Source organism: Macaca thibetana, chromosome 18, assembly GCF_024542745.1.
Source record: "Macaca thibetana thibetana isolate TM-01 chromosome 18, ASM2454274v1, whole genome shotgun sequence".
In the NCBI taxonomy this organism is placed as follows: Eukaryota; Metazoa; Chordata; class Mammalia; order Primates; family Cercopithecidae; genus Macaca; species Macaca thibetana.
In genome coordinates this window covers 8,090-1,156,274 of record NC_065595.1, presented here as the reverse complement: position 1 = coordinate 1,156,274, position 1,148,185 = coordinate 8,090, and the positions used below count along the sequence as shown (strand labels likewise).

The following is a 1,148,185-nucleotide window of genomic DNA, read 5'->3' as shown; positions in this document are numbered from 1 at the left end:
GCAAGATAAAAATGGCCAAGCATGGGCCACGTAGCTGCTAAGCCTGTTCTGCTTTCTGACCTCCTAAGAGAGTCCCTCCAGGCTTTGCCTTCCCGGCTTCCGGGCTGACCACAAAGTCATGTGTTCCTGGCGTTTGCCCCATCTGTTAACTCCAGCTACGGGAGAGACTTGGCACTCTTGGAGCAAAAACATCCAGAAGTAGCCCAAATCCATTGGAAGGTTTTGCAGGAGAATGGGAGGTGCTGGTGACACAGAGCACCCAAACTCCCAAGGAGAAGATGAGGACTTGGGGAGTCCCTGGAGGCGATGTGCGTGCACGGCGGTGGGGCCGTCTCTGCTGCGGTGAGGTTCCCGCCTGTATCTAACAGCGGGAGGTCATCGGCAGGTGAGTTGCTGCGCTGGTGAAGAGAACGCTGGAAGAAGTGGGAATCGTGCCATGCTGAGAGGTGCCATCTTTGTAAGAGGTCAGGACCAAAGTGGGTCAGAACTCCGTTCCTGCAGTGTACATTGCATCTCTTTCTGGCAGGACTTGCTGTCTTAGTTTTTGTTTGTGGTTTTGTTTTGTTTTTCGGCCTAGAAGTTGGTGAGTGATGCTATTTGACTCCAGCAGGAAGTCCCAGATGCTGTCACCATAGTGGGCACCCAGCGGCCCCAGGCTGGGCTGACTGCAAGAGTCACTGCTACTGCTGCTGTTTGTGGCACCCTGCCATGTGACCATGATCTTCTGTGTCACATGACACAGGTTTTTTGTCTTTTCTCACATTTCATGCCTCTTTTTCATTGACAGTGGATGGTTGGTTTTCAGAGATGAATTTCTCAGGTAACAAATTTTCTGAAGATTTTGAGATTAGGTTCATAACATTGCTGAAAGTAATGTTTGAAATCACTTTCTGCCCTTCCAGTTGACGTGGAAAGCAAATCACCACCCGTGGCCCTTCTCTGCTGCCGGCTCCCCGACCACAGGCTGCAGAGCAGGCCAGAGGCGCATCTGTGCCCAGGTGTGTACAATCAAGCATACACTTCAAGGTGTTCCTTGAAACAGTCAGGAGAAGTCCTTTATGCCTCCCGGGTTTTCTTGACTGTTTCAAGGTACACCTTAGAGGGGGATGTACTGCCCAGGTTGGCCAAGATGCAATGGCCAGCCTTGATGGTTTCGGCTGTGGGTTTTTGAACTGAGCCACACTAAATCCCAGCCGGTGCTGGAAGACACTCGGGCATCCCCACAGACTTTCATCAGGCCCCCCAGAGCAGCCCCCAGCCCTTCCACATCCATCGGTCAGCCGTGGTCTACAAGTCCTCCGGAGGGCAGGCAGCAGTCACGGCTGCAGTTGTGCTCCTTGGGACATCACGCTGGCCTTGGGCAGAGCCTCCGGGAGAAAGGGCTCACCAGGGCGCAGTCTTCAGTTCCGTTGCATTTCCTCAGAGCCCAGGGCAAGGCAGCTCCAGATGCAGCCCTGCTCAGCACGGCTCCCGAGTCTCTGACACTGGCGCTAGAAAGGAAGACACGTCAGCCACGAGGACCTGGCTCTGGGAAGACACGTCAGCCACGAGGACCTGGCTCTGGGAAGACACGTCAGCCACGAGGACCTAGCTCTGTCCAGCTCCAGGTAGTTTCATTGCCAGGAGCAAAAGCCCTCACTTGAGATTTTGGCCGATGGTCCCTCGCCCTCTTCAGAGCTCAGACGTGGGTTGGATGAGGGTGGGCTGTGGGCGTGTCACAGACCCACCGGGCCAGACTCTGAGCAGCCGCCCTCCGAGAACCAAGCCCCCCTTTCTGGGCTAAGTGCATGGTGATGATTTCATTAGCTTCTTGTCCTGGGAGCCCCTCAGGCCTATGTTTTTGTAACAGCTTTTTTGAAATGTAACTCAAATGCCATACCGTTCACTCATTTAATGTGTACAATTCGGTAGCGTTTTTAAGATTATTATTAATTTTTGGAGACAGAGTCTGTCTCTGTTGCCAAGGCTGGAGTGCAGTGGCATGATCAGAGCTCACTGCAGCGCCAACCTCCGAGGCTCAAGTGATCCTCCTGCCTCGGCCTCCCAAGTAGCCAGGACTAGTGGCACGTGTCACCACATCCAGCTAATTTACTTTTGTTTTTTTGTAGAGACATGGTCTTGCTATGTTGTCCAGGCTGGCCTCAAACTCCTGGCTTCAAGTGAGCCTTCTGCCTTAGCCTCCAAAAGTGCTGGGATTCCAGGCATGAGCTACCGTGCTGGGCCACAGTTCTGCAGTATAGCACATTTTAGTATTTTCATCACCACACCTAACTTGAGAACATTGCATCACCCCAGAAGGAAACCCATGCCCTTAAGCTGTCACCTTCACACATCCCCGGCCCCACACAGCCATTGATCTGCCTCTCTCTCTGTCTGTGGACTTTCCTATTCCGGATCACATAAGACCTGGCCTTCTGTGACTGTCTTCCTTCACTAAGCGTGTTCTCAAGGCTCATCCACAATGCAGCCTGTGTCAGCACGTCATGTTACCATGGAGTATTTCATTTTATCACAGTTTATTGTTTCATGAGTTATGTAGGAATCTGGGTTATTTCCACCTCTTAACTATCACGAATAGTGTGGCTATGAACGTTTGTACACAAGCTTTTGGCAAGTTTTCATTTCTTAGAAGTTACATGGAATGCATGGAGCTGCTGGGTGAGATGGCTGCTCCCTGCTTCATCTCTTGAGGAATTGCTGCCCGGTTTTCCACAGAAGCTGCACCATTTCCCTCTGTTCTCTTGTAAACTAGCTTCTTGTGGTCTCTTCTACCAGTATTGTAGAAATGTCCAGGCATGTTGAAGTCCCACTAAAGCTGAAACCGTAGATGTTGCGTTAATTATACTCCCACAAGCTGGGTGTGGGAGCTGGCACTATGCCAGCTACTCAGGAGGCTCAGGCAGAAGGATCACTTGAGCCCAGGAGGTAGAGGCCGCAGTGAGCCGTGATTGTACCACTGCACTCCAGCCTGGGCAACACAGCAAGACCCTGTCTCAAAAAATAATAAATAAATAAATAAATAAAACAGAGCACCTAAGTGAGAGAATCAAAGAGTCTGCCTTAAAAAAAAATTTATACTAGGCTGGACGTGGTGGCTCATGCCTGTAATCCCAGCACTTTGGAAGGCCGAGGCAGGCGGATCCCAAGGTCAGGAGATCGAAACCATCATGGCTAACACGGTGAAATGCCATCTCTACTAAAAATATAAAAAATTAGCCGGGTGTGGTGGCGGGCGCCTGTAGTCCCAGGAGAATGGCGTGAACCCAGGAGGTGGAGCTTGCAATGAGCTGAGATCGCGCCACTGCACTCCAGCCTGGGCGACAGAGCAAGACTCCATCTCAAAAAAAAAAAAAAAAACACATTTATACTAGGGGCCAGGCATGGTCGCTCACGCCTGTAATCCCAGAACTTTGGGAGGCCAAGGCGGGCAGATCACAAGGTCAGGAGTTCAAGACCAGCCTGGCCAACCTGGTGAAACCCCGTCTCTACTAAAAATACAAAAATTAGCCAGGTGTGGTGGTGCATGCCTGTAATCCCAGCTACTCAGGAAGCTGAGGCGGAAGAATCACTTGAACCCAGGAGGTGGAGGTTGCAGTGAGCTGAGATTGTGCCACTGCACTCCAGCCTGGGCAACAGAGTGAGACTCTATCTAAAAAATATATATATATATGTGTGTGTGTGTGTGTGTGTGTGTGTGTGTGTGTATACTAACACATGGTATTTTTATACTTTTTTTCTATAATTCCTTTCTGTCTAGTCATTTATTTTCTTCACAAAATATCTGTGTGCTTGGATATCATTATCTGTATATGAAATAATGATACAGAAAGTTTTAGAGTTTTGAGCAAGTCACATAACAAATATCTAAACTGAAGAGGTGTACCAGGTTTCCAACCCAAATTTCCGTGTGCAATTTAAAGTAGTAACAGAGACTGGGTGTGCTGGCTCACACCTGTAATCCCGGCACTTTGGGAGGCAAAGGTGGGCAGATCACTTGAGGTCAGGAGTTTGAGACCAGCCTGGCCAATATGGCAAAACCCCATATCTACTACAAATACAAAAAATAAAAATAAAAAATTAGCCAGGCGTGTTGGTGCGCACCTGTAATCCCAGTTAGTCAGAAGGCTGAGGTAGGAGAATTGCTTGAACTGGGAAGTGGAGGTTGCAGTGAACCAAAATCACACCACTGCACTCTAGCCTGAGCCAACAGAGCACGACTCCATCTCAAAAATAAATGAGTAAATAGAATAAAGTAATGACAGAGTAGGGGAAAGGGAAATTTAAAAAAAAGAATATGAACATATTTATTACCACTGAATAGGACACTTAAAAATGGTAAAGACGGTAAATGTTACACGTATATTTTACCTCAATTTTTTTTACGTGTAAAAAAGTTTTAAATTGTGGCTGGGCTTGGTGGCCCATGCCCGTAATCCCAGCACTTTGGGAGGTCGAGGAGGATAGATTGCCTGAGCTCGCGAGTTTGAGACCAGCCTGGGCAACATGGCGAACCCCCCATCTCTACAAAAAATACAAAAATGAGCCAGATGTGGTGGTGCACGCGTGTAGTACCAGCTACTCAGGAGGTTGAGGTGGGAGAATGATTTGAGCTCAGGAGGCGGAGACCAGCCTGACTAACATGGTCAAACTCCATCTCTACTAAAAATACAGAAAATTGGCCAGGCGAGGCCTGGTGGCACATACCTGTAATCCCAGCTACTTGGGAGGCCGAGGCAGAAGAATTGCTTGAAACCAGGAGGCGGAGGTTGCAGTGAGCTGAGATTGGACTGTGTCTCCAAAAAAAAAAAAAAAAAAAAAAAAAAAAAGCCAGGTACAGTGGCATACACTTGTTGTCCCAGCTATTCGGGATGGGAAGATTGCTAATTGTGCCTGGCTTGGGTGAGAGAGTGAGACCCTGTCTCAAAATAAATAAATAATGAAAATTACAAAAAGAAAATTATGATGAAATTTCAGGATAAAGAAAAGTCCACAAAAGCTTCCAGAGAGAGAGCAGTTTTCATGCAAGGCTCAGGATTTCATGTAAGGGACTTCATTGCATAGAAAGGCTCAACTGCAAAGTGAGGCTCTAGAAAAACATGGAGCAAGGTCTTCAAAATCCTGAAGACAAGTATTTCCAACCTGGAATTTCGTACCAGTTAAGGTGAAGGTGTAGAGACGCTTTCAGAGGTGTGAGGTCTGGAAACCTTTTCCTGTCATGAGCCCTTCTCAGGAAACCACTAGGGGAGAAAACAAGGGAGTCGACTGCAAGAGGGAAAAGGTTTCAGGACCAGGAGGAAGGTCAGCAGGACAGCGGCCACTGCATCGCCATATGGCGGTTGGACCAGGGTCCCCAGGACCACCTCAGGCTTGACGGTTCACAAGAAGGACTCCCAGGACTCAGCGCATGATCTGACTCCTGCCCACCTACTAGAGCAACCGAGCACCCAGCACAGCCGGTCAAGGGAAAAGGTGTGTGAGGTGAGGTCAGAGGAAGGCAGGCACCGGTCCAGCCCCCTCTCCCACTGGACCCAGTGGACCCACTGGACGTGCGAATTCTCTCAGCAAAGAGCGGCGACACGTGTGAAGTGTTGTCCACCAGGGCAGCTTAGACCCCCCAGGGCTTCTGCTGGGGGCCCTCACGCAGGCATCCTCTTCTTGGCGTGTACCGAGATTCCAGAATTCTAGAAGGAATGCAGGTGTTCAGGAAAAACGCTTCGGGCTTGGAGAGGCACTGTCAGGTTGCTGGGAGCCCTCCTGAAATCCGAGTCGCCAGAGGCCAGCCCAGGGTCAGCCTGGTAAGCAGACCCTGTATAGGATGGCACTCAGGCCTGCTTGTTAGCTTTTTTCTGCACCATCCTGAAGGAAGAAGCCGAAAAGAGCGGCCGATCAAGAGTCAGCCCCACAGACCTCGGGTGCCGAGGGCAGCAGCTGCAGCCGTCCCTGCATGCAGATGAGAGACAGCCAGGGGTAAACTGCTGGGTAGGTGGACTCTTTGGCCTCTTTTACTTCAACAGTGAGAGGCAGCCATCTCCTCCTCCAAATCGCAGCAGTGGAAGAACCCGGCAACACCGAAGACGGCTCCTCTGCTGCAGGCTGGATCTCGGCCCATCAGCCTTTCCCTTTTGCTTTCATGTGGAAGATCTGGAAGGCACATACGCTTTTTTTTTCTTTCCTTTCCAACTTTTATGTAGGTTCAGGGGGTACACGGGCAAGTCTGTTATGTGGGTAAATTGTGTGTTGCAGGGGCTTGGTGGACGGACTGTTTCGTCACCCAGGTAAGCAGCACAGTACGGAATCCTCATCCTCGTCCCATCCCCACCCTCAGGTAGGCCCCGGGGTCTACTGTCCCCTCCCTGTGTCCATGCGTACTCGATGTTTGCCTTCCAGTTATAAGTGAGAACATGTGGTGTTTCGTTTTCTCTTCTTGCATTATTTCACTTAGAATAATGACCTCCAGCTTCACCCACATGTCTACAAAAGACATGGCTTCATTCTTTTTTATGGCTGTGTAGTATTCCATGGCGGATACGGACCACATTTTCCTTATCCAATTTACCACTGATAGGCATTTAGGTTCCTTTCATATGTTTGCTATTGCCACATATGCTTTAATATTGACTCTCTCTTTATATATTCATATAATGCGTATACAAAAATATAGTAAAATCCCAATTTATGTAACTCTCTTCATGGAAATGCAATTTTTACAAAATAAATTCTTATTTCCATTTTTCCAAAATAAAATATTTTACATCTCTCAACATAAAATTATAATATGGTAGTACTTGGTATTACACCTTCTCTTTGGAATTTTCAAGAGAATTTTTGCATGACTATTAAAAACATCCTGCATGATATCTTCTGGGCTTCCACTAAGAATTTGGAAGTAATTAGCTTCATCTATCTGAAGTGGTAGAGACATAAATGAACTTTAACAAAAGAACATACTTCCTTTAGGAGGTATATGAAGAGATTTTCCATTTCTGTCATTGTTGAGACTGTGGTTGTGCCAAGAAAGAAATCCTTAAGCATTAAGTTTAAGGAGGTGAGACCTTGTCAGCCACACAGTGGGCAATACAGAAAAGTCACATCAACCCCAATCCCAACCAACCATAGCCAGACCCAAAGAGTGAGATTTGAGTCCAGTTTATTTATTCTTTACCAACCTTTGAAATTCCCATGACAAGCTATTAATTACATTTTTTTTTCTGTTTTGTGACAGTTATTGAAACATCCATGGGTCATTACAAAGCAGTAATTGAGTGAATGTTTGAAGGAAACTGTGAGCCACTAAATACATTGATCTAAATGCACTTCACCTGATGCCAAACAGCAGCAAGCCCCTCTCAAGCTCCCGGGCTTTGTGGGATGTGACCAAAGCTCCTCGTGCAATCCACATGCCATGTGTGCACGCACACACACGAGTATTTGCAGCTGACTTAAGTTTTCTTTCTGGAAATCAGAAGCTAGAATATATTCCTAGACAAAAATATTTTGGTTTTTAATTATTAACTTGCTATAATTAATACGAAAGCATTGCATGGTAAATTGAATAAAATGTCAGTATTGTGGCTGCATTTTTCTCCTTTTATTACTGATCAAGGCATCATCAGTCTTGAGGGGGCACTTGATCATCCTCTTTTGAAGACACATCTATTCAGTGGGTGAAAGATGATGCTGGACATCCTGTATTTTGGTCTATGCTGGAGTGTTCTGAATTCAGATATATGGTAGACAGGAGTAGGAGTAAAGTTGATTTTTGTTCACTAACTCCACATCTTCCATCCCCTGACTACTGTGAGAGAGAATGCATTTCTCGCCAGGGAGAATCCCATAAGAGCAAAGTAAGGAAAGCATCAGTAGGAAATAACAAATGTTGAAATCGGCCTTTTACAAATGCCTTTAAAGGCAGCTCTTACAAGGTTCCTCTTTCATGGCAGTGTTTGATTTTTAAGTGTGCATTACGAGAGCAGTCTCTCAACTTTTTTGCACATTGACCCCTAAAATAATTTCTGGAAAGTGTGTGTCCCTTCACATATTGTGTGTGGACAACTAAACATTTTTTGTTATAGGTATAAATAGTTATCAATTATGTATTTTTGGCATATCATAAAGTATTGACATTTAAAAATAAAGCATCATTTTTTCAAATGTGTTAAATGGCATCGAAATTCCATAATAATGTGATACTCACTGTTATCCATAAAAAATACTTAACAAGCTCCTCTTTAACTTGTGAAAAGTTATGTCTTTTTGCTAAAATATAATTTTCTTTTTTTTTTCTTTTTCGAGACAGGATCTCCCCTGTCACCCAGGCTGGAGTGTGATCTTGCCTCAGTGTAGCCTCAACCTCCTGGGCCCAGGAGATCCTCCCACCTCAGCCTCCCGAGCAACTGGGACCACAGGCATGTGCCACCACACCTGGCTAATCTTTTGTATGTTTACAGAGACAAGGTTTCACTATGTTGCCCAGGCTGGTCTCAGATTCCTGAGCCCAAGCAACCTGCTTGTCTCGGTCTCCCAAAGTGCTGGGATTACAGGTATGAGCCACCGTGCCTGGCCTGAAGTATAATTTTCAAAGAGGTAAAATTATAATGCTCATGCAAGATTTTATTCAACTTATTAATCAATGAAGGAAGATATAATGAGTAAGATGTAGAACTGGTTCAAAGTGTATTTTAGGACATAGAGATACTGAGGCAATTTTCTAAAGGAATATTACGATAAGACTGTTTAGTTAGATACAAAACTGGTTGATCTCCTAAAGGATAATAAGTTTTATTTATACCTCCTTTGAGGTATATTTTCCTACTTGTTTTAAAATGTAGGTTTTATTATTGTTTAGCTATAGTGAGGCCAACAGATCAGGAGATGATGGCCACAGAAAACACAGTTTGTTAGAGCTCCCACAGGAAGGGGCCATGCCACGCCACACCACGCCACGCCACGCCACGCAGGGTTGGGACACAGAGGGAGAGAGGCAAGCCAAGAGCCTTTGTTGTGGCTTCCACAGGAAGGCCGGGCAAGGCGGGGAGAACAGGCTGGGCAGGTTTGGCCTTGGCTGATGTGATCAGCAGGCTTTGGCATGAAGGACCATCCTCCCTGTCTCTGGCCTGGCCCCATGGTAAGTAGGGCAGGGGCACAGTGGCCTGGAAAGCAAGAGCTTATCCCACCAATCGAGGTGGCTGGCAGGATTGGCGGCTTGCATGTGAAAGATGTGCTTGCAGGTGAGTCATCTGCTATCTCTAAGAACGGATGAGCTGTAAGCAGGACAGGCTCTCCCCTGTTAGCCAGAGCATCAAGAATGTAGAAAATAGGGCCGGGCGCGGTGGCTCACGCCTGTAATCCCAGCACTTTGGGAGGCCGAGGCGGGCGGATCACAAGGTCAGGAGATCGAGACCACGGTGAAACCCCGTCTCTACTAAAAATACAAAAAATTAGCCGGGCGCGGTTGTGGGCGCCTGTAGTCCCAGCTACTCGGGAGGCTGAGTCAGGAGAATGGCGTGAACCCGGGAGGCGGAGCTTGCAGTGAGCCGAGATCGCGCCACTGCACTCCAGCCTGGGCGACAGAGCGAGACTCCATCTCAAAAAAAAAAAAAAAAAAAAAGAATGTAGAAAATAAAATGTAGTTAATACACAACAAAACAGAAACTATTTGTACCTCTATTGGCAAACATCTTTTTTTTTTTTTTTTTTTTTTTTTTTGAGACGGAGTCTCGTTCTGTCGCCCAGGCTGGAGTGCAGTGGCCGGATCTCAGCTCACTGCAAGCTCCGCCTCCTGGGTTCACACCATTCTCCTGCCTCAGCCTCCCAAGTAGCTGGGACTACAGGCGCTCGCCACCTCGCCCAGCTAATTTTTTTGTATTTTTAGTAGAGACGGGGTTTCACCGTGTTAGCCAGCATGGTCTCGATCTCCTGACCTCGTGATCCGCCCATCTCGGCCTCCCAAAGTGCTGGGATTACAGGCTTGAGCCACCGCGCCCGGCCGGCAAACATCTTTAAGTTAACATGCGATTTCACTAAGTCAAAGACTTTCATCAACTAGTGAGCAGTGAGTTGAACAAAGTACGTTCCACTCATCTTTGGGTCAGACTGTCCCTTTGTATGACATGAAATGACATTCATTTCTCCTTTTTGCCTTACTTTCAAATTCTAGCCATCAGTATCATCTTCCTGAAACTCAGGGGGCAACTTGAGGTTAGAGGTTAAGGGTATGGCTTTTGGCACCTGGGTTGAAACCTGGCTCTGCAGCTGTGACTTCGGGCAGATTGCCTAAGCCCTCTGTGCTCCAGGCTCCTTATCTGGGGAAAGGTGAAGGAGACTCACAGAGCTTACCTCATGGGGAGGCTACGGTAATCAGTGGTCGCGCGGCGTATATTTTTCTATGCTTTTACTTTCAACTTTTCTGGGTCTTTCTATTTAAGGTGAGATCTGAGACCTCAAGCATATAGTTTTCTTTCTTTTCTTTTTTTTTTTTCTTTTCTCTTTTTGTTTTTGTTTCAATTAGAGACGGAGTTTCGCCATGTTGCCCAGGCTGGTCTCAAATTCCCAGCCTCTAGTCATCTGCCTGCCTCAGCCTCCCAAAGTGCTGGGATTACAGGCATAAGCCACCACGCCCGGTTGGGTTTTATTTTTAATGCAATCTGACAATCTGACTTTTTACTGAGGTATTTAGTCTGTTTACATTTAATATACATAAACTGACCTTCAGGTTTGTCTCTACCATCTTCTTTGTTTCCCGCTTATTCCATCAATTCTTTTTTCTTTAAACTCCTTTCACGGCTTCCTTGAAGCAATAAAGTATTTTTATTATCCCTCTTCCTCCCTCCATTAACTTGTTAGCTAAACATTCTGTTGTTATTGTTTTCATGGTTGCGCTAGGGTGGCATTGACCAACGCAGCCTTCTGCCGTGAGAGAGCCATTCTGTGCCTGTCTCTGCCTCTTACGCCACCCGCTCTTTCCTGTAGAACAGGGATGCACAAACATTCTCTCTAAAGGGCCAGATGGTAAATATTTCAGGCTTTGCAGGTGATATGGTCTCTGTAGCATCTTCTTAACTCTACCATCATAGCTTGAGAGCAGCCATAAGTAATAAGTCAACAGATCAGTGTGGTTGTGTTTCAAAAGCACTTAATTTACAAAGTGGGTGGCAGGTGGCTTTTGCCCACCAGCTGGCCTGCATCTACTCCGTAGCCTCATGCTCTGTGAGGTAGCTTTGCTCCCAGGGCTCCAACTCAGGAGGGATTCTATTCAGGGTCAACACTTTTCCTTATCTAATCTCTTTGGTCTAAGGGTGAAACCAGTTTTCCACTAATGCTTCTCCCAGTTAATTCGTCAAAAATATTTGGCTTTCTTATTTCCATCTATACCTCTGCAAACAGCTCCTTAAACTCTCTTCAGTTTAACGCTTTAAGTATGTCATCTTTTTCCTGTCAAGATACCCACTGGGGGATGGGTGCGGTGGCTCACATCTGTAATCCCAAGACTATGGGAGGCCGAGGCAGGTGGATCACTTGAGGTCAGGAGTTCAAGACCAGGCTGGCCATCATGGTGAAATTACGTCTCTACTAAAAATACAAAAATTAGCCAGGCGTGGTGGTGGGTGCCTGTAATCCCAGCTACTTGGGAGGCTGAGGCAGGAGAATAGCTTGAACCTGGGAGGCAGAGGTTGCAGTGAGCCGAGACTGCACCACCGCACTCCAGCCTGGGCGACAGAGCGAGACTCTGTCTCAAAAAAAAAAGATACCCACTGGTATAACTTCATACTTGTGGACTTATGGCAAGTATTTCATTGTGTCCTAAGTAAAAACAAGCTGTTTCCCTATGTGTCTCCCTCTCCTACTAAGCTTCCTAGAGGACAGACAGTATGCCTTAGTCATACTGATATTCCCCATAAACCCCATCGTTAACTTTTGCATGCAATTGAAACTGAATAAGCAATTCAGAAATGGAGCCAGGAGAGGTTAGAATTAGGAAAAAAGAAATGAGTATTATTTACCTAAGTGGGTAGGTGATGAAGGAGGAGTTTTCAAGAGAGATGGAATAGGTAAAGGAAGAGAGCTAGTTAATTTAGTCTGCGCATTAAGGGAGGAAAAAATTTACAAGGAGTTGGTGTGAAAACTGCCTGTGGTTGCGTGTTACGGTTTGGCTGTGTCCCCACCCAAATCTCATCTTGAATTGTAGCTCCCATAATTCCCAAGTGTTGTAGGAGGGACCCAGTGGGAGATAATTGAATCAAGGGGGCAGTTTCCCCCATACTGTTCTCGTGGTAGTGAATAAGTCTCACGAGATCTCATGGTTTTATAAGGAGAAACGCCTTTTGCTTGGTTCTCATTCTCTCTCTTGCCTTCTGCCGTGATTATGAGAGCTCCCCAGCCATGTGGAACCGTGAGTCCATTCAATTGAGTGAGGGTGAGGAGATGGTGTTATCAGTGTGAGTTATTAACTGTGGGTGAGGAGAGGATATGAACAGTGTCAGTGATTAGTGGGGGTGAGGAGATGCTGTTATCACTGTCAGTTGTTGAGTGTGAGGAGATGGTGTTGTCACTGTCAGTTGCTGAGTGAGTGTTAGGAGATGGTGTTGTCACTGTCAGTAGTTGAGGGTGAGGAGATGCTGTTGTCACTGTCAGGTGTTGAGGGTGAGGAGATGGTGTCATTGTCAGGTGATGAGTGATGGTGAGGAGATGGTGTTGTCACTGTCAGTTGCTGAGTGAGGCTGAGGAGATGGTGGTGTCACTGTCAGGTGTTGAGTGAGGGGGAGGAGATGGTGTCACTGTCAGTTGTTAAGTGAGGGTGTAGATGATGATGTCACTGTCAGTTGCTGAGTGAGGCTGAGGAGATGGTGGTGTCACTGTCAGTTGTTGAGTGAGGGTAAGGAGATGCTATTCACTGTCAGGTGTTGAGTGAGGGGGAGGAGATGGTGTCACTGTCAGTTGCTGAGGGTGAGGAGATGCTGTTGTCACTGTCAGGTGTTGAGGGTGAGGAGATGGTGTTACAGTGCCAGTGCGGTGAGAATGAGATGGTGTTATCAACATCAGTTGTTGAATGTAGGTGAGAGATGGTGTGAACAGTGTCAGTGGCTGAGGGTGAGGTAGAGAAATAATGCGTGAAGTCCCTTGTCAATTGGGAGGCCACTGGTGTCTTTTGAAAGTAGTTAGTGTCTGTGGAGTGGCGTGTATTCAAGCTACATGAAAAGCAGCTGAGAAGCAAACTGGCAATCAGAAAGTGGCAGCAACAAATTAAGAATATTCATATTCACAGGCGGGGCGCGGTGGCTCAAGCCTGTAATCCCATCACTTTGGGAGGCCAAGGCGGGTGGATCACGAGGCCAGGAGATGGAGACCATCCTGACTAACACGGTGAAACCCCGTCTCTACTAAAAATACATAAGCTAGCCAGGCGTGGCGCCTGTAGTCCAAGCTACTCGGGAGGCTGAGGCAGGAGAATGGCGTCAACCCGGAGCTTGCAGTGAGCTGAGATCGCGCCACTGCACTCCAGCCTGGGCGACAGCGAGACTGTCCCCCCCCAAAAATTAATATTCATAATGACCTTTTTTTTTTTTTGAGACGGAGTCTGGCTCTGTCGCCCAGGCTGGAGTGCAGAAAAAGTAATACACGCAGATGGGGGAGGATCACCTGAACCTTGAGAGGTGGAAGCTGTAGTGAGCCGTGATCAAAACATTGCACTCCTGCCTGGGTGACGGAGACCCCATCTCCAAAAAACAGAAAAGCACTTATAAGTTCATGTTGAACAGTGTTTCAAACACACAGACAAAATGTGTATGTCATAATGGAATATCAGAAAAACATTGGTTAAAAAAACACAAAGTGAATAAACCAGAATAGGCGAGGTGAGCGGTGTTCAGCTTGCGGGCTTCCAGGGGCAGTGGGTGATGGAGGTGGAAGGGGGCTGTCCTCGGGACAGGAAATGAAACAAACCCAACCAAAGGTGTATATTCGTTCATTCAATATCGTTTTTCTTTCTTGTGTAGATTGAGAGTGTAAACCTCGTTTCTGACAGTCGCCTACAGGACTTTTCAGCAGGCCGCGGGCCTAGAGGTTGCGGATGTGGACCCAAGCTAAAGACCAAGAGCCAGAGGAAAGGAGGAAAGCGGCAGTGACGAAGCAGGACAAGAACATCTCGGAAATTCAGCCCAGCGCGGTGGGCGCGCCTGGGGTCGCGCCGCTTTAGGGACCAGGGCCACGGAGCACGACCCTGCCTGTGAACGCACAGACACCAGCGGTTCCAAGGGCACGGGCATGAAGCGGGCACCGAAGGCAGGCTGGAGAAGCGCGGGGCGGCAGCAAGAAGCGTACTACTCCCAGCAGCGCAGGCTCGGGACCGCTCAGGAGGCCGCGCGCGCCCACGCATGTGCCCGGCAGAACTTTCAGGAGACGGCTGCGAGGTCCTTCCCCCCGCGGACCAGAGCGCGCCCGGCCGAACCTTGATCCATGTGCGGGGCCTCCCGCGCTACCAGAAGACCAGCCGGCGGCGTACGCAAGCCCCGCCCCGCCGATTGGTGACGTCATCGGGCCCTCACGCGGCGGGGGCGGGGCCTCAGAACGCGGCGACACCGCCCCAGTCTTCGCCGCTCGTGACGTCATCGTCCGGACTCCACTGACTCCCGCGCCGCCTTTTTGCCACCTGGCGCACGTCATCGTGCGCCGACGCCCAAAGGAGGGCGGGCCTAGCGAGCCACGCCTTCCGCGTCGCGTCGCCGCCGCTCTTGACGTCATCGGACCTCGCCGCTTGGCGGAGGCGGGGAAGGTCCGCGGGCGGTGCCTCAGCCGGGGTTGGCGCTGAGGGGAGAGGGCGGGGAAAAGGTGGCGAATTGAGGGGAAAGCGGGAGGGGCGGGAAAGGGCGGCGGGAACATGGCGGACCAAATCCCGCTCTACCCGGTGCGTAGCGGCGCGGCGGCCGCAGCCAACCGCAAACGCGCGGTCTACTACAGCGCCGCGGGGCCCGGGCCGGGAGCCGACCGGCACAGCAGGTAACCGAGGCGGGACCGGCGCGCGTCCCCCGCAGACGCGCCCCGGGGGCTCCAGTCCACCGCAGGAACCCGGAGCCGGGCGGGTCTGGGGTCCTACCGGCGCGCCCCATCTGTGCGCCGGGAGTCGGGAGTCTTGGGCGTTCTGGGCGCGCCGCAGCTGTGGTGAGGGCCGCGGGCAACTGCCGGAGCGAGCGTCTGCATCCCGGGACGCCCGAGCCGAGCGCAGGAGCCAGAACGGGAGCGGAGAACCGCGGTCCGGTGTTGAGGGGTGGCTGCTCTCCTAAAGTAAACGGGGATCAAAAGTCCTAATTTATGGGATAATTCAGAGTCTCCGAAACTTGTTTGTGTAGCCGTATGAATTGTGAAGGTGACAGATGCAATTTTAATTATATTGTTAAAAACACACTCCTTATTGAAATGACTTCTGTTCGACATTTCGGTATCTTTGCTAGGCACACTTTTTACTTAAACACATATATACAAAGTGCTTTTTGTCGACATGTTTTGCCTTTAGGAAAGGGAAATGGAGTATTGAGAACGGTTGACTTGTTTAGTGGGGCCACAGGTTAGCGGTAGAATTAGTGTACAGACCTTTCATACCCGAGATTGGATTTAACTCATATTTAACTTATTTCTCCTTCAAAGAAAAGAAGAAAATTTTAAAAAATAAGTATTGCTTCTTACAGTTTTTGAAGTTTTATTCCAGAGGAATTGTAGAAAACATAATTTCACTCAATATGTAGTTGCTTCAGAATTTGAGTTTTTGAACAATTTTTGGTTTCGGCCATTTGAGAGACTGTAACATACAGCTCAGAGTACGTATCGGAATGTTATAACGCTGATTTGTGTGTTGATTTTCCCACTAGCTGTTTGCTCTTGGGTAACTTAAACTCAAAGCCATGGTTTCTTCATCTGTAAAGTGCTGGATAATATTTTTTCTTACGGGATTATTGGAGATTACAGTAGAACCTGTGTAAGGTGCCCTTTTTTCAGTGCTTGGTTGAAAGTGGGTTCTCTGGAACTACCATTTCTCCTTTCCTCCTTGGTGTTACCTATAGCAGTAACTGTATTAGTAAATCTGTTTAATTTTAGGAGTTCATTATTTGGAAATGTGCCACCTGTTTCAAAATAGGTTTCCGTCACAGATTGAATCCATTTTTGCCTCATGTACTTTGAAGCACTGTCATGTGGTGCACACACATTCAAGAATTTTGTCTTCTCGGTGGATTGTTCCTTTCATGGTTAATGTTCCTCTGTCTCTGGTAATTTTCTTTGCTCTAAAATCTTCTTTGTTAGATATTGATGTCGCCATTTATGCTTTTTTTGGATTAATGTTTGCATGGTATTAGCTTTCAACTTACCTATGTTGAATTTGGAGTGAGTTTCTTGTTGGATCTTATGATCCTATTTTTTATTGACTATGCCATTCTCTTTTGATTGGCATATTTACCCCATTTACAGTTACAATAATTATTGATATGTTAGAATATAAGTGTGCTATGTATTATCTGTGTTCTGTTTCTTCTGATTCTCATTACTGTTTCTTTTTTTTGTTTTTGCCACTTTTTGGGTTACTTGGACACTTTTGGTGTCCGTATAGTGTGTTTGAGATTAGGTGTTTGTATAGTTTTCACAGTGCTTGATCTGGGTATTACAGTATACATATGTGACTTATCACCATGGTGTATTGCTGTATTTCACCACTTCCAGTCAAGTGTGGAAACCCTTCTTTCAGTTAGGTCCTCACTTTAAATATCATGTCCTGGGTATCAGATGGTGTTACAGGTGGTTGACACAGTTTTTGTGTCAGTCATCAAATATGGTTTGTAAAACTCATGATGATAAGGATAGTGTATTGCACATACCACGTGCCCATATTTCCCCTTTTTCTATTGTTCTTCCTTTTTTTTTTTTTTTTTTTGACAGAATCTTGCTCTTTTGTCCTGGCTAGAGTTAGTGATGCGATCATAGCTCATTACAGCCTTGACCTGTTGGGCCCAGGCAATCCACCCATGTAGCTGGGACTACAGGCACATACCACCATGCCTGGCTAATTAAAAAAAAAAATTTTTTTAAGAGACAGGATCGGCCGGGCGCGGTGGCTCAAGCCTGTAATCCCAGCACTTTGGGAGGCCGAGACGGGTGGATCACGAGGTCAGGAGATCGAGACCATCCTGGCTAACACGGTGAAACCCCATCTCTACTAAAAAATACAAAAAACTAGCTGGGCGAGGTGGCGGGCGCCTATAGTCCCAGCTACTCGGGAGGCTGAGGCAGGAGAATGGCGTGAACCCGGGAGGCGGAGCTTGCAGTGAGCTGAGATCCGGCCACTGCACTCCAGCCTGGGCGACAGAGCGAGACTCCGTCTCAAAAAAAAAAAAAAAAAAAAAAAAAAAAAGAGACAGGATCTTGCTATATTGCCCAGCTGGTTTCAAGTGATCCTCCTGTGTCGTCCTCCCAGAGTGTGACGATTAAGGCGTGAGCCATGGCTGCTAGCCTGCCATTCTTTTCTTAGCATTTGAAAAATCTTGTGCCTCTTCCTTCTTGCGTCCGTAGTTTCTGATTAGGATGCTGCTGTCACTCAGATTGATGTTCCCTTGTAGATAATGTGTCATTTCTCTCTGGCTGCTTTCAAGTTTTTACTTTGTCTAGTTTTCAGAAGTTTAATTATGATGTGTCTTGTCATGGATTTTATGTTTGGTTTTTTGTTTGTTTGTTTGCTTTTGGTCTTCGACTGAATTTAGGAAGTTTTTAGCCATTATTTCTTCAACTACTCTTTGTTGTTGTTGAAATAATGGAGAGTTGCTCCCACTCTCTTCTCTCCATTTGGATTTCCAGTGTTAAGAAAGTTGGATCTTATGTTGGTGTTTCATAATTCCCTTAGGCTTTTTCCCTGTTTCTTTTCTCTGTGTTGTTCAGATTGTGTACGTTCTATTAATCTGTTCTCAAGTTCCCTAATTCTTTACTCTGTTATCTCCACTCCATTCTGTGAATGTTTTGGCTCTTGGTTTGACAGATGGTTTTCGATTGTCTCTTGGGTATTTTGTATATTAGGAGAATTTGGGTTCTATTTATATCTTTTATTTTAGCGTGCAGCCACCCTGTTTAGATTCAGCACATAGGTCCTGGACTACATTTGTGGCCTGTGGTTCTAAATGACATTTTAATTCTCAGAGCCTTTGTGCTGTGATCTTTGGTCTGCTTGGTTTATGTGGTATCACTGGGGCTCTTCCTGGTCTCTGTTGGTGCTGCGTGAGAGCGAAAGGTGGATTTTCCTAGGCCTGGTTTCTCTTGTTAAAAGATGAAAGTGTCAGACCCATGGGGATGAAGAGGCTTCTGTGGTTGGGCCCTGGCTGTGGCTGTATCCCATCCATATGGACCCAGTGACTGCCCTGGTGTCTCTGGGTTGGAGAAGAGGAGTCTTAGCACCGCTGTGGCAAAAGGGTTCCTGTGGCAGAATCCCTCTTGCTGGTGACACCTTGATGCTCTGATGTCTTGGAGCAAGATCTTAGGTTATGGATAAAAAGGTTTTTCTGGACCGGGCTCCTTATGTGGTGGGGTTGCACCTGTTGGTGCTGCCTGGCTCTCCCTAATGAGAGAGAGGAGTCTCAGGCATGAGAGGCACAGAGCCTTCTTGGGCCAGCAGCTTGTAGTGACAAGTTCCCCTTACTGCTTCTGCCCAAATGCCCCAGTATCCTTTGATGGGAGAGGGGAGTCTCAGGCCCCAATATCCCTTGGTGGGAGAGGGGAGTCTCAGTAAGTCACTGCTGCCTTCTTACCTTCTTTCAGAACTCTCCTTTGATTGGCTTTTGCTTAATTACCAGGGTTTATAGTTGGACTTACTGGGGAGAAGCAGAGAAATGGGTCTATGGCATTTTGTCTGGACCAGAAGTTGTGCTTCTACATTATTTTCTGAAGTTGGGTTTTATTTTATCGTGGTAACATACACATAGTTTAAAAAGTTAAGTGGTGCTTTTACAAGGCATACAGTAAGATATTGTGACTCTACCTGTATGTTGGTAAGTATTCTTTGGCTCTTGAAAAGAACATTTATTTTGCTATTGTTAGGTGGAGTGTTCTGAAATGTTATTTATTTCCTTTGTCCTGTTGAGTTCGTCTTTCCTTGTAGCTTTGTTTATTCTCTTTTGTTCTTTTTTCTTTTTTTTGACATGGTCTCAGTCTGTTACCCAGGCTAGAGTGCAGTGGCATGATCATGGCTCAATTCAGCCTCGACCTTTTGGGCTCAAGCCATCCTCCTGCTTCAGCCTCCAGAGTAGCTGGGATTATAGGCACACGCCAACATGCCCAACTGATTTAAAAAATTTTTTTTTGGCCGGGCACGGTGGCTCAAGCCTGTAATCCCAGCACTTTAGGAGGCCGAGACGGGCGGATCACGAGGTCAGGAGATCGAGACCATCCTGGCTAACACGGTGAAACCCCGTCTCTACTAAAAGATACAAAAAATTAGCCGGGCGAGGTGGCGGGCGCCTGTAGTCCCAGCTACTCTGGAGGCTGAGGCAGGAGAATGGCCCGAACCCGGGAGGCGGAGCCTGCAGTGAGCCGAGATGGCACCACTGCACTCCAGACTGGGCTACAGAGCAAGACTCCGTCTCAAAAAAAAAAAAAAAAAAAAAAAAAAATTTTTTTTTGTAGAGATGGGGTTCCACTGGACTTGAACTCCTGGGCTCAGTGATCGCCTTCTATTGGCCTTCCAAAGCGCTGGGATTACAAGCATGAGCCAGTGCACCCTGCCTCTTTTTAGCGTTTTATCAATTTTTGTTTCACATATTTTGTAGGGTCTATTGTTTGGTGCATACACGTTTGAGATTCCTGTGTGTTCTTGATGGATTGACACTTTTATCATTATGTAGTTCACCTGTGTGTCTCTGGTAATTTTTCTGCTCTGAAATCTACTTTATCTGACACTAATATAGCCACCTCTGCTTTCCTTCAATTAATGTTTGCATGGTATATAATTTTCCATCCTTTCACTCTCAGGTAACTTATATTTGAAGTGAGTTTCTGGTAATTGTCATATGGTTGGTTGTTTTTTTACCCACTGCCATTGTCTGTCTTTTGATTGATGTATTTAGAGGGTTTATGTTCAGCGTAATGTTTGATAATGCCATTTTATTTTTTGCTTTCTGTTTTTGTTTCTCTGTTTTCTTTTTCCTGCCTTATGGGTTATGCTTCAACATTTTTTAGAATTCTAGTTTATCTATAGTGTTCTTCAGCGTATTTCTTTGTATAGATATTACTTAGTGGTAGCTCTAGGAATTACATTATGTATACATAACTCATTGCAGTGTACTGTTGGTATTTTAACAGTTGTTGGGTGAAGTGTAAGAGCTTCGCCTCTTTAAATCCCTTTATCCTCCCGTTGGTAATACTCATGTAAAAGTATATGTAGATTTTACATACATAAAGGTATATAAATATTTCCTTTATATACAATTAGAACTCTATATCAGACAGTGTTATAATTTTTGCTTTATCTCTCTAAGAATCTAGAATATTCAAGAGGCAAAGGAAAGCCTATGGTATTGACCTACCCTTTTTGCCCTTTCTGTTTTCTTATTTCCTGATAGTTCACAATTTCTCATTTTTGTTCTGTTTCAGTAATTCTCTATTCTTTTAGGGTAGGTCTACTGGAAGCAAATTCTGTTCGTTTTCCTTCATCTGAAGATGCTTGTATTTCTCCTTCATTCCTGAAGGATAATTTCATCAGATACAGAATTTGGAGTTGACAGTTCTTTTCTTTTAGCACTTGAAAAATGTTATTATGCCACTTCTTTCTGGTCTCTGTGCTTTCTGATGAGAAATCTGATATCATTTGAGTTGTTTTTCCTTTTGAGATAGGTGTCATTTTTCTCTTACTACTTTCAACATTTTTTTTAGTCTTTAGTTTTTAGTCGTTTGACTATTCTGGGTCTTGGTATGAATTTCTTCAGGATTACCCTGTTTGGGGTTTGCTTAGCATCCTGATTCTTTAAGTTTGTATCTTTTGTCAGATCTGAGAAGTTTGCAGCCATTCTTGTCAGATCTTTTGTCAGATCTGAGAAGTTTGCAGTGCTTTTTGTGCTCTACTCTCCATCTCTTCTTTTACCCTGGTGTGACACCTTGTGAAATCTTTTCTTGTTGTACCGTAGGGTCCTGAGTTTCTGCTCATTTTTTCTAAGTCCATTTCCTGTTCATCTTGGGCAGTTTCTATTGTTTTGTCTTAAAGTTCACTGATTTTTTCCCCCTTTTTAAAATTTTACTGTTGAGCCCATCCATTAAGATTTTTAGTTTCAGAATTTCCAGTTGTTTCTTCTTCATACTAGCAGTGTCTCTTCTGAGACTTTATATTTTTTTCATTTGTTTCAAGTCTCTTCATAATTGTCCATTGAGACATTTTTGTGATGTGTGTTTAAAAATGCTTGTTAGATAATTTCAGTGTCTGTGTTGTTTTGATGTTGACATCTGTTGATTCTCTTTTCTCATTTGAGTTGAAATTTTTCTGGTTTTGGGGATAATGAGTGATTTTCCAGTATAGCCTAGACATTTTGTTATGAGATTTGGGATCTTATTTTAATCTTCTGGTTATCGGGCCTGGTGGTAGTGGTAGTGGAATGTGGGGGTTACTGCCAGAAGGGGGTGAAGAGCCAGGTTCCCTTCACAGCCCATTTTGACATCCGGAAAGGGAAGGTGCCATGTGACTACTGGCTCCCCAGTGGTCTCTGCTAGCACCACCTTGGCTGGGAAGGGGAGGAGTGCCTGGTTACTGCATGCCTGTGGCCTCCACTGACATTGCATGGGTGGTGTTACCTTTTAGAAGGTGGTTAGATTTTCCACTTTTCACTAGGCCTCCTCTGACACTGATCGAGATGGGTAGGAGTGCTTTATTACTGCCAGTTGGGGGTATTAAATAAAATGTACCAGAGGCCATTATTTCAGACTAAGCTCCTGCACCAGGCCAAGCAGACTAGAACAAACTAGAATGGAGTCACTTGTGCTAGGTGCCACAATCAAACTAAATTAAAAACAGGCCAGTTTCCCCCAAAACAAGAGATTCACAGCAACCAGTCATAAGGGGGCCAAACTGAGCCAGCATAAGAGAGTCCTCTCTACCCTGTAAGGAAAGTAACTTTGAAATGCCCAATCTGTATTTTGTTCCTTGAATCTGCTTTCTGCAGCCTTTTCTGGCTGCAGAGTTTACTTCTGCTGCTCAGCTGATCTGAGTATCTTTCTATTTCATAGATGAAATACTGCCTGATTTGCTAATAAAAGCCAGTTCGATCTTTAAACTAATTTTTTGAAACTTTAACAGGGATGAGCGTCCGGCACCCTTGTGCATGTACCCTACAATGACTGCCAGGCTTGGATGGATGTCTCCACTCCCCACTTGGTCTGCCCTGACACCATCTGGGCAGTGGGGAGAGTATCTTCCTACAGCTGGGCAGTGTGGGAGTCCAGGCTTCGCTTACTCTTTGCTGTTCAGTGTGGGTGAGGCTGTGCTTTTTCTGTCATCTTTGGATGGGATATTCCTATCAAATTTTTTTTGTTCCGCTAGGCTGCCCTTTTCCTAGTCCTTTGGCTAGAAAGACCAGACTTTTCTTGGGGATTTTTTTGGTCTGTGTCTATTACTTTTCTGGTTGCCAACTCTCTAGTACACAACATGGGCATGAGACCAAAAGGGAATACTGGAAACTCACTGATGTCTTGTTCTCTGAGTCCAGGGACCTTACTGGTCTGCCCTCTTCTCCCCACCTTTTGATGTTTAATGTCCAGGGTTTTTATCTGTGTTTAGTGGGAAGAATAAGGAGTAGCACATATACTCCATCTTGGTCTAGAACTGGAAGGAAGGAGCAGTTTACATTTTTCCTTTTTTCTTCTTTTTATTTACTCTTTTTTATTTTAAAATTGCTTCATTTACTCATTTTTAACAGCTTTTTTGATATAGTTTATATACATACAAGTTACCCTACTTAAAGTGTATAGTTCAGTGTTTTTTTTTTTTAATGTTTTAAGTTCTGGGATACATGTGCAGAATGTGCAGGTTTGTTACATAGGTATACACATGTCATGGTGGTTTGCTGCACCTGTCAACCCATCATCTACATTAGGTATTTCTCCTAATGCTATCCCTCACCTAGCCCCTAACCACCTGTCAGGCCCTGGTGTGTGTTGTTCCCCTCCCTGTGTCCATGTGTTCTTATTGTTCAGCTCCCATTTATGAGTGAGAACATGCGGTGTTTGGTTTTCTGTTCCTGTGTTAGTTTGCTGAGAGTAATAGTTTCCAGCTTCATCCCTGTCCCCGCAAAGGACATGAACTCATCCTTTTTTTGTGGCTGCATAGTATTCCATGGTGTGTTTGTGCCACGTTTTCTTTATCCAGTGTATCATTGATGGGCATTTGGGTTGGTTCCAAGTCTTTGCTATTGTGAATAGTGCTGCAATAAACATACATGTGCATGTGTCTTTATAGTAGAATGGTTTATAATCCTTTGGGTATATACCCAGTAATGGGATGGCTGGGTCAAATGGTATTTCTAGTTCTAGATCCTTGAAAAATTGCCACACTGTCTTCTACAATGGTTGAACTAATTTAGACTCCCACCAACAGTATAAAAGCATTCCCATTTCTCCACATTCTCTCTAGCATCTGTTGTTTCCTGACTTTTTAGCGATTGCCATTCTAACTGGCATGAGATGGTATCTCCTTGTGGTTTTGATTTGCATGTCTTTGATGAGCTTTTTTCATATATTTGTTGGCTGCATAAATGTCTTCATTTGAAAAGTGTCTGTTCCTATCCTTTGTCTGCTTTTTGATGGGATTGGTTTGTTTTTTTTAAATTGTAAATTTAAGTTCCTCATAGATTCTGGATATTAGCCCTTTGTCAGATGGATAGATGACAAAAATTTTCTCCCATTCTGTAGGTTGCCTATTCACTCTGATGATCGTTTCTTTGCAGAAGCTCTTTGGTTTGATTAGATCCCATTTGGCAATTTTGGCTTTCGTTGCCGTTGCTTTTGGTGTTTTAATCATGAAGTCTGTGCCCATGGCTATGTCCTGAATGGTATTGCCTAGGTTTTCTTCTAGGGTTTTTATAGTTTTAGGTCTTACATTTAAGTCTTTAATCCACCTTGAGTTAATTTTCGTATAAGGTATAAGGAAGGGGTCCAGTTTGTTTTCTGCATATGGCTAGCCAGTTTTCCCAACACCATTTGTTAAATAGGGAATCCTTTCCCCATTGCTTGCTTTTGTCAGGTTTGTCAAAGATCAGATGGTTGTAGATGCGTGGCATTATTTCTGAGGCCTCTGTTCTGTTCCATTGGTCTATATATCTGTTTTGGTACCAGTGTCATGCTGTTTTGGTTACTGTAGCCTTGTAGTATAGTTTGAAGTCAGGTAGCATGATGCCTCTAGCTTTGTTCTTTTCGCTTAGGATTGTCTTGGCTATGTGGGCTCTTTTTTGGTTCCATATGAAATTTAAAGTAGTTTTTTTCTAATTCTGTGAAGAAAGTCAGTGGTAGCTTGATGGGGATAGCACTGAATCTACAAATTACTTTGGGCAGTATGGCCATTTTCACAATATTGATTCTTCCTATCCATGAGCATGGAATGTTTTCCATTTGTTTGTGACCTCTCTTATTTCCTTGAGCAGTGGTTTGTAGTTCTCCTTGAAGAAGTCCTTCACATCCCATATAAGTTGTATTCCTAGTTATTTTATTCTCTTTGTAGCAGTTGTGAATGGGAATTCACTCATGATTTGGCTCTCTCTTTGTCTATTATTGGTGTATAGGAATGCCTGTGATTTTTGCACATTGGTTTTGTATCCTGAGATTTTGCTGAAGTTGCTTATCAGCTTAAGCAGATTTTGGGTTTTCTAAGTATACAATCATATCATCTGCAAACAGGCAGTTTGACTTCCTCTTTCCCTATTTGAATACCCTTTATTTATTTCTCTTGCCTGATTGCCCTGGCCAGGACTTCCAATACTATGTTGAATAGGAGTGGTGAGAGAGGGCATCCTTGTCTTGTGCCGGTTTTCAGAGGGAATGCTTCCAGCTTTTGCCCATTCAGTATGATATTGGCTGTGGGTTTGTCATAAATAGCTCTTATTATTTTGAGATACATTCCATTAATACCTACTTTATTGAGAGTTTTTAGCATGAAGGGGTGTTGAATTTTATCGAAGGCCTTTTCTGCATCTATTGAGATAATCATGTGGTTTTTGTCATTGGTTCTGTTTATGTGATGGATTACGTTTATTGATTTGTGGATGTTGAACCAGCCTTGCATCCCAGTGATGAAGCTGACTTGGTCGTGGTGGATAAGCTTTTTGATGTGCTGCTGGATTTGGTTTGCCAGTATTTTATTGAGGATTTTCACATCGATGTTTATCAGGGATATTGGCCTGAAATTTTCTTTTTTTGTTGTGTCTCTGCCAGGTTTTGGTATCAGGATGATGATGGACTCATAAAATGAGTTAGGGAGGAGTCCCTCTTTTTCTGTTGTTTGGAATAGTTTCAGAAGGAATGGTACCAGCTCCTCTTTGTACTTCTGATAGAATTCGACTGTGAATCTGTCTGGTCGTGGGCTTTTTTTGGTTAGTAGGCCATTACTGCCTCAATTTCAGAACTTGTTATCAGTCTGTTCAGGGATTTGACTTCTTCCTGGTTTAGTCTTGGGAGGGTGTATGTGTCCAGGAATTTATCCATTTCTTCTAGATTTTCTAGTTTATTTGCGTAGAGGTGTTTATAGTATTCCCTCATTGCAGTTTGTATTTCTGTGGGGTCAGTGGTGATATCCTCTTTATCATTTTTTATTGTGTCTGATTCTTCTCTCTTTATTTCTTATTATTCTGGCTAGTGGTCTGTTTTGTTAATCTTTTAAAAAAAAAAACCGGCTCCTGGATATTCATTATATCCAGCCAAACTAAAGTGAAGGAGATACAGACACGAAAAACCCTTCAAATAAAAGGGTTTGAAGGGTTTTTTGTGTCTGTCTCCTTCAGTTTAGTTGGGCCGGATATACAATTCTGGGTTGAAAATTATTTTATTTAAGAATGTTGAATATTGGACCTCATTCTCTTCTGGCTTGTAGGATTTCTGCAGAGAGATCTGCTGTTAGTCTGATGGGCTTCCCTTTGTGGGTAACCCGACCTTTCTTTCTGGCTGCCCTTAACATTTTTTCCTTCATTTCAGCCTTGGTGAATCTGACGATTCTGTGTCTTGGGGTTGCTCTTCTCAAGGAGTATCTTTGTGGTGGTCTCTGTATTTCCTGAATTTGAATTTTGGCCTGTCTTGCTAGGTTGGGGAAGTTCTCCTGGATAATATACTGAAGAGTGTTTTCCAGCTTGGTTCCATTCTCCCCATTACTTTCAGGTATACCAGTCAAACGTAGGTCTGGTCTTTTCACATAGTCCCATGTTTCTTGGAGGCTTTCTTTTCATTCTTTTCATTCATTTTTCTCTAATCTTGTCTTCACGCTTTATTTCATTAAATTGATCATCAATCTCTGATATCCTTTCTTCCACTTGATTTGGCTATTGATACTTGCGTATGCTTCATGAAGTTCTCGTGCTGTGTTTTTCAGCTCCGTCAGGTCATTTATGTTCTTCTCTATACTGGTTATTCTAGTTAGCAATTCCTCTAACCTTTTTTCAAGGTTCCTAGCTTCCTTGCATTGGGTTAGAACATGCTCCTTTAGCTCGGAGGAGTTTGTTATTACCCACCGTCTGAAGCCTACTTTCGTCAGTTGGTCAAACTCATTCTCCGTCCAGTTTTGTCCCCTTGCTGGTGAGGAGTTGTGATGCTTTGGAGGAGAAGAGGCATTCTGGTTTTAGGAATTACCAGCATTTTTGTGCTGGTTTTTCCTCATCTTCATGGATTTATCTACCTTTGGTCTTTGATGCTGGTGTCCTTCGGATTGAGTGTTTGTGTAGATGTTGATGCTTTTTGTTGATGTTGATGCAATTTCTTTGTTTGTTAGTTTTACTTCTAACAGTCAGGCTCCTCTGCTGCAGGTCTGCTGGAGTTTGCTGGAGATCCATTCCAGATCCTGTTAACCTGGGTTTCACCAGCGGAGGTTGCAGAACAGCAAAGATTGCTGCCTGTTCCTTCCCTTGGAAGCCTTGTCCCAGAGGGGCACCTGCCAGATGCCACCTGGAGCTCTTCTGTATGAGGTGTCTGTTGACCCCTGCTAGGAGGTGTCTCCCAGTCAGGATACACGGCCGTCAGGGACCCACTTGAGGAGGCAGTCTGTCCCTTAGCAGAGCTCAAGCGCTGTGCTGGGAGATACGCTGCTCTCTTCAGAGTTGGCAGACAGGAACATTTAAGTCTGCTGAGGCTGTGCTCACAGCCTGCCCTTCCCCTTAGTGCTCTGTCCCAGGAAGATGGGAGTTTTATTTATAAGCCCCTGACTGGGGCAGCTGCCTTTCTTTCAGAGATTGTCTGCCCAGAGAGGAAGAATCTAGAGAGGCAGTCTGGCTGCAGTGGCTTTGCTAAGCTCTGGTGGCGGCTTTGTTTACATCACCTACTCAAGCCTCAGTAATGGCAGGCGCCCCTTGCCCCACCAAGCTCGGGCATCCCAGGTTGACTTCAGACTGCTGTGCTGGCAGTGAGCATTTCAAGCCAGTGAATCTTAGCTTGCTGGGCTCCGTGGGGGTGGGATCCACTGAGGTAGACCCCTTGGCTCCCTGGCTTCAGCCTTTCCAGGAGAGTGAACGGTTCTGTCTTGTTGGGATTCCAGGTGCCGTGGGGTATGAAAAAAGACTCCTGCAGCTAGCTCAGTGTCTGCCAAAATGGCTGTCCAGCTTTGTGCTTGAAACTCAGGGCCCTGGTGGTGTAGGCACCCAAAGGAATCTCCTGGTCTGAGGGTTACAAAGACCGTGGGAAGAGCGTAGTATTTGGACCAAAATGCACCGTTTCTCGCAGCACAGTCCTTCAGGGCTTCCCTTGGCTAGGGGTGGGAGTTTGCCTGACCCCTCGCGCTTCCCGGGTGAAGCAACACCCCTCTTTGCTTCAGCTTGCCCTCCGTGGGCTGCACCCACTGTCTCCCCAGTCCCAGTGAGATGAGCTGGGTACCTGAGTTGGAAATGCAGAAATCACTCGCCTTCTGCCTTGATCTCACTGGGAGCTGCAGACCAGAGCTATTCCTATTCAAGCATTTTTGTTTTTTTTGAGAGGGAGTCTTGCTTTGTTGCTAGGCTGGAGTGCAGTGGCGCGATCTTGGCTCACTGCAACCTTTGCCTCCCAGGTTCAAGCGATTCCCCTACCTTAGCCTCCTGAGTAAGCTGGGACTACAGGCTCGTGCCACCATGCCTGGCTAGTTTTTTTTTTGTTTTAGTAGAGGCAGGGTTTCACCGTGTTGGCCAGGATGATCTCGATCTCTGGACTTCATGATCCACCCACCTCGGCCTCCCAAAGTGCTGGGATTACAGGCATGAGCACTGCACCCAGCCCAGTGTTTTTTAGAATATTCATAGATAAACGTAACCATCACCAAAGTCAACGTTTGAACATGTTCATCATGTCCAAAAAAAAACCTCGTGCCCTGGAGCTACCACCCTCATCCTGTCATTTTCCATTCCACTGATCCCCCAGCCTCCTGTCTGTAGAGTGTTTTCATTGTGGTAAAATATAGGTAACTTAAAATTTACCATTTTAACTATTTGTAACAAGTCACTAATTTCACAATGGTACACATTTCCCAAAATAGAAATATTAGAACATAACAATTTTGCTATAAACTTTATTCACTTCCCAATTTAAATTTTGGGAAGTGTGTGCTATAGAATAGAATAAAAGTAAAAAAAAAAAAAAAAAAAAAAAAAAAAAAAAAAGAAATGTAAGTTAGTGTATTGTCTTAATTTACCAGAAGCAGAATTTTACATTATGTAGCCTAGATATCCACATTGGCAGTTGAAAACGAAATAGTTATTAGAAAAACAGCTTTCATATGAGCTTTACTTCGCTTTGTAAGCTTTGAAAGTTTCCTTCCTTGACCATATGAAAATGACATTTTGCTCTTATGTATAAAGAACTGTAGTTATTGTATTTTAGAAGTTCTCAGGTTTTCCTTGAAGTGGAATTATTTTTATTATAATCATACTACTTTAGAACACAGTATATTTAAAAGATAATGTTGGTTAGTTGTTAAAACGTATAAAAAATTTCATGATTGGGCTTATATTTTATAAAAATTTCTAAGGGAAGAATTAGATGTGATTTGAGTATGATGTTAGTCCGTTTTTGCATTGCTATAAAGAAATATAATACTTGAGGCCGGGTAATTTACAAAAAAAAAAAAAAGAGATTTAATTGGCTCATGCTTCAGTAAGCTTTTCAGGAAGCATGGTGCTGGCATCTGCTTCTGGGGAGGCCTCAGGAAGTATACAATCATGGTGGAAGGTATTGGGAAGCCAGAATGTCACATGACAAAAGGGAGCAAGAGAGAATGGGAGGTCCCAGACTCTTATAAACGACCAGATCTCACGTGAACTGAGTGAGAACTCACTTATCAATCACCATGGGGATTCATGAGGGGACCACCCCTACCCCATGATTCAGTATCTCCCACTAGGCCCCACCTCTGACATTGGGGATCACATTTCAACATGAAATTTGCAGGGGACACACATCCAAACCATATCATATGGTTAAGGAAGATTAAAACATTCAATAGCACATTGCCTTTATTATCATCAAGGATGAGGATGTTACTGTTTTCATATGTCATTAAGTAAACAAAATGATGTGTATCACACATAGTAACTCATAGTTCACTGGGAATGCAATTACTTGTTAAGTCTGTTTTCTACAAAGTCATGTGAGACATTGATTTCTCCTTCACATTGTTAACATCTGGGTGAAAATAAGGTATTTGTTAAATTGGTGTTTCCCATTTTTGTGTTTTAAGTGATGGTGGTGTCATTCAAATTATCTTTGCAGTTAAATGAAGAATGAATGACATTAAGCATTGTTTTGTTTATCCACGTCCGTTATTAGTTTTTCTTTGCTTTTGCCAGCAGTGTGACTGTTGGCCCTGCCCAGAGGCATTTGCAATCTTCTAATAGTTAAGTTTTAGCATTGAAAGATACTAGTGTTAAGAACAGATGTCTATTGTCTGATTATTGGTAAAATATTAGTGTTTCTTGATAGAAGCAACACAATTTTTTTAAATGTTAGATTTCTAATTCTGAGAGTCTATACACAATTTTCTATGAATCATAAAACTTTGATAATTATGATAGTCTAATATTTTACTAGTTGTAAAAATGAAACTTCTTTTGCTGTGATGGTTCACAATTGAAATGCCTTTTTTTTTTTTTTTTTTTAAAGACATAGTACTAATTCTTAAGACAGTATTTATCTGGTTGTCCAGTCCCAGGATTCGTTGAAATCAGAGACATTTTCTTGGCGGTTCTATAAGAGTTTCCTTTAAAAGGCATATGTAGGCCGGGTGCGGTGGCTAACACCTGTAATCTCAGCACTTTGGGAGTCCGAGGTGGGCAGATCACCTGAGGTCAGGAGTTTGAGACCAGCCTGGCCAAGGTGGTGAAACCCTGTCTCTACTAAAAATGTAAAAATTAGCTGGATGTGATGGCGAGCACCTGTAATCCCAGCTACTTGGGAAGCCAAGGCAGAAGAATCTCTTGAACCTAGGAGTCTGAGGTTACAGTGTGCTGAGATTGCACCTCTGCACTCCAGCCTGGGAGACAGAGCAAGGCTCTATTTCCAAAAAAAAAAAAAAAAAAAAAAAAAGTATAAAATAAAATAATTTCAAGTTTAAAAAATTATTTACACTTGCCAGAATAGAAATGTTTTACTTATTTATTTATTTATTTTTTACTCCTAATAGTATTAGCATGAAGACAGAGTTGATAATAGGGAACATCACAATTTTAGGTAACTGAAGTATTTATCCTGAGCTAATTGGCTATATAGCTTCAAATTTCTGGGTTTGTATTTACATAACATTGGATATTGTACCATTAACTCTAATTCAGAAGTTTTTCTCAATTTATGTATAACAGTATTATTTCTTTTTTTTTTTTTTTTTTTTTTTTTTTTTTTGTTGAGACGGAGTCTCGCTCTGTCGCCCGGGCTGGAGTGCAGTGGCCGGATCTCAGCTCACTGCAAGCTCCGCCTCCCGGGTTTACGCCATTCTCCTGCCTCAGCCTCCCGTGTAGCTGGGACTACAGGTGCCCGCCACCTCGCCCGGCTAATTTTTTTTTTGTATTTTTAGTAGAGACGGGGTTTCACTGTGTTAGCCAGGATGGTCTTGATCTCCTGACCTCGTGATCCGCCCGTCTCGGCCTCCCAAAGTGCTAGGATTACAGGCTTGAGCCACCGCGCCCGGCCGGTATTATTTCTTATTTCAAGAAATTGGTGTTCAGTTTTCTTGTAGAACATTTTAGAAATCATTAACTCCAAGGTTACTGTATATATAATTCCCATGGGGGAAATGATTTCCATGTTCCTTTTGCTGCGTTTTGCTACTAAAGTCAAGGCGTATTTTTCAGGCAGCCATCCCTTTAATTTTATTCATTTATCTGCTGGCTTATTTATTTATTTTAACATCTTACCCTGTGTCTTAGTCTATTTTGTGGTGCTGTAACAGAATATCTGAGACTAGATAATTTATAAAGAACAGAAATTTATTTCTCACACTTCTCGAGGCTGGAAGTCCAAGATCAAGGTATTGACATCTGGTGAGACCTTCTTGCTGTGTCCTCACATGGGAGAGGATGGGAGGGCAAGAGAGGAAGAACGTGGTTTCCTCACATGGCAGAAGAGCAGGATAGAGCGAACCCATGCAATATGCCCTCTTTATGATGGCATTAATGCGTCATGAGGGTGGAAATATTGTGGCCTAAATGCTTCCCATTAGGCACTATCTCCTAAGACTGTTGCTTTGAGGATTAAGCTTCCAACACATGAATTTGGAGGGGACAAAAACATTTCAACCATAGCACCATTTGTCTCCTTTGCTGCTATAGAAGGGAGAGTCCCAATTTCTCATTAGTTTATGCAGCTTGCTGCTTACTAATGACTTATCAATGACGGTTCAACCTTGTAGTTGTATTTGATGAAGGAAATATGCACATTTCTTTATAACACTTAGTTTTTTGCTTTGTTTTTCTACTTTACTAACATGCAGGCAAAGGGAGAGTGTTTATTTTTAAAGAAGCTTTGAGCATTAGACATGTTTTAAATATATTTCTTTAATATCGATTGGCTTCTAAGAAGTGTTTCTCATCGAAATGGAAACAATAAGGCTATTAGATATTTAAGAAAAAATGTAAGTTTTAAAGCTAGTTATTGTGTTGATTTACTTTTACTTAGATACATGTAAATTATGTGCCTTCCAGTACTTGCGAGTTGAGAGTTCCTAATTTTTTTTTTTTTGAAACCTTTGGCTGCAGTTCAGATAGCTGTCCTTGTTTCTTACCATGGCAGTGCTCTTGGGTTTGGTATCATCCATTCTGTCGTCTTTGTTCATAATTGTTTTTACTCATTTTAAAAGTATGTTCCCAGAATTATACTTAATTGCTGGAAACGTTGATTTTTCTTGAGTGACAAACCAATTAAGTGTGTATGACACCAGGCAACAAAGACACTTAAGATTCTGCACTTTTCCTGTCTCTGAAAAAATCCATTATTCATCATCTTACTGTTTTTAAATACTGTGGTAAAATTTTCAATACAATAGGAAAATTGTCTTGGAAATGGAATAAATTGCTTGCCAGTTCAAAGGCTCCATTTCTGGAGTTGAGGTTACAAAACATGATGTTGCTTGTGTTCCTTATCTTTCAGAACTCCTTGTGCTGAGTTTCCTGCATTAAACTTGATAAGATTGTGACTTTTACCAAAATAAGACATAACTGTTGAAATAATGAAAAAGACCAAAAGTCTCATTTTGTGTATTATATTACAGTATATTTATGTGGTGTTTTGAATTTTATTCGCATTTTGTATAAATATTCATTTTCTAGTTGACTGTTTTAAAAGAAGCAGTCTCATACAGAGAAGAAAAAAATGACGTTTTAAGGGAAAAATATTAATGTTTTAGGTCTGTTACTTCACAGATTGTGTAATTTTTTTTGCCTAAATTATAATGAAACTTGTATGTTGTAAGGATGTTCTGTGATGCTGTCAATAGTGGTTGGAGTTGTGTATAAAGATTATCTGGAGACACTACAGCAAGTAGCATTTGGATTGGTAGAGTAGGGTGTTTAAAAGAGGGGTGAAAAGAAGTGACTACCATTTCTCCTAACACATTTACTTTCAACAAAGTTCTTCTCCGTGATTATTTTTAGTGACAATATTCTATTCCGTCGTATATTTCACCAATTATTTATTCATGGATACTGTGCTTTTTGCTGTGTTTCCTTGGGTCTTTTTCAACATCACGGTACAGTGATGGTTACCTTTGTAGAGAAATACTGAACACATTTTAAATTTCCATGGGATAATGAGAAACCCTGGTTAAAGTTTATTTACATTACAGAAATAAAAAGCTTTCAATGCATCTTCAAAAATTGTTCTCCACTTTTACCAGCGATTAAGAGTACCTGTTTATCCAAGACTTTTGGCCATATTGAATGTTAAGAATTCTTTTTTACATTTGATAAGCAAGACATGGTCTCTTCTTGTTTGATTTTGCATATTTAAAAGTCCTCTGTGAAGGCATAAGAATGATGCAATGGACTTTGGGGATGCAGGGGGAAAGGTTGGGAAGGGGGTGAGGGATAAAAGACTACAAATTGAGTTCTTTTTCACAGTGTTTACTGTTGGCATATAGAAATGCTACTGATTTTTGTATGTTGATTTTGTATCCTGCAACTAGTGAATTGATCAGTTCTAATAGTTTTCTTGTGGAGTCTTTAGGTTTTTGCAAATATAAGTTCGTATCATCAGCAAAGATAATTTGATTATTTCCTTTCCAATTTGGATTCCCCCATATATGTTTCTCTTGTCTGATAGCTCTAGCTAGGACTTCCAGTACTATGTCGAGTAACAGTGGTAACAGTGGGCTGAGAGTTTTGAAGTCTTCAGTTACTATTGTGGATTTGTCTATTTTTCCTTCTGCTTGTATCAGTTTTGCTTTATGTGTTTTGAAACTCTGGTGGTAGGTGCATACATATTTAGGACTTTTAGATCTTAGTGGTGATTTGATCCTTTTATTATTTCATTATGTTCCTCTTTATGCTAGGCAGTTCTTTTTTTTGATGTGTTTGTCTTATATTAATATAGCTACTTAGCTTTCTTTTGACTAGTGTTTCCATTATATACAGTCATGTGTTGTTGAAGGATGGGGATGTGATGTTCTGAGAAATGTTAAATACCATTAATACTTAAAATACTTCCCCTAGATACTGAGTTTTGTACTCCAGAAATATGTTTGGCAATTTCATTGTTGTGCAGCCATTCTAGAGTGTACTCACACAGACCAAGATGATAGAGCCTACTGCACATCTAGCCTGTAATGGTAGAGCCTGTTGCTCCTAGGCTACAAACCTGTGCAGCATGTTACTGTCCTGAATACGGCAGGCAGATGTGACACAATCGTGTATCTGTGTATCTAAGCATACTGAACATAGTAAAATGCAGTATAAAACATAAACAATCATACACCTGTACAGGACACTTAGCATGCAAATTAATCTTTAGCTTACTTCAACTTTTTTACTTTATACTTTTTTTAATTTTTAAAAACTTATTGACTTTTTTGTAATAACACTTAGTTTAAAACATGAAGAGATTGTATTGTTGCACAAAAATATTTTCTTTTTTAATATTCTTGTTCTATATGCTTTTTTTAAAATTTATTTTTACTTAAACTTTTTTTTTAATGTTAAAAACTAAGACAAAAACACACATATTAGCGTAGGCCTACATAGGGTCAGGATCATCTAATCACTATCTTCCACCTCCACATTTTGTCACACTGGAAGGCAATAACACACGGAGCTGTCATCTCCTGTGATAACAATGTCTTCTGCTGGAATACCTCCTGAAGGACCTGCCTGAGGCTGTTTTACAGTTAGCTTTTAAAGAAAATAAATAGAAAAGGTACGATCTAAAATAATAATAGTATAGTATAGTAAATACATAAACCAATAGTATAGTCATTAGTTATGATTGTCAGGTATTAGATACTGTACTAGGTGTATATGCTAGACTTTTATATGAATGACTGGTAACCCAATAGATTTGGTTTACACCAGCATCACCACAAAGATGTGAGTAATGCATTGTACTATGAACGTTATTATGGCTGTGATGTCACTAGGTGTTAGGAATTTTTAGCTTCCTTAGTGAGACCACTGTTTTATATGCAATCCATTGTTGACTGGTATGTCATTATGCAGTGATTAACCTTATTTTTCCATTTTTTTTACTTTTAATCTTTTAATATTAAATACCATTATATTTAAAGTACTTCCTTTAGATAGTGATTTTTGTACTCCAGGGGATGTTTGGCAATGTCTGGAAACATCTTTGATTGCCACAACAAGGGGTGAGTGTGGGGCTGCTACTAGCATCTAGTACATAGAGGCTGGGGATACTGTGGAATAAATATGTGCATAGGACAGCTTCACCCCAATAGAGTTCTGTGGCCCAAAATATTAATGTGCCTCTGCTGGGAAATCCGACTCTAGGGCTTATGATAATACGGCTAACTTTTCACTTCTACTTAAGGTTAGTATTTTACCACCTCGTATAAACTATAGAGTCACCTACTCTTCCCTGTTAGGCTTCTTATATATATTTGCATCTGTTTATGTTAAAAACTTAACCTGACAATTTAATACGTTTTATTTTTAATAGTCATACATATTTTCAAGAACTTTCTGTTGCTCTTCCTTCATTCTAGAAGTTCCGTGTTTCCTTCTGGTATCATTTTCTCCATCGTGAGTCTTTCTTTAGCATTCTTTCAGGGCAGATCTGTTGACAGCAAATTTTCTTAGTTTTCTTTCATCTGAGAATATCTTTGTTTTCCCTTCGTTCCTGAAGGACATTGTTGCTGGATATAGATTTCTGGGTTCACAGTTCTTTTCTTTTAGCACTTCAAACATCAAGTTCCACTGTGCTTTGGCCTCCATTTTTCTCCATGAGAAATTTACAGGCATTTGAATTGATGTTCCTCTATATGTAATGAGTTGTGTTTCTCTGGCTGCTTTCAAGATTTTTTCCTTCATCTTTGCTTCTAGTAGTTTGATTATGATGTATCTTTATGTAGGTATCTTTGACTGCACGCTGTTTTTAGTTTGCTGTCTTTTTTATTTAGTAGATTTCTTTCAACAGATTTGGGAAGTGTTTATCCATTTTTTCTTCACATATTTTTCTGCCTCAGTTTTTCTGGTATTCTAATGACGTGCATACATGTTAGACCTTTTCATATATAAAGAAATATAGATAAATAGTGTGTATACGTGGGTGCGTGTGCACACACCACCTCCCCCATCTGCTTAGAATTTCTGTCTACCCTAGGATACTTGTAGAGTATTAAAAAAAAAAAAAAAGAACTTCTGTTTTTCTATTCACTTCGAGACTGTTCAGCTTTATCTCATGGAACATGGATATAATGGCTGCTTTAAAACTCCAATATGTTTTTCATACTGCAAGTAGCGTTTGTTGGTTGTTCTTTTTCTTGACTATTGGCCATGTTTCCCTATTACTTTGTATGTTGAGTAAGTTTGGCTTGTATCCTGGACATTTTGAATATTGTGTTGAGGGACTCTGGGTCTCATAATCCTTTGAAGAATGTTTTGTTTTAGCAGTGCATTGACCTGGGTAGGTTTCGACCCCTAGTTCTGTTTCACCACCAGTGGGTGGTGGTTGCCATGTCAGTTCAGTTGCAAAGCCTTGACCAGGCCATCAGCTGCCCACTAGTGCTTGTCAGGGCCTGTTGTGTAGGACTTGAGTAGTTCCCAGAGCCTGTCCTGTGCTTATTTGGGTTTGGGCACATTTTTGCAGCTTGGGGGTGAGCCTGGGACTTCTGTTGATTCATATACAGAATTAGGGCATCCCTTGTCCAGCTTTCTCCGCTCTCTGGTTTATCCCACGTCTGCAGTTTCCAGGGTTGTTTTTTCTCAGCTTTATACTTTCTGAAAGTCAGGGTTTTCTCTCAGAGTTTTAACCCTTCGTGTTGTTGTGAAAGTCTACCTGACTGGGGTAGTTCTCAGGGAGAAGTTGTGTGAGAAAAGAGAGAACTACCAGGGACGTCCACATCCTGTTTGGACTCCAGGAGCCCGTCTTCCTGTTTCCCTTGCTCTCATAGAGGTGACTACAGGGTAGCCCTGGGAGGGCTAGGAGAGACAAAACGGAAAACAGAAAAAACATTCTGCTTTGCAAGAGCCCCCTTTGCTGGGGCTGTGGCTAGAAAGGGTGGGTTTCTTCTGGAGTCTGCACTCTGCATATTGCGTGCAGTGCAAATAGAGTCTTCACTTTGGCAGGAACTCTGCACTGGACTTCAGAGCCTATTTTAGGTGCCTGGAGCTAAGCTGCCCTTGTCTGGAAACTGTGCACGTCAGGCCCATCAGTTGGAGGTCTGAAAAGAGGAAGAATTACTAGGAATGAAATACGCCAGGTCGTGGTCAGAAATACGATTCCATCGTACATGACATGTATACTCGGCCACTGCATGCGCTTACCTTCACATCATCCGTGCCTTTTGGCCTCTGGGTACTTACAATGTGCTGTTTCTCTTTGAGTTTTCTAGGCAGTGAGGACTGCATGACTGGGTTCCTGAGACTCACTGTATTCTCTTGAAAAAAGAAAAGTCTTCCACAATAGTGACCTATCTCTAAATTGCACTTTACCAGAATGTACTAGAATTGCCTGCTTATGTGTTTGATTCCTATTTTTCGTTTCTGAAGAACTCTTAATTTCCACTTATTGCTCCTTTTCTTCCCCTCACCAACAAGCCTTCCAAGAGGTGCATCCTTCTTCCCATGTGGACTTCTGCCCCCGACATTGATGCCTTACTAACCAAGCTCTGTGCACCCTCCTGTAGGTCCCCCAGTAACCAGTGCTGTGATCACAGACCTGTTGCTTTCAGGGTAGATTCTGTCTGGGTATAATTTTTATCCATGGTCTGCCATTGCTAGGGCCCCCAGTCCTGTTTTGCCCCTGAGCTGCCTGGCTGTGATCCAGACTGGACTCTGGACCTGGCTTTGTTGGTTTGGAATACTTACTTTTCTCCTTATGTGTCAATTAAGGATGGTACTATCTCTGTCCCTTATTTATGTTTTAGTGGTGGGTTTTGGTTAGTTTTAGCTGTCTTCTATGTGGAATTTAGAGAATGTGAAAAAAGATTTCAATATAAGTGACTGCCTTTATCCCAGAGAGGAACCCACAAGTCTGCTCTCGTATTTTTCACATTGTGACAATGCCTCCACAAATACTTGATGCAGAATTCAGTAAGATAGCACTTGTTGAATCACCATTATCGTTTCTGACAAATTGTTCTCAAAAAGGTAAGTTTTTATTTTTTAAAGATAAATTATGTTTGTGATTGAGGAGGGATAAAAGGAACAGTTTTGATGATAGGCCGCCTGTTTCTTGGAATCAAGAAGATTGTTGAGCTTTAAAAGGTATGCTGGTTGTTGAGAGTTTTTCATTGAATAGCACGTTTTAGTGAAGAGAATAACAGAATAAATGGGACATAGCATCATTCCCCAAAGATTATCAAGTCTGTCAGCAAACCAAAGGATGATGTTGATACTTTTCAGATACAGATAGCTACATATTGTTGAAAGTCACTTCTAGAATGTTGGCTGATGATGTAAAGTTGTGTAACATAGAGTGTTTAGATGTTGCTTGGAGTGAACATTCTTTGCTATAGTCATGTTTCAGAAGAGTGGTGTTTTCTGACTGGATCAAGTGCAGTGAGGAGCTGTTGAGCAGCATCAGTTGTGCTGTCAGCCTGGCCATCCTCACCACAGATGCCTCCAGGAGTACGCTCACAGCACAGTTAACAGCTAGCACAGGCCTCGCTGGGCAGCTTTTTTACCTTAGCCAACATTCCTTTGCAAAAGAAAGCAGCCTCTGCAGTCTTATTTATAATGCGTTACCTCAGCTGAAGACAGCCTAATTTGAGGAAATACTGTCCCTATATGAAACACACTGTAAAGAAGCCTGCTTGGCCTGTCTCAGCAATCTGTTTTTACTCTAACTAGGTACCAGCTGGAGGATGAGTCTGCACATTTGGATGAAATGCCACTAATGATGTCTGAAGAAGGCTTTGAGAATGAGGAAAGTGATTACCATACCTTACCACGGGCCAGGATAATGCAAAGGAAAAGAGGACTGGAGTGGTTTGTCTGTGATGGCTGGAAGTTCCTCTGTACCAGGTTTGTTATCCGTTGCTACCTAATTTCCTTATACGCTAAGCTTACTTATAAGCTTAGCTTCTAATATTAGCTATATTAATATAAAAACTTAAGGAGATATTTCTTAAATGATATCATGCAGATTATTAGTACATTAAAGCCAAACAGTACTAATATGAAAAGAAAGGAGAGCCAAATTAATTATCTTATGAGAAGTTTTAATGATTAAAACCTGGAGGCCGGGTGTGGTGGCTCATGCCTGTAATCCCAGCACTAAGGGAGGCTAAGTCGGGCGGATCACTTTGAGCTCAGGAGTTCGAGACCAGCCTGGACAACATGGCGAAACCCCATTTCTACTAAAAATACAAAAATTAGCCGGGTGAGATGGTGAGTGCCTGTAATCCCATCTGCTAGGGAGGCTGAGGCAGGAGAATCACTTGAACCTGGGAGGTGGAGGTTACAGTGAGCTGAGATCGAGCCCCAGTACTCCATCCTGGGCAATGGAGTGAGACTCTGTCTCAAAAAAAAAAAAAGCTGGAGAAAATTTGTGACTTTATAGCTAATGCATGATAGAATTAATCCTGGTTGCTCTATCAACATTTATAAATGGTATTTCTTTTTCTTCCCAAAAGTTAGGTATGGCCCTATATTCCTCCTGTGTATCTTTTACTCACATTCACCTGTGTTTTTCCCATATTTTGCTACATTTATTATTCTTTTTACATCTTCTTATTTTTCTGAGTCATTTCAGACTAGGTTGATTACTTCATTCCTCTTCTTAATTCTTCAGTGTGTATTTTCTAAGAAATAGGTATTTTCTTATGTAACCTTAGTGCAGTTATCAAATTCAGGAAATTTAATACAATGCTTTGTATCTACTTTAAATTTATATTTCTTTTTTTTTTTTTTTTTTTTTTTGAGACGGAGTCTCGCGCTGTCACCCAGGCTGGAGTGCAGTGGCCGGATCTCAGCTCACTGCAAGCTCCGCCTCCCGGGTTCACGCCATTCTCCTGCCTCCACCTCCCGAGTAGCTGGGACTACAGGCGTCCGCCACCTCGGCCGGCTAGTTTTTTGTATTTTTTAGTAGAGACGGGGTTTCACCGTGTTAACCAGGATGGTCTCGATCTTCTGACCTCATGATCCGCCCGTCTCGGCCTCCCAAAGTGCTGGGATTACAGGCTTGAGCCACCGCGCCCGGCCAAATTTATATTTCAATGTTGTCTATCATCCCAGTAATGTCCTTTGTAGCCTTATTTTCTCTAGTACTGGGTATGATCACATGTCACATTTAGGTGGCATGCTTTTTTAGTGTCTTTTAATCTGGAGTAGTAGTTTAGTGTTTATCTTTCATTCCATTGACATTTTGAAGAATGAAGATCAGTTATTATACAGAATGTTTCACATTCTGTTTTGTGTTTCCTCGCAGTTAAACTCAGATTAAGCACCCTCTGTGGAATCCTGTCTAAGTGATGCTGTGGCCTTCTCAGGGTGTTTATTAATATAAAAACTCAAGGAGATATTCCTTAAATGATATCATGCAGATTATTAGTACATTAATCAAAGCCAAACAGTGCTAATATGAAAAGAAAGGAGAGCCAAATTAATTATCTTATGAGAAGTTTTAATGGTTAAAACCTGGAGGCCGGGTGTGGTGGCTCATGCCTGTAATCCCAGCACTAAGGGAGGCTAAGTCGGGCGGATCACTTTGAGCTCAGGAGTTCGAGACCAGCCTGGACAACATGGCAAAACCCCATTTCTACTGAAAATACAAAAGTTAGCTGGGTGAGATGGTGAGTGCCTGTAATTCCATCTACTAGATCTGGCTCGGTCTCCCTTAGTGTTGGGATTATAGGTGTGAGCCACCGTACCCAGGCCCAAATATTTTCTAATTTCCATTGTCATTTCTACTCTAAATCCATGTTTAATTTAGAACTATGTTGCTTAATTTCCAAAGTTAGAGATTTTTTCTAGTTAACTTATTATAATTATTATCATTTTAAATAGAGACCAGGTCTTGCTGTGTTACCCGGGCTGGTCTTGAACTCCTGAGCTCAAGTGGTCCACCTCAGCCTCCCAAAGTGCCAGGGTTACAGGCATGAGTCACCATGCCTGACCTGTTTTTTGCAGTTATCTTTTTGTAATTGATTTGTATCTGAATATCATGAGGCCATTTACTTATAATTTAAAAAAACGGGCCAGGTGCGGTGGCTCACGCCTGTAATCCCAGCACTTTGGGAGACTGAGGCAGGCAGATCACGAGGTCAAGAGATTGAGACCATTCTGACCAACATAGTGAAACCCTGTCTCTACTAAAAGTACAAAAATTAGCTGGGCATGGTGGCGTGCACCTGTAATCCCAGCTACTCGGGAGGCTGAGGCACAGGAGAATCACTTGAACCCAGAAGGCGGAGGTTGCAGTGAGCGGAGATCATGCCACTGCACTCCAGCCTGGCAACAGAGCGAGACTTTGTCTCAAAAAATAAAATAAAATAAAATAAAAATTACAGTCTTTGTAATGTGTTGAGACTTGCTTTATGGTTCATCATTAGACAACTTGTAGCAAATTTTCTTTGTGTATTTAAAAATAATTTGTATTTTTCAGTTGTTAAGTGCACTGCTCTGTATGTCAGTGAAGTCATAGTTGTTGGTTGTCTAGTTCAAATCTGTTGCTGTTCATGGTTTGCTTGTTTGTCAGTTACTGAGAGACTTCATGAGTTTCTAAACATCATTGTGGATGTGTCTATTTCTTTTGGTTAATTTTGGAGTGTGTTATTAGATGATGCACATTTAGGATTATTAACCTATTCACTTGACCTTTTATTGTCTTTAAATGCCCTCTTTTATCTTTAAAAATGCTTTGTGAAGACTTGTCTAATTTCAATAAAACTATATCAGCTTTCTTTGATTAATGTTTGCATGGCATATATTGTCATTATTTTACTTTAAAAATAATTTTTTTTTTAAATTTTGAATTTGGAAATAATTAGAGAGTTACAGGAATTGCAAAAATGGTATAGACGGGTCTTGTATTAGTTCATTTTCACACTGCTAATAAAGACATACTGGAGACTGGGCAATTTACAAAAGAAAGAGGTTCCATTGGACTCAAAGTTCCACATGGCTGGGGAGGCCTCACAATCATGGTGGAAGACAAGGAGGAACAAGTCACATCTTATGTGGATGGCAGCAGGCAAAGAGAGCTTGTGTAGAAAAACCCGTTTTTAAAATCATCAGATCTCGTGAGACTCATTCACTATTACGAGAACAGTCCAGGAAAGACCCTTCCCCATAACTCAATCACCTCCCACCGGGTTCCTCCCACAACACATGGGAATTGTGGGATTTAAAGTCAAGATGAGATTTGGGTGGGGACACAGCCAAACCATATCAAGTTTCTTGTATTTTTCACCCAGTTTACCCCAGTGGTTACATCTTATATAACTATAATATGAAACCAGGACACTTACCTTGGCACAGTGTGTGTGTGTGCGTGTGTGTGTGTGTGTGTGCGCGGTTCTCTGTGATTTCATCAGGTGTTGATCTGTGTAATCACCACCGCAGCCAAGATGCAGAACCATTCCAGCCCCACAGGGAGCTTCCTGTGCCACAGCCACTCCCGTCCCTCTGACCCCTGGCCTTGGAAACCTCTTATCGATTCTCCATCTCGTTTTAATATCAAGAATGTTACATAACTGAAATTACTCAATATGTGATACTTAAAAATTTTTCTATTTTTTTCCTTATTGTAGTGATACCTGTATTATGTGATTTGTTTTTTGAGGTTGGCCTATTTCATTCAACATAATGCTGTGAGAGCCATCCAAGCTGTTGTATAGGTTGTTTCAATTTTTTGGATGTTAGAAATAAGGCTGCCATGAACAATTGTGTACGTTTGTGTGTGTGTGGGCATAAGTTTTCATTTCTCTGGAATAAATGTCCAGAAACTTCACTGCTGGGTTGTATGGTAGGTGTATACTTAGCTTTTTTTTTTTTTGAGACAGAGCCTCGCTCTGTCGCCCAGGCTGGAGTGCAGTGGCGCAGTCTTGGCTCACTGCAAGCTCTGCCTCCTGGGTTCACGCCATTCTCCTGCCTCAGCCTCCTGAGTGCCTGAGACTACAGGCGCCCGCCACCACACCCGGCTAATTTTTTGTATTTTTGGTAGAGACGGGGTTTCACCGTGTTAACCAGGATGGTCTCGATCTCCTGACCTCGTGATCCTCCCATCTTGGCCTCCCAAAGTGTTGCGAATGCAGGTGTGAGCCATTGGGCCCGGCTGTATATTTAGCTTTTTAAGAAACTGCCAAACTATTTCCCATAGTGGCTATACCATTTTACATTTGCACTAGCAGTATTTGAGAGATCCAGTTTATTTTCGTCTGTGCCAACATTGGGTGTTGTCACTGCTTTTGATTGTAGCTGTTCTAGTAGATGTGGAGTGATGGTTGATTGTGTTTTTCATTTCCATTTTCCTAATGCTAGTGAGGTTGGACATCTTTTTGCCATTTGTGTACTCTATTAAGTAAATGTTTTTCCATTTTTAATTTCTAGTTGTGGTGTTTGATTATTTTTTTTTCTTGTTGAATTTGGAGAGTTCTTTACATATTCTAACTATGGGTCCTCTGTCAGATATGTAGTTGGACATATTTTCTTTTTTTTTTAAGACAGAGTCTCGCTCTGTTGCCCAGGTTGGAGTGAAGTGGCTGTATCTTGCTCACTGCAACTTCCGCCTCTTGGGTCCATTCTCCTGCCTCAGCCTCTCGAGTAGCTGGGACTACAGGTGCCCACCACCATGCCTGGATAAGTTTTTTTGTGTGGGTATTTTAGTAGAGACAGGGTTTCACCATGTTGCCAGTCTGTATCTTGTCTTTCCATCCGTTGAGATTCAGAGAGATTTCGGTGGATCCAGTGTTTTTAATTTTGGTGAGGTCTGATTTATTGCTTTTGTTACTTTTGTGAATTGTGCTTTTGGTATCATAGTAAGAATTTCACAAAACTCTCTGTTGAAGATTTTCTTGTATGTGTATTATAGCTTTATGTCTGAATATTTAAAAAAAATTTTTTTGGTAAGGTGAGAGATTTAGATTGAAGTTCATTTTTTAGCCAGTGTGTATCAAGATGTTCTAATACCACTTGATTGTACATGAGCGGGGCTCTCTATGACCTTGGTTCTGTTCTCTTCTCCATCTCATCAGTGTGTCAGTTCTGCCAGTACCACACAGTGTGCTGTACTGTGGCTTTATGGAAAGTCTTAACGTGGGTAGGCTGATTCTTCTTCTTCTTCTTTTTCAGAAATCTTTAAGTTATTCTAGTTCCTTTGCCTTCCCCTATAAATTTTAGAATAATCTTGTTCGTATCTACAAAATCCTTACTAGGATTTTGTTAGGACTTGTGTTGAGCCTATGTATTATATTAGTTTGGGGGGGGAATTGACATGTTTCCTATGTCGAGTCTTCTAGATCATGAACATGGTTCCTTTTGCTCCATTTTATTTGGAGATAATTTGATCTCTTTCACCAGCGTTTTGTAGTTTTCAGCATGCAAATATTAGATTTACTCCTAAGTATTTTTTTGTAGTGATTGTAAATGGTTTGGTATTTAAAATTTTTGATTCCACATTTTCATTGCTAGTGTATAGAAATACAGTTGATTTTGTATGTTTGATCCTTTATCCTATAACCTTGCTGAACTCACTGGTGGTAAGAGTGGTTTTGTAGATTTCTTGTAATCTATAAAGACAGTCGTGCCATCTGCAAATAGCAGTGGTATTACTTCTTCCTTTATGGTCTGTGTGCCTTGCCTCGTGGAGCTGGCTAGAACGTACAGCATTGTGCAGTGGCGATGAGAAGCGGCTCCGTCACCTTGTTCTTTCCCAGGCAGGAGCTGGCAGTATTGCAGCATTAAGCAGATGTGGACTGTGGGTTTTTTAAAGATCCTACTTAACTAAACCAGATAACTTTTTTTTTTTTAAAGAAATCTATCTTGTATTAAGAAACAAACCAAAGCATTGGCAGGAGAAGTGGTCCAATGCGTAGTTTTGTCAGACCCAGAAGCAGGCTTTGGAGATGTAAGCTGCAGAGTCCTTATCATCGTGGTGATAGTGGAAGCCACACAGAAGGATGATGTTCTTGAAAAGGTTGGGAGACATGTGGTGTAGCTCTGTGAAGAATAAGGAGGTGACACCTTTGGAAAGAGGATGTATTGGAAAGGAAGAATAATGTCCATCCTTTTTGGCAGGAGGAAAACTAGGGGAGGAAGAATGAAATAGTGGTGGTGACTGTGACTTGTATTCTTAATTGGTAACGTCAGGTCAATTGAGTAAGGATATGATTAGGATTCAGACGAGGGCTGAAAAAAATGGGAAAATTTGGTCATGCTTTGGTAGAGATCATCAATAATCAGCAAAAGAAAATCAATAATAATTTGTATTGAACTAGGCATAAATTTACGGTGATGTATCCATCGGGGAAGAGCCTGGGTGATGACAGAGCTGAGGAAGTGTGGTGTGGGGAGTTGTGGTGAGGTAGGTCCCCACGACGATGGGAATTGATGAGTTTGTAGGCGCAGAGGGTTGACTGCTCCCAATTTACTGGCTGTGGGAGTGGCTGAGAAGCAAGTGTTCTGAATTTGTGTGGGGAAAGGCTAAGTGCTTTTCTTCTGTGGTCCATATGTTCCCTTCTTAAAGAAGGTGGGTGTTCTCACCACTGTTTACAGCCAAGAACTGAAAGAGTCCCTTTTGTGACAGGTAAGGGCCAGCCCAGAAATGAACCAGGTCCCAACCTGGTGACCTAAAGCCCTTCCTTTTTGCTTTCTGAACTGGAAAAATTGCTAGGACATGGAGGTGTGGCCTGAATAAGATCCTGATTTGCCGTCTTTGAAGTGGAATAGCTCTGTGGTAAATGCCTGGTCTCCCCATCCTAGAGGGACATCACCTTGGAGATCATTGGGTTGAGAAGGTTGAGAATCTGTGTCCAGGCTGTTAGGTGGTTTTTAGTGTGTGTGGAAAATCACTGGGTACTGGGGGAGACTGCGGGACGTTCATAGAGGAAATGGGAACTGGGCACTGATGGGTGCAGTGCTGGGGACATGGACAGTGTGGTGGTCATGGTGGGGACTCTTAACAGACCCTGTGTGTTTTGGAAGTGGTACTTATTTGGCCGTATTAGTAACAGTACCATACCAGTACTGTACTAGTCAGGTAGTTAACAAGAATTGTGAACTTCAGAATGTTCTCAGTCTCATCATAGTGTTAAATACATTATTGAATTTTTCTGGTTTTTCACATGATTTTGTTTTTACCAGATGGAACATAACAGCCAAATTTTAGGTTTTACTTGTAATATACTCCTTTTCTTAAGGAAAATATTAAGAATATATTTGAAAATGTAGATGGTAGCAGCAAAAACATCCGTGTTTGGGGGAGTTAAAACAGCTTAGTAAAATATCTTAGATTTGTCTATAAAGTCTTTATCTTTTATTTTTTATTTTTTTCTTTTTGAGACAGGATCTCGCTCTGTCACCCAGGCTGGAGTGCAGTGGTGCCATTATGGCTCACAGCAGTCTTGACCTCCAGGGCTCAAGCAGTTCTTTCAGCACAGCCTCCCAAGTAGCTGGGACTGTAATCATGTGCCACCACACCTGGATACTTTATTTTTATAGAGGCAGGATCTTTCTGTGTTACCCAGGCTGAAAGTCTTTATCTTAATAAATTGGGATCATGTGGAAAAAGCTAGCTGAGCCATCTTGGCAGCCTGTAATCAGTCTGTGTGGTGCTAAGGAATGTCCTACTGCCATATGGGATGAGAGGCAACCTGAGGTATTGTCGTGCTCTTCTTGTTCAAAAGATATCTACTACACTGAGAAATGGTTATGGAAATTAAACCCTGCACCATAGAGAATCAAACTATACATTTAGCAAGTAGATTAGTCTTGTTTATTTATTTATTTCTTATCAATTTTCAGTTGTCAATGTTTGCTACTTTTTAATTTCCCAAATAACCAGGCATTATAAAATTCATTGTTACTAACATTATTATTTGGTGGCTCAAAGAATAGAAGATTTATTCTAATTTGTATTCTAATTTACACAATTAGTTTAACTGCAGGAGGAAAATGTTTGGAATATTGCAATACAGGTAGATTGTAACTCATATTAATGAGTTGTAAATATTTCAGTGTGTTTCTATTTGTAGATCCTGTAAGTAGTAAGGATCATTTTAAAATGATTATTAAAAGACTGAGCGAGTAGGCTTTAATTTCTTCATGGCTTGAGACCTGCTTTCTCATTTTTATTTGACAAAAACCCCAACTTGGACACTTGGAAAAATTGTTCTGATTTCTGTCTTTCACAACTCGGAATCTTTTTCCTGTGGGTGAATACACCTTTCTGTAAGCTGCTGTGAGGCACATTGATAGTTCTCTGGTCTGGGTTAATGTCTTTCTCACGAGATTTACATTTCACCTGTTATCAAAAATCACTTTGTCCTTAGGAAAGTGGAGCCAGTGAATGGCATTTCCATAAGAAGGGAGGGGAGGTATCAAATGCTGGGATCATTCCTAGTTCTAACGTCCTCAGCTAATTGGCAGACGTTGGGGGCACAGAAGCATGTCATCTTTTAAGAAGATATTAGCATTGTGTTGCTTTTAAATTGGATATAATAATTGTCTAATTTTTGGGGGGTGGAGAGAAAGGAGGCAAAAACTATGGGAATTATTTAATTGTGACTAGTTAAAATTTTAGAAGATAGGCTCTTGATGTGTTAAAATGCTTTGTTTAATGTTGTGATTTGGTTATAGAGGCATTTTATGAAAAGCTGCTAATCCTAAAACATTTTAAGAAAAAAAGTATAACTTGTACACCACTGGATTTAGTTTCAGCTGGACTTGATGGTGTAAGGCAATTTAAATACAGAGGGGAAAATGTTTCTGAATAATCAATAATTTAGAAATTATTTCGCATACATAGAAATGCTATTGAGGAAAGCTCCCAGTTGCTGTCTCCGAAGGACTTCTGCTTGCTGCTCTCTCTTGTTTTGCAATATTTACCAGTATGCCTTCCTCACATTTTTGTCCTCAAAAAATTCCCCATATTTCATTTTCCCTTTTTAGCTCTACTACTCAGTGAGGCTTAAACTTACCGTTTTCGTTACAGTGTTTCTGTATCCTTGGGACTCATGCCCTTTACTCCTAGCGTGGAAGTCGCCTGACTCCCCCACGTAGTGGTTTCTGGCTGCGTGATCCAAGGGCAGTTCTGGCACACCTGCAGGCCTTTCACACCTCACGCCTGTTGCGAGTGTATTCGTTCAGTTTTGTGTAGTCACACATGATTTGATAGTGGCGTCTTAACCACTACTTTATTCTGTCTGTACACAATAAAATTATTAGTAATAACATTTTTACATGTTAACAGGTGTTAGTAGCACAGTGATATGAATAATGTAATTGTATCATCAAAGTCTAGGCATCTTAGATTTACTGGTACAGGATTATAGAGGAAAAACCGAGTAAAATGTTGAATATATATGTTTTTAGCAGCGGGCATGTAATTTAGAGTTTCTAAAGAAGAGTGATGTCAGTGAGGCATTAGTTCATGTAGTTGCTGACAGTGATGTTGGCGTTGAGGTTTCTGTTGCTGCTGTTGTTTACAATGCTCATGTTTTGCAGACAGTGGTCTTGCATTTATAGTATCTTTTGTCTGGAAGAACATGTTAATATCAGATAATGCTATAAAGTTTATATTTTCTAAATTTTATATGTATCTTTTCAAATACTTAGATGTAAATATTTGATTTTTCATTTTGAATTTGTCTGACTTGTATACTAGAACGTCAGAGTAGATAATTATGTGTCGTAGAGCAAAAATTCATATCTGATTCCATTCTTGAAGAATTTTGCTCTATTTGAAATGCTGAAGAGAATGTGTTCATTTGAAGCCTGTCTTGCACCTGTGACCCAGCTTGCAGTGTGCTCTGTTGATGCCAGTGCTGTCTAGTAGAACTCACTGCAGTAATGGAATATTCTCCATCTGTGATGTCCACTATGGTAGCCACTAGCCCGGGTGCCCACTGAGCTCTTGAGATGTGGCTAATGTGACTGAGGGAACTGGATTATAAGTTTTATTTAATTTTAATTAATTGAAATGCAGGTTGCCACATGGAGCCAATGGATGCTCATTTGGACAGTCCAGGCCTGGCTACTCTCTGTGCCCAAGTTACTATTGTGAGGAGGGTGACCTTTTGAGTGGGATGTTAGGAAGCAGGAGAGTGAAGACTGAGGCCTTGGGGGCTTCCTCTGTGGGCGGCATTGTGCTGCGCTTTCATAATGTATTAAGTCCACTTTCGTCAGTGCTTTGCAGATGAGCGAACAAAGACTCAGACCAAGGAGCTTCCGTAGGGTCACTTGCTGGTGATTGTTTCCAAAAACATGACTTTAAAGTGCATGTTTTTCCATTGTGTTTTGTTGCCTGCTCACAAGTGATTCATTTTTTTTTTCATCATCTCTTGAATGGCTGTGGTGCCATGCCTGGGCTGAGGAAAGGTGGTGCATGAACTTGAATGAGAGCTGGCCTCTGCCTGTTGTCAGCTCAGTGAATGGACATGGTACTGATGTGGTAGGGGGTTGAGATCCAGGCTCTCGTTTCAACTCTGCCGTTAACTAGTGGTTTAGTCTTAGAGAAGTCACTTGCCTGTGGGACTTCCAGTTTTCTCAACTATGTAGTGTGGGAGTCCGGCATCAGTCTAGTGTAGTTGCAGGTGTCTGAGATGGTAATTCTTAGGTAACATAACTAGGATTTTCCTGGCACTGGGAGTGTGTGCTGTCACCAGGTAAAAGAGTGATGATTTATAGCTGCTGTTGGTGGGAGGAATTGGGGAAGGAGGGCCCATGAGCCCCTCCTTCCCCTATGAGGGGAAGGCGACTCAGAGTGGAGGAGAGCACAGAGCAGTCGCAGTCTGCATGGCACCACAGTGGGGGTGCTGGAGGGAAGGAGGCATGTGAGAGCGTTCGAACTGGACAGTACAAGCAACAGGTAAGGTGAGAGAAATAGTCATTGAAAGCTTACTCTTTTTTTTTTTTTTTTTTTTTTTGAGACGGAGTCTCGCTCTGTCGCCCAGGCTGGAGTGCAGTGGCGCTATCTCGGCTCACTGCAAGCTCCGCCTCCCGGGTTTACGCCATTCTCCTGCCTCAGCCTCCCGAGTAGCTGGGACTACAGGCGCCCGCCACCTCGCCCGGCTAATTTTTTTGTATTTTTAGTAGAGACGGGGTTTCATTGTGTTAGCCAGGATGGTCTCGATCTCCTGACCTCGTGATCCGCCCGTCTCGGCCTCCCAAAGTGCTGGGATTACAGGCTTGAACCACCGCGCCCGGCCGAAAGCTTACTCTTTTTTATTTGAAGCCTTATTTAATTTTTCTTTCATTCAAGCATAAACAGATCAAATATCATCATCATTTTACTGAAATCTACTTGACCATTTCCTTTCCTACCTTACCAAGAAATAGTAATGGTGAACATACTTGTTTTGATAATCTTAAATCACTTTAATACCACCCTGATTTATAACTGTTGTGGACTTGAAAGTATGCTTTCAGTTTGGAGGTGTTTGGGTTTATTGTTTCAAAAGTGATGATGGCAGTGCTAAGATATTCCATTCTTGCACAGCTCAGTCTTTGTGTGCTGCGGTGGAAGTTCTAGAATAAGGGTGGGGGGAGCTGGCTTCCTTGGCTATCCCCATGGCAGAGCATCAGCCCCGTGAGAGAGTGCTGCTTAAGGGAGCAGTGCTTGGCAGTCCTTCTCATGCTGGAACAGTCCCTGTTAGGGATGGGCAGCCTCCGAAAAACCAACCTCTGACCTTTCAATGTGAAGGTCTTCCCAGCATAGCTGAGAATTAGATGAATATTCATAGGGATAGTACCAACTTCAGTTGAGACACACACACATGCAGCCTCATAAGGTATGCTACTATGGGAGATTTATGAAGTTTACTTCATATATTCAAATTGATAAATTCAAATACTGAAACCTGTAAGTTTTCAGTATTTGTAAAGTGATTTCTAAAGCATGAGAGCATTACGATTGTAGTAAGGATGTGGCACTCCAGCGTGGGAGACAGCAGTTCTGCGATGGAGCTCTGATGTGTCAGCCTCATTTTATAATCAGCCATATGCTGTCATTTTTATGCAAAATTTTTTGTTAACTTTTAAGCTTCCTTTGTCACAGAAATGAAGAATATTTGACTTATACAGCAGGCTTTCTATTCTAGCCTTGAATATAATTAGAAGGTGAGATTTAACAACTTCCTTTAATAAGCCATTCTTAGTCTTTCTCTACATTTTGAAAATCTGAATTAAACCAAGATGTTAATACTGAAGTTTAAGTTCATGATTGTTTTGTGCTTAAAAGAGATGAATTTGATACCTTTTCGTCATTTTCTGAAGTATTTTAAGAAAAGTTACTTTACTAGAAACTCTATACTCTCCACCCCCAAACAATGGCTTAGATGACCAAGAAGGGGAAGAGTGCTCCTGAAACCCAGACACTATTGGAACAGGGTAAATTTAAAGTTAAAATATTTACTGCATAGATGAAGAGAGCTGTGTGGAAATACAGTCAAGCTTTTATCATTAGAATATCACAGGAAACATTTGTATTCTCTTTAAATATTGGATTGAGCTGTAAATTTTTTTTTTTTTTAAGATGGAGGCTTGCCTAGGCTGAAGTGCAGTGGCATTGTCTTGGCTCACTGCAACCTCTGCCTCCCAGATTCAAGCTATTCTCCTTTCTCAGCCTCCTGAGTAGCTGGGATTACAGGTGCCTGCCACCACAGCTGGCTAATTTTTTTATTTTTAGTAGAGACAGAGTTTTACCATGTTGGCCAGGCTGGTCTCGAACTCCTGACCTCAGGTGATCTGCCTGCTTTGGCCTCCCAAAGTGCTGGGATTACAGATGTGAGCCACCATGCCTGGCCTGAGCTGTAAGTCTTAATATTGCATTAGTTAATACTACTGGAAAAGTCATTTTTTAAGAGTGGAAAAAGTGGTTATTACTTCAGAGAATGAGTCACATCCTGGATTAATTGAAATCTAAGGACTTTTATCATTGAATGGTATGTTGGGAATTACCAGTGGGTAACCTATAGCTATGCCTTTTCTCAACATACAGAGCATTGACCGCTTCAGAATATTAATGGTTTTATTTTGCCAGTAAGAGTGTCTAAACAGAAAGATAATTCCCCTGGGGTTCTAGAAGCCATTGTATATTTATCTAAGACTTTGTATTTTTATGTCAAATTTAAATTTGTGTAACCAACCTGTTATAAGAAGAACCCCACAGATTAGCATTAGGTGTGCTATTAGTGTCTGATAAATACAGAAATAATCAGTATTGGCTCTAAATGTGTACAATTAGTTTGAACTTTTTTAAAAAGCAAAAAAAAAAAGTACACAATATGTATCTTTTGTTTCATACAGTTGCTGTGATTGGCTGGTAAATATTTGTCAAAGAAAGAAAGAACTGAAAGCTCGCACAGTATGGCTTGGATGTCCTGAAAAGTGTGAAGAAAAACATCCCAGGAATTCTATAAAAAATCAAAAATACAATGTGTTTACCTTTATACCTGGGGTAAGACTATTGCATTCTTGGAGATGGGTTGTGTGTCAGACATTGCTGGCTTCCTTTGCTGTAGGACGGAGCCTGTTGAGACTCTGACTTAGGTATTGAGTTGTGTCACATCCAAATCAGTGTCCTTTTGCTTTTGAACCATCTGTGTTCCCAATAATTGTTAAATAATTCATGTGTATTTTTAATGGCTACATCATAGAGTACAGCTCAGGAAAATGTACAGTTTGATTATTGCCTTCAGTTCTTGATAAACAATATTTATATTATTTTAGAAATATAGTATAGACATAATGAAGTAAAGGTAAATAAAATGATCAGAAAACAAGTTATACATTTTGTTTGGCTGGGAACTAGTTTGGAGAAAAAAGTAAATGTAATGTTTAAGCCCTGCCAAGAGATTTCACAAAGAAAATGAAACATTTTTTATATTGAAATGATACAGTAACAAAGTATCTGTAATGTGCGTATTTATATATAGATGTATTTGCTACTTCACATTATAAATCTCAGACCTTGTTATATTGTTATATCATTAGTTATGTTTAATTGGGTATTATGTTAATTTTAAATACTGTAGTTTAAATATTTTATTACTTTTTTGTTGCTAGTGATATTACTGGCTTAAATTATAAAACAGTTCACATACTATTGGAATAGTTGAATACTTTTTGTTTTTTGTATGTCATTCCTTATTTTAATAGATTTATCTATCTTTCTAAAGGAAAAGGAAGCTGGTATTGATTATATTTCTATACCAAAGTTTTTGGCATGTTTTAGGTCTTTTATTTGCAAGAAAAGCTCTTGATTACATGGAATGTGGGCGGCTTTGTCTTGTATATTTAATTTAAATAATCACGCTGACATTGTATTGGGCATTGATTTTACCCCCACCCCCACCTCATCCCCATCCACCTAGTGATTGGCAAATACTTGGTATCTAATGTACTTCTTTATTAAAACCCACAAAACTAATGGCTTCATAATTAAAAGACTGATCTTTTGTCAGGATAATAAAATGTAAACTGTCTTATAGGCAGATAAATATTCACATCTTTATTGAATGAAGCCACTGTTTTCTGCTTAGGTTTAAATTATTAAATACTCACAGATCTCAGAGATTGGCTAAGCAGTGTACGTTTTCCTAAAGGTCAGCAGGTTCAGTCAGTAGACAGTAGAGGATTGATTACAGTCGTTTAAAGCCAGCAGTGCAGCTTAACTTTGATCAGTGTAAGTCCACACAGCCTGCCCAGATTGGCTGCATGCTGAAAATACCTGTGGATGTGACTGTATGATGATTACCATGTATATGAGTTTTTTATCTTAGATTGTCTCTGAAATTAGTCTTTTCATCTAAAATGTAGTATTTTAGAAACATTTGGTAATTACACAGTAGGAATTCTATGTCATTTTTACCACGAATGGCAATTTCAAAATTGCTAATAGATATAATTTATGCTAACTGAGATTTTAAAGAAATCACTAAGGAAAAAGCACTTTATTTCCTGCTGAGATTAATTTATGAAATAATTCAAAACATTCTTAGACAGCAGGTTGAACGTGATTATGAACATAAATGCATTGTCAGTGTAACTGATTTTGAGTCCCACACATCGCTGTATGATGATGCAGATAACCTCATTTTCTGAAAACAAGTTGCAGACTCTGTAGGTCAGCAATGAGCACTTAACCCATTGCCCTGCTTGGTGAAATTTTCATACCTTCCAAGTGGCATAGAAATGGCATCCAAAGAGATTGCGATTTGTAAATTGCAGGTTTGCAAGTTTGATTTGAATTGTGGTGTGCTGTTTGAATTATTCTCATCTGTAAACATAAGTTTTGTTCCATTTTGATTTTCAGTGTAAATCTAATAATTAGAGGCATTTGTAAATTGAGATCTATTCATATATTAGATCTTGGGTTTTCGTCCCTAAAGATAATGATTTGAAGTAAAAACCAAAACCAAAACCTTGCAGTATTGACATTCCTAATATTTTACTGAATGGTGAAATTTCTTTTATATTTGAAAATATTAAGAATTAACAACCCAAAGACCATAAGAGTAGGTGAGTAGTTGTCTTCTTGAAAATTGGTCTGCAGTTACAACTTCTTATATTTTGTCTTTTTTAATGTTTTGAGGGAAGTAAATACCCACAGGAGATTAAGGCAGTCTATCTCGTGAAGTCAGCCTGTTCACATTTGGCTTGTTCACTCAGTCTTTGTAAAGCCACCTGGATGTCCGTGTTAAAAAAAAAAAAGTGGCTATTTATTTGTTTTTTACCACTTCATAAATATAAGATTAATATGTCTTTTCCATTGTAAGATTTTCTGAGTCATTATCAAGATACACCTGTATATTTACTGGCTTACTAACATTGGGAAGGTTTTGCTATCTTTTTTTGATGTTCATGTAAAAACTTACTAAATGAGTATGGAAAACTGGAAAATCTCATATAAGAAAAATAAAAAAACTTTTAGGTGACATTTTTAAACATAATTGAACGTCCTAATTGTCTTATTTTCAGTTTATTTAAAATATATTTTGGGAGTAACCTTACCTTTCTTTGTAATATAGCTATTAGAAAGCCAATGTGAAAATTAATACATTTACTTTGAATCAGAACATATTCTCACTGATGGAAATGTGGTTATATGTTGTGCTGATTTTAACTGTTTAATTTAGGTATTAAATTTTTTCCTTGTAGGAATTTTGTTAATTTTCTCTTTTCCTTTTTAGGTTTTGTATGAACAATTCAAGTTTTTCTTGAATCTCTATTTTCTGGTAATATCCTGCTCACAGTTTGTGCCAGCATTGAAAATAGGCTATCTCTACACCTACTGGGCTCCTCTGGTAAAAGAAAAGACTTTAAAAATTAAGTTAAATTATGAAATATTTAGAATATAGTTTTAAGAGTTGAGATGGTTAAAAGTTAAGTTGACCAGATTTTACAAACATGATGTTGTTGCAGTGCATCACTGAAATTCTTGTAAACGATTTTGCTGAGTGACTTCAGTCCCTCTGAGAACCATGGGAAGCGTGGTGGTAGCACGCTGCCTGTAGAGTGGTGGCAGAGGGGTAAAAGATTTTGCTGAGTGACTGCAGTCCCTCTGAGAACCATGGGAAGCGTGGTGGTAGCACGCTGCCTGTAGAGTGGTGGCAGAGGGGTAAACGATTTTGCTGAGTGACTCAGTCCCTCTGAGAACCATGGGAAGCGTGGTGGTAGCACGCTGCCTGTAGAGTGGTGGCAGAGGGGTTGACCTCAGTCCCTCTGAGAACCATGGGAAGCGTGGTGGTAGCGCGCTGCCTGTAGAGTGGCGGCAGAGGGGTTTTCCTTGGTCATTCTGCACCTGTGTTAAGGGTGCAGGTCATCAGCAGCTCCCTCCTGTGTGATGCAGCTGTTGGGAATGGGGCTGTGGGTCTGTTCTGTTACTCTCTTCACACCCTGACCATGGTGAGCATTCTGAAATATCCAAGTGCAGTACATACGATGTCTGGTTGACATCTCAGTGCATAAAGTTTTTCAAAAGGCCAATGATGCAATGATGCTTGTCAGTGAATGTTTCCATTTCAAACATATGCTGTCTTGATAGTCTTAAGCTATTGGCTGATAGTTTTCATTGACTTTTAGCTTGTACAGACAAGATGTACATCATCTTTCCTCCTTTCATGGAAAAATGTACTACTTCCTTTATTTTTATTCTTTTGGAGCTAGAGTCTCACCCTGTTGCCCAGGCTGGAGTGTAGTGGCATAATCTCAGCTCACTGCAACCTCTGCCTCCTGGACTCACACAGTTCTCCTACCTCAGCCTCCTGAGTAGCTAGGATTATAGGCGTGTACCACTACACCTGGCTATTCTTGTGTTCTTAGTAGAGATGGCATTTCACCATGTTGGCTAGGCTGGTCTCAAACTCCTCACCTCAAATGATCCACCTACCTCAGCCTCCCAAAGTGCTGGAATTACAGGCATGAGCCACCGCGCCTGGCCTCTACTTCCTTTCTTGGATTTGCTCCCTTTTGGGCAGATGACCCGAGGAATCTAGGTAGGAAACGCAGAGAGTGAAAGGGTTCCTTCAGTGAAAGAAGAGTGCAGTCCTCGGGGTCCACGTGAGTTGTGGCCTTCCACATGGAGAGCCGAGCTGTCTGCTCCTGAGGGATCTGTCCTGGCTTGGGTAGGCTCCATCTCCCTAACCAGAGGGCTCCAGATGAAGCAGGAGAACTGGAAGACAGATTCAATTCTTGTTTCCTGGACAGGCACAGTCAGGCTTTCCTGTTTGCCTGTAGTAAAACCATGCTGAGGGACATTTTTTGAATTCTCTTTCACATAGACTTCATAGTAGGGTGGATTTGAGGAATGAGTAACTTTATATGTAATATAAACACAAAATTACTAGATAAATGAATACTTTTTAGCTTATTAAATTAGTAAGATTGAAAGAGACGTTGGAGCTGAGCATGGGTAAAACTGTAACACTGTGGTGCTCATCTCATTAGTATAGATGCAGCAAGCTCCCCCGTTGGTGTGCATAGTGTGCATGCACACCTGTGTTGCCTTTATGGAGGGTCATTGATAATATATATTAAAGACCTGTTACTTGAGGAATTTATCCTAAAGAAATGATGATTGATCAAAGTCTAAAGAATGTCCATTATAAATATTTTAAAAAATCAAATGTCTAACAATAGATTATTTAAACTCTGCTATATCCTGTGTACTTGTTGGAATACTGTGTAGCTTTAAAAATGGTGATTAGGAAGTGTTTAGTAACATAAAAGTTACATATTAGAATAAGTTTTAAAAGGTGGCTCAAAATATGTATAGAATGAAATCCACAGTTCTTTTGATCAGTCAGTATTGAGCTCCTTCATGTCCAGCCCTAGTCTAGGAAATGTTGATACAACAGTGAACAAGACAAACCAGAGCCTGTTCTAATAGAATTAAAATTCTGGGAGAGAAGGCAGTATACTCCTAATGCCACGTAGCCAACCATCAGGCTATGAAGAAGAAAATGGGAAGCAGGAAAAACGAGTAGAGGATGAAGGGGGTGTTCTATATGGGATGGTCAAGGAAGGCCTCTCTTGTGAGGTGACATTGGAATGACATCTTACTGGTAAAACAGTCAGACAGGTATGAAACAGGGAAGAGGGTTGCAGGCAGAGGAGCAGCTGCAGAGGTCTTGGACTGTTTTAGCATGCTCCAGGGTGTGAGGAGATCATCCAGAAGAAGGGTGTGGGTGGGAAGAAGCAGTTGGAAAGGAGGTCACAGGGCCTGGCGTCAACTTTTCCAATCCTCTCAGATTTCGTCCTGGGTGGAAAAGGAAGCCGTGTGTTTGTGTATGTATTACATATATTCACACACAGAAGAAACACTGAAGTGTATACAACAGAATTTTGAAAGTTGTTGTTGAAGCTAGGTAACCGTGGAAGGGGGTATAGATAACTATTTTTCCTTTCTTTTCTCCACCTTCCACCACATTAGCAGTAACCAATTCTGAATGTGAGATTATAATTCCTGTGTATCTGTTAATAGTTTTACTACGTTTATATCTATAATTAAAACAATAAGCAGTACTATTTTGTATGCTTTAAAATTTTTTATAAAGGTTATTTTTTTTTTTTTTTTTTTGAGACGGAGTCTTGCTCTGTCACCCAGGCTGGAGTTCAGTGGCCGGATCTCGGCTCACTGCAAGCTCCGCCTCCCGGGTTCACGCCATTCTCCTGCCTCAGCCTCCCGAGTAGCTGGGACTACAGGCGCCTGCCACCTCACCCGGCTAGATTTTTGTATTTTTTTAGTAGAGATGGGGTTTCACCACGTTAGCCAGGATGGTCTTGATCTCCTGACCTCGTGATCCGCCCGTCTCGGCCTCCCAAAGTGCTGGGATTACAGGCTTGAGCCACCGCGCCTGGCCTATAAAGGTTATCTTAATCTGTGTGGCCTATTGCAACATACTCTTTTTTTTTTTTTTTTTGGACGGAGTCTTGCTCTGTCACCCAGGCTGGAGTGCGCTGGCGCCATCTGTGCCCACTGCAAGCTCTCCCACTGCAAGCTCTGCCTCCTGGGTTCACGCCATTCTCCTGCCTCAGCCTCTCGAGTAGCTGGGACAACAGGCGCCCGCCACCATGCCCAACTAATTTTTTGTATTTTTAGTAGAGACGGTGTTTCACTGTGTTAGCCAGGATGGTCTCGATCTCCTGACCTCGTGATCCACCTGCCTTGGCCTCCCAAAGTGCTGGGATTACAGGCGTAAGGCGTAAGCGACCACGCCCGGCCGATTATATTTACGATTTTAATGTATTTATTTCTAGCCCCTTTTTTTCTATTCATAGCTTTCACAGTTGTATTTACTGCTTAAATATCATTTCCCAGCTGGGTGCTCATGCCTGTAATCCCAGCACTGTGGGAGGCCAAGGCGGGAGGATATCTTGAGCTCAGGAGTTCAAGACCAACCTGGGTAAGATGGTAAAATTCCATCTCTGCCAAAAAATAGAAAAATTAGTTGTGTGTGGTGGTGCATATCTTTAGTCCCAGCTACTCAGGAGGCTGAGGTTGGAGAATTGCTTGAGCCTGGGAGGCAGAGGTTGTAGTGAGCCAAAATTGCGCCACTGCACGGCGGCCTGGGTGACAGAGTGAGACCCTGTCTTCAAAAAACAAAAAATTGCCTCGTGGGTTAAAACTGTTTTAACTTAAACAATGATGGTCTGAGAACACAAATTCTTCTTTAAAAAGTAAAGGAAAATGTATTTATGTATATTTTGCTTCGGCCTTTTGAACTTACCGTGATTTAACTAGCTTTCAACCAGAGAAAATGTCCTTTAGATGGTTCTTTATGAAGAACTTTATTTGATTTGTTCACAAAATTGATGATCTTGGCCATACTTGAGTGAAGTGCACGCAAGCACACACACATCTGTTTATCAAGACAAGAAAACATTTCTTTGTTTTTTCTTTTCATATGCTCGTTCATTTCCAGTTCTAGCTGCAATTTTTAGTCCTTTAACTTGAATTTTCATCCTGTTATTTTGAAGTACTTTATCATTTTTTGACATATATTAGCTTTAATTATTTTTGGATAAGTACTTCAATAAGCAACTACTTCAATATTCATGTAAAAGATGTTGTTATTCCACTACATTTGCGTTTTAAGTTTTTAGAGAAGTGAAAAGCCACTTTTTCCATTTGAATGATGCTTGACGTTGCCTTCTGATATACCTAGATGAATTCTCTCGTGTCCTGAATATCATATTGTTAGATCTGAGAATTGATCTACTTTTTAAATCATTTTCTTTTGTTCTTTGGTTTGGCAGCAACCACAATTGATGCTACCTTTCAGATAACAAATGATGAATAGTATGCTTTCACTGTTTATATGCATCTTAACCTTTGATTGAGCAAATATCTTAAAAAGTTGATGTGCACCTTAGGCTTACCTTCAAATCTGAGAAGCAAGCTTACTAGGGCATATTGATTCTTTTAAAAAGCTTTTAAAAATGTTGAAAATCAAGACAGTTTGAAAAATTAGACAAAGTTAAGGAATAATTAAACATACACTAAATCTAAAGAAATCTCTTTAAAGGAAACTATTTAAAATAATGCAAATTTGAAAATACATATAGATGTCTCTTTTTAACTGAAGAAAATGTTCTTCCACAAGAATTCCTCATAAGCCCTTGAGTTCTTGCATTTTCTGTACCAGTTTATATTAACCCCGTTGTGTCCAGTGCCTGTAACACTATGTGATCTTTTTATATACATTGACTTCTTTTCAATTTTTTCTCGTTCTCTAAGGTTCTATAACTTTCTCAAGGAAAAGATACTAGTTAACATTTCCAGATTTCTTCTAGCCAAAATCCTACCACTGAGGCATAAAACCATTTTACAGTTGTCGGTTGTAAAATTCTATTTCTGTTGTTCACTAATTTTAAATAAAACAAGTTACTTCAAACTTACTCCCTCTGTTCTCTAACTAAAATTGAGATGTTTTTGAAAACAGTGATAGCTTAATTAATATTTCTTTTTAAGTTACTTTTGGTAATATTATTTATTAGCTCTAGGTCTGAACTAATTTATGTTATATTTTCCCATATAGTAGAAGTGTAAATTGAAAATAAGTTGATTTCATTACATTATCATGTCTGGATGAAGATTACCTTTCATATTCAGCTTTCAGAACAATTCTTTAAAGCAAAGCTTGTGTAATCAGAGTAACAAAACAGAATGTCATGCTTCTATCAAAATGAATGAGGTAGAATAGATCTGTCTATGCAGAAGATCTTTAGATAAAGACAGCTCTGGCTCTAACAATTTTTAACATTGTATCTTCTATATAAAATGTCTTCTGCTACTTTGTTAATAGATAATTGGCAACCAGATAGGCTGTAGGCGAGAAATCAATCTATGAGGACTTTGATTTTTCAGTCTTATTTAAAAATCCTTCCTTCCATCCACTCTTTTTTCATGTGCATGTCTCTGCATTAGAGGTGTGGGCAAAGTAAGAAAAGGAAAACAAAATGCAATTGCTTGGAATCATGCAGAGACAACCATTGTTAGTGATCTGTGTGGCCTTGGTAAGGTTACTTACCCCCTTTGTTGTCTCAATTCGCTTATCTGTAAATTAGAGGTAAAGATACATACTTTGTAAGACCTTTGCGCCATTTAAAAGGGGTAACTCATTTAGGATACTTGGAAAAGTGTATGGCACATGATAAGCCGTCAAAGGCAAACCTGTAATGTACCCATCTAACTTTTTCTCCTTTTACAAAAATGTGTATTGTTTTGGACTCACTCCACGTGGTTCTTGGGTTATCTGGAGAAACAGGAGAAAGGCTGTGGACAAGCCATGTGAGAAGAAGTCCATGTTGTCCAGTCTGTCTGACACACTCGTGCACAAATACTGCTGTTTCCAGGATGTCAGTAGTTTATATGGCCCTTCTGCTTCCAGTTTTGATTTTTCTAGGGAGCAGTGTTATAGCATAAACCTCTGACCTGGTTGGTACCGAGGTAGTGGGAAGACCTAAGTGCTCCTACAGTAAGACTTGCTTACTCCAGTCCTCCATAAACCACCAATCTGTAATGATCCATTTAAGAACTCAGATCTAAACTCTTACGGTAGAGGCTCATTTTATTGTAGACTCCAGTGGCAGAAGGAAATGGTGGCCTTAACTTCCCTTTCCTTTAGTCTCTTTTATGTTCCTAGGCTGGCCATTGGGCATTTCCTCAGGATAGATATGCTGGAGATGGACGTGGTGGTGGTGACATCTTTTGGATGTTGAGAATCCTACACTTGTGTTACTTATTCAGAGAAACAGATTTGGAAATGTGTCGTAAGGCAGCTTGGACACTCTCATAGTCCTTGCCCGTGACCAGGATCCTGTTTCCTCTTAACAGTGTTTAACTCCTGTTTTCAGGACTTGGGACCTAACCCTCTTTGTTCTGTCTTCTTTAATACTACTTCATTTGAAGTAGGAGCTTAATTTCACTGACTTCCTCGAGTTCTTAGGAACTAGCACATTTTTGTGGTTTATGATTACTTAATGAATTTGGTTAACTTTTGCTGTCTTTAAGCCATAAGTTTAAAGGGGTGAAAATTAGAGTCACCTGGAGAGTTTAACATATGTGTCTGAGATCTCTTCCCTGGAAATTAGAGGTAAAAGTACACGTTTCAGATAGGGTTGGAGCAAATTTGTGTTCCAAAAGTCTTTCAGGTGATTATGATATGCTTACCTGATTAAAAAACACTCCTTTAAAATATTGTCTATACTATATAAATAAAATGTGCTTGCTAATCACTTTCATTCTCTGTCTCAGTGAGTCACAAACAGAACTTTAAGAAGTTACCTCTGCATCATGAACATGAGTCTGTAGCAGTAAATCTTCTCTTAGTGGGAATAGCCGCAGACAAGTATATTTCCTGGATTCAAAGATGCATGTTTTTTATGTTATTAAAATTGAGCTGTGGCTTATAAAATGTGTATATTTACAATGCTGTTGTCTTCCTACCCAAGACTACTACGAAAATAATACTGATGTATCTTAAAACCAGTGACATCGTTGAATCAAGGAAATAGAGCATTTCCTCATATGACTCTGTGCTATGAATTTCTTACTTGTGGACATTCAGGTTATTTCTAATTTTTCATATTCATGCTGTGATCCTAGAATTTTTCCTTTAGGATAAGTTTCTAGAAGTAAAACCACTTGGTTAAATATGTGCAAATTTTAAGGCTTTTGATAATACCAACTTTCTTCGAACTTTTTTGGGGATGTCTGCTGCTTTTGCTTTTCATATTCATTTTCTTTGTTTTTCTGTTGCTAACTCTAGTTCAATAAAACGATGAATTTATATTCAAGTTCTTCTTTGTCTCTAACTAATAGGCTTTTTGATGACTACTTTTATTTCATTGCTGCTTTGTCATGACTTGTTATCAGCTTTGAAGAAACTAGCCATCATTCCCTATTGTATATTCTTCACTCTATTATGGAGACATTTATTATAATACAAAAATTTCTTCTATTCTTAAAATTTTGTACTTTACACAGCTGGCATCACTCTTAGTCATAAAAGACTGAATGTGTTCCCCTTAAGCTTAGGAACAAGGGTGTTTGCTCCCACCAGTTCTATTCAACGTTGTATTGAAGGTAAATAGGGCAGTTAGAAGAAAATGAAGTAAAAGGCGTCTAGATGGAAAGAAAGAAGAAAGTCTCTCTCTAGTCACAGATGGCTTGATCTTGTTTATAGGAAAACCTAGGGAATCTACACACGGAAATATTGTAACTAAACAAAATGAATTAGCAGGGTTGCAGGATACAAGATGAACATACAAAAGTCACTTGTATTTCTAGCAATGACCATCCCAAAATGAAATTAGGATAACAATTCCATTTATAATTTCATCAAAAAGAAAATAATAGGAATAAACTTAAAGCATGAAATTACATACTGAAAACTATGAAAGAATTTTGAAAAAAATGAAAGGTCTGAATAAGTGGAAAGTCGTTCATTAGTTGAAGGACTTAATATTGTTAAGATGGCAGCACTCTTCAAATTGACCTACAAATTTAATCCAATGCTTAACAGAATCCTAGCTGGCTTTTTTTTTATTTAAAAAAATTTTTTTTGGATAAATTGGCAGATTGAGCCTAAAATCCATATGAAAATACAAGGGACTCAGAGTAGTTAATACATCATAGAAAACAATAGATCAAAGTTGGAGGACTCACACTTTCCCATTCCCAAACTTACTACAAACTGCGTGATCAAGACAGTATGGTACTGACATAAAGATAGGTGCATAGATCAATGTAATTGAGAATCCAGAAATCAACCTTGACATTTATGACACATTGATTTTCAACTAGGGCACCAAAATAGTAACTCCTATAATTCAACAATTAAACCTTGGAAAGAAGTAGGTAAAGGGTCTGAATAGACATTTACCCAAAGAAGATATACAAATGGCCAATAAGCATGTGAAAAGTTGTTCACCATCATTAGTCAGTAGAGGAATGCCAGTTAAAACCAGAGATACTACTTCACACCTAGTAGGATAGCTACAATACAAAGGGCAGACAGTAACAAGTGTTGGTGAGGATGTGGAGATGTTGGTACCCTCATTAGTTGCTGGCGGGAATATAAAGTGGTGGAGCCACTTTGAGGAACAGTTTGGCAGTTCCTCAAAATACTACACGCAGAATTACCATGTTGTCACCCAGAATAGGAAAACCCATAGAGACAGAAAGGAGATGAGTCATTGCCAGGGCCTAGGAGTGGGAGGGAGTGGGAGGTGACTTCCAATGGGTATGTTGCTTCTTTTTGGGGTGATGGAAATTTTCTAAAATTAGATGACAGTGATGGTTGTACAACTCTGTGAAGGTACTAAAAAACGAATTGTATACTTTTATAGTGTTAATTTTATGGCATGTGAATTATATGTCGATAAAACTATTATCTAAAAAAAGAATACAGCGTGTGCTAAAGGACCTAAGTGAGGTCTTACTCTGCTTATCAGCCGTTGTCTTCAGTGGAGACCAGGGCAAATACATGGCACATGCCGTACCATGCCTGCCTTTTTTGCAAGTGGGGCACATCACAATTTGTTCATGGCTGCTTTTTCCTTGAGTCCAAGAGTGGCTTTAGGATACTTCTCAAAACAATGCTTCCAATAACCCCTGGGAATACACTGGCAAAGATCAGAAAGACATGGTGTTTCAGGAGACTACTCATAGTTCCCTAGTGTTGAAGGATACGGCAGTATTGAGTGGGGGACAAGGCTAGAGATCTGTCTATTCGTACGGTTGGGGACTTGGGGAGAGCACTGTATTTCAGTGGGATAGCTGGGGAGAGCCTGGGTCTGGCTGGGGTGCCACACAGAATGCAGTCAGGCTGGAGAGAGGTGTAGAAGGAAGCACAGTTAGCAGTTGGAGGAAGGAGCCATAGTATTGCTTATGGACGATGGCAGTGGGATGGGTAGAGAATTGGGCCATCAGTGGACTGAGGCCAGCTTTGGGGTGACTGGATAAAGAGGGGTACATGGCACCAGGAGAATGTGCTGTCCAGGAAGCCAAGGGATGGGGAATTAGAAAGAGGGCCTGGTGAACGATTGTAATGCACAGAGGAATGGGAAGTTTCTTGAGATGGTCCACCTTACTTGAGAGTAGTTTTAGTCAAGTGGTGGTAGAAGGAAATTGTGGCAAGTGGAGAAGTAAACTGGATGTGAAAAGGTTTCCGATGGTGCAGAGTGCAGGCTAAGGGCTCGATGTGCTCAGGGAGAGAGATGGTTGTAGGGCCAAGGGAGGCTCATGATTAGGGGGAGAGCACACAGTGTGGCTGAAGAGAGATGGCAGAGGGGCTGAAAAGGAGTGAGAGAGACAGGCTGTCAGGTTGATTTTGAATGGGAAAGAGACTGGAAGAATCCATGTTTAAGTCATGACTGTTGAAGGGGTTTTCAAATAGGACACATGAGAAAAATACCATTTCAGTAAATATAAGAAACATTCTCCAGCAGCACACTTAATTTGGCCTATTGGTTATACAGAAAACAAAAAACTGAAATAAAATAGATTATTTTGCTTTCAGTGGACATACATCCAGTGTTCCGTTATTTACCGTTTTGACTGAAGCAAGGTCATCATTAATAATAGAGATTGACTTGAAGAATATTTCTGTAACATGTCAGAAAATATATATGCAGCCTTTAAAAATGATGGGCATTAGCTTTCTATTAGTCGTATAATGGGCTTCACAATAAATTATGAGGATATAAAATTTTTTTTCTAGATAGCATCATATTAGTAATAGTCAGATTTTTGCTTAAAAGTGAGATGAAAGCACTATAATTGTTCATTAATTGTTCACTATAATTGTTCATCTACTGGAGTTATATAATAATGCACTATGTAAGAAAATTGATGTGTGATTATCTATCTGGGAATTGTTTTGTGTTCCTAAATACTTTTATTCTGTAAGAAAAATTTAAGTGCAGAAATTAAGTATAAGATTTTTATGTCAGTGATTGTAAATTTTGTATTTGAATGCCCAGGTATTCTAAATGTAATTTGTGGGTTTATCGAAGATTGTTAATTTCTTTTTCTTTGGGTTACTAGGTATTTTCTGACATTTAGCTTGAAGTATATATTAGGAGGTGAATTAAAAATTTTGGGAGTATACTAAGAGTTGTAAGCCTTTTACAGTGAATCCTTTTGTAATATTTCATTGTTACTTTTTGACATTTTTGATTTTCATTTATTTTATGTTTTAGAGAGTAATATAAATGGAAGGAAAAAAGTTAAACCAAGTAACAAATAATTTTCTCTTTTTTGTTAAAGTTCAGTTTTCTAAAAATACCTTATTTTGTTTTATAGGGATTTGTCTTGGCTGTGACTATGACACGGGAAGCAATCGATGAATTTCGGCGTTTTCAGCGTGACAAGGAGGTGAATTCACAGCTATATAGCAAGCTTACAGTAAGAGGTCAGCAAGATGCTTTAATCGTGCTTAGCGTTTGCTTACTGTAATTATCATTTTAGAGTTAACATAACAAATGTATGAAAACATTTTAATTCTATTACTGGAAATAGTATTATGTGATTGTGTATGATATCTAATTAATTTCCTTATAATGTATAGTGCATGCAATTTTAGGGTAGACTTTTGTTCATTCTCTAGATGTTTGGATGTATGTCGTGCACACATATATACAAACGCACACACAACCACACAGGCATGTACATATATTATTAATAATCATATAATGTGCCCTATTGGTATATACATATTTTCTGAGAGGCATAATGTCACTTTATCTAAAATCTATCTTGGTATTATATTTTAAACACACTCATAAAGGTCAAACGTCTATACCATGGCATTAACCTATTCTTAAGTACAGAGGCCTTTGAACAACAGAAATAAATATCGTGATCCGAGATGGTAACTGATGCATACACGTTTCTCCTTCACCTTCATTCAGGGCCTTAACTCTTGCTTCACTTACATCTTTCAAGCGCTTGTTTATGATTTTTCAGTCCATAGTAGTAAAAGAAGCAATGTATTAAGAAGAGAGGGAGGAAAATGATTACAGGTAGGCATGAGACAGTAAAAAAGTGACTGAAAACCTTGGGAATAAGGGAGACGCTCAAAAACAGAATGGGTATTCATAATAACCCCAAAGTCTGTTTAAAAAGTTTACAGTGGATTTTTATCTTCTGTTTGTAAGAGGACATTTACAATGAATTATTTAACTTGAGATAGTACCTTCAAAAATGACTTACTTTTAACACCTTATTGGGCTGTATTTCACGTAACATAAAATTTATCCATGTAAAGTATACAATTCAGTGTTTTTTGGTATATTCATAAAGTTGTGCAGCCATCACCATCACCGTCATTTAAGTTTAGCACACTTTTGACATTCTCAGAAGGAGCCCTGAATACATTAGAAGGCAGTAGTCATTCTCTGTTTCCTTCACCACCCTACCCCAGCTCCAGGCAGCCACTGTTCTCCTTTTTTGTCTCTGTGGTTTTGCCCACTCTGCACATTTCATATCAATGGAATTATGCAACATGTGGCCCTTTGTCACCAACTACTTTCACTGGGCATGTTTTCAAGGTTCATCTGGTAGTAACTTTCATCAGTACTTTATTTCCTTTTGCTGCTCAGTAATATTCCAATGTATGATAGAGCACGTTTTGTGTATCCATTCATTAGCGGATAGACATTTGGGGTTGTTTCTACTTTGTGACTGTTGTGAATAATGCAGCTATGGACATTTGTGTACAAGCTTTTGTGTGAAAATTGTTTTCATTTATTTTGGATATATACCTAGGAGTGAAATTGCTGGATTATTTGGTAACTCTATGGTTAGCGTTTTAAAGAATTGTCAACCTGCTTTCCTAATTGGCCACACCATTTTACATCCCTACCAGCAATGGATGAGGGTTCCAGTTTTCCCACATCCTCACCTGTACATTACTCTCTGCCTATTTTATTGTAGCCACTGCTTTTTGATTAGAGTGGGTGTGAAGTAGTATCTCGTCGTGGTTTGGGTTTGTATGTTCCTAATGATTAATGATGTTGAGCATCTTTGCATTTGCTTATTAGCTGATTAGCTGTTTGTATATCTTTTCTGGGTAAATAACTGCTCAGATCCTTTGCCGAGTTTTTTTTTTTTTTTTTTCTTTTTTTGAGACGGAGTCTTGCTCTGTCGCCCAGGCTGGAGGGTAGTGGCACGATCTCCGTTCACTGCAGCCTCCGCCTCCCAGGTTCAAGCAATCCTCCTGCCTCAGCCTCCCGAGTAACTGGGTTTACAGGTGCCTGCCACTGCGCCTGGCTGACGTTTTGTATTTTTAGTAGATACGGGTTTCACTATGTTGGCCAGACTGGTCTTGAACTCCTGACCTCGTGATCCACCCGCCTCGGGCTGGGATTACAGGTGTGAGCCACGCCCATCCCTTTTGCCAACTTTTTAACTGGGTTGTTTAATTCATTTTGTGTATGGGGTAAGGTGTGGGTCCATATTCTTTTGTATCAGGTTGTCCTAGTATGATCTGTTGGAAACAATGTTTTTTTTCCATGGAGTTGAAAAATTATTAAAACTCTTTGATGCTTGAATGGTGGCATGGTGGAGGAAGGATGAAGAAGGTAGGCCTTAGTATTGGAGGAAAAAACCCCCAAATGGCCTGGTAAATTATGTATAACTTTGCATTGTCTTTGTAAGAATATAATATAGATCTATCTTATTTTTAAAATTGTTGTAACGGAGGGGCTAGGCAGAGATGTTTTTCTGGTGTATTAATTGTATCATTCAGAAATAACTAGAGTGGTGATGGCAGTGAAATGGCAGAGTTGGCGGCTCCATTTGTCTGCCCTTCCACAGAAACATTGAAAATCAGGCAGAAACTGTTAGAACTAACTACTTCAGAGCTCTAGAAAAGTCAAAGGTTTACAGCACCCAGGAAATTGCTGCTTCCAGAAAAAGTCAACCTAGAAACAGTTGGAAAGATTTTTCCCCACAATTGCCTTGATCTCAACACCTTCTCCCAGTCCTGTAACAGGGCACTAGTCTTGAAGATGATGGCCCATGTTCGCTGTTTGCAGCTTATTCCAAAAGAATTGTTTCTGCGTCTAACCAGTTGGGGGACTGCTTGGAGGGTTGACGCTAGGTGCTTGTCTTTTTTCACCTAACTTGAACTCAGGACAGAAAAGCAGAAATGTAGCGGGATTTCTCAAACATATGCAAGGCTAATGAACAGCCTGTAGTAGCCTAGGGCAAAAGATGACAGTCAAGCCAGACAGTAGAGTGTCAATTGCCAGGCAGAAGAAGCTGGGGAGGGAGTCTCTTTGGGAAATTTGAGCATTCAGAAATTCCCCTGTGCTGCTGGGAAGTTTGAAAGTGACATGCAAGCCAAGAACTGGAGGCACGCTCAGATCTAAAGTCTTTCCCTCTGGCTGGTTTCTAGGCTCAGTGCAAGTAGGAGGGGAAGGATGCAGCAGAGTTGTTAATGGCCTGGCTAAATCCTGCGTGAGGCTGCAGCACAGAGCCAGGCTGCAAAGCCCAGGACAGGTTTTGTTTGGGTTTGTTTCCTCCTCCCCTGCCCCTCCTTTTTCTCTCTTCATATTGAAGGGAATCTTTGTCAGAACACTGTCTGAATATAAGAATGGAAGAGAGACTTTAGAGACCATCCATGATAAAGAATACACACTTTACAAAAATAGTGTAGAAAAATCAGTAGACGAACACAGCTACAGCATGTAACAATAAAATCAACCAAGAAGAGGGAGAAATAGCTAATTTCAAGAATTACCCGGTTATAATATATGTCCAGTTTTCTTTTTTCTTTTTTTAGACAGAGTCTTGCTCTGTCTCCCAGGCTGGAGTGCAATGGTACGATCTCAGCTCAGTGCAATCTCTGCCCCCCCGGCTTCAAGTGATTCTCCTGCCTCAGCCTCCCGAGTAGCTGGAATTACAGGCATGTGCCACGATGCCTGGCTATTTTTTGTATTTTGTAGAGATGGGGTTTCACCATGTTGGCCAGGCTGGTCTCGAACTCCTGACCTCAGGTGATCCACTTGCCTTGGCCTCCCAAAGTGCTGTGATTATAGGTGTGAGCCACTGTGCCCGGTGTGTGTTCAGTTTTCTACAAAAAACATTACAAAGTATGCAACAAAACAAAATGTGGCCCACTCCCAGAAGAAGGTAATAGTAGCTGCCCCTGAGGAAAGCCAGACATCAGACTTAGGAGACAAAAAGTTTAAATCAGCTGACTTAAGTGTGCCAAGGTGCTCAAGGAAATCATGGGGATATTGCTTAAAAGATATCAGGAGAATGATGTAAGAACAAGTAGAGGATTATCTAAAGGAAGCAAACAAATTCTGGCACTGACAAGTATAGTAGGTGGAAAGAAATACTAGAGGGTTTCAGTAACGGAATTGAGCACACCAGAGAATCAGTGAACTTAAGCCTAGGTCAATTGTACTTACCCAGTTTGAGGAGCAGAAAGAATGGAAAAAAAAAAAAAAGAGCAGCTCTTAAGAGACCTATGGGACAGCATCAAGCATACCAGATACACATGATGGAGATGCAAGAAGGCGAGGAGAAAGAGGACAGAGAAAATATATGAAGGGATAATGGCCAAAAACTTTCTAAATTTGATAAAAGACATTAATCTGTACATTGAGGAAGTGCAGCAAAGCCCATGAAGGATAACAGGAGAAAAATCCATAATGAGATACATAACCAAGCAGCTGACACCCACAGACTAAGAGGACACCCTGAAAGCAGAGAGAGAAGTAACTGGTCACACACAAGGGACCCTCAGTAGGATTTATCAGAAGCCATGGGGGTCTGAAGGCATTGGGGTGACATTTTAAAAATGGTGAGAGAGGAGCAAAAAAAACCTGTCAACTAAGAATTCTGTATCTGGTAAAACTGTCATTCAGAAATGAAGAAGTTTTCTGGGCCTGGTGGCTCATGCCTGTAATCTCAGCACTTTGGGAGGCCGAGGCAGGTGGATCACCTGAGTTCGAGACCAGCCTGGCCAATGTGGTGAAACTCTGTCTGTACTAAAAATACAAAAATTAGCTGGGCATGGTGGTATGCACCTGTAATCCCAGTTAGTCAGGAGGCTGAGGCAGGAGAATCGCTTGAACCTGGGAGGCAGAGGTTGCAATGAGCTGAGATCATGCCACTGCACTCTAGCCTGGGTGAAAGAGCAAGACTCCGTCTCAAAAAAAAAGCCAAAAAGAAGTTGTTAAGACATTCACAGATAAACAAAAGCTAATACACTTTCGTGCATCTAAGGGCATTATCAAAAATGTAAAAAGAAAGAATGAGAGAAAATTGTGTATCTGATAAGGATCCAGTATCCAGGATACATGAAGAACTCTTACAATTTCAACATCAGAAAGATAATCCAATTAGAAAATAGACAAACGACCTGAACGGACAGTTCTCCGAAGAAGATATACAGATGGCCAACATGCATGTGAAATGATAAGTCAGTCAACAGCCTTAGACCATAGGGAAGTACAAATCTGTATGAGGCATCACCATACACCACTGGGTTGGCTATAATTTTGAAAATAAAGAATATCGCGTGCGAAAGAGGATCTGGAGAAATTGGAATGTTTGCACATTGCTTGTGGGAACAAAGTGGTTCAGCAGCTGCGGAAAACACACTTTCAGTTTCTCAAATGGTTTAAAAGAATTTAAAGCAGGGACCCAGTGTTTATTTAGTGTTTATTCACTATTTACAATAACCAAAACGTGATAATACCCCGGATGTTCACTAAAAGATGAGCGGATAAACGAATGGATAGCAAATTGAGAAATCATGAAGGGTTGCTACATGCTACAACCTGGATGAACCTCAAAAACATTATGCTATGTGGAAGAAGCCAGATGCAAAAGGTCCCATACTTTGTGACTTCATCTATATGAAATATCCACAATTGGTAAATTAGTAGAGATAGACTGCAGATTGGAGGTGGCCATGGACGAGCGGAAGAAGGGAGCACGAAGCATCTGCCTAACGGGCATTGGGTTTCGTGTTTTGGTGATGGAAATATTTTGGGACTTGATAGAGTTGGTCGCACAACATCGTGAATACAGTCAATGCCACCGAATGATGCACTGTAAAACGGCTTTTTATGTTAGTTTCACCCCAAAATGGCATAAAATGTTCAAGAAGACATTCTGCTGTTACGTCTTTTGTACGTCTGTGATACTTGAACTTCAAGTACTTTAAAAATAATTTTCAGTATGTTTATTTCAAATGTACATGAAAATTTACCATTTGAAAAAGCCATCATTGCTGGTCATCTAAGAAGTGGAAGTTTCACATGTCAATAATAATAACGACAGCTGCTTTTTGACTTCCTTGTGTGTGTCAGATAACATTTAGAGTCCTAGTTCTCATATCCAGCACCGTCCAAAGGGGAGTTGATGTGCTTTCCAAGTTCTAGATGAGAAACCTGCGGTTTGTGAACTGTTTGCCCTGAGTCACAGTAGTTTTAGGTAGAGCTGGTGCTTGAACCTAGATCATCTGACTCCAATCCACTGTTCTTTCAGCTGTGGCACACTGCTTCATGGCTGGTGGTTCTGATACAGATGTTTGATGAGTAAAACCGGTAGTGTTAAAAAATGCATCAGTTTAGCCTTATTATTGAGCACAGTTTAGAATTTATTTTTTCGTTAAGAATGTTTGCTGTTTACCTCCTCCTCAGTTTCCAGTATTTCACAGTTACCTCTTTGAATGGCATTGATGGCAGCCTCCTTGTGTGCCTTTCTGTGGTTTGCTGAACCATATTTACAGCATTTGGAGTGTGTTATTTTGGAGTTCTCAAGCATACACTTATAGAAGTAAACTGGAGGAATGTTCTCTGTTACTTTTTTCTTTTGAAAAGGAAAGCCACTTATAAATTGCTTTGTTTGGAAACAGAAAATATTTTAACCAATATATTATCACAGTCACACTAGAATTATTTTGAGTTATCTTGTGTTTTATTTTCTGATACTTTTTTGGGTGTAGGAATTTTCTATGTATGTTGCTGTTACTTTACTTTCTTCTTGTTTATGGCTGCTTGTTTTTGTTTTGTTTTGTTTTGTTTTTAGTAGAGACAGGGTTTCACCATGTTGGCCAGGTTGGTCTCAAACTCCTGGCCTCAAGTAATCCACCCTCCTCAGCCTCTCAGAGTGCTGGGATTACAGGTGTGAGCTACTATGCCTGGCCTTTCTTGAAGTATACTTAAATCATTTTTGTTTCCGTGGTCTAACATCTGAGCAGCGTTTGAAAAGAATCCATCCCAGTATTTCATTTAGGAACATTCGGTATACATCATGGTATTAGATTGGTGCAAAAATAGTTGCACCAAGTAATTTTGTCATTGGAAGTAATAGCAAAAACTGCAATGACTTTTGCACCAACCTGTATGTCTGCTATGTAATGATATTTCACGAGCACTTTCCATTTATTATCTCATATTTTTAGTTCTCTGTGGCTGGACCAAGGTAGATACACTCAGACATGGCCATATAGACTCAGGAGTGGTTATAAACACACACGCACAAACACTCACACACACTCAAGTGGGTAGATATACTCAGGCATGGCCACGTAGACTGAGGAGTGGTTGTAAATATACATATACACACACTCAAGTAGATATATAAACTCATTACCACTGTTTTTTCTCAGGTCACCCTTAGAGGGTCTGCATGAATTCATTTCTTAATGATATGTCAACTACAAGTCTTTCCATCCTTCCTTTTCACTTGATATGTGTGTGCCACCTCCAGGTCTAACCAGTGCTTCTAACCAGGGAGATACTTCTTGGTCACTAAAGCCGACTGAGGTCTGCCCCCCACGCAGCCCTTGAACAGTCCTTAGCTGGGCCTGGCTGATGGGACTTGTCCGGTGGGCCTACAGCTCCTGGCCTGGCTCCAGCTCTGGCTCCAGCTGTCTCTTCTGCCTGAAGTGGAAAATGGACTCCTCACTGCTGATACTGTTCTATCTTTCCTTGGCAGTAGCCCTTTCTTTTCAAAGTAAAAAGTATTTTCAAAAAGTGAATCTGATGCCATTTTATGGCTTAGAACCCTTGAGTCTCATGTGACTCTCCAACTCCCTGTGGCCTGGCCCTGGCTGCCTGCTCCAGCTCCTTCTGTGATTTCTGAAGGGTGGTTGCACTGGTTTTTCCTTTAGTTCCTTGAATAGGCCTCTCCTTCTCCCTCTTAGAGACTGGCGTTTAAAGTAATAGCCACTCTGTCTGGGGGTTCTTGTTCTGTCCTGTACTGTTTGGCCACTTCCTACTCAAAACTTCAGGTTTTATTAAAAGATTATCTTAGAGAGGTCTGCCTCGATTTCTTCAAATGTTACTCCCCACCCCAACCCACACATACATCCCATGGCGCCTGTACCTCCCTGTGGGAAGTGGCATTACTCTGAAGACTACTTCAATTCCTGGACTCTCAGTTTCATGAGCATGGGGTTCTGGTTTCCCCCAGAGTAAGTAGAGTCATTGGCACGTGGTGAGCACTCAGTAAACGGAGGGAGTCAAGGAAGAAGAAAGTTCCAGATCCAGATGAAAGTGCTGAGTCTGGTCTAAGGCCAGGGGGCTGCCCTGTGAGGTGGCACCAGTTTGCGTTTCCGTTGTGCCCACAAATGTCCTTCTGACACCCTTACCCACTCACTCCAGTTAAAAAAAAGTCATTGTTCATTTGTGATCTTTTATAAATTACTTATTTAATACCTTTTGTTTCTGTTTTTACCTTATTAGAAAAAATTTCATTGTTCATTTGTGATCTTTTATAAATTACTTAATACCTTTTGTTTCTATTTTTACCTTATTACATTTTTACCTTATTACAATTTTTCTACTAAAAGGAATTTGCCTTTGTCACATGTAGCAAATATTTTTACCTTGACTTATTTTTTAAAAATCATTTTTCTTGGATGTAATATATAATTTTTATAATTTAAATCTCCTGATCTTTTGTGATTTTTACTTTAATCTTAGAAAGTCTATTCGTTCCCAATATAAGTGAGCATTGTGTTTTCATAAAGTGTTTCTGGATTTTCATATTTTGTAGTTAAGTTTTACTGCATTCATAATTTTACACTTAAGATGTATACTATGTGGAGAAAGGACCTTTCTTTTCTTTTTTTCCCCCACAAATGCTCAGCAGTTGTTTCTAAACCATGTTTAAAGTTAGCAGAGTTCTTCTCCAAACCTTTGAGACTTAACCAGGTTTCTTGTCCAAGGACTCAGAATATGAGCTGCCTCCCCTGAACCTGTGCCTCTCTGCCTGAGCACAGTGTGGGCCTTGTGTGCACCAGGACTGATCTCAAGATGAATTTTATGTTTTATGTTAGTTAACACGAAAAGCCCCAGACTCCAAGTCATCCTTCAGATTCTCCATTTTAATCACCATGGGATAGTGTGTATCTTTATTGTTACCCTTGGTCTTTTTTCACTGGGTTTCCAGAATTCACGTTCTTTTTTTCCTTCATAACCTGAAGCTTTTGTATCTATGGATTCCTCTCTGAAGGTACCTTCCCGCTCTCAGACTGTGGCTCTATTCTGAGGGCCCACGTCCTAAACAGACCCTTTGGTGGCCCTAGTTTTGGCTCCTGTAGCCTTAGTGCCACTCCACCTGCAGTTAGGCCGCTCTCTCTAGCTCATTCTCTTTCGTGCCTGGACTCCAGTTATTTTTCAACCTCCAGTTTATTGACTTTGCATCCTTTCTACCGTTCCTAGCCCCTTCAGTCTTCTATTTGAAGAAGTCCAGTTGGTCAATTTTATTTATGATTGTGCTTTTGTTTTTCTAAGAACTCTTTACCTAACCCACGTTTACAAATGTTTCCACTGTTGCTCCTGTTTTCTTCTAGAAGTTTTTTAGTTTTAGGAATTATACTTACGAATATCCATTTTGAGTCTATTTTTGTCTACTGTGCAGAATATAGGTGGTTTTTTTTTGCATGTGGACATTCAGTTGTTGTCAGTAGTTTTTTGAAAAAGTGATCCTTTTTCTACTGCATTGCCTTTGAACTCTTCATGTGAGTTTCTCTCTGGACGCTCTTTCTGCTCCACTGATCTGTTTGTCTGTCTGTAAACATCATGCTCTTTTGGTTACTGTTGCTTTATCATAATTTTTGAAATCAAGCCCTCAACCTTTGTTCTTCATTTTTGGAGTTGTTTTTGTTAGTTGCAGGCCTATGACTTTTATAATCGGCTTGCCAATTTCTACAAAAAAGCTCTCTCCAGTTTTGAATGGGATTTCTTTGGATCTGTAAATCCATTTGGCAGAGAACTGACATTTAAATAATATTTAATCTTTTGACCCATGTGTGAAATGCATCTTTCCTTTTAAAATTTTTTTCTCAGCAGTGTTTTGTTGTTTTTTGCGGGTTAGTTGTCTTTTATCTCTGCTTTGAAGATTTTGTTAATAGTTTTGAGCGATTTGTTTATGATGTGCCTACGTGTAATTTTCTTTATGTTTTTATGCTTGGGATTCATTTAACTTTTTGAATCTGTGGGATGTAAGCTTCATTAAATATGGAAAGTGTTTAGCCTTTATTTCTTCAAATATTTTTTTCTTCACTCTCCAGTGTCAAGGTTTCCAGTTATACCTGTGTTAGACTGTTCGAGGTAGTGACACTCATTGATGTTTTTAAATTTTTCTTTTAAATTCTTTTTTCTGTTTTATTTTGCACAGTTCTATTGCTGTTATTCAGATTCACTATTCTTTCCTTCCAGAATGTCTGTTCTATTGTGTGTTAGTCTGTTCTCATGCTGCTAATAAAGACATACCCAAGACCAAGTAATTTATAAGGAAAGAGGTTTAATTGACTCACAGCTCAGCATGGCTGGGGGAGGCCTTAGGAAACTTAGAACCATAGAGGAAGGAGAAGCAAACACGTCCTTCTTCACATGGTGGCAGCAAGGAGAAGTGCCGTGCAAAGAGGGGAAAAGCCACTTACAAAACCATCAGAACACACTCACTATCATGAGAACAGCATGAGGGTAACCGCCCCATGATTCATTTACCGCCCCCCAGCTCCCTCTGACAACTACAATTCAAGATGAGAGTTGGGTGGAGACACAGCCAAACCATATCATACTGTTAATTTCATTTGTTGTGTTTTTTTATCTCAAGCGTTGTTGTTTTTGTGTCTGGAAGTTTGATTTGGGTCTTTTTTGTATCTTTCATGTCTCTTAACTTTCTGATCATTGGAATACAGTTTTCATAGCTGTTTTCATGTCCGTGTCTGCTAATTTTAACATTTGTGTCCGTTGTGGGTCAGTTTTGATTGAATGGTTTTTCTCCTCCTGTGGGTCATCTCTTCTTGCTTCTTTGCATGCCTATTAATTTTTTATTGGATGTCAGACATTGTGAATTTTACCTTTTTGGGTGGTGGATATCTTTATATTCCTGCACATACTGTTGAGTATTGTTGTGGGATGCTGTTCAGCTACTTGGATAGGCCTTGCTTTGTTACATCATTGGACAGATCTGGGGCATGCTCCATGGGCTTGGTTATTCCCCAGCGTGAGGCCAGACGTGGTCTGTGAGTCATGGGCTTCTCCAGTCTGGCTGGAAGGGCACTTTGTGAACATGGGCATTCTCTGTTCCTTTTGGATATCCCCCTGTCACTGCCTTCCTTTCTGGACACTCACTTTTTCTCAGCATCCAGGCATGTTATCTTTCAGGAGCTCTGCTCTGGCCCTTCCTTCAGCCTGCATGCTCTGTCTTAGACACCTGTTCGTGGCCTCCCCACTGTTTCCTGACTCCTGGCTCCAGTGCCTCCTTTTCTAGGAGTCCTCTCCTAACCCTGCCACAGTCACAAATGCCCACCTTTGCCCTCCGCCAGCATCCTGTGCCGTGTGCTCTGCCCTCATCTTTCCATAGCACCTGCTACATTTCAGCATGCCATACACCCTTTAAACGTGTGCCGTTGTCACTAGTGTAGTACATGCGCCTGCAGTAGGAACTGGAATGTAGTAGGTGTTGAGGAAATGGGTTAAGTACTGTCTTCAGATTTTGTGGGGGTTTCCTGTACTTCTTTCTTGAAGTATGTTCTGAGTGCTTTAATACATTTTAGGATTTCATCCATTTGAATTTGCTTTTGTGGAGTGTTTTACAGCCTAGAGTAGTAATGCCATCTACATCATAAGATAAATTGTAACTTTTTGTTAAACTAGAATTTTTACCAGTATTTACTTTTATTAGGTAAGAAATTTTAGAATTAGCTAGAAGATAACAGTAATTTTGTTCAACTCGGTTTCATGGAATTATTATTGGGAACATTTATATGAAATATGTGGATGTTGTGGCCTGCAAAGAAACTAATACACTCAAGTGACACAGTTTTACATGAGCAGGCTCAGGCCTGGACCTCAGTGTTTTTGACTTACATTTCAGATCACCTTTGCAAGCGGAATGGAGAGGAATCCTAGTTTGTTCACTCAGCCACTTCATCACAAAATGTTTGTTGTGTACCTGCTTAGGGCTTTGGCACATCCCGTTTACGTCCTTAAACAATATGCCTCAAACTCTACGGAGACACGTGGATGTGAGTAATTTGGCAATGAGACTACCTGCTGTTGCAGTTGAAGGTCTTAGAGATCTAAGTTTTGTTTACTTTGATCAGCTTATTTATTTAGTTTAAATGTGAGGTGGTAAACTATCATCTCAACTAAATTTGTTTATAGAGAAAAGTAAGTTATACTATATTTCACTTTAATGGATGGATATTAAGATTTAATGATTAATTACTAGAAGTATTAGAACCTTCTGTTCATTATTGTTGTTCTTGCATTAAAAAAAAAATCAGTATTGCCTGGGTGTGGTGGCTCATGCCCATATTCATAGCTCTTTGGAAGGCTGATGTGGGTGGATTGCTTGAGCTCAGAAGTTTGAGACCAGTCTGAGAACATGGTGAAGTCTCATCTCTACAAAAAATACAAAAATTAGCCGAGTGTGGTGGTGCGTACCTGTAGTCCCATCTGCTCCAGAGGCTGAGGTGGGAGGATGCACCTGAGCCAGGGAGGTTGAGGCTGCAGTGAGCCGTGACTGTGCCACTACAAACTGGGTGACAGAAAATAGTAAAAAAAAGTTACTTATCTACCAATCTTATACCTTGTGTGTGTTTGTTTGAATATAAATACATTTTTATCCTTAGTTGCTAGTATTTGTGTTTAGTAGGTCTTACTTTGCTTCGTGCTTTAATCCATTATGACATGGACTCATTTTAACTACTTAGGACTAGAATGGTTGTAAATTCCTTTGATTTTAAAATGGGTTAATCTTTTTATAGTAAATCCACAAACCAGTAATGTGGTCATTTATTATCATTATCAATCTGTTCTGTACATAATCATGTGTGCTAGGCTTTGACACAACTGCAGTGTGTTGGATGGTTTACAGCAGCGTCACTGCAAACACGTGACTCCCTCCTCGTGCTGTGGTGGCATGTCGGCTACTACATCACTGGGACAGTAAGAATTTTTCAGCTCCATTATCATCTTATTTTCCCCACAGTGGCTCTATTTTATTTTTATTTTTTAAATTTTTGTGAGTACATAGTAGGTATATATATTTGTGGGTTACATGAGATATTTTGATGCAGGCATTCAATGGGGAATAATCAATAATCACATCAGGGTAAATGGGGTATCCATCCCCTCAAGCATGTATCCTTTGTGTTACAAACAATCTATTTACACTCTTTCAGTTATTTTAAAATGTGCAAGTATTTTTGACTGTAGTCACCTTGTTGCTCTAGCAAATACTGTCTTACTCATTCTTTCTATTTTTCGGTACCTATTAACCACCCCTGCTTCCCTCAGTAGCTCCCACTAACCTTCCCTGCCTATGGTAATCTCTGTCTCCATGAGTTTAATTTAATATGGATAAATTTTGGATATGCATTTGGAAAGAAGAAACTACATGTCGTAAAAGTATATTTCAGTTACACTTTAAACCTATCATAGGATCTGAAATTTAGTGGATATTCAGATACTTAAATATTGATAGCATTTAAAGCATATTATTTACAGGTGTATATAAAGTATTACTGGTGTTTATGTGGGTTATTAAAAGCTTCACAGAGGTTAGATTTGCTGTGTAATTAATTCTGGGAAGGGAGGGATTTTAATCCAAGGGAGCAAGTGCTGGGAGCTTCTGCGAGTCAATAGAGGGCACCTTACAGTGGAGGGACGAGATTCCCGGTGAGGTACAGCAGGGGTCAACAGAGATGGAGGAGCCAGTTGGTAAAGCCTGGCAGTTAACTTAGGGTCTGTTTTGAGGAACTTACAGTTTTTGATACAAATATGATTATCTTTTAAATAATTATCATAGAATGGAATTTTTTTGGGGGATAAACACAGTCCTTAGTTTTTTCAACTCATTCATTTGGAATTAGGGAAATTATGATGTTATATTTTCTTTACACAGGCAGAAATTAATGACTGGTAGTGGGGTTAGTGGGCAGGTTATATGTTTAAGAAGCATTGGCTTAAGAATAGGTAGTTATGGCTGGGCGTGGTGGCTTACACCTGTAATCACAGGACTTTGGGAAGCCAAGGCGGGTGGATCACCTGAGGTTAGGAGTTCAAGACAAGCCTGGCCAACATAGCGAAACCCTGTCTCTACTGAAAATGCAAAACAAATTAGCCAACCGTAGTGGGGGGCGCTTGTAATCCCAGCTACTCGGGAGACTGAGGCAGGAGAATCACCTAAACCCAGGAGGCGCAGGTTGCAGTGAGCCGAAATCGCGCCACTGCACTCCAGCCTGGGCAACAAGAGTGAAACTCCGCCTCAAACAGCAACCAAAAAAAAAAAAAAAAGAATATGTAGTTATTTGATATACATTTGCATCTTTCTCAGAGGAGCCTATAGAACTTGTTCATGGGAGCAAGTGAGATGAATACTTTTCCTCTATGAGGAAAAACCCACTTAATGCTATTATGTTTCTGAAGAATGATGGAAGGGAACATTTATCACTAGAAAGATTTACTGGAAATATTTGATTGAAATAGTTTAGAGAGCGGAAAGTACTGTTGTTACCTTACTTGGTGATACTATTTGGCTGTGTCCCCACCCAAATCTCATCTTCACTTAGAGTTCCCATAATCCCCATGTGTCATGGGAGGGACCCAGTGGGAAGTAATTGAATCATAGGGGCGGTTACCGCCATGCTGTTCTTGTGATGGTGGGTGAGTTCTCATGAGATCTGATGGTTTTATAAGGGGCTTTTCTCCCTTTGCTCGGCACTTCTCCTTGCTGTCACCATGTGAAAAAGGACGTGTTTGCTTTCCCTTCGCCATTATTGATTGTAAGTTTTCTGAGACCTCCCCAGTTATGCTGACCTGTGAGGCAATTAAACCTCTTTCCTTTATAAATTACCCAGTTTAGGGTCTGTCTTTATTAGCAGTGTGAGAACGGACTAATATACTTGGTAATAGTCACAATTAACTAGTTCATTAAAGAACAAAAAGCTGATAATACATGACTTACTGAATGTGCACTTGATAGTATATTGAATAGGTAATTTTAAGAAAAAAATATGTCATTAGATTTAAATACTAGCATTTACATCGAAATATCTTTGCTGCTGTATTTAGAGCTTCCTTCTCTATCAAGTGCAGCTCTGAGATTATTAAATGTTGAGTGTCCATTTCATAAACACTTTGTGTCGTTGATTGCTCTGTAGGATTATTGAGGCCAGGTGACAGTTGTGTGTTTTGTATGTGCACAGTGACTCTTAAAATTGAGAGATTTTTTTCTGTTGTTACCAGACTCTCTCAAATATGATATTACTATATTACTAGGATCAGTTGTCAGCTCAGTTAACAAAGTGTTGGCCAGAAATCAAATACTTAATGTAAGTGTGGGTTGTTAGAATGTGGCAGCAAAGATAATTCGTGCTGGACCTTCACTGGTGGACAGGTCTGTGAAAGTGGGTCGTTTTCCTCCTGTATCTTCTCTGTCCAGTGCCTTACATGTTCTTTGGCAAAGAGGACAGCAAATCAGTTATTCAGGATGCTAGGACTTGATAACAGTGTGATCATTTGTTCAAAATTTAGATACATGTACTTTGAGCAGATACATAAAGCAGATGGTCATACTATTTTGTTACTGTACTCTGTTTAGCTTTCTGATACTTTGTTCATAGTGTAATATTAACATTTGGAGAACTTTTTATGCTGTATTTTATCATAAACTTTTTTCCTTAAACAGGTAATTGAAGATAATTTCCATAGAAATGAGTCATAATCACTATATGCCTGAAAATTAAAGGCTCTTAAATATATTCTCTCTCTTTACCATGTTATAGAATAATAAATCTTTCAGAAATGTTAGATCTTAATTACAGTCAAAAAGGATATGTTTTATCTTCAAAATGTTTTAAAATTGTTTACTGTATTATGTGTTATGACTATAGTGTTTCTTTTTCTCTCCTTTTAAAATGTGTTGATTTCAGAGAATGTGAGAAAAATACAAGGAAAGAGGGGTGGATTGGATAGGTAGGGGAGAGTGAAATTAGATGATGAAGTCGGAGCTCTGGGTCCGTGGGGCGTCTCTACTGCCAGATGCTTTGCTATGAAAAGCATAGCAGCGGGGGTGGAGGCCTGAAGCCTGAGTGACCGTGCTTACAGGAATTAAAGTGGACAGTGTTTTGTGAATCTGTTTTCTGGTTGTGTGTAGGCATACACTTAGTGGTTTTAAAGCTATGTTAAGATTTGTTTCACACATAATTCTAAAGAGCACTGCTATTTTATAATATAAATAAAAATAGCTTCAGCCCTTATTGGCTTATATAATTGAGGCATGTAGAAAAAAATACAACATAATGCATATAAAAGTTTTGATATCTCCAAAGCAGATCTTTAGGAACAGTGTGAAACTACTGAAATACAGCTGCTTTAAGAGGTGTTTGGGAAATAACATCTTTTAATAAGATCTTATTGAAGATCTTTAAATCTTTAAAGTCAGTGTAACGAGTGTGATGTTAGTTTTTGATAGCTGTCAACATAAACCGAATGTAAAAGGAAGGAACATTTTCCCTTGTTAGGACAGTAATTTCAAAAATGTAAAAATTAACACACAAGGCCATTGCTAGTCTTATGAGAGTGAGATGGAGAGAGTGAGGAAGTGAGGGAAGGAGGTTGGAAGACACCCAGGGGGAGAAAGAGAGGCAGATACAGAGAGAAGGGGAGGAAGGGAGAGAATGAATTTGCCTATTTTGTTACCTAAGTATGTCTCAAATTATGTATGCAACATTCATCTACTCTACATCGTATTATACATGATATTTTATAGATATTTAAGTATATAGGAAACTTTATCAATGACTATTCTACATTAGATATTTTGTACATAATAATTTATTCACATAGATAAATCACTTTTAGTAATAAAGCTTTAGATATAACTTTTTCAGTCCTCTCCTGTGTTGGTAAAGCTATTAATAGAGGCTGATTTTATATATAATTTGCTTTATTTCTTTTTTGGTCAGTTATGTGCTAATTAATGCCATTTATGATATTAACTTAAGGATTTTTACATCTCTGTGTTAAGTTTTAATTATGCTCAAATCATTTAGTAATATTTCTGATCATTGTTGACTTGACTTGGAACTGAAACAACGGCAAAACATGGTAATAGCCTTCTGAGTGTTGTCCCCTTTTAAATTACTATGAAGAAATTCTCCCTCTGTGTTTTTATTGGGAGATAAAAGTTGTGTTTGGAAGTTTACTAAGAGAAGTTAATTATTAGTGACTGTCTGAAAGTATAAGTACAGGGAAATTTCTGAAGTATATTTTTCTGCATCTTATTTCTAAAGTAATTATTTTTTAATTGAAAGTTGAACTTGAGTGTGCTATTGTTTCCTTGAGTTGACTGTACTTCTTCTTTTTTTAAGGTAAAGTGCAAGTTAAGAGTTCAGACATACAAGTTGGAGACCTCATCATAGTGGAAAAGGTTGATGAATTTTTAATATATTTTAGACCTATATATACTGGTTATTAATGTTTAGCCTGATTGCAAGTAACTTCTGAATTTGAAAGAAATTGTTTGAGACATGTATTTTGAATCATAATATCCTTGTGTAAGATTTGTTGTATGTGAAGAAAAATCTAGATTTTTGTATATTCTGTTTTGCTAAAGTATATTTCAGTGTGTGCAAGCAGTCATATTTTTTTCTGAAATAAGATGGTTAACTGCTTAATGTTGCATTATCAAGATTATTTTATGTCGTCATAGAATTGTATTTGAACCTATTTATAGTACTATGCTTCAGTTTTCAGAACTTCCTCCTACAGAGATAATCATCCCTCAATATCCATGAGAGAGTAGTTCCAGGACCCTGCCAAGGATACCAAAATCCACTGATGCTCAAATTTCTTGTATAAAATTGCATAGTCTATGCATTAACAAATCCTCCGTATACTTTAAATCAGTGGTCCCCAACCTTTTCAGCACCAGGAACCAGTTTTATGGAAGACAATTTTTCCATGGACCAAGGTTCAGTGGGCTTGTTTTTGGGATGAAACTGTTCCACCTCAGATCATCAGGCGTTAGATTCTCATAAGAAGTGTGCAGCCTAGGTCCCTTTCGTGCGCAGTTCACTATAGGGTTCGTGCTTCTGTGAGAATCTAATGCTGCTTCTGATCTCACAGGAGGTGGAGCTCAGGAGGTAATGCTCCTTTGCCCTCCACTCCCCTCCTGCTGTGCAGTGCCATTCTTAAAAGGCCCGGGGTTAGGGACCTCTGCTTTAAATCATCTCTAGATGATTTATAGTACTTAATACGATGGAAATGCTATCTAAATAGTTACACAGTATTTTTTTATTTTTGTTTTCTTATTTTTTATTTTTATTTTTTTCCTGAATATTTTCTCTCAATGCTTGGTTGAATCCCCATCTGTGGAACCCGTGGATACAGAGGGCCAGCTGTAGTTATATTACACATAATTATTGGATATAATTCATATGGTTAAAAAATTTAAGAGGGAAAAGTGAATAGAAGTAAAAGCATTACAAAAGAAAGTTTTGATCAATGTAGGAAGAAGCTGTAAGAAAAACATTAGGTCCGATGTGGAGATCGTCAGGGCTGCTGGTGGTGTGGAGAGTGACTGAAGGTGCAGGCTTCACGTGGGGGAGCTGGTGGTGGTGAGAGTGACTGAAGGTGCAGGCTGCATGTGGGGGGAGTGCATTCAGAGTGCTCTCATCTGCCTTGTCCCCGACCACATGAGTGCTGTGCGCAGGACACCTGGGTCTGTGTTAAGGGAGTTCATTCTCAAGTGCTCTCATCTGCCTACTTCCATGACTATGTGAGTAAAAAGAGCTCAGGTCACACACAGGAAGGGAGAAATTGGAAACCCAGGAACAAATATCAGAGGAAACCAACTGAAAATAAATAATAAAATGCAGACGTACATTCTAATGGTCTAAGTACAGCAATCAAGACACAGAATAGATAAAAAACATACCAAAAACCCAAGATGCATCTCTATGTCGTTTACACAAAAGTCTCTTCAAATACGGTGACATAGATAGGATGAAAGTAAAAGGATAGAAAAATATATACAATGTAAAATTAAACAAAAGTAGTAGGAGCTATATTAATGTCCAAGAAAATGTACTTCAGAGTGAAGAAAATTACTACATACAAAAAGAGATATTATATAACAATAATAGGATTAATCCATCAGGAAGATACAATGATCCTAAAGTGGTACTCACCAAACACCATATCCATAAAATTCGTGAATCAACAACTGTCAGAGCTGAAAAAAGTAGACAAGTCCAGTTACAAGTGGATACTTCAGCACCACCCTTCAGGCGTTGGATAGAAGTAGTGGACAGACGCTCTGCAGGGATGTGGAAGATTTGCATAGGACCAACCAGCAGGAGTTGTCTAGCATGCGTAGACCACTGTACCTGTCAGTAGGAGAGAACACATTTATTTCAAGTGTCTGTAGAACATTCACCAAGATAAGACATATTCTGTACCATAAACCTCAACAAAATGAAAAGAATTGAAATCACACAGAGTGTGTTCTCTCACTATAATAGAATTCTTAAAAATCAGTAACAAAGGCAACAGGAAAACTCTAAAACGTGGAAAGTAAACAGCACCCTTTGAATTAATTTATAGGATAGATAGTAAGTCTCAAGGAAACAATACATATAGCTGAATAAAAATGAAAATTCTGCATTCTGGAATAAGTGGAATGCATGTAAGGGCAGTGCTGGGATTAACTGTAGCATGAAACTCCTATGTGGAAACAAGCAGAGGTCTTGGGTCAGTAGTCTAAATCCCTACTGCAAGAAACTAGGAGAAGACAGCAAAGTTAAACCAAGGCAAGCAGAAGGAAGGCAATAATAAAGATACAAGTAGAAGTCAGTAAAATGGAAACTAGGAAGACAAGATAGAAAATCAATGAATACAAAAGCTGGTTCTTCTAAATAAGTTAATAAAATTGATAAACCTCTAGCAAGCAAGACTGATCAAAATAAAAAGAGTAATGTCACAAATCACCAGTATCAGTAATGAAATAGAGGCTTTCACTATAGATCCCGCAGCCATTAAAAAGACAGTTACCAAATACTACAAACACCTTGATGCTCATAAATAGAAGAAATGGACAAATTCTTCTGAAACCATAAAGTATAAGAATTCAGTCAAAATGAAATAGACAGTATGAATAGTCCTGTAACCGCTAAAGAAGCTGAATTAGTAATTTAAAGCTCTAGGAAGGAAATAACCTAGGTCCAGGAGAATTCCTTAAAACCATTAAAGAAGACTTAGCATCAACTTCACACAGTTGTTTTCAGAAAATAATTGAGAATGCTACACTACCCAACTCATTTTGTGAGGTCAGGAATGTCTTTATCTCAACACCAGAAAAAAAAAGTACAATAAAAGAAAACTACAGCCCAAATGATATCAGCAATATGTAAAGAAGAGTAATACATCACATCCCAGTACAGGTTGTTCCAGGTATGTAAATGTGGTTCAGCATTCTAAAATCAAGCAACGTAATTTACCCTATCAACAGAATAAGGAAAAATCATGCAATCAGTTGTTGCAGGAACATCATTTGACTTAACCCAACACTCATTCATGATAAAAACTTTGAGCAGGTTGGATTAGAGGGGGAATAACCATATCTTGTTTAAAAAGAATCTACAAAAAAAACCTGTAGTCAACATCATACTTGCTGGTGTAGGACTGAATGCCACCTCTCTGAGACTGGGGACAAGACAAGGATGTTTGCCGTTACTACTCTTATTCAATGGCACTTCTAGTCTGTAAGGCAAGAAAATAAAAGAGAGATTAGACAAGAAATAAAAATGTCTCAATTTGCAGATGATGTAACTATGTATACATGTACATAGATACATATACATATATGTTGAAAATCCCAACGGATCTGTAGAAAATCTGGAACTAGTGAGTTCAACACGGTGTCAGGTTATAAGATCGATGCACAAATATGAACCTCATTTTTATATAATAGCAATGAACATGTGGGCACAGAAATTTAAAATGCAGTACTGTTACAGTCATTCTATGAAGATGAAATCTATGCTGAAATTTACAATGTGTTGATAAAAGTAATTTAAGGAAACATAAGTAAATAGACCCGTCTGTTTTCGATTGTAACATTCTGCATTTCAGTTTTCCCAAAATTGTTCTGTATGCTTAATACCATTCCTATAAAAATCTCAGCAGGGTTTTTTTTTTTCTTCTTATTTTTAAAGACATAGATAATCTTATTCTAAAACTAATTTGGAAAGGCACAGGTTGTAGAATAGCTAAACCAACTTTGACAAGGCAAATAAAGTGGGAGGAATCATCCTTCTTGATGTTAAGGCGTATTACATGGTTACATTAGTCAACATAGTGTGGAAGAAGGATAGAAACAAAAGTTAACAAAACATTATAGGGAAACCAGAATTAGACAAAGGTGTGAAAATGATTAAGTGGAGAAAAGATAGCCTTCTCAAATGGGACTGGGCATCCAGAGGCTAAAAAAAAAGGTCATGGACTCAATGTAAAATGTGAAACTGCAAAACTTTTAGAAAAAAAAAATATTTAGAATCTGGGGATTGGAAAATATTTCTTAGAATTGACACCACAAGGACAATGTGTAAAAGGAAAACTTGATAAATTGCATATCATTAAAATTAAAACTGTGTGCCTTGTGAAAAACCATGTGAATACAATGAAAATCTACAGATGGAGAAAATATTTGTAAACCATATATTTGACAAAGATTCTATCTAGAATATATAAAAACTCCTAAAACTTAACAGTAAAAAAAAAAAAAAAATTGAAATTAGAAAATGAGCAAAAGATTTCAAGAGACATTTTGACAAAGATTTACAGATAGAAAATAAACACATGGGCCAGGCACGGTGGCTCACGCCTGTAATCCCAGCACTTCGGGGAGGCCGAAGGGGGTGGATCACGAGGTCAAGAGATTGAGACCATCTTCGCCAACATGGTGAAACCCTATCTCTACTGAAAGTACAAAAAAATAGTTGGATATGGTGGTGGGCACTTATGGTCCCAGCTGCTTGGGAGGCTGAGGCAGGAGAATCGCTAGAACCCGAGAGGTGGAGGTTGCAGTGAACTGAGATAGCGCCACTGCACTCCAGCCTGGTGACAGAGTGAGACTCTATGTCAAAAAAAAAATAAAAATAAAAATAAACACATGAACAGGAATTCAACATCATTAGTCATCAGGAAATGCAAATTAAAACACAATGAAGTATCAGTATGCATCTATAAGAACAGCTAAAAGGAAAAAATGGTGACAGTACCAAATGTTGGAAACAATGGGAAGAATCGGATCACTTATATATTGCTTGTGAAAATACAAACAATACAGTTATTCTGGAAAATCACTGGATAGTTTCTTTAAAAAAACTGTGTAGCCATCATACTACCCAACAGTTGCACTCCTGGATCTTTATCAGAGAAATGTTAAATTATGTTGATACAAAAAACCTGTGCAGGAATGTCTATATCTACATTATTCACAGTAGCTCAATTCCGGAAAGTCCATATATCCCAGGTGGGTGACTAGTCAGAGAAGCAGCTGTGCGTTCACGCTGTGGCATGCAGTGTTAGGAGAACACAGGGCTCCTTGCTCTTGTGGTGCCCCTAGTCTTGAGGGGAAGGAAAAAGAAACAAAAGTGTCCAATAATTGTTTGAAATTATCTGGTTTGTTTATGAGTGCTCCATAGAAGATAAGACAGAATAAGGACATAAAGAGTCTGAATATGAAATTTAAAAAAAAATACTTTTAAGGGCTGGGCATGATGACTCATAACTGTAATCCCAGCACTTCGGGAGGCCAAGGTGAGAGGATCACATAAAGCTAGGAATTTGAGACCAGCCTGGACAACATAGACCAAAGTTTAAAGAATTAGCCAGGCACACTGGCACATATCTGCTGTCCTAGCTACTTGGGAGACTTAGTTGGGCCTGGGAATTCAAGGCTGCAATGAGCCATGATCATTGTTGAAACATATTAGAGAGACCAAAGTAAATGTAAAGACATTTCATGCCCATGGTTAGAAGTATATGTTGTTCAAAAGGTGGTGTTCCCTAAATTGATCTATAGATTCAGTGTTAATCCCTCTCAAAATCCCAGTTGATGTCTTTGCAGAAATTGACAAGGTGATTCTGAAATTCATATGGACATTGAAGGGACCCAGAATGGCCAAAACGATTTTGAAAAAGATGGACAAACTTTGAATATTTGTACTTCACTGTTTCAAAACTTAATACAGATTTACAGTAATCAGCATTTACAGGAGCTAGCATTACATTGAGAATCCAGAAATAAACTCTGAAATTTATGGTTAATTGATTTTTGGCAAGAGTGCCTAGAAAATTTACCAAGGTGGGAGTGTGTTTGGACAGGGGCTTTTTTGGCCCCATGTTCTTTAGGAGATACATCCATGTTGTTGTGTGTAGCTGTTACTCACCCATTTTGGGGTTGTATAGTATGGTTCTTATCTGTTTTCCTGTTGATGGGTTTTCAGGTTACATGTAAGTTTTGCCTATCATGAAGGATACTTTTGTGTCATATTTGACTGTATTTCTTGGTGCACACATCCACACATTGCTGTTGCAGGTGTGCCTAGGAGTGGAGCTGCTGTGTTTTGGGTTATGCAGTTCTGCTGTGGTAGACCCTGCACATGGTTTTGCAAAGTGGTGTACCAAGTTTTGCTTCAATCAGCTGTGCCTTGGCATGTTTGCCAGCATGTGCATTTTCAGCCTTTTAAAGTTAGCGTTTCTGATATGTATGTAGAAGTGTTTTTGTTTTTGTTTTTTTAAATTAAGTTCTGGGGTACATGTGCAGAACGTGCAGGTTTGTTACATAGGTATAAACGTGTCATGGTGGTTTGCCGCACCCATCAACCCGTCGTCTACATTAGGTATTTCTCCTGATGCTATCCCTCTCCTAGACCCAGAGTGAGCAGGCAACCTACAGAATAGGAGAAAATTTTTGCAATCTATGCATCCTACAGAGGGCCAATATCCAAAATCTACGAAGAATTTAAACAAATTTACAAGAAAAAAAAAACCCATCAAAAAGTGGGCAAAGGATATGAACAGACACTTCTCAAAAGAAGACATTTATGCAGCCAACAAACATGAAAAAAAAATCATCATCACTGGTCATTAGAGAAAAGCAAATCAAAATCACAACTGAGATACCATCTCATGCCAGTTAGAATAGCAATCATTAAAAAGTCAGGAAACAACAGATGTTGGAGAGGATGTGGAGAAATAGGAACACTTTTACACTGTTGGTGTGGGAGTGTAAATCAGTAGAAGTGGTTTTAATGCATATTTCTATGAAGTCTAATAAGATTCAGTACTTTTTCATATGATTTTGTGTGTGTCTGTCATGTGACAAGCCTGCTAAAATCCCTCGGAATTTCTCTTCTGAGTTATTCTTTCTTTTCTTATCAGTTTGTGGACTTTTGTGTGTTCTGGTTTGGAGTCTTTCGTTAGTTATATATGCGTTGCAGATATCTTCCTCTTCTTTCCTGGCAGGCTGTATTGAACAGAAATTCTTAAATTTAATGAAGTCTGCTATTAATCTTTTCATTTAAGGTTAGTTTTTTAGACAATTTTTGTTGATGGTCTTTATAAGCATCCTTACCTCTCAAAAAGTCATGAAAATATTCTTGTCATGTTTGGTGAATGACGACAATTCAGTGGGGAAAGAACTATTTTTTTTTCTTTTAGGCATTTTATTGTTTTGGCTTTCAGATTTAGAACTGTAATTCTAGGTAGATTTTTGTGTTTACATTGAAGTCGAGGTCAGGTATCATCTCTCATCATCCCCTGATGATACTGGGTTTTCTCAGCGCTATTGATTGAAAACACAATTATTTCCTCACTGATGGGCAGTTTCATCTTTCTCATAGTGTCCCTATATGTGTGGACCTATTTTTGGACATACGGTTTTGTATTGGTATAATCGTCTATCTTGGTGTAATCCCATCTTTTCTTAACTACTCTAGTTTAGTTTAATTAGGTTGTACAGTTAATCCTCACATTTAATTTCTCTCAGTAATATTTTATAGTTTTTTGTGTAGAGGTCTTACATATCTTTTATTGGTTTCATTCTAATATTAGTTTTTTTCCTAGTGTTAGAAAGAAATAGCTGTATCCAATAACATAGCTTTGTTCAGCTTTAACATGTTACGTGTTGACTGACAATCCATTTATTTACCAATTATTATCCATTTATTTACCATGGGTAGGTAAGTCTTTACTTAGGTCTCAAAAATCATACATAATTCATGAGATTATGTGAAGTATTCTTAGTACAATTATATATTTTTTCTTTAGACCGATATAGCTTTCCCAGTTGATAGAACTATTAGTGATAATGATTAAATGTATGAATAGTGACTTGTAAAAGTTTGTATATGCCATAAAATATCTTTGAGTTTTTCTGTGTCATGAAAGAATATCTCAAATCTGTGGGGTTTTGCTTGTTGGCTTGTTCAGTCATCGATTCATTCTTTCACATCTATGAAGTGTTTTGTGTATGATGTGCTCTGTTTTGCGGGCATTGGAGGACCACAGTCCTCACTTTCCAGGGCCATTTAATCTAATGGGGAGGACATAATTTTTTATAAGGCGATACCTGCTGTGTTACATGTACAGACTAACAGAGGCCACAGAAATGGCAATATTTAACGTTTTTTTCAGACGTATTTTGAGACGGGGTCTTGCTCTGCTGCCCAGGCTGAAGTGCAGTGGCATGAACATGCCTCACTGCAGCCTTGACCTTCCTGGTGCTCAAGCCATCCTCAACCCTCAGCCTCCCTAGTAGCTGAGACCACAGGCATGCCACCACACCGGCTACTTTTTCAACTTTTTGTAGAGGTGGAGTTTTGCCATGTTGCCCTAGCTGGTCTCAAACTCCTGGGCTCAAGTGATCCTCCCATGTTGGCCTTCCGAAGTGCTGGGATTACAGGCGTGAGCCACCATGCCTGGCTGATATGAAGCCTTTTTTTTTTTAGACGGAGTCTCGCTCTGTCGCCCAGGCTGTAGTGTAGTGGCATGATCTTGGCTCACTGCAAGCTCCGTCTCCCGGGTTCACGCCATTCTCCTGTCTCAGCCTCCCAAGTAGCTGGGACTACAGGCGCCTGCCACCACACCCGGCTAATTTTTTGCATTCTTTTTTTGGTGGAGGCAGGGTTTCACCGTGTTAGCCAGAATGGTCTCGATCTCCTGACTTTCATGATCTGCCTGCCTCGGCCTCCCAAAGTGCTGGGATTACAGGCATGAGCCACTGGACATGAAGCATTTTTAAAGTCACTACTACATACCAGTATATGACTCACTCATGGGAAAAAAATCTTAGCATTTCAACTAAAATGTGAATTAAAGTATCAATTTTTTATATATACAAATTGTGTTAGTTATTTCAGCAGAATTTTAATTATATTAGTTGTTTTCATAGCTGTTTCTTCTTTGGAATGGAATTGTGTTAATTTATAAACCTGCATATAGATAATTCATCTTTTATAATGCTCTTTGCAGAATCAAAGAATTCCATCAGACATGGTGTTTCTTAGGACTTCCGAAAAAGCAGGTATTTTTACGTTTAAAAAAACTTATCTAACTGTATATTATTATTGCAAAAACAAATTTACAAATATCTATACAAGCGAAAACTGTTTTCCTTACATTTTTAGTATGCTGCAGCAATGAGGAATATTCTGTAGAAATGGTATTTTACTTTGAATATAAACACATGAAACCTCTGAAAAAAGAGTCTACATTTCATATGAAGCTACTTTACAAAGAAAATACATGTACTCCAGTTACATTGCTGATGATTTAGTATTTTCATAGTTTAATTTTCATTTTAAAAGGTAAAAGTAAAAATTATCCTGTAAAAATTTTCTTTGAATAATATATTGAATTCATTAACACCTAAATTATATTTAATAGTCAATATTTAAAAGGGTGTTTGCTGTGAAATATATTTGTTTAAAAATAATCCTGTCAGGACCTATGTATCCGATGAGTGTTTTCATTCAAATTCATACTGACATCTAATTAAATGATGATGTTACTTAAAATTTGATGGATGTTTTGCATTTGCAGTTTTATTCAGCAGTTCAGCAAATACTTGTTTACCACTTACTGTTAATACGTACCAGGCACTAACTGTTGCTTAAGATACAAATGGGAGCAACTTTTACAGAGTGGGTGGTCTCAGTGGAAGTGTATCCATGGACAGTGATAATCCTGATTGTGTAGGTGCTGGACTCAGAAATGTTTGGGGCTATGTGGGAACAGATAATTTTGCCTATTGAGTTGACGCAGACTTTGCAGAAAAAAATGCTATTTGTATGACTTGAACTTTCAAAAATATAAAGATGGAAAAGAGGTAATTGGATAGAAGCCTAGTGTGGCCAAATAGAAAAATTGTTGGAAATCGGGAAACCTGAGTTTGAATCACTTTGGCCCGTTTCTAGTTATGTGACCTTGCCAGGTGGGCACACGTTTTCGTCGTCTCTGAAATGAGGGAGGTATATCGAGTAATATCCAGAGTTTCTTTCTGCCCTACATTCCTGACATTTTTTATAAATGAACAGTGGTTTTTATAGGAAGCGAGACGTGTTATTATTTTTATTAGAAACACAGCATATATCTTATTTCTAGTGTGAAAACTGTAGAAAGGACTGTTAGATTTCAGAGTTGTTGATTTAATTTTTCTCTATCAACAACTACTTTCAGAAGTGACGTTTTTGTCATGAGAAAGAAGAAAAGTGTTTTCTCTTTCTACCAGTTGTTGTTATGATTATTTACATTGTGAGATGAATTCTGCCATTAACAGGAGATCAGCTCTACCCAATAATCAAGTGACTTCTGTACACTTGATATGTTTATTTTATTATGTGTTGTTTCATGTGAGCTTTTATTTTCCCAACTGTGGCAGGGACTGGCTGGCTACTTTTCCAACCCATTTCTCTTTCCTGTTGGAAACACGGCTAGACTGCCGTTCCTGCCCAGTTAGCTGGTCCCATGTCACTGAACTCTGGCCAAAGCGGGAGAGCCAAAAGTCTGTATGCCACATCTAGCCTTGCACCTAACCTCTCCTGCGGTCTCCTGCTGTCTCTTGCCCCTTGCTGGTTAGATGGCCATGACTAGGGCAGTCTTGGAAACTGCTTGTTAAAGATGCCAAAGCTTCCATCAGCCTGGTGTCCTGAACGAATGTGTGGAACAGAGCCCCTCCCCTTCCATTACCAAATGAACTGTATATGAAAGAGGAGTAAATTCCTATCGTTAAGCAGTTCCATTTGCAAGGTTAATCTTTTATGCTGGCTGGTGTTTCCTTAGCTGATTTCTCATCCTAATTGCTCTTCATTCTGGAAGCCTTCTTACTAATTCTCTTTGCAAGTGGCATTATTTGCTTTTGAAATGTTAATGTTTATATTTTGAAGCCATCATTTGCCAGTATTGAAGTAGAATATGCTCTTTTTTCAAGTATTTCTGCTCTTCTTGACAATAGTGTAATAAGACCATTTAGGTGCTTTTACAGTCCAGTGGGTAGGCTGCCGTCATAGTTTGTCACATGTGAATAACTCACCTCATAGTGTATTGTTTCACAGCACAGACGACTGAGTGGGAGAACTCTGCAGGGCCTCCAGTCCCCAGAAAGGCTGATCTCCTCAACCACAGACGGAGGCCAGAATACATAACCCTTGATCATGGGTCCTTTTGTGTGTTGCTGGATTTGATTTGCAACTGTTTTGTTAAGGCTTTTTTTGCATCTATTTTTAAAGGATGTATTGGACTGGGCACGTTGGCTCACACCTGTAGTCCCAGCACTTTGGGAGGCCGAGGTGGGTGGATCACTTGAGGTCAGGAGTTCAAGACTAGCCTGGCCAACATGGCATATATATATATATATATGCAGAAATTAGCCAGTCGTGGTGGCACAGGCCTGTAATTCTAGCTACTCAGGACGCTGAGGCAGGAGAATAACTGGAACCTGGGAGGCAGAAGTTGCAGTGAGCCAAGTTTGCACTATTGCACTCCAGCCTGGGTGACGAGAGTGCAACTCTGTCTTAAAAAACAAAAAAAACAAAACACAAACAAAAAACATGTATTGATGTACAGGTTTTTGGGCTTTTTTTTTTGCTTTTTCTTGTGTTATTTTTGTTTTGGTGTCAGAGTAATACTGGCCTCAGTGGAATGAGTTAAGAAGTGATCTTTCTTCTATTTTTTGGAAGAGTTTGTGAAGAATTATTAATTCTTTGTTAAGTGTTAGATAGAATTCACCCATGAAACCCTCTGGAACTGGACTTTACTCTGATTTTTAAAAAATTACTAATTCAGTTCCTTTACAGGATTATTCAGATTATCTATAGACCCAGTCAGTTTTGGTAGTTTGTGTCTTTTTCATAATTTGTCCACTTTATCTAGGTTATCTAATTTGTTGCCATGCAGTTGTTTTTAGGATTTCCTTACAGTCCTTTTTGTTTCTGTCATGTTGATAGTCATGTACCCTCCTTTGTTCCTGATTTTAGTAACTCTTTTGAACTCCTCTCTTTTTTTCTTGGTCACTCTAGCTTAAAGGTTTGTCAATCTTGTTGATCTTTTAAAATATCCAGCTTTTGGTTTTAATGATTTTTCATACTTCTTTTTCTGTTCTTTATTTCATTTATTGGTTTCTGTTTTTATTGTTTTCTTCTTTCTGCTTGTTTTCTGTTCAGTTTAGTCTTCTTTTTGTAGTTTAAGGTGGAAAGTTAGATTATTTACTTGAGGGTCTTTTTTAGTACAGGTGTTTATAACTACAAATTTCCATCTAAGTCCTGCTTTTGCTGTATTTCATGAGATTTGGCCATACATCTCAAAATTAATTTCTAATTTCCCTTGTGATTTTTTTCCTTGATTCATTGCTTATTTATTTTTAGTTTTTATTTTTATTTTTTTGTAGAGACAGGGTCTTGTTTTGTTACTCAGGCTGGAGTGCAGTGACATGATTATAGTTCACTATGATGATTACTGTAACCTTGAACCCCTGGACTCAAGCAATTCTCCTGCCTCAGCCTCCCAGATAGCTAGCAGTTCAGGCACATAACACCACATCTGGGTAATTTTTAAATTTTGCTGTAGCGACAGGCTGTCTGTTGCTCTGTTGCCCAGGCTGGTCTCGACTTCCTGGCCTCACGTGATCCTCCCACCTTAGCTTCCCAAAGCACTGGGATTACAGGTGTGGAGTCACCTTATCTGGCCTGATTCATTGTTTATTAATGAATATGAATTTCTACATATGTATACATTTTCTAAATTTCCTTCTGTTATTGATTTCTAATTTCATTCCATTATAGTTGGAGAATGTACTTTATATGATTTCTATTCTTTGAAGTTTATTCACATTTGTGAAAAATGTCGTAACATATTGGGTATCCTTGAGAATATTCTGTATGCACTTGAGGAAAATCTACATTCTGCTCCTGTTGAGTGGAATGTTCCATAGATTTTTGTTCTAGTTGGTCTGCATCTTTGTTCAAATCTCCTTTTTTCGTTCATCTTCTGTCTGGTTGTCCTATCCATTATTGAAAGTGGAGTACTGAAGTTTATCACTCTTTCTCTGTTTTTCCTTCTATTCTGTCAGATTTTGATTCATGTATTTGAAGTTGTGCTGTTAGATGTAAATATATTAATGTTTGCTTGGCAGATTGACCCTTTTATCTTTATAAAATGTCTTCAGCCATGCCACCTCTCTTTTGGTTACCGTTTGCACCTTTTTTCTGTTGTCATACTTTCTACCTATTTGTGTCTTTGAACGCGGAGTATGTGTCTTGTAGACAGCATGTAATTGCATCATGATTTTTCATTCATTCTGTCAATCCATAATCAGCTTCATTTAGGAAAATTCACATCCAGTAAAATGTATCCATTTAAAATCTTAGCAGGTGTGTATACTTGCTAATTATTATTCTCGAGCTCCGTTTGCCTTGTTGTCCTGCCTGATCAGCCCTACAGCCCTACCTCAGTCCCTCCAGTGTCTCTTCTTTCATACCTGGCTGTAGAGCTCCAGCTGAGAAGGCCACGCAAGCATCTAACTGGAGCTCTGTGAATCAGTAGAGTTCACTGTGGACCCCGCAGTGTTCCTGTTGACTAGGCCCGTTCTTGAAGGTGGCTTATTCCAGCTTTCTCAGTGTTTCTCCTGCCTGCCTTTACCACCTGTTCATTCACTCTCAGCCATCAACCCTCCTCTCAGCTCCACCGCTTTCAACTACATCTCCATTGCCTTCTTCCTGTAGGCATGAAAAATGTCTCTACCCAGTCACCAAAGACCACCCCCAACCCCCAGTGACACGACGCAGCTATCTAGCTACCATCCTGTCTCTGTCCTTTGCTTTGCAGCCAAACCTTTTGAATAAGATGTTTTTCGTCATGACCTCACCCTACATCCCCTTTCTCTGTGAAATTTAAATGGTGTTTCTCAGGATTCTGTCCTAAGCACATCTACGTTTGTGATGTACATGTTCTTCCTGGGAAACTGTAACTTCATTCATGGCTTTATATCATCTGGTTATACACCAGAGCCTGATAGGTTGTAGGTGGCACACTCAAAAGTTTCCATCGTCTCTGCATGTTGATTGGAGCCTTTAATCCATTTCTATTTAATGTAATTACTGATAAGGCAGAACTTACATCTGCAATTTTGCTGTTTGTTTTCTGTGTGTCTTGTGACATTTTTGTGTGTCTTTGTAGCTCCATTACTGCCTTCTTTTGTTTTAAATATTTTCTAACGTGATGTTTTAATTCCTCATCATTTCTTTTATAATGTACTTAAAAAACTATTTTGTTAGTGATTGCACCAGGGATTTTAACTAACACAGCTCACTCTTAGCTAGTTTTAGTGTTTTTGTTGAGTAAATGCTCCTGGAATTCTTTCAAGTCTAGTTATTTTCCAGAGTTCTGAAACAGTTGCTTTTGATAATTTTCACTAGTCTTCTCATTGCAGTTATACAGAAGTATATTTTCAGAGGTTTTTATACTGCCATCCCTGCTTACTTCACCTACTTATTTATTTATTTGTCCTGTTTTACAAATGTGTATCCAGTGTAATGAATAAGAAAATGCTTTGATTTGGGAGATGGTATTGTATTAATTGCCCTTTTAACAATTATGATAGAAATATATGGAAGATACTATTCCAAATATGAAAACAGTTTTGAGTAATTAAGAGGAAAAGATTATGTAGATTGTGTTAGAAGATAAATTATGAACAAAGTCAAGCACTTTAAAGCTGAAAGGTGTTTGGAAATGTTCACTTTTCAGAATAGGAATCTGAGGGCTGGAGAATGTAAATACCTTGCTTAACATTATATGACTAATAGTAATTTTATGGGGTTTTTTTGTTGTTGTTTTTTGTTTTTTTGTTTTTGTTTGTTTTTTCTCTTTTTGGAGGAGGTCTTGCTTTGTCACCCAGGCTCCAGGCTGGAGTGCAGTGGTGCGATCTTGGCTCACTGCAACCTCCGCCTCCCGGGTTCCAGCGATTCTCATGCCTCAGCCTCTTGAGTAGGTAGGACTCCAGGCATGCCACCATGCCTGGCTGATTTTTGTATTTTTAGTAGAGATGGGGTTTTACCACATTGACCAGGCTGGTCTTGTACTCCTGACCTCAAGCGATCCACCTGCCTCGGCTTCCCAAAGTGCTGGGATTATAGGTGTAAACCACTGAGCCCAACCACTAATAGCAATTTTGGAAATTCTTCCTCAGCCTCTTAAAAATCTTTTCACTGCATCATTTTTAAGCCATAGTAAGACAGAAAAACATAAATGGAGTATTAGAACATTACTCAAATGAGATACTCTGTTGTGTTAACCTTGGATAAATAACACTTTCAAATTGATGATGTTTTAAAACATTTCTCTCTAATTTTGTCTTACATTCCACGTTGTAGGGAGAATCACTCTTTGTAGTGGAGTGATATTTAATATTTTGAATGTCGTGGATCCCTTTGAGAATCTTAAGAATTATCACCTCTTTCCTCAGAAAAATGTATACAGTGCACACGTACACTAGATTTTTTATTGTTTACATGTCCCTGGAAGATTATTGATGGGTTCAAGTTAAGACCCTGCCGTAGTTTGTTTTAACCTATGCTTCTATTTTCATCCTCAGTTTTATTTTTTCTGTCAAATTAAAATTGTTAAAATAGTAGCTACTCAAATGCAGATATTAAGAAGTTAGGGCCGGGCGCGGTGGCTCACACCTGTAATTCCAACACTTTGGGAGGCCGAGACAGGCGGATAACGAGGTCAGAAGATCGAGACCATCCTGGCGAACAGAGTGAAACCCCGTCTCTACTAAAAATACAAAAAATTAGCCGGATGCAGTGGCAGGCGCCTGTAGTCCCAGCTACTTGGGAGGCTGAGGCTGGAGAATGGCGTGAACCCAGGAGGCAGAGCTTGCAGTGAGCCTAGATCGCGCCACTGCACTCCAGCCTGGGTGACAGAGCGAGACTCCATCTCAGAAAAAAATTAAAAAAAAAAAAATAATAATAAATAAATAAAATAAAATAAAATAAAAATAAAAAATTTGTGTTATAATATTGCTTTCAAGAATTCTTAGCTTTAGAAATTCTGTTTGTGTGATTTTTAAGTAATTAAAGTTTTCTTATTGCCTACTTGTTTTCAGTAGACTACAAATGTACTGAAGTTTTGTATCTATCTGCTAACACTTTTAATACTATTTTATTGCTTTTTAGTTTTGGTTTGAAAAAAATCTGATAATACATTGTTTATTATAATAAGAACATTTTAAATCTTAGATATGATAGAAGTCCTAAGTGTTAATATATGCAGTGTATCCCAGCTTGAACACTGGCAGCTGGGTGCTTGTCAGTACAGCATGGCAGGTTGCTTATGGCATCATATTGACTGTGTATTAACACAGAGTAATCTGTTGGACTGTGAGCTGATTGTTTAGAATGTAAATGAAGCTGTTGATGGATCTGGTGACTGATGGCTTAAATTCCAATTAATCAATTGCTTCATCACTTTCTTAATTCAGATCAAATATCTCCAGAGTGCACACAGTTCTTTTAGTGGTATTAAGAGAAATTAATGCTTTAGAACTAATTTCATCAATCTCTTATAAATGCCAATATCTTTTTCACTTGTCTCCTAAGTGATGACATTATACTTTAAGTGTTTGGGACATATTATAGTACCTCAGCTGTCACTTGTTAGTGGGACGGGGGGTGGTTAAATGACACTGTACTCATCCACATGATCTCTGCAGTGCTATTCATCTTGCTACCAGCTTGAAAATTTCAGGCTGAGTCATTAAATCATATAAATGATTTAAAAATTAAGTTTAATGGCAGACGATCTGGTGTTATAAATGCAAAGTCAATGCCTATCTTTCTTTTGTTGGCCCATCTCTTTCAGAGCTATTGGATTTGTGAGCTGTTGTAGGAAGTCTGCTAATATTACAGGGTGACTTGTGCGATATGACAGACTCGTGCTCCGATGATGTCCCATCAGTTTCTTCAGCACACTTGATGCATCCTCCTGTGTGACACATACACAAGTTGATCTTAATTTAATTGTCATTAAGCCTGTCCTTTCCTGTCGACTCTTGTCAATTGTATAAAATAAAATCAAGTATTCATAAGCAGTCTGTAATAGGATATAAGCAGACCAATTTAATAACATGTTTTTTGCTGAGCCTTAACTGGCATCAGTTGTAGCGAGTGCTTTCTGTTAAAAAAATTATTAGATGCAGTTCTTGTGGAACAAGTCAAGCTGGCCATACTTCTGATTTGCTAGAGTTCATTCTTTCTCTCTTTAAATCACATCAGTTACTGCAAGGTTAGTATTTTTAACTGTACTTAACTTGAGTAAAAGTAATAACATGTCATTTTTCTTCTAAGTTTAAAAAATAGCATATGATTTAATATGAGGCATGTCTTTTTTCTTTAAACAAAGGCAGCTATTTTTTCAGTGTTTAATAAGTTTACAGAAATTTAGACATTTATTTCACTTTTAGAAACACAGAATGCGGGAAATTTATGAGACTCCGGAGATTCTCACTTATCTTTTCTTTATGTGTCAGATAGAGTCTAGAATCCAGTCCATTTCATGTTACTTTTATATTTTATATCAGAATATTCACACATACATAAAGGGGAAAATTCAATCTAGAAAAAAATACCGTAACTTTGAAGTAATATGCGCTGCAAACTTTGATGTACTGCTTCTTAGCTGAAAACAGCGAGCTTGTGCAATATTTTTTTTATAATTCTTTTGACAGATCCATAACACGGTTTATTTAAATATATCCGTGTGTGTGTGTGTGTGTATACACGTGTATAAGTATATGTCTCTAAAATCTTTAAAATTAACCTTAATTGTTCAGTTATTTACCTTTAGGAATACTCGTTTTAATATTTTATTTTATACACACACACAGAGAGAGAGAGAGAGAGAGAGAGAGAAAGTCTCACTCTGTCACCCAGGCTGGAGTGCTGTGGCTTAATCATAGCTCACTGCAGTCTCGAACTCCTGGGCTCAAGTGATCCTTCCACCTCAGTTTCCCGAGTAGCTGGGACTACAGGTGCTCGCCACCATGCACCATGCCCCACTAATTTTTTGTTTTTTGTAGAGATGGGGTTTTGCCACGTTGCCCAAGCTGGTCTTGCACTTCTGGGCCCAAGCCATTCTCATGTCTTGGCCTCCTAAAGTGTTGGGGTTACAGGCGTGAGCCACTGTGCCCTGTAATCAGATGACATTGTCTCAGATGTAACTTTAATTGATAACGCCGATAACTGGAGAATCTTTTCATGGCTCTTGATCTTTTTGTGCCTCAGACAAGTGGGTTAATGTCTCTGTATTTCTCAGATTCCATTTTAACAATGATAATTCCCATAGTACAGGGTAGTTAAAAGGATTAAAAATAAAATTGGTGGGGTGATTACATAGATAGGGCACTTTTAGGCACTGAGTTGCTGGAGGCTACAATTAGTTGAAAATGTATCAGCTGGGAGAGAAAAAATATTTAATACTTGTGTAGAGTAAGAGACCTCAAGAATACTCAGTAGCAGGCGGAAATACTCTAGGAGGTTCGGCGGTCGGGGGGAAAGGAGGGTGTTGTGGATGTGGATTTGCATGGACATTTCAGTTGTAGAATGTTCTGTGGAAAGGGTAGGCTGGACTAAGCTATGTGAAGATCTGTTCTTACATAATCTAATGATTTCTCCAAATTTGAGAAACAAGCAGCTACCATGATACGAGTTCCCAGTATACGACACTCATGACAGGCTTTCACGTATTTTCCATGAAATTTTACAACATAACTTCAGGGTAAGTCTTATACAGATAAAAAAAAAAAAAAACAACAACTGAGGTCTAACAAGTCAAGTTACTTGAAATTCAAGGGCATTGAGTAGTCAGTTACAGGGCTGGTGATCAGCTTCTGACTGTCTGACTCTGCCTTCTCAGCTATGCCAGCTTTGGGATGGAAGCCTCCAGAGCAGGCATTCTCAGCTCTATCTAGCACTATTGGTGCTTTGGGCCCAATATGTCTTTGCTGTGGTGGGCGGGTCTGTCTTCTGCACTGTTGAGTGTTGAGAATATTCTTGTCCTCATTCTACCAGAAGCCAGTAGCATTCCCCTAACTTCCTTTCCAGTTGTGAAAAACAACAGTGTCTCTATAAGTTGCCAAATGTAAATTGTCCCTAGTTGAAAAACTATGGAGGGCTTTTCATCCATTGAAGAGAATCTCTAAAATTAACCATGATTGTTCAGTTATTTACCTTTAGGAATACTTGTTTTAATATTTTTCAGAGACCTTCTTTCTCAGTGAGAACAGATTGAGTCTGCAGAAATTGAGCCATGGCCTGTTATCTTCGTCTCTACCCAGCTGTGTGTGCAGGAAGCTCTACTCTAAGCCTGTGCAGCCAAAAAGTCAGGGGCTCTGTCTTCTGCGTTTCCCAGGCTACGGCTGTAGCCCCACCCAGGAAGGCCTGGCCGTGGCTCTTATTTTCCCCAGACTCATTTGGCAGAAGCCCAATTCCTGACAGGCTTGGCCTAGGGCACTAACATAAAGTAACCTAAAGTGGACTAGATTCTAGACTCTACCTGGGCTCCTGAGCATTCTACCCCAGTGAGTCCTCGCCCCAGCAGCTTGTAAGGCAGAGCTGACAGTGCTGGAGGGGCTACACCACAGCCCCATCCCCAGTGTCCACTTGATGACCTGAGTGTCACTCCTGGTAGAGCTGGCTGCTGTCCTGTCCCCAAGTCCAATGCCGTGCTCCAGAGTGAGAGACAGGTCCTAAGGACTCTGAGTGCTCAGGGTGAGAGACAGGTCCTAAGGACTGAGATGTCTGCAGCTTTACCTACAGAGTTTGTCTGAAAAATAGCCTGGCAGAGTTCATTTCTGAGGATGTCGTTGAGAACACTGGAGAGCTTGGTGGTCACCATTTCAGAGGGCAGAAACAGCAACCCAGCTTCTTGGAGAGTACTGGATCCAACCTATCCTGGGGCCGGGAGGCTGTGTACATGTGCTAGGTGCTCTCAGAAGCAGCTGCAGTGGGACTCGGGGCAAATGTGGAAGGACTCCCTGGGTGATGAACAGCCCTCCATGATGTGAGAGCTCACCAATCCAAGGGGCTTACCCACAACCTCTGAGCTGGCCAAATGATACATGGTCCTCTGTCCCCAAGGTGAGTCCTACAATGCTGAGCTTACACGTGACATCACAGGCATCCGTGTCAGTCTGGAAGATGGTTTGCACACCCAAGGTGATGGTCTCAGGAGTCAATGGAGAACACCTTCAAGCCACCCATCCACCCATCCCTGACTGAACACGGGCAAAGTCACGAACTCCCTGAATTGTGAGAGGTCTCCAAGCCACATACAGCCAGTGATGAAGCGTGGAAGTCCAACTAGCTAAGCCAGCCTGAGCACCACCTCTTGTCACAGGATCTTTGGGGTGTCACTTTTCCAGCCAGAAACCTCTATGTCCCGTGGCGCCTTTGTCTGAGTTTTGCTCAGGCCTGCTGGGCTCATTCTGCCTACTTGGCCCAGCAGACTTCGTTCAGTTTGTGCTGCCGGCCCGGATCCCACGCCTGCTGAGGGCAAGCCAGGAACAGAGCGGCAAGAGGTGTGTGAGCGAGCGTGGGGTCTGGCCACTGCTCACAGCCAGGCATACCGACTGTGGTAGGGCAGGCAGCTCCAGGTGCTGGCTGTGTGTGAGGCTATTGCTGAACCAGGCGCTCTGTAAGCGGCTTCCACTGCGGGCACCAGGAAACGTGGCCCCAGGAGGCTTGGAGACACTAAGAACCACAGAGCCCCAAAGAGGATGTCACAGCCCTGGCTCAGTGAGCTGTTAGGTCTGGGTTCTCTGAAGGGCCACAGCTCTTCTGTCCTTCTCATTGCTTGCAATATGGCGAGTGGCAGGGCGTGTTTCAGCCCTGTTTGTGTTACAGCTCTTTCATTCCCACCATTCAGCTGGTCCTAAGTTCTTGTCCCGCATCCAGGAAGAACAAGGTATATGGACAACAGGAGGGTAAGCAAAGCAAATAGGTGCTTTATTGAGCCACAGTGCAGCTCTCAGGAGACCCTAAGTGGGTAGCTCCACTCCACAGGCAGGTCGTCCGGATGATTGCAGCTCTTAGTGGAGAGGACACCCGGAGTAGGTAGCTCCTATCAGCAGGCAGGTTGTCCCGTTGAGTGTGCATCCCCCAGCGGAGAGGGGACCTGGAGTGGGTAGTTTCTCTCTGCAGGCAGGTTGGCTCGTGGAGTGTGCAGCCCCCAGCGTAGAGCGGACCTGGAGTGGGTAGCTCCTTCCCACAGCTGGTAGTCCCAGTTTCTGAGTGAGTCTGGCTGAAACTGGCCTTTTTTATGGATTCAGAAAGGAGGAGATGCGTGCTGATTGGTCCATGGACAGCCATGGCGGGCCTGGGAACAGCACTATCTGATTGGCTGTATGGTCATCAATGAAGTCTGCACTCCTGGCAGTGGACTTCACTGGGAACTGGCAGCCCGGACCCCAGGCTTCAGATTGTTCCTGGCTTGAAGGTGGGGTTTCATAGGGGACCTGCCTGTTTTTGCCCAGGAACTTGTCTGACTCCCACCATCAACATGCCATGTATGGCTCCCAGGCTGTTTGTCCCAAGGGGTGCCTGCAGGCCTGCCCGGAGCCACTCTCCCACGCTTGTTGGTGACCAAAGTCTGGAGGGGGCCGAGCCAGCAGAGTGCCGGGCATGTCAGCACTGCCCCGAGCACATGCATACCTGCCAACTCGGAAGGGGATGGAGATCCTGCCAGCTCCGGGGAGCGTGCAGCCCTGGGCACGCCTCCCTCACTACAGCTGGCGTCTTCGCAGCCGCCACTCCAGAGGGGCCGCTGCTGCCATCACATTGATCAGAAAGTGGTTTACATGGAGCCAGGAGCAACCTCCGGAAAGCCAAGAAAAAGAGAAGGAGACTTTGCCATGGTAGTTCAGCCCGGCGACTGCAGAGTCTGAGCAGGGGGCCCATGGCTGCATCCTGCAGGGGGATGGATTTCCTAGTAGTAGTTCAGCCCAGTGAATATAAAAATAAACAGATGACTGAAACAACAAACAACCCAAGTGTAGTTTTATTTTTTGTTTTTTTGTTTTTTGTTTTGACATTTGTATATTGCAGTTGCAGCTGTTCAGTAAGTCAACTCTTGGTTGAAGTGCTGAGGTGGGGGACTGAGCTATGTGTTCTTGTATAACGGGTTTGGAGTTAGATGGACCTAATCGTGGCACTCTTCACTCACTTGGGAGACCTTGGGGTACTTTACCTCTGAGGCTAAAATAGGGACAGTTTTTCCTTCTGTCTCACAGGACATCAGATACTGTATATAGGCCATGCCTGGCATCTCATGAGTAGACGCTTAGTGAATTTTAGTAACCTTCCCCTTTTTGGGGGAGAAAGAAGTGACTTTCCAGTAGACATGTATAACTCCACACATTTTTCGAAGAAGGGGTAGCTGTGGGCAAGTTTGGAGTACAGTATGGAATAAACTCCATGACTCCTTCCTTAATTTGGAGTGCTATGTCTGTTTCTCCCCTGACAGTCTTTGGGAGGTATTTTCTAAATGAGCCAAGCCCCCAGTGTGTGTGCTTGAATTAAATCTCTCCCATGCCTCATTCTTCTCCTTGCCACATTTTCCCTGTCCTTCTCTCTCCTCCTCTCCGCCCCGCTGTTCTCTCTGATCTTGATTGGCCTTTGAGGTTCCTGACAGAAAAGAGCATTATGCTTGCAGAGGCAACATATTTGCGGAGGCAGCGTCCTGCCGCGTTGAGACTTTGAGAAGACCTGATACAGGCTGTTGGTCACCTACTTCCTGTGCGGTGGAGGCGTTTTCCCATGACAGGTCCCTCAGGGGCTTCCACCTGTCTCTGGAATGGGACTTTCCCTGTCTTCCAAATGGTGAACAGTGAGTTCTCTTGGTGATTTTTGAGGCTGGGCTATTTGTATGATCAACCCCATACTATTAATAGGTCCTTCTAGAACCTCTTATTTTCTCTTTCACATTTGTTTGCCTGTCTTTACTTGTTAGACTGTCACCTAACACTGTTAAGGTCAGTAGGAAACTTGGTAGCCAGAGTAATGCTTTCAGTATAGTAGGTGTTCAGTAAATACTGGTGAAATATGTGAGAGCATATGCTGTGTGTCACCTGTGCTGGACTGTGTGAAAGTCACGCGTCTTCACCCAGAGTTTCTGGACTCGGCGTTCCCACGGAGTGTTTCTGGACATTTCCTGTAAAATCTTCATCGAGTCTTCGTTTACTTTCTTCAAGATAAAAGTAAACCTTTCCTTAACATACCTTTTCTTAACCATTATTTAGTTATATATTTGTTGTTATGAGTACTTAATAGTATTAGTTTAGCCATTTTGAATTATTTTGACCACTGTATCATAGTATTTCAGCTGCTTTATGCATTAGGTGATCTTCATCGGACTTTATTAGATCTGTAAAAGCTTAGTCATTTCTGTGGGAAAAATGTTTCCTGAATGCTGAATGACTTAGAAATGACCACAATCAGAAGTTTTAGGCTGTTTGCTACATGGCTGCGACCTCTAAGCAGTGAGGAACTTTGAAAGGCCGTTCACCTATTTTTTCCTTCTAACAGTAAATTACAAAGTTATCTTATGACTTCCAGCAAAGTTACAAAATTGCCTTACGACTCCCCAGTACTTAAAGTCATACTGTCATTACTGTTACTGTGTAAAGAACCTTTTATTTAATGCTTCCGTTTTGCTCTGGTAATCACTTGCAAGCTGACTGAGCTCAGACTCTCTTGCTCTGGACAGAGAGAAAGGCCAGGAGCTCTGTTATGGCTGACCTTGGCTGCCAAGGTAGGGAGGAGCTACAACCGGCCAGTAACTTTCATGCACTGGCTCTGTCGGATGAGCACAAGCTCATGTCAGAAACTCCCCAGAGCCACCCTGGGCCTGGGTGGCATCGATTCCTCGTGTGATTCTGAATGAAATTGATGAATGGGAGCAAACACTGATATTCTCCTAGAATGGCAGTGGGAGCCAAGAACAACTGAGATGAGTCTCCTCCTCTGTAGGTGTTGAAATAGGTGTTACAGTGTGCTTCCTGTAGTGCAATACTTCGAGGTTAAGTCCAGTTACTTGCTTTATTTATCTCTTTATTGCAAACACCAGATGTTTGAGTCATACTTTTAGGTTGATATTTATTTAATCTAAATGTGTTTTTAAAACAGATTTTTAATCTCTGGGTTTATAACATGATTTTTATGCCATTCTGTAGAATTTGTTTGGGAAAGCATCTTAACATATTTTTTAGGTTTCTGGAATCAAATTTTAGATTGTGTTGGAATTGTCGTTTTTGAGTTTAAACATTTCTATCAGTTGCTGGAAAGGCTGGTGTGTGAAGACCCCCTTCTGGTCCAGTGTAGTGTCAGAGGTCTCTCTCCTGCATGTCAGATTAGTTGGTCTGCTGAGCTGCTTGATTATAAGCATTAGCCAGTATAATACTGAGTTCTGAAAACTAGACCTTACCTGATTGTGACCCCGAATTTATTCAGTCTGTTAAGTTGTAGTCACTAGAACACATAGTACTTATTGCCTGAATCTTGGCTTTCAAAACTTGGAGGAAAAACCATTTTCTTCCCTGGTTTCTTGTTTTTGCCGTGGCTGTGCTGTGCAGCTATACATGGTATGCTTCAGAATCTTTCTAGATTTTCTCAAGTTGTACATGAAAGATTCTTTGCCAATAAGCATATTTCGTTTAGTCTAACTGATGCAACCTTCTCCCTATAATGTTAAGTAACTTTGTTACTTAAAAACAGAATTAAAATTCAAGATTTGAAAGTATATTTGAAATATTTGAAACTTCATAGGGCTTTTTTATTAAAAATCTATTTTAAAAAATCTACATATTATTTAAATCTGATTGTTGCTTCAGTACCATTGTAGTATATTAGCACTGTTGAAATTTTGTTCATTTCCAAAATTTAAGACTGTTCATGTTTGAGAAAGGGTGTTATGAAGCAATTCACTTGTCAAATGTGAATATTTTTATGCCAGTATAATTGAGTTATATAGCTACATATTAATAGGAAAGATAGATTGCAGTTGTATTAGCAACCTAAATTGAGAGCTTTAATTTGCCATTTAAAACTTACTCCTAGAGTGAACAACACCTTTTTAAAAAATATGTTTTACATTGAAATAATTAATGACTCCTGGGAAGTTGCAGAGATAGTACAGGGAGACCCTGTGTGTCCCCTTCACCCAGATTCCTCCAGTGGTTGACAACTTACCTGTAGTAGAATATCAGACCAGGATGTTGACACTGGTACAGTGTGTGCACGTAAGGCTGTGTTATTTCATCTTGGGTGTGGGTTCCTGTCACCACCAATGCAGTCAAGGTGCAGAACTGTTGCACCACCCTGAGGATCTCCCTCACACTAGCCCTGTGGGCTCAGCCATCCCTCTGCTTCCAGCAACCTTCACCCTGGGTAACCATGAATTTGTTCTCCATTTCTATACATTTGTCATTTCTGGAATGTTATATAAATGAAATAAACCATTCATGACCTTCAGAGACTCTTTTTTTTTTTTGAGACAGAGTCTCACTCTGTCACCCAGGCTGGAGGGCTATGGCGCGATCTCAGCTTACTGCAACTTCTGCCTCCTGGGTTCAAGCGATTCTCCTGCCTCAGCCTCCTGAGTAGCTGGGATTACAGGTGCATGCCCCCACACCCGGCTAATTTTTATATTTTTAGTAGAGACGGGGTTTCACCAGGCTGGTTCAGGCTGGTCTCGAGCTCCTGACCTCGTGATCTGCCTTGGCATCCCAAAGTGCTGTGATTACAGGCATGAGCCACTGCACCTGGCCTAGAGATTCTTTTTCTACTTAGCACAACACCCTTGAGATCCATCCAAGTTGTTGTATAAGTCAACAGTTTGTTCCTTTTTTGCTGCTAACTAGGATTTCATGGATGGATGTACCACAGCATGTTTTAAACCATTCATCATTGTTGGTTGGAGTTTTTTGTTGTTTACAGGTTTTTGTTATAAATAAAACTGCTTTGAACAATTATGTACAGCTTTTTTGTGGACATAAGTTTTTATTTCTCCAGATTGATGTCCAGGAGTGGGGTTGCTGGTTTTTATGGTAATTATATGCTTATTTTAAGACTGACTAACCCTTTTCCAGAGTTACGTTTTTGTTTTACATTCCCACCAGCAATGCCTGGGACATCTAGTTTTGCCATATCTGGCCGATGTTTGGTGGTATGTGTAGCGGTGCTTCCTCGTGGTTTGCACGTGCCGCTCCGTTGTGGCTGTGACGTCAAGCACGTTCTTGCTGCGTGTTTGCCATCCTCAGGACTCTAGGAAAGCGTCTCTTCATGTCTTTGGCCCATTTTCTAATTGGATTTTTTTTTTAACTATTGATATTGAGAGTTCCTTATATATTCTACGTAGGCGTCCTTTGGTCAGATACGCAGCTTACAAATATTTTCTACTAGTTTGTAGTTTGTCTTTTCATCTTCTGCAAAGATCTTTACATATTCAAAGTATTTAATTTTATCAAAGTCCAATTGATTTTTTTTAATGGGTTATGCGTTTGATGTCCTGTTTAGGAACTCATCTTCCAGCCATATGCCCTGCGGATTTCTTCTTGTGGTGGCTTTTTTTTTGTCCGAAAAGTTTTACGTTGAGATCTGTGATCTATTTTGAGTTAATTACTGTATAAGATGTAAGGTTTAGGTCAAGGCTTTGGGGTTGTTGGGCTATGTATATCCAAATGCTCTAGCGTCATTTATAGTGAAGATTCTATTCTCCATAAATTACTTTGGTGAATGCATCAAAATTAGTTGCCATACTTGGATGTTGGGGGGACTCTCTCTGGGTTCTTTATTTTGTTCCATTGATCTGTGTTTCTGTTCCTTCTCCAGTATCAAACAATCTTGGTTACTGCAGCTGTCTGAAAAGTCTTATAATCTGGTGGGCTGATTTCTCCCAGTTTTTCTTCCTTTACCCCCCGCCCACTTTTTTTAGCTCTTCTAAACAACTTTTAGCTCTTTTAAACAATTTTGCCTTTCTATACACATTTTAGAATAATCTTGCCTGTATCTTTAAAGCAAATCTTCATGGGACTATGATAGTCATGAAGTAAAGACCTGTTGGCATTTATGGGTGACCAGGTTCTTCAGTTGCTAGTCTGAGATAAAAAGGGCAAGATGAAAACAGGAAATCACCACTGTCCTTTCTTGATACCCGAGGACTTGAGCTGGACTGCACTTTTCCTGCTTTTCTAGAATCATCATCATGTTAAAAAATTTAATGTTCAGCATTTTTTTGCTTTATTTAGGAAGAATAGGAAAGAGTACATCTGCTCTATCCTTCTGGAAATAAAATTCCCTTAAAGTTTTTATTCATTTTCTATTTTTTAAATTGGATCTTAAACTTTATTATAGGAATTTTCACTGCATGAAGCCATAGTGTAATGGACTGCTGCATCACCATTGTCCCCTGGAAAACTTCTCTTTAAATAACCAGACTTGTTTCATCCGTATTTCTCATTTGGATAAAGTCCTGTGTATAATTTGATTGCATTAACAAATTCAGCATTTACAAATTACAACCACAATTCCATTATCATACCATAAACTATTGAACAAGAATTTCTTAGATCAACACTTGGTGAGTCTCCCGGTTTCTGATTGTCTCACACACCTCTTCTTACAGTTGATCTGTTCTAGTCAGGATGCGAAGGCCCTTCTCTTGCATTTGTTACAGGTATCTCTCAAATCTGTTTTTATCTACAACAATTCCTTATCTTTGTTTTTTTATTTGTTGAAAAAACAGGGTTATTGGACATAGAGAATATCTGATATTCTAGATTTGTGTGAGTGCATACACAAAACAACTATATTATTAATACATTTCTTTATTTCTTGTATTTTTGTTAACTGGTAGGTGGATCTAAAGGGTTGGCCATACTCATTTTCAGTTTTCTTTTAGCTTTTCATTTTTTTGGTGAAAGAATACTACAGCAGTGCTTCTGTGTAGTCCTGTTTGTAACTGTAGGCAGATGTCTGCATGTCTGTCTTTTAGTGATGAATAGATACAGGTGCTATCAACCGATCTTCCCAGTATAACGTTCTCCACCAGGCCGGGCGCGGTGACTCACACCTGTAATCCCAGCACTTTGGGAGGCTGTGGCGGGTGGATCACGAGGTCAAGAGATCGAGACCATCCTGGCCAACATGGTGAAAACCCGTCTCTACTAAAAATACAAAAACTTAGCTGGGCGTGGTGGCACGCACCTGTAGTCCCAGCTACTTGGAAGGCTGAGGCAGGAGAATCGCTTGAATCCGGGAAGTGGAGGTTGCAGTGAGCCGAGATCGCGCCACTGCACTCCAGCCTGGCGACAGAGCTAGACTCTGTCCCAAAAAAAAAAAAAAAAAAAAAAAAAAAATTCTGAAACCTCAGAAGTCACCTGGATGAATTCTCACTGTGATTAAACTGTGAATTATGTTTTATACGCTTTTTATTTTTTAGGAGTTTTTTAAAAGTTTGCTGTAATTTGGCTTTTTAATTATATAAAATGTATCTGATTTTAAAGTGAACAGTATAAGATACATTCAGAAGTCTTAGCATCTATTCCTGTTCCCTTCCTCCCTCTATAGGTATTATACACACATACATGCACACACAGATATATGTGCACACACACAGAAGCATTTGCATGCATACAAATACACTCACAGATAGAGGAGCACACATAGAAACACAGATTTGCATGCCCTCACATCCCTCACACAGATATGCTTGCATGCATACATAGGTACACGTGTGCACAGATATGTTCACACACCAGTATGCACACACAGAGAAACACACAGATCCTCAGGTGCTTGTTCACAGTTATACATGCATATTATACACAGATACGCATGTACACAAACATACACGCAAGCACACACAAATACATATATACACATGCATGTGTGCACACAGATATGCTTGCACACACACAAGTTAGCCATGCATGCACACTCACATATACATGCACACACACAGATACACACATAGATACATATCCACACAAAGATGAACATGTATGTATATAGTTATACATGCATAGAGATATGTATGGACATACACAAATTCTCTCTCCTCCCTCCCTTGTTCTTAACTATAATGTATTTTTCTATATATAATGTCCAGCACCTTGCTTTCTTCATTTCACAGTCTATATCCTAGAGATCTTTCCATGTCAGTGTATCGAGGTCATCTTGTTTGCTTTACTTTCTTCTCTCTCTCTATTGCCGTATGTGCCCTGTTTTATTCAGCTAGTCCTGTTTGTTCCCCTTTGTTTCACAACAGTCTTCTGTTACTATAAATAATGCTGCAGGGAGCGGCTTTGTGTGTATGTCATTTTGTGCTTTTGCTATTCCATCGTTAGAATAGTCTCTGAGAAGTGGGATGATAGCATGGCCAGAGTAATGGATTTTCTTTATAGAATATCTTAGCACGTTTGAAACTGGATAGGCCTGTGGGCATATGGTAACAATTACCTTGGTCTTAGCATTGTAGTTGTGCTTTTATGATTGAACATTTTTTATGATGGTAAATCTGATATTTTATTAGCAAGATAATACCATACACTCTTGGATATTTTTGTGTGTTTGTTATTTTGTTATTATCAGAACATACATTGAAAGTAGAAATGATCAGTGCAGTTTTTCTAAAATAGAAGACTGATTAATATTAAACCTAATAGGCAAGAGCAGCAAATAGGAAATGAGTGATTTAAAAGAATGTAATGGCCTACATCTTTTCATGAAACTTGTTTTGTGAATCAAGGAACATTGTGTAAAATAAAGGTTTTTAAGGATTTTTGTTCCTGGGAATATCTAGGTTGTTATTTATTTGTCCTACTGTGCCCTGGAATTACTCTTTGATGGCACTTGTAGCTGAGGAAAAACCTTCTGTAACACAATTCAAGAGTGGTAAATTTTTATTTTCTACTTCCAAGGTTCGTGTTTTATTCGAACTGATCAACTAGATGGTGAAACTGACTGGAAGCTGAAGGTGGCAGTGAGCTGCACGCAACGGCTGCCGGCTCTGGGGGTGAGCAGCATCAAGACTACTCCATCCTTTTATCTTTAGTGGTAGTTTCTAGGTTTCACACATATTTCTGTTTATACCAGCTAATTTATTAAATGCATTGAGAATTTGTTTTATAATTTCTTTATTCCTCATGAAGGTTCATTGAAGAATTATGCCAAAATAATTTCTGTGATGTCTTAGCACATAATCAGTTTTAGGTAATTGTAAATTTTCCTCGACACTTAGGTTTTCTTTCTCCTTCTGCTCACCTTCCTCCCCCTCCTTCCTCTCCTTGCCCCCCTCCCCTTCTTCTGCCTCCTCCTCTTAATGTCTTTTTTCTTTTTCAATTTATTTTATTTTTTATGTGACAGGTTGTCACTCTTTTGCCCAGACTGAAATACAATAACGTGATCATAGCTCACTGCAGCCACAAACTCCTGGGCTCAAGTGATGCTCTCTCCACAGCCTCCTGAGTAGATGGGAGTACAGGTGCACACCACCACACCCAGTCAGTTCTTAGTTTTTTTTTTGTAGAGATGGGGGTCTTGCTATGTTGCCCAGGCTGGTCTTTTCCTGGCCTCAAGCAATCCTCTCACCTTGGTCTTTCAAAGTGCTGGGATTACAGGTTTGAGCCATCACACCCAGCCAGAAATTTTTATTTCTTATTTGGCTGTTTGCTCCTCTCCTTTGTGATTTTGTATTGGTGTTTGCCAATTAAAAAGTACATACATGCTCGTGTGTGTAGAATCTTTCAAATCAGTGAAACCAGATACTCACAAATGAATATCCTGTTTTAAATTTTCACCTACTTAGGCACATAAAAGTGTTTTTCTTTCTTCTATTTTCTCTCTGTACATCACATGGGCTTCATTAGCCTTCAGGTCAGGAGCTCTGTTTGAAAATCGTCCAAGCTGCTTCTCTGGGTCAGGCTTCTCAGTCAAAGCCAGGCAGCGAGGTGCTACTCAGATGATTTGTTCTCATGGGTTTTTAATATTCAGTGTTCTGTGATTGTTTACTTAAATTCTCTAGGATACTATGCATAATTTATATGTTTAGAGTTATTACAACTTACATTTTTTCATGGTTAGTGAATGAGGGAAGGTAGGTTCTACTGGACCAACAGATGAGCAGATTGGAGAGGCTGGGCTGTTGACAGCTACCTTTTACCTGCTTGGTGGTGGGTAGAGTCAACCAGGCAGCTATTACGTCGTGAAGTCATATGTCAGGGAGCAGCACCTCCTCACCTGAGGATGGGGCTGGGTTGTGTGTGCATGCGGCAGTTCCTGGATCACACAGTGTGGCTTTCAAAGGAGCTGCCAAACAGTTTTCCAGAGTGGCCGTGCCATTGCCTGTCGTCACCAGCACCGGATGAGTGACCTGGTTTCTCTGTGTCCTTGCCGCCTTCAGTGTTGTCACCAGTTTTTATTGTAGTCATTCTGACGGATGTGTGCAGTGATACCCTATTGTGGTGTCAGTTTGCGTTTCTGTGATGGCTGGTTGTGTTGAACGTTGTTTCGTGTGCTTGTTTGCCATCTGCTTGTCCTCTTTGGTGTTGTGTCCTGTTGACAGTCTCGGAGCAAAAGCATTCTGCCTTGGTGGATAATGCTAGCTGCAGCTTGTTCAGGGAGTGCCTGTCAGGGTGAGGAAGTTCTTTCTAGTCTTAGTTTGCTGAGAGGTTTTATCATGAATGGGTGTTAGATTTTTCCAAAGCTTTTCTGCATCTGTAGGGATGATCATACGGATTTTCTCCTTTATCTATTAATATGATGGTATGTGGACTGATTTCATATGTGTTACACCAGTCTTGTGTTACTGGCATAAACCTCACCTAGTAGTCATACTGCATGTCTTTTTATTATGTCACAGTATTTGATATGCTGACATTTTGTTAAGGATGTTTTGTGCTGATGTTCATGAAAGATATGGATCTGTATTGCCTTTGTTTAATGTCTTTAGTTTGATATCTAGGGGTAAGCTGGCCTTATAATAAGTTGGGAGTCTCTTTGCCTCCTGTAATTTTTCAAATAGTTGGCATAAAATTGGTATTACTTATTTTTTAAATGTTGAACAAACTCGCTTTTGGAACTGTGATCCTAGAGATTACTTTTTGGGAAAGCACTTGATTGTGAATTGAATTTCTTTGGTACAGAGTTAATCAGGTTTTCTCTTCATTGGAAATTTGTGTTTTTCAGAGAATTGGTTCATTTCATGTAGTTGACAACATTAATGGCATAAAGTTCATAATATTCCATTATTTTTAGCCATTTTAGGATTCCTTCTTTCACTCCCAATATTGGTAGTTTGTCTCTGTTTTATCGATCATTTTAAAGAACTTGTTTTTTGTTTCATTGATTATCTTTATTGTTTGTTCATTTTCTGTGGTATTAATTTCTGCTCTTTATTTCCTTCATTCTACATAGTTTATGTATAATTTTTTTTGTTTCTTCCTCTGTAAGGTGGAAGTTAGACCTTTGATTTTATAACTTATTGTTTTCTATTTATAAACTTTCAGAGCTATAAACCTGTTTCCAAGCATTGTTTACCTATGTCACACAAATTGTGATTTATTTAGTTAACAATAGTTAATAATTTAGTTAAAAAATCATTTTCATTTAGTTAAAAAAATTTTCTAATTCCTTCATGATTTCTTCTTTTCATCCCTTGATTATTTGGAAATACATTGTTATTTGCTAAATAGTTGGGGATTTTCCCAATGTCTGGTAATTTATTGTTATTTAATTATCTTATGGTCATGGAACATATTCTGTTCTATTTCAGTCCTTTTATATGTATTGAAACTTGTGATATGGCCCAGCGTATGAACTCTCTGGGTCAGTATTCCATGTGAGCTTAAAAATAATGTTTGTTCTGCTATTGTCTGGATGTTCTGTAAATGTTCATTAGGTCAAGCTAATGGAAACTTGTTTAAAAAGTTTTATAGTTGTTTTCTACCATTCGTTCTCTGAATTACTGAAGAAAACTTTTAAGATCCCATACCTTCTGTAGATTGAACGAGTTCTCCTTTTGGCTCTGTTACTTGTTTCCTTATCTCTGTTGAAGCACTGTTACTGGGTTCATACACATTCACAATTATTATGTTTTCTTGAATATGCCCTTTTTCATTATTCCCGGTAATATTCTTTGTTGAGACATCTATTTTGTTCTTTACTATTATAGTAATTCCAGCTTTTTTAAAATTAGCATTTACATGGTATATCTTCCATTAGTTTTTGTTTTATGTATCTTTTTCTTTGATTTTAAAGTGTGTTTCTTAATGTAATAAAAGTAGGTACTGCTTTTTTTATTCTGAGAATTGCTGCATTTTTATTGTGTACATTTACTGTAATCATTAATGTGGTTGGGCTGAAGTCAGTCCTTTGACTCCTTAGGTTCGATTTATCCCATTTCTTTCTTTTCTTCATCTTTTGATGGTGTGTTATGTTTCCATTTAGTTACCATTGTTAGCTAATTAGCTATGTGCGTTAGTTCTGTTTTGTGTCATTATCATGTTTCCAGTGTGTTTTTAGCTTATCACAGTCTTTCTCCATGTCACTTACAGTGTAAGAGTCATGCACAGTAGATGTCCATGACTTCCTTCCCATCCTTTGTATTTGTGTCGTCTGTCTTACTTCTGCATATTATTAGCCACACAGTGCGTTACTGTTTTTGTTTTGTTTAAAGTTGTCAAGCACATTTTAAAGATAGTAAGAAATGAAAACAGTATTTTCTGTTCACCCATGTGTTTACCTGTTCTGGAACTTCTCTTTCCTGTGTGTGGATCCAAGTTTCCATTTACTGCCAATTTCCTTTAGCTCTAAGAACTTCTTTCAATGAGTACTTGTAGTGAAGTCTGCTAGAGACTTCTAGCAGAAGTCTGTCAATTTTTGTTTGTTTGAAAATTGTCTTTATTTTGCCTTTTTCTTTCTTTCTTTCTTTTTTTTTTTTTGAGACAGACTGAGACTCTGTCACAGAGGCTTAAGTGCAGTGGCGCAATCTCGACTCACTGCAGCCTCCGCCTTCCGGGTTTAAGCAGTTCTCCTGCCTCAGCCTCCCGAGTAGCTGGGATTATAGGCACGTGCCACCACCACGCCTGGCTAAATTTTGTATTTTTTTTAAAGTAGAGACAGCGTTTCACCATATTGGCCAGGCTGGTCTTGAACTCCTGACCTCAGATGATCCGCCCACCTCGGCCTCCCAAAATCAGGGGTTACAGGTGTGAGCCATCATATGGGGCCTATTTTGCCTTCACTTTTGAAGGATGTCTTGAAGTTTTCATTTGACAGTCTTTTCTTTTTTATCTTTGCCTTTCAGAGCTTTTATTTCATCTTATGGCATCCATAGTCCTGAAAAGACGCTTACAGGCATTCTTAGCCTGACTTCTTTATCCTCTGTGCCTTTTTCTGTGGGTATTTTGAAAGACTTTCCTGTTCTGACTGGCTTTCAGGAATTTAAGTATGATGTGTTTTGATTTGTCTTACTTGGGTTTGTTGGGCTTCTTGTATCTGGAGTTTCATGGTTTTTATCCAGTTTCAAGATTTTCAGCCTTTATTTTTCTTATCTTTCTGCCCAAACCCCTCTGAGACATGACCAACAAAATTAGTCTAACTACTAATATCAAGTAAGTTAGTCTAACTACTCATATCAAAAAAGAGTAAGAACTTCAATGACGTGGGAATATCGAGTACTCAGATTCCCACATGCCACTGATGCTCTCTTACTCTTTTTCTCAGCCTTTTTTTTCCTTCTGTAACTCAATTTCGATAGTATCTGTTACTCTGTCATTAAATTCACTAACATTTATCTTTTTTAGTATCTAGTCTTCTGTTAAGCCCACCCAGTGAATTTTGTTATTCCGAGTGTTGTAATCTCTGGATGTTCCATATGTTTCTCTCATTTTTGTTTAAATACCTTTTCTGTTCTTTCCTTCTATGTATATAGCTTCATTGGACTATTTCCATGGTTTATAATGCTGAATTCCATGTGTGTTAACTCCTTTATCTCTGTCACTTTTGGGCATGTTTCTATTTAAATTTTTTGGCCCTCGTTATAGACCCATACTTTCCTGCTTCTTTCCGTGTCTGGTAATTTTTTATTGTATGCTGAGTATGTAAGTGTTATATTTAATGTCTGAGATTTTCATTTCTATCTTTAAAGCGTCTTGATCTTTATTAAATTAGTTCAGCAACTTGTGGGTCAACTTGATGTCTTCAAGGCTTGTTCTTAGACTTTGTTAGAGGCCTAGAGGCTCCTTTATTGGAATGCTAATTAATCCGATTGCTACAGCATGATCCTGCTGGGATCCTTCTGATATCTGCTGAAATCCTTGCTGGTTCACAGGTGCCTCTGAACTCTGACTAGTCAAAACTCAACTCTCTCCAACTCTGTAGTCTCTGTGGGTGGTTGGGGCTGGAAGTCTGTGGTTCTCCTTTGGCCAGACACACTCTTACCCTGTATGCTGTGTGTGCGCACATTCAGTAACACTTAGGTAGAACACTCTGCATATTTCTGCAAGTCTTTTTCTTCCTTGCCCCTTTTTGAGTATTTTGCAAATGCTAGCTGTCAGTTTCCCTGAATTCTGGTCTCAGTCTCCTAAATTCGGAATAGCTGCCTCCCTCTGCCTGGCTTCTGCCCTGTGAAGTGGTCAGTCTCTTTACCTGGGCTTATGTGGGGCACATGGCTTTGTTTCTCTTCTCCCTGGGGCACTGTCTCTAGTGTCTGAAAATAGATATTTTATAAATATTGTCCATTTTCCAGTTGTTTTCATGGGAGGGCAAGTCTCATATTAGTTACCACAACATTGCTTGTAGAAGCCCTTGATTAATTTTTAATGAAAAATATTAAGTTACTTGTGGATGAAACAAACTACGTGACATTTCGAATTATGGTTAAACTAAAACAAACAAACAAACCTGTATTTGTTTATTGAGAAATTGCTGTTGGTGGGGATCTCCCTGCTGGGAGGCTTGTGACCGCCCTGCCGAGAGCCTGAATGCCGGCCCTTCTGCCATCTCTAGATGTTCCTGCCCTCTCTGGGGGCTTCCCTTTAAAAAAGAGGTGGATGTCAGTTTTGAGTCCTGATTCTGATAGTAACGTGTGCATTGAAAATAATACATAAATCACAAAATAGAAAACCCCTGCCAGTCTGCAGTGGCTCTCATGAGCATTTTGGTATAAATCCTTTCTGACAGTACCTTCCCCAAGCCACGTTCTTGCATGGTTGGATAATGCTGTATAGTACTGTTTTTTCCAGTAGAATCTTTATTCAACAATATGCTATGGGTCATCCTTTCATGTTAGAAATTGTGTGTCCTTGCAAGTGTTTTATTAGCTGCATAGTTTCTGATAAATTATAGCTTCTGTAACTGGCCTGATATTGGTGAATTTAAAAGTTATTTTGAAATTCTAGATTAAAAAAATAAGCATATTTCAAGAATTTTGGTTATTTGGCCAAAATGCTCTTCAGAAGACTATGCAACTTATCTACTGTGTATTAATTAATCAATTAATCTTTCACTGTTTTCCAATCTGATAACTGTAACAATGGTATCCCATTTAAATTTACATTTGGTTAGATTTTAATGTGTGAGGTTGAAGATAATTCTTACCTAAGGAAGTATATTTCTCATATTTTTATTTTCTAAGTCTGTTCATGTTATCTGCTTAGTTTTCTACTGTGTGTTTTTAAAGTTCTTTGTATGTAAAGTTTGTTAATAACTTTTTATTTTCCAATTTTTCTAAATACTTTCGTTTATAGTTTCTGTTGCCCGTATAAAAGTTCAGTGTGTTTATATAATGTGACCTACCAATATTTTTTAAATGGTTTCTGCTTTTTGGTTTTATGCTTAGACTATTTCTACTCATGATTATATTTTAAATAATTAGTTTTAAAATAATTCCTGCTTTACATATAAAATCTGATTACCATTTTTGGGGGGAGTTTTTTTTTTTTTTAGTTAAAGTTAAAAAGAAAAAAAAGCTGTTAGGTGCATCAGTACCATTCACTGAAGAACTGTTTTGTTAGTTTTTTTATTTTTTCACAAATTTAATATTGTCCCCAAATGGTTATACAATTCTAACTTTTCAACATCAGGGTATGAGCGTGTCTGTTTCTCCATAACTTTACCCAGTACACGTTGCAAATATGTTCTCCAATCTGTTTCTTAACTTCTGGCCTTATAATATCTTTGCCATGTAAATATTTCAAATTTTATTTAGGTAAATATTTATATGTTTTCTTTTACTGTTTATATGTTTTTATTTATGCATTTATAGGCTTTGTCTTGTGCCAGGAGGCTGTTTGCCCACCAATATTCATTTATCATTTTAACCACTTTTAAATGTTTGTCAGTAGCTGGAATTGAAAGGTGAGAGCCAAGTAATTTGCATTTACAGTATTATAATTATTGAAATAGTTCCTACAGTTCTGTCTGATGCACAGAGACCTAGGAGAGGGAAGTTGAATCATGTCACTTAGTATGTGTGGCTAAGGAATTGTTTTAGAGTTAAGTAGGTTCTTTATTTTATTTTATTTTTTTATTTCATGTTATGAGCTGAGCAGAGTCATGCCTCACTCCAGCCTGCATCTTCTGTGTCATCATTTCCCTCCTCAGCCCTTTCCCATCCTTGCTGTGCTTCCCAGGGTTTTCAACTTGCTTTTCTTTTTTTTTATGTTGTGAAATAAATCTGTTCTGTTATCTTATTACTTGACATCTAGCTTATTATTCTCATACTATTTGTTAAGGTAAGTTTTATCATAGAGACATTCTTGCAATCTATTGACTTTCTAATGTAATTGGAACTGATTGCTGGGTTAGTGCTACTGTTTCATGGTTACATATTTCCTCCTTGTGTCCTTCTTTTTCTTGTATACATCCTCAAGTAATCTCTGCAGAACTAAAGTGCGGATAATATGAGTCCTTAAACGACTGGAGGGGATTTTGGTTGACTGTAACACTTGGACGAAAGCCCCACCCTCTGGGTCCTCCTCCTGAAGAGCCTTCCAAGGATTCTAGGGTCACTGGCAGTAGCCAGCTTGGGAGCAAGTCACACTAAATGATATTTTTCTAGCAGATTTAATTTTGCTAAGGGTAGTAGAAAAGAAAGTACAGAATCAAAACACTATGTTAGAAAATATTTGTCTGAAAAAACAGAAAGCCAAAAAATCCAGCCAAGCAAGAATATTGGTGTATGATTCCATTAACATACAATTCCATACAAACAATCAGCAGGTGATAGAGGTTAGCAGTGCAGGGATAGGTGGGCTGCAAGGGGGAATGGGGGCACTTTTGTGAATAATGGAAATATTCAGTATCATGAGGTGGTGATGATCACAGGTATACACATATATCAAAACAAAACGGTACACTTTAAACATGCAGTTTATTGCAGTAAATCACACCTTAATGAAGTAGTTACAGTTTTTCATACTGTTATCTATAACTTTGAGTAGTGCTCTTTGCCATGATTACAGGAAGTGACATTTTATTTTCTTCAATATTATAGGATGTTTTCTTTATTTTTATTAGTGACAGATATACACATATATAAATTCAAAAATATTTACAGAATTAAACAATTCATACAATGCAACTTTAAAATTTTTGTGGCCAGTACACTTTGATACAGAGTCTGATTAAGAATTTTAGTGACATAACTATATGGCAAAATGAAAACATTTTAATTTTTGCTGTGACCACACCACCAAAAAGCAGTATATCCTAGGAAAAAAGGAAGTTCAACTGAATATCTGATTCATTAATCAATTTTAAATTTTAGCTTCACATAACTTGGCATGTTAGGTATAGATCTTTTTTCCTTAGAGAAGAAAGCTCTGATTTCATTATGGATGCAGGCAAGGCAATTGAGTTTTTCATGTAATAGCTTATGCCCATAATCGTCCTCATTCTGACGTTGGTGTCTCTCGTGGTGTAGATCTGAGGGTCTTCTGTGTTGTGAGCTGTTCGTTGTATCCGAGTTGTGTCACATCAGACTGTGTCCATGGTGACAGCCAGGCTAAGTGAACTTAGAGACCTAAGAACTCATCTGGAGGAATAACCTTCATCGATTCTGTTACATTTTCAGGAACTTAATATGATCAGAGGATTAAAATTTCGAAGAGTCATGTAATAATAGCTGTGCTTCAGAGCCTGTAATGGCAGGTGCGGTTTCTTGTGGCTTCATAGCTGTCTAGAGGCACAGTTTTCAGGCGTTGTAGACATTTGGGAAATATGTTTCTGGCTTTTGTGATCAAACAAATTTATTAACAACCACAAGACCACAGTAATTTTCAATAAATCATGACATGCTGATTTATTTCAAAAGATCCATATAGCAGTAAACAATACCATTTACATTTAATTAGTTTTATTGAACGAAAGGCAATTTTATTTGTAATGAACCACATGTTATGATTAAGGATGTATTTTAATGACCTTTAAGTAATGCGAACAAATGTTGCCCTTGACCTCACAGCAGAGGCTTTCTTCCATTATTGAAAACTTCAGAATGATTTTTAAATTATCGTGAAAAGCTTCAAATGACATTCTCATTATTGTGCCATTTATTCAGTCATTTGATGTCTACTATACTAGATGAAATGCATTACTCTAAATGCTGATGTGTGTGTAGAAATGAGCTTGCCAGCCTGTTTTTTATTTTCATGTATCAAAAGGTAGTTTGAGGTATGAAAGTTTCATGTTTTGGAAATTACTGTGACAGTGTCATATTCAAATGATGAGTGATTCTCAGACTTGCCTTATTGCTGGAATCATTTGACTGCTTATTAAACATTCTAGTAGAAGTTTCATAATTCTCAAGTTACTAGAGAATATTTCTTTTTGTGTAAACCAGATTAATTGAAAATAAATTTTTGCTATTAACAGTTAATACATAGTCTAAGTTACTGTAACAGTTGCACTGTGGTAAACTAGTATGTTCAACCTTTAGTCCACCCTTCCTGCAGCCTCTGTTCTTTAGAAATCTGGAAACTAGCCTGCACGTATTTTTCACAGTTTCTTGAAAGGTGTGTGAATTCGCTTTCACGTTGAATGTACTTTCGCAGAGCTTGTAAGGCAGGAGTGAGGAGGAGGAATCTTTCTGCCTGTGTGTTCTCTGCTGACAGGTGTTCTCAGGGGTCTGAGCTCCTGCTCCTGCTCTCCAGCTTTAGGGCTTGGGTGGGAGTGCACTGTGTGCATCGTGGTCTCCAAGCCATGTGTCTCAGATGTGTTCCTTGCCGTGGTGCTTTCCTTGGATGGATATTTTGGTAGCATTCTGAGAGTAGCTTTGGAGCTTCAGTCCTGAGCTTCATCCTTTCATTGATTTGAGAAGCATCTTGTTCTGTGTATGAAATCACTGTCTGCTACACGGTCTAGGATGGCTTCTGTTTCCTGTACTGAAACGTGACTGACACACCTTGAATCAAAACAGATTTTCACCCTCACAACAGCCCAGGTGGGTGGTCAAAGGCTGATCTCTGCTGATACGTGATATGTGGTTTTGCAGGGTGGGTTCCAGTGGCTGCCCCACCTCCACACTGCCCCACAGGGGAGGGGAAGGAAGGGCCTGGTGAGTACTTGGACTCAGAGGGGCACATGTCCTTTCACATGCTCTGCTGGCCAGAATCAGTTATATGGTCCTAACCAGCTGCAAAGAAGGCTGAGAAATGCATCCTTTAAGTGAGAAGCCGCCTACCCATCTACAGCTCTGAAGTTCTATTTTTCTTTTTTTTTTTTTTTTTTTTTTTTGAGACGGAGTCTCGCTCTGTCGCCCAGGCTGGAGTGCAGTGGCCGGATCTCAGCTCACTGCAAGCTCTGCCTCCCGGGTTCGGGCCATTCTCCTGTCTCAGCCTCCTGAGTAGCTGGGACTACAGGCGCCCGCCACCTCGCCCGGCTAGTTTTTTGTATTTTTTAGTAGAGACGGGGTTTCACCGTGTTAGCCAGGATGGTCTCGATCTCCTGACCTAGTGATCCACCCGTCTCGGCCTCCCAAAGTGCTGGGATTACAGGCTTGAGCCACCGCGCCCGGCCGAAGTTCTATTTTTCAAAGGAAATGGGAAGAAAGATGGAAGGTGGTCTCTGCCGAGCCATTTCTTCATTTTGTCTTCTGTTGAGTGTCTGATTCCCCCTGTGCTGCTGCTGCATGGAGTGCACAAAACCATTCCAGCAGCTCTCAGAGGACTGTGCTACCCTGAGAACAGGATGCTCCCTTTAGAATTGTTGTCATAATTACCTGTTTTATTAGCATCAGTTATCTCACGTGCATTCTTCAAGGAACTCAAAGCAATTTACAAATTTGTATGTTAATGACTCACATAGATTAAAATATAAAAATGAATGAAATGTCAACAGAAAAACAGTAAATATTCTTCTAGAAATGAAAAAGACCGTATCAATTTTAGATGATCGAATCTTCTCTGTTAAAGATTTTTTTTTTAGGTGATTGAGCGTGACATACAACTCTCCAGTCCCTTTAAGAAGAGATCTGGCAGGAGGAGTCCTGTGTAGAAAACATGAGGACGCCCTTTAGCCATGCTACCCCTTGTTTGAAAGGATTATTGGAATGCGTGTGTAGAATCCACAGGGAAGAGAAAGCCCGATACAAATGTAAAAGCCGAGCCCAGAGGAAGTAGATGTTCAGGAACAGAAGAGAATAAATTCAAATGTCTAATATACTTTAAGAAATCTGAGAGGATGTTACTAGCAACCTAAATAAAACAAGCTATGAGAAAGGATCATGCGGAAAATAAAAACTCTTAGAAATATATATAGTTGATGAAATTTTACAAAAGCAAGTAAGAGTGGAAAATGAATTGTTCTGCATCCCTCAGAATACAGGGCAAGACTGGGAAATACAAATTGATGGTAACCAGTTTTAGCTCGGCCCTCAGTGCTCCCTGTAATCCTTGTTAGGAGTTATAATCAACTGTGGGTCCTCTTTTTTTTTTTTTTTTTTTTGAGACGGAGTCTCGCTCTGTGGCCCAGGCTGGAGTGCAGTAGCGCGATCTCTGCTCACTGCAAGCTCCGCCTCCCTGGGTTCCCGCCATTCTCCTGCCTCAGCCTCCCGAGTAGCTGGGACCACAGGCGCCCGCCACCGCGCCCGGCTAGTTTTCTTGTATTTTTAGTAGAGACGGGGTTTCACCGTGTTAGCCAGGATGGTCTCGATCTCCTGACCTCGTGATCCGCCCGTCTCGGCCTCCCAAAGTGCTGGGATTACAGGCGTGAGCCACCGCGCCCGGCCGACTGTGGTTCCTCTTATTGATGACAGTGCTTTCAGACTTTTCCACTCTCCTTTAATTTCTGATCCAACTGTCTTTTCCTTCACCGGTAAGACCAGTTTGTCTTAACTTACATGGAAAAAGCAGTCTATCAATTGGAAATTCCTTCATTATCCCATAAATAAAGAACATTACCTCTATTCCCCTGTTTTGCCTATAATTACACTAAATAATCCTTCTAAGAATAATTATTTTATAACTTTCGACTGATCTTATCCAATTGTGCTTTTTAGAGACCTTGGTAGATGAGTACTTTCTTCTCTCTTTTTCTAATCTTTCTCTGTTAGTTTCTTTCTGTTATCCCTTAAGGCCTTCAAGTGTACCTCGGCTTCTCGTCTTCCTTTAGATCTTTCTTCAGTATTACCGTAATTGAATATTTTTGGAATACTATTTTATCTCTTGACTTTTTAGCACTTTTTTTTTTTAGTTTGCAGTATGCTCTTAACTAAAATATGCCTTTAACTAGAGTTTTTAACTAGTTACAGTATGCCTTTAGAGTTTGCAATATGCCTTTAACTAAAAGTGTATTGTGAAAATTATACCGCTTCACATAAAATACAATAATTTCGTCCTTGAGACCAGGCACGGTGGCTCATGCCTGTAATCCCAGCACTTTGGGAGGCTGAGGTGGGCGGATCACAAGGTCAGGAGTTCGAGACCAGCCTGACCAACATGGTGAAACCCCGTCTCTAATAAAAATATAAAAATTAGCTGGGCATGGTGGCATGCACCTGTCATCCCAGCTACTCAGGAGGCTGAGATCAGAGAATCACTTGAACCCGGGAGGCAGAGATTGCAGTGAGCCCAGATCTTGCTGCTGTACTCCAGCCTAGGTGACAAAGCAAGACTCCATTTAAAAAAAAAAAAAGAATTTTGTCCTTGAATAGACCTATTTCCCCCACTCACGCTTTGTACTATACAGTCCCCTTGAACAATACAGGGGTCAAGGGTGCCAATCCCCCATGAAGTCAAAAATCTGTGTGTAAACTTTTAACTGCCCCCAAATTTAACTGTTAATAGCCTACTGTTCACTGGAAACCTTGCTGATAACCTAAACAGTTGATTAACACATATTTTGGATGTCATATGTATTATATACTGTATCCTTACAATAAAGTAAGCTAGAAAAAAGAAAATATTATTAAGAAAATCATACTGAACAGAAAATACACTTATAATACAGTACTGAATTTATTGATGGCACAAGTTGACATCACCTGTTTACAAGGTGCACTGTCTGTCTGAAATGGTGGGCAGCCATAGCTGCAGACTTTAATCCATCACACATGCTGAGCAACTCAGCTTTTTCTTGTAATGTCATGACTTTTGTCTACTTTTTGAGAACATTTCCATCCAGCATCACTAGAGGCACTTCTTATGGGTCCTGTGGTGTTATTCAAGGTTCACACCATGGTATTATGCTAAACACGATGGAAAATATGTGAGCGCCATGAGCGAGCACTCGGTACTGTGATGCATAGGGTCCTGGAGCAGAGACGGCTCACGCAGATGCACGGGGTCCTGGAGGCGGAGATGGCTCACACAGAGGTCAATGGTGCCGCACCACATTTCCAGCGGACCCTCGCACTCACTCCCCGCAGCAACAGCAGGAGGGGCTGCGACACGTTTCCGGGAGCACAGTGTGTACTACACTTAGTTCTGTGCAGTTAGGGTTTGATACTGCATCTTCAGGATCAATTTGCAAGTCACTCAGCTGCAGATGTTGTCATGACCTGTGTGTTTAGGTTTTATTTTACTTTTAACTTTTTGTAATAGATTTGTGTATATTTTATAGTAGAAAGTGATACAATAGACTACGTCTACATACATTTTATGTTCTCATGTTATACCTAACTTTAAACATTTAAAAAATATTTCTAGGCTATGTGATGTATCTTCAAGGTTTTTCAGATTATCAACAAATCTCCAAAAGTTTTCTAATAGATTTATTGAAAACATTTCTTGTATAAGTGGACCTGCACAGTTCCAACCCATGTTGTTCAAGAGTTCACTGTACTTTTTAATATGTACTATATCTACAAATATTATAAACTGTTCCAGCCCATTTTATTTATATACATACACACACCCCCACACCCATATAGTTTTTTGGCACAGAGTCTTGCTCTGTCACCCAGGCTGGAGTACAGGTGGTACGATCTCGGCTCACTGCAACCTCTGCCTCCCGGGTTCAACCAGTTCTCCTGCTTTAGCCTGGTGAGTAGCTGGGACTACAGACATGCAGCAGCATGTGTGTTAATTTTTGTAGTTTTAGTAGAGACGGGGTTTCTCCATGAGGGCCAGGCTAGTCTCAAACTCCTGGCCTCATGTGATCTGCCTGCCTCGGCCTCCCAAAGTCGTGGGATTACAGGCGTGAGCCACCGGGCCTGGCCCATTTTATTTATAGTTTAAGGGAATTAAGATTAAAAATTGGATTTGGGTTTTTTTTGTTTTGTTTTGTTAAATATTTACTTAGATATTTACCACTTTTGTTCCTTACCATTCCTTCTTGACGATATGAGTTTCTGCCTGATATTGTTTCTTTTCAGCCTAAAGGACCTCTGCTGATATTCCTCTAGTGGATGTCTGCTGGAATGGAGTTCTCATTTTATTTATCTGACAGTGTCTTTATTTCACCTGTATTCTTAAAGAATATTCTTGCTGGATATTGAATTCTTGCTTGACAAGTCTGCCCTCCACACCCTCCACCCCTCACTTTAAATATTTTGTTCCATTGTCTTCTGACTCCATTATTTATGAGAAATCAGTGGTATTTTGATAGTACTTCTCTTGTGTGTAATGTTATTTTTCTCTAGGTATTTTTGAGATTTTTTTTTTTTTTTTTTTTTTAGCAATTTGACTTTTATTTCTAAATTTTATTTGTCTTTTTAGGGGTTTTCTGGGCTTCCTGAATCTGTACATTTCTGGCTGACAATAAATTTGGCATATTTTTAGTCATTGTTTCTTCAAGTAGTTTTTGTTTTTTCATTCTCTGTCTGTCCACTCATTCTGAACCCCAGTTACATGCATGTTAGACTCCGTGATATTCCCTTCATGGTTCTATGACTGTATTCATGTTCAAAATAATTTTTTCCTATGTCCTTTGGAATCATTATCTCTTGACCCACGTTCAGATTCACCATCGTCTGTAATCTGTTAATCCCATCTGAAGAATTTATTGCAGACATTGCATTTTTTCAGTTTTGGAATTTCTGTGTGCTTCTTCGTTCTTAAATACACTTTCTCTTTCTTTGTTGTGATTTCCTCCTTGTTTACTCGTTAGGAGCATGCTTTTCTTTCAGATGTGCTAAAGCTGCTTTGAAATTCTCCCTTCTTAATTCTGATGTTTGGTCATCTCAGGGCTAGTCTTCACTGATTATGTGCTTTCTTGGGTATGGACCTTGCGTTTTTGTTTCTTCATATGTTTAGAAATTTGGATCATCTCTTCATTTTTTAAAATGATTCATTGTAGAGAGGCAGGATTCAGGGTTCTGTTATGTTCTCCTGAAAGTACTGGTTTTTTGTTTGGTTCTGTTTTAACTGGTAGCTAACTTGACTGAAGTCAAACTCTAGACTCTACCTTTCTGGCATTAGGGAGCTGCTGTGGTGGTCTCGGTTCCATTCTTTTAGTGGATATAGGTTAGGGCATGACAGGTTAGATGTCAGAATGAGATCATACACACATTCGGCCCCTTCTGAGGCACTCTCCTTTCTGAGCTTCCATTTCTTTCTCACTTTGCAGCTGCTGTGGTCACCCTAATCTCTCACCTCTGCTTCTTCATGTCTGGGAGTCTGGGAGTTTTCTGTTTGAGTTTTAGCAGCCATGACAGAACTTTATACACTCACATGTACAGAATGGAAATCAGAATTGTAGAAATGGCAAACTCTGTGTATTAAAGGGTCATGGCGGGGCGGGTTACAAGACCACCCAAAATTAGATGGTTTGTTAGGAGGACTCCCCAGGACTCAGCATATGATCCTCCTCCTGGCTGTGATTTATGACAGCAAAAGCATAGAGCACAGTCAGCAGCAAGAAGAGGCACTGGGGTGGCTTCCAGTGGAGACCAGGCTCAGCCTCGCCTCTGGAGACTCTCTGATTTAACCTTTATGTGTAGTCAATGAATGAAACAACCTAAAGCCTATGTCTTTTCTGCTCCAAAATTAATCGTATGAAAGTAGCTATGATGTGTGTTTTGTGAAAGCTTTCCCATGTGATTTTATAAGTATGCATCATGAGCACATGGTTCAGACACATGGAATAAGCACGTCCTCATGGCTGTAAGGAAGGCCACGCTTAGCTTATAGTGACCAGTGCCTGCTTGTGGCTGTAAGGAAGGCCACACTTAGCTTATAGTGATCAGTCCCTGCTTGAATGAAAACATGTAAACAGATCTAGGAATTTATTAAACTGTTTTATAAAACTTATGAGGAATTGTGATAGTTCCTTAATTCCCCCTGAACACTTTGAGGTGACTTCAAGATATTCCTAAACAGGCTCCACCTCTACCATTGGAGCCCCCCGGCAGGCCCTGGGGCTGCCTGTTGTGATGTCTCCTGCATGATTTTGATTCACACCTGCTGTTCAAGGGCACACCCTGTCAAGCTTAAAAATGGTTTCTGTCTTTATCTGACATTGTAATTTATAGTGTTGACACACAAAAATCTAAGAAAATCAATGATCGCTTTTTGTAAATAATATATGAAAAATATTAATTAGCAAATAAGAAATTTCCAAGTAATTTTACTAAATTATAACATTATAATCAATTCAAATGTTCTGTATTCCAGGACCTTTTTTCTATCAGTGCTTATGTTTATGCTCAGAAACCACAAATGGACATTCACAGTTTTGAAGGCACATTTACCAGGGTAAGTTAAACCTGTTGTTCAGTACAAATAGAGTTATTGTGTAAGTTAAAAGTAGCAAACCTTTATTTTGAGACAGTTCAGTCAAGAATAAATTCAAATAGAAGTTTCAAACTAGGAAGGGAAAACCTATATAATGTTTGAAGTTCTTAAGTGTACCCATATTTAATATGTCTTTGGGATACATTTAGTACAGTTTTTGGAATTTTTTTAGCATAGTTACTAATAAGATCTTTATCTCCTAAAATATTGTGAATCAGTTAAATGAAGTAATTTATTTTCATTTTGACCCATAGTTGGTATACCATAATATCCACATCATGTCTAGCTTTTTACTGTCTGAGTTGGGTGGGTGTTTGTATGTATGTCTATGAGTCTGTATGTGCATGTTATGTTTCTTTATACACATATGTATATTTCATGCCACACACTTTATATTATTATAGAGTTTTGTTAAAGCTGGAAGAACTTTGCCCCTGACTAATAGGGCTTGAGAGACTCAGTAACTCTTTATTTTAACAGCTTATAGCTGATATTATAAATGCTTTATAGTAAGGGATTTTAGTACATGACTATAGGTTATTTGTAATTGCTGCAGTTATTTTAAAAATACTTTTGTTGGTGAATTCATCTTTTATTTCACTCTTGGTCACATGCAGTTATTGGCAAGCAGTTGTCATCACTTGAAAAAGCATTTTCAGAGCTTATATAATGCGACAGTTAGTGTGCAAACTCTGGGAATGTGAAGTGCGGGCACTGTGAGGTCATTACAGTCCTGTGGTGCTCTGGGCCTTTTGCAGTTGCCTATTTCCATAGGTGCTGCACACAAGCATGCATAAGATGTTCATGGAGGGACAGAGGAGGAAGCATGTCCTGGTGATAAGTATCATGCAATGAATTCTGAAATAAACTCATAGCTTTTTTTTTTAAACAAAAGTAGTTGTTATGAAAACAGTGTGTTCTTATTAAAGACAACATATGAGAATAAATGTTACAAAAAGGTACCCTTAGTATGATAAATGAAAAGTTATTTATGTAACCACTATTAAGAATTTGAAATATTATTTGCTTTCTTCCTTTCCTTTTCTTACTCTTTTCTCTAATTTATATTGCTCATGACTTTGAAAAGTTGGAAATGTTTGCTAGACAATGTGTGGAAGTACAAGGAAGTCAGAGAGCAAGTGCGGGTTGGCTGAAAAACCTGGTTCAAAGGGAAGCATATGGCTCAGTATGCAGGTGTGACAAGGGCTGGGCCATGTAGGACTAGAAAGATATCCAGGCTTGACCGGAAGAAGCCATTGAAGGATCTTCAGCTTAGAAGAGAAATGATAAATATATTTTTAAAAGATTCATTCATAAGTTCTGATTCCCTTAGGATAATGGTGGCCACTTAATTTTGTTATATACCACATAGCCTTCCAAAATCATACAGGCTAACTATGAGAGTAGAGAGTGTAATCTGTAGCTCATGTTTAGCAGAAATGTGAGACAGAAAATACTGTGAACTTCAATTTACTGTAAGTGGGGAAAATATCCAGAATAACACAGTTAGCTCCAGAGCCAGAATGGTGCAGCAGAAGGAGATTGTCTTGGGATGCTGATATCATGTAGGTTTTGCATTCAGAAGAAAAAGGATTCCTAAGTAGGATAATGCATCCTGTGAATGAATTGGGTAAGCAAAGCGATGGGACATTGAAGGGACTTGTGGAGAAGTACAGATTGGAAGTGACCTTGGGGGAATGTACAGGGGCAAGGGGCACTGGCAAAGAGTTGGTGGCTCTCGGAGGCTTAATTAGGAAGAAAAAGACAAAGTTGACCTTTCTGAAACATGATAATAGCAATCAGAAGAGTCAGTCCACACCACCCCAAAAGGATGCTTTTCACTGAAGACATTGACCTTCATTGTGCCTGTAGAAGAAGACACTCTTGGATTAAGAAACAAATTCCACCTCCCATCCTTGGAATAGGATTTCCTATTTGTACAGATTCAAGAAAAACAGCTCTTATTATTATGAATAGAGGAAGGAACCCATTTTGCTGTCTCACCCAGGCTAGAGTGCAGTGGTGTGATCATAACTCATTGCAGCCTCAAACTCCTAGGCTCACGCAGTCCTCCTGCCTCAGCCTCCTGAAGTGTTGGGATTATAGACACGAGAGCCATCGTACCTGGGCAAATGTAGTTATCAACAGAAGAAAACAGATAAGTGAGAAGCACATTTTCAATTGATAAAAAATTTCTAAAAACAGGGAAAGGAAAAACCTCAATGTAAAGTAATTCTATAACAATGCAACAAGCCTGATTTAAATACAACTAACCAAACGATGGTACTTAGGAAAGAACACCGTAAATCAGACATTTAAAAACACAAGAATCAAAGTGGAATAAATTTCTCAAGAATGTAAGAATAAAAGCTTAAGAATAAAACAGGACAGTGTGAATGAGAAGGCTAACTGAACTCCGGAGAACACTGAACATGAGCATCTGAGAAGGGAGGACTGAATCACAGCATGCCTGTGGGGGATGCACAGTAAGAGATAGGGAGGTTGTAAAGAAAAGAGTCGGGGAAACGAGATGATTAAAGAGGTGAAAAGGACTAGAGGTTGATAGATGTGGAAGAACGGCAAGAAAGACCCGACATGAGAGTCTTGAAACAAAATCATGAAGCGGTTTGAAACATTGACAGCTCAAGTATGTGTTACTAAATACAAGGTTGTCTGAAGGTACACACTGAAAGGGCCCAGCATGCACGTGAGAGAACTTCAAGACATGTAGCTGCTTGTCATATTTTACATATACAGGGAAAAATCCTTTGGTCTCCCTGGGAAAATGACTAGCTCCCCACAGTTGGAAAGGGCCAGGTTGGTGTCAGTGTTTGCAGCATGCAGAGCCATACAAGAGCAGGGCAGCCTTTCCAGGAGGCACAGGGGAAGAATGTGTGAGTGGAGCGTTTTGCTCCTTCGAGACTGTCCTGCAAGTGCCAATTCTGTGGAGAGCAGTCTCAAGCTCTCAGAATTCAGAGAGAATTCTGTACAATACAGAATTCAGGTGTGTTGTACACATGAGCCTTTTGTGAATAATCTCACAGAGGATTAGCTCTGCCCAGCCTATAGATGACCTGGATGAACTTTAAGTTTTATGGTGAGCACTGAAGCTCTAACAGATCTAAGAATAAAACAGTGGAGGGAGGATGGGTGGAAGATGGTACAGTGTATATGAATTTTATATGCTTCCTCAAATAATCAGCTGAAAAGCAGGAAGAGGAGGAGAGGAGAAAATAGAAGGAGCTCATTGGTTGCTACATGGGTGGAAAGGCTGTCAGAGACTTTATTGAAAGCTGACGAGCTCAATAGTAGCTGTCTAAGCAAGGAGAGTAGGATGAAGGCAGGCTCCTGGGACACTGGGAAAATGGTAGTGACCAGAAAATACACACCTCACCAAAAAATAAATTTGGTTTTAAAAATTAGACAACAGTTTATCAATTAATATGGCTAAAGATGCATAGTACGCAGGCTTTTTCACACAGAAAATTGGATCAGAAAGGCTAAAGGGTTAAGGAAAGATACATCAAGCAAATACAAATAAAAAGGAAGCAGGAGTTGCAGCCTTGGTATTTAACAAGAATACCAGTATAGAATCGAGAAAGCATTTTAGAATGAGGAAGAGAAAGATGCTATAAGATAATAAAGTCCGTCATAGGAAACTTTAACATCCACCTGCAGTGCCTAGTGGGTCAGGTGGACAGAAAGGTAGGAGAGGTATAGAAGAGAGAGCTCAGAACATGAGCAGTGAAATATATCATTTTAAATTTTTATTGAACTTTGTTCCCCAGTAATTTTTATTTCAGCATATATAGGGTGTCACCAAAAGTTGAACATACATTTGTTTGTAAAGAAATTTTTAGTTCTGTAACATAGAACTCATACAGACAATATTCTCTGATCACAGTGCAATAAAATTAGTAAGCAGTAACAAAATCAGTGAATGAAACGACTTTCTGCCTACAAATGTAAATACTATATATTAATTAATTTTTGTATCCAAGGAGAAATATGAACTGAAATTGGAGAATTTCTAAAAAATATTGGTAATGGAGACACTGCATATCAAAATCTGAATCTGGTGGATATGTGTAGAAATAGGAAAATTTATAATCTTTATATATAGAGAGAGCAATAAAAATAAAAGAATGAAAATTGATGAATTAAGTATATGAAAAGGTGAACAAAAAGTGTGCAGAGGGAAGAACATATAAAGGTTTATGTTAAGGTCACATAACTACAAAACCATTCTGTTAGGGTGGGGATTTCAGAGGCCAGGTAATAAATGGAGGTAAGTTTTTAAAAAAATATTATGTGTTAAGTGATATAATATTGATTCAGAGTAACCTGTGATAAGTAAAGGTTGCATACAATAATTCTCAGAGCAACCACTAAAGAAAGAAAGAGGTCAATAGAGGTGATGAAGTTAGATGCTAAAGTGGGATCAACTGGTTTCTTTCCCCTGAAAAAAGATAGGTGCAGGAAACGAAATACCAGGTGTGACAAGTAGAAAACAAAGAGCAAGATGGTTGACTCAGTAATTAAACATCTCTGCAGTTAAAAGGCACAGACTGTCAGACTGGAGAAAAACATAGTACCCCCAGACTGATAGAACTAATAGGCAACATAAAATCTACAAGAATGGATTTTTTCCTTCTAATCTATAGAATACGGACATGTAGTTTATTAAAACTATAGAATATTAAAATAACATTAGGAAGGCACTTTAGCATATTGACAGATATTATTAAATGCAACAGCTACATAATACACGTTTTTCAAAATCTCGTGGAACAATCCCAACTATAGTTGAATAGAATACAAGTCTTAGTATATTTTTTTAAAATTGTAATTATATATATACACACACACTAATTACAATATGGAATTAGAAATAAAAGTCTTCAGAGCCAGACTCCGTCTCAAAAAAAAAAAAAAAAAAAAAAAGTCTTAAAAATCCTCAGGTATTTGGAAATTAAACTCATAAACCTAAGTTTAAAATTAGATGGTTTAAATCCCCAATTAAACGGCCAGGATTGTCAAGTTGTGTAAAAAAGCAAGATTCAAATATATGGTACCTATAAGAAAACACATTAAAAACACAGGTAAAAAGTAAAAGGAAAAATAGATACCGTACCAACACTAATCAAAGCTGCAGTTACTTATAGTAATATCACACAAAGTACATCTCAGAGCATCATGAGAAAAGGGTTTATTATGGAGACAAGCCCTAAACATTTATGCACTAATAGCAGAGCTGCAAAATACGGTCATGAATTGCTTAATAGCAGAGTTACATTCTGAGAAGTTAGACCATTTCGTCATTGTGCAAATGTTACGGAGTGCACTTACACAAACCTAGATGGTGTAGCCTGCTACGCACCCAGGCTGTATGGTGTAGTAGCTCCTGTACTTCAAACTTGTACAGCGTGTTACTGTGTTTAATAATGTGGGCAGTTGTAACACAGTGGTAAGCATCTGTGTATCTAACCACAGAAAAGGCACAGTAAAAATGCTGTATAAAAGATGAAGAATTGGTACACCTGTATGGAGTACTGACCACAAGTGCAGTTTCCAGTACTGGAAGCTGGTCTGGGTGAGTCAGTGAGTGAGCAGTGAGTGAATGTGATGGCCTGGACATGACTGCACACTACTGGAGACTTTAAACACTACATGTAGGCTACACTCAACCTATTTTAAAATGTTTTTCTTAAATAGTAAATTAATCTCAGCTTCCTATAACTTTATCGGTTTTTTTTTTTTTTTTTTTTTTTTTTTTTGGAGACAGTCTCGCTCTGTTGCCCAGGATGGAGTGCAGTGGCACAATCTCAGCTCACTGCAACCTCCGCCTCCCAGGTTCAAGTGGTTCTCCTGCCTCAGCCTCCTGAGTAGCTGGGGTTACAGGCACACACTGCCACGCCTGGCTATTTTTTTCTAATTTTAGTAGAGATGGGGTTTCACCATGTTGGTCAGGCTGGTCTCGAACTCCTGAGCTCATGATCCGCCCGCCTCGGCCTCCCAAAGTGCTGGGATTGCAGGCGTGAGCCACCGTGCCCAGCCCTATAACTTTAATTTTTAAAAATACTTTTTACTCTATTAATAACACTTAGCTTAAAACACAAACACATTGTACACCTGTACAAAAATGTTGTCTTTATATACCTAGTCAGTAGTCTTTTTTAGTTTTTAAATTAAGTTTTAAAAATTTTGCTTTTTAAACTGTTTTTGTTAAAAAACAAAGACACGGTTGGGCGTGGTGGCCCAACTAGTTTAACACGTAAACTAGTAACACAGTTGTTTGTTATTTAATATTACGTACTGTACATAATTGTATGCCCTAGGCTTTCATGACTGGCAGCCCCTAGTTTTGTTTTCACCAGCGTCACCACAAAACGTGAGTCATGTCTAATGCTATGACATTCTGATGCTGCAGCATGACCATGCAGTAGGAATGCTTCGTCTCTGTTATACCCTGATGGGACTACTATGGTTTGTGCCATCCATTGTCTACTGAAATGTTGTTATGTTGTACACGGTTGTACCTGAAGCAGAAACTGTTAGAACTTCAAGGAGAAATTGACAAACCCATTATGATAGTTGGAGATTTTAATACCCACTTCTCAATAATTGAACAAATGAGTAGAGAGAAAATCAGTAAGGATATAGTGGAACACTATAGTGTTGAAGAACACTGTCCATGAAGTTGACCCCATTGATAGATACAGAGACTTAAGGCAGCAGGATGGGTAGTTTACCCAGTGCACACAGAACATTTATTAAGATATGCTAGAAAAAAGCTTAGGAAAAAAAAGCCAACTAATAAAATATGCTGTCTGACCAAGTGGGCTTAATTAAGAAATTATAATGAAGGTTTCTCGGAAATTGCCAAATATCAGATAATAAAGATATATTTCTGAATATCTTGTGAGTAAATTTGTTTATGTCAGAGCAGAGGTGGAGGTGGGAACAGACCAAGTCAGAGCAGAGGTGGAGGTGGGAACCGCGGGGTCAGAGCAGAGGCAGAGGTGGGAACCGCGGGGGTCAGAGCAGAGGTGGTGGTGGAATTGTTTTCATCAGAACAGACTTGGGTGGGGCACTGAATTTCCAGGCCACAATGCTGAGTTGCCATCCAGATTCTAGAGCCTGAGGCTCCCACACACCCTTTTAGGAGCAGGTGCTGGCTGCTGCCCTCGTTACTTCAGGACAGTCGGTTGGCCTTTCAAGTGCAAGTGCCAAGTGTTGAGCACAAACTGAATTTAGGAATGGGAATGGCTTCACCCCATGAGGCACGAGACGTGTGCCAATGACCTGGTGATGGTGGCCACTTGTGGGAGGCTGTGCCACTCAAAAGAGAGAAACTTCCTTCTGGTTTTCAAGCTAATTGAAGACACATTTACCTTGTGCAAATTACTGCAAGTTCATTCAAACAGATAGCCTTTCATTGCCTTTATTTGATGTTTTCTAACTTTTTTTTCTCATTTTAAGATATATCCATTCTGAAATCCGAATTATTTTGATGAAAATTCTTGATTTTTGTGTGTATTTTTCGAAAAGGAAGAAAATAAAGACATGATAAATAACTTGTTTGTAACGAGAAAATTGAATTCAGTTAAATTCAAATTTATCAACTGGGCATTGTTAAGGAGTGGTATCCACTTAACTTCCTTTCTTATAGTGTAATATAAGACAAAAGATATCTTTCTTTTGTGTCAGCTTAAATACTTAAATGAGATTTAGAACAAATTGTCTGGGCATGGTGGCTCATGCTTGTAATCCTAGCACTTTGGGAGGCTGAGGTGGGAGTTGAGCCCAGGAGTTCGAGACCAGCCTGGACAACATAGGGAGACCTAATTTACTTACTTATTTATTTTTTGGGATGGAGTCTTGCTATGTTGCCCAGGCTGGAGTGCAGTGACGCGATCTCGGCTCACTGCAGCCTCTGCCTCCCGGGTTCAAGCGATTCTCCTGCCTCAGCCTCCCGAGCAGTTGGGACTACAGGCGTGTGCCACCAAGCCCAGCTAATTTTTGTATTTTTAGTAGAGACAGGGTTTCACCATATTGGTCTCGAACTCCTGACCTAGTGATCCACCCGCCTCGGCCTCCCAAAGTGCTGGGATTACAGGCGTGAGTCACTGTGCCCAGCCCCTGATTTCTAATTTAAATTTTTTTTTTTTTAATTAGCCTAGTGGGATGGCTACAGCTGGAGCACGCCTGTAGCCTCAGCTATTTGGGAGGCTGAGGTGGGAGGATTGCTAGAGCCTGTGAGATTGAGGTAGAGCCTGCCCTGAGCTGTGATTGCACCACTGCACTGCATCCTGGGTGACAGAGTGAGACCCTGTCTTAAAAAATAAATAAATACGGAATTAGAGCAAATTAATTCAAGGTCCCTGTGGCAATATACTCAATATGCATGCTGATGCCTGTGCAGAATTTAATATAGATGTGGGGCTGTGATGGTGTCTGCTTCTGCTTTTCTCAGGTAATGTGAGAACAACCTAAATTACTGATTGTATAACCTTTTTCATTATGTGAATGATTGATATCGCTAATTTTACTAATTGTTCAAAATCTATATGTATTCTCCTGGAAGTTTGGATTTGGAAATTGTAGCCAGTTTTGAAATATTAGCAGTATTTATGGTCCTTTAACGTCACATTCCAAGTTCGTCATTTTGAGAATGTATTTTCTGCTGTAATTTCTTTTGCAAACCATAGCACACTTATCATTGTTCATGTCTTCTTCAGCCAAAATACTCTCCTTCACAAAAGCAAACCTCTGCTGTTTGTTAAGTAGGGTATGCTGTTGAGAGAACAGCATGAAATGGTAACATTTTGCGTCCTCACCCAAGCACATTTTATCTATTCACACTATAGACCATTAAAGAGAAGGAAAGCAGAATGGAACATTTTAGAGATAATTTATTTATCTAAAAGACTGGGAAGATAAAGTCTTCCCAGTCGTTTATTCTGTGCTTCATGAGACTGGTAAAAAACTACCTTTTGGAATAATTTTCTCCATGTTAGAAAAATGTTTAATGTTTATAGTCAATCATTGCCATTCCAGAACTGAAAGAAAAATGCGTAGGTGTTGTGTTTTCTTCAACATAAAATTGTGTTAGAGAGAAACAGAAACATTCATATGAAAAAATGGTCATATAAAAGTAACAGGAAACCAGCTAAAATTTCTAAAACTAAATTATATAGAAACTTTTGTTTACATTTGAGAAACCCTTCTAAAATTTTTATGTTTTTTAATGCCCTTATCTCTTGGACTTTGACATTAGGAGAAAATATAGTTCTAAAATATTGACATGCATCAATAATTAAACTTTCACGTCAAGTGAATCATTAGGAAGAGTTTAAAGGGAATACAGTTGTGTGAATTTCTACTGGGGTGGTGAAGTCATGATGGGCATCTTCAGGCAGGAGAACCTAGAGGAGCAGGTACCTGGTGCATCATGGAGGCAGGAGGGCGTGGAGGAGCAGGTACCTGATGAATGATCGAGGCCGGAAGCTTAGAGTAACAGCAGGCAGGAGGGCGTGGAGGAGCAGGTACCTGATGAATGATCGAGGCAGGAAGCTTAGAGTAACAGCAGGCAGGAGGGCGTGGAGGAGCAGGTACCTGATGAATGATCGAGGCAGGAAGCTTAGAGTAACAGCAGGCAGGAGGGCGTGGAGGAGCAGGTACCTGATGAATGATCGAGGCCGGAAGCTTAGAGTAACAGCAGGCAGGAGGGCGTGGAGGAGCAGGTACCTGATGCTTCCTAAAAGAAGGAGACTCAAATTAACTACAAGCAGGTGACTCATTTCTTTAGCATCGTGCTAGTAGGCACTGGAGGTAAAGACATCTTGATTCCTGTGGATATTAGAAAAAGAATTTCATGAGTGTTCTTTTATTTATTGGACAATGTTCATTGCCTATTCTGTGCTAGGTGCTAGGAAGGTAAAACCCATAAAACATGGGATTAGAAACATGTCAGTTGCTCTGATACAATAAACTTCTGAATTTGTGGTAGACAGAAATTGTATTGCTTCATGCCTTAAAATGATAAATATAGAATTCAGTATTTGACTTCTTAATGCCAACTGTATGCTCAGCTGGCTCTGCCAACGCTGGAACCTCTAGACTCCCAGCAGGTAAAGGAGGTAAAGGATATACCATGCCAACTGTATCTGGGAAGTAGGAATGAGGATATGTATCTTTTTTTGTTTCTTCCACAGTGTGAAGCTGAGTTAGACTGTAACACCATTTTTTGAATGAGTCAGAAATTACCCATTTCGGTGCAATCCTAAATTCAGTTACAAAGTGGTCTAATCCACAGAGGCTACTTGCTTTTTCTTTAAAGTTGATATTTTTCTTGTTCTATCAAATCATAAAAGTCATAGGGGTAACTCAGTTTTTCTGGATTGTTTATCTCAGCATTGGATAAATTATATGCCTGTACTTTGAACAGCTACTTTAGTTATAAACAAAGTAAACAAAAGGCAATTTCCATCTGGCATTTTCTGTGGAAAAAAACAAGAACAGTGTTGGAAAATTAAGTACTTGAATGTTCTTCTGTGTTTTAAAGACTGTAACGGTGGTGTGTTTACTACTGTACAGAAGCTTAATTTGATTCCAGTATATATTGACATTTGTAAACATATTACCATTAGTATGAAACTATATAAAAATAAAGTAGTTAAAGGTATAAACCACTTTTACAGCCCTCCTCCCTTCCTGATACAGATACTAGTATTACTCTTTTGACTCTTCCTTTTAAGTTCTTTTCCCCTGTAAACATGCAGACTTATATTGGGATAATATAATTCTCAGGTTTTCCACTTAAAAATATATATCCTTACTATTTTGCATATCAGTACAGGTTAATTATCAGATTTTTGTAAGTGTAACTGCTAAGTTCAGCAAAGCGTGCAACGTGTTGTACTTGGTAAACTGGAATTGAAGGAAGGACTTCCTAAGGGGCTGTGGGGTTGAAGGAAGAACTTCCTAAGGGACCGTAGAATTGAAGGTGTTTGTGTAGCTGCAGGAATAGTAGTTGGTCCATGCTGGAGTCAGCACATGCTGCAGACAGATTGTTTCCATCCCAGCTGTGACTGCAGGGCACTTGCTCCTTAAAACCCTTGACGTCCCTGAGAAGACCTGTTTGTGTCTTTTGTTGTGGCTGGCATTGCACTTGTGCCTACTGAGATCATATTGTAGATGATGTAACCAAGGTACTGTTGGTACTGTTTATTTAGATGCCAGTGTCTATTTTTGAAATGATTTTTTTTTCAAAGAAACAGCACTCCAGCTGTGTTGTAAACAATTCCCAGCATCATAGCCTTCACTCCCCCAAAGGCTCAGATGCTAAGGTCGGTCTTCAGGTCAGGTGGTTGCTTCTTGTGAAGGGATGTGGTGGAAGGGTCACGATCCCCAGGGCCCGGAGAGTCTGACTCTGAGCTGCACCTGCATTGCAGGACGCTTCCCAACTCCTGGGCTTGCTATTTCAGGCATGCAAGGCAACTGGAGGCCAAACCCCTTCCTCAGATTGAATGTAATTGAAAATACCTTAGTTTCTAAATAATTGACATACTAGGGGAAATATTTTGGAAACTGTTAGGATTGGTTTAGATTCTGTGCTTCACAAATAAGTATATGAGAGAATCAAATATCTAGCAAATATCTTCCAAGTAATGAGCAAAATGACCAACCAATATCTCCCAAGTAATGAGCAAAATGGCCAAAATTACATCATTTAAAAGTGGCTTGATAAGTAAATAGAAGGGAAACACCAGTAGCATAAACGTATTTTGTACATGCAGATTATTTTGGAAAATATGTTTTCAATTTCTTTCGTTTTCAAATTTGATTTCTTTTTCTTTTCTTAAGCTATATATCCTGATAGCAAATTACCATTTCATAATAAAATACAGTTCTGTGGAGGTGGCATTATTTGACGGGAGACGGACGCCCGGCAGTCAGGACAGTGTGTGGCTTTTACCCTATCCAGATGGTGAGGTCATTACCTCCCACACAGGACGTCTTCCCTGTGTTACTTCTAGATGCAGGGCTGTGGCGCTTGCGGTCCTTTATTCTAGTAAGGCTTCCATAACCAAAATGTAGGCTGTGACTTTACATCAAGATGAAAAATTCCCAGATTTTAAATTGTAATTTTCTTCTCTGAATATGAACATTGAAAGTGTAAATGTAAAACTAGACTGTATGTATTGCTGTTGTGATACTGGTGTGTGGCCATATTTGCTTGCTATCTGTTTAGGTAGTTAGCATCATATAACTTACTTGAATTTTGTTTAAGAATATTTAGTGTAATAAGAGCGTACCTTTTTTTTTTTTTTGAGACAGTCTCGCTCTGTCACCCAGGCTAGAGTGCAGGGCACGATTTTGGCTCACTGCAAGCTCCGCCTCCCGGGTTCGTGCCATTCTCCTGCCTCAGCCTCCCGAGTAGCTGGGACTATAGGTGCCCGCCACCATGCCCGGCTAATTTATTGTATTTTTAGTAAAGATGAGGTTTCGCTGTGTTAGCCAGGATGGCCTCGATCTCCTGACCTTGTTATCCGCCCGCCTCGGCCTCCCAAAGTGCTGGGATTGCAGGCGTGAGCCACCGCGCCTGGCCAATAATAGCATACTTTTAAAGAGGAATTTAAGAGAAATACATTTTAAAAATATATGTTTATTTTACAACAATATTCACGAAGCATTTTCTCTCTCGTGAATACATGTACACTTAAAAAGCATTGCCCTTGTCCTTCACGAGAGATAGGAAGAGGACATTATGCTATGCATGCAAAAGAAATGTTGAAGAGTTGACTTGTGGCTGTTTCTGTGCTAATATTTTCTACCTTTCCAGGAGTGTTGTTAAATGACGTGTTAAAGATGTAGTTGAATAAGGTAGGCATGCTGGATGCAACTGTAAACCCACCTACTTGGGAGTCTGAGATGGGCGGATTGCTTGAGCCCAGGAGTTTGAGACCAGCCTGGGCGACATAATAACACCTCATAAATAAATAAATAAATATTAGAAGATGTAGTACTTTCATGAAAATTTAGAATTATTTTGTTTGTGTATTAATGTTAAGCACTGAAAGCAATTAATTGATTACGGGACTTCTTTGAACTTGTACTTTCAATTTTTTATAGTCCCTTTTTTCTTCTATTTTGCAGGGCCTTTGCACTGCTGTTCACTTGGATTGAGCTTGCGGACCTGTTTCTAACACTGAGGATATCTAAGGTATGAATAATGAACAGTCACTTATTTGACAGTTGTGTTTTCTTTTTGTCTCCCTGCACAGGAAGACAGTGACCCGCCCGTTCATGAAAGTCTCAGCATAGAAAATACATTGTGGGCAAGCACCGTTGTTGCATCGGGTAAGGAAAGCATTCTCCTCTGAGTGTGGTTGCTCCCGGATAGATGATGCTTTGTTTTGTCCAGGGACTCCAAACAAGTGTTTCTCACAGTGCCCTGAAATCTTTAGGGACCTTGCTAAATGCAGACTCCAGCTCAGTGGGTCTGAGACAGTCCTGGGAGCTTGTGGTGAGGCTTGTGCTGCTCCTCAGACACTGCACGTGGTTCACAAGGCCCGAGACAGGGAGAGGTGATGCAGCCTTTGTGCAAGAGTATAGGGATATTCTGTTCGTCTTTGACCTGTTTATTGACAAACTTGTCAGTGTTCCTTAATGAGAGACGCTACAGAAGCAGGAATGGGTTGATGTTGATGCTGGTGCCAGTAATGGGGCTTAGCAGCAAGGCATCCTGGAAGAGAGTGCCCGAAAGGTGATGGCAGCCCGGAATGTGAGGCTAGATTGTCGGAGCTATGTCTTCTCAGTGCTGCCCAATACTGGTAGCCCTTCTCGCCTGGATGCCACTCACTCCCCGATGAATGTGCATGGAGCACCTGTTCTACACCAGGCATGGTGATGTGGTCTGGGGCAAGGCAGTTACAGATCCTGTCCTCAGGGAGCTTATGGCTTTATGGACAGAGATTAAGAAGGTGATCTAGATAACGTTACTGTGCTAAGTAACACAAACAAGTACAGAATGCCATGGAAATTTTGTAATTAAAGAAGCTTATAGGCCAGACACGGTGGCTCAAGCCTGTAATCCTAGCACTTTGGGAGGCTGAGGCGGGCAGATCACAAGGTCAGGAGATCAAGACCATCTTTGGGAGGCCGAGGCAGGCAGATCAAGAGATCAACCATCCTGGCTAACACGGTGAAACCCCGTCTTTACTAAAAATACAAAATATTAGCCGGGCGTGGTGGCGGCCATGTGTAGTCCCAGCTACTCAGGAGGCTGAAGCAGGAGAATGGCGTGAACCCTGGAGGCAGAGCTTGCAGTGAGCTGAGATGGTGCCACTGCACTCCAGCCTGGGTGACAGAGCGAGACTCTGTCTCACAAAAGAAAATAAGCTTATATAGACCAGGTCTAAGGGCAGCTTTTCTGAAGAAGAAACATCTAAATTAGATTTAAAGAATATGCAGATGTGGCAGGATGAGGCGGGCGGCAGGAACAGTGTGAGGACCATTCCTGCTAGCAGCCTGCTACCAAGAGACAGTACCTTGAAGAAAAGGATCCAAGGGCCAGTGTGCCAGGCCCATGGAGAAGGCAGGTGTCACACAATGGGGCAGCTTTGTGTGCTTGTGTTTAACTGTTGGCCTGCACTATGCAAAACTATACAACGAACTCCAGGAGGAGTACACATGTTAGCTTTTTGGAGGATAGAATTTGAAAGAGGATTAATCTTATCCTAGTGTTCTGTGTCTTTAAAAAATGCTTGATGGGTATATGACAGTTTTAATAGGTGACAATTCTGTGGGTGTTTGCTGTTATTTATATATAAATTACATCTGTGTATCATATAAATGTTACGTGTGTGTGTGTATGTATAAAGCATACATATATAAATTTCTCAACATACAAAGAGAATAAGGACAGTTTTCCATGAAGAGACTTCAGAGGTGAGCAGGCCAGTTTCTGGGCTCTGTAGGCCTTGAGAAGGACTTCATGCCAGGAGGATTCTTCCGGGGTGGACACGTGGACCCTGGGCTCTGTAGGGGTCTTCACGCCATGGGCAGGCACATGCAGCCGGGGAAACCTGCCCTCCAGCTGTCTTCATGCTGCTGCCTTGGCATCGCTGAGAGGCATGAGTGTTGCCAGCCTCTCCGCCAGGTGGTGAGGACGGTCAGTGCCGGTCTGGCCTCACGTGAATGGCTGCACTCAGGCGGTGTGTTCCCTCTGCCAGTCACCGTAGAGCCAGGCCACACCGAGACCAGAATGGAGTCCAGCTGTGCCTTCCCCTGAAGCCAGTGTCCTTGAGTGCTCGACTTTCAGTAGTTACACGAAAGCATTTATGATACAGGACTCAGAAGCTGACACATGGGGAGAAAGCTTACATTTTCCATACGTAGTTATTGCAGCCTATTTCTTCCATCTCACGATATTTATTCTTAATTAAGGATCATTCGTGAAGATAGTAATGCTTCTCTTTTTAAAATAAATTTCATCTTTTTTTCCTGGGTGCTGTGTAAACGTGTATTAAATGTTACTGATCCCTAGTACTGTTGATTTGTGGCCCTTCTCCTGAGGGAGACTGAAGTTGCTCGAGCTAAAGGCTTTTGAGACATCCGATACAGTTCCCTGAACCAAGTTTTCTCTCCTGACCTCGGTTCTCTTGATGACCTTGGCAAGTGGACCCGACCAACTGGACGCGAATTAGGCATTGTGACATGCCGGCCCCATCCTGCCCGTTCTGTTCTCTTTGCCATCTAACATGCAGTGTTGTGTCTTCCTAGTGGGCATGAAGATGGCTTTAAAACCATCCACTCGGCCTGGCGCGGTGGCTCACACCTGTAATCCCAGCACTTTGGGAGGCTGAGGCGGGCGGATCACGAGGTCAGGAGGTTGAGACCATCCTGGCTAACGCAGTAAAACCCCGTCTGTACTAAAAAATACAAAATATTAGCCGGGCGCGGTGGCGGCACCTGTAGTCCCAGCTACTCGGGAGGCTGAGGCAGGAGAATGGCGTGAACCCGGGAGGCGGAGCTTGCAGTGAGCTGAGATCCGGCCACTGCACTCCAGCCTGGGAGACAGAGCGAGACTCCGTCTCAAAAAAAAAAAAACATCCACTCGAGAAGCTTAATTAAGGTGCCTTTAATGTTAGTTTATATTCGAACATCTTTAAATGTAAGCTTTTTCTTTAATTACAACTCTTTTAGTACATACATATCTTTATTTAAAAGCCTTATTAATGTGAACAGTTACCACATTCTATATATTTACCACACTGCTATGTCCTAAGGAATGTTTGAAAGACTAAGATTTCCAGAGTAACCTAAGCACTCTTGCATTCTTTGTAATTGATTACAAGTTGAGAATTCCTTTTACTCTTATACTTTAAAAGTCGTATCTCAGTTGAATTCAAGTTGACTCTGGAGGGAAGTGAACTTGGCCCTTCCTCCCCATCCTAGAGTTCTCAGTGCGTGGGAACCAGGACTCAGGTTAGACACAGACAGGCGACCCAAGGCAGGACACAGGGAGCCTGCTGTGCTGCCTGAGGTTTCACTTCCCATGTGGATTTAGAACACTTATTCTGTAAAATGCAGAATGGAGTCCTGGAGAACTGTTGTGTTTACTGTCATGATGAGCATAGAAAGGAGTGTTCCTGATACTCAGCTGTCACAAAACTGGAAGGAAAGCTCGGCTCCCTAAGGCAAGGTTGACAAAAGTGTGACGGGGCCGTCAAGAGGGCAATCCCTGGCCATGTGGACGCACACCTGGGCGCGGGTCTCCTTGTCACTCAGTGGGCCAGCTGCGTGATGTCTAGACCCGGGCGCGGGTCTGCTGTGTCTCTGTGTCTCGGCCGTGTGGACTCTAGACCTTGGTTGGGGGCCTCATTTGTACTCTGTGTCCCGGCTGTGTGGACGCTAGACCTTGGTTGGGGGTCTCATTTGTACTCTGTGTCCCGGCCGTGTGGACGCTAGACCTTGGTTGGGGGTCTCATTTGTACTCTGTGTCCCGGCCGTGTGGACGCTAGACCTTGGTTGGGGGTCTCATTTGTACTCTGTGTCCCGGCCGTGTGGACTCTAGACCTTGGTTGGGGGTCTCATTTGTACTCTGTGTCCCGGCCGTGTGGACGCTAGACCTTGGTTGGGGGTCTCATTTGTACTCTGTGTCCCGGCCGTGTGGACTCTAGACCTTGGTTGGGGGTCTCATTTGTACTCTGTGTCCCGGCCGTGTGGACTCTAGACCTTGGTTGGGGGTCTCATTTGTACTCTGTGTCCCGGCCGTGTGGACTCTAGACCTTGGTTGGGGGTCTCATTTGTACTCTGTGTCCCGGCCGTGTGGACTCTAGACCTTGGTTGGGGGTCTCATTTGTACTCTGTGTCCCGGCCGTGTGGACGCTAGACCTTGGTTGGGGGTCTCATTTGTACTCTGTGTCCCGGCCGTGTGGACGCTAGACCTTGGTTGGGGGTCTCATTTGTACTCTGTGTCCCGGCCGTGTGGACGCTAGACCTTGGTTGGGGGTCTCATTTGTACTCTGTGTCCCGGCCGTGTGGACGCTAGACCTTGGTTGGGGGTCTCATTTGTACTCTGTGTCCCGGCCGTGTGGACGCTAGACCTTGGTTGGGGGTCTCATTTGTACTCTGTGTCCCGGCCGTGTGGACTCTAGACCTTGGTTGGGGGTCTCATTTGTACTCTGTGTCCCGGCCGTGTGGACTCTAGACCTTGGTTGGGGGTCTCATTTGTACTCTGTGTCCCGGCTGTGTGGACTCTAGACCTTGGTTGGGGGTCTCATTTGTACTCTGTGTCACGGCCGTGTGGACGCTAGACCTTGGTTGGGGTCTCATTTGTACTCTGTGTCCCGGCCGTGTGGACTCTAGACCTTGGTTGGGGGTCTCATTTGTACTCTGTGTCCCGGCCGTGTGGACTCTAGACCTTGGTTGGGGGTCTCATTTGTACTCTGTGTCCCGGCCGTGTGGACGCTAGACCTTGGTTGGGGGTCTCATTTGTACTCTGTGTCCCGGCCGTGTGGACGCTAGACCTTGGTTGGGGGTCTCATTTGTACTACTCTGTGTCCCGGCCGTGTGGACTCTAGACCTTGGTTGGGGGTCTCATTTGTACTCTGTGTCCCGGCCGTGTGGACTCTAGACCTTGGTTGGGGGTCTCATTTGTACTCTGTGTCCCGGCCGTGTGGACGCTAGACCTTGGTTGGGGGTCTCATTTGTACTCTGTGTCCCGGCCGTGTGGACGCTAGACCTTGGTTGGGGGTCTCATTTGTACTCTGTGTCCCGGCCGTGTGGACTCTAGACCTTGGTTGGGGGTCTCATTTGTACTCTGTGTCCCGGCCGTGTGGACGCTAGACCTTGGTTGGGGGTCTCATTTGTACTCTGTGTCCCGGCCGTGTGGACGCTAGACCTTGGTTGGGGGTCTCATTTGTACTCTGTGTCCCGGCCGTGTGGACGCTAGACCTTGGTTGGGGGTCTCATTTGTACTCTGTGTCCCGGCCGTGTGGACGCTAGACCTTGGTTGGGGGTCTCATTTGTACTCTGTGTCCCGGCCGTGTGGACGCTAGACCTTGGTTGGGGGTCTCATTTGTACTCTGTGTCCCGGCCGTGTGGACGCTAGACCTTGGTTGGGGGTCTCATTTGTACTCTGTGTCCCGGCCGTGTGGACGCTAGACCTTGGTTGGGGGTCTCATTTGTACTCTGTGTCCCGGCCGTGTGGACGCTAGACCTTGGTTGGGGGTCTCATTTGTACTCTGTGTCCCGGCCGTGTGGACGCTAGACCTTGGTTGGGGGTCTCATTTGTACTCTGTGTCCCGGCCGTGTGGACGCTAGACCTTGGTTGGGGGTCTCATTTGTACTCTGTGTCCCGGCCGTGTGGACGCTAGACCTTGGTTGGGGGTCTCATTTGTACTCTGTGTCCCGGCCGTGTGGACGCTAGACCTTGGTTGGGGGTCTCATTTGTACTCTGTGTCCCGGCCGTGTGGACGCTAGACCTTGGTTGGGGGTCTCATTTGTACTCTGTGTCCCGGCCGTGTGGACGCTAGACCTTGGTTGGGGGTCTCATTTGTACTCTGTGTCCCGGCCGTGTGGACGCTAGACCTTGGTTGGGGGTCTCATTTGTACTCTGTGTCCCGGCCGTGTGGACGCTAGACCTTGGTTGGGGGTCTCATTTGTACTCTGTGTCCCGGCCGTGTGGACGCTAGACCTTGGTTGGGGGTCTCATTTGTACTCTGTGTCCCGGCCGTGTGGACGCTAGACCTTGGTTGGGGGTCTCATTTGTACTCTGTGTCCCGGCCGTGTGGACGCTAGACCTTGGTTGGGGGTCTCATTTGTACTCTGTGTCCCGGCCGTGTGGACTCTAGACCTTGGTTGGGGGTCTCATTTGTACTCTGTGTCCTGGCCGTGTGGACTCTAGACCTTGGTTGGGGGTCTCATTTGTACTCTGTGTCCCGGCCGTGTGGACTCTAGACCTTGGTTGGGGGCCTCATTTGTACTCTGTGTCCCGGCTGTGTGGACGCTAGACCTTGGTTGGGGGTCTCATTTGTACTCTGTGCATCAGTTTGGGTCTGGGTCGTTTACATGCTGGGGCTCAGTTCATGGTCTTCATCAGTTTTCTTGCACTTGGTGTGTGATTGGAGTTGTATATGTAGTGCTCAGGGTCTGCCTTGCTATCATCGGGTCCAGCCCGGGAGCACCTGCCCCAGTGAGCAGTACACACTGGGGTTCTATGGAAATTGGCTCCTGGAGGGCATCTGCGAGTTGGAGTGTGTTCCAGAGGCTGGTGTATGTGGTCCTGCCTGCTTTTGCTAATGGCATCTAGCAGGTTTTGGGTATATAATTGAGGGTCAACAAATACGTTGATTTGTTAATACCTCTGTCTCTCATTAGACACACATGAAATACGTGTTGACTTTTAGTAAGCATTTCACATCGTTTTGATGTTTTAGTTTAAGGCCATTAGTTGTTTTGTTAAAGTGGTCTAGGTTTTATATTTTGTGTTTTTATGTAGTTTTCTGTGAATCATCTTAATTTGAATTTGTGAGGATTGGTTGATTATCTGCAAATTAAACATAATATATCAGTGGTTAAAAATAGCAACTAAAAGTGTTGCAATAGGCCTGTCATTTGAAATATTGAGTGGACTGCTTGTTTTGAAGTGCTGGATTATGTTTTGTGATATAAACTAGAAACGTTTAAATAAAGGAGAGTATCTTTTTCTACAAAATTTGACCTTGTTAGCATTCTTTGTCTTGCTTTGCATCATGGAAGTTATTTGCTTAAAATACAACTGTAGTCAATTAGAAGGTGGTATCATTTTGCATGAAATTTTCTATATAGCATGTAGCAAAGAAGGCACATAATAACTAAGGGAGTAATTATCCTACTCACATGAAATTGTGATTGAACGGAAGTTGGACATAATAGAGTTGGACTGTAGAATGACTTACAGACTGTCCACATAGTAGCCTCTTGGAAGTAGGCTAAGTCTCAAGGGCCCTAGTCACGGTGTCTGTGGAGTGTAGGAGTAAATGTGGTCATATTTTATGCCTCCCTTTTTGGACCCAAAGCATCTGAATATTTTATATTAATTTTTACCTGTAGTCAGTCTGAAGTGTCCAGTTACGGATCAGGCAAATGTAATCCACTGGCTTTGAAGATTAAGTGCTCCTAAATCTTTTTAAATGTTTTCTTGGGATAAATGGAGTTAAATTTTTGATTTAATGATGAATACTGGACCACCACCATTTTTAGGGTCCTGTTAAGAACTGGTTTGTTGTTGTGGTTGTGGTTTTAATCTACCAACATGATCCTGAACTCAGATCTTTCTGATGTAGAAGTTTCTCCAGTTGGAGCCCGTTGTGAGGGAGGTGGATCTTGATTTTACACTGAAAATATGGGTTAAAGTTTTGGAATTCTCCTGTTTAAGTATTTCATTTACTGAGAAATCTTTGTGACATTTTATATTTGTCATACTCAGTCTCCCGTTCTCTTCTGAGACACAAAATGAGTTGGTCATATTTTGTTGTCCTCTTGTGTCTCATTTTCACAATCCACAGTTAACCCCTTTCCTCTATTTCTTTTTGCCGTGTGTACAGGTTTTACTCAGTCTTTTAGCCTATTCTACTTCATAAGTACATACCCTTTGTCAAAGAGAATGGAAAATGTTCCAGATATTTCTGCACTGATACTATACGTTAGATATTAAAAAGCATGACAGTCAGAAAAATTCATTTAATCTAATTCTACTAAGTAGTCATTTTTCATGAGAATCAAGTGAGAGAATACTTATGAGAGCCTTTAGCAAACTTTAACAGATTATACAAATATTGTACCAGGACCTCTGTTAAAAATGTATAACGTATGCCTTGTCCTTTATCACATTGAATTTCGGTGCTGTACATTGTATAAGGCCACTCTAGAGTCCACTTGGTTCATCAGCCTGCTTTCAGGTCAGGGGTTTCTAGCTTGATTAATTCTTGCAAAGACTTCTCTGAGCATTGCTCATTCTGTTAATGTTAAAAAATAAGTTAATTTTGCAGTTTGCCTTGTTACATCATTGTGATAATTTAACATTAGTGGGATGTTTATAGTTTGATTTAGTTAAACTAGATGTAAAGTAATTCTGTGATCTCTTTTTGAAAGCTTTTTATAGTATTGTGTTATTATGTATTTAATATTTCCCTGCAGAGTAAGTACAGTCATCTAATCTCAGAAGTTTGTGTGGATGATAATAATAAAGATGGCATTTGTGCATCGGGGAGCGTGTATTCCAGGTGTGAGCTGGCCTTGCCTTTCATGAACTTTACAAACTGAAGCCTCACACTTTCTCAGTGGCACTCAGTTAAAAGAGAAATATATATAATCCCTGCACATATCCCTGCTGGGGAATGCTTCATACCTTCCCCGTTCCTAGATTTTCTAGAGAGGAAGGTGTAAGCTATGTAATATGTACAATATGTTAAATATCAAGGTTCACAAAAAGCCGAGAGTTCGTATCAATCATCTTTACTTCAGAGAGCCTGTTGTATGACACTCTACATTTTACATGTTAAATTAACGTGACATCAAAGAGTTTTTGTGTAATTATTCTAGTTAATTCTGTAATGGTAATTGCACATTATGTGTATGTACTTTCTTACCTTAATTGTGTTTCTCACCTTCAAAATTTACAAAAAATTAGGAAGAAAATTAGGAGCATAAATAATCTATAGCTGTGGCTGCAGACAGAGGCTTCCATGATTTTATACTGACATTCTAGAGCTAAGTGCCCTTTAGCCTTTGCAATCCATCGGTCACACCAAGGGTTTTTTAAATTCTTTTCTCTTGAATTTAAAAATCATTGTTATCTTTTTGACACGTATAAAAAAGAGTAATAGCTTCTATAAATGCAAAGTCAAATACTGTTTTTTATAATATTTCTATTTTAATTGTATATATTTTGAAATATTAGCAAAGACTGTCACTGATATTTAGTAATACTTTGATCTTTACAGTGGAAATACATTAAAAGAAACTGGTTCAACTGGTACCATCTTTATTTGAAGGTCAAAGGACAAGTTTGATCAGTTAAGAATGTAGCCTCTTCATTGACCTTCAGTGATAGAACCACCGTTTCAGTAGACAGTAGTGAAAGGCCATTGTCATTGTCTCTGTTGTCAGTGAAAAGAATGTTAGTACATTTCCTAATGTTATATGTAGGTACATTTGTATTGCTTAACAAATCGTTGCACATTTTCAAAGGCCATTTTTAAAGCTGAGATTAGATTTTCTTGAAGTAGCCAAATTTAATACACTGTTGGATAAATTTATATAAAATAGTGCGATAATGGTTTCCATCAAAACAATGAATTAGAAAGTGTTATCTTTTACTCATCTGTAAAGTGTTTCTATAAGGACCACTTTCGTGTTTTTGCAGGTACGGTAATAGGTGTTGTCATTTATACTGGAAAAGAGACTCGAAGTGTAATGAACACATCCAATCCAAAAAATAAGGTAGGCTAGATTGAGGAGCAACTGCCTTAACGATCTTGTTTTTCCTTTCAGCAAGAAAGTCTGCATAGTTCTGAAAGCTCATTCTTTTGGCTTAAAGTAGACTTTCGAAAATGTTGGTGATTTACCATATGAATTCTCTGTGTTTATATAACAACATTCTCATACTGGCGAATTTCCAAAAGTATCGTTGCTTGGCTAATCAGTTTTATATGTGTCTTAAATTTTCATGGTTAGATACATAATTTGCCCGTAATTTGACAGTTAATTGTGGCTAATTTCTTATCTTCAGTCTATTTATTTTACAGTTTGCACTCTTTTATGTTGATAGTTCATTTTAAAATAAAGGAATCTATATTAATGTTTTTATAGTATTTAATTTGATGTTATAGTATTAAGCCAGTTTTATTTATTTGCACGTCAGAAGAAGCATATTGAAAGCCAAAGATTAGTTTTAAAGGCTGCTTGATTATATCCTGAATTGATTATATTTCTGAAATTGTTATTTATGCATCCAACATGTGTGTAAAATCATTAACAAAAAGTCTGACTCCTCAGTAGTTGCTGTCATCGTGATACCGTATATGAGATGAATTCACAGTATGTGCTAATGTACAGTTAATGAGAAGCTCTTCCTAAGTATTGATTTTACTCATTTTTATTTAAAATGTAATTTGTGTGCATTTAGATGAAACAAAAAATCCTCACATGGATTTATGCCTCACTCTGTGGATAATTAATAGTGAAGGTTATCTTTTGCTGGAAGTCTTATTACAACACAGTGGAAATCAAATAATTCTTTGAAAAGATAGGCCAAGTGCAGTGGCTCACGCCTCTAATCACAGCACTTTGGGAGGCTGGGACAGGTGAATCACTTGAGGCCAGAAGTTTGAGACCAGCCTGGCCAACATGGTGAAACCGTGTCTCTACCAGAAATACAAAAATTAGCCCTGCATGGTGATGGGCATCTGTAGTCCCCACTGTTCAGGAGGCTGAAGCAGGAGGATGGCTCAGACTCTGGAGGTGGCGGTTGCAGTGAGCCAAGATCGCACCATTGCACTTCAGCCTGGGCAACAGAGTGAGACTCTGTCTCAAAAAGTTTGGGCAAGATGTATTCCATTTTCTCAGGTGAATGTTATTTTAAAAATGGTTAACTCTTCGAAAATTAGTAACATACCACCAACCGTATAAAGCCCCAGGCCATCTGCGGCAGTAAGTAGAGTGAGGCCTTCTGTGTCGATTGTTTGCTTTTTCACTGGGGCTTGCCTTGAGAATGCCCTTAGCTGTGCACTCGGGAAATCCAGTGTGTATCTCCTGTACCTGACAGAACTCCAGATATCTGTGTGTAACATGTTTGCTAAAGTCAAAGAAAAATGCTGCGTTACTACTGAGTATAAATTCTAATTGTGGTAATGGGGAAAGTTCTCTCTTTAGACTTGCATTGCAGTTTAATTTGCATTTCAAATATATTCAAGTCAGTAATTCTACAATAGTATTAAAATTATTTAAAAATAAATTTTTAAAGTAATCATATATAGAGTTAGAATCACATAAGTATTTATACGTGTTTTCTGGTAAGTGCTATGTTATTTATTTCATGTGAGCAAAACCAGAACATCTTTTTTTTTTGGAGATAGAGTCTCACTCTGTCGCCCAGGCTGGAGTGCAGTGGTGTGATCTTGGCTCACTGCAGGCCTCCAACTCCTGGGTTCAAGCGATTCTCCTGCCTCAGCCTTGCGAGTAGCTGGGGTTACAGATGAGCACCAGCCCACCTGGCTAATTTTCATATTTTTAGTAGAGATAGGGTTTCACCATGGTGGCTAGGCTGATCTCAAACTCCTGACCTCAAGTGATCTGCCTGCCTCAGCCTGCCAAAGTGCTGGGATTACAGGCGTGAGCCACCGCACCTAACCACAAAACTAGAATATTCTAATGTATGTACAGTTCTAGGATTTTTTTTCCTAAATCTTTTTACTTTTGCATTTATGATATTTGAGGGTAAATTTAATTTTAAATATGAATTTAAAATCTTTAAAGCTACACTGCCTTTTACTGTGACTCCTTTTTTAGCCCACCTTTTTCTTCAGTTCAACTTATTTTCTGTCATTTTTTCCTCAATTCAGTCTCCACTTTATTATTTCTTCTCATCTTATACACCTGTTATTTTTGGCTCGTCAAGCTCTTTACTCAGGGTCTTGGTTCTGAGTTGGAGCGGCCTCTTAGTTTTGCAAGCACGGTTTGGAATGCAGCCCTGGAGCCTCGCTAGTGGGTCTGTGTCCAGGTCTTGGTGCACACTCGTGTGTCACTCAGCCTCTTCACCCTCCCCTCTCTGAAGTGGGGTTGGACTCGCGGGGTTGCTGGGAACAAGGTCATGCTCATCTACACGTTGCTCTTAGGAAGGAACTTGCCACGTTGACAGATTCTCAGTAAATGTTACCTAAATTTTTATTTTTCTATAAAATGAATGGTTTTCAGTGGCATCATTTTTCAACCCAACCCCGATTGCCAGTCAAGAAATGGTTGTTTTGTAATGAGTTTGTGCAAGCCACTAGGTTCTGTACTGTCAAGCTACCACATGGCCTAGAAATTCTTCCAGTTTCCACTGTGTGTGCATTCCTTCTCTCCCTCTTCTTTTCTTTTCCCTGTTCCTCTCTTCCTCTTCTCCTTTCTTAAAAAATAGCCTTCTAAATTTGCTTAGTGTTGGCAGAATATACATCATAATTGAAAGGACGTCTTTTGACTTTTACAGAATTGGATTTACTTCTTGCTGCTGACGATGTTAGCTTTTCAACCTGATGTAAAAGTGTTCTTTCAGTGACTGGTATCTTCCTGTTGCTTAATACATGCTCAGTTAGGGATTCATGATAGCAGTTCTAGCTCTGGCTTGGAGAGCATTGACCACCTGGTGGGCACTTTCCTAAAACTTTACCTGCTTTATGTCTTGAATCCACACGACAACTCCCGGGAAGAAGAGGGTTCCTGATTGTAGAGCCGGGGAGATCACAAGGCGTGGAACCGTGACGCGTCTCAAGACAAGCACTCTGATAGTGAAGCTCCTGAGGAGATTTTCCTTAGACTTGGTGTTTAAACATCCAATTAAGGCATAACGTAACAGGGAAATGAAATATAGACTTAAATAGTTCTGAGTGTTAAATGCTAGTTTTACAAGAATAAAATTCAGGACAAGGTTTTGAGCAAGCTACACTGAGCGAAAGGTAACATGTAATTTATCCAGGGAAAGCCTCGGTGTTGATACATGTTGAGTGGAAAAGGATTGTGACACTGGTCTCTGAACAGAGATGGGAAGGTGGAAATTATTATTTATTATTTATTGCTGGTACATTATTTTCTGAAGACGACGTTGTGGTGTTTTTCTTTTGCTTAGTAAACAAGCAAACTTTTGGGCTTCAGAGAAGGCTGGTGCAAACAAAACGGTAAACATGTACAGGGGAAATCTCATCTCCTCATTTACCTGAGCTTTGGTGGATTTCTTCAGGTAGCAAAAATGTTTCTAACACTCAGTTCTGACAGCTCTCTGAGTAGAAGCCATATTGGGACATTGATACATTGGAGTTCATTGTCAGCAGAGGAATTGAGCTGGAAATACATATTTTTGAATGAGTAGTGGGGTTATCAGTCAGGATGGGCTGAGTGCTGCTGTGGTAATAAAGTGCCTCACACTCCACAGTGGCTCCCCCAGCGTTGTGTTCCTTGTGTTCCGGGTCCGGCGCAGGCTGGCAGCTCCTGCTTCTTGTCATGTGTTCCCCATGTCCTGGGTCCGGCGCAGGCTGGCAGCTCCTGCTGGTCATGATCCCTCAGGGCCCATCTTGGAAACACATTTCCATGACCACTGGGATAAGAAAATACTGATGTGGCCAATTACATACTGACTGATTCTTAAGGCTTTGCCAGCGAGCAATATGGGTCACATTTCATTGGCCAGAACAATTAAATGGCCTTGGCCAAGTTCAAGGAGTCAGGGAATTGCACTTCTAGCTCATGTGTAGAAGGAGGGAGAATTGGAAACACTTTGTGAGCAGCAACGCCACGAACAAGATTTCCCAGGGCTTTTACTCAATGTACAAAAAAGAGGAACCTTACAGAACCCGGAAGAATACCAATATTTAAGGGATAAGCAGAGGAAGAGAAACCAGGAGAAGAATAATGAATGAGGAAAGCATTTTAGGGAGTGGGTAGTAGTCAACAGTGTGCTGGGGACAGAGAAGGTCATTTGGAGTGAAAAGTGAAAAAGAGGTTAGTAATTTTAGCAACGAGGAAATCTTGGTAAAATTAAAACGGACAGTATGTTTATTAGGGTGGAGCTCAGGTGCAGTCACACCTGGAGAGCTCTTCCAAGAGTTCAGGGGAAGGAGAGAGTGCTCTGTTGAGGGAGCCAGGTCCAGGGCGAGGGAGAGGAAATTCTGAGCATATTGAGCAGACAGCCCAAACCATGTTGGCGCCTGTGGTGATGAGAAGTGGACTGATTATACTGTAAGGGAAAAGATTGTGTTGATTTTGTTTTTTTTTTTTCCTGGTGAGAAAAATCCTTATCACAAAACTATTAACGTCTTTAGTCAAAGAATAGAGGGTCTTATAAATAAAAATATTAATTCTATGGAAGAATAAGTTTAGTGGGCATCCAGTAGTAATTTAAACATAAGAGGATAAGATTACTGAAAAGAAAATCATATAGTATTATATGGCCACCACAGGAACTATGACATTACTTCTTTCATTTGTAGAAAATATTTACAGTCAATCAATGTGTCACTCTTTCTGTCTCCCTCCCCTCTTCTCTTTCTTTCTCCTCCCTCTTCTTCCCTCCTTTTTTCTCTCTTTTCCTATCTTCATTACAGTGTGTATAGCAGGACCCTGACAATTCACAAAATTGCTTTACGTTCCTAAGGTTAAAAAATGCTTCAGTAAAGTCTGATACAAGAAAGAAGTTAATTTTAACAACACTTTAGGTAGTGAAATTGATGCAACATGGTAAGACTTTGAGACAGTTCTTGAAGGGATCAAGAAGGACAGGAGCCTAACAGTTTAGGCTCATACCTTGTTGGCAATGTGCAGGACCCACCTGTTGTTGGGAATCTGTAATTTAAAATGATGCCAGTAACCAGGGTATGGCTGTTCTGGGTCTGATGTTCAGGAGCCCCAGTGCAGAAGCAGAGATGGGCTGCTGGGCTGGTCCAGAGGTTTGCAGGTGGATGTGTCAGCAGAGAAGGCAGGGACAGCTAGTCGTGATGGTGGATGGCAGGTGAGAGGGCTCCTTATGGACAAGAAGTTTTGGAAGCAGAGTAGTTGTTGGTGGTAAGATTTGGAGTACAGTGATGAAAATGAGTTGTTGAGGTTCGGAGGCTGTTACAGACACTGGATTATCTAAAATTATAAGCTTTTGTATAATACTTTGGAGAGCTTTGTTTCCTTCTTACAGATATTTTCTACCAGGTGCAGTGGTTCACGTCTGTAGTCCTAACATTTAGGGAGGCTGAGGCAGCCAGATTGCTTGAGCCCAGGAGTTCGAGACCAGCCTGGGCAACATGGCGAAACTTGTCTCTACCAAAAAATGCAAAGATTACCTGGGTGTGGTAGCATGTGCCTGTAGTACCAGCTACTCTGGAGGCTGAGGTGGGTGGATTGCCTGAACCCAGGAGTTTGAGGCTGCACTGAGCCATGATTGTACCACTGCACTCCAGCCTGGGCAACAGAATGAGACCCTGTCTCATTAAAAAAAAAAAAAATTAATTAAAAAAAAATCTAGCCACTATTGTAGATTGTATGTCAAGGCAAATTGAGCATTATTTCACATTTTCTAGGTTTATCCAGTAATTGATCTTCTAGGGAGACAAGTCTTACACTGTTGCTTGTAGATCTTTTATATAAATTCGATTTAATGAATACCACATTTATTATTTAATCTTCTTTATTCCATGAGAGAGCAGTAAGAAAGAAGAGAGTGCCCTTTTCTTTTCTTTTCTTTTCTTTTCTTTTCTTTTCTTTTCAGCGGGAGCTCTGGGATGTCATGCCCTCTTGCTGGGCCCTGCTGCCTCTGACTCACTCTCGTCGGCCTTTGGGCCTCTTGTGGTGCTTTTGCCTCAGCACCTGCAGCGTCTTCTCCTGTTGCCTTCCACTGTAGGTGTGGCCTAGACTAGGAAGTTCCTGGGATATAATTGCCTTAAAAATCATCCACATAATCCCTGCTACATAGAATGGTTAAGCGAGTAGACATTTTCCAGTGTGTTGCTGTTCCCTGACTCTAGCAGAGGGTGTAAAGCCCATAAGACTGCGTGCCTGAGACCAGGCCTTGAGTCCTTGGTACCTGTTGTTACCATGTGCAAGTCCCAGTGCATCTGCAGAGGCAGCAACACAGAGAGCCCTGGCGCTCCCTGTTGGTCTTAAGCCTCTGATGGGCCCTCACCACCTCTACCACCGACTCCCCTCGAGTCATCCCAGCCCCAGCAGAGGCTTCATGTCCTCCTGCAGGACATGAAGGAGCATTCTCAGTTCCGTCTGGAAGAGCGCCAGCCTCCCGCAGCCATCTGCTTCCACAGATTCAGCTGATAAGGAGGACTTGCCCCATCTCAGCTGCAGATTCCTGGAGGAATAGTGTGTGTTATACTTTCAAAACTGTCAGGCTGGGCGCAGTGGCTCGTGCCTGTAATCCCAGCACTTTGGAGCCCAAGGCAGGCGGATCACTTGAGCCCAGGAGTTCGAGGCCAGCCTGGGCAACATGGCAAAACCCCCTCTCTACAAAAAATACACAGATTAGCCAGGTGTGGTGGCATGTGCCTGTAATCCCAGCTACCCGGGAGACTGAGGTTGGAGGATCACCTTAGCACAGGAGGTGGAGGTTGCAGTGAGCTGAGATAATACCACTGCACTGCAGCCTGGGTTACAGAGCCAGACCCTGTCTCAGAACAAAGAAACAAACAGAACTCCACCTATCCTCCCAGTTAAGTTGATGGATGTTAGGTATTTAACCAGTTTTATATAAAGGTGTTTTTTTTACTTTTTTTTAACTTGTCATTCCGTCATCTAACATCCCCAAATTTCTTTGGCCTTTTTTTTTTTTGGCCTTTATTTTGGTCATTCTGTTCTTTAAAAAAGCTGCTTTTTTAAAAAGAAAAGAAAAGAAAAACGTATTATGAAAAATTTTAAATGTACAGAAAGCTAAGGAGAAAAACATCACTCAAATCCCTAAACCCTGAGTTCAACAGATGTTTCCTGCTTGCCTGTCCTGTAGTTACGGGTACTGTGCTGCTTTATCCTAAATATGCACTTCTTCCAAAAAATAATTTGTATTTATCTCTTAGTCTTTATCTTTTATTTTTTTAGGCAGGCAGAGACCACCAGCCTGCCCAGCATGGTGAAACCCCATCTCTACTAAAAATACAAAGAATTAGCCGGGCGTGGTGGCAGGCGCCTGTAATCCCAGTTACTTGGCAGGCTGAGGCAGGAGAGTTGCTTGAACCCAGTAAGTGGAGGTTGCAGTGAGCTGAGACCACACCACTGCACTCTAGCCTGGGTGACAGAGTAAGACTCCATCTCAAAAAAAAAAAAAAAAAAAAAAAAAAGACACTTTGGCTGCTGCCTGAACTCCCTTTCTTATTTCTGTGACGCCTGGTTGTCACCACAGTCTGGGTGAAGTGGTGTGTAGAGGGTGGCCCCATGTAGGCAAGGTCAGCAGCACAGCTGCCTGTATTGATCCCATCCCCTGGAATGGGACCTGAGGACACAACTTCCTGGTTCCCCTCCCTGGACTTTTGAAAAATGCAGCATGTTTTATCCAGACTTGAAGGTAAGAATAAATTCCTTCTGTTTTGATAGATAGAGGAAAATTCTGAGATTAAAAGGAATTCTTAAAGGTGAGGATTAGAATATTTTCCCGCATCCTAGTGCTTATGACAGAGAGATTTAAAAGAAGATGGAGTCTACTCAAAGTTTGAAAATTTTAAGACTAAACAAAAATTTTTATTACTAAGCAATTACTATTATAGTAGTATTTGGTGAAAGTTCAAATTACAAGGACTACAACTTGAGTAATGGACTCGTTTATAAAAGCTAGCCTCAGACATATTTAATGATATGAGACTTGATTACATTTAAGGGAGAAAAATTCTTGTGGAGGTTAAGGAAAAATCAATTGTGACAGGTTGCCATTTTCATGCCATTCATAATAATCAGTTACTCAGAGCAAGAACATCAAGGATGAAATGATAATACAAATTGCTTCAAGCAGTTATTGTAATCCCTTGGGTATATTGACTTGTGTTTCTGATAAAAAGATGCTTTCAGATGTCTCACTGGCAGAGAGATAGGTGACATGAGCCATTATGTGAATTAGAGCTGGTGCTTGTTATCTGAATACTTGTCGAGACATTTTGAGATCATAGAACAAAATAGAGCTAGCTGTGGTGTACTTTGCAACTTGAAATATCAAAGCAGTTTTGGAGACTAGCTTTCTTGTTTTAAAAAGGATAATTTATTAATATTTTAAAAGTTATATTGATTTATATTAAAGGATTACAATAAAATAACTTAATTTTATCTTGTTGCATACAATCATAGAATCCCTTAATTTTTCTAACAGTTGCCTTCTTGTAATAAAATATTTTAGAGTTTAAATACTTATTTTAAAATGTGCCCATGTGCTTCACCAAAGAGCTACATGTTGTAGAATACATTAGTAGTATTGCAGTAAATCAACAGAGATAAAAAGACTCTTGGAATGCTTTTTTTTTTTTTTTTTTGATAACTGTTGTTAATATTCACGAATCATAGTGTTTCAGTTCCTCATCAGGAAAAGATTAACTAGAAAACAAACCCACCATGACCTAATTCCATAGCTTCTAGACTAGACCCAGGGTGGCTCTTCGGGGTACATTAGCACAGCCTTCACTTGCGTAGCCGGCACACTTAGATATGACAGCTGCTCACAATTAGAAGTTGTAGTTCTTCATCTGTAGTGTGAACATAAACTTATAATTTCAGGAAAGCAGTAAAGAAACAAAATGCCAAGTGTTGAAAAAACAGTCCTACTGATAGCATCTGGGGCATAAGCTCTATCAGAATGTATAGCAGATATCTAAACTAGAAAACTTAGATATTATCCCTAAATTCCCTTTAAATATGAATTTAATTAGAAAACAGGTGCTCCAAATAAAAAACACAAGCATTTTTATTATTTGAAGTAATTGATTTGTATCACAGGAAAGACTTAGCTTTACATAAAGTTCTGATTATTTGTTGCATATTAAATAAGAACTATATTTGACAGTATCTCATCATTTCTAAGCAGTACAGCTAAATTCTCTGCCTTCAGTGTCTGAGTGACCGTTCGGTCCCACAGTCTTAGGGCGGCCACTGTCTTCAGTGTCTGAGTGACTCTTTATTCCTAGGGCATCTTTCTGTCCTCCGCCTCTCCATTGTCCTCACTGCCTCCTCCTATGGCAGCATGAATTCTGCAAGGGCTTCTCAAGCCCTTCAGCTTCCCTCCTTTCTGTCAGCCTCATTCAGAGTCCATAGTGCAGAGTTCAAGCTCCTGTCATTTCTCACCCAGATAGCGACGGCGGCCGCTCTGCCGCCCTCTCCCCCTTCTCCCTCCATCGTGTTTTGCACGTCACAGCCTGAGTCATGTTTATGAAATGTAGGTTTGATATGGTTCATTCTTTGGCTAAAACTGTTCAAAAGATTTCCATTGCTCTGTGGCGAGCCCCAGCATCTTCATTGTGTTCCACGGTTGCTTTACTCTTCATGCGTTTTTCTCAGACTGCTGTCTTCTGCACTCTTGGGGCTTGGCCACAAAGACTTGTCCCCCATCCGTGGCCACCATGATGCATCCTGCCTTTCTGTCTCAGCTCTTAGGAGAGATGTAACAAAATGTGCAGGTAGATGTCGCCTCTTCCACTGAAATGTTGGCTTCTTGACTTTGAGGACTCTGTTTACCTCGGTATTCTGGTGCCCTGCACAGGGTCCATGCTTAGTGAACAATGGTGAACACGAGTCAAGCCATCATAACGGTTTGCTTACGTGCCTCCTCTTCCACGAGACTTCACCTGCCCTGGAGGCAGGAGCTGGGCCTTACCCCTTCTTCTGTCCCATGCTGCTCACCCACAGTAGATGGGGGACAGCCTACACAAGAAGCCAGAAGAGGATTTAAAGAGGACTTGCATGAAAATAATGCACAGTTTGTGTGGGGGAGGTGGACCTATCTTTAATAAAAATGGAAACTTTGCAGTGCTCTACAGGATAAATGCTCTGGTAGTGTAGAGACTGTAGAAGGCTATGAAAGGAGTGCACATTGAACACCTGCTGTGTGTTGGGCCCTGTATACCAGGCACTGACCGGACGCCCGCTCTGCGTCGGGCCCTGTATACCAGGCACTGACCGGACGCCCGCTCTGCGTCGGGCCCTGTATACCAGGCACTGACCGGACGCCCGCTCTGCGTCGGGCCCTGTATACCAGGCACTGACCGGACGCCCGCTCTGCGTCGGGCCCTGTATACCAGGCACTGACCGGACGCCCGCTCTGCGTCGGGCCCTGTATACCAGTGGGTTATAACCTGTTACTCTCCTTGATTGACCTTTACATTGTCCCCTTTCTGGCGTTTGCAAGCCCTTTAAGCTGGCTTCTCTGTCATATTATCATGAACCCATCATTTTTTAGTATTTTTTATTCCTACTTCCACAGACAGATGTTCCAGACTCATCTTGTACTTTCTTTGCTCCAGCCCTGGGCTTGGCTCTGGGTTCCTTTTAGCAAAAAGTGCTGTTTAGAAGTCAGGTTCTGGGAGCTGGGCTTGCTCATGTGTACTGCGATATGCTGTTTCCAAGTCCTTGCAGTGAACACGCCGTGTGTGTGTGTTAATGCATGGGTGAGTGGAGGGATTGATGACGGAATGGATGGGTGGGCGGGTGGGTGAATACGTATGGGTGGGTGGGTGAGTGGGTGAATCGGATGGATGGGTGGGTGGGTGAGTGGGTGAATCGGATGGATGGGTGGGTGGGTGAGTGGGTGAATCGGATGGATGGGTGGGTGAATCGGATGGATGGGTGGGTGGGTGAGTGGGTGAGTGAGTGGGTAGGTGGGTAGACAAGTATATAAGTGGATGGGTGGATGGATGATGAATCCAGGGGTTTCTTCTATTTTTTTGTTCCCACATTGTAACTCCTTCCCTGACAGTAAGAAACCGGTTTATTATTACACTGACTATATTTACTGATTTGAGCAATCCCTTGCCTTACCAGCTGGTGACCCTCTTTACATCCCTCAGCATCTCACCCCAGACTCCCTGACTGTTCTCCTTCCTCACTGCACATGGGCTCCAGCCCAGTACCTGGCTCTGTGCCTTCTCAGGAAGTTTTAACTGCTCTGCCCAGGCATGTGTGTGCACTGTGTTGAGAAAGCAAGACAGCAACACGTGGAAGCGCCTATTCTCTCGTTTTTAAAAATGGTTTCCTTTCTTGAGGGTTAAAATCTCATATTTGTTCACTTTGTATACATTAGCCAAAGCTCATAATGTGATAAGACAAAAACGTTAGGCATTTGATAAATGCTGATTAACTGAACACATGAATTCATCATTGAATCAATGCAGGACATATTAGAGCCACTTAAATCATTAGCCCAAAAAATAGCCTTTTAGATGAGTATGGAATAGTATTTGGCTTCAATTGATTTAAGAGAAATTATCATCAGAATATCTCAAATTCTCCTCTAGTGATAAATTTTGCTTGATGAGCAGAATTTTTTGCACATCTGCTGTACCAGACTCCTGTGCCCATAGAACAGACAGAATTCACTGTGAGAGAACTTTGATCTTTCCACAGAAAATACTGGATAAATACAGGGGCTGACACAACATTCTTTACATGGACTTCCATCTCCTCAACTTCCGCTGTACCAAACTCCCATTACTGTGAAGCCAAGGGAAAAAATTGCTGAAGGATGCACTACCTTCCTTTCTAAATCTGTTATTCAGTAAACAAAATAATCCCTGTTTAAGGTGATTGCCTGTTGCATCTGTCATTGGTTGGGGATTAGAAATAAACACAGTCTTTAAAGAGATTATAATCAGAAGTGGGAAGTCATAGATACATTTGTCTTCTGTCTCTTTCCCTATATTTTGCACATAGTAAATAATAAATAATGATTTACTTAAGGTGTGACTTGCTGTTCTGGTATCAGATATACTATTTTTGGCTTTTAAAAATTAATTTTCTAAATTAAGTAACCTCAAAGTTAATGAATGGATTGAAGAAGCTGGCCGGGCGTGGTTCGCCTGTAATCTCAGCACTTTGGGAAGTCGAGGCAGGCAGATCAGTTGAGGCCAGGAATTTGAGACCAGCATGGGCAACATGGTGAAACCCTGTCTCTACTAAAAAAAAAAAAAAATTAGGTGGGCGTGGTAGGGCACACCTGTGGTACAAACTACCTGGGAGGCTGAGGTGGGAGGGTCATTTGATCTTCAACCGGAGGTTGAGGTTGTAGTGAGCTGAGATCGTGCCACTACACTCCAGCCTGGGTGACGGTACAAGACCCTGTCTCCAAAAAAAAAAAAAAAAAGTAGCAGCTCGGCTACAATTCACACTTATGACTTCTAAGTTGTATAACCAGATTTCTCTTGATATTACTGTTGGTGCTGATGTGAAATATAACGTTTTTTTTCAGTACAGTACTGTCGATAACTCACACTAGCATGTTACATAGAATTATGTAATTACTAAAACTGAACCATGGGCACTCTCCTACCCCTACAAAATAAAGATGTAAAATGAGAAATAGAAAGCAAACCAAATATAACAGTACCACATAAGGTTCATTAACCTGTGGAAATGAACAGCTTGTGTATGATACAATTGAGGGAGGGATCTGTTTTGGTTGAATATTCAGTCATTCAGGCAACAGTTTTCTTAAAGTCAATAATTTGTTTGTTATTACAATTACAAAAATTGTTTCATAGCCTTAAGACACAGACGTGGTCTGAAACACACAGTATAGAGAGCAGAATTTTCATAATGGATCAATTTAATATGTTTTTAATTCCAAACAATATAAAGAAAAATGACTGCTTCTCAGGCTTCATTTCAGTCTCAGACGAGGCGTTTGTTTCCCGGTCCTTTGGAGAGAGGCAGATGGGTGTGTTACCAGCGGCACGGGCACACTGCCGTCTTCACAGACCTGTCAGGTTACTGCTGCATGTTTCTAGATGCAAGAAGAAAACCAGATTGGCAAGTTTCCTTGCATTCTTTAATCAGTAATCATTTCTCTTTCAAATTACATTCTTAAACGTTAGCTTTCTGGATAAAAAAAAATCATAATTTTAAAGATAATTTATGGATGCTAATAAGCTGAAACAAAATTAAATGAATTCTTGGACATTTGAAAGTATCTGTTACTTGTATTTGCATAATTTCATTTAATATACACTTTGAATCATTTTAAGGATGTTTGACATGCTAGGTTGTAACTACATGTCCTGTTTTTGTCTTAAAATTGAGTTTAGTGCATTAAAGGAAAAAAGGAACTCAATATCTGAATCTACTTTTTATAAAATGAAATTTATAGATATATCAGGAAAGATCTTTGTGTAAGTGCTAAGACTGAATAAAGTGTAGTTTAATTATTTTCCCACTTAAAATGATGTAAGTAGTTCAAAGAATATTTAAAAAGTTACTATTAATATCATAATATTAGTTTTCTATAATAAAGTGGAGGTTTCCTTGGCTGGAAGTCCTAACCACAGCAATCAGACAAGAGAAGGAAATAAAGCACATCCAGATTGTTAAAGAGGAAGTCAAACTGTCACTGTTTGCTGATGACATGATCTTATGACTAGAAAACCCTGAAGACTCATCCAAAAAGCTCCTAGAACTAGTAAATGAATTCAGCAAAGTTTCAGGATACAAAATTAATGTACACAAATCAGTAGCCCTGCTATACACCAAACAGTGACCAAGCTGAGAATCAAATCACAAACTCAACCCCTTTTATAAAAGCTGCAAAAAAAAAAAAAAAAGTAATACTTAGGAATATATTTAACCAAGGAGGTGAGAGACCTCTACAAGGAAAACTACAAAACACTGCTGAAAGAAATCATAGATGACACAAACAAATAGAAACACATCCCATGCTCATGGATGGGTAGAATCAATATTATGAAGATGACCATGCTGCAAAAGTAATCCACAAATTCAGTGCAATTCTCATCAAAATACCACCATTATTCTTCACAGAACTGGAAAAAACAATCCTAAAATTCATATGGAACCAAAAAAGAGCTCGCATAGCCAAAGCAAGACTAAGCAAAAAGAACAAATTGCATGGTACTGGATAAAAACAGGCATATAGACCAATGGAACAGAATAGAGAACCCAGAAATAAAGCCAAATACTTACAGTCAACTGATACCCGACAAAGCAAACAAAAACATAAATGTGGGTAGAGGACACCCTATTCAACAAATGGTGCTGGGATAATTGGCAAGCCACATGTAGAAGCCTCATCTCTCACTTTATACAAAAATCAACTTAAGATGGATCGAAGACTTAAATCTAAGACCTGAAGCCATAAAAATTCTAGAAAGTAACATTGCTTCTAGACATTGGCTTAGGCAAAGACTTCATGACCAAGAACCCAAAAGCAAATGCAACAAAGACAAAGATAAACAGATGTGACATAAACTAAAAAGCTTCTGCACAGCAAAAGAAATAATCAGCAGAGTAAACAGACAGCCCACAGAGTGGGAGAAAATCTTCACAACCTATACATCTGACAAAGGACTAATATTCAGAATCTACAAGGAACACAAGTCATCAAGAAAAAAACCAAACAATCCCATGAAAAAGTGGGCTAAGGACATGAATGGGCAGTTCTCAAAAGAAGATCCACAGATGGCCAGTGAATGTATGAAACAATGCTCAGCATCGAGAATGATCAGGGAAATGCAAATCAAAGCCACAGGGCAGCACCACCTTACTCCTGCAAGAGTGGCCATCATCAAAACCAGCAGATGCTGGTGTGGACGTGGTGAACAGGGAACACTTCTACACTGCTGGTGGGAATGGAAGCTAGTACAGCCACTATGGAAAACAGCGTGGAGATTCCTTAAAGAACTAAAAGTAGATCTACCATTTGATCCAACAATACCACTACTGGGTATCTACCCAGAGGAAAATAAGTCATTGTACAAAAAAGACACTTGCACACACATGTTTATAGCAGCACAATTCACAATTGCAGAAATATGAAACCAGCTCAAATGCCCATCAATCAATGAGTGGATAAAGCAAATATATATATATATACACACACACACACACACCATGGAATACTGCTCAGCCATAAAAAGGAGCAAAATAATGGCATTTGCAACAACCTGGATGGAATTGGAGACCATTATTCTAAGTGAAGTAACTCAAGAATAGAAAAGCAAACATCATATGTTCTCACCCATAAGCAGGAACTAAGCTATGAATATGCAAAGGCATAAGAATGATACAGTGTACTTTGGGGACTTGGGGGAAAGGGTGGGAGGGAGGTGAAGGATAAAAGACTACACATTGGATACAGTGTACACTACTCTGGTGATGGGTGCACCGAAATCTCAGACAGCACCATTAAAGAACTTACTAATGTAACCAAACACCACTTATTCCCCAGAAACCTATTGAAATATTTTTAAAGTGAGTCTTTCTTTTTTTTTTTTTTCTGAGATGGAGTCTCACTCTGTCACCTGGGCCGGAGTGCAGTGGCGTGATCTCAGTTCGCTGCAACCTCCGCCTCCCGGGTTCAAGCGATTCTCCTGCCTCAGCTTCCCTAGTAGCTGGGACTACAGGCGTGTGCCACCACACCAGGCTAAAATTTTGTATTTTTATCAGAGATGGGGTTTTTCCATGTTGGCCAGGCTGGTCTCAAACTCCTGACCTCAAGCGATCAGCCTACCTTGACCCCGCAAAGTCCTGGGATTACAGGCGTGAGCCACTGCTCCTGACCACAAGTGAGCATTTTGGTTTGAAAGTGTACTGTTTAGATTCAGGAGGCCACATCTTAAAGGAATCAAGATAGAGCTTAAAGTCTAAACAGTAGGAAAGAAAGAGCGAGCACAGTCCTAACTCCTCTTTGTAGACTTCTCATCATAGCCTGTGTTGGGAAAGAGAGGAAGAGGAATTGGAGGAGCAAGAAAGGTTGATGTGGGTGTGGGGCTCTTGCCTCTCTTCACAGGATGCCCGAGTGAGGTGTGGAAACAAGATGACTCTGGGAGATGGGCATCTGGAGAGGTGAGCCGCAGACCTAGGTTGCTGCATGGTATCTGCAGTCTTAGAGGGCTTGAGGCAGCCCCCGCACTCCCCGCTCCCCCCGCACTCCCCGCTCCCCCCGCACTCCCCGCTCCCCCCGCACTCCCCGCTCCCCCTCCCCCCGCACTCCCCGCTCCCCCCGCGCACCCCCCGCACTCCCCGCTCCCCCCGCTTCCCCCGCACTCCCCGCTCCCCCCGCACTCCCCGCTCCCCCCACGCCAGAGAGTATCAGAAGTTTATGTTTCCCTAAGAGGGGTGCAGACTGGAGCGAATCAGGCCAGTGGAATGCAAAGCAGCTTGGTGGTGAAGAGCGGATGTCGTCTAGCGTCGTAGGGAGACACTTGGGGGCTGCATTTTTGGGGCTTCGGGGGGACACTCTGGTGAACTTTACATGCAGGAATCTTACCAGTTCAAAGGGAAGCTCCCAGAAAGCTCCCGTCCTGGGTCTGGAAGAACGAGTAGTGTGTCCCCTGTAAAGAGGGTCGTTGCTCAGGGGAGAAGACCTTACCAGGTCTGTCCCACCTGGGGGAAGGAATTCTTTCACTCCAGCGCCTTCTAGTCTTCCTGTCTCAGCTAATGGTGTGGGATATCGTGGGGGGAGCCGAGAAACACTTGTGAAGGGTAGAGTGCAGGGGCACAGACCCATTAAAAAACAGATTCTGATCTTTGACAAGCCTGACAAAAACAAGAAATGGGGAAAGGATTCCCTATTTAATAAATGGTGCTGGGAAAAGTGGCTAGTCCTAAGTAGAAAGCTGAAACTGGATCCTTTCCTTACTCCTTATACGAAAATTAATTCAAGATGGATTAGAGACTTAAATGTTAGACCTAAAACCATAAAAACCCTAGAAGAAAACCTAGGTAATACCATTCAGGACATAGGCATGGGCAAGGACTTCATGTCTAAAACACCAAAAGCAATGGCAGCAAAAGCCAAAATTGACAAATGGGATTTAATTAAACTAAAGAGCTTCTGCACAGCAAAAGAAACTACCATCAGAGTGAACAGGCAACCTACAGAATGGGAGAAAATTTTTGCAACCTACTTATCTGACAAAGGGATAATATCCAGAACCTACAAAGAACTCAGTCAAATGTACAAGAAAAAAACAACCCCATCAAAAAGTGGGCAAAGGATATGAACAGACAATTCTCAAAAGAAGACATTCATACAGCCAACAGACACATGAAAAAATGCTCATCATCACTCGCCATCAGAGAAATGCAAATCAAAACCACAATGAGATACCATCTCACACCAGTTAGAATGGCAGTCATTAAAAAATCAGGAAACGACAGGTGCTGGAGAGGATGTGGAGAAATAGAAACACTTTTACACTGTTGGTGGGACTGTAAACTAGTTCAACCATTGTGGAAAACAGTGTGGCGATTCCTCAAGGATCTAGAACTAGAAGTACCATATGACCCAGCCATCCCATTACTGGGTATATACCCAAAGGATTATAAATCATGCTGCTATAAAGACACATGCACACGTATGTTTATTGCAGCACTATTCACAATAGCAAAGACTTGGAATCAACCCAAATATCCATCAGTGACAGACAGGATTAAGAAAATGTGGCACATATATACCATGGAATACTATGCAGCCATAAAAAAGGATGAGTTCGTGTCCTTTGTAGGAACATGGATGCAGCTGGAAACCATGATTCTCAGCAAACTATCACAAGAACAGAAAACCAAACACCGCATGTTCTCACTCATAGGTGGGAATTGAACAATGAGATCACTTGGACACAGGAAGGGGAACATCACACACCATGTCCTATTGTGGGGGGGGGGGCGGGGAGCATTAGGAGATAATAGCATTAGGAGACATACCTAATGTAAATGACGAGTTAATGGGTGCAGCACACCAACGTAGCACATGTATACATATGTAACAAACCTGCACGTTGTGCACATGTACCATAGAACTTAAAGTATAATAATAATAAAAGAATTAGAAATCACCAAGAGTAACCTTTATGGGTTACAGGTTTAACCCATATAAGGTTAACCCATATATAATCCATGTAGGGTTAAATATATTACTATCACTTAATGATGATGATGACATACACCTTTTTTTTTTTTTTTGAGTGTTTTTGTTCCATGTACCATGCTAAATAATTATTATCATCATTTAATTGCCGAGGAAATTTAGGCTTAGAGATTATGCAGCTAGCCCAAGATCACATCCAGTATTGGGATTCAAACCTGCATCTTTCTGATGACAAAGTATCATTATTGCCTTTTCATTAAATATTTTATAAATTTAGTTACTAGTGCGAGATTAAATGGAAATAAGTTAAGCACTAATAAAATAGTTTAAAATTGTATACTTACAAAAAAGATTTGACTAATAACCCATGTATGAAAACTATTAAGTGCCAACAACGTGCAAAAAATATAAATAAAAGAGCCACATATCAAGCCAAAGCAATGGGTGGGCTGTTTCCATTCTTTTATGTGCAAATGGAATAGGATGGAACTTAAGAGAACAAACTGATCTTTTTTCTGTTACTAGTTCTTCATATGTGCTAAAACAAAAACCCAATTGTCGGTTTTTTAGTGCACTGTTTAATTTGTTAACTTTTGGGAATAAAAGAAAAATTTCTCACTGCTAGGCACTTTTGTGTTCGCTCACTTAATCCTTAATCAACAATTTCATAAGATAGATATTATCACTCCATTTTGAAAAAAGAAAGAAATGAAACTGAGGCTTAGGAAGTTTGAACAACTTACATATGGCCAATAAGTGACAAAGCTGAGATTTGAATCTAGGTCTAAATGATCCCAAAGCTGCACTAAGCATAGGCCAATGTCAGTGTAGGAAAGCACAATTTGGATATAATGAGCTAAATTTTAAAATAATTTTTATGTGTACTGATCACTGATTACTACCCTTATGTAACCATATATCAGGGAAAGCTAGCTTTCTGGTATGAAATGCAAAACCAAAGAATAAAAGCATTTGAAAAAGTATTTAAAAAAACTGAGATTTACTCTTAACATTGTAGCATGCTCCTCCTTCCCCACACCTTGCCCGCACACCAGCAGGGCTCAGTGTGATGAACATGAGTTCTCCGTGAAAGAGTAGCAAGGTGCAGAATCTCTGAGGAAAGCCCAAGTCAAGGGCACAGGCAAAACCAAGGACCTGAGAGGAATTGGCAGCCCCTAACACCTACAGCTACAGCAGACACTGAACACAGGCTGGCTCCTGGCAAGATGAACACAAAGCCCCACACTAAAGGCTTGTTTACTTCAGCTCCTATTATCTCATACACCATGTCCAGCTTTCAACAGACATTCCAAGATATGCTAAAAGGTGGGAAATAAACAGTCTGAAGAAACAAAGCAAGCATCATAGCCAGACTCAGGTATGACGCAGATTTTGGAATTACCAGCTAGGAAATCTAAAAGAACTGTGATACACATGTTAAGGGTTGGAATAGAAGAAGTAGACAATTCGGGAAAACAGAGAGATACTGTAATCAGAGATGGAAACCCAAAGAATCAAAGGCATTGCGAGAAACCAAAATGATTGTAACAGAAATGAAGAGTGTCCTTGAAGGGCTTATTTGTAGACAGATGTGGCCAAGGAGTGAATCAGTGAGCCTGAAGACAGGCCAGTGAAAAATTCCCAAACTAAGAAGTAAGAAGAGTCAAAGTGGAAAAATAAAAAGAACAAAACATCCAGAACTGTGGGACAATTTCAGAAGATACAAATATGTGGCCGGGCATTGTGGCTCACGCCTATAATCTCACCACTTTGGGAGTTCAAGGCGGGAGGATTGCTTGAGCCCATGAGATTAAGACCAGCCTGGGCAGCATGGTGAAACCCCATCTCTACTAAAAATGCAAAAATTAGCCAGGCGAGGTAGCGCACACCTGTAATTCCAGCTACTCTGGAGGCTGAAGCAGGAGAATCACTTGAATCTAGAAGGCAGAGGTTTCAGTGAGCCGAGATCACGCCACTGCACTCCACCTGGGCAACAGAGGTGTTGTCTCAAGAAAAAAGATACGAATATGTGTAATGGGGATACCTGGAGAAGAAGAAAGAAGACAGCAGAAGAAATATTTGAAATAATAGGTCTGAGATCTTTCCAAGACACTAGACCATAAATCCACGAAGCTCAGAGGACACCAAGCTGGTTAAATGCCATAAAATGTACACCCTGGCGTACAATATTCAAACTACAACAACACTGAAGGCAAAGAGCCAGAGAAAATAAAAGCATTGGCCTGGGAAAGGCACGTGCAAGACACTTCCTGTCACAGTGAATTATCCAGACCCCGTGCATGAGGCCACCCCCAGGAGAGGGGCTTAGGTGTGTCGCTACAGCTGTCAATGAGCAGGAGGAAGAGGGTACAAGGAAATACAGTGACCTATGAGCAGCACAGGGATTAGAAGTGCTGACCCCTGTGCAGTCAGAAATCCACGCATAAGTTTTGACTCCCCAAATTTAACTACTCACCTACTGTTGACTGCAAGCCTTACCAGTAACACAGACTGTCAGTTCACCCATGTTTTGTATGTAAAATAGATACTGTATTCTTACAATAAGCTACAGAAAAGAATGCTATTACGAAAATCATAAGAGGGAAAGATATATTCACACTTCATTCAGTGGACGTGATCATCATAAAGGTCTTCATCCTCATCGTCTTCAAATTGAGTAGGCTGAGGAGGAGGAAGAGGGGTTGGTCTTGCTGCCTCCGTGCTCTTGCAGTTCAAACCCTTGTTGTTCAAGGGTCAACTACAGGTAAGTGCTGGTGAAAACAGGAGTGGATATAATCAGTCTTGGAACAGGATTAGAGGAAGAGTGGGAGGGAGGGAGTAGGGAAGGTTCCGATTAGACTGGGGGACTACAGAGGATGGTTTATTTAGACGAAGCTAGAGGCCTTCAGAATCCACAAATTAAAGGTAAACATGGGTGTTTTAACTTCATGAAAGGAATAACTTCTGAATTTAACACATTCAAATTTAGAATGTGAAAGTCTTCTCGCCCTTGACCTTTTTCCATTCTGAGTTCCTCGCGCAGTGAGGTGTGTGTCAGTGTGTGCTTCTGCACACGCATTTACACCTGTGCAGGTGCCGCCACCTTTTCTTTGTATTCATCTGTCTGCCGTGTTGAAGGTAGACTGCTGCCTCTGCTCCTCGGGACTTCTTCCTGCGTGTTCTGCAGGGATGTCCACGGCTGGCTTCGCCGCTGTGGACGTGCTTGCTGTGGGCGGCTGCTGTGGACGTGCTTGCTGTGGACGTGCTTGCTGTGGACGTGCTTGCTGTGGGCGTGCTTGCTGTGGGCGGCTGCTGTGCGCGTGCTGCTGTGGGCGTGCTTGCTGTGGGTGTGCTGCTGTGGGCGTGCTTGCTGTGCGCGTGCTGCTGTGGGTGTGCTGCTGTGGGTGTGCTGCTGTGGACGTGCTGCTGTGCGCGTGCTGCTGTGGACGTGCTGCTGTGGATGTGCTTGCTGTGGGCGGCTGCTGTGGGCGTGCTTGCTGTGGGTGTGCTGCTGTGGACGTGCTGCTGTGGACGTGCTGCTGTGGATGTGCTTGCTGTGGGCGTGCTGCTGTGAGCGGCTGCTGTGGACGTGCTGCTGTGGACGTGCTGCTGTGGGCGGCTGCTGTGGACGTGCTGCTGTGGGCGTGCTTGCTGTGGGCGTGCTGCTGTGGGCGTGCTGCTGTGGGCGTGCTTGCTGTGGGCGTGCTTGCTGTGGGCGTGCTGCTGTGGGCGGCTGCTGTGGCTGCAGTTTCAACCGTGGGTTTGTGCAGCTTAGGAATATAATCAATGGACGGTATTTGGTTTATTGTCATGTTCAGCTTTATGTATAAGATTTCTTTGGTTCAGCTTTTATTAAAATGTTTGTATTATAAGCTTATATTGTATATTATGTATTTATTTTTTGAGATGGAGTCTCGCTCTGTCACCTAGGCTGGAGTGCAGTGGTGCAGTCTCGGCTCACTGCAACCTCCACCTCCTGGGTTCAAGCAATTCTCCTGTCTCAGCCTCCCAAGTAGCTGGGACTACAGGTGCCCGCGACCATGCCTGGCTAATTTTTGTATTTTTAGTAGAGACGGGGTTTCACCATATTGGTCGGGCTAGTCTCGAACTCCTAACCTCAGATGATCCGCCCGCCTCAGCTTCCCAGAGTGCTAGGATGGATTACAGGTGTGAGCCACTGTGCCTGGCCTTATTGTATATAACTTCATCAGTCTCTCATTTTCTGAAGTTTCAGAAATGCTCTTTATTTTGCAGCTTATAAGACATTAAGTCCAGTTTTACTCCAATTTAATTCTCCTGTAAAATAACCTTCCTCCACATATCATATTACTAACACTTTTTATCTTAAGCCATAGAGCAATATAAACTAGACTCCCGTTCAGCTGTGAAGCTTTTGGTCAGTATTTGAATTTTGCATAATAACAATTATAATACTTGTTTTCTGTGACACTTTTTTTGGTTTTTGTTTTTTAAATTATTGACAACAGCGGTGAACAAAAGTGCACATGTTTTAAAACTTGCACTGCTCAGTTAAATAGCATAAAATGAGCACCCACTCATGGTGTGTCACACTTGTCAAGAAGCAGAATTCTCCCGCCTTCCCAGGAGTGTCCCTTTCTCACCAAGGTGACCACCATCCTCTTATCTAACGGGCCAGTTATTTTGGTCTGTTCTTAAAGTTTACAAAAATGGAATTAAACCATATGTATTCTTTTGTGTTGGGCTCCTTTTGTGTAGTCATAGGCATGTGTGAAGTTTCCCGTTGCTGTGTGTCACAGCACATTTTTATATCTTCTGTTGTATCAGGAAGCCATAATTGTATGCAGCCACCGATTTCTACATCCTTGATCTCTGGGTTCTTTGGGCTTTTTGCTGTTAGGAATTCCTCTGCTCTAAATAGTGTAGACAGATCTCTTGGTGCAATCTGCATGCCTTCTGTAAGGTGTGTGCCTAGGGAGTGGCATTCCTGGGTCGTATAGCGTGTCTGTATTCATTTCACATAATAATTGTACTGATTTTTACTCTTCCCAGTCAAGCAGGAGAACTCAAGTTTCCCTATAATCTTGTCCACACTTGTATTGTCTATCTTATGTTATTTTAATTTTAGCATTCTAGTGGAGATGTAATGATATCTCATTGGGTTTTTAGTTTTCATTTTTCGGATGAGTTATGAGGTTTATTCATGTATTTATTGGCATGGCTGTCGGGGTGTCTTGGTTTGGGAATTTCCTATAAAAGTCTTAGCTCATAGCTCATTTTCCCATTGAATTGTTAGTCTTTTTCTTGCTGTTTTGTAGGAGCTCTTTGTATATCCGAGTTGTTTTCTCCCACTCTGTTGCTTGCCTTCTCGCTTTCTTCATGGTGTTTTGATGAGTAGCAATTCTCAGTTGTAACATTGTTTATCAACTTTTTTTTTTTTTTTTATGGTTTAAGAACTCTTTCTCCACCGTAGGTCAGGGAGATACTCTCTCATACTGTCTTCTGAAGTTTTATTGTTTCCTTTCTGTTACATTTCTAAACATCTAGAATTCGGTTTTGTGTATAAGAAGAAGTACTGACCCAGTTTCTGTTTTTCCCCCATGTGAATTTCCAGTTGACCCAGAAGTGACTGTCGAAAATCTGCCCCTTCCCCTGTGTGGGTCAGTGTCCACCCACAGTGGGTGCACGCACATCTTGGCCCTTTCCTGTGACTGGTCTGCTGATCCCTTTCTTTGCTAATAATTTTTAATTGCTGTAGGGAGTTAGGGATTGCATTTAAATGTCTATAGATCTTCAGAGATTATTTTTATAATATTAAGTCTTTTAATCAACAAATATTGTGTATCCCTTTATTTTTCAATAATGTCTTATGATTGTTCTCTGTAGAGGTTGGTATACCTTTTGTTGGATTTATTTCTAAGTATTTGACTTTTTTTTTTTTTTTTTTTTTTTGAGACAAGTTCTTACTGTGTCACCTGGGCTGGATTTCAGTGGCATGATCACTGCTCACTGCAGCCTCGACCTCCTGGGCCAAAGTCATCCTCACACCTCAGCCTCCTGAGTAACTGGGACTACAGGCACATGCCATCATACCTGGCTAATATTTTATTTTTTGTAGAGACTGGGCCTCCTGTATTCCCTAGGCTGGTCTCAAAAGTCCTGGCCTCAAGTGATCCTCCAGCCATGGCCTCCCAAAGTATTGGAATTACAGGCGTGAGCCACTGTGCCTGACTTTGACATTTTTGGATATTATTTCAATTATTATCTTTAAAAAATTTTTATATTCTGTTTGCTACTATTTCAAAATTAAAAATTTTTTTGGTGATGTATTTTTATTTTTAAATAGTAGAAAAGCATTTTATTTCCAAATTGGTTGCCTACAGTAAAAATGTTGAGTTCATATACTCTGCGTTTTAATTACAGATCCTAATCAGATGTTGAGCACTATCATGTTGAAATTTACCCTGACTGGATAACTGATTTTTTTTTTTTTAATGAGAACATGGGCAACTAATTCCACAATAATCTTGTGGCTGCTGTTGTCTGAATGCTGCTGTCATCTCAAGGCTGTGGGGAGGTCAGTTCCGGTGATTATGCAGGGTGGTGATTGTGGTCATCATGTCTCCGGTGCAGACCAGGAACACCTCGGGGAGCATGTGCCCGGCCCCTGCCTGGGAGCAGCGTGGGCGGCTGCTGTTCTGGCCGGGCTGTAGCTGGACTCTGAGGACCAGGTTGCTCCTCCCTTTCTGTGCCCGCTCTGTGCACTCCCTGGTCTTGGGAGGGTGGTTGCTCTTAAGGTGGTCAGTGTGATTCAGACCCTGCTCCCGCCCCATTCTGATCTCTCCTCGATTTGCCCCGGTGGGCTCTGCTGTGTCGGCAGCTGTGGGCACAGCCTGTGGTGCCCCGGCCCGTCCCTGGGCCCTGGATTTCACACTTCCTGTCTCTACCCCAACTCAAGGTATGGACAGGCAGTGAGGATGATTTTCCTCCTCCTCTTGCTGTTGGGGTGGTGATCTGTGGTGATCACGGAGGAGCCGCTAATAGATTTCCAAAGCGGGAAAGATCTGCAGGGGTCACCCAGGCAATGACACGGAAGCACTGCTCAGATTTCAGATTAAGTGGGAGAATCAGAAGTAACCAAGTCAGGTCAAAGGAGAAATAGGTGTATTTTTATCATGTCAGTAAGAACGAGAAGAAGGTCACAACTGGCATTGAAATTAGCAGTTAGTGTTTCTCTGCTTCATGCCTCAGATAGGCAGGCTCAGGCCTCCAGCCGCTGAGCCCAACCCCCAGTCATCAAAACAGCGGGGTCAGCTGGGAAGGGAAGGTGGCATTTCAGGCAGAGAACAGATGTGCCCAGATCCAAGGTGGGACAGTGTGAAAGAACTGCAGAAAGCATGCAGGAAGGTGCCTGGGGCGGACTGTGGACTGTGGACCACCGTGTGTGCCCCTTCAGCCCTCTTATTTCCACCACTCCACAATTCATGACAAGTGCTGCATCTTGAAACCAAAACAGAGAGGTTGGGAATTTACAACAAACCAAATTAAATTATTGTGTTTCTTGCAGACACTGTGAGCCCACCCATGGATGTACACAAACCATCCTCATAAAACCAAGCCCCAGAGTGGGTTGTGGTATGAGCACCACCAGCCAAGTCTCCTGTGGCAGGGATAGGGACGTAGGACGATGGTGTCACGGCACTTAAAATCGTCTTCAGAGGATGATTTCCTTCAGCGTGGAGTCATTGTGCCGCTATTGTCTAGCATTGTGCCATGCTGCTTGTAAAAAGAAATGGAAGAAAAATCAGCTTCCCTGCATGCATCATTGTGCAAGAGGTAGCTGAGGACCAGGGCTTATTTCAGGCACTTGATTGCAGTTTCTTTTCTCATGTAAATTTTTTTCATGTAAGTTACATGATAATTCTTCAGGAGGAATGTGTTTTCTCACCTTGCTGTTTTCTTGAGAGCATTGTTTTGTGAGGGCAGTTGATCATCGGTTAACTATTACACTGAGGCATTAACGAAGAGGCATCTGAATGTAGCTGGGAGAATGTGGTTCCTGAGAGCGGGCTCACTCTGCCTGCATCCCCATCAACAGTGACCAGCAGAGCACCAAGCCTCAGGGGTCCCATACCCGTGGTCTCTTCCTAGAGCTTGAGACCCAAGCCTGCCTGCGCTCTCTGGAACCTTCCTGAGTGTTCTCAGCGGAGCCCATTTTGGCAGCACAGGAGGAGAGCCCTCCAGCTAGAAAGCTCCAGTAGAAGCCGGCGAAGTAAGGCGAGGGCAACTGCCCTCAGTGACTTTGCTGGGCTCAATATTCCCCTCTGTTAAGTGCCTGCTGCCTTGGTAGGTCATTTGGGTTACAACATTTAATTATTTCATGTAGTCTGTCCTCCTTTTCTCAAAGGATAGTAATTGGTACCAGTGGAGCAGGAAGTTTTACTACATCCAAATAAAAATGGTAAAAGAAAAACATTTTAATAAAGAAAATTCAGCTTGTTTTATTTTCTGAGTTTACCACATCCAAGTAAAAATAGTAAAAGAAAAACATTTTGATAAAGAAAATTCAACCTGTTTATATTTCATGAGCCTAATGGAAGTTTGAGTAGTGAATGGAAAGATCTGGCCGGGCACAGAGGCTCACGCCTGTAATGCCAGCACTTTGGGAGGCTGAGGCAGGTGGATCACCTGACGGCGGGAGCTCAAGACCAGTCTGACCAACATGGAGAAACCCCATCTCTACTAAAAATACAAAATTAGCTGGGTGTGGTGGTGCATGCCTGTAAATCCCGGCTACTGGGGAGGCTGAGGCAGGAGAATTACTTGAACCTGGGAGGTAGAGGTTGCAGTGAAGCCAAGATTGTGCCATGGCACTCCAGCCTGGGCAACAAGAGTGAAACTCCACCTCAAAAAACAAGAAAGTTCAACCAGAGACATCCAATTATGAGAAGGAAAATAATGTCACCTCTAATGCATACTAGTGGGCCCTGGGAACCTCGGCATTTGGCAGTGTCGGGCCAAGGATGCAGAGCTGAAGCTGGGGGCGGGGAGCTGCTCGGTCTCCAATCTGCCATGAGCTGTGTGCTCTTGACCAAGCACCTAACCTTAGAAGTGGAATAGACAGTAATACCTGGCAGAGTCAGGAAGGCTGAATAGCAGCAGCACTTGTTAATTGTAAAGGGCTATTGGGTTGAAAGCTGCTTGTGGTCATGAGGAGAAAAAAAATGAATCAATTATAATTTGTTAATACATTTAAACCAAAACGTAAGCTGTTTTATGTATTAGTTATTAGTGTGGAGTTAGTCTTGTCAAGGTAAATCAGTTACGCATTGATTTTTTTGTTGTCTCAAGCATTTTGACTGCATTTTTTTCTCTGTGTAGAACATGGACAGATGGGTTTGTCCTGTGTGAGAATCCACAGCCTTTCCATTCTCTTGCTGCCCCTCCTCTGTTCTGGCCTCGCTACCTAGGGTGATACTTAACATTTGAGCAGGAAGCCTTGACAAACGACTCTGAGATTTTCAGGCTTTTCTTAGATCCCCTGTAGTGGGACGACCCACAGCTTCTCTATCGTCTGTCTTGAGAGATGTCGTTCTTTCTCTGTAGTTCTTCTGGCCTTCAGTCATCAGCCAGGGTGCTGATTAGGTTCCATACAGAGTCTCACTTAGAAAGTGGCTGTTTCTAGCTTTAACTACAAGCAGCATTCATCCAAAGTCAGAACCTGTTGACTGTATTTTGCCATAAGACAATTCACTAATTACCAGAATTTTAGCTCTTTGAGTTTAGGGCAACCTTTTCATCATTATGCAGCATGCTTGTTTTTAACAGCTAATATGTGTAATTACATTTAGAATAAGTGCACTCTAAGTGCTTGAACAGTGTTCTGATATTAGCGTTGTGACCTAGCGGTTGTCTTCTGGTGGTTGAATAATTAGTTTGTTTCTAAGAGCTTTAGAGTTTGATAGTCGCCAAACACAAGGGCTTCCTTGTGGAAGGTTGATGGCTCCCAGTGACCCTTCGCTGCCATCTGGTACAGATTCAAGGGCTGCTGTCATCTGCTGCTAATTGCTGTCACCTGCACGTTGGAGTCCCTCAGCACTGCGATGCTGCTGCCTTTAGAGTGGGCCCCTCCTTGCGCCCACCTGTGTGTGCAGGAGAGTGAGCACTGCCATAGGCCTGTGGTTTCACGCAGGAGCATTTTCAGCCAGTTTTTATTTTAATGCCTGAGGTATGAAAAATGGTGACCATTTTGTGAGGGTTATTAATTCGCTAAATCCAAGCGTTTTGTCTGTTTTATGATTGTTTTAGTGGTTCTTGTTCTTAGTAGCCTATTTAGGCTGGCAAGATTGTTTCCACAGCATTTTACAGAAGACTTCTTTAATCCTCTCTCGTAAACTGATAAGCCGTAGTCAGGGCACTAGCCTATAGCACCATATTATATTAATGTATTTTACTTGTAATTTAGAGAACAAGAAGAATATCCTGATTTGAAGTCTAAACTGTCCCCCATGGCACTGCACAGCTGATAACCGCAAATGAGAAAGATGTGTATATCAAATAGTTTACAAAATGAAGCCAGCTGTGTTTCCCTACATACTGTGGCTTCCTGACATGCATCATTAAACCTTATTAGCTACTTCCTTTTACAAAGATTCTTGTAGTCTTGAACATTGCATATTAACATTTTCTGCCCCTCCAACTGGAAATTATTTGCTTTATTGTAGAGTGTCAACTTGCTCTACTTTCTGATGCGTTCTAATTGGTACTTTGGAGTATAATCATCGTGCGATACCACGCCATGCATTTCTTTATTTGGAAATTAATACAGACCTTTTCACTTTATCTGTCAATCTGAGCAACTTTTCACACAATTCCCAACTCTTGGGATTGCTTACAAACCATTAAGTATGAAATGACTCATAAAATGTCTCTGAAGACATAAAGCAACAAAAAATTTTTAGATGGTTTAAAATAATGTTGCATTTTGCCAAGATACCAGTAATAAACTTCTTAAATAGACAGTTTTAATAATAAAAGGGTGATTATGCAAGATGAAAAGTTTATTTAACCATAATACCTTTATCATTTAAAATTCTCGGCAAATCTGCTAACGTTCATTTTACTTACAAAACAAAAGAATACAAATCCTAAGAACCATGGATTTTTGAAAACGATGTAATTCAAAGTTAGCTATTAGACTGCTATAACTATCCTTCATTCTTTTTTCTCTTTCTTTGCTATTCTATGTCTGCAATTCTGCTATTCTGCCTTAAAAATTAAAACATTTACCTATTATTAACTTCTGGTTAATAGCTAGTTAAGCAGATGTGTGGGCGGAACAGAAAATGTACAGAATCTAGTGACTTTGTTTAAGATGATAGTAATTTTGAGGTGTTTTAGACACTGGTCAATATTTTATATATCCTCATTTTTAATATAATTATAAATCAGTGATATGCATTTAATTGCAAGGGGATATTAAATAGAATACTGATTGTGGTTCTGATCAGCAAATATTTTAGTCATATATCTTGTCAAGACAGCTAATGACTCTTGATTTAAAAATAGTCTTGAGTAATTTTACATAGTGGTAGGTGCCAGATACCTGGAAAATGGGATGGAAATCTTCCAGTGGCTCATAAATCCCCACGTATTTACACAATAAGCCAAGAAACACAGAAGGAGAGAGTGACATGTTACTTGACAATGACAGCCTTGTGTCCTTGACTAAGTAACATCTCTTCTGTGATGATTCTGATACAGCTGTATGTAGGTTATCAAGGTGGTGGAAACATGCTGAAGTCAGCTGGACCACAGTTGAGCAGTGTGGTCCAGCTGCTCAATGAAAAATCAGGGATTTTCCTGGTCGTTGTCATTTTGTGGTGGTTCCTAAGATACTGTTACAAGAACAATTAGCAACTTCAAATGGTATGTTTAGTGTTTCAGGTAGCCCTTAATGAAACCAGACTTTCTGGAATCTTATATAAAAATACTTTTCACTGATACTGTTTAGTAAATTCCCTCGCACAGACCATTAAATATGTTATACTTGTTGGCATGCCAAAGAAAGAATTCAGATGCCAACGTTTTGAAATTAATTACTGAAGAAATTTCTCACTTTACTGTAGCAACTAATCTGTATCATTACCTCTTATGAAGATAATCTAGGTTGGAAATTAAAGTTTTAATTATAAAGTTAGTGATCTTGTTTATTAATAATCTTTTAACCATTCTCTTTTCTAAAATTTCCTAAGAGAAATAAGCAGGTGGAAAGTGGTCTTCCCTCCACCCCACCCTCCGCTCTGCAGTTTCTTTAAAACCGTTTTCACGGCCATGTTCCAGGCAGGCTCCATGGAAGCAGGGCTAGGCTGGTGCCTCTCTCCTGGGCCACCCCCGCCCTCCTGTACACCTGCATTTGCAAGGACTCACTTTGCTTGTGAAAAGGAAGCGTCCCATCTGTTTTTCTCTTCTGAATCTCAGCATTTTTCCACCATCTGTGGCCCAACATTTCGAAGCTACTTATCAGAATAATTTCTTCAGTATCTCACATTCTGAACGCTAGAAACACATCAAGTAATTTTTTTTTTTAAGCTCCTTGAAAAGAGTTCAAAGCTCTTTGAAGGAAAGACAGACCTTGTGCTTGGGAATTTCAGAATACTGTGACATTAGAAGCCCTGACCACATACTTAGTACTTTTCTTCATGAGTTTTTAATAGAATCTGATGACATTTTAGTACTGTACAAGTTTTTTGTTCAGCAATATATTTTGTAAATTATACTTAAATGAATATTTGAAAGTATATTTTAAGAATGTTTCTACCTTACCCTGAGATATTTAAAATAAAGACTTGCTACATTCAGGGTAAAATAAAAAGACAGATACCTCCCAGAAGAAAGATGTCTGAAGAGCATAGTCTCTTCAGTGTGTACTATTAGAAATAGACTGAGAAAATGAAAAGAGATGAGTGCCCTGTATTTTAAATCATTTTAAAGAAAACCATGGTCTTCCCTTTACTATGTCTCTTAAAGTTTTATGTCTCCTAGTAAGAGACTTTCTTTTACAGTATCAGTACCACTTAGAGTTATTATTAGAATAGATTCTATTTTTTATATGCCTTGGGGCAAGAAGTATTTGAGTGTGCGCCTTGTAAAGAAGCATGAAGCAGTCAGAACTCCTGGGCTCCTGGGGACCCTGAGGTCCAGTGACCTCCCACCCCCCACTGGCGGGATCTGCTCTTCTTGGAGTTCCTGCAGAGCTTGCTGGCTTGTTTGTAAAATACAATGAGAGCTTTATGACCCCCCCTAAAGTCCTGGGTATTGTGTGTTTAGATAGTAAGGCTTAGAGAATAGGTTCATGCTCTTTGTAAAGTATTTGTTAAATATAAAATTACCCAAATAAACTGTGTGTTAGACTGAAAACCAAATGCCACTTCTATGAATGATGTTGCATTTTGAGGTTTCTGGTGTTAGTAGATAGCTTACGTTATTAATGGAATTATTTTAAATTGGTTACTGGTCTTGGCAAAACCACTTAAAATTGATGCCTTCCTATATTAAGACAAAAAAAAAGGTAAATATATTCAGGATCTTGAAATCATTAAGGAAGCTGTTGTTACAGTGTTATCAACTTACTTTCTAGCCCGGAATCTTCGAAAAGCCTTAGGAGGGCACCACCCTATTGACCGTGCACAGCATTTCCGAGGTCCTGTCTTGAAATAGGGCTTCTTATGAGATGCCAGATTTTTATTCTGGGGCCCCTTCCCACCCCCCATAATCCAGGATGTTCAAGTCTGTAGACTCTGGCCTGCATTCTGCATGACAAAACATATATTCAGGGTAACGCTTTCTTCAGAAATGAATGAATGAGTGAGTGTATGTATTGTGCTGGACTGGCTGGGTTAGAAATGGCCGGCGCCTTCGGGAGAGCGGGGTTAGAAATGGCCGGCGCTTTCCGGAGAGCGGGTCTGCGGAGATCAGGACGCGCGCCGGCCTCGCGCTCCCCCTGCTGGCCGCGCCCCGCACTCCCCGCGCTCGCTGGCGTCCCCTCCCAGCCGCCTGCGTGAGGTGTGAGACTCGGAGAAGGATGTGAGCAGTGCAGCGGGGGTCGGCAGTGTAGTGTTGGAATGAGAGTGACTCTTAACACTTCAGCCTCCTCCGCCTCCTGATTTTCAGATAAACAATGTGGTGATTGTAAAATACGATTAGGAATAATGTACATTAGAAAAGGTATCGGCTTATCTTAATATTCAGTGCTGGATTTTAATGTAATTTCTATACGTAGAGCAAAAATTAAATTTCCAAATAGTTTCTAGATCATTTTGCATGTTCTCACATGCTTATTTTTGTTTTAAATATGGTTTTGATGTATCACAAGTTGAGAACATTTGAAAGAATTTATAACAAATGAATTTATAATACTTACTAAAAATAAAAGTTTTAACTTCTTACCTTTCAGCCACTGTGTTGCTTTGCATTTGCTGACTTTTCATACATTGATTTATTTTGATGAAGGTTCTAATGTATCAGTAAAGGCTGTCACACACTAACAGATGGAATCCGGTTGTCCTATATGAAGGTAGAAAGCATGAGTTTTGTAAGGGCAAACATGAGATGTGTATATGTGTATACATGTGTTCAGAGATGATGCTACTTTCTGACATTATGGATGATTATAACAAATTCTGGTGAGTGGATACGTGTCTTAGAAAATGCTAGAACCAGTATTGAACCTTCTCAAGTGATCTAGAAGTCCAGCAGTTTAAGAAGATAACCTCATTCTGTACTCATGAAGCCCCCTTCAAACTTAGCAGGTAATATGCTTGCAAATTTTAGTAATAATTTTGTCGTTAAAACATGTTTATATAGGTCTGCTGACAGAGTGACAATATGCATTGCCTGTAACATCAAAAGTTGGGTAGCTTCAGTTTGTGTAAACTAGGTGTGAGGGTTTACTTTGAACTCCCTTGTCTCTTAATTGTGTGTCGTATGTTGGTTTCAAAAGTGGTTTTGCTTCCCTGTTTAGTAGCTGATTCTTGTGTTAATACTTTTCTTGTTTATACAAAAAATGTAGTACTCTTTTAATGTTAAATGTTCAAGGGAAAACATTCTATATAATAACTATATAGCAAGCAAGGGAAAAACCTTAAATTCTGAGTATAGAATAGGCAAAATGTTAAATTTCTTGGTAGGTAAACATGTAGGTTATGAAATATTCTTTCAGAATAGACTTTAAATTGTCTATTGTATAAATACAGGTTTTGATTTTTAAGAACTAAGGTGGTAAATTGTAACATTAAGAATTGTTGTGCTGATACTTATTTAGGGAATTCTTAAAGCACAGATTATTGACCCAACAGACTATAATGGCTAAAAGAAACCCTTCTTATTTGCAGATCACTGAGGTGATAAACAATAATGGCTCAGACACATCTATAGTGTGTGGTCAGTCTGCATGTACTACACACACTTAAGGCTTAGTAGTTCATATCCAAAAAAGAATAAATAATAAACTTCAGAAGGAAAAAGACTATGTAGCATCACTTTTTAAAAAGTAATACTTTTAATTTAAACTTCGTAATGGAAAAAGTTGTTGCTGTAAAATTTAGTACTTAGATTTAGTGCATGAGTTTCATTTATTTGAAATGTGGAAACACAAATGAAGATCTGAAAATTACTTATATTTTTCTTGTCTCTTAAGATTCTACTAGCAGTGGAAAATATAGGGCTTATTTACTTCAAAGATACTTAAAAGAATATGCTTCTTATAGGAATTTCAGTTAGGTTAAAGCATAGCCCTATATCAATTTTGTAGTCAGGGTCCAAATTCTAAATGAAGAACTGATCCACAGATAGTTCAGCTGATGAAAGACAAGCAACGTTAACAGTTGTGTTTTTCCGTACATAGTCAGCCGTGTACAAAGCTGTCCTTCTCTGCCTGTGCAGAGTAGTCATGAATGAATTAGGTGTCAGAATCGGAGCTTTTCAGATTGTCCTGTATTCACAGGGAAACTACAGGACAAGCTAAAATAATCTAGTGCTCTACCAGAGTTTAAACTGGCGCTCTGAAGTTTTGCATTTTACTATTGTAAACTACTTCTGTGAAAGGAGTAAGTCTGCGCGAGTTTTAAAAGATGGGTAAGAGTGTTTGGATGCCAACATCCCGTTTACACGGGGTGACGTCATCAGCAGTAAGTGTTGTGCAGGCACTATGTTGAATCATGGATAGGGCCTGAGATTTTACAGCATTCGACGCCTGCTCCAATTTGCCGTGTATACTGATTGATTAGGAACTTAGTAGTGTGATGTGAGTTTTAACTTTGAGATGGATTGAAGTGTTGCTGTGTCATGGAGATAAGGTCCGATTCTCACTCGTCCGAGCATTCGTTAAAAAAAAAAAAAAAAAAAAAAAAAAAAAAAGGCTGATCTTTTCTTGATTAAGCTGGAGAATACCGTATTTACCATTGTTGGTATAAACCATTATTTTACTGAGAACCGTTAGCTATTTTAAACTTGGTACATAAATTAAAGAGGAGCTAAATGGATTTGTGATCGTTGCCATTAGTAGCATTTTAGATTATACAGGCAATTATTGTGTTCATTATCCTAGAACAGCCCCTTTGTAGAATCATTGTGGTTGTCTTAGACATTATGCACAAATTTTCCCTTGGAGGTTAAAATTTCCAGTAGTGTATTTTATTTTGTTATCACAGTTGTTTCAGATAAAACAAATATTATGACAAGTAGAAGAAAATTTGCTTCATCTCCTAATATAGGAGATGACAATGAATGTTGAAAATAACTTCTGAGTGTATTTACATTACCTTTTCTTAAACAGTCATAATTACTTCCAAGTGATTAATATATTTTATGAGTGAAAAATTGACAGTCATGGCAAAAGATATCTGGTCTGTCCAGGTATTTAAGATGTTTTTTTAAAGAAGGAAGAGATCCACATCAAAACTAAAGTTACCACCTACTTTATAGAATCTGTAACTTTATAAGTTAACTGGTTTTTATTTTAAATAGCTTATAAGAGTTCAGATTGTATTTTAAATGAGTTGAAGAAAAGCATATTTCAGAGAAATTGAATATTAAAAATTATTAATTGAAGTGGGTTTTAAAAAAACCCAAGTGTTGAAATGTGTCTTTTCTTCTGTTTTGTTAGAATTGAAAAAGTTAAAATAAAATAAAAGCAACCTACAAGATTTACACTATGTACTGTAGTTTGGTTACAAGTTATATTCCAGGAACAAGAATCACAGTTCAGAAAAGGCCACCTGCAAGGCACAGCCCATTTTTGAAAAGTTGTATTTTATTCCACTAAATGTTTTATTGCTCTTCTTTAAGTTAAAAGGGGTTGGGAGAAGACAACATGTACTTGGCTTCAAAATGGTTACATTCACTAGTCAAGCATCTGACCACATCTGTCTTCATCAATGAGAAAGGTACTAATGCTTTGAGTGATCTGCATATCGGTGTGCAGTGGCTGCTTTGAATGTTTCCACCCAATACGTGGCATTTTTTGAAAGGAAACTTTGTATTCATTTCTGAGTGTTTTTGTCCTGGCTTTTACAGTTCCTCACTGCTATGTTGCAGGGGAAAGTGTGAGGTGGTGGTTATGCATTTTGCAAGACAGTGATTCTTTATTTTATTACAAAAAAAGACCAACTCTGGAAGGCCAGATTAAATCATTCCTTTCACTTTTTAATGGGATTTGGATGAATAGAGTAAAATATGCACTTTGCATTCATTGATAGCATCTTTAGGTTGAGGTAATTGAGTCTTTTTTCCCTGACTGAATGAATAATGACTTCATCTGATCCTCAGTGAGGCCTGAAACTTAGACCGCCTTTGTCACAGCAAAAAGATCTGGGCTTTGAAACATGCTCTACTTCCCTGGCTTAATTTTTCTTCATTTTAATCCAAAAACCTATTTTTCTCAATAATTCAAGCATAAACTATGTAGTAGTTGAAGTAGCGGAAATTGCATGATATTTGTCCTGGTTGTGCTGCTTTTTAAATAGAGCTGATAAATCAGCCGCTGTGGTCTTCAGCTGCCCCGTTCTCAAGGGAAGGCACAGCCCATCCCCGCAGCAGCGTTGGGAACTTCAGAACCGGTTGAGTATTGCTCCCTTTCAGACTGTTTGTGATCTGGGGGAGCGGCGCTGTTACTGGTCTTGTGGCTGACCCAGAGATGAAAAAGCCTCGTGCTGGAGCTCCGAGATGTTGCTGTGGACATTTTACTTGGCTAGAAGGGGATCTGCTGTTGTGAATTAGAGAGCAGTGTGCTTTTTTGGAGAATACAGAGCTGGGAATGTGCAGTCTTTGAAGAGTTTCTGTGGAAAATGAGCTGCTGTCTGTGTTGCTGTATTGCAACACGGAGAAGAGTTTTTGTGGCAGGCCAAGTGTCTCATTAATTGTTACATTAGAATCCAGTTGCTATTTCATATAAAACTGACACTTTGTGTTTAAAGTGTCCTCAGTTAGGAGTCTTACACAGTGAAGTGGCCAAGTGAGCCCTGTGGCAGTGTGCACAGGACAGAGTGCAGGAGGGGCTGCCCCACCCTGCCGAGTGCAGCACCCTGTCTGTGTTGGTCACGGACCCCGCACTCTGGGCACTGCCAGTCCCATGCTTTGGAGTCCTTGTCGTTGCTCCTGTTGTGCCTACACTGTTGTGAAAGGCCGTGAAGTGTTTATTAACCGGTGGTGGTGCTGACTGTCGGTCACAGGAAGTGATTTAAAACAAGCCTGGTTAGAAAAGAAAACTTACTATTTTATGATTCTGTTTTATAACATAGATCACTGGTGTTCATCTTATTTCTCCTACTAGATTAGCTGTTTCTTGGAGGTAAAATCTTATACTTAGCTCGTTTTCATAACCTTAGAGTTTAGCACAAAATGTAGTAGACATTTAAATTTATTTGTTTAATTAGTTGAGTTTTCTTCGCAACTGCACTTAATGGACTTTTGACAAAGTTTTATTTTTACTTGATAATTGCAGGTTCTAAAGATCTCATGAGAGTTTGTGGAAAGTATTAATCAAAACCAGATATAAACTAGATATATGAGTTGTGGGAAAAGGCTAGCTTTCTACTGGGTGAAGTTACAGATTTTTCAAAAGGCTCTACAGAATAAACCAAGTTATTTATTAGCTCTGTAATTCTCAAACTTTTTATTTTTTTAATCAGGTTTTTTGCAATCATGTTTTCTTCATGTACTCCTTTTCAAAAGTTATTCCAGATTCAGGAGAAATTGAGGTGGCAGATAGATAACCAACCTGATAGGATTTAGTCTTCTGTTAATGTCACATAGATCAGAAATAAGTAGGTAAGTTAAGTACATGCTGTTCCCCAACCTAGTGGTGCTGAAGGCAGTGGCCTCTCACCCTGGTACCTCTGCCCCGGGGGTACCACCACTTACAGATGAAGAAAACGAGGTTTAACAAAGAATTTAAGGTTGTTCCTCAAGTCACACATTTAGTAAACAGAGAAAGTGGATTCCAATCCAAGTGTGTAATAAGAGCAGTAGCAGCACACCTGGGGAGCGTACTGCCCAGCAGGAACTGTGGCCACTGTGCCTTGAGCTCCCTCTTTGCATCCCCTGGGGGCTGTAAGGAAAACATCCCACATTCCCTATTTTACAGATAAGAAAACCAAAGCCCAGCTTGCCCAAGGTTATGCCGCTAAGTGGCAGAGTCAGCATCTAAATTAGCCTAAATCCAGAGTCCCGAGGAATCCTAGTTACTGTGCTGTGTCACTCCCTCCCTTCCTGCAGCGTGGAGTTCCCTCTCATCCCCCAACCCCACTCACTGGACTGCCTTGTGGTCTTTCAGGACTGAAAGCAAGCAAAGAGAAACAGTTCACAGCGATTGCTAGAGCTCGAAATTGAAGCTACATGCTTCAAAAGAGCTGTATTCTCTTAACTTGTGCAGTGAGAGCTTTTTGGGTTGCTAGTTCTCACTGTTTCCAAGATCCTATACAGAATGCAGCCAAAAAAATGAACTGATTCTTATTGACATAATTTTCCCTCACATTTTGCTCAGCTGGTAAACGATCCATAGAATGGACTTGTGTGTAGTGTACCTGACTGGGAGAACATACAATATATGATTTGTGCAAATTAAAAAGGTTTTATTTTAAGCTAACTATCTATTGCTTTTTTTTTTTTTTTTTTTTGCTGTAAGACAAGTTCTTTCAAAGAGACTGTTGGTAGATCGGAAAGACATACATACGGTCCTGTTCTTGGGAACTCTCCATCTAGAGTAGAATCCTCATGGGAGATGTGCAGAGGCGCCCACACAGATAACAGAGGCATGGCCATGGCGTGGCACGTGCAAGGAAGACACGCCCGTGCCCTCAGAACTCTCTGTTCCCGGGCCGCACCCTGAGCAAGCTTCCAGTGCCCTTCTCTAGGCTTGCGTTTCACTTTGCCTGAGCCGGTGACCAATGCGCCACCCGTCCACAGGCCATGTCTGAGTTCACTGCGGCTGTGTGCTCTGGCCTCGTGTTTTGTCAGTAGACCCTTTCTGGAAATGCTCTGGGAATCATGACTCATTTCTAGAAATTCTGCCTGAATCTGTTAAAGGTTTTTCAGGAGAAAAGTTAGTAACATTTTCATATTTCATTATAATAAAGGCTAATACCAAAAAATCTTAAAGTTTTTTTTGTCATCATTACCACGCATTCTGATTGATAATATTAGGGACATTGTGGTTAGCTTGTTCATGTATTATGTGTTTTTCTTTCAGGTTGGTTTGTTGGACCTTGAACTCAATCGGCTGACGAAAGCACTATTTTTGGCTTTAGTTGCTCTTTCTGTTGTCATGGTAACCTTACAAGGATTTGTGGGTCCATGGTACCGCAATCTTTTTCGGTTTCTTCTCCTCTTTTCTTACATCATTCCCATAAGGTAAGTTTAAAAATGAAAATAAAACAAATGTCTGGTTTCATTGAGTATGATTTTATTGAAATTTAACTTTCTCAGTGTGAAAGAAATTATCCAAACAAAGCTAGAGAAGTAAGAGCCAGGAGTTCTGAGGAATCTGGAGGAATTCTTCAGTGAAAATGTTGTTGGGGAGACGTCGTCAGTGCCGGTAGAATGATCTAGAGGTGTCATACTTTCCTGATAGTGAATGTGTTGACGGTATCCTCTTCAACAATCAGAAGATATTTCCTGATGAAACATAAACCAGAATTGCACAAAATTAGTTTTGTTTTAAATTTCCAGTGCCCTTTGATCTGTGTGGAATCATTGGCATTTTAAAGTTCTATTTAATATATCTAATATCTGTCAAGTTAGATAAAATATTAAGGCTGTGTTTTTAATATGGACTATCATTTCAAAATGTTAACCTATGTTATAACTACAGATTGGGATATAAGTAGTTAATATTAGATGCCTATTTAATGTAAAGACTAATATTTTCCCATATGAACATAAATCCATTTTAAAGTATTTTCAAAAATATTTTAAGAAAGATATTCTTAATATGTATGATTTAAAGTTTTCATAGGCATGAACAACTGAAACCTAATGGTGGGTAAAGTACGAGTCTGGAACATCTGCCTTTTGTAACAGAGAATGGACTAAACCAGTTAGAATGCTGAGGCTCAAGGATGTAGCCACTTTGAAGAGAAAGATATCTCTGTTTCTAACCCAGCTTTCTCCAAAATTTGCTCTGAAAGGTGATGTCACTTCCACGTAGTTACGTCCTAAAGTCAGAGCTATAATCTCTTCTTGGGAGGTGTACACACTGCACTGCCCTCACAGACAAGCGCTGGGAATGAATCCAGCTGCTCTCACCCAGTCTGTTCGAGAGGTAGGAAATCAGCCTCCTTTCTGCCCGTCACAGCACAGATTCCTGTGGACGCTCCCTTCCACAGTGTTGCTGGTTCATGGTGGCCAGGCCGGTGCAAAGAGCGCACGCAGCAAATAGCAACTTCTTGTTGCAGCTGTGTGACTTGCTGCTGACATGGACTTTCTGCACTCCATAAAGCTGACTGCAGAGATGGCTGTTCCAACCTGACTTGTGGATTGAACCAAATAAGGCCCAGCTTCCCCACTCTCCTCTCCCACCACACTGCAGCTATCCCCACGTGCCAGCTGCTTCCCACCCTAGCTGTGTCCTCCGCTTCGGTGCTCCTCTACCTCGTCATTCCGTGGCTAGGCTTGTCTTGTCACTTGGCTTTTACCCTAAATACTCTTCCTCAGAGAGGCTGCCTTTGTCTGCTCAGTACAGACCAAGAAACAGCCAGCCACTTGCTATCACAGCAGCCTATTGAAATCTGTGTAGATCTCTATGACATTCATCTTGTTTGTTGCCCGTTTCTTTCTTCTCACTAAGCCCTGTGAGAATAGAGGCCTTGTGTGGCCCGTTTGTTGTCGTGTCCTAGTTAGGGCCTAAAACGGAGCACGCTTGGGATGTGGTAGGGCCTCCATAAGTATTTGTTGAATGGACCCATTACAAAGGCCCCGTCCTGCTCAGAGGACCCAAGCACAGATCATCACAGTTCTTGTGCCAGCACGTATTGAGTGCCACAAGTGGACTCTGTTCGTCTTTGTCCTCAAAATACCCAGCCCCCCACTGGCTAAGTGGCAATTAACAAAGTATAACCAGAAAGTAACCTGCCTTTTTTATCTGTCTGTCATGCCAGAATTTACTTATTCGGATGTGATGGTCCTTCAGGTAGTTCTCATTTGTTGTTCAGCCTAAATACTCACCTTGATCCCAGGCCATTCACACATTGCGTCTTCTCTCCACCAGCTTCCTCCGTTTGATGCCACCCACTCCCCAAGAGTCTCCTTTGTCTCCAGACACATGAACGAACCCTGGTATCCATTTTTATATTGTCACGTGAGAAGATAGGTTAGCCATCAAGTGAAGGAGGAAATAAGACATTTCTCCTGCTTTTCTTAGTTTCTGCCGGTTGGAATGCCTGTCTCAGGCAAAGCAGGCTGCAGTGACTGGCCCAGATGGAGGAGCTGCTTCTCCTAGAGCTGCAGGGAACACCTCCTGACACTGTGGCCTTGTCACTCGAAGACCTTCTGACTAATGGGAGTCGAGTCTCTGGTTCTCAGGAGCTCCACGTAAGGCACGTAGTGAGGTATATGTACATGTTTGTGCCAGCTCGAGAACCTGGCTCAAGGCTGGCATATTTTTCTCCTGTGGAGAAAATGTATTCCAACTCCCAAAATACGTTGATAGACACTTCTGCGGCATCTGCCTTTTGGGTTATATTAGGTTATGCGTTCATTTTTATCAGAGCTTCATAACACAGAACATGTTTGGGATTCTTCCCCTGCAAGTTGCTTCCAGAGCCTCATAGCATGTTGTTTTCATTACCATTTGCTTTGTGGATTGGTATGTGGTTGTTTTATAAATATTCCATGTATGCTTTAAAAATGTGTATTTTTACATGAATCATTCTATATCCATTAGATTGATCTTCTTTAATGTATGCACTTTACTGTTTTTTAAAAAAAAAAAAAAACTCCTTAACTTTTTAGTTACTGAGAGTGTGCAAATCTCTCACCATAATAATGAACTTGTCCATTTTCCCATGCCATTTTGTGAATTCTAGCTTTTATATTGTGAGGCTATGTTATTAGTTGCTTACAGGTTTAGAAGAGCTCTTATTCTGGTGAATGAAAATCTCTTATAAACAGCATTAGCTAGGTGGTAGTGATGTTGTCTTAAATCCCATGCTACTGTCTTTACACTTACTGTGATTAACACTTTATTTGCATTAATTTATGCCACCTTATTTTTGCTGTTTGTTTTACTTCTATATTTTTCTTTTCTTTCTTGCAACCTTTGGAGTTTTTTCAATTCCATTTTTTCTATTAACTTGAAATGATACCCTATATTTCTATTATTGTGCTTTCCCTAGAAGTTTTACATATTTAATATGTAATATTTAGTAAAGTTTAAAGTTAAGCTTTATCTTTACTCTCCTCTCAATCAATGCTAAGACCCTAAAATATTTTAAGTCAGCTTATCTCCCCTCTCCCATCCACTTACATGCTTTACTAGTCAACATTTGCTTTCATCTTGTCATCCTGTTTGGTTTGTACTCCGTGTTTACACTAGACCTCCAGGCCACAGCCTTGGCATTACTGCAGTAGTAAAAGGGTGTTTCTAGCGAATCATCCTACATATTCTTGATCGGTCTTTTCTCAAAGAGGATAAGGGCTTTTAGCAGGGTAAATTTCATTTACAGAAGAATAACCTTAATGATTATGTCTGAAGTAAGACTTGGAAAATACAGTGCGTATTATTCACGTTCAATCCCATCGCTTTTTATTTTGGCCAGGTGAGGTGGCTCACGCCTGTAATCCCTAGCACTTTGGGAGGCCAAAGCAGGTGGATCACCTGAGGTCAGGAGTTTGGGACCAGCCTGGCCATCATGGTGGAATCCCATCTCTACTAAAAATACAAAAATTAGTGGGGTGTGGTGGCACACACTTGTAATCCCACCTACTTCAGAGGCTGAGGCAGGAGAATCGCTTGAACCCAGGAAGTGGAGGTTGCAGTGAGCCAAGACTACGCCACTGCTCTCCAGTCTGGGCAGGCAAAAGAGCAAAACTCTGTCTCAAAGAAAGAAAGAGACAATACAAGGTAGCAAGGTAAGTGTTGTGGTCAGTAAATAGTCAAAGCTGATGCACTGGCCCCTGCTGACACAGAACAAATGGGCAGGCCATCCAGTGCCCTTGGCCTCTTCTTAATCGGAGGGGACAGGTGAAAGCATATAAATGAAACAGTTACATAGTAGTAAAACACTATGTAGTAAAGTCAACCTGGGCACTGGAACAGAGAGAACCTTGCAGGCCTTCAGAGCAATGTGGGCCTTCCCTGGCCGGGTGCTCATTAAGCAGCGGCCCGCATGGTGAGGCCACCGTGGAAGACCTGGGGAAAATGTCTTGGCAGAGAAAGCACATTGTCCCAGCACAGCAGAGACGGCCGGTGGCTGGCACACGTGCACTCCAGCTCAGCCTCCGCAGCCTCCAGCACAGGGCACCTGCTCCCGTGTCTGTCGAGCAAACACATCTTTTTCTAGGAATTCCTTGTTTTTTGCTCTCTTTAATTTGATTTTTCTTAATGTCAGTTGATTTCTTTCAGTTCTAGAATGTCACATGATGTTCCTTTCAAGACTGCTTCTCTTTCACTGCGTAAAAGGCCTAATGAGAGCTTTGCTTCCTTTTGTATCCAGGGTACCTCTGTCTTTAACTGACAGAAACTATTGAACAGTATTGGGACTTTTATTATGTTTTAGTGAAATATTTTATTTATATGGACTATCTCCAGTTATTTCTTTCTTTAGTAAAATAATATAGAAAGATTTGACCTTTTTCCTGTATCTGGTTAGCAAGAAAAATTAATTATAGTTATGAAAATTAGTTTATGTAATAAGCATTTTTTAACTAAAACTAATTTTTGTTTTCATACCTTCGTAATTATATGTATTTATAGTAAAACAAAATAGAAAATAGGGCAGGCGAATAGCTTGAGTCCAGGAGTTAGAGACCAGCATGGGCAATATGGTGAAACCTGGTCTCTCCAAAACAAACAAACAAACAAACAAAAAATTAGCCAAGCACGGTGGCATGCGCCTGTAGTCCTAGCTAGTTGGGAGGCTGAGGCAGGAGGATCGCATCAGCCCCAGAGGTGGAGGCTGCAGTGAGCTGAGATCACGCCACTGTACTCCAGCCTGGGCAGCAGAGCAAGAGCCTGTCTCGAAAGAAAGAAAAAACTAATAATAAGAGAAGACGGTAAGTATGATCTGTAATCCTGCTGTCTCTACTCAAATTCTGTCAAAACATTTCCAGTGTATTTATACAGACTTACAAATACGACTATGCATATTTATATCTACAAAAAATACCCACACCCCAGATTAAGTCTGTGTATCCTCCTCTAGTGTCTGCTTAGAAAATGAGGATGATAGCAGGCTTTCTGCAGGTCTCTCTTGCTCTGGTTTTTCAGTCAACAGTTTGATGTTTAGCATGTTCGGTCATGCTTGGAGAGGCTTTCGGGGCAGAACTGTCACTTCCCCTCTGTTTGGCTTCAGAACATGTCACACCACTTCAACACAAGGCTCTGCCGTGTTTCTCTCACTCAGGATGCAGTGACACAGGGTGCACGCGGGGTGAGATCCGCTGATGTCAAAAGCACAGGACACTGATTCGGGGCGTTAAAGTTCACATTTGATTAAAGCCAAGTTTGTTTTCCTTTTGCAAAGTTGACGTAAAATACGAATAATGACATGTTCTAGTATTTGCTAAATATGCTTTTGAATTGAATAAAAGGTAAGACTTCTAAAATATGTTTTGGTTTTGCACGGTATGCAAATCTGAAAAGTAAAGTGCTTTTTTCTTTTTTTTCTTTTTGAGATCGAGTCTCGCTCTGTTGCCCAGGCTGGAGTGCGGTGGCGCCACCTTGGCTCACTGCAATTGCCGCCTCCCGGGTTCACGCCATTCTCCTGCCTCAGCCTCCCAAGTAGCTGGGACTACAGGCGCCCGCCACCATGCCCGGCTAATTTTTTGTATTTTTAGTAGAGATGGGGTTTCACCATATTAGCCAGGATTGTCTTTATCTCCTGACCTTGTGATCTGCCCACCTCGGCTTCCCAAGTAAAGTGCTTTTTTTCTCTGTTGTCCTAACACTCTTAAAGGGCTTTTCAAATTTAAGAGAGTTAAGCTGTTTTATAAAAATTCCTCTTATATGAAGTAAAATATTTTGAGTTACTTGATATAATTTACATTGTAAATTTCAAAGGAAAATATTATAGTATTTAACTTTTACTTTTGTAATTCTAAAATTCGTACATGTTCCCTAAATCCTGTGCATCTCTCATAAGAAAAGGAAAATTGATTATCAGAATTCTGTATTCATTTAAAGTTCTCTGAGGTCAGGGACTTGCAGTTACTTCCCTCTTTAATTATTACCTCTTTCGTCCATATGCTTTGAAATGCTATATACCAGTGTAGTTGATAATGCAAAAACTGTCTACCAGTGTGGGTCAGTGTTTTTACTCCCACATGAGGCATATGTGGGTGTTACAGGCAGAATGTTGTTTGACAAAGTGATAAAGGTGTTCCTTCTGCAAACACCGAGGAACCTCTTGTCAATACAGCGGCTTTGTCCTTCCGAGAACGTCGAGGAACCTCTTGTCAATACAGCGGCTTTGTCCTTCTGAGAACACCGAGGAACCTCTTGTCAATACAGCGACTTTGTTGAAAGCACTGAAGGTGCAGGGTGTGTGTGGCTTGGGAGACACAGTTTCTTATTTACCAGGGGTCTGGCATCCGACCCAGTGAGCGTGGGGATGCTTGCCCGTGAGCTTCCAGAGCAGATGTACTGGGGACCCCCAGAGCTCTGTGCAGTCGGCACACCCCCGGAAGACCAAAAGTGTCAGGCAGCACAGGCACAGCAGTCATTGCTCCTGGATTTAGGAAAGAACTTTTCTGAAGGAAAACTTTTAGGAGCTTTATCAGGTTGCTTTTCGGTTAGGTACCCTTTCTGTGACATTTTACAGGTTTTTGCTAATTTACCAAACAGCTTTAGTAAGACCTCATTTTCCAGGTAGAATGCTTGGTGAAAAGAGTGTTTTCAACTTCTTTTGACCTAGATGTGATATTCAGGTATTGATGATTTGGAAAATTTGGAGCCTATCCAGATTGCATAAAATGCTAATATTGGGAGATTCATTGTTTGGAAAGCATTCACCAAGGGTGTGTCCAGGTGGCGTTTTGCTCTTTGAAGAGATAGATTAGAGGCAGGTATTAGTCCGTTCTCATGCTGCTGTGAAGATACTACACTAGACTGGGTAATTGATAAACAAAGGAGATTGAATTGACTCACAGTTCTGCATGGCTGGGGAGGCCTCAGGAAACTTGCAATCATGGTGGAAGGGGAAGTAGGCACCTTCGCAAGGCAGCAGGAGAAAGTGTGAGCATGTGAAGGAGGAACCATCATACACTCACCAAACCATCAGAGGAACTGTCACACGTTCATCAAACCATCAGACCTCATGAGAACTCATTATCACAACACGGCAGCAGGAGGTGTGAGCATGTGAAGGAGGAACCATCACACACTCATCAAACCATCAGAGGAACTATCCCACACTCATCAAACCATCAGATCTCAGAAGAACTCATTATCATGACAAGGCAGCAGGAGAAGGTGTGAGCATGTGAAGGAGGAACCATCCCACACTCATCAAACCATCAGACCTCACGAGAACTCATTCATTATCACGAGAACAGCATAGAGGAAACCGCCCCCATGATCCAATCACCTGTCTCCCTCTACACATGAGGATTACAATTCAAGATGAGATTTGGGTGGGGACACAGAGCCAGACCCTCTCAGGAGCTGACTAAAGGATGTACTCTGCAGAAACCAGGAATAGAGAGGGGCTATCCAAGAAGGATCTGTGTTGGAGTCTGTTTTCTAATAGTGTGGACTCTCAGGGTATACACAGGAGACCCATCATGTTTTATCAGCAGAAACTACCAGCTTGACCTAAAGGAACAGAGACAGGATGAGATGAGAGAAGTCTGTTGGACTCCCAAAATCTTATAGGCAGGGAACAGCTTGATAGAGCTACTGGCTGCCAGCACTTGCTCCCTTTCAGAAAGAGGAAGAATGACCCCAGGGTCAGAATTGACATGGGCAGTGCAGAGGTCACGGAGCTGTCAGCCTAAGGGGCACTGAGACGCAGTTATTCTGTTATTCTCAGCTCTTGAAACCTGACAGAGTTTGCCTTGCTGAATTTCAGACTTGCTTGGGATCAGTGATCTTACATTCCTTCCAGTTTCTCCCATTTGGAATGGAAATATCTATCTATCCTTGTGCCACCACTGTATTTTGGGAGCAGATAGCTTGTTTTCTAGTTTCACAGGTCCACAGGTGGAGAGGAATTTAGGTCCCAGGATGGACCATGGCCAGTGTCTCACACATACCTAATTTAGATGGTTTAAATGATGAGATTTGGGACATTTGAGCAGATGCGGTTTGGATGAGATTTTGGACTTAATGTTGATGCTATAGTAGGCTGAGACATTTGGGATATTGGGATGGGGTAAATGTATTGGGACTGATGTAAATTTGGGGAATGCTAGAGGGTGGACTCCCGTGCATGCAGTGATGGTCCCCAAAACATGTGCCCACATGAAATCTGTGAATGGAACCTTACTTGAGAAAAGAGTCTTTGCAGATATGATTAAGATAATGATCTCTAAACGAGACCATCCTGAATTAGAGTAGGCCCTAATTGCAGTGAATGTCCTTGTAATCAAAGGAGTAGGAATATATCAAGGAGAAGGTGAGGTGAAGACAGTGGCAGAAACTGGAATGATTCCGCTACAAGCCAGGGCATGCCAAGGACTGTGAGCAGACCCAGAGCTGGAGAGAGGCAGAACAGCCCACCTCCACCCTCCCCACCCCGCCCCACCCCCGACCAGTGTCCCGGAGGGAACAGCTCTGCCCACACCTTCCAGATGGTGAGAAAATAGAATTCTGTTGCTGTAAGACATCTAGTGATGGCATCTTTAAGAAACCAGCACACCACATAGAGTCATTTTTTACAAAATGCTTCATCCCCTGCTCTTGGCAAGGTAGCGTCAGGAAGGGTGAGATGCTACAGCGTCCCATGGCTACTGTTTGGCTTGTAAGAAACAGTTCAGTTTCCTGATATTCAGGAGTGTTTCCTTTCTGCCTGTTGTTCCTTGAGTGTTGTGGGAGGATGTCTCCTTGTCCTGCTAAGTGTCCTGCTAAGCTCTCACTTTTTAATAGGCAGCTCAGCCTTCTGCATGCTGAACAGTTAGTTGAATGTGTAATGGTTCTTCATTTACTCAACATCCAAGTATATGCTTTTGGGAAGGTATTGCGATGGGCCATTCAGCTTAGTACACGCCCCGTGCCGCTGTGTGTGAGCGTGCAGGGATGAATGGCGCGCACCCTCGGGGCCCTGCAGCTCAGTCCTCAGCGTCTTCATCTGGACACCCTGTTCCCCTCCCTCCCTCTCCTTTCCCTGCTCTTTCTCTCCATAGAAGTAAAAATTATCTAAAACTTTAAATTACTTCCTCCTCCTCTCCCCACAACCTAGCCCTCAACAAAAGCCAAAAACCTGTCCCTAAATGTTCAAGGTTGTTTAGAGGTTTTTTTTTTTTTTTAATAATATATTTTTCTTTAGGAAAAAAATATTTTTCTATAATTTATCTTTATGTTAAGTTTTTAGTTACTGAGCATGGCTAACTCATGAACTCTCATCACTAGTTTTATATAAAGTTGAAATAAAACAAAGTTTTATTTTATATATACAAACCTTATTGCCTCTAATTGTGGAAATAGTGCTGGGGAACAGAGAAGTCATTTGATAGAAAAAGGGCATAGTTCAGAAGTAATTTTGGCTAAAGAGCCCCTTTTTCCGGTTTGCTTATTTGAACTCAGAAAATTCAGAAAAATGAAGAGGTTTCTAAGACTGTTTGGGGAAACAATTTGAAAAATTTCTACGATGAAGCATGTATTCCAGATTTTAAGGTCAGTGGAGATGCTGTGACAGGAAAACTGGTTAATACTGCTTTACTAATACCACAGTCCATCCCCTTTACGTGGCACATATGCCAGGGGTTCCATATATGAACCCTGAGGGTCCAGCGTGGCTGCAAAAACCATCTAGCACTTAGCACCATTATCTTCACGCAGTTTCAGAGTTAAGGTGCCATACACGTTTAAGATGTTTCCTTTTATACTTTTTCTGTATAAATCTCTTATTAGTTATAGCATGAATTATGTGCCAGTTTTTATATTGGCTTAGAAGATACATTTTTGCACAATTCATTTCATTTCTTTTGAAATAATCACTGTCTTGGCTTTAAAAAATTATAGTTAACAAATTTGTTTTAATCTATCAAAAAAGTTACTACTTTTCGTTGCACGGGCTGCTTCAGCAGCCTTTGAGCATTGTTTTGTTTTGAAATGTGTGGGCTTTAAAGTTTTCATTTCATTTTTAATAGAGAATTATATCTATTTATGAGATACAATATAATGTTTTGGTGTATGTATACATTATGGAATGCTGCTTTTATTGTTAATTTCTTGCTTTTCCTAAAGGTTTGTCACTTAAAAATTGCATATATAAATATATGCAGTCATCTCTTGGTACCCATGGGGGATTGGTTCCAGCAGCCTCCATGGATACCAGAACCCATGCATACCCAAGTCCCCCGGTGAGCCCTGCAAAACCTATCCGTAGGACAGGTGGACCATCTGTATCTGCGGGGGTCGCCTCCCAGGAATACTGTGTTTTGATGCATGTTTGGTTGCAGACGCAGAGCCCTCAGATACGGAGGGTTGACTTGAGTTACTAAAAAGAGTCCGTATCTGAGTGGACTTGCACAGTTCAAGCCTGTGTTGTTTGAGAGTCAGTTGTGAGTTAGTTTTTCCTGTTTTGTTAGTTTCTATAATTGAAATCATACTGGATGTTTTCTTTTTGTCTTATTCCTTTTGTGTAACATGGCTGCATGCAGGAGGTTGTGTTGTCCTCTTCTCGTTTCTTGCAGCTTGTCATTCTCTTGCATGAGCACATTCCAGTGTATCTAGTGTATCCAGTATATCCGCTGTTTCGGGGTTTGGGTTGCTTCCAGTTTTTTTACAGTGGGCAGCAGTGCTGCTATTAACATTCCATGAATGTGTATTCCACACATTGGCACCCTGGTATAAGGTATCTAGGAGAGGCACTACTTGGCTATATCATTTGCCAAATTTACCAGATAATGTTTTAACTGTTCTTCAAAGTGGTTGTACCAGTTTGCCATTCCAACATGAATGTCAAGAGTAGTTCACATTCTCAGCAACACTTAGTATAAGTGAGTTTCTCACTGCAGTTTTAATGATCGTTTCCCAGCTTGATAGTGAGACTAAACAATTATGCCCATATATATTGGCTATTTAGATTTTCTCTTTTGTGAACTTTCTAAGTCTTTTGTCTGGTGTTCTGAGCAGCTTGCAGTTATCTATTTTAGATGCCAAGGCTTTCTCGGCTTATGTTTTGCTGATATCTTTCTCAATCTGTAGTTTGACTTTTTACCCACCCATTGGTGAAATTATGAAAAAACAGTTGTTGATTTTACATGCCAAATATATGAAGTTTTTTTTTATTATCACTTTTTATGTTGTTTAAAAAACCCTTCCCTACTCCAAGGAGATGAAGCTCTCCTTTTACATTATCTTCTAGAAGCTTAACTGTTTTTCCTTTGACCACTATAAGTGTTTTTTGTTTTTTTAAATATATATGGTGTGAAGTACAGTTTTTAAATACCATATTTTTGCAAACCAATTGTCTCAGCACCAGTTATAGAAAAGACTTTTCCCAGTGATCTAGTGCCCCGTCTGCCATGTACCAAGCATTTGTATACACATGGGCCTGTTTGGGTTACCTGTTCTGTTCCCTTGGACTGTTTTTGTATTCCCACCAAATAACAAACTGTGTGTGTTAATAGACTTTTATAATGGTTTGACATTTGATAGAACAATTCTGTCCTCATATGCAGGTTTGTTATATAGGCAAACTTGTGTCATGGGGGTTTGTTGTATAGATTATTTCATCACCCAGGTGTTAAGCCTAGTACTCATTAGTTATTTTTGCTGATCCTCTCCCTCCTCCCACCCTCCACCCTCTGATAGGCCCCAGTGTGCATTTTTCTCCTCTGTGTGTTCTCACATTTAGTGTGTTCTCACCATTTAGCTCCTAGTTATAAGTGAGCACATGTGGTATTTGGTTTTTTGTTTCTGCATTAGTTTGCTAAGGATAATGGCCTCTAGCTCCATCCATGTTCCTGCAAAGGACATGAGCTCATTCTTTTTTATGGCTGTATAGTATTCCATGATGTAGATGTACCACATTTTCTTTATCCATTCTATCATTGATGGGCATTTAGGTTATTCCATGTTGGTCAGGCTGGTCTCGAACTCTTGACCTCGTGATCCACCCGCCTCGGCCTCCCAAAGTTCTGGGATTACAAGCGTGAGCCACCGCGCCCAGCCCAATGTTGAGCTTTTTTTCATATGATTGTTGGCCACGTGTTTGTCTTCTTTTGAAAAGTGTCTGTTCGTCCTTTGCCTACTTTTTAGTGGGGTTGTTAGTTTTTTTCTTGTAAATTTGTTTAAGTCCCTTTTAGATGCTGGATATTAAACCTTTGTCAGATGTGTAGTTTGCAAAAAAAATTTTCTCCCACTCTGTAGGTTGTCTGTTTACTCTGCTGATAAGTTTCTTTTGATGTGCAGAGATTCTTTAGTTTATTGAGATCTCATTTGTCAATTTTTGCTTTCGTTGCAGTTGCTTTTGGTGTCTTTGTCACGAAATCTTCACCCGTGCCTGTGTCCTGAATGTCACTACCTAGGTTGTCATCCAGGAGTTTTATAGTTTGGGGTTTTGCATTTAAGTCTTTAATTCATCTTAAGTTCATTTTTGTATATGATGTAAAGAAAGGGTCCAGTTTCTCTCTCCTGCAAATGGCCCGCCAGTTATCTCAGCACCATTTATTGAATAGGAAGTCCTTTTCTCATATCTTGTTTTTGTCAGGTTTGTGGAAGATCAGATGGTTGTAAGTGTGCAGTCTTATTTCTGGGTTCTCTATTCTGTTCCATTCATCCTTGTGTTCTTTAAGAGTGTTTTGGCTCTTCTCGGCCATGAATATGGTGTATCTCCCAGTATTATTTAAGTCTTCTCTAAAATAAGTCTTCTCAAATTTTGTTAGAGCAGTTCTTAGATACTTGAGATTTTTTAAATGATACTGTAAATATCATTCTTAAAAGAACCATTTCCTCTCTCTTTGCTGATGTAAAGAAATAAACTTAATTTTTATAAAATTATTGACTATCAATTTTGGTAAAAATCCCTATTTTAGTTATTAATTCAGGTGTATTGATTTTTTTCTATATATAATCATATCATCAGTAAATAATGACAGCTTTTTTTTTGTTCCAGTTCTTTGCACCATTTATTTCTTTTCCTTGTTTCTGCAGCAAAGATCTTCAGTATGTTGCTAAAGAAAAGTGATTACAATAAACATTCTTCTTTTGTTCCCATCCTCAAAGGCAAAACTTTCAACAGTGTCATTTAAGTATGCTATAAGTTTGTTTATAGAAGCCTTTTAATACATTGACATTTTTCTGTTCCTATTTTGCTAAAAGTTGTTTTAAATCATGAAAATATTCTAGGAAATATTTTTCTAAATCTATTGAAGATTTTTCATCTTCAAATTTTTCTTCTTTAATGTATTAACATGGCAAATTATATTGATTGACTTTCTAGTGTCATACCAACCTTGTATTTCTAGGGGCAAAACCCCAACATGATCATGGTATATTACTATTTTGTTTATTATTAAATTCCATTTGCTTATATTTTCTGTGAGATTTTTACATTGATTTACAGGAGTGAAATTGACTTGTAATTTTTATTTTTCATACCATTCTTGTGGAGTTTGGTATCTGGATTATGCTAGTCTCATAAAAACATTTTTTTCTCATTTTCTTTCTCTAAAATAATTTATCTAAAATTGGAATTGTTTATTTCTTGAACATTTACATAAGAAGTCCATGTGGGCCTCAGCTTTTGACTGTGGAAACATTTTTGACACATTTGATTTAGTTATGGGACTATTTAGGTATGGAACTATTCAAGGTTTTAATTTCTTGAGTCAGTTTTGCAAAGTTACAGTTTTCAATTCATAATCAGGTATTTAAATTTTCAGTTTTATTTACAACAGTTTGTTCATATTTTCCTGTTATCCCTGACATATATAGGATCTGTGATATCAACCTTTTTAATTATTCATACTTGTTATTTCTGCCCTTTCCGCTTTCTTTTTTTTCCTGACTACTCTTCCAATAGGTTTGCCAACTTTCATTTCTTATGGAAATACCTACTCTTGTCTTTACGGATTCTTTGTGCTGTGTATTATTTTTCTATTTCATTAGTGTTTTCTCACTTGTCTGTTTCCTCCTTGATTAGTGTTCACCTTCTCCCCCCTTTGTGAATATATGTATTGGAGGCTATAAATTTTTCTGTAAGTACTAATTTGGTTGCGTTTCAGAAGTTTTCATATGTAGTATTTTTGTATTATAGTTTCATTTGTAGTATTTTGTTATTGTTAAGTACAGAATATTTTAATTTCGACTGTGATTTCATCTTTGACCCATGCTTATTACAAGCTTATTTCTTATCTTAATTTATAAGCATAGTTGAGAAATTTCTAATACATCTTTGTTCATAGTTTGATTGTATTTTTCTCAGAGGACATACCTTTTTAACTTCAGATCTGTGAAATGTGTTGAGACTTGTTGTAGGGTCCAAAATTTAGTTCATTTTTATAAACATTCTTTGTGTGCTTCAAAACAACTTGGATTCCAAATTGTTGGTCATATGATTTCGTCTGCGTGATAGGTCAAGATTCTTAATCTTGTTTTTTAGTTTCTGTCTACCACTAGGGTCTTTCTCTTTCATAAAAGTTGCTGAAATGTGTCAAAATCTCTCATCAGTATTGTGAATTTGTCTATTTTTCCTTGGAATTCTGTTTATTTTTAGTATTTTATGTTTTGTGGCTTTGATATTGGATGCATACAAATTTAAATTGTTATCTATTCCTAGTGAATTAAGCAGTTTCTCATTATAAAGTGACTTTCTTTATCTCTACTAAAGCTTTTTGCATTAAATTCTACTTTGTTTTGTGTTAATGTAGCAATGCCAGCTGTCTTTAATTTCTTTAGCATATCTTTTTCCATCTTTTTACTTTCAGCTTCTCTGTATGTTTATTTTTATGTGTCTCTTGTAATTAGCATACATCTTGTATTAGCATGCCATCTTGTAATTAGTTTAATTTTTATCTAACTTTGATAATTTTTGACTAGAGTATTTAGTGCATATGCAATTATTATAATACTGTTTATATTTTTAGTTTAAATCTGCTATTTTATTTTGTGCTTTTAATATTACTTACCTGTTCAATATTTTTCTCCTTTCTTGCCATTTTATTATTTTTTTTGTAATGCAACTTTTTTCTCCAGCAGTTTAGAATTTATGTAAGTGGTTTCTGTTCTTTTAGTAGTTACTCTAGAAGTTAAAAACCTTCTTAACTTATCAGAGTTAAAAGTCAGTTCCCTTGAGCATTTAACTTAATTTGCTCCCTTCTGGACTTACACCATTTTTGTCACTTATTTTAATTCTAGTTGTTCTTAAACCCCAAAGAAAATCCTAGTTATTCTTAAACCTAACAATATCACTGATGTTGTTTATACATTCTCTATCATTTTGTTTTATCCACATTTCAGTTTGTAATGTGTTCTTGCATCTTAGACCTTCTATGTAGAATAATTTTCCTTCTGTCAGAAATGTGTTCACTTTTGTGCTTTTGGTGCTGGTCTGTTGGGAACTCTCAATTCTCGCTTGGTCATCCTTCTTGGAAAATAGTTTCATTGGGTATAGAATTCTAGGTGTCACCTTTTTTGGCTTCTGTAACTGCTTTTAAGACTTTACTTCTTTGGGTCCATCCATCTCTTCCAGCTGCTTTTCCATCCTCTCCTCATTGGTGGCATTGTCTGCTCTACCGTACATAACGTGTTGAGGTACAATGTTTCTTTTTAAACAGTGCTTAGGATTTGTTGGGCTTCTTGACTCCGTAGATTCTTTTATACATTCTAGAAAGTTCGCCATCATCTCTTCAGATGCTGCCCCATCCCCACCTGTCACGTCCCACTCTGGGACGTGGGGTCAGGGCTTGGTCGATGTCCTCACTGTGTCCCCGCCTGTCGCGTCCTGCGCGGGACGTGAGGTCAGGGCTTGGTCGCTGTCCTCGCCGCGCCTTTGTTTCCGCTGCTCTTGCTGCTGCACTTGCCACTTTTTTTGCTTCCACACTTCATTTTGTATCGTCCTCACTGACCTGTCTAACAAGTTACTCATTTTTTTGACTGTGTGTAATCAGCTGTTAAACTAATGAATTTCTTAATTTTAATTATTGATATTTCTTAGTTCTAAAAATTCTGGTTGGTTTCTTTATCACATTATTTTATTTTTAAAGTTGCCTATTCCACGCAAACATTCTGAAATTTTTTTATGTATCCATTTGTTTTATAATCTGTATCAGTATTGGATACCTTTGTCAATCTTTTTATGTTGTATCTTGGTCTTCTGGCTCTTGCTTGTGGCGTCTTGTTTTGCTCTGTGTTGTATGGTAGTGTTTGTTGTTATGGTAGGTGTTTTTGGTAATCGTATTTGAAAAACTAATTATAGGACTTATTTGGGAACAGAGATGGAGGTTCATTTCTTAAGACATACACACTTGCTTCTGCCTTGGAGCATCTTCATTCAAGATTTCAAGTCACTGGAAATGTGTTCAGGAAACGGGAACCTGACTTCAGCTCCAGAAGCAGGCTCACTGACCTGCACCTGCTGGCCCTGCCTTCCCTGAGGCGCATCCTTGCCTTTGTAGTTTTACTGAGGTTAGTGTTACCGTTGGATAGAAAACTAAGCTTTTCTGACCTTGAAAAGCTCCTGCTTATCCTCCCTGCGGCCTTTAACCGGCTCCCTTTTGCCTGGTTAGCTTTGTTATTAGTACTTAACACAATCACAACCTGCTTGGTTTTGGGGGATTTGCCTTTTATCTTTGCCATTCCTTTATTCTTAGCCTTTTGGAGACATTTGGTTTTAAGGTGTAGCTCTTAAATTGCATAAATCGGTATTTATTTTATTTATTTTTAAGCTGAAAGTGCTAGCCTTTAATAGGAATATTTCTTCCTTTCACAATCCTGGCATAGGTGTTCAGCCTTGCTTCTGCATTCTTGTGTGTTCATTTATATTTATATGCACACATTCATGTATTCTATGTGGCAGCTGTGTGTGTGTGTGTGTGTGTGTGTGTGTGTACTGTGTATATATTCGTACTGCTATATAGAATATATTTTACTTTAAAATTTTTAAATTATTTGAAAATTGCAAAACTCTCTTAAAATTTGCCACTGCTTGACTTTATCAAATACATATTTAAACCTTGATTTCAAATATCAAAGTCGAGAACCAAACAATAACATGTGACCCCTCTTAAATATCGTGAGGAGTTTAATCTTCATTTACTCTTTTTTCCTCCTTTGTACTTCCTAGTATTTGATCATTTAATCTGTATCTACAAAGCCTAATTTTATAGTTATTTTCTTTTAATATGGAAATCCTATTTTCAACAAGCAACGGTGGCCTTCCTTTCAGGTTGGTACCCATGTTTGCTTAACAACATGGAGTCATTAATCTCAGTGCTCACCTTTCCCCCATTCCTGAGTTTCCGATTTTGATTCATTCTCAGCCAACCAGAATACTTTTCAAACAGTGTCCTTGGGCTTGCCTGGGGAATGAAACCCCATTTGTCCCCAGAGTTTAGGCCCAGGCCCCTCTGTGTATTTCACAGTGACTTCCCACATGAAAGTCGGAAGAGTCCTGAGTGTGAGGGAAGCCCTGAGGCACTCTGTTTCCCAGTTGCCACAAGACCTGGTCCTAGGGGCTACTGTCAGTCTGAGCAGGAGGCTGGGAGTTGGCTGTGCTGAAGACCGGCCCCTGTGAGCTGCACGTGCAGCTGGGAATGTCTTTTGCTTGCCACTTGCCTCTGGTCTTTCTTTGATTCAACTCATCTTCAAAGCTGGTACTCAGTTCACTCTTCCTAGAACACCACTTTATTGCAAATCTTCAGTCCTCCCACACCCACTCAGAAACATTACAATGGGATTTAGAATTTTGCTTACACCAATTTAAATGACTTTCTGTAATACTTTGCTGTATTTTCTGTGTCTTAGGACCCAAGACTACTTTTGTTTATCCTTACATCTTATGCAATGGATGCAGATCAAATAGCATGCTTCCATGTTTAGGGTGTATCTCTGCCTTTGTTCCAGCAACGCAACATATGTGAGCTATGTGTCTGTGCATGCCTGATGCACTGTATGCACACATGTATGATGTGCCTGATGCACCGTATGCACACATGTATGATGTGCCTGGTGCACATCTGCACTCCGAAGCCTTCCCTCAGTGCTGCACAGATACGCTCCCCTCCCTGAGCTCCCGCCACTGAACGCAGCACAGATACGCTCCCCTCCCTGAGCTCCCGCCACTGAACGCAGCACAGATACGCTCCCCTCCCTGAGCTCCCGCCACTGAACGCAGCACAGATACGCTCCCCTCCCTGAGCTCCCGCCACTGAACGCAGCACAGATACGCTCCTTGCTCCTCTCCCTGAGCTCTCCACTGTAGCTCAGGCTCTTCCTTTGCCGTAAACCCTCTAACTCTTCAGACCAGTGATCATTTCCTCTCATCGATTACCTGCTCCACTGTAACTCTCCGTCACCTCCTTTTATGTATCCTTCCTAATCCACACAATGACCATGGCACTCGACAGATGGTGTTACTGAGGCTCAGAAAGATCACGTCTGTTATTGGTCTAAGACGGTTTGAAAATTAGGAATCAATTCAGGTAAAACACAGTTGCCTGCTTCCTCCCGGTGGAGCGCTGAAGGCCAGTGGCTGTGGAACTTAGGAGGTTGGACTGGCAGGGGTTCTTGGTGACCTGGCTGCAGGCGCTGGAAGGAAAAGGGAACTGGATTACTCCTGGTGTCTGGCTGCAGCGGCAGGTGGCCGTGCCAGTCGTTACGATGGAGAAACTTTCCACGCTGAGGAAGAGTACATGTGCGTGTTTTACTTTGTTTGGCATGTAAGGGAGGAAGTGGGATTGTTAACACCCGTTGTATATCTATTCGTTTCAGGGTGTTTGTGATGAATCTAAGACACAGGAAATAGAACATGTATCAGTCGGAAGCCCAGAGAGAGGTGTAAACTAGGCCTAGACATCTTGAGTCTTGTGTCCACCATGGATCGCACTGGCTGGATTCACCCAGGGAGAATGTTTGGGTGCCAGCCCCTGCCTCCCTTATGTGTCATGAAAAAATTAAAGATTTCACAGTGACAAATGTTGGGGAAAATTCAGATCAAATGGCCTCTGTGTCCTTTCAGCTTTATGATTTATAGGAAAAGATTTTAATTTCTTTCGATAAAAATTCTGATGTAAATGACTTCTGTTTCATTTTGCTCAGATTACAATCCAAAAATAAGTCTGGCAGAGGAACGCATGTGAATTATTTCAGGTAGATTCATTCCCTGAGGGGAATCTTGGGCGATTCTCAGACAAGTTGTGGGACTGGGTTCACCTGGTGGTGATAAATGCTGCAGGTTTAATTAAAACAAATTGGAGCTTAAATATAGCAAACATCGTGGTGCCTAAATAAGATGGCATGGTATATTTTAGGAAAATGCACTTCAAATTTGTTCAGAGTCCAAGTTACCTCCTCAGACACTTTTGTAGCTGTGGAGCGGAAGGAACTGTTTGGATCACAGGGAACTGTCATTAAGAGAGCTGACATTCCGAGATTTACGAATGCTTTCTTCCTGTAGCGTGAAACAGGTTCGTTATCTTCCTACTCCTAACATTGCTGAACACAGTATTTGTTTAAGATCATTTATTTCATTTTTCATATTGCATAAAAATCATGATTGCCTTTTGTTTCAGGTAACTGTCTGAAGTGACAGATACCTTTTCCACTTACCTGGAATAGGTCTCTTGGTAACAATTTCACAGTTGCTAAATTAGCAACAAAATGAGCTTAAAATATAGCTGGTATTTATTACTTTATAATCCATTTCTATAATTCTTCTCAAAATACTAGGTTTAATATATATTGAGGGGGTGACAAATTATGTTACAGTATAGTACTTTATAGCCGAGTAGGTTTTAAAATTCTATAAAATTAGAACATTACTAAAAATTACATAGAATTCAGCAGTGATAGTTATACTCTGCCAACTTAGTGTTTGAAATCTCAGCATCGTGGAGATTTTTAACGTTAAAGAACAGATTGCTGTATTAACAATCAAAATATATGTGAATCACATGCATATAAGCTGTCTACTCTGTGTGTAGTATTAAATGCTCCCTATGTGTTATTATATACTCCTTATGTGGTATTAAATACCCCATGTGGTAGTATATGTGCCCTCTGTGGTAGTATATGCATCCTATTAGTATGACGTACTCCCTATGTGGTATTAGGTGCATCCTGTGTGGTGTTATATGCAACCTGTGTGGTATTTATATATATGTGCTCTATGTGGTATTACATATTCCCTGTGTGGTATTAGATGCGTCCTGTGTGGTGTTGTATGCAGCCTGTGTGGTATTTATATATATGTGCTGTATGTGGTATTACATATTCCCTGTGTGGTGTTGTATGCAGCCTGTGTGGTATTTATATATATGTGCTGTATGTGGTATTACATATTCCCTGTGTGGTGTTGTATGCAGCCTGTGTGGTATTTATATATATGTGCTGTATGTGGTATTACATATTCCCTGTGTGGTGTTGTATGCAGCCTGTGTGGTATTTATATATATGTGCTGTATGTGGTGTTACATATTCCCTGTGTGGTGTTGTATGCAGCCTGTGTGGTATTTATATATATGTGCTGTATGTGGTATTACATATTCCCTGTGTGGTGTTGTATGCAGCCTGTGTGGTATTATATGTGCTGTATGTGGCATTACATATTCCCTGTGTGGTATTAGATGCGTCCTGTGTGGTGTTGTATGCAGCCTGTGTGGTATTTATATATATGTGCTGTATGTGGTATTACATATTCCCTGTGTGGTGTTGTATGCAGCCTGTGTGGTATTTATATATATGTGCTGTATGTGGTATTACATATTCCCTGTGTGGTATTAGATGCGTCCTGTGTGGTGTTGTATGCAGCCTGTGTGGTATTATATGTGCTGTATGTGGTATTACATACTCTCTATGTATTGTCTCGGTTGAAGTCGGGTATAGTTTGCTCAGTGATGTTTCGCTAGTAAGCTGTCAGCTTGCGTTCTGCAGTAGTTCTACTTACTTTTTTCATCCTGAAGATGATCTCTCACCTTTTCATGAGTAGCTCCTGCTTCATATAATCTTCCAAGAGCACTTGTATTCAACTTACCATATTTCAGTGCTAATTATTATATTCCGTGAAATAATTTAACATTCCGTGATGCAACAGCTCCGCGTAAGTTTGTAACCGTGGAAATGGTTTCAGGAGCCAGAGGCCCCTCGTGACTGAGGAGCGGCGCCCAGAAGGGCCATCCTGGTCCTTTGGCTTCCACCGCATGAGCCCCGTGGCAACTGTGAGCTCTTCAGAAATCCGAGCTAACAGCAGAAACCCATTTGCATTAGAGTAGCTAAGGCAGGCTGACACTCTTCAAAACAGCGTGACACAAATCTGAAGGAACACAGCACACAGATAGAAAGCCACGTTTTCCAAAGTGCAGATATCCGAGCCAAAGAATCAGAGCCATGAAAAGCTTAGTAGGAAGTCCGATCCCCCTTTCAAGCCTTTTTCTCTTCTGTACGGGAAGGCAGTCATTTCTTGGCCACCTTGCCCCTTGCCTGCCTCCTTCCCTCCTAAGTCTTGCTAACATTTTAGCTAAGTGGCCCATGACTTCCACTTTCTTTTTCTGATTCACAGAGAATCTTTCTCCAAAGCCCAAATCAAAGAGGAGTTCATGTAAATGTGTGTTTTCTTTTCCTTCTTCAAGCCTCCCACTCACCCTAAACTCATGGGGAGCAGCCCTGCTATTTAGTAACCATTTGCAGGAATGTCCTTAGCATTTCCTCAGCCTTTTCTGCCTGTCAAACACTCCTCTCAACATTTAACAGGCAGCAGTTCACATACTCTTCAGCACAGCTGATAAAGAAAGGTTTTGTCTCTAGCCCATTTGTTAGTAGGAGGCACTGGAGGCAAACAGGTGGGTAATTTGCAGGCGTCAGCATGGCCAGCCAGCCCTCCTTGCCAGGGAGCTGCAGCCCTCCTGCAACAAGAGGCCAAGTGGGTGCTGTGTCCTGCCTTGAGTGTCATCTTGCAGGGGAGCTTTGGGTCATCTTCACTTAGTGCTTGTGTCTTTGATTAGTTTGGATTTTAGATAGCGAAAGATGGTGAGGTGCTGGTTTAAAAAGCTGTGTAATTGTCAAAGGCTTACTTTCTGACTAGTACATAGAATTTTTAAGATGTAAACTCCATGGTCAGATAAGTCAAAGTATGATTATTTAATGTTCTTTAACTTACATACAGACTTCCTTCATTGACTGTGATTCCTAAAGACTGTTTTATGAGTTTGTACTTATTAATAGTTGAACTATGTGAATTGCCATTTTGCTGGGTCAAAATTGTTTGAATTTGAATAGCAGTTTCACTCTGTGGTGTAAGTACATCCTGTCTGCTTTCTTGACAGGATTAAATTAGACTTATGTGAACATCTTTGAGTTGCTGTATGGGAAGAACTGCACTGCCACCTGCCACATGGGTAGAGTCTACCCCCTAAAGTGATGGGATTTGAACGCATGTTCTGACATGGCCGCTTTGTAGGGTTCCAGGCCTGCAGGGTTCCAGCCTTCTGCGCCACTGCAGTGCCTCCCGGCAAGGTTCTGCAGAATTGCCCCCGATCAGATGACTCGTCATATGTGCTTTAATTGCAGTCTTACTACTCAGACTTAAATTATGAAATTTTAAAAATAACTAAGAAGTCCCGTGCATAGTTAGCAGATACCATTTTATTTGTCGTATCATATCCCATTTGTTTTGTTTTCCAGTTTAGCACCTGAAACCCGGGAAGTATCTCATTGGTCATTGTAAAACAAGTGGATAAACCTTAAGGCCCATTTCCCATGTTGATTTGCAGGAGGACCCCGCCTGCTCCCTTCACTCCGTGTGTGTGCCCTGTCCTGTAAGCCTTTGGTGGTTGTCCTTTGCCGAGTGTATGTGGGCACACTCACAACAGTCTGTTTTTCTGTCCCATCTGGTATTACAAACTGTCTTGAAGGACAGAATAGGAGTTACCTGTTTTTCTGTCACCTACAAATACTATTTTGGGTGTAAACATGTTTATTGGCTTAAATGTCAGTAAATTCATTTATTTTAAAGTCTAAAATCCAATATTATATATTTCCTTATAAAATGAAAGATAATGCATATTTAAAAATACGTGTATATGGAACCATGAGCCTGAATATGTGGCCTGGGTCTGGATCACACTAACCACTGCAGTGGGTTTTATCTGGCAGTTTGGGTGTGAACTGGGACGTGGGTTTGGATCACAGTAACCGCTGCAATGGGTTTTATTTGGCAGTTTGCGTGTGAACTTGGACATGGGCAAAGCGGTGTATGGATGGATGATGATGAAAGACGAGAACATCCCTGGCACAGTCGTTCGGACCAGCACTATCCCAGAGGAACTTGGGCGCCTGGTGTATTTACTGACAGACAAAACAGGTATTGTTCATGGTCTGTGTTCACCTTTGAATGGATGAAATGACATTTAATAAAAAATAGCATAGCATATAGATATATGTTTATGTGTGTGTATATATGCGTATGTGTTGGAACAGATCATTGAATCCATATTTAGAATTTTTCAGCCTCTAGAAAACTGTCACACAGCTTAATCATCTTCTCGTGTACACAGTATCATAAGAATTATCAAAATGTTAAGTTCTTAGAGCTTTAAGTAACATATTTCTGTGTTTTTAATTTTCTACAATCTTACATTTTTTTTAAACTGCCTTATAACACCTCCCTAGTGGCTTATTAAGAGCAAAAATTCCCTGTTTGTTTATTATGGAATGATACTTGTGAGCTATTAGAAGAAAATAGCAGATATGTTAATTTGGTATTTAATACTCACATTCTCCTAAAAAGCTTTACTACAGACTATCCCACTCTAAAGCTCTAGGACCAAAATTCTGTTTGTCCTTATCTAATTTTCTCCTTTTTTTCATCAAAGAACTCTTACCAATCCATAACAGATTAAAGACAAACAATTGGAATCTGGTACTGTAAGGAAAGCCACATCTGAGGGCTAAAATTCCTCCTTGGTTTATTGATTTATAATTTAAATTCCAAGTAATTCTTAGTGAACTAAAAATAAAAGAATACTTATATAGCATAATAAAATATGTTGCAAACGAAATTCAACATAGTTTTAAATTATTAAATAATAGAAAAATCCTCACTGTAGTCAGCAAGAGGACAGAGAAATCTGCAAAAAAGTTGTTATTTAAAATTCATAATGGAAGCTCTAGGCATTGCAGCAAGACAAATAGAAATAAGACTAAAGGAAGAAACAAATATTTGCAGATATAGCAAAAGTGGCAGGTTACAGATTAAAATAACAAAATAGGTCACTGATACATAGTGGAGAATAGACTGAAGAGACTGAAGAATAAACCTCCATTCACAGCGGCTGCATGTATAGAAGACACAGAGTCAGGAACCTGAGGAATGAATGGAAAGGGCTCACAGATGGTCCCCAACTTCACAGTCGCTCAACTTGATGGTGGCGCGATAGCATTCACTCAGAACTGTACTTCCACTATCCGTGCAGCCATTCTTTTTTTCACTTTCAATACGGTGTTCAGGAAATTACATGAGCTATTCAACACTTTATTATAAAACAGGCTTTGTGTTAGCTGATTTTGCCCAACTGTCAGCTAACGTAAGGGTTCTGACACAGTTAAGGTAGATAGGGCTAGGCCATGGTATTGGGAAGGTGAGATGCATTAAATGCATTTTCTACTGAGCATGGGTCTCTTGGATGCAACCCCATCATAAGGTGAGGGGTCTGTGTTTTGAAAGTCATACTGTTGTCTCAAAAGTAGAAACTCAATATTCTTCATGTCAGCTCTCATGATGAATTTGTAAGTGTAGTGTAATTGAAAGTGCAGTTGTTAGATCTGTGTTTGAGTTCCATTAGACTGTGTCTTGTGAGGGGTTGAGGAAGTTGGCCAAGAGAGCAGTGCTTATGAATCCCAGTGACTCAGAGAGCAGTTTGAGGGGCTTTGGTTCAAAAAGGTAGACTGAGAAAGAATGTTAAGATTTTCCCTTCCCAACTTCATGAAGCCTACAGAAAAATGTTTAAAGAATAAATAAATCCATGGTAATACACAGAAAACAAGCAGGAGTAAAAATATTAGAGGATCCAGAAATGGAGTTATTTCTGGAAAACAGTTGGAATCAGTTTGCAGGTGACAGCAGAGCAAAGCAGACCGAAGTTGCCAGTGGCTGCTGAGGGGCCCCCACGTGGGTGGGAGAAATGTCCCACAGAAACGAGGGGTGGACGAGCCCCAGACCTGAGCTGACAGGTGTGTAGGGCAGCACGGGAAGCCATCAGGCTACTGTGAGTGGTGCCTGTGAGAGCAGGTGGCCACCAGCATCTGCCCACGCGCCACCTGAGGTCTGCTTTCGCAGCGTGGGGAGGCTTTCGGGGAGAAGCACTCACTGCTTCATGTGCCCTGCCCCTTACACAGAGTTCACAGGCAGCCCCTTGATTCGGAAACCCGCCCTTTGGAGGAACAGGTTTGTGGAACTGCAGAAGACACCCACCCAGCTTACTGTACAGACAACTCAGTCTTTATTGATGGATAGAATCAGAAATGAAGAATCACAGCATGAAATCAAAGCAGCAAAATATGAACAACCGCACTGTTCCCAAATAAAACAAATTCATCGAAAAAGCAAAAGAAACTTCAAGAAAAACTTTAAGAGAATTTATTCATATATATGAGCTTAATATCCAAATTCAGCAGCACTTCTGTACACCGGCAACAATTAGGACATTTAATACCAAAACACCAGTTAGAAGAACAACAAAAAGTATAAAATCATTAAAAATAAATGTAAACAAAAATGCATGAGACCTAAATGGATGTAAGTTTTTAAAATTTGAAAGCCCTTAAGACCGAAATAGGTAGGCATATTGTCTTCATGAATAGAATATCTTAGCCTAATAAAGATATCATTTCTTCTCACATTGAGAGATCCGACATGTTTGCAAGCCTAGGAGGAATCAGAAACTCCTGTTCACTATTGGTGGGAACTTAGGTAAGCGCATCACTTGGTAAAACACATTTTGGCGTTATCAGTCAAATTGAATATGCACGTGTTCTGCTATCCAGCAGTTTTGCTCCCGCTTCTGTTCCCTAAAGAAATGTTTGCACATCTACACCAGAAGACATATGTAAGAGTATTCATGGCATTATAATGGTTAACAAAAGCCAGCAACTGTCTAGATATAACACAAAAAAGTTTATCAAAGGTAGAATGGACCAATAAATTGTGGAATGTTCTTACAGTTGAACACTAAATAGCAGTGACAATGGAGTATAGATATTGACAGAAATGTGGATGGATTTCAAAATAGAATATTCAAGAGCTAACAAATACAAGAAAAAATTTAATAAGGTTTATTTATATAAAGATAAAAGCCATAAAAGATTAAACCATTTAATAGTTAGAGAAAAATAAAGGATGAAGCTGTAAATAAAAGCAAACATTATAAAAAGCGTGTAGACCAATATGAATCAGAAGGAAGCTGGTATATCTACCTTGATTAATATTAAGCAAAATAAACCTTAAAATGAAAAACATTATTTAAGAAAGAGGGTCACTACATAAAAGGTTCAATTCAAAATGTTTGTGTACTTAATAAAGTAACTTCAATACATAAAACAAGAATTAATACAGGGAGAAATTGATTATTTGCTGTCAACCACAGGAAGAAATGTTTACATCTCTTTTGTTTATTGGTTAGCCAAGCAGGCAGTTCAGAAGATTTGAATAGCATAATTGTCAATTTTAGATCTTATGGACATACACAGAATTATTTAACAACTAGAGAACATATGTGCTTATCAGACATGTATGAGAAAGTTACAAAAATTTGATACATACCAGGCCATGAGTCAAATTTCAGTAAATTTCGAAGAATGGATATTTCTGATCACAATAAAAAGAGGTAAGAGTTAGAAGTTAATAACAAAGAAATAAGTTTTTAAATCTCTCATTTTTAGAAATTGAAGTATATACTTTTAAATAGCATAGATCCAAAAATAATACAGATTAAAAATGCCTAGAACTAAATAATAATATAATCACTTTATATCAAAGCCCATAGAATGTACAAAATCAAGGTTTTATAAGAACTTTCTTTCATTTTTTTAAATAGAAAAACAAGCCTAAAAATTATCTAAATAGCCAACTTAAGAATAGTAAAATAAATTCAAGGAAAATACAAGGAAAGAAGATACCAACAGAAAGCGGTGACTTGATAAAACCATCAAGGATTAATACGGCCTGTCAGTCTTTTGAAAAGACAGCAAAATAAACACACTTTCAAAATTCTGATCTTTAAAAAGTAAGAAAAGATGGGCCGGTGCAGTGACTCACACCTGTAATCCCAGCACTTTGGGAGGCTGAGGTGGGTGGATCACCTGAGGTCAGGAGTTAGAGACCAGCCTGACCAACGTGGAGAAACCCCATCTCTACTAAAGTTAGCGGGGCGTGGTGGCGCATGCCTGTAGTCTCAGCTACTTGGGAGGCTGAGGCAGGAGAATCACTTGAACTTGGGAGGCGGAGATCCCGGTGAGGCGAGATTGCGCCATTGCATGCCAGCCTGGGCAACAAGAGTGAAACTCCATCTCCCAAAAAAAAAAAAAAGTAAGAGAAGGCATGAATACATATTACAAAAGAGAAGAGGGACATAGATACAGATATATCTGATATTTAAAAGAAATTTTAGGAGAATGACAATGTTTTATAATCAGTAAATCTAAAAAGCTGAATAATAGAAAAATTTTCAGAAAAAAATGTAAGCTGTTAAAAATGACTCAGAAGAAACAGTTTTAGCTATCCTAAAACCATTAGAGTAGTTTTTTAAAAAATCTTCTGGGGCCGGGTGGAGTGGCTCACGCCAGTAATCCCAGCACTCTGGGAGGCTGAGGCGGGTGGGTCACCTGAGTTGGGGAGTTTGAGACCAGCCTCACCAACATGGTGAAACTCTGTCTCTACTAATGGGTCTACTGATGGATCTGGCCAAATCAAATGGAAAACTTTCTGGAAAGGATTCACAATTCCAGATGCCATTAAGAACATATGTGATTCGTGGGAGGAGGTCAACATTCATACAGGTTTGGAAGAAATTGATTCCAGCCAACCCTCACGGATGACTGTTTGAAGGTTTCAAGACCTCCGCGGAGGAAAGAGCTGCAGGTGTGGTGGAAATAGCGAGAGAATTAGGAGTGGAGCCTGAAGATGACTGAATTGTGGCAACCTCAGGATGAAACTCCAACAGATGAGGAGTTGCTTCTTATGAATGAGCAAAGAAAGTAGTTTCTTGAAATGGAATCCACTCCTGGAGAAGATGCTGTGAAGGTTGTTAAAGTGACTTTAAAATCCAAGGATATAGAAGATTCCGTAAGCTAAGCTGATAAAGCAGTGGCAGGGTCTGAGAGCATCGACTTCAGTTTCAAATGAAGTTCTGTGAGTACAGTGCTATCCAACAACATTGCATGCTACGCAGAAGTCTTCCGTGAAAGGAAGAGTCCGTTCATGTGGCAAACTTCATTGTTGTCTTATTTGAGGAATTGCCACAGCCAGTCCAAACTTCAGCAACCACCACCCTGATCAGTCAGCAGCTGTCAACATTAAGACAAGACCGTCTACCAGCAAAAAAATTGAAAGTTGCTGAAGACTCAGATGATTGTTAACACGTTTTAAAAATATTTTTAAATTACGGTATGTACATTGTTTTTTAGACATACTACTAATTGCACACGTAATAGACTTAGTATGGTGTAAACATCACTTTTCTATGAACTGGGAAACGCAAAAATTCATGTGGCTCACTTTGTTGTGATATTCACTTGATTACCCGGGTCTGGAACCAAGCCCGTCCGCTGTCTCTGAGTTGTGCTTGTGATTTCCTGTCTAGTTCCTATGTACTTCATATCCTCAAGTGGAAAGAAAGGGCTTTGGAATCAGATCTGGGATTGAGTCTTGGTGCCCCCCAACTGTGTGTGATGTTAGGCAAATCCTTTAACCCTTCTGAGCAAACGAAATGTGTCGTCAGTCACTAAAATGTTGTGCTAGTTTGTTACACAGCTCTAGATAACAGGGGCACCCATACTAACAGATAAATACAAATCACTCTCAAATCCGAAAACAGCTGGTTATGCCCCCCTTGCCTTTGTGTGAGACCTTTAGTGCTCTGGTATTTACTGCTAATCGGGTTTTTTTTTCCAGGAACTTAAATAATTAAGATCTTTCTATTTTGTATTCCGTATTTTAGTCATATAAATACTTCTGCTCTTTTGCTGTGCCCTTAAGTGTGTAAATCGGAAGTCAGACAGGCTTTTGCTGTCACCTTGGGGGCCTCAGTCACAGCAGAGGTTCTGTAACTGTGGATGGTTGTTTGATATTATAAGGCGTTCTGGTTCTCAGTATCAGAGGAAGCATGTTGAGGCATAAGGCAGTTTGCAGATATCTTCCAAGTGCCTTGAGTTTCAGCTGAAGTGATGGAGAGTGAACTGTTGTCTCAGGAGCCTTATGTTACTAGCATAATTGGAAGGTGGTCCTTCGCATGATTGTAAATGGGGTCTGTGCTTCATCAATAAGCTTTTGGATAAGAAGCGTCCATCACAGTGGTTCTCTCATTTGCCAGGGCAGAATAGAAAATGAAGTATCCCAATAATTGCATTATAGTTTCCTTCTTGTGGACAAGAAAGCAATGTGGTATAATTAGGTTTGATTGGAGTGCACATTTCCGGTAAGATCTGAAATTAATGATGTTGCTATAGTGACACATCTGCGGCCACCAGTGCGTGAAACATAAAGCAGTTCATTCGACAGGCGTAGACATCTGTGAGCTGCAAGGATGCAGAGCATATTGACACTGACCAGAAATACTCGACGCCGGCTGATGAATGAACAAATGATGCTGAAACAGGAGGACAGATAATTTGTACTTAATCTGCTGGGAGAACTTTCATCTTCTCACTGGTTGCATTTGACAATGCCATTGTTTAAATAACAATGCTGCAGAGAACTCATAAATTTTAAAACTTAACTCAGGGTGCAGCCTATTAAAGCAATACATTAATTCCTTTGTTAGGGAGGTTTTATCTTCATGTAGAACAAAGCCGTTACTAAAAACACCCACTAAAACAACAGGTTTTTTAGGACTCACATTTTAATTATAGCATCCATTACCCAAAATGCCATGTTGTTCACAATTGAATCACATGAGTTTCACAAGACAGCATCATCATGACGGGGAAAGCTGTTTTCCCGGTTTGTAAGGGCGGGCAAGCACGACGTGTGTGCTGGCGAGTGCATACAAGGCACGCAGATCTCACAGGTAAGACTTGGAAATGGTTTTTAAACCAAAGGGCAACTATAGTCTGTTATGCATGATGCTAATAACCGGGTATTCAGTTACAACAAACATGAGTAGCCATACTGGTACAGTTGTTACTAATGTGTGTCCTTGGATATGAGTGCTGTAATTAACATTTTGGGGGTGTTTGGGCCAGTTGAGATGTTAACACATGCAGATACTTAACTGATGCGTACAGTACTGAGAATCATAATGTTTAGAGAAAGCCTGATTCGCAGAGATTGTATTTGACTTTAAATATAATATTGACTTCACTTTAAACAGTGTCATTGACTTCAAATACATTTGGCTTCACTTTAAAAAGTGTCAAATAATTTCAAAAGTCAAAGCATACTTTAAAGATTGGTAAATTAGTCTTATCACTTAAGTTTTGTTTCTATTTCTTGTAAGGTCTAAGTAAGTTTGTGTTTTGATACATCGTTGATTATGTGTGTGTATGACTTTAACTAGAATCTTCACAAGAAAGTTTCTTGCTCTAGGTGCGTGGCATATCCCAGTGTTACCTTTGTTTATCTATGAAAATCACTGGCTCCCTCTTGTATGATGGTGTGGTAGAGTTTAGGGGTGAGGCCAATTCACAGTTCAGGAGTGTCTGGTCTGAAACCTCTGCAGCTGTTCTCAGACACTGTCTCCTCCGCTCAGTCATGGATCACATCTGTTGCCACTCTGTGAATGATGCCTGCAGGACTTTTCCCCTAGAAATTAATTTCCTCTTTGCCTGCTCTGCTCATTATAGTCCCCAAAAAACTCTTTTTCATTAAAGAGCTGCAGCTTTTTTTTTTTTTTTTTAAGAAATCAGAAACCTTTTGTCAAAAGACATTTTCTGTCTATATAGCTGCATACCATAACGGAGTCTGCCGTGATTCTCTTCGAGGTGACGGGACTCGTGCTCTCTGGCTGCATTCGTTCCTCCCTTTTTCAGAGCTTCCAGTTTCGGGCATATTAATTTCTGTCATATTAAAATGACAAAAGTTGTAGAAATCATCAGTGTTTGAAATCATGGAGAGCATTTGAGGTAAGATTTGAGAAATAATTTGTATTACAGACTCTGCGTTATCTACTACTGCACAAGAGGGGAAGGAAAGTTCGAAATTAGCAAGTCATGAAATAAAAAAATCATCAAGATTTAAAAAATGTTTTTGGCTTCATCTTCATACGTGAAGAAAGTACATGTGCCACCCACCTGAAGGAATGTCTGCATAAGTATTGCAGGTTCTTTAACCCAACAAGGTGTGATTACATTTATTCACATGGACAGAATAACAAACCCAAAAACTTTATCGTTCATTTGGTGAGAGATGTTAGTCATTTATTTGAATATATCAGTTTTAAGCTACTGATAACATGATTGATTAGCAACAGGAACATTTTAGAAGATGCAGAGCTAGTAATACCATGTGTGTGTTTGATTTAAATGATCACCTGTCAGGATACATCATTCTCGTATTCAACTCTCACCATAATCTAACTTTAAAACATTCTCATCACCCCAGAAAGCAACCTTGGCACTCCCCATCCTTCCCCTTCCACCTCCCGTGGCCCGAGGCAGCCCCTGGTTACTTTCTGTCTCCGAGGACTTGCCTGTCCTGGGCGTTCCACGTAAATGAGTCAGACGTATGCAGTCCCTGCCGGCCTCCTTCACCGGCATTTACTCTTACAGGCTCATTCATATTGTAGCGTGTATCAGTGCCTCATTCTGTTTATTGCCAAATAATATCCCATCGTGTGGATACACCACACTTTTTTTACCCATTCATAAGGTGATAGACATGGGTTGTTTCTACTTTTTGCCTATTACAACTAATGCTGCTGCGAGCTTTCAAGGCTCTAGCCATTACAGTCAGGCAAGAGCAGGAAGGCGGCATCCACATTGTAAAGGAGAGCAGAACTCTGTGTGTGTGTGACGTGGTCATGTCTGTAGGAAATTCAGGAGTCAGCCAGCCCTCTATTAATAAAGGGGGTTTGGTAAGATCATTAAGACATGAGAGCGAGAAGGCGGCATCCACATTGTAAAGGAGAGCAGAACTCTGTGTGTGTGTGACGTGGTCATGTCCGTAGGAAGTCCTTAGGAGTCAGCCAGCCCCTCTATTAATAAAGGGGTTCGGTAAGATCATAAGACATAAGATCAACACACAAGAATGAAAGTGTATTTCTGTATGCTAACAATGAACTATCCAGAGATAGAATTAAGAAAACAATTGTATTTACAGTGCATCAAAAAATATTTCATTGTGTTCAGATGGCAACAATTCTAGTCTCTTTGATCTATAGGTTCTATGTAATACCTATTAAAATCCCAGCTACCTTTGCATAAATTGGCAAGCTGATTCTGAAATTCATATGGAGATACTAGGGATTCAGCGTGGCTACAGCAATCTTGAAAAGCAAAGTTAGAGGACTTGCAACTCCTGATTGCTTCTTAAAAAAAAAAAAAAAAAAAAAAAAGACTTATGCTTCCAAGGAATGTGGGCTGTGCAGTGGGGGGTGGGCGAAAGATGTGAGGTTGGGGGTTTGTTTTGTTTTGTTTTTGAAACAGAGTCTTGCTCTGTCACCCAGGCTGGAGTGCAGTGGCACAGTTGTGGGTCACTGAAGCCTTGACCTCCTGGGCTTAACTGATCCTCGTGCCTCAGCACCCAAAGTTCTGGGATTACAAGCATGAACCATTGCACCTGGCAGCAGATCCTGGTTTCAAACCCTAATACAAAGCTACAGTAATCAGGACAATGTGGTATGTGGTACGGGCATAAGGATAGACACATAGATTGATGGACTAGAAGTGAGAGGCCATAAATAAATCCAGACATTTATGGTAATTGGGTTTTCAACAAGGATGTCAAAATAATTATATGGAGAAAGAATAGTCTTTTCAACAGATGGTGCTGGGCAACTAGATATCCCATGCAAAAAATGAAGTTGGATAATGATCCCGCTTGTACCCAAAAGCTAACTCAAAATGGATCATAGACTTAAATACAAGCACTAAAATTATAGTATTTTTAATTACTCAGCTTTGAGAAAGTATTCTAAATTTGTTGTACAGTTTGAATGTTTGCCCCCTCCAAAACTCCTACTGAGATGTCATTCCCAGTGTGACACTGTAAAGAGGTGGGGCCTGTAAGAGGCAAGTGGGTCGTGAGGGATCTTGAGGGATCTGCTCTCATGAATGAGCGAATCTACCCATGGATTAATGGGTGAATGGATCAATGGGTTTTCATGGAGTGTTAGTTGTCACAAGAGTGGGTCTGTTATAAAAGCCAGTTTGGCCCTCATGAGCCTGCTCCCATCATGGGGTGGCCTGCAGAGCCTCGGGACTCCACAGAGAGTCCCCGTCAGCAGAAAGGCCCTGACCAGATGCAGCACCTCAGCCTTGGACTTTCCAGCCTCCAGAACTGTAAGAAATAAATTCCTTTTTAAAATTAATTACCCAGTCTCAGGTATTTGGTTATAGCAACAGAAAACGGACTAAGACAATTCTCCATTTCATTCTCCCTGGCTCCAGTTAAGTAACTGAATAGACTTTAGGGTATCTACTGAGATACAAAGCTTTATAAACATAAAAGGAGAAATAGTTCAAACCTAAGTTTCAGTTATCTTTTAAATTATTTTCAACCATTAGATGCATAAATGCACAGATATTATATTCAGTATTTTAGCATCACCTTGTATGTTTCTGTGACAGCTATCTGGTCTCCAGTACTTCAAGGCGTCTTTGCGTACATGTAGAATTCCTCTCAGTTTTCCCCAAGCAGCCGTAAGAAGCAAAGTATAATAGCATAGCTGAAGTTGGGAATCTCAGCACTTGAAATACTACCACCGAGCTGAAAAAGGATATCTAACTAAAGCACTGGATTAAAATAGTGGTTTAAAATCCCAGATTTACTGACTAGAAAGAGTCTGTGAATGGAATGATTACAAATGATTTAACTTTGTTTTTGGAAAACATCTGTTGTCCATGTGGATTTATTGCATTTAGAAATGCCAGGGTTTTCTTCTCCAGAAAAAGATGCCCCAAAGTCAATGATAAGTGCCTCAACTATATGCTGCTTTCAACCCATGATGAATTGATGGGCTAGGAATCGATTGTGGGTGGCTGTTTACATCAGAGGAGGCAGTGACCAGACACCCTGCTTCCTGATGGAAGGACACTCCCCGCACTGGAGCGGTGTCCACAGAACCTCACCTCACCAGCTTTGCCCAGCCGTGGCTCACAGGAAACACAGGGCCCACAGGCACAGGAGAAATGGCCAATGGCCAAGTGCAGATTGTGGGAACTGAAACCATCAGTCCAGGTTCTTTGACAAATCAATTTCAAGGAAGAAAGAGATGGAGGAGAAAGCTGTAGAGTAAAAGAGGCTCAAGAGACCTTTCTTGGATCCATACTTCTGACAAGCAGTATAAAAACTATGACACACGAGACACCTGGAAATTAGAACCATGACTTCTGTTTGACATGGACGAGTTGTTTTGGCTTTCTGTTGTGATAATATTTCGGTTCTGTTTAAAGTGTCTTTCACAAATGATACTGACATGCCCATGGTTGAAATGATATGGCTCAGATTAGTTTCAGCAGCACCAAGAGAAGGAGTGAGGTGGGGGCTCAGATGAAAGAGCCGCCCCAGGTCCATGTATCCAAAAAGGAGCGATGGCCACGGGGCTTTCAGGAGACTGTCTGTCTTCTTGAGGTAATTTAACATTTCCTTTTGAAAATATAGAAGGGGTGAAAAAGCATACATTCCTGGATTTAAGTTCCTTGCATTTCATATCTCTCAAATTTATATACAGAAATGACATTTTCTGTTGGTTTTGGTTTTATTCCAGCTATAGGCATGTGTGTGCATCCATGTGTGCAAGCACACACACACACAGAGACAGACACACAGCAAGGTTGATGCCCCACCTACCGTGAGGGATTTCTAGTGCGTATTCCACATGTTGAAATGGTATTATTACCAGAAAAGTGGAAATTTTGACCATTAGACACCCAAAATCAACATTTCACTGTTCAAATCAACTGCCCTACTAAAGCATCGGAAATACATTGGTCTAGCAAAGTGAAATTGGCATATAATTATGTTTATAACCATCTCACTCATTGATTTCCTCTAAGAAAACTGTGTTATTTAAAACCTATTATAAAGTTTCATATCCGGAAAACTTTAATCTTTTACTGTCTACAGTTTTTCTCATTGCTTTTTGGCCCACTGTGTAAGTGAAAGGGGGTATTATGTCACGTCTGAGGGCAGAATGTACGTGACGTTTAAAGAATAATTTTCACACACGGCAAATTCCACGTATGCCAAGCCTCTGCTCCCATTTTCTTTTTAAATTTTTATGTGTGTCGTTAGAACAGCTTTCTTCACAATGCAGTGATGTTGCCTGTTGTTTCTGACAGCAGATGCATTATACTCAGGCATCACATGGTCTGAATGTTCATCTCTCTCTAAAATCCCTGTGTTGAAACCAAGTCCCAGGTGATGGCATGGTACTAATTAAGAGAGGTGACTGGGCCATGGGGAGAACCCCCATGAATGGGATTGGTTCCCTTATAAGCAAGGTCCTAGGGAGGCAGATTCCCTCTCCCACTCCTGAGGATGCTGCAAGAAGGCTCCACCATGATGAGGGCCCTCATCAGACACCAAATCTCCTGGTGCCTCATCTTGCATTTCCCAGCTGCCAGAGCTATGAGAAGTAAACATTTGTTGTTTATAAACCACTGGATTTATGGGGTTTTTTTGTTTGTTTTTGTTTTTGTTTTTTTTTAAAGACAGGTTCTCGGTCTTGCTTTGTGACTCAGGCTGGAGTGCAGTGTCGTGATCACAGTTCACTGCAGCCTCAAACTCCTGAGCTCAGTCGATCTTCCTGCCTCAACCTCACTAGTAGCTGAGACTACAGGTGTGTGCTGCCATGCCCAGCTAATTTTTGTATTCTTGATAGAGATCGAGTCTCACTGTGTTGCTCAGGCTGGTCTTGAACTCCTGGGCTCAAGCCATCCTCCTATCTTGACCTCCCAAAGTGCTGGAATGACAGGTATGAGCCATCATGTTATAGCAGCCCAGAAGGAGTGAGACAGGTATTAATAACTTAATAGCACATAGTTTCAAAAATCAGTTACCATAAATTGTATGTTTTTTTCCTAAAGATCTTACGTGGCTTTAAATTTATCTGCATGTTCCCAAACGTGTGGTGAGCATCCTACACTAGCTGCACTTTGCAACATCAATAACAAGGTAAAAAACAGATTTTTCAAATAAATCCCAATTATTTTTAAGGACAGGAAAGAACTAAATACAGAAGGTATCTTCCGGATTTTTGTATAATATTTCCAACTTTGGATTCCACACAGAAAATATTTTCATCCAGGGCAGAAACAGTAGTGCAGGTGTTTGATTTCTGTTTACAGCAGTCTTCTATATACCTTCCAGTATCCTGGTTTTGAAAATTAGGCTCATTATCGTAATTCTTTTTTAAAAATTTAAATCAGCAACTCTTTTGGCTGCTATTTAGGAGTCAGGTTCTGGGGATAGAGTTGGGATAATACAGACACTGCCTTCCTGGAGATTCCACTGCAGTGGGGGAGATGCATGCTCAGCAGCTAGAGACCGAGAGAGAAGACAGGGATAACCCACGGAGAAGACAGACGACCCAGAGAGGAGACAGAGACGACCCAGACCCCACAGGGACCAGCCAGATGCGGCCCACCGTTCTCATTGCACGTTATGAGGCACTCAGTAAAATTAAATACACATTTTATATGTTACGGGTTTTTTTGGTAATACATCTACTTTTTAGTGAGACAAGTGGGTTGTGGAATTTCATGATGATCTATGTGGGTGTCCATTAGGACCGTAGCTTGTCCTGTAGCTTAGTTATACTATATTTAGATGTAGGAGTTTGTACTTTCCAGGTCAAAAATTCTCTTCTTAATAGAGAAATTTGTTGCACTTTAAAATACCTTATATTATGTTTAGTTTAAGGAGATAAAATAGCTACTCAGGGACTCAGGATTTCATGTTTCGCCTTGATAAGACTCTACATTGTCGTGCAGTAATTGTATCTAATGCTAGCCTGATCGGTAATTAGGAAGGAAACACCACAGTGACCTTAACGGAACAGGCCTGGGTATAAAGAGCAGGAAAGGATGCAGAAAAGCATCTGACAGATGTAGCCCTCGTACATGATTTAGGAGGAAGACTCAGAAAACAAGGACTAGAGGGGAACATCCTCAGCTTGCTGAAGAGAATCTTAAAGACCCGAGGCTGAGGCGTCACTCCGTGTGATGGAGACGCGTGCTTTCCCCAGGTCAGGAAGGAAGCACGGGTGCTTGCCCAGCACTCCAGCACTCTCCATAGTGCCGTACGGTAAGAAAGGGGAATACAAGGCATGGATATCAGAAAGGAAGAAATCAAGTTAAAAATAAAGAAGGCCAGGCGCGGTGGCTCAAGCCTGTAATCCCAGCACTTTGGAAGGCCGAGACGGGTGGATCACGAGGTCAGGAGATTGAGACCATCCTGGCTAACACGGTGAAACCCCGTCTCTACTAAAAATACAAAAAACTAGCCAGGCGCGGTGGCGGGCGCCTGTAGTCCCAGCTACTCAGGAGGCTGAGGCAGGAGAATGGCGGGAACCCAGGAGGTGGAGCTTGCAGTGAGCTGAGATCGTGCCACTGCACTCCAGCCTGGGCGACAGAGTGAGACTCTGTCTCAAAAATAAAATAAAATAAATTAAAAAATAAAAAAAATAAAGAAAGGAAACTGTCCCTCTCTGCAGATGGCATAATTATCTACCTAGAAAATCCAAGGAATGTGCAAAAAGTTCTGTGAAGCAGTGAGTTCGGCAAGGTCAGGGGTAGACTGACCACATGCAGAAACCAATTGTGTATCCACACTTGCAGTGCATATGTGCCAGCTGAAATGAAAAGTAGTGTCGTTTATAATTCCTTGACAAAAGAGCAGTAGTTTGCTGTGAATCTAATATATAATGTGTGGGACTTGTGGGCTGAAAACTACGTAACACTCATGAAAGGAACCAAAACAGACCGAAATAAACAGAGAGAGTGAGTTTGCTCATGGACCTAAAGTCTCCACACACTAAAAATGTCACTTCTCTTTTCGATATTCAGGTTTAATTCAGTTTCTATCAAGATTTGTTTTGTAGGTAAGATTATTTCTGAATTTGTTTTTAAGGCAAAGGAGCAGGATAGCTAAAGTGATTTTGACAAAGAAGAAAGTTGGAGGACTCATTACCAGATTTCAAGACTTAAATAAGCTGCAGTCCTCAAGACTGTGTGGTATTGGGGGATATTTCAATGGACACAGAACCTAGAAAATGGCATTGCACCAAAGAGGATATGGGAACAGAACATCAGTATGAGGAAAGACGTTCCTCCTTCACAAGAGGCAGAGTGGCTGTCCCATAGCCACTTCAGACTCACTACCTGTGTCTTCTACCCTTCTCCCAAAGCTGTCTACTTTCTTAATTCCTGTTTCTTGTTGAGGGCCGGCCTCGCTGAGCAAGGCAGTCAGCCTGAGCCGCTCTTCGAGGTCTCGGATCCAGAGCTCCACATTCGGTTCCCAAGCCCAGTCAATGCTCTTTTCTAGACTTCTGAAGATTTCATGCATTTGCCTCTTCCTTTCTATCTTGATGCCTGCTGCCACATCATCCTTCACTTAGGCTTTGATACCAGCTCTCTGCCCTACATTTGACCCCCGCCACTCTGTCCTTAGAATAATGCCTCAGTTAACTCTGTTACCTGGATGGGGTCCATCCAGAATGAAGCCAGGACTCCTGAGCCTGGCTCTGTATGCCCTCTTGGTGGACGGGAGACTCTGCTTTACGGTGCTCCCCTAATGGGACCTAGAGAGCTCCTCGCCCACTCCTCCCTCTCCAGCCCCTTCTCCTGAGTGTGTCTTTTCCATTCACAGGCATTTGTCTTTGCTCCCAGACCCATGTGCGAGCCAAGAACATACAGCTCCCTCTTCCTGGAGCGCTTCTCCTGTGGAAACCGCTAGTAAATTCATATCCTTCAAGTCACAGGTCAGATGCCACCACTCCTGGGAGCAGTCCCTGCCCCCCTCTGTGGTCTCCTGTGAGTGCACCTCGCAGACCCTGCATTAGTGCCTCTCAGTAGCGTGATCTCTTGCAGTCTCTCTCCCCATTATGCTGTGGGGTTCTTTAGGAAAGGCGCCCTCACCCTCTTTGTGTTTGGGGCACTTTGTGCATTGTCTTATCATTTTTTGCAGTATCCATGCAACATATGAGGTGTATTCCATATTTTACAGGTGAATAAACTGAGGCTTGGAGAGCTTAAATCAACTCTTAGGAAGTTCTGAGGCCTGCAGGTTACAGCAGGATTTGGACCCAGGGTTATCTACTCCCAAGCTCAATGGGTAGTGATGCCTTTTCATGAGAATACACAAATTCTCAGTTAAGTTGGTATTTATGGGAATGTGGGAATCACTGTCTGGAGCACTGTAGCTCCTGCTGCACACGGGCAGCTCTCCGGAGCCCTGTGCTGGGCCACGAGGAGCAGCTGTAGGCCGGGCTGTGCAGAGCCTTGTCTCCGTCTTAGGAGTGGATGCGTAGATTTGTAAGCAGTGGCAAGGCACGGGTGGTCACTAAAAGCAATGCACTAGAATGAGGAGGTGTTTGTCTTCGGAAATAGCATTGCTGGGAAGATAGGTTAAAGAATGTTGGAGCTGAGCTCAGGAAGCCACGGAAGAGGCTGCAGTCAGGACGCGTGGTGAGAGGGCAGAGCGAAGGCGCTTCAGGAGGGGCTCACTCCGTGTCTGAGGCGGGATTAAGAGGATGAGAACATTTGGGAGGTTGTTGAATCCAAAAAGTGAGGAAAGGATGGTGGTGGTGATGGTGGCTGCGGAAGAGCAGCTCCCATTTATCCAGGACTGATTGGGTCAGGCGTGTCACCTGGGTGCCCTCATGTCATCCTTGGACCACCCTGCAGTGCTTGCACAGTGAGGAGGATGAGTGGGAGGCCTTGCCCTTCTCGGGGAAGGTGCCCGTCGGGAGAGGCCAGAGGGGCCAGACAGGCCCCTTTCGGATGTCTCAGCGGGTGCTGAGGGACAGAGAGGTGTAGGCTGTTGAGGGAGAGCGAGGTTGGGCTGTGGGTTGCATGTGGTTGCGGTGAGGACACAAACCTGTTTGTGAGGACACTGAGACTTGAGCCAGGGGCTGGGGGGCCGTGGACAACAGCACCTCACATCCCAGTGGAACTTCTGCACTTGCAGCTGACTCCACACCCAGAGCCTGTCACAGCCGCCCAACAAACATGCCGAGCGAGGACTGGATGGAAAATGAAATGCTATTTTTTTCTTTAGGGTTCTTTGTGTACTTGGATAAAGTCGTTTAAAATCCTAAAGAAATAATTGTTCATTCTTGGTAAGAGCTATACAGGTGTTCATTATAATATTCTTTTAACTTTACATATGAAATGGTTCGTAATAAAAAAGTTGGATTTTTAAAAGTGGCATATAGTCCTGTTTACAAATTGCATAGGATTTATGCCTCATTACGATTCCTCACCCTAAATTATCATGCTTCACACTCAGTGTAAGAAAAAAAAGTCTAAAGGAAATACTTTTGTTATCTCAATCTGCTAAATAACATGTTTTTAATTTAGCACATTTGTTAAATAATTTTTCAGAGAGCTGCTTACTTAGGCACACATAATAGAGGTAAACTTTGTAGTTACCCTAATATGAATTAATGGAAGGTTTCGTTATCTTTTAACTGTTGGCAATGATAAAACTATCATTTTTCATCTCACATTTTTGCTATTTAAAGCACTCATAGGCCAGGTGTGGTGACTCATGCCTGTTATCCCAGCAGTTTGGGAGGCCAAGGCGGACAGATGACCTGAGGTCAGGAGTTCCAGACCAGCCTGGCCAACATGGTGAAACCCCGGCTCTACTAAAAATACAAAATTTAGCCGGGCGTGGTGGCGCACGTCTGTAATCCCAGCTACTGGGGAGACTGAGGCAGGAGAATCACTTGAACCCTGGGAGACAGAGGTTGCAGTGAGCCGAGATCATGCCACTGCATTCCAGCCTGGGCAACAGAGTGAGACTCTGTCTCAGAAAACAAACAAACAAAAATATAAAGCACTTGTAGAACTTCATTATGTTATTCGGAGACCAAATTGCTGCTAACTGCATTATTTAATATAGCCTAGTATTTTAATTATACTTATTTAACAAGGGTAGCATGACAAAATAAAAAGGTTTAAACTACCTGTCATGTAATTTTGATGATTTTGTTTCCACTTAGATTTATGAAACTTGGAGACATTTTTTCAAGGTACACAGAGCACAGCCAGTTTAAAGGTGCTTCATAAAACGTTGTGGAAGGCAAAATCTATAAAACTGACAGGTATCTCAGGTAGATAGTTAGCTGCTATTTGGAATTTCTAAAACTTTATTATATCTCTCTTAAGAGAATTTATCAAAACAATCTCTAAAATAGTAATTGTAAGCTGTATTTTCCTTCTCCTTTAAAGTAAGTGCTGTGTCCTGATGGAAGGCTCTGAGCCAGGTGACCTGTTGTGCTGTGATCCTAACTGATGTCTTGGGATTAACTCTGTGCTCTAATCCTCATGCCATTAGAGGGTACCATAGACATGAAAATGCTTTGGGTTATATTCCAGTACCACGCATGCCAAAGAACATAAAAATGAGTGAATATTTTAATGGATGTTTTGCAACCATGTGGAAAGTCCAACTTTTATTGCAGTCGATTGGCTGTGTCATTGTTCATACTCAGATTTATAACGTCATCAGTAGCCATGGATAACCCTTCTTGGATGTGCTGTGAAATAAGTACAGAACCCCCGCCCTGCTCCCAGGACAAGGGACAAGGTGAAAGCACCACATTGCAGCATGTTGTGAAATAAATGCAGAATCCACCCCTCCCCCGGACAAGGGACAAGGTGAAAGCATCACGCAGCATCACAGCACATTGTGATCTAAGTGCAGACACCACCCTGCCCACCTCTGGGGCAAGGTGGAAGCACCACGCATGGCAGCTCACTACATACATATCCAGAGGGTATTTGAGCTTCCCTGTGCTACTTTGCTTCTATAAAGCCAAATAAATAAAACATGCATATGTAATATGTGTATTTTTAGGTTAAGTGAGATCTCTTTGTCACCTAATACATGGTCCAACTTTTCTGGCAGTCCTCCTAAGTAAGCACTGTGGTCCTTCTGCCTTGGTCCACTGAGGAGCAGGCATTGGGGAGGCACATTCAGATAACCCAGTATTTGGAAAATACTAAAGAAAAGCCGTCTGTTTCACAGACCTCCTGTCTGTCATTCCAAGGGATGCACATAGATGCTAAGGATTAAACACATCTGAAATATCCGTTTCTGTTCAGCTAAAAAGACCTAATTTTTTGAAACAGATTTTTTTTAAAAATTAATGGACACCCTCATTTGGGGCACGTTGATGTCTTTTTCAGGCAGTGTTCTATATTGTAATTATAAAGGTGGTGACTCAGTTTTCTAGTTTTATGCCTGCCTCTTTCAGAACAGGCAAAAGTTGCATTTGTTCCAAATAACAGCTCTGAGCTGAAAGGTAATGACTGGACTTTCTTCGTATAACTGGAGTCCTTCCCATTATTAAACGTTGTTAGAGGCTGGCTGCGCAGTGGCCCACGTCTGTAATCACAACACTTTGGGAGGCCAAGACAGAAGGATTGTTTGAGACCAGGCTGGGCAACGTAGGGAGTCCCTGCCTCTACAAAAAACACAAACATTAGCTGGGTGTGGTGTCATGCACCTGTAGTCCCAGCTATTCGGGAGGCTGAGGCAGGAGGATCAGTTGAGCCCAGGAGGTGGAGGCTGCAGTGAGCTGTGGTAATGCCACTGCACTCCAGCCTGGACAACACAGTGAGACCCAGTCTCAAAAAAAAAAAAAAAGAAAAAAAAAACCCACAAAAATGTTATAAGAGTACCTTGACATGCTAGGGAGAAAATATCTTGTTCTTCCTGTTAAAATGAAAATAGTAGCAAGTAACAATCTTAATGCTACTTTGTATTATACTGTCTGGCATCCCAGCTGCTTCAGCACGTGGGTGTGCAGTGTGTGCAGTAGGAAAGCTGGGCCTTCCCCGAGGCCTCCTGCATTAATGTGTTTGCTGTTGTCCCCTTTATCCTAGGAACCCTCACCCAGAATGAAATGGTGTTTAAGCGGCTCCACCTGGGCACTGTGTCCTATGGAGCCGACACAATGGATGAGATCCAGAGCCATGTCAGGGACTCCTACTCACAGGTAAGTGGGTTCCTCCTGTGTGGGATCTGCTTCCACACACATCCCGTGCCATGAGTCCACCCCAGCCTCGTGTGTTCCCGTCTGTAAATTAGCACACTTCTCGGTGGTCTTAACATCCTCCTACTTCAGTCATCCGTTCGAATATACGAATCAGGAAATCGTCTTTGATGAGCATTTCTACATGAGTGAAATCGTAGAAGGCATAGTGTGCTTAAGTCATTTATTCATACTACATTTTACTAGTGAGTTATTTGTAAAAAATTATTCAATAAACATTGTATTTGAAGAATATTCAGTAGGATACTACATCAATATGTTTTCTAACAGTCCTGTTTTTCTCTATAATAAAACATTCTCATATTTTTAAAGGTAAATTCTTTTTTTGCCTTTTCAGTGGACAAAAGTAGACACTGTAGTGTTAGGAACCTCATATCTGTCACTCACCTTCCTGTCATCAGTGCCCAGGTGGTGATGTTTCATCTGTAGGTGTTCTTCATTATTATTATTATTATTACGACATGGAGCTCAAATACCACATTCTTTCACCTGTAAATATTTATTATGTGCCCCTAATAGATAAGGACTCTGCCTTTCACTGGGGCCAAAGCTCTCTGAAGTTCTGAGAACAGGAATTAGAGGTTGAGTATCCCTTATTTAAAATGCTTAGGACCAGAAGTGTTTTGGATTCTGGATTTTTTTCAGATTTGGAATATTTGCATTATCCTTACTGGTTGAACACCTCTAATCCCTTATCCGAACATCCCTTTGAGCATCAATAGCGTTCAAAAAGCTTTGAGTTTTGGAACATTTCCAATTTTAGATTTTTGGATCAGGGATACTCAGCCTATATTTGCTTTTAAAGCAGGATTTAGCCTAGAGGCTGTAGCACTTGCCGGAGATTTTATAGGCAGTGGGTTGTGTACAGAGTCTGTCCAGGGCCCCAGGTCATCCTAACAGCCGCGTTCTGGCAGTAGGCACCTCAGAGCCACCACGTGGAGCACAGCCCTGGCCCCGAGGAGTGTTTCCTTGTCATTCATTTGCATTCTTTTTTTTGTGCCTGTCATAATTAGAAGTCACTGATTCAGTGTCATCAAACCTGGAGATCTGAGAGAATCAATTTAAGAGACTAGCAGACAAGGCTGCAGTGTGCGTCAGGAATTTACACCTCCTGAGGCCCTTTTTCTGCTTGTTTGTTGATTTATTTTGAATACAGTAATACACATAATAACGAGCTAAGGCCTATCGGGTTCAAAAGTGTACACAGCTTGCCTTGGGGGGTGACAGTTCCCAGCGTTGCACGGCACTACTGCCCAGACTTGCAGAGGCCACTCAGCGATGTCAGCTGTGGAGTCTAGGAGACTTTTTGAAACAAACAGTAATTTGTTTCAAACTTGATTTTTGCAGAGACTAGACTAAATGACACTTTCCCATTGCAGCGTTTCTACTCTTGACAACTCCAGAGTAGCATACGGTGGTCAGCATTGTATTCAGGTTTTTGAAAACCTTCTCTTTCTTGTATACTTGCTACCAGTCTGGCATAAGCTTTACTGTTGGCATGCTGTCAAATGGAAGAAGTCTCATATGTGTATATATTTAGCATATGGAATGTTTATCCACACACATAAGCAAACAAACATATGTATACACAGCCAAACACATTATTATTTTGGATGTAATTCATTTAGATACAGAATATTTGTAACCTAGGATATTTATTAATAGAAGAAAAATCTTTAAAGGAGAAGAAGTACAGTTTCTCCCAGGAATCTATTTCTACATTGAAATAGTACCAGATGAGATCTGCTTTTTAAAAATTATTATCTGTGAATGTAATTTTAATAGCTTCAAATAAGTTATTAGGAAAAATTAAAAGCAGAAAAGATGAAGCATCATTATATAAACACAGTAAATACTGTGCTTCCACCTAAGAGAACTTTTAAAAATCATTTTTGCTGAAAGCTTCTGTTAGCTGAACAGACAGTACTTCTTATGTGAAATTGGTCTGATTCTCTATTGGTATTCTGTTTTATTACTAAGACGACAGGAGTCTAGTAGGTCCACTGCCGTGCAACACAAATCTTTTATAACCTGATTATATTTCCCCGCTGGAGGCATTTGGTGATAGAGGGCATAATCTTTCATGGAATTTGTGTGACATTAAATTGTGCAGGCATCAGCAAACATCACGTAGTTTGGAAGGAGGGAGCCAGCTGAGTTTGCTGTCCCGCAGCAGCGTGAGCAGGCGCAGATGGGCTGGGTCCTCACTGAAAGGCAGCACCAGCTGAGCAGAAAGTTAAACCCTTCATTCGGCACCACTGTAATTTGATGGGCAGGAGATTCACAGTTCATTGGATCTGTGCACTCCGTCCAAACGTGAGAGTCTTGGTTGCTAAGGAGGATTGTCATGAGTTACTCCGAAGTCAACTGAAGAAACGTTTGACGCCCTGTTCGGGTCAGGGGGAGTGTCCTCTGACACCCTCCACCACATAGGAGGTGAATAATAAAAAGTTATCACTTCGGTGGTGCCGTGAAACCTCTTAAACACGGCTGAGGCTGAGGAGAGCCAGGCACAGACATAAGCCCTAAATGAGGACTTGCTTTGAGAGAGCAGGATTCCGAGATAAGACACGGGGTCGTTTTTCCTCTGAAGGCAACTTAGGATTGTATTTTAAGGGAGCAGAATTCTAAGATGTGACTTGGAGTCGTTTTTCCTCTGAATGCAACTTAGGATTGTATTCGGTTGTTATTATCCACAAAACTGGACTGTCTAAACTGAGACTACTGAAAGCAGGATTAATTTATGGTATTAAGGGAAGATTCTTAAAAATATTGTCCTGCTTTTAGCTTTATACAATTTTATGTACAACACTATTTAAAGAAAGCTGAAAGCAGTTGTAAGTATACCATTTCATTTTGTTATTTAACTGACTCTGCTTTTAGAAGTCATGAATAAATAGGGGTTTAATGACATAGCAAATCATTGCCGTTGTTGAAATGAATACAGTCAAAACAAATTATCAGATTTTTAAGTAGTATAGTGAATATTTTGGTGTATTTGACAACCTGGATGTATCAAAGCGCTTCATAGTACTAGGCTTAAAAATATAACTCATTAATCAGTGCTTTCTAGGAGATAATCAGAATCAAATGAGGCTACTTATTTCTAGCTACTTCACTTATAAAAATCATATATGTTAATAATTCCATGTTAACGAGATCTCTTTGCTCTATCTTTAATTACGTGACGTTTCATATTCTAAAGATGCAGTCTCAAGCTGGTGGAAACAATACTGGTTCAACTCCACCAAGAAAAGCCCAATCTTCAGCTCCCAAAGTTAGGAAAAGTGTCAGCAGTCGAATCCATGAAGCCGTGAAAGCCATCGTGCTGTGTCACAACGTGACCCCTGTGTATGAGTCTCGGGCCGGCGTTACTGGGGAGACTGAGTTCGCAGAGGCTGACCAAGACTTCAGTGATGAGAACCGCACCTACCAGGCTTCCAGCCCCGATGAGGTCAGTCAGAGCACAAAACCGTGGGAGCTTGTGCGTTCCATTTGGACTCAAAAGTCATGAGGATTCATTCTTTCTGGGGTGGGGAATATAGAGGAGCAGTTTACCGTAGCTTTAATGTATGTTTTAGCTGTAGGTTGAAAACTGCCCAGCTCATTCCAGCATGTAGCCTCTGACGCAGCCTGGGCCTTGCAGATGCAGACGTGCGGCCGGCGCGTCTCGGCACATCCCAGAACACCCAGGGCTGGTCACAGGGAACAGCATGAGAAATGCCAGCGAGGTTTACTGATTCCATAAACTAATTTGTGTCAAAGCTGCATGTTATAAAACTGTTGAAGTTTGGGACTGGGATGGCTACATCATCCGGTTTCTTGGATTCCGTGTCCAAATTGAATCATCAGGTTTCCATATTAAATTTACACATATTTTGCCAGATTTTCGATACAGGGCATTTGTTTCAAAAGAAAATCGGAATGTAAATTTCCAAAACCTACAGAAATGGTAAGATCTTAAACATGGTAAATTAGTTATTTCTAACTTTACATCATTCTTTGATTTTTAGATCAGTAAAATCATTATCAAATTTATTTAATTAATGTCTTAGTATATTTTATATACAGTTTTATATACACCTTGTCCCTTCAAGGTTCTTGAGATAGTTCCGTAATCAAGCCAACCACAGAAGCACTGTAAACAAACTAGTATCTTCCGATACTTTGTAAAACTGTGTCATATACATAAATAATTGGTGGTGGGGGGTACCTTCAGTGAAAATAAAAAGAGAAAAATCAGATCTAATGTTTTTAAGAGAGGAGTCTGGTGGTTCTGGTTGATGAGTTTATTACAAAAGAGCGCCATCGTCCCCCCCCATAATGGAATAGAATCTCAGCCAAGAGACAAGACGCAACTTCACACCCACCAGGATAACAGGAATCAAAAAGACAGACCATAGCAGGTGCTGAGAGGACGCAGAGGAATTGGAACCTTCGTGCACTGCGGGTGGGATTGGAACAGTGCGCAGCCACTCTAGAGAACAGTCTGGGTGTTCCTGAAACAATTAAACATGGAATTACCATATGCCTCACAATTCCACTCCTTGGTGTACACCCGAAAGACATGAGAACAAAGACCCGTATGTTAATGTTCACAGCAGTGTTAGAGCCGGGAAGTGGAGGCAGCCCAAATGTCTATCAGCTATCAATCAATCAATAAAATGGGGTCTGTTCGCACACATGGAGCATCATCCAATCACAAATGGCAGGAAGGAGCCGTGTCTGTGATGGTGTTGAAGCACTTTTGAAACCTTTTGCTCAGTGAAAGAAGGCAGGTGCAGAAGGCAACCAGCAGACCTATGTGATTTCATTGCCATGACACGTCCAGAGCAGACAGACCCATGGAGACAGCAGAGCAGCAGGTGCCAGGGTCTGAGGAGTGATCCCCGGCAGGTAGAAGGTCAGGGGAGGAGGAGTGATCCCCGGCAGGTAGAAGGTCAGGGGAGGAGGAGTGATCCCCGGCAGGTAGAAGGACAGGGGAGGAGGAGTGATCCCCGGCAGGTAGAAGGACAGGGTCTGAGGAGTGATCCCCGGCAGGTAGAAGGTCAGGGGAGGAGGAGTGATCCCCGGCAGGTAGAAGGTCAGGGGAGGAGTGATCCCCGGCAGGTAGAAGGTCAGGGGAGGAGTGATCCCCGGCAGGTAGAAGGTCAGGGGTGGAGGAGTGATCCCCGGCAGGTAGAAGGTCAGGGGAGGAGGAGTGATCCCCGGCAGGTAGAAGGTCAGGGGAGGAGTGATCCCCGGCAGGTAGAAGGTCAGGGGTGGAGGAGTGATCCCCGGCAGGTAGAAGGACAGGGTCTGAGGAGTGATCCCCGGCAGGTAGAAGGTCAGGGGAGGAGGAGTGATCCCCGGCAGGTAGAAGGTCAGGGAAGGAGGAGTGATCCCCGGCAGGTAGAAGGTCAGGGAAGGAGTGATCCCCGGCAGGTAGAAGGTCAGGGGAGGAGTGATCCCCGGCAGGTAGAAGGTCAGGGGAGGAGTGATCCCCGGCAGGTAGAAGGTCAGGGGAGGAGGAGTGATCCCCGGCAGGTAGAAGGTCAGGGGAGGAGGAGTGATCCCCGGCAGGCAGAAGGTCAGGGGTGGAGGAGTGATCCCCGGCAGGTAGAAGGTCAGGGGTGGAGGAGTGATCCCCGGCAGGCAGAAGGACAGGGGAGGAGGAGTGATCCCCGGCAGGTAGAAGGTCAGGGGAGGAGTGATCCCCGGCAGGTAGAAGGTCAGGGGAGGAGTGATCCCCGGCAGGTAGAAGGTCAGGGGAGGAGTGATCCCCGGCAGGTAGAAGGTCAGGGGAGGAGGAGTGATCCCCGGCAGGTAGAAGGTCAGGGGAGGAGGAGTGATCCCCGGCAGGCAGAAGGTCAGGGGAGGAGGAGTGATCCCCGGCAGGTAGAAGGTCAGGGGAGGAGGAGTGATCCCCGGCAGGTAGAAGGTCATGAGAGGAATGATCTCCGGCAGATGGAAGGTCAGGGGAGGAGTGATCCCCAGCAGGTACAAGATCAGGGGTTGTGGAGTGATCCCCAGCAGGTAAAAGGTCAAGGGCTGAGGAGTGACCTTTAGCAAGTAGAAGGTTTCTCTTAGGGGGATGAAAATGTTTTAAAATAGATTATCATGTTGGTTACACAACTCTGTGAATATGCTAAAATCAATTAAATTGTACATTTTAAGTGGGTGAATAGTGTCTCCATAAAGCTATTTAAACAAAAGAAGATGCAGAGTGAGTGTAGGTTCCATGACTATTGAACGAGTAGAAAATTAAGATTCTAAACAAAGACAAAGCAAATTCATAGGTTAAAAAACTAAAATTTGTATCTTAGAAAGTGTTAGGATACTCGTTCAATTTCTGAATGTATAGATATGAAAGGTGCTCAATTCTAATTCCACAGACAGTGGAAATATGAGCCTAAAACCCCTCTGTTGCTGATCAGCAGGTGGGCCAGACAGACAGGGAGGCACGTGGAGAAGAGACAGGAAGAAGAGTAGAGGGGCGTGAGAGAGCCTCTTTCTCTGGTGATAATACATCTTGCAGCAGAGACTCAAGTCCTTGCCGTGGAAAGGTGAGAATAGGGACAGACTGTGGCCACCATGAGGAAGCAGAGCTGGCGTGTGCACCTGATCATGCATAGTACGGCATTTCCAGCGCTGGGAAGGGCATCGTCATTTTGCTGATTAAAATTAAGTAAGAAGTCAGAATATACACCTATGAGTTTAGAATGTTTGGAAAATTGCCTTATGAGTAATAACTAGAACCGATTTGTAGCCCAAAGAAGACAGAACAGAATAAATGTGTGTTGATAATTGAGGAGGAGCTATGCTGTCTGCAGAGCTGACCAAAGGTGGCAAGCGACTTTTACTTTAAAATTGCCTCAAAGCAGGAGTCTCTTGTCTAGGCTTCTAGAGGCAGAAGAATTCTACCACTTTATGGCTCAGGAAACAACCAGTAATGTCATTCATCTTTTTTCCATGAGCGCTCACTGTGACCGTGTCCTGACGGGGCACAGGCTTCCAGGACCATGGGACTAGATCTCGTGTCCTGAAGGCGATTCTCATGTCTGTGTGCGGATGTGGGAACCACTTTCCTGGGAAGGAAAGACACACACATAAGCAAGGGGGTTTTAAACTTGTCTGTACATCAGGTAGATGTCTAGGGGTTTCCTTCTTTTTTAAAATACTTAACTTTTTATGTATGCACACTAGCACCCCTATTACAGAAATGCTGGACCGGGGCTGGGCGTGGTGGCTCATGCCTGTCATCCCAGCACTTTGGGAGGCCGAGGCAGGTGGATCACCTGAGGTCAGAAGTTTGAGGCCAGCCTGGCCAACATGGCGAAACCCTGTCTCTACCAAAAATACAAAAAATTAGCCGGATGCGGTGGCAGGCTCCTGCAATCCCAGCTACTTGGAAGGCTGGGACAGGAGAATTGCTTGAACCCAGAAGGCTGAGGTTGCAGTGAGCCAAAATCATGCCACTACACTCAAGCCTGGGTGACAGAACAAGACTCAGTCTCAAAAAATATATATATATAAATAAAATAAAAAACAAAAAGAAATGCTGGGCTGGGGCTGGACATTTCTCCATTTTGAAAATCTAAAAGGTTGCACCCCACAATTGAGAACCATTGCATTTTATAAATCTTTCCCTTTGACTTACTTTTAGGACTTGAGGTGAATGATCCATATTCTCAACTTCCCACGTTTAAAAAAACCACTTTCATCGTTTTGGCTACTTTTTCACCATCCTTTAGGTTCTTACATGGGTAATGACATGTCATAATTACTAAATTGGTATAGTTTGGTTAGAGTAAGTTAGTATCTTGACTAAACAACAAAAAGAAAAATGCCTATGTAACTAAAGTTTGATAAACTAGGGTGAATGTGAGGATGTGAGGCCCTCCTCCACCAATGTTTTAAATTTTCTGTACACTTTTTGTGGTGGTGACTCTTAGGGGATTCAGCTGAAGCTGTCCGGGGGACAGATATAAACATCCCCTGATACAGTGACCTCAGGAAGAAGAAAGCCTAAATGCGCCCGCAGATTTATGGTATTTGACAAAGTATAAGCCACGGCTAGACTTCGGAAAACAAGCTTGCTTATTTAAAGCTTTAGTTACATAGGCATTTTTCTTTTTGTTGTTTAGTCAAGATACTAACTTACTCTAAACAAACTAGACCAATTTAGTAATTATGACACATCATTAGCCAGGTAAGAACCTAAAGGATGGTGAAAAAGTAGCGAAAACAGTGAAAGTGGTTTTTATAAACATGGGAAGTTGAGAACACGGATCACTTATCTCCTCTCAGACTCCGCGGATCGCAGGTTGGCTTTCCATCCTTCTCCACACTCCCGCCGCCTTCCTGTCTCTAGATAAGTGTCAGTGATGCCGCTGTGATGGCACGGCCCTGCGTCACAGCCAGTACACGTTCCTCTGTCACCACGCGGTCACCGTCACCAGAGCTTCTGTGTTTCATCGAGCCTTTCGTGAGAATCTCCGTGCCTGGTGTGACCGGGCACACTTACACGCAGCCGTGCAGCCTTCCCTCGTGTCAGGCTTTTGCTGTCAAACACATAATGCCTTCTGTTCCCAAGACCTCTCTGAGTAGCTCCGTGTGCCTACCGCCTTCCCTCCAGTGATCCCCATGCACAGTGTTCAGACCGGTCTGCTCACGCGCCTTCGCAAGGTGCTGGGCTTGGCTTCCCTGCTTGGATTCGACCACTGCCCCATGCAGATGCTCTTCTGGACACATCAGTAATTGGTGATGGTGGGTACATGTGGATTGAGTGGTGCCTTCTGTGGACTGGCATAAAGGGATCATTTAGTTTTTCCTGAATGCAGTTATATTACTACTTGAAATTTCTGTAGTCACTCCATTACTTTTATAATTATTCAAAACATTTTGTTCAACAAAGCTGTGCCAAGCTTGTGTGCAGCTGCGTCCCAGCACTCGCCCGTTTGCTCCTTCTGTGCTCGTCCCTAGCTTGACATCCCTTGGCTGCCCTCACCCCCGGCCGGGGGTCCCCAGCTGCCCATTGGCTCGCAGGATTCCCATGTGTCTTTTGGGTGGGTATCTCTCTCCATGTGTATTGCAGGTTTTGAGCAGCAGGCTTTATCTTCCTTGCGCCACATCCGCCTTCTTTTCAGGGGCTCACGAGCGCCGCCTGCTGAGCGAACCTTGACGGTGTGGAAAGATGGTGCGGGGAGCTACTGGTCAAGGCGGAGGAGGGGAATAAAACACATCTATAGGAATATTGGTCCTTAAAGCCATATTATTGGAAGTTTAAGTAGGAGCTGGTTTCCTATAGTTTAGCAAGGCCGTGTCCCAAAGTTTAGATGGTATTTGCCTTTTTGGTACAAATGTGAAATTATGATGAAGAACTTAAATTCCTTCCTGTGAATCACATTGTCACTTCTCTCTTTTCAGAAAATAATTGGCAAAGTCTGTGAAAATTGGGATCAGTTGAAGTATTAGATTTCTGAAAAGTTCCAGAATACAATGTCATCATCGTACAGGGTTTTTCAGCTTTGAGGAAATGTGGAAACCCGAGCTCCACTCCTCCTCCCTGCCAGCATGCCGCTGCCTGCCCCGTTCTGTCAGTGGGCTCGGTTGTTAAGCTTCCTTTAGTCATCAGCCCTATTGTAGTTCATAGACTGTGTTGACTGATAGATACGTAAAAATCTGTGTAGCTAAACTCAGAACCACTTTCGCAATTAGGATGTGTGTATGTGTCAGATCTATTTATTTAGTAATAGAAAATCTGAGCAAAGAGGCATAAGCGAATCTGGGCATCTCGACCGACAAGTTGATGAGTTGAGACTTGTAAGGTTTATCAGTTGCTGTCTTTTTAGCATTCTAGCGTGGGCTGTGAGACAAACACAGGTCACAAGCAACTGCTCTGTAGGAGGAGGCAAGCCCCCGTTATTCCTACCAAGAAAGGGTTAAATGCATTGTTTTTTCTGTTATGGCATTCTGGAAATTCTCAAAAATGTCATGTGATTATGCATTGAAAAAGAAGTGTTTTTCTATTATAAGTCTGAGAAACCTAGACTAGAGATTTTTCCCAAAGAAAATTGTATTTGAAGTTTTAAAAATACTGTGTTATATGTTTACCATATTACCTTATTCCACATTTTTTATTCAAAGTATCTGGGAGTTTTTATTTTTAAGTTTTAATATAAGTCATAATACTTTTTGAATCTTAAATTGGGAATTCACAATAGAGATTTCATTGACTCCAAGATTATTAAGAATTTAGAGAAATTGTAATATAGACATTGCTAACCTTACAGTTAAGTTTTTTTACTTGTCTAAATGTCTCTACTTGGGAAACTGGACAATGATTAAAAATAGCAGAACATTAAATAACCTTTTAAAAATCCCTAAAACGTGTTTTAAATCTGAAAATGAAAACAATAGACTTCATCATAATTTTTAAAGAGCTCTATTGATACAATGTTTGCAAGTCCCTAAAGCCTCAGGAAAATCATCTAAATGGTTCGTTATTTAGCTTATTGAACTTTGCTGCAGTTAGGTTGACGGATGATAGCAGTGTTTCCCGATCACCAAAGTACCATTTTAAAAGCATTTTTTATCGAATAAAGTGCTTAGAATATTGCACCCTGGAGCTTTATTTAGGGAAATGGTTCAATTGATGTTTTCTATTTAACCTCAGCTCTGACCTATCACAACATCTATGGTTAATAAGCAACATTATCATTTGAGAGGCTTAACTAGTTTCACCCACTGTGCACCCGCACCAGCCTCTTAAACCCTGTTTGTGGTGCTGTGTTATCTCGGTCGTTGGGAAGGATGGGAGTTTAGTAAGTAGAATGCCCTAGTTTTAGTCGCTGATACACAGTTGCTGTTCTTCACGAAATAAGCAGTCTTTGATTTTCATTTTTCCTAAAGCAGAAACAATCTTTCACCTTACCTACACATGCGCCTAGATGAATCTGTGTTATACAAATAAGTGAATTCTGAGAAATTAATTTTAAATCCTTAAAGGTCATGTGAGGCATAAGCAATTAAACACTTGAAGTGTGATGTGTCTTGTGTGGTATATTTGGTGATATGATACTTGAAGGTATAGACGTGATGGTGATGTCAAAGTGTAAATAACTGATTTTGTATTCATAATGTGGAACCTACTTATGCTCTGGTCATTGTTTCTTATAATAAGTGATCAATATTTCATTTTCTCTAAGAGTAGGAAGTTCTGCTTGCCTATCACTTGGTCTCCGCAGGCTCAGCATAGCAGGCTCCAGCTGAGCAAACGTTAAATGCCCTCTGGAAATTCCCTCACAGAATTAAAATTCAGCTCTGTTTAACTGTTCGGGCATATGTCCAGTGCAGTCACAGAACACTAGCACCGAACTGGTGGCATGAGCCCTTGGAGAAGGACAGAAGCTCGGTGGGCAGAGCCTCCGAGTGCAGAGGGTGTCAGCTCAAGTGATGAAGGCATGGGGTGGAAGGAACCTTGAAGACCGCTGGCCTCTTTTGGTCCGAACAGAGTGACTGTGATTCTCAATGACTGCTTATTCCTCTAGCCTGGCTGTTTAGTAGTCTCATTCTTTTCCCCTCTGTGGCTGCGTTTTCTCATGTTGGTAAGTTCCATATTTAAATATTATTTCAGAATGTAGCTGTCATTGTCTGACTCTAGTATTTGTGTGCAAGAATCAGCTAGAATTAATGACAGAGCACAAGTGGGTTATTAATAGTATTGCTTTTGGGTTTACAGAAGTAGGCACTAATGCATGAGGCGTGCTGTATTTTTTAATTCATTTTATCGTGTGTGCCTATTGAAGCAAGACTAATTGTGGTATTTTGTCAATATATTTGTGAGGAGCAAATCATTGTCAGTGACATAGAGCCTTCACTCTGTGACCTTCAGGACCGATAGAGAATAAATACTACATAGCCTGTCTGTGAATATTGATTAGCAGCCTTTTCAGATGATCAAATTGCATCTTATGTTAATAATTCCATTAAAATATAAAGATGATTATAATCACAATCAAAAATGATGAAATCTCAGTGATTAAATTGTGATGTATAAAGTGCATGGTAAGAAAATGTATATTTATAGTGTAGCAGGCAGCTGCCTATGTGAATGGCTAATATGATAAAGGAATTTCTCCCTAACTTTTAAGAATAGTAGCTCAGAAATTTCTGAATAATGGAATTACAGAGAATTATTAATGATAAAAATTGTCCCGTAATTTGTATTCTCTCATATGATATTACTCCTGGCTATGCTACTCTTGGGTCTGTTTCCCAGAGTGGTTATTTAGCACGGAGAAGTGCAAGTGTGTAAACAAATTGCCTGTGGTAGAGATTACTTCAGTGTGTTGCTAAGCAGCCTGTGCATGAGATTCAGCTCAGGTTCCCGCTTACATATATTTTTTTCCATTCACATCTTAATTATTTTTTGCCTTTGTATTGTCAAGAATCACGTTATTAGAAATTTCTAACAGCTCAGTATCAGAGAAATAGTCATTTGAAATGTACTAAACCTTTAAATTCTGGTCTTTCTGCATTTCAGAGATTACTTCCTATCATAATGTCAGGCAGCAGTTAATTCCATATTAATATAGAAGCACACAAGGGGTACTTGATAAACTACTCTGCCAGTTTTTTATTGAATGCGGACACAATCGCTTTGAAAGAGATCAAGTGATGGCGTCGGAAGTACGATTATTAGAGAGCTCCCGACTGAGTAAAGAAAAATCTAATTGATGAATGGCCGGTCGTGCAGGTGGAGATTGTGTTCTGTGGTTGCCTGCACCATCCCTGATAGCATCCAAGGAAAACAGGGAAAAATGTCCACTGCAACCTTCCACCCACCACCTGAATGTGAGGACTGCAGCCACATGTCAGCTGCTGCTGTGGAGACGGCTTCTGAGGCGCACACCCGAGAATTTCCATCCACCCCTCAGCAACCTTCTTCCCATGCCTGTCCTGTTGGCAGCTAACACATTTAGTATACAGTCCAACCAAAGACTGCAAATAATGGCCTCAAAGAAGCTGTGGCAAAGAGGGCAGAGATCAAAGTGGTCTCCGTGGGAAACAGGGAGTAGCTCTTGCAGGGATCCACCTCTCAAATGTGGTCAGCAGTAGCAGTGACCTCAGGACGGCAGCCCCACCGCAGCACAGCCAACATGTCAGAGAGCGCCTGGCACCCTCACCAGATGCCCTGTGCATCAAGAGAAAGAAATGAACATATGTTAACTTGGCATCAAACTAAATCAGTAAGAAGAACAGAACCAAAGGAAAGTGGGAGGAAGAAAAAGTAAAGGAAAACATAAAAATAATGATTGAGTAAGCAGTCATTCAAAAGCTGACTCTTTGAAAGGTTAAATGAAATGGGAAGATTATTGGCAAAACACAGTAAATACAAAACAGTGAATGTAAACTAAGTTCACACATATGAAATAGGTTTAAAAGTTTATAAGAAATATGAAATGCAGATCAAATGCTTATGTTTTCAAAGACAGTAAAATAACTGGTTTCTGGAGAAACAAATTTCAAAACTGACTCCATAAAATCTGAGTAGATGAGAAGAGAAATTTAGAAAAATCACCCAAAATGGCTTTTGACCAGTTTTATAGGTCAGTTATTTTGAGGCACAAATAAATCACATACTGTAAGAACTTTTCTTGAGCAAGAAAGAGTTAGACAGTTATGTCTAAGGACACAAAAAAGCAAAAGTTCTAAAAGAAAAAAAAATTATAAATTGAATTTCAAAGTAAAATTTATTTTTTTTCTAAAGATATTTGTTAAGAAAATAAGATAAATTAGAATTTCAACATAAATTTGAAAAAAAAAAAAAAATGAAGACAAGCCACAGACTTGTAGGAAATGTTTGCAGAATACTTACCTGATAAGTGACTAGTATGCTGAATATATAAAGAATTCTCATAACTCAGTAATGAGAAAACATCACCTGAATTTAAACATTGGCAAAAGATTTGAACAACTACATCACCAAAAAGAGATATGAATATTGACTGTAAAATACCTCATAAAAGTAGTGATTTGTGGGATCTAATATAGAAAAACTATAAAGATACGTGGTAATAGCCAAAAGTTAAGAGGTGATTGATGTCAATGGAATTAAATTACTCTGAGGTCCTTAGAGTACAGGTAAAGGTGCTGATTTACTTAGACTTTGGTAAGTCCAGGATTATGCTGGCAACAGTGGGGTGAGTGCCAAAGAACGGTAAAAGAGCATGCACCTCTCCAGGGTGGTGGAAACGTGGTCATCGTGTGGTAGAACACACACAGGGCTCCTTGGAGAAATGGCTGATTCTAGAACCAAGGCAGGAAATACCCAGGCTGAGCCTGGAGCGTCTGGTACTGCCAGAAAGTAAGGAATTGCTCAAAGCCAGCCAACAAACAGAGAAAGCTGCTTGCGTGGCAGGGGGTGTGTGAGAGGGACACAGAAGCCAACTGGAAAAGCTCCCTGTGGTGAATGCTGGAACAGTATGAGCCGCAAAGTCGGTCGCCCTGGATTATAGCCCACAGTATGAAACAAATATGCAGGAGTCCAAACTGATAGGAATAAATAAATGAATGGGAGAGAAAGATCTCCCATGCACAAGAATTCCTGTTAAAAAGGATCACGTGTGTAGCTACTGAACCCACAAGTTGGGGAGCATAATTCCTCCTCCTCTAGATGTGGGCTACGCACGAGGACTTCCTCCCAAAGAGCATGGTGTGAAAGGGGGAAAGGAGGAACTGGATGACCTTAGTCAGGTGAGTAAGGTCAGCATCAGCAGTGAAAAGCTGCATTGCTAGACGCAGCCCCCACAGGATGTGATCAGCAGCACCTCACCTTCATGGTCGCCCTCCCCAGACCCACAGCCCCAGTCTACTCGTGAGAAAATCACCAGACAAATCAAATTGAGCGATGTTTTACAAAATACCCGACCACTACGTCTCAAAACTGTCGAGGTCATCAAAAACTGGGCAGGGCCAAGCAACTGTAACAGCCAAGAGAAGACATGAAAACTAGATGTGACGTCCGGGTGGGACCTAGGACAAGACAAGGACTTTAGGTAGGAACGAAGGCCGTCCGAGTCACGTATGGATTTAAGCTTTTAAAAATGGAACCTGCTGCTTGCTCAGATTTTATTGACAACTTGAAGAAACACTGTATATATGCACCTTTCAGAAAATTACCGAATAAAAGTTCAGATATGTTTAAGTGCTTTGTCCTTTTTTGTGATTATTTTACAATAGTGGTTTAACCAGTTTCTTCTTTGTGATATTTGGCCTTTAGTATTTATCTTGTAATTGTATGGGAGACACAGGGTCACTGCAGACGGTAGCACAGCTTCAGATCTCACTATAGATCACCCAGTCATATTTCCTCTGCAGAACAAGGTGACAGCTCCAGGTGGTATGGTCTTCCTTTAACTTGTGTCCTTGTGAGATTGGAAAAATGTTAAAAATGTTAGGGAAGAAAAGTGCTTTTCTAGGCACAGGGTCATCATGACCATCTGTGTGGTATTCCGGTGAGTGCCAGCATTGCAGCCTCCCGTTTCACTCCCAGCTGGCTGTGCCTTCACTGGAGAGGCCTTGGGTGTTCTGGGACCTGCAGTGGAAGGAAGCAAGGACGGGCTTCTCTGCTTCACTTTCAGGAAAGTTGGAGACCCATGTCAGACACTAAAAATCAAGGTTGAGGGACAAACATTTTAGCACTGTTAAATATTGCCTCGTTAAAGACATGTAAGCTGACTTCCAGAAGTGCTTCAATAAGAAAATAAAATGTCCTCGTATATGTAGAGTGTTTGAAATGTGAGTGAATACGGAGGGAAGAGTTAACAGTTTGGGAGGGGCCTGCCTCTCCTGGCTAATGTGAGTGGATCGAGAGGGAACACTGAACGGCTCCATGGGGGTCTCTGCTTCACTGGCTTGCGCCGTCCTCCGCATTGTTCCCTTCCCTACCTCTCTCCGCTTAACAAGACAAGTCCTGCAGCTGGAATCGCTGTCCTCAGTGTCCCACAGTGATAGCACAAAAAGATTTAAGGAAACCGGCCTAAAGAATATCTGCACCACGTTTCCGTTTCCTTTATTGCCAGAATTCAGTTTCGAGTTCCTCGGGATTGAATTGATTGTAGAGGTGATGCATGTATGTGATTCTCCATGTAAATAAATCTAAAATAAAGTCCTGAAGCAAATATTGCCGTGATTTCTGCATCTACAGAACTTGGCTCACAGGAATACTCTTTGATTTAATTAATTTAGTATTAACCTATTTGCTGCTTTCAGGTGATTTGCATTTTATATGTGAATAAATGGTTGAGAGGCACACTAGTAACTTCAGGGAGAGAGCGACTCTCTTTCAACTCAGAGCCCGCTTGCCCTGCAGCCGTGAGCTCACCAGGCTGTCCAGGGCCCGGAGAGTCCTGACACGGATTGCTGAGAATGTGTCCCATTTGTGGTTTTGCCGTGTCTTCAGAATTCCACTCAGCTTTCCACTTTTAAATCATTTTAAACAGGAGATTTTCAGCTTTCATGTATTCAAGAAATGAGTCTAAATCGGTGAGCACAGCGCACCTGGACCTGTGTGGGGTACTGAGGTTCTGGGAGGGAAGGAGCCCGGACCTGGGAGTGTTGGTCCCTGGAACGCAGCGGAGGCGCAGTGCGAGTATGTCCTCTGCCGGGGAAGGGGAGGCGCACACAGTGCTCTGATCAGGTGGTCAACGGGGCCTTCTGGAGACCTGGGGTTGAGCCGAAACTAAGACCGCAGGGTGGAGAGTGATGCGGAGGGCCTGGCCGCAGGCAGCCAGCACTCCACACACACCAGGAGCATGAGAGCCCCGGGGCCGGGCCAGGGGGACAGTCAGAGAATGGGTCTCTAACAAATGTATTTGACACTGAGCTAGCTGCCGTCAGTCCCCATAACTGTCTATTGTTGGAAGCTAATCCCCAGTCTTGCTCGGACAGCTTGATTCTGAAGTTGGGAGTTGTAATGACAGGTTGTCTTTGCTGGATCTGCATGTGGGCCATCTGGTTGGCTGGCCGTGCAGAACTCCCACCGGCCTGCCCTCATTGCTTGGAAAACCCTGTCCCACTTCCTCGGGATGCTGTGGGTTTTACATTGGGAGGGAGCTTACGTACTAGGAAGCCTCAGGATGCTGTGGGTGTTACGTTGGGAGGGAGCTTGCGTACTTTAGGAAAGTGTATATTTTAATCTCTCAAACGTCTTTAGGAAGATAATAGACTCAAACTCATCAATCCTTTGCAGTTTTCTTTTAATTTCTACATCTGCTGTCCCTAGATGTAAGTTATTTCTAAGAGCCTCCAAAAAGAACGTCATGACTATATTTCAGATGTACAAAGAGAATTCGCTAGGCTGCCTTCACCTAGTCAAGTCCCCACACTCACCTGCTGCAGAGCTGCAGAGCATGAAATAAGATATGAAAGCTCCAAACCAAAACTGGAGAATCTCCCGTGTCCATGGGAACCAGCGGTTCCTCTGATGTATCTTCAGTAAGGAGGACCAGGTCTGCATGAAGTCCTGAGTACTTAGGTATGAATTCAGGAGCAAAGATTCTAAAAGTACTGCATATCCTCGCTGAAATTATTTTTCTTGTAGTTATTTCATCCGGCAAATTATATATATATATACACACACACACACACACATATATATATATACATACACACACACACACATATATATATATATATATTTTTTTTTTTTTTTGAGATGGAGTGCAGTGGTGCGATCTCAGCTCACTGCAACCTCTGCCTCCTGGGTTCAAGCTGTTCTCCTGCCTCAGCCCCCCGAGTAGCTGGGATTACAGGCATATGCCACCATGCCTGGCTATGTTTAATTTTATATTGTCAAAATTCGGTCCAACAATAGGCAAGTTACATTAGAACAGTAATTCAAGTATCTATATCTTATGAAAACTTTGGATATTCTTTTTTTCTGGTTGGCATTATATAGAGTTAATCCTCAAGGTGATTACAAATTAAAAACAATTAGATGGAATGCTAGGCTAGGTATAAGAAGTTTAACTGATTTTTGTTATAAGCTACTGTTTGCTCAAATGGATTGTGAAACCGAGCGTAAACTAAATAATAAACAGATGTGAGTCACCAAATATAGAAAGCTCAGTCCTGACTGCAGTGGGGCACCAATGAGATGACAGGGTGTTCACGGAAAGATGCAATTTACAGGTCAAAATGTAATCGTAACCTTTCACTGTGTGAATTGGAAATTAGCCTTGGGAGCATTGGCATCATTTACAGCTTGTGGGGAAGAAGTTTTATTGGAAGAAGCAATGGTAGAGCTACACCCTCACTTCCCACTGGAGACGGCGATGCCCAGGTGCCGCCTCCCTCCCTTACGATGGGTCCCTGCTGACCCCCGTGTGCCTTTTTTGGTAATGTGGAGTGTGTCGCTGATGCCCTCAATTACGGGACTGCATCATCCCCAGCACAATTTTAGACTCTCTGTGTACTTAGTAACATGCGGGAAAGTCAGAGAGGGAGTTCTAATTCAAGCCCTGTGGGTGACACGCTATTGAACATTTAACACAGGCATGGGATTCCAGAGTTGTAGCGTCCGTAGAATGGCAGCGCCGTCCGACCTCTAACCCAGCGTCAGAATTGCAACAGCGAGGGTTGACATCTGCCACCGTTACTGCACAGCACACCACCCCAAATGTGGGGCGCAGAACCATTCCAACATTCTCCCGGGTGCATCCTCGGGGCACAGTCAGGCAGCTCCCATCAGTAGGAGAGGGTTCCGACCCTGATGCCACCTCAGGCAGGGGCGATGGGGCCAAGTGGATTCAGTCCTGGCCACATCAGCACTTCCTCAGTGAGTATGCCCTTTCCTGATTTCCAACAAAGCATGAAAATTACAAGCAAAGAATTTCCAGACAGCAGTTTCTCACAGTATTTGGCACACATTAGGCATTGAATTTGCTCCTATTTGTGTAATTTATCTTCTTACTAAGACACTTAAGCAAAACAGACCAAAGTCAAAATTTGCTAATTCCATTTATTTTCAGCAAAAGGAAGATGTATCAATCATGCTTGAGAGTGGGAAGCTTCAGGTTTATAAAGGTGAAATGCTAGGTGCCTCCCAGAGCAGAACGTTCTCAGCACTCAGCAAAGTTAAATCTAGTACTTCAGCCAGGGTCGGACAGGCCTGAAGTATGGTGGAGACTTGGGGATTTTGATTTAGTCTTGCTTTATGTTTTATGTCTTCTGTTAAGTTTTTAAGTTTTAAATTATTATGGGTACATAGTAGTACATACTTATGGGGTACATGTGATATTTGGTACAAGCGTACAACATGCAATGATCAAATCAGGGTAATTGGGATGCCCGTCACCTCCAGCATTTGTCGTTGCTTTGTGTTAGTACGATTCCCGTTCCGTTCTTAGTTATTGTAAAATATGCACTAAATTCTTGTCAGTTAAGGTCACCCTGTCGTGCTACTGAGTGCTGGATCTTCTTCCTTCTATCCGACTGTATTTTTGTACCCATTCACCAGCCCCCTTTGTTACCCCTATCCGTGATATCCCCGATATCCTTCCGGACTCTGGTAACCATCATGTTACTCTGTATCTTTGGGAGTTCAACGTTTTTTTCTTAGCTCCCACGTAAGGGTGAGAAGACCCAACGTTTGTCTCTCTCTGCCCGGCTGATTCACTTAGCGTAATGGGCCCCTGTTCCATTCACACTGTTGTAGATGAAAGGGTCTCATTCTTTAGTGATGGCTGAATAATATTCCATTGTGTATACACCACGTGTTCTTCATCCGTGCATCCAGTGAGGGACACTGCGGCTGATTCCATAACGTGGCTACCGTGAACAGCGCCGCAGTACACGCGAGGGTGCCGAGAGCTCTTCAGTGTCCTGATTTCCTTTCTTTGGGGGATATTCCCAGCAGTGGGATTGTGGATTATATGGTGGCTTTGTATTTAGATTTGGGGGTAACCTCCGTGCTGCTCTCCAGAGGGCTGCACGAATTTATATTCCCAACAACAGTGCTCCCTTTTCCCCACCTCCTCCCTCGCCAGCGTTTGTGATTGCTGTCTTTTGGGTAGAAGCCGTTTTAACTGGGGTGAGGTGATATCTCATTGTAATTTTTATTTGCGTGTCTCTGATGATTAAAGGATATTGAGCATGTTTTTGTATACCTGTTGGCCATTTGTGTGTCTTCTTTTGAGAAATGTCTGTTCAGATCTTTTGCCCATATTTTAATTGAATTACTCAGTTTTTTCCGATTAAGTCGTTTGAGAATCTATAATAATCTTATAGATTCTGCTTATTAATCTCTTGTCAGTGGGTAGTTGGCAAATATTTTCTCCCATTCTGTGGGTTGTCTCTTCACTTCGTTGATTATTTTCTTTGCTGTGCAGTAGCTTTTTAGCCCGATGTGGTCCTGTTTGTCCATTTTTGCTTTGGTTGCCTGTGCTTTTGAGGTCTTACTCAAGAAGTCTTTGCCCAGACCAAAATGCCCTGGAGTATGCCAGCCTATTAGGCCCATTTCCAAATTTGATTAGTGGTTTTAGATACCAAGCAGGTGTTTCCCCTATAAGGATGTCTTTTAATTTTTCAGTCCACCCACAGATACAGTTTCAAGCAGAAAAGGGTTGAGGTCTGACTCACTCCTGGGGTGTAATTCTTCAGCCAGCGCTGTGGGCTGAGACCAGACCCTGCCCCACGTCCCACTACCTGGAGGACCAACAGGTGCTGACCAGGCACCCAGCAAATTGCACTGGCGCTTACCTGCAGGGTTAATTAATAAGAGGGAAGGCTGCTTTTCCCTTAAATACGGAAACGAGTTGCCTCACTTCAGAGTGTTGCTTATAGAAAAATAGTAGTTCTAGACCATTCAGTCTTCTTAGTTGCTAATCTAATACGTAACATTTTGCTGTCCCTGAATTTATAAATAGTTGCCTGTATGGTCTTATTTGTTTAAATGAAATTTGTATTTCTAGATGATAAATTTGGGCTGAGGAGAAACTCCAACACGGTACACAGTCATTCCTCCTTCAGAAAGCAGGTTTTGAAGTGTATTCAGCAGCTGGGGCTGTGGAGTAAACCAGTGGGGCTGGAGAGCCATGTGGGGAAAATGAAGGCCATGGCCGAGGTCAGACCCGGTCCCTGCTGGAAAAGGGAACCCACAGCCCCTGCGCCCCTGAACCCCTCTCCCAGGTTCTGGGAAGGAGGGACCCCAGATGCCAGAGGGCACAGGTTATTTGTATGACGCGTTCTCTCCTCCCCAGTCTAGAGCGGGACCAGTTGGTACTATCCTTGGAAATAGAAAATGGCGCCTCGGAGCACTTCTGCTCTCTGGGATGCAGATGAAGAACTTGAGAAAAGGTGTTTGACTCTCCCATCTCTTACGCCTTTTCTGTAGAAGTGCACATTGGATTTTGTAACTGAAATGACTACAAATTATAGGACAGTAGTTATAATCTCCCTCTCAATACTGCTTTTCCAGAATCATTCTATTCCATATATCACAAGCTCACTTTACTTTGTAAACTTCTTAAAGTATCAGAAATTTATAAAAGGTAAATGCTGATAGATTCAGTACACATCATTTAAAACTGTGTAAATATGTGTGTTGGCCTGTTTGTCTATTTATATTTCCTTAACTAGAGCCTAAAAAATGTTTGGTAAGTCACCTGAGGTCACATGATAGGGAAGGAGCGGGGGCTTTTGCGCTGCGGTCCTCTCAAAAGCTTGCCTGTGGGGCTGGATCAGTGGCAGTGGCACCTGGGCAACCCTGAAAAGGAGGGACAGGTGCCTGTCACCTCCACGCAGCATCGGTGACACCATCGCGATCCCTGGCTTTGCTACCGGCACTCCCCACTTGCACACAGTGTCTCCAGAGCCAGAAGAGACTTGGTATTAGGGTGTTTTCCATTATCTCTGCACACTCCCTCCCCCACACATGGTGTTAGGGTGTCATCTCTGCACACTCCCTCCCTCACATGGTGTTAGGGTGTTATCTCTGCACACTCCTTCCTCTCACACTTGGTGTTAGGGTGTCATCTCTGCACACTCCCTCCCTTACATGGTGTTAGGGTGTCATTGCTTCACACTTCCTTCCCCCACAGTGCCCTGCTGTGGCATGAGAAAGAAAGGAAGCAGCTCTTCACCCTCAGATATTGGAAAGTCATGCTGGAGGTATTCTGTGGTCAGACGTGTGGGGAATTGCTTAGAAAATCTGATTTTAAAAAAGGTTCCTGGTCTGCCTGTGAGTGCATGTCTGGAGGGCTCCTGTGAGAAAGTGTGAGGATGGAGCCCTGGTGTCCTCTTGGTGGCCTTGCTGTGCTGACTGTCCACCACGTGCCCTCACACCTCATTTCGCAAATCCCCGCTGCAGCTCTGAGTGGTGCCTCGGCATGGCTGTTCTGTAGACCAGGACCCTGGGGTTGCAGAGGTGCAGCCATTTGCCCAGGGTTTGGTCCTAACCTGAGCAGCTGGCCACAGAGCCAGAGCTCTGGAGAACTTTGCTGTAGTCTCTCTGAGAGCGTGAACTTATCCTCACAGGAACGTTCAGAAGGCCCTAAGATTGACTTAATGTCCTGGACACTAGACAGAATTTAAAATGTTCCTGAAGTGACTTGAGTTCTCAGAACCCAAGATTTTAAAACCGTTTGTTTGCTAAGAGTGAGGTAGAGGTTAAAACTGAAGGCAAGGACATGCTCATCAGAAGAGGGGCGTGAGAATGAGGTGATGGTTTGAGAAGAGGCCTCGCCCAGGCCGTGAGGTGCTTCAGTGCTGTTGGTGGCGGCAGGCCTGCAGAACAGAGAGGAGACCCCGAAGGAAGCGGCTGTGTTTCTGGGCTGTCCTGCAGTGGTGTGGGATGTTGGAGAGAGCGTGCTCTCCATGGTTACTGTGCTCTCCGTGGTTAGCGTGCTCTCCGTGGTTAGCGTACTCTCCATGGTTAGCATGCTGTCCTTGGTTAGTGTGCTCTTCATGGTTAGCGTGCTCTCCATGGTTAGCATACTCTCCATGGTTAGCATACTCTCCGTGGTTAGCGTGCTCTCCATGGTTAGCATGCTGTCCTTGGTTAGTGTGCTCTCCATGGTTAGTGTGCTCTCCATGGTTAGTGTGCTCTCCGTGGTTAGTGTGTTCTCCATGGTTAGCATGCTCTCCGTGGTTAGCATGCCGTCCTTGGTTAGCGTGCTCTCCATGGTTAGTGTGCTCTCCGTGGTTAGCGTGCTCTCCGTGGTTAGCGTGCTCTCCATGGTTAGCGTGCTGTCCTTGGTTGGTGTGCTCTCCATGGTTAGCATGCTGTCCTTGGTTAGCGTGCTCTCCGTGGTTAGCATGTTCTCCGTGGTTAGCATGTTCTCCGTGGTTGGCGTGTTCTCTGTGGTTGGCGTGTTCTCTGTGGTTGGCGTGTTCTCCGTGGTTGGTGTGTTCTCCGTGGTTGGTGTGCTCTCCGTGGTTAGCGTGCTCTCCGTGGTTAGCGTGCTGTCCATGGTTAGCGTGCTGTCCTTGGTTGGTGTGCTCTCCATGGTTAGCATGCTCTCCGTGGTTAGCATGCTGTCCTTGGTTAGCGTGCTCTCCGTGGTTAGCATGCTCTCCGTGGTTAGCATGCTGTCCTTGGTTAGCGTGCTCTCCGTGGTTAGCATGCTCTCCGTGGTTAGCATGCTGTCCTTGGTTAGCGTGCTCTCCATGGTTAGTGTGCTCTCTGTGGTTAGCGTGCTCTCCATGGTTAGCGTGCTGTCCTTGGTTGGTGTGCTCTCCATGGTTAGCATGCTGTCCTTGGTTAGCGTGTTCTCCGTGGTTAGCATGTTCTCCGTGGTTAGCGTGTTCTCCGTGGTTGGTGTGCTCTCCGTGGTTGGCGTGTTCTCTGTGGTTGGCGTGTTCTCCGTGGTTGGTGTGTTCTCCGTGGTTGGTGTGCTCTCCGTGGTTAGTGTGCCTTTAGCTGCATAATAGGATTGGTATACCCTATTTTTCTAATTAATATCTGGTAGGGAGGTTCCTTTTATAAAGACAGACTTTTATCAGAAAACAATACTTTTTGTCATAAAATACTGTTCACAAAATATTAACTCTAAAAATTGCTCTTCCACTTGTGATTGTTAAATGTTAATAAATCAATAAATAATTACCAATAAGAATATGTTCTGTTTATGAGTACCTGCCCTATGCCAGGGAGTCACTCATGTTATTTTGGCCTCGAAACAATTTGGAAGTCATTTTTCCACTTGGCAGAAGAGGAGCGTGTTCCCAGCAGAATGGCGGCCTGGCCTCAGAAGTGCCGACTTCCACACTTGGCTTAGAACCCAGGCCTGCTTTCTCCTTGTCTATTTGGTCTCCTTTAAACTTGCAAAGATTACATGTAGACACATTAATAGAGTTAATTACTCACCAGTTTATCTCTTATTTTAGAAAAATAAATACAGTAAACATGAGATTCAAACTATTTCCCCTTTCATGGAGTCCATGGAACTGGGGAGGGAGAAACCTTGAAGAGTCGGGTCGCTTGCTCCCTGCCCCCAGACTGATGGGGTGAGCTGCATTCTCGATTTTAACACCATCTGGCTCTAGGGAGCAGTTAACACAAATTGTAAAGGAAGTCTTTATGATCCATCATGGTCTTTATTTTAAAGAATAATACCAGGCCGGGCGCGGTGGCTCACACCTGTAATCCCAGCACTTTGGGAGGCCGAGGCGGGCAGATCATGAGGTCAGGAAATCGAGACCATCCTGGCTAACACAGTGAAACCTCATCTCTACTAAAAATACAAAACAAATTAGCCGGGCGTGGTGGCGGGCACCTGTAGTCCCAGCTACTCGGGAGGCTAAGGCAGGAGAATGGCACGAACCCGGGAGGCAGAGTTTGCAGTGAGCTGAGATCACGCCACTGCAGTCCAGCCTGGGTGACAGAGCGAGATTCCGTCTCAAAAAAAAAAAGAATAATACCAAGTGACTTTGGTCATATTGCTTAGGATTACTCTAGAACAATGTTATTCAAACGTATATACTTAGCCATGAAACCAAAACGTTCTGAACACCTAAGTTTTTCTGCAGCTGTCCCATGTTGGCGAGCTTTCTGAGCACCCCCGTGCTGGCTTGCCCGCGTGCAGCTTTCCTGAGCCAGTGGTGGCCTCAGGCGTTGCTGTCTCCCACAGGTCGCTCTGGTGCAGTGGACAGAGAGTGTGGGCCTCACGCTGGTCAGCAGGGACCTCATCTCCATGCAGCTGAAGACGCCCAGCGGCCAGGTCCTCAGCTTCTGCATCCTGCAGCTGTTCCCCTTCACCTCGGAGAGCAAGCGGATGGGCATCATCGTCAGGGTGAGGCTGCGGCGAGGGTGCCGTGCCACGGCTCCGGACATTTCGTTTTCAGGCCTTTTAGACACAGATTTTCCCAAAAGAAAGTTAAATATTTACTCAAGTGCTTTGTGCTGTTACAGTTTTTTTTTTAATGAAATCTAAGCTAATAATCTATGTCTGAGAAGCCACTGTGTCTCTAGTGAGATAAAATAACTCTCCTAAGTCAACCTAGCCAGAATCAATAATGTGGAATTTACTTATTTTTTGAAATCAACAACTAAAGCTGTTTTGATTTCAACAAAAATAAGATGCCAAAGAGTTTGACTTTTGAACATTGATTTATGACCATAAAGTTGCCAAAATGTACCTTAATTTTTTTTAGCAAACACCAAAATCATGTCTTGGAAGTTGACTAAACAATGAAGCATTCAATCCAACTGTAAAAGTTTAAGAGAATGGATGCAACCCAAATCATACTCATTAACACATTCAGACCTTCAGCCCAGCATCTCAGGATGCACAATCATGTTCTCAATCCTGACGGCACTAGCGCTGAAGAGCGGGACTAGCCCTCTGTGTAGAAACACGTGTGAGTAGCTTACCACACAGGAACACGTTCATAGGAACTGCTTTTTCCATTATGTGTTTTATTAGACTAGCAGTTATTTGCACCAAGCAATGCAGCCTAAATGTGCTTCTGTTTATTCCTGTTCTGTGATAGGATGAATCCACGGCAGAAATCACATTTTATATGAAGGGTGCTGATGTGGCCATGTCTCCTATCGTGCAGTATAACGACTGGCTGGAAGAGGAGGTATGTGAATGATTCTTCACATGGTTCACAGTGTTTTTGTGAACTTTATTGAATAGATGACAGAAAAAGGATATCCTTTCCCCAGCTTGTAGACACTGGTATCATTGGATAAATTGAGCTGTCAAAATGTCAAACCAGATGCTGATGGGAACCACATAGGTTGTCAAACACAGTATCATTTATACTAAATTATTTTAAATGCTTACAGTTCTCAATTTCATAAAGGAGAAAGGACAGGAGTCCTGTCTATTTATTTATAAATAGTTTAATTTTTTTTTTTTTTGAGACAGACACTCTCTGTCAGCCAGGCTGGAGTGCAGTGGCGTGATCTCGGCTCACTGCAACCTCCACCTTCCAGGTTCAAGCCCACCTCCTAGGTTCAAGTGATTCTCCTGCCTCAGCCTCCCAAGTAGCTGGGACTACAGGCACATGCCACCAAGCCCGGCTAATTTTTTTTTGTATTTTTTAGTAGAGACGGGGTTTCACCATGTTAGCCAGGATGGTCTCTATCTCCTGTCCTTGTGATTCACCCGCCTTGGCCTCCCAAAATGCTGGGATTACATGCATGAGCCACCATGCCCAACCAATAGTTTACTTTCTATGTGAATAACAATCATTTTGTTTTGTGGGTGAGTGCATGTCGGTCTATACAAGTAGGTCCTTTCAAAGAATATTTTGTTTATAATAGTGAGAAATAGAAGGCATTATCAATCATTCATTATTCTGAAATAATACTTTATATGTAATCAAAGTTATATTTTAATGTATTTCTTTTGTAACATAAATATTTGCAAGGACATTTTCATTAGAATTTTAACCTGATGCAAATTTGTGCATAAGATTCACCTAAAATTAGAACATAAGATACAAATAAGAAGCAATTCCATATTTCATTAAATTCTCCTGAAGTAACCAGGATTTGTGGGTCGTCTCATGAGGTGGTTTTGTTTATCGTTAAGCTTATGTATAAATCAGTGGTTGGATTTCCGAGGAAAACAGACTGTTGGCATTGCAGTCAACATGGCCCTTTTTGCCGTGTGCGTGTTGCTGTTGGAATTCAGAGCCTCTCCTCCCACCCTGGGACCTCAGAGATGGTCTGTCCGTGCAGCCTCCACACCCCGACGTTCACAGTGGTATTGGTAATATGAATCAATGTCTCCTTCAGGGTTCTTTCATTTAATCAGGGACATGAATAAATTAAACTCCCTGAAGACCTAGTAAAATGCCATAAAAATTACTTTTGGTCATAATGACGTGCAATTATTGTAAAATACTTGTTTAATTTATTTAGCTTTATGAGGTCAAATCAATAAATGTCTTGCAACAGACAGATAATGTCATATGTTTTTCACAAAGATAACTTTATTAAAAATTCTATGTACATTTATTTTCTCAGCATTGTATTTTCTTTCCTTGGAATAGATTGTTGTCCCTTCATCAGTGTCTGTTGTGGTACTACTGTAGTGTGAAAGCCTTTCCTTTTATTACAGACTAAACGAGGCAGTAGGTTCTTCGAGCGCGTCGTTCCGCTTCCTTCAGGCTCCTCTAGAGCTGAATTCTTGGCTGTCAACTTGTGTTCTCCAAATGTTTAAAAAAAAAAAAAAAATTTCCATGATCACATAACAGAACCAGTTTTTGCAAACCTGAGATGTAAGAATATGTAAGTCTGTGAACAGACTTAAAATAGTGATGTTCTGAGCCGGGCACGGTGGCTCAAGCCTGTAATCCCAGCACTTTGGGAGGCTGAGACGGGCGGATCACAAGGTCAGGAGATCGAGACCATCCTGGCTAACACGGTGAAACCCCGTCTCTACTAAAAAACACAAAAAACTAGCCGGGCGAGGTGGCGGGCGCCTGTGGTCCCAGCTACTCGGGAGGCTGAGGCAGGAGAATGGCATAAACCCAGGAGGCGGAGCTTGCAGTGAGCTGAGATCCGGCCACTGCACTCCAGCCTGGGCGACAGAGCCAGACTCAGTCTCAAAAAAAAAAAAAAAAAAAAAAAAAAAAAGTGATGTTCTGGATAGCTGGAGGTGTTGAGGTGATTGGCTTCCTTCCCTCTAAACACAAACTTGAGTTAGGCCCTGGACATTGTATCGTAAAGGAAACAAGCACAGGTGACCCTGAACAACACGAGGGTCAGGGGCTCCAACCCCTGACGCAGTTGAAAATCAGCCTATCACTTCAGACTCCCAAACACATAACTACTGACAGCCTTCTGTCAACCGAAGCCATACCGGTAACAGGGATAGATTGATTATCACAATGTGTATGTGACGTGAATTGCATTCTGCATTGTTACAAGAAAGTAAGTTAGAGCAAAGAAAGTGTTATTAAGAAAATCATAAGGAAGAGAAAATGTATCTACTCGTCAGTAAGTGGGAGTGGGCCATCGTAATGACCTTCTGACCTTCTTCCTCACGGTCTTCATGTTGAGGAGGCTGAGGAGGAGGAGGGGTTGGTCTTGCTGTCTCAGGAGGGCAGAGGCAGAACAGGTGGAGGAGGTGGAAGTGGAGGCAGGAGGCGCAGGCTCTTTCCGCATAAGCTTTACTGAAAAAAATTTGCATAAAAGTGGACCTGTGCTATTCAAACCCATGTTGTTTAAGAGCCATCTGTAGCTAAAATTGGGAATGACGAGGTATAATGGATGACAGCCTTGCCTTTGTAATTCACAGTAATTGTCACCTCCTTTGTCTCCTGTAACACATGACCCTATAGAGGTCACTATTCCGATTCCTGAACAGGAGACGGGAAGAGACACAGCTGTTGGATGCATGAAGAGGGGTGCTAGACCCACACCTCTCCTCCAGCCCTTCCTGCCATCCCTGCAGCCTCCAAACCAACGTCAAATCCAATCAACTGGATGAATTAAAAAGAAATTGCAAAAAATCTGAAGAGTTCAATAATGTTTATTTGCCTACAAATTAACCTGGATCAGCAGATAGTACACTGGCTTCATCAGAGTGGGGCCTCCCATGCGCAGGGCTGCCTGTTGCCCAGGAGAGATGATGGGTGATGACAGGGTCTCTGCACGTGACTGGGGGCTGTGATGTGCATGCGTGCACCGTGATGTGTTTCCAAGCGCACGGTGTGCCTGGAGGTTTCTCAACACTTCTCCTGGGCAGTGCTGAGAACGGTCAGATGCCCAAAGCCCCAGCTCTCCGGGCCGCAACTGCCCATCTCTGGCTTTCTGTTGCTGCCTGCGGAGCTGGCCTCTCTGCTGCACGTCCACCCTGAGGGCTGGCGGAGCCTTCCTTAGCGGCACTGTCGCGTTTCCTCTCCCGACCATGCAGACTGTCAGTGTTCAGTGCAACCTTGCACAAACCAGGTTTACTAGTGTTTGATCTTCTTTTCCGTAAACAAGTGTAGCTAATTAACTTCTTTAGGATATCTTTGCTTAAGTGTCTGCATTATCAACGTTCACATTTTTAATGTTTTAAGTGTACATTGAAAATAATGTTTGTGATTCGTTGTTCTCTAGCTATAATGTAGAGCTCTATTCTCCTTGGAGGTTACCAAGATAGCCTCTAGAAGACCTCTCCTCTCGCCGGGGATCATGGTGGCGGGCGGGTTTGCAGCTGCACCACCTCTGCGGGGCTCACGGTGGGCCGTAGCTGAGTTGGGAGCGTCCACCTGAGCTGCAGAAAGTTCCTGTGGCTTCAGGAAGATGTGATTACCACTGATTTCTTTGTATTATCAACCCTAATGCCAGAGACTGCTAAACCTGCCAGAGATAGGAGCTTTATAAACACTGTTAAAATTTGGAAGAGTTCCTCAAATTTGAAATTTAAGAGGGAGTCAACAACAACTGGATGGAGAGTCCTAAGCAGCCAATCTTTCAGGACCTTCCAGGACACAGAGAAGCCCTGTCTACAGGGAGGGTTGCCGTTAAAGCATCTTAAAGTATGTTAGCCCTAATAATTGCTAGGCCGGGCGTGGTGGCTCACGCCTGTAATCCCAACACTTTGGGAGGTCGAGGTGGGCGGATCACGAGGTCAGGAGAACGAGACCATCCTGGCCAACGTGGTGAAACCCCATCTCTACTAAAGATACAAAAAAATTAGCCAGGCGTGGTGGTGTGCACCTGTAGTCCCAGCTGCTGGGGAGGCTGAGGCAGGAGAATGGCGTGAACCGGGGAGGCAGAGCTTGCAGTGAGCCGAGATCACACCACTGCACTCCAGCCTGGGAGACAGAGCAAGACTCCATCTCAAAAAAAAAAGTAGAAACTGCTAGATTCAAAAATTGATAGTTTGGACAGTTATATAGCTTGGTGTTCATTACTTTGTTTTTTTAAATGTACTTTTCATAAAACACACCACAACTTTAAAGCTTAGGCACACCTCACCCAGCACTTAGTCATCAACTGTAAGGTCCCTGTGTGTCCCTGGAAGAGGGCCCCACTGTCCTGAGCCCTGTCCTGGTCCACACAGCAGAGGGGGGTGGGGTTGTCTCCTGGCAGCCCCAGCACCCCCTTAGCTGTCCGGGAGCCCAGCACCCTCCAATCCCTGCCTCTTGTCTGCACCCCCCAGACGTTGGCCCCTTGACCAGGACTGTGTGTGCTCACAGCTAAGTCGTGGACCCTCCATCACTGACTGCACTTACTGCATGTGATCGGCTGCCGTGCGAGGCCAGTTAAATGCATGTTTAAAATAGAGCAACAAGAACTTACACAGATTCACAGGGTTAGTCCCAGAGCAACACTCTTATGAGCCCATTTCTATTAAAGAGGAAACAAGCACAGAAAAATTAGGTCATTTGCCCAAAAACACAGAGTCTGTGGTAGAAACAGTTTTCAGGCCCAGCCATCTGGTTCTAAATCCGTGGTATTACAACATGCCAGGGGGGTGCACCTCTCCCCCAGTGCACACCAGGAGCCCTCCCTGGCACCAGGTGCTCCCCTCGCCCCATCCCCAGCACTGCCACGTGCACCCTCCGTGTGTGCTCGTTACATGCAGTCTGGTGTCCACACTCTGGAGTGGTGGTGTTTAAGGAATCAGAGTGTGTTTTCTTGAAAAGCCCGTGCTGTGGTAAAAGGAAGCTCTGCTAGGCACCAGGAGAGTCCAGGCGGAGGCGCCCCAACTCCATCCAGTGTCTTTGGCTCTCAAGTGAAGGGGTTAGTAGGATTCGAGATACCAGACAGGTCGGGAGGTTAAAAGGATGCGTTGTATATAAAGGTGTCCCTCTGCTGAGTCGTCTCTGGTCTTGGTGATGAAGGTGGGCACAGGACATGAGGGCAGGGCACCAACAGTCAGAGTGTGGTGCTACCCCGGCCCCACACACGGCTGCAGGGGCTCTGCTGGGCCCACCTGTGACTCGGCCTCTCCTTTTCCAGTGCGGAAACATGGCTCGCGAAGGACTGCGGACCCTCGTGGTTGCAAAGAAGGCGTTGACAGAGGAGCAGTACCAGGACTTTGAGGTGAGCTGACTCCCCGCCATCTCATCCTCCTACGACGTTTCCTTCCTTCTGCTGAAATTAGCTCTTTCTGTCTTTGTATGAAATTAGAGCTGGGACTGCTGTAGCCTAGGAGTGAAGGCAGCTTCACTCAGCAGGAGCATGGGGTGATCCTCTCTGCATTTCTGTTTCCACCACTTCTCCAGCCTGCTGGGAAAGGAGTGTCACAGAAGCAAAGAAGTGCCAGTTTCCTTAGAATTGTGCTTGATAACTCCTAAGTGGTCACAGTCCAGTCGAGTTGAGTACACATAGAGGATGTGCACACAGGCGCCTCCCCCACTGTCCCCAGAGCCCGTGCAGTCCAGCTCTGTGGAGTACACACGTGGAGCATGTACACACGTGGAGCATGTACACACATGGAGCACGTACACACGTGTGCACACAGCCGCCTCCCTCTCTGTCCCCAGAGCCGATACACTCAGGCCAAGCTGAGCATGCACGACAGGTCCCTCAAGGTGGCCGCGGTAGTTGAGAGCCTGGAGAGGGAGATGGAACTGCTGTGCCTCACCGGCGTGGAGGACCAGCTGCAGGCGGACGTGCGGCCCACGCTGGAGATGCTGCGCAACGCCGGGATCAAGGTACCGCGGGCTCACCTCTGCTGGTGCGTGCTGCTTGTGCTGAAGCAAACTGCTTTTCCTTGGGCACGCTGATTTGTGAAACTCCTGTGGGGTCGTGGTTGTGAGCGAGCTCTGTAAGCAAAGCTGCCCACGAGCTCCCCTCCTTCCTTAGGGACGTCTGCGCACACAAGTCCCCACGCCGTCCCTGCCCCAGACCTTCCTCTCCACACCTCTTCCCTCTTTGGATACCCTGGCCTTTTTGAAGAGGAGCCCTGGTCCGAGCCCTGGTCCCAGCCCTGGCGATGTCAAACTCTCACATGCCATTTCCCAGGGATGGTTATGTACCCCCCGACAGGACGCATGGGGCCAGTGCCCATCGCCCTGGCCACTGCCGGCCAGGCGTCTGCAGCCATTCCTGGGTTGGCTGGCACTCATGCCCTTGCCCCCAGCCTGTCACAACCCTGCACCTGGCAAGGCTGGGCCACTGTGTTCTCTGTGTAACGTGGCCTCCTCCTGCAGGGGCCTGTGTGCCTCCCCTGTGAGCACTCACAGCTCCGGGTACGTCCAGTGTGACAGCACGTGTTCTGTGAGGATGGGAGTGCTTGACAACTCAGGCCTCATGTGGGCTTTGGCTTCATTCTTGGTTAAATTGTGCCAGATTTGGAATCATCTCGTGCTTCAGGGCATATTAGAGTTGAGAATATAGAATATTCAGACATGCACTACATCCATTTTATTGATGTTTTTGAAGAAATAATGCATCCACATTGTCACAAACTCAGAAAGCACAAAAGGACACCCTATGGAAGCCGCTTCTCACTGCTGGGCTCAGCGGCAAAAGCCTGCCCCAGAGATGGCTGGACGTGCAGGGCAGGTGCAAAGCTGCTTGTCCTCCCTCTGGCTCTTCGTTCTTTCCCAGCACCTTCTCCGTAGCTGGAGGACACCCCCTCCACCTCGGCTGTGTGGCTCATGCCCCCACCCACACCATGCTCCCAGCAGCAGTGTCCCATCTCCAACAGGCAGTGCCCACCTTCCCCGTGCTCCCCAAGGCAGTGCCACATCTCATCCAGCTGTGTGGTCCTTGGCAGTTTAAATATGGTGTCTGCGAAATGTGTTTCCTTTGGATGGGAGAGGTTAGGCATCCTGGCCATGCTTCTTGGTGGCTTCCCCCAGATGCTGTGTGGCGGGGCCCATGCTCCCTGCCTGCCGACCTGCTCTCTGGCTCTTTCACTTACTGATGTGTCCTCTTCCTACACAGGGGAAATTAGCACCTGTGGTGTAAGTTTTATTTTTCAGGAGCTTTCCTCACATGTTCTCATTGAAGCCAAAAGGTCAACGCAGATTGGTTAAGATAATTTATTTTAGCATTACCTCGAGGACCTGGGGCTCAGAATGGAAAAAAGTGTAACTTAGTTTTCAGAGAAAAGCTGTATATCTAGACTAGAGGGACGGAACTGAAGGACAGTGTCAGAAGTCAAAGCTTTGCCAACTTCAGATAAAAAATACATCCCTCTAGCTTCGATGAAGATGCTGTGCCATGGACAGAAAATGGGCAACTGTTTCCTTGCTGTCTAGAGGTCTGCATGGTGAAGAGACTTGTAAGATTTAATGTCCATCTGAGATCGCAGTAGGAAGTGTGTCATGAGGCTGTATCATATCCATCTGAGATCACAGTAGGAAGTGTATCATGATCACAGTAGGAAGCATGTCATGATCGCAGTAGGAAGTATGTCATGATCACAGTAGGAAGTGTGTCATGATCGCAGTAGGAAGTGTGTCAGGAGGCTGTTCATATCCGACTGAGATCACAGTAGGAAGTGTGTCATGATCGCGGTAGGAAGTGTGTCATGATCGCGGTAGGAAGTGTGGCATGATCACAGTAGGAAGTATGGCATGATCTCAGTAGGGTGTCATGATCGCAGTAGGAAGTGTGTCATGAGTCTGTATCATAGAGATCGCAGTAGGAAGTGTATCATGATCACAGTAGGAAGCGTATCATGATCGCAGTAGGAAGTATGTCATGATCACAGTAGGAAGTGTGTCATGAGGCTGTATCATATCCATCTGAGATCGCAGTAGGAAGTGTATCATGATCGCAGTAGGAAGTATATCATGATCTCAGTAGGAAATGTGTCATGATCGCAGTAGGAACTGTGTCATCAGGCTGTATCATACCCGTCTGAGATCGCAGTAGGAAGTGTATAATGATCGCAGTAGGAAGTATGTCATGATCTCAGTAGGAAGTCTGTCATCGCAGTAGGAAGTGTGTCATGAGGCTGTATCATATCCGTCTGAGATCGCAGTAGGAAGTGTATCATGATCGCAGTAGGAAGTATGTCATGATCTCAGTAGGAAGTGTGTCATGATCACAGTAGGAAGTGTGTCATGAGGCTGTATCATATCCGTCTGAGATCGCAGTAGGAAGTGTATCATGATCACAGTAGGAAGTGTGTCATGATCTCAGTAGGAAGTGTGTCATGAAGCTGTATCATATCCATCTGAGATCGCAGTAGGAAGTGTATCATGATCGCAGTAGGAAGTGTGTCATGATCTCAGTAGGAAGTGTGTCATGATCGCAGAAGGAAGTGTGTCATGAGGCTGTATCATATCCGTCTGAGATCGCAGTAGGAAGTGTATCATGATCACAGTAGGAAGTGTGTCATGATCTCAGTAGGAAGTGTGTCATGAAGCTGTATCATATCCATCTGAGATCGCAGTAGGAAGTGTATCATGATCGCAGTAGGAAGTGTGTCATGATCTCAGTAGGAAGTGTGTCATGATCGCAGTAGGAAGTATGTCATGATCTCAGTAGGAAGTGTGTCATGATCGCAGTAGGAAGTGTGTCATGATCGCAGTAGGAAGTATGTCATCATTGCAGTAGGAAGTGTGTCATGAAGCTGTATCTGGTTTCAGAGTAATTGTTCATGTAGAAATTCAAAATGACAAGAGAACAATTCTGACTCAGAAAGTTTAGATTACTAAACTTAATTGTATTGTATAGCCAAAAAGTTGAATAAAGAAGTGTGATTAGCAGATGAGCTGGGTGTGGTACTGTGTGCCTGGGATCCCAGCTACTCGGGAAACTGAGGCGGGAGGTTCAGTCGAGCCCCAGAGTTCATGGCAAGACCCATCTGTAAATCGACACATGAATGAGTGACCAGATGACCCCTGCATTTCACTGTAACTTTTTAGTAAACTTCACCTCAGTCTACTTCTTACTTTATATGTGCTAGACTATTAGTATATTAAAGTAGTGAATATCCCTTGTATTAAAATTTGGATCTTTACATCAATTATTTGCTAAATTATATGACTTTGTCGAGTTTTGCTCTTTATTCTGTACATTATGTAAAGTCTGACTTCAGATGTTCCTCTGAAACTCGAAGGTGATTTTCAGCGGGACCTCACTGCATTTCCTGAATCCCACTCAGGTTGCCGCAGTGCTAGTTCTTCTTCAACTTTGTCACAATAATGTGTCATAATCTTAGGTCCAATAAATGAATATAAGTCTGTAAAATAAATACAAAGCACAAATCTTAGACATTGAGAGAGCCACAGGTGGAGCGTGCTTAAGCAGATAATCGGTACACTGTTGAAGCTGTTTTTCTGCTTCCTGTTTCCAAAAATGCATATTTCAATATAATACATACGAAATCTGAGAAATTCAGCTAATGAGAATATTACTGGAATTTCTTTGCTGTTATATATATCAAATATCCTGATATCTATTAAGTATCCTGATATTTTATTGTCTAGGGATACATATACACATAAGATGTGCATGGGTATGCAATTTTTAAATGTAAAAGTGCTACTATTTAACATGTTTTATATGACATATACAACTTTTGGCTTGACTATGGGCCAGTTACCCATTGAACCTCTGTTTCCAACTTAAAAACTAGCAAACTGCAGTAAAGGTCTTCCTGAGCCTCCCAGCCTGGCAAACTGTGACTGTGTGCTTGGTGTGGAATGCTGTGTGGACAGCGCCTCTGACACTCACAGCTATCCTTATTAGACTTAGCCTGCGAGTGCCGGGCCCAGGTGTTACTCGCGTGCCTCCAGATCTCAGCTGCTGTATCTACATATCACTGTGCTCTCACTTGTTCCACCTTAAGCAAGTTCACACACCGTTTAGTTGTGGTTGAATGTGTGTAGCGTGACCTTGTTGAAGTCTGCATTGCCGACACACCATTTAGTTGTGGTTGGATGTGTGTAGTGTGACCTTGTTGAAGTCTGCGTTGCCGATTCTTGTGCAGCCAACACCACCATCCCCTCCAGAACTGTTCCATCTTCCTAAACGGGAACTGCCCCTCTCCCCATTCCCCTTCCCCTAGACCCGGGCACCCACCATCTACTTCTTTCTCTATGGATTGGATGGCTCTAGGGACCTCATGGAAATGGGATCAGACATTGTTTGTCCTTTTGTGACTGGCTTCTTTCACTCAGCATAATGTCCTCAAGGTTGAACCACATCGCAGCCTGGGTCAGAATTTCCATCCTTTTTCAAGGCTGAATAACACTCCGTTGTGTGGATGGAGCACATTTTGCTCGTCCATTTATCTGTTGATGGGCACCTGGGCAGAATTTCCATCCTTTTCAAGGCTGAATGACACTCCGTTGTGTGGATGGAGCACATTTTGCTCATCCATTTCTGTTGACGGGCACGTGGCTTGCTTGCACCTTCTGGCTGTTGTGAATTATGTGAGACTCAGAGATGAGCGTGTCCTTGTCTTGTTGAAGTTCACCAGTTTAAATTGCTTCGTAGATATGGATGCTAACAGGCGATAAACTCGAGACAGCTACTTGCATTGCCAAAAGTTCACATCTGGTGTCTAGAACACAAGACATTCATATTTTCAGACAGGTAAGTATGTATCTTAATCACTTTGAATTTTTAAACATTTATCTCACACAAATAAAGCCTATTGTTTTTCTCAGAATATATGTTCAGTTATTTACTAATCACTAAATATCTTTTTAAAAAGAAATACTGTAATTTTTTTAATTTATAAAAACATGTTCAAATAGATATTTTTAACCACATACATTAATAATGATCAAAAGCTGCTTTTTGACAGATTGAACAAACTCTAAGTTCAAAAGTATTTTTTGGTTATACTATTAGTATTTTTTTTACTATTTTAAAAGAGGCATACTGCAGTTATTTTCAATTTGTAAAAATGTATATTGATAAAAAATTACATTTTTCTACAAGTTACACATACTACATGTTGTCTGAAGCTGCTGTTGTGAAACAAGCTATAAATACAAAATAGGAATGTGTTTTTAATCACTGCCATTTTCAGAGCAAGTGCTGCCTTAATTAGTTCAAAGAAAATTGATAGAAATGATCTAAGTTTATGTGTTTACTGTATGTATTAGTTATGACTAAATTTAATTCAAACAAAAAATAAAAATTTCTTGTTCTTGATTGATGGTGGGTGAACAGACATTCTGTGTCTGCGTCTGTTCTAAATGAATTGCTTGCACCTACAGAAGGAGTTATTTGAATATAATTTACATGTAAATGTAGTTTGTTTTGAAGCATCAGAATCGCAAATTAGGCCCTGAAGACTACTATTTGCAATTAAATTATTAATGCTTCTGATAAAACTTCAGATCAATTTTTGTTGACTTTTCAGTGTTATAGCACCACAAATTAAATTTTTCACAATAAAACCTACCTATTTAAAGATGAGTCTGAGATTGTTAATTTGAACCACATGAAGCTTTTAATTTATTTCGGTCCTATTAATAGGACTATTAATATATCATTTATTTTATGCTCCATAAAATCTCCACAGAAAGAATATGAAAAACCAGTTACGTTGGTTTCTGAAATGTTTTTGTTCTAAAACGAAGGATATTTCAAGATTATGACTTAATTTTACTCTTTTAGGTTTTTTAAAAATCTCTCAGACACTGAGTAAAACCTAATGGAGTAAGTTGAAACCCATGGCAGAGACAACACGAGCAATTAAGTATTTTGCATTATTTGACCTATTATGAAAAGAGATGTATTTACATAACACCTTGGTTTGAGAGCGTCCTGCCTCTTACCCGATGTGTGGCGATGAGGAGCTTGGCCTCCCTGGGCTCTGGTGCCCTGTCGGGTGGAAGCCTCGTTCTGCAGAGCCATGTCCGTGATGCTGCCAGTCAGTGACTCAGCAGTGCTGCTCCCCACACCAGCCTACCCTGGCCTGTTGCTCTGATAAATAATCACCTCGTGGAAATTACAAGAAAATTCTTAATCATTATCGTTGTATATTAAGGGAGTATATTTATAAAAGGCAATTACTTTCCCAAACTATCCAGAGGGTAATTATTAACTCACAGGCACCCTTTACGTAAATTTCATCAGCGTGGGGATTCCACTGCATTCCTCACTGTAAGTTTCCTGCTTGCAGTTGCCACAAATGTGAAAATGATTTGTGTTAACTGAGTGGTAGACACACCCAGCACTGCCGGAGGAATTGGAAAGGACCTTCTTCTGCGTCCAAATCCTAAAGCTACTTTAGTTTCAGATGATAACCCCAAAACAGTCCACCGTGACTCTGCAACTAATGCCCTGTTTCTCTGTGCCTCTAACTTAGACAACATTTTAATTTGGGATTCTTTTTTCTCCCTTAATGGAGGTAACCAATCGGGGAGAGGCACATTTGGAGCTGAATGCATTTCGAAGGAAGCATGATTGTGCACTGGTCATATCTGGGGATTCTCTGGAGGTAAGGCTGGACCCTGAGTGAGTACATGTGTGTCTGTCTGTGTCTCTGAGGCAAGGCTGGCCCCTGGCCGAGCGTGTCCGTCCATCCCAGTGCACCGAGGGCTTGTTGAGTCGAGTGCTTTTGCCTGTCTGTGCTGTTTCGGCAGTCTCCGTTCCGTAGCCGCTGCACCTGCCACTCTGGAAAGCAGCCCCAGCCTGAGGAGATGTCAGAGCTGGATCTCAGCGGTTATTACTCCTCCTTTACACATTGAGAGTCTGAAAGCAGGGCTGGGTCACGGTGATTGTTACTCCTCCGTTAGACACTGAGAGCCTGAAAGTGCTGCAGGAGACCTGGAGCAGGAGCGACAGGAGCCTGTCCAGCGCTGTGGTTCTGGCTCTCTGTCCTGTCCACGTTGCATCCGCTGGAGCAGGAGTGTCCCAAGTAGCTTCATGCCTCGTTTTCCTCGCACGCGCGGCCCCCGGCTGAGAGAGCTGTGGCACCGGGGCTGGTGGGAGCCTCCCCCTGCACAGCTGTTGCACAGGCTCATGGACTTAATCGTCCTGGACCGTCCCCAGAGCAAGCACTCCAAGAAATCTGGCAGAAGCTGCCCCAGAACGTCACTGGGTCACATGAGGTTGTTCAAGAAAGTCACTAAGGCAGCCTGGATTCCAGGGGAGGGGGATCAGACCAGAAGGTCATGTCGTAGCTCAAATCCCAGAGGATTCTCTCTGGTACTTCAAGTGGAAGAACTTCCCTGGGCAGGAGGATGGTTCCGTGTTATGTAGAATTTCTTCCCATGGTTTTTATATTTTCCCCTGTCCGTGAGTCTTGTGAAGTGATTCACAGAATACTGAAAAGACTGAGAACGGTGGCGTCTGTGGGCTTTGCTCCCGTGGTTTTGCACTTTCTGCATCACACAAATCTGGGACAGTGTTGTCGACCATAAGGCGAAATAACACAGGCTTTGTTGTCCAGGTTTGTCTAAAGTACTACGAGCATGAGTTCGTGGAGCTGGCCTGCCAGTGCCCCGCCGTGGTGTGCTGCCGCTGCTCACCCACGCAGAAGGCCCACATCGTGACACTGCTGCAGCAGCACACGGGGAGACGCACCTGCGCCATCGGTGAGAGCCGCCACCCCGCTCACGGGGAGGTCTCCAGAGAAACCCGCAGGCTGACATTGACGGGCAGAGTTTGTTCCATCTCTAAAACTAGACTGATTTCGTTTCTATTCATGGAAGTTTCTGAAATAGCTGCTGATGGTAACAAATGAAAAACGTGATGATGGATGGGGTTTTATTTTATCTCACTTGTCTTGCTTTGCAGGTGACGGAGGAAATGATGTCAGCATGATTCAGGCAGCAGACTGTGGGATTGGGATTGAGGGAAAGGTAGGTTCCCCCTTTTATCAACACATCAGCACACACTCAGCACACAGCACACATCAACACGACTCAGCACATGCTGGGCCATTGTACACTCAGCACCTACTCAGTGCACATCAGCACATGCTTAGCACACACTCGGTCAGCACGCACTCCGCACGTGCTCAGCACACAGCACACATCAGCACACGCTCAGTCAGCACACACTCAGCACGTGGTCGGTTAACACACATCAGCACGTTCTCAGCACACAGCACACGCTCGGCACACAGCACACATCAACACGACTCAGCACATGCTGGGCCATTGTACACTCAGCACCTACTCAGTGCACGTCAGCACGTGCTTAGCACACACTTGGTCAGCACACATCAGCATGTGCTTAGCACACAGCACACATCAGCACATGCTCAGCACACAGCACACATCAGCACACGCTCAGTCAGCACACACTCAGCACGTGCTCGGTCAACACACATCAGCACGTGCTCAGCACACAGCACACGCTCGGCACACAGCACACATCAACACGACTCAGCACATGCTGGGCCATTGTACACTCAGCACCTACTCAGTGCACGTCAGCACGTGCTTAGCACACTCTCGGTCAGCAAACATCAGCACATGCTCAGTGCACAGTCAGCACACACTCGGCACACACTTGATCAACACGTGCTCAGCGCACACTCAGCACACTCGTTTAGCACACCACATACGCTCGGCACACACTAGGTCAGCACACGTCAGCACGTGCTCAGCACATACCTGGTCATTTTACACCCAACACATGCTCATTGCACGCTTGGTCAGAACACATGCTTGGTGAATGCACACTTGGTCAACACGTGTGTTCAGCACACAGTCAGTCAGCACAGCCTGAAGAGCCTGGTGTGTCCCAGGCACTGAACTGTACATTTGAGTAAAGGAGGAATTGGTCAGAGTCCCCTGCTTCAACCCCACATTTCATAAAGACGATCCTGCCACATGCATTAGAGCCCAGCCCTCGGCAACTTGCTGTTGGCGGAGTGGCATGCAGGGAGGTGTCACTCTTAGTCACCTGCCCTCGGACTCAGTCTAGATGTCAGCAGATTGGCCAGCAAGCCTTTCCGTGGCCTCCCTCCTGTTCCCACATGCCATTCTCTGTGTGGTTCCTCCCTCCTGTTCCCACGCGCCATTCTCTGTGTGGTTGCCTGTGTCTCCTGGCTGAGCTGTGGTTTGAGGTTCATCTTCTGTGCCAGCCTTATCTGTGTTACGCTCTCTTTATCCACAGTCACTTAAATGTTAATACAGACACACCCAAAAAGACCTGGAAAATTCACCCAGCTCAAGCAAGTGTGGCTTTTTCCTTGGCTACTTCCTTTCGTAATGCCTTACAACAGAATTGTGAAAGAGGAGATAGATTATTTCTTTAAATATGAAAAACGGAGAACTGCCTTGAAGAAGCCCAAGATGATAGGGGCGTCCTCCCACAGGGCTGGCCCTTGCTCATATCACAGGGCCGTCTTCCGACAGGGCTGGCCCACGCTCAGATCACAAGGGAATGCTTCAACAGGGCTGGCCCGGGCTCTGCGACTCTGCTGACTCCTGTGACACCCACAGACTATCGGAGCCGAGCTCTCCTGAAGTGCTTGTGAGAGCCTGGGCTGGTGCTGGGGGCTCTTCCTGCCCCTGTGCCTAAGACCGTAGGACCTGCCCCCATTGACATAGCTGAAGCTCTAAAAGTCTTGCAGAGAACTTCAGTCTTTGTCAAATGTAGGCTGAGTTCTAAAACTCAGCTTTTGGAGTCTGATTTCCAGTGTCCGCAGTGTTTGAAAGGCCCCGTGTGCTTTTCTTTCAGGAGGGGAAGCAGGCCTCGCTGGCGGCCGACTTCTCCATCAGGCAGTTCCGGCACATTGGCAGGCTGCTCATGGTGCACGGACGGAACAGCTACAAGAGGTCAGCAGCACTCGGCCAGTTCGTCATGCACAGGGGCCTTATCATCTCCACCATGCAGGTACTGAGCCTTCTGTGCTGGCACCGAGGAGGGCAGCGTCCGGGAGAGGAGGTGCTGAGTGCTGCTGGAAGTACCTGGGCTGTGCTTAGGAGGTAGCGAGGCCCCTGAGAGGCCTGGGGCCACAGGTGCTTGTGGAACTGACGGTTGTCTTCGTCTGTGGCTCTCTCTCCAGGCTGTGTTTTCCTCAGTCTTCTACTTCGCATCCGTCCCTTTGTATCAGGGCTTCCTCATGGTGGGGTAAGTTACACTCAGCACCTGCCAGCTCATCCAGGGGAGGACATCTATTTTGGAAAAAAACAAAACAAAACATATATAGAAGATTCTTGATACAGTCATCATTTAGAATGAATAATACTGATGTAAAAACAACATTTTACTTGGGTGAACTTCAAGACAACACCTGCACACTTGTTCCTCCTGGGATTTTCTTACTAGATTTTGTTTTCAAGTGGAAGCCATAGTTTGTGTCAGGAACTGTGTTGGATCTGAGATTTTTAAAGGGTCCCGTGGCAGAAGGCGGAGGGACAGAGTGGCCACTGACAAGCCCTCCCGGCTCTCTGCAGCTGCCCTCCCCTGGCTGGGGCTTTGTCCTGCTGTGGGGCGTGGCCAGCAGCGGAGAACAGTGCGCGCGGGGATATAGCGTGGTGTGCGTCGAAGCAAACACCGTCAGTCTCTCCCGGGCAGGAATGGAATCTCATTTTCAAAGATAACAGCACCAGGGCTGTGCGTGGTGGCTCACGCCTGTAATCCCAGTGCTTTGGGAGGTTGAGGTGGGCGTGGGTGGATCACCTGAGGTCAGGAGTTCGAGACCAGCCTAACATGGCGAAACCCTGTGTCTACTAAAAATACAAAAAAATTAGCCAGGCGTGGTGGTGTGTGCCTGTAATCCCCGTTACTCGGGAGGCTGAGGCACAAGAATCACTTGAGCCTGTGAGGTGGAGGTTGCAGTGAGCTGAGATCATGCCATTGCACTCCAGCTTGGGCAACAAAGCCAGACTCCATCTCACAAAAAAAAAAAGTAAAGATAACAGCACCAGTGTCTTAGAAAAGGACACCAAAAGTGCAGCAGGCATGCGACGTGCATTGAAAGCTGAGCTGATTTTGCCGACCACGCCTACCTTATCTGCAAAACAGGAACTTCCTGTGAAGGGTGAATAGGTGGGAATTTCTCTTTTCCTCCTCCTTTGTGGTTATGCCTAGAAATGAAATCAGTGTGACTGTTCATGTTGGCAGCAAACTAAAAGCGGCCTCTCCTCTGCCGCTGACCTCCCTGACCCCTGCAAAGCTTATTCCCACCTTAACCAGGTTCTACCCCACAAGGAGTCTCAGAAAATACTTTAATAGTAACAGCTGCTGGCCTCAGTGCTGTCGGCATTGAACATGCTTTCATCCCCACCTTGTCCCCACTTCATGTGTGAGAAAAGTGAGAGACCCAGAGAGCTCAGGAACTTGCCCGTGGGAGGCCCAGCTCAGACCTGAGTCGTCAGGGGCTGCCGCCGGGTGCTCCTCCCCGTCACGCAGCCACCGAGCTTACCCCAGGTCCACAGAGAAAACAGAGTCCTTTCTCCCTGCAGAGCTGTTTCTAATCCGCAGTCTAAACACCGTTTCACTCGACAGCTCCCTGAATCCCAGGAATTCCTCACAATTTTAGCAAAATACAGGGAAATATCAGTCTGTGCGTGTATTCAGTTTTTGATAAACATGTGAGGTTCTCTTAAGTCACCTTCTTCCCAAGTCACAATCCCTGAGAGGCGCCCGCATCATCCTGAGCTGTCCAAGGAGCATTGCCACGCACAGAGACGCACTTGGGTCTCCGCCTTCCTTCCGTCTCCAGTCTTCAGGTCCTCTCTGTCCTCTGGCCTCCACACATGATGTCCCCTTGGCCTAGACCACTGCCAGATGTCCCCATTGTCCTTGCTTCCCCGGGAGGCCCCGGCCCCCCCCCATGCTGCACCTTCACACCCCCATTGTCCTTGCTTCCCCGGGAGGCCCTGGCCCCCCATGCTGCACCTTCACACCCCCATTGTCCTTGCTTCCCCTGGAGGCCCGGCCCCCCCACGCTGCACCTTCACACCCCCGGCCACACAGTTGTATTTCCAGTTAGCGTCCTATTCTGCATGCTCTGCAAAGACAAATCACAACGTATATCAGGTTCTCATACCTGCTGTGGGTTTGTCAGTGTGAACTTCAGTGTGTGTGAATTTCAGAGGAGGGCCAGACTCTGGCGGATTCTAGGCCCCACACCCCAAGCCTCAGGACAGCTGAGTTGTGGGACTCACAGCTACCAAGACTCCTGGGGCACCTGCCTCGGACTCCACGTCCTTCGCCTGCACGTGTTAGCACCGTTCCTCCCAGGGTATCAGGAGCCTGTCCTGTGGTCTTAAAAATCACTTTGAATAAAGTAGGTAAGAGCCTGGGGAAACCTTCACATGTGTCTTCAGGCTTCTCTCACCCCTAGCCCTTCATCTTGGCACAAGTGCCTAGGTTTTAGACCCCTGCCTGCTATAATCACACAGGGAGTAACCCCGTTGATCATGATCGTAAGCATTGCAGACTCCCGTTTTGTGGCCCACAAGGAAAGTGCCATCATCGGCCCTGGGCTATCCTGTCCACTGAGGCTCCCTCAGCCCCAGTATGAGGTAGCACAGGATGACACTGTGCATCCATGGTGTCACTTGAGCCTTATTTCATGTCTCTCTGTGACCAAAGAATGTCCCAGCAACCTACCAACTCATAGCCCATACAGTTGATGGAAATCGTGGTAGGATTTGTGCTAATATTCTCAGCTTCCCATGAATTTCAATAATGTTTTCTGTAGTACTTCAAACAAAGGGGAAAAATCCTAAAGGTGCAGTAAGTGCTAACTCTTTTTAAATAGGTTTTCCCATCGCCTACATCTTTACAGTGATTATTACGTTCATGACTTTTTTTTTTTTTTTTTTTTGAGACAGAGTCTTGCTCTGTCGCCCAGGCTGGAGTGCAGTGGCGTGATCTCAGCTCGCTGCAACCTCTGCCTCCTGGGTTCAAGTGATTCTCCTGCCTCAGCCTCCCTAGTAGCTGGGATTACAGGTATGTGCTACCACGCCCGGCTAATTTTTGTATATTTTTAGTAGAGACGGGGTTTCACCATGTTGGCCAGGGTAGTCTCGAACTCCTGACCTCAAATGATCCACCTGCCTCAGCCTCCCAAGGTGTTGGGATTACAGGCATGAGCCCTTTCACCCAGCCTAGTTGCTTTTAAATAGTATCGAATTTGCACAGTAATGCTGATTGCATCTTGAGTTTGAATAGTGCGCTTCTTCCTTGGAAGTCATAGAAAAGCATAGCCATTCTCACCTTCTTTCGTATTTTAAAAATCATGGATTTGAAACATTGAAAGGAAAATGTAGGGGACCATGGAGATTATTCTTTAAAGAACTACTGCTTGGGTTAGTGAGGCCTGGATGCCTGCCTCACAGCCCGAGTGCTCCACGGTGTCCCCAGCTCCTGTTCCTACAGCTCTTCTTTATAGTGGGCTTTATGTAAAGTCACTCTGAGTGTCCGTCACGCAAGAAATGTCTGTGACTCTCTTAAGCACTCATACTCTGCATTTGGTTAGGTGGGAGCTTTGGAGGGGCAATGCTTTTAGTTAATCTTTGAAAATAAATAATGAGTTTGCCTTCACCTAAGAAATAAATACCAAGAAGTGAGCAAAAAGCAACATGGTGTTTTTACAAAATAACATCTAACTAGTCCAAAATCACGGCTATGATAGAGAAACTGGCTCTAGAAGCTAGAGGACAGTTGACAGAATTTAATTCCACAAATATGGTTTTCATCTACGCTCATTTCATCAGCTCTGGAGGGAACTGGTGGCCGAGGTGACTTTCCTGAAGCAAGAGGCCCCAGGAGCAGGAAGGACTAGGCATACTCAGTGCACAGCAGGGAAACCAGGGAGGGACCAGGGACCCTGGGGGCCATGAAGGTGGTGATGGGGAACCCTAGGGGCATGGGGAATGGGGCAGCAGGAGGGGCTGGGAGAGACAGGACAGCCTGGGGAGGCTCCTGTGATCCCCAAGCCCACCCTGCCCTTGCTCCCCAAGCAGGCCTAGGGAATGCCATGCCCTCCGCCAGGAAGAGAGCTCCTAGGCCAAGTCCTCATGGGGAACCTCTGTGGGGTGCAGCATTGTGCGCTTTGGCAAGCTGGAGGCTCTGAGAGAGACTCCTGATCTCATGAGCCCACAACTCATGTTCCACGGAAATGCTTTGGGAAACGCTAGTCTGAACTGGCCGGAGGTGTCTCCCCAGTGACTCTGGCAGCTGCCCGCAAGGATCTCACACACAGTGCCACGGCATAGCAGCCATTCCTGGGTGTGGGTCTCCTTTATGCCCTTGCTAGTGACTCAGATGGAGAGCCTGTGAGCGCTCCTGTTAAAGTTAGATTGAACCTTAATTGAGCACCAAGAAGGTGTGTGACGTCCCGAGAGAGGGCTCTGGGCAGGAGGAGCACAGGCGGGTCCCTCGGAGCCGTGTCCAGACTTGCAGGAGTGGGAGGCTCTGTGGGTTTGTCAGAGAGGGTCTTCAGAGCTTCCGCTTCCAGCCATGATTGGAGTAACAGGAAACAGATTTCTCTTCCAAGCCTAATCAAGTGGAAAACATGAGAAAACACATGAAACAAATGCTTTCAGACATTGGATAGGAAGCAGTGGGGACGGTGGTGCCTCTGAGAAGAGAAACAACTCTCCCACATCTAGAACCAACAGCCAGACAGCCTCGAAACCTCTGTGTTTCAACAGCCAGACGGCCTCGAAACCTCTGTGTTTCAACAGCCAGACGGCCTCGAAACCTCTGTGTTTCAATAGTCCTTGTACCTGAGATGAAGTTTCTCAGCGTAAACTTCAGTGTGTGCACATCTCCGAGGAGGGCCAGGCTCTGGTGGGTTCTAGGGCCCCTCAACCTGTGCCCAGGTTGGCACAGACTTCCAAAGCACAAACATCATGACGCACTGAGAATAAACTGAGATGATGGACTTCATAAAAATTAAGTTTTTGCTCTTCTAAAGACAGTGCTAATCAAGTAAAAGGCAGACAAGAAGGAAATACTTTCAATACATATCTTCAACTCGATGAAACAACTCAGTTTTTTTTTAAGATGAAATATTTGAACATCCATCACAAAAGAAGACATAAGAATGGCAGTAAGCACAAGAAAATGTATTTAACATCATTAGTTACCAGGAAAGATAAATTTAAGCCACAGAGAGAGTTAAGGCTCTGCCACCGCGGAGGCAAAGCCGAAAGGCCGAGCGGCGTGTTGGCAGGCGGGCAGCAGGGCGGCACTGCTGGCGAGAGTGCAGATGGTCCAGCCACTCCAGAAAGCAGACTGGCAGTTTTTATGAAATTAAACATTCACTGTCCATGCCCCAGCAACCTCCCTCCTCAGTGTTCACCCAGGAAAAAGGAAAACACTCATTCTTCCACTCAGACTGGCACCAGGACTCTCACCACTTCAGCTGTGATCTCCACAGACTGGGAAAACTCCAACGGCCATCCGCCGGGGGGTGGAAGAGCTGCGCTGTGTCCGTCGCCCTGCAGCACAGAGAAAGCAGAGGACACACTCGGCAAGGTGGGCGAGCCCCAACACCACTGGCCTGGAGAGACCCACCCGCAGAGAGCAGAGACCACCCGGAGAGAATAGCCAGGTGTTAGAGAGCTTGCGGGAAACAGCCATTTTTGTGGGACTCGCGGCAGCAAGGGAAGCAGAGGTCTCCCACCTGGCGCATCACAGGCCTCCTCCTGGCGGGTGACGGAGATGCTCTGTGTCATGATCACACTGTGGTTCCATGACGCTTGTCAAAACTCATCGCTCACATGCTGAAAGTTACACCTCCAGAGAGTAGGCGAAAAGGAGGCAGCAGTGGGGTTTTTGTTGTTAAGGGCTGAAGAGATAGGGAGATTTCTGGCATAAGTAAAGCAAGAGTTCTCATAAATGCACATACAGAAATCGTGACTGCACGTGGTCCTTCCTGCTGGTGTGAGCGAGTCACAAGCCGCACGGCTGAGTGTCCACATGCCTGTGTGCATGCAGAACAGGACGCCCGCCCTCGCCAGGCATCGCCAGGGGATGACTTGCCATCGTAACTCCTGGTTGGGCTCTCCTTGAATTATTTGTCCCTGTTCCTAAATCCTAAGCAGAGTGGGAGTTGTTCAAAGAAAGTTAACAAAAGTGATTAAAGATTTCGAGGGAAGTACAGCAGTGTTGTACAAGTTCAACCCAATAAATTAAAGTTGAATTTCTGGATAAAGTTCTCTGAGCATGTAGATGTTTAGTGCCCAGCAGTGACCCGTCAAGAAAACAATGTGAGCTAGACTAAAAGTACCTTAGAAGAAAACGTTTCTTATAGAACCCACAACAGTTTTAAAAATAGAACAGTCTGTGACCATGGGATCTCAGTCATATTAAAACAGAATATAGCCTTTAGGTATCCGCATGTTTCCAGGCTACAAGATAACGTGGTGTCATGGGTGTTTCTGGTTCTCTGCCACTGGGTCACTTTCCCAACCTGAGATAACTATGAGAATGCTTTCTCATAGGTGACAATGTCATTTAACAACAACGACAAAAAAAAACCCAGCCAAGTGCAGTGGCTCATGCCTGTAATCCCAGCACTTTGGGAGGCCAAGTTGGGAAGATTTCTTGAGGCTAGGAGTGTGAGACCAGCCTGGGAAACATGGTGACACTCCATCTCTACAAAAGAACATTAGCTGGGCATGGTGGTGCATACCTGCAGTCCAGCTACTCAGGAGGCTGAGGTGAGAGGATCAGCTGAGCCTAGGAGGTCAAGGCTGCAGTGAGTCATGATTGTACCGTTGTACTCCAGCCTGGGCCACGGAGTGAGACCCTGTCTCAAAAAAAAAAATCCCAGCTCCACTTCCGGCCCAGCTCCACTTCCGGCCCAATTCCACTTCCAGAACGGTGGGAGGTGGAGTAGATGGGTTCCTCCCTGCTCCTTGTGCTAAGTTGAGCTTGAAACTATGGGCATCACACACAGAAGGCTCTGAGTGGGGAGCGAGGTGAACAGAGGGGCAAGGGGCGAGGCGGCAGGAGCTCCCCACATTTTCCAACAGCTGGAGCTGAGGGAGCCGGCAGCCTGGAAACGCCTATGGGTGCAGAAATTTAAAATTTGAAAGTCCCAGCGAGGGCCCAGCCTCTCCAACCGCAGGTCCACAAAAGGGGCGCCAGGACAACAGATGACTTTCAGATGATCGTCACTCTACTCCACCCAGACGCCAGGGAAGGGCTGTGCCCGCCTCCCCCTCCCCAAAAAGGCAAGTGGAGAGCTGAAAGTGCCACTTCACGAGATGTAGCGAGGCACCCAGCATCTCCAGGGTGATGGAATGGGAGGCAGGACTCCATCCCCAGTGTCGAGGATAATGAGCCCCTCAGTGTCAGTGGAGGCCGCACAGGGAGCCTGAACCCCTGCCCCTGCACAGCAACAAGAACAGTGCCCTCTTCTCCCCACCGCAGCAGGGTCAGCACCCTTCAGAAAATTCAGAGTCTCATACGCAGTACCCGGAATGTCAAGGCTTCCGTCAGTCCTTTGCCATACCGAGAACCAGGAAGATTTCAAGGTGAATGGAAGACAGGCAACAGAAGCCAGCCCTGAGATGGCAGAGATGCTAGAATTCTCTGACAAAGACTGGGAAACAGGCATTACCAACATACTTGGAGCAAATGGCAAAATAGAACAGCCCAGCAGACAAGATACAGAGCAGAACCAAATGGAAATCTTAGAGATGAGAAATAACCCAGACAAAAAATGCCACGACTGGGCTTAGCAGCAAAATAGAAGGAACAGAGGAAGGACACAGTGAACTGGAAGATAGAAAAACAGAAAGTCCTCAATATGAACAACAGAGAGAAAATTGACTGAAAAAAAAAATGGATCAGAGCCTCAGGGACAGCAAAATGGTAACTGTACCGTTTGTGCCGTGGGAGCCCTGGCCTCTGACCGTTGGTGCCATGGGAGTTCCAGGGAAGAAGGGACAGGGCAGGGCTAGGAAAGTACTTGAAGGAATAAAGACTGAAAACCTCCCAGATTTGGCAAAATACATAAATGCACAGATTCAAGAAAGTAAGCAAACCCTGAACAGGATAAAGTCAAAGATAATCGTAATCAAACTGATGAAAACTAAAGACAAAGAAACACATTGAAAGCAGCCAGTGGGGTGACAGGGCATGTTGGGGATAATTGGAAACCGTGCAGGCAGAGGGATTCAGGTGCTGGAGAAAGGCCTCATGGGCACGGGATGCTGCAGCCAGTGAGGGCCACTTCCAGAAGGGAAAGCAGGTGTTGGCAAGACTTGTGTCCAGCAGTCCCTAAAGAATCTCCAAGCTCAGCCATGAAGGAGCAGTCCCATTAAGAAAAGGACAGAAGGCGCAGAGGCAGCCACCCTGTGTGTGAGGGGATGCACAGACCGCAAGCAAGCCCGTGAAACAATGCCCGCATCGTCAGCCACAGAGAGCAGGTTAGACCACAGGGCGCTCCGCCTCACACCTGCCAGAATTGTGGGGAAGAGTCATGGAAACTGGGTAGCTCTTATATTGCTGTGGGAGCATAAATCCTACTATCTGGAAGATGTTTTAACAATTTCTTTGAAAAACTATACCGCCACCATGTGACCTAGCACCCACACTCCCGGGCGTTTATACCATCTCACTCGGCACTCCTGTCTAGACCTAGCACCCACGCTCCCGGGGTTTATACCATCTCACTCGGCACTCCTGTCTAGACCTAGCACCCACGCTCCCGGGGTTTATACCATCTCACTCGGTACTCCTGTCTAGACCTAGCACCCATGCTCCCGGAAGTTTATACCATCTCACTCGGCACTCCTTTCTAAACCTAGCACTCATACTCCCGGGCGTTTATACCATCTCACTCGGCACACCTGTCCAGACCTAGCACTCACGCTCCTGAGGTTTATACTGTCTCACTCGGCATTCCTGTCTAGACCTAGCACCCACGCTCCCGGGATTTATACCATCTCACTCGGCACTCCTGTCCAGACCTAGCACTCACGCTCCTGAGGTTTATACCATCTCACTCAGCACTCCTGTCCAAAATAAATGGAAACTTCGCCAAAAAATCTGTGCAGTGAATATTTACAGCAGTTTTATTTGTGATAATCAAAAACTAGGGCTAACCCAGATGTACTTCAGTGGTTAAGCAAACTGTAGTTCATTTGCCTGCCACTAAATAGTAGTCAGCAATAGAAAGAAATTACCTACTGATACAGCAGCAACCTAGATGAATCTCCAGAGAATTGCGCTGTGTAAAAGACACCAATCCCCAAAGTTAGCCTGCTGGACATTCTTGAAATGACCAGATTAGAGATGGGGAACAGATTCTTGGTGACCAGGGAATAGGGAGGAGGCAGCAGAGGGAAGTGGTTGCAACTACATAGCAGCCTCAGGAGGGACCCTGTGCAAGGGGTGCCCTGGGTCTGGAGGTGTCCGCGTGAGGGACCCTGTGCGAGGGGCCCTGGGTCTGGAGGTGTCCGCGTGAGGGACCCTGTGCGAGGGGTGCCCTGGGTCTGGAGGTGTCCGTGTGAGGGACCCTGTACGAGGGGTGCCCTGGGTCTGGAGGTGTCCGTGTGAGGGACCCTGTGCGAGGGGTGCCCTGGGTCTGGAGGTGTCCGCGTGAGGGACCCTGTGCGAGGGGCCCTGGGTCTGGAGGTGTCCTTATGGATCCTGGTGGTGAGGTTCACACTACACTTATCTAAGATGTTACCAATGGGAGAACTGGGTAAAGATCACAGAAAATCTCTGTGCTATTCCTGACAACTGCATATGAGTCTACAATGATCTCAACATAGAAAGGTAAACATTTTTAAAAATCATTCTTCTCCCTGTAAGCATTTGTGACTTATAAAACATGCTACTGTGCTCTGAGATAAATATTCAGTCTCCGCAATCATCTTACTTGGTTGCCAAATTACTTTGTTGGTTTTTGTGGAGTACGTTTTGGTGTTTTTGAAACTGTGACCTCTAATCCAGAGGTCTCTTTATAGCCGTGTGGTAGAAGTTTCTCAGGCCCGTTGCACTCTGCTTTTGGTCTTGCAGGTATGCCACCATATACACCATGTTCCCAGTGTTCTCCTTAGTGCTGGACCAGGACGTGAAGCCAGAGATGGCGATGCTCTACCCGGAGCTGTACAAGGACCTCACCAAGGTATGGGCCTCAGGCAGGCTGTCTGCCTCAAGACTGGCACTCACGCCTGGCATTTTACACGAGTGAGAAACAGGCCAGTCAGGAGGCATTTCCAAGCATTTTGTGAAAAACGATTCTCTGTCCTTCAAGACGTTTTTTATGTCTCCTAATTATTTTTGGCATTTTCTCTTTGAGTTAAACTTCAAAAGGGGAAAAACATCTCAGGGAAAAAAATTTCTCAAATGTTTGCAACAAAGCTCTAATATCGTACGTAAAATTAGAATTGTAAAAGATGCTCTCACCATTTGTGGAACTTTCATGAAGTGAGCTCACCAAATGTCAGAGAAGAGCTCGCTTCGTAATTTCTGTAGAAAGGCTCCCGGACAGTGTCGCTGCACCTGCTGCAGAAGTAGCATTCCAAAGCTGGGGAACCCATGGGCTTCACGTTTCCTGTGTATTTCTAAGTCTGTCGATAGTTGTGGATTTCACAATTATATCTGAAAAGTGACTGACAGCATGCGTCTGTCCCTGGGGTCCATAGACTATTTTTGCAGTGATGCCACCAAGAAAAAAATCCACCCCAGGAAACTTCAGTTACCTGAAACTCTGCAAAAGATGCATTTATTTGGCTTAAAACTGCTCTGTTAGGATTAAAGGAGGCTTTGAATTTATCATATTCTTACAACAGCATATTTTATAGCATAGAACGTGTAAGGATGCAGGGTAGAAGAGAGGCTTAGCTCTGCAGACACAAATCATGGTAACTCTGGTATTTTCCACAAAGCTAGCTTTTTTGAGCCAACATTGAGAACAAAATCCACTAACCTGCAATTAAATTTAGATTTACAATTGATAAATGACAGGTGTCTGAAATTATCAACTCAGATTTTTAAAGCAGTAGCTGTATGGTAAAGAAAGAATTAGATTAGGCATTAAAGAAAGTTAATGACTACCTAACAAACAGATTCTAGTCCAACTAACCACTAATTAACCAACTACCTTCTTACCTAGCTAACCACAAACTGAGAAACTAGACTCCCGTCTGTCTAACTAGTAACTAACAAATGATACTCTATCTAATAACAACTAACCACTAACAAACTAGACTCTTACCCAGCTAACCACTGACTGACGAACTAGACTCTAGTCCAGCTATAACCACTCATTAGCCAGAGAGGTGCTGGGGAAGCCATGTTAACTTTTTGATTTCTTGATGTTATTGTAAGGGTCTAATGAAATAAAGACTTTAAAGTTTCTTGAAAAAAAATAAAGAATTCTCATTGCTGTTTTAATCAAGACAAATAAAGCTAGCTCACCAGTATCACATGAAATATAAATATCAAGCATTATTATCATGATGGTGATATCATCATGGCGACTGGGAAACCTCATACCAGGTCACATCTACAACTCGAAGGAAGACTGGTTAAGTGTCTTAAACTGATGAGACCATTGTGATGAAGTCCAGCAGAGTAGGGAGCAAAGATCCAAAAACTTCGGGAAGCCAGTATGAATAATGATCATTTTAGTAGCATACGCATTTCCTCATTCCCAGAGACTCCAAAAATGTTTACCTAAATGCTGCCTTACAAACGTATGGAAACAAGCCTTTCATGTAAGAACGTTAAACCTTGATGCTCTACCCTCAAACCTAGGAAACCAGCACCCAAGCAGGGCAAAGGTCACTAGGGGTCTCGTAGCCCCAGCCGGTGCTCCTAGATCACTGTGCTGGGAGAAGCTTGTCATAGGACCATCATGCCACAGCCATCTTGACCGGCTGCTGGAGTGAGGCACTAACACGTTTTTACTGTTTTCAAGGATTGAGATTGTACCCACCGGTCTCTTTCTTTGTGGATATCTAAATCACTCTAGAAACAAGATGCTCATAAGGCCACAGGTGTCTGACGGAGCAGCTAATTATCCCTAACTGTGGCCATGGAATCAGTACGTTTTGTGTTACTCACTGGTGCCATTGAACCCTGTTCACTTCTGATTGAGTTGGATCTCATTAAGGGCATTAAATTTCCATTTTTGTTAAGGTGATCAACAATTTAGACTGTTTTAGTATCCTAAAGTCAGATCACCATCCCTACATTTTTTTTTTTTTGGTCAAGAATTCAGTCACTCATTTTCTCTAGGCTTCTTTTCTTCAACATCTTATCTGCATTGTAACTTTTTTTTTTTTTTTTTTGGAGACGGAGTCTCGCTCTGTTGCCCAGTAACTTTCTTTTTAATCGACTACACTTCAAATCCTTTGAAAAGAAAATAGCACTAAAGTACTGAGCCACTAAAGTTAATTTAGTTGTTTTTTCTTATTGAAGCTAAAGAATTATTTTGAAGCTTTCTGTTACTTCTGAACAGTTCACCAAGGTGGCGCAGACTGCAGCACTCTGCATTGTTGTCTGATGCAGCTGGAGACTGGATGTGCCGACGTAGTCTATCCAAGCTGGTCAGTGTCAGTGGACACCGAGTCCCCAGTCCGTCGGCTCAAGCTCCTGTGATGTAAGACAACATAGCCCTGCTCTCAGCAAGCCTGTGTTCTAGTCAGGCTAAGAAAGCAGTTAATCCGTGGCATAGAGCAACAGTGTAAAGGGCTACAGGCTGAAATGTGAGTGGCTGACCAGCGAGTGCCAGTCCTGTCAGTTCTGAGTCACATATCTCAGGTCACGGTAAATTTATAAAACACCTTCAGAGGCAAGGCGTGCATTCCCTGCACACAGGAAAAGACTCAACTGGAAAGAAAATCTCCTCTTTTTCATGTGTATTTGATAACCAGTCTTTTTAATCTAAAAGTACAAATAAGGCACGCATTATAAATCTCATTTACTGTCCTAATGAGTTAGCCAACCTCGAGTATAAATATTTGTCCCCTGCTGTGTCTCGATGGCCTGAGCCACACATGGACACAGTATCTATTCAGTAAGTATTTGATAAATGAATGAGGCAGTGAATGAATCAGTTAAACCAAGAGTCAGGATTTCCTTTGCTTTCCTAAAACTATGTAGCTTTTATTCTTTACAGAAAATGGTATATTTGCAACAATATTTTGTTGTTCTTTTGAAGCTCAAATTTTGCTTTGAATTATTAAACTTTAATCAAGATGAGTTCAGGGACTTAATTTTCTGGATGCCAATAAGACAGGAAGCTGACCTACTCATCTCTCTCCTAACTCTGCACATGTCTTCATTCATTCTGAATGGTGCGTGACCACTTAGAGAGGCTACTTAACTCCAAGATCCAGGCATCAGGACTAGTAAGGTGACCCTGGTTAACTGAGCCAGCCCACGTGGTCCCAAAATATCTCAGATTGTGGCTGTGAATTTTGTTACCAATTCATAATCTTACATTACCAGCTAACTCCAAAGACATTTGATTTGTAGTTGTGCTAATTGTAAAGATATCAAGTAGGTAATATCATACAGTTCTTCATAAAATCTTTGAAACCATTAGGTATTGAACCATTCGGACCCCTTCACTATTTTTTATTTTCTGTAGAATACTCTCAAATGGTTTTATCTTTTGAAATGTATATTCATATAGTTATATACTTTTCAAAATAATAGTGAATAAGGCAATAAAAGGAAATTTAAAACATTGAGATTAGAAAGGAAGAAATAAAAATATCTGTGTTTGTAGATACTATAATTTTCTATGTAGAATCCACACACATACAACCTCCTATACTAGTAAACTTCATAAAGTTTCAGGATACAAGGAATAATTTTTCAAAATCATTTCTGATTCTGTATATTAGCAATGAATAATTGGGGTGTGAAAAAATGTGTAAATATAATAATACATTTAAGCATTTATAATAATACAAGAACGTGAAACACTGAAGTGTACCTCTAACAAAATACACGCAAGATCTGTGCGCTGGAAACCAACAACACTGAGGAAAGAAACTGTAAAAGGCGTAAACAGATGTTCCGGGATTGAGAGGTGTAAACAGATGTTCCTGGATTGAGAGACGTAGACAGACGATCCCGGATTGAGAGGCGCGAACAGGCGATCCCGGATTGAGAGGCGCGAACAGGCGATCCCGGATTGAGAGGCGCGAACAGACGATCCCGGATTGAGAGGCGCGAACAGGCGATCCCGGATTGAGAGGCGCGAACAGGCGATCCCGGATTGAGAGGCGCGAACAGGCGATCCCGGATTGAGAGGCGCGAACAGGCGATCCCGGATTGAGAGGCGCGAACAGGCGATCCCGGATTGAGAGGCGCGAACAGGCGATCCCGGATTGAGAGGCGTGAACAGGCGATCCCGGATTGAGAGGCGTGAACAGACGATCCCGGATTGAGAGGCGTGAACAGATGTTCCTGGAGTGAGAGGCGTGAACAGATGTTCATTCATTGAGAGGCGTGAACAGATATTCCCGGAGTGAGGCGTGAACAGATGTTCATGCATTGAGAGGCGTGAACAGATGATCCTGGAGTGAAAGGCGTGAACAGATATTCCTGGATTGAGAGGCGTGAACAGATGTTCCCGGAGTGAGAGGCGTGAACAGATGTTCCCGGAGTGAGAGGCGTGAACAGATGTTCATGCATTGAGAGGCGTGAACAGATATTCCCGGAGTGAGAGGCGTGAACAGATGTTCATACATTGAGAGGCGTGAACAGATATTCCCGGAGTGAGAGGCGTGAACAGATATTCCCGGAGTGAGGCGTGAACAGATGTTCATGCATTGAGAGGCGTGAACAGATGATCCTGGAGTGAGAGGCGTGAACAGATATTCCCGGAGTGAGAGGCGCGAACAGGCGATCCCGAATTGAGAGGCGTGAACAGATGTTCATACATTGAGAGGCGTAAACAGATGTTCCCGGAGTGAGAGGCGTGAACAGATGTTCCCGGAGTGAGAGGCGTGAACAGATGTTCCTGGAGTGAGAGGCGTGAACAGATATTCCCGGAGTGAGAGGCGCGAACAGGCGATCCCGGAGTGAGAGACGTGAACAGATGTTCCCAGAGTGAGAGGTGTGAACAGATGTTCATGCATTGAGAAGCATAAACAGATATTCCTGGGTTGAGAGGCGTGAACAGATATTCCTGGAGTGAGAGGCGTAAACAGATGTTCCTAGAGTGAGAGGCGTGAACAATGATGTTCATACATTGAGAGGCGTAAACAGATGTTCCCGGAGTGAGAGGCGTGAACAGATGTTCCTGGAGTGAGAGGCGTGAACAGATATTCCTGGGTTGAGAGGCGTGAACAGATATTCCTGGAGTGAGAGGCGTAAACAGATGTTCCTGGAGTGAGAGGCGTAAACAGATGATCCTGGATTGAGAGACGTGAACAGATGTTCATGCATCAAGAGGCGTAAACAGATATTCCTGGAGTGAGAGGCGTGAACAGATGTTCCTGGAGTGAGAGCTTCAGTGTTGTTGCACATTGACAAGCTCACTCTAGAATTTATACGGAAAGGCAAGGGAACTCGAATTGCCAAAATAATTTAGAAAAAGAACAGAGTTGGAAAACACACTACCTGATTCCAAGACTTACTGTAAAACAGTAATCAATTAGACAATGTGTTTATTGGCAGAAGGACAAACAAAAAGATCAATGGAACAGAAAAGAGAGCCCAGAAATACACTCACATCTGTCAGATGATCTTTGGCAAACGTGAGAGGAAATCAGATGGAGAAGAGTTGTGTCTGCAGCTGTTGGGACAACTGGCCGCTCATGAGCAACAGACCTGCAGCCTCCACCTCACACCTCATGTGAAAATGCACCCAAAGTGGACCCTTGACCTACATGTAAAGCTATAAACCTTTCAGAAGAAAATACACACCAAATATGCATGACCTTCGGTTAGGCAAAGAGTTTTCAGACATGAGATCAAAATCATGATCCTTAAAGGGAAAAAATAATAAATTAGACTTTACCATAATTTAAAAGTTTTGGCCAGTTGCAGTGACTTATCATGCCTGTAATACCATCACTTTGGGAGGCTAAGGCGAGAGGAAAACTTGAGCCCAGAAGTTCAATACCAGTCTGGGCAATATAGTAAGACCGTGTCTCTACCAAAAATAGAAAAAATTAGCTGAGCATGGTGGTTGCTGTGTGCCTGTAGTCCCAGCTACTCGGGCTAAGGTGGGAGGATTGCTTGAGCCAAGGAGGTGGAGGCTGCAGTGATCTGTGATTGAGCCACTGCACTCCAGCCTGGGTGACAGAGTGAGACCCTGTCTCCAAAAAAAAAAAAGAAAACGTTTTTCTCTGTGAATGATACTGTTAAAGAAATGAAAAAACAAGCCACAGCCTGGAAGAAAATATTTGCACGTCACACTTTTGATAAAGGAGTTGTTTCTATAGTATATAAGACATCCCCAAAATTCAACGAGAAAACAACCCAGTTTTTAAAGCAGACAGGAGATATTACTGGACACCACCTCAGAGATGATCCTCAGATGGCAAGGAAGCCTGTGAAGATGCTCGGTGTCACTTTCATCAGGGAACTGCAAGTTGAAGCCACAGTGAGTTGCTGCGTACCCCCCAGTGCTAGAGCAGCCAAAACACCGGCAACATGAAGGGCTGGGAGGACCCAGAGCAACAGAGACTCCCCTTCACTGTGGGGGTGAAGGAAGGATGGCACAGCCTCTTTGGAAGACAGTTTGGGCATTTCTTACAAAGGTAAACATATATTTACCCCATGACCCAGTAGTCCATTCCTGGGTATTTCTCCAAGAGAGATGAAAACAGATTCATACTAAATCATATATATGAATATTCACAGCAGCACTGTCATCGTTGCCAAAAACTGGAAACAACCCTATGCCCTTCAGCCAGTGGATGGAGGACATCTCCGTGGACGGGGACAGCCCGTGTGTGATGAAGGACATCTCCGTGGACAGGGACAGCCCGTGCGTGGATGGAGGACATCACTGTGGACAGGGACAGCCCGTGCGTGGATGGAGGACATCTCCGTGGACGGGGACAGCCCGTGCGTGGATGGAGGACATCTCCGTAGACGGGGACAGCCCGTGCGTGGATGGAGGACATCTCCGTGGACGGGGACAGCCCGTGCGTGGATGGAGGACATCACTGTGGACGGGGACAGCCCGTGCGTGGATGGAGGACATCTCCGTGGACGGGGACAGCCCGTGCGTGGATGGAGGACATCTCCGTGGACAGGGACAGCCCGTGCGTGATGGAGGACATCTCCGTGGACGGGGACAGCCCGTGCGTGATGGAAGGACATCCTAGTGGACATGGACAGTCTGTGTGTGGATGAAGGACATCTCCGTGGACGGGGACAGCCCGTGCGTGATGGAAGGACATCCTAGTGGACATGGACAGTCTGTGTGTGGATGAAGGACATCTCCGTGGACGGGGACAGCCCGTGCGTGATGGAAGGACATCCTAGTGGACATGGACAGTCTGTGTGTGGATGAAGGACATCTCCGTGGACGGGGACAGCCCGTGCGTGGATGGAGGACATCACTGTGGACGGGGACAGCCCGTGCGTGGATGGAGGACATCTCCGTGGACGGGGACAGCCCGTGCGTGATGGAAGGACATCCTAGTGGACATGGACAGTCTGTGTGTGGATGAAGGACATCTCCGTGGACGGGGACAGCCCGTGCGTGATGGAAGGACATCCTAGTGGACATGGACAGTCTGTGTGTGGATGAAGGACATCTCCGTGGACGGGGACAGCCCGTGCGTGGATGGAGGACATCACTGTGGACGGGGACAGTCTGTGTGTGATGGAAGGACATCCTAGTGGACATGGACAGTCTGTGCGTGGATGGAGGACATCACTGTGGACGGGGACAGCCCGTGCGTGGATGGAGGACATCTCCGTGGACGGGGACAGCCCGTGCGTGATGGAAGGACATCCTAGTGGACATGGACAGCCTGTGCGTGGATGGAGGACATCTCCGTGGACAGGGACAGCCCGTGCGTGATGGAAGGACATCCTAGTGGACATGGACAGCCCGTGCGTGGATGGAGGACATCTCCGTGGACGGGGACAGCCCGTGCGTGATGGAAGGACATCCTAGTGGACATGGACAGTCTGTGTGTCATACCACCAGGCAGTGGGATTGCGCTGAGCAGTGAGAGGGTTACTGCTGCCTCACACGACATGTTGGATCATACATTTTGCATTTTGCTGCACAACAGAAGCCAGACTGGAAAGTTGGTTCTTTTTACTTGACACCTGGGAGGTGCAGAACTGTAGGGAAGAGACCCGCCTGTGGCCGCTAAAGGTTTGAGTGTAGAGGGTGACCGGAGAGGCAGCCCAAGGGGGTGTGGGTGCGGGAGCTGCTCTGTGTGGCGTGGTGGTGGGGGACACCTGACTGTGCCCCTGTCAGAGCCCACTGGACGGCACCAGCATGGAGCCCACGGGAGGACAGCGTGGGCTGCATGGGCCCATGAACCACAGAACCACGCCGTGGGCTGGGGAGAAAGGAGTCTTTTCAGTGGCTTAGGAAAAGCTTTTGCCTCTGGTTCGCTGTAAGGCTGAAGACAAAAAGAACTGCACCTGTAATCCCAGCACTTTGGGAGGCCGAGACGGGCGGATCACGAGGTCAGGAGATCGAGACCATCCTGGCTAACACGGTGAAACCCCGTCTCTACTAAAAATACAAAAAACTAGCCGGGCGAGGTGGCGGCGCCTGTAGTCCCAGCTACTCGGGAGGCTGAGGCAGGAGAATGGCGGGAACCCGGGAGGCGGAGCTTGCAGTGAGCTGAGATCCGGCCACTGTACTCCAGCCTGGGCGACAGAGCGAGACTCCGTCTCAAAAAAAAAAAAAGAACTGCAAACCATGGGCTACGTTTGGCATTTGCTTCTCACAGGAACCAATAAGCCCATGCCTGGTAGCTAATGAGAAGCAGATTTCTCCCTGTTAGTGACAAAGTTAGAAATATAGGGCTGGATTGAAGCCCAGATCAGTTTGGGCTTGTGATTTCTGTGAGATAAATAAATAGATGAAGAAATAAACATGGACATGTGTGAGCATGGCTTAGTAAACACACAGTCCTAGGCCGTAGGTCGAGCAGCTGGAATCGAACCCCGGCGGCAATGAGCATGCTCAGTGTGCAGATCGTGCAGACGAGGCCCTGTGCTGTCCCCCACCGTGCAGAGCCCTAGAGAAGGGGTTAATTCCAGGGCTGAGGCAAGGAAAATACAAGATGAGCCTGGAACTTCTTGTGGAACAAAAAAGTAAGGAACTGCTGAACAAGAATCAGTGCGGCTGGTGGAGGAGACGGGTCCGACGGCGTCAGAGACTGAGCCTCCCAGGGCCCAGCACCTAACGCCCTGCACAGCAGCCCAGACAGCAGCATGACTAGATGGTACCCAGAGAGCACACAGATACCTCCACCTCCACCATGTATATGCAGAGAAAGCACCTCCTCAACCGGAGGATTCCAGTTATAAATGTGAAGGAACCAGGGCAGTCAGAGGCCCCGCGGAGGCATCAGGGCAGCAGCCACTGTCACGAGGTCTTCCAAGGGACGCAGAACCCCGGGGTCACAGTTCCCATCACCAGGGATGAGAGAGGCCACACCTCCTGCTGTGGAGCCCTGCGGGGAACACGCGTCCCCTCAACAAATCCTCCCCAGTAGTGTCATCGCTAGAAGACATCGGACAAATCCATAACAAGGGCATTCCACAAAGACATGTCCAGAGCTTTGAGGAGCAGCCAGGTCATTAAAGACGGGGAGACAGAGGCACTGGCCAGATCACAGAGCCCAGGAGACATGACGGCCAGGGCAGTGCAGGAGCCCTGGGCAGGAAAATTGCGTTCGAGAAAAACCGGGACCTCCGCACCGTTTCTCTGCCAAGGGGTGTGTCTGTGTCTTCGTGGAGTGTTGCTCCAGGTGAGCTGGACGGCGCCGTGGCCCCGGGTGAGCTGGACGGCGCCGTGGCCCCGGGAGAGCTGGACGGCGCCGTGGCCCCGGGTGAGCTGGACGGCGCCGTGGCCCCGGGTGAGCTGGACGGCGCCGTGGCCCCGGGTGAGCTGGACGGCGCCGTGGCCCCGGGTGAGCTGGACGGTGCCGTGGTCCCGGGTGAGCTGGACGGCGCCGTGGTCCCGGGTGAGCTGGACGGTGCCATGGGGCTGTCTGCACTGCTTCTGCAGCTTCCCTGCAAGTCTAAAGTGATCTCAAGGCAAAATGATTAGAAAACAGAGTCAGAGCCGAGAAAGTCTTCAGTTTTCCTAGGAGAGATGAACAGAATTGGGCACGGCACCATGTGCCTGTGGTCCCAGCTGCCTGGACTGGAGAATCACTTCAGCCTGGAAGGTGGAGGCTGCTGTGAACTGTGATCGCACCACTGCACTCCATCCCTCAGCAATAGATCAGGACCCTGTCTCTACAAAATCAGAATTGTGTTTGCAAAGCTGCAGTCTTATCCTTCAAAGTATGGAGTTTATAACCAGCCCATGTCTGGCCTGGCCCTGGCCCAGCTGCGACCAGTCCGCGGCAGCAAGCCCATTTAGGTGCACACTGTCTGCTTGGCAGCTCCCGTTTAACCTGTCCAGCAACTTTCTGTCCAGTAATATTTGAAGTTCATTTTGTATTCTATGATTTGTGTTTAATGAAATTGAGCTTATCCATGTAAGAATGAAGGAATGAGACCTTGAAGAAATCAGTAACCATAATTTCAGACCATTAATAGAAGAAAGAAAAGCGACAGTGGAGTGAGCCTGGCAAGCAGAGGAGCTGCTGGGACGTTGCTTACCCGCCCCTTTGCTGCAGGACCTTCACCCCCTCAGGAGCAGGGCAGGCCGGGCACTGAGCGGCAGGAAACCCGCTCTTCCTCTCCAGCCTCCCTTCCTGCCAAGGCCAGAGACACGTGCAGAGCCCCAGTTAATTGGGGCTTCTCTCCCCCGCGCCACCATGCGCACCATCCTTCCCTCTCTGTTTGTAGAGTTTGTTCTTGATACACTTTGGCTGCATCTTTTTCTCCTCTTGTGTCTGCCTATAGGATCTTTCTACTCCACACTCCCAAACTTCCCTCAAATAATTACAATTATGGGAACAGGCGAAATTTTTTATTGTTGTTGTTCTACTAAGAATCAGATTGGGAGGCTGAGGCAGGCAGATGACGAGGTCAGGAGATGGAGACCATCCTGGCTAACACAGTGAAACCCCATCTCTACTAAAAATACAAAAAATTAGCCGGGCGTGGTGGCGGGCGCCTGTAGTCCCAGCTACTCAGGAGGCTGAGGCAGGAGAATGGCATGAACCCAGGAGGTGGGGCTTGTAGTGAGCCAAGATTGCACCACTGCACTCCAGCCTCGGAGACAAAGCGAGACTCCATCTCAAAAAAAAAAAAAAAAAGAATCAGAGGAAGTATATTGTGGAGGTAGGCTGGGAGAATAAATTGTAATAGTGAGAACAGTGGTTACAGACTCAGGACAGGAGCCCTGGCATTTTGGAGGGGCTGGTCTCATCCCACAGTGCCGATCCACGCAGAGGGACCCCGTCTCATGTCATGCACGCATGAGCGTGCTCCGTGCACCGCCGCCCTGAGCCTTCCAAACGAATAATTGTGCGCATATGACTTTAAGGTGGGTTAATCTTTCCTTAAAATTTGCTTGATTTGACTGGGCACAGTGGCTCACGCTTGTAATCCCAGCACTTTGGGAGGCCAAGGCGGACAGATCACCTGAGGTCAGGAGTTCGAGGCCATCCTGGCCAACATGACAAAACCCCGTCTCTACTAAAAGTACAACAATTAGCTGGGCGTGGTGGTACACACCTGTAATCGCAGCCACTAGGGAGGCTGAGGCAGGAGAATCGCTTGAACCTGGGAGGTGGAGGTTGCAATAAGCTGAGATTGCGCCACTGCACTCTAGCCTGGGCGACAGAGTGAGACTCCGTCTCAAAAAAAAAAAAAAAAAAAAATTAGCTTGATTTTATTTTTTACGTTTTTTGGTACAATAGAAATATACTTTCTGAATCCATAATATTTAATTGGTAAATATAACAGTAGCATTCATTGAATATTTACTATGCTGCTGGCATTGTGCATATTTTATTTCATGGCTCATTTTATTTCATGCACACGAGCCACATACCACTATTCTATTTCACAGAGGAGGGAACGGAGGCACAGAGATTAAGTCCTGATCCCGAGGATGCAGCAGGAAGGCGTGTGCTAGGCAGGACTCCACTCCAGGTATTCCACACATACGGGGGCATCAGTCAGAGTAACAGACGGCTTCCTCTTCCTAAACCAGATGAAGTGGTACCTGGTCCAGGAAGAGCGACTTTGTCCGTCACATGAAACCCTTAGTGAATGAATTGCTTCTTTGAGTAACGTGTCTGTACCATCACATATAACAGGATTTTGTTCTCAGCTACAGTCTGGGAGCCATTAATAGGAGATGTACGCATGTTTTTCTCAAACTATCTATTTTATTGATGGTTTTTGTACCCGTTCTGTTGTGTTTGCTTTTATTAATCTATAATGTCGTCTGCTTCGATACGGAACAGCCCACAGGTGCGGGTCTGCGGTGCTGGCTCCCTGCTGGCAGCTCCTAACAAGAGAGACCGCACAAACGCTGCTTTATCTTTCCACGTAGACGCCCGTCATTGTCCCACGTGAATAAAACTGAATACACTCCAGCAAATCAGGCCACAAAATAGCCTTTTCTTTCTTATGTCAAAATAAATTTCCTTTTACAGTTTTTGATTAAAATGAGCCAGGTACTTAATTACAGATGAATTTCATGAGCAAAGACCAAACACCTACCATTACCCAGGGAGAGAAATGTGCTCGGGAAATACGTACCGTGAGAACTTATTTAGAGTACATAAACGGTTTAACTTAAAAGTTTCTTGCTTTTTAAAAATCAGTGGTGCTTGGCTGGGCGCGGTGGCTCACGCCTGTAATCCCAGCACTTTGGGAGGCCGAGGCAGGCGGATCACCAGGTGAGGAGATCGAGACCATCCTGGCTAACACGGTGAAACCCCGTGTCTACTAAAAATGCAAAAAATTAGCTGGGCGTGGTGGTGGGCGCCTGTGATCCCAGCTACTCGGGAGGCTGAGGCAGGAGAATGGCGTGAACCCAGGAGGCGGAGCTTGCAATGAGCGGAGATCGCGCCACTGCACTCCAGCCTGAGCAACAGAGCCAGACTCCATCTCAAAAAACAAACAAACAAACAAAAAACAGCAGTAGTGCTTTTTAATCACAGTGAGTTTGAATCTTCCTTTTCTTTTTTTTTTTTTTTTTTTTTTTTTTTTGAGACGGAGTCTCGCTCTGTCGCCCAGGCTGGAGTGCAGTGGCCGGATCTCAGCTCACTGCAAGCTCCGCCTCCCGGGTTCGGGCCATTCTCCTGTCTCAGCCTCCTGAGTAGCTGGGACTACAGGCGCCCGCCACCTCGCCCGGCTAGTTTTTTGTATTTTTTAGTAGAGACAGGGTTTCACCGTGTTAGCCAGGATGGTCTCGATCTCCTGACCTAGTGATCCGCCCGTCTCGGCCTCCCAAAGTGCTGGGATTACAGGCTTGAGCCACCGCGCCCGGCCTGAATCTTCCTTTTCATATTCACGTGTGGTAAGGGCTCAGGCTCCGTCAGCATCTTCACACACGAACCCTTGCAACCTAGGAAAACACTTAATATGTCACCACACTTGTCTTTTATATTTAAACTACAACTAGAATGATAATTAGTAAATCTGCCACTGGTGGGCTCCTGCAGAAATACAGCCGCAGTTCCAGCGTCTGCGCCTCTGTTCTCTGATGGCTTATGCCTGTGTAAAGGTCTTCAGCAGACTCAGGCAGGTGCGGGTTCAGACGGGCCCTGAGCACAGCCTGTCACCGTCCTCCATCTTCCCTGCTGTCTTCTGTGTCCCCTGAGCTTCCGTGAGGGTTTGTCTTTCCTCTGTGGCTCTTTAAACCACTTCCTGTCCTTCGGAGAATCTCCCCCGTGGATGGGGAAGCTCTAAATCAGGGTAGGACTTTGGGCTCTGATCGGCAGACTACACTTAGCGCCCCCAGCCTCCAGCGAGAACCTAAGGAAATCAGGAAACTTCTCAAGTTTCGTTGTCTGTAAATGGAAACGACGTCTGCCCTCCGTAACTGAGAAAATAGACGCGAAGGTGTCAAGTAAACGAAGTCCTCGCATCAAGACAGGGCCTCGCGACACGCGTCACTGTTGACAGCTCCTTAGCACCAACAAGTCAGGGCGGTTGTTAGTGACTTAGCCTCTCTTCTTGGACTGTGAATTAATCTTCAGGGGTGCGGCAGGACAAGCAACCCTGTGGGCCAGAGCTCCCCTGCCTCCGGCCCCCTCATCACCTGCCTTCAGCTTCGCAGAGTGAAGAGCCTGGCACAAGGACCCATTCCATCCATGTGGGGTTATGGATGTGACACGTTCTCCAACAAGGGTTTGAGGGATAATTTTTTACTTCAGTTGGGATGTGCCATCCTTACTGAAGAGCTGTTAACCTTTTGTATCTTTTGATCTGAAAAAACTAAACAGTAAATACAGAAGTATTTGTTCACAATAAGGGTAAATGTTTTTATTGCCAAGAGCCTTTCCCCCCTGGTTCATTAAAATGTTTGCTTGTATACATCACTCCTGGCTTATTAGAACTATGGCTTAAACATCGAACAAGACGGCAGGTCAAACAGAAGAGAACTTGAACCTCTAACCTCAGGCACCAGTGGACACGTGTGGGGCCCAGGCAGCTTCTTCAGGATTCGGGTGCCAGGAAAAGGCACCCTGAAATGCTGGTAGACCAGGTGGCTGGGGTGGCATGGATGGGGCTTGTGGACCCGGGGTCTGTGAGTCAAGCAGGTGGTTCCGCGCATTAACGACACTCTTCCACTGTTTCCCTAGGGAAGATCCTTGTCCTTCAAAACCTTCCTCATCTGGGTTTTAATCAGTATTTACCAAGGTAAGACGGGATCCTTAGTTTACTGGACTAAAGAATTTTTTTATTTTGGTCTTCTTTTAGCAATACTGTTTTTACTTGCAGATTAAATTCCAACAGCTTAAGATGTCACCAGCAGTTAAATACTGCCTTCCGTTTGTCCTGTCAATCAATATTCCAGCAACATGGGCCCTTTTGTTTTTTAACTGATGCATGTCACCCAAAAACTGACTTAGTTTTTAATTAAATGTTAATCCAGAAAGATTTTAACAAGCGCTTACACATTGTGTACCCTGCACAATGGCTTTCTTTCATAGAGTGGTGAAAAGACTGAGGAATCTGAGTTCTGTAAGGAGAAGCCATTAGCTGCTCTTTGTTTAGTGTTCATCTAAATGGGAGATTGTTGAAAGCATAACTAACAGATCAGATCTATTAGTTACATGCAACACGTAACTATTTACACTAATTGAAGTAGAGGTAGTAGAGGTGTGGCTTTGCATCCAGAGATGAGAATGTTTGTCAGCCTCTATTTGCCATTTCTAACTGATCTAGCTGGGATCCCATCTTATTTTGTCCATATTCTCGTGTCCATAATCCAGAGTTTAAGTGATTTGTTCATCAGCATGAAGCATGGGCATGACAGTTATCTGCTTTTTTTTTTTTTTTTTTTTTGACAGAGTCTCACTCTGTTGCCCAGGCTGGAGTGCAGTGGCGTGGTCTCAGTTCACTGCAACCTCCGTCTGCTGGGTTCAAGCGATTCTCCTGCCTCAGCCTCTTGAGTAGCTGGGATTACAGGTGTGCGCCATCACGCCTGGCTAATTTTTTTGTATTTTTAGTAGAGATGGGGTTTCAGCATGTTGGCCAGGCTGGTCTCAAACTTCCGACCTCGTGATCCGCCCGCCTCGGCCTCCCAGAGTGCGGGGATGACAGATGTGAACCATTGCACCCAGCCTATCTGCTCGTTTAAGGGTCTTCAGTGAGGCTGCTGGTTCCAGGCTGTTTCCTCTAGCTGCTTACACCCTGCTCGTGTGCGTGGAAAAAGCTCCTGCTGTTTTTCAGGTGGCATCCTCATGTACGGGGCCCTAGTGCTCTTCGAGTCTGAGTTCGTCCATGTGGTGGCCATCTCCTTCACCGCACTGATCCTCACCGAGCTGCTGATGGTGGCACTGACCGTCCGCACATGGCACTGGCTGATGGTGGTGGCCGAGTTTCTCAGCCTGGGCTGCTACGTCTCCTCACTCGCTTTTCTCAATGAATATTTTGGTAAGTTGCCTTGGAATTGTTTTCTGAATCATTGTCTATTCATGATTTTGAAGCATTTTCTTATTGTTACTTCTGAATACGTTGTCTTAAGTTGTGGATCATGGTAAAACCCGTATCAGAAAGTGCCTGCTCTTACCGTCCCTGCACTACGGATGAAGGTGCGGTGCCCTGTTGGTCACTGGCTGGCTGGTCCCCTGACAGGAGGCGCTGAGCCCTGTTGGTCACTGGCTGGTCCCCTGACATGAGCAGCACAGCCACTCGGGAGCAGCTGGGACTCAGATCTGCAGGAAGCGAACACGGAGCCGGACTCGGACCTGCGGGAAGCGAACACGGAGCCGGACTCGGGCCTGCGGGAAGCGAACACGGAGCCCGACTCAGATCTGCGGGAAGCGAACACGGAGCCGGACTCAGATCTGCGGGAAGCGAACACGGAGCCGGACTCGGGCCTGCGGGAAGCGAACACGGAGCCGGACTCAGATCTGCGGGAAGCGAACACGGAGCCGGACTCAGATCTGCGGGAAGCGAACACGGAGCCGGACTCAGATCTGCGGGAAGCGTACACGGAGCCGGACTCGGGCCTGCCGGAAGCGAACACGGAGCCGGACTTGGGCCTGCGGGAAGCGAACACGGAGCCGCCTGTGCACCTGTCCCCATCTCAGTGCCTGAGCGTTCGTGCAGTGGTGAACCTCTATGGAGGAAAATGTGAAATATTCCTGTTCTTACATAAAAGAACTCTCAGAAAATACCCGTGGCTTCTAAGAAATGGTTATTTTCTAATTATAATGTCCTAGTTATTTTTCTTTTGAAAATCGGCTTTTAGAATATTTTCCTGTATGATCATGAATTAACATACTCAGGGACACGTGAACACGCTAAGTGCCACAGTGAGCTCACAAAATGACAAAGACACGCATCACAGGCGTGGGCAAGACTCACCACCGCTTTGAGCCTCAGCTTTTGCATCTGCAAACTGGAGATGGTATCACTTCCCGTTGGGAACGGGTGTGAAGATCAGTAGTAACGTGCTTACGTACATGTGAACGAATGTGCGGAGCTCCTTTCGCACCTGCAGAACATGGCCAGCCCTCCAGCACGTGCACCTTCTGTGGTGAGCTCCTCAGACCTGGGTAGGTCTCTGTCTCCTCGGGAATGCCAAGGTGTGTGCTTCTCAGACACAGGAAACCTAACTGTTGGGTTTCGGTGATGTTTAAACAGTTGTATGGTAACAGGCAGGGAAATGAGAGGTTAAAACCACATTGAAAACGCATCTTGCACCTGCCATTTTATTGCTTTTAATGTGTTTCTTATTCGTTTGCTAACCCCTTGAAATACCCAGTATCTCCTTTAATCTGTCCTTTATTTTCTTTATTCCTGTTTTGGAACAGGTATAGGCAGAGTGTCTTTTGGAGCTTTCTTAGGTAGGTAAAGTTATCCTTTCTTTCAAAAGTGTAGAAATTTAGCCAAACAATATTGATAAAGATATTTAACTAATCCGAAAAATAAACCGTCCTCTAATTCAGTGTTCCTCACGAACTCTCTGATGTCACGTAAGCTGGTGGCCATGTGCTTACTTGGCTCGTCGTGGGCTGAGTGCTGCTGGCTTGCCTGTTGGGGGCTTGGTGGCCCTGAGTGAAGGGAAGGGGCCAGGCACCCTGCCATCTGCTAAGGATTGCACGAGTCCCTAAAACATGTTTGCCTTTTCAGTTGTAGGAGCTGAGCTCCTGGAAAACATTTTCAGGGTCTTCAGAAAATGAGTACACACAAACGTAGGACTTCCCCTTCATACAGAGATCTGGCGCTTCCCTCTGTCATTTATTTTACAAAGGCCTCTAACTCTGCTCCATAGATCTTTTTATCCCATCCGGCAACAGTCTAAAGGGATTTCCACTATATGTAGATTCGAAGTATGTAAATATCCAGTTTCTCACCTCCTGTTCTTGTGAGGAATGTAAGTGGCCTAGTCATTAGCAGCACAGCTCGGCCATGGTGAGTACATGGTTCTTCTGTGGAGATGCTGGGAGGGTGATAGGCGAGAACATTCTCTGGGTGGGCCGGGCTCAGAGCCTCTAAGAGCAGACCGGTCTGAGCATTTGTGTTGCAGATGGAACTGCCGGCTGCCCTCTGATGCCCCCAGCCCCTCATAAAGTCAATTCTACCTTAAAAAAACAAAAACCAAAACCAAAACGGCTAGCCTAGATCGTCCAAACCACTCCCACAAGTTAGGTGAGTTGGTGTCTGTTCCAGTGCTTCAGTGCCTTTACAAATTCTGCCACAGAGCATTGTCTACCCATTTAGTGGTATTTGGTGACATTAGTCATCTGCAACCCTTTTTTTTTTTTTTTTTTTTTTTTGAGACAAAGTCTCACTCTTGTTACCCAGGCTGGAGTGCAATGGTGCGATCTTGGCTCACTGCAACTTCCACCTCCTGAGTTCAAGTGATTCTCCTGCCTCAGCCTCCTGAGTAGCTGGGATTACAGGCGCCCACCACCACACCAGGATAATTTTTGTATATTTAGTAGAGACAAGGTTTCCCCATGTTGGCCAGGCTGGTCTCAAACTCCTGACCTCCGGTGATCCACCCGCCTCAGCGTACCAAAGTTCTAGGATTACAGGCGTGAGCCACCATAGCTGGCCTGCAAACTTTTTTTTTTGAGATGGAGTCTCACTCTGTCCCCAGGCTGGAGTGCAGTGGTGTGATCTCAGCTCACTGCAACCTCCGCCTCCTGGGTTCAAGCAATTCTCCTGCCTCCACCTCCCCGGTGGCTGGGATTACAGGTGCCCACCACCATGCCCGGCTAATGTTTTGTTGTCTTTTTTGTAGACATGAGGTTTTCCCATGTTGGCCAGGCTGGTCTCGAACTCCTGACCTCAAGTGATCCGTCTGCCTTGGCCTCCCAAAAGTGCTGCGATTACAGCCACTGCGCCTGGCCTACAATCTCTTTATAATGCTTTGGTTTGTTTTTTCCATTAAAAGAAGAATGAATTATGCCCGGTATGCAGGTTAAACAATTCTGCAGTCAGGAAAACCTGAGATTTGGAGCTGGGCTCCTATAAACGTACGGTGATAGTTCCGTGGCAAGCTGAGACCACCCGGTGGCCTGGCCGGGTCTGTGGCTGTGGCCATGAGGGCCCAGGGCTTCCTGTCGGCTCTTACCTTTTTTTCTGTTTCCTGCCAACAGATGTTGCCTTTATCACCACCGTGGCCTTCCTGTGGAAAGTGTCGGCGATCACCGTGGTCAGCTGCCTCCCGCTGTATGTCCTCAAGTACCTGAGGCGCAAGCTGTCTCCGCCAAGCTACTGCAAGCTGGCCTCCTAAGGGGTTGTGCACCCCCAGCGGGCTGGTCCCAGCACCTTCTGCCCTTTCCAGTGAACACAGGGTTTGCCATTGCTACCAAGCGAGCACCACGAGAAAGGGAGGGTATGCCAGGCGAGCCCAGGGCACCGATGCCGGGACGGCCTGTCCCTCTCAGTGCAGGGACGTCAGCCCTGCCAGGCGAGCCCAGGGCACGGATGCCGGGACGGCCTCTCCCTCTCAGTGCGAGGCTTCACCCCTGCTAGGTGAGCCCAGGGCACAGATGCCAGGACGGCCTCTCCCTCTCAGTGTGGGGCTTCACCCCTGCTTTTCTTTCTTCTTTTGTGTTTGTCAAAATCCTATTTCCATATTGAAGCAGCTTGAGTTTCTACTGAAAATGAGCCTGAATTATTTTACTGTTACTGTAAAGGGTTTATCTTACTCTGGCATTCTAAGAATTAGAATGAAAGTTTAATTTCTGCAATTCCCTAACATTCCCATTCTTTCTTTGATGTTATAATACACAGTCATTCCTACTCAAATGTAATAAAATTGAGGCTCCACGGAGGCCCGTGTCCACACCAGCTGCAGCTCCTGCTCAGACAGACGCCTGCCCTTTGCTGAAGGCACCTCGCTTTATACTCGCATTTCGCTTTTCAGTAAAAACACTCGAGTTACTGAGTTCTCACTGAAGAGCTGTTCTCCTCACACGTTCTGAAGGCAAGTCGTACAAACAGTGGTGTTTCCGAACACAATTCCATTGCAGCCACCAGCGTAAATCATTGCCTGGAGACTTTGCTGCTAGCACGCGTGTCCTTCCCATCCTTTTTATATTTGCAAAATCACACTCGAACGCCATTTCTATAGGTAGAAATCAGCTGTCCTGTAAAACTCACATCCCCTAAGATAGCTCACTTGCCTGGTCATGGGAGTTTACTTGGTTGGAAACACACACCAGTTGAGATGATGAAAGCCTGTGCGGCTGCCACGCTGCATTCATGGTGTCGCCCAGCCAGACCCCTCGCTTCTGTGATGCTGGGAAGGTTCTTGGGGCCAGGAGTTCATTTCCTCAGCTGTGTCCTGTGCCTGGGGTATTCCTCGAAACCGGTGTGTTGTGCCGCCTGCAGCAATGCCCCTTCTTGGAGGCCTCAGCAGAAGTTGGTCAAACACCAGGCCTCTTGGTTCAAAGGAGAGTTTCTCTGTATTTTCCACGCAGGCGCCGCAGCCTCTGCCAGGAGTTTCACCTGTTCATTTTCCGCGTCGTTTCCCATCAAGGTGGGCCCTGTCACTTGAAATCCTGGCCGCGCTGTGTGCGTGGGGCTCCAAGGGCATTTCACCAACCAGCGGAGGGGCTGCCCAGCACCCACCTACCGTCCGCCGCAGCTTTGCGGAGGAGAAAATAGCCACAGAGAGCAATGAAGCTGCCAGTCTTCCCCATACTCAACAGGCCTTTTGAATGGAATTCCTGGGTCATCTGTCCTGAGCGTTCTGAATTTCCAGACGGGCCTGGCCCTGCGAGGGTGCGATTTCCTGCGTCCCCACAAGGTGTCGCTGCTGTCCGCTCGGTGATCTGGGCGCGTCTGGTCGCTGCCGGAGGCTGCCTGGGATTTTCCCTTCTGTGCACCAAGTCAGTGTCGCCCAGAAGTCACATCCTGGGGGGCTGACTTGGATTTTACGTGTCTTTATCGCTTCTGCCGGAGCAGTTTGCGTTGGGGGCGTTGGGACGGTAGAAATCTTAAGTCCACAGCCAGCAGCCCAGGAGATGGGGTCACACGCTCGGGCCTCGGGGGTGGAGGCCAAGTGCAAATGAAAGGCTGCTCCCCCGTGCACCTGTACAAATAAACCACCCACCTGTGACACTAATAGACTGATTACATTGTCAATAACCTCAGAAAAGCTGAACCCCTGAGCCTTTGGGAATAACACTGCAGTCCAGCTTTTAGATAAACGACCGGCCGTAGATCACTTGGATCCTGATGAGGAGACGGTTGAAGACTCGTCTCAAGAAATCGAGATGTGTCAGGGGCAGGTGGAGACGGGAGGAGGGAGGGGTCTTTTCCCCCGTAAACGAAATCACCCCACGGGGGCTGCTGCTTGTGAGGGTTAAACGAGACGGACAGGGCATTCCCGGCAGACAGGCAGCAAGGCAGTCGGAACGGGTCTGTGACATGGATTCTCTGCTGGATTAAAGAAAATAACAGCCCACTAAAGGGTCATTAGATGGGCATTAGATCCAGTTCCAGCTCCAGTTCAGGAACCAGCTCTGAGGTCAGGCGAGAGGCTGTATTTCCACCGGCTGCCGGCTTGCGGTGTAACCTCTTTGCTTTTTAGGTTCTGGACCTGTGTCAGCCCCAGAAATTCTGAGCCGGCCGTACAGCCCCAGAGCCCTTCAGGAGGGTGCCCATCCTGGGGAGAGCATTCTGCGTGTCTGGAGTCAGCGGTGCTGCAGGAGGAGGAGCCCGTTCCTCCTTTCTGCGTGTGATGGGCGGCGTCCCCGAGCATCCAGTGCTGTGCTGGCCCCACGTTTCTAGGTTTACGTGTAGAGGCGTGACCCTCACGGTCCTGTCCGCCGCCCGGAATAGCTGGTCCCAGGGAGGTAAGTGCTGCGGAAGAACCAGCAGGGCCGGCAGCCTTGGGAGACTCCTTGGAAAGGGGAGGTTGGAGCCGAGGGCGGGAAGATACAAGCAAAGCCTGTCATCAGAGCAGCTCGTGCTCAGACCCGAGACTGCGGCCTGGTGCTCTGGGGTGACGAGAGCAGAGTGCCAGCGCCCAGCAGGGGCGGCAGTTGGGCGAGGATTCGCCAGTTTTCCATAGTCTCATCCGATTCCAGGTCAGTGACGGCCATGCCTTGAGGGCCGCACTGCATTCCCGGAGCCCGTAAGTCCGTACCCCCAACAGCCACCAGTGCCTTCCTCTCCTGTGCAGGCCCAGCAGAGAAACCTGTAGCAAGACCCCGACATGGACCAAACAAGCTGGCCTTGCCTCCCTTCTGTGACGGTCATGGGCAGGCCCAGGTGCACCCTTCCTAGGGTCAGGGACTCCGCTGGGGTCACCACCTCCAAGGCCCCCCTGGCACAACTGAGCAAGCCACTCAGTCCCACTCAGGAGCAGCAGCCCCCCCCCCCCAGTCCCCAGCACGTAAGTCCTGGCCGTGGAGGGGACACCAGGCACCCCCCACACCCCGGGCTGCGTGTCCTGCTACTGCAGACGGCTGTCATTTCAGGCGGTTCCAGAAGGGGGAGCCAGAAGCCACGAAATGGCACCTGGGAGGCCACCTGGGCCGACATCCCGGCTCCAGCTCGCATTTTGGGGGTTAGAGAAGCTGATAGCTTGGGGATTCCTCTGAATATGGTGTCCTGTTGAGCACCAACAAGCAACCCCTGAAACGGGGTCCCCAGGAAAGCCAGTCTGCTCTCGCTGAAGAGTTTCCTCCCGTCCCGCGGGCGCTTCTACACAGGAGGTGTTACTTGTGTCTGGACGGGGAGAGAGTCCCCCGTGGAGGGCTGCAGGGCAGCCTCAGCTCCCACCACCCGTCCCAGGTGCTGGTCGGCCCCTCGGGTGGGCCTGGGGACCATGGCCGAGCAGAAGCCCGGGAGGAAGGGGGTCCTCGTGCCAGTTCTGCCGAGTCCTCAATGCTCAGGCTAACAACAGGATTTTCCAAAATGGATTGCCCTGCGCCTGTGGGCCTGGAAGAGAATCCAGAAATTCTCCAGCCCCACCTCTGCCTGGGTCCTGAGAGTTCTGGGCCCGGAAGGCTGCAGGCACTGAGCTCATCCGCGCTGGGGGTGGACATCGCCCTGGTTGTGACCCGAGATGCGAACAGAAGCGCTGGGGTCCAGATCTAGAAAGACGAGGCCAGCACAGACCATGTCCTGGAAGAGACACATGGCCTTTGGAATCTCCACCCCTCATTAAGGAAGAGAGGGAGGCCCTGAGATCAGGCATCACTGCAAGTCAGAAATCTGGATTTTTAGGTGAAGTGTCCGTTTTAAAATTGGGCTCCCAGCACTTGTTGCTGTCGTTGGGTTGCCTGGGAGACTCTGCAGGGCAGCCGAGGGGGCACCGTCTGCCGTGGCTGGTTCCCCCGTCACCACAAGGTCAGCCTCAGACCTTCTCCCTGTCCCGAGAGGCCCTCTCACAGCGTGCCTCAGTTTCTCCCTGGGGTCAAGCACAGCTGTGTTTGCAGGTGGGGAGCCAGCAAGGCTCTTGCCCTGGAGGAATGGGATGTCGTGATTCTCACTGATTCCCTCGAGGAGACCTTTCCTCGGAGGCTGCCCCGTGTGGAGCAACCCCTGGCCCTGTAGACCCTGTGTTCCTTCCTCAGGGCATCCTGCTGGGGTGAGGCCTGGCCGGATGAGGACTCCTCACCTCCCCCATGGGCCCCGGGGAAAGACAAGCAAAACAAGGGCCATCCCGAGTGTGCCTCGCTTCTCCCACCTGCAGCTGCCCCGGGCCAGGCTATGCAGAAGAGCTGGGGCCACGAGAAGGAGCTGCACCACCAGCTTCCATCGCAGGTGCCTGCCGCCCTCAGGGACACTTTTAATTGTCTGCATTTCAGTTTGTCTCTAACGGGTCCAGTTGTAGTCCCTCAGAAGTTGTAAACCTAACATTCCCTGCCTGTAGGTGCTGGGGAGAAAATACTGCCCATTCTCCTAGCTGAAGGTTTGTTCCTGTGCCCACACCATGCGTCCAGCACAATCACAGGAAGCACCCCGCCAGGAGAAGGAGAAGCCGCGAGAGCTCCCATGTTATCCTCACAGTAGCTCGTGCATCCATGTACAATCTCCGGGCTCTGAGACTGCCCTCTTCACTTCCATTGGCCATGGGGAGCCCCGTGCAGACAGTGGGGTTAACCGGGGTCCCGGGCCACATGTTGATGCTGACTCCCAGGCACAGATGCTCGTGCGGACCCTGCAGGGCTGGTGGTCAGGGGCTGTGGGTGCCCAGTCCAGGATGCGCCAGGCTTCCAGGCCACTTCACCCTGCTCCTCTCCTGCTGACCCGCCGGGATGCACCAGGCTCCCGGGCCAGCCTGCCCTGCTCCTGTCCACCCTGCTCCTGTCCCTGCTCCTGTCCCACTGCCGTGTGTCCTCTTGACCTGAGCCTTGGCTTGTCCAGCTGGGGCCATCCAGGTGGGAGTAACTGTCTAGATGAGAAAATGAGAGAGAGAACCAGGTCCACAGGACAGGAGCAGGGGGCCAGTATGGGGACATCACGGCCACGGTCGCCTTACCAGGGGCACTGGCTGTCTCTGGCTCTGCCTGTTTCTAGGAACTACCTGGACTGATGCCATCCACGGTCCCCTGTGAAAATTCTTGCTGCGTCCTCTGGGCTCTGTGCCTTCACCTGGGGACAGGGCCCTCCCCTTGGCCTCCTTGAGTCCCCCCTAATTTGTGGCAAAATTAGAAGAAACAAAAGGCAGTAAGAGGAGAGTGGGGTGGGCCGGGACAGAATCGGGCCCTGGGCTGCACCGTCATCGCTCAGCTCTCAGCTCTCAGTGACCTGAGGATCAGGAGCCCAGACCCAGTGTGGGGACTGTGCGGGGGGCCCAGCCAGGGGCGGGGGCTGTGCCAGGGAACCAGCAGAGACGTGGCTGACGGTACAGCCCGGCTGAGAGCTGTGGAGCTGTGCACTTAGGGAAACCCAGGCATCCCTGACGCGACTCACGGGGCGGGGTGAGCAGGGACGCACCGGCAGCAGGTGAGTCGTGGGGCCTGGGGACCAAAGCCAGCCTCCGTGGCTGTACGGGGGTGGGAGACCTTGCAGGGCTGGGGCACAGGAAACCTGAAATGCTGAAACCTAAGCACAGCCTGCGTTGGAAAGCCCGTCCTGGGCTGGTCTGGGCATCCCAGTCCTGGGTCATGCCCACCTGCACCCATGGGGCTGCAGCCTCTCCTCTGGGGCCCGGCTTGGTTGCTTCGGCCCTTCCAGGCCCTCCCCGGGTCCTGCCCCAATCCACAGGCCACCCGTGGGTTCTGAAACGCCCCTCAGTGTGGACTCATGAAGACAGACTGTCCCCTGCAGCCCTTCCCAGAGCCTGCAGTTCGGGCCCCACACAAGTTCTCAGGAGCACTGCGGGGCAGCGGTGACAAGGAGGTGTCCGCCCCACTGCAGATCGCCCAGAGCCCACGGCCACCCAGATCATGCACTGTGGGATCCGCAGGTGTGTTGGTCCCAGGTGTCCAGGCTGGCTGGTCACTCAGCTGCACACCTCTGCAGCCCCGTGACGGTCACACCGCTCAGGAGGGGACACCCCGACCTGCAGCCCCTTGGCAGGCCACCCTCCAGGCCTAGGCCAGACCCATGGCAAGGATGGGGGCACCCTGCTGGCCCCCGCCCCAGCCTCTGAGGACTATAAACCTGAGAACACAGGAGTGATGAGGGAGGTCCCTCAGCAGCGACCAGACACCACACTTGCCAGGGGCAGAGAGAGAGAGGGGCAGACACAGGAGGGGAGTGGAGAGAGACAGGGAGAGACACACCCCTTGTCCCCAAGGCACCCTGGGGACCCTAGTGGGGCCATCTGCAGGGACCCCAGGCTCCATCCACCAAAAAGGGGCAGGGCTTTTGGTGGGTCCTCCGGGAGAGCACTGGGAGGACCGCAGCCCCCAGGAAGCTGCACACACAGTCACCACGCCATCAGAGAGAACAGAAGGCAGGTCTGGAAGAGCTGCCTGCCCACCATTGGTGCTCACAGCAGCCAAAGGGGAAGGTCACTTGAGTGTCCGTGGACAGAGGAGGGACCCACAGTGGGGCCCAACCCATCCACAGGGATGTGACTCAGCCTTAACAAGGAAGAAATTCGGACACGGGCCACGCTGCGGATGTGCCTTGAGGACGTCCTGCCAAGCTGAAGACGGCAGGCACAGAAGCCCCATCCCAGTCCACTCATTGGAGGCCCCAGAGTTGTCAGATCCGCGGAGACAGGGAGCAGGTGGCGGCCAGGGCTGGGAGGGAGGAAAGTCCCTGTTTCACGGGCAGAGCTTCAGTTTGGGAGGATGAGAAACCTCTGGACATGGATGGTGGAGATGTTTGTACAACGTGAATGCACTTTAAAAAATGGCCAAGATGGTAAATTTTATGTTATGGCTATTTTACCACAATTAAACCTCAAAGGGGCTGTCTGAGTGGGGCGGAGCCAGCCAAGCCCCAGGTGCAGGTGCTGGGCTGCTCTGCTGAGCATTGACCCATGGCCCCACCCCCATCCCTGCTCCCGGCCTGCAGTGGCCACCTCGGTGTTGAGGGTTCATGTGCCCTCGCGCTTTGGCAGACGCCACTTCCTGTCTCGCAGAAGCAGCAAGGCCCCGACCGCTTTGTAAAAAGCATCTCTTCTCCGGCACCAGACGGCCCCAGCCCAGCATCTCCATGAGTGAAGTGTAATGAGCCAGAACTGCAGGGTTAGGTTTCGCTTGAAACTCACTCAGGTTCAAAAATTAATGGAAAAAGTGCCTGGCAAAACTTGTTTAGAGCTTTATTGAGCCAAAACACTTTAAAAACAGTTTGGGAAGCTCAGTGAACCCAGGCCGTGGCCCAGTCTCATGCTTCGTCTAGGGCGGGTTCCATTCCCTCAAGCAGGTAATGGGAGTCCTGGACCGGAGCCCCAGGCAGAGCAGCCAGGCCACACCACCAGGGCCTGCCTCGTCACCCTGCAGTCAGGAATGCTCTGCACATGCATCAGAAGGAGAGTGGCTGAGCATCAGGAAGGAAAATAGAAAGGGCAGGACAGAAATGACTCGCCTTGGGTTGCTACCTAATTAAACGGATTTGGGTAAACCAAGTAGTTTAAAGAAAAATGTTGGAATATTACCATTTGAAAACTATTATTATTTTGCAAGAGGAAAATAATTGTGAGTTCACAGGGACAAACCCAAACTTGCCAGAAACTAAAAACGTGATTTATTTACCTCTCGACCAGCATTAGCGAAAAGAGCAGACCTGCAGGATCAGGATGCAGCCCTGGGCCCTCCTGCCTCAGCCGTCTGGCACTGCGAGAGGGGCAGGCACACAATGACAGCCACTGCTTGTCCTGCAAAGTGCAGAACAGAGAAGAGAGGCTCCGAAGCACGGAGTGCCTCTGCCCGGGCTTTGCACACGTTCCTGACGACTTAGGACGCAGCTATGCAGAACCATTGCATCTCTCTGAAGCTGTCCTCATTGGCCTCAGGCTGACGCAGGCCCCTGGCACGTCCCTGAAGGGGTCGCATCTCCCTGGGACACACACGTGGTACCCTTTCCCCGCCCCCGTGCACACCAGTGGAGTGTCAGCTCAGCCCTCTTTGTGTTTTCTACGAGAAAGCGAGGTTTAAAGGGGACATTTTTCTTGCGTAGCGTGGCGTATGAGGCCCAGATGGCTGCAGCAGCTGTGCTGGCCTGGCCCAGCCTCCTCACCGGGAGCTTCCCTCTGGCTAGAGTTGCTGTTTCATCTGCCTCTATTCCTGTGGCCCCGCTCCCGTGGAGGAAGAAGGACCCTGTTCAGCTGTGGCCTTCCTGTGAACTAGGCCTCCTTCAGGTGTGAGTGACAGAATCCACATTAAACTCGATTGAGCAGAAAAGGGAAGTTGCTTCCTGACCAAGGTGAAGACCCCAGGGGCAGGCTCTCAGGTCCCACTAGACTCAGGGGCTTGAGCAGGGCATGGAGTCGGCCTCTGGAGTCCCTGTCTCCATGGCAGCCCCAGGGTCCACAGCTTCCCCAGGAGGGCGCTCTTCAGGCCCTGGCTTCAGAGGAAGAGAATGCAGTTCCCTGTGGCTGCGAGGCAGCAGCAGGTGGACCCCCCTGGCCTTGGGTGGGCTATGCCCCCGCATGGGTTATGGAGGGACTAGGAACATTCCCATGACCCCCCTGGAGTTTGAGCCAGGCAGTGGAGGTCCTCAAGCAAAGGTCATCCCACAGGGAGTGCTCTGTCCAGCAGGAGTGCCCTGGCCATGGGGCCCACGTCAGGGCACTGGCCTGGAAGGGAGCGTCTTAGTGGAGGCACAGGTGTGGTGTGGGTGCTGCCAGGCCACCTGAGAGGGGACACACATTCTAGGAAAGGCCACAGTGCACTGTGACAGGCATGGTATCCCGGAAGGAATGAAAAGCACTGCCCAGCCGGGTGCGGTGGCTCACGCCTGTAATCCCAACACTTTGGGAGGCCAAGGCGGGTGGATCACGAGGTCAGGAGATCGAGACCAGTCTGACCAACATGGTGAAACCCCGTCTCTACTAAAAATACAAAAATTAGCCAGGTGCAGTGGCGGGCACCTGTAATCCCAGCTACTTGGGAGGCTGAGGCAGGAGAACCGCTTGAACCAGGGAGGCAGAGTTTGCAGTGAGCCGGGATTGTGCCACTGTGCTCCAGCCTGGGCAACAGAGCGAGACTCCATCTCAAAAAAAAAAAGAAAAAAGAAAACCACTGCCCTTTGGGTTGGTTTCCTGGGGCTGCCATCACAAATGACCACAAACTGCGTGGCTTGAATGGCAGAAACATGACCTCACAGTTGTGGAGGCCAGAAGGCACAGTCGAGGGTCAGCATGGCCAAGTGCCCTCTGGAACCTGCCACGGCGGTCCCTTCCCTTCCTCTTCCGGCTCATGGTGGTCCAGGTGCTCCTTGGCACACGGCGCCATCATTCCAGTCTCTGCCTCTGTCGGCACACCACATTCCCCTTGTCTGTCTTCTCTTATGAGGGCACCAGTCATCACTGGAGTCCCCTTAATTGACACCATCTTAACTAGTTACAACTGCAGAGGTGCCAGTTACCAAATGAGGTCTCATTCCCAGAGACCAGGGACTTTAATGAGTCATTTTGGAGGACGCAGTTCAATTCACAACAGCATTGTTCTGAAATAATGATTACGCTGTATTGAGCCATTAGCAGGTGCCTCTCATTGATCTACTCTGCGAGGTGAAGGCTGTTACTATTGGCTCCCGTAGGTGCTCTGGGGACTGGAATCCAAACTCGAGCTGTGGGCGAGTGGCTTCTCACACGGGAGCTGATGTGCTCTGTGAACCCGTCCGCAGGAAACTGGTGGAGTTAAAAATCCCCAGCCATTTACAGTCTCTGGAAATGGTCCTAAGGACACACAGCAAGTGAAGACACACCTATTGAAAAAGACCTGATTTTTTAAAATCACCTTTACTAGGAAAGGTGAATGTATTTGGTATTTAAACCAAAGTCACCGCCTCCTCCCCTCCCCCTCTCACTCTGGCAGGTCGGCTGCAGCTGAGGACATGGTGGGTAGGGGAGAGTGACCCTGGGAGGGCAGCATGTCACCGTTTCTCATCCTGCCCCATCTGCCTGTTGCTGGGGCTGCTATGTCCTGGGGAGTCCGGTGGAGGGGTGGGGGCTCCCTTCTGCCCGGTCCCCACACTCATGGGCGGGAGGCTGGGCCTTGGGTGTGGCACACTGAGAAGACAGGGCGCGACTACCCTTGCCCCTACTGACAGGGCAGTGATTCCAGGCCAGGAGAGGCCAGCGGGGTCTCGGGATGCTGCCCTCTCAGCACTCAGCTCCTGGAGATGGAGGTGTCATTCACACTGAGGCTGGCCATTGTCCCCGTCCCCAGCTCCAGAGCCCTGGCTCAGAGATTTTGCCTGGAGTGAGAAGCAGTAAGGAAAAGAGCTTCTCATCTCCTCCCAAAAGAACCCACTTCATTTTCAGCAGAACATGGGAGAAGCTGAAAGCTCATATTTGGGACATTCATGGATTTAAAGAAGATTTAGCCTAGATTTAGGAAAGTAATAGCTGTGAGGGGCCTCCAGGGGTCAAAACAAACATCACATGTGGACATCAGAAACTCTTCCTTCAAAGAAGGCACCATTTAATTGGAGTAGTTTGTAGAGTAATTTATGCCCCAGATATTGTTAAAAACAAGAGAGCAATCCAATGGCTGTTGGTGGAATTGAACAGCTGGGTGTGGTCAGAAAAAGAGAGGAAGAGATCTCTATCAAAATCCTGTCATTCCAGGGTGACTCTGGGCACATGTAAGCCTCCTCTCCCTACGGAGCAAGCCAGAGGCGTAACTTTGCTGGCGGAGGGCGCAGTGTATGGAACAGGCTTCACCGCAGTAATCTCAGAAGTCGCTAGACAAGTAAATAAGCAAATAACAAGCCCCACAGGAGGACCAGTATCCAGAGCTGCTATAATACATTGTTTAAAACGCCCAGTTTCCAACAAAATAGGAGGCATGCAAAGAAACACAAGAGTGTGACCCTCACATTTAAATTTTTTAAAAAGCAGACAACAGAAACTGCCTGGGAGAATGACCAGATATTGGATTGAATGGAAAAAGGCCAACACATCCTTTACATGCTCAGAGAACTAAAGTAAATCTTGATTAAAGAAGGCGGGACAACAATGTCACATCACGTAGAGACTGTTGATCGAAAGTATAAAAAAGAACCAGTGGAAATTCTGGAGTTGGAAGGTGCAATCACTGAAGTGAACCATTCACTGTTGGAGCTCAGCGATCGATTTGAACTGGCAGAAGAACGAAAGTGAACTTGAAGATACATCAGTAGAGATTATGCAAGCCCAGAACAGGGAGCAAATAGAATGAAGGAGACCAAGGGGAGCCTTGGAGAGCTGAGGGGCACCAGGGATGCCCTCAAGGGCACCAGCCCACACAAGGGGTGTACTACAAGGAAAGGAGAGGAAAGAAAGGATGAAAAAATATTAAAAGAAATAATGGTTGAAAATATCACAGATTAGTTTTTAAAAATAACCTACAAAACCAGGAATCTTAATGAACTCCAACTGGGGCAAACCTGAAGAGGCCCACAGACCCACACATTATTAGTAAAAATGCTGAAAGTCAATAATGAGAAAATCTCAAAAGCCAAAACAATAAAATAATGCATCACTTACAAGGGAACACCAATAAGGTTAACAAGTGACTTCTGAGCAGCAATGATGTGAGCTAGAGGCAGTGGGATAACAGCCAAAGGAGAGGAGAGGAGAGGGAAGGGGAGGGGAGGGGGGGAGAGGAGAGGAGAGGGAAGGGGAGGGGAGAGGGGAGGGGAGGGGAGGGGGGAGAGGAGAGGAGAGGGAAGGGGAGGGGAGAGGAGAGGGAAGGGGAGGGAAGAGGAGAGGGGAGGGGGGGGGGAGAGGAGAGGGAAGGGGAGGGGAGAGGAGAGGGGAGGGGAGGGGAGGGGAGAGGAGAGGGAAGGGGAGGGGAGGGGAGAGGGAAGGGGAGGGGAGAGGAGAGGGGAGGGAAGGGGAGGGGAGGGGAGGAGAGGGAAGGGGAGGGGAGAGGAGAGGAGAGGGGAGGGGAGGGGAGGAGAGGAGGGGGAGGCAGAGGGAGGGAGGGAGGAAGGAAGGAAACCTGTCAGTCCCAAATCCTATACTCAGCAGAGCTTTTCTTTCAAGAATGAAGGTGAAATAAAGACGTTCTCAGACAAACTGAGAGTTTGTTGCTAGCTGACCCACCTCACAAAAAATACTAAAGTTCTTCAGGTAGTAAGCAAGAAACTTCAGACAGTAATTTGAAATCACAGGAAAAAAACAGAGTGCCTCTTAAGGTAATTATGTAATTTCATAAGATGGTACAAATACATATTTTTCTCTTTCTGTAACTGGTGTGAAAAGTGATTGTATAAAATAATGTATATAAAATATAATGTTGGGCCTGTAACTTATAGAAATGCAATATATGCATAGTGCCAGTAACAATACAAAGGAAATGAATGAGAACAAAGCTATATTGGACTAAAGAAATAACTACAGATGGTAAAATAATGGTTATCACAACGTATTCTTAGGTTTGTAACATTACTGTTTATAATGTAGAATGTATAAAAGGGGGAAGGGAATGGAGCTAGCTACATAGGAATAGTGTTTTTGTGTGTCACTGGAGTCAAAATGTATATGGTACATACTAGAGCAATCACTAAAACAACAAAAGTTCAAAAACTACACTAGAAAATAATTCACTTAATGCAAATAAATCAATAAATAATTAAATGAGGGGAAGACATAAGAAAAAATAGAAAATGGAAAGTAAAGTGGAATAGAATAGAAATGAAAAGTAAAGTTCAATAACATTAAATGTGAGTGCATTTAACAACCAATCAGAAAGCAAAGACTGTCAGACTGAATTAAGAAAACATGACCCAACATTATGCTGTCTACAGGAGACACACTGTCTATTCAAAGGCACACTATAGACTAAAACGATGGCAAAAGATGACACACGAAGGAAAGGTGGAGTGGCTGCTGTTAGACAAAACAGGCTTTTTTTAAAAAGGTGTTATTAAGGAGGAATGTTTCACAATGATAAAAGCACTAATCCGTGAGAAAGATACAACAATTGTAAACGTATGTGCAACTAATAAGAGAGTTCCAAAATCTGTGAAGCAAAAACTCACAGAATGAGGGGAGAAGCAGTTCAACAACAGAGAATGGGGACTTCGATACCCCACTTCCAGTAATGGATACAACAACCAGGCAGTTAACAAGGAAACAGAAGGCCTGAACAACAGTATCAACCAATCAGACCTGCCAGATATCTATAGCCAGCACACTCCACCCAATGGCAGCAGAATACACGTTCTTCTCAAGCGCACAAGTAATGTTCTCCAGGATGGGCCATGTTCTAGGCCATCAAACAAGCTCAGGCGGTTTGAGGCCAGAGGCCTGTCTTTTAACCACCACAGTAGGGTCTTCAGAGGAGGCAAGCGGAGACTTGTCAGAGAGGCCCTTAGGGCTGGGTGCAGCGGCTCATGACTGTAATCCCAGCGCTTTAGAAGCCTGAGGCACAAGGATCTTTTGAGCCCAGGAGTTCAAGAAATGAGCATTTATCGGCTGGGCGTGGTGGCTCATGCCAGTAATCCCAGCGCTTTGGGAGGCTGAGGTGGGCAGATCACGAGGTCAGGAACTCAAGACCAGCCTGACCAACATGGTGAAACCCCATCTCTACTAAAAGTACAAAAATTAGCCGGGCATGGTGGTATGTGCCTGTAGTCCCAGCTACTTGGGAGGCTGAGGCAGGAGAATCACTTGAACCTGGGAGGCGGAGGTCGCGGTGAGCCGAGATCGCACCACTACACTCCAGCCTGGGCAACAGAGCGAGACTCCATCTCAAAAAAAAAAAAAAAAGAAAAAGAAAAAGAAAAAGAAAAAAAAAGTAAGCATGTATTTTGCCAGAGTCTGGAGATTAGAATTAAATTGGCAAACCAGAATTGTAGAAAAAGCTATTCACTTTTAAGTATATTGCTGAGATTTTTTTTTTTTAATCAGTGTGAATGAACCTCACAGCCATGGTGGGAGCTGAGAAAGAAGGATTTCCCTTTAGTTACACATCTGTGTCAGCACCTTCTGACTTTTCTTTTAAAGTCTGGGGTGTTCCTGGGATCCATAAATTTGGGGTTCAGAGTTTCTACACCATGCTGTTACTTGTGAAACATCTCTTTAACCATGTCCCAGAGTTGCCCAGGAATTCAAGACCAGCCTGAGCAACATAGCAAGACCTCATCTCTGCAAAAAAATAAATAAAATTAGAAATACATTAGCCAGGTGTGGTGACGTGCCTATAGTCCCAGCTGCTCAGAAGGCTGAAGCGTGAGGAATCACTTGGGCCCAGGAAGTTGGGGCTGCAGTGAACCATGTTCATGCCACTGCACTCCAGCCTGCATGACAGAGCAGGAAAAAAATCAATCAGGATCCTGGGCAGAGGGAGGAGAGGGGACTGGGGTGCAGCGAGCACTTGGGGAATTGACTGAATGGCGTTGGGGAGAGATGCCTCCAAAGTCCTGGAGTGGGTGAGAATGACTGGGAGTGGCTTTTAGGTCAGGAGGTTCCTGCCTGGCCACTCCAGGAGGGGACGTGGGCTGAAGGGCATCAAGTGCCCTGCTGAGCAGTTTGGCCTTGATCCTCATGCCCTGGACACACATCTAGGGTAGGAAAGTTGACTGATCCGTTGGTGATCTGAGTTTTTAGACATGGTAGTAGTCCCTGAGGTGGGCGTTCAGGCCGAGTTTAGACAGGGAAACCTATGAAGTCCTTAGCAACGCTCCAGGGAAGGGGCGTGGTCAAAGAGATGTTTCACAAGTAACAATATGGTAGAAACTCTGAACCCCAAATTTATGGATCCCAGAAACACCCCAGACTTTAGAAGGCAAGTCAGAAGGTGCTGACACAGGTGTATAACTAAAGGGAAATATTTCTTTCTCAGCTCCAACCATGGCTGTGAGGTTCACTCACACTGACTTTAAAAAAAAAAAAAAAAATCACGGCAGTTTACTTAAAAGTAAATAGCCTTTTCTATAATTCTGGTTTGCTAATTTAATCCTAGTCTCCAGACCCTGGCTAAATAAATGCCCATTTCTCCAGATGGTCTCAAGAGTCTCTGGACATGGTGGGGGTCCTTCCCTGTTGGTTGGAAGGTGCCTCAGGAAGAAGAGGGCGGATTCTGAGTTGAGTCAGACCCTCGAAGGCCCCTGATGGGAGAAGCTCTCAAGTGACCACCGCTGTGGGCCAGAATGCAAAACTGCAGGAACAGAACATTCGCAGTGAACTACAGTTGTATTAAGTGATTTTCCCCAGCAGGAAGTGGCATCTGGCCTGCGGTTCAGTCGGGGGAGGAAAGGGTGGGCGCACCTGCCCCTGGCTGGCGCACCTGCCAGGGAGCCCCAGGCGGCACCGCCTGTGCGGAGCACCCCTGAGGATGGAAAGCCCCACGCGGGGCAGGTGGCACCGGCCCTCCGAAGACGGGACGGGATGGAGCGTTGAACTTCGGGGCAGCTCCGTGCTGGAGACGCCCGCATCTGCCAGGATGGCGTCTCCATAGCCCCGGTGCTCACACATGAGGCCAGGAAGCCCCAGCAACAGTGACCACCCAAGCTCTAGAAAATATTGGACGGGGTGGATGAACACCCAAGCGCGCTCCAGGAGAAGGGATTTGGCACCCCAATGGGCTTTTAAAACGGTAAGCTTCTAGGGGTGTATTTGCCCCAATAATCCATAGAAACAACAGTCGTCTAAAAATAGTTTTGTTTTCTGTCCTAAGCTCCTTTTAACTTTGTTAGTCATCACCAATCCTAAAATAAAACCCGTGTAACGTCTCCCCTAGTAGCGGCTATAAACAAACCTGCCAGGAGGCAGGAGGAAGAGGAAAGGGGCGCAGGGCGCGCGGGGAGCAGAGCCGGGGCCCGCGGTGGCCGCAGAGGCCGGGCCGGGGCGCACAGGCCGGGCGAGCTGGCCGCGCTCTGGGCCGCCGCCTCCGGAACTCCCTGCGCCTGGCGCGCGGCCACCGTGGTCCCGGCAACGGCATTAAACAGAGGGAAACAGACCCGGGATTCCGTCACCCGGGCGGGGGGATAAGGAGGGCTTTGAGAGCAGACAGGAAAAGGGAGCTTTTCTGCATGGGGCGAAAAAATTATTTATTGAAGGAGGAGGAGGAGGCAGCGGAGGAAGGGGAGGGGCGGGAGGAGGAGGAAGAGCCGGCCGCCCCCGCCCCGGCCCCGGCCCCTCAGTAGCCAAGGGCAGCCTCGCCAGGTCGGTCCCGGGCTCGAGGCCCGCAGCTGGGGTCGGGGGGCTCAGTCTCCCACGTGACCGACTGGGCGCGCCCCGCCAGACCTGGCCTCGGGATTCCCTCCTCCCGGCGAGTCTCCGCCCGCCCCGTCCTGGAGGTGGGGAGAAGGGGGGGGTGGGGGACGGAAACTCTCCCGGCCAAATCCTGGCCCCAGGCCTGGGGACACTCGCGGAGGGAAGATCTAGAGGGGAGGGGAGAGGGAGGGGCGTGGGGGCGCGGCCTCGCTGGAGCCCCCCAGAACCCCCGCCCACTGGCCTGGGCGTCCTCCCGCGGCCCCCTCGTCCCCTCCCAGCGCCCGGTGCTCTGGGGCGCGTGCCAGGCCTGGCTCGGCGCGGGAGGGGCCCCGCAGGTAGAGACCCCTGGAAATGGCCCCGACGCCGCAGGGGCGAGGCGGCCACCACCCCGCTAATCTGAGCGCATCTCTCCAGGCCGAGGCCTGCGGTGGAAAAGCGGGGTTCCATTTGTGCTGAGTCGGGGCGGCCGAATGGAGCCAGGCCTTGGGACGTGGATGGACGGGCTCTGGCCGCGCACCTTCGCGGGTTCTGCAGCGCCCGACCGCCTCCCCCGGCAGGGAGGAGGCGCTTGTGGGGGGCACCCACGGGGCACAGTGATCCCTGGGGGTCTGTGGACGACCTCCTGGGCCCCGCAGCAGACACGAGTTTAGCCTTTGGGTTTAGTTTAAATCACATAAGGGTGTCGTGCAATCGATTTATGATTTCTACACACCAGACACTTTAACCTCCAACCCCCTCCATCCAAAGCCAACAAGAAAATGCGGTGCAGTGTTGGCAGCTGAGCTGAGCCCGAGGAGACGCAGGGAGACGTGACAGAGGAAAGTGTGAGTTGCCGGGGGGCCCTCCCCCCGTCAGAAGCCTCCCAGTCGCGCCCACAAAACGCAGCCCTCCGGGCGGCTAGGGCAGGTGAGCGCGTCCCTCGGCCTCCCCACGCCGGCCCCTGCCACAGGCCGTCTGGGTCGCGCAGATATTTACAGAATAAAAATGACAATAACTCGACGCCCGGGACGGCCACGCAATCTGTTAGCAATTTAGCGGGATGGGAATTTCCTTTCTAGGGCCTGCCAGTGAAGCGCTTTTCCAAATTTCCACAGCGGGGGAAGCCTGCGATTTTACATAATGACTTCAGCATGCCGGGCTTTCTCCGCACCCCTCCCCTGCCCCCGCCCCCGCCCCCCGCCCCTTTTCCAGCAGGGCCGGGCTCTCTCCGGACACCCGTGTGGACTCAGGCGTCCCGTCTGGCCCGTTCGCCCCCGTTTCCCCCGCCAGCCCCAGCGCCCCCCTGCCCTGCCCTGCCCCCGGAGTCCCTGTTCCCGCCCCTGCGCCCCCATCCCCTTCCCGTGCACCCCCCTCCCGTGTGCCCCCCTCCCCGTGCCCCCCTCCCCCCGTGCGCCCCTCCCCGTGCGGCCCCCCACCCCATGTGCCCCCCTCCCCGTGCGCCCCTCCCCGTGCGGCCCCCCACCCCATGCGCCCCCCCTCCCCGTGCGCGCCCCTCCCCGTGCGCCCCTGCCCCCGGGCAAGCGGCTGCAGCGGCGCGGGGAGGGGCGGACGCTCTGCGACTCGTCCCCGGGGCCCCGCGCGGGCCCGGGCAGCAGGGGCGTGATGTCACGGCAGGGAGGGGGCGCGGGAGCCGCCGGGCCGGCGGGGAGGCGGGGGAGGTGTTTTCCAGCTTTAAAAAGGCAGGAGGCAGAGCGCGGCCCTGCGTCAGAGCGAGACTCAGAGGCTCCGAACTCGCCGGCAGAGTCGCCGCGCCAGATCCCAGCGGCCGGGCGCGGGCACTGGGGCGCGGGCAGGGTTCGGAGGCACCGCGCAGGTCCCAGGGCCGAGGCCGGGCCCCGCCACGCGCGCACACGCCCCTCGATGACTTTCCTCCGGGGCGCGCGGCGCTGAGCCCGGGGCGAGGGCTGCCTTCCCGGAGACCCGACCCGGGCGGCGCGGGGCGCCCGCTCCTCCCGTGCCTCCGCCCGCTGCTCCGCTCCCCGCCGCCGCCGCGCGGATGCCAAGCACCAGCTTTCCAGTCCCTTCCAAGTTTCCACTTGGCCCTGCGGCTGCGGTCTTCGGGAGCGGAGAAACTTTGGGGCCCGCGCCGCGCGCCGGCGGCACCATGAAGTCGGCAGAGGAAGGTAAGCCCCGCGCGGCCGCCGTCCCCGGCCCCCCGCGCCCCCCATGGCCCGGGACGCGCCCCCGCCCCTGCCCCCGTCTCCCGCACGGAGGGGTCCCGGCCCGAGGGCGAGGCCGGCCGGGTCTGTGCGCCCAGGGAGCGGCGCGGCGTGGACCGCGAACGGCGTCCCCCCAGCTCCCGAAAGCCCGGTTCCGAGCGCGCCTTCTGCCAATAGGTGTCTCCTCTGTCCCAGCGCTGAGGGCGCGAGCCGAGGCCGCTGCGGGTCCCGCCGAGGAAGCGGCTCGCAGGCCAGCGATTTGGGGACGGGCGAGGCTGGGCCGTCAGGACCGCAGAGGGCACGTGGGAGGGAGGAAGGGAGGTTTCCTTGGGCGTGAAGGATGCCCCGTGTCTTCCCGAGCGAGGCAGGGCCACCCTCTGGCGCCAAGAGCGCGGTTTGGGGGTTCTGCGCCCCCCAACCCCACCCCGAGCTAGTGGCGGCGTCTCCCCCGCGCCGCGCCCCCGAACGCCCCAGGGCCGAGCCCGTCACGCCGGCGCCTGGACCTGCAGGACCAGAAGACCCAAAGCGCGGCCGCGACACAGCCCGAATTTAAGCCATTTTGAAATCCTATAGGCAGGAGTTCCAGCCAGAGAAGATGTTTCAGGCGAGTTTGAAAAGGAACCGCCAAGTTTCGAGCTGCTTCTTTGTAGTGAAAAAAAGACCGCACAGTGTGGGTCCCTGAAACCTGGTGTCGGGGGCGCTGAGAGCCCCCTGCGGCGCAGCCTCACATTCCACCCTCCCCCCTGCAACTTGGCTGGCGGTGCTGGGTGGGCTCCTGCAGGTGGCTTTGAAAATACCCCTGGAGAGGTGTGAGCGCCCTAGGGATTGCAAATGCTAATGGAAATTGGGAGACGCTTTTCCACATTCCTTACCAGCTCTGAAACATTTTATGTAATTTATTTAAAGGGCGCCAGCACACCTGCCAACGTACGCATTTCATAAGGGTAGACGTCCTTCCGAGCGCTGCCGCTTCCTGCGCGACCCTAGTAACTGCGGGGCTTGCTTGAGACCCGGGCTCCAGCAGCTCGGGAGAACTCGCGGGTCTTAGAGTTGAGCACGGGGCCGTGAGCTCCACGGAGGGGATCCGTGTGGTCGGTGCCCTGACGCTTCACGGGACGGGAGGTAGACACCATTTCATCCCAATGTTAGGAAATGTTTACGTGTTTAAACATCATGTTCCGTGTCAGTGTTTTACACAATGTGCTCTTGCTAGTAGTAGAGTTTAAAAAAATTTTTTTTGTTGTTGTTGGAGTTTCGGTTTTAAATCCTGGGACACTTACGCTGCAGTGTTTATCATCACTCCCTTTAGAAAAGCAGGTCTTGCCAAGTTCAGATCTCTGTACCTGAAGAGCCGGTGGCCGACCTGTAGTAAGGAGCCATTTTCTTTTACACAAGGAAAAAACCCGACGGGGTAGTGGCTATTTTTCGTGTTTCCTACTGAAGAAAATAAGCTCGAAAAGGTCCCTGCTGCAAGGCAGTGCGCCGGGCAGTGACGCCCCGACCGACATGGGTGTATTTCATGAGGGCTGCAGAACTGGGCCAGCCGGAGAGTGTGATCTAGTCCTTGAGACACACAGGCCAGTGGCATGGGGGAACGCGTGGTTTCCACACCAGCCTTCGCCGAGGCACGCGTGGTTTCCACACCGGCCATCACTGAGACCACCGGGAAAAACGCTTAGTCCTTCTGAGTAGGCCCCACGAAACTACTCTTGGCCCATCTGAGGACCTGGGCGCCTCTGCGTCCGTCGGGTTTCGGGACCATCTGGGTGGACGCTCATTAGGCGTCCTGGTTCCTAAAGGCCCCGGGCTTGCTTCCTCATGGAGAATGCAGAGAAGTACAGGCCTGTAGGTAGCCACCCAGTCAGAAGTCGCTCCAGACAGAATGCCCCACGGGCTGGGACCGAACAAAGCTCACCCTGTTCTCTGCCACTTCACGGCGTTGTTTCCCAGCTCAGATTAGAAAATGGCACGGCGCTGGCACCCCGCTTCATCACACCCAGCGGGGCCTCTGCCTCCGCAGACATCCCCAACCTCTGGGAGGATGCGTCCAAGCTAAACACTTCCATGGAGACACCCAGTGTCTGTGGAACGGGCAGCTTTGAATCTGGACCAATAGCTCTGAACCATTTGCAGGAAAGAAGCCCAGCACTGGCGGCGGGGGCGGGGCGGGGGGCCAGGGGGCTGGGGGGGGGCAGGGTGACTCCTAGGAGCAGCAGGGGAGCTGCGCCACCGACCCCTTCTCTGGGATGGAGACCAGTGCAGTCCTAGGACAGGGGCGCAGTGAGCCTCCATCCCTGCAGGGCCCGCGGCCTGGGGCCACCAGCAGGCGGGACAGTTTAGCAAAAAGTTTTAGTCTAAACAGATGATAAGGGCTGTCATTTGTGTATAATTTTATGGTGCGGGTAAAAAGGTGGCTGGAGTTTAAAAAAAAAAATGTACAGGCCGGGCGCCGCGGCTCAGGCCTGTAATCCCAGCACTTTGGGAGGCCGAGGCAAGCGGATCACAAGGTCAAGAGATCGAGACCATCGTGGTCAACATGGTGAAATCCCATCTCTACTAAAAATACAAAAATTAGCTGAGCGTGGTGGCAGGTGCCTGTAGTTCCAGCTACTCGGGAGGCCGAGGCAGGAGAATCGCTTGAACCTGGGAGGTCGAGGTTGCAGTGAGCAGAGATTGCGCCACTGCACTGCAGCCTGGGTGACAGAGCGAGACTTTGTCTGGAACAAACAAAAAAACCTATACAATGAAAAGAGAAAAAATGAAACGTTGTGGCTTCTCCACAGAAAACAGAACTTCCACTTGCCCAAGGTCAGCAAAAACAGCAAACTAAAACAAAACAACGCTCCAACATGCATACCAAAATCAGAAGTATTATTAGAAACTAAATCAGGCCACACCGAACGATGGCTAATCACTGCAGATAACCAGCCAGTGAAAGGGTCTCAGGAGAAGCCCGGGGCCACCTGGGACTGGCGGGTTTCTCGCCTCTGGAAAAGGCAGTGCCAGCGGGGCAGGCCCGAGGGAGCGCTCCGAGGAGCTTTGGGGTTGCCAGCCTTGACACGCGCACCCCTCCACCCGGGCCGACTCCCCTCCGCCCTCAGCCTCCCTCCACCTCCTGCTATTCCAGATATCTGGTGTATGTGGTGCTGAGACCTCGGAGGAAGTTAGGACACGCGGCGGGAGAGGCAGGCCCAGGGCGGCCCCCAGCTAAGCAGCCCGGCCTTCCCGATCCCAGCCCGATCCCAGCCGCACACAAGCTTCGGGCCGCCGGGGGTGGGACCCGAACCCTCCTTCCCGCCTCGCTCAAGGAGGTCATCTTTGGAGGTGCCCCTGGAAGGACCGGAGGGTTCCCCGTGGGGCGGGGGCACGCAGGGCGGATGTTTGTAGGCTGGGGACTCGCAGGAGAGGGCGGTGGGTGCCGGGCCCCCCGCAGGGGGTTGCAGGCCGAGGGGCGCGCCATGAACCCAGCGGGAATCCCTGCGCTTCCCGGCGCCGTCGGGCTGAAATCGGGGTTCCCAGCGTTGGCGGCCTCGGGCTGGGACCTCCCCCCTCCCGGGGCTCCGCAGGGCGCGCACGTGGTGCTCGGGGGTCGCCGGTGCAGCCGCTTTCCCGAGGAGGCCCTGATTGAAAACTTGTTTTTTAAAACTTTTTAAAAAATTCGGTCGCCCGGGGCGTAGCCTTAGGGACCTGGTGCCACTCGTGCCCGGGGGGCGGAACCGTGGGGTCCCGACGCCCCCACCCCCGGGTCGGGAGGAGCCTGCGCCGGACCGGGACCCCCAGGGCACACGAGGCCGGGGACCCCTGGGGTCGCGCGCGCGCGAGGGGGCGGGGAGGACGCGAGCCCTCGGCCTGTGCTCGGCCCAGGGAGTTTATTTAAAACTCGGAAGCCGGCGGCCGCGAGCCGGTTGTTTATGTAAACCCGGAAACGCCCGGGGGGCGGGGGCGGGGCGGGACGGGGGGAGGGGCGGGGGTCACGTTACGCGGAGGACGCGCGGGCAGCGCCGGGAGAACCGAACCCCGGGCCGCCGCGACCCCGGCCCCGGCCCCGGCCCGACCCGCCATGACGGGGCTGGAGGACCAGGAGTTCGACTTCGAGTTTCTCTTCGAGTTTAACCAGCGCGACGAGGGCGCCGCCGCAGCCGCCCCAGGTGGGTCCGTCCCGGAGGGCGCGGGGTTGGGTCGGGGTTTGGGGGCGCCCAAGCCCCCTCCGCGTCCTCGTCGCTCCCCCGGGACCCCAGGAGTCCCCGGTGCGCCCGGGGCAGAGGCGCCTGCGGCCGGGGGAGCTGCGGTGCGGGGCGTCCTGGGCTCGGAGCGGGTTTCTCCGAGCGCTCGCGGCGGGGTCCTGGGGGAGAGCGCGGCGCGGACACGGGCGTGGACTGGGTGGTTCCGGACAGAGGGTCGGCGGCGTTGACAGAGGCGCAGAGGCGCCCCAGCTCCCCCAGACACCGTCTCCCCGACCTCCGCCCCGCCCCCTGCCGCCCTCCTCTTCCCCTCCCCCCTTCCTCCGACCTCCCCGCCCCCGCCAACTTTCCTTGGCCCCCTCCCCACAGCCACCCTCCCCCGCTGCAGCCGCCCTCCCCCCCCCGCAGCCGCCCTCCCCCCCCGCAGCCGCCCTCCCCCCCCGCAGCCACCCTCCCCCCCGCCGACCCCCCACACCCCGCAGAGCCCCGTAAACGTCCAGCTTTCAAGTTTTCCCCGAGCTACCATGACCCCAGCCTTTTCTTTCATTTTCTCTTCTCTGTGTCAGAAATAAAGTTTCCAGGTAAACAAACCACAAATAACTCCCCACTTCCGAATAGCAGCGAGTGAGTGGGGTGGGCACCCCTGGGCCTGGGCCCCTCTCCCACTGCCTGGGGTCTCCTCTGTCCAGGTCACCCCAGGCTGGTCCCCGTGCACCCTGTCTGTGCCCATCCTGAAGGCCTCGTGTCTGCTTCCCCCCAACCCCCCTGTGCGGAGGTGAAGCCGGAGGAGCTTGGCAAGCAGGGACCTCCGAGTCTGTAATGAGGGTCATATTTTCCGTATCATTCCCTACTCTCTTTTAAAAAGTCCAACGTCTCGATCATTTTTGAAAATCAGCGCTCCAACCAAACCCGTGCTGCCTGCGGTTCATGACCCTCTGCTCCCCAAACGTCTTCCCTGCCCGTGCCTGGGTTCTAGGTCTTTCGGGTCAGTGGGAGCCAAGGCCGATGAGGGTGGGAGAGAGCCCCGCCAGAGGCCCTTCCCACCCGGGCTGCCTGTGGTCCTGGCGCCGCCTTCCAGAGCTGGTTCCAGTCCTCAGAGCTTGAGCCAGGGCATTTCAGCAGAAGAGTTTTCTACCTGACTGTGCCATGCAGGAGTGTCGCCCCACTCCTGATCTCTCTTTACGGGGTGAAAGTCGGTCCCACCAGAGTGTGGCCACCGAGGTGGCCCCTCTGGGATACGTCGGGGCGGAGGCTTCCACGCCTGTGCAATTGTCCCGGTCGGGTGGGACCTCCAGTACACTCCCTGGTCGTTCACAGTGTGAATCACTGACCCTGGGCCTGCAACAGGCGCAGTGCGGCCGGAACCCAGCCCCTACACCCCAGTCAGAGGCGCGGGGGTGCTGCAGGACAGCGTGCAGCCCCAGCCCCTCGGCCCGGGCTGAAGATTTTACTGCTTTGCCTCCTGGAAGGAAGCACAGGGGGCAGTTATCCCCATGGAGCCGGGTCTGCTGGGCCCCCAGGGTGGGCTGTGCCGCACTGGGCGCCGTGTCTGGCTTGGCAGGTGCTCAGCGCATGCCCAGTGGCAAGGGCCACTTCCCTGCCTCCGTGCACACGTGACTGCGTAACAGCAGCAGCAGGGGGAGGGCACCGCCGGCATCCTCCTGTGACTGCACAGGTAACTCTAGGCTTATCCGGGAAGATGCACACGAGGCCAGTCTGTGCCCCTTGAGGCCTAGTCTCACAAGGACGCCAGTTGTTACACTATTTTGAGGTGGGCAGACTTCCTGGTGGCATCAGATGTGGGGACCCTGGTGAACTTGGGGTCCCTCCTGACCCGGAAGCAGGTGGCCTCCCAGGTGGGTTCAGGACACAGTCCTCCCCAGCACCCACCGGGCTCGTTCCCCCCAAATGCTCCTTGAGCAGAACGAGTGAAGCTGTGACCCTCACCCTCACCAGCACCCTGGGCCCTCTGGAGCTGCACTCTTCCCTGAGAACCCCGCAGAGCTGAGCTGCTGGCTCTCCAGGCTGCTTGTGAAACCTCTCTGCTGGGTCCTTGCCCCTCCAGAGACCACCGTGGTTTTCGGCTTTAGGAGTGGGGGCTCCGAGCAGGAGAGGCCAGAGCTGAGAAGAGCCCCTTCCTCCTTTTATGGTGTCAAGAAGTTGCTGGAAAAGGTTCTTTATGTATCACATACGTTAAGTGTACATATTATGTTTTCCTGTGGGACACCCGTGCTGTTTTCTCCTTTCTTTTTATTACCATTATTACTGCATTTTGATGATTAATTATTCAATGATGTTAATTATTTATATCACATTGTTAAATGATTACATTGAGTCTCCAGCCTTTAACAAGTGATAGAAACTACTTCACGTTATTTCTGGGATGAGCCTGGATATAAATGAATAAATGAATAAGTCTGAGATCAATTGCAAAGCAAGGCAAACTGGGTTTTATAGATTAGACTTAGCACAGAAAGTCAAGCTTTGTTGTAAAGGACGTGGCCAGCCCTGAGCCCAAGAGGCAGTCTGTCAACCGGACCCCCCGAGAAGGGGCTGTACGTCCTGGCAGAGCTGAGGTCAGTGTACCAGGGTCGCGAGCTGCATCCGCAGGGCGGTTGTGTGTGGCCGGGAGCCTGGCCCACACCGCTGTGGCCCCCACCCCTTCCATCTCACTGGACTTAGGTCTTCACGGGGCACTTTGAGGGAGGGGCTGTGCCTTGTTCTTTATTTCGAAAGTGCTCGGCAGGTGCGAAGAATAGATATTCAATAACCATTTGTTGGGACAATGAAAAGAGAATGTTGTAAATAATTTCCCAGGCGGGATGGGAGTGGTGTTTGGGCTTCCAGGGTCTGGCTCCTCGCTGTGTCCACCCAGGAGCAGGCCCCGGGCTTCCCTCTGCAGAGAGAGAGCCCCGCTCCCTTCTGGGGCTCAGGAAATAGCTGCTTCGCTGTCAGCTGGGAGGCGGGCGTGCCCTGCTTCCCGCCCCAGGGCTCCTGTTTTCTAAGTTATTTTGGCCAGCCGGGCTGCTGCCAGCACGGTCGCCGTGGCAACTCGGAGGAAATTGGCCAAGGCCTCTATGTTTGGGCTGGAGCCTCCCTGGCAGTCAGGGCCACCCTCCGAACCTCTGTGTGCCCGGGTCTGCCGCTGGCCTGTGCCCACTGCTGGGGCATTTAATGGTTCCCTGTGGAAAGAGAACATCTTATGCAGAAATGAAGCTTTGGAAGACTTTTATTCTCAAGTCCATTTTCACCAAATAGGATTTATCTTCCCCAAGAGGGCCTGAGGTGCCCTTGGCTGGTCAGGGGCTGCCGCAGGAACCCCGTGGCAGAGACACCTGGTGAGCAGAGAGGTCCCAGGACAGTGCTGAATTAGGAATGTGCTGTTGTTCAGGTTCAGTGTTTCAGGAGGGCGTTTCTGCTATTACCATGCACAGCTCACCCCCTGAGGTTCCAGAGGTGTTTCTGCGGAGGGTGGAGTTATCTGGCAGATGGGAATATTTCAGTTCTGTGTCGTGCTTTTCAAAGGAAGATCTCAGCCAGCCATGAACAACTTGGATATTTTTTAATTCCTTGAAAACAGAATTCAAAAAGGATGCTTTACAGCGATGTGTGCGTCTGACCAGGGGGAATATTGCAGTACCTCTGAGGAACGATGTCCCAGGTTGGGCCCCGGGCTGGACGAAGGACCCTTATTAAGGCGTTGGCGTGCGTATTTATGGAACATTAAATACGGTTTGTTTGCGCTGTGATGAGGCCATCCTATTTGCCTTTGTAAATCTTTCTTGCTGGCAGATTGTTGGGGGAACGGTGTCTGGGAAGCTGTTGCTGTCTGTCATGCCACGGGCCTGACCATGTCCTGGTGCCACTGTGAGGCAGCGTTTCCCGGGCCTGCTAAGCACATTGCTTCCAACAGCACGGTCTTGGCGTGGATCGCTCTGCTTCGTTTTATTTCCAGTACATGCACAGTTGTCATCTGGCCTCACCCACAGCAGACTCCGTGGCTGTCTGGAGAGGTGACAGCAGTGCCTGGGGGTCCACCTGCAGTTCAGCCCCAGCACGTGCTGAAGGGGATGTTCCTTAAAATGAAAAATAACATCATCTGTGACGGCCGCCTCTCAGAGTTTGTGAAAGACGAGAGATCTGGCTGTGGCCGGAGTTGGTGATTCTTGTCGGCAGTGCTGGCCTGATGCGCAAGGCGGAGGTGTGGCTGTCCTGCCCTGCACACAGCGAGTGAGGGAGTGACCATCTGGGAACTGCGTGTTGTGAGGGGCAGGTGCCCGGGGGCTCAGCAGGGCGGGGTCTGCAAGGTTAGAATGCTGCCCACCCGTAGGGAGCCCTGACCAGAAGTATTTCATGTATTAATTTAATGTCATGCACCAATAGTTTTTTGTGGTCGTTCAGAAACGAGAAAGGTATGTGGTTCTGCAGTGAATTATTTCTCAGAGTGAGACAGATCACTTTTAACAGCTCTGACATGTGGAACTTGCTGAGGCCAGTGGGACTGGGCCGGCCTGAGAGCTGGTGCTCCCCGCGTGGCCACCTCTGTGTCATGGGGCACCTGATGGCTGAGCAAGCCGGTGAGGATCAGGGGACTCAAAAGTGGGGAGATGGTGCCTTCAGCGGAGGGGCCATGCCGTTACCTTCTGTTGAGGGATTTTGAATGTGCTCTCCGTGATCATCGCCTAGAACCCAGCTCTGCCTCCCTGCTCACCTGCACTGTAATTTAATGAACCCTCTTTAGCAAAGAGCCAGGCGCTCCAACACGGTGGCCAGGGAGTGGGGTCCCCGAGCTCGGCAGTGGCGTCTGGCGTGACATGAGTCAGCCAAGCAGCTCAGAATCATTAAGAAAGTTACTGGGAATATTTTCCTTTCATGTAAATATGACCCCTTTGAATAGTTAAATAACTCAGATTTGAATATGGTTTAGGTGGGTCATGAAACCAAATTCACTGGGAGCTGGGAGGGAGGGGCTCACAGCCAGGACAGTGGCCCCTGGTGTGTGGGGCTTGGCCTCTGGGGGCAGCTTGACCCCCCACCTTGCTCTTGTTCTAGGAAGAACAAGGGAACTTTATCCACCACCCGCCCTCCAAGGACCTGGGCAAGGGATCCTAATGAAATTCAGGCATTTGAGCTTTCATTTTGCCATTGTTTGATCAGGGAAAACTCATGCTTAGGTGAGACCTTTTTGTTTTTTAATAAAAGCTTTATGGTGTTTCTTTGCCTCATTGAATCAGGTTTTATTGCAATACTTTAGTTTAAATAAAGGCCCCCTGGTGCCCTGGGCGTCCGTGGGCCTCGCTGCATGCACTTCCTGCTCTGGCTACGGGTGGAGTCTCCTCCTCTTCCTCACTTCCCCTCATGCCCGGGCCCCTGTCACATAAACATCAAGGGCTACAGCCCCAGAGGACTTGCACACAGAGACCTGTGAGGTCCGCCTCCCCTTTCCTGCCCCGTTTCATCTAGAACCTTCCGGTAATCTGGCTCTAGTACCCCATGTGACCCAGCTCTGGGCTCTGCCACTGGCTGGGCACCCGTTTCAGGGCTGAGTACTGTGGGAGGGTGAGTGGTGGGGAGGCCCCAATATTCGCTCTGTTAATTGCTAGGATTTTTAAAAATTCTTCTGAATTACCTTCCTACCAACAAATGGTAGTTCAACTGTGGCATCAGCTGTCTTGGAAATAAATATTCTTTTGATTGGGAAACAGGAAGTGTAGGAATCTGTACATTAATCAACTGCAGTTAAGCCCCCTTTGAGGTCTGGACAGTGAGGGGAAGTGTGTGGAGCAGGTGGGGCCTGAAGAGCCAGTTGAAGGCCACGGATACCTCCAAGAGGAAGTCGGGGTGTGGGAGGGAGGTTGGGCCCCCGTGATCGGATCCCCGCCACCTTCACGTTCCCTCAGCTCCGCTCCTGTGCTTCCGCGTCTCCTGGAGTTGATGACTGGTTTGAGACGGAAGCTCATTCCTAACGGAATGTTATGTTTCTGCTCCAACAGGCGAAAGGGCTTCTAGACAAATAAGCGGGCCCAGCACTAAGTGTGGGTGTGAGTTCCTGCGCCGGTGTGTATAACGTAGCATTTCTGGCTAAGGAATATCTTTCAGACAACTTTTGGTGAGAATGCAGAGTAGTGAACAGGTGGCTCGGCATGCTGCCTCAGTGGGAACCCCCCAGGAGCTGCAGACCTGTGAACAGGTGGCTCTGTGTGGTGCCCCAATGGGAACCCCCCAGGAGCCACAGGCCTGCGCTCAACAAAACCCCCTCATTGGTCCCCCACCCCGCCTTCCTTGTGTCCACCGTGGGACCCCCAGACGCAGAGCTAGTCATGGCTCTGTGGGTCTCCTGCAGCACTGTGCGCTGGGCAGACGTCAGGGCTGGCCTAGCATGGGCACCCGGGCGTGTGGGGCACCCGGGCGTGTGGGGCACCGGGCAGAGGGGACCTGCCTGTGTGGCCTGTTGTCCAGCGGGTCTGACGCAGCCGGCTCAGGAGCTTTGCACGGGCCACGGAGGGGCCGCTGTGACGCCCAGGCGGAGCGCTCAGAGGGCTACCGCTTGCCTGGCCCAGAGCCCCCCAGGTATCACCAGCAGATCGGAGGACTTCAAATTCTCCTTGGAAGCCTCACCTTCTCCAGGAAGCTGCTTTCCAGCTCCATTTTTAGAAAGATGGTCGCCGAAGTTTTAGCATTGGAGCCTGGTGTTTGCCTGAAGTGTCCAGTGAGCATGGAGCGTGGCGTGGAGTATGGGGGGCCCAGTGGATGCCGGTGAACACGGGTGGTCAGTCCCAGCGCTGGCGTTTCGCGGCTGGGGCAGCCCCCGGGGATGGTGTGTGTGTCCTGACCAGAGGCCAGGCTGGATGCTGGCATTGGCGTCAGGATGCCCAGCTCCAGCTCCACCCCAGGCCCCGCCTGTGGCTCTGGGAAAAGAAAGACCTCCTTATTGATTGATTTATTGATTTGACAGAGTCTTGCTGTGTCACCCAGGCTAGAGTACAGTAGCGTGATCGCAGCTCACTGCAACCTTCACCTCCCGGGCTCAAGAGATCCTGCTGCCTCAGCCTCCCGAGTAACTGGGACTACAGGCGCGCGCCACCTTGCCTGGCTACTTGTATTTTCTGTAGAGATAGGGTTTCATCATGTTGCCCAGATTGGTCTCGAACTTCTGACCTCAGGTGATCTGCCCCCTCGGCCTCCCAAAGTGCTGGGATTACAGGCGTGAGCTGCCACCGTGCCTGGCCACCTCCTGGATTTATTGACAATTCCTGTTCTCTCTTGGGTGCAGGAGACTGCATGGCTCCCGTCCTCTTGAGGGCATTTCTTTATGATGGGGAAGGCGGGACTGGGGCCTGGCTAGCACCATCCCCAAGGTGCTCAGCCTTAGCTAAGGGGCCCTTCCCGTACAAAGACGTCCTGAGCAGGTCTCAGCTCCCACCCCTGAGAGCTTCTGGTCACACCTGTGAGGTGTGGCTCCATCGCAGTTCTGTTTTTTTCTCTTTGTCACAGCTCTGGCCCCTGAGTGTCTGCAATTTCCAGAAGGCAGCTGTGACTCCTGGCATTGAGGCCACAGTGTGTCCTCTTACCAGGCCGCCATGCCGTGTTTCCCACCTATCTGCGCATTAGAACCATTTCTGTTAGTAAATACAGTGGGGTTTGGATTGGTATTTTGAGACCCTCGATTTTCTTGGCATTTATCCTTGTTGGTTTCTGAACCACAACTTAGCGGAAAGACAGTACTGTCCTTGAATAAAAATCTTCCAGCCAGTGCATTTGCACCAGGAGATGAATATAGGATTTCCATGTGCTTGTTTGTATTATTTAGAGGCCTGGGAATACCCATCTCCAGGCATGTAATCATGAGGTTCCAAGATGTCATAAAAAGTCTTTTCAAATCAGAAATCCAGAAGCACATCTTTCCTGTAAAAATTACTAATTTCCCTAATAATGATTTTAAAAAATATTTTGAGTGTAATTAACACATAATGATCCTTAGAATTAGCTGTGTACCGGAATCTTCTGTTTTGTTCTAAAAGATGGATTCCTAGGACATGAGCCAGTTTCAGAATCTCCGTGAGGGGGATTTCAGAGTCTGTGTTTTCATCCAATCCTTAAGGAGTTTTCTTTGTTGCTGGTGATGAGGGTAGCTTGACAGTGAAAGGCCTATTAAAATCTGTTTACATCTCTAGGTCCTTAGATCTAAAACACATCCATCCATCCACCCACCCACCCTCCTATCCACCATCCATCCATCGTCAAACCATTATTTCACCATTCCCTATCCATCCATCCATCTATTATTCCTCCATTCCCTATCCATCTGTCCTCATCATCATCCATCCTTCCATCATCCATCCATTATTCCTCCATTCCCTATCCATCCATCTGTCCATCCGTCCATCATCATCCATCCATCCATCATTCATTATTTCTCCATTCCCTATGCATCCATCCATCTATCATCATCATCCATCATCCATCCATTATTCCTCCATTCCTCATCCATCCGTCCTCATCCATTATTCCTCCATTCCGTATCCATCCATCCATCATCATCCATCAATTATCCATCCATCCATCATTCATCCATTATTCCTCTATTCCCTATCTACTCATCCATCTATCCATCCATCCATCATCATCATCCATCCATCATCCATCCATTATTCCTCCATTCCCTATCCATCCATCTGTCCATCATCATCATCCATCCATCATCCATCCATTATTTCTCCATTCCCCATCCATCCATCCATCCATCCATCATCCATCCATCCATCCATCATCCATCCATCATCATCATCCATCCATTACTCCTCCATTCTCCATCCATCCATCCATCATCCATCCATCATCCATGCATCATCATCCATCATCCATCCATTATTCCTCCATTCACTATCCATTCATTCATCCATCCATCATCCATCCTTTATTCCTCCATTCCTCATCCATCCATCCATCACCATCCATTCATCTATCCATCCATGCATCCACCAGTTATCTATCATGCCTCCATCCCCAATCCATCATTCATCCATCGCTTACCTGTCCATCCATCCATCATCCATCCATTCATCCACCCACCCATCCACCCATCCATAGCCCATCTCTTCATCCCTCATTCCTCCCTTGTTTGTCCATCACCATCCATCCATCCACCTACCCTCCATCTACCCATCATCCCTTCACCCACCATGTCCATCATGATCCATCCATCAGTTTATTTACCTGTCTGTCCATCATCCATTGTCCACCCACCCACCAACCATTCATCCATTAAACAAATTGAACACACTTTATGTGCCAGGCACAGTCTTTGGCTCTGAAAACAGTGGTGAGCCAGAATAGACTAAGACGTCCAAATGTTCTGCCTTCATGGAACTTAGGATTCTGTTTGTCAAAGAGATGACAGTGTGAGATGAATGAGTAAAAACATGCTGTTAGATTGTGATACGTATTTAGGAGAAAAACTAGAGAAGGAGGGCCCACATGTTGAGTTTGGGGTTTAAATGAAGATGGGGTGGTTCGGGAAGGTGGTTTTTGAATGAAGAGTGGAACTGGTGAGGACTCGGCTGCCTCTGTCTGGGAGGGACGTTCGGGGGCTTGTGCTGCTGTTGGGGGAGGAGGGGAGGTGGGCAGCGAGGGGCTCATGGGGACCTGTTACTCCAAGTGGCCTGGAGCTGTCGGGCAGTGTAGTCTCAGGGCGTTGGCAGAGGCCCGCTCCGTGGGGTCTGAGGCCCCCCAGCCGTTCATCAAGGCCAGGGGCTGCCGGCTGCCCTGAGGTCATGGGTGTCTGCTTTGTGATGCCCAGCCCCTCATGCCACCATCTGCTTCTTTTTCTCTCTAGAACACTATGGCTATGCGTCCTCCAATGTCAGCCCTGCCTTGCCGCTCCCCACAGCACACTCTACCCTGCCGGCCCCATGCCACAACCTTCAGACCTCCACACCGGGCATCGTCCAGCCGGCGGATCACCCCTCGGGGTACGGAGCAGCTTTGGACGGTGGGCCCACGGGCTACTTCCTCTCCTCCGGCCACGCCAGGCCAGATGGGGCCCCTGCCCTGGAGAGTCCTCGCATCGAGATAACCTCATGCTTGGGTCTGTACCACAACAACAACCAGTTTTTCCACGATGTGGAGGTGGAAGACGTCCTCCCCAGCTCCAAACGGTCCCCCTCCACGGCCACGCTGAGTCTGCCCAGCCTGGAGGCCTACAGAGACCCCTCGTGCCTGAGCCCGGCCAGCAGCCTGTCCTCCCGCAGCTGTAACTCAGAGGCCTCCTCCTACGAGTCCAACTACTCGTACCCGTACGCGTCCCCCCAGACGTCGCCATGGCAGTCTCCCTGCGTGTCTCCCAAGACCACGGACCCTGAGGAGGGCTTTCCCCGCGGGCTGGGGGCCTGCACGCTGCTGGGTTCCCCGCGACACTCCCCCTCCACCTCGCCCCGCGCCAGCGTCACTGAGGAGAGCTGGCTGGGTGCCCGCTCCTCCAGGCCCGCGTCCCCGTGCAACAAGAGGAAGTACAGCCTCAACGGCCGGCAGCCGCCCTACTCACCCCACCACTCGCCCACGCCGTCCCCGCACGGCTCCCCGCGGGTCAGCGTGACCGACGACTCGTGGTTGGGCAACACCACCCAGTACACCAGCTCGGCCATCGTGGCCGCCATCAACGCGCTGACCACTGACAGCAGCCTGGACCTGGGTGACGGCGTCCCTGTCAAGTCCCGCAAGACCACCCTGGAGCAGCCGCCCTCGGTGGCGCTCAAGGTGGAGCCCATCGGGGAGGACCTGGGCAGCCCCCCGCCCCCGGCCGACTTCGCGCCCGAAGACTTCTCCTCTTTCCAGCACATCAGGAAGGGCGGCTTCTGCGACCAGTACCTGGCGGTGCCGCAGCACCCATACCAGTGGGCGAAGCCCAAGCCCCTGTCCCCTGCGTCCTACATGAGGTGAGCTGGCGGCAGGGGCGGGGCTGGGAGGGGTGGCGTGGGGCGGGGTAGGGCGGGGCCGGGAGGGGCGGGGCCGGGAGGGGAGGGGTGGGGATGGGCGGGGCCGGGAGGGGCGGGGCGGCGCGGGGCGGGGTGGCGGTGTCTGGGGCCTGGGTGGGCAGGTGGGCTCCTCATGGAGCCGGGAGGGAGCGTCTCCCCACGTCTGCCTCCTCTTCCTGCGGCCTTTTCCCTGGGCGCCTCGCCCCTGCCTCCGTCTGCGCGTTTCCCGTCTGAAGTCTCCAGTCCTCTCCGATCAGGGCCCTGCTGATCAGTCTCTGCAAACACCCATTTCTAAGAGGGCGGCGCTGCTGGCGGTCACGGCTTCCACGTGGGAATTCCGGGAGACGCCATCCGCCACTCGGGCGGGCTCACACACGCGCAGTGTCTTCCTCGGGGGATTGCACGTGCCGGCCCCCCGCGGTGGCCGCCGGCTGCTCCCGCTTCCTCCCCCGCCGTAATTGCCAGCCCTGCCTCGGGTGCAGATGGGACCGCAGCTCCGCAGTGCCCCGGAGCCCCCAGCCCGCGCTTCGGAACAGCGCGGCCTCCTGCTCCCCGGAGACGCTGGCTGCGGCATCAGGCTGGGGGAGCTCACGCGCCTCCTTCTTTGGGTCCCAGGTTGTTGGTTTTTCTTTTTAACGGTGTGAGGGGCTGCTGGGACTCCGCCGGGTCCACTTAACCAGCTGGGTGTTTTTATCTCTAACGAAACAGCTTTCCCAGCAGGTGGGCTACGAGTGGCCCCTGAGAGTGCTTTCTGCTCCGGGATTTTTATCTGAGGCACGAAAACGTCCGCACAGGCGGTCGAGGGCAGTGCCCCATGGCCCGTGACGTCAGGGCTGCCGCTGTATCCTCAGGAAGAGGCGTTTGCCACGCGCAGCCCGGGGCATTCCAGACTGGGTGTTTTCCTGTTGTTTTTTTTTCGTTCTTCCCCATTCCCCACCCCCTACTCCTTTTTTATTAGTGAGCACTCGGGAGGCGAGACCACGCGGCAGGGAGGGCAGGTGCAGCCCCCATGCCTGCAGGGTGAGGAAGCCAGGCAGTGAGGGTGCTCTGGGAAGACCCGTCTCTGCTCTGGTCTCAGAATTAGAGTTGCAAGCAGGTAACGCTCCTCCAGGCTGGGAACGAACCCACCTAAACCTCCCTGAAGGCTTCTGTCAAAGAAACAGTGTGAGAGCTGACAGTGTTTTGAGCAGCCGGATGGCTGATTCTGCCTTTCTGCTGGTGTGATACTTAGAATCGTGGTCAGCTGAGGTTTCGAGAGAAAGCAAGGATCACCACTGGTTCTTTTTTTTTTTTTTTTGAGACGGAGTCTCGCTCTGTTGCCCAGGCTGGAGTGCAGTGGCGCGATCTCGGCTCACTGCAAGCTCTGCCTCCCGGGTTCACGCCATTCTCCTGCCTCAGCCTCCCGAGTAGCTGGGACTACAGGCGCCCACAACGGCGCCCGGCTAATTTTTTGTATTTTTAGTAGAGACGGGGTTTCACCGTGGTCTCGATCTCCTGACCTTGTGATCCGCCCGCCTCGGCCTCCCAAAGTGCTGGGATTACAGGCTTGAGCCACCGCGCCCGGCCTACCACTGGTTCTTCTTGACTTGCAGTCAAGACCTTTCTATCCCAACTTCTGTTTTCAATACTTTAAGGTTTAAAAGGCTGGCATATTCTAGGTTATCACAACGAGCCTATGTCAGGACCTGGATTGAATTTACAATAAAAATCCCATCCAGTTGGAGGCATTGGGAAAATTTAAAAACTGTTTTTGCCTCTGCTGTACTATCACTGTCATCGTGTAAGTAAAAGTAAAAGCGCCGTGGCACTGACTCTCCAGCGCATGGTCACGTACAGTGCGCTTCATGGTCTCCACGGTGACAAAGTCGTCCATCACCGTGAACTTGACTGAACTGGTGAGGTAAGGGAAGAGTGATGTTGTCGAGGTGTATCTGGGACATAACGCAGCGGTGAACCTTTGGGTGAACCCCGCGTGTTTGTTTCCTGGGGCTGCCCTGACAAGGTCCCGCGGACGGGTGGCCTTCCCAGCAGGAAGATTTTCTCTCGGGGTCCTGAGACTGGAAGCCAAGATCGGGGCTTTCTTTTGGAGGCTGTGAGGGATCATCTGCCCAGCCTGTCTCCCTGGCTCGGAGCCGCCGTCTTCTCCCCATGACTCCTATCTCGCCGTCCCCCGTGCATGTCTGTTTCCAGATGTCCCCCTTCATGAGGATACTGGTCCTGCTGGGTTGGGGCCACCCTGGTAGCCTCATTTGAACTTCATTGCTCTGTAAGGACCATCTCCCAGACACAGTCCCACACTGGGCAGGACTCCATTATGTGAGTTTGCGGGGAACACCGTTTGGCCCTCAGCCCCAGTCTTACGGTCCCAGTAAAAATTGCAGGCAGCCTTTGAAAGCACAAGCTCGTCCTGGTTCCTTCTCCGTCTCCTGGGTGGCGAGGTGTCCACAGGGACTTCATGTTCTGGTGGGCACGGCCCCTCCTGCCCACCCTTGGGCCTGTGTTTGGTGTGGAGGTTGGAAAGTATAGGAGGCTGTTTTTTCCCTCTGCTTGGGAGTTTCAGCAAGAATTCCGTGGCCATGTGACCCTGTTAGCTTTATCTCCTGGCTGCAGAGTGCCTGGTTAGGTGTGATGCCTGAAACATTTCTGAGCGTTAACACAAACAAAGCTCAGTAAATATGTCCCACACTCGCTTCTGGGGTTTGCAGTTAACCTTTTCCCACTGTTCTGGTTCCACATCAAAATATGTTTCCTGGTTCCTTGTGCTCTGTTTCCAAGCGACCTCGTCAGCGGGTGCCCCGGGGCAGCTGGAAGCCACAGCAGAGATGAAATGTTAAGTTTTTTACCAGCAAGGTGGAGGGGCCAGACTTCCTTCCCCAGGAATGCCTCTCCGTTGGTCGCACGCAGCAACTCCGGCCAGCATGGAAAACGTCACCAGGATCTCGGGCTGTGCAACTAGAAAGTTGTATTTTTAATTATCTCCAAAGTTTGGGATGGAGAATGTACAACATGCCCATCTTCTCCCCGCCGTGGTAGAGAACTGCTGCTCCGTTAATCCTGTCCTTATGCCAGAAGGAGCTTTCTAGTGGAAAGTGTGCTGTGTGCATCCTTCCTGGGGACCTTCCAGGGTTGTTGTCCTTTGAGGCCTTTTGTTGCTTGTTGAGTACCTGTGGCCCCCAGTCCTATGCAGAGCCTCTGAGAGACCCACAGCGGTCAAAGAACAATGCTGAATTCTTGCTACAATTGAAGCAATGATAATGTTTGTGAAGTTAGTAAGAGTAGGTGATAGAACCTTGGTAGTTTTAGAGTTTGGAGCTATTTTGGAGCTCAGCGGAATGATGTGTCTGTTGTCAAAGCTTGGGAGGACTGGCACCGGAACCACAGGCCCCCTGCCAGAGCCCTACAAATTAGAATCTTAAGCTGTGAATTCTGGCATCAGAAAGGAGTGGATTTCTTCCCGCCTTGCTTCTTTCCAGGGATAATGACGGTGATCACAGCAAGTGCTCCCAGGGCACCTTTCCGTGTGCCGTTGAGGGTGTAAGGAGGTGTTGCGGGGCTGCGTCTGGAGGAGGCCAGGGCGAGAGTGCATGTTGAATGCTGTGCTTGTTATTTATAAATAGTGGTTCTCAGATGGTGGCTTTTAAAGATTTCATATTGACCTACAGGAACTCAAGTCTACGTGATTGCTTCCTCATTCCTTCATTGTTCGGCCTCCTCCACCTGGGACCTGCCACAGGCCATGTGCGTCCATGTCCAGGTCTGTCTGTGCCGACATCTTCTCCTCTTTGGGCATCAGCCTCTGGAAAGTGTCCCTGTCAGCGTCTCCACATGTCTCACTCTCTGCACCCAGACAGTCTCCGGAGTTGCCTTTGTAGAAGCAAGGTTGTAGGGGAATTGGAAAGGCAGAGGTATTTTAACTGAATTTATCGGTAACTTTAACAGCACAATTCTTGAATTGAATTTCTTTTTATTTTATTTATTTATTTTGAGACAGAGTCTCGCTCTGTCGCCCAGGCTGGTGTGCAGTGGCGCGATCTCGGCTCACTATAAGCTCCGCCTCCCGGGTTCCCGCCATTCTCCTGCCTCAGCCTCCTGAGTAGCTGGGACTACAGGTGCCCGCCACCTCGCCTGGCTAGTTTTTTGTATTTTTAGTAGAGACGGGGTTTCAACATGTTAGCCAGGTTGGTGTTGATCTCCTGACCTTGTGATCCGCCCGCCTCGGCCTCCCACAGTGCTGGGATTACAGGCGTGAACCACCACACCCAGCCCTTGAATTCAGTTTCTACACGTGAAACATTGCCTGTTAGAACTGAATGTTTAAAGAAAAAGAATTTCTAAGGGGCGAGATAGGCTAATGAACAGTGTTTACTTAGAACCTGCTCAGTTTCAATGATCAGAAATAGCTGTTAGGTTGGTACAATACTGTATATTCAAATCTCCTGACTGGGCGCAGTGGCTCACACCTGTAATCCCGGCACTTTGGGAGGCCAAGGCAGGTGGATCACCAGAGGTCAGAAGTTCAAGACCAACCTGGCCAAATTGGCAAAACTCCATCTCTACTAAAAGTACAAAAATTAGCCAGGCGTGGTGGTGGGCGCCTGTAATCCCAGCTACTCAGAAGGCTGAGGCAGGGGAATCGCTTGAACCCAGGAGGCCGAGGTTGCACTGAGCTGAGATCGCGTCACTGTATTCCAGCCTGGGTGAGAGGAGCGAGACTCTGTCTCAAAACAAACAAACAAAAACCTCTTTATTTCAGACATTGTTTAAGTTTTGGGCTGCAATATTGAAGATTTTAGCAATATCAGTCATTTTTCTGCTATGCATAGTATTAGTTTCAAAAGGCCTGAGAAAACTTTCACCCTTGCGTTTCGTAAGTTATCTGAAAGTTTCAGAGTTTATCAGAATTTGGAAAAAGATCATATAAGCCCAGCGCAGTAACAGGTAGACTCTGTGTTCTCTTTCACAGACACGAGTCCTCTGCCAGGCTCAGTAGTGATTCCTACTGCATTTGAATGCCTTTGCTCTTGTGGCTCTGGTATCTGAGGGGTTCAGGCCCCGGCAGTGTTGGGGGAACAGTGCAGGCTTTTGAGAGCTCCCAGGCCCTGTAGTGGGGCTGTCTCTGGGCTCTGGTGCCGGACTGTCCAGACCTCCATGTCCCTGGGCACTGGTGGACCCTTTGGCGTGATGGTGAACATAGTCTCTAAGGCGTTGTACCGAACCCCAGCATAGCAGTACACGTAAAGTGGTGGCTGTGGGGTCTTCCCCGAGCTTCCCGCTGCCATCACCTCCTGGGAAGACGGTTAGCAAAGAAGCCAAAGGTGTCCAGTTGCCCCATGGTTTGTAAAACGCTGGCATGGGCTGGAATGGCTCAGGACTGACTTCCACTGCATCTCCTTGTAAGCCCTTCCCTTTCTGGGAAGGGAAACCACCCCGCAGCCCACAGGCCACAGCCAGCCTCGAAGCCACGTCACCCTGGCTCTGGTTCCCACTACGCCTGGCTGGGGCATCCCCCCCAGCAACCTGCCCTGCTGTTTTGGGAACTGGACAGGCCTCAGCCAGCCTTCTGGCTCCCGGCATGCGTGTCAGGCCCTGGGGAGTCTCCAGTACCTCCTGTGGGTACTGTGCTGGGCTGACTCTGAAGGGTCTTGAAGAACGTGGCCATGTGCCTCCCTGGCATTCACAGTGGTGGCTCTGGAGCTTGTGTTTGGCTGAGCAGACCAGCAGGTGACTCGCACAAGCCGGACAGTCCCCAGGAAGCCCTCAGCTGTGGTGGGAGATGGGTTGTGGCAGGAGATGGGAAATGGGCTATACCAGGAGATGGGCTGTGGTGGGAGATGGGAGATGGGCTATACCAGGAGATGGGCCGTGGCGGGAGATGGGCGATGGCTGGGCCTGTCCTCTGTGGTGCTGTGGATGCGTCCTGCTCCTACCCAGTTTCATTGCAATGTTGGAATCTGTCCTTGGTCCCTGCCACCGTGGGATGGGAGGAGCCCCCGGCACCCTGCCTTCTTCCTACCCTTCCTGTGGGTCTGCAGGGCTCGGGGTGTTGATGGAGACTGTGGGGGTCAGGGGAGCCAGCAGTTTCTTTGTGTGATGGCGGGAAGAATCCGTGTGCTGCCCTGCCATGCCCCATGATGCTCTGTGGTGGGGAGCTGTCCGGCCACAGGCGCTGAATGGCCACCTGACCATGGACACGGCTGAGGCCACTTGCCCGGGGCTGTCCAGTCACAACCAACAGGACTGGACTCTGTGCCGTGATGAGCAGACCCCACAGCCTGCATCCCAGACTCCACCCGTGCTGGGACCGCGACTCCCAGGAGACCTGGCGAGCTCAGCTCTCTTGTCGCGAGGCCTGTACGGGGTAGGGCAGGTGTCACGGGGACCCTCGGCCCGGACTGGCCTTCTGCTCTCATCACCAAGATGTGGAGCCTTCTGGGGTCAGAGCCCAGTCGAGGGCTTTACGCAGCCCGTGGTGTCCTTGGAGCCGCAGCTCCCTGGAGAAGGCACTGCGTCTGCCAGCCTCCGTGGGCAAGGGGCTCGGAGTTAAGAAGATCTTGCCTCCTGATTGCACGAGCACCCTGGCCTTAGCTCATTTGTTCCTTCTTGAGCCGCTTCGGTAGCATTTGGCAGCCCACGGCTTTCTACCTGCGTTGTTTAGTTTGTTTCTGCTGTTAAGGAGTTCACAGCTGACACTTGGAGGGCGGGGTTTGCAACAGCAGTTTCTGATGGGAAGGACTGGCGTGAGGGTGCGAGGAGGCTGCAGAAGCCGAGGGCCTGCGCGTTCTCCCAGAGCGTGTGTGGAAGGGCCAGGGCATCTTCTCCCTGGTCCTTCTCAGTGTTACTCTGTCGATGTCTGTTGTTAGCCATGAGGAGGAGAAGGCACTGTGTTCCTGGAAAGGGTGAAACAACGCGGCTTTGTGGCTTTGCGCTCAGATATATATACATACACACACACATATATATATACACACACACACACACACACATATATACGTATATACACATACATATATACACACACATATATAAATACACATATATACGTATACACACATATATATACACACACACATATACACACATATATACACACACATATATACACATACATATGTACACACACATACACACATACATATATACACATATATACATACACACACATATACATATGTACATATATATACATATATACACACATACATATACACACATACACATATGGACATATATACTTACATATATACATATATACATACATGTATACGTATATATACATATATACACAGATATATACACACTCATACATATATACATATATACACACACGCATATATACACACGTACACATACACATATATACATATATACATATATACACACACATATACACACACATACACATATGTACATATATACATACATACATACATATATACACACACACATATATACACATACATATATATAATTTTTTTATTTCTGAGCCAGGGTCTCGCTCTGTCGTCTAGGCTGGAGTGCAGGGCACCATCACAGCTCACTGCAGCCTCGACCTTCTGGGCTCGGGTGACCCTCCCACCTCAGCCTGCCAAGTAGCTGGGACCACAGATGTGTGGCACCGCACCTGGCTAATGGTTTATGTTTTGTAGAGACAGGGTCTTGCCATGTTGTCCAGGGCTGGTCTGGAACTCCTGGCCTGAAGCAATCCTCCCGACCTGTCCTCTCAAAGTGCTGGGATTGCAGGCATGAGCCAGAGTTTTAAAGTCAGATCATTGAGATCTGAAACGTTGCCCCATCTCACCGAAGACCGTGTGCCCAGAAGCTACCCTAGGAGGGTCAGCACCTGCCTGGTTGGTTCAGATGTCCCCGTGGAGACAGTGTGGGGACGGCAAGGAGCTGGAAGCCTTCACAGGTTCCCAATTTTGAGATTTCCTAAGCTGCCTATGGCCCCGCTGGGAGGAAGTGTCTGGTCCTGATGTGCATCGGTGACCACAGACAAAACAGGATTTGCTCCTGTGCCTGGCTTCTGAGCAGCGAGGAAGGTGGGCCTGGGGGTGGGTGCTCCGGCAGCTGGGCAGCCACAGGAACTTCCTGCCTTGGGATTAAACTTGAGTCAAGAGTTGGAAGACAACAGTTATTCACATTCAGAACTAGACTCTTAGGTGCGAATTAATGTTTCTTGGATTCTTGAGCAAAACGTTTACTATATTATGATGGGATTTTCTTTTTTATAAGTGCTTCTAGAATATCTCTGGAAGTTGGGTTAGACACACAGGGATTAGTCGGCTTTTGGTAGAGACAGTAGAGGTAAAGGCCACACCAGACGCCGTGTGCACCCCCCAAGGTTTCCCGTGTGAGACCATGTGACCTGCACGCCGCGTCCCGTCGGCACCAGGCTGTGCGACAGATGCATTTCCAGGCGAGGTCGCTGCAGAGGGGAAGAGGGGGACGCATTTCCAGGTGTTTCCAGGCGACGTCGCTGCAGAGGGGAAGAGGGGGACGCGTTTCCAGGTGTTTCCAGGCGACGTCGCTGCAGAGGGGGAGGGGGGATGCATTTCCAGGTGTTTCCAGGTGAGGTCGCTGCAGAGGGGAAGAGGGGGACGCGTTTCCGGGCGACGTCGCTGCAGAGGGGAAGGGGGGACGCGTTTCCGGGCGACATCACTGCAGGGGGGAAGAGGGGGACGCATTTCCAGGCGAGGTCGCTGCAGGGGGGAAGAGGGGGACGCGTTTCCGGGCGACGTCGCTGCAGGGGGGAAGAGGGGGACGCGTTTCCGGGCGACGTCGCTGCAGAGGGGGAGAGGGGGACGCGTTTCCTGGCGACGTCGCTGCAGAGGGGGAGGGGGGACACGTTTCCTGGCGACGTCGCTGCAGGGGGGAAGAGGGGGACGCGTTTCCGGGCGACGTCGCTACAGAGGAGGAGAGGGGGACGCGTTTCCTGGCGACGTCGCTGCAGGGGGGAAGAGGGGGACGCGTTTCCAGGCGACGTCGCTGCAGGGGGGAGAGGGGGACGCGTTTCCGGGCGACGTCGCTGCAGGGGGGAAGAGGGGGACGCGTTTCCGGGCGACGTCGCTGCAGAGGGGAAGAGGGGGACGCGTTTCCGGGCGACGTCGCTACAGAGGGGGAGAGGGGGACGCGTTTCCTGGCGACGTCGCTGCAGGGGGGAAGAGGGGGACGCGTTTCCAGGCGAGGTCGTCCCTGCAGGGGGGAAGAGGGGGACGCGTTTCCGGGCGACGTCGCTGCAGGGGGGAAGAGGGGGACGCGTTTCCGGGCGACGTCGCTGCAGGGGGGAAGAGGGAGGCCCCTCCAGGAGGGTCGTGTAGATGTTGACTTTGCCCCGCGGGGACTCATGTACCAGGAACCCCCAAAACCCATCAGCAGCTTGATTCTGCTTCCCAGGGCCAGAGGTTCTAGCTTACGGAAGGAGCGTTTTCTCGCCGGAAACATGGAGCCCACACACACTTGTACGCTGGAAGCCGTGATGTGTGTCAGGAATGTGGTCTGATGGCGTGCAGAATCAGTATTGTGCCTTCGCCACCTCTGACCCCCATCACAGCAGTTCTGAGGCTTGTGGGGCACCCCAGCTCATCTCCCTCTGCACAGGCCGCTGTTCCCGGAACTCAAGGGTTCCCCAACACCAGGGTGACACGTGGCACAGACCAGGAATCGCGAGGCAATGCTGGCCTCCTCCCACGGGCAGACAGGCCGAGTGTGTTTCCAGAGACTGGGCCGTCCGCAATAGCGCCTGGATGACGTCTGCTTTCACCTGGAGCCCTGGCTGCGAGGGGCGGTGCGGGACAAGGGCCACCCCGGGGGCCTGGGAGCACAGTGTCGGGGCCTGTGGGGGTGGAGAGCAGGGATCAGCCTCTTTTTGTGGATGAGGAAATGGAGACTAGCCACGTGGAAACTTCTAGGCATCGAGGGAAGGGTAAGAAGCTGTCAAGCCTTCAGGTTTCGGTTCTGGCCAGGTGCAGTGCAGGTATTGGAGCACTTTGGGCTCTGAGGTCCACGTGGCCCAGCGGCCTCCAGGTGTCAGCTCCGAGGCAGGGTCACCGTCCACAAGCCGTGCTGCAGGCACAGAGACCAGGAGAGGGCTGTGAAGCGACTCCGTGTTTACTGGGGTGAAGCAGCAGCTCTTGGCGGTGCCGCCACCGCGGGCTGCATCCTGTCCCCGTGGCAACCTCACAGCTGAGCGTGAAGCTGGAAGCTTGGGTGCCTCTTGCTGCTGGGTCTCCTCTGATCCCGAGGGCCAAGGGTGCTCTGTGGTTCCAGGCGTCAGAGTCTCAGCATCCTTTGTTTTGGCAACATTCACGACAGGAGTCCTTGGAGAGTGACACGTCCCTATTTTGAAAGATCCCGTAGGTGATTGGAGAAGCCACTGTATTTGTTGTAGCTCCAAGTATTACCTGTGAATCACCTGGGCTGCTGTCCAGTGAACATCCAGAATGTGGTCATTTCTTGTGAAACCCCCAGGTTTCCCATAGGTCCAAGCTGAGGTTGAGTGAACTCTGAGCGCTGAGCCGGGCGGTCTTGGCACCACTAGAAACGGAATCAGTTCCATGACTGATCTGTGCCCCACCCCACATTAACTCGTGCAATATGACTTTTCTGGTTTTGGTTTTTGTTTTATAAGCCATCCATGGCAAGTGCAGTCTGAGGCCTCTCACTGCCAAAACTTCCTCTGAGTAATGGCAGATGGGCCCTGACCCTGGAGACCTCTGAGAAGGTGTTTGGGGTCTGGGAAGAGTCTGCGTGTGCAGTGACTAGAACCCGTCCCTGGTGTGAACTTGGGGATGAGGGGATAGTGGGGGTGTGGCGGGGGCCCAGGGGACTTCCCCGCCCTCTGGACCACACTGTTGCTCTCCAGCCACGGAGTAAACCTGAGAAGATGCAGCGGGCCCCGGCTCCAGCAGCTGCTGTCCCGGCGGGCAGGGGAGTGAGGGACAGTGAGGGTGTTCAGTGTGGGGCCTGCTGCTCGGGGCCCTGGGATCCCACAGTGAGGCCCCGTTCCCGCTGCCCGGGGTGCTGGGATCCCACAGCGCGGTCCCGTTCCCGCTGCCCAGGGGTGCTGGGATCCCACAGCGCGGTCCCGTTCCTGCTGCCCAGGGTGCTGGGATCCCACAGTGAGGCCCCGTTCCTGCTGCCCAGGGGCCCTGGGATCCCACAGCACGGCCCCGTTCCCGCTGCCCAGGGGTGCTGGGATCCCACAGCACGGCCCCGTTCCTGCTGCCCAGGGGTGCTGGGATCCCACAGCACGGCCCCGTTCCCGCTGCCCAGGGGTGCTGGGATCCCACAGTGAGGCACCATTCCTGCTGCCTGGGGTGCTGGGATCCCACAGTGAGGCCCCGTTCCCGCTGCCCGGGGTGCTGGGATCCCACAGTGAGGCACCATTCCTGCTGCTCGGGGCACTGGGATCCCACAGTGAGGCACCATTCCTGCTGCCCGGGGTGCTGGGATCCCACAGCGCGGTCCCGTTCCTGCTGCCCGGGGTGCTGGGATCCCACAGTGAGGCCCCGTTCCCGCTGCCCGGGGCCCTGGGATCCCACAGCACGGTCCCGTTCCCGCTGCCCAGGGGTGCTGGGATCCCACAGCACGGCCCCGTTCCTGCTGCCCAGGGGTGCTGGGATCCCACAGCACGGCCCCGTTCCCGCTGCCCAGGGGTGCTGGGATCCCACAGCACGGCCCCGTTCCCGCTGCCCAGGGGTGCTGGGATCCCACAGTGAGGCACCATTCCTGCTGCCCGGGGTGCTGGGATCCCACAGTGAGGCCCCGTTCCCGCTGAGCTTGGGTTCCCAACGGGCTCCTTTTGCTCCCCAAATGTCCCCTCCCACCCTTGAGCTGCAAGGAATGTTTGGGAGCCATGGAAAGGTGCTTTCTCCCATCTGTGTAGTTTTTCTGGGAGGGAGAAAGGTTGACATTGGGGGCTTTGTAGAAAGCGTGCTCTGGCCCCCATGTTAACATTTGGGAGGAGGCCCACAGGGAGCTCTTGGCTCTGGGCGAGGGCTGGGGGCTGCCTCGGGGGTGGGGGTTCAGGGTCTTGAGCTCAGCTTCTCACGCGTCCGGGGCAGGGCAGGGCAGATAGAGGGGTGGGGACAGTGTCGGGGGCTTCTGGGCCTGGGACGGCAGGTCCTGTGTCCAAAGCCGTTTCGAGGCTCACGAGATACAGGGGTGGGCCTGGGAGGGGTGGGGCCTGTAGAGAGGCGATGACTTTGATTTTCCAAAGAACAAGGAAGGGTCGGTGCCCTGGCCGTGCTCCAGTCCCATGTGGTGAAGCCGCAGGACGCCGTCAGTTTTTATGAAATCCTCAAATGTGCCCTTTAAAACAAAACCCTGACACTCTGGCCTCACAGCCCGGATCCTGCGTGCTCCCGGTCTGTGGCTTTGACTTTGGTTTGAGTCTGGGATCCACTTGCCCGGCCTGGGGGAGGACAGATGGGGACAGCAGGTCCTGCCCCAGGGACATTGCCCGTGGCCACCTCTGTCCTGGGAAGTGCGGGTGGGCCATGGGCTGTTGGTGCCTGCACCGCTGTCCTGGTGGAAGGGGCTGGACCCGGACTGCCTGGGACAAGAGGCCAAGGCACAGACAACTGTAGGGGCTGCCTCTGCATCCTGAACCTCACCTGGCGGGCAGGAGAGCCAGGCTGGGTGTCCCTGCCTTTCTGGTCCCTCCCTGGCCCATCACCTGCTTCTCGTCCACCAATCTCATCTTTCCTGCCAGCTTGTGAGGCCCGTGCCCCACTCTGGGCCGCCTTCATCCCACGGGCACAGAGCTTGGGTCCCATGTGGAGAGGAGGCTCCACCCACGGCCTCAGGGTCAGGCGGCCTTGGCTTCAGGGAGGGGTGCATGGGAGCCAGCCCATTGGACAGGAGGCCGGGGCCTCTGGGTGAACCCCCAGGGTGGGACAGCAGTGCCCCCATGCCCCCTCCGACTCCTGAAATCCTGAGGTTGCCTGGGCCGCCGAGCCCTCCCGCAACTCCCTGGCCTGCTGGGCGGGATTTTGTGAAAGGCCTTGCCTTGGGTCATGGAAGAAAACCACGTGGTCTGTGGGGTCATCCCTGGGGCAGGCTGTGGGAGGGTGAAGGCTGCGTCCAGTGGCCAGGCCCAGCCAGGGGTCGGGAATCATGTTGGGAGTGACGCACAGATGCCGCCACACTGCTACCACCGAGAAACGCGGCGTGTGCGGGCCCACCTGGCCTCTTTAGGCCCGGCTCTGGGCTGCCCTCCAGGAAGGCCGACCTCTCCTGGGCGGGCAACACTTTCTCAGGGCCGAGTTCTGCCGGCACAGGTCGGGGCGAGGCTGGCCTTCTCGGGGCCCCTGACCGCTGGCTGCTGTGTGGTCCTGGGGCAGCTCCAGAAACACAAGCCCAGAAGACCCAGAGGCTGCCTTACGTCGGGGAAATGCACCGATCGTCTCTCTCTTTCTCTCTGTCTCTGTCTCTCCATCTCTGTCTCTCTGTCTCTGTCTCTCCATCTGTGTCTCTCCATCTCTCTCCCTCCGTCTCTCTCCATCTCTCTCCATTTCTGTCTGTCTGTCTGTCCCTCTCTCTGTCTGTCTCTCCATCTCTGTCTCCATCTGTCTCTCCATCTGTCTCCATCTCTGTCTCTCCATCTCTCTCTGTCTCTGCCTCTCTGTGTCTGTCTCTCTCTGTCTCTCCATCTCTGTCTCTGTCTCTGTCTCTCTGCCTCTGTCTCTGCCTCTCTGTGTCTGTCTCTCTCTGTCTCTCCATCTCTGTCTCTGTCTCTGTCTCTGTTTGTTTCTGTCTCCATCTGTGTCTGTCTCTGTCTCTCTGTCTCTCTTTCTCTCTCTCTTTCTCTCTCACTCTCTTTCCTTTTAATTAAGGGAAAAACCCCCACACAACCAAAGGGCTATGAGGCCTGTGGCTGCCGGCCGAGGAGAGGCTGCAAGGGGACCCTGGAACCCTCGCCCTCCCTAGGCTGCTCCTGTCGCGTCCTGTGGGCGGATGTGGCCCTGCTGAGTTCAGAGTCTGTCGTTTTGTCTGTCTAGAAACTGCAGGAGTCAGGAGCAGCCTTCAGTTTTCACCTAAGCAATGGGCATGTACAGGCTTTAACCCTTGGAAAATCAGAATTAAAGGATTTTACTCAAACTACTTAAACAAAGGAACTGCCTCGGCTCTGGGCTTCTGCCGCTGAGGGCGCGATCCCGGGATTCTCATCGTTCCCCGGCAGGGTGGGGGCCACTCACGAGGAGGGTGTTTTCAGATGCTGGGACGTGGCCTTTCTAAGGGGGAGGGACCCGGCAGGGCCTCAGGCTCAGCTATTTGGAAACTGAAGCCCATTCACCAGGCGGGCAGGGGATGAGCTGGGCAGAGGCCGAGACGCAAGACCTGAGAGCAAAGTTTCTCACTTTTTTGGTTGTACAAATAACAAACTGTAGAAGACTTAAACAGATAAACCACGATAAATGAGTCCCGTGCCGGCCTTTTAAACAGATAACCCACGTGCGTTGGCGTGGCAGCTCACGCCTGGAATCCCAGTGCTGTGGGAGGCCAAGGCGCCAGGATCGCTGGTGCCCAGGAGTTTGAGACCACCCTGGGCAACATGGGGAGGCCCCATCTCTACGAAAAATATAAAAATTAGCCAGGTGTGGTGGTGTGCCTGTGGTCCCAGCTACTAGGTGGGAGGATCCCATGAGGCCACTGCACTCTAGCCTGGGTGACAGAGCAAGACCCTGTCTCAAAAAAAAAAAAAAAAAAATCCTGCGATTTAGAATCAGACAGTGATCATTCCAGGGCATATCTTTGTCTCCCCCCCCCCCCCCCACCCCAGCACAGAGGGCATCTCTGTTGTGAGCTTTGGGCTGAAAAAAATCCCTCACGCCCCTCCCAAGTGAGGGAGACACAGGTTCAGGGGCGTGAACAGCTCCTCCCGTGGAAAGGACTGTGTGGCCGGCTCCCCGGGCCATGGGGGCCACTGTCCTCCACGCCACGTCCCACGCCACTTCCACCCCAGCGTGAGGACAGCAGGACCCAGGCTGCACTGCTGTGGGAGCCGTGTCGGGACTCGCAGGGCCTGGCAGGTGTTTCCCTTTGACCTGCAGGCTCAGACTTGGCAGCTCTGGGCCCCCTGGTATCCACCTGAAGCCTCCGTGGCCGCACCGTCCCCGGACCCCCAGAGGGGCAGCAAACATAGGGGTCCTGGGGAGTGTTGCTGGGGCGGGAAGGCCGGACCCCCGTGACTTGGCTGCAGCCTCTCTGGGTGTTGCTGCGGGTGTGGAGCCTGCATCTGGCTCAGTGAGAAGCATTTTTAAACTTGATTCTGCAGCCATTGCAGATTCGTGGGAAGTTGGGGGAGGCAGTGCCCCACCTGGCCCCCAGGGCTGCCCCATGGCAGCCGCCATGCCCCAGCCCCAGGCCCCAGAGGGGCTCCCTGCTGGCAGCGCCTTGCATTCTGCCTAGTACCTTCTCAACTCTCCAGACTCATCAGGGAAGCCCTGCAGGAGCTCAGGACGAACAGGTCCTCGGCTTGAAGCCGGCATGGGCTGGGAATGGTGGGGGCTCCTGGAGGCTGAACCGTCTCCATGTCTGCAGGGGTCCCCCGGGCTGCGGCCCTTCGTGTACCCACGTGTCTGGTGTCTCTGTGCTGTGCTGTGATGTTGTCCTTCACATAAAGTTTTCAAGACCCATGTCCCATTGTCTGTGAAATCACAAGGTTTTACTTTATGGATTGTATGGAATAGATCTAGGGAAGGGGGACCAGTATTTGCCCAATTTGTCAACATGCACAACAGTGAGCCTCCCTGGATGGCTGGCCCCGGTGCGATGGGTGGGGGTGGAGGCTGGACAGCTGGCCTCTGTGCGGTGGTTGGGGGGGACTGGACAGCTGGCCTCTGTGCAGTGGTTGGGGGGGACTGGACTGCTGGCCTCTGTACAGTGGGTGGGGGGTGGCTAGATGGCTGACTTCTGTGCAGTGGGGAGGCTGGACGGCTGACCTCTGTGTGGCAGGGGGACAGGACGGCTGGCCTCTGGTGGGTGGTGGGGGATGCTGGACGGCTGGCCTCTGTGCAGCGGGTTGTGGGGGCTGGACAGCTGGCCGCTATGCAGTGGGTGGTGCGGGGCACTGAATGGCTGACCTCTGTGCGGTGGGTTGCGGGGGGAGCTGGACGGCTGGCCTCTATGCAGTGGGTGGTGGGGGCTGGACGGCTGGCCTGTGTGCAGCCGGGGGGGAACTGGACGACTGGCCTCTGTGCAGTGGGTGGTGGGGGCTGGACCGCTGGCCTCTGTGCGGTGGGTGGTGGGGGCTGGACCGCTGACCTCTGTGCGGTGGGTGGTGGGGGCTGGACCGCTGGCCTCTGTGCGGTGGGTGGTGGGGGCTGGACGACTGGCCTCTGTGCAGTGGGTTGAAGGGGCTGGACGACTGGCCTCTGTGCAGTGGGTTGAAGGGGCTGGACGACTGGCCTCTGTGCAGTGGGTTGAAGGGGCTGGACGACTGGCCTCTGTGCAGTGGGCGGTGGGGGTCGCTGGACGGCTAGCCTCTGTGCAGTGGGTTGGAGGGCGCTGGATGGCTGGCCTTTGTGCGGTGGGTTGGGAAGGTTGGATGGCTGGTCTCTGTGCGGTGGGTTGTTGGGGCTGGACGGCTAGCCTCTGTGTGGTGGGGGGCGGGCCTCGGGCCGGCGGGCAGGCTGGAAGGTCAGCCAGGCCCTGTGGTGTCTTTAGTGAGAAACAGGAAATAAATCAAGGGGATATTCTAGAAGTTTTACCCTGGTGGTTTAGAAGTGTTTGTTTTTATTATTTGTACACAGTGTGGTGTTCTCAGTCTTGCACTCGTGTTTTTAACTGTCATGTAAAGATGCAAACAGCAGCCCAGAAAACTGCCTTGATGTAACACATCGGCAAAGACCAAGCACAGCCCCGGACTCCGGTGGGTGAGTCAGACCCACCAGCAGCGGCCTTGGTGGCGCCTGCAGGGAGCCTCGAGATGGTCACGCCTCTGATCCATGGGTCTGCACTCAGGGCGTGACCGGAGGTGTGGCCTGGGAGTTGGTTGTGTGGATGTTTGTGTCACCGACGTTTATAACAGCAGAGTCTGGCAGTACAGGGAGGATGGTCCTTGTGGTAAATGGGATGCTGTGATTAAATTGTTTCTGAATATGCTAAAGTGCTCAAAATGTGATCTATCTTTCATAAAAAGGCCAGGTATGGTGACACGTGCCTGTAACCCCAGCACTGTGGGAGGATCCCTTGAGCCCAGGAGTTGGAGAATTGCCCTCCAGCCTAGGCAGCAGAGCGAGACCTTGTTTCTAAGAAGTAAAAAGAGAAAAAGAAAAAGAAAAGACAAAATACCGGATTATGCATCTCATTTTGTTAAGATGCATCATTTTGTAAAAATTCTTATAGAAATACACGCAGTGGGCCGGGCGCGGTGGCTCACGCCTGTAATCCCAGCACTTTGGGAGGCTGAAGCGGGCGGATCACCTGAGGTCAGGAGTTCGAGACCAGCCTGGCCAACATGGTGAAACTGTATCTCTACTAAAAATACAAAAAATTAGCTGGTGTGGTGGTGTGCACCTGTACTCACAGCTCCTCAGGAGGCTGAGGCAGGAGAATCGCTTGAACCTGGGACACAGAGGCTGCAGTGAGACGAGATGGCGCCAGTGAACTCCAGCCTGGGCCACAGAGTGGGACTCCATCTCAAAAAAAAAAAAAGAGAGAGAGAGACACACCGTGGCTCTGTGAGCATCGGTTACCGTCCAGACCAGGTAGACGTTGGATGCAAATTTCACCGGAGTTTTTTTTTTTTTTTTTGGTTGCGTTGAGTGTCACTTTTTAAAAAAATTGGCTTACGTCGAAGATGACTTTGAAGTTGTTGGAATTATTCTCAGTCCTGAGCTCAGGGCTTCAGCAAGCAAGTTGCAGTTCCCAGGGCTAGGCTGGTCAGAGACCCCCCCACTGAAGCACGCCTGCCCACGGGTGCCCCGGCTGTCATCCCCAGGAAGGAAGCACGTGTAGTGGAGTGGGGTGGAGCATAGGCAGCAGCGGCCCCGTCTCCGCAGCAGTGCAGGCTCCCTTCCTGCTCATTTGGGCTCTTTTGTCTGAACCAGAGACACAAATTTGTAGAGCTGCCAAATTCATGCTGAAAATTTCCAACCAAAACCAATCATCTTAATTGTCTGGATTATGATATTTATTTTGTAAATCATTCTTGCTTTACGCCGTGCACACACTGTGTTACTAAATCTGCAAATGATTCCAGAGCCAAATGCAGTCCTGCACCACGGTTCAGGTCAACGGCGGACTTCACGTATGAGGGTTCTCGTGAGATCATGAGAGCATATTTTTACTGGACCTTTTCCGTGTTTAGATGTGTTTAGATTCACAAACCCTGACCACTGTGAGGCGGTCACCCACGGTGTTCAGCACAGCCACACGCCGTGCAGACATGTATTGGGGAGCCGTGAGCCACATGGCTGGGGTGTGCACTGGCCACACCGAGTCGGTTCACATGAGTTCCCACGACAACAAAATGGCCTAAGGACACGTTTCTCAGAGTGTGTCCCCGTCATAAAGTGACACATGGCTGTGTTTACACAAACTTATTCTTATGTAATAGTCAACTGCAGAGTGGTTTAGACTACCTCATCTTTAGGAAATGCATCTGCCTTTAAGCAGACCAGCAGTGGGGGAGGTGGCTTTTCTGTTTTTCTTCCCTCTTCTCTCCTTTCTCTTGCTCTGTCTCTTCTCTGTGTCTTAACTTTCCTGGGAATCCGGTGAGCCCAGTTTTTTTCACTGTGTATTTTGTTTTTTTGTTTGTTTGTTTTGAGACGGAGTCTGACTCTGTCACCCAGGCTGGAGTGCAGTGGCGTGATCTCGGCTCACTGCAAGCTCCGCCTCCCGGGTTCAAGCAATTCTGCCTCAGCCTCCAGTGTGGCTGGGACTACAGGCACCCGCCACTGCGCCCAGTTAATTTTTATATTTTTAGTGGAGATGGGGTTTCACCATGTTGGCCAGGATGGTCTTGATCTCCTGACCTCAGGTGATCTGTCTGCCTCGGCCTCCCAAAGTGCTGGGATTACAGGCGTGAGTCACCGCACCCGGCTGTGAATTTTGCGTTTTATTTGTTGCTTTTTCTTTTTTTTTTTTTTTTTTTTTTTTTTTTTGAGACGGAGTCTCGCTCTGTCGCCCAGGCTGGAGTGCAGTGGCGCGATCTCGGCTCACTGCAAGCTCCGCCTCCCGGGTTCACGCCATTCTCCTGCCTCAGCCTCCCGAGTAGCTGGGACTACAGGCGCCCACAACCGCGCCCGGCTAATTTTTTGTATTTTTAGTAGAGACGGGGTTTCGCTGTGGTCTCGATCTCCTGACCTTATGATCCGCCCGCCTCGGCCTCCCAAAGCGCTGGGATTACAGGCGTGAGCCACCACGCCCGGCCTATTGCTTTTTCAATTCATAGAAAAAGATAGGTACAAGGCACCTGAGACAGGCGCCACCTCGCACCATCCACGACTTTGTTTGGTGCCTGCCTGTCCAGGAGTGGGTGTGGCCGCTGCAGAGGGGCCCTTCGTTGCCCAGCCCTGCAGCTGCCCCCTCTCCCTTCCCCAGAGACTCACAGCTGGCCCCGAGCTCTGTGCAGGGAAGCCTTTCTCTAGAGGCTCTTGTCCTTCCTGTGCGGAGCCCTGGGTCCAGCCGCCTTTCCTTCCACCTGGCAGCGTTAGCAGATGCTGGGCGTCCGTGCTGATCACCTCCCGTGGGAAAGAGCTCGGACAGTGCAGCCCGCGAAGCTGCGTCTTGGAGATTCCTCTGTCAGGGAAGCGGTTGTGGCTGTCGGGGTCCACTGGGCACCCGCAGAGCCCAAAACCCCACAGAGCGGAGGTGGGTGGTGAGCCTGCCAGGTGCATCTTTGTATAAATCTATTTCTAAGTTTTCAAATTACTATGAAGCTTCCAATGTCACAAAATATGTAGTCTTGTTAAGGAACATTTTAGGTGTTCATATTTTTTAAAATTATGTGTTTGATTCCATTCAAGCAGCCTCCTGGGCTTTTCTCTTTAAAGCAGTCTTTTCTGCCCATTGTTTTTATTTTGTTTGTTTTGAGTCAGAGTCTTGCCCTGTTGCCCAGGCTGAAGCCCATGCGATCTTGGCTCACCGCCATCTCAACCTCCCCCAGCTCAGGCAGTCCTTCCCGCTCAGCCTCCTGTGTGGCTGGGATCCTCCCCGCTCAGCCTCCTGTGTGGCTGGGACCACAGATGTGCACCACATCCTGCTCATGTTTTTATTTTTTGTTTGTTTTGTAGAGATGGGGTCTCGCCATGTTGCCCACGCTGGTCTTGAACTCCTGAGCTCAAGTGATCCGTCCCCCTTGGCCTCCCAAAGTTTTGGGATTACAGGCGTGAGTCACTGCTACTGGCCTTGGTTTTTGCTGCTGCTGCTGCTGCTGTTGTTGTTGTTGTTTTTAGATGGAGTCTCGCTCTGTCGCCCAGGCTGGAGTGCAGTAGCACGATCTCGGCTCACTGCAACCTCTGCCTCTTCGGTTCAAGCAATTCTCCTGCCTCAGCCTCCAAGCAGCTGGGACTACAGGCACCCGCCACCATGCCTGGCTAATTTTTGTATTTTTAGCAGAGATGGGGTTTCACCATGTTGGCCAGGATGGTCTCAATTTCTGACCTCGTGATCCCACCACCTCGACCTCCCAAAGTGCTGGGGTTACAGGCGTGAGCCACCGTGTCCCGCCCTTGTTTTGTTTGTAGGTCACTTTGGGTTCACAGTGTGTCCTGAGGTGTGGGGGCCTTCTGGGGGCTCGGGAGGCAATTTCCTTGAACTCGCAGATGCCCCTGCTCTGAGCCTGCATCGCACGGAACCTGCCCTTCCCAAGAAGCTGCCTGCGTGTCCCATGTCTCTGTGGCTTGTACTTAAAACGGACATAGAATGACGGTCAGCAGCTCTAGGCGATAATTGAGTCCTGGCAGAGGGGCTGGTTCTGAAGATGGGGGAGTCACAGGCCCTGTGTGGAGGGTGACCTCAGGGGCCCCAGTCCACAATGCGGTCAGCGGGCCCTGGGTCTCTGCCCACATGGTGGTGAGGACAGTCGGCGGACCCTAGGTCTCTGCCCACACGGTGATGAGGACGGTCGGCAGGCCCTGGGTCTCTGCCCACATAGCCTTGAGGACGGTCGCTGGGCCTTGTGCTGGCTCTGCCCACGCGGTGGTGAAGACGGTCGGCGGGCCTTGGGTCTCTGCCCACATAGTGGTGAGGACAGTCGGTGGGCCCTGGGTCTCTGCCCACATAGTGGTGAGGAAGGTTGTTGGGCCCTGGGCTGGCTGTGCCCATATAGCGGTGAGGACGGTCGTTGGGCCCTGGGCTGGCTGTGCCCACACGGTGGTGGGGACGGTCAGCGGGCCCTGGGCTGGCTGTGCCCACACGGTGGTGAGGACGGTCGGTGGGCCCTGGGCTGGCTGTGCCCACACGGTGGTAAGGACGGTTTGCGGGCCCTGGGCTGGCTGTGCCTACACGGTGGTGAGGACGGTCGGCGGGCCCTGGGTCTCTGCCCACATAGCGGTGAGGATGGTCGTTGGGTCCTGGGCTGGCTGTGCCCACACGGTGGTGAGGACGGTCGGCGGGCCCTGGGTCTCTGCCCACATAGCGGTGAGGACGGTCATTGGGCCCTGGGCTGGCTCTGCCCATGCAGGGTGTTGTACCTGATCTGTTGAGCAGTGCTGGTCCAGGGAGGGTCCCACCGCATCCTCCGCCTGCCTTGGCCCCTGCAGCAGGCAGTGCTGAGGAGACAGACTGAGTGGAAGAGGAGGCTGGGCCAGGGCTGCAGCGGCCACAGAGCCTTGGGCCTCCCAGAAACAGACTCTGATGGCAGAAGCGCCGGCCTCTTGCATGGGGTGGAAGGTGGTGCCTGCGTGGATGGTGCTGCGTGGGGGCAGGCCACTCCCTAGATGCGAGAACCCCTTGGGTGCACGGTGTGGCCCCCAGGAATGCTGAGACAGTCCACCTGGGCCTCCTACAGAACACAGTTGGGAAGACCCTCAGGCCGAGGTCACAGGCAGGACCTCACCTTAGCCTTTCACACCAAACATTCATCTCCTGAAAGGACAGGGGCCGTGGAGCCCCCAGCTGAGCCATGGGCTCTGAGGACAGACCCGGCACCTGTCACCCGCCGCGTCATGCGGCGCGTGTCCTCTGTGCACAGTAACCAGCAGGCTCCCAAAGCCCTCACTGTCGCACCCCGCCCTGCTGCGTTTTCTCTCACTGCCCTCCATGGACGCCCGGTTCCTCCTCCTGGCCCTCAGTCAGGCCCTTCTGTTCATCTTGCAGCAATCATGGAATCTGGGGGCTGGTGGTCTTTCACACACCATGTCTTCCAAACCCACCATTTTATAAAGGGCCCAGTTAGTCACCTGTCCAACAGCAGCCGCACAGCTGGTTCATAGCAAGGAGAGGTTTGAGCTTCCTTGTTCTTAGACCACAGCTTGTACCTCTTAGATTTTAAAAAAGATTTTCAATGAGTTCTAAAACCTGTCTTACTGGAGGGTTAAGTAACTGATAGAAGCCTGTCACGAAGGAAGAGAAGTGTGTTAAGGTTGTGCTTGGAAAATGTTTCCGTCTTAGAGAACTGGCCGGGCCATGGCCACGGGTCACGATGAGTAAGCATCGCGTCGACACGGGCTTGTCCATCTCCGTGTAGAATGTGCGCTCACTGAGGAAGTGTCCACCCAAGATGGTGATGGCTGAGCGCGGCACGTGTGGCCCGGGTGAGGTCCGTGTGGCGCTAAACGCCTCCTCTGCTCTGTTCCCTTCCAGCCCAACCCTGCCCGCCCTGGACTGGCAGCTGCCATCCCACTCGGGCCCGTACGAGCTTCGGATTGAGGTGCAGCCCAAGTCCCACCACCGAGCCCACTATGAGACGGAGGGCAGCCGGGGGGCCGTGAAGGCGTCAGCTGGAGGACACCCCATCGTGCAGGTAGGCACCGAGGCCAGACTCGCACGCCACTTGCTGTTTTGGTCCAAAAGTAACTTTAGAGCCACAGCTAACTGTGCTGAAACCACAGACTCTCCCAGCCAGGCCAGCTGAATGCTATGTCGTGGTTAGTCCTGGGCGGCTGCTCACCGCCCCTGAGCTGGAATGGGAGCGTGGCACAGCACCTCCTGCTTCCACACGTGCAGACCCTCCCTCTTTGTTTTCAGATTTGCCCAAAGCAGCTCTCGTGTCCACGGATGCTGCCTGTGGTGTGGATGTTTCAGGGGGTTGATTCTCCTCTCTCTAAAGCCTCTGAACTCTGGGGTTCTCACCAGCAGCACCAGCCTCGCCTGGTGGGGGGCCCTGAGAAATGCAGGTTCTGTGGCCCACCAGCCCTGCGGAATCCCACACTCTGGGCTTGGGTGCTGGGGGCACCAGGGCTCAAGGTGCTTCCCGAGGAGAGGAGGAGTGGCTTTCAGAGTGGGCCTGGGGCTGGCAGCCGTGTCCCTGCCGGGGTAGGCCTGTCTTCCTGGGCTCTGTGTGGCTTCCTCACCTTGCTCTCACCTTGGGGGAAAGCCACATAGAGTTAGGCTGTCCAGGGAGGTGTGTAGTGACCGCACCGGGGATGGGCAGCGTCTGCACACAGAGCCATGCCCCCCTCTGCACCCCAGGTGTTGATGTGGGTCCCGGGTAGCCATGGGTGTTCATTTTCTTCAGTCTCACCTGTTACCTCATCAGCCCCAGGCCCTGGGTCCACTGCTTTGGCAGCCACAGAGCAGCAAAGGTGTCCGGCCCCAGGGCTCCAGGCCATGCAGCAATGCAGAGGACGTTTTCCCAGCACACACCAACAGCAGAAAACCGGGTGCCCCAGCCCCGTTACTTAGGAAATGATGCAAGCCGGAAGGGGTGCTCAGCAGGGTGGCCCGTGTTTTTATTTTTTTCCATTTAGATAAATAGTGGAGGGAAGGCGGCCACAGGGACAAATGGCTGTTTGCCAGCGCAACAGCCGGCAGCAGGGCATTAGCAGGCAGGGTGCTGGGCGAGGCGTTTCCACCAGCACTTGCAGATGCTGTTAACGTGATGTTTGTGGCCTGTGTGCTTGATGCCAATTAGTACCTACCTTGTCGGTGCTTGAAGCAAGGAAATGCGGGAGACACCTGAGTGCACAGCGGCCAGTTTGACATTTAAAGTCTCCACCCTCCCAAGTGGGAAAGGTCAGACAGCGCTGCGCCATGCTTCGTCCCTGCAGGCCTGTACCTCCCCGTCCCTGCCTCGGTTTTCACTGACCGAAAGCCTGTTATTGCTCAGTGGAAAGGATATTAGAAGGGACAGGAAATGAGGCAGTGAAAGAAAGAGTGGAAATAAGGCAATAGAGAAATGATGGCCTCGTCCACCCCATTTGCTGTGAATTGTATCGGTGAGGGTCACCGGCCATCGCCCTTTTCACCATGTCCAGATGAGGGGCAGTTGTAGGAATCAGGTCTGTTATTTGGAGGGTAAAGTGGGACCAACAGTGTGAAGAGAGCTCTGAGGTTTTTGTCTGTCTGTTTTGTTTTTTTGTTTTTGTTTTTTTTTGAGACGGAGTCTCGCTCTCACCCAGGCTGGAGTGCAGTGATGCGATCTCAGCTCACTGCGGCCTCTGCCTCCCGGGTTCAAGCGATTCTCCTGCTTCAGCCTCCCGAGTAGCCGGGACTACAGGCAGCCCTGGGTTTTAATGGATGTATTTTCACCTACCTGTGAGTAGCGCCGGTGCCTGGTGCCACCTGTCTCCGTGGACACGGCTCAGTGCTGGGCACTCCTCCCTGCATCTTCTGGAATCTTGTGGAACCCCATCTCTGTTCTGCTGTCTGGGTGTCTTGGGCTTAGGGTGCTGAAATCTATCAATACAGATGCGACTGAGAGGTCGAGGTGCTCTGGAGGACTCAGGAAACTTGAAACAGTAATTTAAAATATCTTTAAAATGTACCCTCAAAAATTATTCCAAATCAAGTGGCCCATGTGTGAGCAGCAGCAGAATAGGAGAGGCTGGCCTTGTGTTTCCACAGAAGGAGACCTTTCCGTTGAAACGCAGGAGAAAACAGTCCCCTGCATGGAAAACGTCAGGCGCTATCAGCATATCTCATTGTGAGAAATTAGTAATTTAAAGAGTTTTCAGATGTATCTGTGGCATTTATGTCTATGCAAGTGTGAGGTAAAAGCAGCTAAAAAGAGGGGGTTTTGGGGGTTTGTTTTCTCTTTCAGTTGGTGGACCACAAATTGGATAAAAATAGAATTTGTGCATAATTATAAAACAAATGAGAATAGAAAGCTCTCAGTTGCCGTGGAAGCTCCTCGGAACCGCAGACGTGCACTCACTGCCGTTGGGTTATTTTAGCACATCCTTCGACACAGCCCCTTTCCCGCTGTTCAGAAACGAGGCTCATTGCACTGGCCTGGGGGCGCGGGGGCGAGGCCGTGGGTGGTGGGCGCTGCAGGTGGCTGGTCAGAGCCACTGGGAACCACTGACACAGGAGTTTCCTGCATTTGAGAAATGCTGTTCTCTTCATTGTGAATCGTCTGTCCACTACAGCTCAAAAAGCTGGTCCATAAAATCAAAGCCCGCTGTCTCCTGCAGTGCAGCTGAGCCCTGGAGGGTAGCGGGGGGCCTGGGGAGGTGGCTGTCAGCTCTCGCGGTCAGGAGAGCACTGTGCGCCCGCACCCGGCGTCCTCGTCCTCCCGCACCCTGTGTCCTCGTCCTCCCGCGCACGGCCTCCCCATCCTCCCGCATTTGGCCTCCCCGTCCTGCGCCCTGCGTCCCCGCCCTCCCGCACCCTACGTCCTCGTCCTCCCCATCCTCCCGTGCCCAGCGTCCCCATTCTCCCACGCCCGGCCCCCTACTCCTCCCGCACCCTGTGTCCTCGTCCTCCCGCACCTGGCCTCCCCGTCCTGCGCCCTGCGTCCCCGTCCTCCCGTGCCCAGTCTCTCCGCCCTCCCACGCCCTACGTCCTCGTCCTCCCTATCTTCCTGCGCCCTACGTCATCGTCCTCCCGCGCCCTGCGTCGCCGTCCTCCCGCACCCGGCCTCCCGTGCCCAGCGTCCCCATTCTCCCGCGCCTGGCCCCCTACTCGTACCGCGCCCGGCCTCCCCGTCCACCCCGTCCCCCACTTCCCCCCCGTCCCCCACTTCTCCCCGTTCCCATGTGTTTCGCAGCTGGGAAGCAAAGTGCATGAGTAGAACACAGCACCTTCTCTCCAGGAGGCATTCGGAGCATGGACCCCAGGTTAGGAAAGGGTGTTTGCTCCTCCGGGCAGGCGCTCGCTCTTACCTGTGGGCGCCGAGGGGCGCGAGGGACGGCCGGCATCCGGGTACCTGTGGGCGCCGAGGGGCGCGAGGGACGGCCGGCATCCGGGTACCTGTGGGCGCCGAGGGCCGCGAGGGACGGCCGGCATCCGGGTACCTGTGGGCGCCGAGGGGCGCGAGGGACGGCCGGCATCCGGGTACCTGTGGGCGCCGAGGGGCGCGAGGGACGGCCGGCATCCGGGTACCTGTGGGCGCCGAGGGGCGCGAGGGACGGCCGGCATCCGGGTACCTGTGGGCGCCGAGGGGCGCGAGGGACGGCCGGCATCCGGGTACCTGTGGGCGCCGAGGGGCGCGAGGGACGGCCGGCATCCGGGTACCTGTGGGCGCCGAGGGGCGCGAGGGACGGCCGGCATCCGGGGCTCCTCCTGTTTCGGGCCTTTCCTTCAGAGGGAAGGAGGCCAGCCCCCTCCAGTGAGCACTGAGCGTGCCGCCTGCCGTCTCTGTGGGGATGACATCGTTCCCACGCCGGGGAGAGACCACCCCAGGCCAGCCCCTACTCTTGTGGCCACATTGCCATGATCACGCCATCCGCACCCTGAGGCCACCCCTGTTATGGCTGCCATGGCGCTAGACACGCCAGCATCAAAGGAACAGGGCGTGGTTTAGCCTGGAAGAGTGGGGCCCTGGAGCCATCCGCGAGGGGGTCTGGGTGGTTCAGGACGGCCGGCAGCCCCTGGCGGATGTGGTCCCTGCAGCGTCTGGTGGGCCCTCGGCCGTGGTGATGGCTGCGCCCCCTCTGCAGGGTGCGGTTTGCGGGTAAGGACCGTTCTGCCCCCGTGTGTGAGGGGGATGGTGGGGACGGGTCCGGAGGGCGGGGACGGGTCCGGAGGGCGGGGACGGGTCCGGAGGGCGGAGACGGGTCCGGAGGGCGGGGACGGGTCCGGAGGGCGGGGACGGGTCCGGATGGCGGGGACGGGTCCGGGGGGCGGGGACGGGTCCGGATGGCGGGGACGGGTCCGGATGGCGGAGACGGGTCCGGGGGGCGGGGACGGGTCCGGAGGGCGGGGACGGGTCCGGATGGTGGGGACGGGTCCGGCATGGGCCTCAGTGCTCCTGGGAAACCAAGGATGAAGAGGCCCGTTTGGGGCTCACCTGGCCCTGGTAGAACACGTGACCTGGACAGAGCCTCTCGGAGGGAGTGACCAGCAGCCCGGCCGGCCTCGGCTGCTGCCCGCACAGCCCCCTTGTCACTGGCCCCTCCTGCCCCCGCTCCAGCACCTTGGCCGCCAGTTCTCGGTGGGCCGGTCTGGATCTGCCCATGCTGGGACCTCGCCAGGCCGCTGGTTCCAGGGGAGGCTGAGGGGGCGTCCGCCTGCTGTCTGCTTCTCACCAGCATTTCCCGCCAGGCCTAAAAATGACACGTAGCGGGTGTTTCCCTCCAGCCTCGGCTTTCCCCCAAATCCCGGCTCACACTGAGTGTCCTGATGGTGGCACCTCGGGCAGCCGCCACCCTCTGCCCTCCACCCTCCGCCCTGACAGCAGGCTCTGCCTGAGGGTGAGGATCTCTCTGTACACACAGTCTCCTCACCCCAGAGGGCCTGTTCTGCTCTCAGCGAGGCTGGAACCGGGAGTTCACGAGTGCTGTGGGGGGCTGCTGGCTTTTCTTCTTGTCTCACCTCCTCATCCCCACACAGCCTGTGCCCTCATTCCTGGTCACCTCGGTATGTGGGCAGCCGGCATCAGGCTGGTTCTTAGAGGTTTTCCACCAGGATGGTCTGGGGTGAGACAGGCAGTGTTCCTCCCCTTCTCTGGCCAGGGAGGGCAGAGAAGCACCTGGGTATAGCCGTTGAGGCCTTTTCACGTGACCCATTGCCTTTCCGGGCGTGAAGGTGAGGCTGGTCCTCCGCCTGCTTGTTGCCCATCGAGGGGGACCATGGTCCCTGAGGAGACGTGGAATCCGGCTCCCCTCTCCGTCCGAGGAGGACCTGAGCTGCGTGAGCAGCACCCGCCCTGGTCACTCTGCCTTGCTTTCCTCCTCTCTGTTTCTGGTCGCGCCTCCTTCCTTCCCTCCTGCCCTCTTCACCGTGGCCTGCAGGCCCCTCGCCCGATGTGTTCCTCACACGAGTCACCCCGTCCTCAGCCTGCGTCCTCCACTGCTCATCGCAGCTACACTCTTCTGGAGGCAGCCGGGAAGGGCCCAGGGCCCTGAGAAGATGTCTTTGCAACACGTCCCTGGCCCTCGGCTGCCACCTCCCTGGCACCCACCACTCTGTGGGGGCACGTGGACCTCTGTGGGATGTAGCCTGACCTCTGACCCAGGGGTCAAATAACTCAGGTCTGTTTACCAAGTCACCAAAATAACCTGCCCGATAGCATCTCACCCATCACACAGGAGGCCGGGTTTGTGTGAATAATTAATAGGTCACTGGAATGTGAAACGAGAAGCCTCGGCCCATTCTGAAACAGCATTTTAGGTTTGCAGCTTGTAATATCGTCAGTCAGGAGAGGGGCTGACTGAGTCCGCAAAGAGGTGAGGGCAGGTGGTCTGGGATCCTGCCTCAGCCGTGCAGTGAGAGGGGCTGGCGGGTCAGGTGAGGACCCAGAGTCGGGAGGCCAGACTGGCCCCAGGGAGGGCTCCTGGCCGTACCCCAAGCTCAGGACGCAGGGTGGAGTGGGCCCGCTGGTGCCCACGGCGGCCTCGGTGGGCCTCTCCTCCCATCGTCTGGCTTATGGGTCAACTTTGCCCCCGTAGGTCCGGAACAGATATTTTTTCTGTCATGTAAGAAACTTGACAGCTGCAGACCAAGGAGTGGAGCCCCCTGCGAGGCAGCTCCTTTCTGCTTGTTAAAATGGGCATTGGGCCGGTGGTCCTGACTAATTCTCACTTTGTGTGGTGCCTTCCCCAGCTGGCAGGGGCTCAGGAAGTGTTCAGTACTGTGAGGAGCAGGTTCCTGAGAGCCCGTGAATACCGTGGACAGATGACCACGCACACACTATTCCACGCAGGGCCTCATCCACGCTTTCTTAAGTGGTCTGCCGCACACAGGAGCTCCTGGTTCTCCATGTCCCCTGCCAGGCAGGGCTGTTATATGGGAAAGCCCGGGAGGGTGGTTGCTGGGACACACTGTTACCTGATCAGAGCTCCGAGGCCCCACCAGGAGCTGTGCTATTGCAGAGCCTCCAACAGCAGCCGCTCTGGCCCTGCCCAGGGAGTCCCGCAGAGGCCCACGCATAGGGAGGACACCATGGGGTGGAAACTAAAGTGCAGGTCTGACCACAAAACCGCACGCCATGGCACTGCTGCTGCCAAACGCCGGAGGCCTGCAAGAGGCACGGATTAATTTTTTATGGGTCTGCCTTGAAACCTAGACAACAGCCCTCTCCTCTTTCAGCAAAATTTCAGGGCAAATGACTGTCCCTTCCCTGGCCTGCCAAGCACATAAACGCACAGGGAATTTCCTAGTTCCACATATGCCATTGCTCCCGCAGCGCACGCGGCCAGGAGAGCAGACGTGGTTGCTGTCGGGCTGTGTGTGTGTGTTCCCAGGAGCAAGAACTCTCAGAAGCGCAGTGCTGAAGCCCGAGCCACCCTGAGATACGGTGTCAGCTTTTATGATGAACGAGGATTCACCATTTATTTCTTCCCTAAAGCAAAGCCCACGGGCTGTGTCTCGAGCGATGGGGACAGACGCGCGGTGCTGCTGGGAGGGTGTTCACGGGGCAGATTCGCTATGTCAGGAGAGCAACGTGGAATGAGGTCGGCCCAGCCATTCACTGCTTAAAACAGTCATGACAATATTTCAGAAAATGGGTGGAATTTTGTGGAGATTTACTGGCACAGGGAAGGCATGTGGCCTCTGGCAGGTCTGTGACACTGACTTTTAACTACCATTCCACAGCTGCGCCACCTGGAAAAAGTGGCAAAAATGTGGCCTGGGTCTCCTGACAGGCCTGGCCGCTGGAGTAGGGGGTGTGCAGCTGAGACAGGAAATACGAGACACATGAGCGTCCCTAAGCCCAGACCATCAGCCTCCTCAATCTTCTATTAGTAATTTCAGAGCTTTGGCTTCTTGGTGCTTTGGGGAAATTTAAGGTGACACGTGGGCTGTGGCACAGCTGCTACTAGTGACCACTCCTAGGAGCACAGAAGGGGCTCCCAGTGGTCTTTCCTAGGTAGAGAGGGGTCTGCACACTCACTGGGACACACTGTATCCCAGCCTCAGAAAACCCACATTTGGTGCAGGTGGGTCAGGAGGGGTGGACACATCACCTGGAGACCACATGAGAAGCGGCCACCTGTGGCAACCATCACCCGGTGGGGAGACGGCACCCTAGCGGCTCTCGTGTGGGGCCTGGTCCTTCCTCGCTGCCTGAGCAATGGGCCCTGCTTCCCCGTAGACACCATGGTGCCCCTGGGCCACACCCAGCAGGTGTCCAGTGACTGCAGGTGATGTTGGCCACGGAAGGTCCCTGCTCGTTTCTCCAAGGACCTGGGGCTGTGACCCAGCTGGGTTCTCCCGGGAAAGAGCAGCTGCTGGCTGCGCTGCCCAGTGCTGAGGGTGGCAGCCATTTCTGAAGCCTCCCAGGTTTGTGCCCTGCTGTGTCTGACTAGCTCTGGAGTCCAAGGTTTCTGTGTCAGTGTCGGTTCTAAGAGGAACGAGACATGGTTTCAGAGACACTCCTCTGAGGAGCTGCTGGGTGGGACGGCTGCTTGCTTTCTTTGTGATGTTGGTGGCTGTTCCTTGCCCGGGCCCTGCCCAGGCCAGATGTGGGAGTGGCGGCTGGGAGTGTCCGTGGATGTGTGCCCATCTGTGCCTGGCTCCTGTCCGTGGACCTGCCTCAAGCCATACCCCCCGCCTTCAGGGAGGACACTGGGCATTGTCTGTGGACAGAGGTGCTTTGCTGGGGACAGCACAGACGGCCCCTGGGCCCTGCAGAGCTGAGACACACCATCGTCCGCACTTGGAGCACATAGATTGGCCAGGTCTCACCCTGTGAGGCTCCCCGAGGCCATGTTCTAGGGAAATAGGTTTCACCCGGAGATTGGGGAGCGCAGGGCTGTGGCACTGTGGGGTGCGGGCCCCAGAGGAGGGGCAGGGGTGCTGCTGGATGGTGGCTCTTCCACCCCGGGATTCCTCGGGCCCTTCATCCCTGTGTGTCTGGACTGAGTGTCAGTGTAGCTCTTGGGCTCTGGAGGTGCACATGGCTGCTGGGCGGGCGGCGCTCCTGGGCCTTTCTCCCCCATGGTTTCAGTTTTGGTGTGTTTGAGCCACTGACCAGCAGGCTTGGGGGCCATTCTGGAGCTGGGAGGGCTTGTCAGGGAGGCAGGATGAACAGGGGCTGCTTGCCCGTCCTCAGGCCACCCTGCCAGCTCCTTGACATGTCTCCCTGAGATCAGCCAGGGCACCCTGGCTGTGGGTGGGCTGTGCCCAGAGCCCATCAGGCCCTGCCGGGGTAGAGTCGGAGGAGGCTCTGAGCGGAAACCACCTCGCTTCTGACAAAGGACAAGCTCTCCTGCCGCTTGGTGTCGGGCGACGCGACTCTCAGTGGCACGGATGTCTCTAGAAGGTTGCCGTTTCTCCCTTCGTGGCCGTGGGCCGTGGATTCTATATGCTCCTGGCCTGGGGTCGCGGGGTCGCGGCATTTCCCACTTGCCTGTTTCAGGAGTTCCATTTTAGGTGATTCTTCCTCCATAGAAGGTCGAGGCTTCTCAGTGGGGATTGATTAGATTTAATTAAATCTAAATGTGGTATTTCGGGGCAGAATCTTCTTCAGCCGAAGTGAGCGTGGCTGTCTCTTCTCCGGGCGCTTCCAGCTGCGTTGGTGCCCTGCACCCTCCACCTCGGTGCCCTGGCCCCGCGGCCCTGTCGGCACTCTGGTGAGTCTGGGGTTCGCTCTGGTGAGTCTGGGGTTCGTGCCGAGCGCCATTGCTGCCAGGTCCAGGCGGGAAGCGCACTGGTGGGGCAGGGTGGTCCCTGCAAGGCACAGGTGGGGAGTGCGGTGGGCCAAGGCGGCGGGGCAGGGCACCAGCTCTCCACGGCAAGCACGGCCTCTGGGGCTGCTGTCCCAGAGAGACGTGGAGACCCGCGTACATGTGTGGAGACTGGCGCGTCCAAGGGACCCGCAGGCGTGGCCGGGCGGCCTTACTCCTCCCCACCTCATCCACCCTCGCCACGACGTCGGTCCTGCTTAGCAACCTCGGCTGCCTTTGTGCAGGTGACAGCGCACCTGCCATTCACGGGCACCACGTCTCCCAGAAGAGAGGCTCCTGCCGTGTCCATTCCGGGGGTGCCGCTCAACATCCTTCCAGCACCTTCTCTGGGCTTCTGGTTTGAATAATCTTTCTCCAAAGTCAGTGGAAGGGGCTAGAAAAGTAGGGACCTGGGAAGAAAGCCCAAGGCACCTTGGAGAGCCGGGTCCGGGAAACAGGCCCTTGCAGCTCAGCACTGCTTCTCTGGAGTGGGGATATGATGTTGGTTCACAGACGTGCGGTGGCAGCCGCGGGTGGTGGTTGCAGCAGCGTGCGGTTGTTGGTGCTCATGCTGGGCCCCTCCTGGGGAGCTTCTGCTCCGGTGGTCCGGGCCTTGCCGTAGCCTGCAGGTCATCTGGTTGGAGTCAGGTGGAGGTTTGGGGCCCCAGCCCGGAGCTCAGCTCTGAGCATCAAGAAACCCGAGTTTTCTCCCCACTCCCACCCAGACAGCAACAGCTGTGTTTGGAAGGGGACACACCAGAGCTTCCCGTGTAGCGAGTGGGGCGCACTCAGCTAGAGCCTGGCAGGCCTGCAGCTCCGCCTGCCCCTTTTTGAAAACCGAAAACCCCAAGAGACTTTTTATGTTGAAACAGCCCTTCCCGGTCAAGACCAAGCCTGTGGCTGAGTGCACTTTTTCAATCACGGCTGGAAGGTCCCTATGCAGGGCTGTGAGTCCCTTTAGATTTGATTTACAGCCACAAATTCAGTTTTACCTATGGATCTGAACACGATCTATAAATCACTAGGAAAGCAACTGTGTTCACGGGAAGGATTCCCAGCATTAAGGTGACACTCCGTGGTGTGAACTCAGTATTGTTGGCTTGTGCACCCGCGCACATGGGCACACACCTGCACGCACACAGTCATGCACACGCTTGCTTTGGGCCCATGCACACATAGCCCTGAGAGCTGGGAAGACGAATCGGTCACTCAAGAGATTCTGCAGATAGATTCCTTTACCAGGCATGGTAGTGAGGGCAGCGCCCACTACTCACCCGGGGCCTCTCGTGCAGGAAACTGCACGGAGGCGTCGTCGCATCGTCGTATTCCCCTGTCACGGGAAGGGGCGTGGAGCTGTCCCTCAGGGATGGGGAGGGAGGAGCTAGTTTCCCAGCCGGTGCCTGTGCGTTCACCAGTGTGAGAATCCACTCAGCGGGCTTGCTATGTAGCCTCTGTTGTTCAGGCCTCAGCGTGCAGTAAGCCTGTGGGGTCAGGACTGCCCGGCCTCTGCCTCGGTTCCTGCCGGGCACGTGACACTTCCCTTGAATCCTCCTGCCGATGGTACCTGCGGGAGGGAAGGTACGATCGATCCTGGTCCTGTCCCCCCAGCCTTGGGCAGGTGTCCCGGCACTGCCAGGCACAAGGCCCCTTCCCCAGGCTGCCCACAGACCCCAGCCCTGAGGTGTTGGTCTGCCCACCCTCGCTGGGAAGGGCTGTGCCACATGGCGAAAGCTGCTGTGGGTCCTGGTACCTGGCGCCCCATGCCAGGGCTCATGATGCCAACGGCACCAGGTTTGTGGTACCTGGGGGTCGGGACGGCCTGGCCCTGCTCCTGCAAGGCCGAGATCTGTTCCCAGGAGGGTTGAGGGAGGGTTGGCTGTGGGGTTCCTGGAGGCCTCTCTCGTGCACTCTGGGTCTGTCAGGAGGCTGGCAACTGTGGCCAGACAGATAGAAATAAAACCTAAAAGGAGAAAAAAACTTTTTTCTAGAACTTCCCAGAGAGCAGTGAGCTGGTGCCAGTGGGTCAGAGGCTTGTCACGTGTGGGGGGTGTGTGTGTGCGCGCGCGTGCACACTCTGTGGGGTGTGTGCACATTTCCCAGTGTGGCTGTGCATGTGTGTGTGGACACATGCACACGTGTGTTCAGAGAACACCACGCTTTGCCCCGACTCCTGGCTCAGGCCTGAGTCTCCAGCCATGGTGTCCGCGTTCCTCCCCTGGTCCTTCTCTGCTCTGCACACTGGGAACCAGGACGAGAGGCATGCGGGGCCAGGCTGTGTGCTTCCCCCACCCACCCTGAGCCCACACTGCTCTGGAGGGAGACCCCGGCTTCCCCCGCCCACCCCAAGCCCACACTGCTCTAGAGGGAGACCCCAGGCCCCTCAGTCCCTTTCCTGCATCTGAAAGGGCCAGGCCAGGGCGTCCGGCAGGTGAAGCTCCCCTTAAAGCCAGGTCTGGGCCGGTTTACAGGGAAGCACTGCTCATGGACCACCCGGTAGATCACACCGGCGCTGCACACACAGGCACCCCCGTGGCCACACATGCCTGCACACGCACACTTCTGGTTCACACGCCCACACTCACGTGGCTTCTGCACACCACACAGCCAGCAGGTGAGGAAGTGGATGCAGCGTGGCTGTCTCTTAGCGGCTTCACCTGGAATGTCACTGTGGACCCCAGAGCCCGAAGTCCTGGCAAGCACAGAAATCACACCGGCAGCCGTGCAGCCCCCGCCTGTCCTGCTTTTGGCAGGTGAGGCCTGGCTGAGAAAAGTGGGGAAGGAGAGGGAGGATGTGGGGGCCGCGTCCTGCTTCTCCACCGACCTCGGATTTAGCCTGCTCCCTTCGACTACTGGCTCCATTTTTGATGTCTTTTACTTTTTGTTTGTATTTTTCCTGGTATCTTGAGTAAAGTCTCCCTGAAGCATCAAATTGGGTTTTTTTACAAGTACCCTGTGCTGTTGCCTCATCTGCTTTGGTGTGCCGTGGGTCACACGGGCCTGTGCCGTGGGTCACGCGGGCCTGTGCCATGGGTCAGGCGGGCCTGTGCCGTGGCCATAGGTCAGACGGGCGTGCTGTGGGTCAGGTGGGCCTCGTTCCCGCAGGAACACCTGGCTCTGCAGCAGTGGCCGCCATGTCATCCTGGCCAGGCCCCTGCACCGAGGGTGGAGCCACGGGGTCTCTGATGCCTTCCTTCTCGTGCTTTGGTGGATAATGTGGCTGGACGTCCTCCCATGAGGGACGTGTTCTCCGGCCTGGTTCGCTGGCCCCTGGCCCCAGGCCCAGCCCCGCAAGGCGCCCCGTGGGCTTCACCTGGAAGTGTCACCTCTGGCTGCTGTTGTGGGTGATGAGGATTCCAGGGCTGCAAAGAGGACCCTAGGCGCTGTCCACACAGCATGGCAATCTCTTAAATTAACGCAGCGTGGGGGGAATCGGGGTTGAAACCGGTTTGTGAGCCAGATTTTCTGTCCCTGTGGGGACTTCCTTGGGGCAATTTGAAAAATGCAGGTTTTACTTGTAGGCCCTAAATGCATAATTTCCCTTTAGGCTGACAGCTGCTCCTGTGCCCTGCCCGGAGAGGAGCCTGACTCCAGGTCGCCTTGGCTCCATTTCTGTGCAGCAGCTCAGACTATGGGGCGGAGGGTGAGACATTCCTAGTCGTGAGCTGCCTCTGTCCACCCCACACCTCCCTCCCCTGCGTGTGCACAGCTGAGTTCCGCATTGAATACATTTGGCCTCGATCATCCTCTACCCGTCATGTTACCTTGTAAGTGCTGAGGCCAGCACAGGAGCTAAAAACAAACATTTTAATGTGTAGGAAACTCAGAAACTCTTACACCTCAGCAGTAGAATAATACATTTTGTTTAGTTAAGGTTCAGGCAAAGGGAGGTCATTGTTGTGACAGGTAATTTTATAAATAGGATTCTGACAGGTTCTGTACTGTGCCAGAGGCAGAAAGCCCGTGCAGTGGGGCCCGTGACGTATTTAAATTACTTTTCTTAAAATGAACTTCATGTTTTAAATAATAGATGTTTACCTCCCAGGTTACACCTTAAATATTCCCATTTTCACTGAAATGGCATGTTTTTTAAAGGATACAGTCATACGCCAAATTCACAGCATTCCACACACCATCAGAGAACTGCCACAGGGATCCTGGGGGAATTTTAAATTGTAGTTTAAGACCACGTGACCCTGGCCAGGCCCTCGGAGCTGCCCAGGCGCCCCTCCCCCACCCCCAGAGGTGGTTTTGGTCAGAGACTCATTTACATTTTTTCTATGTAAATTAAATTTTTAGGTATTAAATCTCGGAAAATGGAATACTGTGTGGCAGAATCTGCCTCTTAATCTCTGTTTCTCTTCTTACATTTCCCATCATAAAGGTGTTTGAATCCTACAGAGAGTTAAGGTATCTCAGGAAGTTCATTAATTTGGCAAAAGGCTGGAGTCTGTCTTCCGAGGAACTAAGGGCTGGACAGGCAGGTCCCAGCGTCCCCCGTCCTGACTGTGGAGACACTTGTGTATTCATGCGGGAAGAGGGGGCTGCAGTGGAAAGGGAAAGAAAGGCTTGTTCTGCGGAGTTACGTGGTCTTAGCTGTAATCACTTTGGAATGGGGTGCTGGTGGCTTTGGGTGCAGAGACTCCTGTGGGCATCTGACACATCGGGGCTGTGTCCTCGTCCCTGTCTGTGGCTTCCCCACTGTGTTCCCACGTGATGCCTTCATTCAGCCTCTGGCTTTTGTACTTCAGACCCCAAACGCCCCTTCGATGTCTCAGCCGGGGCCTGGGTCCCAGCTCGGCCTCACGTGGCGTCCCAGGCCCTGCCCATCAGTCTGGGCCTCACGGTCAGGCCCTTGGTGACAGCAGCCATCGCTTCACTGTGGCCTCCTCCCTGGGGGGCTCTGAGTTCAGCTACCAGTGAGATTGGTTTGTTCTTTACTGTGGTGACCACCCGGAGGCTGAGGCTGAGGCTGAGCTGGAGCCACGGAGCAGGGGCTGCCTCTTTGCCTGCCCGGGCCCCTGCAGGGCCATCTCCCCTCTGCCCACTGACATCTGAGAATCCTCCATACCCTGCAGTCTGAGGAGCAGCCCCCGGCTCGGGCTCCCCAACCTTCTCCCCCGCCTTGCTGGCCCTGAGTGGGCGGCAGGCATCTGCGTGGTGGGGGCAGATACCGCATTTTCCTGTGGCTGGAACGTGCCTGCAGGAGCCCGGGCTTGGAGCCTTCACATGGTGGTAGTGCTGCAGTTGCCATCGGTGGTCAAAGATTTTAAAGTTAGTTTAGTGAGAAAATCGACTCCAAACGTGATCAGAGGGGTTGACGCGTTCCAGGATGAGCGGTTCCCGGGGCTGGGTGTTGCCACGGGCCTTGCACAGATTTTGCTGATTAATCTCAGGGCTCTGAGGCTGGTGCCCATCAGGCCCCACTTGGGGGATGCAGAAGGGAAGGCGCTCTGAACGAGGGGCCCTGTGGGAGGCCCCACTGTGCAAAGGGTTTGACTCCTGCGGCCTCTCTCTAGGCCTGTGTGCTTGCTTTGAGAATCAGACGTTCGTGTTCCAAACCAAATCGGCCTCTTTCAAATAGAATCACACTATAGTGATTGTAAATGGGAGCGTTAAAGATAAAAACAAACATTTCTAAAAACGACTCACTGCCGAAGGCGGAAGCACGCCTCCATGGTACGGAGAAGGAGGGTGAGAGGCAGCAGCACTGCACCTTGCATTTACCTCTCAGACACCGATGAGCAACTCATCCCTCAGAACAGCTGGTCCTGAACACGCGTGTGCCCCGCCGAAAGGCGCAGACCTTCCCAGAGGCGGGAGCGGGGCCCGGCCACCCATGTCCTGGCAGAAGCACGGGGGCTGCTCCATTTGGCCAGAGTCTTATCCCAGTGATGTGGGTTTTGAGTCTCACACACACGGCGCCGGCCGAGAAGCCATGAGCGGCTCTGCAGGGTGGTGCGGCCGATAGACACCTCCATGCACGGTTGCCCTGGGCAGTGTCTGCCGCCAGCGTCTGCCTCTGCTCAGCTGCCAGGACGGTGTTGAGCACTCCCCTACTCCCCTGCCTCTGCCGGAGGAGAGGTGCAGGGAGCCATCAGGAAGGGTGCTGGGGCCCGAGGCCCGTTGTGCCGTGTGTGTGCACACAGTGTGGCATCCCTGGTCAGGAGTGGGAGCTGCACGCTGCCCAGTTCCAGGTTAATGGAACACAGGAAGATGGGTCGTGTCCTGCAGGGTCTCATCTGGATTTACTGGTGAAGCAAGCCTTGCCCGTGGCTCAGCGAGGGCTCAGCTTTCCTGGACAGCTTCACCGTGGCCTCGGCGTGGGCACACACAGTGAGCATGTGTGGATGCATACGTGTGCACATCCATGCCCACACGTGTGAGAGTGCAAGTATGTGTGCAGGTGTGTGCATACGTGTGTGTGTGTTTGAAAGTGGCCACAGGTGTGTTCAAAGCTTAACCCTCAGTGCCCAGGTCCATTAGGATAACAAAGCATTTTCTAATCTGCTTTACAAAGACACCAGTATGATATGGCAGAAAAATGCAAAGTGGGTAGGACAGGGGGACGCAGGCCTCGAACCCACTGCAGGTTTTCTCTGCATTCGGTGGCTCCCAGGGGTCCGCACTCTGGGTGCTGAGTGGTGCTTCCTCTTCTCTCGCCAGCTCCATGGCTACCTGGAGAGTGAGCCGCTGATGCTACAGCTTTTCATCGGGACGGCGGACGACCGCCTGCTGCGCCCGCACGCCTTCTACCAGGTGCACCGTATCACGGGGAAGACCGTGTCCACCACCAGCCACGAGGCCATCCTCTCCAACACCAAAGTCCTGGAGATCCCGCTCCTTCCGGAGAACAGCATGCGAGCCGTGTAAGCGCGGGGACCTTCGACCTTTGACCTCTGGCGGGGGCGGTGGGCGGGGTGTGCCTTCCTCCCGGCCCTGGGGGGTCTGGCCGGCCCCCTGCACTTCCAAGCTCCGTGGCTAGGACACTCTTGGTTTAACAGCCAGTAAGTAAACCTCACTCTTGCTTTTGACAATGGATTTGCTTCTCTCTAGGGTTTCAGCTCTGTGTATGTTGCCACTTAAAGTAATATCTCAGATACGCAGCTATAAATACCTCCCTCCGCATTTAGCTCCTAAACAGGACCCCCGTTTCTTTCTGAATACAGCAGTTTTGTAATGAGAAGGATGGTTAAAACGTGAGCATCAAAAAATTAAAGCAGTCAGCATATCCGGATCACGTTAGGAGGTTCGGACAACACGGATAGGCCTGCGCTGACGTTCTGAGTCTAATTTGGCACTGTAATTTGTTTAAAAGTGAATTTTTTAGTAAGCCGAGGACAAAACATGTAATTTCCAAATAAGGCCTTACTCGCTTAATCCCAGCTTGTGCTGGGCACGCTGGCCCTGACCTGTGAAGGCAGCCAGGAAAGAGGACTGCTGGTCCCTGAGAGATTCCCATGGTACCATGGTGGGAACAGATGACAAACACGTCTATGGGTGAATGAGCGCAGGTTGAGCTGGGATGGCTGGAACGTGCAGACCAGCAGGATAGAGCCGGGCCGAAGGGCAGGGACGGCGTCCTACGAGGGTGACCCGCAGGCCGGGAGCCCGTGTGATGGCGAAGCCGTAGGGGGGTGCCCCATCCAGGTGGAGCCCCGGGGGTGGGTGCAGAGGTCCTGGGGCTGCAGGAGTGGGGAGGAGCCCCACACGGGGAGGGACAGCATGTAAGGGATGGCGGCAGGGGCCACGTCAGGCATTTTAATAAGTGACTCAAAGCCTCTAAGTCAGAAACAAAGGGAACGCTTTCTCTCCACGTTGGCTTTTCAAGTGTTGGGGGGAATGTGTGCACCTGGGAGCTCATTCGGAATCCCTGGGTGTGCCTGGAGAGCTGTAATCCAAGTTTCCTGCAGACAGGGCACAGTCAGGTGGTTTTCGAGAACAAACCTTGTGTTCCGCAGCCGCGGTAAATGTCCTGGCTTCGCTGGCGGCTGTGTTCACCCCACCATGTGGGGCAGCAAGGCTGGCCGGGAGACGCCCACAGCCAGGACCGCACGCCAGCCTGGTGCTCGCTGCCCACTCAAGGGTGGTCAGGGTGTCTCTGTTTATTCTCATTCTCTTAACTTAAAAATACTGCTTTTTAGTGCATTGAGAATATACACATGGAATGTTTTACTGGAGCCTGATTTTGAATGAAATTATTAAGTTAAAAGAGATTATATGAAACCGTAGAAGAAACGGGTTTTACACACAAAAAATGAAGGCTTTTAAATATAGTGGAAATAATAGCATCTTCTGATAAATCAAGTTTTTTGGGAACTACTCCAAGATAAGAGAGAGCAGCAGGTGCCTCCGGCCCCTCCCTTGGGCTGCTCTCTGCCGCTCTGGTGACATCCCCGTGTACGTGGCCAGCGTGGGTGCTAGAGGCAGCCAGGACTCGGGACAGCTCTGACTGGACCCACTTGGTCAGGGCTGGAGGCTGGAGGGAAGGTGGGAAGGGAACGGTGGGAAGGGGAAGGTGGGAAGGGAACGGTGGGAAGGGGAAGGTGGGAAGGGGAAGGTGGAAGTCGCTTTTCTTGGGGCTGCCTCCGCTCGCCCCCTCTTACCTGTGCCGGCGTCGGATTCTGTTCTGCGCTAGGCAAGGGCCTCACATTGGCGGCTTCAAGGTCTTGTTTTCCTCGGGGGAGGGACAGTGACCAGCTCCCTGGCATGAGCTCGCGGGGCTAGGGGCCGGGCCTTTCTGCTCCCGTGTCAGCTAGTGAAGGAAAAGCTGTGGGCTTTTGTTTTGGGTAGCATTGACTGTGCTGGAATCCTGAAGCTCAGAAACTCCGACATTGAACTTCGGAAAGGAGAGACGGACATCGGGAGGAAGAACACACGGGTACGGCTGGTGTTCCGTGTTCACGTCCCGCAGCCCAGCGGCCGCACGCTGTCCCTGCAGGTGGCCTCCAACCCCATCGAATGTTGTAAGTGGACACCCGCGCGCTGCAGGGGAAGGAAACTGTCGGTGTCCCACATGCTGTCGCTGTCTTTCCCTCTCTCAGCTTTTCGTTTGTGTAGACTTGGTACTGAACTGTTCCCCCAAACCCACCACAGTGTGTGGCCATGTGGGGTCTGAGTTGATCACGGCTGAGTTACTGCCTGTGGCCCTCCCGGGGCCCCTGGCTCTGGCTCCTCTAATGCTCGAGCATGGCCAGGGAATGCGGTGTGGGCCAGGGCTTCCCCCACGCTGTGCTGACCTTTGCGTATTTGTGCGGTGACTGTGATTTGAGTGAAACTGGCTGAGTCTTAGGAGGATATTTCGATGCTGCCTTCAGCACGAGGTGGAGACCATGAGGATTCATGTGCATAGCTTCTCCCCTAGGAGTAATGGCGTCCGCAGGACTCAGCCCGCCGGCCGTGGCGGTGCTTGCCCTGGGTGGGTGGGCTCACACGTGACCTGCTGGGTGCCACGCGTGTGCCCTGGGCCGCCCACCCAGGACAGGCCCTCACCGCCCCTCTCCCCCTGACGCAGCCCAGCGCTCGGCCCAGGAGCTGCCTCTGGTGGAGAAGCAGAGCACGGACAGCTACCCGGTCATGGGCGGAAAGAAGATGGTCTTGTCCGGCCACAACTTCCTGCAGGACTCCAAGGTCATTTTCGTGGAGAAAGCGCCAGGTATGCTCTTCACCAGGGGTCATCTGCGGCCTGGGCTTCAGCGCTGGTGGGAACCGCTCCCAGTCGGTGGAGCAGGGCCCACCTGTGCATGGTCACCGGGACAGGCTTACGGGGTGTGGCACAGAGCAGAGGCTCTGCGTGGCCCGTGGCTGCATCCGGCTGTGAGTTCTTGTGTGAGCTGACAGCTGTGCTGCTGAAGGGAGGAGGTAGATGCTGATTGCCGGGGCCACCACACACACATCGCCGCTGACACGGAGGGAGCCCGCGGGCTGAGGACGTGCAGAGGAGGGCGAAGGCGCTTGCTGGCTTTGCTGGGGTCCTCCGTCTGCAGGAAGTGGACACTTTGGGGGTCAGCAGCAGGGCAGGAGGGAGCTCCCCTCTGGGGCCTTCCCCTCCTGCCAGCATTCCTGGGGTCGGAGGCAGGGGTGGTGTGGGTGCCACAGATGGCGGGGGCTGGGGCGGTCTTTAATGCTACAGCCATGGTGTGTGTGAGGCCCTTGTGCCCCGAGGGCCCGGGTCACCCCTGCCTGTAGGTGTTGTGCCGGCCCAGCCTGGAAGCTCTGGGGCTGACCTCGGAACAGCTGCGGGGGCATCTTCTGAATGATGTTCCTCCTGGGGCCGTCACGCCTGTGGTTCTGTGCTGCCCACAGGAGACGCTGTCCTGCAGGGATAGGGCTCACAAAGTGGCTCCCGGCCCAGCTCAGTTCTCTGCAGATACTGGGCCCCAGCGCGCTCATCCCAGAGCAGGGCCTGGCTGGCTCCGAGAAGAGCCTGTGAACAGTGTGGGCTGCACTGACGGGAGCCTGGCGTTGCAGGGAGAGTGAGGACCAGTGTGGCTGGGTGCAGGGACCCTAGCCCAGCCCTTGAGGGGGTTCAGGCAGAGTTGGCCTGGCTCTCCACAAAGCCTGCCATGAGCTCTCTGGTTTTGGGGCTTCCTGGTGCCTTGCTGGGCCTGTTTTGTGATTTTTTTTTTTCTTTTTAACATTTACCAATTGGAATTTTTTTGCACTTACTCTGATCCCCGGAAACCGCGGAGGCATTCAGCCTTGATAATGGGGTCTTGATTTGTACAGTTTGCCGGAAACTTAAGTGCTTCAATCAAAATAGGCTTTAGAGGTCATTCACGTCTAACGTGGCTTTCTGTAGAATCAGGGCATAATTGGAAAACACGTTTTAAATTATAGAGAAAACCAACTAAGGCAGTGACCAGGAAGGCATTTGCATCCCCCGTGCCTTCTCAGGAGGAGGCTAATTTTGAAATAATTTGCCCTTCAGAGCTTTCAGTGTGTGTCCATGCGTTGGCAGAGAAACACTTTGCCCCCAGTGTAGGGAGGCGCTTGGGCCAAGACTGGCCAGAACCATGGCTCCCAGATTCTGCTTCTCAAAGCCCAGGCCTGAGCAGCCTCCTTGTGGTTTCTTCCGTGCAGAGAGGCCTGGGCACCTTGGCAGAGCCCCGCCCCCCGAACGCAGTCAGCAGAGGTGCCCCAGCTCCTGCCCTAGCCGAGTTATTGCACTAGCCGAATCGGTGCCACAGTGCCATGGGGAAGGGCAGCCACTGGCTTCCGAGGGCCGGAAGCCAAGGGGATGCGGGACCAGCCCTGGTCTCATGCGGCCGCCCCCACGGGCAGCCCCTCCTGCCTTCGTCATCGCTTTGAGCTGTGCGGTCAGCAGGCCAGAGGTGCTGCCTGTTCTGCCCTTAAGCTCGGCTGCCGCGGCCACACTTCTAGGCAATGGCAGTTTGTCTGCCCATGTCCTTCTCTTGTCCCATGAGGTCAGGGTGGGTCTCTGACCCTCTCCCAGCATCAGCCGATGTCTGGTATACAGCAGGCGAACCATAAATGAATAGGTGCTGCGCTCAAGAGCACGTGAAGCTGTGAATACTGCAGGGATGAAGCCAGACCACATTTGTGATTTTATTCTTTATAGTTAAATAAGATAATTTGCATATTCATACACTAGCATATCACATGTTTTCAAAAGCGGAGAACAAACATCCACATAATTTTCTTTCTCTACTTTGGGCTTCTCAGGCGGGAGCCGTCACTTATGACACGAGCTAACGTGCGGTGAGAGGTTGGAGCCGCAAAAGGCCCCACATCCTCATCCTGGCGACAAGTTCCTAGTTGTTTTTGGAGAAACCACTAAACTGAATATAAATTAAAAACACAATTGCCCTCTCGTCTTCTGATGGGATCGTCTGGTCTGTTTAAAGTTCTGTTTTCGACTGCTCTCACGGATGGAACCAGGGCCGGACGTGAGTGAGCTCGGGAGGTTCGTGTCGAGGATCCGTCAGTCGGGCAGATGAAGTGGCTTCTCCAGGAAGGGCCGCTGTGTCTGTCGGCTGTCCTCGTTCTGAGGGTGTGGACGGTTGTAGCTGTTGTGAATGTTGGACACAGGCCGGGGTCGGCTCCACCCTGTCCTTCTCTGGAGTACATAGGAAGCTCTTTGTCCAGGCCAGCTCAGCCTCTGTGTCTCGGCCAGGCCCCCTTCAGCTGCCGTGGGTTCACAGCACCTCTGAACTTTGAGAAGTGTTGGATGGAGCGGCTGCTCGGCCCTGGAAGGCTGGGAGAAGCTGGTGTTGGGCCCTCCTGAGGAAGGGAATCCCTGCAGCAGGGCTGCGCTGTGGGGAACCGGCGGGCACGGGCATGGCTCGCCGTAGCGTGGGTGCTGGGTCCCTCCGGGATGCTCCAGCTCCAGCTCCAGCTCCAGCCCCAGCAGGCGGGAGTGCGGTGGGTGTTCGGGTCTCAACCTGCACTCCACGGAGCTTCCTCCCAGGTCTCTCAGGGCGGCGCAAAAGGCCGGGGGCAGAATCAGCCTTTCTCTGGGGACTTAGTTTACTGCTTCCTTGGAAAACGACGTTTTCTGATGATGAAAGCCTGTGCGGAATGTTCGTCCAGGAGGCAGGTTGGCTGTGGGGCGCCGAGGGCTGAGTGTCAGCTCAGAAGCTCCTCGTAGCATTACGGGAGCCTTTCAGTTTTCAAGGCTGTAGGGGTTCAGCTGCAGGAAGTGGGAACCACACCCCCTCCTCTCCCACCCGCACCCCTCCCCTCCCCTCTCCCACCCACACCCCTCCCCCCCCCCTCCCACCCGCACCCCTCCCCTCTCCCACCTTCGCACCCGCACCCCTCCCGTCTCCCACCTTCGCACCCGCACCCCTCCCCTCTCCCAACCGCACCCCTCCCCCTCCCCCACCCGCACCCCTCCCCTCCCCTCTCCCACCCGCACCCCTCCTCTCCCCTCTCCCACCCGCACCCCTCCCCTCTCCCACCCGCACCCTTCTTCTCCCCTCTCCCACCCACACCCCCTCTGCTCCCCTCTCCCACCTGCACCCCTCCCCTCCCCCCTCTCCCACCCGCACCCCTGCCCTCCCCACCTTCACACCTGCACCCCTCCCCTCCCCTCCCCCCCCCGTTAAAGATCACCGCTTCTCTCTTCCGACGTGTGATGTGAGGCACTTCTCTGCACACGCGTGAACGTCGAAGCGGCTGAGGGACACATAATGAAACATAAATGAAACGCCCGAAAAACGCCTGCGTGAAACGTGAGTTCAGGCTGTGTCTGGAGCTTGGCTGAGATGAGACAGAAGGCGCAAGTTTCTGAGATTTGGATGCGTCAAACATGAGCCAGTTGTTAATGCTGGAGCTGAACAACCTCCTTTTCTTGAGTCACACGTCTGTTCTGGTGCCGTTTTTCAAAAACATCAGTGAAGCCTGTTTTGGTGTCATCGCCGTGCAGAAGCCACGCTACAACGCCAGGGGTTAAAACACCCGCTCCGTTTGCTGGCGATCGCGCAGCAGGCGGGGCTCAGTACGCGGGGCCGTGCGGGTTGCGTCTGTGGTCGTTTCTGTGGCCGCCGTGACTGGCAGGCCAGCTGGGGCCTGGACTGCCAGCATCTCCAGGTAATCAGGGCCCCTCCACGTGGCCTCCCGGGTCCCCTCTGCGGAGGCAGCCTGGGGCCCCTGGGAAGCAGAGACAGGTTGTGCCAGAGCTCCGAGGCCTGAACCCAGTGCTGTGCCAGCCACCACACCGGGGGCCCTGCCCAGGTTCACAGGGAGACACACAGAAATGTGGGAGTCTGGGGGGCCTGCGTGGTAGGAGCGAGTAGCCAGAGTCCCACAGCTGCCCGGGCCCCTCCCAGAGGCCCCAGCCCAGCACATCTAGAGCCCTCCCCTGAGAAACCCCAGACAGCCAGGTTCGCCCCAAACCCCCAAACCCAACATGGTGGGACCCCAGCTCGCCCCCACCTCACGGCCGCCTCATCCTCTGGCCCTGGACGTTACCACATGGAGAAGACAGGCCTGTGGGCAGGCGCTGGCCATACTGCAGGAGACACAGGCCGGGTTTCCAGATTTCTCCACACAGCGGCAGGCGGAGGTTCTGCCTCCCACCTCACTGGGAGGGTCAGGACTCCAGATGTGGGCCAAATGTATGTTGTTATTTTTTAAATAAAGGGACCAAAGGTCCGGGCCTTTCCGAGGCTGCCCTGCCTTGGGACCGTGACCAGCATGGTTCCCGGGTCTTCCACAAGCTCTGACAGGCACCTGGCCATTGTTTTCAGAGGCTCCACCCAGCAGCCACCAAGCTCAGCTGGCAGCTGGCAGGACACTTGCAAGGACACAGAGCTGTCACAGAACCACCGTGGCCTTGGCAGCTGCTGGTCCTACGCCAGGACACACACGTTCACCACGGCGAGTGGGGGGTGCACGTCCCCGGGCAGAGGCCACGTCATCCAGGTGCAGGAAGCGCCAGGCAAGGACCCTCCCGTCTGCCCAGGGAGCCGGGTCAGAGGAGCCCCCAGGCCTGAAGCCACTCCCTCCGGGCTCACCTTCAGGTCCCTTCAAGGCCACGGGGTGGTTCACCCACCCTGGGGTGTCGCGGAAGCCTTGAGGCCCCTGCAGGCCCCGATTTCCCCAGAGGGGCATCAGTGTCCGCTGGCCACCCTGCCTGCCCCCCCCACTTCAGCCACCCCTGCTCCTCGGTTTCCTGGGGTCTGGTTCTTTCTTGCAGGCGGGGAGGAGGTGAGGGCCAGGGCCACCATACGGCAGACCTAGTGGCACTACCCCTTTAGGCCTTGCTGTCCCTCCTCTGTCCGTCGTGGAAGGTCTTGGCCTGGGGCAGAGGAGCAGGCCGAGGTGGGAGGTGGAGTCCAGGCAGGTCTGTGGCTTGTCTGTTTTAGTTGTGCGGGGTGTAGGCTGAGGGAGATGGACCCGGGGGATGGCTGCCTCCGTGGCATCTATCTCCATGGCATGTCCTCTGACGGGGCTGGATGAGCAAGGAGTCCCCAGCTCCAGCGTCTGCGGCGTGGGCAGTCCCCGTACAGAGCAGCTCAGCCGTTGCCTCCTGAAGATGTTGGATGCCAGCCCCGGAGGCAGCATCATAATGACAAAATCTTCAGAGGTGTCTGGTCCAACAGTTTAAAGGCCAAATGCAGATCTTCCAGATTTGTGTTTTCAGGGAAGAGGTGACCCTGCTGGGTGCCTGTGAGTGTGGACAGTCACTGCCACTGCTGGCTCCGAGAGCAGAGCTGGGGCCGCTTCATCACCACACAGCATCTTTGGGAGGAGGGCAGGTGGCCGGGCTGACCCCTGGGCTTCTCTGTGTGCTCCCAGAGACCACACAGGGAAGGCATGGAGGGCACACCCTGGGAGGAGACATCTGCCCGTCTCTTTTTCAGGCCCTGAGGATGGCTCAGTGGCCTGAGATGGCCCAGGACCCCTCGAACTGAGTGACGACCCACGGTTCTCGTCAAGCCACATTCTGAATAGCGTTAGGGGGACTCTCAGACGCCCCCTGCCTGGGCCCTGCTGGTGTGGGGAGGCCACGCATCGTGTCAGTTCCCACTACAGGAGGGGGTGCCGGGCTTGTGGCTGCTCTCCCTCCTCTTCCTCCTCGGGCCTTTTGGGATCACACGTGACAATATCACCCGTGATCATGATGTCTAATTTCTTTATCAGCTGTATCGAGATGTGATCTATACACCATTTAATTCACCCAAAGTGTGTAATTCAGCGGGTTTTGGTAGCTTCACAGAATTACGCAGCCACCACCAATTTCAGAACATTTTCTTGTCCCCAGAAAGAAACCTTTGCTCGTGAGCGGCCACCCCTGCTCTCCCTTCCCCACCCCTGCTCTCCCTTCCCCACCCCCAGCCCCTACCACCCCAGAGCCCCCTCGCTTGGCCTTGCCTGGTCTGGCTGCTCCCTGCTGGGGAACCCCAACCTGCCGGCTGCGGTGCCTGGCAGCTTCCATGGAGGGTGGCATCCTCCGTGTTCCCTCGTTGGCGCGGGCCAGGGCGTGGGGTCCTCGGGTCCCCTTGTTGGTGCGGATCGGGACGTGGGTCTTTCTGTGGCTGAGGGAAGCCCACCATGTGGCTGCCACACCCATCTGCCGATGGTGCTGGGCCACGTCCACCCTGTGGAGATGATCGTGGAAAAGCCACCGTGAACCTCAGTGCGTGAGTCCCGTGTGGACGCCTGCCTGTCGCCTGAGCACATGCCTCGGCGTGAAAGGGCTGTGGGTCACAGGGTGGCTCCGTGTGAGGCCCTGCAGGCCAATGTGCAGTGCGGCCGGGTGGCTGTTTGCTCTCCAGAATCTCCTCTGGGAGCCAGGCTGGGACAGACTCCTGAGAGAGAGTCCCGGATGGATGACAGATGCCCTGGGGACGCTTGCTTCTGGGCGTGAGGACGCCACAGGGCACACGGCACGAGGACACCACGGGGAGCGGGGCAGGAGGACGCCACAGGGTGCAGGACTCGAGGGCGCCATGGGACCCAGGGACGCTGCTGCTTCCACTGGTGGCCCTTGTGGCTTTCTCTGTGGAAACAGTGGCTCAGCGTCAGCGCCAGCGTGGGGGTGGCCCGGCTCCAGACGGCGGGTCCTGGCGGGTCTGGGAGGCTCCTGGGCCCGCAGGCCTGCCTGTGTGGAAACCTCGCGGGTGTGGCAGGGAAGCCTCCCGATGACTCAGACTGCAGGGAATTCCCTAATGATCTGGAATATTTTTACTCCTGCACTCAGGCAGTTTCCTACTGAGGACTCGGAGCTCTGATAAGGCTGAACACAAAGGCCCTTTCAGGACCGGCTGCCTTCCTTCCTGCCAGGGGCTGGGTTTTGAACAGCGCGGGGGCCGGCCCTGCCCTCCTGGGCCTCCACGGAGCCGGGAGCCTCCATGGCAATGCTCTCGCCAGCCGGACGCGGCCCTGCGTCTCCTTTCCTGAGATGCGAGGTTATTTGCATCTTTCGGCAGCCTCAGTGCTTTGTCTTGTTCTGGAAGCAATTGCTAGACAGACATTTCTGGCCGTGAATATATATTGCCTTGGAAAGAGTTACTTTATGAGCCTTGAGCAGAAACAGAAAGCCTGCCCTCACCCTCACCCTGGTCGACGGTGAAACAGCCACAGACGTCGGAGACCACGGGGAGAGGCCCTGCCTCCGAGGGGGAAGGCCACAGGCGCTGGCTCAGCCAGGGTCTTTGAGGACAGCAGGGATGTTTGTCGGTTCCCCACACTTTCAGGGGAAGTCTAAGCATATCTACTCCCACCTGCGCAGGGATTGCTGGGCGGGCGCTCCCAGGTGTGCGGTGGAGGCTGCTCCGTGGCAGGTGCTGAGCTGGGCCTGGCTGGCCACGCAGACGTGGCTCCCCTTGGGGCTGCTCCAGCAAGGCTGGTTCCCCACAGGCCCATGAGGCACTGGAGGAAAAAGACACCTTCATGCCGTCGTTCCATTTGCTTTTCATGGACTCACTGCTGTGGGGCAGCCGCCTGAAGGAGGCCATGGGGAGACGGCTGGAGTCCCTCTCCCTTCTCGGGACATAAAGAGAGGAACAGGCTGTGTTGCCTCGGCTGCAAAAATGGTGTCTCCTTGGGGTGTCATTAAACGCAGCGTCCTGGCCCTGTGCGCCTCAGTGTCCCTCCTGTCAGCACCATCAACCTCCCTCCCCTTCCTGGCGCCAAAGGCCTCCACAGCCTCAGGGAAATTCCTGGGGAAGCTGAAGCTGTGACTCTGAGCTTCTGGGCTGGGCAGAGAGCAAACCATAGCCTGTGGTGCCCTGGAGCTTCAGAGGACCACAGTCTTTTGTGGGGTGCAGACGGGGCTTCACCCCAAAGATGGGCTTTGTCATAAGAAAACTCCAAAAGTCGTTTTTAAAACAGCCCGAAGACTTAGCTACACACAGAGTGATTTCGATTGTTATGAAGTGGGGGTGGAGGGGCTTCTGAGCCGCCGGGTGCATCTGGGCTGGGGGCTTCTGGGAATCCGCCGTCACCAGCACCTGTGCTGGGGTGGAAACGCCTTTCTTCCCAGCTCCTTGCTGCTTCGTGAAACTCAGATGCCTTCAAGCGCAACTGAGCGTATGTTTTAGTTCCCTGTTACTTTTTTCCCAGAGGAGAGATGGATGCCAGGCTCTGTCGAGTGGGCTCATCTGGTGGGTGATTTGCATGGGGACCTCGGGCGTCCCGGGCTGGCGTGGCCGGGGCTCGGCTGGGCGGCTCTGGGGTCCTGTGTGACTCACATTTCCTCTCTCCACCCTCCACGCAGACAGCAGCCCGGCACTGGAACAGAGAAAAAGGAGATTTTGTCTGATTTGTCAGTGACTGAGGGTTTGTAACAGACACGTTCTCTTCTTTGGAGAGAGAGCGTAAGGATAAACTGAAGTGTGTATACCTGTAACTGTTCATTTTGGGTGCGGACTTTATTTTGGAGAAGATAAAAGAGAGGAAGAGACTGTGGGAGATTGACATCTGTTAGTTTGAGATAATTGCCCCAAACTCAGCCCATCTGAGGGGCCAGGCTGTGGTGCGGCCGCCTTTGTCCGTGTGCGCCTGGAGTCCCCACTCTGCCGGGCGTGGAGCAGAGAGAACAACGCGTCCTTTCACTGCACCTCTGGGAGTCTTTTCATTTTTTAAAAACATGCAAATGGCCACTGGGGAAAGGCTAAAAATACCTGTGTTTTGCATTTCTGTCTCCTGACGGGCAAGAAGTTGTCAGAGGAAGGCTTTTCGCATTTACCCAGTGGTTCCTTTGCACAGAGGCAGGCCCAGCGGCCAGGCCCTCTTCCACCAGCGTAGACCCCAGCACGAGCAGGCATCGCACCCTGGCGTGGAGCTCCCGGCCCCCCTGTCGCCACTCTCACACCTCCTGCATCCCTGGAGGCTGGGCCAGGGACTGCAGAGCCGGGCCCTAGGTCCACGCACAGATGCCTTGCACGCGCTCTGATGATGGGGTACCTGCTCCCCCTCACACCTGCTCTCCCTGGAGAGGACGGGGGCATAGAAACCCTCCCGTGACCTGTCCTGAGGCTGTGAGAGGCCAGCAGATGCAGGGCCAGGACAGATTCCTGAGGATGCCCCTGCCCTGTAGTCCTTCCCACCCAGGGCTGGGGTCAGAACAAGCCCTGAGCCACGTGTCCTCAGCTTCCCCAGGCTCCCAGGGGAACTCTGGCATTGAGCTTGGGGCCCCGCCTGGGCACATGGGTCCTGAGGCGCTGCCCTCAACAAAAGCCCTGGGATGGGCCTACGTGGGTCTCCCGGGGTCTCTCTCCGGGCTCAGGGCCCTGGGTCTGGATCACATGGGGGCTTCGGGGAGGGGGCTCCCCGCCACACAAAGTCACAGACGTTTCCTGCTCCTTTCTTCCAGATGGCCACCACGTCTGGGAGATGGAAGCGAAAACCGATCGTGACCTATGCAAGCCGGTGAGTGCCTTTGGCGCAGCTGGAGCCTCTGCGGGTCCCCAGGGCTTGGGAGGCTGGGGTCTGCTGGAGCCACTGCGGGTCCCCAGGGCCTCAGGAAGGTGGGGTTCCTGTTTGTTAAAATGAAACAAATAAAAATAATGCATAGAGTAACAGAACCAGTAACAAACAGAATCGCCAAGTACTTGCCGAAGCACCATGTACTGCACCCAACCTGTCAGGGTCAGGTCAGAGCCCTGGCGGCTGGGGACGGTGCCGGGCAGGCCAAGGGCTGCCTCCCACATCCTGGTGCTGAGACAGCCCAGGGAAGGTCATCTCACACGGACCCTCCCGCCCTTTGCTGTCCCCTTGCTGTCACCGTCACCTGGCACAGAGCAGGCCCCTGGGAGTCGGTGCTGTGCTGAGTTCCCGGGGCGTGGCCAGCACCTGCCCAGACCCAGAGCACCGAGGGCAGGGCTCTGCGGCATCCCCATGGGGACTCCTCACCCCATCCTCTGAGGCCGCCGATTGCACCAACCTCTCCTGTGATGGTGACTCAGGCACAAAAGCCTGGGCGTGGCTCCCGGACTCGCGACTGGCCACAGCCTGTTAGCGGGTGGTGCACGTGTATGGGGCCGTGGCAGACGCATGGCCGGGTCACGCTTCTGCTGTCACCGGGCCGTTTCCAGCACCCCTAGTCACCTGCCACAGCTTCCCTGGCACCACGTGCATGTGGTGGGTGCCTGAGGATAATGACCGTCCTCAGATTGGCTAGTCATGGAGATGACCTTTTGTCTGGACAGTTGTCGCTGCTCCCACATCTCCCATGAGGTGCTGGCTGCTGCGTGTGTCTCTCATAATCCAAGTGTTCATGTTTAAAGTGGTTTCTTGGAGGCAACATCTTCTTGGTGGTGTCTTGGATCCTCTCTGATGCTGTCTTGTAATTGGCACATGTAGACCATTGATGTTTCATTGTTTGTTTTTGTTTGTTTGTTTTTGTTTTGTGAAACGGAGTTTCGCTCTTGTTGCCCAGGCTGGAGTGCAGTGGCGTGATCTCGGCTCACTGCAACCTCCACCTCCCGGGTTCAAGCGATTCTCCTGCCTCAGCCTCCCGAGTAGCTGGGATTACAGGCATGCACCACCACACCTGGCTAATTTTGTATTTTTAGTAGAGACGGGGTTTCTCCATGTTGGTCAGGCAGGTCTCGAACTCCCAACCTCAGGTGATCCACCTGCCTCGGCCTCACAAAGTGCTGGGATTACAGGCGTGAGCCACTGTGTCCGACCTGATGTTTACTTATTATTGATACAGTTGGATTGATCCCTACACTGGATTCTTTGAGTGTTCTATTTAGTTGTATAAAAGCAGTAGAAATCTTTAGGCCAACATAAGATACCACATGGCTCACAAGGGGGTTTTGAAGACATGAACGTGCTTCCAAGCTCAGCAATGTGTGTCCCTAGGGGTCGGGGAAGTCTTGTGCACCCACTCAGTGTGTGCAGGTGGAAGCTGATCCGTTCAGAAACCGCAGGGAAGAGCCGATCTCGGGCAGCTGGAGGCAGGTGGACAGGACACTGGGGAGGGACCTTCAGGCGGCTGGAGGCAGGTGGACAGGACACCGGGGAGGGGCCTTGAGGTCATCTCCTGTTGGTGGGAGGGTCGCTGGCCTCCATGGAGAGTGGTGCTGGCACCTTCACTCCCTGTCCCGAGAGGCAGCTCTGTCAGAAAGCCGCGTCTTCCACCCTGCGACTTCAGCGCCCTTCCCCCGAGGGCCCATCCCCTTCCCAGAACCCTTTCCAAGTGGTTATCAGATGGAAGAGGTTCCTCCCTGGCCCTGGGTGAAGTGAGCTCACCTGCAGCTTCAGTGGTGCTCAGGCCTCCCCTGAAGCTTAGGGCTCTGGTTCAACGCTGTCGCTTTTCTTGCCTTCTCCTGAGAAGCCGCTCGAGGAAAGCTGGAGGCCCCAGGGCAGGCCGGAGTTCAGAGGAAGGAGTCTCGGCCTACCCCGCAGCCAGTGGGTCGGGGTGCTCAGAAGCGTCCTGGGAATGGCCGGACACAGGCAGAAGCAGCCTGAGCTGCTGTACCAGCCTCTCCTCCCCACCGCCCATTCCCGTGTCCGTACTGGCCTCCTTACCGCAGCCCGTCGCCGTGTCCATACCGGCCTCTCCTGCCCACAGCCATTTCCTGTGCCCAGAAGGTCTGTGGCTCCCCGCTGGCCGGGGGTTTGCAGCTGCCCAGGGGGCTGGCAGCCTCTGCTCACGGGGTCGTCGCCGGGCCTCCCCGCCCACCAGGTGTCTGGTTCATTCCTCCCACTGGGCTGCCCTTGCTCTGCTCTGCGTCTGTGCTGGGTACACTGACCTCCTGGCTCTCCGTCCCTCTGCCTGTGGGCATCGTAGCCTGGTGCCTGGCCTCATGCTACCCACCCTCCCTGGCCCTGGCTCTGTCAGGGTCTCCACAGGCTTCGCCAGCCCCGCACATGCACGCGGGATGCGGGACACAGGATGTGGGACACAGGACGCTGGAGCCGGCCTGCCCTGTCCCCCTAGGCAGGGAGAGCAGTCTGGAGGAGCTGTGAGCCTTTCCGCATTGAAAACAATCCCAGCCAAGCCGACATCCACATTCTCTGTGATTTTCTGTTTTACTTTTGACACCAGCATATTTTGAAGAAAGCTTAACAGTTATATGTTTTAAAAGAAATTTAAGAGCACATGTGAAAAATTATGTACTTCATGTTTACTGGTTTGTTTTTTTTTTTTTTGAGACAGTCTCGCTCTGTCACCTAGATTGGAGTGCGGTGGTTCCATCTCGGCTCTTTGCAGCCTCTGCCTCCCGGGTTCCAGTGATTCTCGTGCCTCAGTCTCCCAAGTAGCTAGGACTATAGGCGCCAGCCACCATGCCTGGCTAATGTTTTTGTATTTTTTTCAGTAGAGACAGGGTTTCACCATGTTGTCCAGGCTGATCTTGAACTCCTGACCTCAAGTGATCCACCTGCCTCGGCCTCCTAAAGTGCTGGGATTACAGGCGTGAGCCACCACACCTGGCCTCCTGTTTCATTTTTAATCTGTTAAATGGAGTTTGCTTTAATATATATTTTTTCTCATCATAAAGGAACTTCATACTCATTGTGGACATTTGGACAATATAAAAAAGGAAATAAAACCTAGTGTAGTCTCATCAACTTAGACATAACCACTGCTGGCATTGGGCATGCGTCCTGCTCCATTTGCTGCTTTGTGTATAGATGTTCATGCACACACACACACATACACACATTACATACATTATATTGTGTACATACGTGTTTCTGTGTGTGTGTGTGTGTGTGTGTATATATATATTTTTTTGAGACAGGGTCTTGCTCTGTCATCCAAGCTGGAGTACAGTGACTTGATCACAGCTCACTGCAGCCTCAACCTCCCGTGCTGAAGCAATTCTTATGCCTCAGCCTCACCAGTAGCTGGGAACACAGGTGTGCCCTATCCTGCTCAGCTAATTTTTAAATTTTTGTAGACATGGGGCCTCGCAGTGTTGCCCGGGCTGGTCCTGAACTCCTGGGCTCAAGCAGTCCTCCCGCCTGGGCCTCCCAAAGTGCTGGGATGACAGGTGTGAGCCACCGTGCTGCCTGTGTGTAAACAAAATAGGATGTGCTGTGTCTTACGGTTTTTGTACTTTCTATAAGTAAGTGTATGAGCCTCATCTCAACAGTGGAGTTTTAAAGCAGGTTGCGTGGGTGCTGGTGCCGTTTGGAGCCTGTATTTTTTCCGGTACGGACGAGTTTCCCTCTCCCTTCCTGCTCTTCCGTGTTGCTTCTTTATCGCTTCCTTCTCTGTGTATTTAAGTGGCAGTGCTCCCACGGTGATAGTATTTTTGTCATATAATTTATCTATTTAGAGAGATGAAGTGGGTTGGCCTGTGCCCACATCAACACAGGCCCTTCCAGTCAGGTAGGACCTAGGAAAACTGGTATGCACCATCCAGCCTGCCCCACAGGGTCCCACCTCCGCCCATCCAACCCGCCTCATGGGGTCCCCACCTCCACCCCAGCCTGGCCCACAGGTTCCCGCCTCCGCCCATCCAGCCTGGCCCACGGGGTCCCCGCCTCCGCCCATCCAGCCTGGCCCACGGGGTCCTCGCCTCCGCCCATCCAGCCTGGCCCACAGGTTCCCGCCTCCGCCCATCCAGCCTGGCCCACGGGGTCCCCGCCTCCGCCCATCCAGCCTGGCCCACGGGGTCCTCGCCTCCACCCCAGCCTGTCCCACGGGGTCCCCGCCTCCGCCCATCCAGCCTGGCCCACGGGGTCCTCGCCTCCACCCCAGCCTGTCCCATGGGGTCCCAGCCTCCACTCCTCTCGCCACTGCCTCTGAGCGCTTCCCGGCCCGTTTTTATTTCAGTCTCGTGAGAGGTTTCCTTCTTGTCTCTTCCCTCAGCTGCTTCTGCTCTAAAGACCCTCCTGCTGTAGCAGCTGCCCTGAGCGCTGCTGAATTCAGAAAACAGCCCTGGAGGAAGCGTCTCTTTATCCCCCATACAAATGCCAAGACAGGCTCCGGGCGGCCAGAGCTTCCCAGGTCAGCCTAGGAGATGGCCAGGCCAGGCGAAGCCCAGACCCACAGTGCTCTGGGGGCAGCCCAGGCTCCGTGGGCATTGACAGAACTTGCGGTCCTTCCAGCGTCAGCTTCAGCTCTCCTGGGGCAGCTCTGATGAGGGGCAGAGGCAGGAAGACGCCCATGTGCCGTGGCTTCTGCTTCTTCCCAATGAACTGCAGTTAATTAAACAACACAGTCCTGCTGCCAGGAGAAAGCGTGGCCCCAAGGCACAGGGCCCCGGGGGGGCACAGGCGGGCATGGCCCCTCTGCATCGGTGTCTGGGCCTCAGCTCTTTCATTATTTGTAAATGAGAGAACCTGGACCTGAAGTTATCTTCAGTTTTCTGTCTTTAACACTCACAAGATTTTGTTGTTAACATGATTCAATCAATTTAGCTATTAAGCTAGGTGCTGTGCTATAATTAATTATTTTAACAAAAGAAGTAATACAATGGATTTTTCTCCTGCTTGTTAAACTAAGTCATATGATTATAAAAATTAAACTTTATAGACGCGATTCACACCAAGCCTCTCCCCAGATACCAAGTGTCGCCCTTGGCAGGGATGCCCGCATCACCCCAGTCATTTAGGGTCAGTAGAGCCCCGAGTAACGCTGGGGCCTGAGCAAGCGGTCGGGATGTCTGTGTCCCAGTCCCGCACCCAGCCGCGACCTCTGCGAACAGCGCCACACCCCATGGCTTGCGTTTCATGTGTGTACTTGAGAGAGCATGAGTTTTGTAAACGTGCTGCTGACTCATATTAAAAACATGAAATGGTAACGGCAGCCTCCACATGCCGTCCTCTGCTCTCTGTGCCTCCGTGCCCTTGGCTGTTCCCACCCCGGGGTCTGCGGGGGTCAGGGTCCACCTCCTCTTCCTCAGTTGGAGTGAATTTGGGGTCTGGTTGAGGGCTTCGGCCGTCATCAAATGTGACAAACACAGGCCCTCCCCTGAGACCGCGTGTCCAGGATGCACCTGCTCCTCCGGGGTTCACTGCAGTCGTCTGAGCAGTGCTGGGCCACCAACCACTTCTGTCACACAGCGGCCAGCGATGGGGCCTTGGGTCGTTTTCTGAAGGCCACCAACCCTTTGGCATCGGAGTAGGCAGAGCCTTTTGCATCCCCACCAGGCCCCTTGCCCAGGTGGCCCCGGGCAACCTACACCCTCAGGCACCTCAGGTCCCAGTTCTGTTCACAGCTTCTCTTTTCCTGGCTTCTTTCCCTCTATTGACAAGATTTCAGTCTTGAGGTTGGTCCTGTTTGCTCCACTGCTCTGAGGAAGCCTCTCGGCTCCTAGGTGTGCAAGAAGCCAAGGGCATCCCTTCCCTGTGAGTGTCCACACACAAGTGCAGGTGGCACAGAGCGTCCGGGGCTGTCGTCGGCTGCTTCTGGACGCCCAGGTGGCCAGTCAGGAGTTTACCGTCACAGCGTCCCGCGCCGCCATGGAAACGCAGGGTTGCTGTGTGGCCGCCGTGGCGCGGCAGCCGTCGCCTGCCGGGTGCTAATTGTGCCTCCTGTGTGCCCTTCTCCTCTAGAATTCTCTGGTGGTTGAGATCCCGCCGTTTCGGAATCAGAGGATAACCAGCCCTGTTCACGTCAGTTTCTACGTCTGCAACGGGAAGAGAAAGCGAAGCCAGTACCAGCGTTTCACCTACCTTCCCGCCAACGGTAACGCCATCTTTCTAACCTTAAGCAGTGAAAATGAGCGCGTGGGGTGCTTTTTCTAAAGACGCAGAAACGACGTCGCCGTAAAGCAGCATGGCGTGTTGCACGTTTAACTGTGTGATGTCCCGTTAGTGACGCTGAGTCATCGATTCCCTGAGAAGGAAAGGAAAAGGGAAGCTTTTCTCGGATGCATTTTCCTTGGTCCCTGTTGGGGTTTGGTCGGGGGGTTGCATACTCAGATAGTCACGGTTATTCTGCTTCTTGCGAATGTATAACAGCCCAGGGGAAAACATGGCTCTTCTGCTCCAAAAAACTGAGGGGGTCCTGGTGTGCATTTGCATCCTAAAGCTGCTTCAGGTGAGAAGGCAAATAGGTACAGCTATTTTGCAGGCAACTTTAGGAATAAACTTTGCTTTTAAGCATATAGTCCTGATGTGGTCTTTAAGGATGGTGAATGAGCTTTGTGCTGGGCGGACGTCCCCAACACACTTCTCCAAGGGTAATTTCATCTTCTGGGACCATGGGCATCCACGCTGGGGCACCTTCTCCTCAACCTGCCTGTCCCTTAACCGCCGTGGGAATGGCTCCTTTTCACTTAAAAAAAAAAAAAAAAAAAAATCAGCTTCTGTTTTTAACCTTTAGGGTGTTTTCTTAAAGAAAATACCATTGAGTTTGTTTTTTCAGTCCCTGAACCAGTAGAAGAGAAGGGTGTCCCCCACGCCATCCTGGGCTTCCTTTGTGGGTACAGGCCACACCCCCCAGCTCGGAGAGGACAGTTAGCTGTCATCCTGAGTTTTACTGTATTTTGGGTAAGCCTAGCTAACATCAACAATCTTTTTATATCGCTTTTTTTCTAAAAACTGCAGAGATTCCTATCATCAAGAGGGAAATTACACACTGCAAACTGATTGCAAAAGCAGCCGCGTTTTCTTAGCAAAATCAAGGTGTTTTGAAGGTTTCCATTTTCTCTGAACGTAAACAGCATTTGTAATAGACCAGATTCTAAGAAAGCCCTCAAATCCCCACGTTCACACTGAACTGTTGGGACTCCCCGTTTTGTCAGGCAAGCTCTAGAAACGCCTCTCAACAGGTGGAAAATGGGGTTTCGCCATAAAGTCGCTGTCCCCTGAGAGTGTCTGTGAGACAAGCTGTAGCGGGGACGGGCAGCCCCCAGCCCAGCCCTCGCGGGGAAGAGCGTCACGTTCTGGGACCCCCCTCGGGTTTACATGATCTGTGCCACCCACACTTGGTGAGCCCGACCCATTCTTGGAACAAAGTACAATATATCTTACAGAAGAAAATATTTCATCTTTTTCTGAAAATATAATGATTGTGTCCTAATTAAACTTCAAGCGTGGTTGACCAGAAATTGAATGTTTTAAAGAAAACCTAGGCCTTACAGAGAAGGACTGCTTTCCAGAGCAGTGCATTAATTTTTTTCTTATTTGCTCGGCACCCGGCAGTCCCCACCGTGGGTTTGAGCAGCACCGAGTTTAGCACAGATCACGCGTCTCAGAGGCAGAAGAAGGGGTGTGTGGGGAGCATGCCTGCCCTTCACAGGTGGGAGGTGGAGGCCCCCAGGACCATGGCCACAGCATGAAGCCGGTGGGGTTGAGCCGCTCCTGCTACCTCCTGTCCACACCCCACCTGGCAGCCGGCCGTCCTGTCCTACCAGCCGCGCTTCTGCCTCGGTCAGCCTCAGCTCCCCTCTCAGCTCCGTGCCCGGCGTGAACGTCTCTCCTGGACCCCCGCCCAGTGTCCCGGCTGCACCCTCCACCCGCCATCTGCCCCAGCATGGCTCAACACAGGCCAGGTTCCCCAGGCTCGCCCTGGGCACCAGCCTTCGCCCGTCCTCCCTCTCTTTGCCTCTGTCGTCTCTCCTCTCCTGGACATAGTCCCTGGGTGACCATCCCAGGCCCCCACGAGTACACTGACCAGGCCCCCAGGGGCTCCCCGGCTCCCTGTCACCCCACCTGGTCCTGAGGGCTATGACCACAACTTGCACCAGACTGTGAGCCCCTCAGGCAGAGCCCCCAGGCTGCCGCAGCGCGAGATCCCCGGTGTTGACACTGTGCCTACCTCGAGGCCACTGTCATTGTGGTTCTTAAATAAACGAATGAATGGAAACCAGCACCCACGTATCCGTGTTCCGTCCGGCATCCCCGCTGCACCTCCTGCCCCTGCAACCCTGGCTGGGTCTGAGGACGCCAAGGCCACTCCAGGACCTTCATCCTCCATGCTGTTCATCTGTGTCTTGGGGTCCAGCTCGGATGGCTTCTTCCACGGGGTCTGAGAGATAGTTGCCAGCTCTGCTTCCGCAGGACCTGGAGTGGAGGCAGGACGGGTGGGTGTGGGTGGAGGACAGCAGGTTAGCAAGCCCCGGCCGGACTCAAAGCTTTTCTTGGTTTACTTTTTCCCTTTTCCACACTGTTGTGTGGGGGGTTGTTCGCATTCTACGTTTCCACTGTGCCAGTGAGCTTCGGGTCTGTGCGCCCGGGGGTCACGGCGGTGAGGGGCAGACTCTTGGGGTCGTGAAATGTGCTGTTGAAATGCACAAGATGACAAAAATGAACCCACTTAAACTCCAGCTGTGGAATTCCTTTTATGTACACATTTGTAAAATCAAGTCTCATTTTAGGTTTTCCTTCAAAATTGCCGTCCCCACAGGCAGGACAGGGAGGCAGCGCGGGGAGGCTGCACGGGGGAGGTGGCGCGGGGAGGCGGCCCAGGGAGGCGGTGGCCTGGCGTCTCTCCTTTCAAGTCAGAAGGTCTCAGTGGTCAGCCTCCAGGAATCACGCATCTGAGTGCAGAGGGCCCCGGGCTCAGGTGGGGCTGAGCCTTTGGTTGATGGTCTGTGATGGGGCCCAGGGGGAGAGTTCTCTTCACCCTCCCTAGTGGGGCCAGGCGTTAAATGGGGAAGAGTTCCCACCAGAATGTATCAGCTCCATGAACGGAGCAGGCACAGACCTCGAGGAGTCCTGCCGGCCGCCCCTCCTGACATCCCGGGGTGCTGCCCGGTGAGCAGAGTGAAAAGGTCGTCTGCAGTTAAAGAGGCTGGAACACACGCGCCCACAGAGAGGCTCCCTGAGCGGCTTGTCTGTCACTGTTTTTGTTTAACTGCGGCCTGAATTTAATCTCCCGGAAGGCATGTTAGGAGGGTTGAGGGATGATCTGGTACCAGGAAGGTTTGCAGTTCCAAGAGGTGATTCCAAAATGTCAGCATTGTAGGTGGAGAGAGGCGAGCCCGGAACGTGGGGACCCTGCCCAGGTCTGGTTAGAAGGCGGCGTCCGCGTGGCCTGGAGCTTGCGTGAGGGTTGCACTTACACCCCCAGATAGGAGCAGGCAGTGTGGGGCCATGGGCACTTTGGAGAAAGAAAACCAAGTTACAAACTCCAAATTACCTGCCAAAGTCAGTACTTTTTTAAACAAGAAAATAAAACATGACAAATCACTGGGTCTTGTCAGGTCTTTTTGTCTGAAGTCGTTTTAGTCGGTTACCTGGAAACGCTTCCAGGGCCCCAGGTCCCCGTGGGAACACACAGCCAGCCCTGCCTCTGTGGGGGTCCCTTTGGTGGCCAGAGCCCCCTTCCTCGGGATACACGGTCCAGCTGAGGGTCATCCGGTGACAGGGAGTGGCTGCTGTGATAATCCAGGCACAGAAACAGCTTTGACCACAGAACGCGATGTCCGGGGTGCGAGGACGTCGGGACGGATCTGCCTCGGGATCTGGGGGTCTCTCACGGGGGGTGGGCATGGGCCCCAAGACCAGACAGGAGCCAGCTGGAGACTCAAATGTCACAAAGAAGGGTAGATGCGCTTCCCGCCCCCATTACTCACCAGCCGCTCTGCTGGCCCTGCCACGATGACCTAGGCCTGAGAATCTCTTTCTGCCTCAAGGGGTAGAAAGGGGAATAGATTCCATTACTTCCCTGTTTGCAATAGATTATTAAATCTAGCAATAGCTGTGGCATCGGCGAGGTGTTGGTACAAAGGGAGCCGGGGTCCTGTGGCCTTGGGTCCACCCCAGTGAAGGTCACTGGAGGGAGCTGCTCAGGGAGTGAGCCATGGGGTGGGGGAGGCTGTGAAACTGAGGTCCCCGTGCACAGAGCGCACCACCCAGGGTCAACAGCTGGGGGCGTGTCTCCGCTGGCACTTCCCAGGCCACAGAACCGGCCCCTCTAGGAAGCCTCCTCCAGATGGCGTGGCCCAGGCCCTCAGTAAGCTCAGCTGGGGCTGCGTGAGCTGAGGGGCTCAGAGCACCCTGCAAGGGTTCCTCCTGGTTGCAGACAAGCAGTCCTGGGCCACCGCCCGACCTCCATGCCCTCCTGCTCAGCCCAGCAGCCTCCCCTTCCCAGGGGTTTCCCATTCTGCCTTTTCCCTGGACTTCCCGGCTCACTTTGTCCAAGTCCACTGCATGTAAAGCTTGATCCTGAGACAGTGGAGTTCGTGAGGTCTCTGCAGATGCTCAGCGGCCCCAAATCGCGCTTTCGTTGCCACTGGCCAACAGCACAGCCTGGGTGGGCCTCGAACACCTGTGGCCTCTTCCTCTCCCCTCCCCTCACTTGTAGGCACCCTGGGGCTGGGCCTGAGCTCGGCTCTCACTGCAAAGTGAACCTGCCCATTTCAGACACCCAGGCGTGGCTCCCACGTTCCCTCATCTGATCCCGCCATCATGGCAGCTGCCTCCCAGCTGACGACGTCAGGTCAGCCCTGGCCTCGCGGCGCTCTGGGTTTCAGCCTTGAGACACTTTCCGTGTGTCGGCTGTGGGCGCCTCGATGCACCAGGGCCTGGTCACAGGTTCTTAAAGCAGAGATTCTCCTGGCACCCCTTGTGCGCCCTCCAAGGGCCTAAAACGCAGACGACCCACACTCCATGCCCCGTCCCGTGCGGGAACCGGGGTGGTCTCCCCTTTCTGCAGCTTGTAGGGGTCAAGCCGGGCCCCCCACACTGACGTTCCAGCCCAGCTCTGCCCAGCTTAGAAGTCCTACCTGATTTCACACAGAGCAGATGCTGCTGACATTTCCAGCCCGCGGTGTGGCCTGCGCCGCGCTCCAGGTGGCCACGGGGCGAGGAGTCTGGGAGCCCAGCTGCCGAGTGTGTCTGTGGCGGGAGCTGAGCTGGCCCCACCTGTGAGCAGTGGCCTGTGGGCTCCTCATCCCTGTTCTACTGAGGGAGGGAGGCAGCTTTTATTAAGTTTCAGTTTTGTCGGTTGCTTCACTCTTCAGACAGCGAGTGAGGGAGGGGTGTTCTGATGCTCACTGTTGATGCCGTAAACCTGAGGGAAGGGAATTCTGTCACATGCTGTGGGGTGCCGGCCCCACCAGACCTCCCAGGAGACCTCCCCAAATGTCCAGAGAAGGGCTCCAATTAAAAGGGGAGCCGGAGATGTGCTCGCCAAAACCCCTACCAGCAAGACGCCAGGCATCCTAGCCACCCGACACTCAGGCCGTGCATGTCCTCAGAGCCTGTTTTAAAGCGGGAGGGATTTGGGGTGGAAGACGGCTCCTTCAGAAATCAGAGATGAGGGGAATAAATTAGGGAACTAGCGTCGGGATCCAGACTGGTGTGGAAGAGTCCACAGGACTCCGCATCCGACGGGCGCGCCTGGGGCTGGGCGAGTCTGGCTGCAGAGGGAGGATGGGGCCGGGAGCCTGAGACAGGACGAGAGGGCGGGAAGGGGCTTGTTTAGAAATCTAAGGGCCATGGGCCACCAAAAACAAACCAGGAGGTGTGAGTCAGTGGGGAGGCTGGGCGCCAGGAAGCCTGCGCCCCGGGACATGCGTGGGGCAAGAGGAGCACCCTGAGCTTGGCGACGTTGGCCGCGCACCTGGGAGGGACCCGCCTGTCCACGCGGAGACGCCCCCGGACCGATGCATCGGCCATGCTGCTGCCCCACTGTGGCTCCGTGGCTCCAGCCGGAATGGGAAAGCCTGGCCCCGCAGAACACGGAGGGCCACCCAGGCGAGGATTGGCGAGAGCCGACCAGTGTGCGTTTCGGCTTATGTGGTCTGTGGGAGCGTCCTCTGTCATCAGCCTAGTTGGGCAACAGATCCTCCTCGCCGTGCCCTGGAGCAGCATGGGGCCGCCCCACGGCCCAAGGCCCCCTCGTGCTTCCCCTCGCCGCGGCCGTGTCGTCCTGGCTCCGTCGCTGCCACCCGAGACCCCCGTCAAGTCACTGAGCCCTGCGCCTGTTTTCACACTTCTGTGTGTGTAGGAAGCCCCCCACCGATGTTGCTTGGGGTCGACGTGATAAACCTGAGGGAAAGGGAATTCTCTCACCCCCACTGACACGCAGGATGGGTGTGAAGGCAAAGTGAGATCATGAACAAAAGCACTCATGCCTGTCCTGGGCTCCTCGCCGGGGTTAGCCGCGGTTGTCGGCCGCCACGGAACTGCGGTTTCAGCCTGGAGGTCTGTGGCGTGCGTGGTTGGAAACAACTCACGTGGCTGTGGCTCTGGAAGAGTGTGCCTTCCCGGAAACCTTGGAACATGCTTCGGCAGGAACGCCAGTGAAGAGTCGGGGAGAGAGCACGAATTCCCAAAGGCAGATGGAGTTCGGAAGGACCCTTCTCTGTCTCCCGTCAGGCGGTGCCTGGTTGGTGCAGATTCACCTCCTGGTGGGCCGTGGGTCCCTCACCTGCTCTGGAAACTGATCTTGGCTCTGAACATGAAGAAATGATGCCCGCTCAGCCTCGAGGGACGGGCGAGAGGACAGCTCCATCCGCTGTTTTCTTTCATTGTTTGAGAAAAGTCATGCCCTGGAGGAGTCATTCCTGGTTGTTTGTTGATGGCAAAACTTGGACTTTATTGTCGTACGGCAAACAGAAGACAATCTGATCTTTGTTTTCCAGGGGTTTAGACTTTGAACAAAACCCCTTTTGTCCAGTACTGTAGCGCGTACCTCGTAGAGTAATTCAAGCTAAACACTTGAGGTTGCGTAAAAATGTGGGCCTGGGGGAGAAGGGAGCTGTCTTGGGATCGTTCCTTGCTGTGCATGGCACCTGCAGCATGCAGGCAGCTCGGTGTTGGATCTCCCCGCCCCCAACGCCACCTGGGGACCAGATGTTACTGTGGATGCAGGAGGGGGGTCCGGGGAACCGTCTCAGCCTTCAGGGCTTCCGTAGTGAGCACCACCGGCTGGGTGCCTTGTAAACAACAGACATTCATTTCTCATAGCTCTGGGGGCTGGAAGTCTGAGGTCGGGCTGGTATAGTCAAGTTCTGGTGAGGACCTTTCCAGGTTGCAGACAGCCAAAATCCTGCCATATCCTCACATGGCAGGACAGGCAATTTGTCTCTTCTTCTTCATGGGATGACAGTCCCATTGGATCAGGGCCCCGCCCTGATGATATTGTTTAACCCCCAGTTACCTCCTGCAAACCCTATTCTCAGGTAGAGTCACACGGATGGGGGTTAAGGCCTCAACATGAGGTTGAGGGGACATGATTCCGTCCATAGCAGTGACCCCACTTGTCTAAAGCCAAAGGGCTGGGCCTGCCCCTTGCCCCCCTGCCTACCCATCCCCAGGTCCCCGTTCTTGTCCCCAGGCCCCCCCGCCCACCCCCAGGTGCTCCCTGTGCTGCAGACAGAGTCCCTGAGGAGCCAGGAGCTGCTGGTCACCAACTGCACAGGAAGCCGACGGGTGGGGCAGGCTCGTGCCGATTTTCATTCTCAGATCTTGTCACCTCTGTCTTATAGCAGAAGGGGGCCCTGATCTGGGAGCCATGAAGACCCCAGCTGTTCCCCCAGGAGCCCGGTCACACCAAGGCAGCCAAGGGGACTACGTTGGGAGGAGGATGCGGTCGGGGCCATTAGGAGCTGTGAGGGGCCCCCAGGTCTGCCCTAGGTGAGGGGCTCTGCCTGCCCTGGGGCTGCATAGATCCAGCTGGGGCTTTAGAACTGGAACCGTTCGAGGAGCTGCAGCGGGTGAAGCCCACTTACGTCCTGGCTTCTGTTGCCATGTAGAGATGGGAGCCCATTTTCCAGGCTTGGGGTTCTTTAAAGAGAGGCTGGGATTGTGCTGAATGCTCTCTGGCCGTGGTGGGGGCTTTGGGAGGGAGGCCCTGGGGGAGAGGCTCTCCCAGCTCACTACCTGCGTCTTTGGCCAGAACTGGCACCTGCACGGGGCCTGGAAACGTTGTGCTCACCTGGGGCAGAAGCCTCCCTCCAGGATTTAGCTCCCGACGTCACTGCTATTGAGGCAGAGACTCTGCAGTGGCGTCAGGGAAAAGCTGGGCCCCAGAACAGCACCAGGGACGGGACAGGCCCTCAGTGCCTTCCACGGAGGATGCAGTGTGAGGCCTGGGTCTGCGGGGACAGTTTACCTGTCAGCTCTGCACACCGCTGACCGCTGTGCGCCGCCTCCACAGACAGTCCCCCTGAGCGATGGGGCTGCCGTGGACAATGGGGCTGCTGTGGATGCTGGGGCTGTCATGGATAATGGGGTAGCCACCATGGACAATGGGGCTGCTGTGGATGCTGGGGCTGCCATGGACGCTGGGGCTGTCATGGACAATGGGGTAGCCACTGTGGACAATGGGGCTGCCGTGGACACTGCAGCCAGCCTGCCCCGTGGGTATATGGTTTGTAAAGCCGGCAGGCGCTGAGGCTAGCACTCGCCTTCCACACTCTGCTCTTTGTAACGAGTTTCATAAACTCACCCTCAGGTGATTGGCGTTTCTGGTGCGCCGTTGCTTAGCCTGAAAGTGAGCTGCCCTTCTTCTGAGCCCATCCGTTTGCCGCCTCCACCCCAGCCCCATGTGGTTGATGCTCCACCCCAGCCCCACGTGGCTGACGTCATTAGGAGGCAGCCAGAGGCCGCCTGGCGCAGGGTGAGCCCAGAACACGTGCTGTCCGCGTGAACGGGGCCCGTGCGGCTCCCTCCACGGGCGAGACTCCCAGGCTGTTGTGCAGACGCTCGCTCGTTTCCTCGCTGATAGGATGCGTCTCACGAGGCTCTGATTTACAGCGCAGGTGTACATCTTCCCTGAAACCCACACAAAAAGCACAGCTTAGGCCAAGCGCAGGTGCAGTATGTTCGTGCATTTAAGCTTCTTAGATGCTGGGATGTGGAAGCAGCCGTGTGGCTTTCCTTTGCTTGTGAAGGTGAGTTTGCACTTTCTAGCTTCTCTCTGTATTGAGAAGGCCACAGCTCTCTGGGGCTGGACTTAGCAGAGAACATCCCGCTACATCCTCATGGGCCAGCGGGTCAGGCGGGGCCATCCAGAAACATCCTCCGCGGGTGCCGGGTGCCAGGTGCCTCACGCGTCCCTGCCGTCCACGGCCCTTTGTCCCTGGCTGTGCTTCACGTCAGTGCCCCTTGGGGCAAGGACAGGGAGATGGGGGAGTCACCTGGGGAAGGCCCGGCCCTGGTGGGCGGCAACTTTGGAGCAGCTGGGATGGCACAAGACGCTGCTGCCAGGGCCGAGAAACCATCCGGCCAACCCCAGACTTGAGCCGGACCTCATGGGCAAGGCTGAGAGAAACCGCCTGGGGACCCCAGCCCAGGGAGGGGCACTGCAGCAGGAACAGGAGCAGACACCTGCAGGGTCAGCCTGGGCCACCTTCCAGCGCGGTGACCACACCCACAGCTCATACTGCCGAGGGACCGGGACTGGCTCTTCAGACTCACAAGATGCCATCATGGGTGGGGTACATGCAGCGACCCCAGGTTTCAAGTCACTGCCCCCAGCTCCCTGCAAATAGCTGTGGGCGGGAGAGGGGCAGCAGGCAGGCACACGAGCTTATTCCTGTGAGGAGCGTGTTGCCACAGCCTCTGTGGGCTGGAGCCCCGGGCCTCAGGGAGCGCCTGCCTGTGGGTGGGGGGACGGGAGCTGCCAACCTGGTGGGGTCCCAGTGAAGCGTCCACTCGGCCTTCTGCCTGCCCCTGGGGGTGGTGGACACATCAGTGCTGGGCCTGCTTCGAACCCACAGGGCAAGCGGCCGGGGCATCCCAACACCACTGCCGGCCGCCAGCATCCTGGGGAGGTTGGTCGTATGTCCCAGGGCCGTGTGTCCCTTGCCACCACGATCCTTGGTCAGGACTTCCCCAGGAAGAATCTAGTGGCTGGAGAGATGCGGGGGTTAATGCCGGTGCCACCGCGGTTTTAGACGGGCGGCGTCTGCACCGTGTTCTTGGCATTCTCCGGCCAGCAGCAGCAGACGCCACCCGGTTGCCCTGGCCCGATGGCTCTCTGGCATCGCTGGCCTTGGCCTGTGGGGCGGCTGATTTATGGCCACTGTTGTTTATGGGACAGCTGTGCTCGGGGCCTTTAGTGTCCGGCAGAGCTGGCAGGTACCAGTTTTTAAAGCGCTTGGGGGACATTTCACAGAAGAGGCGCGCTGGCCCCCGTGCCTGGCCACGTTTCTGGGCCCTGGCTGAAAATCCCGTGCAGCGGAGAGAGGATCCCAACAGGGTATTAATTTAACCTTCCAGCCATGTGCTTTTGCTAAAGATCATAAACTCTGAAAATTACCGGCCGAATTTAGAATGGAGGCTTGGCTGTTGGGGACATCAGCCTCTTCTGAGCGGGAGAGACGTGGGTGCCCACCAGCGTCTCACTCCCACGTCTGGGCCTGTTTCCAGCGACCCCCGTGCCTCTCAAAGGCACAGGCCTGAGTTCACAGAGACCACTGGCCGAGCCCTGCCTCTGGGGCTCCCCACTGTCTGGCTTTGTCGTGGACTCGTCATCTGTGGATTTACCACATGCTTGAAGCTGGAACGGCAGGAAGGGGCAGTTCCTGAGGCCCAGCTGCCTCCGCAGAGTTGGTGGGGAGGCCATGGCCTGAGGCCAAAATGCGTCCCCTGGATGAAAATGACCCCAGCCCTGTGGTCTCCAGACAGTGGCTAGAGCCCCACCCTCCACAGGCACCGCCTCCCGCCGCCCCTTCAAAAAGGTGTTGCAGCCCACGGCCCAGATATTCGACTTTCTAATATAAAGTGAGGCCTGTAGGGTTTCCCAATCAACATGAGGGCGCCTTCTCCTCCACAGCCCCCCGACTTGCACAGGCAGTCCTGGGGCTCTGCCCCATCCGTGACCCCTCAGCTGAAGAGGATAGCCCCAGAGGCGGCCACATTCAGGTGGCTGGAGGCAGGAACTTCCCCCAGCGCTGCCAGGGTCTGTGCACCTCCTTCAGCCCCAACTAAGGAGAGCATGCGGGGCTGAGAGCACGCAGACCCTCGTGCGCCAGGCGTGAGCATTGTCTTCAGATGGGACCAAGCGGGCCTCACTGTTGTGACAACTGGGGTGTAATTCCAGCCCTGACCTGGTTCCAGGGTGTAATTCCAGCGTGCCCTGGTTCCTGGGGTGTAATTCCAGCGTGCCCTGGTTCCTGGGGTGTAATTCCAGCCCTGACCTGGTTCCGGGGTGTAATTCCAGCGTGCCCTGGTTCCTGGGGTGTAATTCCAGCGTGCCCTGGTTCCTGGGGTGTAATTCCAGCGTGCCCTGGTTCCTGGGGTGTAATTCCAGCCCTGACCTGGTTCCGGGGTGTAATTCCAGCGTGCCCTGGTTCCTGGGGTGTAATTCCAGCCCTGACCTGGTTCTGGTGTGTAATTCCAGCGTGCCCCGGTTCCTGGGGTGTAATTCCAGCGTGCCCCGGTTCCGGGGGTGTAATTCCAGCGTGCCCCGGTTCCTGGGGTGTAATTCCAGCCCTGACCTGGTTCCGGGGTGTAATTCCAGCGTGCCCTGGTTCCTGGGGTGTAATTCCAGCCCTGACCTGGTTCCGGGGTGTAATTCCAGCGTGCCCCGGTTCCTGGGGTGTAATTCCAGCGTGCCCCGGTTCCAGGGGTGTAATTCCAGCATAACCCGGTTCCGGGGGTGTAATTCCAGCGTGCCCCGGTTCCTGGGGTGTAATTCCAGCATGACCCGGTTCCGGGGGTGTAATTCTAGCGTGCCCCGGTTCCGGGGTGTAATTCCAGCATGCCCCGGTTCCGGGGGTGTAATTCCAGCGTGCCCCGGTTCCGGGGGTGTAATTCCAGCGTGCCCCGGTTCCTGGGGTGTAATTCCAGCGTGCCCCGGTTCCTGGGGTGTAATTCCAGCGTGCCCCGGTTCCGGGGGTGTAATTCCAGCGTGCCCCGGTTCCGGGGGTGTAATTCCAGCGTGACCCGGTTCCTGGGGTGTAATTCCAGCGTGACCCGGTTCCTGGGGTGTAATTCCAGCGTGACCCGGTTCCTGGGGTGTAATTCCAGCGTGACCCGGTTCCGGGGGTGTAATTCCAGTCCTGACCCGGTTCCGGGGTGTAATTCCAGCATGACCCCAGCGGCGATTGCAGGACGGGGTGGCTGACGAGGCTGGGGGAGCGCACCTGTTCCCCCTCCCATGCCCTGGGCACCACTGTAGAGGCAGCCCCTGGCCTCTTCCTCCAAGCTTGACAGCTCAGGCCGCACTCCCCGCATTCTCTGTGGCTGGACGTGCCCCGGGCCAAAGGCTGGGGACGCCTGGGCTATGGAGCCCCAGGAAGGCCTGGCAGGACCCTCAGCAGAGTGTGGCTTTATGGGCCCTGGTCAGTGAGCTGCAGGCTCTGTCCTGGGAAGGCCTTGTAATCACGATTACCCTGTGATTTTCTTCCTGCCTCCTGGACGTCAGCACCTCCTGGTCACCCACCCCATCTAAAACCTCAGCCTCTCTACTCAGTGTGCAGGGCAGACGCTTTAAACCTCAGCCTCCCTACTCAGTGTGCAGGGAGGACAGTTTAAACCTCGGTCTCCCTACTCAGTGTGCAGGGCGGACGCTTTAAACCTGGGCCTCCCTACTCAGTGTGCAGGGCGGACACTTTAAACCTGGGCCTCCCTACTCAGTGTGCAGGGCGGACGCTTTAAACCTCAGCCTCCCTACTCAGTGTGCAGGGCGGACGCTTTAAACCTGGGCCTCCCTACTCAGTGTGCAGGGCGGACGCTTTAAACCTGGGCCTCCCTACTCAGTGTGCAGGGCGGACACTTTAAACCTGGGCCTCCCTACTCAGTGTGCAGGGAGGACAGTTTAAACCTCGGCCTCCCTACTCAGTGTGCAGGGCGGACAGTTTAAACCTCGGCCTCCCTACTCAGTGTGCAGGGCGGACAATTTAAACCTCGGCCTCCCTACGCAGTGTGCAGGGCGGACGCTTTAAACCTCGGCCTCCCTACGCAGTGTGCAGGGCAGATGATAGAAAGATTTGAATGAGTGAATGAAAGTAGGGACTTGAAAAGTCAGCACAAAAGCAACAAAATGCAGCAACTCCACTGGGAATCCCTGGGTGGAAAGCTCTGGTTGACTTCCTTCGGACTCAGAGGCTGGTGAGGTTCTACAGCCGGGAACAGCCCATATGGGTCAGTTCCTGTGATGCCTGCAGTGTGTCGGGAAGGTGCCTTGGCTACACAGATGACTCGCCCCTGGGCTAATCAACCGCCGGGACCTGTGGTGGGAGCTGCAGGGGAGGCTGCACTAGCACAGGTGCTCCCATATCCCGAGCTGCCGGAAAACGCCGTCTCCATCGGTCGTAGCTGCTGGTGGACTCGTCGGCACCCAGCTGTGGTGGGGAACAGCTGCATGGACTCGCAGGCTCAAGCCCGGGGCTAAATATTTTCTCTCGAATTGGAGATGCTTTTGTTTGCTGCAGGAGGCTGCTGGACCCTCTGCAGCGGCAAGTGTTGGCACCAGGAGCCTGTGTGCCGGTTTTGGGGGCCACACATAGGCCCCAGGTGGTGATGGGAGGGGAGTTTCCCTCCCTGTGGCCGACCCTGCTGCCAAACAGGATCCACACAGCATTTGCCCAGAGCAGCGCCGCACGTCTGTTAGGAATTTGCGTGCACCATTGCGAGAGCTTTAGAGCCACTGAGCCGTCTGATGTCTCCTCTAAATAGCACGAGAGACCTAAGACCAGCAGGAAAACAGCAACCGCAGGAATGCCGGCCGGGACCGCCTCGCTGCTCCTGCTGACTGCACGCCTGCCTGCTTTCTTCCCAACACCCCTGCAGAAGCAGGCACAAAGGCTGGGGTGGGCGCAGGCCGGGAGCCGGTGTCGGCTCTGGCCCAGGCCTGGCGGAGTGACCTTGGGGACCCGGTGCCTGACCTGTAGGCTCCTCCCCACAGCCCTAGACTTCTAGGGAGGGCTGGGTGGGAGAAAGCTCTAGAAACTCAGGAGCCCCCTGTTTCGTCCAAGGCTGCCAGGTCACGGCCTCCGCACAGCCCATCGCTTTAGAAGGGGAATCCGGAGGACCGTGGAGGCGGTCCAGCCTCCACGACAGTGTTTTTCTTTCGCAGTGACGGACGGCTTCTCTCCTGGAGCAGTCATTCCCTTTTGCAGTTGGATTTTTACTGACTCCTGAAAGCCGTCTTGTGTATTCGAGTTTACCAAATGTGCAGACATTTATCAAACCGAGTGTTGGGAGCAGAAATGCCGTCGTGCCTCCAAGTTGAAATTTTCGCTTTGATTCCTGCGAATCCACAGGCCCCTGGGTCCAGGGCTCCCACCGCAGTTTGCAAGTGGACTTTCATAGCACGTTAGTGCTGCAGGAGAGTCCAAGGAAAACAGTCCTCGCCAGTATTAGAAGCAGCTGCGACTCTCGGCCGCTGACTCACACCTTTTTTTTTAATGGGGTGGGAGAACCAGGCAGGAGACAGAGGGACCCAGTCAGGGCCCTGTCGGTTTTGCAGAGGGTGTCCCAGCCACAAGCCTGCCTGATCATACTCATCTGCAAATCTGCAACTGGTGTTTATTTAACTTCTCTTTTCCTTCTCACAGTTCCAATGATAAAAACAGAACCCACGGATGATTATGAGCCTGCTCCAAACTGTGGGCCGGTGAGCCAGGGGTTAAGTCCTCTCCCAAGACCATACTACAGCCAGCAGCTCGCGATGCCACCTGACCCCAGCTCCTGCCTCGTGGCCGGCTTCCCGCCCTGTCCGCAGAGAAGCACCCTGATGCCAGCAGCCCCCGGCGCGAGCCCCAAGCTCCACGACCTTTCTCCTGCCGCCTACACCAAGGGCGTCACCAGCCCGGGCCACTGCCACCTCGGACTCCCGCAGCCGGCCGGAGAGGCCCCCGCCGTCCAGGACGTGCCCAGGCCAGTGGCCACGCACCCCGGCTCGCCCGGGCAGCCACCCCCGGCCCTGCTGCCGCAGCAGGTGAGTGTGCCTCCAAGCAGTAGCTGCCCCCCTGGTCTCGAACACTCACTCTGCCCCAGCAGCCCCTCTCCTCCACTCCCGCCCGCCGCCCAAGAGCTGACCTGCCTGCAGCCCTGCAGCCCAGCGTGCCCGCCCGCCACGGGCCGCCTGCAGCACCCGCCGCCCACGGTCCGCAGGGATGAGTCTCCGGCCGCCCAGCCACGGCTGCTGCCAGAGGCGTGTGAGGACAGTAGTCCTAATTTGGCCCCTATTCCTGTAACGGTCAAGCAAGAGCCTGAAGAGTTGGACCAGTTGTACCTGGATGACGGTGAGTGCCCGTGGCCATGCAGATGTGGTCTCGGCCCGGCGTGGCGGCGTGAGCTCACAGAGGGGCCGTGTGCGTGCTGCAAGTGTGGTACGTGTGGAAGTGCACCGAGGCCCTGGGCTGGGTGTGGGGTGCGTCCTCCTGATATAAAGTGCCCCCGTGTGGTGCCATGGCATCAGCGCCAACTGGGGTGCCCGCCGTGAGATCGGCTCCAGTAATCACACGTGGGGCCCCTAGCGGGTCCCGGGCTGCAGACCCTCCTACAAGACTGTCCCGGGGTCTAAGGCTCACGTTGGGTGCCCAGGTTTGCTTCTGCAGCTGAACGTGGAGCCACGCGGCTCAGGCTCAAAGCCCTGACCTGGAGGGGGTGGAGGGGGACCGGCCCTGACCTGGAGGGGTGGAGGGGGACCGGCGTACGTGGTCGGGGCATCCTGGGTTCTGCCTGGGTCCTGTGAACGGCTTGTAGACAACAGCTTAGCCGAAGTGATGAGCACGTTACCCTGTGCCGTTCTGTAAACACTTCTAACTGCCGCGGCATCCTTGCCAGGAGCTCGGGGGACGGCCGTGACACCGGGGGCCCTAGACTGTGCCTTCAGGCCCCAGGCGCAGGGTCTTCCCCGTCCAGCCCCTGGGCTCGCACAGCGCGGAGACGCACCCAACACCGCGCACCCGGGCTTGTTTGGGAGGGAAGTGGCCACACGTCTGTAGCCAGGCGGGTGGTGTGGGGAGCCCTGAGCGCTCAGGCCTTTCTGTGAGGGGTGGTGACCGAAGGCGCCGTGGCGTTCTTGGCGAGTGACCGAAGGCGCCGTGGCATTCTTGGCGAGTGTTTACATCTCAAGGCGCAGCCCGACTTGCTTGCTCTGTGATCAGGGACACGCCCGCGGCCGTGGGGACCACGCGTTAGAGGGCGGTTCAGCTCATGTTTTCTGGCCCACTCCCTGCCCCGTGGTTTGGGGTCCAGGTGAGCCTCGGCCTTCTGGGGAGGGGGCGGCATCAGCCCCTCCTGACCTGGGGGCAGGGACTCCCGGGCGTCGGGGGCTCAGTTTCCATCTGCTGGGAAGGGAGTGAGGCCTCCCTGCTGTTTCCTGACGGGAGGCTACAAGCTTTTTGAGGAGAATGCATGCAAATATTTTAGCCCCCAAAGCATGAAGCTCTTGAGTCCGCAGCCCTGGTGCGTGCGTGTGTGTGTGTGTGTGTGTATGTGTGTGTGTGTTGAGCTTGCGGTCGTGTGTTCCATGGAGCCCGAGCCCTCATCGTCCGTTTTTGCGGGAGTGTGTGCCATCAGATCAGGAGGCTGTTGCCTCCCTGGGGCTGTCCCTCGGAGCCACACACTGGAGGCCTGTGGCTGCCCCCGGCCACTCTCTGGAGGTTTATGATGACTGTGGGGCGGGGCCAGGACAATGTTCCGTGTCCTGTGCCGATGTCGTTCTGAAGTTCTGTCTGACCTGCCTGCTGTCCTCCTTGTCCCCCGCGAGGTCAGCTGGAGCTCCGCGTGGGGCCCGTGTCCCTGCTCTGCTGCCTCCTGGGCACAGATGGACTCTGCCTTCCTCCCCAGCCCCTGCACAAGGTGGACGCTGGCATCCATGCGTCCAGCCCCTCACCTGTGTCCGTGCCTCCAGCCCCTCACCCCTGCATCTGTGCCTCCAGCCCCTCACCCCTGCGTCCATGCCTGCTGCCCCTCACCCCTGTGTCCGTGCCTCCAGCCCCTCACCCCTGCGTCCATGCCTGCTGCTCCTCACCCCTGTGTCCGTGCCTCCAGCCCCTCACCCCTGCGTCCGTGCCTCCAGCCCCTCACCCCTGCGTCCATGCCTCCAGCCCCTCACCCCTGCGTCCATGCCTGCTGCTCCTCACCCCTGTGTCCGTGCCTCCAGCCCCTCACCCCTGCGTCCGTGCCTCCAGCCCCTCACCCCTGCGTCCATGCCTGCTGCCCCTCACCCCTGCGTCCGTGCCTCCAGCCCCTCACCCCTGCGTCTGTGCCTCCAGCCCCTCACCCCTGCTTTGTCTCACGTGGTGCCACGTGGTCCCGAGGTGGCTGGGAGATGCTGAGAAGTTCTCTTCCCACCCGCCACGCCTTGTCCCAGCTGTGACCCCCCGGCCCTGGGCTCCCACATCTGGGCAGTTCCCGCAGGCCCAGGTGGGAAGCAGGTGCCCTGGGGCTCACGTGTGGCTTTATGGCAAGGGGAGAGTTTGGGGTGGGACTTGGGGTGGGTGAGCCAGGGAAGTGCTGGGGACTGGGACGTATTCTGCATCAACACAGCAGGCAGGGGACTGTTGACCCACATGGTGCTCAGGCGAGATCATCCCTTTACCCAACCCGTGACTGCCAAAGCCTCACCAGGTCGCCCGGGCCCCTCTGGCCGTGGTCCTAGAGGTCAAAGCTACGTGAGCCAGGCCTCGCCTTGGGCCTGGCGGGCCACAGAGGGTGGGCTGCTGTGTTGCTGCGTGCACAGGCTGGGGATGTTGGAGCCGCATGGGTGAGGGTGTGACCCCGCCCTGGCCTACCTGACCGTGCGTGGAAATGGAGGGGTCGGGACGGGGGAGGGGGTTGCATGGACGACTCCCCGGTACATGGAAGGGCTGAGGCCAGAGTGCATCTGCCATGCCACTGGGCCTGGCCTGCGGCTCCTCTGAGGGTGCCCGATGCCACATTCCCGTTGGGGCCTCTCCTGACCGCCAGTGGGACCCTGGAGCCCAAGATTCGCCAGCTGTAAAGCAGTTGCTCACGCCCCTTTTAAGAAAGTTTCTGTCCCGGAGTCCTGCCGTCGGGACACTTGAGGACAGCCTCTCCCCGCAGGGTGAGCTCAGTTCCCAGCAGGCCTCTCTCCCCATTTTCCCCACTCTATTGCCGTGGTGATCGTCCCCAAACTCGGATCTAAATGGGTCACGTCCTGTTCAAAAGACCCAGGGGTTTCTGTGTTGCCAGAGCAGAGATGGCCTTGGAGTCTGGCTCCAGCCTCCCCCACCCCAGCCCACGAACCACAATCATCTCGTACACGCACGTCTCATCAGGCTCAAGGCCGGTCCTGGGACCTTGAGCACAGTCCCCGAGTGCCAGCCCTGCACGCTGTTCTGGGCACAATTTATGAGTCCTGCGTTCATTCTGTTTCCATAACCCGGGACCAGCCACACACAAGCTTTTGGGGTTAGCCTATGGCGCTAGGCGGTGCTACTTTGGGCATCAGGGTTGGGATGGCGGTTCAGATACCTGTGCAGACACCTCCCTATGATGTGGCAAATGTGTGCAGGTAACGTCGTCCATTTCGTCTCCACCTGTGAGGTCCCTTCATGCCCAGCCAGGACCACAGCAGTTAAGGCTTTGGGCAGCTGGAAGCAGTGGCCCCCGTGGGCAGACAGCCCCTCTCAGTCCTTCACAGGCGGGCGGGGCGCGTGGCAGAGGAAGTCCACGGGCAGGCGGGCGGGGCGCGTGGCAGAGGAAGTCCACAGGTGGGCGGGGCGTGTGGCAGAGGAAGTTCTGCTCACAGTGTATGTCAAGGGGAGGGGAGGGGAGAGTCCTGGGGGCTGAGGGGGTGCAGGCGGGTGGTCCCTGGTGCAGGCCTGACATTGCTGCCGCCCTGGGAGACAGGCACCAGGCCGTGGGCTCCAGGTTCCTCCTGAGCACCCAGGGACAGGTCCACCCACTCTAGACACCTGCCCCTCCCCAGTGAGAAGAGCAGATTCAAATGTTTATTGCTCTGTCGGAGTGGATGGAGCCTTCACTGAGAATGACACAGGCCAAGCTGTTTCCCGTGTCCTGGGTGGACGGGGCTGTGGACAGGGCACTTCCTGTCCTTGTGAGAAGATGGGTGGAGCGTCCCCCCAAGATGGCTGGGAAGGGTCCCGGGTCAAGGTTGAGTCTGGGTCGGTCACTCCCCTGCAGATGACCTCCGGCTTGCCCTCGGTCCCTGGAACCTGGAACCCACACCCCAGGCTCACAAACACCATGACATAAACGAGGTCGGGGCCCAGGTTGTGTCGGGAAAGCCTCGCGCAGGGCGAAGACCTGAATTGTGAGGTGAAACCCTGAGTCCCCCAGACCCCAAGAAGCTCCACGGAAATGCAGGGGTCCACGTAGGGGCCATCTCGATGGGGGACAGTGGGAGAGGGAGGCGGGCTGGGGTGAATGTGGGTAGTGCTGGTTTAGTATTAATATATATTTTGTCTAATTTCACGTCCCCTAAGAGAATCGGGCACCTCAGCAGCCACCCTGGGGCTCAGTCACTGGCTTAGAAAGCGGGCAAGCGTGACCTGGAGTTGGGGGGCAGAGAAGGGTGGGGAGCACAGGGCCCCCCGACCAAGGGACGATCTCAGCACCCGGAGAAGGAGCAGAGACGGGAGACAGGAACAACCACGAACCCAGGTCAGAAGTCGGTGCCGTGCGCGCCAGGCGTCCTCAGCACGTGCCGTGCGCACCAGGCATCCTCAGCACGTGCCGTGCGTGCAGGTGTCCTCAGCAGGTGCCGTGCGCGCCAGGCGTCCTCAGCAGGTGCCGTGCGCGCCAGGCGTCCTCAGCAGGTGCCGTGCGTGCCAGGCGTCCTCAGCAGGTGGAAATTGTCTCTGTCTTTGTTCGTTTACACAACAGGGAGAGAGCGAAAAGCTGGGGTTGGAGCAAACTGGAGAGAAATAAGACTGTGTGGTGGGGACGAGACTCAGACACCTCTGACTATCTGTAAATGGGCCTATGGGACAGAAGGCAGGGGACCTCCTGGCCAGCCCCAAGCCCTGTGGAGTGCCTGTGGCAGGACGTGGGCATGGCAGGCGCCAGAAGCAGTGCCGGGTCCACGTCTCCAGCCTCCCTGGCTTCCCTTCTGCGTTCCGCCGGCCTCGCCGCCGCCTCCAGAGCCAACAGCCTGGCGTGGGGCGCCGATTGAGTCTCCAGCCCTCTGCGAACCAAGCTGTGGTGGATCGCAGAGCTGCGTGCAGGGCTTAGAAAGCGGGGAGACAGGCCAGCGCCTGGGATGTCCTCGTGGGGCCGGGGACCCAGCCCTGGCCCCTGGGCGCCCAGCCGTGGTTGAGAGGCTTCCCTCTGCCTGACCAGAATCAGAGCTGTGGGTCCGTGAACTGAGTCACTTTAGGGTTTTGCTGCTTCACGTGAACAGCTGTGCAGAGGCAGCCAGGCGCAATCCAGGCTTCTCACACACCGTGACGCTGACGAGGGCCTGCCCCTGGGGACGTAGAAAAACTTATTCTGTGCGTACGGGTTTTGCGTTTGTTTTGTTTGGGTTTTGATTTTGTTTAAATAATAGAATAGTGTCCAGTTGCAGAGTCTGGGTGGAGGGGGTCCACAGTGTCCTCATTTGCATCCCTGAGGGGTCTGAGGAGGGCAGTTCACAACGGACCCTCCTCCGTGGCAGCCTCTGCTTGGCCGCAGGAACCTGAGGGTCATGCACAGCCCACGTCCTCTGTGTCTCAAGGAATTCAAGCCTCAAAATGAAAAATTAGGCTGGGCGTAGCGGCTCACACCTGTAATCCCAGCACTTTGGGAGACCGAGATGGGTGGATCACCTGAGATCAGGAGTTCAAGACCAGCCTGGTCAACATGGTAGAACCCTGTCTCTACTAAAAATACACAAATTAGCTGGGTGTGGTGGTGCACACCTGTAATCCCGGCTACTTGGGAGACTGAGGCAGGAGAATCACTCAAACCCGGGAGATGGAGGTTGCAGTGAGCTGAGATCTCACCACTGCACTCCAGCCTGCGTGACAGAGTGAGACACTATTAAAAAAAAACAAAACAGGCCGGGCATGGTGGCTCACGCCTGTAATCCCAGCACTTTGGGAGGCCGAGGCAGGCGGATCACAAGGTCAGGAGATCAAGACCATCCTGGCGAACACGGTGAAACCCCGTCTCTACTAAAAATACAAAAAATTAGCCGGGCGTGGTGGCGGCACCTGTAGTCCCAGCTACTCAGGAGGCTGAGGCAGGAGAATGGCGTGAACCCGGGAGGCGGAGCTTGCAGTGAGCCGAGATCACGCCGCTGCACTCCAGCCTGGGCAACAGAGCAAGACTTTGTCTCAAAAAAAAAAAAAAAGAAAAGAAAAATGAATCCAACTTTTTATATATATATATATATATATATATATATATATATATATATATATATATAGGATTTCTTTGCTTTCCAGTCCTTTCTACTCACAAGTTTTGTTTCAGAAGTGCTTGACCGTAAATAAATTCCAATAATGAGGTCGTCTTTGTGTCTTCCCAAGATTGAGCTTTCCCCTCAGACTTCTCAAGCATGGCTGAGCCACAGAGCTTCATTTTTTAAACAGTAGTTTTCTGTATCTTGCATTATTTTAAATGTAGATTTGAAAAAATGCCACAGAGCTCTGTGTGGCTCCTTTTCCAATGTGATTTCCACGCATTCCGCGTCATGGAGAAGGGCCGTGAGGAGGCTCCACGGGGAACGGACTCTCGGTGAATTACACATTAGCGTGGGCAGCTCTGTGTCACACGCTGCGGCATTGAGAGCATCTGTGGGGCCCATCTGAAACGGAGGCACTCGGGGCTCACTGTGGTGCCCACGGGTTTGTGCCGCTGAAGTGGGCACCCTCCCTCGAGCCTCGTGAGGGAAGCGGCCGTCCCTCGGTGTGGGGCTGGTCTGCCGCAGGCGCCTCCCTGTGTCACCTGGACGGCCACACGGCCTCTGCCACAATCGGCCCTTTCAGTCCCTCAGAAGCACTTGGGTTTAAAAAGTCTCGATGTCATTAAAACAACAAGCAGGTAGACGAGGCGGCCGGAGCGTGTCTGCCGCAGTCTGGGCTGTGAACTGGCCCCTCACCTGCCCCTCCTCCTGAGCCCAAGCTGCTCCAGAGAGAACAAAAAGCTCTCCTCATGGAAAGTTTTACTAACCTGGCCCAGCGCCCAGGTCTGAGGCCTTCCCCGCGGCTGAGGATGATTGAAAGGGTCTGTGTGCCGCAATCAAACACGCAGCGTCGTTAACGTTGCAGACGTCGGCTACCGCGTGATGGATGGAGCAGTGAACTCAGCCGTGCAAATCATTCATTAGGGTCAGTGCCTGGTGCCTTGGGACTGCTGCGTGGGGGTTTCGAGGCATAAAAATCGCACCGCACACCCCCCAGAGACGGAGCCTGCTGTCAGCGGGGCGGGCCGGGCCAGGCTGCGGAACAGGCTCTCCAGAGGCCGCTGAAGAGGCAGCTCCCCAACGCCAGGAGCCTGTCCAGCCCCAGGCCCAGAGCTGCTTCCTCAGGGAGCCGACCCTGTGACGTGCCCGAGGTGAGGCAGCCACCAGAGGCCGCATCCAAACCTGTGCGCCAGGCAGCGTGTGGTCCAAGGCACAGAGGTTGACTCACGTGTTTCAGTTCCTCTCTAGAAAACTTGCTCCCACCTGGTCTCAGCCAGCAAGCGCGAGGGATGGTGAGAAAGTTGAGAGCGGGCACACGCCCCCCATTAACCTGGTACAGCCAGGGGAAGGCAAGAGCGGGCACACGCCCCCCATGAACCTGGTACAGCCAGGGGAAGGCAAGAGCGGGCACACGCCCCCCATGAACCTGGTACAGCCAGGGGAAGGCAAGAGCGGGCACACGCCCCCCATGAACCTGGTACGGCCGGGGGAAGGCGAGAGCAGGCACATGCCCCGCATTACCCTGGCACGGCCAGGGGAGCACGGAGCCCATGGCTGGAGAACCCTGGGGCAGCTGCAGTGGCAAGTGTGCCCTTTCAGGAAACGGGGGCAAGGATGGTGCTGAGATGGGCACTGAACAAAGCTCTAAAAACGGGCTGAGTGGGCCGTGCTCATACTGTGTGGGTGCTGCCACAGGTCTCCCGCCCTGGTGTGCAGGCTGTGAGGCCGCAGTGCCTCCGTCCTTCCCTGAGGTGGGCACGGGAGAGAAGAGAGGTGCACACTCCTGTGAGCTGCCCACAGGCTGCTCCTCGGGGCCTGTGAGGTTCTGGGCACTTTTTAAAATTGCCTGAAGATACTCACTGTGGACACAGAATGCTTTGAATTCTACACTGTTTAGAATGGAAATATCAGTCTACGGTCCAATTATGTATACTTGGAAGGGAAATTTGGCGGTATCGTTTTCAGCTATTAACCTTCTGCCTTTGACTTCTCGAAAGTGGGTCTTAGCTTGTTTCGGCGTTAAGCGGAGAGCTGTCTGAAGTCAGTAACCGGAGGGAGGGACATAGGGACGAGGTGGAAGGAAGCAAGAGGGAAGAGCTGGGAAGATTTCATGGAACTTGGATGATGAGCGCTGTTTAGATCTATTTTGTGCCAAAGAAAATGCACGGCCAGTGGCAGCAAAGAGACCAAGCCCTGATGTTGAGCCGCGACTGCACGTCTGGGCGGCGTGGGGCGTGTTTGCGACGTCTCTGTCATCTTGCTTAGGCAAGCCGTGAACGGTAGTAAGGCTTTTGCGAGTGTGCCGTGAACAGTAGTAAGGTGTTCGCGAGTGTGTTATTGTAACGCTGTGTTTTTCTTGTGTAGATGCACTGTTTTCCTCCTACAAATGGGGCCAAACTTTACAGAAACATTTTAAGTGTCATTGTCACCATTTCAAATCAAGTTGCCTGGCCTCCTGCTACTGCCGTACGTTCTCTCTTCCTACTGCGTAGACATTTCAAAGAGCTTCCTTATTTAAGAATCAGTGTTCTTTATAGACACGCTTAGATCTGAGCCAGCACGTCACACTGCTGTGCTGTGGCACCAGAGCGTGAAGCCATGAGCAAGGTATTTAAAAGCATAACAGCCACGTTGAGCGCCCAGAGGCCAACAGCCCGTCAGAGGGAGAGAGGTGGCCGGGGCAGTGGAGGGCTCTGCCCATGGCTATCAGACAGCCGTGTTCTTGCCAGAGCAGCCAGGGCCAGGCCGCTAAGCTGGGCACTTGGCTCTCCCTGGAGCTCGAGCATGGGCACGTTCAGGTGATCTTCCTGATAGCGAAGTGTGTTTCTGCACGTGGACTCCCGAGGAGCAGCGAGGAACTGACTCACACATTCCACCAAGCCCAGGCTAGAAAGAGAGGACGGTCGGAACCATAGTGTTCTCTTCCTATCGATGCTGAGAGAGTCACTCCTGAGGTCACACATCCTTGCCAGCAAACAGAAGACCCGGATAGCAATCCTAGGGCTTGTCCTGGATGTGTAGCCTTTGTACATTCCAAAGTGACCTTTTACACATCTTCTCCTGTGCGTGTTCAGCCTTAGAACGGCCCTGTGGGCAGGCAGAAATGCCGGTACTCACCACCCCCCTTCCCCAGGGGGAAACCAAGGTCAGAGAGATGCCGCTGGACTTGCTCCAAGCCAGTCGATGAGGCAGAACCAGGAGTGCCCCAACCCCAGCACCAAGGCCCACATGCTGTCATGGGTCCCAGTTCTGCCGTTGAGTATTTTCTTCCCACTAGAGAGAGGTGATGAGCAAAGATTTCTGCTCAGAACTCCTAACATCCAAGTATGAGTTGGCTTTGCAAGCCAAAGGGGAGCATGGTGTCTGCTTTTCTTCAGAGAATTTGACTGTTCGCTAAGGCATGTTTCCGTAAGAAGGACTGGAGAGGAGCAGGCCTTCTGAACTGCTGGAGAGCATCTTGAATCAGCTCTTGCCCAAAGCAACAAAAATACAGCAACACTGTCAAATCAACCAAGAGGACAGAACAAATGCAGACGTTCACTCAAGGAACGTGGCCCCAGGGGGAAGAACAGGATGGCGGTGTCTTCACTTGGGGCCGCTCCACCCCTGCTCCAGCCCCGAGGCGCACAGCCGTGGAAAGCCAGTGACAGCACAGACCTTGGAGGAACTGGGCTCTGTTGAAAACCCCATCCCAGGATGCAGTCCACATGTGGACTGGCCACGGAGCTCCTGGAAAAGGCCCGTCCCCAGGCACAATCACCGTTGGCTGCAGTCGGGATCGTGGGAGCTGCCCCAAGGCTGTGATCACCATTGAAGCAAACAAGAGCCTGACCAGACCAGGTGGCCCCCGGGGACTTTGAAAAACCTTGGAGATTCCCAGGGACCTGGAAGACGGCACGTATGAAAATGGAGGTGTGAAGGCTTCACAACAGAGATAGCCATGGCCACTCTCCTCTGGCTGATCTCAAAACTCCACCAAGCAGAAGTGAAAGCTAAACCTACCTGTGGCTGGGAGGCAGGTCCTGGCACACAGGTTTCATGACTAGAGGGAGGAGACTGGTTTCGTGGCTCAAGGATTTAAGGAAACCACCTGTCTGGTAACAGCAGGCCATTAAACGCTGCTAACCTGAGGGTGATCCCTAGGCAGCCTGGCTTAAAGACAGAGACAAGATTTAAAAACAGAACAGAAAACTCAGTGTCCGCATACTGCAAGGAATACAACATCTAGATAACTAGTCTGGGAAACTCATGAATCACATAAGCAACAACAAGGAGACGGGGAAGCCAAGAAACAATTCCTATTTGGAGGGGGATGGGGGGAATCTTATTTCAGGGTCGCTGCAATGCATTGCCTGTCATCTCCAGTTATAAACCAAAAAATTACAGTACATGCAAGAAACATGAAAACATTTCCCATCCACAGGAAGAAAAATCCGTAGCCCCTAAGAGGGCTCAAGTATTAAACCAGCAAAGCTTTTAAATCAGCTGCAATGAATACGCTGAAAGAACTAAAAGAAATTATATTTAAAGAATTACAGGGAAGTATGGCAAATATGTCTCACCACATAGAGAATATCAATAATGAGACCTTTTATTTTAAAAAGAGCCAAATAGAAATTACAGGGTTGAAAATTATAAGAACTGAAATGAAAAATGCATTAGAGAGGCTGAACAACATATATGAACTGGCAGAGAAGAAGAATCAACAAACTTAAAAATCAATAGATGATTTAGACTGAGGAACAGAAGAAAGAATCAATAACAATGAACAAAGCCTCAGAGCACGTGGGACACCATAAACACTCGTGGTAATGAGTTACAGAAAGAGACGATTAGAAAAAATACATGAAGAAATAATGGCCCCAAACTTCCTAAATTTGATGGAAAACATTATTCAGTGCATCCAGAAGGTTCACAAAATTCAAGTAGGATAAATTAAAAGCATTTAATTTAATTTGGATAAATTAAAAGCAGTTCACTCATAAACACAAACCAAACTGTTGAAAGTCAGAGAGAGACAATCCCAAAAGCAGTCAGAGAAAAACAGCTTCTCGGTACATGGAATGCTGAGTAAGATTAACAGCTAGCTTACCATTCCAAATCGTGGATGTCAGAGGACAGTGGCATAGCGTATTCAAAATGCTGAAAGAAAACAACTGTCAACCAAGAATTCTATGTCTAGCAAAAATCACCTTTCGAGATGAGAAACAAAGCTGTGCTCAGATAAACAAGACACACAGAATTGTTGCCAATAGTCCTGAACTACAGCAAATATTAAAGGGAGTCCTTCAGGGTGAGGTAAAAAGCACTGGTGAGAGTAATTACATAGGTTAATTAAAAAGACAGTACAAACATGTTTTAAACTTTTCTTCTCTGAACTGATTTAAAAGGAAACTGTGTAAGACACAATTGCAAACCTGTGCTGATAATAATGTGCTTATAACCATTTGTGTGACAGTAGCACAAAGGCAGGGGTGGGGAAGGAAGTTAGAGCAAAGCACAGTTTTTATGTATTATTAGAACTCAGTATTAATCTGAAATAGACTGTTTTGAGTAAGATGCTTATTGTAATCTCCAGAGGAACCACTAAGAAAATAATATATATGTGTGTGAGTGTATCTCTCACACACACACACAATAAAATATCAAAAAATGCACTTAAGTGATACACTAGAAAATATGTGTGTAACACAAAATAAGCCAGTAATGAAGGAACATAGAAACAATGACAACAGCAAAAATTACACAAGACATGTAGAGAACAAAGAGCAAAATGGAAAACATCCTACTGTATCAATAATCATGTTAAATGTCAATGGAATAAACACGCCAATAAAAAGGTAGACGTTGTCAGACTGAATTTTGAAGACAGAATGAAACAGGATACAACCATATGCTGTCTAAAAAATGCATATTTTAGATGTAAAGACACAAATAGGTTGAAAGTAAAATGAAAAAGATATTGTACAAATAGTAATCAAAAGAGATATAGAGATAATGGAAAATAAACATACTTCAGATTTAAAGACACAAATAGGTTGAAAGTAAAAGGATGAAAAAGATATGCAGAGTTAATGAAGAGATTTGGAGTTAGCTACACTAATCAGACAAACTCTAAGATGAAAATATTACTAGAAACAATGAACTGTCAGTAGTAATGTTTTATTTTATCATAAAACTGATACATTGAACAGGAAGGTATAATAATTATAAACACATTTGTACATAACAGAGCTCCATAATACATGAAACAAGAACTGACAGTTAATTAAAGGGAGAAATACATAGTTGAAAAATAATAGCTGGAGACTTCAATATATCACTCTTAATGGGTAGAAAAACTAGACAGAAAATCAAAAGGATATAAAACACTTAAGACTATCAACGAACTTTACAAGACATCTGTAGGACACTCTACAGAGTGGAGTGCACCTAGGATAGACTTCCTACTATGCCATAAAACAAGCCTTAATATCAGAATATTCTGATTGCAATGGATATCAATTGAAAATCAACAGCAGATATTTCCACAAATATTTGGAAACTAAACAACACATTTCTAAATAATTCATTATGAAGTTAGAAAGTATAAGGGAAATTGAAAAATATTTTGAACTAAATGCAAATGAAAACATATCAAAATTTGTGGGATGCAGGTAAGGCAGTGCTTAGAGGGAAATTTATACCTCTAAATGCCTATATGAGGAATAAGATGGATTTAAAATCAATAATCTAAGCTTTTCCCTTAAAAATGTTGAAAAAGGAGAGGAAACTAAACCCAAGGCAAGTGGAAAAAAGGAAATGCCGAGGATGAGAAGAAAAAGCAATGAAATAGAAACATGAGAAAAATCAATAAAACCAAAGTTAGTTATTCGAAAGAAACAACAAAATTGACAAAACCTTAATGAGTTTCTCTAAGGAGAAAAATTAGGAATGAAAGAGGGGACATTACTACTTACCCCTCCAAAATCAAAAGGTTATGAGGGAATACTATAACCTTATGCCAACAGATTAAACAACCTAGATAAAATGGAAACATTCTTAGACACGAATTACCTAAACTGACTCAGGAAGAAATAGAAAAGTATAATAGACCTATAGCAGGGAAATAAAGTAATAATTTAACATATTCTCACAAAGAAAAGCCCAGACCCAGAGAGCCTTACTGGTTAATTTTATTAAACATTACAAGAATAATACCAGTGCCAATACTCCACAAACTCTTCAGAAAATAAAGAAGGAACACTTCTAATACTGAGGCCAGTATAGCCCTAATACCAAAATCAAAAATATCATAAGAAAATAAACTATAGAAAAATATTCTTTATGAACACAAGAGCAAAAATCCACAACCAAATATTATCAAACTGAATCCAACAACAAAGATTTTACACCATGACCAAGTGGGATTTATCCCATCAATGCAAGGTTGGTTTAGCATCAGAAAATGAAGTCATGTGATATACCATATTAATAGAAAAAGGACAGAAACCACATGATCATTTCAATAAATGCAAGGAAAAAAAGCATTTAACAAAATCCAACACCAACTTATGATAAAATCGCTTGACAAACTTAGAATACAAGGGAACTTCTTAACCTAATCAAAGTCATGCACAAAAACCAACTGCAACCATCACACTGAATCATCCAAGCCTGAGGACCTTTTCCCCTATGATGAGGAAGGATTCAGAGATGGTCACTTTCACTGTTACTACTCAGCCTTGTACTGGAGGTTCCAGCCAGTGCAGCCAGGTAACAAACAGAAATAAAAGGCATTCAGAATGGACAGGAAGAAGTAAAACTGTCTTTATTGGAAGACAACATGATTCCATATGTACAAAATCCTGAGAAATCTGCCTACCCCCCAAAAAAAAGTAAATGAAAACCCACCATTACAACTACCAAACAAGTACAGCAAGGTTATAGGATGTGAGACCAGGGTACAAATAAATTGTATTTCCATACACAAGGAATAATCAAAAAATGAAATCAAGGAAAAATTTCTACAATAGCATTAAAAAGAATAAAATATGAATAGCTTTAAAGAAGTTAAGGACTTACACTCTGAAAATTGCAGAATGTTGCTGAGGGAAAGTTAAGATCTAAATATATGGGAGAACATTGCATGTTAATGGAATAGAAGACTCAATATTGTGAAGATGGCAACTTTCTCCAGATTGATCTGTAGAATCAGTGCAATCTCCATCAAAATTCCAGCAATTTTTCTTCTAAAATTCACAAAATGATCCTAAAATCTATATGGAGTTACAAAGACCCAGAATAGCCAAAACAATTTTGAAATCAGAGAACAAAGTTGGATGAGTTACACTTCCCAATTTCAGAACTTACTGTGAAGCTATAATAATCAAGACAGTGTGGTATTGGCATAGGACACATAGATCAGTGACGCAGAATTAAAAGCCCCAAAATAATTCTTACATCTGTGGTAAATTGATTTTTTGACAAAGGCACAAAGCCCATTTCATTGGAGTAAACGACAGCCTTTTTAACAAGCGGTGCCGGGACATTTGCCACATGCAAAAAAGCACACACCATGCACTGAAAATGAACTTGATCTTGGACTAGTAGGAGGCGAAACAGTCAAACGTTTTTTGAGACAGCATGTGAGGAACTCTTCAAGACTTTGGATTAGGCAGAGGTTTCTTAGATACGACATCAAAAGCACAGCTCATAAAACAAAAACTTGATACGTGGAACCTCATCAAAATTTACATTTTTTATGCTTCAAAAATACTATTAAGAAAATGAAAAGATAAGCAGTAGACTGGAGGAATATGTTTGCAAAACAGCTATCTGATAAAGGGCTTATATCCAGAATATACAAAGAACACTTACAGCTCCATGATAAGACAGAAAGCCTAATCAAAAACTGGGCAAAAGATCTGAATAGACATTTCTCCAGACAAGATATAGGAACGGATAATAAGCACATGAAAAAATACCCAACATCACTAGTTACTAGGGAATGCACATTTTAAATTTCAATAAGATACCATTTTATATCCATTCGAGTGGCTTTAGGAGATAAGATAGACAATAGCAAATTTTAGAGACCAGGAGAAATTGGACCCCTGAAGCCTCGCTGGCAGGAATGTAACGTGGTCCGGCCACTTAGGCAGTTTCTTAAAGAAATTTGTTAGAAGAAACTTGCCACGTGACTCAGCAATTCCTCTCCTAGGTATGTATCCAAGGAAACAGACACACACACATCCACACAAAGGCTTGCAACAACTGTTCTTCGCAGCGTTCTGCCGCCAAATATCTGAAACAACCAGGATGCCCGACACGTGGGCAAGAGAGAGGAAAGGTGGGGCTCATCCTCACCCGAGAGTGTTATTCATCCCCAAAAGGAAGGAGTACTGAACACGCCAGGACACAGATGAACCTGGAAACCCTCGTGCTCCATGAAAAAAGCCACACACGAGACCACAGACTCAGTGGCTCCCTTGCACACACGCCTCAGAGACGTCGCAGGTTCAGCCTCAGACCACTGGGATACAGCCAGCATGGCAAAAGAAAGCCGCTGGAGTATGTGGCTTCCAGGGCATGTAAAAGTGACGTTCACACTGTACCGAGTCCGTTAAGTGTGCACCAGCATCACGTCTTAAAAAAGTGTTCGTCCCTGCGTGGGGTGACCAGGTGCATTGTCAGTGAGCAGTAATATTGTTACAGGAATCTTTTTCTGAGCAGTAAGTCTCAATAGTGGGCTTAAAACCTTCAGTAAACCATGCTGTGAACAGAGGTGCTGTCATCCAGGCTTTGTCATTCCATGGGTGGTGCCCGGGCAGAGGAGATTTAGCATCATCCTTAGGGGCCTTGGGATTTTCAGGGTGGCAGATGGACACTGGATTCAACTTAAAGTCACCAGCAACATTAGCCCCTACCAAGGGGGTCAGCCTGTCCTTGGAAGCTTTGTCTCCAGCTGTGGAAGTCCTAAACGGCATCTTCCGATAGAAGGCTGTTTGGTCTGCACGGAAAATCTATTGTCTAGTGTGGCCACCTTCACTGATGGTCTCAGCCAGATCCCCTGGAGAACTTGCTGCAGCTTCTCCATCAGCACCTGCTGCTTTGCCTTCGCTTTTATGGTATGGAGACAGCTTCTTGCCTTCAACCTCATGAACCAGCCTCTGCTGGCTTCAAACTTTTTTTTTCTGCAGCTTCCTCATCTCTCAGCCTTCGTAGGGCAGAGAGAGTGAGGGTCTTGGTCTGGATTAGGCTTCGGCTTAAGGGAATGTTGTGGCTGGTTTGGTCTTCTGTCCAGATCACTCGGACTTTCTCCATATCAGCAATAAGGCTGTTCTGCCCTCCTATCATCAGTGTGCTCACTGGGGCAGCGGTTTTCATTTCTGTCTGTCTACAGTTTTCCTTTGCATTCACAGTTGGACTGGCGCGGGAGGCTGAGCTGTCAGCCTGTCTCAGCTTTCGACGGGTGTTCCTCACCAAATTTAATCATTCCTACTTTTGAAGTGAGAGACGTGTGACCCTTCCTTGCCCTTGAACTTTTACTTGAACACTTGGAGGCTGTGGGTAGGGTTCTTAATTGGCCTAATGTCAGTATGGTTGTGTCTCAGGGAATAGGGAGGCCTGAGCCCTGAGAGAGAGATGGAGAATGGCTGGTCGGTGGAGTAGTCAGGACACACCCAGCTCTTATCCGTTCACTTTATCTTAGATGGGCACAGTTTGTGGCACCCCAAAACAATGACAGCAGTGACCCCCAAAGATCACAGATCCCCACAGCAGATATGAGAGCAATGAGAAAGCTTGGCACTTCATGAGAATTATTAAAACATGACACAGAGACACAAAGTGGGCACCTGCTGTTGGAGACGGGGTGCCCGGAGACGTGCCTGGTGCAGGGTTGCCAGAGACCTCCCGTTTGTGAAAAGCAGTGTCTGAAGCGCAGTGAAGCCAGGCATGCCTGTATGTGAGACGTCCACAAAAGGCGCAGCTCTGGAGGCAGGAGACGGCTGCGTGGGAGGAGGTGTGGGCGAGACCCTTGGGTGATAGAATAATTCTGGCACCTGTGGTGATGGTGGCACGACTGGGCACCTTTACGAAAAATCACTGAATTTTGTGCCCTTCTCAAGGGTGCATTCCCTGTGCGAAATGTACCTCCGTAGAATGCTGTGTGTTTAGGGAGGGGCTGGGAGACCCTCAGAACGCCATGTGCTTTTAGCTTTTCTTCAAGTGAGTTTTAAGCGTTTTGTTAATGCAAGAAAATGAACTCCTTATAAAGAGTGGTTCGCTGTGGGGTCCGAGCCTGTGGCTGGTTTCAGTCGCCTCCTCAGCCGCAGCGTGGTGTGGGGCAGTGGCCTCGGCCGAGCAGCGGCCGTGGGCACCTGTGTGTCTGTCCCTCCCTCCATGGACAGATACTCCTGAGCTTCCCCAGCAAAGACGCTGGGACCGTGCGCCTCGTCCCCCGCATTGTCCCAACTCCGGTGACCAGGCCTCTCCCAGGGGCCCTCTGTGCCGGCCCGGCACTTGCTCTGATGTGCCCTCCCTGGGGGTGTGGGTCCGTCTGCCCTCCATGCAGCCCCTGGAGTCTCCCTTCACAGGGCTTGAGAGCTGAGTGCAGTTTCATAACGTGGTTCATCAGCCTCTGAAGATGCTCGGTGCCGGGGAACCGGGCTTGAAGCCATCATGTCCACACTCGGTCCCTGGACCACGTCCTATAGGGAGTGTTCGGAGGAGTCTAGCTCTATTTTCAAATGGCAGTGTTCATGACAGAATTCCTCATGGGGAATAAAAACGTGTGCTTCTCAGTTACTTGCTGTGTTGCTTAATTAAGGCATCTCTTTAGAAACACAGACGGGAGCATGAACTTCTCAGCCACTTCCTGCCTGGCTTCTGGGTGGGTCTGTGTTGTATTACTGGAGGCCTGGGTGTGGAATTTTGAGACTCTTTTGATCCTTTTCAGTTTTAATTTTGAAACAGGGTTCTTCCTTCCTTCCAGATTACAGTGGGGACACTCACACACACTAAGGGACAAAGAAATGTGTCCCCTTCCAAAGATCCGCCCACCAGGCCCAGACCCCTAATCAGAGCCTGATACTGGGACAATGGCCCCAGCGGCTAGGCCAGCCCTCCCCTGGTTATCACCCCGGAGCTGTGGCTGGGCTCTTTGTTCCCAAACGGAGCTGGTGGAGCAGGACGCTGTCGCCAGGCGCTGCGGGGAGGGGTTATCAGCCCCTGGCCCGCTTCCCACCCCAGAGGTGAAGCCTTCGCCCCAGACGGGCCCTATCAGGCCCTCCCAGCTGCTGTTATTTTAGATATGGCAGGAAGTAGGTCCTGGAAACCGCACAGCTCCCAGCCCTTGGCAGCAGCTCGGTTCCCGAGACTGCACTCAGAGCTGGTGGCAGAGAGGGAGAAGGCACAGCGGCCTGGGCTGCAGGTTGGAGGGCTGTGCCGGGGCCGGTGGAGCCGAGCGAGCCGCCGCATAAATCAGGCAGGCATGGCTGGGAGGGTCCCCTTGGCTCCCTACAGACACAGGGTCAACCCTGTGCGGCGCTGGCTGGCGCAGCCTCTGCCGAGGGAGCCCCCGCTTCCCGGGCAGCGCCTTGAAGGCTGCGCCCCCCAAGTGGATGGGTTTGCAGTTCAGCCCAGTGTCTGTTCAGCTGGCACCGACGGGCCCAGATGTCCACCCCGGCAGCGTCTCAGCAGGCTCACAGACGAGCCCTGGGCAGGGGAACAGATGTGTGGGTTCCTGGCGCACGTCCCCCGAGCCCTGGAAAGGACACGGGGGTTCTGCGCCCGCACCTGGGATGTGCTGCAAGTCAGTAAATAAGAACCTTGTCCCTCGCCCTCTGAAATAGTGAATGTTAGTGACCACATTGTCTTTGTGTGAGAAGTTAGGTTTGGGGAGCTTTCGGAGGAGCTGGCCATGGAGGGAAACGCGCCTGTCACGTGGCCGCCGTCCTGCGGGTCGCTGGGGGCCGTCGCTCTGGCCGGGCTCCCCGCAGCCGCAGTCGCCCTCAGGCAGAGGAGCCCTGTCATGTACTTTCCCTTTTCCACAGTAGCTGCTGCCAGCGGGCTGTAAACCGCCGTATATCACTCAGATTTAAGAACCCAAACTTTAAAACAAATTAAACTCTTGTTGACATTGTAATAAAAATCAGAATGGAACTGAGCAGCTCAGTAAAAGTGAACTTCAATTATTTTTGTGGATTTCAGATTGTTTTCTGGGATTCCCAGACTCCCAGCGCAGCTGAGTTATTTCCTCTTGGCAGAGGCTGGAGAAAAAAGGTGGAGGGAGGGAGGGAGGGACAGACAGAGGGCGCCCGGCGGGAGGAAGCCTGGTCACCTGGCTGGAGGGAAGGATGGACGGACAGAGGGCGCCCGGCGGGAGGAAGCCTGGTCACCTGGCTGGAGGGAAGGAGGACGGACAGGGTGCCAGGCAGGAGGAAGCCTGGTCACCTGGCAGTTCGCTCAGCCTGACCGGCAGCCACAGGGCATGTGAGGGTTGGTGGGGGCGGATGGCAGGTGTTTTTTATGTGTTTTAATTTAAGAAAAGAGCTCAGAAATGTTTGTCAGAGCCTGTTAATTAGGTGTTTATGCTGGATTAAAAGAAAAGTTGAAAGCACGAATCTGACTGCCCCTCAAAAGTGTGCTCAAAGGCTCATAAACGCATGGAGGGCCTGAACTCCCTCCTCTCTCAGTCTTGCTCTGTATCTCTGTCCCTCTCTCTGTCTCTGTCTCCTGGTCTGTCTGTTTCTCAGTCTGTTGCCTCTTTGTCTCCCTCCATCTCTGAATCTCTGTCTGTCTCTCCGTCTCCCTCCCTTCCTCAGTCTCTGTTTCTCTGTCCCTCTCTCTGTCTCTCCATCCATCTCTCTCTCTCCGTCTCCCTCTGTCTGTCTCTGCCCCTCGGTCTCCCTCTCCATCCCTCCGTCCCTGCCTCCCTTTCTCTCTCATCCCTGCCTTCTCTTTTGTCGCTGTGTTCACTGTGATGTCTGGTTCTTTTCAGCTCCTTTTCTCTGCTCGAGTGGACAAGGTTGTCGGTCTCCACTGCCGGGCCAGGTGTCTGTGCTTCCTGCGGTGTCTTGTACGGAAAAAGCGGAGAATTAGAGCATTGCAGAGACCCGCATGGAAGGAAACGCCATTGCTGAGCAGTGTGATGAGCCTCCACAGAGGTGTGTGGGCTCCGGGGAGAGGGACGCGCCAGCCCCTGTGCAGTGGCATGGCCCATGTCCTTTCCCCGCCGTCCACTTCCTGTTCCCCTTTTCTGCACCTGTCTCTTGCTGCCTTCAAGGCGGAGCTTTGGCACCCACATATGCAGATGTCCACCGGGCCTGCTGGACGCCAGCTCTCCACCAGCCGGAACTCACTGCCACCCACCCTGGGCTGCCAGCTGAGCCAGGACCCAGCTGCTCCCCCACGTCCCCCTTCACCGTAGGAGGAGCTGGGCCTGGGGTGTGGACAGTGGGCGGTGAGGGGGTTGGCCATGCAGAGGGTGTGGGAGGAGAGGCGAGCACGCAGATGCCGGCCTGGTGATGTTTCCTCAGATGCTCCCGCAGTGCCGTGCCGTGGTCCTCAACGTGCAATGCTCCCCTCCCCGGCAGGGCACCCCTGCTCTCAGGAGGATCTCAAAGATACCTGGCTTTCTTTTTAAGCAGTTTTGACCACTTTGATTATGTCAGTGATCTCCATTAGATCTGGACCTGCTAAAGTTGCAGAAGGTTCTGGAAGGTGCCAGCACAGTCTGAGCTGAGCACCCGACACCTGAGCAGGAGGCTCTGACACCTGTCAGCTCACAGACCAGGGAGGGAATGTGAAGCCGGGGAGCTCTGAGCTCCGATCCCCGCTTCTGCTCCTCCTGGGGCACCCCTCGCACTTTGTCTGGGCTGACCTCATCTCGGTGTTTCAGAAATGGGCCAAGACTTACTGGAAGGTGTCCTCGGCACCAGGTGCCACACTGAGCTCACAGGCTGCTTCCGTTTAAAGTTAACCACTCATGGTGCAGCCTCACTGATCTTCAGTCCTTGTTTATTGTGAACAGGCATCTCTAAATAGTTTTTGTCTCCATGGTCAATCTTTTTTCTGAAGACATATTTCAAGGCTTCTTCAAAAACCAAATTTAGGAAAACAGAAGAAATTAGTGCTTAGTTTTCCAGAGAACTCATGGCCCCCTCAAGGAAGAAATCCAGCCAACAGGACAGCGAGCAGGTTCCCCAGCCATCACTTCAGGGTCGCCTGATGGGAACCGTAGCCGTGGGATGGGAACCGTGGCCGTGGGATGGGAACCGTGGCTGTGGGGTGGGAACCGTGGCCGTGGGACGGGAACCGTGGCTGTGGGATGGGAACCGTGGCTGTGGGATGGGAACCGTGGCTGTGGGATGGGAACCGTGGTCGTGGGATGGGAACCGTAGCCATGGTGAGGCTCACTGGGTCGTGCCCCCACCTGGAAACTCAGGAATGGGACGGATTCCACTTTCTTTTTTTATTTTATTTTATTTTATTTTTTTGAGACGGAGTCTCATTCTGTCGCCCAGGCTGGAGTGCAGTGGCTGGATCTCAGCTCACTGCAAACTCCACCTCTCGGGTTCACGCCATTCTCCTGCCTCGGCCTCCCGAGTAGCTGGGACTACAGGCGCCGCCACCACGCCCGGCTAGTTTTTTGTTTTTTGGTGGTTTTTTTTGTATTTTTTTAGTAGAGACGGGGTTTCACCGTGTTAGCCAGGATGGTCTCGATCTCCTGACCTCGTGATCTGCCCATCTCAGCCTCCCAAAGTGCCGGGATTACAGGCTTGAGCCACCATGCCCGGCCCCACTTTCAAAAGATGACATAGAATGAATATTTAGGAATTACTTTAGGGCTAAAAAACCACATACAGGAATCAGATCCCTGAGCCCTCAGAAAATCAGTAGGGAGAGGAAGAACAGTAATTCATGTTTAAATCACAATTCCAGGTGAAATGAATGCGGCCCTACCTGTCGGCACCTGCACGGTTGCCACAGGAATGGTGGAGGGCTCTTGCGTTTGGATTTGAGGGGCTTAGAGGCCATCTCTGAAGAACTTTTCGGAGGAACAGGCATGGGCCTGAGTCTCTTGTTCCAGCCGGTGTTTTCCGTTCATGTGGGAAACGCAGTGTCATGAGGTTGGAAACTCTGAGGACGAGATGCCTTCCCAGTTGCCAGGCTCAGTTTCTAAGTCTGCTGGGTTTGGGAGCAGTTGGTTGATAGAATTTCTTCTGGAAGACAGGGTGTGGGGGCACCCAGGCCCTTCCTGCAGGAGCGCCCCTGCCCTGTGTGGCCCTGGGCACAGACCCCGGCTTCCTCCGCGGAGGCTCCTGCGCCCGTCTTGCCGCCGCATGGAAGTGCCCTGTTTCTGGCCAGGCTGGGAGTGGTCGCTGGCGAGGCCTGGCGTGGGCCCGCGGCGTCGGTCAGGGTGCTCTGGGCCAGCCCCGCTGATTCGATTTAGAGCTAACGAGAGCTCACCAACGGCAATTACAGGCACCTAATGTCCTTCCTGCCGCGCCGCTCCATGGCACCCGCTCGCTCTGATGAATAGCTCATTAGACACAGTGCTGGAGTAGCCTCCACAAGATTAATAATTGGATAATCAATACAGAAATTCAATCTTGGAGTGTGTTTTTTCACTCCGGGGTCAATATGTCGTAAAGATTACAGGGCCCGACTCTGCCTCCCTCCCCCTCCTTGTCTCCCCTCTGGGAGTGTGGCCAGCACCTCGCCCCACGGCGGCTCACTGTGTGTTGTCTCCGCACCTCCGTGACTTTTCTGTTCTTTGCAGAGCAAACAGCAGGTTCTGCCGGGGGTCAGTGCTGCTAACACAGACAGCGGTGACTACGCAGTGGTTTCCGTTAAGCCAGGGGAGGGCGGCACAGGTAACAGCTGTGAGGGCACCAGGGCCATGGCACAGTGGAGGCCCTGGGGAGAAGCCTCGCCGTGCCCAGATGTACGTAGCCTGGGCCGTGGAGGGGTAGAGGGCCAGCTCAAGAGGTACTGTGCCTCCTGCCGGGACACATCTGTGCCCTGAGCTCCTGAGGCGGGCAGGGCCTGGATTTGCCTCCCGGAGGTGCTCGCCTGGCTGCAGCACGGGGAGCTGCCTGTGTTTGAGGCTCCCCGTTTGAGGCTGTCAGTGGGGGGCTGGCCGGTGAGGCACTGAGGTGGCCCGAGGAGAGCTTTTGAAGCTCAGGAGGTGCAGTAGAGCTGGGAGAGGCAGATGGACTTGCTGCGGGTCCAGGACCCACCTAGGGAGTTGGCAGGATTCGGGGCTTCTGAGGGAGGCCAGGGGCAGAGGCCCCCCGGGGCAGAGGACGGCACGGACCTGGGGAGAGCAGGACGCTGTGTGCTGGCTCAGGAGCCCAGTGGATGGGACGCAGCGGAGATGTCCGCAGCCGTCCCAGGATGCACAGGTGGTAGGAGCAGGCAGGCACGGGAGCCTGTCCGGCAATGGCGCCTTGTCTCCGGCCAAGCGACCCCTGGCATGGCTGAGAGGGAGGCCCGGGAGGAGCAGGCCTCAGGGAGGGTGGCTTGAGGAGACAGCAGCCTGGCCCCAGGACACTGGCGGGTGTTTAGACTTTGTCGAAATTGCGCTACAGGCACTGCCCTGGGAGGTAAAGAAACGGAAAAGGGTCTGACTACAGCAAAATCCGGGCGCCACGTGGCACTGGGACTTCTGCCACCACGTGGAATTTAGACTAAGGCTTGGGGGTTTTATGAGAACAACAGCCATTCCGCCACACCCACACACCCCGAGCTTTTGCTTTGCTGTGAATTTTTCTAGACAGCCTCCCAAGGAGGAGAAGTGAGCCTGGCTAGGAATTGGAGCCAGAGCAGCGTCTGTGGCTCCATGAGGTCAGAGCCTTGGCCGTTGTGTGGCTGTGGACTCACAGGTGTGGCAGGAGGAGATGCCTGCAGTCGGTGGGCCCCATGTGCCTCCCGTTTGCTGAGCTGCGGTCTGTCCACCTGGATGCACCGTCGGTGTCCTCTGCTGCGCTCTGGGCTGCGGCTGCCATTTGAACAATGGGAGCTGCACACAGGAGCCACGTCTCATCCCATTCGAGCTCTCAGCCTCTCTGTACGTCAGGGAGGTCCTGAGGGCACCTTCTCCGTGTGCTGTGGGGAGGCACCCTGACGGCCACTGAGTCCACTGAAAGAAACAGCCTTCCTGTGTGAACGTGGGGTGCTGCCTGCAGGGGTGTCCTGACCATGGGTCCACACCCCCCCCCACACCAAATCGCCTTCCGTACCCACCTGGCTCATGTGCCTGTAAGATGGGAGAGGGCCTGGCGGGAATTCTGCGTGAGACAGGGAGTTGTATCTGCCATGTTTTTAAGGAGCACTTTAAAAACAGTATCACTTCCAAACCCTTGCAATAAAAAAGGAGCACTGCCAGTATTTTAATTCCTCTCGATACCCAGAACCACCGCCAGGCTGTGTCAGCTCCCGCCAGCATAGAGCAGAGGATGCCAGGGGGTGGACTCGGGGTTCGGGGCACTGAGACCGCTGCAGAGATGCCGTTCCCGGCCCCTACCTGTAGGGTCTGCAGGGAGATGACCTGCTCCCTTTTCTGCTCTTCCACCTGCCTCCCACCCACCTTCCCAGATACCCGCATCATCCGCCAGGGCTTCTGAGGACTCTGGGCTTTTCCCAAACCTCAAAGAAAATGTCACTTTAAAAACTGGTACAGAAGCACCTCTTAAAGATTCAAATGATAATTCGAAAACATTGTGGTGGTGAGGGGCACGTGCTATCCCGCCGGCGGGGGCGTGGACATTGTCTTTCATGGGCTTGAGAAGTACTGTTCAAGGCAAGTGTCCCTGAGGCATGAGGGCCATTTCCCCTGGGGCTTCTGGTCTCCTCTGACCCAGGGCTCCCCAGACGTTACTGGGGCTGCATCCGCTGGGGGTGTGTGGCCTGTGCACTGCAGAGCTACAGATGACACCCACGGTGGTCTGTGGACACTCGCCATAAGGGGAGGTACGTGGTGTGGTGAAGCCTGAGGGTACGCTGGCTGTGCCATGTGCGTGTCCAGGTCCGGGACGGGCCACTGTGGGGCCCACGGGTCCTTCGTCTCACTGTGTGCTGAGCCTCTGTCCCTTCTCGGGGACGTGTCCCCACCTGAGCCGGCCGCTCACTGTGCTTCAGGCTCCTTCTGTGAAAGTCGTGCTGGTCTCCACGGTGAACGTGGACGTGCATGGGGCCCAGTGAGAGGAGTGGCAGGTTCCTCCAGGCGCTGCCCAGGTTCAGCTGTGAGCTGCTCCAGGTGTGGCCGCAGGGATTGGCGTTCCCATCTAGTTGTTGTTGCTGAGATGTTTAAAAATCAAACCCTCGGCCAACACAGTGGCTCACACCTGTGATCCAAGCACTTTGGGAGGCCAGGGTGGGAGGATTGGTGAGCCAGGAGTTGGAGGCCACCCTGGGCAACATAGCAAGACCCCATCTCTACAAAAATTTTAGAAATTAGTCTGGTGTAGTGGGTCACACTTGTACACACCTGTGGTCCCAGCTGCTTGAGAGACTGAGGTGGGAGGATCACATGAGCCCAGGAGTTCCAGACCAGCTTGGGCAACATGGTGAAATCCCATCTCGACAAAAAATGCAAAAATTAGCCTGGTGTGTTGGTGCTCAGAAGCCGCTCAGGAGGCAGAGGAGGGAGGACCGTAGGAACCTGGGAGATCACGGCTCCAGTGAGCTGTGATCGAACAGCTGCACCTCCGGCCAGTGACAGAATAAAAAAGCCCGGACCTGGCTCCCCGCCCCCACACCCCGACATGCCTCCGACGCATGTTCTTTTTCAAATGGCCGTTTTCTTACATGGCCACAGTGCAACTTTCACACCTAACAAAATGGCTAATTCTCTGGTAAGAGGAAGATTTAGTTGAAAGACACATTTTAGGAAGGCAGGTCGGGGCTGGGCACAGTGGCTCATGCCTGTAATCCTAGCACTTTGGGAGGCTGAGGCCAGAGGATCACTTGAGCTCAGGAGTTGGAGACCAGCTGGGGCAACATAGCAAGACCCTGTCTCTATAAAATTTAAAAACTAGCCAGACGTGGTGGCATGCGCCTGTGGTCCTAGCTACTTGAGAGGCTGAGGAGGGAGGATTGCTTGAACCTGGGAGGTCAAGGCTGCAGTGAGCTGAGATCATTCCACTGCACTCCAGCCTGGGCGACAGACAAAGCAAGACCCTGATTCTAAAAATAAATAAGAAGGCAGGCCAGGCACAGTGGCTCATGCCTGTAATCCCAGCACTTTGGGAGGCCGAGGGGGGTCTATCACGAGGTCAGGAGTTCGAGACCAGTGTGGCCAACATGGCGAAACCCCATCTCTACTAAAATACAAAAATTAGCTGGGTGTGGTGGCAGGTTCCTGTGATCCCAGCTACTCAGGAGGCTGAGGCAGGAGAATCGCTTGAACCTGGGAGATTGCAGTGACCCGAGATCACGCCACTGCACTCCAGCCTGGGTGACACAGCAAGACTCCGTCTCAAAAAAAAAAAAAAAGGAAAAAAGGAAGGCAAGTTTCCCATCCCACAGGAGTGGTGGTCTCCAGCCGCCTCCTTTGGGAGTCCCTGGCCAACAGGATACCTGTGGTGGTGGTGGGCGGGCGGTGGTGGTGGATGGGGGCTCAGGTGGGGCAAGGCTCACACCCCTGCAGCCTGGCTGGGCACCAGGGGCGTGTTGGCTTCTGAGTTGCCGATGGAGCTTTTGACATCCTGCTGCTACACACTTCACATGGTGACATTTTATCTTGACCCTCTCCGCCACCCTACAGAGAAGGAGGCTGCCTAGTCACTGCCGGTGCACACCAAGTGCCCGTCTCCCCCGGAACAGGCAGGAGGAAGAATTGTGTGTTTCTGTAGCGGAGGGACAGGAGGAAGCAGAACCTCACCAGGCCCAACCCGTCACTCTCCTCGGGGTCCATTCGTTTTATCTTCTTTATTTTATTTTTTTATTTTTTTATTTTTTGAGACGGAGTCTCGCTCTGCCGCCCAGGCTGGAGTGCAATGGCCGGATCTCAGCTCACTGCAAGCTCCGCCTCCCGGGTTCACGCCATTCTCCTGCCTCAGCCTCCCGAGTAGCTGGGACCACAGGCGCCGCGACCTCCCCCGGCTAATTTTTTGTATTTTTAGTAGAGACGGGGTTTCACCATGTTAGCCAGGATGGTCTCGATCTCCTGACCTCGTGATCCACCCGTCTCGGCCTCCCAAAGTGCTGGGATTACAGGCTTGAGCCACCGCGCCCGGCCTTATCTTCTTTAAAAGGAGCTTTAACACTTTTATTTTTTCAATTCTGTTAATTCTGTTTGGGAATTTTCATAATTCGGGGACATGTATTTCCTAGAACAAAGAAACCCTGGAAACTGCGGGTGGTGGTTTAATGATCCCAGTGACTGGAATGGCAGTTTGGCACAGATAAGACGGTGGACCAGATCCATGGAAACAGACGCCCGCGTGCTGTCACAGCGGGGGGCGGAAGGACAGCCTGTCGGAATCTCCCGGGCACGTGGTCCTGTACCTGAACCCGGAGTTTCCACGCGGCGTTTGCATTCGTGCAACATTCAGGCTAAATAAGGAAGCAGGCAGTTAAGGTAGGAAAATTATTCTGTCTTAGTGGCTGGCGTCCTGAGTGGCGGTCCCGCTCCCCAGCGCCAGCTGCGTCCAGATGAGGGTCCTGTTTTATGAAAACCGTGACTTGTCACAGCATCCCTCTGTTGTCCCGTCCTCGCCTTCCAAAAATAGCAGGCCCTGTGGCCGTGGCTTATTGCGATGAAAAAGATAAAAATACGTGAAGGCTGAAATAGGTCCCGGACTTGAGAACGTACTTTTTAATGAAACTTGAGAAGCTGTTATTTTCCACTGCTTTACCAAAGCATCTTTGAAAAATGCAGAATCGTAAAGGATTCTAGAGACGCCGCGACCCTGCCTTTTGAGAACGTGGTGGTTCCTCGGCTGTGGGGTGGCAGAATCGCCCTTGTTCTGGCCCCGTTTCTCAGCCAAGCATCAGGCGCCTGGCAGGGGCAGGCAGTTTAGGGTGGACCAAGGAGGCCATGGTGGTGGCTACACATAGGTGGTTATGGAAAATCCAGATATTTGCTTGTGAAGGAGGAAACATTTATGGTAGACTTTCTAAGAGTTTACTTCTCAAAAAATTAAAAAACCCACATGAGAGGCAGCCTCTTCAGTTTCCTTGGTGCACACACCGGAGCCGGCTCTTTGCATCAGACACAATATACGTACAGTGGAACAAAAGCGTTTTCTTCTTCGCTTCCTATTTTCTGATCTCTAATTTGTGGCTTTAACCATATTTTTATGTACTTAGCTCATATCTACTGTAATACCTTAAACGAGAGCCATATAAGTCTAAATGTGTATGTCAGATGGAAAAATTGAAAGCTGTGTATTCAGCAATTCATTGAAACCATAAAAGAGTTGGCAAATACATCTATCATGCCCCTTGTAATGAACGTCACAGCCTTGAAAATCCATATGTTCATTAAGGTTTTCAACCACCATCAAGTGGCATTCTTACTCCAGGAATTATTAGATATTGTCAGAGCTGAGTACAGCAGACGTCATTGGGAGGCATCTTAGAAGTTAGTTATTTAAGAATAGGATTTGGCCTGAGATATTTGTTTCTATCTGTGTCCTACCCAAATTATTACCCTCTTAGGTTACAAGACTAACTTTAGCTAAAGGTGTATTTTCTGGGAAGGTTAGCAAATACTTTTTATAATTATCTCTTAGTTATAGGAATCGAGGAGAATGTCTTTCCTGTTTTGTTTTGCTCTTTTTAAAAAGTTATTTTTGATGACTTGTCCTCTATGAAAAATATGCACTTTTCTGTCCCTCAGAGGAAAGTGGAATAAGCTGGGGACAATTGCGTTCCTGCTGCAGGTTTAATTACGCCGTGTCCAGTGGGACGGTGGGCCTTAGAAGGGAGCCTGCTGGACAGAAAGTGAGGCGGACGGGGACACTGCCACAGGAAGAGGCGATGGGAACATGCCCCCGGAGGGCGTGGGTGGCATCATGACAACCTTTTTTGTTTCCTGTATTGCTTTAGTGTAAAGGAAAATGACAGCTCTAAAGAAGGAGCAGTCCTGCAGGACGTTCTGATGTCTGAAAATTCTAAGCCTGTGTCCTTGCCAAACTGTCCAGTTTGCTAAGCGGTCATAGATAAATACTGTTAGACTTTAATATTCATAGCACAATTGGTTTCTTGATTGGAACTGATATAACCATTGAAAAAGAGGGAAGATGCTTTTAAATGTGTTTTATGCAATTAAGTTAGTTGGTACCTATATGAACAAATACGCTTTTTAAAACTTGACATAAAAATCTTTTATGCAAGTTATGGCCTTCATCTGTGCTACTTAAACTTTTTAAATGCAAGGATTAAACAATGTATTTGGGTTAGCATGGCTGAACCACATTGCTTATTCTTTAAACCCAAATCCAGTTCCTAAAAACAATTCTAGTGCTGCCTCTCCCGGCTCTTCATTGCCTGCAGCCTGAGGGCGGCGTCGTCTGTGCGGCACCCTGGTGCTCAGTGGGTCTCCAGCTGGCATGGTCACTACCGCTCCCAGATGGGCTCTGCCAGGGACAGGGACAGAGCAGACTGCATGGTGACCAGATAGAGGCAGCTCAGCTGTGTCCAAACAGCTTTTCCCATCACTTTCCCGGTCGACACTCATGGCAGCCGCTGCGTCCAGTGACAGGCACAGTCAATTCTTTGAGTCAGAAAGGGAAGGACAACACTAATGTTCGCATGAACCCCAGAAACGTGAAGGAGGGCACACGCGCACAGTAGGACATCTGGAAGCTGAGTGTGGCAGTGTAAAGGGCGATGGAGCGCCCAGGCCCAGCCTGTGTTGCACTGCCTGCTGTTCTGATGGGCGGTAACTGCGGGTTCACCAGGAAGTGCCTGGCACCCCCGTCTTGCTCGTGAAAGAGGCAGATCCAAGCACCCGAGGGGGTGTCCTTGACAAACATTTCGCCACATCATTCAGCCATATAGAAAACAGACCTGGAAAAATCTCAGATTCCCCAAGGAGCCACTGCTCACTGCCTGGGGTGTGGCACACAGCAAGGCTGCTCCTGCCCCTGCTGCTCACCGTGGCGTGAGGATGGGCTGACCTGACCACCCAATCCTGTCTTCAAAACAAGACTAAGGGTAGCAGCCAGCTCCAAGGAGAGCTGTGCTGGGTGCTCTGGGGGGTGTTAGGATCCCTGGCACCCAGTGTCCCTCAGCAGATGGCCGGTGATTCTGTAACAAGGCGGCCGGTGCCCACAGTGCAGGCAGGAGGCACCTTATCCCCGACTTGGGCTCCGATCCAGGAGGAAGTTGTTTCTCCGTGTGAGATGCGGAAGAGTCCACCCATCCACAGAGCAGAACGGGGTCTCAGTCAAACCTCTTCCCACAGATTAGCCCCCAGGACGTGCCCTGAGCCCTGCAGGACTGGGCAGAAGGCGAGGATGGGCCCTTCCAGGCCCCCTTTGGCTAAACCTTGTTCTACCAGAGCGTTCAGGTGCAAAGGCCTCGCCTCAGGCCTCAGAGCCTCCAGCGGCTGGTGGTTGCTCCCAGATCTCCGAGCAGTGGTTTGAACAAGGCAGCAGGAAAGTGGGAGAATTTTAGTCTGAGAAGAGTCAGAAAATCCTTAGGAATTGCTGACTTCCAGGTTGTTTCATTACCATCTGAAAAACCCTCACAAGGCTCGGGCTCTCCTGGAAAACAGGAGATCAGGCTTTTTTTTTTTTTTTTCCTTTTCCTGAGACAGTCTTGCTCTGTTACCCAGGCTGGAGTGCAGTGGTACAATCTCAACTCACTGCAGCCTCGACCTCCTGGGTTCAAGCCATCCTCCCACCTCAGCCTCCCAAGTAGCTGGGACCACAGGTGCACACCACCATGTCTGGCTCATTTTTACATTTGTTTGTAGAGATGGGGTCTCACTACATTGCCCAGGCTGGTCTTGAACTTTTGGCCCTCAAGTGATCCTCCTGCCTTGGCCTCCCAAAGTGCTGGGATTACAGGTGTGAGCCACCACACCCAGTCTTAGGTCAATTTTTAAAACAAACAACAGCAAGATTTTTTTTTACATTGTTTCTGCCATGTTTTAGGAATTGCTTTTCCTCCCAGGGCTTCTATGTTTAAAGTTTTACTCTCAGAACATGTAAGGGACGTGCTGCATTTCAGGATCCTGGGTCTCTGTCTGTGAAGGACTTTCCGTCTGTGAGTCTTTCCTCTTGCAGCTTAAAATGGGATTATTTTCACTTTATTCAGAGGCCCTGTTAGTCACAGCCAAACACAGACACGTACGCTATCGCAAAGGAGCCGGAAGTAGGACAGTTGGTGATAAAGTCCTGGATGGACGAGATAAATGGTGTTGGCAGAGCTCTGTTGTCCAGACAGCAAGAAACCGGCTGCCCCCAGGAAGTGAGGATGGAGGGCACACACCAGGAAAGGGGGGCGTTTTGACAGTCAGCAGGGCTGCCTTGGAAGTCAGATTTCAAATGGAATCAAGACCGGTAGAGTGAGGGTCTGCAGTGAGGAACTTGCGGGAACCCATCAGGCGAGAGCCTTCTCAATGCTCCTCCGGGCCCCTCACGAGAGGGGATCCCGCACCGCGCGGCCGGGAGCTCCGGACGAAGTGTCAGAGCTGGAGAGTCAGCAGGCCTCGTGCGGTGTTGCTGCCTCTGTGTGTGCCTCCGAAGCGACTCGGTGCATCTCAGTGTTGATTTCAGAGCAGGGGAGATGCCGACGTGTCCCGGTGGCTCTCTCAGCATAGCGGAAGGCGAGCGGCAGCGCGACGTCCTCCTCCACTGGCCACCTGCCTCCCCCAACCCCACATAAAAAATGTTTAAGGCACATTTAAGCTAGTACCGGAGAAATGACTGAAAAATAAGTATAGCCAAGTAGCAGAAGACTGTGTGTGTGGGAGGGCGTCCACTGGGGTCTGTGTGTGTGTGTGCAAGGGGGGCGTCTGCTGATGTGTGTGTCTGTTGGCGGGGGGACGTCCACTGATGTGTGTGTTGTGTGTGTGGTAGGGGGACATCTGCTGATTTTTGTTGGGGGGGTACATCCACTGATGTCTATGTCTGTGTGTTTTGTGTGGGGGACGTCTGCTGATGTGCTTGTTTTGTGTGTGGGGGGTGCGTCTACAGATGTCTGGGGGGGGCATCTGCCGGTGTGTTTTGTGGGCGGGGGGGCGTCTGCTGGTGTGTGTGTGTGTTTTGTTTGTGTTAAAAGGCGCACACCGCAGGAAAGGAAAGTGGTAGTAAACACCCCCCACCCCCAGCCTTCCCTCACCTCAGACACACCAAGTTCCGGGCTCTGAGCACCCTGCAGGTGAAACAGGGAGGACCAGAGAGGGAAGGGACAGCGGGGCAGATATGGAGGAGAGAGGATGGGCATCTGGGGCCAGGAGCTGGCCGGGCAGGGTGGGAACCCTCCTGTCCCAGGGTCTGAGTCACCCCCCCCAGGCACCAGCCAGTAGGCCCATTCCAGCTTTCCACGACTTTCCTAGTAAGTACTGAAAGAACAAACGCACATCTAACACTGTGGCTTTGTCCAGTGGGGCCCCAGGCCACCATCTGAGAGGATCTGGGGGCAGGCGACTTGCAGGGCCCAGCAGAGCCAGCGAGCTCAGACCCCAGTGAGGGTCAGCCCCGCCCTGTCAGCTCTGGGGTCCCAGGCGGCCATTCCCACTCTCTGAGCCTTCCGTGGTCCCATGGACAGAATGGGTGACTACAGTGCCTGCCTTTGCCCCTCCTGGGACTGTTGCCGGAGGGCCAGGCAGGTGCCCCGAGGGCCAGGCAGGTGCCCCGAGGGCCGGGCAGATGCCCCGAGGGCCAGGCAGGTGCCCGGAGGGCCAGGCAGGGCTGCGTAACTGCTGGGGAAAAGGGTGGTTTGTTCATTCCTTAAAATGTAAGATCCTTAACTGCTTTCAGAAACCAGGCATTCAGAAATGCAGAAAAATGTTGCTTCCAAGCCAGGCAGAGAGGGGGCAAAATATATCAAACAACGTTCAGGCCCTCACAGCTCCGTTCTGGCTCTCATCGTTCTCAGCGTAGAGAAACGAAACTCCTGCGTGAAACTTAAGAGGTGAACTTTGGGTAGCTCACTATAGGGTGAAGTTTAAATGTCAACTTTCTTTCAAAATGATGATCAAAAAGAAGAAACTGGTTATGTGAAGGTCGAATACTTGACTGAGAAAGGCATCTCGCCTACGGCTTGTTTACGCACAGCCAGTGAGAGCTTGTGTGGCCCCAGCAGGGGCACGGAGAAGATCCACATGTGGGGCAGTGAGAGCCACGCCTGCCCGTGGACTTGGTAGTTTTTATATTTAAAAATATACTGATTTCCTCCTCCACTCCATTCCAGATGTGTGTGGAGAGGTGGGTGTGAGTGTGGGTGTGTGCATGTGGCCTCCAGGGAGGCACTCGGCCCGCAGCAAGGATTCAAAACGCCACACTTGAGTTTTAGGAAAAAACAATAGTTTCCACCTGAGGAGCATTTTAGAGAAAAATCTAATATAAGGGGAAAAAAACCTTCCTTATTAAATGAAATTGTGGTGTAACAGCTCACCACATCCTGTTGCGGGGACATCTGACGTTAAGCAAAGTGAGTTTCCTCTTTCAGGTTCTCCCACACGCCGTGAGGGTCACATGTTACCTGCAATTCAAAATGCGCCGTGAAGGGAAAAAACCCTGTGTGTCTGTGGAAAAGCTGAATAAGAAGATGGAAATTATCAGCCGAGAGCTGGTATGGGAAACCGTAGGTGTCATCAGCAACCATACCCAAGGAAGCCGCCCCCGGAATAGCAAGGGCAGAGCTGGGCAGCTGTGGCTGACCTCATGGGTCAGAAGTGCTCGTGGCGGGAAGGAGTGGGGGGGTCCCGTACTGTCTTTCAGCCCAGCGCCAGCGAGCCACGTGGCCTCAGACCGACCCCCAGGATGGGCCCGTTGTCCACCTGTGAAAGGGGAAGCTGTGGCTTTCCTCAGGGTTGCAGCACAGGCCGCGTCTGCGGGGTGAGTGCAGCTCCACGCAGGGCTCTTCTCCGCGGTGTGGACGGTTGGGCAGCACGGCCTCCTCTGCAGGTCGGTTGCTGTGCCGTCCTCTGCTGAGTGGCATCGGGGTTGTCTCTCCCACTCTCTGTCAGCTGCTGCTGTGGGGCATCGGGAAGGCACTGGAGGGTGCCTGGGCTGTGTCCGGTCCCAGCCGTGTGTCCCTGCAGTGTCTGAGACCTTGTGGAACACACTTGACCCGGCGCTGGGACAGGGTCGGCTGACACGCACTGCCAGCCCACAGGAGTGGGGTGCAGGCTGCTGGCTCCTTAGGCCCCGACAGCTCTCACGAGGCCGGCCCTCCTCCCCTCCCCTCCCGAGGGCTCAGCAGCCGCAGACAGAGGCAGAGAGAGCAAAGGAGGCTGTGGTGGTCCCCGGCGGGAACCTGGGTGGCTAGGGGACACACCGAGGAACTTTCCCGCCCCCCACCAGGCTCTCCCACCAAGGCTCAGGTGCCCGTGGGCAGCAAGGGGAAGCCCCCACTGCCGCGCCGCTTCCCCTTTCGCCCCTCAGCAGACGTGCCCCTCCTGTGCCCGTGGAGAGCAAGACGGCTCTCGGCTGCCATGCAGGCGGCCTGTCCCACAAACACGATGGAGACCTGAGATGCCGTGTCCACGTTGTCACCGTCACTATCACCCATCATGTCCCCTCACTATTGCCCTCAGGCCTCCCCACGTTCCATCATTACTACCCCTCAGGCCTCCCCACGTCCCACCATTATTACCCCTCAGGCCTCCCCACGTCCCACCATTATTACCCCTCAATCCTCCCCACGTCCCACCATTGCTACCCCTCAGGCCTCCCCACATCCCACCATTATTACCCCTCAATCCTCCCCACGTCCCACCATTACTACCCCTCAGCCCTCCCCACGTCCCATTATTACCCCTCAGGCCTCCCCACATCCCACCATTACTACCCCTCAGGCCTCCCCACGTCCCACCATTACTACCCCTCAATCCTCCCACGTCCCACCATTACTACCCTTCAGGCCTCCCCACGTCCCACCATTACTACCTCTCAGGCCTCTCCACGTCCCACCATTATTACTCCTCAGGCTTCCTCATGTCCCACGATTTTTATCCTTTAGTCCTCCCCACGTCCCACCATTATTACTCATCAGTCCTCCCCACGTCCCACCATCATTACCTGAGTCCTCCCCACATCTCAGCATTATTACCCATCAGGTGTCTCCACGTCCCATCTTTATTACCCCTCAGGCCTCCCCACGTCCCACCATTACTACCCCTCAGGGCTCCCCACATCCCATCATTATTACCCCTCAGGCCTTCCCACATCCCACCATTACTACCCCTCAGGCCTCCCCACGTCCCACCATTACTACCCCTCAGGCCTCCCCATGTCCCATTACTACCCCTCAGGCCTCCCCACATCCCACCATTATTACCCTTGAGTCCTCCCCAAATCCCACCATTATGACCCCTCAGGCCTCCCCACGTCCCATCATGACTACCTCTCAGACCTCCCTTCTGTCTCCTTCATCATTGCCTCTCAGGCCTCCCTCCTGTCCCTGTCACTGTTACCCTTCATGACCCACCCATGGCTTCATTAGTTCCTTGTCGTGTCCCCATCTTTCCCGTTTGTATCATTTAGGCCTCTTTCGACCCCACAATCACTATTCTGACTGGAGCCCTTTCTTCTGGAGCTCCGCGGGCCGGGGCTGGGTGAGGACCTGAGCCCGGCCCTCCTTCATGCATTGAGCAGCCACCCTCCCACAGGTGGGGCCTGTTCTGAGCTCCCGGAATCCCCGCCGTGTCTCCCTCCTGAGCAGGTGGCTCCTCCTGCCTCCTTGCAGATGTCTTTTGTTGCAAGGCTGAACCAGTGCAATGGGAAGAGAGTTAACTGGTCTCAAATTCTGGGGCATCCCCGTCTCGTGCCACAGGTGCCGAGCACAGCAGGGCGTGGGGCTCCTGGGGGACGCTGCGCTCAGCAGCACGGTGGGCGCCAGGACGCTGAGGAACCAGCAGCCCAGGGCGTTTGGGTGGGGCCGTTCGACCTCTTACGGAGCAGAGCCCTCTTCCTCTCCGCATCGTGCCGAGGCCCTGTGGCGCCGCCCGAGTGTCACGGAAAGTGCCTGTGGCATAGGAGCTGCCGCGCGCACTCCGGACAAGTCGGGTCCTGCATGCCCGTCCAGGAGCACCTGGGCCCTGCTGGGGAATCCTCATTAGTGTTTGTGAAGAGTCACACGGAGGGCGGGAGCCCGGGCTCCTTCTGGTGCCTTCCACACCAGGGGCGGAGCCCTCTGCAGAGAGCCTGGCTCTGTGTCCTGTAGCTGAGCGCCAGGTCCCGTCCTGGGCAGGGGCCAGGTTCAGCGGGGCCTCTGAGCAGGGCTGGCGGGGAGCCCACGTGTGCCTGTGTCTTTATGGAGGCTGAGCTCCCACACAGGACGGAGTCGGGACCCTCTGTGGGCACCACGTCAGGAGGTGCTGCAGGTGGGGCTGGGCATGTGGGGCACCTTCACTTGCCCGGTCTCTGGCCCCACAGCCCTTGGGCGAGCCGGCCTCGGGTGTGTGTTTGCAGCCAGGATTCCTCCTGGAGCTCAGTGCCAGTGCGTCCCTGTTATCAGTTTCCATGACACAGTTCCTGGTTCTCCATCTGTGTTTTGTTATTGTTATTCTTAAAAATAGTCAGGGGGGTTGTTGAAAGGGAATTTAGGGAAGTGAGTGGGGTGATGAAATGCACACCCACTAATTGCTCCAGGAAAAGCCGCCCTGAGACAGGCCGGGGCCTTTGCAGAAACACATGGGGCTTATCTGGGCTCTGGGTGCTCCAGCCCAGGGCAGAGGGAAGCCCGGGCAGTTCCGTGACGTCAGCGCACGCCCTGCCAGAACCTGGGAGGGAGATGGGATGTGGTGACAGTGCTGGGGGCACATTCCCTATCTCAGCGCCCATCAGGGCAGCCGTGGCAGGAGGTGGGTGGAGCAGGGATGCCGGCAGCTCACAAAGGCCCTCGAAGTGCCGCTTGTTTCCTCTGCATCTGCCAGAAGTCACAGGTGACGGGGACATCACCGGTGTGTGGGGGACTCAGGGACACCGCCGTCCAAAGGGAAATAAAAATCAGGAAGAGCCTGAGAGGGAGGCTCAGGCAACGCTGGTGCTGACCCCACGGAAGTGCTGGTGTGGACCCGCGGGTCGCTGGGTCTGTGGAGAGACATCCGTGGCATCTTCGCAGCTTCGCGGCCAGCACCTGGCACCTGCACTTTGGCCGTCAGAGACGTGCTGGCACCGTGCTACAGACGAGGGTGGGTTTCTGCCAGCAGAAACCTGGCGACCCCAGCTGTCTGCCGAGGCAGCCAGGCGCTGGTTCCCGACACTCATGGACCAGGGTGGGACTGAGGAGGAAATGCAGGTTCCTGGGGGGGACGCCTTGTCACAGGCGTGAGCGTCACTGACGAGAAGCAGGGCTGGGGGCGTTTCTTTGATGTTTATAGATACTTGCTGGAGAGGCGTGTTTGACTAATACTTTCTCAATTTTTCTTTTCTTGCAGTAAATGAAATAATACGAAATGACCTCTCCGGCACGAGCACCCACTCCTAGTTGCCACATTGGAGCACTCGGTTCAGCGGGGCTGTGCTGACTTCAGCAGACAGAGACTTTTGAATAAATAAACTGAACACACAGCTGGTACCACTCGGAACCTCCAGTTGGCTGAATGCTAGGAGCTGAACATTAATACGTGCAACGACGTGGCTCTCCACCAAGCAGGAAAGCCCGGAAGAAGGGAGGCCACTGTGTCTCCTGGAGGAGAAGTCATCTCACGACAACAGAAGGGAGGTGGCTGGGCTGAGACAGGAGACCCACCGTGCAGGGGCCTTTCATGGGAACGGCCCACATGCAGTCTGACCCCAAGCCCAGCCCTTCTCGCAGCCCTGGGGTTCAATACTGGAAGTGCCTTATTTAACTCGACAGGGCATCGTAGAACTGAGCATTGGATTTGCTACTGTAGGAGTATTTGTAGGAGCAGAAACCGTAAACACATTTCATTGTGAGGTTTTACCCTTTGTATGAACGAAGAGGACACTGGCAGGCTGCGGGAGGACCCTCATACGAGTCTCCTACGTTTGGAACGTTTTCTGGGCTGTCACGTACAACCTTGCTGCCTCACCCAGTGTGTTCTAGAATCTTCCAGTCTGTCATCTCAGCTCTTCTGTAACACGCTTCCCTCGTCTGTGCAGTCGAAACCGTAGGCCTGTTCATAGTCGCATGCTAGCATCTTTGTTTTTAATCTGGCTTCGAACATGGCACAAGTAAGTTGAATAGCACATCAATAGGTTACTGGACAAAAGCAGAAGAACCTGCTACAGGATAGACTGCATTTGCATGTGTGTACATATCTAGGCATCTATTTATGGATAAATAATAAAAGAGCCGACGCGTCCTCGCCCGGGAGGGCTTCCCTGTCAGCAATAACCGGCATCCGTTTTGGAACCTGCGTCTGGGGCTCCAGGCGCTGCTCTTGCTGGCGTCCATCGCCACCTCGGACGGCTGTGCATTTTCTCGTCGCGTGCAGTTCAAGGAGGACCCCAGAAAGCCAGGAGCTGTGATTCACAGTAGCTGTAGGTTACCAGACGGCAGCATTAGAAAGGGATTGTAAATAACCTGCAACATGAGTGTAACATATTTGTTCAGTTATAAGATGATTGTTTCACAGAAGCCTTACCACTCTCTGCTTCATCTAAGAAAACCAATACCAAAAACGACGCTTTAATGAACTCTCAGCCCCGCGTAGTGTTTTCAGATGAGTTACGGTTAACAGATTGGTTCACGTAGGCTTTGCTGTGGCACTTTGTACAATTAACTGCTTATTACGTATGATTACTCGCAGTGATCTATTGTTCCATATAACCCAAAAGCATGGTTTATTCATTAAAACACGGTTGACCTGAACTCGTGCCTTAGGAATTAATGCCCCCTCATGGAACCTGCTTGAACTGCACCTGCGGGTGGAGGCTCCGGCTGTGAACGCCACTGATGGAGAAAGGGCTCCTGCAGGAGGTACGGCCTGTAACGTGCACTCCGCACGATCGCGTCTCTTGTGTCTCCCTCACAGAAAGAAACAACCTGAAGGCCATCCCGTCAGTCTGCACACAACCGTGAAGACGTGTGGCCGCGTCCTGCCTGCAGCTGGGTACCCTGCACCCGGCATCCTGGGAGTCACATGCAGCCTTTCTCAGGGGACTGCCATCGAAAAGGAAACGTTTGATGTCTGTGTCAGCTGTAGTTAGGAAATAGATCCAATAAAGCCGTATTTTTTTTGCTGGACAGGCATCTGCGAGTGGTTCATGACATGCGTGGAAGATTCCGCTTTGTTCTTGGAGTGTGTTTGCAGTTGGGTGGAATTGGATCGTCTGTGAGACGAGCCTCGTGTTGGGAGGGCTGTGTAGACGCGGCCGTTCGACGAGCCTCGTGTTGGGACGGCTGTGTAGACGCAGCCGTTCGCCGTTGGAAGGGCATCTTGCCAGTAGAGCTCGTCCCTTTCTTCTATGTTGAGGTGAAAACCTGCTGTAGAAATTTGCGAGACGCCGGATAGTTCCCAGGCCCTGTAACTGAAGCGGCTCAGAAATGTTCATCCGGGCGAGGTGGAGAAGGAACGCCTGCTAGTGCCAAATGTTTTTGCTGAGAGGAATATCCTGGGTGAGGCTTTGGCCACACACACAGTCACATGCCATTTGACGGTCCTCTGGCGAGGAAGCGTGTGTGTGGAAAGCCGCAGGTTCTCGCCGTCTCTCCCTGCTTCTTGAAGCTGCTCTTCCCCTGTTCCCCACCCAAGCTCCCTACTTCATGTTTGGGTGGGAAAATATTACCTGGCCATGAGTTAAAATATGAAACTTGGAACTTTTACAGCAATTACTGTTCTCATGTTTCAGAAACATTTTTCATTTAGGACTTTACAAAATGCAAGAATTCCGATTTCTTTTGCTCAGAGGTGTTCAGCTTGAGTTAAAGGACTAGAGAAGTCATCACCACCTAAACAATTAGTAAGCATCTATCCCCCGGTCTTCTGCGCTTGACAATATTTGAAGTGAGCCTGAGAACACTGTCAAAGAGCCCACGTGCGGTGGTGTGAGGAGAGCGCAGGAGGCCAGCGTTCCGGGGGAGCGGGAGGAGACCCCACAGGCCCCGCAGGCGTCAGGAGCCCTCAGCTGTCAGGGAGCAGGGAAGGTCCCACGTGCGGTGGTGTGAGGAAAGCACAGAGGCCAGCGTTCTGGGGGAGATCTCAGCTCTCAGCGAGTGGGGGAGTTAGTTAAGCCCTTGCTTTCCTCCAGCTGGCCCCAGTCAGGGCCTAACAGAGCCTTGGACTATTCGGCCCCGAGGCGGCCAGCACGTGCCCATCGCCTCCCTCTGCTGAGAGCGGAGCTGTCCACGCAGAATGCTCTGGAAGCTCTTCCTTGGTTTCAAAGTGACTTTTTGAAACCTCCTTGGTTGTTCTCAACCCCAGTAATAGAATATTACAAAATCTTGAATGTATAAAGTGATAGTTTCTGCAAAAGAGGTTGAGCTTCTGCGAATAACCCTCTTAGTGTTTGTGCCTTTTAGGGAGATTTTGAGTAACTAGAAAAATGCACCCACAGGCTGATTACCAGCCAGAGGTTCTGCCTGTCGGGGGGAAAAGCTATCGGGCAGTTACGTGCGCCACCCTCACGTGTACACCAGAACCAAGACTGCGTTTTCCTGGAAGGCTAAGAGAAGTCAGCTTCGGGAGGCAGCAGAACCACCTTCCTGGTGTTCGCTGGCCTCTCTAGGACGTGGTCCTCGGTGACCGAAATCCTGGGGGAACCTGGGGGATGGGGCGTTTTCTGAGACCCAGCCAGAGGCAGGGCAGCCGCAGCCGCCCACAAGACCACATGTGCTTTGCTCCTGAGCAGACTGGGTGGCACGAAAGTAATGGAAGTATCAAGTTTCCCCTCAGAGCCAAGTGGAGCCCAGGAAAGACCCAAGTGCTTGAGCTTCCGGCCCTGGCAAGGGCATCTCGTTACATGAACAACCTGGGCCCCTTCCCCCAGCATTCCCCTCCCCAGCCGGGACGCACCCTGGCCCCGCTTCTAGAGAAGGACCCAAAAAATCAGCTGTTTCCGCCAGTTCCGCCACATTCCCCACACGGCGTCCCCACCAGTGACGTCACTGGAGGTTGTCTCATCTCAACGTGAATATTTTTAAAAATACGTTCCGTGTTGAGATTAGTAAGCTACACCTGAGTGAATGGCGCGAGCTCAGGGCACGCTGACGCCGAGATGACCTCATTAGGAGAAGTCCAGGACCAGCTTTGTGGGTTTTTTAACACTGTAAATTCACATAAGATGAAAGCAACCACTTTAAAACATACAATTCCGTGGTGGTTTGCACATTCACAAGGTTGTGTAGCCACCACCTCTGTGTCCATAATCTTTTTGTCACCCCCAGATAAAACCCCGTGGCCTTCAGCAGCTGCTCCCCGTGTCCTCCCCGCCCCCTGCAGTCCCTGGGACCTCGGGTTAACGCGCCTCTGGATTTGCCCGTCCAGGCATTTCATGTCAATGGAATCATAAATGTGGGGCCCTTTGTGGCTGGTGTCTTCCCCGTAGTATGTTTCCGAAGGTCATCGGTGTTTCCCAAAGTCACCCGTGTGGTCACGTGGGTCAATATTTCATCCCTTTTTATGGCCGAATCATGTTCCCCGGGTGATGGGGACCCCACGTCACGCTGCCCCTTTGTCGGCTGGTGGGCACGGTGGCTCCCACCTCCTGGCTGCCGTCAGCTACGCTGCTGTGAACGCTGGTGTTCAGGTTTTTGTTCAGGTCCCTGTTTTCAATTATTTGGGGCATATTCCCTGGGAGTAGAACTCCTGGGTATTACGGTAATTGCATGTTTAACTTTTTGAGGAACTGTTTTCTCCTCCTCAGTTTTTAAATTATCCATCCCTAAGACAGATCCTGGCTCACTAACCTAATTTGGAATCACATATGTGAAGCACATCATATTTATAATTATTTATGCCAAAAAAATTAAGTTAGGTAGAAGATGACTAAATGTTCATTTATACCAAAGCAGAAAGCAGACCCCCCAGCCAACCCCACCTGCAGCCCCCTGGCCGACCCCCACCCCGTGCCCGCCTGCACCCCCTCAATGCCCGCCCACAGCTTCCCCAGCAGACCCCTCTGGTGCCCACCTGCAGCCCCCCCCGGCAGACCCCCCTCTCTCCGCCTGCAGCCCCCCCTCCCCCCGGCAGACCCTCCTCTCTCTGCCTGCAGCCCCCCTCCCCCCGGCAGACCCTCCTCTCTCCGCCTGCAGCCCCCCCTCCCCCCAGCAGACCCTCCTCTCTCTGCCTGCAGCCCCCCCCCCGCAGACCCTCCTCTCTCCGCCTGCAGCCCCCCCCCCCCCCGGCAGACCCTCTCTCCGCCTGCAGCCCCCCCCCTCCCCCCCGCAGACCCTCTCTCCGCCTGCAGCCCCCCTCCCCCCCCGCAGACCCTCTCTCCGCCTGCAGCCCCCCCTCCCCCCGGCAGACCCTCCTCTCTCTGCCTGCAGCCCCCCCCCCCCCGCAGACCCTCCTCTCTCCGCCTGCAGCCCCCCCCCCCCGGCAGACCCTCTCTCCGCCTGCAGCCCCCCCCCCCCCCCCGCAGACCCTCTCTCCGCCTGCAGCCCCCCTACCCCCCGCAGACCCTCTCTCCGCCTGCAGCCCCCCCCCCCCCCCGCAGACCCCCCTCTCTCCGCCTGCAGCCCCCCCCCCCGGCAGACCCCCCTCTCTCCGCCTGCAGCCCCCCCCCCCCCCCGGCAGACCCTCTCTCCGCCTGCAGCCCCCCTCCCCCCCGCAGACCCTCTCTCCGCCTGCAGCCCCCCCCCCCCGCAGACCCCCCCCCCTCTCTCCGCCTGCAGCCCCCCCCCCCCGGCAGACCCTCTCTCCGCCTGCAGCCCCCCCCCCGCAGACCCTCCTCTCTCCGCCTGCAGCCCCCCCCCCCCCCGCAGACCCTCTCTCCGCCTGCAGCCCCCCCCCGCAGACCCCCCTCTCTCCGCCTGCAGCCCCCCTCCCCCCCGCAGACCCTCTCTCCGCCTGCAGCCCCCCCCCCCCCCGCAGACCCCCCTCTCTCCGCCTGCAGCCCCCCTCCCCCCGGCAGACCCTCCTGTCTCCGCCTGCAGCCCCCCCCCCGGCAGACCCTCTCTCCGCCTGCAGCAGACCCCCCTGCTTTGGGTTTCTGCCAGGACCTAAATGCACAGTGTCTGAGTTGCCGTGACGGTGCCCACAGAGCCCCAGATGACACGTTCATTTTACTTCACATATAAATTAGAGAAAAGAGCCGTGGTGAGGGCGTCGGTGCTGAGACGTCAGCCAGTGGACGCGGTTCATGAGGAAAGGGGCTTCTGCCGACATCTACTCAGTGACTGTCCAGCTGACCCTAGAACTCAGCATCTGACCTCTCTATAAACACAGCTGCAGAGCGTTTTCCAGGTTGTGTCGCCAGAAAGCGACTACCATCTATCTCCACGTGGCTGTTCTCTGGGACCAACAAGTTTTTCAGCACGTGGGACTTGGGTCCCATCTTCCCCGCAGGACGGAGCTGAGTGGCTCCTTCCTCAAAGTGTTTGGAGGGCAGATGCGCTGCCACTGCTGTGAATGGTTTAATTCGCAGAGCACTTTTGTGTCCAGCAGGCAATGCCCTTTTCCCAAAAAGGAGGGAAATGTTCATGAGCATCTATTCTGGGGCAGCCTGAGTCTCATCCAGACCGGGGGGGGGGAGCTGGGGGCGGCCTGGGTCCCATCCGAACAGGTGGGAGCTGGGGGCAGCCTGGGTCCCATCCGGACGGGGGGAGCTAGGGGCGGCCTGGGTCCCATCCGGACAGAGGGGAGCTGGGGGCGGCCTGGGTCCCATCCGGACAGGGGGGAGCTAGGGGCGGCCTGGGTCCCATCCGGACAGGGGGGAGCTGGGGGCGGCCTGGGTCCCATCCGGACAGGGGGGAGCTAGGGGCGGCCTGGGTCCCATCCGGACAGAGGGGAGCTGGGGGCGGCCTGGGTCCCATCCGGACAGGGGGGAGCTAGGGGCGGCCTGGGTCCCATCCGGACAGGGGGGAGCTGGGGGCGGCCTGGGTCCCATCCGGACAGGGGGGAGCTGGGGGCGGCCTGGGTCCCATCCGGACAGGGGAGCTGGGTTATTCAGGCCCACAGTACTCAGCCTCTCACGGGCTGTTCCCCCTCCCTGCTGTGCCCGCTCTTCCAACCTGGGCATTGGGGGCACGGTCTGGGCTCCCACTCCACCCGCCACAGCTCTTCCCAGCTGAGAATCTGCAGAGGTGCATTTTCCAGGCTGCACATTTGTGTCTGAGGGGCCTGCTGGCCGCACAGACCCTGGTAGTGTGAATGTTGCCTTACGGGGTCCCTGGGTGGTGCAAACACCACGCCCCTCTCGTGCTGCAAGCGCCACGCCCCTCTCGTGCTGCAAACGCCACGCCCCTCTCGTGCTGCAAGCGCCACGCCCCTCTCGTGCTGCAAGCGCCACGCCCCTCTCGTGCTGCAAACGCCACGCCCCTCTCGTGCTGCAAGCGCCACGCCCCTCTCGTGCTGCAAACGCCACGCCCCTCTCGTGCTGCAAGCGCCACGCCCCTCTCGTGCTGCAAGCGCCACGCCCCTCTCGTGCTGCAAGCGCCACGCCCCTCTCGTGCTGCAAACGCCACGCCCCTCTCGTGCTGCAAGCGCCACGCCCCTCTCATGCTGCCCAGCACAGATGTGGGGACAGGTCCTACCCAGAGGCAAAGCAGGCCCCCAGTGGCACCGTTGGAATGCTGTGGACTCTCAGCAGACACCTCGCCCTCTCTGCAGTGGGGGTGTCTGCTTTCCTGGGTGCGGTTCTCATGGGAGACAGCTGCGCGCTGAGCCCCCGAGGGAGGGGAGGTGCCTGTGAGACGTCAGCAGAGACCAAGTGCCCAGCCGGCTCCAGGGCTCTCAACAACTCCCTTCTGGGGATGCCAAGGTGGGCTCCCTCCCCCAGCCAAAGCCCAATGCCATGCCCGGTGCCACTCACACAGCTGTGAGGCAAGATCTGCCACCTGTGACCTTCAGGGAAACCCTCCCCTTCCCCAGCCTCAGTGTCCTCATCTGGAGGATTGAAGGGGAGCCTTCTTCGCCACAGCCCCATCCTGGAGGCTGAGATCTGTGGGTAGGCAGGACCCCCTGCCAGGAAAACAGTGCTAACCCCAAACCCAGTGAGTGAGCGCATCGTGCTGTCCGCTGGAAGGAGGCGAGAGTGGAGGAAAACAGGAGGCACAGCCCATGGGAAGCCATGGGGAGGGGCCAGGACGCCAGCCTCGGAGGCCACGGGCAGGGCCACCTTCCAGGTGTCCGGGACAAGAGCTCTGAGAAAGGGAACGGTCAATGTTAGGCCTCAGGTCCGAGGGCACCGGGTGCTGGCGGCAGGAGGGCTTGGGTCGGAGCGGGAGGGTGGCAGGTTTTTATCTCCCAGAAGTGACCAAGGCCACATTTATGGACCCACAGGCTCATCTGAACCTTGCTGTCCCCTGGCTGAGGGATGGAGGCGCCTTCCCCTCCCTTGGCCTGCACGGACTCTGTGACAGCCTCAGCGAAGGTCACGCAGGGAAGCAGCTCTCCAGGACATGCAGGGCTGGGCTGGGCTGGACAGCATCCTCCGTCCGCTTCCCCGGGACACTCCCCCTCAGCACCAGCCAGGGTGTGAGGAAGCCCAGGCCACACAGGGAGGCTGCAGCAGGTGTCCCAGCAGGGCCCGGGCGGAGGTCCCAGCGGACAGCACCAGCCATGCAAGAGAGCGAGCGAGTAAGAGAGAGAGAAATGTAAGACTAGTGAGCAGCCAGCAAGTGAACGAGCCTCTGAGCCTCCCCAGCTGCACGGAAAGCAGGACCCATTGGTTCCTGCTGAGCTCTGCAATAGTGAGGTGTGGTGTAAGCCACTGACTTTTGGGTGTCAGGTGCAGAGCAGCAGAGGACGTGGCCATGAGAAGCCGGAGAGGTGGCGGGCAGGGGCCAGCCCCGGGGCCCTGTGGGTGACAGTAAGGACTCAGCTGGGACAGGTGGCGGGAAGGTGCCCAGCAGAGGAGGCCTTGAGTCAATGTGAGGTCTGAAGTAGCCCCACTGCTGTAGCTGAGAACAGGCTGCCTGGGGCAGGGAGACCAGTTAGGAGGCTCGGGAAGGTGACGATAACGAGCGGGTGGCATTAACAGCAACCCCAGTTGCACCAATAGTGGCAACCATGGCAAAGGTGCTGGAAAGGGGTCCCATTCGGGTCCCGTGTCAGAGCCGGGGGCCTCGGGGCAGCGCTGGAACGGACGCGGGGTAGGCGAGAGTTGGCTGGGGACGGCTCCAGGCTAGGAAGAGCCCCCTTGGTGCTGGCCCCACCAAGGCTCAGCAGACAGAGCCCCAGTCACGACACACACATACCATCCCACCGGCGCTACCCTTTCAGATCTCCTGTGGGTCGGCTGGAGCTCTGGGGGACCCTGCGGGGTGCTCTTCCCGGGCCGACCCAGCCAGTACCTGGGCACAGTGGCCACTAGGGCCACCCGGGTCTCCTAGGCACCAAGTGCTCAGGCAGAGCCTTTCCCAGGCCACACCACCGCTGCCGCCCGTCCACCACCCTCCTTCCTTCCCACGCTCCTTCCATGGTTCCTAGCCCGGCCTCATGTTCCCAGGCTGTTCTCCTCGCTGCTTCTCCCAGGAGTGGCCCTGTAAGTCCGCACATCTAATGCCACATGGCATCTGCCTCTCCAGGAACTCAGTTGACGGACTGCAACATCCACGGCTGTAAAGGAAGGACGTTATTCATTCCAAACCTGATGTTCTTTGCAGTCTCGGCAGCTCTCCGAGTGTCACTGTCTGCTGGCAAAGAGAGAACCTGGATGATATGGGAGGCCATGCGGAGTCCCCTTGTAGCTGCAGAGATGGCACTCCCAGCAGCTCCAGGTCCCACCACCTCCAGGTCCGAGCACCTCCGGGTCCCAGCACCTCCAAATCCCAGCACCTCCGGATCCCAGCATCTCCTGGTCCCAGTGCCTCCAAATCCCAGCACCTCCAAATCCCAGCACCTCCAAATCCCAGCATCTCCAGGTCCCAGCACCTCCAAATCCCAGCACCTCCGGGTCCCAGCACCTCCAAATCCCAGCACCTCCAAATCCCAGCACCTCCGGGTCCCAGCACCTCCAAATCCCAGCATCTCCAGGTCCCAGCACCTCCAAATCCCAGCACCTCCGGGTCCCAGCATCTCCAAATCCCAGCATCTACAGGTCCCAGCACCTCCGAGTCCCAGAACCTCCAAATCCCAGCATCTCCAGGTCCCAGCATCTCCTGGTCCCAGCACCTCCAAATCCCAACACCTCCGGGTCCCAGCATCTCCAAATCCCAACATCTACAGGTCCCAGCACCTCCGGGTCCCAGCACCTCCAAATCCCAGCATCTACAGGTCCCAGCACCTCCAAATCCCAGCACCTCCAGGTCCCAGCATCTCCAAATCCCAGCATCTACAGGTCCCAGCACCTCCGGGTCCCAGCATCTCCGGGTCCCAGCATCTCCTGGTCCCAGCACATCTGGGTCCCAGCACCTCCAAATCCCAGCATCTCCTGGTCCCAGCACCTCCAAATCCCAGCACCTCCGGGTCCCAGCATCTCCAGGTCCCAGCACATCTGGGTCCCAGCACCTCCAAATCCCAGCACCTCCGGGTTCCAGCACCTCCAGGTCCCAGCACCTCCAAATCCCAGCACCTCCGGGTTCCAGCCACCCACGTGTCTCTCCACACATTCCAATTTGCCCACAATTATCAGGGCTCAGATTCACAGCAATCCTAAAACTGTTGGCAAATTATCTGAGATGCTGTCTCCATGGCAGGCTACTATAAGCGGGTTCTATTCCAACCCGATAAATGATTAGTAATCTTTTAATGTCCAGTAAAAAAGAGGGTTGAGTTAAAATACTCCTTAATTAATGGAACAGTATAATTACGGCCTAATTTTATAAAAATGATAGCTTTCTGGAACTCTTTGGGGATTTAGTTTTAGCCTATGAATAGGAGAATTACAAGACAGAGTGAACTCAGGAATCCTTTTATCCTTTTTGAGAATTGCCTCTCACGCTATAATGTCTAAGCAGGTCTAAGTCACGCTGGAACCTTCTTCCCGAATCCTTCTCTTCCCTTCACAGCCTCCTAAATCTCTTCCTCCCTTTCTTCCCTGCTCTTATCACTCTCTTGGCCTTTAACATCTAAACTGACAGCAGGTGCAGGAAAACAATGAGGGTGGAAAAACCGATCAAGTCGGGAATGGAGACCGGTTCCCTTCGCCGAGATACTCGACAGTCAACACCCTATGCTGGGGGCTCAGTGAGCAGCACGGCCTCGTCCTCTAACGCCTCTGTCTGGTTCTGGCTCCAGAGTAATGCCAGGCTCAGAATGAGTTGGGAAGTGCCTCCTCTTGGCTTCTGGAAGAGTCTGTGTAAAACTGGCCTGGTGGAATTCATGAAGTCATTCGGACCTGAAGTTTTCTCTGCAGGAAGATTGCTAATTACTAATTCCTCCAATAGATACAATGTTATTCAGGGTCCTTGTGTTTTGAGGCTTATGTCTTTGGTAGCTGACGTCCTTTAGAACCTGTACATTTTATCCAGCTGGAGAATGTCTCAGCATAAAGGTGTTTGTGGGGTCCTTTGCTATCCTCTAGCATGCACAGAACCAGACGGCATCCTCGCCCTCGCTCGTGACCTGGGCCACGTGCGTTGTCTCTCTTTTTTCCTGACTACTCTGGCTGGAAGTTTATCAATTTTGTTGATCTTTTCAAAGAACCGGCTTCTGATTGCAAATATCATAAACTCTGATATTTATTATTTTCTTACATTTGCTTACTTGGAATTTCATTTTCATTATCTAGTTTTTTAAGGTAAACTCTGAGGTCATCAATCTGAAACTTTCTTCTCTTCTGATATAGGCACGCAGTGCTATAAAATGCCCTTCATACTGCGTCAGCTGTATCCCACAAATGTGGATTTGCTTTCACTTTATTAAATTCAAAATCTTTTCTAATTTCCACTTGACTGCTCCTTTGACCTACTGAGAAGTGTTGAGTTTTCAAATATTTGGGAATTTCGAGGTTTTCTAACTTAATTCCATTGTTGTTCAGATAATGCACTTTATATTATTTTAGTTTTTATATGCATTAAGACTTATTTCACAGTCCAGAATGGAGGCTGTCTTGCTAATGTTCCCAAGTGCGTGATAAAAATCTGTCTTCTGTATTACTGGGTGGAGTGTTCTTAAAATTTCAGTGAGGTCAAGCTGCTCAGTGCTGGTGTTCAAGTGTTTCAGCTCCTGACTGATTTTCTGTCTCCTCGTTATATTAATTACTATGAAGAGAGTGGTGTTTCGGCCTCGGACTCTGTGGGTTTCTCGTTATATTAATTACTATGAAGAGAGAGGTGTTTCGGCCTCGGACTCTGTGAGTTTCTTTCTGCTTGTTGCCCCATCAGGTTTTCTTCTGTGTATTTTGAAGGTCGATGATTTGGAATTGTTGAGAGCTCCAAGTTCATCAACTCCTTTATTATGAATTTTCTCCCCTTGTCCCTGGTAATACTCTGCTCTAAAATCTACCTGGTCTGATATTAATCCATCTTTTGATTAGTGTGCATCAGAGACATTTTTTCATCTTTAAACCTTTAGCCCATGTATAGATTGAACATTTCAAATTTGAAAATCTAAAATCCAAAATGCGCCCAAATCTGAAACTTTCTACTCCAAGGAAATGCTCGTTAGAGCATTTTAGATTTCAGACTTCTTCTCTTTGAGATGTTCAACTGGTGTAATGCAAATATTCCAAAACCAGAAAACAGCTGAAATTCAAAACAGTTCTGGTCCTGAGCATCTGGGGCAAGGGAAACTCAGCCTGGATATCTTTGTACATGAAGTGGGCGTCTTGCAGGCATCCAATCTGGTCTTACTTATTGTACAATCTCATCATCTCTGCCTCCGAGAGCGGCGTTTTAGACGATTGCACTTCACCTAATTATTGATCATGTTAGATTCAGAGCTACCCCCTTGTTGTTTTTCATCTGATCCATCTATTACCTGTTTCCCCTTTCTGCCTTCTTTTGGATTAAATCAAGTATTTTTATGATACCCCTTTTTTCTCCGTTGTTGGCGTCTGAGCTATATCTCTTGTTCTGTCACTTTAGTGGTTGCTTTAGAGGTTACAGGTGACCTCTTTTGCTTATCCACAGCCTACCTTCAAGTGCTGTTACCACATGGTGAATAGGATAAGAACCTCCCAAATGCAGACCTCCACCTCCCTGTACCCAGCTTTCGTGCAACTGTTATCAAACTTCTCACATCTATGTAGGTTATAAATCCACAATGTATTCTTAATATTTTGCTTTAAAGAGTAAGTTATCTTTTAAAGAGATTAAGTAATAAAAAATTGTAAGCATTTCACGCTTATCCATTCCCAGCACTACTCACTACTTTCTGGAGACCAAGGTTTCCGTTCAGTTAACTTTTCCTGACGCACTTTCCTTTAGCGTTTGTGTGGCACAGATCTGGGGGGTAAATTATTTTGTGTGGCACAGATCTGGGGGGTAAATTATTTTGTGTGGCACAGATCTGGGGGGTAAATTATTTTGTGTGGCACAGATCTGGGGGGTAAATTATTTTGTGTGGCACAGATCTGGGAGTAAATTATTTTGTGTGGCACAGATCTGGGGGGTAAATTATTTTGTGTGGCACAGATCTGGGGGGTAAATTATTTTGTGTGGCACAGATCTGGGGGGTAAATTATTTTGTGTGGCACAGATCTGGGGGGTAAATTATTTTGTGTGGCACAGATCTGGGGGGTAAATTATTTTGTGTGGCACAGATCTGGGGGGTAAATTATTTTGTGTGGCACAGATCTGGGGGTAAATTATTTTGTGTGGTACAGATCTGGGGGGTAAATTATTTTGTGTGGCACAGATCTGGGGGTGGTAAATTATTTTGTGTGGCACAGATCTGGGGGGTAAATTATTTTGTGTGGCACAGATCTGGGGGGTAAATTATTTTGTGTGTACAGATCTGGGGGGTAAATTATTTTGTGTGGCACAGATCTGGGGGTAAATTATTTTGTGTGGCACAGATCTGGGGGGTAAATTATTTTGTGTGGCACAGATCTGGGGGGTAAATTATTTTGTGTGGCACAGATCTGGGGGGTAAATTATTTTGGCTTTTGCATATGTGAAAAAGCCTTTACTTTGTCTGTTTTCTAATTTTTTAATTTTAAAATAATTATAGAGCCACAAGAAATTGCAAAAAAAAAAAAAAAAAAAAAAGGTAGTACAGACAGGTCCTGTTGAGACTTCACGTTTCTCCTCAAAGTGGGAACTGGCACTGGTACCACTTAGAGGGCTCATGTGGATCTCACTAGCTTTACATGCATGTATTTGTGGGTGTGTATAGTTCTATGCAACTTTTTCCTCAAATATATATTCATGTAACCACCACCAAAGTCAGGATACAGAATATTCCATGATGAGATTTCCTAACCCTTTGGAGCCACGCCTGCACCCTTCCTCCATCCCCAGCCCCTACAACCAGTGATGTGCTCTCCATATTTACAATTAACATCTTACACCTGCAGTCAGCCTGCAGCCTTCGAGACTGGCTTTTCCTCACTCAGCACAGCTCTCCTGCCAGCCATCCACCTTGTCACCTGCGTCCGGCGTTTGCTCCTTTACTTCATGGCGTGGACGTACCAGTTTGTTCCACCATTCAGTCACCGAAGGACATCTGAGCTCTTTTCTTCTTCCCCACATTTTGGCTACTACGAATTAAGCTGCTGTGAACACTGGTGGTGTCCAGGGTTTTGGTGAACATGCATTTTCGTTTCTCTGGGATAAAGGCCCAAGAGTGCCATTGCTGGGTCCTATGTAAGTGCATGCTTAGCTTTTCTTAAAACTACCCAACAATTTCCCAGAGTTGCTTTATCATTTCGCATTCCCACCAGCAGTGCAGGAGTGATTGGTTTTATTTTAGCCGTTCTGACGGGTGCGCGGTCATGCTTTATCGTGGCCTAAACTTGCACCTCCCTAACGGCTGATGACGCTGGACATCTTCACAGACCATTTGTTGTCTCTGGATCTGGACACATTTGGAGCTGGTGAACGTCTCCTTGGGCCTTTCTGTTTGTTTTTTACTGCCAGATTTGAGAGTCTTTATACATCCTAGTGTAAGCCCTTTGTCCGACACATTTCTCCCCCTCTGCAGTCTGTCTTTTCAGTCTCTTAACAGGATCTTTAGGAGAGAAAAACTTCCATTTCAATGAGGTCCAATTTTTGATTTTCCCTTTTTCGAGTCGTGCATTTGGTGTCAAGCCTAAGAAGTTTTCACCCAGCCTCAGGTCCGGAAGAGTTTCTCCTGGACCTTATTCTACAGGTTCTATAGTCTTGAGCTTTAAGTTTGTAATCCATTTTGAGTTAATTTTTGGAGAAGACGTAAAACTCAGCCTGAGGGTCCCTTTTCCCTGTGCATGTCCAGTTGCTGCAGCTCTGTTTGCAGAACAGCCACGTGTGTGCTTTGGACAAGGTGGTGTAGCTCTCAGTGAGGCTCTCTGTCCTATTTCCTTGGCCTCCGTGCCTGTCTGTCCCCGGTTCCACCCGGTCAGCGTCACCGTCATCATGGAGGTCGTGAAATCTAGGGGAGCGATTTCTCACACTTTCATTCTTTCTTTCTTTCTTTCTTCATTCTTTCTCAAAATTATCTTAGCTATTCTAGGCCCTGTGTCTTTCCCTATAAATTCTGGAATAAGTATGTCTTTATCTATAAAAGCACCTTGCTGGGATGTTGGTGGGAACTGTATTTAACCCACAGACCAATCTGAGGAGCACTGGCACATTTACTGTCTCGCGCCTTCCAGCCCACAAACATGGTACATCTCATCCATTTAGCTCGCAAGCAAAGCTTTTTCATCGGCTTTTAAAATTTTCAGCATACAGATACTCCACGTGTTCTGTTAGGTTTGTGTCTTGTATTTCATTCTCTTTGGACCAACGTAAATGGTGTGTTGTTAATTTAGATTTCTACGTGTGTAGTGTTAGTACATGGACATGCAATTGACTTTTGTTGGTTGACATTTATCCTGTGAGCTTACTGAATTCACTTATAAGTCCAAGTTTTGCTGTAGATTCCTTGGTTTTCTATGGAGACAATCATATCATCTACCAATAAGGCCATTTCTTCCACCCTAATGTGTATGCCCGTCCTTTCCTTCCTTTCTTTTTGTGGTTTTCAACAAACGTGGAAAAATGTCAGCCGTTCTGTTCAAATATCCCTGCCCCTCCTCCAGCAACTGCAGCTGCGTGTGTGTTAAGTTGCTTGACGCTGGCCCACGGTTCACTAACAATCTGCGTTTCAGACCTTTTCTATGTTTTTATTTTACGTCACTTCTAGTGCCGTGTCTTCAAATTTACCAGCTTTTTCCTTCTGCACCGTCTCGTCTGCCATGAAGCCCGCCCACTACACCTTTCGACTCCAGCGCTGCAGCGTTCCACTCCAGAAGTGGTTTGGGAATGTTTACACGTCCGTGCTCAGCCTCGCCTCTGACCCCCTGAACCGGCGGAAGATTGTCCCAGTAACTGTTTTACTGTCTTAGGTGCTAACTCTTCGTCTGCTCCGTTCACCGTTGGTGTTAACTATTCGGTTTTCTTCTAGGTTGTACTCTGCTGCCTCTTTGAATGCCTGCTCATTTCTGATCACACGCTACACACTGAATTCCGCCTCGTTTGATGCTAGTTGGTTTGTATATTCTTATGAATTGGCTGATCTGGAGCTTTGGAGGACGGTGATCCTGGTGGGCCATCCCTGCTCTCAGGCTTTGTCAGGTGGGACCTGAGCAGTGTTTCGTCTCCAACTAGTTTTTCACTCTGTGAAGACAAAGCCCTTCTCAGGACACTGCCTGGTGCCTTGCGAGTGTCTCCACTGTGGACGGCAGGACGAGGACTACTCCCGGCTCTGAGGGAGACCCCGTGTTGCTCCCCAGAGCCTCTCGGGAGGTTCTTCGCCAGGCTGGTCAGCCCGGGAGGTTCTTTGCCAGGCTGGTCAGCCCTCGACTGAAGACTCAGGCTGCCCCTGCAAATCCCAGAGTCCACCCTCCGGGCAGCTCTCCTCGCCGGAGATCCAGCCTGAGACCTCCAGCCTCTGTGTCCTCCCTGGACCCGGCTCCTTCTCCTCAGCCCTGCCTGGGGCCTCTCCCCTCACCGGGACCGGAACCCATGCCTACTGTACACTGGGCCCCACCTCGTTTGCCCACCCCCTCAGGGACCATGGTCTCTCGGTGCCTGGTGTCTGAGGCTAACAGGGACCGTGGTCTCTCGGTGCCTGGTGTCTGAGGCTAACAGGGACCGTGGTCTCTCGGTGCCTGGTGTCTGAGGCTAACAGGGACCGTGGTCTCGGTGCCTGGTGTCTGAGGCTAACAGGGACCGTGGTCTCGGTGCCTGGTGTCTGAGGCTAACACATGTTTCAGATATTTTGTCCATTTTCTAACTTGTTTTCATGGAAGGGTGAATCTGGTCCCTGTTAGTCCTTCCTGGCTGAAAGCGTAAGTTCTGATGCTGATGTCTCAGAGCTTCCTTGGCCAAATTTTAGTCAGTGCAGTAGTCGATCTTCCATTGCCCTGCATTTTATGCGATACAACAATAATGCTATTGAAATAAAAACTGCCTGTCTAGCCAAGAGAAAACCTTGTGATCACCAGCTCTGCCTCGGGGCCTCCTGTAACTGTAATCGGAAGGGAAAGCATCAAACAGAGGCTGAAAAACAGCTCTGGCTGCCAGATGTGCCTTTTACCTGGAGGAAAAACAAAAGAACCCCGGGGAAGACACAGGAGGTTTTCACTTTTAAAACAGCAACAGGGAAACAAAAATGTATCCATGTCCAGCTGGCATGGGAATCCCCCACTCCTCCCACACAGCTCGGGGGGTCGGGGTGGCTGTCAGTGTCCTGGGAGCTCCTCTCTTCCCATCCGCCGCCTCCACCCAGCTCGGGGTGGCTGTCAGTGTCCTGGGAGCTCCCCGCTTCCCATCCGCCGCCTCCGCCCAGCCGCACTGCGCTTTCTCATCCTGATGCCTGCACACGCTGCTGCCTGGCTTGGCCACTGCCTCTCCAAGGCTGCACTGCTTTTCAGGGAGGGCCACTATCTGCCTGCTGCAGCATGGAACCTGGAGACTGACCACGGAACTGCCTGCGTGTGCCTACCCAGAAAACGAAGGTTGCTGAATTCACGGATGGTTCTAATTCTTGTGTTTTCGTGGACTGTACCTGGAAACCTTATTAACTGAGACTACCTTAATTTGGAATTTGGAATAATTGGAACTTAATGATGATTTGGCTGGATTCAAGTTTACCTTCTGACTTTCTAGTGAGAGAGGAGTTTGCCAAGCAATTTAATCTCTTAAAACAAGAATGCAAGTGTTTTCTCACGGGAGCATTTTAAAGACTTTTCAGAATGCTCATTGTCTGCATGCAAATAAGGCTGCTAATTATGAGATTTTTTTTTCCAATTCATTGGCGGTCCCAGCAGGACCTGACTTGAAAATGTGCTATTAGCAATTAGTTCTTGTAATGACATAGACTTGAAAGAAATAAAGGAAAAATTTTTTTAAAAAATACCCTCTAATATAGACTTTTCACAAATTTAGACACCGTTAATCTAGATGATAACAGTCAATGTATGCAGCTCAACTATGGTTGTCAGAGTATTTTTCAAATGTGTGCTACCTCATTTGATCCTCAAAGCTGCTCTGAGAGGGAAACGAAGCATGCCACATACCCAGTTCACAGGTGAAGGCACTGACAGGGTTAACTTGCAGGCTGCAGGGTTTTCTCACTGTGTTAATAGTTTGTTCCATCCATCCATCCACGCACCTACCCATCCATCCACCCACCCATCCACCCACCCATCCACGCATCCATCCATCCACGCATCCATCCATCCACGCATCCATCCATCCATCCATCCATCCACTCATCCATCCACCCACCCATCCATCCCTTCATCCACCCCTTCATCCATCCACCTACCCATCCACTCACCCATCCATCCATCCATCCATCCACCTATCTATTCATCTACCTACCCATCCATCCATTATCCATCTGTATCCATCATTCATCCCTTCATCCATCTACCCACCCATCCATCCACCATCCATCCAGCTACCCATCCATCCATTATCCATCCATATCCATCCATCCACCCATCCATTCATCCCTTCATCCACCCCTTCATCTATCCACCCACCCATCCATCCCTCCACCCATCCATTCATCTACCTACCCATCCATCTATTATCCATCCATATCCATCCATCCATCCACCCATCCATCCCTTCATCCATCCACCCACCTATCCATCCATCCATCCTTTCATCCATCCATCCATTCACCCATCCACCTAACCATCCATCCATTATCCATCCATATCCATCCATCCACCCACCCATCCACCCACCCATCCATCCATCCATCCATCCATCCATCCATCCATCCATCCCTTCACCCACCCATCCACGCTTCCATTCATCCACCTACCCATCCATCCATTACCATCCATATCCATCCATCCACCCATTCATCCATTCATCCATCCCTTCATCCACCCATCCACCCTTCCATTCATCCACCTACCCATCCATCCATTATTCATCTATGTCCATCCCCCCACCCATCCATCCACCCACTCATTCATCCATTCATCCATCCCATCCCTTCATCCACCCATCCACCCTTCCATTCATCCACCTACCCCTTCATCCATTATCCATCCATATCCATCCACCCACTTATTCATCCATTCATCCATCCCTTCATCCATCCACCCACCCATCCACCCACCCATCTATCCACCCACTCATCCATCCATCCATCCACCCATCTACCACCCATTCATCCATCCATCCACCCATCCAGCCATTCATCCCTTCATCCATCCATCCACCCACCCACACACCCATCCATCCATCCACCCACTCATTCATCCATTCATCCATCCCTTCATCCATCCCTTCATCCACCCACCCATCTATCCACCCACCCATCCATCCATCCACCCACCCATCTACCACCCATTCATCCATCCATCCACCCATCCAGCCATTCATCCCTTCATCCATCCACCCACCCACCCATCCATCCATCCAGTCATCCTCCCCTTCATCCATTTATTCACCCACCAATCCATCTATCCATTATCCATCCATCATCCATCCATCCACCCCATCCATCCACTCATTCATCCCTTCATCGATCCATCCACCCACCCACCCACCCATCTATCCATCCATCCCCCTACCCATTTATCCATTATCCATCCCTTGTCCATCCATCCACCCACTCATTCATCCATTATCCATCCATCCATTCTTCTACCCATCCGTGTACCCACTCATCCACCCATTGATCCATTATCCATTTAGCCACCATTAATCTATTAACTCATCCATTTAGCCACATTCATCTATTAACTCATCCATCCACCCATTATTTATGCACCCAACCACCCATCCATTCATTCATCCACCCATTCACCCATCCATCATCCATCTATCATTCCACCACTCATCCACACACCCATGCACCATCCATCCATTTCCATTTATCCACCATCCATCTATGCACTCGTTCATCCACCATCCATCCACTCATTCATTTATTCATCCATTTGCCCACCCACCCACCCATCCATTATCCATCCATGTATTTACCAACCCAGCCATCAATCCATCCATTATCCATCCACCCACTCATCTATCCATTCACCCATTCATCATCCGTGCATTCTTCCACTATCTATTCATCCATCTATCCATTTATCCATCCATCCACTCATTCATTCACCATCCATCTACTCATTCATCATCCATCCACTCATTCATCCATCCACTCATCCCTCCACTCATCCATCCATCCATCCACTCATCCATCCACTCATTCATCCATCCACCCAATCATCCATCCATCCATCTGCTCATCCATCCATCTACTCATTCATCCATCCATCAACTCATTCATCCATCCATCCGCTCATCCATCCATCCATCCGCTCATCCATCCATCCACTCATTCATCCATCCATCTACTCATTCATCCATCCATCTACTCATCCATTCCCACTGAGTTCATACGCTTTACTATGCTTTCTCACTTACACCTCATGACGATGGTTGACACTGAGATTCCAGCACCACTCTACAGAAGAGTTTGCTAAGGCACAGCAAAAGCCGGCTGCACCTGAGAGTTGTTCAACTCTGCGCAAGGCTCTGTCCTGACACCTCTGCCAATTGAATTGTTCCAGGCTGTCCCTCAGGCACACTCAGTGAACTGAGACAGGAGGGGACATTTGGCAGGGAGCAGTGAGAGCTATGGAGGGGAAGGGAGGGCAAGGGACAGGGGTGGCCAGGACCAAGGGCCCCCAGTGCTCTCCCTGCCTCACCCCGGCCCTCCCAAGCTTTGCCGGGGGTCAGACCCTCCCAAGCCAGCACCCAGGGTCCCAGGAGGAACCTGCAGGGTTCTGGGCTCCACTCTGCTGCCCTCTTGCGCACAGATTCACGTTTCCCTGGGTCTGTTGGGTGGGTTCCCTGGCAGAGCTGAATCCTGGTGGGGGGCGTGTCCCAGCTTTCTGGAAACAGATTCTCACAGGGGCCACAGGCCCAGATCATTTCTGCCCCAAGTACGCCCCCTATCCTTGTCATCAGGCCCCTTGGCCAGGCTGTCCCTTCTTGTCCTGGTTGCTGGTGATGGATGGCTGGTGTTTTACTCCAGGACAGGTTTGCTGGTTATTCTTGGGGAGCAGAGCAAAATCCCTCCCCACTGACTCAGCTGCCTCTGCCAGGAGCCTCTCTGAGATGAGACGGGCTGGCGGTGCCTGGCAGGAGGGTGTGTGGAGACGTACATGTCACTTTGGGCAGCCTCCCCAGGCTGTGCGCTTAGCGTGTGTGCGCCAGGTGCCTGGGGACATGGAGACCAGGCCTGGGGAAGGACAGGAGGCCCTGAGACGGGAGGGGGCTGAGTAAATCAAAGCCAACATGACACAGTCCTGGGTTTAGCCCAAGTTACCAACCATGGCACTTTCAGAAATTTTTTAGTTCTGTGTTATCATACTGATATTTACAACGACCAGGAAGATGTTTTTGTGCCTGGGCCCCAAACCGTGACTGCACCATGGCGGAACAGCCCTGAGTCCTGAGGGGCAGCCAGTGGGGCACCCTTGAGGGGCCTGAAGGACTGCGCGTCCCCAAACCTTCCCGCTGGAGGCTCCCAAGGCAAATCCACCTCAGCCTGTCGTGGCTGGGGCTGAGGTTAGAGTGAGGCACTCACGCCTGGCTCCCCGGGCACCCCCTCACCCCACACTGGGAGACCCAGCCACACCCCTGCCCGGCCCAGCCGGTGCCCAGGCTTGTGAAGGCCGCTGACGATGGCCACTACTCCATGCTGAGGAGCCCAGGCTGATGCTGGAGGAGCTTTGTGCCCAGTCCCCCCGCTGCCCCAGGAGCCCTTCCCAAGACAGCACTGGCTTCTGAATGATGTTGGACCTGTCTAATCTCTGGCTGTTGGCAGCCTTCACTGCGGGCCACATTGTCCTGTGGAAAAGCTGCCACGGCCGGGGCTGTGGGTAGGGGCGTGAGGGGCCTGGGCTCCTTTGGACACCACGAGGGCTTCTTCCCCAAGTGGCTGCCACAACTGTGTCCACGTCCTCAGGGCTCTGGGCTGAGCCAACTGGGCCAAGGACAGTGGGCTGGAGAGAGAGGCGGCCCTGAGGCCAAGACCAGGGGCTCCCTAGGACAGGGTAGGCCAGTCCTTCCCCTGGCAGGTGGCTCCCTCTCTGCCCTTCGGCCTCTCTCTGTGTGGAGGGTGGGTGGGACCCCCAGCATCGCACCCGCCCGGCTGCAGCTGCCCTGCTTTTCCTGGGCCTCCCAAATGCCCGGGTTCCACCTCCTCCTCTGCCCCCCACCTGCCGCCACCGGCACCCACACAGCAGGCAGTGAGGATCCCCACCTTGGCCTGTGAGAAAAGACAGTGCCCTCTTCTCTGCAATGGCTGCAGGCAAGCCGGCCCCCCAAGGTGGAATCCGCCCCTCAGGCTGCCCCATGTCCACAAACGTCCCTGCCTGGGGAGGCTCTGGAGGGAGGAGGAGGTGGCCCCTGCCATGTTGTGAGGCAGGAAGACAAACTCCTGGGAAGTAGGAAGCCCCCGGCAGGGCTCGGTCCTGGGACCCCTGGCCACCCGGCGCAGACCCCTCCCCTCATGTGCTCGGTCCCAGGACCCTCGGCCACCTTGCACAGACCCCTCCCCTCACAGGCTTGGTCCCGGGACCCCCGGCCACCCGGCGCAGACCCCTCCCCTCACAGGCTCGGTCCCAGGACCCCCGGCCACCTCACACAGACCCCTCCTCTCATGTGCTCGGTCCCAGGACCCCCGGCCACCTGGCACAGACCCCTCCTCTCACGGGCTTGGTCCCGGGACCCCCGGCCACCCGGCGCAGATCCCTCCCCTCATGTGCTCGGTCCCAGGACCCCCGGCCACCTGGCACCGATCCCTCCCCTCACAGGCTTGGTTCCGGGACCCCCGGCCACCTGGCGCAGACCCCTCCCGCCATGGGGGCGCCCGGTGGCTTCTCTGTAATCCACAGATGTGGAAAGAGCTTCACTGACCCTGCAAGTCCAAAACGTACAGGGCTGTTTCTATCAAATGAAAAATGGTCATCATCTTATCACAAAGCCGTGAGGGCCTCTGCCCTTGTCTTCGCGGTTCCACTGTATTCAAGGATTTGAAATGGAGTCTCATGTTGGCCACCACTGAAGTTGCTGGACTAATAATACGTTTGCAGAAAACTTCCCAGAGGAGTTTCTAAGCTCCATTAACCAGGCCATCCATTTCCTGATCCTTCCATTAACCAGGAAATTCTGGGTTGTGTTTTGAGGGGCTGCGCTGAGATCCTGGGAGCATTTCTGTTAATGAGAAGGAAGGAGCCCGTGCTGGGGGGTCTGCACCCAGGGAGACAGGACACCCCTGCTGTTCCTACCGCTCCAAGCTGGAGGTTGAGGGTCCCCCGCCCCACCCCATTACCAGTGAGAGGATGAGGAATGAGGCTGGAACACGGCGCTGAGAGGCCTGATCCAGGGCGGTGGACGGGCCGGATGCTCGGGGCTGAAGTGGGAAAATGTTTCCCAGGGCCAGGCCGGAGCTACAGGCAGGGAGGGCGGGCGTGGACCCTGGGCAGGTGCCCTCGACCTGGGCGGCTGCTTGAGGGCTTTTGGTTGTGGTTTGCATCCTCACAGGAGGCATTTGTGTTTGCTGGGGAGACTGTGCATATTAAATCCCTGGGCTCCGGGAGAAAAGTCCGGTTTTATTCCATTTGCGGGATCTCTCCTCTTCCCTCTTTCAACAAAGAGCTCACTGCCCGAAGCTGGAAGATGCGCTCTGGGCCGAGGCTGGCTGCACGCAGGAGGGGCCCTAAGCACCTGCAATGTCACATACGGTTCTGTCGTGGCCACGGCCACCGGGGCCCAGTGGGGTCTGAGTGCTGAACTAGTGAAAGCAAAGGGAGGCAGGACCCTGAGGCCCAGGGGAGGGCGCGGCACAGTGAGCGGGGCTCAGCGCTGCCTCGCATTGTGGGTGTGGGCGGGACCTGCACACGAAGCCACGGTGGAGGCCCGCACCCTCATGGACCTGCCTCCCTGCCCAGCAAACCTTCCAGATGCTTCCTGGAGTTGCAGATACTGGGCGATGTGGCTCCATCAGGCTGCTGCGGCCTGGGGATTTTTATTTCTATTAGATGTAGAAACTCTTTTCTTCAGCCCTTAATCTCTGCCAGCCTAGCACCCCCCGGGGGCAATGGGGCCTCATCTTCCACTCAGCACCACATGACACCCGTCAGGATGGAAAGGCGGTGCCCACATACCACGCTCGCCCTCTCCACGCTCGCCCTCTCCACGCTCGCCCTCTCCCTGCTGCTGGATGGCAGCTGTCAGACCCCACGGAAGATTGCGCCTAACTCACTGGCGTAACTCGCTGGCCTGGCTCCACCAGGCAGCCTGGGGCCCCCATGTCTTCTCCTGTTGCGTCCCTCCCCTGGGCACTGTCCACTCCCTGGCGGGCTGGGCCGCCCACCCCTCCCCCCACCACAGCCCCTGCAGAGAGGCCCCTTCCCTGCTGGCTGAGCGCCCAGCGTCTGCGGAGACAGAAGCTCGCTCTGGGCATCGTGGGGCGGGGGCTGTGCGGCCTGCTGACACGGCTGCCCGGCGTGGACGAGGCCGTGGCGCCTCGCAAGGGTGCACGCTCTTTAATCCTAGTGAGACGGCTCAGTGCCCGCTTTGTTCACGAAACAAGCGTGTGTTGTTTCCCCTCTTTTCTTCTTGGTGGGTGAGCAGTATTTTTTTAAGTGCTAAACTTGTGGTTTGCAAAGCAAACCCCACTGTCGCTCACAGCCAAGGCCTGTGCTGAGTTCCACACCACAGTGTGGCTCCGGAGGCTGAGTCTCAGCTTCAAATACAGGCTTTGAAAATTGGAGACTGGTGAGCCCACTGTTTAGATTAAAAACAGTTTAAATAAGTTTCCAGGAGTTTCACGAACCTAAATGTGGTGATAACGGAGTTTAAGGATCAAAAGGAAAGGACTCTCCCCTCGCTGACAACGTCTGGATCGAAACAGTCTTCACTTCCCTGAGACTGTACCCCAGAGCCCCATGGGGCCACAGCCGGGACTCTAGGGAGGCAGAGCTGGCCGTGCCGGAGCAGGTCTGGGTCAGAGCCTCCCCTGGGGGGCTGCAGTGTCATTCAGCACCTTCCCAGGGCTGAGTCATGGCAGAACGCACATGGCTCCTTCCCAGCGAGCCAGGCCCACACCCAGAACGGCGGCCCAGACGCCTGGCTCTGGCAGAAGCAGCTCTGAGCAGTGAGCCCCGTGCCCCACTCCATAGGAGGGCTGGGCCCCAAAGGGCGGGCGGCCCGCTAGGAGCCACACGGCCGACACCTTGGGCTGGCCACGGAGCGGGGTCTGTCTGGTGTGGCTGCAGCTGTGTCTGGAGAACGCAGAAGCCCCTCCAGATGCCTGCAAGTCTCCACCACTTTGGTGCCACCAGCCGTGCTGTGGGTGCCCTGGGCTTGCTCTTGTCGCCCCATCCCCCGAAGGCCTCCAGGGCCCTCAGTTGGCTGCTGACCCAGGGCCTCCTCCAGAGCGCCTGACTCAGGCACACAAAGGCTGCGGAGGGAGTAAGAGAGTGAGTAGGAGAATTGCAACCAAATTCAGAATCCGCCCAGCCCTGAGGCCACCTCTTGCCTGCCGCCCACCTGGGCAGGGCTTTACTTCGACTCAGGCCCAGGCGCCCCTGCCGGACCGCCAGTGACTCTGCGGCTCCTTCGCACCGGCCTGGGCCTGGGCTCCCAGCCCTCTGCTCTGTCTCACTGAGGCAAGGCGTCCGCACTGGCCAGTTCTGACTTTGGTCCTGGGGGGCCGCCCTCCACCTGCTGGCCCTGCTGGTGCTGAGTGTGACTCAGCCGTGCCCGGCAGCACCACAAGACGTCCGCTGAGCACGACGTCTACCTGGCATTCAACGTAAGACACGTGAGGCCGGACATGTCTGCGAGAGTTCCAGATGAGCCTGGCACTGGGACGTGTGGACCATGCATCACAGACGGCCCCAGCACGGTGGCCTCTTCCTCAGCCCAGGTCCTGACTGAAACGACACCGCCAACCTTCCTTCCCACAGGGCCCTCCTGCCTTTTGATTCAAACTGAAGCTCGGCTTTTCTTAGACTCAGACCGGAACCCCACTGCCAGCCTCCAGGGTCCCGGGCTTGCGGATCTGGGGGCTGGTGACCCCTGTCATTGTGCGAGCCTGCCGCACCCGCAGCTGCACCCGTACCCGCACCTGTACCCGCACCCGCAGCTGCACCCGTACCCGCACCCGCACCTGTACCCGCACCTGTACCCGCACCCGCAGCTGCACCCGTACCCGCACCCGCAGCTGCACCCGTACCCGCACCCGTACCCGCACCTGTACCCGCACCTGTACCCGTACCCGCACCTGTACCCGCACCCGCAGCTGCACCCGTACCCGCACCCGCAGCTGCACCTGTATCCGCACCCGTACCCGCACCCGCAGCTGCACCCGTATCCGCACCCGCAGCTGCACCCGTACCCGCACCCGTACCCGCACCCGCAGCTGCACCCGTACCCGCACCCGTACCCGCACTCGCAGCTGCACCCGTACCCGCACCCGCGGCCGCAGTTGGGGTAGAATTGATTCCTCCCCAGTTCCGCGAGAAGCCCCTCGAGCTCTAATTAGCACTGAGATGGCCACGCCTGTCCACGCTGCCGCAGCAGCTACCCTTGAAGCCCATCCCAGCCCCGCACAGCCCTTGGCCTCTGGGCACCCCAAGAACACAGGCTCTCAGGGCTGTCCCCGAGGGTGCACGGCGCCCACCAGCTCTCGGAGGCCGGCTGCGGCTTGACTTGGTGAGGGAAGAGGCCTGGCTTGGGACAGGAGGAAGCTGCATTCCAGCCTCAGAGGAGCCTCCTTACCCTGGCCGCCTCTTTCCGAACCCTCAACACAACAATAAGATGATTTCAGGATCATAATTACTAAAGAAAACATTGCCAAGAATGATTCTGTAGCACCCCTTGTTCGCGTCCCCACTCAGCATCTCCACGCAGGGGCCACGTGTTGGTGTCTGCTGCTGGGCAGCCATCAGCATCCGCAGGGGTCCCCCTCTCCGTGCACGGCTCACAACCCCGCGTCCGCCCCAGGCTCACAGGGAGCCCGGCTGCGTCCCGCCAGAGGGCGGCGGGGTTTTGTTTGCCAGGAAGGGGTGAGGAAGGAGCGAGCTGTTGTTAGTCTCGCCCCTGGTCCGCTGCGACATTCACCCTCTTCCTGTTGGAAGCAAGAGCAGCTCCTTCCAGCGTCATGGGATCCCTCAGGAGCACGAAGGCGCTGAGGAGCTGGGACAGGGTCTCCTCCAGTCTGGGGGGAACGAGGGGTTGAGTCGGTGGCATGGGTGTCGGGGAGGAGTGAGGGTGCGGTGTCCTCTTGAGGGCAGGCAGGGGGAAGAGGAGAGGCCAGTGGGTGGGACGGTGCCAGGAGCCACTGGCCCTGCCGCGAATGAGGCTCATCCTGAAGCAGCTGGAGAGGCGGTGGCACCCACGGGTTGAGACAGGAGGGCAGCTCCTGCAGGCGCTGTGGGTGCTGTGCCAGGCTGGGTCTCGGGGGCAGTGAGGCCGATGCCCAGGGCCTGAGCGAGGAGGACGGCGGGAAAGAACAGGACGCAGCACCCCAGAGGCTCTTGGAGTTTGCAGTGCTTGGGTCTGGGGGCCTGGCCACTTCCCCCGCGGCCTCCTGCTTACACCTGGGGATGCTTGACCCCGGAGGGAGGAGGCCTGAGTGGGGCACTGGGCTGGGGGCTCGGTATCCTCACGGGGTCACTCACACGCCGGCTCTCCCAGGACTGGGACCCTGCACACCTGTGACATCTCTCGGGCCCGGCCGGGCTCTGGGTCCCTGGGCTGTGGCGTCCTCCAGACCCAAGGCCCTGGCAGGGCCTCCTCCCTCACCAGGCATCCGAGATGCCCGCTGCATGCGGCGTTTATTACGTGTTGCCAGGGGCGCTGGTTATTTTATTTTGCTTCTGGTTTTGCTCTGCCAGTCGCTCGTCACCCAAATTCTCTGACTTTTTTCTCAGCACCTCTGCTGGGAGCTGCCCAGGAGCTCGGGCCAATGGGTTCCGCCAGCAGCGCCAACTCCCACAGCTCGTGGGGATGGGGAGTTCGGGGCTCTGAACCCCTGCGTGTGGAGCAGGAGGAGCATCATCTCATCCCCGGGGGCCCCTTCACATCCCAGGCCCCACCGGACTGCGACGGCTGCGGGAAGGGAGGATGTGTGTGGGGCTGAGAGGGAGCTCCTAGGAGACCCCGTTGTTGTCCCGGGGTGGCTGTGACAAAGCCTCACAGACCCACAGACAGGGCGGCGCGGACGGCGGGAAGGCAGGTGACAGAGCCTCACAGACCCACAGACAGGGCGGTGGGGACGGCGGGGAAGGCAGGTGACAGAGCCTCACAGACCCACAGACAGGGCGGTGGGGACGGCGGGGAAGGCAGGCATCCTCCCTACCCTGAGGCCAGAGCTGGTGCTGAGCTCTGGGGGGCAGCCGTCCCAGCCTCCCTCCAGCCTCCCTGGGCCTGGCGCTTCTTCGCCATCTCCGCCTCCGTTGTGTGGTGTCTGTGCATCTGTGCCTTTGTGGGCTCTTCCTCAGGGCCTCGGTTGTGGAGTGTGAGGGCCCCTGCCCGGGACCTCATCGCAGTTGCTCACCTCAGCAACAACCCTGTTTGCAAACAAGGCCCCACTCTGAGTCCTGGGTTCAGGACTTCACCCTGTGAGTTTCCGGGAGACACAGGTCGACCTCTGGCAGAGGTCCCGGACTTGGTCTCTGTGGGGACGGCGGGAGTCGGACGCCCACCCCACCACGGGCCTCCCTGCTCCAGGCAGATCCGTGGGATGCAGGCCCCACTCTCGCCCGTAGGACTGTGCTGGGGAAGAGGCCGGAGGAGAAAGGAGCCTCTGCCTTGCTGAGGATTTCCCAAGCAGAGACACTGGACAACCTCAGCCCAACTTCACCTGAAACTCTGATCAATAAATAAATGTCTGATAATGACACCTTCCAACAGCATTCCCCATGCCTGTGGGTCCCGAGGCCGCCTGCCGCTCTGGGATAGGAGTCATTTTACCCATGGGGCTCCCTGGGGCACCCGCCCTGCAGATCCTGAGGCTCCGGGAGGCCTTGCCTGTGACTCCATGGGGAAGAACAGGCTGGGGCTGCCAGCATCTGAAGCCCTCTCCCATGCGAGCTTGGGCAACGCGGCGGCAGACGGCTCTGGCCACTGGGAATGAGCCTGGCTTTGGGGACTTGACTTGGCCGTCAGGCATCGCAGGAGCCCCTGCTGCGGGCTGAGAAGAGCAGCCGTCCTGGTCACACCCCTCGGAGAAGCTTCTCGAGGCTTTTGGAGGGAGGAGCTTTTGAAGCCTTAACGCCGCCATGGGAACCAGGAGAGAGAGTCCCATGGAAATTCATGGAAAGCTCCACCAAAGACCATTTAGGCTTCTGTCTCCTGAACCTAAACCTGGGTGAGGCGAATGTAAAGGCAACGCCTGCGTTTGGCGGGGCCGGGTGTTAGCAGCTCACACCTAGGGAGACACGTTGGGCAGCCGAGGCTACCGCCGTCCTCAGGCGTGGCCTCCGTGACTCAGGGAGGACCCGCCCACTGATTCACCGGCTGCACCTGCCCTGTCCTGAGACTCGGTTCTCCCAGGGCTGACCCAGCCTGACCCAGGCTCCCCAGGGAGACTTGGAAAGTGCTTCCAAAAGGCTTCTTCTCACCCAGGCCCTCCATGTCCACGGCTGGATGTCTCATCAGCAGTCACTTGTCACTGAGTGCTGGATAAACAAGGCGGTGAATGAACTAGCAGGCGCATGAATGGCACGTAACACTTAGACTCATGTCAAGAACCCACGGAAAAGAGACGGGCAGGGCAGAGGCTGTCTCTCAGGCGGTTCCTAATCGCAGGAGCAATGGCGCCAACCCTGCTGTGCCAGCAGCCATGCTGCCACGTCATCTCCTGCCCACGCCACAGCTGCCCCACGCCGTCTCCTGCCCTCGCCACAGCTGCCCCCACGCCGTCTCCTGCCCACGCCACAGCTGTCACCACGCCGTCTCCTGCCCACGCCACAGCTGTCACCACACCGTCTCCTGCCCACGCCACAGCTGCCCCCACGCCGTCTCCTGCCCACGCCACAGCTGCCCCCACGCCGTCTCCTGCCCACGCCACAGCTGTCACCACGCCGTCTCCTGCCCACGCCACAGCTGTCACCACGCCATCTCCTGCCCACGCCACAGCTGCCCCCACGCCATCTCCTGCCCACGCCACAGCTGCCCCCACGCCATCTCCCACCACGCCGCAGCTGTCCCCACGCCATCTCCATGCCACCACGCCATCTCCCGCCCACGCCACAGCTGCCCCCACGCCATCTCCTGCCCATGCCACAGCTGTCACCACGCCATCTCCTGCCCACGCCACAGCTGCCCCCACGCCATCTCCTGCCCACGCCACAGCTGCCCCCACGCCGTCTCCGTGCCGCCACGCCATCTCCCACCACGCCGCAGCTGTCCCCACGCCGTCTCCATGCCACCACGCCATCTCCCGCCCATGCCGCAGCTGTCCCCACACCATCTCCTGCCCCCATGCCGTCTCCTGTCCCTTCTGTCCCTCCCGGGGCCCCTTGTCCTCAAGGTCTGCTCCCACCCTAACCTGTCAGACCACATGGAGGGGCAAGTGGCTGAAAACTCCTAAAGGGCTGCACTCGAAAGAAGGACGGGACTTCAACAGCATGCGGAGCCTGAGGCTAAACTCTGCAAAATACAGCACGCGGCCTCCCGTTCACGTTCCCACACCCCGAGGACGCGCTGGCTGATGGTGGCACGTGTGCCCTCTGAGCCCAGATGTCTCTTCCGAACACGCAGCAGCAGCCACTGCGGAGCGTTGACCTCTTTGCCGTTCTGCCTTAAGCTGATGGTTTGGTGACGTGGGTGCTGGAACTTCAAACCTCAGTGTGGGAGGAAGGGACGCCGGGGCCTCCTGGCCTGCCCGAGGTCATGCCTCCCTCTTGCCTGAGGTTACCCCCATTCTAGGGACACCCTTAGAAATGGCAGCATTGCTCTAACTGGCTGATTCAAACACAGGGCTCTCCAGAGCAGAATGCGTTTCTGCATGGGGCGTGGCACACGAGCCTCCGTGATCCACAGGAAAGACGGGCCTGCGGCTGAGGGTCTCGCGATTGTCTTAAGGTGGTTGCTGCTGCCACAGTGGTTGATCAGTTTCAGGTGTCTGTCCCGTTTGGCTTGAAAAACTAAGGGGCGAACCTGAGCCCCAAAGTCGTGCGTGGCCGTATTTAACCCTCAGTCCCTGGTAACTGGTGGGTGGATGTCACAGTCTTCACTTCAAAGGTGACTGGGCCAGCCTCAGAGGGTCAGCCTGCAGCCTCCCTGGCCCAGTGTCTGGCAGAGCTTTGCCAAGTGGCTCCCAGAAAGTTACCACCCAAGGGCATCTGATGCAATCCTTTTGAAATTCTTTGATACCCAGGAGTATCATGTTGCTGTTTAAACCACATCTTGTTTATCCTCCTAAATTCTTTATTTTTTTTTTTGAGACAGAGTCTCGCTCTGTCACCCAGGATGCAGTGCAGTGACACGATGTCGGCTCACTGCAAGCTCCGCTGCCTCCCAGGTTCAAGTGATTCTCCTGCCTCAGCCTCCTGAGTAGCTGGGACTACATGGGCACCAGACCTGGCTAATTATTGTAATTTTAGTAGAGACAGGGTTTCACCATATTGGTCAGGCTGGTCTTGAACTCCTGACCTCAGGTGATCCACCCACCTTGGCCTCCCAAAGTGCTGGGATTAAAGGCGTGAGCCACTATGCCCAGCCTATCCTCCTAAATTCTAAGCAGGAGATGGAAAGCACATTACAGAGAGCCTGTGGCACTCGCACAAACACAGCAAAGCTTCCTGATTTGGTTCCAGTCCTGGACCAGCAGCTCCTTGGAGTGGCAGCAAGATGTGAGGACCCCGGGGCCGGCTTCCCTGGTCAGGGAGAGTTAAGCCGCCTTGGCAAGTGCCCATCTTCTTCCTCCTCCCCCACTCCTCCCGTCTTCTTTTTTACTGGGAGAAAAAGCTTTATAGTTTCTGCTTGGTCCACGGCCCAGGGAGGCCTCGTGGTTGGAGGGAGAGCTTGGACAGAGGCTACAAGGCTGAGGGTGGGCCCTGCAAGGCAGCCACTGCTATGAGGCTCTTGGTCAGCTAGAGACCCTGCCTGGCCAGCGGGGTGCGAGGTCAGGGGTGGCCTGCCTCCCGGCAAGTCTCACTGCCTGTGTCAGGAGTGGTTTCAGGAAGTCGCAGAGATGGGGTCTGGCAGGCAGAACCAAGGTGTGCAGACCAGCAGGGCTCCGTTGTTCTTGGGGCTCAGGGTCAGTGGCAACCAGCGGCTAACGCAAAGAGGGTGGGCTGGTCCTGGAAGCAGGGACAGCCAGAGATAGGCTGCAATGGGGAGCTGGGGGCCACCAGACCGTTCCTCAAACACCAAGAGCGCAGGAGGCCAGCAGCGAGAGCCCCGGACGCCCCAGGGGCAACTTCTGGACCCGACGGGCTGTTTCCCCACCCGGCTGCCCTCCCTCAAGTGTGCTGCCAGGTGTGGCTCCCTCAGCCTCGGTGCCAACCTCGGTGTCTGCGCACTCTCTCTCGACTTTCCTCATCCACGGGGTCAGGTGTCACATGGCACCACTGCCTGGGTCTCCGTGCAGGGACAGTCGAGTGCCGACTCTGCCGGAAGGCTGGAAACGTTACCTTAGGTGGAAAAGTACCTTCAGCCACCTCAAGCTCCCTGAGAAGGTGACGAGAGTTATCCGGAGAATCCAGAAGTGCGACGAGAAACAGATCACAAGCTTGATTCAGATGGGTGTGTAGGACCTAGGAACCCAGTTTAATTGAATTTTCCGGTGAATGCATGATTAACTGGAAGACCCTTTTTTCTCTTATATTTTGTTGAAAAAGATCTTGCTGAAATTATACCTATTGTCCTTCTTAGTAAGTAGATAAAAACAAAGAAACAAAAAAGCTCCGGTCTCTGATTGCTGGTGTCTTAGCTGGTTTCCCCCGAGCGAGCAGCAAAGCCTTCTGTGCGGGTGGTCCCTTTCTGTGCAGGTGTGGAGCTCTGCAGTGGAGACACGGAGGGGCTGAGAGCCGAGGCCCGGATGCCTTCACGGATTGGTTACCATGGCCGTGTCACAGACGACCCCAACACTGAGCAGCGTCCAGCAGCGAAGGAGCTGTGTGACCTCCCTGGGTTTCATGGCCTCAGGGCCTCTTGCTAGTGTGAGCCCAGCTGTCGCTATGTCCCAGGCACTGCCATCATCTCCAGGCGCATGGGAGAACCCTCCCTACGAGAAACCCACTCCAGGAGAAACCACCCCCGCAGGAGAATCCCCCCCGAACATCCACAAGCCCCCATAACCGGCTGTCAGCCGGAACCTCAGCTTCCTGCGTGGCAGCCAGCTCCCCTCCCAGCCGGAGGGAGAGAGGACAGCCTGAGATGCACGCGGTGAGTGCCAGGGTGTGAGGTCCCTGGGGCCATCTAGAGGCTGCCCAGCCCGGCAGACAGCATGGCCACTCGACGGGCAAACCCTTCTGGAGGCCTTTGCAGCGAGTCCTGGGGCCACTGACTCCACAGACGAGGAGAGGCTGAGGACAGTCCATGGCGCCTTTCTGCAGGGAGTAGTGGTCAAGTGAGAGACAGTAGAGGGGACTCGAGCGGGTCCACAGAGGTCCCCACATGCTGGGGGTTCCTGGGGCCCTCACTCCTCGCAGTGCCACGAGTCTGGCCCACTGACCTTAGCCCAGCCTGGCCCTTCTCAGCAACATGCGGTAGAGGCGTCCAGGTCTACAGAGAGGGCAGGCCCAGGTGGGCCTGTTCCGTGGAGAGGGGGCCTCCTGTCTGCTTCTGGGTCCTGGTGAGGGATGCCCCCGGCTGTTCTGCTCCTAACGGAACCGCCCTGCTGAGGGCTGGGGAGCCTGAAATGATGTGGGTTGAGACCGGGGGCTGGTCCATGGGCCCCCAAAACCAGGGCACATGTGATGGGCATGCCCCCCAGACAGGACTGGGAAGGAGGCACTGCGGGGGGACAGAAACCTGGAGGGAGGGAGGTGGCTGAGCAGGCCGAAGCGGGGGACTGGGGCTCTCCCAGGCCCAGGGCAGCCAAGGGGACCAAGAGTGGCTCCTTCCCAATCTCACTCTCCTGCCTGCTCTGTCTTGGGTGATGGCTTCTCCCTCCCTTCAGCTGCTCAGGTTCAACCTCTCAAGACCCCGGCGACTTGGTGGCACAGCCTTGTACTTCCCCTGCCCACCTCCTCACCACCATCCTCTGCCAGGGGTCCACAGGCCGCCTTGTCCAGCCCGCAAGGACTCACTGCCTCTCAGGCTCTCGGCCCAGCCCCGGGCACCTTCCCCAACCCTGCTCTGCACAGCTCCAGACCCTGCTCGGAAACTGCAGTCAGGAAACCTCGTGGCACTGTGGCTGTGCTCAGAAGGCATGACCAGCCCCTCCACCAGCCTGAAGTGGCCAGGTGTGTGCAGGGGGCTTGAGGGGGATGGAACAGGCCAGGAGGGTCTGTCTTGGAGGTAAGTCCAGTCCCTTCAGCTCTGCCCCGGGTGCCTTGCGTAAGAGCAGGGACTGTCTACTGTCCTGTGTTCACAGGGCACGGGGCATCGTGACCATCTCAGACGTGGGTCACCATGACACGGGCGTGACGTGATTGAAGAGGAAGCCCTGAGCTTCAGGCATGAGGCGCTGGGTGATGTTTAATGATGTTCCTCAGGAAATGCCTAATGATCAGTGAAACTGAGGATCTATTTTCAGAGAAGGCGCCAAGAAAGGAACTCCCCCACAGGGTGGGAAACGCCTCCTCCTTCTCCATGTCCAGGCTGGAGGGGTGTGGAGCCCTCCCTGAGCACCGGGACCCCGGAGACCCCTGCAGACCGCTGGAGACCACTAAGACCCCTGAGACCCCTGCCAGCCTCCAAGGGCAGCTCCAACCAGGCAGGAGGCCCCAGCCTTGAAGCCCACAGTGAACACGGCAGAGTGTCCAGAAGAGAAGCCAAGGCTCTGATTGGAGCCAGTGAAGCCTGGAAAGCTCATGGTGCCCAAATCTCAGGCGGGGGACGGAGTTGGGAGCAAGAAGGCAGGACCCACCTACCCCCAGCATCTGCCGTGTGGACGGGAACTGCACACTGTCCGCCATGGACATGGTGGGTATAGCGACTCGCAGTGCGTTTTCCTGGGTGGGTGGGAAAAGACCCTTCCTGTTTGCTCTGTCTTGGCCGATGGCCTCTCCCTCCTCTCAGTTGCTCAGGTTCCACTGAATCTTGACCTTAAGAGGCCTGTTGGTTGTTAGTTGATAGATACTTGGACCAGGGGTTTACAAGTAGGGCAAGAGTCTCCACAGGACTCTGACTTTAGCCGGGCGTGGTGGTGATGGCGCCTGTGGTCTCAGCTACTCAGGAGGCCGAGATGGGAGGATCGTTTGAGCCCGGGAGGTCACGGCTGCTGTAAGCCAAGATTGCACCACTACACTCCAGCCCGGGCAACAGAGCAAACCCTGTCTCCAAAACAAACAAACAAACAGAAAACGAAAGAAGAACCCTGTGTTTGTGGGCTTTTTTGGGTGCTACACAGAACATTTGTGGGTGTGGATTTTAGCAGGGAAGGGAAAATGAGCAGGAAGAAGTAGGGGTGCAGAGGCAGCTATGGCTTCTCAAGATGTAACTCTGGTGTTACGGAAGGTTAAGGGCACACATTGATAGGAGCGGCTTCAGTTTTCTGTGAGCTGAGAACCAGGCCATGGGTCCGCTGGGTCCTGTGCAGTGCTGACCTCTGTGGTTGGGGCCTGGGCCTCCAGCGTGGGCCGCTGGGTCCTGTGTGGTGCTGACCTCTGTGGTTGGGGCCTGGCGGTGTTGGCTGCTTGGGTGTCTGCGGATGGCTGCATTTCAGTCTTGAATGGTGAGAAACTCCCCGCAGTCAGAGGATGCCTGGCCGTGGCATTCTCTCTGATGATGCCACATGTATGATCATCCCCAGACCACGTTCTCACGGCGAGGAGAGGGAAGAACACACTATTCCCTGCCAAGAATAAGACGCCTGGTCATGATGGCAAGCCTGATAACTTGGCGATTAATCCTCAGTGCCAACAATCCTCATGCCGAGAGGGACAGTTGCTCCTGTGTTTGGCTCTGGGCCCTCAGTCAACGCCGCTGGTTACAGTGACACAGGAGAGCGTCACTGGAGAGGGTGGTGGCGTCCCAGGCTGTGTCTGTTCTGCCAGGCCACGGCGTGGTCACCTGGCGCCCGGGGAGTAGAACAGGAAGTGCTCAATTACCAGGCCCCCTGACAGGCCACGTGTGGGGACACGATTCATTGATAAAGCAGGGCACGTCCTGAAGTTCCCCCTGGAATGGCCCTGCTCCACTGAGAGCGGTGGGGGGTAGGGACGGCAGTTCCCTGGCCTGCAGGAGGGAACGGAAGCGGCTCGCAGGCCTGTGCAGGGGAGTCAGGAGGCAGGAGGAGGGCAGACCCCGTGGTGAGGGCTGAGCTCTTGCCGTCCTGGTGGCCTCATCCCATCTGGGCTACAGCATGGTCAGTGCCTTTCTTAGGGGGCACCTAAATCGAGACCTGCCTGGAGATTTGATGCCACCAGGAACTTACTGCTAAACTTGTATGTGTGGGGATAGTCTGACGGTAATGTTTTCTTTAAAGATTCTTACTTTTCAGAAACAAATGCCAACATATTTTTACAATGAAATGGTAGAATGTCCAGAATTTGCAGGGAATGGGTAAGTGGATGAAGCAAAAGGGGCCTGAGTTGGCCCCTGGGAAGCTGGGGTGCATGGGAGGTCTACTGTGCTAGTCTCTCTACTTTTGTTTGTGTTTATATTTTTCCCATAATATAAAATCAGACCGGGCACAGTGGCTCATGCCTGTAATCCCAGCACTTTGGGAGGCCGAGGCGGGCGGGTCACTTGAGGTCAGGAGCTTGAGACCACCCTGGCCAACATGGTGAAACCCCGTCTCTACTAAAAATACAAAAATTAGCCAGGCGTGGTGGCGCACGCCTGTAATCCCAGCGACTCTGGAGGCTGAGGCAGGAGAATCACTTGAACCTGGGAGGCGGAGATTGCAGTGAGCGGAGACTGCATCACGGCACTCCAGCCTGGGCGGGACAGAGTAAGACTCTGTCTCAAAATCAATCAATCAATAAATAAAAATAAAAATTTCCACAACACAAAATTGAAAATAGCCCCAGAGTAGAAGTTGCCCATTCACATTTTCTGTGTCTTCATTCTGAGAGCTGAAAATATCTGCAAGACAAGGACTCATGAGACGCTCTGTTTAAAACCTGAGACTTGCAGAATCTCCATCCACCACTACGACAGCCTGCCGTTGCCACCATCCCCCAGGTCAGCTCGGCTGTCTATGCCAGACTCCTCCACAACTCTCTGGCCAGACGGTCTGCACTATTTGGTACATAACATGCTCAACAAAATGCAGCTCTTATCACCATCAAATTATTTTCCATAATAGGAGTTTTGATAGTGGTTAGGCAGAAAAAGTATGAGGTTAGAGGAAGGGATGACCAAGGATGCAGAAACAGGTACGAAGGGCACCAGAACTAACCTTTGCTGATTTATGGCGTGTCGTGGGCATTCAATAGACTGCCTATGGTAAGGAGTTTAGACTTGCATATTGAAGAGCCCCACATTAAAATAATAATAACTAATGGGTTGAAGATTATATTGTTGGCAGAAGTTTTATGTTGGACTCATCCTAGTTTGTACTCTCAGCTTGAGCATGAGTGGAAATTAGGAAGCTCATCTCATCTTCCGACACCATCATTCTAAGGGAACGAGCAGAAGGAACGTGTCTCAGGTCTCAGGGGAGCTTACAAATCCCCCACAAATACCTCTGCTTATGTCGAATTAGGGCATCCAGGAACTTCTTACCACTTAGAGAATAGGCCTGATTGCCAAAATAACATTCAGACTCTGTAAAATATCAGCCCGCTGGCCTCAAGTAATTCCCTCCTTGTTTAAGAAACCTAAGCATTAAGAAGCCCGAGCATCAGGAAACCCGAGCGTTAAGAAGCCTGAGTGTTGACCAGGCGCGGTGGCTCACACCTGTAATCCCAGCATTTTGGGAGGCCAAGGCAGGTGGATCACAAGGTCAAGAGATCAAGACCATTCTGGTCAAGATGGTGAAACCCCATCTCTACTAAAAATACAAAAATTTGCTGAGTGTGGTAGTGCACGCCTGTAGTCCCAGCTACTTGGGAGGCTGAGGAAGAAGAATCGCTTGAACCCAGGAGGTGGAGGCTGCAGTGAGCCAAGAGCACACCACTGCACTTCAGCCTAGTGATAGAACGAGACTCCATTTAAAGAAAAAAAAAAAAAAAAGCCTGAGTGTTAAGAAGCCCTAGCATTTATCATCTTTAGTGTCACCAAGTCGCCTTGTCATTTTAAATAAGTCAATCATTAAGGAAGATTTTCTATGAATTTTTTATTATAAAAATAATTGGCAGGGCGCGGTGGCTCAAGCCTGTAATCCCAGCACTTTGGGAGGTCGAGATGGGTGGATCACGAGGTTAGGAAATCAAGACCATCCTGGCTAACACGGTGAAACCTCAGCTCTACTAAAAAAATACAAAAAACTAGCCAGGTGTGGTAGTGGGCGTCTGTAGTCCCAGCTACTCAGGAGGCTGAGGTAGGAGAATGGCGTAAACCCGGGAGGCGGAGCTTGCAGTGAGCTGAGATCCGGCCATTGCACTCCAGCCTGGGCCACAGAGTGAGACTCCATCTCAAAAAAAAATTTTTTTTAATTAAAAAAAAAATCATTGAGGAAGAATTGCCTATTAATTTGTTTCCTTTTTTCTGTTTTTTTGTTTGTTTTTATTTAAGACAGGGTCTCACTCTATTTCCCAGGCTGCAGTGCAGTGGCTCAGTCATAGCTCACTGCAGCCTCAGCCTCCTGGGCTCAAGTGATCCTCCTGCCTCAGCCTCTCACAGAGCTAGAATTACAGGCACATGCTACCAGGCCTAGATAATGTTTGTTTGTTTGTTTGTTTGTTTGTTTTTTAAGATTTTTGTAGAGATAGGATCTCACTATGTTTTCCAGGCTGGCCTTGAATTCCGGGGCTCAAGCAATCCTCCCACCTCTGCTTCCCAAAGTGCTGGGATTGTAGGCATGAGCCACTGTACATGGCCAGAATTTTATTTTTCCATGATAAAAATTATAGCAACATTATAAAACTTTTAGGCACGTGAGAAAAATATCACATCTAATCTTACCACTCTACCTCATAATTAGCATTTGGTGTTCTTATCTCTGCCTTTTGTTTTATACATTTTTAACTCTGCCAAAACAAGATACACAGGAGTTTTGTGTTCTGTTTTTTTCTAAATATCTAAGCATTTTCCCCCCACATGATTACATAACCCGCTTAACCATTTCTTTAAATGGCAACATTATTGTGATGGTCAGTTGTATTTGTCAATTTGGCTAACCTGTGGTGTCCAGTGGCTTGGTCAAACACTGATCTAGATGTGAAAGTTTTAAAAATACGTTATTAAAATTCGCTGTCAGTTGACTTTCAGTAAAGCAAATTACCCTCTGTAATGTGGATTACTCTTATTCAATCAGTTGAATCCTTTAAGAGTAAAGACTGAGATTTACTGAAGAAGAAGGAATTCTGCCTCAAGACTACAACATAGAAATCGAGTCCAACTGTTCAGCCCACTGGCCTGCCCTGTGGATTTTGTTTTAGAGTTACCAGTCCCCACAATTACATGGCCCAATTCCCTAGAATAGGTTTCTCTCCCTCTCTCTCGTTTGTGTATGTGTGTGTGTTTATATTTGCGTATGTGTATGTGTTTATATTTGTGTATGTGTACGTGTTTATATTTGCACGTGTTTATATTTGTGTATGTAGGTTTACATTTGCGTGTGTTTATATTTCCGTATGTATGTGTTTATATTTGTGTGTTTATATTTACATATGTGTTTATATTTGTGTGTGTTTATATTGGCATGTGTGTTTATATTTGCGTGTGTGTTTATATTTGCATGTGTTTATATTTGCATATGTGTGTTTATATTTGTGTGTTTTATTCGCATGTTTATAGTTGTGTACGTGTATGTGCTTATATTTGCGTGTGTGTATACTTGTGTATGTTATGTGTTTATATTTGTGTATGTGCATGTTTATATTTGTGTATGTGTTTATATTTGCATATGTGTGTATATGTTTATATTTGTGTATGTGTGCTGTGTTTATATTTGCATGTATGTTTATATTTATGTATGTGTTTATATTTGCATGTGTTTATATTTGCGTTTATATTTGTGTTTATATTTGCATGTGTTTGTGTTTATATTTGTGTTTATATTTGTGTTTATATTTGCGTATGTGTATGTGTTTACATTTGCGTATGTGTGTATATTTGCGTGTTTATATTTGTATGTGTGTTTATATTTATGTGTTTATATTTGTGTGTTTATATTTACATGTTTATATTTGCATACGTGTATGTGCTTATATTTGTGTATGTTTATATTTGTGTGTGTTTGTATTTGCATGTGTTTATATTTGTGTATGTGTTTACATTTGCATGTTTATCTTTGCATATATGTTTATATTTGCATATGTGTGTTTACATTTGCGTATGTGTGTTTACATTTGAGTATATGTTTATATTTGTGTGTGTGTGTTTATATTTGTGTATGTGTATATGTGTTTATATTTGCGCGTGTGTGTGTGTGTTTATATTTGCGTATATCCTGCTGGTTCTATTTGTGTGGAGAACTCTGATATAATTACATTCTATTGAGTTCTTAAATTTATTTAATTGCTTCGCTATTGTTGGATATTTTCCAACTTATGCTACTAAAATAATACATCAGTAAATATACGTACACACTTGTTTTCCAAATTATGCTACTAAAATAATACATCAGTAAATATATGTATACACTTGTTCATATTTTGGATTACTCTATATTAGACCAGATTCTTAGACATTGAATTATCACACTAACAGTGTGCCCACATTGTTGGCATACATATTTTCTTCTGCCAATACCAACAATGTAATCTTCAACTCCTTGCTTATCATATTTTTTAAAATGTGAGCTAGTTCCATAAATAAATTGAAACCCCTCATCATGGGTTACACCTTCAATGCTTAATCCATGCCAGACTGTCTAGCTACAGGGAGTTTGCAAAAAATAAAAATAAAGAAACATAACATTCAAAAGAAAGAAAATGAGAATAGAGCACTCCAGGCAAGGGAACAGCAAGTGTAGGAGGAAGGTCTTTAACTGAAAACAACAAATCCCCAGCAGCCTGCACCAGGATGCAATCCACGCACTGCTTTGAGAGAGACTTACAAAAACAATTACTAATTTAACATGTCTGAGAATTTTTGTGCAAATATATGTCATCTTTTATTAAAAATATGTACAGTACACTTAGGAAAAAAGTTTAGTTGCAAGTAACTTCACGTTCAAAAATTTGTACATGTATGAATACACAACATGCCCCAATTCACATTGGTTGCACTTTTGGTCTGATTCCTTCCAGTCTCCGAGGAAGCTTGGAGGACATGACACAATTATGTTTTCGTTCCTTGGCCACTGCTCTGGTCCAGAAGTCATCTTCTGGAAACAGGTTTCCTTGGTTCCAATTTACCCATATCTTCCTTCCTAAAGTAAATCCCTATAACAACCCATGCTAGTGTGTGTGTGTGGTGGGGGGCAGGGGGGGATACAAAAATACAAATGTAAAAGTAGACAGGGAGATGCCTTTATTTATTTATTTTGAGACGGTCATGCTCCGTTGCCCATGCTGGAGTGCAGTGCTGCGATCTTGGCTCACTGCAACCTCCGCCTCCCGGGTTCAAGCTATTCTCTGGCTTCAGTCTCCCAAGTAGCTGGGACTACAGGTGCCTGCCACCACGCCTGGCTAGTTTTTTATTTTTTAGTAGATACAGGGTTTCGCCATGTTGGCCAACCTGGTCTCGAACTCTTGACCTGAGGTGATCCACCTGCCTGGGCCTCCCAAAGTGCTGGGATTACAGGCATGAGCCACTGTGCCTGGCTGACGCCTTTATCACAGATATAAAAGGAATTTGGGTGGCCTGGCATCTTGAAAGGAGAAAGGAAAGACAGTCTCTACTTCTGACCATATGAAAAGGTAAAATGCCTTGTTTTTGCTGTGAACATGCTGTGTGACAGGTGTGTGACTGAGGCTGACATGAGGGGGGTGCCGTGTGAAGGGTCCTGGGTCGTGGGCATGCCTGCCTTCTTGTTCCTTTGGGGTGAGAGTCCTGGGTCATGTGCACGCCTGCCTTCCTGTTCCTTTGGGGTAAGGGTCCTGGGTCGTGTGCATGCCTGCCTTCCTGTTGCTTTGGGGTAAGGGTCCTGGGTAGTGTGCACACCTGCCTTCTTGTTCCTTCGGGTCTTTACTGGAGCTCGTTTCTGGGCTTGTTCTAAGAGTCATTTCTGGAGAAGTCACTTGGGGAAAGGAGGAGGAACAAGAGAAAGTGTGGGACGTAGCAAGGGACCACCACGGAGACAGATGGGGCTCAGCCGCAGCAGGTTCTGGAGGACCCATGGCTGCATCAGAGGAGCTCCAAGGGGACTAACTCGATGTGCCCTGTGCGTTTGTGTGAGATCCGTCAGCCTCCCATCTGTGTGCACCACCGCCTGGACTATCCTTGCTTCCAAAAGTGCCCCGTCCCTTTCTCATCTACAGAAGCTTAAACTGTGGTCACACATGGCCTCTGAATTCTTTCTTCTTCTAAGCCAGGGCTTTGCAACTTTTTAAAAACTGAGACCCACAATAAAAGGCACATTTTACACCACAACCAGCACGTACATGCAGAAGTGAAATAAGAGTTTGTGAAATAATACTCCCTCTGATGAGTGATTCCCTGATAGAAATCACAACTTCCATAATGATCATAGAAATAGGTGCTTCCATGCCGCTCTGTTCCTTTTTGAAAATGCTCGTTAGGACTCATTAAATTGATTTCACAACCAGCTGTTTCACAAACGCATCTAAGTCGTTGCAGCCTGGAAGCTGCTTCTCTGCGGAGGCTGCAGCAGCACTGACCCGAGGGCCCGTCCTCATTTCTGCCTCTTCCCGGCCTCTCTAGCACGGGTCGTGAAACCCACTGCATTCCCATCGCCCCATCCCGGAGGACTCTCTTCTTCTGTCCCCACCCCCACAATCCTCCTGCTGTACCTTTCCCCAGGCCCCATCGAACTGCGCGGTGTCAGTGACTCGCCTCGGTGCCCGGGCACCCACCCCTGGCCGGCGCCAAGCCCGGCCTTGTCCTCGTCCCTCTGGCCTCGGGCTGTGGGATCTGCCCTTCATTCTGTAAAGACTTTTGTGTGCCTGAAATGCTTCCTTTGTTGTGACGAGACTAAGGTGTGAGAAAGGATTACAACAGACCAACATGCAGCCACGTCTTAGGCCAGGAATTGTGGGTGACTGGTAGCATAGTCTTTATATATTTGCATTGCATTTTCCAACTTGTCTCCAATGGAGCACATCACTTTTAGGACCAGGAAGAAAATCGACGTTAAGATGAGAAGAAATGGAAAGGCATTGCTGGGCCGTCTGTCTGGGTCTTGCTGGTGCCACCCCCTCCCCGGGGGGGTGGGGGGTGCTGGCTGCAGGTGGTCTCTCCCGGAGCCTCTGCCCACCTTCAGTGAGGAGCAAGAAAGCCCGAAGCTGCTGCTGGTGGCTGGTGGTGCTGCTGTGGGGGACTGCACGTGGTGGGGCCGCTGCTGCCCCTCAAGGGCACCATGGGGGCCCGCAGTCTGCGGGGCTGGTGAGTGCCTTCCTGGCACAGATGTTTTTTATATGTTTGTTCCAGCTACGTCTGGCTAAGCCGCCTCTTTCTAAATGCAGGGTCTGTGCACACATTTGCTCCTGGGATTCTTTTCCACTTTGAAAGGCAGTTCTCGGCAGGGCTGGCTGTGTTTCCTTTGCGATGTGAGCCGCGCGGTGTCGGATGTCACGGAGCTGGGGTGTTGGGGACGTGGAGGAGGGAGGCGCAGGCCTCTGCTCGCCAAGGCGGATCCCAGCCCGTCTGCAGCCTCACCTCCTGTTTCAGTGGCCGCGCTGATGATGTCACCCACATACCGAAGTGAACATGCTATTTCCTGACCTAAAGTCGGCCAAGGGGAGCGGGCAAGTCTGTGTGAATCTTCCTTCCCCCTGAGAGGGCGAAGTCAGCATAGAAGATGTGGTTTCCCTGAGCTCCAGCCTCTGGGCTCTGAGCTTCCCCCCAGCTCCCTCCATTTCTCTACTTTCTGTCTCCTCCGTTTGTCTAAGGGAAGAGACGGGAAAGAAGAAGTGTGGCCTGGGTGGATTCTGGCCCTAAAGTGAAACATAAAGGAATAAAGAGAAAGAACAGGATGTCTCCGCAAGCTCAGGGCAGGCAAAGCTTCCTCAAATAGAACACAGAAAATCCAAGCCATACGGGAAAAGGTTAATCTCATTTGACTTCATTAAAATGACAAACTTTTGCTCATCGAAAGACATCATTCCAAAAAGAAGAGGCAAGTCAGACTCAGAGATTGGTGGTCCGTGCAGCCAACAAATAACCAGAATATATATAAAGAACACTTACAAATCAGTAAGAAATATGCTAACAGCCCTATTTTTTTAATGGGCAGAATACTGGCACAGACGTTTCACAGATGAAGACATCCAAATGATCAGTCCACATTGGAAAGGTGCTCAGCACCACCATTCATCAGGAGGACAACCACGAGATGCCATCGTCCCCCCACAGAAGGTTTGAAGCCGAGAGGACTGACAGGGCCAGTGTCAGAGGGGGTGTGGGGCAAATAGCCCACGCGTTGTGGACGGAAACAAGCAGGCGCAGCCGCCTTGTAAGGGCTGGTTATGGGTGATTCGTTCTCTGCAGGTAGTCCGACCTGTGTGCCCCAACTGGCTCGCCACTCTTCCCATGAGGTTAGGGCAGGCAAAGGTTTCTTACACAGGCCCCAGAACACTTGCACTCCACTGCGTCTTGGAAAGCAGCCCCGTCTGCAACTTGGTTTTCGGCTCCACCTGCGTGGCTGTTACCTGTGGAGCCTAAACATTGCTCAAGAACCTGGCAGCAGCTGCAGCCATGCCCCCACCAGGCTCCTGATAAGACTGGAAATCACGTGTAATGCTGAGCGCCATCAGCTGAGATTTGAGCCTTAAAGCTGCTTCTTATGCTAACATTTTTTTTTCTCAGCATGGAACTGAGAAGTGTCCTAAATGTGGAAAATCGAATTGGGTCTCAGAAATAAATAAATGTCTCTTCAATAATTAACAGACGGAGATCCAGACCAATGGCAAAGTTAATTAATGCAAAAAGGTGGTGCAGGGCAGACAAACAGAAACTCAGGAGCTCCTTTTAGAAACCAGAGGCTCCTGGCGGGTGCACTCATGACCTCCCCAGGTCACTAACCTGGGGCACACGCCACACCACCTGGCCTCGGTCTCTTCATCAGATTTGCCATAAACCTCACCTGGTGTCCTCAAGTACACTTGGAGCACACGGGCATCAGAACATCAAGTGGGAAACGTGCATGAATTTTCCACTCCAGGATCCTGGAAAGAGAAGCACTTGTTCCTAGAGAACCTCCTTATTCTGACCTTTGGGTAACTAGATAATTCTTCCTAAATCCTGCTGAGGATGAAGAATATTGTGTTCCATGTTTTAAAAACACACTGGAAGAACACCGTTCTTTCTGAAGCCAGAAGGGAAATACATCAACAGCTGAGGTGAGGTTTTGCTACTGTGCTCAGCGGATTTAGATTAACATGGCGTCTGAGTCCAGCAGGACACGCTCTTACCGTCACCATCTGAGTACAACAGGACACGCTCTCACCTTCACCATCTCAGTACAGCCAAACGCGCCCTCACCTTCAGTCTCAGAACAGCGGGACACGTCCTCACCTTCACCGTCTCAGTACAGCAGGACGCACCCTCACCTTCACTGTCTCAGTACAGCCCAACACGTCCTCACCTTCACGTCTCAGTACAGTAGGACGCGTCCTCACCTTCACCGTCTCAGTGCCGCCAGAAGCGCCCTCACCTTCACTGTCTCAGTACAGCCCAACACGCCCTCACCTTCACCGTCTCAGTACAGCAGGACGCGTCCTCACCTTCACCGTCTCAGTACCGCCAGAAGCGCCCTCACCTTCACCGTCTCAGTACAGCAGGACGCGTCCTCACCTTCACCGTCTCAGTACCGCCAGAAGCGCCCTCACCTTCACTGTCTCAGTACAGCGGGACACGCCCTCACCTTCACCGATCTCAGTACAGCCCAACACGCCCTCCCCTTCACAGCCTCAGTACAGCAGGACACGCCCTCACCTTCACAGTCTCAGTACAGCCGGACATGCTCTTATCTTCACCGTCTGAGTACAGTGGGACAGCGCTCTCACCTTCGCAGTCCCAGTGAGTGATCTATGGAACTGGCGCTTTTTTTTTTTTTTTTTTTTTTTTTTGTGGAGTGCCTGAAAAATCTCTCCGGTGGTGGTGGCTGGGGTGAGTTATCAAGACGAAGCAAATTGGACTGAACTATATGAGAAAAAGCCAGGCTTGTAGAAGACAGGCTGATGGAAGCCCACAGAAATGAGTGAAACTGAAGGCGGGGCAGAGGTTGCCCCAGACCTTAGCTACACACACCCCTCAGAGCTGTTTCTCAAAGATGTTTACACTAGCAAGAGGCTCAGCGTTTATCGTTTATAACAGCTTCTGGGAGCTACAGTTGAGTTTACCATCTCGCCTTTCAGTACTTACGTATGCAGGGTGGCAACTCAAGCTGTCACGGTCCTGGAATTAAGAGGGACGAACGTAGACAGGTAGGGTTTCATTTTTCGTATCCCTCCAGCAAGCAGGGTGGGTGAGGATGGGGACACTTTCTTCCCCCGGCTTGACAGCCGACTTCTTAGAGGCCTTAGTAGACATCCACCAAACATCCGACCACCACAGAGGGTGACGGAAAGGCCCCCTCATCCAGGGCAAGCAGCTGCGGAGCTCACACGGGGTCGGGGCAAGGGCAACTGCCGCGGTGGCATTCAGCATCCCGCTGGCATGCGCTTGTGGCCAGGGTAGGGGCCTGGAAGAGAGACAGGAATTAGTCATCCCACGGTTTGTCGTCTGGCGGTGTAGTTTGATACTTGAGAGATGTGATCTTTATTTCAGAAACACCATCTGGACATCAGCCCAATTCTTGACTTTTTGATTTCTCTCAAGATGATCATTAGGAGTGGTTTCAACAAAACTGAACACAGAATTTTGAGGACCCCAAACATGACTTAAGCAGAGCCCTCAACGAATTCTTCATGAGTCGGCCCCCCCCGGCCCCCCCCGCCCCCCGCCCCGCTGACTTCACCCTGGCGGGCACCTGTCTTTCTTCTTCTTTTATCACTTTTTGCTTCTCTTTTGGTTTCCAGCTCTGACTGAATTCAGACCCAAATTCTTCCCGGCCGCCTCAGGGAAACTCAGAGGCAAATTTGAGTGCAGGGAGCCGGGGCTTCGCGTGGAGCTGGGACTGCCCAGCGCTGAGAGGGAACCTGAGACGCCGGGGCCTTCCAGGCTGCCCCGCGCTGCGAGGGACCTGAGACGCCGGCGCCTTCCCAGGCTGCCCCGCGCTACGAGGGAACCTGAGACGCCGGCGCCTTCCCAGGCTGCCCCGCGCTGAGAGGCACCTGAGACGCTGGCATCTTCCCAGACTGCCCCGCGCTGAGAGGGAACCTGAGACGCCGGGGCCTTCCCAGGCTGCCCCGCGCTGAGAGGGGACCTGAGGTAGCGGCCCCTTTTCAGGCTGCCCGGCGCTGAGAGGGACCTGAGACGCCGGCGCCTTCCCAGGCTGCCCCGCGCTACGAGGGAACCTGAGACGCCGGCGCCTTCCCAGGCTGCCCCGCGCTGAGAGGCACCTGAGACGCTGGCATCTTCCCAGACTGCCCCGCGCTGAGAGGGAACCTGAGACGCCGGGGCCTTCCCAGGCTGCCCCGCGCTGAGAGGGGACCTGAGGTAGCGGCCCCTTTTCAGGCTGCCCGGCGCTGAGAGGGACCTGAGACGCCGGCGCCTTCCCAGGCTGCCCCGCGCTGAGAGGGACCTGAGACGCCGGCGCCTTCCCAGGCTGCCCCGCGCTGAGAGGCACCTGAGACGCTGGCATCTTCCCAGACTGCCCTGCGCTGAGAGGGAACCTGAGACGCTGGGGCCTTCCCAGGCTGCCCCGCGCTGAGAGGGGACCTGAGGTAGCGGCCCCTTTTCAGGCTGCCCGGCGCTGAGAGAGACCTGAGATGCCGGCGCCTTCCCAGAGAGCTCCGGAGAGGCGCCTCGGGTTGCGGAGGAGGGGGTCTGCCATCCTCCCCTCTACAGGCGGGGCTGTCTTGTGATGGGGGCTCAGGATCCACTCCAGGCCCTTGACGACTCCCAGGCAGAAGTGGGGGTGGTGTTTCCTGCCACCCCTCACCAGGCAGGAATGCCAGGGATTCCGCAGCCAGAGTCGAACCTACGTTTATCTAAATGGAAGGAGAGAGGCGTCTCTGGCCAGAGGAAGAGGGGAAGTGGCACCTCCCAGAGAAGAGGTCGGCCCCAAACCACAGAGTGGCTGGTGGCCGCTTCAGGAGGAGGCTTCGGGGACCTGGAGAGGAACGGCCAAGCGAGGCAGGTGTCCGTGCGGAGGACACTCCATTAAGATTCCTCTCCAAATAGTGACGGAGCTCCGGGAGCTGCCCTGTCAGGGATCTGTGGGGCATGTGTGTTTCCTTTACCACCTCCAGAAACTCCGCTACAATGGCAGTGAGTGGAGGGGGTGACCCCGCAGGACGAAGAAAACAGCAAGCCACAGTGGTTCGGAGGAAAGGCCGGCAGTGGCATAAGGTGGGTCTGCAGGGGCGGGTGAGCTGCATCCCAAGCCCAGGAGAAGCTGGAGACACCGAGAGCTGGGCCGCCCTACGAGGCTACAGACAGAGGTGGGGCCGCCAGTTCCAAAAGCAACTCCAAGACCTCAAGGCTGTCTTCCAACAAGCTCCGCCCTGGACGCATGTCCTCTCACCAGGCGGGAGCGGGGCACCCTTAGCCAGGGCTGCAGGGAGGGTGGGCAGATGCCACGGGTGCCGGGCCCTGCCTCCAGTGACAGCAGCCCGGCTGCAGAAGGTCACCGAGATGTGATGATAGGGAGCACGTGAACTCTGGGCTCATTCTAGTCCTCCTGGCTGTCTGCCGAATGCTGGCCGCATGACATTTTGCAGTTCAGAACCCAAGATGAAGAGGGGTATGTGGGGCCCCTAAACAGCAGCAAGGAAACCGGCAGGCCGTTGGTAATGCCTCAGTGCGTTCAGGAAAAGGATTTCCTACCTAGAAGTGGAATCCAACCATATTATCAGTCAAGAGTAAAGAGAAAAAGACATTTTCAGACCGATACAGAGGCTGCTAGAGGATGTGCTTCACCAAAACGAGGCATCAGCCCTGAAGGAGGACCTGGCGCCAGGACACAGGAGAGACGGTGGGGGGGGGGCCTCTGGGGATGGGAGGGGCTCCTGGGTGACAGTGCAGGAGAGCCCAGGGCTTCCAGAGGGGTCTGAACCAGCATTCTCATTGTATGGGGAGTTTTCTGTTTCAGACTGAGAGGTTGGGAGAGAATTGAGGATGGGTATATGAGCAAAGCCATTTGAAAATCAAGGCAGTTATTAATTCCAGACAAAATATAATTTGTATAAGATGGGCTATGTAATCACAGCACATTAGGATACATTGGCTGCTGTGACAAAGACCTAAATAATAGTGGTCTAAATAATCTAGAAGCTCACTCTCAGGAAGCCATTAGCATGGAAGTGGATACAGCAGCTCTGCAGGCCCAGGCCTGGCCATCCTGAGCATATGGCAGGCATCTGCTCACAATCTGCCCACCATCAAGCCCACACTTCCCCCCGGGGGAGACCAGGGGAGGAGCATCTTTCCTGGTCCCATGTCCTGCCAGGAAGTTGTATGCATCATGTCCACTCATAGGCACTGACCAATGGCCAAAACCCAGTCCCACAGCCCACTGCAGAGGAGGCTTGCGCACCTGCCCACAGGCCCAGCAACACTGGGATTGCTATAAAAGATGTCTCAAGGCAACTGGAGGAGGTTGGGCCTTGGATGCTATTAAGGGATGACTGCTAGTTTAGCTGGGTATGATAGCAATATTGTGGTGATATTGGTAAAAGCCCTTACCTGTAAGAAATACAAACAAAAGTGTTGATGGATGAGATGACACGAAGCCTGAGATCTGCTTCAGAATATCCCACATGTATTTAGCTATTACTCGTGATTAAGAAGTAAATTTTTAAAAAGATCAAAGAATTTCTCTTGTCACATCTAGTAGAGGAGGCTGGAAGGTGATGGACGAGCCATCCCTGTCTGTGGGCATCCCCACAGCTGCTGTGAACACCCACTAGATGAGCTGATGCCCACCTAGCGTGGGGTCCACCTCCACCTGGGCCCGACGCAGGAGGTGCCCAGGGAAGGAAACAAACAGCCCTGGAGGTGGACATTTCCAACAGCCCCAAATGGTCACCCTCCCCAGCAGGACATCAGTAGAAAACACCTATAACTTAGAACTCATTGAAAAGCAGTGAAACTTTTTTTTTAATTGAAGGTGAAAACCAAAAGGAAGTTTAAAGAATATTCCAACTGAGCAGAGGGGGTGGTGGGATCACCCAAAAACACTACTGTGTGGTTATGGTCATTATAAGCATAAAATATATCTAAAATACTTCACTTTAATAAAAATAAAACAAAGTGATAGAAAAAAATAAAACAACAAAGTGATAGAGCCTGATGTGCACAGGACAAACAGAAGTGAAGTGAAGAAGAACAAGGGAAACTGCGCGGCCAGGATCTGTGCACACGCCTGGCTGGGTTTACCACCCCCACGAGGGCTTCGTGCCACACATGGACACTGTCAGCCCAGTGGCCAGAGCCTGGCTGGGTTTACCACCCCTGCGAGGGCCTCATGCCATACACAGACACTGTCAGCCCAGAGGCCAGAGCTCCCCAAAGCCAGGGCTGCTGCCTGGAGAACAGGTACCCTTGGGGTGGGAGCGGCGCCCCCCATGAGCCGCGATGGGGCTGTGTGTGCTGTCAGCACCTGGCATTGCACATTCCACGTGTGTCCCAGGAGGACCCTGTGCAGGGACCGTTCCATGCTTTCCACATTTGCTTCTCCCACGAGCCATGATGGGGCTGCATGTGCCACCAGCACCTGGCATTGCACATTCCGTGTGTGTCCCAGGAGGACTCTGTGTGGGGACTGTTCCACACTTTCCACATTGGCTTCTCTGGTAGCAGGTAAGCTCCAGGATCCCGTCAGCACTGCCTCCGCGGGTCTCCTGAAATATTCAAAGAGTATGAACAGGTTAAAAGTTTTAACCCCTGAATAGCCGGGATGTAAAAAATGAAATCTAGCAAGTGATTAAACGAAATTACAGACCTAATTGCTTACACTTAAAATAATACTAAAGCAAATGTGAGATTATGTTTAACTTGGAGGACCAGCACCATCGGCAACGTGGTTCTGTTCTAATTTTTCACCAGGGAGGGCTCTACATTCCAGGCTGTTCATGCAGCACGATTATGAAGTCCTCAGTGTCTGTGAAGTTCAAGTGTTTTAAATGGAGCAGAGGCCCCTCCAGGGATTGCCCACCCCATTTCCACCTCAGCCCTGTTGGCAAACCACCCCTGCTGCCGTGAGCAGAGAGCAGGAGCTCCCACCTTCTGATGCAGCGGCTAGATACCAGGAGGGCCACGGAAGCTGGGTCCCTGAGAGACTCTGAACCTCAGATCCAACTGGGGGATGCCAGGTGCTAATGGGACTATGTGGCCCTAGGCAGAAACTGTGACTCCACGAGACTCTTCTCTTCTGCAACCTGCTCCAAGGCTGCCCCTGTGCAGAGCTCGGCCATGGGGCTGTGGCCCTGACCCCTCTGCCAGGCTGCCCACACCACTCCAGGGGACATGGTTTCCACTCTGGGCAGCTGGTGCATTGTGACCGTGGTGCAGGTGGGGCCTCTGGGCAGAGGACATCTGGGTAAACTGGGCTACAGCGGGGCCCAGAGTTCGGGATTGAGGGGAGGCCATGTCAGGTGACCTCTGCAAAGACCTGGGGAACTGCATGCAAAATCACAGAAAGAGAAGGATATGGTTCTTAACCAGCTTTCACCCTGTCTTACATCCTCTGTGTTTACTTCCCAGTTGATCTTTAATTTCAGTTGCCAAAGCAGCTGTTTGCACCATGCAGATGAGTCCCAGGGGCCTCAGACCCGCCCAGCCGCCCGCCCAGGGTGAGAATTGAGGCTGCGGCCGGGCTGAGCAGATGGGGTCGGGGGGCACAGCTCACAGGGGCCCCCACACTCTGCACTGCCAAGTCCTCTTTTTCCAGAAGTCCCAAGCTAACTGGAAGAAAGAAAAATGGAGGGAGAGAAAGAAAGAGAGGTGAAAAAATACAGTCATAAATCTGGGACCTGTTTTTATTGGTGCTTCTATTTCAGATTTCCAGTTTGGAAAAATACTTTTTTATGCATCCGAGGCACCTTGGTGATGGTGGAATGATGATGATAAATGCAAAAAGTTTTTTAAAGTCCTTTTTATGCTCAGGAGAACAAAGCCCGGTACAGTGCAGCCGCCTCAGGGCCTCTGTCTCCCTTAAAGAGGGTTGGCTTTCCAGTTTAACTTTGCCCCATGCCTGCGTGCTGGTGTGCCTATGCCAGGATGCCCTCGGTGCCCTGAGACCCCGTCCACGCCTGGCTGCGCCTCCCAGGTTTGTCTTAGGGAGCGGAGGTTGGCCAGGCACCCTGTGGGAGGCTCAAGCAGGGAAAGTGCCTGTCGTTGGGGAATAACTCAGGGGAAGTGCTTTCAGATGAACTGCAGGGAACAAGCGAAGAGTGTGGACACTGGAGCAGGGGGGCGGTGAGGAGAACAAGCGAAGAGTGTGGACACTGGAGCAGGGGGCGATGAGAAGAACAAGCGAAGAGTGTGGACACTGGAGCAGGGGCCGGTGAGAAGAACAAGCAAAGAGTGTGGACACTGGAGCAGGGGGCGGTGAGAAGAACAAGCGAAGAGTGTGGACACTGGAGCAGGGGGCGGTGAGAAGAACAAGTGAAGAGTGTGGACACTGGAGCAGGGGGCGGTGAGAAGACATCGCAAGGTCTGCCGTCCGAAGGTGGGCTCTGCGTCCCCTGGGGTGGGAGGCCATGAACACAAGGCTGGGTTTGCACCTCAGGTTTGTGCCGGGTGATGGGACCTGCTGGGGCCTCCCTGCCCTGCCTGTGAAGAGACTGTTTTTGCTGTGAGTGTGCGTGCCTGGTGGTTCTGCTGCGCCTGCATAGGTGGGTTTAATTGGCTCCAGCTGCACTGGCAGCTCCTCTCCCCCACTACGATGTGGCGCATGGAGTTATGGGTGGAGCCCTTTGAAGCAGCTGCAAGTCATTCCATCGTATACACTGAAATAAGAAGAGGGTGAAAAATCCAAGCCTGTGACTCTGCCCGCTCCACAGCTGTGCTCACACAGCTCCATGAGACGGCCGCCCAAACAAAGCTACCTCCGTGGGCCTTGGCCAGCTGACAAGAGGAAGGGAAGGAGATTACTCTAAGCCCCAGGTATTCTGGTGAGCTGGAAGCTGGCCGGGAGGGCTGGGAGCCAGTGACACCTCCAGCCAGCAGGCCTGTGAGGAGGCCCTGTCCCGGTGAGTATGCCCAGGGGCGAGGGGTGTCCGGCCACCACCGACCACCAGCTGCCCAGGAGGCAGAGGTGACCCGAGAGGGGGCTGCTTAGTTCAGGGAGGAGCCCAGCCCCCAACACAGGGCATGGATGGAATCTCTCGAGGTTCCCCGGGCATCCTGCCCACCCAAGCTGACTGCTAAGGTCATCGAAATGGAGCAGGAGCCCAGGCCTAGAGTGTCCAGGCCAAGTGACCACCATGAGTGCCTGAGAGGCCGAATGTGCAGGCTGGCTCCCGGGGCTTCTCACCTGAGCCTTCCCACCCCCTTGCCTCCACGTCTGAGAATACCCGGCGCCCCAGCATGGCCTTGGGGAGGCAGCGGTGCTGAGCACATGGGGCCAAGAGGATGGCTCTGGGCCAGTCGGGTGCTGGGACAGTGGCTGGCAGGGGATCCATTTGGAGAAGAGCCCACTGCTCTGAGCAGCTCCAGCTGCAGCTCCCGCCGCCCTCTTGTGAGGGCCTGCCTGGGCCCATGTCCAAATCCCAGCACCGCAGGCCAGACGGCCGGCAGGTCTCACGGGGTGAGCACAGCAAAGGCCGCTTTTACACGGGGCCCCCTCCAAGAGCTGCTGCCCGAGAGGGAGCGTGGCCCACAGAGACCCCCTGGACTTGGCCTCTGGGGTCCACCTGGTGGCTTCTGAGGGTGCTGCCCGACCAGAAGCTCGAATCCTGCTGGCTGCACTGTCCTGAGGCACAGCCAACACCCACTCCTGCCTCCAGCCCGATGTCCCTTCCCACTGTTAGTGAGGCCTGGGGGACGAAGGGACCACCACAGTGCGGTGGGAAAGAGAAAGCCCTCGGCTTCACCCTGGGTATGTTGTGGAGACGCAGACTCATCTGAGGTCAGACCAGGGCACTGGACTTGCCGAGGTGTCCACACTCAAAAGGAGCGTCTGGAGCAGGGGTTGGCATGAGGGGTTCAGGGGCTTCCTGGGAGCAGTTGCAGCTGACAGAGCTCTATGGAAATCAGACGTGACCTCGGGGACCGCCGGCCTGTGGGGTGTGCACCAGAACCCCACACTGCGGGAGCCCAGCCTTCCTCTCACTGGGTGGCAGTGGCTGGGCTCACATACACCCTAGCAGCGTCCAGCTCCCCTGTCAAGGAGAGACCCCTCCCCAGACTGGGCTGCGGGGCCAGCGCCAGCAGTGACAGGGTCCATCCTCACTGTCTCTTGAAGGGCCAGGCCTGCCCTGAAACTTCGATCTCGGGGACGACAGCCACCAGCTGGATGAACTGGCCCCATGTCCTTCCTACTCCTCACCTCCCTTCTCTTGCTGGGACTTCACGAGAGAGCCTGAGTTACTGAGTCGATGGGAAGCAGAAAAGACTCCCACGCAGCTCGGGCCCCTGTGGCAGGACCAGGAACGAGGGAGAGGTAGCACTTTGCCAGGGCGCTCACGGACACCAGGTTTGCTCCCCATGCACTGTCGTCTGTGCTGCGCCGCAGGGGCCAGGCAGCCACAGGCATTGTTTGGGCCCCGAGCCGGTCAGGCTGGAGTCAGGTCCCACTAAGCCACACGTGCCTCTTGCTTGGGGTGGGGGCTGAGGGGTGTCTTCCTGCTGCAGGGCTGCAGCTGGTGCCTGGTTCACTCTGTCCAGACGCAGCTCTGGGCTTGCAGCCTCTGCTGCCCTGATGGGACAGCAACCTGGGCATCGCTGGAGGCTCTGAGGTCTGCACAGGGCACCATCCTGTATTCTGTAGGGTCCAGAGACCCAGAGAGGGAGGCTGGCCCAGCGCCCTGGTGGGAGAAAGGCCAGTGATGTCATCGGGGTGCTGAGGCTGGCAGCCGCCTTCTACTGGACGTTACTGCTGAGAACCAGCCAGGTGCCTGCACTCACTGCCGTAAGTAATTGCCCAGTGGCCCGTGAGGTGCTGGCAGTCCCTCCATTTACGAGTTAGGAAACAGGCACAGAGAGACCAGGTGGCCTGTCCCGGCAGCACTGCTCTGGCTCTTGACCCCCATAGCAGCAGCGAAACCGCTAAAATCAATATAGATTTATCCGTTCTCACCAGGCTGTGGGCACCTTGCAGGTCTGCGCTCCTAGCTGGGGGCCCAGGGAGACTCTGCTTCCAGGATTGCCCGAGTGTGGGAGGAACCCAGCTGCCAGCTGCAGGACTGAGGTCCCATCTCCACCCTGGCCTCTCACAGGGCCCTCAGGCCTGCCAAGCAGCAAGCAATGCCACACCTCAATCTCTCATTCTGCTTTCCGGTTCCCTGGACCCCCAGCACAATCTCCGGTGATTACCAGGTAATTCCTGTCCCAAGGCAGTGGTGCTGAGTGTCCTAACACAGTTGCCATGTGGCTCTGTGTCCTGTGCACGGGCCAGGGGTTTGAGTGGGCATCAGCAATGCTCGTGTCAGAGACCCTCCACCACGACCTGGCCACCGTGAGCACAGCTCCATGGCCAGCGCTGGAAATGGCGTCTCCTGCCTCCAGCTGCGTGACTCGGAGAAACAGGAACCTCTCCATCCTCACTGTCCGTCCACATATCCAGGGCTGTCCACGTGCAGCCACACCATGCGCTCGCCGTGTGGCCTGTCGAGAACACAGTGTCCCCCTGCCCCTGGGTGGTCTCCCAGGCATGCATGGCCACGGAGCACGGGAATGTGCGCCCCTGCCGGCAGCGCACGGGAAGACTGCATGTCGGGTTCTGAGGCTTCCTATGAAAGAGAGAACCTGAAATATCTAATTTTTTATGTTGATTACAGATTTAAATGATAACTTTTTTATAGATTGGGTTTAACAAAATATTAAAACTGATGACACCTATTGGCCTGGCACAGTGTCTCACGCCTGCAATCCCAGCACTTTGGGAGGCCGAGGCGGGCAGATCACGAAGTCAGGAGATCGAGACCATCCTGGCTAACAAAGTGAAACCCCATCTCTACTAAAAATGCAAAAAACTAGTGAGTCGTGGTGGCGGGCGCCTGTAGTCCCAGCTACTCTGGAGGCTGAGGCAGGAGAATGGCGTGAACCCAGGAGGCGGAGCTTGCAGTGAGCCGAGATTGCGCCACTGCACTCCAGCCTGGGAGATAGAGCAAGACTCCGTCTCAAAAAAAAAAAAAAAAAAAAAAAAAAACTAATGACCCCTGTTTTTTATTTGTTTCTTAACGTGGACATTAGAAACCTTAAAATTGCTTATGTGGTTCCCATTAGATTTCCATCAGACAGCGTGTGTCTAGAAAATGGCTATAAAGTGTTCTACCTCCTGCTGATTTTATTGGAATCGTGTCTGATCTGCAGGACTAAACTTGTGGTCCAGGGAACTGTCCACACTGGAGCACACAGAGTTGCTGAGTTGCGGGTTGGTTGTTGGTTTGGTTTGGTTTTGTTTCCAATTTTTGAAAATTTAATATGGAAAGATTTTGAGGTCATGCATGGTCTACAAATGACGTTTCTGTCCCGATTCAGGATGGGTGCTCACACACCTGAGTCCACCCACACAGGCCTGTGAGTAACACGCACGTGTGTACCTGAGCATGTATGTACCTGAGCACATGTGTACGTGAGCACGTGTGGCGGTACCAGCACAGGGATGAGCTGTGGCCTCACAGGCTTCTCGCTACTGCAGCTGGACGTGCCACTGTGAACGGTCGGGGCAGGGGCCTCCTGCTGTGTGTGGCAGCCACAGGTCCCTGTGCCTGCAGCCTGAGACAGGTGCCCAGAGTTGCTGCCTGGGGGTGAGTGAGTTCTGCTGGAGGAAATGATGTAGAACTGTGAGGATGCCGCAAGAAGGCAACAGCAGAGTCAGAAGTTCAGGAGAAGAAGACAGAGGTAACAGGGAATTGCTCCTCAGCAACGACACGTGAGAGCCGCGTGTGCCGTGATCCCAGGCAGCTGCGGCTGCACGGATGCCACGTGGCGGGGAACCCAGCTTCCGGACCTGCCCTCAAGGGCTGAGCCTCTCACGCCCAGCCTCATTCCTCCCCATCTTGGGGGTGCCGCTCTCGTGCTGCACAGGGTCCACCAGCTGTGCAAAGCCTGTCTTCATTTTGTTAGTCAAAGTCCTAGGATGGGGGCCTGCCCACCCATGTCACCCTGCAATGAGGACAGCAGGGATGGAGCCTTCCTTGGTCTGAGCTTGGGGCTGCAGCCCTGCGGCCTCTCCCACTCTATATGCACAGCTGCGGTTCTCTGCTGGGTAGTCCTAGTGGACCCGGGGGGCCTTGACCTGGCTGAACAGAGCCCTGCATGTGAAGTGCTGTCATGCAGCCTCAACACAGAATCTCCTAAAACACTGCAGAGGCTCCAGGCTCACACGACGCCCGAGCCAGCACTGCCAGGAGCCAGGGCCCAGGAAGGGCGTTGCCGGAACAAGTGCTGGCTCCTCACCCCTGTGTCTCCAGCAGGGCCACATCATGCATGTCACAGATGACGGCCCTGGTACTTGGGTCAACACCCTGTGTTCACACGTACTGAAGCTGTGAGTCAGGTAGGGGACGGGGGTCAGGACTGCCCGCTGCCTGTTCCCTCAGTGGGAGAACCTGGCCTGCACCCGGAGCTGCACTGCTGCCCTCACCCCAGGGCCTCCTGGAGAGGACAGAGCCACCAGCAAACAGCTTCTCCCTCACAGCCCAGGGAGGCCTGCACACCCTCCGCAGAAGTCTCGGTCACCCCCATTTCTAAGTGCCCCGCCATAGGCAGCCCTCGGGAGCCCCCATGTGTCGGCCACCACCTTGGAGGGCTTGGCGTGGACAGTAGGCCATAGTGGGGGCATCCGGGGTGTCCCATGGGGACCAGTGGGGGGCCAGATGCCCCAAAGCATGGGCTGACTCCTCCCTCCCCCAACATGCTGCAGTTCCCACTTTGTTAAGCCCCTGGGATGCAGCTGATTAAAGAGCCGTTTGGGTTAAACGAGATCCTGGTCTGAAAATGCAGATGCGTCTGGATTATCAAAAGGCCATTAGTCACCCACGCGTTAGTCTGAGTAAGTTTAGTCTGCTTGATTTTACTTCTGCTGATCTGACTTTTGGATGGGGGTCTAGGGAGGAGCTTCTGGAGCTCCAGCAACCCCGAGGGATGGACTGATGGTCTGTGCCCCCCTCACCTGCTTGGTCCTGCCCCTCAAGGCCTTCCTGAGCCCCAGGCTTGTGTGGACACAGGGAAGCCCTGCTGGAGGGCCCTCTTTACATGGGGAGGCCTGAGCCCTGAGCAGTCAAGGAAGTTTTGGAAGTGAGTAGCTATCGCTTCTCCACCTGCTCCTGCCTGGACAGCGCCCTTCAGAACTTAAGCCCGTCCATGAGACAGCACCTATGAGGGCCAGACGCTGAGTCACTCCATGAAGGCCAAAGGTGAGCCCACAGGGATTTCTCTCTCAAGACACAGTGCGAGTAGCAAGTGCAGACGTGGGTGTTGACACACAGGCACACATATGCACACACACATGCCCACATGGCACACATGTACATGTGCACTATACACATGCACACGCACATACAGCATACATATGCACACATGCATGCACACAAATATGCTCACATGCACAGTGCATACACGGCATACATATGCTCACATGCTTGTGCACATGGCATACATATGCTCACATGCACAGTGCACGTGCACATGGCATACATATACGCACATGCACAGTGCACATGCACACACGGCATTCATATGCTCACATGCTTGTGCACATGGCATACATATGCTCACATGCACAGTGCACATGGCATACATATACGCACATGCACAGTGCACATATGCACACACGGCATACATATGCTCACATGCTTGTGCACATGTATACAGCATACATATGCTCATGCTTGTGCACACATAGCATACATATGCTCACATGCAGTGTGCACACAGCATACATATGCTCACATGCACAGTGCACACATGCACATGGCATACATATGCTCACACGCACAGTGCACATGCACACATGCATACATATGCTCACATGCACGGTGCACATGCACATGGCATCCATATGTTCACACGTGCACACATACCATTCACATGTATATGCACTCAGCTCGTGCACACATGCCACCTACATGCCACCACATGCACACAGGTGCACATTTACAGGCTCACACACTTCCTGATGGCTGTGTGGGTGCCACGCCAGTCCTTCCTCCCTGGGGCACTCCTGTCCCTCTGTATTTTGGTTGTGCCCTGGGAGCCGAGAAGGCTCTGGCCTGTTTTTACTGGGATTCAGAGGCATTGTGGACTGCAGAACTGTGTCAACCCCACCCATTTTCTCCACAAATGTTCTTTACTAAGAGAAACTTAATTGAGAACATTAAGCAGAAACCGAAGAGATTGTCGACTTAATAGTGGGAATGGCCCTGGTACACCTCGTTCTGAGGCGTGGGGCGAGTCATTAGGCTCCTGCCTCAGCTTCCCCTCTGTGGGTCGGTGGCATGGCCTGTGTGGGCTCTCAGGAGATTAATGCTATGAACCCCCATGGGAGGGGCTGCTCTGTGCTATTTTGGCAGGTTTTTCATCACCTCGAAGGGGCCTGGAGTTGGGAGAGAAAGAACAAAATGAAAAGGTGCCTTTGATGACAGCCGCCAGCCCGAGCCCCGAGCCGTTCTCTCTTGGAGCTGCAGGAGCCATGGCCACATTTGCTGCAGAGGGGCTGCCTGTGTGCAGCCTGAGGACACGGAGGCTCCACATGCAGCCAGACGGAGCGGCCCCGTGGCTCTCCACAGCCCCAACCCGTGCCCCTGCACCGAGCTCAGGGAGGACACTACCTTCTAGAACGGATGCCAGCCCCACAGACGCACCTTGGAATCCCCTTGGAGCCCACAGGAACCACTTTTTTCTGCTTAACTCATTGTCTTATGGTCCTGGGGCTGCCAGGTCAATGTTGCACAATGTTCCATGGGGCTGTGGGACCCTTGGCATCCTTCACTGCTGTGGGGGACTTAACAACTTATCCTCTCAGAACCCTGGAGGCCAAAGTCTGAAACCCCGGTGCGATAGGGCGTGGGGAGGGTATGCTCCCCGGGTGCTCCTGTTGTGGGCAGGATGTGCCCCCCGGGTGCTCCTGGGTCCTCCTAGGTGCGGGCAGGGCGTGCTTCTCTGGTGCTCCTGGGCATGGGAAGGACGTGCTCCCCGGGTGCTCCTGGTGGCTCCTAGCCACCTGTCCCAGCACCTGCTGCTCTTGGCTTCCCTGGCTTGTACTGCTGCTCCAACCTTACCCTCTGCCTCCCACGGCACCATGTTGGTCTCTCTCAGGAGGATGCCTGTTCCTGGACTTGGGTCACCCCCAGTGCTTATCTTGACCACATCTGCAGGATCCTGTTTCCAAATGAGGTCCCACTCTCAGGTCTCAGGGGCTGGGACTTCCTTCCACACACTTCCAGGGGACACATTTGAATCCACAGCTCCCCGCCGTGTTCCCATCTTTCCCTGCTCTGGAGTTCACACTTTTCTGGTGCAGAGATGGCCCTCAGGCCCTAGCCCCAAAGGCCTCGTCTACACCGCACTCCCTGGTGGTGGTCAACCAAGCTGCACCTTGAACCTCGGAGCTCTGGAGGGACCGACGCCTTGTGGTGGGTCCAGGTGGCCTGAGGGCTAGAGAGGTAGAGCTTGTGTAGATGGGAAACCCCAGCTGGGAGCAGGCCGGCTGGGCAGGAGGGGCCGGGAGCCAAGCTGCAGGGCTCGGGGAGGCTTGCGCCCACGTGAGCAGGACCCACGCTGCTTGCTCTCCTGCCACTCCTGCCGGCACTGGGTGTGCTGGGGGCCGGGCCAGTGTATCCACTGCTCCAAGAGGCACTTGCTCCTCCTCTCCACTACAGCGCCCCTGCATGCCCCCCGTGATGTCACATGCCTCCACATGCTCCCCATGTCCCCCCATGTCCCCATGGCCCCCACATGCCCCATCCCCATGTGCTCCCATGTGGCACCTCCCAGCTCACCTGGACACATGAGTCTCGGGGTAACCAGCCCCCCTGCAGAAGCTCAGACAGCAAGTGGGAGTCAGCAGCCAGGCAGGAAACTCGGGCTTTGTGCTTGGAGGGAAGCCCACCCGATAGGAAAATGCTTTTGAAGCTTGTGGATCGGAGAGGTCAGTGGTGCACCGGGTGGTCAGGACGATCAGTCAGGACGATCAGCCCCATTTCTCAGGTAAGAAAACCAGGCGCCAAAACTTTCAGCAACTTGCGTACAGCAGCAGGTGGGTCACCCACCAGCAGCAGAACCAGTGCAACCCCAGCAGGTCCGGGGCTGGAGGCGCCCCTGCACCCCACACCTCCCCTGAACCCCCCCACCCTGCACAACCCTGCTCCATGCACCCAGCACCATTGCATCCCACACGCTCCTGCAACCCCCGCCCCGCACACCCCATGCCCCACACACCCAGCATCCTGCACCCAGCAGCCCCCGCCCCACACTCCATAACCCCCGCACCTGCTGTGCCCCTGCACACTCCCACACCCCACACTCCTGCACCCCATACCCTTGTACCCCATACCCTCGTCCCCACTCTGCACCACTGCACCCTGGCCAAGGCCCGCAGGTGCCAGGGCAGCAGGGAGCCCCTGTCACAGCAGTGAAGGATGCCAAGGACACCACAGTCCCACACTGTGGACACCCTGGACTCTGGTTGCTGTGCCAAGCCCTGGGGGTGCCTCCCTGCCTGTGTCCTCTGCTCTGAGCCTGGCCCCCTCTGGCGGGGTTCGGGTTCCTGGTAGGAGCCCAGCTTGCCTGGCTCCAGCACTCCCTCAGGGCCTCCTACACCACACCCAGGCTCCGTGCAGGCCTAGCACGCCCCTCCCAGCCCTCGTGGCCAGAGAAGGGAATGGCTTTCAAAAGAGGAGCCCCTTGGAGTCCAAGATTCTTCAAAGCTTCCAAAAGAAGTTCTGTATTTTGGACGTCAGTTTCTTTCAAATAACTCATTTTGTGAAACACATATGACAATTGTAGGATGGAAAAAGGCATGCAGAGCTGTGACACTTTCTTTTAGAGGTGCAGTACAGCACGTCCATGTCCTCCCAACACCACGAGTGCAGCCGCACCGAAGCCAGGGAAGCAGGTGCGTTCCTCCACGGGTCCTGGTTTAAAGCAGGCGGAAACGCCACAGCTCGGGATTGAGGTGGTAATGGACATCCCAGTCCTCAGGTGGGGTTAAGTCCTCCTCCTGCACAGACCGTGCTGGGGGCATGCCTCCCTCCCACGATGCTGGGGGGACTTTGCAGTGCCCCCCAGGAAGCGCTGGTGGGGCAGGCTGCAGGAGCCAAGGCCAGGGTCCTGGCACGGGACTACGGGGCCCTTGGCATCCTTCACTGCTGTGACGGGCTCCCTGCTGCCCTGGCACTGCGGGCCTTGGCCAGTCCCCAACGCCAGGTTGTGGTAGTGGAGACCTGGGGGTGGTCAGCGGCCCCCTGTGGAGGTTCTGCCATGTGTGTCAGGGCCCCAAGCAGGGCTGCACCCAGCACCATCGCAACCCACACGCTCCTGCAACCCCCTGCCCCGCACACCCCTTGCCCCACGCCCTCACACACCCAGCATCCTGCACCCAGCAGCCCCCCACGGAGGCTCTGTCCCCACTGATCATCAGTGCGGACACACATCCACGGGAGGGGCTATCGTTTTCCCCACCGTCCAATGAGGAAACCAACCAAGACAGACTCAGCACCGAGCAGGAGTCAGACCCTGGTGGAGGTGGATTTTCTTCACCGTGGCACAGTCCTGCTCAGTCCCTGGACTGCCCCCTGCACCCAGCAGCACAGGCTGCAGAGACAGGAGATGCGGGCAGGAGCTTCCCCCTCGCCTGCCTCACTCCTGCCCACCCAGTGGGCGCCCCGTAGATGGGAGTCGCTCTCCGCCTGGCACTTGGACTGCTGGGCTGAGTCATGGCTGCAGGCAGCGGCTCAGTGGCATCTCCCAGGTGCCACCACAGGGACACCCTCCGTGTCTCCAGGCTGTGCTGTGGCTCCGCGGAGCCAAGCTTCCCCACACCACTGAGTCGGGGGCTGCAGAGGCCTGTGCGGGCTGCGGTGGCTGGACCTGGGCCCGGCTGCTCGGATGCTGGAACGCTGCTCTCAGCCTGGAGGCTGGCAGGCCTGCCAGGGGCCAACGGGCATCGCCCGCCTGAAGCTCTTTGCCTTCGAGGGAGCTTCGGCACCAGCCAGGGGCAGTTGATGAGAAATTCAGAGACACGTGCGGACTTCTCTGTGTCTTCTGAACAGCCGCCGTCTCACCCGCCTCTGGTCAGAGGACTCTGGAAACCCTGCGTTTCTGGTATGTGTAGAAAACCGACACGCTAAGCCGCAAAGCCGCCCCCTTCAAGACGCAGCACACACGAGGCTCGCCCTGCCACAAGCACTGGTACCAGCTCACTTTCCACTTTGCTCGGCGGGACTGCCGGCCGGGCCGAGTGCGCAGCTGCACAGAGGTTTAGAGTGAGGCCTTCGCCTCGCTCTCTGGTCCAAGAGTTACAGCATCTGGTGAAGTGTCTCTTTTTCCTTTTTTGGACAGTTAAGCTACAGCAATGGGCCAGCTGGCACCAGTGTGGAGAGACAGGTATTCCTCACTTTGTGGCACCAGCGTGGTTCTGGCAAAGTTGCCTCTTTTCCAGTAAAACAAGTCTTCTCTCCCCACTGCCTTCCATTTTAGGACCAGAGGTTTGTCCCTGGGGAAGCAACCTCAATTACAGTGAGCTTTGCCTTCTGTGGAAAGAGCCCGGCCACCAGCGGCACAGAAGCCAGATGCCTGGCCGTGCCCCCCACGAACCTCAGTGTCCCCCAGGACGCCCGTGCCCCACTCTGCCTCACCTGTACCGCTTCCCTCACCGCCACACTCAGTCCCTCAAAGTGCCCACTCCGCAGCTCCACGCCCCTGCCCGGTGCAGCCTCAGCCCTGTCCCACCTGCAGCGTGCCCAGCCCAAGTGCCCAAAACCCAGAGCCTCGGGCTCAGGGCAAAAGGAAGCCGCCCCGTTCCATCACACCAGGGTCCCCACTGCACTTGTTTAGAGCAGAGCGCAACTCTCCTTGCATCTGAGCCCCTTCACGCAGGTGACTCTGAGAGGCTCAGGACAGAGCATTGCAGGGGAGAGAGAGGAGGAAGGACTCAGGCTGTGAAGAGGGGCTCAGCCTCACCAAGCAGCCCGTTCTATTCATTTAGCAAAACGGCCACCCACCCCCCTCCCAGCCCCTGCTTGGGGAGAGACCACTGGGGCCGGCCCGTCCCCGACTTCTATTTTGTTTTCGCCAGAGCCGCCTCCAGCCTCCCTCTTCACTTTTTATGTCGACTCTGGGGCCCTGCTGGCTGAAAGTGAGTTCTGTTTTCCGGCAGCCTTGTGGCTTTTGGACTCGGCCTTGAAATTAGTTCATGGCGACCCAGGCACACATCGCGCTGGGAAGCCACGTGGGAGCCGTGCGGGTGGAGCGGCCGCCGCAGCCAGACTGAAATGTATCACAGCGCCTGGGCCTCGTCAGGCCTTTATGACAGAGTGTAAAGGGAATTGCTGCTTAGTCACCAATTTGCTTGGCAAGATCGGGTGGATCAGGAAACACATCAAAGGTCAGACAGTAGGAGTTTGTCTAGACACTCTATTTTGGACTCGACGCTCACCCGAGGTGTTTCTGTAGCAACCTTTACAACACTGCTGTTCCGGCAATATCGGAGAAAACTGTCAGCAGGTAGCGCCCGCTCTGAAAATCCTCGCCCCGTCGCCGGGTCTGCTGCGGCGCCTCCAACTCCATTTAGAACGAGGAAGCCCGTCGGGGAGGCCCCTGGGAGGGACCGGCTGCTTGGGCGGAGGCCAGGCCTCGGGAAGCTCGTCCAAGGCTCACGGGCAAAAGCGCCAAGAAATGGAAGTGGCTCATTTTTCCTCTGGGCCTGAGGGGAGGGTTTTGATTTTTACAGCCGCCCGCAGTCATTTCTCACAGGTTTGAAGCAGACGTTTCCAGGGAGGGAGGGAGAAGGGAGATGGGGAAGGGTGGGGAGACGCCTGAGGAGGCAGCCACCTCAGGGGATCCCTGAAAGCCTGGACGTGCTCTGCCCAGTGGTTCAGTCCCCTGGGGACACGTGGTCATGTCTGGAGGCATCTGTGGCTGTCACGGTCACCGTAGGGAGTGCTCCTGGTATCGAGGGGTGGGGCTGCTTCCTTCTGCCTGTCCCCGCTGCCCTCCCCATCCTCCATGTCTCACTCTTCATCGTGCCCGAGGGCCCTCTGCGAACCAGGAGAGGGGACGGCCAGGGCTTCGGCTTCCCTGCATTTCCCCGGGAGTGGGGGAGCGAGGAGCAGTCCGTGGGTTCCCTCTTCCTCCCGGGGCCCCGGCACCAGATCCCAGAGCGCCCTGCCACACAGTGGGTTCCCTGGCCTCGCAGCCCTCCTGGGGCCCTGCGGGGGAGGTACACAAAGGTGGCTCGACAGCTCCTTAGCACACGACCTCCAGCAACTTCAGCCTCCCCTGCCTCAGTTTCCTGAACTCTGAAGGGAGGACGAGTGGCACGATGATTCCTGGGCAGAAACCTCAGGGCACGGTGACTGCAGGCCCCAGGCTTCTCTCCCACTGACTGCCCAGGGGAGTGAAAGTCCAGGACTCTGTGCATGCCTGGGGACCTGGACGCAGCATCAGCCCACCTTGCTGGTGAGGGGTGCAGGCTCCCAGGCCCTGGCTTCCACATCCAGACACCACCCACACCCATGCAGGAGCAGGACTCGAACCCACCTCTCTCACCTCCTTGTGCTGCAGGGAACGTTCGAGTCCCGATGTGGACTCTGTCTGACTGCAGCAGAAAATCCAGAGATGGCCTATGACACCACTGTGGCGGGCTCTGGCCAGAGAAGCAGGAGGGAGGTGGGTCCACAGCTGCTGTTTCTGAGCCGTGGCAGGGGCAGGGGCATCCAGAGAGCTCCCTGAGATGCAGCCTCTGCTTCAGCCCGACAGACATGTGGCTGCTTCTGGAGCACGCCCGGGGGACGCCCTTTCTTCCTATGGGATGCCAGCTAGACTTACTGTGCAGACAGGGCCTGAGCCAGACCAGAGGCACTGGTTTCTAGGCGTGGGACCTTCTTAGCGGAGGACCTTCTCAGCGCGGGACCTGTAGCTGCCTTTCCCACACTCACACAGGCTCCTCCCATTGTCCTAAGAACCCTGTGGTGGTGCAGGCAGGGGTTACCCAAATGCTGACCCATGTGAGTCCGACAGGAGCGCAGCGCCCGCCCGAGGGGCTTTGACCTCATGCTCGCCACTGTGATAATTGTCACTCACTGTTACTCAGAGCTGCTCTGTTTGGGAGGGGAAGCCACGCTGTGGAGGCTGAGGAGCAGCTGGGGCGCGTGCCTGGCCCTGCCCTCCAGCTGGCCTGCGTTCCATGCATGAGAGCTTTGCCTAGAAGTCCCTCGGGGTGGGGGGCCGCCTGAGCCCCCCACCTTGCAGCCCCCCTCATTCTCATGCAGTGGGTCCCCTTTGCTGTTGAACTTGCAGCTTCTGCAGGCAAGAACCAGGTGATGTCCCCTCTGTTCTCCAAGAGCAGCTGTGGAAGAACTTGGGGTAGAAGTGAATGAATGAGTGACAAACTGAGGATGCAGATGCCTTGACTGCAGAGGAGCAAAGACAGACATTTCATTTGACTGCTCGGAAACCACACAAGCAGGAAGAGAATGAAATGAAATATTTAAAGTGTTGAGAAAGGAAAAAACAGACCCCAATCTGGAATTCTGTACCCTGTGAAATTATCCTTTAAAGTGAAGGAGAAAAAAAAGACTTCCTCAGAAAAACAAAACTGAAGGGCATCAGTTGCCAGTAAACCTGCCCTGTGAGAAATGCGAAAGGAAGCTCTTTAGAGAGAAAGAGAATACTACTCAGATCCAAAGACAGGAAGAATATTGGAGAAGGAAAAAGCAAAGTAAGATAAAAACACTTTGTTCTGATTCTCCACTGGTCTAATAGGTAAGTTTGTCCAAAGTAATAACAGCAACAATGCATCTGGTCATGTGTGCTTACATATGTTAAGTATGTATGCTAACATGTATATATGCATGCATACCTAGGTATGCTGATATGCAAGTGAAATCAATTGCAGCAATGACACAAAGGATGGGAGGAAAAAATTAAAGTGATTTTGTTATGAGAAGGTGTCACACTATCCATGAAGTGGTGTTGTATTATTTGAAAATGGGCCTGGATTCGTTGTTCATGTATGTTATAAACTTTAGGGCAACCATTAAAAAAAGTTAAAAAGTATAATTGATATGCTAATAAAGGAGTGAAAACGTAATCATATAAAATACTCAAAACCACAAATGACAGAAAAAGAAGACAAAAATAGGAACAGAGAACATGGGCAACAAATAGAAAATGGTAACAGACATGGTAGATATTAACCCAACTGTATCCATAATTACCTTGAATGTGAATACTGAAGATGCACCAGTTAAAAGATAGACTGTCCAGGAAACAAGACCAAACTATATATTGTCTATAAGAAACCCACTTTAAATATAAGTACATGTAGATTAAAAGTAACTGAATAGAGAAATTTATACCCTGCTAACACTAAGAAAGTGGGAGTAGCTATATTAATTTCAGACAGTACCTTCAGAGTGAGGAGAGGGTCAGGGATGAAGCAGAGCATTCAATAATGATAAAAGGGTCAATTCTCCAAAAAGATAACAATCCTGAAAGTGGGTGTGACTGCCAACAGAACATCAAACTACTTAAGGCAAAACGGATAGAAATACAAGGAGAAATAGATTAATCTACTATTAGAGTTGGAAACTTCAGTGTTTCTCTATCAGAAATGGATAGATCCAGTAGGCAAAAAAAAGAAAAAATCACTAAGGATAAAGTCAAACTCAACACCATCAACCAAATGAATATAATTGACATCTATAGACTATTTCATCCAACAGCAGAATAGCAACCTTCTTGAGCTCACCTGGAACATTCACCAAGATAGATCACATCTGGGTTATAAATCATACCTTAACAAATGTAAAAGAATTGTGTATTAGTCCACTTTCACAATGCTGTAAAAGAACTATCTGAGACTGGGTAATTTATAAAGAAAAGAGGTTTAATTGACTCACAGTTCTACATAGCTGGGAAAGGCCTCAGGAAACTTACAACCATGGTGGAAGGCAAAGGGGAAGCAAGGCATGTCTCATGTGGTGACAGGAGAGAGAGAGAGTGAAGGAGGAAGTGACACCCTTTAAACCATCAGATCTCGTGAGAACTCACTATCATGAGAACAGCATGGGGGAAACTACTCCCATGATCCAATCACCTCTCAGCAGGTCCCTCCCCTGGGTGAGAGCAGACATTGCCTGATTTCTGTTTGATATGGTTTGGCTCTGTGTCCCCACCCAAATCTCATCTCCAATTGTGGAGATTACAAATTTCAGCTGAGATTTGGGTGGGGAGACAGAGGCAAACCATAGCAAATAGAAATCAGGCAATGTCTGCTCTCAGACCACAATGCAGTTAAACTAAAAACCAGTAACAGAAAGGTAACTAAAAAATCACAAAATACATAGAGACTAAACAACACATTTCTACATAACACATGAGACAAAGAAGAAATACCAAGGGAAATTTAAAAATATTTTGAACTAAATGAAAATGAAAACACAACTTATCAAAATTTATGGGATGCAACAAAAGCAGTACTTAGAGGGAAATTTATAGCATGTATATATGTTAGAAAAGAAGAAAGATCTAAAACCAATTACCTAAGCATCCATCTTAGGAGACTAGAAAAAGAAGAGCAAATTGAATCCAAAGTAAGCAGAAAAAAAGACATAACACAAATTACAGCAGAAATCAATAAAATTGAAGGCAGAAAATCAATAGAGAAAAGCAATGATACCAAAAGCTAGTTATCTGAAAAGACAAAGAAAATTGATATGCCTCTAGCTAGGCTAAGAAAGTGAGAGAGAAGACACAAATGAATATCAGAGTGAAAGAGGGGACAACACTATGGATCCTGTGGACAGGAAAAGGATAATAAGGGAGAAATATGAACAACTCTATGCCCATTTGTAACCTAGATGAAATGGACCAACTCCTTGAAAGACACAGTCTGTCAAAACTCACACAAGAAGAACTAGCCAATCTAAATAGACCCATATCTATTGAAGAAATTGAATAAATAACTAACAACTTTCCAGGTCAGGCATGGTGGCTCACGCCTGTAATTCCAGCACTTTGGGAAGCCAAGGCGGGAGGATCACTTGAGGCCAGAAGTTCAAGACTAGCCTAGCCAGCATGGGGAAACAACGTCCCTACTAAAAATCCCCCCAAAATTAGCCGGATATGTTGGCACACATCTGTAATCCCAGTGACTTGGGAGGCTGAGGCAGGAGAATTGCCTGAACATGGGAGGCAGAGGCTGCAGTGAACTGAGATCATACTACTGCACTTCAGCCTGGGCAGCAGAGTGAGACTGTCTCAAAATTAATTAATTAATTAATTAACAAGTTTCCAAATCAGAAAACATCAAATCTAGATGGGTTTACAGTGAATTTTGCCTAACATGTGAGGAATAAATTATGCCAATTCTCTACAACCTCTTTCAGAAGATACAAGCTGAGAAAATATTTCCAAACTCATTCTATGAGGCCAGCATCACCCTACTACCAAAACCAGATGAAGATAAGAAAACCACAGACCAATATATCTCATGAACATAGATGCAAAAATCCTCAGCCAAATATAATCAAATTGAATTCCATAATATAGACAGAGAATTATACACCAAGACCACATGGGACTTACCCCAGGTGTGCAAATCTGGTTCAGCATTTGGAAATCAATAATGTAATCCATCACGTCAACATGCTAGGGAAGAAAAATTGCATTATCACATCAAGAGATGCAGAAAAATCACTTGACAAAATCCAGTAGCCATTCATGATAAAAACTCAGTGAACTAGGAATATAGGAGAACTTCTTCAACTTGCCACAGAACATCTACAATAATAATGGTGAGAAACTCAAAGCTTTCCTACCAAGATCAGGATCAAGGCAAGGATGTCCTCTGTCACCTCTTTTCAATATCATACCCGAAGTCCTAACTAATGCAATAAGACAAAAAAGGCAAATAAAAAGTATACTGAATGGAAGGGAAGAAATAAAACTGTTCACAGGCAACATGATGATCTATGTAGAAAATCCAAAAGAATTGACCAAGAAAACAACAAAGAAAACCCTCCTAGAACTAATAAGCAATTATAGCAAGTTTGCAGGGTACAAGATTAACATACAAAAGTCTGTTGCTTTTGTATATACTAGCAATGAACAAGGAATTTGAAATTAAAAACATAATACAATTATATTAGTCCCCTCAAATGAAATACTTAGGTATAAATCTAATAAACTATGTACACGTTCCATATAAGGAAAACTACAAAACTCTGATCAACAAAATGAAACAAGAAGAAAGAAATAGAAATCAGGAACAAGGCAAGGAGAGAGACCTCTCTCCCTGAGGACACTGCAAGGCTCGCTGCAGCCTCTGCCTCCCAGGTTCACACAGCTCAAGAGGTGAGGGTGTCCTCTTTCAGCTCTTCTCTCATGTTCGTGGATAGAAGATTCAACATTGTCAAGATGTTCATTCTTCCCAATTTGATCTATAGATTCAATGTTATCTAGTCAAAATTTCAGCAAATTATTTTGTGGATATTGACAAGCTGATTTTAAAGTTTATGTGGAGAGGCAAGAGACCCAGAGTAGCCAGCACAACTCACTACAAAGAAAGGGTGATATTGGCAAAGGAATAGACAAATAAATCAATGGAACAAAATAGAGATCTTAGATATCCACATAGATATCTATATCCACATAGATATAGTCAACTGGTATTTGACAAAGGAGCAAAGGCAATACAGTAGAGAAAGATGGGCTTTTCAAAAAACGGTGCTGGAACGACTGAGCACCCACATACAAATCATGAGTCTAGACTCAGACCTTACACCTTTCACACAAATTAACTCAAAATGAGTCGCAGACTTAAACATAAAACACAAAACTATACAATTCCTAGAAAACAATATAGGAAGAAATCTAGATGAGCAATACCAAAAATTTGCCTTGTGAAAGAATTGGTAAGCTGGACTTTTTTTTTTTTTTTTTTTTTTTTTTTTGAGGCAGAGTCTGGCACTCTTGCCCATACTGGAGTGCAGTGGCCCGATCTCGGCTCACTGCAAGCTCCGCCTCCTGGGTTCACGCCATTCTCCTGCCTCAGCCTCCCGAGTAGCTGGGACTACAGGCGCCCGCCACCTCGCCCGGCTAGTTTTTTTGTATTTTTTAGTAGAGACGGGGTTTCACCGTGTTAGCCAGGATGGTCTCGATCTCCTGACCTCGTGATCCGCCCGTCTCGGCCTCCCAAAGTGCTGGGATTACAGGCTTGAGCCACAGCGCCTGGCCAGCTGGACTTTCTTAAAATTAAAATATTTTTGCTCTGCAAAAGAACAGTGTCAAGAGTATGAGAAGAGAAGACACAGACTGGGAGAAAATATTTACCAAAAAAAATCAGTATTTGGTAAAGGGAAAAATACAAAGAACGCTTAAAAGTCAATAATAAGAAAAGCCCAGTTTAAAAGTGGGTCAAAGACCTTCGCAGACCCCTCAGAAGATGGCAGAGACACATATGAGAAGATGCCCCAGGCAGTCATCAGGGAAATACAAGTTAAAACGAGGAGACCCCTTCACGTGCCTGTTAGAACAGCCGGCCTGCAGACACGGGTAGCATCAAGGGCTGGCAACGATGTGGTGCTACAGGAACGTTCCTCAACTGCCGGAGAGGATGCAGCTAGCACGGCCACTTTGGAAGACAGTTTGGGAGCTGCTTACAAATCTCAGCATGGGCTCTGACCCTGCGACCCAGCGTGCACACACCTTGGTACCTGCCCAAAAGGGCCGAACTCCCTCGTCCACACGGAAACCTGCACACACAGGTTCGCAGTGGCTTCCCTTCACTTGCCCAAACTGGGACGCGACCAAGATGCCCTTCAGTTGGTGAATGGATAAACTGGGCACTTCTGGGCAGTGGAGTATCACTCAGCGCTAAAACAGAAAAGGAACCATCAAGGCATGAAAAGACAGGGAAGCAGCTTGAATCCACAGCACTAAGGGAACAAAGCCAGTCTGAAAAGGCTACACACCACGTGAGTCCAACTAGACGACATTCTGGGAAAGGCAAAACTGCGGAGACAGTAGAACGATGACAGGTGGCCAGGGGCTTGGTGAGAGAAGGACAAATGGGCAGAGCACAGAGGATGTTTAGCAGCAAAACTGCTCCGTGGGACACCACAGGGCAGACGCCTACAATCACACATTCGTCCAAACCCGCGGAGTGAGCGGCCCCAGGAGGGAGCCCTGCAGTGAGCTCCGGGATCTCGACCATCGAGATGCGTCTGCGCGGGTTCTTCGCCCGGCACAAATGCACATCTCCAGCCCCGGAGGTTGGTGGTGGGAGAGGCTGTGCCTGTGTGGGGGCGGGAGGCATATGGCCAACTCTCTGGACCTTCTTCTCCATGTTTCTGTGACTGTAAAACTGCTCTGAAAAGCAGTCTTTTAAGAAAAATCAAACATAAAAAAAAAAAAAAAAAAAAAGAGGCACAAGCAATGTCTAGGATCACCCAGAACCTAAGTGTCAGCTGGGATTGAAACCTGCGTCATGGGTTTGGTCTGAGGGTGACATCGATGGGAGGTCACCTGGCTCCACTCCAGCGCCTGACCCAGCTCCAGCAACTGGCCAAGCTCCAGCTCCAGGCCTAGCTCCAGCACCTGACCCAGCTCCAGCGCCTGACCCAGCTCCAGGCCCAGCTCCAGCGCCTGACCCAGCTCCAGCACCTGACCCAGCTCCAGCGCCTGACCCAGCTCCAGCACCTGACCCAGCTCCAGGCCCAGCTCCAGCACCTGACCCAGCTCCAGGCCCAGCTCCAGCGCCTGACCCAGCTCCAGCACCTGACCCAGCTCCAAGCCCAGCTCCAGCACCTGACCCAGCTCCAGCGCCTGACCCAGCTCCAGCGCCTGACCCAGCTCCAGTGCCTGACCCAACTCCAGCGCCTGACCCAGCTCCAGGCCCAGCTCCAGCGCCTGACCCAGCTCCAGGCCCAGCTCCAGCACCTGACCCAGCTCCAGTGCCTGACCCAACTCCAGCGCCTGACCCAGCTCCAGCGCCTGACCCAGCTCCAGGCCCGGCTCCAGCACCTGACCCAGCTCCAGTGCCTGACCCAGCTCCAGCACCTGACCCAGCTTCAGCAACTGGCCAAGCTCCAGCTCCAGGCCCGGCTCCAGCGCCTGACCCAGCTCCAGGCCCATCTCCAGTGCCTGACCCGGCCCCAGCGCCTGACCCAGCTCCAGGCCCAGCTCCAGCACCTGACCCAGCTCCAGCACGTGACCCAGCTTCAGCAACTGGCCCAGCTCCAGCGCCTGACCCAGCTCCAGGCCCAGCTCCAGCGCCTGACCCAGCTCCAGTACCTGACCCAGCTCCAGCACCTGACCCAGCTTCAACAACTGGCCGAGCTCCAGCGCCTGGCCCAGCTCCAGACCCAGCTCCAGCCCCTGACCCAGCTCCAGGCCCAGTTCCAGCCCCTGACCCAGCTCCAGCAACTGGCCCAGCTCCAGGCCCAGCTCCAGTGCCAGGCTCTGCTCCAGTGCCTCACTCCCTGGGCTGCCTGGACCGCAGGAGGTGTGGTTTGGGATGACACCATGGCTGTGATCTCGGCAGCCACAGGCTTCCCCATCCAACTCGGCTGAGAAGCCACTCCCGCCACCTCTGACTCTGAGCTTGGACTCTGGAGTGGTTGCTGGAGTCACTTCCCACCATGCTGGGCGAGAGCTGCAGGAAGGCACAAGGGTGTGGGATGCTGGCAACTGGCAGCCGCCTCCCAGCCACACCCCAACCTCCCACAGGCACCAGGGGCCTTTGAGAACCAGAGCTGTACCTTGTCCAGCGGGTTTCGTAGGTCTCAGGACTGGGAATGGCACTGGACGCGTGGACGGGTGAAGTCCATTGCTCCTGCTGCTGCAGGTGTGAGCCGCAGCCCGTGCCCACCACCAAGGGAGCAGAATGGTGGCATGAATGGAGAAGCACTCATTTGCCAAATCATTTAAATCAGACTTTTCACAGCTGAGAACGCCACCGCAAAGCACAAACGACTCTGTTCCAGAAAGAAAAGGGACAGCAGGGCACTGAGGCAGACCACGGGAACACGAGCAGTGCCTTCCATACTGTCCGGGGAGCCCTCTTTACCAGTGAGGAAAGTGACGCTTCAGGCTGAGAGGACGAGACCGATTCCAGGTGAAAGGACGATTTTTAAAGACTCTCCAGCTAGACGGTCTGTTTCTTCATTAATTTTCCTTAAAAGCCCCACTTGTGAGACAGGCAAGTGCTCGCCCCCCGCCCCCGCCCCCGCCCCTGCCCCCGTCATAAACCAGCGCACCTGGAGGCGGGGGCTCGCGGCAGACAGGCCCGGGAAGGTGTCGGGATGTGCACCATGACCCACCTCCCGGGATGACCACAGAGCTGGGGGTGTATTTTCTGCACTTTAAAATGACTGAAGCATTTCTAAGGTCAAAGTGGAAGGTTCAAATAGCCCAGCCAGAGCCCAGAGCAGCCCCTGAAACGTCCTCTTCAACACATTTACAAGGAAAAACCATCTGATTGAAAGCGAGAGACTCCGTGGTCACATCCATAATTGGCCAGAAAATCACCTCATGAAGGCAGTGTGTTGTTTGAACTACGTCTGATTCCAAAAGAATTTCATTAAAGCAATTATATTTTAATAAATGTGGGAGGTTATAGATGGCATTTCATTTCATAATACAGCCTGTATGCTGTGGCAATTAGCAGCGGAAAATGAGCGGGACTGAGCCCATCGTTGTGCCTGCGTAATGTTTTCATTACAGGAGTTACAAATAATCTATTAATCTTCCTCTAAACACCCAGCAACATGCAAGCATTCCTCACCTCAAAGTCGGTTCTAAGTAAACAAAATAAGATGCCAAGAGGCAGTGTGTCAGCATAGGATTTACGGAGTGAATCAGAGACCTTTGTACGATTGAAGACATCGTTAGCCCTCAGGAGCCAAGTGTGGCAGCACCGGGAGCCGGGCGCAGAGCCGGCCTCACCACCGCGCAGGAGCTCTGCCTGTCTGGCCTGGTTGGTCTTTCTGGAAAGGTCCGTCTGCCTGGGTCCCGCCTGCCCCCTGCCACTGCCATCAGAGGAGCCTCAGGGGGCCCCAATGGGCCCCGTCCCTCGGGAACCAGCTGCTGCCACGGCCGTCTGAAGCCACCTCCCAGAACGAGGGGCTCCCTCAGGAGGAACGCATGGCAGAGGAGAAACTCCCCAAGTCTTTCAGACAAAAATATTAGGTCTATTGGACTCTCCCGAGTGGCAGACGGAACGGGATGGCCTAAATCCGAAGGAACACCTGGAATCTCATCTTTCATTTTCTCCAACAGAAATGGACACCAGACCGGCTTTTGCCAAGAATACCACAGCCCTGGCATGATTTTTTAAGATCTATACATTTATGGTAAATTTCCTCAAAAACTAATCTTACAGAATTAGTGAGGCTGGGGCTGGGCTCTGGGGAGGGGAGGTCCAAGTAGAGCTGTTGGGAGCAGCCCTGGGACGCCCTCTGGGGTCTCCTGTTCTGTGGGAGAGACCTTGACTCTCAGGACACAGCAGTGGGCAGAGTGCGGTGGGTGACGGGGACATGGCCCGTGGGTGTTGGAGCCACTATCAAGATGACTGCGGTGGGAGGTCCCTGGGAGACTTGGCCCTGGGCCGCTGGCAGAGGGCAGAGGGCAGAGGGCCGTCTGTGTCTGGCGTCAGGCCCCCTCTGCCGAGGCACCTGTGCTGAGAAGCCACTGGTCCCTGGAAGGCACCTCCCTTCAGATGCAGATGGCTCTTTTTGCCTTGACTGCTAGGAAGCTCGGTGTTCAAAGGTTACCACTCTCTGAATCCCACGACACCTGCCCTCCGCCATCATCTCATCCCTGCGGGGTTCTCTGTTCTTGATTGAGAACAACCTCAAATCCCTTTTGGAAACAAATGGGCAATAAATGAATGTGTGATGGGAGCTCAGGCCCTCAGCCAGCTAAGAGACCCTTGCCCCACATGCAGGGGGTCCCTCCACACAGCTCCCAGGCCCCCCATCGCCCTTCTCAGATCCTTCTCCGAGAAACATCTTTGAATGTCAGGACTAAGCTCTAATATTTTTATCTTGCCCAAATTCCTATCTAAGGGGTCTAAGAGTTTGACTCTTTTCGTCATACCCTTCACCCATAAATTTTCATCAGATGGGTCTTATTTGACCCTATATCATGACTTACTTTCCAGTCTGACTCTGGCAAAACATTATAAGACAAGAAAAAAATCAAAATATTTCATCCCAAAATGTATTTCCTTGCCAGACCTTGAAATTGCCTTGCAAAGTCTCTTGTGGGAAAAATCCACATTCTTTTTTTTTTTTTTTTGTTAGACGGAGTTTCACTCTTGTCACCCAGGCTGGAGTGCAATGGCACGATCTCGGCTCACCACAACCTCCACCTCCCAAGTTCAAGCGACTCTCCTGCCTCAACCTCCCAAGTCGCTGGGATTACAGGCATGCACCACCACACCCGGCTAATTTTTATATTTTTTTTAGTAGAGATGGGGTTTCACCATCTTGGCCAGGCTGTTTTCGAACTCCTGACCTCTTGATCCACCCGCCTCAGCCTCCTAAAGTGCTGGGATTACAGGCGTGAGCCACCGTGCCCGGCTGAAAAATCCACATTCTATAGAGAATCCCCTTCCCCTCTGTTTTCCTTCCTTCCCTTCCAGATCCAGGAGATAATTAGCTAAGAGCCAGGCACCTTTTAGGTCCAATAAGAAACAGTTCACAACCTGCTCCCTCTGAAGTCTGCTGAGAGCTTTCTCTGCACAATAAGACTTGGTCTCCACAATCCTTTATCTCAGCCTCACATTTCCTTTCTATTGATCCCAGGTCTTCTTAAACTCAACCAATTATCAACCGGAAAATGTTTAAATTTACCTGTAGCCTGGAAGCCCCCGGGTTTGAGTTGTCCCGCCTTTCTGAACCAAACCAGTGTATTTCTTCAATGTATGTGATTGCTGTCTCATGCCTCCCTAAAATATATAAAACTAAGCTGTACCCCAACCACCTTGGGTACATGTTCTCAGGACCTCCTGAGGGCTGTGTCACGGGCCAAGGTCACTCATATTTGGCTCAGAATAAATCTCTAAAAATATTTTACAGAGTTTGACTCTTTTCCTCAATAAATGTATAAAGCTGTTGAAACATATATCAAAACAGTTATGAAAGTATTTTTATTTTGAGACAGAGTCTCGCTTCTTTGTCCAGGCTGCAGTGCAGTGGGGTGATCTCGGCTCACTGCAACCTCCATCTCCTGGGTTCAAGCGATTCTCCTGCCTCAGCCTCCCCAGTAGCTGGGGTTTATAGGCATGTGCCACCGTGCCCAGCCAGTTTTTGTATTTTTAGTAGAGACAGGGTTTCACCAGGTTGGCCAGGCTGGTCTCGAACTCCTGACCTCAAGTGATCGATCCGCCTTGGCCTCCCACAGTGCTGGGATTCCAGGCGTGAGCCACGGCACCCGGCCAAAAGTATTTCTTAAGAAACAAAATCATAATGCAGTGATACATCCTTTCACACTGGCGCAGTGAGAGCTGCGTCCCTCGGTGGTTCCGGTGAACTCCATCATTCCAGGTAGTGATGGGCAGTGTTGTGAGCTATTTGCAACAGCTGCCGTGTGCACGAAACCACGACTTCTAGGGCAGGGGATTTAGCTCGCAGCATGAAGAAATGTCAGCTTCTTTGCTGTCTCCATGTTCTCCTGCTCTGACCCCCATCCTGCCTGGACCTCCAGCGGGTCCCAGCTCCCAGATGGGTCCAGGAGAGACCCTGCCCCTGCCCCAGCCCTGATCCCTGACACAGGGGCCTTGCCACTCGTTCAGGCTGCAGGCCGAGCCAGGCACCTTCCCGCTACCCTCGACTATTCCGAAATACACATTGGTCTTCGTCCCCACTTCCTGGCATACAACTCCTAAAGTCCTTGGGGTCTCCTAAGTGATGTCTGTTTGTCTGCTAAGGAGATGACCGTGGTCGGCTACTCAAGCTGATCCCCAACAGGACTGTCGGGGGCTTCTGGATAATGGACTCTGGAGGTTCCTGGAGGGTAAGCGCCCAGGGAGGGCCGGAAAGCTCCAGCCCCTTCCCCACACCTCGCCCCATGCACCTCTCCATCTATATCCTTTGCAATACCATCTATGATAAACCTGGCACATATAAGTGCGTGTCCCTGAGTTCCATAGCTGCTCTAGAGAATTAATCGAACCCAAGCAGGGGGGTGTCATAGGAACCCAGCCTGTGGGCCAGAAGTTCCGAAGGCTCGGACTTGCCGCTGGTGTCTGAAGTGGGTGTGGGTAGCAGGCAGAGGTCTTGGGGACTGAGCCCACAGCCTGTGGGATCAGACACTGTCTCCTGGGGAAAGAGAATGAACTGAACGGAGTTGGAGGGTCCCTGCTGGTGTCTGTGCAGAACCGCCTGTTTGCTTGGCCTGTGGGAAAACCCCACACACCTGGTCATGGAGTCTCTGTTGATTGTTGTGCATAAGAGCAGAGAAGAGTCTGTTTCTTCTACTCAGGACCCCCAGGGCCACAGCCCCTCCCTGCTGAGATCCTGCCTGGCGGGAGCATCTGCAGCAGCCTGTGTAGCCCCATCTCCACCCCTGCCAGTATCCACAGAGCGAAATGCAAGCAGTTGCTTTTGGTCCTGTGATTCAAAAGCCCCTTCCCCAGGCAGGGGACCTGGAGGCCTGGCCACCTTGTTGCAGTGCCGCCCCCCTGGCCCTGCCCTGAGAGAGCCTGCGTTCTCGCTGGCAGGGTCTTGGGTCACTGGCTCAGCTGCCCCTCCCAGGCGGCGGACTTTTCCAGGGCTTGCAGGGCTGGGTGGGTGCCTGTGAGGGCCCCGTGTCTGGAGCGCCACATGCGGCCGCAGCCCTTGCTCACTCGTCCCAGCAGAGGTTTTCCCACAGGCAGCGGCAAAGACGCCCTTCAGACCAGAACTTGGGCTGTTCACCCCGCAGGCCGTCCCCGCCTGGCACCTCCAGGACGGCCACCGCCCTGCTCTCCCTGAGGCTTTCCTGGGTTTTGCTCTGAAAGCCCCACACCCTGGAAACCCCTCAGTCCTGGGCAAACTGGCCGCCCTAAGGCCCAGCCTTTCTCAGACCCTCAGCTGGCCTCTGCCTCGCAGCATTGGAGAGGTCGCCTGGGGTCCCTTCGAGGAGCCGAAGGCCTGGCAGGAGTGAGTCCCCAGGGGACAGCGTGAGACCACACACCCACCCAGGTGAGGTCCCGGGCTTTTCTGTGAGCCACATCCCTGCAGCCTGTCCTGGGCCTGTCCTGGCAAAGAACCACACACTGGGGACTTAAAGCAATGGAACGTTATCCTCTCCCAGCTCCGGAGGCCAGAAACCTGAAATTAAGGAGCCTCCGAAGGCTCCAGGGGACGATCCTTCCTGCCTCTTCCAGCATCCCCAGGTGTCCTGGGCTTGTGGCTGCATCACTCTGCCCTCTGCCCCCTGGGCACGCAGCTGGCTCCCCTGTATGGGCCCATCTCTCTGAATTCACATGACCGTCCTTCAGTAAAGACACCAGCGCCAGTCCCTGACTCAGGGCCCTCCCTAAGCCAATATGGCCTCATCTTAACTAAGGACGTCTACATCAACCCTATTTCCAAATAAGGTCACATTTGAGTTTCCTGAAGGACATGAATTTGGGGTACTGCTCAGCCCAGTACTCCAGTTTCTGCAACAGACAACATGGGAGCCTCCACCATGTCTCTGTGGCCAGGACAGTGCCCCTCACCAGCCAGACGCTGGGGTCCTGGGACTCCCAGGGGAACCTGGGCCGTGGGTCTTTCAGCTGTGGGTGTTCTTTATGGACACCACCTGCCGAGGGCAACTCTGATCCCCAAACTCTCAGCAGCCAAATGTCCCTGGGACACCCCCACCTGTGCTGAACAGGGCCTCTCAGGGAGACCACAGGCCTCAGGGCACACTGCTGCTAGATGCACACACACACGTGTGCACACACAAACCCACACACAGGTGTGCACACACAAACCCACAAACATGTGTGCACACACAAATGCACACACACGTGTGCACATACAAACCCACACACGTGTGCACACAAACCCACACACAGGTGTGCACACACAAATCCACACACATACACACGTGTGCACACACAAACCCACACACAGGTGTGCACACACAAACCCACAAACATGTGTGCACACACAAATGCACACACATGTGTGCACATACAAACCCACACACATGTGTGCACACAAACCCACACACAGGTGTGCACACACAAATCCACACACATACACACGTGTGCACACACAAACCCACACACAGGTGTGCACACACAAACCCCACACACACACACGTGTGCACACACAAACCCGGCTTCAGAGAGCCCCGGAGGAACGTCACGCTTGCCCAGCCTCCTCACGTTTCTGTACTTCTTCAGTCAGCTACAAGAGTATGGATTCTTGAACACTTACTTTATATCTTTGTAACCCAACACACTTTGTTTCTTGAGGGTGTAGCATCCACCCAAATTCTCTGCACTTCTGTGAGGAGATTCTGTCTCTTCTCCCCTAAACTTACTTTTTAGCATAATGATTCTTAAGCTTTAGAGAAAGCCATTGTTTAGTCTTTGTTAGCAGCGTGAACATAGTTTATCATCTTTTCCATCAGAAAATGCAGCACAGCACGGCTGTCCTGTCTCCACCTGTGTGCCCAGAGCCAGGGATGCCCCGCCTCGCCCTCCTGCCCAGCGAAGCTTCCCTCTGCCTCCCCCAGGGCTCTTACTCTGCATTTGCCCCTGGCCCGGAGCTCACCCTGCTCTGTTCACCCAGTGCCTGGGCCCCTCGCTGGCTCCCGAATTCCTTGCCTTGGCCTCCCCACCGGGTCTGTGCTCCTCTGCTCTGCTGGGGCTTCCACACCCGGTCTGCATTCCCCGCCAGGTGTGCGTTCCTCACCTGGTCTGTGTTCCTCTGCTCTGCATCACCTCTGGCCCTGCTGTCTCCACTGCTCCCAGCCTCCTCCACATCCCAGTTCTCCACAACTGCAGTCCATGTGCGAAATGCATAGACCCAGGACACCCGTGGAGGCTGCGAAACGGTGGAAGGGGTGGGGGACGGGGAAACAGCTCTGGCCACGGCCAACCCCACTCCCCACTGCCCTGGCAGCTCCACACACGTCCAGCAGCACAAGGCACCGAGATTGCACACGGAGGAGCCTCGCAGGCCTGCGGGATTGCTGGCTGCTGGCCAGACACACGACCCTCCTGGGTGGTTTTCACAGCAGTGGTGGTTTTGAGGATTGGAGCCAGGCCCGGGACCTGCACACACACAGGGTGCCTTGGCAGGGAGACGCCAGATCCCAGGCGGAGGGAGCCACCGCCCGATCCAGGAGAGGCCCCGTCTCTGCCTCCGGCAGATTCTTTGAAAAGATCATCTGGACACGCCACGAGAGGTCGTCGGAGCGCCGTCCCCGACAATCCGCCCTCAGAGTCCCCGTGTGTGAAATGCCGAGAGGGTTCCATGAGGTGAGGAAGGAAGACGGCGCTGCAGGGGGTGCCCAGCGTTCGCAGCGCTCACGGGAGCCTGCCCGGCCCTTCCTCAGGCCTGGGGCGGCTGAGCACAGACCACACATGCTCTGCCTCTTGCCCCATGGCCTGTGGAGACACAACAGCGGCCACACGGCGGGCAGAGCCTCCAGCAGGCGGGAGCCTCTGCCTAACTCTCATGCTCAGGACACACTATGGCATGCCAGCAACATGCCAGGGGCCTCGAGGGCCAGGGCACAGGGAGGGACCTCTGCTCCCGGGACAGGAGCCCTTTGGGGGGACCCAAGGTCTGCGCCCCAGCGAGCAGCTCCATCAGGGCCCGAAGGCCCCGTCTCCGTGAGGCCCAGAGGGACGGAGACTGACCACTCGAGCCGGGCACTTCCCACAAGCTTCCTGTCCCTGCCTTCAGTAGCCCTGAGGAGCGCGGCCCCTCCTCACTGTGGGTCCAGGCCCAGACAGGAGGGCACCGGGGCTGCTGGGCCTTTTGTGGCAGGCCACGGGCACCCTGAGCTCCACAGAGTTGCCTGAGAGCCAGGGAGATGCCTTCGAAAGGAAGCTCCAAGTCTTCTTGCTGGAAGCTTTCGGCACCGAGTGCAGACGCCAGCCCCAGTCCTTGGCCCATGGACCAGGGCACAGGAGTCTGAAGCCACTCACTACATCCTCTCCTCCAGGGCTTAAAACAGAGCCGGGGCTCGCCCCCTCTCGGGGGTTTCCGCGTGGCCTGCCCCTGTGAGGACGCCGGCGGGCTTGGCACACGGGTGGCCCCGGGGTCAGCTCCACGGGCACTGCTCCCACCCTCGCGCCCGCAGTGCCCGAGCCCCGCTGCCCTCCCCGCTGCTGGTGTGCGTGCACCTCCAGCCCCTCCGGGAGCTGCACAGAGTTCACGCCAGGTCAATCCACCATCCCCTGCACGGAGGGGCCAGCGGCCCGGGGCGGCTGTGCTGGGGAAGGCAGCAAAACCCTTAATCTAATGATGTTTTTCTCTAACCGCAACCATTGCACGCTAGGAGCCACTCTCTCTTAATTAAGCTCAGCTCCCACATCCTTTTAACCATGCAACTTTAAAAGAAACATGTATCTTTCCAAATTAACTTTGTATCTAAGAATAATAAGAGAGCAAGAGTTGTACTAATTAACTTACAGTCAGCTACAGAACTCATTTGCCAATGCCGTGTTGGCTTCAAGGGGAGCCGACATTTATTCAGCACAGAGGACGTTCCAGGGCACTGGTCCCACCTGGGCATCACCCCTTGTTTCCACAGAGCCCCGAGGGTCTTGGAGGCAGGAGCCCAGGGACAGCGCGGAGCTGGGACTCGGGTCAAGTGCGTCTCCCTCCCGAGCCCATTCCAGATTCCAGAAAGATCTAGAGCCTTCCCTCCCACACGCCAGCTCACGGCATTGGCTACAGTAACAGTCTGCCTAGAGTGTGTGCTTTTGATTGAAAAAGCCAGGAGAAAATCTTTTTCAGAGTGGAATGTTCAAAGAACGAAAATCTGTGAAAATCAGTCTGTGTGATTTATCGGCGCTCATTTCCATGAGACGCAGTTACATTCTCGACTCGCCAAGGACGCTGCCTGCCCAGCCTGCGCAGGGTGAGGCGCGGGGACACACGGTTTCCAGGACCTGGCCGCGGGCCACTCTCCAGGGCTGACTGCAGGGACCTTCGCCCCCGAGGAGCCAGGAGAGATGGAGACACCCAATCTGAGATGTTCTGACAGCTGCTTCACAGGCCCAGCTGCAGGAGGATGGCAGCGCCCTTCATCCACGCAGAGCTCTGGAGCTTGGAAGCTGAGGCCGCCAGCTGTGTCCCGGCCAAGCTCTGAGCATCACAAGCTCAGAAGGAACAAACTGCAGTGTCCACGCCGGACACAGAGCGCAGGGAGAGGCCCCTTGTCCCTCACCCATGGCATGGAGCATGTGATGGCAAACGCCTCTGCTCCTAGAGAAAATGGGCAATGCCTTTGCAACTGACCAAGCAGACGCAGACACCAGATCTGCTTTCTAAAATTCTAGGGCTGTGACTCGCACATGCCCCAAGTAGGCAGAAAAGCGGAAGAACGCTGTTCTGGGGAGAGTGCGCCCAGGGGTTCCCTGGGTTTGGAGGGGGCTGAACTTGAGAGGAGGAGGGGCTGCGTGTGTGGGCAGAGTTGGCAGAGCTGGTCACTGTGTGGCTGAGGGAAGGGGCTGAGAGGCCATCAAGGCTCACCTGGACGTTCAGTGGCTTCCCATTGCTTCCCCTCCAGCCTGCAGCTGCCTGCACCAGTGGCTGGGTCCAGGTGGGATTTTCCAGCACAGGAGGGGCGGGGCCGCTTCCCCAGGCTGAGAGGCTGAGGAGAGCAGTGCCTAGCAGCAGGCAGATCCAAGGCAGGAACGCAGCTCAAAGGAAACGGCAGCAGCCAGTGTCCATGAGGGGACAGGCCACATGGGCCTGGCTTTGGGGCTCAGGGAGGCCAGGACGGTCCCCAAGACTCCCCACAGAGTGAAACTGGGCCAGCTCAGACACAGAGCCATGGCCCTGGACACACCCACGACAGAGACACGGATACAAAGACACGGCCCCGGCCACATGCACGAGACACGTGCCACATGCGGCCCCCAGAGCAGTGACCTTGGCATTGGTGACTGCAAAGCAGGGGCCAGTGTGCTCCAAGTGATGCCGTGTTATTTAAAAGCCTGACATTCTGTAGAACACGAGGCCTTTGCTGTGGTTTATGGCCAGTTCTAGAGATGCCCAGGCTCTTGCCACTGGTGTCCCCAGAAAAGGGAGGAACTCATAGAAGGGCCGCCTGTGATGAACAGCTGGGCCCTTTCCCCCAGGCCCAGGGTAAACGGCCCCTCCACAAGCCCCGGGAAGGCAGGACCCCACGTGTTCCAGGAAGACAGGACCCCACATGCCCTGGGAAGACAGGACCCCACCGTGACCACAGGACACCGCGCACTCTCAGACGTGCCATCCTCCCCGACTGACTGAGCTCCCCCAAGGCCGTCATCGCCTCCTGGGTGAGGGGAAAGTGACCGTGAAGGACTTGCCCCGGGCTGGGCTGGGGTCTGTCTCAGCACCGCGGCCAGGCTGGTGGCCTTGGCTGGTCAACGTGCCTCCAGTGGGTGCCACTGCTGTGTCTGCTGCGTCTGCTGCTAGATGTGGGTCGGGACCCCAGAGCATAGGGCTGAGCTCCAGGGCCTGCTCCACCCAAGTGCCTTTCTTTTTTTTTTTTTTTTTTTTTGAGACGGAGTCTCGCTATGTCGCCCAGGGTGGAGTGCAGTGGCCGGATCTCAGCTCACTGCAAGCTCCGCCTCCCGGGTTTTTACGCCATTCTCCTGCCTCAGCCTCCCGAGTAGCCGGGACTACAGGCGCCCACCACCTCGCCCGGCTAGTTTTTTTTTTTTTTTTTTGTATTTTTTAGTAGAGACGGGGTTTCACCGTGTTAGCCAGGATGGTCTCGAACTCCTGACCTCGTGATCCGCCCGTCTCGGCCTCCCAAAGTGCTGGGATTACAGGCTTGAGCCACCGCGCCCGGCCCCAAGTGCCTTTCTTCATGGTAAAGCCCCCGCCACTGAACCACCCCAGGAGCAGGCTGAGCCCCCACCTCTGCTGCCCTCTGGGCCCCAGCATCCGAGAGCAGAGAGTGGGGCCATGCTCAGACTCCGGGCCTGGCTGTCCTTCCTCCCAAATCTAACCCTAGCCCTGAGCCACACCCCAGGTATCCTGAGCCAGCACCCTCCAGAATGTGCCTCCCTTCAGATCTCAGGCCGGCAGGGGGAGAAGGACAGCACCGCCCACCTTTTATCTGGGAGCTTGGCCAGGCAGGGCCTGGCCTGAGCAGCAAGAGCCTCCTCCTCCTTACTGCACCGTGGCTCGGAGGACTCTGCATCTTCTTGCCTCGGGAGCCTGGCGCATCGGAGCTTCCCTAAGCTCCACTCATCCATTCGGGACGGTCACCTCCACTCCGGAATGGGCGTGACTCAGACAAAGGGCTCAGTTGGCTGTGCATATAAACTGGGCATGTGCTCTTGGAAATAAATTTATAAAATCCCCTGAGAAAGAAAAGTGGAGACAGCCAAGGGGGCCCCGCACGCCTCCCTTTGGAGGCCCAAGGCTGAGGCAGCTCGGTTTCCAGCCCCCTCCTCACGGGATGCCAGGTTCACCCCAGGCCGTGAGAACCCAAGCCTGAGGCAGCTCAGCCACAGGCCCCGATCCGGCCCAGAGCTGTGCCCTGATTAGGCCCAAAGGAGAAGTCAGGATCATCGAGAGCAGAAAACATCTGAGCAATCAGGCTCCCGCCCACCGCAGGGTAACAGGCAGAGAGTGAGTCACGACTGTGGGAATCTGTGTAGACGGGTTTGGTTTGTTTTCTTTGCTATTGTGGGGTGTTTGTCTCCATCTAATAATTTTCATTGTGTGCTAATAAGCACAGTGGGTTGGCCTGCATGGAAACCGCCCAGCCGGCCTTTTTGTTATGCAAAGGTTTGAAGGGGCCCAGGACCTCCCAGGGTCAGGGGAGGAGCAAATTACCTTTTCGATGTGGGAGGAGGGCGGGCATGTTACGGCTGTGGCTGCAGAGACCAAGGCAGCAAACCGACACCACTGCCCCCATCGAGGCAGCAAACCCACACCACTGCCCCACACCCCTGTGCCCTTCGGAGGGTGGCACTGACCCACTGCCGGAGGGGCCCACAGGCCCAGGGATGGGCACTTTCCCAAGAAAAGTTGGGGTCCCCTTTGGCAGCTCCCATGGGTGACCAGGAGCATGGCAGCGTCTACAGGACAATGGGAATGGCCCAGCTGCCCTGATAGCACTTCTTCCTTTGTTCCCTCCCTGGATGGGCTGAAGGGGTCACCCTGTCTGGTATCTGCTGGATGACCAAGTTCCCTGAGCTAGAGCATCGGGCTGGCCTTCCTCTCCTTAAACAGTCTTCAGGACGGACACACTCCAGCTGTCACACAGAAAGTAACTGGCCCAGGCCGGGCGCGGTGGCTCACGCCTGTAATCCCAACACTTTGGGAGGCCAAGGCGGGCGGATCACAAGGTCAGGAGATTGATTGAGACCATCCTGGCTAACACGGTGAAACCCTATCTCTACTAAAAATACAAAAAAACTAGCCGGGCGTGGTGGCGGCGCTTGTAGTCCCAACTACTTGGGAGGCTGAGGCAGGAGAATGGCGTGAACCTGGGAGGCGGAGCTTGCAGTGAGCTGAGACTGCGCCACTGCACTCCAGCCTGGGAGACAGAGTAAGATTCCCTCTAAAAAAAAAAAAAAAAGAAAGAAAGTAACTGGCCCACAACTGTATTTGTCATGCAGGTTCCCAACCTCCAGGGCTGCTGTCATCGAAAGGGCACGTGACTTAAAAGCCCATATCCTCACAAAATAGGGTCAAGTAAAAGCTGCTCAGTAGTGAAGACGCGGAGCTGGACTAGCCCTGGTGCTGGGTGCAGCAGCCACTGTGCAGGAGGCCTATCTGCACCGTCCGAGAGAGTTGGAGCCAGAACCTCACCTGGAACCCCACTCCTCCTAGAATAGAGGAACGGCCCAGGTCACCCCCCAACCCCACCAGTACAGCAGCTGCTCTGCAAAGTGGATGCCCGCAGGTGCTTCCAACACATGTCAGAACTAAGCTGGAGCCCTGTCCACAGTCCTTTGTGCTCCGCTGGGAGGCTCTGCCAGAGCTGGCCGCTGGGTGGGACGGCAGAAGGTGGTTTCATCTTCCCCACAGGGTGGGCACGCCCTCACTGGGCCCCAGGGTTTTCTTCGAGCCTCTGTGTCAGAGCCAGTGGGCAACTGTGTTGCCTCTGCCCACCCTGCCCACATGGGCACACATGGCTACATGTGGGCATACTTGGGTACATGTGGGCAATCTGGGTATCTGCAGGCACACCCAGGTACATGTGGGCACACTTCAGTACATATGGGCAACCTGGGTATCTGTGGGCACACCCAGGTACATGCGGGCACACCCAGGTACATGGCACACGCGGGTATCTGCAGGCACACATGGGTACATGTGGGCACACAGGTACATGTGGGCAACCTGAGTATCTGCAGGCACACCCGGGTACATGCGGGTACGTGTGGGTATTTGCAGGCACATGTGGGTACATGGGGGCACACCTGGGTATCTGCGGGCACATCCAGGTACATGCAGGCACACGCAGGTACATGTGGGCACACCCGGGTATCCGCAGGCACACATGGGTACATGCAGGCACACCTGGGTACATGTGGGCATACCGGGATACATGTGGGCACACCGGGATACATGCGGGCACACTTGGGTACATGGGGGCACACATGGGCAGGGCAGCACTGGCAGCTGCTCCCTGCCCATCACAAGCCATGACCTCGGCTTTGACCTTGCAGGTGTGCCAGGTTCAACTCGAATGCATGCCGTGGCAATGTGTGTGTGCATATTGTACAAGCAATGTGGCTAGGAACAGTAGCTATTATTATCCTAAGGCTAAACATGGATTTTTTTTTTTTAGGTGAAAATTCAAAACCAAAGGAAATTACTGCCTTCAGGGTTGTGGCTGCAGCCAGAGCCTGCCTCCCAGTCTCACACTCATGCTCTTTTGTGGAATCGGGCTCTGCAATTCTTTTGGCCGGCGCAGAAAGGACCTGCCACACGGCCTGGGGAGACGGCTCCACCTCTGAGGTAGCAGCAAAGCAGCAGCATGGAGGGAGTGGTGGGGGAGGTGAGCAGTCCCGGCCGTCTGCTGACTTTCCCCTTTCTAAGATTTTGTTTTCACAGGGAGGAGAGAGAGGGCGCCTGAGTCTGACAAAAGGGTCTCAGGTCCTGTGCTGTCCACTCTCCTGCCAGCCACAGGGACCCCTGGGCCATGGCCTACTGGGTGACAAGATTGGAGGGCGCATGGAAGGGCCCAGCTGCTGTGAGGGTGCCAGTGTTCCCTCCCTCGCCTCCTGCTGCACCTGCTCTGAGCTGAGTTCTGCCATCACAGATGTAGAGTCGGCAGAGAGACCACCTGGCAATGAGGCGCGCGTGTCCGGATGGAGTGTCTGTAAGGGACTTTGCTGACAGCTCACTGAGGTGATGGTGGAACCTGCCAGTCGTGGAAAGCAGGAGCTGGCACTGGCTGTAGCGCCCGGACCCCAGGCCTCCCGCCTGTGGCCCAGCTTCCCGGCCGCCTCATAACTCTAAAGTGAACACCCTGGCCAGAGAGATGCGTCTCATCCCCGGCAGTCCCCAGCTCCTGATGCAGCATGGACCCCTCACTCACTCCTCCAGGCAGCCCGGGACCTGCGCTGATAGAGCCTCTAGCGTGGCACACCAGGTTCTGAGGGTCTTTAAAACAGACACCGGCCGAGCGCGGTGGCTCACGCCTGTAATCCCAGCACTTTGGGAGGCCGAGACAGGCGGATCACGAGGTCAGGAGATCGAGACCATCCTGGCTAACACGGTGAAACCCCGTCTCTACTAAAAATACAAAAAACTAGCCGGGCGAGGTGGCAGGCGCCTGTAGTCCCAGCTACTCAGGAGGCTGAGGCAGGAGAATGGCGTGAACCCGGGAGGCGGAGCTTGCAGTGAGCCGAGATCACGCCACCGCACTCCAGCCTGGGCGACAGAGCAAGACTCCGTCTCAAAAAAAAAAAAAGAAAGAAAAACAAACAAAAAAACAGACACCAATGGAAAGTTTTGTTCACAGAGATTTAACATCAAAAAGCAAATGGAAACAGAACAGAGAAGACGGATCACATTTGCCAAGTTGGAAAGAACCGGGTTCCATCCGCCTGGGAGAAACAGGAGTCTCCACGTGCTGGGAGAGGCGCATGGGAAGTGGAGGGAGTCTCAAGAACAGAAAGCCAGGGGCGCTGTCCCGCAGGGAGGGGCACCAGGGGCCTAGGGTGGCCTCTCAGGTTCACGAACCAGGGAAGGGACCCCAATAGATGTGCACTCGCCCACATCGCCCCTGGAGGAGGCTCCCCAGCCAGTTGAGGACATACTCGGGGCTCCAGCCCCACCCACAGCCTCCCTCCCAGTCCCTGGAGGATTCATCTCACCCACGGCAGGAGGTTCTCACCGTGCGGCCTGTGGGTCCTGGCATGGGGTAAGTTCCCAGGGACTCTGCCAGGGGGTCTGCAGATCAGAACTACATTTGTGACAATGCTGAGTGACACCGTGTGACAATGTGTCACTACTTTTATGACAACGCCTTCTCCAGCAGGCGATAACTGCAGAATGGCGACTCCCTGGTGGGCACGGGGCGGCGGCTCCACACCCTGCCTTACCACTGCCAGGCACTCACTGTGCAGTAGAAATGACAGCTTCACTTTTAAAAGCCACCCTGGGGCAGAAAAACTATCCATTCTGTTATATCTCAGCCTTGCATACAGCACAGCGGGGTGCGTGGCCACAGGTGGGGGAGTACACGGGAAATGCAGGCAGAGTGTGCGTGTACCACACATGGAAGCTGGCGGGACTGGGAGAAAGTGTGCGACTGAGTCTGGAGCCACCCCCGCCACCCCCCAGCTACGCTGTGCCTGAAAAAACAACCAACAAGCCACAGTCACTGGGCATCGGGCAGGCATTTTCTTGAAAATGAGCAAACCGAGCCTGTTGCTTTAAGGTAAACTTGCAGTATTTGTTGCCAATAACAAAATTTCAGCTTTCAAGCAAAAATTAGAATTTTGGAAAACTTGTATCCATCACCGTGAGCTTCCCAGTCAGCACGTCAAGACTTTTCCAAGGAAGTTGGTGGTGATATTCGCAAATGTGACTTTTGATATTAAATAAAGAAATGCGTCAACATTTGGAAGCTCCACATGACTCGGTGAACTGACTGTTTCCAGACGACTGGCGCAGGATGCTACGAAGCCACGCCGGGTAAGAGCCCACCCAAAGCGCATGATGGCTGCACGTCACGGCCTGGCTGAGCACGGAGCATGTGCACCGTGGTCTCGGGTTCCACAGCAGCTCACCTTGAAGAAACTATCACTTCCCACCTGTTGTGTAATGCCAAGAAAGATGATGCACAATTATCCAGAAAGACTGGTAAATAATCCTCTGTCCCGACTCAATGTCTGTGTGTGGTCAGGTTTTCTTCTCAATTTCAACCAGAACAACAGTATCACAGCAGTTCAAATCAGAGAACCCAGTGAAAGAGGTTTGCAAAATGTAAGATAATGCCATTCTTTTTACTAAAAATATTACTAAAATGTTTATCCTATATGTTGACACTTAGTGAGTTTATTATTGCTGTTTTTAAATGAAGCAATAAAGGACGAAATGGTCTGTTTTGCAGCAATGTGGATGGAAGTGGTGCCCATTCTCTTAAGTGAAACAGAAAGACAAACGCTGCATGTTCTTACTCGTAAGTGGGAGCTGAATCACCTGTGGACACAGAGTGTGGAATTATGGGCAGCAGAGTCTGGGAGGGAGTGGAGGGAGAAAGTACTTAACGGGTACAGCACACATTATTGGGGTTCCCTGTGCAATGTGTGCCTGTGACAAAATTACACTTGTGCCCCATAAATTCACATAAATCTAAAATGTATAAGTAAATTTTGAAACGTAAACATGAATGAAACCATAAGTATTTTTAAATCTCAGTTCTAATTGCTAATATAGTATATATATATAATTTACATATATGATATACACATATCACACACACACACATATATATATATATATATATATTTTTTTTTTTTTTTTTGAGACAGAGTCTTGCTCTGTAGCCCAGGCTGGAGTGCAGTGACCGGATCTCAGCTCACTGCAAGCTCCGCCTCCTGGGTTCCTGCCATTCTCCTGCCTCAGCCTCCCGAGTAGCTGGGACTACAGGCGCCCCCACCTCGCCCGGCTAATTTTTTGTATTTTAAGTAGAGACGGGGTTTCACCATGTTAGCCAGGATGGTCTCGATCTCCTGACCTCGTGATCCGCCCGTCTCGGCCTCCCAAAGTGCTGGGATTACAGGCGTGAGCCACCGCGCCGGGCCGCTAATACTATATATGTCGAAGGTTATAATGCACAAAAACAAAAGCTCTGAGGGTCTTCAATAATTTTTAAAGTGTAAAAATGTCCCAAGACCAAAACGCTTAAGACCCACCGGGACTGCAGCTTGGCACACGCTGAGGTTTCTGCCCACCTGTTGACACAGCCGAGGCCGCTGCACCCACTCCCAGCTCCTGGCCCTGCGTGTCTTCCCACGTGGAGGCCGCCCCGGCCCGGGCTGGGGACTGGGCCGGGTCTAGACTCTGTCCCGGCCGCTCGGGAGCGGGACCCCTCGATCGCTCGCGGATCCTCTCAGCTCCCCCAGCGCAGTCCGGTCCGCACGCGGCCCTGTCCAGGCCCTTCGCGATTTGGCCGCTTCTCCCCGCATCTGGCCACAGCTGGGAACACAGGGACCGGGGCCCCCCGGGAAAAGGAGACGACGCCCCAGGAATGACGGCGCGGAGCCCCAGCGGCGGGACGGCCTCTGAGCGTTTGTTTCATGGGATTGGAAAGAAAAGAATCTTTGACTTTCCCTGAACACGAGCTGCCTGCGACGCACGGACCTGAGGCCCAGGGAGGAGCTGCGGCCCCAGGAACCCCCCAGGGAGGTCTTTCGGGGCCACAGCCGGGAGTCCCGGCCGCCCGCAGCCCCCGCAGCCTTCCCCCCTGGCCCCGAGAAGCCGGGGGCCCTCCCTGCGGGACACGCGCCCCCCACTCAGAGCCTCCCAAGCTCCCTGGAGAGGAGGAATCCGCCTCCATCTTGTCCCCAGACCCTGCTCTCCTGGGACCCCATTCTCCTGGGACCCCTCTCCTGGGACCCCATTCTCCTGGGACCCCTCTCCTGGGACCCCATTCTCCTGGGACCTCCATCTCCCGGGACCCCTCTCCTGGGACCCCTCTCCCGGGACCCCCTCTCCTGGGACCCCTCTCCCTGGACCCTGCTCTCCCGGGACCCCTCTCCCGGGACCCCCTCTCCCGGGACCCCCTCTCCTGGGACCCCTCTCCCGGGACCCCCTCTCCCGGGACCCCTCTCCTGGGACCCCACTCTCCCTGGACCCTGCTCTCCCTGGACCCTGCTCTCCCGGGACCCTGCTCTCCTGGGACCCCTCTCCCGGGACCCCCTCTCCTGGGACCCCTCTCCCTGGACCCTGCTCTCCCGGGACCCCTCTCCCGGGACCCCCTCTCCCGGGACCCCCTCTCCTGGGACCCCTCTCCCGGGACCCCCTCTCCCGGGACCCCACTCTCCCTGGACCCCACTCTCCCTGGACCCTGCTCTCCCGGGACCCTGCTCTCCTGGGACCCCTCTCCTGGGACCCCTCTTCTGGGACCCCTCTCCCGGGACCCCACTCTCCCTGGACCCTGCTCTCCCGGGACCCTGCTCTCCCGGGACCCCTCTCCTGGGATCCCACTCTCCTAGAACCCCGCTCTCCTAGGACCCCGTCTCCTTGGACCCCACTGCTGTGTCCGTCTCTCCAGGCTCGGCCTTTCCCCGGGGGGTCCCAGCCCGGTCAGTCCCCCCAGAACGTTCTCCCTCAGACCAGGCCCAGGCTCCCCACAAGCGCCCCATGACCCCCGACCCCACTGTCTGCCCTTGCCCAGGGCCGCAGCATCGGGAGGATTGGGGGATCCCGCGGGGGTTGCTTGGCTGCGCCTGGAATCGGCCTCGAGGTTCCCCTGCGCCTCCCCGGGCGGCCGGACTCACGCGCTCCCCGGGAAGCCCCGACCCTGCGCGGACGAGCAGCTTCCCAGAGGCCTCAGGAAGCCCCTCCATAGGGTGTCAGCTCCCCGCGCTCCAGCTCTGAGCGGGTCCCGCAAACGCCCCAGCGTGTCCCTGCCGGTGACCCCGATACCCCAACACCCCGACACGGCCTCGGACGGCTCCGCACCGCCCTCAGCAGCCGCGCCTTGGCCAGCGGGTCCCCCGTGCCTGCGGCCTCTGACATAGAAAAAGAGGAAGGAGGCCGGGCGCGGGGGCTCAGTGTCATCTCAGCTCTTTGGGAGGCCGAGGCGGGCGGATCATTTGAGGTCAGAAATTCGAGACCAGCCTGACCAACATGGTGAAATCCCATCTCTACTAAAAATACAAAAATTAGCTGGACGTGGTGGCGGATGCCTGTAATCCCCACTACTCGGGAAACTGGGTTGAGGAGCCTCCCGGGCACGTGCTGTCCACTGAGCCCCGGGCCAGGGGCCTGTGCGCCTGATGGGGACTCGGTGAAAAACAGCTGCGAACACAAGGCCTAGAACCAGTTGCACAGCGACGCCGGCCACACTCGAACCAACACGGAGGCCCCCGCAGCCTCCCCAGCGCCGACTCCAGCCGGCCTCGGTCGCCACGCGCTCCTGGGGGGTCCGGCCGCGCCCCCTTTGCACACCGAGGACTCGAGGCTCTGAGCACACGCAGCTCTCAGCAGGGGCCGCGATCCTCGTGGGGCCAGTGGGCACAGGCTGCTCTGAGCTCAGGCGGCTCAAGAGGGGAGGGTCCCACTCAAGAGAGAAGAGAAGGGCACCATTCTCAGAACAGGTGGGGGCCCCAGCTGACAGCTCCTGGGATGAGGTCTCCAGGGGTGACCCCGCAGGACACACGGAGCCTGTGTGTGACACACATGACCTGGCGCTTTGACAGTGTGGAAGGATCTTCAGTCCTTGGATTGCAGGAGGGTTCCTGCACCTGCCACGGCTTGGGAAGACTTAGTAATAGGTACAGAGAAAAGGAGGAAGGCAGAAGCAGCAGCCAGCTGGGGAAAATGGGAAAGCTACTCAAGTGGGGGATGTGATTCCAGGACAGGTGGCCACCAGGCCTCAAAAGGCAGAGAGCCCCTGGGGGAATACAGCAGCCGCCAATGCATCTCCCATTCACTTTAAAAGGCAGCCAGGGCCAGGCACAGTGGCTCACGCCTGTAATCCCAGCACTTTGGGAGGCTGAGTGGGCGGATCTCTTGAGGTCAGAGTTCGAGACCAGCCAAGCTAAGATTTTCTACTTAAAATACAATTTTTAGTATTTTTCTACTAAAAAAAATTGTATTTTTCTACTAAAAATACAAAAATTAGCCAGGCGTGGTGGCGCAAACCTGTAGTTCAGGGAGGCTGTAGCAGGAGAATCGCTTGAACCTGGGAGGCAGAGTTTAAAGTCAGCCAAGATTGCACCACTGCACTCCAGTCTGGGCAACACAGTGAGACTCCAACTCAAAAAAAAAAAAGGCAGATGTGCTGGCTCAGCAGGAACAAAACCTAATAATGACACATTAACATAAACATAGCACATGGGCTCCTTACAGCTGCAAACGTGCAGAGCCGAGTGGGGACAGGGGAGGCAACATCAGAGCACTAAGCTCACATGGTAACAGGACGACAGCAGACACTCTCAGAAACCAGTCAGTGTGAGCACACTGTTTACATGCTAACAGGATGACAGCAGTCTCAGAAATCAGGCAGTGTGAGCACACTGTTTACATGCTAACAGGACGATAGCAGACACTCTCAGAAACCAGTCAGTGTGAGCACACTGTTTACATGATATCAGGATCACAGCAGACACTATCAGAAACCAGTCAGTGTGAGCACACTGTTTACATGTTAACAGGATCACAGCAGACACTCTCAGAAACCAGTCAGTGTGAGCACACTGTTTACATGCTAACAGGATGACAGCAGTCTCAGAAATCAGGCAGTGTGAGCACACTGTTTACATGCTAACAGGACGATAGCAGACACTCTCAGAAACCAGTCAGTGTGAGCACACTGTTTACATGATATCAGGATCACAGCAGACACTATCAGAAACCAGTCAGTGTGAGCACACTGTTTACATGTTAACAGGATCACAGCAGACACTCTCAGAAACCAGTCAGTGTGAGCACACTGTTTACATGTTATCAGGATCACAGCAGACACTATCAGAAACCAGTCAGTGTGAGCACACTGTTTACATGATATCAGGATCACAGCAGACACTCTCAGAAACCAGTCAGTGTGAGCACACTGTTTATATGTTAACAGGACGATAGCAGACACTCTCAGAAACCAGTCAGTGTGAGCACACTGTTTATATGTTAACAGGACGATAGCAGACACTCTCAGAAACCAGTCAGTGTGAGCACACTGTTTATATGTTAACAGGACGATAGCAGACACTCTCAGAAACCAGTCAGTGTGAGCACACTGTTTAGAAACATGGATGGAGACAGCTGGAGCGTGTGTGGAAGTCGGCCGGGGAACTGCGGGTTTTCTTAACAAGCGTCACAGTCCTATTTAATCTCGCATGTTATTTTAGTAAAAACTTGAAGTAACTGTTACAAGGGAAAGCTACAAACCTGGGCACGTCAATCCCCTTTTAAAACCTTTTGGTCTTTCCCATCGCCGGGAGGCCAGGTCCACGATCCTGCATCCCATCGCCGGGAGGCCAAGTCCATGCTCCTGCAACCATCGCCAGCAGGCCAGGTCCACACTCCTACAACCATCGCCGGGAGGCCAGGTCCACGCTCCTGCAACCATCGCCGGGAGGCCAGGTCCGCACTCCTGCAACCATCACTGCAAGGTCATCTGTTGCTAAATCTGCACCCTGGGTGTCCTGAGCCTGCAGCTGGCTCTGCACTGAGTTGTGATTTTCTCTAAATGCACACACCCTGAACAAACGAGTGAACAATCTAGTGAACAATCTGAGAGACGTAGGTACGTTTGCTGAGTACTAAAGCCAAGGCTGATTTGAAAGTTAGGCTGCTACAACCTGGCCAACATAGTGAAATCCTGTCTCTACTAAAAACACAAAAAAATTAGCTGGACATGGTGGCAGGCGCCTATAATCCCAGCTACTTGGGAGGCTGAGGCAGGAGAATCGCTTGAGCCCAGGAGGAGGATGTTGCAGTGAGCCGAGATTGTGTCACTGCACTGTAGCCTGGGTGACAGAGCAAGACTCCATCTCCAAAACAAAAAGATAATGAAGAAAAGATTTAAAAAAAGAAAGAAAGTTAGGTTGGTCAATTCCCATCAGCCTTTGACAGTGGAAGGGAGGTTGTTGAGGGTTGGCTGGAGAAGAGTGAGTTCCCGAATGGGTTGAAATAAATAATTTATTGCTGACTCTTGTCAACATCAGCCAGTCCTGCTCACCACACCCATCCCCTCCTCTGAGGGCAAATTCCAGTGGGGACTTTAGGATGGTGGCACTGGGGGGACCAAGATACTGGGGGCATCAGTTCTGCAGGTACAGCACACCTGGAAGCACGGGGCTGGCCTCCCCGGCTGACCTCTGACCCTGGGGTCATCTGAGGCCCGTGTGCACCCCGCCATCCTGTTGCCAACACAGGGGTCAAGTGTGCTCCTCACAAGCGTGGCCTGGTTTGGGATCATGGTGATGAAGGACTCTGTGTCACTGAGTGAGAAGGACAGAGGGTAAACCAGAGCTTAGCTCAGTTCCCCCATTAGCCTCCTAATAGAGACGTCGTGGTGGCGCAGGATCCATGTGGATCCATGTCATGTGGAAAATCCTATCTGGACCAACACAGCGAGCGGGAATGAGAGCCGGCACCCCCGCTCCAGCTGCCAGCAAGATCCTGCATAGGTAGCGACTGACAAGACCTATGCCTGCCCTGGAGATGATTTCAGGGGACTTCGCAGATACAACTATATCTATCGGTAGCATGTAATCAGATGAAAAGTCCCAAATCCACCTGTAATTTTCACAAAAATAATAGGCAGGAATGAGAAGCCACAGATGCCTCACTGTTTGCAAGGCTCCCATGGCCAGAAGGCAAATGCCTCATGCTGGTCTTCATGACTGGTTAAATTTTCACTGCTTCGAGAGCAACCGCTTAGTTTTCATTGCTTAGAGAGGCCCAATTTAAGGAAGTTTCATCTCCCCACATCTAAGTGAACAGAACAAAGAAACTGAAGAAATTTGAAATCTCTTCTTCAAAGACAACTCTACATATAAATTTAGAAAGACTTTCTATTAAGCAAAAGTTGGCAACCAAAATTTCCATTAAAAAAACCTTTAACTTCACAGTTTTATGCTAGTATTTACGAGTGAAGAAACTCTGCAACCTGTGACCTCACAACGCTCCAGTCACCTAACGAAGCAGAGAAGCAGTGAGTGGACTCTCAACTCTCCTCCACCGTCCAGGTGTCGTGGCTACAACCGTGAGCCAGAATAGACTGTGGGTTTCCGCTCACACACGCCTGACACCACCCAAGACTCCGCAGAAACAAGCAAGCTCAGGCTTGGCTACTGCAATGATTCCAGCTTTGGTTTGGCATCAAGACCTCCACCCTTTCAATGTAATTTAGTAAAGGTCATTTTCTTCAGGGGTCTCTTCCTCCAACTTTAAACTTGGAAAACTAGAAAAGGTAAGAGACAGACACCAACACTTTGACAATAGCAAATAGCTCTGGAGAGCCTGAGGTCGGAGGTAACGAGGGAGAGGAATAAAAAAAAAAAAGGCGAAGCCGGGATGCAGAGAGGTAGAGATTCCTCCTACAGATGTGGGGCTGAGGTGTGTACAGTAGGTAATAGAGAGGCTCCTCCTGGAGACGTGGGGCTGAGGTGTATACAGTAGGTAATAGAGGGGCTCCTGCAGACATGGGGCTGAGGTGTATACAGTAGGTAATGGGCTCCTGCAGACATGGGGCTGAGGTGTATACAGTAGGTAATAGAGAGGCTCCTGCAGACATGGGGCTGAGGTGTATACAGTAGGTAATAGGCTCCTACAGATGTGGGGCCGAGGTGTGTACAGTAGGTAATAGAGGGCTCCTGCAGACACGGGGTTGAGGTGTATACAGTAGGTAAAAGGCTCCTGCAGACGTGGGGCCGAGGTGTGTACAGTAGGAAGCAGAGACTGCAGGACTCGGCCCCACACCCTGGCACTGACGACAGTCATTGGGCCACATTTCAGGGCCAAATTTTCTGGGATTTTCGGGGAGGGATGAGCTACATGCCCGGCTTTATGGATTTGGTCTATGGAATTTGCAACTCGATTTTCCACAAGTCCTTGGCCCTGCCATTTAGATGGAAGGTATTGATAAGTAATAAATTTTTTATAAGCCTCCGCTCAAAGGTATTTCCACATTTTTCTACTCCTGGTGGAGACAGTGATTTGCCCTGAATATTTAAACAGTGCTTAGATTGAACCCCACTCCACGCTTTGTGCCCTGGCGAAGCCGGCCCCTGCTCAGCTCCGGGGTGTCGCACTGAACATGGTCTTCTCCAGCTTCAACGGTCAGCTGGGGCTGGAGACGTGGCCTAACACTAGTGCAGTCTGACTGTGCCTCCACGCTCTGGCTTCCGGCACCCGGACAAGGAGACCCTCACTTCATGGTCCCAAGGCACTGTCAGAAACCACTTTGTGGTGTCAGAATAATGCAGAATAGGAAGATTAAACAAGACCACGTGGTTGGTGACATCACTGAGCTGCTGGGTCAAACCGTCCCTGAAGGCTTCTCTTCTGGATGTCAGCGACAGAAGCCAATAGACCCCCTTTGTTACATTATTATTTAAGTGAGTTTGAATGGTCAGCAATCTGACTGATACAGCTCAGTGAAAGTTGAAAGTTATACTTTAATTTCCTACCACCTTGAAAATCCTGCCGAGGCTAAAGGAAGCACTAAATGGTGTCTCTCAGGGAAGTCCTGCCGTATGGCTTGTACAGATTGGCTATGTGCAGATTCCTAAGAGGAGGAATTTCACTGATGCCACCCTTGCAGCACTTATTTTTCTGTGCATAAAGACTGTTAATTAGGACTTTATATCCTCCACAGGAAAGTCAATTTTATGAGATTGGTTCCTTTATAAAGCCTAACTCTCTGTAGTAAGAGAATATTTAAACAATAACAACAACAATATGTTTGTGAGAGCAAACGAGGGTTGCAGCTCCAATTCAAGAGGCCCACCATGGCTAGTCTTGAAGATTGTCACTCATCTGCTTTTTAAGGAGCTGTTAACTGAAAATGTGGGACTCAGAGCTTCGGGGACTTTCCGTGTTGAGTGTTCAGCCAGGGGTGCTTGCATGTCTCAGCAGCAGAGCTATTTCTGGGGAAAGCAGAAATCATAAACTCACTGAAAATACCCATGATTGATCCAAGCTTCCTCTTTCAAAGAAAAACCGGAAGTTCCTCCTTCCGTATTCTTGTGGAAGGCACTGCAGGTGCAGGGCCCCGCAGCCGGGTGTCTGGGGAGCAGCCCTCCTGCCGCTGACTGGTCAGGCCGGCTCCATGAGTGATTAATTCCCAGGTCACATTGCTGTCGACAGCTGGGAGACAATGATTAAAACTTGAGTGTGTTTATTCCTTTGCATTGGAACTTGAAAACATCATTTTTTTTTCTTGGATAAGTAATAAGAAAAGTAAAACAAGATGAAAGAAAGGAGAGTTTGTGCTATGGACACAAAGATGTAGAAAGGCATGGTCCTGGAAGGAGTGTGGGAGCAGCTTGAGAGCAGATGGACGGAAAGAGCCGCAGCGGAGGCAGCCCAGAGACACCTGGAGATCAGGGGCATGTGGCCCAGGCCACGTTTCAAACCATGGGCAAGAGAATGGCTGCGTCCATCCCTGGAATAGAGACCGTTTTGGAAAGTTAAGTTGGAAGCCTGTAAGATGCAAATTCCAAGCAGATTAAAGTTTGTAGCGATGGGGTTTTCTGTAAGCAGACTTTTTCTAGATGTCCAAAGAGCTGATCCGGCAGAGCCTCAAGGTCCCACGCGGTGCTGAGGCTGAGCCACACTTGCCTCTGGAGGGGCTCATCGCCGGCTGCATCTGCAGGCTGCTCTTGCAACGTCCTTATTACAAAATGCAAAGAAGACCCACTCCACGTCCTGTCCAGCTGCCTCCGTGTCTAGAGAGGGGCCCATCCACTTCGTGCCTGAGCGACAGGGACCCACCCTGACAACACAGTGGTCCGCGTGCCACCGAGGAAAAGCCTCGGGAGAACAGAGACGCGTACAGGGTGCTGCCCGGAGGGGCACTTGGCTCCTGCAAGAAGGGCTGGCGGGACGCCTGCCAGGGCATTTTGGAACATAAGCCACTCTGCGTGCGCCTCACACAAGCAATGTCTGCTGCAGCAAAGCACAGCCCTTCTCTAAGCAGGTCAACCGCAGCCACCCTCCTCCTGCCACTCAGGCCCCGGCTCTCGGCCCAGCCACACACGCTGCAGACCCGTGGGTGACATTTCCCCTGCTTCAAACCTCCATCCCACTTTCTGGTTTTATTTTATTTTATGCATTTTATTCTACATGATCTATTTATAATCTGTTCTGGAACTAGGCCAGATTTTAATCAATTAACAAATCGGCTGCTTTAGAGTCTGGTAACCCCAACTTACTAGAGTCATTTCCAGGTGGATAAAGCCCTCAGTGCAGGGCTTTGGGGAGAGATTCTGTAATGTTCTGGAGAAGAATGTTTTTTACACTGATTTGTTAATTGCAGAAGATTCATGCAGAAACTGAAACAGATCCGTGGGAACCAGAGAACGAACGCCCACGCTGCAGCTGTTGCCCCCAGCCCATGCCACTGCCCTGGGGCAGAGCCGCTGTCCGCATATTAAGCCTAATGGATGGCGCTTCCTCCAGAGCTCTCCACCCACCTCCAGAATCTGCACTGGGAGCAGCCTGTGTTTAACAGCTCTGATGGACAGACAGCGGGGTGGACATCCCGCCCGCACGAGGGAGGCCACCGGACACGTCGCCGGGCCACTGCACCCAGCTGGCCCTGCAGAGGCGCTGCAGGAACTCAGGCACGCTTGATTTGAGAGCAGCAAGCACAGGGACACCCGTTTGTCACATCCAAATAAGCAGGTGTCAGTCTTCCTGCCCGACTCCCAGATCAGGGCTGAAGCCTGCTCTCTCCAGCTTGAAATGAGTCAGCCCGGGGCTAGCGAGTGAGCTGGGGTTCAAGTGAGGTAACACTGGCCTGGCCCCCCGAGGAGGAAGGGCTCACACTTCGGGAGCAGAGGGGCCCCACCAGTCACTCCCCAGGAACAGGGGTGCAGGCGAGGAGGGGTCAGAGTGGGGAGAAGAAGCACAGGCGAGCCCCGAGCCAGGTCCACGAGGGGAGGCACAGCTCCCCCAGGCTTCTACATGGCCACTCAGCGTTGAAAGGGCTGGGGAACCAACGTCTCCAGGGACGGCTCCCACGGGCAAGCCCCCAACCTCCAGAGTGGGCTGCGAGGGGACACCGACAGGGCTGCGAGCCGGCCCAGGCTGCGCCCCCCACTCTGCTGGGGTGGAGGAAGGTCGGCCAGGATCTGGAATTCCCACAGGTGAGGCACAGGCATCTGTCTGCTCCTGGAGAACGTGGTTGGAGGCTGAGGCCGTCCTGGCTGTAGCGAGGTCGTGCTGCGTCTTCCCTGCACCCTCCCAGTATCTCAGACCGTGGTGCTCCCGGCAGTGAACCCTGCCCGAGACGCAGGCAGGGCCCTTCCATGGGGCCTGATATGGGGCTCTGTGTTTCCAAAGGCAGCATGACTGGGTGGGAAATCGCAGTGAGAAGGTCATTGAGGTATTTTCCACGCTAGGAGCACCCTCAACTCAAGTTAAACACACAAATCCACCACCCTGTCTCCAACAGCCCTGGAGAGCAACTGGGCTCTGCTGCTCTTAATGCCACTGGAGGCTTGTGTAGATGAACTCACGTAAGCAGAGCTGCCCAGCACCCGCTGGGGGGTCCTTGCTGACAGGACTCTGGGTGTTGTGGGGGTGACGGGCACAAGTAAGTGTGTCTAAAGCAGCAGGGAAGGTGTCACAGAAGAGGTGACAGCCCCGGGGACACTTCAGGCCCAGGGAACCTGGGGAGATGAGGGAGGAGGCATTTGGGCTGAAGGAACTTTCCAGAACCCGGCGAGGATGAGGGCAGACCATGTTGTTTTCATCCATTGTCTGGGTCAGGTGTTGTAAAGACGCGCTCTTAGAACCAGCTCTGCTGGGTGACGACGTGGAGAAAAACACAGTTACTTTTGTTCTCTCCTGAACTTCAAGTACAGTAAAGAGACTTTGTAAAACAAAAGCAGCTCACACAAGGGGAATGAGGCAGAGACGTCTGCAAAGTGGAGGGACCGGGGCCAGCATTTCTGTGGACCCCAGAAACAACTCTGACACAGCAGTGGGAACAGGGCACCCTGATTTAGATCCTGAACCCCAAAGCCCCTGGAACCGCGGGCCGAGGATGATGCTGGGGGGAGGGCTGGAGGTGGGGAGGGGCCTGCACAGGCTAAAGACCCTTCCCCACCCCTACCTCCTGGGGCCACCTTCCCTTCCTGTCTCGTCTGTGCCGAGACTGAAGCAGCCCCTGGGCCTGGGCAGCCGCGAGCTCTGGAGGGAGTCCCTCTGCTTAACGCCAGGCCAGCCACCTTCCCCGCTTGCTCCCAAGCAGGAGAGCCTCTCCTCCAGGGAATCCAACCCTCTGAAAAGGAAGCCCCAGAATACAGGCAGACACACAGATCTGTGGAAACACCTGGGCAAACTCTCCAGCATGAAAATAAACACAAGCAAAATCATGTGGAAGTGAACGGAAGCCACACCGGGAGAAGAGCACAGCGTCTCAGCGCGGCCACCCTGGAGGGGCGTCACCATCATGAGCTGTGGACAGAACCCACACTCCCACAGGGAGACCCACGGTCCCCACAATGGAACCATCACAGAAAAGAAGGAAATTGGCAGAAGGGCCGAGGGGTGAAGGCTCCAGGAATTGGAGCCTGAAGACAAAGATCAAAGCCGGGATGGAAGGTGGGGCCGAAGGACCAGTCCAGAGGCCACCTTGCAGGGATGGGCGCTCCAGAGTGGGGAGCAGATACAACAGAAAGGGAGAAACCACAACCAGCAACACAAGAACAGCCTCGCAGGATGAAGGACACGGGTCCTCGCGCAGGAGGAGCTGGCAGGCCCACACGGCACAGGAGACCATGCCCAGGCAGCACCTCCATAGAAGGAGAGGATCATACACCTTCCAGAGACCAAGAAGGTCCCAGAGAACAGCGTCCAGCATCTCAAGGGCACCTCAGGGAGCCCAAACGAAGGCACGATCCCAGCCTCCCAGACACGTCGCCCTCACCAGACTGTCCATCAAGTGCAGGGAAGCCCCAGGCAGGGGCCGCGACAGAGGAACCCCCAGAGCGAGGGGCCTGTCAGCATCACTCCTGTGGGACGGGCTCCGGATACCCCCAGAACAAAGTGAGTTAGAGGCCTGGGAGACGCATCATCAGGAAGCCAAATTAACAAGCACCCAAGATAACACAACTTAAGAGGAGACTAAGACACTTGGGGTTCCATTAGTATATACACAGAAAATCAAGTTGATGGAAAAAGCTAATTATTAATTTCAGGAAAATGGAAAACTGCAAGAAAAGTCATCATCGTTTGTGAGGGGCTCGGTGGTGCTGGTGTGCGTGTGGTCATCGCAGTCTTGGCTGATCAACCTTTGGTCTCCACGTTGTCGATGGACGGGGGCGGGGAGGCGGGGGCGCGGGGGAGGCGGGGCGCGGGGGAGGCGGGGCGTGGGGGGGGCGGGGCGCGGGGGAGGCGGGGCGTGGGGGAGGCGGGGCGTGGGGGAGGCGGGGCGTGGGGGAGGCGGGGCGTGGGGGAGGCGGGGCGTGGGGGATGCGTGGGGGAGGCGGGGCGTGGGGGATGCGTGGGGGAGGCGGGGCGTGGGGAGGCGGGGTGTGGGGGAGGCGGGGTGTGGGGGATGCGTGGGGGAGGCGGGGCGTGGGGGATGCGTGGGGGAGGCGGGGCGTGGGAAGGGGGCTGATCACCTGTGGAAGGTGACAGGTGATGCCCCAAAACCTGCCCAGAGGTCGCGATAGCAGCCAGTTCCACAGACAACGGAGGTGAATGCTGAGAAAACCGGTTTGGAAATGTGGGAATGGACGGTCTGGAAAGATGGAAAGTGAGGTACGGGATTAGGGAGTGCTGTTTGCGGAACAAGCCTTAATAAAAATAAAAATAAACACATCCAAGTACAAACTGACGCTGAAAGGGACCAGCCTCCAACAGAGAAAGACGGTTTTCCTGACGGCAGCAGCCGAGGTGGGGATTCCCAGCAAGGGCTGTCGTTCGTCGTTCGGAACCTTCGCCTGCAGTTGGTACCCTTGTGTCCCAAGGGATGAGAAGAGGCTGGGTGGGTTGTGGAAAACGAATCTATTAATTTCCAGTCTTCATCACCCTGAGATCCTATTTAGGACGAGCGCCAGGCCGGTGATGCTGCGTCTCCGAGAGCCTCCTCCTGCTGTGGGGCTGAGGTTCTGGAACCGAAACCAGAGCGCTGTCCAGGCTGAGGCGGGCGTCTGGTGAGCAGAGGGACCAGATTCATCTGTGAATCTGCGCCCACATGAGACGCACATGCCAACTGGAACTAATGCCGCTCACGGCCTCGTCACACCGCGGTGTCAGTGTTCTGGGCAGGCCATCCACACGCACACTTGGGCCCTGGCACTGGGTCGGATCCTGGCCATCGGCCACTACACTCTACAAGCGGCTCCTTCAGCGAGGCACAACAATACTTGCTGATTCTGGGCCTCAGTTTCCCCCTTGTGAAAGGCAAGGCCAGCGCCTCAGCCTCACAGAAATAAAAAGTGTTCTAGGAGCAGAGGGAAGCGTGGTTTAAAACCCATGAAAACCACAGTGAGGGCCTGAGATCCCGTCTCCCGACGGCACCACAGCCTCACAGTTCCAGCCGTGGGTCACAGACCTTATTCCAGGCAAGCCGGGAACTCCAGCCAGGTCTGGGTTATTATTTCTTGCTAGCGATTTTTCAGAGAGATTTGTATCCACTGGGAACCATCAGTCATGTAGTCACCATGTGCGTGCGTGTGTACTTGCCTGTCTGTGCCTGTATGTCTGTGTGTCCGTGTGTGCGTGTGTGTCTGTGTGTGTCCCTGCATGTGTGTGCGTGTGCGTCTGCACCTGTGCTCAGTGCCTGCAGTGTGATGAATGGTGACGGTGGGGCTGCGTGTGTGCATGTGTCTGTGTGTGTCCCTGCATGTGTGTGTCCGTGTGTGCATGTGTGTGCGTGTCTGTGTGTGTGTCCCTGCATGTGTGTGTCTGTGTGTGGATGTGTGTGCATCTGCACCTGTGCTTGGTGTGATGAACGATGGTGGTGGGGCCGTGTGTCCTCCTGCCATTGGCTCTGACAGTTGGAGCCAATCTGGCCAGGCCGGTCCATGCATTCTTTCTTTTAAGGATGCCCTTAGGTAAAGCCTCTGCTAGTGAGTTTTCATGCAAGAGAACGTTGAGTTAAAATCATTTTAGGAAAAAAAAAAACAAAAACTTGTTTTGAGTAATGTCCATGCCCTTCAAAACTGAACACAGCATTAAGAAATAGCTGAGTACCCACAATGGCAGCCTGTCTCAGAGTGGTAATAAGGTCAGCTGCAAACCACACAGCCTGGCGCCCCACTTACGCTGGGCGGCCGAGCCGTGCTCCGGGGCCTGCAGGGCCTGGGGGGTGTCGGATGTGGCTTGATGGCTGCAGGGCCTGGTCTGTGGCCAAGAGGCCGTGGCAGGCTGTGCACAGGTGAGTGCTGGGCTCACAGGATGTAGCCTGCGAGGCTGGCGAGGTGAGCCAAGACCTCTTATCTCCCATCGGGCCTTCTGTTCCCCTCTCAGGAAGCCCGTCGGTGGCCAGCGAACGTTTAAACCCAAGTGCTGAACAAGAAAAAGTCAAGGGGAAACCTAAGGGCTCCCTAAGATGAGTCTCGAAGCTGGAAAGTCACCCACATTCCCAGGGAGGTTCGGGAGTCTTCATACCCAACCAAAAGCTCTTCCTCAGGTCTATGCTAAAACATGTTTTTTCCCCTCAGAAAAATAAGGCATGTTCTTACACAAATTTGGAAAGGATGACAAAATAAAAGAAATAAACTAGAAATCATCCACGGCTCATGTTAGCATTTTTGTGGATTTCCTTCCAATTGTGAGCATGACTCTGTGTGTGTGTGTGTGTGTGTGTGTGTGTGTGTACACGCAGGGGGACAGGATAAAGTTGTGTTGAAAACACTAAAGTCAGGCTGCTTGGGTCAGAATCTGGACACCAAACAGTAGAGTTGAACAAGTAAGTGAACCTCTCCACGTGTGTCATGTAGAGGTGAGGGCTACCCCATGGCTGGTTGTGAAATTCTGCATGACAAGCCTACCCAGGGCTTGCATGGAGGCTTAACAAGTATCAGCTCTTAGTATTATATTGATTGCACGAATAATCATACATGCTGTAGGTACAGCTGTGTGTCAGCCTCTTCACTCAGAGTCACAATGTGCACCCCATGGCACTGCACATTCTTTGAAAATACGACTTTCAAGGGCTGGCGCTTCTGTGATGTGGTTCGGATACCGTCCGGGGGCTGTTCCCTCTTGGTGGAAGCCTGTGGCACTTGTGATGATGGTAACACTGCAGTGAAAGCCTCCCTTGTGAGCCTCTGTGATTGTCTCTGATCATCCCTCAGAACGAGCCCTAGGACAGCAGCAGGATGCAGATGTGGTTAGCATTGGGATTCACACTGCCCCGCCGCGTGGCTGAGGTCCACCCACGAGGATCCCCCGCCCGTGGCCGCCCTCCTCACCCAGCACTCCAGGCGAGAATGGGATTTCACTGCTGCTCCCATCTGCGGCTTGGGATTGCTGTTGAAGTGGAACATCGAGGGCTCTTCTAAATAAAGTTTCCATGTCTATTTTTGTCCATTTTTATTAATAAGATTGTCTTTCCTGATTGATATATGAATACTAGTAACTTTGATTTAATGTATTGTATAAATTTTTTGCAGATTATTATTGCAGTTTTGAAATTTGCAATGACTTCTTGCCTTTCCTTCGTTCTTCTTTCCTTTTTTATGTTTAGAAAGCTTTTCTCCATCCCCAGGTCAGAAAAGCATTCATTTTCATTTCTTCTAGTTGTTTTATAATTCAATTCAAAATTTTTAACTTTTAATTCATCTGTAATACATTTTGGTGCAGGTCTTAAATTATATAAATTAACTTAAACAACTCTTCTCTGGTTTATTTTGTTGGTGGTGGTGATGGTGATAGTGATAATGATGATGGTGGTGGTGATGGTGGTGGTGGTGGTGATGGCAGTGATGGCTGTGATGGCGCTGGTGGTGGCGGTGGTGATGGTTGTGGTGGTGATGGTGGTGATGGCGGCGGTGGTGAAGGCAGTGGTGGTGTGGTGATGGTGGTGATGGTGACAGTGGCAGTGGTGGTGGTGATGGCGGTGATGGTGGTGGTGGTGATAGTGATGATGATGATGTGGTGGTGATGGTGGCGGTGGTGGTGGTGATGGTGGTGGTGAACTGTGGCCTCACGTCCCCTGGCCCACGTCGGTCAGCCCTGCTGGTAGCTGCCTTCAATCTTGCTGGGCTGTGTGCATCCCAAGCTGGAGGAGACCCACAGCGCCCTCTCCAGTGGGTCCACTTGGGAAGGATCCTGGACAGCACTCCCAGTGACCCCAAGGGAACCACCCGCCCCCCCAGGCAACGCCCTACAGTGCAGCCCAAGGTTCCAGGAGCTTCCTTTCTGCTGGATGGACCTTTGAGCATATTGACCCTTAGCCCCGGGTCATCCCATGGCCCTGGGGATGTAGCAAGAGGCCCAGCAGGCAGGGTGAGTATCTCCTGGAGCCATGTCTCCTGGAGAGCTCCTTAGTGGCTGGCAGAGAAGGATTGAGAAGACATCTTCCCTGGCAGGCCTGAGCAGAACACTGGCACACCCAACCTCATCCCTGGGCCGGTGTCCTCGCCCCCGCCATGCCCCCGACTCCAGCCCAGCTTCTCCACGTTGGTGGTCCAAAGGCACCATGTGCCTCTCCCTCAAAGTCACTTTCTCAGTGAGCTTCTCCCTGCTGCCCTGCCCCCAGCCACAGACTCCTGGCCAGTTTCTTCCATAGCCCGTGACCCAATGACTCACGTGTGGCTCACTGTCTGTCTCCCTCCCCATAGGCCCGTGACTCCTGGACAGCGCCTGGATGTGGCCAGCTGGGTTTTGTTCTCCGGCCGCCCAGCTGCGCCCTCCTGGCCTCCAGTGAGAATGAAGTCCATGCAGACAAAGGCCCACCCGGCCCCTGCTCCCTTTTTGTTGCACTAGGGTCCCAGCCAGGGCATCCACACTTGTCCAGTCCCATTATGAACACCTCAAGCGTCTGTGCTGCTCACTGGGGCCTCACAGCTGGTGCTTCCCCGTTGAGTCAGCGAGCTTTCCTTCCCACAAAGTGAGCTTTCCTTGCCAGATGGTGTCTGGGCACTGCTGCTCTGCCGTGCATGGCGCCAGCGCACATCCCATCCCTGGACAGTCACATTCCTGGATATGCTCTCGGCAGACAAGGCACAGTGACCAGCGCCTGTCTTAACCTGGGAGAGACACCTGAGTGGCAGAGACAGTTTTACTCCTCCTTGCAAACCCTGGCAAACATCGGCAGAGAGTCAAGGCTCCGCGGTGCTGTCCCCTGCGCTCCACGACAGAGATGGAGCTACTCATTCAAATCCAAATCCAGCCATTCCTCAGGGCCTCAGGGAATGGGATGAGAATGAAGAGACAGCGGCCGCAACAGTGGTTCCTGACCGCTCCCCGGGAGCAGCCTCTCAACTGCGCCATCACCCACGGGCCCGTCTGTCCCTGCATCACACATCACAATGTTTTCATGTTCTAAAGCACAAGCGGACGTTTCAGTGAGGTCATGGATTTGGTAGCAATATTTTAGCTTGGAACTGGTAAGAAACTAAGGCAAATTAAATTCGATGCTTAGTTTACACTTGCATTTTAAAAGATTTTGAAAATAAGCAGCATATGAAGCTCAAAGAGCTATTATAAACTCCACGGAAACATCAGAAAAGCCACCTGAAATTCAAAATAAATGAGAACCCGCCACTAAAAGATCTGAAATCCAAATGAACAAAGCACGCAGCCTGCCCCGAGTGAGGCGGCCTCCACACCGACCCTCCGCACCTGCAGAGCCTCTCCGGGTGCCCGGCCAGGCCTCCGAGTGACGAAGTCCCTTTAGGGGAAGGACATTGACCTAGAACACGCCAACATCTACAGGGTATGAAATGGTCTTAATAAAGGGTTACATCTTCTGAAATGCTGCATTTTAAAATCCTGTCTGTCTGTCTTTAGGGTCCATTTCCTTCCTAAGGCACGTTCAGAGCCGGACCTTGCTGGGCCTCCTGGGCGCGGGCATCTCCCGGTGCAGCTCCGCCCTCCTTCCGCGCTGGAAGCCGCAGCCCGCCTCGGCCCTCTGTGGCCGCGGCTGTAATTCGAAGGAGCGGTCCCGGGCCCACCCCAGTGAGACACCAGCACCCACATCAGCTCCGACTTCGCGCGCCCGAGACCCCGGCCTCTGGTGCCACCTGCGCCTCGAGCCGCGAGAGGACTTGGGGCCTCGGGGACCTGCGGACCGCCCAGCTCTTGGCTGCGGAGCGGCGCGCACGTGGTGCATCCCACGGTCACCCCGGGCCTGGGCCTGTCAGGGACTCGGGAGGGGCCCCCCAGGTCTCAGGGGGACTCTGCCGAGGCGCAGCCTGGGCCTGGGGCGCTGTGCGCTCACACGAGTGGGTGGGAAGGGAAGAACAACCCCAGCCAGGCCGCCCCGTCTAGGGAGCCTTCCCCACCCGAGGCCCGCGGCTCCGCGCTCATGGGCGGCGTGCGGGCGTCTCCGGGAAGGACTTCGGCTCCTGCAGGAATTTGTCCCACGCAGAAGAACGAGGCCCCTGGGAAGCGCCCACGAGCACAGGGAGACGGCGCGGGGCCCTCGAGCCGGTGCGGGGCGCTCCTGCCTCAGCCCAGAGTGGTGCAGCCTCGGGCCCTGCTCTCCGCCTGCGAAAGCTCCGCGGGATCAAATCCGCTGTGAAATGTCACTGGCACACTCGCCATCCGCGGGCAGAAGGAGCCGCTCCCGGGGCCTTTCCACTCCGGGAGGGGACGATGCGCTCCGAACTGCTCGCAGGGAGCTTGGCCTGGCGGGTTCCAGGTGGGAGGAGGCGCCGCCCGCTCAGAGGGCCTGGGCAGCTGCGTGGTCCCAGCGCGGGGGTCTGCGCCGGGTGGGGCCCTGGCCACGTGGAAACCCGGGGCTGGCCGTGCCCACTGCAGTAGCGGTGACTCCGGCGGACTTCAGTGAGGACCTGGAAGTGAGATCCTCCCAGGAGACCACCCCCTCAGGGACCCGGGCTCCAATCCCGAATGGGAATAAACCACGTGGACCCCACATCCACGCAGAGCAGCTCGGAGCCGTCGCCCTGGCTCTGAGCAAGCCGAGCCTTTGAAGGCCCTGGACCGAGGCTTCCCTGGAGGTCTCCCGGCCCTGCTGTGCGTCCCGAAGCTCCGGTGCCTGGATGCGGCGGGGCTGGGGCTTGGCTCTACCTAGAGCCCAAAATGGTTTCAATGTTAGTTTTCTATTTAAGATGAGAAAGTTTGGCTCAGTTCTGCTTCCACTTGCTGGCATCTGTGCCTCCGGGAAACCTGCCAACGTCTGGACTGTAAATAAGGGACTTTGACCTAAAAGTTTTTACAAGCTTTAAAGTTCCAGTGACAATACTTGGGTAGTGATATTTCTTGGGAAGTTTGATGCCAAAAAAAAAAAAAAAAAAAAAAAAAAAAAAGCATGTGTTTTGCCTTAAGGAAGTTTGGCCGGCTGCTCCTCAGGGCCTGGGCCCCCAGGGAGGAGAACCCAGCTCTGCCACGCTGGTGTCTGCCGTCCTGACTGTAAACCAAAAATAAACTTCTAAGCCCCTAACCGACTGAATGGACCACCGCCCCCCGCCCTCTGTCAAGGGGATTTCAAAGAAACCTGAAAAAGGAGGTCAGGCCATGTGTGGCTACCTCAAGGGTCATCCCTGCAGCTTCCCAAGCACAGGCTGGCGGGGGAGTGGGGGCCAGAGGTGCCTCATTCTACCCTCCCCACTCTGGAATTCAGGCACAACTGACCAGTATGAACTTTAAAACAGGGATCTTAAGGCTGACAAGCAGGCTGTAGGTAGCAATATAAGATACCAAATTCCCACCCGAGTCTAGTATAGCATCACATGACTGAGAGCAGGCCCTGGAAATATCCAAATGTTTTACTCCAAAATGTACTTATTTGATCTATTTTTTAATGGCCCTGCAAAGCCGTCTCTTGTGGGAGACATTTACATTGTGGAGAATCCTCCTCCTTTTCCAGGACTTTTTCTGATGCTGAAGAGATTGGCTGAGAGTCTAGCACCTTCTAAAGGTCTAAAGAGGAAACATTTGCCATTTATTGTCTCTAAGGGTGGCCACCTATGAGACTTCATCTACATAAGAACCTTGGTCTCCAAAACGCCTTCACCAAGACACTCCCTTTTGGTGATTCCATGTCTTTAGATAACAACTTAACTCTTTCAACCAACTGCCAGTGAGAAAACCTTCAAACACGCCTATGTTCCGGAAGCCTCCACTTTGAGTCATCCCACCTTTCCAGACCAAGCGCACGCACACCTCACATGTACTGACTGACGTCTGCCCGTTACTTCTGTCCCCCTAAATGTCTGAAGCCAGCCTGGGCACATGTTCTCAGGACCTCTTGAGACTGTGCCTCGGGTCTTGGCCACTCATATTTGGCTCAGAAGAAACCTCTCTAAATATTTTACAGAGTTTGGCTTTTTTCCCTCAACATGACCCTGCCACCCACCAACTTGAGCTGATGAATAAAAATGGTTTCAGGTGTCTCCCTGCCCTCCTTGCCCCCACAAAGAGAAACACGTTGTCTGAAACAGTGGGAATGTTAAGCTCACTTTCTTTATTCCTGTTTTCAGCCGGAGGTTGGGCCAGTGGTTCCCTGGCGGCCCAAGTCACCCAGGAGACACAGGGACACCCCACAGCCACAACCGTCCCACATGGGAGTCTGAGTGGAAAGTGGGGGACTGGGTTAATGGCACTTAGAAAAGAGTGACATCTTCTCAAACTAAGTGCCAGATGCCTTTCGTGGGATGAAGGGAGTGCTGTCTACTGTGCTACGGTAGACCACAGAAAGTCCAGAAGGACTACGGTACGCACCAGCACACCGGAACGCTGCTGTGGGTGCCATGCAGGCAGCACAGGGCTCTTTCCTGAGCAGGGTGCCACGTGTGGCCACAGCGGTGGGCAAAGCTGGGGCAGGGACTCCAGGTGCGGCTGCCTCAAGGGTCCTCCCTGCAGCGTCCGAAGCACAGGCTGCCGTTGTGTTCTGAGCCTGTGCAACGTCAGCCACACTCACTTTGGCTCTGGGATTCCTCCTTCCCATTCAAAAAGGAGGATCAGAACAAAACCCCACACATCCGTATCCTTTTGGCTGCAGAGTATCCGGGCACCTCTGGAGAAATTGGGGGTCCCCACAGAAGAACCCTACATGCCCCAGATGCTCACTGCAACCTCCTCCTGTAACAAGTAGCCACGGTGAAACTTTCCGAATTCCCAAATAAAGAAGCAGGGCAGAGCAAGCCCTTCCCGGAACGGTAGGCTCCTCCCCTGTGTTTAAAATTGTGGTGAAACATAAATAACATAAAATGTGCCATTTTAACCATTTGTAAGGGCACCGTCCATAGGGCTAAGCACATCCACAACGTTCCGTGCAGTAATCACCACTGACCATCTCCAGTACTTTGTCATCCTCCCAACCTGAAGCTCTGTCCCCGCGAAACACTCACTCCCCAGCCCCAGCCCCCGGCACCCCACCTGCTTTCTGTCCCCGTGAAACACTCACTCCCCAGCCCCGGCCCCTGGCACCCCACCTGCTTTCTGTCCCCGTGAAACACTCACTCCCCAGCCCTGGCCCCCGGCACCCCACCTGCTTTCTGTCTCTATGGACCTGTGGACTCCAGGGACCTCCTGTGAGTGAGACTCATGCATGACTGTCTTTACTGGGTATGACGTCCCCAAGATTCATCCATGGTGTAGCCTGGGTCAGATTTTCCTTCCTTGTTCAAAGCTGAATAATATTCCACTGTAGGACAGACCACATTGTGTGGGTTCATTCCATCCTGGATAGACACTTAGGTGGTGTCTGCCTTTTGGCTTTTGTGAATAAAGCTGCTGTGAAGATGGGGGCATAGGTACTTCTTCGATATCCTGATTCCAATTATTTGGGGCCTATACTCAACCTTCACTGTATGTTAACATGATTTTATCTTTCTTTAAGCCACTTTTACACATCTATAAAATTTTAACTCGTTTAATTGAGCGATAACTGTTATTACAGCTGACCCTCAAGCAATGCGGGTTTAAACTACACGGGTCCATTTATTAAGCCAGTAGTTTGCACATGGCGAGTCCTCCCGGCTGCAGAGACTTTGTGTGGGGACTGGTCCCATATTCGAGGTTCTGGGACAAGTCCCCCAGGGACATCAAGGGACGACGGTGCCATTTTTCATATTTGCCACCAGCATCATCTCTAACTGGGTTTTCTGCTAATCAACACCCCTGTCAGGAGGAGAGCAGACGGGGCAGTGAGGCCCCAGTGCAGACCTCAGGCAGGCCGGGCTCACCTCAGCCTCCCCCGGCTCCACCCCAGCCTCCCGCGGCCTCCTGGCCTCAGGTTCCAGGCCTCTCACCATGAGGACGATGACAGGCCCAGAACTCCCGTCCAGATTTAAAACTCCTGACTCAGCCGTGACCCTGCAGGGCCTCCAGCCGCACCTGCTCCTCCCAAGCTTGGTCCCGGCCCGGTCAGCGCAGCCCCCTTGCCCTGAGGAGGAACCTGGCCCTCTGGAAGTCTTCCACTGTGTCCTCTGGGGAAACCACGGCGCTTCTCTTACCAAAGCCTGGTTCCTTCTCTCCCTCTCTACCAGGCTGGGTTTTGCCAGCGTTGTCTGTCGGATGCTATGGAGATGGGAAAATGAATTTTATCTTTCATCTTGCACACGCCCTGTCTGAAGATCCAATGTTGCCCTGGTGTGGGGACAGTGAGGGGCAAACTCGAGGAGCCCCTGTGGACACGTGTGTGGCCTCATGCCCCCCGGGGAGGCGCCCCAGACCCCCCGGATGCCAGAACCCACGGGGGCGGGGCCTCGCCTGGAACAGGGCTTCCTTTCTAGATGACTTAGAATACCTCAAACTATGCAATGCGGTGTAAATACTGGTTACACGGTATTTTATTGGTATTTTTTATTGCTGTATTGTGATTTTTCTTCCCCTCTGGGGTTGGTGGAACCCTCAGATGCAAACGGGAATGCGGAGGTGGACGGTGGTTCCATGATTTGGAAATCATGAAAGACCACAGACCCTGCCAGCTTCTTGGTAGAACTTTGGTTTTTATAAGCTCGATAGAAGATCTTATTAGCTTGATGATTCTTTGAGACCAGGTGCTATTCTTATCTAATTTATTTATTCATTTATTTCCTCAACAAATATTTCTTAAATGACTTTTATATTCTCCCTCAAGCATCTTAAGCAGATGCTTAATAATAGGAAATAACACTCCCTTTATACAATAACATTACGCAACGCCATCATTTGTTCTCATAAAGGCAATTAGTGCATGAATTTCCACCCCCACCCTCAAAAAATTGCAACACTGTGTGCAGTGGAGAAATCCTGGGCTGTCAGGTCTCCTCACTCCACACTCTCCCCAAGACAAAGTAGGTAGTTACCACACTAGAAGGTGGCCGGGAGCATGTGTGTCTACAGGCAAGCACCTGACCCTCCTGGGGTGAAAATAATTCGGAGAAAGTAGAATATATGAAAAGAAAGTCTGGAGTTAAAGAACCAAAGCTCACAGACCATCTCCCCAGTAACCAGAGAGTTACTTAAATGCTTCGAATGTCACTTCCCTCATCTAGAAAATGGGGGTGAGGCCTCTAACCTCCCAGCACTGCCACTGAAGTCAAACCCTACCCCGGGCATGGGAAGCCTTTGAGGCCTGCGATTTTGGCTGACAGAGGCACAGGTGGAGGCCAGGGCAGCTCGGGGAGCAGGAAGCCCCCCGGCAGGACACGAAGCCCTCCGTGGGGGAACAGGAAGCAGGTGAACTTGCTGTCCCCCCTCCCAGCTGGTGCATCCCCAGCAGAAAGAGGCCCCCAAACACCGAGTGACTCAGCCTGACCATCAGGCTTGTTTCCAAAACCTTGATTTCCAGGTTTCAAAATTGTAAGCTAAGCCCCGTCCACGGCCATGTGCCGCCCAAAGACCCCCCTCAGCCCCTCAGCCTGGATTCTCGTCCCCATAACGGCAAGCACAGCTCAGGATGGCCAGTTCCATGAAAAGCCCACTTCCCGCTTGCATCATCCGAGGACAAACCTCCCCAGGACTGAGGAGTTCTTCCGCCACGGCTGATCGCACCAATGAATCAAGGGCCTCCTGCTTGGAGACCCGAGGGGAGAGCAGGTGAGGCGGAGTCATCCCCGATCGGCGGGTGGACGATTCCCAGGCAACATGCAGCCCAGATCTGCCCGGGGACGGGGCTGTCCCATTCTCGTGGAAGTTGAGGGATTTTTGCTTCATCCTCCCACAGGCATCCTTCCTGCGCTGTTCCAGAGCCCGGAAGCTGGGGCGCCCCACAGGCCTTGGCTGTGTCTGCATCTCAACCGACAGTCACTTAAAATGTTTCTCGAATTAATTTTAAATGTAATTTTGCTTTTCAACTTAGGCTCATTCTAAATAAAACGAGTGACATCATGGACTAAGGTGCCTGTTATATTATTCTCTACCGCATTCGAATAAATATATAATAATACGTAAGAAATAAGTAACTAGTGGCCGGGCGCGGTGGCTGACGCCTGTAATCCTAGCACTTTGGGAGGCTGAGGCGGGCGGATCACGAGGTCAGGAGATCGAGACCATCCTGGCTAACACGGTGAAACCCCGTCTCTACTAAAAATACAAAAAACTAGCCGGGCGAGGTGGCGGCGCCTGTAGTCCCAGCTACTCAGGAGGCTGAGGCAGGAGATTGGTGTAAACCCGGGAGGCGGAGCTTGCAGTGAGCTGAGATCCGGCCACTGCACTCCAGCCTGGGCCACAGAGCGAGACTCCGTCTCAAAAAAAAAAGAAAGAAATAAATAAGTAACTAGTAAAATAAAGAACGTGTGTGCACATTTTTCCTAAAGAGCCTCTCTTGCACGGACAGGACTAGGCATAGGGTATTTGGGGAAACTGTCTCCTGAGAAGTGAGGGGCGGAGGCAGGTGCCGGGAGGCCTGCAGGTGCCACGGGGCTGAGGCCGGCCTCCTGCGCGGGGTCCTCCCTCCGGCCTCCGGGGGTGCGAGCGCCACCTGCAAGGGGGTGGAGAGACGTCTCCATCTAGTGGCCGCCTGCTTCCATTACACTGGGAAGCAAGCTCCTAATCCTGAGGGTCCCGGGTTTCCTTTTGATGATAAAAACCCTCTGGAATCGCATAGCGGTGATGGCTGCACAACCTTGTACATATACCAAAAAACCCCTGAATTGGACATTTTAAAGGCATGAGTTATATGGTACGCGTTACATCTCCATTTTTAAAAGAACTTTTGTGAAAGATTTCAATATATGAGCAGAAAGACATTGTTCACACCTTCTTACGGTGAAATTAAAGCATCTGAAGCATAGTGAGTGTGTCTTTTTCACTTTGTCCTAGAAACGTGAAGTTGAAAGCATCCAGGGACCACAAGTCTTCGAGATATAAATTGTTTCATGTGTGCTTTTCTGTAAGCCATAGCTATAGCTGTTACTAAACACCATTCTTCCAGGACTCTTTTATCTGATATTCTAATAAGTTGTTTCTTTTTAAGGGCACTTCTCCCTAAAAAGTGCTCTCAGACTGCAATTACACAGATCTGAAACGTGCGGCATCCGCCTTTGCTCTCACTCTGCAGTGGAGCTTGTGGGTGTGGTTAAATTATGATGTTTTATTCTAAGGAGAGGCTGAGAACCATCTGCTTCTTGATGGAAACCATGTGTTATTACAAGACACTACGTCAGGCATTTTAACATGATACACTCCTTGCAATTATACTCACTGAGCAGAACACCAGTGCAGAATTCCTCTAATGTTCTCCTCACACACCAACTCAAGAATCTTCCCCTGCACCTCAAATGGGATTGATCAGTGCAATTATTTTGTAAAGGTCTTTGTCAGTGGATTCAAAATAACCAGAAACAATAATTATTATTATTTAGAATTCAAGTGTAATTTTCCAGCTGAGATGCAGCCTCAGCCATACAGGTGTGGACAGAGTGGAAAATGAGGTTCTTTGTGTCCAGCACGTCTTCGGAGAGGGGAGACCCTGCTACCGGCTCCTCCTCCCCCAAAAGATGCATGAATCCGTGCGACCCTAGGCCTGTCACTGTCCCAGTGCACGTTTCATGGCCTCAAACGAGTCTTCCTTGTGTGTAAGCTTCAGGGAGAAAGTGCCTCCATGGGGTGAACGCAGAAGTACCACCCCAGGAAGTACCACCCCAGCAGCAGGAAGGGGGGTCCAGTCTGAGGCCCCAAGGGAGGAGCAGCTGAGCTCTGCTGTAGGGAGCCCAGTCCAGGGATGAGCAAGGCGGGAGGGGAAGGCCGGGGAGCGTCCGGGGAACTCTCTGAAGGCTGCCTTCACTCTCGAGCCTGGCCGAAGCTCAACTGGCCTGACCACGCTGTGATTCACATGGGCCTACGCACAGCCCTGATTCTTCTTTCCTCACACAGCCGTCGACCCTCAACAGATCTGACCTGCAAAACCGATCTGCACGTCAGCACAGCGGAGCCCTCAAAGACAGGATTATTTAGCCCAAAATGTTACTAGCACTGTAATTGAGAGATCCTGAGACCGACTGACCACGAAGACAGAGGAGGCAGTTAGTAAGGCTGGTGATGAGAGGGCATGAGAGGGCACATCACCACCTCGTGCTAAGGGAATGGTATGAGCAAACATATGCCAATAAAGACGAAATGCAAAAATGCCTAGAAAGACACAAATGGCCAAAACTTACTCAAGAAGAAATGGAAAATCCTGCAACAAGTAAAGACATCTTAAAGTCTCCCCAAAAGAAAAGCCCTGTCCCCAGTGGCTTCATTGGTCGATTTTATCAAATATTTAAAGAAGAAAATAATACCAATTCTACACAACTTTGTCAGGAAAACAAAGAGTAAGTAACACTCCCCAATTCATTCCATGAGGCCAGGATCACCCTGACACCAAGGCCAGACTAAACATGACAAGAAAACTTCACACCGACCGGGCGCGGTGGCTCACGCCTGTAATCCCAGCACTTTGGGAGGCCGAGACGGGTGGATCACGAGGTCAGGAGATCGAGACCATCCTGGCTAACACGGTGAAACCCCGTCTCTACTAAGAAATACAAAAAAAAAAAACAAAACTAGCCGGGCGTGGTGGCGGGCGCCTGTAGTCCCAGCTACTCGGGAGGCTAAGGCCAGAGAATGGCGTGAACCCGGGAGGCAGAGCTTGCAGTGAGCTGAGATCCGGCCACTGCACTCCAGCCTGGGCGAAAGAGCGAGACTCCAACTCAAAAACAAAAAAAAAAAAAAAAAAAAAGGAAAACTTCACACCAATATCTCCCATAAACACAGACACAAAAACCCTTAACAAAATATTAGCAAACCAAATGCAACCGCATACAAAATGGATTATAAACCAGGATCAATTAGAGTGTACCTCAGAAATCCAAGATTGGTTTAATATCTGAAAATCAGTTAATCAATAGATATGAAAAAATCATTAATAAAATACAATACCTATTCGTGATAAAAACTCACAGCAAACAAGAAATAGAAAGAAGGGAATGTCCTCCATCTTTTAACGGACATGTACAAAAAACCTACAGCTAACATCACAGTTAACCATGAAAGACTGAGGGCTTCCCTCCTAAGATGGTAAATGAGACAATGCTGTCTGTTCTCACAATGTGCTGGAGGAGAAAAATCAACGTTAGAATTCGTTAGTTTATTCACTTCCATGTAACGTACGGAGCAGACCTCAGGTGACAACTGGCCACGAACAGCTGGGAGGTGCCAGAAGCTCTCTGGCTGCACCAGACAAAGGGAGGGTTTACATGAAAGCTGGGCTTGAAAACAGGAATCAGATTCACCCTAAAATGTGTGTTATTTTCTTAATGCCTGACTTGTAACGATAATGTCTCACATTGTGCTGGAGGAGAAGTGGTGAGAACAGCCAGCCTTGATTTGTTCAGCATCTCAGGAGGGAAGGCCTCAGTCTTTCATGATTAACTCGGAAGGAAGGAAGGAAGGAGGGAAGGAGGGAAGGAGGGAAGGAGGGAAGGAGGGAAGGAGGGAGGGAGGGAGGGAGGGAGGGAGGGAGGGAGGGAGGGAGGGAGGGGGAGGGAGGGAGGGAGGGAGGGGGGGGAGAGGGAGGGGGAGAGGGAGGGGAGGGAGGCAGGGAGGGAGTGATGTAAGGGAGGGAGGGAAATTAAAACCATAAATACTGAAAAGAAGAAATAAAACTATCTATTGGAGATGACCTAATCCTCTATGTAGAAACTCTTAAGAAATGTATAAAAAAGAACCCTACTGAACTAATAAACAAGCTTATCAAGATTGTAAGATAAATCATTAAGCAAAAATCAATTATATCTTATATATCAATAAACAACCTGAAAATTAATTAAGAAAACAACTCCATTTACAGTATCATCAAAAAGAATAAAATAGTATTAAATATAACAAAAGACATGCAATATTTGTTCACTGAAAGCTACAAAACATCACTGAGTTTTCATCAGCAAAAACTGCAAACATAGTAGAAGAGCAAAACCAATGGAGAGACATCCTGTGCTCTTTGAAAGTTTCAATATTATTTACATGCTGTCTCCAAAAATTGCTATGATTCAATGCAGTCACTATCAAAATATCAGCACAATCTCAGCATGCTTTTGTGGCAATTGACAAACGGAACTATTTATTTACATGGACCTGAAGAATCCAAAACGATTTTGAGAAAGAACAAAGTTGGAGAACGGATGCTGCTGGATTTCAGACTTCCTATAAAGCTACAGGGATCAAGATCATCTGGTATCAGCATAAGGATAGACATAAAGATCAATGGACCAGAACTTGAAATTCCAGGATGCTCATGGTCTATAGTGTAAAATGCAGCACTTCAAGGCATCCCTGGAGAGCGATTTCTTTCTGTTAAAGACTCTCTCAAGTCCGGCCCACCCTCGGTTCTATCTTGTACTGTCTGTCCACGGCTCCAATCCCTTCTCTGTTTTGAACCACATTAAGACAGTCATCTGGGGACCTGCTTCTTAGAAACTCTCCAGTGGCTGCAATGGAAACCTGGCAGTGATAAGAAGAGAAGCAAACTAGAAAGTAATTTGTACATAAATTGCAAGTGAAATTTATAGAGGAAGAATGTTTCCTCTAACACAACATTTTACATTGTATATTATGAAAATTTTCAAACATATGCGAAAGCACCAACAGTTCTTCCGTCCCGTTGCCCCCTCCAGCACCCTCAGTCCTCGGTCCTGCCACCCTCTCCAGCACCCTCAGTCCTCAGTCCCACCACCTCCTCCAGCACCCTCAGTCCTCAGTCCCACTGCCTCCTCCAGCACCCTCAGTCCTCAGTCCTGCTGTCCTCCCATCTCCAGCACCCTTGGTCCTTAGTCCTGCCACCCCCTCCAGCACCCTCAGTCCTCAGTCCCACCGCCCCCTCCAGTACCCTCAGTCCTCAGTTCTGCCGCCCCCTCCAGCACCCTCAGTCCTCAGTCCTGCTGTCCTCCCCTCTCCAGCACCCTCAGTCCTTGGTCCTGCCGCCCCCTCCAGCACCCTCAGTCCTCAGTCTCGCAGCCCCCTCCAGCACCCTCAGTGCAGCACATCTTATCTCAGTCATACCCACTAGTCCCTAAACCAGGTTACTTTGAAATAAATCTCAGGTATCATACTATTTCATCTCCAAATATTTCAGCATGTATCTCTAAATGATAAGAATCTTCTTTAAGTAATATTCAAATAAGTCATCAGTTTTATGTTTTGGAATTTTTTTAAATAAACAGGAGAAATCCTCCCTTAAGTTGCAGGGACAATCCGCATTCAGCATAGCAAGCCTGGAGGTCTCCATTAAAAGGCTTTTTAAGACTCATCTGATGATTTAAAGTCAAATGAGTCCTATGCTTATTTTCCCAAAATATGTACTTTTCCCAGCTGCAAAGAATACATTATAATATGCAATAGCAAATAGCCTATTGCTGTATGGCCAGAACGAACGTGTTAGGAAATGTTGGAATACATTGGCTTTTCACTTCCATGTAAAGCACGGAGGAGACCTCAGGCGACTGTGCCACAGAAGGGTAGGGAAGGTGCCAGGAGCTCTCTGGCTGCGCCAAAGGAAATTTTTAAATGAAAGTTGGGCTGGGAAACGCGAATCAGAGTTACCCTAAAATATGTTTTCTTTTCTTAATGCCAGACTCGTCATAACCATTTCATAAATTAAACCCGAACTGTATGGGAAGGCTCAAACAGCAAAACATTCAATGCCATCTCTCCCTGCTATAAATAAAAACACACCTGGTTAAAACTCTAGGACAAAACGGGGTCCTTCTAACTCGGAGTCGCTAGAGTCAACCCCACAATCAAATGCACCCTGGAAGCTTTCGGCAGTGTGAGCACTGGGCTCAGCAGCGGGGCCTCTGTTCCCGCCCACGCGGGGATTAGAACGCGGCACGTTCTACCCGCGGCCCCACCAGCCCCGCAGGGCGCACCAGCTGCGCTCACGGCCACGGAATCACCGATGCCGTCCTCACCCCTCCGGAGCGGCCTTCCCCGAGACAGCACGCGGACCGTCTACGCTTTCCCGGTTCTTTTTCCTTCCAAAGTCCACGCGTGCGCTACCACCTCCTTTAACTCACAGAAACAGAAAAGCAAAACAACGACGAAAACGGTAGCACGTTCCCTTCGGCCGAAGGGCAGCGCATGTGTTTCCATTATTCCCCCGTTTCACTGAGAGGAACGCGCCATCCAGACAACCCGGGAGCGGTCAAGAGTCCGGGAGTAGCCGACTGAGCTGGAGCGGCCCCACACTCACCTGCAGAGCGGACGTAACTGGCCTGTGTGTTCGGATGCACGGTGCAAACTGTTCTGACGCGAATCCGCCGTGGAATAGCATCTTCCATGCAGGTGCATTTTTGCTTATAGACACCTCGTCTTAGGCGCTCTCTCCCCACAGTGGTAAGAATCTGACCGTCGAGGCATCGCCTTCTCCCCGTCACATCAGCAGGGCCCTTCCACTCACGGGGACTTTCCCGATTCTGCTCTTTTTCTCTGCCCCATTTATTGAAATAAAAGCAACCGCGAGCACGTGCCCCCTCCAGAACGCATGCTCTGTCTCAAAAACCAGCCCAAAAGGAAGAGGAGGAGGAAGAGGAGAAGGAGGGGGAGGAAGAAACTGGTTTTCCCTGTTGGTCTATTTTATGCAGTTAAAAACAAACAATAAAAATCAGAGGGGATTTCTACTTCTGACAATAAGGGAGGCCAGACACTCGGAAGGGTCCTCACCAACAAAACCATCGGATCTTGCCTGACACTTGGTTTTCCTGCCAGTATTGGCTTGAATGAAGTAAGGGACTTCTTCAAGGCTCCCTCCTGACCTGTTCAGAGGAGGGAAATCCCATAATAAAATAGAAAAGGTGAGGTTGCCCTGAGAGGACTTGCCACATCAGAGCCACCTAAAGGTTGTCTGGGCCAGGAGGTGAGCTGGGGCTCCAGGCCCAGCAGAGGCGGCAAATGTGCTCCCCGCTGAGGTCGCCAGCTTGAGACAGTGGTAAAGACCACCAGGTTCTCACAGAGTGACATCAGCCAAACCTGAGCTCATGGCCAAACAGCAGCGAACACACGCCGAGGAACACGTCCGTGAGCAAAAGTCAGCACAACCCAAACACAGAACAGACTCAGACCCGCAGAGGCATCAAAATTAGTGGCTAGATCTGAAGAAGTTGTCCAGAATGCATAACAGAAAAACAGGGAGGCAAAAAATATTAGAAAGATTAAGAGGGAGAGATTATAGCAGAAGGTCTAACGGATATCTATTTATAGTTCCAGGAAATGAGATGAAAAAGGAAGAGGAAAAAAATGATTGATTAAAGAGATGATACTTGAAAATCTGCAAGAATTGATGAGAGTCATGAATACACAATATATTCCAAATAGAGTAAATAAAAGGAAACCTACCTTAGACACACTGAGAGAAAGTGTCAGAACACTGAGTCCGGGTGCAGTGGCTTATGCCTGTAATCCCAGCACTTTGGGAGGCCGAGGTGGGTGGACCACCTGAGGTCGGGTTTGAGATCAGCCTGGCCACCATGGTGAAACCCCACCTCTGCTAAAAATACAAAAATTAACTGGGTGTGGTGGTGGGCGCCTGTAATCCCAGCTACTTGGGAGGCTGAGGCGGGAGGCCAAGGTTGCAGCGAGCCGACATCACTCCATTGCACTCCAGTCTGGGTGACAAGAGTGAAACTCCATCTCAAAAAAAAAATTCACAACACCGAACACAAACAGAAGACAGATCGCCAATGAAGCCAACAATAAGACTAACAGATTTTCTTTTCTTTTTTATTTTTGTTTTGGTTTTTTTCAAGACAGTCTTGCTCTGTCACCCAGGTTGGAGTCCAGTGGCACAGTCTTGGCTCACTGCAACTTCCACCTCACAGGTTCAAGCCATTCTCATGCCTTGGCCTCCTGAGTAGCTAGGATTACAGGAGTGTGCTATTATGCCTGGCTAATTTTTGTATTTTTGGTAGAGACAGGATTTCACCATGTTGGCCAGGCTGGTCTTGAACTCCTGACCTCACGTGACCCACCCTCCTCGGCCTCCCAGTGTTGGGATTACAGGCGTGAGCCACCGCGCCATGCCCAGATTTTTAACAGCAAAAATAGAAACTGGAATCCAGTGGAATCACGTCTTCTAAAAACAGATTGTCATTCTACTGCTGTCTACCCAAACCATCTTTCCATGAGAGCAAATAAAACATTCTCAAAGAAACAAAACTGAGAGTTAAACTCCAACAAAACTCTCCTAAAGGAGTTCTAAAGCATGTGCTCTAAGCAGGTGGAAACTCATCCCATAAGGGCATGACTGACTTATGCATAGCATATCGTGTGGCGTGTAGTGTGTATTATGTAGTGTGTATTATATAGCGTGTATTATGTAGTGTGTATTATGTAGTGTGTATTACATAGCGTGTATTATGGAGCATGTATCATGTAGCGTGTATCATGTAGCTTGTATTATGTAGCGTGTATCATATAGCGTGTATCATGTGGTGCGTATATGTAGTGTGTATCATGTAGCGTGTATCATATAGCATGTATTATGTAGTGTATTATGTAGCGTGTATCATGTGGTACGTATTATGTAGTGTGTATCATGTAGCATGTATTGTGTAGTATTACATAGTGTGTATTATGTAGCATATATCATGTAGTGTGTATCATGTGGTGTGTATTGTGTAGTGTGTATCATGTGGTGTGTATTATGTAGCATGTATTGTGTAGCATGTATTATGTAGCTTGTATTACGTGGTGTGTATTATGTAGTGTGCATTATGTAGCACGTATTACATATAGATTACATATTACATAACTATTTAGATGTCTATTAGATATACATTGTTTTAACAGAACCAGTTCGTCTACATTGAGATAAATCTTTTTCCTTATAAATTATTCGTTACTTAAAAAAAAGGAAGTTATAAAATATCAGAAGAAATGACAAATTGTTAAATATATGTTAAATCTAAACAAACATTATCTACGAGATAATAACCACAATATCTAACTTGGGAGTTATAAAAATTATAGAGCTAAAATATTGATCAATGATAGTTTGAAAGTCTGGAGAAGAGTGATCTAAGATTTATGTTGTTGAGAAGGAAACTCAAGTATTAATCTTAAATTTATTATATTTGAAATGCAAAGTAAAATTTCAATGGTGATCACCAAAAGAACAATGGAGTGAACAAAAATTTAAAAAACAGACAAAAAAGCAGATCTCCATAGATTCCCAAAGGAAAAATATGTGATAAAGAAGAAAAAATACACACACACATATATATAGAGAGACAGGAACGACACACACACACACACACACAGACAGAGAGACACAAAGAGGGAGAGAGGGAGGGAAGACACACACATGCAAGCAAAGCTGATAAAACTGCAGGCGAAACTGTCAAATGTACTTTCAAAGTGAGAGATTTTGACGCATCTCTTTAGACTATTGCTTTTTCAATTAGAAAAAAGTAAACATATAGTAAATGTGAATAATACATTCAACAAGCTTAATGTATTAGATAGATATAGAATGCTGAACCAAATCAGAAAATAATACACATTCCTTTGAAGCAAATATTAACCATATACTGGGCTTTATGCTAACTGCATTAGATTTCAAAATAATAGTATCATACATTTTATGTTATCTAACCATAGTGCAATTAATTTAGAAATCAACAATACAGGCCAGGCGCGGTGGCTCACGCCTGTAATCCCAGCACTTTGGGAGGCCAAGACAGGAGGATCACGAGGTCAGGAGATGGAGACCATCCTGGCGAACACGGTGAAACCCTGTCTCTACTAAAAATACAAAACAATTAGCCGGGCGTGGTGGCGGCGCCTGTAGTCCCAGCTACTCGGGAGGCTGAGGCAGGAGAATGGCGTGAACCTGAGAGGCAGAGCTTGCAGTGAGCCGAGATAGCGCCACTGCACTCCAGCCTGGGCGACAGAGTGAGACTCTGTCTCAAAATTAAAAAAAGAAAAAAGAAATTGACAATACAAAGATAAAGAAATTTCCTATACATTCGGAAATTTTAAGATGTACTTCTAACTAACTCCTTCATCAAAGAAAAAGATTGCGATAGAAATAAAGCCATACTTGACTATTTTAAAACTTGTGAGAGGAAGGAAAAGTGGAATCTAGTAGGGCATTTATAGCTCTGAGGTTTGATTCAAATGAACACAGGCTTAAAATTAATGACCTAAACATCCAATTTAAGATGATGAAAAAGAACAATAATGAATCAAAAGAAATTGGCAAATTCCTAGAAAATATAATTTCCAAAAGTGAAACATCTCATTTTGAGATGAGATAGGTCTGAACAGACCTATAACTCTGAAAGAAATCTAATCAGTAGATTAAAATTTTCCCACAAACACATACCAAGACAAGAAAGGTTTAAGGTTATATCAAACATTAAAAAAGGTCATCCCACACTTATAAAAATGTTTTCAAAAATGGAATTAGAGACAGAAAAGAGGAAAGCTTCCCAACTCATTCTATGAGCCCAATATACCTTTGATTTCAAATTCAGCAAGGATAACACAAGAGAGGAACACAGACGTTTCTCACTTGTAAACATGGCCATAAAAAGATTAAGTCAAATATTAGCTCACTAAAAATCTACTTATGGAATTTGTTTTATCCCAGAAATGCATAACTGAATCTGGTTTTTGAAATAGAATAATATATACATTATACATATGCAAATATATGTATTTCCCTATCTTAACAAAATGAAAAAGAAAAACCATATGATCATCTCATCAGAGGCAGACAACCATTCGATTCTATTCTAAAATAGTCATAAAAATCTTTTAGGAGACTAGGAATGAACTGAAGTTTCTTTAACCTGAGAAAAGGCATGCCAGAAAAACCCTTAGCATAAACCTTTCCTGATGGAGAAATGTCGGAAACCCTCCCTTTACCGTCTGGAATAAGACAAAGAAACCCACTATAACCGATTCTGTTAATCACTGCACTATGGGTTAACTACCACAGCAATGCAAGAAAAGAAATAAAAACTACAAAACTTGGAAGAGAAGCATAAAACAGTCATCATTTATAAATGATATTTTTTTACAGTGGAAACTGCAAATAATCTACTGATATACTATTAGAAATAAAAGATCTTAGTAAGGTGAGTGCGTGGTGACAGTTCATGAAAATCCACAGAAGTTCTGTAAACCAGCAAAAATCAGCCGGAAAATGGCAGTTTTAAAAAAGCTATCGTGTACAATAGGAACAGAAAATAAAGTAACTAGTAATACACACGAAACAAAAAAGAGCAAGTGCTATATGGAGAAAACCATAAAATCTCATTGGAGGACTTTGAAATGAACCTAAGCAAGTGAAATGGTAAACCGAGTTGACAGATGGGAAAATTCAAATCCCAGAACTGCCAGCTCTCCTCAAACTGCCCGAGATTCCACGCGGCTCTGTTAAGGCCCTAACAGGTTTTATCCATAAACTTGACACATTAATTCTACAAGTTATGAAACAACAAATACCAAGAACAGCCGCAAAACTTCTGAAGAAACTTGTAAAGAATCGTGGGGCCCTGGTCCTCCCAGATGTCATGACTTAGGAGCTCTAGCAATTCCGACAGTGCCGTAGAAGCCCGAATAGAAAATCTGGCCTGGCCGGGTGCGTGGCTCACGCCTGTAATCCCAGCCCTGTGGGAGGCTGAGGCAGGTGGATCACTTGAGGTCAGAAGTTCGAGACCAGCCTGACCAACATGGTGAAACCCCATCTCTACCAAAAAATACAAAAAAATTAGCCAGGCTTGGTGGCACGTGACTGCAATCCCAGCTACTCAGGAGGCTGAGGCCAGAGAATTGCTTGAATGAGCGAGGCAAGGGTTGCAGTGACCTGAGATCACACCACTGCACTCCAGCCTGGGCAACAAAGTAAGACCCCGTCTCAAAAAAAAAAAAAGGAGACTGGTATATATCAGAGATGACATCACAGATCAATGAGAACAGAAGTTTTTCAATATATAGGGCTGGGATGATTGGCTATTCATATGGAAAATGAATTAGATTCCTGCCTTACATCATATACCAAACATCCATTTCTCATTAAGTAAATGGTTAGCCATGAAGGGCAAACTTCATACATTTTAAAAGTATTAAAGAAAGGTATCTTTAAAATCCTCATGTTAGGGAAGGCATTCTCTGTTCATCAAAATATCTCATAAAGAAAATGAAAAAGACAAACCCAAAATTGATAGACTACATTAGTTACATATAAACAATAAAATAGTTTCCTTCAGAAACCACAGGGAACTACTACAAATCAGTAATAAAAAGACAAACACCCCCACAGAAAAATGAGCAACAAACGTGAACAGGCATTTCACAGGAAAGAAAACTCAAGTGGCAGATAAAAAATAGAAAAATAAACTAAACCATATGGTCATTAGGAGACTGCCAATCAGAACTACAAGTTTTCATTTTAACACAGATTTTTACCTGGCATGGCAGAGACCAAGTTGGATAACACAGACTTGTTGAGGATGTGGATGGAAAGTAACTCTTTTGTTGCTGGTGGGATTATAAATTAAAACAACCATTTCAAAAAATTGGTTGTCACTTCATTCATCTGAACATTTGCACACTCTATGATTCTGCAGTCCCCTCCACAAGCACACCCTCCTCCACACGCACACCCTCCTCCACACGCACACCCTCCGGTGGCTTTAACTCAGGTGCACCAAGAATCATGCAGAATGTTCACTGCAGTACTTCCCATGAAAGCAACTAAATGTCCATGTATAAAGACTCAGGAACACATTATGTTACACCAAATGTCTACATATAAAGATGGCATGAACACATTCTGTTACAGCCGCATAATAGGATATTACACAGCAATCACAACCAACCAACCACAGCCAAACAAAAGCATATGGGTGAGATGCGGATGCACAATGATTAGTGCAACAGCCATCACTGAAGAATATATATGACGCTATTTTTATAAACCTCAGAAACAAGTCAAACTAAACAGTATCTGTGTGTATGTATATGTATGTATATATGTATGTATGTGTATATGTGTGTGTGTATGTACATATATATTACTCTTTCCTGTAGAAAAGGAACATGATCAATACCAGGGTGAGGTTGGTGGATCCTCTGGTGGGGAAGCAAAGGGCACAGTGGGATGGGGAGCTCTCCAGCGGTCGTTGTGATGTTGGTGACACCCTGGATTTCAGGTGAGCTGATGGGCTCATTGTAGGGGTAGTCTTCATAGCTCATCTGCACACGTTACACACAGTCTGCTCTGTACTGTACGGGGAGCCCGGAAGCTGGAAACCCTGGAGGAAAGTGGCCACGCTTGGCACCTGGCCAGGCCTGAGGACCCAGGGCTTTGAAAGAAGCTAGGCCAGGGAGACTGTGAGGGAGGGCAGGATGGAGATAGGGGCCAAGGAAACAGAGGCGGGGGTCAGAGAACACGGGGGTTCCACACTGCTCCTTGAAAGGTCTGAGTCCATGAGGCCTTTGTGATACTCAGAGAAAGGAGGCAAGGCAAATGACAGCGGCAGTCCTCTGACTCCAGACCGCGTTGTTAAGTTGGTCTGATTGAAGTGAAACAGCATTGCCGTCTGCCATGCCCTTGGTCCACAGAAGAGCGGCAGGTGCAGCTGCTCTGCGGGCCAGTGGGAGGGTGGGATGTCTGTGTGGGGATGACCAGACAGGACTGCCCCGGTCTCAGCTGCAGAGCCTCCTGGCCCAGACCTTGCCCTGCACAGAGAAGGCCGGCAAGACTGCACTCCCTGCTGCTCTGCCTACCAAAGGTTGTCAGGGAACTCCCGCTGAGACAGAATAGACCTGCTTTTGTTTTGCTCTAGACTGTGGTGGCTCCAAGGTATGCCAAAAAGAAACCACGTCAGTCACAGAGAGCCCACAGTTCAGCGCCAGCAGCTTCTTTCGCTGGTGAAAGCAGCAAGGCCAGCAGAAGTGATACCCTGGCAGGATTGAGTCTTCCTTCTAGCAGGACACTTTAATACCCTGGGCCTAATGGACCAATTCTTACCCAGTGTTTTTCACTGGCTTCCTTGCCATTTTCCCCCAGCAATGTGCATCCCAGCTGCATCTCAGGAGAGACGGAGGAAGGCTCCTCCTCACATGCATCACAGCTGCGGCCCAGGTGAGGTGGAGGAAGGTCTGGGATCTTTTGCATCACAGCTGCGGCCCAGGTGAGGTGGAGGAAGGCCCTGCTCATGTTGCCCTCACCACTGCCTGCTGAGGGAGCGAGTTTTGGGGAGTGATATCTTGAGCCACCTCCACTCGATCTCCTGGGAGGCTCATTCGTTCAGGTCCATGGACATTTTGAAGAGCTCCCTGTGTGACCGTGAGGTATACTGAAGTTTAAGAACCACTACTTCAGGAGGTTTGTGCTGTTTTAAGGCCAACATTCATGCTCTATTTTATGTTCTATAACTATGAATTTTATACTTTGGATTTTCTGAAAGAAGGGCATGTGTTCTTATGTTGTTTATTAATATACTAAAAATATTAGAATAAAAACAACACGGGGAAATGGCTGCTTTAAATGTGTAAGGTGCCCACCCCAACACGGCGGCACAGGCATATCTCAGAGGCTGCTGCTGCGGCTCCGGACCACGGCAATAAAGTGAATATCACAATAAAGCAAGTCACATAAATCGCTATGGTTTCCCGGTGCTTTATAAAATTATGTTTACACTATACTGTAGTCTTATTAAGTGTGAAATACCATTATGTCTTAAAAAATGCACATGCCTTAACTGAAAAGTAATTTATCGCTAAAAACTGCTGACGATCGTCTGCCCCTTCAGCGAGTCCGAATTTTTTGCTGCTGGAGGGGTCTTACCTCAGTGCTGACGCTGCTGACTGACCAGGCTGGTGGCGGCTGACGGCTGGGGTGGCTGTGGCCATTTTTAAAAATAGGACAGCAATGAACTTTGCTGTGTGGATGAACTCTTCCTTCCACGGAGTGTGTGATGCTGCTGGGTAGCGTTTTACCCACAGCAGAGTTCTGTTCAGAATCGGAGTTAATCTGCTCACACCCTGCCACCACTTTATCAACTCGTTTATGGAATATTCTAAATTCTTTGTTTCATTTCAACAGTCTTCACAGTGTCTTCATCAGGAGCAGATTTCATCTCAAGAAACCACCTTCTCTGCTCATCCATAAGGAGCGTTTCCTCGTCCGTTCAAATTTCATCCTGAGATTGCAGTTCAGTCCCATCTTCAGGCCCCGTCTAATCGTCTAATTCTAGTTCTCTTGCTATTTCCACCACGTCTGAAGTTATTTCCCCCACTAAAGCCTTAAACTCCCCAAAGTTATCCATGAGGGATGGAATCAACTTCACCTAACCCCTGTTAAGGTTGATATTTTGACATCCTCCCATAAATCATGAATGTTCCTAATGGCATCTAAAATGATGAATTCCTGTCAGAAGGTTTTCAGTTGACTTTGCCTAGATTCATCAGAGGAATCAACTATAGCCTTAGAAAATGTATTTCTGAAATAATAAGACTCAAAAGTCAAAATCATTCTGGATCCCTGGGCTGCAGGGTGGATGTGGTGTCAGCAGGCAGGAAAACAACATTCATCTCCCGCACGTCTCCATCAGAGCTCTTGGGTGACCATGAGCAGGAATTGTTCTGAAAAGAATCTTTCTGAGCAATAGGTCTCAAGAGTGGGCTTAGAATGGTCAGCAAACCACGCTGTGAACACAGGTGCTGTCATCCAGGCTTTGTTGTTCCATGGATGGAGCGCAGGCAGAGGAGACTTAGCCTCATTCTTAAGGGCCCTGGGATTTTCAGATGGCACCTGGGCACTGGCTTCAACATTAGCCCCTAACAAGGGGGTCAGCCTGTCCTTGGAAGCTTTGAAGCCAGGCACTGACTTCTCCTCTCCACCGGTGAAAGTCCTAGATGGCATCTTCTTCCAATAGAAGGCCGTTTTATCTGCACTTAAAATGTGTCATTTAGTGCAGCCTCCTTCATCAGTGGTCTCAGCTGGGTCTTCTGGGGAACTTGCCGCAGCTTCTCCACCAGCACCTGCTGCTTCACCTTCGCTTTTATGTTACAGAAACAGCTTCTTTCCTTCAACCTCATGAATGAACTTCTGCTGGTTTCCAACCTTTCTTCTCTCTGAAGAAAGTGGAAAGAGGCAGCTTCCTCGCCTCTCCAGCCTTCAGGGAACTGAAGGGAGTTAAGGCCTCAGTCTAGACGAGGCTGTGGCTTCAGGGCGTGTCATGGCTGGTTTGATGTTCTATCTAAACTACTGAAATTTTCTGTCTCTGCAGTAAGGCTGTTTTACTTTCTTATCATTTGTGTGCACTGGAGTCGCACTTCTAATCTCCTTCAAGAACTTGTCCTTTGCATTCACAACCAGGCTAACCATTTGGTGTGAGAAGCTTTTGGCCTGTCTCGGCTTCTGACATGCCTTCCTCACCAAGCTTAATCATTTCTAGCTTTTGATTTAAAGTGAGGGACCTGTAACTCTTCCTTTCAATGAAACATGGAAAGGACATTGTAAGGTTGCTAACTGGGCAGATTTCAATATTGTTCTGTCTGAAGGAACAGGGAGGCTGAGGAGAGGAGAGACGGGAACGCTAGGTCAGGGGAGCTGTCAGATCACAATTAAGTTTGGTGTCTCACGTGGGCAGCTACGGTGCTCCAAAACAATTGCAGCAGAAACATCAGAGATCACCGATGACAGATCACCATAGGCGATAGAAATGAAAAGTTTGGACGACTGTAAGGATTGCCAAAATGTGACAGAGACATGAAGTGGGCAGGAGCTGTTGGGAAAATGGTGCCAATCGACTTGCTAAAGGCAGACTTGCCACTAATTCAATTTGTGAAAAATGCAGTATCTTTGAGTGCAATAAAGTGAAATGAGTAAAACGCCTGTGTATAGCAACCAGTTTGAGGACTACTTCACGGCACACTGGTAGCTGATGGTGCTTAGAAGCTGCCGGTTTTGACAGAGCTCACCTGTGAAGTGGTGATGGCTGGCTCGCCGGGGCCCAGGACCTGTGCGTGGCTGGGAGCTCCCTGTGGGGGTCTTTCGTGGGCTCCAGGACCTGCGGAGTGTGAGTTGCAGTTCGGTGGACAAACATGGCCAGGACAGATTGTGCTCCTGGGGACTGGGCACCTTCCCCTAGAAAATCAGTGACGTGGGAAACGGCTGTATTAGTTGTGAGTGACGTCAGCGAGTGTGGTTCTCAGCAGTCCTGTGAGAGGCAATGCTACTCTTCCATTTATATTTTTAAAAAGAATAACCTGGTGGGGCTTTTAAGCTTTGGGGATAAAATAAACCAGAAAAACAAACAGCTTTTCTTGATAAGACCGATACATACCCCAGGTCTTCCTCCCTGGAACTCTGACTGGTGTTGAGAGGTTGAAAGAGAACGGCCTGCACCACACCCAATGACCGCTCAGCTTCCCTCCTTCCTGAAAAGCTGCACCACACCCAATGGCCGCTCAGCTTCCCTCCTTCCTGAAAAGCTTCCACGGCATTTGGCGAGACTCCACGTGCTATCCCATCCTTTCACTCAGTGAAAATGAATGAAAATGGCCAGGTGCGGCAGCTCACGCCTACAATCCCAGCACTTTGGGAGACCGAGGCAGGTGGATCTCCTGAGGTCAGGAGTTCGAGACCAGCCTGGCCAACGTGGTGAAACCCCGGCTCTACGAAAAATACAAAAATTAGCCGGGCATGGTGGTGGACACCTGTAATCCCAGCTACTCGGGAGGCTGAGGCAGAAGACTCACTTGGACCTGGGAGGCAGAGGTTGCAGTGAGCCAAGATCGCACCACTGCTCTCCAGTCTAGGTGAAAGAGCGAGACTCCATCTCAAAAAAAAAAAAAAAAAAGAAAAAAAGAAAAATCAAAAACCTAGTTGTAAAATGTAAACTTGAAGGCACCTGTAGTATTGTACCATAGACTGTTTCTCACAGATTAATTTTGGTGGAGTTATAAACGTTGTTAGAATCCAAACGAAGGCACTTGTGTTAGAAAAACAAACGAAAAGCCCTGACGAATGGAACCAGCGAAGGCCATGAAGGGAGGTTCCCACGTACATCTAATAACAAAAAATATGATAGAAGACTCTGCAAAACTCAAAATCTTGCACAAAGACCAGCACAACCTGACACAAAAAATACTTCTGCAAGGACGTCTGCCCAGCAACTGCCTATCTAGCCTCGGACCAGCATCACCCTCGCTATTGATCTTTGTGGCCCGGGATAATTCTTTCAAAATAATTCTGTCATCCTCCTAATTTTCCCTTTAAAACCCTTTGTCTTCCTGTACCTGAATATGCATGCAATTTACTGTGGTATGTGTATTCCCATTTCAATGCTTTATTCTTGGATAAGTTACTTCTTCTTTGCGTGACCCTCTCTCTGTTACTTAGCCTGATACATATGGTGTCAGAAATGGGACCAGAAAAATATCACCATCGGAAGAAATCATTTTTTATTCCCATTTTTTGGAACCATTGTGCAGTATTTACTCCAGCTCTTTGAGCTCTTCACTTCCACAACTTGATTTTTCACCCTGGTGAGTCCTTTCTCAGGCTGAGCCTTTCTCTTTGTGTTGGAGGCTTTTTGATGCTACTCAGAATGTGACTTGGATGAGGCTGCCTTGATAAAGGACTGCACATCCGGCCCGAGATGATAAACAGGCTTTTTGTCTTTTCTGCGAAGTCCTTGCAGGTGCAAAGGCATAAATCTTTCTGGGCTGAATGCTCTGATTTGTACAGAATTAACATTCTCTCTGTAAGGCATGTCTTTACTTGTGAATTCACTTTTGATCTGCATGCCTAGTTTAATATTTTGTTCTATCTGGACACCTAGGTTAAAATTTTTGTGAACACTCTTACCTTGGTTCCTTTGACTTGATTCGAGTCTTTCCCCTTGATGGTTTTTTTAAATGTTCTGAGAACAAAAGTAAACATTCTAAATGATGGGTGCAGAATGGCTAACTAAAGGCCACTAGGGCAGCCGCCGCCATCTCAAAGACGGCCTAAACTCCTGACATTCCTTGGCTGGATTTGTAGATTTTCTTTGCTCTCGAGAGATTAATAAGAATTGAATGAGATTCTAAAACATTAAAGTATGCCAGGTGTGCTGGGATTCCAGCCAGCTACATGTAGTGGCCCATTCTCATGCACATTTTTTAAGTGATCGGCAAAATGACACCAAGGAAAGTCCAGAGCTCAATGGCAATTATTTGAACTCTCTAAAAAAGCAACCCTTTCGAAAAAACAACCTTGCAGCAACAGAGTTAGCATGGAGTCTTCGAAGGTCTCTACCTCTCCTCCCACCCCTTTTTCTTTTTTGCCTATTTTGAATTTTCTGACTCTTCTGCTGGTGTTGAGATGAAACTCACTGCTTATGGCATTCCAGCCAAGATTTTTTTCAAAGTCTTAAAGGGCTTTCAAATTAACGGCGTTAGAAATTACAACAGCTCCATGGTAACCAACAACCTAGACACCTTTTAGAGACATCAGTTTAGGTTTGACTAACAATTGCTTATGGTGATGGAGCACTTAATTGAAAAATTAATAATCTAAAAGAAAAAGAACTACATAAATATTTATAATGTTTATAAAAGTTAGGCTCTCAAATTACAGAGGTCAAAAGCTGGAACTCAGAGCAATAATGTAAGGTATCTCTGTCCAGCATAAAAATTGTATTACTTTTTCTGCCATGCAGAGTCCAAAAAGAAAAAGCCAAAAACAAAATAAAACCAAAACCCTGCTCCAATGCTTCCTGCCCACATCTCTAACCAACCAAACAAGACCAGCAACCAAAAGACATTTGCTGCTAGTTCAAGGCTACCTGGAGATTCTTATACAATGCAGTCAATCCTAACTAAAATGTTTTTCCTTTTATAGACAGATACAGATACAGATACAGATACAGGGTCTTGCTCTGTTGCCCAGCCTGGAGTACAGTGGTGGGACTACAGACATGCACCACCAGACATGACGAATTCTGTTGTCATTGTTTTATAGAGAGGGGTTTTACTCTGTTGCCCAGGCTGGTCTAGAACTCCTGAGCTCAAGTAATTCACCTGTCTCAGACTCCAAAAGTGCTGGGATTACAGATATAAGCCACCATGCCTGGCCCACCTAGCTAAAATGTAAACAATTGAAAATTTAGCCCTAACCTCATTTGAAAATGAGAAACAAAAAACAAACAAAAACAAGGTGGGTGGGGGTAGAAATGGCGTTTTTTATTTTTATTTTTAAACTGCATGGAAACTGTTTACCCAAAATTTTGGTCCAGAGCCTTCATGAGATTTCCTATCAGAGTAAATAGCACAAAACTAAAAATCTTGGTCCCCTATTATATTCGTTCATTCTTGCACTGCTATAAAGATACTACCCGAGACTGGGTAATTTATAAAGAAATAAGGTTTAAGTGACTCACACTTCCTCATGGCTGGAGAGGCCTCAGGAAACTTACAGTCATGGCAGAGGGGAAGACGCATGTCTTACATGGTGGCAGGCGAGACAGAGCAAGCAAGAGCAGTGAAACTGCCTGATAAAACCCTCAGATCTCCTGAGAAGTCACTCACTATCACAAGAATAGCATGGGGAAAACTGCCCCCATGATCCAATCACCTCCCACCAGGTCCTTTCCTCAACATGTGGGATTATAGGGATTACAATTGGAGTGGAGATTTGGGTGGGGACACAGAGCCAAACCATATCACCTATGTTAGAACAACAAGGTTTTCTTAAAGTATTGATTTGCCCTTAGGAAAACTGCAAGAGGTTTTGATGTTTAATCCTGAAATCTGTTTCTTTTTTTCCCCCCATTTTTTGTAGAGATGGGGGGTCTTCCTATGTTGCCCAGGCTAGTCTCGAACTCCTGGGCTCAAGCAATCCTCCTGCCTTGGCCTCTCAGAGTGCTGGGATTACAGGCATGAGCCACTGGCCTGGCCAGCTTTTCCTGATGTGTCTGGATTATTCTGTGTAACCAAGAAAATTCCTGTGCTGTTACTAAGAGTCATGTAATTCCCTGCTCCAGGCACTCCTTTTCTTGTTTACAGTCCTCTATAATAAAGTGAACACTCGTAACCCTGGACGCACTCTTCCTGTGTCTAATTAAATTCAAGTACCCTTCTCTTCAGGTTTGACTTCTGAGTTATCTAAGGAGAAGCAATCACACAGCAGGAGGTTTTTCTTTACTTTTGGTAACTGGCCTCAACACAAGACATTTTTACATTTAATCAAGCTAGATTTGTTTCTTATTAAGTTTTTGATTACTCAGGAAAACTGAGCTTTAAATGGGTTAAGGCTTTTACATTCATGTAATTTTCCGTACTTGCTTTTGAAGTATTTTAACTATCACTCTGCTTAAATGAATGGTTAATATTTTACATGACTTGTAGTGGTTTTTTTTGAGACAAGAGTCTCACTCTGTTGCCCAGGCTGGAGTGCAATGGTGTGATCTCAGCTCACTGCAACTGCCACCTTCCAGATTCAAGCAATTCTCCTGCCTCAGTCTCCCCAGCAGCTGGGATTACAGGCACCCGCCACCACACCTGGCTAATTTCTGTACTTTTAGTAGAGACAGGGTTTCACCATGTTGGCCAGGCTGGTCTCAAACTCCTGACCCCAAGTGATCCACCTGCCTCAACCTCCCAAAGTGCTGGAATTACAGGCATGAGCCACCGCACCTGGCCCTGTGATTCTGTTTTGATCAAGTGTTTTTAACTTTTTGACATATTTGGTAAGTTTCCCAAATACCAGAATACCAAATTAAGTCTTTTTGACCTAGAACTAACTTTCGGATTTTCTAGTTGTGCTCCTGGAGAGACTCACATATCTCTCATCTTCTTGAGACATTAAATAATTAGGCTTCTTTGGTAAACTGCAGGGAAGTGTTGTCAAACGAAAAGTGATACTAGGTCTTCTTTCAAATACATTTACGGGTATGTTGTTGATATGTTTCAAAAATCATGTAAACTCATAGAAATCTAACATGTTATCAGTCATAATTTTGGTTGTTATATTACATTTTTTCTGAAGTTGTATTTGTATGGCTATGTTATTAATGCATTCTAAAGATGATATGAAATTTATAAGTTTCATGGTCCTGATATCAGTCCAGCTGTCTGTCATGATTCCAGTTGTTCTCTTAAAACGTCATATGTTGGCTGGGTGCGGTGGCTCACACCTGTAATCCCAGCACTTTGGGAGGCTGAGGCAGGCGGATCATGAGGTCAGGAGATCGAGACCATCCTGGCTAACATGGTGAAAACCTGTTTCTACTAAAAATACAAAAAATTAGCTGGGCGTGGTGGTGGGCGCCTGTAGTCCCAGCTACTTGGGAGGCTGAGGCAGGAGAATGGTGTGAATCTGGAAGGCAGAGCTTGCAGTGAGCCGAGCACCACTGCACTCCAGCCTGGGGGACAGAGCGAGACTACATCCCAAAGAAAAAAAATGCCATATGTTACATGTAAGTAACTAAATTTCCTTGGTAATTAGGAATTTTCATCAGATTTTTAACCGTGGCCATTTTAAGCTTTTGGCTTCCCTACTAATTATTTTCAATTATTTCCTAAAAGTCTTTGCAATCAACTACAGTCCCAATGTGCCTTTCATAAAAACACTTGCAAGAACTCTTGGACACAGATTTCTGAAAACTTTAAGATCATGAACGGAAAAGGAATTTCCAGAACTCTGATGAAGAAACTGACGGGTCCGTGGCACTGCTAACCAAGATCACGCAAAACAAAATACTCATTATATGAAATTTAGAAATTAACACAGATAATGTTTTAATGACTTTTTCTTGAAACATTTTTAGTTCTTTACCTACATGTTTTATTTTCCAGATTTAAGAAAATTCTCTCTCAAAAGTTGTCTATAGTTTACAACAATTTGATATAATTTAGTGAACAAAGGTGGAGGCATTTGATTTTTCTCTCTACTTGGTTCTTCCAAAATTTGGAAACTATTCACGTATATTCTTAGTTTTAAGTACAATATAATTATTTATATAAGTTCAACAAAAATCTATTCTCTCTTTATAGCAGGGTACAATTGGAAGCATTTGATTATAGTACAGAGGTTTTGACTGAATATCATATTTGAAGGTATCCATAGAAAGCCTGGTTTTAAGGCTTTCCAGCCTTACAATCACTAAATAAAAATTGTCATTTCCTGGCAGGCCCAGGAACATTCAGATTGTAAGTACAATCGAAGATCTGCCCAGGTTTGGCTTTCTAGCCTCAAGAGGTTTTTAAATCTGATAACCTATGTGATCAGTGTAGGGAGAAAAAGTTATGTTTCTAAAGAAAAATTATCATACCCTTGTTATTAGACTGTAGCTCTGAGCCTTGTTTTCGAGTTCTTGTTATCTACCTGTAGAATGGGCTAGTCCTGAATTCTCCTAATTTTCTCCAATGTTTGGCTATAATTCTCCAACTAAAAACTAAAACTGCTTCTCTCCTAAAGCCCTGTAAGATGAACCTAAACACATTTTAAGAAACAAGCCTCAGGCCTGATGTATGGTCCACACATAAGGTTCACCAAACCGCTTGATGCCACAACCAGAGAGATTCAAGCTGCAAACTGGAAGGAAAAGTTGATGTTTTCGTGTTGTAAACATAAGTTTTTCCCTAGACATTGGAACAAGACTCTATATCACAAGGAGACCCTAACTCCTCAACTCCTCTTAATGTCTATCTTTTACACTTGACAGGATAATGATGACATTGAAATTTCACAATCAGTAGCTTCTGTTGGTAACTTAACAGAGCATAACCTTTAAAAATCCTTTAGTAACAGCTATAATCCCAGCACTTTGGGAGGCCGAGGCGGGTGGATCACCTGAGGTCAGGAATTTGAGACCAGCCTGGCCAACCCCGTCTCTACTAAAAATACCAAAAATTAGCCAGGCGTAGTGGTGCATGCCTGTAATCCCAGCTACTCAGGAGGCTGAGACAGGAGAATCACTTAAACCCAGGAGGTGGAGGTTGCAGTGAGCTGAGATTACACCACTGCACTCCAGCCTGGGCAACAAGAGTGAAACTCCATCTAGAAAAAAAAAAAATACTGCACTCCAGCCTGGGCAACAAGAGTGAAACTCCATCTAGAAAAAAAAAAAATACTTAGTATTCATTGGTTAAATAAGAAAATGCCTGTGCATTTCTTATTGTGGTACCTGGATCAATTCCTCGGGGAAAGTTGAGACCCACATACACAAAAGAAGAAAACAGGCCGCGTCATTCAAGTCTTACCTAATTCCCTGTGGTCGCTGATTCATTCCCTTGTCTTTAAGCCTGCCGGGTTCATGGATGCAAACGGGGATTGACATATTACTATTAATTTTACTTTTTATTTCCCCTTTTTGAACTTTGTATCTGTTCCTTGTCAACTTTTTTTCCATCCAGGATACACAGGAATAAAGATCATGTTTTTGAGATAGGGTATTGCTATGTTGTCCAGGCTGACCTTGAACTCCTGGACTCAAGCAATCTTCCCACCTCAGCCTCCTGAGTAGCTGGGACTATAGGAATGAGCCACCACACCTGGCTGCTTGTTAACTGATTTGCAGAAGTACAACTCCTAACAGTATAATGCTGGCCCAGCACTTTCAGATGATAGCAAAAGATCATGGAAAAGACAAAATTGAACTTAACAATGCACTCCAGGTAGACTTATACAGGGAGCCACTCCCTTCAAACCTCCCTTGCTGCTCAAATGTGGCTAAAAGGGTTTTGACACTGGATCCTAGTCAGCAATCATTCCCCTCAAAGTGGGGTGAGACCACCAGCAACGACAGGTCCATCTCAGCATGGAGAGGCATCCAAACCTAACCACAGGGTATACACAACATGCTTGTACACAACACCCCTGACAAACACAGTCAGGGAAGGCCATGAAGAGAATGTTCTCATGCTTGTACACAAAGCCCCTGACAAAAAGAGTCAGTGAAGGCCATGAAGAGAGGGTTCTCATGCTTGTACACCTGATAACAAAAACGATGACAAAACCCAAAACCTGGCACTAAAGCTATCATAACTTCACACAAAAGGTGCTTTGGCAAGATCACCTGCCCAGCAATTGCCTGTCCAACCCCAGACTGGATCGTCCTTGTTACCGATCTCTGTACCAAGGATCATTATCTCAAAATAATTACGTGATTCCTTCCCCCTCTGAATGTGCAGCCTTTACTGTGGAATGTATATTCCCATTGCAATGCTCTATGCTTGAAAAAAATATCTTTTTTCTTTGACAGAGGCTTTCTCTGTTTGTTCTTTAGGTTGACAGAAGTATTATGTTTTCCCACCTGTGCCTAGTGAGCTTTGAGGTTCAACAACTGCTGTCCTTCCCCTTAACCTCTTTCTGTCCTGGCCTCGTAGCACGGACGCTCGTATGCCAATCAAACAACACAGGTGAGTTTGGAGGAAACGCACGTCAGTGAGGAAAAGCGACCAGAGGCTTCACCGAAACCACCGAGACACGGATAAACCTACAATTCCGGGGTGTGAGATTCCTCCTTTCCCCTGGGCCACTACGGAAAGGTGACTGCATTACAGTCCGTACCTCTTATCTGTGGCCCCAGTATCCTTTTTTTTTTTTTTTTTTTTTAAGACAGGGTCTCGCTCTGTTGCTCAGGCTGGAGGACAGTGGTGCAATCACAGCTCACTGCAGCCTTGACCTCCTAGGCTCAATGGATCCTCCCACCTCAGCCTCCTGAGCAGCTGGGACTCCAGATAGGTGCACACCACCACACTCAGCCAATTTTTTGTAGAAATGAGGTCTTGCTGCGTTGCCCAGGTTGGTCTTGAACTCCTGGGCTCAAGCGATCCACTGTCTCGGCCTCTCAAAGTGCTGGGATTACAGGCATGAGCCACAGTGTCTGGCCCAAATCCATAGTTCTAAACATGGAAAGTTTTGTGTACTTCATTTGGCAGGAAAGTCTAACCTGAACTGGCATGAGACTACCCATGATCCTTTTCATGCTGCTTGTATTTGGCTGCAGGAGCATCAGTTTGATGAGGGTGTTGCCCCAGGCCCCCAAATGGAACATGCACACATCACTTTCCTAACATCAGAACAATTCAGAATTCTGGGAAACACATCTGTTTCTAAGATTCTTGACTACGAGGTGGTGGCTTATGCTAATTTTCCTGACTGTGGCCTCACTTTCTTCCCAATAAATTTGTTTCAATCTGTTGATACTAATGTTTTATTTCATGATACCTGTAAGATAGCTGATTTTAACCAAAGGTAGCACACCAATTAAAGACAAGGTAAGTTTCATTTGCTGTCTAGCATCTCTAATTGGAAGACCACAGGGCATCTATCCAGGTTGGAGTTGTAATCGTCTAGGGATGTCCACATCTGTCTACCTAGATCAGTCTGTCAGTTCCATCAAGGTCTGCATTTCAAATCCCTAAATAACACATGGTTCTTCCCCTTTTACAGAATTATGTTTTCAAACCAAAGTTCACACGCCACCGGTGGGAACAGGTTCAAATAGGGAATGCTGATACATGTCAACATCCTTTGAGACAAACCTGTGCACCCCTACTTTCTCTCTCGCAGGCGCTGACATCACCCAGGGCTTGCGCTGCTGGGAGTGTTCAAAGGAAAACTTGAGAAACATTAAATTTAACAGAGTTTAACTGAGCAAAGAATGATTCAGGAATCAGGGAGCCCCTCAAACCACAACAGGCTCAGAGAGACTCCAGTGCTGCTGTGTGGCCGAAGACTTACGGACAGAAAAAAGAGTGAGGCACAGAAGGCAAATAGCAGGCGGCTACAGCTCGCAGGTGGCCTATTGAAACAGAGTTTGAAGAGCTGACCACCCGTGACTGGTTCAAGAGCAGGTTATACTCTGTCCACACATCCAGTTAGATTACAGATCACTATGTATGGAGAAACCTACAGGCTAAACTTAAGAGTATGTAAGGAGGCAGCTACATGAGTAGTCTGTCCTTACAGTGTCAACGAGGGGTTCATGGGAATTCTTCATCATCCAGTGGCCCTGTAAATGTTGCCCATGCTTTTAGTTTTGTTACCTGGTTGCTCTGTTTTATGGGACTGTGAGAAACTGAAAGGCTGTGACTGCTGGTGCCATTTTCCCACAATCTCTATTTTTTAAAAAATTAGCCGGGCGCCGTGGCGGGCGCCTGTAGTCCCAGCTACTCAGGAGGCTGAGGCAGGAGAATGGCGTGAACCCGGGAGGCGGAGCTTGCAGTGAGCCGAGATCGCGCCACTGCACGCCACTGCACTCCAGCCAGGGGGACAGAGCGAGGCTCCACCTCAAAAAAAAAAAAAAAAAAAAATCCCATAAACGCTGTCTCGTGAGCGCCGCACGTTTTCCCTTGCAGTCATGGGGGCAGGGGCTGGAGAAGGCAGCAGAGATAGGCAAAACCCCACAGCTACAAAAAATGCACTCCTAACAGCAAGTAATGGTGAGGGCTAAAAGGCACTGTGCCCATTCTGTGCCATTCCAATTACCAAATGTATCAGAAAACAGAATTTTTATCTGAGGAATGTGAGTCCTTTTAATTATCAGGCCGAGAGAGACATTCAAATGAGGTGACAATCACGCCCCACTACCCCTTGACCTGTGTTCATCTCTTTAAACTGCGCCCGGTGGCAAGAGCGCTACAAACAGCTATAAATTAACCTAATAACGCCACACTGGACACTACACCCACACTCAACAGCTTAACAACATAGAGTCAGTCACTAATCAATATTATTTCTGTAAACCAGTGAAATTCCTGAAAAACAAGTTCCTTTTAGTCGACTCCCTGGCTCCCTTTTTTGCCTTTAAAACCCACTGCTAACTGCTAATCGGAGTACACACTCAGGGTGCCCTGAATTTCTGCTCCTCAAGGGTGGCCCAAATAAACTCTCTACTTAAAGAAACTGTGCCTCCGCTTCCTTTTAGGCCGACAGTTTCCAAAATGTTTACTAACATGAGAAAAGCCACCATATAAAAGTGAGGGGAAAAGGCAAATACAGGATAAACTCAATTGTACATAACATTTACATATGTAAGGACAAAGATACACAGTAAAAAAAGAACTCGGGCACGTATTAAGGCCGAAAAAGTAAAAACAGTCCAGAGCGGCCTGGCTCAGTCCAGCCTCCCGCCTCGGCCTGCCGAGTAGCTGGGACCTCAGCCACCGCGCCCGGCTAAGTATTAATGAATCTATTTTAGAGATGGGGTCTTGCTATGTTGCCCAGGCTGGTCTCCAACTCCCAGGCTCAGGTGATCCGCCCGCGTCAGCCTCCCAAAGTGCTGGGACTACAGGCTGGGCCGCCCGCCCGCCAGCTTAATTCACGTAAACTCCCGACAAACGTAGAAACTGGCTCTCCTTTAATAAGACACTTGCGGCTGCTGCTCATCAGGGTTCGCCCGGGGCCACTGGGACCACGCGCCGTGCCCGCCCTCCCGCTGCGGTCGCTCGGATTTTCTGAGCCCACCAGGCGCTTCCGGGCGCCTTGCCCCAAGCGGGCCCACCGCCTGCGCGGGCCGAGGGCGGCGCACCTGCCCCTGCGCTTCCGCGTCGAAGGGGAGGTCGGAGGAAGAGAAGACCACAGCAGCTCCCGCGGCGTGGGGTCCGCGCTGGACACGGAGCGGGACACGAGGCGGGGCCCCCCGGACGCCAGCAGCCTCAGGTCTCTCTGCCCGCGGCGCGCACGGCATGCCAGGACCCGTAGTCTCGCGACATTGGGACTCGCAGTGCGCGACGGAAGTCGAGGAGAGCGGCTCGCGGTGCATGCCGGAACTCGTAGTCTCAGGAGGCTGGGTCTCGGCGTGTGACGGGGTAATAGGCCGCAGGCTTGCGTTGAACGCTGGGACTCGTAGTCCCGCCATGCCCTGTCCGCGATGCACGCCGGGATACCAAGTTCCGAGCGCGCCAGGACTGTCAGTGGGACTGGGAGACAGCGGGCCGCGCTGCATGCCACTGCTCCACGGTGCCGGCTCCCCGAGGAAAAGTAGGGCGCAGAAACGCAGTACTCCGCGGCCGGCACGCAGGCTTGGTCCCAAGACGGAGCCGGCCCCGACACTCGCGCGGCGCTCGTGTTTACACGCGCACGTACGCACGCACGCACGCGGCGCCCTTGCCGTGACGTCACGCGCCCTCCAGGAAGTCGGCGCGGGCCAGGCGGCGGGTGGAAGCCGGTACCGAGAGGAACTACAAGCGTCGCCGCCCGGGTCGTGCCGCCGCGGTGGGCGCTGCGCTCTGAGCGCACCGCAGGCCCCGTAGCAACCGCCCGCCAGCCCGCCCGCCCTCTGTCCGCGATGGAGGTGCCGGCCGCGGGCCGCCTTTCCTCCGAGGGCGCCCCGACGGCGACCGTGGCCGAGGTGCGCTGCCCGGGGCCCGCGCCGCTGCGCCTGCTGGAGTGGAGGGTGGCGGCGGGCGCGGCCGTGCGCATCGGCTCGGTGCTGGCCGTGTTCGAGGCCGCCGCCTCCGCGCAGCCCGCTGGGGCTCCTCAGTCTCGTGCAGCCTCCGGGGGCTGCGTGCGCCCCGCGCGGTCGGAGCGCAGGCTGAGGTCGGAGCGCGCGGGCGTGGTGCGGGAGCTGTGCGCGCAACCGGGCCAGATGGTCGCTCCAGGGTGAGTGCGCCGGGCCGGGCGGGGCCGAGGGCGGGCGGCTCCGGGGAGGGGTCCTGGGGGACCGCCCGGGCTGCTGCGGCCGCGTGGGCAGGGGCGCCCAGGGGACGGGGCGATAAAGCGGGACGCGGGCACTGCGCTTCTCCCCTAAAACTAGATAGTCACCACCTGTGGTTTTACCAATGGGGAGCATTTTGAGATGAAAGGGTCCTGCGTAGCGACACGAAGTTACTGTTTGGGAAAGCGATGGTGTTTGTTTTTTCCTTCTGCAGTGATAGTCCCCGCCCCTTCCTTTAGCTCCACCTTTGTGACTTGGGAAAACTCATGGGTGGCTGTGAGCACAAGAGTCATCAGGCAGGCTCCAGACCTATTATTGATGGGCGTGTGCACATCTTTAAATTTTTGTAAACTTTGTGAAACGCAGTTGTAAAATCTGGTGCAGTTCTGTTTCGTGGCTAAGGAACGGGCGGAACCCAGGCCTGCAGCGAAGGCAGTGGCCCCGTGGTTGACCACAGTGGGCATTGTTGCAGGTGATGTGGGCGTGTGACAGACTCCACAGCTGTCCGTAACTGTGCTCTGACCCCAGAACCCCTTCTGGGATGTGTTTCCGTAACACCGAAGCGTCCAGCCGTGTCTGAATCTACCCTTGTGTTCTGGGATGAACAGGCATGTAGCCACGCGTGTGCGCCTGGCTGTGGTGGTTTTGATTGTCAGAACAGAAACTCCAGGGAGAGGTGGGCACTCCAGCCTGCAGTGGGCCGGGCCTGAGCTCCGTCTGGGAATGATGCCGCTCCTTCGGGGGATGCCAGTCTCTCCCTCCTCGGCAGCCGCCGTTCCTCGTCCCTGTGGCTTGCCCTGACCCTGTGTTGGTTGAGAATCTGCTCTGCACCTGGTTCTGCAGGAGTAAGGATTGGGACGGGAGTCTTCCCATCACAGCCCCAAAACGTCCTGGCTCCGCTTCGTTTGGAGACAGAGCCTGGGTCCTTGACCCTCTGCACGGGCACCCACTCTGTCCCCTGCGTGCTGGTGGGTGGGGCTGGGAGGTTGAGGGCCGTGCCTCCCAGGAAATGCCTGCACGGCTTCCTCAGTGGGCACTGGTCATACCTGCGAGGATCGTGGAGGCAGACCCCAGTGCTGGTGTATTCTCTGGGCAGAAAACCCCAGGATCGAAGAGCCGTACTGATGTTTCGTTCTGTTCCTCTGATTGTACAGAAAGGGCCACTTTGACCTAGACAGGTGAATAACTTGGTTATGTGACTAGGTAGTATTGAAACTCCATGTTCAGTCAGTCTAGTGAATAAAACCAACCCAGTGCATCAATCAGCCGGCTAATTAGTTTGATGACGGGTTCCCAGCAGTCAGTACTTTTTTACAGGGAGGTGCTGTTTGAGATCTTGGGGTACCTCACAGCAGTGGTTCGTCACAGGGCCCTTTGAGACACTGACGTGATGTCATTTCTCCTCGGAGCGTCTGTGTGGCACCAGGTCTTCCTCTAGTTCCAGGAGGCTCGTCTGTCTGCCTCCAGTCCACTGGTGGCAGGTGAATCCCTGCCTTAGAGAAAGCCACAGGCGGTGTTACCTGGAATTCAAGGTGCCTCCTTTCCCATTTCCGTGTACTCCTGTGGGTTTGTGGACAGGGGTTTTGTGAGCATTCTGGGGAGTGTGGTGGTGTGACGTCAGCATTTCCAGAGGTGTTCCTCCCCTTGCAGTGGGCACGGGTGCCATAGATCCAGGAAGGAACGGCTGGGAAGGCTTTAGTCTGAAGCCGTGTGCGTGTGCCCTGGCAGTTCTGGTCGTCTGTTTGGAATCAGGTTCCTGCCTCGCGGTTGTTAGCTAGCTGAATTCGGGAGGTGCATTTGCAGCAGGAGTCCATGCTGCTGACAATGGCTCTGTTCGGTCCCGAGGACGCTGCCCTGGCTTGGCGGGCTGCCGTTGGGAGCCGGTATGTGTTGGCCTCCCCAAAATGCCTGCTGCACCTTTGTGGAACACAGTTGAAAATTGCTAGATTAAGTCACTTGTTGACAGATTTTGTGAACAGGGTGGGGGTTACAAGTGCGTTTCTCTGGCAGCACGCCTGTGATGGGAGTAGCGCCCTGCAGTGTAGACTTGTGGCTTTGCCGACGTCTCTGTAGAGAGCTGCATGCAGGTAGAAATCTCCGCAGCTTTTGCTTGAAGCCCAACAGTGACGCATCTCTCCAGGACATGAGTTCCAACTCAGCAGCTCTATACAGTTTGCAGCTGGCCTTCGAACAACTTGGTTTGGGCTGCGAGGGCCACCTTTATGTAGATGTTTTTCAGTAAATCGTCTGCTCTCCGCATCCGTGGGTTCCATGCCTGACACTGTTTGCTGGGTGTGGAGCCCAGCCTGTTTATACAGAGGGCTGACTTTCTGGATCCGTGGGTTCTCCAGGCTGACTGCGGGACCTGAGTATCTGCAGAATCTGAAGGAGTCCTGGAGCCCGCCCCCCGTGCAGACTGAGGGACTGATGATATCTGGAAGTCTTCCCGTAACAGATTGTGCCGCTTTTTGATGACGTGGAGAATATTGGGCGTAATCCCATCCTGATGTTGGAAGGTGATGGGCATGAGTTTAGTTCTCATCCCTGCGTTGCCTCTGGGACGTTGGCTGGTGAAAAGCACCTCCCTTCCTCCAGAGAGCCTGCGTCACAGTACTTTAACTTGAAAGGTTTTTCCCGTGTTTTTCTTTTTTTCTCTGGTTGCTGGTGCGGCCATGTCCAGCGGCAGCTCCACGGTTCTCTTCTGTGGTGTCACACCGGTTGGAGGCTGGAAGGTGAGGACGTCAGGGAAGAGAACTGCCTTAAACCGTGGGTGACTCTGCTCGCCAGCCCAGGTGTTTGACTTTTACTGAGCAAGTTCCCAGAATCGCACAGGGGCTGTTTTAGAATTGACTTATCTTGATCACCTCTAAAAGTTTTCTTGAAGTTGCAGGTTCCTGAGATCTTTATCTGGGAGAGCAAGCATTTGGTTGAAGTTTGCTTCAAATGTTTGTAGACTGATTATTGTGTATTGATCCTTAGAGCACCCCTTTCAGGTTATGCAAATAACATGCCCTTGTACAGACCAGCACGGCAGAATCCACAACTGCTTTTGAGGAGGCTCCGACCCTGGCTTCAGCTCATCTGTGTGTGAGGGCCGGGGAGGTCCAGAATCTGCTCCTGGACTTGTGCTGAAGAGAGTCTCCCACTTTTAACACGGACCCCCCTGCCTCGGCGCTGATGGACCCCGTGGCTCCTGGTGAGAGAGAGCAGGTCCTGCCCAGCTGACGGGTCAGAAACGCAGGTGTCAGAATCGGGGTTTCGGGGTGGCTGCCTGAGGAATGCGCAGGCGATCTGATGTTGGAATTCTGGCTTGGGTGAAGCCCTTGATGTGGCCACACAGTTTTGGTCCCTCAAGGGCTTACTGGGTGCCTGTGTGCCCTGGTGGCTGCTTGGTCAGGGCCTTTGGAGAAAGTCTTGGGAAATCAGGTTTCCGAGGGTGGTGTTGAGGACATTGCTGACGAGGTGTGGAATTGGGGGGAGGACAGCGTGGCTCTCTTAAGGCTCGGTCTGGTCGCTGTGTTCGCCCCGCGGGTGTTGTGAATTAGCTTCCCGCCCAGGATGGTTTTGGGACTAGGGGGTGCCTGCCCCATTATTGTTCCTTCATCTTGATGCTTTCACAGGGCTTATAAAAATACTTGTGTTTCAGGAATAACGGGAAGTGTCTTTGAAAACAGCTAAACCGGAGTTTGCAGAGAGCAGACAGCGGCAGCAGCCTGAGCGTACTGAGCTCCAGCGTCCGCTCATGTGCTGTCAGCTTAGTGAAGGTGGCTCCTGACCCTGCTGGCCGCCGGCTGCTTGACAGTAACTTGTTTAGCTGAGACTGTGTTTGAGAAACTGAGAGGTGTGGTTATTGCTTGTACATGAGCAGCCAGCACGCTCACAGTGCCGAGGAGCAGAGGGCGTGCTGGTCCTGAGCGTAGATCAGAACGTCAGTCTAAACAGTTCTTTATAGCACGGAATTTTAGCAAAGAAAGAATCCCACGTGGGTATGTGTGAGTGAGTCTTGTGTAGCCTGGTGTTAGTTACTGAGGCAGAGCACAGCGGAGAGAGGTGATGGAACCTGTGGCCACGTGAAACCTCCCTCTGTAAATAGCAGGTGTGAGTGAATCTGTGAAAAGCACCAGCACCAGCCAGGCAAGGTGGGTCCGTGCCCTTGTTGCCTTCATTGTTGTTATCAACTGCATTCATCCTAATCACATGAGTGGTTATTTTTAGACAAAGAACCATTCTGGGAGCATTTGGGTGAAGTTACAATAGTCACTAGATTGTTGTTCTGATCTTTAATAAGATTATATGTTTTTGTCAGGCTTCATCCTATCTGGCAGAAGGGCCTCCTTACTCTATAGGAAAGAAACTGAGGTTCCAAGAAGTTTGGACCTGCCCTGTCCCTTACGGGGTGTGAGGGTTCTGTTGAGGAGGACTGTGCAGGCACCTCGTGGTCTCTGGTCCTTGTTTCTCCGCGGCGCCCTTTATGGCGTTTGATGGCCCGGGTGAGGACGGTGCAGGGACCTCGTGGTCTCTAGTCCTCTTTTCTCCGCGGCGCCCCTTATGGCGTTTGATGGCCCCGGTGAGGACGGTGCAGGGACCTCGTGGTCTCTAGTCCTCGTTTCTCCGCGGTGCCCCTTATGGGGTGTGAGGGTCCTGGCGAGGACGGTGCAGGCACCTCATGGTGTGCTCAGGGCCTTGAGAGAGCCTCCGTCCTTGGTCCTCTGCGTGCTGCTCTCTGTAGACCAGGTTTCAGCCATGGAGGTTCCTAGTGTGGGGGGAGTAGCTAGCACAGTAGCGTTTAGTGGAGTGCAATTATTTTAATAGAAAATATTCTGACAGGTCACCATCTTTCAGAAACTAAGTCTTTCTTTTCCTACAGATTTCTTTGCTTTGGTTTTTTTCCCAGTCACTCACAGGGAGATACTTAAATCTCCAAAGAAAGGGGAAATTACCTAAAATAATCAGGGAGCCTGCGGTGACCAGTGAGAACTAACAGATGGAGGCCGTGTGCGAGGGTTGGTGACGTCGACTGGCCTCACCTATGCCTTTAGCTGGTCGGCAGGAAGAGCGTCTGCATTGGCCAGTGCGGGGTGTGAGGGTGCTACAGAAGAGCAGGAGAAACATTGCTGAGTAAAATGAAGATCATTCCAACAGTAACAGTATTTCTATTTTTATTGCTTTGTAGATTTTAGAATAGGAGTCTTTGAGAAATAGTAATGAAGTTAGAATAGGCTACTACCCAGGATTAGTCCCCCCACTTTATTCTGTGATTGGGGAGTAGAAGCTTCAGAAATTCTAAATGTGGTTCAGTCCTGCATGAACGTCGTCATCTGAGGGTCAGGTCCTGGAAATAAGGAGAGTTCGTTTTCATCCGGGTACTGAGAATCTTGATGAACTGGTAAGTCTTTTAGAATAATTTTATTATTAATAATTCTAATAATTAATTCCTTAGAATAACTTTATTCTTCCCTGTTGCTGCCTGCACTATGTAAAGAATGATGCTTTAGAAATGATATCTGTGTCTGAAGCCCGGGGGTTGCCGGTTTGTCGCCCGCGGAACGTGGGTAAGGTGCACTTCAGGTGCTTTGCTTTGTTTTTCCCACTTTTCACCTAACAGAAAACCACTGGGCCTGTTCCTTCCTTGGTTGTGTTCATCTGTGATTTACCTTTGTCGTGATTTTTAGGTATCTCCGATCTAATCTTTTAGATAAAGGCCTTTGGAGCGTGTCCGCCTGGAAATAGCTGGTAGGTTTCAGAAATGTTGTGTGTTATCAGATGTGCCTCAATTTTCATGGTTCCTTTAAAGTTAGTTTTGAAGTGGGTTACGTGAAATCATCTAGTATCTGGGTACAGAAGAATGGATGAATTCTCAGTTTTATGTGTATTTTAGAAGTGCACAAATATCAAAACTGAAATAAGTTGTCTCAGAAAAAGTGCTTTTTATATTTTGCGGAGAAAGAGAATGTAGACAGAATGGAACCGATGAGTTTCAAAGGATTCAGGTGATATTTTTTAAAGGATAAATGTACCTTGTAAAGATTATGAAGAGATGGTCTTGATAGATTTTTAAATATATATTCAGCATCATCTATGTACAAAATTCTTTACAATTTTAAGAGGAATTGGAGCTAAAATTTAACTCATTTAATATTTGTAATACTTTTGAAGTAGCTTTTGAAAGAGTTATTTTCCTATGGTGCTTTAAATGGTGAATAACGCTGGTGTCATACTGTTTTGGTGCATTTTTTGTGCTGACTGTGAACCAGCGGGAATGACGGAGTTAGCGAGTCGGTACCCAGCGTTGCGTTGACTTTCAGTTCGCTGGTGGGCCTGCTCCGTGACAGTTGGCTTTTTGTCCTGAGCATACCACCAGGGGTTAAAGTGTTTTCACACTGGAAGCATTTGACACCATGGCTCCCTGCGGTCTGTTGAGGTTCTGAGGCAAGGACCTTCGTTGCAGGTCTGTTTAGCCAGCAGAGAGGGCAGTAGGGTCTGAATGGTGTGGTGCACGTGGCACCACGTGGTGTTGAGCCGTGCTGGGAACTGGTTTTGTTGGGTGACCTGCTCTAGACCACAGTGGCAGTGTTGAAGCTTCCCCGCCGTGGCTCTGTGTGGATGTGTGCCACGTTGGGAATCGGGCTGGACTGCCCTTGTTCCTTCTTCACATTCCTCAGACGTTGTGCTTTACAGCCACAGCTTCAGGAACCGCTGCCAGAGCCCCGCTGTGCAGGTTCTCCCGGAGGGCTGCCTCTGGGCTTTGGGCGACTGAACCAGGTGCAGAGTGTGAGCCACAGCTGACGACTGCACTCTGTGTGCACAGCACTGGACTCCAGCCTGGGGCTGGTGCTGGAGCACCCTCCTACCCCTGTGGCTACACAGGAGACAAAACAACAACACTCGTTCCTTTCACGCTGTTTGTTTGCTTTTTGTTTTGAGATGAATTTTCACTCTTGTCACCCAGGCTGGAGTGCAGTGGCGCGATCTCAGCTCACTGCAAGCTCCGCCTCCCGGGTTCACGCCATTCTCCTGCCTCAGCCTCCTGAGTAGTTGGGACTACAGGCGCCCGCCACCACGCCCAGCTAATTGTTGTGTTCTTAGTAGAGACGGGGTTTCACCATGTTGGCCAGGCTGGTCTTGAACTCCTGGCCTCGGGTGATCCACCCGCCTCAGCCTCCTGAAGTGTTGGGATTATAGGCGTGAGCCACCACACCTGGCTAATTTTTGTATTTTTAGTAGAGACAGGGTTTCACCATGTTGGCCAGGCTCGTCTCGAACTCCTGACCTCAGGTGATCCACCTGTCTTGGCCTCCCGAAGTGCTGGGATTATAGCCATGAGCCACCGCTCCTGGCCACACCCAGCTAATTTTTGTATTTTTGGTAGAGATGGTTTCACCATGTTGGCCAGGCTGGTCTAGAACTCCTGACCTCAGGTGATCCTGCCTCAGGCTCCTGAAGTGCTGGGATTACAGGCGTGAGCCACCACACCCAACCATTTGGGCTCTTTTGGGACATAATTTTTGACTTCAAAGTTACAGTAACAGTGCACAGAATTCTCACACCAGCTTCACCCCAGATTCCGCGAATGTTAATGCTCTGCTGAGTTTGCTTATCTTTGCCCACGCACACGCACGGTTTTCTGAAGTTGGAGAGTTAGTTGCAGGTGTGATGTCACTTCACCCCTAAATACTTTAGTTTCCTGAAAACAAAGACACTCTCTTACATGATGGCTGTGCAGTTACCAAAATCAGAAATGAACGTCCACACAGTGCGGTGTCCTGCTCTGCAGATTTCCCGGCAGTCCTTTCAAAGTCTTTTGTAACAAAAGCAAACCGTGGGCCCCACGTGGCGTCGCTGGTTGAACCCTCACAAGTCAGCTCCTCCATCCGTCTTTCTTTCGGTATCATTGCCTGGTTTTGTAGGACGTCCCTCAGTTAGATCACAGCAATGCACTCTGATAAGACTGTCCCAGAGCCTGCGTTAGGTGAAGTTGGTGTCTGTTGCAAAAAGTTACTACTTTTCCTGTTGTGATTCAGTAACTTGAAAGATATACTTTGTTACTACATAAATACCTTACATTCTTACCAAGCTGACCCACCGTTTTGGGTATCTCTCAGTGATTCCTGCTGGAATCGCTTCATTTCTAGGATGATACTCCAGGGGTGGTGTTCTCAGTTCCAGCATTTCTTCTCCATTTTTTGGTTGGCTTTCTGTCATAAGAACAAATAAGGCCGGGCATAGTGGCTCATGCTGTAATCCCATGATTACATGGGAGGCCAAGGTGAACGGATTACCTGAGGTCAGGAGTTTGAGACCAGCCTGGCCAACATGGTGAAACCCCATCTACTAAAAATACAAAAATAGTCAGGTGTGGTGGTGCGCACCTGCAGTCCCAGCTACTCAGGATACTGAAGCTGGAGAATCACTTGAACCCCAGAGGCAGAAGTTGCAGTGAGCCGAGATCACACCACTGCACTCCAAACTAGGTGACAGAGCGAGACTCGGTCTCAAAAAAAAAAAAGAACAAGTAACTAACATGCCTATTTAGCAGTGCAGGCTCATGGCTTCTTATTTAATGGCTTATAGTCTGTTATTGTTCTTATTTGCCTTGACACACAGTTTATCCCAGCTGTGGCTGGCGGGATCCCCGTGGTGCTGGTTCCTGGCGGCTGAGCACTGCCACCTTGTGTGCGTAACAGATTCGTGGCTGCTGCTCTCCTGGCCACAGTCCTGGAATCAGCCATTCTCTTAACAAGTCCTGCATCCTCTTAGTGGAGAATGGCATTTGGAAACCCAAGGTCTAGGTGCAGAAAATACACTCTTCCCTCTAAATACATTTCTGTACTCAGAATGTTGGAACTTAGGGAAGACCCTGGAGCCCTACTGATCTGTAGAAGGAAGGGAGAAGGTTGGAGCCACCTGGAGCCGATGCTCAGAGGCGATGGCGTCCGTGGTCCAGGCCCAGCCCATAGTCCTCTCTGCTGTGCCTGTGCCCTCGGACCTCCCCGAGGAAGCTGAGAGCCCAGACCCCAGAGAGTTTGGTACTTACTACACTTGGGTATTTTGAGGAAGATAACTTGTTTAGAAATTGCATATCATGGCTTTCTCATGGATTTTCTTTAGGACAAACCAGAAAACGTTTATTGGTGACTGATTTGACTTTTTTGGGCTGAGCGCTTTGGTTCGGGTGTTTTTACGCTTGTGTATCCTGTATCCGTGTTAAAGAATCCACAATGTGTCACTCCCCTTTTTAAGGTGTGGAGACATTTCTCTGCCTGGAGCGTGGAGGCTGGATCGTGGAGGCTGGAGTGGAAGCGTTCAGGGCTTTTCACCCCTGTTTTGTGTCAGTGTCTGCAAAGACGAAGTGTAGAAATGACTCGTGTTAAGAAAGGAAATATGTTGCTCTCTGCTCCCTGTCTGCAAGCAGGTCTCCCGGCCTTTGCACACACAGACATTCTGAGCCAGATGGCCTGGCTGGCAGTGTCCTGCATGCTGTGGGATGCTGAGCAGCGTCCCTGCCTCCAGGTGTGACATCCGGGAGTGTCTCCAGCCACTACAGGGGTCCTGGGGGAGCAGAGCCTCCACTGGAATAAGACAGGCAGAGCCTTTAGACCCCAGTACAGAAAATTATGTGACTCTGATGTGGCCAGTATGCGAACGATTTTCTACGGAAGGTCTGCGTTTGGTCCACGTTGCTGAGAGCCTGGGGGGTGCTGCCCACGTGCACTGGGCGCAGGTGCCAGGAGCCGGCCTTGGCTCTGCCACCGGGACCTTGCGTGGTTGTCATTTCCAGCCCTCACCTCTTTCCTCCTTGTCTGTCAAGACCCAGCTGTTACAGCTTGTGATGCTGTTCTAGAAGCTTCCTTGCTCATATAGAACTAGGCATCTGCTGTAGTCACCCTGCCTGTGGCACCTCGGTTTTGCAGTGGCTCTTGTTTGACTCGTATTACGCTGTTGGTGACAGCAGGCAGTGCACGCCCAGCTCAGCTTACGGTCAACTTTTTTCAGACCTCAGGCTGAGCTGATGGCCCGAGGGAGGCTGTTTGTGGGAAGCAGGGCCAGCGCACACTCGCTCTTAGACCTGTGCTGGGGAAGGCAGGTGGCACCTGGCCTTGCTACCAGCCCTTCTTTGGAGCAAGAGGCCCCCGTCCTTGGTGGCAGCCTAGGGTCACTGTGCAAGGGGTCACACAGCTTCCCAGGCAGGACTTGGGCTGGGGGAAGAGTGGACAGCTCCCAGGGTGGACTCAGGCTGGGGGAAGAGTGGACTGCTCCCAGGGTGGACTCAATGTGGGCGAACAGTGGACAGCTCCCGGGGTGGACTCAGGGTGGGGAAGAGTGGACGGTTCCCAGGGGGATTCGGGGTTGGGAAGAGTAAATAGTTCCCAGGGTGGACTCAGGCTGCGGGAAGAGTGGACGGTTCCCAGGGTGGACTCAGGCTGCGGGAAGAGTGGACGGTTCCCAGGGTGGACTCAGGCTGGGAGAAGAGTGGACGGTTCCCAGGGTGGACTGAGGCTGGAGGAAGAGTGGACAGCTGCCAGGCAGGACTCGTGCTGGGGAACAGTGGACAGCTCCCAGGGTGGACTCGGGGTGGGGAAGAGTGGACGGCTCCCAGGGTGGACTGGAAGTAGGCGAAGAGTGGACGGTTCCCAGGGTGGACTCGGGGTGGGGAACAGTGGACGGTTCCCAGGGTGGACTGAGGCTAGGGGAAGAGTGGACAGCTCCCAGGCAGGACTCGTGCTGGGGAACAGTGGACAGCTCCCAGGGTGGACTCGGGGTGGGGAACAGGGGACGGCTCCCAGGGTGGACTGGAAGTAGGCGAAGAGTGGACGGTTCCCAGGGTGGACTCGGGGTGGGGAACAGTGGACGGTTCCCAGGGTGGACTCGGAGTGGGGAACAGGGGACGGCTCCCAGGGTGGACTCGGGGTGGGGAACAGGGGACGGCTCCCAGGGTGGACTCGGGGTGGGGAACAGTGGACGGTTCCCAGGGTGGACTCGGAGTGGGGAACAGGGGACGGCTCCCAGGGTGGACTCGGGGTGGGGAACAGGGGACGGCTCCCGGGGTGGACTCGGGGTGGGGAACAGGGGACGGCTCCCGGGGTGGACTCGGGGTGGGGAAGAGTGGACGGCTCCCGGGGTGGACTGAGGCTGGGGGAAGAGTGGACGGCTCCCAGGGTGGACTGAGGCTGGGGGAAGAGTGGACGGTTCCCAGGGTGGACTCGGGGTGGGGAACAGTGGACGGTTCCCAGGGTGGACTCGGGGTGGGGAACAGGGGACGGCCCCCGGGGTGGACTCGGGGTGGGGAACAGTGGACGGCTCCCGGCGTGGACTCGGGGTGGGGAACAGGGGACGGCTCCCGGGGTGGACTCGGGGTGGGGAACAGGGGACGGCTCCCGGGGTGGACTCGGGGTGGGGAACAGGGGACGGCTCCCGGGGTGGACTCGGGGTGGGGAACAGGGGAGAAAACCTTTGCCGAACGCACTCTACAGGCGTTTTTTTATCCGTTGGTGTGAAGCCCCCAGTGGCTGGAAGGTGCCCCCCCCCCCCACGGAGTTTGCTGGACACCTTGGTTGGTTGTCGGTTGGTCATGACTTTGAGTCTTTCTAGACTCCTGTGTTCCATGTGTTTACGGTGTGTGCCTGATAAGTTCTGAAGTCAGGTAGTAAAAGTTCTGTTATTTTTCAAAATTGAGATTCCAGGTTTCCTGAATTTCCATGTAAATTTCAGAATCAACTTGTCACTTTCTACAAAAAAAACCCACTTATTTATTGATTAAGCTAGAGACACCCCAGATCTTTCTTCATGCTAACATGTTTAGGAAAGATTGGCAAAGTCCTCCTAGACCATATTTGAGGATTCCTGAAAAAATATTTCCCAAGCCGTAGTTTTAGTTTAAAAATGAGCAAAGCAAATAAATACAAACTGCCCGTTAGCTGTGCACATGAAGGAGAGGTCACAGCAGGAGGCAGCAGTGTCCTTCTCGCCCTGTACGTGCTTCCTCCTTGCTGAATGAGCTGGTTTAGCCTGTGTCTTTAACACCTGCAGCCAGCATTGCGAGGGGCACACACAGACTGAGCCGGAAGTCGTCAGGTTACAGAGACCCGCGAATCTTCAGACCTGAGCTGCACCTGCAGCCTTGGGGCAGGAGCGTCGGGTGCTGCCGCGGTCGCCTTTCCCTCTCTTCACCTTGCAGGGGGTAGAACAAGGAGTCCACAGCATGCTGGTGTCCTGTGTCGGGCAGAGGGTAGAATGAGGAGTCCACAGCATGCTGGTGTCCTTTGTCAGGCAGAGGGTAGAGCGAGGAGTCCACAGCATGCTGGTGTCCTTCGTCGGGCAGAGGGTAGAATGAGGAGTTCACAGCATGCTGGTGTCCTGTGTCGGGCAGAAGGTAGAGCGAGGAGCCCGCCGTGAGCTGGTGTCGTGCGTCGGGCAGAGCATAGAAGGAGGAGCCCGCCATGAGCTGGTGTCCTGCATGGGACAGAGGATGGAGTGAGTAGCCCGCAGCTGGTGTCCTGCGTGGGGCAGGAACTGTGCAGGGTTTCCTTGCAGAAGGCCGATGGCAAAATGATGTCATCTGGAGACCAGGGACGCTTGTTAGAGGGGCTGAGGCTCCCAAGTCGGGTTGCTGCTAGGACTGAAGGAGCAGTGCTTAGGGGAAGGACATGGGGCCGTTGGGAGGATTGGGTTTAGGTGTTGGTGGTGGGGCCGCAGAGCCCTGTGGGTGGAGGAAAACAGCTCAGCCGGGGAGTCGGCGGTGGGGGTTGGAGGGTGCCAGGCACCGGGGAGGAACCTGGATGTGGACATCCCGAGTGCAGCTGTGATGGCGGTGGGGACACAGACTCCTGGGCGGGGATGGCCCCCGCAGCCTCAGCAAGCAGGGAGCAGATGTCCCTGAGACCTGGAAAGCCTGGTGGTGTCTTTGACCAGGTGCCGTGACCGGGAGGGAGGATGGTCCAGTGTGGGGGTTTGTGTGTTCTTTTTCTTTTTTTTCTTTTCTTTTTTTTTTTTTCAGAGGTTGGGTTTTTTATGTTAAGTCTGCTCATTTGGGCATTTTAGGGCAGAACTGTAATCATTCATCGTAAAGTACTTTGGTAAAATTAGAGAAATCATACTTGTCACCTTAGGAAGTTTAACACTTTTTCGAACAGGTATCACTATTTGTTGTCTGGTTTAAGAAAAAACCTCATAAGGGCTGAGTCTCCTTTGTCCAAACTGCTTGGGGACAGAGAAGTGTTTTGGATTTCTGGATTTTTTTTGGATTTTGGAGTATTTGCATATATACGTGACGAGATGTCTTGGGGTTGGGACCCGAGTCCAAGTGCAGAATCCATTATGTTGCATATGCACCGTATACACACAGCCCGAAGGTAATTTTACACAACACTTGTAATAGTTTCATGCGTGAACAGAGCTTTGACTGCTGCCCTTCCCACAGGGTCAGGTGTGGAGTTTCCCGTGTGCTGTCGTGTCCGTGCTCAGGAGGTTTCATATTTGGGTTGGGAAAGCCCAATCTGAGTGTGAAAATTTAGATTCTTATAACTAGTAAGAAGCAGTTTTTAAACTATTTCTGAGAATTGTGGATTTACAGAATAGAGTTCTCGATAGAGTTCTCCTTGTGATTTTTTTTTTTTTTTTTTTTTTTTTTTTTTTTAAGATGGAGTCTCACTCTGTTGCCCAGGCTGGAGTGCAGTGGCGCCATCTCAGCTCACTGCAAACTCCACCTCCCGGGTTCCCGCCATTCTCCCGCCTCAGCCTCCCAAGTAGCTGGGACTACAGGTGCCGCCACCACGCCCGGCTAATATTTTTTTGTATTTTTTAGTAGAGACGGGGTTTCACCGTGTTAGCCAGGATGGTCTCAATCTCCTGACTTCGTGATCCTCCCGCCTCAGCCTCCCAAAGTGCTGGGATTACAGGTGTGAGCCACCACACCTGGCCTGTGATTTTTTTTTAATGACTCTTTCTCTCTTTCCTCTTGTTTCTTCTGATTCTGACTTAGATGTGTCTGGGTTTCCTCTTGGGGGGCTGGTGGGAGGCTCTGTGTGAGCTTGTGGGGGCCGGGAAGTGTCATGGGTCCTGGGGTTGGTGAGGGCAGAGGAGGTGCAGGGACAGGGCTGCCTTGTCTCACTCTCCTCGCGGGGTCAGGATCAGGGTTCCAGGACCCAGAGGAGCTCAGAGTCTTGATGGTCACTGGCAGCCCACTCCATCCCCGAGGGCACAGAGCCCCGCACCGCACCGTGTCGTGTCTCCTCAGCACCGTTCCTCTCCCGGGTGATCTGCACACGCCCATCCTCCTCCCCGGGAAGAACTCCCTTCTGCTTCCCTCCAGGCCGCAGACCCTTCCCTCCGAGCTTCCCTTCCGCCCCCTCCAGACTGCAGACCCACCCCTCCGAGTCTCCCAGCGCAGCCCGCCATGGCATAGTGGGCATGGAGGATGTAGCTCCGCCTCGTTGCCACCTGCGGCCTGATCCTCGTGCCCTCTCGATGACATGGCTGGGCGTCTCGGTGGGCCATGGGGCATCCCGCCTGGAAAAATCCCGTTGACAGATGCAGCTTGGGCGGCTGCCTCGTGTGTGTCCGTGGGGCAGGGTGTTCGGAGCAGCCCAGCTGGTGGGGGGGTGTGGGGTTGCAAGTACCTGGGGCGGATGCTGAGTGTTGGGCAGCCTCATGTCTGTGGGTGGGGTGGTTGGAGCAGCCCGGCTGGGACAGAAGTGTGGGACTGTGAGCACCTAGGGGTGGGCGCTGAGTGCTGACTGGCCTCATGTCTTCAAGGAAGGGTGGTTGGAGCAGCCCAGCTGGGGCGGGAGTGTGGGGCCGCAGGCACCTTGGGCGGATGCTGAGAGCTGGGCGGCCTCTGGTCTTGTGGCCTTCAGATTTCAGCACTTCTTCCAGATGACCACTGTTTGGACAAACGAAACAGTTTGTGTTTATATAAAACCAGAATATTACAGTAGTTTTGTTAGGAAAACGTAGTTGCATCAGCCTCTCTCTAGACTGGGAATGATGTAAAAGTTTTAGATTTTATAAGTTCTCTATCACAAATGTCAGAGGATCACATATAAATGTGTATTTTGAGACAACTTTTACGTTCTCCCCGAGTCTCCTCTTTGAACCAGACATCCTTGTGTTTTCAGCCGTTCCACGGGTGGCACGGGGGTGTTGAGGCGTGGTGGCGTGTTGTTTTTTGCGTGTCGTTTTCGTGAGAGAGACCTACAGGTGGAAAGTCATTTGACAGACGAAGAAATGCCCTCAAGCGGTGAGGCCACCTGCCTACAAAGTTATGCGAGAGTTGGTGTAGTATTGGCACGAAAACTTAGATTTTAAAATTTGTACGGGAGGGCTCCTGTGATAAACCAAGCGATTTTGAAGTGTTCTTCCCTTCGTGTTTTGTAGGGCGGTTCTGGTGAGACTGGAAGGATGCAGCCACCCGGTTGTCATGAAAGGCCTGTGTGCTGAATGTGGCCAAGACCTCACCCAGTAAGTGTCCAGAAGAGTGAGATCTGCCTGCTGGGGCTCAAGGTGGTGGCCTCCCGGGAGGCTGAGAAGCTGTGCTAGGGACCCAGTGAGGCCCTTGGTTTCCCAGCGGCAGATGCAGACGCCTCCCTTGGGCCCCACGCGAGTCCCACTCAGCGGGTTTCCTTAGGAGGCGGTCCTTCCCGCTCTGCCATCACCCCAGCCTCGTGCCATTGTCAGTTGTGGTCGTGGGGGTGCTGGAGGGCTGAGACCTGTCTGTTTTCTCCTGACTGTGAAGACGCAGGTCGCCGAGTATCTGGAGCAGCGCCTCCCTCAGGACAGCCTGGCTGGTTCCCCCGAGCGCCCCCATGCTGGGGGCTGCTTTACCTCTAGTGCCCAGTGGTTTCTTGGATTTATCACTTGGGCAGTGGGAGGTGCGGCAGCTCCTTTTTCTGCATTTTCATGGTTGAGGGCCTGTTTCTGTTTCTCTGTGACTTTGTGGTTTGTTTTCATGAAGAACTGTGGCTCTGTGTGTTCACGAGTGTGGCCATGAGCTCAGTATTTCCACCAGTTTTCCTGTCTGTCTTTAAACAGTGGAGAACGTTTCCACAGTTGCCAACAGAATTAAGTTCTGTGCTCAGATAGCAGCATGTGTCTGTTAAAACATCAGCGGGAATCCCATCACTTAGAGCCCCGTGTGCATCTGTGCCCAGGCACTCAGCGGAAAGCCCTGAACCTGTCCTTGCACTCACAGGTTGCAGAGTAAGAACGGGAGGCAGCAGGTGCCACTGTCCACGGCGACCGTGTCCATGGTGCACAGCGTGCCGGAGTTGATGGTGAGCTCCGAGGTGAGCTGGGCGTCAGCGACTGCGTGTTGGGGAAGCGTGGTGCTCTGAGGAGGGCGGCTGCGGGGGGGAGGGCGGCTGCGGGGGGGAGGGCGGCTGCGGGGGGGAGGGCGGCTGCGGGGGGAGGGCGGCTACAGTAGCACTGATGTGTGGTTGTCTTCGTTGTTACTGAAACAACCCTCGTCACACAGATGACTTATGGGGCTGCTGCTTTCCTGAAACAGGGACGGCTGCTCTTGGTTCTCCACAGACAAGTCGGCCTGCAAAAGCAACTCGGGGCCCTTTTCCGCAGCTGTGAACAGCCAGGCTCAGCCTGGGTTCCCTCGAGCCAAGTCCTAACTGGGGAGGGATGTGACAGCTGCTTGTGGAGCTCAGGAGGTGGCCGCGCTGCCAAGGCGTGTGCCAGATGAGCCGGGAGGGCAAAACGTCTATTGGGGCAGATAATGGCAAGGAGTCGGTGGCCAGGGTCGGGCGAGGGGGCAGTGGTAGCACTTTGTTGGCTACAGGAGTGGCTGCTGCTGGTACCAGTGGGAAGCTGGCTCGGGAGAGTGGGCATACGCGGGGGTGGGTTGGGGGGTCCCAGGGCTGTTTGCCTTGTGCTGACAGGAGAGCCCATGGCGGGTACGTGGGGTGGAGAGAACGGGCAGGTGTTCGTGTGCCCAGTTAAGAGTGATTTGGGTTTTTATCTTCGAGTGTCTACGCCTCCTGTATGTATTTCAGGAGTTGCTGGGGCTCTGTGGGTCGGCGGCTCCGGCACCTCCTGTGCTCGAGGCAGACGCCGTCTCCCCGACCTCACTTCACCCCGTGGGTGAAAATGCTCTGGGAGCCGAGAAAAACTAGTGTGTGATCTTACGGACTTTCAGGGCTGCGCAGTTTTGTGAATAGGTAAAACACTTTGCAGTGTTACGATTTTGGTAAATTCGTGCTTTTAAATGATGGACACCAATTTCAGTCTGTCTTTTTACGGGAAAAACAAAATGCCAGATACAGGATTCTGGGTTTTCTGAATTACCAAACTTTAAACGAATGTAAAATGTGTGCACGTAAACCAAAGCCAGCAAGTTTGGGGGTGAAGGGAGGAGGAAGTACCCCTCATCTTTCCGGCACCTGCCGGCCCCTCTGTGCATTTCCCTTCGGGGACGGGGACGGGAGGAGGTACCGCCTGAGCGGGACCAGGATTTCGTTGTGAAGAGTGGGGGCCAGTTACAGTGAGAAAGGCAGCGTGGTGCGTCCTAGCACGTCACGTCCTGCGTCCCACGCTGGGCCACTGATGCCTGGGTGAGTGGGCGCTTGGTAGCACCGCTCTGGGCCCCGCGTGGAGGGACACCCTGATGTGCTGTCGCCAGGTCCCCGGGTCTCTTCGAGGCACAAGAATAGGCTGAGCGTGGGAGGTTCTGAGCACATGGCCCTTGCCAGTCTCTGCTGCCCAGCTTGGGCCACCCGGCGTCTCCCTTCTCCCAGCCGGCTGACTTGGTTTCTTCGTTAATTTTGCAGCTCACTTTTATTAAGTGCTCCATACCATTGAAGTGGCTTTGATAGAAACAACCAGTTTCTCTTCCCCTCTGTTTTCATTGGCTCATGTATTTAACTGAATTATAAAATCGTGGTCACAAGCAAGGTTGCCGTGACCCAGCTGGTGACCCGGCCCCGGCTCTCGGCCTGTAGGGCGCAGGCCATGGGGAGTGCCAGGGGCTGGAGAGGGACGCGTTTATTTCGTTTTCTGTTTCTTGATAAAATGGAGTTTTACCTTGGATGCAAACATACTGACTTTGTCATTTCTTGTTTCTGTTTAATTGTAGCAAGCAGAGGAGCTGGGAAGAGAAGACCAGCAGCGACTGCATCGGAACCGGAAGCTGGTGCTCATGGTGGACCTGGACCAGACGCTGATCCACACAACCGAGCAGCACTGTCAGCAGATGTCGAATAAAGTGAGTGCGGCTGGCACCCCGGGTCCCGGAGCCGCAGGTCCTAGAACTTTGATTCAGAAGTGTGTTACCTTGTTTTTTAGATGATTTCCCACAGGTCAGCCTGGATTTCGAAAGCAGACTCTCTTGTTCTGGGTGTGGGCTGTGTGTCTGCTGGGCGGTTGGGTAGCATCTGGGCCCCCAGGCAGACATCTTGGTGCCCACTGTGTCTCGCACTTCCTGCTGTTTGTGCGGGAGCCCTTTGTGTGCCCGCGCGGCAGGCTGTCGGAGAGGGCGGAAGCGTTCCGAGCCTGTGAGGATGGTGCAGGGGATGGTGTGAGACGTGTCCTGAGAGTGGTGGTCTTGGTGGGGAGGACGTTGGTGTTGGATGCCTTTGTGTCGCTGGGATGTCAAGGGCAGGTGGTGGACCCCTGGGTTTGTGCTTGGGAGAGCTGGGCTGGAGGAAGAGGCTGGGAGGTGGTCAGTGTGCATTCTGCAGAGGAAATACAGGGAGAAACGAAGGATAAGGGCAGAGCCCTGTTTAATGCACACAGAACCCTTTCTGCACCTCAGCTGTGTCCTCAGGATGGAGCCAGAGAAACTGAATTTCTAGACCAAAGGCTCTTTATGTCTGTGCCAAGAGGCTTGCCCAGAGGCTTGTGTGGGCCTAGACGGTCGCCAGCAGGGAGGCCCTCACCAACACTGAGTTGTTTTTTAAATGTTTGCTGTTAAACAGATAGTATGTGGACTCTGGCGTTAGATTTGGGAGTTCAGGGGCCTGTCAGTTCTGACCTTTCCAGTTCCTAAAGCTTCCTGGGGATCTTGCAGGTCCCGATAGCAGACGCCCAGCAGGCTGGAGGGTGCACCGCAGAGCCAGGCACCCTCCACTGCGGGATGGTGGGGCGTGGCACCAACAGCTGGGACAGATTGATGACAGTTACACCTAAGTCAAATTGGTGACCAGCTTCGTCTGAAAGATGTTTGGTTAAGTTCGGCCTGGTACGTCAGCCTGGTGGCCAGGGTGAGCTGCACAGATCCCCCAGGTGGCACAAACTCTCACGTTTTATGCTATTTGCAGAATGGAGAGAATCGAGTAACTGCCGTGCTGCACAGGAGTTTCCTTTAGGGCCGGAATTCAGGCCTCACCCACAAAACAGCTTCTATTTTTGGCTGTGTTAGTCATTTGTGTGTATCATGGCATGTTATACAGCAATATATTCTTCTATGCAGTATAAACTGTGACTAGATATTTTCAGATTGCTTCATTCATATCCACTACTCTACTCACTAAGGTTTTTTTTAATGCCTATTTTCTGACAAACTAGGTATTTTGAAGGATGTAAGGACTTTATGAAAATACATTCTGCACACATACACCTTCGTGAGTTGTTGTGACTGTTCCCTGCTTTTATTGTGCCTGTGAAGTTGGGCATTGAGTGAGTTCTATAGGCACAGCTCATTTTATGGTGCTTCACGGATACTGTGTGTTCCCAGAGAGGAGGCTCGGGGCACCCAGCGAGCACGGCTGTGGGTGTCATTCTCCAGCGGCGTGTGTGCCACACTCCGGAAATTCCCGTGTACTTCAGACTCCTCGGTAGTGGTGTGCTGTTACAGGGACCTGTAGTCAGTGATCTTTGAGGTCACTGTTGTCATAGTTGCTTCATTAGTGTTCTGTCTGCTCTAGGGGATTGTGATCTGCGATCTTTGAGGTCACTGTTGTCATTGTTTTGGGGTGCCGTGAAGCACACCCACATAAGACGGCAAGCGTAATGGGTAGATGTGTGGTCCTGACTGCTCCACCAACCGACCATTCCCTGTCTCTGTCCCGGTGCTGAGGCCTCCCTGTTCCCCGAGGCACAACTGTATTGAAATTAGGCCAAAGTAATAACTCTACAGGGACCTGTAGGTGTTCAAGTGAGAGGAAGGCTCCCCAGTCTCTCACTTTAAATGAGAAGGTAGACGTGATTATGCTAAGTGAGGAAGGCACGCCGAAAGCCAGGAAAGGCCGCAAGCTGGGCCTCTTGCACTCAACAGCCAAGGTGCGAATGCAAAGGAAAAGTTATTGAAGCAAACTAACACTCCCACTTCGGTGAACACACAAGTGATAAGACAGTGAAACAGCCTTGTTGCTGAGAAGGAGAAGGTTGTAGTGGTCTCAGTAGAAGATCAAACCAGCCTCAACATTCCCTTAAGCCAAAGCCTAATCCAGAACAAGGCGCGAACTGTCTTCGATTCTGTGAAGGCCGAGAGGGGTGAGGACACTGCAGAAGAAAAGCTGGAAACCAGCAGAGGTTGGTTCATGAGGTTGAAGGAAAGAAGCCGTCTCAGTAACATAAAAGTGAAGGTGAAGCAGCAGGTGCTGATGGAGAAACTGCGGTAAGTTCCCCAGGGGATCGAGCTGAGATCATTGATGAAACTAAACACACTAAACAACAGATTTTCAGTGCAGACAAAACAGCCTTCTATTGGAAGATGATGCCGTCTAGGACTTTCATAGCTAGAGAGAAGTCAGTGCTTGGCGTCAAAGGACAGGCTGACTCTCTCGTTGGAGACTGACTAATGCGGCTGCTGACTTTAAGTTGAAGCCAGTGCCCAGGTGCCATTCTGAAAATCCCAGGGCCTTTAAGACTGAGGCTAAATCTCCTCTGCCTGCGCTCCATCCATGGAACAACAAAGCCTGGATGACAGCACCTGTGTTCACAGCGTGGTTTACCGACCATTCTAAGCTCACTCTTGAGACCTGTTGCTCAGAAAGAGATTCTTTTCAGAAATATTCCTGCTCATCGACCATGCACCTGGTCACCCGAGAGCTCTGATGGAGATGTACAGGAGAAGAATGTTTTCACGCCTACTGACACCACATCCACCCTGCAACCTAGGGCTCAAGAAATGATTTCAACCTTCGAGTCTTACTACATCTTCTAAGGCTGGAGCTGCCTTAGAGGGCAATTCCTCTGATGAGTCTGGGAAAATCAAACAGAAAATCCTTCTGGAAAGGATTCACCGTTGTGAGTGCCCCCAGGAACATTTGTGATTCATGGGAGGACGTCAGAGTATCAGCATCAACCAGGAGTTCAGGAGATGGTGATTCCACCCCTCAGTTCGGAAGGTGTTGGTTCTCACCTTCATGGATGACTTCCAGGGTGTCAGGACCTCAGCGGAGGAAGGGGCTGCAGGCGTGGTGGAAATAGTGAGAGAATTAGGAGTGGAGCCTGAAGATGACTGAATTCTGGCAACCTCAGGATGAAACTCGAACAGATGAGGAGTTGCTTCTTACAGATGAGCAAAGAAAGTTTCTTGAAATGGAATCTGCTCCTGGAGAAGATGCTGTGAACGTCGTTGAAATGACAACAAAGGATTTGGAAGATTCCATCAACTTAGTTGATAAACCAGTGGCAGGGTCTACGGCGATTGCCCCTAGTTTTGAAACAAGTTCTTCTGTGGGTAAAATGCTATCAAACAGCATTGCATGCTACAGAGAAACCTTTTGTGAAAGGAAGAGTTGATTGATGGGATGAACTTCCTTGTCATCTTATTTCAAGAAACCGTCACAGCCACCCCCAGCCTTCAGTAAACACCCTCTGATCAGTCAGCAGCCGTCAGCATCGAGGTGAGACCGTACAGCAGCCAAAGAATGTGACTTGCTGAAGGCTCAGATGTTGTTAGCATTTTTTAATAATAAAATTATTTTTTATTTTTTTATTTTTTGAGACGGAGTCTCGCTCTGTTGCCCAGGCTGGAGTGCAGTGGCACGATCTCTATATCATGCAGCCTCCACCTCCGGGTTCAAGCCATTCTTGTGCTTCAGCCTCCCGAGTAGCTGGGACTACAGGTGTGTACCGCCACACCCAGCTAATTTTTATATTTTTAATAGAGATAGGGTTGCGCCATATTGGCCAGGCTGGTCTCGAACTCCAGACCTCAAGTGATCCACCTGCCTCAGCCTCCCAAAGTGCTGGGAGTACAGGCATTGAGCCACCGCATCCAGCCATTTTTAATAATAAAGTATTTTTAAATTAAGCTAGGTACATTGTTCTTTTAGACATAATGCTATTGCACATTTAATAAGCTACAGTAGAGTGTCAGCATGGATTATAGTCACTGGGAAACCAAAAAATTCCTGTGATTCTCAGTATCTCCAGGATAGGCCTGCTGAAGACAGTTGGGTCTGGTTATAATGTGGCTGTTTCTCACTTGTGTGGTCTGGAAGGCGACAATGTCCTGATGTAGTGGGGAAGGGGGTCTAAGCATGAACTGACCGTCCTCTGCCTCCTCAGTAGTGTTAGTGTACCCCACTCGACATCCAGAGGAGACCCTGAGGCGGTGCCTGGCCGTACTCCTGGCCCCTCTGAAAGCAATTTCGGGGCTCAGAAGTGGTGCTGGCCACACCTCCCGAAGCCTGGACAGCTGCTGGACTTGTTACTGTTGAGTAATGGGAAAGTTGTTGCTAGAACCTTTCACTCCTAAATCTTTAACAGAGTACCTTCTTCATGAGGGTCGTAATTAACTTAGAGCTAGAAAAATGTAACTGGGAAAGTTGTTACTAAAACCTTTGGCTGGTAGATCTTTAACAGAGTAGCTTCTTCCCGAGGGTCCTAACTAACTTAGAGCTGGAAAAATGTAACTGAGCTTAATTAAAGCCATTAAGAGTAAATATTTTACTGAGAAATTAACAGGGTTAAAAGGATAGAAGTTTAACTTCCTGAGGAAAGCAGTCTTATTTGCATGTCGATCATATGTAGGCGAGTGAGTCGGTATCGCTCATTTCATCTGTCTACTAAATACGATTTAGAATACGTTTCGGCTTCTGTGTTGTGTATGCAAATGAAAGAAACTGTATCTGAAAATCACCAGGTTACCTGGGAATGTTGATTTCCTTTGTTCAGTAGCTCAGGAAAGCACTGTCAGCAACGTGTCAGCATTTGAAGAAACAAAGGCAGAAGTGGCATCGGTGGTTATCTCGTAGTTAGTATAGGTTGTTACTGTTGGCTGGTTATCGGGGTGGTTATCCTAGGCGGTCGTTGCAGGTAGGTAGTTATCGTGAGTAGTGAGTGTAGCTGTCATCGGTGGTTATGTGGTTATCACAGGTGGTGACTGTTGGCTGATTATCTGGGGTGGTCATGTAGTTATCACAGGTTGTTACTGTTGGCTGGTTATCGGGGTGGTTATCAGGGACGGGTTGCTGCAGGTAGGTAGCTAAGCATGAGTAGTGAGTGTAGCTGTCGTCAGTGGTTATCGTGTGGTTATCGTAGAGGCTGTTACTGGTAACGCGATGACCCAGCGTGGTGGTCTTGAACAGTTGTTGCAGGTGGGTGGTTATCCTAGTAATCATGGGCAGTCGTTAATCACATGCATCGAGGGCATTCCCGCAGCTGAGAAGGCCGCACTCGCTCACTCATACCACGTTCATGGAAAGTGCTTACACAGTGGGTTTTAAATGCCACAGGTAGCGCCTTGCACCAGTTAGGGTCACGTCCTTATTTGGAGGGGCAGGTGGACATGCAACCTCTGTCCCACATGGAGGGATGGGCGCACGTGTGGTCCTCTGTCCCACATGGAGGGGCGTGTACACACTGTCCCCTGTCCCATGTGGAGGGATGTGTGCACACGCATGTCCTCTGTCCCATGTGGAGGGGCATGTATACATGTCCTCTGTCCCATGCCCATGTGGAGGGGCGTGTACACACTGCTGTCCCCTGTCCCATGTGGAGGGGCGAGTGCAGACACATGTCCTCTGTCCCATGTGGAGGGGTGTGTGCACACTGTCCCCTGTCCCACATGGAGGGGTGTGTGCACACGCGTGTCCTCTGTCCCACATGGAGGAGCATGTACACACATGTCCTCTGTCCCATGTGGAGGGGTGTGTACACACATGTCCTCTGTGTGGAGGGGCACGTACACACACATGTCCTCTGTCCCATGTGGAGGGGCATGTACACACATCCTCTGTCCGTGTGGAGGGGCGTGTACACACACATGTCCTCTGTCCCATGTGGAGGGGCGTGTACACACACGTCCTCTGTCCGTGTGGGGGGGCGTGTACACACACATGTCCTCTGTCCCATGTGGAGGGGCATGTACACACGCATGTCCTCTGTCCTTGTGGAGGAGCGTGTACACACGCATGTCCTCTGTCCGTGTGGAGAGGCGTGTACACACGCATGTCCTCTGTCCGTGTGGAGGAGCGTGTACACATGCATGTCCTCTGTCCGTGTGGAGAGGCGTGTACACACGTGTTCTCTGTCCCATGTGGAGGGGTGTGTACACACACATGTTCTCTGTCCGTGTGGAGAGGTGCATACACACACATGTCCTGTGTCCCATGTGGAGGGGCGTGTACACACATGTTCTCTGTCCGTGTGGAGAGGTGCATACACACACATGTCCTGTGTCCCATGTGGAGGGGCAGGCATATGCATGTCTTCAGAATGCCTGTCTCGGACACGTGTGTCTTCAGGACGCCTGTCTCGGACACGTGTGTCTTCAGGACGCCTGTCTCAGGCACACGGGTTGTGGGGGCTGCTGGGGCTCCTCAGACCTTTTCTCCTGACTGTTGCTGCCGTTCTTTTCAGGGCATCTTTCACTTCCAGCTGGGCCGGGGTGAGCCCATGTTGCACACGCGCCTGCGTCCGCACTGCAAGGACTTCCTGGAGAAGATCGCCAAGCTGTACGAGCTGCACGTCTTCACCTTCGGCAGCCGGCTGTACGCGCACACCATCGCAGGTCAGTGCGCCGCGGCCGGAGGGGCCGTGGGAACCGTGGGTTTCTTTCCTGTTTTCGGTGATGGTTTCTTAAAGATGAAGAAAGAAAAGAAGCTCCCCTGCAACTCAGTTGTGGTCTTGGAGTTGGCCGTTGTGCAGGGGGTTGTGAGAGGTAAGGGAATTCTGCCACTGCGGCCGGCGGGTGGGGCTGGAGCCGCTCTGGCCGGGTGCAGTACTGGGTGGGCCACTTTGGGAGTTTGTCAGGACGACGTGGGCACGTGGAACCACCTTCTGTGAGATACTCTGACAGACACCTGTTAATCAGTTCACAGGGACTTCAGGCCAGGCTGCTTGTGTGTGCTCGTGCCGGGTGCTCTCACTATACACAGTGTGGCCGTCCCCTACCTGCACGTGGGCACCCTTAGGATTTAGCGTTTGCTTCTGTCTCCCTGGGTGGTAGCGTGAGTGCCAGTCTGCAGCAGCAGGATGAAGCAAGGGGACAGTGCCACGGGACGGTGACTGTCCCATGTGTACGATGCAAGGGGACAATGCCACAGGATGGTGACCGTCTGTCCCACGTGGACGAAGCAAGGGGATGATGACATGGGACGGTGACCATCTGTTCCATGTGGACGAAGCAAGGGGATGATGACATGGGACGGTGACCATCTGTTCCACGTGGACGAAGCAAGGGGATGACGCGGGACGGTGACCGTCTGTCCCACGTGGACGAAGCGAGGGGACAACGACGCGGGACGGTGACCATCTGTTCCACGTGGACGAAGCGAGGGGACGACGCGGGACGGTGACCGTCTGTCCCACGTGGACGAAGCAAGGGGACAACGATGCGGGACGGTGACCGTCTGTCCCACGTGGACAAAGTGAGGGGACAACGACGCGGGACGGTGACCGTCTGTCCCACGTGGACGTGGGCCCGAGTGGCAGTGTGGGCTCCTCCGTGCCGGCTCCAGAGGTTTAGATTGAGTGTTTTAAAATTCAAAGATCTTTCCGGATTGGTCTTAGTCTTTTGTTGTTGGTGGGGAAATGAATTTTGAATCCTCCTTTAATATTTAGTGCCTTTCTAGGAATTTTGATCATGACCTTTAATTCCTCTTGTAATTGAAATTCGAAACATTCACTTGTAACATTATGGCTGCTGCTGTATGGCTGCCTGAGATCGATGATGTGAAGAGAAGTAATTATGCACAAGGGTGATACTGCTCACGTCCTCAAGCCAGTAAAGAACCTGCTGGCCAGGCGCCATGGCTCACACCTGTAATCCCAGCACTTTGGGAGGCCGAGGCAGGCGGATCACGAGGTCAGGAGATCGAGACCATCCTGGCTAACACGGTGAAACCCCGTCTCTACTAAAAATACAAAAAATTAACTGGGCGTGGTAGCGGGCGCCTGTAGTCCCAGCTACTCGGGAGGCTGAGGCAGGAGAATGGCATAAACCCGGGAGGCGGAGCTTGCAGTGAGCCGAGATCGCGCCACTGCACTCCAGCCTGGGCGACAGAGCAGACTCTGTCTCAAAAAAAAAACCACAAAAAACAAAAGAAATAACGCCTGCTATGATTTGGGATTTTACAGCCCCCAAGTCCGTATGTTAAAACCCAGTCTAGGCCGGGCGCGGTGGCTCACGCCTGTAATCCCAGCACTTTGGGAGGCTGAGGCGGGTGGATCACAAGGTCAGGAGATCGAGACCACGGTGAAACCCCATCTCTACTAAAAATACAAGAAATGAGCTGGGCGCGGTGGCGGGCGCCTGTAGTCCCAGCTACTCGGGAGGCTGAGGCAGGAGAATGGCGTGAACCCAGGAGGCGGAGCTTACAGTGAGCCAGGATCACGCCACTGCACTCCAGCTTGGGCGACAGAGCGAGACTCCGTCTCAAAAAAAAAAATAAATAAATAAATAAATAAAACCCAGTCCCAAGGCGAGGGTGTCAGGAGGGGTGTGGAAGGCGGTGAGGTCGTGAGGACTCCATCCTCCTGAGTGGAATCAGGGCCCTTACCCAGGCGGGTTCTGGGAGCTGCGGGAGGTGCAGCAAGCCAGTTCCCACTGACCTGCAGCCGCGTCGCTGGCGCCTTGGTTGGACGCTGCCTCCAGAACTGTGAGGAAGGGACGTCCGTTCCTGAGTCACCCACGCTGTGGAGTTTCTTCAGAGCAGCCCAGGCCGACTAAGCTGCCTTAGTCAACTTCCACTATGTGGAAATAGACCCCCGAATCCCTGTGTGTCCCAGCCCCGGACTCCCTGTGTGTGTCCCAGCGCCGGACTCCCTGTGTGTGTCCCAGCCCCGGACCCCCTGTGTGTGTTCCAGCCCCAAATCCCTGTGTGTGTTCCAGCCCCGAATCCCTGTGTGTGTTCCAGCCCCAAATCCCTGTGTGTGTTCCAGCCCCGAATCCCTGTGTGTGTTCCAGCCCCAAATCCCTGTGTGTGTTCCAGCCCCGGACTCCCTGTGTGTGTTCCAGCCCCAAATCCCTGTGTGTGTTCCAGCCCCAAATCCCTGTGTGTGTTCCAGCCCCAAATCCCTGTGTGTGTTCCAGCCCCAAATCCCTGTGTGTGTTCCAGCCCCAAATCCCTGTGTGTGTTCCAGCCCCAGACTCCCTGTGTGTGTTCCAGCCCCGGACTCCCTGTGTGTGTCCCAGCCCCGAATCCCTGTGTGTGTCCCAGCCCCGAATCCCTGTGTGTGTTCCAGCCCCAGACTCCCTGTGTGTGTTCCAGCCCCAAATCCCTGTGTGTGTTCTAGCCCCGAATCCCTGTGTGTGTTCCAGCCCCGAATCCCTGTGTGTGTCCCAGCCCCAAATCCCTGTGTGTGTCCCAGCCCCAAATCCCTGTGTGTGTCCCAGCCCCAAATCCCTGTGTGTGTTCCAGCCCCGAATCCCTGTGTGTGTTCCAGCCCCGAATCCCTGTGTGTGTTCCAGCCCCGAGTCCCTGTGTGTGTTCCAGCCCCAAATCCCTGTGTGTGTCCCAGCCCCGAATCCCTGTGTGTGTTCCAGCCCCGAATCCCTGTGTGTGTTCCAGCCCCGACTCCCTGTGTGTGTTCCAGCCCCAAATCCCTGTGTGTGTTCCAGCCCCGAATCCCTGTGTGTGTTCCAGCCCTGAATCCCTGTGTGTGTCCCAGCCCCGGACTCCCTGTGTGTGTCCCAGCCCCGGACTCCCTGTGTGTGTTCCAGCCCCAAATCCCTGTGTGTGTTCCAGCCCCGAATCCCTGTGTGTGTTCCAGCCCCAAATCCCTGTGTGTGTTCCAGCCCCAAATCCCTGTGTGTGTTCCAGCCCCAAATCCCTGTGTGTGTCCCAGCCCCGAATCCCTGTGTGTGTTCCAGCCCCGAATCCCTGTGTGTGTTCCAGCCCCGAATCCCTGTGTGTGTTCCAGCCCCGAATCCCTGTGTGTGTTCCAGCCCCGAATCCCTGTGTGTGTTCCAGCCCTGACTCCCTGTGTGTGTTCCAGCCCCGAATCCCTGTGTGTGTTCCAGCCCCGAATCCCTGTGTGTGTTCCAGCCCCGAATCCCTGTGTGTGTTCCAGCCCTGGACTGTGCCTTCGCAGCCAGTACCAGGCACCTCCCGGGGCCAACCCGTAAGTCACACACCGCAGTGCGGGTGACGCCCACGCAGACCAGACGCCCGAGGGGCGTCACGTTCACAATAACAAATGTCAGGGAGAGACTAAAGACCAGAGAAGTCTTCCTCACGGTCGTCATATCCGTGGCTGTCCCCTGTTCTCTGTTTTTTTGTGTGTATAATTTTGCCGAGTTTGTCTTAATATGTGCACAAGTTTATGTACTGTTCTTTTCACGTAAGATTTCATCACCAAGAATTCATCCATCCCTTTGTTATAAATCTTCATCATTTTATGTGAGTTTTCCCTCCTCTGTGGACTGGATCCTCTGGGTGAGTTCCTGAAACCCAGCTTGTTCAGTGGGGGCGTGGTTCCTGACCCCCAGGACTGTGAGCGCCGCGCGCTGTGTGGCCTGCTCCCTGGCAGGTGACGCGTTTGCCTCCTGCCTCCCGCCTCCCACACAGGGTGCTCCCCAGCGGGCACAGCCTGGCGACCTGCAAGTCTGATTCCTGAAGGCGGCAGGCAGTCCAGGATGCACCGGTGATGTTTCCTTCTTCTCCTGTCCCATCTTCTGTCCGTGTATCTAGTGCCCATGCAAATGTTTCTTCTTTGGGGCATCCTTCTCCAGGTCTCTCTCTTTAAAGTTGGGGTTATGTAGGTTGGCTGTTGCACACGTCTTGCTTATCCTTTTCTGAGGGACGTCAACGTTTGTTGGTCAGAGCACACAAGCCCCAGTGAGGATGAGTATGTGGAAGGCTCGAGTCTGTTTAAATGCTTGGCTGGAGGGGATTTGGGCCAAAAGCAGAGAGGTCCCAGGTTTTAGCTGGGCCACACCCTTGCCACCCTTCACACCGACAGGCAGGGCGTGGGACACTACAGTCAGATTCCACGTTCATGAGGCCTCGTGTGGTGAAAGATGAAGCAGGTGAAGAGAATGCCATGTTTCTTTATCAGCCTGAAAGCTGGAGGGAGCCTGGTAGCTGCCTGCAAATTCAGCAGAACATCCATACTGACATCTGCAGGCCCCTGAGCCGCTTGGACAGCAGAGCACGGGAGCCTGCTGGTGGGTGCGTGTCTGTGGAGGGCCTCGAGCGTGGGTGGGGGCGTGGCTGCGGAGGGCCTCGAGCGTGGGTGGGGGCGTGGCTGCGGAGGGCCTCGAGCGTGGGTGGGGGCGTGGCTGCGGAGGGCCTCGAGCGTGGGTGGGGGCGTGGCTGCGGAGGGCCTCGAGCGTGGGTGGGGGCGTGGCTGCGGAGGGCCTCGAGCGTGGGTCCTGCTGCGGGGAGACCCGCTGGGTTTGCTGGCATCACCGGGCCCTGTCTGGCGCCTTCTGCGTTTCAAGCTCTGCTATCTACGTGAAAGTCCAGCATTCCAGTATGTCCAAGAGATGGGCTGAAACCAGACGAAGACATCACAAGAAAACTGCAGACCAGTATCCCTTTGAACATGGACGCAGAGATTCTCAGCAGAACACGGGCCCTCGAGCCCAGCAACGCGGGAGGAGGACTGCGTCCAGGCTGCGGTTCAGGAAGGCCCAGCTTGGCTTCGTCGTGGCTGGCGGGATCTGTAGAGATGACCTGGGTCAGCTTTTCTGCAAGTGAGAAAGTGAGGTCTGGACTGAAGCCTGAGGTGGCTGCTGAGCTTCCGCCTTTGATGCTTTTCATTTTGAAAGTGACCGTGTTGATAGCATGTGTGCTTTCAGTATGACTAGGACAGAAATGTTGAGTGTTTGGGATGCGTGTCTTTTATGTGATTGTAGAGACGCTAATAATTCCATTAACAGACTTTAGATTTAGCGACTTCGTGGCCTCAGTGATCATCTAGAAGTTAAGTGTCTGTGTATAGTAAGAAACAATTGCGTTTATTTCTCCTTTAAGTCCAGGTATCTTTTTGTTACTGAAATACTAACAAACCAGTGACATCAAGGAAGGGAAAGCTCCTGGCAATGCTGCATTTGAAACGTTTGGAGGTGGTGATGCTTCAGCCAGGAGGCGGGTTCATCTTCCCAGAAGATCTTACGGACCCCGGAGTGCATTGTGCGTAGCGCCGCGGGGCTGCAGGGTAACTGAGGTGGCGCCCAGAGCAGCCTTTCTGTTTTAACTGTCATGCGTATGTTTCAGCCTGTATCGAAAACAGCCAGCGTGTTTCTCGCGTTTGTGATCTCAGAGGTGGTGGTACAGAGGTTGAGCTCAGTAGGGATGGGTGCAGGCAGTAGTTGATTAAAAGCCAGTGTGAAAACAATAGTGATTGCGTGGAGTGTAGTCAGGGCACGTTCAAATCCCGGAAGTGGACCCCGTGTGCCACGCGGAGATGTGGAGCCGGGCGTTGTGGGTGCGTTCAGATCTGGAAGTGGACCCCGTGTGCCACGCGGAGATGTGGAGCTGGGCGTTGTGGGTGCGTTCAGATCTGGAAGTGGACCCCGTGTGCCGCGCGGAGATGTGGAGCCGGGCGTTGTGGGTGCGTTCAGATCTGGAAGTGGACCCCGTGTGCCGCGCGGAGATGTGGAGCCGGGCGTCGTGGGTGCGTTCGGATCTGGAAGTGGACCCCGTGTGTCATACAGGGGCGTGGAGCCAGGTGCTCCAGTGAGTCTTAAGTCTTGAGAGGATGTGGGCTGCGTGGTTGGAGTTTGGGTTCACAGTGCTTCTGAGATGTCTGGTCTACCTCCTGTGCTTCATGCAGAGCTGACGGTTATGCAGGGGACCTGTGTGCCATGATGAGATCACAGACCCAGCTCTCGACTCTGGACTGGCTCACTCTTCTGCAGTCTAGTCTCCATTTTGTTCCATGGCACCTGCACGTGTCATGCCAGATAGAGGTTGTGTGTTAATGTGTTCAGTTTTCTTATAATTTCAGCCTCTTGGGAGGGTAATAATTGTGTTGTATTCATTCCTGTACCTTATATTCCTGGCAAAATTCCAAGTAATGTTAAACTCAGTAAATGTTAAATGAACAAACACTCTTACACATTATCTACGTGCCATGGAATACCTATCTCTTGAGGTATGTCCAGATTTATGGCTTCAGCCACTTGTATGATGAGTAGCTGAAACATTTCCTTGTGAGGCTTCATACTTACCGTAGCTTTTTCTCTCCAGAATGTTTTAAATGGCCAGTGAAATTAAATTGACATTGAACTTGATGCCTCCAACATATTTTACCAATAGAATAAATTACCTGAAAAGTCTGTTTTGTTTTTGTTTAGTACCCCTACTTCCACAAACTGAAATACGTTTACTATATATTCTGTGGTTCTTGTAAATTAGCAAGAGATGACTTATTTTTAAATTATCTTTCTTTAAAATTATGGGCACTTCACTGTAAATTGAAGACTTTGCAAACTTAGGAAGGTAATACAGTAAGCTAAAAGTTCAGAAGATAAATTTATAGATCAGGATACCCAGAGCAGAGGTAATACCAAGAAATCTCTGCCTGATTTCTTGATTGTGACGGCGGTGCCTCCTGAAGTGCAGAAGGGGTGTTTGCAGATAGCATGGTTTTACCGTCTTTAAAGAGTCAAGGCAGAGCATCAAGCACGTAAAGCTCTTTAGAAAATTACTTTTAAAAAATTAAACTAGACTTGTAATTAACAGATGTCGTGTAAAGTACAAGTGTCAACTGTAGCCCGGGCGGATTCTTCGCTGCGGAAGCAGCTTCTGCACTAGCTGGTCATTGTGGTGTCGCGATGTCCTTCCTTCCCAGTCTGCTCTGTCAGGCAGGCTTCCTCGGTGTTGCCTGAATGACCAGCGTAAACGTGTGTCATAGTGAGAAGTAACCGACCTTCCTGTGTTCTACAACACAGCGTGTGAGTTTGTGTGATTCTACTGAAGTAACTTAGGAGAAGCAAGCTTCCTTGGTAACCTTTCCTCCACTAACCGTTACAGATAACAGCAGGGCCGCCCGCCCGGGGTTCGTAAAGACCGTGTCTGAGGTGACGCAGGGTAGTTTCAGTTCAGCGTCCAGACTCCATCACGCGAAGAACCACATGCAGAGCGTTTTGACATTGAACGGTGACTCACCTGTTTGACTTATGAAGTGCCTTCCGTAGTTTTCATGTCCATCTGGTTTAGACAGGTGCTTCAGTAGGATGTTACAAATTTTCCATGTTAATAGAATTATAAACACTTACAGACATGATTCGTGTTTGACAAATAAGTTCACCGTAAGAGAAAAGAAGCCCTCCGTGAGCCCGGTCTTACACGAAAAGGGATGAAGTGTTTGGTGCCAATTCATCGTGTTTTGTGTCTGCCACTGTAAAATAACATTCAAGACTTCACCACGCGCTGTGTGACCTAAACGTGTCTCAGGCGTGTAATCTTTGTCCTGTTTTCTTTTCCAAGGCTTTTTAGACCCCGAGAAGAAGCTTTTTTCTCATCGAATATTATCCAGGGATGAATGTATTGACCCGTTTTCTAAAACGGGAAACCTTAGGTATGTACCTGGCCACGCTCCTCACAGAGAACTCTTGCTGTTCATTTCCTGTTTCAAAAATCGCATCTGGAGATTTAGAGCAGTATTTCTTTTCCTATTTCTTTTCTTTTTTTTTTTTTTTTTTTTTTTTTTTGAGACGGTGTCTCGCTCTGTCACCCAGGCTGGAGTGCCGTGGTGCGATCTCAGCTCACTGCAGGCTCTGCCTCCCAGGTTCCCGCCATTCTCCTGCCTCAGCCTCCTGACTTAGCTGGTACTACAGGTGCCCGCCACCTTGCCCAGCTAATTTTTTTTTTTTTTTTTTTTTTTTTTTTTTTTTACTTTTAGTACAGACGAGTTTCACTGTGTTAGCCAGGATGGTGTCTATCTCCTGACTTCATGATCCTCCCACCTCAGCCTCCCAAAGTGCTGGGATTACAGGCGTGAGCCATCGCACCCGTCCTAGAGCAGTATTTCTGTATTGATGTTTTTAAGGAATTTAACGTCCCCTCTCCAGTTTTCCTTGTTAGCCTCAGAGTACTTAGAAAGTTCCTTTCTAACCTGTACTCCCACTGTCTCCCAGGTTGCCTGAGCCCCGGTGCTTGTGCAGGGCCCCCAGTCCAGGCTCTGCCCCGTCCCAACAGCCCCTCCCTGAAACCATCCTTGGGCTGGGCTTTTGCGTCTGTGGAGGCGGGGACTGTCATCCTCTCAGCCTCATCTGTGTCAGACGGCACCCATTCGAAGTCAGCCCGCCGCCTGACGTCGTGCATCTGTTTGCTTAACAACCCTGGCATGTGTGATCATTCTAGTCCCTTTAGCTCCAGGTTTTCATTCCTGTGCGAAGACTTGTGGTTGGAGAGGCAGGAGGCAGGGGTGCGTCCCCACAGGAGGCCAGCTTTTGCCTCTGAGTATCCAGGGAATGACCAGGGCTCCTGGGGAACTCGGGGACTGGACTTTTGGGCCCAGAACCCAGGAGGGCAGGCGTAGGGACGGGATGGCATCAGGGACCCGAGTGGGCAGAGGAATGTGGATAACCCCACCCCACGCACAAGTTCAGCAGCTCTGTGGGGCTCCTGGTTTAGGGGCAGTTCTTGACGTCAGCGTCAGCATCTGAGGTTTATAGTTTTCTTAGGAGCTTGCCTGTGTTAATCCTACTGATAATTTATAAAATCCTAAGTCACATGACTTTTGCCCGTCTTTTTGCTTTTTGCCATTTCTTCCTTTCCATGAGCTCCAGAGCCTTCTCCTCTTAGCTCCTCTGAGCCTTTTTGACAGGGTGGCCCCTCCCTGCCCCTACGTAGAGACTTTTTTATATCCTTCTGTATTCTTTGGCGTTTCTTGCCCACTCTGTACGAGGAGTTTCCCCATTTCCACCTGGAAGTCTGTCCCTGCTGGTGCAACGCATCAGGTGTGGCTTGTTCTCCCGAGGAGCCCTGGCGGTCGCAGCTTCAGCTTCAGCCGCTTCCTGGCTCACGGTGGCCGCCGCCTCCCAGTGCTTCGGTTTTTACATTTAGGGAGTCCACGCAGACTGTGAGGCCTATGCAAGCTGATGTTAACTAAGAAGAGACTCTGAAAGTATTTACTTCAGAAACCTCCTTTTTGCTAGTTAGCGCCAGAGTGAGCAGATTAATCAGGGCTAAAGAGAATGAGAGGTGCTGTTAGTGACGTGTTAAGGGGAAAAGTCACCTGAAGGCAGAATGATAGGATCGAATGGGGACACACCCAGGATAGGCCCTAGTGGCGGGCACTGTGGTTTGCATGGAGGTAGCTGTAGGTCCACTTAGAAATTCTGCATCGGCAGTAGGTCTGGTTTTTGTTTTTTTTGTTTTTGAGATGGTCTAACTCTGTTGCCCAGACCTAAGTGCAGTAGTGTGGTCTCAGCTCCCCACAGCCTTGACTTCCTGGGCTCAAGCTATCCTCCCACTTCAGCCTTCTGAGTAGCTGGGACTACAGGTGCACACCACCACACCCGGCTAACTTCTGTATTTTTTGTAGAGACGGGGTCTTACCGTGTTGCTCAGGCTGGTCTCAGGCTCTGAGGCTCAAGCGGCCCTCCCAAAGCGCTGGAATTCCAGGCCTGAGCCACACAGCCCATCCCGGGCTGTTTTCAAAGTCAGCAAATTCTGGCCTTTAGGCTACACAGCCTGGTTTGTACATGAAGTTTTATTGGAACATGGCCACGCCCACGCGGTTGGAGTTGGGTTTCATCCCTGTGGCCCTTCATGCCTGAAGTAGTGACTCTGGCGCTTTAAGAAACAGTTTGCGAACTCCGGCTTGAAGGAGATTCAGAAGCTGTGGAGAAGATGTTACTGAGGTTTAAATGTGACCCAAACAGAAAGGGCTTCGGGGCGGATGGTGTCAGTTTCTGATGAACCTGCTGTCTGTTGGTTACATGTGGGTTAGAATCTTAAACTCTTTTCATTATTATTTTGTGTGAATTTTGCATTTTCACTTGTAGAAACCTCTTTCCTTGTGGAGACTCAATGGTTTGCATTATTGATGATCGAGAAGATGTCTGGAAGTTTGCCCCCAATCTGATAACTGTGAAGAAATACGTGTACTTCCAGGGCACAGGTGATATGAATGCGCCCCCTGGGTCCCGAGACTCTCAGATGAGAAAGAAAGGTGGGTAACCTCCTTCCTGAGTCTCTAGAATTTACATTTGCTTATTGTTTAGCTCTTCTTATTTCTTATCTCTATTTTGACTGCTCTAAATTCAAGATACACTTTGATTTTTTATTTGTATTTCAATAGAGGTTATTGGATTTATGTATATAGTACTGGAAAACAGGATATTATGTCGTTTTGATTTGGGCTTTAAAAAAAATGGCCCTCACTTAAGCATTTTCCCAGTTGAATAAAAACTAAAGGATACTGTTTAACCTAACATGTGAATAACTCCTTTCATCCCAGTTTTCCTTAAACGCATGCCTGGGCCTCGGGCCATGGCATTCTGTAGAGAGCGCGAATGTGGGGGCAGTGGCTGTGCAGGGAAGAACCGTCCCCAGAGTGCAGTGTTCAGGCCCGGCGCTGGCTGGGCCCAGAGAGCAGCGTGGTTTAACCTGTCAGGCAGGCCTGCGGCTGACGTCCACCCTGTGAAAAGTTAAGTGTTTTTGACCCTTAGTTTTTAAAAAAAAATATTTTGAGGCGTACATTTGCTGCTCTAGTCACTGAAATGGAACTTGGAGGTTGAAACCAGAAGAGGGTGGGACTGGGGTCCCTCCTGTAGGAGGCTGAGGCTTTCACCAGATGGCTGGGGTCAGCGTGGAGTTGCTGACTTCCTCCAGACCGGGGCTTGGGAAACTGTGGCCACGGTGGCGCCAGGTCTGCAGCCTGGAGACCTCCAGTTGTTCTTATAGACGGAGGATCCTTCCTCCCCCAGATCCAGAGCTTTTTGAGTTGCCCACATGGTGCTTAAAGGAAATACTCATTGGAGCATTTTGGATTTTTCAGATTTGGGATGTTCAAGTGGTAAGTTTAACGCAAATACTCCAAACTCAGAAACACATTCAGTGTCCAAAACATCTGTGGCCCCATGCACTTCGGGTAAGGGGTGCTCACCCCGTCAGGCTCTTCACAGCAAGGTTGCCAAGGCCTGGTCTAGAGGGTGGCAGAGTTCACAGCCATGAAGAAGGGCGCTGCTTTAACTTGGAATGCTATTTAATGTTTAATGCTGAAGCGCGGTAACTTTTCCTTTTGCATGCATATTTAGTAAATCATTCTTCTCGAGGCACCGAGATCGCAGAGCAAGCTCCGCCCATGAGAGAGCCCGAGTGGGGAACGCAGGCCCCTGGAGTGGAGCCCAGCAATGGCCTGGAGAAGCCGGCTCAGGAGCTGAACGGCAATGAGGCTACCGCCCCACAGGACACGCCCCGCCCTGGGAAACCGGACGAGAGGGACACCTGGCCCGCTGCGCAGGCCCCCACCAGCAGTGGAGAGCTGGCAGGCACTCCTGAGCCCCAAGGATCCTGTGTGCAGGGTGGCCGGGCGGCACCGGGACAGCGGCCTGCCCAGGGTGCCACGGGCACTGACCTGGACTTCGACTTATCCAGCGACAGCGAGAGCAGCAGTGAGTCCGAGGGCACGAAGTCTCCCTCCTCCGCCTCTGACGGCGAAAGTGAGGGGAGGAGAAGCCGGCAGAAGCCAAAGGAGGAGGAGAACCCGGCTCCAGAGGGAGCCGGGGCGCTGGCTCAGGGCAGTTCCCTGGAGCCGGGGCGGCCTGCAGCACTGAGTCTCCCCGGAGAGGCCGAGCCCGGCACGCATGCCCCAGACAAGGGGCCCGAGCTGGGTGGGCAGGAGGAGGGCGAGCGGGACGGCCTCTGCGGCCTGGGCAATGGCTGTGCCGACAGGAAGGAGGCGGAGACCGAGTCACAGAACAGCGAGCTGTCGGGCGTCACCGCGGGCGAGTCCCTGGACCAGAGTGTGGAGGAGGAGGAGGAGGACACGGACGAGGATGACCACCTCATCTACCTGGAGGAGATCCTGGTCCGTGTGCACACCGACTACTACGCCAAGTACGACCGCTTCCTCAACAAGGAGATCGAGGAGGCGCCGGATATCCGCAAGATCGTGCCGGAACTGAAGAGCAAGGTGCTGGCTGATGTGGCCATAATTTTCAGTGGGCTGCACCCGACAAACTTCCCGATAGAGAAGACGCGGGAGCATTACCACGCCACGGCGCTGGGAGCGAAGATCCTCACTCGGCTGGTGCTGAGCCCCGACGCCCCTGACAGGGCCACGCACCTGATCGCCGCGCGGGCTGGTGAGTGCTGCCTCCCTGTGCCCCGGGCATGGTCAGGCCCGCCGTCTCCTTGCAGGCACTCCTTAGAGCTGGCATTGCTGTTCATCTCACATTCAGCTTTTAGAAACGTTTCCCAGAATCACCATCTTTTAAGAATAGATCATGACGTTGGGTGAAATTCGAGTTCGGGCACGTTCATGCTTTCGGACCGCAGTCATCACGCACAGTGTTGGGTGGTGTGAGTTACTCACGTGCGGTGTAGAAAGTTCAGCGCTTCTCCCTGGAGTGAGCCATGGCTGGATTAGAGAGCAGGGAATCAGCGATGGGGTGAGTGAGCCATGGCTGGATTAGAGAGCAGGGAATCAGCGATGGGGTGAGTGAGCCATGGCTGGCTTGGAGAGCAGGGAATCAGCGATGGGGTGAGTGAGCCATGGCTGCATTAGAGAGCAGGGAATCAGCGATGGGGTGAGTGAGCCATGGCTGGATTGGAGAGCAGGGAATCAGCGATGGGGTGAGTGAGCCATGGCTGGCTTGGAGAGCAGGGAATCAGCGATGGGGTGAGTGAGCCATGGCTGGCTTGGAGAGCAGGGAATCAGCGATGGGGTGAGTGAGCCATGGCTGGGTTGGAGAGCAGGGAATCAGCGATGGGGTGAGTGAGCCATGGCTGGCTTGGAGAGCAGGGAATCAGCGATGGGGTGAGTGAGCCATGGCTGGCTTGGAGAGCAGGGAATCAGCGATGGGGTGAGTGAGCCATGGCTGGCTTGGAGAGCAGGGAATCAGCGATGGGGTGAGTGAGCCATGGCTGGATTGGAGAGCAGGGAATCAGCGATGGGGTGAGTGAGCCATGGCTGGATTGGAGAGCAGGGAATCAGCGATGGGGTGAGTGAGCCATGGCTGGATTGGAGAGCAGGGAATCAGCGATGGGGTGAGTGAGCCATGGCTGGATTGGAGAGCAGGGAATCAGCGATGGGGTGAGTGAGCCATGGCTGGGTTGGAGAGCAGGGAATCAGCGATGGGGTGAGTGAGCCATGGCTGGGTTGGAGAGCAGGGAATCAGCGATGGGGTGAGTGAGCCATGGCTGGGTTGGAGAGCAGGGAATCAGCGATGGGGTGAGTGAGCCATGGCTGGCTTGGAGAGCAGGGAATCAGCGATGGGGTGAGTGAGCCATGGCTGGGTTGGAGAGCAGGGAATCAGCGATGGGGTGAATGAGCCATGGCTGGATTAGAGAACAAGGAATCAGCGATGGGGTGTAGTGGAAAAACTCCAGGCAGGAACAGGATGCGGGGCCCTCAGTTCGCAGGTAAAAGGTTGACAAACCCTCTGAGTTAGAAAACTAAGTGCAAAGCTTTGGCTGAAACGTGCATAGAAGGACACGTTGTGGCTGGGAGAGCGGAGGACAGGCCTGCTGTCTCCTGATGGTGAAACCTGTCCCAGACAGGGCAGGCCGCTCTGACACGTTGAAAGTTCTGCCGAATAAAACAACCTTTCAGCGATAGGTGAATCTTGAAGGAAGACTTGCACCCCAGTGCTTAAAAAACCCAAATATCTCAGTATTCTAGTTATTCTGTGAAAATGCTCCCATAAGCACCTGGATTTTCCCCGAATGAAGATTGCCTAAATCACTTCAGGTTCTGCTCCTCCAATCGCGCTTCCTGTCCTGGCGGCGTTTCCTGAGAGGGCTTCTCAGTGCGTGGCCCCGCCTCCAGGGCTCAGGATAGCCTTGTGGGGTGAGCTCATCCCTGACCACGCATGCTCCCTGACAGCAAGTGTGGTCTTATTTGAGGCCACGCCTCTAGTCCGTGTCACGTGGTGTTGGACATGCATGTGCTCAGTAAAGCGTTTGAATCAAGGGTACATGGAAGGCTCCATCTCAGTGTGAAATAGGCAGGTGCTGGCTGCAGGGCAGGGGCAGGCTTTCCGTGGAGCCCAGCGAAACCCTTGATCCCAGGAGAAAGCCAGGCCCTGGCCTCCCACGGGCAGTCAGGCCCTTCTCTCCTGAGCGTGGAGCCGGGCCAGGCCACGGTCCTCCTTGGCTCCTCAGGTGCCCGTCTGCCCTGCCCCATGTCTGCCCAGCTCCTGACCCTTCTCTCCTGTGCATGGAGCCAGGCCAGACTGGGGTCCTCCTGAGCCCCTCGGGTGCCCATCTGCCCTGCCCCGTGAGTGCCCAGCTCCTGGCCCTTCTCTCCTGAGCATGGAGGTGGGCCAGGCTGGGGTCCTCCTTGGCCCCTCGGGTGCCCATTTGCCCTGCCCTGTGTCTGCCCAGCTCTTGACCCTTCTTTCGCTTTCCTTCCTTCCCCCGGAATTGTGCTCACGTTTCTTTTTGCTTCGGTGTTTGTGGCCTCACTGTTGAGGGGCCTTCCTGAACACATGCTCACGTCACCTGCTGTGCCCAGCTCCTCGTCTGAGATCCACCACTTCCCACCATGGCTGCTTATCCCTGGCCTGGGAGATGGGAACCTGCAGTGGGCAGCCCTGGTGGGGTGCAGCCGAGTGAGGGCCCTGGGCTCTGGTGGGGTGCAGCCGAGTGAGGGCCCTGGGCTCTGGTGGGGTGCAGCCGGGTGAGGGCCCTGGGCTCTGGTGGGGTGCAGCCAGGTGAGGGCCTTGGTGGGGTGCAGCCGGGTGAGGGCCCTGAGCCCTGGTGGTTGCAGCCAGGTGAGGGCCCTGGTGGGGTACAGTCTGTTGAGGGTCCTGGTGGGGTGCAGCCGGGTGAGGGCCCCAAGCCCTGGTGGGGTGCAGTTGGGTGAGGGCCCTGAGTCCTGGTGAGGTACAGTTGGGTGAGGGCCCTGGTGGGGTGCAGCCGGGTGAAGGCCCCGAGTCCTGGTGATTACAGCCGGGTGAGGGCCCTGAGCCCTGGTTGGGTGCAGTCAGGTGAGGGTCCTGAGCCCTGGTGGGGTGCAGTTGGGTGAGGGCCCTGGTGGGGTGCAGCCGGGTGAGGGCCCTGGGCCCTGGTGGGGTGCAGTTGGGTGAGGGCCCTGGTGGGGTGCAGCCGGGTGAGGGCCCTGAGCCCTGGTGGGGTGCAGTTGGGTGAGGGCCCTGGTGGGGTGCAGCCGGGTGAGGGCCCTGGGCCCTGGTGGGGTGCAGTCGGGTGAGGGCCCTGGTGGGTGCAGCCAGATGTGGGCCCTGAGCCTCCAGTGCTGGCCAAGACAGCCTGACGCAGCCGGGTCTCCCGCAGGCACAGAGAAGGTGCTGCAGGCGCAGGAGTGCGGACACCTGCACGTGGTCAACCCTGACTGGCTGTGGAGTTGCCTGGAGCGCTGGGACAAGGTGGAGGAGCAGCTCTTCCCGCTCAGGGACGACCACAGCAAGAGGTGGGTCCTCGCCGCACCCCGCACATCCCTGCCAGGCGTTCCCTCGCCAGACAGCTGTTGGTTCACACACCTAGGCAATGCCCGCCAGGTGTCCCTGGGTGCCTGCTCTGCGTCGCCCGGACGCCCCGCTCATGGCCCTTGTTCTGTTCCTCCGACAGGGAGAACAGTCCTGCAGCCTTTCCCGACCGGGAGGGTGTGCCCCCCACCACCTTGTTCCACCCGATGCCGGTTCTTCCCAAGGCCCAGCCTGGCCCCGAGGTTCGAATCTACGACTCCAACACGGGGAAGCTCATCAGGACGGGCGCCCGGGGGCCCCCAGCGCCCCCCAGCTCCTTACCCCTCCACCGGGAGCCCTCTTCCTTCAGGTACATGGCGGCGCAGCCACTGCCCCCAGCTAGTGAGGGCTCTTCAAGCTGCTCTGGTCCGTTAGGGGGATGGCGCCAGTTGCCCAACATGAGGGCGGGTGGAGGCTGCAGACGGTGACTCCCGCTTCCACCTTGTGGGAACGCCGCCCCCACTGGCTCTCTCGGGTCCTTTTGTTCTTCTGTCCTCTCCTGGTTCCCAAAACTGAAACAAAACCCTACAGCCAGCTTCTCAGATGTTGTCCAGGCACCTGCATGTGCACACCTGTGGCCGCCCCGCAGAGCACTCGGTCCTGGGAACACTCAGCAGAGAATGGGCAGAGCAGGGCTGGTTTCGAGCCCCCGCCCCCGTCGCCTCGCCGGCTGCTCTCTGCCGGCTCCACGTTTGTTGCTCTGCCAGACCCCGGGCTGCCGTCTTTGTTTCCACACAGAGCAGGCGCAGGGGTGATGGCAGTGGCGGTTGGCAAACAGCACCGTGAGGAAGGGAAACTTGACTGGACTGGAAGGCGTTGGTAGCCGGGATCTGTGCTGCCCTGGAGAGGGGAAATTGCAGGCCCCGGGGGATGCTTCCTGCGCACGTGGCCTCTGTGCCTGTTTACCGGTGTGGACCGGAGATCAGCCCTCAGCCTGAGGTGGTGGCCCCTGCAGACCCCATGGGACATTCTTGGAGATTTAAATGAGTCTTTGTTCTGTGGTTGTTGCTTTGAAATTCAACCAAAAGTTTAACTAGATTAAACTTGACCCGGGCGAGGAGCATCTACCAAGACCTGGTGTGTGTTCACCCCTGGAAGCCCTCTGACAGGTCACAACGCCTCAAATCCTGCGACGGGTGCAGCACGCAGGCTGCTGGAGGGAGACGGGTGCTCATGGTTAATGGGGAGATGGAGAGGTACGACTTGGTGTCCTTTTCGAGCCCTTGCAGGATCCAGCACTGTCCCTGCGTGGGGACGCTGAGGCCCGGAGTGCATGGCCCTCCCAGGTCAGGAGCGGGGTGGCCAGAGCGTGGCCTTTGCACAGTGGGCGGCAGCTCCCGAGCCTGGGTGGGCAGGTGAGTGAGGAGGCCCCGCCAGGCACCACGACAAAGCCCAGTCAGCTTTCGGGAGAGGCCACTCCCTCTGGAAACGCGCTCTGGTTCCTCCCAGGTTTTCTGTTTTTAGATTGTGTTTTGTCTTTTGTGATTCTAGAGAGTAGCGTGTGCCCCTTTCGGCTGATTTCACAGCCCTTGAGGTCACGGTGGGGAGTGTTGCTAAGAGGAGTCGTCGGGTCGGGCGACTGGGAGGTGGGCAGGTGCAGGGTGGCTTCCTGTGCGGCAGCCTGGCAACGCGCTGGGACCTGGGGGATGGGGGGTTTGGGATGAATCTGAGGTTCTCCATTCTGATGACAGGGAAGAGGATCCCCAGCCACACAGTGATGATGTCATCCCGAAGGATAGGAAGACATTCTGGTGACAGTGTCACCTCCCGTTGTTAGGAAGGCGCTGGGTGGTGATGTCACCTCCCATCGTGTCGTCCTGGTGACGATGTCGTCGCCTGTCATTAAGAAGGCGTCCTGATGGTGACGTTGTTTCTGGTCGTTAGAAAGGCTTCCTGTCCGGGCTGGTTGGGCTTTTAACACGAGGTGTCTTTCCAACACTGCTGCTCTAGCTCTTCGGGGCCGACAGACGCCTGCAGTTCAGTCTGTTTTTGATGCTGACGACCCACAGTTGGCATCAGGCCTTGAGTCTACGGGCTCATTCCCTCGTCTGAGGGTTGCCCTCATCTCTGACCCCCAGGCCCCTCACCGTCCAGCTTGGCCACAGGGTTGGGGGTCCCCAGACACAGACTTTTGCAGTTTTGATCATCTGCTGAATCAGCTCACGAAACTTTGGAAAACATTTCACTCAGCAGTACCAGTTTATTTTAAAGGCTCAAGAACAGCCAAATGAGGGGGTGCAAGGGGCAGGGTCCAGAAGGGCCATGAGCACGGCGCGTGTCCCCCCGGAAGCTCTGCGTCCTTCCGTCTGTGGCGAAGGCACGGCTGATCCCACCCACTACCCACTTGCTCCTGCAAAGCCTTCTGGTGACCAGCCCTGCCCTGAAGCTGCTCAGGCCCAGCCCACAGCCCCTCACCGCAGCGGTGATTCCAGGGACTGGGAACAGGTCTCTCCGTAAATCAGGGCTTCGTCCTTTGATGCTACTCTCATTCCTTCATTTAACTCAGTTAATTCCAGCTCTCCAGCCAGTTGACAAAGCTCCTGGACTCTTCTGAGAACAGCATGGTGGAGCCTGGCCTATGGGGTTGCTGTGGGCCAGTCAGTGAACAGGCCAGCACCACCTAGAGCCGAATGATGCAGAGACCCCGTGGCTAGGAAGTCAGGGTCTGTTGTGTGCTGTAATTCTAATCAGTAGCAGCACGATGGCAGGACAGATACGTGCGTTGAAGTGACACTGCTGAGATTTAGCTTTGAAATTGCAGTTTTGCAAAACGCTCACATAGTTTAAAGCAGCCACACGATCAGTACCGTGAAGAGCACCTGTTCTTTAGATGCTGCTTTTCATACTGTTGACTGAAATGTTCAGGGGCTGGCACTGTAGTCCCAGTGCTTTGGGAGGTGGACCCACAAGGATCGCTTGAGCTCAGGAGTTCAAGGCTGCAGTGAGCTGTGACCGCGCCCTGCACTCCGTCCTGGGCCGCAGAGTGAGAGCCTGTCTCAGAAAAAAATTTTTTTTCGTAATTAAAAGTAAAATCACAAACCTTTGACTTATTTTTTCTTCAGCATTTTTATTTATTTATTTTTTTGAGACGGAGTCTTGGTCTGTCGCCCAGGCTGGAGTGCAGTGGTGCAATCTTGGCTCACGGCAACCTCCGCCTCTCAGGTTCAAGCAATTCTCATGCCTCTTCAGCAGCTGGAATTACAGGCACATGCAACCACGCCCGGCTAATTTGTGTATTTTTAGTAGAGACAGGGTTTCACCATGTTGCCCAGGTTGGTCTCAAGCTCCTGTCCTCATTGTCTTAAAACTACGCAAAGTGGTTAAAGATTAGATACAAGGTTTTTTAATAATTCAGCCTTGCTTGAAGTGAGCTAGGAATTTCTAAGATCAATGAGAAAAAAATAATTGTTACCTGAAAACATACTTGCAGATAGTAAGCTACATTTGAATAAAGTCAAACACTTTTACTTGAGTGACACTAATAATATGGCAACCGATAACTGTGTACGTGTTCTGAAATGTGTATAGTTTACGTCAACAGTAGCAGTTCAGAACGTTTCGAATGGCACGTCATAAACCACCGTTCAGCTCTGCCTGTCTTTTGTAAGGAAGACGCACGCTGGGCTGCAGTTCATTGGAATAAGTTGACTTTTGCTGTTTTTAATTTGAAAGTGTAATTTGCACCAAAATACCAATATTACTTCAGTTAATTCCAGCTCATTTATATGAGTGGATGTTAATGTGATTTGTTAGGTTGTGATAATCATCAGTTTGGTGGCGGGAAGCAGCATTGTTGTGGCCGCGGCAGTGGGCCGCCTGGCCTGGGTGATTGCAGGCGGGCACACCTTTGCCACATTAAGGAAATGTCTCTCCCTTCACTTGGACGTGTTGGAAACTGAGTTCTCCTAAAATGAGCCTGGGTTCTGCTTTTTGATAGTTTTCAAAATTGATGGAACTACCTATTTGTATTAGAAAAAAGGAATGCCTGTTTGAAGGTCTCCTTCCCCAGGCTGGACATGGTGCTGACAGTCTGAGGAAACGGGACCGGCCGGCAGGCGTTCTGTGGGGCTTTCCTGCTGCAGTGAGGACCTGGGCCTGTGTGGCTCGGCCACACCTCTGGTCACACCCTACCTTTTCTCTGTAGGCCTCCTCCTTGGAGGAACAGGCAGAGTGGTTTCTTCTGGTTTAATCCAAGAGTCCCCCCTGCTTGTTTTGAGTTCGTGTGGCGCCTGCCCAGTCCCCTGCACTACATAGACCTGTGTCTGCAGTGCCCCTCCACGTGCGGACCCCTGGTTCCTGCAGGACCACTCCGCCTGTAAAGACGAGTCCAGCGTGGTCTCCTGCAGCCACCCTCACACCCTTGTAACAGCGCTGGTGTGATTCCGCCGTGGCACCCCGTCTCAAGGTGGGTTCCACGCCTGAGCGGCCCCAGGCCTCATCTCTTGCGTGCATTGGTTGCCCAGTTTCCCCGTGGCACCCCATCTTACGGTGAGGCCCGCACCTGCGCGGCCCCAGGCCTCATCTGTTGTGTGCATTGGTTGTGCTGCTGTGGAGGTGGCCCCGTCGCCCACCATCCTAAGAGTGGTGGTTCCTCGTTCTGTTCCCGGAACCCTGTGTAGACCCCATTGTGACAGGAGCTCGGCGGTGAGGGCGGTTGGCCCTTCATCCCTGGACTGGTCCTCATCTAAGGCTTTGAATGTTGTACATTTTTTAAAATTCTGGCTTTGAGCTTTTTGGTGCTGGGCTGGCAGCCTGGCTCACTGTGGACCTGCGGGTGAGTGGGAACATTCAGTTTTTTGGTTAAACTTTTTGAGATATTTGTAGATTGACACGCAGTGATAATGCAGAGAGGCCCTTTGGACCCTTTATCCCATTTCCCCTGTGGTTGCCTCTTGTGAAAGTGGGGAACAAGCTCATCACTGGGACCCACAGGGGCTCATCCAGACAGAAAGACAGAACCCTCACCAGCTCCCCTGCAGCCCTCACGGCCTCAGCCACTTCCCCTCCCTGACCCTTGGCCCTCCACCTGCTGTCCCTCCCTGCACCGTGCCCTCTGCGGAGTGCTGTGGACGGTGGTCGGCAGCCTTCTAGAGTTGACCCTTCTCCCTCGGCCGGTTCCTGGAGCCTCTGCGCCCCTCGTTCATGTCCTCCTCTCGCTGAGCCGTGTCTCGTGGTGTGTGGAGGGGCCGTCTGTGGCTTCACCGTTCCCCGTTTCAGGGATATTTGGGTTGTCTCCAGCCTTTGCTCTAAATGTTTGCACAGGTTGAGCATCTCATCCAAAAATCCAAAATCAGAAATGCTCCAAGATTCGCACCTTGCTGAGCAGTGACGTGGCCTGGAAGGAGATGCTCATCTGAGCGTTCGAATTTGGGGTCACCAGTTGCAGATGCTCAGCCCGTAAGTGTAACACAGACATTTCAAAATTCAAAAATCCAAAGTAGACAACACTTTGGGTCTCAGGCGTGTTGGATGTGGGATACTTAGCCTATCTAAGTTTTTATTTCTTTGGGATAAATGTCCAGTGGTAGGTACAGTCGCTGAATTGGATAGTGAGTGTGTGTTTAGCTTTTTAAAGAAACTGCCAGACCCTTTTCCGGAATACCTGCATCATCATCTCACATTTTCAGTGGTGGTGAGTGACCCAGGTGGCGTGGCCAGAGCTGTTTATTGCAGCTGTTCTGATAGGTGTGTCCTGAGCTGGTTGTGGCTGTGACTTGCGTTTCTGTGGTGAATAATGCCACTGAACATCACCTCCTGTGTGTGTTCCATCTGCTAGTCCTTGGTTGGCTGTGCTGCTTCCTCCCAGGCAGCAACTTGACTTCTCTGAGACCTCAGAGGTGGGGTGTTTGGCTGGTGTAGAGCAGTTATCACAGGTTTTTAACATTTAATTGAAACATTTAATTCAGTTTAAAATATAACAGTGCAGTTGGCCCTTTGAACAACACTGCTTTGAACTGTGTGTGTCCAGTCATACGTAAATGGGTGTTTCAGCCAAATGCAGATGGGAAGCGCATGTTCGCTGGATGGGAAGCGTGTGTTCACGGAGGGCCGAGGCGAAGAGTGGACTTTGACAAGGCTCAGGAAGTCCTGAATTCCAGTCAGGCAGATCATCCTCTAGAGGGTCTTCGGCAGAGCAAAAGTTTTTAATTTTCACAAGATTCTATTTATCACTTCTTTCTTTCAGGAATCATGCTCTTGATGTGAAGTTAACTAGTAGCCTAGTCCCAGATCCCGGAGATTTTCTTGATGTTTTATCCTGAAAGATCTGTAGTCTTTCATCTTACACCGCGATGCTCCTGAGGTTGGTTTTCTGGCCCCAGCCACATTGCCGCGGGCGCTGTCTTCCGCCACGGCTGCTTCCGCCCCAGCGTCTCAAGTGTGCTCAGGTGCACCTGTGTGGTCTGTTCCTGGGTTTTCTGCCCGGAGATGCCCTTGATCAAGTTGGATTTCCTGTTTTCTGTGAGTTGTTAACACCAGTGGGTGTTGCATTTTTTCGGTGTTTGTTGATTGATATTCTGGTGTCTGTGGTTTTTCTTCTTTTGCCTGTCAGTATGCGGTGGTCACATTGACTGATTTTTGGACATGAAAACAACCTTGCAACTCAGAAACCAATCCCCTTGGTTGTGGTGTGTAGTAACCGTGATGCACTTCTGTGAAGTGTCTTCATGTTGATGTTGAGAGGCCTGTGGGGCTGTACTTGTCACATTGTGTGCCGTCTGTCCCCGGGTTTGTTGTCGCTCGGTGGCCTCCCGTGGTGAGGTGGGAAGCGTCCACCCTCTAGCATCCTTGGTCAGACTGTAGACTTGCCCCTTCCTTTCACTTATTTGGGAGAATTCTCCAGTGAGACCGTCTGGTCCTGGAGATTTTATTTTTGCAGATTTAAAATTTCATGTTCATTTTCCTTAATAGTTACAGGGCTTTTCACAGGACCTGTTGTGTTCGGGTGAGTTGTGGTTGGTTCTGTTTTTTAAGGAATTGCTCCACTTACCTCTATTTTTTTTTTTTTTTTTTTTTTTTTTTTTTTTGGTTTTCAGCCTCCTTATTTCTTACCTTCCTTCTGCTTGCTTTGGGATTATTTTTTATGACTTGTTTCGACAGTCAGGTGTGGTCTAGAGAACCAGAGCGGAGTCTCCAGTGCTTGCCTGGATTCCTGCTTCCGTCCTTGCGGGAGTTCCCTGAGGGGTCCCTTCCCTCCCAACCTGCCCTGCGGTGTCCATCATGCTCTCGGGGCAGGCCTGGGCCCTCTGCAGTCTCTCCCTTGCTGGGGGACGTTTTCACGGGATAAGACTCTGGGTTGATCTTCCTTTTTCTCAGGGCCTGAGAAACATCTGGCTTCCTTCTGGGCTCCGTCGTTCAGATGACTGATCTTCTGTCTTTGGCCGCTTTTCCTGTAGGTAAGCTGTGTTTTCTCTTCCATTGCCATCAAGGTTTTTCTCCATCTTTAGTTGAGGTTTGATGATGACATGTCTTGGTGTAGATTTGGAGGGTTTACTTTGTTTAGGTTTGACTCTGCTTTTTGAGTTGGAAGGTTTATGTCTTTTGACGTCTTTGGGACATTTCCAGCCATTGCTTTTCAAGGCCATCTCTGCCATGCATGGGACGGCAGGGACACGGATGCTGAGGCTTTTCGTATCTCGTGCGTCCCTAAGCTGTGTTCTTTTTCCTGTTCAGCTCATTTTCTCTGTTGTCCGGGTTGGGTGATTTCTGTTAGATTTTTAGGTTCACAGCCTTCCTTTGTCTCCTTCATTTGCTGCTAGTCTGTCCATGACATTTTTTGGTTTTAGTTTTTATTTTTCAGTTATAAAATTTCTGTATCTTCTATTTCTTTACCAACCCTTTGTGTTTTTCATTTGCGTATTTGCAAGCATATTTGCAATTGCCTGTTGAAGCATATTTGCAATTGCCTGTTGAAGCATTTTTATCATGGATGCTATAAGTCATTATGAATTTTAGCATCTCTGCTCTCTCAGCTTGGCCTCTGTTGATTGTCCTTTTCTCCATAGTTTGAGATCTTCCTGTTTCTTGCTGGGGCAAGTGACATTGGATTGAAACCTGGACCTTTTTCACATCATGTTAGGAAACTCTGGATCTTATTTAAACCTTCTCCCATCGCTCATTTTTTTTTGGGCCATGCTCCAGCAGCAGGAGTGGAGGCCCCCTAGTTCCTGCCAGTCGGGACAGGAGTCCATTTCCCCACACGGCCTCTTTTTGATGCCTGAGAGTGGGGGATGAGGGTGACGCCGTTGCTGGTGGACACATGTGGGGATGGGGGTGACGCTGTTGCTGGTGGACAGCTGTGGCGATGGGGGTGACGCCGTTGCTGTGGCAGTCCTGGCTCCCCACGTCATCGCTGGCACCATGGGAGGAGTGTCTGCATCTTCAGTGGGGGCTGGTGACAATCCCGACGCCCCCACATGGGTGGGAGGAGTGTCTGCATCTTCAGTGGGGGCTGGTGACAGTCCTGACCCCCCCACATGGGTGGGAGGAGTGTCTGCATCTTCAGTGGGGGCTGGTGACAGTCCTGACCCCCCCCACATGGGTGGGAGGAGTGTCTGCACCTTCAGTGGGGGCTGGTGACAGTCCTGACCCCCCCCCACATGGGTGGGAGGAGTGTCTGCATCTTCAGTGGGGGCTGGTGACAGTCCTGACGCCCCCACATGGGTGGGAGGAGTGTCTGCATCTTCAGTGGGGGCTGGTGACAGTCCTGACCCCCCCCACATGGGTGGGAGGAGTGTCTGCACCTTCAGTGGGGGCTGGTGACCGTCCTGACCCCCCCACATGGGTGGGAGGGGTGTCTGCACCTTCAGTGGGGGCTGGTGACAGTCCTGACCCCCCCCACATGGGTGGGAGGGGCCTCGCTGCTGCCAGTGGGGTTGAATGTCGGACTCCCCACAGGCTCCCCCATGGCCTTCTCTGAGACCTCAGAGGTGGGGTGTTTGGCTGGAGTAGAGCAGTTATCACAGGTTTTTAACATTAATTGAAACGTTTAATTCAGTTTAAAATAACAGTACAGTTGGTCCTTTGAACAACACTGCTTTGAACTGCGTGTGTCTGGTTATACGTACATGGGTGTTTCAGCCAAATGCAGATGGGAAGCGCGTGTTCGCGGGATGGGAAGCGCGGCGCTCGCGGGATGGGAAGCGTGTGTTCACAGAGGGCCAAGGTGAAGAGTGGACTTTGTCAAGGCTCAGGAAGTCCTGAATTCCAAACAGCACAGATCAGCACCTTCAGATTTCTGGGCAGAAAATCTTCTCTTCATTGTAAATAGCCTAATATAGCTGTGTCTTTTTAGTTTTGTGACTTTGACTTAATGCCTGTATTCCTTCACCAGGATGGGTTTTATCCCCTCATCCTCGTGCCTGTCCCGAGCGAGCTGATGTCTGGGACGCACGCTCAGTGCCTCCTGGTCTCGTCCTTTGGTCACTCAGGGAAGAACCAGCAGCTAGAAACGGCCGCCTCTGAGGAGGGCAGCACCACTCATTTTCCCAGAGGCCTGCCTTAAATTCTAGCAGTCAGAGGCATGCATTAGAATATATTAATAAGATTCACACATCCAGATCGAGAAAGATATGTACAGAGGAGAAAAACCATTTCAAATGGAGCTGCGGTTTTAACATAGCAGAAAAATCCTTGAAACAGAAGATTGGCCCTTTCTAGTTGATTTATTATATTAATATTTAACCATACAAGCACGAGAATTACCTTTTTCTGGGTTTTTTTGTGAATTTTTTTTTTAAAGATGGAGTCTTGCTCTGTTGCGCAGGCTGGAGTGCATTGGCGTGATCTCGGCTCACTGCAACCTCTGCCTCCCGGATTCGAGCGATTCTCCTGCCTCAGCCTCTTGAGTAGCTGGAATTATAGGCATGCACCAGCATACTGGGCTAATTTTTGTATTTTTAGTAGAGAGGGGGTTTAGCCATGTTGGTCAGGCTGGTCTCGAACTCCTGACCTCAAGCGATCCACCCCGCTTGACCTCCCAAAGTGCTGGCTTTACAAACATGAGCCACCGTGCAAACCTGTGAAATGATTTTAATTTCAGCCCACTGACATGTTTTGTCACTTCACCATTTTTTGTATCTGTTTTCGCAGCCCAGAGATGGTGCATTTTCTTGTTTTGTATTTTGCCATGTAGCTCTCCAGACCCTGTTTTCAGGGTGAATGGCGTGTCCTGGGGGTTCCCAGAACATGCTTAGTCTCCGTCTCCTGTGTCTCTTTGCCCTTTATTCTGAGATGCTGGAGCCCAGCAGAGGCTCTCTGCCCCACGGGGGTTTTGTGGATAAAAGAAGTTGGGTGTTACTTTTCTACAGGATAGTCAGAAACATGTTTTGCCACTCAGCCTGGCCCAGTTAGCCACCTCTGATCTATTAAACTCTGAAAAGCGTGTTGGCGAAACATCCCGTTTTTCCTGTGATTCCCTGTTGGGGTGTGAGTGTTTGCCTAGTCCGAGAGCCAGGAGTCTGACTCGGTGCTGAAAAGTGCGATTCAAACTGACTTCCTCATGTGGGGCCTATGAAATTCCTTACAGAGCGGTTCCGCCACCCCAGCCACAGACGTTCGGCGAAGAGCTGCCTGACGCTCCGGACGGAGAGCAGCCTGGCCCTTCTAGAAGAAAGCGACAGCCCAGTATGTCTGAGACAATGCCGCTGTACACTCTTTGTAAGGAAGATTTAGAGAGTATGGACAAAGAGGTGAGCCAACCGCGCCCTGGTGCCCACGGTGGCACTCGCGCTGGGGCAGAGGTGAGCCAACCGCGCCCTGGTGCCCACGGCGGCGCTCGTGCTGGGGCAGAGGTGAGCCAACCGCGCCCTGGTGCCCACGGCGGCGCTCGTGCTGGGGCAGAGGTGAGCCAACCGCGCCCTGGTGCCCACGGCGGCGCTCGTGCTGGGGCAGAGGTGAGCCAACCGCGCCCTGGTGCCCACGGCGGCGCTCGTGCTGGGGCCGCAGAGCTGCGGTGTGCGGGTGGAGGCAGAGCGAGAATTCTGCACTTGTGCAGTCGTGTCTAGTTCGAGACTAGCACTCGTGGTTTTCATGGAACTTCCTATTCAAGGAGACCTAGAACAGCATTAAGCGGTGTGTCCGCAATGTGTGGCGTGAGAACACGTCGAAGTTGTGGCTTAGGATTCGTGCCTGCGTCTTCACCAGGACCGACACTGCCCAGCCCCTCCTGCTCTCCTGGCCCACCCCAAGGACATGGGACAGGGTCTGGAGGCACTCATGGTTGTGAGGAGGAGTGAGTCCCCCTGCCCCACGCCGACAGGCCCCGGTTGAGAAACGCTGGAGCGCTGTGTGTCCGCTGCACATGGGCCTTACACACACATACAGAGTGGCTGGTGATTCTCACAGCATCTCGTTACCACAGCACTAGAGAGCTTTAGGCCGCGTCGGTGGAGTTGGGGTTTTCCCAGCCGGGTCCTGCTTCGCTCCTGTGTCCTGGGCCTTGGCCCGCGTGCTTCTCCTCTTGGGTCCCAGGCCACCCGATGGAAGGTTCCACAACAGTCGGGGTGTTGGGGCAGGCGATCTCGCAGCACCGTCCTTTGGATACTATTCTTTAGAAGGACCATCCTGGGAAACCACGTCCCATGTCCTCCCGTAAGTTGCCCTCGTGGGTGGCACCTGTGTGGGGTCCTCACCCGCAACCGGTCAGGGCACAGGCCATCCCCTTCCTTCAGGTCCTCGTGTTCCCTCCAGAGTCCGTCCTCCCTGCCCGCCTGGTGCCGCTGTCCTCTGGAGAGAGCCGCCATTCTGTTTGCATCCAGAAGGCAGCAGAAGTTTCTTGAGGAGGAAAACAGCTCCTGTTTATTTTCAACAGTAGCAGAAAAATGCAGACGGTTCTGTTCAGGGCAGACTCGTCTCAGTAACTCAGGTTACCACTTTTAGATACCAGTTTATCTTGTGAGGATCAGACCTTTTTTCAGGTGTGCTGAATTTCTCTGCCATTTTTCTGTCTTTTTGAACATTAGCTGTTTTTTGTTTCACAAAAATGTTTTCTCTAAAAAAATTTTTTCTCAACCACTACCTATAAGCCCAGACCACTTTATTTGAGATTCCAGAAGGTTCTGTGTAAGGAACAGCCACCTGCCTAGGACCAGGGGCAGGAAGAGAGGAGGAAGGGACTCTACCTCTTCCCACCTGGAAGCCGCTGACACATCCCATCTCCCTCCTGGTTTCCTGGTCGGGCTTGGAGGACTCAGGGTCTGTTCCCCACGCAGTCCTGTTTCAGGCAGTGGTGACAACTTGATTCTTAGTCATTCGATATCAAAGGGGGTTGAATTCTCAATGGGAGACAGATGTCTTGAATGTACTCAGCAGCTTTCAGCCACCCCAAAACCTAATCCTTTATATCTCAGAAATAAAAAGTGATCATAAACCCCCAGATATGGCTCTTCGGGAACAAACGGTATTGAAAGCGGAAGACTGCAGCGGTGGATGGTTCTGTGCATGGGAGAGAGGCCAGAGGGTTTTATGTTTGTGAATATTTAAAGCCTGCTTGATTCTCTGAGTCCTGGGCCCTTAAGACAATCAGCGCCTGCAGGAGAAAGGGTCAGAGGAGCCCCGGAGCCAAGGACCCGAGACCTCTAGGAGCTGGAAGACGTGAGGAAGGGATTCTCCCTGTGGACACCTGGATTTTGGTCCTGTGAGGCTCATGTTGGACTTCTGACCTGCACAGCTGTGAGGTTGTGAATTTGGATCATTTGAGCCATGGTGCGTGGTTATTACAGCAGCCTCAGGAAGCTCCTCGTGACCCGGCCCTGGTTTGACAGCCTCGTTTCACATCTGTCCCTCTGCCACTCCCTGTACTTGGGGCAGATGAGGCAGCTGCACCCCAGATAAGCCTGTCTCTCGGGCCCGTTGGCTGCACCCCCGTGGGCCTGTGAGACGAACTGGGTACCTGCCCCGTGGTGCTCCCTGGAGGCTGCCGTGGCCCTCCCTGGAGGCTGCCGTGGCCTCTCTTCATCCTGGGGATACATGGGGTGGGGGCTGCTTCTCCTTTTGGGACTCAGGTAATGGGGAGTCAAGTGGTCTGGAACCAGGATCAAGTGCAGCCTGTGGAGGGGCCACTGAGTGAGGGGTGTGGAGACCTCTGGCCGTTTCCGGCACGTCAGTGTGTTAGACGGGCGTCTGCTGCTTCAGTGGTAGAGGAAGGGTCTCCGTGTAGACAGAGGAGGGGCAAAGCTGCTGACCCAAGAGCTGCCCGTGCCGTGAGGGATGCCACTCCCACTCCCCCGACGGGGGCTTCCCCGCCCCTCATGTGAGGAGCAGCTTGGAGAACTCAGCCCGGTCAGTGCTGTGGGAATGTCAGACCCAGCAGGCATCTGGATTTCTTCTTGGGTTTAAACCGCAGAGGCTTCTACAGCTAGCAGACCACTCACTTGATGTCTCTGCTTTCAAAGAAAAACGGTCCCCCACGTAGCACGTACTTCTGATCTCCACGTCCAGAACGTGCCTAAGCAGTGTCAGGCATGATGTCAGTAAGCGTTCACCTGAACCGGCATTGAAGAAACTTGAAAGCCGTGAAAATTAACATTGTAATTTTATCTTAACCATTTTTAAATCCTGCATTTAATATACGTGGAAGCCAAGAAATGTGATGACCCCGATAAAATGCCTGAAGAACAGAGGCCGGGTGTGGGGCCACCATCACCAGGAGTGCTCCCAAAATCACGTGAGACGTAAGAACTCGCTAACATCAGGACTGCTCCCAAAATCACATAGATGTGAGAACTCACTAACATCAGGACTGCTCCCAAATCACGTGAGATGTAAGAACTCACTAACATCAGGACTGCTCCCAAAATCACATAGACATGAGAACTCACTAACATCAGGAGCCCTCCCAAAATCACAAGATGTAGAACTCGCTGTCACCAGGAGCACTTCCAAAATCACAAGACGTAAGAACTCACATCGGGGTGCTCCTCAAATCACGTGAGACATAAGAACTCGCTGTCACCAGGAGTGCTCCCAAAACCATGAGATGTAAGGATTCGCTAACATCAGGAGTGCTCCCCAAATCACGAGACATAAGAACTTGCTGTCACCGGGAGTGCTCCCCAAACCACGAGATGTAAGAATTCGTTAACATCAGGAGTGCTCCCCAAATCACGTGAGACGTAAGAACTCGCCGTCACTAGGAGTGCTCCCAAAATCACATGAGATGTAAGAATTTGCTGTCACTGGGAGTGCTCCCAAAATCACGAGATGTAAGAATTCACTAACATCAGGATGACTGCCCAGGCCATGTGAAACAATTACACGGCACGTCTGGCTACCAAAAACAGGTTGAAGGCTACATGCAAAAAGTTTCAAGCTGTCACAAAAAGTTAAAACTTTGCAGATTCTTATTGCTCATGAAATGTGCCTGGATGTAGAACCTCAGAACGGTCCGGCCTGGAGTGTGCTCTTAGGCAGTGTCCAAGCTGCTTCTCTGCAGTTGGCACCGGTGAACACAGCGGTGCTGCAATCCCAGCCCAGGGCTCTGTGCTCTTCTGACACCTGAAACCACTCCCACCCATCAGTAAAGACCCCGCTCACCTGCTCCCTTTCCACAGATCTGCTCTGACCCTACCCCTACCCCACACACACACCGCGAAAGGAAGCAAGAGGTGTTGGACACAAACAAGGACTGCAGACGGCAGCCACACTCATCTCTACACGTGGGCGTGGCCATCAGTGTCTTTCAGCAAACAAGGAATGTGGGCGGCCGCCACACTCGTCTCTACACATGGACGCAACCATGCCTGTCTTTCAGCAAATTTGGGGAGTTTTCAACCTCGTTGTCTTCCAGTATTTTTTCAAGGCCAGTCTTTTTCTCTTTCGGGAATCGGTGACACAAATATTAAACATCGGGGCCTGTCCAGAGGCCCTACGGTGCCACTCCTTTTCTTGGTGTGCTTCTTACGAGGCCGTGTCTGCAGCTCCACTCCTAGTATCTGCGGAGTCTTGGAGCCTAAACATGTTAGTGAAGCTGTGTTTATTGAACTCGACATTTGTTCAGGAAGTGCTGGGCACCTGCTAACGTGGAAGGCCTTCTCCCAGACTAACAGTAGACTCACAATAGACTGCAAAATTAATGGTGGATTAGAATCAGGGAAACTAAAGGGCCAGAACCCTTACCCATGGCTGTGTACAGCTGACACATCTGAAGATTCGTTAAAATACACACAGTGCTCGTGAAATCAGTGATGTTTGGGAACTTTGCTGTTACTGAAGAGCAGTGATTTTTCCCTATATGTCTGATTTGTGGTTTTCAACCACAGTTGTGACTTGATCTTTTAAAATATTTTGATTAACCAAAATCCTTTAAGAATGAGTTAGTTTTGTAAATTTTGTTATCCAGTCAGTAGAAGTTGTTGATGACAGTTGATGCAAAAAAAGACTCAGTCACAACCATGTCTAAAGATCTGATCATTCTTTGCATGGTCGGAACTTTAGGTATTTGGACTTGGTTTTGATTTTTCTTTCATGAAGGTGATAACTAGAAAGAATGCTTTTCTCCTTGGGCTCTAAGTATTTCTTGAAAGGTTTGGTTACTGAAGTGATAGTGAATTAAAGTTTTCCCGCAGGTGTCATTGAATAGATAAGACGTTATCTTTTGTTTGATGAGAGACTTGTCACAGTCCCCTCTAGGTAGAGAAGCTTTCTCGGTGGATTTTGGAGTGTGTGATTTGCGTGAGTCATTCTGGGGACACGTGCTGCCTGCAGCCTTGTCTTGAGTGAAGGGCTGTGGGTCCCACCACTCAAGCTTGGCAATTTCTGAATGCTTGAGTTTGTTTTCCAAGTTTTGGGGTTTTTTTACGTTTTGTTAAAGTTCCTCTTTAGTTGATGTTTTCTGTTCATAAAAGCTTCTTTCCAGTTGGCATTATTTCACTTAAAAATTCATTCCACATTATAGTTTTTCAGGCAAATTTCGATTTCATGTTTAATAGATGTTTGTTCCTTGAGACTCGAGCTTAGAGTACGTGTAGTTGGCCAGTTGGATGGTGGCCTTTTCACAGGAGGTGCCGTGTCTTGTCATCTGCTGAAGCCTACGTGTCTCCACGCAAACACCCGCCTCCGTCTCAGCCAGCTCACAAAGAGACTCACCCCCACGGGTCGGCCCCCTGCAAGTTCTTGTGTGATCATGGAACTGCGGGGAAGGGAGGGTGCCAGAACCAGGGCTGCGAGGTCACCAGAGGGTTGAGGTGGGGCCTGTCCCCTGCACACCTCTGCGGGAAAGCCTGCTGGGCTCCAGAGCCGGCGCCCGCAGCCTCTCCAGCTGTGTTACCTCGTTTCTGCCTGTTCTGCTTCTCATGCTCAGGGTACTTTCCCGACCCTGCTCCGTGTCCCTCTCATGTCCCATCCTCTCTCGAAGCCGTCCCACCTCACTGCAGGGCAGAGCTGGGTAGAGGTTTATTCTGTGATCCCGGGTCATGCAAGGAGGTTGGTAGAAGCATTTCATTTCCGTGCATTGACAGGATACAGTAGCATCTGGTGTTATCTGTATTTCCCCGTTGGTAGAAATTCCGACACTTAGGTATGAATTCATTTGTGTTTTTTCTTTTTACATACTTCTAAATTTTCCTTAAGATTTAAAAAAATTATGTTAGCATGTTCTAAGTAAAGTAAATACAAACGACCCTCAACTTACAATGATTCGCTTAACAATTTTCTAACTTTGCAATGATGTGCAAGGGATGTGTGTTCGGTAGAAACCACACTTTGAATCAGGAGTCTTGACTCAGAATTCTGTAGAACAGCTCGTTCCAAGTCGGCCTTGTGCTGGACGACTTTGCTAGCGATGGGGTAATGTCTGCGTGTGGAAGGCAGCTGGGCCAGGTGTGCTGACGCGTTCTCGGCCTGTGATGGGCTCATCTGGACGTGACCCCATCCTGAGTCCAGGAGCCTCTGTGGTACAGAAAACTGTTTTTCAAAGAGTGCGGTCACCGTTTTTGTAACAACAAGCCCAGGAAAGATAGGTGTTGTTCCCACACCGATATGTTTACATGAGTCAGGCAGAAAGAGGGAGAGGAGATCGGAGCACGGTGTAGGTGAGGTCAGGTTTTAATGTGTGCCCGTGTTTCTGGTTTGGCTGTGCCAAGCGTGCCTCCGGATCTTCCAGATGGTAGCGAAGGGACACGTGCCAGGCCGCCCTGTGTCACCAGCGTTGGCACAGACGTCTGAGGCCTCCCAGCTGGGCCGCCACACTAGCGAGGGTCCCTCGGGGTCCCTGGGTTGCCTGCGGGCCAGCCTGCCCGCCCTTGGCTGTCAGATGTAAATCAACAGATTTTTAACAGTGCCTTTTTTTCTCTCTTGACAAGGTGTGATGCAGTGTTAAAGGCCCTAAGTATTTCAGAATAGAATTGAATAGAATTATTCCCTTAGGAGATTTGCCATCAAAACAGTAAATACAGTGATGTAAGCATTCTGGTGAAGTGTGAACAGCAGTAACGTCTTGAAGTAACTAGATGCTCTGATTAAATACCAGTTCACGCCAGCGTCTCTGGTAATGCGTTACTTTCAGGGATCGTTATCATGACCTGATGATAAAGCCGCTGCCTCAGCTAATTAACTATTGGTTAAAATGTTTTCGCCTTTTGATGATTCGGGCCAGGGCACATGTGCTGTGACTGCTGGACAGTGGCGATGGGTTTGAAATTGCAGACTGGGCGGGCTGGATGAGTCGGCCTCCGTGCGGGCAGGGGGCTGAGCCGTGATTTCTGATCAAAGCGGCCTCACACCGAGCCTTTGTCACTCTGGACTCGGCCTCCCCTGCTCCGAACTGCGCCTGTCTCGGGAGTTGTGCTCCGTCCTCTGTGGCCGTTTCTCGTACCTGCTGCGGGGGTGGGGTTGGGTCTGTGTCAGTGAATGCCCCTCGGGGCCCCAGCCAGGTGTGCACTCCCAGACCCTCCTGGGAAGCAGCCTGCGCTGGGGGACTGTGGACAGGCCGCCCCGCCTCACCTGCCTGTCTTGGGGACCACGTGGCTGTGCCTTCGCACACAGACGCCCTCAACGTGGGAGAGTGGGAGAGCTGTGAGCAGGGCTGTGCTCTTGGAAAGGGAGCCCCCAGGAGAGCTGCCCAGCAGCACCCCCCACCGTGATCCATGCCGGACATAAAACACTCCTCCCTCCGCTGGCCGCCGGCTGAGCGGGCCCCTCGATGCTGGGTGCGGGTTCTTTCTGCACGTCCTTCTCCCATCTCCGTGCAGTTCCGGAAAAGGAGGTGAGAACTTGAGTTCACCTCCCCGCACTGGGCTCAGCCTCTCCCGCCGCCGCAGCAAGGCACTGACGTCACCCATTTCCTGCCCGCTGAGGTTCGGGGAGGCTGAGGTTTGGATGCGGCGCTCCCATCACCTGCTCACTCGCCTGCCGCCTGTTTCCGATCCCATCCGCGTCACACGTGTCAGGCCTGGGGCCGGCTGAGCTCACCCCAGGTGTTCAGGAGTCGCCCTCTCTGCATGTGTCCCAAATTGGAGGCGTGCCCAGAGCGAGCAGGCGGGCATCTTAGTGAGCGTCCCGTGGTGCCGCCACGTCTCCACTCCCAGGTGGCTGCTCTCCTCCCAGGTTCCAGGATGGGAAGGACTCGGGTGCCTCCCGGAAAGCCCTGTCCCTCAGGAGTCGTGCTGTGAATCTCACTGATCTTGAGAATTTCAAGCAAATATGCTGGTTATTCGCCATAAAATCCAACAGTGCACTAGGAATAAAATCCGTGTTCACATAAGGGACAGAAGGAATTTAAACCCAATCTTTGCCTGCGAACCGCCTGTCTGGGTTTGCTCTTTCACCCGGGGCTTTGTTAAGGATTGGTTGAGTTTCAAACCCCAGGGCTCAGGTAGAAAGCAGAGTCCCATGTCCAGCCCCCACCCTGCTGCACTCAGAGCCCTGGACTCTGCCGGGAGAAGGCCTGTTGGGGGGGGACGGGGCCCGGGAAGGAGGTCTGTCGCTGACTCTTGGCCATTTGTCAGGTGGACGACATCCTCGGAGAAGGCAGCGACGACAGCGACAGCGAGAAGAGGCGGCCTGAGGAGCAGGAGGAGGAGCCCCAGCCCCGGACGCCAGGGGCTCGCAGGGAGCGGACACTCGGGGCAGCGGCGTCCAGCGAGAGGAGCGTGGCAGGCGGCCGGGGGCCCAGGTGAGTGTGGGGTCTGAGGTGGGAGGGGCCTTACGCAGGCTCCCAGAGGTGACTCTGCTGTTGATGGACCGCCGGCTGCATCTCGTTCTTCATGCCCGTCCCCCCTTCTGTGTGTGAAACCAGCAGCTTCCAAACTCAGCAGGCCCTGGTGGTGGCCGCTTGGCTGTCTCCATGCTGACTCCATGTCATACATGTGCGCAGGCGTGTGCGGTGTCTGCACGTGTGCAAGGAGTGTATGCAGTTCTGCATGTGTGCGCAAGTGTGTGTGCAGTGTCTGCACATGTGCGCAGGCATGTGGGGTCTGCACGTGTGCGCAGGCGTGTGTGCGGTATCTGCACATTTGCGCAGGCATGTGGGGTCTGCACGTGTGCGCAGGCGTGTGTGCGGTATCTGCACATTTGCGCAGGCGTGTGGGGTCTGCACATGTGCGCAGGCGTGTGTGCAGTGTCTGCACACGTGCCGTCTGTTGATTCTTAGTGTTCAACATGAAGACTGCGTCGGTTGTTCCCTCCACCCTGCCAATATCAACATGCCAGGATTTGCGGGTGTGGAATGACTCGGTGTTTCCTGTGACCGTAAATTGCTCTTACCAAATAGAATAGGACACGGTGATGCTGTTCCCTTTCTTAAACATCTGTTTTACCTGGATTTGATAATTACCTCACTTTTGTTAGCTTTCTTCCTTTTTGCCTGTTTCTGAATCCCTGGCTGCCTCTCCGCTCCACTGCCCCGGCCTCCCCCGACCCACCCTGCTCGCTGCCCCCAGGAGTTGCCTTCCTCACTCTCTGGGGTGTTCTCTGTCTCTGCATTTTGGTGGAATATACACCTCCCAGAAGCTTCCCGAGAAAGTGTCTTTGTCCTGTCCACACGTCCGCAGTCGGGGGGACGCGTGATCCGCAGTCGGGGGGACGCGTGATCCGCAGTCGGGGGGACGCGTGATCCGCAGTCGGCGGGACGCGTGATCCCCAGGTGGCACCATCTCCTTGAGGATTTGGAAGCACAGCTCCCGCCTTTAGCTCCGGGGCTGCTCCAAGCCCGTCCGAGGTAACCTCGGAGGCTTTGTCTTGCTTGCCCGTTAGACAGGATGTGGCCCCCCAGGTCCTGCCGACATCCTCAGTACAGATGCGTGTCCCGAGGATTTGCCCTGAGAACTTGGCCTCCAGAGCCTTCTTGCGGCTGCTGCGGGGCTTTGGGGCCAGTAAACCTCTGTATCCTGGTTTCCTCACCTGTGAAATGAGGTAGGAGCAGCGCCAGCCTCAGAGGGGCTACTCCCAGCTTCAGCAGGCGAGCAGGGGGCGCTCCAGGTGCACGTCTGGCGTCTGTGGTGAAGAAGACAGTGCAGGCTGCTTGCTTTCTCCACTGAAGCGGTTCTCCCCACGTCTGGTCTTACTCTTAGGCTCTCCTGTAGGTGAATAAACATTTCAAGAAAAGAGTGTAACTCATTCAGGCAATCCAGTTACAAAATTGGGCCAGAAATTCCAACCACAAATGCAGACAAGATAGTCATTGTTCCATTTGCGAGAATTACAGAAAATCACTTGATTTTCTGCTCTGTGGTTTAGCAGGGAAATGAGTGCAGCTTCTCTCCGGGCAGCCCACCCTGTGTTTACCATCTAGGAAGCAGTATTTTCCAGCTGTGCTGAAATGATGTGAAATTGTTTTAGGAGAGATTTTGAAATTCTGTATTGGGTGATAACATGCCTTGTTTTTTCGCACATGAATTACGGGGTGGTTTTGCCTGGCCTACCTTCCTTCACTTTTCGGTGTAGACCGTTGGGTCTGTTGTGAAGCTCTGGGGTCAGGCCTGGGGAAGGTGGCGCACTGGGGGCCTCTGGGAGGGTTCCACTGCTCTCCCCCGAAGACCCTCTAGGCCAGGGCTAAGCTGAGCCAGCTCCAAGGAGTCCGCCTGCCGCGGCCATGTTCGTATCTGGATTTGCAGCGTGCTCTGGGTATGAACATAGGTGGTTTTAACCTGATAATTTTTTTCTAATTAAAAGAAGAAACCCAAAGTGCTTTTCCACTAAGACTGGTGACGGTGTTGCTGATATCCATCCACGTCATCCATGACACATGCCATGTCCGTGCCTCCCCCTGTGGGCACCTGGACGTGGCGCTCAGCGGGTCGGGACCCAGAGCTACAGAGGACTTGGGGGCCAGGACTGGAGTTAGCACCCCTGGGTTTTTCTTTTTTTTTTGCTAAATGACCTGCCCATGGCGGAAGTGAACCTCACTGGTGAAACCATGCAGACGAGATTAGCCCCTCTACTTTGGGGTGTCTTCCATGCTGCTCTCCCAGCTGCAGGAGGCGGTTGGGGCTGTGCCTCTCCATTCTGGCTTCTCAGTCAAGGACCGGATCGTTACTGTAATCGCCGTTTCCATTCTGGCTTCTCAGTCAAGGACCGGATCGTTACGGTAATCGCCGTTTCCATTCTGGCTTCTCAGTCAAGGACCGGATCGTTACGGTAATCGCCGTTTCCATTCTGGCTTCTCAGTCAAGGACCGGATCGTTACGGTAATCGCCGTTTCCATTCTGGCTTCTCAGTCAAGGACCGGATCGTTACGGTAATCGCCGTTTCACTCCCTGTCTTAGGGACTGGGTGGGCTTGGGTGATTTTAGAATTTGAGATCAGGAGAATAAAGCGTCCTGGGTGTCTATTCAGATTCTGCTGCGCAGCCTTCATCCCCGCCGCCGGGACGGTGGGACTCGGGACTCTGGACTCGGTGCTTGCTCACAGCCTTCATCCCCGCCGCCGGGACGGTGGGACTCTCATCCCCGCCGCCGGGACGGTGGGACTCGGGACTCTGGACTCGGTGCTTGCTCACAGCCTTCATCTCTGCCGCCGGGACGGGTGGGACTCTCACCTCTGCCGCCGGGACAGTGGGACTCGGGACTCTGCACTTGCTCACAGCCTTCATATCTGCCGCCGGGACGGTGGGAGTCGGCGCTTGCCCCCTGCCCGCGCCACGCCTGCCGTTTGCGGATCGCTGTGGGCGTGTGGCCGTGATAGCAGCCTGACTGCTGGAGGCCATGTGTGCCCCTCGAAAGGGTGGGGCAGTGGGGTCTGTTCAGCTTCCTGTCAGCTCGGTTTTTGTGACTTTTGGGCTTTGGGGACCTCACTTCTTCCTTAAAGACCAGGGGACTTGGGGCCTTCTGGTTTTATTTCATTCCTGTTTATGGGGTATTCAGTGAGACATGAATGGTGTGAAATTTTTCTCATGAAATTTGTGCTTGTGATGAAGTAAATGTGTTTTTAGTTTTTTTATTTTTGCATGTCGAACGTGTCAGTTTCATCGTGATTCTTTCCCATGTGGCGACACATTCCGTACGGAAGCTGGAGGCAGCTCCGCTTTTCCCGGCAGGGCCCTGGCTGGCGGGACGTCTTGCTGATTTCTCATGGCCAAGAATCTTAATGTCAGTTGAACTTGAAAATGAGTTTTAACAGAAGGGGGAAGGTTGTGTTTTTTACTTGTCTACCAAGAAGTGATTCATTCTTCCCTCAAGTCAACAAACATCAGATGCCTGCTCTATATGCAGCCGCCTGCCAGGCACTTTCGCTCCTTAAAGTAAATCCTCAAAATAAAAAACCAAACAAGGCATCTTCAGAATGTTTAAGGATCTCACAGACACATGGTCCCACCACCAGCTCCAGGTACTGAAAAAAACCGGCACCCAGGTGAGGTGAGGTCTCCTGCTCAGGTGATCTGTCCCTGTGCCCCGGTTGGGTGAGGCCCCCGTGTGAGGTGAACTATCCCTGAGCCCGTCCTTTTATGCTTTTGGTTGCCGGAGGTGAATCATCGCTCATAGAGGCAACTTTAAAATATACCATACCCTTTTTCAGATCATTCCTAGAGTTCGTGGAGAAGTGAAAACGACATTGAGTTAACTGCCAAGAAACATAGCATAGCATTGGTGGGAGCTGTTAGCAGCAAGAAGATGAGCTGGTCGTTCCCATGATCTGTTGACAGAGACAACAGCTGACGACGGCTCCCTAAGTACTTGGAGATTTTAGTCCTGGCGCCGTTTCCTGTCCCATCTGGTGCAGTGATAAACAGGAAAGGAAAACAGCACCACATTTTAAAGGCTTAGTTTCCTGACACGACTACCCAGATCCCAACACTCAGCTCTTCTCCACGGGGGCGTGTGATCAGCCTGCATGGGAGACGCGGGGCAGCAGGCAGGGCCCTTCTGAGGTTGACCTCCTCTTGTCCATTTGGGAGGGTTGCGTGAGCTCCCACTTAGACAACGGGGAGTAGTGCTCCACCAGAAACACTCACACATCAAAGTTGGGTTTAATCTTGGATAATTAACTAAGAAAGATAATCTGTAGAAGAGAGAGGAGCAGAAAAACTATTCAAAGACATAATGACTGAAAACTCCCCAAATTTAATGGAAAACATTAATTTGTATGTCCCAGAAGCTCAACAAACTCCAAGTAGGATGAACACAGAGATCCTCACCTGGGCACATCCCATTGGAAGTGGAAATGCCAGGAGCAGGGCTGGGGGCCCAGAGGAAGCATGAGGCATCACAGGGGAGAGGCCTGAGGGCAGCAGAGGAAGCTTGAAGTGTTGGTGGAGAGAGGCCTGAGGGCAGCAGAGGAAGCCTGAGGTGGAGGCGTGAGGCATCCGGGAGAGAGGCCTGGGAGCACCAGAGGAAGCGTTAGGCGTTGCAGGAGAGAGGCCTGAGGACAGCAGAGGAAGCCTGAGGCGTCCGCAGAAGAGAGGCCTGAGGGCAACAGAGGAAGCGAGGCGGAGGCCTGAGGGCAGCAGAGGAGGCGTGAGATGTTATGGGAGAGAGGCCTGAGGGTGGGAGAGCCCATCACACCAGGCTGCTTCTCCTCAGAGATGGTACCACCACCCCCAGGCCCCTGTAAGCAGCAAAACAACCTTTCCAAAACAAAGGCAGGGTTTTCCCAAAGTGGGAATTCAGTAGCAGACACACCTCACAAGAGGTTCTAAAGGAAGCGCTTCAGGCTGAAAGCAGGTGACCTGGATGAAACTCTGAATCCACACAAACAAGCAGAGCGCCAGGAATGGAGATTTTGTAACTCTGTAAGGTCGGCGACGTGTTGCTTCTCCTTTTTTCTCTTGGTTTAAAAAGCAGTATGGTTTTATAGTATAAGACTCTGTGCCCGGGCGTGCGGTGGCTATGACTCACACCTGTAATCTCAGCACTTTGGGAGGCTGAGGCGGGCAGATCACTTGAGGTCAGGAGTTCAAGACCAACCTGGCCAACATGGTGAAACCCTGTCTCTACTAAAAATACAAAAATTAGCCGGGTGTGGTGGCAGACGCCTGTAATTTCAGCTACTCAGGAGGCTGAGGCAGGAGAATCACTGGAACCCAGAGAGCGGAGGTTGCGGTGAGCCAAGATCACGCCACTGCACTCCTGCCTGGGCCACAGAGCGAGACCCTGTCTCAAAAACAAAAAAAAAACAAACAACTCTTTGTACCTAATTCTGTTGTTGGGCCCATACCATGTGGGGATGTAACGTCAGCCAGTAGCCATGCCGAGGAGGGGCCTGGGATGAAATGACGGCCCATGGTGACCAGAATTTACAGCAAGAGCTGAAGAGACCCAGGAGTGCTGAACAAGAAGGTCGGTCTCACGTGCTCCGAGTGTGCACCTGCTCCCCCTCCTGCTGTAAATAATTCGACGACGTATTGTTGGGTTTGTGGCGTGCGTGGGTGTGGTATTGTAACAGTGAAGCACGGCCAGGCGCAGTGGCTCACGCCTGTAATCTTAGCACTTTGGGAGGCTGAGGTGGGCGGATTGCCTGAGTTCAGGAGATCGAGAACAGCCTGGACAACACCGTGAAACCCTGTCTCTACTAACATACAAAAAATTAGCTGGACGTGGCCGCATGTGCCTGTAGTCCCAGCTATGCAGGAGGCTGAGGCAGGAGAATGGCTGGAACCTGGGAAGCAGAGATTGCAATGAGCCGAGATCGTGTCACTGCACTCCACCCTGGGCGGCAGAGCGAGATCGCGCGTCCTTCCTGCGTGTTCTGACCCTGTGGCCTCTCCAGGGTTTGCCCCTCGAGGGTGTGGGAGGTGTAGGCTGTGTTCGTTCTCCCTGCACACAGTGTGCGGAGTTTTGGTTTGTGAAGATTTGCTTTTCTGTATTTTCATAGTTACACAAACATGCATCTCTTGGAGAAGTGAGAGCCTTTTGACAACCGCTGTCGCTGTGAACAGGTCGGGAGGCCCTGCCTTGCCCACCCCATACTTAGGGGCTTAAGAAACAAGGCCTGCCTGTTGCCCGGGCTGGAGTGCAGTGGCACAATCGTGGTTCACTAATTCCTGGGCTCAAGGGATCCTCCCGCCTCAGCCTCCCAAGTAGTTAGGACCGCAGGTGTGGACCACCATGCCTGGCTAATGTTTTAAAAATTTTTTTGTAGAGATGGGGAATTCCTGTGTTGCCTATTGAGACCAGCCTGGGCCTCAAACTCCTGGCCTCCAGCGATCCTCCCACCTCCGCCTCCCAAAGTGCTGGGCCTACAGGCGTGAACACCGTGCCCGCCGTGCCTACGGGTGCTAAGGTGCTCTTTGGCGCACCAGGCTGAAGGCTCCTAGTTGCGTGCCTCGACTGTGTGCTGCCGGCCACTCCAGTGCCTGCAGTTTAGAATTTGGGTACAGAGCTGCCGCATCGAATGGTTTTTTTAATGATTGCCCAGTAAGTGAGACACATTCATTTTTTCCCAGTCCTTTCACACCGATACATGAAGCAACAATTCTCACCCTGAGAAACCTCACTGAACTTCCCACTTTCAAGAGCCCCGCCTGGGAGCAGCACTCGGAGGGGGGTTGGGTGCGGTGAGCACCTGCTGGGTCCCTGCTTCTCTTCCTGTAACACACACAGGTTAATTCTCATGCTGTGAGATTGCTGAGGAGAGCGTGACGATGTCCACGCCCAGAGCTGTGGCGTCCCCGCCGGGGCCCTGTGGGGACTGGGGCTCAGGTGCGGACGCCGCAGAGGGAGGGCACCGCTGTCTCTCACTCGGCCTGGGCCTGCTCTCAGCAGCAGACCGACGCCTGCCGCCTGCTCTCCTTGGCGGAGCCCGGCCCCGTGCTGTAGGGGGTTGGACTGTTGGGTCTCCGCTCACGTCATCTGGCAGGTTCCCTGCAGGTCCCCGCAGAGTGCAGAGCCCCCCAGGCTTGTGTGCAGCTTTGCCTGCTTTGGGCAGCCCCCCGCCGCCCTCACGCCATGTTCCACTCTAGGGTGCGTTGGGGAAATAATCCGCCATGCGCAGCGCCTCCCGCAGGCGTCCCAGCGCGTGCAGACCTGGCCATGCCAGTGTGGGTTTTCAGGGGCGTGGCGGCCTCGCTGTGAGCGGCACTGACCTTCCCTCTTCTTCCGGCAGCCGTGCTGGTGGCGGCCACGGGAACCCTGTGCCTCGATTGCTCCGTCCCCGTTGGATAAGATGCTGGTGTGACCCGGTTGTGCGTGTGTTTGCTGTGCTGACGGGTGTCTTTCTGGTGCCAAGTCGTGTGCACTGTGCCGGCCCAGTGTGTTTGGAAAACTGAAATATGGGGGGAGGATGTACATACCTATTATTGTTTGTATTCTTGCCTTATTATTCCACATTGAATTTGAGATAAATGTTCAAGCTTTAAATTTTCCTCAGATTAAATCTGTTAATATTGGTCTATGGAGCTGTGCAACCGGTCGTAGAAACAAAATAGAAATATTGCATGTTATGCTGAGGAAGCGAAGCTGGTATCAGTTACAGACATTTACTAACCATGGTTTGCAGCGTGTCTAATGTTTGAGGTAATTTTTAATGACTAAAATCCATTCGTCTTGTACTTTTAAATGCCATACTCCGAACATCGTTTAACCAAGAGCGAGGGTGTGTGCCACCGTAGTGAAGCGCTCCCTGTTCTTCATTACGGAGCTGGCGAGGGTTTGTGCCACCGTCGTGAAGCGCTCCCTGTTCTTCATTACGGAGCTGGGAGCCCACGGGAGGCCGAGGCTGCGGCATTCTCGGCACCAGGAGGGACCGCGCGGGGCCGGCCTGGGGGACCCATGGAGGGAGGTGCGCTCCAGCCCGGGCTCTGTGACCCCTCGGGGTGGAAGCCGTCGACCTGGTCCCAGACACGCAGCCTCATGTAAGCCCTGTCCTGTCTCCCAGTCAGCCGCATTTTTCCAAAGTGCGTGGAAAACATTTCTCAGCATTCTCACCAGCATCGTGGGGTCCAGGCCCCCGTTTTGAGACGGGAATGGTGGCGCCTGCCCGTGGGGTTTCTTGGAAAAATCAAAGGAAGAAACAGTTGGTGCAGCTGGCCTCAAACCACAGCGTCTCCAGCTGTGAATCCGTAAAGGGTTCCCAGCAAGTGCTGTGAGCGCCTGCCGCCGCCTCGTCTCACACAACAGCAACAGAATCATGATCAGAGGCCTTTAGAGTCATCATTATCATGTCTGTGCGTGAGCCATGAGTCTGTAAGCCGTGTCTGTGCGTGAACCGTGTCTGTGCATGAGCCGTCTGTGTGTGTGCCGTGTCTGTGCGTGAGCTGTGTCTGTGAGCCATGACTCTGCGTGAGCCGTGTCTGTGCGTGTGCCATGTCTCTGTGTGTGCCATGTCTATGTGCCTGCCGTGTCTGTGTGAGCTGTGTCTGTATGTGTGAGCCGTGTTGGTGCGTGAGCTGTGTCTGTGTGTGTGTGCCGTGTCGGTGCGTGAGCTGTGTGTGCCATGTCTGTGCGTGAGCTGTGTGTGTGCCGTGTCTGTGTGTGTGCTGTGTCTGTGCGTGAGCTGTGTCTGTGTGAGCTGTGTCTGTATGTGTGAGCCGTGTTGGTGCGTGAGCTGTGTCTGTGTGTGTGCCGTGTCGGTGCGTGAGCTGTGTGTGTGCCACGTCTGTGCGTGAGCTGTGTGTGTGCCGTGTCTGTGTGTGTGCTGTGTCTGTGCGTGAGCCGTCTGTGTGTATGCTGTGTCTGTGCGTGAGCTGTGTCTGTGTGAGCTGTGTTGGTGCGTGAGCTGTGTGTGTGAGCCGTGTTGGTGCATGAGCCGTCTGTGTGTGTGCCGTGTCTGTGTGAGCTGTGTCTGTGTGTGTGAGCTGTGTTGGTGCGTGTGCACAGGGCTCTCCAGCAGGAGCTGAGGCGGCCCCTTCCATGGGCTCGGTTCAGGTCCCATGGCACCCTGCCAAGGCTCGCTGGCGTTTCTGAAGGTGTCCTGCTGTAAACAGCACACTGGGTGTTTTTGTCGGCCTTGTGAGGGGAACATTGTGGCATATTTCTAAACCTCAAACAGAAAGAGTCACAGCTGGCGTTTCCCATTCTTTGTCATCCTCTTGCTGCCGTTAGAACTCTTTTCTGCCATGGATGGCTTCCTCACTTGATTTTAGAAAGAAATTGTTGGAACTCGTTCTTGTACCTCTCGCCCTCCTCCTTCTCCCCCTACTTGCCCCCAGGGTCCCGCCTGGCTGGTGTCTGCCCCGTCTTCACTTTTTGTTGGGGACCCTGCCCCTGCTCTGCTCGGTGCCCCTGGTGTGTCCAGCCCAGCATCGCTGTGAGGGAGCCAACCACACCTGCCAGCCCCCCCGAGTCTGGCCCCACTAGGAGGGACCAGGGCTCCCTTGAACAAGGCGTCAGCACACGGGCAGGGAGCTGGGTCACCAGACTGTTGGGGTCGCGCCACGCACTCCCCAGGCCCCGTGCACACGAGATCCAGGCCTGCCCTCTTTGGACTCGGTGACCGTCCCAAGCTCGACCTGAGATGCCACTTCGGCTTTCCTGTTCACAGTCATGACTGCTCGCTCCCCAGGGTCAGCGCCGTGCACTGCTCTGAGGGCCTGAAACGCCGCCTCTGTGGGCGAGGGTCCTCTGTCCAGCCCACCCGCCAGCGGGTTCTTCCCGGGGTTCGGGGCGCCCCTCACTGCAGCACCTTAACCTTCACAAGAACTGTCTGTATCTTGTTTTGTTTTAAGTTCTCGAAACTGAGTGAAGTGGAGGAAGCCTAATGGGAGGACGGGAGCCAGGTTTTCCTGGAACAGCTGCCAGCGTGTATTAGGGAGGAAGAGAAATCACTAATGAATTTTGTTAATTGCCAAAAGCTTATTGCCGTAGCAACCAGAGGCCAGACTTGTGGCCTTGACAGCGTTGTTGGTGTCAGTAGAGACTGGAAATAAAGGAAACTCGTGCATGATACGCCTGGCGTCCTCAAAGCAAACAGCGGGAGGTGCCCAGCCCAACACAGGCTCGGGCATAAGGTCTGCAGACCAGGCATGTGGAGGGGGCACGCGGAGGGGAAGCAGACACACAGAAGAGGTGCGTGGAGATTTTTTTCTTTTAAGTCAGCGTCTTGCTGTGTCGCCCCGGCTGGAGTGTGGTGGTGCAGTCATGGCCCAGGCTCACTGCCACCTCCAGTTTCTGGGCTCAGAGGATCCTTTTTCCGCAGCCTCCAAACAGCGGAGACTCAGGCATGCTCCGACACGCCCAGCTAATTTGCAACCCCTCACTCTCATGTAGCGATTAAAAGTAAGCCTTTATTTCTCAGTAGAAAATATCCATTCCAGTTGACATGAAAATAGTGAATTCGTTTAAAACTCGGATGGTGGATACTAGGGCGTGCTCTTCCTGCTACTCCACTTTTTTTTTTTCTTTTTGAGACAGAGTCTCACTCTGTCACCCAGGCTGGAGTGCAGTAGTGTGATCTCAGCTCACTGCAACTTCCGCCTCCCAGGTTCAAACAATTCTCGTGCCCCGGCCTCTGGAGTAGCTGGGACTACAGGGGCCCACCACCCCTGCTTTTGTTTTGTTTTGTTTTGTTTCTGTAGAGATGGGGTTTCACCATGTTGGTCAGGCTGGTCTCGAACTCCTGACCTCAGGTGATCTACCCGCCTCGGCCTCCCAAAGTGCTGGTATTACAGGCGTGAGCCGCCGCGCCCCGCCTACTCTGCTTTTAAATGATGGCATGCATTGCTTTTCAGGAAAGGATCTCATGGATCCAGGGGTCCCAGTGTGTGATGAAACATGGCAGTTCCCATCTTACACGGCGGGTTGGAGTCAGAGACAGGCCAGGGACGGAGGGGCTGGGTACAGAGGACAGGCTGGGGAGGGAGGGAAGCTGGGCACACAGAGGGCAGGCTGGGGTGGGAAGGGCTGGGCACACAGAGGGCAGATCGGGGAGGGAGGGAAGCTGGGCACACAGAGGGCAGCCGGGGAGGGAGAGGCTGGGCACAGAGGCAGGTCCAGGAGGGAAAGAGGGAGGGAGGGAGGAGCTGTCATCCTGCGGCCCAGTGCCTGCCACCTGGACAGGATTTGGAGTTCTGGGGCCCTTGTGTTTCTCTCGTGCCGTATTCCCTGGACCAAGCACAGTTGGGTTCTCTGAACAAGTTTGTCGTGACTGATCAGCTGTGGGTGTCAGTCCAGCCCATGGGGTTCTCTTGTCTTCTGTTGGCTCCATCTGATCAGCTGATTCTATGTCTTTTGTCTCTTATAAATGAACTGTGATTCTTCTAGTACCAGCTTGTGTGGCTTCAAGTTATTTCTGTGCTATAGTTTGTGTGTTAGCCTCGAGTGCATGCGTGTTACATGCCTGCTGTGTGTGCGTGCAGCTGTATCACACTCACTACCGTGCTATAGTTTGTGTGTGTTAGCTTCGAATACATGTATGTTACATGTGTGCTTGTGTGTGTAGCTATATCACACATAATGTGCCACATAGGCATGTGTGTTAGCTATATTGTGTCTGCATTAGCCAAGAAAATATTTTTAGGGTATTCACGTATGGTGACTGTTACTAACTTCTCTCAGTGACTTTTCAGGATTGTAACTGAAGGCTGGTATGGCCCAGTTGCCCCTAATCTGTTTAAAATCAAAACAGCTTGTGCACATTTAACCAGGCTTCCATCTCTAAGGTTGTAGCTGAGGTTCCTTGGCACAGTGGGACGTCCCAGCATGGCACCGGAAGGGAGGGTGTCTGGCAGGACGTCAGCCGGTCGGAATTTCAGGGCTCTGGGGATCTCGTGGGTGTGCTCCATTCAAGCCGGCCGACATCACAGGAACCAGGTGCGTCTGCAGTGGCTCAGAAGAAAAGCCTAGTGGCATTTGCTGGTTATGCAAAGGGCTGGTGTTCTCTTTTATTAGAGTCATTTTAGCAGCAGCCTGAGGAAATGAGAATTTCCAGACCGCGGCCCACTCGATGACCTGGGAGGTGCTTGTTAACGTAACACTAACAGTTACTCTGACAGACAATCTTACTTTCCTGTCCTGGTTTTCTTTTTTTTTTTTTTTTTTTGAGACGGAGTCTCGCTCTGTCGCCCAGGCTGGAGTGCAGTGGCGCAGTCTCAGCTCACTGCAAGTTCCGCCTCCCGGGTTCCCGCCATTCTCCTGCCTCAGCCTCCGAGTAGCTGGGACTACAGGCGTGCACCACCACGCCCAGCTAGTTTTTTGTATTTTTAGTAGAGACGGGGTTTCACCGTGTTAGCCAGGAGGATGGTCTCGATCTCCTGACCTCGTGATCCGCCCGCCTCAGCCTCCCAAAGTGTTGGGATTACAGGGTGAGCCGCCGGCCCGGCCTCCTGTCCTGGTTTTCCTGTTCTGATGTCCTCTGGCATCACAGGTGTTCATGAGCGACCGGAATGTGCGTTTGCAGCAGGTGAAGAACCGCTTTGTCGGTGGTGTCCGCGTGTGTAACAGGGCCAGGGGCCTCTTCTCCTGTGCTGGGCCCCTGCTGTCCACACGCGGGTGACGTGGCCCTGGGTCGGTGGCCTGTGTACGTCGTTGACCAGAGAATTGTGCTGTGTCTTGTGTTAAAACCACGGAAGCCCCTTTCCACATGCAGACCAGGCGATGCCCCGGCGTTGTGTTTGCCATGAGCGTCTCACATCGTGTTTGCTTCTCTGCAGAGGCCACAAGAGGAAGCTGAATGAAGAGGACGCCGCCAGCGAGTCCAGCAGGGAGTCCAGCAACGAGGACGAGGGCAGCAGCTCCGAGGCCGACGAGATGGCCAAGGCACTGGAGGCGGAGCTCAACGACCTCATGTGAGCGCGGGCGGCGGGCAGGGACTGAAGCCTGGCTGGCCTCCAGCAGAATTCGGACGTCCCCGGACCAGCCCTCAGTCTCGGTCCACGCTGCTTTCTTCCCAAAGGAAATGTATATTTGCAGAGCTCCACATACAGAAACACATTATTTTGCAGAAATAGGTGTTTTTAAGAAGTTTTACTACAGGATAGTGACAGGTGTTAAAGGCCCCGGTGTGCCGTGCCAAAGAGCTCAGCAGAGGCTCGCGTGGCCCAGGCTGGCGCCGGCTGCTGTCCCGGTAAGGGGAGGGTTGGTGTGTGTTCCTCTGGGTACCAGAGCACATTCCTCGGGACAGCTTTGGACTAGGAGTTTAAACGGGACAGCGTGTGTGCACCCGGCGCCGAGCCCCCCACAGACATCCCCGTCGCTCCCTCCTAGGGGACCCGTTTCCGGGGAACGCCGTGAGTCTCGGGCGGCCTGGAGTTTCCTGCAGCTTCCTCCGCAGGGTCCACGCCACGTGACCTGGGCTGCCACCTGCCCTCCTCCCACTGGCATTCTGGCAGGCGGCGTTGCTTTTCCTGGGCGACCTTTTATGTCTTGGAGAGACCTGATGTAAAGTTTCTGTAAATCTATTTCATATCTGACCCACCAAGCAGAATTTTCTTTCATTTAATAAAAATCCTTTTTGTAAGTTCTCTTCTCGTGGGTGTGTGGCAGTGGTGAGCACCCGGCTCCTCCCTCGCTGAGATCCAGCTCCTTAGCCAGACGCTCGTGGGACGTGGGCTGGGCGGGCTCCGAGCTCGCTGTGGTTCGTCTGAGCGTGACCAGGGCGCGGAAGTGTAAGCAGGAGAGCGTCTTGCTGTGGCTTACTCACCGTTATCTAGGAGGGATTTTTCAAAAGATGGCACTGAAACATTAAGAATGCGAGAGACCGTTGTTTTTTCTTTTTCTTTTTCTTTTTTTTTTTGACATGGAGTCAGGCTTTGTCTCCCAGGCTGGATTGTAGTGGCGTGATCTTGGTTCACTGCAACCTCCGCCTCCCGGGTTCAAGTGATTCTCCTGCCTCAGCCTCCCTCAGCTGGGATTACAGGCACATACCACCATGCCCAGCTAATTTTTTGTATTTTAGTAGAGACAGGGTTTCACCATGCTGGCCAGGATGGTCTCGAACTCCTGACCTCATGATCTGCCCACCTCAGCCTCCCAAAGTGCTAGGATTACAGGTATGAGCCATCGCGCCCGGCCTGTTTTTCTAATTATTAGATTTTTACGAAACTTAAACCCGAGATGCCCAAGGGGCCCAAAGGAAGCGCTGATCCTGGGAGGGCGTTCACAGGTGGAAAGTGGGGTCCTTCCCTGGGGCGTCTGCCACACAGCTCGACCCTGGGCTGTTCCCTGGGGTTGGTCAGGGTCTGGCTCGCAGCCCCGCGCAGCCCCCTGCAGCCCCCCACGAGAACGGCAGGCATGCGGCATCCTCTGTCTTCAGGTCACGCTGCTCTGAGGTCTCTAGACCAAGCAGCCTCGTCGGCGGCCCCACCGCTCTGGGCGCGGTTCCTGCTGAGCTGGGCCGTGCGGGAGGAAACCCAGCATCTGTGCCGTGTTCGTAACACCACGGCCAAGGCCCCAGCTCTGTCGGACAGCAGGTCGGGGACTCCAGCCAGGGGCGAGCTTTTCTCTGAGACTTGGCTATTGAATTGCTGCTTCAGCCAGCCGTGGATCAGCAGCGTAGCCAACCCTTCCATTTTCTGGATTAATGACCAAATCGAAAGCTAAGTGTGGCCAGCCATGGATCAGCGGCGTAGCCAACCCTTCCATTTTCTGGATTTATTACCAAATTGAAAGTGAAGTGTAGCCAGCCGTGGTGATGTGTTCCTATAGTCCCAGATACTCAGGTGCTGGGGTGGGAGGATTGAGCCCAGGAGTTTGAGGCCCCAGTGAGCTGTGAGCTACTGCACTCCAGCCTGGGTGACACAGCGAGACCCTGTCTCTAATTTTTAATAAAAGTGAGGCATTAGGCCGAGGCTGTGTATTCATCATACTCTTTTCATTTGTGAGTAACAAAATCACAAGTAGAGTAGGTGTTTCTTCACGTATTGACTCTCTTCTGAGTCCTGCGGGTAGCTGCAGGTGCGGCTGAATCCAAGTGCTCGCCAGTTGGCCAGATGTCACCAGGAGCCTCGGGCCTCTCTTCCTGTGGTTTGGCCTTTCTCTCGGTTGGCTTCCTCCTCGGCCAGGCCTTCTCCACGTCCCAGCTGAGATGGTCCAACTCCACCCACACTCAGGAATGACGTAGACAGAGGAGGGGATGGCGTGTCTCCGTGGACCTGGGGGACTGGCACTGAGCAGGTGAAGGGCCTGCCGGGCCTCCAGGGCCTCCAAGGGCCAAGGCGCAGGCCCTGCCTCATCTCCTTGCTCAGGTAGGGAACTGTATTTGCCTCTCTCGCATCAACAATAATGAAAATCTCCACGTTTTTTAGTCTGTTTTTTTTCTGTGAAACAGAAAAGGAGAAAAATCCTCGCAGGCGAGACCGTGTGGAATGTCAGAAATGGAAACAGCAGAACTGCGTGATGATCTCAGGGTTTTGCCTCTGGGCATAAGAACCAGGCTTGTAGCTGGTATTTTAAAATGGTTAAGTGTGAAGAATTACTCTCTTGCATTATTTTCCATCCTCCCCTTGTTTGTTTGGGATGCGGACGCCTGAGAGCTGCAGGTAGGTGCTGGGCTGTGGCCACCACCAGGACCCCTCCCGGCCAGCAGTCTCGGCTCACGTCACTCCTCCCAGCATCGGTCCCGCAGTGTGGCGGGCGGGAGGCTGCACCTCGAGGCCACGGCCCTTGTCCAAAAGCACACACCCCTGCATTCCGACAGCACCCTCCCCTGACCACAGCTCGGGAGGCAGCGAGTGTGACAAGTCTCCGTCCACGGGATGCGGCTCTCATGGGACCTCCAGGCTCAGGCTGTCTCCGCTGGGTGTGAGACCTTTCCTGGGGGGGTTTCGATAGAGGTTGGCTGGGGCGGGAGGCGTCCTCAGTGGGTAGAGGACCCCAGGGGTCCTGGTGCTGTCGTCAAGATACGGCGACGTGGCAGCAGAGGAAGGCACCGTTACCCGGCAGCGTTCCAGCCCTGGGCGACTGTTTCCTGTACTAACGAGGTTATTTGCAAGGCCCAGTGAAGAGCCAGCTTCACCACCCAGCCCGCCTGTGGGTTCCCCGGGGTCTGAGTCTGCAGTCTGAGGAGGCCGCAGGATGACCAGACGCCGGCCAGGGAGTTCCTCCTGTCCAGAGAAGCGGGAGGTGAACTGGGCCCACCTCAGTCCCGATGTTGCCACAAGCAAGAATGTAAGATGAATTGGACAGAAAACAAAAATAGGTGTACAAGTTGATACCCAAAGAAAGCAGAAGATTCTACGGTTTATAGGGGCACAAAATGTGCAGGGAGTGATGTGCTGGGGGTGGGGGTTGGGGACAGGGGCAGCTGAACGAGGCCTTGATGCTTTCTGGAGGCCTCCGGGAAAGGCTGGGGACCTCCCCCCACTCCGCCGCGGTTTCTCCCTGAGGACGATTCTGCGTGTGGCGGGTCCTGCTGGGACCAAGGTGGCCCCTTGTGCTCTTGGCTGAGTCCCCTCCAACTTCATAGGGGTGTTCATGAGGCTCCGCAAGGCCTCTTTAAACCAGCCCGGAGATGCAGATGGCCCTGCAGGGGCAGCAACAACAGGGACCTCTGCTGCTGCGTCTGGCCTAGGGGCGACGAGGACGGGAGGAGGGTGGGGTGGTCGCTGTCTGCGTGGGGCCTGGTGACGGGCGGGGCCGGGTCGCGTGCAGCCTTCAGGACCAGCGTGGCCCCTGGTGCTCCACCTGGTCTGGCCGTGTGGTCTCTGCTGTTGTCCGCAGGTTGATGTGTTTCTGCCCCCGCCCCATGTGTCCTAAAAGACCTTTTTAACAAAGAGGACCCAAACCCTTCTCCCGAGGGAAGCTGAGTGAACGGAGCATGCAGGGGAGATGCGGCCAGTTCTCTCTGACGCAGAAGAGCAAGGGGTCCCCCGTTCCTGGAGGAGCAGCAGAATTACCCCAGGCTCTGGGATCGCCCACGGGGGCAGCGGGCCAGCACCCCCAGCCGCATCTCTGCCCAGCCATGCTCCACACATTCGCCCTCACGTGTTGGAGGCAGGTCCCAGCACCAGCACATCCACACCAATAGCTTAAAATGGAACTTTTCTCTGCCTGCCTCAGTGTTGGCCTGCCCCCATGCAGCAGCGGGGACCCCACTGCGGGGACTCCAAGGGCCCCGTCCTGTCCTCGGCTCCAGCCTCCGTCAGCACCAGCCGTGTCCTTGGAGCCCTGACTGGAGCAGCTCCCAAACTCTGCTGCCCGGCGGGTCCCCTGGCCCTGCCCACGGCGATGGCGGTCTGCTGGAAAGCCGGCCCAGAGCGGCGCCTCCACGCGGGCAGCCCTTGAGTGTGGTGCGTGTTCTGCACAAAAGAGCCAGGAAGTCACCTGTGGGACTGTGATCGACGTTTATGAAATGTTCTCTGGGCCGGGCGCGGTGGCTCAAGCCTGTAATCCCAGCACTTTGGGAGGCCGAGACGGGCGGATCACGAGGTCAGGAGATCGAAACCATCCTGGCTAACACGGTGAAACCCCGTCTCTATTAAGAAATACAAAAAAAAAACTAGCCGGGCGAGGTGGCGGGCGCCTGTAGTCCCAGCTACTCGGGAGGCTGAGGCCGGAGAATGGCGTGAACCCGGGAGGCGGAGCTTGCAGTGAGCTGAGATCCGGCCACTGCACTCCAGCCTGGGCGACAGAGCGAGACTCCGTCTCAAAAAAAAAAAAAAAAAAAAAAAAAGAAATGTTCTCTGTTAGGCGAAGAAACTACTGAGTGTTAGGGAAAATATTAAATCCTGAATAATTGTACAACTGTTCCAAATAAAGTCTTAAGACATTTTAAACTTGAACTTGCTTCCCTGAGTATAAATTTCATGTCAGGTTTTAAGCTTGAAGTGGCTGTAAGGAAATTTGTGATTTAGAATTTGAAGAGGTAACTCCTTAAAGTTTGAGATAGTCGTATAAATAGATGATAAATTTTAGACCCTTCAAAAATCTGTAACAGTTAAATTTAATGAAATTTCCTTCCTTTTCTCTTTTGAGAAACGGAAAGTTGAAATTTTGTATAACAGCCTGAGTGGATTTCATATCCGGTCGGTTTTTCATATTGAGTTTTCAGAACAACCATGAAGCTCTAATCTGCACGTGCGCCTGCTGTGAGACGGTGCCTGGCAGATACGGAGATTGGGAGGTGTTGCTTCTCCACCTGGTGCCACCCAGGGCTCATTCTTAGTGCCGGACGTGCCGTAGGTTTTCACAAATGTCTGATGGCGTATCCGCCGCCGCGGTGTCGCACAGAACCGTGTCCCCGCGTGTCCGCCGCCGCGGTGTCGCACAGAACCGTGTCCCCGCGTGTCCGCCGCCGCGGTGTCGCACAGAACCGTGTCCCCGCGTGTCCGCCGCCGCGGTGTCGCACAGAACCGTGTCCCCGCGTGTCTGCCGCCGCGGTGTCGCACAGAATTGTGTCCCCGCCTCAACGAGCCTCTGTGCTCCCCGTGCATCCTGTGTTCTAACCTTTGGCAGCTACTAATGTTTACTGTCTCCATAGTTATCCCTTGTCCAGAATGTTATATGACATTCGACAGTATGTACCCTTTTCAGATTGGCATCTTCCACCCAGTAAATGCATTTAAGTTTCCTCCATGTTTTTTCATGACTTGAGAGCTCATTTCTTTTTAGCACTGAATCAGACAATTCATTTCTCTATTCATCTACTGAAAAATAATCTTGGTTGTTTCCAAGTTTGGGCAATAATGAATAAAGCTGCTCTAAATATCCATGTACACATTTTTGCTGGGACATAGCTTCTTAATTCCTTAGGGTAATGCCAAGGCATGTGATTGCCGGATCCTACGGTCAGAGTGCATTTAGAAACTCAAATTGTCTCACAAAGCAGCTGTGCCATTTTGCATTCCTGCCCACAGGGAATGAGAGTTCCTGTTGCTCCACGTCCTCACTAGCATTTGGTGGTGTCAGCGTTCTGGGTGGCAGCCTTTCTGTCGGTGTGTGCTGGGCTCTCACCATTTTTTTAGTTTGCATTTCCCTGATCACGCACTGCAGAGCATCTTTTCATGTGATTATTTGCCATCGCTATATTCATTCGTATCTTCTTTGATGAGGTTTTAAAATCTTTAGCCCATTTTGAAATCAGTTCATTTCTACTTGTTGACTTTCTCTTTTTTTTTTCTTTCTTTCTTTTTTTTTTTTAGAGGCTGAGTTTCACCATGTTGCCCAGGCTGGTCTCGAACTCCTGAGCTCAGTTCGCTTGCCAGCATCCCAAGGTGCTGGGATTACAGGTGTGAGCCACCATGCCCGGCGAGTTTTGATTTCTGATTAGGAAAGAGTTTTGTATGCATTTTGAAGAACAATCCTTTTCTCACACACGTCTCTTGCAAGTCCTGTCTCCTAGTTTGCCTTGTCTTCTCATTCTTTTGACAGTGTTTTTGAGAGAGCAGAAGTTGTTCATTTTCATGAAGTTCAGCTCATCCGTTACTTCTGTCATAGACTGTGCCTTTGCTGTTGTGTGAAAAAGTTCACCACCATACCTACATCATGCAGGCGAGGACGAGGAGGGCAGCAACAGGCAGGTAGGAGCTCAGACTGAAACACAGCCAAGAGTTTGGCCGGCCCATGGGGGTCCTTGAGCCCGTCGCCTGCCAGGAGAACCGCCCACAGCAAGGGGACCTATGGGGTCCCTGCCACCTGCCACTGGCCACAACCCTTTGGTCATCACGATGCAGGCCGCCAGCGGGGGACCAGGTAGCACGGCCACTGCATGGGCTAGAGAAGGACGGTGGCTAGTCCCAGCACCAAGGAGCTCCTCAGAAACATGACCCAAGCCAGTCCATGAATGGGAACATTTGCTCTGGACGTGCTGAAGTGGAATTACCCCTCTAAAATCTGACTTCACAGAGGAGATTTTTAAATTTTTGTTTTGCTTTTAAATCCACTCTGTATGGGACAGTGGCATGGGTGAAGGCTGTGATGGCCACGCGTCTCCACAGTCCAGGACTTCCTGAACGCTGGGCCCGAGGCTCCGGCCCCCAGGGCGGGTCCGGGGGTCCCGTGGTTTTCCAGCACACCTCACTGGCTCTTGCAAAGGGCAGGCTTGGATTGCTGGGAGGATCGTGCCGAAGTGAAAAATCTAAAGACATCCAGTGACAAAAATAGGACACAGACATCTTCACACTCACCCCCAGAGCAGGCTTTAGGGTTTGTTAAGAACATCTTGTGCAAAATGACAGGCTGGGGGCCCCTCTGAGGATTCCAGGACCTCTTAACCAATCACAAAGAAACTCAACAGCTGAGAACCCGCTGGGTGATGAAAGTGAGGGCAGAGGCAGGGGCGGAGTAGGGGGCAGGGGCGGGTGGGAAGGCTCGGGGCAGCGACTCTGGGCATGAGAAGGGGAAGAGGGCCGGCTCCCCATGAGCCGGGCTGAGGAGGCAGGCCGGATGCACCCAGTGGCTGGAGAGCAAGAAGTCTGGGTTTAAGTTCCGCCCCCACAATCTCTAAGGTGAAACTAAATGGACAGGGCATGTTTAGTGATTTTCAAGGTAGGCTATAAATGAGGACTCAAAGAGTACCCCAACCAGGTTGGGGAAAGTAAGGGTGTGAGAACAGGCAGCCCAAATTGGAGGCCCAGGATGGAGGATGAAGAATGAAGAAAGCTTTAGGGTAGAGGTCTGTCATGGAGGATGGAGACTGTCACGGAGGATGGAAACAGCTCTAGGGTGGGGGACTGTCCTGGAGGATGGAAACAGCTCTAGGGTGGGGGACTGTCCTGGAGAATGGAGACAGCTCTAGGGTGGAGGACCGTCCTGGAGAATGGAGACAGCTAGGGTGGAGGACTGTCCTGGAGGGCGGAGGACTGTCCTGGAGGATGGAGACAGCTCTAGGGTGGGGGACTGTCCTGGAGGATGGAGACAGCTCTAGGGTGGGGGACTGTCCTGGAGGGTGGAGACAGCTCTAGGGTGGGGGACTGTCCTGGAGGATGGAGACAGCTCTAGGGTGGAGGACTGTCCTGGAGGGTGGAGGACTGTCCTGGAGGATGGAGACAGCTCTAGGGTGAAGGACTGTTCTGAAGGGTGGTGACAGCTCTAGGGTGGGGGACTGTCCTGGAGGGTGGAGGACTGTCCTGGAGGATGGAGACAGCTCTAGGGTGGAGGACTGTCCTGGAGGATGGAGACAGCTCTAGGGTGGAGGACTGTCCAGGAGGGTTGAGACAGCTCTACTCTAGGGTAGAGGACTGTCCTGGAGGATGGTGACAGCCATCGCATTGAATGGCTCCCACACAGCTGGCAAGGCAGCAGGAAATGAGGTTATCTAAAAAAAATTCAAGTGGGACTTGTAGACTTCCGAGAGTGGTGGATATTGTGGGGAGTGTCAGTGGGGTCTGTGCCGTGTAGGTGAGCCTCACACCGTACAGCTGTTCACATTCGAGCGTTAGCTGTCCTCTGGGTTGGATAGCCTGGGAAAACTATATTTAATACGAAGACAGGAATGAAAAGGTTGTGCGCCTGCGTGCAGAGGCCAAACCTCTCTGCAGCTGTGTCTGTCTTTGGTTCTTTTCTACAAGTTCCCGCTTTTCTTCCTCCATGCTCCTGTCCCTTCCTGATTTCAGAAACGCTTGCTCCAGACGCTTCTCATTTCTCCTGCTCCCCACAGCCTTGCCCTCCGTGACTTCTCTGGTCCGTGACCTCCCCGTGCGGCTGGGCAGCCTCATCACTGCCAAGGCCGGGGTGGTGCTCCCTCGAGGTACGAGCCTGTTGAAGCACTAGCAGCTCCAGGTCTGCCCGGAGGAGGGCGGGGGCACGAGCTCTTCTCCCCAGATTCCTGACTCTCCAACTCTTACCTGATTAGGAGTCCACACAGCTGACAGGCAGTGCGTGGGCCTGAGGTTGAGGCTGAGGCCGCACTCTCTGGACTGGAGCCGCCACAGTTGCCCTGCTGCCGTGCGTGGCGCCGCCGTGCTCCCTGTCCCTGCTGAGCCCTGAGTCCTGATGCAGAGGTAGAGGCCTGCTCCACGATCCCACGACACTGATTCTGTGCTCATCGGCTCCAAGAAGCACTCGCGGCCGCGCGACCCAGGGCCTCTGATCGCTTGGCCTGAGTTCCTGAGTCTTACTTCAAAAGGCATCTCCGAGGAGGGAGCCTCGAATTTGCTGCTTAACCTTCTGTGTGGTTTAGTCAGACAGTGGGCAGGTGGGGTGGCCCCAGACCCCCTGCAGGGACGGTGCAGAACCAAGTGTCCAGAGACAAAGCTCCTCAGGGCTGCAGCTCCCAGGAGCTGTCTGGGGACAGAACCTAAGGAGAGAGAAGAAAACCTGAGCACCTTCATCAGAACAGCCCACAGAGTAACAATAAGGGGTTCTTGTTTCGAAGTGCATTGTCTTTAAAAAACCTGTTATGTGAAGTATGTCAAAGAGATCAGGTATTTTTAAAAAGGTGTATGCTGAAGATAGCAGAAGCTAGAGATGTATGCATTTAGCTGTGGTTTTCCATTTCAGCAACAGAAAAAGATATAAATATGACACCCACGCACATAGGAACTTAAATTTGTTTGCATATGTTACATTATAAATACATATGTGCGTTTTAAACGATGATTCCTGGACCCGGCCCCCTGAGCCGCGTGTGGCGTGGTTTTTGTCTCAAGGGATCCACGTCCCCCTCGGCTCGGAAGCAAACATGATGACACACGTTCCCGGCCATTCTCCCGTTCAGTCACGTGGGGTCGGTGGGCTGATCGCCAGCCATGGGCTCTGAAAATCCGTGTGTGGCTTCATTTCGAGTTCTTGATGGAAGTCCCTCCAACTCTTCAGAAAAGTGCTGTGGGTGGGTTGAAACAGCCCACACCCCCTCCGTGAGTGGCACAGCAGCCTGTAGCAACAGTAAAGCCCTCTGGAACAGCGCCCAGGTTGTGGAACGGCTGCAGCCAGCAGTCACCCTGCCGGGTGTCCCCCAGACAGAAGCATCTGCCTGGTCATCACCCGACGCGCGCCGCCCACGAGCCCCCAGGGGCACGCAAGGCCGTGTAGCCATCGGAAGACCCCATCATGCAGTGCATGTTGTCAGGTCCCCGCACAGACTCCAAAGCCCGGGGCCTCAGCCTCCGCCATGGTTTAAAAGCCTTTTGTCAGCCATCCTTGGGCCAATCAGAGTCCTCTGCCACTGAAAACGTGTGGTTTAATGGAGAAGAAGTGATTTCCAAAGGGAGGTGCTGGTCCTATGAGAAGGGGCGGTTTAGGGCAAGAAAAAAACTGACGTCACTCCCCCACGCACGGGCCCAGACTTGGAGGTCGGAGGAGACGCACAGGAATGGAAATCCAGGTGGGTCTTTACAAAAGGAAGGGGTCACCTGGGCACCAGAATCCGGAGCCAGAGGCCGTCCGGGAAGGCCAAGCACAGACACTGGCCATGACTTGAGAGGACTCAGCTCTGGGCACTGAAGAAGCTGGAGGGTTGGGAGGGAGCACCCTGGATCCAGCCTTGGGAAGGAAGGAGCAGCGACTGCTATGAACATCAGTGCTGGCCGGGTGCACCTGGATCACCGTCTGCCCTGGTCCAGCCACGAATTTGCTTCCTGCATCTTAGGCCCTGCTGAGCCCACCCTCCGGAGGCTGCCCTTTAATGCTGGGCAGGGGCTTCCTGGACTGGGACCCCATTAGTCACTTAAAAATCCTAAGTCCTGGCCATGCACAGTGGTTCACGCCATAATCCCAGCACTGTGGGAGCTGACGCCTGTAATCCCAGCACTGTGGGAGCTGACGCCTGTAATCCCAGCACTGTGGGAGGCCAAGGCGGGCAGATCACTTGAGTCTGAGAGCTCAAGGCCAGCCCAGGCAACATGGTGAGACCCCATCTCTACAAAAATAAATAGGCTAGCCGGGCGTGGTGGTACACACATGTAGTCCCAACTACTTGGGAGGCTGGGGTGAGAGGATTGCTCGAGCCTGGGAGTTCGAGGCGGAAGTGAGCCGTAATCACATCCCTGCACTCCAGCCTAAGTGAAAGAGTGAGATGTGGAGTCAAAAAAATAAACAAATAAACAAAATGAAAGACAAGATGCTGAACGGTGGGTGAGGGTCCACATTTCACTGCCAGGCAGGGAGGCCAGAGTGGCAGCGCCCCCTTCTCTCATCTGCATCTCAATTTGCCCTCCTTTTTCTCCCTAGGAAGCTCATTACACGTTTTCAGGTATTTCCAGTACACTCACACATGCACATATGTATTAAGCAAATGGTAAGAATTATAAAGAAATCTGTATGTAAACAGAATTCCCCAAGAATATTTGCTGTGTGATTACCTGATATGAAACATGCAAACCGGTTATAACGGCGAGCCTGAGAGCCTTCAGCCTCCAGACTGTTTCCTTCAGGGTTTCATCTGAGTGTGGCGATCCACCCGTCACTCCCAGGTCAAGCAGGAAAAGGTGCGTCACCATTGGTGCTGGCGTCACCGCTGTGCTGCTAGGCCCGGCTCCAAAATGACCACGGCTTGACCTGCGCCCTCCCTGGAGTTGGCACCATGGCCACCAAGCGCCTGGCCGGGGCTAATCCAGCGAGCAAGGTCCCTGTTTCAGAACCAAATAAACAGCCGCCTCGTGGCATAAAGCATCACGTCCTTGAAAACTGGAGCTGCTCGAAGGCTGCCTTTGCAAATTAAGGGACCTCCTGTCCCTGCTGGTCCGGAGACATCTCGCCGAGGCCCGGGCCCTGAGAACCGCACACCACCTCCTCTGTGACCTTTCTCCTCAATCCTGTGCCAAGCGTGCAGCCCCGGCCTCCACACCAACTCCTCACGTTGGGCACGCCTGGTGGGGGGACGGCCGGGAGGAGGCAGAGCCGGGACTGGCTCCCAGCATTCCTCGTCTCCCCACGGTGCCCTCCGTGCCGGGGAAGGAAGTCCCAGCTAAGCATCAATGAAGCTTATCCTTGAGGGAAAGGCCTGGAGACTTCTGGGAGCACCAATGGTGGCCCAGGCCCCGCTGTCTGGCAGGGCACGTGGCACTCCAGGGCGCGTCTTCCACCGTAACAGATGCGGGAATGCGGGGATCTTTAAATCCCACTCGGGTTTTGTACAAAGGGCATCTCAGGAGGGACCTTCTCCCTCTGTGTGCTTCATATCGTCTCCCACGAGCCCTGGTGTTACTCTAAATCCAGAGGGCTGTTGCATTTCCTTGTAAAATTCAAATGTTCCCCCTTATAACTTGGCCAGAGTCCAATTTGACACAAACAACAACAACAAAACCCCACATTTTAAAGCTATAGCAGCCTTTGGCATTTTTTTCTCATCAGTGGCCAACGTCTCCCTGGTCGCTGCACCTGCTGGAGTTTCCCCAGCGGCCCTCGCCAGCGTCTTGCGGCGCCCACCGTCACTCTCTGTACCTGTTTGAAAAGCTGCAGAGCCTTTTAAGTGTTGGTCCTGATAATGTCCGGTTCATAAGTGTTGAGGGGTAAAGAAATTTCCTGTGATTCCACAGCAAATATAGTAAAATATGTGGGCAGGGGAACAGTTCAGACGCCGGGCTTCCGCCCCCAGCACGCGGCTTCCCTCTCGGGCTGAAACGCCGACTCTGCGGCCTGGCGACGGCTCCCCAGGTGACCGTTTCCAGAATCAAGTGTTGGCCGCGGTCACGTTGACCTGCCTGTTCTCTATAAGCTGTGAGTGTTGTGCCCGGGTGTAGATGCCCTGAGGTCTCACGGCCCCCCAGCAAGCAGCCCCAGGCCCTGCATGGGATGGGCCCTTCATACCCGTACACTGAACCAGACAAGCAAACACACGAGGCCATCGTGGTCCCTCGAATAAACGACGCTTCACCGAAGTCTCCCCTTTCAAAACACGTACAGTGAATGACTCAGGCTTCAGAGCCACCCTGGGGTGCCGTCGGCTGGCGGGTGATGGAGCAGCTCCTCCTGGCTCCTCTCAGCCCTGGCACAGGTAGATCTTCCTGCTTTCCGAGCCTGTGTCCCTGGCGGCAGCATGAGGCTGAGCTTCGCCCCTGGGTGGTGTGGGTGGAGACCCCCTGCTGCGGGCGCAGAGCCCTCTGTGGGTGGCGCGTGGTGGCCGTCCTCCGTTTCCCACCCGGCGTCTACTGGGCCTCGTCCAGTGTCACTGGGAGCTGCAGGCCGGGCTGGCAGGTGGCTCCCGCGCCATCCCCGTGGGCTCCGCCTGGCCCTGCTGCTCCCGCTAGGAAAGCCCAGACCCAAAGCCCAGCCCACTTGGCAGCAGCGTGCCACCTGATCGGCAAGGCTTGATCCCTTTGAAATCTCTGTGGGGCGGCCGGGCGCGGCGGCTCACACCTGTCATCCCAGCACTGTGGGAGGCCGAGGTGGGCAGATCACGCGGTCAGGAGATTGAGACCGTCCTGGCTAACACGGTGAAACCCCGTCTCTACTGGAAACACACACACACACACAATTAGCCAGGCATGGCGGTGGGCACCTGTAGTCCCAGCTACTCAGGAGGCTGAGGCAGGAGAATGGTGTGAACCCGGGAGGCGGAGCTTGCAGTGAGCCGAGATCGCGTCACTGCCCTCCAGCCTGGGCAACAGAGCAAGACTCTTGTCTCAAAAAAAAAATAATAATCAAGGAAAAAAGAAAATCTCTGGTGGGCATCTAAACGCACCTGGGCTTCCTACCGCGTGTCTCTGCGAGAAGCTGGGTTCCCGAGGTGTGGCTCCTGCAGTACCGGGGGGGCCACGTGTCACGGGGCGTGCGTGGAGCTAAGCTCAGGCCTCAGAGCTGATGAATACTGGGAAACCTCAAAAATTCCCTCCAACTAAAGTGATCTTTTTAAAGCTGCTGCTTGTTGATATTTATCTCACCGTCCAACAAGCAGACATTTGTATGCAAAGCAAACTTGGAATCAGCTTCTTGCCAGTTACTAAGGAAAAGTCTGCGCTTGTGATGCCTCACCTGGTGCCTGCGTTTCCCGCTTCTGACAATAGATGGGAAAATGCACACTGCTGGGGGAGGAGGGCTCACCTGGTGCCTGCGTTTCCCGCTTCTGACAATAGATGGGAAAATGCACACTGCTGGGGGAGGAGGGCTCACCTGGTGCCTGCGTTTCCCGCTTCTGACAATAGATGGGAAAATGCACACTGCTGGGGGAGGAGGGCTCACCTGGTGCCTGCGTTTCCCGCTTCTGACAATAGATGGGAAAATGCACACTGCTGGGGGAGGAGGGCTCACCTGGTGCCTGCGTTTCCCGCTTCTGATAATAGATGGGAAAATGCACACTGCTGGGGGAGGAGGGCTCACCTGGTTGCCTGCGTTTCCCGCTTCTGACAATAGATGGGAAAATGCACACTGCTGGGGGAGGAGGGGGAGGGAGAAGATGGGGCAACGGGCAGCAAAAGCAGCCTGCAGGCAAACCGCGGCATCCTCAGACCCCCGCAAGCAGTGGCGCCTGTCCATGGCACTATGACATGCCTGTTCCACAGGATGACATCACACATGATGACGTCACAAGGATGACATCATAAGAACGACATCACAAGGATGACGACATCTTTAACCTGGGGCATAGACTGGGGAAGAGCGTCTATACGCTCGGTGTTACCCAGTGTGTCCTACAAGCAGGTTACAAAAAGGTGACCGGCCCCTTGACATCACGTGGAGGCACTGGGGCGACGCACAGGGGAAGAAGCGGAGACAGTCAGCGAGCTGGGTGGGAACGAGGGCCAAGGCTGATGGCAGCCTGGTAACTTTGGGACCTGTGACAGGCGAGCACTGGGGTTGTAGTGGAGAAAAGATGAACTCAGTGGCTGATAAGGGAATGACAAACGGGAGCCAAGTTTCGAGAAAACCAACCCCTCTTCCCTCCCACTGCTTCACCCAAAAGAAAGAATTTGGAAGTGAAGCCCTCCCCGCGTATGGGTTCAAAGTTGCCTTTAAATGCTTTGTGCCTCTCACTGGGGCCGGTCCCCCATAGGGTGTGCAACCTGCCCTTGGCTGCTGTGCACACCACGCCTCCCCGTGCGGTCACGCCTGCCACCTGCCTCTGCACCATCTCCCACATGGTGTCACGCCTGTCACCTGTCTCTGTGCCGTCTCCTGCGTGGTCACACCTGTCACCCGTCTCTGTGCCGTCTCCCGCGTGGTCACACCTGTCACATGTCTCTGTGCCATCTCCCGCGTGGTCACACCTGCCACCCATCTCTGTGCCGTCTCCCGTGTACGAGCGGAAACACCTCGATCGCGGAGACCCTCTTTGTCGCAGCTCAGCACATGGCCCTGGACTGAGGGGGTAACTAGGGAAAGCTCTTCAGTGAATAAAAATGAATGCCTGTGTCCCTGCGGACAAACGGTGTTTCCAGGGTGGGTTTGAGCCACTGACGCACCATGAGGCAGAGAGTCCCGGATTCACGGCTTGGCTGACATCTGAGTCGAAGCGGCTGGGGCATCGGCTTGGGCTCCACAAGGATGAGCGGGAGTGGCCCCCGGCCAAGCGACCACACACTCCCCTTTCCCCGTTCCTGATGGCATCCGCCGTACGCAGACGCTACAGAAACTTGTGTTCCCTTCCCAGGGCACCAGCAGTAACGCTGCAAGAATTTTAAGTGCTGGGTCCTGCTCTGGACCCCACAACTTAACAGCGTGGGAACACTCAGGGCGGACTTAAGCCACAGCCACATGGATTACTCAAGTGTTGGCAGATAAATCTCATGAAGAATTGCTGACAGAATTGGAATTATTCAGCTTGAAGAAGGGAGATGAGCTATGTTCATAACAGCCCACATCTCTATTTTTAGCCCCTGCAATTCCCGTTTTGGGGGCTGGGAATTTGGAGGATGGTCAGAGCCCGTTCCCTCTGGGGGCTGCCGCTGCCTGCCAGAGAGCCTGGTGGGGGCTGCTTGGCAGCTCCTAGCCGGCTGCACCCTCTGAACCTGTTTTCTCTGGTGAGCTGGCCGCACCCTCTCTGAACCTGTCAGAATCACATTCTCCTTCGTGGCCATGAATATTCAGCCCCAAACAATGAACATGAACAGGGTTTTGCCTTTTCTATTCCTCTAAACTGTATCTGAGGCCTTACTAAGCCTTCCTCACCTGTGAGATGAGAAGGGACCAGATGACTTCTAAGATTAAGTAGACGCAACTAAAATCTCCTTTCAGCTCTGAAGCAGCCCGATTTTCTTTATTTTAACACAGTTTGGGGTGGACATGCAGGGTGCACGTTCCCCTCAGGTCAACGCTGCCCTCGCCCCACCCCAGGGGCACTGGCAATGCCCGGAGGCAGTTCTGATTGCACAGCATGGCGGGGTGGGGGCCCACTGGCATCGAGCGGGTGGGGCAGGCCTGCCGCTGGCACCCGGAGATGCACAGAACGCCCGTGTGGGGAAGCCCAGCCAAAGGCCCACGCGCCATGCTGAGGAGGGAGAGCCCGGCCTGGCGTCACTGGGTCAAGTCCCTGGCACTGAGCTGTCACAGGCCACAGTGCTATTCCCCATGGGGCCCCACAATACGGGGCTCGGCCAGACCTGACCACCGCCGCCCCGGTTCTCAGCCTGGTTCCCCAGGGTCGTTCGTGCCCCTGGCCACAATAGCCATCCTTGAGGACACGGCGCCTGAGCCACACCAGCCAGTGAGTTTGGCCACAACTTTCTCTTCACTGGAGTCACTAAGATGGAGCTTTGGAGCCATTGGCCTCTGTCTCCCTGTGCAAGCACCTGCCTGGGCAGGGCCAGGACGGGGCAGCAGTGCCAGACACAGGGAGAGGGCATGTGCCCCATGGCCTGGTTTAAGCCAGGGGCTCAAAGTAAAGGGACAAACTATAGATATAAAAATAAAATCCTCACCGTCTAGTAGCCTACCAGGCGAATGGGAGGTGTTTTGCAAAGCCCATGATTCTTTTATCTGAAGTTGGAAATACATCAACTAGAATTATTTTTCCTTCCTTCCCCTTCCTTTTTTTAATGTGAGGAAGTCTGAAAATTAGGGTCTTTCTGTTTAACTTTATTCACTCGGTTGCTCTGTGGTCAGGAGCAGCACTTTAAATTCTCAGTATCTTACAAAGTTGTGAAATAACCTGCTTGTAAAATGCCGCTGGGGCAAATCAGCAGCTTTCACAGCTTAAACCCGAAAGGTTTGACGAGGTGAGCGGCTCCTCCTATCCCAGAGAATGTGACTTCAGGGACAGAGACCACAGAGCGGCCAGGGTCCCCTCTCTGTAAGTCGTATGCTTTCCACGTTTTATGACTGTCTAAGTTAGACAAGTTGTTTGTAGAAAATATGGAAAATACCAGGAAGCAGAAAGGGGAATCGGAATCCCTCAAATGCAACGTGGGACCGGTGTGACTTCGCCTCCTGTTTTCCTGCTTAGTGTGAGAGGCCTGCTTAGGTGCCCAGAAAGCCTCAAGGCATCCAGCAGCCCTCAGCCGCGAATCGCACAAATCCCGGGTTTTGGACGAGTGTGAAGCTTACGGAAAAGCCAGGCGGGTTCTCCAAGGTGGAGCCGCAGGTGGACCGGGGAGCGCGGATGACCTGGGTCAGCATCCGCAGATGTGCGGTTTCCATCCAGCCTTTCACCTGAGCGTCCTGAGCGGTGCCCGGGGCAGAATTGTCTTCAGAGACCCCCCAGGGGCCGCGTGCACCCCGTGTACCACGTGGTCGAACCCCGAAGAAGGCCGAACTCCATCCAGGCCCCTGCGGCTGGACATCTCCACGATTCCCAGGTTTTCAATACTGTGGATGCGATGCCTGGTAACGTTCTCGCACCGAAGCTTCTCCGGCTCTCGTTTATTTCCTTAGGAGGGAATTTCAGAACCGGAGAGCCGGACAGTTAGAAGATACTTGCCTGATTTTATAGGAAAAGCGCCCTTGTTTTCATTTGCATTCTTTAATTATAAGTGAGCTTGAACAGTTTTTTCAAATGTTCGATATTTACATTTTTTGTCACTTTTATTTTAGTCCTCGGTGAAGGAGCCGCTCAAACACTCCCGGAGCACAGGCTAATTTAGAACGTCTTATCCTGACAAGGCGGCCCAGCCGGGGAGGAGACGCCGGGGTCTGTGCAGCGGGGCGGGCGCTTCCCGGACCCGGGGGAGGCGGACGCAGGCGGAGGCCGCCCCAGGAGCGCGGGGTCCGGGTGTGGGGGACGCGGGTCTCCGCGGCGCACAAGGCTCGCCCGGTGCTCAGAGTCGGGGCCGCCACGTGGGAGCCCGGCCCAACCCGCGGCCTCCGGGGTCCCTCCTGGGGGGCCGCAGACGCCCCCGAGCCGCGTCCCGCAGCGCAGCAGATCCTCGCGCACAGCCCAGGCCCGGCCCGCCCGGTGGACCCGCTCCAGGACGCAGAGGGGCGCGTTTCCTCCGCGGCGGCTGCACGGCCTTTGCCCGCCTGCCCCGCGCTCCCGTCCAGCAGGCCCGGCTCGGACGAGGCTCAGCTGCCGCCCCCGTTGCCTTTGTGGGTTTTTCTGAGGAAGCCCCTTTTCCTCGGGTGGATGGGACCCTGCGCGTGGGACTCCGCACAACCCCCGCTCCGCCGCGGGCCGCCGGACCCAGCCCTTCTCCAGGGGGGCGCTGGGGAGGGGGCTCCTTCCTCCAAGGGAGTCAAAGTGGCTTCCACCCAGGAGATTCCCGAGGGAGAGAAAACACTGGGATCACATCCCGACGGCAGCCCCCGCCCCCTTAGAAATAATATGGCCGGTTTGCTAATGAAAGGTAAAATTAACCCGTTTCTTCGGAACACCCGGGGTCGCACCCAAGCCGTAGGTGGGTCTGCCCTGTGCGAACCACCTCCGCCCTCTCCACCTCCCACCCCCCCACCACCACCTCCCCCCCCCCACCACCACCACCTCCCACCCCCCCACCACCACCTCCCACCCCCCCACCACCACCTCCCACCCCCCCACCACCACCTCCCACCCCCCCCAGGGAACCGCCCCGCCCTTCCCGGCCACGCCCAGGAGCAGGGGCGTCTCTTCCTCGGCCTTTCCTCCTCATGGGTACCCCCGGGCGGCGGTCCCAGGGTCCCTATGGGATGCTGTGTCGGCCGGCTCAGGGCCTCTGTGTTCTGGGGACCGGAGCCCCAGTGGTTGGACAGGGCAGGTGCAGGCCCCCGGGCTTCTCTCACAGACAGCGTGGCGAGCGGCACCGCGCAAACGCCAGCCCAGGCTTCGGGAGGGCGCCTGGCTCCGGTCCTGCACACACTGGGGCGTGGCGAGGAGATAGAGCACGCACATATATGCACACTCACACATACACACACATGCACGCTCACACACGTGCACACACATGAACATGCATGCACACACCCACTCACACACGACACACGCACGCACTCCTACATGCATACACATACACCATACACATGCACGTACACACCTACACATACGCATGTAGCCATGCACACGCTCACACAGGCACACATGCATGCACTCACACGCACACACACGCATACACACACATGCACACTCATGCACCCACACACATGCACACACACACGCACACATGCACGCACTCACATGGACATGCATGCACCCACGCACCCACACACGCACACACACACGCACACATGCACGCACTCACATGGACATGCATGCAGACACGCACACACATACACTAATACGCATGTACGCACATGCACACGCTCACACAGGGACATCCACGCACTCATGCATACACACACATACATGCACACTCACATGCACATGCATGCACACGCACCCACACACACATGAACACATGCACACATTCGCTCACACTCACGTGCACATACATGCACACTCGCACATGCACTCCCATCCCACAGACCTGGGCACACAGGCACACACGGGTGTGAGTCAGCAGCACGGGCGGGCTCGCCGCGGCATCTGTAGAGTGAGGCGCCTCCCACGGAATCCCCGCGTCCTCCCAGGATGGAAACGCCACGGCTCCGCTGCTCTCAGGGGGTCCCGCACGCCCCCCGCCGCGGGGGCAGGACACGAACAGGCCGAGCGCTGCGCTGAGCGGCACAGGAGGCCCTGGAGCCTGGCTGACTCAGGCGCCCCGCAGGGAAAGCAGCGCATCCACGGACAGGGCCTTAGAGCCTCAGGCGCACAGCGCGGTGCACACGCGAGAGGCAGAATGAGGAAGGGGACTCGCGGGCTGGACGCTGGCGGGGACAGGAGCCTCCACAGGGGCCGCTGCGGGAAATTCCCGGGCCACGTCGGGAGCAGCCTCCCAGGCTTTTTGCGCAGGGACCTTGTCTTGTCCTTGGTATTCCAGAGGCCATGACCAGACTCCAGTCTCATAAGAAGTACGGAAATTCCTAAATTGCTCAGAGGTGCCTCCTGTGCGCAGGAGAGGGACATCCGTGCCCCTCCTTGTCCCGGGGAGCCCGGCTCCATGGCGCCCGCTGTGGAGTTGCGGTTCTCACCATGGGCAGGGGCAAGGCCGCAGACTGGTGTGGTCAGACCAGGGCACCCCTGCTTTCACCCCGGGCCCCGGGGACTAGTGATCCCGCCCCCCAGCAGAGCACCGCCAAAAGCCCCGAGTGCCTGAGCTGCCCTGCAAGAACGAACGGGAAGGAGACACAAGAGCGTGGCGGGGCCTTCTGAGGATGCGGTGCAAGGGCTCTGTTAACACGGGTGCGAGGCGGCAGCGCATGCAGGAAGCCTCCCATCCTAAGCGCGTTCTGCCTGAAATGCACATGTCCTTATAGGCAGTGGTCTTGCCACTCAGGGAGGGAGAGGCAGCGTATGTTTAAAAGATGAGCACACAAAGGACTGTGCGCCTCCCGGGGAGTGGCGTCTTCTGGGAGAAGCTGGAGAGTCTGAAGCGGTGAACAGGAGGCGGGAGACAGGGGAAGACCGAGCGCAGACCTGTAGGGGCTGCTGTGCTGGCCCAGTGCGCCCCGGATTCGGGGGTGGAGGAAGAGGCTAGTCTTTTACAGTTAGGGAGAAGCCACACAGACCCCGAAGCGTGGTCCCCACACGCAGACCCAAAACCCAGTCCCATCCCAGGAGGCTGGGCCACCACTGTTGTGGGTGGCTGAGTCCCTTACTTTCTGCTTCACCCGCTGAGCCTCTTCCGCGCCATCCTCACTGTCACTTGCAGGAAACACCTGTTCTCGCCATGCACCTGCTCCGATGCACTGACCTGCTATCAGGAAGATGGCTGCTTCCAAGGCAGGCCAAGATGCCTGCGGCTTGTTATTCATCTGAGAATGGTTCCTTGCTCTAACGGGGTTTGGGGGACAGAGGGGACTGTGTCCTTCCCTCCCTCCCTCCCTCCCTGTCTCTCTCTCCTCTTTCCCTCCCTGCCCCCCACCGCATCCCCCTCTCTCTCTCTCCGTTTTGGTTGTCTCTCCCTCCCTCTCATTCTCTCTCTCTAGCACTTTCTCCCTCCATTCGCCCTCTGATTCTCCCTCTTTCTCAGCGCTGCCTCCTGCCTCTATGATCTGAGCAAGTTTTCTGTGGAGATGGAAGTCGGGGGCTGGGGCGGCTTGTGTTTTTGGTAGAATTTAAAGCACGTTTTACAGGATGAGCTGACACTGTCGGGCCATCGTCTTTCCTGAGCAACAACAGCACCTCCAGGTCTTGGGTCGTATCGACATACCGTTCCCGCGTGTGGCTTTTAATGCAGCTAGTTACGTAGGGTGTTGCCTCCTTCCACAGAGTTTTCCAGCCTCTCCAGGGAAGCTGTGTCTGGTGCATTTTCAGGCACTGCAGTGCCCGGCACACAGCGCTGGGTACGTGCTTCACGCAACATGTGAACAAATATTTATTGAACTGCATAAAAGTAAACCACTCTATTCACAAAAGAGAAATACCTCTATTCAGAATGTCATGGATGCCAAGTAATTTGGGGGCAAAGGAAGCCCCAGGCACCCACAACCGTTCACAGCACACGGTGCAGGGCTGGGCAGTGCAAATAACTTACAGGGGTGTTCTCATCAAATCCAAGGCCATTTCCCAGAACTGTGACAGTAGTGAAATGGAATGTTACATTCACAGCACAAAACCGACAGAGACAGAAAGGACGTCTGCATTCCGCTGTGGGTTTAAACGAAACGATGAGATGTTCGGAGGAAGCGCTGGCTGCTCACTGCATCGGGAACGTTTCATAATAGCAAAGGCACTATCGGGAAGTGTTATGTAAGCTGTCCATTAAGGACACTGATTATAAACGTTCACAAATACAAAAACCGCACGGCATTGCTTGCTGGCCTCAACCACATGCAGCAAGAGGGGAGGAAGTGATCACAGAAGGCGCAGGTCACTGCTCAGATGCCCCCCGGGCTGAGATAACTCAGCATATAAAACTCCTCCCTTGCCAACAGCTCGGTAAGAACGCAACTGCTTACATTACAAAAGAATCTGGCATGCAGACCCGTTGGTCAGAGAGCCCACCAGCGACGTGTTTACGTTTCAATCCACTTCCAGCGTCTGAATTTACCCAGATTTCAGGAGCACATCTATTAGCTGAGCGGAAGGTGGTCTTATCCTCTGCACCACACGTGGGTCCGAGACCCCAGAGCAGAGTCGTCTCCCTCGCCAAGAGTGCACTCGGCAGACGGCGACTCGTGGAGTGAACGTGTGCTTGTTTCAGTGGACGGCTTCCCACCTGGAGCTCAAGTTCAGATGAGGAAATAGAGTAACAGTAAATGTAGAGTTAGGGAATTTAGGGTAGAGATTAAAGTAATGAACACAGGAGGAAGCCTGAGAAAGCCCCAGAGATACCCTATGTTTCCTGTGAGGTGAAGTGTCTGCTGTCAAAGCCGGTTGGCACTGAGAGGAGGCGCCAGGGCAGCACCCACCGGGAGCCTCCTGGGAGAGGGACGAGCCTGCAGGCACCGGGGGAACCGCACAGACACCGACCACGCTACAAACGCACGTGAGACATCAGGGACTGGAAACAGGAGGATGAGCGTTTGGAACGGCCACCCAGTGGACCAGAAGCCCCTCCACGCACGGCCTCTTCCCCTCGCATGCAGAGAGGAGGCTGCAGATGCCAGAAACGGGCCCCAATCTCCCATGAAGAAGAAACAGAAAAGAAGGGAGAGAGCAGAGAGCCAGGCAGAGGCACAGAAGAATGAACGCGTCCAAAAGACGGACAGAAGCCCAGGGGCCGACGTCCGTGGGAGCTCCTCCCGCACTGCAGAAGGCGGATTCCCCAGTCCCCTCAGTACCACGCACAGGGAAGGGAGTGGGCGGAGGTTGGGAGGGCCGAGGGACACAGGTTTGCCGGTGGGGTGGTGAAAATGCTTTAAAATGGATGTAGCGGCTGGGCGCGGTGGCTCAAGCCTGTAATCCCAGCACTTTGGGAGGCCGAGACGGGCGGATCACGAGGTCAGGAGATCGAGACCATCCTGGCTAACACGGTGAAACCCCGTCTCTACTAAAAAATACAAAAAACTAGCCGGGCGAGGTGGCGGGCGCCTGTAGTCCCAGCTACTCGGGAGGCTGAGGCAGGAGAATGGCGTAAACCCGGGAGGCGGAGCTTGCAGTGAGCCGAGATCGCGCCACTGCACTCCAGCCTGGGTGACAGAGCCAGACTCCGTCTCAAAAAAAAAAAAATAAAATAAAATAAAATAAAATGGATGTAGCAATGGCTGTACACGCGCTGCGTAAATGAAAAGCCACTGAACGGTGCAACTTAAATGGGTGACTTGTAGGTGTCAATTCTATCTCGGAAAAGCCACAGCATGTATCATCTTATTTTGAAAATCAGCCAAGAAATGAAAATTGTAGTAACTATCTAGAAGAAAATGACTAATTTGGAAACTTATAGTAAAGAAAGTAGTTTGACATCTAAGTTTATGACAGTCCCACCCACTTCCTCATTTCCGCCTTCAGTGGATGCTTGCCGACGACATGCTTCAGAGCCCGGCCCATGCCGAGGCCCAAGGACACATATATGAAGGTGCCCCTGCCCAAGAGGCTTAGCACCCAAGACAGATAAGCCCGTGGACACACAAGCTCACTATTCCTTTTCTTTTCTTCCTTTCCTCCTTTTCTTTTCTTTATTTTTTATTTTCTGTTTTTTTTTTGAAACAGGGCCTCTCTCTGTCACCCAGGCTGGTGTCCAGTGGTATGACCACAGCTCACTGTAGCCTCCAACTCCTAGGACTTAAGTGATCCTCCCACCTCACCCTCCCAAGTAGCTAATATTACAGGGATGTGCCACCACATTCAGACAATTTTTCAATTTTTTTTTTTTTTTTTTTTTTTTTTTTTAGAGACGGAGTTTTGCTATATTGCCCAGGTTGGTCTTGAAATCCTGGGCTCAAACGATCCTCCTGCCTCAGCCTCCCAAAATGCTGGGATTACAAAAAGGAGCCACTGTGCCTATTTTTTTGAAAAAATAAAATTTCAATTTTAATGTTCACACTAAGGATTTTCCTCTAACAATACATTGGTTGGGATTCAGCAATGTCACCACAGTCAAGAAAGTGGGTCAAGATTTGTCTGTGAAGATGTTTATGGCAGAGAATTTTATGGCGGTGAAAAACTGGAGAAAACATCAATGTCAAATAAGTTAAAGTGTGACAGCATCCTCAGGATGGAGCTCTGTTTAAAATGGTGTTGGAGACTGGAAAAAATGGAAAGTGTGCATTTCCTTCTGTGCAGTGTGTGTACCCTGCCCAGTGTGTATTTATGATGCAATTTTTGTATCATAAACCAAAAATTATTTTTACATAAAAAATGACCAAAGTAGGCCAGGCACAGTGGCTCTTACCTGGTAAGCCAGCACTTCGGGAAGCTAAGGCAGGAGGATTGTCTGGGCCTAGGAGTTCAAGACCAACCTGGGCCACATAGTGAGACTGTGTCTCCCCAAAAACTAACCAAATTCTCTGAGTGTGGTGGCACACCTGTGGTCCCAGCTAGGCAGGAAGCTGAGGTGGGAGGATCACTTGAGCCCAGGAGGTGCTATGATCGTACCACTGCACTCTAGCCTGGGCCACAGAACAAGACCCTGTCTCAAAACAACAACAACAACAACAACAACAACAACAAACGAGACCAAAGTGTTTAGGTGTCAAACTGTTAACAGGGATAAGTTTGGATGTTGAAGATGGGAGTTAGAAGTGATTTATTATTTTCTTCTTTGTGTTTTTCACAAAAAGTTCACACATTTTCTACAATGAGCGTGTGTTACAGACAGAAAACATCTTAAAGAGTCTGTTCTTTTCGTAAAAGAGAAGCTACAGGAAGGTGCAGGCACATCACCTGGGACCCGTGCCTCTGGGATCACCACAGTGCGAGAGTGTGTGTGAGCGTGCACGTGTGTACGAGTGTGTCCATGTGTGCTTGGATGAATGTGGTTATGAGTGTGTGCATGCATGTGCGTGAGTGTGGCAGTGAGTGTGTGAGTTGCACAGATTGCCGATGTGAGTGTGCACCTGTGTGAGTGTGATTGTGAGTGTGACAGTGAGTGTGTGATTTAGAAAGGGGGGTCATGAGCATGGAACGGAGCGAGTCCCACCTTCTGTGGCCTGTCCCCGCATCCTTGTGTCCTTGCAGCCCATCACCGGCGCTTTCTTAGGACACCTACAGTGCAGGGGTCCTGGGACCTGAGCAGCTGGAAGGCCCAACACCCTCAGTGTCTGCCTAACTCCGCTGTCAACAACAATTAGAAGAAGAAAGGGAACGTGTGAAACATCCAACGTTCAGAGACGGAGCAACAGGAACCATGAACGGGAAGGAGACACACACGGTGAGGAAGTCTGTGGCTTAGGGATACAAGAAGAGAACAGAGATGAGTTACGAGGAACACACACGAGGCCACGTCCCAGAGACACGGGACCAATTTACAGGACAACAGCGGGAGGGAAACTCTCGCGAGGCCTGTCCACATCTGAAAGACACGGGACCGATTGACGGGATCACAGGGGGAGAAAAACACACACAAGACCTGCCCACATCCGAGAGACACGGGACCGATTTACAGGATCACAGGGGGAAAGAACTGGGTTGTACAAATCGCCTGTCAAGGGACGTGTTTCACCCCCACGCGGTGCAGGGGCGAACTGCCCTTGGGCAGGATACCGCGCTGCGTCCTCGCTCTAAGTCCCAGGTCCCATTTTCAAGACTCAGTTTGCAGATATGTTCAGTGTCTCAACATTCTGGAAACATTCCAGATTGTGATGGGTTTTGCAAGCACCTAAAATAATGACGATCATTTGTTTGCCGTGAGCCAGATATGTACTAGCATTGTCTCATTTAATTAGTAAAACAGCAACACGTGTTCTGCTATTATAGACAAGGAAACTGAGGCACCACGCGTTAGGAACTTGGTCCAGGGTACACAGACCCTTCCCCGCTCCAGGACCGAGGGGTCATACTTCGCCCCATCCCCCAGATTGGTGGATATTAGCCAATACTAAAAAAACTTATTAAACAGACCACATTATTTGCTGTCTTTTTTGTGTGTGATATTGGCAGATTTACTAGTTTGGATGCCCGATTCATTGTATTTTGATTTCTGAAAGTCTCCACGACATCCTCCCAAACAAAATGGGAAATGAACCAGCAGGGTGGGAGTGGAGCCGTGGCTGGCATCGGGGCAGCAGTCAGGGACCCGGGCTTGCTGGTGTGACCCCTTCTTTTGGAAACATGAATTATACTGATGATTTGGATGGCCCAGCTCCACTTAGCAGTTTTCCAATGGCTTCAGATGAGAAGGAAGCTAATAAGCTGAATAACAGAATTAAGATTCTGAAACATCTGACAAGACTCATGAAAAAGTTTAACCTCATAAAAACTAGTGAAATACAATGTACTAGGGACAAATTGTAATATACAAAACCTAGACTTTTAAAGAATCAAGAAGCAGAAACTCATGGGGAAAAATAAACCAACAACTGCACAGACCTAGAGCTTTAAGTTGACTAGCAAGCCAGGGCTGTCTGAAATGTGATGTGGTGCCTGGAAAGGCTGGTGAGCATTTTGGTTGGATCAGTAGAGGTATAGAGTCTGCAAAAGAGAGGTGATGGGCTGGCTGCACTCTGCACGGTCACAGCCACCAGAGACTGGGTCAAGGTGCAGGGTCTGAAAGAGGCGCCAGGGCTGAACCGGGCCAAGAAGAATAGACTGAGGTCAGAGAATGCGCAGCCTGAGAAACCCTTCAGACCCCCCACATCCAAACCACCAGCTATGGGGCAACCCCCGCGTGCCAGGCACACACAGAGCGATCTGTTATCTTGTTTACTTTTCTAACGAGTGTGTTTAACAGGGGCTTCTGTGATCAAGGGGTCCTGGTTGGTTCTGCCTCCTGCAGCTGCAAACGTCCACTGGACCTTCAGAGCAATGTCCCCGGGGCAGCTCTGCTCAGTCTCAAAGGCCTCTGCTAACCACCAGTTGCCCGCCCCCCCAAAAAAAGGCAGCCTCTGCCCTTTCAGGGACAGCAGTGCAGGCACCTCCTGCTCTGAATCTGGTAGATGTTTCCATGGAGAAAATATTCCCTTCCAAGCCCTGGTGCTCTGGCTGGAGCTGTAGAGGAACACTTCCTTTTTGTGGATGCAAATGAGAAACATCCACACACTAGAGGCTCCGCTGCGGCTCCAGGATCCATCCCACAGACGCGTCCGGAATCCTCACAGCTGGCGTCTCCTGGGGATCCGCTCCACCAGAAGTGCCTTGGCTGTTGACTCAAAACCCACAGTCCTGTCCTTCCAGAGTCTTGGGCCGGGTTCCTCATCTCTTCCCGTGTACCTCAGAGGCTGCTTGGGAGTGGTCACAGCAGGCAGCAGGCAGCCTGTGCCTCTGGAATGACCACAGTGTGAGTGTGTGTGTATGCAAGTGTGTGTGTGCATGTGTCCATGAGTGCCTGAATGAATGTGGTTACGAGTGTGTGTATGCATGTGCGTTAATGACTAGGGTTATGAAACTATGTGAGAGTGTGCACCTGTGTGTGTGATTATGAGTGTGGCAGTGAGTGTGTGAGTTGCACGGATTGCCGATGTGAGTGTGCATCTGTGTGTGATTATGAGTGTGGCAGTGAGTGAGTTGCACGGATTGTCTATGTGAATGTGCACGTGTGTGTGTCCATGTGTGCCTGGGTGAATATGGTTATGAGTGTGTGTATGCATGTGCCTGTGAATGAAGTTGAGTGTGTATGTGAGAGTCAGTGTGCACCTGTGTGAGTGTGAAGTTATGATTGTTTATGTGAGAGTGTGCACCTGTGTGAGTGTGATTATGACTGTGGCAGGGAGTGTGTGAGTTGCACCGATTGTCGATGTGAGTGTACACCTATGTGAGTGTGAGCGTGTGTGCCCGCCAGGGCGTGCGCTGGTGGGTGCGGAGTGCAGAGTGGGGCCCGGGCCTCCTGCGCCCCAAGGGCAGCTGGGTGGGCTCCATGCTTCCTCCAGGTGGACGTGGCCCCCGCTCCAGACCCGGTAAGGGGTCGGCTCGCCCCTGGGGACCCTCGGATGTCGCGAGGGGGCGCCGCGCCACCGAAGGCCGGGACGGGGGCGGTGCGCGGGGCGGTGCCGGAGTCTGGGATGCCGGCTCCAGAGACGCCGCGCTCCGCCCCGAGGAGGCCGCCAGCTGGGTAAGCGGAGTCAGCAGCTCGCGGAGTCTGGACCGCAGGTAAAGTTGCGCGCGCCGTGGGGCCGAGGGTGGGGGGTCCGCGGCGAAGGAGCCGGGGCCGCAGTGGGCGGTGAGCCGGGGGTCGCGGGCTCTTGTCCGATGGTTCCGCGCGCAGCTTCTTCTCGGGGCGCGCGGTGCGCGCGGGCGCGGGAGGGTGGGAGGGGACCTTGGAATCCCCCCATTTCGGCCAAGGGGACCGGGGCGGCTCCGGGCGGGGCGGGGCTGGTGCCGCCCCCTCCTGCTCAGCGCCGGGAGTCCGGGGGTCGGGGGAGGGCGCCTGGCCGGAGGCGCTCGCGGGTCTGGCCGCGCCGCGCGCGTGGATGGAAGTCTCGGCCGCACATCGCCCCGTCTGTCCGCGCTGGTCCTGCGGGAGCCCGGGTGAGCGGAAGGCGAGGAAGGGGCGCGGGTCTCGGAAAACCCGACTCTCCCGGCGCCCGCCCCGGCTCGGCTGGGGGCGCACCCGGCTCGCGCGGAGAGAGGGCGGGGGTGGGCGAACGCTCGGCGCGCTTTGCCTTTCCCGGTCCCCCTTCTTCCCGGAGATGAACGCCCCACTCCCCCTCGGACACACGACCGCGCCCCCACGTCTGCCTCCTCGACCCGCAGGGACGCGGCCCGAATTGGGGGAGAGAAGACCCAGCTCAGCTCCCGCAACCGCGAAATCTGCAAACTCGAAGCCCGTGCGCCGCGTCCTCCCGTCCGGGGGGCTCCCAGCCTTGCCCGCCGAGCGCAGCCCTGTCCAGACGGTGGTCACTGGGGACGAGGAGGGTCCCTGCTGCGGGGCTCCCGGGTTCGGACGGACGTAGGGGGCGTCCGGCAGGTGAACAGGGCCCGCTCCGCGTCGCGAACGTTCTCCCAAACCCACGAGTCCCGGAGACCCTGGGGCGTCCTGCGATTTCGGGGTGACCAGTGGAGCCGCCGCCCGCGCTCCTGGCTCCCGAGGTCTCCCCACACAGCAGGGGTTGCGGGGACCCCTCTGTCACCTCCTCCAAGGGGGCTGGGAACAATTCCACCTGCCTGGAGCATTCCGGGAAGTCCTCTGGCTTCCGCGTGTGCTCCAGGCAGGCAGGTTGTCAATAATGGATTTTGACCCAGTTGGGAGATCTCGGAGTGATTAAGTGGAGAGGCTGTTCCACCCTCAGCCCTGCCCAGACAGCTGGGTGACCCCGCGGGCCACATGCCACAGGGGCACGGCCTCAGCCCTGGGCGGTTTTCGTTCTGCTGAGAGTCCAGGAGGCTTCCCGAGACCCCCAGCAGGTCCGTAGAAGCGGGAACCCTCCTCCCCCACCCTTGTTCTCTGGGCTGGTACAGGCTACACAGTTGGCCTCCGAAGCTTCTTCCTTAGCAATTCCTAGTCCGTCAGTGGGATGGGATTGCCGAGCCCTCTCAGTCTGGGAATTTGGGGGGCGTTGTGGTACATTCTGGGGATGAGGTCACCTTGGCTGTCACGTTCTCGGGACTATACACTGTTGTCACGAAGGGTTGCTGTGTCCGCATCTTCCCTGGGGAGAGGTGACAAAAACAACTTCCAGGTCTGTCCAAGGCCAGTGCCAATAGTTATATTCCACTTTGCAAAAGTGTGTTTTAAATCTTGAGATTTCGATAATTTAAGGGAAAAAATGGTGTTTTCGTAGGCATGAGAAGAAAAGGAGGGAAGTGAGTTCTCAGCTGCCACGGGCAGGAGGCTGCTCAGCTTCCCTTTTCAGCGCCTGGCTGAGCCCTGCCTGTGCCAGGCGCACAGGAAGTATGTGGGGGGCGGGTAGCCGATCTGTGATTCGGGGTTTCTGCCCAGCGGGCGGCTGAGGCTGCATGGCTGTAGTCACAGGTGCAGGTGCCTCCACTCATGGATCATGCTGGTAGGAACAGGCCGGTCCGAAACGATAGTGTGGTGGGTTTTGCCCTGGTGAAAAACAGGTGCTTGGGTTCTGAATGTCTCGGGAGGATCTGCGCAGCTTTGTTGTTCTTTTGTCTGATGACTGGGGGCTGGTTTTCCGGAAGAAGTGGGTCTCAGGCAGGCACCTGGAGGGCAGCGAGAACGGAGGGCTGCTTCTGTGGGAGGCGCGTCGCTCTGCAGCCCTAGCAGGCGTGGGGGCGGGAGTGAAGGGAGCAGATGGGGCTGTGCCGCCAGGCATGAGCTCTGCGGGCCGGGAGCGGTGGCAGGGCCTGCAGGACGAGGACACGCAGGGCATCCAGGGACGGCCACCTGTGTCTGAGCACTGCGCGCCTGTCCACGGGTGGGGGGGTAATTTTTTGAGGAATGGGGACATCTTAGGGCTAACACTTGGTCAGGGATGTTCTTGGTGGTGAGGAAAGGAGCCCTTGCTGCTTGTGAGGTTGCTCAGACAGAAACGGGGGCTGCCATCAGGCGGCCCAGCCTGTGGGGAGGAGCCCAACGAGGGCGGACGGTGACCCAGGGTATTTAAGACCCCCTTCCTCAGATGAGGCTTGGGAGGCCGGATCTCGGCCCCCTAAACCGGCTGAATGGGAGCCTGCCTCTGACAAGACATGCACCCCGCCTCTCCGTGTGGGAGGCACTCAGGGTCCTTGCTGGTGTCGGAGAAACACAGCACTGGCTCCTTCGCAGCCGTGACTTTCCTGCAGGAGCCTCAGCAGTTCCTTCCCCTGGCGGTCGGCGCTGAGCAGACGGGAGGTGGGATGGTTCCTGTGCTTGCAGTCGGCCTGGTGTGTTCCGTGGGCACCCGCAGGCTCCGCTCACCCGCAGTCTGGTTTGTAGGGACAGGTCTGCTTGGGGAATCACGGCGAGGAGCACCCAAAGCAAATGCCAAGTCAAAATGGGTCCCTGGCGGGGCCAGGAGTTCACCCAGACTCATGGAATTGCTAACAGGAATCTTATCAACAGCCGGTTCAGCCTTTTCATGAGACGGGAGACCACGCCAGGCAGCTGCCAACGGTCTGGCCACGAGGAGCTCCGTGCTGTTGAGGCACCGTGAACTATCAGACAACCTCCCTCTGCAGACAGCCATACGGATGTCACAGGCAGCCGAGAGATGCTGGGCAGGGCTTTAACTGGTGATCTCTGATTCCCGCCGCATCAGATGAGAGGGTTGGACTGAATGATGATGCTCTGATCTGTGTCAAAATCAGTAATACATTCCCTCAAAAAAAAAAGCATGCACTATTTTAGTTTGATTGTGAATATAGAAAAAGACTGATTGAAATGTAATGTAAAAATAGCGCAGAAGACCTTTATGTTGCCTTAGTCAATTAAGGAAGCCGAGACTGTGAGAACTGGTACCTGTGAAGGCCTCAGGCCTCGCCAGCGTCCTCCTCTCCCCCGAGGGGATCCTCGTGTCTCAGTCCAGCAGGTCCAGGTCCTCCATCCCTACTAGGTTTCCTCAGCTGGGGCCTGTGGAGGGGCCACACCTGCCCCACACCACCCACCCTTCACCCAGGCCCCGGGAAGGAGGGGACGCACACGCTAGGCCCGGGAGGCCTCTGAGGCAGTTCCCAGAGTTTAATGGCCTTCTGGATATTTTTAACCTTCTCGGATAGTTAAGCGATGGAGTTTAAACCTTAGATTAGACGTGGGTAGTGAGCGCATGAAATCAAAGGCTAGAATTATGGGGCCCAGTGGAGCTTCAGAAACCTTCAGGCTGATCTGAATGTGGCAGCAGTTTTTACTAAATTCTAGCTCGAAGAGACAAATGTATTCTTGCACAGGATTAGCGCAGTGGCAAAGGCTGTGTGGTCCTAGCTGTTCCTGGCTCAGCTTCCGGGTGCAGGGCACAGAGGGGCTCCTGTGCCCCAGCAGGGGGTTCTCTCACCCGTGTCTCCGCCCTCACGTGGATGACTTCATTGCCCGCGTTTCCCTTCACACTCATCACCTCGTTAACGGGAAGCCACTTCGCCGGGGACTCTGGGGACCCCTTCTCCGGGAGTTCCAGGTGGTGGGTTAGGGTGGGCCTGGAATTGATTCTTAGCACATATCCTACATGACGCTCATGTCTGAGAAGTTTTGGAAATGATGATTTGTGGATGTGACTTGCGTTTTCGTAGTGAGATGGAATCGACAGAAAGTAAGAGCATTTCACACATTGTGCGGTTAGTTTTGTGTGCTCCTGGTCACAGCATAAAATGTTTTTCTCACTGTGGGTTTAAAAATCATGGAAAGAGCTGCCCAAACTACCGACAGCTAAAGGGATCCTTTCACCTTTTCTCTGCGATTTAGAAATGTTCAAAAAGCACTTAGAAGACCAAGTGGACGCGGCTCGTGGAGGGGCGTCTGGGGACCCTGAGGCAGGTGCAGTGAAGGTCAGCTCTCCCAGCTGTGCTGCTCTGGTCTGGAGAGCGTGGCCTGGACACCTGTCCCAGCCCGCCCCCTGCAGCGTCGGCACTAGTGGGGTAGGCCTGGCTGTAACTTCTTCACCCAGGGCTAAGCAGACAGTTGGCTGGCTCCCCTGCTTTCCTTCCCGGCTCAGGTTCACACCCCGAGGACACCCCTCCCAGGCAGTGACACCTGTGTGCACACCTGAGCCACCCCCAACCTGGCAGATAACAGATTCTGAGTGTACAGTGGCTCTAGCACCATCGGTTATAGCCAGGAGGAGATTCTTGGCTTTTTTTTTTTTTCCTGTTCTTTTGGAGGGGATGTCTGTGTGTGCAGATTAACAGGAAAAAATTATATGACAGGTTTTATTTCGGTATATTTTATTTAATGTCATAGCAATTGATGCAATGGAATGAAAACGCTTTGGGGAAATAAAATGCATTAAAAGTTAATGCTTGGCCACGTGCGGTGGCTCACGCCTGTAATCCCAGCACTTTGGGAGGCTGAGGTGGGCGGATCACCTGAGGTCAGGAGTTTGAGACCAGCCCGGTCAACGTGGTGAAACCTCATCTCTACTAAAACACAAAAATTAGCTGGGCATGGTGGCAGGCACCTGTAATTCCAGCTACTCGGGAGGCTGAGGCAGGAGAATCGCTTGAACCGGGGAGGCAGAGGTTGCAGTGGGCCGAGATCGTGCCATTGCACTCCAGCCTGGGCAACAGAGCAAGACTCTGTCTCAAAATAAAAATAAATAAATAAAATAAAATAAATAATTAACACTCCTGAGGCTTCCTGATCACCTCTGTAGTCACAGGAGGGGCCGGCCCCCTCAGCCTCCAGGCCTCCAGCTCGTCTTCCCAGAGGTTCACAGTCACTTCAGGATGACAGTTTCTGACTGTGAACAAATTTCTTTGATTTAATTTCCCCTTGTTTTCTGCCAAAAGAAAAGACATCTTCTAGAAGAGGGAAGATAGGAAATTATATCATTGGCTTATTTAATACTTGCCAAATTAGAAACAGAAACATTCTAGGGTGAAGAAAACAGTGGCTAGGAGGGGGTACATGCACAGTGCTGGGGACGGCGAGGGGGCCTGCGACTCTGGGGGGTCCCATCACGTTTCTTTCCTGAGAAACCTGCAGGGCCGGCTGTGATTCTCACCGGTGGCTTGTGGTCTGAGGCTTCTGCTGGGCTGACGGAGGAGGCCTTCTGTCCCATCCCGCCCGGGCAGGGAGCCTGCCCTCCTGTCTAGGAGCCCTCACAGCTCAGCTGGGGCCCTCCAGCACCTGCCGGCCACAGGCCCCAGTCCTGGCTGAGGTTCCAGGATGCCAGCAAGTGCCTGCGACTGGGCTGCCTCTGAGTTTCTCCTCGCTGTGGTGGCCCTGGGGCCATGCTGAGGCTTCTGAGTTGGTTTCTCCAGGGTTGGTGCCAGTGGATCAGAATCTTAGGCCTGGCCTGGCCATGTCACTCCTGTCTCACCTTCAGGGAGCTCCGGTCTGCAGCAGGCCGGTCCTTTGCTGGTGGCAGATTATTCCTCAACATGGGGATCTTGTTCCCTTTAAAAGTGCTGCATGGCACTGACTGTCTCCAGACCTGGGAGCACGATAATGGGGTGGCCAGAGCACCTGCCGCCTCGGGTCTGTGCCGTTCTCTGCACCGAGGCCCCATGGAAAGGTGCTGCTCAACCCCACACCAAACCTGGCCACCCTCACTGCAGGCCTACGTGACCTGTTTCCCAAAGCCCACAAGAAGAGGGAATTTGAGAGCGTGTTCTTGCCCGGGTCAGAAGGCACCAGCCACAGCTGCTGGACCCTGGCCCTGCTGGACTCTGCCTGCCAGCACCCACTGGTCACTGCATGGGGTGTGCACACGGTGTGCTGAGCTCCCGCTGGCCAGTGCTGCACCAGGCTCCAGGAGGCACTCAGCACCCAGGCCACACACCTGGGGCTCCCTGCTGGAGCCGGTGCTGCGTCAGAGGCCCAGGTCCTTCCCCTGACAGGCTGTGGCTGTGGGGGGCCCTCCCATGGGTGCTCAGGTGCACCCGTGGCCGGTCCTGAGCCAAGGTGCAAAAACATACCCAGCCCCACAGCTGCTGACGCACCAACTGCTTCCTGGAGTCTGTGCAGTTCAGTCAAGGCTGGGCTGACGCTCTTTGATGTGAATCGCGGTTGTCGGCCTCTGAAATCATTTCACACCAAAGGGAATGTGGCATCAAAAAGAAGCCAACAGTGAGCCCCACGGGAACAAGTAGAGGGCCTCTGTCAGGCTTCCAGGTACAACAAATGCAATTTAACATGCCTTTTATTGCTTTCTCTTGCATTCTAAAAGCAGTACACTTTCATCACAGAAGACTTGGAAATGAAAATTAAAAAGAAGTATAAATTACTTTTAAAAAATCTTGTGTAAGATTGCCACTAACCAGAGGTAATAGCTGCTAATACATTAGGATAGTTTCAATGCTTATTTACAGAATGACCACACACGTGCACACACGCACACGGGTGAAGGCTCTCGTGCATGTTTGGGACTATTTCATGTCGTTATATCAAACACATCCTTTTGTTTGGATTTGTCAAACTCTGCTTCTGTGTCCTCCTGTTATTGGCCATGTAGGTTGTCGATGTTCCAAATACCACTGTCAGGGACGTATTTGTAGCTACATCTTTGAAGAAACTTTGCATATCGTCAAAAGTTAGAAACACTAAGATCTCACACGTGATGCCAGCTCGTTTCTCGGGAAAGCTGCGCCAGGTGCATCCTTCACATTCTCCGCCTCACCGCACTGTGTTTCAGTGCTTTGACCTCTTCTTGATTTTCCAAATACGTGGCTTTTTGCTGTAAAAGGGATACATGGTCATTAGGACACACACGCAGCAGGAGGTGTGAGAGGAGGGCCTGGTCGTGCCACGTACTCAGGACGAGGCCGGCACCTGCGGAGCTTCCCCCAGACGTGGGCCCCGCTGGCTGCACCCACACGGAGGTGTGCCGGCTACAGGTTGAGTTTCTAGAAAATGCTGCACTTGATGACGTCTGGCTAAGGCCGAATGTTTTTCTCCATCGCCTTTTTCCTTCTTCTATCGTCTGTTTCTCAGTGACGATCTTAGTGGCTTCTTGTCTCCCATTTGTCACATTTCTGGCATTCGGGTCTTCATTGTGGTCCTGGTGGCCATGTGCCGCCTGGCGTCCTGCAGGGCAGCAGCCTCTTCACCTGAGGACGCATCCACCATGTGTGGCTGCAGGGCCAGAGGAAGTTAAATTAGCAGACGTTTCTGAGTTGAGTGTGAGTTGGATTCTGTGCTGAGTTAGAGCTAGAAAAATGTCTCCACCTGCTAAAATCTAGAGTCTAGTTGTGGGGGAGGAGGAAATATAGACAGACGCAGACCCACATGCACACATGCACACATGCACACACACGTGTACACATTCGTGCCCAGGGGACAGGGCAGAGCCAAGAAAACACAAAAATGACGAGAGACTGGAGTGAAGGCCAGGGAGTGGCAGGTGGATTGACCCAGCCAGGCCCAAGCTTGTGTCTGTTCACACAGAGCTTGGGGACATTAGCGTGACAGAGGATGGAGGCAGCTAGGACAGCTCACACAAGTGGCAGGAGCCTGTCTGTAGGACTGGTTTTTGCCTGGGGTCTTCCTCTCCCTTCCAGGGTGCAGGACAGCAGGTCTCAATCTCACCCAGTGGGACTCAGGGACCCTCGTTCAAAGGTGCTGAGAGCCAGGCGTCCAGCCCATGAAGCTCACATGGAAACCACCGTGTGGTCTCAGGCGAGGCCGCTGTGATGGGGGTTGGGGCGTGGGGCCATCAGCAAGCCCCCTGAGCGTTCGTGGTGGACAGTCTCACGGTGTTTCTTGAACCGTGCCCTGCATTGCCTGTGATATGATCTCACTCGTTGCTGGGGGCCTCTGAGTTATGGAAATTATTCTAGGATCCTTCAAATGCTTCACTTAACTCCAGCCAGGCCTTGAGAAGAAAGCATTTTAGAATCAGAGGTCGTCTTTTATCTCTCAAATGATGGTTTTTAGAAAAATATTGGTAAAATTAATACTTGCTAGGAGGAAGCGTCAGAACGTGGATTCTCTAACTCTTCCTTAGGATGTTTTGATTTACTGATGAATTGGCCTCTTTCTCTCCTTTTTAATACATGAAGCTTTCCTTTTCAGACTATAATGGTGACCCTTTCTCAAATAAAACCAGAACTAAGGGCTTCAGAACCTCTCCAGGCAAAAGTTATAAAGAAGAAAATAATATTCTTTCCTTTTCAGTTCAAGGGCAGTTTTCCAAAATCTGCATTGACTTAAGGCTAGAAAGAGAAAATGCATACATAGAATTTTCTTTCCACCCTTACTCATGGATCTAGGGTCTGTGTGGGGTCTCAGATTCCCACCAGGGGCAAACTTCCTCATGTTTATTCATGTTTAAATGTGAGAAAGAGCCTGAAGCCGTGGGCTGCAGAGAGCTCAGGGGCGCCTTTGAGCTGGAAAGGCCTCTGTGGAGGAGAAAGCTGCCGGGGAAGGGTTTGGTCTCGCCAGGGAGGGTCAGCATCCACCTCAGCCTGCCTGCATCTGTCTGCACCTCGGGGTCACACATGTCGATGGACTGAGGGTTCCGAGTGGGTGGGTCAGGGATACCTGGAGCTCTTCACATAGTCTGATGTTTTTGCATGAAAGTGAGGTCCTCGGCCCGGGGCAGTGGCTCACGCCTGTAATCCCAGCACTTTGGGAGGCCGAGGCGGGCGGATCACAGGTCAGGAGATCGAGACCATCCTGGCTAACACGGTGAAACCCTGTTTCTACTAAAAATACAAAAAACTAGCCGGGCGAGGTGGGGGCGCCTGTAGTCCCAGCTACTCGGGAGGCTGAGGCCGGAGAATGGCGTGAACCCGGGAGGCGGAGCTTGCAGTGAGCTGAGATCCGGCCACTGCACTCCAGCCTGGGTGACAGAGCGAGACTCCGTCTCAAAAAAAAAAAAAAAAAAAAAAGAAGAAGAAAGAAAAAGAAAGAAGGAAGAAAGAAAAGGAAGGAAGGAAGGAGGAAGGAAGGAAGGAAGGAAGGAAGGAGGGAAGGAAGGAAGGAAGGAAGGAAGGAGGAATGAAGGAAGGAAGGAAGGAAGGAGGAAGGAAGGAAGGAAGGAAGGAAGGAGGAAGGAAGGAAGAAGGAAGGAAGGAAGGAGGAATGAAGGAAGGAAGGAGGAAGGAAGGAAGGAAGGAGGAAGGAAGGAAGGAGGAAGGAGGAAGGAAGGAAGGAGGAAGGAAGGAAGGAAGGAGGAAGGAAGGAAAGAAGGAAAGAGGAAGGAAGGAAGGAAGGAAAGAGGAAGGAAGGAAGGAGGAAGGAAGGAGGAAGGATGGAAGGAGGAAGGAAGGAGGAAGGAAGGAAGGAAGGAGGAAGGAAGGAAGGAAGGAGGAAGGAGGAAGGAAGGAGGAAGGAAGGAAGGAAAGAGGGAGAAAGGAAGGAAGGAGGAAGGAAGAAAGGAAGGAGGGAGGAAGGAAGGAGGAAGGATGGAAGGAAAAAGGAAGAGGAAGGAAGGAAGGAAGGAGGAAGGAAGGAGGAAGGAAGGAAGGAGAAGGAAGGAAGGAAGGAGGAAGGAAGGAAGGAAGGAGGAAGGAAGGAAGGAAGGAAGGAGGAAGGAAGGAGGAAGGAAGGAAGGAGAAGGAAGGAAGGAAGGAGGAAGGAAGGAAGGAAGGAGGAAGGAAGGAAGGAAGGAAAAAGGAAGGAAGGAAGAAGGAAGAAAGGAAGGAAGGAGGGAGGAAGGAAGGAGGAAGGATGGAAGGAGGAAGGAAGGAGGAAGGAAGGAAGGAAGGAGGAAGGAAGGAAGAAGGAAGGAGGAAGGAAGGAGGAAGGAAAGAAGGAAGGAAAAAGGAAGGAAGGAAGGAAGAAGGAAGGAAGAAGGAAGGAGGAAGGAAGGAGGAAGGAAGGAAGGAAAGAGGGAGGAAGGAAGGAAGGAGGAAGGAAGAAAGGAAGGAAGGAGGGAGGAAGGAAGGAAGGAGGAAGGAAGGAGGAAGGAAGGAAGGAGGAAGGAAGGAAGGAAAAAAGGAAGGAAGGAAGGAAGGAAGGAAGGAAGGAAGGAAGGAAGGAAGGAAGGAAGGAAGGAAGGAGGAAGGAAGGAAGGAAGGAAGGAAGGAGGAAGGAAGGAAGGAAGGAGGAAGGAAGAAAGGAAGGAAGAAGGAAGGAGGAAGGAAGGAAGGAAGGAGGAAGGAAGGAAGGAAGGAGGGAGGAAGGAAGGAAGGAGGAAGGAAGAAAGGAAGGAAGGAGGAAGGAAGGAGGAAGGAAGGAGGAAGGAAGGAAGGAAGGAGGAAGGAAGGAGGAAGGAAGGAAGGAAGGAGGAAGGAAGGAGGAAGGAAGGAAGGAGGAAGGAAGGAAAGAGGGAGGAAGGAAGGAAGGAGGAAGGAAGGAAGGAAGGAGGAAGGAAGGAGGAAGGAAGGAAGGAGGAAGGAAGGAAGGAGGAAGGAAGGAAGGAAGGAAGGATCCTCAGAGGGAGATGCACTTCTGAGCCTGTCGGTCTTGCGGTGCCGCAAGCAAACCTCACGCGCTCCTCACGCTGCCGCGCTCCCCGCATCTGCCCCAGGACGTGGACGACGAGGTTTCTGCTCCACTGTAAACGCCCGAGCACGCGGCGTCCTCACAGGAGAAGCTCAGCGACCACCTCGCGGCACGGAGGGCTCAGACACGTCACCCCACCGGGATTTCTAGAAGCCTTTGCGCTGGTGCGTTCACTCCATTTTACAGATGAGAAGCGTACGACTTAGTGCAGAGCTCCAGACCTCGCGCCTCCCACGTGCGTGGCCCGGGCCCGCAGCTTCTCTCTTCTCCGTGGCCTCGCCCCGGGCCGCCCCTCCTCCCTCCCGCCGCGCACACCCGAAGCAGCAGGTGCAGCTGTGAAGCCCCCGGCTCAGCCTGGGCCCCGGAGTCCGCGCTCTGAGCAGCTGCTGGGGCCGCACCGACCACACTCCGCGCTCCAGGCGCCCGGCACACCTGTCACTTATGCAACTCTGGGTTCTAAGCCTCGCCCCCGGGAAGGCAGATACTCGCTCCCACTCAAGACATACTGTTCAGATGGGGCGGCCCAGGCGTCCTATTGCACACTAGGAGCTGCGGTCACCTCACCCAGAAAAAACAAGAATGTGGCCAAATGCCCGCGGCTGCCCTCTGCGTCTCCTTCATTGTTGCCGGGTTTAAAGCTCCTTCTCCCACGATCCTGAGGCTCCAACTTTCCGGGGCTGGTGGGATTGTAGGGCCGGTGGGCGCTGTCCTGTGCTCATTGGCATCTGGCCGTGGGTTCTGGTCTCAGCACCGTCCACACGGCCAGCCTCGCGGAGCCGCCTGCCCATCGCGCTCGGCCTGGGTGGAAGGGCCCGTGAGGATGAAACCTCGAGGGAGAGCATCCGTCAGAACCTGTCAGTGCCCAGCTGGGCTTCTCATGTGCAAAGGCAGAATCTGATTTAAAAGCCAGGGAAGGGGGCAGGGGACTTGGAAATAGTCTAAAGGAAAAAATGAGGTGAAAGGGACAAAAAGAGAAACTGAAAAGGAAGCCTTGGAAAAGAGAGAAGAGAGGGTGGACAAAGAGGACCAAGATGAGACTGGAGAATTTCTGATCAGTGGGGAGGGAGGAAGCACCAGGTCCGGTCCTGGAGGGGGATTGCTGGGGGCTGCCCGGCACAGAAAGGGAGCTCTACAGGGCAGGCCAACCCAGCTTTGGTCCCATCTCGTGTCAAATACTGATGTCGAGTCCTGGTGAATCAAGGCAGGAAACATAGAAATCAAAAATTAAAAACCAAAGTAGCCAGGTGCAGCGGCTCATGTCCAGAATCCCTGTGGGAGGCTAAGGTGGAAAGCTCACCCCAGAAGTTTGAGACCAGCTCAGGGAACATAGCAAGACCCTGTCTCTAAAAAAAAGAATTAGCCAGGTGTGCTGGCACAGGCCTGTAGTTGCAGCTACTTGGGATGCTGAGGTGGGAGGATCACTTGAGCTCAGGAGTTTGAAGCTGCAGTGAACTATGATCACACCATGGCACTCCAACCTGGGTGACAGAGTGAGACCCTGTATAAAAAAGAAACAAACAAAAAACCTAGAAAAACCTAGAAGTAAATATATACACAGTCTCTGAATGATGATGACTGTCCAACCTGAGAAGCATCAGTCAGGCTTTTCTCAAAAACAAAAACAAACCAGGAGTTAGAGTTAAACAATACTCAAAACTCAGTGTGTTGTTGTATACTAGCGATGAAAAACCTGGAAAGGAATTAGGAAGACAATTTACTATAGCATCAAAAAGAGTAAAATCCCTAGGAAGAAATGTAACCAAAGAGGTGTAAGACTTGTATGCTGAGAACTACAGAACATTGCTGAAAGAAATTACAGACCTAAAGAAATGGAAAGATATCCCATGTTCATGGATCAGAAGGCTTAACATTGTTAAGGTGGCAATACTCCCAAACTGATCTATAGATTCAATGCAATTCCTATCAAAATCCTAGCTTTTTGCAGAAAGGGACAAGCTGATCCTAAAATTCACATGGAATTACAAGGGAACAAAGTAAGTGAAAAAAAATCTGTAAAAAGAACAAAGTTGGAGTTCTCACACTATTTACTAAAACTTACTACAAAGCTACAGTAAGTAAACTAGTGTGGTATTGGCCTAAGGAGAGACAGAGTGATCAATGGAATACAATCGCGATTCTAGAAATAAACCTATACGTCTGTGGTCAGCTGACTTTTGATGAGAGTGCCAGGACCATGCAATGGAGAAAGAATAGTCTCTTCAACAGATGGTGCTGGGACAACTGGATTCCACATACAAGAGAATAAATATCCAAAATGTCCATGATACAATAAAAAAAAAAAAAATCACTCATCAAGAACCAAGAAACCCAAAACATAAATGAAAAAAGACAACAGACACCAACATCAAGCTGAATCAGATGTTGGTTTATATGACTAGTGTCTTAAAGTAGGCTTCACCAATCAATGATGGGTTTAAAATGATTTACCAATCAATTATGGGTTTTCTTGAAACAAATGAAAGAGTAGAAAATCTTAGCAAAGAAATGAAAGATATAAAAAAGAAAAAAAAAGAAATTACATAACTGAAACATATAACAATAGTTTTCTAAACTCTGACTGCATGAGGTGAACAGTAAAGGGGAGATCACACTGGATGGAATTAGTGAACCTGACCCACAGCAATTACCCAACACCAACAGCAGAGAGAAGAAAGACCAGAAAGCATGGACAGAGAGTCGCAGGGGGTTGTGTGATGATTACAAAAGTATCAATTATTGTATCATCAGGCCCCAGAAAGAAAGGAGAAAGAATGGGGCTGAAAAAGTATTTGAAGAAAGAATGCCCCCCAAACCTCCCATATTTGGCAAAAGACATAGACCTACAGATTCAGGAAGCAGAAAGACAACAGGAAAATCTCCAGATACTCAGAAATTAAATCACATGCCTTAAAATTATCTATGGGTCGAAGAGGCAGTCTCAAAGAGAAATTTGAAATACATAGAACTGAATGAAAGTGAAAATACAACAGAGCAGCATATGTGAGATACAGGCAGAGCAGTTCTGGGGGGAGGTTTGTAACATCCAGTGCTTAGATTAGAAGAGACGAAGGGCCTCAAAGTAATATTAATAATATGTCACAAAATTAATTCTTAAAAAATCCTGAAAAATCTCCAGACCTGGTGGTTTTACTGGAAAATTCTACCAAATACTTAAAGAAGAATTCATTCTATTGAACATTCAAAGAAGAGACGGGAACCCTTCCTCACTCAGCCATACCTGGTGACCACATTAAACCAAGACATTACAGAAAAAGAAGACTAAAAAGCTATAAGCTGGGTCCGGTGGCTCACGCCTATAATCCCATCACTTTGGGAGGCCAAGACAGGCAGATTACTTGAGGCCCAGAGTTCAAGGTCACGCTGGCCAACATGGCAAAACCTCATCTCCACTAAAAATACAAAAATTAGCCAGGCGTGGTGGTGCACACCTGTCGTCCCAGCTACTCAGGAGGCTGAGGCATGAGAATCACTTGAACCCAGGAGGCAGAGGTTGCACTGAGCCGAGATGGCGCCACTGCAGTCCAGTCTGGGCGATAGAGTGAGACTCTGTCTCAAAAATAAGCAAATAGGTCAGGTGTGGTGGCTCATGCCTGTAATTCCAGCACTTTGGGAGGCCGAGGTGGGTGGATTATGAGGTCAGGAGTTCGAGACCACCCTGGCCAACATGGTGAAACCTCGTCTCTACTGAGAGTACAAAATTAGCCGGGCATGGTGGCGGGTGCCTGTAATCCCAGCTACTCACAAGGCTGAGGCAGGAGAATCGCCTGAACCTGGGAGGGGCAGGTTGCAGTGAGCCGAGATCGCACCATTGCACTCCAGTCTGGGTGAGAGGGCAAGACTCCATCTTAAAATAAATAAATAAATAAATTTAAAAATAAAAAAGAAAGCTATAGAACAGTATCTTTCATGAAGTTACATGCAGAACCCTCAACAAAAACATTAGGAAATAGAATCCAGCAATGAATAAAGTTGCTGCACCAAATGCGGTTGAATCCAGGCACGCGAGTCTGGTTCAACATTCAGAATCAATCACTACACTCCACCATGTCAACAGAAGAGAGAGACAATCATATTAATTGATGCAGAAAAGCTTTTGACAAATCCAACATCTATTCATAATAAAAACTCCCAGAAAACTAGAAGTAGATCCTCAATTTGATGAAGAATATCCACCAAAAAATCCACATCTGAAGCCTTTTTTTTTTTTTTTTTTTCTTTTTTGAGACGGAGTCTTGCTCTGTCGCCCAGGCTGGAGTGCAGTGGCCGGATCTCGGCTCACTGCAAGCTCCACCTCCAGGGTTCACGCCATTCTCCTGCCTCAGCCTCCGGAGTAGCTGGGACTACAGGCGCCCGCCACCTCGCCCGGCTAATTTGTTGTGTTTTTAGTAGAGACGGAGTTTCACCGTGTTCGCCAGGATGGTCTCGATTTCCTGACCTTGTGATTCGCCCACCTCGGCCTCCCAAAGTGCTGGGATTACAGGCATGAGCCACCACGCCTGGCCATCTGAAGCCTTTTCAAGAAATGATGTAGGTACAATTGGTCATCCATGGATGGGGTGGGGTGGGGTGGGGGGAAGATGGAGAATCTTATCCTAAACCTCCCACCTGCTACACAAATCTACTCAAAGCAGATCACAGACTTGAATGTAAACATAAAACCGTAAGAATTCTAGAAAATTTAGAGGAAAATCATTGGGATACAGGGGTAGGCAAAGCATTCTTAGACTTGACACCAAAGGCATAATCCATAAAAGGTGAACTTGATAAATTGGACCTCATCAAAATTAAAAACTGCCCTTCAAAATACTTTTTAAGAGCATGAAGGGTAAAACTACAGAATGGGAGAAAATATTTGCAAACCACATATTCACTAAAGGACCAAAGTTTGGAATATATAAAGAACTCTCCAAATCAACAGTAAACAAACATTCAAAACATGTCCAGTTAGACATGTACAAGGTGTGCGCACAGACCTTTCACTGTGGAGAACTCACGGAAGGCAGACAAGCAGGTGCAAAGACGCCCAGCACCATCAGCCTTTAGGGAAATGCAAATTAAAACCACCATGCCCCTACACATCTACCAGAGTGGCTGAAATCAATAGAAAATATTGACAACAACGCATGCTGACAGAGATGCAGAGAAATGACCTCTCATGCCTTGCTGGGAATGTAAAATGGCTCAGCAGCTCTAGAAAACAGGCCATTTCTGATAAAACTAAACATGTCACTCCCACATGACCCAGCAATTGTGGTCTTGGGCATTCATCCCAGAGAAATGGAAAATATATTCACATAAAAACCTGGACACAAATTGTCATAACAACATATTACTAACCACCAAAAACTGGAATTGAGCCAGAGACCCTTCCACAGGTGATAGTTCGAAGGTCACTTCCGTAGTGCGGAGTACTCTCGGTAGAAAGGGACGGATTATCGGTACGCACGGCAGCTTGGATGAATCTCCAGGGAATTGTGCTGCGTGAAGAAAGCCAGTCTCAAAATAATCAGACTCTGCCATTCCATTTACATGGCATTCTTGAAAGGACAAGCTTAGAGAGATGAGAGCAGATGAGGGGCTGCCAGGGTTTTACAGAGCTGGGTGGGGGTGGCAGGAGCGACTCCACCTGGTGGGTCAGCGTCAGTCCTGGCGGTGAGATTGTCCTGCAGTTTTGCAAGAGGCCACCATTGGCAGAAACTGGGTAGAGTACAGGGGATCCCTTTGTATTGTTTCTTGCAACTGCATGTTAATCTATTATTAATCTCAAAAGGTTTAATTTTAAAAATGTATATGTACATACATAAAGGCTTAGTAGAAGTTCTGGGTAAATAAGTCACTTTAAAAGTAGTTACCTGTGGGGAGTGGATTTGTGTTGAAGGGGGAAGGGTAAGGATGGCCATGTGCTTTCACCCTGCGTGCTTCTGTGCGTGCGTGTGGTTTTTTTTTTTTTACAATGAAAATACATTTATGTTTTAATAGTGTAATTTCAAATATAAACAGATTAGGGTCAGGAAGTCTTCCCAGAGAAAATGAATTTAATATGCAAAATGATGTTCTTTGCAGTATTCATGAGCATCTTTAGTATCAAAATAATGTCCGACAATAGGGAAATGTAAGTAAATTAAGACCCATCCTCAGGGTGAGGTATTACGCAGTTTCCAACAAAATGCTTATATCCAGGCACAGTGGCTCACGCCTGTCATCCTAACAATCTGGGAGGCAGAGGTGGTAGGATTGCTTGAGCCCAGGAGTTCAAGATCAGCCTAGGCAACATAGTGAGATGCCGTCTCTACAAAAAATAGAAAAAATTATCTGGACGTCATGGCGGATGCCTGAGGTCCAGCTACTCAGGAGGCTGAGGCGGGAGGATCACTTGAGCCTGAGAGGTCGGGGCTGCAGTGAGCTGAGATTGCACCACTGCACTCCAGCCAGGGTGACAGAGTGAGACCCTGTCTCAAAAAAAAAAAAATTCTTAAGTGGTTTATGAGAGTGTTGGGGAGTGTTCTATGATGGCTTCTAGTGGAATCAAAGAAGAATCGAAACTGTATTTCTGTTGGATTCCTGAGGTCAGTGAAGGAACCACCGCTCAGCAAAGATGTGGCCTCACTCTGGAGCCCTGTGCCTGGCTGTCCCTGCCCACAGCACAAACCCCCGACTTCACCTTGCTCTCTTGCTAAACCATTCTGTCTGGAGCAGATTTCCCGTGGGGAGGGAGAAAAGAGGGGCTGTTAGGAAAGGGGTCTGAGGAAGTCCTTCAGTGTGAGTGCTGTGTGCCCAGCTCCCTGATGCAGCTGCTGTAACCCGAGTCCGGGGATCCCCGCTGGCCTGTGTGCCCCGATGGCGCCCACCACCCTGGCGCTGAGCCGCGCTGCCACAGGGGGATGGCAGCCAACACTGCTGAGCCAACACTGAATTTGGCGACCACGTAAAACTATGCAGAGACAAGAGAGAAAGACATCCTGCAAAACGTATGGTGGCTGTTTCTGGTGGTGGGATTAGGTATTTTTCCTTCCCTTTTATTGTTCTGTCTGATTTTCCATTTTTCCACGGATTACTTTTATAATTGGAACATTGCTTTTTATGCAGATAAACATCTAAGACTCGTTTAGACAAACTGATGTAGAAAAAAAAAAGAAACATCAAAACATATCCTGCCCTGACATGGGCTTTAGTCTTCATGAGGCCACACTGTTCAGAATCGGCTCAGGGAACCTGTGGCATTTCGGGGTGTCCTTGCCGACAGGGTATTTGGTGGCCCCCGAGTTCCCTCCTCAGAGGAGGCAGCCGTCGGGGGCCCTGGAGCAGCTGTAGTGGTGCGGGACCTGCCGACGGCTGAGGACCCAGCGCGTCTGTTCTCAGAGGAGTGGCTGCCCATATCCCCCTCCCCTCCCACTTCTCTGCCCTTTGGGGGCTCTGCTCTGCATGGGGGCGGCACCCCAGCCCTGCAAGGCGCTCTTTTCCCTTTCCTGCATGCTTTGATGATTTTTTTTTTTTTTTTTGGAGACAGAGTCTGGCTCTGTCGCCGAGGCTGGAGTGCAGTGACGCAATCTCGGCTCACTGCAAGCTCTGCCTCCCGGGTTCACGCCATTCTCCTGCCTCAGCTTCCCGAGTAGCTGGGACTACAGGCCCCCGCCACCACACCCAGCTAATTTTTTTGTCTTTTTTAGTGGAAACGTGGTTTCACCATGTTAGCCAGGATGGTCTCGATCTCTTGACCTCGTGATCTGCCCGCCTCGGCCTCCCAAAGTGCTGGGATTACAGGCGTTGATGATTGTTAATAAAACTTCTTCAAAGTTGGTTTTCCAAATGTGGACGGTGTGGGAACGAGACATTTGAGTTATTCCAGCTCCCTGTTTTTCTTCCAGAGATGGATAATGGGCCCATTTCACACTGAATTAAAAGGCTATTAAGGTGTGCAAATGGTGTGAGCAACATGTCATTTGCTGTTTCTCACGAATGTGAAATTTTCCTGGGACGACATTCTCGCCGACCTGGCTGACTGGCAGATCGGGAAACGTTCGCTGACTCCTGAGTGAAACCACGGCTCAGTGTGGAGGGTCCAGCCCGGGGTGAGCAGAGAAAGAAACTGGGGACCAGACACACCAGGTCACAAATCCAGAACTCACGGATTGTGTTACTGAGCAGAGCCAGTGCCTCGAGGCTGCGTGGAGGCGGCAGCAAAAGCCGCAGCAGCCTCAGGTCCCCTTACGTGGCCTGAAAGGCACGGCTGCCACATGGCTGCCACACGGCCGTCACACGGCTGCCACACGGCTGCCACATGGATGTGACATGGCTGTCACATGGCTGCCACTTACACACCTGTCACATGGCTGCCACACGGCCGTCACACGGCTGCCACATGGATGTGACATGGCTGTCACATGGCTGCCACTTACACACCTGTCACATGGCTGCCACACGGCTGTCACACAGAGTTGTCATGCCTGGCTGTCACACATGGTTGTCACCTGTTATCAGATATGGTTGTCACAGTGTCACATGACCATCACATGGTTGTCACACACATCTGTCACACACATCAGTCACACACGTCTGTCACACACAGTTCTCACACATGGTTCACACACAGTTGCTGCACGTGATGTCACACACACGGTTGTCATGTGGTTTGTACACACGGTTCTCACACAGACAGTTGTCACGCAGTTGTCACACCTGGTTGTCACACATGCGATTGTCACATGCGTGTCACACACAGCTGCACTCTTGTCTCTGAAGGCACACTCAGGCCCCATTCTGCTCTCCCTCCGCGCCTCCCACCTTCAGCTGCCCCTTGGGGGGACAGCATGGTTTTTGGCCGCAGCCTCCCGTGGCCTCGCAGCTTTGGTGGGCCCCACACTGCCTTCCCCACTCACTCTCGGACCCTCAGACCTGACCATGAGGACCCTCACTCATTCCTGGTTTGAGCCCGTGGAAGCCCAGGTCTCAGGCTGGGGTGCCCTGAGGGTGCTGCGGGGCAGTGTGCTGGGCTCTCTCCTGAGGTGCGTGGGTATAGAGAAAGGGGACACCCCACTGGACCTGCCACCCAAGGGCCTGGGATGGGCACTGGCTCCTCACCGGGTGGGCGGGAGCCTGCCCCTCACCCCAGGACAGACGGCCAAGGCCCTGGGCAGAGCACAGACCCTGAGGCAGCACCTTCAGGCCAGGAAGAGCGAGTCACAGAGGGCGGGTGGGCATCGTGCCCGTCCTGGATCCACATGTGGCCACCCCCCACCCGCCTCCCAGAAGGAGGCACAGATGGAAATGGCCGAGTGAGACCCCAGAGACCGGGTCATGCTCGGGTGCGGAGCCCAAGAGGGGCGTGGAGGCTGGAGACCGGCCCATGCCCACCTCGGCCAGCCCACGAGAGAGATGCGCTGGGGTTCACTGCCAGCCCCAGGGCCACCCCTCCCTCCTCCCCTGCTGCCTGGTCCCCTCAGTTTTTCTAGCAAATAAGCATCAGCATGTCAGGAAACTGTCTTAACTGATAATTCTGTTCCTGTGACAGGTGATGAAGCTATTTTTGGAAATCTGTCACAGTTAAATTACATAAAAATTAAATGACCCCAGCCCATCAGTCAGGTCGCCATGTACGACAGCCCCTCCCGCCAGCATCTCCGATGCGGAAACTGCTCGTTCAAGAGCTGGATACTCTCTGGTCTGAAGATTTAGGATTCATAAGGAACCGACCAGAAATCAGTTTGTACCTGCAGGAGACGTCCGTGTCCTGAGGCAGAAATGCCCGGGAGGTGCCCTGCTTTCCAACAGGGTCGTCCGTGGGGGCTTTGGGGCTGCTTTAGGGGCGACTCGTTCCCAGGCAGCTAAGAGGGGCCCCTGGCAGCTCCAGCCACCGGAAGCACCCAGTGGCCGCGAAGAGCCGAGGGCCCGCTGGTCTGGCTGAGCACTGAGCTCGCCTGTGAGATGCGACCATTGGTGACTAATGTCTGAGAGGCATCGGCACAGTGCCCAGTTCTGCCGGGGGCTCCGCGAACATTTGGGTGTTGAATGAGAAAACAGACATCTAAGAATAGCATCAGGAGATGAAAAAAACAAAAATAAGGGAAGAAGAAAGAGCAGAGAGATTTGTTCCGCAACAGCGGAGGAGGCAGCAGCCCCACGGTAGCTGTGGGGTGATAGGACCCCTCTCACTGCTCACCAAGGCCGGCGAGGGCACCCAGGACGTGCCAGAGGGAGAAGGCCCAGAGTCTGCAGAGACGCCAGGCAGGCCCTACCTGGGTGCAGCCCAGGACACCACGGAGCAGCTCAGGCAGGCCAGCCTCAGCCCAGCTGGCACAGGGAGGGCAGCCTCACCAACCGAGGGGCCCTTCCTGGTGGCTGTACGGGTGAGGCTGAGCCTCAGGTCACAGATTTGGGGGTCTCTAGGGAGGGCTGTTGCTGCCAGGCCTGTGGTTCCCATGGCACCTGTCCCACCTGGCACCACCCTGGGCACTGGACCCTCCTGGCATGAGGCACACAGCTGGCACTTGGTGTCCCTTCAGATCGGGCTGTGTCGGGCCTGGGCATCACCTGTGGACAATGCTCACACCATGGGGTTTATGTGAGCCCCGTCCTCCCGACAGATGAGCTGAGCACTCAGCCAAGGACCCGGCCAGGCCTCTCGGCCAGCAGGCTGCAATAGAGGCCGTCCCCTCCCCTGTGGCTCCTCTGTGTGATTGGGGTAAAATACACATCACCTAAGGTAATTCCATTTCAACTATTGCAAGTGGACAGTCCAGTCGCATGAATTCCATCTGCAGTGCTGTGCGGGCATCACCACTTTTTGCCAAATTCTTCCATTGCCCCAAACAGGAGCTCCGTAACCACTAGGCAGTAACCCCCCCACAGCGCCGCCTCCAACCCGTGGTAAGGTCGACTCTGCTTTATCTATGAACCCCACTATTCTAGGGATTTCATGTAGGTGAATCACACAGTGCTGGTCCTCCAGTGTCCAGCTTCTCTCAATCAGCATAACGCTCTCCAGCTCCAGCGCGCTCCAGGGAGGAGCTCCTTCCTCCTCGGAAGGAGGTGCGTATCAGAACCTCCTTCAGTTTTGTCTGGACAGTGCCCTGGCACAGGGTACCCCACGACAGAGGGTGTGCGTCCACCATCTGTTGGTGACACGTGAGCTGTCCCCACCGTTTGGCTAATGGGACTGATGCTGCTCTGAACGTCGGCACGTGTATCCCTGTTTGAGTCCCTGTTTTTGCCTCCTCCAGGCATGTTCTTAGGAGGGAAATGCTGAGCCAGACGCTGATGCTGATGCTTCACTGTCAGAGAATCTGCCAAACTTCCACAGCAGCTGAGCCATTTTCCCACTGGCAATCCTGCGGGCTCCGGTTTCTCCCATCCTCACCAGCACTTAGGATGGTCCGTCTTTCTTATCACAGCCATCCTGGCAGATGTGAAGCGATAGCTCATTGTGGTTTTGATCTGCATTTTCCTAATGTTGAGTGACGCTGAGCATCTTTTCATCTGCTTGCTGGGCATGTGTACATCTTCTTTGGAGAAAAGTCTGTTCCATTAATGGGTACAATGTATATATTTTTAAAAAGCCTATTCAAGTCCTTTGCCCATTTTATTTACTTACTTATTTAGAGACAGGGTCTCACTCTGTTGTCCAAGCTGCAGTGCAGAGGCACAATCAGCCGCGACCTCCCAGGCTCAAGCGATCCTCCCACCTCAGCCTCTGGAGTAGCTGGGACTCCAGGTGCACACCACCACACCCAGCTAATTTTTGTATTTTTTGTAGAGAGACAGTCTCGCTATGTTGCCAGGCTGATCTCAAACTCCTGGGCTCAAGGGATCCTCCCACCTCAGCCTCTCGATGTGCTGAGATTACAGGTGTGAGCCACCGTGCCCGGCCCCTTTGCCCGTTTTTAGATTTGGTTGTTTGTCTTTAGTGGTTGAGTTAGAGAAGCTCATTATATGTTCTTGATATTAAGCCCTTATCAGATATGTGATTTGCAATTATTTACCCCAGCTGATGGGCTTTCATTTTGTTGATAGTGTCCTCGGATCCACAGAAGTTTTTAATTTGAATGAAGTTCAGTTGATCTATTTTTATTTTGTTGCCTGTGCGTTTGATGTCAATTTAAGAAATCATTGCCAAATCCAACCTCATAAAGATTTGACCACATGTTTTATTCTAAGAATTTTATAGTTTTATCTGTTAAATTTTGGCCGTCAACCCATTTTTACTTGAATTTTTTTTTTTTTTTTTGACAGAGTCTGGCTCTTGTCACCCAGGCTGGAGTGCAGTGGCGCAATCTTGGCTCACAGCAACCTCCGCCTCCCAGGTTCAAGTGATTCTCCGGCCTCAGCCTCCCGAGTAGCTGGGATTACAGGCACCCACCACCATACCCAGTTAATTTTTGTATTTTTAGTAGAGACGGGGTTTCACCATGTTGGCCAGGCTGGTCTCAAACTCCTGACCTCAGGTGATCCACCCGCCTCGGCCTCCCAAAGTACTGGGATTACAGGCGTGAGCCACTGCGCCCAGCCTGTGAGGATCATTTTTATCTTTTGTGAATGGTCTGTTCATGTTTTTCCCCATTTCTCAATGGGGTTTTCAGTCCTTCACCCCCTGATGTTTAAGAGTTCACACTATATGAGTTTTTCCCCTCGTTGTTTTTCTTTTTCCACGAGTGCCCAGCTCTTCATGCACATTTGAACCTTAGTATCAACATGTCCAGCTCCATAAAATAGCTTACCCTGTTTTACTGGGATTGAGTGGAACTGATGAGCTAACTCCAAGAAGAAGACTCCTCCACAGTGCCGAGTCTCCTGTCTGGGAGCACGGCTCGCTTTCCATTTGTTTACGTCTACTTTCGTGTTTTAAATTTGTTCTTGTAAAAACAGTACACGTTCCTTGTGAAATTTGTTCCTACGTGTTTTTGTTCCTATTGTAAATGTGTTTTTTCTGTCAATTAATTTAATTTAATTTTTGAGACAAGGTCTCACTATGTCACCCAGGCTGGAGTGCAGTGGCACGATCTTGGCTCACTGCAGCCTCTGCCCCCCAGTCTTAGATGATCCTCCCACCTCTCAGCCTCCCAAGTGGCTGGGACTACAGGCGCCACCACGTCCGGCTAACTCTTGTATTTTTTGTAGAAACAGAGTTTTGCCATTTTGCCCAAACTGATGAACTCCTGGACTCAAGTGATCCTCCCACCTTGGCCTCCCAAAGTGTGGGATTGCAGGCATGAGCCTTGGTACTTGGCCATAAATGGACTTTTTCAATGATTGTGTTCTCTATTGTTTGTGTATAGGAAGGCTGTTGATCTTATAGCCTGCTACTTTTCTGAATTTTTTATTCAATAAATAAGTTTTGTCATTGATTATCTGGGATTTCCAAGTATACGATGATCTTATCTGCAAAGAGAGACGGTTTTACCTCTTCTTTACCTGCTCTATGCTTCTGATTTTTGCTGTCTAGTTGTATTCATTAATACCTCTTGTATGATGTTAAATAGTATCAGAGATAGTGGGTATCCTTGTTCCTGATTGCTGTGGAAATGCCTCTAGTGTTTCTCCATTGAGTAAGAGAGTGGCTTTAGAACTTAACACTATGCTGCTGGTGCTGGTGAAATGGCCCTCAACGCCCTGAGTGTTCGTCAAAGGCTGCTTGTTATCTATGGAGATGATTACATGACTTTTCCACCTAAATTTGTTATTATGGTGCATGATGTTAATGGATTTCCTACCATTGAACCTACTTTTCACCTTCTGGAACAAATTCTACCTTGTCATAGTATTTTTTTCTTAAAGAAGCATTGGATTCTGTTTAATAATATTCTATTTAGAATTTTTGCATTAGTATTGATGAGTGGTATTGAACTTAAGTTTTCTTTCTTCTTATTATATTTGGTTTAAATGTCAGTGTTTGCTTACTTCATAAAAGGAACTAGAGAGCTTTCCTTCCTTCTCAATGTTCTGAAATAATTTGTAAAGTGTGGAGACTATTGGGGCTTTGTAATCTTGGGAGAATTCTCTGTAAACCTGTCAAGGCTTAGTGCTTTGTATAGGACAGTCCGTAGTAACTTTCTGTTTCTTCAATGGAAATGGGTCTGTTGAAGTTTCTAACTCTCCTGGGACAGTTTTTGGTGTCTGTGCTTCCCGAGGACGTCTGCACTTCCTCTGGGTTTTCAAATGTGTTTGCACAGAGGACTGCAAAGTGTCTCCTCTGATTGTTCAGTCTGTTTCAAATGTTACATTTCTTGAATATAATAATGTGGCTTTAAAAAAGAAAAAGGAAAAAATTTGAAGAATGGGAAAATATCCCCGCATCATCTTACAGCTATAAGCCTTGTTTTCAAAGCAGCACATCACAGACTCGTGTTTACTGTCAGTGTGCAAAGAATGCTCTGATGTCTGGGTCCATAAAAGCATCTTTTCTGTCCTTTTCTGCTGTTAGCTGACAAGCTGCCTCTCCATAAAAATAGCTTTAATGCCTGAGAGTTACAGAAGCTCCCTTCAGCCAGGAGGCTCAGAAACCAAGGAGGTGTTACCAAGTCCCTGTCGGTGAATGCCAACTTGACTGATGGGCCACAAGCTTCAGGAGATGAAGTGTCAATAAGGATTGATACAAAGATAGATCAATCACGCTGTCATTTCATAGGGCTTCAGTTTCTTTCTGTAAAAACCTGTCAGATGTGATTTTCCCCCTACAATTAGAATCGTTTTATTCCTTTTACCAGTTACTAAAATTACCTGTATCGTTTGGGGGAAAATACAGGAGAAGGACAGAAAGAAGAAAGTAAAAATCACTTGACCTGACCTTGCACTGTCAGCCTGTCGGTGGCCTTCCTTCCGGAAGTTTCTTTATGCTTCTGCCCGTGGACAGGAGGTGGGAGCGTGGACACCTGTTGCCCTCTCGGCCGCTCTGGGACCCGCCCTTTCTTTGAAACGCTGTGTCCAGGGCATGACCCCCATCGAGATGTGGGCCTGGGCAGAGGCTGCAGCTTGAGAGGAAGCTCTTGGCGTCGGGGCCTGTGCCCTGCAAGCTGCCCTGATCCTGGAGGAGGAGGAGGCGGAGGCCACCGCGTTGTGGGTGACAGGAAGGGCCAGGAGGCTCCGTGGCTGTTCACAAGGCCGGGAATGCGGGTAGTTGAACTGAAACTGTGATCTGGGGAGCGAGGCCTCCCTGGGAGAAGGGTCGCGTCAGACGGGGACAGAGGGCCTGGCTCTGGGAAGGCGGGTCCCACTCCCTTCTGAGGCAGGCGGAGCTGCAGGGAAAGCAGGTGTGTGGAGTCCCCTCCAGAGCCAGGCTCCAGGGGCTCCAGGGATGGCGTCTGTTCTGCTCCATTCCCAGGCCTGCCCAGCGGACGCCACCGCACGAAGTTTCACAACTGAGTGAGCAGCTGCTCAGGGAAGGTTAAATTCGGCACATTACGTCATTACATTTGGTGAAAGAACTGAGTGAGCAGCTCCTCACGGAAGGTTAAATTTGGCGTGTTATGTCACTACGTTCAGTGAAAGTAAGAGGTGACAATGTGCTAGCAGCCCTCGCTCTCGGCGCCTCCTTGTCCTCAGTGTCCACTTTGGCAGCGCTTCAGGAGCCCTTCAGCCCGCCATGGCACTGTGGGAGCCCCTCTCTGGGCTGGCCGAGGCTGGAGCTGCCTCCTTCCGCTTGCCGGGAGGTGTGGAGGGAGAGGTATGGGAGGGAACCAGGGCTGCGTGTGGTGCTCGCCAGCCAGCATGAGTTCCGGCGGATGCGGGTGTGAGTTCCATTGGGCTCTGCACATGGAGTGGCCAGCCCAAGACAGTGAGGGGCCTAGCACCCAGGCCAACAGCTGCCTGGTCCCCCAGCACTGCCGGCCCACGTGCACTGCACTCGAATTCTCACTGAGCTTCAGCTGCCTCCCTGTGGGGCAGGGCTCAGGACCTGCAGCCCGCCATGTCCGAGCCCCACCTCGACTATCTAAGGGCTGAGGAGTGCAGACACCGCTTGGGGCTGACAGGCAGCTCCGCCTGCAGCCCGGGTGCAGGATCCACTAAGTGAAGCCAGCTTGGCTCCTGAGCCTAGTGGGGACTTGGAGAACTTTTCTGTCTAGCACTGTGTCTAGCTAAAGGATTGTAAACACACCAATCAGCACTCTGTGTCTAGCTCAAGGTTTGTAAATACACCAATTCGTACTCTGTATCTAGCTAACCTAGTGGGGACTTGGAGAACTTTTCTATCTAGGACTCTGTGTCTAGCTCAGGGATTGTAAATGCACCAATCAGCACCCTGTCAAAACAGTCCAATCAGCTCTCTGTAAAATGGACCAATCAGCTCTTTGTAAAATGGACCAATCAGCAGGATGTGGGTGGGGCCAGATGAGGAAATAAAAGCAGGCTGCTTGAGCCAGCCAGCGGCAACAAAAGTCTTACACAGTGTGGAAGCTTCGTTCTTTCGCTCTTTGCAATAAATCTTGCTGCTGCTCACTCTTTGGGTCCACGCTGCCTTTATGAGCTGTAACACTCAGGGCAAAGGTCTGCAGCTTCACTCCTGAAGCCAGCGACACCACGAACCCACCGGGAAGAATGAACAACTCCAGATGCGCTGCCTTTAGGAGCAGTAACACTCAGGGCAAAGGTCTGCAGCTTCACTCCTGTCAGCGAGACCACGAACCCACCAGAAGGAAGAAGCTCCAGACACATCTGAACGTCTGAAGGGACAAACTCCGGACATACCATCTTTAAGAAGTGTAACACTCACCGCGAGTGTCCGCGGCTTCATTCTTGAAGTCAGTGAGACCAAGAACCCACCAATTCCGGCCGCAAAAGAACTGAGTGAGGAGCTCCTCACGGAAGGTTAAATTCGGCGTGTTACGTTCAGTGAAACAAGGTGTGGGAGTGATTAATCACTTGTTTGATAAAATCGATCAGAAAAAGAAATTACCAACTAAAAATTCTAATTATTAAAATGTAAAACTTTAATTACAGTTTGTGGGAGATTGGGCTTCGTTTTTGCCTGCTTTCTGTTCAGGATGCTGAGCTTTGCTGCTTGGTGCCTGTGAGGATGCGGTGCTCCCAGCGATGCAGGGTCCACCCCGGCCTCTGTTGCTCCTCTGTGGGGTGGTGACGGCCTCAAGCCTCCCTCTGGGGAGAGGCTGGAGACTCCCAGATACTGAAGCTTAGCAGATACCCCCAGCGTGATCATGGATCTGGGGCTAGGGCCAGCCCAGCGACACTCTCCAGGCCTCAGGGGTCCTGTGTCTACCCCAGAACCCGCAGGGCAGGAGGTGTGGGTGGGATCCCTACAGGAAACCATGAGGGTTTCAAACCAAGCCTCCTTCCGTTTTCCCTGGCAGTGTCAGAGTTGTGTTCCTTGGTCAGAGTTCCAGGTGAGATGGTGTCTTAGGTAGGAGACGTCATCTGACCCCAGCCAGGTTCCAGCCCCACCAGCGGTGCAGGGCCTGGGGACTCGGTAGTTTAGCACAGCGGCTCTCAAACTTGTGGTCTCGGGAATTTTTAGGACCTGCAGCAGCTTGTGTTCATGGAGGAAGGAGGGTGTGGGAGAGGCCCTGGAGTCCCCGTGTCTGAGAGGCCGGCAGGGGAGGGGTTCAGGATGGAGGGGGAAGCGCAGGGAGAAGAGCGGGGACTCACACCCTCCCCTCTGGATTTCGCTTCCTCTGAATGCAGGCCCTGGAACCCGGCTCACTACCCGCCCACCCAGTGCCGCAGCTCTGGAAATGCAGCTCGGTGGGCTGGACCCAAGTCTCTCCATGTGGCTCCACAGCAAAAATACTGATGTAAATACTTCAGAGACAAAAACGGTTTTAACAATGTACCAATTATAATCCTTTTACCTATATGTTTAAACAGAATTAGCAGTTAGAATTACACTGGAACATAATATTCTTTTTTTTTTTTTTTGAGACGTAGTCTCCCTCTGTGCTGTGGCTGCAGTGCAGTGGCGCGATCTCCGCTCACTGCAACCTCTGCCTCCCCTGTTCAAGCAATTCTCATGCCTCAGACTCCCAAGAAGCTGGGATTACAGGCGCACACCAACACACCCGGCTAATTCTTTCTATCTTTTGTAGAGCTGGGATTTCACCATGTTGGCCAATCTGGTCTTGAACTCTTGACCTCACGTGATCCGGCCGCCTTGGCCTCCCAAAGTGCTGGGATTACAGTCCTGAGCCACCGCACCCAACATAATATTCTTAAAACTCTTAGACATACAGACATGTAGGAATACTTAGACATGGCGTGCATGCATGTGTGTATGTGTGTGCACACTGCGTCATTGCGTGTCTGCCTGTGACAGTGTGTGCATGAGTCTGTGTGTGCATGTGTGTGTGTCTTAGTGTGCATGCGTCTGCATGTCTCAGTGTGTGCATGTTTGTGTGCAAGTGTGCATGTGTCTGTGTGTGTGTGCAAGTGTCTGTATGTGCATGAGTGTGTGCATGTGTCTGTCTACATGAATCTGTGTGGTGTGTGTAACGTGTTTATGTGTGCATGTCTCTGTGTGTGTGCGTCTGCGTGTCTGCGTGTGTATGTATGTCTGTGTGCATGTGCCTGCATGTGGGTGTCTGTGTGGATGTGTGTAACATGTCTATGATGTGTTCGTGTGTGTGTGCATATTTGTGTGTGTGTGTCAGTCTACAGGAATTTGTGTGCATGTGTGTAACATGTCCATGATGTGTGCACATGTCTGTGTGTGGGTGTCTATGTGTGCATGTGTATAACGTGTCTGTGTGTACATGTGTCTGCATGTGTGTCTGTGTATGCATGTGTCTGTGTGTCTCTGTGTGTGTGTGTCTCTGTGTGTGTGTCTGTGTGTGTTTAGATGTGGCTGCATGTGTGTGTGCATGTGTCTGTATGTGTCATGTGAGTGCATGTGTCTGTGTGTGTGTGTTGTGTGTGCATGTGTCTGTGTGTGTACCTGCACGTGTCACTCCCTGGTGGCCAAGTACCCGCCCCTCCAATGTTGCATCATTCATGGCCCGTTTCTCAGATGATTTTTTTTTACTTGAAGTGACTCAAGTAGCTGGTCAGCCTCTGCCTGCCTACAGCTGGTGGGTCTCTGCCTCACACCAGTCAGTCTCTGCCTCACACTGGTCCATCTCTGCCTCTCTACGCCGGTGGGTCTCTGCCTCACGCTGGTCAGCCTCTGCTTCCCTGTGTCTGGTGGGCCTCTGCCTCCATCTCTGCACTGTGCTGGCCGTTTGGGGGCTCCACTCAGGTGTGGTGCCGCCACAGCTCACACCCAGGGCAGCCTGGTTGGCCATAAGACAGGGGCCTTGTGTCTGAGCCTACAGGTCATCGTTCTTACATTTTAGGGTGTGATACTCCCATCTGTCTAACTTGTAAGGAGAAGACAGAGAGGAGATAAGAAAAAGGAACCCATTCTGAGAAGCTATTATGTTTTCGTTTGTCTTGTCAAAGCCTTGCACTTGGAGATTCTGTGCTTTGATGGAGGTGAGTGGGGATGCTGTCTGAGAAAAAGGCACAAACCATCACGCTGTGATTAAATTGGTCATGGGAATAGCTTCTCAGAATGGGAAACCTAGACATTTTGAGCCTCTCAGATGCTGGCTCTCTTGCGGCTAGCTTCCTTTGGCCCTGCTCTGGCAGGGGAGAGAGGGATACCACCTCGTTGCTGGCAGTGGGGACAGAAGTGCACATTCCCCACTTGGCTTCTGTTGACACCCATGGTGAGGGATGGCTCCTCATTACTGGTGGGTTGGGATGGGGGTTCCTACTCCCCACGTCTCTCTACTGACATTTCCCTGTCTGGGTGTAGAGATGGGATCTCCCTATGTTGCCCAGTCTGGTCTTGAACTCCTGGGCTCAAGTGATCCTCCCACTTCAGCCTCTCAAAGTGTTGGGATTACAGGCATGAGCCACCTCGCCTGGCCTAAAGAGGAAGTCTTAAGGGAAATAAAAACATACACTGAACAGAATGAAAATATATACACAACATATCAAAATTTGTGAGACAAAGCTATACAGTGTCAAGAGGGAAATTACATTAGAAAAAAGGAAAAGCCTCAACGTACAATCTCAGGTCCCACCTCCAGTACTTAGGAAAGGAAGAGCAAAGCAAGTAGAAGGAATGAAACAATGAAGACCAGAAATCAATGGCGCTTAGCCCAGTAGAACAATAGGGAAAACCAGTGAAACAAAGAGCTGACTCTTTGAAAGGATCGATAGAATAAACTTGGCCAGATGCAGTGGCTCACACCTGTAACCCCAGCACTTTGAGAGGCCAAGTCAGGAGGATCATCTGAGTCAGGAATCCAACACCAGCCTGGACAAGACCCCACCTCTACAAAAATATAAATTTAAAAATAAATTAGCAGAATGTGTCGGTGCATGCCTCTAGTCCCAGCTACTTGGGAGGCTGAAGCGGGAGGATCACTTGAGCCCAGGTTAAGGCTGCAGTGAGCCATGATCATGCCACTGCACTCCAGCCTGGGGGACAGTGCAAGACCCTGACTCTAAATGCGTAAATAAATAGATAATTCCTGGCAAGCTCGACAAAATTAAGGAGAGAGAAGACACACGTTACCAACATCAGAAACAAAACAGAGGACATAACTGCGTACCCTGCAGACCTAAAAAGTGTGAGAAGGGAACACTGCCAACAACTCTACATGCACATTTGAAAGCCCAGATCCACTGGACCGATTCCTTGGAAAATACACACTACCACAACTCACCCAGTGTAAAATAGATCATGGGAATAGTCCTATAACTTTAATAAACTTGAATTTGTAAATCAAAAATTCCTGAAAAAGAAATCTCCAGGCCCAGATGGTTTCACTGGAAAACATCTAAACAACTAAACCTCTGAGTAAACACCTAAGGAAAAATTAACACCAATCTATGTTGTCTTTTCCAAAAAATGGAAGAGGAGGGAACATTTTCTAATTCATTTTATAAAACTAGTATTATTCTGATACCAAAACCAGTCAAAGCAGTACAAAAAAGGGAAACTACAGACCAATATACCAATATCCCTCGTGTATATATATTACAATTTTTTTTAATATTAGCAAATAGAAATCAGCAATATGTAAAAGGAATTAAACACCATGGCCAAGTGGGGAGTTTATTCCAGGGATGCAAAGATGATTCAATATTTAAATTCAATCAGTGTAAGCACCATATTGACAGGCTAAAGAAAAATCACATAATTATATCAGCTGATGTGAAAAACTTTTAAAATAACACGTGTTTTTGATAAAAATTCTCAGAAAATAGGAATCAAGGGGAAGTTTCTTGACTTGATAAAGAGTATCTACAAAAACCTATAGCTGACTTACACTTAATGGTGTAAGACTGAATGTTCTTCCCCTCAGGTGGAGAACAAGGCAAAAATGTTCACTTTCATCACTCTTATTCAACTATAACTGAAAGCTCTGATCTCTGCAGTAGGTAATAAAATGAAATAAATGAAAAGGAAATAAAATGCATAAAAGCCAGAAAAGAAGAAATAAGACTGCCCCTATTTGCAAATGCATGGTTGTATACACAGAAAACGCCAAGAAATCTACAAAAAGCCAAAAGAAACCTCTTAGAACTAATAAATGAATTCAGCAAGATTGCAAGACATAAGATAAACATGCAAAATCAATACACTAGCGAGACACATGGACATCAAAATTAAACATAGAACATAATACCCTTTACAATTGTTCAACAAAATGAAATACTTAGGTATAAGTCTAGCAATACACGTATAGAACTTTAATGCTGAAGACTACAAAAGGCAAATAAAAGAAATAATCTAAATAAATGGAGAGTTGTATCATGTTCATTTATGGAATTAGCTTATTAGAAAATGTCAGTTCTCCCCAAACTGATATAAAATTTTGAGGTTAAGCACAATTTTTATCAAAATCCCAGTGATTAAAAAATATATAGATGAGATTATGCTAACGTTTATATGGAAAGTCAAGGGAACTAGAATAGGTAAAATTATTTGGAAAAGAAGAATAAAGTGGGAAAAATTCATCCACCTGATTTCAAGACATGTTATATAGCTATAATAATTGACACTTTGTGGTATTGGTGGAGGGATACTTACATAGATCAGTGGAACAGAACAGAGAACCCAGAAACAGGTCCACAAAAAAATTCCTGATTAACTTTTGACAGAGGTTCGAAAGTGATTCAGTAAAGTAAATATAGCCTTTTCAACAAATAATAAGACATCCATAAGCCAAAAAAAATGAATCTTGACCTAATCCCACAGCTTATACAAAAATTAACTCAAAATGGATCATGATTTAAATGTAAAATTAAACATTACAAAAACAGCAGGAGAAGCGTGGGTGTGGTGGCTGATGCCAGTAATTCCAGCACTTTTGGAGGTTGAGGCAGATAGGATTACTTGAGTTCAGGAGTTCGAGACCAGCCTGAGCAACATAGTGAGACCTTGTCTCTATGAAAAGTAAAAAAGTCAGCCAGGCATGGTAGTGCACACCTGTAGTCCCAGCTACTCAAGAGACTGAGGTGGGAGGATTGCTTGAGCCTGGGAGATCAAGGCTGCAATGAGCTGAGATTGAGGCCGCAGTAAGCCACGATCACACCATTGCACTGGTGTTGCCTGGGTGATATCTCATAATAAATAAATAAATAAATAAATAATAACAGAAGAAAACCTTTCAGATGTTGGGCTAAGCAAATCATTCTCGACACCAAAAGCACAGCCAATAAAAGAAAAAAAAAGGATAAATTGGATGTTATCAAAATTAAAATATTTTGCTCTGCAAAAGACCTTGTGTGAAGGTTTTAAAGATAAGCTATAGACTTTGAGGCAATATTTGCAAACTGCATACCCAACCAAGGACTAGTATCTAGAATGCATTTTAAAACTCTCAAAACTCAACAGCAAAATAACAAACAATCCAAATAGAAAATGAGCAAAACACATGAAAAATTATTTCACCAAAGAGAATAGATAGATGACAAAGAAGTGCATGAAAAGGTCTTCAATGTCACTAGCTATTAACAACATGCAAATTAAAAGACAATGAGGAGTGATGTCATCAATATGGCAAAATAGAAGTTTCCAGTTTTCACACTTTTAGAGAAACAATTTGAGCAACCATCCACACACAAAAATACCTTCACAAGAACTAAGGAATCCAGGTGAGAGATTAGCACTTGAATGGAGCACAAGAATAAGGAAAGATGCATTGAAAAAGGAAGGAGAGTTTCACATTAACTCATACCACTCTTCCCCCAAGTCCACATAGCATAACATGGAAAGGAATACTCTCCACATGGAAGGAGAGCTCGACTTCACTGTGGACCCCAATACGAGGTCCCTCCCCGTCCCCAGGGTGAACCTTGGTGCCAGGCTGACCCCTGAAGACCCAGGTGCCAGGACTGCACCTACAGGCCTAGCCTCCAGGCCCACCCTAGCTCCAGGCAAGTCCTCACAGCCACATGCTCCAGGCCTACCCCAGCACAAGGATGGCCTCTGCAGCCCAGGTACCAGGCTGGCTCTTGCAGACCCAGGTACCACCTACTCATGCAGACCCAAACTCCAGGCCTGTCCCATGGACCCAGGCACCAAGCTGGCCCTTGTAAACCCAGGCAGCAAGCTAACCTGCCTGAGGACTCCAGCAGCAGGCTTTCCTATGGAAGTACTCTTGCCCCTCCTTAGAATCTCGGGGTGGGCTGACTGACAAAGGGCTCTCCCTGCCAAAGTCAGTGTGTAAAGACTGGAAGAGGTGCTTACTTCTTTAAAAACTCAGATACCAATGCAAGGCCACAAGGATCATGAATCCTCGGGGAACATGACATCACTAAATACACAAAATAAAGCACCAATAACCAAACCTAAAGAAATGGAGATCTACAAATAGCCTGACAAAGAATTCAAAATAATCATCTTAAAGAAGCTTGGTGAGCTACAAGAGAACACAAATAGACAACTAAACAAAAATCAAGAAAATAATACATGAGCAAAATTAGAAGTTCAACAGCAAAGAGAGAGAAACCATAAAAGAGACCCAAACAGAAATTCTAGAGATAAGGTACAGATGATCGAATTGAAAAATTCTATAGAGATTTCAACAGTAGACTCAATTAAGCAGAAGAAATAATCAGCAATCTTAAGGATAGGACATTTGTAGTTATTCAATCAGAAGAGCAAGAAAAAGTGTGAAGAAATCCTAGAGACTTATGGGCTTTCAGCAAGCAAACCGATATATGCAATAAAGGTGTTCCAGAAGGAGTGGAGAATGAAAAAGGTGAGGAAAGCTTATTTAAAGAAACAATGGTGGAAAACTTCCCAAATTTAGAGAGGGAAATAAACATCCAGATCCATGAAGCCCAAAGACCCCAAATAGATTAAACATAAAGAGATATTTACCAAGACACATTATAATAAAATTCTCAAAAGTCAAGGACAATGAGAATTTTGAAAGCAGCAAAGAAATCAATTTATCACATATAAGGGAATTCCCCCATAAGACTTTTGGCATATTTCTCAGCAGAAACCTTGCAGGCCAGGAGAGCATGGGATCATATATTCAAAGTCCCGGAAAAAAATTGCCAGCCAAGAATATTATACCTGGCAAAGCTGTCCTCCAGAAATTAAGGAGTGATAATGATTTTCCTAGACAAATAAAAGCTTAGGGAGTTTATCACCACTAAATCTGCCTCACCAGAAATGCTGAATGTTCTTCAAGTTGAAATGAAAGTTCACTAATAGCATGAAAAAATATTAAAGGATAAAACTTATTGTAATGCAAGAATATAGTCAAACTCAGAATGTTCTAATACTGTAATGGTGTCATAAGTCACCATTAACCCCAGCATAAAAGTAGAAAGACAAAAGTATTAAAAATAAGTATAGCTACAATAATTTGTTAATGCATACGTAATATATAATGTAAATTGTGACATCAATAACATAAAATGTGTGAGGAAAAGAAAAAGTATAGAGTTTTTGTTTACAGTTGAAGTTAAGTTGTTATCAGCTTAAATAAACTGTTACAACTAAAAGATATTTTAGGCTGGGTGCAGTAGCTCACGCCTGTAATCCCAGCACTTTGGGAGGCCGAGGTGGGTGGATCATAAGGTCAGGAGATTGAGACCATCCTGGCTAACACAGTGAAACCCCGTCTCTACTAAAAATACAAAAAATTAGCCGGGCATGGTGGCGGGCACCTGTAGTCCCAGCTACTCAGTAGACTGAGGCAGGAGAATGGCATGAACCCGGGAGGAGGAGCTTGCAATGAGCTGAGATAGCGCCACTGCACTCCAGCCTGGGTGAAAGAGAGAGACTCTGTCTCAAAAAAAAAAAAAAAAAAAAGAGAGAAATTTTATGTATGTCTCACAGTAACTAAAAAGAAAAAAATTGTAATAGATACACAAAAGAGAAAGAAAGGAATCAAAGCATACACTATGAAAAAATTATCACATCACAAAGACAGCAAAAGAAGAAGAAAGAATCAAAGGAACTACAAAACAGTCGAGAACAATTAACAAAATGGCAGTAGTAATTTCTTACCTATCAATAATTACTTTAAATGTAAATGGATGAAATTCTCCAGTCAAAAAACATAGAATCATTGAATGGATTTAAAAACAAAATCCAACCCTATGCTGCCTACAAGAGACTTGCTTTAGACTTGCATAGGCTGAAAGTGAAGAGACAGAAAAAGATATTCCATGCAAATGGTAACCAACAGAGAGCAGGGGCGGTTATACTTATATAAGACCAAATATATCTACACTCTCATGAGCATTGCAGCATCATTCACAATAGCCAAGATATGAAATCCACCTAAGTACCCATTTATGGGTGAGTGGCTAAAGAACAGAGACACACACACAACAGAACATCATTCAGCCTTGAGAAATGTATAAAGAACCTGGAGGACGTTATGCTGCGTGAAATAAGCCAGGCATGGAAAAACAGTAATGTGTGATCTCACTTGTATGTGGAATCTAAGGAAGTTGAACTCAGAAGCAGAGAGAGTGGTGGTTGCCAGGGGACTGGGGGTGGAGGAACTGATGGTGATCAAAGGGTACAAAGTTTTAGTTATACAGGATTAATCACTTCCAGAGATCTAACATGCAGCATGGTGACTATAGCTAATAATACCATATTGCATACTTGAATTTTTCTAAGAGAGTAGATCTTAAATGTTCTCACCACACACAAAAAAGGTAACTGTGTGAAGTGATGGATATATTCCTTAGCTTGATTGTGGTAATCATAATGTATTCATATATCAAAACACCACAGTGTGCACCTTTAATTAGACATCAATAAAGTGGGACAAATGAATACGGTGAGATGTCACCACACACCTATCAGAATGCCTACAATTAAAAATGGTGACATCAAATGCTGGCAAGGATGCTGAGAAACTCTTTCTCTCATACAATGCTGGTGGGAATGTCAAGTAGTACAACCACCCCAGAAGGAATTTGGCAGTTTCTTTAAAAACTAAATATGCAACCAGCCAGTCAGTAAGGGGGAAAAGGATAAATTGAATTTTGTCAAAAGTAAAACCTGTTGCTCCAATGAGCATTTATCCCAGAGAGGAAAAGCAACCTGTGTGGAAATGCTTGTAACTGCTGTGTTCATAACAGCCAAGTCCGGGAAATAACCCAAATATTCTCCCACTTGTTGTTAAACAAACGCCAGTGCATCCATCCCATGGAATACTACTCTGCGATAAAAAGGGATGAACTCCTGATGTATTCAGCATCCCAGATGAATCTCCGGGGAATTATTCTGAGTGGAAAAAGCCAATCCTAAAAGGTTACATAGGGTGTGATTCAACTTTTATAACATTCTCGAAATGACAAAAGTATGACGATGAAGAACAGATTAATGGTTTCCAGGGGTTCAGGAGGAGGTGGCTGGGCATCCGCAGGAGGGACTCTGGTGTGAGGAGAGCTCTGTGTCTGGACGTGTCCGTGTCGGCGTCCCGGTGGAGAGGGTGTTCCACGGCTTAGGGGAGGCTGCCATGGGGAAAACTGAGGAAAGGGTGTGAGGGTGCCCCTGCTGTATTGTTTCTTACAACTGCATGTGAATCTGCAGTTACCTCAAAATTTGATTTTGAAACTTTTTGGAGCAATTATATGCAGCTCTACTGTATATACCCTGCTTTGTGGATAAGAGTTATTAGCTATTAGTTACCAAGTTTCTATATGTATTATAGACTTGGAGATTGTGTCCCATAAATCATAACTGAAAAATAATTATCAATTTCTCAGTCAAAAACATGGCTAAAAATGGATCTCATTAGCAAGTTCTCTTCTGAACAGAACCAAAACCTTGCTAATTACATCTTATTCATTTTATACACTTGTGTGTATTTATGAAAAATAGAACCCTTTTATAATTTATGGAACTTTGGTATATGGAAAATAAAAGTATTTCAAATCAAAATAGTTGAGATCCGCACGTGAACTCGTATGTGCGTCGGAAAGAGATCACAGGAATGAAGCTAACGTTACTCATCTTCATTTTACAACAAAAATCTCCTGAGTCATATTTTATTCAAAATTATTTATGTTTGGCTTTTTGTAACCCATGGGTGATTATAGTCTTAAATCATCTAATGTTTCTCTTGATAGGATAAGTAAGAATTGGGAAATAAAAACTGCACTGGCACCGTAAATACTAGCCTGGGACTGAAGTTAGATACATTGTATTTTAAACAATTCTCAGCTGCAGTCTATGCTCGCTGGTTGGTTGAAGAAGTTACCTTATTTAGATGGTTTTTCCAAGGTCACATGGCCCTGTTTGTGAACCCGTGTCACCGCTGAGGTTAAGAGTTCCAACTGAAAGGCAAAGTGTGCACCTGGGAAAAGGCCCCACGGAGGAGCCTAGAATCGTCTTCCCGAAAGGTGTGGGTCACAAGGGTTTCATTTCCTGCGAACAAACTCGTTCGGCCACAGGGCGGCCGGTGGTAAGACGACATGGGGAAGGTAAGAGACGCTTGAACCAAATTTGTGAAGGTGCCAGAGCCAGAACAGAGGCAGCAGCGGCTGATAAAAGCGTCTATCTGCAATGACTGGATTATCTGGCAGCATCTACTGCATGACCAATGCTTTCAGTCCTGAAGAGTTGGCTTCTGAGCTTCAGTGAAACATCCCGAGCTACCTCCTTGCTGTGCTTCTCGGACGGCAGCCCTCCTGGCCTCGTACAAGGTCCCCCAGGCGCCTTGGGATGTGGGGCTTCTCCCTCAGGAACTGTGGACATTTGGGGTCGGAAAGCTTCGCTGGGAGCCATCCTGGGCACTGCGGGTGCTGAGCAGCATTCCTGACCCCCACGCCTCCATGCCGGGGATGCCTCCATCCCCCGTAGAGACAATCAAACCTGGACATTGCCAGGGGCCCCGTGGGATCTGAGGGTCGCCGTGGATCCCAGCCGAGAAGCCCTGGTCTGGAAACCATGCTGAGCAGTCTTTACCCGGCAGTGAGGACCACGCTCCCTGTGGAAGCTCTGGTGGGTCTTGTTCATGTAGATTAACAGCCCCACTAACTGCAAGGCACTCGCCCCATGAGCCATCATCCATGCACATAAGCACTTACAGAGATTCTAATAGTAACTCAGAATGGTAAATACCATTGTATCCCAGTGACTTCTCCTTACTGATTACATTCGAGAAAGCCTGATACGCTTGGTAGTGGCAGTCGCAGCTTTTCCTGGTGACACACTCATATTGCATATGGACCCACCCTTGCTGTGGCATCCTGGAGGCTGGCACCCGCTTGCTGGCGGCAGTGAGGCCATGTGTCCCCTGGGCCAGGCTCGTGATCAGGGATGGTGGTGACATAATGCCTGGGGCACTGAGCTTGTGGTTCAGTTAAGCCACAATTTAATTTAAACTGCTTGAGAGTCCATTTCATTTGTTTATGTGTATTTAGCCAGATTTAAACAAAATAGTCACTGTTTTCCTTGGGACTGAAGGAGTGGACTGGCAGGGAGGAATCCTGGGCAAACAGGGAGTGAGGGATGGGGAGCGGTACACGGACCCTGACCGGGGGCCCTGAGCAGAGCAAACTTGCAGAGCTTCTCCCGGTGAAGGCGGAATGTCGGAAACCCCAGCGCGGGCTCAGTTGCTGCCAGAGGCCAATGATGAACCCGAACCTCATCCGTCCTTGATCTCTGGGGCTGGTGGTGACACATATGCTTCTAAGTAGGGTTTGTCTTTTGCTTGGAAGGAAATATTAGAATTATTTCACCCCAACCCGCTGCATTCATTACTTAGAGCTGTGCAGCTTAAAACACCAGAAATGTGCTCTGTCAACCCTGGGAGTCCCAAGTGCAGCGTAGGGGACCACAGGCCTGTGCTGTCTCTGAACCGCTGGGGAGGGGCCTGCGTTGCCGCTCCCAGCTCCTGCAGCACCGCCAATCCTCGGCCCTCCTTGGCTGTGACCTTGGCCTCTGCATCCCACGGCCTCAGTGTCGGCCTCATGGGGACGCCTGTCCCTGGCCTCGGGCCCACCCTAGGGGCCTTGTCTTAGCCACATCCGCAAATACCCTGTTTCCCAATGAAGTCCGTCTCACAGGTCCCAGGGCTGAGACTGGCACAAGCTTCCGGGAACGCTGTGGAACCCACAGCTCTGCCTTTGGGCAGCGGCCATGTGGGGGAAGGAAGGAGGCAGGGACTGTGGCCCACGCGCTGGGGCACAGCTGCACTGTTCTGTGTATTTCGCTGAAAAAGCATCCTCTCGCCATGCCTGCCCCCGGGAGCATCCGTTCCCCAGAGGCCGCAGCATTCCCGGTGAAGCCAGACTGCCCGGCTGGAAGAGCCTCATCCCTGAGGAGTGGCCTCGGGCAGGTGCCTTCCACCCTCTGTGCCTCGGTCCGCATGGGGCACTTGTACCCACAGCACAGGCTGTTAGGGGTTAATGACTGCCTGGCGCCTGTGAAGTTCTCTGTGTTTGTTGAATCAACAAAGTAAAAGAGCAGTGGATAATGAGTGTTTCCTGGACACGGGATCCGTGCGGACATAGGTGAGGCCTGGGCCCGAGTTCTCCCTCCCACGCAGGCCACTCGGCTGCTCTGCACACCAAGCCCCACCTCCACACCCAGCCCCTCTGCCAGCCCCATCCTGTCTTCAGTCAGCCTCCCTTAGAGGGAGCCTGGACCTCACAGCCTGGACCCCTCAACGCCCACAGTCTCCCCAGAGGGGCCTCCAAGCGTAGTCCTGTCCTTAACCCCTGATTCCTTTATTCGGAATCTTAATGTTCTCACTGAGCGCTGACTATATGCAAGCGATGTCCCGGGGAAGAAGACACAGCAGAAAACAAAATCACACACAACCTGCCCTCCCAGCGCTGAGCTTCTGGGGGGCACAGGTGCCCCTCCTGGCTCAGAAGATGGGACCCCTCACCCCCAGCTGACCACATCTTCTGCCCTGTGCTCGGGCAGGTGCATCCGACCTCATCCAGAGCAAGGACGTCCATGTGCAGGAGCCACATCTGGACAGGCCGCACCTGCCTCCCCTCCTCGCCTTCCCCTGCGTCAGCGTGGGAGCCTCTGCTCTGGCAGCAGGTTACACCAAGCGCCGTGGTCAAGACAACCGTTGTTTCTTAGCTGTCCTGGTTTCTGAGGGTCAGGATTTCTCAGGGCCCAGGGCAGACGCTTTCTCTGCTGCGTGGAGTCTGGGCCTCGGCTGGAGGCAGAGCAGAGGCTGGGGCCGCCGGAGTCTTGTTCTTGCATGGCTGCGGCCTGATGCTGGTTGTCGGCCGCCCTGGGTGTCCTGGGAGCAGGAGCGCGTGGAAGGCCCAGCCTCTCAGAGACCCCCCCACATAATCACACAGTGAGACGTCTGCTGTGGTTCAATGGGAGGGACCCGAGACCCCACCCAGGCTCATTGGGAGGGACCTGAGACCCCACCTGGCCATGGGAGGAGTGTCCCGGGCACCTAAAGGGCTGGCAGGGCCGTGTGCAAACCTGCTGCCATCGCTGGTCCTGGCTCTCCTGACCTTCCTCCTCCCTGCTGCCGTCATCCATGTACCCAGCACACACGTGCACACATACGTGGATACATGGACATAAACATAAACTTTACCCAGACAGCCAAAGCCCCTCCCTCTCTCTACTCATATCTTCCTCCCTCTCCACGCAGAGGTGATTGAAGTTTGTATAAAATTGGGATTATTCTGTTCCTTGAATATCTGGTAGAACTCTTGACAAAGTCATTTGAGTTTGATTTTTGGAAGAAAAATAGATTTGTAATTACCATTTCCGTTTCTTTAGTAATTTTGTATTTATTCAGAGTTCCTATTTCTTAAGTCAATTCTAGAACTCCACGTTTTATTGCCTTTATTGGCATGAAGCCATTATGAGTGTTTTCTCATGATGTTCTCTTCTCTACCGGATCTGAAGTTCTTCTCTTTTCTGATCTTCATTTTTAAATTTGAGCCTTCTCTTCCTTCCCCTCAGTTCTGTTGTTGTTTCCTTTCCCATTTGTCTTTTTGAGAGCACGTTTTGGCCTCTCTGCCTTTCTTTGGGTTTTCACAGTAAGACAATCTGCGGAAATTTTTTAGCTACGATGCGTTTCTTCTTAAATTACTAAACATACAGCCTTCATAGTGTAAATCCTTTTCTGTGAGTTTCTTTGTATAAAACTAGGAGAGATCATGGCCCAGTAAGAACTCGAACGCACGTTGCTTTCGTACCCACGGGGGCAGGTGCTGGAGGTGGTTCAAGACCAGGTGGCTGCACAGAGTAGACGGAGCCCGTGGTTCCAGCTCCTGCGCCGAACATCCATGGAGTCCTCATGTTACTGGAAATGGGTCCCAATCCAGACCCCAGAGAGGGTCCTTGGATCTCAGGCAAGAAAGAATTCAGGGCGCGTCTGCTGTGTGCAGCAAAAGCAAGTTTATTAAGAAAGTAAAGGTGAATTGGCAGCTGCTCCATACACAGAGCAGGACGTTCCCAAGAGTAAGAGGAGGAACGCGTCCACCCTAGGTACAATGCTTTTTTATATATAAGGTAAAAAAAAGATCGTAGGGAGATTGCTCTGCTACAAGGGTTTGTGATAACAGATTAATTTTCTTTATTACTATATTTTGCAAGAATCAATATTATTATCTTTAAAGCAAAATTGGGAACGCTTCTGTTTTCAAGATATCGGGGTTATCAGGACACTCCTAAGTCTGGGTCTGTTTAGTAAACGTTATCAATCTATTCCCTTAGCCATAAGCATCTAGAGTCTAGGAATACCTAACCTCCTGGGAGTCAGCCCAGCAAGTCCCAGCCTCATTTTCCAGCCCTCAGTCAAGATGGAGTCACTCTGGTTCGAACGCCTGTGACACTCAGAGGATGCACCTGATACTAAACCAGTAAGAGCAGACACTGCAGATACTACCCTTCATCTCAAGGAAGTGACCTGATAGCCTTTCAGGCTACACTATGTGTGTGCATGTGCGGGTGTGTGATTGTGTGCAGCGTGCAAGTGTGAGTGAATGTGTGTGAATGTGTATGCATGTGTGAGCGTGTGAATGTGTGTGTGAATGTGCATGTGTGTGTATGCATGTGTGAATGTGAGTGTGTTAATGTGCATGCTTTGTGCATGTGTGAATGTGTATGCCTATGTCAATGTGTGTGTGAATGTGCATGTATGTGAATGTGTGTTTTGTGCATGTGTGAATGTGTATGCCTGTGTGAATATGCATGTGTGAGTGTGTGAATGTGTCTGTGAATGTATGTTAATGTGTGCGTGAATGTGCATGTGTGTGTAAATGTGTGTGTGCATGTGTGAATGTGTTAATGTGTGTGTTTTGTGCATGTGTGAATGTGTATGTCTGTGTGAAAATGCATGTGTGTGTGAATGTGTGTGTTTTGTGCATGTGTGAATGTGTATGTCTGTGTGAATATGCATGTGGGTGTGAATGTGAGTGTGTTAACGTGTGTGAATGTGCATGTATGTGTGTATATGAGTGTGTGTGTGTGCACGTACACGTGTGAGCACTTATGCACCAGGACTATTCTAGGCATCCACATTGGTTGTCAATCCTCACAACAGCCTTGTAAGATAGGTGCTATTCTATTACGAGTTATTTTCGTTTTATAAATGCAGAATCTGAGGCTTAGCAAAATTAAGTCGGTTTTCCAGGGCTGTTTGGCCCGTGCGGGCCGCGGCACGCACCTGCTTCCGTCTGCCCTCGCTCTAATTGTTGGCTGCACTGACGCTCTGCTCGTGAGACATCCTGTGACGACTCGGGTTGGGGCTGGAATTGGGGGGATGGCAAGCGCTGTGTGTGCATTTCACTCCCGCCAGCAGGGTCCCCCGCCTCCAATGACCTTGTTTCAGGGAAGCGCCCCCCATTTCCCAAGCGCCCGCCCCGGGGAAAAGCTGGCGGGGACATCGTCCTTTCCAGCAACGTGCCAGTCATCTCCAGCAGCGCAAACGATGCCTGCTGTGAACAGTTCGACCCCATGAGGAACATTCTGTACTCAACTTAATCTTTGCTTTATGTCTGTAATATTGAAGCACGTCTAAAGAGCCCGCGCACTGTCAGAATCTAATTGTGCATAAGAGATTTCGACTTTAATTAAAGAAGCAGGGGAAGGTTCCTTTAGGTCTCAGCTCCTTCACTCGCAGGGAGCATCTCAGTACAGGGGTCCCCGGGAGCCCAGTTCCAGCCTCCTTTGAGGGGCCTGGGACCACTTGGGCTTCCCCCCGACAATGACGGCCGCATTCCTCGAAGATCCCCGTTGTCCACGCGGATGGCGGCTCACCAGCGTCTGCGCCCGGGCGTGGGCCGCCCTCTGGAGATGAGCTGGATGTTGAAGCCACGGACAGGGGACGAAGTGGCTTCTCCAGCTTCCCGGCCGACCAGGGGCGGAGCCGTAATTAAAGTCCAGGCCTCCTGCCGGTTCAGGGTTCTTTCTGGTACAAAGCAGTGTCCGCGTGGGGCCAAAGCCTCCTGCCTTAGCAGGGTCTTTGTCATTTCTTTGGGGCTCCCTGTGTCAGTGCAGACCAGTTCCCCCCACTCCCGCAGTGGAGCAGGCCCTGGGCAGGACTCGGCACCGCATGGATGCTCCGTGCGTGCTGGACACGCGGACAGCCTGAGACCGGTCCTTCCCTCGTGTGTCCCTGCAGCAATGCGTCCTGGTCACCTGCGTGTGCCCTGAAGTATTCCCAGGAACACGAGCCTGGGCAAAGCGGACAGTGGGCGTGTCCTCGAGACACTTACATCCTAGTGGGAGCGGACAGAAAATAACACTGGGCAAAAATAATGCGCGAATCGTTCAGTCCTTTAGGGGAGAAAAGAACGCGGCAAAGTGAGGTGGGCCTGGCTTCAGCGTGAACCGAGTGGCGCAGGTGAGTCTGACGAGAAGGCAGGTTTGAGCAAAGGCCGAGCGTGAGGGGTCACCGTGGGCATCGCCGAGCAACTGTTCAGGCAGAGGAGCGGCTGTGCTGAGGCCTGAGGCGGGACTCGTCTGGGTGCCCAGGGGAGCAAGGAGGGGCGGGAGAGACCGGCCTAGTCCGGCGTTTTGAGCAGAGGGTGGCCTGTGGTGTTAGGAGGCCCCCTGGTCGCTGAGCTGGGGACAGAGGGCAAGAGGAGGAGGCGGGAACCTGCTAGGGCTGTGGATGCAGCAGACAGGAGGCTCAGAGCAGAGGCGGCAGTGAGCCAGAAGCTTCTAGATGTCAGGCAGCCGGTGTCAGCAGCGCCTAGCTGTGGGTGATCCCCCGGGACCCTGGCGGAAGGCCGGGGTGGGACTACAGGCCAGGCCTAAAGCCTCAACATCTGTGCTGGGCAGATGGCCCCGGGCCAGGGACAGATGCAGCTCCCTCCTGGGCCTGAGACAGGTGCCACCCCAAGGCAGGCACTACTTGAGTGGCAGGTGGCCCGACGCTGTGGGCCTCAGGGTGGAGAGCCGCACTCAGGGGGCTTCCCCTCTGGTTTCCAACCTTGGGATCCAGCCTGTGAAACAGCACAGACTGGTTTCCTCTGGAATCCACCATGCATGGGAGGAACGAGCAGGCCCATGTCCAGGGTAGCCCTGCCCGGTTCCAACCCGGTTCTTCTGCAGGAGGCCCCTGGGGAGCGCTGGCTGCACCTGCGGCTGTTTCCTGGTCGTGGGCTCAGGCGTCCTGGTCGTGGGCTCAGGCGTCCAGGCCTGGCGTGGAGGGAAGGCTGCCTGTGTGCAGGAGGAGCAAAGCCTTCTGCTTCCGTCACCGCCCGGCAGAGCCTCACCGTCCCAGCCCCGTTCACCAGAGCCCCCAGCCCCTGTGTGAGGGCAGCAGTGGTCGTGTCCTGCCTGGGCGCTGTCACAACACTTGCATGAGGAAACACAAGAGCTTTCCAATACCCCAAGCTCAGCATCATCAAGTTCCCCGGCTACGTTTATTGGGAGGCCGAGACGGGCGGATCACGAGGTCAGGAGATCGAGACCATCCTGGCTAATACGGTGAAACCCGTCTCTACTAAAAATTACAAAAAACTAGCCGGGCGAGGTGGCGGGCGCCTGTAGTCCCAGCTACTCGGGAGGCTGAGGCAGGAGAATGGTATAAACCCGGGAGGCGGAGCTTGCAGTGAGCTGAGATCCGGCCACTGCGCTCCAGCCTGGGCGACAGAGCCAGACTCCGTCTCAAAAAAAAAAAAAAAAAGGTAAATGTCACAGAGGTCTCCGTGGAGGGCCCCGGGGTGCACGATTCTTCATCCTCAAAGAGCCTTTAATGGCAGACCTCCTGCCTTCCGTAAGGCTGGTAAAATCCAAGTCTTTATACATTGCTTTTCATTGGCTTATTTTTACCTCTTCTGAGCTTCCTGGTAAACTAATTTTGGTGATTTTACTTTGTCCTCCATGTGTGACTTTTCTGTCCTATTTGCCTCCTGTGGACCCCTGATGCCTCTGGGAGACGGTCCTCAGCATGAGACCTTCCTACTTTCAATCTTGTCTACTGACTGTACTTTTTCATTTCTAGTTTTGTTTCTTATTTAGATTCTCTTGGGATTTTTTGTTTTTGTTTTTGTTTTGTTGTTGTTGTTTGTTTTCTTTTTGTAATGTCTTTGTTTTCCCTCATGTTTTTACTTCCTTCGTTCATTATTTTTTATAATTCCGTTTTCTAAAGTTCCCAGAGGCTGTGTGTGCTGGTGTGTGCTCACGGTGGACTCTTGCTGTGTGTGGTTTGTCATTTTAGTTTCGGTTCGTCTTGGTTGGGGCTTTGTCTGTGGGAATCCCACGAGGCTTGAACTGAGAGCACCTCCGGGCCAGAGCCCTGCTGACATTGGGCTGCATAATTCTTTGCTCTGGGGGCCCGTCCTGTGCAGGGCATTGGCAGTATCTCTGGTTTCTACCCACTGGACGCCAGTCACAGCAGTCATGACCATCACACATGTCTGCAGACCTTGCCGGCTGCCCCAGGGCAGAATTGCCCCCACTGCTGGGAACTGCGGCTTTGGCTGGTTCTCTGCTTGGCTCTGTGAGCTTCAGGGGTATCGCGGCCACCACCTGTGTGTGATCATTTCTTGGCTGTTATCACCCACCAAAATTCCAGCCTCACCCCACTGGGCACGCTAGGCTCATAGACACACAGCATCGTTTTTGACCTGGCCGAGAGAGAGGCCTTGAAACCTTCCGGTACTGGCTGGTGGGTTTCCTTCCCGATCACCCTCTGTGGAGGGGCCCTGCATGGCCCCTGCTTTCCTTAGATCAGTTCAGCCTCTGCCCTCGTGCTGTGACGGCCGTTCCCGCTCACCTCTGTCATCACTGAACCAGACGCCACACTCTTCACAAGACTGTGTCGTCAAACTGGTTGATCTACTCTAATACCTTGTGGCAATTCAAGATGCTTATTTTTGCTCTTATGAATGAAATTGAGCATGATTTTTCATATGTTGAAAGCCTTTTCCCCCCTTGATGTGAACCTTATGTCAGTTGGCCCTTTTTTTCTTCTGAGCTGTTTGTGGTCTTTCTTTTGCTGACGTTTTGCAGAGAATGGGGAGGAACTCCAGAGCTTCCAGAAGTAACTTTGCAATCTCTTAAGTAATTAGCTTTAGAACACTTTAGCATATAATTTATGTCCATATTTTAACATGTATGTTCTGGGAGGAAGAAAGCCTTTTACAGCAGAAGTTCCAGGTTGTACCTGACTATCCAGTTATTTTAATAATGATTCATCCCTGCCTACAAAAAACTTGGAGCGTGCGATGGCTTTGGCTACAAGGGAAGTCAACCTGTCCCGCAAGCCTGACGTGTGTGCTCCGCGGGGACTGGAGGGTGGGGCGTCAAAGCCACCATTCTCCGCAGTAATAACTCAGGCGACTCTCTGTCCCTTAGGGTGAAACTGGACGTTCATTTTCCAGGTCGAAGCCACTGGTCTCAGCTGTGATTTCACCAGTTCCCTGAAAGAGAATACCCTGAACCTTCACAGAGCCAGGTAAACCCAGAACCTGCCAGAATGGAGCAAGAAACCTCACGTAGCACTGGGATTTCTGTTTTCCATTTCAGAGGGTCTTCCTTGTGCCTTCTGCTGATGGTGAAGCTGAGACGCTGGCGACTGTTGACACACACCTGTCAAAGGCATGCCTCACAGGCAGCCCAAACTCAGGCGTGGCCCCTTCCGAGCCCCACCTGGGACCACAGAGGACAAGGGAGCTCACAGGGCCATCTGCCGTGCCACAAAGGGCTCCAGCAGCTGAGTGTGCACTCTAGGCTTCTTCGACAAACTGGGACAGCCGCTGCTCATTCCGGGCAGTTTCTGAGGCAGCACGTTCAGACGACTTCCTGCCGCATTAGGAAGCTCCGTCTTGTGAGCCCCGGGGAGGCCGGCAGGTTGGCACTTTCAGAGCCTTTAATGCCCCAGAGCACTTGACTTGTAGGGCTCGGGAAATCGCTGCAGCAGGTTTCCATGACCTAAGTAGCTGATTGCTTTTGAATAAAATCAGGTCCCCTGCTCCGGCCCTTCTGCCAGGCCAGCCCTCCGTCTCAGAGGAGCTCTCCTGCTTTTGGACCTCTCTGCCCGCCCCCCACAGCCGCCCCCCACAGCCCTGTGCAGTATTGGATGAGTCGGACGTGTCTGTGTTCCTCGGATCTATGCTCCAGGCCATGTCCTTGGCATGCGGTGTCTGTCACAGAGATTTAGACCACATGTTCACTGAGTGAACCTTGGGGCGTAGAGGCACACATGACCGTTTGAATCCTGCCCACGTCCCCCCTCTTCTCATGCAGCGAACTTGGCGCTGAAGGTCACAGCACACGTGGTCCTGGTGATCGCTGAGTGCTTCTCTCCTGGCCTCCGTTGCAGTAGCCGTCCAAGGAGCTTTCTCCCATTCAGAAGTGACTTCTGCAATTCTTCACTGGGGGCGCTGAGCTCTTACTGGCAAGCTAACTAATGCCATTTTGTTAGGCTGTCTTTCCCTCCCTCCTTCCTTTTCATTTAACTTTTTCCCCCTAAGATCTCAGGGGAATCACACGCTTGGGTCAAGTGGGCAGTCTGTGAGCTACACTGAGCAAACCCACCATGCCCCTTCTCTGGTTCCTGAGTTGCCGTAGTGGTGGGTTTAAACTTTACTTGGCAGAAGTTCGAGGCTACAGTTGTCGGCAACAACCAAAAAAAGGGCTTGATGTTGACGGTGGGAGGCAGCGGTTCTCGAACCTCAGTGATGAGGCTTGCATGTTACTGGATTCCCCCGAGGCCTACTCACTCAGAATGATTTTTATAAGTTGAAATAAAATTCACATAACGTTGTATTTACCATTTTTACGTGCACGATTCAGTGGTTTTTAGTGTATTAACAATGTTGTACAACCATCACCACTCTCTAATTCCAGGACTTTTCATCATCCCAAAAGAAACTCTGGGCCATTAGCAGTCACTCCTCCTTGCCCCTCCTCCCATTCCCTGGAACCCCTCACCTGCTTTCTGTCTCTGTGAATTTCCTTATCATGGACATTTTATTTTATTTTATTTTATTTTATTTTATTTTATTTTTTGAGACAGTGCCACTCTGTTTCCCAGGCTGGAGTACAGTGGCGTGATCTTGTCTCACTGGAACCTCTGCCTCCTGGGTTCAAGCGATTCTCCTGCCTCAGCCTCCTGAGTAGCTGGGATCACAGGCACCCACCACCACGGCCGGCTAGTTTCTGTATTTTTGGTAGAGACGGGGTTTCGCCATGTTGGCCAGGCTGGTCTCAAACTCCTGACCTCAAGGGATCCGCCTGCCTCAGCCTCCCAAAATGCTGGGATGACAGGTGTGAGCCACCGTGCCCGGCTCAGACGCTTTATATAAACGGATTCCCACTATATGTGACCTTTTCTCCTGGCTTTTTTCTCTTAGCACAGGCTTTATCCACGCTGTGGCATTAGCAGCACTTGATTCCTGTTTATGGCTGAGTAACATTCCTGTATGGAGGCCCACGTGTTGCTTCTCTGTTTATCAGTTGATGGAATTTGGGTTCTTTTCACTTTTTGGCGATTATAGTGATGCCACTGTGAACATTTATGTACAAGTTTTTGTGTGAGCACATGTTTTCATTTGTCTTGAGTGTATACCTCGGAGTGGGGTCTCCAGGTCACACGAGAACTCTATGTTTAAAATTTGAGGAACTGCCAGACTGTTTTCCACTGTGGCTGTGACATTTTATGTTCCCACCAGCAATGTACCGGGATCCAATTTTTCCACATCCTTTCCAACACTTGTTGGGGTTTTTTTTTTTTTTCCCATTTGTTTGATTATAACTACCCTAGTGGATGAGAAGTGGTATCTTGTAGTTTTAGTTTACGTTTCCATAATGACTAATGATATTGGTCACCTTTTCATGTGCTTATTAGCCATTCACATATTTCCTTGGGAGAAATATCTGTTCAAATCCTCTGCCCATGTGTAATTTGGGTTGTCATTTGTTGCTGGGCTGCGAGAGTTCCTAACATCCTGGATACTAGACTCTTATCAGATATGTGACTCGCAGCTCTTTTTTTCCCACTGTTACTTGTCATTCATTTTCCTGGTGCTGTTCTTTGATATACAAGAGTTTCATTGGAACGAAGTCCAATTTATCTTTTTTCTTTTGTTCCTTGTGCTTTTCGCCTCCTGTTTCAGAAATCAATGTCTCATCCACGGTCGTGAAGATGTACACTCTGTTTTCTCCTACGTGTGTTTTGGAGTTTTAGCTCTTACGTTAAGGTCTTTGATGTAGTTTGAATTAGTTTTTATATATAGTGTGATGTTGGCACCTGTCTTGGTCCATTCAGTGTTGCTATAAAGGAATACCTGAGGCCAGGTAATTCATTTTTAAAAGAAGTTTTAATTGACTCATGATTCTGATGTCTGGAAAAGTTCAGGATCAGGTATCTGCATCTGAGGAAGGCCACAGGTGGCTCCAGTCATGGCAGAAGATGGCACGGAGCTGCTGTGTGTGGAGACCACACGGAGACGGAGGAAGCAAGGGCTAGGGGTGCCAGGCAGGCTCAACAGCCAACTCTGGAGTGAACTCATAGAGCGAGAACTCACTCATTACCATGAAGATACCACCCAGCCATGCGTGAGGGATCCGCCCCCATGACCCAAACCCCTCCCATTAGACCCCACCTCTGACATTGAGTATCAAATTCCAGTATAAGATTTGGAGGCCAATACCCAAACGATAGCAGGGTCCAACTTTATTTTTTTATATGTGGAGAACCGTTTGTTGGAGACAGTATTATTTCTCCATTGAATAGTTTTGACGACCTTGTCAAAAATGAACGGACGGTGGACTCATGGGTCATTTCTGGACTTTGGATTCTGCTCCATTGATGTTTGTGTCTCTCTTTACGCCAGTCCTACACTCTCGACTGCTGCAGCTTTATACTTAGCTTGAGAAAGCAGTAATGGACTAGTCCATGTTCGCATTCCCAGAAAGGAATACCTGACACTGCGTAATTGATAAAGAAAAGAGGTTTAATTCGCTCATGGCTCTGCAGGCTGTGAAGGAAGCCTGGTGCCAACGTCTGCTTGGCTTCTGGGGAGGCTTTGGGAAGCTTCCAGTAACGGCAGAACGCAAAGGGGGAGCAGGCACGTAACATGGTAAAAGCAACAACAAGGTTAGGGGTAGGTACCACACACTTTTAAATGAACATATCTCATTTCTACACAGGATTTAGGTGGAGGCATGTAATAAAATGATATCAAGTAAGTTTGAGCCCTCCAACTTTGTTCTTTGTCAAGATTGCTTTGGCTACCTTGCATTTCCAATAGAATTTTAGGTTCAACTTGTCAATGTCTTCAAAAAAGTTACTGAGATTTTCATATGGATTGGATTGACTCTGTTGATCAACTTAGGGAAGAGTGCCATCGTAACAATATTAGGTCTTCTAATACATGAGCATGGAATGTCTTTTCATTTATTTAGTCTTAAAATTTCTTCCTGCAATGTTTGTAGTTTTCAGTTTTCAGTGTAGATTTCAGTTCACTCCCTGGTTAAATTTATTCCTAAGCATTTTATTCTTTCTGGTGCTCTTACAAATGGAATTTTTTTAACTTCCTTTTCCAGTTATTCATTGCTTTTGTATAGAAATACAACTGATTTTTTTTTTTTTTTTTTGAGGCGGAGTCTGGCACTCTTGCCCATACTGGAGTGCAGTGGCCCGATCTCGGCTCACTGCAAGCTCCGCCTCCTGGGTTAACGCCATTCTCCTGCCTCAGCCTCCCGAGTAGCTGGGACTACAGGCGCCCGCCACCTCGCCCGGCTAGTTTTTTTGTATTTTTTAGTAGAGACGGGGTTTCACCGTGTTAGCCAGGATGGTCTCGATCTCCTGACCTCGTGATCCGCCCGTCTCGGCCTCCCAAAGTGCTGGGATTACAGGCTTGAGCCACCGCGCCCGGCCACAACTGATTTTTTATACTGATCTCACGTCTTGCAATTTTGCTGAACCCATTCTCATAGTGGGGTGTGTGTGTGTGTTCTTTAAGGGTTTCTGTACATAAGACCATAAGAACAAGTCATCTCAAAATATAGTTTTACTTTTTTTCTTTTGAGTCTGGATGCCTTTTCTTTCTTTCTCTTGCCTAATTTTTCTGACTAGAATTTCCAGAACAATGTTAAGTAGAACTCATGACAGCAGGCATTTCAGTCTTGTTCCTTGTCCTGGGGGAAAGAATCCAGTCTTTCACAGCTGACTATGAAGTTAGCAGTGAGTTTTTCCTACGTGGACTTTGTCATGTGGAGGAAGTTCTCTTTTAGTCCTAGTTATTGAGTTTTTTGTTTAATCACAAAAGGATGTTAGACTGTGTCAAATCCTTTTTCTGCATCTATTGAAATTATCACGATTTTTTCCCTTCACCCTATAAATACGTATATTATATTAATTTTTGCATACTGTGCCACCCTTGTATTCCTGTGATAAATCTCTATGGTAAATGATCACATGGTCATCGTGTATAATCCTTTTAATATGAAGCTGGATTTATTTTGCTCTTGTTTTGTGGAGGATTTTGCCTGTTTTCTTTTCTCTCTCTCTTTTATTTATTTATTTTTATTTTTTTTTTTGAGATGGAGTCTCACTCTGTTACCCAGGCTGGAGTGCAGTGGCGTGATCTCGGCTCACTGAAACCTCCGTTCCCAGGTTCAGGCAATTCTCCCTGCCTCAGCCTCCCAAGTAGCTGGGACTACAGACACCTGCCACCACACCTGGCTAATTTTTGTATTTTTAGTAGAGACAGGTTTTTGCCATGTTGGCCAGGCTGGTCTCAAACTCCTGACCTCAGATGATCCACCCACCTCAGGCTCCCGAAGTGCTGGGATTACAGGCGTAAGCCACTGTGCTGGGTCTTTGTCTTTAGACAGTTTGTGGTGCATCAGTGTGGATGTCTTTGAATTTATCTTACTTGGAGTTTGTTGAGTTTCTTAGATGTGTAGATTAATGTTTTTCATCAAATTTGGAGGGTTTTTAAAAACCATATTTCTTCAAATATTCTTTTTTCCCTGTTCTCTTTTTCCTTTCGGGACTCTCATCATTCAAAAGTTGGTACATCTGATGGTCCCACAGGTCTCTTAGGCTCTGTTCAGTTTTCTTTGTTTGTCAGATAGGATACCATCAAATGATGCATCTTCAATTTCTCTGATTATTTCTTCAGTGTGTTCATAGCTGCTGTTGAGACCCTCTAATGAGCTTTTCATTTCAGCTAGTATCTTTCAACACCAGAATTTCTATCACTTTTTTTTTTTATAACTTATCTTTATTGACATTCTCTATTTGGTGAGACATCGTTCTCACAAATTCCTCCAGCTCTCTGAAGATATTAAACAAGCTTAGGTGAAGTATTTTCCTAGTGAGTCCAATATCTGTGTTTCTTCAGAGATATTGTGTTTTAGTTCCTTTTTCCTGTCTATGAGCTACACTCTTGTATTCTTTGCATGCCTTGTAATTTTTTGTTGAAACAAGATTTTTAATAAGTGGCAGTTGTGGAAATCAGACTCCCCTCTCCCCAGGATTTTCTGTAGCTGCTGTGGTTTGTTGAGTAACTTTTGTGAACCAAGTTTGTAAAGTTCATCTTCTTTGTCTGATGTGGCCATTGATGTCTGTTCCATTAGCTTAGAGGGCAGTAAATGATGCGACATAGATTCTTAAACGTCTGGAATGAAAACTAAAACTTGGTTTTGCAGATGGGCTGTGTGTCTTGGAGCCACCTTCAGCACTCAGCCAGGCTGGTCAAGCCTCTGTCTTGTCACCTCCTGCTCGCAGAATCTGAAGGTCAGTCCCAGGAGGGACTTTAGGGACTTCTCGGGATTTTCCCGGCATGTGCGTGGCATTCCAGACTCCTGGGAACTCTTAGAACCTTATCAAGCCCTTATTTCCAAAATCATCTCATTCCCCAGCCTTTCATCCCCAGCTTTGTGTCTACCTGTGGTCCCAACTATAACCCAGAGGCAGCAAATGGCTAAAACACTTTCCCATCAACGTTTCTGACACACACTCCCCAGGTGGCTGCCTTTGCACAGACAGACTTCCAAGAAACCGGAGATGAGGCTGGGCGCGGTGGCTCACGCCTGTAATCCCAGCACTTTGGGAGGCCGAGACGGGTGGATCACAAGGTCAGGAGATCGAGACCATCCTGGCTAATCCGGTGAAACCCCGTCTCTACTACAAAAAACTAGCCGGGCGAGGCGGCGGGCGCCTGTAGTCCCAGCTACTCGGGAGGCTGAGGCAGGAGAATGGCGGGAACCCGGGAGGCGGAGCTTGCAGTGAGCTGAGATCCGGCCACTGCACTCCAGCCTGGGCGACAGAGCGAGACTCCGTCTCAAAAAAAAAAAAAAAAAAAAAAGAAACCGGAGATGAAGGCAGAGCCTTCCACGGAGCCACAGTAATTACGATTCCTCAAGAATGAGGCCTGTAGCTTCCCCCTCCAGTGCTGCTACTGGTACCGGGAATGCAGGCTGTTGCTTTCAAGGCTGTCGTGGCGCTGGGGAGCAGGGTAAAGCTTATTATTGTGACCAAGACTCAGCTGTTCTTTCTCAGTGCCCCACGGCTGGTGCAAACTTTTGGTTAGTTTCCAGAGTTCCAAAAAGGCTGACTCTTGACAGTTTTTACCAGGTTTTTCATTGTGTTAAGGTAGGATGGACTTTTGGAGCTCCTTATTCTGCAGTTTCTCCGCCTCACAGAGCCAGGAACGCCGTTTTCCAGCAGGTCCCCTGGCTGATTCCGACGTGGTTAGCTCTCAGGGCACACCGTGGGAAACTAAGCTGGGACTGCGTCTCTCCGGCCAGACATCGCGGCGTCCTCACTGCTCGGTGGGGTCCGCCCTGAAACATCTGGCTCTTTGGAGTTTGAGTGGATTTGTGAAAGCTCCGTTCGACCCCTGGTTCCAAACCCGTAGTGTGAGAACCCAGCTGTTCTCTTGGCGATAACTCAAGGCGGGTCCATAACCTGGAGGGGTCCGCGGGACGCCTGAGGGTCCCCCACGCGGACCAGGTGCAGGGGTCGGGCCTGCGGAGGAGCGGCCAGTGGGCGGGTGGAGGGGTCTCAGAGCTCACCTCCGAGGGTTCGGTGCCGGCCGGCCCCTGGATCCCCGCGGGCGGACGCGCTCCCCCAGCTCAGCTCTCGCGGCCCTAACGCGCTCCTTTCCTTTTGCAGGAGCCCGGCGGGAGCCCCTCGGTCCGGTCCGGTCCGGCGCATGGAGCCATGGCCCTGTTCCGCGGGCGGCGGCGGCGGTGGGACCCGCGCCCGCCACGTCATCATCAACGTGGGCGGCTGCCGCGTGCGCCTGGCCTGGGCCGCGCTGGCGCGATGCCCCCTCGCGCGCCTGGAGCGCCTGCGCGCCTGCCGCGGCCACGACGAGCTACTGCGCGTGTGCGACGACTACGACGTGAGCCGCGACGAGTTCTTCTTCGACCGCAGCCCGTGCGCCTTCCGCGCCATCGTGGCGCTGCTGCGCGCGGGGAAGCTGCGGCTGCTGCGGGGCCCGTGCGCGCTGGCGTTCCGCGACGAGCTAGCCTACTGGGGCATCGACGAGGCGCGCCTGGAGCGCTGCTGCCTGCGCCGCCTGCGCCGCCGAGAGGAGGAAGCGGCCGAGGCGCGCGCGGGGCCGGCGGAGCTCGGGGCGCAGGGGAGCCCGGCGCGCGCCCTGGGGCCTCGGGGGCGGCTGCAGCGCGGCCGGCGGCGCCTGCGCGACGTAGTGGACAACCCGCACTCGGGGCTGGCGGGCAAGCTCTTCGCCTGCGTGTCCGTGTCCTTCGTGGCCGTCACGGCCGTGGGCCTCTGCCTGAGCACCATGCCGGACATCCGCGCGGAGGAGGAGCGGGTGAGCGCGGACTTGGGTGGCGGGGACCGGGGCCGGAGCTGGGGCTGGGGTCTGGGTGCGGGGAGGCGGGTGGGGGAAGGGGCTGGAGGCAGCCATGGCCAAGGCCTAGGACCGGGCTGGGGGCTGCAGGGGCCAGGGTGGGCCGGGGCGGGGCTGGAGGCGGCCGGACCGAGGGAGCGCAGCTGATGGTGATCTTGGCCAACCCCCACCCCCAGCGGGAGACAGCAGAGCCTCCAAGTTACATTCGGTTTCCACACGCAGTATCTGCTCCACAGGCCTCCGCTGGAACTACTTAGCCCATCAGTTCCTCAAAGTTTGAACAACATGGAGCTAAAGTATTGGGTATCGGGGCCTAGAGAATTGTGTGACATTTGGTCATTCTGGACCACGGAGACCCAACCGCATTGTTCCAGGGCTGGAGGACAGTGCCAGGGCCAGGCAGGCCTCTGGCTGTGGAACCGAGGTCTGGGTGCCGAGGGCTGTGTGCTGAGACGTCTGGGTGCTGAGGTCTGGGTACTGAGAGGTCTGGGTGCTGAGTTCTGGGTGCTGAGAGGTCTGTGTTCTGAGAGGCCTGGGTGCTGAGGTCTGGGTGCTGAGGTCTTGGTGCTGAGAAGTCTATGTGCTGAGAGGTCTGGGCGCCGTGAGGTCTGGGTGCTGAGGTCTGGGTGCTGAGAGGTCTGGGTGCTGAGGTCTGGGTGCTGAAAAGTCTGTGCTGAGAGGTCTGTGTACTGAGTTCTGGGTGCTGAGAGGTCTGTGTTTTGAGAGGCCTGGGTGCTGAGAGGTCTGGGCGCCGAGAGGTCTGTGTGCTGAGTTCTGGGTGCTGAGAGGTCTGTGTTTTGAGAGGCCTGGGTGCTGAGAGGTCTGGGCGCCGAGAGGTCTGTGTGCTGAGAGGCCTGGGTGCTGAGGTCTGGGTGCTGAGAGGTCTGTGTTCTGAGAGGCCTGGGTGCTGAGGTCTGGGTGCTGAGAAGTCTATGTGCTGAGAGGTCTGGGCGCCGAGAGGTCTGGTCGCCGAGAGGTCTGGGTGCTGAGAGGTCTGGGTGCTGAGAGATCTGGGTGCTGAGATCTGGGTGTGGATCTTCCTGCCCCTGTCTTAGACTTCCTGCCCTGTCCGTCCTGTCCCACTAACCTGAGAAGGCCTGGGCAGAAGTGTGTGACCTTGTGGGTTAATCTATGTTACCATGAGGAGACAAGAGAAGGCGAAAGCTTGCCAGTGTATGTCATGTCTGGGGAAGGACCGTGAGCTCTGGGCCCTAGGCCTGGGGGTTTGTGTTGTTGGAGTGGTGAGATTCATGGAGAAGGGGCTGTGACTGTGTCTGAACGGGCGTAGCTGAGTGTTGCCCTGAAAAGGTCTCCCTGCATTTTCCAACGGCCACACCAGGAGGCAGGGCACCCACCAGGTGGGGGTCGGGCACCCCTCCCCTCGGCACCGGCCTCCCTGGACTGCATGGAGGCCCCTCCGCCCCTCACAGGGCAGAGCACCCACCGTCAGCACTGCAGAGGCCCTGCCCGCCTTGGGGACACTTGTCATTGAAGGGCACAGCAAGGAGCTGAACTGACCCAAGCCTGCGGCCCGAGTGCAAACATGACTTAGACGCAGGTTTGGAAGTCGGCTGCCGCCCTCAGTCTGGGTGTGTGGCGGCCCGAGTGCGGATTTGACTTAAATGCAGGTTTGGAAGTCAGTTGCTGCCTGCAATCTGGGTGCCTGGCAGCCGGGCTGCCTTCCCCCGTCGTCCCCATGAGGTCCAGGTCCTGACTGTGCTTCCAAAAGGTGCTTGAGTGTTTGGCTGTCCTCAGTTGAATATCCAGGAGGGAAAATTCATTTGTGTCATGTTAGAGAATGGGAGAAGTTTGGGCTGCTCCAGCTACAGAAGCCACCCCAGGAACACCAGCCCTGATCCTTACTGTGCACCCCAAAACCCCAGATCCTCTCAGGGACAACCCTGGGCTCCATGGCACCCAGCGCTTCACACTCCTGGCATGCGCCCCTAAATCGCTTGTGCAGGTAAGAAGCAGTCGCCCCCTGCGTGGGGCCTGGTGACATGTGTCCGAGTGTTGCAGCCACTGCTGACCGAGGTCTTTTTCGGAAGCGATTCGGTTGTGTGGGTGAACAGCCAAGAAAAGATGGTCCTCACCCCTGTCCTAAGAGAATATTTCAAAGCATGAGAATTGACGTGTTGGTGATGTAACAAAACCGGAAGCCAGGGCACCTCCGAGCGTCCAGCTAGGGGCTGGCGAAGGACGTCACCTTCTGTCCACTTGATTGATGAGATGTGGGGAACCATAAAATGTTGGTGATTCCCATGAAAAAACGCTCAGCCCGACTTGTAATTAAATACATGCTGGATCCCAGACAGTGCAAGTCCCAGCCCAACTCAGGCCTCAGACGAGCCAAGTCACTGGCCGACCATCCCAAGCCAGCCGCTGAGGGACGGCAGTGGGACCGTGACTCGGTGCTCCCGGGAGGGAACGTGGGTGCAGGCGCTTTGGTGCCGTTTGTCAGGAAACGAGTTCTTGAGAACTAGGAGTCGGTGTTACTGACAAAATGTGAGGTCTGATGGGTTACGTACGGAAGGCTGAGTCTGGCCGCCATGCAGGGTCGGCCTCTGCAGTGTTTCCCATGCACGGTGCTGTCCCAGGTGTAGGGGTGGGGGTGCCGGAGCCGTGAGCACCCCTACACACAGCTCTACAGACACTGGGGAGACCCCGTGCCAGAGTCCAGCCAGGACATTCTCCCAGGTCTCCTGGATGCCTCAGAGAATGAGGGAAGCCCAGGGCGCTGGTTGGTTTCAGTGCCTGCCCCCCGCTGAATCTCCCGCCCTGGGCTGCGACCTGCACAGGGGCAGCAGCTCCGTGTGGGGAAGGCTTGGCACGGAGACCATGGAAACGCCTGGTCTGCTGCACACAGCGGGTGCTGAAGAAATAGGAAGCCTCGGTTATCTATGAGCAAAACATGCCCGTGTGTCCCCAGCAACACTGAGGACCTGAGAACCCGGCGTTGTCAGTGTGTGCTTGGCTCTGGGCTGCCTGGACTGGGGGCAGTTGTTGAGTCTGAGCTCACAGGAGACGCGCTGGCCCACAGGTGCGCTGGGACGGCCGTGGGGACCGGAAGGTGGACACCTGGCCCGCCCTGCACTGTCCAAGCAGGCTCCGTCCTCTACCTGAAGTCATGTGGGATCATTCACTCCATTGCTGGGCCTTTCCCAGGAGAGAAAATCTGTTCTGTCCCAAACCCACAGGATCTTTGTGGCCAGGCGTTCGGGTGATTTGCTCAACTGTTTATCCTGCCTGTGGCCACAGAGGTTACAAACCAAATCCTAAACATCTGTGGCCCCAAAAGTTATCCTGAATTCTCTGACCCCCCAAAAGTATATCCTAAACCCAGACACCCCCGCTGCACCCCCAACCTTGCCGTCTTTCCTAGGAGAGGTTACCCGTGGTCACGACCTGCAGACACCTCCACCGCCACCACACGGGACGGCCTGCAGCCCTGGCTTGGACGTTGTAATCCAGGCTGTAGGGACACGGACGGGCCTGAGGTCAGAGCTGGAGTGGGAGTTACCACCCGTTCCCAGCTGTCAGAGGCTCAGCCGGGTGGGACCTCCCACCTCCAGGCCCCAGCCACGTGTGGGTGGGCACCGTTTGTGCTCCCCATTGCCCTCGTGGGACCTCCAGTGAGTCTGTGGCCTTTGGGAGTTTAGGCTGTGGACGGCTGTGTGGAGGAGGCTGAGCCACCTCTCTGCTCCCCACTGTCTGCTCCCAGACGAGGCCCCCCATGCCCAAGGTGCCCTGTGAACATACAGACAGGATCACGAGCTTCAGCTGCCGTGGGCCCTAATGGCTGTGGGATAATCGGCAGGGAGCGGTGTCTCTTGAGAAACGTGTGTCTGGGGTGAGGTTAGATGATGGTTGCAACAACGTGGTGTGGTTTTGGGGTCCCGTGGGCTCTCCGTGGTCAGGATGGCACCCGCGTTGGCTTCCTGCCGGTGGATGGGGCCTGGTGACGCCCACTGTGAGGATCCGGAGCGCTTTGGAGGGATGGCTGGGGGCAGTTTCCGTGCCTGCAGAGCTGCACGCTCCCTCTGCGCTGGGCGGCTGCCGGGTGGCCTGGACGGTGTGAGCACCCACGTGCTGGCTGGAGGCCGGGACAGACTGCTCCGCCCACTGGAGACCCACCTGCTGGCCTGCCTGCTGTTGGTGGAGGTTTGTGGCTGGAGGTTGTTTTTCAAAATCCATTGCTTCCTTGTACATTCAGGCTGATTTTTGGCTCTGTAAATTGATTTTTTCTTTTAAACTCACATGATTAAATTAAGAGCAGTATAATTAGTTATAGATTTCATGACTGGGATTTGAAGCATTGAATTCACTGAGAACATTTTTGCAACAGCTTTAAAAGCTGGTCGCCAAGTTTCTTCTGCACGTGGGCAGACGTCACAGACACCGAGTCGTGTCAGCTCGCAGAGCGAGAGCTTTGCGGATGCCGAGTTGTGCTGATCAGGGTTCTCCGCAGGTGCGGGATGAAAGGGTGCGGCTGATTGGCAGGAGTCAGCTCACCAGGTCCTGGAGGCCTCACGCTGCAGTCAGCATGCCGGAGACCAGCAGAGCCTGGGTCTGAGTTCCAGCCCAAAGACCAGCACCGAGAGACCAGGAAGAGCTGTGGTTTCCGTCGAGCCTGGGGCAGGAGAAAGGTCCCAGCCTGTGGCCAGGCAGGAGGAGTCCTTTGCGCTGGGGAGGGTCAGCCCTTCATGTCAGGCACAGGCCTCCGGAGTCTGCCACGGGAGCGTTGTGTCCACCTGCACCTGTGTGAGGCTGAGCCTTACGAGCTGACAGATCGCACCTCCCAGCAGCGCGAAACGTGCTTGTGTCTGTTGCAGCCTGTCCTGTGGGCGACCCTTGGAGCCCTGACTGGCTGCACGGCAAGGACAGACGCAGGGCGTGGACGGGACGTGGGGTGTGGCCTGTCCCTACAGCCGCAGTCAGAGTTGTCCTGGACCTGAGCACCGGGTGGCAGGTTGTGCATTCAGAGCTGATTTCTTCAACAAGAGCAGGCAGCGGGGCTCCCTAGGGCAGCTGCACTGGGCCGTGGCCCCTTCCCATCCGTGTGGTATAACAGGGGCTGTGTTAGGGCCACGACAGATCCAAACCTGGGGATCTCGGTGGACGTCAGGCGCCCCGTCTTACAGCAGCGTCGAGTGGGCAGTGCAGGACCAGCCGGTGGCCCCACGTCCCAGGAGGCTCCCACACCACCGGTCTCCACCCAGGGGCAGAAGAGAGTGGGGAAGGCAGCCCCCTGTGATGCCTTGGCAGAGCCTCTGCGTCCGTCTGCATCCCATTGGCCTGGACGTCTGCAGCACATCCTAACCCGAAGGCCACAGGCCTAGGCAAAGCTGTGGCTGCCCTTTACCAGGGAGGCAGGTTCCAGTCGGCAGTCTCTGCCACTGCGACACTGGCAGCAAACTCCTGCCAGCACCGAGTGAAGACCCACAGCAGATGGGTCACCGGGGCCAGCTACTTTGGGGCCGCACGATGCCGCTGGGCTGAGCTCTGGGAGGCGGGCAGGGCCCGGTGATGGCCTGGGTCCTGTGCCTGCGGCCAGCCGCCCACCCTCGCAGCCCTCGGCACTCCTGTCGAGGGATCAGACCCTGCGGAGGCTCGTGGAGACCTGCAAACAGCAGGGCCTAGAAACCCACTGGGCAGGGGATGAAGATAAAGGGCTGCTCTGCTTCCTGCACAGATTTGATGGGAAAACATAGAAGATTTGTGTTTTGGATTTTCACTTTAGTCTGGGGAAAAAAAAAAAAAAGCTAAAATCCCTGATATAAAAGCCTCAAAGCTTCAGTATTTTTGTTTTATTTGAGATAGCGTCTCGCTCTGTCACCAAGGCTGGAGTGCAATGACGCAATCTCAGTTCACTGCAATCTCCACCTCCCGGGTTCAAGTGATTCTCCTGCCTCAGCCTCCCGACTAGCTGGGACTACAGATGCGCCACCACCATGCCCGGCTAATTTTTGTGTATTTTTAGTGGAGACTGGGTTTCACCATGTTGGCCAGGCTGGCCTTGAACTCCTGACCTCAGGTAATCCACCCACCTTGGCCTCCCAAAGTGCTGGGATTACAGTTGGAGCCACCTCGCCCGGCCAATTCTTTTTCCATAAAATCCCTCCCAGGTCTCCGGTCTCTCTTCTCGCCGCAGTACGAGGCTCAGTCGGGGGCTGGCTCAGTTCTCAGACCCTGAGTGTGACCCGCGCTCCCGTCCAGCTCTGGCTCTGACAACGGCAGGGCTTGAAACATTCTCTCCATTCTGAGCCTCACCAAATGCAGATTCTTCAAAGCTGTTGAGATTAACTTGAATAGTTTATGTGCCTTGCTTTGGACAATGCTCAGCACACAGAATCAAACAGCGGGGTCTCTCTCTCCTTCTGCAAACAAGGGAAGCGAAGGCTTGTGTGGTCCCTGTGCGGCGGCCGTGGGGAGGGTGTGTGGGGTGGGGACCGCCACTCCGTGAGCCGGCGTGCGCTGTCCCCCTCTGATGACACAGCAGGAGTGGTCGGTGTGCAGAAATCGTGGGGAGGTTCACAAAGGGACCTGCTAGGAAGAAGCCAGGCAGCTCTGCCGGTGGGGCCTGGGGACAGGATGGATGGCACGGTGGGCCACGGTGGTTTTGGAAAAGGCAGCACTTGGGCAGGAAAACAGGAATGCGAGTTCTCACTTTGGGCCTGGGTCCCAGGCTTGAGGCCCTTGCTGGGGACTGCCCTCTTCCACCCAGCGTTTCTCTGCCTCCTGTCCGTCTGTGTCACTTGGGAGACTTCACTTTTCTTCTTCGTGGACTTTGTTTATTCCCGGGCTGTTGTTTTTTCTCAGTTCTGTGCCCTGCAAGGGTTTTTGTGTGCTCCCCACCTCCCCGGGCCTCCCCTACACTCCCGTTCCCTCTGTCACTCCCCGTGCTGGCGCACAGCACTGCTCCTGCCGCCGGTCCCTCCAGCCATCTCCGGTGAGTCTTCCCAGCTCCTCTGGGTAGCCACCGGTCCCTCTGAGCACATCCAGGCCCGCACTTGGCCTGTGTGCAGCTGTAAGGGGTGTTGGGGAGCCCGGCCCTAGCTGTCCGGGCACGAGCCCTGGACGGGAGCATTTTCCTGGGAGCCTGGCACACCCCATGTCCTCAGTGTCTGTTCACAGCATCTGAACTTGGCGATGTGGAAAACAGGAGTCTGGGAGGAAAGCAGGGGAGGCTGCAGAGCAGCTGTGGTTCGATCTGGCAACAGTGTCCGCTGAGCTGCCGCACTCGGCCGGGAGGCGCCTGGGACTCGGCGGGAGGGGATTTAGCCCAAAGAAGGCAGCGGCTGCGGCGTCCAGGTCCAGCCTGTAAGAGGCGCAGGCCTCGCTGCTGAGGGGACATCCTTGTCAGTGACATGCTCACGCCCAGAGACCACTGAAGTTAGACACGTTTTCGGGCAGCTTCAGGGCCTTGACGAGGACGTCCCGAGGGCAGCCGCCTGCCCCAGAACCTCCCAGCAGGAACAGCTGATGCGGTTACAGCCTCAGGTCAAGCGTGGGGTTGAGGGGCCAGGCAGGGCTGCTCTCCTGACTGCCTCGGGAATTCTCGGCCCTCACAGCTCCACCCACCTTTCCCCATCACGGGCTGAGGTGGGGATTCTGCTTCTGAACTGCATTTTGTGGGCAGATTGAAGAAAAGCCGTGTAGTCGCCACAATCAGCCACCTTCCTCTATGCCATCGGTCATAGAAAATTTAATAGAAAAACTATTCTGGTCACCATAATAACAAAAATATGAAAGGCCTAGGAATAATCTTAGCAAGAGAGGTTCTGTGTCTACCGAGAACAGCCCCGGCAACAGCGGAGGCATAGAAATGAGTGAACAGGGCACACCGGCCCCGAGGGGGGAGGCTACTTCCCAGATTAACACACACACTTCGCGTCAGTCAGCCTCCTGGCGGGTGTTTTGGACTCTCACAAAATAATCTTTAAAATCTAGAGAAATGTGTACAAAGATGAGCTGGTGGATTCTGGAGAACAAAGAGAAAAGTGCAAAGCGGGGGGCCCAGCCCAGAATTGATTCTTTCCTACTGCACAAGCTTCCCCGAAACATGGTGGATTCAGATGGCAGCTGTCTGTCTGCAGGTCATTCTGAGGCTGGGTTTGGGGTTGGCGTGCTCTGTCCTTGAGGCATCAGCTGGGGTCTCCAAGGTGGTGGCTGGCGCTGTGGAAAGGCCCTGACAGGCAGGTGTGATCGGGCTGGCACTGCAGAAAGTTGCAAGGAGGCTGCTTGGGCATTTGGCGGGGCTGGGCTGGGTGCAGAGCGCCTAATGGAGAGGGGTCACCTGGGGCGTGGCCACTGCTGTGCCGGCTGTGGCTCCCGGGAAACAGCAGTGGGAAAACAGCGGCCGAGGGCCAGGACAGGGGCTGCAGGTGCCACGCTGTTGTTCAACCCGATTGAATTCTAACTCATGACTTGGAACCATTCTGTCCCGGGAAGGATGCCCTCTTCTGCATCCACAGGCAGTGGTGCCCTCTGCCAGCAGCTTGCTCTCCTGTGTCTGTGGTGCCGGTGCCCTGAGGGCAGGGCTGGCCCCTCTCTCGGCACAGCCGGGTGAATCATCGGCGACACCCTTGGCACCGTGAGTGCTTGCACCTGCAGACCACACGGGCTCGCTCTCGGGCACCAGCCGTGCCAGGCCCGGACCACCAACTCCATGTCCTTCTTGCAGACGCCTCTCATGGTGTTTGGCACAGAACACCGTGCTCAGAGGAAACCTCAGAATACGCTGTGGTCAGGGGGCCCTGGGACCGCCAGGCTCATTTCAGCCAGGGGAGGGCGAGAGCACAGAAGGCCGAGGGGAAGCCGTGCTGATGTTCTCCAGACACGAGGGCACAAAACGACTTAACACAGGCTGAACAGGAAATCGAGTTGACACGTCTGCTTCCGTGCAGATAATTCCAGACGAGCACATTCTAGGCAGAGGGCTGTTGTGCTGTTTTGAAACAGTTTGTTCCCTGATATAGATTTAATATTCTTCTGCTTTTCTGTCTTCATTTGACTGCAAGAGGCCTTTTCTGTAGATGAGTGAAAAGAATAAACCTCAATTCAGTTCAAAGTCAAACTGTTACAAATTCATAGTTAGTAAAATGAGTCAGTATTTTCTCTCAGTACTTAGGAAGCTAAGGGTTAAAGTCTGCCTGCAGAGTTGCTGCTGACCGAGTGACCCGTCGGTGAGACCGGTGCATGAATCCCCTACGCTGAATGGAAATGCACACGTGCCGAGGCATCTCGTCCTGAAACTTCAGGGAACGGAGAATATTCTAAAAGCTTCCATGGTGACAGGGAAGAAACGAGGTCCCACCAAAGGCAGAACAGCAAGGGGCCCCCTGGGTGGTGGGCAGGTGGCCCTAAGCAGTTCTGGAATGAAACCATAAAACTTCAGGAGAAACAAAACATCCTATGAGAAAAAAATGTAATTGTAGAGCACGACTCGGCTCAGCAGAGAGCATGTTCACGTTTTCTTAACACGGTAAATGCTCATGACTTATCCGACTCCAAAAATGGGATGTAACAATGTCTGCAGGAGAGAGGTTACAGTTCTAGTGGTTGAAGGTGGGGTGTGTGGAAGACCCAGATTCTCAACTCTACAAAGTCACCGAAATGTAGAACATTAATATGCCAATAAATGGCCAGCTCAGCATTTAGAAGTAGGGAAGTAACTGTCAGAAGAAATAATCAGAAATTTAAAAATTATTCCCACTGGGACTTAAGAGTGGAGGATGGGAAACTGCCTTTTCTTATAAGCTGTCTAGTGTTAATCAAGTTTTTTAAAAATTATATGTATGATTACTTTGATAAAAATTAGGCCAGGTGCTGTGGTTCACGCCTGTAATCCCAGCACTTTGGGAGGCCAAGGTGGGTGGATCAGGAAGTCAGGAGATGGAGATCATCTTGGCTAACATGGTGAAACCCCATCTCTACTAGAAACACAAAAAATTAGCCGTGTGGTGGTGGGCACCTGTAGTCCCAGCTACTCGGGAGGCTGAGGCAGGAGAATGGCGTGAACCCGGGAGGCGGAGCTTGCAGTGAGCCGAGATCGCGCCACCGCACTCCAGCCTGGGTGACAGCGAGACTCCGTCTCAAAAAAAAAAAATTAAAAACATGCTTAGTCACCAAAATTCACTCAAGAAGAAATAAATAACATAATCCTATGCTAATTAAAGAAGTTAAATTCATAGTTTAAAACCTTCCAGGGGCTGGGCACGGTGGCTCACGCCTGTAATCCCAGCACTTTGCGAGGCTGAGGCAGGTGGATCACGAGGTCAGGAGATCGAGACCATCCTGGCTAACATGGTGAAACCTCATCTCTACTAAAAAGAACAAGAAAATTAGCCGGGCGTGGTGGCGGCGCCTGTAGTCCCAGCTACTCGGGAGGCTGAGGCAGGAGAATGGCGTAAACCCAGGAGGCGGAGCTTGTAGTGAGCTGAGATCGCGCCACTGCACTCCAGCCTGGGCCACAGAGCAAGACTCCGACTCAAAAAAAAAAAAAAAAAAAAACCTTCCAAGAAGAAAATTCCAGGCCCACATAGTTTCACTGGTGAATCTAACAAAAATTTAAGGAATAAATAACACCAATTCTACGTGGTCTGTTCCAGAAACATACAAGAGGAGGGATCACTTCCCAACTCATTCCAAGAGGCCAACACTCCTCTGATACCAAACCAGAGACAGGACAAGGAAAGAAAAAAGAAAGACCAGTATCTCCCACGAACTCATGCGAAACTCCTCAACAAAACATCAGTAAATCAGGGTTGGTAAAGACATTAAAAGCACAGCACATCACGACCAACTGAGGTTTTTCTCAGGAAAGCAAGCTTGGTTCAGTGTTCAGAACCAACCCGTGTAATTCACAGTATTAATGCACCAAAGAAAAAATGCCGGCTGTTCATCTCAACAGATGTAGAAAAAGCATTTGACTAAATTCAGTATCCATTCATGATTTTTAAAACACCACTTTCAGCAATGTAGGAATAGAAGGGAATTTCCTTATTCTGATAGTGAACATCTACCAAAAAAACCTACCACTAACAACATACATAGCAAAAGATGAAATGTTTTCCCACTAAGATTGGGACCAACCCGAGGATGGCCGCTCCCCACTCCTAGCCAGCACCGTGCTGGAAGTCCTAGACAGAGCAGTGAAGCAAGGAAAGCAGTGAAGGCATAGGAGTGGAAAGCAAGAGAAGAGTACTGCCTATGTACAAACTCTCAAGAAACCCACAAAAAAGCTTAAGAAAATTAAGTGAGTTGCTAGCAGGGAACAGTTGGAATTCAAAATTTTTAAAGTTCATTAATAGCAGCAAAAACCATGAATTGCTTACATGCAAGTCTCACAGCATAGGTCTAGGCACCATCTACGTGCTGAGAATTACAGAACCACTGATAAAGAAGACCGAAATCAACGGAAGGCCTGCGGTGCTCATGCGTTGAAGACTCAGTATGACTGTGTCCACCCTCCCCATAGTCCATCTCCAGATTCACCGAAATCCTATTCAGAATCCCATTTTCTGCAAATATCTACAAGCTGATTCTGACATCTTTATGGAAAGGCCTAGGAACCATTTTGAAAAGGAAGCAGTTGGAACTCACACCGCCTGCTTTCCAGATTTGCTCTGAAGCCACAGCAGGACAGTGTGGGGAGAGGACAGGCGTGGGGCCATGGACACAGTCCAGCAGTAGAACCACACGACTGGGGCCAGCCGGCTTTTGGCAGAGTGAAAAGGCCGGGCACGGAGAAAGACTTGTCAGCAAATGGGGCTACAACAACAGGACTCCCATATTTTTAAAAAACACAACCCATGCCTTACGTTTTATACAAAAATTCAGCTTGAGATGGACCGTGGACCTAAACATAAAACAACATTTAAAACTATACAACTTGTACAAGAAAACATAGAGATGGCCTTTGCTGACGGGGAGTAAGGAAGGAGTTCCCAGACGTGGCGTCAGATACGCGATTCGTGAAAGATGAAAACGGATAGGCTGCACTTCATCAGAGTCTAAAACTTCTGGCCTAGCGAGGGGGCTCAGGCCTGTAATCCTGACACGTTGGGAGGCTGAGGCAGGAGGATGACTTCAGCCCAGGAGTTCAAGACCAGCCTGGGCAATACAGCGAGATCCCCATCTCTATTTTTTTTTTTTTTTAAGCGTTTTTTTTTTTTTTTTTTTTTTTTTTTTTTTGAGACAGAGTCTCGCTCTGTCGCCCAGTCTGGAGTGCAGTGGCGCAATCTCGGCTCACTGCAAGCTCCGCCTCCCGGGTTCACGCCATTCTCCTGCCTCAGCCTCCTGAGTAGCTGGGACTACAGGCGCCCGCCACCGCGCCCGGCTAATTTTTTGTATTTTTAGTAGAAACGGGGTTTCACCGTGGTCTCGATCTCCTGACCTTGTGATCCGCCCGCCTCGGCCTCCCAAAGTGCTGGGATTACAGGCGTGAGCCACCGCGCCCGGCCCCCATCTCTATTTAAAAAGAGTTTTGTGGACAAAACTCTTTTGACTTTTGTCCACAAAAGACTGAGAGAATGAAAAGACAAGCCTCAGACTAGGAGAAAATATCTGTAAATCACATATCTAACAAAGACTTGTAATTAAACTATATACAGAACTGTGTAAACTCAACTGTAAGAAAACCTGATTTAAAAAGGGATGGAAGTTTCGAACAGACACTTCAGCCAAGAGGACACGCCTATGGGCAGATACAGCCTGAACTGTTACCAGGGAAATACAAGGTTCAGCCGCCGGAGCTGTCACTCGGACGTTGGGAGGGCCCTGATCCAAGAACCAGCAGCAGAGGAGGGTGCGCGGCCGGACGGCTCAGGCCCTGCAGGCCCTGGCGTGGCGAGACGGCCGCGGAGCGTGGACGCCGGGCACACCTGCCACCTGCACTCGTTGCACACCAGCCCCGCGCCCAGGACGTACCCGCGGGAAGGACAGCGTGTGTCACGTGCGGAGCGAGTGTTCAGCCGCTGTATTCATCACAGCCCAGCCTGGAAGCAGCCAACACGGATGGCGACGGCCGGTGCCAGATCCACCCCGGGGCATCCACAGTGGGCCGGCTCCGCGGTGAAAAGCAGCAGACGGTGGGGGCCCGGGACAGCACGAGTGAGCTCGGAGGCCAGACGCGGAAGAGGCCAGGTCGGGAAGCCAGGCTGATGGCCTGCGGGATACCTGGGAAAGCCGGGGTGGGGGTGGGGGTGAGGTTGGGGTTGGGGGCCGGGCCGGGTCTGTCGCTGAGGCTGGGAACTGCGGGTTGGGGGAACTGTCCTGCGTCTCCGCGGTGGCGGTGGTTCCAGGACGCTGATTTGTGCATTCCCATAAAGCTGAGCTCTGATGAGCCGGCAGGTCCTTTTGCATCAATCTTTGGGTCCATTTGTGACATTCCCTGACAATTGACGCCCCAAAGTAGAACTTCCAGGTCAAAGTGCGCGCGGTCTTTGAAGGCTTTTAAAAAACGTCAGTACAGAGTTTTACGAGTTTATACCCCACCCGCCCGGGCCACCGTGGGTCCCAGAACCCTGGCTGTGACTGTGATCCGTGGGACACTTGTCTGCTGGGGACGGGGCTGAGTGTGTGTGGCTGCCTGGGGAGCAACTCAGCAGCTTCTAGTAAACGTTGAAGGGGGGCCTGTCTGGCAAAGGTGAGGATGTGCTTGTGTGTCTGAGAAACCAGCTGTTCCACTTCCAGGTGTCCTGAGCAAACGCAGGCCGTGAGCACACGGCGTTCCCAGCGGGCGTGTTTTGGTTTTCGCTTTGGTGGTAGTGGATGATGCCGTTTACAGGGCCTGTCCTGGCGGCTGCAGCGCCTTCTGCCATTTAACAGGCGTCATCACAGGCATGTCCATCAGGACCCCACGCAGCCCGGCCCACTGACCCCCAACTCAGGTGTGCCTGGGTGGGGACCATCCCCTCACCCCCATCTAGTCAGTCCCCATATCCTCACGTTTCTATCCCAATCCCCGCCCTGCCATCTTTTCTTCTCCCAGTGCCTCCCGGAGGCTGGGCCCTCTTCTCCCACCAGCCTCCCGCCTCCAATTCCGGTGGCACAGGCTGAGCTCTCTCTGCCAGCGTGAAGCCAGAGCTCAGCTCCCCAGCACAGCACCGAAGCTGCAGGGCCTCCATCCTCATGCCCCTCCCCATGCCATGTCCCTGTTCTCAGCCCTCCTCCCGCCCCTACCTGTGGGCCCCACACCTGCACCCCCAAGAGAATTCTCCCCATCTAGGTCCCTCCTAATGACAAACACTTCCATTCTCAGTCCTTCAAGGAGGTCCTCAGCTCTGCAGCCCCCACCACTGCTGGGTTCCCGTCCTCTGGTGAGAGCAGCCACCCGGCAGGGACTGGCTGGTTCCCCTCCTCAGCTCCCCCAGTGGGCTGCAGCCCCGGCCACTGGGTCCCTGGGGGAGAGCCAGGCTGTGATGTCCCGATGCAGTAGAGGAGGAGGGCCGGATCTGTGCCTGGGTGCGGCAGCTCCCCGGGCCATAGGGCAGGAATTCTAGATTCTGGGATTTCTTTCATCGTTGCTTCGTGTTTTCTACCTAGAGCTGAGAAATGCTTGTGGTTTCCAAAGAGACCGGGCATGCCCGAGGCGCACAGATGTGTGGGTTCGTGATCTGAGAGCCACGGGGGCAGGGGTCCGCCTGGCTCTGTGTTCCTCAGGGGGGCTCATCCTGGGGCCCAGGAACTCGGGAGCAGTTTACCCAGAGGTTCCTGCACGTGGGAGCAAACTCGCTTTTCACGTTCATAGAAACAGCAGCATGTGGTTCGGTGATGCAGCCGAGACACCATCCCTGAAACCTGTGATAATCAGAGCGTCCTGACACCAGGGCTGGGAGGCCCACACTGATCTCTGAGTTTGGGGTCCACTTTCCCTCCCCATAGAAGCACTTTCCCAGCTCTTGGGGTCCTGCTTACACCCCTCACAGTCCCCAGCCCTGGAATCCGAGACCACAGACCCCACCCCGACAGCAGAGGGCGGAAGCTGCCAGTAGGGCCTGCTCTGCAGCCCCCGCCCAGCCCCGACCTTGGGTCCTGCACAGAGGACAGAACGTCGTGGAGCAGCCCAGGGCTGCGGGGCAGGGTCTGAAGGTGCCCGCCCAGCCAAGGCAGGCAGAAGCCGGCCCTGGGACCCCACAGAAAACCCTGAATGTCTGTTAAAACGCACAAAAAAGCCAAACAAACAAATCTAGAGGGCGGGGGCTGTGTGGGCCTCAAAACTGGGTGAGTCAGGCTGAATATAGACTTTTTCTCTGACCTGATTTTTGGCCAAGTAGACCAGATGCATCCAATCTGATCAATCAGGGTCTGTTTTCTGGGTTGAAAGTTCCGGAAACGTGCCCGCCGACTGTCCCACCTGTGGCTCCACAGGTGGTCTCTAACCACGGGCAGACCCGGTCCAGGCGGTTTCTGACCCTGAGTGCAGCTGCACCCGGTCCCTCCTCGTTGTGGGCGGGGGGACATTCAGGACACACAGCCCAGGTGCTCCTGCCCCGCCGGTCCCCAAGCCCCGCCAGGGACGCAGATTCCTCAGAGGGCTCGTGTGGAAGGCAGCATCGACCAGTGGTTAGGACGGTGCCCTGGGGCCAGCCTGCCTGGCTTCAGTCCTGGGTGTGCAACCTGGCGACCTGCCAGGGGACATGGGACGGGGACACACAGGGGACACGAGGGAGATGCTTGCAGGGACACGGGGACAGGGACATGGGGATGGGGACAGGGACATAGGGAGGAATGTGAGAGATGCCTGAGGGGACACAGGGACAGGGACACAGAGGGACACGGGGACAGAGATACAGGGACAGGGACATGGAGACATAGGGTCACAAGGACATAGGGACGGGACAATCAGGAGGGGAGATGAGGCAGATGCCTGTGGGGACACAGAGGGACATGGGGACAGGGACATGCAGAGGGGGCATTCGGGAGGGATAGGAGGGGACAGGAGGGAGATGCCTATGGGGAAACGGGGACAGGACACGGGGACGGAAACGCTGAGACAGCAGAGGCAGAGGCGGAGGCCGCCCTGGGCCAGAAGCCACGAGGCTGTTTCCAGGACGTGCTGGGCTCAGAGCCACGAGGCTGTCTTGGGGCCGACCTGTGCTGAGATGCCCGGTGCTGCTGCTCAGCAGGTGTCAGAAGGTTCACGGGCCTCGAGCTCCAGCCTGAATTTGCCGCCTCCTGGTCACCGCCGCGCAGAGACAGATGTGAGAGGGAGGACTCGGCCTGGGCACCTCCTGAGCTGAGAACTTTCTAACCACCCAAATCCCAATGCCCCCCCGGCTGGGCGCATCAGGGTTTCAAACCTGGATCCAGCCTCCCTGGGGCTCACACACCGTGTCACACACCATGGATGCCGGAGCCTGGCGTCCCGAGGGCTCACAGCCCCAGTGGTTCGGAGCGCCAAGGCCCCTGAGCTCTGCCCCGAGAGCCGCCTGCACCCGGACACCCTGCCAGGTGGGAGGGGCTTTGCAGGGTCTCCCTTGGGCACAGATCGGGGCCCGGGGACTGGCTCCCCCACTGTTCCTACAGCCGTGAGGCTCGGAATGGACTGGAGCCAGGGATCCGCACAGAAGCCACCCGCCTTGAATGTCGGTCAAGACTTCACTGTGGTCGGTGGCCAGGGAAGGCTGCAGAGGGAGGTGAACGGGGAGCGGACGTCTGACGGGGCCACCGTCTCGGGCTCACAGGGTAATTGCCTTGGAGACATGATGAAGGCCACACATTCTGAATGCATTGCTCACAGGGTAATTGCCTTGGAGACATGATGAAGGCCACACATTCTGAATGCATTTAACACCCTTTAACATGGTTCAGATGGTGTCTTGTTACGTGTATTTTACCACAGTTTTTAAAATGCTAGGACAAAACCCACGCCCTAGACCTAGGCTTCGGGTGGAGGAGGTCACAGGGAGCACCCAGACCTAGGCCTTGGGGGTGGAGGAGGCCATGGGGAGCACCCAGACCTAGGCCTCAGGGGTGGAGGAGGTCACAGGGGCACCCAGACCTAGGCGTCAGGGGTGGAAGAAGCTGTGGGGAGCACCTACCAGGCCCAGATTCAGCCCTGTCCATGGGGTGGGGACCACGTTTGGGGCATGTGCTGGGACCGGTTCACGGGGCTTCTACCAGCTGTGCTGACAGGCTGCAGACTCTTGAGAAGGCCCCCAGCCCAGCTCTGGGGCTGGGTCGGCCCTGAGGCTGCAGTAGGGCTGGGACAGCGGCGTCCTCCGTATGAAGCCGCAGTGGGGCTGGGACAGCGGCGTCCTCCGTATGAAGCCGCAGTGAGGTTCTCATTCCCATTTCCCTGATGACCAGTGATGTCGAGCATCTTTTCATGTCCTTCCTGAAAGTTCAGAGCTCTTCTTCGAGGAATGTCTGTTCAGACCTTTTGCCCATTTTTTTTTTTTTGAGTCTCTGTCGTCCAGGTGATCTCAGCTTACTGCAACCTCCTCCTCCCAGGTTCAAGCAATCCTTGTGCCTTGGCCTCCCGAGTAGCTGGGATTACAGGCGTCCACCACCACTCCGGGCTATTTTTTTTTTTTTTGTATTTTCAATGGAGACAGATTTTCACCATGTTGCCCAGGCTGGTCTCGAACTCCTGACCTCAAATGATCTGCCCACCTTGGCCTCCCAAAGTGCTGGGATTACAAGCATGAGCCACCGCACTGGCCCTCCGTTGCCCAATTTTAACTTGGGTTGTCTTTATTGTTGAACTATAAGAGTTCCTTATCTATTCTGGATGCAAGTCCCTTATCAAGGATCCGATTTCCAAATACTTCCTTCCATTGTGGGTTGTCTGTTCACTTTCTTGCTATTGTCCTTCGAGGCACAAATGTTTCTAATTTTATGAAGTTCAGTTTATCAATTTTTTGTGCTTTTGATGCCGTATCTCATAGCCCTTGGCCAGTCCTTTGTCATGAAGATTTTACCCCATGTCTCCTTCTCAGAGTTGTGTAATTTTGGCACCCACATTTTGAGGTTTGGTCCATTTTTTCTTAATTTTTGCGTATGGTTCAGGTAAGCGCTCAGCTGGATTCTTTTGTGTGTGGACATCAAGGCACCCCAGTACCGCTTGATAACAAACTGTTCTTCCCCTATTGAATGGTCAAAATTTAGAATTTCTTTCAGCAGTGTTTTGTAGTTATCAGAGTATGAGTTGTTTTTTTTTTGTTAGTTATTCTGATGCATTTCTTCCTTTTGACGCTGTTGTGAGTAGAATTACATTAATTGTTCATTGTGAGTGTATAGAGATAAAGTTGATTTTTGTTTATTGTCGCATATTCTACAACCGTGTTGAACTCACTAGTTTTAATGGGTGTTTTTAGTGGATTCCTAAGGATTTTCTATATACGAGGTCCTGTCATTTGTGAACCAACATGACCTTGTCATTGGCCTAGCAGGTGTCTCTGCACATTCTGTTTAACCTGCCTGATCGCCCTGGCCGGAACATCCAGTACGGAATCCACTGGAAGTGACAAGAACAGGCGTTAGCATCTCATTCCTGAACGGACGGGAGCACGGAGTGTTTCGTTACTACGTGTGATGTTAGCTGTGGGTTTTTATAGATGCCTTTTTGTGGCGGTTTCCTGTTTGTTGAGTGTTTCTGTCATGAAAAGATGTTGGATTTTGTCGAAAGCTTTTTCTTCATCAGTGGCGTGATCGTGTGATTTTTCTTTTCTATAATATTGATATGATGTATTACGTTAATGGGTTTTCAGATGTTAAACCAGCCTTGCATCCTTGGGATAAATTCCACTCAGTCCTGATGTCTGATTCTTTTTCTACACTGCCGGATTCAGCTTGTTGATACTCTGTTGAATCTTTTAACGTCGGTATTCATATGTGATTTTCTTGTGATACTTCATCTGGTTTTTGTATCAGGGTGATGCTGGCCTCAGAATGACCTGGGAAGCCTTCTCTCCACTTCTGTATTTTCATAATAGTTTGTGAGGAATTGGTATTAATTCCTTTTTTATGAATAAAATTTTATTTTATTTTTTTGTTTAATAATCTCAGGTTTTATTTTAGATTTAGGAGGCACGTGTGCAGGTCTGCTACCTGGGCATATTGTGTGATGCTGAGGTTTGGGGTAGGATTGGTCCTGTCACCCAGGTACCAAGCACAGCACCCAACAGCACATTTTCCAGGCTTTGCTCCTTCCTGCTCCCCCCTGCAGTCCGCAGGGCCTGCTGTTGCCATCTTTATGTCCATGAGCACCCGACGTTTAGCTCACATTTACAAGCGAAAACATGCTGTATTTCGTCTTCTGTTCCTGCGTTAATTTGCTTGGGATAATGGCCTCCAGCTGCAGAGGACAAGACGTCATTCTTTCTGTGGCTGTGGATATTCTCCTTTGACCGTTTGGTTGGATTCAGTGAAGCATCTGGCCCTGGGCTTTTCTTGTGGGTAGTTGGAGGGTTTCTGGCTGAGCCTCTTCACTGTGATGGGTCTGTGCAGATTCTCTGTTTCTTCCTCCTGTTTCTGTAGTTTGTTTTTCTGTGAATGGATCCATTTTACCTAAGTTATCTATTGTGTTGGCACACGATTATTCACAGTGCTGCTTTATTGCCCTTTTTACGTTTGTAAGGGCAAGAGTTACGTCTCCACTTTCATTTCTGATTCTAGTAAATGGAATTTTCTCTGTTTCTTCTGCTCAAACGAGCTAAAGATTTGTTGATTTTGTTGATCTTTTCCAAGAACCAGCCTTTGGTTTCATTGGTTTCTCTATGGGTTTTGTCTTCTCTGTTTTATTAGTTCGTGCTCTCATCTGTTATTTTCCTCCCCTGCCTGCTTTAAATTTTATTTACTTTTGTTTTCCCAGTTGTCTTAGAGTGGAGTGTGAGCTTATTAATTTGAGATCTTTCTTCTTATAGGCATTGACAGCTACAAATTTCCCTCTAAGCATTACTTTTTCTTTTTATTTATTTATTTTATTTTTTATTTTTATTTTTGAGACAGGGTCTCGCTCTGTCACCCAGGCTGGAGTGCAGTGGCGCCATCAGGGCTCACTGAAGCCACAACCCTTTAGACTCAGGGGATCCTCCCATCTCAGCCTCTCGAGTAGCTGGGACTGCAGGCGTGCACCACCACACCCAGCTAAATTTTGTGTATCTTGTAGAGATGGGGTTTCACCATGTTGCCAGGCAGGTCTCCAACTCCTGAGCTTAAGTGATCCTCCCACCTCGGCCTCCCAAAGCGCTGGGATTACAGGCATGAGCCGCTGCGCTGGCCCTCTGAGCATGGCCATCTGAGCATTACTTTAGCTGCCCCACGTAAGTCTGGATATGTCCTGTCTTCATTCTTACTCATCTCCAAGTCTGACTCCCTTCTGATTTCTTGGTTGACCTCTTTGATTATCTAGGAATATGTTTAATTTCCACATATTTGTGAGGTTCCCAATTTTTTTCCTGTCATTAATTTCTAATACTGTGGATGGAGACTATACTTGTATTATTTCTATCCTTTTAAATGTGTTGAGGTTGGTTCTATGGCTGGTATATGTCCTGTTCTGCAGACTGTTCCGTGTGCACATCGGAAAAACGTATATTGCGTTGTTGAGTGACACGTTCTACGGATGTCTTTGAGGTCCGTTCGGCTCATGGTGGTGTTCATGCCTTCTGTTTCCTTGGCTCTCCTGTATAGTAGTTCTGTCCATTATTGAAAGTGCCGTATTAATTAGCTGGGCACAGTGGTGCGCCCCTGTAGTCACAGCCACTCAGGAGGCTGAGGCAAGAGAATCGCTTGAACCTGGGAGGCAGAGGTTGCAGTGAGGCGAGATCATGCCATTGCTCTCCATCCGGGTGACAGAGTGAGACTCCGTCTAAAAAACAATAAAAATAAAAATTAAAAAGTGGGGTAATGAAGTCTCCAGCTATTATTATGGAATGTCTCTTTCTCAATTTCTGTTTCTGTTCCGTTTTTTCTTCATTTACTTATTGCTGTATCATTGGTACATATGTTTTAATGGTTTTATCTTCTTGCTGGATTGACCTGTTGATCATTACATATTATCTCGAGTAACACTTTTTGTTTTAACATCTACTTTGTCTATTAGCTTTCCTGTGGTTGCTGTTTGGATGATACATCTTTTCCCATCTTTTTACATTGTATCTATTTGTGTCTTTGAATCTAAAGTGTGTCTCCTGTAGACAACATTTAGTTCAATTATTTTTTAAAACCCACTCTGCTTTTGATTGGGTTGTTCGCTCCATTCATATCTAATGTCATGATTGATATAGTTGGGTCTGTGTCTGCCACATCTTATTTTCTGTTTCATGCGCCTCACGGATCATGTTGTTTCTGTATCCTTCCTTAGCTGCTTTCTTTTGCATTGGTTATTTTCTTATGGAGCATTTTAATTGCACTAATTTTTTATATATACATATAAATATGTGTGTGTGTATATATATATAGATATATATATATATAGAGAGAGAGAGGAGGTCTCTGTTGCCCAGACTGGAGTGCAGTGGTATAATCTCTGCTCACTGCAGCCTCTGCCTCCTGGGATCAAGTGATTCTCCTGACTCAGCCTCCCAAGTAGCTGGAATTACAGACGCACACCACCACACCCAAGTAATTTTTGTATTTTTAGTAGAGACAGGGTTTTGCCGTGTTGGCCAGGCTGGTCTTGAACCCCTTGACCTCAGGTGATCCACCTGCCTTGGCCTCATAAAGTGCTGGGATCACAAGCATGAGCCACCACACCCAGCCCAGTAATTATATTTTAAAGGTTTTTTTTTAGTTATTTATTTTAGTGTTTGCTCTGGAGTTTACCATAAATAATCAGAACCTGCTTCAGGTTTGTGCTTAATTCCAGTGAGATGAAGATGTTACGCCTGTATAGCTGTATTTGCTTTTCTCCCTTTTGGTGCAATTGTTGTGATACACATTGTTACAATTATTGCTTTTGCTTCACTATCTGTCATTTCCTTAGACCATTACACCTTTGCTCCCACACACCTCTGCTCCCACACACCTCCTTTGGGCTTTTATTGGCAAACATTACACATATATTACATTTCTATATGCTGCAGGCTTAATACATTATATACATCTTATTTTTATACAGTTGCTGTTCAAATCAATTAAGAAAAAAATGCATTTATAGTGTCTTTTCTAATTACATAATAACCTTTACTAACACTTTTTGTGTCGATCCACATTTTCATCTGGGGTCACCTGCTTTCAGCCTGAAGAACCTTCTTTAGTATTTCTTGTGAGGCAGGTCTGCTAAGCAGTGAATTCTCTCAATTTTTGTTTACCTGGGAAAGTGTTTATTTTTTACTTTAATTTTTCAACAGTAACTTTGCTGGATATAGGATTCTTGATTGGCAGGGATTTTTTCCTTTGAGCACTTTGGATATGCTATTCCACTGCCTTCTGGCTTGCAGTGTTTCTGCTGATAAATCAGCTGTTTATCTGTGAAGTTCCTTTGTAAGTGATCTTCATTTTGCTCTTGCTGCTTCCATACTTTTTCCTTGTCTTTGACCTTCATTACGTTTATTATGATGTGTCCATCTGTGGGTCTCTGTGTTTATCCTGCTTGGAGTTCATTGAGCTTCCTGGATATATAGGTTATTGTTTTTAATAAATTGAGGGTTTTTTTTCCACCATTATCTCTTTGCATAGTTTTTCTTCTCCCTTCTCTCCTCTCCTTGGATATTCCCATTATGCATACGTGGGGGCATATAATGGTGTCCTGCACTTCTCGAGGCGCTGTTTGTTTTATTCTTTTTGTCTCTGTTCTTCAGCATAATTCCCGTCAAACTATCTTCATGTTTACTAATTCTTTTTTCTGCCGGTTAAAACCTACTGTTAAGCTTTTCTAGTGATTTTTAAATTTTTTTATTTTAATTATTGCACTTTCCAATTCCAGAATTTCCATTTGGGTATTTTTTTAAATGTCCATCTCTTTACCAACAGCCTCTATTTGTGGCATTTTCACTTACGCTTCCTTTAGTTTTGTGAACATACTGATAGTGGCTGCTTTGAAATCTCATTCTGTTAAATTTGACATTTGGTCACTCACAGCAGTTTTTGTTGCCTGCTTTCTTCCTGATGTATGAGTCATACTCTCCTTTTCTTTTTCTTCCTTCCTTCCCCTCCTCCTCTTCCACACATCTTGTCATCGTTAGACACTAGACATTTTAGACAAGATACTCTAGCCCTTTGGGTAGTCCCCATCCTGGGCCTGTTACTCACTGGTTTAGTCTTTTGGTGACTGGCTGGGTTACTGTCGTGATGCCCGTGCGCCCTTCCTCCTCCCCAGCAACAGTCTCTGTGTCGGGGCAGTGCCAGTGTGCCACAGTCACCCTAGGATGAAAGGGTTTGGGGAGCAACCTCTTCCTCTGTCTCACTGACCACACCCAGTAGTTAAAACTCCAAGTTGCCAGCTGAGAGCTCTGTTATTCCTCTACAACCTGATCATATTGCAGCTCCTTCTCATTGCTTTCTGAGAGTGCCTGACGTTGTTCTGACCCAGGAGGGCTCCTGCCAGCTGTCTTCTCCCCTCATTCCCCAGCACCCTAGCCAGCCTGCATCTAGGCTACATGGTCAGCAGACGCATGAATCTGCTAATTCACTTCACCTCCACCTCTGATGGTGTTGAGAGTGTCCTTAGGTGTAAGCTTCTTCATGTTCTGTTGCAAATGAGGTCAGTTCCTTTGAGAGGAGATTACTTCCTGCATCTCCCTCCTGGCAGAAATCTCTGAGCCACGGATTTGGGGGATGGGGACAAGGGCAAGCCTCAGTGTGAATGACACCCTCCCTCTCTAGGAGCTGAGAGCTTGATTGGGGGGGGGGGCAGCAGCCTGAGACCTCATCGGCCTCTCCTGGCCTGGAATCACTTCAGCAAGGGCAGTCAGGCCCTATCTTCTCAGTGTGCCACACCAAGGCCAGCCTCCCACCCGTGACACCCAAGGCCAGCCTCCCTCCCATGACACCCAAGGCCGGCCTCCCGCCCGTGACACCCAAGGCCGGCCTCCCGCCCGTGACACCCAAGGCCGGCCTCCCTCCTATGACACCCAAGGCCGGCCTCCCGCCCGTGACGCCCAAGGCCGGCCTCCTGCCCGTGACGCCCAAGGCCAGCCTCCCACCCACGAGAGTGGGGACTGGGCAGGAGGAGGGAGCCCCACCCGGCCTCCCGCCCGTGACGCCCAAGGCCGGCCTCCCGCCCGTGACGCCCAAGGCCAGCCTCCCACCCACGAGAGTGGGGACTGGGCAGGAGGAGGGAGCCCCACCCTCCACCGGACTCCCCAAGGACCTAGCCCCAGGAGCTGAGGGCAGAATGTGAGATGGTGATGTCGGCCCCTTCTGGGGGAAGAAGCCCCCTGACTGGGAGCTGTGGGTGGGGTGGGGGTGGGAGGGCTGTGTCCCTGGCTGCAGCCATTCCACATGGAGTCTCCTCCTGGCCAAGCTGAGGAGGAGGATGCAGTCTTGACACAGATACCACAAATGCTCTTTCTTACAGAATGTTCACATATAAATAGATGTTTCTTTGTTTGCTGTTTGCTCTTAAGATCATTTCCCAAGGCTTTAAAAGGTCAAAGGTTTAAACATTATTTTCACCAGTTTCCTGGGTCAGCTAAGGGCATCCGCTCTCAAGCCCGAAGTGATCACCATTAAATCTTGCTGGTTTTTCTTTCTTTTTTTTTTTTTCCAAATAGAACTGGGCCTGTTTGTCAATATCCCTTGCACCCGCTTCCGTGGGTTGGCGCGGGAACGGTGGCCTGGGGACGCCTCTGGTCCTGGGGAAGGAAGGGCGCAGCGCCCCGGCCCTCCAACAGGCCTGCGCCCCCAACCCCACGTCCCCTTTCCCCGCAGGGCGAGTGCTCCCCCAAGTGCCGCAGCCTGTTCGTGCTGGAGACCGTGTGCGTGGCCTGGTTCTCCTTCGAGTTCCTGCTACGCTCCCTGCAGGCTGAGAGCAAGTGCGCCTTCCTGCGCGCGCCGCTCAACATCATCGACATCCTGGCGCTGCTGCCGTTCTACGTGTCCCTGCTGCTGGGGCTGGCGGCAGGCCCGGGCGGGACCAAGCTCCTGGAGCGCGCGGGGCTGGTGCTGCGGCTGCTGCGCGCGCTGCGCGTGCTCTACGTGATGCGCCTGGCGCGCCACTCGCTGGGGCTGCGCTCGCTGGGCCTGACCGTGCAACGCTGCGCGCGCGAGTTCGGGCTGCTGCTGCTGTTCCTGTGCGTGGCCATGGCGCTCTTCGCGCCGCTGGTGCACCTGGCCGAGCGCGAGCTGGGCGCGCGCCGCGACTTCTCCAGCGTGCCCGCCAGCTACTGGTGGGCCGTCATCTCCATGACCACCGTGGGCTACGGCGACATGGTTCCGCGCAGCCTGCCCGGGCAGGTGGTGGCGCTCAGCAGCATCCTCAGCGGCATCCTGCTCATGGCCTTCCCGGTCACCTCCATCTTCCACACCTTCTCGCGCTCCTACTCCGAGCTCAAGGAGCAGCAGCAGCGCGCGACCAGCCCCGAGCCGGCCCTGCGGGAGGACAGCACGCGCTCGGCCACGGCCACCGAGGACAGTTCGCAGGGCCCCGACGGCGCGGGCCAGGCCGCCGACTCCGCGGACGCGCTGTGGGTGCGGGCAGAGCGCTGATGCCTGCGCCGCCCGCAAGGGGATCCCCCGCCCCCTCCAGCTGCAGCGTCGGGACCCCCGAGGCGCGCCGAGGGGCGGGGGTCGTCTGGCTCTGGGGAGCGGCTCCTGCCGGCCGCGTCCTCGGCCCTCCTGTGTGAGCAGCCCCAGAACTCGGCGGGGCCCCGCCTGACTCCCCTGGCAGCGCTGGGCGAAGTCACTGGCTTGTGTCCTGCCCTGCTTCTTTCTTTGGATTTTTAATTTTCTATACCTAGATAAAAATAAATTTAGTAAGTCCCAGAAGTTCCACGCCGACTGTGGATGACTTCGTCCCCCCCCCCCCCCGCCCCCGACTTTTCCTGCCCCCGGCCAGGGAGAAAGGGGTAGCGCAGCCCTTGCCAGGCCCCCATGGCACCCAGAATGGGCACCCTACGGAAGGAGGCCCTCCGCATCCACCTCTGCCCAAGGCCACATCACCTTCCGAGGGATGGGACAGAGGTTTGAGCCGACGCTCACAGCACCCCCAGTGCCGCCCCAGTAACTGCCCTTTGGTGGTCAGGGAAGAGGATTCCAGCCCTGACCTCTAACCTCCATTCCCCGACACCACCTCCCTGGGGAATCTTCAAGGCTTGACCTCAGGGAGGGTGACAAGGGCCTCCTGACACTCCCTCCGCATAAGGTCTGCGTGTGGCATTGCAACCCGTCCATGGCCGCCTTCTGGGCCTTTCTGCAGGTGGAGAGGAAGGAAATTTCCACACCGCGCTGCTCTGCACGCGTTCATTTTGATGAGTTCACCCAGGAAACTTGAGACATGATGGCCACAGCCCGAAGCGGAAGGGGGATGCCTCACCAGAGGGTCCCACTGTCCATTACACAGCAGGAGTCCGTAGGGGACGCAGGTGTGGAGAAAGGGGAGATGTGCATGGCCCCGGTGAGTGCCTGAGTGCAAGCCCCAGTCCTTTTCCATAGCAGACCTGCAGCAACCCACGGGGACCACGTGGGGCTCAGACCTGCCTCCCCCAACAGCCAGGTCAGCTGGTGCCCCAGGTGCCCATGACACGGAGGGTCCATGGACGCCAGGCACACAGCACGGGTGGGCCTGGGGTCTGGCTCTGCACTGAGGGCCACTCTCACAGTGACAGCCTTGGGTTTTGCTCAGGAATGAGCAGAGCTTGGTACTGGTCTGAGAGGCCCACGCAGAGGACAGCCCGAGGGGCCACGCGCTGAGGCCGGTGCCCCCTACTTGCTGCTTGTCCCAGCATTGCTGGTGACCCCCAAAGACAGAAGAATTCCTCCTGTGCGGTGAGGTGCTGACCACCACGAAGACCCCCAGAAATAAACCCAAGTCGTTCTTCCACGGAGGGCCAGGTCAGAGGTGGGGAATGTCGGGGGATGGGGAGTCTTGGACCTGCCCCTCCCCACTTTGGGCTGCAGGGTCTGGCCAGGGAGCCCCGGGCCCACCAGAGGCCACCCTGGGTCACCAGGATGGGGGTGCCGGGCACTTGTGCTGAGAATGGGGTGGGGGGACATTTCCTCCTGAGCAAGTGCCCACCCAGCCCCTGGGCATCCTTTTCCCTCTACAGGTGCCCTGTGGGCCACCCTCTCAGGCCCCTGGGAAGGGCACAGGGCTGGGGCTCAGGGCAGGCCTCAGTTTCCTCATGTGGTGAGAGGAATGTGAACTTCTCAGGCTCCCACGACCTGCTCTCTCTCACTGGGAGGAGTCCTCAGCCTCCTGCTTCCCCCGTGGTGCTTTGTTGCTTAAAACTGTCAGAAGGCATCGCAGGGTGGCAGTGCCTTGAGAGTTGAGAAACGCAGCTATTTCCACCGCTGCCCCCACCCCGCACGGCTCCCACAGTGTGGGGTTGAGACCTTGCCCCCATTTCCTGTTAAAACCCGGTGGCCCAGAGTGGTCCCCAAGAACTGCCTGTCTCCACACCCTGAAGACGCACAACCCCATCCCTGCGCGAGACCTCGGGTTCATCTGGCACCACCCACCAGCACTTGAGGAGGGCGATTTGTGTCCCAGACGTTCTAGACGCGCTGGCCTTCATCTCCCATCTTCCCCCAGGCTGCTGCCGGGATGTGGCCTGTGCCCTCTCCTAGTACCCGGATGGGCCCTTCAACCCAAATCCTGCCCTGCACCCATGCGACTGGTTTTTTACTGGACAAAGAAACTCGCATCTTGCCTTCAATGTAAACACTGCATGGAAAAAATCGCAGTGCGCACACAGCTCCACCTCTATGAGCTGCTCCCAGATCACAAATCTGGAAACGCTTCTCTTGGCCTTTAAAGGAGGCATTTCCCATGCTCTGAGCCTTCAGTGGGAGGCAGAAGGGCGGATGTGTGAACCGCAGAGGCCAGGGCAGCCAGACCCGTCTGTGACGAGCCGAAGGGACCCCTGGGCCACTGGCCCACAGGCAAAGGGTAGTGACAGGTTGAGGGGGCTGGGCTGCCATTTGGGGGCCCTGGAGGAACCCGGGTCACACGGGAGCCTTCTAAGGTGGCCCAGGCTAAAGGGTGTGTCTGGGCAGAGGCCAGGACCACAGCCAGATCCTTCCCTCTGCCCGGGTCCCACTCATACCACACGGGATCCACAAATGGTTTATTGATTCCAAGTCACCACACGGGATACATTCAGCAGTCACCGTGCCTGCAATCGGTGACATTTTAATGTGAGGCAATTACCGCTACAGACATCTTGCTTCATCTTAAAAAAATAAAAATTTTCAAAGCATCTCACAGGCCAAAGAGCTAAACAGGACCCTCACTCAGACATTCAAGAGTGTTTCCGAGGAAGACTCAGGGGGCGGCAGCGTGGAACACCTTCCCACGGCCACAGCCATGGCCCCGGCGGAGAGCTCAGACGCCTGCGGGAAGGGGCCCCTCCGCCCGCGGAAGGGAAGACGATGCCTGTTGGAGCCGCACAGAAGCATCCAGAACTCTGAGGACTGGGGACCGGCTGCAGTGCAGGGCTGCTGACACCGTGTGACCTTGTGCTAAACTGAAAACGGGGTGGGGGCAGAGCATGGGGTGACAAGGGTCAGACTGGCAGCTCCCACCGTAGCAGAACTGTGGAGCCAGCACAAGGGGGCAGGCCCCGGCACTCCCACTCAGGAATTTGCTTCAGGCCAAAAGCCCAGGGCGGCTTTAGGGTGAGGGACCATCGGCCAGGACCTGCGTGGCAGGGGCAGCCCCTCCACTCCCTGGACCCGAGGCCGCCTCCCTCCTGGAAAATGGACATCAACGCTGTATCCGGAGGTGCAGTCGGCGTCCAGAAGGAAGGGGCTCTCTGCCAGTGGAGCCCAAGGGTGGCGTGCGGACTGCGTGTGCACAGCCTCGGCACGGCCCCCGCAGCCTTCACCCATGAGGGCCTCCACGTTGTCTGATGGTTGCTGGCATCTGCCACATCCCCAAGGACTCCAGGAGGACCAGAGGCTCTGACAAAAGCAGCGTGAGCTACCCCTGGTGATGCTCAGCAGGGCTGGACACAGCGTAGCCACGAGGCGTCCGGGCCTGGCAGCCGCTCTCGAGGCCCAGGAGACACCAACTGCCAGAAACCAGGAGCACGGAGACCCTGCGTCCACACAGCCCCTTTCCACCAGGAGCACGGGGACCCTGCGTCCACACAGCCGCTTTCCACCAGGAGCACGGGGACTCTGCGTCCACACAGCCGCTTTCCACCAGGAGCACGGAGACCCTGCGTCCACACAGCCGCTTTCCACCAGGAGCACGGGGACCCTGCGTCCACACAGCCGCTTTCCACCAGGAGCACGGGGACCCTGCGTCCACACAGCCGCTTTCCACCAGGAGCACGGGGACCCTGCGTCCACACAGCCGCTTTCCACCAGGAGCACGGGGACCCTGCGTCCACACAGCCGCTTTCCACCAGGAGCACGGAGACCCTGCGTCCACACAGCCCCTTTCCACCAGGAGCACGGGGACCCTGCGTCCACACAGCCGCTTTCCACCAGGAGCACGGAGACCCTGCGTCCACACAGCCGCTTTCCACCAGGAGCACGGAGACCCTGCGTCCACACAGCCGCTTTCCACCAGGAGCACGGGGACTCTGCGTCCACACAGCTGCTTTCCACCAGGAGCACGGTAACCCTGCGTCCACACAGCCCCTTTCCACGTGTACCAGGCAGAGAAAGCCCTGCCCTCCGTAGTGCCAGACCCCAGGCAGCAGAGGCCGCCCCAGTCCAAGCAGGGTCTGGCCAGGGTGTCGCGGGGTTGACAGCTCTGCTCACAGGACTTGCAGGGTCTCCTGAGGTCACCCCACGGGTCCACCTGGAGCAGGTTCCTGCAGGTCACCTTCCGCCGCCCCGTGTGTACCTCGGGCTCAGATGGTGTTTTGTAAGAGGAAACGGGAAAAACACTTGCTTTTTATATCACCCTAAAAACATCCGAAACCCTCGGGCTCAGATCCACCCTGGCTGTCCCACCCCCACCGCCCACCCGGAGAGACCCCACAGAGGCTGGAGACCCCAACACCCGGACCCCGTCTTCCCCGCACCTGCGGCGGCCACAGCACCCACCAGTGCCCGTGGCTGGCTGGCCCATATCCTTGTCCTCCCCACTCTCAGAGGGCCTTGGTGCCAGCAGGGTGCACAGCGTGCAGCGCCGGCTTCTGGGGGTGACGGGCAAAGGCGTAGGCCTGCCCCAGGATGGCCAGGTCCACCAGCACCTGCAGCAGGCCGCACACGGAGAACTGCAGAGGTGCGCCCTTCAGCAGGAAGTAGGCCGTCTTGAAGGCGTCGCCACTGGTCCACATGAGCACCATCTTGATGCTGTGGAGACACAAGCGGGCGGTCGGTGGGGAGGACGGTGACCTGGGGCTCAGGGGGCACCCAGGTGGTCGAGGGGACACCCAGGCAGTCCACGGGGTGACCCAGGGATCAAGAACACCCCAGGGGGTCAGGGGGATACCCTGGGAGGTTGGGGCCTGCCTGGGTGGGGAGCACTGCCTTACCCCAAGGAGTCAGGGACCCCCCAGGGGGCCAAAGGACACGCGCTGACCCTGCCTGTCCCACACAACCCGGCCCTTGACTTCTCTGTGACCTCAGGCCTGCCGCCTGGCTGGGGCTCTGGGGGCTTCGACTCAAGCCCTGCATGCCCAAGAACAGCGAGACCAGCTCAGGTTACAGCGGGCCGAGGAGGTCAGGGCTTCTGACAGCAAGACCACCTTGAGGTTACAGGGGACGGCAGGGGTGGGCAGCCGAGGAAGTCAGGGCTTCTGACAGCAAGACCACCTTGAGGTTACAGGGGATGGCAGGGGTGGGCAGCTGAGGTGGTCAGGGCCTCTTATCAGCGAGACCAGCCGGAGGCTACAGGGGACGGCAGGGCGAGCACTCGAGGTCAGGGCCTCTGGTGGGTGGTGGCGATTCTGGGAGGGGGCAGGCCTGGGAGGGTGCTGAGGACGCAGATAGGGGCCTCCAGGCACACAGTGGAGCGGAGCAGCTGCTCCTTGGTCTCTGCCGGCCAGGCCTCCCTCCCTGGTGATTGGCTCAAACCTTCCCTTCCTGGAGTGAACAGGGAGCAGCCGCCACCCACCATCCTAGTCCAAACACACTTCCCCCACCGCCGTGTTCATGCCCCGGCTTGCCTAGCAGTGAACATGAGTGCTGCTGTGTTTTCCCACGTGAAATGTTTAAATCAGTAGTCACTGACCCTTCCGCAGCTCCTGAAGCCAGAGGCAGAGCGTGGGCGGGGAGCACTGCCTGGACAGAAAGGACAGGACACAGCCGTCCCCCACCCCGGGGCCTCCATCCTGCTCACAAGCCAGCGTGGGCGCCTGCCCTGAAGTGGCCTGGGTGGCACAGCCGCCCTGCGCGAGAGTCTTTGGGCACAGCCGTGGCCAGGTGTGTGGGTCAGGGCTGGAGCTAGGAACCCACAGGAGACAGCTGGCATCTGCACCCACTTCTCTCTCCTAAGCCCACAGTGCTTGGCTCTGGAGCATCTTGTTGGCCTCAGAGCATAAATCTGGCTTTATCATTACACCCACTGGGAAAAACCAGGAGGATTTGGGACTGTTTCCACTTGGGTCGGTTTAGCTAAATTACAAGGGTTTCCCCCAACCCCCAGGGTGCATTTTCCTCCCAGTTTTTATTCTCTGGGATGTGTCTTCCCCTGGATGCAGCTCAGGCTCCACAAAATCCAGTCTTCCACAGACAAAAAGACAGGGTGGCGCCTGGGTAGCACTGGGGGAAGGTGGTGTGGGCACCTCGGCCTCCCACACACCCCAGCAGTCAGCCCAGGCTTTGGAATCCCCCTTTAGGCGTGGGCAGGGCTGTACAGCTGACCTGGGGTGGGGCTCCGGGTCTGGGACCACAGCCCCAGTGCAAAGGCACCCACCTTTCCCGCACCAGCCATGCACACAGCAGGCGCCCGGGAATCGCGCGGTGACCCCACCGTCGCCCCACACAGCTTCCAGTTGACCCCTCACACCGGGATGGGAAACAGCGCGCTCGCCTGACCTTCACACACGGCTGAGATTTCCCAGGATGTGCTTGTGAACAAGACTCAAGGCCTGAGAGCCACAAAGGTGGCCATGCCTGCTTCAGGGACGGGCTGCTTCCCACACAAAGCCCGTGGCTTTATTTGGCGTGCAGCATCGGCTCACACTTGAGTTTCAACACTTTGTTTTTAATCAGTTGATAACTGTGTACACACACACCCCACACACACAGACACACAATTTCTGGCTTCCCTTGAAAAAGAGCCTTTTCAGATTTTAGATTATGCATCTGAAATTTCCTTCACAGATATGGATTATTTAATAGATATTCAAGTTATTTCTTCTTGGGTTAAAGGAATTGGTCCATTTTATCCAGATTTTCAAATGTATGGGCATGAGGTTGTTCACTGTACTCTTCTGATGCCTGTGGGGCCTACAGAATATCCTCTTCATACCAAATACTGGGGATCTGTGCTTGCTTGTCACTCTGGCTACCGGTTTCTCAGTTAATGATTTGTTCTGAAGAACCAGCTTTAGGCTTGGTTTTTCATATTTGCTGCAGTTTTGTTTTCATTTTTGTTGCTTGGTGTTAGCTCCGTTATTTCCTTCCTTCTGCTTGTTTGGGTTTACTTTGCATTTCATTTTCTAGTTTCTTAAGCTTAGATTGATGATTTGAGAACTTGCCTTTTCTAAAATCAGTATTTAATACTACAAATTTAACTCTAAGCATTGCTCTAGTTGCATCCCACAGATTTTGATATGGTGTGTTTTTCAGTTCAAAATATTTTCCATAGTTTGCTTTGAGACATCTTTAACAGATTGTTTAAAGGTGTGTTGTTGAGTTTCTAAATCTTTGGAGACTTAAGATCTGTTTCTGCTATTCATTTCTAGCTGAATTCTATATTCGTAGAAAATACTCTGGACAATTTCAGTTCTTTTAAAAAATTCTCATGACCCAGGATATGGTCTGTTTTGGTGAATACCTAATGGGATCTGAAAAGAATCGTACATTCACTTGGTTGTTGATGGTGCCCAGGTTTTCTATATCCTTGCTAACTTTGTCTGCTTTTTCTATCTGTTACTGAGGAGAGCTGGAGTCCCTAAGTGTAACCGGAGATTTGTCTTTCCATTTCTATCAGTTCTGGCCTTACGGACTTCCAGGCTCTGGGGTTCTGTGCATACGCACTCAGAACTGTTTTCTCCTCTTGGTGAATTCACCGGTCTATCATGATGCAATGTCCCTTTTTATTCAAGGCAAATGTTTTACTTTGCCTGGTATTAATACAGTGACTCCAAGCTTTCTTTGATTCATATATGCATAGTATATCTTTCTCCATCCTCTTATTTTTAATCTCACTGCATGGCCTCCTGCTCAGTATATCCCTGCACCCCGGCATCAGCCATGGATGTAATTAAAGTGAGCCTGCTGTAAACAGTAGGTAGCTGAGTCTTGGGTTTCCTTTTAAATCAATTTGAACATTGCTGTCCTTTAATTGGTATGGTTAGGCCATTTACAATGAATGTTATTACTGACATGTTTGAATTTAGGTCGACCATTTTAATTTTTTTTTTGTTCTCAGCTTGTCCCTACTGTTTTATTCCTGCCTTCTTTTAGATTATTTGAAATTTTAAAAACATCCCATTTTAATGTATCTGATTTTTCACTGTATCTCGTGTGTGTGTGTGTGTGTGTGTGTGTGTATATATATATATATATTTTTTTTTTTTTTCCTTTTGAGATGGAGTCTCGCTCTGTTGCCCAGGCTGGAGTGCAGTGGCGTGATCTCAGCTCACTGCAACCTCTGCCTCCCAGGTTCAAGCAGTTCTTCTGCCTCAGTCTCCCAAGTAGCTGGGACTACAGGCGCTTGCCACCACGCCCGGCTAATGTTTGTATTTTAGTAGAGATGGGTTTCACCGTGTTGCCCAGGCTGGTCTTGAACTGAGCTCAGCCAATCCACCTGCCTTGGCCTCCCCAAGTGCTAGGATTACAGACGTGAGCCACCGTGCCCAGCCTGTATAGTTCTTTTAGTGCTCTAGAGCATTGGTTCCCAAATGGGAGTGATTATGACCCCATCCTCACACCCCTGCCCAAGGAAACATCTGGCAATTTCTGGAGACATTTTTAGTTGTCACAGCCCCAGCTGGAGGAACACTGCTGGTATCTAGTGTGTAGAGGCCATAGGTGCTGTTAAACATCCTGAAGTACCAGGATAGTCCCCTACAATAAGGGATTCTCCAGTTCAAAGTATCAATAGTGCTGCAGTTGAAAAAGCCTATTGTAGGGACTATAATATATGTAACTTGTCTGAGTCTCCTTAAGATCAGTATTTTAGTACCTTAAGTGGAACACGGAAGTCTTGCCACCAAGTTCACTACGGTCTCCCTCTTTTATACTGTAGTTGTCACTACAACTAAAACCCCACCAGTTATTTTTTTTTTTGCTAACTTTCACTTTTCAAATAACTTAAGAAAAATATCTATATTTACCCAGATATTGGCCATTTCTGTTGGTTTTTCCTTCATTCCTGGGGTCCCAAGTTGCTCTCTGGTCCACTTCTCTTCCAGCAGAAGAACTGGCTTTAGTATTTCCTGTCGAGGAGCACGGCTGCCACGACTTCGGTTCGCTTCCTTTCATTTGAGAAGGTCTTTATTTTGCCTTGATTCCTAAAGGATTTTTTTTTTTTTTTTTTTTTTTTTTTTTTTTTTTTTGCTGAATAGAGAATTCTGGGTCAAACGTTCTTTTCTCGCAGCATCTGAAAAATGAGCACTTCCTTCTGACCTCCCTTGTTTCTGGTGAGAAACCAGAGTAATTTGGATCCTTTTCCTCTGACTGCTTTTGACATTTTTTTATTTGACTTTGATTCTTACCAGTTTGATTGTGATGTGATACGTTTGGGATTCACTGAACTTCTTACATCTATGTTTGTCTTTCACCAAATTTTGAGTGTTTTCAGCCCTTATTTCTTCAGTTATTTTCCTCTGTGCCACACTCTCTCTCTTCTCTTCCAGGCTCAGATGACAGAATATTAGACCTTTTGGAATTTGCCCCTGACTCTCTTCATGTTTTTGTTACTGTTTTTTAATTGCTTCCTGTTCAGAATGGACATTTTTTATTGGTTTGTCTTCAAGTTCACTATTTCCTCTCATCTGCATTCTACAGTTGTGCCATATAATACATTATTTAGATTACTATATTTTTCAATTTAAAATTATGTATTTGGTTTTCTTTAAACCTCTATTTCTCTGCGGAGATGTTCGGTCTTCCCACGCATTCCAAGAACGTTTCTCTTTTCCGTCAGAGCACAGTTACAACAGTGACTGTCGGCCTGAGCTGGTTCCTATTGACTGTCATTTCCATTGAGAGCTGAGAAACTCTGACTCTTCATACATAACTTCGGTTTTTATCTTGGACATTCTGAACATTATGCAGTGAGATGTGAGTCTTCCGTGGTCCTATCAACAGTGTTGCTTTTCCTACCAGGCACTTCAGGTGGTTAGATTCAGGGTGCGAGGTCTGACTTGTTTTTGGTGGACTGCAGTTCAATTTAATTCCACTTCAGAACCTTCCTTTTGCTCTTTAGATCTGTCCTTCATGTGCAACACTCAGAGACAAGACTGGGACTTGAGAGGTCGACTGTCCACAATGACACTGAGTTCTCAAAGCTGCTGGGACGTAGTTTAGGTCCAGATCTATGCATGTGTAGTTCAAGGGTGAGTCCAGAAACTTCACCACAGCATCCCCATTCTTCTTCACCATGGTGTACCCAACCTTCCCCATCAGAGTACCACAGAGTCCCCAACCTTCCCCACAATGTCACCAGAGTCCCCAACCTTCCCCACAACCTCACCACAGAGTCCCCAACCTTCCCCACAACGTCACCAGAGTCCCCAACCTTCCCCACAACCTCACCAGAGTCCCCAACCTTCCCCACAATGTCACCAGAGTCCCCAACCTTCCCCACAACCTCACCACGGAGTCCCTAGCCTTCCCCACCACCTCACCACAGAGTCCCCAACCTTCCCCACAACGTCACCAGAGTCCCCAACCTTCCCCACAACCTCACCACGGAGTCCCCAACCTTCCCCACAACCTCACCACAGAGTCCCCAGCCTTCCCCACAACCTCACCACAGAGTCCCCAACCTTCCCCACAACCTCACCACGGAGTCCCCAACCTTCCCCACAACCTCACCACGGAGTCCCCAACCTTCCCCACAACCTCACCACGGAGTCCCCAGCCTTCCCCACAACCTCACCACAGAGTCCCCAACCTTCCCCACAACCTCACCACGGAGTCCCCAGCCTTCCCCACAACCTCACCACGGAGTCCCCAACCTTCCCCACAACCTCACCACAGAGTCCCCAACCTTCCCCACCATCTCACCACAGTCCCCCCCAAGCCTTCCCCATCAGAGTACCACAGAGTCCCCAGCCTTCCCCACAACCTCACCACGGAGTCCCCAGCCTTCCCTACAACCTCACCAGTCTCCAACCTTCCCCACAACCTCACCACAGAGTCTCCAACCTTCCCCACCATCTCACCACAGAGTCTCCAACCTTCCCCACAACCTCACCACAGTCCCCAACCTTCCCCACAACCTCACCACGGAGTCCCCAACCTTCCCCACCACCTCACCACAGAGTCTCCAACCTTCCCCACAACCTCACCACAGAGTCCCCAGCCTTCCCCACAACCTCACCAGTCTCCAACCTTCCCCACAACCTCACCACAGTCCCCCCCCCAGCCTTCCCCACAACCTCACCACGGAGTCCCCAACCTTCCCCACAACCTCACCACAGTCCCCCCCCCAGCCTTCCCCACAACCTCACCACGGAGTCCCCAACCTTCCCCACAACCTCACCACAGTCCCCCCCCCAACCTTCCCCACAACCTCACCACGGAGTCCCCAACCTTCCCCACAACCTCACCAGTCTCCAACCTTCCCCACCACCTCACCACAGAGTCCCCAACCTTCCCCACAACCTCACCACAGAGTCTCCAACCTTCCCCACCATCTCACCACAGTCCCCCCCCCAGCCTTCCCCACAACCTCACCACGGAGTCCCCAACCTTCCCCACAACCTCACCACAGAGTCCCCAACCTTCCCCACAACCTCACCACGGAGTCCCCAACCTTCCCCACCATCTCACCACAAGACTTTTTCTAGTTCATTCTCTTCTAAATTTGAGCATTTTTTTGGCATCACATATGAATGAACTAAGCTATAATTTAAGGCACGTTTAAGCTGTAATTTAACATTCTCTTATTCTAAAAGAGACCATACGCACCACACAAGTCCTACATAAAGGACCAAAGACAGGTGTCAAAGAGACAAACAAGGTACCCTGGAGAATCTGCCAACCGTGTCTGTTTTGCCCAAGGTTTCCCATGTGGCTGCGCGTGTGCCAGTGTAGACGGAGGAGGCCAGGGCACGTTTGCTTTCGCTGCTTTGACAGACAACGTCCCTCCTCACAGAGCGGCCACACAGGTTAACTGTGAACAACTTTCAGACTATCTGCAGTGAAAGAGTCAAAGCAACTCAAATCTAGAGAGAGAGCTTTTAGCGCCCATCGTAACATCAGGTAAAGCCCTGTGGTCTGCAAGCCCCCGGCTGCCAGGCGTGGCTGGGGAAGGGCTGGGAGGCAGCAGCACCCGCACCATGGCCTTGGGGGGGTGCAAGTGGGAAGGTGATGCCTGAGCCTGGTGCCCAGGGAGGAGGAGCAGAGCCTGGAACAGCCTGGGCTGCTTTGCTGTCTGGAGGGAAATCGGGGGTCGGGTCCCCTCCTGAGGCCCCAACCACAGGCAGAGCCCAGGCCCATTCGGAGCCCACCCTATGAGGGGGCTGGTGAGCCCCGAGGGGCCAGTGGGGGCCTGGACACCTCCTTTCCATCCCCTTCCCTGCTGACGCCTGCAACACACAGAACCCCAGGGAGCCAGGCAGGTGGCTGGCCACCCCCAGTGAGGGTTCCACAGTGGCAGAGCTCAGGCCTGCACACACCAACAAAGATGGAAGCAGATGCTGGGCTCCAGAGTTCCAGCCGGGACACAGGCCTGGTCAGATGGGGGCCGGAGGACGTGCAGCTGAAGCCTGATCCCAGGACCACCTGTCCCTGTCCCCGGGTCACCGCCCAGCGCCCTCACTGTTAGCATCCCCGGGGCCCTGATGCACAGGTGCACCCCACAGCATGGCAGCTGCAGACACAGCCATCGCTGGGCTGGGTTCTGCTGGCTGCGGGGACATTCCAGCTGCTGGGACAATCCGTCAGAGAAGATGGCTCCACCACTGTGGCACGGGGACTGGAATCCCAGCCACCCCCACCCCCCTAGCTACGTCATTTAGAGGGCAGGGGAGGGGCCAGGAGCAGGGAGGGGCCGGGAGCAGGGAGGGGACGGGAGCAGGGAGGGGACCGGAGCAGGGAGGGGCCGGCAGCAGGGAGGGGCCGGCAGCAGGGAGGGGCCGGGAGCAGGGAGGGGACCGGAGCAGGGAGGGGATGGCAGCAGGGAGGGGACCGGAGCAGGGAGGGGCCCGGAGCAGGGAGGGGACCGGAGCAGGGAGGGGCCGGGAGCAGGGAGGGGACCGGAGCAGGGAGGGGCCGGGAGCAGGGAGGGGACCGGAGCAGGGAGGGGCCGGGAGCAGGGAGGGGCCGGGAGCAGGGAGGGGACCGGAGCAGGGAGGGGCCGGGAGCAGGGAGGGGCCGGGAGCAGGGAGGGGCCGGGAGCAGGGAGGGGCAGGGAGCAGGGAGGGGCCGGGAGCAGGGAGGGGCCCGGAGCAGGGAGGGGCCGGGAGCAGGGAGGGGCCGGGAGCAGGGAGGGGCAGGGAGCAGGGAGGGGCCGGGAGCAGGGAGGGGCCCGGAGCAGGGAGGGGCCCGGAGCAGGGAGGGGCCGGGAGCAGGGAGGGGACCGGAGCAGGGAGGGGCCGGGAGCAGGGAGGGGACCGGAGCAGGGAGGGGCTGGGAGCAGGGAGGGGACCGGAGCAGGGAGGGGGACAGGAGCAGGGAGGGGGACAGGAGCAGGGAGGGGGACAGGAGCAGGGAGGGGACCAGGAGCAGGGAAGGGGACAGGAGCAGGGAGGGGGACAGGAGCAGGGAGGGGGACAGGAGCAGGGAGGGGACCAGGAGCAGGGAGGGGACCAGGAGCAGGGAGGGGACCAGGAGCAGGGAGGGGGACAGGAGCAGGGAGGGGACCAGGAGCGGGCAGGGTACTGGAGCGGGCAGGGGACGGAAGCAGGGAAGGGACGGAAAACAGCTCCGCAAATTATTAAACAGGGTCACACCCCACCGGGGATTCCACCCCCACACCTACATCCGTGAGAAAGGAAAACTACGTCCACATAAAAACTCGTTCACGAGTGTCCATCGCACGTTAACAGCCTAAACATTAAACCATCAAACGTCCCTCAGCTGAAGAACGGAAGAGCAAATGTGGCAAATCTATGGAAGGAACATTTTTTCAACCACAAAAAGGAAAGAAACACTGACCCCTTCTGCAGCATGGACGAACCCCGAGAACACAAAGTGCAGGGAAAGAAGCCAAGCGCAAGGCCACATATCACCAGGCCACGTATTGCCAGGCCACATAGCGCCAGGCCACGTAGCGCCAGGCCACGCGTTGCCGGGCACCACTGATGTGACGCGTCTGGAAAGGCAAGCCCACAGAGATGGGAAGCAGAGGAGGGGCAGCAGAGGCTGGGGCAGTGGTAATGACTGCCAGTGACCGCGGAGTTGCTTCCTGTGGTGTGGAAAATGTTCTGGAATTAGACCGTGATGCTGGCTTCGTGGCCCCATAAGTATACTGTGATGTGAGTCACATCTCAGGCGGGTCACACTTTGTAATGTTCCAGAGCCTCCGCTGAACCCTCCTGTCACATGGGCCAGCCTGCATGCACCCAGCTCACTTCATGTTAACCCAGGTGTCCTGTGCAGCAGTCACTCCACTCCGAACCGCCGGGGCCTGCTCTGCATCAGAGGGATAAGGAAAGGCACGGTGACGGGGGTCTGAGTGTCATGAAGACGTGGCCCCCGGGGAGACAAGCCACACACCCAGGGGCTGAGGACCCACACAGCCTGCTCTAGAGTTTGGGGAAGAGCTCGGCTTCTGGATCCAGCCCATGTCCTGGATGGACAGGGGCAGCCCCAAGGAGTGAGGACTGACAGAGTTCAAATCCTCTCCCTGCGGGGGCGGCCTGAGCCTCAGCTTCACCTGCTGCAGGCACCATGCCCTGCCTGCCTGGTCACCCATCCTCACTCGGCCACCGTGGTCACACACAGTCGGGGCCGCACAGGCACCTGCCCAGGCTCTTCCGCCGCCAACGTATTCTGCATTTCAGGCTCCTCCCCATCCGTCAACACCAAAGCTCCCCGGCCGCCCTCATCGTCTACGCCCATGTCACCCTCCAATCCTCGTTAGGTAACAGTCTTCAAACCCAGTAAAAACTAGAGGAAGAGGAATGCAAACACTCTCAGAGAATCCGCCCTTCAGAGCCTGCTGCGTTAATTAGTAAGCTGTTTCTGAAGCTTTATCGTGTCTCGTTACTGGTTCAGAACCTACCACCACGTAGTATTTTCTAAAGGGAAGTCACTGTTCAAAAATGCATCCGGCAGTTGCTCCAAGGTAGAACCGTGTGTGCACGGCTGTGTGTGTGTGCATGCATGGAGGCAGCGGTGCACGCTCCATGACCTGGGAGTTCTCGAGTCGCTTCCTATCAAACATCCTAGGGACCTTCGATTTAACGTGGAGCTGAGGCTGCGGGTCCCAGGGCAGACTCCAGGCAGCACGCCTCCCTCACCCAGGGCAGTGGCACCAGCAGGTCCCCAGAGAAAAGGAGCTGGAGCCTTCAGGCTGTCACGTTTCAGGCTCACGTCACCATTCGCCACCAAAGTCTTGACTTTTTTTTTTTTTTTAGACTGAATCTCACTCTGTCGCCCAGGCTGGAGTGCAGTGGCATGATCTTGGCTCACTGCAACCTCCACCTCACAGGTTCAAGTGATTCTCCTGCCTCAGCCTCCCGAGTAGCTGGGATTACAGGTGCCTGCCACTACACCTAGCTAATTTTTGCATTTTTAGTAGAGACGGGGTTTCACCATCTTGGCCAGGCTGGTCTTGAACTAACCTTATGATCCACCTGCCCTGGCCTCCCAAACTGCTGGGATTACAGGCGTGAGCCACCAAGCCCAGCCCAAAATCTTGGTTTTTTATGTATCTAAGTACGTTTGTATGCACATTTTAAATATGTCATCTTAAACACGAACCTGGAGATTATACAGGAAGCACACATGATCTATCAAACCTGAATTCAGAAACCAATACCCACAATGGCTTCAACAATCATAAATCCTGACGGGGCTGGGGGAACCACAATGCCCCATCAGGAAGGTGGGAGCACACAGGAACCTGAGACGCCTCTGACCTGCCTCCAGACAGGGAGCCGTCTGACAGCAGGAAGTGGGGGGCACTCCAGCAAGGCTGCCGTGGGCCAGGAGGAACAGGCAGGTGCCACAGGAGCACCCAGGAAGTGGCGAAGGGGAGACGTCTCCCTTGCCCAAGCCACGTCTGGAGAGCAAGTGGAGCCCAGGCTGGGGAGGGCTGAAGATCCACAGAGCGGCGGCCTGGACCCCATGCAGAGAAGCCAGGAGACCACACAGCAAAGGGGGCAGACGTGGGACCCTGTGCCCCACAGTCCGCAGCGCCGAGGAAGGAAGGTGGGCAGGGCCCACAGGCCCAAGGAGACGCAGCTTCAGACGTGCAGGTACAGCCGGCTCCTGACTCAGCCCTGCCCAGAGAGAACCTCAGGAACAGCCCCCACCTCGCTGGCCCGAGCCCTGCAGGCCCTGCCTTCCCTAGGCCGCCAGGTGGAACATGGGGGGCCGACACCCCGTGGCGTCTCAGGTTGTGGAAGGCAGCTGCTGGGCCTCCAGAATTCATGCTCGGGTGATGCTAAAACCCGGGGCCAAGGCAAAACGCGGCGTCAGAGCAGGAGAAGGAAGGACGTGTGGCACAAAAGCCGGGCCTGGAGTGGTCGTTTCCTTTCCCCTTCAGCTGAGAACCCTCCCACAACCCTCCCTCAGGCCATGCAGAGGCAACGTCCCCCAAATAGACCCCAGACTCGTCCAGCCAGGCATGGGGTACTGCCGTACCCGCAGTGCTGCCATACCCGCAGTGCTCCCTGTACCCGCAGCGCCCCTGTACCCGCGGTGCATCCCGTACCCGCAGTGCTTCCCGTACCCGCAGTGCCGCCGTACCCGCAATGCTCCCCATCCGCAGTGCCCCCGTACCCGCAGTGCCGCCGTACCCGCGGTGCCGCCGTACCCGCGGTGCCCCCGTACCCGCGGTGCTCCCGTACCCGCAGCGCTGCCGTACCCGCAGCGCTGCCGTACCCGCAGTGCTTCCTGCAGGACTGACTGCCGGCTCGGTGCTGGGGAGAAACCCATGCACTCCTGCACACGAAAGTGTGTGTGCCGCCTGTGGTGGCGTGAGAACAGGAAACGCATGTCCAATGTGTTTCTTCCACACACAGACCCCCCTTCCACAGGTGTTTCTGGAGCCTTCCGCGTGTGTGAGAAGGGCAGACTTCGGGGCCTGAGACAGGCCTGCCTGCAGGGCCGCCTCGGCTGGCATCTGGAAATGGGTTTGAGGATTCCCACATCCCCACAACCGAAGGGGCAGGCCCTGGGCTGAGACTTTGAACAATGTGCCTGCGCTGAACAGCAAAACCTGCTCCCCTGGGACCGGGGACAACGGCTCCCGCCAAGCCCGGGCCCCTGTGAGCAGCCCTCTCAGGCCAGGCCAAGGCCACACACGGCCAGCTCCTCATGAGAGGGGCCAGGAGGCCACCACGTGGGGTCCTGATCTACTGAGAACCTCACCACGAGGCTGTGGTGACGCTCAGGAGGGCACAGGCCTGGCACCCAGGTACTCCAGGTTGCAAGCTCGGCACCCAGGCACTGCCCACAGGATCTCCAGCTGTGGGGTGGCTGGGGACCCCACATTCCGCCGGATCGGGCCCACGTCCAGCCAGGGAGCCCACACGCAACGCCTGCCCTGAGACCCACTTTCTCTCGGGGAGCATCCTTGCCTTTCGGGTCCCGTACGAAGCCCTCAGGGCTGCCACTGCCCAACCCAACAGTGAGGGAGCCTGTTCCAGCCATGGACACGCTCTCGGGCCTCCGCGCACCCTCACCCGGGAAACCCCAGCAACCCCCGTGGTCTTGATTCACTGTAATCACACCAGCCAGGGCAGCTCACCCACACCACACCCCACCCCACACCCCAACCTGTCCCTGCCTCACACCCATGCCAACACCCCACACCTGGACCCATGCCCCACACCTCTACCTACAACCCACACCCATAACTGCAACCCACACCTAATACACCCCACACCCATGCCCATGCCCTACACCTATACCTACAACCCCCACCTGCACCCCACACCCCAACCCGTACCTACACCTCACATCCATACCCAAATAACATTCCCTCCAAATCACACCTCTGCCTACAACCCACACTCATAAATGCAGCCCACACCTAATATGCCTCACACCCATACCCATGTCCCACAGGAGTACCTACAGCCCACACCTGTACCTACCTGCCACACCTATGCCTACAGCACACACCTGTACCTGCCACACCTATGCCTACAGCACACGCCTGCACCCCATACCCCACACCCCAACCACACCTACACTTCATATCTGTACCTACGTCCCACACCCATACCTACACTGTACACCCATAACTGTAATCCACACCCATGCCTAGAACCCACACCTGCACCCCATGCCCCATACCCCAACCCATACCTACACCCCACACCTGTGCCTACAACGCACACCCCTACCTACAACCCACACCCGTAACTGCAACCCACACCTGTAACCCTGACCTGTACCTACATCTCACCCCCTACCACCACCCCACACCTGCAACAAGCCCTCCTACCTTTACCTATAACCGGCAACTGAACCTACACCCCACAGGACCCCGGCCCTCACACCAAACCTGCAAATACAGGAAAGCCCTAGAGGGGGTGCTATGGTCCCTGGGCACCCGTTCTCAAACACAAAAACACATCAGCCCCTCTCTTCCAGGCTGTTTCCCAAAAATAACAAATCCAAGAATAACATTCCCTCCAAATCACAGCCTCAGCATCTGTGACGGAGACCAGACCCAAGCACGGTGTGGGGGCCCAGGGGTGTCATCAGTGAGAAGCAGGCACCGGAGGGGTCCTCAGTGAGGAGCAAGCACCGGGGGGGGGGTTCTCAGTGAGGAGCGGGCACCGGGGGGGTCCTCAGTGAGGAGCGGGCACCGGGGGGGTCCTCAGTGAGGAGCGGGCACCGGGGGGGGGTCCTCAGTGAGGAGCGGGCACCGGGGGGGTTCTCAGTGAGGAGCGGGCACCGGGGGGGTCCTCAGTGAGCGGGCACCGGGGGGGTTCTCAGTGAGGAGCGGGCACCGGGGGGGTCCTCAGTGAGCGGGCACCGGGGGGGTCCTCAGTGAGGAGCGGGCACCGGGGGGGTCCTCAGTGAGGAGTGGGCACCGGGGGGGGGGTCCTCAGTGAGGAGCGGGCACCGGGGGGGTCCTCAGTGAGGAGCGGGCACCGGGGGGGGGTTCTCAGTGAGGAGCGGGCACCGGGGGGGTCCTCAGTGAGGAGCGGGCACCGGGGGGGGTCCTCAGTGAGGAGCGGGCACCGGGGGGGTCCTCAGTGAGGAGCGGGCACCGGGGGGGGTTCTCAGTGAGGAGCGGGCACCGGGGGGGGGTCCTCAGTGAGGAGCGGGCCTGGGTATTGAAGGTGTGAGGGACGAGAGTTTTCTGCCGCTGCCGCAGCAAGCAGATCTGTTTTTATTACAATGTGGTTTCCATCCAGGACCTTGATTGAGCCCGTGGGAATCGTGCTGCTTACATCGTGCCCTATCCCTGGCGGTCACGGGGGTGTCCCAGCACGCACTGGTGCAGGGCGCCCAGGCGTGGTCTATGGTTCCGAACATCAGCCTGCCCAGCCTTCTACCACATACCTCAGAGGCCAGAGGCCATGCTGGGCCCAGTGGGGAGAGACCGAGGACAGTGTCCAAGGCAGCCCCCACACCACCTTCCCTGCCCCCATCAGACCCGCCCTGACCCTGGGCCAGGCTGGCTGCCCTGCACTCCTCCTGGCGTGGTGGGCCGAGCCTGCTCTGCCCCGTGTGGCCAGGCACTCGGACATCCCTCCCACTGGAAGGTTCTGCCTCAACGGCCCTGAAGGAACAGCTCCCAACCCCGTGCTGGGTAGAGTGCCGGCAACAGGGTCTCGGCTGCCCCCACGTGGCCCACACAAGCTCATCTGCTCCAACACAAGATCAAGGGGCCAAGGCCTAGAAACCTGACTATTCTTTTTTTTTTTTTTTTTTTGAGACGGAGTCTGGCTCTGTTGCCCAGGCTGGAGTACAGTGGCCGGATCTCAGCTCACTGCAAGCTCCGCCTCCCGGGTTCACGCCATTCTCCTGCCTCAGCCTCCCGCGTAGCTGGGACTACGAAACCTGACTATTCTTTAACCGGCAGCTTCACAGGTCAACATGGGAAATACACAGCCAGTCACACAGGCGTTTGATTTTTACCAAACCTGCAGCCATGTGGTGCCTCTGGGGCAGTGACGCTCCCATGGCAGCATCCCCGGCCTACCTCATGCCCTCCGTGGACTGGTGGCGGTGGTTGCGGTAAAGCTGCGGCACGCCCAGCATGGCTTCGGTCAGCACGGCCAGGAAGCCCAGGGTCTCCACAAACAGGGTGGAGTCAATGGACAGGTAGGTGATGTAGCCTGCCACGCCCGTGAAGGCCAGGACGCACTGCACATAGTCCGAGAAGCTGCTCCACTGCCAGAAGTGGTGGGGGTCGAAGTCTAGGGCGAGAGGGAGAAGCAGCCTCAGCACAACTTAGGATCCAGGTGAGGGGTCGAGGTCAGTGAGGAGAGACAGGAACCAAGCAAGAGATCAGGGTCAGAGGAGGAGAGACAGGAACTGAGGGAGAGGTCAAGGTAAGAGGAGAGACGGGAACCAAGAAAGAGATCAGGGTCAGTGAGGAGACGGGAACCGAGCAAGAGATCAGAGTCAGGAGGAGAGACGGGAACTTGGGAACTGAGTAAGAGGTCAGGGTCAGTGAAGAGAGACGGGAACCGAGGGAGAGGTCAAGGTCAGGGAGACGGGGACCCAGCGAGAGGTCAGGGTCAGTGAGGAGAGACGGGAACCGAGGGAGAGGTCAAGGTCAGGGAGGAGAGACGGGGACCCAGTGAGAGGTCAAGGTCAGGGAGACGGGAACCCAGTGAGAGGTCAGGGAGGAGAGACAGGGACCCAGTGAGAGGTCAAGGTCAGGGAGACGGGGACCCAGTGAGAGGTCAGGGAGGAGAGACGGGGACCCAGTGAGAGGTCAAGGTCAGGGAGACGGGGACCCAGCGAGAGGTCAGGGTCAGTGAGGAGAGACGGGAACCGAGGGAGAGGTCAAGGTCAGGGAGGAGAGACGGGGACCCAGTGAGAGGTCAAGGTCAGGGAGACGGGGACCCAGTGAGAGGTCAGGGTCAGAGGAGCCATGTAATCTTGATCACACCCCCCTGAAAGAGCCTTGGTACAAATATTAACTCAACGTAAAAGACGCTGACGTCAGGACAGGTGCAGTGGGCACCTATAGTCCCAGCTATTCAGGGGCCGAGGAGGGAGGATCACTTGAGCCCAGGAGTTGAGGCCAGCTTAGACACTTGTCTCTTTAAAAAAAAAAAAACTAAAATTCTTCAAATTAATCTTACTCTCTGAGAAGCGGGACAGTGCAGGGAATGCCCAGCACTGGAATCTGAGGCCTGGTTGGGGCGCAGCCCCCCTCAGGTTAACTACGGTCTCCTGTTCCTCAGATGTTACCGGGAAGAGACAGGGACCACCCCTAGGACATTCTGGGGATTCAACGAGTTGACCTTGAGTTCTACAACACGCCTCAGGCAGTGAGGCTCAGTAAATCCGTACCGTATCCTCCTGCACGATGTCATTTGCTAGATGATGTATTCTGTAGAAAATATACTCATAAGCACTCACAGAAATTAGCAACTTAAAGGAGGCAGTTGGACATGTGCTGTCCGGGGGACACAGCTGCAGGGAAAAGGTGAATGGAGACAAACCTGCCAAGAAGCCTGCAAGGCGTGTGATGTGCCTGCAATTGACCCGTCCTTACAGCACCAGGGCCAGGGCATGGGCTGCACAGGTGGGGTGATGGGAGGTGGTGAAGTCAAGGGAGTTGGGGGTGCTGAGGGGTGAGGTTAGAGGGATTGGGGGGGTTGGAGTGTGGTGAGGTTAGGGGGGATTGGGGGCATCAGAGGGCAGAGAGGCCAGGGGTGTCGGGGGCTGGCTGCCTGTGGGGCTGGCAGTGCAGTGAGGGCAGGGGTGGCCAGGCTGTGCACCTTCTCCCTGTCCCCCTGGACCCTAGATCTGTGCCCCACTTCCGGCTCCACACTCCCTCCGAGTGAGACGCTGCTCAGCATCCGAGCTGGAAAGGGGCCGCACAGGAGGCAAGGCCAGAGGAAGGATGGGCACGGTGTGCGGCACCTCCCAGAACACGGCAGGGCGTGGGCTCACGTGTATTTCATGAAGAAACCCAGCTGCAGTGAGGGGGGCTGAGCAGGATACTGTGGACAGGGGGGCCATGGATGGGCGGGTGGTGGATGGGGGCGCCATGGACGGGTGGGCGGTGGATAGGTAGGTGGTGGACGGACAGGCAGGGAGACCGTGAATGGGCAGGCGGTGGACAGGCGGGCTATGGACAGGTGGGTGGCGGATGGGCAGGCCATGGACAGGCAGGCAGGGGGGCTGTGGACAGGTGGGGTCATGGATGGGCAGGCAGTGGATGGGCAGGTGGTGGACGGGAGGGTGAGGGTTTAAGGGACTTGGGAAAACCACATCCAAGGTCCATCTGTGGGAGACCTTTCTATTTTAGTTTCCCTAGAAAGGAGTCAATCAGCAAATGACTAACAGAAAATCCTCACTAAACAGTTTCTGAGAAAAGAATGAACCTGGACACTTACCTTATACCATATACGAAATTTAACTCAAAACGGATCAAAAACCTAAAAATAAGACCTGAAACTAAAACTCTCAGAAGAAAACATGAAGAAACACTTCAAGACATTGGACGTGTCAATGAATTTTTACCTGTAACACCAAAAGCACAGGCAACAAAAGAAAAATAAAAGATAAACTGGACTTCATCAAAATCTACAACATGGCCAGGTGCAGTGGCTCACACCTGTCACCCCAGCACCTTGGGAGGATGAGCTGGGAGAATCACTTGAGTCCAGGAGGTCTTGAACATAGTGAGATTCCATCTTTACAAAAACATAAAAAATGAGCAGGGCGTGGTGGTGCGCACCTGTGATCCCAGCTGCTTGGGAAGCTGAAGCAAGAGGATCCCTTGAGCCCAGGAGTTCAAGGCTGTAGTGAGCCATGGCTGTGCCACTGCACTACAGCCTGAGTGACAGAGTGGGACCTGGTCTCAAAAAAAAAAAAGGGTACTGGCGAGCTTGATCGCACACCCCAAACACCCTCAATTCGTGCATTTACCACTCATGGGCCGGCGGAGGGGCTCCCGAGGGTGGCAGAGGGACAGCAGGGTGAGAAGCATGAGGCAAGGCCGCTGAGATGTGCGGGTTGCAGGTGAGGGCAGATTTCCAAACAGAGCGTGGCCTGGTGCACGGTGGAATATTACTCAGCCACAAAAAGGAAGAAAGGGCAGATTCATGCAACAACACGGCTGGAACCTGAAACAGGACACCAAGTGACAGAAGCCAGACGCAGGAACCACACGCTAACGAGTCTGTTCCTATGAAGTGTCCAGCACAGGCGAGTGCACAGACAGCAGATGAGCAGCCGTCGGGGCTGGGGGAAGACGGAACTTGGGAAAAAGAAGGAAACCGGTTCAAAGGGGTTTCTTTGGGCGTGATGAAAGGCTCCCTAACGAGACAGCGGTGATGGCTGCGCAACTCTGTAAATACACTGAAAACCACCAAATTGTGTACTTTTAAATGGTGATAAAATGGTGAATTTTATGTTATGTAAATTATATCTCTAATTTTAACAACAAAATAAAAAATTTTAACGTATATCATTTGTCTTATACCGAAAGATGCAAGTATAAGTATCTACTTATTTTATTAATAAGTATCTACTTATTAGTAAATACTTATTTAGCATTTTCTGATGCTGAAGTTGAAAATAGTTCCTTCAACTCCAAGTCTGGGAATTAAGGTGCTGTCATTTGTATCCAGGACAATTTGAAATAAATTTAGCAGCCATCTACCATTAGCTGTCAGCTCACATGAGCTGGGGAATTGGAGCAGGTGGCGGGGAGGAGCTGGGTAAGGAAAACGTTGGCTGAAGCTGACCTGGGGTGGCTCAGACAGTGGGAAATGAGATCTCTAAGTTCAGTCTGGAGAAGTCAGAGGACATGGGAGACACCTCGTGGACACGGAGACTCCTGATCTGTCAGGTGGAAAAGAACATTTTCCACACTTCTGAGAGATTCCTGTGTCAGGAGAGTTTCATTAATAGTTTTAAATCAGCGAATAAAGAAGAGAGAGGCGCCTGGCAGTCCTCCCGGAAGAGCTGGCCCTATCCTGAGGGACCCGGGAGGGCAGGGCACTCCCCTTTCCAAAGCAGCCAGGCCCCTGCACTGCTGAGTCCGACAGAAATCCAAGAGGGCAGGCGGCTGCGGGAGAGGAGGGGCTCTGAGAACAAAAACAAAAGGGCAAGAACACAAAGAGGACGCACACCCGTGGCCACGCGAGGTGCTGAGAGAAGAGCTGACAGTTGGCAGCGCAGACTCACACACTGTGACTTCCTGAGATGTGTTTCTAGATAGCGGTACCGAAGATAAGGCTTGAAAACGAGGCATTTAATGCTGAACAAATGTTTCCAGGCCTGGGGGGCTCACCAGAGGCCCACCCTGGCATGCACTGAGCTCTTGGGACCCTCAGCTGCCTGCAGGGAACAGCTGATCCTCAGAACCTTCCACTGCATGGGCGCGGCTGCCCTCAACTCACAGATCTCTTCCGGCACCCCCCACGGGGAGCCCCGTGGGAACAGACCAGCTCTCAGTCTCCATCAGTCCAACTGCTCCTGGATTAAAAAGCTATTTTACCACTTGGGGAATGTGCACCAGGAGACTGTCTCCTAATGGGCAAGAAAGATCCGATTTCTCATCAGGTCGTGTTTTCATGTCCACAGGAGCACATGAGAGAGCCTGGTGTAAGAGGATCTGACAGCCAACGGGTCCAAGGCATTGAAGCAAGAGCAACTCCATCGTTAACAGGGGCTGGGTAAGATGAGGCTGAGGCCCACTGGGCTGCGTTCCCAGACGGTCAGGCATTCTTAATCACAGGATGAGACAGGAGGTCGGCACAAGATACAGGTCCTAAAGACCTTGCTGATAAAGCAGCTGGCAGTAAAGAAGCCGGCTAAAACCCACCAAAACCAAGATGGCCACGAGAGTGACCTCTGGTCGTCCTCACTGCTGCACCCCCACCAGCGCCATGACAGTTTACAGATGCTGTGGCAACATCAGGAAGCTACCCTATACGGTCTAAAAAGGGGAGCATGAATATTCCACCCCTTGTTTAGCATACCATCAAGAAATCACCATAAAAATGGGCGACCAGCAGCCTTTGGGGTGCTCTGCCTATGAAGGAGCCATTCTCTTACTCCTTTACCTCCCTAATAAACCTGCTTTCACTTTATGGACTCGCCTCAAATTCTTTCTTGCACGAGACCCAAGAGTCCTCTCCTGGGGTCTGGGTGGGGAGCCCTTTCCAGTAACAAACGTGAGAGGGAAAGAGAATGCTAGAGAGCTTCCTGTTGGGACTGGGACGGCTGGAGGGCATCACAGCACTGGTTTCGAACACTGAATGGAGAACTGCCATGCGGCATGAACCTGGGCGCATCAGACCCCTGCAGGCACCCTCGGGACTCACAGATCACACACTCAGTGGGTGCTCACAGGACATGAATGGCGTCTCAGTAACACTGAGCTCCACCCCAGAGCCACAGGGTGACTTTCACAGGGCCATGGAGCCTCCTGGGCCACACTGCTCAGGGACATTCTGGAGGGGAGGAAATTGCTTTTTTTTTTTTTTTTTTCAGGGTTCTTGCATGAATTCTAATTGAGACATTACATTCAGAATTATAGCACTCATAGTGATAGTTTTCAGAAGATTGTAACAGCTTCTTTGCTACTTAAGGAGTACAGACGGTGCAGCTGCTTACCTGAATGACTTCTTAAATAAGTGGCTACTACCACTCCAGTTTTCCTACTTGTAGCTCTGTTACAGGTTACTGACCACGAGTGTTGGCAAAGAAACTTTTTTTTTTTTTTTGAGACGGAGTCTCGCTCTGTCACCCAGGCTGGAGTGCGGTGGCGCGATCTTGGCTCACTGCAAACTCTGCCTCCCGGGTTCCCGCCATTCTCCTGCCTCAGCCTCCCGAGTAGCTGGGACTACAGGTGCTGCCACCACGCCCAGATAATTTTTTTGTATTTTTGGTAGAGACGGGGTTTCACCGTGTTAGCCAGGATGGTCTCGATCTCCTGACTTCGTGATCCGCCTGCCTTGGCCTCGGCCTCCCAAAGTGCTGGGATTACAGGCGTGAGCCACCGCGCCCGGCCAGAAACTGTTCTTTTAAGCACTTTGGTGCTCCCTGGAGTGACGGCCAGTCCCAGCAACTAAACTGTATCACGCTCCCACTTTAACTTTGTGACTGTTTCAATATTTTTAAAAATACAAATCGACTCTCCATGAAAAAACAAAACAACCTCCCACTTCCTTCAAATCCCTGTTCCAGGCTCACTTGGCCTCCTGCGAGCTGCCCTTCCAGGCAGGTACCAGCCCCACCTGCTGCGTCTGCTTCTCCACCCCACTCCAGCTGAGCAGGCAGAGCCTGTCCTTGGAAACGGCCCAGCCACCTGGGAGTGGAGCAGGCCCGGAGCTGCAGGCAGGGCTCAGCAGGACCCCGGGCGGGCGCACAGGGGCTCATCAGGGGGACCTGAGGGGCGCAGGCTACAGTCAGGAGGAGGACTACAGCACAGACAGGAGGCCCCTGAGGCCACCAGGGCCCACTTTTACTTTATCCTAAGGATCAGGGACACGAAAGGATTTTAACAAAGACAGCCGCACCACCTGCTGCAGAATGAGTATGAACGCCCTTCTTAGCCTTCGAGACCGGCATTGGCCTCGCTGACCCCCTCTAATCCTGCCACCTGTGCAGCAGGCGGCAACAGGGACAGGGAGATGGCACAGCTGGGGCCAGAGGACGACTCAGAGAGACCCACACCAGAGACCCTCGGAGAGTGACAGAGCCCCCGCCCCAACCCCGGTGAGTGACAGAGCCCCCACCCCAACCCGGGTGAATGGGACAGACAGCGTGGGGACGGAGCACGTCCAGGGCCAGAGCGGGAGTGGGGAGCCGTGCTGGCTTCCAAAGAGGACCCTGGGAAACAAACACCCTCCCACTCGGCAAGGACAAATCAAGCAACTGCCGAGACAGGCGTCCACGTCCGAACCCCAGGCTGCACAGACAGACAAGCGCTCGCCGCCACACTGCCCTAACAGCTGCTGAGACTCACATTCCTGCAGTCACCTCAGCCAGAGCCAGGGAGGCCCTGGGAGAGAGGAGCCAGATGGGCCCTGCCGGGCGGCCTTGCCTGCTCTCAGCCTCCTCTCCTTTTCAGGAGCCTTTTTCCCCCTTTATCCTAATTGACATCTCCGGGCCCCTCATGTGCTCAGAGTGTGCTCAGCGGGGCACCCAACGGTGGACAGGTGAGAGAGGTGAGGCGCTGGGCTGTCACCGCAGCCCCGGGAGCCATGGCCCTCCAGCCTGAACGGCTTCTGCCCGAAATCAGGACACAAACACATCGTCATACACAGCAGAAACGGCCCAGAAAGGCCCCAGCCTGGATGGCACTGGAATAAACGTTTTCCCCAAGTCACTTTAAAATGAAAGTTTTGGGCTACCTACTTCTGAAGAGGCCTTCAGGACAGTTCCAGGAGTTCCTCCGCGACACACCCCACAAACGATGCTCGGCTGCTGCGTTTACTCAATGCAGCCGTTGAACAAAAACACAAGAGTGTTGCTCTCCCAGCCTGAAACATTCTTCACACTTCCAGCCAGCAGGGTTTCAGCCCGGTCAGAAACAATAGAGACGGTAGAGGCTCTTCCAGAACAGCAGTGCAAGGTTCTCCACAGACCCTCTCCAGCAAAACCACTGCGATGGTGAACATTACAAACAGCACTCACTTAAAGTCCCTAACATGTCTTAGGGACACACGGCGAATGGAGAAAAACTTATCCAAGAAAACCACCTCAGTGGCAGCAGGAACAGCAACTTTGTGACACTTGAGTCACAACCTGCTTCCCCATCCCCATGTGACAAAAGCTGTCCTCCCAGCAGGCAACTGAGAAGATGGGCTCCCTCTTCCCCAGTACCACTGCAGCAGTGGCAGGCACCCGAGCTCTTCATCGCCTACTCAGCTCCTGTCTGCCCAGGCTCCCTTCCCCAACTCAGCCCCCACCCATGGCGCAGGGGCAGAGGACACTGAGCATCCCTTGTCCCTGCCTCAGCTTGCTCACTGGGAGAGGTTCCACACAAGCAGGGGCAAACTAAGAAGACCAGAGGCAACAACCCACTTCCTGTGCACCACTGAGAGCAGAGCTGTCACCCTCAGAGGTCCAGAGGTTCTGTCCTGGGGATGGCAGTATCAGCATAGGAAGCTCCACAGCTCTCCCTAGAGGGACGCCCTACTTAGAGCAGGTGCAAGTTCAAGTGTAAGGATGCTAACAAAAACAACAGAGACCTCGGCAGCCAGCAACTAAGAGGAGCTAGAAGCTCCATGATGAGCTCAAAGTTTATGAAACAGAACCAGAAAGGACAGCCAAGAGAAGCCCTCCTGGGGACTGAACCACCACCAAACAGTGGCCTCAGTGGCCACCCTGCTCAGCTGTGGGGAATACATCCCCCGGGACATCATCAAATCAGCCAGCAGCCACCAGTGAGTGGAGGCCAACAGCTGGTTTGACCACCAGAAGCTTAACAGGAAGATCAGGGAGGGTCACGGCCAGCCAGAACCACCACACCTGAGAGAGAAGAGGTCCAGAGACTGCACTAGTCCAGCCAAATCACAAAACAAACAAGCAAACAGTAAGTCATCCTTCCCCCAGGTGGGGGAATCCGTATCCACAGCTGCTACTATAGTTTACCTAAAATGTCCAACTTGCAATAACAAAACAAAATGAGTTATACAAAGAAACAGAAGAGGAAAAAAATAAGCAGGACACAAACTGCTTTTGAAGAGGCACAAGTGTTGGACTCAGTAGAAAAAGACTTTAAAACAACTATTATAAATATGTTCAAATAACTAAAGGGATCCATGCATAAAGAATTAAAAGAAAATATGATGACAACAATTGATCACACAGAGATTATCAATAAAGAGACAGAAATTCTAAAAAAAAAAAAAAAAAAAAAACCAAGTGGAAATTCTGATGTTGCAAAGCACAACTGAAATTTTAAAACTCACTATAAGGGCTCAACAATAGATTGAGTTGGCAGAAGAATCAGTGAATTCAAAAAAAGATCAATAAAGATTATGCAACCTAAAGAACAAACAGAAAATGGAATTAAGAAAAAAGAACACAGTCTCAGAGAAAGATGGGATGACAGGAAAGGGCACGGGCACATGCAGAATGGGTGAGCTTGAGGAGAGGAGAGAGGGGAGCAGAAAAAAATATTCAAGGAGATAATGACTTTTGAAAACTTCCCAAATATGATGAAAATATTAATCTACACACCCAAGAAGCTCAACAAATTGCAAGCCTGATAAAGAGATCCACACCCTGACACATCAGTCTAAATAATGAATGCCAAAAAACAAAGACAAAATCTAGAAAGTAGCAAGAGAAAAATAATTTATCACTTACAAGGAAACCCCAATAAGATTAACAGCTGACTTCTCATCAGAAACAATGGAGTCCAGAGGGCAGTGGAATAACATATTCAAAGCACTGAAAAGAAAAAAAAATCATCAACTAAGATTCTTATATCTAGTAAAACATTTTTTAAAAAATAAGGGGAAAATAAAGATTCCCAGATAAACAAGAACTGAGAGAATCTGTTGCTAGTAGGCACACCTTACAGAAAACAAGTTTTTCATGCTGAAAACAAGTAACATCAGAAGCAATTCAAATCCACATAAAAAAAGAGTATAAAGACGATGATGTCAGTTATTATAAAAGGTGATATCGGTGCACATTTCTTCTCCTTTCCTCTCTTAGTTGACTTAAAATGTAAGTGCATAAAACAATATGCATCGTATTGTTCGGGGACTTTACCCTAAAGAAATGTAATATAACTGACAATAATATCAATAGCACAAATGAGATGGATGGGATCAAAACTGTATTAGAGAAAGAAAATGACTGTAGATGGCACTCAGTCTCAGAAAGAAATAAAAGGAACTACAAATGGTAAATAAGGTTAATATAATAACTCCATATGTTTGTTCTCCTTTCTTCTCTCAAGTTCTTTTTGTTTGTTTGTTTTTGAGATGGAGTCTCGCTCTGTCGCCCAGGCTGGAGTGCAGTGGCGCAATCTCGGCTCACCGCAAGCTCCACCTCCCGGGTTCACGCCATTCTCCTGCCTCAGCCTCCTGAGTAGCTGGGACTACACGTGCCCGCCACCACACCCAGCTAATTTTTTTGTATTTTTTTAATAGAGATGGGGTTTCACCATGTTAGCCAGGATAGTCTCCATCTCCTGACCTCGTGATCCGTCCACCTTGGCCTCCCAAAGTGCTGGGATTACAGGCGTGAGCCACCGTGCCCAGCCTCAAGTTCTTGAATGACATAAAATGTATATAAAGGAACAATCAGAAAAATATATTGCTAGGTTGTAATATATGTAGACATAATATGTATAATAATCATACCATTTAAAAAGGGAGGAGGAAATTGAACCATGTAGGAGTAAGGTTCCTGTCACTGGAATTAAGTTAGTATAAATCTGAAGTAGATTCTGATAAGTCAAGATGCATGTTGTAAGCCTTCAAGTAACTACTAAGAAAATAATTCAGAAAACATTATTTAAAGAAATTAAAATGTTACATTAGAAAATACTTAATACAAAAGGAAGCTGTGAAGGAGCAACAGCTAAGGGGAAAAGGCAAGGGATATATATACAGAAAACAAAAGTAAAGCAGCAGATGTAAATCTGAACATACAACATTAAGTGTAAATGAAATAATCAAATCAGAGGGCAGAATTGCCAGAATGGATTTTTTTAAAGATCCATTGTATGCATATGGAAGACTCATTTTAAATTCAAAGATATAAGAAAGTTAAAAGTAAAACAACGGAAAGAATATATCGAATGGCAACCACAGGAGATGTGCATGTGATGACACTAACATCAGAAGAAACAGACATCAAAACAGAAAATATGCATATACGTCCCTAACAAACAACAAAGCCCCAAAATACATCAGGCAAAAACTGACAGAAGTGAAAAGAGAAAAAGATAATTCAAAAATACTTATGGACTTCCACACCTACATTTAGTAATAGACATAACAACTACACAGAACAATAATAAAGAAATTGTAGACTTGACCTAACAGACAACCCTCCACCTTCACCCAACCACAGCAAAATGGACATCAAATATTCTCCAAGATAGATCATATGCTACGCCATAAGATATGCCTCTATTTAAAAGTACTGGAATCTGGCTGGGCGTGGTGGCTCGTGCCTGTAATCCTAGTTCTTTGGGAGGCTGAGGTGGGTGGGTCACCTGCGCTCAGGAGTTCGAGACCAGCCTGGTCAACATGGTGAAACGCTGTCTCTATAAAAAATACAAAAAATTGGCCAGGTGCAGTGGCACGCGCCTGTAGTCCCAGCTACTCGGGAGGCTGAGGCACGGGAATTGCTTGAACTCAGGAGACGTAGGTTGCAGTGAGCCAAAGTCACACCACAGCCAACAGAGCAAGACTCTGTCTCCAAAAATTTTTTAAAAATAAATAAAACTGCTGGAATAATACAGAGTATATTCTACAACTATAAAGGAAATAAATTTGAAATCAATAACAGAAGACATTTTGGGATATTCACAAATATGTGGAAGTTAGCACATTCCTAAATAATAAAAGGGTCAAAGAAGAAACCTTGGAGTATATTTTAAAATACTTTAAGGTGCATGAAAACGAAAACACAACACACCAAAGTATAGGACACAGGTAAAGCACCTGCTTAGAGAGAAATTATGGCTGTCAATAACTACATTAGAAAGGAAGAAAGAAAAAAAATCAATGACCTAACCTCCACCTTAAGAAAAAGGTAAATTAAACCCAAAGCAAGCATAAGGAAAGAAAGAGTGAAATAAAGTAGAGAATAGAAAAGCAATAAAGAAAATCAACAAAACCAAAAATTGGTTCTTTGATGGGCGATGTGTATGTGTTGTGTTAAAAAAAAAAAAAAAAGGAAGGAAGAAATAAAAGAAAAAGAAACACCTTTTTAAAAGTTTGTTATTTGACAAGAACAAAAAATTGACAAATTTTTAGCTAGACTGACCAAAAAAAGAAAGGAAAGGAGGGGATAAAATTACTTAAGTCAGGAATAAAAAAGGAACCATTACTAACGACTTTCCAAAAATACAAAGGATTCTAAGGGAATACTAAGAAAAATTATATGTCAACAAATTAGATAACTTAGGTGAAATGGAAAAATTCCAATACAAACTACCAAAACTGACTTACGAAGAAACAAAAAATCTGAATAGACTTGTAACAAGAGATCGAATTCGTAATTTTAAAACTTTCCACAAAGAAAAGCCCAAGCCCAGATGGCTTCACTGGATAACTCTAAAAATATTTAAAGAGGAATTAGTATCAACCCTTTGCAAACTCTAAAAAGATAGAAAAGGAGGGGAACATTTCCCAACTTATTTTATAAGGCCAGTATTATCCTAGAACTAAATCTAGAAAAAGTCATCACAAGAAAACTACAGACCATTATCTTTTATGAATACAGATACAAAAAATCCCCAATACAATACCAGCAAATAAAATCCAGCAACAGATAAAAAGCGTTAGACACCATGACCACATGAATTTATCCCAAGAATGCAAGGTTGGTTCAATACACAAAAATTCATCAAGGTAGTACATCATCATAGTAGAATAAAAAACAAAACCCACATGATCATCTCAACAGACACAGAAAAGCATTTGGCAAACTCTAACTCTTATTATAAAAACACCCAACAAACTCAAATAAAAGGGAACTGCCTTAACCTAATGAAGGGCAACTATGGAAAATCCATTGACTAACATCATACTTAGTGGTGAAAGATGGAATGCTTTCTCACTAAAATGAAGAATAAGATAGGTACATCCACTCTCACTGCTTATAACCAGGATAATTAAACAATAAAAAGAAATAAAAGCAACTAAACTGGTAAGGAAGAATTAAAACCATCTCTGTTTGCAAATGACAGAATCATATATAGAGAATCTACTAAACAACTCTTAGAACAAACCAGTTCACCAGAATTGCATGATGCAAGATCAACATGCAATGATCAATTACATTTCTATAAAGTAGCAATGAACAAGCAGAACTGAAATTAAGAAAACATTTCCATTCACAATAGCATCAAAAAGGATAAAATACTTTGGAATAAATTTAACAAAGTCCAAAATTTGTCATCTAAAATTTTCTCCTCCCTTCCTGTCTCCCTCCCTCTTCCCCTTCCCACCCCCATCTCCCCACACACAGAAGAACATGGATAGGCTTCTAAGAACTACTTCATGCTTGAAAACAGCAGAGCTAGGGGTTGATTAGTTTGCTGTAGACTCAGCCACACTTGGTAAAGATGATGTACACACATGCACAGATGGAAGCAATGACAGGAGGAAGCACAGCTGCAGGAATGAGGCGAAAGGAACGCGCGGCGGGCGGTGCACGCGCAGGGTACATACCCAGGAAGGACCGCCTGGGGGCGACCTTGACTTCTTCATCCTTGCTATCTGCAGCTACACGTTAAAAAGTGAGACAGAAACAGAAAGGGGAAAAAGACAGAAACAGACTGGTTTTAACGCAGGTCAACAGCTGTGTTCTCAGAACTTTTTGCATTTCTTTAAAAAAAAAAACTAGAACAGAAAGATCATAAGATTTTGGTTTTGTGCATTAGAAAATCCACTTTCTGAACTATTTTTCTGCAAACTTAAGCTCTTCCAACATCATAAAAAAGTGAATGGGGAGAATGGGAGAAAAACTGAGCCAAAAATTAAAAGTTACCACGTTTCCATTTAATCTCTCAGGAGAAAGGCAGCACGGAGCCCGCCACAAGCGTGCTGTGCCGACAGAAAGCAGCCAGACAGATCCTGCTCCCCTTTTCCTAGAAACTCGGCTGTATGCAAGCTTCGGTGGCAATACAGCTGCCCCAGGTCAAAGCCCTTCAGAAGGCTGCCTGATGAAGCTGTTTTCAGAGTACACTCTGCTGTAAAAGGATGGCTGGTTCCACATGTGCACTTGACAAGCACCTCTGCACAAACAGAGACACAGGGACGATGTGACAGGGACCCAGCACCCTCCAGGGCCCAGCACCTGCAATGACAGGTTATGAGCCAACCTCCCCATCTGCGCAGCCCCAGGACGAGACAGTAGCCAAGGTCCTGGAAAACACTGCAGCCTCTAGGTGGCTCCTGGGAAGCCCCGTGGGGTTTGGGATTGAAAACGGTTGATAAACAAGAGACTCAAATGAGTCCTGGGATCAGAAAGCACAAGTGGGATCAAAGGTTGTGTGTTGCCTGCTCCAGGCAATGTAGACTTAAAATGGAAATTTTGCAAGTGAACAGCTAAAAGCAAATACAAGATGACCTCTAACCTCTGCCCTCTGCCCTCTGCTACTTGGACTTAGGGTGTTATTCCACTCACAAGGCAGGAACTGCAATATTTCTACCAAATTTGAGGGTTTTATAAACCAACGCAGCACACAAAGTGCAGTCTCCTCTCCCCCAGGCTCCCCCAACACTCCTTCTTGGATTCTATGTCCCTCAGCTCATCCCATCTGTTGCTTTGATTTAGACAATATCCTTCTCCACTGGTGCCTCTTCTAAAGATCAAGATCCGCAAGGGGTGGGAGGGAGGGAGGGAGGGAGGGATCACCCAAGGCAGGACTGCTCGGTCTATGCTGTTTCCCTTCTCACATCCAGGTGTGACTGTGAACAGGCAAGGGTGGGAGGCAGCCAGCTGGCAGGCTGGAGAAGAAGGCATGGTTCAGGATGCAGAGGCTGGACCCTTCCACACCAGGCTGTGTCCTGGGCACACCCTCAAGCCACCTGGGCTCCTTGCCTGGAAAGCAGTGTGATCAGATCCATGTTTGTGTAGGACGGAATACAAAGAGTTCTGACGCTGAGAGAGCTGCCAGGAACATTTTCAACAGTCACACATTTCCACAAATCTGTGTTGAACACGTCCTCCAGACCAGATAAAAAGAGGGCCCAGCAACATCTTCCTTTTCCTCGACACTCGGCACTGGGAGGTGGTGTCCGTGTCTTCTCCCCTTGATCACAGGTGGGCTTGTGACCACTCCAGTCCACAGAAGCAATGCTGTGATTTCCAAGACTTAGGTCATAAAAAAGATACAGCTTCCACCTGCTTTCCCGGGAAGCTCCCCCTTGGGACCTGGCCATGTTGTGAGGAAGCCCAGGTCTCATGAGGAGGCCTTGGTGGGTGTCCCAGCAGAGCCCGGGTGGAGGTCCCAGGAGATGGCCAGCACCAGCCATGCCAAAGAGTGAATGAGGGAGAGAGAGAAAGCAAGAGAATGAGCTTCAAGGGCTGCAGCCCTAGCCTTTGAGCTCCCCAGATTGAGGACAGCAGAGAGCAGCTGTTCTTGCCAAGTTCCACCCAAAATGCACTCACGAGCAAAATAATTGTTGTCCTTCCAAGTCCTAAGATCTGGGGTAACTTGTGGAGTAGCCAAAGAGACTGGAACAAGAGAGACAGGACAAGTCCACAGGGCTGGCAGGAAGGAGGATGGCTGGGCCACAGAGGCCATCACCTGCGTCCTGGGACTTTGGTCCATGTCACGACTGGAGACCGCTTCTGTCAGCACATGAAGAAAGGTTTGCACCGTACCCTGTCGGTACGGCGTGTATTGGGGAGTGCAGGGGTGACAGTGACAGGGAGGCGTCAGCCAGCCTGGGACCAAGGAAGAGCACATGGTCACAGTGGCCCAGGCAAGCCCGCAATGGGAGGTACACAGGCAGACACAGGGATTCCTAACGTGACGTCCAAGAATCTCAATAAACCCCTGAAAATGCATGCAAGATGGCACACGACCCCTACATGCAACACGTTTTCCAGGTTTCCTGAGCTATAACTAACTCACCTGTTTAAAGCATACAATTCAATGGTTTTTAGGATATCCACAGTTGTGCAAACACCATCACTATCTAATTTTAGGACATCTTCAGCACCCCCAAAAAAACCCCTCGACTAACCAGCAGCCACTCCCTCTCCCTGGCCTCCAGCCTAGAACTCTGAGGGTTGAGATTTGGGAGAAATATGAAGTAAATTAAACCACCGACTTTGAGCCACAGACAATTATTTCTCAAATAACCCCTAAGAGGAACTTAAAAGGAAAAAAGTACATGATAAAACAAAGTTAAACTTTATAAAAGCAAATATTTAAAATGAAACAAATGACCCCATGTATCCAGTTGCTGGTGCACCCCTGACAAGGTGCGTTTGTTTCCCGGTGACATAACATGCAGCAGTGACCTGACCTCTGCCCCCAGCGGGAAGTGCCCTGAGGATGTGCAATCCTGAGCATATAAACCCCCACCCCCAATAAAACAAACGTTTTCAGTCACCGGGAGGCTGGTGCCGGCATGGTGACCCTCAGACAGAGAGGACTAAGGGAGGCATGAGGATGCCACATTCCATTATTTGTGGGGTCCTTGAGGAAGGGAGTTGGTACAGGGCAGAAAGGAGGCAGACCTCAGGCTAAGCAACGCGGCCAGGCCTAGAGGTTTGAAGTAAAATGGGAAGAATTGGTGTCCACTCATGAAGTATTTCACCTCACCAAAAAACACTCCCTAGCTCCAGCCACTGAAAAAGCCAAAAACTCAACCTGTAGGCCAACCCTCATGCACGCCCAGGCTGTGGTCTCCAAACACTGTGTCCCAGATACCAGCGCTCCTTGGAAGAACGACGGGTTCTAGGTCTGGGGCAGGAGACGTAGCTGCCACACAAGTACCTTGTTATACCACATCCTGTGTAGAGACCCCTCATGCTGCGTGGAAAGGGCCCAAGAGCACCTGACGCGGCTCCCCGGCCAGAGGGAAGAACTGGAGCTTTAACAAGTGTGATAATCCAGTAACCACCAAACGTCCACTTTCCGTGTTCAGAATGACTCAGAAACATGCACTTACCACTGCAAGATGCTAGGGAACCAACTTTGAAAACTGGTAAAGAGAGAGACCTGCATTTCCTTTATAAATTATACCTGTGGACAGCTGAACAATGGGTACCAGCCCGTTTCTCTGCAGAGGGGCTCCAGCTAACAGACCACAGTCACACTTTGCCGGGCGTGGTGGCTCATGCCTGTAATCCCAGCACTTTGGGAGGCCGAGGCGGGCAGATCACCTGAGGTCGGGAGTTCGAGACCAGCCTGACCAACATGGAGAAACCCTGTCTCTACTAAAAAAAATACAAATTTAGCCGGGCATGGTGGTGCATGCCTGTAATCCCAGCTACTTGGGAGGCTGAAGCAGGAGAATCGCTTGAGCTGAGGAAGCGGAGGTTGCTGTGAGCTGAGATCGCGCCATTACACTCCAGCCTGGGCAACAAGAGTGAAACTCCGTCTCCAAAAAAAAAAAAAAAAAAAACAGACCACAAACATCCTGCAGCTCACGGCCTCAACATGAGCCCCCCAGTGGCCGCCAACCGCACACACCTCCTGTGGAATGATGCAGCCATCCTGCAAAACACAAGAACCAAACCTGGATCTGATCGGGCCTCTGGGTCCACTGTTTTTTTAAAATGCTCTTTCACAGAAAAAGTCAAGGACAGAACACCTTTTCCTTGTCTACACTCCAGGGACATAAAGACAGGAGGAAACACCAGGAGTGCCATCTCCACTGTGGGGCTTCCCAAAACTCAGCCTGCAGGAGCAGTCAGCAATCTCATTAAGATGCCGCTAATACAGACCACGGGCAAAGTCGAGAGGAGTTAAGGGAGAACCTACAGATTTTTAAACAACAAAAACGTATATACTGCCAGGCACAAGGACTCACACCTGTAACTTCAATGCTTTGGGAAGCTGAGGTGGGAGGATCGCTTGGCTAGAGCCCAGGAATTCAAGGGAATAATGAGCTCTGATACCACCACTGCACTCCAGCCTGGGCAACATAGTGAGACCCTGTCTCAAAAAAAAAAAAAAAGAAAAACCTGCAGGAAGGAGACCTGAATGCAACTGTGGGTCACACCACCCTCAGGGCTGTATACCACCCCACCTACTTGGTAAACACTTGAAATTCTCCATAATGCAAAGTGAAAGCTGAAAAGAAATAACCCAGGACACGAGAGACAGGTGTGCACTCACTCCCAACCGCAGTCAGCCATGGCCTGGCCAAGAGGCTCAGCTCTGCCCAGGGCACCGGCCCTGCCTTCCTCAGGCTGGGCACTCAGGGCCCTGTGGGTCATCTCCCTCCAGTGATGAGGGAGACGGGAGATGAGGGAGATGACGGAGTGATCAGGCCCCAACCCTGACTCACAACGAAAAAGGGCGTGGGAAAACGTCTCAGTGGAATGAGGGTTTCTTTTTAAAGTCTGGTCACAATTTTGAAATTTATGCCAATTTTGTGAAAGGAGACTGTAGAAGAAAAAAAGGAAGAGACTTGGAGGCATGCCACGGCGTTCAAAGTAGTCACCTCTGGAGGGTGGGGTGGAAGGTGGTTTTCTGTTTTGTTTTGTTTTTTAAGATGGAGTCTCGCCCTGTGGTCCAGGCTGCAGTGCAATGGCCCAATCTTGGCTCACTGCAACCTTCACCTCCTGGGTTCAAGTGATTCTCCCACCTCAGCCTTCTGAGTAGCTGGGATTACTGGCATGCGTCACCACGCCCAGCTAATTTTTTGTATCTTTAGTAGAGACAGGGTTTCACCATGTTGGCCAGGCTGGTCTCGAACTCCTGACCTCGTGATCTGCCCACCTTGGCCTCCCAAAGTGCTGGGATTACAGGCATGAGCCACCGTGCCCGGCCAGAAGTTGTTTTACTTTATATCTGTCTTCCCCAAATGTCTACCATGAGCACGCACTGTTCTTTATAATCAGACAACAAATAATGCATTTAATTGTTTAAGTAATCTACTCTTTCTCAATACCATTTATGTTTCTTTTATATTAACTTTCACACTGAATTTGTGACCTTCAAAACTTAAAATCCCTATAAAAGATAGCTGGAAAACATTTACACTTTTATTTCCTTAGGTCATCTGACTATCCACGAGCACAGTGAAATGTAGTGATTCAAATGTTTCCTCATAAGTTATTTTCACGTCCTCATCAGTCTGCCAAGAATTGTGCCTCCCAAGGCCCATGGTCCCCCTTGGCATGTCCTCACCCTTAGGGTGAGGCTCAAGAATGTGCTTGGCAAAAGCAGTAATTGACAAATGGGATCTAATTAAACTAAAGAGCTTCTGCATAGCAAAAGAAACTATCAACAGAGCAAACAGACAACCTACAGATGGGAGAAAATTTTTGCAAACTACGCATCTGACAAAGGTCTAATATCCAGCAACTATAAAGAACTTAAGTTTACAAGAAAAACACGAATAACCCATTAAAAAGTGGGCAAAGGACATGAACACTTTTCAAAAGAAGACATACATGTGGCTAAAAAGCATATGAAAAAAAGCTCAACGTCACTGATCGTTAGAGAAATACAAATCAAAACCACAATGAGATGCCATCTCACACCAGTCAGAATGGCTGTTAATAAAAAGTCAAAAAAAATAACAGATGCTGGTGAGGTTGTGAAGAAAAAGGAACAGTATATACTGTTGGTGGGAGTGTAGATCAGTTCGACCATTGCAGAAGACGGTGTGGTGATTCCTCAAAGACCAGAAATACCATTCAACCCAACAATCCCGTTACTGGGTATAAACCCCAGGAATATAAATCATTCTATTATAGACACACGCACATGTATGTTCACTGCAGCACCATTCACACTAGCAAAGACTTGGAATTAACCTAAATGCCCATCAATGAAAATCATCTAGACTTTCTTCTGGATGAAGAAAACGTGGTACATGTACACCACGGAATACTACGCTGCCACAAAAAAGAACAAGATCATGTCCTTTAGAGGAACATGGATGGAGCTGCAGGTCATCATCCTTAGCAAACTAACACGGGAACAGAAAACCAAATGCCGCACGTTCTCACATGTAAGTGGGAGCTAAATGATGAGGACACATGGACACGTAGAGGGGAACAGCAGCCACTAGGGCCTGTCGGAGCGTGGAGAGCAGGAGGAGGGAGAGGACCAGGAAAAATAACCAATGGGTACTAGGCTTAATACCTGGGTGATGAAATCATCTGTACACTGGCCGGGTGCGGTGGCTCACGCCTGTAACGCCAGCATTTTGGGAGGCCAGGGTGGGTGGATCCCACTTGAGGTCAGGAGTTCAGGAGTTAGGGAAATAATCTGTACACCAAACCCCCGTGACAAGCAATTTACCTATATAAGAAACCTGCACATGTACCCCTGAACTTAAAAGCTTGAAAAAAAAAAAAAGAAAAACAGAACATGTTCAGAGCCAACAACCTTCCCTTCGAGGTGACGCTGCTGACAGGAACACGAGGCTGGCCACCGTGCCTAGCACGGGGCCGTGCTGCAGGAGCTACGGATCGGGTGGCCAGAAGCCAGAGCTTTCAGTCTGAACTTCAGCGATGTTCTTGCCTTGCCCTCGCCTCTCCTGGCAGATGAGAGGACATGAGCTCACACCTTTCATCAAGGCGCCCTGTAGGAACAGGTCTGGGCCTGTCCACCACGGGGACATGGACGTGCATAAACTCAAACTGGACTCCAATATTAAGAGTGCTGCAGATGTACATCTCAAGAATTCTTAACCACACGCAGCTACACCCCAGGACACAGAGTTCAGGAGTGGACTTCCCACCTGAAGTCATTTGGGGCCCAGGAGTCATGCAGCTTGGTTCTCAGTCCTCCCCAAGGGGAGGGCAGGCACGGGGCACCCAGGCTGACCCCAGGAGCCCAGCCCTCATCCCCTCACAGCAGCCCTGGACTGCTTCCCGAATACTCCAGGCCTTGAGGAAAGGGTGCCCCAGCTTCCTATCGCCTCTGTAACAAGGTACCACAAAAGTGGCAGCCACAACGCAGGCTGATTATCTTAATTCTGGAGGCCAGAGGCCCAATGGTCTCCTAGACTAAAACCAAGGCTGTGTCTCCTACTCATTCAAGTATGGGCAGAACTCCGCTCCCTGTGGTTGGGGGCTCTGCTGCCTGTAAAGCGACGGCCGACCCACGGCAGAGAGCCGGGCCCTCAGCTCCAGCACCTGACCATCTCCTCTGCGGCCCTTGTCATGTCTGAGGACCCCTGGAATTAGGTGAGGCCACCAGATAATCCAGGACCAGCCCCCCTCAAGAGTCTCTCCGCCATGTACAGTAGCACGTCATAGGTTCCCAGGATCAGGGCATGGATTTCTCTCGGGGCCATTATTCTGCCCACCCACGGAGGGTGTTTAAAATTCGGATTCCAGGCCTAGCTCTGGAAACAGGGACTCACGTTTTTAACTCATCCTGGGTAACCAGAAGAGAAGTACTCCTTTGGAAGAAGTGACACAGAATGCCAGGCATCCACCATCCCACTCCCTTCTTATCCAACGCTCCTCTGATGAGACGAGAGCGCACCTGCTGGTAAAATGAATGTGGGTGGGGAGCTTACGATGCCGCTTCTAGGGGTGTCCCAGTGTTCCAACATACCTTCACATTAAACTCCACGCTGGCTGCACTGCCTAGACACTCACAACCTGCCGTCTCTGGGACCTCGTGTCAGGCCACCTTCAACAAGGTCACAAGGTCTGGCCTCATGTCCAGAGCCCGAGGGCAGCAGGAACATCCAGCAATGCATTGGGCATCTTAGGCACAAACTGTTCTCTCGGCTGGCTGGCCCTCCCACAGTGAGAACATTTCCTGTTCCAAGTTAAATACCGAGGTTCAAAGGGGCAGGGAACACGCCATGAGGAGCTCAGCTCCAGAGAAGGACCAAAGCCTTGCAGAGAGCAAGACCGAGTCACCTAAACCGAAATGTAAAACCACAGTTCCTCACCTCGCGGGGAATCCGGCCGGTTCTTAAAAGCCTGCTTCCCGCCGGGCGCGGTGGCTCACGCCTATAATCCCAGCACTTTGGGAGGCGGAGGCGGGCAGATCACGAGGTCAGGAGATCGAGACCATCCTGGCTAACACGGTGAAACCCCGTCTCTACTAAAAATACAAAAAACTAGCCGGACATGGTGGCGGGCACCTGTAGTCCCAGCTACTCGGGAGGCTGAGGCAGGAGAATGGCGTGAACCCGGGAGGCGGAGCTTGCAGTGGGCCAAGATCACGCCACTCACTCCAGCCTGGGCAATAGAGCAAAGACTCCATCTCAAAAAAAAAAAAAAAAAAAAGCCTGCTTTCTAGGCAAGATCTGTGGTATCGTCAGCACCATCTCTGGTGTAATTTCAAACCCAAATCACAATAGGAGGGAACAGAGCAGAGACTCAGAGGAGAGGAGAACAGTGGGAATGGGAAGAAAGAACAGAACAAAAAAAAAGACACTGGTGCTCATCTCGTGGCCACAATGACACTACCTGGCCCAGGTCACGCTGGCGGGAGGCTGGTCGGGTTTCTACAGAGGCTGAAAGCAGCACACATTTCACCTCAGTCTAGAAACAGGAGCAGACAAAAAGGGAGAGGTGGGATCCCCTCCAACAGGAAGAACCAGCGATCGGGAATAGAAACAGGGACACAACTCCCCGGCAAGATCTCAAATCCACAGAAGCCCCAAACTAAACAAACTCTGAGGGAAACACTTTTCTCCAAGAGACAGCTGAGATCAACCTCTCTCAAAGCCAAAGGGAGCGCCATCTTCGACTGAGAAATTAGAAGAAAAACAAAAGGAAGGATTTAACCCTCCTGCACACAAGAAGCCTGCCAGCCTGCATGTGCAAAGAGGGTTCAGACTGAACAAACTGTGCAAAAGGCAAACACTGGAAGAAGTCTTTTCTATTTTCTAAGCCACCAAAGGTTAAGGAGTCATGTGTGCTAAGCATGTGCTAAGCATGTGCTAAGCATGTAATTGGTCGTGCCCGGCTGTCAACTCGGCAGTGTGCGTACCCTGCCCGTGTGCTCCGGATAAAGGGGTTGCCTGAGCCTCTGGGTCTGTTTAACAAGGTCTGTGAGAAAGGCCCTGGCTAAGGCAGCCCGTGAGTCACAGCCAAACTGAAAAGGTGTGTTTTGTGTACAGGCCACGCACACAGAGACGAAACGCCTGACCCGGCACCGTCTGACCCGATGCAGCCAGGCACAGACGAGCACTTCTTGTTCGGACACACAAACCGTCTGGGATGGCGCTCCAAGAACTGTGAAGCTGTTAAGGCCTCACCCAACTTCCAGTGAAAAAATCATTACCTTGAATTGTTTCGAGTTATAAACTGTTTAACTAAAGTCATTTAACACACTGAAAACACTATCAGTTGAAGATAACAGCACCACTTGGCGAAATGAAAGCTGCCTGGATCAGGACAGATTAGAGTGGCTTTTGTTTCACCAGAGTCACCTTCGCCCTGATTCCCTGGGACTTTATTCCAAAGCGCCGGCCACCAACCTGCAAAGGAGCGGCGCCTGGCGTTGAGCTCGTTGGCCACACGGACCTCGGTGCACAGTTTCAGCATCAGCAGCATGGTCAGGATCATGATGGCGCTCTGCCACAGCAGTGGGGACTCAAAGCGCCTTCCAAACCTGCGGTAGAGACGCTGTGTCAGGAGAGGGCCCACCCATGCCACCTCTCCCAGTCCCGAACTCGCAGCGGGAGACCCATGTCAGGAGGGAGGCCCACCCACGCTGCCCCTCCCAGTCCTGAACCTGCAGCAGGAGAGACCCTGTGTCAGGCCCACCCACGCCACCTCTCCCTGTCCCGAACCTGCAGCGGGAGACACCTGGGTCAGGAGGGAGGCCCACCCACGCTGCCTCTCCTGGTCCCGAACCTGCAGCAGGAAAGACCCTGTGTCAGGAGGCAGACCCATCCATGCTGCCTCTCCCAGTCCCGAACCTGCAGCGGGACAGACCCGGGTCAGGAGGGAGGCCCATCCACTCTACCTCTCCCAGGCCCCAAGCGGCATCCCGGGGAAGGAGCCCGGTTGGTGAACACCAGAGTGACCAGGCAACTGCTGCCCATCTCCCAGACTCCAGGTGGGGTGGGGCTCCAGTGAGGGGCCATAAGACCCACACACAGCCTGACTCGGGACCCCTCAGCACATCTGGCCCTCCCCAGAACCAGTGGCCCAGGCACTGGTACCCGGGTCTGGTGGTCCTGAGTCCCCCTCCCACAGCTCAGCTCAGGTGCCCCAGGCCCTCCCTACAGCCTCCGGGCTGCCACCAGGCAAGAAGCCCAGTTTCTAGCTCACAGCAGCCCTGCTTCCTGCCTGTGGAAGGCTGGGTCAGTGTGCAGAGCAGCAGCTGGGCCAGACACGGAATTTCCACATGCACACACACTCCCACAGGAGAGAAGAAGGCAGCCAAGGGTCTGTACCGCCCCCGCCCCCAGGCCTCCCTGGCCCCGTGCTCCCCTAGCTGCAGGCTCCCAGGCCACCTTGCTGACTTTTGACCAGGGTTGAGCATCTCATCAGCTCAGCCATGAGCCTCTGCAGGGCAGAACCACAGGCCAATGACTGGCAGGCCCTACGGTCTCCCCATCTCCCAGAGTCACCACAGAGCTGGGACACGGGCCTGCAGAGCCACCATCTCCAAGGCTGGGCTGTGTGTGGCACGTACTCATGGAAAGACCCAGCCCTGACCCTCCCTGACTGTCCCAGGGCGGGAATCTCAATCAGCCTGCAGTTTGTACTGAAGTGAATTTTAATACTTGAATTGGCCGCCACCATGTCAAAGTCAGGAGATCCTACATAACAGCCTAATTTCCCAACTTCTGAAAAACTGGAAGACTCAGCAACAACCACCACAGCCCCCACCTCTCTCTAGCTCTCACGCAGCTGGGCAGCCCTCTTAACATCCCCTTACCAACACAAAGCAGAAGGGGGAACCCCAGAGCCCCTTTAGCACCCCCTTATTAACACACAACAGGAGTAGGGGGAACCCCGCAGCCCCCTTAGCAGGTGAACCAGCCCAGCAGGTGAGAAGGTGCCACTTGCAGGTGAGGCTCCCACAGCAACCTGGAAAAAGCCACAGACGTTCTCCTGGGAGGACAGGGAGCCAGGATGCAGTCCTCAGAGGGTGGCCATGCTGCTTCCCTCTGTGCTGGCTCCAGAGACCAAGGCCCTTCCCTGTCTCCTGGGAGCTCCTCAGCAGAGGGAGAGGCTGCCTGAGGTCACAGAGACTCGGGGAGCAGAGGGAAGGGCAGAGAAAACAGCAGCCCAGGCCCAGGGTGGACAGGGGGCCAGGCGGGCAGGCAGACAAGCTGTACCTCCAGGTCAGCGGGGGCCACCACGGTCCCCCTGCCTCACTGGATGCTTCCCTAGGAAGCCTCCAAGAGACGCACAAGGCGAGACAAGGAGGCAAAGGGAGGAAGGGAGTGGGTGGGCCGGGGACAGAGCATGGCCAGCGGGAAACAGGCAGCTTGAAAGGGGGTTTTCTGGGCCTGAGGCACAGGTCGGGGGAGCAGGGACGCTGTATGAGCAGGAGTGCAGGGCGCATGGGCACTCTGCCCACAGGCTGGCTCCAGCCCCCACGCCGGCCCCCTCCAGGCCTTGGCCTCTGCACTGTTACGGTATATTATACAGCACAGATCGCAACCCCCAAGGCTGGAGGACACAGCCAAGCTCACAGTCACTTCCAGGGCCGTTCTGCACTGGCTACCAAGCGGCCTGGGTGCCGGTCAACTCACCCACAGCGACCTGAGGCTGAGGAGGTGACACTGGGCAGGCATCTAAAATAGGCCAGTGCCCTGGGACACATGGAGGCTGCTGCACACCACGTTCACCTCCAGCAATGAGGCTGCACGTGAGCCATTTTGGCCACTCTGCATGAAAGGCCACCTGCGTTTTTTAAATGTTCAACAGACGCAATGAATGAACAGACAGATAAAGGAGGAGGCGAGCGAATCAAGGTTTGAGCTTCCCCATAATCCACACATCAAAAATCAAATCTAGAGGAACTCGATATGCACAGTAAAGAATAAGGACTTTTAAAACCAAGTGAGAGGGTACCCGGAGGTGAACAGTGAACTAATAGGGTGAAGACAAAGAAAAACACAAAATTTCAAAAAGCACAGTGTTCCACAGAAGGAACAAAAACAAAACGAAACAAAATCCAGCAGCATTAGTAATTTTAAAAGCTAATTAAAATAGATGCCACATTTACTTCTCAACTTAACTTTTTCTTCCCTTAGTGATAACAGTCCATGCTGGCCACGAACTCAGGAGAGCACTTTTCCTCTCCCGCCCGAGGGCATAGCTCCCGCGCCTCTTCTCACGGCAGGTGCCAGGCAGCCCACCTGTGTGGTGCAGGAGCCTGCTCCTCGGGAGGCACCAAGATACCTCGTCTAAGGTGGGCTCTGCAGGTGACCATGCCCAGGTGCCCACCCACAGGAAGAGACAGTATAGAGGGTGCACCATAACTGACCAAGCCCACAGAAAAACTTCTCTATGTTCCAAAATCTCACAGAAAAACTCAAGCAGGGCCAGGCACGGTGGCTCACGCCTGTAATCCCAGCACTTTGGGAGGCTGAGGCAGGTGGATCATGAGGTCAGGAGTTCAAGACCAGCCTGGTCAATATGGTGAAACCCCGTCTCTACTAAAAATACAAAAATTAGCCAGGCGTGGCAGCCGGTACCTGTAATCCCAGCTACTCGGGAGGCTGAGGCAGGGAACTGCTTGAACCCAGGAGGCAGCGTTTGCAGTGAGCCAAGATCGTGCCAGAGGCAGAGGTTGCAGTGAGCCGAGATTGTGCCACTGCACTCCAGCCCGGGCAACAGGGCGAGACTCTGGTCTTAAAAAAAAAAAAAAAAAAAAATCCAGCAAAAGAGCAGCTTTGTAGCTTTGTGTCTTCTCTTAGGCACCACTAAAGCTATCACCCTCAGTAACAAAATGTTATGACCTCTCTGATACAATGTTTTCATTCCTCCATCTCAGAGTGCTCCAGCCTGGGTCCTACTGTGGATGGAGCTGAGGCTCCCAGGGCCCTGCAGCCCAGTGTGGCCTGATCCCCGCCTGGCCTCTCCGCTTTTCCTCCATGTACTCACAGCCAGCAAACACCAGCTATGAGGCATCATTTAGCCCTTCTCCTGGCTGCTGGCACCAACCTGCCAAACCCTGCACACTGGCATTACGCAGAATGTCATCTGCTGAATGCTGGTTTCACAAAATGGTAGTAACGACTATAACAAACAAAAACATAAGTGACCTATGTTTCAGAATCCCTGCGTTTGTACTGTTAAAGCAGCCCCTGCAGGACTGCAGAGCCCCATATGCCATGTACCCCAAATCCCCAATGGGGGGCTGCCCAGAGGGACTGGAGCTCTGAGGACCATGCCCCAGCACCTTTGGAAGCGTGAAGATTCTAACTCCACCCCTGTGCTGGAGGACCCCAGCCTCTTCTCACAGGACCCCGGCCTCTTCTCACCAGAGCCTGGCCCCTTCTCACTGGACCCCCAGACCCTTCTCATCAGAGCCTGCCCTAGCCCCACCTCTGTTCTCCCCCAGGCCCCTTCTCACCAGAGCCCGGCCCAGCCCCACCTCTGCTCTCTCCACCCCCCACCCCGTCCCCCTCTCACCGGAGCCCAGCCCAGCCCCACCTCTGCTCTCCCAACCCCCCACCCTGTCCCCCTCTCACCGGAGCATGGCCCAGCCCCACCTCTGCTCTCCCCACCCCCCACCCCGTCCCCCTCTCACCGGAGCGTGGCCCAGCCCCACCTCTGCTTTCCCGCCCCCACCACTCCCATCCCAAACACTGAGTGTGCGTGCGCATGTGTGGAGCTGGAGTTGTGTGTGATGCATCCCGCGTGTCACTTCCGCTAAAGCACAAACCCTCTGCCCTACAAACCATGAAATCAAAGAGGCTGTGAACCTACAAAGCCTGGAGAGGGGAAGCCAGGAGTGGGGGTCACAAGAGGCTCCCAAGAGAGAAACAGAAGGGGTCATCATCCCCCTCTGCACAGCAGGACCTGGGGACCGGGTGGGCACAGAGGATGTGCCTGTGTGGAGTGCAGAGAAGGCACATTCTCAGGCTGGAGGGACGCCCAGCAGGGACCAGCACCCTCTGCTCTCCCCGCTTTCATCCCACCGTCTTCTGGAACACCCTGGGGCCCTGTGTGTGCACTCGGTGGTCACACAAGCCATGCATGACCACGACCGCCCCACCGTCTTCTGGAACACGCTGGGGCCCTGTGTGTGCACTCGGTGGTCACACAAGCCATGCATGACCACGACAGCCCCACCGTCTTCTGGAACACGCTGGGGCCCTGTGTGTGCACTCGGTGGTCACACAAGCCATGCATGACCACGACAGCCCCACCGTCTTCTGGAACACGCTGGGGCCCTGTGTGTGCACTCGGTGGTCACACAAGCCATGCATGACCACGACAGCCCCACCGTCTTCTGGAACACGCTGGGGCCCTGTGTGTGCACTCGGTGGTCACACAAGCCATGCATGACCACGACAGCCCCACCGTCTTCTGGAACACGCTGGGGCCCTGTGTGTGCACTCGGTGGTCACACAAGCCATGCATGACCACGACAGCCCAGGATATTGATTCTATGAAGAGACCCATGGACAAAGTTCAGAATTCCCTGGAAGGCTGCCCTGTGCTCCACCAAGAGCTCAAGTGTCTCTCGAAGGCCTGTAAGCAAGAACTCCCACCCCAGCTTCAAACCTCTACGTCAAGTGCCAGTTAGGTCATGAGGCAGCGACAAGATGGCACCAGGAAACTGGGTTAATCTCTGACTTCTCCAAACCAGATACTGAGACGGACATTAGATAGATTCTTTTCTTTCTTTTTTTTGAGACAGGGTTTCTCTCTTTGGTCAGACTGGAGTACAGCTCACGGCAGCCTCGAATTCCTGGGCTTAAGTGATCCTCCTGTCACAGCCTCCCAAGTAGCTAGGACTACAGGTAATGCCACCACACCTAAGCTAATGTTGCAAATGTTTTGTAGAGATGGGGTCTTGCTATGTTGCGCTGGCTGGTCTTGAACTCCTGGCCTCAAGTGATCCTCCCACCCTGACCTCCGAAAGTGCTGGAATTACAGGAGTGGGCCACCGTGCCCAACCTAATTTATTTTCTTTTAGCAACTTGGGACTATGAGCATACCGGGGGTGTGGGGGATCCTCTAAGTAGAACTTTTTCCCCATATGCTTATCCACCCTTAGGCAATTTTCCTCCATTATTTTGGAGAAAATTTATTCTATAACCCTAAATGTTATTCTATAACCCTAAATTTATTCTATAACCCTAAAATTTATTCTATAACCCTAAAAATGCTCCTTCACCACATACACATGTGAGCTGGGGCTGTAGCAGGTGGCCTGCCAACCAGCATCTCCCCAACTCCCACAACGTGCACTCAAAATATTCAACAGCATTAGACAATTAGAAACCTACTTCCCAGTCAACCTTATGTTCACTGAGGCCACTGCAGCACCGCCAGCCACTGTCTCCACAGCAGGCGATGGGAAAGAATGAAGCAGTCTCCAAAATGAGCCCCCTGACCCTCCCTCAGATGCAGCCCGGCCCAGAGACAAACCTTGAGACACGACTCGGACCCAAAATCCCCCTCCGAGATCGCTGCAGGGGACAAACCTCCCTGCCTCAGAGACAACTCTGGGGAAGAGGCAGCCAACCCACTCGCTCACCTAAAAATCCCCGGCAAAGGCAAAACTAACACCCAGGGACACGTGGACCAACGGCTGCCCACGGCCAGGGCTGGGATGAAGGCTGTGGAGCAGGGAGCACCCCAGTTCATGAACACAGGGGACACCCCAGCATCAGAACTCATCAAATGGACACGAAAGGGGTGCATTTCATGGAATGCAAATCACACCTCAACAAGGTTGACTTAAAAACAGGCGGGCCAGGCTTGGTGGCTCACGCTTGTAATCCCAACACTTTGGGAGGTCGAGGTGGGTGGATCACGAGGTCAAGAGATCGAGACCATCCTGGTCAACATGGTGACCATCGTATCTACTAAAAATACAAAAATTACCTGGGTACAGCAGCGGGAGCCTGTAGTCCCAGCTACTCAGGAGGCTGAGGCAGGAGAATCACTTGAACCCAGGAGGCAGAGATTGCAGTGAGCCGAGACTGTACCACTGCACTCCAGCCTGACAACAGAGTGTGAGACTCTGTCTCAAAAAAAAAAAAAAAAAAAAACTAACAGGCAAAGAAGCAGGTACGTGATTACTCAGTGACCAGAGTCAGAAGCAGAGTTCTTGACACCAGCTGCCTAGACTCCTTCTCTCCACCCCTCCACCAGGCCCTCTTCATGGGAAGAGCCGCAGACACCTTCCAATCTGCATGGACAGAGAGGCTGGGATCACCCGGCAGAAAGAAAAATTCCAGACGTTTTTGGCCTTAGAATGCAGCTGTGAGACCTCTTCATTTTCTCCAAAAACTCATTCTCCCAATTATGTCTGGCTTCAACAACTGTTAAAATTAATTTCAATTTCCTCAGCCTAACGCAAATACAAAGAGGAAGTTGGCCTGAGAGGAACAAGACAGTCTCCGGAGAGCGTGACTTCCTATTTAAATAAGGCAGGCCAGGCGCCGTGGCTCAGCCTGTAATCCCAGCACTTTCAGAGGCCCAGTGGGGAGGAATGCTTGAGGCCAGGAGTTCGAGACCAGCCTGGGCAACATAGTGAAACCCCCCGTCTCTACAAAAAATACAAAAAAACAATTAGCTAGGTGTGGTGGTACACCTGTGGTCCCAGCTACTTGGGAGGCTGAGGTGGGAGGATCGCCCAAGCCCAGGAACGTGGAGGCTGCAGTAAGCTGTCATCACATCATGCACTTCAGCCTGGACCACAGAGCAAGACCCTTTCTCAAAACAATAAAGAAAAACGACACAACATGAGAAAGGTGGGCAGGAACGGCTCCTCTCTACGGGCAGGCCTAGACCATTGCCCAGCAGAGAGGTCCCTGCTAAGCACCCGTGCGGGGCATTATGCGAGAAGGCAGATCTGGAGATTTTCTCTGAGATTCTATTCTCCAATCCCACCGTTTTTCTGTAAAAAATAATCTCACCCTAAGAAGTGACTCGCCTGCAGCCACGTACCCCATCGACGGCAGAGCAGGACGCTGGCCCAGCCAGGAGGTGTGGAACCTGCTGCTCCCCCGGACTCAACCAGAAACTCCAAAGGAGAAACCCTCTTCTCCGAGCGCAGCCCAGGAAAGCAAACCCCCAACTTACCAGAAGAGTATCCGCAAAATGTTGGCTACCAGCAGCACCAGGCACACGTAGGTGGAGAACCCGTCGGCGTTCTGCGTCCTGCGGATGTCCCGGTACTGCGGGACGTAGGGCACCACCCCTCCGAAGACCATGGCCGCGGCCGCGCCCCAGGACACCAACTGGTGCAGTGGCACCAGAAGCCAGTCCAGGCCCTCGGCCTCCATCGCAGCGCCCGCCTGGCCGAGGCTGTCACCAGCTCCGCGCCCCGCGGGCCACCGGCCGCCTGCTCATCGCCGCTCCGCGCGCTCCTGCGGCCTCGGAGCCTGCGGGGAGCGGGGAGCGGCTGGAGTCCCGCCAGGGAGGGTGGGCCGGCGCGCAAGGACCCGACCCGACCCGACCCGCGCCGGCCGCAGGACCCGAGGCAGAGCGTGGGCGACCGGGGCGCGGGGGTGTCTGGGGGTCCCGACACGCACCCGGCGGGGGCTGGGGAGGGTTCCCAGGGTCGGGGTCGAGGACGGGCGCAGCCCCTGGTGTCACCGCCCGGGTGCGCTTAGCCGGCGGGAGTCCACGCGTGTCCCGGGATGGGGTCGGGGGAGGGGGCGCAGGCCCAGGATGGGGCGCACGGCTCGTGGGAGGGGGCGCAGGCCCAGGATGGGGCGCACGGCTCGTGGGAGGGGGTGCCGGGCCGGTGACCCACAGGACCAAGCCGAGGGACTGGGGGCAGCGGCCAACTGCCCTGGCCCCGCGTCCTCGGCCGCCCTAGGCCGCCCCGCCAGGACCCCGCGCCGCCCCCGCGTTCCTTACCTGCGCCCCTAGCCCAGCGCCCTGCGCCCCGCGTCCCCGCGCCGCTTAACCGCGCGCGTCTCAGCGTCCGTCCGCTCCGGCGCCGGGAAACCCCGCCCCGCGGCGTCACAATGCCGGGCCCCGCCCACGCCGGAGCTGTCGGGCGGCGCCGCCGGGTCCTAGAGCGCGCGGGGTAGGGTTGGCCGAGGCGGGGCCGGGAGCCGGGGCTGTCGGGGCGGCGGGGGACCGTGGCTTCTCCCGCCCGGTCGGGAAATACCAGCCGGGCGGGGCCGGTCCCTCAGGCCTGGCGCCCACATGAACCCGTCTCCAGCGTGAACCAGTCTCCAGCCGTCCCGGCGCGCGGCCATCCTAGCGGAGGGCGTGGTCCTGGAGGGCGGGGGCGGCAGGGTCCGGACGTTCCCATCGTGCGTGTCCTGAACGCGGGCGCCCGGGAAAGAGTCTCGTCCAGCTCCGTCCTGACCCAGGAGACCCGGGCACCCGGCGGGAGTTTGCAGCGCCCGGGGGCGGCCAGGGTCTCGGGAAACGTAGCGCCCCGCGCGGATCTCCGCTCCAATGCAAGCGCCCCGCGAGCAGATGCTTCGGGGCCGTCACCGGGGGGCCGGCTGGACGCGCGGCCGTCACCGTGGCCGTTGTCATCATCGTGGTTGTGGCCATGGTCGCTGTCGCTGAAGACACGCGGGGCGACCTCCCCCCATCCCCGTGCAGTTCTCAGGGCTGAACCGTTGGGCGCCTATTTGCAGAAAAGGCAGCTCCTGAGCCTCAAGACAGACTCCGAGGCCAGGCGTGTGTGGAGCCTGGGCCCTGCTGCCGACCTCGCAGGCCGAGCCCACTCGGAGCCCCGCACCCACCCGCAGGGAGCTGCCCTCGCCCGGGACCCTCTTGGCCCGCGCGGGTGAGGACTGAAGAGCGAGGGGCACGCGGGTGAGGGGTGAGGGGCGCGGGTGAGGGGTGAGGGGGCGCGGGTGAGGGGTGAGGGGGCGCGGGTGAGGGGTGAGGGGGCGCGGGTCAGGGGTGAGGGGGCGCGGGTCAGGGGTGAGGGGGCGCGGGTGTGGGGCGCGCGGGTGAGGGGTGGGGGGGCGCGGGTGAGGGGTGAGGGGTGAGGGTTGAGGGCGCGCGGGTGAGGGGTGAGGGGGAGGGGCGCGGGTGAGGGGTGGGGGGGCGCGCGGGTGAGGGGTGAGAGCGCGCGGGTGAGGGGTGAGGGGGCGCGGGTGAGGGTTGAGGGGGCGCGGGTGAGGGGTGAGGGGTGAGGGGGCGCGGGTGAGGGGTGAGGGCGCGCGGGTGAGGGGTGAGGGGGCGCGGGTCAGGGGTGAGGGGGCGCGGCGGGTGAGGGCGCGCGGGTGAGGGGTGGGGGGGGCGCGGGTGAGGGGTGAGGGGTGAGGGTTGAGGGCGCGCGGGTGAGGGGTGAGGGGGCGCGGGTCAGGGGGAGTGAGGGGGCGCGGGTGGGGGTGGGGGGCGCGGGTGAGGGGGGGTGAGGGGGCGCGGGTGAGGGGTGAGAGCGCGCGGGTGAGGGGTGAGGGGGGCGCGGGTGAGGGTTGAGGGGGGGCGCGGGTGAGGGGTGTGAGGGGGCGCGGGTGAGGGGTGAGGGGTGAGGGGTGAGGGCGGGCGCGCGGGTGAGGGGTGAGGGGGCGCGGGTGAGGGGTGAGGGCGCGCGGGTGAGGGGTGAGGGGCGCGCGCGGGTGAGGGGGTGGGGGCGCGCGGGTGAGGGGTGAGGGCGCGCGGGTGAGGGGTGAGGGCGCGCGGGTGAGGGGTGGGGGCGCGCGGGTGAGGGGTGGGGGGCGCGCGGGTGAGGGGTGGGGGCGCGCGGGTGAGGGGTGGGGGCGCGCGGGTGAGGGGGGGGGCGCGCGCGGGTGAGGGGTGGGGGGCGCGCGGGTGAGGGGGGTGGGGGCGCGCGGGTGAGGGGTGGGGGCGCGCGGGTGAGGGGTGGGGGGCGCGCGGGTGAGGGGTGTGAGGGGGCGCGGGTCAGGGGTGAAGGCGCGCGGGTGAGGAGTGGGGGGGCGCGCGGGTGAGGAGTGGGGGGTGAGGGTTGAGGGGTGCGAGGGTGAGGGGTGAGGGGCGCACGGGTGAGGGGTGCGCGGGTGAGGGGTGGGGGGTGAGGGGTGAGGGGCGCGCGGGTGAGGGGTGAGGGGCGAACGAGTGACGGGTGGGTGGGTGTAGGGTGAGGGACGCGTGGATGAGGGCCGCGAGGGTGTGAGGCGAGGGGTGCACGGGTAAGGGACAAGGTTGAGGGGTCCACGCTCAGGGTTGCTTCCCCTCCAGCAGCGGCCTCTTCTCCACGAGCCTGGCTCTCTGCCCCCTGCCTGGCTGGTTTTGTGGGGGATCATAAGGACAGTTACCACCTAACTAGAAGCAAGTCTCCGACAATCGACAATCGAAACAGGCTGCTCCCTCCTTGCGCCCCCAGGCTGGCGTTGGGACTTCTTTAGAGCCAGCCCTTCGGAGCCCCAGCACCAGGAAGGTAGAGGGTAGTAAAAGGCACAGCAGGAAGCCTGGGAGAGAAAAGCAGCTGCTCCTGCTCAGCCGCGCCCTTCCCCGAACCTTGGGGCCTTTGGGATCTTCCGTCCTCTCTGCCCGGGAGGTTGGAGTAAGCTCCGGGCTTCCTTGACCCTCACTGGAGCACTGGGGTCCCAGACGCTGGCCTCGGTTATCCTAAATCCAGAGGCTGTGGAAGCATGGGGCAAATTGTGCAGCCTGGGGCCTGGAGCTGCATCTGTCAGGGCCTCCAGGAGCCTGGCTCAGTGGACAAAATCTGGCATGCTTGGACCTCACTCCACAGGCCTCACCCCTCAGAGGCACCCCGAAAGGTGAGTTGATGACCGCAGAGTGAGTTTGTACCTTTTCCAGCACCACCTGTCTGGAGTCCACCCCAGTCTACATCAGCCAATCACAGCTCATTGCAGGTACTGCGCTTCCTACAAACAAGAGAAGCCCACCAAGCCATGCACAGCTGGAAAATGGCCCTTATAAAGCCATGAAGTCCTAATCCAGGCAACCTGTAAATATTACCTCGTATGGGAAAACAGTATTTTTTTTTTTGGATGTCATTAAAGATCTTGAGATAGAGAGATTGTCCTGGATTATCCGAGTGGGTCCTAAACACTGTGGCTCACACCTGTAATCCCAGCACTTTGGGAGCCTGAGTTGGGTAAATCTCTTGAACCCAGGAGTTCGATACCAGCCTGAGCAACATGGCAAGACCTCATCTCTACAAAAGATAGAAAAATTATCTGGGCATGGTGGTGTGCACCTGTAGTCCCACCTACTCCTGAGGTGGAAGGATTGCTTGAGCCCAGGAGGTTGAGGCTGCAGTGAGCCAGGATCGCACCACTGCACTCTAACCTAGGTGACAAAATGAGACCCTATCTCAAAAATAATTAAATAAATACAACAGAGACAGGGTCTCTGTGTTGGCCAGGCTGGTCTTGAACTCCTGGCCTCAAGCGACCCTCCTGCCTTGGCCTCTCAAAGTGCTGGGATGACAGGCATGAGCCAGCATACCTGGCCACATGCATCTTTGTAAGAGGGAGGCAGAAGGAAATGTGGTGCCACACAGAAGAGAGGGCCATGGGAAGATGGAGCAGAGATGAAGATGGGGCCCTGAAAGTGGACGTGATGCAATCACAAGCCAAGTAACGCCGGAGCCACCAGAGGTGCCAGAAACAAGGAACAGATTCTCTCCAGGAGCCATGCGAGGGAGCCTGGACCTGCCAATGCCTTGATTTCAGCCCATTAAAAGTGATTTTGGACTTCTGGCTTCCAGAGCTGTGAAGGAATAAACTTCCGCTGTTGTAAAAGCCACTTAGCTTGTGGTCATTTGTTGCAGGAGCCAATGAGAGACTGACAAGATCAGAGCTGTGCTTCATGCTTTCCAGGCTCAGCTCATGAGAAACAGTCACTGGGTTGGCCCCATGCAGAGGAGGGTGTCACGTAGGAGCATGAATACCTCAGGGAACCACCTAAGCAGTTGCCTAACACATGGTGCTTATAAAAGGAAAAGCAAGCAAAGCAACCTTGTTCTGAGAGCTGGGACATCAGAGGAAGACTGGAGCCCCTGTGTCTCACTCAGCCTATTTATTTTTATTTCATTTATTTATTTAATAGAGACAGGGTCTCACTATGTTGGCCAGGTTGGTCTTTGAACTCCTGATTTCAAATCATCCTCTCACCTAGGCCTCCCAAAGTGCTGGAATTACAGGAGTGAGCCACTGTGCCGGTCGCGCACCCCATTTTTTTAAGGAAACCTGTACAGAAGGTGGATTGGAAGTCACGCTTTAGGAGCCTGGCTCTGAAGTTCCACAACTTCAACTGGTGTCATGTGACGTGCTTGGCAGTCACCACTCCCATGCTTACAGCAAAGAATAGCAGGGCGCGTGGCAAACCAGCAGCCTTTCATGGGCCCATCAGAGAACTGAGGCTCCCAGACAAACTGGCACCCTGCTCTGAAGAGACAGGCACATCCAGGGAGACACAGCACCTGAGAGCTGCTCACCCAAAGCAGAAACTCCTGGATAGACTGGCTTTAGCGGAAAGATTAGACAACGTGCAAGACTAGATAGGTAATGTCAGCAGAGAGATGGAAACAATAATAATCAAAAAAACATGCTAGAAGTCAAAAACACACTAATAGAAATAAAGAATGCTCATTAATTGACTAGATAGAATAAAGGAAAGAATCAGTGAATATGAAGATAAATCAACAGAAGCTTCCCAAACTGAAATGCAAGGAGAAAAGGGGATGGAAAAAACAAATCAACTGATCTAGTTTGAGCGTGTGTCCCCACCAATCTCATGTTGAGTTATAATCATCAGTTCTGGAGGTGGGGCTTGGCAGGGGGTGTTTGCATCATGGGGGCGGGTCCCTCATGAATGGCTTGTGCCATCCCTTCAGTCTCTTGGTGATGAGTAAGCTCTCACTCTGAGTTCATGTGAGAACTGTTTTTTGTTTTTGTTTTTGTTTTGAGATGGAGTCTCGTTCTATTACCCCAACTGGAGTGCAGTGGTATAGTCTCATCTTACTGCAACCTCCGCCTCCTGGGTTTAAGTGATTCTTGTGCCTCAGTCTCCCAAGTAGCTGGGATTACAGGCGTGCGCCACTATGCCCAGCTAATTTATTGTATTTTTAGTAGAGATGGGGTTTCACCATGTTGACCAGGCTGGTCTCAAACTCCTTACCTCATGATCCACCCACCTCGGCCTCCCAAAGTGCTGCAATTATAGGCATGAGCCACCGTGCCCACCCTGTTTTTTTTTAAAGTGTGTGGCACCTACCCACCCCCCACTGTCTCTCTTGCTCCTGCTTTCACCCTGTGAAATGCCTGCTCCCACTTTGCCTTCCGCCATGAGTAAAAGTTCCCTGATGCCTCCAAGAAGCTGAGCAGTTGCTGGTGCCATGCTGGTATGGCCTGCAAGAACTGTGAGCCAATCAAATCTCTTTATAAATTATTCTGTCTCAGGTATTTCTTTATAGCAATGCAAGAACAGCCTAATACACCAACAGAAGACACCATCCAAGAACAACATCAAAGGATATGACTGGCACAATGGGAGAATCAGAAGGAGGAAAGAGAAGAAGGGGCGGGAGAAATGGTGGAATGGTGTGAATGTCCCCAAATTAATGACAGACACCAAACCATACATCCGGGAAACATACAGAACATCCATCAGAACAAATAACGAAAAACATAAAGCGAAACAAAAACAAAAACCACACCTAGGCTTGTCACATTCAAACTGAATAAACCTGCCTGACTGAACCCCTATCCACCAGCCACAGCTACACCTCTGACTAGACAAGAGACAGATTTCAGTAACTCTCCTGGTAAGAGACCACTGACCATGGCTGGTCCTGGCTGGTTTACAAAGTCTGTGCACCAAGTGCCTTTGGGTCTTAGAAAGACCTTTTGATGTATAGGGCCTAACTATAATACATTTAAATGTTACATCTCCACCACAAAGTGAACATGTGTTATATGATACATATGGCAGAACTGCCTTCATGAATATTCATAGCTCCTCCTGTAACCTGTTGAATAAGTATGTTTAGCCAACCCAGTCAGCATAAAACTCCTGCCCCATCCTCTCCTCTGAAGGGCCTGTGTCTGGTCTTGTGGGATGTCCACCTTGCAAGTTGTTTAAGAAATAGTCTCCTTTTCTAAATGCAGTGTTGTGTGATTTTTTTAAGTTAACAAGAGGAATATGAATAAAAATGACAGTAGACTTCTTGTTAGAAATCATGCAGATAAGAAAAGGGTGGGGTGAAATCTTTAAAGTGTTGCAATTGAAAAAAAAAAAATCTGCCCGCCTAGAATTCTATATAGCAAAAGTATCCTTAAGGTGCAGGAAAAATAAATACTTTCTCAGAAAAACAAAAACTGAAGGAATGTATTGCCAGTAGACCTGCCCTGTGAGAAATGTTAGAGAAGAGACAAGGAAGATGATACAGGTCAGAAGCTTAGATCTACATCAGGAAAGGAAAAGCATCAGAGGCAGAATAAATGAGAATTAATGTCTCTTGTTTTCCTTATTATTATTATTATTTTTTTTTTTTGAGACAGAGTTTTGCTCTTGTTGCCCAGGCTGGAGTGCAATGGCGCGATCTCGGCTCACTGCAACCTCCGCCTCCCGGGTTCAAGCAATTCTGCCTCAGCTTCCTGAGTAGCTGGGATTACAAGCGCTTGCCACCACACCCAGCTTATTTTTTGTATTTTTAGTAGAGACAGGGTTTTGTTGACCAGGCTGCTCTCGAACTCCTGACCTCAGGTAATCCACCCGTCTCAGTCTCCCAGAGTGCTGGGATTACAGGCGTGAACCACCTCGTTATTCTTAATTGATCTAAAGACAACCGTTTAAAGTCATAAAGTAACAATGTACTGGGTGATTACAGCTTGTGGACGTGAATGACAGCAATGCCACAAAGGACAGTGGGAGGAGCCGGGACTTTTCTGGTGTAAAATACCTCCATTGTGCTGCCCTCCCTACCACGGGTGTAAAGCTATATCCCACAGCTTAAGCCACTTGGTCACACACTGAAACCTCTGGGCAGCCTTAAAACCACAAATGGTGAAGTGCCCAGGCCCACCCGCAGAGCACTGATAAAGGGGACTGTGCCAGTCAGGGAGGCCTTTTAAGCCTTCCCCAGAAGTTCTGGTGTGTAGCCATATTTGAGAGCCACTATTTTAAAATTCACACACCCACAAAAGCTACACAGTACAGGAGGTCCTCATTACCCACAATCATGACTTCTTGGAAAGACCATTTACTCAAACAGGACCAGAATTGCATAGTAAATAATGGGATTAGAAAATGGTTGATATTGCATTAACAAGGAAAATTAAACTTATGAAAATATTGCAATTATTTTAGAATAAATAAAACAGAGCAGGCCAGGTGCAGTGGCTCACGCCTATAATCCCAAGACTTCGGGAGGCTCAGGTGGGTGGATCTCTTGAGCCTAGGAATTCAAGACCAGCCCGGTCAACATAGTGAGACCCCATCTCTACTAAAAATACAAAAATTAATGGGGTACAGTGGTGTGCATCTGTAGTCCCAGCTACTCAGGGGTCTGAGGTGGGAGGATCACCTCAGCCCAGGAGGTCAAGGCTGCAGTGAGTCGTGATTGTGCCATCACACTCCAGCCTGGGCAGCAAAGCAAGACCCTGTCTCAAAAAAAGAAAGGGCTAACAGTCTCTACTCAGATCTGTATACCCAACTCTATACCCAAAAGAACTCCTTTTATATAATTTTTAAATAAAACTTTTGAAACACAAAAGAGAGTAACACAATGAAATGCATGTATCCATCAACCAGCATCAATAACTATAAAAGAGCTCTTTTAACGAGTACAAAATAAAAACTGAACAGTTTAATTGGCAGCATTTCTCCCTTTCTTGGAAATAACAGTGCACCCTAAAATCAGCAGCATCTTAGATTTAAGGCCTTAGTAACAAGGCCATTCACACTGGATTCGAGGGGCATCCGGGCACCTCCATGGGCACTCATGCTTCATAAAAGACAGCTGCATCCTACACTTGGTTGAACTGGGATGTTTTCAACTATCCAAAATAAAACTGGTTTTCTAATTTAAAGCTTTGTTTCATATCTACATTCTGTTCTTGTGGTCGGCATCTTTGCTCTCGTAATCAGCTATTTCAGTCTTACCCAGACTGTTTTCTTCCCAATTGTCTGTCCTCACACCAGGGAAACACTGGCTAATTTCTGTAACTTCAGAATACACATTAATATTCTTGAATATTTAGATTCCTGTGGTCAATTATTCATCCTGGGCTAGTGCTCAGCAGTTTCTCTTTTGTCAGTTCATGCGCCACCCAGGTGGCATACGCTGAGGAAGGCACAATTTCTATATTTATCCTAAGCCAAACATGAGCAGGAAAACAGAGAGCTATTCTAAAAATAATTTTATCGGGTCAAAAAGAAACAACTGCTCGGCCGATCTGGCCGATGACTCCTCCAGTAGCTGTGAAATCAAGAATGCACGTCATTTTCTTGCTGTGTTCCTAAGGCAGAGGAGACCACTTTGAAGACCCGCCGTCCACATCGGCATTGCAGAGTTTGAGCAGAGCAGGCGTGGTCCTCTGGCTTCAGTGCCTCCAGCTGCAGATGGGAGCTGTCTCACTGGCCTGGCCACCTTATGGTTAGGGTTGGTCTCCAGCTTCTAAATAAGGGATAGACAAGATTGATTCGTAATTTTCAAAAGTGAGAATTGAGATTATTCCATCAACAGAATTAGAGGGTTTAGAGAAATTGAGAAAGCTAGAAAATAAACTTGGTAATATATACTTGTATTCTTGATATTTATTAATCATCATCAAAGTGTGAAAGGAAGACTCTTCAAATAAGTCTTTTTTAGATAGAAATCATTCTTAAACATAGCGGGGGCCAGGCACGGTGGCTCATTCCTGTAATCCCAGCACTCTGAGAGACCGAGGCAGGTGGATCACTTGAGGTCGGGAGTTCGAGACCAGCCTGGTAGCGTGGCAAAACCCTGTCTCTACTAAAACTACAAAAATTAGCCAGGCATGGTGGTGGGTGTCTGTAGTCCCAGCTACTCGGGAAGCAAAGGCAGGAGGATAGCTTGAACCTGGGAGGCAGAGGTTGTAGTGAGCCAAGATTGTACCACTATACTCCAGCCTGGGCAACAGAGCAAGACTCCATCTCAAAAAAAAAATCATTCTTAAACACAGGACAACTGTCTAAATATTGATGGACAATGTCTTACAAATATATTTTACTTTTGTTTTTATTAAACTTGTATTCTATGCAATGAAAACAAGGATTGCAATCCAACAAACTCAATCTGTCGTACTGCAGGATTTTTTCCCTTAAGCCTAGTTCCTGAAATTTAATATTCGTAACAAACTGAGTTAGTTTTTCTTTCTTTCTTTCTTTTCCTTCTTTCTTTTTCCCTTCCTTTCTTCTTTCTCTTTCTTTCTCTCCTTCCTTCCTTTCCCCTTCCTTCCTTCCTTTCTTTTTCCCTTCCTTCTTTCTTTCTTTCTTTCTCTCTTTCTTTCTTTCTTTCTTTCTTTCTTTCTTTCTTTCTTTCTTTTTTTCTTTTCTTTCTTTCTTTCTGCCTTCCTTCCTTCCTTCCTTCCTTCCTTTTCTTTCTTTCTCCTTCCTTCCTTCCTTCCTTCCTTCCTTCCTTCCTTCCTTCCTTCCTTCCTTCCTTCCTTCCTTCCTTCCTTCTTTCTTTCTCTTTCTTCTTTCTTCTCTCTCTTTTCTTTTCGTTTCTTTCTCTTGCTTTGTCTTCCAGGCTAGAGTGCAGTGGTGCGATCTCAGCTCACGGCAACCTGCTCCTTCCAGGTTCAAGAGATTCTCATACCTCAGCTCCGAAGGCTGCAACCATGCCCAGTTAATTTTTTTTATTTAGAGACAGGGTTTCACCATGTTGCCCAGGCTGCCCTTGAACTCCTGAGGTCAAGCAGTCCACTTGCCTCAGCCTCCCAAAGTACTGGGATTACAGGCATGAGCCACCGTGGCTGGCACAAACTGAGTTTCTTGATTCTCACTTCCATATCAATGGATTTGTCTTCCACACAGACAGGACTAATAATTTGATCCCTAACCCGGTATAGTAGATGAAAAAACAGCCAGGTGCTAGGTGTGGAATGGCAGGTCTTGTTTCTCCAGCAGAGGTTGGGATCTCAGGGTTATCAGAGCTTCCGAGTAGGTTTCCATTGGACCAAAGAGATCTTGGTTGAGAAAGATCAAACGTATGCTAAAAAATACAATGGGAGAGGGAAAGAAAATCAAGGGTTTTCCAGGACCTGGAATTCTTAGCCTAGGGTCTTTGATTATTTATTTATGAGACAAGGCCTGGAGTACCAGCTGGAGTGCAGTGGGAAGATCACGGCTCACTACAGCCTCTGCACTCCTGGGCTCCAGCGATCTTCCTGTCCCAGCCCCCAAAGTGCTGGGATTACAGACGTGAGCCACCGTGCCCAGCCTTAGCCTAGGAATTGAAGCTGGGAAGATGTACTTCAAAAAACAGTTATTGTGGTTAAATATACACAATGTGAAATTTACCATTTTAACTATTTTTAGTCTGTGGTTTTGTGGCATTAGGTACATTCACATTGCTGTGCAACATCACCATCACCATCTCCAGGTAGTTTTCATTTTCCCAAACTGAAGTTCGGTGAATGCCCCATTAAACACCAACTCCCCACCCTACCCCCATACCTAGGCTGGCAGCCGGCATTCTACTTCCTGTGTTTTTTGTTTTTGTTTTAGAGACAGGGTCTTGCTCTGTCACCCAGGCTGGACTGCAGTGGTGCGATTATAATTCACTGCATCTTTGAACTCCTGGGCTCAAGCAATCCTCCAGCCTCTGCCTCCTAAGTAGCTAGAGCGACAGGCTGTAATTTGTTGTTGTTGTTGTTGTTGTTGGTAGAGACGGGGTCTCACTATGTTGCACAGGCTAGTCTCTGATTTTGACTTTAGGGACATCATATAAGTGGAATCAGACAATATTTGTCCTTTCATAACTGACATATTTTACTCAACATAATGTCTTCAAGGTTAAACCATGTCATAACATGTACCAGAATTTCCTTCCGTTTGAAGGCTTAATAATATGTCACTGTGGGCTGGTCGCAGTGGCTCACGCCTGTAATCCCAGCACTTTGGGAGGCCAAGGCGGGCAGATCACGAGGTCAGGAGATCGAAACCATCCTGGCTAACATGGTGAAACCCTGTCTCTACTAAAAATACAAAAAATTAGCCGGACGTGGTGGTGGCGGCGCCTGTAGTACCAGCTACTCCGGAGGCTGAGCAGGAGAATGGCGTGAACCCGGGAGGCGGAGCTTGCAGTGAGCTGATATTCGGCCACTGCACTCCAGCCTGGGTGACAGAGCGAGACTCCGTCTCAAAAATAAATAAATAAAATAAAAATAAATAAATAAATAAAAATAATATATCATTGTGTGCATATGAGGCAGGAAAATAGCACAGGGAATTGGAGGTCGAACACAGGGTGGGGTGAGCAGACACAGATGCAAGGTAAGGCGCGAGTGAGTGAGAAGCAAGATAAGCAGAAGCTGAGCAACCAAAACAAGAGTGAGATTAAAAAAGCAAGAAGTTGGCCGGGCGCGGTGGCTCAAGCCTGTAATCCCAGCACTCTGGGAGGCCGAGACGGGCGGATCACGAGGTCAGGAGATCGAGACCATCCTGGCTAACACGGTGAAACCCCGTCTCTACTAAAAATACAAAAAACTAGCCAGGGGAGGTCGCGGCGCCTGTAATCCCAGCTACTCGGGAGGCTGAGCCAGGAGAATGGCATAAACCCGGGAGGCGGAGCTTGCAATGAGCCGAGATCGCGCCACTGCACCCCAGCCTGGGCCACAGACCAAGACTCCGTCTCAAAAAAAAAAAAAAAAAAAAAAAAAAAAGCAAGAAGCCTCCATAGCTGGCTACATCTGGACCAAACCTGTCACGGGAGCCCCTCAGAGATGGGCATATGCATTAGAGAGAAAAAGTATCCTTAATATGACCCCGTATGAGAATCAGCTCATTGGAACTCATACATATGGACTTCTTTTCATGCATGTATTTAAAATTATGGGATGGAGGCAACATGCAAGCACACGAGAGCCAAAGTAAGCAACCTCCGTATCAATCAAAAGGCAGGCGCTGGCTAGAGATTAGGCAGCCTTGGGAAGAGAAGGAAAAAAAGAAAAACCATATAAAAGAAAGCGCAAAATACACCAAACTGGTGCTGATCTCATTTCGCAGAGGTCAACCCGCGCTCCCCTCATTGAGAGTGTCATACTGTGCTGAATAAACCTTTGCTGTTTGCTATTTGTGTGTGTCACGTCCAATTCTTTGTTCAGGACACCAAGAGCCTGGAACTGCACGGCACCATCCGGTAACATGCACACCATATTCTGTTTATCCCTCCACTGACAATCAGGGAACACTTGTGTTGCTTCTACCTTTGGGGGATTGTGAGCAATGCTGCCTTGAACACGGGTGTGCAAATGTCTGTTCAAGACCCTGCTTTCCATTTTGGGTATGTATCCAGAAGTGAGATTGCTAGATCATGTGGTAATTCTATGTTTAAGTTTTTGGGGAACTGCCAGACTGGTTTTCCATAGTCACTATATCATTTTACATTCCCACCAGCAGTGTATGAGGGTTCTAATTTCTCCACATCCCCGTCAGCACTTGTTGTTGTCTGTCTTTGATTCTAGACATCCTAGTGGGTGTGAAGTAGTGTCTTCATTCATTTTGTGCTGCTGTAACAGAAGACCCAAGGCTGAGTAATTTATGAAGAACAGAGATGTATTTTTTTACACTTCTAGAGGCTGGAAAGTCCGAGATGCAGTGGTTGGTTTCTGGCGAGGGCCATTGTGCTGTGTCATCCCATGGCGGAAGGCAGAAGGGCAAGAGAGTGTGTACGTGTGAGAGAGGAGAGAGAGACAGAGGGGAGAGAGAGCCCTTATTAGTCACTTCTTTGGGGTCACACCTCTGAATACTGTTGCCCTGGGGAAGGTTTCCAGCACACCTACTTTGGGGGACACGTCTAAACCATAACAAGTGGTGCCTTGCTATGGCTTGTGGTTTTGAGCTGCGTCTCCCGAATGACTAGTGACATTAAGCGTCTTTTCATGTACTGACTAGACATTCTCATATCTTCTCTGAAGAAATGTCTTTTCAGATCCTTTCCCCATTATTTTAAGTTTAAATCTAAATTTCAGATTCCTGGGGTACATGTTCAGGTTTGTTACAAGGGTATGTTGCATGATGCTGAGGTTTGGAGTGAGCATAGAACCCAAAATAAAGCCTTTTAGGCCAGGCCTGGTGGCTCACACCTGTAATCCCAGCACCTTGGGAGGCCAAGGCAGGCGGATCACCTGAGGTCAGGAGTTTGAGATCACCCTGACCAACATGGAGAAACCGTGTCTCTACTAAAAGTACAAAATCAGCCAGGCTTGGTGGTGCATGTCTATAATCCCAGTTACTTGGGAGGCTGAGGCAGGAGAATCACTTGAACCTTGGAGGCAGAGGTTTCAGTGAGCCAAGATTGCACCATTGCACTCTAGCCTGGGCAACAAGAGCAAAACTTTGTCTCAAAAAAAATATTAGCTGGGTGTGGTGGCGGGCACCTGTAATCCCAGTTACTTGGGAGGCTGAGGCAGGAGAACTGCTTGAACCCAGGAAGTGGAGGTTGCAGTGAGCCGAGATCGCGCCATTGCACTCCAGCTGGGGTGACAGAGTGAGACTTTGCCAAAAAAAAAAAAAAGAAAAAGGCCAGGTGCGGTGGCTCACACCTGTAATCCCAGCACTTTGGGAGGCCTAGACGGGTGGATCATGAGGCGAGGAGATCGAGACCCTCCTGGCTAACACGGTGAAACCCCATCTGTACTGAAAATACAAAAAATTAGCCAGGCGTAGTGGTGGGTGCCTATAGTCCCAGCTACTCGGGAGGCTGAGGCAGGAGAATGGTGTGAACCCGGGAGGCCGAGCTTGCAGTGAGCCGAGATTGCCCCACTGTACTCCAGCCTGGGTGACAGAGCGAGACTCCGTCTCAAGAAAAAAAAAAGGAAGAAGAAGAAGAAAGCTTTTCAGCCCTCCCTCCTTTTGGAGTCCCAGTGTCTGTTGCTCCCATCTTTATGTCCATGTGTACCCAAGATACAGTTCCTACTTAAAAGTGAGAACATGTGGTATTTGGTTTTCTGTTCCTATGTTAATTTGCTTAGATAATGGCCTTCAGCTGCACCCATGTGGCTGCAAAGGACATGATTTCGTTCTTTTTTTATGGCTCATGGTATTCCGTGGTGTGTATGTACCACATTTGCTTTATCCAATCATCTGTTGATGGACCCTGGAGGGTTTTCATGTCTCTACCATCGTGACTAGAGCTTCAATAAACATACAAGTGCAGGTGTCTGTTTGGTAAAACAATTTATTTTCCTTTGGGTATATACCCAGTAATGGGATTCCTGGGTTGAATGGTAGTTCTATTTTTAGTTCTTTGAGAAATCTCCAAACTGCTTTCCACAGTGGCTGAACTAATTTACTTTCCCACCAACAATGTATAAGTGTTTCCTTTTTTCTCTGTAGCCTCACCAACGTCTGTTGGTGCCTCACTGTGGTTTTGATTTGTATTTCTCCAATGTTGAGCATTTTTTCATGCTTGTTGGCTGCTTGTGTATCTTCTTTTGAGAAGTGTCTGTTCAATGTCTTTTGTCCTTTAATGAAGTTTTTTTTTTTCTTGTTGATTTTGGGTTCCTTATGGATTCTGGATATTGGTCCTTTGTTGGACACATAGTTTATAAATATTTTCTTCCATTATGTAGGTTGTCTGTTTACTCTGTTGATAGTTTATTTTGCTGTACAAAAGCTTTTTAGTTTAAGCAGGTCCCAGATGTCAATTTTTGGTTTTGTTGCAATCGCTTTTGAGGACTCAGTCATAAATTCTTTGCCTAGGCCAATGTCCAGAAAACTATTTCCTAGGTTTGTTCTAGAGTTTTTATAACTTGAGGTCTTACAGTTAAATCTTTAATCCATCTTGAGTTAATTTTTATATGTGGTGAGAGGTAGGGGTCCAGTTTAATTCTTTGCAAATGGCATGCCAGCTATTCCAGCACCATTTGTTGAATAAGGGAGTCCTTTTCCAATTGCTTATTTTTGTTGACTTTGTCGAAGATCAGTTAGTTCTAGATGTGCAGCTTTATTTCTGGGTTCTCTATTCTGTTCCATTGATTTGTGCCTATTTTTGTACAAGTACTGTGCTGTTTTGGTTACTGTAGCCTTGTAGTGTAGTTTGAAGTTGGGTAATGTGGTGCCTCTAGCTTTGTCCTTTTTGCTTAGGTTTGCTTTTTCCATTCCGGCTCTTCTTGGTTCCACATGAATTTTAAAGTAGTTTTTTCCTAATTCTGTGAAAATAACATTGATAGTTTGAGAGAAATAGCATCAAATCTGTAGATTGCTTTGTCTTTCCCCATTTTTGAATCAGGTTGCTTGTTTGTCTTGTTGCTAGATTGCAGGAGTTCTTTATATATCCTGGACATCAATTCCGCATCAGATACATAATCTACGGTATCTTCCCCATTCTGTGGATTATCTTCTCACTCTATTTTGTTGTTGTTGTTGTTGTTTGGCTTTTGTTTTTTGGGTTTTTTTTTGAGACAGAGTTTCACTCTGTTGCCCAGGTTGGAGTACAGTGAGTGGCATGATCTCGGCTCACTGCAGCCTCTGCCTCCCAGGTTCAAGTGATTCTCCTGCCTCAGCCTCCCGAGTAGCTGGGATTACAGGTGTCCACCACCACGTCTGGCTAATTTTTGTATTTTTAGAGACGGAGTTTCACCATGTTGGCCAGGCTGGTCTCGAACTCCTGACCTCAGGTGATCTGCCTGCTTCAGCCTCCCAAAGTGCTGGGATTACACTTTTCACTCTATTGATAGTGTCCTTTGATGCACAAAAGTTTTTAATTTTCAGGAAGTCCAATTTGTCTAATTTTTTTGTTGCCTGTACTTTTGGTGCCATATTCAAAAACTCATTGTCAAATCCAGTGTCATGAAGTTTTTCTCCTATGTTTTTTTCTACTGCCTCTCCACTTTTTCCTGTGTGGGTCCACCTCAGGCCCAGATTCCTGGCCTCCCACAGACCTTTAAGAACGAAGGCTCCCAGGCACCTTCACACACCACAGACAGAACGAGGGAGGGGTGGCAGAGTGGGGCCCGGGTGGCAGTGGCCTCTGTCCTGCCTGTATCTTCTGCTGGTCCTTGGGGCTGGCCAGGACAGGGAAGATGGCGGCCCCTCCATGCTGGCCCTGGATCCCCTGGCAGCCCCCCTGCTCCTGACACTGTCCAGTGACCTCAGACAACACAATTGAGAGTCAGTGCGTTTGAATTCCAAACCCCATCCTGCATGTGTCAGGTGGATAGCGACATTTGCCGTATGTGGGTTGTTGTCTGGGTTTAATGAGAACATGGGAAATAGCATCAGTTCTTCTTCCGGCAATGGCATTTAGACATTTCCCTCTGTGAACCCTTTCCTGCCCTGGGCACACAGAACACACCTTCCTCTGTCTCCCACCTACTCTCTCCTGACCATCTCGGAGCCCCTGGGAGCTTTGTGGCACCCCCACAGCCCACACAAGGCTAAGCCTTCCTTTCTCTCCTCCGAGCCCTGCCAGCATTGCACTGACTTCCACGCAGGCCCAGAACTGTGAAGGCTCGTTGGCATGCACAGACGTTGTGTGCCGAGCTCCTGGAAATGCAGACTCCTCAGCTCTGGCGAGTGCCGTGAGTAGATTCTGGAGGCGCCAGGAGTGTATTTTCACACGCTCCCACCGTGGTTAGGTGCTGTGGCTGGAGAGCCTGAGATGTGCTGTTTTAACCACCTGGATCTTGACCCCCTTACTGCAGTGAACTTTGTCCTGGCCCAACCACCTCTTTCCCCGGCCACATGGAGGACTTTGCCGCCTCCTCCAATGGCTCCACCTCCAGCATCTGCCTTAGAAATGCCTCTCGTGCAGCGACTTGCCATCCTGCGGGTTCTCCCCTTGCTTACTGCCATGATCCCCACCTCATGGCCACCTCCAGCCCGAACCTTCAGTTTTCCCAGTTCAGCAAGGGATCCTGGACCCCTCTGTGGGACCCCTACTCCTTTCTTAGGGGGGCATACCAGGCTTCTTGAAGCTTTGCTTCCTGAAGGGTGGTCCTGTGTTGTCTCCATCAGATCCAGCTGAAGAGCTTTGTTCGAAAGCCAGTCCTTAGTCAGTGTGGCCTCATGCCTGTAAGACCAGTGCTTTGGGGGCCGAGGTGGGAGGATCACTTGAGCTCAGGAGTTTGAGACCAGCCCTGGCATCATAGGGAGATCCCTATCTCTAGAAAAATAATAAAAAATAGTAGCCGGGCATTGTGGTTTGCCTCCGTAGTCCCACCGACTCAGGAGGCTGAGGCAGGAGGATCCCTTGAGCCCAGTGCAAGGCTACAGTGAGCTATGATTGCACCACTGCACTCCAGCCTGGGTGACACAGCAAGACCCAATCTCATAAAAAAGAAAGGCAGTCCTGTCATCTCCCAGACCAGACCACCTGGCCTATCTTGGTGGGGCCTGGGGCTGCTGTGTGCAGCAATGCTGGGTGTTCCTACTCGCGCTGTCCCAGAAGCCTGACCTGAAAGAGCAGCCCGGGCCGGAGGGACTGGCCGATGCCGGCTGGAGAGGAGAGAGGCGTTCCCAGGTCAGAGGCAGGCTCATCTCGTCTTCTGCACGGCCAGTTCCAGGCTCCTGTGGGCCGGTGGGGCTCCCAGCTCGTTTAGCTGTCTGGTTAGGAAAGCACAGCCTGTGAGGAGAGGGTGCCCAGCTTGAACCTGCACCCAGGGTCAGCCAGTCAACACCTGAAGATGACCGGCTCCACGGGGTGCCCACAAGCTCTCACAGTCCCGACGCCAGTCTGCCTTCACGGATGTCCGAAGTGCTTTATCACTGGTGAGCTCAGTGCTGTCGAGAGCTCTGTGGCCCCTGCTCTGCCTGAACAAGGGAGGAGCAGCAGCCCCGCCCTGGAGACGCTGAAAGCCCTTGGGTCTGCGCCTGCCCCCACCGCGAGAGAGCCGTCCCCTGAAGCCATGAGCTTGATGCTGGGCTGTCTGGGGAGTAAAGCTTCCGGCCTCGCCTCGAGCTCAGTGCCTGCAGAGTAAGAGAAGGGTGGGCGTTCTAGAACTTTCTGGAAGGGAGGAAGGAGGGCAGTCTGACTGGCTCCCTGCTCGTTTAGTTGTTTGTGGTTAGGAAAGTTGCCTGTGGGCTGATGAGGAACCTTGTTGTGGCCCTGCCGTGGGGCACCATGCCCAGCTCCTCCCGCCTCCAGAGATGAGCACCCTCTGAAGAGCCCGGAGGGGCTGACGCCAGCCCCTGTGTCCGCCTCCTCTCCACAGGAGTCATTTCCTGTTTTTCCCTTGAGTTAGTTTGAGCGACTTCTGGTTCTTGACACTGAGGTGTGTTTCTGATGGAAACACCACCAGCTTGTACTCCTTGCCCCCCATGCCAGGCAGGCTTTCCTGGGTGCAGGCCGTCCACCCTGCACTGTGGCATCTTCTGGCCCCTCCTCCTCCTCAGCACCCACCCACGCTGGCTTCCCTGAGAAGCCAGAAGCCGCCGGGCAGGATTCCTTAGGCCTGAATGGTCCGGGGGGAGGGCCGGGAGCCGCAGCACAGCAGCCACTTTCCACCACACCATGTCTTTCTCAACCGTCCACACTGGCCCCTACAACTGCATTTGTATCTCAGCCTCTCTCGGAGACAGAAAAAAGAGGAGGGTGCTAAAAGGACACAAAAAGTGGCAAAACGGTCATGCTTTTAAAAAATTATTTTAACAGCTTCATTGAAATATAATTCACATACCACAAAATCCACCCATTTAAAGGGCCTAATTGAACAGTTTTGAGTATATTCACAGGGTTGTGCAACGTTCTTACGATCTAATTGTAGAACATTTTTGTCCCCCTACAAAGAAACCCGGACCTCCTAAGTCTCTCCCTCGTCCTTGTAGCCTCACCAACAGCAGTCAACTCACCAGCACATGCACTTACCACGCAGGGTCTTCACGCCTGGCCTCTGCCACCCAGCATTGTCCCCAAGGCCCACCCACTTCATAGCGTGCGTCAGCGCCTCACTCCTTTGTGTGGCTGAGGAATATTCTATCGCCTGCATCTTGTTACTCACTTACCAGGGGGTGGACATTTGGGTGGTTTCCGCCTGTTGAGCATTACCGATGCTGCAGTAGAATGGGTGCATTTGTGAGTCGTTTCTCTCCGTATATGCCTGGAGTGAGGCGGCTGGGCCCTGTGGAAACTGCTTCACTTTTGAGGACCCACCCACCTTTTCCCCAGCACTGCAGCCTGTCACAGCCCCACCAGCCACGTGCGGGGCCACAATCCCCACACGCCTCTCGGACTTACGTTTGTCTCTGATTCTAGCCATGCTGGTGGGGTGCAGTGGGAGCTCACTGGTTTTGGTTTGTGTTTTCCTGATGACCACTTGTAATGAGAAAAACCGAGAATCACATTTAAAACCTTACCCCAAAGTAGGAGTTGCCGAGAGACCGAAGAACGACTGGGCGGAGTCCAGCTTGGTGAGTTTATCAGAACTCACATATGGGGCACTCGTGGGCAGCACGACAGCAGTAGAGATGGGCGTGCTTCCTTCCCCAAGCTGCGTTTGAGCTAATTTCCTGCCTCTGCGCCCGTCTGTGTGATGGGCCTGCTCTCTGCGGTGGTTCTCACATCCCCTCTGGGGTGTTTGGGTTTTCGGGGACACCTGCTCCTCGCTGGGCACCGTGGCCTGGACTCACCGCCTGGCCTTTGGGGTTCAGGCCACAGATATCCGCCCTGAAGTAACCTGGCGGGGACTGTCACTCCACAGCGGTGATGCTGGGTGGCTGTGTTTTATTTATCCGCACATTTAGACACCAGCGCTTCCAGGTGTGGTCACTGGGCTGGGCCCTGGGGATGCTGGGGTAACCCAGACACAGCCCTGCTCCCACAGCGCTGCACAGGGGCATAGACACCGCAACAAGACCGGTGACCCTAAAACACTGTCGGGGGAGAGGAGGTCACAAGGTGACTCATGAGCCACAACTCAGGTGTGAAAGAGGCCAGGGAAGGCCGGGCGTGGTGGCCCAGGCGGGCGGTCCCAGCGCTTTGGGAGGCCGAGGCGGAAGGATCACTTGAGCCCAGGAATTCGAGACCAGCCTGGGCAACATAGTAAGAGCCGGTCTTTACAAACAATAAAAAAGATTAGCCGGACCCGGTGGCGCGCGCCCGTGGTCCCAGCTGCTGCGCAGGCCGAGGCAGGAGGATCGCTTGGGCCCGAGAAGTCGAGGCTGCGGGGAGCCGTGGTCGCCCCTGCACTCCAGCCTGGGCCACAGAGCGAACCCCGTCTCTGAAAAACGCAGCAGGGGTGACCGAGGCCCATGCATCGCCCGTGCGGAGGGTTTTGGGGGTGCCGGTGGCGCCCACGGGCCCTCCTGAGTAATGCAGCTCGGTCCAGGCCGTCCCGGGGCCTCGGCTCGGCTCGGTTCGGTTCGGTTCGGCTCGGGAAGGCGCGGAGCCTGAGGCCGCGGACGAGTCCTCCCAGGCGGCCCCTCAGTGACTTGAGTCCCGGCAGGTGCAGCGCCCGCCTCCCCGCTCCGGCTCCGCCTCCGCCTCCGCCCTGGAACGCAGCGCGCTCCGCCCGAGGCCTCCCGGCGGCCTGCACAGAAATCGCGGAGCTCAGCTGCCGCCACCTCGCGCCGGGTCCGCGCGGCCCACGGGACCCCCCTGAAGCTCCCGGCCCACGGTCCACATGGACGCGCGGGGCCCTGAAGCCCCCGGCGGGCGCGCGCTGCGGGATGCGGTGAGCCCCTCCCCCACTCCTGCTCCTCCCTGGCTGGGGGCGCCCCTGCAGTTCTGGGGGGTTTTGAGGTCCTGGTAGGGGAGCCTGCGGTGCTGGGGGTGCCCTGCGGTCCTCCTGGGGCCCTGAGGTCCTGGGGAGGCTGCGGTCCTGACCAGTCCTGTGGTCCTGAGGAGTCCTGAGTGCCTGGGAGGCCCGTGGTCCCGCGGGGGGAGCTGAAGACGTGGGGGACCCTGCGGTCTTGGGGGGTCCTGAGGTCCTGGGGGGAGCCCTGCAGTTCTGGGGGGCATTGAGGTCGGGTCGGTGGGGAAACAGCTGGGGCAAAGGGTGCCCGAAGGCCCCTTCAGAGGCGACCCACGAGTGTCGCAGCGCCCAGGGCTCCGGCCTCTTCCCGGAAATCCTCCCGCCCCCCGGGCTTTCCTACTTGCCAAGAGTTCCAGGCCCACAGGAAGACTGGCTATGACGAAGAGAGCTGGAATTTGCAGGAATGCGTTGGGCGTTGTGCAAACCCTCATGTAAATTTCCTGACAAGGGTAGAAAGCCCTGGCATGGTTCAGAGGTGGGGCCTCTTCCTATGTCCACGGGATTCTAGATTCACACCATGGTACGTGGGGCTCCCTGGGATCTTGAACCCCCAGCTGGGAGAATTTTGTGCTTCTCAGCCTCACTGTTCTCATCTCACCCTGGACACAGTCGCAGGGTGTGAGGAGTGGATTACACCATGAATGGTGTGGGACACCAGTCTGTAAACTACAAAGCGGTATATAAACAGGAAACGCTTTAAGTAACAATGGTGATATTTCTGTATAACCTGGTAAGTAATTTTAGAAGAATTCTTGAGCGCAGGGTCACGAGATTTTCACCTGCGTCCTCCTCTGCATGCTTTATGGTCTGGCTCTGGGCCAAGGTGTGATTCTCCTGCATTCATGGTGTGTGGGGTGAGGAGGGGGACGGGTCCCTGCCCAGTCTGCACCTGGCCCTCATGATTCCGGCGCTACTTGTTGAAAAGACTTTCCGGCCGGGCGCGGCGGCTCACGCCTGTAATCCCAGCACTTTGGGAGGCCGAGACCATTTGGGAAATGAGACCATCCTGGCTAACACGGTGAAACCCCGTCTCTACTAAAAATACAAAAAAAACTAGCGGGGCGCGGTGGCGGCGCCTGTGGTCCCAGCTACTCGGGAGGCTGAGGCAGGAGAACGGCGTAAACCCGGGAGGCGGAGCTTGCAGTGAGCGGAGATCCGGCCACTGCACTCCAGCCTGGGCCACAGAGCGAGACTCCGTCTCAAAAAAAAAAAAAAAGACTTTGCCTCTGAATCCAAAGCCCTTGGCACCTTTGTCTGAAGTCAACAGATTTATGGAAGGGTTTATCCCATGATATTTAAAATGTCATACGTGGGCCGGGTGTGGTGGCTCACGCCTGTGATCCCAGCACTTTGGGAGGTCAAAGTAGGCAGATCACCTGAGGTCATGAGTTCAAGAACAGCCTGGCCAACATGGTGAAACTCCGTCTCTACTAAAAGTACAAAAATCAGCTGGGCGTGGTGGCACACGCTTGTAATCCCAGCTACTAGGGAGGCTGAAGTGGGAGAATCACTTGAATCCAGGAGGCGGAGGTTGTAGTGAGCTGAGATCGCACCATTGCACTCCAACCTGGGCAACAAAGCAAGACCTCATCTCAAAAAAAAAAAAAAAAAAAGTCACATGCCAATAGTAAATATTTATTCAATTGTCTTATGGTTTATTTTTCAGGCAGAAAATCTATTTCAGGAACTTCAGGAACATTTTCAAGCTCTGACTGCAACATTAAACCTCAGAAATATCCTTTTCTACCTTTAACAAATGCCTTGACTCTTTCGGACTGGTAGATTGTCATGGAGTGTCTTTTTGTTGTCTGCTAGTAGTAGGTAATAGTTTACTTACAGGATTTCCCAGTATTTACTTCTGTGCTTTTACGGTGGCTTCCTGATGTGTTAATTACCCCTCACCTGTAGCCAAAGCTCTACCTCCGGCCTCAGTGGCTCACGCCTGCAATCCCAGCACTTGGGGAGGCCAAGGTGGGCGGATCACGAGGTCAGGAGATCGAGACCATCCTGGCCAACATGGTGAAACTCCGTCTGTACTAAAAATACAAAAAAATTAGCCGGGCGTGGTGGCGGCGCCTGTAGTCCCAGCTACTTGGGAGGCTGAGGCAGAATGGCGGGAACCCGGGAGGCAGAGCTTGCAGTGAGCCGAGATCGCACCACTGCACTCCAGCCTGGGCGACAGAGCGAGACTCTCTCTAAAAAAAGCTTCACCTCCTGCTTGACTGGCAACACAGGGTGTCTTGTGCGGCAGGTATAAAGGACAAGAACCCAAACATGCAACACTTCCCAGTGGGGCTTCCATCAGTCCCCCCGGACAGTGCACCCTAGACCACAGGCCCTCAGACGGAATCAGACCCCACAGAGGGTAACACTGAAGGCTCCAGGGCCGGATCCGAGATACGGCTCTCCCAAGCTTGGTTTCGTTTAACTTCATCAACTCACTGTTTTGTCTCAGAAACATGAAATCAAACAGAATGAGAATAGAATGTTTTTTTGGAGTTGGAGCAAATCTAGATGAGGGTAACAACTGCCCCAAGACTCGCCCAATTTGAGCTCATGCTACACAACTAAATGTATTCCTTCAATATTGTGTGCTTGCAACTTTAGATTTTGTAAATGGGTTCCCACAGAACAAAAATGAGTCTTAAACATAAAATTAAACCATATGAATGTTAGTTTTTTCAAGAGTTAATTTCAGCTGGGTGGTAGTCTATAGTCCCAGCTACTCAACAGGCTGAGGCGGAAGGATCGCTTGAGCCCAGGAGTTCAGGGCTGCAGTGAGCTGTGATCACACCACTGCACTCCAGCCTAGGGACAGGGCAAGACCCTACGAACAAACAAAAAAGAGTTAATTTCCATTACAGTTATTTTTACACACCCAGAGTTTGACTAAAATACACCGATCTCCTGTCCCCAAATCCATGTCCAAGCAAAGGGAGCCACGTTTTCTAAGCTCACGGTTTAAAGGTTAAAGGGACACACTGAGGAAAACTCAGGGAAAGAAGCTGATTTGCAAAGACACTAGGCCTGTCGTTGATTCCCTCGTTTTAAAAGTTGCATCTGCCGTGGCTTTGGCATGAGCACGGTGACGGCAGGTGCCATGGGAGGCGGGGTCTCTGAGGACATCCTGGCTGTGCCCCCACGGCTCTACAAAGAACTCCTTAACACTGCACTGGAAGAAATGGGAAACCGCATCGAGGACTTACAGAAGAATGTCAGTGACTTAATGGTGCAAGCTGGCATTGAAAATTCTATTAAACAACAAATGGTAAGGTTATTGGGAAACTATATCAACCTTTTGCATATCTTTTGATTGCTTTCATCTTGAAACATACAATCCCGTATTTGTTCACTATGGGAATTGCTGCCTCTGTGCTGCCCGAAAACTGCCAGGAATAAATTTCCAAATGCTCTTTTCTTTTTTTGAGGTGGAGTCTTGCTCTGTCGCCCAGGCTGGAGTGCAATGGCATGACTTTGGCTCACTGCAACCTCCACCTCCCGGGTTCAAGCCGTTCTCCTGCCTCAGCCTCCCAGGTAGCTGGGACGACAGACATGCGCCACCACACCCAGCTAATTTTTGCATTTTTAGTACAGACGGGGTTTCACTATGTTGGCCAGGCTTATCTCAAACTCCCAACCTCGGGTGATCTACCCGCTTTGGCCTCCCAGTGCTGGGATTACAGGTGTGAGCCACCATGCCAGGCCACACCCAGCTAATTTTTGTATTTTTAGTAGAGACGGAGTTTTACCACGTTGGCCAGGCTGGTCTTGAACTCCTGATCTCAGGTGATCCACCCGCCTCGGCCTCCCAAAGTGCCTTCTCTGCAGGGCATCTCAGGCCACCCAGTGCAACCGGAACCTCATGAGGGCACTGCATTCTCACAGCTTCTGATGCTGAATGTAAACACGCCACAAAAGCAGGCTAGGATCAGAGGCACGTTTAAAGCCATTGGTAAAAACGACATAGAAAAAACGATTCAGAATAGCGCCCACGTAGAACAGGTCCTCCCACCTGTGCCCATGCAGATCTTCCCCAGGGACCCTCTGAACCTCCAGGTCAGAAAGCTGGTGAGCCGTGACTTCACCCTGCATTGTAATTTTTGGGTGTGGTCTGTTCAGGTGGGCAGAGATGGCAGCGCTCTGATTCTGCTGGGGGACTGAAGTCCTCATCCCTTCTCTGTGAGCTCAGAGCAGAGGCAATCTTCCCCCAGACGCCTAACCAGGTTTCCTGCAGACACACTGGCATCTTAACCTTCCGACGTTTGTTCTGAAAGTCTTAAAGCAGTGTGACAGCGGCCCCACACTCTATGTAGCCTTCTGCCCCTTGCTTTTTTGTTCAGTACTGAGATTCACGTCGACACGTGTGGCTCTAGGTCAGTCACTAACTGCTGCCTAACAGTCCTCTGATGATTTACTTTGTATTTGACTAGTATTGTTTCCAAACAATGCTGCACTACTCTTGTCTACTTCTTTGTGTACACGTTGCCAGTTTCTCTAGGGGACTTGGTTATTCTGTACCTAGGGGCTTGTCCCCTGCATTAGCTGCCACAAGAAATTTCTGGACTTTGCCTAGAAGCCATCCTGGGAAGATGGGACATAGAATTCACTAGGTACCCAGAGCGCCTCGAGTTAATCCAACCTGACTAAAGCACCACAGTGCCACAGACAAGGCAAAGCTTGGCAGCCATGCAGGCGTAGGTTTCAAATTCTTAGCCTCTGTTGCTGGCTGTAACCTGGGGAAATCTAAGCTTTGGTTTTCTTCTCTGCAAAATATCTACCTGGTAGGTGGTTGTAAGGATTTAAGAAAACTGCTTGCAAAGCACTTAGGTCAGGGCAAGGTAGACAGTAGGTACATAATGAGACAAACTTGAAATACAGAGTTAAAATCATGATTTCAACTGCACTGCAGCCACAAAGCACCAATGAGAGAGTTATTAAAATCAAGGGTGAACATACTTACTACACCTGATAGGAGTTACAGACTGAACATCTATGTCTCCCTGAACAGCTGAAGACCTAACTGCAGCATGACTGTGTTTGGAGATGGGGCCTCTACAGAAGTCATTAAGGTTACAGGGGTCCTGAGGGTGGGGTCCTCATCCAACAGGATTCGTCTTTCTGAGAAGACACACCAGGGGCTCACCTGCTCTCCCCCTGTGCCTGCCCCAGAGAAGGCGGCCATCGGCAAGCCAAGGAGAGCCCTCCCCAGAAATCACACGGACCGGCACCTTGATCTGGGACTTCCAGACAACAACTGTGTTGTTTAAACCACTCAATCTGAAGCTTGTTATGGCAGGTCCTGGGCAGACTAATACAATACGCAACACGTTTACAATAAATACACGATGAACTTACAAATGTGGGATGTAATTGTTTTATCTTTTTCTGGTAACAGCCAATGAAGCTGTTATCAACAAGACATAACTCACACATCATCCACCAATTATGCCATTGACAGAAGTGTACCATTACCACCGTCTTAGGGCACGTTTTCTGCCTGCTCTGCTGATGTAAGTACGTTTTCGTTATGTCAAAACTGAAACTGCCCGTTAGCTGTCCCCTCCTATTTCCCCCCACTCCCAGTCTTAAGCAACCACTCAACTGTCTCTCTGGATTTGCCTAGTCTAGAAATTCCGTATAAATGGAATTGCACAATATATAGTAACTGGCTTTTCACTTAACCTAATGATTTCAGTGTTCACCCACGTTGTAGCATGTGTCAGTACTGCATTCTGTTTATGACCGAATAATATTCCGTTCTACGGATGAACATTTTGTTTAACCATTCATCTGTAGAGGGACACTTGGTTTCCACATTTTGGCTGCTGTGTACGAGTTTCTGTGTGGACACACGCGTTCAATTCTCCTGGGTATGAAACTGCTGGGTCAAACGGTAACACCATGTTTATCTTTTCTTTTTTTTGAGACAGGGTCTTGCTGAGTTGCCCAGGCTGGAGTGTAGTGGCACAACCATGGCTCACTGCAGCCTTGACCTCCTGGGTTTAAGTGATCCTCCTGCCTCAGCCTCCCAAGTAGCTAGGACCACAGGCACGTACCACCATGCCCAGCTAATTGTTCTGTAGTTTTTGTAGAGACAGAATCTCACCAGGTTGCCCAGGCTGGTCATGAACTCCTGGGCTCAAGCAATCTGCCTGCCTCAGCCTTCCAAAGTGCTGGGATTACAGGCTTGAGACACCTGCACCCAGTCTGTTTAACTTTTTGATGACCGACCTGCCTGTTATCACTTTCCCACCAGCAGTGTGTGAGGGCTCCAATTGCTCCACATCCTTGCAAACGCTTATTGTGATCTACGTTTTGTATCTAGCCGCACTCGTGGGTGTGAAGTGGCGTCTCACTGTGGTTTTGATTTGCACTTCCTTAATAAGCAGTGATGTCTTTCTGTGCGCTTCCTGGCCGTCTGTTTCACCTGCTCTGGAGAAATATCCGGAGTATAATACTGAGTGTCTGTTACATGCCAGGTACTCGAGGTCACATACATGTTCTCCCTAGCCCCTCACTCTGGTATGGTGTTAACACTCTCCTCCTTTATACATGCAAAAATCAGCACATGGGAGATTAAACTAGAGATTTGCATTTGAATTTTAAATCCAAAAAGCACACACTCATTTGTAGTGTATGGAAAAAAATGTGCTTCATGCTGTAAGTAACCTCCTGTTTTCACAACAGCGACCAATCTCCCGACAGCAGTGAGCCTGTGCACCACTGCTGTGCCCCGCAGGCCCCATGTGCTTCCGTGTTCACATCTGTGTGCAGGGCAGACACTATTACCCGCCTTTACCAAGGAGAAAATGGAAGCTCAGAGAAGGTGCCCAAGGTCACCTGGTGGGGCAGAGCCTGGGTCTGAGGTCAGAGGGCCCAGGGTGTGCTCAGGTGCCCCCATCCCCACCCTTCCTCACTTTCACTTCAGAGCGTTGAGTGTGCTGAGACGGGACATGAAGCTCCCAACCAACCATCCACACTGCTAGGAGAGAGGGCAAGAGAAACCTCAGACTGTAACAAGGACATTTTCTCTTTTCTTTTTTTGAGACGGGGTCTTGCTCTGTTGCCCAGGCTGGAGTGCAGTGGCATGATCTCGGCTCACTGAAACCTCCACTTCCCGGGTTCAAACAATTCTCCTGCCTCAGTCTTCTAAGTAGCTGGGATTACAGGCGTGAGCCACCGTGCCCGGCCAATAAGGAAATTTTCTAACTATATGAACTGAAGGGCCATGGCTTCTACAGAAAATATGTTTCCATCAAATACAATCTTGGGAAGAATAAAAAATAGCTCTTCTATTCCTTACAGGGAAGGCTCTGAACAATATTTTACCGTCTTTATAACCAGAGTAAGAGTAAGCCTTTGGGTTCTGCATGGACTGAACTGTGTAACCCCAAAATTTATATATTGAAGTGCTAACCCCCAGCACCTCGGACTGTGACTTTTGTAGACATAAGATCCTTGCAAATGTAATCAGTTAAGATGAGGCCACGCTGGAGCAGGGTGGGCCCCAATCCAACACAGATGGTGTCATTACAAAAAGGGGAAATTTTGGAGACCAGCACCCACACAGGGAGGACACAGGTAAGGCAGAGATGGGGAGAAGTATCCACACACCAAGGAACTGACAAGACCACCAGCAGCCCCCAGAAGCCAGGGAGAGGCCTGAGCAGACTCCCCTCACGGCCTCAGTAGTAACCCACCCTGCAACGCCCGATCTCAGACCCAGCCCTGCAAAGCTGCGACGCCCGATCTCGGACCCAGCCCTGCAAAGCTGTGAGAGCTTCTCTGTTAAGGCCCTGCTCGCGGCAGGCTGTCACCGCAGCCCTAGCAAACTAATCAAGTACGCAAAATGCACAACCTCACAGGATAAACACCTTCGTTTTACTCCAAGGATAAGAATTAACTTTGACTAGGAAATATCAGTCATCTATTCATCAAGTTTCCTGAGAACAAACAAGTAGGCCTGCTCCTCTCACCACGTGCTTGTTTATTTTGGTGAGTTAAGACCATGTAATCAATTCCATCTCAGAGGTCCTCCAGCCCTCGAGCTTCCTGTATTTTCCAAAGGCTTTAAATAGCTTAAAACATTTCCGCACAAAAAGGGCTCCAGGACGTTTATCTTATCCGCGCAGACTGAGGTGCCTCAGTAGCGGTACTTGGTGGAGTAGTCCTTGGGGGACACCACCAGGCCGCGGCCTTTGCGGGCCCCGCGGTACACAGTCTCTATGATGTCCACCATCTCCTGCTTGTCCTCCATGGCCCAGTTAATCTTGTTGTTGTTGCCAGTCCCCAAGTCAATCATGATATGCTTGTTCCTGCAAAGAGAAACAAGGGCATCCATTCTCATAAAATCCCTTTAAAAAAGAATTCCTTGAAAACAATGCTGTATTTTTCCCACTGTTACAAGTTCTTGTTAACATCACTGAAGAACGCATAAAATCAAAAGTGTCTGCCATGATGCAGGAGAACACAGGAAGCACCTAAACGTGCTTTTTAATAATGCAATGCATCGTCCACCACGCTTTTCCCTGCATTTTTCTGTATTTATTTAGGATAAATATTCTAAGGGGAAATTAAAAGGTCAAAGGAGGGCAGGCGCAGTGGCTCAAGCCTGTAATCCCAACACTTTGGGAGGCTGAGGCAGGAAGATCACTTGAGGCCCAGAGTCTGAGACCAACATGGATAACAAAACGAGACCCCCATCTAATTTGTACTAATTTACCTGATAAAAACAATGTGTTTTTCATGGTGCTCTTCTGAGCACTGACATAAATTGTATTAAAAGCCCTTCAACTATGAAATGAAGATGACATTTTGCATGTTTATGGTGAGGGAAGCAGATGATTCTTGACTTATCTTTCAAGAGATTAGTTCTTTTTCTTATGAATACTTATGTGCACTTTACAAGATAATGATATTAGCCCTTTGTTGTACTGGCATAAATTTATCCTGGTTTGTTGAAGTTTCTTTCTGAGATGGGGTCTCACTGTCGTCCAGGCTAGAGCACGGCAGCAAAATCAACCTACTGGCCCAAATGATCCTTCCACCTCAGTCCTCTACGTAACAGGGACAACAGGCATGAGCCCCACACCCAGCTAATTTCTAGTTTTTTGTAGAGATGGGGTATCCCTATGTTGCCCAAGCTGGTCTCAAATTCACGGCCTCAAGTGATCCTCCCACCTTGGCCTCCCAAAGTGCTGGGATTACAGGTGTGAGCCTCTGCGCCCGACCTGATTATTTTTCTTAGAGATGAGGTCTATGTTGCTAAGGCCGGACTTGAACCCCGGCCTGCAGAGTGGCTGGGCGGCAGGCATGCCCCACCTGAAGACTGTTTTTTAACGTTCACTTCCACAAGATCATGCATTTGGCTTCCACCTACTATTCCACAGAAAGCGTTCCCAGTGAAGTCTGTGGTTCAGGAAAGGCAAATCTGATCAGGGTCTGGAGCCCACCTCTGGCCGCCCTCTCATTCTCCATGCTGCAGGCTGGCGCTCCATGCAGCACACACCAAGATCCTTCTACACTGACTGGGGCTGCCCGTAGTACCCTCCCTGTAGCCCTATCTGACTTGGGGGTACTTCTTCAGTATTTACATCTCATAAACACCTGCCTCCTTTCACTTCTTCAGTATTCCCTGCTAATTTACTCAGCTGTTTCTTCTATCAGACAAAGTCCTGTGAGAGTGGGAATCCTGCCTTATCTGATATTAGGCCCCACCACTAGACCACAGACCTGGTGGGGGCTCAAGATACATGTTTAGTGCATAAGGTAACTAAAGTACCATTTGTCTTAATATTCTGAATCACAGAAACAACAGCAGAAGGAAATTTCATCTTCTTTTCTGAGTATAGCATCAGTCCTAAGAATATCAAACTACACTAAGTAGGCTGCAGCCTCCTTGCCCCTCACAGCATCTCCAGCCCCAGGCTGGCCTCCGCTGCACGCTGTGGGGGGCACAGACCTAAGACGGCCCTCCCTGTTCCCACCTGAAGAATTAGAAAAGGCCTCTATTGCCTCAACAGGCTGTTAACAGGAATATGGACTTTAGGAATGCCTGGTGCGGGCTCGGAAGGAAGTGAGGAGTGCGTTACTGGGAAACGGAGCAAAGGGGACCCCGTTACAGAGTGGCCGAGGAACAGGGACACAGGGTCCGCAGTTATGGGAGATCAGAGCTCAAAAGCAACACACTTGGGATATTTAGCTGCGGAAACTTCCAAGCAAAGTCTCGGAGGTGCTGCCTTCAAGAGAGGAAACAGGCAAATTCGTGTAAGAACTGTTAACAAAAGGAATAAATTCTTGAGCCTCTCCGGATGGCCAAAGGTGCTGAAACTCAGAAATGGCTGCTGAACGCACAGCAGAGGAAAGGATGAGGGTCGGCCACGCAACCTTTGCTGAAACCTATGAAAGATCAAAAGTTCACAAGAAATGCAGGTGCACCTCACAGATCTTCTCACCAAACAGGAGGTGCCTAGGAAGCCTAAGGCATGTCCAGGGGAGCGTATCCCGATGCCCAGAACCGCGGCAGTGCCTCACACTTTGGCAGCCTGAGGCGAGAGGATGGCTTGAAGCCAGGAGTTCAATGATGCTGTGATGGCACCGTTGCCCTCCACCCTGGGTGACAGAGTGAGACTCCATCTCAATAAATCAATAAAACAAGGTGATTATCCTGGATTATTTGGGCAAGTCTAATCTAATCACAGTCCTCTAAAACCAGAGCATTTTCTCAGGCAGAACTTTTCAGGAAGTCAGAGAACTTGTGTGAAAATACCTCAACATGGCCGGGCGCGGTGGCTCAAGCCTGTAATCCCAGCGCTTTGGGAGGCCGAGACGGGCGGATCACGAGGTCAGGAGATCGAGACTATCCTGGCTAACACGGTGAAACCCCGTCTCTACTAAAAAATACAAAAAACTAGCCGGGCGAGGTGGCGGGCGCCTGTAGTCCCAGCTACTCGGGAGGCTGAGGCAGGAGAATGGCGTAAACCCGGGAGGCAGAGCTTGCAGTGAGCTGAGATCCGGCCCCTGGGCGACAGAGCGAGACTCCGTCTCAAAAAAAAACAAACAAAAAAAAAGAAAATACCTCACCGTGCCGGCAAGCCGGTGCTGGCTTTGAGGGTGATGAGGTCTCTAGCAGCAGCGTGGCCTCAGGTAACAGCAGCAAGGAAGCAGATCTCAGACTCTCCACCACGAAGAGCTGGATTCGGCCCACAACCCAAACAAGCCCCTCAGACGCTCCAGAGAAGCACCTGGCCTATGGTTCAGACCTTGGGAGACCCTGAGCAGGAATCCAGCGGGCCCTGCCTGGATGTCTGACTTACAGAGCTGTGAGCTCTGAAAAGGGGGGTGATTTAAGCTGCTCAATGTGTGCTAATTTGTTACAAAGACTATGAAACTAATACACACCCTGTACAACCCACCTGACCTTCCTGACCAAGCAGGAGGCTCCACTTTTAGAGAACGGTTAATGCTCATGTAGCTAATTCACCAACCTCTATGGTAACTAAACAAGCAAAAACAGCATCAGATGGTGATTTCCTTCCCCATTAAATTTCCAAAATGAAATTTTTGGGCTGATAAAATAATCTTGTATTTATAAGCAAAGTAATTCAGTTCAGGTGTTCCTCTTAGATATAAAAAAGGACACTAAAGTCGATATCGTATTTAATAAATTAGTTTTTTTTTTTTTTTTTTTTGAGACGGAGTTTTGCTCTTGTTGCCTAGGCAGAGTGCAATGGCGCAATCTCGGCTCACTGCAACCTCCACCTCCCAGGTTCAAGTGATTCTCCTGCCTCAGCCTCCCAGTAGCTGAAATTACAGGCATGCACCACCACGCCTGGCTAATTTTGTATTTTTAGTAGAGACGAGGTTTCACCATCTTAGCCTGGTTGGTCTCGAACTCCTAACCTTGTGATCCACCCACCTCGGCCTCCCAAAGTGCTGGGATTGTAGGCGTGAGCCACCGCACCCAGCCTAAATTCGTGATTTTACAACACATTTTTGATGAACAGATTAGTTCAAGGTATCTAAAATGTCAGTAAGAATGTCTTTCATTGAATTACACTTTACCTAGTTTCCCAGCAAAGTTATTTCAAAAGGATAATTTGTTATTAAATAAATGCTAAAATTAGAATTGTTACTTTGAAAATTATTTAAAAGATTCACACTGATTGCCTGGTGATACAAATGCTATTGGGATATGACTGTAGAACCAACTTCCTTCAAAATAAAATAAAGAGATCTTGGTTACATTAAACTTCCAAACTGACAATATTCAGTTTCAATAACGACTTTAAAATAACATACCTGAAGAAAAACATGACAGTACAAGGATCGTATAACTCATACATTTTGTTGAAGTCAGGTACTTCTGTAATATCCACAAGATAAATAACTGCAAAATTTTTAACCTAAAAGGAGATTAAAAAAAAAACAAACAAACTGAAATAACAGAACACTTTGGCTTTCACTTTATAAAAGCACATTTATAAAAACAAAACCAAGAATTTGTGTGGATCAGGGCAACTTTTGTTTTGTTTTTTTTGAGACAGGGTCTCACTCTGTCGTCCACAGAGCACAGTGGTGCAATCATAGCCGGGACCCTGGCCACCGGCTCCTTCCACCTCACGCCACCGTTTCCCAGAACACTTCAGGACTGGCCACTGGCTCCTTCTGCCTCATGCCACCATTTCCCAGAATTGCCTAGGAATTAAATTTCACTCAGGTGACAAGTTATGAAAGTCCTGCAGAAAACGTCCACAGATATAGCATTTATGCTGATCTAGTAATCATCTATACGAACCTTTACATAGTTACATGCATCTCACAGCTGCTCTAAAATATGCCTGTAGAATCCTGCCATCATTTTCCCGCAGTTGGGTTTGAACACTTGCAAATACTAATAATACCCCAATAAAACACATTTCCTGTTATTTCTTCTTTAATTGCAAGTTTATCAGAGATTTAGAAAAGCCAGAAAAATAAAAAGAAAATAAAATCACCTCCAATCCCAACACCCAAGGGTGATTGCTGTTATCTTTTTTTCGGAGACAGGGTCTGGCTCTGCTGCCCAGGCTGGAGTGCAGTGGCAAGATCTTGGCTCACTGCAACCTCTGCCTCCTGGGCTCAAACGATCCACCCATCTCAGCCTCCCAAGTAGCTGGGACTACAGGCACGTACCATCACACCTGGCTAATTTTTGTATTTTTTGTAGAGACAGGGTTTTGCCATGTTGCCCAGACTAGTCTTGAACTCCTGGACTCAAGTGATACGCCTGCCTTGGCTTCCCAAAGTGCTGCAATTACAGGCACGAGCCACCACGCCTTGCACTATTTTTACTATATTCTTTCCCCCCTTTCTTATAGATATATTTTGCTTATACTATTTCTGTTCAGACATAGCAAAATGTGGTCATATTGTGATCGTACAATATTTTGTATCCTGCTTTAATTATGAGCTTTCTTTTCTTTTTTTTTTTTTTTTGAGACAGAGTCTCGCTCTGTGGCCCAGGCTGGAGTGCTGTGGCCGGATCTCAGCTCACTGCAAGCTCCGCCTCCCGGGTTCACGCCATTCTCCTGCCTCAGCCTCCCGAGTAGCTGGGACTACAGGCGCCCGTCACCTCGCCTGGCTAGTTTTTGTATTTTTTAGTAGAGAAGGGGTTTCACCGTGTTAGCCAGGATGGTCTCGATCTCCTGACCTCGTGATCCGCCCGTCTAGGCCTCCCAAAGTGCTGGGATTACAGGCTTGAGCCACCGCGCCCAGCCGAGCTTTCTTTTTTTTTGAGACAGAGTCTCGATCTGTCACCCAGTCTGGAGTGCAGTGGCATGATCTTGGCTCACTGCAACCTCCACCTCCTGGGTTCAAGCTATTCTCCAGCCTCAGCCTCCCGTGTAGCTGGGATTACAGGTGTGTGCTAGTGCATCTGGCTAATTTTTGTATTTTTAGTAGAGATGAGGTTTCACCATATTGGCCAGGCTGATCTCAAACTCCTGACAGGTGATCCACCCACCTCAGCCTCTCAAAGTGCTGGAATTACAGGCGTGAGCCACCCTGCCGGCCAATTATGAGCATTCTTTTACATACATTACCTACTTTCCAAAAACGGAAAACTTTTGTGGCCGCATGATTCATCAAATGGCTATGCCATTACTTCACCATTTGATATAGCTTGGATATTTGTCCCTACCCAAATCTCAGGTTGAAACGTAACTCCCAGGGTTGCAGGTGGGGCCTGGTGGGAGGGGACTGGATCATGGGATGGATTTCTCATCAATGGTTGAGCGTCATCCTCTTGGTGATGTCCTGGGGTAGTGAGCTGAGGTTGTTTAAGTGTGTGACACTCCGCCCCAGCTTTCACCATGCGACGTCCCTGTTCCCCTTTGCCTTCTGCCATGATTGGAAGGTCCTGAGGCCTCCCGAGAAGCAAATGCCGGTACCATACTTCCTGTACAGCCTGCAGAACTGTGAGCCAATTAAACCTCTTTTCTCATAAGTTACCCGGTCTCATGTATTTCTTTATAGCAATGCGAGAAGAGCCTCCTACACCATTCTTCTGTTACTCTCTGATTTTTCATTAATATCAATTATTCACCTGTGAATATTTTCCCCCTTAAATTTGTATACATACTTCATTATTTCCTAAGGACAAATTCCTAAAATTCTGGAACAAAGGATATGACATTTTAAAGGCTCTTTATAAATACTAATTCAATGCCCTTTAGAAGCTTGTAGTCACTTATATGTGTTATGAGTTAAACTATGTCCCCAAAACAGTTGAAGTCCTAAGCCCAGTACTGACAGCATGGCTAATTTGGAAACGGTAAGCGAGGAGGTCATACTGGAGTAGGTGGGCCCCTAATCTGGTGTGACTGGTGTCCTTACAGGAAAATGGCGCCATGAAGACACAGGGACAGGAGGCCCTGGGGGCACCGAGGACTGCAGAGGCATCTACAAGCCTAGGAGCTGCAAGAGGCTGCTGGCAGCACCAGAAACTGCGAGACATACGAGGACTCCTCTTGGCGGGTTTCAGAGAGAGCCCAGTATGGAAAACACCTCGATTCTGGGCTCTGGTGCACGGACTGTGAGACAAGTTCGATTCTGGGCTCTGGTGCACGGACTGTGAGACAAGTTCGATTCTGGGCTCTGGTGCACGGACTGTGAGACAAACTCCTGTTGTTTTAAGTCCCTCGGCTTGCAGTGTCCTGTCACAGCAGTCACGGGAAACCAATGGGATATGCACAGCATTTCCTCATACAAAACCAATTCTGACAACCTGACTGTAATTCGCAGGTGAAATAATGATATTCAGGATTTGCATGAAACATGCAGCCTAAAAAAATGAGGGGTTAGAAAACACAAGACCAGCAAAATACCAGCAATTGTTGAAGTCAAACAATAGGAACAGAGGGTTCACTCTATTCTCTACTTTAGGAAATATTTTTAAAACATTAAGATGGAAATGTAAACCATGGAGCAGGGTGGGGAAACGGGCAGTGAGAAAGCCCACACTTCACACGGACTCCACCGCCCTTCAGCTTTGGTGAAGAAAACCGTATCGGAACTCCGGCACACGGCCCACTGCAGGAGCGTGTGCCTCGCCGTCCATGTGCTTTCAAAATGCCAAAGCGATGCCTGCATTAGACATGGGCCCCTCTGAGTACAGTCACTCTGACAACGCCCATTTCTGAAACTCTGGTTTCCTGCAGTGCCCAGGTGAGAATGTGTTGGCCAGGTTGCCAGAAACCGGCTTTATTTTCATGGTAAACTAATAAACTGTCTTTTGGTTTGACTTAAAATACTTCCCTACAGAAGCTAAAATAAATACACCAACAAAATAAATGGTCACAGGCATTAGGAAAGTCAAAATAATATTTCATTTTTATCCCTTCAATGCCTTGCTCAGGGACAGATACAGTAAATACCAGTAACATTACATTAACTTATGGAATCACCATGCAAATAATAAATATCATTTGGACAGGGTTGTAAATTGTGTACTTTAGAAAAAAGAAAGGTCACAACAAATTTTTATCATCTTTTTTCTTGCACATAAAAAATAGTAAATATTGTAACCATCTGTGGTTTTTTTTTTTTTTTTTTTTTTTGAGACGGAGTCTCGCTCTGTCGCCCAGGCTGGAGTGCAGTGGCACCATCTCGGCTCACTGCAAGCTCCGCCTCCCGGGTTCACGCCATTCTCCTGCCTCAGCCTCCCGAGTAGCTGGGACTACAGGCGCCCACAACCACGCCCGGCTAATTTTTTGTATTTTTAGTAGAGACGGGGTTTCACCGTGGTCTCGATCTCCTGACCTTGTGATCCGCCTGCCTCGGCCTACCATCTGTGGTTTTTAATAATTTGTAGGCATTCAATAAGCAGAGCACAGGGCCGGGCATGGTGGTTCACGCCTGTAATCCCAGCACTTTGGAAGGCTGAGGCGGGTGGATCACTTGAGGTCAGGAGTTCGAGACCAACCTGGCCACCACGGTGCAACCCTGTCTCCACTAAAAATACAAAAATTAGCTGGGTGTGGTGGTGCATGCCTGTAATCCCAGCTACTTGGGAGGCTGAGACAGGAGAATCACTTGAATCCAGGATGTGGAGATTGCAGTGAGCTGAGATTATGCCGCTGCAGTCCAGCCTGAAGGACAGAGCGGGACTCCTTCTCAAAATAACAACAAAAACAACAATAATAATCAGAGGGCAACTGAGTAAACGTAACTTTAAAGCTTTAAAGATACAAATGTGACTCTCCTTTTGCCTTCAGGCTCCGGCCCACTGCATCTAACCCCGAGAATTCTAACAGAAGCAAACTACCACATAAAGCTCATGTGCTATGAGAATTTGAATATCCTCTGATTTCACCACAGACCAGTTTCATGAACATTTACTTGAGAATCCACTATGTATGAGGCACTTCTCACTCATGGATTCTAATTCTTTCAACACCTCTAAATAGATGTCACTGATGGTTTAGGCGATGGAATTCAGGCTCAGAAAGGTCACGTGAGTGATGCCCAACCACTGCATGGGGAAGGGGCAGAGCTAAGATGCACCCTGTCTGGCTCCAAAGCCTGAACTCCGGATGACAGATCCTCCACGAAGCCATGACAGAATTAGCCTACCTACAGGAGAAGGGGCAGTGGCGTGGTTATGGGGTGGCAGGGAAAATATGTCCTTAGAGAATTCCATGTGTAAAGAGAAAGACACAAGAACAGCAGCCAGGTCTCAGATCCAGCACCAACCAGGGCAAGGCAGCAGAGGTGCAGGACAGTGGGGACAGATGCGCAGGTGGACTGGCCCACAGAGGGCCTTTACTGCTTGGGATTCTGGGCCATGTATTTACTTCTAAGAAAGCAGGGATTGAAGGGTTCGGTTTTGTACACGCTGAGTTTGAGAAAACTAAGGACATCCAGAGAAAAAGGCCCTCCAGGGAGTGACTGGGCTGGAGAGAGCTACCTTAGCGCCGCCACCTACATCCAGCAGTGGCCCCAGCCAGGGCGGCAGGTGCCAGGAAAGGCTTGGGAGTGAGCACAGATGCCCACTGTAGAGCTGGGGGCAGGAAAGCGATGCCAAGGAGGCAGCCTCAGAAACTAAGGCAGGAGACTCCCGGAAGCTGTGCCGAGTGCCCCAGAGAGGTTGCCAGAGGGGACGGGATGGGACGGGGACACTGAAGGGGCTGAAGGACTGAGGAACAGAGGTCTTCAGTGTGGACAACTTTCAAGAGGCGTGGCTATGGAGAGAGAGGCAAGTTGCTGTGGGACTTGGGAGCTGAGACAGGAGAGGCTGGAAGGGGCAGGTAGAGGGGAGCTCCCCAGGCCCCTCACCCCCCGCCTTTTCTTGGTGAAATGGTGTCTGTGGCGTGACTGGAGGAGCACGAGCTGAGGGCAAACATCAGCAAACATCCAGCAGCATCTGCTGGTGGCGACATTTCCACGGTAGTCAAGCACTTGGAGGAGCTGGGTGAGTGCAGCCACACTGCTCTGCCAAGTCATCCTGTGACTTCCTCAACAAAGGCAGCTTTTTCTTTTCTTTTTTAGACAGGGCTCACTTCGTCAACCAGGCTGGAGTGCAGTGGCAAGATCTTGGCTCACTGCAACCTCTGTGTCCCAGCCTCAAGAGATCCTCCCACCTCAGCCTCCCGAGTAGCTGGCATTACAGGCGCCCACCACCACATCCGGTTAAGTTTTGTATTTTTAGTAGATATGGGGTTTCGCCATGTTGGCCAAGCTGGTCTCAAACTCCTGACCTCAGATGATCCGCCTGCCCCGGCCTCCTGAACTGCTGGGATTACAGGTGTAAGCTCCCGCGCTGGCCTCAAATTATTTTTAAATTCTTTGATCCCCTACAATTTTAAGTATCTTTTCCAACTCTCTTGCCTACACACCTCATAAGCATGCTTCTTCTTTAGGCAAGTCAGCAATTAAAGTGCTCAGCAGTTCTTCCACATGCCTCTAAGTCCACCTGCCAAGTTCCAATGAAATAACTCTACAAAACACACGGCTAAAGGCTGGCACATGACACCCACCACTGGTCTACACTTTGGTGTGGAGTCCCTCGACCAGCTGAGAAAATGCCTGAAATTCTGGAAAAGTGTTCTGGGTAGTTGTTAGCACAACAAATTTCCAGAGCGTTGATTTTTACATTTTTAGGTAATTCATGTCAAAGCCATAAAAAAACTGAATAACTTGATTTTCTAAAATTAATGTTTGCCTTAATCAGCTCTCACAGTAACTCTTGCAAACTTAGCAATGTGAGAGAAGCAGTCGTAGTAGTAACAGTGGCATTACTGCCTATGTGACAGGAGTGCCCCAGAAACCTTTATTAATCCCACTACAACCCTATGAGTTACACACGAGTATCCCCTTTACACACGTAAGGCGACACGCAGAGCCAAGTTCGTAACGCTCATGCAGTTATGAAGTGCCAAGAGCCTAGCTAGAGTCTGCACCCTCAGCCACCGCTCATTACTACCCCTCATACTTTGTTGCTAGCTACAAGGCTGTTTTTTATCCAGAGACAAAAATCCAGAGGAAACACCAAAAATGTCCATTCTGTTAGTTTCTACAAGATTCCTCATCTAGCTGAGTGTTGACTCTCACTGGTTCAACGGGCATTCTGTGATCCTTAATGTGATACTTAAGATAGACCCCCTAATATGGCTCCTATGAAGTTCCATAAATATATATCTGCCTTATACACAATTTATTTGAATATACTATCATGGGCCAGGCATGGTGGCTCACACTTGTAATCCCAGAATTTTGGGAGGCTGAGGTGACTGGCTCACTTGAGGCCAGTAGTTTGAGACCAGCCTGGCCAATATGGCAAGACCCCATCTCTACTAAAAATACAAAAATTAGCAGGGCGTGGTGGTGGTGCAGGCTTGTAGTCCCAGCTACTCGGGAGGCTGAGGTTGCAGTGAGCCGAGATCGTGCCACTGCACTCCAGCCTGGACAACACAAGAAGACTCTTGTTTCAAAAAAAAAAAAGTACTATCATGAGTCAATAATATTACTGAGGAATTTTTTTGTTTTGTTTTTAGAGATGGGGTCTCGCTCTGTCACCCAGGGTGGAGTGCAATGGCACGATGATAGCTTACCGCAGCCTTGACCTCCTGAGCTCATCTCCCATCTGAGCTTCCTGAGTAGCTGGGGTTATAGGCACTTGCCACAGTGCCCAGCTCACTGACGCTACTTTAAACTCTATCTGCGTGGGCTTTTTAACACAAAACTTAAATATCCCATTCAGTCTTCTCACCCATCATGGGATTTAGGTGACAGTGAACCCCAAAGCACTGCTGTGACAGTGTCCCTACAAAATGGAAAGACAGCTCAAAGGTACACGAAATTGTCTGGCTTCAAAACTGCATAATATCAGCTGCTAAATAGAAAATTTTTTTTTTTTTTTTTTTGAGACAAGGTCTCGCTCTGTCACCCAGGCTGGCATGCAGTGGCGCAATCATAGCTTGTCACAGCCTCGAACTCCTGGACTCATATCCTTCCGTCTTGCCCTACCGAGTAGCTGAGACCACAGGCGCAGGCCACCACGCCCAGCTAATGTTTGCACTTTTTGTACAGACAAGGTTTCACCATGTTGCCCAGGCTGTTCTCAAACTCCTGGGCTCAAGGGAACCACCCACCTCGGCCTCCCAAAGTGCTGGGACCACAGGCGTGCGACACAGTGCCCAGCTGAAAACTTTATTATCATCACTTTATCAAATGAATTGCCCCACACTTATTAGCAAACTGTAGGCACCTGTGAAATATTTAAGTGTAGCTCTGTTTCCAGACTAACTTTCTTCCTGAAGTTCACAGCTCAGCTCTAACCCAGCATGAGGCCAGTGGGCCTTGTGGAAGCAGCAGATCAATACAACACATCCAGGAAAAAATCGTATCAAGTCCAGCCGAACATCTGCAACTGTTACTCACTTTAAAACAGCTGGGACATCGACAGGACTCATAACAAGATAAGGAAGATTCTCCATTATCTGCCATTTCTGCACAGGGAAATTTTTAAATAGTTATATTGTTCTTTATACTAAAATCTTACATTTCAAAAATTTCTGTTGAGTTTCCCCAAAAGAGCTTCCAGAATTAGAAAGTCATATTTTGCCCATATACTAAGAAGAAAATAAAACACGAATAGTCTTTTAATGCATTTCAGGTTTGCACTTATTTTTGGAGACAGGGTCTCACTCCTGTTGCCCAGGCTGGAGTTCAGTGGTATAATCATGGCTCACTGCAGCCTTGACTTCCCGGGCTCAGGTGATTCTCCCACCTCAGCCTCCCAAGTAGCTGGGACTACAGGCATGTGCCACCACGTCTGGCATTTGTACTTTTAGTAGAGAACGGGTTTCACCATATTGTCCAGGCTGGTCTCGAATTCCTGGGCTCAAGTGATCTGCCTACACTAGCCTCCCAACCAAAGTGCTGGGATTACAGATATGAACCACCGTGCCTGGCCTAGGTTTGCGCTTTTAATAATTATACTATAATATTTGCATTAAAAGTTTATTAATAAAGCAATCCAGGCCGGGCGCGGTGGCTCACGCCTGTAATCCCTGCACTTTGGGAGGCCGAGGCGGGCGGATCACGAGGTCAGTAGATCGAGACCATCCTGGCTAACCGGTGAAACCCCGTCTCTACTAAAATACAAAAAATTAGCCGGGCGCGGTGGCGGGCGCCTGTAGTCCCAGCTACTCGGGAGGCTGAGGCAGGAGAATGGCGCGAACCCGGGAGGCGGAGCTTGCAGTGAGCCGAGATGGTGCCACTGCACTCCAGCCTGGGCGACAGAGTGAAGACCCCGCCTCAAAAAAAAAAAAAAATAAAGCAATCCAAATTTTTGGACAGAAACAAAAATCAAACTATTTTAAAAGACCAAAAAAAAAAAAAAAAATACCCCAAAGTGAGCCCATTTCAACTGTCCTTAAGTGTGTGTCCACTAGTGATACAGTGATTCATTCTGTAATAACAAAGAAATCGGACATAAAGGAATTGGAAAAAAAGAGCAAATCTGGCAAAGACCCTAACACTTACATTAACACATAAAATCTGTTTCCTAGCTAAGAGCATCTTGCTGAGCTCTGCCTGGATGTGATGAGACAAAGGCCCTCACATCGCCAGCCATCCTAGCCTCGAGCTGCCGGCAGCAGGATCTGAACACCAGCTGATGTTTATGCCACCACCTGCAAGGTAGAACAGTGAAAGATTCTAGAACTCGTAACTCAAAGTCAGTGATTTACAAGCAGTGATTTACTTATTGGGAAACTGCTCTTCGTCAATTCTTCGCTGGATTTCCAGTATCTGCCCTTGTCCACTACAAGTCAAGCAATGAAAAGCTGATGTGCTGGCACTGCCTCACTCATCATCTCTAATCCCTGGCTGGCAGAAGCCCCAGTGTGAGAGAACTGCTGCTCTCCTGATTCCCTAGGCAGCTCCTCAAGTCCTCAGTGTCCTGCTGTCCAAGAGGAAGAGGCTGGGAGATGGCTGGTAATAAAGCACTCCGCCTCTGTCCCTGACCCCCATGGAAGGGTTTCTGAGTGTGTGGTTCAAGGTCAGGTCACATCAGAATTCCCTGAGGGGCTTCTTTAAAAAGCCATTGCTGGACTTCACCCCACACCCATAGACTCAGAATCACAGATGCATTTTAGTAAGCACTCCAAGAGATTCTTGTAATAACTAAAATATAACAACAGTTCCTAACATCACGCCTCTCCTACTAAATAAGAAATAGCAAGAATTAATAAATGGCAGGCCAGACAGTCTTTCCTTTCCTCAATATAAAATGTCTTTATATCTGTTACTCTTTACTCAAAGGAGTTATTTTAACCCAGCCTACTTTAGCATCTGTGAAAGAAAAGATAGCTTCAATGTTACTTTTACTCTTCATCAAAATGAATAACCGCTCAAATTACTTACGGAAAATTAATATGGCAAATATTTTATTAACACCCTAGTATTTGTGCCCTTTGCCCTATTGCTACAGCTGCAAAACCTAAATAAACGCCATCCTAAAATTGCTGTGAGGAACCACAGAAAAAGAATGAAACCTGGTTATAAAATAGTGTCCCACAACTTTTATTGTCAGCAAGTAAGTGCCAAGGCCACTCAATGTACTAATATTAGAAATTCAGAAAACTAGTTCCAACAAAGCATAGTTCTATTTTCTCCCGATGTTTTCTGCATCTTAATCACTCTAAGCTATAAATCACATGACTTACAAAAAGCGCGGTGGAAGAAAACACCAACAGAAAAACAGGATTTCTTATGCTATTAACATGAAAGTTCTGCTTTACACATACAACAAACAAACAAGGCACCAAAAAAGGGCATCCTTTTAAATTAAGGATCTGCGCTCTCAAAACCTGCAAGTGTTACTTTGTTCACTGCACTGTAAGATTGGGAAAAACGCCTTATCAACAGAAATAATGAATTCCTTCGAGGGAAGGGGGATCATAAACCCTTTAAAACGTGAACAACTACAGGAGCTCCCTGCAGAAAAAGGCGCGAAACGCCGGCACAGTCCCCGAGAGCGCTCGCCCGCAGCGCGGGAAGGAATCGCCCGGACGACCGCGCCGCGGCCCCTCCTCGGGGAACGGCTCGCGCCCCCAGGCGAGGCCGGCGGGGCAGAGGCGCGGGGCCGCTGCGGAAGCACAGCCAGCAGGGCGGGAGGGCCCGGCGCGCTACCTTCTCGGCGATGCTGTATAGGACCTCGTCCATCTTCATGCAGGTGGGGTCCCAGTCGTGGCCGAAGCGGATGACGACCACGCGGTCCTCCTCGGAGAGAATGGCCTGGTCCACCTGCCAGCCGTTGTGCAGGTGCGGGAGCATGTACGACATGGCGACCCGCGCGCTCGCCGCCGCCCGAGGCCGGGCGCCAGGGAGGGCCCAGCGAGGTGGTGGGCTCAGCCGGCCCCTCACTCCGCGGCCCCCGCCGCCCCCGGGCCCACAGCCGAAACCCGGTCCCACCCGCACCCGCAAGCTCCGCTGGCCCTGCCGCCGGGCGGAACCTCTGGGCGCGCACGCACCGACGCCGTGCGTGCCGACGTCATGCGCACGGGCGGGGGCCTTGCGTGCTGACGTCACGCGCGTACAGACGCCGCGCTAGCTTGTCGTTGGCCGGCGGGAGCGGCGGCGACCTGGCCACGGTGGAGCGCGGTTGGTGCCCTCCTAGCCGGCGTCGGAGTGGGGGTTCCTCCCCAGCGTCCAGGCGGCCTGGTGGTCCTGAGAAGCCCCGGGCTCGCCGTGCCCTGCCCCGACGCACCCGCCCCGAGGCCGCCCGCCGCCGCCCGGGCTGTCCTCCAGCCACGGATGGGGACGTCTTCAGAAAGGCCCGGCATGCCCGGCACTGCGGCTCGTTATTTTCCTTTCTGGTGTCTGTTTCGGGTCATCGTTTGTGCTGTGTGTTAGCGAGACGGTTCGTGTGTGTCATTTGTGAAACTTGACCATAAAAATGTGTCGTCGTTGCCATACCCAGCCACGGCAGAGCCGAGCAGCGGGGTGGGGGGAAGCACTGGGCAGGCCGTCCTTGAGGAATGTCACCGTCAGGCCGGCTGCTGAGCTGCCTGTTGTAACCCGAAACCAGAGTTTTTGTCTTTTTATAAAGAAAAAAAATTTTTTTTTGAGACGTTGTCTCGTTCTGTCGCCCAGGCTGGAGTGCAGTGGCGTGATCTCGGCCCACTGCAGCCCCCGCCTCCCGGGTTCAAGCGCTTCTCCTGCCTCAGCCTCCCCGTAAGCTGGGACTACAGGCGCCAGCCCGGCTAGTTTTTTTGTACTTAGTAGAGACGGGGTTTAACCATGTTGGCCAGGCTGGTTTCGAACCCCTGACCTCAAGTGATCCGCCCGCTTCGGCCTCCCAAAGCGCTGAAATTACTGGAGGAAGCCACCGCGCCCGACCTGAAGCCAGTTTTATTGCATAGCTTCAGCATAACTTGCACCTCCAGGACTGATCTGGCTCCCCCGGCTTCGCTCCCCAGTCAGAGCTCCCCAGACCCTTACTGGTGCCTATGAACTTTCTCCAAGAGAAATAATATTTCTCTTTTTAAAATAAAACCTCTAATCTCTGTTCTTCTGAGAGAGCACTTTGGGTTCATGTTAGAGACTCCCCCTGGTTTGCAAACTGACATTGACAGTAAAACTCCTGTCTACTATCCAGCCATCCTGGTGGTCCTTTGGATGACAAATTGACAACAAATCATGCCCGGGCGCGGTGGCTCAGGCCTGTAATCCCGGCACTTTGGGAAGCCGAGGCCGGTGGATCGCCTGTGGTCGGGAGTTTAAGACCAGTCTGACCAACATGGTGAAACCCCGTCTCTACTAAAAATACAAAAAATTACCCGGGCGTGGTGCCGCGCGCCTATAATCCCAGCTACTCGGGAGGCTGAGGCAGGAGAATCGCTTGAACCCGGGGGATGGAGGTTGCAGTGAGCTGAGATCGCAGCACTTCACTCCAGCCTGGGTGACAGTGAGACTCCATCTCAAAAACAATGACAACAAAAAATCACTATGCAGATGCTGTGGTGTCTCTCAGATGGGCTGTGGCATAGTGAGAACTGCAGTCTGAGGAGCCTGCTGGCCTGGGGATTGAAATGGGTTCCATGTTTGGTTTCCTCTGGGACACAGCACCATAAGGTGCTTTGATAATATGCACCCACAATTTAAATAGAATCACAAGTGCAGCTCACTGCCAGGTTAAACTTTTTACATAATACAGAATAGTTCCCAATTATATACGAAATGCTTTCTTGTAATGAAACAAGAATTTCAGGTTGGTAGGATATTAGAGATCATCTAAATCTCTTTCATTTTATAATTAAGTAAAGCAGAGAGGCACAGAATATAAGCACAGTGGTTAACAGTGAGGGTTTTAGTTACATAATGGTGTGTTCAGGTTCATCTGTGCCTTGCATAAGTTATCTCAATAAACTTCAGTTTCCTCATCCGTGAGATGGGATGAAAAAACAAAATATCCTGTACTTCACTGGCACAAGGTACACGCCAGAGAAATCTGAGCCCTTATTAAGGTCAGGCTATTGACTTCTAAAAAATTCCTTACCGTCATTTTGGAAGTCACTCATGTCAGATATAAACACAGTTGCTTAACACATCACAAGCATTTTATTCACAGGAAAGTTGTTCCAAGCTAAGGCATAAGATGCAAATGTTCCCAAATAATTTATTGAAACTCATTTTTTATTGTTATTTATAACAAGATTTATCACCTTAATTTTTACAGACATTAAGTATATTCATACTATGCAACCATTATCACTCTCCATCTCCAGATAAATCTTTTCTTCAATAAAAGTTTTTGTTGCGATCTAATCCATGTACTATAAAATTCACCAATTTAAGGTGAGGTGGTTTTTCAGTGTTGTGGAACCAATACCACAATCTAATTTTAGGAGAATGTTATCATCCCGAAAAGAAACCCTATACCCATAAACAGTCATTTCCCACTTCCATTCCCTCAGCCCCTCGCAGCCACCAATCTGTTTTCTGCCCCTATAGATTTATCTGTTCTAGACGTTTCGTATGGATGGAAACACAAAACATGGAGTCATTTGTGACTGCTTTCATTTAACAATGTTCTCAAGGTCCACATTATAGCAGACAGCAGCAGCTAGTTCTTTTTTATTGCTGATGAATATTTCATTAAATAAAACAAAAACTATTCCATTATATGGATATACTACATTTTATCCATCAGTTGACATTTGGGTTGTTTGCATTTTTTGACTATTATGAGTGATGCTGCTATGAACATTCATGTACAAGGTTTTGTGTGGACTTCAGTTTTCATGTGGTAACTGTTTAACATTTTTAAATATTGCCAAATTGTTTTCCAAAGTGGCTACACCATTTTACATTCTCACCAGCAATGTATGAGGGTTTCAATTTTTCCACATTCTTGCCCTTGTTATTTATGTACCTCGTGAACCCGAAAATCTGAGACAGGTCTCAATTTAGAAAGTTTATTTTTCCAAGGTTGAGGATGCACCAGTGACACTGTCCCCAGGAGGTCCTGATAACATGCACCCAAGGTGGTCGGGGCGCAGCTTCGTTTTATACATTTTAGGGAGACATGAGACATCAATCAATATATGTAAGAAGAACATTGGTTCAGTCTGGAAAGGCGGGACAACTTGAAGCAAGAGCAGGAAGACTCAAAGGGAAGGGGGCCTCCAGGTCACACATAGGTGAGAGATGAGCAGTTGCATTCTTGTGAGTTTCTGATCAGCCTTTCCAAAGGAGGCAGTCAGCTGTGCATCTGTCTCAGTGAGCAGAAAGATGACTTTGATGAGAATGGGAGGCAGGTTGAAGGGACCCCAGATACTTTCCTCTCACAGCCTTGTATTATGGTCATCCTGGTAGGTATAAAACGATATTGTGGTTTTGATTTGCATTTTCCTAGTCGTTAGTGATTGTTCCTCAGTGGCCAGGCCTATACAAATCTGCCCCAAAGTCAGAGGAAGCTGAGAGGCCAAACAAAGAGGCTGACAAATCTAGTTCTTTAGAGAGAAACATTTAATAGGGACTTATGAACAGAAGCCGCATCTGTGTCTCTGGCAGTGGTGAGACAAGATGGTGGATTCCCAACCATCACCCCCAGGCCCAGGGCCCCCCCAGACCCAGGGCTCCCTCAGACCCAGCTTACAAACTGTGAAAGGAAAGTAAATCTTGCCACCCCAAACTCATTAAGCCAAAGGGAAAAGTTAAGCTGGGAACTGGGTCAGGCAAACCTGCCTCCCCTTTTGGTTCCTAAATAAGAGGCTACACGATGAAAACCTACACACCTCCCCCATATTTTGCCCACAAGGAAATTCCTGGTGAGCTCCAAGATTTCTCCCCTAAGGTGTTTCTGTTAACATTTCGCCATGGTGATGTAAATCGATAGCTTATCTTCACAGGTGCAGTCATCCCCTGCCTACCGGATTCAACTGCATATCTGATTGTTCCCCTGCCCTTTTGTTATGTTTTGTCTATGTTACCTTACGTAATAATGCAGATTCCTCTGCCCCGTTTGTCTGTCATCTTATGTTAAAAAAAAATGCAGATTCACTGAACCAGACAAAGAAAATAGCTATTTTCCCCTACCCTCCTCTTATTTGAATTTGTGTACTTCTCAATATCCCACCCTTTCCCCTTTAAATTTGGAGCCCTCGAAATAATCTTTGGAGAAAGGTATAGACCTGTCTCCCAGGCACGAGTCCTTACCTTTGGCAAATAAGCCTCCTAAAATGGTTGAGACTGGTCTCATCATTTTTCTCGATTGACATCTGGTAACCACTAAGGGAACCTGAGTGAAGGTGGCCCAGCCTGTAGCAGCTCTCCTATTGGTGCTTGGCACTGGTCTGGGCACCTTGTAGCCCAAACCAATAGGACAATTTGCTGAAATCTGGGACCTTTTTTTTCCCAGGGATCCCTGATCTTCCAGGGTTTTTCAGTTGGGGGTCAGAGGTTTATTTGCTGTTCAAAAAAAAAAAAAAAAAAAAAAATCTCCTTTTTTCCTGGGAGTTTCCACTCGCTTCCATCAAGGAAGGCAGCCTGTCTGCTTCTGCATCTGTGGAGAGCACTGTTCCGCTTGGGCTCCTATCACTAGGTAAGGAACTGGTTTGGGATTTTGTCTTACAAATTCTTTTTAAATGACTAAAGTTAGCATTAACAACCCGCTGTTGTTAATTTCTGCTTACACTTGAGTGCTCAGAAATCAGGTAAGTTGTGTGATCATTGTTAGTTTTGCTTAGCTGTTTTGTTGTTTCCGTCTTGTTGGGTTGTGTGTGTGTGTGTTTCAATCCTTTCCGCTACCGGATTTGACCAATTCCAAACCCTCTAGGTTATGAGTGTGGAATTTTCTAAGGAAATAAGAGCACTTTACTCCCCTCAGCCCTTCAGGGCATTCTCAGGTGACTGAGAATCATGTGAAGGTGTCTGGGAGGAAAGCTCCTTAGGATGTGCAGCAGCTTTGAGCCGGTTCCCCTCAGAAGACTGTACTTAAGGTCTAATCTCATCTGGTTTCCCTCAGAAGAACGTACTTAAGGGCTAATCTCATCTGGTTCCCTCAGAAGAAAGTACTTAAGGTCTAATTTCATCTGATTTCCCTCAGAAGAACGTACTTAAGGTCTAATCGCATCTGGTTCTACTTAAGGTCTAATCTCATCTGGTTTCCCTCAGAAGAACGTATTTAAGGTCTAATCTCATCTGGTTTCCCTCAGAAGAACGTATTTAAGGTCTAATCTCATCTGGTTTCCCCTCAGAAGAACGTACTTAAGGTCTAATCTCATCTAGTTTCCCCTCAGAAGAAAGTACTTAAGGTCTAATCTCATCTGGTTCCCCTCAGAAGAATGTATTTAAGGTCTAATCTCATCTGGTGGGTGCATATAAGGAGCTGACCCCTCCCACACCTGGAGCCCCTGACACACTTTACCAGGTAGCCGCAACAAGGGTGGACTGAACTGATTCAAGGAATAATGGCCCTGAAAAGCCAGGTCCCCAAGCAACACACTTTGGGTCTCACACACTTCCCAACTTGATTGAATCCGAAGGGGAACCTTAAATTATAGGGAATGAGGCCTCTAAATTAGCTAAAACCCCAGCAGCTGAGGAACATTAAGTTCCACCTTTAGAAACTCCGGCAGGGTACACGCAAAATACTTATGGCAAATCGTCATGCAAGTATTTAACCAAGTGGACCACTATAACCAAAGTAGATTCCAAGTTACAAAGGCCTAAATGGGGATCTTTTGAGATGCCCAATTTAGTGTGCCCGCAAACCAGAATGGAAAACGTGGGCACAAAAACTAAAAAACCAGAATGGGAGAGCTACTTTCATGGTACCTGGAGAATACCAAATCTCTCTATGCATACCTAAAGGATCTTTCCCCCCACTTGCTACTCTCTAGGTACCATGAAAGTAGCTACAGGAAGCCAACAAATAACTTAAACTGCCAATTAAGAACTCTCTATAATCTTTTATCTCTCTTAAAGAAATCCTCCAAATCCCTTCCCCCTTAGTGCCTCCCCTACCTCCACCTACACCCCCACTCTACCCTTACCCCTCTGAACTTCCTGGACCAGACCTCTCCCCTCCTTTTCCTTCAGGTTCCAATCTACCATATTCTCCTCCTTGCCTGCCACTCACTGAACCAAAGGCAGTAGGGACTCTAACTTCCTGCCGATTCTCTGGTAACCCCAGTGGCAGCCTCTCATCTGGAAGATGTGGAAAAGGGGGACACCATAGGGACGTCTCTCATGATCAACCTGTTTCGGGAACAACCGTTAACAGTTAGGGGAACCCCTGTGATTGTCTATGAACCCTGGTCAACGTCTGAGTTGCGAAGCACAAAGAATTTCCTGCCTCCCGTAAGATCCAGTTGGGTTTGCTCAAGAGTTTGAGCTCATTATCAGAACCTATGACCCAGGTCGTTCAGACCTTTATCAGCTGGTCCACATACTGGTCTCAGAAGCTAAAGCTAAGTGGCTGGAAAAACACAGTGGTCAGACATTGTAGCAGACCTGACCCCTAAAGGGCCAGGAAGACAAACGAACCAGCCTCCCAGAGTCCTGAAGACAGGTGCAAAGATGCTCAGGAAGTAACTACTGTTCTGTTAAATATCATTCCTTCAGTGTCCCAAAGGGTTGTGGATTGGAATAAAATCCAACAATGCTGCCAGAACCCAAATGAATCAGTTTTAGATTATTTCACACGTTTTGATAAAACTTTTAGACAATATTGTGGGATGTCAGCTGATTGCTATGAAAACAATACAAATGCTACATTATTAAATGCAAATTTCTTAGACTAGTTGATGATTTAGCCACCCTTATAAAATGCAACATGATAAATTGGGCCACAGCCAGAACTAATGAACTAGTTAACTTAGCTGACCAATTATCCTGCACTGTGATAAAAAGGAAAAACTAATTGCCCAAGTTATGCATTACAGTTAAAGCAATTAATTTTTCAAACATCTCAGGCCCAGAAAGATTTTAAGCTCTTAGGTCTGAGGACTCTTCCCTCCCAGTCTGTTACTACTGTAAAAGACCAGGACACCTAAACAGGGATTGCATTAGGCTGAAATGAAAGAAAAGGCAAGAAAATGCAACTCAGGAAGACTAGGGGTGCTCCCAGGAAGTACAGGGGCTTCACTGCTCCAAATATTCTACCCTGACACATTGGGAGAGATTAATATAATATGCTTATCTTTATTATACTGTTTTATATTATATATATTATAAAAAACATGTTTATCATTATTAATATAACGATAAACCATGAGCTTCCAACTGCCTGAATTGACACAGGCAGTGACTATATCTATTATAAATCCCACCTAATTTAGAAACCCCGTACCTCAGAGTAATGAAAGAATGAACAAGGTGGTGTGTCTATAAAACTATCTCATGTTTTAAGTCTAAACCTAAACCTTCCCGTTTCTTTGGGTTCAGATCCCCCGCCCTGGGCTCCAAGTGTGACATGCTTAGTTGGTCCCTTGTGTTTCTAATGTGCCTGCAGCCCCTGTCAGTCTTTTGGGCTGTGATCTCCTCAACATCCATAACGCTCATATCTCTTTTTCATCGAAAGGTGAACTTGTTCTAGAATTGGAGCCAGGGACTAACAATATCAAATTAAAAAACACCCTGACAGCCAGACACAGTTGCTCATGCCTGTAACCCCAGCACTTCGGGAGGCCGAGGCAGGTGGCTCACATGAGGTTAGGAGATCAGCCAGGCCAACATGGTGAAACCTCGTCTTTAGTGAAAATACAAAAATTAGCTGGGTGTGGTAGCGCATGCCTGTAATCCCAGCTACTTGGGAGGCTGAGGCAGGAAAATCACTTGAACTCGGGAGGCGGAGGTTGCAGTAAGCCAAAGTTGTGTCACTGAACTCCAGCCTGGGCGACAGCGGGAGACTGCATCTCAGAAAGAAAAAACAAGTCCTGACAATGCACCACGATTTAGTACTAGTAATATTAAGACAGCATCTTGTGACTGGGAAAGGGAAATGAGAGAGAAGGAAATACTAGAAGAGAAGAGAGAACATTGGAATACAGAGCAGAAAACAGTAAAACTTTTAGCTTCCCCAGTCTTCCTGTTAACTCCGGAAGTGAAGCATTTGCTTAAGGATGTCCCTTCCCGCTTACAGTCTCAGTCAAATACAGATACAGGGAAAATATTCTCAGCCACTCCAATAAAGGTAGCGATAAACCCGAAGAAACCCCCCCAACCTTAAACAGTATCCTCTATGACGGGAAGTTATAGATGGAATCGCCCCTACCATACGATATTAACTGAGAAGGAGACTCACGATTCTCTGCACAAGCCCCTGCAACAGCCCTATATTCCCTGTAAAAACAAAAACAAAAATAAACAAGCCAGAGGGGATGGACATTTATACAGGATTGAGGACAGTAGGTAATATCGCAATACCCAGACACCCAATAATCCCCAACCCACATATCCTTCTATCAGCTACACCCACTACCAGCCGGTATTTCTCAGCTGCAGATCTCTGCCGTGCCTTCTTTAGTATTCCTGTAGATCCAGACAGCCGGTATTTGTTTACCTTTACTTGGAAAGAAGGGCAATATATGTGGACTGTAATGGCTCAAGGGTATACAGAAAGTCCCACTTACTTTTCCCAAATATTAAAAGCTGATTTAGAGGATTTAATTTTTCCCCAGGGCTCAACACTCATTCAGTATGTAGACAACCTTCTCCTTTGTTCAGACACACCATCTTCCTCCCATGAAGATAGTCTATATTTACTCAAACAGCCATCAAGGGACACAAAGTGTCCAAAGACAAACTTCAGCTATGCTTGCTGCAAGTTAAGTATTTGGGGGCATATTATCTCAGCCAAAGGACTGAGTATTAACCCTGACAGAGTGAGAGGAATTTTAGCTTTCCCAATGCCTGTCACAAACAACTTAGAGGATTCTGGGTCCTGCCTGGCTATTGTAGAAACTGGATACCAGTGGCCGGGCGCGGTGGCTCACACCTGTAATCCCAGCACTTTGGGAGGTCGAGGTGGGCGGATCACGAGGTCAGGAGATTGAAACCATCTTGGCTAACACAGTGAAACCCCGTCTCTACTAAAAATACAAACAAACTAGCCAGGCATGGTGGTGGGCGCCTGTAGTCCCAGCTACTCAGGAGGCTGAGGCAGGAGAATGGTGTGGACCCAGGAGGTGGAGCTTGCAGTGAACTGGGATCACACCACTGTACTCCAGCCTGAGCGACAGAGCAAGACTCCATCTCAAAACAAACAAAGAAACAAACAAACAAAAACTGGATACCAAATTTCTTCCTTATGGCTCAATCTCTGTAGGCATACCTAAAAAATGTACAACCTGATCCTTTCTTGTGGAGTCCTGAGGGACAATCAGCTGTACAACAAATAAAGGAAATTCTAACTAATGCCCCAGCCTCAGGGCACCCAAACTACAAACTGCCTTTCTCCCTTTTCATACACGAAACTGGAGGTACTGCCTCCAGGGTACTGATCCAGAAGCATGGTGATCATCAGAGACCTCTAGGCTATCACAGCCAACACCTGGACCCGGTGGCGCGAGGGTTGCCTCCTTGTGTGAGATAGGGCACCAAACTACAAACTGCCTTTCTCCCTTTTCATACACGAAACTGGAGGTACTGCCTCCAGGGTACTGATCCAGAAGCATGGTGATCATCAGAGACCTCTAGGCTATTACAGCCAACACCTGGACCCGGTGGCGCGAGGGTTGCCTCCTTGTGTGAGAGCAACAGCAACCATGGCCCTTCCGTACAAGTCTGTTGGAGAAATAATTATGGGTTCCCCCCTTCCATTTCTGTGCCACATTTTCTTGAGACCCTTCTAAACTCTCATCATACTCAATGTGTGTCTGTCAACCGGTTAGCTTCTCATCAAATTTTGCTTGTACCATCTTCCAATATTACTACTTCCCAGTATAATAATCTTAATCCGGCCACTCTCTTGCCAGGCCCTTCCCACAAGACCCCTCGTGACTGTGTTCTGATGACTGACTGACTTCTCACCTCCAGGACAGACCTACAAGAGATGCCACTGGATAATGCTAAACCAAAATGGTATACAGATGGCTCTTATTGAAGAGGAGAGGATGGAAATTTTGGAGCAGGATATGCTGTGGTTTCCTCACATGAGGTCAGGAGTTCAAGACCAGCCTGGCCCACGTGGTGAAACCCCGTCTCTACTAAAAATACAAAAATTAGCCGGGTGTGGTGGCGGGCGCCTGTAATCCCAGCTACTTGGGAGGCTGAGGCAGGAGAATTGCTTGTACCTGGGAGGTGGAGGTTGCAGTGAGCTGAGATTGTGCCACTGCACTCCAGCCTGGGTGACAAGAGTGAGACTCCATCTCAAAAAAAAAAAACCTATTCAAAAACCAAAATAGTTGGCAACCATAAAAATCCCACGTCACTGTAAATTAAACAACACAGAAGGTCAGGGTAACCAATTGGCTGACACCACAGCTAAAAGAGCAGCATTTGAACCAGCCCCAATCCAGGAAATGACCATAAAACCCAAAATGCTTAAAAACATGTGATAAGGTTTGGCTGTGTCCCACCCAAATCTTATCTGAAATTGTAGCTCCCATAACTCACATGTTGTGGGAGGGACCCAGTGGGAGATAATTGAATCATGGGGGCAGAGTCTCCCACGCTGTTCTCATGGTAGTGAATAAGTCTCATGAGATCTGATGACTTTATAAGGGAAACCCCTTTTGCTTGGCTCTCATTCTCTCTTGTCTGCTGTCATGTAAGATGTGCCTTTCCCCTTGCACCATGATTGTGAGGCCTCCCCAGCCATGTGAAACTGTGAGTCCATTAAACCTCTTTTTCTTGATAAATTACCCAGTCTTGGGTATGTCTTTATCAGTCGTGTGAAAACAGAGTAATACAGTAAATTGGTACCAGTAGAGTGAGGTGTTGTTGTAAATATACCCAAAAATGTGGAAGTAACTTTGGAACTGGGTAACAGGCAGAGGTTGGAACAGTTTCGGGGGGTCAGAAGAAGACGGGAAAATGTGGGAAGTTTGGAACTGAGTAACAGGTAGAGGTTGGAACAGTTTGGGGGGCTCAGAAGAAGACGGGAAAATGTGGGAAAGTTTGGAACTCCCTAGAGACTTGTTGAATGGATTTGACCAAAATGCTGATAATAATGTGGACAATGAAATCCAGGCTGAGGTGGTCTCAGATGGAGATAAGGAACTTGTTGGGAACTAGAATAAAGGTGACTCTTGCTATGTTTTAGCAAAGAGACTGGTGGCATTTTGCCCTTGCCCTGGACATCTGTGAAACTCGAACTTGAGGGAGATGATTTAGGTATCTGGCAGGAAATTTCTAAGCAAAGAAAAGCATTCAAGAGGTGGCTTGGGTGCTGTTAAAAGGATTAAGTTTTTGAAGAAAAACAGGGTGTAAAAGTTCAGAAAATTTGTAGTCTGACGATGAGATAGAAAAGGAAAACCCGGCTGGGCGCGGTAACTCACGCCCGTAATCCCAGCACTTTGGGAGGCCAAGGTGGGCGGATCATGAGGTCAGGAGATCAAGACCACGGTGAAACCCTGTCTCTACTAAGAAATACAAAAAATTAGCTAGGCGCGGTGGCAGGCGCCTGTAGTCCCAGCTACTTGGGAGGCTGAGGCAGGAGAATGGCGTGCCCGGGAGGCGGAGCTTCCAGTGAGCCAAGATCACGCCACTGCATTCTAGCCTGGGTGACAGAGCAAGACTCCGTCTCAAAAAAAAAAAAAAAAAAAAAAGGAAAACCCATTTTCTGTGGAGAAATTCAAGCCAGTTGCAGAAATTTGCATAAGTAATAAGGAGTCAAATTTTCTGTTTGTTTGTTTGTTTTTTGAGACGGAGTCTCCCTCTGTCACCCAGGCTGGAATGCAGTGGCCATGATCTCGGCTCACCGCAACCTCCCCTCCTGGGTTCAAGTGATTCTCCTGCCTCAGCCTCCTGAGTGGCTGGGATTACAGGTGCCCGACTCCACTCCCAGCTAATTGTTGTATTTTTAGTAGAGACGGGGTTTCACCATGTTGGCCACGATGGTCTCGAACACCTGACCTCAAGTGATCTGCCTGCCTCGGCCTCCCAAAGTGCTGGAATTACAGGCGTGAGCAAGGAGCCAAACGTTAGTCATCAAGACAGTGAGAAAATGTCTCTAGGGCATGTCAGAGACATTCGTGGCAGCCCCTCCCATCACAGGCCTGGAGGCCTAGTAGGAAAAAATGTGTTTTTTTTGTGCCTGGCCCAGGGCCCCCCTGCTGTGTGCAGTCTAGGTAAGGACTTGGTGCCCTGTGTCCCAGCCACTCCAGCTGTGCCTAAAAGGGGCCAAGGTGCAGCTTGGGTTGTGGCTTCAAAGAATGCAAGCCCTAAGCCCTGGCAGCTTCCATGGGATGTGGAGCCTCTGGGTGCACAGAGGTCAAGAATTGAGGTTTGGGAACCTCTGCCTAGATTTCAGAGGATGTATGGAAATGCCTGGATGTCCAGGCAGGAGTTTGCTGCAAGGGTAGGGCCCTCATAGAGAACCTCTGCTAGGGCAGTGCAGAAGAAAAATGTGAGGTTTAAGCCCCCACACAGAGTCCTCACTAGGGCACTGCCTAGTGGAGTTGTGAGAAAAAGGCCAGTATCCTCCAGACCCCAGACTGGTAGATCCATCAACAGCTTGCTCTGTGGCCCTGGAAGAGCCACAGACACTCAACTCCAGCCCATGAAAGCAGCCAAGAGTGGGGTATACCCTGCAAAGCCACAGGGCAGAGCCCAAGGCCATGGAAGCCCACTTCTGCATCAGTGTGACCTGGATGTGAGACATGGTGTCAAAGGAGATCATTTTGGAACTTCAAGGTTTAATGACTGCCCCACTGGATTTCAGACTTGCATGGGCCTTTAGTCCCTTCGTTTTGGCTAATTTCTGTAATTTCGAATGGCTGTATTTACCCAATCACTATACCCCCACTGTATCTAGGAAGTAACTAACTTACTTTTGATTTTACAGACTCACAGGCAGAAGGGACTTGCTGTGTCTCAGATGAGACTTTGGACTGTGGACTTTTGAGTTAATGCTAAAAGGACTTTGGGGGACTGTTGGGAAGGCATTATTGCTTCTGAAATATGAGGACATGAGATTTGGGAGGGGCCAGGGATGGAATGGTATTGTTTGGCTGTGTCCCCACCCAAATCTCATCTTGAATTATAGCTCTCATAATTTCCATATGTTTTGGGAGGGATCTGGAGATAACTGAATCATGGGGGCAGTTTTTCCCCATACTTTTCTCCTGGTAGTGAATAAATCTCCCAAGAGCCGATGGTTTTAGAACGGGAAAGCCTTTCATGTGGCTCTCATTCTCTCTTACCTGCTACCATGTGACTGGAGAAGCCTCATAAAACATGCAAACAGTGCAGATTTCAACAATCCTGAACCAGCAAACAGATGGTCAAGCAATCTGCAAACCCTGTGGCACATCTTTATCTGTTAGGTCCTCGTGTCCAGGTGCATGCTGATGAGAATACTTTCCACCAAATCCGGGCTGCCCTCCTAGAGTGATGGGAAAGCAAAGGGGTTACGTATGGCACAACCTGCAGTTCCGTTCACCAGGTAAAGGTGTGAGTAAAATGCTAGAAACAGAAAGCCACTGAAGAGTTGCCTATAGAGTCCAAACTCACGTAGAAAAGGCCTTGTCCCTCAAGGCTTTCATTGTCAGCAACAGATCTGGTATTGAGATTGCCAAGAATGATTACTCAACCATTAATTTTGCAGAGTAAGAGGAACCAATTTTTAAAATGAGGCTGGGTGTATGGCAGCTCTGAGCATGCCCACATTTAGTATGAAAATGAATGGCACCCCATTCTAGGAGACCTCTGCCTTTTCCCTAGAAAACCACATGATTATGAAAATGGATGGCACCCCCATTCTAGGAGACCTTTACCTTTTCCCTAGAAAACCACATGATTCTTCCACCCCCTAATTAGAAGAGCACATAAAGTTAGAAACCCAAATTCCTTTGGGCACGACTTCTGTCCTAAGTGTGTGCTTTCGCTTTGCAATAAAAGCTTCTGTCTTTTCACTTCATTGACTCGGTCCTGAATTCTTTCTCACCATGGTGCCAAAAACCCCGGACACCAGCTGTGGCTGGCATCTCACAGGCATTGGTAGACCTTCTTGAACCCTCCAGCAATAGGTGAGGGACAGGAAGATGGCAGGGAGGGAGGCCAGGATGTCCTCAGGGGAGTCCAAGTAGGAACGCCCACTGCTGGGAAGGGGGCCTGTTGTCCAGTTGGTCACCCCGAGCTGTCCTGGGAGATGGACATGTCTGTTCAGCTTCAGCCTGGCCAGGCTCGCGCACTGAGTGCTGCTTTCTTTGCTGTCTTGGCCCCCGGGTGGTCGTCATCATATTTCATCCTCTATGGAGGACATTTCCTCAAGTCCAGCGCTGGGTGGCCTGGGATAGGCCTAGGACGTCCATCCAGTTGGCTATAGCACCCCTCAAGAGCCTATGGGCCCAGCAATGGTCTGAGGGGCACTTCAAGGTGTGTCCAGCACAAGTCCTGTGCAGTGTGACACCCCACCAGGTGACTTCAGGGTGTATGCCTGCTGCCTGGACCCTGAGGGCAAGCATGCGAAATGACAACTCTCTCTTTGGGAACAAAAGGAGAAGCAGTTTTGGCATGACTTAGTTCCCAAGCTTAATTTTCCGTTTGGCATTGTGAGTTTGGGGTCTTGAGATTCTATTTTCCTTCCACAGCTTCTTTCTCTTTCCTCTTCCTTGTCTCTTCAGTTATAATTTTTTTATTGTTAATATTAACTGTCAGGAATTTCTGTTTCCAGAACTTGGCTGATTACATGGTCAGTGATTTCTAGGGCAGCAGGAGAAATATTTTAAAAGCTACTTTTAAGAAGCATTATTTTATTGGAGACGGTGTATTAGTTCATTCTCATGCCGCTGTGAAGAAACACCTGAGAAGAGGTAATTCATAAAGGAAAGAGGTTTAAGTGACTCTTAAGAGGTTTAAGCTCCACATTGCTGGGGAGGCCTCAGGAAACTTACAATCAAGGCAGAAGGCAGGTCCCCTCTCCACAGGGCGGCAGGATGGAATGAATGCAAGCAGGGGAAATGCAGACACAAAACCGTCAGATCCCATGAGACTCACTCACTATCACAAGAACAGCGTGGGGGAAAACCACGCCCATGATCCAGTCACCTCCACTCGGTCCTGCTCTTGACACACGGGGATTACAATTCAAGATGAGATTTCGGGTGGGGACACAGCCAAACCATGTCAGACGGGTCACTGGTCTCAAAGTCCTGGCTTCAAGAAATCCTTCCTCCTCATCCTCCCATATTTCTGGGCAGGCACGAGCCACCATAAGCTACTTTAAAAAACAAAAACAAAAACAAAAACAAAAAAAGCTTGGCAGTGTTGGCAGGAAAGTTAAGGGATTCCTTGGGGGCAGGGTTGGCAGGTAAGTAGAGGAATTCCGAGGCTTACGTTTCCCCCAGGGCTGTTGCCTGCCAGGGGTTTGATGTGCCTGCCCTGAGGGCAGCCTGAGGCCTGACACTACCACCCAAAGCCTGGACTCTGGGAGTGTGGCACGAACTCAGGCAAACCCTCCCTTCAGAGAAAGGTGGGTAGAGGTGGGTGCCTGCTCCCACCTTACCTGTGGATGGGAAGGGGGCTGCATCTCTCAAGCCAGAAGCCTGAAGCTGGCACCGGGTCCCTGTCTCAGCCTGGGTGGAATGGCAGAGACGTGTTCCTGAGAATTCCCAGCGACCTGGGGGAGGATCCGCACTTCCTCTCAGTGGGAGGTCTGAATTACTTTGCTGGTTGAAGAAAAAAGGAAGCGCCAGGCCCTCGCTTCCGCTTCGTGAAAGGGGTGGGTGAGCAGGTCAAGGTGGGCTGTGGAATTCTTCTGTGTACACATTGAATTTAGAACTTTAGTTTTGACCCATGCAGAAGTGAATATGCATGCTCTGAGAACTCATGAGAAAATCACCAGAGAAAATAAGCCTTGAGCAGAGTCCCAAGAAACCACAAACAAAACATCGGGTGCACAGCGGCTGCCGGTCCTGAGATGATGAGACACAGAATACGAATACATCTGTGTTTATTTATTTATTTTTTTTATTATTATTTTTTTTTTTGGAGACGGAGTCTCGCTCTGTTGCCCAGGCTGGAGTGCAGTGGCAGGATCTCAGCTCACTGCAAGCTCCGCCTCCCGGGTCTACGCCATTCTCCTGCCTCAGCCTCCTGAGTAGCTGGGACTACAGGCGCCCGCCACCTTGCCCGGCTAGTTTTTTGTATTTTTTAGTAGAGACGGGGTTTCACTGTGTTAGCCAGGATGGTCTCGATCTCCTGACCTCGTGATCCGCCCGTCTCGGCCTCCCAAAGTGCTGGGATTACAGGCTTGAGCCACCGCGCCCGGCCACGTCTGTGTTTAAAGGAATGAAAAGCAGTAAGGAGGAGAAAGCATCAGAACTGTTAGCGAGTACAGAACAGAAGCCAGTGAAACTCCCAGAAATGAAAATCCGGATAACTAACATTAGAAACAGGATGAATTGGCTAAAAAGGTCAGACATAGCAAAGAGCTGCAGTGATAAGAGGGCTGGACTGAATGATCCCACTTACGTGAAGTTCAAAGGCAAAGCCAAATGTGACCCAGAGACACAGACGTGCAGTAGAACCGTGAGGAAGGGCAAGGGACGGTTAACATGAGAGTCTCATGAGATTGTGATGATCTCCTGGGGAACCAGCAAGCAGTGGGAAGGCCCTGGTGACACCTGAGGCCAGTGGGGCATTCTGGACTCGAAGGGTGTTGAGCAGCGGCCCTGGCCTCCACCCACCAGATGCCAGTGGTGGCCCCTCCCTGTGGTGATGACCCAGGCTGTCTGTGGACTTTGCAAGTTCCCCCGGGAGGAGGAAAATTGCCCCCAGATGACAGCCATTGAATTAGAGGTTAAGAGTGTTTCAATTGCTTATACTGTCTTTCTTAGGGTGGGCAGTGCATATGTAGGTATTAACTTTTTATTATTTAAAATGTCTACATATGCACCCTTTATTTTATACTTTTTCAGGAATAAAATAATAATATACATTCTCTGGCCTAGTAACAGAATCCTACTGGATAAATGAATATGGAAAATGGTTTTCCTGGGAGCTTATAGCAGGGCTTCTCAATGTTGTTATTTAACTCCGTATTGAAAAATGTTGGCTGGGCACAGTGGCTCACATCTGTAATCCCAAAACTTTGGGAGGCTGAAGAGGGCAGATCACTTGAGGTCAGAAGTTCAAGACCAGCGTGGCCAACATGGCAAAACCCTGTCTCTACTAAAAGTACAAGAATTAGCCAGCATGATGGTGTGTGCCTGTAATCCCAGCTACTTGGGAGGCTGAGGCAGGAGAATTGCTTGAACCAAGAGGCAGAGGTTGCAGTGAACCGAGATTGCACCACTGCACTCCAGCCTGGGAGACAGAGCAAGATTCTGTCTCACAAAAGAAAAAGGAAAAAGAATAAGAAAAAAGAAAACTATGTAGGAAGAAGAACTTTCCAAAAACAGCTTTATCTAGTGTGGAGACACACTTTTGTAGTCCCAACTACTCAGGAGGCTGAGGCAGGAGGACCACTTGACTTTGGGGGTTTGAGGCCAGCCTGGGCAACATAGACCTTGTTTCTGAAAAATAAACAACAAGGCAGGCACGGTGGCTCACGCCTGTAATCCCAGCACTTTGGGAGGCTAAGGTGGGTGGATCATGAGGTCAGGAGTTCGAGACAGACTGGCCAATATGGTGAAACCCTGTCTCCACTAAAAGTACAAAAATTAGCCGGGTGTGGTAGTGTGCGCCTGGAGTCCCAGCTACTTAGGAGGCTGAGGCAGGAGAATCGCTTGAACCCAGGAGGCAGAGGTTGCAGTGAGCCAAGATCATGCCATTGCACTCCAGCCTGGGCGATAGAGTGAAACTCTGTCCCCCCCCCGCCCAAAAAAAAAAGGGAAGTGTATTAGGAAGAACGCTGCAAAAGAGTGCAGCGTGGCGGCTGAGAGAGGACTGAGCGCCCAGTGGTGGATTTTCCTTAGGAGCATTTATGGACCTTAAGGTTGGAGCTTAGGGTTGTAAACTGAGTTTCAGCATAGTATTCCAGAGATGTTTACAAATTTACTTATAAAAGTTGAAAGAGGCCTGGAATTGAAGCGGTGTCATTTGTCTGGGGTAATACCCGAGGTTTACAACGAGTGAGTTTAAGAGCGGCAGTTTTATAGGCAAAAGAGAAAAGTTCCCTTATGCAGAGTGAGGGGGTTTCTGAGAGGATTTCCCGCTTCGCAACGAGATGGTTTTATAGATGAGCTTGAGAAGGCGGTGTCTGATTTACACAGGCCACAGAGGATTGGCTGGACCAGGTGTGTCGTTTACGCAGCACTGGAAGAAGCCGGCCAACTCATCCTTTTATTATGCAAATCTTTTTATGCAAATAGGGTCTCTACCTAGGGGCACCACCTTGCTTGCTTTTTTACTGCACATGTGACGACAAAGAAAAGGAAAGGGGGGAAAGAAGTTCCAGGGCCCGTGCTGGGAAAGGGATGGGGGGACCAGGGGAAGACTCAGGGTGCGATGGCGGCGGGGGGACCAGGGGAAGACTCAGGGTGCGATGGCGGCGCAAATTCCAGTTGTGGCACCACTTCCACTCCCGGAACAGTCCGAGCAGCAAGAAGAGGCCGGCCAGCCCTTCCCACGCCGGCAGCAGCCAGTAAGAAGAAAGCAGCGTCCGCCTCCAGCTCTGCGCAGGGTATCAGCGTGGAAGCCAGGAGTGAGAATAAAGTGGTGCCGTCTGAGTTTAGCACAGGACCTGTGGAAAAAGCTGCCAAACCTTTGCCATTTAAGGATCCCAACTTTGTGCACTCTGGCCACGGTGGCGCAGCAGCTGCCAAGAACACGACCTGGAAGAACCTGAAACAAATCCTCGCTTCCCAAAGGGCACTGCCGTGGCAACCGAACGATCCCAACTACTTCAGTACTGATGCTCCTCCACCCTTTAAGCCAGCTAAGAAGAATTCTGATGTTCCGGGTCTGCCTGCCAACCACACAGACCCCCGAGCAAACTGCGGCTCGGCACCGTTGAAGAGTTTTCCTACATTCGGAGGCTGCCCTCTGAGGTCACCACCGGCCACCTGGCCCTGAGGAAGGCCTCGAGCATCCTTCCCTGAGCCCGAGAAAGGGAGATGAAGTGGAAAGCTGTTTCAAAAACAGACTCTGGACTCGTGATTTTGTTTCACGGAAACAAATCGTTCTGCTGTCAATCTGAAAATGCCAGTGCCGTGCCTTGGAAAAATGTTTGGCTTTAATTTAAGGGTTTTTTTGAGTGTGTGTTTTCCCTCCAAGTGTGATATTTCCCGCTGAATTAAATTATACGTCAATTGTTGCCTCAAGTAAAGGTGTTTGACAAGAAAATACAATAAAACTATTCATTTTAAAAAAAGAAAAAAGAAAAGGGAAGGGGAACTTGCATGTTGAACATACCTGGCTTCCAGCTATCCCTTTTCTATCGGCACAGCTGCCAGCATTCGCCTATGCAGGCTTCCAGCTGGCTTCTCCATGTCTGCAGCTCGATATTACAGGCTGCTCTTTGTTGGAAAAGAAATAATTTTGGGGCAGCTTTTTGTTAAAAGGAAAGCCTTACTGAAGACTCTCTTACCCTAACTGCCTAAATGATTTCTTTTTAGTCCCTGTATCAGAATCAGATGCTGTCTTTAGATACTAGGGAAGTTCGATTACTTCTGAATTCTCCATATAATGAGTTTTGCCTCCAGATGGCCTGTTTGATGGTCACCAGGCAGTCTTTGCTCCCTTCTGAATTGCTCAGGTAAGAAGATTTGTCTCTGGAGCCTGTTCAACGGTCACCAGGTGATTTTCGCCCTCCTCACAGCCTGGGCAACATAGTGAGACCCCCATCTCTACAAAAAATACAAAATAGGCCGGGCATGGCAGCGCACACCTGTGGTCCCAGCTACTCAGAGGGGCTAAGACAGGAGGATCGCTTGAACCCAGGAGGTCTAGGTTGTAATGAACCGTGATTGCACCTCTGCACTCCAGCCTGGGAGATGGAGTCTCAAAAAAAAAAAAAAAAGTTTTTCCGTGTGTTACGAATGTGCTCTCCAGCTTCAGTGTGACTGTTCGTTGGAGACTTGGGTATCCAAATTGTTTTTCAGATGTAAATGTTAGTGGCTCTCATGCATGGCAAGTTTATGGTCCGCTCTTTAAGTTCTATGGGGTTATCTTCACATCTGTGGCACAAGGCTGGTTAGTTTTACATTTGAGAAAAGTGCATCTGGGGAAGTGCCGCTGCCATCCATCCCACAGCAGGCAAGCAGCCTCCTCCACACTCTCCTCTTCCTCTTCTCAGGCCTGGTCCTCTCCTTTTGCCATCTTTTCTTCCCTCACCCCATCTTTATTATATCTGTCTGTCTCTAAACTAAACAATATTTTAATCGGTTGCATTTTGTTTTTACGTTGCCTGTTTTTAATATTCATGACGTTCCCTTCCTCTCCCACTTCCTGTCTTCTCCGCATTAAGTTCATCCTCTTTGTACTTTTACCCAAGTGCTTCCCCCACCCCGTTCTCTCCCACCCCACCCCACTTCAGGCAATTCTGAGTGGTGCAGAGGTGTCACGTCCATCTCCTGGGACTGTATAAGAGTCTGCCTCACTTTCTTTTGAAGGAAGCAGTTGGAAGTTCATTCTACTTTCTTTTTTTTTTTTTTTTGAGATGGAGTCTCGCTCTGTCACCCAGGCTGGGGTGCAGTGGCACCCTGGGCTCACTGCAACCTCTGCCTCTCGAGTTCAAGCGGTTCTTCTGCCTCAGCTTCCCAAGTAGCTGGGATTACAGGCATGCGCCACCACACCTGGATTTTTTTTTTCTTTGTATTTATAGTAGAGACGGGGTTTCACCATGTTGGTCAGGCTGGTCTCGAACTCCTGACCTCGTGATCCACCCGCCTCAGTCTCCCAAAGTGCTGGGATAACAGGCGTGAGCCACCGCACCCAGCCTACTTCTGTTAAATATTATATAAGGGTCCAGGATTTCATGTGTGGGCATCTTTGGGAAGGACTGTATTAGTTCATTTTCATGCTGCTGATAAAGATGTACCTGAAACTAGGAACAACAACAACAAAAAAGGCTTAGTTAGACTTACATTTCCACGTAGCTGGGCAGGTCTCAGAAACAGGGAAGGAGGTGAAAGGCACTTCTTACATGGTGGCAGCAAGAGAAAATGAGGAAGAAGCAAAAGCAGAAGCCCCTGATAAACCCATCAGATCTCAAAAGCCTCATTCACTGTCATGAGACTAGCACAGGAAAGACCAGCCTCCATGATTCAATCACCTCCCCCTGGGTCCTTCCCACAACATGTGGGAATTCTGGGAGATACAATCCGAGATTTCAGTGGGGACACAGCCAAGCCATATCATTCTTCCCTGGCCCCTCCAAATCTCATATCCTCACATTTCAAAACCAATCATGCCTTCCCAACAGTCCCCCAGAGTCTGAACTCATTTCAGCATTAACCCAAAAGTCTGTACTCCAAAGTCTCATCGGAGACACGGCAAGTCCCTTCTGCCTATGAGCCTGTAAAATCAAAAGAAGCTAGTCACTTCCTCGATACAATGGGGTACAGGTATTGGGTAAATACAGCCATTCCAAATGGGAGAAACTGGCCAAAACAAAGGGGTTACAGGGCCCATGCAAGTCCGAAATCCAGCCGGGCAGTCAAATTTTAAAGCTCCAAAATGATCTCCTTTGACTCCAAGTCTCACATCCAGTCACAATGATGCAAGAGGTGGGTTCCCATAGCCTTGGGCAGCTCTGTCCCTGTGGCTTTGCAGGGTACAGCCTCTCTCTGGGCTGCTTTCATGGGCTGGTGTTGAGTGTCTGCTAAACGCCATGTTTAGTTTTCCAGGTGCACGGTACAAACTGTCAGTGGATCTACCATTCTGGGGTCTGGAGGACTGTGGCCCTCTTCTCACAGTTCCACTAGGCAGTGCCCGAGTAGGGACTCTGTGTGGGGGCCCTGATCCCACATTTCCCTTCTGCACTGCCCTAGCAGAGGTTCTCCATGAGGACCCTGCCCCTGTAGCAGACTTCTGTCTGGGCATCCGGGCATTTCCATACATCTTTTGAAATGTAGGCAGAGGTTCCCAAACTTCAGTTCTTGACTTTTGTGTGCTCACAGGCTCAACACCACATGGAAACTGCCAAGGTTTGCGGCTTCCAGCCTCTGAAGTCACAGCCCAAGCTGTATGTTGGCCCCTTTCTGCCACAGCTGGAGTGGCTGGGACATGGGACACAAGTCCCTAGGCCTGCACACAGCAAGGAGACCCTGGGCCCAGCCCTCAAAGCCATTTTTTCCTCCTAGGCTTCTGGGTCTGTGATGGGAGGGGCCACCATGAAGACCTATGACATGCCCTGGAGACATTTTCCCCATTGTCTTGAGGACTAACATTTGGCTCCTCATTACTTATGCAGATTTCTGCAGCCAGCTTGAATATCTCCTCAAACAAATGGATTTTTTCTTTTCTACTTCATTGTCAGGCTGCAAGTTTTCTGAACTTTTGTGCTCTGTTTCCCTTTTATTTTTTTATTTTTATTTTTTATTTTTTGAGACGGAGTCTTGCTCTGTCACCCAGGCTGGAGTGCAGTGGCCGGATCTCAGCTCACTGCAAGCTCCGCCTCCCGGGTTTACGCCATTCTCCTGCCTCAGCCTCCCGAGTAGCTGGGACTACAGGCGCCCGCCACCTCGCCCGGCTAGTTTTTTGTATTTTTTAGTAGAGACGGGGTTTCACCGTGTTAGCCGGGATCGTCTCTCGATCTCCTGACCTCGTGATCCACCCGTCTCGGCCTCCCAAAGTGCTGGGATTACAGGCTTGAGCCACCGCGCCCGGCCTGTTTCCCTTTTAAAACAAAATGCTTTTAACAGCACCTGTCACTTTTTGAATGCTTTGCTGCTTGGAAATTTCTTCCACCAGATACCCGAAATCATCTCTCTTGAGTTAAAAGTTCCACAATTCTCTAGGGCAGGGGAAAAATGCCACCAGTCTCTTTGCTAAAACATAACAAGAGTCACCTTTGCTCCAGTTCCCTACAAATTCCTCATCTTCATCTGAAATCACCTCTGCCTGAATTTTATTCTCCCTTCTACCTTCAGAATTACCCAGGGCTCCTGGATAGTAAGGGCAGTCGGAACCACTGGAGCCAGGGAATTGATCCCTGGGACCCGTTAGTCCACTTCGGAGACTGGTTCTGGACCCAGTGACCTACGTCTCCGGGAATAGTTTGACTTCCAGTGGTTTCCACCACAGGCTGGACACGCTTGAGGTGGCTGCTGCTTGACGTCTGGGCAATCCCTTTTGAAGTGCCTTGGTTTGCCACATTGGTAGCAATTAGCAGATGCACTTTGAGGGTTCTGGATTTTATAGGCCTGTAATGCAGCCACTAAAACCTCTGTTTTTGTCTTATAGTTCCTCTCCTTCTCCTGGGCCTCCTCCAGGGTTTTATTGTAAAGGCTGAAGTAGCCACTTTGAAGAGGTTCTTTAGAAGAGGTTCTATTTGAACCTGTGGCCAGTTTTTGCAATTTTCTTTTGATATTAGGGGCTGCCTGAGTAATAAATTTGTTTTTTAACATTAACTGTCTGTTAACAGAATCAGGAGGCAAGGAGGTGTTTTATAAGCCTTTTCGTATGCACATCAGAAAGCATTTTTCCCCCCTGCTCATTTATAGAATTGTTGGGATTCCAATTGGAATTTTCAAGGGGTACTGCCTCCCTCCCTACTGGGAATGGAGGTTTTGCTATCTGCTCACCCTTCTTTCTTTTAGACTTCTTCCTTTAAGACTTTTAGACTAGCTATAGGAGATGTGGTTATCTCCAAATGTGTCTGCTGCCTGTAAGACTGCTTCCCTCCCCGCCAACCAACAGTTAGGTTTTGGCTTAAAAGTAGCATAGCATCTTTTTAAGTTAGATTAAACACTTGGATTAAATTTTGGAAAGCCTCTATATATTAATTAGGGTTATTAGAGAACCTCCCCAGGTCCCCCTTTATTTGTTTAAGGTCCTGCAATGAGCAGGAAACTTGAACCCAGTAGCACCATTGGGCATTTCCTGCAGGGGCAACAGCAAAGTTGGGAGTTTCTTGAGGGGCACTACCAGAGGAACTAATGATCTGGCTATTGTGGGGCAGGTAGGGCACCCAGAAGTTGTGTTTGAGGGTTCCCCAAGGGTTTGTTTTCTTGACTCTGGGGAACCATCCTTTGCAGGCTTGCCTGACGTGGCTGCCAAGAGGGTAGGGTTAACTGTACAATGCTTATAAAGATTTAGGTTATCTTGCAAGGCAAAGAAAACCTGTACACTGGGAACCTTGGACCGTTTGCCCTTTTGCCTACAGAAAAGTTTTAGTTGCTGATAGTATAGAAATCAAGACTTTCCTTGGGCCAGGTTTGTTTGTTCCTAAGATGGTAACAAGGCCACACCCTGTGTAACAGAATATACGCCACTTTCTCTTTAGAGTCTTAGGGTTAAATGAGTTCCAGTGATTTAGAATGCACTCAAGGGGAGTACAGAATGCAGATGGTTTGTTACCCATCTAGAAAGAGTGGCAGACAAGGCATTCCTTAGTCCCCTTCCTCCCTTTGGCGTGACCAAGGGTGGAAGGAAATAGAGAAAAGGCATTGCCCTTTTGCCCTTCTCTTTCCTCCTCTCCTCTGGGTCCTGGCAACCACTATAGGTGCCACCCCATGGATACAAGTGTGACCTTTACTCATGGATCCGGAGGAGATAGTAGGCAGGACTAGTCACACTTACCTGTGCAAGACTCTAGCTTTCCGCCCTGTTGGATTCTTAGACCCACTCAGCCCAAAGCCTCCCAAGGTATCCAATAGGCCTGGGAGAGATTATGTAGTAGCTGGACTTGGGCAAGACTCTTTAATGGAGAAAGTGTTTTAATGCCCTATTTGGCTTCCCTTGCTATGTCCCCAGTGAAAAACTGGAATCCCACAGAATGGGACTGATTAACCTCAAATGCAAAATTCTTTTTTGTTTAAATCCCAATGTCGTTGAATGCAGAACAGGCGCCTTAAAAGAACATGAGAACTGAATGGCTGCCCTTCCTTTGATGGGGATGGTATTGAAGCTAAAACCTGTTTTATTAGGATAGCTTCCTTCTGGCAATTGAAAGTGGAGTTTTTTTGTTTACAAATAGGACATGTTGCCTGATCACTGACAGAGGGATGTAAAAGGAAAAATAATTAGGAAACTAGAAGTATGGCGAACAGGGCGGACAGGGCTCCCCACGGAGGAAAATCCTATTCCACTAGGTGGCGCCGTAGGGTTGCAAATGTTAGGTACAAACTCTTGACTCCAAATTCTTTTCAGGCAAAAGTTAGAGAGGTTTGGGGTTTGACAGGATGTCTCCATAGCAGGCTCCCCACCCCCCATGCAACCCGCATAAGGACATTACCTTGTCTTATAAAGGAACTGTTTAAAGTTATTGAACAATGCTGAACTTTTATATCCCCACCCCCCATGCGACCCGCATAAGAACATTACCTTGTCTTATAAAGGAACTGTTTAAAGTTATTGAACAATGCTGAACTTTTATATGAGGGAAAAAAGAACCAAATGGAGAAGAGGATATTCACTCAGGTTGAAATATCCTCCCATATGTTACTATGAATATTTATTATTGAGGGACAGAAGGGACCTTACTAGGTAAAAATTTAGACTAAAATATTGAATTCCCTGCTTCTAGGAAGTTACAAAAACAATAACGTTTTGAATTACATTCCTGATTACTAAGACGCTGACTAACTTTACCCAGCAAGATCTCAGCGTTCTGTGCTTCTCAATATCCCACCTTTTCCCCTTTAAATATGGAGCCCTTCAAAGTCGTAGAACCCAGGACCCAGGTCATTCAGACCTTTATCAGCTGGTCCACATGTTGGTCTCAGAAGCTACAGTGAAAGAACAGCTAGAAAAAGCACCACGGTCAGACCCTGTAACAGATTTCACCCCTGAATGCCCAGTATAGCCACAACAACCAGCCCCCACCAAATCCAGAAGACAGGCGTAAAGATGCATGGGAACGAGCAATGACTGTTAAATACGATTCCTTCAGTGTTCTAAAGGGTTGTGGATTGGAAAAAAATCCAGCAATGCTGCCAGAACCCAAATGCATTCGTTTTAGATTGTTTCACATGTTTTGATAAAACTTTTAGACAATATTGTGGGATGTCAGCTGATTGCTTTGAAAACAATAAAAATGATACATTATTAAATGCAAATTTATGAAACAGACTAGATGATGATTTAGCCATGCTTGTAAAATGCCACATATGATAAATTGGGTCATAGCTAGAACTAATGAACTAGTTAACTTAGCTGACCAATTATCCCACACTGTGATAAAAAAGGAAAAACAGAAGATTGCTAGATTTATGCATGTACAGCTAAAGCAATTAACTTCTAAACCTATCAGCCCCAGAAAGATTTTTAAGCTCTCTAGATCTGAGAACCCTTCCCTCCCAGTCTGTTGCTGCTGTGAAAGTCCAGGACCCCTTAAAAGGGATTGCCTTAGGCTGAAATGAAAGAAAAGGCAGGAAAATGCAACTCAGGAAGACTAGGGGTGCTCTGAGGAAGTACAGGAGTTTTATGTCTCCAAATATTCTAGCCTGACAAAAAAAAATTGGGGGAGATTAATATAATAACCATGAGCTGACAACTGCCTTTATTGACACAGGCATGACTGTATCTCTGATAAATCCCAGCTTATTTAGAAACCCCATTCCTCGGAGTAATAAAAAAGTTAACATGGTATGTCTAATAAAACAATCTTATGTTTTAAGTACAAACCTGTACCTTCCCATTTCATTGGGTTCCACTCCCCCACCACAGGCTCTAAGTGTGACACGCTCAGTAGGACCCACATGTTTCTTATACGCCCTATGGCCCTTGTCAATCTTTTGGGCCATGACCTCCTCAACATCCATAATGCTTTTTTCATCATATATCTTTTTCATCCATATATCTTTTTCATCACAAGGTGAACTCTTTTTAAGAATTGGAGCCAGAGGACCAAAAATACCACATTAAAAAAATGTCCTGACAGTGTACCACAATTTACTACCAGTAATGTCAAAACATCATCTTGTGACCAGGAAAATGAAATGGAGAGAGAGGAAGAAATATTAAGGGAGAAGAGAAGACGCTGGAATAAAGAGTAGGAAATGATAAACCTCCTCTTAGCTTCCCCGATTTTCCTGTTAACACCAGAAGCAGAACACTTGCTCAACGACGTCCCTTCCACTCACGGTCTAGTCAAATACAGACACAGAGGAAATCTTCTCAGCCACTCCAGTAAAGGTGGAGATAAGCCCGAGAGACCAAGAAACCCCTGCTCAACCTCCAACAGTATCCTCTAGGATACTACAGAGGAAGCCATAGACGGAATCGCCCCTATCATATAAGATTGTCTGAAAAGGGGACTCACTGTTCCCTGCACGAGCCCTATATTCCCTGTAAAGAAACCAAGTGGGAGAGGACAGAGATTTGTACAGGACCTGAGGGCAATCAACAATATCGTAATACCCAGACACCCAGTAGTCCCAACCCACATGTCCTATCAGCTATACCCACTACCAGCCAGTATTTCTCAGCTGCAGATCTCTGCCGTGCCTTCTTTAGTATTCCTGTAGATCCAGACAGCCGGTATTTGTTTACCTTTACTTGGAAAGAAGGGCAATATATGTGGACTGTAATGCCTCAGGGGCATACAGAAAGTCCCACTTACTTTTCCCAAATATTAAAAGCTGATTTAGAGCCAGGCATGGTGGCTTATGCCTGTAATCCCAGCACTTTGGGAGGCTGAGGCGGGCGGATCACCTGAGGTTGGGAGTTCAAGACCAGCCTGACTAACATGGAGGAACCCCATCTCTACTAAAAATACAAAATTAGCTGGGTGTGGCGGCACATGCCTGTAATCCCAGCTACTAGGGAGGCTGAGGCAAGAGATTCGTTTGAACCTGAGAGGTGGAGGTTGCTGTGAGTCGAGATTGTGCCATTGCACTCCAGCCTGGGCAACAAGAGCAAAACTCTATCTCAAAAAAAAAAAAAAAAAAAGAAACAAACTGATTTAGAGGATTTAATTTTTCCCCAGGGCTCAACACTCATTCAGTATGTAGATGACCTTCTTCTTTGTTCAGACACACCATCTTCCTCCCATGAAGATAGTCTATATTTACTCGAACAGCCACCAAGAGACACAAAGCGTCCAAAGACAAACTTCAGCTATGCTTGCTGCAAGTTAAGTATTTGGGTGCATATTATCTCAGTCAAAGGACTGAGTATTAACCCTGACAGAGTGAAAGGAATTTTAGCTTTCCCAATGCCTGTCACTAATAAACAATTTAGAGGATTTTGGGTCCTGGCTGGCTATTGTAGAAACTGGATACGAAATTTTTTATGGCTCAATCTCTGTAGGCATACTTAAAAAATAAACAACCCCATCCTGTCTTGTGGAGTCCTGAGGGACAATCAGCTGTACAACAAATAAAGGAAATTCTAACTAATGCCCCAGCCTTAGGGCACCAAACTACAAACTGCCTTTCTCCCTCTTCATATACAAAACTGGAGGTACTGCCTCCAGAGTACTGATCCAGAAGCATGGTGATCATCAGAGACCTCTAGGCTATTACAGCCAACACCTGGACCCGGTGGTGCGAGGGTTGCTTCCTTGTGTGAGAGCAATAGCAACCATGGCCCTTCCGTACAAGTCTGTTGGAGAAATAATTATGGGTTCCCCCCTTACCATTTCTGTGCCACATTCTCTTGAGACCCTTCTAAACTCTCATCATACTCAACGTGTGTCTGTCAACCGGTTAGCTTCTTATCAAATTTTGCTTGTACCATCTTCCAATATTACTACTTCCCAGTATAATCTTAATCCAGCCACTCTCTTGCCAGGCCCTTCCGACAAGACTCCTCGTGACTGTGTTCTGATGACTGACTGACTTCTCACCTCCAGGACAGACCTACAAGAGATGCCACTGGATAATGCGAAACTAGAATGGTATACAGATGGCTCTTATTGAAGAGGAGAGGATGGAAATTTTGGAGCAGGATATGCTGTGGTTTCCTTACTAGAGGTAATTAGAGCTGGTCCTCTTCCCCAAGCCAGATCATCTCAAGTGGCCGAGTTGATTGCCCTGACCCAAGCTTGTCAACTGGCAAAATACAAGGCTGCAAACATTTACACTGACAGCTGCTATGCTTTTGGGGTTTGCATGACTTTGGATGCTATGGAAAGACAGAGGATATTTAGCCTCCTCAGGCCAACCCATAAAAAATGTACGGTAAGTATCAGAGCTGTTAGAAGCTATTCTAAAACCCAAATGTTTGGCAGTTATAAAAATCCCAGTCACTCAAAATTAGACACCACAGAAAGGGTAACAATCGGCTGATGCCACAGCTAAAAGAGCAGCTCCCGAGCCACCAGCCCCGATCCAGGAAACAGCCATAAAACCCGAAACACTTAGAAACATGGTGAAAGAAACCCAGAGCATAGCTCCTACAAAGAGAAATCTGCTTGGAAACGGTCAGGGAGATACTTTTCTCCCGAAACTGAAATATGGTATGGACCTAATAACCCATTATTCCAGTGGGATGCCAGGTGCCCCTTATGGAATATGTCCATAATCTAACCCATTGTAATCCAGATAAAATGATATCCCGCTATAAACGGTATTACTGGAAACCGCCCTTCACTGTGGTACAAACAACATTACTGGAAACCGCCCTTCACTGTGGTACAAACAACATTACTGGAAACCGCCCTTCACTGTGGTATAAACGGTATTACTGGAAACCGCCCTTCACTGTGGTATAAACAACATTACTGGAAACCGCCCTTCACTGTGGTATAAACGGTATTACTGGAAACCACCCTTCACTGTGGTATAAACATTACTGGAAACCGCCCTTCACTGTGGTATAAACGGTATTACTGGAAACCGCCCTTCACTGTGGTATAAACGGTATTACTGGAAACCGCCCTTCACTGTGGTATAAACGGTATTACTGGAAACCGCCCTTCACTGTGGTACAAACATTACTGGAAACCGCCCTTCACTGTGGTACAAACATTACTGGAAACCGCCCTTCGCTGTGGTATAAACGGTATTACTGGAAACCGCCTTTCACTGTGGTACAAACAACATTACTGGAAACCGCCCTTCACTGTGGTACAAACATTACTGGAAACCGCCCTTCACTGTGGTATAAACAACATTACTGGAAACCGTCCTTCACTGTGGTACAAACAACATTACTAGAAACCGCCCTTCACTGTGGTACAAACAACATTACTGGAAACCGCCCTTCACTGTGGTATAAACATTACTGGAAACCGCCCTTCACTGTGGTATAAACAACATTACTGGAAACCGCCCTTCACTGTGGTATAAACGGTATTACTGGAAACCACCCTTCACTGTGGTATAAACAACATTACTGGAAACCGCCCTTCACTGTGGTATAAACAACATTACTGGAAACCGCCCTTCACTGTGGTATAAACGGTATTACTGGAAACCGCCCTTCACACTGGTATAAACGGTATTACTGGAAACCGCCCTTCACTGTGGTATAAACAACATTACTGGAAACCGCCCTTCACTGTGGTATAAACATTACTGGAAACCGCCCTTCACTGTGGTATAAACGGTATTACTGGAAACCACCCTTCACTGTGGTATAAACATTACTGGAAACCGCCCTTCACTGTGGTATAAACGGTATTACTGGAAACCGCCCTTCACTGTGGTATAAACGGTATTACTGGAAACCGCCCTTCACTGTGGTATAAACGGTATTACTGGAAACCGCCCTTCACTGTGGTACAAACATTACTGGAAACCGCCCTTCGCTGTGGTATAAACGGTATTACTGGAAACCGCCTTTCACTGTGGTACAAACAACATTACTGGAAACCGCCCTTCACTGTGGTACAAACATTACTGGAAACCGCCCTTCACTGTGGTATAAACAACATTACTGGAAACCGTCCTTCACTGTGGTACAAACAACATTACTAGAAACCGCCCTTCACTGTGGTACAAACAACATTACTGGAAACCGCCCTTCACTGTGGTATAAACATTACTGGAAACCGCCCTTCACTGTGGTATAAACAACATTACTGGAAACCGTCCTTCACTGTGGTATAAACAACATTACTGGAAACCGTCCTTCACTGTGGTATAAACAACATTACTGGAAACCGCCCTTCACTGTGGTATAAACGGTATTACTGGAAACCACCCTTCACTGTGGTATAAACAACATTACTGGAAACCGCCCTTCACTGTGGTATAAACAACATTACTGGAAACCGCCCTTCACTGTGGTATAAACGGTATTACTGGAAACCGCCCTTCACACTGGTATAAACGGTATTACTGGAAACCGCCCTTCACTGTGGTATAAACAACATTACTGGAAACCGCCCTTCACTGTGGTATAAACATTACTGGAAACCGCCCTTCACTGTGGTATAAACGGTATTACTGGAAACCCCCTTCACTGTGGTATAAACATTACTGGAAACCGCCCTTCACTGTGGTATAAACGGTATTACTGGAAACCGCCCTTCACTGTGGTATAAACGGTATTACTGGAAACCGCCCTTCACTGTGGTATAAACGGTATTACTGGAAACCGCCCTTCACTGTGGTACAAACATTACTGGAAACCGCCCTTCGCTGTGGTATAAACGGTATTACTGGAAACCGCCTTTCACTGTGGTACAAACAACATTACTGGAAACCGCCCTTCACTGTGGTACAAACAACATTACTGGAAACCGCCCTTCACTGTGGTACAAACATTACTGGAAACCGCCCTTCACTGTGGTATAAACAACATTACTGGAAACCGTCCTTCAGTGTGGTACAAACAACATTACTAGAAACCACCCTTCACTGTGGTACAAACAACATTACTGGAAACCGCCCTTCACTGTGGTACAAACATTACTGGAAACCGCCCTTCACTGTGGTATAAACAACATTACTGGAAACCGTCCTTCACTGTGGTATAAACAACATTACTGGAAACCGCCCTTCACTGTGGTATAAACGGTATTACTGGAAACCGCCCTTCACTGTGGTATAAACGGTATTACTGGAAACCGCCCTTCACTGTGGTATAAACGGTATTACTGGAAACCGCCCTTCACTGTGGTATAAACGGTATTACTGGAAACCGCCCTTCGCTGGGGCACAAAAGTTTTACTCCTGATGTGTTATTTGTCCCAAATATAAAGGAAAGCCGCCCAGGGTCATTTTCCCCTTCCAGCTGGACCTTTTGAGGTATGGCAGCTTGATTTTATTTGGCTGCTATCACCTCAAGATTACAAGTATGTTTTAGTAATGCTCTGTGTGTTTTCCCATTGGGTTAAAAAGCTTTCTCTGCAGGCAAGCAACAGCCGTAGCAGTTGGAAAATCCTACGAGAAAAAAATATCCCACTGTGGCAAGTTCCTTGTGAACTTCACAGCAACAGGGGAACTCACTTTACTGGCCAGGTTATTCAAAATATTTGTAAAATTTGGCCCATATTTTAACATTTCCATTGTGCCAACCATCCCCAATCCTCAGGCCTAGTGGAGAGGCACAACTGGCTAAATTCGCCTCCAGCATTTCACCTCCCCTGGACCAAAGCACTCCCCCTAGTGCTGCTTAAACTCCAATCCACCCCTTTTAGAAAACACCTGTGTCCTTAAGAAATAATAATGGAGGCCCACGTGTATGGGAACAAACGTAACCCAACTTTTCTCAAGGGAGATATATTGCAGTATTGTGAGGGACTTATCGCCTTAAAGAAAAGCCAAGATTTGGTAAAGAATTCCTTTCATAGTGTGCTCCATGAAGATAGGGTGCCTGGTCACAGTCTGCAACCCAGAGATTTTGTCTATTGGAAAAGCGATCTAATACAGAATTCCCTTCAACCCCAGTGGAAGAGCCCATACCAGGTACTATTGATTAATCTACGTCCCATAAAATTAGAGGGTGTAGACTCATGGATTCACATCTGTCATCTTAAGGCCCAACCTCCTGAGTGGACTGTAACTCCCACCAAAGACCTTTGCCTCCATTTCACTAAACACTGACCTTCAACCCAGGACGAGAAGCAGACAGCAGCTGTTGTGGACTGCTTAAACCCAAGACACAGGACCAGGCCTGTACACAAAGAAATGCCTATGTTTACTGTACAATAACCATTACAATTATTGTCCTAGATATACCGTCATCTGCTGTCTAAAAAAGAACAAGGCACTTGCCTTGTCTGATTTAACACCCTTTAGTAACTAAGATTAATTTCAAAACCTTGTTATTAATCATGTATCCCTTCACCTTCTTGCCACTGCCGCCCACGAAACAAACCGATTTCTACAACGGGCTCAGGATTCTGCAGACAGATTACATAACACCTGCTGGATATGTGGACTCACGCCTCTTTCCGGTGGCTCCAGCCTCCCATAGTGGGTATCCTCCTTCCAAGGTCAGGACTGGATAGAATACCAAAAATTTATTACATCACAAACACAGTCTGGTATTCCTTGTGCTGGCATAACAAAAGACAATATATATAGTCGGCCCATTAAAAAAACTCTTGGCCAGGTGCAGTGTCTCACGCCTGTAATCCCAGCACTTTAGGAGGCCGAGGCAGGTGGATCATTTGAGATCAGGAGTTTCACACCAGGCCTGGCAAACGTGGTGAAACCCCGACTCTACTAAAAATACAAAAATTAGCCAGGTGTGGTGGCATACGCCTGTAATCCCAGCTACTTGGCAGGCTGAGGCAGAAGAATTGCTTGAACCCGGGAGTTGGAGGTTGCAGTGAGCCAAGATCATGCCACTGCACTCCAGCCTGGGCGATGGAGTGAGACTCCATGTCAAAATAAATGAATAAATAAAAACACTCTTAAGAAAGAGGGACATGGGAAAAGTTTTTCAATGGAAAGGACCAGCTCATTAGCTCTCACTTTAGCATTTCCCCAATTAAAAGTGGTGACCATGCCCCAAACAATGGCCTTTTCAAAATGGAATAATGCAAACTTGGGATGGATTTATCTGGTTCACCCCTTCGTTTGGCCAACCCAGCCAAAATGCTCCTTTTTGCTGGTAGCAAAGAAATCCCACCCAAGACCTGTGGCCAAACAGTAGGAAGAGATATGTGGTGGACAGCAGGAGAAATGTTGTGACTACATTACCATATTACGAGACACTGCCTAGCATACCACCGACTGGGTGCAGCAACCAAGTATTTACTGGCTAGCTCCAAATGGGACATATTGGCTATCTGGCACTAATTTATGGCCGTGGTCACCTCCAGGGTGGTTGAGACGATGCTCCCTAGGTTATGCTTGGGCACAAGGATGAGTAATGCAGACCCTGCCAAAAACAGCAAACCTTTTTCATTTACAATCTCATTGGACACATTCAGTATTCCAACGGTATGATCATTTAACTTCAAGCTTTGTACCACAGATCGCTACTGAAGATGTTATATGGGATACAGAAGCCTTAACAAATTGCACCCAAAAGGCCCTAAACGATGGGGTCATGCTTATGAGGAAAGCTGTGCTGCAAAATCATATGGCTTTAGATATGTTAAGAGCAGCACAAGGGGGCACATGCACCATCATAACAACGGAATGTTGTGTGTATATTCCAGATATCGAAGAACATAACCCGGCTTATGACTGATGTGAAAACCCAGATAATCAACCTGTCAGATCCAAAACCCTCACTGATTGGTTGAGCAGTTGGTTTGGATTCTGGGGAACTTGGTACTTATAAGAATAATTTCTGATCTGTCCTGTTTTTGCTTATAATGTTGTTACGGTATATGTTTGCAAATAAGCCCACGTGTAGCTGAAAGGGCTAGGATAATGATTGCCCAGAGAATTGCTGTAGTTGAGGAGGTAGTAATATAGCCTGACCCAGCTTCCAGTTTTGCCCTCCTTTTGTTGCTATAGGTCTGGCCTAGGTCCCTATACATTTTTCTTTTTTTCCTCTTTCTTTTTTCCTTTTCTCTCTGTTTTTTATCTTCGTGGGACGTGACCTCCTAGGAATGAGCATTCCTAGTGATGTAGGACCTGAACTTCTAGGAATAAACCATCCTAGCAACGACAAACCAGCAGGTGGGAAAAAAGAAGGAAGCAACAACCTGAGGCCAGAAACCCAATTCGTTTTTAAAATGCTTTTCTCCAAAAGATTTTAAAGAAAAAAAGGGGGGAAATGTGAAAGGAAATTAAATTTTGGGACCCCAAACTCATTTAGCCAAAGGGAAAAGTCAAGCTGGGAACTGGGTCACGCAAACCTACCTGCCTCCCCCTTTTGGTTCCTAAATAAGATGGCTACAAGATGAAAGGCTACACGCCTCCCCCATATTTTGCCCACAAGGAGATTCCTGGTGAGCTGTTCAAATTTCACCATGGTGGCCGGGCGCTGTGGCTCACGCCCGTAATCCCAGCACTTTGGCAGGCCGGGGCGGGTGGATCACTTGAGATCAGGAGTTTGAGACCAGCTTGGCCAACATGGGGAAACCCCGTCTCTACTAAAAACACAAATATTAGCAGGGTGTGGTGGCACTCACCTGGAATCCCAGCTACTCAGGAGGCTGAGGCAGGAGAACTGTTTGAACCTGGAAGGTGGAGGTTGCAGTGAGCGGACATCACGCCCTCCAGCCTGGGCGACAGAGGGAGACTCCATTTCAAAAAAATAAAAACAAAAATAAAACGTAACCATGGCAATGCAAATTGATAGCTTATTTTTACAGGTGCAGTCACCCTAGCCCATCTGATTGTTCCCCTACCCCACTTTGTCTGCGTTATCTTACGTAAAATGCAGATTCCCCACATTTCTCCTCTGCCCCCTTTTGTTTGTGAAAAATCTATGCTTCTCAATACTCCGCCCTTTCCCCTTTAAATCTGAAGCCCTCAAAATCTTATCTTTGGAGAAAGGCATAGACGTGTCTCCTGGGTGCATCCTTAACTTTGGCAAATAAATCTCCTAAAATGATTAGAGGCTTGTCTTGTCGTTTTCTTCCATTGACAATATATACACACATACATACAATAGATACACACATACACGTACATACACACATACACGTACATACATATACGCATACGCACACATACACATGCACACCTCCACACGCGCCCACACATACACGCAGACGTGTCTCACACCACAGCAGACGCCTCGGGACGTCACGGCCCACACATCCCCAACGCTGCGGTCGCGCTCACTTCTCTGTCCACACCCGCGGGGAGCAGCTTCCCCGCTAGGCCACGCTGACTCCGGGGAAGCGGGCGGGGCGAAACCACTTCTGGGGAGGACGCCCAATCTGGGGTTTTTCTCTGGGTGCCCGGGGAGGAGGCGGCGCAGGAGCAAAGACCTGGAGGGCCCAGGGGCGGAAACATGGACGCCTCGCAGCCTCCCGCCGACAGCGGCCCTGCCCAGGTCTCCAGGCTTCGATGCCTTCGTTGCTTTGTGCAGAGAACCCGACTACGTCAGTTCCCAGCATTTAAACAAAACGCGTTCCCTAGCTCCGCAGTGCCAGGAAACCGAGCGGTTCCCGCGCTTCCCCGCGGCGCACACCCTCCGCGCAGCCCGTGAGGCCTCCCCACGCCCAGCTCCCGCCGGCCCCGCCTCGCGCCCCGCCCTCTTTGCCGCCCGCCCCCTGTCTCCCGTCTAGCACTTGTCGCCCCGCCCCACGCCGTCCCCCGCCCGCACACTGCCCACCCGGGGTTGTCTTCACGCCCCCCGACACGCCGCCCGCCTCGCTCCGGTGGTCGCCCACCTCACGCAGTCCTTCTCGCTTCAGTCTTCGCCCCGCCCATTCACCGCCCGCCTTGCGTCCGTCTTCGCCCCGCCCACCAGCCGCCCGCCTCCGGCCTTCGCCCCGCCCACCTACCGCCAGCCTCCGGCCTTCGCCCCTCCGCCGCCGTAGCCCCGCCCGCCATGTACCCAGTCTTCACCCCGCCCCGGGCTGTGGCCCCGTCCACACGCCGTCTACTTCGCGTCTCTCCTCGCCCTGCCCTGCGCCATCGCCCCGCCCACACGCCGCCTGCCCGGCGTATGTCGTCCTTGCGCTCGCGCCGTCGCCCCGCCCACACGCCGCCTGCCCGGCGTATGTCGTCCTTGCGCTCGCGCCGTCGCCCCGCCCACACGCCGCCTGCCCGGCGTATGTCGTCCTTGCGCTCGCGCCGTCGCCCCGCCCACACGCCGCCTGCCCGGCGTATGTCGTCCTTGCGCTCCGCGCCGTCGCCCCGCCGACACGCCGCTAGCCTCGCGTCTGTCGTCGCTCCGCGCCTGCGCCCGTTGTCTCCCTGGTTGCGCCGGGTCTTCGCGCCGCGCCATGTGGGCTGTGGCGGGCGGGCTGTGGGGCTCCCGCGCGGGTCTCCGGGGCCTGCTCCGTAGCCGGGATGCTGCACTCCTTCCGGGCTGCGCGCGGGGAGTGCACGGCTCTGCTGTCTTCTGCAAGAACTGGCTCAAGAAATTTGCCTCGAAAACCAAGTAATGCGGCGGGGTTTGGTGTCCTCGGGCGCGGTGTTCCCTGGGGGGCGGTGTCCCCGGGTTGCGGTGTCCGCCCACCCGCGTTCTTGCGCCCACGCGGCTTGGGTCGCCAGTTCCTGACTCCTGGGGTCTGCAGCAGTTCAGCTCTCACTGTCAACATTCGCAGTTTTTCTGTTCGTGGACGTGTGTCGGGTTAAAAAAACAAAGTGACAATGTGTGTTTATTTTTATTCTCGTCACCGGACGTATTTTTCAGGAGATTAGTTTCAGGAAATGAGGAAAAATGAAAAAATATAAGAATTTCGTTGCTAATGTTGACTTTCTGTGTGGAGTTAATTTGAAGACTAAAGCTTGTCATGGTAATTAGTATGTTTAAATGATGAAAGATAAGTACAATAAAATATAATGACTTTTCACGCTGCTTTTAGTTCTTCTAAGTATGGTAGATGGGTGTATGTTTTCTACTTTAATACACTACTTTTAAGACAGTTTTAGACCCTGCAGAAAAATTGCAAAAATAGTACCGAGATCATGTGTCCTGGCACCCAGCTCCCCCTGTATTAACGTCGGACTTTAGCTTCTCCAGCCGATATTGATAGATTGTTGCTAACTGAAGCCTGTACTTTATTCACTTTTCCTTGGTTCTGCGTGCCGTCCCTTGCTGTCCCAGGTCCCCACCCAAGGTCCACGTTACGTTGAATTGTCTTGTTTCCTTAGGCTGGAGTAGTGTCCCAGACTGTCCCTGTTTTTGATGGCTGTGCCAGTTTGGAGGGGTACTGGTCAGGTGCTTTGCAGGATGCCCCTCTGTTGGAATGTGCCTGTTTTTTTTAATGCTTAGATGTGGATTATGGATTTTGGGGAGGAAGACTAGAGGTAAAGGCCATTCTCATCGCACCGTATCCAGGGTCCACGTTGGCCGTGATCCCCTGCGTGAGGTGCTTGCCAGGTTTCTCTACCTTAAAGTTACTCTTTTTGCCCCCTTACTGTACTCTAGGAGAAAGTCGCTGTGTGCAGCCCATGCCTAAGGAGTGGGGAATTTTGTCCTAAGTGATTTGCATTCTGCAGAGAGGATGTGTCTCTTCACCCCATTTATTAATTAATTCATATCACCAAGAACTCGTGGGTTATAATCCTGTGTTACTTAGTTTTGTTCAAATGTTTCCAGCTCTGGCCCTTAGCAGCTCTCTAAGCTCCTATGTGCTGTTACCATACCCTTGTCATTACGGCATTTTGCTGGGTTTTTGTGTGTGTTAAACACTTACCTGCTTTCTGGCACTACAAGATGCTCCAGGCTCATCTTGTGTGTTTCCTACCGCAGCCCTAAAATCAGCCATTTCTCCAAGGAGCCCTCGTTCCTTTTATTGGAGAGAGAGATTAGAAACCATGGGTGCTGGGTGTGTTCATTGCTTCTGGGGTGTCTGTCTTTAGGCCATCTCATCTGATGAAAGGATATATGTGTTCCTGTTCACCCTCGTGTAAATATGCACCTATAAACATTTTTATGTATAACCATCTGTCTCCAACTCCAGAACCTACTGTGTGGATCATTCTAGCCTCCCCTCCTTGCTTATCTGTAAGTCCCACTCCAGTAGTGAGCGTGGCTGCCACCTTTCATTTGCTTAATTGTTCAGTCTCAGTCTATGCCTGTGACAGCATCCGAATCCTTTACCTGAACTTCCATGGGAAACGTCTTGATCAATTAGAGTACAGTGTTTCTGTGCAGTTTGGTGGGTGTCTTTCCCTCAAACCTTGGGACTAGAAGTAGAATTTAGGTGAGAATATGAGGTTGAATTAAAACCATCTTCAGCCTCTTCCCCACAACCCATGTTGTTGTCAATTAAATACTGAAATTTTTTAAGATGGACAGTAACGTAACGTCTAAGTTTAGCCCCTTACAAACAGTTATGGTATCATAACCTCTTAAATTAGCTTATGTAACTTTTTGACTTTGCCATCACTAACATAATGCTTATTTTCTCCCCAAAGAAAAAAGTTTTGGTATGAAGGTCCTTCCTTGGGCTCTCACTTGGTGAGTATAAACCATGAGCCACTTTATAATCTTGATGGGAGTGAAGGTTTAAAAGTTGGCAAAATTCTCACCTGGAGGTCTTTCCGTTTCTGTATTGGAGGGGACAGTGTCTGTGTGGATGCGACTGGATGCCATTGGCAACATGGAGTTTTTACCTTTTCAAAAAAAAAAAAAGTACCGACATTAATGTTCTCCAGAAAGTCGTATCTTTTATCAAATTATAATATGGTAGTATCCATTTAGTTTTTAGTGTGTGTACCATAAAAGTTTATGCAATATATGGCTCCCATTCTGAAAAATAAATACATCACTTATACTAAAAATTACTGAATTATTCCCTTTGGCAGGGTGAACTTTATGGTATGTGAATTATATCTCAACAAAAACTTTTTTTGAGAAAATATTTACTTGCAGTACTTTTAATCTTGGAGGGTTACCAGGTAAAAATCTAAAAGGATCCCGGTTTATCCAACTTTATCTTAATGAAAGCTGAGGCAGCTAAGAGTGATAGCCGCTCATCCAGCTGAGAGGCTGCCCGTCCAGCCCTCCCCAGCCCCTGTCGTGTGAGTTGGTGAGTTTGGAGTTGTAACGCTGACCTTGGGGTGTGCTCTTCTTCTTGATGGAGACTTACAAACCATCCAAGTTGGAATTCCTCATGAAGACCACCTCAAAGAAAACCAGGAAGGAAGACCATGTGCGCGTGAGGGCCCTGAACGGTCTCCTCTATAAGGCACTGACAGACCTGCTGTGCACCCCGGAAGTGAGTCAGGAGCTGTATGACCTTAACGTGGAGCTTTCCAAGGTAGGCTACGTGGCTAAAGAGAAGAAATGGGTTGAGACAGCAGGCCTGGCACTCACTTTACCTGGCCCAGTCTTGCCTGACAATTGAAAAAAGACGCTTTAGGCTGGGCGCGGTGGCGCACGCCTGTAATCCCAGCACTTTGGGAGGCCTAGACGGGTGGATCATGAGGTCAGGAGATTAAGACCATCCTGGCTAATACAGTAAAACCCCGTCTCTACTAAGAATACAAAAAATTAGCCCGGCGTGGTGGCGGCACCTGTAGTCCCAGTTACTCGGGAGGCTGAGGCTTGAACCCAGGAGGCGGAGGTTGCCGTGAGCCGAGACCGCGCCACTGCACTCCAGCCTGGGCGACAGAGCGAGACTCCGTCTCAAAAAAAAAAAAAAGCCACTTGAGCACTTACAAAGTCTTAGTTCTGGGTTGCAGAGGTGATACTCAGTCTGGTCATTGGAGCCCTGAAGACAGATGGTGGGTGTCTGCTGTGCAGAGGCAGACGTCTCACTGGAAGGCGGGAGTCCTGTGACCATCAGCACCTGGCATGTTGTCAGATAGTAGAAGGTCTAAGCCTGCCTTGGGAAGAGGATGCGTCTGCCTGTACCTCAGTACAGTGGTACAGGCGATGACTTCCTCTGGCCCACTCTGAGTTGTGAGGAGAAAAGGCAGCATCAAGCATTTTTGATTAGCGTCCCAGGGCAAGTGGCTGTGAGGCAAGCGTGGGGTCAGGATTCCGGTTTGGTTCTGCAAACCAGGTGGTTTGGTTTGCAGGACCTGGTGAAGCGGGGAGGGAGGTTTTGGGTTCTGGGGCCCTACTTCACATGGGGGCGTGTGCGGCAGCAGGTGGTGGCCTCCGGCAATGTGCCAGAGCCCTGGCTTGGGTGGGAGGGGCGTCCGCAGCTGTGGTTTTCATCTCCTGGATGTTGTTTGTCTTGAAAACCCATGAAAACTAAAGAGTGACCTGTGCGGGGTGGGGTCTCAGGTTTCCCTGACTCCAGACTTCTCAGCCTGCCGAGTGTACTGGAAGACAACGCTCTCTGCCGAGCAGAACGCACACATGGAGGCTGTCCTGCAGAGAAGTGCCGCGTCCATGAGGTGACGACCTTTGCTTTCTGAATGTACTTGCTTTTTGCTCACACCCTCTGTGTCTCAGCTGTTTCTCTTGTAGGTGAACTTTAACTTTTCGTTGAGTATTTTTTCTTTTAAAGAAAATTTTGGAAGCATTTTCTTGAAGTTCATAGTATAATTTCCTTTCTCATATAAGCTGTAATGTAGGTTAGCATTTCTCAAAGTGTGCCAGGATCCCTAGGGATCTGGAGATCCTGTCAGGGAGTTCATTAGGGTGAGACGTTGTTCCACCTCTCCTGCTGTGTTGACATTTGCCCTGAGGATGCAGGAACCGTGAGGGAAGACTGCTGGTGCCATGCTACCAGCCAGGGCAGTGGGGCGCCACGCCACAAGCCTAGAGTAAAAGACGATGTCACTTTTACTTAAGAATATCCCAGATGAGACTCGACACGGTGCCTCTCACCTGTAATCCCCGCAGCTCGGGATGCCGAGGCGGGAGGATCCCTTGAGGCCAGGAGTTCAGGACCAGTTTGGGCAAGATGGCGAGACCCCGTTCCTACAAAAAATTAAAAAGTTAACCAGGCACAGTGGCAGCACACACATGTAGTCCCACCTACTCGGGAGGCTGAGGTGGGAAGTATCCCCTGCATTCCTGTCACCCCAGGAATTTGTGGTGGCAGGAGGATCACTGGAGCCCAGGAGGTGGAGGTTGCAGTGAGCCATGAGAAGGTACCTGCTTTCCAGCCTGGACAGTGGAGCAAGACCCTGTTTCTCCAAGAAAAATTAAAATCCGAGACAGTTTGTAAAACATTATTAATTGTATTAAATCTTGACCCTTGAGCATGTCTTTTAAATATTTTTTGTAATGGGAAGTACATGTAAGTGACTTGCTGTCTGGAGAGTGCTGAACAGAAAAGCGTAGTGAGCACACCGTTCAGTTTGGGTGTCTGTCAGACATTCCTTCAGAAATGAGTGAGTGAACCCAGCACTCCAGAGCCAACAACGGACCATATCTGTTGCCAGTGATACAGTTGAAGCTTTCAAGTGAAAATCAGAATTTTAGGGAACTTGTATTCACCACTGTGAGCCTGACAACGTCTAGGTACTTGAGACTCCTCTGATGAGATTGGCAGCCACCGACCTTAACAAACGTGCTGTCGTGTGGTAAACCGTGTCAACGCTTTTAAAATCTGCATAACTAGGTGAACTGTTGTTTTCCAAATGACCAGTGCACGAGGTTACAAAACCGCACGCGGAGAGGTAGATTCACAGTGTGAGCCCGATGGTGAGTTTTAATGTAGCAGAGCGCGACAGGTTCGTTGGTGTGGTTTCAGATTCCTCATTGCAGCTGTTTATATATTTATTTATTTGAGATGGAGTCTTGCTGTGTTGCCCAGGCTGGAGGGCAGTGGAGTGATAGTGGCTCACTGCAACCTCTGCCTCCTGGGTTCAAGCGATTCTCATGCCTCAGCCTCCTGAGTAGCTGGGATTACAGATGCCCACCACCATGCCCAGCTAATCTTTGTGTTTTTAGTAGAGATGAGGTTTCACTATGTTGGCCAGGCTGGAACAACTGACCTTTAATAAAGTACTTTTGTTGAATTTTTGTGACAAAGAAGATCCATACTTTTCTCAGAGCTGTTGAATTCTCTCTTTCCCAACACATATCTGGGAGGCCTGATTTTTTTTGTTGTTTTGCTTTTTTTGAGACAGGATCTCATTCTGTCTCCAGGCTGGAGTGCAGGGGCACAGTCTTGGCTCACTGCAGCCTCAACCTCCCAGGCTCAAGCGATCTTCCTGCCTCAGCCTCCCATACAGCGGGAGCACAGGTGCGCGCCACCATGCTTGGCTCATTTTGTATTTTTTGTAGAGATGGGCTCTCCCTATGTTGCCTAGGCTGGTCTCCAACTCCTGGGCTTAAGCGATCCTCTGGCCTGAGCTTCCCAAAGTGCTGAGATTACAGGCATGAGCTACTGTGCTGGCTCTTCTTGTATTTCAGTGAGAGGAGGGACAGAGTGCAGAAGCAGCAATGCGATCCCAGCTGTCTTCCGTGAAGCTGGCCTTGGAGAATGTGCAAATATGTAAACAATGCCATGCTTCTCATTGGTTTTGTGGGGGGAATATATACTTTCTGTTTTTGTTAAAAATGTCTATGTAAGCATTTAGTGGGTTTTTGAGCGACTTTAAAAGGACATAGCTTTTAGATTTCTCAGTTTTAGTTTCTAGTATGGTAAATATTGGTAGATAGAACCCACATAGCTAACGGCTCTTTGGGATCTTCAGTAATTTTTAAGACTGTAAAGGATCCTGGGACCAACAATTTTGGGAATTGCTGAGCTGGGTGATGATAAAGAAATTATTCAGTTTCCTCCTCAGTTTAAAAAGTGCAGAAATCCAGCTCACTGACCAGCAATCTCAGAACTGGAATTCCTCCTTTCTGCCTCCCTTCTCATTATGCCCCATGTTTAGGGTGGGGACAGACGTAGACAAGGTGGCCACGTGTGGGCTTCGTTCCAGGCACCCTGCCTGGCTTCCCTGCATCGTTACCATGCACGATGATGCCCAGGGCTCTGTGAAACTGCGTATCAGAGAACGTTCATTTCATTTCTTACTGTTTAACAAAACCAAGAAAATGGAGATTATTGACAAGTGTTGAGACAGCATTGTTTTCCGATTTTTACGTATCAGAAAATTCAGTTGAGCTGAATGTCGCTCTTCCCAACTCCTGTGGGTCACCCAAGATTTAGGGTCAAGGTTTTCCATAGCTGTGTACCAAAGGTCTGTGGTCACGGCTTTCACTGGTTATATGTGCCGTGCCTACATTGGCCTTAGGTCTGTATTATGTAATGTGCGTGATAAAAATATCACTTCTGTGTCTAATATCTGGGAACCTGAGGGTCGTGTCGTGCCAGGGCGTGTCCACTGAGCGTGGGAGGACAGGCTGTTAGTGCACAGACGCTGGAGCCCACGGCCATGGTGATGAGTTCAGGTCGGGTGATTTATACAGATCTCACAAGTTGCATTGAGAAAAGTAAAGGAAATTGCAGTTAGGATGCATTTTGCATCCTTTTGTGATGTGGTAGTTGTGGCTGAAGATGACTCTTCTGGGCTGCCGTTTTCATTTCTGAGTAATACACTAAATCTCACTCCTGCCTCTTAGTGACATCTTGAATCTTGTGTTCAGCACCGTCACACCTCTCCACTGAGCGTCACGGCACAGCTGTGAGACTCTGTGCATTCTCTCTCCCAGGCACCTCCTGATGTCCCAGCAGACCGTGAGGAATGTGCCACCTATAGTGTTTGTTAAAGACAAGAAAAGTGCAGCTCTCGCTGAGGTAAGGTTTCAAAAAAACTTTTTAAACTTTTAAACTTTTTATTTTTTTTATTGGAGACAGGGTCTTGCTGTATTGTCCAGGCTAGTCTTCAACTCCTGGCCTGAAGTGATCCTTCTGCCTCGGCCTCCCAAAGTGGTGGGATTTATAGGTGTGAGCCACCGGGCCCAGGTAATAATTAACTTTTTATAACATAAATGCTTATATGAATAAAATTTTAAATTTAAATTTTAAATCCTGAAAAGATAATGCACAGTTAAAAAAGAGAAGAGGCGGGGTGCAGTGGCTCAAGCCTGTAATCTCAGCACTTTGGGAGGCCGAGGCAGGTGGATCACGAGGTCAGGAGTTTGAGACTAGCCTGGCCAATTCAGCAAAACCCCGTCTCTACTAAAAATACAAAAAAATTAGCCGGTCATAGTGGCGCGTGCCTGTAGTCTCAGCTGCTTGGGAGGCCGAGGCAGAAGAGTCGATTGAACTGGGGAGGCGGAGGTTGCAGTGAGCTGAGATTGCACCACTGCACTCCAGCCTGGGCGACAGAGTGAGAGACTCCGTGTCCAAAAAAAAAAAGGGAAGAAACCATTGAGAAGGGAACAAATGAAAAGTCATGAAAGAAGGGTGCAAATGAAGAGGCTTTCCCTTGCTCCTGTGCCGCTGTTCCCAGCCCAGGTCCCCAGAGGTAATTGCTGTTTCCGGTTTTAATTTTTTAGTGCTTATCACTGTAGCTCTAACTAGGGTATAAATTTCACACGGCCAGAGTTTCCCTCCCACGCCTGTCTCTCCCTCCCACCTCTCAACATGGATCAGTCCACTCTCGTTTCACACCATCAGGGCTTATGAGACTTAGGTCTGTCCTATAACTGTAAGTGCTTTTATCATTTTCCTTGCTTTAGAGATGGTTTAGCTATAAAGATTAAAAACACGTAAATATATACTTCCCTGGGTGGTGGTTATCTGGTAGTTATTAAGGTATGTTATACCTTCAAAAACTCCGTCAAAAATCAGCGAGTAGCGTTTGCAGTATTATAGGTAACTGTTATTCAGTATAGGACAGACAGTATTTGGATCCCCAGAAGAAAAAGATGCAGTTTGACATTTGTGGTTTTTATTAATCAGTGTATAGGTAACACTAAAAACTTTGTACAAGTAATAAGCTTGACAGATATGTGATTTCCCTTGCTAGCAAAAGAAGCGAAGGAGTGACGTTATAATCCCTGCTGTAAGGAATCAAGGACAGTGCTGCGAGGGCATCAGCAAGGCATTCCCTGGGGAGGACGTGCCAGTCTCTGAGCTCAGCACCGCAGGCTCCTGTCTCTGGGAGGGAGGTCCCATCAGGTGTTGCGGGTTCACTTCCAGAATAGTCACTGGACAGGGGAGGGTGCGTGCTGTGCTTGGAGCAGGATGAGGACACCCCCAGAGGCCGGGGACAGGCAGGCCAGGGTTCGGGTGGAATGCAGCGTCCAGCAGGGCTTGTGGGCCATTGCCATGGTGTGGATGGCATCCCATGAGCCTGGCTGAGGAGCAGTTTTCTCTTGTAGTTTAGGCTCCTGGCTTCGTGACTGTCCCCATCATCTTTTACCTTGTCTTGCTTGGAGGCTTTTCTCCCCCCAAGCACACAAATTCTGTGGCAAAACTGAAGCATTTTGCAAAACTACCTTGGAAACCAGATAATGGTTAGTTATTTAATTCAACTAATGCTTAACTGGTTTCTTCATAAATTTGACTAACATTTACAAGTCTAAAATGTAGTTTTTAAAAAGCCTCACTTTGTTATCGGAGAAAACGTGTTATGTAAAAGTAACAGTAAGGTATTTGAAAGCACAGGCTACTGAACAGATCCTCGTATTTGGGAAGAGTCAATAGAAGAAATTGTGCAAAGTCTGATCAAAAGCTCTGCAGTTAACAACACTGGTGTTACATGGAGCCCGGCTGTAAGTACGGCGGTGGGGATGTGGCTAACTGGTTTACCCTCTGCGTTCCTCTGTAGCTTGACAAGTTACTGGCAGTCGCAGACTTTGGACCCCGGGATGAAAGAGACGACTTTGTACAAAATGATTTCAGGTGATGCATGTGGACGTATGTTTTGATTCCCTGGGGTGGATTCCTGGGTGTGGAATTGCCGTTTCCCCAGCAGCTGCACAGCTCCACGTCCCTAGTAGCCTGATGGACCCCGTGGCACTTGCCCGCAGGGCTGGCAGCCCATATTCATAGACCTGTGCTGTGGCCTGGCCACGTTTACACAGTGGGGGCCTCGGGCTACCAGAGGTGTCTGCTATAACTCCTTCAGTGAGGAGAGGGCCTCTTGTCCTCTTCATTCGTTCAACATGTTGTTATTGAGTGCCCCCTGTATGCCAGGCCCTGGTCTAGCATTTAGGATGCAGCTGTCTTTGGAACCTGCCTTTCACTAGGGGAAGCTGACGGGAAGCAGTAAACATCATAGATGGGTCAGTCGTGTGTGAGGAGGGAGGTAGAGGGAGGTGGGGCTTGGGGCCTGTGCATGTGCACACACATATACATCTTTTCCAAACTTGTAGTGCCTGACAGCCTGCGGGTGCTGGGATGTTTGTGGAGGGCCCCATTGCAAGCATGCAGCTGCTAGAGCAGGTCTTGCCTGTGGGCCTTAGACAGCAGCGTCAGCATCGCCTGGGCACCTGCCAGAGTTAGGTTTAACCAGCCTGCCAGGCACATCCCTGAGCTGGAAGCAAAGCTCCATGCTGTAGCAGGCCTGGCCTGATTGGGTCAGCAAGGGGCAGTGTGGGGGTGGCAGGTCAGGGAGCTGAGCCCAGGGTTTGGAGACTTTCCAGAGTGGATCCTTGGATGATACAGGGGCCGTGACATGGCCTTGATTAGGTGCTGTTCACCAAGAATAGACTCTTCATGAAGGCTAATAAGTGGCAGATCTGATAGACCTCACCTGTAATTCTACTAGTTTAACTGGCCCGAGGCCCTGGCCATGCTTAGAGAAAGCAGTTGCAAATGCATTTTTTTTTATTTCTCGAGACAGAGTCTCAGTCTGTTGCCCAGGCTGGAGTACAGTGGCGTGATCTTGGCTCACTGCAACCTCTGCCTCTTGGGTTCAGGCGATTCTGCTGCCTCAGCCTCCCGAATAGCTGGGATTACAGGTGCCTGCTACCACGCCCAGCTAATTTTTGTATTTTTAGTGAAGACGGGGTTTCACCATGTTGGCCAGGCGGGTCTTGAACTCCTGACCTCGTGATCCGCCCACCTCAGCCTCCCAAAGTGCTGGGATTACAGATGTGAGCCACCGTGCCTGGCGCAAATGCATTTATTGCGTACAGGATGGTGCATCTAGACTGTGCTGGCCAAATGCTTCTGATGCTGGAGAACGTTGAAACCACAGCCCACCTTCCTTCACTCCTGTCTCCAGTTACCCTCAGACAGACGTTGGGAGGGTTCTCAGGCGAGCAGACGTAGGAAGTGTGATGTGCTGTTGTAGCGATGAACTGTGGATTGGGGGCTCCGTTTTTGCTTGGTGTGAAGGCTCCTCTTCTCCCTTCCCAGGGACGCCGATGCCCCGCAATCCTGTGGCACCACAGAGCCGGCCACAAGCTCCAGCGTGTGTGGTATCAATCATGAGGCGCTCAACAAGCAGATTATGGAGTACAAAAGGAGGAAAGATAAAGGGCTCGGGGGCCTGGTGTGGCAGGGGCAGGCGGCTGAGCTGACAACGCAGATGAAAAAGGGAAGGAAGAGGGCCAGGCCCCGCCTGGAGCAGGACAGCTCCCTCAAGAGTTACCTGTCGGGCGAGGAGGTGGAAGATGACCCGGACCTCGTTGGTGCCCCGGAGTACGAATGCTACGCCCTGGACGCAGAGGAGTTGGAAGCAGAGAAAGGAGGTGGCACAACGGAGGATGGCCGCGGCTGCAATGCCAGCAGGGAGTAGATGGAGAGGCGTCAGCTCTGCCTGTCCCACGTTCGCAGGGAAAAGCATTGGCACGTGACGCAGCATGTGGCTTTGTTGAGGCAGTTGATGGAGTTAAAACCATCTGCTCTTCTGTTACGTCGACGTTTTCTAGCTTTTCCGTGTATCTAAACACAGTTTGCTACAGAAGTCACTGTTGTTTTTCCCATACACCGTGTGTAATGTGAAAAATAAATGGCCATCTTACCACAGATTCTCACAAAAAGAAAATGGTAAAATAGTGTCTCTGAGATGCTGGCGTGGCCACCTCCACCTGCAGAGCCCTGCCAGGTGCCAGTGAGTGCTTGGCCCGAGGGGTCAGGCCACAGCAGTGGCCGGGGTGAGAACTGAACCTGCAAACCTGGAGAGAGCAGAGGGTCCCCAGGGCCTCCCAACCCCCTGGAGCTGCTGAGTAGGCACTTGGACTTCGTCCGCGACTGGCCTCTTTAGCACGGCTTCGTGCAGCGGCTTCCACCTTCTGGTTCAGGCCAAGGTTGGGCAGAAAGTGAGTTGGCGGGTTTACTGGGGCTTCCTGGTGACCCTGGCTCTGGCCGTGGTTCCATCGCACCTGAAGTAGTAACACTTCCCCTGGTGCCTGTGGCCACCTAGTGTATTTTCTAATCCATCCCAATGTGCAGCAGACTTGGTCTTTGCCTTCTGAAGAGTGTGACTCGTTTATACTGAATTCTTTGTGTCACTTCTGACACAGGGATTTATCAGAGGAGAAAACACAGATTCTATACCTCGTCAGCTACTATTTAGTTCGGCTTCCCTCTTAATGCCCCAGCCCCTGTCAGCTGTCAGGTTCTAAATTCAGAATTCTCTCGATTCTGTCAGGTTCTGCACTATGAGTCAGTGCCATCCCATCCACCGGCTTTCTGCCGGTGCAGCAGGGCTGTGAGAATCAAGACGGCACAGGGAAGGCATCTGTCCCAGCATTTGCACATGACAGGTGCCCATGGTGCAGGAGCAGAATCTGGAAGCAGCAGGGGCTTTAGGTGCTGTGCCCTGCCAGCCTCCTCCCCAAAAGGAGAAATGTCCTAGGGATGGCAGATCTGCAGCACTGAGCAGCCTGCCGTGCTGACCGCCGGATCCAGGCCACGTGCCGCAGACAGTGGCTGTGGGTGAGTGACGAGGCCACTACCCAGAAAGCTGCATGTGCACTGTGCGGAGGAACGACTGTAGGAGATGCTGCTGCAGGAAGCTGACTCCCTTGTCTTTTCATTTGTGCTCTGGGACTAAGCTGTTATAAGTCATCAAATGGCAGAAGCAAGATTTTTTTCAGATCTAGGAAATTATTTGTTTATACTCCACATCAGAATGGAGAGGCCACTGCCTAAGGCCAGTTAAACTAAGAAGGATGGATTTAAGACAATTTGTAAGGATAGATAAAATCCCACATGATGGTATGAGTAGGAGAGAGAGAAAAAAAGGGAGCCAGAAATTAGGCTACAAAGTGTCCACCACACATAAAGGCTCATGTTTCCATTACACCGTGAGCCAGATGTTTAGCTCTAGAGTTTCTGGTAGCCAGTTAAGAGGTGTCCAGTTAAGGGGTGTACGTGTCTGTGGTTAATCATCATGTAGGTCAGGATAATGAGGTGAAACTGCAGCGACCAACGGCACATCTCCCTGACTTCCAACAAGCAGTTTGCTGCTTACTCTTGCTGGGCGACCGTCATGGGCTGGGGTCAGGCCAAGGCCTTTTGTATCTGGTGTTACTGGAACGTGGCTGTGTGAATTCGTTTATGTGCAGGAGACCTCCCCATCCTGATGTGGGAAATGCATGGTGGTGATTTACGAGCACAACATCCTAAAAAACGTTTTTGTATTTCCCTAGCGAGATAACTTCAGGTTACAAGGCTCTGGTACTTGACCATGATGACTCCATGAGAAAACAGCAGAATGCCAGCTCTACACGGCACTGCCGGGCGGGGAACAGGGTCAGTGCTTGTGCCAGCGCCCGAGGGGCCATGTCAGCAGGATGCCAGCTCTGCAGGTACCTTCACGGCACTGCCGGGCGGGGAACAGGGCCAGTGCTTGTGCCAGCACCTGAGGGGGCCATGTCAGCAGAATGCCAGCTCTGCAGGTACCTCCACGGCACTGCCGGGCAGGGAACAGGGTCAGTGCTGTGCCAGCGCCTGAGGGGACCATGTGAGGCCTCACATTGCAGCACCACCCGTGGACGTCAGGCCCTGGAGCACCCAAACTGAAATGAAGACTCAAAATGAAGACTGAGCCAGGCACGCGCATGGGAGGCTGCGGTGGGAGGATTACTTGTGTTGAGACGCTTGGGGCCAGCCTGGGAAACATAGCAAGACCCTGTCTCTTAAGAAGAAAAAGGAGATTGACTCAAATAATAATAATAATGTATTAAAAGTGTACAAATAGCTCTTATTCGAAGATCTCAACAAAGACAAACCTATAATCTCATTTACATTTATATCACTTCTGAAAAGTATACACAGGTCTGCAGCCCCTTATCTGAAATCCTGGGGGTCTGGGCAGCATGCTGTATCGAAAACATTAATATTTATGCAGGTAAATACTGAGTGGCTTAATTAAAGAAGGCCCTTGAGGAAAAGGAGACAATGCTAAGAAGAATGGTGGTAAAAGCTACTGCGTGCCAGTGTGTGCCAGGTGCCAGACACTGTTGGGCCTGTCTGTGCAGACTCACTCATCCTCACAGCCACCCTGTGAGGTGGGTACTGGCAACCCCATTCTATAGATGAAGTTGCCAGAGCTTGGAGGACTCAGGAACTTGGCCGAGGTGCTCAGGACTGGGACTGTCTGTCGTTATGATGAAGGTTCCACTGTTCTCCACGCACTCCTTGGGGTCTGAGGCTCTATGGCATGGAGGAGACTGGTCACCCACTTCTTCCTTGCTAACCGAAATCCAGCTGGGCAGCAAATGTTCACGGATCTGGTAGACACAAGGTCCTCCCTCAAAGCAAAGGCATCAGGGAACCTCCGTTCTTTCTCTTTTTGAGAGAGGGTTTTTTGTTTTGAGACAGGTCTGTTGCCCAGGCTGGAGTGCAGTGGCGTGATCATGGCTCACTGCAGCCTCAACCTCCCAGGCTCATGCCATCCTCCCACCTCAGGCTCCTGAGTTCTTGCCAACACCGGGTGTAGAAATGGGCACTTTGGCCTGCGAGAAGCGACTGCCGCTTTTCCTGCCTCTCAATACTTGCTTCAAGGTGTGCCAGCGAGGTGTGAGACGGCAGAGAAAGCCGGGCGTGGTGCCAGCGAGGTGTGAGATGGCAGAGAAAGCCGGGTGTGGTGCCAGCGAGGTGTGAGGCAGCAGAGAAAGCCAGGCCTGGTTCTAGTGAGGTGTGAGATGGCTTTTGCCGGGCCTGGTGCCAGTGAGGTGTGAGACGGCAGAGAAAGCTGGGCCTGGTGCCAGCGAGGTGTGAGACAATCTCCTGCCCCTTTTCTTCTCTTGAGTGGGATGATGAGGGTCTTCGTTGTTAACGATAAGTTCACTTAGTCCTTTTGTTAGTTGCAGGCAAAGCATCCTGACAGATAAAATCACTGAGAATTCCCCAATTCAAATCCAGATGTGGCAAGATGGGTATCAGGTTAACTCTACTAGACATTAACACCTCAATGGTAGTGAGTTTTTCAGAGAACAGCCTGTCACCGTGGAAGACAGAGACTGAGGCAGGTGCATAGGGGCCACAGCAGAGTAAAGACAGAGTCTGCCATGCAGTACTGCTTCACAGGTCAGGCACTGCTCTGAGTGCTTTGTGTTAACCCACCCCCCGCCCCCCAGCTTGGGAAAGGTGTTAAACAAGGAGAGAACACCCTCAATTGTGTGTCCTTTGCATGCATCTGATGTGCCCAGGCTGTGTTTTATTGTTTTTAGCAACTTATTGTTACAAAACAGGTTGTTGCCATCAATTTGTCTCAGGTCCCTTCTAGCACATCTGACAGGGACTAGTGTCTAGAGCTGTGAGGACAGAGACCAGAAGGGACAAAAAGGAGTGGGCAGAGGGAGTGGAAGGTAGAGTTAGGCCCAGAGAGCGCCAGGCTGCTGCCCAGACCTCCACGCCTGTGCCAGATGTGGTATTGTCGTCCCTAGCAGTCTCACAGAGTTGTTCTTAGTTTTCAAATAAGGAAACTGAGGCCCAGGGAGAGGTGAAGCGCCTGCAGGGAATCCAACCAGGCGTCGGCTCAGTGCCTCCTAGAAAGTGGAGTGTGGGCACGTTTCAGAGAAAACTGGCTTAGGCCTCCAGATTAGGGACACGGAAGCTCACCCCCTCCTGAATGGGCCCACTCGTGGGGATTTCCGCAGCTCCCTGGCTGACGTGCACGCACACTGAACACCCAGAAGTTTGGGAGGCACCGATCCAGTGAAGTCCTCAGATCAACCTTGTGAGCTTTTACAAGTACCTGATCCAGTGAAGTCCTCAGGTCAACCTCATGAGCTTTTACAAGTACCTGATCCAGTGAAGTCCTCAGATCAACCTTGTGAGCTTTTACAAGTACCTGTCAAGGTGAAACTGCTGATGAAACATGAAACGACTTCACAGGCTTTCAATCTGAGAAGCTCTCCTGAGTCACTGTCTCTTACCTTGTTAGTGTAGGTTAATGGATCTCAAACCTCAGGGCACATACCCTGGGGGCTCCTGAAACCCGACTGTCGGCCACTTCAAGCTTCTGGTTCACTGTTCCTTGGTAATGCAGATGGCCCAGTAAGCAACTCTACAAACATTAGAACATTTTGAGGTAGACGGGGGAATGTAATCACCCCTTGTAGGCCCCCAAAAGACTGGACTCAACATCCAGCACAATGCCTGTCAGCCTTGGCTACGCATCTGAAACACCTGCTGTTGGAAGACACCTGGGCCTGGAGACAGGCCAGAGCCCCCTTGGTGGTCTGAGGATGAGGCCAGCATTAGAACCTCTGCTCTACAGGTGACTTCCCTGGGTTGATTTTTTCCAGTGTTATGTTTAGTACAGAATCTCTAGCTCTAAGGGCCTGAGACCCTCTCGTAGGAATAGAAGTCCAGTTTTCTTCCCCACGCCATTTGTCCAGAAGGAAAACCTGGTTTTACATCAGAAACTTCAGGTACTTTGAAAATTTGCCAGCTGCCTTGAAGGAGAGAGGGCTTGAGTGTATTTTGGGGGAAGAATGAGGGGACAGAGGGGTAGGGAGACGGCCGGAGCTAGAGGAAGGACAGGCCGGTGCCGCCCAGGCCAGGGTAAGGGGAGCAGAGACCTTTTGGTTCCTGGCTTGTGACATGGGAAGGGAGGGAACTGGGGAGGATGGGTCATGATCAGTGTTTCCTGATTATAATTTTTTAAAATTTATTTTTATTTTTTATTTTATTTGAGACAGAGTCTCGCTCTGTCACCCAGGCTGGAGTGAGTGGCGCAATCTCGGCTCACTGCAAGCTCCGCCTCCCAGGTTCACACCATTCTCCTGCCTCAGCCTCCCGAGTAGCTGGCACTACAGGCGCCGCCACCAGGCCTGGCTAATTTTTTGTATTTTTTAGTAGAGACGGGGTTTCACTGTGTTAGCCAGGGTGGTTTCGATCTCCTGACTTCGTGATCGACTAGCCTCGGCCTCCCAGAGTGCTGGGATTACAGGCGTGAGCCACCGTGCCCAGTCAATTTATTTTTACTTTTAATTATCATGGGCACATAGTAGGTGTATATATTTAGGGGTACATGAGATGTTTTGATACAGACATGTGAAAAAGCACATCATGGAGACTGGGGCACCCGTCCCCTCAAGCATTTATCCTTTGTGTCACAAACAATCCAGTTATATTTCTTTCAGTTATTTTTAAATATACAATTAAATTATTATTGACTGTAGTCACCCTTCTGTGCTGCTGTTCTACTGTGGACTCAAAGATCATAAATACATGTGGATGCTGGCAAGATACGGAAATAAATTCACTCTGTATTTCTTTTTTTTTTTTGAGATGGAGTCTCGCTCTGTCCCCCAGGCTGGAGTGCAGTGGCCTGATCTCAGCTCACTGCAAGCTCCGCCTCCCGGGTTCACGCCATTCTCCTGCCTCAGCCTCCCGAGTAGCTGGGACTACAGGCGCTGCCACCTCGCCCGGCTAGTTTTTTGTATTTTTAGTAGAGACGGGGTTTCACCGTGTTAGCCAGGATGGTCTCCATCTCCTGACCTTGTGATCCGCCCGCCTCGGCCTCCCAAAGTGCTGGGATTACAGGCGTGAGCCACCGCGCTCGGCCCTTCACTCTGTATTCCTAAAAATGATTTCATACTTTTTTTTTTTTACAGAAGGAATACATATTGTTTGTTGAAAAATGTAAAACAGATACCAACAGAATAAAAGAAACAAAAGCCCCCTGTAGTCTCAGCTCCCAGAGACACCCACTGTTAAATTTTGGTGTAGTGTCAGGTGCAGTGGCACGTGCTGTTGGTGCTGAGGAGACTGAGGCAGGAGGATCACTGGAGTCTGGGATTTGAGGCTGCAAGCACAGCGATTGCACCCGTGAATAGTCGCTGCACTCCGTCCTGGGCCACGGCGATTGCACCCGTGAACAGTCGCTGCACTCCGTCCTGGGCCACGGCGATTGCACCCGTGAACAGTCGCTGCACTCCGTCCTGGGCCACGGCGATTGCACCCGTGAACAGTCGCTGCACTCCGTCCTGGGCCACGGCGATTGCACCCGTGAAGAGTCGCTGCACTCCGTCCTGGGCCACGGCGATTGCACCCGTGAAGAGTCGCTGCACTCCGTCCTGGGCCACGGCGATTGCACCCGTGAAGAGTCGCTGCACTCCGTCCTGGGCCACGGCGATTGCACCCGTGAAGAGTCGCTGCACTCCGTCCTGGGCCACGGCGTTTGCACCTGTGAACAGTCGCTGCACTCCGTCCTGGGCCACGGCGATTGCACCCGTGAACAGTCGCTGCACTCCGTCCTGGGCCACGGTGAGGCCCTGTCTCAAAAAAAAGATGGTAACAACGGAATGTTAACTGAGCATGAGGCCCCCATGCCCACATGGCAGCACACTTGGGAAGCCAGCCCTGATGTCAGTTCATCCTCAGGGCTCTTTGAGGTGTGCCATTTGCCCCAGGGATGTCCTTTATGGCAAAGGGTCTGTTGCAGAGGCACTTGTTATGTTTACCGGTCACCCTCAATCCCATGGCCTGGAGCAGCTCTTGGGCTTCCTTGAGCCTTCGTGGCCCTAATTTTGAGGAGTATAGCCGTTATTTTGTGGAACGTTCTTCAGTTCGGGTTTGTCTGGTGTTTCCTCATGATCACATTTAGGACTTGCTTTTTTTTTTTTCTTGAGACAGAGTCTTGCTCTGTCACCCAGGCTGGAGTGCAGTGGAGTGCAGTGGTGCCATCTCGGCTCACTGTGAGTTCCGCCTCCCGGGTTCACGCCATTCTCCTGCCTCAGCTTCCCGAGTAGCTGGGACTACAGGCGCCACCACCACACCCAGTTAATTTTTTGTTTTTAGTAGAGACAGGGTTTCACCGTGTTAGCCAGGATGGTCTCAATCTCCTGACCTCGTGATCCGCCCGTCTCAGCCTCCCAGGACTTGCTTTTTTTGGCAGGAACATCACAGCAGTGATGCTGTGCTGTCAGTGTTGGATTGTATGTATCTGGTGATGTCCACAATGTCAGTGATGCTGTGCTGTCAGTGTTGGGTTGTATGTATCTGGTGATGTCCACAATGTCAGTGATGCTGTGCTGTCAGTGTTGGGTTGTACGTTCCCGGTGATGTCCACAATGTCAGTGATGCTGTGCTCTCAGTGTTGGGTTATACGTTGCCGGTGATGTCCACAATGTCAGTGATGCTGTGCTGTCAGTGTTGGGTTGTACGTTCCCAGTGATGTCCACAATGTCAGTGATGCTGTGCTGTCAGTGTTGGGTTGTATGTATCTGGTGATGTCCACAATGTCAGTGATGCTGTGCTGTCAGTGTTGGGTTGTATGTATCTGGTGATGTCCACAATGTCAGTGATGCTGTGCTGTCAGTGTTGGGTTGTACGTTCCCGGTGATGTCCACAATGTCAGTGATGCTGTGCTGTCAGTGTTGGGTTGTATGTTCCCGGTGATGTCCACAATGTCAGTGATGCTGTGCTGTCAGTGTTGGGTTGTATGTTCCCGGTGATGTCCACAATGTCAGTGATGCTGTGCTGTCAGTGTTGGGTTGTATGTATCTGGTGATGTCCACAATGTCAGTGATGCTGTGCTCTCAGTGTTGGGTTGTACTGTTCCTGGCGATGTCCACAATGATGAGCTGAAGAAAGGGGTGTCTATTGGGCTTCTCCCTGTGAACTCACTCTTAAGTATTTATTTTTTGAAACAAATGAAAACAGAGACACAAGACACCAAAATCTCTGGGATACAATAAAAGCAGTGCTAAAAGGGACGTTTATACCATTAAATGCCTACATTAAACATACAGAAAGATCACAAATTAACCACCTAACATTGCACCTCAAGGAACTAGAAAAATAAGAACAAATCGAAGTCAAAGCTAGCAGAAGAAATAACAGATACGAGGGCAGAACTAAATGAAGTTGAGACCAAAAGAAAAATACAAAGATCAATGAAATGAAAAGTTGGTTTTTTGAAAAAGTAAGCAAAATTGACAAACTGATAGCTAGATTAAGGAAGAAATGAAGATGCAAATAAACAGTCAGAAGTAAAAATGGAGGCAGTACAACTAACACCACAGAAATGCAAAAGATCCTCAGAGACTACTGTGAATACCTCTACGTTCACAAACTAGAAACCCTAGAGGAAATGGGTAAGGCCTAGAAACATACAGACTCCTAAGGTTGAACCAGGAAGAAACAGAAATCCAGAACAGACCAATAGTGAGTGCTGAGCTTGAATCAGTAATAAAAAGAATCTCCCAACAACAAAAAAGCCCAGGGCTAGACAGAATCACAGCCAAGTTCTACTAGACATGCAAAGAATTGGTACCAATCCTACTGAAACTGTTCCAAAAAATCAAGGAGGAGGAAATCCTCCCTAACTCAGCCTACAAAGCCAGTATCACCCTGATACCAAAGCTAGGCACACAACCAAAACAACAACTACAGGCCAATATCCCTGATGAACGTAGGTGCAAAAATCCTGAACAAAACACTAGCAAACCAAATCCGACAGCACATCAAAAAGATAACACACCACAATCAAGTGAGTTTTATTTTTCAGGGATCTAAGGATGATTTAACATACACAAATGAATAAATGTGATTCACCACATACACAATTAAAAACCATGGCTGGGCACAGTGGCTCATGCCTGTAATCCCAGCAATTTGGGAGGCCGAGGCAGGTGGATCACCTGTGGTCAGGAGTATAAGACCAGCCTGGCCAACATGGGGAAGCACCGTCTCTACTAAAAATGCAAAAATTAGCCAGGCATGGTGGCACATGTCTGTAATCCCAGCTACTCGGGAGGCTGAGGCAGGAGAATCGCTTGAACCCGGGAGGTGGAGGTTGCAGTGAGCCAAGATCATGCTACTGCACTCCAACCTGGGCAACAGAGCAAGACGCTGTCAAAACAAACAAAAACCATATGATCATTTCAAATGATGTGGAATTGCCCTTCATGATAAAAACCCTCAACAAAGTAGACATTGAAGAAACATACCTCAAAATAATAAAAGCCATATACAACAAACCCATAGCCAACATCATACTGAATAGGGAAAAGTTGAAAACATTCTCCCTAAGAACTGGAACAAGACAGGGATGCCCATTTTGACCACTCTTATTGGACATAGTTTTGGAAGTTCTAGTTAGAGCAGCCAGGCAAGAAAAAGAAATAAAAGGCATCTAGCCAGGCACAGTGGTTCATGCCTGTCATCCAGCACTTCGAGAGGCTGAGGTGGGTGGATCGCTTGAGCCCAGGAGTTTGAGACCAACCTGGGCAACATGATGAAACCCTGACTGTACAAAAAAATACAAAAATTAGTCGGGCATGGTGGCATGTGCCTGTAGTCCCAACTGCTCGGGTGGCTGAGGTGAGAAGGTCACTTGAGCCCTAGAGGTTGAGGCTGCAGTGAGCCGTGAGTGTGCCACTGCACTCCAGCCTGAATGACAAAGCAAGACCTTGTCTCAAAAACAAACACAATCCAAATTGGAAAAGAGAAAGTTAAATTATCTGTTTGCTGATGATACGATGTTATATCTAGAAAACCCTGAAGACTCCTCCAAAGGACTCCTAGATTTGATAAATTATTTCAGTAAAGTTTCAGGATGGAAAATCAATGAACAAAAACAAGTAGCATTTCTATACACCAATAATGATCAAACTGAGAACAAAATCAAGAACTCAATTCCATGTACAATAATTATAAACAAACAAAATCCTAGGAATACATTTGACTAAGGAGGTGAAAGACCTCTACAAGGAGAACTTCAAAACACTGATGAAAGAAATCATAGATGATGCAAACAAATGGAAAAAATCTCCTGCCCATGGCTTGGAAAAATCAGTATCATTAAAATGACCATACTGCCTAAAGCAATCTACAGATTCAGTGCAATTCCTATCAAATTACCAATGACATTTTTCACAGAATTAGAAAAAAAAATCCTAAAATTCATATGGGTCCATAAAAGAGCCCAAATAGCCAAAACATCTAAGCAAAAAGAGCAAAGCGGGAGGCATCGCATTACCTGACTTCAAATTATACTACAAGGCTATAGTAACCAAAACAGCATGTTACTGGTATAGAAATAGAAACACAGGATCAATGGAACACAATAAAGAACCCAGATAAAGCCACATACCTACAACAAACTTATCTTAGACAAAGTTGACAAAAATATATACTGGGGAAAGGACACTATTCAATAAATGATGCTGGAAAAGTTGGATAGCCATGTGTAGAAGAATGAAACTGGACCATATCTCTCACCATATGAAAAATTAACTCAAGATGTATTAAAGACAAATGTAAGACCTCAAACTATAAACATCGTAAAAGAAAACCTAGGAAAAATTCTTCTGGTCATTGGTCTAGGCAAAAATTTATGACTAAGACTTCAAAAGCAAATGCAACAACAACAAAAATGGACAAATGGGACTCTAAAAAGCTTCTGCACAGCAAAAGAAATACTCAGTGGAGTAAACAGACAACCTGTGGAATGGGAGAAAATATTTGCAAACTGTGCACCTGACAAAGGACTAATATTCAGAATTTACAAGGAACTCAACAAGAAAAAAACCAAATAACCTCATTAAACAGTGGGCAAATGACATGAACAGAAGTTTTTCAACATATAAGCAGCCAATGAAATATGAAAATAAGGCTCAACCTCGCTAATAGAGAAGTGCAAATTAATACCACAATGATATGCCATCTTATACCAGTCAGAATGGCTACTATTACAAAGTCAAGAAGCAACTGATGTTGGTGAGGAGAAAAGGGAATGCTTATAATCTGTTGATGGGAATGTAAAATTAGTACAACCCAAAGAACTAAAAATAGAATTACCATTCAAGTCAGCAGTCCTACTACTACCCAAAGGAAAAGCAATCACTGTATTAAAAAGACAGTTTCACTTGTGTGTTTATTGCAGCACTATCACAATAGCAAAGTCATGGGCTCAAGTTAGGTGTCCCTCCACTGATGATTGGATAAATAAAATGTGGTTTATATAAAAATGCTTTAAAAATTTAGGATATATGTATACACACACACATGCACCCTGGAATACTATAAGAACGAAATGTTTTTTGCAACAACATGGAGGCAGAAACAGAAAGCCATGTTCTCACTTATTAGTGTGAGCCAAACAATGTCTACATATGGACATAGAGAATGGAATAACAGACATTGGAGACTCCAAAAGGTGGTTGGGTAGGAGGGGCATGAGAGATGAGAAATTACCTGTTGATTACAATGTAAACCATTTGGGTGATGGTTACACCAAAAGCTCAGACTTCATCGCTGCGGATATATCCAGGTAACAAAAATGCACTTGTACTCCTAAATCTATTTTTCTAAGTATTTCTGTGGAGGTAGTTGCAGACTATGTACATGTCATGTCCCTTATCAAACTTTCATTTTATTTAACTGTGTAATCAACCTGATGCCAATGTTTCCTATTTGAATAGTTATATTCTGTTACTATGTTAATTAATTATTTTTTTAGAGATGGGGTCTTGCTATGTTACTTAGGCTGGTCTCAAACTCTTGGGCTCAAGCAATCCTCCTGCCTCAGCCTCCCAAGTAGCTGGGACTGCAGGTGCACACTGCCATGCCCAACTAGTTAATTTATCTTCATGCTTAAGTCGTCCTCAGTTTGGCACAGGAGAAACTGTATTAGTTTCCTGTAGGTGCTAATTACCACAAGCTCGGTGGCTGAAAACAGAAGTTTGCTGCCTCACACTTCTGAAGGCCAGATGTCCAAGATGAAGATGTCAGCAGGGCTGCATTCTCACCTAAGGCGCTAGAGGAAACTCCTTGTTCCTGCCAGCTTCTGGTAGCCTCAGGCATTTCTTGGTTTGCGAATGTCATTGTTGTTTTTGGAAATATAAGCAAATATGTGTATGTGTTTGTATTTCCTTCCTGTAGTGCAGCACGTTGTGCGTGTTGTTCTGAACGCCGCTCTTTGCACTTTGCATTATATCCTGAGTCTCAATATCAGCAGAGAGTGTCCTTTGAGTTACCATATGGAGTCATTTCCTTAGCCCAGTACACCTTTGCTCACACCCTTTTCCTTTGTACCATTAAATTGTCAAGTATATTGCATTTCTATACATTATAGGCTCAACAATACATTATATACATTGTTTTGTACAATTGCATTTTAAATCAGTTATGTGATGAAAGAAGAAAATATGAATTTATACTGCATTTTATAATTACATGATTACCTTTACTGGTGCTCTTTGTGTGGTCTCAGATTGTCATCTCTAGGGTGGACCCCCAGCCCTCTTTTAGCCTGAAGAGCTTCCTTTAGTATTTTCGTAAGGCAGGTCTACTAGCAGTGAATCTCTCAGTTTTTGTTTATCTAGGAAAGTCTTTATTTCACTTCTATTTTTGAAAGATAGCTTTGCTGAATGTAGGATTCTTGAGTGACAAGTGTTTTTTCTTTGAGCACTTTGACTATGTTGTCCCACTGCCTTCTGGCCTCCATTATTTCTGCTGAGAAGTCAGCTGCTAATCTTATTGAGGGTTCCTGCCTTATTTTTCTCTTGCTGTTTTCAAGACTTTCTCCTTGCCTTTGCCTTTTGGCATTTTTATTGTGATGTGTCTTTGGAGTTTTTCATGGTATATAGATTACTGAGTTTTTGTTGTTAATTTTGGGAAATTTTAGGCTATCATTTCTTTGAATATTTCTCTTCTCCTTTCTCTTTCCTCTCCTTCTTTCCGTCATATGTATGCTGGTGCATTTAATCACGTCCCACATTTCTCTGAGGCATCATTCATTTTTCTATTCTTCTGATTGCGTAATCTCTATTGATCTATTTTCTTTTTTATTTTATTTATTTATTTAGAGACCAGGTCTCTGTCACCCAGGCTGGAGTACAGTGGCATGATCATAGCTTACTACAACCTCAATCTCATGGGCTCAAGTGACCTTCCTGCCTCAGCGTCCAAAGTAGCTGAGACTACAGGCATGCACCACCACACCTGACTCACTTTTTAATTTTTTGCTGAGACAGGGTTTTGCTATTAATGTGGTTTCGTTCTGTGTCCCCACCCAAATCTCACCTTGAATTGTAATAATCCCCACATGTCAAGGGACAGGAGAAGATGGAGATAATTGAATTATGGGGGTGGTTTCTCCCATACTGTTCTTGTGATAGTGAGTTCTCATGAGATCTGATGCTTTTATAAGGGACTTCCTTCTTTGCTTGGTTCTCATTCTCTCTCCTGCCGCCCTGTGAAGAGGTGCCTTCTGCCATGATTGTAAGTTTCCCAAGGCCTCCCCTGCCATGTGGAACTGTGAATCAAGTAAACCTCTTTTCTTTATAAGTTACCCAGTCTTGGGTATTTCTTTATAGCAGCGTGAGAATGGACTAATACAGCTATGTTGCCCAGACTGATCTTGAACTCCTGGCCTAAAGTGATCCTCCCACCTTGCCTCCCAAAATGCTGGGATTACAGGCACGAGCCACCATGCCTGGCCTGATCTATTTCCAAATTTGCTAATTCTTTCCTTGGCCAGGTGAAATGTTTTGTTGAGCCCTTCAAGTGAGGTTTTACTTAGACTATTATAATTTCCATCTCCAGACTTTCCATTTGGTACTGTTTTATACTTTCTGTGTCATTATTGGTATTCTGTATTTGATTAAGTGTTGTCATCTCATCTTCTTTTATCCTGATTTCTTTTAGTTCTTTCAACAAATTGTAATGGCTACTTTGAAGGCTTTTTCTATTAAGTCTGACATCTCTCACAGAGAGTCTCTGTTGTCTGTTTTATTTCTGGTTTAGAGGTCATGCTTTCCTGTTTCTTTGTATGTGCTGTGATCTTTTTGGAAACTGGACATTTTAGATTGGGGTCCTCAACCCCCAGGCTGTGGGCTGGTACCCATCTGTGGCCTGTAAGGAACGGGGCAGCACAGCAGGAGGTGAATGGCAGGTGCCCAGCCAACATTACTGCCTGAGCTCCGCCTCCTGTCTGATCAGTGGCAGCATTAGGTTCTCATAGGAGCATGAACCCTTTTGTAAACTGTGCGTGGGAGGGACCTAGGTTGCATGCTCCTTATGAGAATCTAATGCCCAATAATCTAAGGTGGAATAGTTTCATTCCAAAAGCATCCCCCAACCCCTTCCCAGTCTGTTGGAAAAAATTGTCTTCCATGAAACCAGTCCCTGGTGCCCAAAAGGTTGGGTACTGCTGTTTTAGATGATACACATAGCAACTCTGGGTATGGACCCTTCTCTCTAGGCTTGTTACTGTGATTTACTTGTTTATTTGTTTAGTGACTGGCTGGCTTATTTTACTGGAGTCTACCTATGCCCAACCCCAGATTCCCAGTGTTAAGTATCTAATGTTGTTCCTCAGGGAACTCAGCCTTGGCCATGTCCGTAGTCACCCTGGGATTTAGTAGGAGCTCTCCTTTGATCAGGGCATGACTCACTTTGACTCTCTTTTCCTGGCCGTACCCAGCTGTCTAATCCGCTAATGGCTCTGTTGTTTTAACAACACTCTGGAGCATAAATCACTCCACATCCTAAAGAATCAAATTCAGGATCCTTTGAAGGGTAGTTCCTGAGGCCTGTGTTTGAGATTTGTTCTGACTTCAGGCAGGCTCCTCGGAGCTCTTTTACCAGTTTTCCTAGGCAAACTAGCAGGTGTGCGGCCAAGCCTGCATCTGCTCCTTTCCCTTTAGCCATCACCTTCACCATTTTTTGAGAGCGCCCTTAGGCTTGTACCTCCCCACACTTTGTTTCAGTGAAATCAGCTCCTTTGGGAAGAGATTCGGAGTTATCTGTTTTACAGTCTTCTACCTCCAGGCAAAATTCCTGGAGCTTGGTGGGTGGTGGGGAGGGAACCCTGGCAAATTTCCTTTTGGGTGACATCCATCATCACCCACCTAGGAGTTGAGATTGGGGGGCAGGCAGTAGCTTGAGGTCTTCTTGGCTTGCCTCTCCTGTGGTGAAACCACCACCAGGACCCCAGTATTTTCAGCGCCAGGTGCCCAAGAGCCTTTGTCCCACAGAGGCCAGTGTGGAAGGGGCCCTGCCCTTCCCAGGAGGGAGTGCCCTTGCGGCCAGGGAGAGGGTGTCGTGTGGGTGAGGAGGAAACGCAAGGCTCTGCGCACATCCCTGTGTTTCTAAAACAGCACGAGTGCCCGCCCCTCCATTGGTGCATGGTTGGGACCCCAGAGACTGGGACAGGGAGACCGGACATCCCTCCTTGGGGGGAGTCTTGAGGTGGGGTGGGTCACTGGCCTCTCCAGGGTTCTCTGCAGATCCCAGAGTGTGGGGGTCATAGCTCACTGAGCCCTGCCCCCTGGCTCTGCAGAGCAGACCCCCAGCCCTCAGCCCCATGCGTGGACCCCTGCGGGTGCGACCAGGAGAGACGAGAGCTGTGTGACCCACATTTTATAGGAAATTGTCTTCACCTTGTCCAGTGCATTTGCCAAAACCACAGCTTTATCCACACCCAAAGCACGGCACCACCAAAACAAGAAAGAAAGCCACCTGGTCCCCCGGAATCCCCCACCCTCCCGAGGCACTCAGGGCCTTTCCTGGGAGGCTCAGGGCTGCCCTTGGAGACTCAGCTCCTTCCCAGCTTCCCCCGGCGTGCAGTGCTGAGGGCTGGACATGGATGATTCGGGTTTTCTGGGATTTTAGAAATTCTTAAATGTGGCCTAATGGGAAAGGGAGAAACTAACCCACTGTGAGAATGTCTGGTTTCTCTTTCAGCGGCTGTTCAAATGGTGTTTGCAATGTTTTTCATTCACTTCGCAGTGTTTCTAAGAGTGTGCTGCTCCTGTGCAGCTTCTGACAAACAGCCAGAGAGAAACGCTCATGGGTGTCTGGTCTGCATGAAGGGCGTCCTGCAGGAAGAGGGGCGGTGGGGCCCCGTTTCAGCAGGTGGCCGGGGGCTCCCTGGCTCCAGGCAGGAGAGAGGGTGGTGACTTGAGATGTGTCTTAGAGTTAAGTATTATAATTTATTTTTATTATTTGTGTTTCATGGTGCTTACTCAGCATTGGGCAGCATAGATACAGCCGGTAAACTCTAAGTGTCAGCAAACCCAGTGTCTTATTTTTAAGCAAATGTGTTACAGGAAAGGGCTCCTGATCCAGCCGGTAAACTCTAAGTGTCAGCAAACCCAGTGTCTTGTTTTTAAGCGAATGTGTTACAGGAAAGGGGTCCTGATCCAGACCCCAAGAGAGGTTCTTGGATCTCGTGCAAGAAAGAATTCAGGGTGAGTTCATAGGGTAAAATGGAAGTGAGTTGATTAGGAAAGTAAAGGAATAAAGAATGGCTTCTCCATAGACAGAACAGCCCCAAAGGCTGCTGGTTGCCCATTTTTATGGTTATTTCTTGATTATTTACTAAACGGGGTGGATTATTCATCCCTTCCCTTTGCAGACCGTATAGAGTAACTTCCTATATGGAAACCCCTGTTTAAGATGGAAATGCTGGCTGGGCGCGGTGGCTCACGCCTGTAATCCGAGCACTTTGGGAGGCCGAGGCGGGCGGATCACAAGGTCAGGAGATCGAGACCACGGTGAAACCCCGTCTCTACTAAAAATACAAAAAATTAGCCGGGCGCAGTGGCGGGCGCCTGTAGTCCCAGCTACTCAGGAGGCTGAGGCAGGAGAATGGCGGGAACCCGGGAGGCGGAGCTTGCAGTGAGCCGAGATCGCGCCACTGCACTCCAGCCTGGGCAACAGAGCGAGACTCCGTCTCAAAAAAAAAAGATGGAAATGCTCTGGTTCAAATGCCTCTGACATTTCCCCCCTCCCTTTTACAAGAGAACCCTTAATCCTAAGACTTGCAGAGGGACAAAGATCCATCTTCTGTAACTACTTCAGGCTGGATAGAGGTGGTGATATTCCTGCCTTCAGGTCATTCAGGGTGGCGAGGTGCTCAGTCAGAAAGCTCCAGTATGGTGACAGCCATTCATAACTGCAAGTTCTGGCAAATTTAAGAACTTAAGAAATTTAAGAAAACATTCAGTAAGCTTATCCTGCAACCCTACACAGAGCACGACAGCAATATATTCCACAACAGTAAGGCAAAATAAGTAAAATTATCCCAAGTACACTAAATTAGAAGGCTTTCCATGAACTGGGCAACTGCTGGAACCAAGCTCATAGGGGGTCACTAGCTGATTCCAATGTGCCTAGAATTAGAATCTCGATTCAGATTTTTACATTACCCATCCCTCTTGTTTCTTCTGAGCAGCAGCCAGCGTTCACTGGTTGGTTCACAGGAATAAGCAGGGTTATTCTAAATTGCAGGAAAATATTACTAAAAACAACGGATGAGACTAGAATCTAAAAATAGGTGTACCATAGTTTTTGAAAAATAATTTCTCTCTCTCCAGTACCCCATTTTCACCAAGGACAAATCATTGTAAGACTGATGTGCTTTGTTACACTTGGCCTGATTATTTGTATAAAGTGCAGCAAGAATAATTATTTTTCACGTAGACTTTTAAAATAGGCTTTGATGGAACTGTGTTCCATGGAAGGAATCTCAGATAAGACTTTTTTCTTTTTTCTTTTATTATTATGATTATTATTTATTATTATACTTTAAGTTCTAGGGTACATGTGCACAACGTGCAGGTTTGTTACATATGTATACATGTGCCATGTTGGTGTGCTGCACCCATTAACTCGTCATTTACACTAGGTATTTCTCCTAATGCTATCCTTCCCCCTTTCCCCCACCCCATGACAGTCCCCTGTGTGTGATGTTCCCCGCCCTGTGTCCAAGTGTTCTCATTGTTCAGTTCCCACCTATAAGTGAGAACATGCAGTGTTTGGTTTTCTGTTCCTGTGATAGTTTGCTGAGAATGATGGTTTCCAGCTGCATCCATGTCCCTGCAAAGGACATGAACTCATCCTTTTTATGGCTGCATAGTTTTCCATGGTGTAAATGTGCCACATTTTCTTAATCCAGTCTATCATTGGTGGACATTTGGGTTGGTTTCAAGTTTTTGCTATTGTGAATAGTGCCTCAATAAACATATGTGTGCATGTGTCTTTATAGTAGAATGATTTATAATCCTTTGGGTATATACCCAGTAATGGGATCGCTGGGTCAGATGATATTTCTAGTTCTAGATCCTTGAGGAATCACCACGCTGTCTTCCACAATGGTTGAACTAGTTTATACTCCCACCAACAGTGTAAAAGTTTTCCTATTTCTTCACATCCTCTCCAGCATCTGTTGTTTCCTGACTTTTTAATGATCGCCATTCTAGCTAATGTGAGATGGTATCTCATTGTGGTTTTGATTTGCATTTGTCTATTGACCAGTGATGATGAGCATTTTTTCATGTGTCTGTTGGCTACATAAATGGATGAGACTTTTTTAAAAAAAAAACCGAGCCCAGCTATGGGTTTGTGCCCTCAAATACCTATGAGTTAGGTAAATTCCTCTCCTCTTGAGGTCCCAAGATAACTTGGGGCTCCTGAGCCTGTCATAAATGACATTTTTTACTTACCACAGGTCAGGCCCCCTGTCCAGGGACCATATAGACAAGGTATGTTTTCCTGAGGGGCTTTTATTGACTCTACAAGTCAAGTTTGATTCCTTAAAGGAAAACATACCATTCCAGTCAAATCCTTGGTAAAATAACCAATTTGGTAAAATAACCATTCCAGTCAAATCCTTGGTAAAATAACCAATCCAATTGTGTCCTGTTACAAATGAACAGATTCTTATTGCAGTTATGCAAACAACTATATTGCCATGAATTAAGAATACTCACAAATAGTTTCCAAATTCTGGAGAAATCAAGTACAAAGAAACAAATATGCACAAAATTTTGTTCACAGGAATATGCTTTACTCAATTTTTTTTTTTTTTGAGACAGAGTCTCGCTCTGTCACCCAGGCTGGAGTACAGTGATGTGATCTCAGCTCATTGCAAGCTCTGCCTCCCAGGTTCATGCCATTCTCCTGCCTCAGCCTCCCGAGAAGCTGGGACTACAGGTGCCCGCCACCATGACTGGGTAATTTTTTGTGTGTTGTTTTTTTTTTAGTAGAGACAGAGTTTCACTGTGTTAGCCAGGATGGTCTCAATCTCCTGACCTTGTGATCCGCCCACCTCGGCCTTCCAAAGTGCTGAGATTACAGACATGAGCCACCACGCCGGGCCCCTAAGGTAAGATTCTTATACCTTTTATAACCCTTTACAATTTTTTTTGTTAAAGAGCAGATTATAAGTAGGATTTTGCTTTAAGAAAAACCTGTTGTGTTTTTATTCCAATGTTTAATTTACAGGAAAACAGAATAATACCCCTTTAACTTTAGCCAATGTCCATACACAGAATTTCTTGTACAATTAATTTTTTACAAACCTTCCACAACTTGTTCAAACCTTTAGCTTGATCTTAACTTAAAACAATTCTTTAACTCTTTAATCCAGGCAGAAACATCCACATTCCCATGACTTCTTAAAATCTTTTTACCAAAAGTATATTCCACTTTCCTTTTCGCCTTGGGTGTAGAACTATTTCTTGAGTAGTCTCAAATACAATGTTAACTCTTAGCAACTTTTGCTTTGGTGAAAATCTCGGTAAGTAAGGGATTTTAATTATGTCCCAGGTGTGGAGTCTAGCCTAGGACCCACCAGACAGAAGTGCAGATAAGGGCGGACTCTCCAGCATAGCTCGGGTGTGGCTCTCCACATGTCCCCAGGTGTTATCTAGAATCTAATGTCCACAAGGTGGGTGAATTGAACAACTTTCAAAAGTCAAAGAAGCAGTTTATGACCTTAAAGCATGTAGTAAACTTAATATCTGACCTGCGTAATTTAGACCAAATGTCTTTATTTTACCAATAATCTTTAAAACTGTTTTTGTTTCCCAAAGATTACTTAAGTAACGTGAGCTAAATAAAAGTTATTACACTTTTTACTTTTCTGACAAAATATTTGATTTAAGCTGTTATTGTTATTAGACCAATTAACCAAAACTCTTTTATATGACACACACAACACATATAAATAGAAGACAAAGGACTCATCCCCGAAGACAGGAATTGGGCCCTAAACCCGGGCCACCATTGTGAAAAAAGAAAGCACAGCCACATGGTTACAAGATCAAGCTCCCAAGGACATGCAAGACAAGAGGGAAACCTCATCCAGTTTTGTTTTTTTCAGGGACCTGCAGCAACGTTTATAACCGACCCGTTTGCCAGGCCATCTTGAACAGTGGGCTTATGGGAGTCTCGCTCTCCATGGTGGTTCCCACATCCACTCAGGGGTGTTTGGGTTCTCAGGGACACCTGCTCCTTGCTGGGGACCAAGGCCTGGACTCACTGCCCGGCCTCTGGGGTTCAGGCCATGGACATCCGCCCTGAAGTAACCTGTGGGGACTGTCACGCCACAGTAAATGTCCTGGGTCCTTGGCATCAAGCCTGTCAAGCTGTCTTTACTTTCTCAACAGCACTGGGTGGGAGGTGGCTGGGCCTCGGCGAGTGTTGCCTGTCTCTGTCGTCACCACTAGGATGTCGGTGGGAAGTGGCGTTCTCTCCACACAGGTGCTGCTTTTCCTGTGGATCATGTTTTTCTTCTCCCTGTTGACCAGCACACGTCACAAATTTGAGTTGGGTTTTTGTGGACTTGGTGTACTTGATCTGTAACGGGGAGGATATTTATAAAATAGGATCACTCCAAATGTTCGAAACTACACCTTTGCTTTTAGATTGTGCCAAGTGTAGGTTTGGTGTCTGTGTGTGAATGTCTTGCTTTTGCTTTTTAAGGGGATGAAGCAACAGGATTCATCTCCCTCAGACATTCCTGTTTCACAAACACAGTACTTGAGGCGTCTGATGAAATACTGCATGACTGCAGAGATGTGCACATTGGCCACTTCCCATTAAGGGGTCATCGCGGCTAACTTGCTTATTTTTTTATTTTTTATTTTATTTTATTTTATTTTGAGATGGAGTCTTGCTCTATCACCAAGGCTAGAGTGCAGTGGCGTGATCTTGGCTCACTGCAACCTCTGTCTCCCAGGTTCAAGTGATTCTCCTGCCTTGCCTCCCTAGTAGCTAGGATTACAGGCACCCACCACTCCACCCGGCTAATTTCTGTATTTTTAGTAGAAACAAGAGTTTCACCATCTTGGCCAGGCTGGTCTCGAACCCCCGACCTCATGATCCACCTCCTTCAGCCTCCCAAAGTGCTGGGATTATAAGCGTGAACCACTGGGCCCAGGCTATTTTTAAATTAAATTAACAGTAAGTTATACGATAAACATCACATTATAAATAATACAATAAATTACAAATAATACATTAATAAATTAATAATACAATTAATTTTTTTAATTTTAATTTTTGACATGTTAGGCATTGAGGTAAGTATACTGGATTAACACCCGTCGTGCACAGAAAAAAGGAATGAGGAAGGCACGTTTGCCACACATCTGCGCCCTCCTCTGGGAGCCCTGCGTGTTCCTTGTGGTTTAATCTTCCAGAACTCTGACAGGGGCATTACTGTGAGTTCCGCTTGTCCAGAAGGCTTCTTATTAAAGCTTTCTGAGCACTGGTACTCATGAAACTCTCCCCGGTGAAATGAAAACACACACAGGCAGGAAGTGAACCAGTTCTCACCTTGAGTGGTTTCTCCCCAGTGCATGCTTTTTAAAGCTTCCAGTGTGTTCTAATCAGATCTGGGTAATACTGTGGCATCACCTCCCACATCTGCCTTTACCTTCCCCATCCTGTTCTTCATCCTAAAAAAGGCTGTGGGACCAGCTAGTCTCAGAGCCCGGGCGGAGCCTCAGTCCCCTGGAACGTGTGCTCTGTGGAGGGTGCTGCCTGGCAGGGCCTGCATCAGGGTCCCCCTGGCCAGACCAGAGCCTCGGAGGTCCCTGGGCTGCAGTGAGGGAGATCAGAGGTCGTGGGCTGGGGCCAGCCACGAGGAGTAGGGGGCAGCGGGGCGTGCAGCCTGGACATTTCTACCTGCTTGTCTGTTCCACAGGACAGTGGTCAGGAGGGCCCAGGAGTGAGTGTGCAGGGTCTTGGGTGGGCTCCACATGCATCTCGTGGGGCAGCAGGACCCTGATGAGGGCACCCACGGGGTGGGAGGGTGGAGTGCTCCGCTGACCAAGATGGGGAGGCCCGGGTCACGGCCGGCTGTGCCTCCGAGGCTGCGTCCAGCAGCCACTGGCTTCGCCATGTGAGCTCGTGGAAGCCCATGCAGTGTGTGCCCTTCTGGTTGTATCTGGTGAGGCCTTGTACGGGGATGAGTTCGGACCTGAGTTTCAGTCAGCGGAAAAAGAAGTTTCTGGAGGACTTGATTCTTTTCAGGGCATTCAGTTCTGTGTTTAGCCCGTACCCAAGATGAGATTTCTAATACAATGATGTGTTTAAAATTAACCATATCTCCAGGACAGCATCCAGCTGTGAGCCTTGGTGAAGAAGGTCCTGGAGATGGGCATGAATGGGGTGGGGCCATGCCTGGACCCAACAAGAGGTTTGTAGGCCCTGGGGATGTGTCCATGGGTGCTGAGGAGACGAGGGGTACACGCTGTCTGGGTTCTCTTCTCTCCGCTCCATCTCTTGCAAGGTAAGGAGGGGTCTGCTGTTGATTCCTGTCCTGCCTGTGGTGCTGAAGCTACCCTCAAGCTGGACTTTCTCATCAGGGAGAGTTTCTTCATTGCTTGTACAACTTTATGCTTCCCTGGTGTGGTCTGAGCAGATTGCTCCCCAAGGGACATGAGAGCTGGGACCGTGTTTTTAGAGATAAGAAGCAGCCCCAGGGACTTAGCTTCTTAATGAATTACTTCACAAATCTCAGTAGCTCCCTGCGATTAGTCAAGGTATGTAGAGCTGATGGCAGGGAGGACACAAGGTGGCTCAAAGGGAGCTAAGCTTTGTGTGTGAATTTAGGATGTGAGGCTAAGAGCCCTACAGGCAGGCAGAGGAAGGTGTCGGAGGGAGGAGAGGCCGGTGTGGGACCTTCGCCTCGAAGAAAGCTTGCAGGTAAGGCTGGGAAGTGTTGGGAGAGAGCTGTAGTTGATCTTTTTGTTTTTGGATATTTTCTGATGGTCCTCTATGACTTTGGAAAATGGAGAGAAGACAGAGAGGCACAGGCACTGAAGGCAGCAGCTGCAACTGAGAATCGCGACGCCTGTTGGGGGTGCTCACCTGCCCAGGCCTGGGTGAGGAGGTGCCGGGGCCTGGGTGCACACACGTTCCCGCTCCAGAACTCAGTTGGGGGCTTGGAGCAGGGCAGCAGCAGAAGCTGCACATGGTGAGCGTGTGGGGCGCGGAAGGCCGTCTGCTGAGGTTCCACGCCACGCAGAAAGTAGCCAGTGAAAGACAAGGAGGTGTCCCGGGAGTGGAAGGGCTGGGGCCTGGAGAGAGGGGAGATGGGAGGAGTCGGGGGCTACCGAGGACACCACCCCTGGAGCTGGCAAGCATGACAGGAAGGGGAGAGTTGAGCCGAGAAGGGCGGCCGGGGCAGGAAGATGACCTGGAGTGGGGGCCCCAGAGGTCCTGCTCAGGGACCTGCAGACCAGTATGCCTGGAAGATTCTGCAGGCCAATTATGAGGCCCACCAAAGTAGGCGGCCCCCTTCCAGGGCCGTCCTTCAAGCTTGGCAATTGTGTGGGAACAAACAAGGCCTGTTGGGTGTGTCCAGTTCTGCTCTTGCTGCAATTCTGAAAGTCGACCATTTAAAGACTGTTTTTGTTTTTTTTGTTTTTGAGATGGAGTCTCGCTCTGTTGCCCAGGCTGGAGTGCAGTGGCGCAATCTCGGGTCACTGCAACCTCCGCCTCCCGGGTTCCCGCCATTCTCCTGCCTCAGCCTCCCCAGTAGCTGGGACTACAGGCGCCCGCCACCTCGCCCGGCTAATTTTTTGTATTTTTAGTAGAGACGGGGTTTCACTGTGTTAGTCAGGATGGTCTCGATCTCCTGACCTCATGATCCACCTGCCTCGGCCTCCCAAAGTGCTGGGATTACAGGCGTGAGCCACCGCGCCCGGCCTAAAGACTGTTTTTTAAACATATCTTATAATGAGAAATACTTCCCTTTTGTTGTTTTTTTGAACTCTTGACTTAGTGTAGTATAGGATCTGGAAATAAGAAACCTGGGTATCTTGGAATAGAAATATAACAGCTTGTCTGTTTCCTTCTGTTGCACAACTTAAATATGCTAGAGTTAAGTGGGTCAAAATCTACCTGGAGGTGAAAGCTGAGTGGATGTCGGTCCATTCCTCTGTGAACTGGGGATGGCAACGCAGTCTCCAAAGGGTAAAAGCAAATGGACAGGCCTGGAGGGGGACCCAGCTCAGATGTGTCCACTGGGCTTTGGCTGTTTTTATGGCACATACAAAGGTCTGGGAGGAGCACAGAACCCTCCCTGAGCCTGAGGTTATGGAGGTTGTAGGGTTATGAGGTTATGGAGGCTCAGGTGCTGCCTTATATACTTATATGTAGTGTGAATTTTTTCAAGAAAGGTATTTTTTTTTGAGACGGAGTCTCACTCTGTCGCCCAGGCTGGAGTGCAGTGGCTGGATCTCAGCTCACTGCAAGCTCCGCCCCCTGGGTTCCCGCCATTCTCCTGCCTCAGCCTCCCCAGTAGCTGGGACTACAGGCGCCCGCCACCTCGCCCGGCTAATTTTTTTTGTGTGTGTTTTTTAGTAGAGACGGGGTTTCACTGGGTTAGCCAGGATGGTCTCGATCTCCTGACCTCGTGATCCGCCCGTCTCGGCCTCCTGAAGTGCTGGGATTACAGGATTCAGCCACTGCGCCCGGCCAAGGTATTGTTTTTATAATGTAAAAAAAAGATTCCATATTGAGGAGAGTAAGTAGACCTGACAGGTGTGCAGCCTTAGGCATTAGTTATTAAATTAAATACATATTCATGGCCGGGCGCGGTGGCTCAAGCCTGTAATCCCAGCACTTTGGGAGGCCGAGACGGGCGGATCACGAGGTCAGGAGATCGAGACCATCCTGGTTAACACGGTGAAACCCCGTCTCTACTAAAAAAAAAAATACAAAAAATTAGCCGGGCGCAGTGGTGGGCGCCTGTAGTCCCAGCTACTCGGGAGGCTGAGGCAGGAGAATGGCGTGAACCCGGGAGGCGGAGCTTGCAGTGAGCTGAGATCTGGCCACTGCACTCCAGCCCGGGCGACAGAGCGAGACTCTGTCTCAAAACAAACAAAAAAAAAAAACAAAAAAACAAAAAAAAAAACTCAAAAATTTAAATGTTTTCCTCCTCTTATTAGAATATGCCATTCCAAAAAATCCACCATATTATTCTCTCCCCCAAGAACTCCGTCCTCAGTGCGGCTCCTGGCAGAACGAGGGTGAGGCGTTGGAACGCGTACCGTGGCATCACTGTCAAAGTTCCATGTGGCAAATATAGTTTTTAATCCCTGCTTTTCTTTCGTTTTCTTAGTTATTAGCATCATTCTCCCTGATGCTTCCTCAATCACAGAAGTGGCCACTGTGTTACTGGATTAGGCTCTAATCCCCATGCCCTTGGCCAAGTCACATTTACCCTCCGGGTTCACTGGTGCCTGTTGGGATGGTCCTGCCCTGGATGTGTGGAATGAGCAGCCGCTCCTGTTTCTCTGGCACCAACCGAAATCCTCTCTTCTGCTGAAATTTTTGGCAGCCTCGCCAGCAGCTCAGAATGAGGCTCAGTTAGGACGGGGAGCTCATGAACCCCGGGGTGCAAGTCCTGGGCATGGTCCTAACTAGCAAGGGCTCCAGAAAGGGACACGGTGAAAGAAAAGGAAAAGGAGTTATTTTTCTGCTATTGGATGGGTGATACATAAAATGTTTGGAAGCAGCGTTGTTGTGACATGCCCTTCTGCATTGCTGGCGGGTGGGGTGCCCTCCCTAGGGGAGTGGCCAGCGGCGTCTGCTGGAATCCCAAACACATTCGCCCTTTGACCCAGCCGTACCCTTGAGGGGACCTGCCCTGCACCCCGTTCTCTGCGGGAGCACAGTGGGAATGAGGAAAAGTCCCGGTTGTAACCACAGCAGTATTGTGAAGATGAGCCTTTTAAACAAAATTCTAAAATATTAAAATCCGTATGAATACTCTGTAACTTCAGAGAATCAGGTCTAGAATAATATTAATAAGAGCGAATATCTAGTAAGGGCTGAATTCTCTGGGGGCCCAATATGAACTTAGTTGTGTCCCACTTGGCTAGATAGACCCAGTACAGGACATTTCTTTCTTTACGAGCCTTTTAAACATCAGAATGGCATGTTTTTCTTAAATGGGCAGATCCTTCTATTCTCAAATTGCAAAGCAAAATGTAGATGAAATGAAAAATCCATAAGGGGGGCAAACAGCATTCTGGTCATGCCTCTTTTATTTTATTTTCGTTTTTATTTTTATGATTATTGTTTTTTTTTTTTTTTTTTTTTTTTTTTTTTTTTGAGACGGAGTCTGGCTCTGTCGCCCGGGCTGGAGTGCTGTGGCCGGATCTCAGCTCACTGCAAGCTCCGCCCCCCGGGTTTACGCCATTCTCCTGCCTCAGCCTCCCGAGTAGCTGGGACTACAGGCGCCCGCCGCCTCGCCCGGCTAGTTTTTTTGTATTTTTTTAGTAGAGACGGGGTTTCACCATGTTCGCCAGGATGGTCTCGATATCCTGACCTCGTGATCCTCCCGTCTCGGCCTCCCAAAGTGCTGGGATTACAGGCTTGAGCCACCACGCCCGGCCATGATTATTGTTTTTATTAGAGACAGGGTCTGTCTGTGTTGCGCAGGCTGATCTTCAATTCCTGGCCTTAAGCAGTCCACCCGCCTCAGCCTCCCAAAGTGCTGGGATTACAGGTGTGAGCCACCACAACCGCACCCAGCCTGTCTCTTTTATGTTGAATGCTGGGTTAGGTGGCATTTGTAAATACCATGGGTAAATTCCTTTCTCTTTCTCTCGTTCAAGGTTGATGAAGAGCTGATCATTGAAGTCACCAGTTATTTTTCTCAAGAATATGAATAACAATGGGATTTGCACTCATTATGTTTTCAGAATGGCTTCACATAATTTTCAGTGAGTACTTTGGACTCTTCGTATATCGACTTTTTGCCTTAACGGCCTGGTTTGACTTAAGCCTGCACTGGGTTTTTCTTTGATTTTGCTTGGGAATGGTTTGATAAAGGAAAATGGATGATCGTATAAAATAAAACAACATGGAATAAATAGTAACTAGAAGTGAGCAAAATACTTCTATAGAAATAAACATCTTAAGATGACTTTTTAAAAAATTATCAAGAGTATCAAAAAATATAGCAGTACATTAGGTAATTTGGAATAGTTTTTCTATGAACCCATGATTACGTAAAATTATTGAAACCTCTAAAGAAATGTCCTATTTTGGCCGGGCGCGGTGGCTCAAGCCTGTAATCCCAGCACTTTGGGAGGCCGAGACGGGCGGATCACGAGGTCAGGAGATCGAGACCATCCTGGCTAACACGGTGAAACCCCGTCTCTACTAAAAAAATACAAAAGACTAGCCGGGCGAGGTGGCGGGCGCCTGTAGTCCCAGCTACTCGGGAGGCTGAGGCAGGAGAATGGCGTAAACCCGGGAGGCGGAGCTTGCAGTGAGCTGAGATCACAGCCACTGCACTCCAGCCTGGGCAGCAGAGCGAGACTCCGTCTCAAAAAAAAAAAAAAAAAAAAAGAAATGTCCTATTTTTAGGCTGCGTACAGTGGCTCACGCCTGTAATCCCAGCACTTTGGGAGGCCGAGGTGGGCGAATCATGAGGTCAGGAGTTCGAGACCAGCCTGACCAACATGGTGAAACCCCGTGTCTACTAAAAGTACAAAAATTAGCCAGGCATGGTGGCACGCACTGTAGTCCCAGCTACTCAGGAGGCTGAGGCAGGAGAATTGTTTGAACCCGGGAGGGGGAAGTTGCAGTGAGCCGAGATCGTGCCACTGCACTTCAGCCTGGGTAACAGAGTGAGACTCTGTCTCAAAAAAAATAAATTAAAAAAAAATTTAAGGCCGGGCGCGGTGGCTCAAGCCTGTAATCCCAGCACTTTGGGAGGCCGAGACGGGTGGATCACAAGGTCAGGAGATTGAGACCATCCTGGCTGACACGGTGAAACCCCGTCTCTACTAAAAAATACAAAAACTTAGCCGGGCGAGGTGGCGGGCGCCTGTAGTCCCAGCTACTCGGGAGGCTGAGGCAGGAGAATGGCGTAAACCCGGGAGGCGGAGCTTGCAGTGAGCTGAGATCCGGCCACTGCACTCCAGCCTGGGTGACAGAGCGAGACTCCGTCTCAAAAAAAAAAAAAAAAATTAATTAATTTTTAAAAAGAAATGTCCTATTTGGAAACCAGATTTTCTTTTTGGAAGGCCCCCATTTTGTGTTCAGTCAAAAATTAGTTGGCAAGACAGGGACTTCTAAGCAAGTTATTTTTGTAGTTGTGCTCCGGACATCTGTGGAATATTAGCTGACACAAAGCAGATTTTTCGTGTTAGATATTGGAATAAAGAGAGTTGCTCCTTACCACAAATGTATAATGTTTCTCTACTGGCATCACGTTTTGCTAAACCCACTATTGGGTTAAATATATAAACTTTGGTGTTGTCTTTATTTATAACTCAAATACTTCAAAAGGACAGCTCTAGAGAAGGTAAAATTTCACAAGACTAAACCTTGGGATACCCAAGGTATTACAATACAAAGACTTACATTTAAATGGAAAAGCAAGAAGTGTGGACTGAAAGCTCTGAATATATCACCAACAGCAGCCCTGTAGGTGGATCCAGGGTTTGCAGCTTTGATCTTGAGGTGAGGGGGCAGCCAGTCATGGACGAAGCCTGCATTTGTGTTCATCGCTGCCACACTAGCCTCAGTTGGTCACTCCCAGGAGGGTGCACGGTGCTGCCTGGACCACTGTGCACACTGAGGGCTCACTGTGCTGCCTACACCCCGTGCAGACCTGCAGGCCGGCGCCCGGCGGCAAGCCCCTGCTCACCCACCCTGAGTGCCGTTCTGCTTGCCGACAGATTCGAGGGATATTCTGCAGACTCTGGGCTGTTGAGAAGTTTGTGATCCAGTGACAGATGTCCCATTTATGGATCCAGTTGGACCTTTTTGTGGACTGGCTTTAAGGTTTCGAAACACATTAAATGCCGCCTCTGGCCGGGCGCGGTGGCTCACGCCTGTAATCCCAGCACTTTGGAAGGCCGAGGCGGGCGGATCACAAGGTCAGGAGATCGAGACCATGGTGAAACCCCGTCTCTACTAAAAATAGAAAAAAAAAATTAGCCGGGCGCAGTGGCGGGCGCCTGTAGTCCCAGCTACTCGGGAGGCTGAGGCCGGAGAATGGCGTGAACCCGGGAGGCGGAGCTTGCAGTGAGCCGAGATTGCGCCACTGCACTCCAGCCTGGGTGACAGAGCGAGACTCCGTCTCAAAAAAAAAAAAAAAATGCCGCCTCGCCAGAGTTGAAACTATCTTTCAGGGCTGGGAGTAGCCTTACATTCTAGCCACCCTTTCTTTGTACAGACAGTAATCCCAAGTGGCCCTGAAGCTGGCTGGTGTCCGAGTGTACGGAGAGCCCAGGGCCTGTGTGCTTCACCTTTGGCACGAGTGCGGCTCTGTGCACGTGAGAAAGCAGCCTGTGGACCTGTCCAGGAGGACCTGGGTGCCAGCAGGGATGGCCAGGGTGCTGTGGGATCACCATTGCTGCCAGCTAGTCTCTCAGAGTAAAATGGGAACAAAACCAAGACAGGGGATTGGAGCTGGTACTTTTGTTGTTGTAGGAGGCAGGGTCTGGCTCTGTCACCCGGGTTGAAGTGCAGTGGTGCAGTCATGGCTCACTGCAGCTTTGACCTCCTGGGCTCAGTTAGTCCTCTCACCTCAGCCTCCCAAGTAGCTGGGACGACAGGTGCGCACGACCATGCCTGGCTAACTTTTTTTTTTTTTTTTTAAGAAACGGGGTCTTTCTGTGTTGCTGAGGCTGGTCTCCAACTCTTGGCCTCAAGTGATCCTCCCACCTCAGCCTCCCACAGCTCTGGGACTACAGGAGTGAGCGGTGGTGCCCAGCCTGGAGCTGCTGGTCTGACAGGAACACACCGCTCCTGTCTCCTTTAAGATGGGCTGACAGGGAAACGGTAGCTCATGTAATTTTCTCGGCATTGGAGGCCATTGTCTGTTGTCACAGAAGTGTGGGGGATTTTGTGCATAAGTGTTCTTTATTTTGAAGCAGTCCCAAATGTGGAGCGTTGCCTAGGGTGTTCCCAAGTGAGCATTACGTGAGGGCTGCGCTCTGGTATTTCTCAGTGAAAACTGGTTCATTGAGATCATTACTGGAGTGAAGTAAGTACGTGTGGAAGTTTTGTGTCTGACTGGGGAGAGTATCACTAAAATTAGACGTTTTGTGATGTAGACTCTGTGAACAAGGACGTTGTCATGAGTGTCTCCCGGTAACGCACTGCAGCCTACCGTGGCTTTCGGTTAGCATCCCTGAGTGGAAACGTCTCTGCACCACACAGATGCTCCTCCACTTACATGGCGTCTACGCTGACGGGACCCCCTGTAAGACCGCTGGTAAGGGGGGGCGTTACTGAATGCAGATGGCTTTCATGCTGTCGTAAAGCTGGCCCGTTGTGAGTCCGGCTGTTGAGAGTCGGGCCTGTCCGTGCGCTGTGCTGTGTCCTCAGTTCTGGGTCCACTCTGCCGTGTGCGATTCCGGAGTCCCGGAGCACTGCCACTCCTCCTCCTCTGCTGTGTCGAGCAGCGGCTGCCTCCCTCCTTTTCCGAGGGAATGCTGTGGAGCAGGGGTTCCTAACCAAGCGCTGCTCCCCATCCGTGGCCTGTTAGGAACTGGGCTGCACAGCAGGAGGTGAGCAGTGGGAGAGTGAGTGAAGCTTCCTCTGTATTTGCAGCTGCTCCCATCACTGGTGCTACTGTCTGAGCTCTGCCTCCTGTCACGTCTGTGGTGCGGTGGATTCTCGTAGGAGCGTGAACCCTGTTGTGAACTGTGCCTGCGAGGATCTAGGTTGCATTCTCCTCATGATAATCTTATGCCTGATGATCGTCACTGTCTCCCATCACCCCCAGATGGGACCGTCTAGGTCCAGGGAAACAAGCTCACGGTTCCCACTGAGTCTACGTAATGGTGAGTTGTATAATTATTTTATTATATATTATAATGTAATAACAAAGAAATAAAGTGTACAATAAATGTAATGCACTTGAATCACCCCAAAACCATCCCCCTGTCCCTGCTGTCAGTGGAAAAATTGTCTTCCACAAAACCCATCTCTGGTGCCAAAGAGGCCGGGGACCGCTGCTCTGGAGGCTCCCTCCCTGTCTTCCTCAGTCCTGCAGCCTGGCCTTTACGTGACTGTGAAAGCTTTGTAATAAGAATGTCAATAGAAAGAACACCACGAGGCTGGGTGCAGTGGCTCCCGCCTGTAATCCCAGCACTTTGGGAGGCTGAGGCGGGCGGATGACGAGGTCAGGAGATCGAGACCATCCTGGCTAACACGGTGAAGCCCCGTCTCTACTAAAAAATACAAAAAAACTAGCCGGGCGAGGTGGCGGGCGCCTGTAGTCCCTGCTACTCAGGAGGCTGAGGCAGGAGAATGGTGTAAACCCGGGAGGCAGAGCTTGCAGTGGGCTGAGATCCGGCCACTGCACTCCAGCCTGGGCGACAGAGCGAGACTGTCTCAAAAAAAAAAAGAAAGAAAGAAAGAAAGAAAGAACTCCACAGTTGAGTGGATTGTACTTGGGCTTCTGTCTTGGTCTGTTTATGCTGTTATATTATAATGAAATATCTGAGACTGGATAACTTATAAAAAACACACATTTATTTCTCACAGTTCTGGAGGCTGGAAGACTGTGATCAGGGCCCTGCAGCTCTGAGGTCTGGGGAGGGCTGCTCTCTGCTTTCAAGATGGCCCCTTGTTGCTGTGTCCTCTGTGGGGAAGGGATGCTGTGTCCTCACATGGTAGAAAGCGGACGGGGAAAAGGACCTGCCTAGTTCCCACCAGCCCTTTCATAAGGTAACAAATCCCATTCCTGAAGGCTCTGACCTTGTGACTCAGTCACCCCTAAAGGCCCCACCTGTTAATACTATCACTTTGCCACTCACGTTTCAACACATGCATTTGGGGGGACATTTGGACCATGGTGGCATTTGTCTTTTTATTGCTTATAGACTGTGTTCTGAAAAAATGAAAAATGATTTTGACACAAACCAATGCTTTTGAAATATTCTAATATGTTTATCTGGAATATGCCTCTTAAAGAAAACTGAAGGGCCGGGTGTGGTGGTTCATGCCCGTAATCTGAGCACTTTGAGAGGCTGAGGCAGAGATTTGCTTGAGGTCAGTCAGGAGTTGGCCACCAGCCAAGGCAACATACCCAATCATCAAAAAAAAAAAAAAAAAAAAAAAAATTGGCTGGGCCTGGTGGCACACGCCTGTAGTCCCAGCTATTTGGGAGACTGAGGCAGGAAAATTGCTTGAGTCGCAGAGTTCAAGGCAGCCGTGAGCTGTGATTGCACCACTGCACTCCAGCCTGGGCAACAACGACCCTGTCTCTAAAAAACAAACAAAAAGCCTGAAATGTTTAGCTTTTCGTTGATTTTCATGATTTTTCCTGGTGACCTCACACCTTCTCCTTTTGTCATGAGGGGAGATTTCCCGGCGTGGTGCTCCTGGGGCTTTGCGCTTCCTCTGAGTGGCCTGGCTGTCTCTGGGTCTTGGTCACTAGGGATGAAGGATCGTTTCACTGGCTCACTTGTGAGCTGTTCCCTGGAGGGGCGTGGACAGGCACACGCGGCTCTGGAGGTACTTGGTGGGCAGCCTGGCCTCCAGCGGCCGGTGCCACCTCCCTTTGCTTCCTGTACCCCCAGGATTTTGCCAGACCCGCCTGGCAGCCAATGTCGGGAAGTTGGGCACAGAGCCGAGTCCTGAGGCCTGGGACACTGCCTGGTGAAGGTCGCCCAGTCTGACGGGCTCCAGAGCCTCCAGGGCTTCGACACCTCCGTGCAGGGCACCCATCATCTCCCGCCTTCGACACCTCCGTGCAGGGCACCCATCATCTCCCGCCGTCTATCTCAGCATGAAGAATTCAGCCAAGGGCGAGCTCCCGGATGCCAAGAGCTTGCCCGTGGTGGGGAGCTGGATGACCACCGTGGCCGCAGCTCCCACCCCTTCCACGTGGCGTGGCAGACGATGACGCAGCCTGGGCTCAGAGGACTCACATCGCGTACATGGCACCCTCGGCTGTTGGGGGAAGACCTTTAAAGACGAGGGGACAAGGCCTTCTTCCAGGGCACTGGGCCAGCGTCCTCAGAGGCTGGGGGCCCCTCGTGCTGGTCCTGTGCGAGGAGCTGAAAGGTCATCTAAGGGCCTCGGCCTCCTCCAGACACCAAGGGAACCAAGGGAACCACACAGAATCCTCAGCTGTGCAGACCATTGACCTTCGAGAAATTCCGATCGTCTTTTTCCTGCCGGATCCTGCCTGTAGAGGGCCGGGAAAGGCTCTAGAAAAGGAACGTCTTGTGATCCAACTGTGGCTCCAGTTCCATATCTTGATCACTGCCGGGAGGGAATCCAGGGGTCCTTGCGGGCCCACAGGAGACGCACTCCGCTACTCAGACCTAGAGTCCAGATGCTTGTAGGACCTGAGCAATGTTTAAGTATTTACTTAAAACAAAAGAATCGTGTTTTTGTACTTAGGCACTAACTGCTCGTTTGCACCACCGAGTACTTGCAATTATGTTCTACGGTGGGGATCTGCCACAAAACAATAAAAACAGGATGCAGAACACCGGGAAAAAAAATGGAGTTGTCGAACAGTGGAGTTACTAGGACAGGACAAAGAAATTGAGTACAGGGGCCCTTCCTGGCTGTGAAAGAGTTGAGAAGTGGAGAAGGAAGGAGGGAGGGGCTGAGCCGAGAGGAAGGCACCCACACTGCACCCCACCCGGGGGTCTTCCAAGGCTGACCTCACCGATTTCCTCTGTATTTCCTCTGTATTTCCACCGATTTCCTCTTGAGAATGAAGGCAGCTAGTGCCCAAGGGCACAATTAGCTCTTTTAACAGCGAGAGCAAGGCTCTGGGGTTTTTAAGTTGACACTTGGATGCACGGTTATCATTTACGTAGCTGGAGAGACAAAAAAGCCCGTGATTTTGGTCGGATGTGGTCGCCTGAGCCAGCAGGTATCAGAGCTGACACAAAAATAGGGATTCATTCTCAACCATGGGCTGCTCCTCCCACCACACCCTTCAGAGTGTTCCCCAGCCCCTCAGGCAGCTGTCAAGGGACAGCTGATCCCAGAATGGCTAAAGAGCAGCCCTGACCCAAAACCACAAGCAGACAAAATGGAGTCGGTTTGTATTTATTGGTGAGCACGAGCAGTGTACCAGGGCAAGGCCAGGCAACACTTTTGCTTCTAATTTTATAATGTAGCACTAAAGAACAGGAAAACCAAAGAGAAGGATAGGAGAAAATCACTGAGGAAGCGAAGAGAAGTGAGAGTCCACATAAGAGAAACCTCACATTGCATCGCACAAACGAGGCTGCGCATAGAATATGTGAGGGTGGACAGAGGTGCGGGGAAACCGTTTCTATCTTAAAAGTTAAGTGCATGTTTGAAAAATGGCAGGCATTCCGCTTTTTCAGGAAAAGGAGTAAAATTTATTAAAAATATGACAATCATAAGGGACAAGTTCTGAATTAGGTTTTATACAGTTTCGCCTTGTTTTCCATACAAAATATATAGTTGGAATTTTTGTGAATTACCAGCTTTAAAGGTTCCGGGCCCTCACTTCACGTTTGTCTTCGTTGGCAGTGCATTCTGTGGACGATGAACACAAGTGCAGCTGTGGCTGTGCCTGGCCTGTGTGTGTTGAACACGTTCCTGCTGTGTGGGAGCTGCCCACCCAGCAGAGCCTGAGTCTGAGTTCTCAATGTGAGCCTCATTTTATTTTATTTTAAAATGCAATTGTGAACTTTCCCCTTAAACAATTCAGAAAGCAGTAGTCTTATGTGGTCTTTTAGAAAACAAACTCAAATGGAAGAGTGTCCTGGTATATTAATGAACAAAATTTACTCCTGAATATGAGTTTGTTTTTAGTGCTTGGAACCAGCACTTCATGGAAGAGAACAGCAAAAAGGGAGCAGCAGAGAGATGGTGTCTGAGGAGTTAAAAGTTATTTTAATCACAGCAGGCAACTTGGGAAGACTGTTTCATGGTGTCAGAAGTCTATATGACAGGAAGGGAAGAGAGTATTTCAAAGGAGGAAGAGGAAGGAGAGATGTGGTAGGTGAAGTTGTAATGTGATTTAATGATGGCTGAGAACTTGTACAAAACCCAGAAAATGAAGATAAATTAGATATGAAGGAAGAAAAAGGTCAAAGATGAGATCGTAAAACTGTGATGCAGACTTGCTGAAACTGGAGTTTGGGTCTTAACTGCCCCTCCGAACCCCTCCTCCAGTTTGTGTGAGAGTTTGTCAGGAGCCTGGTTTTTGCTCTGCCATGCCTGGCCACGCCGGGCCCTGTTCTGGTGCTGAAGTCTGGTGTTGGAAGGCTGTGGCACTTGTAGAGTAAGACCCCCGTCTCCCAATCTTCTTGGTCTCTCTGAGCTGCAATTTCCTTATCTGTAGAATGAGACAATGACAGATCTTGGATCAGTTGAGCAATTTGTTTCTCAGATTGTTCAACTGAAGAATTTGTTCCTAGATATTTGTGCTAAAACATACTAAAACTAAAGTGAGAACATCATATTAGTTAACAGGAAATTGTTCTGACATATGCAGTAAAGGGGAATTGAAAGCATTCTTTCCAAATTTCCACACATTCAGCCAGAATCCAAGTCTGCCATCTTGCGATGAACGCCTCCCATGGTCTTGCACTTTGCTTAGTGTTTGTTCCCATAGGAGTTGACATTTTGGGTGTGTATGCCAAGAGGTGACAAGAAACAGAAATTGGGATCACTGTGGCTAACCTGAGCATGTTGGAAACCAAGGAGAGGCTGATGTTAATGTTGGATTTTTGTGAAAAAAGATTCCTTTCAAAGAAAGACCTGTGACAATTGGTAATTACAGCTAATGTGTTTCCACCAACAGCCATTTTGCATTGGCATCACACCATCCGCCATCAGCGTTGCTGACGGGAGCAGTGTTCAGGAGCCGTGGACAGTGGATTGCGCTGCTTCAGGAGCCTGGTGACTGGGAGGTTTGCAGGCTGCCAGGGGCCTCAGCTGAAGACCTGGATCCACAGGACCCACAGAGGTAAATTGTTCAATTGATCATACAGTGTGAGAATGAAACATTAATTCCCCTTCTCTACCTCATATGAGAAATGTGAATTGTCTTTTTTAAATTTGAGAATCTGGGTTATAGTATGTATGAGTCGATTTTTTAAACAATGACTTTTTTTGGGGCTGGAAATGTTTTGTTTTGTTTTGTGGTAGAGGTGAGGTCTTGCTATGTTGCCCAGGCTGGTCTCAAACTTCTGGACTCAAGAAATCCCCCTTCCTTGGCCTCCCAAAACACTGAGCCTACAGGTGTATTCACCTTAAAAAAATTTAAAGACCACTAGGAGGTCAGTAGTCTCAAATGTTTCACTAGTTCTTCAGCAAGGTAGGAATGAATCTGATTAAAACGACTTGGAAGACTGTATTCTGCAGAACCAGAGAAAACAGGAGGGAATCACCGGAAATACAAAGGAAATCTGAGTGGGGCTGGGAAGAAGCTTAGCACAAGCCACTCTGCCCCTGGACACCAGGTTGTGTGGGACTGGAGGGCACTGGCTGTTTTCTGTGTGCCCTCCTTGTCACTTTGCTTCTCTGTGGAGCAAAATGGAGGCAGATGCAGTTGATTCTTGTGATTTGCCACCGTGAGTTCTAAAAGTCACCTAAACATTAAATTTGTGAATACAGAGCCCTTGCTTCTGTGGAAATACAGGGCTGGGTTCCTGCGAGCCTCTGGTCACAACATTTTCATCAACCAATCAGTACATAACCTTGCTTATGCGTGTTCCTGTTTAAAGACACCTTTTGGAATAGATGTTGGTGATCCCACTAACACTGTGTCCATGGCCAGCAGCCCTGGAACTCACCCCTGAATAAAGCTGTCTCACACGCATTTCTCTGTGAGGCACATCACAGCCTCTTGCTCTTAGAATGCTAGACAGTACGTCAGCACTGGGCTTGGGGTCATTTTAAACAGCAAAATCACTAAGAAAAAGCATAGAAGTGTGAAGAATATGGCGCTATGTGGGCCGTGAAAAGAGCACTTGTTTGTGGCATGAGCTGAAATGAAATGGCAGAGCATCACCTGTGCGACCTCAGCCAGGCCGTGTCCTGTGGCTGACACGGGGGCAGCACAGTGCAGGCAGGCGGGGCACACTTGAAGATGAGCTGTTGTTATCAAAGGGTGTGAAATTTCCAGACAACTACTGACTTGACGAATCCTCTTGGGCACCAGAGCACGTGCTGCATCTGAGATGCTGGTTGGGGGGCCCAGGCAGTCGAGGGGAGAGGAGCGCTCACTCTCTTACTGGCAACAAGCTGTCTGGAGAACAACCTGTTTTTACCCCCCTTTTGCAAGCAGAACACTCCCACTAAGGTAAAGCTGCACGGGCAACACTGACTGAGCTCTGCTTTTTTTTTTTTTTTTTTTTTTTGAGACAGAGTCTCGCTCTGTCACCCAGGCTGGAGTGCAGTGGCCGGATCTCAGCTCACTACAAGCTCTGCCTCCCAGGTTTACGCCATTCTCCTGCCTCAGCCTCCCAACTAGCTGGGACTACAGGCGCCCGCCACCTCGCCCGGCTAGTTTTTTGTATTTTTAGTAGAGACAGGGTTTCTCCGTGTTAGCCAGGCTGGTCTCAATCTCCTGACCTCGTGATCCGCCCGTCTCAGCCTCCCAAAGTGCTGGGATTACAGGCTTGAGCCACCGTGCCCGGCCTGAGCTCTGCTTTTCTAAATCTGTTTGTTCTCTTGACCTCGAGCTTGTCCCAGGCTGTTTCTACTCTACATGTTGCAATTCACTGTTAGCTGCTATTCACGATGTAGGTGTGAATTACCACCTTGGTGTCTCTAGGCTGTGAGTGTCCTGCCTGCAGTTAGCTTCTCCCATCTAAGCCGTCAGTGCTGTGCTCTGAAACACCAGACCATCTTGGAACCTTTCTCCTTCCCCTCTTCTCTGAATGACTCTGTACTTCCCCTTTGAAAGGGATAAGTACAGCAATAATTATATCTTTCCCACTATGTCTAATTTGTTCACACAGGGTCTCTTCATTTTACTACCTTTCTAAAAAGGATCAGATCTTTTTTTTTTTTTTTTTTTTTTTTTTTTTGAGACGGAGTCTCGCTCTGTTGCCCAGGCTGGAGTGCAGTGGCCGGATCTCAGCTCACTGCAAGCTCCGCCTCCCGGGTTTACGCCATTCTCCTGCCTCAGCCTCCCGAGTAGCTGGGACTACAGGCGCCGCCACCTCGCCCGGCTAGTTTTTTGTATTTTTAGTAGAGACGGGGTTTCACCATATTAGCCAGGATGGTCTCGATCTCCTGACCTCGTGATCCGCCCGTCTCGGCCTCCCAAAGTGCTGGGATTACAGGCTTGAGCCACCGTGCCCGGCCAAAAGGATCAGATCTTATACTGGCTTTGAAAGTACTAAATCAAACAAAATATGAATTGACATGTTAAAAAGGTGTTTTTTAAAAAATTGCAGAACTTCTCTGAGTTTCTAAGGGAAACGTATTGCAAATCTCCAAAAGAAGCCCCACGAGGATCCCCTGAGGGATGAGGGGCCCTTTGGGGTTGTCCAGGTAACTCCCCATAGAGTGGAAACAGAAGGTGGTAATGGGAACATAAATGAGGTGAAGGAGCCAGAAAGGAGAGCTCAAAGCTAGAAACATTCTTACTTTCTCTTAAAAGAGACAGGGTTTTGCTCTCTCACCCAGGCTGGAGTACAGTGGCATGATCATGGCTCACTGCAGCCTCAAACTCCTGGGCTCAAGCAATCCTCCCACCTCAGACTCCTGAGTAGCTGGGATTATAGCTGCATGCCACCATGCCCACCTAGAAACTTTTTTGAGAGTAATAAGAGCAGGAAAAGGGGCCTAAAATGGAAATAGTAAAGTGCCCTAGAGAGACTGGAACCTTGGAAGTGCTGATGGGGAAATGACTCAATGTCCTTTACCTGAAAATCCCTAGGCATGGATTTCTTGTGTGCAGAGTCCTAAGGATGCCTGCTAGGTCAGTGAAACTTTCTTTTTTTTTTTTTTTTTGAGACGGAGTCTCGCTCTGTCCCCCAGGCTGGAGTGCAGTGGCTGTGATCTCAGCTCACTGCAAGCTCCACCTCTCGGGTTCCCGCCATTCTCCTGCCTCAGCCTCCCGAGTAGCTGGGACTACAGGCACCTGCCACAGCGCCCGGCTAATTTTTTGTATTTTTTTAGTAGAGACGGGGTTTCACCGTGTTAGCCAGGATGGTCTCGATCTCCTGACCTCGTGATCCGCCCGTCTCGGCCTCCCAAAGTGCTGGGATTACAGGCTTGAGCCACCGCGCCCGGCCTGGTGGAACTTTCATAAACTGTTCTGATTCGGAGTGAAAGGCAAGCAGGCTAGGCCCCAAGCTGGAAAGCCATTTCTTTGTGTTCCAGACCCAATTTTATCCTTCTGGGTGTTGGAAAACAACACAAATTGATATCACAGCCTTTCTAGGCATTTTACTGGAAAGTTAGGACATTGATTGGAAAAGAGCAGGGCTCTAAGAGTTGGAATGGGAATCACTGGGTGGATTGTGGTGCAAATGAGAAACTGGAACCTCAAATTCCACATCATCTTCCTTTTGCTGTTAGAAGCCAATGCTCTTTTCCCACCTGAGTGGATCAACCTGCCCTTGTGGAAGACTTTGTCATGTTCTCATTGAGACAATTAGCTTGCAAGAGCAGGTCGTTCTCAAAGCAAACCCCAAACCTCTTGCTGCCTCCAGACCCATCACCACAGTCAGATCCCTGCACACCAAGGGGGATGAATGCAAACTCTGACTGGGGGAAAGAGGCTTACACAACATTTTTTCCTGGCCAGGTGCATTGGCTCATGCCTATAATCCTAGCACTTTGGGAGGCTGAGGGGGAAGGTTGCTTGGGCCCAGAAATTAAAGACAAGCCAGAGGAACATAGATCCCATCTCCACATGTAATTTAAAAATCAGTTGAGTGTGGTGGTGCACACCTGTGGTTCCAGCTACTCAGGAGGCTGAGGCAGGAGGATTGCCTGAGCCCGGGAGGTCGAGGCTGCAATGAGCCGTGATCATGCCACTGCACTCCAATGTGGGTGACAGGGCAAGACCCTGTCTCAAAAAACAAAAACAAAAAAAATGATTTGTCCTAGTTATCAGTAGAAACATGAGTAAAGTGTGTAAACATGAATTTTATTGGTATTAGAGAAGGAGGAAAACTGCTAGATTGGGCTGAATTTATTGATACAGGTGTTCTTGGCAGATATTCTGGACTCCATGTGTTAGTGTGAGTAGCTGGGAATTACTGTGTTTGCTTCGTTAGTTGATGGGCCTGGAGATATGGTTTGGATCTGTGTTTCTGTCCAAATCTCATGTTGAATTTTAATCCCCAGTGTTGGAGGTGAGGACTAGTGGGAGATGATTGGATCATGGGAGTGGATTTCTCATGAATGGTTTAGCACCATCCCCTCAGCACTCACCATGGTGAGTTCTCATGAGATCTTGTTTAAAAGTGTACAGCACCTCCCCTCTCACTCTCTCCCTTGCTCCTGCTCTGTAAGACGTTCCTGCTCCCCCTTCACCTTCCACCATGATTGTAAGTTTTCTGAGACCTCCCCAGAAGCCAAGCAAATGTCAGTATCATGCTTCCTGTACAGCCTGCAGAACTGTGAGGCAATGAAACTTATTTTCTTTATAAATTATCCAGTCTCAGGTATTTTTTTTTTTTTTTTTTTTTGAGACGGAGTCTCGCTCTGTCACCCAGGCTGGAGTGCAGTGGCCGGATCTCAGCTCACTGCAAGCTCCGCCTCCCGGGTTCACGCCATTCTCCGGCCTCAGCCTCCCGAGTAGCTGGGACTACAGGCGCCCTCCACCTCGCCCGGCTAGTTTTTTGTATTTCTTAATAGAGACGGGGTTTCACCGTGTTAGCCAGGATGGTCTCGATCTCCTGACCTCGTGATCCGCCCGTCTCAGCCTCCCAAAGTGCTGGGATTACAGGCTTGAGCCACCGTGCCCGGCCTCAGGTATTTCTTTAGAGCAATGTGAGAAAGTATGAATACGCCTGGCATCCTTTGTTCTTGGCAGCACTGCTCCTAAAGAGCTAGGACTCCTCCTGGGAGTAGGGGTTCCCATCCACCCATTGCTTAGGAAAAGCAATGGGTCAGGCCCTCGCTCACTCTCTAGAACAGACTACAAACATGCAAATTAGAATTCTTTTAGAAAAATATAGCTGGAGTAGTTTGTGGCCAACATTAAATGAAGTTGAGATCCATAACTTGATTTAATGTAGAGGAAATAATTTAAAGGCTTAAGGAGATATACATGATGTCGATTTATCAAGTGAGTCCTGCTCAAGCATCTTCTCACTAGGTTCTCCTAAGAGAGTATTGAGCACCATCTTTATGAAAGCATGGAGAAACATACTGATATGGTTTGGCTGTGTGTCCCCACCCACATTTCATGTTACATTGTAATCCCCAGTGTTAGGGGAGGGACCTGGTGGGCGGTGACTGGATCATGAGGGCAGATTTCCCCCTTGCCATTCTCATGATAGTGAGTGAGTTCTCATGAAAGCTGGTTGTTTAAAAATGCGTAGGGTTGGCCGGGCGCGGTGGCTCAAGCCTGTAATCCCAGCACTTTGGGAGGCCGAGACGGGCGGATCACAAGGTCAGGAGATCAAGACCATCCTGGCTAACACGGTGAAACCCCGTCTCTACTAAAAAAAAAAAAAATACAAAAACTAGCCGGGCGCGGTGGCGGACGCCTGTAGTCCCAGCTACTTGGGAGGCTGAGGCAGGAGAATGGCGTGAACCTGGGAGGCGGAGCTTGCAGTGAGCCGAGATCTGGCCACTGCACTCCAGTCTGGGCGACAAAGCGAGACTCTGTCTCAACAACAACAACAAAAAAAATGCGTAGGGTTTCCCTCTTTGCTCTTCCTCCTGTTGTCATGTGAAGACGTGCTTGCTTCCCCTTTGCCTTCTGCCATGATTGTAAGTTTCCTGAGGCCCCCACCCCAGCCATGCCTCCTGTACAGCCTGGGGAACTGTGAGTCAATTAAACTTTTTTCTTTATAAACTACCCAGTTTCAGGTAGTTCTTTATAGCAATGTGAGAACAGACTAATTCACATATTAATGAAGGGAGCACTAGTATCCTTGCAGAACTCATATAAACCACTTCTGCTTCATAAGGGACTACTGTTGCACATGCCCAATTTGACACTTCTCCTGCCCCAGCCTGCAGGTGGTTCTCTGGTGGGCATCCCTGATCCAGCATTCCAGAGCAAAGCCTAGTTAGTGCTTCCTGATTGAGTACGAAGAGCTCTGGAGAAAGGTAACTCATTTCATGTGTAACTAAAGCTTCTCTGCACACATGAAATGAAGGAAAAAATAACATTTCTTTGAGATGCAAGTGAACTGCCAGCAATTCTAAGGAATGTGTGTGTGTAGCCGTAGACAGCAGCATACCTGTCTTTACATATGCTAACCCTTTGCCTTGAAGGCATTTATTCTAGTCTGATGGTCTAAAGCCCTATTTCTTTTTCAAGATTCAAGTCAGGTCTCATCTTCTCTAGGAAAAGTTTTCCTATATTTTTCCCCTCCCCATCCTGCTTCTCCTAGAAGATCCAGTATAAACATCTATTGCTTGTTGTCAGCATGAATTATCTTGTCTGTCCTTCTCACTGACTGCCTTCTCTATAACAAGGAGCAGTGATGCTCAGTAATTGTGAGTTGAATGCTTAACAAGATGTGACAAAATCTCTATTAGAAAAAGGTGAATAAGTCAGCATAAAAGGCATGGTTTTTGTTTCACTTTACTATTTGGATGAAATGTTCAGATATTAACTATCTGAAAGATTACATAATTTATTAGGAGCTAATAAACAAGGATTACTGCAGAGGGGATAAAAAGGGATAAAAAGAAAATAAAGGAAAAAGAAAATTTCTATTTTGTTCCATTTTAAATCTTCTTTTTTTTTTTTTGAGGCGGAGTCTTGCTCTGTCGCCCAGGCTGGAGTGCAGTGGCCGGATCTCAGCTCACTGCAAGCTCCGCCTCCCGGGTTCACGCCATTCTCCTGCCTCAGCCTCCCGAGTAGCTGGGACTACAGGCGCCCGCCACCTCACCCAGCTAGTTTTTTGTATTTTTTAGTAGAGATGGGGTTTCACCGTGTTAGCCAGGATGGTCTTGATCTCCTGACCTCGTGATCCGCCCGTCTCGGCCTCCCAAAGTGCTGGGATTACAGGGTTGAGCCACCACACCTGGCCCATTTTAAATCTTCTAATCTGCTTCCCTACTCTGACCTAATTTATAGTAATGTAGCCTCAGCATAAAGACAATCATATCAAAATTTGAATTTGCTCTTTAGAGTAGAAAAATTTTATGAGCAATGTAAAAGTAATGTACCTTCTTTTCTATTACCATATTTAATTTCTATAATAAACTTGCCAGCATTGGTAGAGACAGTGGACTGATCAAAGTCTCACTTTTCCAACCTCTCATATGAGCAGTATTTCCTTCCATCAAAAAATTAGCAAGTGGGAAAGCAACAGCATAATTTTAGTTTAAATACAGTTTTTTTCCTTATTGACAATCATTCTACATGGACTTCAATCACATGCAGAAACTGTAGACACAAGGAAGTGCTTGTTTCTGCTTGACACTATACTGAATTCTGAGTGCAAAGCACATTAGAAATATTAGAAATAAAGGCAGCATGTAGATTCAAAGGCCCAAATGAATCATTATATATATTTTTTACCAGTAGCCAACTGATCTAAAGAACAGATATTTATTATTTATTCAAAACTTAATGGTCAGTCTGTACTTGAGAATAATTTATGTTCTGTTGTGGGATGGAGTATTCTCTATGTGTCTGTTAGGTCTAATTCGTCTATAGTGTTTAAAATCTATTTTTTATTGATTGTCAGTCTAGATATTCCACTCATTATTGAAAATGGGGTATTGAAATTTCTAATTATTATTGTAGAACTGTTTCTCCCTTCAATTCTGTCAATGTCTGCTTCATATATTTTGGAGCTCCATTGTTTGATGCATATATGCTTATATTTATAATTGTTATATTTTATTGATGACTTGGCCCTTTTATCAATGTATAACATCCTATTTTTTCTCATAACTATTTTTTACTTAAATCTGTTTGCTATGATATTTATATAGCCATTTCAGCTCTTTTGGTTGCTCTTTATGTGGAATTTTTTCCATCATTTCACTTTTAACTTTTGTCTTGGGTGTAAAGTGAGTCTCTTGTGGGCAGCATATACTTGGATCATGTTTTAAAATTTATATTGCTGGCCTCTGCCCTTTAATTGGTGAATTTAATCCATTTACATTTAACGTGATTACTGATAATGAAGAATTTACTTCTGCCATTTTGCTATTTGTTTTCTATATTTCCTTAATTGTATTCCTTAATTCCTCCAATATTGCCTCCTTTTGTGCTTGAACAATTTTGATTTCCCCCTTTTTCCTTTTCCATATAGTTATTTTCTTTGTGGTTATTATTAGGATTAGAGTTAAATCCTAAATTTTTACCAATATAGTTTAAATTGATACAAACATAGCTTCAACAGCATACATTAATTCTACTCCTATCCAGATTCATCCCCTACTTTACATTGTTGCTGCCATTAATTACATATTTATATGTGTGTGACCATTAGCATAGATGGATTTATAATTATTGTTTTATGCATTTGTCTTTTGAGTCACATAGGAAACAAAAATTGGAGTTACAATCCAACAATACAATAATACTAGCTTTTATATTTACTTACATATTTACTTTTACTAGAGATCTTTATTTGTTTGCATAACATTGAGTTGCCATCTAGATTTCTTTTGTTTGACCTTGTGTTTGCTGTAGCATTTTTTGTAGCTAAGGTCTACTAGTGATAAATTGTTAGCTTCTGTTTGTCTGGGAATATCTTAAGTTCTACTTCATTTTTGAAGAATAGTTTGCCAGATATAAAATTGCTACTTGACGGTTTTTTTTCTTTCAGTAATGTAAAACATATCATCCCACTGCTTCTGGCCTCCATAGTTTCTGGTGATAAATTGGCTGTTAATCTTATTAAAGATCACTTGTATGTTACAAGTTGCTTTTCTCTGGCTGCATTCAAGATTTTCTCGTTATCTTTGGCTTTTGGTATTTTGATTGTAATGTGTCTCATTGTGAATCTCTTTGAGTTTATCCTGTTTGGAGTTCATTGAGCTTCTTGGATATGTAGATTCATGTCTTTCATCAAATTTGAGAAGTTTTTTGGCCATTATTTTCTCTTTCCTTTTTTTTTATTGAGATGGAGTCTTGCTTTGTTGCCCAGGGTGGAGTGCAGTGGCATGATCTCAGCTCACTGCAAGCTCCACCTCCTGGGTTCACAGCATTCTCCTGCCTCAGCCTCCCAAGTAGCTAGGGCTAGGACTACAGGTGCCTGCCACCATGCCCAGCTAATTTTTGGTATTTTTAGTAGAGACGGAGTTTCACCGTGTTAGCCAGGATGGTCTTGATCTCCTGACCTCGTCTACCTCAGCCTCCCAAAGTGCTGGGATTACAGGCGTGAGCCACCATACCTGGCCCCCATTTTTTTATTTCCTTTGTAGAGACAGGATATTGCTCTGTTGTCCATGCTGGAGTGCAGTGGCACAATCATAGCTCACTGTAACCTCAAACTCCTGGGCTCAAGTGATCCACCTACCTCAGCTTCCTGAATATGTAGGACTATAGCTGCATGCCACCATGCCCAGCTAATTTACTTTTTAATTTTTTGTAGAGATAGGGCCTCACTCTGTTGCTCTGGCTAGTCTCAAACTCCAGGCCTCAAATGATCATCTGACCTTGACCTCCTAAAGTGCTGGAATTAAAGGCATGAGCCACTGCACCTGGCCTCATTTTTCTTTATTCTGTTTTCTTTCTGCTCCTCTGACTGGATAATTTCAATTGCCCTATATTGAAGTTTGCTGATCCTTTCATCTGCTTAATCAAATCTGCTGTTGTGCCTCTCTGTTGAATTTTTCATTTTCGTGATTGTACTTTTTGGCTTCAGAACTTTTATTTGCTTGTTTGTGCTTGACACACAACTATATATTTATTAATATTTATTTATATATATTTATTATCTATTTATATCTATTTATTAGTATTCCCTACAGTTCATGCATCATTTTCCCAACTGCCCTTAGTTCTTTGTCCATGGTTTCCTTTGCATCTTGAGCACAGTGCTGTGCTTTCTAAATGTGGTGTTCGTCATAGTAAGGAGAAGCATGAGGGGCACAAGGGTCAGCCTCACAGACAGGAGAGTCTGCAGCTCTTACTGGACCCTTGTTCACATCCACAAACTTGGCTGTGGATCACCAGGGAAACTGGGTGAGATTCTGCTGTCCAGGGGTTTTGTCCTGAGAACTTGGCTTTTAGAACATTCTCTCTGGTTTTCTGCTTGGGGGTGGGGGTCTGGTGCCGGGTCCTGGGTCTGTTTTTGGAGGAAGCCGGCCCACAGGCTGGGGACCTCAGACACACTGTGCACTGGCATGACACGCCTGCCGCCCGTCACCAGCTTGCAGGGCATCCACGGTTGAATCCTCTACTCTTCCAGGAAAGACTTATGCTTCTCATGGTCCCAATTCTCATGCTGATCTTTCTAAATGGCAAAACTTCACCAAGGGTGACTTGGGTGTTCAGTGGCAACTCTGGGAACATTTGGCTCGAAAAACATTGTTCATTTCAGAGATTCTTTATAGAAGAGAATGAATAAGATTCCCCAGGCCTAAATGCAGAGGCCTCCAAATGAGTTTGTGAATAAAAAAGTATTTAGCTAAGAGATTGTCTGGCCAATGCTAATGACTGACTTGACAAACAGCCCCTCACCCGCCTGCCCTCCGTGTCCCCCTGTGTCTAGCCCTCCTCCTCCCCCTTGTCCTCTCCTGTTTCTCTCCTTCCACACCTCCATCAACTCCTTCCTCCTCTCCCCTGTGTCCAGATGCCCTACCTTTTCCCAACAACTCTTCTACCACACTGTAACCTAAACTTCCCCCATATTCCTTGAAGCCAGAAACAAAGGGCTGACCCCAATCTTTGAAGGCCTTGGATCCAAAGGCCTTCTCATGCACTTCACTAGCTCTTGATGCTGTTGTTCTGCCAGTAAAGAAACCAAATGGATGAGGATGTCGATTTTTCAAGGTCTGAAGGCCATCAAGAAAATTGTCATCTCTTGCTTCCCAGTGGCTCCTAACCCAAACCCCTTCCTGCTGTCAACTCCTCCTGAAGCCACTTGCCGTCATGATAGAGATTCTTTGTCTTTTTCAGTGTGCCCCCGCATAGAGACATTCAGCACCCTTCGTCCTCACCTAGGTAGGACAAGAGTATACCTGGGCAGTTATGCCTTAGAGTCTCAATGAAGCTCCCTCCTATTTTTTGCAGGTCTTCAATCAAGACTTAAAAGATGGCCATGTGCAGTGACTCATGCTTGTAATTCCAGCACTTTGGGAGGCTCAGGTGGGAGGATCACTTGAGTCCAGGAGGTTGAGGCTGCAGTGAGCTATGACTGCATCACTGCATTCCAGCCTGAAATACTCAGGGTGACAGAGTGAGACCCTGTCTCAAAAAAAAAAAAAAAAAAAAAGAAAGAAAGAAAGAAAAAGAAAAAAGAAAAAATCAAAATATAAAAGATCTAAATTTCCATGGATTTGGTTCTGATACTATATATAGATAATTTCCTACATTTCTCAGAGAACAAAGAAGCCTGCAAAAAAGATTCTATTGGCTTTCTCTCAGCCTTGGTAGAAAAGGGACATAATGTTTCAGAAGACACGTTACCTTTTTGCCAAAACATAGTTTATTATTCAGGACATGCCTTATCTAAGGAGACTACCCAAGTTTATTCCAGATCTCTCACAGAATGACAATTGAGAGGATTTCTAGGTTTAATTGGATACTGCAATAAGTGCCAAATTTTTCTAAAATTACTACACTTTTTTTGTGAATTGACTAAGGACTTAGTAAGAGATCCTTTGCTTTGGGAGCATAAACATGCACAGGCCTCTGGGACCTGAAGAAGGCTCTTCAATGGCCCCTTCCCTTGGCATCCCTAACTGCAAAGATTCCCATGGTCGGTTTTGCAGGAGCAATCTGTGCAAGTGCTTGGGGTTTTTACTCAACTTCCTGGGAACCATCAAAGACCCTGGACTTACTATCGCTTTACCCTTGATCTGGGTGCAGAGGCTTATTCTCCTTGTCTTAGGACAATAGCTGACACTGAAAACTTTTTGAGGCTTCTGATGAACCGGTTTGTATTAGTCCATTTTCACACTGCTATAAAGATACTACCTGTGACTGGTGATTTATAATGAGTTTAATTGACTCACAGTTCCACATGGCTGGGGAGGTCTCAGGAAGCTTACAATCATGGCAGAAGGTGAAGGAGAAGCAAGGAACCTCTAATATGGTGGCAGGAGAGAGAGAACTCAGTGGAAACTGCTCCTTTTAAACCATCAGATCTTGTGAGAATTCCCTCACTATCACAAGAACAACATGGGAAACCACCCCGTGATCCAATCACCTCCCACCAGGTTCCTCCCGTGACACATGAGGATTACAATTTGAGATGAGATTTGGGTGGGGACACAGAGCTAAACCATATCACAGTTCTCGTCTCCCCATTTGACCTCCTTGTTCCTGCTTCCATGCAGACATTGCTGCTGTCTGAAAATGCATACTTCCCAGCCAGCCAATTAGCCTTTTAGGAGGTTCTGTTCCTCTCCCCTTACTGTTCACACTGCAATGCCCTGAATCCTGCTGCTCTCATGCCTCTGCCAAGGAAAGGGAGCCTGAAGGGAGTGCTACCTCAGCCAGGGAGCCTTCTGTAACTTTTTAGGTTCACTGGAGACCTTGATGGAGAACCCTGACCTAATACTATTTGTGGATGGATTATAGCTCAAAAGTGAAGCTGGAAGTGGTCAGGTAGGATGTGCTATCACCACTCTCTCTTCTTTGTTAAGGATATCGTCCTCTCCCGAGGTAAAATCAACCCTGATGGCCAAGCTCACTGTGCTTACTAGAGATCGTCAGACAGTGAGAGTCCAGAGGGGCTGCACGCAGGGACAGGAGGTGGGCTTTGGGAGCAGCACACAACTATGGGAAGCTTTGGAAACAGGAGGTTTCTCACTTCTACTGGGACCCCCATCCAAAATGGACGACAAGTTCAGAAGCTTTTAGCTGGACTCCTACTTCCTAAAGAGGTGAAGCCTTTCCCTTCTATTAATAAGGTTGAGGCCTAGGCAAGAAGAGACACCATGGAAACTAAAGGAAATACTTGGTCCTCATGCCAAACCGTTTTAACAAAGGCTGTGATCCTAATCTAAACCCCTAAAGAATAAACCCCTGGAGGGATTCAAAGAGGCCGTTATAAGATATCCACTGTTGTGGAAGAAGCCTGGTTGTACCGTTACTCAGATAATCTCTGGCACTTCCTGTTGGTGGTACTAGATGATTTCAGATGAATATTGGCTAAATTTCTCAATGAAACTACAGTTCATGGTACAGACAAATTGGTGACTCTCTTAAATCGATATTGGTGGGGGAACTTTAAAAAGATAGTTGAGATTATTTTAGGCATGTATTACGACCTGTCGACCATATAATTGTGGAAAAATCCATAAAGATGGAACATGGCCAGGGATTAAGATCTCAATAGCCCCATGAGCATCTTCAGATGGTGATATGGTTTGGCTCTGTATCCCCACCCAAATCTCATCTTGAATTGTACTTCCATAATTCCCACATGTTGTAGGAGGGACCCAGTGAGAGAGAATTGAATCATGGGGGCGGTTTCCCCCATGCTGTTCTCATGGTAGTGAATAAGTCTCACGAGATCTGATGATTTGATAAGGGGAAAACCATTTCACTTGGCTCTACTCTCTTTTGCTGCCACCATATGAGACGTGCCTTTTACCTTCTGCCATGATTGTGAGGCCTCCCCGGTCACGTGGAACTGTGAGTCCAGCTGAACCTCTTTCTTTTTTAAATTGCCCAGTCTCGGGTGTGTCTTTATCGGCAGTGCGAAAACAGGTTAATACAGATGGATTTTACCTGCTTCTGCCCTCCGTTGAGAGTTGAGGATGTTTTAGTTATTGCATGTCTATTTTCAGGGTGGGTTAAAATATTTCCTTAACAAAAAGCCACAGCCCTTACAGTTCCTAAAAAGCTGCTTGCTTCCATGTTTCCAACCTTGGAGCATCTCCGCTTTCACATCAAGTGACCGAGGTACACACTCTATGGAGCCATTGTAAGAGGATCCTATAAAGTGTTACCTCCTACCCCCAAACCACACTGCCTTCACTACCCACATATTCTGAATAGATTGAGAGAGCCAACGGCATCCTTAATTAAAGGTAGGAAAATTTTCAGAACCCCTGGAGCTCCTTTGGCCAAAGGTAGTCCCACTCCCCTTCTGGCCATATCCCTTCTTCAGGAGGGAACATCAGTTACCCTCTGAACTGGTGCTATAGACTGAACGTCTCACCAAAACTCATATGTTGAAATCCTAACCCCCAATGTGATTTATTAAGAGTGGGGTCTTTGGGAGGTGAGTAAGTTATGAGGGTGAAGCCCTCATAGATGGGGTTAGTGCCCTTGTAAACAGAGACCCAGAGGAGACCCATCACTTCTTCCACCATGTGAGGTACAGTGAGAAGATGGCCTTCTATGATGAACTAGGACTTCACCAGACACTGAATCTGATCACTGCCTTGATCTTGGACTTCCCAGCCTCCTGAACTGTGAGGAATAAATTTCTGTTGTTTATAAGCCACTCAGTCTGATATTTTGTTATAGCAGCCTGAATGGACTAAGACAGTTTGTAATGCATTTAGGATTTCACCTCTGATACTAGCCCTGGCCCTGCTGCACCCAGACGAGCAAAATACTGGCGATGTTGAATATTCAACAGCCCCCTTCTTACAGCATCTTCCTAAATAGCTTCCTCATGATCTTCAACCTGGAGATTTTGTCTGTTAGAAGAGATGTCTGAGAAAATTGCTCTTAAATTTTGTTGGAAGGGACTTACCATGTACGTTTACAACAACCACAGCAGTGAAACTCCAAACATTTCACAACTTGCTAAAGAAGCAATCCAGAATCCCACACAATTGGAAGCCTATTCCAAGAGCAGACCTCAAGCTTTAGAGATTCCCCAGAAGCAGCCCATCTTAGGAAGTAGGAAGCTGACTGACTCAAGACCACTGTTAGAACAAGCTCAAACAGTGGAAGGTTTCTACTCAAGACAGTGGATCAAGACTCTGATTCTTGTTTTAGTTTTCATCTTTTGCCTATGATCATTCTTCTAATTCTCTATAGGCCTCTTGTTGCTGTCCACTCATAATGACCCCCTTTTTCTCTTTTCTTCCCTTTTTATGATAATAGTTAGATCAGAAAATAGTCTAACACCATTCTCAGATTATCCCAGACAGTAGTCAGTGCCCTCAATCTTACTGACTACAGGACATGCCATCAATCACCACATTCCAATGATGAAAACCTCTAGGCAATTCTAGTTTTATTAAATGAGACATAGCAGATCACAGCTGATAGTGTTTCCACTTGCATCTACATGAACAATAAAACCTAAAACTAAATTTGCATTCAACAACCTTCATAGAGTGATAGACCAGTATTTGCCACCTTAAAGATACCAATAGAGACCCAATTAGCATAACCCAGCTAATGTAAAACCTTGGTTCCAAGCTAGTGTCATAGACAAATCCCTTTTTTCCTTGATCTCCATATACCCCTATTGGATGCTACTTTCTTTGGGTCCAGAGCTGATTGCTTTCATGAACTTTATTTTATTTTATTTATTTATTTTTTGAGATGGAGTCTCACTCTGTCACCCAGGCTGGAGTGCAGTGGCGCTATCTTGGCTCACTGCAAGCTCCACCTCCCGGGTTCATGCCATTCTCCTGCCTCAGCCTCCTGAGTAGCTGGGACTACAGGTGCCCGCCACCATGCCCGGCTAATTTTTTTGTATTTTTAGTAGAGACGGAGTTTCACCATGTTCGAGCCAGGATGGTCTCGATCTCCAGACCTCGTGAACTGCCCACCTTGGCCTCCCAAAGTGCTGGGATTACAGGCGTGAGCCACCACACCTGGCGAACTTTATTTTTTATTTTTATTTATTTATTTATTTTTTGAGACAGAGTCTTGCTCTGTCTTCTAGGCTGGAGTGCAGTGGCACAATCTTGGCTAATTGCAACCTCTGCCTCCCAGCTTCAAGTGATTCTTCAGCCTCAGCCTCCTCAATAGCTGGGATTACAGGCATCCGCCGCCACCACACCCAGCTAATTTTTGTATTTTAATTTTAATTTTTTAAAAAAAAATTTTATTTTTAGTAGAGATGGGGCTAGTCTTGAACTCCTGACCTCAGGTGATCTGCCCACCTTGGCCTCCAAAAGTGCTGGGATTACAGGCATGAGCCACCTTGCCCCAGCCTCTCATGCACTTTAGGAATAGAATTCTGAGACTTGTCTGTACATACAGACTCTAATTTTAGAAATCACCAAGGCTGGAAATCCGGCTGATCATTCAGGCACTATTCCTGGAGAAATTACTGACTCATTGTTTATACGAACAAGCAGAGCAGTGTTCCCAGAGGTGGGAATCATACAAGTAGAGGAGACTTTGAGAAAATTACTACTCACTCTGGCAGAAGTGAGAAGTGTGAACACCACCTCCTGTGCCCTGGATGGAACACAGGCCAGTCTCAGCTCACTGGTGTACATGGTGACGAACAAGCCTATTGCTCTAGATTTCTTGTTGGCGAGTCATGGCATCTGTGCTGCTAATACTCTTCGCTGTACTTGGATGAATGAAACGGGCAAAGTGAAAGAGACTATACAATGCCATAAGGGAAAAACTATTTGTCTCTTTAAGGCTGATCCTATGGGATCCCCTATGGCCTATGGGATTTGTTCTCTTGTTCTGGGATGGGAAACTGGTGTTCCCAGTTCAGAAGCATCTTATGAGAACTATTAGTCATGTTTTGTCTTAGTGGTCATGATGCTGTTGGTTGCATCCTCTGCAGAGTCTGCAGTGCTTCTGTGCGGCTGCTCTGTCATCAGATGATCTCCATGATGCTACAACACAAAGAAAAGATTTCTCATGAAATGATTGCCTATGGAGGCAACCAGACATCCTCCAAGCTGTGAAGATCTGGATCTCAAGCCTCCCCTGAGCTGTCCAAACTCTCCAGTGAGAGAATGACCACAAGGGGAAGGGAGACCAAACTGAATGTGCCAACGAAAAATGGTCTGACTGTACAAGATGATCTGTGACCTGTGCCTCTGCAGCAATCAGCCCAAAATGGCCAGGACTAAGTCAGTGACTGCCAGTTTTCCATGCTTTTATTGTTTCCACTTCTAACTCAGGACCAACCAGAGAAAGCCAAGCATATTTCCAAAGCCAGTAAGCTCCACAAAAACAAGTGCCCCCTCTAGGGCTGCCTCCAGCTCTCCATGCCAACAACTGCAGATTCTCTCCCCTCCAAATTTTCTCTCAAGGCTGGCCACTGCTTTTCATCTTCACTGCTGCCACCCTCATGTCAGTTCCCAACTGTCATCATCTTTCACCAGGACTGCTCCAACAACCTCCTCTTAAGCTGCATCTTCCTTTCCTCAATCAACATTCCTTTCTCCACAGGACAGCCCTGCTGTACATTTCAAATGCAAATCTGATCCTATCAACCCAGCCACTGAAACCACTTCCTTGGCTTCTCCTTGGTCTTAATACAACCCAAATGGCTTCCTAGCCTGGCCCTGGCCTCCCCTGTGATCCTCTTCTTCCTGTGGCCTGCACTTTGGCTGCTCTGGTCTGGCTGTGCCAGGCTCCCGCAGGCGCAGGCCTTCTTTGGGGCCTCTCGCAGACCTCTCTTCTTCTCCGCCTCTCACAGCTTTACGTATCCCCTGATCCCAGACCCTGCTTCTCCGAGACTGCGGGTCTACATCAGGTTTCTGGGTCACAGGCATATATGGAGATTTCCTTTCTCAGGAGCATTGACCAAAGTTTATAAGTACATTTTCATTGTGTAGTTATTTCGCGGATGCCTTTCTCCTCCATTAGCTTAAGCTCCAGGAGAGCAGGGATGGAGTCTGCCCAGCACTGTATTCTTGGCACCTGGTGGACCTACACAGAGCGTATGTGGGATACAGGGGAGAAATAACCTGGTGTGGTGGTTTATGCCTCTCAGTCCAGCACTTTGTGAAGCTGAGACGGGAGGATTCTTGAATCCAGGAGTATGAGCCCAGTCTGGGTAACATAGTGAGATCCTTTCTCTAACAAAACCGAAGAACTTAGCCAGTCATGGTGGTGCACACCTGTAGTCCCAGCTACTTGAGAGGCAGAGGTGGGGAGATCCCTTGAGCCCAGGAGGCCGAGGCTGCAATGAGCTATGATCCTGTCACTGCAGCCTGCCTCTAAGAGTATGACCCTGTCTCTAAGAGAAAAAAGAAACCTCAAAAAACAAAGTAGAGAAAGAGTACGTGTAAGTTGTTCCCAAAGCTCTCCTCTTCTGTGGCTCACTGGTTTTAGATGAACGCTGCAGTTTCTTTGATTGTACACGTGCACGGGCACAGTCGTCTCTGTGCGTGGACCAGTCGGGCTGCTGACTATAGTTGTACATGCTTGTGCTTTACACGGAGCGAGCGGAGCGGGAAGTGGGAGCTGAAATCCAGCTCACTCTGTTCACATAGGTCTGTGCCCTGCTGTGGGGCTGGGTCTGCACAGAAGCAGAGGAAGTGATACTGGAAAACATACCAAGGCACCTTCATCTTGACGAGCCAGGTCCCGGAGGACAGCAACACACCCAGAGGCCCTGCTTTTCTAATTCACACAAAGGTGCCTGTGGCTGCCACAGTCAACTCTGGGGCTCCCTTTGTTGTGAACAACTGTCTTACAAATGCCAATGCTGGTTGTAGGGGGACCTAGCTGAGAGCGTGGGAAGCTTCCACATGGGCCATCTTCATTTTCAAACCTAACGGAGCAACCGGAGTCGAGGAATCTACTCTTCTACTGCCACCAAGTCTGTGGTCTTCTTGTTATTCAGAAGTAGGTGTGCAGAATAAACCTGCATGAGCTGTGACTTGCCTGGTAGATAAGTCCTGAGGTCCAACTTGTGTCTTTGGTTTGATGACTTCAGTGTCATGCACTTTCCTGAGTCTATGAAAATGATCTTGACAAGTCCCCAGGTCATATTGCTCATTCCTTCTGTGGTGCGAGGGACAGTCTTTTTTATCTGAACGCTGTGGATGGCGGTTTTAAACTGTATTCATCAGATATCCACGCTGAAGTGTTTAGGGATGGTGTACTGATGTTTGCTTAAAAAAAAATGAGTAACAGGTAAATATTTGAATACATATGTGATAACACAAGTAAGCAAATGTTAACTGGAAAAGCTAGGTGATGGTGTTCCCTGAACAATTATTTCAACTTTTCAGTACATTCAACATTTTCATAGCAAAATGCAAGGGGAAAAAAATCATTCGACATTTAAATTTTATTATATTTATATTTATCAAATTTATTTTATTTATGAAAATGTTGATATTGTATTTATTAAAGTAATGTAGGCACAAGGGATACAATGATAAATGAGACATGGTCCCTATTGGCGCCCCGTAGAGAGACAAGCAGTGAGCAGATAACAGTAAACAAGGTGGCGAGGGCAGCAGGAGACACAGAATGTTTTGGGAATGTCAAGAACTACCTCCCACATTTTGATGTGTATGTGTGTGTGTATGTGTGTGTTCAGAGAGATCTTTCTGGGAGAGAGGCCGGTAGGGTTCAGCCTTGAATGGCAATGGAATGAAAATTAGCTCAGGGGTTGGGACAGGAATCCCATGAACAAACACCATGTGGTGTTTACAGGAGCAAAATGGGGCTGGGGGCTGACTGGTCAGCTTTGGAGAATTCGTGTGTCATGCTGACCAGCTGGGCTTGATCCCTGGGGGATTTTGAGTGATTGCGGCAAGAAGGGAAGGACAGTCAGATTCACTCTTTAAAAGGGCTGACTGGGGAAAGTACCTGAGGTACCAAGCTGGAGGTAAGGTGGTGGGAGCCTGTGCAGGTGTTACAGGCAGGAGATGACCTGAATGCCTGCAGTGGTAGTGAGGCTGCAGATGAGGGAACAGATCTGACGAATATTTGGGATATAAAGTTGGAAAACTGGAGACAGGGAACACGCTGCTTGCTGTAGGAGTGGCTGTTGAGGAGAGAACGATGGGCTCAGATTTGAACGTTTTGAATCTGAGTTGCCTGTGGGACTCTGAAGTGGAGCTGCCCCCTTTGGCAGCCAGAAAAATACAACTGAAACGTAGGAAGAGGTGGAGATACTGGTTTGGAATGGAAATAACAAGGTTTGAATCTGTGGTCGAAATTAACAAGGGAGAAAATGCAGAAAAAAATGAGAGGCGTGGGAGTTCCAATACCCAGCACGGTGCCTGGCACACAGGAAGCAGGTGGCGCATATGTGCTGCACCATGTAGGAAAAAGCCAGCAGGATCCCAGAGAACACCGCGTTCAAGGATGGGCCAGGAAGAGACGCAGGCGAAGATGAGGAAACAGTTCGTAAGTTTGGAGATTAAAGAGCCCGTTTGGGGAGTAGTGGAGTAGGGGGTGGGTTTGTGGGGAAGGTCTGTAGGAAAGGGGGATTGGTCTGTAGTAACAAGTGGAAGATAGATCGAGAAAGACGAGGCCTAAAATCTGTTTTGGACTCAACAGTTAGGAGGGCACTGGTGACCAAGGCGTTTCGGCAGAGTGGTGAGGGTGGGGGTGAGAGGCATGCAGGGGGCTGAGGAGACAGACACAGGGACTGCTGTTTTGAGAAATGTGATAGAATGAGAGGTCACTAGAGGATCAACAGGAGACTGCAGACTTTAACTACACTTTTCATCCCACCCATAATTTTGCAAGGAGGATATATAGGGACATCACATCCATTTACCACTGTAACTCAAAATAAAATTTTAACTCGTAAGCAAACATAAAGGGCAAACTCTTCTTCAACTATGACTTGTATTCCCGTAGGAAAAAAGCAAATTGTGGTCAGGTCATATCGGCCCACCATTTAACACAATTTTAAAACGAATATGGACATTTATTTAGTGCCTATTATGTTTTTAGTCACTGGGCTAAACTGAGCAGAGGGCTCCCATTGAGAGGGAAAAGCTGAAATTATGGGCAAGTGGATGGTGACAAGGAGGCTCTGGAGAGGTCTGTGGGCGGAAGGCCCAGCCTGGGCACAGCCTTTGCCCCGCGGCGGCTGGAGTGGGCCTCAGGGCTGGAGGCCGGTGGCGGGTTGCAGGGGCTCAGCACTCTGGAAGGAGACATGGCCTTGTGCTGAAATGGGCACGTGTCCTGCAGGGGGCTTCGCCAAGAAGGAAAGGCCTGGAACAGCCACGGAGGGTGCGGCTGAGTTAGGGTCAGGGGAAGGAACACTGGGGGAGAGTTTGGGTCAGAGTCAGGGTTAGTGCTAGGGTGAGGTTCAGGTGCAGGGTCAGAATTAGGGTTAAGGTTGGGGGCACTGGGGGAGGTGCCTGCGCTGCCCTCGTGGTTACTCCCACGTGCTCTGGGGCACGAGGGCGTCCGCCAGAGGCCTGGGGACTCCACAGAACGAAGACCTAGAGCCATTTTGAAAGCCCTACTCCATGTTCCACTCATTTTGAGGAATAAATTATTATTGCTACCCAATTGATAAAAACCTCTGCAAAAGTGAACTTTTAGGTTAAGAGTTTATACAAATGTATGCAATTAACCCTCTCCCCACACAACTTGTAGTAGATCTAAAAATCAGAATTCTCAAGAAAAGGTGTGATCACTTTCCCACAGGAATGATGAAGTCAGGAGACCCCAGCCAGTCGGTTCACCAGGATATGTCAATCATGGCACACTTGTCCCAGTTCTGGGAGCCAAAGTTCTATCTTCCAATGGCAAGGCAGCATTATCACAGCTGGGCTCCCATTGGCTCTGAGATGTGGGCGGGGTCACCACTCCTGGAGCTGGCACTAGCTCCACCCCATTCCATGCAAATGAAGTCAAAGCTGTGGTGAGTCCACGTGATTAGTCACATGGTTGATGACACACTCTCCCCACCCCTTTAGTGACGTCATTACCCACTCAAACTCTCACGAGAGTTTGCACAGATGTGGAAAGGAGCTGGCAGGGCAGTTCCCTGGGCCAGAAGGGAGTCAGGGGGCCCTACAGGGGCCCCCCACTGCCACCCCAGAGCCTCCAGTCCAGCTTTGGCCAGGGGCCCCGGGGGCCCTGTGGGAAATGCCAGGGGCCCCCAAGCACACTCTGCTCCCATTGGCTAGCTGCGCCTACATGCAAATGAGGGCCAACGTCACTTCCTGAGGCCAATCGAGCGCCATTTTCTCTTTCTGGCTGCGCGGGAGGAGGGGACGAGTCGCGCCGGGGGTGGGCGCGCGCTGAGGCGGGGGTCCCGCCGCGCGGGGCGGAGGCGCGGGCGGGTGCAGGCGGCCCCACGGGACGCGGCTGCGCTCGGCGGAAGACGCGGCAGCTCTGCGAGAGGCAGCAGCAGAGACGCGGTGCTCCTCGGGGGCCGAGTGGTAGGTACGGCCCGGCCCAGCGCGGGCCCGCGCGGCGACGCCCCCTGCCCCGGTCCTGGCCCCCGCCCCAGTCTGGCCCCCTCCGAGCCCCGCCCCCGTCGGTACCCAGCCCACACCCACGCCAGCCGTCTGCCCTGGCGCCGCCCGTGGCCGTCTCGGGAATCCCGGGACGTTCTCACGGCGCGGGTTCGCGGCCCGAACGGCGCCCGTCGACCCCCGACGCGCCCGCGGCCCGCCCCGCCCGCCGCCGGTCACGTGGGAGCGGGGGCCGCCCCGGGAGGGCGGAGAAGTGGACGGGGACCAAAGGGGAGAGGAGGAATAGGGGGAAGATGGGGACGGGGACCGAGGGAGAGAGGGGGGACTGGTGAAGGGAGCGAGGAGTAGAGGGAGAGGGAACGGGGATGGAGAAGAGAGGGGGCAAGGAGCTGTGGCGACCCCTGTGAGGACCCCAGCAACGCCCCGCCGCCGGCCCGCCCGCCGCAGCCCCGAGACCGGGTTCTCCTGGAAGCTTCTCCCTGGAGGAGCCTTGAGTGACGGCAAATGTAGGGCAGGAGCTGACAGTGACACCTAAATCTGCCCAGGTTTTTTCCCCTAGAAAGGTTTGAAGAACAGCTGATAACGGGGCCCTGTTTCTTCACCGTTGAGCTTTCGATGCGAATATCAATAATTGATATGCAGATGTTGACTTTACATACTTTTCATCAGCCGTTGCTGGTTGCGTTGAAATAGATTCCGTTTACAAAATTTCTATCACAGTTGGCTTTGGAATGTTAAAAATTTTAACTGCCCTTTTAAATATTGTGCAGATGCAGAATGAGAAATAATTATTTTAAGTAGTTTATTTGAGCAGAATAAAAAAACTTGCCTGAGTGCTTAAAACTTACTCTATTTGCATGGGTAATCACTGCCTCTTGGGATCTTGAGGAATATACTGGGTGTGGAGGAGTGGGGTGGGGGAGGAGAAACTGGTAAGCAGGTAACTGACAATGCAGATTGGCAAGTGGGGCAGCAGATATTTGTAGAGTACTGTGGGCATCTGCCACGCAGAGCCTTTGTCAAAAAAGGGTTTTTTTTTTTTTTATAAAGAGCCTTTGTCAAAAAAGTCTGGGTACCATTTGTAGAGGTGAGGAGCATTAGTGGGAGAGAGGACCACGTGTAAAAAGTTGGGTAAAGTACATGTTCAGCTGTGTTTGGAAGTTGGTAATGTATGTGTAACTTATTTAAAGATGTTCCTGGAGAGTTGGCCTTGTATGAGTGTGTTTTAATATTTCGGTTAAATTTCGGTTAGAGTTAGGACTTCACTCTGAAGACAGCATTGAGCCCGTCGTCCTTAAACATGGAAGTGACAGATGTGTGTTAAGAAAGGAAGTACAGGAGTGGAGATGAGACAAGAGGTTGTCCTACCGGCCCTCTAGTTGAGGGGAGGAACAGTGAGGGTTAGGACATGTCTGAAAGGAGTTGATCATTGTTTCTGGGGGAAAATGACAGCTAAGCTAAGATTTTTAGCTGAAGAGATTCTGGGATTTGGGAGACACCTTTTTAATTTGAACCCAAGTTTGCAACATGCTGTTGGTTAATTTATGATTGCCCTCATAAGTTCACCAACAGCATATTGCAAACTTGGGTTCTGCCCTGCCCTTCACCCTCTGGCTATCGTAGACCTGTTAGGGCAATGTTTTACATAGGTGGAAACAGGTATCTCCCAGTGATTTGAACCCAGATCTGCCGAATATATGATCCAAATATTCTGTGTTTTTAAAGTTGTTCTTTAAAAAGCCCTGTATTCCAATAGTTGGGACATTTCATTTAGTTTTTTGGAGTTAATTAATAGCAAACTCAGTGCTTATGTGCTATTTTGCATGTATTAACTCATTTATCCTCATAGCTACTCTGTGAATTAAGTTATACTTGCCCTGTTTTACAGAAGAGCCAGCTGAGGCCTGGAGAGAGTAAATGATTGCCTGAAGATTACACAGCTCATAAACGGTGGAGCTGATGTAAACCCAGGCACACAGCTCTAGAATCCTTTTTGGTGACCATCGTTTTGTGCAATTTCACAGAAACTGAAAAAAGTTCTGTGGCGTTAAAAAGTATTGTTTATTACTGTATTACTTGAATGACTTTTTTTTGTTTTTTTTGAGACGGGGTTTTGCTCTGTCACCCAGGCTGGAGTGCAGTGGTGTGATCTTGGCTCACTGCAACCTCTGCTTCCCGGGTTCAAGCGATTCTCCTGTCTCAGCGTCCCCGGTAGCTGGGACTACAGGCGCACGCCATCATGCCGGCTAATGTTTTTGTAATTTTAGTAGAGACAGGGTTTCCCCATGTTGGTCGGGCTGGTCTCGAACTCCTGACCTCAGGTGATTCTCCCACCTCAGCCTCCCAAAGTGCTGGGATTACAGGCGGGAGCCACCGTGCCTGGCCAACATTTTTTTTTTAGAGTGTATTTTTTTACTATAATAGAATATCCTTAAGAGATCATTGTACTAAAAAATCCCCAGAGAAATCCTTTATGTACCCTTTTGGGAAATAATATTTTCTTATGCATATCAGTGGAATTTTATGGTAGTTCCATGCCTACCGCAAACCTTAGAAATTGCGATTTATTTTGACTTGAGATTGATATGTTAGTGCATGATATGTAGGTTAGTGCATGATATAGAAACAGTTGGCCAACCTGGTTAGCTTGCTATTTTCTAGTGGTGAAAATACAGATTTTACTGAGCTCTAAGAATCTGTGGAGAACAGTATCCATAGAGGATCTATAAATATGAAAACATTGAACTATTTCCTAGTTAATTCATCCGCTGGGCATTTTATATGGAATCTTTTATCTTAGGATTGATAAATTATGCTGTAAGAATGGATCTAAGAATGAATAAATTGTGGTAGCTTATATGGGTAAAAGTCAGCTTCCCTTCCTCAGTGGTTGGCAACAGTTATGAAACCTGTAGTTTACTTGTATTTTATTTTTTATCCTTTGTTGGTTTCCCTAAAGCTCTTAGGAAACTGCTAAAACAAACAAACAAACAAACAAACAAAAAAAACCAACAAAAAAAAGGAAACTTCCCCCCATTTTTTAAATGAAAAGGTGTTTGTGTGCTTGTGTTTTGTTTTGTTTAGAAGGGCCACAATAACAATGATGAAGGAATGGGAGCACTTTCATTTGAGAATAAAAAGTGCCTATTTTTCAAATTCAAGGGGAAAAAATTAAACAGTGACAACTCCTTGGCCCTAGTCTCAAGCTTTGAACAAGTAACCCCAGAACCCTGCCCAGTCGCTGAGAGCCTCGTTTCAGTAAACCCTTTCTGAGGTTCGCGTATGTACAACCACGCTTACGTGAATCGGCCAGTCACCAACCACTCTGCTTTTAAAAGTCTTTGTACTCCAGGCTTCTCAGAACCCTGTGATCAGATCAGCTCTTGCTGTGTGAGTTGAGACTTTCTTGGAAGCAGTAAATTTAGCTTTTCTGTTTCAGATACATGTGGATTATGGTCCCTACTTGAGACAATATTGTCTGTCAGCCAGCTTTCGGAGAATAACCCCAGAGGATAGAGAGGATAGTGGAACTTTAAGGAGGAAATGAAATCAAGTCTGGTAGAGTCCATGGAAAGCAGCTAACAAAATTTTTGTTGAGTTTTGCTCTGACCAAAGAAGCTGGTCTGGGCTAGAAAGTGACCTTGAGCTTAGTGTTTAGAAATGCATAACGAGGTTATGGCAGCTCTTGTGTGGGAGTGTAAGCTTTTGAAGGCTAGAACCCAAATCAGTGCATTTTATTAAAGAAAATTTTTAAACTTAAAATTTTATAAAGAAAATTTTTAAATTTTATATCCTCCCAGTTCTACAATGCTAGTGATCCTTAAATCTCTCCTTTTGCTGAGACCAGGATACATTTTTCACATAGATAACTTTGAAAATAAATCTAGCAACTCCAAAACAGCTTCTCAAAAACTTGGCATTTGCTTGTTACCCACCAAAAATTTCTCCTTATTATATGTTAACCCTTTCTGCCTCCCACTGCTTTCCCAGTTTGATTCCAGTCTACCTTTTTGATTTGACTTTTGCCAAATAAATTCAGACTTTTCCTCCTTTACCTCAATAATTTTTTGATGCTAATTTATTCACCTTGTATTTCTTGGGCACCAGCTTTCCATAGCCATTTCCTCTTCAGATCTCCCTGGCACTTTCTGCATATCTTATGGTTCTTATCCTGTTTTATTTTATATTTTTTGTTCATTTAATGAACATTTGCTATGTACTGTGCTCTGTGATGGGACCCTGTCAAGCAAATATGTTTACATGATTTCTGCCCTGAAGTAGTAGCCCAATAGGAGAAATGGATATATAAGTAGATAATTGCAACATGGTGAGTTGAGTGCAGTGGAGTGGTATATGGTTATTGTGCTGAGTCCTAGGAGGGATCAGTAAGCCTCTCCTTGGGTGGGGGATACAAGAGAGGAATGTAGAAGAAGAATTGCTTACTCAGAAATTGTCCTTAAAAATCATGAGAGAGTCAGGCATGGTGGCTCATGCCTGTAATCCCCGTACTTTGAGAGGCTGAGGGGGAGGACTGCTTGAACTCAGGAGTTCAAGAGCAGCCTGGGTAACATAGGGCGACCCTGTCTCTACAAAAAATAAAAAAGGTTAGCCAGGTGTGGTGGCATACACCGGTAGTCCAAGCTACTCAGGAGGCTGAGGCAGGAGGATTGCTTGAGCCTGGGAGGTTGAGGCTGCAGTGAGCTCTAATCAAGTCACTACACTCCAGCCTGGGTGAAAGAGCAAGACTCTGTCTCAAAAAGTCTTGAGGGGTATTGCCAGATTACCCTGTAAAAGCATAAAAATTATAATTTTTCTACTTTTACTACCACCAGATGTTAGTAGTCTTAGTAGTTACTATTTTGATAGTAAAAAATTGACATTTTAAATGGCATTTCTTTAATTATTATTAATGAAGTTAAATAACCAAATATTTGCCACTTGAATTTGACTAATACATATTTTAGCTTTTATAGCCTACACATTTAAATGTTTTTTGGAATAGTTGCAGATTTATAGGAAAGTTACAAGTATAGTACAAATAATTTTTTTCGCTGAATTGAGAGTAAGTTGCCAAAAAAGTTGCCACATTACCCTAAATACTACAAGAGCATTCTCCTCTTCTTCCTTTAAACAAGAGCATTCTCCTACATATCCATAACAAAACCATCAAAATCAGGAAATCACTATATTCGAGTGGGTTATAGTCTATGTAGTCATATAGTCTATGTAACTGTATAGACTATAACTGTATAGTCTATGTAACTATATAGATTATCACTGTATACCAAACCACCCCAAACTTAGTGGAGTAAGACATTTTATTTAAAAAGCTCATCAGTTCTCTGGGTCAGTTCTATTCAGACAGGGAAGGGAGATGGTTTGTTTCTGGTCCACAGTGTCTGGGGCCTCATCTGGGAAGACTCAAAGGCAGGGGGTGACTTGACAGTAGAGGCTGGAATCCTCCAGAGGCATCTTGGCTTCCGTGCTGGCAGTCGATGTGGAACACCTCTGTGGTGTCTCTGTGGGCTAGCTGGCACTGTCTGCACACGTGGTATCTGGATTCTGAGCATGATCATCCTGAGAGAGAGGTACGTGGCATTTTTATGATCTAGTCTTGGAATTCTCATGGCATTTCCTCCGTACTTTATTGGTTAAGGCAGCCACAAAGTTCTGCCCAAAGGTCAAGAGGAGGGGGCATAGATGCCCCCACTTGCGGGAGGAGAGTTAGGGCCATATTGTAAGAGCATGTGGGTTGGAAGGTATTGTTGTGTGTTGGGAAAATTCACTTTGCCACAGGTTATATCTGTTACTTGATATATGCCCAAATTGTCTCTTATCTGGCCTATGGGAGCCCTTTCAAGCTGGTTACTTTTGTGTTCTTTTGACATGCCTTATTGAGCAATTTCTTTATATTCTGGCACAGGGTATTCTAGGCTCATCTTGTCTTTATCATGCTCCAGCCATTTTTCCAAGGGTTCTTTTTAAAGGAAAGTGGTATTTAGGAATTAAGATTTGAGCCCTAGTTGTGCCTACTGCTACTGGGGTGTATAACTACATGAGTTCACTTCAGTAACCCCTAGTCTGGTCAAGTACCACAGGATTTATTTTAATTTTATGCCTTTTTAAATACTGTTTTAAACAGCTTGAGATATAATTTACATACCATACAATTCACCAATTTAAGGTGTACAGTGAATGGCTGTGAGCACGTTCACATCGTATATACATCACCACAGTTGAATTCAGAACGAAGAAGCCCTGCTTCCATCACTTCCCAGTTCTCCCAGCCCTGGCAGCCACTGCTGTGCTTTTTTTTTTTTTTTTTTTTTGAGGTGGAGTTTCGCTCTTGTGGCTCAGGCTAGAGTGCAGTGGCGCGACCTCGGCTCACTGCAACCTCCACCTCCCAGGGTCAAGCGATTCTCCTGCCTCAGCCTCCTGAGTAGCTGAGATTACAGGCGCCCAGCTAATTTTTTGTATTTTTAGTAGAGACGGGGTTTCACCTTGTTGACCAGGCTGGTCTTGAACTCCTGACCTCGGGTGATCCACCCACCTTGGCCTCCCAGAGTGCTGGGATTACGGGCGTGAGCCACTGCGCTTGGCCCACTGTTGTGCTTTCCATGGATTTGCCTGTTCTGGACACTTCATATAAATAGAAGCATATAATCCTTGTGTCTGGCTTCTTTTACTTAGCATATTTCCAAGGTTCATCCATATTGTAGCATGTATGTTTTTCATTTCTTTTATGGCCAAATAATCTATTGTATGGATATGCCACATTTTATTTATCCAGTCATCAGTTTATCTATCAAATGCCCCAATCTGGGGGCATTTGGGTTGTTCACACATTTTGGTGATTGAATAGTGTTTTCATGAACATCCTTATGTAAGTTTTTGTGTAGATGTATGCTTTTCATTTCTCTTGAGTGGAATTGCTGGTTCATATGTTACGTATATTTTTAATCTTTTGTGGGACAGCCAGACTGTTTTCAGGCACACACCAAGACTGGCTGCACTGGTTTACATTACAGTTAGGAATGTATGAGAGTTCCAGTTTCTCCATGTCCTTGCCAACACGTTTCTTTTTTTTTTTTCTTTATAGGTATCCTGGTGGGCATAGTATCTCTTTGTGGTTTTGATTTGCATTTCACCAAATGGCTAATGAGGTTGAGCATTTTGTTTTGTTTGGTTTTGTTTTAAGACAGGGTCTCACTCTGTTGACCAGGCTGGAATATAGTGGCATGATCAGACTCACTGCAGCCTTACCTCCTGGGCTCAGGTGATCCTCTCACTTCAGCCTCCTGGATAGCTGGGACTACAGGTGTGCACCAGGATGCCTGGCTAATTTTTGTATTTTTTGTAGAGGCAGGGTTTCACCATGTTGCCCTGGCTGGTCTTCAACTCCTGAGCTCAGACAGTCTGCCTGATCTGCCTACCTCAGCCTCCTAAGGTGCTGGAATTACAGGCGTGAGCCACTGTCCCCTGCCTGAGCATCTTTTCATGTACCTTAATGGATATTTTTCTTTGGAGAAGTGTCTGTTCAGATCCTTTGCCCATTTGTAAACTGGGTATCTGTGTTTTTATTATTGAGATACAAGAGTTATCTGTATTCTGCATATAAGTTCCTTATTAGAAAGAAATATGGTTTGCAACTATTTTCTCCCGTTTTGTGGGTTTTTTGCTTTTTTGATGGTGTCCTTTGAAGCATAAAAATTTTTAATTTTGATAAAATCCATTATACCTATTTTTTCTTTCATTACTGGTGCTTTTTGGTGTCCTATCTAGGAATTCCTTAATGAATCTAAGGTCGTGAATGTTTATGCTTATGTTTTCTTGTAAGAGTTTTATAGTTTTAGGTCTTACATGTAGGTGTGATCCACTTTTGAGTTAATTTTTGTATATGGTGTAAGGAAGAGGTCCACCTCATTCATTTGCATATGAATGTTCACTTGTTCTGCAACAATTTGTTGAAAATTATACTCTAATCCTAGTGTTTTACCAACCCTGTCAAAAAATGTATTTTTGTGTATTATATACATGTACTTATTACAGTTTTGTTTTCTTTCCTTTTAAGGAAAATTTCAAAAATGTTTCAAATTCCTGTGGAAAATCTTGACAACATCAGAAAGGTGCGAAAAAAGGTGAAAGGTATTCTTGTGGATATTGGGCTTGACAGCTGCAAGGAGTTACTGAAGGTAAGAGGACATAAGTAGCCAACTGAAATACGGAGGTGAGGTTTGAACTGGGGTTTTCGAAAAGTGGGTGAGATTCCTCAAAATGGAAATTGCTATTATACTTCAGATGACTGTGGGAAAGCCTCATTAGTACTTATTTATGTCTTTATGACATAAAGTGAGCTATGTAAGCTGTTCAGGTTTTTAAGCTACTTTAAGGAGGGGATTTTTCTAGTCATTAGTTATTAAAAAATTGTTTTTGATGTTTGAGAGAAATGTGATTTATTTGTTATTTTAGCAAAAGAAAACTAACTTAATTTCCCAGTATTGTTAGAGCAATCAACAAATGGGCATGCATGAATGAAATGATAGGGTTTTTTTTAAAAAATCCTGATTTGTGTAGTTGTATATGTGATTTCAGAAAAGTTTTCCTAAAATTTTGTCTGTCCTTATAACATTGAGAATATATAGTTGGCATATATAGTTTTAAAAAATGTTAAATAAAAGTTGTTGTATATCCTGGCCGGGCATGGTGGCTCATGCCTGTAATCTCAGCACTTTGGGAGGCTGGGGTGGGTGGATCACTTGAAGTCAGGAGTTCGAGACCAGCCTGGCCAACATGGTGAAACCCTGTCTCTACTGAAAACACAAAAATTAGCCGGATGTGGTGGCGGGTGCCTGTAGTCGCAGCTACTCAGGAGGCTGAGGCACAATAATTGCTTGAACCTGGGTGTCAGAAGTTGCAGTGAGCCGAGATAGCGCCACTGCACTCCAGCCTGGGTGACAGAGTGAGACTCTGTCTCAAAAAAAAAAATAAAAAGAGTTCTTATGGCCGGGCGCGGTGGCTCAAGCCTATAATCCCAGCACTTTGGGAGGCCGAGACGGGCGGATCACGAGGTCAGGAGATGGAGACCATCCTGGCTAACATGGTGAAACCCCGTCTCTACTAAAAAATACAAAAAACTAGCCGGGCGAGGTGGCGGGCGCCTGTAGTCCCAGCTACTCAGGAGGCTGAGACAGGAGAATGGCGTGAACCCGGGAGGCGGAGCTTGCAGTGAGCTGAGATCCGGCCACTGCACTCCAGCCTGGGCGACAGAGCGAGACTCCGTCTCAAAAAAAAAAAAAAAAAAAAAAAAAAGAGTTCTTATATATCCTTGTAGTCATTGGTAATGATATTTTTGTTTTGTCTAATCGTTTATAGCCTTGCTTTCCCCTTCGTTAATAAATCTAGTCTAGGATCAGATATGTATTTGGTTGTCATGTCTCTTTAGTCTTCTTTTAATGTCAATTCAATTTTTTAAGGTGGAATTCTGTTAGGAAGTTTGTTTTCTTTTTAGGTAACATGTCAGTAACAATGAAAGTTTCTCATCCTAGAGTCCTTTGTTTTTGACTTGACTAGAACTGAACATGACTCATGAACTTTTGCTTCCTTAGCCTGAGAATGTGCTTACTTACCTGAATTTGTTCACAACTGTTTACTTTTTCTTTCCAAGACTTTATTAACAGAGAGATATGGTACTTCACAAGGGAAAATTAAGAGATTTGAATGGCTTAAAACTGTTAGATTAACTGTTGAATTATTAAAACTATTTTGGGGAGAAAATTTTATTTGTAGTTGGGCTTATATATTATGAAATTTTTGAAAATTCAAGCAATACAGAATTTTTTTATAGAAAAATTAGAAAACAGACACAGAAACAAGACAGTAAGACTCACACGTAAACCATTACCCTGAAATATCCAGAATTAACATTGTTATATATGTATAGATTTTTAAAAATGGGATATATTCACATTTGTTTCTTTTTTTTTGAGACGGAATCTCGCTCTGTTGCCCAGGCTGGAGTGCAGTGGCTGGATCTCGGCTCACTGCAAGCTCCGCCTCCCGGGTTTACACCATTCTCCTGCCTCCGCCTCCCGAGTAGCTGGGACTACAGGCGCCGGCCACCTCGCCCGGCTAGTTTTTTGTAGTTTTAGTAGAGACGGGGTTTCACTGTGTTCGCCAGGATGGTCTCGATCTCCTGACCTCGTGATCCACCCGTCTCGGCCTCCCACAGTGCTGGGATTACAGGCGTGAGCTACCACGCCTGGCCTCCACATTTGTTTCTTAAAAGGATATAGTCAAATTGTGTAAGATACTGTACTAGCTGCTGTTTCTTTTTTCACTGAACCTCATAGTAGGAACCTTTTTGCATGTCAAATGCATTTATTCTTAATCCAGCACAGCAATTAGAGTTCTTTGTTTTCAAGCAGCAGAAACCAATCTGACCAATTTATACAAAAGAAGATTTATTGGAAGCCTCTTGGTGGGCTTTGGCAGGAGAACAGCTTGAACCTGGGAGGCGGAGCTTGCAGTGAGCTGAGATGGCATCACTGCACTCCTGCCTGGGTGACAGAGCGAGAGACTCTGTCTCAAAAAAAAAAAAAAAAAAAAAAATCCAAGTTGACTGGAGAACCAGCCCTATAAAGAGAAGAGGAACCGAGGGAACTACCTGTCCATCATCCTCACCACTGCCTTGCTGTGTGTTTCAGATTTCAGAGTGGTATGTCACTCTGCCTTCTCATAAGATTTCCACAGCACATGTGACTTCAATCTTAGCAAGAGTTAACACCTCCAATAGGAGGCTAATGTCAATAGCCTGGCTGAGAAAAGTTAAGCTTTAGGAAAGGTAGACTCTTCGACACACCTAATATTTTCTAAACTATGTCTAAACCCTGCTACACATAGAAACTCTTCATGAGTTGTTTTTTTTTTTGTTGTTTGTTTGTTTTGAGACAGAGTCTCGCTCAGTCACCCAGGCTGGAGTGCAGTGTCTCGATCTCGGCTCATTGCAAGCTCTGCCTCCTGGGTTCACGCCATTTTCCTGCCTCAGCCTCCCAAGCAGCTGGGACTACAGGCGCCCGCCGCCACGCCTGGCTAAGTTTTTGCATTTTTAGTAGAGGCGGGGTTTTACCGTGTTAGCCAGGATGGTCTTGATCTCCTGACCTTGTGATCTGCCCGCCTCGGCCTCCCAAAGTGCTGGGATTACAGGCATGAGCGACCGTGCCCGGCCAGGAGTTGTTTTTTTATAAAAGTTAACATCTGATCAGAAATTAACATTGGATCTGGGATGGGTGAGGGACGCTTGTCAAGTTGCCTGCCAAACGTACCTTGGTGCTGCCAGTGCAGGACGGGGATGCTTGCCCCCTTGCTGCACACTGAGATGCCACAGCAAGTGTGGCATCTAGCCACCTCCCCCCAACCCCCAATCTGTGCCAGTCCCCTGTTTGGGGCTACAGTGAAATGTGGACCTCTTGACAACCTGGTACGGTCTTAGGTGGAAGATGTGAGTGAGAGAGTGGTTATAGGGTTGGGGACTGGGAGGAAGGCTGAGGCCAGGTGGGCTTTGGGGTGAGGGCAAGGCAGAGAGCAGTTTCAGCCCTGACCCTGGAAAGGGTAAAGGAGGCAGACCATGTGTGAGCTGAGACTCCAAGCCCTTGGCATATGCTCCATGTCCCATCAGAGTTCACTTTCATAATATAAAACACAAATTCAAAGATAAATTGTTAAGAATTCATGATGGTTACTGCTGAGCATTAAATCCCTCGAGTGCAGGCTTTGTGCAGCTGTGCTAGTTACATGCCCATGGAGCTGGCCCTCACTGGTATATTTTTTTCTTTTCTTTTCTTTTCTTTTTTTTTTTTTGGACAGGGTCTCGCTCTTTTACCCAGGCTGGAGTGCAGTGGTACGATCACGGCTCACTGCAGCCTTGATTTCCTGGGCTCAGATCATCCTCACAACTCAGCTTTCTGAGTAGCTGGCACTATAGGTGCGCACCACCACACACCTGGGTACGTTTTGTTTGCATTTTTTATAAAGTTAAAGTTTCACCATGTTGCTCAGGCTAGTCTCGAACTGCTGGGCTCAAGTGATCCGCTTGCCTTGGCCTCCCAAAATGCTGGGATTAATATATGTGTGAGCCACTGCACATGGCCCATGACTAGTATTTTCTTTTATTCATTTATGTTTTTTTGAGATGGAGTCTCACTCTGTCACCAGGCTGGAGTGCAGTGGCGCAATCTCTGACTCACTGCAATCTCTGACTCCCTGGTTCAAGTGATTCTCCTGCCTCAGCCTCCTGAGTAGCTGGGATTACAGGCACGTATGACCACACCCAGCTAATTTTTGTATTTTTTAGTAGAGATGGGGTTTCACCATGTTGGCCAGGATGGTCTCGATCTGTTGGTGGACATTTGGATTGATTCTACCTTTTGGCTATTGTGAATAGTGCTACAATGAACCTTGGTGCACAATATTTGTTTGAGTCACTGTTTTCAGTTATTTCGGGTGTATATACCTAGGAGTGGAATTATTGGGTCATATAGTTATTGTTTACTTTTTCAAAGAACTGCCAAACTTTTCACAGTGAAAGTGTACCATTTTACATTCCTACCAGAAGTGTACAAGAATTAAATCTGTTCACATCATTTCCAGCACTTATTTTTTTCTTTCTTCCCTTCCTTTCTCCCTTCCTGCTTCCTTCCTTCTGTCCCTCTTCCTTTTCCTTTCTCCCTCCCTCACTTGCCATCCTAATAGTGTAAAGTGGAATCTCATGGTGGTTTCGATGTGCCTTTTCTTAGACACAAATGCGTTTCAGCATTTTTTCCTGTGCTTGTAAACCATGTGTATATCTTCTTTGGAAAAATGCCTGTTGGCAGGTTCTTTCCCTGTTTCTTAATTGGATCTTTTGTTGCACAAAAGTTGTTAATTTTGATGAAGTCCAATTTATCTATTTTTTTCTTTTGTTGTTGGTGTTTTTAGGTCGTATCTGAGGATCCATTGCCAAGTCCACAGTCATGAAGATGTTCTCCTGTGTTTTTCCTAAGAGTTTTGTGGTTGTAGTTCTCATGTTAGGTCGCTGGTCTATTTTGAGTTAATTCTTATATATTGTGTAAAGTAGGAGTCCAGTGTTGTTCTCTTACATGTAGATAGAAATTCAGTTGTTGCAGCACCATTTCTTCAAGAGACTGCTTGTTCCCTATTGAATGGACTTGGCACCCTTATTAAAAATCAGTTGGTCCTGGATATATGGGTTTATTTCCATACTCTCAATTATATTCCATTGATCTATATGTCTGTCCTTATACCAATCCTATACTGTTTTTGTTTTTTCCTCTTTTGAGACTGAGTCTTGCTCTGTCGCCCAGGCTGGGGTGCAGTGGCACGATCTTGGCTCGCTGCAACCTCCGCCTCCCAGGTTCAAGAAGTGATTCTCCTGCTTCAGCCTCCCAAGTAGCTGAGATTACAGGTGCCTACGGCCACGCCTGGCTAATTTTTGTATTTTTAGTAGAGATGGGGTTTTGTCACGTTGGCCAGGCTGATCCCAAACTCCCGACCTCAAGTGATCCACTCACCTCAGCCTCCCAAAGTGCTGGGATTACAGGCGTGAGCCACTGTGCCCGGCCCCTATACTGTTTTGATTTAAACAAATAGTAAGTTTTATAATAAGTTTTGAAATTGGGAAATGTGAGTCTTCCAATTGTATTATTTCAGTATTGTTCTGGCTTTTTGGGGCCCCTTGTAATTTCATATGAATATGAGGATAGACTTTTTCATTTCTGCAAAGAAGACTGTTGGAACTTTGATAAGGATTGTGTTTTATATTACTTTGGGGATTATTGACATCTTAACAACATTGTCTTCCTATTTGTGAACATACTCTGTTTCTTTTTTTTTTTTGAGACGGAGTCTTGCTCTGTCGCCCATTCTGGAGTGCAGTGGCGCATTAGAACACAAAAAGACAAAAATTAACGTAACTGTTAATTCTGAATATTTCAGGGTAATGGTTTACTCGTGAATCTTATTTTCTTGTTTTGTGTCTATTTTGTAATTTTTCTATAAAAACTTCTATATTGCTTGAATTTTCAAAAATTTCATAATATATAGGCCTAACTACAAGTTAATCTGATTTAGGAGATTCCAAGGGTTTTAGGAGTTGTATGTCAGGAAATAGGGATGAAGACTAAATGTATATTTCTGAATATCATACATGGTACATATTTTTTTATTTTTAAACCTTTAATCCAAAATGACTTTATATTTAAAGTTTTAATAGACAGCATGTAATTGGTCTTGCTTTGTTACCCAACCTGTTAGTCTGTGCCTTTTGAGTATCTAGACCCAGGGATTGGCAAACTATAGCCCATGGGTCAAGTTGGGCTTGCTGCCTGTTTTTGTAAATACAGTTTATTGGGGCCAGGTGCAGTGGTAATCCCAGCACTTTGGGAGGCTGAAGTGGGAGGACTGCTTGAGGCCAGGAGTTTTAGACCAGCTGGGACAACATAGCAAGACTCTGTCTTTAAAATAATAAATAGGCCGGGCGCGGTGGCTCACGCCTGTAATCCCAGTGCTTTGGGAGGCTGAGGCAGGTGGATCACGAGGTCAGGAGACCATCCTGGGTAGCATGGTGCAACCACATCTCTACTAAAAGTACAAAAATTAGCCGGGCTTGGTGGCAGGCGCTTGTAGTCCCAGCTACTCGGGAGGCTGAGGCAGGAGAATGGCGTGAACCTGGGAGGCGGAGCTTGCAGTGAGCTGGGAATGTGCCACTGCACTCCAGCCCGGGTGACAGAGTGAGACTCCGTCTTAAAAAAAAAAAAAAAAAAAAGGTGTGGTCGTATGCACTGGTAGTCTCAGCTACTCTGGAGGCTTAGGTGGGAGGATCCCTTGAGCCCAGGAGTTCAAGGCTGCAATGAATCATGATTACACCACTGCACTCCAGCTTGGGCGACAGAGTGAGACCCTGTCTCAAAAAAAATTTTTTTAATTAAAAGTTTATTGGAATAGCTATTCTCATTAGTTTAATATATTGTCCAAGACTGCTTTTGTGCACAGTGTGGCAGGATTGAGTAATTGTATCAGAGACTCTATAGGCAGCAAAACCTAAACTATTTATTAACCTGTCCTTTACAGAAGAAGTTTGCCAGTCCTTGTTATTTAATGTGATTATTGATATGGTTGGTTTTACCATCTTGGTGTTTGTTTTTTTGCTTGTCTCATCTGTTCTTTAGTTTTCACTCTTTTTCTGCTTTCTTTTGGATTGAATATTTTTTATGATTCCATTTTATCTCTATTATTGAGTTATTAGCTATACATCTTTCGCTGACTTTCTTCATATCCTACTACTTCATCGGTAGTATTAGAACCTTAGAGCAGTGTGCTGTAATGTCTTCTTCCAGCCTTTGTTCTGTTGTTTTCTTCCACATGTTAGAAATCTTACAATATGTTGTTACTTTTATTTTAAATGGTAAAAAAGAGAAAAATTATATTGATCTACATGTCATTGATGATACTCTTCATCCCTTTGTGTAGATGTGTATTTCCATCACGAGGCATTTCCTCTGCCTCCTGAAGAACTTCATATTTTGTAGTGCTGATGTGCTTAATTAACTCACTATACTTTCTCTCTAAAAAAAGTTGTCTTTCTTTTAGGAAGGAAGATATTTTTGCTAGGTGTGGAATTCTAGTTTTTTTCCCTTTTAATATTTTAAAGATTTCACTCTATTGTCTTCTGGCTGGCATTTTTTCCAACAATATGTTTTCTGTCATCTTTGTTCCTCTCTGTATTTTTAATACTTTGATTATAATGTGCCTTGGTTTGGTTTTCTTTGTGTTTCTTTTGCTTGGAGTCTGGTGAGCTTCTCGATTTTGTGTGTTTATGGTTTTCATCAGATTTGGAAAATTTTGTGGCATCATTTCTTCAAATAGTTTTTCTTCCCCTCCCCACTTTGTCCCTGATACTCAATTACACATATAATAGTTCCCCCGTATTCTCAGTTTTGCTTTCCACAGTCAACCATGGTTTGAAAATACTATATGGAAAATTCCAGAAATAATTCATACATTTTAAGTTCCATGACATTCTGAGGAGTGTGTTGAGATATCGCACCACCGAGCTCTACTTTCACCTCACCTCATCTTGTCATGTGGGCGCCACACAGGCATCGTGTCATCTCCCATCACCACAAGAAGGGTGAGCACAGTACGGTAAGATACCTCGAGAGACCACATTCACATAACTTTTATTACTGTATATTGTTACAATTGTTCCATTTTATTGTTGTTAATACCTTCCTGTACCGATGTCCTGTACCAAATCTAATTTATAAGTTGTATTTTATTGTAGATATGTCTGTGTAGGAAAAAAATGTAGTGTATGTAGCATTTGGCACTGTCCACAGTGTCAGCATCCGCTGGGGTCTTGGAACATGTCCTGTGCCGATAAGGGGGGGACTCCTGTATGTTAGGCTCCTTGATACTGCCCTGTAGCTCATTGATGCCGTTGTTGGGTTTTTTTCAGGTGTGTTTTTGTGTGTATGTGTGTGTGTGAGTATTTCTCTTGCTTTGTCTTCAGATTTACCAGTCTTTGGCAGCATCTAATCTGCTCTTAATCCCATGCGTTGTATTTTTCATGATAGTGCATTTTTCGTTCGTGGAAGTGCAGTTTACCATCCATCTTTCACTGTCTTTCACTTCTCTCGTTGCATTCATGTTTTCTGTAATTTCTTGTTCTCCTGGTGTTGGGTCATATTTTTCTGCTTCTTTGTATGACTGGCAGTTTTTGTTTTTTGTTTTCTGATTGGCAGTTTTTGGCTACATGCTGGACATCGTGTTTTATGGGTGCTAGATTTTGTTTCCTTTAAATATATTTGGGTTTTGTTCTAGAACATGTTTAAGGCACTTGGAATTTTTAAGCATTGCTAGAGTGGGTCTGGACGGCCTGGGACTGTGGAGACAGACCTCGCTGTGAGGGCTTGAGTCACGTCACTGTATTAAGGGGTCATTCCCCTCTCCCAGTGGACTCTCTGGCATTTTGACAGTTGTTTTACCTTCTTCTTTCAGTGGTTCCCACTAGTGAACCAGTGGAAAAGTCCCACTGGTTTTCTCACACATGAGAGCATCAGTGCTCAGAAAAAGTCTTCAGGAGACCCTGTGCAAATTTATCACAAGGTCAATATGGTGGGATAGTGGCTTATTTCTTTTGTCTATTTTGAAATAGTGAATTCTTGCTTTCTATTGGGTGATAATGATTTCATAATTACTGTGGGGCTCTTCTTAATTCCAAGCCTTCTTTATTCATTTCTGCTGCTCTAGCAGCATCTTTTAATTGTATGCTTAGATTCTTGTGTGCTGGTTTTTAAGATGTACTTAAAGTTCCTTTGTGTTTCCTAGTGTTTATGCTTATTTCTCTTTGTTTCAAATGTTTTTGCTCTTTGTTGGAATCAGAATAAAGGACCCCCACGTGTTGTATACTTCATCTTTTAAGATAGTTCTGAAAATAACCTAATTTTCAGTAGAAATCTTTGTAATAACTTGGCCAGGTGTGGTGACTCATACCTGTAACCCCAGCACTTTGGGAGGCTGAGGTGGGTGGATCACGAAGTCAGGAGATCAAGACTAGCCTGGCCAACATGGTGAAAACCCGTCTCTACTAAAAATACAAAAAGCAGCCGGGCATGGCGGCATGTGCCTGTAGTCCTAGCTAGTTGGGAGGCTCAGGCAGGAGAATTGCTTGAACACGGGAGGTGGAGGCTGCAGTGAGCCGAGATTGTGCCACTGCACTGCAGCCTGGGCAACAGAGCAACACTCTGTCTCAAAATAAATAAATAAATAAAAAGAAATCTTTTTATAACTTGTCTTTTTCTTGTTAGTTCTGAATTGACTTGATAAGCCACATACTATCTATCGTAGAGTTAAAGGTAATTGTATTAACTGTTTTTCTGTAGTTTTTTTATATTGAAAGTAATCATTGTTATAAAAATAATACTATATGAATGTTTGAAAATGCAGGTAACCGTTTTTAATTAGAAGATGAAATTTAAAATGCCACATTTCTGTCATTCAGAAGTTGCCACCATTAACATCGTATTGTTTAGCTGTTTATTTCTGTATGTTATCGTTCTTCCCATGAGATTGTATTGATTAGCTATTTTATCACTTGCTTTTTTCACTCTCTTCTGTCTTGTCATGTATTACATGTTCACCTTATTTAATACACAGTCCATACTCAGATTTCTTCAGTTTTACCCAGAACTTTTTTTTGTTTGTTTGTTTTTGTTTTGAGGTGGAGTTTCACTCTTATCACCCAGGCTGGAGTGCAGTGGTGCAATCTCGGCTCACTGCAACCTCTGTCTCCTGGGTTCAAGCAGTTCTCCTGCCTCAGCCTCCCGCGTAGCTGGGATTAGGAGCACCCACCACCATGCCCAGCTAGTTTTTGTATTTTTAGGAGAGACGGGGTTTCACCATGTGGCCAGGCTGGTCTCGAACTCCTTACCTCGGATGATCCGCCTGCCTCAGCCTCCCAAAGTGCTGGGATTACAGGCGTGAGCCACCGCACGCGACCCCCAGAACATTTTTTACACTCGGTTTATGTAAGCCAGAAACCGTGTGGACCCTGTTACATCTAGTGGTTGGGTTCGCAGTGCTTTCCCTTGGCCAGACCAGCCTCTTGTCCTGCAGAGATACCCCTCCTTCCAGATCTGTCTGGTACTTTCTTGTAGTGTTGTTTCAGCTTAGTCCCCTGTCCCCTGAGCTGCTTTTAAATGAGAACTTCTACTGAAAGGCCCAGTTGATTCAAGTTAAGCATTTTGGGCTAGAATATATATATGATGTTCTGTGCTGCTTGTGTCACTTCAGGGACACCAGTCATATTTTGTTGCTTCACTACAGTAGGTGGCAGTCTGGTCTTTGTGTGTATTACATTCTTTCTGTGGCCTGGAATGGAATGCATTTAACACCTGTTGATAATCCTGGTCCTAGATGGTGGTTTTACTGGGGGACTTGCTGTGAGTGAGGTCTTTCTGATTCTGTCACTTGTGGATTGTTAGCAGACTTTCTTCTGTAAACTCTTGTTACTCAGCAGTTGGGACTGTTTGGTTTCTCTGGGAAAGGCAGGATAGTTTTATCCTTTTCAAAGTGAGTAGTTAGTTAACCTTTCCAAATGGTGATTCGTGAAATGCCTTTTTTTCTTTCTTGAGCACTTCTGTGGCTCTCCTGTGACTTCGTGTGTTTGGGTCTCTCCAGCCGTTTGTCTTTCTGATGCTCAAATGTTACAGCATCCAGGTGCTCCTGGTGCTCTTGTCACGACCCCTCCCCTAAAGGGCCTGTGAGGGTGGGTCCCTTCTTTGAGCATTTGTGTCATTTGTTTTTGAGCATTGGTACTTGTACTTTTCTGTAGGTTCTGAAGTTGGCGTCGTGAGCTAATTCTGAATGCACTATTACCTCACAGGACTGTCCACACCATGCGATTATGGACTTGATACCTCTTTATGCTCACTTCTTAATACAGTTTGCACTTTTAAACAAGTGAGCTGTGCTGCACAGGTGAAGTGCTTTGTATGACTACACTTTCTACACGCTTTGGGAAGTAGCTGAGAGCAAAACGGGAGTAGATTTTTACTTCTTTCAACTCAAGAAAAGTAATCTTGGGCCACATGGACTTTAAAATTTTAGATAGAAATGGAAAATGTTTTTCTTGTACGCCTTCTCACTTAGTGTCTGATTTTCACTTTTTAAAACATTGTTATTTAAAACCTTCTGCTGCCCTGCATCTGGATTCTGCCCCAGGCCTTGTTGTTGTTCTCTCTCTCCTGTCCCCTACCTGTCATGTTAGCCACCCCAGCCCCCTGCCCACGTCACGCTCGGGTCAGGCAGACACAGTTGGAGCTCTCTGCTTTATACTCCTTTACCACTTCACGGTTATTATTCATAGCACCTATCACCCATGAAAGCAGTATTTTCTTGTGAAGAAAAATTTTACAAAATATCGGCGTTTCTCAATTGTGAAACTCTGTGAGGTTGGGATCCCATTTGTCTTATTCATGGTTGGATCCCCAGAGTCCAAAAGGAAATATTTGAGGGTTGAATTAGTGATGACTACAAAAGGATGAGGTAGATTCCTGTTCTGTGGAGCTTGTAATTATTTTGTCTTAGGCCATTTTACCTGAATGCAAGGTGGAGGCCTTCCTTCTACCTTTCCTCCCTTCCCTACCTGCTGCCAGCAGGCTTTGGAAGTCAGCCGTTGAACCCCTGCTCTGAGGATGCTGCTCCTGTGGGAGGTCTCGGCTCATGCATTTCTGGCCTCTGGACCCCTTTCTAGGACCTGCGTGCTCCTCTTCTCTCCGTGTTCACCTGCCCCTGAGAGTCTCCAGTATGCACTGTGTTTCTCACACCGCTGCCTCTTTCAGCTGATTGTGAGGTTTTTCCTGACACCGTTGTCTACACTATAGGTCTTTTGCATAGTTTTCTCTCTCTAGCAAGTGTAACTTTTTGAGTGAAAAATGATTGATTCCATCTGAGGAAAAAACCCTCTACACGTTCTAGATCTTTAACTGCTTTGAAAAATATTTAAAGAGTAAGATAAAAATACTTTTCTTTCATTCCCTAAGACAAATGGATTGAACAATAGGAGTAAGGTATAGTTTAAAAAGAGTGTGTTCAAGATGAAGATTCTTTTTTTTTATTTAAGTTCTAGGATACATGTGCACAACGTGCAGGTTTGTTACATATGTATACACGTGCCAATACTATGCAGCCATAAAAAGGGATGAGTCATGTCCTTTGTAGGGACATAGATGAAGCTGGAAACCATCATTCTGAGCAAACTATTGCAAGGACAGAAAACCAAACACCACATGTTCTCCCTCATAGGAGGGAATGGAACAATGAGAACACTTGGACACGGAGCGGGGAACATCACACTCTGGGGCCTGTCGTGGGGTGGGGGGAATGGGAGAGGGATAGCATTAGGAGAAATACCTAATGTAAATGATGAGTTATAAATCATGCTACTATAAAGACACATGCACACGTGTGTTTATTGCGGCACTATTCACAGTAGCAAAGACTTGGAACCAACCCAGATGAAGATTCTTTTACTTTGAAGTACTTTTTTGTTTCTTTATATGTACTCATGAAGCTACATGGGTTTTAGAATCCTTACGTTTAGGCTTTGCATACGTATAAAGGATGTAGATAGTTACTTGTTGGGAGGTCTCCTCTGTTTATTTCTTATGAATCTGTAATTTTGACTTTGATTATTTCAACCTTTTCCTCAGTTCTCATACTTAAAGGGTACTCCATCAAAACTTGCTGAGAGCTTTATAGTCTGTCTATATCCAGGGGTTCTGCATCTGTTGATTAAACCAGCTGTGGGTTGAAAATATTTGGGGGAGAAAATGGATGGTTGCATCTGTACTGAACATGTACAGACTTGTTTTCTTGTCATTGTTCTCTAAACAAGGTGAGTAGGAAGATGTGCATAGGTTACATATGTGCAAGTAACTGCATGATTTAACATAAGAGGCTTGAGCAGTCTTGGATTTGGTGCCTCCAGGTGGTCGTGGAACCAGTCCCCATAGCGAGGGGTGACTGCACTTTCGTTTCTCTCTTCCCCTGTGGATTTCTAAGGTACCGAGTAATCTCATCAGGTTCGTTCTTTCCTTTCCTTTCCTTTCCTTTTCCCTTTCCCTTTTCCTTTTCCTTTTCTTCCTTTTCTTTCTCTTTCTCTCTCCCCTCTTCCCTCCCCCTCCCCCTTTCTCTCTCTCTCTTTCTCTCTCTCTCTTTTTTCTTTTCTTTTTCAAGAGTGCCCTGCTCTGTCTCCCAGGCTTGAGTGCGGTTCACTGCAGCCTCCACTTCCCGGGTTCAGTCAGTTCTCCTGCCTCAGCCTCCCGAGTAGCTTGGAGTACAGACCTGTGTCACCATGCCCAGCTAATTTTTGTATTTTTCAGTAGAGATGGAGTTTTGCCATGTTGGCCAGGCTGGTCTCGACCTCCTGGCCTCAAGTGATCCACCCTCCTCAGCCTCCCAAAGTGCTGGGATTACAAGCGTGAGCCACCGTGCCTGGCCTTATAATCTCATCAGGTTGTAATTAAATATTTCTTTATCTTCCGAATTTACATATTGTTCTTTCTCTTTTTTTCTCCCTTTTTAAAAGGACCTTAAAGGCTTTGATCCGGGAGAGAAGTACTTTCATAACACATCGTGGGGAGATGTTTCTCTCTGGGAACCTTCTGGAAAGAAAGTGGTATGTATTTTTTGTATTTGTTTTTCATGTTTCCTCAAAAGTGAGGAATGAATGTAAATGTGGTCTAAAGAACATCACATGTATTGGGGTTGCTGGTGAGTGAATGGGGAGGAGGAGTAATGCAACCTTTCAGAGAAGTGGCAAGAAACCAAGTATAGTGTGTGGTGAGGCAGGGTTACTGATGCTCTGAGAGTTTTCTGTGTGCAGAGTTGATACAGTGATGCAGTGAAACTATTGTTTGTCCTTGATTATAAGATGTCATTGCTGTAAGAAGGACGTTTGATTTAATAATTGTTCTGAGTAAAACAAAATGCCACTGCATTAAGTGCATACCGTGAATGTACATCTTGGTTTCAGAAACTGAAATAAAAATGTAGACCTCTGAATCAAGGGACATTTTAAGTAATTAGAAACCTCAAACTTTTAAGCAAATTCAGGCTAAAACATGAGCCATACTGCTGAATTCTCATCAAAGTGTTTTCTGGGACACCTTTTCTGCCACCGGTTGTTAGCACCTTCTTCGGTATCAAACTCAGCTCATCCCAGACTTGACTTGGCTGTACCCTCTCACCAGCTTCTGTTGTCAAAGTCATGCTGGCCTTGGGAATTTGGGCTTTAACATATTTCAGTAATTTAGTCGTTGTCAGAATTTTTTTTATTTTTATTATTTTTTGGGGGACAGGGTGTCACTGTTGCCTGGGCTGGAGTCCAGTGACGTAATCTTAGCTCACTGCAGCCTTGACCTCATTGGTTCAAAGTGTCCTTCCACTTCAACCTCCTGAGTAGCTGAGACCACAGGTGCATGCCACCATGCCCGGCTAATTTATTTTTATTTTTATTTTTTGTAGAGGTGGGGTCTCACTGTGTTGCTCAGGCTGTGCTTTGTCAGAATTTTCTGTAAAGATAAGTTTTGTTAGCCCACTTTCTTTGAGTGCCGTTTTTCAGTCTGTGACCCGACACTCTCCTCTCTACCATGAGATGCAAGATTCCTTGAAACCACTGTGATTTAGTTGTCCTTCACCTGAGCACAGCTTGTGGCTACTACAGGATGCCTCATTTAGCAGATCTTGACTTCATGAATCTTAAGCCTCATTGATTTTTCTCATCTGAATTCTTAAAATATCTTATAATGTAACTCCAGTTACTCAGGAGGCTGAGGCAGGAGAATTGCTTGAACCGGGGAGGTATAGGTTGCAGTGAGCTGAGATGACGCCACTGTGCTCCAGCCTGAGTGACAGAGTGAGACTCTGTCCAAAAAAAAAAAAAAACCTGAAGAATGGAAGTGTGTGTGTGTGAGTGATAATGAGCACACAGATTTAGGAAAGTATGAGAATTAACCCTTGATCACTGTGATAGTGCCACAGTGAGCTCGGGGGCTTTAAATGAAGCTAGGTCTTGGCTTCCTTGTTTGTGGAACTGGGGAGCGGGTGTTCTGTGGTTCATCAGCTCTGGGTTCTCAAGACTCTGTCATGAGACCAGAGATTTCAGTGTGCTCTCAAGTTGTTGCAAACCAGCAAGTCTTACTGGATGTTAGAACAGAGTGCACCCTGTTGTATGAATGTGTTTTTAGGCCCCGAACTTGTTAAGTTCCCCAAAACGTGCCTTAAATAGAAATTCCATATGGTCAGTGTTGCGTTCTGTGGCCTTATCCTTATGTTAGGGTCATCCATAGTGTGAGTTTAGGCTTAGTTGCACTTTCTTTACTATTTATCAGATAGTTTATTGGGTACTTGCATGGGCCAGACACTGTCCATTTGACTCCTACCTTCTCTAGAAATAGGGGAAGTAGAAAGATAGTAAAACAGTTTGAAAGTTCGGTTAGTTGTGGATAAATTCCAGAGGTTTTAGAATTTGGAGCAAAAATAACATTGGAATTAAGAGAAATGGGATGAGGGGGAGAAAATACTTTCTCTTGTAGAAAATTAATGAAGCTTTTAAAATTGATGCTGTTAATAATTCAAAGTACAGGACTAAGTAATTGTATTTGTGGTTTTAGTGGATGACTTAGAACAAGGGTCAGCAAATCGTGAGTGTGAGCCAAATCCTAGATGTGTATGAATTAGCCACGACCCATGAGCTAGGAACAGTTGTTAGGCTTTTAAATGCTTAAGAAAAAAATGACAATACTATTTTGTGACGTGTGAAAAGTATATGAAATTCAAGTTGGTGTTTGTAAATAAAAGTTTTATTGGAACATAAATTACACATTATTTTGGGGACTTTTGTACAACAATGGCAGTGCTGAGTAGTTGCCACAGAGACTGTACTGTATGGGCCACAATCCTAACATAAGCATTCTCAGGCCCTTCACAGAAAAAGCTTACCAACCCCTGGGTTAGAAAACACTAAGTCAGGTTAAATGCCTAGCACATTAAGAGAAAAGGGGTCAAGTCCTCAGGGACTGTGGAAGGTTAGCATCTGACAGTTTATTCAACTTTGCTTAAGGCTTTCTTTTCTTTTAACAGAGATACCGAACAAAGCCATACTGTTGTGGCCTCTGTAAATACTCTACAAAGGTGCTTACTTCATTCAAAAATCATTTACATCGTTACCATGAAGATGAAATTGACCAAGAGCTGGTGATCCCTTGCCCAAACTGTGTATTTGCATCTCAGCCCAAAGTTGTGGGAAGGCACTTCAGAATGTTCCATGCGCCTGTCCGGAAAGTTCAGAACTACACAGTGAATATTTTAGGTGAAACTAAATCATCTAGGAGTGATGTGATAAGTTTCACATGTCTAAAATGTAACTTTTCAAACACTTTGTACTACAGCATGAAGAAGCATGTGCTGGTAGCCCATTTTCACTACTTAATTAACTCCTACTTTGGCCTGCGAACTGAGGAAATGGATGAACAACCGAAAACTAACGATACTCTTTCTATAGAGAAGATCCCACCACCTGACAAATATTTCTGTAAAAAGTGCAACGCCAATGCCAGCAGCCAGGATGCATTAATGTATCACATTTTGACATCAGACATACACAGAGATTTGGAGAATAAGCTTAGATCTGTGATTTCAGAACATATTAAGAGGACTGGACTCTTGAAGCAAACGCACATTGCTCCAAAACCAGCGGCACATTTGGCTGCACCAGCAAACGGCAGTGCTCCAAGCGCTCCAGCGCCGCCTCCTTGCTTCCATCTTGCTTTGCCACAGAACAGTCCGAGCCCAGCCGCAGGACAACCAGTGACTGTGGCCCAGGGTGCCCCTGGAAGCCTCACTCATTCCCCGCCTGCTGCTGGCCAATCCCACATGACTCTGGTCTCCAGCCCTCTGCCCGTGGGCCAGAACAGCCTCACCCTGCAGCCCCCAGCACCTCAGCCCGTCTTTCTTTCTCATGGGGTCCCACTTCATCAGTCTGTGAATCCTCCTGTGTTGCCCTTGAGTCAGCCAGTCGGACCTGTCAATAAGTCTGTTGGAACTAGTGTTCTCCCCATAAATCAGACTGTCCGCCCTGGGGTTTTACCCCTCACCCAGCCTGTGGGACCCATAAACAGACCTGTTGGGCCTGGGGTTCTTCCTGTGAGTTCCTCTGTCACCCCCGGGGTCCTGCAGGCTGTCTCGCCAGGGGTGCTTTCTGTGAGTCGGGCAGTCCCGTCTGGAGTCCTTCCTGCAGGCCAGATGACTCCTGCAGGGGTTATCCCTGGGCAAACAGCCACCTCTGGGGTTCTTCCTACTGGCCAGATGGTCCAGTCAGGGGTTCTCCCCGTGGGCCAGACAGCTCCGTCACGGGTTCTTCCCCCTGGCCAGACAGCCCCACTGAGGGTTCTCCCTGCAGGCCAGGTGGTCCCATCTGGGCTGCTTTCTCCCAGCCAGACAGTCTCCTCCTCGGCTGTTGTGCCTGTAAACCAGGGTGTGAATTCTGGGGTTCTGCAGCTTAGTCAGCCTGTTGTGTCGGGAGTTCTTCCTGTGGGCCAGCCAGTGAGGCCTGGGGTCCTGCAACTCAACCAGACTGTGGGCACCAACATTCTGCCTGTGAACCAGCCAGTGAGACCTGGTGCTTCGCAGAACACCACCTTCCTAACATCAGGCTCTATTCTCAGACAGCTCATCCCTACAGGGAAACAAGTGAATGGGATTCCGACCTACACGCTGGCCCCCGTGTCTGTCACTCTGCCGGTTCCCCCCGGAGGCCTTGCGACTGTCGCTCCACCCCAGATGCCCATCCAGCTCCTACCGTCAGGTGCAGCTGCACCGATGGCCGGCTCCATGCCCGGCATGCCGTCTCCTCCAGTGCTGGTGAATGCTGCTCAGAGCGTGTTTGTTCAGGCCGCCGCCCCTGCAGCAGACACAAGCCAGGTGCTCAGACAGGCCAAGCAGTGGAAGACCTGCCCCGTCTGCAATGAGCTCTTTCCGTCCAACGTCTACCAGGTGCACATGGAGGTAGCACATAAGCACAGCGAGTCCAAGTCTGGCGAGAAACTTGAGCCTGAAAAACTGGCAGCGTGCGCACCATTTCTAAAGTGGATGAGGGAGAAAACAGTGCGATGTCTGTCTTGTAAATGCTTGGTCTCTGAGGAGGAGCTTATACACCACTTGCTGATGCATGGCTTGGGGTGCTTGTTCTGTCCATGCACCTTCCATGATATCAAAGGTCTTTCAGAGCACAGCAGGAACAGGCACCTGGGGAAGAAGAAGTTGCCTATGGATTATAGCAACAGAGGTTTTCAATTAGATGTCGATGCCAATGGCAACCTGCTCTTTCCCCACCTTGACTTCATTACCATATTGCCAAAGGAGAAGCTTGGGGAGCGGGAAGTCTACTTGGCAATCCTGGCTGGGATACACTCCAAGTCACTGGTGCCTGTGTACGTGAAGGTGAGGCCTCAGGCTGAGGGCACCCCTGGGAGCACTGGCAAGCGAGTGTCCACCTGCCCCTTTTGCTTTGGCCCCTTTGTGACAACGGAGGCCTACGAGCTGCATTTGAAGGAGAGGCACCACATCATGCCCACAGTCCACACGGTCCTGAAGTCTCCCGCCTTCAAGTGCATCCACTGCTGTGGGGTCTACACTGGAAACATGACCTTGGCTGCCATCGCTGTCCATTTGGTGCGCTGCAGGAGTGCTCCTAAGGACAGCAGCTCAGACCTACAAGTCCAGCCGGATTTTATTCAGAACAGTGAACTGCTTTTAGTCAACGGTGAAGTGATACATGATTCCAGTTTTTCTGTTAAGAGAAAGCTGCCTGATGGCCACTTAGGGGCCGAAGACCAGCGGCGTGGGGAGGAGCAGCCTCCCATCCTGAATGCCGATGCAGCCCCAGGTCCGGAAAAGGTTACAAGTGTTGTGCCTTTTAAAAGACAAAGGAATGAAAGCAGAACAGAGGGACCTATTGTCAAGGATGAGGCTCTTCAGATTTTAGCATTAGATCCTAAAAAATACGAAGGCCGCTCTTACGAAGAAAAGAAGCAGTTTCTTAAAGATTATTTCCATAAGAAACCATATCCTAGTAAAAAGGAAATAGAATTGTTATCCTCACTCTTTTGGGTGTGGAAAATTGATGTGGCTTCATTTTTTGGAAAAAGAAGGTACATTTGCATGAAAGCAATAAAAAATCACAAGCCTTCTGTACTTTTAGGCTTTGATATGTCTGAACTTAAAAATGTGAAACATAGATTGAACTTTGAATATGAACCATAAAACTTGTAAAAAAGAAAAAAAAAGTAACTCTAAAGTAGTAGATAGATTTTTTCGGTTGAAATTTCACAGTGTTTTCCTCACTGTGTTGGTGAATCCACCTCAGTGGTCGCTGTGCTGCTCTGCAGAGTTACTTCAGGTGCTGGAGAGACCCCTGTTACCAGGAAGCCAGTAGTTATTTCACATCTATTGTTTCCTGCAGTTTGATTTGTAACAATTGTTTTCAGGTTTTTTTCTCTGTCATGTAAATGAAATCTTTTGATATTTCATGCACGCCTTGTTTTCCCAGTAGTGTCAGTATCGTATGATAAGAAACTGAACTCTATAAATAATTTGCTTTTTCGTTTAAGGACATTTCAGCCTTTTTCAGAATACTTGATTTAACTGCGAGAGGAAGCATCGATTTCCTTCAGCTTTCCCTGCAGCAGCGGATGGTACAGTGAGTGTTCAGAGATGTGGGTACAAATCCCTGTGATGTATGTATAAGGCTCCTTGAGGATGCAGTGCATTAACTTACGCTGATTTATTTGTAAGATCTTAGATCTTTGCTTATAGATTATAATTTTGATCTGCATTTTTTTAGGTTTGTCCTAATGGCTTTTTTTTTTTTTTTTTTTACCCATAACTCATAGAAAATCAAATGTTTTTATTTGTTAAAAGTAGACTGAATCTGACATCTGGTATGCTGGTATGTAGCTCATAAATCAAGAGTTATTTTACAAATAAATTTATTCTGTAGATGCAGAAATATTTTTCAGTGTAGATTTTCCCTTTCTTTTGATATGCTAAGTCATTTCTCCATTCAGAGGTAAAACAATAAATTTTTAGTGCCTTTAGAATAAACATTGAAAAAATGCACCCCAAAACTCTTCTCCTAACCTAACTACTCATAAACTAGTGAAAGGGAAGGACTATGATACTCAGGAATAAAATTATTGCCCCTGAGTGTGGATACTAACTTAAATTTCAGCACAGGTTTTCAGGGGACACGGTGAAGTTTGCAGACTGAGATTTAAGTCTCCATGGTTGGTACAGTAAGTCTTTGACCCCATTTTCTGAAGGTCATGTTTAGTGGGGAAATGGACTTTTCTCTAGCTGGTTTCGGCTGGAAGCTGTTTCCGGGTGGATGGGATGGCATGTTGTTAAAGAATCTCCATTGTTGTCACTGTCCTGTGGATGTTAAACCTCGTTTTTTTCCCCACATGATATTAAAAAAAACTTAAAGCACCAGAACCAGTCATGGAGACCAGCCAGTTGAGGTGGTGAGTCATATTTCTGGTGGTACACAGCAGAGGAGCCTGTTCACTCTATCTTTAGGTAGAAATATTTGGAGGATGTGACAGCCTCTAAGAGATACAATGTTACTATGTGGATTTTAAAAAATATAATACTTGCATGTAATTGCTATAATGTGCATACTTGAGGCAGTTGTGAAACTGGTTTGTGATTGTTGGTGTACTCTGTTGTAAATTCAAAGAGAGCTTGTTAAACTTTATTTTTTTTTTTTACCTATTGTTTTCAGAGTGTCTATTTTGAATTAAAATTTGTTACACCGCTATAAATAGAACTGTTTAATTCTTTTAAAAGTTAAAACATTGCGAATCATAGGAATAACCTCAGTATGGGAATAGATACCACATTTATTTTCTGAAAAACCTTACTTGTCATTTGTGTGAAAATAAGAACATAATCCAAAAGGCCTAATTACTGAGGTCACAAAATAGGTGTGACTAGAGATTCCTGATGATTCTATACTGGTAGCCCGGAAAGTGCCAAAGAAGGTAACTGGGGTGTCGGTGCTGTGAAGTTTCCTTCGCTGAGGCTGTCGTTCAGGGTCAGTGTGGAGGAGATGCTGATGAGGAGGCAGCTGCTGTCTGCCGTGGTTTAATCCTCACCTTTCTTTTGTCATGTACGTTAGGGTTTCCCAGCCTCAGCACTGCTGACATTTTGGGTCAGGTAATTCTTTGTGGTGGGTGGCTATTCTGTCACTGTAGGATGTTGAGCAGTGTCATTAGACACTAGTAGCACGCATGTCCCTACCTGCTCCCCATTGTGGCCACCAAAACTGTCATTGCCAGGTGGTCCCTGGCAGAGCAGAATCTCCTTGTCAGAATCCTGGTAAAAGAGCTCTGATTTCTTGGTGCAGTTAGCTGTGGTAGAACTGTTCATGCTGAGTCTTTAATGTTATGCTAGTTACTGGTTACTAATTTTTTAGGATTAGAGATTAAAATTTGATAGAAGCTGAGCTTCAAAAAGCATATGTGAGAGTTCTTGCAAATGTAAGAAATTTGTTTAAAAATGAAAAATAACAGATTAATAGTTGTGAACAAAGTTTAAACTTATTAAATTTAGAAGGAAGGAGTTTTTTCAATACAAAAAGTTGTGTACTTTAAAATATTTAATCTACCTATGTAGCAGCAGCTTTAAAAATACTACACACTTGAAATCTATTCAGGTAAAACACATTTAAATATAGCATACTATTTTAGCTTCTCTGAATTTTGTTGCTCTTTTCATACTTTTTTTTTTTTTTTTTTTTTTTTTTGAGACAGAGTCTCGCTTTTTTGCCCAGGCTGGAGTGCAATGGCACGATCTCGGCTCACTGCAGCCTCTGCCTCCTGGGTTCAAGCGACTCTTCCCCCTCAGCCTCCCGAGTAGCTAGGATTATAGGCGCCGCCACCACGCCCGGCTAATTTTTGTATTTTTGTAGAGACGGGGTTTCACCATGTTGGCCAGGCTGGTCATTAACTCCTGACCTCATGATATGCCTGCCTAGGCCTCCCAAGCCTCCCAAAGTGTGGGGATTATAGGCGTGAGCCACCACGCCTGGCCTAAAATTGTTTATTGTAGACAGAATCTTGCACTGGTGCCTGTGCTGGGATACAGTGGTGTGATCAGAGCTCCCTGCAGTCTCGAACTCCTGGGCTCAAGCTGTCCACTTGCCTCAGCTTCCTAAGTAGCTGAGATGCCTACCCACCATGCCCAGATTATTTTAAACAGTTTTTGTAGTGATGGGGCTTTGCTGTGTTGCCCAGGCTGGACTTGAACTCTTGGCCTCAAGCCATGCTGCCACCTCCCAGCCTCCCAAAGTGCTGGGATTACAGGCATGAGCCACCAGCCTGGGCTTCTGTTACCCTTTTTTAGCAGCTATTTTAGTCTGATGACTGTTGTGTGCAGTTTCTTAGATTCATTAAAGAAAGCAGCAGTTAATTAAACACTAATTAAGAAAACTTAGCCCCAGAACTGTCCTAGTTTTCAAGGTCTTTTTAGAAAATAGCACACATGCACTAACTGCTTGATATTGCTAGGAAGGGGGCTGCATACCTGATGACAGTCATCCTTGCTGCCTGCTGTGCCTGTGGCATGGCCATCGGCATGTGTTCTCACATTTAGTCCCACAGAGTGGGTGGTAGTCACCCCTGTCACACCTGAGGAAATTGAGGCATGGAAGTAGATGACTTGCCTGAGGTGGAGGCCTGTGAGGGTGGACAGTGCCAGAGTGATAGCTGAGTGGCTTCTAACATGTATTATCCCATTTAAATCTCACAGTAACCCTATAGGTATTAAGTTGTCTGTATTTTACAGAGGAAGAAACGGGAGCTCAGAGGCAGAGTTGGCTAGCTGTCCCAGTTTGCTAACAACTTGTGTGATTTCTCTGGACTTTAGTGCTAAAAAGGAACCTCTTAGGCAGAGGGACAAGCTCGTCCCTCCACTCAATTTCAGTTTGCCCAGGAAGACATGTTGCTTAGCAGTGGTGCAATATTATTGTTAGACCTGTATATTGCCCTTTGGGTATCAGGGTGAATAGGGCATCCTGATCCTAGACATTCTTTTTCTGGCAGTGCTGTCAACAATAACAATAATAGAGATGGTTACCAGAGCAGTTCCTATGTGCCAGGTGCCATTCTAAACATTTTGCATGTTAAATTTGATATTAAATTTGATAGTGACAATATATTAGTGATGAAGAATGATAGTCCTGAGTTAGTGAAAACAATAAAAAATGCATACAGTTTTGCTGTTTAGATTCTCTCTCTGCTGAATTTTCATGAACTAAGGAACAAAATTGCCATCTATAAAGTACTGCTGGAAATTTCTCTTATGGTTATTATGTGTCCAATTTCTTCAAGCTAATTTCTTTTCATAGGAGGTGAAAGTAAATGTTAAATGTTTCTGATTATAAGGGTTTACTTTGTAGCACACCTGCTAAGTTAGGCTTCTGCAGTTTCGACTTTCTGTTGTGCAGATACCACATCACAGCTTTAGAATTCTGATTTTTGATCGTTTGTCCTAATTACTAAGTCTTTAATATTAACTACAAGTTTAAATATCATTTTAGCAATATAGAGGTTATGTAGGGAAGCTATTTTCATGTTTTGTGAATATGTCTAAGAATACACTATTTAGAACGGTACCCAGCACTTCACTTTCTTCAGATCCTAAACTTAGGAGTTTCTTAATTTATGATCCATGAACTTCCTTGGCTAAAAAGTGTAAATATGTGACCTAGAAGGTTGGAAAAATGTTAAAGTCTAGAATATTATCAGATTTTTTCATAATAGAGAGTTAAAATAAGAATGTACTTACACTACCAACCTCAAAGACCTATGCTTATTAATATGGGGACTGCTGTCCAGGAGGGCCACCGTATAAAGTAGATTAAATGCCAGAGCCTGTGGAAGATATTTAAAGTATAAACTAAAGTTTGGCAGCCACGTAGACATGTTTGCTGTGTGCAGACTAAGATTGTGAGGTCATACTTTCAAATACAAATTCAGAATTAATTGCAATGAATCAGTGTATTTATTTTTCCAGAGATTGTGTAGTTTCCTACAGTTTTGAACCCATGATATGGAAAGTTTAATGTTAAATAATTTGCCATTCACCTAAAAGTACACTAGAAAAATAGAACATAAGCAATGAATCATAAGGCTTTAGTGGTTCAGTGGTTTTTCTGACGGTAATCTTTCTCTGTTAGATGTATGTATATCTTGAAAGAGTCATAAAATTCATAAAAACATCCTGTGAGAGTCACAGATAGATTCATTCGTTGCACTTCCTGGCCTCCTACCAAGCAGCTTGTTTAGAATGGGAAGACTGAATGTATGAAAACCACACAAGACAGTTTGTTGAAAATAAAAACAATTCACACTCCAAACATCACATATACATATTTAGGATCCCAAATTTGGACTCTCATAAGCTACAAATACTTGAAAGAGTCCCTGTGTAGGCCCAGATTGGAGGTCTCATTACAATAAGGAAAGTGATCTTTGGTCCTAAAAAGGATGGGAGATTCATCCACCGTTTGTTATTATATTGTGGAAAACAACTTCAGGAAATAACTGGGAATTTATAAGAGGTCATTTTAAAGAGATTAGGGATTTTTTAGGGAAGGTCATTTTTGGCTATTCAAACATTTTTCCAGGTTTTGTATGTGCTTTCAGATGATTAAATAGATCAATAGGACTACGTGAAAGGAGAGGACAGAATTGAAGGGGAGGGCAAGGGTTTTTGGAATGCGCTTGGGAATCCCAAATTCAGCCCTGCTCTGTCCCCTGCTCCTATTCCAGCCCCACGACCCCTTTGGGATGAAGCAGCTTGGGTGTCTAATTGTGTTGGTTCTACGGCTGGCACTCTTCTGGTTCTGTCTAATTGTGTTGGTTCTAAGGCTGGCACTCTTCTGGTTATGTCTCACATGTTGTTAGAAAATTGATAACCTCATCCAGAACTGCACATTGCATTTACAGTGCTTCTCTCTACACATTGCATTTACAGTGCTTCTCTATACCCCCACTTCCTGGTCTCAAACGACTTCACTTCTGACTTCATTTTTTATTCATAGGTGGTAGTAGTGATCATCTTTGTCTAATAAGCTCCTGATTGAGAAGTGAGCAGAATACATATATGTCAACACACAGTGCTGTACATTTTCTAGCCATTTCCTAGCTATTTATAGCATCGGGGTTTTGTTTTGTTTTGTTTTTTGCTTTGATATAATATTCCATGTTTAACTGGTTTGATAAATTAGGGTAAAAGTTGAGATACTAAAAATAGATGTGTTACTACTAAGATGCTAAACATGGTTTCAGTTCAGTATCTTTTGAAAAAGTTCAGTATGAAATCTGTTTAGTAATAAAGTTAGACTGTCTAGGGACATCACCATGTCTGTCAGTTCTTATCTGAGTCCTACTTAGAAATCCTTAAAAACATTTTTAGAATGCACATGGTTTTGTCTAAATGAAACTTCTAGTTTTCAGGGTCAAAATACTTATCCATAATGTTTGAAGGACTTGGTATAATGTAACAATATCCTCAATCTAATTTCTCAACACTAAAGAAGTTCTGTGACTACATAAGCTGCTTCTGCATCTGAGAACCCACGCCAAGTTCTTGCTCCCTTGTGTCTGCTGCTCCGTTTACAAAAAGGTGGGGGTGGGAGCAGTAGGAAGATGTTTTCGGAATAATCATGTTTATTTTCCATGTGCTAGATGTGGAGGCTGGATCTTTGCCATTTCCTGAACAGTTAATTAGCAAGCTGCTTACCTGCAGTGGTCTGCAGATTCATTGATGCCACACCCTGCTCTCCTGAAGGATTGCCATGGTGGCTGCGGGCAAAGACTGGACAGGCAGATTCAGAATTCAGAAAACAGCATATTCCTGAGTGAGACTAGATGGCTTTTTGCTTTCTAATATAAAGTCCAGATCATATGAACTCAGGCTTTGGAGATTAGCGTAACTGTCTTGATAAGTTTGCTCTCTTTGCATCTCTGTGACAAGGTCTTTCTGCCTGTGGTAGCCCTCGGGAGAAGTGATGTGCAGAAGGGACCACCAGGAAGATCGTGCCAGAATGATTGCTTTTATTTAAAATCTACCATCCGTTAACTTAGAGGTTAAGCTGCCACCTACATTTGGCAGTGTTATATGCTTCTGTTTTCTCACTGTTAAAACATTTGCACATATAATTTAAGATTATAGAGTATACATACTCTATCAGCAATAGTATAAATATTTTACCATAGGGCTAATACTGCAGACCTTTTTTCCTAAAGCAGTAAAGTATCTTGGACCAAATTTCCCTGGTTATATTACCACATGCATTTATCTCCTATTAAAGTTTGCATTGACTTTAGATAATATTTCCAGTAGTAGAAAGATGCTAATGAAATATAAAGGGCAACTTGCGGCCCAATAAAATTACACGATGAGGTGCTTCAACTGTTGAACACACTGAAGTAAATGCTGAGCTGGTTATGTCCTTCGTGATTTTATTTGTATTGAGTTCATTTGAATCTTTCCAAGTTGGCCTCTGTGTGTCTGCTTTATTTCAGTAGCCTTAGGAGGAGTACCACAAATCTAAACCTAAGAATAAAGGGTGAGATTAAAGCATGTTACTCTGAATCTACATCATTTTGGGTAAAATGTGATCTTCATTACTACTTTCATATATATAGGTTTCTAAAATTTGTTGATATCAGTCATTAATGCTGAACCAGAAGAGTTGAGGTGGATTCATCTGTCATCACTGTGGGCTCCTGGGGGTATGGCTGGCTTGAGTCTGTTTAGATTGCTTCCAAGCCCTTTCTGTTGATTTTGTCCATTTTCGCTACAGCCCCTATGTGAGTTGGTGTTACATTGCTGTTGGCCAAAAGCATGAACTGCCCTAGAGATTTAAATTCTAATATTTACTTGCCAGGTGCTAATGGGCAAAATCATAACCCAAAATGAAAATATAGTATATCAAATAGCTTTTTTTCTGCTGTGAATTCAGTTGGCATCTGGATATTGGAATAGACCCAATTAAAAATCCAAGCATCTTGGCAACTTCATTGCTACATCTTGGTATTTAAATTACAGCAGTATTAGAGATATAAACCAAACATACCTTATCTAACATCCCCCAAAACTCGTCAATTCTAATTCTAGTTAGAAAGTCTTCAAGACTCCTGTCTAAAGCTTTGATTTGTAATAAATAGGATTAATTAAGTTTGTGCATTTGTGAATAGAATCTTTGTTTTTAAGAACTCTGCAAAGAATAGCATTGGTTATTGATAATTTCATTACTTTTTTTTTTCTGAGACAGGGTGTTGGTCTGTCGCCCAGGCTGGAGTGCAGTGGTGTGTGTGATCTCGGCTCAGTGTAGCCTCCGTCTCTGGGGCTCAGGCGCTCCTCCCGCCTTGGCCTTTCAAAGTGCTGGGACTACACGCGTGAGGCACTGCGCCCGGCCCGCTTGGTAATTTCAGTAGCAAAACTGAGTATTCGCCTGTGGAATGCTGGTTGGTGTAAGTTGCTAATTAGCAGTAACCCATTAATTCAATTCGATAAACCTGCTGGGTTTTGTGTTTCGTTCGTGTCATTTGTGAAGCCTGGCAGGAAGAGTGGAGCCCCGCGCTGTGGTGCCTGTGTGCGTGCGTTTTAAAGCGTGTTGGAAACGTCTATAATGGCAGCCACGCGGCCTTGGCCACCCCGAGCTCACGGCCGCAGCCCGGCCCGGGCCCCCTGGACGTCCGGCCTGTCTCCGCCTTCCTGGTACGAGGCGGCCGAGGGAGCAGAGCGGCCGGGACTGCGCTGTGGCCGGACGGCGGGTGAGGCTTCTTTCAACAAGGCGAGTTTCAGTGAGAAATGTGTGATGCTTTTGATGTTGCAACAGAACATTGTTTCTAAGATGATGTATTTTGCATGTTTGGCACTGGGTGGGGCGCTCATCTTTTGACTCCGCTATTGAGGTAGAGGCGGGAGAGGAGGAAGCAGCTTTCCCTAATAGCCGCACACCCTTGCCCTGTCAGTTTACCATTGCCATGGCAACACCCAGAAGTTGCCGCCCCCTTTCCACGGCAACACCCTTATTCTAGAAATCTCTGCATAATCTGTCACTTAATTTGCATATAATAGTGGGTATAAATGTGAGTGCAGCTCTGTCGTGTCCCCAGCTGCTGTCCTGGGCCCTCTGCCTTTGGGGTCACTGTGGTTGCTCCTGAGCTTCAGTGGGACTAGAAGCTGCCGCCCAGAAGCAGCGGGGAAGAAACCTTTCTGGGCAAAGCCATGACCCCTCCGAGGCTAAGCCCCAGTTTGGAGGCTCACCTGCCTTGCATCATTCCAGCCTGTCCCAGAGGCAGATCAGGCTGCATCTCCTCAGGGTGAGCACCTGTGGCCTCAAACGGGCTTAGGACGCGGGGCCATTGCTGGGAGAGGCAGATTAGGCTGGGAGTCTGGACTCCGTTCCTAGCATCTGCTACCTCAGGACAGAGACGAAAATGCTATAAAATGTGTAACCGTGTGATAACAACTCTCCTGAGAAAGGAAAGGGGATGCTTCTGAGGAGAATCGCTGCTCCCCACAGAACTCCCCAGCGATCCCAGATGGGAGAAGCTGAGCTGCGCTGGCGCTGCCCTCACCCCGGGGGTGAAACGTGGCTGAGATTTCCACAGGTGACAGAAACCAGGCAGTGATTCAACTCGTATTTGACTTTCACATTCTCCAACAATGTTCTTCAATCTGGGAAGGGTAGAAAATTGAAGTCAAAGGTAAGGAGAGTTAAAACATGAGATCATTTCAAAGTGGATGCAGCCTTGAAGCCCAAATGAATTACATGCTCCAGTTTGAAAGCTGCTGCAGGTGTGATTGCAGAACCGCACGGTGGCCCCGGAATGGGGAACTGCTGCTGAAAGGTCAGAAAGGGTGGGGACTGAATTTCGGGTAAGAGGACGCCAGCGGTTCTGGAGCAGGCGGCCTTCAGCTACGCCTGCGTTCACACGTACATTATTTCAGACTCACCCCACGTTTACATCTCTAAGCCCATCCGAGCCATGACAGCGCGAACCTCTCCCTCCCCCAGCTCAAGGCCTCTGGGCCCCCAGGACAGAGGACAGGAGAAGAGACAGCCCCTCCTAGCTCAGGGGTGCCGGGACCCCGTGATGGCTGCTGTGCCTCTGCTGAGGTGCCAGGTGAGAGCCGAGACTTCCGCTCCGCTCCACCAGCTCCGTCTGTCTCCAGGCGCAGTCAGTCGTGTTCTCCAATCCCTTCTGAGGTCCCATCTTACCTGGAAAGGCTTGTTGCCTTGTGTTTGGGACTTTTTATTCTGTGCTTTTCTTTTGGATATTAAATTTCATATCCACTCTTGCTTGTCACTCAGACCTTGCAGCCCTCTCCCTTCCATTGGAACACTCTAGTCATTTCTGTTTTCAACTAAGAACCAGCCTCATTCATGGTGAGAAATTAATGCTCCCTGGCTGTGGTTAGCAGACAGTATCAAACCGTGCAATCTGTTAAGATCCATTCAAACACAGACCTCCGAAGTGATTTATTGTTCCGCATATTCTGGTCATACGGCGTTTTCAAATCATAGGTAAACAGGACTGTGTGTGTGTGTGCAAAAGAATGATTGTGCCCAGCAATCTCGGTAAACAGGTCAACTAAGAGCCCAAAATATATTTCTAGAGTGCTTACATCCAGAAGTGAGTACTGATTTGCTTTTAATTAATATTTGGAATGCATGGGGTACCAGGAGGACCCAACTATGAAGTATTTATGTGGGTGGTGAGACTAGGAGTGATTTTGTTGTGTTTTTTTATATTTTAAAAATTTTCTAAACTGAATGTGCGTTTAGTCCTCTAAAAATAATAAGTAATGTCCCATTTAACAGTGCTACCAGTTGGAAAAAGTGATTAACGTCATTTATCCATTGATTTATTGTATATAAAGCTGTTGCTGTCATTGTTGAAATTAGGTGTTGCCAGATTGTGCAAGTATCAAAGCTTGAAGTTCAAGAAGAAAAAAAAGTGGGTCATCAGATTGGTTGTTGATCACTCCAACAGCAAAGTTCTAGGCAATTAATGTTTTTGTTACTTTTGAAACATAAGTGCAAGGAATTAACAAAAAGTGTGCAGGGCAGGGACAGCTCCTCCGCCCTGGCCTCATACCGATGTTCTTGAAGTTTGCTTTGTCTTCCCTGCTGCTTGCGTTTGCTGAGCAGAAAGTGAGGTGTGTGCTCCACAGGAGTGGTTCATGCAAGTGATGCTGCCCTGGCCCCGCACCCTGAGGTGAGGAGACGGCATTGGGGCAGGCAACGGGCCAGGAGACAGCAAGCAAGTATTTTTCCTGTATGTGGAATCATATTTAATAATTGTTGAAGAAAAAAGTCTTCACACCACACGTAGCAAGTTTGAATAGAGCTCTCTGATTACCTTGGTCCCATGGCTGACCAGTGACCGCCATTATGCCTGCAGAGATGGGATGGTGAGCCATCATTTCTCCTTCCTCTTTCGTGATACCATCAGTGGCTTAGTCTCCGTGTGTCCATCAGATCCTCCCCAATGCTGGGGATAAAACATGAATGAAATGGAGTTACCCCTCAAAGAGCTCCCAGCTCTAAAGCCATGACCCTGTGCTCCATCAACACACAGGAGCAAGGGGAAGGCAGATGTTCTGGGAGGAGCAGAGAAGGCTTCACAGAGGGAGGCAGCACAGCTGACCCCAAGTGTGAAGGGAAGCTGTGGGGGAAGTGCAGAGCGGTCCCTTTCAGGTGGAGCAACAGCACAAGATACCTTTGAGATGTAGACGTGTGAGAGGCACAGCTGTTTGAGGAGCATTGAAGAGTTTAGGGGCACAGTATTGGACTTCAGGGTTAAGTTCAGGATCTGGGATCAGAGTCTGATAAGTTTAAAGGTTCTTGAAATAATTCTGGTAAATAGATGTGGTAAGACAGTGCAGCAGTACAGGTGCAAAAGCTTCAGAAGCCTTCCTCTTTCTCCTCTCATCCTCTTCCTTCCCTCTCAGCCCTAAATTGAGGCAGAGTGAAGAGGGCTCCAACTGGCAGGGGAAGGACTGACAGGTGGTGCTTGGAGTCGGCTGTGGAGCCAAACAGGGTGGTGAGGAAAGTTCCCCTGGGGAAGGTGAGAATGGCCCCTGTCAGTGCGAGTGGGGCTGGGAGGTTGAGAGGTAGCTGTGAAGGGGCATCGGTCCTGGAGATGGGAGAGGGCACCTGTGTGGGGAAGAAGGTGGTGGTGGTGATGGAAGGTTGGTGGTTATATTCAGGGGACTGATCAGCATGTAAGTATATTAAAGATAATGGGAGCAGGTTTCTTACAAATAAGGAAAGGAAGAATCAATAGAGAGGTAAATGTGTGTGTGCACATGTGTGTCTGTATGTGAGAAAGAGAAAGATCATCCCCAAGACCACCCTCAGGTTTAGTGAGGTTCAGAAAGAACTCACAGGCCTCAGAAGTCATCTACTCAGGGGACACTGTAAGAGGGAAAGGCACAAGGCAAAGGCTGCAGGAAGCCTGTGTGAGTTCTGAACTTCCTCTCCCAGGGCAGTCATGCAGGATGCTCCTGACTGCGCCGCAGTGAGCTGCGATGATGTGTGAGGTGTTGTCTGTCAGGATGCTGGCCTGAGCCTGAGTCCTGTGTGTGGTTTGGGGAATTGGTCCCATAGACACACAGGAGGCTACAGAACCCTGGAAGAAAATCGGGGGTTCATTGTAAGTCACATCATTTGTATGAATTGTCCAGAAATTGTCCGGACAAAAGGGTGCAGGTGATGCACGTTTCTAAGTGTGCGAAACACTCATGCTACAGTGTTCAACTTTTTTGGCTTCTGTGGACCACAGTGGAAGAATTGTCTTGGGCCACACGTAAAATACACTAATAATAGCTGATGAGCTAAAAAAAAAAAAAAAAAAAAAAAAAAAAGTCCATGCATAATTTTCATGATAATCTTATTAAAAAGTGGGCAAAGGACATGAGTAGACATTTTTCAAAAGAAGACATACATATGGCCAACAGGTATATGTAAAAATGCTCAACATCACTAATCATCAGAGAAATGCAAATTAAAACCACAACAAGATATCTCATCCTACCCTAGTCAGAAGGGCTGTTATTTAAAAAGTCCAAAAACAGATGTTGGCGAGGATGCAGAGAGGAAACTCTTATACACTGTGGGAATGTAAATTGGTACAACCTCTATGGAAAACTGGAGATTTCTCAAAGAATTAAAGATAGAACTACCATTTGGTCCAGCAATCTTCCTACTGTGTATCTACCTAAAGGAAAAGAAATCCACATATCAAAAAGATACATGCACTCATATGTTTATCACAGTACTATTCACAATAGCAAAGATATAGAAACTAGCTTGAGTGTCCATCAGTGGATGACTGGATAAAGAAAATGTGGTGTGTATATATATATATACACATACACACACACACATATACACACACAGTGGAATACTATCCAGTCATAACAAAGAATAAAATAATGTCTTTAGTGACAACATGGATAGATTAGAGGCCGGTATCTTAAACATGTCAGACCCCAAAAGACAAATATCATGTGTTCTCACTCACAAGTGGTAGCTAAAAAATGTGTGCACATGGATGTAGAGTGGAATGACAGACATTGGAGACTTGGAAGGGTGAGAGGGCAGGAGGTAGGTGGGTGATGAGAACTTAAGGGGTACAGTGTATGTTATTTGGGTGACGATACTACAAAAGCCCTGACTTGACTGGCACACTTTGTATGCATATATCCAATTATGCACGGACTTTTTTTTTTTTTTTAAAGATCATCAGCTGTCGTTAGTGTGTGCATGCTGAATAGGGTATCCAAAACGATACTTGTACCCCACAGATTTATACAAATAAAAAAATGGTTACTAGTAAGGATGACTAAGATTTCTGCTTAGATTACTACTGCAGTAGCATTCATCTAAGACATTCTTTGTCCAAAATACTTTCAAATACAAAAATCATGATTCCAAGAAAGTGAAGACACAGGATGCTCAGAGAAAGGATTGCCTGTTTCTCACTGATTGTCTTTCTATGGGTCAGTGGCGCTTAGCAGGGAATATTCCCTTCAATATTTTCAACAGCAACTTGAGTGACCCTTTACATGTAAGACTTTTAATTCCAAATTTTTGTTTGTGTGTTTGTTTTTTTGAGACGGAGTCTGGCTCTGTCGCCCAGGCTGGAGTGCAGTGGTGTGATCTCGGCTCACTGCAAGCTCTGCCTCCCAGGTTCACGCCATTCTCCTGCCTCAGCCTCCCAAGTAGCTGGGACTTCAGGCGCACGCCACCATGCCCGGCTAATTTTTTGTATTTGTAGTAGAGATGGGGTTTCACTGTGTTAGCCAGGATGGTCTCAATCTCCAGATCTTGTGATCTGCCCGCCTTGGCCTCCCAAAGTGCTGGGATTACAGGCATGTGCCACCACGCCTGGCTAGTTTTGTATTTTTAGTAGAGACAGGGTTTCTCCATGTTGGTCAGGCTGGTCTCGAACTTCCAACCTCAGGTGATCCATCTGCCTCGGCCTCCCAAAGTGCTGGGATTACAGATGTGAGCCACCGCACCCGGCCTAATTCCAGTTTTTGACTGAGGAGTGAAGTCACTTACACTGGATGACAGAGTCCTATTGCTGACTAGAATAGACAGTGAAGGTGCATCCCAGAATAAATAAAAGGTGGTGGATGGTGTCTTTCCTTACCCAGACTGTGTGGATAAACATTGCATTTTTATTTATTTATTTTTTTTTGAGACCGATTCTCACTCTGTCGCCCAGGCTGGAGTGCAGTGGTGCAGTCATAGCTCACTGCAGCCTTGACCTCCTAGGATCAAGTGATCTTCCCACCTCAGCCACCTGAGTAGCTGGGACTACTTTTTAAATTTTAGGCGAAGAGAATATGTACTTGGCTAATTACAAAAACTTTTTTTTTTTTTTTGTAGAGACAAGGTCTGTGTTGCCCAGGTTGGTCTTGAACCCCTGAGCTCAAGAGATCCACCTTGGCCTCCCAAAGTGATAGGATTACAGGCGTGAACCACCACACTCAGCCTGCATTTCTGAAAACTGATAGATGGGGTGAGAAAAACACTGAAGCCAGAACATACAGGTGTGAATTACGGCTCTGAGAAGTATTTGTGTGATATTAGAAATATTAATGTGCCTTCATTTTCTCATCTGAAAAGTAATGGTAAATGATAATTCACAGTATCCTCTTTCTGGCTCTGTTTTTCTTGTCATTTATTGATAAATGAATTATGTGTTACCTTTTGTTTGTTGCCTGTTTCTGCAGCATGAGCTGCAAGGAAACATTGGTTTACTCATCCACACTAAGTAGGATCGTCAGTAACTGAACATCAGAGAGAACACGACAGCCTCTGAACAAAGAGCTTATGCTGGCATGGGAAACAAATGCAAAACCGTCGTGGCAAGTGGAGGACATGAAGTCGGGGTTTCAGTGTTTTTCCCTGTTGCCTGTTACCACCCGTTATGCGGAAGTAGATTTGGGACTCAGGTACTCTTACTAGCTTGTGTGGTGCCCTCTGCGGCCCGGTTCTGGATATGCAGCCCAGTTACTGAACGTAGGTTTGGGGCTCAGATCCTGTCATCCACGTGTGTGGTGCCCTCTGCAGTCTGGTTCTGTGCAGTTCTCTTTTTATGACTGGTAGTCTCTGTGGCCCAGTTCTGTGGAGGTGGTTTTCCATCTCTGATTCTCTCATCGGTGTGTGCTGGTCTTTGGAGTCTAATTAATTGGAAGTTGATTTTGGATATTCTCCTCATTCGTGTGTGGTGCTCCCAGTGGTCTGGCTTTGTGGAAGTCGATTTTGGATTGTGATCCTGTCATACATTTGGCATTCTGCCGTCCCCTCGTATGAGGTATGTTTGGCACTGTGCCCTTCTTACGCTGCAGTCTTACGAGAAAGGAGGTTCCACACTCTGATCCTTTCATCTGTACATTTGGGTCTCTGCAGTGTGGCCTCAGGTGGGTTTCACATAGGGTGTGTAATTTGGCTCTGAAGAGGTAAGACAGACTCCTCTGTCATCACGGCCATGTTGCTTAATAGCTCACATGACAGTCTACTGGAAGTCCAATTCTTGTAAAAGAGCGCTTGCCCGGCACTTTTTCTTGAGAGCAAGGGGACTCAAGTCAAGAAATAATGTGTTTATCTTCAAAGCTCACTGTGAAAGCAAATTTGGAAAATGGAACTCATTTTCTGGGTTGCAAGACCAATGATGAATCACGTTGTTTGCTGCTTATTACTGTTAGAGTTTATGTCTCTCCTTGGGAATATGGCTCAGTATTGAAAACATTCTCAATACCCTCAAGTTGCTTTTTTTTTCCCCTATGAGGATAAAGGAGAATAAAACACAAGATAATTGAGGGAAAGTAAGAGGGAAAAAAGAATTTGTATATTGATTTGGAGTGTCTTCAGGAATAAATAGGAGATGTTCAAGGCAGAAAGGAGAACGTTAAGAAGACTAGGTGTGGAGGCGGAGCTTGCAGTGAGCTGAGATCCGGCCACTGCACTCCAGCCCGGGCGACAGAGTGAGACTCCGTCTCAAAAAAAAAAAAAAAAAAAGAAGACTAGGTGTATAGATGTGGCACCAGAATGGTGGTGGTGGGAGATAATTCAAAAAATAGCATTTGTGCACTTAGGAAATACTTTTACAGGTTACCTGATGTGAAATTACAATACTGATACCAGCACAACATCCTAGAGGGAAATCCTGTGTGCTTGTTGGATAGGGTCTTGATCATCAAGTCCAACTTTATAGGCAAGTCCTATAAGCTTTGGGGATTAGCCAGTGGTTCTCAAATGTGATTCCTGTACCAGCAGCATCAGCATCTACTGGGAACTTGTTAGAAATGAAAATTCTCGGTCGGGCTCGGTGGCTCATGCCTGTAATCGCAGCACTTTGGGAGGCCGAGGCAGGCGGATCATAAGTTCAGGAGATTGAGACCATCCTGGCTAACACAGTGGAACACAGTCTCTACTAAAATACAAAAAAGTTAGCCAGGCCTGGTGGCAGGTGCCTGTAGTCCCAGCTACTTGGGAGGCTGAGGTGGGAGAATGGCATGAACCTGGGAGGCGGAGGTTGCAGTGAGCCAAGATTGCGCCACTGCACTCCAGCCTGGGCCACAGAGCGAGACTCCGTCTCAAAAAAAAAAAAAGAAAATTCTCAAACCCCACCCAAGTTCCTTAAGTCAGAGCCTGTGGGGTAATCCAGGTACTCTATTTGTTTTGTTTTGTTTTTTGAGACGGAGCTCGCTCTGCTGCCCAGGCTGGAGTGCAGTGGTGTGATCTTGGCTAACTGCAACCTCAGCCTCCCAGGTTCAAGTGATTCTCCAGTCCCAGTCTTCAGAGTAGCTGGGAGTGCAGGTGCACACCACCGCACCCAGCTAGTTTTTTGTATTTTTAGTAGAGCTGGCGTTTCCCCATCTTGGCCAGGCTGGTCTCGAACTCCTGACTTCAGGCAATCTGCCCGCCTTGGCCTCCCAAAGTGCTGGGAATACAGGCATGCGCCACTGTGCCTGGCCAGCAGGTACTCTTTAAACAAGCTGTTCGAGGGGTCTAGGGTTCACCCTCCAGTCTGTTTGAAACAGGAGGTCCTTGAGCTCACGCTGAGCAGCTTACCTTTCCAGAAAAGGGCAAGCTGGACATCAGCTAAGTAGGTTCATCCTTTCAGTAGGGATGGTACACAGTAAGTATCTTAGTGCATTTGGGTGGTCATTAGTTCAGCCTGCCAGCATTTTAATAAACTATTCAGGCCATGTGAGTTTTAGTGCTGCCATAAAAAACTTCATACTGGTGCCAACTCTTAAAATGCAAGGATCAAAAGTTGACCCTATCACACTTGGTTCATACTTGCATCCTTTAAAAACATTCCACAGAGGTGCAGGTAACTTACATGTCCTTCTGTTGGAAAATTTAGATTTTCGCTAAAATGGATTTCATAACAATCATGGCATTTTCTAGATACCTTTGCACCTTGCCACAAAACTCCCACTCGCAATCATTTTATGTGAAACCATCAAATATTAAATACCCTCACAGAATTGTGAATAAATTCACAATATCACTGCATGCTCTGGGGTTTATGATCTGGATTATCAGGTCAGGGAAACCCAAGCCTGAGGCCACACCTGGCTGGCAGCCAGGTGTACATGTGGCCTCTGCTCACACTTAAGCCTCGTATCTCATCCTGTGCCATGTGTTTCTGAAACCAGACATTAGTTTTGGAGAGTGTAGCCAGTGTTGGCACTTGACCCTGCCTCATCAGACTGGGGGGGTCCACTGTCCAGCTGCCCACAGTCCCAAGTTGCTGTGTGGACTCAGCAGGTGGCGAGTACTTGTGAAGCTCCTAGTGGGGTGCTGGTTCTCAGTGTGATCACATCTGTAATTTGCTGAGGAATTGAATTTGTAATTGTAATTTGAATCTTGGTGGCTGCCAGAACAATAGTGTGAATGAAAACTGTGCCAACCAGGGCATACTTGGGAAGGGCTGCATGCTGTATAAATTATTCAGAAAAGCTTTTTCAAAAAGACTTTGAAAGAGGGTTCTGGACTGTAATCTGTGTATCTGAGCTTAGGTCCATTTCCCCATCTACTTTCCTCAGAATGTGTGCAGATTCAGTGAAAAAAGATGGCCCATGATAGGCACATGATAAATCTGTCATTCTCTTTTTGAGGGATTACTTTATCTCTGGTATTCTCTTCCACTTAGTACACAGCAAAAATATTCATACGTTTTGTTTACTCAAAAGTCAAAAAAGTTTTTATTATCTGATATATAAAACCAAGAAAACTTTAATACATATGACATAGTTTTGTTTTTTTTAAAAGGAAAAAGTGGCAGAAGTACAGACCTGTGTAGAAAAATACACTCAAGCAGCTGTCCCAAGCAGTAATTCCTAAAATTATGAATAGCACACATCTCACTGAAAGTCTCATTTCTTAAAAAAAAAAACATTTGCTTAACAACTTAAAGTGATAAGAAATATAACCTTCCTTCTCGATAGCAGACCCAGTTATATAACAGACATTCAAGAATCAGCAATAACTTAGTAAAAGAACATCTCCTTTGTGAGAGTAACAGTATTAGTTTTAGTTCCACAGAAACCGCTTCTGACTGCTGGGGCACCGAACGACATGCCCTTCATCAGACAGCAAGTCTGGGGAGATGCGGATCCTCACAGGAGAGGTCACGGGGAAGCATCTTTGGTCTTCTCTGTGCTTAGGAACAAAGGACCAGCAATCCATTGCATACAAGTAACATCAAACACAGAGGCAGGAATTCACGACTCCTCAGCAAAAGCTATTTCTTACAAATAGAACTTACTTTTCACTTAATATTCAGAAAAAATGAAAATGCTGAGATGCAGTTTTCCCTCTTAGCAGTCCCATGTTCACGAAGTCAGGACAGTTCCGCCACTGACCAGCAGGTGGTGCTGGACCACAAGGAGAAGCAGCAGGAGGTGCGCGGCTGCGACAACCTAGAAAAATATTTTTTTACCTGTATCTGTATGAAAGATTTGGTCAAAGTTCTCAAAGTATCAATGTAACATTTTATTCCCAACATTGTATTCAAGCAAAACATATTATATAAAATTTAATTCTATCAAATAGGAATTTTTAAAATTACTAAATATATAAATGTTGCTGGAAGCTCAACATAAAGTGAGGATGAATTTAGTATTTGTTAAAAACCACTAAGTTCCACATGACTTCTTATAGTTGAAAATGAGAACTGCCAGGGACCATTCTAGAAATGAAGATTAGCATGTACTGTGACTTACAAAAAGAAACGTCTGTTTCAAAAAGCAAAGATGAGAACTCACATGCAAATGACTGCTTTCTCAAAGCCCTTGCTGGCCGTGTGCGATGCTTATCCTTCATTTCTGCTGAAAACATTTCAGAAATTGCCCTCGGAGTCTGTCAACCCACGGGAAAAGGGCTTAGATCCCAAATGGGACTGCTGAGCCCAGTCCAGCAGAGCTGCAGCAGAGCCCACCCTGGATTCCCCCTCGAGGCTGAATGGGCCATCTCTGTGGGTCACAAAAATAGTCCCTGGTCCGGTGCAGTGGCTCACACCTATAATCCTAGCATTTTGGGAGGCTGAGGGACGGATCACCTGAGGTCAGGAGTTCAAGCCCAGCCTAACCAACGTGGTGAAACCCGATCTCTACTAAAAATACAAAAATTAGCCGGGTATGGTGGCACGCGCCTGTAGTCCCAGCTCCTTGGGAGGCTGGGGCAGAATCGCTTGAACCCAGGAGGCAGAGGTTGCAGTGAGCTGCGATCACTCCAGCCTGGATGACAGAGCAAGACTCGGTCTCAAAACAAAAAACAGCCCCGGAACAATTCCACAGCTGCGGATGCCAGAAATGTGCTGGTGGAGCTCTCCTGCCCCAGCCGAATTATGACTATGAGCAGTGTGAAAATCTGGATTTCATCTCCGTGGTTGTACCTGTGACAGGTTTGGGTGTATTTCTTCTTCGTTTTTTTTCTCCCCCCCAAGACGGAGTCTCTTGCTCTGTGGCCCAGGCTGGAGTGCCGTGGCCGGATCTCGGCTCACTGCAAGCTCCGCCTCCCGGGTTTACGCCATTCTCCCGCCTCAGCCTCCCGAGTAGCTGGGACTACAGGCGCCGCCACCGCGCCCGGCTAATTTTTTGTATTTTTAGTAGAGACGGGGTTTCACCGTGTTAGCCAGGATGGTCTCGATCTCCTGACCTCGTGATCCGCCCGCCTCGGCCTCCCAAAGTGCTGGGATTATAGGCGTGAGCCACCTCGCCCGGCTGCATTCGTTGTTAAAAACCAGCCTGTCACATACATCAGCACAGCCGGCCTCGCCTGCAAGTCAGCAGAAAGCACAGCAAGAATGCTGAGACATATTTTGCATGGGCCAAGTTAAAAACATGAATTTGACTATTTTTATAAAGTAATTTTAAAGCTTCATTTTAAAAACAAAGTATTCGTAAAAATTTTTTAAAGCATTTGTTTACACTTGGTCAGATCTTTTCCATCACCTGGCAAAGGCGCGAAGAGCTGCACTCAGGCCTGGTACAGAGTTGTCTTCAGGCATTCATTTTAAGTTCGTGGCGAAATTGGATAAAAATAGGCAGTATTTGTGTTTCTATATCCAGAAGTTGAAACAAAGAGCTGAGTTGTTTCTGTGGTCAGAAAAACAACAACAAAGGAGGGGATGCAGTCTGCAGGTCCTGTCCCTGTCCTTACCCGGGAACTGGAGCCAGGATTTGGGGGCCTCTCAGTCTAGAGCGTGACCGCGGGCCCGTGCTCCTCCACGCCGCCCGGTGGCAGGGCCAGGCTGTGACGTGGGTCGGCCCGCAGGGAGCTGAGCAGCCGCTGGAGGCCGCCGTCCAGGGCCAGGTCCCGCTGCAGCCGCTGCGCCAGGCCCGCGCCGTTGACCCGGGAGAGGCTGCCCGCGGGGGCGCCCGGGGCCTGGGGGGGGCGTGCGGGCTCCAGCGTGCCCTCGATGACCACGTCGTTGTCCTCGTCGCTCTCCGCCTCGTCGGGGTGGAAGTTCTGCAGGACGCGCGGGGCGGGGGGACCCAGGAGGCCCGCGGTGCCGTCCGAGGGGGGTCCCGAGCTGCCCAGCGCGCGGCCGCCGCGCACCACGTTGTTGCGCTGGTTGGCGGGCTTGACGGTGACGATGAGGTTGTGGCTGTTGGCGATCATCATGTCCGTGACCTGGTCCAGCGTCTTCCCGGCCACCTCAATGCCGTTCACTTCCAGGACCTCGTCGTTCACAGCCAGCAGCCCGGTGCTCTCCGCCAGGCCCCCGGGGACCATGCGCGAGATGAAGATGCCGGGCACCTTCTCCAGCCCGTGCGGGGTCACGCGCACGCTGGCGCCGTCGCGGATGTAGAAGCCCAGCGGCTTCTCGCAGCCGTGCCGGTGCAGCCGCACTCGCCGGTGCGTCTCGGGGACCAGGTCCACATCGATGATGGACGACACGGGGCGGAAGTCGCGCGGGAGGCCGATGTCCAGGTGTGCGCGCCGCCGGGGTCCTTCGTCACGCAGCGCGCCCAGCGCCCGCCTCCGCCTGCACAGCGAGCCCGCGCCGAGGCTGCCACGCTCGGCCTCCTCTGCGGGAGAGGGGACAGTTAGAGGGACACACACCGAGCCCCGCCTGGGCCCTCGGCCGCCACCTGGCACTGCTGTTCCATCTGCGTGACGCCGAAGCACCCAGGTGCACAGGAGCGTCCCAGACCTGCAGGCTGGGCGGAAATCAGGCAAGCTCCAGTGCCGTCCCCTAAAATTAACTCTCTAGCGCTCTCCTTGCTGCTCCACAGGCACCAAACCAAAGGACTTACCGACTAAAAGGTGCTAGCAGGCACCTGCAGCAGAGAGAATCAATGGCAGAGGAGGGTTTGGGGCCCGGCGGACTGGCGAGTGCCTCAGCCTTCTGGGAGGCAGCAGGCTGGACTGGGGACTTCTTAAGCTTTGCCCATTCTCCCATATTTCCTTCTCTAAACTGTAAGATGGAGGCTTGTCTCTTTTTTTCTAAGGTTAATTACAACTAAGAGAGACGTTTCCTGCTTCTTCTTTCCTTTCTATGTGCAAGCCCCACCACAGTGTCTGCTAGTCAGCATTCAAGGCCCCTGAAGGTGTCGCTCAGTCGGGCGTGTGAGCATTTCCCTGCATTTTGGGTTAGCAGCTGATGAGGGGAGACAAGTGGACGAAGGAGTGGGAGCAGAGGACGGCTGCTTCCCTTCTGTGGGGCCCCACACACTGTCAGTGGTATCTGTAGGTAGTTGAAGCCTGAAGGCTGCACGGCTCCCTTCCTCAGGGACGCTGTGGGACCCGCCTGGCCACACCTGCCAGCCTGTGGCATGACACATTTGTGGCAGTGTGGAAACTTTACCCTAGAGTCGGGCTACTGCAAAATAAAAGTCCACTGAATTAATCAAGCAGAAACGTTGTAAGGAACTTAGTGTAAAGTAAAAATTTTAAGTGAAGACACTGGTGGCATTTGGAAACTCTGAATAAGGCATTTTCCTTGAGTCAGAAAAAAAAATATTGTTTAATTTTTATAGGAAGCCTCTTTTGTTTTTGACACACAAGGGTCTGTAAAACAGGTGTCTTGGGGAGCAGAGGGAAGGGCTTGCTCTGCGAGGCTTGGTCCTGTGGAGTTGGCGGCATCCACAGCAGCCTGCTCTTTGGGCTGGGGAGGCTCACATCTTTGCTTTGCCAGTGAAAGCCAGGAGGGCTGGGAGCCCAGGCAGAAGCAATGCCATAAACAGGCGCTCCTCAGAGCAGAGACCTCCAGACTCCAGGCGTCAGTCTGGCTTCTGCCTTTCAGTGAGCAGGCAGGGCCCATTATGACCTGCTTTGGAGATGGGGAATGCTGGGTGACAGTTCTGGAAAGGACTCGAAGGCAAATTACTTTCACCATGGAGGCAACATTCAGGCAGCCTGGAGGGGAGGCCAATGCTCAGGCATCACCTCTCTCAACCCAGCAGAGCCCATGGCTGCCTAGACAACGAGAAGGCCCTAGCACAGGCTCTGGAACATGCTGCAGGCAGCAGGGTTAGTGCACCCTGGAGCTGGGATGCCTCAGCATGAGAACTGTCTTCCTGGGAGCTGCATCCCGGCCAGCACTCCACACAGCTGCTCAGTGACGGAAGCCATCCATCATCCCTTATCAGCATCATTTATTACCCACGGACACAGTAAGGTCTGAAAGGGCTTTAGAAATAAGATGACTTTTAAAAACTACACCTGTAAACCCTGTTTACCCTGATGTGATTGTTAGGCATTGTATGCCTGTATCAAAATCTCATGTAACCCATAAATATATATACCTAATATGTACCCACAAAAATAGAAAAATAAATTAAAATTACACTTGTAATACTCCTTTCCAGCTGTGACCACCTTTCCTGCACACTCACACGTACACATGGATATGGTTGTCTGTGCTTGTTTTATAGAAACAGGATCTCAGTTTCTGGCCAGCACCCGGCCTCTCTGCACCTCACAGACTCTGCAAATGCTTACTGGGTGACTTCAGGGATACAGATGAGTGGATAAAGTCCCTGCTCTGAAGTAGCCATGAAGCAAGTGGGAGCCAGAGATACAGACTGAATTTTCCATACAGCCACACGGAGAGCACCGTGAGACACGATGTGCACAGGATACGATGGGAACAGTGCAGGGGCATCTGGGGAGGTGGCAGTGACGCTGCCCGGGGGGTGTGGATCCACAACAGAGTTGAAGAGAAGACGCCGGAGGGTGAGGGGCGCAGACTCTTCCCGTGATGAGGAGAGGCTGAGCCTTTAGCGTTCGTCTGGTCTGGCTGCCGCCGCAGGTTTGGATTAACCAAGGGCCTGGGACAGAGTGGGCTCTCCCTGGACTAAAAGCTAAACCTGAACAAAGGCATCTGCCTCATGGTGTGCTCATTCTAAGTGGGAGGGAATGTGGATCCACGGGGCCACAGATGGAGGTGTGGCAGCATCCGAGGCACAGTGCTCTGCCTGTTTTCCATGATATGGGCTCTTCCCAAGGGGTCTCCTTGGATGACAAATCTATGCACTTTCAAGAGGGCAGCCCTTCTGGCAAACTCATGCCTGCAAGAACACTGTCGTGCATGTGGCCATCCACATGCTCCTCCCCGGGGACAGGCCCTGTGCTCAGGGCTGTGAGCAGCAGGGCCCAGGAGAAGAGACTGAGGTTTTATGCAGGGCAGGTGAGGCCTGACTGTGATGCTGAGGGTCGGGGAGTAAGAAATGGTGTGTGTCCATGTGCGAAACAGCCTGGCTGGCTGTCCCACACACGGGCAGAGTACAGTGAGGCCTGGCCTGGGAGAGGTGACACCTCCTGTTCCAAGCATCCTCTCTCTACCACTGACTCAGAGTTTCAGATTCAATTTCACCTCCCTCCGGGAGCCAATTGTCTTCAAGTCCCAGTTCACAGCCACCCATCCCGGGAGCCCCACCCCTGTTCCGCATAGTGCATTCCCTTCCACCAAAACCACAAACCTGTCTGCGTCACAAGGGCCAGGCGACAGCATCTCAGCCATCCCCACAGGGCAGCAGGTGCTCTGGCCGCAGTGCACGGTGGACCGGATTAAGGCTTAAGCCCAGAACTGTGGGATACAGAGAAGGGCACAACGGGCCAGCCCCCTTCTCGTAAGGGGCTTATAAATCACAGGTAGACCAGGGTTCCCTGCACCAATAAAAGCAAGTGTGTGGACCTCTGCTTCCCGGGAGTCATGTAGTCCTTCCCATCCCTCCTGCTAAGTTCAACAAAAACCCTGGATGTTACATACAAAACATAAGATGATGCAGGAGAGAAGTCACACTAGCTGGGGCCTCAGGACCCGAGAAGCAACATGGCAGCAGCTCCTTGGGTTTTCTTTTAGCCTCGTCATCTCAGACTTGGAGCTGAAGGCATCAGCAACCTGGATGCACCAACAGTCATAGACCAAAAAGCCCCAACAAACGTCTGCTCTGTCTGTACGAAGATCAGAAAGAGGCAGCCTGAAAGGATGGAACACGTGTGGACAATAACTGCCCCACCTGCCGCATCCCACTCACGGAGCCTGGAGCCTCACCTCCTCAAGGCTAGAATGGGTGCCCAACAGCCCCTGGCTCTGGTGCTAGAGAGACTAAGCAGGAGTGAGGACCTCGCCTTTGGTCTTTTCTCCATGGACCCCACAGTCCTGAGGGGGCCTCTCCTCCCTCAAAACACTCAGGGGCCATCCTAACAGCCCCTCCTCCCGGCCAAGTCCCAATTACTGCAAATCCCTTCCCTGCACTCCAAACCCTCCAAACCTTGAGGGGCGTTGCCTCTGTGATGTGCTCTCCATGTGTCTAAAGGGCTCCACCTTTTAACTTTCATGGTTGGGTGTCTCCACCGGGTCCACACTGCTCTTCACATCACATCTGAATGTCATGCCCATAGTAAGAGGATGAAACTGTTGGGTCCTGGGCCTTCAAGGACTTGAGCAGGGGGGAGCCTTGTTTACCCACCTAACAATAATGTAAAATATAATCCTAGCCAACCTCAAATTAAACCTTTTGAAGATATGTATCGGGGGAACCCACCCCCAATATTTCCACATAAGTTCTTTCTATTTGCCATAAGTGTCGGCCGGCTGAGAAATAAAGAGAAAGAGTACAAAGAGAGGAATTTTACAGCTGAGCCACCGGGGATGACATCACATATCGGTAGGCCTGTGATGCCCACCTGAGCCTCAACCAGCAAGTTTTTTTTAAGGGTTTCAAAAGGGGAGGGGGTGTAGAACAGGGAGTAGGTACAAAGATCACATGCTTCAAAAGGCAAAAAGCAGAACTACCAATAAGGGTCTAACAAAGATCACATGCTTCTGAGGGAACAGGACAAAGGGAAAAAGCAGAACTACTGATAAGGGTCCAACAAAAACAAGGCAAAGGGCAAAAGCAGAACTACTGATAAGGGTCTGTGTTCAGCAGTGCACATACTATCTTGATAAACATCTTAAACAACCCGAAAATGGTTTGAGAGCAGAGAACTGGTCTAACCACAAATTTACCAGGGCAGAGTTTTTCCCCACCCTAGTAAGCCTGAGCGTACTGCAGGAGACCAGGGCGTATCTCAGTCCTTATCTCAACTGCACAAGACAGACGTTACCAGAGCAGCCGTTTCTACGCCTCCCCCCAGGAACACATGCCTTTCCCAGGGTATTAATATTAATATTCCTTGCTAGGAAAAGAATTTAGCGATATCTTCCCTACTTACACATCCATTTACAGGCTCTGCAAGAAGAAAAATATGGCTCTTTTTGCCTGACCCCACAGGCAGTCAGATCTTATGGTTGTCTTCCCGTTCCCTAAAAATTGCTGTTATTTTGTTCTTTTTCAAGGTGCACTGATTTCATATTGTTCAAACAGACTTTTACAATTTGTACAGTTAACACAATTTAAAAAATCAATTTGTACAGTTAACACGATTATCACAGTGGTCCTGAGGTGACGTATATCCTCAGTTTTCAAAGATAACAGGATTAAGAGATTAAAGACAGCCATAAGAAATTATGAAAGTATTATTTGGGAACTGATAAATGTCCATGAAATCGTCACAATTTATGTTCCTCTGCCATGGCTCCAGCTGGTCCCTCCATTTGGGGTCCCTGACTTCCCGCAACAGATATGTCTTTGTGTCTAAAACTTGGTAAAGGTTTGTTTTTAAAAAACGTGGTGTTGAATTGTTAAACCTCCAGGAAGTTGCCAGAAAACATTATAATTTATCATTTCCACTGGGTGTGGTGGCTCGCACCTGTAATCCCAGCACTTTGGGAGGCCAAGGTGGGGGGATCACCTGAGGTCAGGAGTTCGAAACCAGCCTGACCAACATGGTGAAACCCCGTCTCTACTAAAAATACAAAAATTAGCTGGGCGTCATGGCATCCGCCTGTAATCCCAGCTAGTAGGGAGACTGAGGCAAGACAATTGCTTGAATCTGGAAGGTGGGGGTTGCAGTGAGCTGAGATTGTGCCATTGCACTCCAGCTTGGGCAACAAGTGCAAAACTCCATCTCAAACAAACAGAAAATATTTCCACTGATTTCCTAACAAAACTACCACTTTGTCACCATCTGGACCTGTAAACAAATGTGACTGTTCCCTTGTATTTTTCCTTCTGAGAGGAAGGCAGGCATGTCAGTGGCATGGTCAGGTCGGCACCGACACAGCACACCACCCCAGTCATTAGTGTGTTCCTCCTCTCCACCGCACCCCAAGCAGAACAAAGGCCCACACGCAGGGCTGTGAGCGTCTCTCCTGGCAGCCCCACCTGGGTGCTGGAAGGCCCCAGTGGATTCTGCCAAGCAGGCAACTCAGTCTGGGGCACGTGTGCCATGGCAGACACTGCTGGCGTGACCCTCAGTCGGGGGGGCATCAGGACACCTTAAGTTCATTGAAAGTGACCGATTACAGCCTCCTCAATGGTCAGATCTAGTAGCCCCATATGAAACACAACGGCTCTGTGGCAGCCTTTTTAGAATAGTATTTTCAATTTTCTGGTAAATGTCCTCCGTAGAAAACGTCAGACAAGCAGGGGAGGCGTGTGCCTCTTTCATCCTGTCCTGGCTCCTGACATCCTCAGAGCACGAGACAGCCCACAGGGTACTCCACATTTCCACCTTCCCAGGGAACTTCAGGGGAGTGGACTGGCCCTCCCTGCAGACCAGGAAGGTCTGGTCCTCCCCCCACCATTCTCACAGAAGTCCCTTTAGGGGCCCTTCTCCACACTACAGCCCCTTCTTTCTTTTGGGGCCCCACAACTGCAAACACTTGAGGACCCAACAGGCTGGAGCCCGCTTAGATCTTGGTCGTGCTGGCCAGACCCTAACATCCCATGCCTACCCCTCTGGCCTTGGCCCTGTGCTCCAAGGGAGTTTCAGCGTATCGAAAGGTGCAGGGCCCAGGGTGTCACCATATGGAATAACTACCACTTCTCAGTGCAAGACACTGGTCAATCAAAACAGTGAAGGTTAACAATTACAAGTGACATCCACTGGGCCTCATGGGCCACACCCCCGCTGTGGGTCCTCTGTTGTGGTTCCTGCCTGAGAGCAACATGTTGCATGTGGATGTGTGTGCAGGATAACACATGGGCAGTGCTGAGGACAGGGCACGGCTCTTCATGCAGCAGCTCACTCAGGGCAACAAGCTTGGAGCAGGTACTCCTGGGGACACAGGCTCAGGGGTCCAGGGGCCTGGAATGGCCTGGATGGGGAAGGTCTTGTGTGTAACCCCCATGACAGGCAAGGCAGCAGCAACACCACGTTTCCAGACAGACTTGGGGTCCTGGAAGGAGGCACTGCAGAGGGTGGAGCTGGGGCCATGAGATGTGCCCAGGCCTGTCCTCAACTTCCTCCCCCAGTGTCTCTGGTGCTCTGAGCCACGTAGGGAGATGAGGACAACCACAGGAACACGGCCCATGATGAACGTGCAGGGGATTTCTGAGCAGCAGGGAATGGGTCCCCTCATGGTGCAGCACCTCTCAGGAGCAGGCACACAGACCACCCTGTGCAAAGGCAGGTTCTGAACCCTTGGGCCTGGGGTGCAGCTCGAGGGCACTCAGGTGAGGTCGATGCCATGGGTTCATAAACTAATTCTGAGTAACAGGAGGTTGATGAGCTAAGTAACGTCTGTCACTGTCAAATGGCTGTGTAAGCTGAAAGATGAACACGTTCATAGGCAGGGGGCAAAAAAGCAAGCGGCTCAGTGGAGGAAACAGGCCGACACCCTTCTTGGAGGAGGGCCAGCAAGTACATGCGACTCTGGTTCTTCCTGAACTCTTGACGGGATGGGCCGGCCATGGTCTGCACCCCAACCCCCTTCCCAGCATCCAAGGGCCCCGGGTGCGTTTGGTTCCAGCCACCCTGCCTGCTTCCAGTGAGCTGTGGCTGGGGTGAGAAAACACACAACCTGCCTGCCTGCAGTGGGAGGTGCAGGAAGGAACTGCCCGCATGCGGCTGCTCACACTGCAGCTGACCACTCACCCTGGCATGGGGACGAGGTGACTGAATTTCAGACAACAATCCATTTCTCCATCTCTTTCAATATGAACCACTGTGTATGGACTTCATTAGTGAAAAATTCCAGACTTTCTTAGAAATAAAATTTGTTTTAAAGAATACCCCATTTCTAAAATTCCAACTTTGATTTCTAAAATACCTTTTTAGAAGAAAAAAATTGTCACTGCTTCTTTTTCAAGCAGTATGTTAAATCTGGTATTTTCCACAAAGCAAACAATTCAAGGAGTCACATTTTTTAGGCAACTGTCTAACCACCCTCTCTCCCCATATCCTGTTTTCAAATTACATTTGTGTGTGTGTATGTGTGTGTGTGTGTGTGTGTGTAAATTTTTTTTTGGAGACTCTGTCACCCAGGCTGGAGTGCAGTGGCACAATCTCGGCTCACTGCAGCCTCCACCTCCCGGGTTCAAGCAATTCTCATGCTTCAACCTCCTGAGTAGCTAGGATTACAGACGTGAATCACCACACCCAGCTGTCAAATTAAATTATATTTTCTTCTTCCATTTCTATTTTGAAGTATCTGTAACAAGAGGGGAAATTGGAATCTGGTCTTATGAAGCTCTCATGGTTCCAAGTTTTCAAACTAAAGATTTTCTAATAAATATTTTCTTACAAACAACCCCTTCTGTCACATAAGGGTTTGACCTGAATTAAAACTATCCTGACTCTCCGGCAGGGAAGGGTGGAAACTGGTGAAGCTTCCAGGGTCCTTCTCCGGGACGGAGCCTGTCCAACTGCACTCTGGGGAAGGGAGAGAAACAGGAAGGCGTCGCCTTCACGCTCAGGTCGGTCGCTCAGGAAGGTGGCTGCGCGTGCCTGAGCGCTTGCGCCCGGGAGGAGGTAACCGTGGTCCCGAGACACGCCCTCTGCCCACGCCTCCCTGCTAGCCTGGCCAGACGCATGGGGTGCCCAATCGTCTTCATGGTGGCAGCTGCAGAGGTAACAACTCATGGGCATTTGGAGAACGCACCAGGCCCGTGCTCAATGTTGCACTTGATTCCTGCGAGTGCTCAACAAGGGAAGCACCAGACAGATGCCAAAATTTAGGCACAGCAGCACTGCTTTGCCTCCCTTGGCAGCACAGGGCTGCAGAAGGACGGCGGGGAACCCTCTGCCTCAAGGCGCCCCACCAGGACACACCCCTCCTCAGCGGTTCCTCTGCATGTTCTTTAGAATCCGATACATCAGGCCTGGATGGGAGATGGTGCCCTCGGGCACCAGAGCGTGTGGTCCACTTCACAGCCACACCCACCCCAATTCCTGATCTTCCCGAGTCTCCTGGCTCCCGCTGTTCCTCGTTCTCAAACCACTCGCTTCACTGCTTCTGATTCAACTTTTCGTCACCTAAAGTGAGAGATACAACCTCTTTCTTTCCCTCTCAGGATCAATGACTTGGTTTTAAGTCACCCTGGAGAGGAGCAGTCAGAGCTCACGCATCTGCCACACTTGATTTCAGGAGACGAGCGACTGTGAGGACCATGGTCACCTGGTGAATTGCCCAGGCCAAACGCCATGGCCTTGCCTGCTCACGGGCAAAGCAGCTGCCAGCTTCAATGGTAAGAAATCAATAAAGAAAGGAAGGAAGGAAGGAGGAAGCCGGAGGGGAGAGCACGTCTCAGTCTCTCAATGACGCCATCAGGACGCGCCCCGCCGGAGACCTCAGCTGCCAGATCAGCACGGCCTGTTAGGGCCTTGTCCAGTCCCAGCTTGTCCAAGGGTAGTTAAGACCAAATTCCCTCCCCATAATTAAACAGCATGTAGACACATACAAAAAATACCACAGAAGAACTACACCACTGGGTCAAAACACAGGCCAGAACAATATTTCACTTTTAAAGACAACATAAATGTCAACATTTTAAAAGTGTGCCACATTAGGTGAAAACAAAGCGGGTTGTGTACTAGTCTCAGAACTCATCGGCAGTTTTATCTTTTCCACAAAACTGTCTTCAAACGCCAAGACCTGTCTCCTTGGGGCATCTCCACAGGCCTGGTCTGCAGCATGCATTCTCAGGGGATTCTTCCGGGCTCACCTGGCCATGATCCCCAGCACCGAACAGCTCAAGAACACCGTCTACCCCCACCTGCCGGAGCAAATCTATTTTCCACCAAGACCAGGACTGTCGGCTCTCAGTCACCAAGGACACACCATGGTTGGAGGCGACCAGCATGTTCTGATGAGGGAGGTGACGGTGCCTGCCCCAGGACCCGTATGTACTGCAACAGGCAGCCTGCGGGGCATGTGCCAGAGGCCAGGGCCTGAGCAACACACACAGTGCTGCCCAGGTGGGCCCTGCACCCTTGCAGTAAGGGACAGCGTCAACCAACGAAAACACCACACACACAAAGTCCTAGTTTCCATCTAAGAAGTGTTTTCTGGAACTTTAAGCAATGTTTTATTTCCACAAATATGGGGGAAAAGGAACCCTATGGTGCATAATTCTTATCTTACTTTAGGGTCCTGTTTCTGGACTCAGTGGACTCAAGTGTAGCCAGGTCCAATCTCTGCACTTGCCTCTGGAATGTTCTGCCAACACCCTTCCCCCAGCAAAAGGCTGCGGGCAAGGAGAGGAGGCCATTCCCGGCCCTGACCCAGGAGGAGAGACGGGTAAGGAATGAGCAGACTTGAGTTTAAATTTTCATTGGAAGTATTTAAGAAACATCTCATGTTGGTCCTGGTTCTCTATTATTTCTCTCTATTAAAAATACCACCCGAAGGCCGGGCGCGGTGGCTCACGCCTGTAGTCCCAGCGCTTTGGGAGGCCGAGGCGGGCGAATCATGAGGTCAGAAGATTAAGACCATCCTGGCTAACACGGTGAAACCCCATCTCTACTAAAAATACAAAACATTAGCCGGGCGCAGTGATGGGACACCAACTCAACCTGCTTGGAAAGGGGCAAACACAGCCGTGCGCAGTGCTCATGCCTGTAATTCCAGCTACTTGGGAGGCTGAGGCAGGAGAATTGTGTGGGCCCAGGAGGCGGAGCTTGCAGTGAGCCGAGATCACGCCACTCACTCCAGCCTGGGCAACAGAGCGAGACTCCATCTCGGAAAAAAAAAAAACAAAAAACCACCCCACGTAATCTGTACTCACTAGAGAAAAACTGGAAGTAAAAATAATAATTGAAAAATCCCTGAAGCCCTAACTCACTCCTAGGTTACTGTAGTCAGCATTTGCTATGTCTCGTCCAACAAGCTGGGGTCACCTCAGGAAGGCCGACTCTGCCATGCCCACTGCCCTCCCCCCAAGCCCTCCGCCTGCAGCGTCCCTGGTCAGGCCGCGCTGCCTTTTGACAGGTCACTCTGGGTGGGGGTTTCCACCCTCCTGGGAAGTTTCTGGAACAGAAAGCAGGAGACACAGGAGCACCCAGGCCCCATCCCTCCCCCAGTTCCCGTGGAGCCAGCAGGGGGCGCCACAGCAGTCCAGCAACAGGCACCTGGTTGCCGACATTACTGGCCCATGCTCATTCCCTGTGCATTCTGCTTAAAAATTTTCAGAGAAAATTTACATAACATAAAATTAACCATTTTAACCATTTTAAAGTGTACCACTCAGTAGCTTTAGCATATTCACAACATAGTGGAACCATTACCAGCAATTACAGAACACTTCTATCACCCTAAAAAGAAAGTCCGTACCTCCCAATGCCTTCCTCTCCTCAGCCCGACAACCATTCATTACTTTCCGTCTCTATGGATTTTCCTGCCCTGGACACTTCATATAAATGGAATCTTACAACACGTGGCCTGTGTCTGGCTTTCTTTCACGTAGCATCATGAGTTAAATGTTCATCCACACTGTATAAGGAGGTCCGTGTTCCACTGTGTTGAGACACCACGTTTATTCATCCATTAATTTAATTTGGGTTGTTTCTAGTTTTGAGCTATTGTGAATAATGTTGTTGTGAACATTTATGTACATTTAACAAATGTTATATCAAATGTACATTTGATAAAGGGGGAAGAATGATAGCGTGTTGCTCTTTTGGTTTGGATGTTTAGTCTGGGCTTTCCAGAGAAGCAGAACCAAGTTTTTGTGTGGACATATGTTTTCCTTTCTGCCAGATATACACCTGGGGGTAGAATTGCTGGGTCATATGGTAACTCTATGTTGAACTTTTTGAGGAACTGCCAGACTGTTTTCTACAGTGGTTGAAACATTTTCTATTCCCACCAGCAGTTCTGAGGGTTATGATTTCTTCACATTCTTGACAATACTTGTTTCTGTCTGTCATTATCAGCCATCACAGTGGGTGTGAAGTGGTGTCTCACTGTAGTCTGGGTTTGCATTTCCCTGATGACTGATGATGTTGAGCATCTATTCCTGTGCTTACTGGCCACTTGTATATCTTTTTTGGAGAGAGGTCTCTTCAGATCCTTTGCCCATTTTCAGTTGGGCTGGGTTGTATGTCTTTCGTTTTTTTGAGACAGAGTCTCAGTCTGTTCCCCAAGCTGGAAAGCAGTGAGGTGATTTCAGCTCACTGCAACCTCTGCCTCCCAGGCTCAGGCCATTTCTGAGGCTGAGTGCCTCAACCTCCCAAGTAGCTGGGATTACAGGTGCCCACCACCATGCCTGGCTAATTTTTGCATCTTTAGCAGAGATGGTTTTGCCAACCTGACCTCAAGTGATCTGCCTGCCTCGTTCTCCCGAAGTGCTGGGATTACAGGCATGCACCACTATGCCCGGCTGGGTTGTTTTTTCTATTGACACGAGTATTCTTTACATATTCCGAGTAAGAGTCTCTTATAAGAAACATAACTTACAAATGCTTTCGTCCATTTTGTGAGGGGGTTCTGTTTCCTCAATAGTGTCCATTGACATACAACAGGTTTTAATTTGAAGAAGTTCAATTTATCTAATTTTTCCTTTTTGCTTGTGCTTTTGTTGTTATATTTAAGAAATCATTGCCTAATTCAAAGTCACATCCCTGTGCCATTCTAAGTAAAGTAGCAAATCACATTATCTGTTGCTCTGGTAGAAACAAGCACAAAAAACCAGAAACAGAAATGTCACCATATGCTTGGGGCCAGGCTTATGAGAACATTTCCATCGGCTTTGGAGAAGTGAGCCCTGAATATCAGGCATTATTAGAAGTTGTCTGGAACCAGCAGGATATAAAAATGAACAAACCGGAGACCGAAGTGGGCAGATCACAAAGTCAGGCGATTGAGACCATCCTGGCTAACACGGTGAAACCCCGTCTCTACTAAAAATAAAAAACATTAGCCGGGCGTGGTGGCAGACACCTGTAGTCCCAGCTGCTGGGGAGGCTGAGGCAGGAGAATGCCGTGAACCCGGGAGGCGGAGCCGAGATCGCGCCACTGCACTCCAGCCTGGGCGACAGAGCGAGATTCCATCTCAAAAAAAAAAACAAAAAAAACAAACCAACTACCCAATGTAGAAAGTCCTTATTTAAGAAATTAAGTACCATCATGTTCAGCCACTAGGTTCCCAACATCATGAGCGTGTGATGCACACTAGGAAGCATGTTGCTTGGGGCTATAGAAAAAGTTTGTCATGGAGGATAAAGACACGACTCAACTACCAGGGCAGGGGTCATGGCCGGACACCAACCCAACCTGCTTGGAAAGGGGCAAACGCAGCCGTGCGCAGTGGCTCACACCTATAATCCCAGCACTTTGGGAGGCCGAAGTGAGTGGATCATTTGAGGTCAGAAGTTTGAGAGCAGCTTGGCCAACATGGTGAGACCTCATCTCTACTAAAAATGCAAAAAGTAGCCAGGCGTGGTGGCACGCGCCTGTAATCCCAGCTACTTGGGAGGCTGAGGGAGGAGAATCACTTGAAGCCAGGAGGCAGAGGTTGCAGTGAGCCGCGATTGTGCCACTGCACTCCAATCTGGGTGACAGAGCAAGACTTCGTCTAAGAAAAGGGGCGAACCCTGGGGAGACATCACCTGGGAAGGGGGAAGAAGCAAACACTGATGTTGATTTTTTTCTGTTAAATGAATTTCTTCAAACAATGGCTTTTTCCTAAAAACCCTCAAAGTGGCCGGGCGTGGTGGCTCAAGCCTGTAATCCCAGCACTTTGGGAGGCCGAGACGGGCGGATCACGAGGTCAGGAGATCGAGACCATCCTGGCTAACACAATGAAACCCCGTCTCCACTAAAAATACAAAAAAATTAGCCGGGCGTGGTGGCGGCGCCTGTAGTCCCAGCTACTCGGGAGGCTGAGGCAGGAGAATGGCGGGAACCCGGGAGGCGGAGCTTGCAGTGAGCCGAGATCGCGCCACTGCACTCCAGCCTGGGTGACAGAGCGAGACTCCGCCTCAAAAAAAAAAAAAAAAAAAAAAAAAAAAACCCTCAAAGTAAAAATAAAGCAAACTCAGACACACTTTTCTCTGCCACGAGGAAATGGTTCCTCAGCTGGAGGTGGCCCCGGAACTGCTCCCCAGCAAGTGTGCTAAGCCTCCTTCGAAGCTTGTGGCTACTGCCTCACAGAAGCCGCTGCGTTGTGAGTCCTGGGGCAGTTTCCAGGTCACGACAGGTCACGAATGCCCAAATTTCCTTGGCTTTGTGGCTTCAGGATACAGGGAAAGGCAGTCAGTCTGTAGAGTTAGGGAAGCTCTGCCCAATCCCAGAGCCACCATCCACTGCCCGGACCAGTTCTGAGCCCAGTGTTAACACGTGTAAAATGGGATGTGCCACCCTCCCTCCCACAGGGCTCCTATAAAACCCCAAGGCAGGGCCTACGGCCCTCACCTTTTGTGCTGCAGCAAGTTCATAGCCAAGCCTGTTCTTTCCAGGTCCTGTGTCCGCTGACATGGAGGCTGGACTCCCACCTCCTCCGCTGACATGGAGGCTGGACTCCCACCTCCTCCGCTGACATGGAGGCTGGACTCCCACCTCCTCCCCTGACATGGATGCTGGACTCCCACCTCCTCAGGAAAGTCCCAGAGGCTCCATAAAACCTTCCCACCTATTTCCTCCTTGGTATTCCCAGACCTTGAGGCCAATGACAACTTCCTTTGACAGAGAGGGGAACTGAGGCTGGAGGCTGCTAGGTGACAGCAGGGTGACAGACAACTCCTGGGTTCAAGCAATCCTCTCACCTCGGCCTCCCAAAGTGCTGGGATTACAGGCATGAACCACCGCGCCTGCCCACAAGTGCTTTTAATCACAGTTTCCACTATGTCCACTTGGAAGAACTCAGTGCACTGAGAAAAGACTGACGGATGCAGCCCACATTTAGTTCACACTCAGGGGTAACAGCAGGATCCAGGTGCTTTGACTCCAGCACTGGGTGATGCAGGAGGACAACCTCCCAAAACACAGACCCCTTTGCCCAAGTAAAAAAATGTTCGTTGTAAAAAAACATGATCTCTCATGCATTTGTCTGTTCATTCCTAACCAATGCTCAGGGACAGCACCCAACACAGGCCAGGCTTTCTCCCACATGCTGGGATCAGAAGACTAAACAGACTGGAGAAAATGGATTAAACAAAGCAGAAATAAATGCCCCATAATCCTTCTTCCTAACAGTCTAGTACACACTTCCCCAGACTATTTAGTGCAGCTAACACATTCTAGATAGGAAACACATAACACTTTAATAATCGTTTTATTGCAGAAGTGTGAACATAATGTGTGTCTTAGCTCCAGCTGCCATAACAAAATACCACAGATGGCACAGCTTAAACTATGCACATTTATTTCTCACACTTCTGGAGGCTGGAAAGTCCCATATCAAGGTCCGGCTTGTCAGTTTCTGGGGAGGGCTCTCTTCCCGGCTGACAGACAGCTGCCTTCTTCCTGTATCCCCACGTGGCAGGGAGACCAAGATCTCTGGTGCCTCCTCCTCTGCTTATGACACAATCTGATTGGTCAAGGTTTCATCCTTACGATCTTATGTAACCTTCATCACCCCCTAAAGACCCTGTCTCCAGATACAGTCACACTGAGGGCTAGGACTTCGACATAAGAACCTGGGGTGACGTGGTCAATTCAGTGCACTACGCACACTGTTTTATAACTGTTCTCTTGCTGAGTGTATCTGAGTCACGTTCTCTGCCAGGGCACATCCTCATTCCACCACTGCAGGGATGTTAGGTGTTCGGGCTTTTGCCAAATGTTCACCATCACAAAAAACACCACAGTGAACAACCACACAGACCTGCCGCTGAGCATCTAGGGTGGTCACTTCCTAGATGCACGACTGCTGTATTTTATGTTAGTGTTTTCTGAGAGACACTCTCAGGCTTGTTTCTCTGAGACTCTGCAGGTCATACCTCTATATCCCAAAACTCCAACTGTCCACCAGCTCCAGTCACATTGGAGGTGAGTGCCTGCTGGGATGTCATGCTGGGAAGAGCGTGGCAAGTTCTGAGGGGCTTCCTGGAGGAAGTGACTTCCAAACGGGAGAAGAGGCTGGCTGTACCCTGAGGGTCTGTGGGAGGTGACCCAGAGGTGGTGGAGGACGAGAGAGCTCCTAGAGCCAGGATGAAGAGAGAAAGGCGGGGGTGGGGGGCAACTGATACATCTTGAAACAGAAATTCACATTTTTTCCTGAGAAGTACCAGTGGTATAGAGAAGCACATTAAAGAGGAAGGAATAACATTATAAAGTAGGAACTGGAGCAGGTAACTTGATCAGGTTTAAAGTATGCACATGTGCTTTTAATCAAGTTTTTCCTTGTGTCTCTACCTGAAATAACTCAACCCACTATGAAAAGACTGATGGACGCATCCCACATTTACTTTACACTCAGAATACATACCTATATTTCAAAACCAGTACCTCTTTATTTCAACTCCAGACCTAATGCCCAAGTAAGTGCCCACTTACAAGGTATACTTCCTACTCCCTTCAACACGAAAAACAGAACAAAGGCCCCGGAACCACCTCACGGCAGCTGGTCCTGAGTCTCATCCACTCGGGTCTCAACCTCAAGAGAAAGGCAGGCGACAGTCAGTGTTGGCCAGGGTGGGGAGAAGGGTCGCAGCTTGCTATGGAAGGGGGTGCAGGCACACATTTCTGTGGGGGACTGGAAGGGAAATACGGGAAAGAATAAAAGTACAAGTCAGCCTTGAAGAAAGCCTCCCCTCTCGTCGCCTGCTGTGGAGAAGGCTGAGCTCCTAACAGGGCGAACAGCTCACCAAAGTGGAAAAAAGCTCCTCCCTGGTGCCGCGGCGGCCACAGGCAAAACATGGTCTATGTAAACAGCCCTTCATGATCCTTGGAAAACAAACAGGACACACACACACGCACGGGATAAGTCACAGTCCAGCTGGGAAGCACGCATACACACATCATGGACATGAACGCGCACACACACATGCATGGGATGAACTGCAGTATAAATGGTAAGCACACACACATGCACACACAGGATAAATACCCCAAATGGGAAGCATACACACATATGCATGCAAACACACACACACGCACACGCACAGGCACAGGATAAATTACAGTCCAAATGGGAAGCACACACATGCACGAGATAAATCAATGCCCAAATGGGAAGCGCACACACACACAAACACACACACAGGATAAATCATAGTCCAAATGGGAAGCGTGCGTGCACACACACACAAAAAATCGCAGTCCAAATGGGAAGCACACACGTGCACGCTCACCCAACACACATGCATGAAATAAATCGCAGTCCAAATGGGAAGCTCACACACACACACACACACACACACACACACACACAGGCATGGGATAATCGTGGTCCAGCAAGATCACATATTGCCTTAGACAAGAAACTTTTTCTGTGCTTGATTCTTCCAGATACAGCTGTGGTTTGCTCCTAAGACCAACCCAGCACATGTGAGATGGGGAGACCTGGATTGCATCCGCGTGTCTGTCCCAGTGGAGATATCACTGGAAAAACTGCAGTGATCTCTATAAAAATCTCAACCACCCGCTCCCGGTAGGGTCAGCGCTGCACTCTAGGAAGAGAACGGGTCTGACTCCTCAAGGAGATGCCTCCGGGTCCAGGCTTTGTAAACCTGGGCCTTCCAGCCAGACTCCTCCGAGCTCAGTGTCCGCTGTTGCTGGGCTTAGAGGGGAGCCCCACTCCTTCACCGCCGACGCCTGCTCCCGGCTGCACCTGCCCTTGCAACAGTGTCTCCTCTCAAGAAAGGGAGAATCCTTCAGCCTTCGGTGCCTAAATGCTGAGAACCCATAAAGAGGAGCATCCCTGGAGAATCCCAGCTTGCAGCCATCCTCCCTCAAGCCCATTTCCAGTGTCCAACCTGGCTTTTTGGTCATTTTTGCTTTAGGAATGCCTCCGACCACAGCACTTTGGTAAAACCGTGTCCTAGCCCCCAGTCTCCCTAGCAATGTCGGCTCTCACCCCAGATGGTTCCTGCCAGGATGGGAGGGTGGAGCTCACAGAGTCTGAAGGAGTGCCACCTTCACACGGCACAAGCATCTTTACAGAGCACACGAGGCAGAAAACAGACGTCCACAAATCTGGGCAGATGGACACATGCCGACAGCATGGCAAGGTCCCCTCTCTTTGCCCTGCCCCATCACTTCCTAACGTGTGTAGGAGCAGGTCCACCCAAAACAGCATGAAGGTTTCAAGCCAGTGGCTCCTCTTCTGGGGAGGGAGTGAGGAAGGAGGAGCAGGAGGTAGGCAGAAGAACTCACTGGGCAGGTGGCGTCCTGCAGGGAGACAGAGACCACCACGCCAGAGCCCACAGAGAGCACTAACCACCACTGACACTTTCCCGTTTCATACATTTTTTCTGGGGCCATGAAGAGGAGGAGCCTGTCACAAAGCACCAGTGGGAACTCACTGCCCCCCAGACTTCCCGACGCATCGGCTGGCGAGCACCAGAAGCCAGCCCAGTGCCCACAGCCAAGCCCACGTGGTGTGGACCACAGCGCCTTCACGGGAAGGGCCTGAAGGTTGGCTGCAGTCATTTTTTTTTGTTGTTTTCAAACTGGAGGGGACCATTTTTCCTTGGTAAACCCCTGGCACTGAAATCACTCAGGTGAGCCTCGGTGATGAAGCCTCAGACTTCTTCAGGGTCCGGGGAGGATGAGCTCATCCCTGGAAGCCGGGCTCACATGCCCCAGACTGCAGCAACATGCCCTTCCACCCACGCCCGCTCCCTTGCCAGGGCGAGTCCTGCCTCCAGCGGGCCATTGGTCCCCAAATCCACCAGAGAAGGCCAACAGGACAGGGGAGTCCCCCGTGACATGCCACTGCCCCCCCGCTCAGGAGGCTTGCTTTAGGGTCCCCTGCTGCCCTGGGCCCACGTTACATCAGCTGTTCCATGCAAAGACTTGCAGAGCCAAGAGGGGAGGTGCAGGCAAGCTGTTAGGAGCACTGGTTTCTCAACGGTGTGGTCTCGCTGCCACCACTGGCCGCTGCCTGGGCCTTCCAGGCAGCGACTTCACCTCCTCCTCTGGTAACAAGCACAGTGGCGGATGCCCATGCCATGGGTTCCATGCATGGTGGTCACCATCACCATACGAAGTCCAAGAGCAAGAACTCTGCCAAGACACTATTACTATCAAAAGCAAATGGTTTGGGTAATGCAAAATCCAGAATGATCCTGCAGTTTATATTTTGGTTAGGAATGCGATGGTCAAAGACCTGAAGCCACACGAAGGCGCCGTGAGCGTGCTGCCTGGCCCATCTCAGAGGGGCACCCGGCTGCTGGGAGCTACGTTGCAGCTGGTCTCACCTCTGTCTAGGGAGGCAGAGCCTGACGGGAATGCCCCATTGTGCCTCAGAACGAAAGTTCAGTGGTCTGCAGAGAGGAGAGGAAAGGGGAAGCTGAATGTCCTGTGGAAAAGTGGCACAGAGGCCTGGCTGGGTGAACCAGGGCCTGGGAAGGGAATGGCCACTGGTGCGTCAGCTGCTCACCTGGGCCTGGGTGTCCAGGTCCTGAGCTGACTCCTGGTGATACCCCTCAGCAGCCCAGGTGGCAGAGGGGGCAAGGAGTGCCTGCTACCCGAGGCCTCTGCTTGGGAAGTTCCTGGCAGGAGAGCCAGGCGGGGCGTGGGCAGCCACAGCTGGGGCCGGCAGGTGAGGACACGTAGCTGGGAGGGGCGTACCTGGGAATGCAGCACTGTGCTCTTCCTGGGGCTGTGGCCTCACTGAGGCTCCCAGGCTACATGGAGGAGGCTCCGCTCCATGGTGTGCACCCCCCAGGCATCACGGGGGCCCTCCCAGGACCAACCCAGACAGTGTCAGGGGTCCTTGTTTTCTGCGGGCTGGGGCACACGGTGGCCTCTGGGTGTTTTCACACCCAGAACGGCAATCACATTCTCAAGCTTAACTGTCTCTATGGCACCGCGAATGGCAGGGCTGCTCGCCACTCCCTGGAGGAAGTGAGCCTGACCCCCCGTTCCCGCCAGTGAGCTTGGCATAGGCACCACATGCTCTTGGGTCCCCCTCATACAAGCTTTGTCGGGCGGCAGATGTCCACCTGCAGGCCCAGCCCTTCCTCATCACAACAGAGTCCACCACAGGGGACAGTCACAACTTAGCCCCATGGTTCTGCCCCCAGCAGACATGTAGTGATGTCAGGAGACATTCTAGTTAGCACAAGTGCGGGGGACGCTCCTGGTATCCAGATGGCAGAGGCCAGGGGCACCGATAGCTGTCCATGTGCAGATGCCCCACAGCAAAGAAATGTCCAGCCCAGAACGTCAGCAGTGCTGAGGGTAAGAACCCTGGCCTCACACGCACGTTTCCAGCGGGTTGGAAGGCGGCTCCTGCAGTGAGGCTGTTCGAAGGCCTGAATCTCATATGTGATCTTGACATTAGAACATGGGCTGCGACTGGAGAAGCAGCCTTGCAGGGGTGAGACAGGAAGGGGCGCCACCCTGAAGGCTCAGTCTGTGTGGCAACGACACCCACCGATGAGCCCTGCGTACCCTGACGTAGACTGGTGTGTCCAAGCATGCCAGTGACCCCAGGTCACACACCCCTGGGGGATAGGAGTGGTGGTGTCTGTCCCCTGGTCCCTCAGCCAAGTTAGCTGATGTCCCCAGCTGGGATGTCTGTGGAAGCTGTGGTCCTGATGCCACACACGCCAAGGCAGGCATCATGCTCTGGGCGCCGGGGGACCCAGTGTGCTTGGGTGCATTAAACACCCAGGCCACCAGGGACATGGTGACATGCCACTGTGAGCCCCCAAGAAGGCCTCATCTCCACACAGCGCTGCAGCCAGCTGGTGACAGACAGGTCTCAAAGGGAGGGAGCAACCCTACGTCTCTGCTTCCAAAGCCCGGCAGGCACGTCCTTCCCCTAAACTCAGCAGATCAGATCTCCCTCCCCTCTCCCCACAAGGAGGGTCTCCTCCCCAGTCTCCCTCACCAGCGACTGTGCCCCTGCCTCCTGCTCAAGGAAGAGCTTCTCTCTGCTGCCAACCTGGAACCTGGCCCTTCCCCTCCTTCCTGGCTGGGAGCTGCTTCCAGCTCCTGGTCTTCCTGATGGGCGTCGGCTCCCCTTTCCTTGTGTCCTCTCCCCCTGCACAGAGCATGTGTGGGGACAGGCAGCTGGATGAAGCACCTCAGAAATCCACTGCCCAAGGCTGCCCAGTAGACCTGTCCCTGGGAGGGAAGCAGCCTGGCCCCGCTGATAGAACCTGCATTTCAGTCAGACCCAGGGCTGCAGCGCACAACACATTTCCAGCGGAGAAGCCCTTTGCAGAGTTCAGAGCTCTGGCACGCCTCATGTTCAACTCCTCATCTTGCCACCTGCTTTTGTTATGCGAGAAACTGAGGCAGAAAGCAGGGAGGCAACACAGCTGGGTAGGGCCCAGCAGGGTCTCACCCCAAGCTCCCCAGCTGCTCACCCACAGTGCTCTGGGCCCCTCCCACTGCGACCTGTTTTTGACCTTGACCGTCTGTCTCCCACTCCCAAAATGCCTGTGACCAACTGGCCTGCCTTTGATGAAATGCTCAGAGGAACAGCAGCCACTTGCCCACTGGCCCCCAGCCCTCCCTGAAGGGTGGCAGCTGATGCCTGCGTGTATGAAGGCAGCTCCTGCCCCCAGTATCCACAAGGAGGGATAAACTCTCACATAGACAGTGAGGGTGTGACAGGCCCCGAAGAACAGGTTCTGTGTCCACTTTAGATGCTGGAACTACACTTAAAGAGCGGCCAGCTTTTACAGATACAAAAATAAACATGTTTGCCTTTGCTTGTTATTGCCAAGGAAGCCATCTTCCCCTGCTTTGACCCCTCAACTGCGAACGCATTTCCTATAACATCTGAAAATGTACACTGAAAATCAAGTCACATTTTAAGGTAATGTTTTTGGCCAATTTGTTCTGAGAACACATATAAAACTACATAAAAATAACTTCCACAGGGAAAAAAGGTGCAAATCCAACAGACACCCTTTCCAATCACCTAGACGTCACCTGGGTGTTGAAAACCACCTTGAGCCCAAATCCATCTGCACCATCAATTCTCTTGTGTCAGGTGCATCCACGGCGCTTATCAAAGCTGTTTTATTCTTCTAAAAATGACAACTTACTATTTTGGGCAGGACAAATGTTCCCGGAGAACTTTTAAATCTGATATTAAAGTTTTATTTCTTAGTTCCAGGTACAGGGCTAGACGTTTGGCTGAAGCTGTGTGTGCCACAACACTGCAGGCCCCACACCACGCAGCCAGACGCCCCTCCCAGCCCTCCTTCCTCTTGACGTGGCTCCCGTGGAATGAGATGGCCGGGGTCTCACGAGGGGCCCGTGAGAATGGGTGGGCCGTCCATTCACTACCATAGCATGCCGACAACGGGGGCACAGAGAAGCCCCCCTTTCGAACCAAGATTTGAGCTGAAGAGTCAGGTTCCTGGTTGCAGGCCTCCGTCATCTGCAGGAAAATTAGTGAAGAAGTGGAGGGCCTTGCAATGTGAAAGGGTGAGAGAGAAAAAGCCAGAGAAGATTTCTACAAAACAAGCCACAGATGGGCATGGAGAAGAGCAAAGCCACACACGGGCAGAGTGGAAAATTACGCTGATCTTCTCAGTGTCTCTAAAACAACAACCAAAAGACAAAAAACCACCAGCATCTGTCTTCTTCCTTTCCAGCCAGACAACTCTCCCTGGCCCTGATGGGTTTCAGGCAGAGATGGTTTCCGGAGGGCAGCGCCAGTCAGAATGGGTGGAGCAGGCCCCGGAGCTTCTAATGGCCCCAGCTGAGTCCCCCATGGCTCAGCACGTGATCCTGCCGGGGGTACACACAGCCCCAGCTTGAGCACTGTGCAGCCGTTCCCTCTCCAAGTACTCTGCCCAGGAGCCCACTTTATCCTGCTTCATCAGCCTCTGAAGCTGAGAGAACCCCCTTGCTTGTTTCCACAGATATTCCTTTGGCTTCAGCACTCACCGCTCCCCAGACCACAAAGGTGTATGGACTTAGCAAAACCAGTCATCATGATTTTTCTATCTCAAAACCAGCCCTAACAATTTTTATACAACTTTTAAATAAAAACAAATGGAAAATACAATAAACAAGTCATCTAAATAAAGCTGTGGTGTAAAGTTTAAATTCCCCAAGTCAGAAGTCAATTGGATGTCCCTGTCTGAGCTGAAAGCACATGACAAGCGAGGAAACCACACGGACAACCCCACACTATAATTCCAGGGTCCTGTGTGCCGTGATGACCACACTGTGAGAAGCATTTTAACTCTTGCTTTTACAAACTTTCTTTTTACACACATGTTAGCGGTCAAAGAACTCTGTTTTTCCGGTCCTTTTTATTGTCCAAACCAGAGGAAATTGAGAACCCACCCCCATGCATTTGCCTCTGATGTGAGAAGGAAACACCAGGGCTTCAACCAGATGAGGGGCATTTGTGAAAACCCACAGCTAAGGTCACATTCCATGCTGCACACTGGGCGCCTCCCCCTAAGGTCAGGACAAGATGAGGGTGTCGGCTCTTACCCTTTTAGCCACTGATGGTCATACGGCAACTCTCTGTTGAAGCCCCTGAGGAACTGCTGGCTGCAGTGAATCCACGGGTCTCACAGAAACTCGCATGTGAGCGTCATTCACAGCGGCCAAAAGGTGGGAACAACCCCGATGGCCATCAACTGATGAACGATGAACACAGTGTGACCTGTCCATACAGTGGGATCTCAGCCACAGCAGGAGCAAGGCGCTGAAACAGGCCATGACACGGATGAGCCACACCACGGATGACCCCATGGACGTGCCACCGAAGCACCATCACGCTGAGTGACAGAAGCCAGGCACCCAGACCATGCACTGTACGATTCCTTTCACGTGACATTTCCAGAACAGGGAAATCCAGAGAGACAGAAAGCAGGTTAGAGGCTCCAGGGGCTGGGGGTTGGGGGAATGGGGAGAGACTACTTAACAAGCACAGACACTTCTTTTTGGGGTGATGAAAATGTTCTAAAACTGACTATGGCATTGGCTGCACAACTCTGTGAACACACCAAAAGACACTGGATTGGACAACTTAAATGGCTGGACGCTGAATCCGGTCTCAATAAAGCTAAAAAATAAGGTGGCTCCTTCCAGCTTGTGGGAACCTAACTGCTAGTCCCACACACTTGCCCTCCTAGTTGCTGCAAACTTGAACGCCTTTTAAGAAAGAGAGATTTGTGAGAGCGCCTAACCTTTTCTCTGCTTTTAATCTACTCTCCTTTACCAAACTGGACTAAAATCGACATGAATGAATTACAATCTGAAAGTCTGTACCTTTTCCATACAATCTAAGGGGAGTGACCAGCCCGCTCCTTGCTCTATCCTGGGTGCCTTCGTATATTCTGTTTTTTAACAGGGTCACCTTTTACCCATTTCCCAGAATGACGGCCTCACCAGCGCAGGGAACAGGTTGCCACCAGGGGGCAACCAACGGCTGCACCGGCGGGTCTGGACCACAGCAGGGACAGCGCCCGGAGAGCCGTGGCCGAGGAAGCCTGTACCGCATGCAGACACCGGGACGGTGTCACGCACCACAGTGAACTGACTGGTGATGCATTTCTTCACAGAGCGGCCGGACACTTTTGTTCTTTTTTCTTCTGACAACTTTGGATTGCTTCCATTTTTCTTACAAACATGGAGTTTTCCGTCATCCCAGACCGTTCTGCCCTGGTTTCTGTGCAGCACCTCACGGCCTTGCAGAGTTGGAGCAGCACTCGGAGCATGTCTGCCTATCCCATGTCTGCCTGTATTTTCAGCCCATGGCAAGACAGAAGGAAGAGTGACAAGAAGAGCCAATGAATCGCCACAGCTGCAGGACACTGTATCGCACGGGCCCTTGCCTCTAGGTGCCCTCAGTGGTTTGCCAAAGGTGCTTCATTAACTCTGACAGCACCTTCATCAGATAGAAACTAAGATGAAAATAAACCAGGAGAAATGAAGGCAGCACAGTTAGAACGACTCAAGTCCGGAACAGACTATCAGTAAAAAAAGGTCAGTCTTTTGGTCCCTCGGAATCCACAGTTTCAGGGAAGTTCTGTCACCTTGGCAGCTCTGAGAGCCACCGTCTTCAGGCCTGAGCCTCCACCAGTTCCTGCTCCCAAGTGTCCACTCAGCCTGCTGACCACACGACTTTGCCTCCCCGTCCTGCATCGCTGTGGACACGAGGCCTCCTTCCACATGGAGACACATCTAAGTGGCAGCGGCCGTGCCCCGACTGCCACCGAACATCTAAGGAGACACCAAGATCTAATGAGACGACAACCTGTCTGCTGGAGCAGCGGAAAGAGGTGAAAGCCACTGGTGGGAACATCAAAGCTGAAAAGATAAAACCAGATGACTCTGCCAGGCTCATCCCCAGATGAGCCTCAGCTTGACTGTGGTGAGAGGCTCCCAGCAGGAACCAGCAGAGCACTGAGGATGGGTGGAGCTCAGACGGTGCCTTAGCCTGCGGATGTGCTAGGCAACCCCTTTATCCTCCAGGGTTTGCCTTGGGCTGTAGTCCAGCCACTCAAGGGTAACTGCTCTGAGATGTTGTTAGAAAATCATGCAGTCTCCAACTAACCGAAACGTCTTGTACTCTCCAGGTTCTCAGCCTGGGTATTTTCCAGCACAACACTGCACACTGACCTGGGAGAGCAGAATCTGGTAAGTGTGATGTGCCCTGCTGGGAAGTGGGTCATTCCCTCGGGCATACAGGTGGCGCACTCGCCGAGTCTCTCACATACCCTCAGAAGGTGATTTAGTGTTTTTTTAAGAGGCGAAGTCTTGCTCTGTTGCCCAGGCTAGATGTGAACTCCTGGGCTCAAGCCATCCTCCTGCCTCAGCCTTCTGAGTAGCTGGGACTACAGGCATACACCACCACACTCGCCTAATTTTTAATGTATTAACAAGTAATTTAAAAAGTAATATTAATGAAATTAACTTTTGTTGTCTTTCCTATCTAGTTAAATTTGGAGCCAGCACTACCTGAATGTCACACGACCTAGATGAAATTATTCTAGGCACATGACCAGCAGCCCTGGAACACAAGGGACACGCACATGCTCCCACACACACACATGCATGCACCCTCACAGACGCATACACCCTCACACATGCATGCACCATCACGCACATCCTCGCACACGCATGTACCCACATGCAGCATACACCCTCACACGCTTACACCCTCACACATGTTCGCACACCCTCACACATAGACTGTCACACACACGCACCCTCACACACGCATATACCCTCACACGCGTACACCCTCACACGCATACACCCTCACACATGTTCGCACACCCTCACACACGCATATACCCTCACACACGCATACACCCTCACACACACATACACCCTCACACGCATGCACCCTCTCAATGCACACACCCTCACACACACATACACCCACACACGCATACACCCTCACAATGCACACACCCTCACACGTGCATACACCCTCACACGCGTGCACCCTCATCCATACACCCTCACACATGTTCGCACACCCTCACACATGCATACACCCTCACACACTCATACACCTTCACACACGCATGCACCCTCACATGCTCACACACACCCTCACACATGCATACACCCTCACACACACACACACCTTCACACCCACATACACGCATGCACCCTCACACACGCATGTACCCTCACATGCTCCTCACACACACCCTCACACATGCATACACCCTCACACACACACACACCTTCACACACACATACACGCATGCACCCTCACACACGCATGTACCCTCATACATGCATACCCCCCTCACACATACGCCCTCACGCATGCTTGCACTCTCACACACGCATACACCCTCACACACTCACGTGCATACACCTCAACACACATGCACCCTCACACGTGCACACACACATGCCTATGCACACACCCAAGTGCACACGTGCACTCATAGCTGCTGCTCTCGAGGTGATAACTGAGGGCTACAATCACACGTGATATGCAAAGTGCTAATCAACATTTCGTCTGTAGCTGCTATTCCTCCAGTTTTAAAAGTAACATAAAATTTTACCCTCAGCCCCTGAAATCTGCCTGCTAACCAGTATCTTCTCATCTTTTCTGGTCTTCAGAACCACCTTAAGAAATCAAGGAAGAATCCGCTAAGGGTTACTCTGATGGCCTGACACCAGTGGGGCTGCCGGCTCCAACCTGTTCTCTGGCCCTGGAAGGTCCACGTCCTGCTCTGCCCGGCTGAGGGGATGGCACACACGGGTGGGTGCCGTCAGGTTCTGCACAGCCACAGCTGACTCCCTCCTGGTGAGAAATGTACTTGGAACACTGGGCTTAACTGTTTTTCACATTTTGCTTCAGAGTGGACACAGCTGTGTCCCTCAGGCTAGCCATGAGGCGTGTGTGTGAGAAGGGTTCTACCCACCATGGACACGCATAACCACCGCGAGCTTCAGCAAGGGGGACACGCAGCATCCTCAAAGCAGCCCTCGGTGTGGCTGGGCTGCTCCAGTTAGATTTAGTTGTGAATCACCGCAATTCAGGCGTTGTGGGAGGGTCACGAGGAACAAAGGAGACCTTCGCCCCTTCCCTCTTGGTGTGTACGGGCCCCCCATCCACCTCCTGGCTCCCCTGAGCTGTACCCATAGCACCTACTGCGGGAGCGGCACCTGTCTTCCCTTGTGGGCTCCACCCCGGCCCAGGGATGACCACTGCTGACCTGTTAGATGCTTTGCAGGGTCAGGCCTGGTTCTGAGAGATTGCTACATAAGCTCTGAGAAACGCATCATTAGGCGACTGGTCGTCATGCAAACATCCTCGAGTGCGCTCACACACCCTGCAGGGTGCAGCTCACTGGACGCCCAGGCCACGTGGAGAAGCCCACTGCTCTCCACGTGTCAGGCCGCCCGGGCCGGGCTCTCCCGTAGCACACCTACACGGCGTGTTACTGTGCTGAATATACTAGGCAACCGTGACACAACGGTGAGTATCTGTGTATCTAAGTACTTCTAAACATACATAAGGTGCGGAAAAAATAACATCGTATGGGACTGCTGCTGCAGCACACGTGCTTCACCACTGACGGAAATGTTACGTGGTGCGTGACTGTGCTCAATATTAGAAGTGAGATGCCTTGGACACAGTGATATCCCTCTCATTTTACAGTATTTCTATCCCTCCTCAGTTTCTGCTGCAGTTTAATCAGATACAACTTTGTTCAGTCATGTGTCCCTTCTTGGGTCCCATGGCTGGCGCCACCCTGGCCTCTCCCTAAGGCCCTGGAGGTGGCCTGATCTCACTGCCTGTGATAGGGACTCAGCTCAGATTCAAAGATGGAACCTACATGGGTGTCTTGGGGAACAGAGACTTGGATTCCAGTGCTGGTGTCTCTTCCAACAAGAATACTTTCTCGAGGGCACAGATGCAGTTCCGAGGGCCTAGGCACCTCCTCACGGTGACTTCCACCTGCAATTCCTGTCCGGGGCAGCAGAAGTTGCCCTGCCCCAAGTTCTGATGGCCCAAAACCTGGCAGGACCCTCCCAGTACAGGCGCCTGAACCCAACTGTGCCAGCACAACCATCCCAGCCCTCCTCGGATGCCCAGTTTGCCAGAGGAAGGGTCTCTCCGTTTCCCCACCTATTGCTCTTGAGTTTTTATGATGAAAGAAAAAGAAAGGAAACATGGGCCCCTAATTTCCTACACAGATGCAGGGCACGGTTCACACGGCTTCTCAGGGGTCTACATCTCAGAAGATGGGCAGCTCTCAGCCAGTTGCCCTGACCTGGGATGGCCGGGGTGGAGCAAGTGACAGGCACGTGTGAGAGACCAGCCCACGAGATGGGCTTGCGGGGAAGTCAGGCGGGTGCAATCCCTACCATTTCCCCAAGTTCGTGAGGGAGGTGTGGACTTGCGGGGGCATCTGAACACAAGAGTGACGTCGGGTGTGAGTGTGGACATGGGAAGAATAGCGCTCATCCCATCAGAGGCAGCAAGGCAGGCGTTGCCCAGCCCGGGCTGCCTGACACGCTCTGGGGCAGAGAACCCAGTTCTAGGGGCTGCCCACGTGTCACTTCCACCCCAGATCTGGCTTCATGGCCTGGTTGTGATTCACCCTGTATTTATACAACACTACAACTGTAATTGAAACAACCAAAAATAACCGTTGGCAGAAAAGCCCATATTTAGAGCAGACCTCCTTCAGCAATTCCCATGGCCAGCATTCAAGGCCAAATTTTGCCAACACATCAAACCAACTGTTTTCTTCTTTCTTTTCAAAGGAGATCACAGAAGCCCAACAAAGAGGCCTGGGGCATGTCAACATGGTCCTCATTGGTTGGTCACTGGTCCCTTCCTAACTCAACAAAGGGCCACTGCCCCACCCCAGCTGTGGGACTGTATCTCTGGATGCTAAGCTGAGTCCAACACAAACACAACGGTAAGCCTTTCTAGCAGAGGGTACTAGGCGTTACTCCTGGGACTTCTCAAGGGACCAGCATGAAATACCAATGGGCAAAGCACCCTTTTTCCTCTGAGTGTACCACGAGGACTGCTAACTCCAGATGTCTTCTCTTACCCACTAACACCACGTCAGGGGCCCACCAGGCCAGGCAGGTCACCCTAGCCCCACAGTCCTCCCTGCCTGGCGCACAGACCCTCTGGACAAAAACAGCTTCAAGCGCGTCCCTAGGAGTCCCCCGTCCGTCACTGGGGCTGTTCTTTCATCTCCCACATGAGACCAGACCTCTCCTTCCAGAAAGAAGGTCAAGCACCAAGCAGATCTCGATCAGTTTTTAAACACCTAGATAGAGGCTCAAAGGCAAATGAAATACTGCTGTCAGAAGAATTTTTAAACAGCTGGTTTGAGACATCATGTAGGATATGATTTATCTACCAAAGAGCTTATTCTCTTAAAGTGTACAATTCAATGTTTTTTTTAGTATATTCAGGGTTGTGCAACCACCACCACTGCCTAATTCTGGAACATTTCCTCACCCCCCAAAAAAAACCCCAAACCCATTATACTCCCCATCCCAAGGATATGACTTTCAATAGGTTCACAGATTATTCCAGAGTCTATTCATGCAACTTACAAGCAAAAGTGAGCACAGATTCTTATTCTCTCCTTGCATTGTAAGGGTCATGTATCACACACACCATCCTGCCCGACGTTTTCTGCTTAGTATCTTCAAGAGCCTGGAATTTAAAGAAGAAACGACCCACACCACCTTCCGGCCATTTCTAAGAAGCCATCCAGTGCACCGGCAACAATCCAGGCTCAGGGGAATGAACCCACAGGAGGCCAGGGAGGGTCCTGAGGGCAGAGCCTCCTCGGATGGGCAAACTCTGGCAGGCCTGAGAGGGCTACTGTGTACACTGCCTCTCGTCCAGAGTCTGTTCCCAGTGGGCGCTCTGCAGTCCAAGGAGGTGTCCCTTTAGGCCTCTGATGTGTATAATGGGCCTGATGTGCACAGGCCCATGATTCTACCCGTGACCGCCTGAGCACACAGCTGCTTCTCCACCTGTAAGTCCAGCTGTGGGGAGGAGGCATGGAAGCAGGCCCAGACACGGATCCTGGTCTGTCACCTGATGGCCGTGTGGCTCTGAAAAGTCACGCAGCCTCTCCAGGATTCAGTTTTGGCCTATATAAAAACGGCAGCCACTCCTACCTCTGAGAGGAGGTATTAGAGACCATGGGTTTGAGGAGTGGAGGGCAGGTGGGCAGCCATTGGTAGAATGTGGGCTTAGGAGGCCTATGGAGAGAACACCTCTGAACTCCCCTGTGAGGCCCTGCAGCCCTTGGGACTCTTTCTTGGTCTCCAGGCAATAAACAAAACCACCATCCATGAGCAGGAAACAGAGCTCATTAAATCCCAGCCTGAAACAACAGACCCAGAACCTATTCACTCAAATTCTCCACGAAATGTGCAGGGTATCTGCATCTCCCTCCACCTCCAGCCCTGGGAACGGCCCACCAGGGGTCAGACATTCTGGAGGCCCCATTATATGCCTCTCATCTAACAGGAAAACAACTGTGGCAGTCCAGGGTGTGAGAATTCACTGGCTCCATAACACCAGGGGGATGAGTATCTTAACAGTAACAAAGGGTAAAACAGAAGTAATTTTAATTCCAGAAGTGCCTGGCAATAGGCAGGAAGGTCACTGAAGGCTTATTTAAGGGTTTCATCAGCATATTCCAGGTAACTCTAGAGGATCCAGAGCTGAGCACCTGTTAACCTCAAACTGGCCACCTCCCTAGGACCTGCAGAAGAAAACGTCAGAGCAGCTGGAGCTGCCCAGATGTGTGGCCACAGCCCAGGCCTGGCAGAGCTACAGGAGGCGATGCCTTTGTAAAATTCTCATCTTTCTTTCTTTCCTCCTGTCTGTATGGTTCTTTGGGCTTTACCAACCTAGAGGAAAACGCCGCTCAGATTGGATGGAGTCATCACTCAAAACACTCGAGTGCCAACCACAGCTCACCACCAGGAGCCCCCATGTGTGTCCCTGGGCAATGAGATGAAGAGACATAAATTTTCTGCCACAGATGATAGATCGCAGGCAGCTCAGACATATGAATTGCTACTGGTTCTTTTATCTGATAACAAGAAATTTTCTTGAAAAATGTTTAAATCATTTAGGTTTTGGTCTGTAAGAAAACCAAGCCTACAAGGGCCTATGCCACTATTTAAATATATTTGTCAGCCACCTAAGTGGGAGCCTTGGACTTGGCCCAGCTGGGTTTTTGGTTCCTCACCTGTAAAGAAGAAAGCTCGATTGGATGACCTTTAAAATTACTTCAATTTCAAATTCCTATGATTTTGCCATAGCAGGAGACTCAACGTTTATTAACTAAATGTGCTTAGATGTATACATGTGATAATGAGGGTAGCCAGAGAGAATCATTTGTTGGAGAACTGTTTAGGTTAGACAAGACTTGTTCCAAGATAGGGATTTATTTCCTAGTGCTGACAAACCAGCCTCCAAAGCCAAATCTTAAATTGGTCAAAGGTATCTAACTTCACCTTGATGATTCTGAACATCAAAAACGTGTATTTTCATGTTTTCAATGTACAAGAAGGTCAGCGTTAACCACAGAAGAGTTTCCATTTGATCATTAAGGAGTCACTAAAAACCCTAGAAGGTGCTGGGGTCAAAAGACCGAGACTGCGCATTCTCTATGAGACACGATATGACGGTGGCCCCTTGGTTCATTCCTGAGAAGCAAGAGCATCAATGAACGCTCTCCTTTGGTGGTCTCTGAGTCTGACCCTGAGGTGGGGCGCAGTGCAGGCAGAGGGGCCATCTGGCCTCAGCTCCAGCTCCAGGGGGCTGTTTAGCTGCCACTTGGGAGCAGATCTGTTTCGGAGTCCTTAGGAGAGGCCTCGACTGAATGCCAACCCCAACTGAAGCCACTGCCCAGTGTGAGCCCAGGTGACGGGGGACAGCAGACGCTGTGCTGGGAGCCTGAAGTCCCACAATTGCCAAGGCAGCCCCAGGGACCTGCATGGGGCTGTCATGACACATTGAAGGGTACACTGTACTTTCGGAGCCTCACAGTGGTCCAGAACACCAAAGACAAGGAGGGAAGAAGGATGAGAGTGAAAGAAAAGCACACCTGGTCAACCAATCCCAAATCTCCACTGCTCATCATCTCCTCCTCACAGTCCCCACACCGTGGGCTCACTGGCCATGGAAGCTGGGCCGTCAGTCCTCCCCTCACTCCTGTGTGGAGGGCGGAGAGGTGTCTGCGGGGAGCTGCTCTGCAGCAGCTTCTGGTGGATGAAGCACTAACGTGTCCACGTCCTCCTGGTCCCTGCCGCCAACATGTCAACACACCACAGAGGACGGACATCGCGAGACAGAACTTGCTTCCTAGTTCAGAGAGGCCGCGCACAGACGGTGGCTAAGGCCTCCGAGCTGTACTCTTTCCCAGGGCAATTTAACTCGGAGACCCACCTGAAGCCCAAGAGGCACAGCCCCTCCTCAGCACGGATGCCAGCCTCACAGAAGGCTCACTCCTGATCCCGACGTCCTCCCCACTCCAGGTCCTAGGAGCCTCTGGCCTGGGGTGTGGTCAGTGCACAGGTGCTAGGAGGAGCAGCCAGGGAAGGAGGGTCGGCCTCACACGTGGCCTGGGGAAGGGTCAAGGAACTCCCCAGAGACTCAACGACTCCATGAGCAAGGGAAAATTCTTTCATGCTTTTTGAAAAAGTATAATTCCTCACCCTTTGATTTGAAATTTCTAGTAAGACCACAGATGTATCAGTTATAAACATGCCCCAAGGACATTGTGTAGAAATTTATACTTATAGGTACAGAGCTGTTTTTTGGAGTTTGACTTCAATTGCAACAAAAATACAAAACACTTTAATGGGTACAGAGTTTCAGTTTGGGAAGATTAAAACATTCTGGAGACAGATGATGGTGATGTTTGTACAATGTACCTAACGTACTTACTGCCCCTAAACTTATACCTAAAGATTGTTAAAACAGTACATTCTATGTTATATAAAAAGTAAGTCATTGGTCTATGGTACTGGTTAATGTCTTGGTGTTGACACTTTCCTCCACCCCAGCCTGTGGCTCCGAGTGGAACTGCTGAGGAGCGCTGGCAGGAAGTGCTGGCAGGAAGGCGGGAACGCTCAGCATCCCTGCCCCACAAACCACCATGAGGAGTAAACGGCTCCAACTCCAACAGCACCTCTCACCCCCAACTCTGCCTGTGTGGGTCAAGTGCTACAAAAACAGTCGGGATTTCTGGGAGCCTGAGTACAGGTGGGATGTGCTGCACATGGTGACCTACAGGCTGAATCATTTTCCAGCAGGAGGGGATGGAAAGTACGAGATACGGCGCAAAAACAGGAAAAGAAACTGCTGTGCAAGAGGAAATCCAAATCTTGCTTACGTTTCTGGAAAAGAAAAAAGTTCACAGTGGAAATTTTTATGTCTCTGGACTCCAAACTAATATAGGAATATCATTTCTACAAGAGCTACTTTTCATTAAGGCACTACTGAATAGGGATTCTCCTGGCCACAGGAAAGCAACACGGCCTTAACGTGACAGTGCCACTGAATCAACCCTCGGTTCTGAGCACTAGCAAGCGAAATGCGAATGCACTAGTGTGAGATGCGTGCCTGTCACCACCTCTGCATCCTCCACATAAATAAAGGTGCCAAATGGGCCCGAGCTCATGGATAAGTGAACTAAATTTCAAACTTTAGCTGAGAACTATATTCACAATGTTTGACCTTTCTTGAAGCCTCAGTGTCATCATGTGTAAAAGGAGAAAACTTACACAACTTGGTTTATTGTGCGAGTCACATGATAATTTTAAAAATCCTTGGTTAGCAGTAAAACATAACGTTTCTGAGAACATTCTAAATGTTCATAAACATCAATGTGCATGAGCCATGGACATTCACCCCTGAGATCTTAGTTCTGTGGGGTAGGGGTGAGCTCTGGACTTTGCGTACTTCATAATCCTGGCTCCAAAATACTGGTGCAGGAGGACCTAGGCCACGTGGGAAATTATTTCTAAGGGTTCCTGAAGTGAAAATGGTAACAGAGGTGAATTTTAGGAAATAAGAGATGTTAACTAGAAGGGAGATGGACATAACTGGGGGGTAATGATACCCATGGGAACAGAGAAACCCATGTGTGAGGTGTCAGCCTGAGGAGACCAGGGGCTCAAGTGAGCCCCTCCGAGGGGCTGGCTGTGCTGCAGCAGAGATGTGACTAGAGGTGACCCTCCTGGCCGACTGCTAGAGAACAGCAGCGCCGCTGCTGGGTCTCGCTGTGTGGCTGGGGAACAAAACGGCAGGAGGAGGAGGGGGCAGGAAACCAGCTCTGCCAGCCAGAGTCTCACCCTGGACCACGAATCACTTGGGCTCGAGATGATCACTGGCCTAGTATGAAAAGAAAGCCCCAACCTGTGCCTCCACGTATGGCCTCATTTCCATCAAACTGTACCCACACAAATGTGTTAATCATCACACAAGCCACTCTGACATGACAGAAGCCATGACATGGCCATTTTTACCACACAACGCTCTGGCCAAGTGACAGGTACAATCTGCTGACAGGCAGCATCCTTTTTGCTAAACTTGAACTCAGCAGACCTATAGCTCCTCGTCCACCAAAGCCAGGCTGAGAGGAGCGTCCATGAATACAAAGTGCCAGGTGCTTGGAGAAGTGGGGATCCCCGTTCCCAGGGCGGGCAGCCATCCATCTGGCCCCCTCAGTGCTATTCTGGCAGGAAAGCAGCCTCCCCCCAGCATCTCAGGCCAGACCTCCGCCCGCCCGCACCTCAGGCCAGACTTCCGCCCGCACCTCAGGCCAGACTTCCGCCCGCACCTCAGGCCAGACCTCCCCCCGCACCTCAGGCCAGACCTCCCCCCGCACCTCAGGCCAGACCTCCGCCCGCCCGCACCTCAGGCCAGACCTCCGCCCGCCCGCACCTCAGGCCAGACCTCCGCCCGCCCGCACCTCAGGCCAGACCTCCGCCCGCACCTCGGGCCAGACCTCCGCCCGCACCTCAGGCCAGACCTCCGCCCGCCCGCACCTCAGGCCAGACCTCCGCCCTCACCTCAGGCCAGACTTCCGCCCGCACCTCAGGCCAGACCTCCCCCCGCACCTCAGGCCAGACCTCCCCCCGCACCTCAGGCCAGACCTCCGCCCGCACCTCGGGCCAGACCTCCGCCCGCCCGCACCTCAGGCCAGACCTCCGCCCGCACCTCAGGCCAGACCTCCGCCCGCCCGCACCTCAGGCCAGACCTCCCCCCGCCCGCACCTCAGGCCAGACCTCCGCCCTCACCTCAGGCCAGACTTCCGCCCGCACCTCAGGCCAGACCTCCCCCCGCACCTCGGGCCAGACCTCCGCCCGCCCGCACCTCAGGCCAGACCTCCGCCCGCCCGCACCTCAGGCCAGACCTCCGCCCGCCCGCACCTCAGGCCAGACCTCCCCCCGCACCTCAGGCCAGACCTCCGCCCGCCCGCACCTCAGGCCAGACCTCCCCCCGCACCTCAGGCCAGACCTCCCCGGGCACCTCAGGCCAGACCTCCGCCCGCCCGCACCTCAGGCCAGACCTCCCCCCGCACCTCAGGCCAGACCTCCCCCCGCACCTCAGGCCAGACCTCCCCCCCCCGCCCGCACCTCAGGCCAGACCTCCGCCCGCACCTCAGGCCAGACCTCCCCCCCCCGCCCGCACCTCAGGCCAGACCTCCGCCCGCACCTCAGGCCAGACCTCCGCCCGCCCGCACCTCAGGCCAGACCTCCCCCCGCACCTCAGGCCAGACCTCCGCCCGCGCCCGCACCTCAGGCCAGACCTCCGCCCGCCCGCACCTCAGGCCAGACCTCCCCCCGCACCTCAGGCCAGACCTCCGCCCGCCCGCACCTCAGGCCAGACCTCCGCCCGCCCGCACCTCAGGCCAGACCTCCCCCCGCACCTCAGGCCAGACCTCCGCCCGCCCGCACCTCAGGCCAGACCTCCGCCCGCCCGCACCTCAGGCCAGACCTCCCCCCGCACCTCAGGCCAGACCTCCGCCCGCCCGCACCTCAGGCCAGACCTCCCCCCGCACCTCAGGCCAGACCTCCCCCCCGCACCTCAGGCCAGACCTCCCCCCCCGCCCGCACCTCAGGCCAGACCTCCGCCCGCACCTCAGGCCAGACCCCCCCCCCCGCCCGCACCTCAGGCCAGACCTCCGCCCGCACCTCGGGCCAGACCTCCGCCCGCCCGCACCTCAGGCCAGACCTCCCCCCGCACCTCAGGCCAGACCTCCGCCCGCCCGCACCTCAGGCCAGACCTCCGCCCGCCCGCACCTCAGGCCAGACCTCCGCCCGCACCTCGGGCCAGACCTCCGCCCGCCCGCACCTCAGGCCAGACCTCCGCCCCGCCCGCACCTCAGGCCAGACCTCCCCCCGCACCTCAGGCCAGACCTCCGCCCGCCCGCACCTCAGGCCAGACCTCCGCCCGCACCTCAGGCCAGACCTCCCCCCCCGCCCGCACCTCAGGCCAGACCTCCGCCGCCTTCACTGCAGCGCTCCAGAGGAGCAATTCAAAGATCAGGAGTTCCTGTTCCACACAGTAAGAGTCTTCAAAGATATTTATATACACATATATATTTTTTCTGGCCAGGTGCAATGGCTCACACCTGTAATCTCAGCACTTTGGGAGGCCAAGGTGGACGGATCACCAGAGGTCAGGAGTTCCAGCCTGGCCAAAATGGTGAAACCCCGTCTCTACTAAAAATACAACAAAATCAGCCAGGCGTGGTGGAGCGTGCCTGTAATCCCAGCTACTCAGGAGTCTGAGGCAGGAGAATCGCTTGAACCTGGGAGGCGCCCATGTCAGTGAGCCGAGATGGCACCAGTACGCTCCAGCCTGGGCGATAGAGCAAGACTCTGTCTCAAGGAAAAAAAAAAAAAGTAAATTTTTTTTTAAAGTAACAACCAATTCAAATGTTACTCTAGAGCCCTACAAAAAAGTGGTCCCCTGGCAATATATATATTTTAGTTCAAAATACTCATACCTTTTAACCCAGCAAGAACATTTCTACTAGTTTTCCTTAAAAACAGAACCTGACAAGTATTTTAAAATATACAACAGTTTATAATAAAATTGTAACAATTTAAATAACAATAAGGACTTGGTTATACTTTGTTAGAGTCATGTAACTGATATGTCCATCATTGATGTATGTCTACATACACATCTACAAAAAGACAAAAAATATGGTGGTAGGTTAAAATAATTGCTATGCCATGTATATCATGACCCTGTTTATGTAAAACTATGTCCAACTAACCGCATCTATAGCGAGAGGCCTGAAATGATTTTGCCAAAATGCAAAAGTCATTGCCTCAGGGCAGTGGGATTGCCTCTATGTCATCTGAATCTTGCTTTACAAATATGTTTTAAACAGAAGAGCTTTTTTAAAAACAACAAAGTTTTATGAAGAATTTAATGACAGGTATGATATGTTAGGTCTTTAAAGATAATCCAAATTATAAATACATTATGGGTTTAAATGTTAAGAAAAGTAGGAAAATCACAGACTCCAATTCAATCAGTATAAACTCTCACCGTTTACATACAAGGTGTTTTGCTGGGACTACTGGAGAATATGAGTTAGTCATCTGTTTCCCTCTCCGTTCCCATTGGCTCAAGGCAGACAGCCGGGCGGCCGTGGCTGCTCCCAACCGCGCCTGCAGAGCTGGCTTCACGTGGGCGCCCTGGAGGACAACCCTGGATTCTTCTGGAGGGGGGGCCTCTGGCTCTGTTTCTTTTTGATGAGCTACATCAGCACATTTTCTCCTCCCTCAACACACTCCTACTCCAGCGTGAACGCAGCTGCAGGAATTTCATCTTCTCCACGTTCCCACGGTGGAGTGGGAGACTTTTTTCTTTCATTAAAAAAAAAAAAAAAATCCTCCAAACACACAAACTTACGGGAATCTGTGGCAAATAAAGCAGCAAACGTGTCTTACGGAAAACCTCCTACCCCAGAGGGCAAAGCCCACATTCTGTCTGTTCCCATAAGCACAGGGACACAGTGAGGCTAATTCAGCAAAAACACACCCTTTCCCTGCCCCCAAGGCACAGCCTAAGCCCCTAGGCGGCGTCTGAGGAAAGAGACGACAATGGGGCGTGGAATGCAGAAATTGAATTCTGGCGGCTTAACTGAGGGCTTCCTGATGAGCAGTGAACCCTCAATTTAAAAACCAAACATACCTCTAGCTAGTTACCTAAGAATCCAAGATAAACAATTATAAGCAGGATTTCTATGCTTGATACTTGAAAATTCTGCCAGTGTCCATAACGAGATTCTTAATCATTCCATGTTTTACTTTGAGGGGTTTGAAGAACACCCCTTGCTTTTTCTAGTAACTCACTTAAGTGCGATCATAGCAAAATACACCCCGTCGTGCAACTTTTGATAAATCAAACAGTTTACAACTGCGTTCTCCTCATTCTAGGAACCCAAAAGAATGCCCAGAATGCCAAGAACAGTTAACAAGTATATGCAAATGTGCAACACTGATGTTAGCTTTAAAAGTAAGGAGTCCAGAATGCTTTGTGCTGACCATCTTTCAGTGTAATTAAGTCTTCACATTCCGGAGGAGGACTACTGACACACCCTACCAAGTCCTGGGCTGTGCCTGGAGGTAAGTAACCACACTACAGCCTATGCTAGCATTTGCAGAGTTTATTTGATGGATAAGCAGGGAAAAGTTACTGTTTGCACTTCCTGTTTATCCTGCTAAAAATAGAAAGAGACGCTCCAAGTATCAACTTGGTTGTGCATTCTCTGGCAAGGGCCAGCTTCCCAAAACATTCCTGCACCCCTGGGGAGCAGGGAAACAGAGAAGTGCGTCCTTAACACTTAACACACTGTGTTTGCAACCTAAATAGGCAGACTCAAGTCCAGACCCTCTCATCGTGGCCAGTCCATTCTGGTAACTGCTGTTGTTCTTACTTAAATGCGCACAGGGATACAGAGAAGGGCAAAGACAGCTGTTATTTGTCCAAAGGAAAAGCCCCTGGCTTTTCACCGTCCCTGGCCAGATGCAGCAGAAGCATAGCAAATAAAGAAGAAAGGCACTGAAGGCCTAAGGCTGGGTCCTTTTGCCCCCAAATGCCATGTAGTCATCGAGAGAACATCTGATCATCCCAGGAGAAGGAAAGCGAAGTCATTCCGGCCTGTTGTCTGAGCCCCAAATGCGGCCTCTCTGCAAGCGGGGCTCTGAACCTGGGATAAGCCAAGAGCCCTTTCGCAATCTGATGATGCTTGGGAACCCCTTTCTCAAAGTAACGTTCTTAAAGGCATAGAATAAAGCACAGGGGATTATAGAGGAAATTATTTTGAAGACAATTATCAGAAAAGTAAAGCAAATGTGTGGCACATTACTTTTCTTATTCATGCATTAAAGAACAATATGGACCATTGTTTTTAAATAATGATTACTATAAATGATATTTAGGATATCGGAATGCAACTACCATAGGATATGAAAATACCTGTCATTTCTGTTGGTAACAAAGTGACAGGCCCAGCTAATCCCACTGGGCTGTGCTGTGTGCATTCCCAGTGAGGACAGGGAGGCAGCTGAGGATGCCACACTCCTGTGCCCACCTGGGGCATTCATCAGGCTTGGAGCCCTCTCAGAGAAGCATAGGAAGTTTCCTATTGCCAGGGAAAGAGAGGATTTTTTTAAAAAGTTTTGAACAAATATGTTTATTAAAAAGTCAAAGTATTCACATATGGAGGATGGCTGAATTTTGGAAATAAAGGCTGGAGATAAACCCCTAAAACCTCATCCAGAGCCATGGCTCAGATCCAGGGGTCTGCTCATCAGCCCTGGTAAGGTGGACAGTCCCTTCTATTTTTAACAGCTTTATTCCAATATAATTCACATAAACTTCACCCATTTAAAGTGTAGAATTCAATGGTTGTTGGTATTTACACAAATCTCTAGTTCTAGAACATTTCTATCACCCCAGAAAGAAACCCCCTCCCTCCCAATTCTCCCTACCTCTCAGCCCCTGGCAACCATGAGTCATGGATTTGCCCATTCTGGACTTTTGACATTACAGAGGATTCTCGTCACGTGTGGTAGTTTGTTCTCTAAAATTGACACGGTCACTGAATTACTGAGCACGGAACCATTGCTTCCGGGGGAATACAGGCTTAGGTTCCTGTGAGCCTCTGGTCACAACATTCTCATCAATACACAATCCTTGAATAATGAGAATCAACTCCAAAAGTCATCATACAATATAGGAACTTCTATGTCTGGCTTCTCTCACTTTTAAACATAAGGTTTCTGAGGTTCATCCATCTGTAGCATGTGTCAGTGCATCATTTTTTTACGGCTCAATAATATTCCACTGCATGACTAGACACGCACACGCATGCACACACTTTGTTGACTAGACACACACGCGCATGCACACACTTCGTTGACTAGACACACGCACATGCACGCACTGTTGACTAGACACACGTGTGCACACTTTGACTAGACACACGCACATGCACGCACTTTTTTTACTAGACACGCACGCACATGCACGCACTGTTGACTAGGCAAACGCGCATGAACACACTTGACTAGACACGTGCGTGTGCAGTTGACTAGACACGCGCACGCACACACTTTGTTGACTAGACACACGCGCACGCACACACTTCGTTGACTAGACACACACGCGCATGCACACTTTGTTGACTAGACACACATGCGCACGCACACACTTTGTTGACTAGACACACGTGCACGCACACACTTCGTTGACTAGACACACACGCGCATGCACACTTTGTTGACTAGACACACGCGCACGCACACACTTTGTTGACTAGACACACACGCGCACGCACACACTTCGTTGACTAGACACACACACGCATGCACGCACTTTATCCATTCATCAGCTGATGGACGCGTGGGTTGTTCCCGCCTTATGGATATTGTGAATAATGTTGCTATGAACATTTGTGTACTTTTTGTGTGGGTGCATTTTTCCATGTGCTAGTATTTTGCTGAAGGGTTTTTACATCTACATTCATAAAGGAATGCTATTCTGTAGTTTATCACTGTGCCTTTGTATGGTTTGGAGGAAGAGATTATTTTAAGCAACAGATTAATTTTTCTTTTTTTCTGAGACGGAGTTTCGCTCTGTCACCTAGGCTGGAGGGCAGTGGTGCAATCTTGGCTCACTGCAACCTCCGCCTCCTGGGTTCAAGCAATTCTCCTGCCTCAATCCAGCGAGCAGCTGGGACTACAGGCACGTGCCACTACATCTGGCTAATTTTTATATTTTTTAGTAGAGATAGGGTTTCACCATGCTGGCCAGGCTTGTCTCGAACTCCTGACCTCAAGTGATCCACCTGCCTTGGCCTCCCAAAGTGCTGGGATCACAGGCGTGAGCCACTGCGCTCAGCTGAGAAACAGATTAATTTTTTTAAGCATAATTGGGGTCTATTTCGACATGTATTAGGAGAATGCTGACTTTTCCTCTGTGATCGTAAATTCTCTCTTAAAATATATTTAAATAAAATATGTCCGTGTACAGAAAGTTATTAAGTAAATGACAGAGTGGGTATGGCTGCAGTAGAATCATGAAAATAGCATGACCGTGACTGACCTCGCAACACCCCTGCTGCAGTAAAAAGGCTGTGGGATTGAGTGTTGCCTCTCAGGGGGCCTCAGCTCTGCCCCAAACACACAGATTACTAAACATCCGCACAGATTCCTATGCAGGGAGGGTGCCTGACTGTGCACAGGATACAACTGCCTCTAATCGCCACCTGGAATGTCGTCATCTTTACAGTCAAATCCACTGAGGACAGTGAGAGGCAGCTCTCATTTTCCCAAGGACAGGACCAAGGGGCCAGTGATGTATACGCAGGACCAGCCAAGGGCTTGTCATCAGCAGATTTCGCTATTAAGCCCTGACAACAACCCCAGAGGCAGGCACTGCCACCTGTGCTACAGGTGAGGACATTAGAGCTCTGCAGGACAAGGCGCATGTCTGTGTCACAAAGCCAGGGAGAAGGTGGGGTCTGAGTTCGGGTCTCCCTAGCTCCACGCTGTAACATGACAGAGAAAGGCAGGGGCTGCTGGCGACATGCTCACGCTACAACCACGAGACATAGAAATCCTAAGCCAGCTAGTTAAACTGGGCTACTACTCAGAGGGCAGAGGAAGAAGGAAAAAGAAATGACGAAGACTGAACACAGGCCCAGCCAGCAAGCTGGAAAGAGGCGGAGCTGTCCAAGCCGCTGCTGGAGGTTAGTACATCCCCACTGGCAACACACAAGCCCACTTTCTGGTCCCACCTCAGCTTTGGTGCATCCCGAGTAGAGGGTGCCAAGACTCCTGGGGCCAACTGCCAAAGGGCACGGTGCCTTCTGCCGGCCTTCACCCCAGCTCCACAGTCAACAGGGCCAAAAGACTTGTTTCTTGCACAACGGGCAACAAAGCCCGTGCGCACATCTGCAGTTTACACCACACCTTCTTCACACCATTGCTCAACCCACACCATGTGAGCAAATGCTGTGACCTCGGATGGCAGGGGTACAGCCAGGAACACACGCCCCGCAACGCTCCCGGTCGGGTGGAGACGGACGGCAAACTAGCTCTGTGAGCAAGGGACAGAGCACAGAGGAAGCTGAGTAAGAGGACAGAGGACGACGTGCAGAGGGGAACACGGGCTCATCAGATCAAGCAGCTGAGACCAGGCCTTCCTGAGAAGGCAGCCTGTGAACAGATACAGATACCCAGGCAATGTGAAGGAGTGGAGAGTTCCAGGTCAGGGGGCAGGGCGCACAGGCCTCCATTCCAGGACCAGCAAAGCAGCAGGTGGCTACTGCAGAGGGCCGCATACAGAGGACCGAGGTGTGGCGTGCTGGAGGCTGTGCAGAACCCTGCAGAGACAGTGAGGGTCCTTGTCCCCCAGCAACCCTGAGGGACTGATGCGGAAGCTGAAGCTCAGCCCGTCCCCCAGGCCACTGTGAGGAAGTGACAGCTGTGTTGACTTCTCAGCACCATCAGCAGGATACCCAGGCCCAGTGAGAACTGCAGATGCAGAGTGTTCTGATCTTGTGCCAGAGAATCTGTCTGAAGTGAGGTCAATGAGTCTCCTGCCGTTCCCTTCATCACCACAGATGGGAATAACAGCCATCGCTAGTATTTACAGAGCAGGGGTGAGGAGCTGGCGGCACGCTGCTCAGCACCACCCTTACAGAAACTGGATGGGGGCTACTATGTGAGTACCCTCGTTTTGCAAAGCAGGACACTGGGGTGAAGGAGGCGGAGGGCCTCGTCTGAGAACTCGCCCAGCCTGCCTCCCGCCCAGCACCCTGCTGCTGCTTCCTGTAGTCTCAGCTCAGGCTTTCCTCTGGGAAACCTCTCCTAGCTGTCCCAGAGACTCTGGCAGCAGATCCACGAGGGCAGACAGGGCACACGGCAACTTCACTTTGCAAGTGTCACCACTGGCTGCTTGGCTCCTTGAGGTGGTCAGTGTTCACCACGTGCACTGCGGGGCCGCCCAAAGAAGGAGAGGCAGTCAGTTATAAAAATGCCATTTTCCCAATATCAAGCCTCACCTGCAGGTCCTTCTTTCTTTCAGCATATTATCTTGAAACAACAAGGGTCTCCGAAGTTTGGAGATGGAAAAAAAATCTAAATGCAGTTCAGAGATGTGCGCAGTATGAGGTCCCACAGTACGTCAGCAGCAGGGCACCCCCCTTCCCTTTCAGCCATTAACCTATGTTAGTAATTTATTTTAACATAAAATGATATTATTAGTTATGGCGAAACTGGGCCTCAGAGCTAAAAGTTAACCAGTTATCATCTAAAGCTAACATATTCCCTACTCCCAACGAGATGATGGAAAGCACGCGCCAGTAACCCCAAGTTTCATTCTGAGGCCACTGACTCAAGCCTCCTTATCATTGAGTTATTTCACTTCTAGTTAAACGACTGGAAGTATCAATATTATTCTTTCTTCAGTATTTAAAAATCAGAAGTCAATACCATTTAAGGTAGAAAACACAATGTGAGTATTTTAAGTATATTAAATTAATGTTGATCAAACACATTTTAATTTCTTTAATCTCCTACTACAGGTTAGAAAACAGAACCAAATGTAATGACAGAAAAAATTGAAAACTATATTTTAAAAATGATTGTTCAACAAGACCAGGCAGCCACTCAACCACTTCAGTACCTCGTTTCTGGATGAAGACCCTGAGCAGGGGGTTTGCGCTGGAAACCGCCTTGCAGAAGTTGTCGTCATTGTTGATGGGCAGCAGGTCTCCGTGCACATCCGCGTAGCCAATAGTTACATCACTGTTGGAGATATGGTGGGTGTGTACAACCAGCTTGTAGAAATCTTCAAACTTCCCAGGCTTATGACGGTCCAGAGAGAACCTTCGGAATTCCGCCCCAAACTGCAATGCAAGAGACAGGGGTTGGGGCGGGGGGGGGGCATTAATAAACACCAGAGAAATATCCAGAAACAGGGTGTGGTTAGTGTACTTAACAAACAAGCATTTATATTCCACATTTTCTTTAATCAATCATCCACTGATAGACACTTAAGTGATTTCATCTTTGCTATTATGAATCGTGCTGGAATGAAGATACAAATGCAGGTATTCTTTTAATACGATTTACTTTCCTTTGGGTAGAAATGCATAGTAAGACTGCGGGATCCAAGGTAACTCCATTTTCAGTTCTGAGATATCTCATACTGTTTTCTGCAGAAGCCGATGAATTTAAAATGTTGTATCAAAACAAAAAAGGACAAGCATTTATTAATTCTCCACAAGGTCCTGGGGAGATAGTGACAAACAGCTCAGTTCTCACAGAGCTCGCAGTGACTAAATAAGAAATTATAACACAGGAAGAGGGACCCTAAAAAATTAAAAGCAGTAATGACTCAGGCAGCAGCTCTCTCATCCACACTGACCCAGGACGGCCCTCTTGTCCACACTGACCGAGGGGCAGCTCAGTCATGAACACAGATGACTATCCTGAGGACAGGATAGGACAGGCTGTGTAGCTCATGTTGTAGGAAAAAGCAACGTCAAAATTAATGTAAATTTTTTGGGTGGCATGAAAGGAGAATCCTTCCTCAGCAAGGTCCCTTGCCTCATCTGAGGTTGCTGAGGCGGCATCTGCACAGCTCCGGGCAGGCCTTAGGAAACTCAGAGGCAGGAGAGGATGCAAGGCCGAATGAAACCTCGGAACTTTTTCCAAAGGCAAAAGACCATTAAGACCGTACGGGTCTTAATTTTAAGCTAGGAAGTGTCTTCATGAGATTTCTATTTTAGTAAGACAAAATGGTTACATTTCAAAAGGATCAGAAGTAGATGTAAAATTGCAAGAATAAAGGAACCTGGTTAAAATCAGACAAGTCCAAGGGAGACAGGATGATGGTCTGGTCCCTTTCCCAAAGGCGGCATGTACACCCCCCTCCGAGCTGTTATTAGGTGGTCCAGGTTTGGGAATGTCTAGGGACTAACCTCTTTTCCAGCAGACCCTAACCCTGGCCCAGAAGCCCATGAGCTGCCCACAGAGCTCCAGGACACCCTCCAAGAGAGGACCCCCAGGGGGACATGAGGTTAGGGTCATGCCCAAGGGTTCTGGCTCCTGTCATTCCTCACTTGCAATTAGGAACCTTTATTCATCAGGTGGTACATATTCTGTGTTCTTCAATACAGCTGAAAACTAATTACATTGGTTCCAAAATATACAAAAATAAAGTGTCTAATGTTTATGGAAAACTAGTCATTATATCATCTAGACACTGTATGAATGAGTCAGGGAAAATCATCTAAACTCGTATGTGCTTGCACCAGGATCACCTGGAGGCCCCCCAGAATTCTGGATTTGACTGTGCTCAGGTACAGCCCAAGAATCTGCATTTTTAACAAGTTCCTGGAAGAGCTGATGCTATTGATCTGGGGACCATACACAGAGAACCACTGGTTGTATGAGAATCAGCCACTAGACCTTAACCTCCACAGATTCTTTGTGAAACTGAATTGCTCGAGAACAAATCTCCTTTTCTACCTCCCTTTCAAAAAGCACTTTCCCCAGGTTACCAAAGGCAAAACAAACCTCTCACCCATCGTGCACTGCCCTCGGCAATTAAAAAAACAAAAATCCCCAGGGCTCACCACAATGGGATAGTTCAAAATACTGGCTCGGGGCAGGCACGGTGGCTCATGCTTGTAATCCCAGCAGTTTGGGAGGCCAAGTAGGGCGGATTACTTGAGGTCAGGAGTCCATGACCAGCCTGGCCAACATGGTGAACACCCATCTCTACTAAAAATACAAAAAAATGAGCCAGGTGTGGCGGCATACACCTGTAATCCCAGCATCTCAGGAGTCCGAGGCAGGAGAATCACTTGAACCTGGGAGACGGAGGTTGCAGTGAGCCAAGATCACGCCACCGCACTTCAGCCTGGGCAAAAGAGTGAGACTTGGTCTCAAAAATAGTAACAATAATAATGGTTCAGGAGAAGCCACTTCCAATGACTACTCAAAACCCCTCTAACCTACTATCTATGTACTCAGTAAGGGAAGAAGTGTGACCCCAGAACTCGGTGTCGGGACAGGTACATGCTCTGAACACAGCTGCACTCTAGAAGGGGCAGAGGAAAGGGCTCTCCTCTATCTCCTGCTAGTGTCAGAAGTGCAGAGCAGAGCAAACCCTTGAAATCCCTCCCCATTATTCAAAGGGACACGTTACATTTCTGCTCAGTGTTCACCCAAGGATGCCGCTGGCACAGCACGTAGGCAATGCAGATTCTTTCACACACAGGGGCTCCAAAACTTTAACACACACAGGTAAAGCCTACAACATAAGTTTTATGCAGCATCTGTGAGATCCAGTTTCCAATAAAATCACAAAGCATTTATTTCACAAACATCAATCCTTGTCTTTGCCATCTCATAGAGCTCATATATACTCACATGGTTTGCATCTGTTCCCCACCCAGATCTCATGTTGAATTGTAATCCCCAGTGTTGGAGGAGGGGCCTGGTGGGAGGTGACTGGATCATGAGGATGGAGCTCTTACGAACGGTTAAGCACCATCTCCCAGTGCCGTTCTCTTGATGGTGAGTGAGTGAGTGAGTGATCACAAGATCTGGTTGTTTTAAAAGTGTGCAGCACCTTCCCCCTCTTTTAGTCCTGCTCCTGCCATCTCGCCTTCCGCCGTGAGTAAAAGCTCCCTGAGGCCTTCCCAGGAGCAGCTTCCCACTATGCTTCCTGTGCAGCCTGTGGAACCATGAGTCAATTAAGTCTCTTTTCTGTATAAATTATCCAGTCTCAAGCATGTTTTTATAGCAATGCAAGAAGGACTAATACAGAAAATTGGTAGCAAGGAGTCGGGCATTGCTATAAAGATACCTGAATACGTGGAAGCAACTTTGGAATTGGGTGTGGAGGGCTCAGAAGAAGACGGGAAGATGAGGGAAAATCTGGAACTCCCTAGAGATTGTGGAATGGTTGTGACCAAAATGCTGATAGTGATATGGACAATGAAGTCCAGGCTGAGGAGGTCTCAGATGGAAATGAGGAACTTACCGGGAACCAGAGTAAAGGTCACTGTGATGGTTAATACTGAGTGTCAACTTGATTGGATTGAGGGATAGAAAGTATTAATCCTGGGTGTGCCTTTGTGGGTACTGCCAAAAGAGATTAACATTTGAGCCACTTAGCTGGGGAAGGCAGATCCATCCTTAATCTGGTGGACACAATCCAATCAGCTTCCAGCGAATATAAAGCAGGAAAAAAGGGCCAGGCGTGGTGGCTCACACCTGTAATCCCAGCACTTTGGGAGGTCGAAGCGGGCAGATCATGAGGTCAGGAGATCGAGACCATCCTGGCTAACACTGTGAAACCCCGTCTCTACTAAAAATCCAAAAAAATTAACCAGGTGTGGTGGTGGGCACCTATAGTCCCAGCTGCTTGGGAGGCTGAGGCAGGAGAATGGAGTGAACCCAGGAGGTGCAGGCTGCAGTGAGCTGAGATGGTGCCACTGCACTCCAGCCTGGGCAACAGAGTGAGACTCTGTCTCAAAAAAAAAAAAAAAAAAAAAAAAACAGGAAGGAAAACCTGAAAAGGAGAGATGGGCCTCGCCTCCCAGCCTACATCTTTCTCCCGCGCTGGATGCTTCCTGCCCTACAACATCACACTCCAAGTTCCTTAGTTGTGGGACTTGGACTGGCTCTTTGCTCCTCAGCTTGCAGACGGCCCATTGTTGGACCTTGTGATCAAGAAAGTTAATACTTTATCATAAACTCTCCTCTCTCTCTCTCTCTATATATATATATACTCTCCTATATATGAGTTTATATATATATTTATACAAATAAAAAATACATATCTTATATAAAATACAAATTCTATACAATTTTTATATATTTAATATAATTTATATATTTAATATAGTTTTATATGATTATATAAAATATAATATTTTACATAAAAATGTATTTTTATATATATATCTCCTATTTGTTCTGTCCCTTTAAGAGAACACGGACTAATACTAATACAGTCATTTTTGCTATGCTGCAGCAAAGATCCTGGCTGCATTTTGTGCCCCTGCTCTAAGGGATCTGTGGAACTCTGAAGTTGAGAGTGTGTATCTGGTGTAAGAAATTCTAAATGGGAAAGCATTCAAGATGTGGCCTGGCTGTTTCTAACAACCTATGCTCATATGTGTGAGCCAAGGAATAACCTAAAGCTGGAATTTGTGTTTAAAAGGGAAGCAGAGCATAAAAGTTCAGAAAACTTGCAGCCTGGCCACGTGGTAGAAAAGAAAAGTCCATTTTCAGGGCAGGAATTCAAGCAGGCTGCAGAAATTTCCGTAACTAAAAGGAAGGCAAATGCTGATAGCTAAAACTATGGGGAGATAACCTCAAAGGCATTTCAGAGACCACGATGGCAGCCCCTCCCAAAACAGGCCCAGAGGCCTAGGAGGGCTGAATGGCTTTCTTGGGCTGACCCAGGGCCCCACTACCCTGCACAGCCTTGGGACATTGCTCCCTGCATCCTGGCCTGTGGCTCAAAGGGGCCCAGGTACAGAGGGACACTGCTTCAGGGGGCACAAGCCATAACCCTTGGCAGCTTCCACATGGTGTTAAGCCTGTGGGTGTACAAAATGCAAGATTTGAGGCTTAGAAGCCTCCGCCTATATTTCAGAGAATGTATGGAAACACCTGCATGCCCAGGCAGAAGTCTGCTGCAGGGGCAGGGCCCTCATGGAGAACCTCTACTAGGGCAGCGCAAAGAGGAAATGTGGGGTTGGAGCCCTGCTACAGAGTCCCCACTGGGGCACTGTGCAGTGGAACTGTGAGAAGAGGACCACATCCTCCCGACCCCAGAATGGTAGATCCACTGACAGTTTGCACCATGTGCCTGAAAAAGCCACAGGCCCTCAACACCAGACCTTGAGTGCAGCCAAGGGGGCTGAACCCTGCAGAGCTACAGGGGCAGAGCTGCCCAAGGCCTTGGGAGCCCATCCCACAAACCAGTGTGCCCTGGATGTGGGGCATGGAATCAAAGGAAATTATTTTGGAGCTTTAAGATTTAATGACTGCCCTACTGGGTTTTGGACTTGCATGGGGCCTGTAGCCCCTGCCTTTTGGCTAATTTCTCCATTTTGGGACAGAAGCATTTACCCAAGGCCCGTGCCCCCATCATATCTTGGAAGTAACTAACTTGTTTTTTATTTTACAGGCTTATAGGTGGAAGGGACTAGCCTTGTCTCAGATGAAACTCTGAACTTTTGAGATAATGCTGGAATGAGTTAAGACTCTGGGGGACTGTGGGGAAGGCATGAATGTATGTTGAAATGTGAGAAGCACATGGGATTTGGGAGTGGCCAGGGGCAGAATGATATGCTTTGGATCTGTGTCCCCATCCAAATCTCATGTCAAGTTGAAATCCCCAGTGTTGGAGGAGGGGCCCGGTAGGAGGTGACTGTTGGATCATGGGCGCAGAGTTCTCATGAATGGTTTAGCACCATCCCCTCAGTGCTATTCTTGTGATGATAATGAGTGAGGTCTCGTGAGATCTGTTCATTTAAAAGTGTAGGGCACCTCCCCACTCTCTTTTGGTCCTGTCCTGCCACGTAAGACTCCTTCCCCTTCTGTTATGATTTAACGTTTCCTGAGGCCTCCTCAGAAGCAGACGCTGCCATGCTTCCCGTACAGCCTGTGGAACCACGAGCCAATTAAACCTGTTGTCTTTATAAACTACCCAGTCTCCAGTATTTCTTTATAGCAATGTGACAATGGACTAATACATATACCAACTTCCAAAGCAATTTGTTTTTATCACTATAAACTAAACACATAGGATAATTTAATCATGTCTAATACAACTAGTAAGAGTGTTTTTGACTTTTACATGTAATTCTCACTTCAGTATCCCCGCAAAGGGACACAGCTCACTTTCACCTCAGGAACGCCAGGCCTCCCTAGAACAGCATAGGCCAAATGCTAGTTCTACAATGTTTCAATCTTAACTTTATTTAGCAACTAACCCTAAAACACATCTCAATTTCTCCGTACTTTCAATAATTTTCTCAAAATATGTCTTAGCATGCTAATTTAAAATGAAAAAAAAATTCAGACTGTTTCCTGAGAGAAAAGGCTGATTTGTGTTTAATGATGAGGCTGACTTTGCCAGCCCAGTTATATGGTAAACATGCTTCATATGTTGAATGAGCTCCAAAGTTTTGACAAAAAGAGATGTGAAATGTGACACGATAAAAGCATTTTATTTAAAAATCGTATCAGTATTGAGTACTAAATATTTTTACTTCCCCATCATATCAAACAAGCATCCTCTAAATGAAGGAATTAGCAGGTGTAATTCATTGTCATATACTTCTTGGTAAAGTCCTTTTAGTATACTTACCAGAAACTGAAATAGTGAACGGCTCTAATGACCAGGCAATAAACCTTGCCAGTCAGGTAGTTTCCAGTTACTTGCTTTCAACAAAATATAAAATTGTCCTAATTGAACTGTCAGCTAATTATCAAAATAATTTTGACAGACCACTCTATTATTTTTGTCACACAACCTGTTGACAGTTCAAAGACCTGAACTGTGCTTAGGGGCCTTCACTCCCATCCACCTGAGTGTGCGAATGAAGCTTCACAATGTTGACACCCAACAACAAAAACAGCAAAACAATTGGTGCCAGCCTACCTCATTTAGCAATAAATACTTAATAGTAAATGAAAGATTTTTCAAATGTTTACTTTGGATGGCTAGTGATTATTTATCAAACTGCACAACTATGTTCCAATCACCATTTGATAATACTTGTAATAACTCAATCTAGAAATTTTTTACTATAAAAATTTATTTCATTTATAATTGTGGATTTACCATCTTAACCATTTTTAAGTGTACAGGTCAGGAGTGTACATTGACACTGTTATGCACCCACTCTCTAGATTGCTTTTCATCTTGCAAACTAGAACTCTATACTAGTAAACAACCTAAAAATATTTTTAACAAATAGAGCCTCAGGGCCACAAGAGAAGAATGTTTGAACTTCAATTTATATACATATTTTTGTTGCAGAGAAGAGTTACAGGGTAATGAAGCATAAGTTATTAGAATAAAATACTAGGACAAAATCTCTTGAGGGAGTAATGGGAAGAACAAAGATAACAATGTAAAATTTATGATTAGAAAAGAGCTCTTCAGAGTCAGAAAAGTGGCAAAAATAAGAGCCTGTTTATCCTGTTCTAAAATGCATGATAGTAGAACCAAATCATTCCATAAAATGCATGATAGTAGGATCAAATCACTACAGCATTTAGATTTCATTGGTTGTATTTAGAAGATCATGCACCAAAAGCTTTATTTTTAAATGGAATATTTACGGCATGCTGTAAATTATATCCTTTGCAACTATTTACATTTACTCAAAAAAATTCAAGTGCCAACTTAAAAATATATCATCCCCCTTTATACTGGTAGTTTTCCAAAATTCTTTTAGGCGTCATGTGACATTTGAAGACCATTACATTAGAGTTCAGGGATCACTATGAAAATGCCTAAACCACCATTAAAGGTTAGCAAGAAACTTGGCACTCCCTAATATTTTCATTGTGTTTCATGTGGGTGTTTGTTCATATAGCAGGGCTTACAACAGGGCGACTGCTTCAACATCTGCTGGACTTTGTTCATTCACCTACTATCCTGCACATAAAATGCCTCAAAGGGAGCCATCCTATTCTGGGAGTTCACCTCCTCACTCCAAACCAGCGACCAATTTCAATGAAAGATCAATACTCAAGCCAGGCATGGTGGTATACACCTGTAGTCCCAGCTACTTGGAGGCTGAGGCAGGAGCCCAGGAGTTCTAGGTCAGCCTGGGCAACATAGCAAGACCTTGTTTCTGTCAAAAAAAAAAAAAAATTCAAATTTCCTAAGAAAAGATTGCATTGCTGTGCCTGGCCTAGGTTAGTAGCAAGTTAATAGATAACCACATCAAAAAGTCCACGTTGGCCAGATGCGGTGGCTCATGCCTGTAATCCCAGCACTTTGGGAGGCCAAGGCCAGTGGATCGCTTAAGGTCAGGAGTCTGAGACCAGTCTGGCCAACATAGTGAAACTCTGTCTCTACTAAAAATACAGAAAAACTTAGGCAGGTGTGGTGGCACACGCTTGTAATCCCAGCTACTTGGGAGGGTGCTCCAGGAGAATTGCTTGAACATAGGAGGCAGAGGTTGCAGTGAGCCAAGATTGCACCACTGCACTCCAGCTTGGGCGACAGTGAGACGCCATCTCGAAAAAAGAAAACAAACAAACAAACACCACCTTTCCCTCACCAGTACCTGACACCATGAGCTGTATCATTTCCCCTTAAAAGGACCCAGGGTTCTGAGGCAAAATGGTTAATTCCAGGTAGATGGCAAGAAATATATGTAAGCCTATGAATCCCATGTTTTTTTTTTTTTTTTTAAAGAATAAGATTATTTGTTGTTGGGAAATTCACAGGTGTGCAAATTCTTATTCTTCAATGCTTCTAGCAAAATGAACCCTCATGCATTATTTAGATAATGATTATTCTATTTTGTAGTTGATCTCAACTATTATTCCTACAATAGGATAGTAAAAAATGCGGGTGGGGGGGAGATTTCATCTTTTATTTATTTATTTATTTTTGAGACGGAGTCTTGCTGTGTCGCCCAGGCTGGAGTGCAGTGGCCGGATCTCAGCTCATTGCAAGCTCCGCCTCCCGGGTTTTTACGCCATTCTCCTGCCTCAGCCTCCCGAGTAGCTGGGACTACAGGCGCCCACCACCTCGCCCGGCTAGTTTTTTGTATTTTTTAGTAGAGACGGGGTTTCACCGTGTTAGCCAGGATGGTCTCGAACTCCTGACATCGTGATCCGCCCGTCTCGGCCTCCCAAAGTGCTGGGATTACAGGCTTGAGCCACCGCGCCCGGCCGATTTCATCTTTTAAAATTATTAAAAATGATCTCAAATACAAAATACCAAGATCAATAAGCAAAAGTGTATCAACTTCTGGCTAGGTGTGGTGGCTCAAATCTGTAATCCCAGGACTTTGGGAAGCCAAGGTGGGTGGATTGCTTGAGTCTAGGAGTTCGATACCAGCCTGGGCAACATGGGGAAACCATGTCTCTACAAAAAAATACAAAAATTAGCCAGGCATGGTGGCACATGCCTGTAGTCCCAATTACTTGGGAGGCAGAGGCAGGAGGATCGTTTGAACCTGGGATACGGAGGCTGCAGTGAACTGAGACTGCACCATTGCACTCCAGCCTAGATGACAGAGTAAGACCCTGCAGCTATTTATATTTTTTTGATATACCAAGTGTATCAAAAGCTTCTAAATGCAAATAATTTTTATTTTCTTTAAAACGTATTCAATGATAACATGATTAAACTATAAACAGAAAGTAAGAAATGTCCATCTAACCACCTATATCATATCAATCTCTCTCTATTAATCATATCTACCTATTCCCCCAACTATAACTTCTTATCATAATTTTGACCCTTTTTCTTCCAGAAGAAGGGATAGAGCTCTGAGAAGCATTTTTTGAATGAATAATACCTGTGAGCCAGTTGCAATAAAAGTAATGTTCCATACAGCTCTTGGTCAATAAACAAGGAGATAAAAAGATGATGGAAACCCAAGACAGCTAAGAGCCTGGGAAGCATGACAGGAAAGTGTTGTTTTAAGTTCATCTCCAAGCACTTCCAGAATGAAAGAGTAGGACCTGCAAAACTCTGCTTATCCATTAAAGCGAGAATACCGGGAAAAACTGTCAAAACCAATTTTTAGCGAACCATAGAAATTAATCAATGGCTTGCAACAATGCAAGGAGTGTTTATTCTAGAAAAGCAGCTGAATCTCAGTAAGAGCAGCAAGCTTTGTGGTGCTTTCACTTCCTATCCACCTCTCCTCAACTGTGAAATCCAGCAGCCTCACAGCCTGGGAGGCAGCAGAACCAGTCTGGAAGTTCCCCAAAGCCCACACTTGGGACTGTCATCGTCATACCTGTCTTGCAGCTCCAGGAAAAGCCCCACTCCTGGGGTCAAGCTCAGTGGGAAAAGCCTTGTCCCCAGGGCATTTGTTGAACACAATCAGCATCAGCTGTTTAACATTTAAAGCTAATATGATCAAAGTTAAAAAAATATTTTTTTCATGGGCCAAATTTATTTTGTTAGTAGGACCAAAATAGGTTATATACAAAGGGAACGACTAATTATAAACAAATAATTATTGCATACTCCCTGCCAATTTTACATCTCATGCCAGATACAAAGCATTTGCTTTAATGACCTTACGAGTAATTTGCCTAAAACCATGGAAAGTGGGGATATTTTCAAAGCAGCTGCTTATGTGATATGGCTGGCAAAACCTCGCCACCCCCCATCCCCAAACACACGTTATTAGTCATTCCTTTGAGTCAATACATTGTAGGCCTCTGTTAAAATATTATCTATGAACAGACAAATGAAACTATTCACATTTAGTTCAAACCAGTTGATTGAATGTCTTAGTCAATTAGTAAGGTCCTTTGTGAAAGGGACCCGGTAGCAGTTTTTTTTGTTTTTTTTTTTGAAAAGCCATCTGTATTTTAGACCCTCTGCAGCTATTTATATTTTTTATGAGAAAAATTAGATGCCAATTTAAAAATTCATTATTTCCTTTACACTTGTTCTTAAAATTCTTTTAGAGGATATGTAATACTTGAAGATTGCTGCACTATGGGATAGAGATCACCATGAAAGTGCCTGGGCCGAGCACGGTGGCTCACACCTGCAATCCCAGCACTTTGGGAGGCTGAGGCGGGCGGATCATGAGATCAGGAGATCGAGACCACCCTGGCTAACACGGTGAAACCCCGTCTCTACTAAAAATACAAAAAAAGTAGCTGGGCGTGGTGGCGGCGCCTGTAGTCCCAGCTGCTCGGTAGGCTGAGGCAGAATGGCATGAACCCGGGAGGCGGAGCTTGCAGTGAGCCCAGATCACACCACTGCACTCCAGCCTGGTGACAGAGGGAGACTGTCTCAAAAAAAAAAAAAAAAAAAAAAAAAAAGGCCTGAGGAATGGTTACCATCGGGACAAACAAGAATTGGACAAACACATTTAAAACACAATGCTGGGATGCATACCCATTAGGATGGCTACTATCGAAAAAGCAAAGTAGTAAGTGTTGACAAGGATGTGGAGAAACTAGAATCCTTGTGCACTACTGGTGATAACGTAAAACAGTGCAGCTGCTGTGAAAAACAACATGGCAGTTCCTTAAAAATATTACAAACAGAATTACCATATGATCCAGTATTCTACCTCTGGGTATATAACTAAAATAACTGAAGGCAGAATCTGGAAGAGATATTTGTATATCCGTGTCCACAGCAGCATCATTCACAATAGCTAGAATGTAAACACCTAAGTGTCCATCGATGGATGAATAGGCAAAATGTGATATATACATACCATGGAATATTATTCCATCTTCAAAAGGAGGGAAATTCTGACGTGCTACAACATGAACAAACCTTGAGGACATTATGCTGAGTGAAATAAGCTGGTCACAGAAAGACAAATACTGTATGATTCCACTTATATGAGGTAAGCAGAGTACTCAAAATTTTATCACAGAGACAGAAAGTAGTATGGTGGGTGCCAGGGGCTTGGGGGAGGAGGAATGAGGAGTTTGAATGCAGTTTCAGTTTTGCAAGATGAAAAGAGTTGTGGAAATGGGTGATGGCTGCATAACAATATGAATATACAGCAGGTCCTCAAATAATGTTTCATTCAATGTTATTTCACTATAATACTGATAAGAAAAAAAAATCGATTCCCAGCCAGGGCCACTATCTGTGTGGAGTTTGCATGTTCTTCTCACATTTGCATATTTTCCAGTTACTCCAGTTTCCTCTCACATCCAAAAGATGTGCACATTAGGTTAACTGATGAGTCTAAATTGTCTGAGTCCTCGTGGGCGTGTATGTGAGTGTAACCTGTGATGGAATGGTGTCCTGTCCATGGCTGGTTCCTGTCTCGTTCCCTGAGCTGCTGGGACAGGCTCTAGTCACTCATAATCATGAACTGGAATAAACAGGTTCGAAAATGAGTAAATGAATAAATACAAATTATTGTAGAATAAACATTTGTAATCACACAAATATGTGGCAATATATGACTGCAATAAATGATGCAGTATGAACATGCCTGCCATATTTGTTATTGTTTTTGAACTGCATGGTGGTGGGAGGTGCTCATTACAATTTTCACTTTGCAAACAGTTATTCCTTGATTTAATCCACCACCATTACAACTGCTGTCAGTCACTGATTCACCAAAAATTGGGTAAATAATTATCTTGTTTTGGCTGGGCGCGGTGGCTCAAGCCTGTAATCCCAGCACTTTGGGAGGCTGAGGCGGGTGGATCATGAGGTCAGGAGATTGAGACCAGCCTGACCAACATGGTGAAACCCTGTCCCTACTACAAAAATTAGCCAGGTGTGGTGGCGGGAGCCTGTAATCCCAGCTATTCAGGAGACTGAGGCAGGAGAATCACTTTAATCCAGGAGGTAGAGGTTGCACTGAGCTGAGATCATGCCACTGCACTCCAGCCTGGGTGACACAGCGAGACTCCATCTCAAAAAAAAAAAAAAAAAAAAAAAAAAAATAAATATATATATATATATATATCTTGTTTCTATCAATCTTAAGTGTATAGCTCACATTTATTTCAAATATTTAATATAAGAAATATTTAGGGTCTTTATTTAGAAGTTTGGTAATGTTTTTGTGATCAGAAATATGTTGTAGGAACTTAACTCTTGTTTGTATCAATCAGCCAATGGTAAATTGGTTTTATTACCAGTGGTTTTGCTTAAAGTCACAGTTTTCAAGAACCTATCGATGATAAGTGAGGACTTACTGGACTTAATACTACTGAACTGTACACATAAAAATGGTTAAGATGATGAATTTTATGTGTATTTTACAATTTTTGAAAATGAAAAAAAGAAATCCTGGGGAGTGAGATGTTCAAAGAAAGCTTTTAAAAGCTCTGATGTATTCCAGAGATGTAGACAGCTACACAGGGGCAGGGCTTTGTGCATGGCCATGAAAAACCTGAGGCAGCTGTGATCTTTTACATCTGACTGGGGTTCTGTGCAATCAGAAAGTGAAGGCTAAAGCAGACCTGGACTGCCAGAGTGTTGAAGCTGTGTCCCAACACATACAGAGCCACTCTAAAAGGCTGGAAGACTTACAGGTTCAAGGCATTTAAGGAAATCTCTATCTAATCATTAGCTGACCACAAAGCAAAGACTGAAAGTCACACATGACAAAGAATACAGACTTCATAGAATTAATCCAGGAAAGTCACTAAAAAATCCAATAGCAACAACAACAAAACCCTTGAGAAGGAAGGGTCCTATTCTTTAAAAGATTCGGTTTCGGCTGGGCGCGGTGGCTCACACCGGTAATCCCAGCACTTTGGGAGGCCAAGGCGGGCAGATGACGAGGTCAGGAGATCAAGACTATCCTGGCTAACACAGTGAAATCCCATCTCTACTAAAAATACAAAAAAATTACCGCGTGGTGGCGGCGCCTGTAGTCCCAGCTACTCGGGAGGCTGAGGCAGGAGAATGGCTTGAATCCGGGAGGCAGAGTTTGCAGTGAGTCGAGATCGCGCCACTGCACTCCAGCCTGGTCGACAGAGCGAGACTCCGTCTCAAAAAATAAATAAGTAAAAATTTTTTTTAAAGTTCAGTTTTGAGCAAAACTAAGAGATACAAAGAAACAGAAATAAAAAGCCCATGCAGAGGAAAATAAAGCAGTCAGTAGAAACTGTCCATGAGGGGGCCCAGATGTTGTACTTCCTAGGCAAAGATTTCAAATCAACTATTATAAACATGTTCAAAGACTTAAAGGAAACCGTTTCTAACGAACTAAAGGAATGTGTAAGAATGATACCGGACAGGCGCGGTGGCTCAGGCCTGTAATCCCAGCACTTTGGGAGGCCGAGGCGGTGGATCACGAGGGGTCAGGAGTTCATGACCAGCCTGGCCAACGTGGTGAAACCTCGTCTCTACCAAAAATATAAAAACAAAAAATTAGCTGGGTGGGTGGTGGGCACCTGTAGTCCTAGCTACTCAGGAGGCTGAGGCGGGAGAATGGCGTGAACCCGGGAGGCGAAGCTTGCAGTGAGCCGAGATCGGGCCACTGTACTCCAGACCCGGCGACAGAGCGAGGCTATGTTTAAAAAAAAAAAAGATATCTCACTAAATAGAGAATACCAATGAAGAGATAACAATGATAAATGTAGAACCAAGCAGAAATGCTAGAGTTGAAAATTACAAAACTGAAATACAAAATCCACTAGAGGCACTCAACAGCAGATTAGAGATGGCAAAAGAAAGAATCAGCAAACTTGATGATAGGTACATTGAGATTATCCAATCAGAGGAGCAGAAAAAAAAAGAATAAGGAAAAATGAACAGAGCCTCAGAGGTCTGTGGGATACCATCAAACAAATCCAGAGGTCCCAGAGGAGAGAAAGAGGAAAAAAAAAGGCAGAAAGGCTATATGGAGAAATAATAGCCAAAATTTTCCATTAAATTTTTCATTTGATGAAAAATTAATCTATATATTTTTTAAAGTTTAAGTGTATCCTACTTGTAGTTTGTTAAAGAGGTCCATACCTAGACACATCATACTCAAACTACCAAAAAAAGAGAGAGAATCCTGAAAGCAGCAAGAGAAAAACCATTCATCCTATACAAGAGATCACCAGTAAGATTAACAGCTGGCTTCTTGTTAAAAAAAAACAAAAAACAAACAAACAAAAGTCCCATGGAGACCAAAATGCTGTGGAATGACATACTTCAAGTTTGGGGAAGGCAGTGGGGATAATTCCATATCCAGCTAAACTATCCTTCCAAAAATGAAGAAGAAAAAAAAAAAGTAAAGGAAAAATGAGATATTCCCAAATTAATAATAAACAAATTAACACTGAGATAATCTGTTATTAGTAAATCTGCCTTATAAGAAATAATAATGGGCCTCCTTTTTCAGGCTGAAATGAAAGAACATTACACATAACTTGAATCTACAAGAAGAAATAAAGAGCCCTGTTAAAAGTAACTACATAGGTATATAAAAATGATAGTATAAATGTATTGTTGTTTGCTTGTAATTCATTCTTCGATTTAAAAGGACAACTGCAGAAAACAATGACTATAAAAATGTTTTGATGATGTTATATGAAAATGTAATTTGCATGATGATAATACCACAAATAAGAGGGATGGGAATAGAGCTATATTGGAGCAAAGGTTTTGTATATAATTGAAATTAAGTTGGTATTAATCTGAGCTAGATTGTTTTAAATTAAGATGTTAACTGAAATTAAATGTTATTTGAAAAGCAATCACTAAGAAAACAGAGTAAAAGAAACAACAAATAAATAAAATGGCACATAAAAATATTTATTTAACAGAAAAGAAAGCAATGGAGAGCAAAATGAGACAGAAAATAAACAGCAAAATGACAGGCACAAATCCTACCATATCAGTAATTAAATGTAAATGAATTAAACATTCTAATAAAAAAGGCAGAGATTGGCAAAATGGATTAAAACACAAAACACAAATAGAAACAACAACCATTCTCCAATTATATGAGGAGACATGCTTCACATTCAGGGAAACAAACAGGTTGAAAGAAAGGGGATGGAAATAAATATACCATGCAAACAGTACCTAAAAGACAGCTGAAGTGGCTATATAAACAGCAGACAAAATAGACTTTAATGCAATAATTATTAGAGACAAAGATATTTTATAATACAAGGGTAATCTATCAGGAAGACATAACAATTATAAACATATATACATGTGACAACAGAGCTCCAAAATAAATGAAGCAAAAACTAACTTAAAAAGAGAAATAAATAGTTTGACAATAAATAAACAGTTCAACAATAAATGTTGGAGACTTTAAATCCCATTTTCAATCATGAATAGAACTAGGCAGAAGATCAACAAGAAATAGAAGACTTAAACAACACTATGGAACCAACTAGACCTGGCAGACATCTGTATAATACTGTACCCAACAACTGCACAATATATATTCTTCAAGTACACATGAAACATTCTGTAGGACAGACCATATTTAGGCCCTAAAACACGTCTCAATAAGTTTAAAAGGACTGAAATCATACAAAGTATGTCTTTCAACCACAATAAAATGAAATTAGAAATCAATAAAAGAAGAAAATGTGAGAAATTCACTAATAAGTGCTAATTAAACATACCCCTAAATAACCTATGGAATTAAAAAGAAATCACAGGGGAAATTAGAAAATATGTAGAGATTAATGAAAATGAAAATACACCATACCAAAATTTATGGGATGCAGCTAAGGCAGTGTTGAAATGAAAAGTACAGCTGTAAACACCTATATTTAAAAAGAGAGATTTCAATTCAATAATGTAAACTTCCACCATTAGAAATGAAAAAGGAAATGCAAACTTAATCTAAAGCAAGCAGAAAGTAGAAAATAATAGCAATTAGGGTGGAAATAAATGGAAGACTCAAAAAACAGAGAAAGTGACAAAATTAAAAGTTGGTTATTTGAAAATATTAATATTGACAAATCTTTAGGTAGACTAACCAAGAAAATAATGAGAGACAATTCAAACTACTAAAATCAGTAATGGTGAAGGGGACATTACCATGGGCCTTAAGGAATCAAGAAGGATTATAAGCATTCTAGTAGCAATGATCACACCTAGCATGCAAGGAACCAAGACTCCTTGGAGAAATGACTGATTGAAGGGCTGGTACAGGAAATATACATGAAGCGCCTTTGGTATTTTATAATACCGGAAAGAAAAGAAGTGCCAAAAAACAAAACAAAACCCATAATCATCGGGGTATGTCAAAGGGAAATAGAAACCAACAGAAAAAGCTAACAAAGACCAAAGCTGGAACAATTTGAGCAAGTAGTATTAGATTATAATTCAAAGTATAAATAAAATCCATGACTCCACAATGAGGTAAATGACTGAGTAAATAAATGGGGGAGAGTAGACTGGTCTACCATTCAGAAGAATACCAAACAATTTATGTAGATACAACACCCTCAAGGATGTAGAGCATAACTTCCCACTTCTTACGTGTAAGGCACATACAATGTGTTCATTCCAAAACCTACAGTATAAAAAGGGGGAAGAAAGAGTAACTGTACAGTGGAGAAACCTGGCAAACACTCTCAGCCAGGTAACCAAGATCAACATCCATAGTAATAAGTAATGTTGATAGCATGTATCTTGATACGATGTAATCAAGATACCACTTTACCACTGTTGTCTTCTTCCCCAAAACCCATAATCCCAGTATAATAATGAGAAACATAACAGAGAAATCTCAATTCAGGCACATTCTACAAAATGTCTGAAGAGTACTCCTCAAAACTATCAAGAACACCAAAAACAAGAAAAGTCTGAGAAATTATCACAGTTAAAAGGCACCTAAGGAGATGTATTAGTCTGTTCTCATGCTGCTATAAGGACATACCTGAGACTGGGTAATTTATAAAAGGAAAGAGGTTTAATTGACTCACAGTTCTGCAGGGCTGGGAGGCCTCAGGAAACTTACAATCATGGCGGAAGGGGAAGCAAACACATCCTTCTTCTTCAAATGGTGGCAGCAAGGAGAAGTGCAGAGTAAAGCAGGGGAGAGCCCCTTACAAAACCATCAAATCTCATGAGAATTCACTCACTAACACAAGAACAGCATGGAGGTAACTGCTCCCACGATTCAATTACCTCCCACCAGATCCCTCCCATGACACATGGGGATTACCGGAACTACAATTCAAGATGAGTTTTGGGTGGGGACACAGCCAAACCATATAATTCCACCCTGGTCCCTCCAAAATCTCACGTCCTTACATTTCTAAACACAATCATACCCTTCCAACAGTCCCCCAAAGTCAACTCATTCCAGCATTAACTCAAAAGTCCAAGTCCAAATTCTCATCTGAGACAAGCCAAGCCCCTTCTGCCTATGAGCCTGTAAAATCAAAAGCAAATTAATTACATCCTAGATACAATGGGGGTATAGGAATTGGGTAAATACACCCATTCCAAATGGGAGAAATTGGCCAAAACAAAAGGGCTACAGGCTCCATGCAAGTCTGAAATATGACAGGGCAGTCACTACACTCAAAGTTCCAAAATGATCTCCTTTGACTCCATGTCTCACATTCAGGTCACACTGATGTAAGAGGTAGGCTCCCATGGCCTTGGGCAGCTCTGCCAGGTACAGCTCCCCTCCTGGTTGCTTTCATGGGCTGGCATTGAATGTCTGTGGTTTTTCCAGGCACACAGTGCAAGCTGCTGGTGGATCTACCATTCTAGGGTCTGGAGGTTAGTGGCCGTCTTATCACAGCTCCACTAGGCAGTGCCCCTGTAGGGATTCTATATGGGGGCTGTGACCTCACATTTCCCTTCCGCACTGCTGTAGCAGAGGTTCTCCATGAGGCCTGTGCCCCTGTAGCAGACTTGCGCCTGAACATCCAAGCCTTTTCACACACCCCCTGAAATCTAGGCGGAGGCTCCCAAACCTCAATTATTGACTTCTGCACACCCGCAGGCCCAACACCACATGGAAGCTGCCAAGGCTTGGGTACTGCACCATCTGAAGCAACCACCTGAGCTGTACATTGGCCCCCTTTAGCCACGGCTGGAGTGGCTGAGACACAGGGCACCAAGTGCCAAGGCTGCACACAGCAGGGTGGCCCTGGACCTGGCCTAGGAAACCACTTTTCTCTCCTAGGCCTCCAGGCCTGTGATGAGAGGGGGCTGCCGTGAAGACTTCTGACATGCCCTGGAAACATTTTCCCCATTGTCTTGATGATAATATTCAGCTCCTTGTTGCTTATGCAAATTTCTGCAGGAGGCTTGAATTTCTCCCCAGAAAATAGGGTCTTTTTGTTTGTTTGTTTGAGATGAAGTCTTGCTCTTGTCCCCAGGCTGGAGTGTAGTGGTATAATCTTGGCTCACTGCAACCTCCACCTCCTGGGTTCCAGTGATTCTCCTGCCTCAACCTCCCAAATAGCTGGGATTACAGGTGCACACCACCATGTCCGGCTAATTTTTGTACTTTTAGTAGAGATGGGATTTCACCATGTTGTCCAGGCTGGTCTTGAACTCCTGACCTTCAGTGATCTGCCTGTCTCAGCTTCCTAAAACTTTTCGAAAATAAAATTTTATTGTAAAAAGGGATCATAGAGGAATACTATGAGTAACTGCATGCCAACAAATCAGATAACCTTGATGAAATGGACTGATTCCTAGAAAAATACACAAACTACCAAAACTGACTCAAAAAGAAGCAGAAAATCTGAATAAATTTGTAACAAGATATTAAATCATCTCTTGTTTGACTGAATTATCTGAATCTGTACTAAGAAAAGTCCAGACCCAGATGGTTTCACTGGCGAATTATACAAAGTGTTCACAAAATCAAAATCAAACCTTCACAAATTCGTCCAAAAAATAAGAGGGAACACTTGCCAATTTATGCTATGAGGTCAGCTTTCACCTGATATCAAAACCAGAAAAAGACATCACAGGAAAAGAAAACTACAGTCCAATATCTGTTATGACTAGAGATAGAAAAATCCTCAAGAGAATACTAGCAAACCATATCTAGCAACATATAAAAAGGACCACACACCATGACCTGTGAGATTTATCACATGAATGCAAGGTTGGTTTAACATTCCAAAATCAGTCAATGTAATAAACAATATTAAAAGGACAAAAGCCATATGATCATGTCAATAGATACAAAAAGAGCATTTGACAAAATCTAACACCCTTTTATGATTAAAAACACTCAACAAACTAGGAATAGAAAGAGACTTCTTCATCCTACACAGAGAAGATCCATGAAAACTCACAGCCAACATCATACTTAATGGTTAAAAGACAATGATTTCCCCTGAGATCAACAACAAAACAAGAATGTCTACTTTCACATCATCTATTTAACATTGTACTATAGTTTCGACCCAGGACAGCCAAGAAAATAAAAGACATTAGATTGGAATGAAAGAAGTTAAAATATCTCTATTCACAGATGATATGCATTTGTATATAGAAAATCCTAAGGAATCCATCAAAAAAAACCTTATTAGAGTTAATAAATGAGTTCAGCATGGTTTTAGTATACAATACCCACACAGAAAAATAAACTGTATTTCTAAACAGTAGTGATGAACAATCTAAAAATTAAGAAAATTCCATTAACAATAGCATTACAAAGGATAAAATAGGAATAAACAAAATAAGTGAAAGATTTATACATTGAAAACTATAGAATATTGTTGAAAAAATAAAGAAGATCTAAATTAATGGAAAAGACATTCATGCTCATGGATTAGAAGACTTAATTTTTTCTTTTTTCTTTTTTTTTTTAAATGAAGTCTTGCGCCTGTAGTCCCAGCTACTCGGGAGGCTGAGGCAGGAGAATGGCGTGAACCCGGGAGGTGGAACTTGCAGTGAGCTGAGATCGCACCACTGCACTGCAGCCTGGGCGACAGAGCAAGACTCCGCCTCAAAAAAAAAGAAAGTGACCATCCAAGCCCCTGCACTGACGGCTCAGAGAGGGTGAGAGACTTGCCCAAAAGCCACAGATAAACTTGATTCCAGCTGGAAATGAGACTCTTATTTCCTGACTCTGGCCCAGTGCTCCAACTGTGTATGCATTCTTCTTACCACTGAACACATAGTCCCCTGCTGGTTTCATGTTAAACTCAAGTCAGCTACTACTGACTTAAACACTTTAGGATGTCACGCTTTTGCTGATCAAGGTGCAGCTCTGGCTCAGAACCATCCCCAAGGAACCGCCGCACCGTTTCTCAGTCTACGCACGAAGCAGCCATCATCTGCATGTTGGACTCATGTCTGCTTTTCCTTTACAAAAGGTCCAAAATAATGAAGAGGAGAATTTTAACGGTGTCTTCTTGTCACCTAGTCCTTTCATACTAGGGAGGACCCTTAGGGGCTGGACCCATGTGCTGTTCTTCAACAAACCAAAGGGAGGGAAGCTCTTGGCCATTTCCATCACTCATGCAAAGGCCCATGCCATGTTGAAGTTCTCATAGCTGCTTGGGGCATGAGATGCACATATATTATTTTTAATCTTTAAGCCACTTGGGAGATGTAGCGTCCCCTTTATAGAGGCAGACAACTGAATGCCCCATTCACAGTTACCCTGCTCACTCTCTGCCACAGTGCCCCACTCAGTTCCCTCCCAGCTAACCTCCCCCTTCAGGCTGGTTTTCACAAAAAAGCAAAATTAAACTTGAAGGGCAAATGTTTCTGACACTGCATTTCTATTGTCCTTTGTCATTTCCTCAAAATACTCTTGTGTTTTTTAAAAGCATTCTTCTTCTTTTTTGCACCCAAATCAAGATAGTGTTGCCTGAAGTAGTCGGAGAAGCTGGGGAGAGTAGCCATCCTGGGGAAACCAGCAAGTTTCAATGTAGATGCCCCCTCCCACATGTACAAGACATACAAAGAGGGAAGTCCAGGTCTAGTGTGACACCCAAGGTGCTGCCAGAGGACAAGAAGATCAGAGCACACCTAGTCATCTCTGGGCCACTCACAAGGGCCCCACACACGGACATCTAACTGTGCACATCACCCCACCAGAAAGAAAACCACTCTAATGAGTAGGAAGACATTCTTCCAGGCTTCTTTAACACGTATGTTTTTAAAAAATCAGGATCACACACTGTTATATTTTTCTTTATGATTTGAATAGGGCTATATAACCACATAGCTCAACATTAAGCTATTTAGTGAAATCTCCAGCTACCCAGCCCCCTCCCCACAAGTAACCAATGACTTCAGCATTTTTTTTTTGAGATGGAGTTTCTCTCTTTGTTGCCCAGGCTGGAGTGCAATAGCACGATCTTGGCTCACCACAACCTCTGCCTCCTGGGTTCAGGCAATTCTGGCTCAGCCTCCTGAGTAGCTGGGATTACAGGCATGCACCACCATACCCAGCTAATTTTGCATTTTTAGTAGAGATGGGGGTTTCTCCATGTTGGTCAGGCTGGTCTCGAACTCCCGACCTCAGGTAATCCGCCCGCCTTGGCCTCCCAAAGGGCTGGGATTACAGGCGTGAGATTTCAGCTCTTAATGTGCCCTTCCAGAGATATCTTATGCATGTGAAGGCAAATAAATGTGAATTGTCTCTATCTTCCCTCTTTTCTAAACAATGGTAGCACACTACCCACACTGGTCTACTTCATGCTTTTTTCACTTAATTGGTATATTTTGAAAACAGTCTTTTGCTGGATGTTCATAGTTCTACTGGGGCAGTACCCCTGATTCACAGCTGCCCCTGAACTGGAGAAAGATTATGTCTCATGATTATAATGTGCCCCCAAAGACGTGACAGACTCTTGTCACACTGGCCAGGAAAGAACTAGGCTGAAGACCCAGGCATTAATTTATCACTCAAAATTTGCCGAGGAGCAGGTCACCTCCCAGAGCCTAAGCAGCCACAAATTTAAAATTTTTAATTGCCATATTACAAGTGGCAGGAAACTGCTGCAGCTTACCACTGACTACAGTCACACAGCAGGCACTTGAATCTACTGAATTAATGAATTAAACCTGTTGACCAGTTTTTTTGCTTATTTGCTTTTTTGAGGCAGGGTCTTATTCTGTTGCCCAGGCTGCAGTGCAGCGGTGGCTCCCTGCAGTCTCAACCTCCCAGGCTCCAGCAATCCTCCCACCTCAGCCTCCCCAGTAGATAAAACTATAAGCTCACAACCACCACACCCAGCTAATTAAAATAGATAAATACATATATATATATATATATTTGTAGAGGCAGAGTCTCACCCTGTAGCTAGGGCTGGTCTCGAATTCCTAGGGTCCAGTGATCCTCCTGCCTGAGCCTCCCAAATTCCTGGGATGACAGGCGTGGCCTGGCTTGACCAGTTTTAAAATGAAACTCTAGAATTGTATTAAATTGACATTGGCTGACAATGTCACAAAACAGAAAGACAGGACAAGGTTTGAGCACAAAGTCATGAAATGTGTTCCATGTCCCTTATAGAGCAATGAGTCCCACCAGTCCGGTCCTGCGGACACTGCATTTGCCATAATCTTCCCCATCTGGAGCCAAATGTCAGCACGCAGGTGAACATGTTTTCAAACAGCAGAAACAGAGAGGCAAGGTTTCAAAGAATACTTGCACACGGTGACAAGAAGCAAGGCTGCGTTTTCTTGCAAAAGGCTTTGCTTCCAAATGACTCGAGAAGAAAGCACTGAATTGCTCTGACCGGCTCCCCCCTTCTTCTGGTCAGACTTGGGTGCGAGCCACCGGGTCACACACACCGGGTGGTGTTCCACACTGGCGACTGCATGGCAGGCGCTGCGTCTGTTGCAGGCAGGTGGATTCTCCTGAGAGTCTGAGGACTTCCCACCCACTCCCCATCCCACATCCTTCCCTTCAGCAGAACAGACCCTAGAAAGAGAAGAACGTCTGAGAAACCCCATTCATGAGAGGGCAACCCCGGGAACCACCAGGCCACCAGGGCTTCAGAAAGGCCAGGAGGTTCACAGCAGTGTCCTCTTGAGTGGCCACGTCTCTATTTGAACTCACTTCTTTGAGCCAGGTAGAAACTTACTCATTGAACCCATATTTTCCTGTGCTGGGCTGTACAGTAAAAGAAAAATGTGGTCTCCATTTTATCCCCAAGAGAGCTTAGTATACAGTAGACACTAAAAACATTTACTAAACGACAGGTGACCGGCATGAGGCAGGCCCCACCTTTGTTCATCGAGGAGCGGTTTCAAGGCCTCTGAGCACAGCAGGAAAAGGGCCCTACCTGGTGCCCAGGAAGCGGCATCCCACGGGGAGACGGCAGCGAGCAGTGAGACCCCAAGTGAAAACTGCGGAAGGTGCCGTGGGGAGGTGAGGGGAGGTGAGTGGAGGGGAGGGGAGGTGAGCAGAGGGGAGGCCAGGGAATGGGAGCTCCCGGACACACAGTCCTGGGGAACACAGGCCACATGCACAAGGCCACCCCAGGCCCATCTACATGGACCCCCAGCCTCCTCAACCAGTGCTGCTGGGTGAGTCTCAGGCACCAAGTGCCCCTACAGCTCACACTGTCAGCGAGGGGTCCCCACCCCAACAAGGCCCACCCACCCCAGGCCTGCCCCCGGGCATGCAGACTGTCTCTATCTAAGGTCCCAGACACCACAGGGTCTTGGCCCCAAGCCCACAGACTGCACCTCCTAAGATGCAGCCCTGAAGCCCCACCCCCATCCACAGACTGCGCCTCCCACCTAAGGCCCTGCCCACTGAGGCCCCATCCCCTGCTCACAGACTGCATCTCCCATCTAAGGCCCCTCTCCGCCAAGGACCTGCCTCACACCCCCAGGGGCCTGCCTCGAATCTAAGGTCCCCACCCCAGGCCTACAGGTGAGAACAGTGAACAACTGCAGGCGATCAGAAACAGAGACAAGAGATTCCCACAGAAAATGCTCATCAAAATACTTACAATTGTGACAAATGGAAATACTAAGTGCATCAAACACATGAAAGCACATTTCCAGGTCGAGATACGATGAAGCTAACAGAAGTGGGTTTATTTTTATTTTATTTGAAGACAGTCTCACTCTGTCGCCCAGGGTAGAGGGCAGTGGCGTGATCTCTGCTCACCATAACCTCCACCTCCTGGGTTCAAGCAATTCTCCTGCCTCAGCCTCCCGAGTAGCTGGGACTACAGGTGCACGCCACCACACCTGGCTAATTTTTGTATTTTTAGCAGAGATGTGGTTTCACCGTGTTGGCCAGGCTGGTCTTGAACTCCTGACCTCAAACTGCTGACCTCGTGATCTTCCCACCTCGGCCTCCCAAAGTGCTGGAATTACAGGTGTGAGCCACCATGCCTGGCCAGAAGTGATATTTTAAAAGGGTTTAAGGGCTTAAGGAAGCCTTTACAATATAGTAAATTTAAAAACACACACATAAGAACACAACGCCAAATCTGCAGTGAGGTCCCAATTAGGTCAGAAATTACTTTGGCACAACACAGCGCAGATGGGCAAGGCCCCTGGGCTGGGAGTCCTGTCTGAGCCAGGAGCCCCCTCGGGCCAAGGAATCAGCACCTCTGGGCTGGGCCCAGGCAAGGTCATTTCAGAAAGTTCGATCTCCTGCTCCTCCAGGACGTTCCTTGAACCAGAAGCATTCCCTGGAGCCAGCTGGAGATGCTCTACACCAGACCCGGAGTCCAAATCTGCACGCTCACGAGAGTCAGGGCTCACGTGCATATTAAAGGTTGCACAACTGACCTATCTTCATGTGGCTGATGGTTTGCTCGAGCCGGAAGTTAGACAATAATCACACATGTAAATACGTAATTGCAAACTCTGAGATATGCAAACAAAAACTGTAAAACACAGGCCCTAATTTAAACTGCGTGTACAAGGAGTGGAAATAACTGGGTGAAGCGTGAGGACAGAGAGCATTTCACCCCATGGCACAACCAAAGTAGCCTGGACAGCCCCAGGAACAAGAAGGGCAGTGTGGGCGGCTAGGCAAGCAGGACCTTGTGTGTGTCTGAGATGCTCCAGGGAAACGCTGACACGGGAGTTGGCTCCAGGACGTGCTGGGGGCCTTCAGGTGTCTCCCACATTCCCCCACGCATCCAGGTGGGTCATAGGGTCACAGTATCACCACATCGGAGGAAGAAGACCCTCAAGTCTCACTGTCAGGGTGGGGTCACACGCGCAGCTCTAAACCACTCACTGGCAGGGGCTGAGACTCGCCTTAGACTGTCAGAGCTCCTGGCCTAGAGCAGGGTCTGATGGGAGGGGATGGCGATGCTGGCCTACCATCCAAGCCCAGGCACATTCCAGCTGTAAAGGAGCTCGCGCGTGTGCATGGCAAACATGAGCCAACTCGGACCCTCAGGCCAGGGAGCACATGTGCACATCTGTGTCCTGTAGGAAACTAAGAAACACAGAAAGAACTCCATGTAGGAAAAGAGAGTGCAACGGGTCTTAAAAGAAATACAGGCGGACATCCTAATGAGGAACCTGCGAGAGCGTGGGACTCGGCATTGTTTGCTACGGAATGACTTCCTGGGCTGACACGTTGGGACGGTTTAAAATCGGGCCACACACCTATGAGTCAGATGAGGTGGAGCCTGGCGCCCGCCCAGGTGCTGTCCACCCAAGATCCAGAGTGATGATGGCCCAGCCATTGGCACTCGCAGAACTGCCCAGACGAGCATCGTGTCAGACTGCCCAGGGTGATAGCTAAACCCACTGTACCCTGTGGTCCCCTCTGAGCAGAGGCAGTCCCTGCAGAGGGCCTGCCACTGGTTCATGCATGTGTTCTCCACCGACGCACCCAGCCCTGCTAAATGTAGGAGTTGGGGAGGGGTAGGAGTGGAGGACACAGAGGTCTATGAATGTGGTCTCTGTCCAGAAGGGATTTATCATACAGGAGAGAAGACAGAGTCTATGCCAAGCTTTGTGTGCATGCTGTCTTTAATCCTGATGGCAACTCTAGGGAGGTGACATTGTTCCCACTTTACAAATGAGGAGACTGAAACCTAGAGGGGTTTAATAACCTGCCCATAGCCACAAGGCTAGTAAATGAGGAGCTGAGGCTGAATTCAAGAAGGCAATTTTGAAAAGACCTAAAGGGCGACAATGATGGGAGAGAGAATTCCAAATGGAAGGTCAGGTACAAGGGGTGCCCTTTGTGGGAAGGAACACCCCAGGTGGGAGGAGATGCCCCTCACGGAGGGAATGGACAAGGATGGCCCATCAGCAAGGGAGCAGGATGAACGGGCCAGGGCCACTCCAGAAACAAGTGAGGGCTCAGGAGACTCTAGTGCTGAGAAGTGGGGCCAGGGGAGGGGTGCTAGGGAGTTGGCCTGGGCCCAAGTGTGTGAGGCACGAGCACAGGCTGTTCATCTGTCCCTGCCTTCACAAGACTTTCCTGAAAGGTTAATTCACTTAGGCAGATGCCTGGAACTCCAGCCTGTGGAAGAAAGTGGGGTCCTATTCCCATTTTAGCTCATGATACATGGATGAATTAGGCAGTTCTGCATCCGAGCTGTGCTGCCCACTGGCAGTGGCTGAGGGGATGCAGACTGGGTCACTGGAGTTGTACAAATACAGACAGAAAACACAGCAAAGCTGCAAAGAGCCAGGCTCTGAGTGGACACTCCTGGGCTCCAATCCTCACCTGTATTGGCTGTGTAACTTTGGATAATTTATTTAACTTCTCTGATCCTGTTTCCCCTTTGTAAAATGGATAAAAACATTCATCCCAGAGTAGTGGTGTGAATCTAATACGAATACATGTTCTATGCTCAACACAGGCCCTGGTGAGAGAATAAGACCCCAGCCAATGGGAGAAATTCACGCGCTCAACTTGCTCACCAAGCTGTTTGTTCTCCCCCAGGCCTAGAGATGGGTTCAGCATCTCACAGCCATCCACAGGGATGGCTGCTGAGCCCTTCTCAAAAACCCAAAGTTGCAAGCACAGTAAAGGGAGACCTCTGGCATGTATGGAATTATAATAGTGCAGAATAGTAAACCTGTTTTGGGCTCACACTGTGGGCCTGAGCTGCTGGCAGATTCAGCCTTCCCGCAGCTGAACCACAAGCCCTCATCTCTGAGTAGAAGCCACTGCTTTCCTAGGCCTGTCCCTTCACTGCTGGCAGGTGGCTGTTTTTCAGGGCATTTTTAAAAAATGAAATAATCTTTTAATAATTCCATGAGCGAAAAGCTGTGCTGAGTGTGACCAGAGCCCGCAGCTCTGGGTGGAGATAAACAGTGGTAGGTTCTGCCCCCGCCCCCCAAGCCACACCATTCAACGGGCCTCTGCTAGGTGATGTCCACACCAGGGACGAGGGTGGGTGGGGTGGGTCACTAGGAGGAGTCCTCTGACCTCTACTGCAGAAAGCCTACTGCAGGGCTGCTGACGGAAGTAGACGAGGTGGCCAGGCCTGCAGTCCTGGGCCTGTGCTCCCTGCATGATTAGTCTGTTTTCATGCTGCTGATAAAGACATATCTGAGACTGGGAAGAAAAAGAGGTTTAATGGGACTTACATTTCCACATGGCTGGGGAGGCCTCAGAATCATGGTGGGAGGTGAAAGGCACTTCCCACGTGGTGGTGGCAAGAGAAATAGGAAGATGCAAAAGCAGAAACCCCTGATAAAACCATCAGATCCTGTGAGACTCATTCACTGCCACGAGAGCAGTGTGGGGGAAACCGCCCCCATGATTCAAATTATGTCCCATCAGGTCCCTCCCACAATACATGGAAATTATGGGAGTACAATTTAGGATAAGATTTGGGTGGGGACACAGAGCCAAGCCATATCATTCCTCCCCCAGCCCCTCCAAATCTCATGTCCTCACATTTCAAAACCAATCATGCCTTCCCAACAGTCCCCCAAAGTCTGAATTCATTTCAGCATTAACCCAAAAGTCCACAGTCCAAAGTCTCACCTGAAACAAGGCAAGTCCCTTCCACTTATTAGCCTGTAAAATCAAAAGCAAGCTAGTCACTTCCTAGATACAATGGGGGTACAGGTATTGGGTAAGTACAGCCATTCCAAATAGGAGAAACTGGCCAAAACAAAGGGGTTACAGGGCCCATGCAAGTCCGAAATCCAGCGGGGCAGTCAAATTTTAAAGCTCTAAAATGATCTCCTTTGACTTCAGGTCTCACATCCAGTCACACTGATGTAACAGGTGGCTTCCCATAGCCTTGGGCAGCTCCGTGTCCCTGTGGTTTTGCAGGGTACAGCCTCCCTCCCAGCTGCTTTCACGGGCTGGCATTGAGGGTCTGTAGCTTTTCCAGGCTAACAGTGCAAGCTGTCGCTGGATCCACCGTTCTGGGGTCTGGAGGACTTTGGGTCTTCTCACAGCTCCACTAGGCAGTGCCCCAGTAGGAACTCTGTGTGGGGGCTCCAACCCCACATTTCCCTTCAGCACTGCCCTAGCAGAGGTTCTCCATGAGCATCCAGCCCCTGCAGCAGACTTCTGACTGGACATTCAGGCATTTCCACACATCTGAAATCTAGGCAGAGGTTCCCAAACCCCCAGTCTTGACTTCTTTGCACCCTCAGGCTCAACACCACATGGAAGCTGCCAAGGCTTGGGGCTTGTACCCTCTGAAGCCATGGCCCAAGCTCTCCATTGGCGCCTTTCAGCCATGGCTGGGGCAGCTGGGACGCAGGGCACCAAGTCCCTAGGCAGCACACAGCTCAGGGACCCTGGGCCCGGCCAACACCACCATTTTCCTTAGGCCTCTGGGCCTATGATGGGAGGGGCTGCCATGAAGGTCCCTGACATGCCCTGGAGACATTTTCCCAATGTCTTGGGGATTAACATTTGGCTCCTCCTTGCTTATGCAAATTTCTGCAGCCGGCAATAATTTTTCCTCAGAAATTGGGTTTTTCTTTTCTATAACACTGTCAAGCTGCAAATTTTCCAAACTTTAACGCTGTGCTTCCCTTATAAAACTGAATGTCTGGCCAGGCGCGGTGGCTCACGCCTGTAATCCCAGCACTTTGGAAGGCCAAGGCGGGCAGATCACCTGAGGTCAGGAGTTCAAGACCAGCCTGGCCAACATGGTGAAACCCCGTCTCTACTAAAAATACAAAAATTAGCCGGGCATGGTGGTAGGCACCTGTAATCCCAGCTTCTCGGGAGTCTGAGGCAGGAGAATCGCTTGAACCCAGGAGGCGGAGGTTGTAGTGAACGAAGATCGCGCCACTGCACTCCAGCCTGGGGGACAAGAGCGAGACTTTGTCCAAAAAAAAAAAAAAAAAATTAATGCCTTTAATGGCACCCAAGTCACCTCTTGAATGCTTTGCTGCTTAGAAATTTCTTCCACCAGATTCCCTAAATCATCCCTCTCAAGTTCAAAGTTCCACAAATCTCTAGCGCAGGGGCAGAATGCCACCAGTCTCTTTGCGAAACCCTAACCCTAACCCTTTGTTCCAGTTTCCAACAAGTTCCTCATCTCCATCGGAGACCACCTCAGCCTGGACCTTATTGTGTACATCATTAACAGGCTTTGGTCAAAGCCATTCAACAAGTCTCTAGGAAGTTCCAAACTTCCCCACATTTTCTTGTCTTCTTCTCAGCCCTCCAAACTGTTCCAATCTCTGCCTGTTACCCAGTTCCAATGTCACTTCCACAGTTTCAGGTATCTTTTCAGGTATCTTTCAACACCCCACTATGTTGGTACCAATTTACTGTATTAGTCCATTTTCACATGGCTGATAAAGACATACCCAAGACTGGGAAGAAAAAGAGGTTTAATTGGACTTACAGTTCCACATGGCTGGGGAGGCCTCAGAATCACGGTGGGAGGCGAAAGACACTTCTTACATGGCGACCGCAAGAGAAAATAAGGAAGATGTGAAAGTGGAAACCCCTGATAAAACCATCAGATCTCCTGAGGCTGATTCACTACCATGAGAACAGTGTGGGGGAACCACCCCCATGATTCAAATTATCTCCCACCAGGTCCCTCCCACAACATGTGGGAATTATGAGAGTACAATTCAAGATGAGATTTGGGTGAGGACACAGCCAAACTATATCACTGCACCTGCCCCGTCTCCACCAGACAGACTGGACACAGGGTCAAACATGCCCACACCAGCATTCATGGGCAGGATCAGAGGCTCAGGCTGCTGAGGAGAGGGTCTAGGATGCATGAGGGCATTTAGGAAGCAGCTCATCCCTGAGTGGCGTCCTTCCTACAACCCGTCGGGCCACATCCCTGGGGAACTGCTACCAGCTCGCGGTGCAGGACAGGTGAGTGTGGGCTCACAGGGAAACCCTCCTGAGGGACAGACCTCCATGCACACAGGGACCTGGGGCTGAAACCCTCCTGAGGGACAGACCTCCATGAACACAGGGACCTGGGGCTGCTCATCTCCAGAGTAGGGAAGTGGGGCCTCCTCAACAGTGAGACCCTCAAGGGACAGACCTCCATGCATGCAGGGACCCCAGCTGCTCATATCCTGAGGAGTGGAGTGGGGCTTAGTCAACATACCATTTATCTCAATTGCATCTCTCTGATGTCTGCTGCTCCTGTCCATGCAGACACACAGTGTCACCTTCCAGGCAAACTATCCCACCTCTGACAAAGGAGAACATTCATGCCAAGTTTGTAAACAAAACAAAGCCACCTGAGGAGGTACAGGATTTAACATTCAGCACCAATCACTCATGCACCACCGCACAGCCCGGTGACTAGAACAGGCGGGGCTCACACAGGGCCCAGGAGGCCTGCCCCCACAGCTGGGCCTGCACTCCCTCTCATCCCTGCACCAGTACAGGTGCTGATGGGCCCAAGGTGACTGCAGGCCACGGGGGTCAGTGCCACTTCCTCCCCCTCATGAGGGACCACTTTGAAGGCAGAGAAGTTTATTTTGTCCCAAGGAAACACCCCGTATTATTGCAGACACCAGCAAGGCATGAGGTCAGGACTGTGGGTGGAAAGCCAGTCATGGAGGCCCCTGAGCCATGGGACACAGGTGCTAACATTGCTTTTGTTTCCAAATCCTCTGGAACAGCTGACCACCTAAAAATGACAGCTGTAACAGCCCCAAACTCCTCTTTCACGCCTTAACCAGGCACCTCAGGGGCCTCACACCCGAGCTCAGGTCCCCAGAAAGAGGTTTCTTGAGGGCTCACGCATAGGCAGACGGTCCATCCTGTCTCAGAAGCCAAGGCAAAAAGAGAGATCTGACACCACAGAACTGACTGATTTATAATCCAGCTTTTGACAAGCGTACCTGTCAAAAGTACGCTTGTACTGATGTGATAAGACAGAAAATAAATGCACCCACTCAGCAGGCGGGCTTTTAGGAGGAGCAGAGAAATTCACACAGTGCCCTGACGGCCCTCGAGACAAAGGCTTCACGAAGACCCTCCTGTGAGTGCAGAAGGGATGAGCTGCCAGCCAGGCACACCTCCCAGGCTGAAGGTGGAGTGGAAGCTCTTGGCCCTACGCGTGTCCACAGCCCACCACGAGGGAAGCTGCTGTGAGGTCTTCATTCCACACGTGAAGCTCAGGCACGTTTTCCAAGAAAGATTGTCCAACTTTCATTGTACACAAAGAGCCCCGGCACAGAGACGTCCTGGGACCTCTGGCACAGTGCCAGGCCTGTTCTCATCGCAGGTCCCAGCTTCTCCCACAACATCCTGCCCACCAGAGGGGCCCCAGAGATTGGTCAGCTGGTGTGAACTCAAGAAAAGCCAGGAAATGCTTAAGAGCAGCCAATCAAACCACAGAATTAGAAGAAGGGCTGTGAAAGCCCTTCACACATCAGCAGTGGGGACCTTAAATTCTGTAAGATAAAGGATCTTTTCTGATTTTGATTAATCAACAAATAGCTAATAAGTCGTGGCTCAAGGCCTACAGGACCTACAATTGCCTCACCCCAAATCCACACAGGGGTCACAGTCTCTGTGTACACCAGAACCAGGAACAACCCCAATGCTGAGTCATAGGTAAGATCAATGACCGAGATCACCCCCATAGGGCAGACTTGCATCACTGAAAGCCAGTATTAGTGGGGCACGGTGGTGTGCACCTGTAGTCCCAGCTACTCAGGAGGTTGAGACAGGAGGATCACTGAAGCCCCGGTGGTCGAGGCTGCCGTGAGCCATGATTGCTTCACTGCACTCCAGCTTGGGCAACAGAACAAGACCCATCTCATAAATAAAGCCGTCATCCTAAGTGGCTAAAGATCATTAGCACGAGTGTCTGTGTGAGTAGTCAAAACAGCAAGCATGTTATGTGCTCAAGAGAAGCATGTGCATGTGGCCACTAGAGGACACGGGTTAGAACATCTGCTGGGAACAGCCCCCACCTCATCAGCAGGACACACCTAAGCTCATTCACACAATGGAATACTAAATCTCCATCAAAAATAAGGTCTACTGATACATAAACACAGATGGATCGTGCAGATATGACACTGAACTAGAGAAGACAGACAGTGCTCAACCTAATGATAAAAAACTGGTCTGGTGATCGAGACCTAATAGTGGTTACCTCGGGGGTAGGTACCCACTAGAAGAGGGCATGAAGGAACCTTCCTGGATGCTGGAATGTTCCGCATCTGGATCACCAAGCCGTACACCTAAGATGAGAGTACTCCACTGTAATACGCTCACCGAACCCAGCAGACACTGTCGTTGGGCTAAGGGGGTCTGCGACAGCTTCCTGAACAGGCAGTGATTTGAGCCCTGAGGCAGGGAGGCAAGGTTGAACTTCCACTGGCCAAAGTAGGACAGGATCAGTTTGCTGGGAAGTCACAGAATGGGGGGAGGGGCAGGGGGAGGTGGGAGGTGACAGACAAACTAGTAGTTTCACATGGGCCATATGGGAGGGCCTCGGTGCCCAGGCTGAAAGCATCCTGCACTATGGTGGTTTTCAAACTTTTTAAGCAGCGAAAGCCTTCTTCCCCCACCCCCCAAGTAAAATGCTACACATGTACCTCAAAACAAAGCAGATCTGCTTTGGCTGGGGCTGGGGAGTGGAGCCGTACCCTCTTAGACTCCTCTGCCGCTGTCTATGAAGCACGGGATGGGTGACTGATGTGAAGGGAGAATAAGGGAGAGGTTGGGCAGGGGCCAGGGTGCAGGAGAGCACGTCCTCAGACCCTAGGAACATGGGAGCAGCAGGGAGAAGAGGGGGTCAAAGGTACCTGATGACACAGCTGTACCAGAAGCGCCCTGGTCCAGCCACCCCATTCCCAGCGGGCTGGTCCTTGGAGCACCTGAGTGTGCCCAGGCAGCTCTGCAAGCGCAAGTGTGTAGGGCTGATGGTCTACAACAGGGGCACCCGGGGCCACACTGGAAGCGGAAAATCATCTTGGGCCACACATAAAACGCACCAATGACAGGTGATGAGCTTAAAAAAAAAATCTCATAAAGTTTTAGGAAAGTTTATGAATTTGTGTTGGGCCACATTATTCAAAGCCATCCTGGTCCACATGTGGCCCACAGGCCACGGATTGGACAAGTCTGGTCTACAAGGAAAGGGCACAAGCACCCCAGGAGCTGTGGAGCAACAAGCAGGTTCCTGGTCTATCTCTGAGCACTGGGAAACTCAGGAGGTGCCAACAGCAACAGAAATAGCTATGGGGGCTCTTAATTTCCAAAGTACCTCACCTTCTCCCCCCACCTACAGCACTAGCGCCACTTACCTTCACAGTGATGGAGAGGGCAAGGCCACCAACGCCTCTCAGGGATGCCCCGGCAATAAGCCAACTGGCAAATCAATGTATCAATATATTTTAACTGCTAAAGAAAAGCTTATCTGGCTCACAGTTCTGCAGACTGTACAAGAAGCGTGGTGCCAGTATCTGCTTCTGGGGAGGGCGTCTGGCTGCTTCTACTCACAGTGGAAGGTGGAAGAAGAGCCAGCCTGTGCAGAGATCATGTGGCAAGAGAGGAGGCAACGGGGGAGGAGCCAAGCTCTCCTTAACAACCAGCTCTTGCTAGAACTCACAGAGCAAGAACTCACTCATTACCACGAGGATAGCACCAAGCCATTCATGAGGGATCCACCACCATGACCCAGATATTTCCATTTAGGCTGTACCTCCAACATTGGGGACCAAATTTCAACATGAGGTCTGGATGGTCAAATATCCAAGCTATAACATTCTCCCTGTCCCCCCAAATCTCATGTCCTCATTACACTGCAAAATTTAATCATCCCTTCTCGATAGTCCCCAAAAGTCCTAACTTGCTCCAGCACCAACTCAAAAGTACAAGTAGTTGTCCCTTTCCTCAAAAAGTAGTTATTTTCTAAATTTGCTTAACAGACCATTTCTGAACCAGTAGCTGTCAGGAAAACCCACTTGTTTTTCATCTGAATTGAACCCAAGGAACACTGATTGTGTCCCTACCACAAACAAAGCACTGCTCTTCCCACCTCCAATGCTCCCCTCTTCCTTACACAGCACGCCACTGAGAAATGTGGCTAGGGTTCTGAACTGGCCTCGAAAAACATGTGGGGAGGATTAAAGAACCCCAAATAAGGACAAGTGGGGACTGGACCCCACCTGCTTCTGGGAGCTACGGAGACCTAGAATCTCAAACGACCTCACACAGGCATCACTGTTGCCAATGCAGAGACTATCAGAGCTGGGTGCTGGGATGACTGGGCTGCACCGGAAACCTCTGATTTCAAGGAGATGTGAAGCTGTGGATTCGGTGATATTTGATTATCAAGACAAAGGACACTCCACCCAAATCTGCCCACTTACCTGACTGAACCTTCACTGGTGTTTTTAAGGCAGGGATGTAAGTTTTACCCCAGCACAAGCCCTATGCCTGACACACAATAGTTGCTCCGTAAATGAGTAAACAAATGCATGGATGAGATCAGACTTTGAAAGAACAGCTACTGAATAGAGAGGACTTCCCTTGAGGCCATGCAGCAAGAACCTTCTACAGTGATGCAAGAAAAATAAGACTTCTTCCCACAAAACACAAGACTAACCCTCCCAGCTGTTTCTTGCAAGCTCCAGATTCAGGTGGCTGAGGGGGTCTCTCATCCTACGCATGGTGAGCTGGGAATGTGTGTACCCGTGTCCTACTTTGGATTTCACAGCTTGTTGGATTCTGAGAGGGGCATGAGCCCTCTTCCAGCAGCCATGGACAACTGTGGTTCCCATTCTAGACTTTGGAGCTAGACTGTCTGGGTTCCGACCCCTCTTACGAGCTTTATGACCTTGGGCAGGTCAGTGAAGCGCCCTGTGAGTCAGTTTTCTCTTCATTTGTATAATGGGTGTGACAAAGGAACCCACGTTACAGGATGGTGATGGGCATTAGTGAACTATCTGCAATTGCAATGTATTTAGAACGGTCCCTGACACATATATACACATATATTGTAGGAGCATTAAGTAAATGTTATTAATACTACTTCAGAACACAACCTCTGCACAGCAGGCAACGTCTGGCCTGGGGGCCTCAGAGCAGGGCTGCAGGTGCATGCTGGGAAGAGGCTGGGGGCTACACAGGACCATGTGCCTCCCATGGTTCCCCAGGGTCATGGTGCAGTAGAAATTTGCCCAGAGGAAGTGGATTTGACATGTAAGCAGCCAGGTGAACAAGTCTAACCACCTGGGAGGTTCTGCTGCTGTCATGCCAGGCTCCCTTCTTGCTGCTTCTAAAGGTCATGGAGACCCCTTTATAGGAAAGGATCAGGATGCCTCTCCTCTTTGTACTAGTTCTGGACATGATTCACAAACGCCAGAGCTTCTAAGGCCTTGAATGGCTGCATCTCCCATTCCCTGATATTGCTTCACTTCCCTAAAATTAGGGCCTTCTATCTGAAATGCCATGGGTCCTAGGAAAGGGCTCTACCTCCTGGAAGGCCATCAGAGAATTTTGCTTCTCACAGGCCACAGACCTACAAGAAATGGGCAGCCTCCCCGGGGGCAGTGACGCCATCAGTGCCCCCCAAGCTGACTCCGCACTTGGGTCCCTGGTAAGTCTCCCCAAGATGTGACTTCCCAAATCAAGTCACCGAACCTGTTTAAGCACAGACATGCACAAATACAACAAAACTAAAGTCTTAAAAGGGCGTAGCTGACACACACAGGTGAGTCAAACCATGTCCAGGCAGTTCTCAACTGGCCCACAGGAGGCAAGTGTCAGCCACCCAATGGGGAGGCCTGGCCTCAGCTCCATCCCACCGGCTGTCGCACATCACACAGCTGGAAGGGCAAGTTCCTGCAGCACCATGGCAGCCAACGGCCTCAGCCAGCAATAAGATCTTGGGGACCAGAGGAGATATACTAACATAAAACACTGCCCGCCTGGCTGTCCCCAGCAGAACCTGGCCAGCCAGTGCATCGGCCAGCCCACCAACAGGCTCCTCATACCCTTGTCATCCTGGAGGGCCCAAGTTTAATGCCTGGGGGCGAGGTCACAGCACTCTCAGAGCCAGTCACCCTCAGCACCATCTGCACGGATTGGAAACACTGTGAACAAGAAGCTCCCATATTTATTAACTCCCAAGAAAACTAACAGAGAAAAAGGATTCAGGACAAAACCAGGCAGTTAAAAATAAATATACAAATAGCCAATAAATATGAAATTTTTAACTCACTAATAACTTAAGAGATACAAATTAAAACAATGGGATACCATTTCACTTATCTAATTGGGAAAGAATGAGAAAATGTCCAGTGCTAGGAGGAGGAAAGAAGAAAGGGATGGGGAGAAAGAGACAGATGAATGAATAGATATGAAACGGCATCTATAAATTGGTAAAATAAACTTTCCAGAAGAAAAGTAGAAATACGTACTCAAAGCCTTTAAAAGTACATACTTTTCCCAAGTAATGTCACTTCTAGGAATTTGTTCTAAAGATCAGTAAGAATTTTGCAGTGGTTTAATATAATCAATAACCTTTACATATTTTATATGTGTATATTCTATATATAATCTTTATTTAAAGACTTAAAGATACTATTTACAGCACTGTTTACTATGGAAAAACTTGGGATTAACTTAAGATACTGGTTAGTCATGGTTTAGACAGGAGCGGAATACAATGCAGTCATTTCTTTGTTTTCTAAAAATATTAATGACGTGAAAAACATTTGCAGTACATAAGTTGGAGGCGGAAGCTGGCTACACCATGACATGCCTATTTGACCCAAATTCTGTAACACAAAATTGCGTGCATCATACATGCACACAAAAGACCAGAAGGCCAGAGGCAACATTTAACAGTGGCTCACCTTTGGACAGGAGAGCTACCAGTGGTGTTTGTCCTCCTTTGTGCTTGGCTGTGGTCTCTAAATTTCCTACGGTGACACGATGGCACTGTGTTTGCTTAGAATCCAAATAAGCCCCAACATCATTTAATAAGGAAGCACAAATGGGATGAAAACCGTCTCCCTCAGATCATCAACACGACAATCTGTGCCGAACATAACTGTGGCACCAGCATCATGACAAGTGCCAATAAGCTGACCAGAAATACCAATAAGGGGTCGGACAGAGAAAGCTTGGTCGGGAACAGGCATCCAGAATGACTTTGCAGAAGAGGGAGCTGTCTAAGAAGGTCCTCAGGATAGGGCAGATTCTCAGAGAAAGCATTTTAGGTAGGGGAAGCCACAAACTAGGGATACGCAGGCCAAAGAAAGCATGGGCCGAGGCCATGAGCAGTGGGCCATCTATGCTTGAGTCCAAAGGAACTCAGGGCTCTAGGCTGAGCACACTGCTGGGAGGGGACAAGCTGTGTTTCTCTGGATTTTTCAAGCTTATGCGGACAACATGGGAATGGACAAAATACTAATATAGTTAAAGGCGTTGCTAAGTTCATAGTGGCATCGTGGTGCTTGCTGTCTTCTCCTCATATGAAAATTCATCTCTGTTTGCTGCCCCCTGTAAAACCCTTCCAATCCCAGCACTGGCTTTTCTGCTACATTCTAAGGTGGCCAAGGACTCTTGCTTTCCCCCACCTGAAACACCCTAAACATCTGCATAGTTCCTCCCTCCCCACTGCAGCTCCTGTGGAAGGAGAGGCAAAAGTCAAAGCTAAGTGGGAAAAAAGGTGATCCCACAAACAGAACTAGGCAATCGCAAGTACATACTGCTGCTGGTGTGGTGAGGAACAGATGAACCTCTAGAATTAAGGTAAAAATGTTTGGAGAAGTATAAGGGGCTGCAAAATGGGGAAGAGCCACCAAGTCAAAATCAAGATCATATGCCCCCTTGCACACACACACCAGGATCCTGTCCCTAAGCACTGGGGACTGACCATCTGTGGCAAATGGTTAATGGCAAAAATTCTGAGAGAACCTAAGGCAGTTTTCCAACCCAATATCTTAAAATGCCAAAGAATTCTGACCTGCAGTATTTAACTCAAAGTGCTCTTGTATTCAATGCATTTCATCTTGAGAAGTAAGCAGAAAAGGTATCATGCCCATTTTACAGATGACATAACTGATGCTTGGAAAAGGTAAATGACTTGCCCAAAAGCTCACAAACGCAGTAGGTGGCAGAAGTGAGGCTGGACTTAGCTCCCCAGACGCCATTTTGCCCACAAACCAAACCATGGTGTTATGGTGCTACATTTAGGCTGTCGTAAGGCTTTGCTGTATTTTGACAACAGCGTCTCCCTATAGAGATAGATGCCATAGTAACAAACATTAACCATAAAGTGGGTAAGTGGGAGGCCGTGCACAGAAGGAAGAGCCACAGGGACCCTCTGGACAAGCAGTAAGTTCAGCCCCATCATGGTGGGGAGGGCACAACAGCAAGTTCAGTAAGGCCCAGGTCAGTGTGGCCCTTCCAAGTTCAACCAAAACTCTAGCTCTGCCACTCACCTCCAGACAAGCATCTGCTGCATCTGAACTTGAATCCATGCTTGGGGTGTGAGGCAGCACCCCTTCTTTGCCAAGTGTAGCCAGCAGAGACAGGCAGGCTGACATCCCAGGGAAGGCAGAGGCAGCCTCTATAGTGCCAGCAGCCCTGGACTGCAGGATGAGGCCTGGTGAGGGCCTGTCCTCCAGACCTACCTTGGGCCTTGTTGAGGCCTCTGATTCTCTGGAGCTGTGTGTGTGAGGAGGCAGCCACCCTCTGCAGAGGGCCAATGAGCACAGAACTGAATCTTTAACGTTCATGTTAACCAATCAGTCCTCCCTGGTTAAACAGCTGCTGTGAAGGGCAATAGGAAGGATCCTAGGATGAAAGGGAGAAACTGTTCTGCACCTTGATTGAGTTGGTGGTCACACAACCGCACAGACCTAGGCATACACGAGTGAGTGTGTAACGCTGCTGACACCCCGATAAGGTCTAGGATAGGACAGTGTGCTAGTCACACGAGATGTCACCATCAGGGAGGCTGAGCAAAGGCTGAGAGGCTGAGAATATAGACCTCTCTCACAGTTACTTGTGAATGTACAATAACCTCAAAATAAAAAGTTAAATAAGATAACATACCACACGTGCTTACTGGCTACTGTACTAGATAGTGCAGCTCCAGACAGCCGTGTTCCCACTGAGCTAAAGAAACCTCCCACCCATGCTTGTGGGCTCTTCCCTTCACCTAACCCACAGCTGGCACACTTGATTTGGGGGAGTTGGGGGCACTCCTGTGCTCCAGAGAAGATGGGTGTGGGGCCGAGGTCATGGGGCAAGGGTAAGGACAGGATCTTATGATAAATGAGGGATTCGTTAAAAGACCGTGTACCCCTAAGTAGACAAGGATCCTGCAAATCACTGTAGCAGGCTGGAGAGGCGGCCACGCTGTTGCTGGGACAACCCCCTCAATCCTCTGCCGACACCCTGGAAATCCTACACCAAACGTCAGAGCAGCACAGGGAGAGAAGGCTGTTAGACTTGCTTCCCCAGAGACCGGGGAGGGAACACCCACCCTGCGCCCAAGATAGGCACAGAGTTGGGGGTGCGGGCTCCACTCCGCCGTTAGGAGCCTTTCCTACAACTCTGAAAACCGGGGTGCGAAGAAAGGGCGAAAGGGCCGCTCAACTCCCAAAGAGTAGCCAGCGAAAGACTCGAGGGACCCCCTCCCGCAGGACCCCGAACCACTGCAGCTCCTCCTCAGTCCGCGGGGTCCACCAAGGAGACCCTCACAAACAGCATCTGTGGCGAAGGAACCGCCCCCGCAAAGGGCAGAAGCGCCAGATCCTATCAGCCAATTACCCAGACGCGCACCGCGACCCGCAAGTTCAGACACGCTCCGCCCGGGCGCAGGCTGCGGGAGGGGCCGGGCACGCCCGTGGGGGTGGTCTGGGTCTGGGTCTGATCCGGGGGCGCGCTCGGGAGGGGTCTGGGTCTGAGCCGGGGGCGCGCCCGGGGGAGTGGGCTGGGTCTGGGGCGGGGGCACGTCCGGAGCTTGGGGAGTCTGGGGTGGGGGCGGGGTGGGGTGTCTGGCCCGGGGACGCGCCCGGGGAGGCGTGGTCTGGGTCTGGGCAGGGGGAGAGCCCGGTGCGTGCTCTGGGTCTGCGCCGGGGAGCGCGCCTGGTGCCTGGATGTTCGGTACCGAGCGGGCGGGGGACGCCCGGCTCGGAGCCGGCGGCAAGTCTCCTCCTGGCCGGTAACAAGCCTCCTTTGCAGCCTGGAAGGCGCCTTGGCCAGGGCCATCCCACGGTCCGGGGCCCCAGAGCCCCTCCACGGCCCCGAATCCGAGCAGCCCCTGGCCCTCAATTCGCCCTGGAAAGGCCGCCCTCCCCTCCAATGTGTGGCGCGCCCCGATCGCCTCTCGCTCGTGGAACAAAAGAGCAGCTCCCGCGGAGCGGGTCCAGAGTCTGCACGGACTGTCCGATGGCCCTCGGCCCTCTGAGCGCCGCGGCTGCCGGGCTTTGTGTCCGCGCGGGGGGCGGGAAGGACGGCCGGGGTCCCCAGTGCGCGTCCCGCGGAGCGGCGCGCGGCGCCCGAACTCGAAAGTTGTCGCCGGCGCCTGTCGCCTCCACGCCGCCCCAGTCCCCCTCCGCGGGGCGCCCCATTCATTATCCGGGAGACTGGGCGCAGGGTCGCCGGGGCGGGCGGGGGGCTCACCTTGCTCTTGACTTCCACCGCGCTGCAGTCGTAGAATCGCAAGGTCTGAGACTTGTGAAAACTCCGGTTCATGGTTTCGGCCCCGGTCAGCCTCGCCGTCGCCCTCGCTCCTCAGGGGCCGCAGAAAGACTCCCGGGGGCGGCGCCCCCAGGCCCCGGCCCCAGCCCCGGCCCGGCCCGCGCTCGCTTGGCCGCCGGGCTGCTACCGGTGCTGCGGGCCCGAGCTGGGCTGGCCGCGCGCCTCAGGAACTCCAGGGGCCGCGCGCGGGAGGAGCGCGGGGGACGCCGGCGCGCGCCGCCCCACCTCCCCGCGCCCGCGCCCGCGCCCCGCCCCCGAGCCCCGGAGGACCCGCCCATATCCCCGCCCCGCGCTTCGGAGGACCGGCCGCGCCACGCCACGCCCCCACGCTGCAGCTCCGCGGCGGATCGCCAGTGGGTGCGCGCTATCTTCTCCACAATCCCAGAGCCTGGGGGAAGGAGCGTCGCAGCCAGCCAGGGCGTCTCGTTTTGATGGCCTCCACGGAGCAACCTAGGATAGGGGCTGATTTTTGCCGTTGTTTTGGGTGATAGTCAAGAGAAGGATGCTAAGAGAACCGCTAGAGACCTGATCCCAAAAGGCATCACCTGTCACTACTAATTGTCAAGTTGTTGATGGCCTGGGAGAAGGGTTTTATCAAATAGGCTTAGAGCAGCCTGGCCAATACTGTGAAACCCCATCTCTACTAAAAATACAAAATTAGCCGGGTGTGGTGGTGGGTGCCTGTAATCCCAGCTACTGGGGAGGCTGAGACAGGAGAATCGCTTGAACTCGGGAGGCGGAGGCTGCAGTGAGCCGAGATCGCGTCACTGCACTCCAGCCTGGGAGACAGAGCGATACTCCGTCTCAAAAAATAAAAATAAAGGCTTAGAGGGCTTTATCAGATAGCCTATCTCTAGGGAGAGGATCAGAAGCAACTGTAGACCTGCCTGATACAAAAGGAGACTTTTTCTAAGGCAGCTGGAAAAAGAGAACCTGTTAAGACAAAGAATCAATTACTAGCGGCATCAATGAATACTTACCAATCAAGAGGCCTCTGAAACAGGGGCTTGCTGACACCAAAGAAACAGTCCTTGCCCTTGAGGAATTTGTGATGAAGTTCAGAAGACAAGACAGTTTTTAAAAAATCATTGTAAAGTATACTATGAATTGTTGTAATTTATAAGCTATCTAATTATAAATCTCACCGTACATTCATTGCAAAAGAAACCTGCAGAATGCAAAGTGAAAAAACCTGTAAAAATTACCTGTAGTCATGCTACTCAGCAATCAACTGTATTAACCTTTGGTGTATTTTATTTTCACTTAGTTTTCTGCACATATATTTGTATATTTTACAGAATTGTAACTATGCTGTTTATCTAGTTTTACAACTTGCTCCTTTCGCCTTATGCTATATAATGAACTTTGTTTCCCTCTAAAAACAGGATCTTGCTATGTCACCCATGCTGGAGTGTGCAATGCCACAACCACAGCTCACTGCAGCCCCAAACTCCTTGGCTCAAGCAACCCTTCCACCTCAGCCTCTTGCGTAGCTGGGACCACAGGTTTGTGCCACCACATAGACTAATTCTATTTTTATTTTTGTTTTTGTAAAGACGGGGGTCTCTATGTTGTCCAGGCTTGTCTCAAACTCCTGGCCTCAAGCAATTCTCCCCCCTCTGCCTCCCAGATGTGAGTCACTACACTTGGCCAGAACAGTTTTATCAAATGTTCTTAGGGAAGATGTTTTCTAAAAGGTGCTTATATGAATATAGGCATAATTTATAATCATTTCATTATTGTTGGGTATTTAAGATGTTTCCAATGTTTGGCTTTTATATCATACTGTGTTTTTAAAATTTGCTTATATTTGATGTTTTAAATTGACTTCTAAAATTAGAACTACTGGGCCACAAAGTACACACCTCTAAAGCCTTTAATACAAATTACTTCCGTAGAAATCTGATTTTCCTTTAGTTTTGCTAAGTTTTACCCTGTTGCATGCTGGGACTTAGTGCCAGTGAGAACCATTACAAAGGCACTGAGTTATAATTACTGCCCTTTAGAGAAATGCTAGGCTGACCAGAGGACTGGATATGTAAACAGAGTTCCAAAACAAGGCACGTGTGCAGCAAATAAGCAAGCAAAGAAAAAATGCCAAGAGACACACACTTGGCAAGCAGACTGTGGACAGAGGTGCTGACATTCTTTCAAGGGAAATTTCCTAAACTGAATGCAAATCTTTGGACTTGGGAAAAGTCACAGGCTCAGTGCTGACTGCAAGTTGCCCACTGTAGTGGGCAACTTTGTTTTGTGTTTAGAAGAGGCTCAGTAATATCCTGAGGGAGAAACTCCAACTGACACATTTTAAGAAATGGAGGGACAAAGGACTGTGTGGAGAAATGAACAGCATTATAGGGAATGAAGGTGGGGGTGGGGTCCACCCAGCAAGCTCGGGGCTTTGGAGTGGGAAGACACCTTTTAAAGGAAAGGCTGGAAGGCTACAGAATTTCAAGCAGCCCTAGACTTGGCTTCTGGACCGGGTTGATGACAGTGAGATCATTTCGTCAATGCCTCTGGCTCAGAGTGTGGTGTAAGGCCCAAAATCTGCAACACCTGGCACTTGTCAGCAACACCCCACCCCAGACCCACTGAATCAGAATCTGCGCTTAAACAAGATCCCCAGGTGATTCATGTCCACACTGAAGTGTGAGAGGTGCTGCTTCTTTATCTTAATCATCTGTTGCTCCACAGTTCTTGATTGGCACGATCTTCAGGCAAAAGCAGGAGAAAAGGGTGGGAAAGCTTGCGGTTGCATGTGGAGCCTGAGTTTCCAGCTGAGACTTGAACTGGATTCGCTAGGGCTTTGAGCTCTTAGTTGAGTCGGGTATAGAAAAAAAAAAAAATTATCTGAGCCTTCAGCTGGAAAGGCTTTTACACAACAGCAAGATTGGAAAAAACAAAAGCCCTCTCCTGCCAGACACAGTGGCTCACACCTGTAAACCCAACACATTGGGAGGCTGAGGCTGGAGGATTGCTTGAGGCCAGGAGTTTGAGACTAGCCTAGGCAACTGGTGAAACCCTGTCTCTCCAAAAAATAAAAAAATTAGCTGGCCAAGGTGGGAGAATCGCTTGAGCCCAGGAGGTTGAGGCTGCAGTGCGCTATGATTGTGCTACTGCACTCCAGCCTGGGTGACAGAGAGAGACCTCATCTACACAAAAAGAAGGAAGGGAGGGAGGAAAAGGAAAAGAAGAAAGAGAGAGAAAGAAAACAAAAGGAGAGAGAGAGAGAAAGAGAAAAGACTCCACAGATCCTGGCCTGATAGCCTGCCTTTTCACACAACCAGGGGGTCATGGGAGCCTCTAAGGAGCTGACTGTTTTCGGACAGAAAATGAGAGAGAAAATAGGAATGGGTAGGGGGTTAAATCTTCCTCAAATCACGGCTTCTAAGAACCCATCTAATAACTGAGCCATCAGGAGCAAAAAGGAAGTATGTTGTGGACCCAGTAAAATGTACTCCTTGACCGGGTGCAGTGGCTCACGCCTGTAATCCTAGCACTTTGGAAGGCCGAGAGGGGCAGATTGTTTGAGCCCAGGAGTTGGAGACTGGGGAGGCCGAGGTGGGAGGATTACTTGAGACTGGAAGGTCGAGTGTGTGGTGAACTGTGATTATGCTGCTGCACCCCAGGGCATAGCAGAGCAAGACCCTGTTGAAGAAAAAAATGAGGGCAGGCTCTTTTATGATTGAACATTTGTTACTGATACATATGTCCTAAGAAAACATTCTCTAAGATAATTCTGTTGGGTAATAGGAAAGCATCACTGTAACATTTGAACCAGCAGGCTGTTGCATTTGCAATGCATTCTAATATATTTTCGGATGAGGCAGGAGAAGAACTGATATTTGATTGAAATAAGGAAATGGCAGAGTAGTTATGCCTCATCATCACCTGATTCTCATCTAAAGGCATCCCTTCTTTTTACCCTTTACTCTTCCCCTGCTCAAAGAGGCCTCTTCTGCCTTTTTTTCTCTTTCATTTTTTGAGATGGAGTTTCATTCTTATTGCCCAGGCTGGGGTGCAATGGTGCGATCTTGGCCCACTGCAACCTCCGCCTTCCGAGTTCAAGCGATTCTCCTGCCTCAGCCTCCCAAATAGCTAGGACTATAGGCATGCACCACCATGCCCGGCTAATTTTGTATTTTTAGTAGAGACAGGGTTTCACCATGTTGTCCAGGCTGATCTCAAACCCCTGACCTCAGGTGATCCACTCACCTCGGCCTCCCAAAGTGCTGGGATTACAGGTGTGAGCCACCGTGCCTGGTCTCTTCTGCCTTTTTGATGAAGTAATATCTTGACTCTCAATGGAAGCTTCATGCCTAAACTGACTTTCCAGTAGCTCTTTCAGCAGATGGCACTGTGAGGCAGAACAGAATGAATTCCCTGCATTCCAGAGCCATATGGATGTCATTGCTCGCATCTGCCCACATCCTACAAAGTGACCCTGGTTGCGCCCCCTAGATTGGTACAAAGGGCTCCCTCCTCAACCAGCTTGCAGTGTGACCTGCATGTCCATCCCAAAGTGGAAGACAAAAGGCAGGAAACCTTACCCAGCTATCTCTGACTTTGCATTAAAACTCTGGGACACTTTTTCAAAATACAAATAAAAGCACCTAGAACGTGAAGCACAGTCTTTGTTCCAACTATTACACTAAGCATAGATTAGAGTCTCAGGATCTGTTTTAAAAAGAGTCAATCCATAAAGCTTTTCACTGACTTGGTGAATATATCAGAATGTGATTTTATGGCAGAAAAGCGTGGTCAGTTTTCAGCCACACAGCATCCATTCATCAGCATGATTCATCTCCTGGTGCACACTCCCAAAGCATTTCAGAGGTTCGAAGTAGTTGCAGGCCCTGCTGGATTTCCTACGAGAAGAAAATGCATGCTTTTCCTCTTGTTTATTTCAACATGGTTTCTTGGTGGCCCAGTTTATGTTCATCTCCAAGATAATGTCTCTGATTCATCAAATTCTGCCATGGTGCTGGCCTGTGCTGGGCCCTGGCAATACAAACATTAAGGAAGTACTCATGTCTTCTAGCCTTGGGGTCCTAGCCAAAGCAAGAATCCCGAAGCCAGGCGTGAAGAGTTCATTCACTCTAAAAGGATATGCATCAACTCCTTATTCTTAGATCTGTGGGGAAATTGTCCCAGAATCTGCTGCTTGATCACTCAAGTTGTAAAACCAACAGCATCACACAGAAGGCAGTGAACAAGCAACTTTCTGGAGCCATCCTTAGCCCCAAAGGAAGACAAGGGTTTGGATTCAGACAGTACCCAGCTTGATATGTAGTCTCCTCTGTCCTCAAAACGTGCCAAATGTAATTGTTCTAGAGCATCCCACAGAAACCCCAAATAATGCTACCCGGCCCAAGGACAAACTGGGAAACCCTCTGGGCTCCCTCAGATGACCTTGATCCAGTCTCTCAGCCTTCTGGTTCATGTCCCAGTCTCTGCACCTCTGCATGCCCTTCTGATATCTTCTGGTTGTTGATTTGGATCTCCCAACTTTACTGCCAAGAGTAACTGCCTGGACTTTCACTCCCTGCTAAACACTAACATCCCTGTGGCCTCCAGGGGTGACAAAGTCCTAGAATTCCAGGTCCTCTTCTTCCCTTTCTGCCTACACATATCCACAGATTCTCAGACATGGTCTCAAGCACTCTTTGGGTCACTGGTCACCGAGACTCAATGTGTGCAATGCAGACGGAGCTCATCGCTTCTGACCTTGCTCCTGTCTCCCCAAGCTTCTCGGGAAGCGTCTGTCTCCACCTTCATAAACATCATCGCGCAGTCACCTCCACCAGGAAAGGTCGTTCCGGACGGTCTTCCTGCTGGACTGCCTGTCTCCAGTCCCACCTCAGGCAGCCCAGGGGTCACCCAGTCCCTTGGGTGGACCCTCTCTTCCAGGGATGTGTCAGGGCTGCTGGTCCCCTGTGGTCTGTGAAGCCCTGCACTTGCCTGTTCCTGTCTGCAGCCTGGCCCCAATCCTTCCAGTGACCCGTGAGCCTTTCTGTGTGTGGTCGTCTCAAGGGCCCGTCTTTGAGCAGGCAGCTACTTTGGCTGGACCTCTGGTCCCCTTTTCTGCCCAGCTAACTCCTCCTCCTCTGGCAGGCCTGGGGCTTCCATCCAAGGACTGCTGCTCTCTGTGTGCCTCTACCATTGCATTCTCACACTGCGGAGGGGGACTTGGCTTACTTTTTGTCTTCTCTACCGGATGGCAACTTGAGGACAGAGGTTTAGCATTTAATCTCTGTATCCCTGATTTTTCTTTTTAAGGGATATTCATCCAGGTTTCTTACTTTTGTATTTCTCAGAATCTTTATAGACATCCCTCTTTGTTTCCATAGAATAAACCCCTATAAGTGGCATTAGTGGATCACAAAGAAGGCACATTGATTTCTGAAAGTACCACTGAATTGCCTTCAAAAACATTGTTCTAAGCTGTACTCCCACTAGCAGGAATGGGGGAACCCAGGCACCCCTCCTTGATGTGACTGATAGCCCCACTTGGGGTGGGGTGGGGGTGGGGATGGAGATAGGGGCGTGTCTATGGGCGTGGCCTTGCCGTGGATGTGGCCTCTCTGTGGGCGTGGTCTGTCTTCTGTGGGTGTGGCCTCCCTGTGGGCATGGTCTAACCTCTGCCCCAGGTATTGGTTGTGTCCTGCTGTCCTGCTCAGAAAAGTGTGGAGAAACTTGCTGGCTGACTACTCACTCAGCTGTTAAAACCCTGTCTCCTCCTTCGGCCCTCATCCTGTGAAGTGGCAGCACTGTCTCTCACAGTGAGGTCACCGAGCTGTCTCAGGAGAGTGATGCTCTGAGGGAAGAACATGAGTGGGAGCTGAAGGGAGAGGCATGGGGGTCGCCAGGCAGCAAGAGCACCAGCTGTGCCCTGGACAGGAGGGCTCTGTGAGTGTGTTTGATGACTGGGTGATGTTTGCCCCGCATACCTTCACGTATGTGAGGTTGTTGGAAGGATAGGGTCACTGTCTGGGGTAACCAGGTCTGAAGGGTCTTTTGAAGGAGGTTATGTGAGTGCAGAGCAGGGGGGTGGAGGGTGGGGCGTGGGCATCGGACCTGGCCCCCTTTGAAATTAGTGAGACATGAGTAGGAAAGCAGGAACTTGCTCTGGCTGGCTGGCGCCTCGTGTGAGATAGGGTCGGCAGATGTGGGTAGTGGGGACCTCTGTGGATGAAGGGCCTTTACCTGTAGGAGGTATTCACAAAGTCTATCGAAGGCTTCTCTATGCCACTCACTGTGAGGTGCAGGATGGGGATTGATCTGGGTCCAGCTCTCCTGGGCCTGTCTCAAGACCTTGAGGGAGGCAGTGTTCAGAGACACCTGCAAATAGAACTTTCCTGATTAGAGTGGTATGTTGGATACTATGCTTTTCCCCTGATATGTGGGTGACAAGCCACCCAGGTGTCAAGGCAAGAGATCGAGGGCACGAGCTGTTCCAGTCTAATAAAATATATAAAATAAGAATAGTTATAATAGATATAGATAATAGACATGATTATATATGAATATCATTAATCATTACTTTGTAGCAATTACTCTTTATTCCAATAGTATAATAATCCTCACTCTACAATTATAACCTAGGAAAAACCAGGCCATACAGAGACGGGAGCTGAGGGGACATAGTAAGAAGTGACCAGAAGACAAGAATGCGAGCCTTCTGTAATGCCTGGGCAGGGCCACCAGAGGGCGCCTTGGTCTAGCAGTAATGCCAGCGTCTGGGAAGATGCCCGTTGCCAAGTGGACTGTGGTCTAGCGGTAGCGTCAATGTCAAGGAAAAACACCCGCTACTTAGCAGACCGGGAAAGGGAGTCTCCCTTTCCCTGGAGGAGTTCAGAGAGGACTCCACTCCTTCACCTCTTGTGGAGGTCAGGCCCACCTGCAGTTATCCGGAGGCCTAACCGTCTCCCTGTGATGCTGTGCTTCAGCGGCCACACTCCTAGTCCGCTTTCATGTTCCATCCTGTACACCTGGCTCTGCCTTTTAGATAGCAGTAGCAAATTAGTGAAAGTACTAAAAGTCTGTGATATGCAGAAATAATAGTGTAAGCTGTCTCCCTCTCTCTCCTATCTTTCTTTCTGCCTCGGCTGCCAGGCAGGGAAGGGCCCTCTGTCCAGTGGACACGTGACCCATGTGACCTTACCTATCATTGGAGATGGCTCTCACTCCTTACCCTGCCCCTTTGTCTGGTATCCAATAAATATCAGTGCAACCTGGCATTCGGGGCCACTGCCAGTCTCCGTGTCTTGATGGTAGTGGTCCCCCAGGCCCAACTGTCTTTTCTTTTATCTCTTTGTCTTGTGTCTTTATTTCTACAATCTCTCGTCTCCGCACACAAGGAGAAAAACCCACTGACTCAGTGGGACTGGACCCTACACTGATACCCATTTTTCCCCTTTTTAGAAATGGAATATCTCCATCTTCCTCAATTTTAGCAAGGTCCATTTCACAGCCTCCCTTACAGCTAGGTGTTACCACCCAAGCAAGCTCTGGCCAATGAACCTAAGTGGAAATGATGATCTACCCGTTACCCACCACCCCACCTTGCCACTGCCTGTTGGCCTAGGATTGGCAAGCAGTGGATCCTTGGCCCTGGGCAGGAAGCTGTGGGCTAGGGATGGCAGAGTGGTCCTGTCAGCCATGGAGCATTCTTTCAGCCTGGACAGTGAGTGTGTTTGGAGCTTTCAGCTGCTTCATTTTAGTTGTTCTGTATCCAAAACTAGTAACTGAAGCCACGTGTGTTCTCAAGTTCCCCATGGGTATGCCTCTGGAAAGAAAAGATTTACAGAGAACAGACTGGAGGTTGTAGAACCTTCAATGTTCAGGGCAGCAAAGGCTGTAATGACTCAAGTTCTATATAGCACAGGTGTTCAGTGGTAATTAGGTGGGATTTGTATTAAGACTGCATTTATGCAGCAAGCACATTGCAGTTGCTTAGATTGTGTTTATTTGGGTTTATGTGCCTGAGGGGAGTGGGACTGGGGTGAGGGAATTGTGACATAGCCCTTTTCCACTAGAATAGAAAAGGAGGGGAGTTAGAGTCGTAACTTCTTCCGTTTCTCCAAGAGTTTTAAGGTTACAAAGTGCTCTCATATGCATAAATTCATCTGACACATACACACAAATCCCTTGAAGTATATGGGGTATTAGTGCATTCATTTAGAGCTGAGGGCTCATAGGTGGAAGATGTTAATAAGCTTCCCAGGTCCGATGGTTCAGCAGAGCATTTTCCATTGCTAGGGCCCTTAGGGATCCCCAGGATTTATCCCAGAGTGCCCATAATGGGCAGGGAAAAATGGGGGACAGTTTCCAAAAAAAAAATACCTGATTGTCCACCACAATCACCCTAACTGTGGGTTAGGGTTAGGGTTAAGGGTTAAGGGTTAAGGTTAGGGTTAAGGGTTAAGGGTTAGGGTTAGGGTTTGGGTTAGGGTTAGGGTTCGGGTTTAGGGTTAGGGTTCGGGTCAGGGTTAGGGTTTGCAGCTTCACAAAGAATACCTCCCTGTGTTTGACCAAAAGCAGGAACAGTCCTCCAGGTGATCCCCACATAACCCCCAAATTAGGAAATACATGGTTTCCATGTGAAAGTCCAGTCTGCAGACCAATTTCACTTCATTGCTAGCTGGGAGAAAATGTCTGTTTCCATGTTGGCCCAATTTCTTTTTCGGGAACTGTTCATGGGACTCAGTTTTCTGTTTTTTGTTTTTGGTTTTGTTTTTGTTTTTTAAGACGGAGACTTGCTCTGTCATCCAGGCTGGAGTGCAGTGGTGCCATCTTGGCTCATTGCAACCTCTGCCTCCCGTGTTCCAAGAGATTCTCCTGCCTCAGCTTCCGGAGTAGCTGTAATTACAGGCACCTACCACCACGCCCGGCTAATTTTTTGTATTTTTAGTAGAGATGGGATTTCATCATGTTGGCCAGGCTGGTCTTTAACTCCTGACCTCAGGTGATCCACTCGCCTCAGCATCCCAGAGTGCTGGGATTACAGGTGTGAACCACCGCATCCAGGCGACTCTCAGTTTTCACAGCCTTGACAGATGTAAAGAGCGAGATGACTCCAAGCTGGGTCTGCCCAGTGTTTCCTCCTAAACAGGTGCAGAGCCTGTGTTCCTGGTATGAACACCTTGGCCTGATGCTGCGCTGTCCTCACTGCGGCCCACCTGGAGGAGCACCTAACCATCCTACCACCACTGGTGATCTCACTTGGTAATGGCAAATATTCATTTACAATCACAAATTTCATCCTGTCAAGCTCTGGATTTAAGTTTGCCGATGATTTCCTCTGGCCTTAGAACCATGGCCTCCAGACCCTGAGTTCTCCTGCCTGCTGTCCTCTCCCATCCAGTCTGCTACAGCTGCCTGCAGTCCCACTCACGGGGACATGGGCTCCCAGGTGTCTTGGGGATTTTATGTGGGTACCCCCAACCCATTCACTCACTGCCCACTCTAGTTTTTTAAGGCTTTGTTTAGATAAGTCCTGCAAGTCACAGCAGTCATGATATCTAAAAGTAGAAAAGTTAATAATGTGAATTTCTAAAGACAAATCATTATGTATTATATCATCTGTGAGATGACCCTCAATTTTTTTTTTTTTTTTTTGGAGATGGAGTCTCCCTGTGTTACCCAGGCTGGAGTGCAGTGGCATGATCTTGGCTCACCACAACCTCCACCTCCCGGGTTCAAATGATTCTCATGCCTCAGTCTCCTTAGTAGCTGGGACTATACGCACCCGCCACCACGGCTGGCTAATTTTTGCATCTATAGTGGAGACGGGGTTTCATCATGTTGGCAAGGCTTGTCTTGAACTCCTGACCTCCAGTGATCTGCCTGCCTTGGCCTCCTAAAGTGCTGGGATTACAGGCATGAGCCACCATGCCCAGCCACCCTCAATTTATAAATCAAGAAAATACTAGTTCCCTGGAACCAAAGTTCATATTTGAAATAATTAGGAAAGAAAAATAAAATTTCGGTGCTGAAGGAAAGGCAAATTGCAGTTGATTGTTGAAACTGCAGAAGAAGACTGGGCGCAGTGGCTCACTCCTGTAATCCCAGCACTTTGGGAGGCTGAGGCAGGCAGATCACCTGAGGTCAGGAGTTCGAGACCAGCCTGGACAAGATGGTGAAATCCTGTCTCTACTAAAAATACAAAAATTAGCCTGGTCTGGTGGCACGCCCCTGTAGTCCCAGCTACTTGGGAGGCTGAGGCAGGAGAATCGCTTGAACCCGGGAGGTGGAGGTTGTATTGAGCCGAGATTGTGCCACTGCACTCCAGCCTGGGTGACAGAGTGAGACTCTTTCAAAAAAAAAAAAAAAAAAGAAATTTCAGAAGAATTTACTGGACAGACTATTACCTTGCTATATTCTCTAGCCCTGTGTTAGCAGTTGCAAGGTATTTTAGGTTTAAACATTTTTTTTTTGAGACAGAGTCTCACTCTGTCGTCCAGGCTGGAGTGCAGTGGCGCGATTTCCACTCACTGCAAGCTCTGCCGCCTCCTTGGTTCACGCCATTCTCCTGCCTCAGCCTCCCAAGAAGCTGGAACTACAGGCGTCCGCCACCACGTCCGGCTAATTTTTTTGTATTTTTAGTAGAGACGGGGTTTCACTGTGTTTGCCAGGATGGTCTTGATCTCCTGACCTCATGATCTGCCCACCTCGGCCTCCCAAAGTGCTGGGATTACAGGCGTGAGCCACCGCGCCCAGCCTTAACACTTATATTTTATATAGTCATTCGGTATAGTTAACTATCAAAAAGTCCTATCCACATCATGACAACCTATATGAAATTTGGAAACCTCTTCATCAATATAATGGAAAATTGGTAAAGTAAGTGTAGATATTTAAGCAGATGAATTATTAATATTTAAGTATTGACATGGAATGTAATTATGTCATAGTTCTGGCATGGGACTTGGGGGGCTTCCTCTGTTGCCTCTTGCTGGATGGCAAATTCTTGGCCTGTGGAGACCGAAGGATAAACTGACACCTTCATTGGAAACCCTAGTCCAGAATGAAAGTCCTCATTTCAGGATATACCATTTCCTCCCATGCATTTTCTTTTTCTTTTCTTTTTTTTTTTTTGAGACGAGTCTTGCTCTGTCACCAAGGCTGGAGTGAAGTGGCCTGATATCGGCTCACTGCAACCTCCGTCACCCGGGTTCAAGCAATTCTCCTGCCTAAGCCTCCTGAGTAGCTGGGATTACAGGTGTGTGCCACCACACTGGCTAATTTTTGTATATATATATATTTTGTTTTTGGAGGCAGAATTTTGCTTTTGTTGCCAAGGCTAGAGTGTGATGGTGCGATCTCGGCTCACCGCAACCTCTGCTTCCCAGGTTCAAGCGATTCTCCTGCCTAGGCCTCCCGAGTAGCTGAGATTGCAGGCATGCGCCACCAAGCCCAGCCAATTTTGTATTTTTAGTAGAGATGGGGTTAGTCCATGTTGGTCAGGCTACTCTCGAACTCCCAACCTCAAGTGATCTGCCTGCCTCAGCCACCCAAAGTGCTGGGATTACAGGTGTGAGCCACAGAGCCTGGCGCTAATTTTTGTATTTTTACTAGAGAAAAGGTTTCGCCATGTTGGCCAGGCTGGTCTCCAACTCCTGACCTCAAGTAATCCTTCTGCCTTAGCCACCCAAAGTGCTGGGATTACAGGTATGAGCCATCATACCTGGCCCTTTTTATTTTTATTTCTTTTTTGAGACAGGGTCTTGCACTGTTGCTCAGGCTGGAGTGTAGTGGTGCGATCTCAGCTTACTGCAACCTCCACATTCTGGGCTCAAGCAATCCTCCCACCTCAGCCTCCCTAGTACCTGGGACTGCAGCTGTGTGCCACCATGTCCAGCTAATTTTTGTATTAGTAGAGATGGGGTTTTGCTATGTTGTCCTGGCTGGTCTTGAATTCCTGGACTCAAGTGATCCACCTGCTTCAGCCTCCCAAAGTGGTGTGATTACAGGTATGAGCTACCTTGCCCGGCCTATTTTTAACTTTTTGATGAAATGCCAAACTCTGTTACAAATAGGCTTCACCCTTTTATATTCCGCATACAGTATTTAATGGTTGTGATTTTTCTCCGACCTTGCCAACCCTTGTTATTTTACATTTGTTGGATTATAGCCTTTCTAGTGTGTGTGAAGGAGTATCTGGTTGTGGTTTCAAGTTTGGATGGTCATAATGATAATGATATTGATCATGTTTTCATGTGCTTGTTTGCCATTTGCATGTCTTTTTGGCAGACTGTGTGTTCAACTCTTTGTCCATTTGTAATTTGGTTGTTCTTGTTGTTGAGTTATACAAATTTTATATATATTGTAGTTAACAGACCGTTGTTGGATATATAATGGGCAAATATTTTCTTCTTTTCTGTGGGTTGTCTTTTCTCTTTCTCTCTCTCTCTCTTTTTTTTTTAGGAGACTAAGTCTTGCTCTGTTTCCCAGGCTGGAGTGCAGTAGTGTGCTCTTGGCTCATCACAACCTCTGCCTCCTGGGTTCATGCGAGTAGCTGCGATTACAGGCATGGGACACCATGCCTGGCTAATTTTTTGTATTTTTGGTGGAGATGGGGTTTCTCCATGTTGGTCATACTGGTCTCAAACTCATGATCTCAGATGATTCGCCTGCCTCTGCCTCCCAAAGTGCTGGGATTACAGGATTAAGCCACCATGCCCGGCCTTTATTTATTTATTTATTTATTTAATTTTTGAGACAGGGTCTTGTGCTGTTGCCCAGGCTGGAGTAGTGGTGCCATCTCGGCTTACTGCAACCTCCACATTCTGGGCTCAAGTAGTCCTCCCATCTCAGCCTCCCTAGTAGCTGGGACTACAGGTGTGTGGCACCATGCCTGGCTAATTTTTGTATTTTTAGTAGAGACGTGGTTTTGCTATGTCGTCCTGGCTGTTCTTGAACTCCTGGACTCAAGTGATCCGCCTGCCTCAGCCTCCCAAAGTGCTGGATGGGATTATAGGCCTGAGCCACCATGGCAGGTCTTTTTTGTTTGTTTGTTTGTTTGTTTTGAGACAAGGTCTTGTGCTGTCAGCCAGGCTGGAGTGCGGTGGTACGACCTTGGCTTACTGCAACCTCCATATTCTGGGCTCAAGCCATCCTCCTGCCTCAGCCTCCTTAGTAGTTGGGACTACAGGTGTGTGGCACCATGCTCGGCTAATTTTTGTATTTTTAGTAGAGACAGGGTTTTGCTATGTTGTTCTTGCTGGTCTTGAGCTCCTGGACTCAAGTGATCCACCTGCCTCTGCCTCCCAAAGTGCTAGGATTACAGGCATGAGCCACTGTGCCCGTCGTGTTTTTAACTTTTTGAGGAAATACCAAACTATGTTACAAATAGTCTGCACTGTTTATTTTCCACTTACAGTATTTAAGGGCTGTGATTTCTCTCTGACCTTGCCAACACTTGTTATTTTACGTTTGTTGGATTATAGCCTTTCTAGTGTGTATGAAGGAGTATTTGATTGTGGTTTCAGTTTGGATGGCCATAATGATAATGATATTGATCACCTTCTCATGTGCTTATTTTCCATTTGCATGTTTTTTGGCAGTGTGTGTTCAAATCTTTCTCCATTTGTAATTTGGTTGTTTTTGTTGTTGAGTTATACAAATTCTTTGTATATTGTAGTTAACAGACTGTTGTTATATAATGTGCAAGCGAATATTTTCTTCCTTTCTGTGGGTTGTCTTTTCACTTTCTTTTTTTTTTTTTTTTTTTTTTTTGAAATGGAGTCTTGCTCTGTTGCCCAGGCTGGAGTGCAGTGGCAGGATCTTGGCTCACCGCAACCTCTGCCTCCTGGATTCAAGCGATTCTCGTGCCTCAGCCTCCCTAGTAGCTGGGATTACAGGCATGGGCCACCACGCCCAGCTAATTTTTTGTATTTTTAGTAGAGACCGGATTTCTCCATGTTGGTCAGACTGTGTTGAACTCCTGACGGCAGGTGATACGCCTGCCTCTACCTCCCAAAGTGCTGGGATTACAGGTGTGAGCCACCACGCCTGGCCAGTTTTTATTTATGTATTTATTTATTTTTGAGGCTGTGTCTTGCACTCTTGCCCAAGGCTGGAGTGCGGTGCTGCCATCTCTGCTTGCTGCACCCTTCACATTCTGTGCTCAAGTAGTCCTCCTTCCTCATCCTCCCTAGTAGCTGGGACTACAGGTGTGTGACACCATGCCCGACTAATTTTTGTAGTTTTAGTAGATATGGGCTTTTGCTATGTCCTTCTGGCTGGTCTTGAACTCCTGGACTCAATTGATCCACCTGCCTCGGCCTCCCAAAGTGCTGGGGTGCTGGGATTACAGGCGTGAGCTACCATGCCTGGTCTTTTTTTTTTTTTTTTCTTTTTTTTTAGACATGGTCTTGCACTGTCACCTAGGATGGAGTATTGGAGTATAGTGGTGCAGTCTCGGCTTACTGCAACCTCCACATTCTGGGCTCAAGTGGTCCTCCTGCCTCACCCTCCCTAGTAGCTGGGACTACAGGTGTGTGGCACCATGCCTGGCTAATTTTTGTATTTTTAGTAGAGATAGGGTTTTGCTATGTCCTTCTGACTGGTCTTGAACTCCTGTACTCAAGTGATCTGCCTACTTCAGCCTCCCAAAGTGCTAGGATTACAGGCATGAGCCACCATGCCCATCGTGTTTTTAACTTTGTGAGGAAATATCCAACTATGTTACAAATAGGCTGCACCATTTTATATTCCACATACAGTATTTAATGGTTGTGATTTCTCTCCAACCTTGCCAACACTCGTTACTTTACATTTGTTGGATTGTAGCCTTTCTAGTGTGTGTGAAAGAGTATTTGGTTGTGGTTTCAGTTTGGATGGCCATAATGATAATGATAATGATATTGATCATCTTTTCATGTGCTTGTTTTTCATTTGCATATCTTTTTGGCGAAGTGTGTGTTCAGCTCTTTCTCCATTTGTAATTTGGTTATTCTTGTGGTTGAGTTATACAAATTTTTTATATATTGTAGTCAACAGACTTGTTGGATATATAATGCGCAGATATTTTCTTGTTTTCTGTGGGTTGTCTTTTCACTTTCTCTTTTTTTTTTGGAGACCGAGTCCTGCTCTGTTCCCCAGGCTGGACTGCAGTGGTGCACTCTTGGCTCACCACAGCCTCTGCCTCCTGGGTTCAAGTGATTCTTCTGCCTCAGCCTCCTGAGTAGCTGGGATTACAGGCATGTGTCACTACGCCCAGCTAATTTTGTATTTTTAGTCGAGATGGGGTTTGTTTCTCTTAGTCAGGCTGGTCTTGAACTCCCATCCTCAGTTAATCCTTCTGCCTCAGCCTCCAGAAGAGCTGGAATTACAGGCGTGAGCCACCGCTCCCGGCCCTAATTTTTGTATTTTTAGTAGAGACAAGGTTTTGCCATGTTGGCCAGGCTGGTCTCCAACTCCTGACCTCAAGTGTTCCGTCTGCCTCAGTCTCTCAAATTGCTGGGATTATAGGCGTGAGCCATCATACCCATTTTTTTTTTAAAGACAGGGTCTTGCACTGTTGCCCAGGTTGAAGTGTAGTGGTGTGATCTCAGCTTACTACAACCTCTATGTTCTGGGCTCAAGCAGTCCTCCCGCCTCAGTCTCCCTAGTAGCTGGGACTGCAGCTGTGTGCAACCATTCCTGGCTAATTTGTGTGTTATTAGTAGAGATGGGGTTTTGCTCTGTCATCCTGGCTGGTCTTGAACTCCTGGACTCAAGTGATCCTCCTGCCTCTGCCTCCCAAAGTGCTGGGATTGCAGGCATGAACCACAGTGCACAGCCAACTTACTTGATAGTGTCTTCTGATGCATAAAAGTTTTCAATTTTGAGGAAATTATTTCTTTTGTGGCTAGTGCTTTTGGTTTCAGATCTGTAACACCTTTCCAAATCCAAGGTCATGAAGATATATCCCTGTTTTCTTCTAGAGTTTCTATTTGTAACTCTTATATGTAGGGCTTTGAACCATTTTGAGTTACTTTTTTTTTTTTTTTTTTTTTTTTTGAGATGGAGTCTCGCTCTGACCCCCAGGCTAGAGTGCAGTGGCGCGATCTCGGCTCACTGCAAGCTCCGCCTCCCAGGTTCACGCCATTCTCCTGCCTCAGCCTCCCAAGTAGCTGAGACTACAGGTGCCCGCCACCGTGCCGGGCTAATTTTTTTTTTTTTTTTTTTTTTTTTTTTTTGAGACGGAGTCTCACTCTGTCGCCCAGGCTGGAGTGCAGTGGCGCGATCTCGGCTCACTGCAAGCTCCGCCTCCCGGGTTCACGCCATTCTCCTGCCTCAGCCTCCCGAGTAGCTGGGACTACAGGCGCCCACAACCGCGCCCAGCTAATTTTCTGTATTTTTAGTAGAGATGGGGTTTCACCGTGGTCTTGATCTCCTGACCTTGTGATCCGCCCACCTCAGCCTCCCAAAGTGCTGGGATTACAGGCGTGAGCCACCGCGCCCGGCCAATTTTTTTTGTATTTTTAGTAGAGACGAGGTTTCACCATGGGCTTGATCTCCTGACCTTGTGATCCACCTGCCTTGGCCTCCCAAAGTGCTGGGATTACAGGCGTGAGCCACCGCGCCCAGCCTGAGTTACTTTTTCTGTGTTGTGAGGTAAGTGTACAGTCATGGCACAGTTTGTTACCTCTGACTGTAGGTAGTCAGACGCTAGCAGCATTTGTTGAATTTAATGGTCTTGGCTCATGTCAAAAATCAGTTGGCCGTAGAGGTATGGTTTTATTTCTGGACTGGACATTCAGTTCCATTGATTTATATTTGTCTCCTTATGCCAGTATTATGTTGTCTTGATTACTATTCCTTTGCAGTAATATTTGACAATGAGAAATGTGAACCTCTAAGTGGGCTTTTGGTTTTCAGAAGTATTTTGGCTATTCAAGATCACTTGATATTTATACAAAGGGTTAGGGACAGGGGTCAGGGTTATAGTTGTTAGGTTTAGGGTTGCTAACATTAGGTTTGTTAGTGTTGTTAGGGTTAGGGTTGTTAGATTTAGGGTTGTTAGGATTTTAGGGTTATGGTTTTAGAGTTGGGGTTGGGGTTAGTGTTAGCGTTAGGGTTGTGGTTGTGGTTGGGGTTGGAGTTAGGGTTTGGGTTGGGGTTTAGGGTTAGGGTTTAGGATTAGGGTTAGGGTTTAGTGGTAGGGGTTAGGGTTAGGGTTTAGCGGTAGGGGTTAGGGTTAGGGTTAGGAGTTAGGGTTAGGGTCAAAAGAAAATCTTGAAAATCTTAAAAATCTCCAAAAATATTGGTTAGAAAAAAGCTTTAGCCCTCATATGAAGAAGATAAAAACGTTTTCCATTTTCTGGAAACACAGTTATAATACAAATATAAAATGGGGTAAAGACAAAAACCAAGTCCTCTATTTAAACTGGTGAATTTTGTATTATTGTAATCACATTAGTCACGGTTCCCCAGAAAGGCACAATCCTTAGGATTTATGTAGATAGACAGATGAGAGAAGATTCATTGGGGAAACTGGTTCACATAATTATGGAGGCTGAGGAAGTCCACAATAGGCTGTCTCCAAGTTGGGGAACCAGGAAAGCTGGTAGCATTGCTCAGTCCATGACCAAAGGACTCAGAATTAGTTAAGCCAATGGTGTAACTCTCATTCTGAGGCCAAAGGCCTGAGACCCTGAAGTTCCGATGTCAAAGACAAGAGAAAGATGTTTCAGTTTCAGAAGAAGATAATTCACCTTTCCTCTTCCTTTTTGTTCTATCTGGGCTCTCACACAATTGGATGGTGCCTATATTAGTCCATTTTTATACTGCTATGAAGAAGTACCTGACTCTGAGCAATTTATAAAGAACAAAGAGGTTTAATGGGCTGACAGTTCCACATGGCTGGAGGGGCCTCACAATCATGACGGAAGGGGAAGCAAAGATGTCTTTCTTCACATGGCAGCAGCAAGAAGTGCTAAGCCAAAGGGGAAAAGCCCCTTATAAAACCATCAGATCATGAGAACAGCATGGCAGTAATCACCACCATGATTCAATCGTCCCCCACTGGGTCCCTCCCACAACATGTAGGGATCATAGGAACTACAATTCAAGATGAGATCTGGGTGGGGACACAGTCAAACTGTATCAGTGCCCATCCACATTGGGTCAGAGTGGATCTTCCTTATCTCAGTGTCTTCCAGAAACACCCTCACACTTATGCCCAGAAACTGCTTTACCAGCTATGTTAGTATCTCTTAATCCATTCAAGCAGATGTCTAAAATTAGCCATCAGAATATTTATGCCTGATTCGTGGCTAAAATTTCAGGATGAAACCTATGAGATCTTTATTTGTGTTTGTATGTCTATTAATGTATTTTCTGTATATTTGATTTTTCTTAACTCTGGATAGCACTGCAAAATTCATTTATAAAATCCTCTAAAAGTGCTCTATTCTAACTTGGCTTGGAAAAAAAAAATCAATTATAAATAAATATTCCCCAAACTCCTAGAAATATAGGAACCGCTCCAAATGTTTTTCAGGTTAATGTGATTTGGGTAAAACTTAGTTAAATAAGATAAATTTAATATTTTTTGTGTAATAAAACAACTATGTCTGCAGAGTTATCACTATTAAATATAAAACAAACAAGTTTCTTTTTTTTTTTCTTGAGATGTAGTCTCTCTCTGTCACCCAGGCTGGAGTGCAGTGGTGCGATCTTGGCTCACTGCAAGCTCTGCCTCCCAGGTTTATGCCATTCTCCTGCCTCAGCCTCCCGAGTAACTGGGGCTACAGGTGCTTGCCAGCACATGTGGCTAATTTTTTTTGGTATTTTTTTAGTAGAAACAGGATTCCACAGTGTTAGCCAGTATGGTCTTGATCTCCTGACGTCGTGATCCACCTGCCTCAGCCTCCCAAAGTGCTGGGATTACAGGAGTGAGCCACTGTGCCTGGCCCCTATAACAACTCTTGATGTCTGAGTGGGTTCCCACACAGTCATCTGTTGTAAGACTTTCTGATTCATTTTCTTCCTTTGGTCATTCTGAATAGGGCTTCTGTACATAATTGCATGGTAGCTTTTGTTTGGAAATAATATCGAAGTAGCTGTCAAAATACTTACAAATGTGATTTTTGGATTGTAAGGTGAGGCTTGCTTGGCTTTGGGAAAAAGTGCCCAACTTGTAATAGGGGAGGAAAAATAATTTTCTCTCTACCTTTATGGAATTCTTAAATGGGATCCTCTGTAACAAATTACAGATTAAAATGAGAAAAAAGTAGACAAGTTTAAAAACATGTATACCTTCTGGATACATGGCAGATACTCAGGGAAAAATGAGTAAATCCCCAACAGGTGGCTTTCAATTCAAGTGTAAATGCTATCTTCAACTTAAAGAAAGAAGATTTGAGGCTCAGTAGTGGGGAGGTAACAAGCAAAAGCACAGTAGACAAGGGTAAGTTTTCTTATACAGACTTAACTCCATGCGTTCTCCATTGATAAGACTCTTTAGTGATTTAGTCATCCTTCTCTTCTTGGTTGGTGTCGAGAGAGAGAGAGAGAGAGAGAGAGAGAGAGAGAGAGACAGAGATCTTTTAAATGGGGATTTCATTTATAGATGTAAATTTTCCTTACACAAGGGTAACTTCTACTCTGTTTTCAGAACTTCCTGTTTTAGCGTTTTTTCAAAGTAATCAGCTCAGAATAATTCTTATGCCAAAAGGGACATATTTTGGGGTGGCATATTCTGGTCTTACAAACTGTCTTTCACCAGCAATGAAAAGAGTTCTTGTTTTTCCTCCAGCAATTTGTCATTTTTTTAGAGTTTAGCAGTTCTAACAGATACAGACCAGCTGTGCTGTCTCACTGTGGTTTTCAGTTATCTACTATGTTGAGCATCTTTTTGTATGTTTACTTGCCATCTGTAGATCGTCTTTGGTGAGATGTCTGTTCAGATCTGTGTGCATTTTTAATAGGGCTGTTTAACTTATTGTTTAGTTTTGAGAATTTTGTATGTATTTTGAATACAAATTCTTTCTCAGATCTGTATTTTGGAATTTTTTTTTTCAATATGTGGCTTGTCTTTTTGTTCCCTTAACAAGGTCTTTTCCAGAGTATAAACTTTAAATATTAAGAAATCCACATTGTCATTTCTTCTGTGTCTACCAACCTTTTGTGTCATTTGTTAAAATCCATTACCAAACCCAAAGTCACATAGCTTTTCTTCCATAGTTTCTTCTAGAAATTGTATAGTTTTGCATTTTTAGTGTAAGGATGATTTTGAGTGATTATTTGTGTAAGTTGTAAAGTTTTCATCTACATGCATATCATTTCCTATGGTTTCCCATTAATCGTTCCCTCACTATTTTTGGGAAAGACACAGGATAGTGGGCTTTGTTAGAGCAGATAGATGGCTAGACATGAACAGGAGGGGGAGCTCCTGGAAAAGGGAAAGTCCGGGCAGACTCACCTAGAGGGACCACCAAAAATTCACATATTAGTGGCATCTCTAATGCTGGAGTGGATGGGCACTTGTCAATTGTGGGTTGGAGGGAGAAGAGGTAGCTATGCATAAAGAAACACCCTACAACTCCTCTTAAGATGCCCCAGTCATCATTCACTCTGCAGTAATAATGTCACAATACTGCTAGTTACATGCTGATAAGGACAAAGGGGACATTCTTAAAAGAAACCTGGCACCATAAGTACAGATTAGGGCAGAGAAGGACATTCAAAAGAGATAGGTGCAGTAGGTACAAATGTGACCGCTGTCAGCCTGCCTGGGATGGTGGGAAGGAGCCTGTTTCCAGAGTGGGTTCGGATTGATCACCACACATGCGCCTCAACCAACAGTGAGGAGGTCCCACAAGCCTACTTGGGGCAAGTTGGGGACCTAAGGCAGTAGCAGGAAAATCAAAGAAAACAGGCAGAGACTGGAGACAAAGGCAGGAATGTAAAGAAGTCCAAAATAAAATTCCCTGCACAGGACTCTTGCTGCTTTCCTGCACAATCAGTCTACTGCTCCCTATTTTTCTACAATAAGCTCTTCACACTGTATTTTTTTCAATGAAGTTATCTGCCATCTTTGTATTGCCTCTTGGTGAAAATCCTTCTTCCAAGTTAGACAAGAACTGAGACATCAGCTCTCCCCAGTAATAGCTCCGTTTCAGTTTGAATTTCCAGAACTGATGGTGCTTAATAACTGGGGCTCCAACGTTAAGTGGTGCAGAAGGTGGCCAGTAGGGGGCGCCAGCCATCACACCTGGAGCAAGAGGGCCCTGCATAGTCCCCGTGTGCCTGCAGGTGTTGTGCTGCGACGACACTGCCAGCAAGAGGGCCCGGCAGTGTCCCCTGTTGCCAGCAGGGGGCGTACGACGAGTATACTGTGAACAAGAGGATCCTGCAGTGTCCTCAGCTGCCAGCAGGTGGCGCACGGGCACCACACCATGAGCAAGAGGACCCTGCAGTGTCCTAGCTGGCAGCAGGGGGCGTGCTGCCACTCCACTGTGAGCAAGAGGATCCTGTAGTGCCCCCAGCGGCCAGAAGGGGGCGTGCCCCCACTACAAGGCAAGCAAGAGGGCTTGGCACTGTCCCCAGCTGCCAGCTGCGGAGCCAGACCGCCACTTCAGTTGGAGCAAGAAGGCCGGGCAGTGTCCCCAGCTGCCAGCATCGGGACTGCTGCTACTATGCTGCCAGCATCGGGAGTGCTGCTACTACACTGTGACCCAGAGAGCCCTG

General features: G+C 49.0%; 12 protein-coding genes, 7 long non-coding RNA genes and 1 pseudogene across 50 annotated transcripts; 11 read left to right on the top strand and 9 right to left on the bottom strand.

Moving 5' to 3' along the window:
- Positions 1-14,742: 14,742 nt before the first annotated feature.
- On the top strand, positions 14,743-310,150 carry ATP9B (ATPase phospholipid transporting 9B (putative)). Of its 2 annotated transcripts, XM_050768236.1 has the most exons (30): positions 14,743-14,991; positions 39,168-39,341; positions 52,782-52,932; positions 55,667-55,780; positions 66,787-66,895; positions 84,347-84,405; positions 93,516-93,567; positions 114,514-114,608; positions 131,647-131,727; positions 145,056-145,131; positions 154,685-154,761; positions 193,791-193,951; positions 217,295-217,437; positions 237,564-237,676; positions 240,939-241,187; positions 262,849-263,010; positions 263,711-263,803; positions 269,133-269,216; positions 269,660-269,830; positions 274,578-274,676; positions 276,448-276,537; positions 277,492-277,636; positions 277,839-277,903; positions 279,735-279,890; positions 280,063-280,127; positions 289,995-290,103; positions 304,874-304,931; positions 305,967-306,170; positions 307,556-307,588; positions 309,350-310,150. In XM_050768236.1, exons 1-30 carry the CDS (start codon positions 14,873-14,875, stop codon positions 309,484-309,486), a joined length of 3,444 nt encoding a protein of 1,147 aa, XP_050624193.1. In that variant the 5' UTR covers positions 14,743-14,872; the 3' UTR covers positions 309,487-310,150. The 2 variants fall into 2 exon arrangements, with proteins under 2 accessions (XP_050624193.1, XP_050624194.1); XM_050768237.1 differs by lacking the exon at positions 307,556-307,588.
- On the bottom strand, positions 141,159-141,606 carry LOC126941528 (uncharacterized). The gene is made up of 3 exons (XR_007721342.1): positions 141,517-141,606; positions 141,319-141,450; positions 141,159-141,252 (listed from the first exon to the last, which is right to left on the bottom strand). It is a non-coding gene; the product is annotated as an uncharacterized LOC126941528 (long non-coding RNA).
- Positions 193,988-215,346, bottom strand: LOC126941526 (uncharacterized). Its single transcript, XR_007721337.1, has 3 exons — positions 215,026-215,346; positions 212,413-212,669; positions 193,988-194,215 (listed from the first exon to the last, which is right to left on the bottom strand). It is a non-coding gene; the product is annotated as an uncharacterized LOC126941526 (long non-coding RNA).
- On the top strand, positions 242,769-245,432 carry LOC126941525 (uncharacterized). The gene is made up of 4 exons (XR_007721336.1): positions 242,769-243,016; positions 243,158-243,230; positions 243,411-243,509; positions 243,654-245,432. It is a non-coding gene; the product is annotated as an uncharacterized LOC126941525 (long non-coding RNA).
- On the bottom strand, positions 288,571-288,983 carry LOC126941530 (uncharacterized). The gene is made up of 3 exons (XR_007721345.1): positions 288,886-288,983; positions 288,719-288,830; positions 288,571-288,663 (listed from the first exon to the last, which is right to left on the bottom strand). It is a non-coding gene; the product is annotated as an uncharacterized LOC126941530 (long non-coding RNA).
- A 17,465-nt stretch (positions 310,151-327,615) lies between the features above and the next one.
- Positions 327,616-455,829, top strand: NFATC1 (nuclear factor of activated T cells 1). 6 transcript variants are annotated; one of them, XM_050768214.1, is made up of 10 exons: positions 327,616-328,106; positions 342,159-343,257; positions 366,049-366,208; positions 382,119-382,321; positions 384,246-384,418; positions 384,967-385,107; positions 394,738-394,793; positions 400,884-401,016; positions 415,733-416,115; positions 454,055-455,829. In XM_050768214.1, the coding sequence occupies exons 1-10, from the start codon at positions 327,980-327,982 to the stop codon at positions 454,055-454,057; spliced, it is 2,478 nt and encodes an 825-aa protein (XP_050624171.1). In that variant the 5' UTR covers positions 327,616-327,979; the 3' UTR covers positions 454,058-455,829. The 6 variants fall into 6 exon arrangements, with proteins under 6 accessions (XP_050624171.1, XP_050624169.1, XP_050624173.1 ...); XM_050768212.1 differs by having other exon boundaries at positions 327,684-328,106; positions 415,733-416,422; XM_050768213.1 differs by lacking the exon at positions 327,616-328,106 and adding an exon at positions 332,098-332,290 and having other exon boundaries at positions 415,733-416,422.
- On the top strand, positions 448,678-862,816 carry HSBP1L1 (heat shock factor binding protein 1 like 1). 7 transcript variants are annotated; one of them, XM_050768226.1, is made up of 5 exons: positions 448,678-448,688; positions 857,199-857,372; positions 859,120-859,179; positions 860,620-860,721; positions 862,462-862,816. In XM_050768226.1, exons 2-5 carry the CDS (start codon positions 857,322-857,324, stop codon positions 862,471-862,473), a joined length of 225 nt encoding a protein of 74 aa, XP_050624183.1. In that variant the 5' UTR covers positions 448,678-448,688; positions 857,199-857,321; the 3' UTR covers positions 862,474-862,816. The 7 variants fall into 7 exon arrangements, with proteins under 7 accessions (XP_050624183.1, XP_050624184.1, XP_050624185.1 ...); XM_050768227.1 differs by lacking the exon at positions 448,678-448,688 and adding an exon at positions 490,868-490,877 and having other exon boundaries at positions 857,202-857,372; XM_050768228.1 differs by lacking the exon at positions 448,678-448,688 and adding an exon at positions 503,732-503,742 and having other exon boundaries at positions 857,203-857,372.
- LOC126941515 (uncharacterized) lies at positions 561,470-600,295 on the bottom strand. The gene is made up of 3 exons (XM_050768221.1): positions 599,708-600,295; positions 588,165-588,330; positions 561,470-561,939 (listed from the first exon to the last, which is right to left on the bottom strand). Exons 1-3 carry the CDS (start codon positions 600,122-600,124, stop codon positions 561,689-561,691), a joined length of 834 nt encoding a protein of 277 aa, XP_050624178.1. The 5' UTR covers positions 600,125-600,295; the 3' UTR covers positions 561,470-561,688.
- CTDP1 (CTD phosphatase subunit 1) lies at positions 600,313-674,540 on the top strand. 3 transcript variants are annotated; one of them, XM_050768208.1, is made up of 13 exons: positions 600,313-600,780; positions 616,208-616,291; positions 617,022-617,115; positions 618,912-619,040; positions 625,589-625,739; positions 633,610-633,700; positions 636,135-636,301; positions 637,389-638,438; positions 641,590-641,725; positions 641,884-642,090; positions 652,306-652,468; positions 660,722-660,888; positions 673,735-674,540. In XM_050768208.1, exons 1-13 carry the CDS (start codon positions 600,467-600,469, stop codon positions 673,871-673,873), a joined length of 2,892 nt encoding a protein of 963 aa, XP_050624165.1. In that variant the 5' UTR covers positions 600,313-600,466; the 3' UTR covers positions 673,874-674,540. The 3 variants fall into 3 exon arrangements, with proteins under 3 accessions (XP_050624165.1, XP_050624167.1, XP_050624168.1); XM_050768211.1 differs by having other exon boundaries at positions 600,469-600,529; XM_050768210.1 differs by lacking the exon at positions 652,306-652,468 and having other exon boundaries at positions 600,315-600,780.
- Positions 677,921-929,939, top strand: RBFA (ribosome binding factor A). Its single transcript, XM_050768220.1, has 8 exons — positions 677,921-677,944; positions 918,409-918,572; positions 920,558-920,600; positions 921,226-921,402; positions 922,377-922,489; positions 925,713-925,797; positions 927,779-927,852; positions 929,314-929,939. Exons 2-8 carry the CDS (start codon positions 918,415-918,417, stop codon positions 929,693-929,695), a joined length of 1,032 nt encoding a protein of 343 aa, XP_050624177.1. The 5' UTR covers positions 677,921-677,944; positions 918,409-918,414; the 3' UTR covers positions 929,696-929,939.
- Positions 702,407-784,611, top strand: KCNG2 (potassium voltage-gated channel modifier subfamily G member 2). Its single transcript, XM_050768218.1, has 3 exons — positions 702,407-702,461; positions 758,307-758,973; positions 783,835-784,611. The coding sequence occupies exons 2-3, from the start codon at positions 758,347-758,349 to the stop codon at positions 784,609-784,611; spliced, it is 1,404 nt and encodes a 467-aa protein (XP_050624175.1). The 5' UTR covers positions 702,407-702,461; positions 758,307-758,346.
- SLC66A2 (solute carrier family 66 member 2) lies at positions 788,954-836,607 on the bottom strand. 2 transcript variants are annotated; one of them, XM_050768222.1, is made up of 6 exons: positions 836,524-836,607; positions 835,741-836,042; positions 827,988-828,121; positions 818,067-818,120; positions 804,701-804,917; positions 788,954-789,375 (listed from the first exon to the last, which is right to left on the bottom strand). In XM_050768222.1, exons 2-6 carry the CDS (start codon positions 835,941-835,943, stop codon positions 789,168-789,170), a joined length of 816 nt encoding a protein of 271 aa, XP_050624179.1. In that variant the 5' UTR covers positions 835,944-836,042; positions 836,524-836,607; the 3' UTR covers positions 788,954-789,167. The 2 variants fall into 2 exon arrangements, with proteins under 2 accessions (XP_050624179.1, XP_050624180.1); XM_050768223.1 differs by lacking the exons at positions 804,701-804,917; positions 818,067-818,120.
- Positions 791,586-795,507, bottom strand: LOC126941527 (uncharacterized). 4 transcript variants are annotated; one of them, XR_007721339.1, is made up of 4 exons: positions 795,488-795,507; positions 795,326-795,389; positions 795,122-795,293; positions 791,586-794,843 (listed from the first exon to the last, which is right to left on the bottom strand). It is a non-coding gene; the product is annotated as an uncharacterized LOC126941527 (long non-coding RNA). The 4 variants fall into 4 exon arrangements; XR_007721340.1 differs by having other exon boundaries at positions 791,586-794,947; positions 795,198-795,293; XR_007721341.1 differs by having other exon boundaries at positions 791,586-794,947; positions 795,230-795,293.
- On the bottom strand, positions 865,313-918,069 carry TXNL4A (thioredoxin like 4A). Of its 12 annotated transcripts, none has more exons than XR_007721328.1 (4): positions 917,967-918,069; positions 916,645-916,754; positions 894,311-894,492; positions 883,902-884,211 (listed from the first exon to the last, which is right to left on the bottom strand). XR_007721328.1 is itself a non-coding variant. In XM_050768234.1 (3 exons), exons 2-3 carry the CDS (start codon positions 869,795-869,797, stop codon positions 865,597-865,599), a joined length of 216 nt encoding a protein of 71 aa, XP_050624191.1. In that variant the 5' UTR covers positions 869,798-869,857; positions 917,799-917,918; the 3' UTR covers positions 865,313-865,596. The 12 variants fall into 12 exon arrangements, 3 of the variants coding, with proteins under 3 accessions (XP_050624191.1, XP_050624190.1, XP_050624192.1); XR_007721327.1 differs by lacking the exon at positions 917,967-918,069 and adding an exon at positions 917,799-917,935 and having other exon boundaries at positions 916,645-916,736; XR_007721326.1 differs by lacking the exon at positions 917,967-918,069 and adding an exon at positions 917,799-917,928.
- On the top strand, positions 899,596-900,187 carry LOC126941517 (INO80 complex subunit C-like; annotated as a pseudogene).
- A 24,882-nt stretch (positions 929,940-954,821) lies between the features above and the next one.
- LOC126941531 (uncharacterized) lies at positions 954,822-960,831 on the top strand. The gene is made up of 3 exons (XR_007721346.1): positions 954,822-955,088; positions 957,231-957,338; positions 960,690-960,831. It is a non-coding gene; the product is annotated as an uncharacterized LOC126941531 (long non-coding RNA).
- A 359-nt stretch (positions 960,832-961,190) lies between these two features.
- On the top strand, positions 961,191-966,547 carry LOC126941529 (uncharacterized). 2 transcript variants are annotated; one of them, XR_007721344.1, is made up of 5 exons: positions 961,191-961,421; positions 962,128-962,310; positions 965,110-965,229; positions 965,486-965,580; positions 966,389-966,547. It is a non-coding gene; the product is annotated as an uncharacterized LOC126941529 (long non-coding RNA). The 2 variants fall into 2 exon arrangements; XR_007721343.1 differs by lacking the exon at positions 965,486-965,580.
- Positions 966,548-988,682: 22,135 nt separating this feature from the next.
- Positions 988,683-1,018,593, top strand: ADNP2 (ADNP homeobox 2). 2 transcript variants are annotated; one of them, XM_050768206.1, is made up of 4 exons: positions 988,683-989,124; positions 997,232-997,352; positions 1,011,305-1,011,394; positions 1,013,860-1,018,593. In XM_050768206.1, exons 2-4 carry the CDS (start codon positions 997,245-997,247, stop codon positions 1,017,037-1,017,039), a joined length of 3,378 nt encoding a protein of 1,125 aa, XP_050624163.1. In that variant the 5' UTR covers positions 988,683-989,124; positions 997,232-997,244; the 3' UTR covers positions 1,017,040-1,018,593. The 2 variants fall into 2 exon arrangements, with proteins under 2 accessions (XP_050624163.1, XP_050624164.1); XM_050768207.1 differs by having other exon boundaries at positions 989,061-989,128.
- Positions 1,018,594-1,035,562: 16,969 nt separating this feature from the next.
- On the bottom strand, positions 1,035,563-1,041,857 carry LOC126941471 (partitioning defective 6 homolog gamma-like). The gene is given in 4 exon segments (XM_050768129.1): positions 1,035,563-1,038,162; positions 1,038,164-1,039,053; positions 1,040,921-1,041,165; positions 1,041,817-1,041,857. Coding segments are annotated over 4 exon segments (1,293 nt in total). The 3' UTR covers positions 1,035,563-1,038,045.
- A 40,540-nt stretch (positions 1,041,858-1,082,397) lies between these two features.
- Positions 1,082,398-1,125,546, bottom strand: LOC126941520 (partitioning defective 6 homolog gamma-like). Its single transcript, XM_050768232.1, has 2 exons — positions 1,125,425-1,125,546; positions 1,082,398-1,083,682 (listed from the first exon to the last, which is right to left on the bottom strand). The coding sequence occupies exons 1-2, from the start codon at positions 1,125,494-1,125,496 to the stop codon at positions 1,083,353-1,083,355; spliced, it is 402 nt and encodes a 133-aa protein (XP_050624189.1). The 5' UTR covers positions 1,125,497-1,125,546; the 3' UTR covers positions 1,082,398-1,083,352.
- Positions 1,125,547-1,148,185: the final 22,639 nt, after the last annotated feature.

Bases quoted from the DNA above. Each gene is read 5' to 3' on its own strand.
- ADNP2 (XM_050768206.1), top strand. From the start codon at position 997,245: ATGTTTCAAATTCCTGTGGAAAATCTTGACAACATCAGAAAGGTGCGA. The intron at 997,353-1,011,304 runs GTAAGAGGACAT...CCTTTTTAAAAG, and splicing joins GCTGCAAGGAGTTACTGAAG to GACCTTAAAGGCTTTGATCC. The intron at 1,011,395-1,013,859 runs GTATGTATTTTT...TTCTTTTAACAG, and splicing joins AACCTTCTGGAAAGAAAGTG to AGATACCGAACAAAGCCATA.
- HSBP1L1 (XM_050768224.1), top strand. From the start codon at position 856,951: ATGCATCGCCCGTGCGGAGGGTTTTGGGGGTGCCGGTGGCGCCCACGG. The intron at 857,373-859,119 runs GTGAGCCCCTCC...TTTATTTTTCAG, and splicing joins GGCGCGCGCTGCGGGATGCG to GCAGAAAATCTATTTCAGGA.
- RBFA (XM_050768220.1), top strand. From the start codon at position 918,415: ATGTGGGCTGTGGCGGGCGGGCTGTGGGGCTCCCGCGCGGGTCTCCGG. The intron at 918,573-920,557 runs GTAATGCGGCGG...TTCTCCCCAAAG, and splicing joins AAATTTGCCTCGAAAACCAA to AAAAAAGTTTTGGTATGAAG. The intron at 925,798-927,778 runs GTAAGGTTTCAA...GTTCCTCTGTAG, and splicing joins AAAGTGCAGCTCTCGCTGAG to CTTGACAAGTTACTGGCAGT.
- NFATC1 (XM_050768212.1), top strand. From the start codon at position 327,980: ATGCCAAGCACCAGCTTTCCAGTCCCTTCCAAGTTTCCACTTGGCCCT. The intron at 343,258-366,048 runs GTGAGCTGGCGG...GTTCCCTTCCAG, and splicing joins TCCCCTGCGTCCTACATGAG to CCCAACCCTGCCCGCCCTGG. The intron at 401,017-415,732 runs GTAACGCCATCT...TCCTTCTCACAG, and splicing joins CACCTACCTTCCCGCCAACG to TTCCAATGATAAAAACAGAA.
- SLC66A2 (XM_050768222.1), bottom strand. From the start codon at position 835,943: ATGGAGGCCGAGGGCCTGGACTGGCTTCTGGTGCCACTGCACCAGTTG. The intron at 828,122-835,740 runs GTAAGTTGGGGG...TCTCTACCGCAG, and splicing joins ATTTTGCGGATACTCTTCTG to GTTTGGAAGGCGCTTTGAGT. The intron at 804,918-818,066 runs GTATGTACCCTG...CTCTCGCCCTAG, and splicing joins CCCCAGGCGGTCCTTCCTGG to ACTTCGACCCCCACCACTTC.
- TXNL4A (XM_050768235.1), bottom strand. From the start codon at position 880,781: ATGTCGTACATGCTCCCGCACCTGCACAACGGCTGGCAGGTGGACCAG. The intron at 869,858-880,628 runs GTAGCGCGCCGG...ATCTCCTTTTAG, and splicing joins TATACAGCATCGCCGAGAAG to GTTAAAAATTTTGCAGTTAT. The intron at 865,769-869,753 runs GTATGTTATTTT...TTCTCTTTGCAG, and splicing joins ACTGTCATGTTTTTCTTCAG to GAACAAGCATATCATGATTG.
- ATP9B (XM_050768236.1), top strand. From the start codon at position 14,873: ATGGCGGACCAAATCCCGCTCTACCCGGTGCGTAGCGGCGCGGCGGCC. The intron at 217,438-237,563 runs GTATTGTTCATG...CCTTTATCCTAG, and splicing joins TTTACTGACAGACAAAACAG to GAACCCTCACCCAGAATGAA. The intron at 269,217-269,659 runs GTGAGCTGACTC...CTCTGTCCCCAG, and splicing joins AGCAGTACCAGGACTTTGAG to AGCCGATACACTCAGGCCAA.
- LOC126941515 (XM_050768221.1), bottom strand. From the start codon at position 600,124: ATGCAGCGCGGCCCGCTGTCTCCCAGTCCCACTGACAGTCCTGGCGCG. The intron at 588,331-599,707 runs GTGCGCCGCCCT...CTGATTTTCTAG, and splicing joins ACGCGGAAGCGCAGGGGCAG to GGGAAGGTGCCCAGTCCCCA. The intron at 561,940-588,164 runs GTGAGCTCTGTC...CTGCTGTCCTAG, and splicing joins CAGCCATCACCACTTCACAG to GGCTCGTTCTGAGGGATGAT.
- CTDP1 (XM_050768208.1), top strand. From the start codon at position 600,467: ATGGAGGTGCCGGCCGCGGGCCGCCTTTCCTCCGAGGGCGCCCCGACG. The intron at 619,041-625,588 runs GTGAGTGCGGCT...CGTTCTTTTCAG, and splicing joins GTCAGCAGATGTCGAATAAA to GGCATCTTTCACTTCCAGCT. The intron at 636,302-637,388 runs GTGGGTAACCTC...ATGCATATTTAG, and splicing joins CTCTCAGATGAGAAAGAAAG to TAAATCATTCTTCTCGAGGC.
- KCNG2 (XM_050768218.1), top strand. From the start codon at position 758,347: ATGGAGCCATGGCCCTGTTCCGCGGGCGGCGGCGGCGGTGGGACCCGC. The intron at 758,974-783,834 runs GTGAGCGCGGAC...CTTTCCCCGCAG, and splicing joins TCCGCGCGGAGGAGGAGCGG to GGCGAGTGCTCCCCCAAGTG.
- LOC126941520 (XM_050768232.1), bottom strand. From the start codon at position 1,125,496: ATGAACCGGAGTTTTCACAAGTCTCAGACCTTGCGATTCTACGACTGC. The intron at 1,083,683-1,125,424 runs GTGAGCCCCCCG...CTTGCATTGCAG, and splicing joins CGGTGGAAGTCAAGAGCAAG to TTTGGGGCGGAATTCCGAAG.